General features: G+C 40.8%; 3 protein-coding genes, 2 non-coding genes and 1 pseudogene across 6 annotated transcripts; 4 read left to right on the top strand and 2 right to left on the bottom strand.

Moving 5' to 3' along the window:
* The first annotated feature begins 17743 nt into the window (after nt 1–17743).
* CTNND2 (catenin delta 2) lies at nt 17744–962327 on the top strand. 2 transcript variants are annotated; one of them, XM_032628308.1, is made up of 23 exons: nt 17744–17769; nt 175363–175499; nt 363948–364060; nt 526992–527026; nt 527970–528086; nt 545032–545204; nt 558404–558983; nt 581384–581578; nt 593701–593956; nt 707918–708050; nt 742113–742326; nt 781162–781345; nt 820438–820555; nt 826271–826456; nt 842155–842328; nt 854848–854922; nt 855967–856117; nt 906869–907079; nt 917007–917091; nt 944231–944357; nt 948094–948225; nt 953724–953797; nt 961194–962327. In XM_032628308.1, exons 2-23 carry the CDS (start codon nt 175368–175370, stop codon nt 961449–961451), a joined length of 3723 nt encoding a protein of 1240 aa, XP_032484199.1. In that variant the 5' UTR covers nt 17744–17769; nt 175363–175367; the 3' UTR covers nt 961452–962327. The 2 variants fall into 2 exon arrangements, with proteins under 2 accessions (XP_032484199.1, XP_032484200.1); XM_032628309.1 differs by lacking the exons at nt 17744–17769; nt 175363–175499; nt 363948–364060; nt 545032–545204; nt 558404–558983 and having other exon boundaries at nt 526972–527026.
* Nucleotides 259133–259731, bottom strand: LOC116751874 (sialomucin core protein 24-like). Its single transcript, XM_032628307.1, is given in 2 exon segments — nt 259133–259524; nt 259527–259731. Coding segments are annotated over 2 exon segments (597 nt in total).
* Nucleotides 416149–468587, top strand: LOC116750541 (ubiquitin-40S ribosomal protein S27a-like). The gene is made up of 2 exons (XM_032625280.1): nt 416149–416200; nt 468085–468587. The coding sequence occupies exons 1-2, from the start codon at nt 416149–416151 to the stop codon at nt 468585–468587; spliced, it is 555 nt and encodes a 184-aa protein (XP_032481171.1).
* LOC116752400 lies at nt 656588–656692 on the top strand. Its single transcript, XR_004349476.1, has one exon. It is a non-coding gene; the product is annotated as a U6 spliceosomal RNA (small nuclear RNA).
* On the top strand, nt 877256–877362 carry LOC116752358. The gene has a single exon (XR_004349444.1). It is a non-coding gene; the product is annotated as a U6 spliceosomal RNA (small nuclear RNA).
* Nucleotides 962328–1109176: 146849 nt separating the features above from the next.
* On the bottom strand, nt 1109177–1109520 carry LOC116751144 (annotated as a pseudogene).
* Between the last annotated feature and the right edge of the window lie 43913 nt (nt 1109521–1153433).

Raw genomic sequence — 1153433 nt, forward strand, 5'->3', positions numbered from 1 at the left:
GGACCAACAGTTCACTTCACTTTCCTCACCGCTCAGAGGCGCCTGGTCCAAGAAAGTGCTGGGCTGGGCTGCTAGAGGCATAGCTAGAGTGCCAGCTCAGAGGCGGCATGCCCAAAGAATGGGTGCTATTCTCCCAGGACACAGCATACACTTCGAGTCAAAGTCCTTTCAATAGCGATGTGTCTCTGAGAAGAAGAATACACGGGTCAGGAATCAAGGGGTAAAAACAGCAGGGTCTCATTTTACAAACTGCGCTTTCTGTCCTTGCAGTGCTGGGTTCTGCAGGTTTTGAAGCCCTGGTCCCCAGAGAAGGAATACTTCCACCAGGGACACACCAGCTGTTGCTGTCCTACTGGTCCTTTGGCCAAGAAGAGAAGTGTATTCATCTCCTAGGCTTGCATTAACACAAATTACCACATACAGGGGGGCTTAGAAACAACAGAAATGTATCCTCTCACAGTTCTGGAGTCTATAAGTCTGAAATCAAGCTGTCAGCAGGGCTCTGCTCCTTTGGAAGGTTCTAGGGAAGAATCTGTCCTTGCCTCTTCCCAGCTTCTGGTGCCTCCATGCCATCCTTAGCTTGTAGCTGCACCTCAAATCTCTGCCTCTGTCTTCCCATAGCCTTCTTCCTTGTGTGTGTCTGTGTGTCCTTTCCTCTAGTAAGGACCCAGCATTGGATTTAGGGCCCACCCTAACCCAGTCTGACCTCATCTTAAGTTCATTGTTGATATCTGCAAAGACTCCATTTCCAAATAAGGTCATATTCTGAGCATCCAGGTGGAAGTGGCTATTTGGGGGACACTATTCATACACTCCAAGGAGTCACTCTCCTGGCAGAGTCCACGGACTTTGATCACCAGCAGAGAAAGAAAATACAATGTACAATGGGAGTAGGGAGGAACCTAATAAATATTGGAAAATCCCTAGGTATAAGCTCTGATTTTATTAATATGTTGTGAATATTGATATTTTCTCAGATATATTTAACTGTATATTTTTCTATTAATGTATAATTTACATTCAGTAAAATTAATTTGGGGGGGCAGGTACTGGTCTATCAGTTGTCAGAAAGGCATTGGAAAAATTTATTAGCTCAAAGGGAAATCTAACTTCCAGGATTGTATACGCGAAACGCAAGTTTGTTCTTCTAAATCATCTTGGTAACCCATATGGTGTTTATTCTAGCAGCTTATAATATTTCAAGGCTGGCGGCTCATATTTCATATTGGTGAAGCTTGTAAAACGGATTCTCCAAATCACAGAGAATTAGTGTTAAAAACTGCATCCACACATGGGGTCAGGCTTCCAGATAATATTTCTTACTGAGAAAGGGGATAACCTTACAAATTCTTCCTCTTACATTGACACAACTATGCATTTGTATGTCATAAATACACTCCCCTTTGCTCACAAACAGGAGTTTTGTCAACCAGTTGCCTGACCTCAATATCTTCAAAAGAGTATGAGTATGCTCTGGCACTGGTCATGTTAGTGATGTGACAGTTTTCAATGTTTCCTTGAAACAAAACCTCTTCGAGGGCAAAGCACTTGAACAAGTTCACCTACAGGTTAGTCTTACAAGCAGTCAGTCTTATAAGCAGTCACTCTTACAGGCTGTCTAAGCTGTATTACCTCACCCCATGATCATTCACAGGGACCTGATAGGACAAAGGTTTGAAGAGTGAAGTTTCTTTAAAACAATTTGGTAGAAAAAAGTGTGAGGAGAGTTAGTACTTAGTAGATAAAGCATAGACTTCTTTTTCCTCTTTCAACTCTGAAAATCCAGAGTTTTATTTTTCCAGTTCAAAAGAGAAATGCAAAAAACAAACTAAAACCAAAAATGACCCCCAAACCAAGGTCATGTTTCAAAACCCTGCTCACCTTGAAGTGGTAAATCTATTATTATCCACAGGCCTCATTGCCCTGAGTAATGTATCCTTCACTCCCCATGTGCAAGGTTGTGTGCAAGTTCCTCGTTACCTATGCTCAACAAGTAATGGTAGGTTATTTATTGATTTCTGGGACATTTTGAGATTTCATGGACACAAACGTGAGTACATATTGGTAAAAATTGTAAATGTATATATGACAAATTAGTTAAATTTCCTAATTTGTTAAAATGTAGGCTTTTCCTGAAGAATCAAGAAACACTTTGAAAGTAAAAATAAAAATAGAGCTTTACCCTGGATCCTAACAAAGCATAGTTATCGGTTGAGGCAACCAAATCGGGTGAGACTGATACTGAGTTGAGGAAGGGCATTCTACACAAAGAGAAATCATGGAAAAAATGACTCAGAAAACGTTGACCCCATAATGCAAAATCTGATAGGAAAATCTTATATAGGACATCATACTTTATGGGAAAATTTTACGCTCATTAAAATTCAGTGTAATGAGATAAGGAAAAAAAGGTATGAGATTTCAAAAAGGAAGACACCAACCTGATCTGTTAACAATATAATTGTCTACTTAGAAAATCAAAGGCAGCACTCTTTAGATATCTAACACCATCTTCTTCACTATTCCTCAGAGACCTTACCACTCACAACCTGATGGTATAATATGGAAAAATGAATTTCTGTGTTTGCTGTGGTGAGGTAAGTAATATTGCTGTATGTTTAATGCCTAGAACATGGTCTGTCGCTGAATTGGTATTTAGCAAATAGTTGATGAGCTGATGAACAAATGAGGGAATGATTGGTGCAAGAGAGTGAAACTGAAGGGTGATTGACTGAAAGAGAACTAAACCCTCAATTATCATTACAAGCAATCAGTAGATGGTAGCTAAATAGGATAAACCAAGAATCAGTAGCAGAGAAACTTATTTAGAAATACAGAAGTGAGCGCAGTAAAAATAGATGAAGGAACTAGTACTTAGTCTATTAAGCAAATTGATTCAAAGTTTTAAATCTAGCCTAAAAACCTTTTTAACAAATTAGGGAAATCACATTTCTGACAAAATTTTATTAAGAAATTCACGTAAGTTTCTAAGTAAAAGGCATATGGATTACCTATTGTTAAATTTTGCTGGAACTAGAACAGATTTTAGTTTTAAATAAAAGAGACTGAGTTAAATAAGCACAAGTTGGTTGAATACTCCTCATTTAGAGCAACAGCTACTATAAATCTATCTACTAAAGTTGAAATTTAGTTTTTGGCCACACTTTAGTACATTGATAGTTAAGCAGTGCAGGTAGGTAAGAGTAATTTATGCTTAATGAAGAGCAATGTTAAATTATATGGAAAGAGTGAGAATTATGAAACTTGAAGTTAATGGATACATGTCAACCTGAAGAGGTCTCCTAAAAATTGGTACAAATTAATGAATTTTAATAATTAAATTAAAAATAATAATGTAGGAGGGTTTAATTGTGTTAAGCCAAAAATTCCAGAGGAGTACACAGAATGGTGAGAGGGTGACAATTAATGAGAAGCAAAGTGACCAGAGGGTTTGAATATTACGTGGCAGCTGGGGATGGCAGTGTTGAGAGTCATAATTAAGTGACTCTGAAGGGGATCCAGGTGGCATCAGAGGTCTGCTAGGTATAGTAGATATAGTGGGGCTTAATTTTCATGTCCATACTAGGATGAAGATAGCTTTCCAAGCCTGTGGGGAATTAGATTAGCTGGTGTCACTGGTGTTCACCTCTGAATAGAATTAGCAGCAGTTTGCAATAGTTAGGAAATTCAATCTTCCCTTGAAGGCACTGGAAGGAAATTTCCCTAAACAGATTGAATGGAGTGTGTATCATTTCGTTCCGTGAATACTCATGTCCCAAGGACTGGGTGCAGCCAGTGCAGGCCTGGTACAGGGGATCACTGTCCAGAATCTATGACATCCCAAGCTGGACTTGTTCGTACCATTGTTTTAACCTAAGGGAAGGACTTTATGTTTCTCTGCAGTGAATTTCATTTTGTTAATTTTAGACCACTGTGTTCATCTCCTAAAATATGTCCTGAAACTTTTTGCTCTCTTTCAATCCTTTGATTTTTATTTCTTGCATGTCCAACCTCATATTATGCTTTCTGTGCCTTCATTTACTTTTATGAGCTTACAGTATGAAACAGGGCAAGGTCACTTGCAAATCACTAAGAAACCTCTTTTCTGATTGACGTCTATCCATTAAACAACCCCAGAAATCCACTCCACAGCAAAATCATCCTGTTCAGTATTTTTCATTCTTTTTGGTCAGGAAGTGTTTTACAAAATATTTTATTATATGTCCTGGAAAAATAAAGATAGAAAAGTCCTAAGGAAGTCTCGTGATCTCTACCAGAGCAGAGACTCTGACGAAACGAGATAGGTATCTTAATTTTGCATGTGTGCGTGCATGCATGCGTGTGTGTCGTGAAAGCAGAGGCACTCAAGTAACCTATATCGATAAGTTCTTGCTTGGTTATGGCTAGATGTTCAGAGACCAGGATCATTTCAAATGGGGGCAAGGGTAACAACAAGGACACCAGAGACTATCATGGCCTCTTAAGTGCATTAATGTTTAAATTATTGCTCTGAGTAATCATATGAAGGTTTGACTATTTGGCATGCTCTGCTTAACAAAAAAAGAAATATGCCCTTCAGAAACATTTTACACAACATAGACAAAGTTTGGAATGTTTTTCAGGATCTTGTCATATATTGCAAACTAACCACTAAAACTGTTATGATAAATGTGCCTTTTATTATCATTTTTCCATTCTAACCAACACTGAATATTATAAGTGAAGGACAGTTAGCAAATTTGATGGTGGCATATTGGCATGGTAAAACTGTTTTAGTTATTATGCCTATTATTACTAAATTCATTTCAGTGATTACATTTTACATATTTTTGTGTATTTTATATAGCTATATGTGGGTATTATAAATTTCCATAATCACATGCACAATCAATCATTTTAAGGTAACATCCATATACTTTTATTCCTAGTGGTACACACTGACTTTCCAAGGGTACTGTTCAGTTTAAGGAAGTTGCTTTCGTTATATGTTCTTTAAAAAATGTTATAACCCCATATTATGATTGTTGTATAAAAGGAGAGCTTTCTTCCCTACTCTCCCTTCCAACTTTCCCTCTTTGCCAATCAGACAGAAGAAAGGTGTATCACTCATTCAATCCTAATCTTTTTTATCTTTATGAAATGTTCCTCTTTATCTCAGTAAATTCTCTGTCTTAAAGTTCATTTTATAGACACTATAGCATTCTTTTGCTTACTTTTGTGTGGTAGATCTTTTTTCATCTTTTACTTTCAATATATTTCTACCTTTGTATTTAGCCTCTAGTAGGATCTTCCTTGTTACTCAGTTTTTAAATGGAGTGTTTGAACAATTAACATTTAACATAGTTATTAATATGGTTGAATTTAGATGCACCAATTTATTTTCTTTTTCTATTTGTTCCTTCTTTTTTGTTCCATTGCTTCCCCTTGCCTACCTTGCTTTGGATTACTTAGAATATTTTAATATTCTGTTTTAACATGTCTATTGTTCTTCTAGCAATGTCTCTTTGTATAATTTTTATTATTGGTTGCTAGGGGAAATAATGCACTACTTCAATGAAGACATAGAAACCTTGCAATCATATAAGCATAAATGCCAACTGACATTTATGTTATAGTTGCTAAATGTGTTACATTTATGTAAATCAAAAAACACACCAGTAAACGTTAGAAGTCTCGTTTTTAACAGTCATATATCTATAACCAGACTTAAGAGAAGTCTTTTGTATTTGCCCAGATATTTACTATTTCTGTTGCTCTTCCTTACTTCCTAAAGTTTCAAGTTTTCCTCTGATATTTCCTATCAGCCTGAAGAACTTCCTTTAACTTTTCTATTAGAGCAAGACTGCTAGTAATGAATTTTCTTGTTTTCTTTCATTTGAGGATGTCTTTATTTTGCCATTCATGCCCAAAGGATATTTTCAATGAATTTCAAAATCTGGGTTGATATTCTTTTCTTTCTGTTTTTTTAAAGATTTGTTCCATTGTTTTATACTTCCATACCTCTTTTGAGAAATCTATGGGTTTTTCCCAATTGTTATTTTCCTCTATGAATGTATTGTTTTTCTCTAACTGCTTTTAAGGTTTTTTTAAATGTTCTAGTTTTCAACAAATTTATTTTGATGAGCCCTTTTCCTTCTTTATTTGTATGGCTCTTTCCCGTTCTTCTTTCCATACATAATTGTGTTTTTTATTGCATTCTGAAAAATTCAGATAATATCTTGAAGAGGCACTGGGTTACATTATTTTTCCTCAAAAAATACTGTTTTATGTTGGCAGACAGTTAAGTCCAATAGGATATGTTGATCTGTCATGCTCTGGTTTTAGGCTTTCTCCAAAGAGGTCTATTACAGTTTTTTCTTTTTTTCCCCCATACTTCTAGATTGTAGCCCTCAATCCTACTGTGCAGCTAGCTTTACATTTTGTATGAGTTTGCTAGGGCTGCCATAACAAAATCCCACATACTGAGTGGCTGAAGCAACAGAAATTTAATTTCTCACAATTCTGAGGGCTGGAAGTCCAAGATCAAGGTCTCAGCAGGATGAGATTCTCTGAGGTCTCTCTCCTTGATTTGCATATAGCCACCTTCTCATCATGTCCTCACATGGCCTTTTCTCTGTGTGTGGACATCTGTGGTTATCTCTTCTCTTTCTTATAAGAAACACGAGTCCTATTGGATTAGAGCCCAATCTCTCTGAACTTATTTAACCTTAATTACCTCTTTAAAGGTTCCATCTTTACATGCAGTTGCACTGGGGTTTAAGGTTCCCACATATGAATTCTGAGAGAACAGAATTCAGTGCATACACTCTTTAACCTGATATCTCAACTCGGTCTTTGATTTGCTCATAAAGACTTTCTTCTCTATTTAGGCCTGACCACCCAAGTCTCCATAATACAAAACAAGTTCCAGGCTTTCTGCTCAGTTTGCTGCTGCCCAGCAGTTACTCTCTACCTAGCTTTTATGAGTCTTGTGCCCCTCTAATGAATCCAGGATTTGGTCAAGACACCCAAGAGGGAGCTCAATGGAAACTTCTGGATTTCCCTATCCATAACTCCTCCTTTTCAAGTACCCTCTCTTCCAGACCACAACCAGCTTAATAATCCCCAACTCTGATATCTGCCTTTTCTGTCCAGTGAAACTACTGCTCTTGTTTGCATTCTATATAAATGCACCACACCCCAGAAAATTTTCCTAGGAAGAAAACCAGTATAAAAGTAGGACATCCTTTGTAAGTATCCTCTCTCTGAAGGACCTCAGCCTCACATTGACTGCTGTCCAATGCCTGCAGCTTGCTGTAGTTCATATATTTTGTACACGACATAATAGGTTTTATGGTTACTGTAAAGATGTCATAGTTGCATCTCACAGGTTTTGATATACATATGCTTATCATTTATGTGAATATAATTCAACCTTCTTACGTAGATATATTCTGAAGTAGTATAGATTAACCTCCTAACAGGGAGAATTTTCTGCTTTCTTTTTTTTTCGGTATGCGGGCCTCTCACTGTTGTGGCCTCTCCCGTTGCGGAGCACAGGCTCCAGACATGCAGGCTCAGCAGCCATGGCTCACAGGCCCAGCTGCTCCGCGGCATGAGGGATCCTCCCGGACCGGGGCACGAACCCGTGTCCCCTGCATCGGCAGGTGGACTCTCAACCACTGCACCACCAGGGAAGCCCCTCTGCTTTCTATTTTTTAAATTGAGTTATAATTAACAAGCAATATTATATTCGTTTCATGTGTACCACATAGTGATTCAACACTTTTATACAATATGAAATGATCACCACAATAGTTATTCATTTCTGACTTAATTCCACAACTGTCTGAGAATATGCTCTGAATGATTCCAAACATTTCAAACTTGTGACTTGCTTTATCATCCAGCATGTGATAGATTTTGTCAAATGTTACATGTGCATTTGATAATATTTTGCATATAATGCGTTAAATTAAATTTATTATTAAAATTAATTTCAGTTGTTATATTTTTAAGTTCTGGAATTCCCAGTGGATTCTTTCTCATAGATTCCAATTCTCTGGTGAACTTCTCCATCTTTTCATGTTTTTCTCTATTTATTCCTACATTTTCTTGAACATATTGATCATTATTATTTTAAAAATCTTGTCTGCTAGTTTCAATATCTGGGTCACCTATGTTTCTATTTTTATCATAGATTTGTTGATTGGCTCTTGGTCATTTATTCCTATCCTTGCATAATAAATTTTACTGAATATTGGACACTGTAGATTAAAAATTGTGGAGTTTTGCCTGGAAGGGTTCACTCTTTCCTCTGTTAGTCAAATAGATGACCTGATCACCTCTAATGTAATCAGGGACTTTTAGCTGAATTTAGCTGGGGTCACAGCACTGTTAAGTGTCCATCTATGTCTGTTTTTCCCAGTTCTCAGAGAGCACCCTTCTAGGAATTTTTAACTTAAAACTTGATGAGTTTCCCAAGACACTATCTCAGGAAGGTCTTGGATGCAAATGCTTTTCTCTTCTGCATAACTAGACTGTTAAAATTATATTCTGATTTTCAGAGGCTCTTTTCTTAACTTTTTAGCCCAATGCAGTTTCAGAAATTAGCAAATTTTTGAAGGGAAAATCAGCCATGTTTCAGCCTCAGTTCTCTCTCTGTTTCCCCCTTCTCACTGGGATCTTGATTAGGTTTTAATTTGAAGCCCTAGGAGATCAGCAAAACCTCTGCTTGCATCTGTGTCTCAAATGATGACCCTCTGCCCAGGAAAATTCTCAAAACTCAGCTTCTTTCACTGCATCCAGTATTGGTAAAGGTTCCAGGGAAAAAGCAGATATATAGCATCATTTCAACCTTCCATATCCTCCGCTGTTTGAAATCTTGGAGCCTCTAGTCATTTTTGCTTCAGCAGATTTCTGATACTTTAGAGAAATATTTTTGGTTTTTATTCACTAATTATAATTATTTTCAGTAGAAGAATTGGGCGGCCACAAGTGATTCCATCTTAATCAGAAATAGAAGTTTGATCTATTTTTCAATTGGGATGTTTATCATTTCCAACAACTTAAGAAAACAGTCTTAATTGAAACTTTATTATCATGGAAGAAATCATGTAATAACAGCCAAGTGTATAAAATAGAAAATTGGCTATATAATTAATAACCTTATAATAAGAAAGTATAGTCATAAAAATGAAATGGGAAAATTACAAGAATATAATTTTAACGGAATAAGAGGATGTACATTTGTGGACTATAATTAAACAAACTGCTTTAGTTCTGGGTCATGTGATTATGATTTTTTTTCTTTTTCATAATTTTTTGATTTTTCTAATTTATTTAGTATGAGAATTTGTTGCTTTTAAAACAAGCAAAATTTTACACAAACTTAATGTTCAGTTATTTGGAAAATTCATCCCCAACAATTCTGCAAGCTTGATGGGTATGACTGCAGGAAATATAAAGTCTAACCAGCCATGTGCGTGTTCCATGTACACAGACAAAATCTTAGAGAATATGGGAACTATTCGATAACATTATTATCAAAAGATAAACTAAAGTGATAAATTGTATACAATACCCAATGAATGCATATAAGATATATACCATTATGAAATATAACAAAGAGGAAAGCTACTTGACTCTGGTCTGGATGTCATGCATCTTGGAATTCCTAAAAATTCAGTGAAAGCAATAAACACAGCCAGTTTACAAAATGAAGATCAGTGTAAACTCTCATCATTAGTCTACGAGATATACTTATCTGCATGTGGAATAAATTTAGTTAATGCTTATTAGGAATAATGAATATGAAAAGCATTCATTGACAAGAGTGTATCACCTCTGTGTCTTGATGACTGAATAAGATACCAACAATCAGATAATAGGTGTGCTTTGCTATAGCAGCTAAAACAGCAGGAGTAAAAGGGCATTTGAATGTCATCACTCATATTCTCCATAATTTATTAGTTGCTCACTGTATGCTAGGCATAGAACCATTCATTCATGTAATTCTCACAATAATCTAAGAAGGAAAATTTTGCTTATACTACCTAAAAAATAGGTAGTAAAATGAGATCTTCAAGAATTTTAATGAGTAAATTCATTTCAGAATGTGAACTCTATACAACCTTAAGAGTAACATTGGAATGGTGGAAAACATTAAGGATACCCAGAAACTGAAAATCGTTATTCATTTTGGGAGATTGTGTTAAAATCATTGGTTATGTAGGGTGGACTCATTTTGCAAAACTTTGAACATGACTTCATTTATTGGTCAGTGACAAAAATCTCATCCTATATTAGATTTTTTTTTTTTTTTTTTTGCGGTATGCGGGCCTCTCACTGTTGTGGCCTCTCCCGTTGCGGAGCACAGGCTCCGGATGCGCAGGCTCAGCGGCCATGGCTCACGGGCCCAGCCACTCCGCGGCATGTGGGATCTTCCTGGACCGGGGCACGAACCCGTGTCCCCTGCATCGGCAGGCGGACTCTCAACCACTGCGCCACCAGGGAAGCCCTATTAGATTTTTTAAATCATTGATTTATCTTCTACTACATGTAATTTCCGACCATATTGATGTAGTCATTTCGCTGAAAAAATTTAAATTTCATAGAATATATTGCAAGGGAAATACTTAAAGTGATAACAGCTATAGTAAGCAGAGGGGCGAGATTATGAACATATATATCCGAGATTGCATTTGACTGAACATAACAGAAACCTACTACAATGGCTTAACCAAATAAAGGTTAATTTTTCTCCCATAATAAGAAACTAAGGGAGTAGAAGTCCCAGGCTGGTACAGCGGCTTCAGGAAACTTTCAACATCCTTCTATTTTAGGTTTAGCCACCTTTGGTCTGTGGCTCTCATTCTATGGAAAATTCCCGGTTGCAATGTGGCAGGTCCAAATCCAGCCTGCAGTCTGCATTTCAGACCGTAGGAAGAAGGAAGGAACAAGCAACATTGGGGAATTTTCCACAAACGCAAACTGCTCTCTGAACACTCCCTTAGACTCTCATGTTTGTCTTGATGACAGATGACATGTATCAGCAATAGAAGCTGAGAAGTGTTTTTTCTTTGTTGTCGGTTTGTTTGTTTTTAATAAATTTATTTATTTGGCAGTTGGGTCTTCATTGCTGTGCGTGGGCTTTCTCTAGTTGTGGCAAGTGGGGGCTACTCTTTGTTGCGTTGTGTGGGCTTCTCTTGTGGATCATGGGCTCTAGGCATGTGGGCTTCAGTAGTTGTGGCACACAGGCTCAGTAGTTGTGGCACAGAGGCTTAGTTGCTGCGCAGCATGTGGGAATCTTCCCAGACCAGGACTTGAACCCATGTCCCCTGAATTGGCAGGCAGATTCTTAACCACTGCGCCACCAGGGAAGTCTGAGAAGTGTTGTTTTATAGGCGGTCACATGCCTCTCCAAACAAAATTTGGGTCCTGTACAAAAGGAGGATGGGGAAGACAGATATTGGGAAGGTAACCAACAGCAATTTGGACTTAATTAGATTAGTTTGGCTTAATTAGAAGAGTGAATAGAGAAAGTAGAGGATAAATAAATTTGAAAGGCCAAATCAAAGTTCTAAGGCAAAACAACACAATAAATGGTGATATCGACAAATATTTGGGATTCAGGGAAGAAGCTGAATCTGAGGCTGTAAGACAGGGAAAATCAGGATTAATTTGTAGATTCTTCCTATGCATGCATGCCAAATTTGAGGCCTGTGTATGTGAGTAATCATTAATTATAATTTTTACACTATAAAAATAATAGAATAATAATTAACATGTTTGGTGGGGTCCAAACTCTTTAATGAACCCAGCTTCCCTTCCTGAGGCTACAGTATACATGATTATAATAGATAACTATTGATTTTCCTAAGTGAATCATTTAGATATTTCATTCTCAAACCTATTGAAACCCCAATGCCTTATTTCTATAACAAATATTGTATAATGCTTAATTTGCTATTTTGAAAAGAATTTCACAGATATTAACTGATTTTTAAGGGCCTACACAATACTTTAAGATAAATATAGAGAAGAAACAAAAGGAAACTTATTTAAAATAAAATATTATGTTTTTCTTTATGTAAATGCTTGGTCACAACTAGGTTTGAAGAGCTAACCAAATACTCAGATACTTCCCCCTACGTGTAGCATCACCATAATGATAATGGCTATAACAACAGACTGATACAGGAGTCTTCTTTTGGTGAGAAGAACAATGGTGACATTGTTCTTAATCTTCTGAACAAACCGTGGTCAATTTCTGAACAAAACAATGTTAAATCTTTCCATAATTTATATCTTAATAGCATTCCTGCAAAATTCAAGTTATATTAAAAGCATACAAAATTTTTCTTGCTTCTGTGTAAAATGGAGTAATGTAGTAGGCTTAGTTACATGTGAACAGGTTCTTAACAACATGGATGAAAAGCTGTGAGGGATCCAAGATTCCTCTATCCTTCCTCCTGTGGGATTTTCACATATATTGCAGAATGTTTAAAATGTGTGGCTCGTGACCACAGACTGCTAGTGACAATTAGAAAATACCATCTTCCACATTTCTAAAATGGAAACAGTAATGCTTCCATTAAGAACCACTGACCTAGATGTTTGGTGTAAAAACTGAAATTTTGTTGTTGAAATTTTTCTACTAAATCAACTCTGCCTTAAAATTTATCTAGAAATTCTCGATGAACCTTGATAAGAACTTCTCTGGTCCACTCTTTGGATCTTATTTTACAGGATTCTCCTTCCTATTCTTTGTCTGTAGTTATCAAGCCAGCCAATTTGGGGAGTCAATTCCTTCATCCTCTAGAAGTACATTAAATTTATAAGCATTGCTGATAAATCATAGCATAACATTTATTTCTCCTTGTTACCAATGTCTGCTATTAAGATCCTGCGTCCAGGTCCACACTCCATAATTTGATGTTTTCTTTCTGTGTATGTAATTCACCAATGCCTGTTGACCTAGACTTCTGACTCATTGCCCGGTTCTGATCTGTAATGCTTAGCCTTCTCCATGCCTGACCAGCCTACACTGGATTTAGACATTTTTTAAAAAATTAATTAATTTTAATTTTTGGCTGCACCATGCGGCATGTGGGATCTTAGTTCCTGGACCAGGGATCGAACCTCTGCCCCATGCAGTGGAAGGGTGGAGCCTTAACCACTGGACCACCAGGGAAGTCCCGGATTTAGACATTTTAATACTAGGTTGTAACTTTTGATACATGTAGGGGCCTTCGTTAGATCCCTCACTTCTCATTGATTCCTTCCCTGGATTCATTCCAGTTCCGTTGTATCTCCAAGAACCTCAGCCCTTATTGAACACACTCATTGTATACCTCTTCTTGCTTTGCTTCAGTACTTTAGGTCCTATTTCCTCACCATGCTACCCATGCCTGGCATAAAACACGAAATTCCTGGAAGAGGCAAAAACAATGAGAAAACATGGAAAGAAAGACATTGATTAAAAGAATCATCAACACCATAAGCATATAGACAATTAGAAAGAAATAAGGCTATATGAGTGTGGTTACCTTGTCAGTATTTTTCTTTTCTCCCATCATCTAATAACCCCAATTTATAATTAAATACCATAAGGATAGGGGTTTAGTTTTCTTGCCTATTGTGTGCTATTGATTTTCCAAATTTTATCCAGTGTCTGAACCACAGTAGATGCTCAATAAACATTTGTTGGTGAATGAATGAATGACACCATCACATGAATAGTAGCAGCAGTAAAAGGTAGTTTGTGTGAAAGTGTGAGGTTTCAAATCAAATAATGAAATAACCCACACATTTGTCTTAATTATAATGGTTAATTCAAATTAGTTAACTTACTTTGAAAGTCTTCTAATAACATTTTCTAGTAACAAATGCATACTTTTATGACCAGTAACAGTGTTTATTAGCCATATATATATATATATATATATATATATATATATATATATATTTGTCCGTATTTTAGATAATTTGATTTGAAATTTAAATTGCAAATTTTAAAGGAGTATCATTACTCTCTCTGTTTAAATGCTGGACAGCAACAACAATCATTCACATAGTTTAATTTTCCAACTTGAGAAATTTCTACTTGTTTATCTAGTGGGTAATTCACTTTAAAAATTATACGAATACTATCTTCTATTTGAACCTCAATGGCAAGTTACATTGCTATATGTAAATCACTTCAAATCAAACAAGAGTGTCAATCTCCTAAAACTGGCATATTTTGAAATATAAAATATGATACATTAATGTCTAAGAATATTTTAAACTATTTGGTCTTATTCCTAAAAAAATAAGTAAAATTCCCATATAGAATATATTTGCTTCAAATTTTGAATTGATCTGAAAAATCCAGCAGTAGAACGCTCAGTATTTAGATGTGATTTCTGTATCACATAACTCTTTTGATGTATAAACAGAAGAAACAGTAAAAATTTCTCTTTTAGCATTGAGTACTATAATTTGAAAATAATAAGTTAATAATTTTCTGGTCTCATGGTGAACTAGGGAATTCAGAATATTCCTTTTCACAGGAACCATCAGAAGCAGGAGGCAAAAGATGGCAGCAGTGAGTCGTTCCAAGATCTCACAATACCCAGGTTCATTTTATTTTTCAATATTATCAAATTGTGCATTTACTAATATCTTCAGTTACAAATTATTTTAGAAGAACAGAAATCATCTGCCCTCTAAAGAAGTCTATAGGAACTGCCTACGGGTCATTTCCAAGGGATACAATTAGTGAATAGGGTTTGCTATTGCTCAGCTCAAAAATAACTCTAAAAAACTTTAGAAAATTATTTTCTTAACTTAGATCTATACGGGCATAAAAGACACCTGCATTTGCTGTGGATGGTATCTATACACCTACTGCAAATTTAATCTAAAATGGAACTGACCTACCCTCCAAGTCTGCATCCGTCCGTCCCCCTCCACCGCCAAAGACTTCCTGAGTTAAAAGATGCAAAGAGGAGTACAGGTTAAATTTTTTTTTCTAAAAATCTGACCAAAGCTATGGTGAAAACAAAGAACATCCTTTAAAATATAATGTGGCCTAATGGATACAGCACTGCTAATTAGTCTTGTACCCAATACTCCACAGTAACTGGACTGCCTTTCTGAGAACTAAAATAAAAAATATGGTTCAGCATCTGCTGAAAAATGGCCCAGCAGTGTCCTCCCTCAGAGGAGTCAGAAGTATATATTTTTAAAATAAATTTATTTATATTTTTGGGTCTTTGTTGCTGTGCACAGATTTCTCTAGTTGTGGCGAGTGGGGGCTGCTTTTCGTTGTGGTGCACAGGCTTCTCATTGCGGTGGCTTCTCTTATTGCAGAGCACGGGCTCTAGGAGCACGGGCTCAGTAATTGTGGCTTGTGGGCTCAGCAGTGGTGGTGCACGGGCTTAAGTTGCTCTGTGGCACATGGGATCTTTCCCGACCAGGGATCGAACCCGTGTCCCCGGCCTTTGCAGGCAGGCAGATTCTTAACCACTGCGCCACCAGGGAAGCCCCAAGTCAGAAGTACTTTAACATAGAGCCAGCTTTAAACTTGGAGCCAGGTTGGAGAACTACTTTTGGAGGTGAGACCAAGCCTATATATGCCTATCCAGCCTTGAGGTAGGAGGATTAAAAACGTACATTTGCACTGTTGTCAAAAGTCCTTGCTTAATCTTGCCCCTTGCATATATTTCTACCCGTTTAGCCTGTTTAAACACTTCTCCTTTGCTCTTACTTCAAATTTTAACTTCCTCCAAAGTATGCTAGAGAATAGCCTGGGATATATATTCAGGTCATTTAACTTTGTTGGATAATCTCTTCTGACACAAAAGAGAAATACTTTGTTTCTGAGAATCACAAGCCCCTGGAATCCCTCTGATGACAACTTCCTGTATGCTGCCATGCTTATCTGTGTCTCGGAAACCAGCTCTGGGGAGGGGAGGAGTGAAGATCACAACCTCAGACAGTCTGGGATCCACAGGGTCAGGGATGGTGCACGGTGGCATCGTTAGGAAGGGTGTTTGCTCTGGTCCCCGGGCACGCTGCGCTCTGCCTACCCAAGTCTTGTAATTGCAACAGGGGTGAGCCCCGTCATGACTTCCAAAACCGAGGGACACGGGTGAAGGCCCAGAGGACTTCCTTGGCACAAGGGTCTTGTTTTCTAACAAGACTTTCACTGTTCACTGCGGTGATGCTCCTTGCTGTATTTCACAGCAAAGAGAGGCAGGCAAAGAGAAGTCCCCATGGAGTCAACGTCAAACCAGGAGGTGACACAGAAAACCAATCTGAAAGTGACAAGAACAATACAGGGGGTATAGGAAGACTTTGGGGGAAGAAACGGATGAGGGTTTTCATCTTAGCCTGGGAGAGGGGGTAGGGGGGGAGGAAGACAAGGTGGCAGAGGTGCGGAAGTTGGAAGAAAGAAGAGGCGGCGCTGGAGGAGGAGGTGAAGTTAGCATTACGATCCATTCAAGATCCAGACTAGACAAAGGTCTTTCTCGCAGAAAGTTACATACTTCCAGGTTCAAAACCAGAGGGATTTCGTTTAAGGAGAAAGTCTCTCCACCCTCGAAAAGCATGTTTAATCGAAGCACTGGAAGTGACAGAAGACTGGACAGACGCTGTGGGGAAGACCGGAGATGGATGTCTTGCCTTCTTCGCTCTAGAACCACAGGATTTGAGAGCCTCCATCTCCACCCAGCAGCAGTCACATTCAGCCTGCAGCCTGCCCCAGCGCACACACATGCTGTCTTAGAACCCCCTCCATCCCTGCCCTTTGTTTGCACGCTGACTTCTGCCAGACCACCATAAACTGTCAGCATCTTGCACGTAAATGAAGGCACTGGCCCTATGAGCACCGTTCTAACCCCGGGTTCCAGGCCTTCCTCGGGTCCTTCCCAGCTTTCGCCTGGTTCGCGAGCATCCACTCATCTGAGGGCCGGAGTCTGCGTTCGCAAGGATGCTCAGCCCTCTCCCAACCCGCGGCCTCCTCCCCTCTCTCCTGCTGCTGCCGATGCTGCAGCGAAAACCAGGAGAAGTGGAATGCGCACGGCGAAGCGCGGCGCTCTCGCGGTGGCACTGGGCATGCTCGGCACCCAGGGCAGGTTCAGGCGGCGGGGCGGACGCTGCTTCACTAGCCGGGCGCCCGAGCCGGCCGCCGAGGTATAGGTGGAGGCTGAGGCTGCCGCGCGCCGCGGGAGGAGCTTCGCCCGCGGCGGCGGCGGCGGCACAGGTGGCGCGGGCCGCGCGCGGGGCGCAGCACGGGAGCGCTCGGCGCCGGGCGCCGCGGCGGCCCCAGGCTCGCGCCCGCGGCGGCAGCCGGCCGAGCGGAGCTGCGGGCGAGGCGGTGGCGGCTCTCCCAGCCCGGCCGGCCGGCGGCGGCGGCGGCGCCCGGGGCCCGGAGGAGCCCCAAGGAGCCGGGAGGAGCCCGGAGGAGCCGGTGGGAGTCCGCAGGAGCCCCGAGCCCGCGGAGCCCGCGGAGCCGGGCAGGGGGCGCTGCGCTCCCTGCGCTCGGAGGGGCCGCCGGGCCGGGCGCCGCGCACTGGCGTCGGGAGCCGCCTCTCCCCCGCGGCGCTCGCCCCTGCTCCCGGCCGGCATCCCTTGTTCCGCGGCCGCGCTCAGACAACAAAAGCGGAAGATGCTGCAGTTGGGCAAGGTCAGGACCTTGCCCTGAAGCCGGGCGGCGGCGCGCACGCCTTTTCCCGGACTGAGAAGCTGTCGCTGGTGGCGGGTGCATGTTCGCGAGGAGGCAGTCGGGCGCCGCGCCGTTCGGTGAGTTGCCTTCCGCCGGGCTGCTGGGGCCAGGCGCATCCTTCTCGGCGTCGTCGTCGTTGTTCTCCTCCTCCTCGCCGCCAGTGGGGGTTGGTCCTCGGCTGCTCCGGCCGGCCGGTGACGGCGGCGGCGGCTGCTGCGCAGTCCTGTCAGCCGGGGGAGGACCGCGATCGCGCCGGGTCCCCTTTCGGAAGACGGCTCTGCCTGGAACGTGGCGCGGGGTTAGTGCCTTTCTCGGAGCGGTGACCAAGTGGCTCCTCTGCGTGTTCCCGCTCCCCGCCACCCATCTCCCCCGGAGGAGGCGTATATAGGGCAACACCAACAATACTGCTCCCTGCCACCCTCCCGAATATACCCGTTGCATCCATGACGTCCCTAATATACGGGAGAAGACGGGTGGGGGTGGGGAGGACTTCCCTCCAGTCCTTATGTTCAATGTCATTACGATGTTTGGCTAGAACAAAATGGAAATACTTGGTCGTATGTGTCCATGGCTGTTTCTTCAGTCTCCCGCTGCTTGCCAGACCCAGAGCCCCTTTGGTCTATATTTAGCTGTTTCAGAGGAAGCATTTGCAGCTCGATTCACAGGTTTCGGGGGCTTCTGCGTCCTGACAATAGAGAGCGAGGCTCCGGCAAGCGCCGTCTGAAACCCAGGTTCGGAACGCTGTGCATGTGGGTGGGAGGTGGCTAAGCGATATTTGGGTGATCGGTAATTAATGGCCGAAAGCAAAGCTGCTTTTCTTTTTCGCCGACCTTCATCTCATTCTGGCGTGTACTGTGTTTCTGTCGATTGCTGCTCAGCTGGTTCCAACCACTGCGTCCCGAATTAAGTCGCTAGAGAGGTGGTGCAGCCTCCCTGGTCTGTGTGGTAGGAAAACAGTCTGAGAGGTTTTGGGATGTGTGTATGTCTGTGTGTGTGGTTCCCACCACGAACAGTTACTTATAAAAATGCCTAAAGTTGTGTTTCCCTGCGAATGTTGGGGTAGTGAAGGGTGTGGAAAAAAAGATGGGCAGGTTGTGGTTCCAAGATGTTTATTTTCCCCTTGCGTGCTTCTCTTGAACTGATCTGATTTGCTTTGGCTCTGAAAGGTGTTTTTAAGCATGCGTGCCTAATGCTACCAAGCAAATACGTTAGTTTCGAAAAGGGATATGTTACAACCATAGTGTCAGGTCTGATATGTATATATTTTCACTTTTAGGAACTAGGTGACCGATATTTAAGATGCTTGGAATTTTCTGCAACGACTTCTATGAAAATAGGGAGGTGCTGAAACTACCTAAGAGTTATCTCATTGTGCATCTTTCCATCTGCAGCTTTAAATTACCATGGCTACTGATGGTAGTTTAGTTCACCTCTTTGCTGTTAGTAGTTCACCTGCAGGATTAAAAGGCTTTAGAGCTGTACCACTTAAAAAATCTCATGGAAGAGTGTTTGATATGACTCATACCGAATTACAGGGCTGTACCTGTGCCTCATTTGGGGCGCTTGCTCTATGAGAAGTATGACAGATAGGGGTGGGCATCCTCAACTGTGGACTCAATGCTTTAAAGCTCCGTGAAATCTCTTTGCCACATGCAGAATCCATTTTTAATGTTTTGGGGAAAACGTTCGATGGCATCCTCACTGATTGGTGGGTTACACGATCTCAGGACTTGAATGAAGATGATTGCATCTGGAGTTAGATGTTGAAATTTGGGAAGCCTGTAATTATACAGCTAACAAGGCTCAGCGTCGCAGAAAGACTAGCAAGGTCTATATGGCTCGAGTTAATCGAAGATTGTGATTAGTTTTACCAATGTTGCTTTAGTTTCACCTTATTCATATTCAGAGAACTTTCCAAGAGCACTCTGAATACACTCTTGTGCTTGTTGCATTGTTTTAACATCAGATTTCTTGCAGAAAGAAGCAATAGGTGACATACACATTAATTTCTCTTTTCAATTTTCCTTTTGAAAATGTTTCAGTTTTAAACATGATTCTTAGAGGACTAGTAGAGATTACTCTGTGCCTATGTGTGCACACGGAGAGCAGCTGATGGGCGTGGGAAAAACTACATGTATCGGATGTGTGAGTTTTATGTTATATTGCGGGTTGAAAATGATAGTAGTTGATTGAACGGCAATTGTAGTGAGTACAGGAGGTCGTTGCCCTAGTAAAATTGTCATAGTCTTGTGGAAAGGAGTTATTTAATTTGGTGTATGTTTGTGTCTTTGTAGAACCTAATCATTAGATATGTCACTAATGTTTTCGTTGTTCACAATAATACTCATGCACTGTCAAATTACAGTAATTCCAGCAAATTCGCGTCTTTCACAATTAGAATACAAGCCACTTCTTTCTTCCACTGAAATAGTTCATCAGAGAGAAAAATGGAATTCAGATGATATTAGTTGAAAATGTGATCTATACTTTTGTTAAATAACTTCTAAGGATAATATCACATTCATAGTGACCTGTAAAATTAAAATGAAGTTATAATATTATCAAATATAACATTACTCTTGACATGTAAGTGAATACGCAGTACTTTTCCTGACAGTGTTTTGGAACTTGACAGTTCCTATTGTGCTTTTTCAAAGTTCTGTTTTATATGGTATGCATTTATGTAGAATTGTTGAAGAGTTCTCCAGAGTAATTTCATCAGGTTGTCTTTATGTAAGAAAATACTAAAGTTACATTTAAAACAATTTATTGTAATTTGTCCATAAAGTGAGGGATGGTTTGTATGGACCAGTATTTCTGGTTGTAACAAGTCAGTTGAACTAAAATAGGAACTGTTGCCATTTTGAACTGCCAAAAGCGTTCTTTTTCTTTCTTTTTCTGATGATTATCCCCAGAAGATATGAATGCCCATTCATGGTTATTTCTCTGTGTGAACTTTAATTTATTTAGTGGGGAATTGGTTATGCTAGGATTACTATTCCTAAAAGTTTTTATTTTTTTTATAAAGATTTTTATCTTTAAAAGATGCCACAGAGTTGCGAGTACCTAAACTTGAACACACATAATTCAGAGGGTGAACAATAATCAAGAGAAGACCAACAGGTGTTTTTAAATTCAGTACTTCCATTGAAGGCATAGTACAGTGGGTCTTTGCTGGGCTGAAATACACCTTCAAGACAAATTCTTCAGTTGGCTTCCATGATGGTTTTCATGACTCATATTCCAAAGCTGTTCTCAGGACTATGGTACTTTGATGGCTTTGTGATAAGTGTCAAATGGATAGGGATGAAAAGTTAATTTGAGCAAGAATAGTTCATGATACTTGCTGCTGGCTTTGTTTTATCTGATAATATGCCAAAGCAACAGGTTTTTATATTAATGTAAAATATTAAACATGTCATAGATAAATAATTTCTATCACATTCTGTGCCAGTCTAGCCTACTGATTAATAAACTGCCTGGTTGGCTTTAATGAATACAGTTATATTCACAAACAGTACCTCCAGCCCAGGAATCTCACAGAAATATTTTACCATACTATGCTTTTAGTCCATGAAAAATGTTAAGACTCATTACAGAAATGTGTAGTTATGACACCTCCACTTGTTTATCTTTTGATCACGTAGCAGCTGAGTGTAATTTGAAGTTCTATATCATGGTTAATTGCTTTGTAGGAAATGTCTTAGCTATATTAGGCTATGGAAGTTACACTCTGTATCAATTAGTTTTTGACATACTGCAAATAATGACTAAGTGAAACAATGCTTCCTAGAAGCTTTCCATCTTAGGCAAATATTCACCTGTGTCCCTTGGTGAAATTCTTGAAAAGTTATCTGTGAAATGAATTACATGTATTGAAACTAATTATTCCATTAATTGTTACTTCAGGTCAGAAATATATTTCTAGAGAAAACATTGGGCTTTGCCCTATAACATATATATGTCATATTTTTACTATTTAACATATTTATGTATAATATTAGAATATATATATCATAGTGTAATGCTATTTTGGATTCTGCTTCGAGTAAGTGGAGAGGTGAGAGAGCACCGGCTTTGGATGGATCCCAGCTCTGGCTATACTAAGCTGTGTGTCCTTAGCCATTTATGTGATCCTCAGTTTTTAGCTCGATTTTTTCAGATGTAAAATGGGTACAATAAATATATGTATACATTCAATAAATAAATAAACAAACAAAATGAACGAGTCATGGTGATGAAATGTACAGCATGGGGAATATAGTCAATAATAATTTATAATAGATTTGTATGTCTTATTTTTAAAAATGAGTACAATAACACAGGATCTCAAAGTGTTTTAGGGTAAAGTAAGTGCAGAAATAGCTTGTAATTATAAATATTTGTACAAGTACAAGAGGTGGATATCTATATATTAGGATGAGTACTTATGCTTCATGTATGTATTATTAAATACGTTGTAAAAGCCATGACCCTCTCTAACAAAGGCTTTTAAATAGATATATTCTCTCCCTACTACTATTGATATTATTAGTGTGTTATGTAGATTTACATGTAAAATAAGTTTTCTGCTCTTCAACATGCCAGTCCTTTACATATGAAAATATATAATAGTTAAGCTAAAAGAGAAGCAAATTATATCTCCTGGCACCATTATTTAAAAAGACTAATCTAACAGTCAGAAATTACAAAATTTTGATATTTTCTATTAACGTTATACTATTCACCTGATTACAGTCAAATTTTCTACAAAGATGAACAGTGTACAAAGAATATTATAGACGGTTTAATAAACATCCCTCTTCATGAGGTCAAATGTTAAACATCTGCTCTGTTTAGAACCACAGAGCATGAATCCCGTCATAAAATCATTGTGACAAAGAAAAAAAGAAACTTAAACAGCTAAATTTATTGCATAAGGAGAAAACACACCCCACCCATAATTACAATCAAGTTTTTTGGGGAAAAAAAAAGTGTGGGTCCATTGGTACCTTTTTGAAAATAAATGGTCATTTCCACTTGTCCTTTCACTCTTAGTTGCTTCAGTGAAATGCTGAACCCCTCTGGGTTTGATTCTGCCCAGCTCCTGTGAGGTAGAACTGAGATCTTCAGCATAATTTTTATGATAATAATGCTTGGATGCATCTTAGACTTTGTTACAGAATGTGACCCGTATAACAGGAGGCTAATTTATCTTCAGTCAGAAAAACATTTTGACAATAAATGTGGGTATTTATATTCAAATTTATGTATTGCTGTGGGAACTGCCAGTTATAAGTTACCAGAGTGAAATCCATGTTACCATAAAAGACCGTTCTGCTTTTTGGATCAAAGTATATGGGTGAGCCAATTATGTTTGGTTAAATAACTATGTGTCAGAGTTTCTATAAGTTTTGAATGATACGGAGTGTGTTACTAGATGGGATGTTTAGTTTATAACATTAGATGAGAGGGAACAGTTAATTCTATCATTGAAGTTAGTTATTACATTTATCCTGAATAGCTGAGGACTGGAGATTTTTCATTAATAATAACATTTTTTGCTAAATAGATGTCATTATTACAACTTTCATTAGACATCTGGTTTAATATATATGTATTAAGAAAAATGCACTTTGTACACATGTTTTGCATAATTTATGATTTGGTTTAGAAGCATCTTCATAATCTTATAATGCTTATTGTAATCTTTTCTCCCTTAAATGCAACAACATAAATCACAGAAAGGTATGCATTTACATCAAATTATAAAATGTGCAGAAATGTGGACTGGTGGTATCTCTAAGGAACCCAGTAAATATCAACCCTCCCTGATTCTGAAAAAAGTTGGGATGTGGGAAGAAAAAAAGGAGAAAGGGGTGGCCACCATGGGAGAAATATCCATTTTGATTAGTATAGCTTGATGTGATGCCAAATGACATCCAGGACCCTGGCCTTCCTCCCTCCCCTTCCCACGGGGACAGAGCTGGCTCTGAGCTCTAGAGCCTAAGCCTTGCTCTCTGCAGGCAGGGAGATCTCCAGAGGAAGAAGGAAGAAGCTAGCCAAGCTGATTCCTTTATTCTTGAGAGGCAGAGAAAACCAAGGGTTGGGGAGAGGCCAAAAGTGTTATATTAATTAAGTTCCTTTCGCCTGGAAGGAAATATCACCAGTAGGGAAAAAGTGTTCCTTTTATTGATATGGTTTATAAAGAATTCTGGTTGTAGAATTCTGGATATAGTGGGTTTAATGGTATTTTGCTTGATGGTTGAACTCTTTAAATATTTTATGGTATTTTGACAATATAACAGGAATTACCAGGGGACTGTGCAATGCCCTGGCTGATTTATAGAGTCTGGTCCATGAAATTCAGCTGATTTATGTATTGCCAACTTAAAAATAACTCATTTCTTCCCTTACTCCCCATGCTAGACTTTGACTGTCAGTAATTGGATGGCCTTGTAAGGGGTACGAATTGGACATAAAAAGGACAGTGTCAAAATCTGACTTCCCAAACTGTATATAAATGGTGACCCATGCTAGCTATTATTCACAGCACTTTCTACCTCAGTGTAGATAATTAGAGTTTGGCTGTTGTTTCATGTTTTAACTTTGAATAGGAGCAATAATGGACACCATTAAGAAAGAAGAAAAAAACAGGATTTCCATAGACATGATGTCTGATTTGACTTCAAGCATGACTACTCAACCTAAAAAAAACCCCAAAACGAAAAGCTCATTTCTTAAAATAAATTTTCTTCTTTTCTCTCAAATATTTTATTTGGACTTTCAAACATTAGAGTAACATAGCGGTCATTACCTTCAGTAACATAGAATAATTTAATTTCCAGGAAGAGCAACTTCTTTGGCAGCAAACCAAGTCTTCCGAATATAAAAGAGCCCAAATTCAGCCTCTTGTTTCCAACACATTCCTTGTTGGTGCTGAGCATGGTATTTTTAGGCTCACTGGATGAAGCGGGAAGGAGTTCTCCAGAAAGACAGACAGGTGACGTGGGCATCGTGTAGATAGTCTGAGAGACAGGAGGAATCATGTCACATTTACCCAGGGCATGGAAGGTAGTGCAGAAAGACTGGGGCTTGTAGTGTGTGGATCAAACTGTTTGGCCTGAGTTGGGTTGGAAAAGAATATAATGTTGAATGCATAGTAGATGTATAGACATGCAATGGCACCTCTGTCCAAAAAAATATTATGTAGCTATGAGTTATCTTTTCAAAGAATAGTTGAGTGTATGGGCAGTATTCATGGTACTGAAGGTGAAGAAGAAAATCCAGACAAAAACCTATATTGAATAGGATACCCATCCTACACACCCACTCACGTAGACACACAAACACAAGAACATAGTATTTATGGCAGTTTCAAGTGTTTTGTTCTTTATATATTATCTCTCCACCAAGTATATCATAACTTGATATATAATACATCACCACACAGGAAAAAAATCATGCCTTTAAATTTTTGAACAGAATATTATATATTTGCTTTGGGATAAATTTCATTAATCAGCTGAATGTCTGACTGAAAGTAAACAGAGTTCATTGTTCGTGGAGTGCATATTACACATATTCTAATCAGTGCCACACCTAGGTTTATTCTGCTTTTAAATTTGAGAGATGTATTGTGTAGTTTTAGCAAGTTGTTGTCTTCTTGAGAACTCCGCAGCACGTTAGTGAAATATTTTTCTCTTTTTCAACTAATGCTTTATTATTGTTTTCCGTTTTTAAAAGTAATGCACGCTTATTAACAATTTGGAAAATAGAGAATTGATTCAAAGAAGCTAAAGTTCATGTATGATCTCAAGCCTCCGAAGTGAGTATATTTTTAGTAGAAATGCTATCCCATGTCCCATACACATATTTAAATTTAGAAGACTTCTCATATTCTGTTTTGTTACCCTTTTAACATGTAAAATGGCATTTGTCATATAATTAATATTCATCCATACCTTTATATAACATCAGTTACTTAAATAACTTGCTGTTTTTGGAGATTGACGGCATTTTCATTTTGGGGTGGTATATATGATGTTATAATTAAAGCTAAATAGTTTTCATCTGGTTATTTTCTCTAGGTTACTTCCCTAGAACTGGATGTTTTCAGGACTATTGATATATGTTGTCACATTGTCCTCCAGAAAGATTCCATAAATTATATTTCTTCAGGCAAGGCAAGAGTGTGCCAATTTCCCCATAATTTTGATAACACTGGGTATTATAATTAAAAAAAAAAACCAAAACAACAATTTTCAATTAAATAGGGGAAATATCATGTTTTCCTGTGGTTTAGTTTCCTTCTCATTGAATATGGCTGAGGTTAAATATTGTATAAGTTTATGACACACTCCTAATTCTTTGGAGAATTATCTTTCTGTATCTTCTGCATACTGCTTAATTGGTCTATTTGCCTTGTCCTTGATTTGTGTTCTTGTTGATAGTAATTACATTACCCTTTGCCATGTTTTACCCGTTTATCCCTCATTTTATGAATTCTTATTTTATTTCACTTATTTTTTATGTTGGGGTAGGAGTTTATTAATTAATTAATTTATTTTTGCTGTTGTGGGTCTTCGTTTCTGTGTGAGGGCTTTCTCTAGTTGTGGCAAGCGAGGGCCACTCTTCATCGCATTGCGCGGGCCTATCACTATCGCGGCCTCTCTTGTTGTGGAGCACATGCTCCAGACGCGCAGGCTCAGTAGTTGTGGCTCACGGTCCCAGTTGCTCCGCGGTATGTGGGATCTTCCCAGACCAGGGCTCGAACCCGTGTCCCCTGCATTAGCAGGCAGATTCTCAACCACTGCACCACCAGGGAAGCCCTGAATTCTTATTTTTAAAGTATAATTCTAAAGCTTGTAGTTCAGTATATCCCCATTTCTTAGAAGGAATTCTTCTTTAAGGAAACTTTCTACTGCTCTCTGCTTCTGTGTGCCCCAGTAGTAAAGATGCCAGTGGAACACATGGAGGGAATAGCTTAATAGTTGTAGCTCAACATGACAGAGTTCATAGCTCAACTTTTCCATTTTTTAGTGAGTAGATAAGTTACCACTAAGTGTCATAGTTGATGGAGGGGAAATAAAAATTCCTGTGTCTTCAGGTTTTTGTGTGGGCAAACTGAGAGAGTATGGACATAAAATACATAGCGAGAAACTAGTACATTAGTGAACCTCACTTACTTTAGTAATTTAATAATCATATATACAGGTACATATATATCTACATATATCATGTATACAATGTACAAGTCATAGAGGACCATGCTTCTCCCGACGCCCACCCCATATTGCTAATCAGTCCCTTTTTATCACTGATTCTAAAATCGTAGGACATAGTTGGCCCACAGTAAACACTCTGCTAATCACGGTGAGCTATATGAACACTTTAAAAAAATTTATTTATTTATTTATTTTACAGCAAGTTCCTATTAGTTATGTTTAATACATATTAGTGTATGTGTCAATTGATTGATATTAGTGTCAATCCCAGTCTCCCAATTCATCACTGCCCCCCCCCCGCCACTCTCCCTCCCCCTTGGTGTCCATACGTTAGTTCTCTACATCTGTGTCTCTGTTTCTGTCTTGCAAACCAGTTCATCTGTACCATTTTTCTAGTTCCACATATATGCGTTAATATACAATATTTGTTTTTCTCTTTCTGACTTAACTTCCCTCTGTATGATAGTCTCTAGATCCATCCATGTCTCTACAAATGACCCAATTTTGTTCCTTGTTATGGCTGAGTAATATTCCATTGTATATATGTACCACATCTTCTTTATCCATTCATCTGTCGATGGACATTTAGGTTGTTTCCATGACCTGGCTATTGTAAATAGTGCTGCAGTGAACATTGAGGTGCATGTGTCTTTTTGAATTATGGTTTTCTCTGGATATATGCCCAGTAGTGGGATTGCTGGGTCATATGGTAGTTCTATTTTTAGTTTTTTAAGGAACCTCCATACTGTTCTCCATAGTGGCTGTATCAATTTACATTCCCACAAACAGTGCAAGAGGGTTCCCTTTCTCCACACCCTCTCCGGCATTTGTTGTTTGTAGATTTTCTGATGATGCCCATTCTAACTGGTGTGAGGTGATACCTCATTGTAGTTTTGATTTGCATTTCTCTAATAATTAGTGATGTTGAGCAGCTTTTCATGTGCTTCTTGGCCATCTGTATGTCTTCTTTTGAGAAATGTCTATTTAGGTCTTCTGACCATTTTTGGATTGGGTTGTTTGTTATTTTTATATTGAGCTGCATGAGCTGTTTATATATTTTGGAGATTAATCCTTTGCCCGTTGGTTCATTGGCAAATAGTTTCTCCCATTCTGAGGGTTTTCTTTTAATCTAGTTTATAGTTTTCCTTTGCTGTTCAAAAGCTGTTACATTTCATTAGGTCCCATTTGTTTATTTTTGTTTTTATTTCCATTACTCTAGGAGGTGGGTCAAAAAAGATCTTGCTGTGATTTATGTCAAAGAGTGTTCTTCCTATGTTTTCCTCTAAGAGTTTTATACTGTCCAGTCTTACATTTAGGTCTTTAATCCATTTTGAGTTTACTTTTGTGTACGGTGTTATGAAGTATTCTAATTTCATTCTTTTACATATAGCTGCCCAGTTTTCCCAGCACCAATTACTGAACAAACTGTCCTTTCTCCATTGTATATCCTTGCCTCCTTTGTCATAGATTAGTTGACCGTAGCTGCGTGGGTTTATCTCTGGGCTTTGTGTCCTGTTCCGTTGATCTATATTTCCATTTTTGTGCCAGTACCATATTGTCTTGATTACTGTAGCTTTGTAATATGGTTTGAAGTCAGGGAGTCTGATTCCTCCAGCTCTGTTTTTTTCCCTCAAGTTTGCTTTGGCTTATTCGGGGTCTTTTGTGTCTCCATACAAATTTTAAGATGTTTTGTTCTAGTTCTGTAAAAAATGCCATTAGTAATTTGATAGGGATTGCACTGAATCTTTAGATTGCTTTTGGTAGTATAGTCATTTTCACAATACTGATTCTTCCAATCCAGGAACATGGTATATCTCTCCATCTGTTTGTGTCATCTTTGATTTCTTTCATCAGTGTCTTACAATTTTCTGCATACAGGTCTTTTACCTCCTTAGTTAGGTTTATTCCTAGGTGTTTTATTCTTTTTGTTGCAATGGTGAATGGGATTGTTTCCTTTATTTCTCTTTCTGATCTTTCATCATTAGTGTATAGAAATGCAAGAGATTTCTGTGTTTTAATTTTGTATCCTGCAACTTTACCAAACTCATTGATTAGCTCTAATAGTTTACTGGTGGTATCTTTAGGATTCTCTCTATATAGTATCATGTCACCTGCAAACAGTGAGAGTTTTACTTCTTCTTTTCCAATTTGTATTCCTTTTATTTCTTTTTCTTCTCTGATTGCCATGGCTAGGACTTCCACAACTATTATGAATAATAGTGGTGAGAGTGGACATCCTTGTCTTGCTCCTGGTCTTATGGGAAATGCTTTCAGTTTTTCACCATCAAGAATGATGTTTCCTGTGGGTTTGTCATATATGGCCTTTATTATGTTGAGGTAGGATCCCTCTATGCCCACTTTCTGGAGAGTTTTTTCGTAAATGCATGTTGAGTTTTGTCAAAAGCTATTTCTGCATCTATTGAGATGATCATATGGTTTTTATCCTTTAGTTTGTTAATATGGCGTATCACATTGATTGATTTGCATATATTGAAGAATCCTTGCATCCCTGGGATAAATCCCACTTGATCATAGTGTATGAGCCTTTTAATGTGTTGTTGGATTCCGTTTGCTAGTATTTTGTTGAGGATTTTTGCATCTATATTCATCAGTGATATTGGTCTGTAATTTTCTTTTTTTGTAGTATCTTTGTCTGTTTTTAGTATCAGGGTGATGGTGGCATTGTAGAATGAGTTTGGGAGTGTTCCTTCCCCTGCAACTTTTTGGAAGAGTTTGAGAAGAAAGGGTGTTGCTCTTCTCTAAATGATAGAATTCACCTGTGAAGCCATCTGGTCCAGGGCTTTTGTTTGTTGGAAGATTTTTAATCATGGTTTCACTTTCATTACTTGTGTTTGGTCTGTTCATATTTTCTATTTCTTCCTGGTTCAGTCTTGGAAGATTATACCTTTCTAAGAATTTGTCCATTTCTTCCAGCTTGTCCATTTTATTGGCATAGAGTTGCTTGTAGCAGTCTCTTATGATGCTTTGTATTTTTGTGGTGTCTGTTGTTACTTCCCCTTCTTCATTTTTAATCTTATTGGTTTGAGTCCTCTCCCTGTTTTTCTTGATGAGTCTGGCTAAAAGTTTATCAGTTTTGTTTATCTTCTCAAAGAATCAGCTCTTAGTTTTATTGATCTGTGCTGTTGTTTTCTTTGTTTCTATTTCATTTATTTCTGCTCTTTATGATTTCTTTCCTTCTGCTAACTTTGGTTTTTTTTTTGTTGTTGTTCTTCTTTCTCTAATTGCTTTAGGTGTAAGGTTAGGTTGTTTATTTGAGGTGTTTCTTTTTTCTTGAGTTAGGATTGTATTGCTGTAAACTTCCCTCTTAGAACTGCTTTTGCTGCATCCCATAGGTTTTGGGTCATCATGTTTTAATTGTTATATGTTTCTACGTATTTTTTGATTTCCTCTTTGATTTCTTCAGTCATTTCTTGGTTATTTAGTAGTGTATTGTTTAGCCTCCACGTGTTTGTGTTTTTTATAGTTTTTTTCCTGTAATTGATATCTAGTTTCATAGTGTTGCGTATCGAAAAGATACTTGATACGATTTCAATTTCCTTAAATGTATCAAGGCTTGATTTGTGACCCAAAATATAATCTATCCTAAAGAATGTTCCATGAGCACTTGAGAAGAAAGTGTATTTTGTTGTTTTTGGATGGAATGTCCTATAAATATCAATTAAGTCCATCTTGTTTAATGTATCATTTAAAGCTTGTGTTTCCTTATTTATTTTCAATTTGGTTGATCTGTCCATTGGTGAAAGTGTGCTGTTACAGTCCCCTACTAGTGTTGCATTATTGTCGATTTCCCCTTTTATGGCTGTTAGTATTTGCCTTATGTATTGAGGTGCTCCTATGTTGGGTGCATAAATATTTACAATTGTTATATCTTCTTCTTGGATTGATCCCTTGATCATTATGTAGTGTCCTTCCTTGTCTCTAGTAATAGTCTTTTTTTTAATGTCTATTTTGTCTAATATGAGAATTGCTTCTCCAGCTTTCTTTTGATTTTCATTTGCTTGGAATATCTTTTTCCATCCCCTCACTTTCAGTCTGTATGTGTCCCTAGGTCTGAAGTGTGTCTCTTATAGACAGCATATATATGGGTCATTTTTTTGTAGCCATTCAGCCAGTCTTTGTCTTTTGGTGGGATCATTTAATCCATTTACATTTAAGGTAATTATCAATATGTATGTTCCTGTTACCATTTTATTAATTGTTTTGGTTTTTTTTTGTAGGTTCTTTTCTTCTCTTGTGTTTCCCGTTTAGAGAAGTTCCTTTAGCATTTGTTGTAGAGCTGGTTTGGTGGTGCTGAATTCTCTTAGCTTTTGCTTGTCTGTAAAGCTTTTGATTTCTCTGTGGAATCTGAATGAGATCCTTGCTGGGTAGAGTGCTCTTTGTTGTAGGTTCTTCCCTTTCATCACTTTAAGTATATTGTGCCACTCCCTTCTGGCTTATAGAGTTTCTGCTGAGAAATCAGCTGTTAACCTTATGGGAGTTCCCTTGTATGTTTTGTTGTTTTTCCCTTGTTGCTTTTAATAATTTTTTTTGTCTTTAATTTTTGTCAGTTTGATTACTGTGTGTCTCAGCGTGTTTCTCTTTGGGTTTATCTTGCCTGGGACTGTCTGTGCTTCCTGGACTTGGGTGGCTATTTTCTTTCCCATGTTAGGGAAGTTTTCAACTATACTCTCTTCAAATATTTTCTTGGGTCCTTTCTCTCTCTCTTCTCCTTCTGGGACCCCTATAATGTGAATGTTGGTGCATTTACTGTTGTCTCAGAGGTCTCTTAGGCTGTCTTCATTTCTTTTCATTCTTTTTTCTTTATTTTGTTCTGCAGCAGTGATTTCCACCAATCTGTGTTCCAGGTCACTTATTCATTCTTGTGCCTCAGTTATTCTGCTATTGATTCCTTCTAGTATATTTTCCATTTCAGTTATTGTATTGTTTCTCTGTTTGTTTGTTCTTTAATTCTTCTTGGTCTTTGTTTAATGTTTGCTTCATCTCGATCTTTGCCTCTGTTCTTTTTTGAGGTCCTGCATCATTTTCACTATCATTATTCTGAATTCTTTTTCTGGAAGATTGCCTATCTCCACTTCATTTAGTCGTTTTTCTGGAGTTTTTTCTTTCCTTCATCTGGTACATAGCCCTCTGCCTTTTCATTTTGTCTATCTTTCTGTGAATGTGGTTTTTGTTCCACAGGTTTCAGGACATTTTGTCTATCTTTCTGTGAATGTGGTTTTTGTTCCACAGGTTTCAGGACTGTAGTTCTTCTTGCTTCTGCTGTCTGCCCTCTCGTGAATGAGGCTATCTAAGAGGCTTGTGTAAGCTTCCTGATGGGAGGGACTGGTGGTGGGTAGAGCTGGGTGTTGCTCTGATGGGCAGAGCTCAGTAAAACTTTAATCTGCTTGTCTGCTGAAGGGTGGGGCTCAGTTCCCTCCCTTTTGGTTGTTTGGCCTGAGGCGACCCAACACTGAAGCCTACAGGCTTTTCGGTGGGGCTACTGGTGGTCTCCCCGAGGGCTAACGCCAAGGAGTACTTCGCAGAACTTCTGCTGCCAGTGTCCTTGTCCCTGCAGTGAGCCACAGCCGACCCCGCCTCTGCAGGAGACCCTCCAACACTAGCAGGTAGGTCTGGTTCAGTCTTGTCTGGGGTCACTGCTCCTTCCCCTGGGTCCTGATGCACACACTACTTTGTGTGTGCCCTCCAGGAGTGGAGTCTCTGTTTCCCCCAGTCCTGTGGAAGTCCTGCAGTCAATCCCACTAGCCTTCACAGTCTGATTTTTTGGGAGTTCCTTCTCCCATTGCTGGACCCCCAGGTTGGGAAGCCTGACGTGGGGCTCAGAGCCTTCACTCCAGTGGGTGGACTTCTGTGGTATAATTGTTCTCCAGTTTGTGGGTCACACACCCAGCGGTTATGGGATTTGATTTTATTCTGATTGTGCCCCTCCTACCATCTCATTGTGGCTTCTCCTTTGTCTTTGGATGTGGGGTATCTTTTTTGGCGAGTTCCAGTGTCTTCCTGTCGATGATTGTTCAGCAGTTAGTTGTAACTCCGGTGCTCTCACGATACGTACAGTTATGTTTTCATTGTCCAAAATGATTCATGAATTAAGATTTGTTTGCTTTTGGTTCGTTTTGAGTGCTCAGCACTGTGGCTCTCTGGAGGAAACACTGGCTTAGAATTCCGAGTTCTGGCATCCAGGTCATGCTTGATACTAGCTTTCTATTGTGACCTTGAGTCTGTACTTATTTTGTCTTCTGCTCATTGGGATCAAAATTCACAGGTCTTTTGTGAATGTGATATGATAATTCATATGAAAATGCTTTGGGAGGTCGAATCATAACAAGCATTTAAGTATAAAATATATTCCCTGGAACTTTCAATGTGCTTCAAAAATAGAGTAATCTTTTTTTTTTGCATGAATTGGAATCAAAAGATTTTCTTGTCTGTAAAACTAAGTCTCTGACCTCCATTACTAATAGCGTCATAAACTGCCCAATTCTCTGATGGTTGTAAAGATACTGCTACATTTCACGCCATTGGGTATCGCCTAAAGGAAGAATTCTCCTTTATCCATCCGCGGAAGTAATTCCTGTTCTTTCTTTATACCACTTCAAAAATTATATGTTATACCAAAGTGGCTCAATAAAATTCCTTCTATATTTTTCTTTTTTGCACAGATATTTGCTGCTTAAAAAGGAAGTAGAATGAAACCCTATTGTTCCTCAGAGATTGAAGTCTGTAGAAATGTCCCCAGAATATTATTTTCTCTCCTGGTGGGCTGCGGAGTCTGGCGCCTGGAAGGCTTTATCAGAACAGTTTTAGAAGTGTGAACGATAGCTGGCTTCCATTTTTTGAGCAGATTTCCTTAAATACTTGGAAGAAAATTGCAGAGAATTCTTATCACTGTAACTGTAGCCTGCCAATAGGAAGAAATCATGTGTAAGTTACAGAAAAAAAAAAACACCCTTTAATTTGTTCCCTATTCTTATATAACTTCTGAAGGAAGGGGAGTTAATATGCGTCACTGAGAACATTTCTTAGTGAGTAGCAAAGTTTTAGGTACTCAGGAGGAGATGCAAATTATGGTTTTGCTCACTGCTTGGAGCAGGCTCAGGTATGAATCCTTTTCTCTTCGAAATATGAAGTCTTCTTTCTGCAGCTGAGGGCAGGTTGGGTGATAAATTGGATAGTGATTTCATATTTCCTGGTTCAGCAGTTGAGATGATTCATGGGGTGCTTTTAGCTTGTACATGTGAACCCTAGAAAGAAGCAGAGTGTGAGAAGGTGGGGCAAGAGGATGGCTGGGGGAAATTGACGCTTGGCGACATTCCGTCTTCCTCCACAGATACAGACTGTGGACACACAAGACAGTATGTTCTGGAGAGCTCTGATAGATGGTGTGGGAACTTGCTAACACCTGGGAAGAAGTGTGGAAATTTTAAGTGAGAAGAAGCAGGCAGCTTAAACTACTTTTGGCAACATAACATTTTTAACGGGCTGGTCAACTGTTCACTGATTAATCCATTCAGTCAACAATGGGCTGAATATGAGTTTTGAAGGAGCAGTAAGTTATAAATAGTGGCAAACAACATGCTACTTCAGAGCCAGATAATGTGCCCTGCTCTGAGTAGTTTAGCCATTTTCTCTAGTTGGAGAGTAGCTACTTCTATCCTTTGCAGTCTTGGATTTGAAACTCAGGTGGCCATGCTGCCTTGTTTCCCATCACACCTCTGAAATCCTTCCCTTCCTCCCTGCCAGTTCTATTTAAAATGCATTCATTGCTGCTAGGACTCAAGATCTTTCATTGCTAAACATAAATACTTTACGTTTATATAGTGTAATAATATGAGTTTATGTGGCTTCCTGGCAGCCTGACAAATAATGCATTTTATAATAGCAGGTATACCTACAGAATAGCAGGTGACGCAGACCTACAAGGGGGAGAGCTGGGGGCAGCCTGATAAAGTGCTGTCTTGAGCTGAACAGGGTGTGAGAGGAAATATAAGCGGAGTTATTCCTTTAAGTTTCATAGCATGTTAGTCATTACAGGTGCTTTCCCATATTTTATCTTTTGAAAGGGAGGATAAGGATTTTGAAAGCAATGTAACAGATCTTCGAACCAATAGGAGATTTTGTCAGTTTTGCTTATTCTCGGAAGCTTCTTAGGTGATAATTTTTTATCTGAGTTTAAATACATATGCTGATCCTTGCAGTTATTCATGATTTTAGTTATTTGAGATGTGGCGGGTTGTGGGTTTGGTGGCTGGATGAGTTTTTTAGCTCTGACACAGAGAAGATGCTCTTAAACTCAGAACTAGTTTCACAGTTTGTCTCAACATCTCAATGTTATGCTTATCCAGCTGTGTTTGGTGCCTCTTGTCTTTTCTTCTTCTTACTTTTTAGAACAAGTTGTTTTGTGGACTGTCAGGGAGAATTCTGTTTCTTATTTATTGTACCTTATTTTCAATACGTATGCCCATAATTTACTTTAAAAAGCTGCTCGCATACTATAGGAGTCATTTCAGTGTTTCTGCTACATAGTTTTTGTATAAGTAGATCATTGTTACCTACATGTTTACTGCTAACGTATCTGTGAAGATAGCTATCTTTGGGCATTTGGCAAAGGGTAAGGCTGCTTCTACATTCATTTCAAGGCATTGAGAAGGACAGTGCGGGCAGGTGGGTCATCCCAGTATATCCATATGGTACTCAACACTTTGCAGTGATACTGTTGGCATATGGAAGAGTTGCCACCATCCTATCAAGAAGCTAAGCTGTGCATACATATTAAGCTATAAGTGTAGATGCGAAGTGCGATTTCAGGTGTTGGGATGTGCAGATGTGTGACGTTATGGAGAATGTCATGATGTCAGAGGAATTTGTGAAGCTGTTTGCAGATCACCAGGAGAAGATGGTAGAACGTTCTGACAAGAGATCTATAGACTCCTCTGTAGCACTGAATGGATAATTGAATACCTTGCTAAGTGGTGGGACTTTTACCTCATTCAAAAATGAGAATACACCATGTCCCCTCAGTCACAGAATGATATCATTTCATGACTCACTACTAGTCCTCATACACAACCCATGAAATCCCCAGGATGCACCTAGGGTTAGGGTTGCTAGATTTAGCAAATGAAAATATAGGACACTTAGTTAATTTGAATTGCAGATAATAGTAGGGGTTTTTTTTTTTTTTTTTTTCCAGTATAAGTACGTCTCAAATATTGCATTGGATACATTTATACTAAAAAATATTTGTTGTTTTTCTGCAGTTGAAATTCAACTGGACCTACCCACGTAGAATCTTTTGGGCACAATAAGGACCTGCAGTTCTCTGGCTTTAATAATGATAATAATAATAAGTTGTTGAGCCTTTATTGTGTGTCATAGACTGCCACACCTTACTTGTGGTAGAAGGCCTTCTTGGTTTACTAATCATTCAACATCATTATCTTAAATGCCACTTTCTTGTGCTAATAAGCCTTTTAGTCTTAACCTCAGGCCAAAGTGAACTGCTACAGAAATTTTGTTTTTCATGTATGGAGTATTTCATGTATTGCCCTTTATATCAATCATCTAGGAAAGAATCTGTTATAATTCTCTGGGCACCTCATACAAATGAACATAAATATTAAAATATTTTATGATTGAACGAGGAGGTTGTGTATCCTCCTCTAGGATAAGTTAGATTATGCTGCTATAACAAACAGCCCCGAGATTTCAGCAGCTTAAAAGGGTAAAAGTTGGTCCATCTGCAGCATGGGTTGGTGAAAAGTGGGAATGGAAACTTGGATAATCCTTTTTACTCTGGGACTCAGGCCAATGGCTCCCACATCTTTGCCTATTCTTCCATGATCATGGAAGTAGCGAAAGGGAAATGGAAAATTGTGTCATATATCATTCAGTCCTATTCCATCAGGCAAACCAAATTATGTGGCCATGTGCAAATTTAAAGGGAGGGTGAAGCCCAGTCCCACCATATGCCCAGAGGATGAGGAAAACCAGCATACTGGTGAGCAGCCCTGAACACATCATAGAAAAAAAAAATATTGGTGGAATCCTTGAATGAGAGCTGGGCAGCTTACCTATACTTTAACTTTAGGAGTTAGTCTTTGCGAGCCTACAGTTTTTATTAGTGAAACAAATCTTGCTTCAGAATTCTTATACATAAAATAAAAACCGAGGATTTCAGAAAAGTAGGAGAAGATGAATGTCAAAGTCTCATTAATGGCACAGACTAGGGCGTGAATCATGATCGGGAATAAATATTATGATAATATGCTCAAATCAAACTGTATACTCCAAAGCCCTCTTGCTGTTTTTCGATATTTCCATGAAAATTAACTCTTTGATGTTGGGAAAAGGCAGATCAAACTTTTCCTATGTATACACACACATGCATATGAATGCATCTGTATCTTTTTTAAATAAACTTGAAGACCTGATTTTTACATTTCATATTGGTAGAAACCAGGCATCATATCCAGAGACGCTTGCCAATGCTAAAAGTCCCTTTCTCATCTTAGTTTGTTTTCTGTCCTATCATTTCCCCGCCTTCCCGTCCCTATGGCTGACGTGTTTGTCCCGAGGACCTCAGGAGGCCGTGGTGTGGCGGTCAGGGTCCGCTGCTCCACTTGGCATCTGCCTCGCCCCGCCCCGCTCCGTGCGGGCACCGTCTCCATGGAAACTGCAGGCTGCTCTGCAGGCAGCTCTGCGTGCGGGGCGGCTGGAGCTGGCAGAGGCAATCAAAGAGCGAGCAGGCCTTGAAGAGCCCTGGAAAAAGCTTCCAGTGTAATTGCGGAGACAGGACTGAAAAATGTTATTAATTTGAGACATTCAGGCCAGCGGCGAAGCTCCCAGGAGTCCCCATCTGCCCTCGCATCTTGCAGATGTGATGCTGCCACGTCCACGTGCTTCCTGCTCCCCTGCCCTTGTGTTCTCTTTCAGGGTCTGAGGAAATCTGGGGAGGGCAGTGTCCAGGCTGAGCCTCTGCTCACATGCAGGAAACAGGCATGGCTCTTATGCAATAATAATCCAAAAAAAGATGTAGACACCGAATTTCATGGTCCATAGATCTTCAGCTACAAACTTCAGCCCAGGGTTCTAGAAATAACTTCCTGTCCCTTTTGCAGCTCTAGGAGCTGTAGAGTTTTCTAATGTACTCAGTTTGAGTGCTGAGTTATAGAACTCTGCTGGACATTTGCTTCTCCTCTTTTCTCTAAGCATTGATTCACCTTAAGGATGGTAGTAAAAAGCAGTACAGATGCTGTTAGTTTCTTGAGTTCCTCTGAACCCTGCCTCACTTGGCCCTGACCTATTCTCGGGGGAGCTGATCCTGGCGACAAGTGAGCAAACTTTTACAAGACATAACACATCTTGGTGAGGAGAGACAGCAAAGAAGACAGAGAAGAAATTCTTCGGGGAAGAGACTGAGGAAAATGTGCGATATCTGTAATAGGTTTTTAAAAAAAATACAGCTCTGGTTTTGTTGTTTTTTTGTTTTTTTTGCGGTACGCGGACCTCTCACTGTTGCGGCCTCTCCCGTTGCGGAGCACAGGCTCCGGACACGCAGGCTCAGCGGCCACGGCTCACGGGTGCAGCCGCTCCGCGGCATGTGGGATCCTCCCGGACCGGGGCACGAACCCGCGTCCCCTGCGTCGGCAGGCGGACTCCCAATCACTGCGCCACCAGGGAAGCCCTGTAATAGTTAAAAAAAAATACAGCTCTGTTATAACATGTTTGTTAACACACACTGATGTAGTTTTTCACGTATAAAATGAAAAACAATTCAGGAAAAACATCACATTTTTGAGTAGGTCTCTGATTGCTTCCCAAATTTCTGTTCCTTTGTGGGTGCCTCTGTGTGTATATATAACATTGTTAAGCTGTTCTAGAAAGCACTTTCAAAAGCAGAAAGCTTGAATAGGAGATAATTGTCTTCTGCATTTCTTTTCTTATATGCAAGATTGGCTTATTTGATTCTGTCCTACAGAAAGTTTCAAAATTTTGCATGCTGCTCTTTGGTGCTTACATATTTTTACTTATTAGGTGGATTTATATATAGTCTTATAGACTTTGATGTTTATGACTTGAAATTGCATTTTTCTTCCCTTTGTACTATAGCACTTCTTCCCAAGTAAAATAAGGCATTAGTCCTTCACATTTGATTCTCTTATGTCTCTGTCCTAAAGATCGGCGACAGTTGCAAACAGAATATGATGATAATGATGTTGATGATGATGGTGATGATATTAAAAGTGAGGACAATTTTTTCCAAACCTTTTATTTTCCAGCTGTGGATCAAGCAGTAATATGAAGTAAAAGCTTCTCAATAATAGATACCTTAAACACTGGGGATTATCTCCAAACATACTCAAGTGTTGATAATACAGTTTAAGAATTATTTCCTTATCTTTTGAGAAATACTTCTTTTACAAATTAAATATGACTTATTTCTTATAAGTTGGATTTATAATGATAATTCAAAGTTATTTTTAAAAGCTAACTTTGAGACATCATGATAAATTTTAGAAAATGTAACGGAATGCCAGTTAAAACTGCAAATAGCAACATTCAAAGAATGTACTTAGTGTAGTGCATAGAGACCAACTTTTCACATTCATTGCATATGTCAGAAAAGAGGAATAACTGCTAATTAATGAGCTAAGTGTTCATCTCAAGAAATTAGAAAAAAAAAGGCAATGGAGGAAAATGAAAGAAAGCAAATAAAAGTCAGCTCTTATACAAAGATCCATGCTACAGTCATTCCTAAGAATCCAAGTATGATTTAGTAATAGAAATTTGTTTCATTAGTCACAGACCGCTTGAGTATTTACAGCAGAGAGAATTTAATGTAGGGGATTGGTTACCTTAGTTGAGAGAAAAGCTGAGAAGTCAAATAAGAAGGCAGAGAAAACTCAAGAGACTAGCCTCAGGAAGCATGACTTCCATTAGCCTAGAGCAATATTTCCCAGTCAGGAACTATGTGGCTTCCTCTCTGCACCAGGAGCAACTCATAACCTTTGGAGATGTTTTGATTGTCATGACTGGGTCAGGGTGCTACCAGTATCTAGTCTGTAGAGGCCAGGGATGCTGCTAAACATTCTGTAATGCATAGGACAGTCCCCACAACAAAGAATTATCTGGCCACAAAATGTCAGCAAGGTGGAGATTGAGAAACTATGGCCTTGAAAGATAGGAGGAGGCAAGGCCACCAGAACCCAAGGCCTGGACTTCCCAGAGGGAGGGAGCCATCTAGCAGGACTTAGAGACAAGGAGGGGATGCAGAAGCTGTCAGAGAGGCTGTGGGAGGCCAGAGGAAGGGAGAGTGATATTCTGCCTCCCCACTCCTCCCACCCAGCCTCCCCCCTAGGGCCTCCTGTTGGCTGAACTCAGCTGAAAGTCTGCTGTTACTGAAGCACAGAAAACTGCCTGCAGGGCAACCCCATGAGGCAGGGCAGAGCCAGGAAGGTGGAGGGGTGGATCTGAGGACACAAGGAAGGGACTAGCCAACAACCACTACATTAACAGGTGAAGGAAAGCAACCATTTCAATCAATGTTTTATAAAAATAATAAATTTTAATACTAGGTCATAATTAACAATTCTTAGTAAACTGGGAATTAAGAAGAATATTCTTAAACTAAAAAAATACTGAAATCATAAATTTATAGTACCATTTTAATCACAAGAACAAAAGAATGCCTGCTGTCACCACTTCTTTGACCTCAGCCATCACAATAAGACAAGAAAAGACATAAGAAGCAAAGTTAACTTTGAGACATTATAATAAACTGTAGAAAATGTTTATAACTCAGGGCCAATTAAAGTGGCAAAAGTGCAAAGCAAAACAATACTGGCTATGAATACTTATTTCAATTCATAACATTATTAAATGTTCATGAATATGTGGTATGTTTTGAAGATAACTTTTTATGTAGTTTAGGCTGTTAGACTATATCTCTCAGCTTCATTTTCCATGCAAAGTTATCTTTCTGTTTTGTTTAAATATTTATATGCATTTTCATATGTATGTGTGTATACACACACACACACACAGTTTGTTGAAGGAATATGATTATACTGATTTAGCTCTATGAGTAACTGTTAAACTTGTAGACTTTTAGAAATGGAATTCTTCTCTATGAAGTGCATTTGTGACCTGAGTTACCCTGTTGAAAGATTATATGTATAAATTTATAAATATATATAAATGTATAATCACACACATGACATAGTCTTTCTGTTCTTTCAGGGGAATAGGAATAGGAGTGGACCTGGTCTTCTTTTTTATGTGAATAGCACCAGGTTAAATATCTTATGTAACATTATTCAGTCATCATAGGGCTGTTATGAAAATGGAGAATTTATATGCTTTCTTCATGACTTTATTTAATTTCTTACCAAGGATGCTCCCTTAAGACTGTTGTGGAAGCATTAATATTCCTGACGGGGAGCCAGTATTTGACTTTTTTGTTCTGTTTTGTTTTGTTTTTTTGCAGTACGTGGGCCTCTCACTGTTGTGGCCTCTCCCATTGCGGAGCACAGGCTCCGGACACACAGGCCCAGTGGCCACGGCTCACGGGTCCAGCCGCTCCACGACACGCGGGATCCTCCCGGACCGGGGCACAAACCTGCATCCCCTGCATCGGCAGGCGGACTCTCAACCACTGTGCCACCAGGGAAGCCCCCAGTATTTGACTTTTGATGACTTTGATTGCTATCTTGCTGATGTTTATGGATTGGAAACTCCATGTGCTAGTAGTGATTCTTTCCAGTAAAACCCAGAGTCTAATCCCAAGTGCTAAGGTCCTTTGGGTAGCACTTTTTCTTTGCCAGGTATGAAGATTTTTGATTGAGTTACATATCTTTGAGTAATCACCATAAAAGCAGCATACTTGCATGAGGTGGATTTAGGGAGTTAGGAAGCAAAAATTGAGACTGTGGGGTAAGGGAAGTATGATAATTATGAAGTTGGCCACTTGGATAGGACAATAGGCTGGTAACTAGTGTTTGAAACTCAGTAGAATACAGGTTTCTGCCAGAATGATTTGGCAGTTTGGAAACCTTTGTGCTTAAATGGATAAAGGCTTTGTAGTTCTATAGGAAAATTATTTCTAAATTACTCACAAAATTGGAGAATGTAGCCATGAATAGTGTAAGAGGTTAAAAGTCTTATTTGTTTTCCACTCGTACAAACAAATATTTGGGGTTAATTTAATTTTTTCAAAATTGGAAATATCAACTTAAATCACTGGTACATATGCATTCTTTTATATTTGGGATTAGTTAATTTTTGCAAAAGTGAAAATATCAACTTAATCACTAGTATATATACATTGTTTTGTATCTAATGTGAAACGTGTCTGGGTTCTATTTTCCTTTGAAAATTAATGATGGGCTTTACCTTGACTTAGTACAGGTTATCTGGGTGAGGGATTGTGGTGCTAATTTCCTAATGTAAATGTTATTACACATCACTGGTTCAATGACATTTGATTTTAATACCATGTTTTTCTGCAGTGTGGAGGTTATGATAAGTTTTTCACAAAGAGATGGTAAGAACGAGAGAATTTTATCACTAAAGGTTGCCGTTTTCACATAGAACTAGGATAGGGCCTCAGTGTATGGGTAATGAGTTCAAAGTTTGCCTTTTCCCCCTCTTTTCCTTTAAAGCAAGTCTATAAAAGTGATCAACATTCTATTTACCATAGACTAGTAGGGCTTGAAAGTCTATATTAGTCATGATATGGCTATTATGAAAATGGAAAATTTATGCGTTTACACACAAACATGACAATTTAACCAAACTTATAATACCTTTCCCACAAGTTGTTCTCTTTGGGACACAGATAGCGTGAGCAAAAATGAAAATGTAACTAGCCTATTTTTTATATTTAGAAGAAAATAACAATGTCCAATGAAATGAGAAATGTGGGATCTTTTATGTGTTCTTACGCATGAGCTATGAAAGTGTTTCCCTGCAAAGGGAAGAGCCTTATTTCATTGTCACAAAATGATGGGGTGTGCAGAGGGAAGGTGAGATATAAAGTCATTAACTGGAATAACAAACAGTATGTACCTTGGGTGTTAGCAAAAGCAAAGCTAAGAAACATGTGAAATATATACAATAAAAATGATTTCATATACATCTTAATTTAAAATAATGCCATCAGAACCCTGTTGTACCGAATATCAAATTTAAGAGTCCAGACATGTTACCGTGGCTCTTCCCCACATGTAACACACACACAGTATCAAAAATAATTGGTAAACCCTTCATATTCTTGACTCTGTGTTAGTGAGGTGTTTCTCTAAAAATCTTCCAAATAAAGAGCTTTAAAAAAGAAAGTATATCTTAAGCCTGTGCTCGTTTTCCTATCCCCTGCACTCCCTGGATATGGTAATATTAAATGGTCTCTTCTGGGCTCTTTCTCTGTTGTCTTCTTTGTCACCACCAGTGAAGGCGTGTCAGCCCGCTGGTCGTTCTATTGGAATGAATGTGTTGAAGGTCAGTACTCAGTGCAAGGCTGCTGTCAAGTGCATGTTCTCCCCTTCTTATCACCTCCTCCTTGGGCCGATGTCATGGGACAGGCCTCTGTTCCAACCACTTTCCCAGTTGGGAAGGTTCCACTCAGAAAGGGAGGTTGTGGAGTGGCTGCTTTGGCCTCTAGTCCAAGCTGACAATTTAGCTCCGCCAGCAACAAAGTGGATGCTGTGTTTTAAATTCCATCCACTCCTTCCTAATTGGTTCGGAATAGAGAGATGACTTATAGGCATTGTTGTTTATATTGATTTTAACTTTATGATAAAGTGGTAGTAAACTCATAGACAATCAGTAAAATCTCCTTGTGACCTAGTTCACCTTGGAAGATAAATAGATAGGGGTTAGTGAGAAGAATCCTCAGCCATCCCAGGATACGTCTCTGTCCATGCCCTGGTCCTGGGAGTAGACACACTATAGCTCACCTTCCGCTGGTTGCCTTGTTTGGTTTGGAAAAGATGGTCACATTTTAGGGTAACTGTTTCCATCTTAAAGTGCCACTTCAGGTCATTTCAGGTGGTATCATGATAGTGATTAACGTTTAGATACTTGTGTATGAGTGTGCTCTGCCTTAAATACTGTAAATATCTTGGAACTACCTTTGGCTTTTTTTTTGTTGTTGTTGTTATTGTGTAGGAGTTTTGGACAGACATGCAAGAGATTACTAACTGTTTAGGAATGAATAGGTTTTCTGCGGGAAATATCCAGAAGTTGTCACATCAAATCATACTGCTTCTTTACCCACCCTCCCGCAAATGGTTATTGGTTTCTCCTTCCCAATAATAGAATAGGAAATTTGCCAGTGACAGCTCTTACTACCTCCATTGTCTCTTATTCTTCCCTAATCTCAGGTCTCAAAATGAATTGTGCAGAGCGGCTTCACTTTAAACTACTGAAACATTACCAGCATCACCAGGAGGAACTACATACTCAGTGGGGAACATTTAGAGACACAAGTGAATCCTCTAGAGGGTGCCAGAAAGTCTGTCTTTGGTACAGCTTATGAGAACTTGGTAAACTGTCAGTTAAGCTTCTGAAGATTTCAGCATCTTTTCTTTTTTTAAAAAATAGATTGTTACAAAATCTGATAGTTCTGAACAAAACGAAACAGTAAAGAGAAACAAGGGGTTCCATGAAATCAGCCTGCATCGAATGCATTTCGTAGGTTTGCTTCAAAAGCAGTATAGGATGTGAGCTCACTTTCCTTTGAAAAGGAGACCTTGCTGGGGCCTGAGAACCACTTGGCAGATACTCACATAAAGAGTGACTGTGAGTGGAAAAGAGGTCATGGTCAAGTCCACCACCCCTGTCATACTGGTCCCAGTGAGAGGGCCAGAAGGGAGAGCATGGGGTGGCTGGCGGGGGCATTGGGTCTGGTAAAAGCCTCTTTTGATCCACATCATGGTTCTCATCCATGGGTGACTTCCCACCCCAACCTCCAGGAGACATTTGGCAATCTCTAGAGACATGCTTGTTACAACAGGTGTGGGGTACTTCCGGCACCTGGTGGGTGGAGGCCATGGCTGCTGCTAAACGTCCCACAGTGCACGGGGTGGCTCTTCACAACCAAGAGTTACCCAGCCCACGATGCCACGGGAGCTGAGGTGGAGACACCCTGTCCCGGGAGAAAGCTGAGCCTGCTTGGTAGTCAGTCTAGCCATTATAACTGTGCTTCCTTTTGTATCAAAAATATTCATATTGGGGCTTCCCTGGTGGCACAGTGGTTGAGAATCTGCCTACTAATGCAGGGGACACGGGTTCGAGCCCTGGTCTGGGAGGATCCCACATGCCGCGGAGCAACTACGCCCGTGAGCCACAACTACTGAGCTTGCGCATCTGGAGCCTGTGCTCCGCAACAAGAGAGGCCGCGATAGTGAGAGGCCTGCGCACCGCGATGAAGAGTGGCCCCCGCTTGCCGCAACTAGAGAAAGCCCTCGCACAGAAACGAAGACCCAACACAGCAAAAATCAATCAATTAATTAATAAACTCCTACCCCCAACATCTTTAAAAATTTTTTTTTTTCATATTGCATGTAATATACACACAGAGGTGAGCCCACAGTAATTTGAAATTAAATTAAACTTGTCAGTGTCAGGCAAATATCTCTCAAGTTTATGGACAAATAATAGTTTTTATTCGCAAACCCACAAGTATCAGTAGACTGGGTGTGACAGTGTAAAGTGATACCCCCCAGCCACTAGCATCCATCGTTCTACTTTCTCTGTCTCTGTGAATTTGGCTATTCTAGGGACAGCCTATATAGGTGGAATCACACAATGTTCGTCCTTTTGTGTCTGACTTATTTCATGTAGCATGATGCTTATAGCTGAATAATATTCCTTTGTATGTGTAGACCATATTTTGTTTATACGTTCGCCTGTTGATGGACACTTGACTTGTTTGCATCTTTTGGCTATTGTGAATAATGCTGCTACGACATGGGTGTGTCTCCTTGAGGCCCTTCTTTCAGTTCTTTTGGGTGTATCCTCGGTGTGGAATTGCTGGATCTTATGGCAGTTCTGTTTCTTTTTGGGTCACTGCTCTATGTTTTTCATGGTAATTACACCATTTTACATTCCCACCAGCACTGCATGAGAGTTACAATTTTTCCACGTTCTCACCAACACTTATTTTCCATTTTTAAAAAATTATAGCCATCCTAAGGGGTATGAATCTGTATCTCATTGTGGTTTGAATTTGCACTTCCCGGATGACTAATGACATTGAGGATCTTTTCATGTACTTCTTGGCCATTTGTGTATCTTCTTTGGAGACATGTCTCTTCAAGGCTTTTGCCCATTTTTGTAGTTGTTATTGTTGTTGTTGAAGGGGATACTTTTAAAGAACAGGTGAATTCCATGGTCTTCTTGATTCTGACCATCCAGTTGTTTAACAGCAAAGGCCGTTAGTTTAATTCATTTAGTTTATATGGGTTTCATCCCTCATTTGAACTGGTACTTTGTCCTAATATTAATGTTTCCCATATGAGACTGCCTTGAGGTTGGAATTCGTACAAAAATGAGGTCACACAGGAACACACGAAGGCTGTCCTGACAAGTGGTCCAGCCCCAGATCTTAGTCGTGGTCAACCTGGTCATAAAGCAGCACTGCAGGGAGAGAGGCTGTAAGTGAGGCTGGAAGACCTGCCACTTCACATCTCACCGTGGCCGTGTCTACACTTGACATCTAGCCTTCGTTTAGATCGGAGGATTCATACCTGCATCCCTTCTCTCCCTGGAACCCAGTTTTCTGTCACGGTGCCCAGAACAGCTTGGCAAATCTCAACATGAGTCATAGGATCCACTTTCCATTTTATGGTGAGAACTCACTGTAAAGAGGTTCATCCTAATCATTGCTCATCAGTGTGAAGGTGGCAGAGTTTCTAAATATAAAAACCAGTAAAACCCCCCAGGAACCCTGTGAGCATGGAGGCAGCTCTATAATATCGATGAGAAAGATGAAGATAAGAATGGGGAAGTGACTTGCCAGAGGTCACACGTTGTCATGATTGCCACGGCCAGTCTCTACATTGGGACTCTGTGCATGCTGTCCCTGCTTCTGCACGGCTGGTTTTTCTTGGATGATCCAAGATGATGCTGAATGGCATCAACCCCATGATGGCTGGGGAGAAGAATCTGATGAGGGTTAGATCATGAAACAAGGAGAAATTTTACATGTCCAGCTCTGTGTAGATTCCACTTCTGTTTTTCATATATTCCTACAATTTATGAGCAGTCGATTATTTTCTTTAGTTACAATGTAAGTTGGTTGGTATTTTAATAGGCATGTCGATTGATCTGTGAAAGTTCTTTTTTTTTTTTTTTTTTTGCGGTACACGGGCCTCTCACTGTTGTGGCCTCTCCTGCTGTGGCACACAGGCTCCGGACGCGCAGACTCAGCGGCCATGGCTCACGGGCCCAGCCACTCCGTGGCATGTGGGATCTTCCCGGACCGGGGCACGAACCCATGTCCCCCGCATCGGCAGGCGGACTCTCAACCACTGTGCCACCAGGGAAGCCCCCCGCCTTTTTTTTAAATCTCTTTCCTTTATTTATTTACTTATTGGCTGCGTCGGGTCTTAGTTGCAGCACGTGGGCTCTTTGATGTGGTGTGTGGGCTTCTCTCTAGTTGTGGCCCACGGGCTCCAGGGGAGGCCTCTGTAGTTTACGGCAGGCGGGCTCTCTAGTTGAGGCATGCGAGCTCAGTAGTTGTGGCTCAAGGGCTTAGTTGTCCCGAGGCCTGTGGGATCTTAGTTCCCCGACCAGAGATTGCACCCAGGTCCCCTGCACTGGAAGGTGGATTCTTTACCACTGGACCACCGGGAAGTCCCTGGTCTGTGATAGTTCTTGTCTTAGGAACACAGATTGGTTCCTGATTTTTGCTGGGTGCTTCAGGGTCCACGTCTGACTATTTGAGACCGGCTCAGGACTTAGAGAGCATAGATATTATTGTTAAATGAACTAATAAGCAGAGTCTCCCTATCTGTCACTAAGGGCATAGAGATTGCTCTTTCAAGTTACCCTCAGCTTTAATCCACAGTAATTCGAAAAATGATGATTGTTCATCTCTCAAGCAGTAACCTCTAAGTTTTCTGCCAGGGTGACAGAGCATTCTGTTGATGGGACAGAACTGCCATCTCCATAGAGGAGAGAGAGAGAGAGAGAATCTTAAACAATTCATTAAAGTTCTGATTGGCTGATTATAATAATCTGAGACGTTCCTTTTCGTCTGTAATGTTTTCTCTGATTTTGTATTTTCTTCCCACAAATAGAAACAAAAACAGCAATTATTTCTTGCTTCAAATAATTATCGGACATCTTTTTCTGAAATCACTACGAAGTCTGAGCGAAGGGCAATTTTTCCTGGCTAGGATTAACGTGATACACAATTAGCACTGCAGCCTTTAGCAAGTTCATGCTTCTCTGGAGTAACGTAATTTGTTGAAACTATCCCTGGCTTCACCGTAGATTTGCATAAGTCAACCGGCTGGGTATTCTAGGCAAGGTCGTTATGCCTTGACAGTCTAGAAGGCATTAACCTGCAAGCTTGAATCAGAACCATGAGGCCTTACATGCGGACTTGTGTTATTAAAACAAGGCTGGGTGGAGAGAATAGAATGCCATATCAAGCATTTGTCACAATGATCGACATGCTTGCAGACATCCAGAAAAATTGTTACTGCTTATCTACTGCTCCTGATAAGGTGTCAGGGAGGCAACAGCTTGGAGTGGGTTCATGATGACTGGAATCGTGTATTGATCGGGACCACACAGAATAGCACACAGTTATTGATCATCCTGAGGATTCAGAGAGAGGCCTAAGGGCATGTGATTTCTCTCCCTCCCTGTGTGTTTTGCATGAGCAGAAGTGTAGCTTGTTGTCAGGCCAACACAGGAAAGACTCTCCCATTGTGGCAAAAGCTTTTTCTGTTTGTCCTCAGGGGAAATGCAGAATATCCACGATAAGCATTTATTTAGCACTTAGGATGTGCCAGGCACTGTGCTGCATGCTCTATGTACAAAATCTCCTTAAATTCTCTCAATGGGTCTCTGAGATGGATTTCTTTTTGAATTTCCTGTATCACAGGTGTCAGCTAGGGCCTCCTGATTTTCATAGATGATGAACGGTGGCCCACACTCCCATTGATAAGGCTGTTGAGATATGGGCATCTTCCACTGTACAGGTTCTGTAAATTCCTGATAGTTCAGTTGCTAAGGCTTCCCTGTAGCCAAGCGCTATGTCCTCCCATGCTCTGTCAGGCAGAGCAGCTGACTGTAGCAGTTTGCTTTTGCTGCTACAAATTATCATAACTTGAGTGGCTTAAAACAATACAAATCTATCCCCTTACTTTTTTTTTTTTAATTGGAGTATAGTTGCTTTACAATGTTGTGTTAGTTTCTGCTGTGCAACCAAGTGAATGAATCACATCCCTTCAATTTCTTCTTCTGCTTCCTTTGTTCACTTTTCAGGGCCCTTGTGAGTTCATTGGGATAACCCAGGATTATCTCCCTATTTTAAGGTTAGCCGATTAGCAACCTCAGTTCTATCTGTACCCTTAACTCCATTTTGCATGTAACATGAAATATTCATAGGTTCCAGGGATTAGAAGGATATAGACATCTCTGAGGGGTATCGTTTTGCCTCCCATAGCGATTCAGGCTGAAAGTGAAAATCTGACTCCATTCTCATCTCTATTAATAAGCCATTTATCTCAATTATATCAGGAGTTTATTCACTCTGTCAAGGGCTAAAGACGTCGATGATTATACCACCTCTCTCCCCCTTTCTCTCGTTTCCTTTTCTCTCTGGAGTTATTGGTAAATGTCCCTCCTTTCTCAAACCAGAGAATTCTTTCCATCTCAGGCATATGTCTCAGTCACAGATGGGCTACCAAAACAAAAAGCAACTTCAGAACAATAGAATATTCATCCTGAAAGAAACCTTGGTGAATATGCTTTTCTTCATCTCATGGTAGCCCATTTTACAGATGAACAACAGCAACTGGGACTAGGCAGGTTAGTGATTCTCATCAGGGGATGATTTTGCCCCCGTACGGGACACCTGGCACCAACTGGAAGTATTTTGCTTGTCACAACTAGGGGAGGAGTGGGGAGCTACCAACATCTATAATAGTTTTCTAGAGTCAAGGGATGCTGTTAACATCCTTCAATGCACGGGATAGCCCCCTCCCCAACTCCCCCCACCCCCGCCCCCGGAAAGAGTTCTCTGACCCATAAGGTCAGCAGTCCCATGGTTGAGAAACTCTGCTGAGTCATGGTGGATCTAGAAAAGTCGCCTGAGTGCCAATCCCACATCTGCCAGACGGCCACGCAGGGGCTGAGTGCAGTAAACTGAGCTATCATTCCAGGGAAGAAAAATGACGCTTTTAGATAAACTTCCAACTTTTCTTAATTTTAAGATTGTCGTATTTGTTTTTCATGAATCGTGTTTAGAGGATTTGTAAATATCCAAAAAAAAATGCAGTGTTTTGGCTGTGTTTGCTACGGCTTCCCCATTTCTTGGTAGTCCAGTGATGACTTCTACTGTACACCTGCCATAGACACGTCTAAGGAGAGCAGCATCATTTGTCTGACCTTAAAATTAAATGACTGCTTCTGTGAATGAAACCTTTTTTCTTGAACTGGGTGTCATCGCAGGCCCTTGGTGATGGCATCCCTAGGTCAGCTTTTGGGAAGAATGTCTTTCTGTGATTAATGAAGACAAAGCAAGTCAAGGAATAACTAGGAGGTGGAAATCCTGACCTGAGCAGTGAAGTGAAACAATAGCCAGTATTTATGATCCGCTTATGATAAACCAGTAGAGAAGGCCTGAACTATTGAAAGAAATCAGAGTTCTGTTCTATGTGGACCACAAATTAGACCTTAGATAAGCGGATGTTAGGCCTGGGTGTACTAATTCTGATCTCAAATGATTATCATTCCTGTTTCATAGAGAATGTTAAAGCAAATTCTAGAATTTGGAGGTGTAAAACCATTTCTTTGTCTCAGACAACTGTAAATCAGACTACCCTTAATTATATATTCTATGTAATATGTTGCCTTCAAAAATGTGATTTTTTTTTTTTTTTTTTTTTTTTTTTTTTTTGCGGTACGCAGGCCTCTCACTGTTGTGGCCTCTTCCGTTGCGGAGCACAGGCTCCGGACGCACAGGCTCATTGGCCGTGGCTCACGGGCCCAGCCGCTCCGCGGCATGTGGGATCTTCCCAGACCGGGGCACAAACCCGTGTCCCCTGCATCGGCAGGTGGACTCTCAACCACTGCGCCACCAGGGAAGCCCCAAAAGTGTGATTTTAATATTCTCAAGTTTAGTTTGGACAGAAGTGGTGCTTTAATGGAAGAAGCAAAGTATGGATGTGGTTACAATTTTATGCTGATTATGTACTTGTAGCACTTTGATATTTACTGAGCAGTTGTTAAGTTGAGCTTCCAGTGCTCAGGTTTTATTAGTTTCATGAAAATCAGCACTAAGAAAAAAGAGCTTCCCTCCCCTCCTGCTTTGCCCATGTAAGGGATACGCAAGCACCTATTGTCCTAATAATTGAATTTACTTCTGGAAGTTATTAATAATGGTAGTAGCCTTCCATGTAATGCTTTTACCAATGAAAAATAATTGGTTTGGGAGTGGGGGAAGCTATTATGCTTGGGATCTAGTTGTGATATATCTGGCTCCATAATTTGATTTTTTCCCATTGAGTAAGATCCTTTGAGATCTACAGCTCAGGTTCTGAAAGAGAATATTTTTCAGGATATACCATTTACGGTAGGAAACAGCTAGTGTTTGGCAATCAGCAGCTTTATTATTAGGTATTTATTTGCATAACAGTGTGCTGGGTACCATGAAGAATGTATATGGACATCAATATATGGTTTATTCTCTTTAAGAGAAAGCTTTCAATTTCATTAGAAAGACGTAAAACATGAGCATTTTAAAAAATGTTTAAGAGTTAAATAAAAAACGAGAAAATAGGTATCATCAGGTTGCGTTGCTAAAATGGGGAGTCCTAGACAGTCAAAGCCTCCGGATCAGATGTGAGCTGCACAACTCAGCCTTGAAGTCTAACTAGTCTTCATATTTTATTTTGACTCCAATTTTTCTTTTGGGAAAAAGAAAATGGGATGCAGAAGACTTTTTATTTTTATCTTGTGTCTTCAAATCATAGTCACTCTACTTAATTTATATTCAATTTTGATATTCAATTTAATATCAGCCTCGTTTGTATCACGTTACATGTATTCAAAAATGGATGGTTAGTGGGCTTCCTTGGTGGCGCAGTGGTTGAGGGTCCATCTGCCGATGCAGGGGATGCGGGTTCGTGCCCCGGTCCGGGACGATCCCACATGCCGTGGAGCGGCTGGGCCCATGAGCCATGGCCGCTGAGCCTGTGCGTCCGGAGCCTGTGTTCCACGGCGGGAGAGGCCGCAGCCGTGAGGGGCCCACGTACCGCAAAAAAAAAAAAAAAAAAGGGTGGTTAGTAAATACAAAGGGGTTTGAGAACTGTCAGTAGGCTAAAAACAGGAGGGTCGGCCCCGCGGTAAAGGGAGTAGATTGAAGTATAACCAAGAAACAGTGTTCTCATAATTACGATAAAATGAAGACTCCTTTTGGGCCAAAGGGTGGGAGTGAGAAGGAACATGAAGTAGCAGTCGTAAGGTTATTATTTTTTAGTAACTCTTCAAAATGTCAACCTTTTAGGATTATAAGGTAACTCATTAAAACTTTTATTTTAGTACTAATGCTAAGTAAAGCATCAAGTTCTTGTTTCCTAATGGCATTCTATACAAATGCATGTTTGGGGTGAACTCTTTGAATAGGTGGAGTATAAGTTTATTTCAAAACCATAGTGCCTGCAAAATAGGAAGAGGGCATGTTAATGAATACTCGGACAGATTCCATGATTTGAAAGGAAGCATCCTCAAGATTTGACCAACAGTCCTTAAAATACAATGGCAAGCATGAATGACTGTGGCAGATACCTTCCTATATACTAGTTTATACTGGCTGAAACAGAACAGTCTTTGAGAAAAGTTTCATAACAATCAGTCCATATTTATGTGAAACAAATGTGGATATTTGGTTAAATCAGCAGTTGGAAGAAGTCTTGATTTTTATTTTCCATTTCATTTCATTTCACCCAATTAGAGGAGAAGGTGATAAATGCTATGAAAAAGCATAGAGCGTGGTTAGAGGGATCAGGTTTTAAAAGATAGGGTGCATTATTTGAAATTTTAAAAAGGGTAGTCAGAGTAGGCTAGATGGAGAAGTGTCATTTGAGCTATACTTTCAAGAAGGTGGGGATGTTAGCCTTGTGGCCAGCTGCTGGCTGGAGAGCTAGGAAACAGTGGATGAGGTCCCCAGGTGTTCAAATGCCCAGTGTCCTCAAGGAATAACAAGGATGCCAGTTGTGGCTGGACCACAGGAGGGATAACTAATAGGAAATGTAGTCATGACAACAGAGCAGCAATGGGAGGACAAATGCAGTGATTTTGTCCTCACCACCGTGAGGACACTTCCACTTTCATTTCTGAACAGTTTTGAGAAGAGAAGTGACGTGATCCAATCCATGTTTTAAAAGAATTCTCTGATTGCCCTGGAAAAGTTGGTTGGGGGGGGCGAGTATGGAAGCAGGAAGCTCAGTTGGGAGCCTCTTGCAGGGATCCAGACAAGAGCTGTTGGCTTGGACAGTGGTGTGGAGATGCTGAGAGAAGTGACCGTGTTTTGGATATGTTCTGAAGGTCAAAGAACTTGCTGACCAATTGGACAGTGGCATAAGAAACAGAGGGATAAAAAATGACTTCAGGTTTCTGATGGAAACTGGAAGAATTGACTTTAGTCCTCTGATGAGAGAGGAGAGAGTGAAGGTTGGAATGGAAGTTCAGTAGATCACTTCTGTGATGTTATTATGTTACCGTTATGTTATGTGGCAGCATTTTTTATCTGATATCAAAGTGAAGGTGTCCAGTAGGCTATAGATTATGCAGGTATGGCCTTGAGCTCTCTGCTTAATAGGACTAGGAAACGTGAAAGCATGAGGCTGGTAATCATTATATAGACATAAAAGTGGACTACATATGGGTTTAGAATATGTGTGTGCAGTTTGTTTGCTGTTCAGGTCTTTTCTGTGGTTTACAACTTAGAGAACAGTAACAGGAAGAACATTCCAGTGATTTTTAGAACGCTGTCATTTAACAATCTTATTTAGATTGTGATTTGCAATATAGAGAGATTTCAGAAGACATTAACCTTTAACAACAAAAAGAAACTTATGTTTTATTGAGAGAATTCTACTCTCGTAGTACAACGTAGAGGAAAATTTAGTCAGACCTTGTGCCACGCTCCGTACTTACAACACTTACAGAGATGGAATGTTTTACGTGAGATCTTGGATTAATGGGATTTGCCAGTCTTCTTCAAGAACTATTATATTTAAATGCCACATCACAGTTGCTGAGGTCACTGCTTGAACTAAAGAAAATTAACAGTTCTAATTGGTGTCTAAATTACCTGGTTTAGCTTCTTTGTGTGCTTTAAGGTAAATTATAGCACTTGTTTATTTTTTAACAACCAACTGACCTCTGGCTTCCATAGGATATAATTGTTACAAGCAGTAAAGTTATGTGTTTGTGTTTTACTTTTTCCTGTTGTGTAACTGGAACACATCTCATGTGCATTATAGAATTTTATGTATAATTACCAGAAATCCAATTAAGATTCTGAAACAACAAAATTTACAGATGAGCTTAAAAGTACCTAGCTCTAACAGAGAATTGGTCATTCACCTCAGTGTCAAACATTACTGATCATGTGTCTTTTGAAATGCTACAGAATGTATTACTAAAACAACAACATTCACAACTGTGCTCTAAAATTTTCTGAGAAGGGAATTGCCCGGCAAATGTGATTACAGGATTGACCAGTGGTTGAAACATTAGTAAATCTGCAAAAAGCAGTTGCAGAGAGGGAAATGTGAGGGCTGTTTTACTTAGAATATGCAATGCTTCTCAACAGAAGAATTGAACGTAAGATTAAACCATTTGTATAGCCAGTACGTCTTGGTTACAAAACATCCCAATTTTTTTTTAAATGGTGTGTTATTACAAATATCCCATCTATACATTCATATTCTCTAAGGATTCAAGAGCATCCCAATGCTATATAATACTTACTGAAATCACTTGCTATTTAATTCCAGTGTGAGCCAGTATAAATAGAGGAAGCATATACTGCTTAGAAAAGTAAGCTTTAGAGCAGGAATTGCTTGCAAAAAGTAGCAATTTTTTCATTCTCAGTACTCCTGCAATTTCTATTTTCATGGGAAATGGAAGTGGCAAGGCTGAAATACTGATAGAATCACTGTTCCAATGGCATTCCCTGGAAGATTAGAAACCCAGGACGTCTAAAGCAGAGTCCAATTTCTGAATGAAGTTGTACTTCACATTTACTGTCCAGGAAAGTTGTAGAGGTTTTACTTCTTTTTTTTTATCATAGGATAATCCGGTTGAACCAGAAATACTTCAGAGGTTTCGCCTGATTGATTTCGATTCATAAGATGAACCAGTGTATGATTGACATGTGCATAAAAATAGAGCACTGATTCAAGTGACATTTTGTTTGGTTTTGTTTTGTTTTCTCACTGTGACAGTTACATTCCATCTCTGTAAGTGTTGTAAGTATGGAGTGTGGCACAAGGTCTGACTAAATTTTCCTCTATATTGTTCTTTGTAAATAAGACCGGGGCAGAATCTTGTCTATTGCAGGTAGTGTCTACACTGTGCTTATACTGCGGCAAGTGTAGGCATTGAGGACAGTGTGCTCAATCCAGAATAGCTGTACTACCTGCCCTCGTGGTACTCGGTCTTGTGGCAAAGCTGAGCTGAAAGCTAAGCGGGAGGAAAGCAGGATGCTGGCAGAGAGAGTACTGGACAAAGGCTAATGTGTGGAGTGTACGTGAGAAACAGACATGTAAGTAGGTCTACAGAATGAACAGTAGTTATGAAGGTAGGAGTCGGAGATAGAGAGTTCTGGGGAGAGCACGTGCAGAGACTCTGGGACAAGAAAAAGCATAGACCCTTCCCTGAATTGAAAGAAGGCCTGTGAGAAGCAGGATGGGGAACAGTGGAGGCCCTCCAGGTCAGGGTAGAGATTCAGAAGGGCCAGATCATTCAGGAACTGGATTTCTTCTGAGAATTGGGAATTTATATTTCCTGTAATAATGTCATGAATTGAAATTGGGTCTGATGATCGGCTGAAAGATGTTTTGATGATTTTTGTCATTGTTGTTGGGTTTTTAAAATAAATTTATTTATTTTTGGCTGCGTTGGGTCTTCATTGCGGCGTGCGGGCTTCTCATTGCAGCGGCTTCTCTTGTTGCGGAGCATGGGCTCTAGGTGCTCAGGCTCAGTAGTTGTGGCACATGGGCTTAGCTGCTCTGCAGCATGTGGGATCTTCCCGGACCAGGGCTCGACCCCATATCCCCTGCATTGGCAGGCGGATTCTTAACCACTGCGCCACCAGGGAAGCCAGTCATTGTTGTTTAGTGTATCTTGTTTTGTTTTTCCAGACTTGTTGCTACATGAAGGTATACGTGTGGAACTTAACTCGTGCAGAGAGAGTGTGAACTATAGCTGCTAGCACTATGGGTTAGGTGTGATATCTGTAGCACAGGAATGAACTGCTTCAATTATTTGTAGGAAGCAGACATCAGTGTTCAAGGAAAGTGAAGTGAACTGCTTTTAGCTGGGTTTGAGCCACATTGGCTCTAATTTTATTCTATCACATCATTTTGAGGCAGTAAGTCCAGCCACCTAGAGCGTGCCGCAAGGAGTCCCAGTCTTGCTGTGGGCCCCAAGCATATGTTCCTAAGGAATTCACAACGTACGTGTCTCCCGTCAGAAAGTTCTCTCTTCTGCAGCCTTGTGCTGTCCGTGAGCAGGCCTCGTCAGCCTTTCGTGGATCCCAGTTGGAAGGCTTATTTTGAAATCGTAATATATTATATTGTGTCTTCTTCTTTTTCCTGTATGCTTGTGTACTATATCAAAACACATAAGATAGCAGACTGGCATAGTTTCCCTTAGATGGAGATGATATTTTTTTCTTTAATAGAAGAGGTAGTCAGTGATTAAATAGGCACATTTGTAGCTTAGCTTATCTTGATTAAATATGACATTAAGTGGGTTAACCCATACTTAATGATATTAGCTCGTATGCTTATTGACCCAACAGATACCCTTATGAGTCAGGAGCTCTTTTTTTTACATTATTCTGGGTCCGGATGACAAGATCTGCATTACTCATTAGAACATAAGCATAAACTCATTGGCAAAGAGTAACTGGATCGTGTTATTCTTCTGCTTACCACCCTCCCCAGCGATTCAGTGCACTAGGGAGACCACCTTTTCCGTGGCCTGCAAGGACATGCCCCTTTGGCCTCTGGGTCCCACCTACACGTGGCGTCTCCATTTTTCTCACACAGCAAGTATGTTCCTGCTGCAGTGCCTTTGCATCTGTCACATGTTCCTTCACAAATGTCTTTGATGGAGCTTCACACCTTGATGTGGCTGGCTGGTCCTTATCATCTTGGACTCTTTTCAAAAGTTTCCTCCAGGGCTTCCCTGGTGGAGCAGTGGTTGAGAGTCTGCCTGCCGATGCAGGGGACGTGGGTTCGTGCCCCGGTCCTGGAGGATCCCACATGCCGCGGAGCGGCTGGGCCTGTAAGCCATGGCCGCTGGACCTGTGTGTCCGGAGACTGTTTCCTCCACAGGGAGGCCCATTTCTATATCTGTTATCTTATACAAGATTTAAATTAATCACATGCAAGTAGAGAACATTGAAATATGAAAACAGATGTTTTCAATGTTCAGAACAAACTTTAGGATTTGGGAATCTAGTCCTGATGTTGGTAGTGTAGGAATGATTTCTAAGTACAGATATCTAAAGAAGAACATGAAATTTTTAAAACATACGTTCTCAAAACAGCTAATTGGACATTGGTATGTCTTTATCCCTGACTAATTTCAGCTGTGTAAGTGGATTGTGTGGGGATGTGATAAATTCGAGAATAAACAGCCTTGCGTAGTATTAAAGGGGTTTCCATAATCCTGTTTCCATTTTGGTTTGACACTCTAAAGTGCTGCGATTTTGGTTTTGTTTCCTGTGCAATAACCCATCATATAAAGCTCAAAATTTTTCCAGTACGAATATACATTTTAAACATATTGTACATAGCTTAGCTTCAGCCACATTATCAGCAAATGCATCATATCCAATGCCACATGCATGTTGAAGGAAAATATATTGGGAGGTTCATTTTAGTTTTAAACCTGGGACCATATTTGGCTCATGCAGTAAGTAACTCATCCTGCAGATCTAGCCATTGATGCCCTTGTGGGCTCTATCCAAATTATGCTTTGCGGTTTTTGCTTCCATTCCATCCTCATCACTTCTCTTTCTCTGCACAGCAGTCTATTCTTCAAATCTCTATCTAGGCTCTTTCTTCTCTGCACCTCAAATTGTTGCTAAACTATCATCCTGAACTGAGTTTTGCGGACATGGAGAAACTCTCTTAAGACCTTCAGCAACTTTGTACTGAAAAAAAGAATAAAGATCAAACTCCTCAGGATGACAACCAAGTCCCAATAGCACATCCAGCCTCCTCTCTAAGAACATCCTTGTTACCTCCTTGCCTCCTGCCATGCCTGACCAACTACTGTTGTGATCATTCCTTGCATGTTTAATGTTCCAGAGCCTTGCTCGGTTGCTTCTTAGTTGTGACATCAGGAGCTACATTTGGCTTTGTATTTTTGTTAGTCTTTCTGGGTCTGAATACCTCATAATGTTATAAACTCCCAGGGGAAAAGGCCCATGTTGTATTCTTTTTGTCTCTCCTGTTGTATAGGGTGGTGGCCAGGTAGATATTTGTGAGTTGAAGGTTTTATGTCCTGCCAAACCAAACACAATTTTACCATGAATACTGTTTACACTTAATGTTCTCTACAGACATTTTCTTGCAATCAAACACTGTAAACTAGGCGCTTAGATACAGCAGTGGAGAGTCAGGTGTGATCCTTCATTGATACCTTGTCTTCTCTTTTGGGAGTTGATGGCTTAGGGCAGTGGTTCTCAGACTTTGGAGCACGTCGCCGTCATCTGGGGGCTTGTTATAACTCAGACTGCTGAGTCCCAGACCCACAGTTTCTGATTCATTAGGTCTGTGTGGAGGCCCAAGAATATGCATGTCCTCCAGGCTGCCAGCTGATGTGGATCCTGCTGTCCCAGAGCCCTGCTTCCTGAGGGAACCTCAGGTTTAGGGTGACCAGGAGTCTCTGGTACTCTGTCCTAAAGTGACTGAGGCAGAGAATGCCCACCCTGGGGGTAATCTTAACACTAGAGGTTCAGGTAGAGTCAAGTCATGTCTATTTCATGTCTATTTCTACATCCCCTTTGGCTTTAGATTTTCTTTGTTTCTCTTCCCAATGAGAAGGTGCTTCCCCACCTCCCCTCCGCTGGCCTTTACTTAACTGGCAGGGAAAATGTTTTCACCCGCTTTCACCCGCTGTATACATATATTGAACTTTGTTTTGTTCGTTTCCCCAAGCTTGGTTACCCAAGAGAATTCCTTGGTTGACTACAGGTCTTCTAAGTGCTCCATAGGTGGTAGCTCATGTAATCTTCAGGCTAAGTCTAGGGATTGTCTCCATTTTTCAGATGGGGGGAGGTTAGGCAGTTGGTCCGAGGCCATTTACACAGTCAAGGTAGGTGAGCCAGGGGTTGAACCCGGAAGTCTGGCACAGGAGCCCGGGCATCTCACCCCTCTCCTCCGGTCTCTCTCCAGGTAAAATAAGCTGCTGTTGTCCTTGTCTCAAACCTATGGCTTGATGCCTTCTCCACAAATCCTTTTGGCATCTCCAGTTAATCCCTGATTTAAGGCTGCCTTCTGGGCATCACAGGATTCTGACGCTCGAATGGGAAAAACCCAAGTAGCCATCACTCTTTAAGGAACTGTGTCTCAATCAGATTTATTTTGGTCTGTGAGTGCAGCTGCACATCGCAATTACAGAGTATTTTTATTACTTGCTTTGTACAAAATGACAGCGCATGGCAAATGGTCCAGTGCAGGGGAAGAGTGGACCCTCTCATATGATCTTCTGCACTTTTGAATTTATCGTTTTACATGCATCGTCATATTTGGTCTTAAACATAAAAACAACAACAAGAAACTGTGAAACAACTGTGAAACTGTGTATTCTGATTTTATAGAGGAGGAACTGAGTCTTGGGGAAATTAAAGAATTTCTTCAAGGCCAAGTGGTAAGAACAGGGTCCCGGCTCAGCTCTAGGTTTTTGATTCCCAGTTCAGTACTGAGTTCAGTCTACATTAGGAATTTGCCTTAAGTTGAAATGTATGCCTTTTGTAAATTTTAGGGCAGATTTTGCAAATACTGCATACAATTTTCATGTTGGTGCTTTGAGTATTCATTTTTTTTTTTTTTGCGGTACGTGGGCCTCTCACTGTTGTGGCCTCTCCCGTCGCGGAGCACAGGCTCCGGACGCGCAGGCCCAGCGGCCATGGCTCACGGGCCCAGCCGCCATGGCTCACGGGCCCAGCCGCTCCGCGGCATGTGGGATCTTCCCAGACCGAGGCACAAACCCGTGTCCCCTGCATCAGCAGGCAGACTCTCAACCACTGCGCCACCAGGGAAGCCCCTGAGTATTCATTTATTCAACAAGTGTTCACGGAGCCTCTTCTTTGAGCCAAGCACTATTCTGGGTGCTCAGAATATATTAGTGAACAAAACGCAGAGACGTGTTCGTGGGGAGTTTGGGCTGTCATGGGGGGGACTCACAGTCAGCAGTAAGCATAAATGAGTGAACTATAGTGTATGTTAGAAGCCGACAAGTGCCATGGAAAAACTAAACAAAACAAGAGCAAGGCGAGGGAGAGCGGTGAGCAGGGAAGAGGAGGTTATTGACATTTTGCATTGAGTAGCGAGGAAGAGGTGAGCCTGAGCAGTGAGTCAATGTGAGGGAGGGAGAGCGTTGAGCAGGGAAGAGGAGGTTATTGACATTTTGCATTGAGTAGCGAGGAAGAGGTGAGCCTGAGCAGTGAGTCAATGTGAGGGAGTGAGCCGGGGACCTGTCTGGAAGAAGACTGGTCCAGGCACTGAGAGCGGCTGGGACAAAGGCCACCTGGACTTGGGATTTAGGAATAGCAAGGACGATGTGGCTGTGGGGATAGGGGTAGGGGAATACATCAGAGAGCTGATGCTCAGCCGGATTTTTCTAGGGCCTTGTGTCCCGTGGAAGGTGTTGATCTCAGGACCGGCGTGATCTGACATGGGCTTAGATCAGTCTGGTGACTCTGTTAAGAATCCACTGTAGGGAAACGATGGTGGAAGCAGGGCACCAGTTAGGACGCTGTGTCATGAGCCCAGTGAATGAAGATGGGTCTCAGACTAGGGACAGAGGACTGTGGAGGTGGTGAGAGGTGGCCCAGTGCTGGATGTATCTGGAAGGGAGAAGCAAATGAATGACCCAAGGGGGGTTGGGCATAGGGTGGGGGGAGGCAAAGCCAGGTTAAGATTTTTGGCCTGAGTAACCATGAAGGATGGAGTTGGCATCACATGAGACATCGTAGAAGGATGTGGGTAGAGTAGGTGTGAGAGGTGGGTGAGCTTGAGAGATCAGTGCTGAGTTCAGAAGGCCTCTTGGGCATTTGGATGTCAGTGTCGAGTAGGCGGGGTGGGGGAGGATTTAGGCGTCTGGGTCCAGGCTGGAGAGAGTGATAATCAGCAGGTGTGTGATGTTTGAGGCCACCAGACTAGCTGCAGTCCCCCAAGAAGCGAGTGTACAAGTAGAGAAGAGGACATCAGGCCGGTGAGCCGTGGCACACGTGTTATAGGGAGGTCAGGGTAAGGAGGAGATAGCAGAAGAGCGAGGACGGGTATGGCCAGTGAAGCAGGAGGAAGACCATCAGAGTATGATGTCCATGAAGCCAAACAAAATCAGTCAAGACCTTGGCTGTGGTGAAACCTGAAAACACTGTTTGTTGGTGGATGAAGGAAGGCAGGCCTGAGAATCCACCCTGAGTTTACCAAAGGGATGGCCACAGGGGGACTGTGGCCAAAGTGGTTTTGGTGGAGTGATGGGAGCAAAGCTGAATGGAGCATTTCCCATGGAGTGGGAGATGGGGCGGGGTGTGGGCGCAGTGGATGCTTCACACAAGTTTGTTTATTCAGCTTCCAATTTGGAGATGCTTTGACTAGGTTCCTCGGATTGGACTGTTATTTGATTATTTGGGGGAGGTTCAAAAAGAGAAAAAAAAAACATTGAAAGATAGATACAGGGAAGCAGATAAGAGACAGAGGAGAAAGAAAAGAGATGTAACAGAATGAATGACTCTCCGATTACGGGGTGGGGGGGCAGGGGGCGGGGACTTCGAGCTGTGAAAGTGCACAAGGGAAGAGGCATTATGAAATCAGTTTCCTATTGTTCATTTCCAGCCACCTGTTTCTTCTAATGAATAACAGTTGGGTCTTCTGTGAACAGGTAACTCAAATACATGTTTTTGGCCTTCTGTTACATTTCTTACCTGGTTAAGCTTCAGATGTATCCCATAAGTCATTTCCAAAGGGTCAGTGGAATTCCAAGATCTAGGAGAGACTGTGTTCAAACCCCATTTAAACAAAAGTTTTGAGGTTTCAGAATGTAAGTGTAGAGTATCTTTTCACTAGATGTGTAGTTTTGAACTTGATGCTATTTGGACACCTTGGTGGTGTTGAGCCTCTAATGTTGTTTCTCTGACCCGTGATATTGTCATAATCTCTGTTGAGGAAAGGGAGTGTCAGCAGTTTCCTTTGTATGATGCTGTACCATGAGGAGGTGCCCCGTGTTTACTCAAATATGATTTCTTACAGTATCTTCCTCAGTTTTCTATTGATTCTTGTTATTGTTTGTATTACGATTAGACCATCACTGGGGTCAAGGGAGGAAAATAATAGTTTAGAATTGTACTGACCAAGTTTTATCTATCACTAGCAAACAGGGATTCTGTTATCATTTGTTTCTAATTTGAAGAATGCACTTTTCTTTTTAATCTTTTTCGGACTTTTAAATATCACCTTTGATTATAACGAAGGGCTCTGCAGTGAGCCTTTCGAGGTCAGGTGCTGGGTGATGCTCTTAGAGCTGAGCACAGGGCGGTTGCCCACGGTGGGAACTGAAAAATGTAAAGTTAATAACTGGAAGCTAATGAATGAAAAGGTAAAGGAAAGGGAGAACAAACAACAAATAACACTAGATACAGTGAAGGAGGGAGCAAGGTCAAGATCTGTAAGCCTCTTCTCAGTGAATAGAGGGGAACAGAAGGAGATGGAGAGGGAACGAAGGCTTGTGGTTGACTTGAGGTAGAAGGAGAAAATGCACCATGGCTGTTTGACTAGGAAATCATACTCAGAAGCTTTTACTTACGGTTTCTGGAAAGCGTGGAATGCATTCAGCTGCCCTCTGACCTAACCCATTTGTTTACCACTGATTAAAATATGAATAGCTTGTTCTGGCTAGGTTTTTGGAAATCAAGACTTAGATTTTAGAGATTACTTTTACCATCAGCACCTTAGGAAACATATTGTGTTTACCAAAATCACAAATGGCATTGTTTATTGCCAAAGTGGAGAGCTGGCAGCAACACACAGGCCAAGCAAACCCCCAGAAATATAAACAGTCTTGCTGGTGGATTCAGAACTCCAAGCAGAATTCAGCACTTATGAGAGAATGTCCTGGTGAGACTCTGTTGAATGACTTTAGAAGTAGGATCACCAAACAGGCTGTGTGTTGATTAACAAGAAGGCAGAGAGCCAGCTGCTCCTGTTGACTGTGGATGGGTGGAACCAGCCACTATCAGGCCCTAGAGTGGAGTTGGGAAGTTACCTTGAGAGATAAGTAGAGCTGAGAATACAGAGCGCCAGTTCTTTCAGTCATGCAGAGTAAGGACTTTTCTTCTCCTCATAGGTAGAGTTTAAGCCAAGATCTTTTTTGATGGCATTTAAATCTCATTCCAATAAAAGAAATCCACTCCGTGGTGAACCATGTGACCATATTCTGTTTTATCCTTGAAGGTGTAGATTTTCATTGGTAAATGTATTAGTCAGGATTCATTCTCTCTCTCTCTCATATATGTGTATAACATATAAGTAATATATGTATATATTATGAATAAATATGTATAAAACATTTACACATATCTAGAGAGAGATACATATCTATCTATATATTGATTTATATATATATAGATCTTTAATCGATTTTGAGTTTATTTTTGTGTATGGTGTTAAGGTATGTTCTAATTTCATTCTTTTACATGTAGCTGTCCAGTTTTCGCAGCACCACTTATTGAAGAGGCTGTCTTTTCTCCATTGTATATTCTTGCCTCCTGTGTCATAGATTATGTGACCATAAGTGCATGGGTTTATCTCTGGATTTCCTATCTTGTTCCGTTGATCTATATTTGTATTTTTGTGCCAGTACCATACTGTTTTGATGACTGTAGCTTTGTAGTATAGTCTGAAGTCAGGGAGCCTGATTCCTCCAGCTCCATTTTTCTTTCTCAGGATTGCTTTGGCTATTCGTGGTCTTTTGTGTTTCCATACAAATTATTTAAAAAAGGCTACAAATGAACTTATCTACAAGACCCAAATAGTTACAGATGTAGAAAATAAATTTATGGTTAAGGGAGGGAGGGATAAATTGGAAGATTGGGATTGACACATACATACTACTATATATAAAATAGATAACTAATAAGGACCTACTGCATAGCACAGGGAACTCTACTCAATACTCTGTAATGTCCTATAGGGGAAGAGAATCTAAAAAAAGAGTGGATATATGTATTTGTATAACAGATTCACTTTGCTGTCACCTGAAACTAACACAACATTGTAAATCAATTAAACCCCAATAAAAATTTAAAAAAATATATAGAAAGAGTAATAAAATATACTAGGGTTCTCTCTCTCTCTCTCTTTCCCTGTCTTTATATATAAGAGAGAGAGGGAGAGAGAGGGAGAAAGATACATATCTATCTATCTAGATTTATTTTAAGGCATTGGCTCATGTAATTGTGGGGACTGACAGATTGAAAATCTGTAGGGCAAATTGGCAGATTGAAATTTTAGGTGAGAGTTGATGTTGCCATCTTAGTCCATTTGGGCTGCTGTAACAAAATACCACAGACTGGGTAGTTTATAAACAAATTTATTTCTCACTTTTCTGGATGCTAGAAGTCCAAGATCAAGGCATCAGCATGGTCAGGTGAGGACCCTCTTCCCTGTCTCTTGCAGACTTCTCCTTGTAGCCTCACAGGGTGTAAGGGGTAAGGGAGCTCTCCCAGGCCCCTTTTATAAAGGCATCAATTTCATTTTATTGGCTCCACCCTTATGACTTAATTGCCTTCCAGATGCTCCGCCTCCTAATACCAGCATATTGGGGCTCAGGATTTCAACATATGGATTTTGGGGGGACATAACATTCAGACCATGGCAGTTACAGTCTTAAGTTCAGAATCTGCATGGCAGGCTAGTCAGCTAGAAACTCAGGCAGGATCTCTATGTTGTAGTCTTGAGGCAGAATCCCTTGTTTGGGAAACTTGAGTCTTTTCCTAAGGATTTCAACTAATTGGATGAGGTCCATCCACATCTGGAGGGTAATCTGCTTTATTTCAAGTCAGCTGATTATAAATGTTCATCACACCCACAGACACCTTTACAGCAACATCTAGACTAGTTCTTGACCAAAGAACTGAGTACCATAGCCACAGCAAGTTGACACACAAAATTAACCCCAGTAAATGGGGAAGCTTTAGGTAGTAATTTACTTTATAAATAAATAGTATGTCTGAACTATATTTAAGGAAGCTTATCTCAGATGGTATAAAGGATTATATCTATTTGAAATAGAAACTTTCATTTTTCATTAATCAGAGGCAAATGTCTATGAGTGAAATACTGTAATCTTAGATTTGTATCTAGGTGCTATTATCTTTACTTATTAGTGCCCAGTAGAGAATATATTTGAAAATAAATGAACAAAAGAATTCCCCCCTATAAACAATAAATGCTGGAGAGGGTGTGGAGAAAAGGGAACCCTCTTGCACTGTTGGTGGGAATGTAAATTGATACAGCCACTATGGAGAACAGTATGGAGGTTCCTTAAAAATCTAAAAATAGAACTACTATATGACCCAGCAATCCCACTACTGGCCATATACCCAGAGAAAACCATAATTCAAAAAGACACATGCACCCCAATGTTCACTGCAGCACTATTTACAATATCCAGGTCATGGAAGCAACCTAAATGCCCACTGACAGACGAATGGATAAAGAAGATGTGGTACATACATACAATGGAATATTAGCCATAAAAAAGGAATGAAATTGGGTCATTTTAGAGACATGGATGGATCAAAAGACTGTCATACAGAGTGAAGTAAGTCAGAAAGAGAAAAACAAATATTACATATTAACACATATATGTGGAATCTAGAAAAATGGTACAGGTGAACTGGTTTGCAGGGCAAAAATAGAGACAAAGATGTAGAGAACAAACATATAGACACCAAGGGGGGAAAGTGGCGGGGTGGTGGGGGTGGTGGGATGAATTGGGAGATTGGAATTGACATGTGTACACTAATGTGTATAAAATAGATAACTAATAAGAACCTGATGTATAAAAATAAATAAAATAAAATTCAAAAAAAATGAATAAAAGACGTTTTCTTATATTAACAAAGAAAAAAAAAAAGAAAGGTGTCTTTCCTCAACTGAATTGCTTTTGAACCTTTGTCAAAAATCAGTTGTGTAGGGGCTTCCCTGGTGGCACAGTGGTTGGGAGTCCGCCTGCCGATGCAGGGGACACGGGTTCGTGCCCCGGTCCGGGAAGATCCCACATGCCACGGAGTGGCTGGGCTCATGAGCCATGGCCACTGAGTGTGTGTGTCCGGAGCCTGTGCACTGCAGCGGAAGAGGCCACAACAGTGAGAGGCCCGCATACCGCAAAAAAAAAAAAAAAAAAAAATCAGTTGTGTAAATTCAGCAACAACAAAAACCAACCCAATTCAAAAATGGGCAAAGGACTTGAAGAGACATTCCTCTAATGAAGATATACATATAGCTAATAAGCATGTAAAGATGCTCAACATTACTAGCCATTAAGGAAATGCAAATCAAACCCACAGTGGGATACCACTCCATACCCATTAGGATGGCTGTTATTTAAAAAATAGAAAATAATAATTGTTGTCCAAGATGTGGAAAAATTGAAACCCTTATGCATTGCTGGTGAGAGTGTAAAATGGTGCAGCTGCTGTAGGAAAGTTTGGCAGTTCCTCAAAAATTTAAATATAGAGTACAATCCAGAAATTTACTTCTGAGTATATGCCCCAAATATGAAAGCAAACAGATACTTGTACACCAGTGTCCCTAGTAGCATTATTCACAATAGCCAAAAGGTGGAAACAATGCAAATGTCCATCTATAGATGAATGGATAAACAAAATATGGTATTATCCATTTAATGGAATATTATTCAGCCATAAAAAGGAATGAAGTACCAATACATGCTACAACATGGATGAACCTTGAAAACATTATGCTGAGTGAAATAAGCCAGACACAAAGGGACAACTATTGTATGATTCCACTTGTATTAGGTTCCTAGAATAGAGATAGATAGTAGAACAGAGATTGCCAGGGAGCAGGGGAAGAGGGAAATGGGGAGTTATTATTAAAGGTTGTGAAATTTCTGTTTGGAATGAGGAAAAGGTTCTGGAGGCAGATGATGATAATGGTTGCATAGCATTTTAAGTATCCTTAGTGCCACTGAACCATACATTTAAAAATGCTTAAAATAGTAAATTGCTATGTATATTTTACAGTAATTTTTTTTAAAAATCAGTTGAGCATAAAAAAAGAATTCCCCTTATTTTTAGGAAAAATTATGTTTTTACATTAGTAATATTGGCCTTCCTTCTCATTCCCCAATCCAGTTTCTTCTTTCAATTTAATTACTTATGAAAAATGTGCAGTAGGAATAATATTAGTATTCATAAAGGACATAAAGCTGGATATTTGGTAGAAATAATGCAAATGAATCCATGCTTTCTGTATAAATGAGCAGTTGATTGTTAGTACCTATTTTATTGCCAATGTATTACCTTTAGAATTTCACATCTAGGAAATGCGCTTGTCTTTATGAAACAAAATATGTTCATAATTTTTAATTTGACACACAATTTAAGTCTACATTTTCCACTTACGTTTCTCATTTCCTTGGAATTTTTGGCAAAGTGGAATGAAACTTCCTTCGTGTTGGTAGTCTCTTGTCTTTGGATGTATTGTATAGATGAAAACTCCTAGTTTATCTTTGTGCCAGAGCACCCCTCTCAGCTGGCTTGATATATTTTTTATATTTATTTTATTGAAATATAGTTGATTTACAATGTTGTGTTAATTTCTACCATACAGCAAACTGATTCAGTTGTACATATATATATATACATTCTTTTTCATATTCTTTTCCATTATGGTTTATCACAGGATATTGAATATAGTTCCCTGTAGGAACTACAGTTGATTATAGTGATTAATAAGAAAAATGACCCAGTTAACTGAGTTTTCTGAAAAACCATCAATGCATCAAAAGGCTGGCAACAGGATAAACATGGCATCATGGCATCACCTCAAAGAGGTGAGGTTAAAGTAAACAATAGGTGCTCTGCGAATTCAGCAGTTCTACAATGAAAAACAAAGTGATATAGATGTTCTGGGCTATACTACTTTATGCTGTAACTGATTTCTCAATTTGCAGAATGAATGAAATAATTATAGCTAGGAGATTGCTTTCATTTTAATGGGAATTTGCACATGCATATCCTGATTTGCTTCAGGAGTTGCAATGTTAGACTTCAGAATCTGGCAAGGAATGGTGTGTGTGTGTGTGTGTGTGTGTGTGTGTGTGTGTATATTTCAGTCTATCCATCCCTTACTTAGGAGTATTCCTAATGCATTCAAGATAGATGGCTTTATCAATTTTAAAAAGTCTTTGCAGAGCTACTATACATCCTTCTTAGAAATATGTATTAAAATATTTCTGTGAGGTTCTTCAATCTTAAATATCACATAGCCTTTATTTGGATGAAAATGGGTTTTCTTGGGTTAAAAAGGAGGTCCTATTTTCCTTCCACTTACATAGGAATATGGACTAAGGAGAGTGGAGCTGGAGGAATGATAGTTCAACACCCAATGATCTCATTAAGCACCAAGCAAACTAAAATCTCATAATTTAACCTTGATGAGAAGTAGGATTCAAACTGAGTTCTCTTGAATCTAAATCCAAATTAGACAGCAGTGTTTGAACCACTTTGGGCTACTGATATTTTTTATTTTTTATTCTTTTAATTTTTTTGTGTTACACGGGGGCCTCTCCCGTTGCAGAGCACAGACTCCAGACGCGCAGGCTCAGCGGCCATGGCTCACAGGCCCAGCCGCTCTGCGGCATGTGGGATCTTCCCGGACCGGGGCACGAACCTGTATCCCTTGCATCGGCAGGCGGACTCTCAACCACTGCGCCACCAGGGAAGCCCCGGATATTTTTTCATTCAAAGATAGATCCAGCTACTCTTAAGATTCTTTGTGCCACATCCAATAATATTTTTTTCTCTTTAAAAGCCTGGTCTGTTAAAACCACATAGCCCTTGAAAACATTTACTTTTTGAGATTTTATTGATCCAAGTAGGGTGAGAGTCAATCTCGTAGGACCATAAATAATCACTTAGCATTTTTAATAGGCAGCTAGAAGATGAGTTACTTAAATCCGAAATATGAGCCAGAATTTTGTAGCTTTGTCTTGGAATCAAGAGAGTTAATTGTTTTACATTATCTTCAATATCATATTGGTGAGATAGATATTTCTTGCTAAACTCTGTTGTCAGTCTTCATCATATATTGTTGATCAGATTTATGGAAACAGGGAGACTGTATTCACTTATTTATTTTCTCCTCCTGTAGTAGTGAAGCAGGCTGGCTGGGAAGCTTGACAGTCTCAACACAGCAATCTTTGTTCTAATAGGTGATGTGTAATTTATCCACATAGACAATAGCGAGGGTCCGTAGCATCTTTGGGAAGATGTCCACCTGCAAGCATGGATATCAGTTCCTCTGATCATGCTCTAGCCTGTCTACACCCCAACCAGTCCTTCTCCAGAGACTCTTAGATTCAGTGATGAATCTGTGGAAGTGATGACATTCCCTACTGGGCATGTTTGGAAAACAGGAGATTTCTTTACCTGCTCTGGGTCATATAACTTTATTAAGTCCTTGTTCTAATGTTTGGTTGTGTCTGAGACAGGTTAATATTTCTTCCATACAGTGGGGCTCCACACGTTTGAAAAGAACCATCATGTCTCCTCCTGGGTGTCTCTACAGTAGCACTGTCAGATAGAAATAAAATGGGAGCCACATAGGCAATTTAAAATATTCTAGTAAGCCATGTTAAAAAATGCCCATAGGGCTTCTCTGGTGGCGCAGTGGTTGAGAGTCCGCCTGCCGATGCAGGGGACGCGGGTTTGTGCCCCGGTCCGGGAAGATCCCACATGCCGCGGAGTGGCTGGGTCCGTGAGTCATGGCCGCTGAGCCTGCGTGTCCGGAGCCTGTGCTCCGCAACGGGAGAGGCCACAACAGTGAGAGGACCCCGCGTACTGCAAAAAAAAAAAAAAAAAAAAATGCCCATAGAAATAGGTGAAATTAATTTTAGTAATATACTGCAGTTAATCCAATATATCCAACATATTATGTCAACATAATGAATATAAAAATTATTAAAGAAATATTTCACATTCATTTTTTGCTTACTAAGTGTTTGCAGCTAGGGGTGTATTTTATGCTTACAGAACATCTTAATTGAGACTAGCTTCATTTTAAGTGCTAAATATTTGCATGTCTTTGACTAGTGGATTTGTGTGTTACAGAGCACATTCTGAACTAAGCATCCCCAGTGCCTTTGAATAATCTTGATAGTTATAGGGGTTTAAGCTTATCCCCTGTCATGGTTTAACTGATCTACATCTCATTAACATGTGATTACAGGTACTCCTGTATTGCAAGTGTGGTCTCCCTAGGCTGGACTAGAGTTTCACCTGGTGTGACCTGGTTAAGAGTTTGGGGTGGCACTTCCCAAACTTTGATGTGTATACAAAATCACCTGGGAACCTTTGTAATCTGCAGAGTCTGTTTACGTATGTCTGGGGTGTGTCCCAAGATTTTGCATTTCTAACCAGCTCCCAGGTAATACTGATATAGCTGGTCCAGAGACCACACTTTAGGTAGGAAGAGCCTAGGGCGACTGCCTGCAAGAATCTCTTATTATAGGTTATTCCAACATATACTTATTACTGCTAAAACTCCTAAGGAGATTTTCCTCATATGTGTTCCTACCCAGTCTCTCCATGCGATTCTTGTTCATTTGGTTTTCTAATCCCTAGTGTAGAATTTTGCATTTGTTATTGATACATCTTACAGGATTTAGCCCATCAAACTGTACTTAAGAGGTCACTGAGGATCCTGGTTCTTCAGACAGTGTATTCAGAATTGTCTCCTCCCTTCATGTAATCCCTACTCATGGTACCACGTCCTCAATATCATCTTTCATATCATTAAAAAAAGTCAGAGTTTCTGCACTGACATTGATTTCATCGATTACAATTTTTCAGTTTATGAGGATTTGGGCAGTAAATAATCAGTAACAAATTAGATATCTTACCTGGTCAGCAAGATAAGTTAACATGGAATCCTGAAAATTCATTGCTAATGTTCAGAAATATTATATCTGGTCAATAAATGGTACTGGCAAACTGGACAGCACATGCAAAAGAATGAAACTGGACCACTGTCTTATACCATACACAAAACTTAACTCACTGGCTGAAAGACATGAGTGTAAGAGCTGAAACCATAAATCTCCTAGAAGAAAACATTGGTGATAAGCTCTGTGACATCAGTCTTGGCGATGATTTTTTGTATCTGACTCCAAAAGCAAAGGCAACAAAAGCAAACAATAAACAAGTAGGACTACATCAAACTGAAAAGCTTTGCAAAGCAAAGAAAATCATTAATGAAATGAAAACGCAACCTATGGAATGGGAGAAAATATTTTAAAGTATATATCTGATAAGGGGTTAATATCTAAACTGTATGAAGAACTTATACTACTCTATAGCACACAAACAAGCAGACCCCCCCAAACAATCTAATTATAGAATAGGAGGAAGATCTGAATAGATATTTTTCCAAAGAAGACATACAGATGGCCAACAAGTACATTCTGAAAAGATGCTCAACACCACTAATCATCAGGAAATACAAATCAAAACCACAATGAGGTATCAACTCACACCTGTTAGAATGGCCATCAGGAAAAAGACAAGTGATAACAAATGCTGGCGTAGATGTGGAGAAAAGGGAACCCTTGTGCACTGTTGGTGGAATTATAATTTGGTGCAGGCACTATGGAAAACAGTATGGAATTTCCTCAAAAAATTAAAAATAGAACTGCCATATAATTCAGCAATTTCACTTCTGGATATTTATCTGAAGAAAACAAAAATACTAATTCAAAGAGATATATGCACCCCCAGGTTCATTGCAGCATTATTTACAATAGCCAAGATATGGAAGCAACCTAAGTGTCTGTCAGTGGATGAATGGTTAAAGAAAATGTAGCATATATATATATATATATATATATATATGAATATTATTCGGCCATAAGAAAGAATGAAATCCCTTCATTTGCAACAACGTGCCTGGACCTTGAGGGCATTATTCTAAGTGCAATAAGTCAGACAAAGAAAGACAAATACTGTGTGATCTCACTTGTATGTAGAATCAAAAAACAAATAAGAAAACAAGCTCATAGATACAAGAACAGATTGGTGGTTGCCCGAGGTATGAGTGGCCAAAATAAATGAATGGGGTCAGAAGGTACAAACGTCCAGTTATAAAATAAATAGGTCACGGGGATTTAAAAAACAAAATTAAAAAGTGTTATGTCTATTTTATAACAATGTTTGCTAGTTAAACAGCGTTCTTAGATTAAAAAGAAGAGAGCAGACCTTGCCTCTCAGCAGGAAAGGTTCATAAGGAGATGCAGCATGGTGGTAGATTGGAACCAGAGGGTCTGTAGTTAGTAGAACAAACTCTTCACTGTAAAGCTTTCTTTTATTTATTTATTTATTTATTTTGCGGTATGCGGGCCTCTCACTGTTGTGGCCTCTCCCGTTGTGGAGCACAGGCCCGGGATGGCTCATGGGGCTCAGCCGCTCCATGGCATGTGGGATTCTTCCGGACTGGGGCACAAACCCGTGTACCGCGCATCGGCAGGTGGACTCTCAGCCACTGTGCCACCAGGGAAGTCCCTGTAAGGCTTTCTTTTGAATGAAAGGTCTCTGAGTGACAGAACTTCAAAGCCTGAAGGTCCATTAAGTGCCATTCTAGTCTAATCTCTAATTTTACAGATCAGGAAATTTGGAAATGAAAGGTTATGTGATTTGTCCAGGGAAAGCCAGCCAGTTTCTAGATAAGCCATAAAATATAATGTCACCTCTGCTGAAATGTCAACCCCCTAGAAAGGCCATCCCTGCCAGGGTCACTCTCTACATTCCTTGCCCTGCTTCATGTTTGTTTCTTAACACTATGTCTTTATTTTGCTGTTTATTTCTTGTCTACCTCAACTTCTAGAATGGAAGCTCCAAGAGAAGAGGCATTTGTTGTTTTAACTGTTTTATTCTTTTGCCCGTCACAGAGTGTGTGGTCAGTAAAGATTTTCATTGACTTAATCAATTTAAGGCTTAAATTCGGTGATCATGTTCCAAGTTTAATTAATTCTTTAACTGCAGTGACTTACGGGGCTGGGGAGGACCCAGTATCTCATTAGATTTTTTGTTTTATTTTGTCTGGGATTAATTGATTGCAGGTCTGGGAACTAGAGATCCTATAAGGCTGATGGTAGTGATTCTGTAAAGGACTGGCATGAGGAAACAGGGGCTTCTAAAATGGACTAGTGAGGAACGAGAGGGTGAAGATTGCCTGTTGGAAGGTTATTTTACTTCTTCTTTCATTATTGTTTGTTGTGAAGAGTTGAAACAATTCCTTGAGCATTTACAGAAAATTGGGTGGTTTGTACACTGGGTTTCTTAGATCTAAAATTGAGAGGATATCATTGGTCTTGTAGGTTTGTGGTGAGAATTCAATGAAACAAGGTATTTCAAGACGGTGTTTAAAATAAAATGTGTTTCATTAATACCATTATCATGAAAATCTCTTAATTGAAAAATTTTGTGTCATCAATTTCTCTGTTACATTGAAAACATATATATATATATTTTAGCATCTTTATTGGAGTATAATTGCTTTACAATGGTGTGTTAGTTTCTGCTGTATAACAAAGTGAGTCAGCTGTACACGTACCTATATCCCCATATCTCCTCCCTCTTGCGTCTCCCTCCCACCCTCCCTATCCCACCCCTCTAGGTGGTCACAAAAGCACCGAGCTGATCTCCCTGTGCCATGCGGCTGCCTCCCACTAGCTATATACTTTACGTTTGGTAGTGTATATATGTCCATGCCCCACTCTCTCACTTTGTCCCAGCTTACCCTTCCCCCTCCCCGTATCCTCAAGTCCATTCTCTAGTAGGTCTGCATCTTTATTCCCATCTTGCCCCTGGGTTCTTCATGACCATTTTTTTTTGTTTGTTTTTGAAAACATGTTTTTAAAGTTTGTTAGTGGCTGCTTTTCAGGATAGGTATGTACATTAAAAAGTGGGATTTCTAAACCACTTTAATTCATAGCACCTGGACAAACATTTTGGGTGTTTCTTGTTTTAAAGTTGAATACATTATTTACCAACACTACCTACCTCCTATTAAATCTGTGATTTCCCCTTGTGCTTAATTCCCATTGAAAATCAAGCTCAAAATGCTAATTCTGGAGGCTTTTTACCCTACACAACATAGATTCTCATTCACATATACTCATGATCTTAAATAACATGAAATAACACAGACTTATTTTGGGGGGCTTGGCTTGCAGCATTTAAATCCGAGTGTGCAGGTTTTTAAAGTTGAGTCTAAATCACAGAGAATGGGTATTGCCCAGTTAATGTTTGTTTCATTGAAGAATATAAAACATATAGAGCATGTTTATTGTTTTGATTATTCAGGTCACTAGACCTCACATTTCTCCAGATGCAGTTCATAGATAAGAAGAAATACCTTCCACTAACCTGAGATAATTAATTCTGAGGGACACAGATCCTTTCATAGCATTTTGAAAGTGGTCTTCCACACATGGTAGTAAGCAATGAATATTTCATAAAGAAACATTATTTATGGTATTTTAAGCAACTTTGTTGAGAGATTTTGTATTGATCCAGTTTGTCTTTAGGAAAGGCATGCTTGCAGATCTGTGAATTTTTTTTATGCTGTTTAGAATTGTTTGCCTTGGGAGAATACTTACATGTAGTTATGATATTTTTTTCCTACTAGTCAAAAATATTGCAGTAACTTTTATAACTTTTTTACGAAAAAAAATCATATTTTTCAGTGATTAACTTTCCCAGTAGAGATTATTTAAAATAGAAGGCTTGACTTTAATGTTCAGAGAATGGTCACTTTTCAAAATTTAAAATACCTCCTTGTGGCAGTTTTAAAACATATCCATAAGTTTAATTATCTGCTCCTTGAATATAGACTGGGTTTAGTGATCCAATTCTAATAAATACTATGCAGAGGACTCATGACTATGTAGGCTGGGTCATAAAGAGCTAAGCAATTTCCATAGGCTCTCTCTCCATTTCTGTCTCTCTCTCTGTCTCTGTCTTTGTCTCTCTATATCTCTATCTGTATCCCTACCCCTATCCCTGTCTCTACCTTATCCCTATCTCTAACTCTCTCTTTCTCTTTCTCTCCCTGGAAACACCCACCTTTGGAGCCCTGAGCCTATATGTAAGAAATCTGACAACTAGAAGCCAGCATCCTGGAGAGACCTCATAAACAGGCCACATAGAGATTGAGAGAGTTGCTCAAGGAACCCAGATGTCCTATCTCCAGCTGTTTGTGTCTTTCCATCCCAGGCATCATATATGTGAGATGCCTCCAGCCCTTAGTCACTCATGATCTGGCTGCAGCCCCTTGCAGGACCCCAATGAACTCCACTTAGTTGAGCCCAAAGTAACCCTTGCAGCCATGATAGGTAGCAGTAATTTTTAAAATTGTCATTGTTTTATACTACTAGGTCTGGGGTAGTTTGTTATGCAGAAATAGGCAACGCTGGAACACTCTGTTTCCTGAAGGGTGCTCATGATGAACCCGAGTTTGGTGACCCACAAGTCAAGAAATTCAGAACTGAAATGTGGTCCAAGTCCCTCCCTTTCATGGCTCCTGACAAGCCAAATTCACTCTTGGAAGGAAAGACTTCAGTTCTCTAGGTGATTAAATACTAGATCACCATGTCAGTTTCTCTTTTATACTTTCATATTTAAATATCCTACACTGAGTTAAATAGATTTTAATATTGTATCTTTCTGCCATCTTATTTCCATAATATTAGAATTGTTTGGTTACAGCTTCTCTCTTGTCTTCAGGTTACAGTAGGACTTCCTTATCTTTAAATTTTGATTGTACATTGCACCATTATATTAGTGACTAGTCTTATAGTGACTAGTCTTCTCTGCCCTTGACTAATCTTCCTTTCCTTATCATATGCTGGTTAAAACAAAAAGTAAATAAAGCTAATAAATAAATAAAGCTAAAGTTAATGTGAAAGGAGAGATGCTGACAAATATTTTGAAGATGCAGTTTTTAAAACATAATCCCAACATCAGACATTAAAATGTGAAAAAAAGTGTGTCTCATAAATGGATGCAATATAATATTTAATATTGATACTCTCATATTCTAGCAAAAAATACTAAAAACTAAAAATTACATTTCAAGATAGGCATCAGGGAGCGCCACGTGATTTGGGTGAGTCTGTTCTAGGACCTGACTTTCATTCTAAAATACAGAATTCGGTAGTCAGTTACTCAAAACAGAACCTTTCTTGGGTAGCTGAATCATATTACCCCAAATCCACAGCAGTATCTTTCAGGTGTCCACATATATCAGAATCCTTGCCAGGAGAGCTGATAAGTCACAAAAAGGCTGACATTCATTTAAGGAGTGGGCTTGGGCTTCTGCATCTTTACCAAATCTTCCGTCTGACTCTCACACACTCCAAAGTTTAAGAACTGTTACTCTGGAACATACTTAACTTCACATCTGGCAGGAAAAAAATGCAAAATAAATGTGCCTGATGGTTGTGAAAGCCTTAAGGGACAGCTCGGGAAATCTAAAAATGCAGAGCTGGAAGAAAAGGAGTTCCAAGAAGCATAAATAAATCCTAGGAATTGTGCTGTTTGGTGGAAGCAAAGGTCTGAGGTTTGGACAATTAGGAAATTCCTTTATGGGGAGAGGAAATATATGAGATATGAGACTGTCTGGGATGTCAGGAAGGGCGGGTTCTCTAAGGAGGGAACACAAGGATAAAAATGAAAGAGAGCTCGAAGAAGATGAGTGGTGTTTTCAGAGCAGAAACTGTGTGTAAAATGTCCCAGCACGGGTGAGGGACCTGAGTCAGGGGAACCAATTATATGTGCCTCGTGCCGGTCCAGGGGGAAGGTAACAAGAGCTTGTCATGGGGGAGGGGCTGTTGTAGTGAAGAAGAGTCGAGGCCCTGGAAATATTAATAAGAGCAAAAGTATATACGTTTAACTCTTTTCAGAATTGATTTCTTCTCAAAATATGATCCAAAGTCCCCGTAACCAACTGCTTTGTGGATATTCATGACCAGAAATTGTGTACATTATTTTCTCAGTCTAGAACGTGTTCTCAAGTCTTTGAGCTGAAGAAACAAATTCAAGAAAAGATTAAAAAGTCTTTGAGCTGGGAAAAACAAGAATAGAAACTTCAAACCTCTTGTCCAAAGGATCTGTTTGGTCCTCAAAGATATTCATACTATAAAAGTTAAAAAACATGTACATATCCATTTTCGCACAATCCAACAGCTAGGACAGTGGCATAAATACCCAGCTATGGATTGTGATTCCAGATTGCCACCTCTTATAGTGACTAGTCTTCTCTGCCCTTGACTAATCTTCCTTTCCTTATCATATGCTGGTTAAAACAAAAAGTAAATAAAGCTAATTAGTTAAAAATTCCATAAAAGCACTGAAGTCATGAGGCCTTATCAGTTCTGTTCCTCAGATATTGACCACTGGCAATGATGTCCTTATTGTATATTTGCAACTTCCAAAGCATTTAAAAAAGGAACCAACCTCAAAAGGTTACATATTGTATGGTTCCATTTATGTGGTATTTATGAAAGGATAAAATGATGAGTGACAGAGAACAGATCGGTGGTTGCCAGCGGTTAAGGGAAAGAGGAGGGTGTAGTACAAAGGGGCAAGGGAGTTTTTTGAGTGGCGGGTATGTTCTGTGTCTTTATTGTGGTGGTGGTTATGCAAATTTATGCATGTGTTAAAATTCATAGAACTGTACATAAAAAGGTAATTTTACTGCCTGTTAATTTGAAAATAAAATTCAAAAAATGTGAACCCTAAAAGTAACGGAAAGGATAGTGTCGGTAAAAGCTGCCAAAAATATAGAAAGAATAAAGATACTTGAGGTATCTCAATACCTCACAATAATTAACTTCTCTGGACTTAGAAAAACAGTATTTCATACACACACACACACACACACACACACACACATATTATGTGTATTTATAGCTGAATTACAGTTGAAAATAATATATAACTTTTAAAATTGAAAATTTTAGATTCATTGTCATCTAAAGAAACATAATACTTCTAATATGATCACATGCTCCATGATTATATTTGGTTTGTATGCTGTTTTCTAGGAATGAATCTGAAATGCTCCATGTTATGTGATAAATAATCATATAAAAATTATACACTCATCAAGGAGGACAATATATATAGAAAGTACTGCAGAAATTCTAGCAACTGGTTTTGATTTTCTTCTACAAATACACAAGCTATTCATCACCAATTTCTATCTTAAATATTAGATTAACTTAAACAAACCCCTGTTAGGTACCCTGTCAGAACAATTTGTTGGAAATGAATTGTTTTCAACAGGTAAATTATTACCTTCCAGTGGTGATGTTACCTTTTTATTATTATCAATTACCAGTATTAAATGGCCATTAATTATGTTTAGTGCATGCCATGTATTTTTTAAAAGTTAATTAATTAATTAATTAATTTTTTGGCTGTGCTGGGTCTTCGTTGATGCACGTGGGCTTTCTCTAGTTGAGGTGAGCAGGGGCTACTGCTTGTTGCAGTGCATGGGCTTCTCATTGTGGTGGCTTCTCTTTGTTGTGGAGCACAGGCTCTAGGCGCATGGGCTTCAGTAGTTGCGGTACGCGGGCTCATTAGTTGTGGCTCACGGGCTCTAGAGCACAGGCTCAGTAGTTGTGGCGCACGGGCTTAGTTGTTCCGCGGCATGTGAGATCTTCCCGGACCAGGGCTTGAACCCATGTCCCCTGCATTGGCAGGTGGATTCTTAATCACTGTACCACCAGGGAAGCCCCGCATACCATGTATTGAGTAGATTCCTTCAGTAGTCTCGCTTCATGGGAGAACATAGGGTAGGGTAAGCCGAGAGCCTTGTAGAGAGCAGGCACTCAGTACATTTCTGTTCTCTTCCTTTCCTCAGCCATTTGTTTAAAAAGTTCTGTAGTCATGTTTCTTTCAAGGGATGTCACCTTGAAAGGGGGCAAGTTGAGAGACCTGTGAAATCAGGAGATGTGCTTCTTGTGTTTGTCTTTCTGGTTTCCCCAGTGTCAGAGTCAGAGTTCAGTACTCTGTTATGTAATAAAGGGACACTCAAAATGCCATCCATCCCAAGGCCCTGCAGGATACAGGTGTTCATGTACATTCCAACTTAGCTGAGTGCTTTCAGATCACCTTTTATCTTATGCTCAAATATCAACACTGCACAATTACTTGTTTTGGCTTCTCATGCTATCTAGGGAAGCAGAATTAGAATGCATAGGAAAAATCTGTGGATACTAGTGGTTCAGGTGTTGCAGATGAAAGTAAACATGGGTGGACTGGGAGAGAAGCAGAGGAAGAGATCATGATTTGTTTTGTAAAGCATTTATTTTCAAATGTGTAGGTTTACTAAAGGGGTGGTCTTAATATTTTTGCAGGCATTTTGATGGCACAAGAATTAGGAGTATTAGCTCTTTGTCACTGGGTGTGTGCTTTCAGAACCCCCAGAGTTCTCTTTTTCTTTAGGTTTTTCTTTTTTTGAGATTTTATTTTTTAATTTTTAAGAATTTATTATTATTACTTTTTTACAGTAGGTCCTTGTTGGTTATCTATTTTAAATATAGCAGTGTGTACATGTCAATCAAACTCCAGGGGAGGGATAGATTGGGAGTTTTCCTTTGGTTTTTATCTTAAGCTACTGCCCGGCTGCTCCAAAAACACACTACCCCCTCCCCTCCTCCAGGCTCAACTGTCTCTTCCACATGCATTGAATTTGTCACGGCATTAGTCCTTTGGATCTCTGTCATGTGACTCATATTTTTAAAAATTCAAGTATGTTTCAGGATAGATTGAGGCTTTGGTGTATAATATCCATACAATAAAAGTCAAGTTTTTAGGTTTAAATCCAATGAGTTTTGACAGATGTGTACAGTCTTATAACCACCACCCGAAGTGAGATATGAAATAGTTCTCTCCTTCCTCAAAGTTCTGTTTTGCCCCTTTGTAGTCATCCCCTCTCTCCATCATATCCCCTGGCAACCACATCTGACGTCTGTCCCTGTAGTTTTGCCTCTTCCAGAATGTCATTTATGAGATTCATACCATATGTAGCCTTTGGGGTCTGGCTTCTTCACTCAGCATAATGTAGTTGAGTTCCACTATACTGTATCTGGCATCAATAGTGCAATAAAAAGCTACTGCATAGCATTCTGTATGGATGTATCACAACTTGTTTATCCATTTACCAGTTAATGGACTTCTACATGGTTTCCAGTTATTAGCTATTATGAATAAAGTTGCTATAACCATCTGCTTACAGATATCAGACATATGTTTTTGTTTCCCAAGTCCATGCCTCCGAGTGGAATTGCTGGGGCACATTTTCAAGTGTATGTTTTGGCTTTTTAAAAACCATCAAACTCTCCCCAAATTGCTGTTGCACTTTTCCATTCCCATCACCAATGTATGAGGGTTCCAGTTCCTCCACATCCTTGTCAGCACTCTGAAGTTTTAATATATTTCTCTTTTATGCATTTTAGTAAATGGGTAGTGGGATTTCATTGTGGGTTTACTTTGCATTTCCTTAATAGCTACTGATGTTGAACACTTTAAATGGCCTTTTTGCCCTCTGTATTACTTCTTTGGTCAAGTGTAAACACTTCAGTACCACAGTCCATGATTGGTTGAATCCAGGGATGTGGAAGAACCGAAGGTGTGGAGGAACCATGGGTACGGAGGACCCATTATAAATTCTATGTGGATTAACCCCTGCATTGTTCAAGGGCCAACTTAGTTTCAAAGAGCAGAAGTTTTAGATCTTAGTGAAGTTCTGTTTTGTCATTTTTCTCTTTGATGACTCATACCTTTTGTGTCATATGTATGAGATCTTTACTTAACTCAGGGTTATTTATAAAGACTTCTGTGCTTTCTTTGAGCATTTTTACACATTAAGTTTTACATTAGGTCTGTGATCTTTTTAAGTTGATTTTTTGTCTATGGTGTTAGGTTCCTTTTATGTATATGTATATGTCCAAAAATACAGCATCATTTGTTGAGAAGACTTTCTTATCTCCAATGAATTATGTTGATACATTTGTCAAAAAGCAGTTGACCCCCTATAAGTGGGCATATTTCTGAAATATTCCTTGGTTCTATAAGTCTGTTCTTATGTCAAAAAGATATTGCCTTGATCACTCCAGCTTCATGTTAGGTCTTGAATGAGATAATGTAAGTCTTCCAACTTTATTCTTCTTTTTCAAATGATAATGAGTATTCCAATGCATGAGAAAACTACCTTTCCTTTAATTTCCTTATAATTTTCACTGCATGAATCTTGTTATTTTATGATATTTATCCCTACATATTATATATGCTTTGATACTATAAATAGAATTGTTCTGTTTCAATTTCCAATTGTTCATTACAAGCATATACATAAAAAATAAATTTTTCTATATTGATCTGTGTCCTGCAGTCTTGCTAAGACAACTTATTAGTTCTAGTAATCTTTATGTAAATTCCATGTGAATCAGTACATAATCAGTTCTGTTGTCTGTGAATAATTACTGTTTCATTTCTGTCTTTCCAAATGATATATCATTTATTTTCTTTCTTTTATTTTACTGTCTAACTCTCTAGGACAATGTTAAATAAAAGTGGTGAGAATATACATCCTTACTGTATATTCATTCTTAGAGGAAATCATTAACTCTTTTGTCATTGAGTGATTTTAGCCATTAGTTTTTTCCTAGCTCTTTGTCAGGTTGAGATTGTCCCCTTCTGTTCTTAGTTTGCAGAGAGTTTTTATTATGATGCTGAAGTTGGTCAAGTGCTTTTTCTTCCTCTGCTTCCTGCAGAGGTAGGATGGAGGGCTACCCTTTCCCCTCCTCAGGAGAAGGACACTTTTTGCTTCTACTACCCACCGCCGCTACCACCCTCACTCAGGCCTGGAGTGAAAGCATTCGCTGACCCCACCCACCCCCCACCCCCCGCTTAATGCTCTTTTTCCCATGTGAGAAGGGTTTGGGGATGAGGGCTGTGTTTTTTGCCTGTTGGTTGCCTTTTTAACTGTGTACTATGGACATTTATGAGGCGACTTCTCATTGGCAGAAACAGTGCTTATGTCTAACTCACTTCTTTTCAAGTCTGGATGGATTCTGAGGGACCTGGTGAGAAGAGCATCTGTCTCATATTTTTTTAACCTAAACATTTTAATTTGTATTTATAAATGTTTTCTAAAATTCCAAATATATGTACATATATATACATACACACACACATATATATATACACATATATAAAATTATGACATTACACATATATTGAAAGATAGTAAAAACTACAGTGAAATGGCATTTATTACCATAACATCCCTATTCCCTGTGTATAAGAGCAGTGTAACCTGTTCAAGTTTCACGCCTTTGTTCTCTTCCTTACCTATTCCAAACCCTCCATGAAGCTAATCTGACATTTTCTACTTCTCTAATACAGCAGCTTTAAATACCTTTCATGTACTTGCCTGTCAACATAATCAATTTTTTGAAAATTTCTGTAATTTTTTTTGTGGTACGCGGGCTTCTCACTGTTGTGGCCTCTCCCGTTGCGGAGCACAGGCTCCGGATGCGCAGGCTCAGCGGCGACGGCTCACGGGCCCAGACGCTTCGTGGCATGTAGGATCTTCCCGGACCTGAGCACAAACCCGTGTCCCCTGCATCGGCAGGTGGACTCTCAGCCACTGCACCACCAGAGAAGCCCGAAAATTTCTATAATTTTAAGAATTATTTAATTTAGTCCTACTTCTTGTCCTCAGAGATAACAGTTACAACTCATCAATTAACTAAAACAAACAAACAAGCAGACAATACAAACAAAATATTCACTAATGTTTCTGTAAATGTGTCAGATGGAGGACTCTGTACGTTTAGCTTGTTTTTTGTTGAATGTACAGGTCAGAACAGAAATGCTTGATACCCACTTCCTTTTTGATGCTTTCCAAATTTATTTAAATTACCAATAACGCTTTATTATTTTGCTATTGATGCTTTTGTGCAAAGTGCTTAAGAAAGGAAAAAACTATCTTTATTCTTAAATTGTTTAACTTTATGCTCATGTGTGTATCCATACAAATAAAGAGGTCTGTGATAAGGATGCTAGTGATGGAGCATAGCAATATACCGTTGGAGCTTAGTGATTAAAAGTGCCTCACATTGTGTATCATACTTTTCATGTAAACACTTCCCGGGATGTCATTCATAATTTCTAATAGAGATTTAATTTTTAAAGTAAAACTGTATGATATAGCACTAAAATGGTACCTAATAGCATAGAAACCTCTTACATATCATCATGAATACCTTCCCCCCAATTAATTACTAATATGAGAACATTGTTCTACCTTATAAAATTTTTGTCATGTAAAGAAAATATATAACATCAATTTAGTTAATGAAAATGAGCTGCATAACAGCTAAAAATTCAATGGTTTCATAATGACTCATATTTGCACCTTCATCATCATTATCTTCAGGTGTGAAAATATCCTCAGTGATTAATATCTGAGTAGGCTGCTAGTATATTTCCATAACTGTGACTGTGATGCTTTTAGTATCAAGCTAACAATAAATAATGAGATGTTGTATTTGAAAAAATTAGAGAACCAAATTGAGTCAATAAGCTAAAAATAATGAGATGTTGTATTTGAAAATATTTGAGAACCAAATTGAGTCAATAACATTCCTGACAGACAATAATAATCCTCTCAGTGCAACCCAGCCCAAACTCAACAACACAGTAATTGGGAAAAATTGCAGACATCATTAGTGGTTTTCCTTAATTTGATCTTTTCATCTTCTATTTTAGAGGGCAGTAATGTCAAAGCTTAAAATCTTCACCATGTGTAGCTCTTTAATTCTTCTCATTTTAATCAGTGTTTTACTTCTGAACAAAATTCCTATTAATTTAGTTCAATATATATTTGAATTATTGACACAGGTATTAAAATTATGCTTAGGATATAGATTCAAGGAAATTAGAACTAAATATAAATAATCAATGGCTAGAATAATTGAATCATTTTAACATAGCATTATTGAATGTTTCATTGTCTTTTGTTTTGTAACAAAAAAACTGTAAACATAACAGCTTAAGGCAGTATACATTCATCATTGTATGTCTTCTGTGGGTAAGGAATGGCCTTAAATGGGTCCTCTATTCATAGTCTCTCTCAAGGCCTGAATCAAGATCTGTAGTCTCATCTGAAGGTTTGACTGCAGAAGGGCCCACTTCCATGTTCCCTCATAGTTCTTAGTAGCCTTGAGTTCCTTGCAACTTGTTAGAGTGAGGTCTTCATATCCTTGTTGGCTTTTGACCAGAGACCTCCTCAGTTCTTTGCCATGTTAGCCTCTGCACTGTGGCAGCTTGTTTCATCACTGCGTGCAAGCAAAGAAGCAATAAAGAGAGTCTACTAGCAATAAGAAGTCACAATTTTAACCTAATCATGGAAATGACATCCCATCAACATTGCCTGTTATTGGTTAGAAGGAAGTTATTCATAGGGAAGGAATTACACAAGTCTCTTAATACCGGATGTGGGGGTCTTTGGGGTCTGTGTTCGAGGCTTCCTACACATTGAAATAGCATTCGTTACACAAACCAGGTATTGTTTGAATCTTTTGTTAGACTAACTGAAATTCTTAATAATAATTCTTAATTCTTAATAATTCCTAATATTAAGTTGCTTTGGAGAATTTGAAACTCATACACTGTTCATGGTTTTTTTTTACCATGTCACCAAAATTTCTTCTCAACCAAAATTTTTTTCTGAATTCAAATTGTACCATAATTTATAACAACCTTTCATTTCAAAACACAGTGTTAGAAATACAGATGAAGATGGTTATTAGGAACATAATGGAAGAAGTCAAGAAATGATTTTTTTCAAATTCTTTTCCTGCCAGCTTTTACGTATCTTTGAGATCATTTCTTCTTTTTCAAATGGATATAGCAATGCCATCCCATTTGATAGTTTTTACAGTTTAACATAAGGTAATAAAAATAAAGCACTTAATATAGTACTAGTACACATTGTTACATAAATGGGCTTTATCAGTATTATGCATATCATTACTTAAAGAATGAGGAAGCCTATTGATGAAAAACTGTTAGCTCATCCTTAGTAAACTGAAGTTGTTTGCTAATTTTGGAACATTTTTGCTGGTAAGATTATTTAAAGTGACATTTAAGTGAAATAGAATTGAAATGATCAATTATTAATTAGTTACTGAATCGTGGGCTACAAAGGAGCCATGTCTTATTGAGAAGTTTCCATAAATCAGTTACTGAGGTCGTATTTCCAGATTTAATATTGTCAAAATGTCCATATTTTCCAACATGATTGACATCGATGCAATTCCTATCAAAATGCCAATGGCATTTTTCACAGACACAGGAAAGATGTCCTGAAATTTGTATGAAACCACAGAAGACTTCAAACAGCCAAAGCAATCTTGAGAAAGAAGTTAAAAGATGGAGGTTTCACACTACCTGATTTCAAAGTATATTATGAAGCTATAGTAATCAAAACAATATGGTACTGGCATTAAAACAGACAGATAGATAAATGGAACAGAGTAGAGAGTCCAGAAATAAACCCATGCATATAAAGTCAACTAATCTTTGACAAAGACACCAAGAATACGCAATGGGAAAGGATTGTCTCTTCAATAGAATGTGTTGAAAAAACTGGACAGCCACATGCAAAAGAATCAAATTAGACTCTATCTTACACCATCCACAAAGATCAATTCAAAATGGATTAGAGACTTAAATTTAAGACCTGTAACCATAAAACTATTAGAAGAAAACCTAGGGAAAAAAACTCCTTGACATTGGTCTTGGCAACACCTTTTTGCACGTGGCAAAAAGAGCACAGGCAACGAAAGCAAAAATAAATGAGTGGGACTGCATCAAACTGAAAAGTTTCTGCACAGCAAAGGAAACAGCAAAATGTGAAGGCAACCTACAGAATGGGAGAAAATATTTGCAAACCATATATCTGATAGGGAACTAATAGCCAAAATATATAAGGAACTCATACTACCCAGTATAAAAAACAGCAACAACTATAACAGCAACAACAAATAACCTGATTAAAAAATGGGCAAAGGATCTGAATGGACATTTTTGCATAGAAGATTTATAAGTGGCCAAGAAATACATGAAAAGATGCTCAACGTCACTAATCAGTTAGAGAATGCAAGTCAAAACCATGATGACATATCTCCTCACACCTGTTTAGATGGCTATTTTCAAAAAGTCAAAAAATAGCAAGTGTTGGTGAGGATGTGAAGAAAAGGGAACCCTTGTACACTGTTGGTGTGATTGTGAATTGATGTAGCCACTATAGAAAACAATGTGGAATTTTCTCAAAAAACTAAAAACAGCACTGATGTATGATTCAGCAATGCCATTTCTGGGTATATAGGCAAACAAAATGAAATCAGTATGTGAAAGAGGTATCTTCACTCCCATTTTTATTACAACATTATTCACAGTAGCCAAGATATGGAAACATCCTAAATGTCCAACAACAGATGAATGGATAAAGAAAATGTGACACACACACACACACACACACACACACACGAATATTATTCAGTCTTAAAAAATAAGGAGATCCTGCCATTTGTGACAACATGGATGAACCTAGAGGATATTATGCTAAGGAAAGAAGCTAGACAGAAAGACAAGTACTGCATGATCTCACTTATATATGGAATCTAAAAAAATTGAACTCATAGACAGAGAGAGTAGAATGGTGGTTTCCAGAGGCTGGAGGGAGGGAAAAATCAATCTATAGATATTGGTCAAAGGATACTGACTTTCGGTAATAAGATGAAGATTTGAAGATCTACTGTACAGCATGGTGACTATAGTTAATAATAATGTGTACTTGAAATTTGCTAAGAGAATAAATTTCAGTTGTTCTCATCACAAAGAAAGAGGCGTATATAGAAAAAGAGAAAGTTTAACTTAGACATAACCGTCTTTTCTAAAATTTGTTACCCTGCATGGAAACAAAATGAAATAGTAAAGTAATTTGCAATTAAAAAAAGTAAGTTGTGTACGTTAAGTACTCTATATTCACTGTATATTTAAATACCTGCCAACTAGTGTTTAATGTTGCCTACCGTCAACTAGAACTCAGTATTTCTTTATGGTTTCTTCTTAGGTAAACTTTACATAAAATGGTTTGAATAAACTTGTGTCCATTCAGTAAGTTCTGATGAATGAATTTTCTTTCAACCTTAGTTTACATGTGATACATATTTTAAAAAATCAGTGTGAGAAAACAGAGACAACTGGCCAAAGTTACCTATAAAAATCATATGAATTAAAGTTATAAATAGAGATTTTATTTTTATAATAAGTGAGAGACAATGTTACAGAATGCCAGGGACATCAGTAGTTTGACCAATAAAGGATGGTTAATTTGTGAAGTATACATCCCTCTGCAAGCTTAATTTACCACTGAGGATCATTTCTGTGACTGTGAAAATCCTGGGACTGTCAGACTGCTGCCAATTGGGGAATGAACTGAACTTGACATTTACTGCAAGTGCAGAGAGTGAGCATCCTTTAAAACCCACTTCATGCAATGCCTGAAGTTGCAAGGAATTTACTCAACTTGCTTAATAGAAATAGAGCAACTATCTTAGTGAGTGCCATGTTGACAGAAGACCTTATATCAAAGTAGCACATTAATTTTCAGACCATATAGAAAAAATCTGAATTGGAGAAATTCTGTAAATTGTGAGAAATTAAATCCTGTATGTAGGGTCATTGGCCAAGAGAATTTCATTTGAACATGTAAAACTTTTTATGAACACATCTTAGTTTGAGAGTTGGAAATGTTGCCATTGTGTTAATTTACCATAAAGTATGTGTCAATACAGACAGTGTGATTAATTTTGGAGCAGACACTAATGTAGTATGGATAATATTTTTCAAATATTAAAGGAATGCATTTAAATTTCTACGTGCAGACTTGTTTGGTGCACCATTCTCATTCTACATTTGGGCCTTCAGGTTTATGGTGCTGGGGAAGGAGATAGATATTAGCTAGTGTGGAGAGGCAACTTTGCATGTCAAGTTGACTTTCTTGTCCTCTTAACATGACAGAGACATGAATGGCATGGGATGTATAGACATAGAAGGATTTTCCAGATTTCCTTAATCCCATTTACCATATAACCAGGATTGGCAGATTAGACTATAGAGTTTCATATCTGAGTCCTGATCAGATGAGGAAATGAGAGCTCTCATTTTATGCCTGTGGGTGCTGGAAAGAAAGGAGACGAAGTAGGGGAATCAGGTAGTTGGACATGTGGTCCTGTGTCCCCTCTTCCAACTGGAAGTTCTGAAAAGAAGGAGGTGTGTTAGGTCAATGTAGGAGAAAACCAAAGGTGGAGGGTGATCGAGGGCTCTTTATGTAGCAATCAGAGAAGAATTCGCTTTCCATACTGCTAAGTAAGAACAGACTCATGAAAGTAAATTTTGGGGCTTTTTGTTTTTTTAAGAGTGCCGGCTTTGTTTAGCTCTCCTGTAGCACTCTGAGATCTCTTATCAGGGAATAAGTCATGAAGTACCCCGACAGGACCCAGGAGTCTGCTGAGATGCCTCCTGGAGAGTTTGCCAAAGGTGTTGCCAAGTCAGAGGGGCTGTGCCATCAAGGATGCAGCAAAGATTGTCTTGGCCTGGATTCGTCCAGACCTCAAGAGGATGGAGAGCACCTGTTGGCTCACCTGAGTCCTAAGAGAGGCTGAATTGACTCTGCTCCAGCAGAGCATGAGAAGAAATTCTGACGTTTCACCTGCTTCCAGCGTCTGTAGCAAAACCCGACAGAATGCCAAGGGAGAGTCCCAGCAACGCTTCGGCTCCGAAGATGGTGAACAGTCCAGACCAGAGAACGTCGGGCATTTGCAGAGTCCGTCTCCCTATCCACGTACTCCGGGCACATTGAAATTGGGTACTGTCTGGGGAAGGAAAGGGGTTGGCCGGCCTCTGAAATACTGAGCATTGATCCCAGATGTACAGGTAAAGACTGTTACCTTTAGGCTGTTTAAATTATTCAGTCTTGTAAGAATCACATCAGCTCAGGGAAATCAAAATTGTTATGGAGAATTAGGAGACATATGTTTTTTAGGCTGGCATGTGTGAGTGGACAGCTGAGACTTCACTCTGGTGTTTTTCTTTGTCAGTTTTGTAGTTAAATTATTCTAAGGTGCATTTATTATGTGGCGATAAAAACTGCAGCTGGTATATTGCATATATACGCCCAAAGTCCATAAGAAACAAGGAAAACCATTTTGAATTCCTTGCTTCACCTCTCTCCACTCCTCAGTATGTCTTCAGGAAGACCCAAGTGGAGCGGAAAATAGGAAAAACTTATTAGTTGCTGCTGCCTCAAGCTACAGAACCCTGAACAGAGATGGATCCACCAGAGCTGGGATAGTTCCTGTGGGGCTGCATCCCGCAGGCCTGCAAGCCTTATAGTTGTCCATCCTCAAGACTGAAGAAGGAGCCTGCAGTCAGCGACAGAGACATCAATGGTTTAATGGTCGGAGGAGCTTACTTGTCTGAAGCCAGGTCCTAGAGTGACTCTCCACTGTGTACGGCAGATGGTGGGCAGGATGTGGCAGTCATGTTCGCTCTCGGGGACAGGGGAGGTGTTACCAGTTATAGGGGGAATTGACCTTGACCTCAGGGTGGCTCATGAGTTGCCAGAGAAACCAGCAGAGGAGCACACCCCTCACTGCCCCTTTGATAAGCTATTAGGGTGGAGATGTTCTGATCCAAAGATTAGAACAATCACTAGTTGGGGTCCGGGGTAAGTATGTAGCCATTTTCTGAGGAGAGAAGGTCAGTCAGGTGAGTAGGTGTAGGTGAGGCAGGGACTGGTCGAGCAGGGGATGCACAGAGAGCAAGAGAACAGCCATCGTGGGGGGCCTGACCGTACATTCCCCAAAAGTATCTGAAAAGAAAATTACTTGAGGTTTTGCACGTTTTTTTTTTAAGAAAATAGAGATTTTTGTTGCTTTTACAATCTGTGAACCTTCTTTTCTCTCATACTCATAAAGCCTGATTTAACAGTATTAATTAAGTATTTATTGAATTCCTACCATACTGGTATGTTTTAAGCGGGGTCTCAGTAATGCACAGCCCTTTCCTACAGCTGGGATCCGCAGCGTGGCTGGTAAGCAGGGCACAGGGAGAAGCTGTTTCCTCTCCTGACAGGTACCCTCTTATATCTCAGTGGGTATCTTGGAGATCCCATCAGTGGCATGAGGGGTGGGAGTGGAGCCTTCCTCTCTGGTCTCCAAAGTTAGGACCAGACTCCCTACTTCTTAGCGAGTCTTGGAGGAGGCAGATGGCAGCTCATCTCAGCTGCTCTCCTTGGAGGGAGAACCTGCTTTGGGATTCTGCTCAAATGCCCAGACAGCAGGAGGGGTTCCATCCTTCATCCTGTTATACTAACCAATGGTTGGCACAAGCTCCGGTACCTGAATGACACCTGAATGACGCAGTTGATTTGATCAAATCTGTCGCTAAGGACCACTGCTTTCATGTAAGGTGTGTATTTACCACTTAGAATTAGATTTTTTAAATTTGGCATTGTAATCCAGGTCACAGCACAAAGAGCAACTGATCTGTAATCAGAAGACTTCAGTTTGAGTCTCATAAGGATTTTATAAGATAAAAGTGATCAGCAGCTGTCAATTGGTTGAAACAATTTATCAAATGATATCTTTCATTTAAGCATTTACTGTTACTGGTGTAAGTATGAAAGTAGGCATATTGTTGGCAATATTTCCTCCAATTTCAATATGTAAAGTAAAATATTACAGGTAAAAAGTTCTACATTAATGTTGGTTCTAATTAAGATTTAATGTTAATTTTAATTTCAATTCATTGGTACAGAAACTTCACCTTTCTCTGTGGTTTTGAATTAATTTAAATTTCCTTATTTTCATTTTCATTCCATTCATGGCAGTCTTGTGTTATGTCTATATCTGGTTGTATAGAACACCTTAGTGATATCTGTCCTCTTTTAATGATCCTGCATTTTGTAAGGATTTGGGTTTTAGATATAATTTGTAGATATGATTTCTTTAGCAAGTAGGATTCTGGCATTCACAAAACTCTCATTAATGAGAATCCTACAAAATGAGAGAAGAGCTTAAAGGTAAGTTCTTTGAAAAGTATTTACCTTTTATAATATAAACCTATTGGATTTGCCCTGGTCAATTATAACTTAGCTGCATTTGGTCATAATAGTGGAAACACGAACTCACTTATCTTGTTAAGAAATCCCAACTCTAGGGACTTCCCTGGTGGTGCAGTGGTTTAGAATCCCCCTGCCAATGCAGGGGACACAGGTTCGAGCCCTGGTCCAGGAAGATCCCCCATTGCCACGGAGCAACTAAGCCCGTGCACCACAACTACTGAGTCTGCGCTCTAGAGCCCGAGACACATAGCTACTGAGCCCACGTGCCACAATTGCTGAAGCCTGTGTGCTTAGAGCCCATACTGTGCAACAAGAGAAGCCACCACAATGAGAAGCCTGCACGCCGAAACGAAGGGTAGCTCCCGCTCGCCACAACTAGAGAAAGCCAGCGTGCAGCAACAAAGACCCAACACAGCCAAAAATAAATAAATTTATTTAAAAAAAAAAGAAAGAAAGAAATCCTACCTATAAATCAATATTGTAACCTCACAATGAGACTTATGGTGTTTTTTTCTGCTATACGTTTATTTGATGCTTTATTTTATTTTGATCAAGTGGAGAAAGTTCTCTATATTTGGGCGACAGACTGAGACCTGGGAATCTCTAGCAAGATCCTTGACATTTGCCCATTAAAACTTCAACTTTTGGCTTCCCTGGTGGTGCAGTGGTTGAGAGTCCACCTGCCGATGCAGGGGACACGGGTTCATGCCTCGGTCCAGGAAGATCCCATGTGCCGCGGAGCGGCTGGGCCCGTGAGCCATGGCCACTGAGCCTGTGTGTCCGGAGCCTGTGCTCCGCAACGGGAGAGGGCACAACAGTGAGAGGCCCACGTAGCACAAAAAACCGAAACAAAACAAAACAAAAACTGCAACTTTGATAGGATTCAAATTAGCTGAGCCCTAACCAGCAGTAGCTCATCATATGCTATATAGCTTTCTCTTTTCAACTGGCCAGTTGCCATTCACTTTGCTTTTCATATATATCGTGCAGTTCTCTCCATTCCATCAGCTCATGTGCTGTCACTATTGCTTTCAAACTTTTAAGGTACATTTTAGATGGCTCTGCCTTACTGTCATAGAACTATTTAAATGAGCAATCCATTACAGTGTTAATACATCCATCAGTGATCTCCCACCCACATAGACTTGAACTGCCATCATCTACCACATCTTTTAATTAAATGGGTGTCCACTGGGAACTCAGTGTTTCACAACAAGGTGTCTTCACTGTTAAGTATGAGATTCCCTATTGCTCTCTGTAGGTACACTGAAATGTGTTCTGTTTCAAAGTATAGACACATGTAATATTTATTTTAAAATCTGCAGTAGCATGATTTGAAATATTTTGGGTACCACCTAATTGAACTCTGAAATATTTGAATTTCATCAATGTTAAAACAACATATGTTGGGCTTCCCTGGTGGCGCAGTGGTTGAGAGTCCGCCTGCCGATGCAGGGGACACGGGTTCGTGCCCCGGTCCAGGAGGATCCCACATGCCGCGGAGCGGCTGGGCCCGTGAGCCATGGCCGCTGAGCCTGCGCGTCTGGAGCCTGTGCACAGCAACGGGAGAGGCCACAATGGTGAGAGGCCTGCGTACCGCCAAAAAAAAAAAAACCAACCAAACAAACAAAAAAACCCCCCAAAAAACAACATATGTTGGAAATAATAGATATATACATTAAATAAGACACAGATGATGAAAATATTATTAGATGCATAAGCAAGCATAAATTAAAAGGTCCCCAAATTATAGCATAATTTTATTAGCAATTTTATGGTAGCTGTAATAGATTATACTTCTCAAATAATTAATCAAGTTCTTACAGGATTTACCTGGAGCAGTAAGTGTGCCCATCAATGACTTGTGGTAAAGCATGAAGATTATAGCTTCATTTTAAAGCCTCGTTAACATTTCAATTAAAATGCTTATTAAAATATTTGTTCTGAAACAGATGTGGGCTCTTTTAGAAAGTGGATGCTGGCACAAAATGGGGTATATGTATCACCAAAAATGTTGGTTGCTAGGGAAATATTTGGATATTCATGTCAGTTCATACAAGACCCAATTAAGAGCAGCAGTATTTAAATACACTTCTGTAACAGGTGATGGAGAAGGAGAGTTATTCAAGCTACTAAAATGATAAATTAACAGAGAACATTTCAGATTGTGAAGACATTCCAGGGTTTGGGTAGCTAAGGCAGAGCTATGCTATTTCACTTTATTCTGGAAGGGTGTAATACAAATGAGATTCTGAAAAAGCTTCATGAAGGTGTATGTCTGAGTATGTGTGTACATTTTTGTGTATGTGGGGAGGTGGTAGTTTAGGTTGCTTTGGTCCCATAAAGTAGGAAAAAAAATAGTTGTAGGGATTTATTACTTGACATATCTGAAAAGTCTGCTGGTATGGTTTGATCAGGGCTCCCACTTCAGGCATGGTTTGATCAGGGCTCCATAACATGTCTATGTGATTGCCTTTACTTTGTCTTCTCCTAAGAGGCAGCTTGATTCCAGGCTGTCTTCCGTTATCATAAAACAAAGGCTATGACAGTTCTGTGTGTCACATTTCCAAATACATCAACCAGAGAAAGGAACCTTCTTTTTCCTGACCACCAAACAAAAATTATCAGCTTTGTTTGCTCTCATTTTCCTATCTTAGATTTTGTGTACATCTGAGTTGTTCACTGAGGTCAGTGGAATGACATACTTGGGTTAGCATAGACCTGGGATACTGACCCATCACTACCCCAAGTTTTGTCACAGTGTGCTGATCAAGTCAATCCAAAGCAAAAGCCATGGCCACTGAAAAAATGGGCTAGAAAAGGAATGGAACTCTGCAATGTCTGCTCTTGGGGAGAATGTGAAATAGGAAACCAGAAGGATAAAACAGGGGCCATGCCATGTCAGCCTCAGAATGGTTTCCAGGCTTGCAGTTCTAAAACGACAGAAGGGATTTGGACCTACTTCCAAACTGAACTCTTAACTAAAGAGTATGTTTTTCACAGAATCTTAGAAAAATGTTCTAATATAACCTAAGAATAAAAATAGGGCTAGAGGGCTTCCCTGGTGGCGCAGTGGTTGAGAGTCCGCCTACCGATGCAGGGGACACGGGTTCATGCCCCGGTCTGGGAAGATCCCACATGCCGCGGAGCGGCTGGGCCCGTGAGCCATGGCCGCTGAGCCTGCGCGTCTGGAGCCTGTGCTCCTTAACAGGAGAGACCACAACAGTGAGAGGCTCGTATTGCAAAAAAAAAAAAAAGAAAAATAGGGCTAGAATAGCAATGACTGCAAACTGTGGAGTAATGATAATAACATGTGATTATAATTAACGTAATTAACTTGATTCCTGCCCCTTAGGTGACTTCTTATCTTTCTTCAGATGTTTGTGTTCTCAGGGAGGACATCTTGATGCACTCTGTTTAAAAAGCAACGTCTCTTAGCACAATTCCAGTTCACTTTCTCTGCTTGATTTCTCGTACACAACTGAACATCTGTAATGCACTAATTTATTTCAGTGTTTATTTCTCTCCTCTAGAAGATAAGCTCCATGAGAACAGGGATTTTGAACATTGAATGGAATGGTGCTTCATTTGGTAGGTGTTTAATAAATACTTGATGGGTACATTATCATGTATCCTTTTATTATGTTACAGTAGCACTTGAAGTTTATGAGGATGGCATTTTAATAAAGATTTTTAAAGAAGATAATTGAATAGAAAAGCACTCACATATCTCGCTCAGGGATACCATGTCTGATGCTGTTCCTAACCTAAGACACTGCCAACTTCCCTCTGTTCAGCCAAGGATAGTGTAGTAGTCAGCTTGAGCTGCCATAGCAAAATGCCAGAGACTGGGTAGCCTAAAGAACAGAGATGTATTTAGTCACAGTTGTGGAGGCAAGAAGTCCAAGATCAAGGTTTTGGCCAATTCACTTTCTGGTGAGGAGACTCTTCCCAGCCTGGAGGGAGATGGAGAGGGGGAGGAGCAGGGGAGGGGAGAGGAAGGGGGAGGGGAGGGGAAGGGGGGGACAGGTGAGGAGGGCAGGAGGAGGGAGCACACAAGCTCTGGTTTCACTTCTAATAAGGACACTAATCCTGTCTAGTCAGGGTCCTATTCTTATGACCTCATTTAACCTTAATTACTTTCTCCTCCAAATAGAACCACACTGGGACTGGGGCTTCAACATGTGAATTTGGGGCGAGGGGAAGGGAGTGGAGCACAGATATTCAGTCCGCAATACACAGCTTACCTGAAGATCCGGAGTCTAAAAAGAGGCTGGCTACCAAGTCTTAACTCACAGAGTGACAGTGGAACTCAGTATCATGTGATTTTACTAATCAGATCCTCCCAGTATTGAAGTGGAGAAATCTTGACTAGTTGTTCCCCTTTGTCTTATTTTCTTTTTTTGACTCTCTAATTTTTTTTAACATCTTTATTGGAGTATAATTGCTTTACAATGTTGTGTTAGTTTCTGCTGTATAACAAAGTGAACCAGCTGTATGTATACATATATCCCCATATCTCCTCCCTCTTGCGTCTCCCTCCCACCCTCCCTATCTCACCCCTCTAAGTGGTCACAAAGCACGGAGCTGATCTCCCTGTGCTATGCAGCTGCTTCCCAGCTATAGCTATCTATTTTACATTTGGTAGTGTATATATGTCCATGCCACTCTCTCACTTTGTGCCAGCTTACCCTTCCCCCTCCAGGTTTCCTCAAGTCCATTCTCTACATCTGTGTCTTTATTCCTGTCCTGCCCCTAGGTTCATCAGAACCATTTTTTTTTGAGATTCCATATATATGTGTTAGCATATGGTATTTGTTTTTCTCTTTTTTCTGACTTACTTCACTCTGTATGACAGACTCTGTGTCCATCCAGCTCAATATAAACAACTTAATTTCGTTTCTTTTTATGGTTGAGTAATATTCCATTGTATATATGTGCCACATCTTCTTTATCCATTCACCTGTCGATGGACACCTGGGTTGCTTCCATGTCCTGGTGATTGTAAATACTGCTGCAATGAACATTGCGGTACATGACTTTTTTTGAATTATGGTTTTCTCAGGGTATATGGCCAGTAGTGGAATTGCTGGGTCATAGGGTAGTTCTATTTTTAGTATTTTAAAGAACCTCCATACTGTTCTCCATAGTGGCTTTATCATTTTAGATTCCCACCAACAGTGCAAGAGGGTTCCCTTTTCTCCACACCCCCTCCAGCATTTATTGTTAGTAGACTTTCTGATGATGGCCATTCTTACCGGTGTGGTGTACCTCATTGTGGTTTTCATTTGCATTTCTCTAATGATTAGTGATGTTGAGCATCCTTTCATGTGTTTGTTGGGAATCTGTATATCTTCCTTGGAGAAATGACTATTTAGATCTTCTGCCCATTTTTGGATTGGGTTTCTGCTTTTTTGATACTGAGCTGCATGAGCTGCTTGTATATTCTATAGATTAATCCTTTGTCCAGTGATTCATTGGCAAATATTTTCTCCCATCCTGAGGGTTGTCTTTTCGTCTTTTTTATGGTTTCCTTTGCTGTGCAAAAGCTTTGAAGTTTCATTAGGTCCCATTTGTTTATTTTTGTTTTTATTTCCATTTCTCTAGGAGGTGGGTCAAAAAGGATCCTGCTGTGATTTATGTCATAGAGTGTTCTGCCTATGTTTTCCTCTAGGAGTTTTAAAGTGTCTGGACTTACATTAAGGTCTTTAATCCATTTTGAGTTTATTTTTGTGTATGGTGTTAGGAAGTGTTCTAATTTCATTCTTTTCCATGTAGCTGTCCAGTTTTCCCTGCACCAATTATTGAAGAGGCTGGCTTTTCTCCATTGTATATTCTTGCCTTCTTTATCAAAGATAAGGTGACCATATGTGCATGGGTTTATCTCTGGGCTTTCTCTCCTGTTCCACTGATTTGTATTTCTCTTTTTGTGCCAGTATCATATTGTCTTGGTTACTGTAGCTTTGTAGTATAGTCTGAAGTCAGGGAGTCAGATTCCTCCAACTCCATTTTTCTTTCTCAAGATTGATTTGACTATTTGGGGTCTTTTGTGTTTCCATACAAATTGTGAAATTTTTTATTCTAATTCTGTGAAAAATGCCATTGGTAGTTTGATAGGGATTGCATTGAATCTGTATATTGTTTTTGGTAGTATAGTCATTTTCACAATGTAGAGTCATTTTCACAATGTTGATTCTTCCGATCCAAGAACATGGTATATCTCTCCATCTGTTTGTATCATTCTAAATTTCTTTCATCAGTGTCTTATAGTTTTCTGCATACAGGTCTTTTGTATCCTTAGGTAGGTTTATTCCTAGGTAGTTTATTCTTTTTGTTGCAGTAGTAAATGGGAGTGCTTTCTTAATTTCTTGTTCAAAGTTTTCATCATTAGTGTATAGGAATGCAGGAGATTTCTATGCATTAATTTTGTATCCTGCTACTTTACCAAATTCATTGATTAGCTCTAGCAGTTTTCTGGTGACATCTTTATGATTCTCTGTGTATAGTATCATGTCATCTGAAAACAGTGATAGTTTTACTTCTTTTCCAATTTGGATTCCTTTAATTTCTTTTTCTTCTCTGATTGCTGTGGCTAAAACTTCCAAAATTATGTTGAATAGTAATGGTGAGAGTGTCAACCTTGTCTTGCTCCTGATTTTAGAGGAAATGGTTTCAGTTTTTCACCATTGAGCACGATGTTGGCTGTGGGTTTGTCATATATGGTCTTTATTATGTTGAGGTAAGTTCCCTCTATGCCTACTTTCTGGGGGATTTTATCATAAGTGGGTGTTGCTTTTGTCAAAAGTTTTTTCTGCATCTGTTGAGGTGATCATATGGTTTTTGTCCTTCAATTTGTTAATATGGTGTACCACATTGGCTGACTTCAGTATATTGAAGAATCCTGCATCCCTGGGGTAAACCCCGCTTCATCATAGTGTGTGATCCTTTTAATGTGCTGTTGGATTCTGTTTGCTAGTATTTTGTTGAGGATTTTTGTATCTATATTCATCAGTGATATTGGTGTGTAGTTTTCTTTTTTTGTTACATCTTTCTCTGGTTTTGGTATCAAGGTGATGGTAGCATCATAGAATGAGTTTGGAAGCATTCCTCCCTCTGCTATATTTTGGAAGAGTTTGAGAAGGATAGGTCTTAGCTCCTCTATAAATGTTTGATAGAATTTGCCTGTGAAGGCATCTGGTCCTGGGCTTTTGTTTATTGGAAGATTTTTAATCACAGTTTCAATTTCAGTGCTTGTGATTGGTCTGTTTATATTTTCTGTTTCTTCCTGGTTCAGTCTCAGAAGGTTGTGCTTTTGTAAGAATTTGTCCATTTCTTCCAGGTTGTCTGTCTTATCGGCATATAGTTGCTTGTAGTAATCTCTCATGATCCTTTATATTTCTGCAGTGTCAGCTGTTCCTTCTCCTTTTTCATTTCTAATTCTGTTGCTTTGAGTTTTCTCCCTTTTTTTCTTGATGAGTCTGGCTAATGGTTTATCAGTTTTGTTTATCTTCTCAAAGAATCAGCTTTTAGTTTTATTTATCTTTGCTCTTGTTTTCTTCATTCCTTTTTCATTCATTTCTGATCTGATCTTTATAATTTCTTTCATTCTGGTAACTTTGGGTCTTTTTGTTCTTCTTTCTCTAATTGCTTTAGGTGTAAGGTTAGGTTGTTTGTTTGCAATTTTTCTTGTTTCTTGAGGTAAGATTGTATTGGTATAAACTTCCCTCTTAGAACTAGTTTTGCTGCATCACATAGATTTTGGTTTGTTGTGTTTTCATTGTCATTTTTTCCAGGTATTTTTTGATTTCCTCTTTGATTTCTTCAGTGATCTTTTGGTTATTTAGTAGTATATTTTTTAGCCTCCACGTGTTTGTATTTTTTAAAGTTTTTTTTTTTCCTGTGATTGATGTCTAGTCTCATAGCATTGTGGTCGGAAAAGATACTTGATATGACTTCAATATTCTTAAATTTACCAAGGCTTGATTTGTGACCCAAGATATGGTCTATCCTGGAGAATATCCCACGAGCACTTGAGAAGTAAGTGTATACTGATGTTTTTGAATGGAATCTCCTATAAATATCAGTTATGTCCATCTTGTTGAATGTGTCATTTAAAGCTTGTGTTTCCTTATTTATTTTCATTTTCGATGATCTGTCAATTGCTGAAAGTGGGGTGTTAAAGTCCCCTACTCTTACTGTGTTACTGTTGATTTCCCTTTATATGGCTGTTAGCATTTGCCTTATGTATTAAGGTGCTCCTATGTTGGGTGCATAAGTATTTACAATCATTATATCTTCTTGGATTGATCGCTTGATCATTATGTCGTGTCCTTCTTTGTCTCTTGTAATAGTCTTTATTTTAAAGTCTATTTTGTTCATATGAGAATTGCTACTCCAGCTTTCTTTTGATTTCCATTTGCATGGAATATGTCTTTCCATCTCCTCACTTTCAGTCTGTATGTGTCCCTAGATCTGAAGTGGGTCTCTTGTAGACAGAATATATATGGGTCTTGTTTTTGTATACATTTAACCAGTCTGTGTTTGGAGCATTCAATTCATTTACATTTAAGGTAATTATCGATATATATGTTCCTATTACCATTTTCTTAATTTTTTGGGGTTTGTTATTGTAGGTCTATTCCTTGTCTTGTGTCTCCTGCCTAGAGAAGTTCTTTTAGCATTTGATGTAAAACTGTTTTGGGGGTGCTGAATTCTCCTAACTTTTGATTGTCTGTAAAGCTTTTAATTTCTCCATTGAATGTGAATGAGATCCTTGCTGGGTAAAGTAATCTTGGTTGTAGGTTTTTCCCTTTCATCACTTTAAATATGTCCTGTGACTCCCTTCTGGTTTGCAGAGTTTCTGCTGAAAGATCAGTTGTAAACCTTATGGGGATTCCCTTGTATGTTATTTGTTGCTTTTCCCTTGCTACTTTTAATATTTTTTCTTTGTATTTAACTTTTGATAGTTAGATTAATATGTGTCTTGGCATGTTTCTCCTTGGATTTATCCTGTTTGGGACTCTCTGTGCTTCCTGGAATTGATTGACTATTTCCTTTCCCATGTTAGGGAAGTTTTCAAGTATAATCTCTTCAAATATTTTCTCGGACCCTTTCTTTTTCTCTTCTTCTGCTGGGACCCCTGTAATTCGAATGTTGGTGCATTTAATGTTGTACCAGAGGTCTCTCAGACCGTCCTCAATTCTTTTCATTCTTTTTTCTTTATTCTGCTCTGCAGTAGTTATTTCCACGATTTTATCTTCCAGGTCCCTTATCCGTTCTTCTGCCTCATTTATTCTGCTATTGATTTATTCTAGAGAATTTTTAATTTCATTTATTATGTTGTTCATCATTGTTTGTTTGCTCTGTAGTTCTTCTAGGTCCTTGTTAATCATTTCTTGTATTTTCTCCATTCTATTTCCATGATTTTTGATCATCTTTACTATCATTACTCTGAATTGTTTTTCTGCTTGACTGCCTATTTCCTCTTCATTTGTTTGGTCTGGTAGGTTTTTACCTTGCTCCTTCATCTGCTGTGTGTTTTTCTGTCCTCTCATTTTGCTTTACTTACTTTGTTTGGGGTTTCCTTTTGACAGGCTGCAAGTTCATAGTTCCCCTTGTTTTTGGTGTCTGCCCCCAGTGGGTGAGGTTGGTTCAGTGGGTTGTGTAGGCTTCCTGGTGGAGGGGACTGGTGCCTGTGTTCTGGTAGGTGGGGCTGGATCTTGTCTTTCTACTGGGCAGGGCTGTGTCCGGTGGTATGTTTTCAGGTGTCTGTGAACTTAGTATGATTTTAGGCAGCCTGTCTGCTAACAGGTGGGTTTGTATTCCTGTCTTGGTACTTGTTTGGCATGGGGCATCTAGCACTGGAGCTTGCTGGCCATTGGGTGGAGCTGGCTCTTAGCATTGAGACAGAGATCCCTAGGAGAGCTCTCGCTGACTGATACCACATGGGGCTGGGAGGTCTCTGCTGGTCCAATGTCCTGAACTTGGCTCTCCCTCCTCAGAGGCTCGGGACTGACACCAGGCCAGGGCACCAAGACTCTGTCAGACACACGGCTTAGAAGGATAGGGAGGAAAAAAGAGAAAAATAAATAAATAAAATAAAATAATAAAATAAAAAAATTTAAATATTATTAAAATAAAAAAAGTAACAAAAAAAAAGGAAGAGAGCAACCAAACCAATAAACAAATCCCCCAATGTTAACAAGCACTAATAACTATACTAAGATAAACATAAAAATCAGAAACAAGTCAGTCGCTGACAGGAAACCGCAAGTCTACAGTTATTCCCAAAGTCCACTACCTCAATTTTGGGACAATTCCTTGTCTATTCAGGTATTCCACAGATGCAGGTACATCAAGTTGACTGTGGAGATTTAATCTGCTGCTCCTGAGGCTGCTGGGAGAGATTTCCCTTTCTCTTCTTTGTTTGCACAGCTCCCAGGGTTCAGCTTTGGATTTGAACCTGCCTTTGCCTATAGGTCACCCTCAGGCTTCTGTTACCGCCCAGACAGGATGGGGCTAAAGGAGTGGCTGATTCGGGGGCTCTGGCTCACTCAGGCTGCGGGAGGGATGGGTACGGAATGCAGGGTGAGCCTGTGGCAGCAGAAGCTGTTGTGACGTTGTACCAGCCTGAGGCATGCCATGTGTTCTCCCGGGAAGTTGTCCCTGGATCATGGAACCCTGGCAGTGACGGGCTGCACAGCCTCCCGGGAGCGGATGTGTGGAGAGTGGCCTGTGTTTGCACACAGGCTTCTTGGTGGCTGCAGCAGCAGCCTTAGGATCTCATGCCAATCTCTGGGGTCCGCGCTGATAGCCATGGGTCGAACCCATCTCTGCAGCTCGTTTAGGCGGTGCTCTGATTCCCCCCTCCTTGCACACCCCGAAAGAGTGGTCTCTTGACTCTTAGGCAGGTCCAGACTTTTTCCCGGACTCTCTCCCACCTAGCCGTGGTGCACTAGCCCCCTTCAGGCTATGTTCACGCAGCCAACTCCAGTCCTCTCCTTGGGATCTGACCTCTGAAGCCCGAGCCTCAGCTCCCAGACCCCATCTGCCCCAGCAGGTGAGCAGACAAGCTTCTCAGGCTGGGGAGTGCTGGTCGGCACTGATCCTCCATGTGGGAATCTCTCCGCTTTGCCCTCTGCACCCCTGTTGCTGTGCTCTTCTCTGTGGCTCTGAAGGAGCCCCTGCCACCTCCCCCCTGCCACCCTGTCTCCGCCAGTGAAGGGGCTTCCTAGTGTGTGGAAACTTTTCCTCCTTCACAGCTCCCTCCCCAACGTGCAAGTCCCATCCCTATTCTTTTGTCTCTGTTTTTTCCTTTTTTTTTTTTTTGCCCTACCCAGGTACATGGGGAGTTTCTTGTCTTTTGCGAAGTCTGAGGTCTTCTGCCAGCGTTCAGTAGGTGTTCTGTAGGAGTTGTTCCACATGTAGATGTATTTTTGATGTATTTGTGGGGAGGAAGGTGATCTCCACGTCTTACTCCTCTGCCATCTGGAAGGTCCCTCTCCCCTTTATCTTTTTTTTTCCCCCTTTATCTTTAAATGTCAAAATGAAAATAGATCAGAAGCTTAAGTCACTTTTTATCAATGCATAATATAGGGCATATATATAGGGCATCAATTGGGCTCTGTTGAAATTGGGTAGATCTAGCTTTTAAATGGGAACTTTTGCCACCTTACATGTTGGCTTATCCAAAGGGAACTTCTGAAAGCCTACTCTATTTATTTTTGTTAATACATCATCTTAGTTCCTTACAGTCTTTTACAAAAATCTAATCTAGGATCAGTCAGTTGTGTTACATATGTGCACTCAATCAGGGCAGTTAAGATGGCATTATCGGCCAAATCCTATCAGCAGTTTTACCGACCCATTAAACTGGGCTGGAGTTGGTGTTTTCAGTTCCCAAGGCGGTATTTAACCACCTTCTTGGTAGTTTACGCTCTGTACCCAGCTGTCAGTTAAGCAGCAGTATTGGGCTGGGGAGAGCCTGTGGCGATTGGAATTGGAATACCAAGGTCAGATTTTAGCTCAGCTGCAAGATATGTGAGAAGGTTTGTACAAGTGATGCAGTCAACTCTTAGGCTCAATTTCCTCAGTATCTCTTACAGAACCTGAGAGTGCCTGCTTCCTAGGAAATCCAATAAGTATTTATTGGCTGAATGTAAAATCCTCATATATTTCTAATGTTTTTTGAATACAAAATTTTCATTTTTAAGATAATTTCTTAAGGCTTAAAGTATAATGAACATATCTGATCCGTATAAAGGGTAGTATTATGGATACCAATATACGAACTGTTTTCACCATTGTATGTCACAAACTATGTCTTTCTTTAAAAATAGGTCCTTACCTACTGACTCCAAGTATTGATTAATTTACCCTAGGATTTTAAGCTCACATTTAAAATGATATGACAGTACTTAATTAGCTGATTTAAGAGGTTCATTGTTTTTCATTTTAATCAATAGCATACGTGTATACACACATACACCCACAAACACACTCAGGTAATTTGGTTGCTCTTTAAATTACAATCATGCCTTATAAAAAACATTAGAAACAAAGTTGTTTTTTACATTAATGGTTTTTCTAACACAACACAGTTGACGTAATTGCAACTTACATTTTACAGTGAGTGGAAAATATGCTCATTTTTAATTTAGAAATCAACATTTGTTAAAAGTACTAATCCACATTCAAAAATTTAATGCAATGCACGTTTAATTTTCAAAACATTGCTTCAGGCAGTGGTTTGACATTTCTTATAATTTATCAGATTGCTTTTCAAAATTAAGCTAAAAAATTAATTTGCTGTAGTAAACCCTCTAAAAAATTATGATTATCATCCCAAACTCTACAACCGTTCTTAATGAAGGCCTTTCTTCTTTTTCATCATCAGTGTCATGGTTATTGTTAATTGCTTTTTTTTTTTTTTTTTTGTTAATTGCTTTTTAAGCTTATGTCATAATCTTAGCAATTTAACTCCAATTAACATGATAGCTCAGATGGCAACTTCAGCAAATGCTCAGGAAATGTACCTAACACCCTTTAAAATCACTGTGCTGTATACCAGATATGGATTTTTAATATAAAAAACAGCATATTATATGGAAATATTTCATAGATTCAAGAATATGAAATTCAACTTGGGTACATATGGCCTTAAATTTAGTTCTTATATTTAGGATGCCAAGTTTTTCTGGGCATATGGTTTTTTCAGTATTTGAAACATAGAGTACTGTCAGGTTCCATGCTTTTGCTTCAGAGACTGACATTTTCTTTGGTACATATACTGGATCATTGATGCCTCATTTATAGCTGATAGTGTTTCTTACGTTCTACTCTTCCATTGAGAACTGGTCCAAGTCCTCCCTCCTGAAAGAGAAACTTTTCCTGATAGGGTACCAGCGACTTCCCTCATACCTTGCACCATTTAACTATTATTGATTGCACCATGCATTTGACAAAAGATACCATTGATTGTTGTTCACAGTTGTTTTTCTGGTTCTCCTCAGCTAAATTGTGAGCCTTCTATGAGCTGTGACCCATTCCTTTATCTTGGTGTAAAATAAGAGCTTTACCTTGTCTCTGTGTACACCTAGTGATAAATCAATATTTGGTGATGATGAGGAAGTATCACCTAATTTTGGAGACCTGGGAGTTTGCTCTCACTGAGTTATTCCTTTGTGTGCCACAACGGAAGAATTTCTTCTAAGGCTCACTCTTTCTTTACCATTTGCTACATTCATGCTTTAAAGGTATCCCATGGGGCTTCCCTGGTGGTGCCGTGGTTGAGAATCTGCCTGCCAGTGCAGGGGACACGGGTTCGAGCCCTAGTCTGGGAAGATCCCACGTGCCGCAGAGCACCTAGGCCCGTGAGCCACAATTACTGAGCCTGCGCGTCTGGAGCCTGTGCTCCGCAACAAGAGAGGCCATGATAGTGAGAGGCCCGCACACCGCGATGAAGAGTGGCCCCGACTTGCTGCAACTAGAGAAAGCCCTCGCACAGAAACGAAGACCCAACACAGCCATAAATAAAATAAAATAAAACAAAATAAAATAAAATAAAAAAGGTATCCCATGGAGGTGAGTAAATTCAGAGTTGGGTAATGAAATTGTGTGCATGTTCCTTGATTTTTGAAATAAGCTTCCCAGTATATAATCTAAGAAAAGATGACTAAGTTAGGGTCCTGCCAACTTACTGTGACACGCATATACTTTTTGAACTTGAAGTTTTATACCTCTCAAAATTCATCTTTTGTGTTCTATTATGTCATGCATGGCTTTACATCACTTTGAGTGGTGTAATTCCGTGGAATACTAGAATAATGGGTAGCCCATTTAGAATTCATTCGTGCTGAGAGGCTTACAATAAGGTTGCCATAGTTGAAAACCTGATTATGAAAACATCCAGATCCCCCATCCTCATTGCAGAAATGTTTATGCTTTCATGTTTTGCACACACATTTAGAATTTAGCTCGATGCTCAACCAGCACCATTCCCAGGGAGGTCAATTCTGGGAACCCTCCACTTCCATTTTACCCACAGATTAAAGTAGCCCCCAGCAGCTTTGTTGTTGATAATTCTGGCAGCCTTCCCTTCTTATTGGACTTGGACCTAAGTAGCTCAATTTAATTTCATTAGTATCTCCTTGGATGTCTTATTGGTAGTTGTCAGTACTCTCGTTTCCACTTCCAAAATCTTTTATAATAATACATATAATGAAAGTTATTTATAACCACTGAGCTTGTGGTCACATGAATATTGAGATGAAAATATGCTTTGTATTTCAGTACAAATCTGTTTTGCTGAAATGTTTTTAAAACATGTTCTGATGGATTGGAATAAATAACTAAAGGAGGATAAAATCATTTTAAAGATGAAATCTCAGTATCAGATTTGACGTGTTTGATTGGGGGCCAGATAGTGTGGCCAGTGCAAGTATTTGATGCCTTACCCACGATTTGGAGATGCAGAAGGCTTGGAAAACTAAGAGCTCTTTCACGTGTTCATGGAAAAGCCATTGGGGCAACGTCAACCTGGACAGATGCACAGTTATACATAATCATTGTTTATCCCACTTATTGTGAGTACTCATATTTTTGTCTCAGAAATGTCAACATGTTTGTTGATGAGTACTGTCCCGGACCCTGCTGGGGGTGTTAACTAAAAATGGTAGATGCAGCTTTCTCAGTCCAAAAGAATTTGAACATGGGAACACATGTGATTCCAAGGATCCAGATAACCAGCTGAGGAGCCTGTAAAAGATGAAGGTTAATAATTTTTTTTTTTTTACTGAAAACTTGTTGGGGTCATGATCAGGATAGAGAAGGGTTGCTACATCTAGGAAGATACAGACATGTTGGTCTCTATTGCTAGTTCTGCACTGAATGACTGATTTCTATTTCCTTAGCCTCAGTGCCTGTCATAGATGAAATAACTGGATGCTGGTGAATCCAAGGTGGTGAACTAGAAGGGAAAGATATTAAAATATAAGCCATCTAGTTGTAACAGAAATCAGCTTCTGACAGCTATAAAAAGCACCACAAAAAGTTGGCATGAAACTGCTCGAAAGCCCAGAGGTACAGAAAAGCCCTGAGAGGATCTGATTCTAAATTAAAGAATTCCCAGTGGAGGTTAGGTTTAGGTTAAGTAACGATTGATCTTAGTACTTGCTGAGCTGCATCGTTATTGCCTGTTTATATCTCTGTACCCTGCTCTAGGCCACAAGCTCTGAGTGTGGTTGTTTCTGTGTTATGGGGAGAGGGCTTCTCAGTTCTGAGCATGTGGCCTGCCAGGTGGTGGGTGTTGATTAAACATTTGCCCATAAGTGGATGAAGTGTCTTTAGTTATGCTCCAGTGACTGTAAGTCTGCACATTATATTTCAAATCTATGGTGTTTATTGTGGTTTGGTGGAGTAGGGGAGAAGGAGGGAGGTGGCCACAGGCTTCTAGAACCTCTTTGGACAGGGAAGTGGGATTCATTTTCAAACTACAGTGCTTATGCCGTCCATCCAAATTCTGATATGTCCTGGCAGCCTACATCTGATGAGAATTTCTGTTGTAAGGAACCAGTATTACTGGTGGAATATTTCCTGTTTTTGCTTTGCATCAAAGTGAAAAATAAGGGTGAGAACCACTGTAGAAAACAGCGCATAATTTAGAATCATGAATGATACCAGTTAATGTATCAGCTTAGCGGTTCTAATAATAATGGCTGTTTTAATATATATTTGATAGAAAACCCATGGCATGCATTTCCTTTTGGTTAAGTAAGCCTGTGGAACATGCGGACATAACTGGGATGTCTCCATTCATAGGTCTCAGTACATGTAAATTACAGACAAAGTACCAAGGGGAAATGTGCAGTGTGTTATGGTTGGCTTTGCACACACAAATCTATAGCAGTGACAAAGTGAAAATTCTAAAGTAATGTTCGAGATTAAGTCTATGTTTTCTTGGATTTCCAATAAATTCTACCACGTAGATCACAGCTCTGAACTGTATGTTATATACTCTCATTTCTCTGGCCTTGGTGACCTTGGTACCATAATTGCTGAAGTAATACTGGGGAACATTGGTGTCAAAAGAAATAGAGGCTTATGAATATTATTTAAATTTAAAAACCTAACCAATACAGGAACTTAAAGTTCTAAGCACAAAAATTGGGAAGCAGACAAGAGTAGGGATGGTTTAAATGAGCTAAATTCTCCTATATTAAAGTAGGAAGTCAAAAGACAATGTCTAATTAGATATAACAAGCATTCATGAGATATAATTTATAGGTGTGGAAGTGACCGGTAGGAGAAGCACAAATAGAAAAATGTTAGTGTCGCCAGCACTAAATGAGGAAATGAATGCAGAACGAGGTGGGAAAGGAAAGAGTTGCTTTTCAATATAAATCCTCCTGAACTATCTAACATGCAAGTATGTGAATATATTATTTTCATAATATAACATTTAAAAAGAGATGATATAAGCATTGACTTAATATATCAAATTGATTCAGAATTTTAAATATTTTTATTACAAGTTAATACAGATTCATTAGCAATTTGAGAAATACAGAAGAGCATAAATTAAAATAAAATCACCGGTGATCCATCCACTCAAAGGCAGTTGCTACTAGCAGTGTGGTGTCTGTCCTAGCAATTCCACCCCTGCCCCACAGATAACTTAATAAAATGGAATTTTAGAGTAATTGCTGTTCATTTGTAATGATAACTACTTCATGATAATAAACATCATCATAATGCTAACTAGTATTTTTTGTTATGTTAGGTATCCTCTTAAGTGGTTTATATATATTCTTTTTATTTCCCCAGCACCCTATGAAGTAAGTGCTTTTACACTCTCCCTGTTAGAGATAAGGTAACCAAAATCCAGAGTGTTAAGAACTTACTCAAGACACTAGTAGATGGCAGATTCTGGAAATGAACCCTGGAAATGAATAAACAGGAGTGATAAAAGATTGTCAACCAAATTTTGAATATGCGATACAAATTAGATATTAAGATATCTTTGATCCTTTAAAATTCCTGTAGGTATCTATTCTGTATTCAGTGTATAATGTAGACTCTGGTTATCAGTTCCTGTTGCTTTTATTCACTTTAAATTGTTAAAGTGTAATACTTTTTTTGAAATACATTTTAAAACATTTTAGAACAGTTTTATTTCTACAGAAAAGTTGATTAAGATAATACAGAGAGTTCTTGTATGTCCGACAGCTGGTTTCCCCTGTTATGCATTTCTTATATTAATATGGCATACTTATTACAACTAAAGAGTCACTGTTGATACATCATTAATAACTGAAGTCTGTACTTTATTTCAGATTTCGTTAGGTTTTACCTACTGCCCTTCCTCAATTCCAGGATCCCATCCAGGATACCACTTAGATAACTCTTGCCTGTGGGTATTTCTCAATTTTCTCTTGTTTTTGTTGATGTTGACAGTTTTGAATAGTACTGGCCAGGTACACTGTAGGGTGACTCCTACTGGAATATGATGGTTTTCTCATGTGTGGACCAGCCTTAGTGTACGTGTGAATGTGATTTTCCATTGGTGATGTTAACCTAATCACCTGGCTGAGGTAGTGTCTATCAGATTTCTCTCATGTAAAGTAACCCTTTTCTCCTTTGCAGTCATTGTGCAGCCCACACTCAAGGAAGGGGGAGCTATGTTCTACCCTTTTTGAAGCTGGTATATCTATATGAATTATTTGGAATTCTTTTGAATGAAAGATTTGGCCTTTATTCTCTATTTATTTATTTATTCAATCCTTTATTAGTATGGACATGTGGATATTTATTTTATACTTTGGGTTATAATCCCATATTACTTTATTTTCTTGCTCAGATTGTTCCAGCTTTGATCAAAGGCGTTCCTGCGTCTCTTTGACATACTCCTATCTTTTTTTACTAGCACTTCCTTACTTTCTGACACCATAAGATGCCCCAAACTCATCTTTATTTTCTCCATTGCAGTCCTAGAATCAGCCATGTCTCCAAGGAGCCCTGGTTCCTTTTATTGGAGAATGATGTTAAAAACCGCGAGTGGTAGGCGTGCTCACTGCTACCGGGGTGTCCTTGTTTTAGGCCCTCTCAGCTGACTGAGCAACAAATACACAGTGAGTGTACTCACCCATCAGTAATTGTTTCTGTGTGTAACAGTGTGTATCTGTATGAAGCTATCCATGAGTCCATGTGATGTCTGCAACTCGATTCCCTTACCACATGGATCATTCTAGCCTCTTACCCTTGTTTATGTGTAGCTTCCCGCTCTAAATATGAGGAATCTGGTTCAAACCATCTGCCATCCATTTACTTAGTCATTCACGGATAGTTTACACGGATAGCAGGAGCAGAACTGTTAACCTGCGCCCCTGTGGAAAATAGCATCAACTAGATGACAGTGCTTTAGAGCAGTTTATTTCCCCTTCAGTCTTGCAGACTCCTCATTTCTGAAGTTACTTAGGTCACACCTCTTTCCCTCTGCCCCTTCAGTGAGATTATTTCGTACATTTGTAAGGCAGTCAGATTGCTTCGTCACATTCCGCATTCCATTCTTGGATTCCCTGATCTCCTACATGATTTTTAAAATTTGCATACATCAAGCTTCACTCTTGTACTGTAAAGTTCAGTGGGTTTTGGAAAATGTATAATGTCATGTATCCACCGTTACAGTTTCATATTGAATACTTTCACTGCCCTAAAATATCTCCTGTGCTTCACTATTCAGCCCTTTTTTTCCTCCCTCAGAACCCCTGGCAACCACTGATCTGTTTACTATCCCAATAGTTTTGCTTTTCCCGAGTATCACATATTTAGAATCATACAGTGTGTAGCCTTTTCATATTGGCTTCTTTCGTTTAACAATAGGCATTTAAGATTCATCCATGTCTTTTCATAGCATGATAGCTCATTTCTTTTTGTTGCTGAATAATATTCTATTTTCTGTGGATGTACTGCAGTTTATCCATTTACCTACTGAAGGAAATCTTGGTTGCTTCCAGTTTTGATAATGAATAAAGCTAAAAACATTCACATGCAGGGTTTCTTACCCCCTCCCCCAATTTATGGAGGTATAAATGACATGTAATATTGTGATATACATATATCTATTATGTATGTATTTAACATATATAATGTGACAATTTGGACATGTTTTCAAATAAGTTGGGTAAATACCTAGGAGTGTAATTGCTGGATACTATAGTAAAACTATATTTAGCTGCCAGTTGTCTTCCAAAGTGGCTGTACTGTTTTACGTCTCCATCAGCAATGAATGAGCGTTAAGTTGTTCTGTATCCTTGGTAGCAATTGGTATTATCAGTTTTATTCTTATTTTTTAGCCATTCTAATAGACGGGTAGTGGTATCTCGTTGTTTTAATGTGTAATGTATTATCTAAAAGAAACCATGGCTTTTACTTGAAATAGCATCTAGAAGTTCCTAGATATCCCTGATTAGGGTCTTTGCGAATCTTACTCCAGAAAGTGTGGAGACTTTGAAAATACGGAGAACTCATATGAATCCTCAGAATGAATGCCAGCAGTTAAAATTTAGTAAGACTTTTTTTTTTAACTGATTTGAGCAGAAAAAAATGAGTGAAAAAAGAAAAAACATAGCAATACAGCAGGACCAGTTAAAGGGAAGTGTGGACACTGGCAATAAAACTTTGAATTCCAGGAGGAGTGGTATAAAATTATACGAGTCCTGGGATCTTCCTTTGAAATAGTAAGAGAAATAGCCTATAGAATAGTAATAAGTTCATCTTCCATTGGAAGGGCACTAGGCAATGGCAGTCTGAAAAACCCCGGAAAATGAGCTGCGTTTGAGTCATGTATGGCAGGAAAAGGGTTAATTTCTTTAATATTTCACTAGCCTTCAGTTTGGTGGCACCTATCTTTCTTTTACCCCCATTTACTGAATCACTAAGAAATCCTATTGAGTCCACCTCTGAAATATCACAAAGCCCCCTAGTTTATGTCATCCATTCATAATTGGATGGTGGCAACAGCCTGTTCTACTCAATCTTGTCCACTTCAGATCCATTTTCCTCATTGGAACCAAAATAATCTTTCAAAAACACAAAGTTAAATTTCTTAACAGCTCTTCTTCCTATGAAAAGTGAAACTTCTTAATTTGGTTAAAAGCCTACGTGAACTCATCCCTTCTTAATAAATTATTTATACATCAAGATACTCTCTTCCTTCTTTTTAAGTCAAGGTCCCTGATCTTTGGTGTTTCAAGAGAAGTCTAGGACACTAGATTGTAAGTTTTTGAGAGCAAAGACTGATTTTATTATGTCATTGTTCATACAGAGTACTCAAAGGTTATTAGTTGAATGAATATACATTTCATAAAGTGTTTATTATAATGCACTTAATAATAATAAGTAAAATTTTCCAAATAGCTAACAGTAGGAAATTGTTAAATAAATTAGAGAGAGCCATATAATGAGCTACTATGTACTGTTAAGTTGGGTTTGACTTGTATTCTCGGTAAAGTATATGCACTGTAGCAAACAATAAATAAAGCTGTTTATATAGTATGATTCCAGTATCAGACACATATGGACATAGAGATGAGTTTGGGAAAAGGGTATCAGAACATTAGTACATTAATATCTCTTGAGTATCAGGACTATTTTTGTTTCTATGCCTTTCCTGTATTTTCCAAATACTCTATAGTTAATCATGGAATTGCTTATTTTTTCAAAATTCATTATAAAATATATTTTTGTATTCTATAGAAAACAAACTTATGGTTACCAAAGGGGAAAGGCGGGTGGAGGATAAATTAGGAGTTTGGGATTAACATATACACACTCCTATATATAAAATAGATAACCAACAAGGACCTACTATATAGCACAGGGAACAATACTCAGTATTTTTAAATGACCTATGAGGGAAAAGAATCTGAATATTCTTTTTTTGTTTTTTTTTTGCGGTATGTAGGCCTCTCACTGTTGTGGCCTCTCCCGTTGCAGAGCACAGGCTCCGGACGCGCAGGCTCAGCGGCCATGGCTCACGGGCCCAGCCGCTCCGCGGCATGTGGGATCTTCCTGGACCGGGGCACGAACCCGTGTCCCCTGCATCGGCAGGCAGACTCTCAACCACTGCGCCACCAGGGAAGCCCAAATATGTATTTTGAGTATATAAAAGAACGTATACATATATATGTTCATATATATATGTATATTTATAACTGAATCACTGTGCTGTACATCTGAAACTAACATTGTAAAAACTTAAAATAACTGGTTATTGTTTAGTGATTTGATATCATAGGATTACTTTTAACTTTGACAAAAGAAAAGTGCTAGCTTTATGTTCATGCAGTTAAAAGGTCCAGTTCTAAGTAATACAGTATAGCCAAGGGTATAGAAGCAGATACAAACACCAAAAAAAAAAAAAAAACTCACACACAAAAAACAATTGCTGCCTATGGAGATTCCCCAGTTATATACCTGGAATGTTCTAGCCATTCTCATTTCAAATGCTGTTAGATACAGTGTCCCCCCAGCAGCACTGCAAAAAATGGAAATGATAATTGCTGAATTATCATAGGTAAGAAAAAGCCAGTGCTGACTTTACACATCTCTGTGCCTACTCAAATTAGGTTATTCACAACTGAGCGAAAGCCCAGGTTTCTTTATTAAACACAGAGCCAAAACCAGATGTGAGTTAAGAGAGATCCAAAAGCAACTGTGTCATCAATTCAATGTTTTGTACTTTGTAAACACAGCTATCACTGTTACTCACCCTAGGTAAGAGTTTGCTCATTATTACATTTGTTCTGTATTGGCTCAGAAAACAAAACCACTGTGTAACTTACACAAAAGCGCCCGTGCTTAACTAGCACCTATCAGGCATTTTGCCAGTGTGCTGTTTAACTTGGAACAACAACAGCACAAGAATGTATTCGTTTTGGAAGATAAAATTGTAAAAGAAAATTGTGGAAGAACACCCCCGGAACTGTGGAAACCATATATCATTCCTGCGGGAAATTAGCTTCTTAAATACCTTCTTTCTTTCAGCACTGATAGATGCAAAGAACACGCTCCTGAAGAACGGTAAGGAAACACTGTCTGCAGGTCCTCATTAGGTAATTAGCATGCTACTGGACTCAGCAACAGTATTTTCTGGAAGTCCTAAAAGTACGAGAAGGGAAGTACAAAATGTATTTTATTATTTATAAATATCATAAAGTATCTACTACTTTATCTTTGGGCTTTAAATATAATACTCAATTTTAAAGAAGAATCATCAGGTATCCCCTTAGCTGATTATGACAAAATGCTGTTATTCTGCTAAAAGATACTCTTGCTGCCTGATTATCTCAGTTGATTCCATTTTTATCAATCATTGTTTCATATATTGAAGAAGAGTCAAATGATAATAATTATAAAATCTTTTTTAGCCGACTGAAGGGTAGGCCATTTTTTTTCACTGTAACGAGTACCCAGCAGAATTCCTGGACCACAACAAATATCCGAAGCATGGATGAATAAATTAAGGAATTTATTCTGTCAGCTTGACAATTCAGCTAATTAGATTGTCAGAGTCAATAACATTCTTAATATGTATTATGTGATTCCATGACTACAGTACTGAGTATATCATGTCTATTTAGAAATTTGAAGTGTATGTCTCCATGTGTTTATGTCATTAAGCATTTTGAATCACACAGACAATATTAATATTCAGTGCTAGGGGCCCAGCTATCTTTATGCCGTACCATATTGAATCATCTTTGTCTTCAGCTCTTCTCAGCAGTTTTATACCTGCTAATAGGTGGTTACATAGGGAAAGCCCAAACTGATACTCTGTAATGTGAGTAATTATTTGAAGGTTTAAATTCCATTCAACAACATTTACTCAACATCTATAATGTATCAGTCCTTTTCACATACTTTATTTCATTTAGTTGCTTCAGTGACCCATGAAGTGGATATATTATCACTTACATTTTGGGGAAAATATTATTGAAGTTAAGAGAAATTAATTCACTTGACATAGTAAGTAGCTGGGTGCGCAGCCAGTCTGAGATTCTGTAATATCCAGCTCTACCACCCTAGTCTGTTCCTCCTTGAAATAATTTCAGAGGGAGTTTGGTGTAGTAAAAAATTCATGCAGTATCTTGACATGAGTCTGAATCCCTGCTTTGCTGTTTGTTTGTAGTATGACTTTGAGTAAATTACATAAACTTTTCCAGCTCATTTTCTTTTTTTTTTAAATTTATTTGATTGAAGTATAGTTGATTTATAACGTGTTAGTTTCTGGTGTACAGCAAAGTGATTCTGTTATACATATATATATATATATATATATATATATTCTTTTCCATTATAGTTTATTACAGGACACTGAGTGTAGTTCTCTGTGCTATACAGTAGGAGCTTTGTTATCCATTCTATATATAATAGTTTGCATCTGCTAGTCCCAAACTCCCAATCCATCCCTCTCCCATCCCTGCCCTTTGACAGCCAGAAGTCTTTTCTCTGTGTCTGTGAATCTGTTTCTGTTTCATAGATAAGTTCACGTGTGCTGCCGTATTTTATATTCCACCTGTGAGTGATATCATATGGTATTTGTCTTTCTCTTTCTGACTTACTTCACTTAGTATGATAATCTCCAGGTCTGTTGGTATTGCTGCAAATGGCATTACAGTACTATCTATACTGTTAAAACATTGTTTCATTATAAAGTGTTGCTAACACATATGCAACATTAAACAGCCCCTTCTTTAGATTTGGACAGAAAAAGGGGGGATATTTCCTAGTAGAGGTACAGTAACATCTCATATCTTCTCCCATTAAATTCTATGTAAATGTCTATAAATTGCCTGAAAGAAAATAAGCGCATTGAAAATAATATAACTTAAAGGGGGAGTAGAAGTTCATAAAAAGCAATGTTGGATGATTAAATGTTTTGAAAACACACATAACACCTCAAAGGTGGGGGGCAGTAAAAGTGAAGAAATGAACTCTAAGCTATGAAATTCTGCCACAAAATAAAGACATCGAAACCAGCAAAGAATCCAGATCTTTACTCCAAGAGATAAAAGAGTAAAACATGCGGTAAAGCAAAACAATATGGGATAAAAAAAAATAAAAAACACCAGAGAAAGAAAACTACTGTAGAAATTATTAAAGTGACACAGAATGGGAAATTAAATCAGTGAAATAGGAGGTAAAGTCCTGACACAACTGGAGAACGTGGGAAAACTTGTTAAAAAGATAGAGTAGGTGACAGATCATGTAGGACCCAAAGGAAAAAGTACAGAAGTCCAAACCGAGTATACTGGTTTCCAAAGTGGCAGAAAGTATATCACATACTAAATTGCTGAGTATTTCCAAAGTAGAAACAGGAATTGAGTTTTCAGTTTGAGAGACATTATAGACTACCAAGAAAAATATGAAAAACACAAACTAATACAGAGAAAATTATTTACAAATTTTATAAACATTAGGGGAACCTTGATATATGGTGTAAATTGAAAAATGTGCATTGTGTATAAGTCAACTCTTTTGGACGTTTCCCCTATTAACTGAAGGTCATGATACGTGTGTGTATATATATATATATATATATATATATATATATATATACATACACACACATACACACATATATATGTGTATGTATGTATATACACATATAATATATATGCATATATGAATTTCACTAAGTGATATATACTTGTGTAAATAAGTTACATATATATTTCCAGTATTATTTTACTGAAATAAATTGATGTTAAAGAAATGAAAAATTCACCTAAATGTTTCTCCACAGTTTCAGGATCACTTATTCTTGAATGGAGGGCTGTGACATTGCTGTGGAAATGTATGAATTATGACAATTAGTTATCCAGACAATTTGTATAAAGATGCCATTCATTATATAAGCACTGGAGGGAATAAATGAATATTTAAATAAACAAAGCAAAACTGTAATTTAACAATATCTTAAATTTAATGCTCAACAGGTCAGTCTTATAATAAGGAAAAAAAAGTGAAAATACAACATGTTATTGTTATGGTCTGAATGTGTCCTCCAAAATCCATATGTCGAACACCCCCCCCCAATAATGTGATGGTAGTAAGAGGTTTTGGGTGGTGATTAGGTTTAGATGAGGTCATAAGGTCTCTTATAAGGATTAGTGCCCTTGTAATAGTCACTAGAGAGCTTGCTCCGTTATGCTCTCTGCCTTGTTCCGATACAGTGAGAAGATGGTCATCCATGAGGAGGAAGTGTGCTCTTACCAGACAGCGGATCTGAGGGGACCTTGATCTTGGACTTCTAGCCTCCAGAACTGTATCAAATGAATGTTTGTTTAAGTCACTCAGTCTTTGGTATTTAGTTACAATAGCCTGAACTAAGTCACCAAAAGGGATTTGATAATGGCATAAAACAAGCAAACTTCTGCATGATCATCTGTAAAATCATATGGTAAATTAGAAGAGCTAATAGTGACTAAAATATGAAGTAAGTGGTAAAAACTTTAGTCCAGTGGGATGTGTGATCTATGTAACGAAAACTTAGAAATTTTATTTGAAAATTTGTGTAATCTTTTTTGTTTAGTAATGTTTTCTGGTGATCTATACCGTTTGATTTTGTACCCACATATACTATGCTCCTATTATGTGCCTTGAAGAAAAGGTAGAATACAGTGTTTAGGAAAAACTTCTTGATTGAATGAATGGCGGCTCTGAATCAAGACCCCTCTTTCCAGTGTATGCCATTTCTGCTCCAAACTACATGGGTTCATCCATCTTTGAATTCCTTAGAACACATTTACTTGTAGCACACCTTTAGTTAATTCAAGAACTAGTTATATATATTTGCTAGTGAATTATCCTCCTTAATAATAATGATAAAAATTGTAGGTACCTCTGTTTAGGAAAGTGTTACAAAATGGAGATCTCACATATTTAAATTTTAAATAGTTGTGTTGACACCAGAGCTTGTTTATTAGGAAAGAATTGCATCTTCACTGATCATGTAATCAACTTGAAATGTGCAATGTGCAGTGATAGTTTCAATGCATTTAGTGCAAAGTTCCTCAGGGAACAATGATAAAAAATGAAGTGCATGAGGGGAAGCTAACAAACTTAGATTTGAATGATGCTATTAATATTTTAATGGTTTCTCAATGGTTTAACAGTATATGGGTTTAAAAAAAACTTTTTTGAGGATAAGATTATTTTTCTGTGGTAATGCATTTCTAAAATATAAGCCAGCTTGAAAATATGTTGTCCAGTTTCTCAGGCATATCTATCCTAAATTGCAGACAACCTCTTTTGAATTTTATGGATGAGAAGTATTTTTTTAATTTGACCTCTTCCTCTGAATCATTCTTGAAAATGCTCTATTTCAATATAAATGTCTCCTCTGGATTCTTCTGGGTAAATAATTTATATTCTGACCTACTCACTTGCCATTTGAATCTGCATACAAAGTTCTGTTGCCCATATTTGTCAGTGATATTCTAATTAGTGTACATATTTATGATGTATTGTTTCATGAAAATATTGAATTATAAACATAATTTTCTACTTAATTGAATATATTAGGATAATGTGTTTCATAATTCATATCACCCAGAAATGCTCCTTTGGAATGGTTTTACATTATTATTTACAAATAAATGCTAGTACATTGAAGATTGAAGATTTTACAAATTAGTAAGTTATGGTTTATAAAGATTAACTAACTCAAAGAACACTCAACAAGGAAAAAAAATATTGAAAATATTGAAAAAGCAAGATTCAGCCTTAGCCTTAGCCTCAGAATTCCGAGCTAGCATTCTTATTTATGAATGAAACTGCCTGCAATCTCCCTCAAATTCTGAAATAAAGATTATCTGCACCGTGAGAGGTACGAACATTTTCTAAATGATTTACAGTACATTATATGTGCTGTGTATAATGTGTTCAGTAAGTTTTAATGCAAAGCCTTTTCAAGCAAAACTTTTCCTGCTGAATACTTGCTGCAGAATAATGTTTACACCTATATAAATTATCTACATTTTAGAAAATGTCAAAGCATTTGGTGTTACTTTACACTTTACACACACACATACACACACACACACTCACAAACCAGCAGTTATCAGAAGAACGGAAAGATTCTAATATACAAGAAAATGGTTCCCAGTATAAGGAAGTTATATGTAAAATATTTAACGAAGTACATTCATATCTTGGTTTGAAGAAACATAAGCCATTGAAACACTTTCTCTTTTGCTCTGTGGTACATTTAAACTGCATCCAGGGTTAAATAAAAGTTACTTAAAACATACAGAAAAAATAGAATGTTGCATTTTTGCATAGTTACTGATGGGGGAAAGGCAACACATGAGACCATCTTTTTTGTTAAATAAGTCTAGCAACTGTGCTTATGAATTAAATTGTCAAAATAAATTGATACAGGAAAATAATTAAAATTTACATCTATTGTTAGATAATCTTAAATTTCTAGGGTACTAGCAAATATTTATTGCCAAGCATATTTTGAAACAGTCTATTATTTTCATAATTGTTTAAAAAAATTCCACATGTAGAAATATGATTATAGACATTAGTATTTAAATTATTCAGATAAATAATGTGGAGATGTAAGTTTAGAGATGAGTTACTTGAGAACAGCATATTTAATACTGAACATTTAATTTGGGATAGTATGCTTACAAGTGATTATTAAATAAAATACTTATACAATTTATGTTTGATCATAAAGTTATCCTATAATAACGATACCACTGAACCCTCAATCTTTAGATACGTTCAAAATGAGGGAAAAAAATAATCCTTCTTGTCTTTTTCCCATTCTGATAGCCCTGGCTGGAGGCCAGGACCTTTCATCAGTCCAGATGAGGCATGGCCCGGGTGCAGGGCTGTGACAGTGACAGGAATGCAGAGTGTCCCTAGTGCCCTGTGACAGCAGTCAGGCTACTCCAGCTGAAATGATCAAGGATCATTTATTCAATTGCAGCAGTGAACGGAGGGGACTTTTAAAACTCTTTTCACAGTTGTTTCATCAAGAAAGCTCATTTAGGAAAAATACTTGCAACATCAATCTATATTAAAATTTTTCTTCTCACTTAATTTTGCCTTTTTTAGGATCTTTAATCACTCTTTTTCTGGTTTATTTGCTTTTTGACTAGTAATGAGATAAATGCAGGCACAACCCAGTGCGTGGGGGGGCCTTGGTTCTGTAAAAGACTTTAGTCCAGTGCTAAGTCAAAGAAAAAGATGGATAATAATTACAAACTTGTCTTTGATAGTTTGCTTTTTAAGTTTCACCAACTGCAGTATCACTAAATCTGCTCTTTTTGGTAGGAGTTTTCGGTAATTTCTATAGGTATTTAATTTTAGCAGCCATTTGTTTTTCTACTGAACTATTCTGTTACAAAAATATAAGTAAATGCATTGTATAAATCAACGTTCAGTTTTCATATGGATTTTTGTGGCACTTGACTATTTGAAGAATGAAACCATCCTACAAATGGCCCTAATACCTATGATTTTAAGTACAGTATTTCAGTTTTTAAAAAAGGTTGGGCTCATTACCTTGAAAACTGGCAAATGTTTATACTTGAAAACGTTGAAGGAAAGCAGTAAGAAGTAAATTAAGTGGTTCACAGCGTGAGACAGGGTTTTCACAATGCTGTGGCTACAGAAGGACCAACTGCCTGTTACTGGGGAATTCTTTTTTGGTAGGGATTATGCTGAAATACCACTGCAGATGAAAGCCCTCTCAGTCAAGGCTGGAGGGGAAGAACATGCCCCTCAATGTGCTCTGTTCAGAATAAAATAGCATAAAAATAATTTCTAAGGAAGTAATTGGACTGGATTGGACCTCAGGTGTGTGGGCAGAAACATGGCGTATGTGTGGGTTGGTGGAAGAGTGGCCCCCAATGATATCCACGTCCTAGTCCTAGGAAACTGAATATGTGATGTTACATGGCCAAGGGCACTAGGGTTGCAGTGAATGAATGTTGCTAAACAACCAATTAATGATCATGGGAGGAAGCAGCTGACCTTGAGAGGGGGCGATGAACCTGAATTACCTGGTGGGTCTGAAGATGAGAACTTGTCCTGGCTGTGGTCAAAGGGAGAGGTGACTGGAAGAAACAGAGGAGGACTCTACCTGCCCTGGCGGGCTTTGAAGGTAAAGGGAGGGGCCAGGAACCAAGTAATGTGGGCAGCCTCTAGGAGCCGGAAAAGGCAGGGAACCAGATTCTCCCCAGAACTTCCAGAAAATAATGCAGCTTTGTTGGCCCCTTGATGTGGCCTGCTGAGACCTGTGCTAGCCTTCTGCCCTAAAGAGCTGTAAGGTAATAACTTTGTGGTGTTGGAAGCCACAGAGGCTGTGGTAAAAATTTTCCATCAGCGGTAAAAATCTAAAAGGTGAGGTAGAAATGTCAGACCTTCCATGCTGAATTGTTCCTTCCTGTAAAGGAATAACATTTTGCATGTTAAGAAATTGCATTTTCCTTCCTGAGACATCTTGGCCTCCTTCCTCTTCAGCTGGCATGTGCCACCAGCCACTGCTGTCTTGCCTTCCACATTCTGAATCCATCTCAGATCAGTTTGGTTCTTTCCATCCCCCTTGCTTTTCTTCTACCCCTGCCGTTCCACTTTGAATCTAGATCTGGAAGCCACCTCCTAGCTGGTCTCCATTCTCTAGTTTCACCCTTGCCTTTGAGAGACCCATTAAATCTAGGGTCACGAGCCCTAAATCCCACTTGACCTTCTCAGTTCTCTTCAGGGAAAACTGCTCAGTGGGTTCTCATGACTCATAGGATAAAATCGCATCTCCTTAAAGAGTGGTAAATCTTGCTTTCAGACTTTAATTTCTTTGTGGTTTGTATCCTCACCTGTTGGTTTGGTGACTTTCTTTCTTCAGTGCTCTGCTTAAGTATCTCTTCCTCCAGAGACCCTCTTTGACCTTCTAAACAAAGGTGAACTTGGCATCTGCTACCTCTGCCTAACTCCCCACAGCGGTGGGCTTTAAAGTTTACCTGGGTGCCACTGGGTTCACAGCCCTTTGTGAATTATCTAGCCTGGTAGGCTCACTCTGTATTTGTTTCAAAATTGAATGAGTTAATGCATAAATAAATGGATATTTATTATCCCTGAAGCATATTTTAATTTATTGTTTTTTCACCCCATTGCATGATGTGAAAAGAGAGAAGTCAAAAATTAATGAGAGGGCTTCCCTGGTGGCGCTGTGGTTGAGAGTCCGCCTGCTGATGCAGGGGCCGCGGGTTTGTGCCCCGGTCCGGGAAGATCGCGCATGCCGCGGAGCGGCTGGGCCCGTGAGCCATGGCCGCTGAGCCTGCGTGTCCAGAGCCTGGGCTCCGCAACGGGAGAGGCCACAACAGTGAGAGGCCCGTGTACCGCAAAAAAAAAAAACAAAAACAAAACAAAAACATGAGAAAACATGAGGCTGGTGATTACAAATACAGTACTATTTGGAAAGAGAATAATAGTAAATTTGTTTTCTGTGGGGCTTATAACATGAGTTTTCCTGTGTTGAGCCTACTAATAATGAATACAAAAGTTTAAACCATTACAGATGCAAAAGGGCATCCAAGTAAATATTTCTTACCCAGGAAGACTTGGAGCCACGCAAATGGGGAAAACTCATCTGCTTGGGTCCTAATAAGCATTCATTTCATTTCCCGTCAGTCATTCATACACTGGAGAAAAGGAGGTCCAAAATCTAATTTTGTAACTGGCTGGTGTTTGTAATTCTTGCTCTCCCTACTGCTTTACAAGTTATTGCCTTTCAATTCTGTTAGAAAATCAGCATTCCTCGTGGACAAATATGTTTAAGCACGCTTTCATATAGTAAATTAATTCTAAATACTTAAAAAAATATCCCGAACAGAGATGAGGGTACAGATGACAAAGCAAACCAAAGAGAGAAACACACACAGCAAGACTCCAGTCCTCTCATTGATCTAAGCCTCCTCTGATCTCTTCCAGCATGGAACGTCTGTCTGCACAATTTAGCACCTAATTACACAGCGCCTCATATCAGTAGCTGTTGCATTTCAGGTTCACAAACTATTTTTTCCAGGTTTAGCTCGGTTACTACATTTTCAATGGACTGATTGAAAAACTGTAAACCCAATGGATGTATTAAAATACAGTGAGAAATGATAGTGCTTAGTAATTTTGAGGACTTCAGTTGGCGTTTTTGCTCATCCCTTTTCCAGAAGAAAAACGCTGTGGGAAACAGAATTAATATTGAAAGCTTGACTGTGAATAAAGATGAAGAGAATCTCTACTTGGACCCCAGGTGGGATTGCCCGGTGTGTAGACACGTAGCAGGTGGACAGGCTTCCCCGCGATCAGCCAGAGAGGGTGGAGGAAACGACAAACCATCGAGCTTCATACCTTTTCCCATATTTCTTATCAGTCAATTTAAAATAATTTTACGCCATGAGTATTGGACTCAAGGTGAAACTAACAGTATTTCAGCAAAAACTTGCTTGTGGGAAGAAAAACCTAGGAATAGCCCCAGTGTTAGAAGGGAAACATTTGCGAGTAATTGTATCGGTACAGAGAGACAATAGGATTGGCTGATGGATTGGATACTCTGTTAGTTTGCCAGGGATGCTGTAACAACGTACCACACACTAGGTGGCTTCAGACAACAGAAGTTTATTTTCTTATGGTTTTGGAAGCCAGAAGTCTGAAATCAAGGTGTCACCAGGGCACTGCTCTCTCTGAAAGTAATAGGGAAGGATCTGTTCCAGGCTCTTCTCCCAGCTTCTGGTAGTTCCCTGGCTGGTGGCAGCATAACTCCAGTGTTCACGTGGCATTCTCGCTGTGTGTCTCTGTGTCCAATTTCCCCTTTTCATAAGGATCATATTGGATGGGGGGCTCACCCTACTCCAATACGACCTCCTGTTAATTACATCTGCAATGACCCTATTTCCAAATAAGGTCATATTCTGAGATATTGGGGGTTAGGACCTGAACCTATAAATTTGGGGGAGGACACAGTTTCACCCATAACCAATACTATATGTGGAAATGGAGAGTCAAAAATGAGGCAACTAGAAGAATAGAACTGCCCTTCAATGGGAAAGGGAAGGCTGAGAGGACCAGATATATGGGGGAAATCAGATGTAGGGCCCTGGAAAAATGGATTTTGATGGATCTTTGTGAAGAGTGTATGTTTAGAGTGAGGATTGGGGAGTCTCATAAACCAATAAAACAATAAATGACAAAATATTTAATTCTCTGTGTCTGGAAATTTATATCAATGATGCTTGTGTGGAGAAAAATATATTGATTACATAAGATAATTTTTAACTATCCAAAGCATTTATAATTTTTCTTAATTGGCATCAAGGGATAATCATCATATATATTAAAGAGTTATGCAAAAGCAGACTGTTGTTTTTTTTTTTCCTAAGTAAATGTATCTTATGCATTTTATCCCTGAGTTAGTTTATCATTTCCAGTCTTTGCTGGCAAGAGTTTATGGGCTGTGAATAGGATTTGGCAAGGAAGCCTTCCTTAGGGAATGAGGAAATGGAAAGCAGAATAGAAGCATTGTGCACTGCTAGAAGATTTTTCTTTTAAGAGGACATTGCTGTTTTATTGGTGGAAGTAACCATGGAATTTGATAATTAAAAGAAAGAATAAGCAAAATTCCAGGCAACAAGAAGTGAGACTTTTATAAGAAGCCATGTCAAGCATGAATAATATCTTGAACACTCAATTCATTGGCCTTGATATACTTCCTCTTAGACCCCTGCTGTAATCATATTTAAATTTCTGAAAGCTTTCATGCTCACACAAAAGGAGACAGGGAAGAAGTGTCTCAGGACTTTTTCTCTCTCTTACAGTAGCAGGCCATGTGATAATAAAATATTCGTGTATTCTTTCAGTTAACCATTATTTCTGAATTATTTGGAAATGGAAAGTAAAACATAAGCATCACAGCTAATTTGATAGTCATATATTTGGGCTAATAATTATCAATGATAGATTTTTAATATCTACACATTCAGACAATTGAAAGATATGTGCATATATGTTATAAAGAAAATTGGATCTTGGTATCTATATCAGTCAGCATTGCTCAACAGTTTTTGAGGGTAGAACATTGCAATAATTATTATCTGTCCTTCCTAACTATGTAATTAGAGCATTGGGTTTGGCAGGAGGTCTCTCATTTAAATTGATGATCATTGGAGAATAAAAACTTTTAGACTGCATGGTCTGGAAAAGAGAAAAGAGAACTGGTGGTGAGAAATCCTGGTTTTGTTCCCAGATTTAGAATAGCTCCATCATATGACTTGGAGAGCAAGTCAATTAATTCTATTTGTAGAGTGTTAAATGCAGTCACCTACTTTCTTGGCGTGGTATCCACATCTTTGATCTTGTTTGACCAGAGTGAAACCAGCATGACTACATTTTGCATGCCTAGACTATCTGATCAGTTAGAGTAATGATCCATGTAGCCTTAGTCATCAGTCAGGAAATAGGGAAAGATGAGGAAGATGAAATTCTGAAGGTTGAGATTGACACGATCCAAGAAAGGTACAGAGCTCAAGTTTTAGCAGCAATGAATTGATGGGACAAATGTTGAGTTACCAGGCAAGAAAGAGTCTCAGTGCCCAAGATGCTTTTTCGTGAACAACTTTTCTGGCAAAATTACATTGGGGATTATGACTTGTTTAGTGTTACTGTGCCCGCAAGAAATTGTGCTTTATGGCAACATCTACAAGACACATTGTCAAATATATTCTAGCAATTAACACTGTAGCCATTACCCAATGAATTAATGAGTATTTGATATAACTTTGGTAACTCTTTAACCCAGTTCACCATTATGATAAATGGCCATATTCTTTACCCCCTTCTAGCCATTTCCACTTGTGTTCTGCTTGGTGCACAGTTCAGAACATGTTCCTGTTTTCATCCTAGCTCGAATAACATTTGACTTAATATCAACACTTTTTTGTTACTGGTGCTGTACCACCTTCCTCTTGGTTTATTCCTTTGACAACCTGAAACTCCAGCCATTCCCTGGTTCTGATCCACAGGATACTCCTAGGGCTGCCATAACAAAGTAACTCCAAGTGGATGGCTTAAACAACAGAAATTTATTATCTTAGATTTCTGAAGGCTAGAAAAGTGGAATCAAGGTGTAGGCAGAGCCACACTCCCTCCAAAGCTTCTAGAGGAGGATCCTTCCTTGTCTCTTCCAGCTTCTGGTAGACCCAGGTGTTCCTTTGCTTGTAGATGCATCATTCCAGCCTCTGCCTCTCTCATCACCTGGCGTTCTCCCGGTGTGCTGTTGTCTTCACTTCATCTTCCTTCTTTTTATAAGCATACCTGTCATATTGGATTAAGAGCCCACGTTATTCCAGTGTGACCTCATCCTAACTCTTTATATTTGCAAAGGTTCTCTTTCCGAATAAGGTAACATTCACAATCACTGCAGGTGGGATGCCCCTCCACACATCATCTTGGGGGACACGATTTAACTCAAACGTCGCTTTTATGAGTGATATTTGTGCATTTCCTGTGTAAACCCTGTGCATCACTTGACATGCGAAGGCTGACATATCCAAAGAAACAAATGCTTATGTCCCTGTTGGTCAAGGAAAACCATCACAGTCACTATTTATAGAAAATCCTGTATATACCAGATACTCTATGAGGATTAACTTAGTCAGTGTTTTCAGCAGCATGCAGGTAGGTATATTCATTTTACAGAGGAGAAGTAGGTCTCATATCACACAATAATCATGGGCCACATGAGATCTGACTCAAAAGTTGGTGCTCATTCTGCAACTGTATGACACTGCCCTCAACCCAGAGGGCTTATTAAAGTGCTCTTTGAACGAGTAGTGATAAGCATATGGTGGGCACTAAGTGGGTGAAACGTAATCTGGGTCAGGGAAATGGAAAGGGTGTCAAGCCAGTGACACAATGTAATTTGAGTTGATTAACCAAGGGGAGGTTATTTCAGAGAAATTTAATGTTATATAAGCAATACAGGACCCCAATACCCAAACCAGAAATGGGTGAAATTATAATTATAAATTATTATATATAATAAATTATAATTATAAATGAAATTATAGCTCAACTTCACTTTTAAGCATTGGAGCAAAAACCTTAAATAAAATTCAGTCATATAAATGTGAAAGGATCATAGCAAATTGAGTTTTCTTTCAGATATGCAAGGATAGCTCAATATTAGAAAACTAAAGAATGAAACCTAGCATATTAATATTAATCAGAAGATAAGCCTGTGGCTATGTCCACAGGTGCCTAATATGCATTTGATGAAGTATAATACCCTGTCATAATGAGAAATAATTATTTTAGGAGAATAACATAGACAGGAAGGTCTTTAACTTCTTGAGGAGTTAACAGTCAGAAATATCATATTTAGGAGTATAGTAGAAGTACTTCCATAAAAATATGGAATATTATGCCTTCTACCACCTGTAATATTCAGCATTATACTTGAGATATTAGGCAATCTTAAACATAAGGGTTAAAAGGGTGGGGAAGCAAGAGACAGGCCATCATATTTGTAGAAGTCCCAGTCATGTACCTAGAAGACACAAGGGAATAACTAACAAGCTGTTATCACTAATAAAGTGAGTCCATTATGCTATCCAGATCCAATCTCAAAACACAAAAACTCAATAGTTTTCCTACATACCAGCCATAAGTAACTAGAACATGTAAAATGGTATGAAGTCCCTTCTACAAAAATAATAAAAGCATAAAATATAGGTAAAATCCTCACAAAAACATGCAAAACTTATTGGGAGAAAAATATTAAATTTCATTAAAGTCCATAACAAAGACCAGAGGAGAAGGAGGATATATATCAGATTCATGAATGACAAGACTCACTATAGAATCCTTGCTTATAAAAGAGAGAATTCTTTCTAGTATACAAATTTAATGCACCTCCATTCGAAAACTCCAAGATTTTTCAGAAGTGGGGAAAAATTGATTCAAAAAATCACATGTAAATAAAAATGAATAAAACAATCGAAGACAATTAAAAAGTCATAATGATAAGACAAAGTAAGTACAGGCACTTTTTTTTTACATGAATTACCTTGTTAAGTCCTTAAAACAATAATATGAAGACTAGAAATAGACTTCTATATATGTAACAATTTCATATATGGGAGGGAGAGAAAGAAGAGACTCTTTCAATCAGTGCTCTCGCCCGAATGAGGTATCATTGGCTCTCTGTATGGAAAAATGAAGTAAAACTAGATTTCTGCCTGCACACTATAAAAAAACATAAATTCTGGGTAAAGGCCTGTTTTAAGAGAATAAAATAATAGGTAAAGTCATGGAAATGTTTATTAACGTTGCATATTTAATGTCCTTATGGTCATTAAACGTGAAATGGACAACACAATTAAGGATTGAGAAATTTAACCATGTCGATCCTTAAATCTTATGGAGAGAGAAAAGAAATGTCTTCATAACTAAGGTTAAACGTCAAGGGACAGGGGCTTCCCTGGTGGCACAGTGGTTGAGAGTCCGCCTGCTGATGCAGGGGACACGGGTTCGTGCCCCAGTCTGGGAAGATCCCACATGCCGCGGAGTGGCTGGACCCGTGAGCCATGGCCGCTGAGCCTGCGCATCCGGAGGCTGTGCTCCGCAACGGGAGAGGCCACAACGGTGAGAGGTTCGCGTACCACAAAAAAAAAAAAAAAAAAGTCAAGGGACATGCAAATTAAAACAATAGCGAGATACCACAACTCATCTACTAGAATGGCCAAAATACAAAAATACTGGTGACACCAAATTTTGGTGAAGCTGTGGAGTAGCAGGAACTCTCTTTTACTGCTGAAGGGGATGCAAAATGGTGCAGTCACTTTGGAAGACAGTTTGTCAGTTTCTTACAAAACTAAACAGAGCCATACCATGTGATCCAGCATGTGCTCCTTGGTGTTTACCCAAAGGAGTTGAAAACAGCTCCACACAAAAACCTGCACATGGAAATATGCAGCTGTATCCATAATTGCCAAAACTTGGAAGCAACCAAGATGTCCTTCAGTAGGTGAATGGGTAAATTAATTATGGTACAGCCAGACAATGGAATATTACTCAACACTGAAAAGAAATGGCCTATCAAGCCATAAAAAGACATGGAGGAAACTTAAATGCATATTACTACGTGAAAGAAGCCAATCTGAAAAGCTGTGCTGTATGATTTCAACTTGATGTCCTGGAAAAGGGAGAACCATGGAGACAGTAAAAAGATCAGTGCTTGCTAGGGGTTGGGGGAGGGAGGGGTGACTAGGTGGAGCACAGAGGCTTCTTAGGGCAGGGAAAATACTCTGTGTGATACCATAATAATGGATACATATAATAATATATTTGTCCAAATGCAGAGAATGTGTAACATAGAGACTAAGCCATAAGATAAACTATGGACATTGGCTGATTATGATGTGTCAATGTAGATTCATCTGTTGTAACAAATGTAGTGCTTTGGTGGAGGATGTTATAATGTGGGAGACTCTGCATGTGTTGCGTGGGTGATATTGGAAATCTCTGTACTTTTCCCTCACTTTTGCTGTGAACCTTAAACCTCTCTAAAAAATTAATTCTTAATACAAAAAAGCCAAGGGACTGATGGGAATACACACTTATAAAAGCAAAGAATGAATACCGTGAATATGTACAGAACTCCCATGAATGAATTTTCAAAAGTCACATACACGAATAGAAAGGAAACAGAGATGGCCAATACACATAAGAAGAGACGCTCAACCTTGCTTGCACTCTGAAAGTGCAAATTAGGAGGAAATACAGTTTTCATCCATCGAGTTGATGGTAATTAATGTTGGGTAGTATAATGATTAGCTAAAGGTGTGGGAACTCTGGGACTCAAGCTGAAGAGCAACTGCTTGGGAGGGCACTTTGGCAAGATTGTGTTAAATTTGACATCTGCATCACTCATGCTCCAGCAATTCTGCATCTTTGTCTCTTTCCTGTATCAGTGATTCTAAAAGTGTATCTCCATTCTGGCAGCATCAGCACCACTTGGGATAATATCAAAAATGCAGAGGTTCCAGCCCCACCCTGGGTATACCCAATCGGCAATTAACGGTTCAGCAGGTCCTCCAGGGTGATCCAAATGCCAAAATTTGACAAGCAGGATTAGGGCTGTTATTAGGGAAACAATAAGGAATGACAGAGCCATGCAGTAGAACACTATAGGCTATAATTAAGCAAATATGGGCTAGATCTGTAAGTCTTGCTATGCCAAGTTATATTGTTTCCACAATGCAAGCTATAGAATAGGACGTGAAGAGTAGCCATTTATGAAAGTGGTTCAGGTAAGACTTGAGTCTTACCTCAAATGATTCTATTTGTTATGAAGGAGAAAGTGTTACGTGTTATGTATGTACATTAAAATGAACAACAACAAAAGGTCTTCCCGAGAGTGACTAGCCCAGCGTAGACCAAATAGAATTCACCATCGCCAAGTGGGCCATGTCTGGCATGGTCTCCAAATTGGGGTATGCCCAAACCATACAGTACACCTTGGGATCTTGGAGAATACATTAGATATTCTGCTTAAATATGCAGTTTTTATATCCTGAAACAGGAAAAAAACATTGAATTTTATAAGTTTTAATAATGGGATGATAAAGGGGCCTTTGTTCTGTACATCAGATGGTTGTCTGCTATTTGTAGTACCTATGATAAACTGAGGGAAGGGTTGATATCCCACCATGCAATAATGTACCTCTGTGACTTTTCATTGTCTTCGGTTTATTCAGTTTAAAAGGTTAATGGAACATGTTCTTTTTTTTTTTTTTAAACATCTTTATTGGGGTATAATTGCTCCACAATGGTGTGTTAGCTTCTGCTTTACAACAAAGTGAATCAGCTATACATATACATATGTTCTCATATGTCTTCCCTCTTGCGTCTCCCTCCCTCCCACTCTCCCCATCCCACCCCTCCAGGCTGTCACAAAACCCCGAGCTAATATCCCTGTGCCTTGCGGCTGTTTCCCCCTAGCTATCTACCTTACTACGTTTGTTAGTGTGTATATGTCCATGACTCTCTCTCGCCCTGTCAGAACTCACCCTTCCCCCTCCCCATATCCTCAAGTCCGTTCTCCAGTAGGTCTCCGTCTTTATTCCTGTCTTACCCCTAGGTTCTTCATGACATTTTTTTCCCTTAAATTCCATATATATGTGTTAGCATACGGTATTTGTCTTTTTCTTTCTGACTTACTTCACTCTGTATGACAGACTCTAGGTCTATCCATCTCATTACAAATAGCTCAATTTCATTTCTTTTTAAGGCTAATATTCCATTGTGTATATGTGCCACATCTTCTTTATCCATTCATCCGATGATGGGCGCTTAGGTTGTTTCCATGTCCTGGCTATTGTAAATAGAGCTGCAATGAACATTTTGGTACATGACTCTTTTTGAATTTTGGTTTTTCTCAGGGTATATGCCCAGTAGTGGGATTGCTGGGTCATATGGTAATTCTATTTGTAGTTTATTAAGGAACCTCCATACTGTTCTCCATAGTGGCTGAACCAATTCACATTCCCACCAGCAGTGCAAGAGTGTCCCCTTTTCTCCACACCCTCTCCAGCATTTATTGTTTCTAGATTTTTTGATGATGGCCATTCTGACTGGTGTGAGATGATATCTCATTGTAGTTTTGATTTGCATTTTCTCTAATGATTAATGATGTTGAGCATTCTTTCATGTGTTTGTTGGCATTCTGTATATCTTCTTTGGAGAAATGTCTATTTACGTCTTCTGCCCATTTTGGATGGGGTTGTTTGTTTTTTTGTTATTGAGCTGCATGAGCTGCTTGTAAATTTTGGAGATTAATCCTTTGTCAGTTGCTTCATTTGCAAATGTTTTCTCCCATTCTGAGGGTTGTCTTTTGGTCTTGATTATGGTTTCCTTTGCTGTGCAAAAGCTTTGAAGTTTCATTAGGTCCCATTTGTTTATTTTTGTTTTTATTTCCATTACTCTAGGAGGTGGGTCAGAAAGGATCTTGCTGTGATTTATGTCATAGAGTGTTCTTCCTATGTTTTCCTCTAAGAGTTTGATAGTTTCTGGCCTTACATTTAGGTCTTTAATCCATTTTGAGCTTATTTTTGTGTATGGTGTTAGGGAGTGATCTAATCTCATACTTTTACATGTACCTGTCCAGTTTTCCCAGCACCATTTATTGAAGAGGCTGTCCTTTCTCCACTGTACATTCCTGCCTCCTTTATCAAAGATAAGGTGTTGGAACATGTTCTTTTAATATCACAGAAACTTGATGATACTTTGTAATGGCTAGTGAGGGTAAAAAAAAAAATTTGTATTCTATGTTCACAGGTTAAATGATCACTGATGGGAAAAGTTGCAACCTTCACATTTCCCAAAGGAAAAGGTTTCAAGTTTTCCTGAATTTTTCTGTGATGACAGGTGGCTGTCAGAAATATACTACATATTTGATAAGAAAACACATTTAAAAAGTGGATATTTAAAAGTGGCCCTTAAAAAGTGAAGAGTAAGTTAAGTGCTTTTATAAGTGTGTCATTGCTCTGGAAAGAGCATTTTGAATGTTTGAAAGGACTTGGAATGTTTGATTAATCGTTACATGATTTTGTTGCTAAAATCATGTAAGCCATCTTGTATTTTTGTTCGTATTCACTCACTTCACAAACCCTGAAAAATAAATGTTCTAAACATTTTTGATTATTCAAACATACAATTTTATTTGGAATTTGGACCATTTGTTCAAAGCTATTAATATGAAATAACTAAACATTTGGATGACAGGAGTGGAAATAAAAAATTACTACCCCAAGTTCAATAAAATATACCTTAATAGGGCTTCCCTGGTGGCGCAGTGGTTGAGAGTCCGCCTGCCGATGCAGGGGACATGGGTTCGTGCCCTGGTCCGGGAAGATCCCACATGCCGCAGAGCGGCTGGGCCCTTGAGCCATGGCCACCAAGCCTGCGTGTCCGGAGCCTGTGCTCCGCAATGGGAGAGGCCACAACAGTGAGAGGCCCACGTACCGAAAAAAAAAAAATACATATATATATATATACCTTAATAATAATGAATAATAGCTAACTTTAGTCAGTTACGAGTGAAATTGATCAAGCATGTGCAGAAAGGAGAACTCAGTCTCTTTGCTGTTCAGCTCTCTCTCTGCTATTCTCTTCATTGCTAATTTCTAATCTGTATTGTCTTCCAAAAGCTTCCTTTTCCTTTTCTTGCCTGTCCCACCCATGCCTCTCTCACTTTGGCTGATTTTATGGAAGTTGTTGAAAGATCATCACTGTCTTGTGCATAAGCCCAGTGCAAGGAACTGATTCACAGCAACCATGGTCACCGGCCAGGGCTTCAGAACATTTGGTGTCCCATGCATGTGCTGTCAGGTGCAATAATCATTTTTTATAAAGTTTATTTCATTCATTCAAATTTTCAGCCAACACAAATGGGTGTACTTGAGATGAACAAAATATAATTCCTTCCCTCAAAGAACTGGCAACCTAGGGAGGAAACGGTTAATACAACAGCAGTATACATAGTCGTGGGGAGAGTCTGGGACCATATGGCTTATGTGACCATCTGGGAGGAGAAAGACATCAAGGAAAGCTTCCAGGAGAAGTAGGATTTGCCAGTTGGAAACAGGGCATTCTAGGAGCATACAAAGACAGGAGAGTGAAAAACAGTATAGTTTTTAGAGGAAATTACCACGGTTTGCTCTGCTGGTAGAAAGCTGGTCCGCAGCGGATGAAATCTGGTTTTAGGCTGTTTTTAGCATTGCATTATAAAGTTGTAGTTCTCAGCCCTGGCTGTGCATCAGACTTCTCTGGGACCCAACCCTGACACTACTGAATCAGGAACTTCAAGTGGGCCCAGGCACTGGGTTTTTTATAAGGTTAGTTAATTCTGAGGGGCTGAGAAGCTTGTCTACAGGTTTTCTGTATTTAATGCTCTTCTGATATTGCAGAGTCCCTGCTTTATAGTTTACCTGTTTCAGCATGTATCCATGGTATTCCTAAGTTAGTTAGTTGTTTCCAGGCCTTGGTCTTTGCTGGAGTTGAAGGCAGCACTCTTATGGATTTGAGCAGAGTACTAAGAGTCCTCAGCACTGACTTGAGCATAAAGTTATTAGTCTGATTTAATGTGCAGGAATAACATTAATAGCCAGACAATGAAAGTCTTGACTACCATGCTAAGTTATTTAAAATTTAAATTGACTGAAAAGGTGGATAATCAAACAGAGCAAAACCAACCAGAGTTAAAAATTAGATGTGGCCATCAGGTAATGACTTTAGTTTTAAAATCTCCTGAAAATACCTTTAATTTGGGTTTGAACAAGAGGAACATAACTGGATTTTTCAGCGTCTTCTCCAAACACAGTAATGTCCAAGCGAGCAGTGTTCTACAGATGAGTATCAGCTGTGTATTTGTTGGAACTCAGTCATTAATTTCTAGAGCCCTGTCAATACATATTCATTTCTTTATTCGTCCATGTAAAAGTGCATTAGAAATGGGACCTGGTCTCAGCAGGAAGTAGAAATATTCTCCCAACAAAATGCAACTGTATTTTTTTTTTTTTTTTTTTTTTTTTTTTTTTTTTTTTTTTTTGCGGTACGCGGGCCTCTCACTGTTGTGGCCTCTCCCGTTGCAGAGCACAGGCTCCGGACGCGCAGGCCCAGCGGCCATGGCTCACGGGCCCAGCCGCTCCGCGGCATGTGGGATCTTCCCGGACCGGGGCACGAACCCGTGTCCCCTGCATCGGCAGGCGGACTCTCAACCACTGCGCCACCAGGGAAGCCCAATGCAACTGTATTTTAGGATTCACTTTCATCTTTCTTATTGAAACTCCAAAGATAGCTGTATAAAGTAATCTTCATAGAAGTAATCCTTCCTAACTCATCTCAAAACTAGAATCAGGCATGCACACGCATGCATGCACACTCACACGTACACACACTGAGAGCCCATTATTAAGTGATGGGAGTTTGTGCAAAATCCAATAATTTCTAATATAAACAGCCAAAAATATCAAATGAAGTTTCAATAGTCCTTTCTGTTAATTAAAAACCTTAAATACTCCCGATTCAGCTTACTAAGAAATAAAAAGTAAACTTTATAAGTGCTCTACATAACTAGATTGATTGCAGATGTGATTAGAGTAGTCATAACTGGAGAACCTATTTCACAGTGTAGCTATGGTTGCATAGATGTGATTCCCCAGAAAAGTGGCTAAAACACAGTGTTTAATAAATCATGAATTATGATTGTTAATATTGCTGCATTTATTTTATCTGTGATTTATGTTCACTCTCATATCTTTTTCTGGGTTGTAACATAGATAGGTCTTGATTATGAACAGACTTTTCAATCTAGGTGTACATATGCATAATAATTTTGCTTAGCTCTATTTAAGCAGAATAGTATATAAAGATACCACTGTTTAAGTGAAGAAAATTTATTAGTAGTACTGAAGACTTGCATTTACAAAAATTTTGTGTCTTTAATAACTTGCCCACTGTAGTGTAGTCCAGAAATTCTACGTTGGGGTGGGATAATTCTGTCCATAACATGTCACAGATGGAGAGCTGACTTTAGCTCTGGAGCACATGTAAGTTGTTGCTATGACTTTATTGTTTAACTAATTTCACATCTTTGTGGCAGCCAAGCATTAAGAAGGTAAAGAGTCCCTTCCTCTGGAATTCTCATGATCTGACTGCTGGCCTACGAGTCCATTCTAACACTTAGAAAAAAAGGAAACTCTCGGGCAATAATAAAATGAAAATGTGGGTAAACCCTAAACTATCATCGGGAATCACAAGCTCAGTATATTAGTTAGCATACGTGAAAACTTTGGACCATTGAAGATAAATGTTTATTCATGAGAGTTATTAAGGAAAAAGTGCCAAACTTAGAAGGAGATTTCAAAGAAGAGTTATTCATTTTTTACTTCAGTTCAGTTTCTTTCATCCAAAATAAACTGATTTGTTTTAATGATCCTAGGATAGTTTCACATCATCTTTGTCATTTTCATTTTCATTTTGTCTAACGCCTGAAAATGTTTTATCTGTATCTTGCTCCAGCCTTTTCTAATTTAAGGAAAGAAGTGAATTTCCAACATCAGTTAATTTTCGTAACAGCTCTCTGGAAAATCAGTAGCATTTACTTTTCTGGCCTGGGTATTGAGGGACTTAAGGTGTAATGCTTTATTTATAACCACTGCAATGATTTATCGAACAGAGAGCACCCTGGGAAGCTATATCACTTTAAAAAGTATTAATACATTAATAGAGTAACAGAAAGCAGTCTCAAGGAAATATGCAAATTGAAGAATTCCCTTCTGAGAGGGCTGTCTTACACTTTTCTAAAATACAATTATGACAGTTATAGAAGTGGCTCGTGATGATAGAGAAAGAAGCAGCAGCCCCTGGGGTCTGGGAGCTGTTCTGGCGCCCAGGGCTCCACCTGGTGATCATCCGCACTTCAGCAGGGGGAGGTGGGCCAGGCGTGCAGCCCTGAGCTGGGTACAAGGAGATGCTCCAGGGAGCACCGCTGCTAAAGGAGATAGCAGCGGGACAGCCATTCATGACTGTCCAGAACACTTCACCGTCCAGCGCAAGAGGCTGCAGGGCCAGTTCCCCTTCAGGCCTGGGAGCTGAGATTCAGGAAGGGGCTCAAGTCCAAACACCATATCCTGGTCTTACCAGTATGTCACCACTTCTGCTATGGGGGAGGAGCTGGGGGAGGAATTCTCTTCCCCTCTTGAAAAAGTTGGGGAAGATGCTAACAGCCCATCTCCAAAATTCAATCAAGGCACTTTCTTCTGCAAGATAAATTCTGACACTAGTTGCTAAGGTTCATTTGTCTGTTTTCACTGTATAACCTCAAGTTTGGGATACTATTATATTTTCTATTTTGCAGTTTCCGTTTTTTCTCTGTTAACAATGTGTGATTGGAGTATTTCATTCACTTCTTCTTTTCAACTATGTTAAATAGTATAGATCTATTTTGATAGAAAATGCATTAAGCAACCAATTTGTATTTCATTCACTTTAAACTGGAGCCTAATTTTTTTAATTAGCTTTTAATATTTGATGTTAAGGTGTTCAAGGTACTGTAAAGTATTTAAAAATGGTTATCTTGTTAAAAAACCACACTGATGGGCTTCCCTGGTGGCGCAGTGGTTGGGAGTCTGCCTGCCGATGCAGGGGACGTGGGTTCGTGCCCCGGTCCAGGAAGATCCCACATGCTGTGGAGCGGTTGGGCCCGTGAGTCATAGCCGCCAAGCCTGCGCGTCCGGAGCCTGTGCTCCGTCCGCAACGGGAGAGGCCACAACAGTGAGAGGCCCGCGTACCAAAAAAAAAAAAAATACCACACTGATTAACCTTTCTTTACTTCAGCCATCATTATTTATTATATTTCTTTTAAAAATCTACTTGTCCTACTTCTAACCAAATGGCTTACAAAATTGTTAGTGACTATTTTTTACCCACAAATTATCATAATCTTTTACTAGGTATATGTAAATATTATAATATTGGGATACATTAATTATGTTTCAGTGTGTTATAATTCTCAGTACACACTGTAACTCATATTTCGTTGGGAGGAAAACAACTATGCATAAATGTTGCAATTAGATAAACAACTGTAATCAAGAATTTTTGTTTTTACTTTGTGTGCACATATAAGCAAGATAGACATACATGTAGTCACATAATTGGCATGCACATTAGAAGAAAAGTATGGCACAAATTGTGCCTGTATTATCTGTTGCTGCATAACCAATTACCACAAAGTTAGTGGCTGAAAACAACACCCATCTGTTATCTCACACAGTGTCTGTAGGTCAGAGGTCCAGCCGTGGCTTAGCTGGTCCTTAGCTCAGCACACCGCCAGGCTGAAATCAAGGCACTGGCCAGGCTGCAGTCTCACCTGCAGGCTCGACTAGGGAATGACGCACTTCCACATTCTTTCAGGTTGTTGGCAGGAATTCATTTCCTTTGGCTGTAGAAGTCACAGGGCTGCCTGTTCATAGCTGATACAGAGAAAGATAGTCTGTGGCTTCAAGTTTTTTATCTCTAGACCTGCTTTAAAGATCTCACCTGATTAGGTCAGGCCACCAGGGCACTGACATCCATCGTATTTACAAGTCTTGCCCACACTGAAGAGGAGGGCATATAAAACAAGGGCAGAGGTATTAGGGGTCATTTTAGAGTTCTGCCTCCCATCTCCCATTTCCCAAGAAAACCCTCCCAAATTCAGTTATTACTGGCATTCTTTGAGTTACTAGTATATGATAGGACCTGTATTATTATCTTTATTAAGCACTTAAAATCGTTATTTTTCACAAAAATTTTAATGTGCCACATTTAAAATTCCTCCCTATTTTCCATGTCCACTTGACTTCCGTGAACATTTGTTTGATGGCTTGCATGTTTTCCAGTACGTCAACAATTGTTGTCACTTTGCCATAGCTTATGTCATTTCCACCGAGGCACCAATACATTTTACTGTTATCAACATCGTATTTGTTCACTGATCCCAGCAGAAAGTCTTCTTATTCTCTAGTGGGTTTTGTGAACTGTTTTTGGTTTTGTTCTGCTCTGTTTTGCAGCCACAACTGTGGGTACAGTGTCTACTGAATGATGCCCTGCTGTGTAAGTGGGTTTACAGGGCTCCTCCCTGACTCTCCTAGCTTCTCTGTGAGTGTTCTCTCACCCAGGGCACCACGGAGAGCCATCACCCATGAAGTCCTGGGGAATGGGACTACCACGTGGGTGGTCAGGGCCTTAACTACCCCTGGTGGCCTTGGGAAGGAAACTAGGAATTCCCTGAGCAGTGGAGCAGAGTAATGTCTTTTTTTAGAAATAGAGCAGGTGACGTAATTGTAGGTGGCAAATGGGAAGCCCTGCCAGGATGAAACAGTGGTGTCTATTTGGCAGTTGGTAGTGGACATCATGACTGGGTCTGCTTGTCTACCAGTAATTCCATGTGTGTATGCAAAGGGGGAGAAGCTTCTTTTGCCCAGTTTTCGCTTGCCACATGGAGGCACACCCACTAGAGAAATCATCCCAACTTATCTCAGCAACTGTGTCACTCCTGTCCCCTTGGTTGCTGCGGAGCCTGCGAACTGGCAGGTATGATCCCACCCCTCTTTCTTTTCTTTGGGATCTGCCTCTCCATTGCCCTGCTTCTTAATTGGTTAAGTTGGCCAGAGGCACCCTCAGTCCGTCTAGCTATGTATATGCTTCAGTATTAGAATTCCTTCTGACCCACAGCTATAAACCGCATTCACCAAAGTCTACTAGACCAGCACGGAAGGTGAATTTTCTCTGGACATTTGCCTGAATCTTGCATCAGTCTCTTCTTTGGTTCTAAACCTGAGTGCTAAACATGAGTGCAATTTACTCAGCTTCCTAGAGTATTCACATCATAGATGTTGGGGAATTGTTTTGTAATCACAGGAGAGATCAACATGTAGAAGAGAAATAAAATGCTTATATCATAAAGAAATATGATAATGAAATATGTGAAAGATATTGTGCATTTCATGGTGAACCTAGATAGTTCAAAGATGAAAAAGTTTAAATTAGGCCCAAGCCAATGATTTTTTTCGGCACGCTGCTTGAAATAAATTTTTGGTAGTGATATGCAACCATTATTAAAATATTCCAGCAGTAGATAACAAAGGATGAAGTTTTAAAAGAAAAACATACATATATGTAGACTTGCTTTTATGCCGCCATGTTGACACAGGATTTGCTTGGATGGAGCCTAGATGATGGGTCTACTTTAGCCATTTTGTTGCCTTGTTATAGGATGACATAGGGTTAGTCTTCAATCTTATTTCTTAAAAGCAAATTCTAAATATTGTAAGTTTACAAAAGATAATTTTTTTCATACTTAGCATTTAGTAGAGCAGTAGCTTTCAAACAGTGGTACATATTAAAGTTACCTTCCCAAATCCAGTATTCACCCCAGCTCAATTTCATCAGAATCTCTTGGGACAAGGACCTAGGTATCAATATACTGATATTGATATATCAATATGTATATCAATATATATTTAAATCAATATAAGTTTAAATATATATTTAAATATGTATATCAATATATATTTAAATCCAGACGATCCCAAAGTATAGACAAGTCTAAGAACCACTGTAGCAGTCATTTAAAAGTAGTACATTCCAAATAGTCAGCGTGTAGAAATTAGAGAGATGGTGGTTACCAAATACATGGCCATGTTATCAAACGTGGTCATTGTGATACATTGCCAGTGTCATTCAGTGTAGAGAAACTCAAAGGAGAAAAGATTGTGAATATATATTTTTTGCACTGGTGATAAATCAGTTGTCAGCCTGTGTGAATTATCTAATGTGTAAACTGTTATGTATATTTCAGAGAAAAGCAGACATTTCCCCTTGCATGTTACTCTTCATTTCAAAATCTATCTTAACATAGGTTATGTTCACAAAGCACCCTGCAGTTTTATCAAGTATTGTCCAAATTTTAAAACTTATTGCAAAAAGACAGTTGAAGTGCAGTAACAAGCAAAAGCAAGGAGGCCCTTGGGGAAAGGAGCCCTCAGCCTTTGACTGTAAGCTCCCAGAGGGCAGGACCCAGTATTGTTCATTTCTCTGCATTCCTCAGAATCCTTAATGCTTGGTTGTGTTTCCATTAAACTCTGGATACTTGGGAAGTGATCGTGGTAGGGAATTTATAGATTGGAATGATGCAGTGAGAAAGGGCAGCATGAAATTGGAAAGGCATGGCCTTTTTTAATTCAGCTGGGTGGACCTCAAGCTGGGTTGTATTTAGTTCCCTCTTCTGTAAATGGGATTAGTGTCCTCTATCTTATCAGCTTGGTTAAGTGAGACAGTATTTGTAAAACTCCTAGGGACTGCAATAACATATGTATGTTAACATAGTTCTTTTCCATACCTGTCTTGAAAACAGTTTATCTGTGTATTTAGGTAAAGCAGTGGCTATAAAAAGGAAATAAAGTAGTTGGCTTGGGACAAAGGTTAAGGATGTTATCACATTTAAATTTGAAGGAAATGGAGAGCCCTTTATTGGTTAAAGAAACTCTTGTAGAATACAATTCAATTTCAAAAAAAAAACAACCCAATCATAAAATGGGCAGAAGACCTAGACAGACATTTCTCCAAAGAAGACATACAGATGGCCAATAAGCACATGAAAAGATCTTAACACTGCTAATTATTAGAGAAATGCAAATCAAAACTACAATGAGGGGCTTCCCTGGTGGCGCAGTGGTTGAGAGTCCACCTGCCGATGCAGGGGACGTGGGTTCATGCCCCGGTTTGGGAAGATCCCACATGCCGTGGAGTGGCTGAGCCCGTGAGCCATGCCGCTGAGCCTGCGCGTCCGGAGCCTGTGCTCCGCAGCGGGAGAGGCCACAAGAGTGAGAGGCCCACGTACCACAAAAAAAAGAAGAAAAAAAAATCCTGCCTTGACCTTTCCCAAATCCTAGAAGAGGAAGAGAGAGAAGAGAGAAGTTGCAGTATGTAGCCTCCACGCTCTGTACAGTAGAAAATAGATAATTGACTTGAGAATGATGTTGGGGTCTTAAAATTGACAAGCATTAAGTCCTATTAACTGCAACAAGACTGTTTTAGTAACCAAGTCAATGAAAATTTAATAAATTGGACTCAGCTGTCCTGAAGCAAACCAGCCACCCAGCAGAAAAGGAAAGATTGACAAATCACAACAGGTAGAAGTTACTGGAGAAGAGAAAACCATTTGATATTTATACATCAACAACTGGCAACTTCTCATATAACCAAGAATAGATACTTTGAGACCAGGAGAAGCTGTGATAACAGCTGATCTCCGTCTAAGTGACTTACCAGTTCTGCCGACTCATTACCAATGTTCTAACCCATGTCAGCACCCTGTTATAAGCCAGTAGATAACCCATGTTATATGCAGACTGAGATCACCATCTTTCTGGGTACTCTCTGTACAAGGCACCCTATGATTCCCCCCCACCCCAGGGCTTGTTTGTGCCCCTCGTGTTACCATGAATTGGTAATTTAGCTAAATAGCATATAAACCAATGGAATGGAAGGTCAAAGTGAAAGCTGTTGTTTCAATGAAAGCTACAGTAAGTGCTGGAAGGTGAGAATGAAAAGATAGCCATTGGATTACGGTGTGGGAGAAAGCAGTAAGAAATATGGTTAAAAAAAATCATAAAAATCCAAAATTGGTCTTCATTCAATCTATTTCACGGTTTTGTTTTTTAATCCGCCCACCATTTTCAAATAACTGAGATGTGAACTCATAGAGCCCACACCATGCATTACATATAATGTGTGAGGATAACGTGACCTTCTGATCCAAGGCTCAGACCTCACAATGGCGTGTTCTTCCGTAAAAAAGATGGGAGATGGGTAATTATGTTCTAAGATTTAAAAATATTGAGATGTATCTATTTCTGTCAATTTTTTAATCATAACTGATTTTTTGGCATTTTCTTCTTATTTTAGAACACTTTTAGATTTACAGAACAATTGTGAAGATAGTAGTTTCTGTATGCCTCACACCCAATTTTCCCTATTATCAATATCTTACATTCTTATATTACATTTGTCACAGTTAACGAACCAATATTGATAGTTTATTCAGATTTCTTCACATTTTTCCTAATGTTTTTCTGTTGCAGGATCCCATCTAGGATTGTGTTATATTTAATAGTCATGTCTCCTTAGGCTCCTCTGAACTATGCAGTTTTTCTGACTCCTTATTTTTGATGACCTTGACAGTTTTGAGGTCAGGGATTTTTTAGAATATCCCTCCACTGGGATTTATCTCATGTTCTTCTCATGAGTAGACTGGGGTCATGGGGTTTGGAAAGGAAGACCACAGGGATAAAGTACCATTCCCATCACATCCTATTAAGGGTATGTCCTGTCAACATGACTTGTTTCCATTGATGCTGACCTTGATCCCCAGGCTGGGGTAGTTGCTCAGAATCACCTGGAGAACTAACTCACTGACCATTCACACCCTTGGGCCTGGAGCTTTTCCTTCCAGAATTAAAAGATATTGATCACAGGTGGTTGATACAAATAGTGCAAGGACTGGAATGCAACAAATACCATTAAGATCCTTGGGCTCTGAAATTTTTAAATTCTGGGACCATCTTAGAACCAAATGCCAGGTGCCGAAACTTACAAGTTTATGGCATAGACCAGCGGTTCTTAAATACTCAGGTATATCAGAATCACCTGGGAGAGCTAATAAAGTACCCCCAGGGTTCCCAGGGGCCTAGAGTCATTGAAAGAGACAAGGCCTGGGCTTTTGTATTTTTTACTAAGATTTCCAGGTGAATTTTGGTATGACTGATGGTTGAGAACTAAAAATAAAAACATTGGATGTAGAATAACTTTACTGTGGAAGATGCCTGTTTTTTGGGGGTTTTTTCCTATCAAGCATTCAGTTTCCTACTTCAGTCTCAAGCCCCTAATACTTATTAGAGAAGCCCATCCTTCCCAATGTTTATGGTGGCCTCTGCTAAGATTCATAAGTGAAGCTCTGACCTGGCTAATCAACCAACTCCATGTTCCTTGTCTCAGAACTTGACCCAGGACTGGAAAGATGAACCACGTGAACCTGATTCACTGGAGTTAAGCATATTGAATGGGAACAATGAATATATACTTTGTTTCTAACACTTTTGATGTATTGAATACTGACATAAGAAATACCAAGGTAAACTTGACTCAAGATGTGTTTTGTAGGGCTTCCCTGGTGGTGCAGTGGTTGAGAGTCCGCCTGCCGATGCAGGGGACACGGGTTCGTGCCCCGGTCCGGGAAGATCCCGCATGCCGCGGAGCGGCTGGGCCCGTGAGCCATGGCCGCTGAGCCTGCGCGTCTGGAGCCTGTGGTCCGCAACGGGAGAGGCCACAACAGTGAGAGGCCCGCGTACCGAAAAAAAAAAAAAAAAAGAAGAAGTGTTTTGTAATCAATAGTCAGTGAACTGATTATCAAGTTATAAGCAAAACGCCGTTTTGGGACTCATGATAGAGGGCTATGGTTAAAGTGATTGTGTATAAAGGCCCTGTTTGTTGAAGAGAAAGGTGATTCATTTGTAGCTGAGAGGCAGATTCTCATGCCAAGAGATGTTTCTTGACGGTTTGCTCATGTGAAGGTCAATTATGGTAATTTATTTAAACAATTCATTGAGCATAATAAAACAAAGTAATTGAAAGTGAGGATGTGCTTCTACAATTAATTTTTTTTTTTTTGCGGTACGCGGCCCTCTCACTGTTGTGGCCTCTCCCGTTGCAGAGCACAGGCTCCGGACGCACAGGCTCAGCGGCCATGGCGCACGGGCCCAGCCGCTCTGCGGCATGTGGGATCTTCCCGGACCGGGACACAAACCCGTGTCCCCTGCAGCGGCAGGTGGACTCTCAACCACTGTGCCACCAGGGAAGCCCCCTAATTTTTTATTATGGGATGCTTCCTAGTTCTCAATTATTCAGTTATTTTGACCTTTATTGTTAAGAACTTGTAACTATAGAATGTTTAAATAGAAAGTATTTCTATCCTTTAGTATTCAAGAGTATGTCCTTTTTTAAAAAAAAGGAATATGGAATATTTTGCTTACTACGTGATTAACTTGGGAACATCTTGCTTGGGTAAAGCAACCTGTAATCGCTACAATCAGGTATTTTGTGTGGGAATCCCAGATCAGTCACTCATCAGCTGTTTGTGAGGTTGAATATGTTAATTAATCTTTCTAAGTCTCGGTTTTCCCATCTGTGAAATAATTGAGATTTTCAATGTTACATCTCGGATTCTGTGGATAAAAAAATATGCAGTAAGCCTATCGATAGTGTGTACTGAAATAATGGTAGCTCTTTTAGAGTCTTCATCCATTGCATCTGTTACTTTTCCCCATCCCTGTCCCTGCAGACACACTTGTATTCTCAATAGAGGCTTACAAGGAATTAAATTAACAGAAGATATTCTTTAAAATGCATTATTGGTAGAATGGGAGTTGACAATTTCAAGTCCCAGCGTTTTCAACATTGTTTTTCTTGCTCACTGGCTGAGAGGTGAAGTCTCTCAGCTCCCCACCCCCTCTGCTCTGCAATCTCATGACTACAGCAAAACCAGATTCGGGCACACTTCTCCCTCCTCAGGTGTATTTGTTTCCTAAGGCTGCTGTAACAAATTACCATGAACTGAGTGGCTTAAAGCAAGAGAAATTTATTCTCTCACAATCTGGAGGTTGGAAGTCCTCAGTCAGCGTGTCAGAATGGCATGAATGCTCTTCGAATGCTCTAGGGGAGAGGTCTTCCTTGACTCTTCTAGTGTTGGTTGGTTGCTGGCAATGCTTGGTGTTCCTTGGCTTGTGGCAACATGCTCCAGTCTCTGCCTTCAGCATCCCATGGCCGTTTCCCTCTATGTGTATCAGTGTCCAGATTTTCCTCTTAGAAGGACACCAGTCATTGGATTAGCTCTCACCCCAATCCAGCATGACCTCTGCTTGATTACATCTGCAAAGTCCCTATTTGCAAATAGGATCACATTCACAGGTTCCAGCTGACATAAATTTGGGGTGGACACATTTAAGCCAGTTCACCAAGGCTTCAGACACATGCTCCCTCCCTAGTCCCTTCTGGAAACCAGGGTCTCTCACATGCTTTGCCCCTCTGACCCCTCTGCAAGCAGCAGCCACCAATAAGAGCGACACATAGCCCTCCATGACATTCTGTAGGAAGGAAAGAAGCCAAGTTCTCCTTGTGATATTATCCATGTCAATTCATTAGGTAAAATAGCTGTAAATCCTCCGTGGGGTGAGAGTCTCTAGGAGAAAGTGATGTCAAGTTGCAAGAGAGTTGGGGGAAAATGCAGTGGAGGAACATTTGTCGTAGTTATTGAATGTTCCCTGGTGTGGTGAGCTCAACCTTCATGTGCTCAGCCTCTCCTCTCCCCCTCCTCCCCTCCCCTCTCCTGTTAGTACTTAGTGTTATCTCAATTTCACAGATGAGGAAATGGATATGGAAGTTACATGACTTCTTCAAGATCCTATAGCTAATACATGGCACAGAAGAATTGTATGTCCAGTTTTCTCCGACTCAGATATCCAAATTCTTTCCTCTTCTCCAAGGATTTAGGATATGTCTTTTTCCCTTTGAACTGCCCACTGAATTTCTATCATCTTCTCTCATGTGAAATCAGAATGGTGAAATGAGTCCTGAAAAGGCGATCTAGTAAAAACTGCACCTTTCTAACCAGAGGTATTAGTACCCCATGTGTCCTCTTCATCCTCTTTGTTTTGCTGTCTTTGATTAAAAACCCTCTCTGACTGCTCCTTAAAAGTCAGACAAGATGTGCATTTTGCAGGACAGAAGGAAATCCGGGATGAGTTTGGATGTGAGAAGTGAATGCTTCTGGAAACGCTGCTGACTGCGTTCCAGCTGAACTGTATTGTAGTTGGAAAATTGCCAGTGTTTGAAGTTACAGAAAAGCATATACGGTAACACAAAAAGAATAGTATTCTACAGTTGAAAAAAATCCATTCCTTAGATCAAGACTGAGATATACATTATTTCCATTTTGCAGATGAGCATTTAAGTGACTGTAATAATATAATCAACAAGGCCAGCATAGAAACCAAGTGTTTCAGACAAAAGCCAGCATTGTTTTGTTCTCCATCAACAAATACACAAACTGATTTAGGCTTGAAATATATTCCAATGAACTATTCTGTGTATGTATTGAAAAGTTAATGACATAGTAACATTAAGGTTTATTTAGTTTTTTATTAAGTTATACTTGAATTTCCTTCTGTTCAATATTATTTGATAACCAGTTTTCCATCCTACAATTAGATTAATGTACTATCACTTCTTGCTTTACATGTTCAGTATTTTATCTCCTTTAACAAATTGTTCAGAACAGCAAGTGCAAAATTTAAAAGATAATGTCTGTGGATCAACCCTATTGTTCATTCTTAGTATTAAAAAAAGAATTGAATGGTTTCTACATGATGATTTCCTTTTAAAATTGATTGGGTATAAATTTGCATGTGTTTTGCATGCTTTTTTATTCGGTCCTGATATATGGAAACTAGTTATAAAGCAAAACAAAATTATGAGAGTTCTGTCCTTAAACAGCATCTAGGGCTAAGGCTAAGCTTGGCATAACTAATTCTGTATCACAATAGTTTCCAAATCAGTTGTCTATATTATTCATATAATAAAAATTAACTGTTTTGAGCAGTATTTTAATACTGCACAAAATAGGACAGCTATAAAAACCTGAGTTTTACCGCTTGAGAATATGATTACATTTGCGTGGGCTTACAGACATATTTAAATTTACATGTGGATGCATTTTTTCCTGTTACTTTCTCAATTGGGTAAGTGAACCCTTGCAGATTATTGACAGGAAGTTTGGGATTTTCAGTGGGCTCTACTGGTATTTGAGGTTGATTTCATGGTGGACAGTCACTGTTCAGCACAGAAAGCTCCCTCTGTGATACTGTCAATCCAGTTTTGCAGTAAATCCAGACAGTCTGATACAGGATGATGACTTGGGTCATCTTATATTCAGCTGTTTGAGGTAAGGGTGCATCTCCCTTAACTAGTCCACTGCATAATTTATTTCAGATTCTACAACTGTCACAAATTTGACTTAGGATGAGTCGTTCAGAGAACTTCTATTTGCAGAGGTAGAAGATGAATTCATATGGCACATATTTTGCCCCTTGAACCATATTCTAATACAGTATTTTCAAATTCTGCTCCAGATTTCTAGGATCTGCAACTCATCCTTTAGCAGAAGAACTTTGCTGTATCTGTTGGGCTTTGTGTGACATTTCATTGGAACAAAGGATGGCAGTGGCCAAAAGATCAGATGGCTATGTCTGCTCTTCTGAAATTTAAGGGGATTTACCATCTTTTTAAAGAAAAGGGCCACTGTGTGCTTAATCTATATTTTATTCTTTAAAGCCAAGTTCTTCACCATTTAGGTTTCATATGCCTCACTGAGAATTTCACAGAAGCTATAAGACTTTTTAGTAAAATTCACAAATTCATAGGCATCCAACTTTTCAGAGACAATTTAAAATATTCAAAGTCCACTGTAAGCCCTGGAATCCCAGGCTAAGAACTCTTATCTAAATTTTATATTATTGTTATTAATTCTTCCACCAGAAAACCTGAGACAAAAAGCCCCTACCACTTGACTTTATACTCTTTAGCAAAATGAATTCAATAGAGATGTAATTTTAAGTCTAAAAATAAAATTTTAGAAATAGTTGAGAAAATGTAAGTATTCATAGAATATCAGAAAATCAAAGGCGGAAATAATAGTCAAAGATTGAATCAAGATTAAAACTTCAAATTTCTAAGTAACAAAATCAATAACATACATATGCTAGTTAGAAAGTTCATCTCTCTCCTATGTAAGGAACAATGTATAAGAAAATCAATGTCACAATGGTAGAAAAATGGGTAAAGACCATGAATGTGCAGATTGTAAAATGAGAAATAAAAATGGTCAAGAGGGGGAAAAATTCATTTTCCCTAGTAATTAAAACTATGAGGTAACTGTTTGTCCTTCAGATCAGCAAACTTGACAAAAAATTCCTAGTACCCAGCATGGCATTCTCATTTTCCTACTGAACCCATAAATCGAACAAGCTGCCTGGAGTGAAATTTTTCAGTATGTTGCAAAAGCCCTAAAATGGTACAAGGCTCGAGGCAATAATCCCATCCCAAAGAATTTAAGAAAATGGACAAGCAAGCAAGGTTTCTGTTGCAACCTCTTTTAGTAGTGGAAAATTGGAGACAACGTACAAATTCAAAACAGCAGATGGAGTGGATACATTATAATGCATCAGTTAATTAGATACAGTGGAGTCATTAAGATACTGCAGAAAATGATTACTGATATAGAAGGGGGTCAAGAGAGATATTAATAGAAGACAGCATGTTACAAAGTAACTATAGAATTTTGTGTATCTATGAAAAATATCAGTTTTATATGTCAACATATTAATATTGGTTTTCTCTAAATGGTGGTAGTTTAAGTATGTTTATTCTTTTAAAAATTATGTTGCTTATCTGTGTCTTCTGTTTGCTATTGTAGTCCTGTGCTAATGGGATAATTTTTTTTTTTATTTGGTCAGGCAATTGCAAAGGTTTTATTTCCTCTGACCCACATATCTAATTGTATAAGTAGTTTATTATCTCTGCTTATATTACAAATGTGTAGCTAATTAACTCATCATATTCTCCCTGAAACATTCTCTTCCCCCTCCTTCTGTGCTCTCAGTTTCTTTTCTTTTCTTTCTTTCTTTTAATGGGATAATTTTTAAATTTAAGCAAGTTCATACCAAATTCTAAAAAATAGTGCTGAAGATGTGGCTCTATGAAAGATGTAGTTATTTCCAAGATGGTAAGAGATTTGGACTTCTTCCTTTGTTATATCATAAAGCTTTTAACTTCATGTGTATATGTGATTTCATATATATATTCCTATTCACGTGCATATATTCGTATTAGTAGGGATATGTGATTCTGAGGGAATTCAATTCATATATGGTTAAGAAAAGAAGTGGGTTTTGTTTTGTTTTATAATGATATAGTTGTGTCTCCCTAACCCAAGAAGAGGCATGTGGCTGTTTCAGGAAACATGAAACTAATCAACCCTCTGCTTCTTCTTGGGCACTTGCTGTGTCCCTCCCCCTCCCCGCCCCCCCATTCATTCTCTCTCTCACTCTCTCGCTTCCTCCCTTCCTCTGAGTCTCTCTCTGTCTCTCTCTTTGCTTTGCTGGCTGACATGGTGGGAAACACAAGCACTCACTGCTTTCAAACTCTACAGTCTTAGGGCTGTGGTCATTGGAGGAAGATGGCGTAACCCTCCTGGAACCCAAGCCAAGGATCCCAGGGTCTGTCTGTGGTGGCATGGGTCAGATGCCCATGGCAGACAGTTGGCTTGGAAGAAGGTGTGCAGTGTGGTCTAAGAACATGTCAGCTCTCCCCTGCTCCCTGTGGATTGCAGTGCAGGCCTGGGTTGTTCCTTGAACATTGGGAAAAGATCAACCAAGTGAAAAATGTATCCACCATACTGAACAGTCTTTTTTGTTTCCTTTTGCATAATGCCTGACTAGCTAAATCTGAATCTTCACTACTATTTCATGATCTTTATATATTCTAATTATGTGTACTTGGTATAGTATTAGTTCATCACTAAACATTCAGATTAAGATTAGAGTAATAAATTGCTATCAAGTTCCGTGAATGCTAGTTCTGTGTTTTGAAAATTATGGTGACCAGGTTTTGGTGCTTCTCCTGTCTCTCTCTAAGTCTGTGATGCTGGTGAGGTCTTCTCAGCTTCAGGGCATCTCTGTTTTGTCTTCTAGCACGTGACTACGGCTTCTCTGCAAAGACTTGCCCAATCCTGAAAGCCTAGGCTATTCTTAATGATTTAACCCATGGTGGTAGCTTACTTGAATAGTTCTCACAGGCTGATTACATTCTTTTACATTTAGCTTTTTGAACTTCATAATTTTCCCCAGAGTTCTAGCAGAATATAGTCCTAAAAATATACAGAAAGTTATTAAACCTGGAATTAGACTGCCAACATATTTTCAAATCGAATGCTTAATTTCATAATTGGAAAATGATACATCTGCGTGGAGAAAATCAGTGGGGTTGGAAAACAAATTATGTGTCGACAGTGTTGGTACAGAAAAATTATACATATTTATGAACGGCCAAATCATCTTATTACTGGAATTTGAAAATATAATTACCAATCATTTATAAGGTAATGATTTCAAGTGAATGCCCTATCTCGGGGCATGTATTTTATGTGTGTGTGAATTTACACATATATGCTATATACTATACAGTATTTCTAGGTACCGTCTGATTTGATTTTTTAACTAGAATTCAGATTTTAGGGAATTCAGTGCTATGGCAGATAGATACTATGTGAAATGATTAGTAAAATAAATTGCCACTTTTAAGCTCTAGAAGAATGCTATGCTTTACAGTATTTTAATAATAATGTATAATATACACTTTAAGTACATTGTGTGAATTGTTCAAAGACCATATTAAACTAAGTTCCTTTAAGGATTTTGTCTTACGATCGTAAATGTGAAAGGATTGTTCTTCCATATGTGTTTTTATTGTAGTTCATATAATTCTCTCTTAATATTGCTGGGACCGGGTGACATCAACCTTCAGAGAGATACTCTCGAGGCCCCACCACTGCCTCCCACAAAGTTGCCATGGAGACAGCCTCACTGCAGCTTCATGTCTGGGTTGTCAAAGTGAGGTGCAGGGCAGGTGGTCCCTGCAGTGACCCAGGCCCAGCCCTGAAGGAATTCTGGAACTTATAAATCTGATTTTCTGGTATGTTGCCTAAAAATCTACATTTTTACCAAGGTCCTCAAGGTGTTTCTGTTACACATTGAAGTTTGAGACCCACTGATTTGATTCAGATGGGAAATGCATCCATTATATAATGTATGGAAATCCGAGCATAGAAAACACTTCTTTCCCTTTTAAGAGAAATCAACTTTATCATCTTAGCGGAGTGAGCCCTATCCTGCAGAAATATAAATCTGGGCAGAAAAACTTCATTGCAATTTTCCATCACTGAATTCTCCAAATATCTGAAAGGCAGAGAAAGATCCCAGGATCCTGAAGACATGGGGAATCTGGGTCCTTAGTGGCAGTCTGTTTCTCTTGGGAGCATCTCAGTGATTCACCTCTGGTACTGCTTTGTCCTCAGAAGTGACTACAGGTAGTTTTTGTCAGTCAGCTTGAGATAATAGTATTTGTTTGCATGATGCAGGATGGCGTGCTGCTGAGAACACCAAATGCCCAGTCAGACAACCTGGGTTCTGGGTCTAGCTTAGTCCCTCACTGGTTATACGAACTTGGTAAATTCTTAGGGTCCCAGATACTTTGGCCCTTTTCTAACATCCGGATTGGCAGGAGGCTCTTTGGGTTCTAGGTGGCCCTCACTGCCCATGATTTAGTATAACATGTCGGTAATGTAGTACTGCGGTGGTTGTTAGAAAGGCAATAGACTAATTGAGGGATGACAGAAAACCGGGTTCATTTAGTTTTGTGAAGCTTCATGTAAGAGTTTTTTCATCCCTAATACTGTAATTAGACCAAAACATTTGGAATGACAAGGCATGTCAACCCCCATTTTGGGTTATTAATAGAAAAGCAGGAGTCTGTAAATGCAACCTAGAATTTTTATATTTTAAGAATTTGGTCAGACATTATTGGAATACTCTCCTAGTTGACCAATAAAACTATGGGTTATTATGCATACTATTTGCATGTGTTATATATTTTTGTTTTCACTTAATTTGATAAATATTATCCAAAGAATGTACAATGAAGTAGCCGGGGGTGTAGCAACAAAGATTCTGTGGACAGAATGTGCAGTGCTGTTTGTCAGGTGGTCGCCAAATAACAAGCTTGCTTCACGCCGCCTTCGGCCCTCCTTTGAAAGTGGACATCAGTACCTGGTCAGTGGGAAACCAGCGCAGACTCAGGGAGAATTGTGCCTTATGGCAGTCGGCCGTGATATACATTCTCTAGGAATCTATTTTCAGTATACTAAAAGAGAGGTTAAAAACACTCTGGAAGTTTACCAAAAGACAGTAAGATAAAAATGGGCATTCATCGGACTCACTCTGCAGAGGGATATCATTCTTGTTAGTGGCTCCTTCTAAATCATCTCTTGAGCATAGCATGTACCCTGTGGTCTTTTGTCTTAGAGACAGAGGTGCTCAGGCTCGCACCCTGAATTTCTGGAAGTGGAATCGTAGAAATTCAGTGGATGTATATGAACAGACAGGGATAGAGACACAGCACACACACACTCACACCTTAGTCATCGACGGACATTGTGTAGGCAATGGTTTTCCTGCCATCAAAGCAGTACTGAAGCAGTGGTGGTGTTCGGACCACCACGTACAGCTGCACAGGTTGTACACTGCACAACTCTAGGAGATGTTATCCATCTATACCTCTGCCCCTCACATGTGCTTACGATCTTGTTACAATGCTCATTTCGTTCAGCTGCCAGGTGAAAGCCAATGCTGCTGGTGTACTGACCACATGGAGTAACGAGTACCCAGATGACAATGTGGATGGAACCCCCCAGAGTTGTGTGGTGGTGCAGCCCTGGGGCTGAGTTAGGCTCACAGTGAAACGCCACACTCCTGGCCACAGCTGCGTGTTACAGAGATCAGCCAGTTCTCGGTGCCCCTCACCTTTAGGGTGTATTACTGTGAATACTTCTGACTCACAGTTGTTGCCCTAAAATACAGGGTAGGTTTGAGATTTTATGTTAACTCTGCTTTAAAATTTAAGAGCAAGGAGAGATGAGAAAGAGAAGTTACAGCACATCAGTTCATGGGTGACAGGACTAAACAGCTTCCCTTCATGGATAGTGTGGGGCTTCCAACACCACCCTGGTCTGAACTGAGGGTCAATTAAGTGTCCCCCAGATTAACCATTCTGAACATCAAATGGATCCAAGTCACCAGCACTAATATCATTGTAACTTGCGTTATCTCGATGTAGTGTTTTCCAAATTCTCCACATGGGATGTGCATTCACTCAGCCAGCCAATGACATGTTGAATGTACAAGTATATGTAAGTGATTTATTGCTAGAATGTGATTTAATTATTTAATGTAAATTTAATAAAAAAATAAAAATGTGTAACTTGAGTTCTCATTAGAGGAGTGAAATAGCTAAAATACCTGTTATAAATACCACAGGATTTCCCAAAATTGAATATTATAGTACTGGCTTCATGGAAGATATTTTAGAAAATCCAAGTCTTTGTGTTCTATCTCTATGATGACTCTGGTTATTAAGAAACCATGCAAAGTCCACAATGTATAATGGATCTATTCTGATGCAATAAACACATAACATTTTACTATCTCAATGATTGTTTTTAATTGAAATATTTAATAACTCATTACTGATAAATTACTTGTTATTGAAAAATCATGATCTAACCCTAAGTAGTTTTGAGTCATTTTAAAAAACCCACGTCCATCAAATGGGCTGCTTTTTTTTTTTTTTTCTTTGCGGTACGCAGGCCTCTCACTGTTGTGGCCTCTCCTGTTGCGGAGCACAGGCTCTGGACGCGCAGGCTCAGCAGCCATGGCTCACGGGCCCAGCCGCTCCACGGTATGTGGGATCTTCCCAGACCGGGGCACGAACCCGCGTCCCCTGCATCAGCAGGCGGACTCTCAACCACTGTGCCACCACGGAAGCCCCTCAAATGGGCTTCTTGATGTTGATTCCTGGCATCTCCTGTCTTTGCCCTTCTATCCATCTTCTTATTTGAGCCCATTATACACATAGATGACTCCAAGAGTCTTATAACTAAACTCTCCCACAAATACTACACCTTTTTTCAAAATAATTTTCAGGCTGGATTTAGAATAAAATTTTCAAAATATTAAAATATTATCTCAAAGGTCACTAGCCCATGGATGAAATCTCATTTTTAAAAACATTTTATGTTTAAAATTTGTTTTATTGAATTATAGTTGATTTACAATCTTGTGTTAGTTTCTGGTGTACAGCAAAGTGATTCAGTTATATATATATATTCTTTTTCATATTCTTTTCCATTATGGTTTATCACAGGATATTGAATATAGTTCCCTGTGTTATACAGTAGGACCTTGTTGTTTATCTGTTCTATAATGGTTTGCCTCTGCTAACCCCAAACTCCCAATCTACCCCTCCCTCACCCCCTCCCCCTTGGCAACCACAGGTCTGTTCTCTATGTCTGTGAGTCTGTTTCTGTTTCATAGATAAGTTCATTTGTGTCATATTTTAGATTCCACATATAAGTGATATATCATGTGATATTTGTCTTTCTCTTTTCTGACTTGGTTCACTTAGTATGGTAATCTCTAGGTCCATGCATGTTGCTGGAAATGGCATTATTTCATTCGTTTTTATGGTTGAGTAGTATTCCATTGTATATACGTACCACATCTTCTTTATCCATTCATGGATGAAATCTCTTAATTCATGGCCAGGTTCTTCAAAATATCTAAAGAGTGCAAGTTCAAAAGAGTGGACACCAGACCTTTCTGGCCTAGATCTTCCTTTCTTTCTTGTTACATCTTCTAAGAATCTTTTCTCTGGGCCTTCACTCCACTTTTCTGATCCATTTGGCAGCCTGGAGACTTGCTCTGTGTATCACTGCCTCAGGCCAGCACGCATACTCCCCGTCACTGAAACTCCCCTGCTGACTGACTTCTGCCTGTCCCTCAGGACTCAGCTCAGCATGCTATCCTCAGGGGTACTCCTGACCTTTCCGTGCCTGCCTGGCTCCATCAGAACATTTGTCTCACTGCAGCAGCTGTCTCTTTATTCATCTGCTTCCCACTCAGGACCACAGAACTGCAAGATCCTTTGACTTCATTTCTCTGCCTGCTGTTCCTTGAGCTCAATGCATTAAATAGGGGCTTCATGAACACCTGCTGTGTGAGCAAACTGAAGGAAGGAAGAAGGAAGAAAGGAAGCAGGAAGGGAAGGAAGGAAGGAAGGAAGAGCCCTACCTGAAGAGAGATTTAGGGACTCCCTTCTTGAAGACAGATATTACAATATGCACGGTGCATATTATTCATCCATGGCCAACAGAATCTTGACACATTTGCAGTCTGAGTTTGTGCCAGTTAGACGATGTTCTTTGCTTTTCATCTAGACATATTTTTCTTGGTATGAATATAACTTTTATTCCTGTGAATTGGATGTGCAATATTGGCTATTAAATTGTAAGCCCTTTGTAGTAGAAACAGCTTTTCCTCTTAATGTCTTGACTCTCTGTGTCTAGCACAGTGTATGGCCCTTGGGAAATATAATTTTAATAGCACAAGGGACCAGTGGTATCACTGCAACCAGTTTAGGTAGCTGGATTGAGTGAAGTGTATCAGTTAGGGTCGTTGGTTGGTTACAAGTCAAAGAACCACTGATTCGCTCAAGGGGGAAAAAATATTTGTTGGAACAATATGAGATGCTCATAAAAGAAAAGGAAACGTCCAAAAGCTAGGGTTTAGGAAGTGTAGGACCCAGGAAAACTCCAGAGCTATAGGCAGCAGGGACTAGCAGATGACTCTGGGGTGTCCCCGTTGGCAGAATCAAATTCAACTATTTTTTATCTTTGTGTTGCTCTCCTTAAGGCTCAGGGCCTAAGAGGAGCTCACTGGATTAGAGACATGCCTACAATTGGCCAGGAAAGCATGCTGTATTAGTTTCCTATGGCTGCTGTAACAAATCACCACCGATTCAGTGGCTTAAAACAACACAGATTTATTGTTTTCTAATTCTGGAGGTCAGGGACCTGAAATAATTCTCGCTAGGCTAAAGTCAAGGTGTTAGAAGGGCTGCATTGCTTCTGGAGGCTCTAGAGGAGGACCTATTTCCTGCCTTTTCCGACTTTGAGAGGCTGCCTACATTCCTAGGCTCGTGGTCGTCTTCCATCTTCAAAGCCAGCAATCACATCACTCCATCTTATTCCATTGTCCTGTCTCCCCTGACTCTAACCTTCCTGATTCCCTTTCCACTAGTTAGGATCCTTGTGATTACATTGGGTCCACCCAGATAATCCAGGATGATCATCTCAATTGAGGGCAGCTAATTAGCAATGTTACTTCCAACTGCACTAATCCCCCCCCTTGCCATGTAACATGACATAGTCGCAAGTTCTGGGGGTTGGAACATGAACATCTTTGGGGGCCATCGTTCTGCCTACCACAGATGGGCACCCTTGATTGTGAGCACAAGAAACTTCATGCATCCTAAATGAATAACTCCCCCAAGGAAAAAATCAAGGTTCAACCAACAAAAGCAGAGAGGAGGGCTACAGATCAGACAAAACCAACAGACCTCCCCTGCACATGTTGAAGTTCCATTTTTAGCACTAAAAAGTGCATTCTAAAGATGTTTCTCCTTGCAGTGAAGGTATCTGAAATTAGGTGAGTAAATTTGACAATATGAAATGTTTAAAATAGTATTCAAGTAAGTCATTCTCTTTCTTTCACTGGAAGCTCTTGTAATGCCAACTGGCCAAGTTTGGCAGACAATTAAAGCCAAGTCAGCATTTCTTCTACAAAAGTGTTGCCATAGGCAGTTGAACCATAGGCAGGTGAGACACTAAATGACTGCTACAGAGAGGGTTCCCATCCTACAATGAAATGGCCTAAAGGCTTTGTTATCAATTTGCATGTTTTCAGAGGATTGCGTTGACCTGGGTAACCCGGCAGGTTGTAATAGCTCTGAGTAAAGGTGTGTTTCTACCATTTCTATTACCTTTTATGAGCCTTTACTGAAAGCAAGTGGATAGGGATTCTGTGCCCTAGATTAAGAATAGTTGTCCAGGCAGGATTCAATTCATGAATTCTCTTTCTTTTGCCAAGTTAAATGTGTGATTGCAGAATCAAACTTGCAGATAAGCAGTAGAAAAGAGGACACAGGCCAGTGTTTGTGGTTGGCTGGCCCCTATAGGAGATGTACTTACTTCCTGTAAGGAGTTGCTCCTGGCCATTCTAAGATGGTTAAACTCGTAATTCATGATGCCCTAGACTAAACTCACAATGTCACTGCAAAGCACATGAATAAAAACAGGCAAAGGAGAAATACGATTGAACACTGTCATTTATCTTAAAGCAAGCTCTCATTTGGAAATTGTAGTGCTCCTTTATTTCATCTTTCATTTACTTTCTGAAGTAATTCTTTTTCGGGTCATTTCGTTTCTTGGATACCCACGTGTTTCATGTTACCCATAAGAGGGTTGTCCAGTGCCAGCTCTTCCTTTTGGTTCATTGTGCAAGAGTACAAGATTGGAAGCTTGCTCTAGACATTACAGTGTATGTATCTAATAGACGAAACGTATGGTTTTATTCTCTGCTCTATTAAAGACTCAGGGTTTGACCTTGAAAATATTACATAGTTCCTTTGCACCTCATTACCCTCCCGTTTATAAAACATATCTGCAAAGAGTCCTTACTGGCCCAGGCTGCTTGCTCTAGGGCTGCTCGTGTGCTTCTGTACTTTTTGCTGTGTAACAAGAAGAAACATATGCATTAGATGTCAGTACTGTAGGGGACTCCAGGATTGATGAAGTGAAATTGAGGTTTCACCTAGTTATATCAACAACAAATGTATTTTTCATATTTAAATTATTACTTTATATTGGAGTATAGTTGATTTACAATGTTGTGTTAGTTTCAGGTGAATCTGAAAAAGAATAGATATATGTATAAACTGAATCACTTTGCTATATTTTTTCATATTTAAAGGTGAAATTTATCTTCCCCATATCTAAAAACTAAATATATTAGAAGTCACATATGTATGGGAATAACATAGGTTTTCCTCTTACTCATTTGACCAATAATACTTACTCTACATGATGTGATTCAGTCCCTTGATTTTTCAAGTCCCATATTCTAATCATGAGAGAGTCCAGTTTCCAAATTTGCCTAACGTGTTAGCTAATGTGGTCAATTTGAATTTTAAATTGGAAGTTGTCTTGGTGACCATCACAAGCTACATTCTTTTGGTATAAAATCCTGTATGTTGGAGACATTGGTTTTAGAGCCTATTCATGGTTAATGGCAGCTGAGTGAGGTCTTCTGCCACCATGGCAGCGTTTCTTATATTCAGACTCTGTTTATCATCTGTTCTGAGGTTGTTCGCTCCTAAATCCTTATGTAGTAACTGTAACAACTTGAATATATAAAATTAAAATTCAATGCATTATTATTCAGTTTTCTCTAGGTACTTATACAGTGACTAAATCATGACCAGTTATAAATGACCTTGAAAATAAAATCTGTAAATTAATTTCTGATTAATGTTCTTCACCCTATTTTGTTCAATTCATTCAACCTATCACTGGAACTTTAATCCTGTGTTCAAAGTTCAGAGAGATTTAAAAAAAAAACAGTTGAGAGTGTTTTTTTTCTCAATTGCGCAAATTATATGTGTGGTACACAGAAATTAGATAATGATTTTTTCCGATAGAATGATGGGTTGATTTGTTAATCTAAATTGAAATTCAGTCACTTGTACAATTTAAATTTAGCATCGTTCTCAGAGTAATTACTGTTTCATAAAAGCAGTCTATCAGATGGCATTGCCTCATGTGGATGCCACGTACAGACAAAAAGTCACAGGGGAACAGAGGCAGAATCCATGCAAAACAAAAGGTTCTTTCAAAACCTGGCATCATTTTCTTTGGTGGAATTATTGACATCAACAAGTACCAATAGCCACTTGTGTCTTAATTAAGTTAATAAATGACTAATTGATCTAGTAAGTAAATGATTCCAGGCAAAACAAATGCTCATACAATGAAAAGACCAACTAAATAATCACATACAGACGAATAAGTTAAACATTATCAATTCACTTGCTACTTTATTCATTAATTCATTCAACAAAGCAGTATTGAGCCACTGGTTGGTAAGAAAAACTCTTAACTAAGGGATTGGGACAAGTCAGTAAAGAGAAGTCATTTAAAATTAGGGAGTCATTAACAAATACGTAAAAGATATATTCATTTGATTTTGACATATTTATACCTGTGTTCACTGATCTTATAGGACCTGGTCCATTTACTTAACTATGGGCCTGCTCATAAGGGTTCCAAACGAACATTCTTGCAAACCCTTCCTCACCCTAGTGTCCCCTCATTGCATCCTCTACGATGTCCAGTTTCCATTTATCTAAAGTAAGAAATCAAGACACTTTTGGAGTATTTTGAAGGAAAAATCCTTCTAGATGTGTATAATTGTTCCCTAGCCATTTACAATCATCCCATCTATAAATCCATGACATTTTAAAATGGATTTTCTTAAAGGAGTTTCACCAAAGCATTAAAAAAATAATAATAACAGCAACCTTTTATGCAGTTGTATCTCACTGGTTTACATGTTTAGTTAAATAATAGAATCACAAGTTAAACTGGAATGAATGGATTTGGAAGCAACGCAGCTAGCTGCTGGTAAACTACCCCTTAACCACTGAGGGCAGGGAAAGCCCAGCCTGCTTTGGAGTGGAGAGCCGACCACAAGTGCAGAAGGGGTCGGTCAGCAAGGGTTTAGAATGGAGCCAGTTAAAAGAGCTTCTAGAATATGTACTGCTCATTGTGCTAGGCACTGGGACACTAAAATAATAAGCACTCTGAAGGCATTCTGACTTGTAAACTTTTCCTCTTTAGAACAAAGATCCACACTTTAGATCCAATCTCTGTATTCACCATTTTTCTCTGGGGCACCTCCAAGGTGGGAAGAGACCATTTCCTATTTGTTTTTTGCATCCACTACTCGATGCCTAGTAGTGGGCCTGGCACATTTTGTGGTCAGTGAGTTATTTTTAAATTAATGAACTGCTTTTTAAATAGGTACCAGCATTGAGGCATCTTATAGATTTGTAGGACAGTATTGTGATTGAGAACCACAGGCCATGTGACTTTAAACAGTAGCTCCTCCCTTGGTAACTTAGGGAGGTTAACTTCCCTGTTTCACCATCTGGGAATTGGAGATAGTAATAGAAGTGCAGCATAGGGCTGCTGTAGTAATTCATCACACTGGTGAAGAGCTCAGGAGAGTGCCTAGTACACAGTGAATATGCATTAATATGCTTATGATGTTGTCTTGTAAAACATATTTATTCAATTGTAACTTAAAATTTTAAATATAACTTCATAGCTATTTCCTCATTTGTACAACCATCCACTTATAGATAATATTCTTTTGTATACCTGCCAGGTTGGGTATGACACTGATATGCATTTTTTATTGCTTTTTCATCTAAGACACAGAAAGTAATTGATAGGAAACTTAACTGTAGGGAAGATAAATATAAGAGAAAATTTTTGTAGTTAAATATTTATGGTTTCTCTAACCAAATTCCATATACCTACAGTGTTTACATAATTGAAATTTTTAAATAAGTACCATGTTGATTTATCTTTAGGTAGATTTTATTTTTTTAAGTCTCTTGGACATTTGGATATAAAAAATTCAATTTCCAGTACTTGTTACTATGCTTTTAATAACCCCTACAGTTTAATGAGGTTTTCACATTAGCTAGAACTTAAAAACTTTTTTCACCCTTTTAAAAATAACATCATCTTTGATTGAAATTTCATCTATCCATTATCTTTTGGAGATAGTGAGAGTCTGTCAACAATATAAAGATATAAAGGATTGTAATCAAGTTTACTCTTGGACCTCTCCCTCCAGAAAGAACAATACAAACACCAAAATATTACCCCATAAAAAGTACAAAATTCCTACCTAAGTGGCAAAAATTTTATTTTTCTCTCTGGACATAAAACCACAATTTCATTTTATAAGGGTTATGCTCATTTTCTTTAAATTTGTCTATATTTGAACTCTTATAATTTTTTAATTGACTAATTTTATAACAACTAAATATCAAAATGTTTGGCATTTTATTCAGGAATAATGTGTGTGCTAGAGAGTGGGAACTACTGATCATGGGAGATATTGTAAATATTTAGGAAAAGGAGAAAGAAGAAGTAGAAAGTGGGAAACCTAATGCTAGAAAGAGACTTTTCCCCATACATAGAAGGAACTAATTGTAAAAGAAATTATTTTTAAAAGTATACTAGAAAAATGATACAGATGTATTTTTAAATGTTAAATATTATCACTTTTAAATCAGGAATATGACATCATCATACCAACCCTATTTACTCATATCTGAGATTTAAAATATGATGTGATTGCGTACAATCACAGAACATATAGAGAAAATTTTTCAAACAGCTTTGCTGAAATTTGCCCTTGGAGATTTGAACAAGTTTAGTCTTTTAGCGCATGATGGGCTTCATAACATATTAAAACGGTGTTGACATAATGGTGACTTAAAAAGGTGACATTCTACTTTCAAGATCTCAAGAGTAGTTGGTACCTTAGTGACAAAAACCTAAGGATTTATCTAAAATTAAAATAAAAAAATCTTCCCTGAAACTGATGAGTATTGTTTTGTAGTCAGATTTTTAATGTAAAAGAACTATTACATTCAAACATTGAGATCCTGAGGTCTAATCAAGAGGATATGACAATATGTCAGGTATTTGGGTTAAACTCCTCGATCCCTGTTGACTTCTTACCTCTGAGACTGGACTTGCTATTTATTTTTTCTGAGTCTCATTGTTCTACACTCATGAAATGAAGTTATTAGTAACTACTTTTTACATTTGCTGTGAGGGTCAGAATTTTTATCTGTAATCTCAGTACTGTGGATAAAGTGCTATAAGAGAAACATAATCACACCCACTTGAAAAGTCACAGAGTGAAAGATGACTCATGTTTCTCTGTGGTTGGAATCAGCTTTTTGTTTGCTGTATTTATTCTACAATTTGAAATATAATTTTATGGGAAGAGGCGCCGAATAGACACTTTTTTCCAGAGAAGATATATAAATAGCCAGCAGGTACATGAAAAGGCACGAAACATCACTAGTCATCTGGGAAACACAAATCAAATCCACAAGGTAACACCGCACCCCTGTCAGAATGGCTATCATCAAAAAGAGAAGAGATAGTCAGTGCTGCGGAGGACGTAGGGAAGAGGGAACCCTTGGGCACTGTTTGTGCAAATGTAATTTGGTGTAGCCATTATGGAAAACGGTATGGAGGTTCCTCACAAAATTAAAATTCTAGAACTACTTTATGATCCAGCAATCCGACTTCTGGGTATATATCAGGAAAAGCAAACAGGATATCGAAGAAATATCTGCTCTCCCATGTTCATTGCAGCATTATTCACAGTAGCCAACATACGGAAACAACCTGTGCCCATCCATGGATGAATAGATAGAGAAGATGTGGTACATATGTACAATAGAATATTATTCAGCTGTGAGAAAGAAGGAAATCCTGCCATCACAACAACATGAATGAACCTGGAAGGCATAATGCTAAGTGAGATGTCAGAGAAAAAGAAGTGCTGTAGGATATCACTTATATGTGGAATCTAAAAAAAACTGATCTCATAGAAACAGAGCCTAGAAAACAGAAAACAAATTGGCAGAAGTAGGGCTGGGGATTGATAATCTCCTCTTCATATATCCAATCATTCATCCATTTAAAATATTGATTGATCCCATACCAAAGATATTTAAACCACTGATGTGTAATATTTAATGAATATAAATACAAAAATAAGAAAGGTTCTTTACTGTATAACCTTCCCAAGTACAATAAAAACCTCTTGTACACATATAATGTAGATTTAATTCTCTAAGCAAAGCTTTACTTTTTTTCTCAAGGTTGTGTGCTGTAATAAGCTAATTATGTCACTTAAAATTTCTGTCTGTAGGTAAAAAATATCAACATATCTTGGCAGCTTTCAGAAATGATCATGGCTGTATTTAGGTTTTGTTTTATTTTTGTTCTTTTAAGGACAGTAGAGAGATTTATTTTTAAAATTTCCAAGTCTGTGCTAACACCTAAAGTTGTATAGGAGTAGCTGAAACGCTGTGTTCTATAATTAAATATAAAATACTGATTGACAGTTTCCCTGCTGCAGTGGGTTAACTATATCGGCTAAGGAGGACAGATATCTATTTACAGTGTGAGATTTTGTCCTTGAATGCCCATTGATAGTAATTCCGGAAAAAAAAATGCGTGGTTGAGCTCCAGTATCTTGAGATTGTGAAGTGGCAGATACATATTTGGAATCAATGTGAAGGGCAAATTGCCATAATTTGAGTAGACACTTTCAAGTACTATAGACTGAGACCACGTTGCAAGCCAGCATGTGGCTGGTATTTGGGGATTTGTTTAATAGATTGTGACAGTCAGAGTTGGTACTTCACAGTAAATTGTTGTGCACTGGCTTTAGAGGAGTATGATTTTTTTTTTTTTTGGTACCAGACTTCATCTTGTGAATCTATGATTAAGCAAAGAAATATAAAATGGAAAACTGCATGTTTGTGTAAAATATTATTAACGAGAATATTTGGGAAGCCAAGTTGTCTTTGCTTATAAGCTTAGACGCTGTTCAGCCTCTTGCACAGATACGACGTAGGAGATGGATGGTAAGTCTTCAGAAGCTGTGCTAAGGGGAACCCCAATGCCTGGGACATTTGGCAACGACAGTATTTTCTGGGAAGTCACTGTGTGTGATGTGGGACGAGCACTGGATTAGGAGCTGCGCTCAGCATACTGTGAAATTTCAGCCAAAAGAATAGTCGCTCTACCACTGAGCCTCTTTATTATAGAATATATTAGAACTTCCCCTCCTATTAAGGGGGAGTCAAAATCTAAAATATTTTACCTATTTCAATTTCTGTTGAACTTACTATTACTGTGATGGATCTATACTTGCAGAATCTCAGACTTTCTTTCTCTGGCACAAAGAGAAATGTCTCTGTAGCCTAGTAAACCCATGAAATCAACTGTTAACACGTATTTGTGGTATCTGGGAGAGCTAGGATGGTTATTGATTCTAGAAGTAGGGTCACTATCCGTTTCTTCATAAAGAGGAGCCCTAAAATTTTATACTGTTTTTATAATAATTAAAATTTAAATAATTAATTTCATCCAGATATATTCCCACTGTAAATGTAGACACAGGTATGATTAGGAGAAATAGATATGGTTTGGCTACTTTAATATTATATATTACCCAAGCTCATTAATTTGAATATTTTTATTTTATAAACCCAGGAAGATTTATAGGACATTTATGTACCAATCACTGTTGTAAGAGTAAAAATCCCTGACAATTTTAAATAGGGCTGATGATGCATTATAAATATTCTTTCATTATAACTTATTCACTAAGCATTAAATGATGGCAACTCTTCACTGGGAACTATTCTAGGTACTGAGGTTGTTAAAATGAATAAGACAGTTTCTGTGCTCAAAGAATTCATGACCTAATTAGGAGATATATAATGTAAAATAAAGGGTGTTTCCATAAATCTGAGATGCTGAGAAGTGTATCATTGATTTAATAACTTTTAGTGGCAAGTGACACAAAATCCATCCCAAACGACTTAAAGGAAAAGGGTGCCAACAGTCACGTAAAGAAGCATCCCAATTTTAAAAACATTCGAAGTTTTAAAAAATCCCAGAAGAGGTAAGATCATGACAGCTCGTTGTGATAAAGGCACTGCTTGAGGGAGGTTCTAGTTACACAAGTAGCAGTCAGGAGGAAGTGGTTCAGATTGTGGAGTGGTTCAGAAAGGCTGCGGAGAGCAAGAAAAGCTTGTGGGAAATTATGAAGGAGGAAGAGAGTTTAATACCCAAACAAAATCTTAGAGGTGATAAAAACATGCAGGAAGAGAAATCTGCGTGTGCAAAGTTTGATTGGATAAGACGTATTTGGAACTATAAGAAGCTCAGGGTATCTGTGGTATAAGGTGTGAGGGGAGAAGCAGCCGGGCTTGAGAATGGAGATGTGAGCACTGGCCGGAGCAACGACAGCCTCCTACGTTAGGCAGAGGAGATTTCACTCCATCCTCCAGGTCATTGGTCTCCAAACTCTCTTGTAGCCATCAGTTTAGTGGATAACCATTAGGATTTTTAAATGAAATGGAATAAAATAGAATAGAAATATGGTGCATCCCATGTTTTAAGGCTTTATATTTCCTGAAATTTTGTTTCAGTTAAGATGTGGGAGTCATGATATAACATACATTTCCTGTCTCTGTAGGTGTTGGAAACCTCTGTCCTAGGTGTTGGGATCCATTCAACTCAATTTAGAAAAAAGGTGTGTCATAATCAGATTGATGGTAAGAAAGTTGACTCTCCCAATAAATAGTGCAGGAGTTTGATTGGGCGAGTCACTATTTATTGCAGGCAAGCAAGACAATTTGGACAGTTTTTGTGGCTGTCCAGGCGAGAGATGAGAGGTCACGCCGAATTTGGTGCATTGGTGGGGTTTTCAGGGAAACATTTGTAATAGGTAGTAAGATATTTGGATATTAGGTGTGAACTCGCGGGAGAAAACATCTGAGTCATTATTTGCATATCCAATGTCAGGTGTGCATGGCTTTACCCAAGAGAGGTGTGGATGGTGTTCAGTGGGAAGAAATGGACCATGTGGAGCCTTTGGAAACTCACGTGTAAAACGAAGGTTGTCAATCTTGGTGTACTGGCCCACCAGGATTCCACCAACGGTTGTAGAAAATGTCTCAAGTCACTTGTGAATGTAATAGATGCGACAAATCATTTGTTTTTTAAAATTACCAAGTTTAAGTTCATTATCTCCATCAAATTCCAGGTCATAGCCAAACTTCTTACAATCAGGATCTCCCTCCAGCCCAGCAGCAACCCCCAATTACTCCCCTCTCTGTGTTTCCAGGCTCACCTCGATGCTGCCTGAATCCCAGCCCAGGTGTTTACGCTTCCTGCTCATCTTATCTCACATTATAGATTTATTCTGGCCCTTTCCTCTCTGCCAGGAGCCCCTGGCCTTTCCAATGTCCACTAGTCAAACCCCAACCTTCCTTCAGCTTTTTCTCTTATTCATTGGGTTCTGAGGGGACCCTGCTTGCAGTTGAGGAATCTGCCAGATGTCACTAAACAATCTTACCTGTCGGGAGACACACGTGTAGGAGGTTGAGGTACCTGCCCCTTGCTTTACCTGTGTGGGCTTTGGCATCTCAGGTCACAAGCTTGGCTGGGGCAGGGCTCAGGAGGGCCAAGGACTCACCCTCATCTGCTGACTCCTTGGTCACGAGTACAACCTTTTCAATACTTTTTTAAGGTATTAAGTGTTGATAGAGTGTTTGTTAAGACTAGGTGAAGATGCCTGAGATGATGCTTTAGAAGACAAGACTGTGAGTTACTGAGAGAAAAGAGCCAAGAGAAGACCCTCTCCTGTCCTCACCAACTTCATTTTGCTAGAACTTTCCTGTGTGTGTGCCTCCCCCGGGCCTGAGCACTGCTATGCCACCTTGCCCCGTGGTCTCCACAGAAGCTTTCTTTTTTACCTTCAGACATAATTCAGGTCCTTAAGAATAATCATTCAGGTGGGCCTTAAGTCTGTGGTGATATTTAGGTTGGTCCCATTTTCCTCAACAGTTAATAGAGCACACGGTGACTCATAATGGATTTCCTGACCTTCCGTGTTAGGTTCAGCTTCCTACTGTTCCCTCTTTTCTGAATACAGGTAAAAGAGTCCCCTCATGTTTGACATGTGGACTCAGCATTCAGAACTCAACAGCTCTCCACGCTGCCATCATACATCTTCCACCACAGCAACCAATGACCTTGTGTCTCTGACTCCATGGCTATCTCACACCTTATCCCCAACTTATCAGGTAGAATCGGACATTTCTCCACCTCCTGGCTTTGCCTGCTGGTGCCCCTGTAGTTGCATGTTCTGAATATGGCTCAGTGCTTCTTCCCATCCTTGCGTGGTGCTCTCCATAACTTTTGCCAGATTCTGTTTGCAAGTTGCGGGTTGCAAGTATCAAGTCCTAGAAGCCCCAGAGTGTGCTCGATGGATGGTCCTTGTCTTAGAACCAACAGCCCAGGGTATACATTCTCAGCTAGTGCACTAAGGCAAAAGCCTTACACTCGTTCTAGGATTTGGGAAGAGCAGCTTTCTTGAGTCGAAATAAAAAGATGTCATTTCAAATATCATTTAGAGAAACGTTCTTAATGCAAAGCCCGTTTTACTTATATTACGTGCTCTAGGGAGCAACCACTACTGATTTTATAGTAATAGTTCATGCATTAACTCAACAAATATTTATTAACTGGCTGCTATATACTAGATACTGAGCTAGATGTGGGAAATTTAACATCGACCAAGACAGGTTGAGTTTCTGCCCTAATTGTATTGAGTTTTGACAAATTTTAATTATGATATTGTTTATGTTATTAGGAGAAGCTGAAATTTTACAGTTTTCTTTAAAAGGAAGGAGCAAGGATGGGTATATCTTTATGTGTGTAGCGTGCATCTGAGAGAGAACGATGCTATGCCTATTTCTCTTGGTAGTGACATCCTAGTTACAAATACAGAATTGCAATTTTGGTGACCAGAGTGATTACACAAATGAGGTGTTCCATAGTGTTGTTCAGGTCATTAGTTTATACTAATTCACACATTCCCTGTACCCTAATGTTAATGGGATGTTTAGGCTCATTCTTCCATTTCACATAATCATCATCTTTTAAATGTTGCCTATGGAGTGGAAGGTTATAAGATCAACATGTTAATTACATTCAGTTTTAAAATATTAAATTGCATATGTATTATATATAGATACATATATAAATGATAATATTTGGAGTACTCCAATGGCCAGTTTCATTATCTACTTGGGTGGAAGGTGATGGCCAGTTATGAAAGTGATGCCTAATGATGAGGGTAAAGCTAAAAGTCAGCATTTGCTAATATTTTTGTGTTTTAGAACATAAGAGGGGGACTGTCTTGAAGAGGGTGGGACTCATGAGAAGGGAGTAAGGCTAGGTGTGGCAACATGAGTTTTGCTTGCTGGTTTGGTGTGAGGGCAAGAAGTCAAGAAAGTTAATAGCAGAGAGTCTTGAAGCCATAGTCTAAAGGTGAGGGAAGAAGAGAAAAGTTCTAGAAGTTTCTAGCAACTATAAAGTAAAAAGTGAAAGGGGCCCTGGCTGAAGGGGAAAAAAGCAATATTTGGAAGTCATCAATCTTTACATTCCCTCATTCACATAAGAGTGTGGTTTCTGGCTAGAGCTGCTGTGTGCTGCCCAGATGTTAGCAGCAAAGAAGACTCACAGGTATATGTATTTGAGGTTGTAATTTTTCAGGCCAGGTCACCTTCCTCCGCCCCAAATCTGTTCCACCTACGGTGTGGACACCTTGGGTGGTGGCCACTCAGACCAAACCCCCAAATCACCTGTACTCCTCTCTCTCTGTCTTATGTACCACATGCAGTCTATCAACGATCCTGGCAGTTCTCACTTCAAAATATAATTATAATCTGACCACTTCTTCCATCTTCTACTGCCCATGACTAAAGCCAAAGATGAAAGATTACATGAAAGAATTGACTATAGGGTCAATTGGGTATATAGATCAAGGCCGTCAATGGAGCTTTCTCCAATAATGGAATTCTTCTGTATTTTCACTGTTCAGTGCAGTAGCCACTGGCCACATGTGGTGGTTGAGTACTTGAAATGTGACTAGTGCAACTAATAAACTGGCTTTTTAAAATGTTATTTAAATTTAAATAGCCCCATGTTGCTAGGAGCTACTATATTGGACAGTGCAAGTCTAGCTAATGAAATACAAAGTGAGAGAGTGGCATGGACATATATACACTACCAAACGTAAAATAGATAGCTAGTGGGAAGCAGCCGCATAGCACAGGGAGATCAACTAGGTAGTTTGTGACCACCTACAGGGATGGGATAGGGAGAGTGGGAGGGAGGGAGATGCAGGAGGGAGGAGATATGGGAACATATGTATATGTATAACTGATTCACTTTGTTATAAAGCAGAAACTAACACACCATTGTAAAGCAGTTATACTCCAATAAAGATGTTAAAAAAATGAATTAAACATATGATATTTGTATTTAAAAAACAATATGTATAAATAAAGTAACATTTTGTTATCAATGTAAAAAAAATACTTAGTGAGTCCCACTGTATGCAAGGAATTTGGAGACTCTGGAATTTGAAGCAGGTAGGACTTGCTAACCTAGGAGGAAAAAGAAAACAGGTCTCCATGACAGCAGAGTATAATTGAAAGGATAAGAGGTTGTGGGTTACAGATTGGGGGTGGGCAGCTCAAGAGGAACAAAGACCATATCATGGCGAAAGGAACTTGTTTCTGACTCAGAGAGGAGGAGATCCAGTAATGCTGGCACAAGAATGCTGGGTTTGTCACTGAATTAGATGATTGTGTGACACAACGGTTCATCAGTTATTTTTTGAAGATGGCTTTATTTTGGTGTCAAAGTCATCAGTTGCTAGGCAGAAGTGGCTAAAGAAGGAACAGGTTTGAATTACAGAATAAAATAAGGATTTATTTTCCTTCTGTGTGATGGAGGTCAATAAAATATAACATTGAATTGAGAGCAAGAGAGTTTAGCCTTCCTAAGCGCAGATGCGATTTTAACATGTTACCTAGTGTAAATTCATAGTGACTCATGTTTGGGGAATAAAGGTTTAGAACATATATTTGGACCTTACAAAATCTTATTACATATGCATATAAGAGTTCAAGTTGAAAAAGAGTCTCTGTATACGGGAACTACCTGATTTTGCTATTACTGTCATCCTAACCAAGTTTCCTGAGTTTCTTACCAGATTTTCTACGAAAGTGGTCGTACTATGGATGTTCTTAAGTTAGTGCTTTGTTCTCCAGGCTTATTTCACAGCACTGGCGCACATCTTTTTGTAAGCTTTGGTTTATCCAGGTGTGCTGATTTGAAGCAGTCCGTGCCTTATCTCGACACCTGTAGTTCATCTGGGATGAGTGTGTTAGCAGAGGGCTGCACTAAATCGTACCACCCTGCTACTCTCGCGATTCCCGGGCCTCCCGTGCCCACCCGGAGGTAATTAAGGGAAAGGAAGCTGAGAACGATCTAACCCTGTTTGTATCAGTCTGTTTGGGCCGCCATGACATGATATCACAGACTGGGTGACTTAAAACAGCAGACATTTATTTCCCCACGGCTCTGGAGGCCAGAAGTCCAAGATCAAGGTGCTATAGCCACGGAGGTTTCTGGTGAGAACCCCCTTCCTGGTGGTCACTTTCTCTCTGTGTCCTCACGTGGTGGAGAGAAAAGCTCTGGTGTCTCTTCCTCTTCCTCTTTTTTTTTTTTTAATTTACCATTTACTCATTATTTATTTATTTGGCTTGCAGGATCTTAGTTCCCCAATCAGGGATCAAACCCGTGCCCCCTGCAGTGGAAGCGCGGATTCCTAGTCCCTGGACTGCTCTTCTTATAAGGACACCAGTCGTCTCACATTAGCACCCCACCCTTATGACCTCATATAACATTAGTGACCTCCCTGAAGGCACCATCTCCAAATACAGTCACATTAGGAGTTAGGGCTTCAACCTATGGATTTGGGGCGGCAGTGAAGGAGGGGAAGGTGACACAATTCTGCCCATAACACAGCTCCTGCATGTGAGAGTGTAGAGCAGTGTAACGTGGGCCCAGGGGCGGCTAGTCGTGTTGTTTTGTATTTTCTAGACCTAGAACATGTGAGTAGCAAATTCTGCTAGAGAATAAACCACCCAAAATCTGACATTATGGTTCCCTCATATTGTCTCTTTTTCTCATGCTGATGATGAGTCTGTTTAACATGCAATTTGGGTGTTTGTAGATTCTCATTCGACTACATATATGGAAAGACTTCTTACACAGTAATCGTGTAAAGGGTGTGAAGGGGTATTGTATGTAGGAGGAATAAATCTGGGAAATATTTCTTGTATTCGTGGTAAAATAAAAACAAAGTCAAAGAGATAAGTTTTTCTATATCAAGTTGGTGAAAGCAAGACAGGGTAATAAAGGCCAGTGTTTTCATCCTCTTGGGGAGGAGACAGTCTCATGACACTGCTGGTGGGCAGGTATGTTGATTTGCTATTGGCTCTCAAAATACGTGCAGATTCTTCATTCCATCAAGTAACACTTTTGGGAATTTATCGAAAATGTCAGAAATGTAAAAATGGGTAAAATGATAAACAAAAAATAAGTGAATTATGATGCATACAATTATTGAATACTAAATATTTGTTACATCATTAAACTATATAATAATTTTTGCTGATGTAAGAACTAGTTCATGATAATGTTGCTGAGTGAAAAACTTTTTAAAAATCAAAAATATTACATTAATACTTCATTATGTAAAGTTCATTATGCAAAATAAGTCAAATCAAAAAAAAAAAAGTAGGAAAAAACCTATACCAAAATACCAAAGTAAATATGTTTATCTGGGATGGCAGAATTACTAATGGTTGCTTTTCCTTTTTTTTTTTTTTTCCTTTTGTCTCTCTACATTCTACAGATTTCCTGGAGTTAGAATAGATGAATTACTAATATTTAATGGATTAGCTCTGTTTAAGACTAAAGTACTTAACCGTAGGCTGCAAAGTCTGAAGGCTTAAGGCTTTTTATACTTATTAGCAATCCAGGGCTTGGTTCTGGCAGTATTTACCCAGCCCTCCCTCTTTTCTGTAAGCTCTAAGCTAAGAAGGCTGGAAGTGGAGGCCTGACAGTCTTTACTACCCATACATAGTGATGACCAATGGTTAAATTAAATCTGGATGTTAAAAATTACGAACCACGGAATTTATTCCAAGTCATTTTCACTAGGGCATAGAGGTTGCCTTGGGTAGCAGTGCCTCTATGGTGGGAAAAGCCTTAAAGATTTCACTTCTCTTTCTGTTATTGCGATCAGGGGGAAGGAGGGAGCATATAAACAAACCGAATCATTGCTTATACTATGTGGGTCAAAGTTGTCAAGTGCCTAAGGATATACTTTGATTTGTTGCCTATTAAATCCCATATTTTAAGATGACAGGTGACTGTCATACTTTTAAGAGTTATATTTTATAGAAATTGGTGTGTAGACAGCATTTAGAAGGCAATAGAAGGTATGGGAAATAGGCTGAAACATCAAAGCCCACTAAAATAGGGAAAAAAAGGGAGAAAACTTGAGTTCTAGGTCCACTTATGTTACTTGATAACTTTGGGACCTCAGACAATTTCGTTGTCGAAAAATTGTGTTGATAATAATACTGGCCCAGAGCTTGAATTCAAATCAGCCCAATAAAATTTAGAAACCACAGAAGTTAAAATAATAATTTGAGGTATGTAAGAACCCTTTTTTCTCAGCATAAGGCTGTTCTTACATAGCGTGCCCTTTGGAGGCCCCTGCCATGGATGTAGGTGGAGATGCACGGTCAAGGGGGGGCTCCCCTAATGACCAGAGGTGACTCTTCAAGAACTGCCATTTTCCTTTCTTCTTTCTTTCTTCCCCTGCCCTGCTCTCCCATCTCCCAAACTTCCCCTAAATAGGACATGCCTTTCAGGCTGTTTTACCAGGCATGACATTTGCTGGTCTGTTTATGTCCATCCTTGTGATTATAAGGCTTGATCAAATTAGAAAACCACATATGAAAGTAAACTGAACACACAAAAGCACTTTATTTTTAATTTCCCACCCCCAGCATCATAATTACCTAAACCTCTTTCTTTCCTCCTGTTGGTATCCATCACCTAATATACTTTCCACTTGTTTGCCATGGTTGCATTTGGCCAAATTATATTTCACTTGATCCTTATTCTTTGCTTGCATTCTGCTTGTTAATGTTATTTGCCCAAATCCTCCCATATATTCTATGTTTGTAACAGATTTATTTTTCCAATGATATCCTAATCCCTATTAGTAATATTATAAGGAACTTCAAAAAATAAAAACAAATCAAAACTAAGTTGGAATGTCCAATGAGAACATTAGGTTACCATGTTTTTGTCATATATTTAAAGGAAAATTCTATACTGGAGCCCTTTGGGGTTTGTATATCCCTAAATTATTAACTAAATGTTGCTAATAACATAGTACAAGGGCTGTGAAGAAAATTATGTTGCTTAGTTTGAAACCCAGGATGCTCAGATACAGTATAATAGGAGATACCTTTTAACATTCACACAGCAATCGTTCCTGGAAGGACATGTAATATAATAGCTTAAGGCAAGAAAATAACCTTGATCTACTGCCAGCCTTTTATTTGAACAGTGATTTTTGTTGTGCCTGGGTAAAAATTGCCCTGAGTTACTTATTACTTCCTCTGCTGATGACCATTGCTAAGTAATACATGTGACAGATACTTCAGTCATATTTATTTGTGTGAGAAAGAGAAATACAGTGGAACAAAATAACTTCTGAGAGTCCTGTTTTTAACCCATACATGTCTGTCCCTTTATGAAGTGGGCTGATGTTATCTGAGTCTCTCCTTTCTTTCATCAGTAAACTCAGACAATAAACTGTGGCAAATGAGTCTTGCCAGCTTTGCAGCTCTTGTCTGCTGTTGGTCTCAGAGTTAAGAACTCAGCAAATATTTGTGGAGTAGGCTAGCCATTTACTATATTTCACAATACCAGCCGAGCTTCTTATGTCAACTGTGGTTTCTTAATTACTTATAAATTATTGATCACTTATTTTGTGTGATTTTCATATTGAGGAGAATATCTTTAGGTTTTTTTTTTTTTTTTTGAGGTGAAAGTATGTCAGTGCACAAGGAATAAATGTATCTAAATCAGATAGAAAATGGTAGTTTGACGAGCTTTTAATCTTTTATCTTTACTTCTTTATCCCTCTGTTTTTTCTCATCTTACTTGCCTTTTCTATCTCATCATTTCTTCCTCCATTTACCTCAAAGACAAGACACAAAGTTGTGAGCGTATTTTGGAATTTGGTCGGGGTGGATATAGGAGAGACTGTCTATTTGCTTGCTTCTCCTTCTACAATTATGTCACGTGCTTTCTCTGTAGTTCATACTTTCCATCTTACCAAAGTGTACCTCTTAGAGCTGCCTGATAGTTACGTCTGTTTACAGGGCCAATATCCAGTGGCACTGAGCGTGTCCTCTTGCATTGCAGGAGCTATGCCTGTCCCAGACCAGCCTCCATCAGCCTCGGAGAAGACCAGCTCCTTGAGCCCTGGCCTCACCACCTCCAATGGGGATGGCTCAGAGACAGAGACCACCTCTGCTATCCTCGCATCGGTCAAAGAACAGGTAGAAACATTCCACTTTTCTGACATACACGTGGGGACATTGTAAACATCATTCTTTCCAGATGAAAGATGGTGATTTAATTATTTTGGGACGAAAATCATCGTTTTCTAGCAGAATGTTGGTATTCATTATATAATTGCTATTCACGTATAGATTATAATAGCTTTAGACTCCGTTTATATTTGAGATTTAGGCAGCTTTCCTTGAAAAAATATTCTACAGGAACAAAAACGAAAATTGCAGTCAAAAATCCTATAGGTGAAGTTTTGGCAGATTAAGTGATGGACCTGACGTTTAATACTGTTAAATGTGTGAAGCCAAATAATTGGTCTGTAGAAACCTAAAGTTTAATAAAATTTCAAAGTATATCCATGACGCTAAAAAACTGGTAAGAGTGAGAGCAGATGAATATCATATCATTGTGGGCCTAAGCAAATTTGTTTTCCCAGTGTTTCCAAGATGGCTCTGGAAGAATGCATTTCAGAACTTTTCCTGTAAAGCTGTAGTCTAAATGATTCTTCCTCTACCGTTTCTTTGCCATAAAAATGAATAAGCAGATAAAATCTGAAGTCTTAGATTTAAAAGTAATTGTTTCATAAAATTCATGTTTCTTATAATTAAAATGTAATAAATGATTAAAGAAAGCTGGAAAAATTTTGTTTCTTTTGCTTACCATGAGCTAGAATACAAATCAATATTCTTTTTAAGTGCAAAAGCATCCTGTGTTTGAATTCTATGATTCAGGGATGCTGAATTAGCAGCAGCAGTGGGGTAAGAGTGACATAACTTCACTGATCCCAGGAACCTCTCAACAGAGCAGTAGACTAAGTGCGGCAATTAAGGACTCAACTAGTAGAAGGACTCAGTTTTCCTAGAGGACATTGATTTTATTTAATAAATGGGGACTGATTTAGGTAAAGGTAGATGCTCAAGTTATCAAAGAGTAGCTAAGGAAAGGTTCATTGATGGAAAGGATCAATGATGCTGTCAGTCAGAATTGTGTCACTAGGTCAAGAAAGTGTGAAGCAAAAGTATGTTCACAAAGGAGAGTCGAATAGATTGATTGGATAATCTAGTTTGTGAAAATGGTAAGTAAGCAGGAAATTGGGTTGAGGCCCAGGCTGTATTGCTTGATTAGTTTGCTTCCAAAAGCCTACCTGTGAGCGTTTTCTGATTATTTTTCAGGGGTAATGGAAAAGGGGAGCAAAAGTTCATGATACTTCTTATACTCCAAATACTGCTTTGTTATATAGCTGGGTTAGGTCATGGATTTTTATTCTGTCATGGTCTGGAAATCTTGCTAGGCCACTAGCTTTAGAGCAGTGACAAAATGTAAAACACGAGGAATAAATTTAATAAGATAACCAGACCCGTCTGATGAACACTATAGTATTTTATCAAAGCACATAAAAGAATTCAGAATAAAGGACAAGGCATGCTACAGTCCTGTGTAGAAGAGCTTGACACCATGCCAATATTACTGTCTCCCAAATTAATGTAACATTTAGGCAGTTGTACTCAGGATTCTGTGGCTGATTGTTTCTTTGGCAAATTGGATCAAGCTATTTTAAAGATCATATGGAAGCATAAATATGTGAGAGTTGCAGGGAAAATTTTGATCGAAATATTTTACCTTGGACTTATATATACTACCAAATGTAAAATAGATAGCTAGTGAGAAGCAGCCGCATAGCACAGGGAGATCAGCTCTGTGCTTTGTGACCACCTAGAAGGGTGGGATAGGGAGGGTGGGAGGGAGGGAGATGCAAGAGGGAGGAGATACGGGGATATATGTATATGTATAGCTAATTCACTTTGTTATAAAGCAGAAAGTAACATACCATTGTAAAGCAATTATACTCCAATAAAGATGTTTAAAAAAAAAAAAAGAAATATTTTACCTTACTAAACATACAGTTGTGTCCAGTTGGCCCCAAATAGAAAGAATAATCTCTCTAGGACATAACTAAAGATTCAGAACAGATTAAAAAATATAGAGGAGCCTGACTCATTTCAAAGTATCTCAGTTGAATACAAAGCAGTGGTGGAACTGGTGTTAGCATAACTGGCTAAACATCTGGAAGAAAATTAAGGCCCTTAACTCACAATATATTCAGAAATAAATCTCAAAGGGAAAGCAATATAATTGTCAAAATAAAACTATAGACTTGATAGGAGAAACATTGGGAAAATATTCATACAACCTAGAGGTGGAGAAGGCTTTCTAAGTACGTGCAGGAAACTCAGAAGCCATACATGAATGGTTGGTACAGTTGGCAGTGTGAATACCAACAATAATAGCAAGGAATAATTTAACATATAAAAGGTTAAAAATAGACCATGGGAAGTAATGTGTCACAAATATGACAAAATGTTGATATAATTAATATATTAAGACTTCCTAATGTTGATGAGAAAAAGACAAAGGAATAGAAAACTAGGCAAAAAATATCAACAGGAAATTTAAATATTTTTCACCCTAATGTGCCAATCAAGGACATAAAATTCAGAATGAAAACATGATTTTCTTTAATCTACCAAATAGACAAACATTAAAAAACAGTATATATTATAAGCTAGCTACAGTTAACTTTTGAGGAAATTCACATTCTTTTTCATTCCAAATGAAAATGTGCTTTACTGTAATCTTTTCGTAAAATGGTATGTTGCTGTGAGTTGGCTTTTGAAATATTCCATAGCCTTTGATTAGTGATGCTTAGACATAGGTTCTATAGAAATGAGTGACCTACAACATAAGGTATTAAGTATGAGTATGTATTGCAGAATTATTTGGGATAGTAAAAAAAAAAAAAAGAAAACAGTATTGATTGATGAAAAGTTTTAAAAATGGTATCTCCTTTATGTAAAATCCTCCATATAAAAGATATATCCTTTCTATGCAGTTATTAATAAAAGTGAGTTAGGTATATATCTAAACTTTGAAAAAAATCCATGAAGATTTTAGAAAGGAATGGTATAGTATTGTATTATCCTGTTTTTAAAAAGCGAAATAGTAAACATGTTTTTTGTTTGTACATGTTTATGAGCCTCTAGAAAAGTGTACAAGGAAATAAGCCAAATTATTAGATTTCTTACCATACGCGTTTACATTTGGACAGAGGTAGGAATGGGCATAGAGGACTTAGAGGATCAGGAAGTGTATCAAAAAAGGGGAAAATAATTGGGAGACTGGAAGAAATATTAATTGGGTTTGGATAATAGAAAATAGTCCTTCAGCTTAAATAGTGATGTCTGTAGTTGAGAGAGTGGATAAGCTACTTAAAGGAAAACTACATTACCGTAAATAAAATGGCCTCTCCAAAGCCTTGATGAGAATTTAATAAAAACTTACTGTGAAGAGTTTTTTTCTAATTATTAAAATAAATTCATTGCTCATTTTTGGACAGTAAAGGTGAGATGCTTTGTGGCAGATAAGTAATGTGAGGAGGAATGAAAATGTCTTGGGAAGCTGAGTTAGAGCAGGTGGGAGCGGCCAAATCAGAGACGCGGCAGTCAGGTCCCATGTGTGCTGTCTGCCAGTTTGAAGGCAGAAATCAACAAGCGTCTAAACCCATGGACTTCCTTAGTGTGGCCTCATGTAAACAACCAATCACTTCCTTCACTGAGACATTTTTGTCCTAAATTATTCTTAAAACGTCCTTCCTCTCTTTTTCTCACGCATAGACCATCCTTTATGGAGTTAAAACTAAGTTAAATATATTTTTAAAAAATATTAGCTGAGATTAAAGAAAAACGACATTAGAAATTAATACCTTCTATGATTCTTAACAATTACGTGTATAACCTATTTATAAATCTTTTCACGTAAAGAATATCGTTTGCCTGGTGTTCTTTTGGTGCTCAGAAGGGATAGCTTTCTTGAGTAAAAATACTATTTATTCATTTAGAGAATTTCAAGTAAAAATATTTTATGACATTACAATTATGTACCACTCTAGTCCTGGCTTCTTGGACGTCAATTCTGTAGGAGGGAAGTGATTTTTTTTTTTTAATCATAAGCAAGCATATATTCTGAGCTGACTGGATATAATAGGTTCCATAATGTAATTAATTCATTAAATATATTGCATACCTTATTTAAGCAAATCACAATAAAGGATAATAACAGAAATGGATACATAAAGAAAATTCAGTCTAGTAAGAATTCATTGGAATAAGTTGTTAGTGAGACTAAGAACAGAAGTTCTGGGGCTGGTAGTTGACATTGCATAGAAATAAATTCTACTCTATAACCATGGAGTGGAACTTAAGTCATGCCAAACCATGAACCATGAAATGCACCCCACGTAGCATGTATGGCACGACTTAGACATTTTTAAGCTGAGCCCTAAGTGTTTGAACACACAGCAGCCATGGATTGCTCAGTGAAAAGGTGTTCATTGATTTTTTTCTTTCTTTGCTCTGATTTCCCATCTTGATTGCTTTTTAACTGGTGAATTTTGTACTTTTATATTAACATAAACAGAACCATGATTTATGCTATACTCTATGGATAATTTTCTGTATTTCAGACACATCTGTCTCGTTGCCAACAGTTACCAAGTCTCTTGTCCCATGGGGCTCTAAGAGAGAGGGACCCAGTCCCCACTCCCTCTCGTGAGTGTCCTTCACCAGAAGAGGAAGAGAGGACAGAGGTTGGGCATGTGATGATTCCCATCATATCATTTGAGCAAATAACTGAGAGGAGACTTATAACCCTTCATCACAAAGAGGAGACAGAATGATGTGATGGCTAAAGGGGCAAGAAGGGCCGAGGGATTTCAGGCTGGGAGATATTGCTATGATGATGGCAGTGACCCAGAAGAAATTAATGATGCTTGGGAGGGGTATAATTTCAGTGGGAAAATCACTGAGTAGGTGAGAGTGAAGGGGACCCAGTGCACCAGCAGAGGAAATGGCTTTTAGAACAAAGACACCTATGAGAATGGGAGAGAGGCAAAGTTCATGGCCGTAGGAGGGCTGATGGCTTGGTACTGGAAACATATGTATTTCTCTTCTCCTGTCATCAGGTAGATATGGTCAGTTTGTTTTGAGTTGTTTTGGGGTCTGGAGAGCTGGGCTGAGCCGAGGTGGAGAGGATATGGATATGGATATGATGAATGCAAGAAAATGATTATAGTGACGGATCTTGGAATTGCTGCTAAGTGAAAAGGGGTAAAAGGCAGAAAAAGTGGTAGGAACAGTGGATTCACAGAGTGAATATGTATGGTGATAGCATGAGAACTGTGTGCTTAAATGAAGAATTTGAAAGTAATTATTGTTAGTGTCGAGACCTAGGTAATGACTCTGGGAAATGAGATCAAATCAAGAAAAGAGAGAGAGGGGACTTCCCTGGTGGCACAGTGGTTAAGAATCAGCCTGCCAGTGCAAGGGACACGGGTACAAGCCCTGGTCCGGGAACATCCCACATGCCACGGAGCAACTAAGCCCGTGTGCCACAACTACTGAGCCTGCGCTCTAGAGCCCCGAGCCACAACTACTGAAACCCGTGTGCCTAGAGCCCGTGCTCCGCAGCAAGAGAAGCCACTGCAATGAGAAGCCCACGCACCGCCATGAAGAGGAGGCCCCGCTCGCCACAACTAGAGAAAGCCCGCGAGCAGCAACAAAGACCCCGTGCAGCCAAAAATAAATAAATTAATTAATTAATTAAAAAAGAGAGAGAGAAAGCTTGTTGTTGACTGTGAAAGCTGATGTGAGAATGAGGACAGGGCAGAGACTCACATCCCCATCACTGGAGAGACCCAAGGTGGCCTCATGACTGCAAGAAATACAACATGTTTGCTTGTGGTTTGCCCGGGAGTAGTCATCTGATCTTCATTTTCATATTTTCATTAAAAAAAATTGTTCCAGTGCTGGTCTGTACTATTAGACAAGAATTTACGTTTACTCATGCCATGTAATGTTGACCTATGTATTTTACCTTAAATCAATATGTGTACTACTTTGCTCTTAAGAAAACCATGGCTTTCCTAAAACTACACTTGTTTTGAAATACATTTCTTTCCCTTCAGTTGACCTATGTCTCCTTTGATCATCACATGCTTCCAGAGTTGATATCTAAAGGGTCTTCTTATGTAAGCTAAAAAAATTATGGGGACTTTAAAAACCATGTTTTAATTGAAGTATAGTTAACTTACAATGTTGGGTTAGTTTCAGGTGTACAGCAAAGTGATTCAGCAAAGTGATTCAGCAAAGTGATTATGTTTTCAGATCCTTTTCCATGGGGAAGTTTTTAAAAACCTTTAGAGCTCATATTGATCTTTGTAAATTATTATGGCTCAGATAAATATGTTTTTTGTCATGATTCTACCAGTGAAATATACTTAATAATGAACAGATTAGATAGAAGATTCTAGGTACATAACAGTATATGCAAATGTGTCATTTTGTTGTGTTTATGTAATAGTGTTTATCAGTTGCCTGCTATGTGCATAACACTGTGCTTCCCCTGGGTGATGCACAGATTTGGAGTTTCATTGCTTTCAGGTAGTTAGCCATGAAGCTAAAAAGATAAGACAAACATATATAAAAAGTTATAAAACATTAAAAAATTGTAGGTGAAATTTTAAGAAAACTCTTGTCAATATATTATGAAATTCCAAGTTATTTATACCAATAAACTTATTCCTTAAACTTTATAGTGTTAATAACCTTAGATACTGTATTGCTATGGTAATTTCTCCTGTTCTTTACATTCCACAAGGATTGAAGATTACATTATTGCTTTTAGAGGACATTTTTAGGACCACAATTTAGGGTATTGCTGATTTTCAGGTAGGAAGAGAATTCTCTTGCTTTTAATCAGTTTTGTTATTATGTTTAATGTAGAAAAGTAGGAGAAAGGCATTTCTGAGCTCCCACTCTGCAAAACTACTGCACAGAGGACTCTGTATATGGTTGAACCATATGAAGGTACTAAAAAAGCATTTTAAAGGATTTATCTTACGTAAAATCTAAAAAAATTGTGGATCACTTACGTTGACTCGTGTGAGGATAGCATGCCTTTATTTTCACTTAGCGTCTACATTTATAATTTTAAAATTACATAGCTCTGTATAACAAGAATGTTATTGGGAAGGAGTACATTATAAAACACTTCCTTAATTGGTATTTTTCCAGTGCCACGTAGCACTGCAGAATCTCTCGGCATTATTAGTGTTCCTGTAATGTGCAGCAATAGTTTCTGATAACACAATGTGGGAAATGACCTATATAACTAATCAATTTCCCAACTGTATTTTGGAAAACCATTTTATGAAAGTAATGACAAAATTATCATCCATGAAAAAGCGGAAATTAAAACACCTTTAGGAAAGGTCAAGAAGATAGAGAAGGATTATCTGTAAAGACTAGTGAACTTTATATTCATTTAGTCAGGGAGGAAAAGAATTAGACCATAGTGCCACAAGTTGAACTTTCTGCGTGTATTAAAATTAAAATGAGGATTATTTGATTGATGATTTTCAAATTTATTTTTTGTGTTAGGCCAGATATAGATTGAAAGTGAAAAGAAGGGCACGATTTTCCCCCTATTTTCATTGCTAGACCACAGACTATGTTAGGAGCAGTGAATGACTGTCTGGACACGTGGATGGGGAGAGGAAGGCGCAAGCCAGGAATCTGTAGACCTGGGTCTTTGTCGATGGTATAGTTCATAACAAGGAAAGTATTAGAAAGCCTTGTAGATATCACATACACAGGAGGGGAGCCAGATGTAGATATAGTGACCAAATGGGTATTAGACTTCCAGCCGGGCAAAGAAAGCAAGAACGTGGTGCAGGTAGAGTTCCAGACTTCCAAGTAGGAAGGAAAGGGATGGTCATGTGGCACCAGCCTGATAGGACTGGCTAGGTTTGAAGCAAGTCTGTTTCTTTGTGTATCGTGGATCTTTTGAATCACAAGAATGGTGGTTGAAATTGGAGATCAAAGAAAGACAAGGGTCATAAACCATTTGTGTAAGATTTGGGGAATTAATGCTAGGAGTTCTAGTTATGGCTGAATAATTCTGGAAGTGTGGATACATCATCTGCCTCCCTTCTCCGCACCCTCCCATGCTCCCTCATGTGTATTCTAGTCATGCCTGTAAGTTATTTTGACTTTTTTTCCTGAAGCTTGATTTTTCCCTTAACATTTTACTTTGTAACTCTTCTCAAGACACATACATACTCATCCATCTTTTTAATAACCCCAGATTCTATTCTAAGAATTAATTCATTTGGTTGACGTCTGCCCCGCCCCTTTGAAGGTATTAGTTGAGTTTTTAGGGGACTGAAGGCTGTAATGGGAAAAATAAAAATGGATTAACCCTTTATATGCTAAGTTAGAAGATAACCTTTTAATAGGTGGGATTTTGTAACAGGACATCGTGGTGCATTTCTAATGCTTCTTTCATATTTATTGTTAGAATTCATTGTTGAATATTAGTATGTGAAATCACATTGACTATTTTAAATGTGATGTTTTAATAGTTTTTAATGAATTTGCCATTATAAAATAATTCATGCACATTGTGGAAAGTGTAAAAAACTCAGAAAGGAATAAGGATGCAAACTTTCTTTGAGAATAACACTGCAGCTAGAGGCTGCTACAAGTATTTGGGAAGATTTCCTTCTAAGATTTTTATGTGACTATAAAATTATTTGTGCACACTTTTAATATTTTATACTTTGTACATTTAACAGTTATATCAAGAGTATTTTTATATCACTAAATATTAAAACATTTTTCTAATGGCTATATGAGCAGACACACTGAATTATTTAATATTATAATTTTATTTAACTTTTTCCATCTTAATCCAGTTCTTCGGTTGATTCAGTTTTCTCAGATTGAAAAAAAAAAATGACATGTCTTACTTTCTTGTACATAAATCTTTGGGTCTACTTTGACAGAGGCTGCCTGGAGCAAAGTTTTGAGAATGATTTTTAAAGACCCTTACAAACTCACTGAGAAAACCTGCCAAAATTAATTACTGATAAGAGCCACAGGCAGGACATATGAAGCAGGAGCTCCTGGGGTATAACCCTCTACAGGATTTGTACAGAGCTGGAAATTAACAAATAACATATTCTAGAGGGAGTAAATGGGGAAAACATGTTTAGTATTCAGAGCAACTGAACCAAATATGGTAGAAATAGGCAAAATAAACATAGGAATTATCATAGGACGAGGAGACAATGTTAGTGTCTCAAAATAACAAAAACATTTTTTAAAAGGACAGATGTTAAATTTCTTTAAACTTTGTATATTTTAATGAAATATATATTATATATTTCATTAAGATCTCTATGTAAAACTTATTTCATCACACATATAATTAATGACTTTTTTCTTTAGTGATTATTTTGTTCAGTGTTTCCTGTATATGACCAAAGAAACTCAAACTTTAAAAAATATTCAGTTTACCTACCTTATAGGAAATTGCTATAGAATTGAAATGAGAAATTAGCTTGTTTTTCTCTATGACCAAGGTTTTGCTGAGGTCAAATTAAGTGTTGCGCCTTCTTGTATTGTTCTTATTTAACTCAGAAAAGGGAGGTGGGTCATTTCACCAGTTTGATCTGCAATGTGTTTTTGAAATCTGAAGGAATCATTAATGAGACTCCAAACAGATAGAATTCAACGAACTTATACAGCTCAGTGTTAGTTAATTTCTGTGGAGAAAATGTGGGGTGACAGGAGTCCCGTGGATTAAATACCGTAACATTGCTTTCCTGGAACATTCCTGTTTCTGAGAGTCAGTGGTTTGGACTGACGCTATCTCTGGCATGCATCAGCAACACAGGTAAACATGCCCCAGGCAGCCCATCGATCATGTTCAAGTTGCTGTCATTCGGGCTGCAGTCATTAAAGGAATGTGCAGGTTTATGCCCTGGGCTCTAAATGAGCCAGCTGTCTAGCGGCTGCCATAGAAAAGTGAAGACCAGCGTCTCTCACTAATGACAAGTTCTGACTTTCACATTCTACTCATGGTCTCTGAAAGCAGCTGGAGGACTCAATATCAATGAGACCAAAACAAAAAAAAACAAAAATCACTTTTGACAAGTAATCTTCGGCATTTATGTAGCGAATACTAACTAGTTCTATTCACCAAGTCTATAGATTTAGTTATCTGGGGAAGCATTTTGCAGCTTACATCTCCTGGCAGATCTGCTGTATGAAGAAGTTAAGTTCAGAATTAAAAACTGGATTACATAACAGTCAACCTAAGGTTGTTCCATAGTTGTAGGCAAGTCCAAGCAATTCCGTGCACAGTTGGACACTGCCATCTCTTGTGTTCTGGGAAGCAGGACTCCAAGGTGTCAACCAAGGGCCTTTACAGCTTTGAGCGGATTGGAAGCTTTTGAAGGGCAACTGTAGCTCTGCTGGCCAGCACTTCTGCCCAACACCTCCACAACTGAGAAGCCCTCCACCCAAACAAAGGATGTGCTTTGAACCTAGCCCATTAGCTAACACAGACACTTTTAAGAAATAATACTGTTCATTCCAACTGCTTGTCAGAGACCTGCAGTTGCCTGCTATAGACCTGTCGAAAGTCAGAGGCAGTTTATTCTTAAAATGAATAATCTAGAATGTAAATTCTCTCTATTTTGGGATCTCTGCTCATATCAGGGATCGCACCTCAGTCCTCCGCAGTAATGTCTTCCAAGAGCGTGGCTTTAATAATGCTGCAGTAATGCGATGACTCCACCTTTAGGGAGAATAGAGATAAGAAATTACCATCCTGGGAGCTTTTCTGGATTGTATGGAAACCTGATGTTGAAAACCTTTTGCACACTGTAGTCACTTGATTTAGCAGAAATGAAACATTTTAGTACTAGATAGATAATACTGTTATTCCTAGAAATAATAATTAATAGTGCTTATTTTCTGAGAAACATCTAAGTTTACTGATTAATTTATCAGTTAGGTTGTGACCAGGTCTCCTCCCCTTACTGTGTCACCAGCACCCAGGTGAGTGCCAGACCCAGAGGGCATGTTTAATATATTTGTGTTGAGGGTGTAAGTTGACGAATAAACTTACTGTGTTTTCCTGTTCTGTTGTAGCTCAAAAGTGAATGCTTTGTCTAATTGTGATGAAAGCCATTAGTTTAGTTGTATGGCACAAGGATCTCGTCTCCATTGTTACACTGATCATGTCCTTTTATCCTTCTTTGAATGGTTTTATTGCATCCATGGCTTCCCTGCATGTTGTTTCAGAATTAGCCCATTTACTTTGATGAATCCCAGACCCCCAAATTGCAGTTTCCTCCATAAACAACCCAAATCGAAACTTTAAAATGAGGCATGTTAACTGAAACATATCCTTCACTAATAAAATATGTAGGCGAGTGTCTTTTTATCTTTTTCCTTGAATGGACTTGTGTGCCTTATTTCAGCCGAAAGTAAAAACAAAAAACAGGCCACCAACTTCCCTGTTAGTACACGAATCAGCAGCTTCACACATAAAAAGACACACAGACACCCAATTCCTTTTGTTTCTATGCAGTTATATCAAATTTCTCATATTTGTTGAGTATCTCTCTCAATCATTTCTAACTATTCTTTGAAAATATACTTTCCCCCAGAGGTTAGAGCAATCCAGCTACAATAATTGTTTGCTGGTCTTGCATTTCCTTTGTGTTTGGGAGATTTTTCGCCTATTCACAGTTGATGGAACGCAATATGGTCATAGTAGACTCTTCTGATTATTACAGATTTTGACATACGTTGTTCTGTAGTTGCTATTTATTTGTATGTTTTTTTAATGGTGGTATGCTGTATGTATTGTGGGGTTTTCTTGTTGTTGTTGGCTTTTTTATGTATTGACATAAGATATATTGTGTCTTTTTAAAATTAAATTAATTTTTAAATTGAAATATAGTTGATTAACAATGTTGTGTTAGTTTCAGATGTACAGCAAAGTGGTTCAGTTATATACATATCTGATATATCTGATATATATATCAGTTATCTATCTATCTATCTCTCTCTATATATATTCTTTTTCAGATTCTTTTCCCTTGTAGGTTATTACAAAATATTGAGTATAGTCCCCTGTGCTATACAGTAGGTCTTTGTTGTTTATCAATTTTATATATAGTAGTGTGTATAGTAGTGTGTATATGTTAATCCTAAACTCCTAACTTATCCCTTCCCCCCATCATGACCTTCTTTATTGGGACTTTTCTGGACACATAGGAAGCTTGCTTCTTCATAACTCAGTACAAGACTAATTTCAGTCGTATCTACAGGTTACAGGAAATAGAGTCTTCATATTAAAATGTTATAAGGATTTCGGTTGAATGATCATAAGTGCTATTGTAGCATATCCTGATTATGTCCCTAGCTCATTTGAGGGTTATTTTGCAGGATTTTCTCATGAGAAAACTCTACAAAGTGAAGATGGCCTTAAAACAGCTTGTTACTGAAAGCCACTTCACTAAAACATAAAATCGGAGTATACTTTCTATGTCAACACCAGAAGTGCACAGGTTGTTTTTGTGAGAAATGTGGACCTTATATAAATGTTGCATTATGGTGAATTAAAACAGGTGACAATATATTGACCCTGTAATACTCACTGTGCGAGGTTGTATTGTCAAAAAGTGGCCATAGCGTTATTTCCCATCTCTGTGACCTTCTTCTGATGTGAGTCTGACACTCTCCCATTGACAGATGGGCTCTCTATTCCCTGTCCTTCACATTGTATGAACTCGAGACTATGGCGGAAGTGACACCATCTGACTTTTAAGACTAGAGTGTGAGGGGCAGTACACTTTCTAAGTGGTTCTCTTGGGATACTCATTCTTAGAAACCAGCCACCATAAAGTGGAGGTGGCTATGTGGAGAAATGCTCAGTCCTTGAGCTCATAGCCCCATCTGAACTTTCAGCTGACACCAGCATCAACTCGCCAGCTTTCTCTCATCAACTTTCCAATGAGTCATCTACAGTCGAGTCCCAGACAAGTGGCCCCAGCTACAGTCCGATCCCACCAATACTTGAAGAATGATGACCAAGCTAAACCATTGTAGTTTTAAGCCAGTTTGGGGGTGGTTGGCTGCATAGCAGTAGATAACCGATTTAGTTGATTTTCCATGTTTATAAAAAATCAGTTGTATTAGACCGTCTGTATACTTTTCTCTACTTCTAAGTCTTATGTTTCTATACATCCTGATGTAACTTTAAAAGATAAGCTTATTGAAATATAACTCACATGTCATACAGTTCACCCATTTCAATGGTTTTCAGTGTAGTCACAGAGTCAAGTATAGTCACAGATGCAACTGTCACCACCATCTAGCTTTGAAACACTTTTGTCCCCTCAAAAAGAAATCCCATGCCCATTAACGATCTCTCTGCATTCTCCCCAAGCCTCACAGCCCTAGGAAACAATTAATATACTTTCTTTCCTGATAGATTTTCCTCTTCTGGACATTTCATATAAATGAAATCATACATATATGGTCTTTTGTGAATAGCTTCTTTCACTTTTCATAATGTTTCAAGGTTCACCCATGTGGTAGTATGCATCATTATTTCACATTCCTTTTTATTTCCAAATAATATTCCATCGTATGGATATATTTCATTTATTTCATTTATCCATTCATCTCTTGATGGGCTTTTGGGTTGTTTCTACTTTTTGGCCATTGGGGATACCGTTGCTATGAGTAGTTATGTATAAGTTTTTGTGTGGACATATGTTTTTATTTCTCTTGGGTAAACACCTAGAAATGGAAATGCTGGGTCATCTGATAACTCTCAGCTCAATATTTTGAGGAACTGCCAAACTATTTTGCAAAGAAGTTGCATCTATTAGTGTACCACATTCTTCACATCCTGCCATCACTTGTTCTTGTCTGTCTTACTTATTTTAACCATGCTCTTGGGCCGTGGCAACTTTTTTAAATGAACTGCTAGACCAGAGCCTGAGGACACACACCAGACAATCCTATGGTAGATCAATAATACATATTTAAATATTTAAGTATTATATTTTTAAAACTATTTAGCAGTATATTTTTGCAGTAGACAAAATAAGCTCCCAAACATTTGTTATAAGCCCCAGTGTTTCCAGGGCAGCGTACTCAGTCCTGTGAAGAGTCCAGAAGCCAAGTTACGTTGAGTTTCAGATGGAAGAGCCAATGATGTTTGGCTTGCAAACTATGGTGGTAGAGTGGGAGGGGTGGGGTGGGGTGGGAAGAAGGGCTATAAGAACTGCCATCAAATATGGAAAAGAAGGAGGAAACATCTATTGAGCAGATGTTGTACGGCTAAGAGAATTAGGACAAAGGATCAACATTTGGAGGAGGCACGTTTCAGTTTCGTATCAGACATGATTCTTAATTGAAACTTAGGCAATTTTAAGCTGAAAAGGAATAATGCAAAGACATAGCTAACTCATGAAATATTTTGAAGGTCCAAATAGTCAGACTTGGGGTTCATATTGCTAAGGATGATGGCCAGTTTTCTTGCAAGTCTACCTTGGGGATGGGTTCAAAAGGTGGTAACTTTCAAAAATGGAAGGAATGTTCTCAAGGATGCTGGCAAATGACAAATTTAGGAAAGTACCAAAAAGTACAACCAGTTATTACTACCTCTTCAGGAAATTCACCAGCAAATAAGGATCAATGGCAGCCCTTTTGACCAGTGGGTGACAGCACAGAAATGTACCATGATTGTCTATAAATTTGTTGATAGCGATCCCTGCAGCCCTGGGTGGGGCTGGTGGGGGAGCCTTTCCACAGGATGCTCAAAAAATGTTATTCTTTTTCTGACTAGGACATAAAACTAGGATATGGAATTTCTAGGATACTAGGATATGAAAAATTGGGGAAGGATATGTGCCGTACCATTACCTAACCCCCAACCCCCCCAAAAAAATTAGATTTCCCATAATTTCAAAGAAAGAAACATCAAATTCTTGATTATTAAAATTAAGCAAGGAGAATCTGAATGAGTATCTGTCAGGGACTCACTTTGGATAAAAGGTTGAATTAAGTGAACTCAGGGCTTCTCCAAATGTTAAATATTTTTGAAGTCTGACATTCAACTTGTTAGTAAATAAAATCTCCTAATTAGTACTCCATCACTAAAGATAAATATTGCAAATTATTTTATAAATATTGGCAAAGTTTGAATATAGGCATATTTGTCATACCTGCTAAGAGTCTTTTCCCAGTGGTCTGAGATAGTCCTAACTTTTAAATATTTGGTATCTATCAACAGACCGATTATTATCGTGGAGCATTAGAAACTATTGCCTCCATAGCAAGCCCAGTTAAAGACTTAAGCTAAGACATTTGATGAACTTTGATAGGGAGAAAGACAGTTGGCATTACTGGGCTGAAAATGTTTCTTCCAGTTTCAAGGACAAATTAAAACTTCAGAGCTTCTGCCATGGCACGATAATAAGCTAGCAGCAGCTCCTGTAGGTGAAGTGTATCATCTTGTTTTAATGATTTATTTGTAAGTAGATATGGGATTTGGGCCAATATTTGGCATGATGGGAAAAGTAATAAACTTGGCATCAGTAGATTTGATTCAAATTCTTCCAGCATTTTCTTATTGAATGGCTTTGGTTAAGGCATGTAACATCTCTCCAAAACTAAGTTTGATGATCTAGTGAAATGAGGACAATCATATATCAGAGTTACGATGGAACGTATGCAAATTATAACACAACTTGTAAAAACACATGTTATTTAATTAGTTCATTATGATCTCATGGAAATCTATGCTCTTAATTAGTTTATATCAGCTCGGTGAATTGCTCTTCACCAGTCTTTCTTAGGCAGTTAAACATATATGCAACCTCAAACTTTGGATGAGTTCATGAAACCCAAAGGTAAATCTGGAGTTTCTTTAGTTACTTAGGAAATTGAGAGAGAAGAGGATATTTGACTGAGAATAAAACTATATTAAATTAGCTTTTAGAGTTTTACTTATTGTCAGATTATTACATGAGATGGTCGATAAATGTAATGCTCAAGAGAGAGTGTGGGAGGTGTTTTGAAGCTCCTTGATGACACATAACTATGTTAAATTTCAACTTGCTGGGAGAATATGTAGATCATTCTTTGTCTCACTTTTCTGAATCAAACTCTTCATAAAGAAACATGTGTTTAGAACTCTTGATAATCAGGTCATTTTTGTTGCTGTGATTTAAAATCCTCTGAAACCACAGGCCTGTGTAAATCCTAGCACAGGCCAGTGTCTGATATCAAGGAATCTGGGGAAAATCAAAGAGAGCAAGTTGTGTTCCTCATATTGGTCTGCACTTGGAATAGTTGTTGTGTTTGAGAGAGGAGGGAGCTCTTTCCTACAGACCTGGAGCTCAGAGCCAAAGATGCCTGGAAGAACATTAGGCCCTAGGGTTTGCATAAATCTTGGGCCAGTGGGGATTCTCACAAAATGAAATCGGGGACCCCAGGTAGTTCTACTTAAATATCAAGGACATTAGCAATATTTGAATGATACTGTGGAAAGTGCTCCTTTTTTCTTTTGTGTACTCTATGAAGGGCCTTTCATAGTACCTGGCATATGGAGGCTGCTCTTTGCACAGTGGTTACAATGAAGTTGGCATTATTTTGTTAATTAATAATATGACTAACAGTAGTAATAAATTGCATTCTTAACCACCAAGGTTGAATTGATTGTGTAAAATTCATTCCAGGAGTTCTGATATTTTATTGCTATTGGACTGTTTTATGGAAGTAAGTGAAATGAATCCACCTATTTCATTCAAATTGTTGAAATCCTTATAGTGTTAATAAGTGAGCTTAGTGAAACACATTTTATACCTTTTGCAAAACCTTTATTTGATAACAAAATTCCTAGTATCAAGGCTCCAGTACTGTCTAATTTCATAACTGGTGATGATTCAGTTTTTAGTGGAATGAATGAATGAATAATTAAATAACAACTGTTAGGAATTATATGTAGAAAGAAAATAAGTAGATGAAATTTAATATTTTTAGATAGAGTTAAGAGTTGTAAGGTCATGATGTGACTATTTCATTAGCAGTAATACCTCGCATTTAATTTTAAAATAATTGAACCAAAGTAAACCATCTTTCCTACTCACAATAATGTGATACGTCTGGGTATTTGCTTGAATTGTACCTTTCTGATAATGTACACATGAAGAATGAATGAGAAATTGCATTTTCACCTTGTTAACTTCCTTCATTTATGATTTCGTTCTTTAAACTGCTTAGCTGTGTGTACAACTAAATTGCTATTCTTTTTATTGCTGGGATTTACATTTTTTTAAGCATTATGACTTTATAATGACACAGTGTCACTGCAGGCCTCCAGAAGTTTACTACCAGAGATGAGACAGCTTAGAGGTGTCTGTCAGGTTACCCTAAGCCCCCAGTTTGTGTACAGTCCCAGTTACCCAGTGTTTCTGTTGGCACCGAGGATTGATGGCCTCTGCGTGGCGACTTGAACAGTGGTGGGCATATTATCACATTTCTCTGAGTCTTTTTGTCCCAGCAGTTTATATTGAGTAGAGTCTGATGGTCTAACATACGAAGTTTGGACAGTTGGAGGCCTTGTTGACCTGTGAAGAAAGCCAGAATGCTTTGTTGTTCAACTTTTTGAAAAATTCACTGAGATATCCCAGTATCTTTCCAATACATTATTATTATTTTTTTAACATCTTTATTGGCGTATAACTACTTTACAATGGTGTGTTAGTTTCTGCTTTATAACAAAGTGAATCAGTTATACACATACATATATCCCCATATCTCTTCCGTCTTGCGTCTCCCTCCCTCCCACCCTCCCTATCCCACTCCTCTAGGTGGTCACAAAGCACCGAGCTGATCTCCCTGTGCTATGGGGCTGCTTCCCACTAGCTATCTATTTTACATTTGGTAGTGTGTATATGTCCATGCCACTCTCTCACTTCGTCCCAGTTTACCCTTCCCCCTCCCCATATCCTCAAGTCCATTCTCTAGTAAGTCTGCATCTTTTTTCCCGTTTTGCCCCTGGGTTCTTCAGAACGTTTTTGTTTGTTTGTTTGTTTTTTAGATTCCATATATATGTGTTAGCATATGGTATTTGTTTTTCTCTTTCTGACTTACTTCACTCTGTATGACAGACTCTAGGTCCATCCACCTCGCTACAAATAACTCAATTTCGTTTCTTTTATGGCTGAATAGTATTCCATTGTATATATGTGCCACATCTTCTTTATCCATTCATCTGATGATGGACACTTAGGCTGCTTCCATGTCCTGGCTATTGTAAATAGAGCAGCAGTGAACATTTTGGTACATGACTCTTTTTGAATTATGGTTTTCTCAGGGTATATGCCCAATAGTGGGATTGCTGGGTCATATGGTAGTTCCATTTTTGTGTTTTTAAGGAACCTCCATACTGTTCTCCATAGTGGCTGTACCAATTCACATTCCCACAAACAGTGCAAGAGGGTTCCCTTTTCTCCACAGCCTCTCCAGCATTTATTGTTTCTAAATTTTTTGATGATGGCCATTCTGACTGGTGTGAGATGATATCTCATTGTAGTTTTGATATGCATTTCTCTAATGATTAATGATGTTGAGCATTCTTTCATGTGTTTGTTGGCAATCTGTATATCTTCTTTGGAGAAATGTCTATTTAGGTCTTCTGCCCATTTTTGGATTGAGTTGTTTTTTTTTTTGTTGTTATTGAGCTGCATGAGCTGCTTGTAAATTAATCCTTTGTCAGTTGCTTCATTTGCAAATATTTATTTTTTGATGTTTGTTTTGTGTCTTTTTTTTTTTTTTTACTTAAACCAGTTCAAATTGAGCTTCTGTCACTTAAAACCAAATGAGTCCTAGCTAAATCACGTGTTTGAAAACTGATGGGCATGCTTGTTAAAGGCAGACCCATCACTTTTCCTTCTCTATTTTAAGACACATAAAAAATGCTTTAAAAAAGCTGTTGAAGAGTTAAAGCATTCCAGAATATTGAGTTCCCGCAAGGCCTCTCAGAACTGAATTCCCAGTAAAGAGCAGGAGAAGAAATCTGCTTTCCACATGTAGCTGTGATTTAGACAATATTTTGTAGTAGGATCTTTTCCTTGGGTAAAAAAAGATTTGCTTGACTAAGAGGAGAGTTCTGGAAGTAACTATGAAGTCAATTATTTGTGAATACTTGTAAAAAAAAAGTCATCACAAGGAGCTAATCAAGATGCATTAAGGAGGAACTTATACAGATTGGCTTTCCAAAAACATTTTTTTCTGTTTCAAAAAATAGATTAACATACAGATAAGAGCAGTGACAATCTGAAGATGTAGTGCTTTCTGAGTTCAATAAAGCCTTTGACAGTCTCCGGTGATATTCTTATGTAAAATGAGGAAATGAAGCGTTTATGCATGATAGTGCAGTTCACATCTGCACTGGCCATGGAAATAAACTCTTGCCCAGAGAGTACTGAATATTAAATTGGGGCACTTAAAAAATTCTGCCTGCCTGGATTTATGGCAACAGAGGGAAATCTAATCTAAATTTAATCTAAGACAAAAATCCTGTCTCCCAAAAGGTTAAGATATTTTATTTTTACATAGCTACTATTGTTGCTTTTAATAATGATAATCATAATAACATAATAGCTTAGGATTACGCGCCATAATACAAATAAGTATGTATCACTCTTTAACTTCCTGAATCCTTACAACTTACTTGGGAGGAAGGTTGCTTTATCCCCATTTTGAAATGAAGTTGAGATTGATATAGAATTTGCAACTTGCTCAGATTATATTGTATTATATTAAATTATTAAATTATTATATTATATTATATTTCAGAGTGGATCCCAGCCTAAATTTCCTTGCCTTGAAAGCGAGTTCACATCCACACTGCTCTATAATGTATTTAAATGAAGTAAGCAATCAGGGCAACAAGTGTTGGGCTCTGAAACTTTACCTGAATAAGGTGTCAGAGAGGAGAGAGAGAAATTCAGGCAATTATTTTTAGAAAAATATGGAGGTTCTCATTAAAAAAATCATCATGTCTAAAAAGATAAAAACGTTTAAAGACTTGTTGAGGCGTTTGTTTCTCTGTCTGGAAGATCGACTCCAGTCCATTTTTACTGGGGTTTCCCTTTTTCATTTTCTACCAGTTTTAGCACCACAGGAACCCTCTTCCATCAGATTTGTTCACTTTGTTTTCAGATATAATCACAAGAAAAATCTTTCAGGTTCTCTTTAAAAATAAACCACTCACAGGAAACATATTCTCTCTGTATCACGGAATTAAATATAGAGGGTAATTTACAGTTAGGGTAATATTTCACTTGCTGTCAGACCTACAGTCTTGTCGGAGACAAGGGTTTGAATGGGTATAACTTGAAATCCTCAGGGTGCCCCTTGTCTCCTCTCCAGGAGAACAGTAGGTCAAGATGGATTGAGCTTTTCAGACCACTAATTTTAATCTTCAGATCCATCACAAATTTTCTTCCAATTTATACCCTAAGAAAGATGCAGAACTGATGCTCTGTGTTAAACTTTATTTCTCCCTATTGAAGTGGAGCTGTTTTAAAATATTTTAATGATATTGACGTTGTTGGTATAGAAGCCTTATCTTCCTGATGAAAATACTAGGAAAATAACTGTTCTGGGTATGTGCATATTTGCATTTCTTGTGTATCTAGGTGCTAAATATCTCTATAAAGAGTAAATAATTTTTAACTCAGCCTTCATAATGATAGCAAAAAAAAAAATATGGTGTTGGTGAAATATCTGAATCATGTTCATTTCTTCATCCTAAAGTGAAAATAAAACACTGAGTATATTTACTATTTCTGTTTGGTCATATTCAATGTTATTTTTCATAGGAAGATATAAATATCTGAAGTTCTCATTTCTTCCATCTTTTAGTCTAATTTGCAACAGTGTATACATACCACTTTTGCAGTGACTGGGATTATAACTTTATTTTTATTTAGCTTTAGCACGATTTCAGGCTCATACAGAAGAAATTATTATCAAGAAATAACCCTACTTTCATATGTGCTTTGGTACCATTTTCCCATAATTATATTGCATATAATTAATCAAAAATTAACCTTATACAGCCTTTCCTTCTCAAACCAGTGTATTTGTTTTGTGTTGTTTTGAACCTATTTTAAGCCACTGGATATGGGAACTGTGGGAAGTTACTAAAGTCTAAGTTCTAGAATGAATGACTGGTTAGTGTTATTTTACTCTTTGTTTGCTACATGCAAAAGCAATGCTTATATCTCTAGGTTTTAAAAATATTAAATTATACCCATTTACTCAACATCGTTGGAAAATGAGTTTAAAATAAATAAGGGAATTTACATTTTATTAATGTTTGATCTTTGTCAGCACTATAATATTTTCATCTAAATTATAAAATTATTTTTATCTTAAGATCTATTTCCTTTAGTGAATTAAGAACAAACACTGAAAACATTTCAAAGTTTTCTTGTTGCCTGGGTATTGTTTGTGGGAACACAAAATTTACTGAATTTCACCCATAATTGTAGAAACAAGGGCTAATGAAACTTTGAAGAGACAGACCTGTGTCCCAAGACAATCTCAGAGAGTTACTTTGTTGAATATATTCCTGAAAGCTGTTTTTCTTTTCTTTTTTTAAAAAATCATCTCCCACTTTGCCATTAAAAAAAATGTAGTGAAAACATTTCGCTGTGTGAGCTCAGGGACCCTGAAACTTTCTGAGGTGGTAATTGTGGAATAAAAGGTCAAAGCAATTTTCTCCCAGTTGATTTAGTAAAAGTGATAGTTTGTATGTATATAGTTCTTTACATTTGACCCACTGCTTCTGCAAACACGGTTTGATGTGGTTTTGTGCTACCTGATGTGGTCGGCAGAGGAGGTTTAGCTCATTTCACTCCACAGATAAAGAAACTGGGGAAACTCGGGGCTTACGTGTCTTCTCCAACATTATACAGATTATTAGCTCCAGATCCAAGGCTAGAAGTCAATGTTGAATCCTAGTCATAATAATATTAACTAAAAATCATTGAGGACGTACTCTGAGCCAGGCACTGTGCCAGACACATTATCTTATTAATCCTCCCTATATTCAAGCATATACAATTGCAATGCCCATGTGACAGATGAGGTTTAGTGAGGTAAAGTAACTTGCCTAATCCCATGTGGCTAGTATGTAGCAAAGCACAAATGCTCAAGATGTAAGAGTTATTCATAACTAAACGTGTTGTAAAATATATTTTATTACGTTATTTAACCTCTCTGTGTTTCAGTTTCCTCATCTGTTCATACATCAGTAATACTGTCTACCTCATAAGGGGTTGTGAGAATTTCACAGTTCATATGTAAAGAGCTTCAAACAGTACATGGTATGTAGTAAACACACCATAATTATGAGATATTACTTTTATGTGATATTAGCCTCAGAATATCTGCTTATTTTTTTTTAATTTAAAAGACAATCGTAAAACCTGAGCATTTATGTCTTTTATAGCTTGGTGTTAAACCAATTGAAACTGACAGAAATGCATTTCTATATGTAAGTGGCAAGTGATAAAAATGCCCTACAGGTTAAAATTAGGACTATGCCAATTAAATTATAAACAGTGTCATCAAATAGGACCAGTCATGGGTAAAAAAGAATGTGAATCTCAGTGGTACCACTTGGAGAGCTAAATCAATAAGAAAGACATTTGAAAGTAAAGAGTAGTATCTATATGGGTTATGTGGAGTGACAGGTGATTAAAACTTGTTTGCCTTCATGTATTTAAAGTTAATCGGCAAGGGATCAGATTGCATTGTATTTTGTTTTGCCATGACAAAGAATAAAAGAGTAATTTAGCAAAAATCTTACTGCTAATAGTTGGCTCATGCCTACCCTTCTGCACACTGACTATGCTCTTGTGGTGGCCCGCTATCCCGAGCTTCAGCTACAGCTACTGGAGGAGGGACCAGGGTAGGGTATTTAGTGAAAACACTAGATACATGTAGTTAAAGTCTGTGACTGATCTTCATTTCCTTCCCCCAAGACCTATCCTAGAGGATTTCTATGTATAAGCTAATGAAGGAGAAACTTGGGACATCCTTTGTGTTGCTTTTGCTATATCTGAGATCAGTTTGCAGGGAAACTATTTTAGGCTTCTTCACAACTATTTGACCATCAACTCCATTTTTTCAACTTCCAAGAAGTATTTAGTTTATCACATAGACACAGCCTTGGATTCGTATGTCAAATCTGAGGAATAAATTCCTTAGAACTGTTGAAGAGTTCACCCAGTTAAAGTTAGACTTAACCCCTGTATCTCTTCAGATTTATTGGGCTGGAATTTTGAGAACATCAGCTGAGGAGCTTTGTAAGAGATATGCTAAATGAGCTCATTTACATCATACAGGAAAAGAAACAGCGAATTAGGTATAGGATAGGGTCTTGAAAAAGTTCATTCATTTGTTCATTCAACTATTTATAGATTCTACCGGTCAACAAACATTTATTGAGCTATTTATATGCCAGAACTGGAAAGATTAGTGAAAGTTTGTGCCTCTTTGAACAAATCACAATTAGAGTGGTGGCAGTGGTTGTGTTTTAAAACAAGGGAGTACTGTAATCAGATTTTCCTTTGGGGAAAAAAAATGACTCCAGGGACCTTGCTAGGAATCTAATCGAAAGGGTAGGAGCTTTTGCAAAACTCCAGAAGAGCGAAAACAGACCCCTATCCCAAGGAGGTAGCCTGGGGAGTGGAGTGGCATAAGAGAGAACTGAAGGTGATGGGATTTGGTCGCTGGTTGGATGTTGACAGTCACAGGGAGGGATTAGTGGATCCTTTCAGCCTAAAACTTTAGGTGAGGGCTTCCCTGGTGGCGCAGTGGTTGAGAGTCCACCTGCTGATGCAGGGGACACGGGTTCGTGCCCCGGTCCGGGAAGGTCCCACATGCCGCAGAGCGGCTGGGCCCGTGAGCCATTGCCGCTGAGCCTGTGCGTCCGGAGCCTGTGCTCCGCAGCGGGAGAGGCCACAACAGTGAGAGGCCCGCGTACTGCAAAAAAAACCAAAGAAACGAAAAACTTCAGGTGATTTAGGACATGGAGACAAAGCAAAGCTGGTTGAGATCCAATTGCATTGTTCTTGGCTTCCCAAAGCCTCCCCAAGGAACAGTCATCTCTCCTGTGCCTGCCTGCATCTCTCTTGGGACCCATGGCACTTTTCAACTGGTATTAGAGTTATCTGTATATGTCTCCTCTCTCTTGCTAGATTGAAAGATCCCTCTGGGTTTAGGTTAATTTTACAATGAAAATGTGTTTAACTTCCATGTATCACAGAATACACAGCATTCATGGATTTTAAGTGAAACACTACGGTCATTTTCCTAAGTACATCTTGGTAATAATCTACCAATATGATTTTTATAGTATCTCCATTTAATCTTATTTAAATGAGGATAATTTCTATTTTTTAAAATATACTTAGATGGCAGTTTTACTACAGGATGTTTTAGCTAACAGAACATGAATTTAATATTAAAATATTGTTCTTGGGCTTTCCTGGTGGCGCAGTGGTTGAGAGTTCGCCTGCCGATGCAGGGGACACGGGTTCGTGCCCTAGTCCGGGAGGATCCCACATGCCGTGGAGTGGCTGGGCCCGTGAGCCATGGCCGCTGAGCCTGCGCGTCCGGAGCCTGTGCTCCACAGCGGGAGAGGCCACAGCAGTGAGAGGCCCGCGTACCGCAAAAAAAAACAAAAAAAAAAAATTGTTCTTTACAAAATCTGTTTATATTAACAAGATCCCGATCTTATACTAATTGACAACAGCATCTGCATTCTTTTCACATAATTTGAGTACCATTTCAGAAATGCTGGAAACCGTTCTCTCTGGGCTGCTCTTACTGCTTTTTGCATAACTTTTAACTTTGTACATTGTTTTTGCAGTTCATTTCATGTTCTTAGTAAGCAGGAAAGAAATTAAAATAACTCAAAGTACTTGGCATTATTGTGTACCATTTTAGAATACAGTATTAGTTCATCATCATATTTTATCTGACGTTTTGACAAGTGTCTTAACAGATCAGAGAAAAGAGAAGCTTTTACATGATTAAATTATACAAAGAAACACAGACACACCATGTCACAGTGTAGCTGAGAATTTTCCCAGAGTCAGTAATCATTAAATAAGAGATAATTCATACCTATATATAACTGGGCCTGGGAGTTAACTCTAGCTACTGAGGTCCTTAAAAATGAAAAAATGTAAAAACTCTTTGAACTTTTTTTTTTTTTTTTTTTTTTTTTTTTTTGCGGTACGCGGGCCTCTCACTGCTGTGGCCTCTCCCGCTGCGGAGCACAGGATCCGGACGCGCAGGCTCAGTGGCCATGGCTCACGGGCCCAGCCGCTCCGTGGCATGTGGGATCTTCCCGGACCGGGGCACGAACCCGTGTCCCCTGCATCGGCAGGCGGACTCCCAACCACTGTGCCACCAGGGAAACCCTCTTTGAACTTTTAAAGTCTCTGCCAGTCACTGCAGATTGGCCAAGTTCAATCACCATCTCCCTTTCCAACCTTGCTATAAAAATGAGAAAGCTGAATTTTACCTTCCAGCCTCTTCTACAGCGAGGCTGACATATATTTGACAAATAAGAGCATAAACCTACCGAGACATTTCTCGCTTCCTGGATAATGGTTGATGCACTGTCCTTCCCCATTATCCCTGCCCCAACTGTGGATTGATGCCTGGAACTACAACAGCAGCCCACGGCCCTGAGTTGGCCAGCAGCACACCCAGGATGAGGAAGCGTCAGGAAAGATGGAGCTTGGGTCTTCAGCGTCCTTGAGTCACAGCATTGAAGTCCTAGACTAAATACCTCCGGACTCATCATGCAAGGAATATAAACCTTTAGTTTTTAGACATTGTTATTCAGATCATGCAGATGGACACATCCCAGCAGATATAACAGTAGGTAAATAAAAGAGTTACAGTTAGTGTTATTTTAAGTATTAGAAGTACTAGAATCTCTCTGATGTCTGGAAAGAGCCATAATTAAACGCTTGCAGAAGGATGTAATCTTTTCTTACTTAAAGCTTTTCGTTGTAGGAGATTTTTCAGCCTCCTCTGGTATATCTTGATTGTGGTAGTGCTTATACAACTCTAGACATTTGTTAAAATTTGTTAAACTTTATACTTAAAAAGGGTGAATTTTACTGAATGTAAATTTTACATCAGTGAACTTGACTTTTAAAAAGTGTTTGGAGAACACAGGTCTTGAGAAGTTCTCCTCATCCCTCTCCCCTGCCCTGCTCATGTTTTATCACCATGATTCAGATCATTACTAATGGAAATAGTTTCAGTTTTAGAATTGTGCTTTTATTTTGTTTTTGGCCTAAAACAGCACACATATGTGATTTCACAGTTTCTGCAGGTCAGAAGTCCATGCATGGTTTAACGGGGTCCTCTGCTCACAATTTCACATGAAGGTAATACAGGTATCAGCTGGGTTGGGTTCTCATCCAAAGGCTCAAATGAGGAAGAATCTGCTTCCATGTTCACTCAGGTTATTGGCAGAATTCATTTTGTCACACCTGTAGGTCTGAGTATCCACACCCGTTCAGCCTGTAAGAGGTTGCAGGCTGCCCTCAGCTCTTGGCGAGACTTCCCTGGATCCTTGAAATTGCCTACAGTTCCTAGCCACGTGGACTTTCCTAACGTGACTGCTTACCTCACCAAGCCAGCCAGGAGAGTCTCTTCAGCAAGGCTGTTAGCAAAGGGAGTCTTAGTAATGTAGTGTAATCTCAGATAGTAATGTAGTGTAATTCTTTTGGTTAGAAGCAAGTCCCATGTGCTACCCATGCTTAAGAGGAGAGTATTACACGAAGGTGTGAACACCAGAAGACAGACATCATGGGGGTATATCCTAAAGTCTTCTACCACAGCCAGGGGGAAGACAGAGGGGAGTTGGCTGGTTACTGGAGGGGAGCAGTTCATGGCATGACAGAAGTGGGAGCTGGATCAGGACCGAGGAAGTATGTGAGGATGAGCGTTTGGCAGGGGGTGGATAGGGTAAAGGTTCAACTTTGACTCAGCGTTACAGTACTTTTCTGGAGAGATGTCCACTCTTTCCAGAGACTAAACTCAGCTCAGATCTTTTTTTTTGCGGTACGTGGGCCTCTCACTGTTGTGGCCTCTCCCGTTGCTGAGCACAGGCTCCGACACACAGGCTCAGCGGCCATGGCTCACGGGCCCAGCCGCTCCGTGGCATGTGGGATCCTCCTGGACTGGGGTGTGAACCCGCGTCCCCTGCATCAGCAGGCGGACTCTCAACCACTGCGCCACCAGGGAAGCCCTCAGATCTTTTTAAAATGGTATTTCAAGAGAATCAAAATGTACCTGTATGAGGAAAAAGTAGAAGTTTCACCTTCCTTCCTTTAGCTCATGACTCAGATATCTGTTTACATCTTCAGATGTTTCACGTGAGATATTTTCTTCATATGCCTACATATACATATATATTTATATAAATGGGATCAGGCTATATAAACGGTTTTGTAGCTTATTGATCTATTTCTCTCATCTTTTCTTTTTCTAATAATTATTATTCTCCTTTGAGTAGAGATCTTGCCCACAATTTGCTCAAGAATGAAATTGGGTGGGGGAAGTAATCTTGGTAGGCGTACTTGCTCAGATATGTTCTGTTTCTCCATATACAATCTGTAGCATCCTTTGGACTGGAGACACATCTCCAGGTGAAGGAGTGGATCATCCTGGCAGAGGGCCCATGTGGTATTTTCCCCTTACCGGTATTTGACTGGCCATTTGGATAGGGTTTATTTCTGTACCGTTGGCAAATGTCAGCTCTTCAAATGCTTGTAGTTATTTTCTTTTTCTTTCCCTCTGGCTTCATCTTCAGTTTCTCTAGTTTAATTGTCAGAAAATGGATCATTGGTTGAGACTCTGAGGATTCTCTTATTTTATTCTAGAGAAATCTGCCTTCTGGTCAAGCTCTGGAGAGAAACACTTCGGCTTTTGTGTATCCTTAGTTGAGTTTCACTGGTTTGCATTTGTGTTGTACATATTTTCTGTTTTTAGTATATGTGATTACATCAGTTATTCTCCTTCATTCCAGCAGGTTCCAGGGAAGGGGGCCAAGGAAATATACTTAGGCAGCTTTTCTCCTTTTTGTAACTCTGAGCCGCAACTAAACTGTAAAAACTACTTCATAACTAGGCTGGACAGAAGGTCTGTAAAGGAATAAGCTGAATGTATATTCATTTAGATGTGAACTTAAGTGCATTCATCATATTATGGGTTAAAGGTTAGGATGCATCCGTTAGAGCTGATACAAATGGACTCCTCTAGGACCAGCACATTCAGTTTTAAACCTCAGTGGCCTCCACTAATGTGTGCTGTTATCTGGAAACCAGAACTTGAGCTGCATCCCTGAGGCTCAGGGCTAGGGTCCAGGATCCCTCTGCGTGACTGTGGTGCCTTCAACACTCCGCCACGTGAAAACTGAGAGGCACTCACTCCTGTTTTCATCAAGTCCATGTTAAAGTTAACCATCTGCTACTTGACCTAAGTGAAAAATGGTATGTGTCACTTCAGTTCTCATTAGATAGGCATCTGTATTCTGAGAAGCCTTCTTAATTAATCTTCATGAATGTCAGCCAAGGCCATGCATGGAACAGTTCTGAAGTGTGAGCTTCCTTCACACCTTTGTAGGTGGTCCTTTGAGGTCAAGCCCAAACAAGATTGATAGGAAAGGTGCTCTTGAGACTTCTTAGATAATTAATTTCAAAGGAGTTTGACTACATGTAGTCTTCTAGTCATTGCTATTAAAACAGCATGTTCAGATATTTGATTCAGAAATCATTTTCTTTCTTCTTTTCTCTCCTCCTAACGAAAGATGCAAAGATTGTAGGATTATGGACTAATGATGCTTTGAGGTGAAGATTCCAGTGCAAGTACTAAGTTACTATATATTTTCTTTTAAGATTCCACAAGAATCCCTCAGACAAGAGATGATTCTTTTCATTTTCTCCCTCCAGGAAAATATTCCTTTATTCCTTCTTAACTAATTCAGTTACTAATTGGTTCTGATCAAAGACAACTTGTTCTAATCAAAGTGTATTTTATATCTTTATTCCAAATTCTAATTCTTTGGCAAATATACAAGATATCCAGATAAATAATTCAAATCCAGTTTTTTAAAATTACCTTTTTCAGACACAAAAGCCTGAAAGTCATATGTTTCTTTATTTACTAAATACTTCGGTGCAGTTATCTCTCTACTCCCTTGAGGGTAGAGGCAATGTTTTCTTCTGCTCTAAATCCTTGAGACAACTAAAGCAGTACCTTGAGCTTAACATTTGCTCAATAAGCATTAGAATGATGGTGAAGATTTTATTTCAATATATATTTGAGGTTGGCAGGAGCTGTGATTTGACAGTGACAATACAGGTTTGCCTGTGTAGCCTGTGAGTGCCTCTGTGTTACACTCTGACTCTGCAAAACTCAGTTAAAGGCAAGATGGGAGCGTTGTTTCCAATAAACAGCATTGTCCAGGTACCTCTCAGGTTTTTCTGCTGGAAAAATCCCCCAAATAGATTGAACCCCTTTGGTTAGTTGCCATCTCCTGAATCAAAGGTATCAAAACTATAGCCTCGATATCTATTTTGTATGGACCAGGTTAAGATTTTCTTTAAAAATCGGTTGCCAACTATGTATTTTTTATTTCTTTTGAGCATTTGGAAGAGTGAAACATTTTTCTTGGGAAGGATTGACAAGAGCTTGAGTAGCTCTTCCCTGCTTTGGATGGAGCTAGCAGATTCTGGTCACTTCTATGCCAGCCAGCCCACTGCAACCGTGTGCATTACCTGCCTGATCCTATAGGAATTTGCCTTTCTGGTCCCTGGAAACTTCACCCTAAATTTCCCTGTGGCGGGTTTCTCCTCTTGCCATGTTTTGGAGGTGACATTGTGACTAAAGTTGACATGATGAGGTACTTGGTCTCTCCTCCAAGTTAAGGTAAGGAGCTTGGTTGTCTGGCTCAGGGTGGGGTCATTAGGCCTTATTTGCATCTGCAGAGAGTTGAGCCAGAAGAAATGGAAGGAAGCATCCCAGGAAAAGAGGGACTCAGTACCTCTGAGTAGAGAGAGAGAAACTGGGTTAATAACTTTGGTGTTTTTGAAGAGTGTCTAAGGGAAGCCCTCCCTATATGAAGGGATTATATTCACATCTAGGCAGAACAGCCAGACAAGGTCTTCGCCGTGGGTTTTCACCACCAGGATCCAACGTAACAATCCTTGACCTTCAGAGAGCAGCTTGGGGATGGTGACAGTTATCTTTTCAGTTGTGTGTGGAAGGAGGAAAAGAAGAGAAGTGATATTGGTGGTGGATAGAAGCACTAAACGATGTGGAGAAAGTAGAGCTCGGCAGGGTCAAGGAGAATGACTTGTGTTAACATCTGGGCAAGAAATACAGTAAAACAAGTACTCTCTGATACCACCTTCGTGTATTCTGCTAACTCTTGGTCTGTGGATAGGGGAAACTGACACATAGGTGTGGGCTTGCAACTGATTTTAAATGATGTCCATCAAAACAGGAAAATAAACTGGGAGGTACCTTCAGATACCAGGGGATTGACAGCTATGTCAGTCATCTGTTACCAAAATTACGCTGTGTAACAGCAACCACGAAACCTCAGAGGTACACAGCGAGAAGCATTTATTGCTCACAACGCTGGGATATTAGCTCAGTTCTGCTGATTTGGGCTGCACTTCCTCATATGTTTAGGGTCAGCTGGATGTCAGCTGGGACAACTGGGCACCCAGGTCTGCTCTCTATGTTTCATAGGCTCATCTTTGCTTATTTTCATAGCAGTGGCTGAAGCACAAGAGAGAGGACAAACCCAACTGTGCAAGTGCTTTTCAGGCCTTTGCTTGTGTCGTGTTTGCCGTTACACATTATTTGGCCAAATCCAGAGAGAGTGGAAGGGCACTGCAGAATTAATCTTCACTAAAAGTTTGTTGTGTTAAGCCACTAAGTTTTTACGATGTCCTTACTGTAGTGTAACCCAGCCTACCTTGGCTGATAGAATTATTAAATATTTTCTCAGCATTATTTTTTTGTCACAGATAAAAAATATACAGATGACAAATATGTATGGTCATACATTTTACAAGACTTCGTGATGAAAATTCTATGCTTATACTGTAGGGATCTTATATAAAGGAGTGTGCCATAACACTCCATTCTCTCTTATTCTTTTATTCTTACATTCATAAACAGGTATTTTTAAATGAATTTTAATACACAGATTATGTTATAGTAAATTAAGTGGAAAAAATTATGTCCTTATATACTGTCATCACATATATAGTCACCTATAAAACTTAATAATTCAGTATCTTATAATTCCTGAAGTTTAGCTTAAAGTAAAATAAATATTGACTGTATAGAAATCCTTTGAGACATTTATATTGATATAATCACTTTTGTGCAAGATGTCAATTGGCTGAATTTGATGTTATCATTAAGCTGTCAGTTAATTGCAATGTGGATTCATTTATACTTTACACACTTTTATCTTGAGCATTCAGCTGCCAGTCCTCATGTCTGTCCAGCAGACTGGTTGAATTGCAGTTGTTATCTCTGACATCGGGTGATGGAATTCCTTACATGGGAAGTTCCTAGCTGATGGCATAGCGCTGGAGGCTCCTCTTAGGAGATGTCATCATGGAGAGGAAGGTCTTATTAAAGCAGAAATAGACACTCAGAAAGCCTGCTGTGCCTTCAAATAAAGAGGAGAAATATCTACTCGTGGCTCATGTTTATCTTAGAAGCCCCCTTTCAGAATTTTGACAACTCAGCTAAACACCATAGATAATTATTCTATGCAGAATGGTCTTGGGTGATCACAGAATATTTAACCAAAATAAACATCTGTTTAATAAAGCAACTGCCATTTGATTAGGTATGATATTAATGAAGCAGAGATAATCTTCTCTGAGTAATCCAGAATTCACACAGATTGTACCTTCACCAACTTCTTACATATTCTCTCAACAGAATAAGTTTATATTGTAGACCCAATCCTCTAATTTCAGTAGATCAACATGTTTTAACAACAAATTGATCACTTGTTTTAAAAAGGCCTGTCTTTCTCTTTAGCTCAGTTGTTCATTAGGACTCCAGAAAAAAGTATGCCAGTGCAAGAAGATGACAGAAAATACAACTGTGTAGTGCAAATGAAAAGCTCTCAAATGTGTGTAACTATGTGGCACATTTTCACTGCACGTTATTTTCCAATCACACTTAATAAAACCAAGTGGGGATTTGATTCATTAAGTCATTATCCCACAATAAACTGTAAGCTAAGTGTCAGGGGCCATCACCTTCAGTAATTAAATCTTTGAATCAAAAATTAATTTTCAGTAAATATTGAAATGATATTAAACACACACACACAAACATTTTAAAACCCAATGTATAAGTGATTTGGACAAAGCCTCTAAGATCAGTAAAATGGAGTTTCTGCAAAGCACCCCACTTCCTCTGCTATACAAGAATGAAGCTAGACCAAAGAGGAGGGAAACCACTTTCTATGAATTTGATTAAATTTACAGTCTGGTGCATTGTATTCTTTTCATGCTCATCCTTATAATTTCTAATTTCACAAAGGACTAATTAAAATTTTGCTTAAGCAGGTATTTTCATTTTGGAAAGAAACTTGTGGACTATATACAATTCCATGTGGCAAGAATTTATAGAGATGCCAGCAAGAGAAAGGAGATGTGGGCCAAAGTTGTTTTTGTTTGTTTGTTTTTTTTTTTGAGGCTCCTCTTTCTCTTCTTGTCCTTTAAATATTTCTTTTCCTCTTGTTTCTTTTCTGTCCCTCTCACTATATCTTTGAAGAATATTTTCCTTCCCCTGTTTTCATTTACATTGCTGAAAATTTGGAAAAGTTTTGCCCAATACTTTCTTCAGTGATTTAGACGTTTTGATTCAACTGCCCATTCCCTGTGGACACCTTGAGCTCAGCACACCCTTAACTAACCTCATTTTCCACCCACCCCAATCTTCTCCTCTTGTCATCCTCAATCTAAATCCACAGAAGACTCAGTTATCCTCCCAGTTCCCAAGCAAAAAGCCCAAGGCCATGACATGCTCCTTTCTTCTTTGCACACAGCCAATTAATTACCAAACCCTCATTCTTCTCTCTTACCTCTTTTTAATATCTATTCCCCTCCATCCCTACCTCCACTTAGTTTATGCTTCTGACTCCTTACTTTCCACTTTGTCTCCTGATGGGCTCTTGACCTCTATTCTGATTTGTTCCAACTTATCCATACAATGATGAGCAAAATTCCTGAAATGCAAACCTCACAATATCATTCTAGTTCTTAATATTATGATTGAGTGTGGCAAACCTATTCTACAGATATTCATTGATAAGTATTGACATGATTAATGACAAGTTTTAAAAGTTTTCTCCCTTTTTAAAAGAACACCTACATACTTCTAAATAATACATAGGTCCAAAAAGAAATCTCAAAAGAAATTTTTTAATATTTTTAACTTAATCAAAATGAAAATACAACTTATGAAAATTTGTGGGATGCAGCAAAAGTTATGCTTTGAGGGGGATTTATAGCATTGAATGCATATGTTAGAAAAGCTGAAAGATCTAAAATCAATAATCTAAATTTCTACCTTAAGAAATTATAAAAGGAACAAATTAGATCAAAATCAGCAAAAGAAAAGAAATAATGAGAATCAGAGCAAAAATCAATAAAATTAAAAACAGGAAATCAATAGAGAAAATCAACAAAACCCAAAACTGGTTCTTTGAAAAGTTCAATAAAACTAATAAGCCTCTAGCCAGAATAACTAAGAAATAAAGAAAAAGGACACAAACTACTAATACCAGAGATGAAAGAGGGGATGCCACTACAGACCCCATAGAAATAAAAAGGATAATAAACGAATACTGTGAACAACTCTCTGCCCCCAAATTTGATATCCTAGATGACGTGGACCAATTCCTTGAAATACAATTTGCCAAAACCTCACAAGAAGAAAAAAGATGAACCAAATTGGCTTATATCTATTAGAGAATTGAACTGACAATAAATAACCTTCCAAAGCAGAAAGTGTCAGGCCCAGATGGGTTCATTGGTGAATTTTACCAAATATTTAAGGAAGAAATCATAACAATTATGTCTAATCTCTTTCAGAGGATAGAAGCAGAGGGACTACTTTCTAACTCATTCCATGAGACCAACATTACACAAATACCATAAGTAGACAAAGACATTACAAGAAAAGAACACTGCCAAATTTGCCAGAAAAGACCAATATCTCTCACAAACATAGATGGAAAAATACTCAATAAAATATTAGCAAATTAAATTCTATAAGAGTGTATAAAGAATTATACACTATGGCCAAGTGGGATTCATCCCAGTTAAACAAGGCTGGTTCAACATTCAAAAATCAATTAATGTAACCTATTACATTAACAGACTAAAAAACAAAAATCATCTTAATAGATACAGACAAAGCATTTGACAAAATCCAACAACCACTAATGATAAGAAACTATCAGTAAATTAGGAATGGAAGGGAACTTTCTCAAACGGATAAAGACTATTCACAAAGATACCCCTACAGTTTACATCATACTTAATAGTGAGAAACTTGAAGCTTCTCCACTAAGATCAGATACAACACAAGGATGTTTCCTCTCACCACTCCCTTTGAACCTTGTGCTAGAAGGCCTTACTAATTCAGTAAGTCAAGAAAAGAAGACAAAAGGTGTACAGATTGGGAAGGAAGACATAAAAATGTCTTTGTTCACAAATTGCGTGATCATCCATGTAGAAAATCTGAACGCATCTGTAAAAAAATCTCCTGGAACTAAGAAGTGATTATAGTAAGGTTTCAGGATACAAGGTTCATATAACAAAAGTCAGTTGATTTCCTGTATAACAGCAATGAGAAAGTGGAATTAGAAATTTAAAACACAATGCATTTCCATCAGCACCCAGACAAAAAGAAAAACTTAGGTATAAGTCTAACAAATTATGTACAAGATCTATATAAGGAAAACCACAAAACCTGATGAGCAAAATCAAATAAATGAATGGAGAGATATTCCGTGTTCATGGATAGGAAGACGCAATATTGTCAAGATGTCAGTTCTTCCCAACTTGATGGGTAGATTCAATTCAATCTCAGTCTAAACCTGAGTAGGTTATTTGGTGGATATTGACAAACTGATTCTGAAGTTTATATGGAGAGGCAAAAGACCAGAATAGCCAACACATGTTGAAGGAGAACAAAGTTGACACTACCCGAATTCAAGACTTAGCATAAAGCTATTGTAATCAAAACAGTGTGGTATTGGTGAAAAAACAGACAAATTGATCAGTGGAACAGAATAGAAAGCCCAGAAATAGACCTCATAAATATAATCAATTGATCTTTGACAAAGGTGCAAAGGCAACATAATGAAGCAAAGATAGTCTCTTCACTAAATGGTGCTGGAACAACTGGACATCCACATGCAAAAAAATGAATCAAGACACACACCTTACACACTTCACAAAATTTAACTCAAAATTTAACTGTAAAATGCAAACTATAAAACTCCTAAAGATTACATGGAAAAAACCTTGATAATCTTGCTTTTTAGACACAACACCAAAGACATGATCCATGAAAGAAATAATAGATAAGTTAGACTTCATTAAAATTGAAAACTTTTGCTCTTTGAAAGACAATATCAAGAGAATTTAAAAACAAGCTACAGACTGGAAGAAAATATTTGCCAGAGACATGGCTGATAAAGGACTGCTTTCCAAAATAGTCAAAGAACTCTTAAACACTCAACAGTAAGAAACCAAACAATGCAATTTTAAAAATGAGCCAAAGACAATAGACCAAAATAGACATACAGATGACAAACAGCCTATGAAAAGATGCCCCACATCATATGTCACCTGGGAAATGCAAATTAAAATAACAATGAGATACCACTACACACCTACCAGAAAGGCCAAAACCTGGCACACTGACAACACCAAATGCTGGCAAGGACGTGGAACAACAGGAACTCTCATACATTGCTAGGAGGAATGCAAAATGGTAGAGCCATTTTGGAAGACATTTTGATAATTTCTTACCAAACTAAACATACTCTTACCACAGAATCCAGCAATCACACTCCTCGGTGTTTACCCAAAAGTGCTAAAATCTTATGTCCACACAAAATCCTGCACATGGATGTTTATAGCAGCTGTATTCATAATTGCCAAAACTTGGAAGCAACCAACCTGTTCTTCGGTAGGTGAACGGGTAAATAAACTATGGTATATCCAGATAATGGAATAGTGTACAGCACTGAAAAGAATTGAGCTATCAAGCCATGACAAGACACAGAGGAACCGCCTGTTTCTACGTGAAAGAAGCCAATCTGAAAGGCTCCATACTGTGCGATTCAAACTGTATGACATCCTGGAGAAAGCAAAACTGTAGAGGCAATAAAAAGATCAGTGGTTGTTTGGCGCTGGGGTTGGCGAGAGAAGAGTAGGGAGACCAGAGAATTTTTAGGGTAGTGAAAATACTCTGAATGATATTATAATAATGGATTTATGTCATCATACTTTTTTCTAAACCCATAGAATGCACACCACCAAGAGTGAACTCTAAGGTAAGCTATGGACTTTGAGTGATTATGATGTGTCAATGTAGATTCATCCTTGGTAAAAAGAAAAAAAAATAAAAATACCATTCTGGAGAGTGATGTTGATAATGAAGGAGGCTATACATATGTAGAAGTAGAAGGTATATGGAAAAGCTGTGTACTTTCAATTTTCTTATAAATCTAAAACTGCTCTTAAATCACAAAGTCTTAAAAAATAAATAATAAAATGATTAGATAGCTAGGTAGCTAGGTAAAATTACAGATATGTGTGTATGTATATTATATATATAGAATTATATATTTAGTTAACTAAAACATAAATTGTAATATATTTTAATCACTTTTTAAAGAAAACAATTTTCTCTTTTTCTTCCAGTTTTATTGAGATCTAATTGACTTATAGCACTATAAGTTTGTGTCCAGCATAATGATTTTACTTACATACATCATGAAATGATGACCATGATAAGTTCAGTGAATATCCATCATCTCCTATCAATACAAAATTAAAGGAAAAAAATGTTTCCTTGTGATGAGCACTCTTAAGATTTACTTTCTTAACAACTTCCATGTATAACGTACAGCTGTGTTAATTATATTTATCATGTTGTACATTACATCCCTATATTTGTCTTATAACTGGAAGTTTGTACTTTTTGACTACCTTCATCCAGTTCCCCGTCTCTCACCTCCTGCCTTTAGTAATCACAAATCTGATCTCTTTTTCTATGAGTTTGTTTGTTTTTGAAGTATAATTGACCTACAACACTATGTTAGTTCCTGGTACGCACCATAGTGATTTGGTATTTCCATATTCAAAATGATCATCATGATAAATCTAGTTTAATTGCTTTTAATAACATAGTAATATGTGGCAATATGTAAAAGGAAATATGTCTATTGATATGAATTATGCTTGAATAATTGTAATTTATATAATAATTTATAGTTTAGAATAAATGATAGAATATATCTGTAAATTCTCTAAAAGTTTAGTTTTCCGAAAATGATGTGCATAATGGATTACATTTGACAGTTCTTACTGTCAACTTTGTTGTGATACTAGCTCCACTGCTTTTGTAATGTTTTCAATGAATTTACCTATGGCTCAGTTGGATAAGAAAAAAAAGAAATTCTTCCTATTTAAATTCAGTCCCTTATTTCCAGTGCTCCAGGGAGAGGGAGGGAGGTGCAAGCCCAAGAGAAAAAGGGAGTGTGTAATTTAGTGTAAGATCATGTATTCCTTTAATATGAGAAATACAGTGATTTATCAGCATCACGTTGATTTCATGGAGAGTTAGGTTGGGGATCATTGTTTGGAAACTTTTGAACTGTTTCTTAAATGGGCTCTGGCAGTTTCTCTCTTTACAGCATTTACCCAGGTCTAAGCTGCTATTGTTTCTGGTCTTCAACAACCACTAGCCTGTGTCACCTTATACATTCTTGTCCCCAACTCCCCTTACCCAGTTTCTACGCAGTCACCAGAGTGATTTTTAAAATTAAATCTGATCTGTGACTCTCCTACTTTCAACTCTGCATTGAGTTTCTGTTACCTTAACACGAAAGCCTAGCTCCTAACCACGGCTTCTGGTTTTCCAGGCATATCAGCTTCCTTTCTGTTCCAGGAACAGAGTTATCTTCCAGATTCAGGATCTGAGATGTGCTGATTGGAATGCTTGCCTTTTTCCATGGATGATTCTTTCCCATACTTTAGGCTTCAGTTTAAATTATCCCTGCTAGGGCTTCCCTGGTGGCGCAGTGGTTGAGAGTCCGCCTGCCGATGCAGGGGACACGGGTTCGTGCCCCGGTCCGGGAAGATCCCACATGCCGCGGAGCGGCTGGGCCCGTGAGCCATGGCCGCTGAGCCTGCGCGTCCGGAGCCTGTGCTCTGCAACGGGAGAGGCCACAGCAGTGAGAGGCCCGCGTAAAGAAAAAAAAAAAAAAAAAAAAAAAAAAAAAATTATCCCTGCTAAGATAGGCTTTCCCTGAAGGCCCTCCTAAGCAACCCTGCCACCCCAAAGTTCCTCCACCTGGAAGTGCAGAGGTTAAGAGCACAGACTCAGCCTCCGGCAGCTCAGGTTACAATCCAAAACCACCATTTTAAGGTTTTATGATGTCAAGAGATTCCTTAATCCTTGAGGACGTCCTTCAGCTTCCTCATCTGTAAGATAGGGATAATAACATTAGGGATAACTTATTTGATAATTTGGGGTTTTGAATATGTGTCATGGCCTCGGTGCATGAGGCCAGTGCTTGGCACATAGAAACCCCTACTGTGATTTCTATTATAATAGAAATTGTGTGATTATAGTGATTACTATGCTACACTGTTATTATAACATAAAAAAGAATGTTTAATACATTTTGTTTGCTTATTTTTTAATTCCCTCTTTTATAATAACAATGTCACGGCAGGGACCATATCTTCTTTTCTCTACCACTATTTCCCCAGTCATTCCTGGCACATAGGAGAACCTCAGCCAATATTTTACTGAAGATCTGTGAATTGAGGTTTTCGTAAATGAAATCAAACCATATTGCTGAGGCACAACCTTTTTTTTTTTTTTTTTAAACAGCTAAAAGTGGAAGCAGTTCTCAAAAGCAATTCTGCCATGCCTACAGACATTAGTAAGACAAACTGATTCTCAAGCAGGCAGGAAAAGAGTGCATCCGCCTGTATGTGAGATCAGAGAGTCCCTTCAGGCAGGGCTGATTTCAGCTACTGTGCCCTGGCCCCGCTAACTCGGTTGTTAAATGCTAGCTGTTCGTGCTAGGTGGTATATAATTCCTGGCAGTTCCCAGAGTTCCTCTGACCTCCCTTAAAATCTGTAGGAGCTCTGAATGAGTAAGAAAGGGTTAAAAGCTGGCACGGAATACCACTAATTTCAACAGTGAGAGCTAATTTCTAATATCTGTTATGCTAACAAGCCCCCAATTTCACCACTGACAGCTCATTCTGATATAAATTTTTTAAAACAGCTGCTTAAACTGGGGATCTGCAAACGGCAGCCTGAGGGCCAGATCCAGCCTGCTGCTGGTTTCTCTATGGCCTATGAGCTAAGAATGATTTTTCATATTTGTAAATAGTTGGGAAAAAATCAGAAGAAGAATATATTCTGTGACATGTGAAAATGATGTAAAAGTCCAATTTCAGCATCTATAAACAAGGTGTTATTGGAACACATTGTTTATGCACCGTGTATCACAATTTGGCATTACTATGACTGAGATGAGTAGGGACAGAGACCTTGTGACCCAGAAATCCAAAAATATTTACTTGGTACCTTGGTTGCTGAACCAGACTTGGGTCCTCTCACCTGCACACACACCTGTACACAGTAAAGCCAGTTTACTGACGTGGGGTTGCAGTGAAGGAGAGTTCAGTGTTTATTGTAAGGTGCCAGACAAGGCATCTGGGGCAGCTAATGCTCAAAAACCCTGAACTCCCTGATGGGTTTCAGGAAAGCTTTTTTTTTTTAATTTTTTTTTTTGATGTCGACCATTTACAAAGTCTTCACTGAATTTTTGTTACAATATTGCTTCTGTTTTATGTTTTGGCTTTTTGGCCATGAGGCATGTGGGATCTTAGCTCCCCGACCAGGGATCGAACCCACGTCCCCTGCATTGGAAGGCGAAGTCTTAACCACTGGACCACCAGGGAAGTCCCAGGGAAGCATTCTTAAAGGCCAGGTGAGGGAGGGTGGTTGCAGGGTGTGTGATCAGCTTGTGCACAATTCTCTGCTTGATGGTGAGGTAACAGGGCAGTGTCACCCGGGTTAACGTTATCAGTCCTCAGGCTCCAGTAAGTCTGGGGGCTACATGCTCATGGTCAGCAAGTAGTTAATTTCTTCCATTTAGTGGTGGTTTTAGCATCTGCAAAATAGCTCAGGCCATGTGCATGAGATACTGTTATCTAGGTACTTCAGAAAAGAGCTAAAGATTCTATGACTGCCATATGGCTGATTTACTGTTTAAATTCTTACCAGTTCTCCTGGTCCAGTTGTTACTTTTGTTACTACCTGTTAGCATGCTTTGGATCATTAATTCTTCAGCCAGGCTTTTGTGACTCAGGGGAGGCCTGGGAGACTACAGCTTTTCTATAAACAAGAGGTAGGCAGGGAGGATGGGGGGAGGGGTCTGTCCCGGGAAGGCCCCATAGGGTCCTGCTTGGTCACACCTTTACAGAAAGAGTTTGTTGATCCTGGCTTAAACTAACACAGGGGCAATATCGTGCTATCTGTGCTCAGTATTTTAAAGCAAATTATAGATATTTGTAAAAAGTGTAAAACTACTTATAATAAATGTGGCTAGTGTTTAAATAGCTCAGGCAATACAGGTGTGAACTAAGACTGTCACCTGCCATATCAGTAAACAAAGGATGTTGCAGCCATCAGCCAGTAGATCTGCCCTGGGACGGTGCACCCTGAGGAAACTCAGGATGAGAAAATGGAGGATACTGGCCCCAGAAAGCTGAGGTGCATATAAAAGGAATGATTTCAGTGAGCCCAGATTTTGCATTATCCCATACACAGAAAAACGCTAAATTCCTTAACTTGAGATGTCTGGTTTTCTTTAATTAACAGTCATCTTTTGGTGTTCTGACCACCTGGTCTTTGTTACAAAAACTCTTATGTATCCTGGCTCCAACCCCCTTGCATCTTCAGAGCCATCTCCCAGTTATCTGAGATGCTGGGTCCCAGGCTTAAGTCCTCAGGTTTGTCCACCGAATAAAACATAACTCTCAACTTTTAGGTTGTGTGATCAGCTCTTGCACAATTCTCTGATCGGTTGATGGTGAGGTAACAGGGAAGTGTTCACCGGGGTGAACATTGAGCCACAGGTACTGTGAACTCTTTTGGAAGACTGTTTAGTGACACTGGACAATGCTCATTAAGTATTAAATGTTTAAATTACATATATATTGAGGTCACAATTTTAATATTAACATATGTACATTTATAATGAAAAAGAAAGCGGGCATATTAAGGGATTATGGATTTTACTTTTCTGTATTTTTTGCCTAAATAAACCTGTATTTATTGTACATGAGCCTCATCAGCTTTAAAATAACAAGACTCCATAATAATGTAAAATGTCAAACTCATGCCAAAGCAAAGAAAAAGGAAGTGTGCATAGTCTTTTTTTTACAAATGAAGTAAACATGAATGTGGCATCATTAGGGAATAAAAATATTTCATTTATTCACAAGAGATAGGAAAGCATTGTTATAAGATATAAGCAGGAAAACACCTCTGAATTGCTTGTTATTTGTCCATCGTATTATAAAAGAGGAAGGAGAGATGGTGGGTGCTCTCTCTGTAGTTCTTAATGATTCTCTAGAGAATAATTCTACTCTAGAGCTTTAGTGGGGTCAGAAACTCTAAACCAATGCACAAAACACAGAGCTGTCAAGACAAAATATCTTTTCCCCTCACTGCTTGCCAGGAGCAGTGGCTTGGATAGATTATGATAGGGTATTAATTTCCTCTAAAACCAGTTGCTAGACTTTGTCCTGAACAATAAGGGATGTGACAGGATGTGACAGAATCAGCATTTTTAATAATGTACTATTTAAACCCACTTCCTCCTTTGTGTGATGTCTCTTCTTCCAGGCTGCCTCTTCCTGATCTGACCTTTTGTGATTGTAACTTTCTATAGTCCTTGATTGAAGCTAGCGATTTTCTCTATCAGCTTCCTCTTTACTCAACCCCATGTAACACATTTCCATTTCTTCTAACTGTACCACAGCCCAGCAATATTTGTTTAAGGCCGTACCTCTGTTGGTAACATCTTTCAAAATAACCTGCTGTATATAATATTTTTTGGATGGCAACTCTACTGTAAATATTTAAGATGACAAGCAAAGTTGTGAGATTCTTAGTCCTGTTGTATATGTTGTTTCCATTGGCCTTAAAAATCTCCCAAACGTGCTCATTTTCCTATTTAGCAAATTCTGATTTGGTGTTTACTGCTTGAAAAGCAGTATTCAAGATACTGTTGAACAGAGAGAAGGGGAGAGGAGAAAGGTATATAAAATTAGCAAGTGTGATCCTTATTGGAGTCTCTTATATTCCCTATTAGATATACAGTCAGTTCTCATTGTTTGCAAATTTTGTATTTGTGAAATTTGCCTACTTGCTAACATTTATCCATAACCCCCAAATCAATATTGGTGTTTCTTTTGCAGTCATTCACAAGACTTGCACAGGGTGGGAAAAACTTTTAGTCACCTGGCATGCACTTTCAGAACTGAGGTCAAACGAGGTGACACGCTACCTTTTTTTCCCCAGCTCTCATACTATAAACAAGTGTCCTTTTTGCAGTCTACTTAGTGCCCTTGTTTCAACTTCTGTGCTTGTTTTGTATTTATTTTGCTGTTTCAAATGGGTCCCAGGCATAGTGCTTATGTGCTGTCTAGTGTTCCTAAGTGCGAGAAAGCTGTTATGTGCCTCATAGAGAAAATACATATATTAGGTAAACTTCATTCAGGCATGAGTTATAGTGCTGTTGGCCATGAGTTCAAAGTTAATGAATCAACAATATATCCTGAATAAGGTGTCTTTAAACAGAAACTCACATAAAACAAGGTGATATATTGATAGGTTGTTGAAAATGTTGTGACCCAGAGCCTTGCAGGAACCTAACCCTTTATCTCCTCTATGAACAGTGGTTCCTTTATCACTAATGCAGTGTTCGCATTGACCTTGTAAAACATAAGAGAATCTACTGTATTATGTTTAGGTTGGTACCTACTTTTGGGGAAAATTCTTAGAATAATTATTGATGATAACAGTAGTTATTCATTCAACAAATAGTTACTGAGCATTTCTGTGTGCTAGGTGAACTGCAGTGATCGGAAGACGAACATTCCTGCCTTTGTTGTGCTTCCATCACAGTTAAGATTTTTTGATTTCTAAGAGCTGTGCCCATCACTTCATGTATATCACATAATCCCCTCAACAGTACCATGAAGTAGATATTTTTAATCCCATCTTAAAGAAAGCAAGCTGTAATTCAAATAAATAAGTTGCCCAAGATAAAACAGAGTATCTTCCAGGATTGAGTTTCAAACTCGAGATGACTTGATCTAAAATCTGTGCTCTTAAGTACTATGCTATTATGTCACCATTTATTTTTAAATTACCAAAAACAACATGCTGAGAATATAGTCATAGAAAATCCACATGACTACTGAATATTTGTTTCATATATTAAATGCTACAGAGTAGCATTTCTTCAGCTTCAGTAATTTAGATGACTATTACATCATGGTACTAATTTTGCTTTGTCTTTGGTAGATCTTTTTCATCTTGTTCTTTGGAAACTGGAGTTACCTTTTAAAACTCTTCTTGGTTTCTGGATTGTGAGTTTATGTGTAGCAATATGTGAAGATAGATAACCCAGACATTTTTAGGTTTAAACTTTGAAGAGGGATGGAGATTTTTTTCTAAAGTTTTGGGGCCACAGGAAGAAGAGATTTTTATCAACCATCTCATGGTTAAACTTCTAAAAATTTTTAATCTATGTCTGCATCATTTTCTAAATTTCACAGTGGCATTTATCGTCTCAGCGTCATTGTCTTTTCTGTCTCATATGCCTCCAGCCTCCTCTTGAGCTATTCCTCATCCTCAGGACCCTCCTCAGTCTTCATGTCCTCTTGTCAACATTTCTTGGCTACCCAGTAAGACAAAGTCCAGACACTGAGATTTTACCAAAGCTGTATCTGTGGCAGCAGGCTCATTATGCCTCTGGTTAGTTTCGTTTTAATACCTTGTTCTTTTTCCGATATTTTTCCAATTCAAGTTTTATATTTTTTAAGATGGCTTAGGATTCATATTTCCTTATTTTAAAAATAGGGTGTTTTTTTTGTTGTTATTATTTTGTTTGTTTTTTTTGTTTTTGTTTTGCTGGAGAGTTTAGAAAAAAGAGCAAAAGGGAGAAAATCGAAATCTCCAGCAATTATATGCTCAGTGTTTTCCAAGGTTAAAATTAAAAAATATATTGCAGCCATGTTTCCAAATTAAGTATTCATCTGCTAAAACACAAGGTTTTAATGATAGCATCATCATTCAAAAATATATTTGTGATGTTTTGAGATATTAGGTTGAGTAAACTTTTTTAAACTAAGGTTTCAATTGTATACTTTAAAATTATTAGCTACATAACCTTTAGATTTTAGAGAACCACTTCAAAGAAAATGTTAACATTTTGTATGGAAAAAGGCACTGAGCACATTTAAAAAATATAGTTGCATAATTGAGAACCAGAATATTTCTTTATTTTCTTTATACTTAAATTTTCCTTCAAAAACATAAAAAATTGTATTGAAGTTTGTATCTTTAAGATGAAAGTCACTTTTCAAAGCATTGATGCTTTTGTTGAGTACTTGTGTGTTTGGGGAACCTATAATTTTCGAAACTCACCCTGAATACCACATTCTGTAATCTATTAACCAAACATATCATTTCTGTCAAGACATTTACTTCATTCACATTCCTTTGTCTTTATCTTGTGGAGACTCCGTGTCTGATGGATATTTTTAAAAAGCATCAAAACAATGCGGCTGTTGACATGGTCAGAATCATTATGTTTTGTTAACTAAAGGTTTACTTTTTCTTTTCAGTGTGTTTTCAGGTTAGTATGCTGCGATTCTCCTGTGTGGAGTTATTAATTTCATGTTAACCCATAGTAAACAGTAGTGTTTTATATCATAATTATAAATAGTCAGACTTATTATTTTGGAAACAGTATTTTGTTGAGAGTACAGATTTCTTAAGTCAGAGCTCCTGCAAACTTGAATGAGTAAGAGAGCTGTGGCGTCATTTGTGCATTTTCACTTTGTTTCACTTCTATAATTCTAAAAATGAAGCAGCATTTGAGGACCATGTGGTCTTCAACAAATACACTTTCTTATTCATTTGTAACATTGTTTGACAGATTTTTTTTAAATGTTTAGTTGTACATTTAAGCTGCTGTGCTGCTGAGTAAGGATTTGTCAACAGTTACATGATCTTGTGATATGCCAGTGGCCTGATACATTGGATTGCATTCTCTTCCAGCTCACTCCTGGCACTGACTTTATTTCCCCATCGAAGTGCAATTTTCTTTGACTTTGTCACTTTCAAGTCATTTTACAATTGTGGCAATTTGAAAATTGCCAAACTTGGAATGATTATCTTTTAAAACTTATACTCAGGTTATTCTTTCTCAAAGAGCAAGACAGATTTCTCCCTGATGTTTGACTGGTGCCACATATTCTTCACAATTTTATGTAGGAGGGAAGAAGAATGGTGATTCACTCATACTGTACATTTGCTATCCTGCCTGGAGGCCAGGGATTGTAATACTGCTGTGACAAAGTAATTTTTACTATATGACAGGATATACTGTTGGAAAGAGATGGTAGGATCCTCATATGAAGTTGGAGGAAATAAATTTCCTTACTTTAGCTTTCCAAGTAATTTGATGTAACTCATTCTTTATTTCTTTATGGTCACAAGCTTTTATAGCTACCCCTTGTCAAATGTCACAATATCACCATAATAAAATGTAGAAGTGGTCTTGCTGAATAACAGACCTATTAGACAATTTCTACAATTCAGTGATTATTAACTGTATGAAAATGTGGCACATTCTGTGTGAAAAAAAATAGTATGTCTCAACATTTTCTACAGTGACATTCACAAATTGATTTATTTACTCAAAAGTTATGAAAGAGAGTGGAGTGTAATGCTGGTTTTAGGTTCTGCTAGTTATCTAGATGGTAGAAAAATTCTTTCATATATGTTTTATAATTATAATAAAATAAATCCTTAGTATAATATCATGTAATTTTAAGGCAACACAATTAATCCACAAATATATATGGAGAGAGAGATTTTCATTATCTCTTACCTTCAGACTACACATCATCATTTTTAAAAACCTACCATATTATTCGTCCTGTAATAAACCTTTAAAAGAGATATTGTCACCCCCATTTTACAGATTGGAAAACTGAGTACCAGGATTAAAATAAATAAGCATGTCAAAGATCTCCTAGGTAGTTAAATGCAGAGTCTCTCCTGAGTCCAAGCACAGTGTTCATTAGTCTTTGATTGGCGCTACAGCTGCTCTGCATTATATATTACAGATTATACTACTACATCAGCATTAGACTAGACAAAAATACAATATAATAAAACAGCACTATGGAGAATAGACACTATTGGGAGTAGTTTTGGCATAAATACTGTTGGATCAAGTCACCTTGGCAGTTCTTGTCAGCGCCTCTAGTTTTGTGGTCCCCACTGCCTCATTCATCAAAAGGGTGATGCCATCTGTGATTAGTAGGTGCAGAATGAAATTCTTTCCTGCTTATGTTCTAACCCCTCACTCTCAAAATTTGCTTCGCTGTCTCAGATGGTTGTTAGAATTTTTCTGCCCCATCCCAGCTCCCTCTGCTGCAGCCGGTCTCCTCTGATGTGGGTGTTCTTCTGTGCTCTCTGTGCTGTAAAGTGTAGAGCTGTTCAGTACAAGCAGCCAGCCCCTTCTCACAGGACGTGGGTTCCTGAGTTCTAGGACTGCGTCTGCCTCTAGTCACTTGTTATTTCAGGCCTCAATTTTGTTACTTGGAGAACTGAGATACTTCAGTCTGAAAAGTACAGGGTTATTTTTGAGACAGATTTAGAGAACACATGCAAGAATTTTGAAAATTATAAAAATAATTTTCACAAAGTAGTCTAGTGTCTCTGAACCTGATTGCTGAAAATCCAAACATGATGTCAGTGGGAGACATTTGCTTATTTTCTATCACCGTTTTTAGAATCTTTTTTAAAAAATAATTTTTATTGGAGTATAGTTGATTTACAATGTTGTGTTACTTTCAGGTGTACAGCAAAGTGATTCGGTTATACATATACATATATCCACTCTTTTTTATATTCTGTTCCCATATAGGTCATTACAGAGTATTGAGTAGAGTTCCCTGTGCTCTACAGTAGGCCCTTATTAGTTATCTATTTTATATATAGTAGTGTGTATATATCAATCCCAGTCTCCCAGTTTATCCCTTCCCCCCCAACCCCCTGGTAACCATAAGTTTGTTTTCTACATCTGTAACTCTATTTCTGTTTTGTAGATAAGTTCATTTGTACCCTTTTTTTAGATTCCACATATAAGCGATATCATATGATATTTCCTCAGCTCACTGTGGCATGGACAATTTTTGTTGGCCTTCTGAAAGTGTGTCGCTTATTGTTCATTTGTTCACCATTTATTCATTCGTTCTTTATCGAACCATCCCTGCATGCTGAGCACCCAGAAAATCGCTGGTACTGAGATGAATGACAGAACCTTGTTGAGTCTTAGATTTGCAAAGGCTTCTGTAATAAATGCCATGATGAAGGTACTAGGTACCCTATGGGAGCAGAGACAGAGGGTTTCTTACCTATCTTGGAAGATTTGGGTAAAATTTCCCACAAAGATGAATAAGTGCGAATAACCAGCAGTGGAGTAAGACCCAGCATCCTTACAATGGCTCCCAAATCACAGCACAATCTGCTTCGCCATGGTTTTTTGTTTTGTTTTGTGTTGTTTTGTTTGGCCAAGCTGCACTGCATGTGGGATCTTAGTTCCTGAGCAGGGAATCGAACCTGTGCCCCCTGCAGTGGAAGCTCAGAGTCTTAACCCCTGGACCATTCGGGAAGTCCTACTATGGCTTTTCTGATTTTATTCTCACGGTCACCCCAGCAACTGTGAGGCAGTCAGCCTCACAGGTCTCCCTGCCATCCCCAAATCCACCAGGCACATTCCCTCTGCAGGGCCTTTACCCTGTCCTTTCCTCTGCCTGAATCTTTTTCCCCAGATGTCCACGCAGCTGCTCACCTACTCACCTTCTTCACATCTTTGATCGAATGCCACTTTCTCAAGGTCTTCCCTGCCTGCCATACTTAAAGTGACACTTCTGCTAATCCTGCATTAGTGTTCTTCATAGGAGTTTTTAACTTCCAGCATACTATATAAAATATTCATCAATTTTTTAAATTGTCTCTCTCCAGTGGAATATGTGTTCTATGAGGGCTGGGGTTTCCCCTGCCTGTTCTGTTAAGTGTAATGCATTTTTAGCTCTTAGAATAGGGCCCTGCAAGTATTACCAGTGCGTGAGCCAAGCACTGTATGGAAAGCTTTCCATGCGTTATCTCCTTTGATCCTTACAGCTAAGCTCTGAGTTAGGTCCGATTAGGTCCTTCCTATTACAGCAGAAACCACAGCTTCAAGAGGTATAGCAGCTTCCCCAGGCCTGTGCTAGTGAGGGATCGAAGCAGGTTTTGAATCCTGGTAGATGCTGCTAGAGCCCACACGCTGAATCTTTACCCTTGAGTCTAGACAGGAAAGAGAACACCATGTATCGGGGGCACTGGGAATAGTTACAGTGATCAGTGTGATGGCTGTGGGTCAGGAGTGCCAGAAATGGAGGCAGTGAGGAGGCCAGCAGGAGGCTGTGATGGAGGCTGTCTGCTGGCTTCGTGGTGCAGTTCGTTTTCTATACATGACAGTTATTGTAGGATGCTGAGCAGGGGGTGATGTGATCAGACTTGGGTTTCAGGAAGAACATTCCAGCTAAAGTATGAATAAATTGGAAAGAATCAATGTTCTGTTTGGGAAGCCAGTTAGGGGGTTATCAGAGTAGCCCAGGCAAAAAATGGACAAAGAATTGTGAATGGCAGTGGAAATAGAGAGAGAGGGTAAATTCAAAAGACTTTTGAAGGCAAAATGGACTGAATTTTAGTAAAAGTAGATACACAGAGCATGTGAGAGAGAGTCTTGGGTTACACATTTCTTGGAGGGATGGGAGATGAAAGTTTCCATTTTCTTACCTTCTTGACTATGTTTTCTACTTTCCTCTATATTAAAAATATATTACTCTATAGTTTATATAATGATTATAATATACTATTATACAGTATTAACTATTATATATGACTTCCACCAACAAACCATGTTGTGAGATTTTTTAATGAGAATTTTATCAATTTTTTAAAAAAAGTTTTTGGTGAGATTTTTTTTTAACGTGCTAACATTTAGGGATGTATCACCCTCACACATTCAGCAGCAAGAGCTGTTTCATGAGGGGTCAGGGATACTAGCTCTGGTAACCCCTGTCGGGAGCTCACAGATGCTCCTGCGAGAGCCCTTTGAATATGGCAAAAATAAAAAAATAAGTATAGTTTATTCATTAGTAATAGTATTATCCTTGTGATGATGATGATGTAATCTAACAGCACATCCTCCCCCCTCCACCCCCCCGTCAACTAACAGCTCACCTCCAAAAGGTTGCTTCCCTAACTGCCTGGAAAAGAAGGTTTACTGAATACAAAGGTGGGCTGCTGCTGACTATAACCGATGCAGCGGTCTGCTGTTGGCGGGTTCTTCTGCCATGCCTGGCAAAGTTATCCACGGTCTCTTTATCCCTTTATCTTTTGTACTACAGCAGAATTTTCCAAAGTGCAGTGTTTCCTATGAGTTTTCTTTTTTTAATTTGTTAAGCTTGTATTTATAATATATGTGAATGTTAAGGGGACTTCTTTTTAGGGATTGTGAGGGGTTAATGACAACCACTTCCGATCTTCATCGCCTCTTCTCTGCACTAGGGAAAATAACTCCCATGTAGGTGTGGTGTGTAGGAATTACATGAGATAATGTTTGTAGAGTTTCTCGGAACAGAGATCAATAAAATTACAAGTGTTCGTCAAATGGCAGTTAGGAGTAATAAGATTGGTATTATCATTAAAATGATTATTGCATTATTTATTGATTTAACTTAACCTAGAAAAACCTTCCAGTGTTTACATGCAAAGCTTGCTATCTTGAGTGTCTTTATTAATAAGTAAAAGGTTGAGTTTAAGAAAATAATTTTGTTTGGTAAAGTAAGTTGTAGTTAGAAGAAATTGCTTTATTTAAATTAATTCTTACACCTAAATCCCCAAATCTCTCTTGAAGCAACTGGTAGGTCATGTAATACTAGTCTGATTGTTTACATAAACTTGAGTACAACCTGGCACTTGAATAACCAGAAAACTCAAAGTTTTTGTAAGAAATTCGTGAAAGATGAGATTGTGAACTGTCCCTGTGTTTATTATGATGGCTGCCATTTTAATTTCATTTTTAAAGAGATTGAACCAGTTTTGGCAGAACATGCGTTCTTCGGGTCACTTTGGTCCTCATGACTCCCTTAGTTTTTATGATCATCAACTTCACACATACACTTCACCTGCTGCCCCTCTTTTGAATGTGTGACCTCAGGTCTAGTGAAGAAAAATGTCTTAGCGGTCAGCATCGTCTTGATATTCCTGAATGCTATCTGGGTTTTGTAATCATCTACTTTTCTGAAAGTAACAATCCACTTATGCTGAACTACATGGAATTGCTGATACTAGACTGTTTTAGACCCATAAAATGGCACTTCTATTTGGTTCTATCACTAATAAGACAAAGGTAATAAGCTGCAAAGCTTCAGTCTAATGCTAGTTTCATGAGGGTAACAAGTAGGTGATCATTTAACAGAGAAGAGGAAAGACAGTGGATCCTCCTACTTGTTTGACTATAATAGTAGGAAGGATTCTAAGGAAGGAAGGTCAAGGAGTTTCAGAAATGGGGAAACTCTTCTTGTCCTTAAAGCAGTTAAGTAAGGAGATGATTCACATACACCTCTTGAGACGTACAGGTGAGATTCCTCACCAAAGTGTTTGTCCAAGCACATAGTAATCACAGGAGTATTCAGTGGATCACATGAGAGTACTACAGTAACAAAGTACCGCAGGTACCGTATACTCTGCAACATCAAACCTTTTGATCACCCACCTTGATGTGCTTTTACTGAATATTATAATAAGCCTAATGTGTTCTTCCTTCTTTTTAGTCTTTGTGAAGTTTTTGGTTCTTTACTAGGGGTTCTCCTCCAATCTTCTGTTCTTTTGTAGCAAAATCAAAAACTGTCAACATGTAAAAAAGTTGTTAATATAAGTAAACATAACTGGTTTTAAAAGCCATGTTGACATTTATAATTAGAAAGGAAGGAACTTCCGGGGCTGGGGGTGGGAGGAATACTCCTATCTGTCTAAGAAGTAAAGTTCTGTTGGCATCAAGCACAGACTGTAAGATCACAGCTTCTCTCTGAAAGCGAAATTGCCACAAAAAGCCTATCATCATCCCCTGGGATATACTCAATAGTGTGTTGAACACTGGTCAACATGAAAATCAGACAGACACACAAAGGCAGGATTTTTTTCCCCCAGATGTGGCACACCTGCAGAAACCTTTTAAAAATGTGTCACTGTCGTCCAGGAAATCATGCGACCCTAGCACTTTTACCGTCATAACGCTTTAGAACTGTTCGGAGCTCAGTTTATTTCCTCCAAACCCTTCATGTTACACATGAGGAAGTGGGGACTTGGGCAGGGCACAGTGATTTGGAGCTTTGACCTGGAGGCTGTCACTCAGTCATCATGATGGAAATACACTGTCATCCTGGCTGGAGCTCTGTATGTTGTTTCTCCATGGGGTTTCAGCAGAGATTTCTAGTTTACCCTGTGTGATTTCAAGTGGCATTTTAAAGGCGCGAGATTGGAAACTCACTACGTCTGATCAGGGTAATCTGTCCCTTGGACCATTTTAGCCATGGCATTTCCACTTCCCAGAGCATATTTGCCTTCACTTAAAAGTCTAAGAAGATATGCATTCCTTTTCTCTTTGAGCACTTTATAAAGAGCAGTCTTGTAGAAAAGAAACAAAGGATGCTAATTATCAGCAGAGTACCATGTAAATACACAGGAGGCTTTCAGCAATTATGGGATCATTAAGTTAGGTTGTCTGTGAACCATTAAAAAAGATAAATGCGGGTTTTGGGGGGAAAATCATCGTCTTTATACTGGATTATGAGTATCCTACTGGTAATTTTATCATAGATTATAAATCAAGGTTTAAATATGTGACTTAGGAGAAAGTAAATGTTAGAAGCAAATGAAACTTGCTCACTTTCTACTGCTGTATAACACGTAGTTTGTGCAATGCTGAGAATACTTTAAATTGTTGCAGTGAAATTTTTATCACCTCTGACATGGAAACCTCTGACATTTATCATTCTGACATGGAAGCTTAATATTCTGGTTAATGCACTGCATTTAAAAGAATATTTAAATGTCTTGAGTCTCCACTATGTGTCTGTGAATTTCTACGTGATGTACAGAGGAGGGTAAGTAAGATATGTCAGAAACTAGTCAGGTAACTGATAAGAACATGATTAGTAGCAGTGCAAACTGAACCTTAAGAAAATACAGGTGAATTTATAAATCGATGCATGATTGATTGGCAGATATATGATGGGGAAAAATGGGATTTAAATTATGTTGTGGTGATACCTGTTCTATTCTGAGAAAATTAATAATTATCTGTATTACATTTTCCACTTTTAGTTTGTAAATTTTAATTCTCCCTTTCTTTTCCTCCTCATTCATATGTGTTTATTTCTGTGATATTTGTTTTGTTGCTGTTGTCGAATCCTATTCTGATCAGCAGACTACGTGCCAACATATTTAGGTTCTTGGTCTGATTATTTGTTGCCTTTCTCTCCAAGACTAAGGACCCTTAATATTACCTGCACTGAATCATTGAACACCTACAATATACCAGGAACTGGGAATGAGACAGTATGTGTCTCCTTCTACTGTTCACCTTCCATTTATCGTGAAATGTGTTTGGATATACATTGCACCAAGTTTGTTGACCTTTATAAATATAGCAAAATAAGTAAGAAGGAAAATAAAGGTGGACCCTTATTTTTCTCCTCCAGATTTACTCAAGGAAATGTCCTTCCCGTATACATTCAGTGGAATCCTTTGCTTTTGAACACATTCACCATCTACACATGCTCACATTTTATGAGTGTATCCAGATGTCACTGGTATAACGTGCAAATGGTCCTGAGTAAATTGTGTTTGGATCATCTATGGAATATTGTGTGTTAGGGCGCAAGGGCAGTCTTCAACACCTGGCCCTATCTTGTCATCCTGCTTCCATCTGTTGGTTGCCAGTAAATATTGAAACCACCAGCCCAGGAGAAGTGCCCTGGGCTTCAGGTACAGAGAATCACTTTAATACAAAGATCTGCTTATCTCAGAAGAGGATGTAAGGCTGCCATACGTTAAACCACGGCGCTGCCTCTGCATGTCTTCTCCCTAAAAGCCAGAGAGAATTCAGATGCTACATGACTTTGTGCTGTGATTCAATGGCGGGGAGCTACAGAGAGGCCAGTGTGCTGTTCACAGGTGCCCAGGGGGAGAACATGCAGCGCATTTACCTGCACAGAAGGACAGCAAGCTGTTGCAGTCATTTCTATGTAGACAGCTTGTCTGTTTCCTGCTATATGGTGATAATTACTTCAAAAGGTGGCCAGGAGAAGGCTGCTGAGAAAAAGTAACCCTTTCCTGACACGTCAGGAGATTCTCATAACAGGTAATTAGTAAACTTGCAGGTAGCTGGCAAGATCTGCCTTTCTGAGGGGTGTAAGCCGATTTTTTAAAGGAATTTTGCATAAACTTGTAACACGTATCCTGGAATGGTCAGTGGTAATTACCTTGTGATAAATGACTTTATAATTAAGATTACTGTGTGGTAATAAAAAGTGTTGGCTTGTACAAATAAATGAGTCTTTATACTTTTCTGTTGCATTTCTCCTCCCTTCATTAACTTACCCTGTTGGAAAGGCAAGGAGAATGGTTTGTTTACTCAGGAACCAAGATTGCTGAGAGTCCTTTAGGTAGTACACAGTAGAGGCACTGTGGAATAGGTAGCAAGATCAGGTTTGCTAAAGAAACCAAACCAATACTGTATGATATCACTCAACTGTGGAATTTAAAAAAGCCCCGTGCATAGCAACAGAGACTAGAATGAGGGTTACCAGGGGCTGGGGTGGGAGTGAGGAGTAATGCAAGATGTAGGTCAGTGAGTACTAACTTCCAACTATAAGATGAATATATTCTGGGGATCTAATGTACAAACATCGTGACCATAGCTAATAACACTGTACCAGAAAGATGTTAAGAGAGTAGATCTTAAATGCTGTCACCACCAAAAAAGAAATGGTACACATATTCCTTGATTTACAATGGGGCTACATCTCAATAAACCCGCTGTAAGTTGAAAATATCCTAAGTTGAAAATACATTTAATACACCTAACCTACAGAACATCATAGCTTAGCCTATTCTGCCTTAAAGTGTGGTCAGAACGCTTACGTTAACCTACAGTGGGAAAACATCATCTAACACAAAGCCTATTTTATAATAAAGTGTTGAATGTATCATGTAATTTGTTGAATTCTGTACTGAAAATGAAAAGCAGAATGGTTGTCTGGGTACAGAATGGTCGTAGGTGTGTTGATTGTTGACCCTCGTGATCGCACGACTGGCTGGGAGCTGAGGCTCGCTGCCACTGCCACGAGAGAGTATCCACCACGTGTTGGTAGCCCTGGAAAAGATCAAAATTCTGAATTCAACGTATGCTTTTCACAGGATGCATATCCCTTTCACACCATCGTAAGGTCAAAAAATCGTAAGTTAAGCCATCATAAGTCAGGGATCCTCTGTAGTTATGTGATGTGATGCAGATAGCTAACACTCTGGTGGTAATCCTTTTGCAGTACACGAATGTATCAAATAAACACAGACCCCCTGAAACTTATGCATTGTTGTAAGTCAATTATATCTCAGTAAAGCCAGGGACGGGAAAAAGCCAAACTAAGAAAGAAAAAGGTAATCTGAAAAGGCAGGACTCATATATCAGTGCAGACACATGCTTTTGACTTTAAAAAAGTAAAGTTTTTATTACGTTCCAAAGTCTTTAATTTGGGATCACTTAGATTCGTTCATTTGAATATTTCTTGAGTGTCAGCTGTGAACATGGTTCTGTTCTTATTTTACTTCATCTCCAGACTCCATGCTATAGTGTTGAAGCCTCCATCCTTCTTGAAATACTCTTTTGGCTGCTAAGTACAAAATATTCTTCTTCTCTGGGTTTACCCTCTAGCTGTTCCTTTCATTTCCTTTGCCACCTTATTCTTCCCGTCTTTTTTTGGTTTTTTTTGAAGTATAGTTGATTTACAATGTTGTGTTAATTTCTGCTGTGCAGCAAAGCGATTCAGTTGTACATACACATATATATGTATAATATATATATATATATATTTTAAAAATTCTTTTTTTCATTATGGTTTATCACAGGATATTGAATACAGTTCCCTGTGCTATACAGTAGGACCTTGTTGTTTATCCATTCTATATATAATAGTTTGCATCTGCTGACCCCAAACTCCCACTCCATCCCTTCCCCACCCCCTCTTCCCCTTGGCAACCACAAGTCTGTTCTCCATGTCTGTGAATCTGTTTCTGTTTCATAGATCGATTCATTTGTGTTAGGTTTCGTGTTCCACATATAAGTGATGTCATATGATATTTGTCTTTCTCTGACTTATTTCACTTAGTATGAGAATCATCTCTAGGTCCATCCATGTTGCTGCAAATGACATTATTTCATTCTTTTTTATGGCTGAGTAGTATTCCACTGTATATATGTACCACATCTTCTTTGTCCATTCATCTGTCAATGGATATGTAGGTTGCTTCCATGTCTTGGCTATAGTGAGTAGTGCTGGTATGAACAGAGGGTTGCAGGTATCTTTTTGAATTGTAGTTTTGTCTGGATATATGCCCAGGAGTAGGATTGCTGGATCATATGGTAACTCTGTTTTTAATTTTTTGAGGACCCTCCATACTGTTTTACATAGTGGCTGCACCAACTTACATTCCCACCAACAGTGTAAGTTCCTTCCCACCTTTTAAATGTGGAATAGAATTCCACGAGGCTCTGCTGGAGCCTTTCTGTGCATCTCATCCTGGTCTTCCTAGATGAGCTCATTCATGTCCATCACTGACATCTGTAATTAATAACAGCCCCACCTTCCCTACTTCCTCTAAATCTCCACTTCACTGCTTCAGAGGCACCTCAAACTCAAAACATCCAAACTGAATGTGTGTTTTTTCTCTCCAAAAGCTGGTCTTCCTGGAGCCTTCCCTTTGTTGGTGAATGGTATCTCTACCTGCCCAGTTGCAAAAACTAAAACCATAGGAGTCATTCTTGGAACCTTCTCTTCCCATGTTCCCCCCGATGGCTGATTACAAACAAGCCCCTTGGGCTTTGCTTCACGACATTTCTTGAATATGCTCATACTTTTCACCTCTACAGCCACACCTGTCTGTGCCATCATTTCTGTTCTGTCCTCCTGGAGCAATTCCCCCTTTGTCTGCCCCACATCTACTGTTGCTCTCCTATTTGTTTTCCTAGTAGGAGCTTCAGTTTTTTGTTTGTGTGAAGTACATTTTGTGCACATTTTAACTTAGTACTTCTCTGCTTAAAACCTTTCTAGGGCTTCCCATTGTTCTAAGGCAGGGTTTCTTAACCTCAGCACTGTTGACATTCAGGCCAGACAACTCTTTGCTGTGGTGTTGTCTCCTGTATTGTATGATTTAGCATCATCCCTGGTCTCTACCCACTAGATGTCAGTAGCACCCCCATCCTCACAGTTACAACAGCCATGAATATTACCTTATGTGGCAGAAGAAATTTTACAGGTGTGATTCAGTTAAAGATCTTGAGAGATTGTCCTGGATTATCTGGATTTTTCACAAACCATCCTTATAAGAGGGAGGCAGAAGGGGGGATTTGACTACAGAAGAAGGCAATAGGTTGATGGAAGGAAGAGGTGACATTGCTGGCTTTAAATACAGAGGAAGGGGCCATGGGCCAAGGAATGAAGGCAACCTTCAGAAACAAGAGAAGGCAGTTAAATAAAGTCTCCCCTAGAACCTCTGGAAGGAAACAGCCCTGCTGATACTTTGACATTACCTTAGTGAAACTGATTTTTCACTAAGTGAAACTGAATTAAGACCTCCAGAACCTATAGTGCGTTAAGCCACTAAGTCTGTGGTAACTTATTACAGCAGCAATAGCAACTAATACATCAAGGCAAAGTTCTAGTGGTGAGAGAATCTACGGAGAGAAGATAGTTTTTGGCATCAAAGACTTTATAATCTAAGTTTAAAAATACACATAATTATAGGATAAGATAAATGGGTTATAATTGAGGTACAAAGAATATGCTGTTCTGGTGCAAAGGAAAGATTGGCAATATCCTGTTAGAAAGATCAGGAGAGGCTTATTAGAACATTTGCAATTTGAGGGGGTCTAAAGGACACATGGTGTTTGGATGCACAGAGATAATGTGAGGAAAGTTCAGGCAGTAGAAACAGCTTGCAGGAGGGAAGGATGGAAATTATGAAATACATTGGGGAAAAAGGTCTAATTTATCTTGAGTGTAGAATGCCTTGAAATTAACTGAAATGAACTCAACAGCATGAGTTTGCTCAGTAAGGTAGGCTGGGACAGATGACAGAAGATCTTGACTGACAGCTATCCAGTTGGTCACATTGTTCGGTAGCCCATGAGAAATCACTGAAGTTTTTGACCAGGGCATGAGATGATAGAGCTCTGCTTTAGAAAGCAAGCCTTGGTGCATTGTATAACATGTGCTTGGATAGAGAGAGACTGGAGACAGAAAAACAAAGTAGATGTCTTATCAGCCGAGGTTAGAGATAAATAGACCTTGACTAAGGGTGGTAACAGAGGGAATAAAAACCAAAGGAACATCTGGAGAGATATTTTGGAAGTGGGAGCCACAACAATGTAATGAAAGGTCAGAAGAACAAAAAAATTGATGTTGTCACCAAATAGGGATTTCCATCTGAGAAATGAGGGTGTCAGAGGAACGAGCTAGTTTGGGGTTATGATGGTGAGTACTGAATGAATTTGGCTCATGCATGGGACGTGCAGAAAGGGCAGCTCCTGTTCAGAGAGGCACGAGCTGGAGATCCTCCATCCAGAGAGTCACTAAGTGAAACGCTGGAAGGTGGGTGAGATTGCCTAGAAGGTGGGGCCTGTGAAAAGGAGCAGCCGTGAGGGTTTAGGGGAAATTACAGGATGCTTTAGGTTGCAAGAAACAGAAAAATCTCACCTTAGACTAGCTTAAACCACAAGATAGTGTGTTATTCCCCAAAACAGGGTATATAGAGATAGGTTGGATCTTAAGTCTTGCTGCTCCACTGTTCTTTCAGTCTTGCTGTCCTCTGCTCGTAGACTCAGTACTCAGGCAGGTGGGAAGCAGGCTGTAGTACACGTAGACATGACAATTTCCAGACAGAGAGGAGGCTAGCTCTTCCAAGGTCTCTTTCTTAGTAGCAAGACAGCATATCACAGAAGCATCACCCAACCCTCACATGTCTGCCTGCCAGTTTCAAACTGGTACATCCCTGAACCAGGCACTGTCAAAGTGACCGGGATGACCATGATTTGCTTGGTAGACGCTTCCTGATCTCCCCCCTTCACGTTTCTGACTACCCCCTTCAACACACACTGACCGTGTGGAGGAAAAGTAAACTCCTGACCAAATCCTGGTCCTGGGGAGGGATCAGTGTTTGGTAGGCATCCAATAGTGTCTGCTCATGGTGACGTTTAGGAAAGGCATGGAGGACGAGGAACAAGTCGAGCAAGCATGGAAAGAAAAGTCAGTTAAGAATAATTCGAAGACACTGGTTCCTCAAAAAAAGACAAGAAAGGAGAGTTTCAAGAAACTGTTCAGCAGTACCAGAAGCCACAGAAATGGTGCAAGGTGAGGTGATAAGAAGGTCATTGGTTACATGAGAGGGGACATTTCAGTGAATAGGTAGTCACAATAAATCAGGTTAAAGGGAGGCAAGAGCTTGAAAATAATGAAGATTCACTCTTGGCTTAAAATGTTTGACAACAAAGACAAGATCAAAAGAAACATGGCACCAACTTAGAAAGATATATTATGTGGAATTGGTTTGCCTCTGTTTGTTGACATGTTTATGAAGGTAGTATGTAAGAGTCCTGAGCATATTTAGGTACAGAAAGTAAGGAAGTTGGCAAGAGTGGTAAAAGAAAGGGACCACTGAATTAGCCAGTAAAGCCATTGAGGCAGTTATTTCAAAGTCTATCCCTAAAGCTTTGGGTTGTGGTTAAAGTTATTAGCACCTGACTAGGTGAGACCTAGCCTGGATGAAAATTCCTTGACCTTATTGCAGACTGTGTTTTAGACTTGGTTGTACACTTCTGTTAATTACAATACTTTAATTGGGATAGAAATGGATAGCAGCGTCAGTTTTAATTCACATGTTTCTGGTTTTCTAGGGCTTTGCACAGGCCTGGCCCATACTAGATACTCAGTAAATAGTATCCAAATGGAATGAAAAAAAATGTCTGTAGTAGACTCATTCTGTGTGGTTCTATTGGAATGGTTGATTTTAGTTGTCAAGGATAGGAATGTGACTCATGTCTGGCCAGTGAAGGACTTCATCTCCTTGATCACAGTGATTGGTTTCTGGATGGACATCACCCCATGAAGGGTTAGTCAGAGTCCCTCCATGGAATATAGTTATAAGGATGCTGAGAAACTGTATGTTTGTGTCCCCCACAAATTCATATGTTGAAATCTAATCCTCAACGAGATAGTATTTGGAGACAGGGCCTTTGGAAGGTAGTTAGGCCATGAGGGTGGAGCTCTCATGAAGGGGATTAGTGCCCATATAACAAAGACCCCAGAGACCTTCCTTGTCCCTTCTGCCATGTGAGGACACAGTGAGAAGACTGCCATCTATGAACCAGGAAACAGGTCTCACTGACACTGAATCTGCTGGTCTTAGAATTCCCAGCCTCCAGAACTCTGGCAGATGAATTTCTGTTATTTATAAGTCACCCAGTCTGTGGTGTTTTGTTATAGCATCCTGAACAGATGAAGATACTCTTTCTCCCTCTGGTATCTCAAACTTCCAGAATGTTGTAACCCTAGAACCATTGGTGTCTATCTTGACACCATGTGGAATATGTATATCTGTTAATGGGACCAAGCACAGGCCAGTAAAGAAAAGAAATGGTAATGAGAAAAGGATCAAACAGACATCTCTTCTTGGTTCCTGGAACCAGCTATGCCAGAAACTCAGGTACCTGGACTTCTCATTTATAGGAACCAGAAAAAAATTTTTTTTTTAAACTAAGCTATAATTTGCCACAGTCTTATTAACACAGTGCATTAGAATAGTATTTGTTACTTTTTACTGAAGGAAGAACAGCCTTAATTCTTTTCATGATCTGCCTGGTTTACGTTAATTTAACCAGATTAATTTGAAGGGTGGATCAAAGGATACAGAACCTCATGTTAGACTTAATCCACTGCTTGTATCAATATCCAGTAGTGCTAGAGTGCTGTGCCTTAATATTTAATTTCCTAACCAAGCCCCATGGTTGTTATAGCATTAACTAATCCTTCTTATTTCATTTGAGATCTTTCATAGACTCTGCTGTGTGCATTGTGGCCTCTTGACCTGTCCAGATGAAGGAATACTGGGTTTTATTATCACTCTGGACTCAGTAGAGGCCCATAGCTCTAGACAATTCTATTCAGGTAAAATACAGTCCTGAAATTCTGAAGTCATCACTCAGGAAACCTAGGGTCCCCCCAATAGATATTGGAGTTGTCAAGTTGCAGCTATTTGAATAGTAAATGAAAGCACATTTCTATCAGAAGAGGAGGTAACTCCAAGTTGGCATACAGAGGATTGATGTGATACGAAAATGCCTACTCAGATTATTTTCCTGACAGTGAAGGGAATTCTGACATTCCATATTTGCTTCATTTTCAATGCCAAGTTATTTTTAACTGTTTATTGTCAAAGTTTTGGTCAATTTCCTGCTCATCAATGATTTATGATGGAGTGGATGTTTCTTCTGATTTGATGAAGGAATCCTTTCTCTCTCTTTGTAGTACACTATCCATTTATGGAATGTTGGGCCAGAATAGTATTCTGAAAGGGTAGAAAATAAGGAAAAAGAAACATTTCCAACATAAATAGGACCCCTGAAGTGTTCTGCTTGAAACCTCCCGAATCAGGTTAACCTGACCTTTGCCACAAATCTGGACTTCTTGTTAGAAATGTCTTGGAAAAGCACTGACAAAATCTAGGTATTTGGTGCGGAAATGATACATACTTATGATCAAAATAGAATTTACTCAGAAAATGTTCATTTTCACATTTTTGAACAACTGTGATTAGATAAAAACAACGACTTGAATGCATGGGTTTGCCTAAGACTGTATATATACTTTTTAATTGCTCACATGTCTTAAATACATTATTATACCTCAGAGTTTTAAATATTTCTGCTGGAAGCCTTTTCCACCTCTTAATATTTCTTCATATTAACCTCTGTTTCTAGGAATGGCCATCACTATAATTATCTGTCTGGTGTCACTTTACTGGAGAACCACTTAGAAACAAAAAGGTCAGCAGAGAATCAATTAAGCAAGCCAGGAGAAAATGAAAAGATTCGTTTAAAGTGGAAGCAACCAATTGAGAACCATCCTTTTAGAGAATTTTGAAAAAATGGAATGTTTGGTAAACTTTATACCATTTACTGGTAATATATTAATTTACACAAAAGGGAAACAGATTCAGTATTCATTGGAGTAGTATATTTCATAGGAAAAGTCCTGGGCTAAAGAATTTGCAGTCAAATATGTGGCATCTAAAAAAATGCTACAAATGAACTTATTTACGAAACAGAAACAGACTCACAGACATAGGAAACAAACTCATGGTTACCAAAGGGCAAAGGTCGGGGGAGGGATAAAGTAGGAATTTGGGAATAACATATAAATGCTACTATATATAAAATAGATAAACAACAAGGACCTGCTGTACAGCACAGGGAACTATACACAATATTTTGTAATAACCTATATGGGAGAAGAATCTGAAAAAGAATATACATATATATGTATAACTGAATCACTTTGCTGTACACCTGAAGCTAACACAACACTGCAACTATACTTCAATAAAAAATAAATTAATTTAAAAAAGAATTTGAAGTCAAGAAGAATAGCAGAAAACCTCAGTAAACATAAAATACAATTTATCTACCCCAATGAGGAATGTCTCAAGTCCCTTCTACCCTTGAGAGAAAAACCCTGTGAAGGAATGATAAAATGTGGCACAGATTTAGGGTTAAAAGAGTTTATTCAGGTATTGAAAAAATAACTCCAAGGGATTTGAAAGATGTACATCTTGTTTCTTTTAACTTTTGTGACCATCCAAAGATTATTTAGACTAAGTTTAATATTCTGATTGCTACCCTAAAACTTTGGAGATTTACATCAGTCATAAATACTCATTCATTTCCAATCTGTGAGCTTCTCCTTAATATATTTAATCACTGAATTCCACCCCACTCTTCTCCTTTCTGACTCCTTGCCCCATAAATCAGGCCCAGGATTGACAATGCTGAAGATGTGTGAAACATCTATTTCACTTCCATATTTTATGGCTCTCTAAGAATTTCCCACCTCTTTTCTCAGTAATTGTAACCCTGTTGAGAGTGACACAGCAATCGTGACAATATTCAGCTATGACGTAGATTTTCTTACCACATCTAATAAGGCCTCTTTAGAAAGTAAGCTGCTAGAGAAAGCTGTCTTTATACCTGAAAGGTGATAGAGAAAAAAGGGAAATTTATGTAAGCCATTGAAAAATGTTATGCATAGGTAGGACTTGCGTTCTTTAAAAAAAATTCAGGGAGCCTCCCTGGTGGCACAGTGGTTGAGAGTCCGCCTGCCAATGCAGGGGACACGGGTTCGTGCCCCGGTCCAGGAAGATCCCACATGCCGTGGAGTGGCTGGGCCCGTGAGCCATGGCCGCTGAGCCTGCGCGTCTGGAGCCTGTGCTCCGCAACGGGAGAGGCCACAACAGTGAGAAGCCCGCGTACTGCAAAAAAAAAAAAAAATTCATATTTAGTGAATTTATGGATGTTTCATTCACAGGGAAAATTTTTGATTGTTGCTACATTAAAAATCTCTTTGGGGTCACCTATGATTTGAAGGACTGACAACAGAAAATGCAGGAGAGAAAGGAAGAAACAAAGAAAAAGATAAAAATTAGGAAGGGCTCGGGTTACACAGAGGTGGTGAGAGAAGATGGGCTCCTGAGAGGAGCAAGACCAGCCCTTTCCAGTTGCTTCAGGGTCTCTGTAACCGCTTGTGTTTCCCTCCCTTCTGTCCCACTGCATTTCCTGACCAGAGGCCACCATCCCACTTGGATTCAAAATGTCTGTACTCGCCTGGCAGACCACAGGTTCTATTTAGATAAGTCTCTGTTGGCCATGCCAATGGATGTTTCAAAAATGAGATGACAAAATTGAAACAGGGGTTGGAGTAGGTGGTATGGAAGACAAGTTTCTACGTGCTGCACTGATTGGTTTATTCCCCATTTCAAGTATGTGTATGGCATATCAGGTGCTTTTTGTTGTTATTGTTTTTGTTTTTGGTAAATGCTATACTTTCTTTAGTTCAGTGCCTTTCAGAATAGTTCCATCTGCAATCTTACTTTGAATATTTGAATCAACTCAAAAATTCTGCCTTCCTTAAGTAGGTTATAAAGCTCTTAATGAAACTTGACACATGTTTTCAAACCAGACTCATTAAAACTCTCTTTTTGAAAGTCAGTGGATTATTTCATTAAGCAAAAAAGCTCTAGATACTATTTTACTTTAAAATCTGCTGGGGTACCTTATGTTTGGCATTCAAAAGACATTCAAAGGTTCAACACGTAGACTGACCATATTGTATACTTGTTTGGGGTCCAAAAAGTCATCACATTTACTCATTTGAATTTATGGATGACTTCTTCTTATAATTAGATACTTAGATCTATTTCCCAAATCTCTGTGAATATATGTGGCTTCACTTCTTTCTTTAAGGAGATGAGTGTGCCCAGGTCTGGTCAACATGGTTTAAACTGAATTGATCTTCCCTAGATCTTGAACTTATCAAGTCATAATTATGGTCTAGGGGAGTTGCACAAATCAGAAACCTTGCCAGGAGCTAACACCTGGGAACCTTTCCTCGTCCTTTCTGTGGTTCTGGTGTAGGACTTGTTGATCAATGAGAGAGCCTCCAACTAACATCGGTATATAGATGTGTGTGTGTGTGTGTGTGTGTGTGTGTGTGTGTGTGTCTGTGCGTATTCAGTTTTGTATCCCATTCTCTTATTTGAAGTTATGAATAAAGTCCTTCCTAAAACACCACTTTAATTTTAATGTAAAAATCAGTTATTCCTGATATTGAATAAGTACATGAGCATGCTAACATCAGCTTGAAACCTTAATGCTTTTGGCTAGAGGCCATTGTAAAACTTCCAGAACAATAAAACACAGCCTTCGGAATAAGATTTTAAAATACGAGAAAAAGATTAGACTGAATTCCCAAATGTAAAGCCACAACATCCCAAGTTAATTTTAACTCATAAAAACCAAAGCATCTGCATAATTACTTACTGCAGTTTGAAACAAATCTTTGCTCAGTGTTGAAAGCAGCTTTTCAAAAAAAATACTGCAAAACCACAAACATGCCTTTCTACAGTGTCATTTATATCCGTATCTATCTATATACATAGTGAGAGCTATATCTATAAATAGATGGAAAGATAAATATAACGAGAGTACAGGCAGTAAAGGCAACAGCAAGAAGTACGGCCCCCCTGCTGCTCCCTACTTGTGTGGGGAAATCAGATTAATCCCACCTAACACTGCATAAGTTCCAGACTTTCTGGAAAATTCAGGAGTGGTGTGTTTCCAAAATGGAGGTCTTGGATTTCGTGATTGTATAACCTGTGAGTATTGAAACGATCAACTAAAACATGATAAGTGATTTGCCGATTTGTATCCCAAATTTGTGGCCTTCATATCAGTTTCATAGAAATCTGATTCTCTCAACTTTAAATGCAAAAGAATTCATTCCCTTCACATTACGAGAGAGTGATTAAGACGCTCCAGCACGTTCTTTCTTTTGTTTATACAGAAATGGGCCAGGCAACAAGCTCTGTGTCTACTACTCAGATGCAGAAAGAGAACAATGTGCAACGATGAGGCACAACTAGTGTCATTTTACAATCTTATTACAGTGCACTTTTATTTTTACCCAAACGTATTCCTCCAACTTAATGTGGGAAACTTTTTTTTATTTTGTCAGTCCTGACTATTGAGATCATCCCATCTATGAAAAGTCTTCTTTAAAACTTCCTCTCTGAAGGGTGTGTGGATCTTTCTAGGCAAAAGCATTCTTTCCTTGTTCTTTGTCCTTTTCTTAAGGTACTTGTTTTCTTCTGAGTCTCTAAGGTTTGGTTTCCCCTCTGGTATGTAAGCCTATTGACTTGGGATGTTCATTCTAGGAAGACAGCCCGGGAAAAGGGTGCATAACTCAGCCAGTGTAATGATTTCAGCCTCTAGTTACTTATTCCTCCAACAACTTTTTGGGCAGTGCACAAACTGTGCAACTGGACATGGGAGCCATGATGTTATGTCAGGTTGCAGTTTGTGTAAATGCCTTTATCCCCCTTAACCTTTGGTTTCAGAATCATCTCATCTTTCTTCTCCATCCTTCTATAGTACAAATCCAATTTGTGTGAAGTAAATTTAATAATTGCATCCAGCTCTGGTGAAGAGTTCAGATCTTTGGAAGTTGTTCATATTTCTTTGCTCGTAATACATATGATTCCTAAGTGATGTTTAGCTAAAAAATATGCTGTATTTTCTTCTCCTCTGACACATTTCAGCTGTACATCTTAAACATGACACTGTATTTGTGAAGCAGGAGGGTAACTGGTCTATTTGGAAGTACAAAGCAGAGGGATTCAGGCAAGGTGAGGCAGGTAAGGCTGAGGGGATTGACTGCAGTGAGTCCTTTCTTGTCACTGAGCTGGTCTCTGAAGACACATCTTACTCAGTTCTCAATTCTGCACCAACATTTTAAGATAGAAGTTGATACATTTTATTTAATATATGTGCAATTATGTAAAGCTACCATTTTAGAATGTTTAAACTATCCAAGAAAATAGCCATGCTTGATGTAATATCCACTATAACATTAAAATATAAAACAAATTACAACACCTGAAAAGGAGAAAACCCTTATATCACGTAGTCTGTTTTCTTTTCAAGCTAAATCCCTTACGACAGTAACTTTCTGTCTGTGGAAATATGGTTAAGAATTACACACAGGTCTCAGGAGTTCTGTTTGTATTATGTAGCCTGCTGTATGCTACAGCTAGATACTTTGTAATTTATATCAACTTGTACAACAATTCTTAAATATAAATGTTATTATCCCAATTCTAGTGACGAAGCAACTCAGCTTAACTTGTTCACTATCTCTTTGCTAAGTAGTGGGGCTGAGATTCACGGGCTCAGTTCCCAGGGAGTCTTTGTACTCATCACCATATCTGTGAGCTGCATAATTTCATTATTGATATATACTGTGTGCCAATTCCAAATATTAACCCAGTTACCTGTAAACTCAATCATGACTTTAGTTATTCGGCGGAAATCTGGTTGGGGAAATTAATTTCCATTTCACCCTCACTCTCATTGTTTAACAAGGGCCAGCACCTTGAATACTAGGAAACCAGATGACACCAAATATAAACATCTCAGCGATTTCCCATTCAAAGGAGCCATTCCTTTAGCTGGGGTTCTTTCTTCAAAGCAGTGATTTCACAATGCAATTAATTTGTCTTCGTTCTACAATTACATACTTAATCCTGCAGTGAAGAGCAACTTCATACTTCATTCTCTGAACAAGAGCTAATGGAGCAGTTCATTTTGTGGAGAACTGAAAACTAAGTTGTCAATTCCAGCTTTCCCTGATAAGTATCCGTGGGGGGAAGTAGCAAGGCAGATGAATTAGAGCTGATAATTTGGATGAAAATGATCTCAGCCATCTGAGACTCAGGCAATGAACACATGTTTTTCTGTGATATTTTAATTTGTTCATGAGTTTATGTTATGAGATTAAGGTATCTATTTTAATTTTTTAAAGTCTCCTTAATACAATTTGTCCTGAAATTGTATTTTTTCACTATTTATGTTTATTTATTTTAACATTGTTATTGGAGTATAATTGCTTTACAATGTTGTGTTAGTTTCTGCTGTACAACAAAGTGAATCAGCTATATGTATACATATATCCCCATATCTCCTCCCTCTTGCGTCTCCCTCCCACCATCCCCATCCCACCCCTCTAGGTGGTCACAAAGCACTGAGCTGATCTCCCCTTGCTCTGTGGCTGCTTCCCACTAGCTATTTTACATCTGATAGTGGATATATGTCCATGCCACTCTCTCACTTTGTCCCAGGTTACACTTCCCCCTCCCTGTGTCCTCAAGTCCATTCTCTATGTCTGCGTCTTTATTCCTGTTCTGCCCCTAGGTTCTTCAGAACCTTTTTTTTTTTTTTTAGATTCCATATATATGTGTTAGCATATGGTATTTCTCTCTTTCTGACTTACTTCCCTCTGTATGACAGACTCTAGGTCCATCTACCTCACTACAAATAACTCAATTTTGTTTCTTTTTATGGCTGACTAATATGCCATTGTATATATGTACCACATCTTCTTTATCCATTCATCTGTCGATGGTCACTTAGGTTGCTTCCATGTCCTGGCTACTGTAAATAGAGCTTCAATGAACATGGTGGTACATGACTCTTTCTGAATTATGGTTTTACATTTAAAATTTTTTTTAAAAAATTTAAAAAAAGTTTTTTCTCGAAGAATGACCCAGCAGTGATCTTTTTTTTTTCAAATGCTCTTTTGACAATGATATGGTATGTGCATAAGTATTTGATAGCCATACGATATTTTGAATAAAGATATCAATGTTAGCAACCAATTTCTATGAGTATGGAATAGCATTTTCATTAGCAGCTTCAGCTGAGGCATTGAGATCTGAATGAATTTCAAGACTAAACCTTTTTTTAATTAACTTCTCTGTAGCTTTGAGATATGTTGGCAACTAACGGAATTTGAAGATGGAATAGCCATCTGGTTTTAAAATGGTTTCTACCTTCTTGGCTCACTAGGAAGTGCTAATGTGGAACATTGCCAATCAAGTCCCTTCTACCATCATTAAAATTAATTTCAAAAACTAACATAATTCAATGACATCACTTAGAGTTACTTAATGCTATCAGGCATGAATGCAATGGTGAAATAAAGAATATCTTTAAATATTATTATTTTACCTATCTAATATCTTATACTTATTTTCTTATTCTTCCTGAGTGAAATTCTGACTCCTTTCTGGATTATTTTATTAGACATAATCCTTGATTATTCAGGGTCTTTGAACTGAATGTTCATGTTTGAAGACTTCATGAGAGTTTAAACTTTGGCTTCATCATCTCCCATTTATAAATACTGTACTAGAATATAGTCTTTTAGAAGGGTAATTAAGAAGAATGTTTATCCTCTGTTAATTGCAAACAGATACATTCTGTACATACACACATGTAATACTAATTCGTGGTCTTAGGAGCACATCATACTTCAGCGGTCTTTCTGGTTATTTTCATAAAGGAAAAAACCATTTGATTTTCCAGGAATAGATATCTTTTCTTCCAGCAATATCTCCATCCTACTCATTAAGCACCTTAATAGTTAACTTGACTCTATTTTCCGTTGGATACATAGGCTGTATATATTACAATGTCACTTGCAGATAGGAATGGAAATTCAAGTTCATCGTTGAATATTTCCTCTTTAGTGGGAAAATATGATTCTCTTTTAATTACAGATCAACCTATGGACAGAGAACATTAGGATAGTGGAGAACATCAAGATAATCTTTTTTTTTTTTTTTTTTTTTGTGGTACGTGGACCTCTCACTGCCGTGGCCTCTCCCGTTGCAGAGCACAGGCTTCGGGCACGCAGGCTCAGCGGCCATGGCTCACGGGCCCAGCCGCTCCGCAGCATGTGGGATCTTCCCAGACCGGGGCACGAACCCGCGTCCCCTGCATCGTTAGGTGGACTCTCAACCACTGTGCCACCAGGGAAGCCCAAGATAATCTAATTTTTATTTCAAGTTTATATTTCACATCAGTTATGCAGACATGGTTTTCTTCAATGCCATGGTCACTTTTTCTCCAGAAAGTCCAGATTCATGGAAAGTCATCTGCAGTGACTCGGTGGGTGCTGTGTTTGAGTCTTGCCTTCATTAAGACACATATTAGAGGCATTTCTTTAAAATGAAAATCTTAAAAATAACTAGGAACCCTTTGGTTTCTTCCTGACTCCCAAAACCCGTTTAACTGATGACTTAATACAATCTTCTCTGGTACTTCCTTTCTCAAGCGAGTAGAGACTGGAGAATTTTGGCTACTGTATTTGTTCACTGGTGGCTTTTGTCTAAGCAGTTGTCTAGTAATCATGTTAGGCTCATAGAATGAATTAAAGTAAAAGCCTTAATTTGCTTTCCTTATTATTTACACCAATTAGAAGGACTTACTCTCCACTCGGAACTTATTTCTGTCTCCAAAAGGTAATAAGAAAAGAAAAAATATCCATCTCTGAAATAGAAATCTAAAATTCTTTCTTATTTGGTCTTTCCAATCAGAAAGAACTAATTACTTTCTAAACAGGGAGGACATGGCTATCTTTCCATTTTCAGTTCCATGAGTGGCTTTCTCAATGGCCTAGTAAAGGTAAAATTTGCAGCAACTTTAGAGATATACTTTTATAAAATTATCTCATCTGTATATTTTAACAATATATTAAAGTAATTTTTAGATGATTTTAACAATATATTAAAGTAATTTTGAGATGATTTAATCACGTTTAGGGAAAATTAATTTTGTGAAATAGAAACCACTGAAGAGATCACACTGAAGAAAGTCACAAGACTCAAAAAAGTTGGCATTTCAAGAGACAGGTGATGGATTCCATAAGAATCAGTGCCTTAGTTTAAGAGATGAGGAACTAAGTTTCTAAAGGGTCTGAAGAGGCAGCAAAAAGTTAGAAATGTAGTTCTAATTTTGCTGCTTTTTTCAGTGTAAACTTTTGCAAATTCTTCTCACCTTTCTGAACCTCAGATTTTCTTCTCTAGAAAGAGCGATCTCTAAGATGTTTTCCAGGTAACATCATGGGATCTATGTGGCAAAATAGAGAGTATTCTTGCTTTTGTCTAGTACTCTTTTCAAGTCTAGAGGCTTTTTGCTCACTCTCACTCCTTATTATAATTATAATCAATTTTTTAAAAATTAATGGATTTCCTGGTAACTTTTGTAACAACTGCTTTCTTTGGGTTTAGTAGGAAGAAAAGAACAATCATCATACACTTATATTTATATCCCTAAGAGTTTATTTTTCCGATATAATTGACTGACTTTTTATGTTATCTTATTTTATATATTTCACGGGGAAAGTTATCATGGTTAGTAAATAAATATTACTTGAATAATTCTTTAATCCAGGAATCAACTACACATGTTTCAGAAATTCAGGCACATTTTCAAATGCCACTAATATTCTTCTTTACAGTTTTCCAGTTATTATTTTTTCTCAAGATTTTAAAATTAAATTTTGCTTTTAATGATAATCATCCTACATAGCTTTGTGTGCTTTAACTGTGTTTTACTTTATTATCACCTGGATAATACTGTGTCATTACAATGATAACCGTTTTAAGGTTTAATATGTCAACTTGGGAAACACAGACACACACAGACAGACACATACACACACACACACACACACGCAAGCTAGATTAATACTTTAAATGCAGAGACTTCTAATGGTCCCAGAGTATGAATAATTGAGACCATGTAGATATTGCCATCTTCCCTTTCCCAGTTTGGGTTTTTCCCCAAATTCTATCTTATGCTAATGACTCATTGTCTCTCCTTATGTAACTCACCCATCTCCTACATATAAACAAATATTCTCAAATTAATGTCTTGAATTCAGTCCTATCAGGAGCCTCTAGGCCAATATTATCAGCTGTCTGTTGGTCCTTTCCATCTTCGTACCTCCTTTTTCAATGTTTGCTATCCTACCAGCCCTCCCACTCAAAATGATAGAGTTGTTCTTGAAATCAGCTACTCTCGGGAATTCCCTGGCAGTCCAGTGGTTAGGACTCCATGTTTTCACTGCTGAGGGGGCTGGTTCAGTCCCTGGTTGGGTTATTAAGATCCCACAAGCTGCATGGTGGCCAAAAAAAAAAAAAAAAAAAAGAAAGAAATCAGCTACTTTCCCCAAATTCCTCATTTCTAGTGATTGTACTTTCCCCCTCCCCCGGATCAGGCAGACTCAAAACCTTTGGCTTGTACTTTTCTTGCACCACACTAATCTAGTTGTAGTCCTTCAAAATGGAGTGTACTACTATCCTTGCATTAAATTCCTCACTGTCCCCATCCTTGTTTGTGGCCGTACCACCTCAGGTAGCAGCATCTTCACTGGTCTCTCTGTCTATGCAGATCTCCTCCCTTTTCTGGTCTCTGCTAAAGCTCAGCTGGATTAAACTCCCTCAAGCACAAACTGTTGATCTCATGCTATGGGCTCAGGATTCTTCAAAGCTGCCACTTTGCCAATCTAATGGAGTAAAGACTCTTTATTGGCAGCTAAAGAAGTGCAATATATTCAATGGAATATGACTCAGCCATAAAAAGGAGTGAAATTGGGTCATTTGTAGAGACATGGATGGACCTAGAGACTGTCATACAGAGTGAACTAAGTCAGAAAGAGAAAAACAAATATCGCATATTAGAAAATGCATATATGTGGATTCTGAAAAAATTGGTATAGATGATCTTATTTACAAAGCAGAAGTAGAGACACAGACGTTGAGAACAAGCATATGGATACCAAGGGGGAAGCGGGGGAGTGGGATGAAATGGGAGGTTGGGATTGACATATACACACTATTGGCACTATGTATAAAATAGATAACGAATGAGAACCTACTGTATATCTCAGGGAACTCTACTCAGTGCTCTGTGGTGACCTAAATGAGAAGGAAATCCATAAAAGAGGGGATATATGTATACGTATAGCTGATTCACTTTGCTGTACAGTAGAAACTAACACAATATTGTAAAGCAACTATACTCCAATAAAAATAAAAAATAAAATTTTAAAGAATAAAATAGGATGGACCAATGGGGAAAAGAAATTTGTTCTCCTTTTTGTTCTCTTTTATTTCCTTCTTTTGGATTTATTATTATTATTATTGTTATTCTTTTCCTTGCTAGTTTGTAAATTATGTATTCTATTTTCTTTCTGTCAATAATTACTCCACAAATAAAAATATTTACACATAAAACAAAAAAAAGTCCAAAATCTGATTCCGTCTATCTTTTTACTACTTCAGTAAGTGGACCTAATATTCTAACCTGTTTTAGTGTTTACTGGTCACCTGAAGATGTTCATTATGTTAGTGAAATACTATTACTACAATAGTAACAATTCTTCTTCACGTGTATTTGACTGGAATTCTGCTTCTGGTCATAAACAATTAGTAGAAGATGGGAATTTATGGCATAAGCAAATGTAAACACTGAACAAATATTGTATATGATGCAGTCATTTTCAGACTTTGGCCAACAGATTGTGCAGGACTTGATTCTTGAGAGAAAAGAAGCACATGAGGTGTCTCATATTTGTCTCAGCTTTCAGCCTAGGTGTGGTTTCCCAGCACTGACCTAAGGAGAGAAAGTGGAGCTTTGTGAGTGAAGGAGCAGATATCAGAGAAGAGGAAAATGTAAGATCTGCATAGGATGGTCCCTCAGGTCCATCTGAGTGCACCTGAGGGCTGAGTGCACATGCACAGGAAAAGACTCCCAAAGGCTTCAGGTAGGACAGCCACTGTGGAACTAAGAGTTGAATGGAGATTCAACTCCACAATCAGAGGTCATGTGGTGCTGAGTGATGTTGGAGTTCTGGTCTCTCCAGAATGAAACAGCCTTGCTGAGCACAGTGGACATTCAGTTGAGATCCCAGAAAAGCCACATTTTGGAAGTAACCACAGCCAAAAGTAAAAGTGATGTCTTAGTACTAAGGAGAAAAACAGAATACACTGACACTATCATGCATGAAATCAAGCCTGACTCTGGGGTGTTTTCGAACCCTAATAACCAGTTTTCCGATTCTCTGGATACCAACCAGGTGCTCAACAAGTAAATTCTGACACTAACTACCCAGAGTTACGATAGATCCCACAGCTTAGGGGCTCAGGGCTGCAAGACTGCTCCTCATTTCAGATGCCAACTGCAAGTCCCAGGGTCACCTGTACTTCTGATCAACAAGCTATAAATCGGGGGTTCCCACAACCCTCTCCTCAGGTCTAATTTGCTAGAACAACTCACAGAAATCAGGAAAACACTTTACTTACTGTGACTCTCTTATTGTAGAGAATACAGCTCAGGAACAGCCACATAGAAGAGATGCACAGGGCAAGGTACGTCTTGTGGCATACAGAGTTTCCATGCCCTCTCTGGGTGCACCAGCCTCCCAGCAACCACAGTGTGTTCAACAAGCCAGAAGCTTTCTGAACCCTGACATTTAGGGGCTTGCAGAGGAGGGTTATGGAGGTTTCATTACATAGGCATGATTGAGTAAATCATTGGCTACTCGTGATTATTAACTCAATCTCTGGCACCTCTCCATACCCCCCCCCCACCAAATTTGGGGGCTGGGGCTAAAGTTCAAAGCTTCTAACCAAGGCTTGGTCTTTCTTACAACCAGTCTTCATCCTGAAGCTGTCTAGGAGCTGGCCAAGGGTTGCCTAATTAGAAAAAAGAGCCATGCCTATCAATCACCCTTATCACGCAGGGAATTCCACGGGTTTTAGGAGCTGTGTGCCAGGAGCCTGGAACAAAGAAACAAATACATATTTCCTGTTATACCACACTGAGAGAATCCAGATGTTCCACTTGTAGCTCAACTATCTGTTAGAGAAAAAGTTAGCACACTTTATAGGGGAACAGCATAATCTACACTCCCTGCAATGAATCATGAACAAATAGAAAAGTGTAGAAATATGGTAGATTAAATTCAACCTTATTAAAAATTACAATAAATATAAATGGACTAAACATTCCATTTTAAGGGTAGAAATTGTCATATTGTGTAAAAAGAAGACTCAAGTCTGTCTACAAGAGTTACACTTGAAGTATAAGGTCACAGATATTCTGAAAATAACTTAAAAATTATACAGGCATAAATTGTTTAATTGTGCTACTTTTTATTGCACTTTGCAGACACTGAATTTTTTACAGATTGAAGATTTGTGGCAACCTTGCATTGAGCAAGTCTGTTGGTGCCATTTTTCCAACAGCATTGACACACTTCATGTCTTTGTGTCACATTTTGGTAATTTCTGCAATACTTCAAACTTTTTCATCATTATTATATTTGTTATGATGATCTGTGATCAGTGAGTTTTGATGTTACTATTGCAAAAATATTATGATTCGCTAAAGACTCAGATGATGGTTAGCATGTTTTAGCAATAAAGTATTTTTAATTAAGAAATGTGCATTTTTTAGACATAATGCTATAGCACACTTAATAGACCACAGTATAGTGTAAATGTAACTATTATATGCACTGGGAAACAAAATAAATTTGTGTGACTCACTTTATTACGATATTTGCTTTATTGTAGTGGTCTTGACAAAACTTGCAATATCTTTGTGGTTTCCTGTGTGCACATTTTTTTAAATTAATGAAATCTAAATTGACCTTTTAAAAGTTTATATTTAGAACTTTTCTAGTCTCTCTAAAATATTCTTCCCTAGGTCAAGATTGTAAAAGTATTCCCTTATAACAAGGATAATGCAGCAACTGGACTTTTCATATATTACTAGTGGGAGTATAAAGTGATATAACCATTCTGGAGAAAATTCTGGTAGTTTGTTATAAATTTAATCATACATCTACCATATGACACAGCATTCTACTTCTAGATATTTACCCAAGAGAAATGGAAACATTTGTCTGAAAAGAGATTTGTACCAGAATGTCATGGTAGCTTTATTAATACTAGCCCCAAGCTGAAAACAACCCAAATGTCTGTGATGATAAGCATATTGTGGTAGAGCCATAGAATGGAATATTGCTCATCAATGATATATGCATGTATGTATGTATATGTATGTGTACGCACTTCTGAAACATACAACAACATGGATGAAACCTCAAAAAATCATTTTGCTGAGCAAAAGACCCTGAACACAATTTATTTATGATTCTGTTTATATAAAGTTCAAGAACAAGCAAAACTACTCTCTGGTGACAGAAATCAGATAGTGGCTGAGGCGTGAATACAAAGAACATGAAGGTACTTTTAGATGTGATAGAAATGTTCTGTGTCTTGACTCAAGTGTGAATTATCTGGTTGTAGGTATTTAGCAACTTATCAAATTACATACTTAAGATCTGTGCATTTCACTTTAGGCATATGTAATCTCATATTTTCAAGAAGATAAATAACTACTTTAAGAAATTGAGTTTGACCTGGAAAAAACAAATAAGTGAGAAAAATACTTTTGAATGCCCCCTTGTCTGACTTTTAAAATTTTCTAATTTATTTCCTCTCATTTGAATCCTACCAGGCTTCCAAGCGCATTTCAGATGGGAATTACACTAAATTCTAGGAATTACGCTAGATATAGATGGGTGCATTCATAGAGCAGCTATCAGAAATGATCTTGCCTCACAACTGTTTGTATAAATGATATATCAGCAAACATAAATGTACACTGCTTAAGGCAAATAATTCACCTGTTCATTCAAGAAAACATAATTGAACTGGACATTGGGCTGAGTGTTGTCAAATCTAAGAAAAGGTACTGTCTTGGGCTTCAAGGCTCCTTTTGTTTTGAATGAATTTGTTCACTAAATAGATCTATTAATAGCATTTATTCCTCAACATTTATTTTACACAAAGTATTACCTACCATATTCAATAAAATGTTCCCAGGCATTAAGAATAACAATGATGTCTAATAGAATATGGCTCATGACTTCAAAGATCTCACAGTTAATGTTCAAGTCAAACAACTGAATAAGGAATTACAAAAATTTAGACCTGTGCCAAATGCTTACATAAGGTTAAAAGAAGCAGACTGGGGAAATGCCCTGGAGGGAAGGACTTTTAAATTGAAACTTGAAGAGAGAATATTAGGGTAAACCTTACAACCTTGCAGTATTGCTGAGATTCCGCTACTTTTGACCTACAGAAATGGCAAATCCATATGACTCAAGCTAATACCTACAAGAGCACTGTTTCTAACAAGAGGACCTGGGGAAAGGCCCCCAAAGAAAACAAAGTATGATGCATTCAAGGAACTGGACAAGGTTCAGGGTGAGAGTTGAAACTGCAGCACAATGTCAAAATTATAGAGTGAGGCAGCCATTATTTCAGAATGGCAATGAGAAGAAACAAACATCAGAGAGAGAGAGGAAAAAAGCACAAAAACATCAAGCCTGAATTCAGGAAGTGATGGTCATGATCACAGCTGCATTTGGCCATCACATCTCCTAAGCTTGATGTTCTGGAAGGTCCGTTACAGCTGCGTAGAGAGAACCCACTGAACAGGTATCATGAGTCCTTATTCCCATGGTCCCTGTTCCAATTCTATCTGTAGAGACATTTATGAGCTGGTGTTCCTGCTTTAATGGACCTGCTGAGACTGGGAAGCTGTGATGCAGTAGACAAATAAAAGAATGATGCCTGGAAGTCTAGAGTCTCCACTTACTCTTCTATAGGACTTAGTGACTCATTCGAAGAGCATATACTACATTAAGAACCTTTGCAAGAAAATAGCCTACCAATTGTGCGCAACCTACCAAAATGAATTTTTTAACTTTTTATGAAAATGTGAAATGATTCTAAAATGCTATCTAGTTATACTCACCATGTAATGATAATATTGAAATCATTGTAGAGCTATACATTCTTCTCACTTATTCTTTGTAAACTAGATAAAAATGTGACTTCTTTTTATTAAAAATTATTGTAATTTTTATTACAATTTTACTACAATTGATGGACTTCAATTTAGAAAATTCTAAATTCTGTACCTCTTTTCAAAACACATCTTAGCAGCCAATAATGCTAATTCTCAGGAAATGTATTCATATAGCTCAGTGTAAACTTGTAATTCACTAATGTGTCACTTCCTCCCATTAGGAAGCAACCGTCATTTATGGAGAGCTTGAGAGCAGAGTGCACAGAGCCAGAGGGCTTAAGTGACTTCAAGATGTTGACTGTAATGTTTTTATGGCCTTGACAACGATGAGGGATGTCAGGTTTTTTCGGTTTAGTGAGTTTCCCACTGAATACAGCAATTCAGCATACACAGGGAGACAGGAAGTAAGGGTTTTCCGGTAATGGATTCTGTTTATTTGTTGGTTGTCAGTAATTTGACTTCATTCCTGATCCACTCCAGAACAGCCGATGAACTCAGAATGCACCACTGCCATCAAGCTACTGTAGAATACCTGATGTTCAGACAGGCTTTCCTTAATGCATGTTTCTTTCTTTCTTCTTTATGCTCTTGTTCTTGACCTCTGCTTGCAGTGATTATATTCCTTGTTATCTGTGAAAGGTGTGTTGAACCAAGCTCATGTGTCAATATGAACACTCATACATACAAGTTATTTTCAGGAAATACGTGTTATTCTCATTTGGTGACAAAGATATAATAATGCCAGTTTCACCTTCTTTATAAAACTTGAAAGTTTATTGTAACTTGTGGATATGGACATTCAGAATATGTTTGTTATGTTAACTAGCAAATAAAAAATGAATGCAGTAATTTTTTTTAAAAAAATTACTTGAATATTAAAATAACATTCTCTTGGACGATGGTTTGGAGAAGATGATTTTCAGCTACTTTGAAGATTATAAACATCAATATGGCAAAAGTCATGGAGTGAATAAGAAACAACCCATGTATTTATGTCATTTAAAATATAAAGCATTGAGGTTTCCCTGGTGGCACAGTGGTTGAGAGTCCGCCTACCGATGCAGGGGAGACGGGTTCGTGCCCCGGTCCGGGAAGATCCCACATGCCGCGGAGCGGCTGGGACCGTGAGCCATGGCCGCTGAGCCTGCGCGTCCGGAGCCTGTGCTCCACAACGGGAAAGGCCACAACAGTGAGGGGCCCGTGTACCGCAAAAAAATAATAATAAATAAAATAAAATGTAAAGCATTAACTTGGTGAGTATTTGAATTTTAAGTTCAATAGGATTATCAGAAATACTTAAAAAATATATTTTGATTATGCCATTTAAAATGTACTTATAAAAACATATTAACTGGAAAATTGTTTTTTGTATTATCAATCTTCAGATTCATTGTCACTAATTTTGTGACTAATTGTCAGAATCACTAGCACTATTTAAATTATTGCCAAATTTCATAAAATCTGAGACACTTTAAATATGCACCATTATTTTATATACAACTAAGAGAGAAAGGAAAAGGGAAGAAAGGAAGAAAAGAAGGGAAGAAAAAAAGAAACAGTGGAGTAAAGGAAGGGGAGGGGGAAGGAGGAAAGGGAGAGAGAGAGAGAGAAAGAAGGGTGGGAGGGAGGAAGGAAGAAAGGAAGGAAGGAAGGAGAAGGAGAGAAAGAGAAAGAAAATTAGGATGCAAACTGGGACACAAGGGGTTTTTTTTTTACTTAAAATTTTGTTTCATTCCTATTGGAAAAGCTCTTTTAGATTCATCTAGATATAGATATTTTGCTATCATATATTATTGTACATTCTTAAAAATGAAAGTACAAGTTCCATAAGTTGGTGAAGTATTCCCAAAACTTTTCCACAGTCTCTCTTACGATTCACTTTTGATGCTCTGTCATCAGCATCTTAGTTTTCCATGCACAGCCATCCTCAGTGACACTAAAAGTGGTGAGGGTACAGAACCTTTTTAAGAAGGGTTTCACTTCTTAAAGTGAAGAAGTGAAAGTTGCCTTTCACTTCTTCACTTTAAGAAGAAGAAGAAGAAGAAGGTTGCCTCTGTGATTGTCTTTCCAGCTCTTGTGACACATCCTGCAAGTTTTCTTTTCTTGATCTCACCAGAATATGTTCCTGGAAGGTTTTCAGATAATAATCAGAACTGATATTTCTTCCTCAAAGTCCTTCAAGTGGTTTTTGAATGAAACACAGCAGGCCCAAGTTCCCACCTGTGGCAGGACTTGAGAACAGTGTCATGACCACCATCTGGCTGAAAGTGATTGTAAGAAACTGCTGGCTGGAAGATGCATTCTGACTTCAGAGATGTTAAGATATGAAAAGTGTGCATCTCAGAACTGTTGGAATGCAATAATTTTATCATTCACTTCTTTTTGTCACTCTTACTGAGTTTGTATAGTTAAATTAAAAGGTGTTGAATGTCTATCTTATGGGGCTCTGCTTTAAAGCTCATCTGCGTAGGACAGGTTAAAGGCTTTCCTATCTGTAGGTTTCTGTGGCTCATAGGTCAGTAAGAACAAAAGTTACCTCTTGAGATGGAGAGCTGGTGAGTTCATTGGGGGAGACAGCATGATATAGGTTTGAGGTAACCTCTGCAGTGACTGGGACAGAGAATCCAGAACACAAAGAACCTTTAACAGATGCTCTGAGGACGAAAATGGGGTTGTACAGTGGCTCTAGTCCATGCTAGTATGGCACTTTTCTCTGGCAGCATTCATCAGAAAGGATAGAAGCAGAGATGTGGGGTTAATCAGAGGTAGAGGTTTTATAAAGCAAGCTTCTAAGGAAAATCTCCTAAGACCCACACTGCTCTTACTTGGTTGAGTTTTGTACGACCACTGCAAAGGGTGACATTGCAACCAGAATTAAGGAAAGAGCAGAGAGGTAAAACCACTTCTTGGTTATATTTCTGCATAAGGTGCATATGGATTAAAACAGGAAAAGAGTATAAGTATAGATTTTAAAAGTTCAGATTTGTCTTGCTTCACCTGCCAGTCTTCTTTGGCTGCAGTTCAGTCTTGTGCCAATTTATAGGTGTTCACATTTTGTGGAACTCTCTCTAAGTTCTGTAACCGTTTCAATGACTGAAACCACAAGCGTGTGTAGTGTTTACTTCCCAGGTAACCATATATGAAATGTGTGAGAGCTGCTTCCAGCTGCTTCTAGTGCATTTGGATTGATCTCGTTTGATTCCTAAGCCCTGAGTGAAAATAATCATTCAATATAGGCAAAGCCTTCTGCCATTTGGATTGTGATTTCTTTCAATCAAAAACACATAACCTTGGGCTGAACAATGAATGCCTTCCTTAAAAATTACCTCTAAATATAATTTATTATAGAATGATTTTAAATGAACTCAGAAGGATTAATCACGACAAGAATGAGGAATAAATTTCTCCTCTTGCCTTTCCTCTGTATTTACAAATGCCAGTTGTTATCTATCCATATTATGGAAATCAGAGGTCTCCTGGGTGATACATAGCTTTCTTTTCCATCGAATATATAGCCCTATTTTGTAGGATGTGGGAGAGCTTTGGTACCCTATAATAATGAAAAATCCAGGAAATGATAGTCACTGACTGAATGTCAGAATCTCAATGTATTGTTTTTTAATAGGTTAGACAGTACCTGTCTTAAAAAAAAAACCCAAAATAGTAGTTCTTTTTTTTTTTTAATCCAACAAACATGTAGGTTTATTTTAAATCAGTTTGGTACATGATACAGATTGGTTTTGCAGTTTTTAATGAACTGAAATAGAAATTTCTAAATATAGCAGTGTCTGTGCAACAAATATCTGTAAGGTAAAATAAGGGATTTTAATAGAACTACAACCTGCATGAACAAATCAGATGAAAAGTCTGAAAAGGTTTCTATATACCTTCAGGATTAAAAAAAACCCAAATTATTAATGGCTGAAGATACTAAACTGCTAAAGGAAGAGGGGAAAAGGCTGAGTTCTGTTGTAAGAGCTCTTTTTGTAAAATCTAATTCCATATTATCATTCTGTTAGAGCAGTATTCAAAATTACAGCAGATGAGAGGCTTCATCAGCTCTATTTTCACAAAAGTAGCTATAGTGTTAACATTAATGTGTGGCAAGGTATTCCTGTCTAGGTAAATGACAATTATAATATTGTAGCTAATTTTTACCACTTTGGGAGAATGGAAATTGTGTATATTTTCAACTGAATCTTGTATCTTAAAGCACTCACTAAAAACTAATAGCCATGGCACTATAATAAAATTTGTTGTGCAGTACCAAAAATATTACTACTGAGGGAAACAAAAATGTGAGGTAAGCCTACCTTTCCCCAAAAACCTTTGAAGCCAGAGATTTTAAACCATTAAGGCACTTGAAAACATTAGGTATATATACCAGTGTGCAAGTAAAACAAACTTTAGCTGTACCAGCAAGTAAAGAAGAAACAGTAAATCTTCATTTTAAGAACCTTTTATTATCTAAATGTAAGGAATTTTGGCTTCAGAAATGGACCAAAGCAACTTGTCATTTCTTACTATAAAATACTGAAAACCAAGTGCTAAACACAGCCGCTATAGGCTAAAGAAACTAAAACAAAAAACCGTAATGACCTAGAAAAGCAAAAGCTCATTTTAAACTGATTTAAGCCTCTGAACTAATGCAATGTGTCAAAGGCAGGGAAGGAGTATCCCTCTAAACCTGAAAAAACTAGTGCTTCATAAGGAAACTAAAAAAATAAAAGTATGCATGCTTATCATACTACAGGAATTGAAACTAAGAAGAAGGAAGGGTGGAAAAGAAAAAGTACAATCTGTTTATCCAGGGCAATCATCATTAAAAATCTACAGTAATCCGATCAATTAAAATTTTTTCTGAAATTACACTGCTCACATTTGTTATCTCAAAACTTAAAACGATTGTCTTATTTAAAAAGTTAATAAATGATTCTAAAACAACTTCTTTCTTTCTTGCCTTATAGAAGTTACTTTTCCAGAAAGCTTGGTGGAAATCCTTTTAAGGTACAACAGTGTTAGGATAAGTTTTTGAAGTACAAAGGAAAATATAATTAAATCAACTTTATACTTTTTAACAGCCTTAAGCAAAATGTTGGGAGGTTCAGTAGATCAAGGCTTTCGACTTTGTGTAACATCCTTTAAGTTACTCAGGCTTGAAATAAAGTAGGTAAGTTTTCAATTAAATACTTACATTATGGTATCTAAAAGCAGGTTTACTACTGCTCACATCAACAGTTACATCCTCAGTCCAGCCTTTCCCTTCATTAATGTGAAAGAACAAATCACCAACATTTTAAGTTACAGTCTACCTTTCAGTCTGTCTTTTAAGGCACTGTTCTTTATTTTCTCAACAATATACGGTGCTTTACAAGTATCAACAATAACCTGCTACACTTTAATGTTTTGTATACTTTCCCTTCATTTCTTTAAATCTGGAATGTAATTCCTTGTGTGGCATCTTTTTTCTAATGTAGAAAAAATAACTTGTCAAGCACAAAATTCTACTCTAAGGATACTAAATTTATAAATTTATTCCACTTTTTGCAATTATAGCCCCAAATCCACCTGATTGCTGCTCATTTGGCACATTTTTCTCAATTCTGGTCACTAAACTACATCCCAAGTTAGCATGAAAAAATGCAGCTTTCAGGCTTTAAAATGACTACATTTGAATTGCTAAAAGAGTCACGAGGTCGTCTGCGCAGGACAATGTTTCCATCACTTATAGAGTTACATTTGGCATGTCAAGAAGAGAGAACTTAATCACACAGCAGCAGCCATTTAAAATAAAAGAAGACAGCCACAAGCATTCATGCAGAATATTTAAAATATTCCCGTTGAGCAAATAGATTTAACTGGTTTCTCTTCAAGGGCGATGCTCCTATATGCATCCTCTGAAAAATTAAAGATCCTAGAATAGCGTCTCCCATGTGGCACATCTTGAAAGAGAATATTTTGGTTTCAGTGAGTTACACACCAGTACGTGTTAATTTAGCGGGTCTGTTTACAGAGTGCGGTAGTTTCGTTCTTTCGATTTGCGGAATTTATAGAGAAAGAAAATTACAGCCTGCACACCCAAGACAAGGACAGTTCCTTGAACGAAACTGGCTGCCCCAAAGGTAGACTTGCGCACAGGTTGTGAAGCCGGAGTTGAAGTGGTATCCGTTGTACCTGATGTAGTAGCCGTGGTGCAGGCTGTAGACGGGGAAGGCGGAGTTGTGGTTTTCGCTGCAGAATTGGTTGGCAGTGGTGTGGCAGGGAGCCGAGGACAGAATTCTGTGCTGTTCACCCCCTTGCCATCACGAACTGTGGGATTATCTGAACAGTAGCTTTTACCTTTGCATTCTGACCCCAAACGGGCAGCGTTAGCAGCATTAGCATCAAAACAGGAAACACCGTGCTGCGGCTCTCACAGATTTCTGGGGCTGGAGTGGTGCCCGGCGGGAGTGGCGGCGGCGGCGCCGAGGCTGTGCTGGTGATAGTCGGTAAAGCCGCGAGTGTAGTCGCGCTCGAGGCCAGGGTGGTGGTGTGAGCCGCGCTCATCCCGCAGAGCGCTGCCAGACAGCCGGCGGCCGAAAGCCGCGGTAGCCGGAGCCCGGGCATCGCGGCCGATGCGCTGGCCTTCCAGCGAAGGCTGGGACACCCAAGGTTGCGTCCGTCCCTCAGAAGTTCTTTTACTAGAGGAAAACTAGAGGCATTACCCCTAAAGTGGAATAGGATGTCTAATGCAAAATTATTCATTTAAAATTTGGGGGAGGTGCTAACCCAAACAGTTTTTTTAAAGCATAGAAAAGGATGCATTTTGCATATTGAGGAACAAAACCTAGCTTTATTTTGATGACTTCCCTGAATAACCCAAGGTAATCAATTGATAATCGTTGGAATTTATAACTTCAACAGGTTAGCAAGAAAATATACAAAAACCAATGCTTTCCTGTAGACTAGCAATAACAAGATAAAAATAGATTGAGAAAAGTTTCACTGGTAAATATCAATAATATATGAGCAGATAGAAATATAGTACTTTACCCATGATTTGAGAGGTAAATCTGAGAGCTTAGTAGCCAAAGTCATGGGTTCTGGAGCCAAGAGAGTGTAATAAAAATACCAGCTTTGTCACACACTGGCTATGTGATACGAAGTCATTTAATGTGAAGAGCCATCTCTGTGCTTCGGTTCCCTATCTGTGAAATGGAAATAATAACAAGGCCAACACCATAGGGTCACGGTGAGAATTAAAGTAGTTAATATTTGCAAAGCATTTAAACAATGTCTACAGTGTGGTCAGTACTCTGTAAATATTACTTCTATTGACAATATAAAACTTTACTGAAGAACATAAATAAGTAATTGGGTAAAAACTAATCATAATACTGACTAGGAAGACTTAGCATTCAACACTGTCAGTCCTTCCCAAATAAATCTAGAGATTTCATCCAAATCTGAGTCCAGTCTCAACAAGAGTTTTTATAATGGAAGTGATGCCCAGTAGTCATACACGGCACAAGTTCTAGAATCAGACAGCCTGGGTTCCTTCCTTAATGGTTTCAATGATTGTTCTCCTAATCTGTAAAGTCAATATAATGATGAAGTATATCTCATAAGATTAAATTTGATGATTCATGTCAATAAAGCCTTTGACCCAGTGCCTGACCCATGGAAAGCAATTTGCAAGTAAAAGTTGACTGTTATTAATATTTGGGGGGAAAAGTGTTTTACTAAAGAAATAATTGTACAAGAGTAGAAAAGTGATTTTTTTTTTTTTAATAAGGGAAGGAGGGAAAGGGGCAATGGCTCAGGGAGATTATTCTAGAGGGAACTGCGTTCTCTTTCTACAGCAGTTAGAACAGTGCAGCACAGGCTCAAAGATGAGCAGGTGAACAGAGCTGAAGATGAAGTATCTAAACAGATGACAGTAATAATCTACAGGAGGAATTAAAGATCTGCTCTGTATCAGTACTCTTTTGAGCCGTTTACATGTAAATTAATCACAACACTGAAAGACACTATTGTTGTTACCCCTGAATTACAGAGGCGCAGGGAGGTTAAGTGACCTGCCCAAGGACTAGTGAGTGTCAGTGTGGGGTTGGATCTGAGAAGCTGGCCCTAGAGTCCACACTCTTCACCACGCCCTAGGAGATTTTACTGTTTGGTAGAGCTGAAACGTTAGATCACGGGAGAATATTTAAAGAGTTTGATAAATAGTGCTAGGATAACTAACCAACTGGAAAAAGAAATATATATATATATCTCGCCTTATGTCCCAAATTGATTAAAGATTTGAGCATGCTAAGTAAATCTAAATAAACTTGGAAGAAATCATCATGGGAAGGACTTTCCAAAGTGTAGCAAGGTGTAAAGCTGAACCCAGATGGGTCTGTTGATTCCTCGTTGAGAAATGGATGGGTCTTCATTGACATCAGTTAGCAAGAGTTGATAAGCTTGGAGAAAGGGGCTTTTGAAGCAGATGTCTGTGCAACCATCCCTGAAAAATGAGAGCTGAGGCATGGGGATTAACAGGGCAGGACAAAACTGCCTGGCCTTGGTGGCCTCTGTATGGAGAGAAAACCCAGGAAGAATCTAATTCCATCCAGTTCAGTTCATCTCAGTAACATGAGCACCTGCTGTGTGCACTGTGTAGTGTTGCAAATACAGTGTGGAATAAAATCAGCACTTTCTCTGTCCTCATGGGGCCAGTTTACAGTCAACTGAGAGAGACAAAAAAATTGTGTAAGAAATTATAATATAGTGTGTTAAGTGCTGTGATAGAAGTTCAGACTGTTTTGAATAAGAAGGGCACTTAATCCAGATTTGGCACTTATAGAAGGCTTCCCAGAGAAAACAATATCTAGGCTAAGATCTCAAAGTTAAGTAAGATGTAGCCAAGCATGCCTGCCCCTTTTCCTATGCCTATTTGTGAACACAACCATATTTTATCCAGGTGACAAAGGCAGAAACCTGGACTTCTAAGGAAATAGGCAAATAAGCAACTAGATATATAGGCTCCAAATCAGGAGCAAGATTGGATGGATGTGTAGAACGCAGGCCTCATCAAGCCAGCTGCTAGGGATGGAAAACACGTGAGAAGAGATTGTCAAGGGACAGAGTGTAGAGTTAGCACAGGTCCTAAAGCAGCATCCCGAGTCACCACCAGTTCTGGGACAGACAGAGAAACCCAGGAAGTATAGTGGGAAAGGGGAAAAAGCATATAGGAAAACACTAGGAGAGTGAGGTGTCCTGGAAACCAGCGGAAGAGGATTTCAGACTTACAGGAGAGGTGAAGTGAGATCATCACTGATGAGCAGAAGGTTGGTGTGAGAGCTCTGTCCGCAGAGGAGTTCACGTGGAAGCCAGACCACAGTGGGCAGAGTGATGGATGGAGAGGAGGGGCCGGGTGACTGGGGACATAGAAGTACTGTAGGGAGAGCTGGGGTTGGATTCCCCGCAGCATGGGTTCTCAGGAACAGCAGTCTGTGCATGTGGGCTATCTTTCCAGCGGAAATCAAATAGTTGGAACTCAGACATGGAGAAGGCAGACAGCCTAATTGGATGTTTTGCCAGACTAGTAATGAAAGAAAATGGACAAGGGATTTAGAGGTCCTTGAGGAAAGCTGGCTGAGGGTTTTAATACAGCGGGGAGTTCAGCTAAGGAATGACGGGAATGAAGAGCACTAGAGATGCTGGATAGACAGAAACGGTGATGGGACAGGCCAGTCGTCACGGGTCGAGTCACCCATGAGCACAGGAATGATTTTACCAGACCTAACGGATTGGAGGTGCTGGAAGAATAGAAGGCTGAAGTGGACTAGAAGACAGAAAAAGAGAAGGTTATTTTTACGAGGCTCCCCTGGACTTTGCGACCTGGGCACACGCTGCTTTGGCATCCTGGAGACATTGTGAGGGGGTGTCGGGAGAGACGGTCAGTTCTAAGGAGGAGAGTGCCCAGTGTGCACAGGGACCAAGGAGACCAGACCCCAAGTGTCAGCAGCTCTGTGAGCATGGAGGGACAGCACCTGGGACCAGGATGCACCTTTGGCATCTAAGGGTTTGACTGCATTAGGAGGTCAGGCAGCGTTATCCTTGGACATCCTCAGGAAGTCTGGGTCAGTAGGCTTATTCCTCTGGTGAGCTCAGGAGGTATGAGACTGCGGAGAAGACTCCTACCTCAGCAGATCAGAACAAAAAGACAAATTGAACAAAAATATTATTAAATATTGAATAAAGAAAATTGGATCCCAAGAAGTGGACAGCCAAGAATTTCCATACATGTTTGGCAAAATGTGAATTGAAGATCATTTGAAAATACATGTCACAAGTTTTAAATTAGGACATGAGTAATTCCACTGCGGGAAATTTATTCTGAGAAAAATGTTCTGGCAATTTGGGTTTCAAGGTCTGTTTCAGTGAAATGGTTAAGGGAGGGTTATAGAAAACTGACCCTCCTGGATTTGGATCTCAGCTTTGCCGCCTACTATTCTTGATGACCTTGGGCAATTCCTCTGTCTCTCTAATTCTCACTTTTCATTATCAGTAAAATGGGTGCATTAGTACTGACTACTTAGAAAGTTTTGAGGGACACTATGATGACACATCTAAAACCCTGAACACAGAAGCTGCGATATCACATGGTAAGTCCTCAGTTTATTTTAATCATGCTAAAAAAAAGAAAAAAAAAAAACACAGAGGGAGAGGAGAGAACTGAGAAAAAGAAAAGGGGAGAGAAGAAATCATTCACAGCCTACTGGTGAAATAAAATACAGTATTTTGAGAAGATGAATACTATATTATATATTTATGCATATTGACAAGAACAGTTGTGGGAAACAGATTTTTTAATTTTACAAAAGCAGATTATGAAACTAGATAAATAGCATGATCCCATTTTTTAAAAATTTGAACATGGTTAATTTTTATAAAATAAGTATTTATACAGATGTAGTTTTTTGTATTCTTTTCATAGGTGGTGTGATGATTATTTTCTTCTTAATATTGTTTACTTTTCTGAATATTTTGTGGTAAGGAGGTAATACTTAGATGATCAGTAAGCACACGAAAATTTTTATTTTCCTGTTTCTAAAAAGGAAACTACTACAAATGAGGGAGTAATACAGAAAATGTGTCTGGAAGTGCTACAGACTTTTTCTTAATTACTGTACCAGAAGAGAGTCCCAATCTATTGAAAGACTATAATGATTATCATTGACATATTCAAATATCTCAATAAAGAATTGTTCATATATGGTTTAATTTAGCACAAATAACTATAGGAAATGATTTCAATATCTCTTCTTTTAAAAAAATGCTATGAAGAGCAAAATTTCTGGGTATAATGTTATGTTATATATACCTGTTTCATATTCTGCTGGGTCATAGTATAATAAATATATGGAAGGAATCATTATAGCTTGGAGTTTGTATATCAGAGAAAATTAATAGTTTACTTCTTGATGGTTTTATAACACATCTACTAGGTTTCTGCCATCAAACTAAATTACTTCTGTCATATCTCTACTTGAAAAACGTACCCATTGAGTTTATTTTAATATTTAACCTCAGGTTGATTTATAGGTGACAAGTATCAATTGTCTAATTTTATGCATGAAGGGCCAATAACAATGATAGACAGTCATGACTGATGTCCTCTGTCATTATGTATTTATAAAACCAGCAGAATTTAAAAAAATACATTGCGGGGTATCATTCACACAATTTAAGTGTTGCTGTAGTTAGAAGTAACAATTACAGTTGTTTACCTAAAACATGTTCCAGATATTTACAGCCATAAAATAAGTTAATGTATTGCCTTACATATTACACAAAGTGGAAACTTTGGTATCTGTGTTCTCTATCTGGCATGACGTGTTCCTATCAGCCTTTCAGATCCTGTTATCTAGGTTGTTTTCACTTTTTCCTATTGATCCATTTATTGATTCAACTATTAATGAACCTTTTCCCACTGTGGAGAAGATGGCCAAAAGTAACAAAGTTGGACTGTAGACTAAGTGATTTTCTTGTACTTCGTACACTGAATATTTAAGAAACAAAATTGAGGGGCTGCTTCCCATCATCAGCCTATCTTGTGTATTTGACAACTGGAGTGGGTCATTTTTAACATTCCCTCCTCTAGACAAAAAGTTATTTCCAATAATAATTATGAAATCAGATGAATAATAGTTATGACCAGAGAAAAGGTGAAATTGAAAATTTCTTTGATTGTACTTTTATGTATATTCAGGCTGGTAAAAAACAAACAAATATAATGATAAAAAGGAAATATGTAATTGTTTCATATTTCTTAGTTACATTAGTGCATTTTTGAGGAAGAAAATAGAAAAGAAACATTGCTTTTTGGTGTCACACAGTAATAGATAATATTACAGTTTAATCAACTATATTTCAGTAAAAATTTAAAAATAATACTGCAGTTTAATAAGTTATGATATAAGATGAATAACAATTTAAAAATAATTTTCTAAAGTTGCAGTTGAAAACAAGTAAAATATTACTTGTATGAACTAAAATTTGCACACACACACACACACACACAATTACACCTTACAGTTTGCATTCTGTTTTGCTGTTTTCAATTTGAAACACAAGTAAAATGCCAAGAGCTTACATAGGATATAACTCAAGATCTACTTCTTTGCCATTATAATCACTATCCTATCCTGACTTTGGATCTAAAGGCAGTAGATCCACAATCCTGTAGTACCACAAGGATTGGAGACACAAACTGAATCCAGAGTAAATTCAGGCAATCTGGATCATTACAGACTTTCTCCTGCAATGAATACCTGTGGCTGAATCGGCAGCTTTTAGGGGTTGACTGATAGCAGGAAGTTATACTGTATATCTTACATACAATTAAAATTTCACAGTAACCACAGCAATCATTTAGAACTTAGACCAACAGAAGATTTAGGGATTGAGAAGTATTTTATCTGTGACATTGCTTAGAGTTACTGGCACGTGATGTAAAAGAAAAGTATAGTGATTCCAGTTGGGTTTTTTTAAATTAAAAAATGTTTTTTAATTGAAGTATAGTTGATTTACTGTGTTGTGTTAGTTTCAGTTATCAGCAAAGTGATTCAGTTATACATATACATGTATTTATTCATTTGTTTGTTTATTCTTTTTCAGATTATTTTCCATTACCAGTTGGTTTGTTATTATCATTAAATTCTCCACAAAGTGTATCTTTATTGCCTGTACCTAGGTACTCTCTCCCCAATGTCCCACTCAGGTGAACCCTGCTTCCTCTTCTTTCAAGACCTGGCAGGCCCCCTATCACCTCTTGGCCCTCACCTGCCCATGTTGCCTAGCTCCCCTGCAGGCCTTGTGCATACCAGTCTGGTTTAACCTCAGGGCCTTTGCATTGCTCCTTCCTCTGCCTGGAAAGCTCATCTACTATTCTTTTTAAAAATACTTGATTAGCATTTCCAGCAGACTATATAATTTGTTATAATAATCATTATTTATTTTCTGCCTCCTGCTGCTAGTATCTAAGTTCCATGAGGACAGGCATTTTTGTGTGTTTTCATCACTGAAGTTGTCCAAACATCTGGGCAATATCTGATACATAACGGGTACTCAATCAGTATTTGTTGAATAGCTTACCCCTTGATTTTTACTATGTGTAACTGGGGTATAAAGTTGTTTTCAAAGCCTTGTGTCTTTTTTTCACTTTTAAGAGAGATTTTCCCTGATCTTACCTGTCAATCTTGTGCAATTTAATATCCACTGAGGACAGCAAACAACAATTACATTAAAGCCTTATGAGAGAAGGATGTGATTGTATCATGCCCCATAAAGAAGAGGCTATTGGGAAGATAATGGGATCAATGAATAGCTTTATCATTTTAAACATAGAAGTTATTTTTTTTTTTTAAACATCTTTATTGGGGTATAATTGCTTTACAATGGTGTGTTAGTTTCTGCTTTATAACAAAGTGAATCAGCTATACATATACATATGTTCCCATATGTCTTCCCTCTTGCGTCTCCCTCCCTCCCACTCTCCCCATCCCACCCTTCCAGGCTGTCACAAAGCACCGAGCTAATATCCCTGTGCCTTGCGGCTGCTTCCCCCCAGCTATCTACCTTACTACGTTTGTTAGTGTGTATATGTCCATGACTCTCTCTCGCCCTATCAAAACTCACCCCTCCCCCTCCCCATACCCTCAAGTCCGTTCTCCAGTAGGTCTGCGTCTTTATTCCTATCTTACCCCTAGGTTCTTCATGACATTTTTTTCCCTTAAATTCCATATATATGTGTTAGCATACGGTATTTGTCTTTTTCTTTCTGACTTACTTCACTCTGTATGACAGACTCTAGGTCTATCCATCTCATTACAAATAGCTCAATTTCATTTCTTTTTAAGGCTGAGTAATATTCCATTGTGTATATGTGCCACATCTTCTTTATCCATTCATCCGATGATGGGCGCTTAGGTTGTTTCCATGTCCTGGCTATTGTAAATAGAGCTGCAATGAACATTTTGGTACATGACTCTTTTTGAATTTTGGTTTTCTCAGGGTATATGCCAAGTAGTGGGATTGCTGGGTCATATGGTAATTCTATTTGTAGTTTTTTAAGGAACCTCCATACTGTTCTCCACAGTGGCTGAACCAATTCACATTCCCACCAGCAGTGCAAGAGTGTCCCCTTTTCTCCACACCCTCTCCAGCATTTATTGTTTCTAGATTTTTTGATGATGGCCATTCTGACTGGTGTGAGATGATATCTCATTGTAGTTTTGATTTGCATTTCTCTAATGATTAATGATGTTGAGCATTCTTTCATGTGTTTGTTGGCATTCTGTATATCTTCTTTGGAGAAATGTCTATTTACGTCTTCTGCCCATTTTTGGATGGGGTTGTTTGTTTTTTTGTTATTGAGCTGCATGAGCTGCTTGTAAATTTTGGAGATTAATCCTTTGTCAGTTGCTTCATTTGCAAATGTTTTCTCCCATTCTGAGGGCTGTCTTTTGGTCTTGGTTATGGTTTCCTTTGCTGTGCAAAAGCTTTGAAGTTTCATTAGGTCCCATTTGTTTATTTTTGTTTTTATTTCCATTACTCTAGGAGGTGGGTCAGAAAGGATCTTGCTGTGATTTATGTCATAGAGTGTTCTTCCTATGTTTTCTTCTAAGAGTTTGATAGTTTCTGGCCTTACATTTAGGTCTTTAATCCATTTTGAGCTTATTTTTGTGTATGGTGTTAGGGAGTGATCTAATCTCATACTTTTACATGTACCTGTCCAGTTTTCCCAGCACCATTTATTGAAGAGGCTGTCCTTTCTCCACTGTACATTCCTGCCTCCTTTATCAAAGATAAGGTGTCCATATGTGCGTGGGTTTATCTCTGGGCTTTCTATCCTGTACCACTGATCTATCTTTCTGTTTTTGTGCCAGTACCATACTGTCTTGATTACTGTTGCTTTGTAATATAGTCTGAAGTCAGGGAGCCTTATTCCTCCAGCTCCTTTTTTCGTTCTCAAGATTGCTTTGGCTATTCGGGGTCTTTTGTGTTTCCATACAAATTGCGAAATTTTTTGTTCTAGTTCTGTGAAAAATGCCAGTGGTAGTTTGATAGGGATTGCATTGAATCTGTAGATTGCTTTGGGTAGTAGAGTCATTTTCACAATGTTGATTCTTCCCATCCAAGAACATGGTATATCTCTCCATCTATTTGTATCATCTTTAATTTCTTTCATCAGTGTCTTATAATTTTCTGCATACAGGTCTTTCGTATCCTTAGGTAGGTTTATTCCTAGATATTTTATTCTTTTTGTTGCAATGGTAAATGGGAGTGTTTTCTTGATTTCACTTTCAGATTTTTCATCATTAGTATATAGGAATGCCAGAGATTTCTGTGCATTAATTTTGTATCCTGCTACTTTACCAAATTCATTGATTAGCTCTAGTAGTTTTCTGGTAGCATCTTTAGGATTCTCTATGTATAGTATCATGTCATCTGCAAACAGTGACAGCTTTACTTCTTCTTTTCCGATTTGGATTCCTTTTATTTCCTTTTCTTCTCTGATTGCTGTGGCTAAAACTTCCAAAACTATGTTGAATAAGAGTGGTGAGAGTGGGCAACCTTGTCTTGTTCCTGATCTTAGTGGAAATGCTTTCAGTTTTTCACCATTGAGGATGATGTTTGCTGTGGGCTTGTCATATATGGCTTTTATTATGTTTAGGAAAGTTCCCTCTATGCCTACTTTCTGGAGGGTTTTTATCATAAATGGGTGTTGAATTTTGTCGAAAGCTTTCTCTGCATCTATTGAGATGATCATATGGTTTTTCTCCTTCAATTTGTTAATATGGTTTATCACATTGATAGATTTGCGTATATTGAAGAATCCTTGCATTCCTGGAATAAACCCCACTTGATCATGGTGTATGATCCTTTTAATGTGCTGTTGGATTCTGTTTGCTAGTATTTTGTTGAGGATTTTTGCATCTATGTTCATCAGTGATATTGGCCTGTAGTTTTCTTTCTTTGTGACATCCTTGTCTGGTTTTGGTATCAAGGTGATGGTGGCCTCGTAGAAGGAATTTGGGAGTGTTCCTCCCTCTGCTATATTTTGGAAGAGTTTGAGAAGGATAGGTGTTAGCTCTTCTCTAAACGTTTGATAGAATTCACCTGTGAAGCCATCTGGTCCTGGGCTTTTGTTTGTTGGAAGGTTTTTAATCACAGTTTCAATTTCAGTGCTTGTGATTGGTCTGTTCATATTTTCTATTTCTTCCTGATTCAGTCTTGGCAGGTTGTGCATTTCTAAGAATTTGTCCATTTCTTCCAGATTGTCCATTTTATTGGCATAGAGTTGCTTGTAGTAATCTCTCATGATTTTTTTTATTTCTGCAGTGTCAGTTGTTACTTCTCCTTTTTCATTTCTAATTCTATTGATTTGAGTCTTCTCCCTTTTTTTCTTGATGAGTCTGGCTAGTGGTTTATCTATTTTGTTTATCTTCTCAAAGAACCAGCTTTTAGTTTTATTGATCTTTGCTATTGTTTCCTTCATTTCTTTTTCATTTATTTCTGATCTGATTTTTATGATTTCTTTCCTTCTGCTAGCTTTGGGGTTTTTTTGTTCTTCTTTCTCTAATTGCTTGAGGTGCAAGGTTAGGTTGTTTATTCGAGATGTTTCCTGCTTCTTAAGGTGGGCTTGTATTGCTATAAACTTCCCCCTTAGAACTGCTTTTGCTGCATCCCATAGGTTTTGGGTCGTTGTGTCTCCATTGTCATTTGTTTCTAGGTATTTTTTTATTTCCTCTTTGATTTCTTCAGTGATCACTTCATTATTAAGTAGTGTATTGTTTAGCTTCCATGTGTTTGTATTTTTTAAAGATCTTTTCCTGTAATTGATATCTAGTCTCATGGCGTTGTGGTCGGAAAAGATACTTGATACAATTTCAGTTTTCTTAAATTTACCAAGGCTTGATTTGTGACCCAAGATATGATCTATCCTGGAGAATGTTCCATGAGCACTTGAGAAAAATGTGTATTCTGTTGTTTTTGGATGGAGTGTCCTATAAATATCAATTAAGTCCATCTTGTTTAATGTATCATTTAAAGCTTGTGTTTCCTTATTTATTTTCATTTTGGATGATCTGTCCATGGGTGAAAGTGGGGTGTTAAAGTCCCCTACTATGAATGTGTTACTGTCGATCTCCCATTTTATGGTTGTTAGTATTTGCCTTATGTATTGAGGTGCTCCTATGTTGGGTGCATAAATATTTACAATTGTTATATCTTCTTCTTGGATCGATCCCTTGATCATTATGTAGTGTCCTTCTTTGTCCCTTTTAATAGTCCTTATTTTAAAGTCTATTTTGTCTGATATGAGAATTGCTACTCCAGCTTTCTTTTGGTTTCCATTTGCATGGAATATCTTTTTCCATCCCCTTACTTTCAGTCTGTATGTGTCTCTAGTTCTGAAGTGGGTCTCTTGTAGACAGCATATATAAGGGTCTTGTTTTTGTATCCATTCAGCCAATCTGTGTCTTTTGGTGGGAGCATTTAGTCCATTTACATTTAAGGTAATTATCGATATGTATGTTCCTATTTCCATTTTATATATTGTTTTGGGTTCGCTACTATAGGTCATTTCCTTCTCTTGTGTTTCGTGTCTAGAGAAGTTCCTTTAGCATTTGTTGTAAAGCTGGTTTGGTGGTGCTGAACTCTCTCAGCTTTTGCTTGTCTGTAAAGGTTTTAATTTCTCCATCAAATGTGAATGAGATCCTTGCTGGGTAGAGTAGTCTTGGTTGCAGGCTATTCTCCTTCATCACTTTCAGTATGTCCTGCCACTCCCTTCTGGCTTGTAGGGTTTCTGCTGAGAGATCAGCTGTTAACCTTATGGGGATTCCCTTGTGTGTTATTTGTTGTTTTTCCCTTGCTGCTTTTAATATGCTTTCTTTGTATTTAATTTTTGACAGTTTGATTAATATGTGTCTTGGCGTGTTTCTCCTTGTATTTATCCTGTATGGGACCCTCTGTGCTTCCTGGACTTGATTAACTATTTCCTTTCCCATATTAGGGAAGTTTTCAACTATAATCTCTTCAAATATTTTCTCAGTCCCTTTCTTCTTCTTCTGGAACCCCTATAATTCGAATGTTGGTGCGTTTCATGTTGTCCCAGAGGTCTCTGAGACTGTCCTCAGTTCTTTTCATTCTTTTTTCTTTATTCTGCTCTGCAGTAGTTATTTCCACTACTTTATCTTCCAGGTCACTTATCCGTTCTTCTGCCTCAGTTATTCTGCTATTGATCCTATCTAGAGTGATTTTAATTTCATTTATTGCATTGTTCATCGTTGCTTGTTTCATCTTTAGTTCTTGTAGGTCCTTGTTAACTGTTTCTTGCATTTTGTCCATTCTACTTCCAAGATTTCGGATCATCCTTACTATCATTATTCTGAATTCTTTTTCAGGTAGATTGCCTATTTCCTCTTCATTTGTTAGGTCTGGTGGGTTTTTATCTTGCTCCTTCATCTGCTGTGTGTTTTTCTGTCTTCTCATTTTGCTTATCTTACTGTGTTTGGGGTCCCCTTTTTGCAGGCTGCACTTTCGTAGTTCCCGTTGTTTTTGATGTCTGTCTCCAGTGGCTAAGGTTGTTTCAGTGGGTTGTGTAGGCTTCCTGGCGGAGGGGACTAGTGCCTGTGTTGTGCTGGATGATGCTGGATCTTGTCTCTCTAGTGGGCAGGTTCACGTCTGGTGGTGTGTTTTGGGGTGTCTGTGGCCTTATTATGATTTTAGGCAGCCTCTCTGCTAATGGGTGGGGTTGTGTTCCTGTTTTGCTAGTTGTTTGGCATAGGTTGTCCAGCACTGTGGCTTGCTGGTCGTTGAGTGAAGCTGGGTGCTGGTGTTAAGATGGAGGTCTCTGGGATATTTCCACCGTTTAATATTATGTGGAGCTGGGAGGTCTCTTGTTGACCAGTGTCCTGAAGTTGGCTCTCCTACCTCAGAGGCAGAGCCCTGACTCCTGGCTGGAGCACCAAGAGCCTTTCATCCACACAGCTCAGAATAAAAGGGAGAAAAAGTAGGGAGAATTAGTAGAAGTATGAGTAAAGAAAGAAGGAAAGGAGGAAAGGAAGGAAGGAAGAAAGAAGCAAAGAAGGAAAGAAAGGAGGGAGGGAGGGAGGGAGGGAGGAAGGAAGGAAGGAGGGAAAGAAGGAAAAAAGACAGAAAGAAAGATGATACAGTAAAAATAAAATAAAGTATAATATAGTTATTGAATTAAAAAATATTTAGAAAAAAAAAGAAAAAAAAAAAAAAGGGACGGAGAGAACCTTAGGACAAATGTTGGAAGCAAAGCTATACAGAGAAAATCTTACACAGAAGCATACACATACACCTTCACAAAAAGAGGTAAAGGGGGAAAAATCATAAATCCTGCTCCCTGAGACCACCTCCTCAATTTGGGGTGATTCGTTGTCTAAAGGAGGGAAGGAAGGAAGGAAAGAAAGAAAGAACGAAGGTAAAGTATAATAAAGTTATTACAATTAAACTTAATTATTAAGAAAAAGAATTTTAAAAAAAAAAAGTCATGGACGGATAGAGCCCTAGGACAAATGGTGGAAGCAAGAGTATACAGACAGGATCTCACACAGAAGCATACACGTACACATTCACAAAAAGAGGAAAAGGGAAAAAAATCATAGATCTCGCTCTTAAATTCCACCTCTTCAATTTGGGATCATTCCTTGTCTATTCAGGTATTCCACAGATGCAGGGTATATCAAGTTGATTGTGGAGCTTTAATCCGCTGCTTCTGTGGCTGCTGGGAGAGATTTCCCTTTCTCTTCTTTGTTCTCACAGCTCACAGGAGCTCAGCTTTGGATTTGGCCCTGCCTCTGCGTGTAGGTCGCTGGAGGGCGTCTGTTTTTTTTTGTTTGTTTGTTTTTTTTGTTTTTTTTTTTTGCGTACGCGGGCCTCTCACTGCCGTGGCCTCTCCCGTTGCAGAGCACAGGCTCCGGACGCGCAGGCTCAGCGGCCATGGCGCACGGGCGCAGCCGCTCCGCGGCATGTGGGATCCTCCCGGAACGGGGCACGAACCCGTGTCCCCTGCATCGGCAGGCGGACTCTCAACCACTGCGCCACCAGGGAAGCCCCAGGGCGTCTGTTTTTTCGCTCAGACAGGACGGGGTTAAAGGAGCCGCTGATTCGGGGCCTCCGGCTCACTCAGGCCAGGGTTGGGGGATGGGGGAAGGAGGGGCACTACGTGTGGGGCGGGCCTGCGGCTGCAGAGGCAGCGTGACGTTGCGGCAGAGGCCGGCGTGACGTTGCACCAGCCTGAGACCAGCCGTGCGTACTCCCGGGGAAGTTGTCCCTGGATCCCGGGAACCTGGCAGTGGCGGGCTGCACAGGCTCCGCGGAAGAGGGGTGTGGAGAGTGACCTGTGCTCGCACACAGGCCCCTTGGTGGCGGCAGCAGCAGCCTTAGCGTCTCCCGCCCGTCTCTGGGGTCCGCGGTTTTAGCCGCGGCTCGCGCCGTCTCTGGGGTTTGCGCTTTCAGCCGCGGCTCGCGCCCGTCTCGGGGGCTCGCGCCCTCAGCCGCGGCTCGCGCCCGTCTCTGGGGTTCGCGCTTTTAGCCGCGGCTCGCGCCCGTCTCTGGAGTTCCTTTAAGCAGCGCTCTTAAACCCCTCTCCTCGCGCACTAGGAAACAAAGAGGGAAGAAAAAGTCTCTTGCCTCTTCGGCCGGTGCAGGCTTTTCCCGGAACTCCCTCCCGGCTAGTCGTGGTGCACTAACCCCTTCAGGCTATGTTCAAGCCGCCAACCCCAGTCCTCTCCCTGAGCTCCATCCAAAACCAAAACCTGAGCCTCAGCTCGCAGCCCCGCCCGCCCTGGCGGGTGAGCAGACAAGCCTCTCAGGTTGGTGAGTGCTGGTCGGCACCGATCGTCTGTGCAGGAATCTCCCCGCTTTGCCCTCCGCACCCGTCGCTGTGCACTACTCCGCGGTCCCGAAACTCCCCCCTCTGCCTCCCGCAGTCTCCGCCCGCGGAGGGGCTTCCTAGTGTGTGGAAACTTTTCCTCCTTCACAGCTCCCTCCCACTGGTGCTGGTGCCGTCCTTATTCTTTTGTCTCTGTTTTTTCTTTTGCCCTACCCAGGTACGTGGGGAGTTTCTTGCCTTTTGGGAGGTCTGAGGTCTTCTGCCAGCCTTCAGTAGGAGTTCTGTAGGAGTTGTTCCACGTGTGGATGTATTTCTGATGTATCCGTAGGGAGGAAGGCGATCTCCGCGTCTTACTCTTCCGCCATCTTCAAGGTCCCCCTGAACGACTTTTCTGATAGGACATGGACAGTCATAGCAGAAGTGAGATCGGAGTAGAGTTTATCTTGTTCCTGGACCAGTGATGTTTCCAGTGTATGCTTTTAACCCTCACATTGCACACAGTAGGGCAAAATGTCTGAGAGAATTAAGAGGTACCTCACTGATGATTCTATACTGTTAAAGAATCAAACTGTTCAGTAATTTCACATGGAATCATAAAAGGGGAGGATGGTTCACCTTTTCCAAAATCCTGTACCTTGTACTCAGAGTGGGCTTGAATCCATTCATGGTTACCTTTAGAAAAACCTCTGCCCAACACCTTGAACTCAATCATGCATCTCATAGTAAACACTTGATTTTTTAAAAATATAAACGCTACACTCAGTAAAAGTTAAGTACTTTTAAGGTTTTCTCTTAATGCTGTGTGGCTCTGGCATTTATCACTCCATTGATCAGCAGAATTGATGTGGTTCGTTATCCCTTTATCACACCATTGATTGTCACAGGTGATTGGGCTCATTTTTCCTTATGGGAACTCTGTCCAAGAGAATGACTTTGATAAACTGAAATGACTGGTGTTCACCCAATGATGTCTCAGTAGCTAGGTAATATCTCAGTAGCTAGGAAGACTTAAAAATATAAATTTAAAATAAAATGATAGTAATTGCTGGTACCACACTGCCTTATTACGTACAAGATCTCTGCTCTTATAGCTCAGATCTCTCATGCCATGTTGGTACAGGTGTTTGGTGAGGAAGGTATAGTGCTTTCTTTTATATGGCTGGGGGTGCCGGGTATGGGGAATTCAGGCCTTAATAAGGCGGGGCTGCTGAGGTTTGAACCCAGACATGTGTGACTCCATGTTCTGGTCTTTTAGCCATTATTCACAGATATAAAGGTATGCTTTTTTTTTCTTGTAGTGTAACGCTGTATCTATTTATAAATAAGTCCATTAAGTGCCAGGGATTCAAACTTAGTGTGTAGCATCCCTAAGGCATCATTAATTGCTAAGGAAATGTCCATGATTTTTGCAAAGCTGTGGCAATTCTATTCATTAAGTGAATTTTATATAACCCTTAGTATAATTAGTGATGAAAAGAGACAGTCTGTGACTACACATAATTTATGTGCATAATAAAGTCACCATTGGCCTTGAATTACTTATGTCTTTTCCCTTCTATTTTGCAATTTGTTGCAAAGAATTGCTTGTGAAATGATTTTGTGACATTCTGAAGAAAGTGTTATATCACTAGAGCAGTCAGGTAGTATGAGGAAAGCATGTGTCTTTTTAATATGATTTCTGAACAAGGAGATTTCATCTTCAGGCCTAAAGTTTGTTTTTCCTTTCAATATGCAGTGGTACCCAGGAGATTCTTCACTCTCAAGGCAGGCCTTGGGTTTTGTCTTTTGTTGAAGCGACATGTAGTATCATAGGTAATAACTCATTCAAGACTCTATTGAGAGAGATCTGAACTTTAATCAATTTCTCCTTAGTTTCCATGCTGAGAAAAGGAAAATGTGTTCTGTGAAACCTTAAGCCTCTTAAATGCGCTGAGGAAAAATAGATCCTATGGTTAAGTAATTTGGGGAAATGGTACATATGATAGCTCTCTCTTGGAGATTATTAAGGTACATTAGCCTATTAGAGATTTCAATACATTTAAGTTTGCTCTATATAGAATTTTCCATATTATTGAGCAATGGATTTTTTTTTGTATGTAACAATGACTGATATTCAGTGGATCTAGTGGTAATAAGGGTAATATTGTATTAAAGACAAGATGCTGTAGCAGTGAGCCTATTATTTAAGTTAAGGGTATTCTTTTGGGCTATGAGACAGCTGATCTTTTATAACACTTAAGGATTGACTAAGTGTTGTATAATCAGTGCTTCTCAAACTTGACAGTCCATGTGAATCACCTGGTGATCTTGCTAATGTAGATTGATTGAGTAGGTCTTGTGGTGGGACTCAAGTTTCTAAGAAGCTTCTAGAAGAGCTCAAAGCTGCTGGTATGAGGACAATACTCGTAGTAGCAAGAATTCAGATCAAGGCTCTCACCCCTAGCACTACTGACAATTTGGGCATCACTGTCGTGTGTGGTGTCCTGTACATAGTAGGATGTGTAGTCCTGTCGCTGGCCTCTCTCCACTAGATGACTGACTATGTAGCACCTCCTCACTCAGTTTTTTTTTTTTTTTTTTTTTTTGCGGTACGTGAGCCTCTCACTGTTGTGGCCTCTCCCATTGCGGAGCACAGGCTCCGGACGCGCAGGCTCAGCGGCCATGCCTCACGGGCCCAGCCGCTCCAGGGCATGTGGGATCCTCCCAGACCGGGGCACGAACCCGTGTCCCCTGCATCGGCAGGTGGACTCTCAACCACTGTGCCACGAGGGAAGCCCCTCACTTAGTTTTGATAGTCAAAAACGTCTACAGACATTGCCAGATACTCCTTGGAGGAAGACTCGCCCTCTTTGAAAGCCACTGATGACGATAGTTTGTACTGAGATGATGTGCTGTCTCTGATTTCTCAAATCTTTCTTTTCAGTTCCAGTGGAAATGATTGGCCAAAACCAGGATATTTAAATTGTCATAGATCATGGAAGTGTTTTCTTCTTAAAAAGCAATAAGAAAGTAGCCTTTTGCAAAATTGGGGTTACTGGAAAGAGAGTAGTCGGCACCCATGTTCTGTTCAGTTATAGGGATGGTTGGTGTGCAGTTAACGACTTTTTTCCAGGGAACATGTTTATAATTCAAATGGACTTTGTAGAACTGAAGAACTAAACGGGAATTCAGCAAATTTAAGGACGTATGCAGAGCTAACGAAGAGAACGAAGGCATCCAGTGTATTGCTAGAATACCAGTTATACCTTAGACTAATGCTAGCGCTTCTTGCTAATTTTTAAAGTGACAGTAGAATTGAGGCAAAAATAAAAGATTAGGAAACATAATATAAAATGCCAAAAATTAGTGTTGATAGCTTTCCGAGGAACTGGATTCTCTAGTGAGAGAGTCCTTGGAAGAACTTTTGGGAATGGATCATTCAGTCTGGAGGCATCCTTTTTTAAAAGTTTTTTTTTACTATTATTATTATTATTTTTTTTACTAAAGTATAGTTGATTTACAATATTGTGTTAGTTTCAGGTATACAGCAAAGTGATTCGGTTATACATATATATATCTATATTCTTTTTTTTTCGATTATTTTCCATTATAGTTTATTATAAGATATTATAGTTCCCTGTGCTATACAGTAAATCCTTGTTGTTTATCCATTTTATATACAGTAGTGTGCAACTGTTAATCCTATACTCCCAATTTATCCCTCCCCCCTTTCCTTTTCGGTAACCATAAGTTTGTTTTCTATAACTGTAAGTCAATTTCTGTTTTGTAAATGCGTTCGTTTATACTATATTTTAGATTCCACATATAAGTGATATCATATCATATTTGCCTTCCTCTGACTTACTTCACTTAGTATGATAATCTCTAGGTCCATCCATGTTGCTGCAAATGGCATTATTTCATTCTTTTTAACGGCTGAGTAATATTGTATATATGTACCACATCTTTATCCATTCATCTGTCAATGGACATTTAGGTTGCTTCCATGTCTTGGCTATTGTGAATAGTGCTGCTATGAATATTGGGGTGCAAATACCTTTTCGAATTAGAGTTTTCATCTTTTCTGGGTATATGCCCAGGAGTATCATTGCTGGATCATATAGTAGCTCTATGTTTAGTTTTTTAAGGAACTGTGTGCCTATTCTTTACAGAGCCATAGAGAAGAGATGTGCTGTAGCCAGACCTGGACATTAGCCTGTGTGCTGTAGCCATTAATCTCCAGGAGGGGGCAAACGCTACCCCGTCATCTAACCTAAAGTTCTCAGAATACATTCACAAAACTTTAAAAAGTCTGAAGTGAATTCATTTGAATTAAAAGACAGAGAGAGAGAGAGCTAGAGAGGCTATTATCTTTTCTCATTAAAATCAAAGACTCTGGAGACCAGTTCTTTACATTAGATTTTACTGATGCCTTGTTCTCAGGTACTACTTTTCTTAAGCAGATTAGCCTGTATCCTTCTACGTATTTCTTCTCTGGGCCCCAATGTCCTTCCCTATAAACTTTACAGCTACGGAATTAAATGGCTGTCCTTTTATTCTGATTCCCATCTGTTTGAGGTAGTGACTCCTTTTTCTGCTGGTATCCCTTTTTTTCCCCATGGTTTTCCAGATCATGATATTATTTATTCCTAGTACAGTCTGCCTGCACCTTGGAACTCCGAGAAATAAATTCTAAATGCATAAAAGTCCATGTGAGGAATTGCCTCCAACTTCTAAGCGGAAGGTCATTGCTTACTGTTTATGCGGTCTCCACTGCTCTTTCTTCACGCTCCATTCAGCACCAGGGTGCAAGTCTTCAGCTTGCTCTCTGCGTGGATTGATAAATAGATTTGCTCCAAGTGGATGCACTCCAGCTGGTTGCTAAGATGGCACACTTTATAATGTTTCAGAAGTATCTTCCAAACTCGAACATTGGACCTGATTTTCTTTAAGAGAGTTCCACTTTTTCAGGCAGTAGAGGTGGCTTGCCAAGTTGTACTGGAGGGTGGGATATAATCAAGAGGGGGTAGAAATACTCACTGACAGTTGCCTGCACTGTCATCACTGCCTCTTATTAGTGGATATTAGTCATTGGCACAACTTCCTCCACCCCAAGTCTATATTCCCTTTCTAGTAAAAATTTTATCTCCATAATTACTGAGGACAGGAAATCTCTGCTATAACCGCTATCTAGATGGAGATAGCAAAGCAGTATACCCCTTCACAAAAATTACTTCCTACTTTAATAGATATTTCATCCCAGAATGGGAAGAAGGGGAAGGCAAAGCTGATATTTCCTGTAGAATGATCCTGGGGCAAGAGTAGATTTGAGATTGGCAGTAGTTACAGCTATAAAAGAGTCTATAGCCAACTTATAAAGAGGGGTGTGTGTGTGTGTAATTTCCATTGGAAGTGTAATATACATGCTAAATTGATTATGTATCAAAGGATTGTTTGTAGTGTTCATTGAAGGGGCAGGTTTTTCTCATTTTTCTTTCATCTCCTTTAAACTCCATTAAGATGATAGTAGAAACAAGAATGAATGGGGATTAAACTAGTGATGCTGTGTTCTTCATGTCCTCAGAACATGAAGAATTTGAACACAGTTCTAGAAGACCGCAAATTAGCAGAAGAGCTTTGATCTATGACATCAAGTAGAGGACAGAGAAATTCAGAATGCTTGCAGAAAAGCTGGTATCCAGGATGAGGGAGGGCTGGAAACTGGGAGCTGATCTGCTGATCTGCTGGCAGAACCCAGAGAGGCTCCAGGTCCCAGACAGGAGATCTGCAAGGCAAGACTGAAAAGGGGCCTGAAAACAAGGAGTTAAAAAAAATAGCCTATCTACCTTATAAGAAGAGAAAGCAAGCTCTTTCCTGTGAGGAATGTCAGGAGCTGATTTACTAAAGTACAGTCATAGAAACAGGAAAAGAAATGAATGTTAGAAATAAGATGAGCATATTAACCGTGTTGAGATGTGGCTGAATTGTGGTGATTCTGAAAAAGAATTTGGAGAACTGTAGATGTTAATAATAGAGATGTATTATCCCTGACATCCCTTCAGAAATAATGAAAGTTCCATCCTCCCAGTCTCAACTCTTAAAGCGCCTGTGGAATTATTTCAGTACATAATAAACAAGGCCCTGGTGAGCTCCATTTCTGCCCCTGCACCTCCTCCCTCCCCCAAGCTTCCTGCTCTCTTGTTTCCTTCCTGCTTAGGAGGTGACCTTAAGACTCCAATTTCTCATCTTCTATCCAGTCATTACCCCTTTCTCAGGGGTGGTCCCTTCTCCTTTTTAAAGATAACATTTAATCACACTCCTCCACACTCTTTCCTGTCCATATTCTTCTGAATCTTGCTTCATAACGTATTCTTCCTCAAATTTTTAATAACACTCTTCCTATTGCTCCATATTCTTTGCCTAAAAACGTGCCCAAATCATTGCTTCCATCCTATATTTATAGGGGAAAAAAATCTTTGATTTTTTTCTTTTCAAGCTATCTTTCCCTTGCTGTTACCACCAAATGTCTTGAAAGGGTGCTGTACACTCTTTGCCTCTAATTCCTCATCTTCTATTGATCTTTCAACCTCTTGGCTCAATCTTCTGCCCACAATATGACGTTAAAACTGCTCTAAAGGCTCATGATCTCCAGGCTGCCAAAATAATAGCCTCTTTTTGTTTCTTAACCTATTGACATATTCACAGCATCTAATACTGTGGGCTGCACATTTAGGAAACTGTTTTCATCCTGAATTTTCTTGAAAATTCTTGTCATTTCAAGCACTGGTTCATTTTCTTCCATCTTTCCCTTAAATATTACAATGCCCATAATTCTGCCCTGATCCTCTTGCCACTATTCACGTACTTTCTGGGTCATTTCATCTTACCTTCTCTTCAACTACCACCTAGTTAAAACAGTAAAATATTTAACTTTCCTGACCTGTCTTTCAAACTTCAGTGCATAGAGCGCACAGAAACTGCAACCATTGAGAACTTAGCCTCTCTTGGGAGAGAATCCTGGTTTGTCACCTCTCCTCTTCCAGAGTAGCAGGAGGACTGCAGAGATGGTACACAGGATTGGGACTAAGAAGAAAAAAGGAGACTATCCATGCATTTTACATCCCCATGAAGTGGAAGGGAAAAGTGCTTATCTATTTCCTGCTGCCCAAAGTCCCAAGATGTGAATTCTCCAGAGAATCCATTGTGAAGTTTATGAGTACTTTCAAGAAGAGGAAACAGCTGCCCTGCTCATGGCTCTGTATCTGTGAGCCTGTGGTGCTGCTCTGGTTCCACTGGGGCTAAAAAAAATTGGAAAAATATGGTACTAGGTACAACCAGATAAAGAAAGGACAAAGTTCTCTTTTTCTGGTGAGGGTATGGTTCCTTGAAGGTAGAGAAGATTGATCCCATTGTAGCCAAAGGCCCAAGAGTTGGGAAAGGAAGGTAGATGAGATTGGGGGCTACAAAAGCATAAGACAGAGTTGTGTGCAGCAGAAGCATGAGCCTGATTCTGTCGGCTGGATATTGGACTAACAAGGTACCTGGGTTTCACAAGTCATTCCCAGGGGGTGCTGCCTGGCACCGTATCCCTTATGCGTTCTCAGCCTCCACCAGCTCTCACAACGATATTTCTCAAGTTGCTGGGTGTGCCATGATAACCAGCACAAGGGTGATATCCATCTTTTCACTACGATTGGAATTCCGTGGTAGAATTGTTCTTGTTGTTGTCAAACCCAAGTTCGTGTGGCCGACACACAGTGAGGCCAAACAAACTGACACATTGGAGTCTTGTGCAGAGAAAGGTTTATTGCGAGGGCCAAGCGAGGACTATGGGCGGCTCATGCTCAAAAGACCTGAACTCTCCAATGGTTTTCAGGCAAGAGTTTTTAAAGGCAAATTTTGGGGGGAGGGCTGCAGGGTGTGTGCCTTTCTTCTGATTGGTTGGTGGTGAGGTAACAGGGTGGTGCTCCAGGAATCTCAATCATCAACCGTCTTGTTCCAACCAGTCTGAGGTCCACATGCTTGTGCTCAGCCTGAAGTTACCATCCTCCACCTGGGTGGGGGCCTTGGTTCCTGTAGAAGAAGTCAGAGATGTTTCAGATTGTTATGTTTATCCCCTGTGGAGGAACTAGGCCTCTGCTTTATGCTGCATTATTGTTTCTTGACTGCTTTTCCTTCGTTTCTGTGTTCCCTCACTTCCCTGATTAGTAACTGTTTGAATTTGCCCTTTAGAATTTAAGGAAGGTCTGCAAACAAGAAATGAGGGACACAGAAAGGCTTTTGTACCTGAGAGGGCCCTACAGGGACCTGCTTGGTTTCAATCCTCTGTTTTCTTTGATACTCCTCAATCTTGAGGGAAAACAGGTGAGGGACAAGAAAGGGAATAAAGTTTTGGATACAGAGGTTAATTATAAACTCAGCAGAGAACTTGGCTTTAGGAGGACTGGGTTTCGTTGTGTTTACAAATAATTACCCACTTTCAATGACAGTTTCATAAACAAACACCTTCTCTTTCCCTATTCCTGGTTAATACCCAAGGAGAAAGATCAGGTATAAGAAGATGGACTTCACCCCTATCCACTCAAAATCACTAAAAGCCTCAAGTCTAGACCTCATTGGAAGAAGGAAGATATTTGCTTCCAAGTGAAGGTTTTACACAAATGGATAGAATAAAGTCTTAATCTGAAAGTCACTGTTTTTAATAACCTAATATAACTAGAAAGTTATGGGCTCAGACTGAAATGTTTTAAGAAAGTCTGTACCCAGCACAAAAGGGAAGAATTCCAGTGCTAACCATAAAGGCACAAGTTTATTTCTAGACTTTCAGTTCTATTCCACTGATCTATATTTCTATCACGTTTTTCTATTCATTACTATAAATGGAATACTTAAATCTCCAACTAATAGTGCTGAATTTTCTGTGTCTCCCTTTAAATCTATCAGTTTTTACTTTGTGTATTTTGGGGCTCAATATTTCATTGCATTGTATGTACAGAAATTTTATATCTTCTGGATGGACTGACCCTTTTATTATTAAAAATGTCCCTCTTTATCTGTAGTGACATTTTTGTTTGAAGTTTATTTTGTCTAGTATGAGGATAGCCATTCCAGTTTTCTCTCTCTCTCCCCCTTTTTTTTCTTCTATTTGTACAGTGTCTTTTCCCATCCATTTGTTTTTAATCTGTTTATATCTTTGAATCTAAAGGGTGTCTCCTCTGGATAGCGTATACTTTGATCTTGTGTTTTGGTTTTTTTTTTTTGATTCAGTATGATGATCTATGCTTTTGATTGGGTTATTTAATTCATATACATTTAATATTTGCAATAATTGAATTTATATCTGTCATTCTTTTTGTTTTCTATATGTCTCATGTCTTTTTTGTTCCTCTATCTTATTTTCTCTTGCATTGAGTGAATATTTTCTAGTATAATATTTTAAATCTTTTAATACTTTTTTTACTACGTTTTTATAGTGATTTTCTTGTGCAGTTGTTCCACAGGGATTGGTTCCAGGGTACCAAAATTCTCAGATGTTCAAGTCCCTCATGTAAAATGGGACTTGCATATAGCCTATGAACATCCTCCCATATACTTTGTCATCTCTAGGTTACTTACAATACCTTACAAAATGTAAATACTATGTAAATGGTTACCAGTGCACAGCAAATTCAAGTTTTGCTTTGGGAACTTTCTGGAATTTTTTTCCCGAATATTTTCAATCCAGTTGGTTGAATCTACTGATGTGGAATCCATGGATACAGAGGGCCAACTGTGGTTGCTTTAGGGCCTAAATATGCATATTAACTTACCAGATTTATACTAAATTAATTCCAGGGAGCTATGGAAAAGTTATCCTCATATAGCTTATTTCCTTCTTCCCACTTTTTTTGTGCTTTTGTTATGTTATGACAAATACCTGTGTTCCATTACAAAACCAAAAACGTATTGTTATAATTATTCATTGTAAAACTTCATGTTTTTAAAAGAAACTGAGACAGGAAAAGAGAGCAAGAATGTATTTACAGAATTTAAAAAAAATAATTCTTGGGCTTCCCTGGTGGCGCAGTGGATGAAAGTCTGCCTGCCAATGCAAGGGACACGGGTTCATGCCCTGGTCCAGGAAGATCCCATATGCCGCAGAGTGGCTAGGCCCGTGAGCCGTGGCTGCTGAGCCTGCATGTCTGGAGCCTGTGCTCTGCGATGGGAGAGGCCACAACAGTGAGAGGCCCACGTACGGCAAAAAATAAATAAATAAAAATAATAATTCTCTTCATTTGTTTCTGCATATTCTATTTATCATCTGGTGTCATTCCTTACTATAATGATGCTTTCTTCCCATTTTCTTCCTTTGTGCCATTTTTGTCAAATATATTTATATATATATGACAAAGCAATATATATATATATGACAGGAGCAATACTATAATGATATACACATTATTTTATGCAGTTGTTTTCAAAATCAGTTAAGAGAAGAAAGGGGAAGAAATAAACATTTACACTAAATACGTAATTACCTTGAATGGTGCTCTTTGTTTTTTCATGTTGATTTGAATTAATATCTGGTGTCATATACTTTCAGCCTGAAGAACTTTCCTTAGTACTTCCCGTAAGATGGGTGTGCTAGCAATAATCTCTTATTTTTGTTTATTTAAGAATTTGTTTATCTCACCATTTTTGAAAGATAATTTTGCTGAATATAAGATTCTTGGCTGACAGTTTATTTTCCTTACAGTACTTTGAATATTTCATCCCACTGCTTTCTTGTGTCCATTGTTTCAGGTGAGAAGTCAACTGTGAATTTTATTGGTATTCCCTTGAAATGAGGAGTCATTTTTCTTTTGCTGCTTTCAAGATTTCTCATTGACTTTTTTTTTTAACATTTTAACCATGGTGTGTCTGGATGACAATCTCTGTGTTTATTCTACTTGAAGTTTATTGGGCTTCTTGGGTGTATAGTTTAATGTTTTCCATTGAATTTGGGACTTTATAATTATTATTTCTTTGATTTTTTTCTGTTTCTATCTCTCTTGTCCTTCTGGTACTCCTTTTACATGTATCATGGAATACATAATGGTGTTGCACATTTCTCTGAGCTCTGTTCAATTTTGTTCTTTTTTTTTTTTTTCTCTGATCTTCAGGTTGCATATTTTCTATTGGTCCATCTTCGAGTTTTCTGCATCTTTCTATTGCCAGCTCAGATCTACCATGGATCCCCTGTAGTGTATTTTTCATTTCAGTTATTGTACTTTTCAACTCCAGAATTTCCCCTTGGTTCTTATTGATATTCTGTGTTTGATTAGTCATTGTTCATACATTCCTTGTATTCTTTAAATGTTTTCTTTAGTTCTTTTCTTTCTTTATACATCTTTACTGGAATATAATTGCTTCACAATGTTGTGTTAGTTTCTGCTGTACAACAGAGTAAATCAGCTATATTCACACACATATCCCCATATCCCCTCCCTCTTGAACCTCCCTCCCACCCCTCTAGATGGTCACAAAGCACCGAACTGATCTCCCTGTGCTATGCAGCAGCTTCCAACCAGCCATCCACTTTACATTTGGTAATGTATGTATGTCAGTGTTACTCTCTCACTATGTCCCAGCCTCCTCTTCCCCGCTGTGTCCTCAAGTCCATTCTCAACACCTGCATCTTTATTCCTGCCCTACCACTAGGTTCATCAGTACCATTTTTCTAGATTCCATATTTATTCATTAGCATATGGTATTTGTTTTTCTCTTTCTGACTTACTTCATTCTGTGTGACAGACTCTAGGTCCATACACCTCACTACAAATAACTCAATTTTGTTTCTCTTTATGGCTGAGTAATATTCCATTGTATATATGTGCCACATCTTCTTTATCCATTCATCTGTTGATGGACATTTAGGTTGCTTCCATCTTCTGGCTATTGTAAATAGTGGTGCCAAAACCAGACAAAGATATCTAGGTATTTTTTGATTTCCTCTTTTATTTCTTCAGTGATCTCTTGGTTATTTAGTAGTGTGTTGTTTAGCCTCCATGTGTTCATAATTTTTACAGTTTTTTTCCCCTGTAATTGATATCTACTCTCATATCATTGTAGTCAGAAAAGGTGCTTGATATGATTTCAATTTTCTTAAATTTACCTAGGCATAATTTGTGACTCAGGCTGTGTTCTATCCTGGAGAATGTTCCGTGTGCACTTGAGAAGAAAGTGTTTTCTGTTGTTTTTGGATGGAAAGTCCTACAAATATCAATTAAGTCCATCTGGTCTAATGTGTCATTTAAAGCTTGTGTTTCCTTATTTATTTTCATTTTGGGTAATCTGTCCATTGGTGTAAGTGGGGTGTTAAAGTCCCCTACTGTTATTGTATTACTGTCAATTTCCCCTTTTATGGCTGTTAGCATTTGCCTTATGTATTGAGGTGCTCCTATGTTGGGTGCATAAATATTTACTCTCACTTCTGGCTTGCAGAGTTTCTGCTGAAAAATCAGCTGATAACCTTATGGGAATTTCCTTGTATGTTATTTGTTACTTTTCCCTTGCTGCTTTTAATATTTTTTCTTTGTATTTAACTTTTAATTAGTTTGATTAATGTGTCTCGGTGTGTTTCTCCTTGGGTTTATCCTGTATGGGACTTTCTGCGCTTCCTGGACTTGATTGACCATTTCCTTTCCCATGTTAGGGAAGTTTTCCACTATAATCCCTTCAAATATTTTCTCAGACTTTTTCTGTTCTTCTGGGACCCCTATAATTCGAATGTTGGTGCGTTTAATGTTGTCCCAGAGGTCTCTGAGACTGTCATCAATTCTTTTCATTCTTTTTTCTTTATCCTGCTCTGGGGCAGTTACTTCCAACATTCTATATTCCAGCTCACTTCTCCATTCTTCTGCCTCAGTTATTCTGCTATCGATTCCTTCTAGAGTATTTTTAATTTCAGTTATTGTGTTGTCCACCACTGTTTGTTTGCTCTTTAGTTCTTCTAGTTCCTTTTTAAGGGTTTCTTGTATTTTCTCCATTCTATTTCTGAGATTTTGGATCATCTTTACTATCATTACTCTGAATTCTTTTTCAGGTAAACTGCCTGTCTCTTCTTCATTTGTTGTCTTGTTGGTTTTTACCTCGCTCCTTCATCTGCTGCATATTTCTCTGTCTTCTCATTTTGTTTAACTTACTGTGTTTGGGGTCTCCTTTCTGCAGGCTGCAGGGTCATAGTTCCTCTTACTTCTGTTTTAGGTCCCCATTGGGTGAAGTTTGTCCAGTGGCTTGTGTAGGCTTCCTGGTGGAGGGGACTGGAGCCTGTGTTCTGGTGGGTAGAGCTGGATCTTGTTCCTCTGATGGGCAGGGCTGAATCCAGTGGTGTGTTTTGGGGTGACTGTGAGCTTAGTATGACTTTAGGTAGCCTGTCTGCTAGCAGGTGGGGTTGTGTTCCTTTCTTGCTAGTTGTTTGGTATGAGGCGTCCAGCACTACAGCTTGTTGGCCGTTGGTGGAGCCAGGTGTTAGTGTTGAGACGGTGACCTTTGGGAGATCTCTCACTGATTAATATTGCATGGGGTCAGGAGTTCTCTGGTGGTCTGATGTCCTGGACTCTCCTCTCCCCCCTCAGAGGCTCAGGCCTGACCCTGGGCCAGAGCACCAAGACCCTGCAAGCCACAGGGCATGGAGGAAAAGTAATAAGAAAAAATAAAACAAAACAAAACAAAAAAAAGAGCCCAAACAAACGAACAGACAAAACCCCAACAGAAATGGTTAAAGCAAAACTAAACAGACAGAATCACACAAAGAAACATAAACACATGCACTTACAAAAAGAAGAAAAAGAGAAAACAAAGAAGAGAGCAACCAAACCAATAAACAAATCCAAAAACGAAAACAAACACTAAAAACTAAAGTAACAAAAAATAAAACCAGAAACAAATCAAATGCAGAAAGCAAGCTAAAAAGGCAATGAAAGCATAAAACTGATACACAAAAACGATCAAAGAAAAATGTAATGACAAAAGAAAGATGAAAACAAAAGGAAAAACATTAAGAAAGGTAAAAAAATATATATAAAATATAGTTAAAAATAAAGTGAAAACAGAGCAAAACAAGGGAAAAAAATCAAACACCAGGAAAAAACACAATATAATGAAAAAGTGCAGTAGAATTAGGAAAGTAAATAAAACAAAATATATACTAAAAATAAAAGCATGAAAAGTAAATAAAAAAGTAAAAGTAAAATAATAATACTAAAAAAGAACAACAGAACCAAAAAAAAAAAAAAAAAGGAGCGATGTCGTCCTGTGGCCCAGCTGTCAGTGTCCTGGCCCCCACAGTGAGCCACAGGCAGTTGCTGCCTCCCCAGGAAGCCCTCCAGTCCTTCTGGGTAGGTCCCTGCACCTGCTGTGGGCTCTGTGGGGCAGCTCAGACTCTGACCTGGCCTTAGTCCTGTGTGTCCTGGCCCCCAAAGCCCACAGTTGCCCCCAGCGTCCCCACCCTCAATTGTGGGCATACTTGTTTTCTATTCAGGTGTTCCACAGATGTGGGGTTTACCCAGTCAATTGAGGGCAATCAATCCAATGCTCCTGCAGTTACACAGGGATATTTCTCTTTCTCTTCTTTGTTCGCACTTCCCCTGGGGTTCAGCTTTGGTTTCTGCCCCGCCTGTGCATGTGGGCCACCCTCAGGCGTCTGTTCCCTGCCCAAGCAGGAAGGGGAGAAAGAAGCAGCTGATTAGGGCTCACTTGCTCCCTCAGGCCTGTGGGGAGGGAAGGAAATGGCAGTCATAATTGGGATGTGCGGGGAGTGCCTGCACAGGGCAGAGGCCAGCGTGAAGTTGCAAGAGCCCGAGGTGCATCGTGAGTTCCCTCTGGAAAGTTGGCCCTGGTGCATGGGACTCTTGGCCGTGGCTGGCTGCACGGGCTGCTGGGAAGGTGTGGGCAGGGACCTGCCTTCCACACAGGACCCTTGGCGAGAGCAGTGGCAGCCTCTGGGGTCCAAGATCACAGCCGCATCTCGTGCTCGTGTTCACATAGGCATTGCCCTGCCGTCTGTGAGTGCATGGAGTGGGAAGCTCTTATGGCATGCCCGCGCCTGTCCTTGTGCATCCTGCAACAAAGCTCTCCTGCCTCTCCGGCGGGCCCAGGTTTTTTCCCAGACTCCCTCCCAGCTAGCTGTGGCGCACTAGCCCCCTTCAGGCTGTTTTCACGCAGCCAACCCCAGACCTCTCCCTGCGCTCCGACCAAAGCCCGAACCTCAGCTCCCAGCCCTGCCTGCCCCAGCCAGTGAGCAGACAAGCCTCTCAGGCTGGTGAGTGCCAGTCGGTACCGATCCTCTGTGCGGGAATCTCTCCACTTTGCCCTCTGCACACCTGTTGCTGCGCTCTCCTCCGCGGCTCCAAAGCTCCCCCGCCCCATCTCCGCCAGTGAAGGGGCTTCCTACTATGTGGAAACTTTTCCTCCTTCACAGCTCCCTCCTAGAGGGGCAGGTACCATCCTGATTCCTTTGTCTCTGTTTTTTCTTTTTCTTTTCCCCTACCCAGTTATGTGGGGATTTTCTCACCTTTTTGGAAGTCTAAGGTCCCCTACTAGCATTCAGTAGGTGTCCTGTAGGCACAGTTCCATACGTAGATGTCTTCTTGATGTATTTGTGGGGAGGAAGGTGATCTCCACATCTTACTCCTCCGCCATCTTGGAGGTCTCGTCTGGTTTCCTTTAGTTCTGTGGACATGTTTGCAACAGCTGCTTGGAAGTCTTTGTCTGCTACATCTACCACCTGTGCCCCTTTCAACAACAGTTTCATATGTCTCCTTTTGTTGTCCTTTTTATGGGTCCTGCTTTCCTACTTCTTTGTACGTCTCATCACATTTTGGTTGAAACCTTGACATTTTAGATAATATAGATAGTATTGATACATTGCAGCAATTCTAAATACTGATTCGATTCCTCCCCTGACACGCATGCCTGGGCTTGTTGTTTCCACTGTTTGCTTCCTTAATTTTTTAGTGACTTAGGTGGACTAGTTCAGTGAGGTCTGTTTTCCCTGGTCACCACCTGATGTTGCTCCTCAGAGCGTACACCCTTAGGCATACACACAGTCTCCCTTACTGCCTTCCTTCACTCCATGGTTGACTTTGGTTTAGCCAGGCTGTCTTTCCCTGTCTCCTTCCTTGATCTCCTGAGTCTTTGAGATTTGCTCCATCCCCAGGAGCTGTCTGCATAGCTGTCTGTTTTCTGGATTCTCTCTGGTAAACTTCTAGCTGGTCTGCCACTTCATTTATTGCTATCGTGGAGCTGCCAGCTTTCTCTTAAATGCCTATCACCAAGATGATCTTTGTTTTCAGTATACCCTTAGGCTTGAACTTCCCCGTGCTCTGTTTCTAATACATTCAATCCCATCAGGGAGAGGACTGGTGCTCTCTGTTCTTTCTTTCTTTCTTTTTTTTTTTTTTTTTTTTGCAGTAGGTGGGCCTCTCACTGTTGTGGCCTCTCCTGTTGCAGAGCACAGGCTCCGGACGTGCAGGCTCAGTGGCCATGGCTCATGGGCCCAGCTGCTCCACGGCATGTGGGATCTTCCCGGACCGGGGCACGAACTCGTGTCCCCTGCATTGGCAGGCAGACTCTCAACCACTGCGCCACCAGGGAAGCCCTCTCTGTTCTTTCTTGCATCTCCCTTTCTGCAGAACATCTGCCCCACTGCTCTGGAGGTGGGACCAGGACAGTGGCCCACTTCTTTGGAGTGACACTCCTGCTCTATGAGCAAAGCGCTGAGCTGGGATGATAATTCCTGGTCTCAGCTTTCTTCTCCCAGCACGGAACCATCTCCTTACAAGCAAGATGGGGCGAGACCAATCAGAGCCAGGTTGCTGCAGCTGGGATAGAGCTTTCCTCATACACATTGGGCTGGGTGAAGAAAGAGTGCCCCAGACCTCTCGGTCACATTGCCTGAAACAGAGCTTCTGCAAGATGGAGCTGCAGGGGATAGATAAGTAATGCTGGTAGTTTGCCCTTCCTGAGAAGAAACTACAGTCCTAGACTCAGAGGTGGTGAGAGGGGGAACCCTGTCTTCTTGGCCTAGCCACACAGAGTAGAGCTTCCATTCCATTTAAGGGCAAGGAGGGGAGTCTGCGATGGTTCCAGTGCCACAGGTTCTCTTCATACCAAGATTTAGTTGACTGTCTTATGTAAAAATTTCTCCCTTTGTTACATGACCTTAAGATAATATCCAGAGATTTTAAATGGTTGCTTGTTTCTTTGAAAAAGATCATTCTTACCAGTTTGTTTCATTGGAGAAAGGGTTCCTGATGTTTATCACACCCCCATTCTTGGAAGGGCTTCCCTACCACAGTCCAGTTTTAGAATCTCTCTTACCCTGAAAACTTCTATGTCCTTTTCCAGTTAATCCCTGTTCCCAATCTCAGATTCAGGCAACTACTAATCTGCTTTCTGACTCTACAGCTTTGCCTTGTGTAAACATTTCATATTAAAATGACATCCTAAATGTATCATCTTGTGCCTCTGGCTTCTTTCATTTTTCATAATGGTTTTGAGAGTCATGCACGTCTTAGCATGCATCAGCAGTTCATTCCTGTTAACTGCTGAGTAGTATTCCATTGTGTTGATATTCCACATTTTGTTTACCCATTTCCCAGCTGGTGGACTTTGGTATTGTTTCCAGTGTTGGGCCATTAGGAATAATCCTTCTATGAACATTTACATCCAAGTCTTTATGAGGACATACATTTTCATTTTTCGTGGATGTATCCTTAGGAGTATAATTTCTGGGTATGATGAGTTTATGTTTAACTTTTAAGAAACTGCCACACTTTTTCAAATGTGGCTGTATCGTTTTACGTTCCCACCAGCCATGTACGAATGTTATAGTTTTTCCACATCCCAGGCAGCATTTGTTATTATCTGTCTTTATTTCAGCGTTTCTGGAGAGTGTGTAATGTTGCCTCATTTTAAAATTGTGATAATGAAATAGTTAGTTTAATGCCCCTAAGTAAAACTTCTTACATTTTTGAAAGTTACTATAGATTTCCTCTAAAATACCTGAAGAAACACAGTTTTGTCTGAGGGGAAAACTCGTGTAATTATAAGTTACCAGTATTAAGTGATATTACATATCATATTTTTGAAATAATGATATGTATTAAAAATGATGTACTATTTCCCCCTGAGATCTCACAAAGAAATATTTCAATAAATGCTCTATAATGTTTAGACATAGAAGGGTGCCTTTTTGTCTCTACGTAAATTTGATTCGTAAGAACACATTTGTACAATACCATTTTAAAAATACAGATTTGGTTTGATGAGGTACGTCTAATCCTTTTATCTCTTGTTTTATTAAATTGCTCATCTTCAGTCCTGAAGCATGTTACGTTAGTATTAATTTAACATAAATTTTCGTAGTTCTGTGTTGTTTTCACTATTTAATTTTTAATCAACCTACTTTGGAATGAAGGAAGTTTCTGTACCCTCAGTTGGTCTAGATATGATCTTATGTTTGAGACAAGGCATGAAGGTGAATGCCTGAGAAATCCTACCTTCTAAGAAACTTTTCGAGAAATAGAGATAGATTACCTTTTTCACTGAAATTTCTATTTGGCTGATTATTTTTTTTTTTTTTAAAGAAGATGTTGGGGGTAGGAGTTTATTAATTTATTAATTTATTTTTGCTGTATTGGGTCTTCGTTTCCACACGAGGGCTTTCTCTAGTTGTGGCAAGCGGGAGCCACTCTTCATCGCAGTGCATGGGCCTCTCACTATCACGGCCTCTCTTGTGGAGCACAGGCTCCAGATGCGCAGGCTCAGTAGTTGTGGCTCATGGGCCTAGTTGCTCCGCAACATGTGGGATCCTCCCAGACCAGGGCTCGAACCCGTGGCCCCTGCATTAGCAGGCAGATTCTCAACCACTGCACCACCAGGGAAGCCCTATTTGGCTGATTTTTATAGGCTCATAAAAAATTTAGAGCTTAAACAGACCTTCAACATCATCATGTCCATTCATTTTATTTTAGAAATGTGAAAACCACGTCTTGGCATCAGATTTTAGTTGTAAAGAAACCTTAAACCTTATAAAACTTCCCCTTATATTAAAACTAAATGTTTATACTTCACAGGAAATATGGTGAACAGAGTCCTTATCAATGAAAACATGTGGATGTCTTTGTGATAACTTAACAGTGTATCCCTTAATCTAGTATGAATATTATCAAGAAATTAATGTTTTTATTCAATGTTGTAGAATATTGAATGGAACTTTTTAAAATTAAGTATCTTATCTTCAGTGTATTAAAATAGTAAGGCCTTTTGTTTACCATGTAATAAGAACAGTTTCATAGTAATAAAGTCTGTGTATGCTTGTTCAGGAAAAGAAAAACAGATCTTTGCTTCCGAGGAGCCCATAAAGGACACTCATGAATATATGCAAACTTGATACAAGGTAAAAGTAGTATAGCTTGCAAGGAAACTTCTCTTACAATGGGAAGAGAGTATAAAACTTCTGATCTTTTAGAGACCTAAATGTAATCCCTGGTCGGGAAGCTAAAATCCCATAAGCTGCACAGTGTGGCCAAAAAAATAAGTAAATAAAAATAATAAATAAATACCTAAATGTGAAAGGTAAATCCTATAAAATGTGTAGAATAAAGTGTGGAGAATTTTTTTTTTTTTGGAGAATGTTTTAATGACATCAGGATAAGAAAAGCTTTCTTGAACAGCCTTTTTTTTCCCCTAAAAAGCAAAAGTCATAAGGGAAAACAATTGATATTATAAGACTGTATTAGAATTAGTATTTCTATTCAGTGGAAGAGAACATAGAGAAGTAATTTAAGAGATGTATGAAATCTCTTACATCTGAGAGTTTGGGAGAAGGCATGTTTATTTACCAGCAGAGAATTAATACCTATAATGTATAAGGAAGCAATAGAAATAAATTTTAAAAAGGAGAGGTTATCCTAGTGGAAAAATGGGCAAAAGCATTTAGCTGGACAGGTTGCCAAAGAAGAAACCAAAACCTCTTCTTAGTAATTTGTGAATGCAATTTAATAAAAAGATTATCTCCTTATACCAGTCAGTTTGGATAAAGGCAGATGATATCAAGTGCTGTCGAGAATAGGGAAAACGGAATCCCACCTGCTGTCCTGGTTGGCATGTGTGCTGATCAGCCCCTCCAGAAGCCAGTGCGATTGAACTGGGTGAAATTCGGTCTGTGTGTTGTCCAGTGTCCTGTCCACCCTGGTGGATGTTACCAGAAACATTCTCCTAGATCACAAGGAGCCATGCATTGCAGGCACCCATCACAGCATTTTGGGTAGCAAAGGGCAAGAGAGATGCCTCAAGGAATGAAAAAACAGTGCATAGAGAACTCAGCATCAAGTAATGAGTTGTCCCTGTACAGGCACAAGGACTCAGAAGCATAATGTTAGGTGAAAAAAAAGGCAAACAGAACTAAAAGACACAATGTGTCTTTTTCAAAGATACACATATAAATAGATAACCATATGGAGAATGAATTAGAAGAATGTATGGTAAATCAACTTGGGTGAGTTAGTATGAGGGAATAGGGATTGCATTGAGGATAGAAGATGAAGAAGAGGATGATCAAAGCAAACACATACAAACACAGGAACAAGCATACAAAAAACATAGAGTGACCTTTCATAGACCAACAATAAGAGTTTAACCTGGGGGAAAATATGCAGATACATTTCTACATTTTCTTCTGTAAAAAATAAGGTAGTTTAACTTTCCATTAATTTAATTAGCTTTGTTTTTTCAACCATTAAAGTAGGACATATCATAGCATGTTTGATTTGGGGACTGACTCTACATTTAAAAAGAAATTGAACAAGTGTTCAGATATAAACAACATGTGCCTTCAAATAAAACAAAAAATGGATAACACTGTAAATGGGCAAAAGAAGCCAGTGGTGTTACTCAGTTCTTGGTCACTATATCATGATCTCCCTTAACGGCTGCTAGTTTTTTTGGTTGTTTTTTGGTTTTTTTTACATTCAAACTGTTCTGTTTTAGAGGTAGAAATATTATTTCCACATAAATACTATTATCACTGTTAGTGATGTGAGCATCCTGGAGAATTTTAACGAGATACCTGGAGTCCCTATACTGCCTGTGGAGAACAGCTGTTACAGTGTGCACCAAACACATCTGTCCCATCTCCTTCTGTATCTTTATTGGCTTCAGGCTTATTGACATATATATAAATTTCCCTCCCTTTTCTGGGTTAGGCAGTGAGAGTATAGCTATGTTCAGTAATTCAAAGAAATACTTGATATGCATTTTTCAAAAATACTGACTCAGAACTTAGTTTTTGAATCATAATTAACATTTTCATCGGTTCTGCTAACTAGGTCATTGGTGAGTATAGAATTACAGATACATAGGGTGGCGAGGCACCTCTGGGGTCACCCGGTCAAATTGGCTGGCCTGGTTCAGCTCCCTGAACTTGCATCATGCACCTTCCAAAGAGTACTCTCCTATGTAGAGGAATTTCCCATTTCACAAATTAGCCTGTTCTATTTGGGGGCATTTGTAATTGCTAAGTAGTTTTTCCAGTTGGCTCTTGTCCCACCTTCTGGAGTCAGGCCAAAAAGGAAAAGTCCAATTTGCAAAGGACAGTCCTTCAGATATTTCAAGATGACGGGCATGTCCTTCCAAGTCTTCTCAAAAGTTGTAACCATTTTTTTGTGTTTTTGGATACTTTACCATCCTGGAAATGCTGTAATTTGGACAACCATAATTTTATAATGTACAAAAAGTGGTGAAGAACAATCACCCTTCTTAGTCTGGACATAATACATCTATTATCACAGCTTAAAGTTGTAATATTTTAAGGGGCCAAGTCACACTTAGACTTCATTGAGAATCAGTGTAGCATGTGGATTAAGGCTTTGGACCTGGAGAACCAAGGATCTCACTCTGTGTTGTGTCACACACTATTTGTGTGGCCATCGGTAGGTTACCTAAGCCCTCCTTCCAGTTTCAGCTGCCTCATCTTTTACTTACAGATTCTGATATTACTACCTTGTAATGTTAGAGGATTGAGCTGAGTGATACCTGTAAAATGCTTAGCACTTAAACTGACAAAGAAGAGGTGCTCTAGGACTGTTCGCCACTAATTTGTAATCTTCTATGCATGTTATGGTATTAAGCTTCGGTGTCTTGATCCTGGACCATAAAATATTTTAACTTGAGATTGGGACTTTTTCATTTATCCTGATTAAATTCTACCTTTTAATCTTTAACCCAGTGTTCCAGCATTGTGAAAATTCATCAAATTCTTTCTGTCTTCCAAGTAATAGCTATCTTTAGCCAAATCACAAGTTAATAAGAAAGTCATTCGGATACTGTAAGATAACTCTGTCATTTGAAATAGTAGATACTGTTTCCATGTTGTCATTAAGTATCAATCTATATCTAATGTTACTCTAGTAAATTTTTAAGATGTTGTCTGAAGGACTTCAGCTACAGCTGTCTACAAATATTTTTGAAACCTTAATGCAGGCCAAGCATTATATTATATTACGAGTCATATTCTAGTAGAGGAGGCTGGTGTTAAAACAAATTATTAAAAGCACTGTGATGCACACCTGATAAAATGACACCATAGAGAACATCTGTTCTAAGGAACTAGTGAACAGCTGCTGGTGACTCTACCTGGATTAACTAGGGTCTGCTTTGCAGAGTTGGCCACATCTGGATAGGTCTTAAAGAATGACCAGGAATGATGAGAGTTAGCAGGGCATTCCAGGATACTATGAACAGACTTCTCAGATGCTTGACTAAAGTCCAGAAACATTGTTTTCACAGAATTCCCTAGTTCTTCCAGTGCTCACACATCTATCAGAAAGACAAAAGATCTGTATTAGGGGACTTGTGCTTCATGACCCAATTTTGGAGTCTAGAGATCACCAGTAATTTTTCAAATGCTTTCCAAACGCCTCTGAAAATTAACTCAAATTTTATTCACCATCTATTCTCTACCTGGCAGCTAAAAATAGATGAAACAGGTTCCTGGCTTAGCAGAAATAGTGAAAGATCCTCCAGCACACCAAGTAAGGAGAAAGAAGAACAATTTTGCATGACTTTTAGATTAAAACACCAATGGGTAATTTGTGTATGTGTGTGTGTGTAAAACTCTTCTTACGTTTTTACTTTCCTATTTACATATAAAACTTATTGCATAGTCTAGAGCAAGTATTTCATTTTATAAAAAGCACAAATGACTGTATTTTTGTGGGTGGCTATGGGTGTCATGGCTTCTTCTATCAAAGGTAGTGCTAATTTTGCTGTCTTTGCTTCTCTAAAAAGAGAACATTAATTACACAGTGGCAGCCACCATAGACAAAGTCAGAGTGTCTAGCAAACACATTCCAAGACCCAATTACTTAATAGCTTGTTAAGTGGCTTAAATACCCTGACTCTTCAATTTGTGGTCTTTGATGGAATATAATTTTGTAATTAGCAATGTGTACATTCCTAATATGATAGTGTTTTATACAATCTCAGTGAATTATGTAAATGTCTTACCTGTAAGCTTATATTTTAGTTTTTACCTAATTACTCAATATCACACATGCTATAGTGTTCACTTTTAAGACAATGCAATTAAAAACTTTAAGTGAGGGCTTCCCTGGTGGCGCAGTGGTTGAGAGTCCGCCTGCCGATGCAGGGGACACGGGTTCGTGCCCCTGTCCGGGAAGATCCCACATGCCGCAGAGCAGCTGGGCCCGTGAGCCATGGCCACTGAGCCTGGGCGTCCGGAGCCTGTGCTCCGCAATGGGAGAGGCCACAACAGTGAGAGGCCTGTGTACTGCAAAAAAAAAACCCAAAAAGCAAAAAACTTTAAGCGAGGTAATCAGGAGGCCACCACAAGCAATCAACCTGAAATATGCAATCAAATGGAATAAGAGGTAAACATTACTGAGTGTTTGGGGGAACAAAAGGTTTGGGTGGGAGAAAAGTGTCCTTTTTCTGTGCTTGCAATGGGAAAACTTTCTAACCAATGCTTTCTTAGATTTTAGTTGGGTTTCGTTTCCATTAGGGCCTCAAAGTTTATTTCACATGAGGTATCTGATATACCTAGTACTTTGTATTCAGTCTTTTAAAGAGGCTGATAATACCATTCTATACTGGTCAGCAGAATATTAAAAAATATACGTTTTAGAGTATCTGATGTTCTTTGTCTTCAACTGTATTACTAGATTTTGGCTGTGTACTCATACTTTTTCTCACTTCTTGATATTACGCAATGCTTCTTGCTCTAAGTGTCAATGACTCTAAGCCCCTGGTCATTTGCAGCCCTGGTCAGAGATGCCTGACCTTCTCGGAATTGTGTCTATAACAAAAAACAATGTCTGTGGTGGAGAGGGGATGACAGGGACTGGTCTAAGGGCTACTAATGATTCATGATTGGATTGTTGTGAGGTCCATTTTGACTGTTTAGCACTTTTGTATTGTATCTAGGATTTTGAGTGTGATTCAGATAAAATTCTCAAGGCAGTGGGCTAGTAGCAAAATCCACAGATAGGATTGGTCTATCTTATTTCATAAGTTTCTTGGGATGGCTGGTTGCTTTCCACAGTGGAATCCCCTCAAATGAAGAGGTGGAGAAAGATAGATTGACTCTCCCTAACATAGATGAGGATAGTTCTTTCTTTCACGACGTTATGAGCAAGACCTTGAACTCTAAAGATAGAAACCTAGAGACGCCAGGTCTTTGAACAGACCCATCAAGAGTTGGACACCAGTGATATTAGTTGAAGAGACTGTTAAGTTCCCCTTGCAAAGTTTTTGTTTGTTTGTTTGTTTGTTTAAATCTCATTCCTGAAGTTACCTCACCAGTCTTCTCACCATCCTCGTTATTGGTCCTCATCCTCCCACATCATCACAGAATCCTGTACCACCTTTCATGTCCTCACCTGTGACCCTGCTGCTGACCTTCACTCTGCCTGGGGGTGAGTCTGACTGGCTCCTGGGTGGTCAGTGTATTCATATCCATCTCTTCCTGTGCTAAAGCTGGACTATAAATCTGAGCCACGTTACTTCAAGGGAACTGACTCCTACTCTTGCTAATATTTTCCACCCTGTATTCTATATTGCTGAAAGAAGCTGCGTTAACTTTTATATTCCCTTCCTTTCTTTGGCAGTAGCTGCCTGCCTAGAAGATATATCCACAAAGGAAATATCCTAGGACAGTAGAGATGATCATGCTTATGTTCACACAAATGACAGCATTTTCCTCAGAATGTATTAAACTGTATTCCTCTGGAATATATATTTGGGGTGAAAATAATATGCTTGTAATTTTAAAGTTAAACAAGTAATTCTGGGGCTTCCCTGGTGGCACAGTGGTTGAGAGTCCACCTGCCGATGCAGGGGACACGGGTTCGTGCCCCGGTGTGGGAAGATCCCACATGCCGCGGAGCGGCTGGGCCCGTGAGCCATGGCTGCTGAGCCTATGCGTCCAGAGCCTGTGCTCCGCAACGGGGGAGGCCACAGTAGTGAGAGGCCCGCATACTGCAAAAAAAAAAAAAAAAAAAAAGTAATTCTGTACCTAAATTATCATCTGAAAAATTAAATCAGTATCTAAACTCTGCAGCAAACACCTGTACTATTAAATATTTTTGTTAGACTTATTGAAGTATAATTTACTAAATCATAAAACTGAACAATTTTAAGGATGTAGTTTGATGAGTTTTGGCAAATGTGTTCGGTCATGTAGCCACCACCACAAGCATGACTGGAAACCTCCCCATCACCCTGAAAAGTCCTCTTGTGCCCCTTTGTCATCAGTCCCCTCCTCCACCTCCCTCTGACCCCTGGCAACCATTGATCTATTTTCAGACACTGTAGTTGTGTCTTTTCTGGAAGTTCATGTAGATAGACTCAGAGTACTTAGTCTTTGGTGTATGATTTCTTTTAATTAGCAAAATACTTTCAAGATTCATCCATGTTATTGAGTGTATCAGTGATATGTTCCCTTTTATTTTTGAATAGCATTTTATTGTATTTGTTTATCCAATTACCAGTTATTTCCATTTTTTTTGTGATTGTGAATAAAGCTGTTATGAACGTTCAAGTACAAGTCTTAACATGGACTTGTTTTCATCGTCTTGGATAGATGCATAGAGGTCGAATTACTGGATCATATGTTAAGTGTATTTTTTTTTTTTAAGGAAACCACCAAACTCTTTTTCGAGTGGCCCTCCCCTTTTGCTTTTCCATCAGTAGTTTGGGAGCTTCCATTGCACTGCATCCACACGCAGTATTATCAATCTTTTTCATTTTAGCAAATCTAGAGTTTGTTGTATCTCATTGTGGTTTTAATCTGCATTTCTCCAATGACTAACTGTGTTGTGCATCTTTTCATATGCATATTTATCACCCATATATCTTTTTTTAAAATGCTCAGTCAAATCATTTGCTCATCTTTTTAATTAAGTTGTTTGTAATATTGCTATGATTGAGTCATAAGAGTTCTTCATACACTCTGGTGACAAGTCCTATGTCAGATGTGTGTCCTGCAGATATGTGATTTCAGTTTGTAATTACTTTTTCATTTTTTTAACAATGTTTTTTGGAGAGCAAAAGTTTGCACTTTTGATGAATTCCAATATATGCATGTTTTTATTGTGTAGTTCATTTGTGTATGTCATTTTAAAGAAATCTTTGCCTAAACCATGCTCACAACAATTTTCTCATACTATTCTCTGCAAGTTTTATAGTTTTAGGTTCCATATTTAAGTCTATGGTTCATTTAATTAATTTTTAATGGCATGATATAACGGTAGGATAGAGATTGATTGTTTTTCCTTTTTTTATTTTTGCATATCGTTTCTTAATTGTTCCAACACCGTTTGTTGAAAACATTATCCTTTCCCCATTGAATTGGAGGGACCCTTTGTTGAAAATCAATTGACTGTGTATATGTGGTCTTTCATTACACGTTTTAGACAAAATGCACCCCCCACCAATCATCCTAAAAAAAAATTTGGTGGAAAGAATTTTTGAGGGTAAAGTCCCTTTCCTATGAAGACGAGAAGTAAGAAACAAAGGGCATACTGATTCATAGCTATTTTGTAAATGTCATTGATTAATTTTTTTATGTTCTAGCAATTTCAGCCATGTGGTCATTTCTCTGAATGCTGTTTCCAATGCGTGTTACTGAAGTTAATTGTAGTTTTGTGTTTTGTTGTTGCTGTTAGTATTGCTGGATTTTTTGTTTGGCTTTGCTTCTAAAAATAGAGATAAAAATAGTAGATTACATGCACCTTTAAGTACACACCTGGCACCCAGTAGACTCTAAAAAGATGTCAGTTGAATGAATGCACAATTGATAGATCCAGGTTTATCAATGGTAGTTATATCTTTGAATTTTATTTTGGAATTTTTTTGGTCAAAATTTGGAACACCTGCAAATTTCGGGGAGAGAAAAGATCTATCATTGTGAAGTTCCTCCTGTTAATTTTCCTTAACTGGAGAAAAATCACTTTGTTTTATTTTCCTTTTCTAACATCTTCTGAACCAAAATCACAAAAACCACTTTAAAAAACTTACTCTTAATAAATATAAATTTTTCTGAATATTCTTGCTCCATTTCTTTCAAGTCTCCTTTTAATTTTATATTTGAAATTACATCTCTTTAACAAAATTGCATCTGAAATTAGATCTAACAAAATACAACCTACACAGTATATTTTGTCAATGACTAAAATGTCATAGTTGTCACTAAGTATTAGAAAGAATTCCTTATTGTCTTATGTAAATGAAAACAGTAGTTCGATATTTTTATTCATCCCTAGAGATAGATTTCACATTTGTGCCTCTTTCCTCTTAACAAGCCAGTTGATGTGAGCTATTTCTTTAGTTAAAGGAGATGGCTTGAGAGTTCTCATATTTCTGAGTGTTCAGTCTTCATCAAGACATGATCTTTTTCCTTATCCTATAAATTGCTAATATAGTATTCTCCATACCATTCCTACCTAATTTGCATAAGATTTTTTCCCAAATATATACATTTTGTTACTCTTTGTTATATTTTCTTTCACTTTCCTGACTGCCAAGGGTTTTTTGTTTGTTTGAATTCATTCCTGAACCCAATTCATATTATATTTTCATCCATATTATTCCTACACACACACACACACACACACACACACACACACACACACGAGTAAACACAATTTTGCACCAAGAGAACTCATCCAGTTCTAAACTGGTGGGAATTGAGCAATATAGTTCCCTCTTCTCTTTTAAATCTGAGCTTGAATTCTAACTCTTTAAAAGATCCTCTTGTTATTCTAGATCACAGTGACTTAATGAATTTCTCCATGCAGTTACTCAAATGTGTAATTTTAAAACTGTATTTAATTGTTATTCTCTGTCTCTTCCAATAAAATGGAAGGCAGGGAGGGACCATTTCTGTCTTTCTGGGTTTATATCCCCACCACAGATTTGTGCTAAACTTCTAGTCTTCACAGGAAAGGGACTTTATCCTCAAAAATTCTTTCCACCAATTTTTTTTTTAGGATGATTGGCAGGGGGGGTCATTTTGTCTAAAACTTGTAGTAGAAGACCACATATACACAGTCAATTGATTTTCAACAAAGGGTCCCTCCAATTCAATGGGGAAAGGATAATGTTTTCAACAAACGGTGTTGGAACAATTAAGAAATGATATGCAAAAAGGAAAAATAATCTCTATCCTACCCTTATATCATGCCATTAAAAATTAATTAAATGAATCATAGACTTAAATATGGAACCCAAAACTTGTAGAGAATAGTATGAGAAAATTGTTGTGAGCATGGTTTAGGCAAAGATTTCTTTAAAATGACATAAATGAACTACACAATAAAAACATGCATATATTGGAATTCATCAAAAGTGCAAACTTTTGCTCTCCAAAAAAATCTTTGTCTGTAAAAACAGAATAATAGATCCTCTCTGGGGATCCAATGAGATCTTATCTTAAAGCCTTTGGCACTGAATCTAACACATAGTAAGTACTCAATGCATGAAGGGTTGTGCGGTCCTAATTTCATTTCTTTACCAGCCTATAAAGAAATAAATATAATCCAGTGCAAATTTATCAATGCATTCTTCTCCTGACTTGGCATTTTTCCCTCTAAAATGAAGAGCAGTCTGCCTGGAGGTTAAAAGTCTCATACATGTATGAAGGAAGGAATATTTCCACTGGAAAATTTTCAAAGAACAACTGGGTAATTTAAGTTTCTCGTTCAGTGGGAGCAGTTTGCTGGTAAATATTCTCCTTATGCTGCCAGAAAGAAACCTGTCATTTTGTTAATGTTACTTTGAAGGACATAGTCATTGTAGACTGAAAATAGTGGAAATCGTACATGTTTTGGAGCAGCATGCCATTTCAATCATTCTGAAGTTTAATGTGAAAGATACAAAAGTTATTTGCTAGTTTGCTTTTTCTTTCTTTCTAGGTTTTTTTTCTCTTTGATATAATTGTCTCAAGTCCATTTTGAAGTAGACAGGATATAAATAAATGCTTAAGAAGATATGGTTGTAGGAGTGTGGGGAAGCTTTCAGAACCATGCTTTTGTGGTGACAAGTTTGCCTCTGTGAAGGCCATGTTTTTCTAGAAAACACTGGACAGAGCCATAGTCAAATGTTATCATTTAGCCATTTTTAACTGCATGGTCAGTCCAAACAATTTTGCCATCTAGGATGGTTGGAATAAAACCAAATCAACAAAATCTGTTCAGTCCACGAGCCGATAGGAATACCACTGAGATCTCTATTTATTAACAAGGACTCTTTTCAAGAAAATTGTCAAAACTATCTTTTATTATTACTGTGTTTACTGCAAAATTCATTAGCTGTATTTGCTTTCTATTGATGTTTGATATTAAGCTGGCTAGTCTTATATCTCCAGTCAATAGTATATTCATTACATTTTATGTTGGTAAGAAAATAAGTTCATCTAATTTTTGGTCATTTAACGTAAATCTTCACTTGGGAAATAGAATCTATTCAGTGTAAATTCCTATATACAATCATCATTTTAAAGTATATTGAGAGCTAGAGGAACGAGTTACATGATTCCTTAACAGAATTTTATGTTAGGTAATTATTGGTAAATCTGCAAGAAGACACAAGTGTTGTTCATTTCTCTAAGTAAGCATTATGAATTAAACCCAGTATTTGGGTTTACTCATATTTAGAGACTGTTGAATTTTAAAGAATCCATTTGAAGAATTTGAATTTAGTTTTATTTTGAAACGATGATGAATATTTCATTTTTAAAATAGTATATTTTCATTTGTAGATTATATGTGCAGGCCACAGAGGCTTTGGGATAAGGGAAGGAAAGGTGATTAAAGACAGCTTAAAGAACAAATCAACTGCAGCAGGCAAACTTTCATATATTTAATGAAGCAATCCTTAATATAGGACATAGCCTGGGTCGCTGGGGGATGGGAAGTATCACAGAACAATTTTAGTAGAATCTTTCCATAACATTAGTGCTACAGCTCTTTCCCTTTTGAGTCAGACTTTTTACCATGTTCTCTTTTGTTGCATGAAGGAAACTGGGGTGGGTTGATACCTCATGTATACACAGCTAAATAAAATAAGCCGTGCCACATTTGTTTGAAAGATATGTTATCATGTTTTTACATTATTTAAGCATATTTATGTAAACTGTACATGTGTGCTATTTACAGTTTTTTCTCAATAAAAAATAGAAATTCCACATTCAAGGAAATCTATTATCTAACAAAATCTCTAAAAATATAAATGAAACTTCTGGAACGAACACCACATTAATTCTCAATTGTGAAATCAGCTCGTAGGCTACTGGAAAAGTGAAATATTTACATTTGTCTTATAGTTCAAGCAAAATGTAATGATTAATGTAATCAACATGAAATTTGTATTTAACAGATTTTTTTCCTTTGCCAAAATATAATTACTGTTGTTATCTGCCAATGAGTGTGTGTGTGTACACAAACATATATTTTAAAATTATCTTCTAATATATGCAAATATGGTAGTCCAAAATCTGATATTGATTTTCCATAGTTTCCTTGATATTGATTTTACATGTTTACAAACAGTAGAATTACTTTAAGAAAGATATATGCAAGTGTACGCGTGTGTATATGAACGTGTGTACGTATGAGATGCATGTAAGCACTCATCCACGGAACTCCTGGGAATGCTGGATAAATAGCAATGAGCCAGGACTTGGAGTTGCCCAGGATCTCTGGCATGAGACAGTGTCAGGCAGACCAAATGTTGGCTAACAGGTTGTATTTTCTGTAGCCATAAACAGCTCATCAGGGCCGTACTGGGGCTGGTATGCCCTGGGCACCAGAAGAGCCATTCAGGCATTTGCATTAGGAAACGCTGGGAGTCATATCAGAGCCACTGGGTTGAGTGTCATCTGACACTTGTGCCTAGAACTAGGAACGCAGATAGAGGGGCGGGGATTCATAGTTGACAAACATGGAAACTTACAAACAGATATTAAGACCTGGACCCAGTGACCTATTGTTTTAAAATATAAGTTTTAGGGCTTCCCTGGTGGTGCAGTGGTTGAGAGTCCGCCTGCCGATGCAGGGGATACGGGTTCGTGCCCCGGTGCGGGTAGATCCCACATGCCGCGGAGTGGCTGGGCCCGTGAGCCATGGCCGCTGAGCCTGTGCGTCTGGAGCCTGTGCTCCGCAACGGGAGAGGCCACAGCAGTGAGAGGCCCGCGTACCGCAAAAAAATTAAATAAATAAATAAAATGTAAGTTTTATTAGTATTTAGGTATGGTGAGGCCAGCAGATCAGGAGATGGTTGCCATTGAAAAGTCACAGATCCAGAGAGGCAAGGATGTGCCACATTGTGAGGGGCCTTACCCGGAAAGGCCAGGGTCAGTCAGGAGGCAGAGGGAGTAAGGGGGTAAATGTGGGCAAGAATCTGTGTCATGTTTTCCATGGGAAGGAACAGGTGAGGCAGGGCAAGCAGGTTTAGGATTGGCTAGCTTCCAGAATAATATCAGGTGGCTCAGAGGGGGGGGAGGTGTAGGGGATGCCCCAGCTTGTCTATTTCCCGGCCCTGGGGGTGATGAAGGCAAGAGAATATTGACCCTGAGAGTGAGAGCTTAATGGAGGATGCAATGGGGAGCCTGGGCTCTGGACTGGCTCATTTGCATATGAAAGGCCTGCTCCTTGGGAGGGGCAGTCTCTCCAGAGGTGTCAAAGCATCAGAATTACAGAAAATAAAAGGGCATGATTCATACATCTATGATACAGAATACTCTGGGGAAGAATCACAACAATAACGATACAGTTGCTGTTTTCCAAGTTTTTATTCAAGATGTTGGAGATTTTTAAAATCTAGAAATGCGAAACATCATTGATTACGAATTTTTTTGTTAATATTAAAATGCATTTGACACATTCTTTTAAATATTTCTTGAAAGCCTATTTAGAAAGAAACGTAAAGCTCAATGTTTGGCCGCAAGTTCAAATCAGTATAACTGGAAGTGAGCTGTGACACCAAGTAGAGGGCACCCACCAGAGATGCTTCCTGCCTTATAAGGCAATAGAGCAATGTGAAAAACTGAGGCATATACTATGATGATAACTTCAGAATTCAAATAATAAGATGACTCGTGATGTTTCCTCAGTGAAATATCCATATACCTTCCAATTTGTGTGCTCGTTCCCTAAGTACCAACAGATGGCAACAGTCGTTAATGGTGAAGGGTTATGACTCTGAGATAAGTGAGGGAATTAGAGAGTCTCAGTTCCTTGTGCAACATTTGAGAAACTGGGATATTTTGATAATGTCATTTTTGTATACTCGGCTAAACCCAAAATACTTACGCCTTCTGTTTGGAATGTTTAAACTCTACCGTCATGGAAGCAAGTTCAGAAATTTAAAATATATTAATTATGACCCACTTTAAAAGTACAGACAGGTTCTGATCAGCAGAGAGTCTCACACATGGGAATGAAAGAAGACTAAATAATGAATAACCCACTGGATCACAAAGCCCCTGTACTTTCAGACCACACACAGGGCAAGGCAAAGGAAGGGGAAAATGTTGAAAATATATTTTGAATCGTTTCAGATTTAGATTAGGGTGTTTAAGATTAAGTTTGTAGTGCATATAAATGAAAGTCATACACCACCAGAAAAACCCCAGAAAGGGGATAATGGCTTTTTTAAATGATTGTCTATTAATTTTTACAAAATTCTTATTTGGATTCATCTCCTAAAATTACGTAACTTACAAAAAAATTGGAGGGCAATGTAGTTTCTTCTTAATTGGTAATATGTTTAGTAGAATTTTATTTTATTTTTCGCAACATGAAATAAACATTTGAGAGATAAAATAATGTACTGATAAAGTAAGGGTGCAAATGATGCCAAATATATGTAGAGGCTCATCTAATTCCTGAAAGATTGCTTGGGTGGTAATCATAGTGTTTCTTGTAACTAGAATAGGCTATAATTATTTGATTATAAAAAAATTATTGTAAATTGTACCACAGAATGAGAATTATTTCTTGTTATTATCAATCTAATGTATTAAGTAGTAATTTTACCAAATGACAGCTATTATCATTTAACTCCAAAATCTGTGAGAGGGGTGTGTGTGTGTGTGTGTGTGTGTGTGTGTGTGTGTGTGTGTGTGTGAGTGTGTGTGTGTGTGGTGTGAATATTGGGTTGTGAAGATGTTTCCTGGGACTAATTAGCAGTATATTGTCAGCAAGGTCTTAAGGAGACAAGTGACCAAAAGCTTTTGGCTTTTTGAGTCTAAACCTGACCTGAACTAATACGGTGTATTATTATCATATTAGTTAATACAATGTGCCAGAATTATTTCCCCATAACATTTGCGAAAATATTGTTCCCTAGAAGGCATTTGGGAAAATGGCCCATATTCCTCAGCATACCAGTATTACACAGGAATGGAGGTCAAGAGCCATATTTTACTCATATTCATATTAATGTGTTCTTGACCTAACAAAGAGCCTAGAATAGCTGCTCAGTAAATGTTTGTCGAGTGATCACATGAAAAATAACTCTTATCCAAGTACACATTACATTATCCATACTCCCTAAATGATAAATGAATGGTGTGGATGAGCTAAAAAGATGGCAGCATGGAAGGCACAACCTGAATCAAGTTGAGAGACTGTGACATCAAGTGCCTTGTGGGTGTCAGATGAGATGAGAATGAAATGGTACCAGGGGTCTAGCTAGTGAGAAATGCCCAGGAATTTCTCTCCAGGGGTGAGAAATAATAAAGATGGTCTCACTAGAGGTAAATGAAGGGTCATATTTGACAGACACTCATGAACTTGGAAATAAATATAGGAAGCAAATGAACAAGAAGAGTCAAAGCTAACATCATGGCTTTGAGCCTGGGGGGCAGGAAGAATGTATTGTTATAAACCAAGATAGGGAAGCTAGAAATAGGAGCATTTGTGTAAGGGAGAAAAATACTGTTGTGATCGTGATTTTCAGTAACCCTTGGCTCATCCATGGAGGTAATGGACAGTTAGAAATATATTCCTGGGACTTCTGAGGCAAGAGATGGCTGGAAGGGTGAAACACATAGTTATGATAGATGATGCTTTGGGGGCAGACAAAATAATGGAAGAAATGTATGGAGAAGAATCAATCCTTGGAGGCAGAACGTAAGAGAATGGCTATGTTTAGAAGGAAGCAAGAGGGGACAAAAAGATTGGCAAAAATAAATGGTGTAGAGATAAAAATTAGGCTAGTATTAACATCACGGCCAAGGTACGTGAACTGTGTAAAGAAGGGTGGGTCATCAACAGTCTGTAGTATCTGAAATGAAGTCTCTCGGGAAGGCAGTCACCCTTTAGAATGAGGAAACCATTGGCTATGTTTGACAAAGAGTTTCTGTGGAGTGACAATGATAGAAACTCTTGCAGTGGACTAAGATGTGGATCGATGGGAAGAATCGAACAAAATATCTTGCAATGCTTGACAAAAAGTCACAGTAGAAAGTGTCTTAACCAAAAGGGTTGAAGGAAACTACAAAGTGAGCATTTTTGTAGTGAGAGTGACCCAACGAAGAAAATGAGATTAGGGCTTCCCTGGTGGTGCAGTGGTTGAAAGTCCACCTGCCGATGCAAGGAACACGGGTTCGTGCCCCGGTCCAGGAGGATCCCACATGTCGCGGAGTGGCTGAGCCCGTGAGCCATGGCCGCTGAGCCTGTGCTCCGCAACAGGAGAGGCCACAACAGTGAGAGGCCCGTGTACCCCAAAAAAAAAAAAAAAAAAAAAAAAAAGAAAGAAAGAAGATGAGATTAAATATGAAAGCAAAATTAGGGGTTAATTGAGCATCCCAGCCCTGGAGGAGCCCAAGCAGAGGGAGGAGAAGAATCTTGGCTGCAGGAGCAAAGAAGGGGAGGCTTCCTGAAGACCCGGATGGATTTTAAAGTACAGGGAAGTAAGAAGTTGCTGCTGGGAGTTGAGCATCTGTTGAAAGATCGGAGGGCGTGGAGGCTGGAGAGGCCGTTAGGCCTCAGGGAGACAACAGGGGCTCCTCAAAACTGTCATTCTCCCCTCAGGGTCTTTGGGAAGCTGGGCTTACTGCCTAAGAAGTTCCTCTCGGATGTATCCACAAGGCTAACTTCCTCCTAGAAGATGTTGTTACATCCCACCATCAACAGCGCAGTTCAGAAAGTCAGCTCAACTCTTATGTTATCTGTTATATTTTTTTTAATGCATTTATATGACGTACTAGAAAGCAAACTTGCTAGCAGTCCATATGTATGGTTTCCAGTTATTCGCCTGTCCCCAACTCATGTAATTGTTTTTGGATTTTGGGGTCTCAGTCTTCCCCGTTTGAAAAATCAAGGGCTTTGAATACATGATTTCAAAGATTTACTCCAATTTGGAATTTTTTTTCTGTTTCTAAGAACTATCTCCATCATTTCTAATTTTGGCTTTTAATTGAAGAATGTATAGTCATGCTAAAGTGCTTATTTAGTAGGTGGCCTTACATTATTTTTAAGAATAGAGAGTATTTTAAATATAAACCCAATTAGGATTGGAAAATACTTTATATTGAGTGTCTACATGTTTCCTTAAGTAACTGCGGATGAACAATGACTACTATCCTTCCATGTTTAATAACTGCTATAATTCCAGTTAAATATATCCGAACTTTTTCATATGTTAAATATAACAAATATAGTCACACTATAAGAAGTAGAATGGATCTCTCCTACATGTACTTAATAAATATGAACATTAAATATATTTGAATTTTACTCAAATCCTATATTCTAGTAAAATATATTCAAATAGTAAGAACAAACACATATGTAGAGCTATTACCCTGTTCTAGGTGCTGTGTCTGTATATATACTCATTAATTCTCACGAAGGCACTGTGAGCTGGGTACCATTATTCTCACTCTCAAGATGAGGAAACTGAGAAAAAAAGAGGTTACAGAATTTCCCAAGGTCACACTGATATTAGTGCCAGAGCTGGTCTGGCTCCTTCATCTGGACTCTCAACCTCATGCTACCCACTCCCACAAAATGGTGAAACACAGATTTAGATGCCTGCATGCTGTGCCCAGCTGTAGTTCACTGAGTTCACTGCTCTGGGATATTCAATCATGTGACAGTACCACAATTTGTCCATTCACCCTTTATGGCCATTTGAGTTGTTTCTGAGGTTTTGCTATTATGAACAGTACTGTCATGAACGGTCTTATACATACCCCTGGCTTAATTTATAGTTTCCAAGAGTTTCTCTTCATTATATACCCAGGAGTCAAAGTTCATCTTAATAAGTCAATACTAAATTATTTCCCAAAGTAGTTATGTAAACTACATTCCTATCAGCAATGGAAAAGATTCTGTTGCTTCACGTTTTTCTACATCACTTGCATTTCTTAATCTTGGTAGACTGAAGTGGAAAAAATAATCCATCAGGTGGTAAAAAGGAAGTTGGTATTTGACACAGAGGCAAAACACGGCTTTAGAGGCAACAGAATTTTCTATGTTTGAAATCTTGTTTCTTCAGACTTATCAGAAGTCATACCTCGGGCGCAATTTTTAACCTTTCTGAACATTATTATGTACTTTTGTAAATGAAAGGTATTTTATTACAGTTAAACATAGTCGCTACATAACAGACAGTCAGTATAAATTTGCTAAAAATGTGAATGATGTGTAATTGGAAGTATAATTGTACCTTCAAAGTAATTTAAAACAAAAGTATAGAAAAAAAGGCATATTATCAAGCAAGGAATTGAATTTTGTATCAAAATAATAAAACTTTTAAAATTGGCATCCATTTTGTCTTTCTGTACATAAATACATGTATATTTTATATACAGTCTGATTTGTCACCATGGATGCAAAGATGAACAAGATTGAAAGGAGTTGATAAATCTAATAAAATGGAAATGGGGATTTGGTTGGTGAGTCAGAGGAAGAGGAGGGGTAGCAAAGTTAAAATACCCAGATCAGTTGTTATTGAGCTAAAGATATGCACTAACTATTACGAAAACACAGATTAAGGTCTAATCCTAATTCCAGCCCTAACCAGGCTGTGGAAAGTAGGGGAGCAGGTAGGAAAGAGGTGACACAGGAACTGAGACTTCCATGGGCAACAAAGCCTAATTCCTTGGGCTATTTACATATGGTTGTCTCTGGGAGGAGTGTGCATGCAGTATTTAATTCAATCCTGAAGCAATAAATTGCCTGTAGCAGAAAGAGCAAATTTTTGTATAAAAATTAAATTCTGAGCAGGTCAATTATGATACCTTTGAATGCCCTGATTGGACCTCAGGTTTGGTTATAGCTACTTAGCTCCTAGCAATGGTTTATCTTCTGAATTCTGTATACCATGGCGGTCTTGGTGATATTTTCTTATCTTTTTTTTTTTTTTTTTTTTTGCGGTATGCGGGCCTCTCACTGTTGTGGCCTCTCCCGTTGCAGAGCACAGGCTCCAGACGCGCAGGCTCAGCGGCCATGGCTCACGGGCCCAGCCGCTCCGCGGCATGTGGGGTCTTCCCAGACCGGGGCACGAACCCGTGTCCCCTGCATCGGCAGGCGGACTGTCAACCACTGCGCCACCAGGGAAGCCCCTCTTATCATTCTGAAGGAAGCATCAGGGTTTGCTTTTGTCTTTCATAAATGTCATAGGCAATTTTAATAAGAAGGACTTTTAAAAAGATTATTTTAATTTAAGTTTCAACAAATGACATACACACACATGCATATGTCTACACAGTTGTGGGAAAGAAGCAAGTTAATCTGTAATTTGATTACTTATACAAGCTACTTTAAACAGGATAATTGCTATGTGAATGCCATCTTGACATTAAAGACAACTCCAAAGCAAAATGGATTTTGATTAAGAAATCTTGACATTGGCAAACAATTATTAGAAAATGTCACACAAGAAGTAGGTTGGTACCGTACTCCACAGCCGTAGACCATCAACAGCATCATTCTGTTCAAAGGGGAAAAGATGGAATTCCCTGGCAGTCCTGGGGTTAAGACTCCGCACCTCTACTGCAGGGGGTGCAGGTTCGATCCCTGGTCAGGGAACTAAGATCCCACATGCCATGCAGTGCGGCCAAAAACCAAAAACGAAAATAAACAACAACAAAAGGGAAAAGGTGGGCTCAAGAGACTGATGTCATACCCAGGACAGAAAACCTGTGACTCTATCATAAGGTGTTGTTAATTGACCCTCAGAAAACACTGAAAGTTTTTATGTTTTTTTTGTTTTTAGAGATAGGAAGAACCTAGTCTTATTAAGCAATATAATCTTAAAGCCATGCTTTCTATGAACAGTTTTTCTGTATATTCAAATTTACCATGTAACGTGTACCATGAAAGAATAGGAAGATGCATAGCTGGTATTCAGTGTATCGTGGCATAAATCTGCTTCTTTAGGTCCTTAGTAATTTAAATATATTTCAGGAATATTGAATTGTTTAATATTATTTTTTAAAGATGATTCCTTCTGAACAATTGTGGTTTCTATAAAGACAAAACTTCCAACTCAGAAGGCATGAGAAGTGGTATACTGAAAGATAGGGATTAAAATCAAACAAAAAATCGCACTTTCATATGTTCCTTTTGCCCAAAGTCAACACCGTTTAAGTGATAGAACAGAGTGCCCACTCTCTAATATTTGGGGTTTCCTATCAGAAATGCTCATATATATATATACAATATTAGGTTTAAAGCTCTATATTTCTACATTTTGTGACTACAGTCTAGGCTTGGTGAATACCTAGAATTGGGACTTATGTCAATAGAAATGTGTGATATTTTTTGATATTTTGTTCTTAGTGTCACATGTTCCTTGATTGCTTAATTGTATTGGGAACACAAGTAGGAATTACATACAGTCCTTGCCTTCAAAGAGCTCCGAGTTTAGAGAGGACTGGTGGTGAGAGACAAATGTTTATCATACACTGGACTGAGAGTTGGGATAACACATCTGCCTGGTGTTTTGAGCGTGTGGTGGTCCCTCTCCTTGGGGGGAGGAGGAAAGCTTTGTATGGCAGTTGACCCTTGAACTAGGCACGAGCTAATGTTTGCCGGACTGGAGTGGTGATTGCTAAGGGATTCCTGTAGAAGGAACTGAACCTGCAAAGGCTTGTGAAGCAGGGCTGAGTGTTCACTCCAGTGATGCAGTCTATCGTCATAGAGACACCTGGGGTACCCAGGGCCTGCATGCTGAGCAGAGCACAGGAAGAGGAGACCTGGTCAAGGTGTCCACCTCATCTGTTCTGGGTTCAAGAAGACCTTTATCATTGCATCCTGATCAGCAGAGTATAAAGTGAAAATACATAGACTCCATGATTAAGTGTAGACTAACAAGGGTGGTCCTAAATCTTGCTTAAAGTGCAATTTTGAAGGTTTTAGAGTTGATAGATTTTGCTGTTAGAGAGACTTTTTCTACTGACTTAGACTCTAGGTTTGCATCCTAACTCTTGGCTCAAAATTGCAGTCTACCTCTAATCTAATTGCTTTAGGTAAAGTGTCTCCTTTCAGCAGACAAGAGCTTCCTTTGATAGCTTGCAGTAGCATTTTTTCTGCCTAAACGTACATGCAGCTAAAGTTCAATAAGGCATCTGTGTAGCCAGATATATAATATGTCATTTCTATTAGAAATATGAATTTATTGCACTTCTTTGAGATAAATAGAACTCTGGATGATATTTTTGAATCAACATTTTTTCCCTAGGATTGATTCAGGCAACATTCATGATAATAATATTCTATTGCTTAAAAGTTACAGACCATCAGCTAGAACCCTAAGGGTTTGTTTTCATAAGCAGAGGAAGGAAAGTGGCTTAATGGAAGGTGGGTGCCCTTGGCTGAGAGGAAAACTCCAGACAGCCCTCTGGCATTAAAATGTAGTGATTTATGAACCTGGGTAACACACTTCACTCCTCTAGACCAAAGTTTCTCACCCTGAAGGGGAAATACTCTTTCTCATGCTTTATTGGGTTGTGGTGAATATCACATCGGTTATCACAGGTTTATCTTTTTAAAGTATTTTAGAATTCTTCAATTCAGCTATTCTTCTTTTTTTTTTGGCTTTATTGGGTCTTTGTTGCTGCACACAGGCTTTCTCTAGTTGCAGCGCGAGGGGGCTACTCTTCGTTGCGGTGCGCGGACTTCTCATTGCAGTGGCTTCTCTTGTTGTAGAGCATGGGCTCTAGGCGCACGGGCTTCAGTAGCTGTGGCACATGGGCTTCAGTACTTGTGGCTTGTGGGCTTTAGAGCTCAGGCTCCATAGTTGGGGTGCACGGGCTTAGTTTCTCCACGGCATGTGGGATCTTCCCGGACAGGGCTCGAACCCGTGTCCCCTGCATTGGCAGGTGGATTCTTAACCACTGTGCCACCAGGGGAGTCCTGTTCAGCTATTCTTATAAATACATTCTTCAAGATCTTTTCAACTAGAGAGTTTGAAATAGTTAGTATTTTGAGATACAATACACAAAACAAGATGTAGCTTTTGAATGTCATTTCCTTGATGGTACTAACCAAATGTTTGTCCTTCCCAAACTACACAAGGTGCTGGGTTTTTGCTTAGGATCCATTTATGAAAGTCACTACTTTCCTTGGGGTGGCTGGGCCTTAGTCAGCTCTGGCCTGGAGACTTTAGTCTGTGCCTTTAGAGGGAACTCAGTGTATGGGGAATGATAGTCGAACTTTGGGTCAGGAACCAGTCATAAAACTCTTTGTCACGAGCACTTATATTGTTATCGTAAATCAACATAACACATACTAGGACTCAAACCAAATTGCTGTCAAATAAATCAGTTCTAAATTTCTCCTCATGTTTAAAGGAGGTCACTGTGTAGGTTAAAAGATTCTCAATGTGATTTTGTTGGGAGGAAACTAAAATGATAAAAGGCTAATAGAGTCTGGCCAAGTGGAAGAACTTTATTATCACCATGTTGTGAGGTCAAGATCCCAACCCTTGGGGTGGGGTGAGGAGGGCCCTCAGGTTCAGGCCAGCCCTTGGCAATTGGCTTCAAACCTAAGGACCCCTGGGTCCAGACCAGGCTTTGTCTAGACACATCTTTCCAGGACTAGAACACAGTCAGACCTTCAGACAAGGCGTTCCCTTCTGTTATCTCACTGGTCAGTGTTGGGCATTATTAATCTCTACTGGACCAAAAAATAAGTTTCAAAATTGTGTCCATCATCAGTATTATGAAATAGACTATTGTTCTCCAAAAGGTTCAAGAATGTCATTCTCCCATTAGGGTGTCAGTGATTAATAATTCTCCCTCAGTTAAGACTATCATAGTAACAGAGGGTCAACTGAGATCCACCGATTTGTTTGTTTTTTGTTTGTTTGTTTGTTTCTGTGGTACATGGGCCTCTCACTGTTGGGGCCTCTCCCGTTGCGGAGCACAGGCTCCAGATGCGCAGGCTCTGTAGTTGTGGCTCACGGGCCTAGCCGCTCCACGGCATGTGGGATCTTCCCGGACCGGGGCACGAACCCGTGTGCCCTGCATCGGCAGGCGGACTCTGAACCACTGCGCCACCAGAGAAGCCCTGAGATCCACTGATTTGGAAGGAAACTTTATACTCTTGAAGAGCGCACATATTCTGTGTTCAGTAGGAAAAGAAATAGCTGCAACCTTAGGTCAATAATTCATAATTCATCAACAAGAAAAAAAAAACCTTCCTGTTTTGTAAGTAAATAGAAACTAAACCATACTGATTTACTGGGGGAAACAATAAAAGTATACGTAAAAACAACAATCAAAGATGAAAAATAAATAAGCAGTACATATACTTTCAGGTAGTGGTCAGTGGTATGAAGAAAATGAAATACATGGGGCAATGAAATTGAGCTTAAATGGGGGAGAATTGGGCAAGATTAGGTGGGAGAAGACTTCTTTGGATAAGCAACATGTGTGCTAAAACTCAGAGAAAGAGCAGGAGAAGCCAGGTGAGAAAGAATGATCCAGGTAAAGGAATTGCTTCAGGGGTCTAAGAAAGAAAATGCCATGTTTGGAGCTTAGCGAAAAGAGGGGACACTGGAAGAAAATGAAGTCAGAGAAGTAGGCAGGGACCAAATCCAGGTGCTCTGTGAACGAGATGCTGCTGCTGCTGCTGCTGCTGCTGATTGATGATGATGATAATGATGATCATGGGAAGCCATTTGAACATTACAAGCAAAGGAGTGAAATGATGTGATTAAAATTTGGATAAAGCTCTCTGACTGCTCTGTGGAAAATAAGACTCTAGAGGCAGAGGGGAATGGGACAAGAAGGGAAAGAGGGAAACCAAGTAAGATGCTGTTGCAGAAAAGCAGAATAGAGATGATGGACTAGTTGGCATCAGTAGGGATGATGTGAGGTGGAGGAGATCAAGATATAGTTTGCAGGAGAGCAGAGCAAACACATTTGCTGATGTATTTTTGTAGGGTATAAGGAAAAGAATCTGGTCCCGAATCTCTTCTGTTTTTGTCCCCAAGGACTGGATTGATGGTGATCCAATTTTACAGAGATGAAGAAAGGTTGGGAGAAATAAAAAATTCTATTCTGGTGTGTGAACTTATGAGAATTCTGGTAAACAAATACCCAGTGGAAATGGGCAGAAGGTAGTTGACTAGACTGGTCTAGAGTCATTGACATGTTTAACAGGTCTGAATTAAATAAAACAGTATTTGAATGAACACAAGGAGTATCGTGGCGAAGTAGATTCATAACTGAGACTGTTGGGCACCTTTCTTTCCGTAATTTTTCACAGGCTTAATAGTCAAATAATAGTAATTTATATCATTTGAATTGCAGTTGATTTTTAATATCATCTAATAAAAGAAGCTAAACTTCTAAGTGAACTTATGCATTATAATTAATATGTGTTTGCTGTTTCTTAAAAAATTAAATACTTAAAATTGTGTGATTACTGCTAGAATTATTTTAATAGATCATTTTTCCTTGCCATATTTTCAATGATTTTATTTATTTTAAAATGGGTGATAATTTTATATATGCCAATTTTATATATGGAGACTGTACTCAATATTGCAAAGTTGACCCCTGAGGTAGCTGCACAGATATATTTTGAGATGCATTTTGAGTGTGTGATTTAGTTAGTTAGGGCTGCTGTAACAAGGTCCCACCAACTCGGTGGCTTAAACAACAGAAATTTATTGTCTCTGTATTCTGTAGACTAAAGACCTAAGGTCAAGTTGTTGCTTCCTTCTGAGGTTGGAAGAGGGAATCTGGTCCATGATCTTCCCAGACTTCTGGTGGTTTGCTGGCCATCTTTGGTGTTCCTTGCCTTGAGGAAGTATCACCCTGGTATCTGCCTTTATCTTCAATGATGTTTCCCCTCTGTGCATGTCTCTGTCCAAATTTCCCCTTTTCAAAAGGACACAAGTCATTTTGGATTAGGGGCCACCCTAATGACTTCATTTTAACTTGATTTTATCTTTAAAGATGCTAAAACCAGTTATGATCACATCTACATGTTCTGGGCATTAGGATGCCAATATGTTTTTTTGGGAGAGACACAATTCAACACGTAAAGGTATGTAATCTCCTTTCCTCCCTAACATTCGTTATTTTCCTTAGACATTTTTAGTGAAAAATCCTGAGGATTTTCTAATTTTATCTATGTACGTATATCCCTAGGAACACACACGTAGCCCCATTTATATGTTTATAACACATTTGCGAAGCCAGTGTACATCTCCTGCCCTGACCACTTCTCTACGCTCCGAATGTGTATTTCTGCCTGCTTTCTTATCACCTCCAACTGGATGAATGGTAGACATTTCCAGCTTAACATGTTCAAAACAAATTTTTGTTTTCTATCCCCATCCTCTAATGTTCTTCCATCATTCTTTTCCACCTCAGTAAATGATTCTTCTATTCCCCTAAATTCTGCCCAAAGAGCTAAGTCATCCTGACATGTCGCTTTTCCTTATTCCTTTCTTATATCTATTCCATTGCTGTAGTAGTTTCATACTGCTGCTGTATCAAATTACCACAACTTAGTGGCTGAAAAGGATACACGTTTATCTCACTGTTGTGGTCCACCATGTGTCTCACTGGGCTAAAATTAAGGTGTCAGCAGTGTTGCATTCCTTTCTGGAGGTACTGGGAAGAGTAAACTGCTTCTAAGTTTATTCAAGTTGTTGGTCAAATTTACTTGCATGCAGTCCTAGCATTGAGGTTTCCACTTCTCTGCTGGCTGGTGGCCGAGAGCCATTCTCTGCTTCTAGAGCCCACCTGTATTCCGTGGCTTGTGACTCCCTTTCTTCATCTTCAGAGCCAGCAGCAGTGGCTTTGAATCTCTCTGACCTGTTCTCTGCCTCATCTCTTGCCTCCTCTATTTTATCTCTCTGGCTCTAGCTGGAGAAAATTCTAGACTTTTAGTCGCTCATGTGATTAAACTGGACCAACCTGGATCCAGGATAATCGCCATATTTTTAGGTCAACTCATGTGTAACTTTAAGTTTATCTTCAAAGGCGCTCCTTGGTGGAATTTCAATGACTGTTTCAATAACCAGAGCACAGGCATCTTGCGGGGAGAGGAACACCTTTAGAATTCTCCGTTTTACAGCTCCCATGTCCTGTTTGCTCCATTTCAGGACAGTTTTGCTTTTCTCCTTTCATCACAGTAACCATATTCCCAACCACTGTTACTTTTTCTGGATTATCATCATATCCTCCGTACTGGTCACCCTACATGATTTCTATGAATCATGGTTTATCAGATCCAAACAGGACTCTTTCTTCATAACTTGTATTATACCAGGTGGTTTCACAGTAACTTAATATAGTAAGTCGATCTTTTTAAAAACAATGCCTAGATAACCAACAAGGACCTATGGTAGAGCACAGGGAACTCTACTCAATACTCTGTAATGGCCTATATGGGAAAAGAATCTAAAATGTGAGTGGATATAGGTATACGTATAACTGATTCACTTTGCTGTACATCTGAAACTAACACAACATTGTAAATCAACTATATGCCAATAAAAGTTAAAGCAAAACAAAAAAGTAAAACAATGCCTGTCACATCATGTCACTTAAATCCCTCCAATGGCTCCCTTTAGCATAAGATCCAAACCTTAAAATGCTCTACAAGGCCCTGTTTACTCCTGTGAAGTCTTAGTCACTTCACCAGACTACTTTCTTATCCCTGCAAGAAGCCATCTTTGTCATGTATGGTGGGTGTGAATTGTCTGTGATTCTCTGTTAGAATGTGAGAACCTGATCTGTTTCCTTAGTGCCAAATCTTCAGCTCCTACTGCACACTGACATTGGGATTGTTCCACATGTTTGTTTCCCTGTAGAATTTAGGTTGCTTTCGTATGTGTACCTTCATTCCATAGCATGTGAGGCTGTTGCAGTGCTGGGTGCCCTCTCCTTTTCTTGATGAGGAGTTCCCCTTAGACACTGTATGTGTTAGGCAAGTCCTTGACCCCCCAAAACTTGTAGCTTGGGCTTCCCTGGTGGCACAGTGGTTGAGAGTCCGCCTGCCGATGCAGGGGACGCGGGTTCGTGCCCCAGTCCGGGAAGATCCCACATGCCGCGGAGTGGCTGGGCCTGTGAGCCATGGCCGCTGAGCCTGCGCATCCGGTGCCTGTGCTCCGCAATGGGAGGGGCCACAACAGTGAGAGGCCCGCGTACTGCAAAAGAAAAAAAATAAAAGAAAGGTGAACTGTAAGCTATGTGAGGGTGGAGCCACATCTGTGTATTTTACCACCCTTCAGAATAGTGCCTGGAGCAAAACAGATGTTTAATAACTATTTGTTGAATGAATGAATGAATGAATGAAAGAATAAACGAATGAAAATCAAAACGAGAGCCTTCTCAAATTGAGAGATTTCTCAACTTTATTGAGCTATGTAATAGACTTCTCTACAATACTTGTCATCTGTCGTAAACTCAACCTCCATCTACATTGGCTTTTATTTTTAGGGAAAATAATCTTCCTGGATTTTATATTTTACATTAAAATCATGTGATTATGTAAATCAACCATACTTCAATAAGAAAATAATAATAAAAGAAGAAAATAAAATAAAATCATATGATTATGAAGTGGAATGCAGGACCTCTGTAATTAGCCATTAACCATGGATTCCTTTGGGAATCCAGTCTGTTTCAAAGCAGGTACTGGCAGGTAATCTTGGTTACTTAAGATCAGGCAAGGTTTTGCAGGAGTCCTAAGGCAGCACATGAAGTCCTAACAGTGATACCAACAAAGGGTAGCAAAGTTGAAAACCATCAGCTGCTGCAGCTGTGACGTTTACAGTTATAATGGGGATAACTAATTATGTTTGTCACATGGTATGGTTCATGGTAAATTTGTATTCTTTGAATCTATTTTAAAACTAGAATTGACAACTTTTATATTGCAAGAGTAGGTGGCCTCTTTTTTTTTTTTGCTGTAAGCGGGCCTCTCACTGTTGTGGCCTCTTCCGTTGCGGAGCACAGGCTCCGGACATGCAGGTTCAGCGGCCATGCCTCATGGGCCCAGCTACTCCACGGCATGTGGGATCTTCCTGGACCGGGGCACAAACCCATGTCCCCTGCATCGGCAGGCGGACTCTCAACCACTGTGCCACCAGGGAAACCCCTGAGTCACATATTTTAATCATGAGTCATTTACCCTCGGATTCATATTTATATCCGTGTGTCAGTATTGGATAATGAACATTTATGGTCCCAATATTTGGGATTTCCTGAAAGTAGGAAGGAAGTAGTAAGTTGATGCATTTTTGAGCCACTTCTAACTTTGGAATTCTCAGCACGTAACTCAAGTATCCATTCAATTGCAAGAGAATGCCATCAGCATGTCAGAAGAAACTCTTTGAGATTCCTTTGAGACTCCCATGCATATATAATAAGACCCTTAAGAGACTGGGTAGTCATATCCATGTGCCATTTCTCATCAAAACAATAAACCTCGTGGCTTTATGAACCTCAATAGAAAGGCTAAATTATATTTCATTAAACCCTTTTCCATTGCTCTGATTTGTCACTGAATTGTACTCCCAGGCATAATTCTCACATTTGATCCACACCAACCTCATAGGTAAGTAGGGCTTCCAACCTTTTTGGGTTTTAGGAACTAGCAAAAATAAAACAAAAAGCAAAAAATCCTTTGACAGCCATGGATATCACACTTTGGGGAAAGACACTGTATCTGGTAAAAACTGTTGTTGGCAAGTTCAAGATTCCATTTATGATTGGGGATAATGAAAACAAATTGCAAAAATGTCATTAAATAAGTACTCAGATATGTTGATACCTACAAAAAAGTTCTAGAAGACACAAGCTTCCAAAAAAAATCTGTTAGAAATAAAATACCTGCTTGAGATAAAACTTGCCATGATAAGTAACTTTTCTCCTTTAACACTGTTTCTTTCAGTTTTCCAGAAAATACCCCTGTGGTTTCATGATCTACTAAAGCAGATTTCCATGCACATTTTAGTTGTTATTACAGGCACTATACTTACCTTTGATATTTATAAGCCAGTTCTTAGTGAATATTAACTTTAATGAATATTAACATTTTTATACTTGCCTTTATTGATAAAATGTTTTGGTTAAGTCCTGTACTTCTCATAAATTTTCATGGTGAGTGAAGATATGTTTTTTTCAGCTCTTGGTCTTCAATCCATATATGAAAAAGCTATAAGTAATAGACACTTCTTCTCTCTCCTTATCTTTAAACCATCCCCTAGGAGGCTAATAAAGGAGAAATTGAAATGTGTTTCCTTTCACTTAAAGAAGTACAGCTAAGTCATTCAAATGTAAGAGGTTAAGAGATATTTAAATTTCTGTATACAATATTGATCTTAATGACCTTTGAAATGGTTCGCAAAACCCTAGTTGGTGAAGGATTACTTAGTAGGTAGACTGGATGGGGGGTAGCTCCCTCAGCAATGTGGCTGATTCTTAGGGGGCTGGAATTTCTCCTCATCAGAGCCTTCTTCCTTGGTAGGGGGTAGGGAGATGGATAATCCAGTTCTTCATTGCTGTGCAAACCCCATAAGAACATGATGCTGTTGTGGTTTTGGGGCAATACTCTAGGAGACAAACTTAAACCTTTGCAAATAGTGATAGGTATCCTCGTGGTTAATAACACCAGTTCTGAAGTCAAACTGCTCAAGTTTATACACAGGTTTCATTACTTAAAATCTGTGTGATTTGGGACAAATTTTTTAATCTTTCTGAATCTCTTTTCTCATCGATAAAATGAGATTTAACTTGTTCCACTTAAATGTGTGCAGAAACAATGGTAAAATTCCACTCTGTGCTTAAATGGCTTTTTATTACAACAAAAAAGACAACTCTTCCTTACCCCACGAGGATATGGACTGAGGCAGTTACAGGGCTGTGGGAAGCGAGCCCTCCTTGTTGTCCAGTGGTGAGTTACCTACCCAATAAAAGACCAGCTTTTCTCATCTTCATTATTTTTTTAAATATGCCCCAGTTCATAGTGCTCGATTGTGAATTAAGGGAAGCACATGGGCTTCCCTGGTGGCGCAGTGGTTGAGAGTCTGCCTGCCAATGCAGGGGACACGGGTTCGTGCCCCGGTCTGGGAAGATCCCACATGCCGCGAGCGGCTGGGCCCGTGAGCTATGGCCGCTGAGCCTGCGCGTCCGGAGCCTGTTGCTCCCGCGTACCGCAAAAAAAAAAAAAAAAAAAAAAAGATCAGTTTGGACTTGTGTAGGCTAGCTCCCTACCCTGCACCACACACATCCAAGCCCACCATAGGGCAAAGAATGAACTTACAGATTGTTCTCAGGCATCCAAGAAGAAATGGAACAAATACACTATAATTCAGATTATAGTGAAAGATTGCTGAGGAATATTTAAATATTGCTCTCAGTTAAAAAAAAAAAAAAAACTGCAGAGAAACAAATAAAAAGCACAAAAAGGACACTAGAGTCCTAGAGTTAAAGGAACACCAGCCATATTGAGCCTGTTCATCCATGTGTAATCCGCATCTCCATGACAGAAGTCCCAGTAGCCACTGTCCTCTGTATCTTGACTTCCCACACAGTTAAATCTTAGAAGTGAGAGGACAGAATGTTCCAGGCTAAATGTACAAAATCGTGGTAATACCCAAGGAGGATGAATATCTTCTACAGGGAATAATTATAACAAAATACTTAGAGTTATGACTTGATGTATTGAAATGTATGTTTTCAAGAATTTCCTCATTTTTTTTAAAACACATCCTTCTGATTTCTTTGAACTCTAGTGTTTTTTTTTTTTTTTGCAAAGAACTATTTTTAAAGTATTCCCTTTGGCTTGTGTCTTAGCCAGACACATTGTGGGAAGCGCTTAAAATGCTTCGTCATGTGCGTTTTCTTATTGGTATTCCTGAGGTGCCTCGGCCTAGGGCAGTGACATCATACCTAACTTTGGCCAAAGGGACAGGGCTCGCTGTGTTTTGAGAGAGTATTATTCATGATCACCACTTTACAGAAATGTTAAAGAATATCACATAAAGACATGAGCTAATGATGCAAAAAATCAAAACAAAAGCTACTTTTAATACTGGGAGATGAAGACCCAATAATCTTTAGTAGTCAGGGAAATTGAGTTATTTCTTAGGAGATAGTGCCTCAGATATATGCGTGAGATATGAAAAAGGGTAAAATAAGATAGACATTTTCCATCTGAGTTCTGCCATAAGGAAATTTAAAATGTTGCATCATTCTGCCAAGGAGTATGTTTGTGTGTGTGTGTGTGTGTGTGTGTGTGTGTGTGTGTGTGTGTGTGTACGCGCAGGCTTGTGTGAGAGACAGAGAGAGAACTTTAAAAATGAGGAATTCTGCTTTTGTTATTACTAGTATTTGGAAAGCATGTATACTCATTGTAAAACGGTTGCACTGTGGCGTTTTAGGAGTAGTCTATAGAGCAGATGTGTTTCTACCTCTAATTAATTAATGCATGAAAAAGATTGTGTTCTAAATGCATTCTCTTGCAGTCTTTGCAAGCATGTATTCAGTAACTGGAGGTTCCTGTGTTCAGGCTTTGTTTATGCCTAAAATATAAATTTATATGAATTTCATGGATTGACAGTGTACAACATCAGGGATGCCAGGGGTTTGCTGAACTATAACCGGATGGTCAGTACACATTCCATGTGAGAAACCAAGAGTGCTTTGAATACAGTGAACTTAATTTCATACCAGAGGAGAGCCCTGAAATCCTTCTGTCTTAGTCCATCATTGTATGAGCTTTAATTTTAGGCAAAGAGTGAAGGAAGGCAAGTGTCTTGCTCAGTGTAAAAGGTCACACATAAGAGGTTTTTACCCCAATAGGGCAAATGAGAACCAAAGTATGTTTTGTTAATGGGATTTAGTATAAAGATCCTACACTCCTAGTTAGAGGGTTCAGATTTACACCGATTCACGAATATGAGCTGGTGTGTGAAGGTATGTATTTCCAGCCTCTGAGTACGGAGAGTCCTACTTCTGAGTGTGTCCCACACCAGGTCACCAGGGTTTAGCTGCAGCAGGCGCCATGGCAGTTTTGGTTTTATTTGAGTCGTTGTCACTACCAGCGCCCTGGGCAAAAGGCCAGCGTTGTTTGTTTGACTTCCTTCCTCTTTCTTTCCTCCCCTTCTTTCCTCGCCCACGTCCTGCCATCCATTCTGGCCATGGACAGCAGAGATAACTGCAGACTACAAATGAAAAGCTGAACTGGCTCTAAAAATATGACTCCTTGCAACTGTTTAATTGCAAAAGAATCTTTGTGCTAGAGCTTAACCATGCCCCTCAGAAGGCCTACTCAGTAATTTGGCTGTCAATCATTTGTAATTTTATACCTTAGAGTCTGGAGGGATAATAAATAGAATTAGAGTTTTCCATTGGAATGCTGATTGTTAGAAAATGAAAAGCCAGAATTTCCAGAAGAGTCTTTACAATGTCTCTTCAAGAGATCTGGTTTTATCAAAATAAATCAATAAACTATTCATAGTAAACTTATTTAAAATCACCACGAAGTCTGTCACTTATTTATGTTAAAGCATTCCTGTGTTTTGCTACTTGTTCTTCTTACCCTGCTGTCAGTATTAGTAGATAAAAATAGCCAGGATGTTTAAATGTAGTTTCTTTCTTTTTATTTGGTCTGAGAAATTGGATTATTTGCCCAAAAGAACCACAACATAGTGAATTATTTTAAAACGGATGATAGTACACCAAATAGTGAGTCCTTCATTCTTTGGTTCTACTTTTATTTTGTAAGACTTAAAAATCTTTTATTTTCTTTTCAAACAAAATTGGTAAGGGTATTTCTGGAAAACTCTAAGGTTAAAATGGTATTTTAAAAAAATCGAGCACGTTAGAAGGTAAATGATATTCCTGTTTTCATGCATGCCTATTATAATGTCCAAATATCTGGGATTGAAGATAACTTAGGGTTTTATTTTTTAAGTATAACATACATACAAAAAAGAGCATATGCCATCAGGTATAGCTTGCTCAAGATGATGTGTGTAACACTCGACCACAGTACTGCATTTGGTTATTGGCTTATTTTCTTTGCTAAATAGCATTTCACTGTGCACATATAGCATACTATATCCATTCTTGTAACTGGGCATTTCAGTAGTGTCCAGTGGGGGCTGATATTAATGTTGCTGATATGAGCATCCTAGGTGGTGTCTTCTGATGCACTTAAGAACATTTCTGTTGAGCGTATACCTGAAAGAATTTCTGGGACACAGAATATGCATAAAAGAGCTTTAAAAGAGATAGAGAGACATCAAATTTATGTTACCATTTTATATTCCCACTCACAGTCTATGAAAGTTCTGATAACACCCAATATTTGCCAATATTTGGCATTTCCTTTCCTCTCTCTTTTTTATTTTAACCCTTCTGATGGGTATGTATTGACATCCCATGAAAGTTTAAATTTCATATCCCTTGTGAGTAATGAAGTTGTTCATCTTTTCATTTCTTTATTGGCTATGTGGATATCCTGTTTTATAAAGTGCTTGTCCAAGTATTTTGAAATATATGTGTGTGTGTGTATACACACACACACACACACACATACACTTGTATATACATACACACACACATGCACACATACACAGAATACAATATTTTCTTCCATTACTGCTTCTTCACTTTTTCAGTGGAGTCTTTGATAAACTGATTTCTCCAATTAATATGGCCCAACTTATACCTTTTTTATTCTTTTTATGGTTAGCAATTTTTGTGTCCTGTGTGAGAAAGCCTTGGCTACTGTAAGGTCATACATGTATTCTGTATTTCATTTTCAAAGCTTTATTGTTTAATCTTTCATATCTAGACCAGCAATTTTCATGGAATTGATTTTTGCATATTTTTGAGATGGGAATCCAGGTGCATTTTTTCACCATACAGATATCCAGATGAAAGCACCATCTTTTCCTCTGCATGGCAGTGTCATCAGCCTCATAAATTAGGAATATGTGTGGCTTGGTGTCCAGATTCTCTCTTGTTCCACTATTCTGTCTCTCCTTACGTGGACACCACATGGTATTAATTGCCACAGCTTTGTAATGTGCCTTCTTATCTGTTAGGTTCAGCCTTCCGGATTTGTTTCTTTTCTTCATGTATGTATGTATGGCAACTTGCATTTTCATGTACATGTTAGAATCCACTATCCATTACCTCAGCCTCTCCCTGAAAGGAGAGGCTGAAAAACACAGGCTGAGGTTTGTATTGGAATTGTGTTAAATCTATCAGTTAACCCAAGGAGATTGAAATCTTTACAGTATTGAATCTGTCAATCCATAAACACGGTATTTCCCTCCAATGATTTGGGTCTGCTTTAATTTCAACAGTGTCGTTGTTACCACACTCAGGTTAGGCAGCTTGCTGCTCAGAAGCCAATAATCGAGGGGCAAGTGTCAGTAGAAAGGAAAGATGCTGTATTCAGAAAAGCCGGCAATCTGGGGAGAAGGTGGACTCATGTCCAGAAACCAACTCTGAAGATTGTGCTCAGCCATGACAATTTTTAAAGGGAAAAGGGGAAAAATCTCAGTTAATCATTAAGGTAGGAGGTCAGATTCTTCATCATCTTTCCATCGCATGCAGACCTGCTGACTTCTCCTGATCTTCCTTTGGATGCTTTCTTGCCTGCATGGTCTGCCTGCAGATTTACTAAGGGGAAGCTGGGAGTGTAGAGTCAGACATTCTTTAACTACTTAATTCTTCATTCACTCCTCTAATCCAGGAAAGGAATCAACAGGTTAGGCAAGGCATTGTGTACATTCAGTAAAGCAAGAATCAGGAGCTAGCCTAGTGATCTCATCTTTATGATGAAGGTCTGAGGAAAACAGGGATGAACAAACAGAAAAGGGGCAGAGGAGCTGCTTACATTGTGTAGTGTTTAGTGTGGAGGTCTTATACCGCTTTCACAGATATGTTCCTAGTCATTGGATGTTTTTCTATGATATTTATATATATGATTATTGTTTTAATTTCTTCATTGCTAATGTACATAAAAAATTGTATCTGAATAAATAGAAAAAAAAAGAAAATTGATGTTTTTTTACATTTCCTTTTTGTTTTTACTCTATTGCCTAAGACCTCCAGTATGGTGTTAAGAAGTGTGGTGATAGCAGTGAATGACACTTCATTCATATTTAAGGAGATGTTTTCAGTATTTAACTCTGATTGTAATTTTTTCATTATCAAATGGAGGGGACTCCTCTCCATGCCTAGTTTGCAAAGATAGTTTTTTAAATTAAAAATGACTGTTAAATTTTGTGAAAAACAAGTATTTATGCTTTTCTAGGATATAGTTTTAAACCATTATTATGAATATTCCACAATGTTCGGCTCATTCTGCTTCTTTCCGGGAAACACTAAGATCAACCAAGAATGCAAAATGTTAGAAATACGGTTCCATTTACAATAATGCTAGGAACAGAATCAGCCACAAACTCATATAAAGAAGGTATGCAGAGTTTAGAAACCGCTTTTCAGATTTCATTTGGTATGCAAATTTCATTTCAAAAGAAGGAAGGAGGGAACGATGGATGGAAGGAAGGAAGGAGGGTCATGACTCAGCATTCTTCATAGGAACACGGAGCCCTGAAGACGTGGGAGAACATGGGAGTGATAAAAGGCCCCAAGGAGGACAAGCTCCAATAAGAGAGAATAATCTTGAGGGGGTGCTACAAGAACTACATTTTTAGTTTTCACTTCCTTCATACTCAGCACCCCTCTCTTCCTCAATCTGTTTTTAAGCAAAAGTCAGGCCAAGATAAGGTTGCCATAATTCAAAAATAAGTAATAAACTGAAGAGTTTAAATAAAGACAGTGGGGTTAACACTATCAAAACAAGTAACAAATCAGAAAGAGAAGAGAGCTTCCCTGGTGGCGCAGTGGTTGAGAGTCCGCCTGCCGATGCAGGGGACACGGGTTCGTGCCCCGGTCCGGGAAGATACCACATGCCGTGGAGCAGCTGGGCTCGCGAGCCATGGCCACTGAGCCTGCACGTCCGGAGCCTGTGCTCCACAACGGGAGAGGTCACAACAGTGAGAGGCCCGCGTACCGCAAAAAAAAAAAAAAAAAAAAAGAAGAAAGTAACACAATAATATACAAAAGGCAGAGAAAGTATAACTCCAGAAAATAAAATTACCCCCAGGAAACCTAAGAGAAAGTTAGCCATATTCGTTTTTATAGCCTGAAAACATTTAAAGTCATGGGGGAAAAATGAGATCAAAGAGATGATGATAAGACAAAAAAGACATGAAAGGAGTAACTGTGAGCTGGTGATGCTCTTGGAAAGATAGGAAAAAATGAAGCCATTTCCTGAAAAGAAACCACATTTGAAGCCTCAAGAATAGATAGTACAGAAATAAAGAGGACTGGTGTGGGGAAATAAAACAAAGAGAAAAAAACACATAAAAGCAACAAAAAAGAAGGCAATAGATATGGAAGAGAGAGAGCTGGGAACTAATGTATGAGTAGTCATCATTCTCTCCTGGGAAAGTAATTTTCTTAAAAGAGACACTATCAGCCTGAGACTATCAGCCTCAGCCAGTATTGCCTTCTTCAGTTTTCAATGTCAGAAGAGACCTGAATGACTTATTCACACACATTGGAGAACCTCTAAGTAGGGCCATGAGTTGCCCTACTTCAGGGGTATCTTCACAGAAATGGAGGTGAGCTGATCTCTGGAGGCACCAGGAACACCCCATTCTAGGTGAATAAAGCCTCCTGGCCTTATGGGACAGGGATATTTACCAATCTTGCAGGTGACAGAAAATCTTATCAAATCTGCACTGGCAGGAAACACAGACACCCATGAAGCATTCTTGCAAAACTGTCTTAGGGACAACATAGTCAATCAAGACCTAGATCAAAGTGCATGGTTTAGGCCTGGACATACAACTGTATTAAGGGAGAGTGGGATTGGTGTTGGTGTGTGGAATAAGAAATACCCTTATTTTATAAAAGTATGTGCTCTTTGAATTTTTAATAGTGAGCTTGTATTGTTTAAAAAAAAGTCAAAGCTTAATTTTAAAAAGTCACTGTTTCTACTGTATATAAAATAGATAACCAACGAAAGGACCTACTGTATAGCACAGGGAACTATACTCAATATTTTGTAATAACCTATAAGAGAAAAGAATCTGAAAAACAATATATATACATATATAAATATATATATATATATATAACTGCGTCACTTTGCTGTATACCTGAAACTAACACAACATTGTAAATCAACTGTACTTCAATTAAAAAATTAAAAAAAAAATAAAACCACAAAAAGTTTTTTTCAGTTGTAATAAACCATAAAAACGTCACCCTGTTTGGTTCTTATCTTTGCTAATACTAAATACAGTCCTTTTCAAATGAGGTCTAGTAGTACTTCCTTTCAACATCATCAAGTATCCTGACAATTATAGTTGTATAAACTTTTAGAATTAAAGACAGTATTTCGTCAATAAGTTATCACCTTGTTAATACTCTCAGTTACCTAATTACATTGAGCTGTCATCTCTGTTTTAAATAACTTGCCCCAGTTTGTATAATTATAAAATGTGACCTGAGTCCCTTCCGTACACTGTTCAATAAAAAATGTTTAAAATACGTTGTTCAACTTGTGTGTTTGTAAGTCGTGGCTAAAATGGGGAAAATCGGGTAAAAGATTCAAAGGAGTGTTTGAGGTATTATAATAGCTGGGGGTGGATATCAGTATATAAAGTTTAGTTTCAAAGTCAGCATCTAGACAAGTTCTCTTTTCTGTGAGCCTTTTGGGTTGCTTAGACTTTGCCATATTTTTTATTTCTTTTGAATTACAATCTCATTTCAAAAAATGAAAAATTTTTGAATAAACTTGTGTTGGTTGCAGTGCCCATCTTTGAAATATAATTAGACTGGCTTTGAATGTGAACTCTAAACAATCTTGAATCTATCTCCTGCCTTTGAATTCACCACGGAAACAAAGTCTAGATTCAGTTTGAGAATAATTTTATGATTCTGTGGGGAATGTTTTTTTTCAATGTTGAGATGCAGATAGGGATCCAGATACAAATTCAGGGCAAAGCAATGGAAGATTAGAAAACTAGAATTTGCTAGGCAGGCTAGTGGGAGGGTCCTTTTGTGATGAAATGTTGCATAAATAATGCCGATGGGGGTCTAAATTCACTGTTGCCATGGAGACCTTTGTGCCTGGCTGAACTCAATTCTTTTCTCTTTTAAGACTGCAACCACTAGGCTTGCGGTATCTCTGATGCTTCTTGCTTTGCTTTCTCTTCAACCATTTGCAAGTGAAAGCAGAAATTAAACTCTGATAATTTGACGTCCTGACTTTTTTGAGGCTGTTTTTCCACGCCGTTCGTGATTTTTGAGCTCCTCTGGGGTTCCTTGTGGCCGTGGTGCGGGACGGGAGGAGAGGAGGGAACCGCCTGCCTCGTTGCTTGGGAAGGAGGGAAAAGTAAGCCCGCATCTTTGTGGCTAGTGGACTTGTTTGCCTAGACTACGGTTTTGAGGTATTTAAGGACCATTTATTTCCAAAGGTAACAGAGAAAAAATGAAAAGTAAACGTATTTGTTTTTTGAATGCTTTCATTGTGAATGTTGTTTTTGTGATGGTTTTAACTAAACTTTTAAAACTGCAGGTTGAGAGTTCTGTGTAGAAAACATGGTTAGAATTTATTTCTGGCTTCACAGTTGTCAGTGTGTTCAGAATATTAATGTTGAAATTGTAAAAGAAAATTAAATACCAAATTACCAAATACCAAATTAAACAGAAAGCAGTTGTAAGGATCGATGTGCCATTTCCCTTTCAACTAACCATTGTAACTGTTTAATAATTGTTTTTAGTAAAACTTGGTGTGCCGTAGATACATACTTTAGATTTTATGAAAGTTACCGGTTGTCCGTGTAAGTAGCCATGTATAATTAAGTGCGAATTATCTAGTAATTAAAAGCTAATTTGGAAATTATGGGTCTTTTTTTTCCCTTTCGGTACAGAATTAAATGAATAACCTCACCCAGAAAGAAATTATTCATAGAGAGTAAAGGCATAAAAATCACCCAAACACTGACACTATATAAGGTAACTAAAAATTCAGTATACTGGGCAGCTAACTTGTTGCATTGCATATGCTTTCTTATAAAGGTAATTTGATCCCTTTCTTATAGGGATAATTTAGTTCTCAATGATGAGCTTATATTGGAACTAGAATACAATAATTACATGTTTTGATCATTCTAAATGGTGCAGGTGTAAATGGGATGCAGTCATCCCATAATTATAGAAAACCTTTACCACAGAAATGTTTCCAGATTGCTTTTATTCAGATAACTCATTGAGAGAATCATTGACCAAATTTACAATGACTTCATAGATTTTACCTGTGTTGCTGCTAGAGTTAGAATGTTTGTGATACTCAAGGGATTAAAGAAACAATTTCAGAATGCTGGGAATTTAACAAGATGACCGTCTGTGAATGTTGTATATCAGACTGTATATTTGTAGGAGAGATGTACATTGTAGAATTGTGAGTGTAGTAAAATGGAATGCCTCGTAAAGTCTTTAGGTTTTTATCTTTAGAGTGTTTCCAAATGGATGATTATAGCAACAGAGAAGGACTCTCAGCTTATGACAATCACAAATTAACAATTCTACATGATTAGTATTATTTGAAACTTGAATGACTGTGTAACTCAAATACTAAGTACAAATAATGACCATGTTGACATAAAGGAATGATTTATTTTTATCAGATACATATTGTTACATGTTTTAGTATTTTAATTGCCTAGCATGGATAAATTTTATTTTAAAGAAGGTAACAAAGGAAGGCTTGCATATACTCTGGGGGTACCTCTTAATAAATATTTCATTTAATTAAAGTTAAAAGTATATGTTAATCATATTAAGGCTAAGAAATCTTTTCATTTTTAAGGAATGGAAGTAAACCTCAATGGTATAGATTGAGGATAGTGTCTTAAGAAAACTTTGATCTTTGAAAGATTTTCCATATATTGACTTATTTAATAATACTGCCTATATATAAAGGTAAATGACTGTTAAGCTTCACTTCAGGAATATAGTGCCTAGGTACTCACTTCGGGTAACATCAGTCTAATGGGTACAAATGACATTAAATCTTTAAACCATAGAGCACAGTATATGCATTTTATCCAAATAGCTTCTTTTTTTTTTTTTTGCGGTATGCGGGCCTCTCACTGTTGTGGCCTCTCCCGTTGCGGAGCTCAGGCTCTGGACGCGCAGGCTCAGCGACCATGGTTCACGGGCCCAGCGGCTTCGCGTCATGTGGGATCCTCCCAGACCTGGGCACAAACCCGTGTCCCCTGCATCGGCAGGCGGACTCTCAAACACTGCGCCACCAGGGAAGCCCCAAATAGTTTTTAAAAAAACAAAAAGTTAACTGACATACAGAGATGCTGTTATGCCACATTGCCAAGTACAAATATTTTTATGGGAAGGACATTTAAACTATTTTTAAGTAACTTCTTTTAAAATCCAGGTATTTATATCATGTGGATATATCTGAAAACACACTTAAATAGTTCCTTTAGGTGACATTCTGAAACATAAGCAGAGAGTCAAACAAAATATGATTTAAAAAAAATAGGCATTCTGATGATTTCCAAATGCCAAATGGCAAAATCCTTTCTGGGCTATTTCACTCTTAAGTTTTATGCACACAATTAAGAAAAATATTTTCACATTTACCCAGGCGATTCCAGATTTGGTCCGACTCAGCTGATTATATTGTCAAGTTGCAGAATTACAGTGAATAAATCTGACCAACAGTTCCTGTTGGAATGGTTTTGGAACAAAGATTTGGGCTTGTGTTTCTACAAGTAGCTTATTAACATGTGAATTCTGATTTAGAATTCTGCTTTATAGCTCTTTTATAATTCTTGTATTTCACAATACCTTCTATTCACCAAATCTTTGTTGAGTCCCTTTTAGGTGCTAAACATTGCATCAGGTGCCAGGTACAAAAATGGAAAGAGGTATTTTCGAGGTTCCAAGAACTGAAAAATCTGGTGGGGATGCAGATGTGAGAACTAGTAACTGTCATGCAGTAGACTCATTGCTCTCATGGAGGTGTGGCCAAGGAGACCATGAAGCATCACTCAGGTTTATACAGCATGTTAAAATATGTTTATTTGATCCTCCCAACCTGAGATGAAAAAAGGTTAAGTGACTTGTAGAAAATGACTGTAAATGAATGACTATAAAGATTACTTCTGTATAGCAGTCAGAGATATCCTATGAAAATGTAAATCCTATCATGTTACTACTCTATGTAGAGTAGAAGTCAGAGGCCACACAGTGGTGGGCAAGCCCCCCCGTGGTCTGCTGCCTGCTGCCCCTGTCTCCCCTGCATCTCCTCGGAGTCTTGCCTCTTCTTTACTTGGCTCCCTCGTACAAAACTTGCTTCTCCTGGAGGGCGCCCACAGCACAGGGCCTGTGCATTTGTCCTTTACCTCTGCTTAAAACCCGACAACAGCCTCCCTCCACCCCAAATCCAGCCCAGGTAGACACGTTGCCTCACTCCATCAGCTCTTTCAGATCTTTGCTCAGCTATCACCTTGTCAATGAGTTCATTCTTGATAACTACTTAAATTCCCTCCCCATCTTTTCCTGAATTGTTATTCTCCATCGCCTTTACCAAAGATGGGGCTCTATGTAATCCACCTGTCCGTTTTGTTCAATGTTCATTTTCTCCACTAGATTGTACGCTCCACAAAGACAGGGATTTTTGTCTGATTTTTTCATTGATGCTTTCCTAGCACCTAGACCCATGGCTGCCTTTTTTTTACTGAATGAACAAATGAAGATCTGAATGTAGTTGCCTCTTTGTATTGGTGGGTCCCGCATCCACAGTTCAACCAACTGCAGATCGAAATATTTGGGAAAAAGTAATTCCAGAAAGTTCCAAAAAGCAAAACGAATTTGCTGTGCCCTGGCAACTATTTACAAAGAATTTACATTGTATTCACAACTATTTATTGTTACATAGCATTTACATTGTATTAGGTATTATACGTTATCTAGAGATGGTTGAATGTGTGTAGGAGAATATACACAGGTTATATGGGACTACTTTTTATATAAGGAACTTGAACCTCTGTGGATTTTGATATCCACTGGGTGTTCCAGGACCAATTCCTCGAGGATACTGAGGGATGACACCAAATATATAGCGTTCTACTTTATTGTTGTTTCAGATTTTTAAAAATAAAGTAGAGGATGTTGAAAGTTATCACTTGCAACCTATTATTGTAGCTTAAATGTGAAAGCAGTCAAATAACAAGAAGCAGATTCATAATTGCTTGCGCATGAACTTGCTTGCCAAGTCTCCTATGTTATTACAGAATAGGAGTTGGGAATTTCCCTTCTGTGGCATGGTCTGTGACATCAGATGGACTCTTAGTGAAAAAACCCAGCTTCTTCTCCCCTCGTCCCACCCTCCAGCTGTGGAAACTTGACCAATGCCTTCAGTTAGTTTCTATAGCCTTAGGTTGCTTCTCACCATAAAAGCTGTAATAGTCCAGCTCTCCCTAAGGTTCTGTGATTTATCTGCATGGTCTCCAAAGTATTTTTTATAAGAAACACATAAAGAAGTATGTAAAATCTCTAAAATGTTAAATCATGTATTTCTTGATGTTTCTAATGTCCATTGACATGAGAAAAAGAGTCAACGGCCTGAATTATTTATGTGATCATGTTCAGTCAGCAGCTGGGTTAAATAAAATGCTACTCAAAAAGCACAATACATTCTTGGGATCTTAAGAACAACCAATCAATATTAATCGTGTCCATAGTGATATCTTGAATCGTTTGGCCATGTCTCATGCTGGCTTACCTAGAAAACATAATAACATTGGGTATATTTTGTTATTTGTGGATCAGATCACCTGCCTCTGTCTCATCAAGTTCATTGTACATTTGACAAGTTTAATTAAACCCAGTACTTGTGGTTTTAAAAATAAACTCTGCAAGCTCTGGGAATTTAATAAACACTACAGTGTGGCTAATTTCATAGTGACCTTCTCTAGCGTCTCAATATTTTTCAAAGATGTGAAGGTTACTTCCTCTAGGAATAAAACTGTTGACTTTGTCTTTAGATTCCAGTGGTACTAGCTCACTTTTGAAGAAGAAAAACTAATTTTCCATGACGGTCAACTGTCTGTTTCAGTATGAGGCAGATAGATTATTGGACCTTTCTGTATGCCATAAGCCTCAGCTATTTGCACAGAGAGTGTAATGTTTGTATGCGTGTCCCTCCAACAAGAGGAACTCAGAATGTGATTATTTATTGCATGGCCTCCCCATTGGTCACATGGCCCCTCTTCATGAATTTCAGCTGCTTCAGTTCATTTCAAGCCCTCATGCTCTTCTGAACCAATTTCTGATCATTTTCGTCTGCATTAATAGAGTTTCTATAGGAGATACTATATTTGACATGGAAATGTGAGAGGCAATTAAATTTAGGTGCCACGTTTGGGGATTAACTGCACCTACATTGTCACAGAGAACTTCTGCCAAAAAAAAAAAAACATCAATGCAGAGGTGAAGGTGAAAAGACTTAATGAAGGAAACTTTGAGTGGGCTGTCGCCTGTGTCTACGAAATCACAGGCCCCTAGGTTGCTGGGCCGTGTGGCCTCGCTGCTCCCCAGCTGTTTGCAGCCCAGGGAGCTGTGCTGGAGTGCAGTCCTGCCTTGTATCTGATATTACTTTGCAGACTCTGTATTGTATTTGGCAAACAAAGTACACAGATATTTGTCAAATATCGTACATTTCCCCTTTAGGGACTTATTTACTCTCTAGGCATATGGACTTAAACAGGAACTTAGCATTTCTTCATTTAAAAAAATGATTAACTTGAGCCTTCCTTTTATTATTGCTCTGAAATTATAAGTGATACACTTACTGAGCTCATCCATTGATCCTGATTATGTGTTTACTTACCGTATCTCATTAAATCCTCACAAAGGCCTTATATATGTTAGATATTATCCCTGTGCTATGGATGAGAAACAGTAAGGTGAGTAATTATTTTGTTCTGTGGTATGTCCAAGACCACAGAGATAAATTAATGTAAGATTTAAAATCCATGTCTGCTTAACTCTGCAACTCACTCTTCTTCAGCCTTCCATCCAATGGCACTGCTCACTTTAACTGTCTCACTTAGATTTTGGACAACCTTTGTTGAGTTTTGCCTTTTCACTGATATCCACTCCCCACCCATCCCCCCCATTTCATGTCACTCCCTCTGTTTTTTTGTGTTTTTTTTTCACTAGTCACCTCCAGCCCAGGGGCTCCAGTCTGCTCTCCCTTTTACTGTAAATGGTTTTACCCACTAATCAGCATGTTCCTATTTGGAATCCTGCGGGGCCCAGAGCTCCAGAAAGCCCTCCCGTATCAGAATCAGCAACCGTTATAAATGCAGCTTCCTGACTCAGCGTCTCAAAGGCTGGGCTTGGACATCTGCATTTTTAATAGTTTTCCCTAGAAAACTGCTAGATCCATGACTACTTGAGAACCACCTCTCTGATTCTACATATGGAGAAATTGGCTGTACAGGAGGTGGAAGGTCAAGTTCAAGGGCAATCTGACAGTTCTCTGCAGAGAATAGGGAACAGGGTAGAGATTGGAACAGTCCTATCTGCCACCTTGGAGACTCACGCAGGTGACAGGTTCAAGGTGATAAGAGATTGGAGGGGTCACCGGCAGCTGGTTAGTCTCAATCTTGTATTTTTCCAGGCCCTCTCTCTGCCGTGCTGTATTTGTGCATGCACACATAGACACAGAGAGGGAGGCAGTCAGATGGTGGGGGGCGGGGTGGGGGGTGGGCAAGTTCTGTTTGCCTGGATACCAGCTGGGCCACTCAGTGCTAAGAGGGTGGATGCTGTACACGTGGGTCCAGGCCTGATCTTAGGAGGTTATCCCCATTTCTCAGTCCACTTCATTTTCACTCCATTTAATAAGTCTACAGATCTCAATATTTCTAAAGCATCTCACAAGGATGTTTAAATGAAATGGCATGCATCGTGCAGTTGTTTTTACAACCCTATTTACTGAGCTTCTACTACTTGCCATTCCCTCTTCTAAAAGTTAGGAATAAAGAGATGCCAAGCCACTGCCATCGTGGAGCTGTCATCCTAGTAGGGGCCGGAAGATAAATCAATGACTACTGTTACTATCACTCCTCCTTTCCAAAGCACCACGAGCTAGGAGTAGAGTGTGTTATGGTGACACAGAGGCTACGCCCCTCCTAATGAGACCCAACAGGTTTATCACTGTCAGTGTTCTGTAAGACCTTGCTCTTAACTTCCATTTTTAAAAGGAAGCCAGGGCAACTTTTTGTACCGTCCTTGTTTGTAGGTAACATTGATATTTTGTGGAAAATTCAAGAATGTGTGTTTTCATGGGAGACAAAGATTGTAGTGTATTTAACCAGGTATGAAGTAGCTTTTCATGGTAGCTTTTCACCCTTATCTGGGGTGTAGTAGGAAAAAACATGGGCCTGGAGGTCAGAGGCTTAGTTTCTTGTTTGTTTGTTTAATTTTTTTTTTTCAGAGACTTAGTTTTATATGCAGACCTCGGTACACTCCAATTGTAGGATTTTAAGAAAATGTGGACATACTTTGTACACAACTTTTTCTCTGTAGGAATAGTGACATTCTTCTTATCATGCTCAGGTGCAAGGTGATGGCATTTATAAAGTATATGGTAACTTCCTTTTCCATCTGCATAGGAACATTTTCCTGGATCAAGGTTCCCCTACTGTAATCTTGATTTATTTTGTGGCAGTGTATTATTATTCATCTTAGAACAGTGTGTATGTTCACAACTTTTGAAGATAGCATTCTAAAGGGGTTTAAAGTTAGAAGACGACCCTGCTCACTGAGGGATGAGCTGAAAGATGCCGAAAGATGTAGTTAAGTGACTATCTCCCTCCGATCCCTTCTATTTCTTTTCCTTCTTTGTTGTTGTTTTTGGCTTTTGGTTTGTTTGTTTACTTCCTTATTGGGGTAACATATTTGGAGTAAGAGCAATAGAGTGGGATCAGGTCTAGCTCTGGTGTTAACCTTATTTCATTTCATTTTCTTCTCCCTGGTATGTCCCCAAAGGGCTCTGAGGCTCTCAATCTAGTCACTAAATCCCTCTGTACCTCAGTTTTTGTACCTGCAAAATTAAAAGCTTCAATTTTGTGATCCCTTCCAAATGAACAGGATTTTATTATCTCTCGTACAGGGGCCTCCCAGTGCTGAGTTGTCACCGTTTAGCTGTGGAGCAGAGCAGACTGGCTGAGGCTGGTACCATACTCGGGTTTGCCTGCTCACTACTCTAAAGCCAGTACTCGAGAGGCAAGTGTTGGTTGGAAAGGAAAGGTTGCTTTATTCAGGAGGCCAGCAACCTGGGAGAAGGTGGATTCGCGTCCAAAAACCTATTCCAAAGATGCTCCTCGGTCATGAAGTTCCTTAAAAGGAAAAAGGAGAAGCTAGTCGCAGTTAATCATTTGGGGAGGGGTTCAGAGTCCTCTTCATGTGTGCAGACCTGCTGACTCTGTGTAATCTTTCTTTAGATACCATCTTGTTCACACAGTTTGTTCAATTGGATTATTGAAGGGGAAGCTGGGGGAAAGATCTAGTCATCTGTTAATTACTTATTCTTCATTTCTACTTCTTTAATCTAAGAAAAGAACAACAGGTTAGGCAAGGTATTTTGTGATCAAAAGATTTGAAAGGTGTGCTTGGGCTGGAGGTTAGTTAAGCATGGGGCATGGGGGCACCTGGTGTAAAGGTTAGTTAAAGTTTAGCTTTGCTAAACTGACAAGACAAAGGGCCTCCTGCAAAGAGCTGCTTCCTGCAAAGAGCTGCTTACAAGGTCAAGTCTTACCTGGGTCCCTGGCCCAACCTGTGTGTGTCTCTCATCGAGGGGTCTCCAGCCTTTGTCAGTTTCACTCCTTGATTAGTAAAAGTCTTTTGGGCAAGAATATCCATTATGTGCTTATTTATTTATACATGATATATATATACTACTGTATCAAAACTCCTATGTTAGAAAATATAAAAATCTCATTTAAAAAATAAAAGAACAGTAATTTAAAATATAGCAAACCTTTGCTTTCCCAACTCCAATGGGTTGTCTGGTGCATCCCACTTTAGACACAGTTGCTGCCACATCTGAGCTGAACAGCTCAGCAGTGTTGGGAAATTAACAATCAAAGTCAAAACCCGAGATATGAGAAATAGGTATACTTGTAAAGCTCAGCCATTTGTCCCTTTAAGACCCTCTGCCTTGACTATAACTAAATTTGATGAAGAAGATCATATAGTTGTGAGTGATCATTCATCATTTGCAAATGAGTGCATAATAACCAACAGGCATTCTGCAGGTGAGGGGCCAGTACGGCAGTGTGGACACCACAGTGTGCTCCATCTAGGGACTAGAAAGCAATCCAAGGCTTATGCTGTGCTTTGTATGCTGATGGCATGTATTAAACATGTCTTTATATATCCCTTTGGATACACCATTTAGTAGATTGTTAAGAACTTGAAATAGAGCCTGTGTGTGTTCTATTCAAAGCTATAATCAAAGAATGGAGCTAATGTCTTCAAAGCAAGCTTATAAAATTTGTAGATTATACAAGGCTAAGAAAATATGCATACATTTGATGCAAATATGCATGCATTAGATTTCAAGAAGAACCTAAAATGCTGAAAAGATTTGAGATAAAAACAAGAAGTTGAAAATTTGGGATATATGTCCAGCCTTGTCTATAGCTTCAAAGGTATCAACTGCAGACGTACGTCCTGTATGGACACCTAACTTGGCAGCAGTTTAGGGAAAAAAGTACTAGAGGTTTAGTTGAATTCAAATTTCATATAAGGCAACTATTTGACAAGGTGAAGAAAACTAATGCGGTCTTAGGTTACATCAACGGAAGTTCAATTTCAATGCTACAAGGCAAATGATGCTTAAGTACTTGGCACTTTTCAGACTATATTTGGAATAGTGTATGAAATGTTGGGTATTAAGAATTAAGGGTTGGGGGAATCTGCAAACTAGAGAGACAATACAGAAGTGGGTAGAGAATGATGAGACCTCTAAACACGATGACGAGACTTCTGAACTGCCCCTTTGTAAATCACAGAAGAGAAGGTGAGTTTTCAAATATTGGTGGGTCTATCGTATCAATGAAAAAGTCAGTGTGATGCTTTGGTGAATCAGAAGACAGAACTAGAACAGAAGTCAGAATCAGAATCAATTACTAGATTTTTACTAGAAGGCGTATTATGGTTTTGACAACCGGAGCTGTCCTTCCGTGGAATGGCATGCATCTAAGTTTGAACTGCTGTCCATGGTAGCTTTTCAGCCAGCGACTGTTTGAGGGGCTGACTCATCAAGAAGGATGGATGATGAGGTAAATGACCCTCTAGGTCCCATCCACTTATGAAATCCTGTGAGATGTTTAAGACATTGTATGTAGGTTGATTAGAACTAGATGTAGGCTGAGTGCATCTAGATTTTGACAAAAATCTAGAAAACTCATATTGATATTTGCTGCACCCATTTTTCTACATGCTAAGGTTTTTGGAGGTAGGAGGAAGGATATGAATTTTGAAAACACTGCCCAAGTGAGTCATGCACACCCACTGTTTTTAAGACAGAATAAAAATAGGGAAGTTATACTTTTCATGTAAGTATTTATTCATTCTAGACATAAAACTCTATGAAAATACCTTAAACTATATATTAAGTGTCTGTTCCCTTAGCTTAGCAACCAGTTAACTTTGGGTAATCTATTGCACTGTTGCCTCATCTATAAAACAGAAATAATAATTATTATAATAGTGATATTGTTACTATTATTATTATAATTATTGTTATTATTTCCTGAATCCCTAAAGGATGTTCACTCCACTATGGGAAGAGGAGGGGCACATTGCTTTATTAGGGAAAACAATGGCAATGGCCTAAATTAATTAAAATAGGAGGGTTCTTCATGCTGAGTTTAGTAGGATATGGTTTAAGTCATTTTGCTTAAAAAAGTATAAGTTTTATAGATAGGCGCGTCTTGTTGACTAATTTATGACTAGACTATTGCTTTTCCCACTTGAATAGCAAGAGGAAATGGTTTGGGAGAAAATTGGCCTAATGTGTGCAGAACAGCTGCCCGAATCACGAGCAACTTTCTGCCCAGCTCTGTGGCCGGGGAGGCTGATGTTGATCAGCTCTACCCTCTCTAGCAGTTAAAAACTGCAGTTGATGGAAATTACAGTCCCTAGTTTCAGGGGACACGAGGATCATTTGGCTGTTCCTAAAAAGGCATAAACAAAATATTGGCTAAGCACAGACAGATGTTAAGGTTATACTCTGTACATGGATTCATGTACTTGAATTCCCTTTAATAGCATGGAGCTTATGTTGTAAGATCTTGCAGTCCATTATAACGAAGTTGTTATGGGCTGCTCATTTGCTAGAAGCTGCTGTATCCTGAGCTAGCCCAGCTACCTTGATGGGTCTTCTGGTAGTTAATATGGACTAAATGTGAAACTTTTCTTTTTTCCCCTGTGGTCTCTCATAATGAGATTAGCTTGTCTACAGTGTGACCAATTCAGTGTACCAGGAGCATCTGGTACACCCTTCTTTATGACTGAAAATAAGCCTGCAAACTTGGTAATGCACATCCATTAAGACACTTCCCCAAATTGGGGAGATGTGGGAAGATGACGACTAGGGAAGGGATTTATTGGTCACGGTTCATTTTGCTTCTCAACGGTGGTACAGTCATCAACACTGCATTCCTACAAGTTCTTGTTTGAATTTCAGGATGCAAATATGGATATATTCCTTGATATATTCCACTTAATTCATTTCCAATAGAGAAATTTTGAAAAGGAAAAAAAAAATAAAAGGAAAAGAAACTAAAACTTTCATAGCTTGAAGATAGGTTTAAATTCAGCCTTTGGAAGTTGATTAGAGAAAGGATCACAATGAGATGTAGCTACTCAGGCCATGAAGCTACTGCAGTAAAGAGGGTATTTTTTAAATCATCTGTGTAGTATAAGGAACGAAAAGTGGACTCAACTCCTGTTGTTCTATTTGTATTTAAACAAGTTAATATAAGAATGTTCATATTTTGAATGTATTACTACCTAAGCAATGGGGAAATATATTTCATAGATGAAACAAAAGAGTTGATATGCATATTACATACCTGGTCAAGAACAGGAAAGACCGCTGGGCTGGCTGTCACTGTGTTATTGTCTCTGCGACACCACTAACTGGGTAATCTTGAATTATTCACTTAACCTCTCTGATGGCCAGTTCCTTCCTCTTTACATAAATGGATTGTATTTCATATCCTAAATCATTCACTGGGTCATTTGAAGACAAAATAATTAGAGTAACAGTACAGCTGTTGTTATACAAAGAGTGAAACCATTATACTATTATATCAGGGTACAATTAACGTATAATAATAACTCCCTCTTACCTGATGTCAGCCGAGTACTAACCTTGGGTCCCTCAATCAATAGCATATGTAACAGTAGCAATTAAAAACCACTCTGGGGGCTTCCCTGGTGGCACAGTGGTTGAGAGTCCGCCTGCCAATGCAGGGGATGTGGGTTCATGCCCCAGTCCGGGAAGATCCCACGTGCCGCGAAGCAGCTGGGCCCGTGAGCCACGGCCGCTGAGCCTGCGCGTCCGGAGCCTGTTCTCTGCAACGGGAGAGGCCACAGCCGTGAGAGGCCCACGTACCGCAAAAAAAAAAAATAAATAAAATAAAACACTCTGGAGGCAATGAAGAACAGGAGTTCTGAAGGATACACATGAAAGTCACCAGAAAGAAATGTCAATAATATAAATGTAGCGGGAGAGAAATGAGACCATTTCTTTGGTTGTAAAAGCCAATATCTGTCTGTGTCCACAACCCCAGAGGACTTGACTGTGTCCAGCTAATTATGAAAAAACTCTACAGTTGACAGGGACATTTCAGGACAGGCAAATCCTTGCAGTGCAATATCCTTGTAATGTAGTACAGGATCTATGTTAACACTACTGACCTTCAGATGTTAAAAAAAAAAAATGTTAAATTTTATTAGGTATTTTCTTAACAAGGAAACAGATGAGCTCAATAAAATTTCAAAGGGCTCTTTACTTGGAGTATGGAAATAGATGAGATATGGTGCATCACAGTCAATGAATAAGGAAAATCAGGATCATTGTTGAATATAACCTTTTACTTCTGTCTAAACTTCCAAGCTAATTTGCCTAGTATTCAGTCTTGCTCTATATGCTTCAATCAAACTGAACTCCAATTACTCCCTGAAACACATAAGTGCACGTTCAGTATTTGCCTACTTCTGTGCCTTAATTCATGCTGTTCCATCTGTAATGCTTTTCCGCTACCCTTTCACGTGGTCAAATAGTAACCTCTCCCTGTCCATCTCAGGTGCCACCTTCTGCTTGTGCCATTGTCCTTGATTTCTTCATTCTCCCCACCCCCTTCCATCTTCCCCAAGTGGATATTGTCTTTGAAATTCATTTAAATCTCTCATCACAATTTAGTATTTTACTTTGTACTCTAGCTGATGATGTACTTTCAAAGAATTGAAAAAGATTTCAACAATTTTGCTAGACGTAAATCAACAGGATCTGTATTAGAAAGGAGCACAATGAAACATTTAAGTCACGAAGCTACTTTAGTATAAAGAGCGTATTTTTTTAAATCAACTGTGTAGAATGGTAAGATATGAAAAATAAAATCAGACTCTGTTGTTCATCTGTATCAAACAAGTTAATATAAGCGTGTCCTTGTTTTTAACATTGTAATTAACACCATCTTGAATGATGCCCGCCTGCATTGGTGAGAGTGGTCTTCTGTACTTAGTCTCCTGTTTCAAATGTCAAACTCTTCCAGAAACACTCTCAGAGATATACCAAGAAATAATGTTTTACCAGCTGTCTGGGCAGCCCTTAGCCCTGTCAAGTTGACACATAAAATTAACCATCACAGGATCCGTACATGAACTAATTTTGTACCCATGCCTTTCCTATTTGTGTCATTCAGCACCTTGCAGAATTCTTTGCATGTAAATATCTGTTGCCCTGCTTTTTTTTTACTTATTCATTCCACCAATGTTTATTTGGCATCTACTGTTTAGCAGGTACTAGAGATTTGAAGGAAAAGGTAGTATTGTTCTTGCCTTGGAATCAATCATAAGAATAATCACTCCAAAATAATTGGAACTTGTGGTTTGCTACCAGGCAAGTAAGTGTTGATGGCTCAGTCCCCTCCTTAGGTTGCTGTTAGTGAGAAGTGTTACTTTTGCATGTCATTTGTGTGCCAGAGGAACCTGAGAAATTAAGCAGCAAAATCACCAGATTACTGGAGACAAATTTTGGTTTATAGGGATCTAATGAGAGAACTCTCTAGGAATTTTGGAGCCACTGAAGACACTGGACACATCTCCTAGTTCTGAAATAATGACAGGTGCTCAGTAAACTTCAGAGAGCTACCAGTAAATTTCATTAGAGAATTTTGTGCTAAGAAGATGGTAAATCATGGGAAAATTGATTATTCTGCCACACAAATGATATAGCATAAAAGTAACTGACAATGTCAGTTTTACAGTTGAGATTTTTTTTTAAATACAGATTTCACAATCTCTCAAGAGAACTTTGGAGGCTAGGTCACTAGAAAGCAAGTACTTCCTGATGCTTTTCTCAAAATCAAAGATGTGTTCTGGTCTTCCCTGGTGGCGCAGTGGTTGAGAGTCTGCCTGCCAATGCAGGGAACACGGGTTCGTGCCCCGGTCCGGGAAGATCCCACATGCCACAGAGCGACTTGGCCCTTGAGCCATGGCCGCTGAGCCTGCGTGTCCGGAGCCTGTGCTCCGCAACGGGAGAGCCCACAACAGTGAGAGGCCTGCGTATCGCAAAAAAAAAAAAAAAAAAAGATGTGTTCTTTCTTGCTCCGAAAATTATGACATACACTTCCTGGTGGCCAAAGGGAGAATATGTTTGAACACGGGAGTAACTGAGTTGTAATTACCACAAAAATTGTTTGATTGTAATTAAACAGTAGTAAAGTTTGGAAGAAAATGTGATGACAGGATTAAGTTTCAGTTAATTATTTTAGGTTATGTCTATAATTTCAAATTAATAACTATATTAACTTGCAAAAATCTGTCTTTGTGTAAACAAAAGAAAAATATGAATAGGGACAACCAGTCAGACTTGTTTAACACATTCAAGTCCTCCAATTAATATATAGACTTAAGAGAGACATCATCACGCTTGTGGTCAGGAATATTTCCTTTACTGTTATAAAGCGCTCAGCCATTGGAGGATTAAATGTTAAGAACTATTAATTTTTATCTTTAGGAAATAAGGAGTCATTGAAAGGTTCTAGGTAGATGAATAACGGAATCACATTTGTTTATTTTTTTAAAGATGATTTTTGGCTGTATCATGGAGAAGAGATTGAAAGCAGGTATGAACGAGAGGCAGACACCCTAATTAGGATAATGAGTTTAGGTTTCTGGGCAAGAGATGCTGGTGGCCAGAATGAGAGCAGTGTCACTGGGGATAGTGGACAAATTAGATAGTTATAATTCTGCTGTCAGTTTCAGCTTGGGGTTTCCCCCTACAGAAGCAATTCTCTGGTACCTGCTGGGTATCCTACAGTTCAACTCCATTCTGACACTATCTACCTGGAGATGGCAACATCAAATCCCATAGGCTAAAGGCTCAGTCCTACAAGATCCTCCCCTGCCAGCCACCACCCCGACATACACTTAAGATGCCAATAGAAAGTCCAAGTTGGCGCTTGTTCTTCTAACCAACTGACAACCTCCTTTGCAGGTTCAGTTAATTGGCTAGACTGGCTCACAGAACTCAGAAAACATTTTACTTACTAGATTACTGTTTTTTTATAAAAAGATGTAATTCAGAAACAAATGGACGAGAGGTATAGGGCAGGGTATGGGGAAGGAGCCCAGAAATCTCTCAGAGCAGGCCACTCTCCACAAATCACCACGTGTTCACCAACCTAGAGGATCTCTGAACCACATCCTTTTGGGATTTTATGGAGGCCTCATTACATTGGCATGGTTGATTAAATCATTGGCCATTGGCACTTGAACTCAATCTCCAGCTCCCTCCCCCTTCCTGGAGGTCCAGGGGCTGGGACTGAAAGTTTCAACCTTTTAATTACCTTGTTGCTTCTCCAGGCAACCAGCCCCCATCCTTACCTGTGGTCCAAAAGTCACCTCATTAACATAACAAGACACCTTTGTCACACTCTTCTCACTTGGGAAATTCCAAGGGTTTCTGTGATAGAAATGGGGATGAAGACCAAAGGTATACTTATTATTATAACTCACAATATCACAGTGGTACTTAATGATTTGTTACGTATATTTGGAAAGGACAAAGTCCAGAATGATACACAAATTTGAGGATTAGGCAACTTGGGTAAATGAAGGTGCCATTTACTGAAACAGGAAAACAAAGGAGTGACAGCAGGTTTATAGGCTGGCTGTGATTTCAGCTTTGGACAGAACCTCTGGGTTTTCCAGAATAGATGTCAGTGGACAGTGGGATATACACCATTACTGGTTATTGAAGCTGTGGAAATGGATGAGATTATTCAGAGGAAGTTTAAGAAAATATAAATTTAAAAAAATTCCAGGGAGAACAGTTGCTTAAGAGAGAGACATTCACTGAGAATCAGGTCAGCCAGAGAGGTGGGAAGGAAAGCAGGGGAGGGGTGTATTGAAAACCATATGACGACGTTGCTCCAGGAAGGAAGGAGAGGCCAACAATTAAATGCTAACTGTAGGTCAAGTAAAATACTGATGTGGTTTAGTTATGAGAGCATATATAATTATTCCACTGGTATGAATATTTAGCTATTTAAATTTCAACAAAGAGCAGTGAGTGAGAAAGGATAAATATTGGCCTTTTGTCACTCAAACATTTCTGTTCTGAATAGAATTCTTTTTTTTTTTAACATCTTTATGGGAGTATACTTGCTTGACAATGGTGTGTTAGTTTCTGCTTTATAACAAAGTGAATCAGCTATACATATACATATATCCACATATCTCCTCCCTCTTGCATCTCCCTCCCACCCTCCCTATTCCCACCCCTCTAGGTGGTCACAGAGCAGGGAGCTGATCTCCCTGTGCTATGCGGCTGCTTCCCAGTAGCTATCTGTTTTGCATTTGGTAGTATATATATGTCCATGCGACTCTCTCACTTTGTCCCAGCTTACCCTTCCCCCTGCCCGTGTCCTCAAGTCCATTCTCTACATCTGCGTCTTTATTCCTGTCCTGGCCCTAGGTCCTTCAGAACCTTTTTTTTTTTTAGATTCCATATATATGTGTTAGCATACGGTATTTGTTTTTCTCTTTCTGACTTATTTCACTCTGTATGGCAGACTCTAGGTCCATCCACCTCACTACAAATAACTCAATTTCATTTCTTTTTATGGCTGAGTAATATTCCATTGTATATATGTGCCACATCTTCTTTATCCATTCATCTGTCGATGGACACTTAGGTTGTTTCCATGACCTGGCTATTGTAAATACAGCTGCAGTGAACATTGTAGTACATGACTCTTTTTGAATTATGGTTTTCTCAGGGTATATGCCCAGTAGTGGGGTTGCTGGGTCATATGGTAGTTCTATGTTTAGTTTTCTAAGGAACCTCCATACTGTTCTCCATAGCAGCTGTATCAACTTATATTCCCACCAACAGTGCAAGAGGGCTCCCTTTTCTCCACACCCTCTCCAGCATTTATTGTTTGTAGATTTTTTGATGATGGCCATTCTGACTGGTGTGAGGTGATACCTCATTGTAGTTTTGATTTGCATTTCTCTAGTGATTAATGATGATGAGCATTCTTTCATGTGTTTGTTGGCAATCTGTATGCCTTCTTTGGAGAAATGTCTATTTAGGTCTTCTGCCCATTTTTGGATTGGGTTGTTTGTTTTTTTTGATATTGAGCTGCATGAGCTGCTTGTATATTTTGGAGATTAATCCTTTGTCAGTTGCTTCATTTGCAAATATTTTCTCCCATTCTGAGCATTGTCTTTTCGTCTTGTTTATGGTTTCCTTTGCTGTGCAAAAGCTTTTAAGTTTCATTAGGTCCCATTTGTTTATTTTTTGAATAGAATTATTCTTACAGTTCTTATCCCATAATTCAAGTTAGTTATACAAAAGTCATATAATGAAAGAGAAAGAGAGAGAGAAATTCATGGAAAAGATTATAGAAATTTTGCATTGGAAGTGCCACAAAATAATTTAACTTCAACTTCTGCATTTTATCAGATGCATTAGTAAGTTTGCTCTATGCATACACACTATTGCACAGTTTCTTGTATTGACCCAATATAATATATTTGGGTCATACATTAAGTCATCCATCCATCATCCATCCATCCATCCATGCATCCATCCATTTACTGAATGCACTCTGTGCTTGATGAGAAGAAGGTGATAATGATGCAAAGGCATGGTCTCTGCCAACAAGACACGTATGTTCTAAGAAAGAAAACGAGTATGTAGTTAAATGAATCTGATACAGCATTGTTGGTCTGTGAATGTCATGGTCATTTGTTGTCTTGTGTAAGGAGTGAGGGGCAGGTCATGAATGTACTTGTATAGAACAGATGGAATTAAATGAGTCAATGCTGAGATTGGCACCATAAAAATTGAAGGCAAAGGCATTTTCCCTAGACTTAGAATCAAGTAAAGAGTGGGGAAGAGGAAGTGGATATTCAGAGCAATGGGTACAAAGTGAGAACGTTCAGAGTTCATTTGAGGGACTGCAAGTCATGGTTCTTGGCTGAGCCTGGGGTTCTGGTACTTCTTCTTTCACCCTATAAATATTGGAAGGCTGGTTTCTCCATTACGGGCTAAATATAGACAAGGACACTGAAGTATAACCCCTCAGCATCCTCATTGCCTTCATGGGGTATATCTGAGTTTGGCAGTGGCCCTCTTAAAAGTCAAGGGCCTTTATTAGAAGAAAATATTTCAGTGGTGGTGTGGACTTAAATGGTACAGTGAGCATAATTCTTCCTATGATTGGACATAGTAATTCCAATATTTTATATCTAGAAAGGCAAGAAAAACTAAGATGAGTGAGCTGTAGTCATTCCTCATTAAGGAGAGTTGTGTTATTATGTTGGCTGTGTTGTTCCTAGTTCTATAGCTTCCATTAAAACAATGCAAACAAATACTCAAGAGCTTTGGGGCAGTGGGGTTCTGAACAGTTAATTTGAGATAGACTTCTAGTCCGAGTGCCAGCTAATCTTTGGGGAAGCTAGTTAACATCCTTAAATTTGCAATGTCTTAGAAAATAAAATGCCTCCCTTTTTGGGTCAATGTGAGGAATAAATAAGTTAATGCATGTAAAGCATTTAGTTGAGCGTGATACGCGATAAGTAAATACGTAAAATATTGATTGCGATTATTGTGGGCTGTGTCGTAAATAAAAGTTATTCCCAAGTAGTTAAGGGCATAAAAATCACTAGTAGAAAATTTTTAAGATATACATTAGGGCCCCATTACCAAGAAAATTTTACTTTGTATCTCTGAATTACGTACCAGGCGTTAAAAAACAGTTCCAGAGAATATCATGATGAAGGTAAAGGGTCACCCTTATAGTAGCATCGCTAAACTTTGTATGCAACCTAATGGGTTCTTACATGATCTTAAACACCCAAGAAATGCGGCCTCCTTTATTTTGTGGAGCCTGCCATTTAGTGGGATTAAGTAAATGTTGATAAACAAGCTTTATTTGGATATCAAGGCATTGGCTAGAACAAAGCAGATGGAATCTTACAGATTGAAGGAGTTGGTCAGAAAGAGGTATTTGTTATATTTTATTTTATTGAAACTGTTCTGGAAAGGTGCGTTATGATTCCACTTCGGGGCGCTGATTCCTGTCATCTGCTGTCTTGCTAGGTGACCCAGGATGACAGCGTGATTGTTTAAAACATTAATCTGTCAGTTTTGGAAACTTTCACGGACAGCTCTTTGCCATAGTTTTTGACTCATCGATGAGGTATACATAGCTTTACAGTTGACATTGATTTGTTCCATTCCATCTCGACATCTGGGCTTGTTCTTTCCAAACTTGTTGGATGCTTTGCTGTAAGCCTCCTATTATTACCCTGTCATCTGTGCCACCTTCCCTTCAGATTTGGCTTCAGAACATGTCTCCATGGGATGAAATTAACATTGCCCAGAATTTGTGGCTATGAAGTCAACTTGTTCATATGAAAGGAGAATTAAAAATGATGTGAGAATAAAGGTCTCCCAGGATCACTTGATAATACCAATCCTTGATGGATGCAGAGATGAGGGAATCAGGGGGCAAAAAATCATCTACACAGTGGAAAACTAGTCTTTCATCTTTCCTGCAGAGATTCAAGCCAGAGGACAGAGAACAATTCCTAGACCCTGATTCTCTCCCAGGTGGAGAAACATCTGAGGACAACATTTATACAACGATAATGACTATAATTCACTCTGTAATAAAATATTTCAAAACATTTGAACAGTCATTTTGTTCCACTATTGCAAGCAGAGTCACTAAGTCATATTCCCTAAAATCATTGCATCTTAGAGCCTGAAAAGAACTAGCAATGATCTTCCATCTCCCTCCTTTGACATGGAATTGAAGTGATTGTGTTGATATTGGTGCTTCTGAAAACTAGGTCTGATCTGCAGAAAAGATGGCAAGACATGGAGGGGACTGAAATAGAGAGGGTGTAGTGAGCGTCTGGGTGAAACAGACAATGTGCTGAGTCTCCAGCAAGAGACAGGGAGTTATTAGGCAATGGGCAGCCTTAGACGGGAGGATGGAAGAGGTCAGGGGAAAGCAGAGTTATCTGTTGGGTGAAGGGCTCATTGGACTGGCCAAGGGACCATCAAATGAAGCCAGCAGCAGGCACAGAAATGGAATATAGAGAAAGGGCATCAGTCCCCAAGAAGGTTGATTCCTTAAGATGCTCCTGTAAAGGCCCCAGGCCTAGAGCATGATTGCTATCTTTATTACCGACCCAGGGATTTACTCAAAATTAAAACTAGGTATGGACCAAATGGAAGAAATAGAGGACACAGTAGGAAAGTTGACTGAGTCTTTCAGTTTTCCTCACAAGAACTAGCACCTTGAACAAGACCAGTACCTTCTGTGGCTCATTAATAGGTTTTCCTTCCTCAACTAACTTGATTCAGCATGAGGGGCAAGTTTTCCTGAGGGCTCATTGAGGAGAACCCTGGAGCCTCCACTGGGGAGGTTGCACCCGTCAGAGCCCATGCCCCTTTCTGCCCTCCACCCTCATGCCCGCCACCATTCTGTTAGCAAACAAGAGGAGGACTTTTGGGCTTCCCTGGTGGTGCAGTGGTTGAGAGTCCGCCTGCCGATGCAGGGGACATGGGTTCGTGCCCCGGTCCGGGAGGATCCCACATGCTGCGGAGCGGCTGGGCCCGTGAAACATGGCCGCTGAGCCTGCGCGTCTGGAGCCTGTGCTCCGCAACGGGAGAGGCCACAACAGTGAGAGGCCCGCGTACTGCAAAAAAAAAAAAGAGGAGGACTTTTCACAGGACCACCGCTCTGTGTCTTGGTGCCTGCTCGTTTTCAGTATTCTTTTCTCCTATTGGAGGGGAGGGTGACAAAGAAGCCTCGATGCCTGAGTGTGTATTGTCCACACAAACAGTCTCAGGATGCTTCAGGTCCCCCTTACCATTTTGTCTGGCTTGCACAGTCAGTTTTCATCTTAAGTCCTTCAACTTCAGCAATCAGATCAGCACTGTGGGAAACACCTTTATCTTAAACCATCCAACATCTCATCCATTGTCTCCATTCTCCACTTCTGTCCAGTCTCCTTTACATCTTCTCATATGCGTAAAACCAGGACAAATTTAGTTTTACTTAATGCTCTTTTCAGTCTAAATTTTTCCACTTTCTCAAACCTCAGACTGATGTTATGCCACAGTAAATACAATATTTATTGAAGGAATTAATGAAACTATGTGTGAGTGTTTTCTGATTTCAGTTTTCATACTGAACTAGCTAAGCCCCCTCAAGGGACTTTACGTGGTTTTATGCATTTAAAAACATTTAATGGGGCTTCCCTGGTGGCGTAGTGGTTAAGAATCCGCCTGCCAATGCAGGGGACATGAGTTCGTGCTCTGGTCCAGGAAGATCTCACATGCCACGGAACAACTAAGCCCGTGCGCCGCAACTACTGAGCCTGTGCTCTAGAGCCTGTGAGCCACAAGTACTGAAGCCCACTTGCCTAGAGCCCATGCTGTGCAACAAGAGAAGCCACCGTGGTGAGAAGCCCACGCAACACAACGAAGTGTATCCCTTGCTCACCACAACTAAAAGAAAGCCCACATGCAGCAATGAAGACCCAACGCAACCAAAAATAAACAAACAAATAAATTAAAATAAAGTCAATTAGATGAATATAAAAAAACATTTAATGAACTCCATTTAATTAAGTCAAGTGAATTATTAATTTAGGCTCTCTAGGAAAAAGTTATAAAACTATATGATAATTTTTCTTATAATAGTCATAATCTATGATGTGACTCAACAATGTGATATTCTAGGAGTGAAAATCATTTAAATCTGGCTCTTAGTAAATTTTAATGAACTTTAGTATCATACATCCACTACTTCTATAAATTCTTATGATCTCGAAAATAAGATAATTTCCACCTTGAAAATTATCCAAGGTGGGGAGGTTAAGGTCCTCTGACACCGCTTGCTTTTTTTAAAAACCTCCTTTGCTGTAGGATGCCCTCTCTAATCCACCCACTTATTTTTTTTTCATTGGCACATAGTTGATTTACAATGTTGTATTAGTTTCAGGTGTACAACAAAGTGATTCAATTGCATATATATATGTATACGTTCTTTTTCAGATTCTTTTCCATTATAGGTTATTACAAGATATTGAATGTAGTTCCCTGTGGTATACAGTAGGACCTTATTACATAGTAACGTGTATCTGCTAATCTCAAACTCCTAATTTATCCCTCCCACCACTTCCTCTTTGGTAACCGTAAGTTTGATTTCTATGTCTGTGAGTATGTTGCTGTTTTGTAAATAAGTTCATTTGTGTCATTTTTTAGATGCCACATATAAGTGATAACATATAATATTTGTCTGTCTGACTTCCCTCTAGGTCCATCCATGTTTCTGCAGATGGCATTATATCATTCTTTTTTGTGGCTGAGTAGTATTAAATTGTACCACATCTTTATCCATTCATCTGTCGATGGACATTTATGTTGCTTCCATGTCTTGACTATTGTAAATAGTGCTGCTATGATTCACCCACTATTCTTAATTCCCATGAAATCCCATTCTCTAGACAGTTTTTAAGTCCACATTTTGGTTTTTTTTTTTTTTTTTTTTTTTTGCGGTACACGGGCCTCTCACTTTTGTGGCCTCTCCCCTTGCAGAGCACAGGCTCCGGACACGCAGGCTCAGTGGCCATGGCTCACGGGACCAGCCGCTCCGCAGCATGTGGGATCTTCCCGGACCGGGGCACGAGCCCACGTCCCCTGCATCGGCAGGCAGACTCTCAACCACTGCACCACCAGGGAAGCCCTGGGGGTATTTTTTAAACAATTTTATTTAGTATAATTGTTACACAATCTCCACCCCTCACCCCACCACCTATATTTAATGTATACAGTTTGATGAGTTTGGACATATATATACACCCAGGATACCATCACCACAATCAAGGAAATAAACATGTAAACATACCCATCACCTCCAAAAGTTTCCTTGTGTCCCTTTCCTTTTTCTTGAGGGGGGTGCTATAGAAACACTAAAAATGAGATATACTCTCTTAACAAAATTTTAAGTTAACAATTTTAACACTGTTGTTAAATATAGGAGATCTCAAGACTTATTCATCTTGTATAACTGAAACTTTATACCCTTGAACAGCAACTCCCCATTCACCCCACTCCCTAGCCCCTGGCAACCACTACTCTATTTTCTGCTTCTGTTGTAAGTTGGACTCTTTTAGATACCTATGTAAGTGGAATCATAAAATTTTTGTCTTACTGTAACTGATTTATTTCACTTAGCATGTCTTCCAGATCCATCCATGTTGTCGCAAATAGTACAATTTTCTTCTTTTCAAAGGCTGAATAATGTTGCATTATATGTATATACCGCATTTTCCTTATCTATTTGTCTGTTGGGCATTTAAGTTGTTTACATATCTTGGCTGCTGTGAATAATGCTGCAGTGAACATGGGGGTGCAGGTATCTCCTTTAGATCCTGATTTCACTTCTTTTGGATATATATACCCAGGAGTGGGATTGCCAGATCATATGGTAGTTCTGTTCCTAATTTTTTTTTAATAAATTTATTTGTTTGTTTATTTTTTGCTGCGTTGGGTCTTCATTACTGCGCGGGGGCTTTCTCTAGTTGTGGCGAGCAGGGGGGTACTCTGTTGCGGTGCACGGGCTTCTCATGGCAGTGTCTTCTCTTGTTGTGGAGCACGGGCTCTAGGCGCGCGGGCCTCAGCAGTTGTGGCTCACAGGCTCTAGAGCCCAGGCTCAGTAGTTGTGGTGCACGGGCTTAGTTGCTCTGCGGCAAGTGGGATCTTCCCGGACCGGGGCTGGAACCCATGTCCCCTGCATTGGAAGGCAGATTCTTAACCACTGCGCCACCAAGGAAGCCCCTGTTTAATTTTTTAAGAAACCTCCATAATGTTTTACATAGTGCCTGCACCGTTTTACATTTCCATCAACATTGTACAGTTTCTCCACATCCTCGATAATAATTGTTATCCTTTGTTCTTTTGATATATCCATCCTAACAGTTATTAGATGATATCATATTGTGGTTTTGACTTATATTTCCTTGATAATTAGTGGTGTTCAGTGCCTTTTTTATATACCTGTTGACCATTTGTATTGAATCTTCTTTGGAGAAATGTCTAGTCACGTACTTAATGCATTTTTTAATTGGTTTGTTTTTGTTTTGTTTTTTAATATTGAGTTGTATGAATTCCTTATCTATTGTAGAAATTAACCCCTTTAAATATTTTCTTCCATTCCATAGTTGGCCTTTTCACTCTGTTGGCTGTTTCCTTTGCTGACAGAAAAGGAAGCTTTTAGTTTGATGTAGTCCTGCTTGTCTATTTTTGCTTTTGTTTCGTGTTTTTGGTGTCATATCATATTTTATATAGCCTGATTTATATCACCACTTCTCCACTGAAACTGCCCAGGAGAAGCCATATTAGCAGTCTTGTGCCTTACGCCTATTCTTGTATTTATTTTGCTGACTTCTCTTGTTCCTTGTCCCTCCAAATCCAGATAACCTGCAAAGATCTTTCTTCACTCTTCTTCTCATCTCTCTTTATAGTTTCACCTTCACTGAATTAATTTAATAGCACATATTCACTTACAACCAGTATTATAAAGTTCACTAAATATATCTACATTTATTTTTCCCATTAATTTCTTGGGTACCCACCAGCCCTTATTAGCAACATCCCTCTCTTGAATGCTCTCTCATCTTAAAGTCTCTAAGATACCCAAGAATTATTCAGTCCTGAGAGGTCTGTTCTCCCTCCAGATATCAAACTGAGTTAGAACTGGGGAAGGTCATCTTCCCACCCACATCACAGCATAAGTATCTCCCAATGGAATAGAAGCTCATTCACTGTTGTAATGTTGCCCTGGAGGATGCTACAGATGCTTTTATGCCACAGGAGTGATCCAAGTTTGAGAACCTCAGTTGCAGCTCAGCTAGTTCCCAATTCTAAGGTCAGTTTTCAGTTCCAAGTGTAAAACCATACTAGGACCAGCTTAGGTCCTGACAGTTCCCATCCCCAACCATGTGCTGTGGCCAAAACAGCCCTTCCTATAAGTCTTAGGCCCTTGGGTTGGGGTAAGGTAGAAAATGGCTGTAAAATAAGTGACAATGCAGTAAGGCATTTTGGAACCCAACCTCTAGAGTTCATACTAATAAAAACTATTTAAATAATGAGTAAATATGAATGTTAATGAACTTCATAGTTTACACTGACATCTCATGTCTCTACAGTAATGGACTGCTGTGGTCTCTGAAACAAAATAATTGACAGTATTGAGAATATTTAGTTCATTCAATATTAATTCGTTCATTCAACATTTCTCTTCTCTATGTCCAGATCTCCTAAGACATCATCTTTGATCTCATTCTCTTTCCTACTTTTGAAGGAAGAATTTCTTTCCTGACCAAGGCTAATCCTTTCATCCCATTACCTTAACATTTTTGTAAAGTAAGGAAAAAAACAGAACCTAAGAAATAGCAGGTTTATGATGTTTATATAAGGCAATGCATGTAAAGCACTTAGTATAGGTATATTTATTTAAAAGATATTTATTGAGCACCTACTATGTGCCAGGACTGTCCTAGATACCAGATACAGTGGCAACTCAGCAGGAAAAGTTTCCTCCTTATATGCTGTCCTAGTAATTATGCACTCAATAGTAAGTGCTCAATAAATACTTTTGCCTCCAATTTTATTATTATGTTTTGTGTTACTTTATTAATAAAATATAGGATTTTAGGTGCAGAAGAGAAACCTCCTTGCTCCTGGAAGACCTTGACATTTGCTGTGTACTCCTTAGAGAAACACAGAGGGAAAATTCACTTAGTTACTTGCTTGTTTCATATATGCCGTGACAAAGTAAACATTTATTGAATGGACATTTTAAAAGGCAAAGCATTGATTCAGTTTCCTTAATAAAGAAAATTCCAATTCAATTAAAAAGTCATCATGCAAACTAAAGATACAAGTAACCCAAAAGGAGCTTCTATTTTTAATACTGAAATAGTGAACAAAATTAAACGGGTAAAAACTTCAGTACTTAGCTGTTTAGTCGTACATTTAGTATGAATTTTTAAATACAGTGGAAAATAAGCATTTACAAATCAAGCATGGGGGGAAAATAGTTAATTCTTAATCTTTCACCTTTCAGCTAAGAAAGTAACAGTGACCCAGAAGTAATACCTTCCCACCTGAAACAACAACAACAAAAACAAAAACACCAGTTTTCAAAACACTACACTTTAGGCAATGAAGGACAGTGATTTTTTAAAAAATTTTTATTGAAGTAGAGTTGACATATATATATATTTTTTCAGATTCTTTTTCCTTTTAGGTTATTAAAAAATATTGAATATAGTTCCCTGTGCTGTACAGTAGGCCCTTGTTGGTTATCTATTTTATATATAGCACTGTGTGTGATTATGTGTGTGTGTGTGTGTGTGTGTGTGTGTGTGTGTGAAAGAAACATAAAGCTCTGTAAGACAACTTTTATTTCTCAAAAATGCATTGTGTGGGGCTTCCCTGGTGGTGCAGTGGTTGAGAGTCCGCCTGCCGATGCAGGGGAAACGGGTTCGTGCCCTGGTCTGGGAAGATCCCACATGCCGCAGAGCGGCTGGGCCCGTGAGCCATGGCCACTAAGCCTGCGTGTCCAGAGCCTGTGCTCCGCAACGGGAGAGGCCACAACAGTGAGAGCCCTGCGTACTGCAAAAAAAAATGCATTGTGTGTATGTTACAAAAACATATATATATATATATATATATATATATATATATATATACATAGGTTATATATATAGATTATATACATATATATATATATATATATATATATAACTGAGTCACTTTGCTGTACACCTGAAGCTAACATAACATTGTAAATCAACTATACTTCAATTAAAAAAAAACTGAAAAAAAAGATTCTTTAGATACATAAAGCAAATGAGGTGAGCCCTACAATTGCCCCAGCTTACTGCCTTGAGAGAGTTTCCCCACAACAGTGGAGAAAGGGAAGGGGGACCCAGGCAGAGCCCAGAGGACTCCCTGAGTTGGGGAGAAAGTACTGAGAACCCAGAGAGGTAAAGGTGCCTGGAATTTGCAGGGCAAAATAGAAGAAAGGTGATTGCTGCTCAGAAGGAGAACCCTTGAGATCTGCAGAGGGTCCCCTTGGACTATTCAGCAGAGAACTGAGCAGCACATGTATGTAAGGAAACCAGCAGGGGGCAGGGAAAGAACTACCTGGAAGTATGGGAGGAGCTAGTACCTGGTGTTCACACCAGGACCCAGAATATGTGCTTACACCCTCCAGCCAAGCTGGGAAACCAGCTGGGAACCTGATGCAGATGCTAGAATTAGCAAATCAGGACAGTGAAACAGTTTTTAATATGTATATTCCATATGTTTAGAAAGTTAAATAGAGACATGGAAGATTTTTTTAAAAAGACCCAAATGAAACTTCTAGACATGTTTGATTCATCAGTGTTTGAGATTAAAAATACACTCCATGGGACTGATGGTGGATTAGACACTGCAGAAGGAAAGACTGGTTAACTTGAAGACACCAGTAGGAATTAAACAAAATGAAATACAAAGAAAGAAAAAAAGACTTTTAAAAGTGGAAAAAGGAATCCATGACCTGTGAGACAATTCCAAGTGGCCTAATGTACACTTAATTGTAGTCACCAAAGGAGAGAAGATAGTGGGAAAGAAAAAAAAAATTTTGAAGAATTAATGGCTGAAAAATTTCCAGATTTGATGAAAACTATAAAGTCACAGATCCAAGAAACCCACTGAACCCCAAGCATAAGAAACCTGAAGAAAACTACACCCAGAGAACTTTAAAATCAAGTTGTTCAGCACTGATGATAAAGAGAAAATCTTAAAAGGAGGCAGAGAAAAAAGACACAATATATTCAAAGACATGAAGGCAAGGAATATCATAGTTTTGTTTGGTTAGAAACAGTAAATGCAAGAGAGAACAGTGGAGCAAAAATGTCTTTCAAAAATGAGGGCAAAATGAGAACTTTACTAGGCATATACATCTGAAAGAATTCATCACTGAAGGAGCCATATTACAAGAAATATTAAAAGAAGCCTTTCAGACAGAAAGGAAGTGATGCCAGATGGAATTAAATAGGTGCACACAGATGAAGAGCACTGAGTATTGTGACTATAAGTTTGGAAGGCAGATTTCATGAAAAAAATGTCTACTAACACCCCCCTCCCATAAAACTAATGTGAAGAAAACATTTAGTGAGGCCACAGCCTTCAGCAAGCACACCCAAGGGTAGTGTCTGTCCTAGCAGAAGCCCAAAAAGTTTTGTAAATCCTGACTCAGATTGTCTTGCCATATTGGACTGCTTGTAACATATGCAAAAATGCAGCAAATTAAAGTGCTTTAGATAATACGAATAATGAATTTCTGTTTACCTATGAGGAGCTCTGTATAATCTTTGTGTTAATGTTTTTAAGGTGTTATCAATTCAAAAGTATGAGTTTGTTTACTGTTATACAGACACCTTTAAGATAAAATATACAGACATACCTCGTTTTATTGCACTTCACAGATATTGCAGTTTTTAAAAAATAATTAATTAATTTTGGGGGGCTGCACTGGGTCTTCGTTGCCTGCATGCAGCCTTTCTTGTTGCGGCGAGCAGGGGCTACTCTTCATTGTGGTGCACGGGCTTCTCACTTCAGTGGCTTCTCTTGTTGAGGCGCATGGGCTCTAGGCACGTGGGTTTCAGTAGTTGTGGCATGCGAGCTCAGTAGTTGTGGCTCACGGGCTCTGGAGTGCAGGCTCAGTAGTTGTGGCGCACGTGCTTAGTTGTTCTGTGGCATGTGGGATCTTCCCAGACCAGGGCTCGAACCCGTGTCCTCTGCATTGGCAGGCGGATTCTTCACCACTGCACCACCAGGGAAGTCCCAGATATTACATTTTTTACAAATTGAAGGTTTTGGGCAACCCTGCATTGAGCAATTGGATCAGTGCCATTTTTTCTAACAGCATTTGCTCGCTTCATGTCTCTGTGTCATATTTTGGTAATTCTCACACAATTTCAATCTTTTTCATTATTATTATATTTGTTGTGGTGACCTGTGATCAGTGATCTTTGATATTAACTATTGCCAAAAGATTATGACTCGCTGAAAGCTCAGATGATGGTCAGCATTTTTAGCAATAAAGTGTTTTTAATTAAGGTATGAATGTGTTTTTTAGACATAATGTTATTGCACACTTAATGGACTACAGTATAGTATAAACATAACTTCTATTATGCACTAAAATCCAAAAAAATTCATGCAGTTCGCTTCTTTGTGATATTGACTTTATTGTGGTGGTCTGGAACCAAACGTGCAGTATCTCTGAGATATGCCTGTGTTTTATAAAGATTGGAAATGAGAACCTTCTAGAACTTGCATATTTTTAAGGAACTGCCCCCCAAAAGCAGTAGAACTTGCAGGGAGAAGAAGGAGAGGTTAGATACACAAAATGCAACCAGCAGAGGTCTTGGTACTCATTCCTTACAAATCATCTTTGCTGTCCTTCGAAATATATAAGGAGAAACATTTGAGCTTCAACAATATGCTTCCTTGGTTTTAACAATGTAAATGGAAAACCTGAGCTCTCACTTCTCAAGTGGTTCTTACTTAGATCCCTGAAATAATGTCAACATAAAAAAAAAAAATCTGCTCTTATAGAGAGCAAACTAGTGGTTAACAGTGGGGAGAGGGAAGAGGGAAAATGCTTCCCCCTAAAAGGGGATTTTAAAAAGGGGGTTATTATGGGAGTACATGAAATCATGTGTGAAACTTTTGAAAATTGTGAAGCACTGAAAGAATAAAAAGAAAAAAACAAACCATTGCCTAACCAAAATCAAAAACAAAACCAAAAAAACAAACATGAAACAACCAAAAAAAAATCTGCTCTTGTGTAAAAGAGCAAGGGTATTTTTAACATATGTAGAGGACACACCAGACCCTACTGTTTTTTTTGTGTGTGTGTGGTACGCGGGCCTCTCACTGTTGTGGCCTCTCCCGTTGCGGAGCACAGGCTCCGGACGCGCAGGCTCAGCGGCCATGGCTCACGGGCCCAGCTGCTCCGCGGCATGTGGGATCTTCCCGGACCGGGGCACGAGCCCCTGTCCCCTGCATCGGCAGGCGGACTCTCAACCATTGCGTCACCAGGGAAGCCCCCAGACCCTACTTTTTAAAGGTCTTACCGTAGAGCATCCCAGGGTAGCAAATAAAATAAACTCATCTTTTCTGGGAAGACAAATCCCTGTAATTTTGGGAGTTCTAGTTCTCCCAAGTTAACCCCTACCCTCTTTTTCAGTATTTTTCAGCATTCTTAGAAGCTTTCCCTTCCCCAAAACACAACTGTGCCAATAATTTATTTTTTTAAAGAAGTTAATTGTGGGTCTTCCCTGGTGGCGCAGAGGGTAGGGCTCCGCGCTCCCAGTGCAGGGGGCCTGGGTTCGATCCCTGGTCAGGGAACTGGATCCCACATGCATGCCGCAACTAAGAGTTCACATGCCACAGCTAAGGAACCAGTGAGCTGCAACTAAGGAGCCCGTGAGCCGCAGCTAAGGAGCCCACCTGCTACAACTAAGACCCAGTACAACCAAATAAATAAATATTTTTTAAAAAAAGAAGTTAATTGTGATATTATGAAAACTTTTTCTGAATTTTTTAGTTAAAATACATAATTTACTATAATTATGTTTATTAAAAACTTAAGTGTATGGAAAAATAAAACAGAAAGATTACAATATGGTATAAAAGTCCTATAGCTGGAACAGCTGAAATCCTTGCCGTGCTCAATGAATCATTTTTCATTAAAGTTAATCTTTTAACGGTGGGTGTCAGGCAGATTTTTAGAATCATTCTTCCTTGGTTCAGCTGGCTGTTTTTTTAAGGTGATGTATCAAATATCACAAAGGTAATTCACCGTGTAATTAGACCTTTGTAATTAGAATCAGCGTCCTTGTCCTTCTGCTGGAATATAAAGAATGAAAAGTATAGGTTTAAAGCATTATTTTCTTCAATCTGCAATAGGTATGTAATATGAAGATGCAGTTAGTATATAGAAGCACCTAGATGGCCAGTAGGGACTAAACACAATACTCCAAATCACATAAAAAATAAATTATTTATTGTTTCACTTTTGGTTACAGGGGTATTAATATCTGTTGGGTACAGGACATTTGCCAAACATAGCACAGGCTTATTTTTCATGGTCAGTGTCTCATTTAATCTTCACCTCAACCTAATGAAGTAAGTATTGTAAACCCATTTTACAGATGATGAAACTGATCCTTAGAAAGACTATAGCTTATTCAAGTCCCTGCGGCTGATGGGTCCCAGGACTGTGATATGAATTCAGGTCTGTCTGAAATCCTCATCCTTCGGGTCCACATCAGCAACCTCTGCTTCTCAAATTTAACGTCTTGAGAAATCCTAATTTCCCCTTTGACCATACTGTCTTTTTGGTCTGATTTCCAGTTTCTGTATAGCTGATAGCATTAATCTTTTTGATGGTTTTATTTCAGGAATTACAGTTTGAAAGGCTGACCCGAGAGCTAGAGGCAGAACGCCAGATCGTCGCCAGCCAACTGGAGCGATGCAAGCTTGGATCCGAGACCGGCAGCATGAGCAGTGTCAGGTACTGCGGGCACTGCTCCTCAGGGCTGGGCTTTGAGCTGCCAGTGGAAGGAAATTGTGGTGTTTCTCTTCTCCTTGCAAACCTGGCGGTGGAATTAGAACATTCAGTCAGATAGATGTTGGAAAGGAATTGTAACCAACCCGATTTAAGATGTTCAAAAGGTGTCTGATCTGATTTGTACTTGAAACTCTTCATAAAATGAACGCCTGCCTTGAATGCAAATTATGCATCATTTTACACAAAAAGGAGGCTTTGCATTTAGTCAACTTACTGGAAATGAGGAGATGCCATGTCACAGTCTCTCAGCTTGGTTCTTTTTTCTAAATGATCCACAGTTGCAGGTTCTGGAAATGAAGGCGAGAAGGTTTTGGTGTAACTTGTGTTGTTTGCCAATATGCAATGCTAAATTATAAAATTGCTCCTCAAACATCAACCAATGCAATTCCTGTGTGTGAAAGCATTCAAATCCATAGATAGAATGGGTTGCTTATTCAGTTAGGGGTTGGTTTGAGATTATGAAATATTTAAAAACAAAACTTAGTTGCTTGACCACAAAATAAATTATCTGCCTAAGGACCATGTGTTCATATTTAAAAATAGAAGTGTGCGTGTGTGACTGTGGCGTGTGTGTGTGTGTGAAACAAACATAAATAAAGCTCCGTAAGACTACCTTATTTTTCAAAAATGCATCATACTTTCCTGTCATCTTGTTCTGTATTGTGGTTTTGACATGCTACATTTTTAGGGAGGTATCTTCCTTAAGGAAACAACAGTTGCTATGGCAAATAAACTCCAGCATTCTAGCGACTTAACACAATAGCGGTTTGTTTCTTATTCATGCAACAGATAGAGGTGGTGGATGCTGGTCAGGGGGCTGCTTCCCTTCCATGCAGTAATTAAGGACCCGGCTTCTCTCTTGAGAGCCCTGCCATCCCCTACAGCCTCATGGTCAATTGCATTGTCAATTGCATCACTGCAACCACAGTCCATTGGTGAGAACCAGTCACATGCCCTCTCATAGATGGAAATGGGGCAGGGATTCCTAGTCTTGGCGTCTGTACCCACTCTACCTAAGAGGAAGGAACATGAGTTTGAGGGTCTCTTAACCAACTACTGCCACAAAAGAACTAACACATGCTTGAATCCATTGCTCTTAAAATATTCTATCATTGTAAGATTAATTTGTAGTTGGAATGTTTCCTATTGGAGCTACCTGCCATTAATCTTTTAACATTGTTCTTTGCTTTGTCCAACAGTGATAACCTTTAAATGGAAATCATTGCACCTCTTGTTAGACTAAATTGCTTTGAAATATCATTTTCAATAGTAAAGCCTTAATTGCGGTATGTTAAAGCCCATCTGCTTTGGCACCCAAGTACCTAGGCTATACTAGCTACAAATAGGTACATTGTAATCTCTTAAACTCATCACAGACTTGTCTGAACATCCACATTAACTAAAGTAGGATGGACAAGAAAAAGGAGAAGTGAATTGTGTCCACTTGAAATTGTTTTCAGAAGGTTGACTGGTTGAAGGTAGTGAGACTAAAGTATGGGGAAAAATAATATTTATAGGTGTGTATTTGATTTAGTACATGTGGTTGTACATATTTGAAGAGCTCTTTTTTAATAGTGAACATTGCCTGAGAAGCTAAGTCTGTCAGATTTTTTTAGGTCCGTAAACACTGGTTGAGTTGACATCTACATCATTTGCTTTGAAACCCATTGTTTCACCATTGGTCAGATTACCTTTTCAATTTGTATTCCTAATCTTTCTGTGTGATAACTTTGCATACTTTCCATCTCCATCTTGTATTTTGTTTCACCCCCCTCCAGCCCTTGGTAGCAGCAGGCCTGGGGGACCATGTTGTATCCTGTGCCTCAATTCCCAACTTCTGATTGGATCAGAAATGGATATCTGACCCAAGGGTGATTCATCCAGTAACTGGCCTGCAAGAAATTAGTCTTGTGCTCTTGAGAATGTGAACTAAGTGACCCCAAATCTGTGACATCTAATGGTTTGTGCTAGGAGATGGTGGCCATGAGGATTGGGTGCTGGTGGAAGAATCTGTGGTGACATAGAGTAGTCCAACAGAGACTCTGTGGTTCCTGAAAGTCAGAGACCAGTTTAGTTCCCATCATGACTGGCTGCATTTAGATGTTGCATCTATGAGATTACCTTTTAAATTCTTAAAAACTTTTCTCCTCCCTCATTTGATTTGATTGAGTTGATATCTTTTCTTAGGTCTAATGTTTCATGAATAGAACACATCAGTGAACTGTCAAAGTAGGCAGAAAAATTATCCCATGACAACTTGTGATTATTTATACTGTCTCTTGTATTCCCAGATCACAGCCCATGATACATAATCAATAATTCTGTATTAAATATATATTAAATAATAGTGCTGAGTGCAGATGACCCTGCCTAATTATTTCCCCTTGCCATATAGCTATATATATGTCTTCATCAAGCTTGATTATTTTGTATTTTGGAAATGTCTAATGTATGAATCTGCATTTGAATAATACAAGAAATTTACTGATATTTCACTGGAGAAAATCCAATACATACCTTCCACTGGTTTTTTTTTTTTTTTTTTTTTTTTTTTTTTTGTCACAACCTAGTTGTTTGCTCAGCTTCAGAAATGCACCTTTGGAAATTCAAGTCTTTATTAAGGGTGATAGATTAACCTAGTTAGCACATCAAAGGGGATGTTTAAAACTAAACAAAATAGAATGTAAACAATTTTTGAAAAACGAGAACAGGTAAAGAAGTCTGTGATGATTTAGATTTGTTTTATCTTCTTAGGGATGCTAGGGAGGAGTAAGAGGGTTTGTTAGAGGATATGAAACAAAATCAAATATTTTTCAGATTTTTAAATAAGTGGTAAAAATGACTGGTAAATACAGTTTGGTTTTCCTCTGCCTGTACTGGCGTTAGGAAATTGGTCCATCTGATTCCTAAGACCTTTCCTGGTAGTTACACTGACAATTTAAACTTAATGAAAAGACATTATTAGTATGCATTAATAACAGCCAAATTTGTAATAGTCAATCAAATCTTAAATGAGAATGCCGAGAATTTGGAGAAGGGAGAATCTGGAGATAGCTATTGTTGCAGCACAAAGCAACTTCTGCATCCTCATATCTAGCGTACAAGTAGCTGCAAATAAGAACACTGTGATCTCTTAAACTCTTCTCAGACTTTTCTAAGCAAATTCATATCATAGCTTCCAGAAATCAGATCAATTATTGGTTGTTGAAGTGTTGTCAGTCTTCTAGAATAGAATTATTGTTGCTTCTTACTATAGCTACAGTTCCACTATGTCCCTCATCGCCTTCCTCTCTTTGGCTTTCCTCACTGGATTCAGGCCAAACCTTTCCAAGCTCTTGGATCCTTCTTCCTCGTACAAGAAGAGAGTTTGGTTCCCTGGCTTCTCCCTAATTCCCCAGAACCATCCAGATCTGAATCAGGAATGTTATTTATATAGAGGAGGCCCTTTATTTAGGGTCATGACCAAATCCTTCTCGCTAATAGCCTAATAGCCCAATTCCACCCTCTGGCCAGTTGCAACTACTTGGTTCTCACCCATTCCTCAGGCTAAGACCTGTCAGGGAGGTGTTGGTCCAGCAGCCCTAGGAGCCAACTGGTCCTCTTCTAGATGGGGCCCTGTGTTGCTCCTGCAAGCCCCAGAGGACTTGCCTGTACCCATGCCCTTGTCATACTCTCTGTAGACCCCTGGAACAGCATTCTAACTCATCCCTTTGCCTGCATTCTGCCCAAATCCATCCTCCATGTGGTGTGAAATTGATCTACGTAAACACATAGATCAGAACCATGTCTGTGAAGGACCTTTTCCCACTTCTGCAATTTCATAAATACGCCACTCTTTCCCACCTCACGTGGTTATAGGCATGTGATCCCTTCCATCTAGAATATCCTGCTTCTTTTGCCAGGTCACCTCTTCCTATGGATCCAGTTACCCAGCTCAGGGCTCACATTCTTCTGAATGTCTTCTTGATCTGTTCAAATTGGGGCCAGATGTCCCTTCCTTGGGAATTATTAGAACTTAACAAAGTTTGGAGTCTGGGACTCTGTTGACCCTTCTAGAAGATCCTTGCTACAGAATGTTCTAACCTTCAGTCAAAGGACACTGGGGATTTTCTCAAGTGCTACTGAAAATTTAAGGATACCAGACTAGATGCCTTACTCATATCCCTTGATTCCCATGGGCAGCAGGAACATAATGGGAGAGAACTCGAATTCACATAATAGTTGGACCTATCTTATGAACTCTTTCTAAAGGAGACCTGATGCTTGGAAGACTGATGATGAGGATGCTGACGATGATTTTGACAAGAGTCGGTCTGGAGCTCAAAGACAATGTCAAAAAATTCAAAGCTAGAGAGATTTGACACATGATAAATTCTCCTTTGCTGGCTTTAAAGATGGAGCTAAAGACGTGGCTAGCAACACACGTGGCTTCTAGATCCTAAGAGTGATTCCCAGCTGACAGCCGGCAAGGAGAAGGCGACCTCAGTCTTAGGACCAAAGGGAATTGAATTCCACTCATAGCCTGAATGAACTTGCAAGCAGGTTATTCCCCAGAACCTTTAGAAAGGAAAGTAGCCCAGCAGAAACTCTGATGAGAACCTTGTAAGACCCTGAACAGAGAATCCAGCCATGCCACGCCTGAAAAACTTATGAAATTTACAAAATTTACAAAACTTACAAAACTGTTAGCTATACAAAAATTGTATGTTTTCTAAGCTGCTCAGTTTGTGGTAACTAGTTATGCAGGAATAGAAAATGAATATAGTGCTTTTCTATTGGTGGTATTATATGTTACAACAAGCTGAATTATGAAAGATTTTTAGAGGAAATAAATTTTATTCTATGGGCATCTGTATTCCATTCAAAACTTTAATTTCTGTTGCCAATTTTATTTTTCATGCATATGCACATGTATTTGGATTCACATATTAAAATAATCTATAGCTTTGATTCTAAGAAGTAGAGGTATTTGAATGTAGAGTGGAGTCATTATTTACTGTAGAATAAGGAAAACTAATAAAGCAATCATCTTTAGCCTTGCCATTTTTATAATATAGATACCCAAGACTCCAATTGGAGTAATATATGTTTCAAAAGACAAAATGTAGGAACTTCCCCGGCAGTCCAGTGGTTAAGACTCTGCCTTCCAGTGCAGGAGACAGGGGTTCGATCCCTGATTGGGGAACTAAGATCCCACATAGAGGGGCACAGCCAAAAATTACAAAATGTAATATATGTGTAAAAACTGCTTGCTCCACATTAGAAGATGCTCTTTCTTTCTAGCAGATGAATTATTGAATTTCTCACAAACCAGTTTCTTCAAAAGTCTGCCATAGTTTGGAGATTGGGATACAAAAGGAATTCATGTTATAAATGTTATCGAAGGTCATTCTCTTTATTAACTAGCTTCTGTGAGTATGCCAACAGTTTTATAAATAGATAAATAGAGTCTAAAAATATAAATAGAGTCTAAAAATAGAGTCTAAAAATCTTTTCCAGACCTACAAAGAAGTCAGGCTTATTTTAGAGAAAATACTGATCTGGTTAAATTAACAGTGAAGAAATATGTCAAGTAATCACAAACTTTTGTCAGATGAAATGTATTTATTTAAAAGCATAATTTCTGCCCAGAGATAAACCCACGCACATATGGACACCTTATCTTTGATAAAGGAGGCAGGAATGTACAGTGGAGAAAGGACAGCCTCTTCAATAAATGGTGCTGGGAAAACTGGACAGGTACATGTAAAAGTATGAGATTAGATCACTCCCTAACACCATACACAAAAATAAGCTCAAAATGGATTAAAGACCTAAATGTAAGGCCAGAAACTATCAAACTCTTAGAGGAAAACATAGGAAGAACACTCTATGACATAAATCACAGCAAGATCCTTTCTGACCCACCTCCTAGAGTAATGGAAATAAAAACAAAAATAAACAAATGGGACCTAATGAAACTTCAAAGCTTTTGCACAGCAAAGGAAACCATAACCAAGACCAAAAGACAACCCTCAGAATGGGAGAAAACATTTGCAAATGAAGCAACTGACAAAGGATTAATCTCCAAAATTTACAAGCAGCTCATGCAGCTCAATAACAAAAATACAAACAACCCCATCCAAAAATGGGCAGAAGACCTAAATAGACATTTCTCCAAAGAAGATATACAGAATGCCAACAAACACATGAAAGAATGCTCAACATCATTAATCATTAGAGAAATGCAAATCAAAACTACAATGAGATATCACCTCACACCAGTCAGAATGGCCATCATCAAAAAATCAAGAAACAATAAATGCTGGAGAGGGTGTGGAGAAAAGGGGACACTCTTGCACTGCTGGTGGGAATGTGAATTGGTTCAGCCACTGTGGAGAACAGTATGGAGGTTCCTTAAAAAACTACAAATAGAATTACCATATGACCCAGCAATCCCACTACTTGGCATATACCCTGAGAAAACCAAAATTCAAAGAGAGTCATGTACCAAAATGTTCATTGCAGCTCTATTTACAATAGCCAGGGCATGGAAACAACCTAAGCGCCCATCATCGGATGAATGGATAAAGAAGATGTGGCACATATACACAATGGAATATTACTCAGCCTTAAAAAGAAATGAAATTGAGCTATTTGTAATGAGATGGATAGACCTAGAATCTGTCATACAGAGTGAAGTAAGTCAGAAAGAAAAAGACAAATACCGTATGCTAACACATATATATGGAATTTAAGGGAAAAAAATGTCATGAAGAACCTAGGGGTAAGATAGGAATAAAGACGCAGACCTACTGGAGAACGGACTTAAGGATATGGGGAGGGGGAAGGGTGAGTTTTGACAGGGCGAGAGAGAGTCATGGACATATACACACTAACAAACGTAGTAAGGTAGATAGCTGGGGGGAAGCAGCCGCAAGGCACAGGGATATTAGCTCGGTGCTTTGTGACAGCCTGGAAGGGTGGGAAGGGGAGAGTGGGAGGGAGGGAGACGCAAGAGGGAAGACATATGGGAACATATGTATATGTATAGCTGATTCACTTTGTTGTGAATCAGAAACTAACACACCATTGTAAAGCAATTATACCCCAATAAAGATGTTTAAAAAAAAAAAAAAAAAAAAAAAAATCAACACAAAATGAACCACGATATTGTAATGTAAAACTGTAAAACTCTTAGAATTAAGCATAGGAGAAATCTTTGGGACCCAGTGCTAAGTGAAAAGTTCTCAGAAAAAAAAAAAAAAAAAAAAAAAAAAAAAAAAAAAAAAAAAAAAAAAGCATAATTTCTGCATTTTCTTAAGAAGTCATATATGAATGTAATTGTTTTCCAAAGTAAGGCATATTGTGCATTTCTTAATTATCCTGCAGGATATGATTTTGAAACAAGTAGATATTTCCATTTATTCTTTTTAAATAAAGAAGGAAGAAATTTGCCAAAATACTTCATTTTGGAAACCAGACATATTAAATAATTACTTAAAAATTTTCAAATAAAGTTTTTTAAATTATGTAGATATTTCTACATATACACACATTCCTAAACAGTCATGTAGCCAAAGGCAAAAAACCACTCAAAGCCATAAGATTCTAGATTCTTACCACCAGTGAATACTTCTGCCATTAAAAACAAAAAAAAACAAAAAAAAAGAAAAGAGCTTTTGAATAATTTTTAAGAATTTTTTTTTCATTAAATGAAGTTTTTATTTTAAAAACCTGGACAAAAACTGCTGCCTCTTCCTCCCCTGCACTGGGACCTTGTGAGCCTCCGCAGCCACTAGAAGTAGGTGCTGGGCCTCTTGTTTCTTCCCCTCATCTCTAAGTAATTCCCCAAGGACAGAGCCTCAGAGTATATGGCAAAGCAGTGGCCAGCACATAACAGTTCAATCAATGCCAAATGAATAAAAAATAAATAAGTACACAGTACTTTCATTACTGTTCTTATTTTCATTGCTATTTTTGGGGGGGGCAAAAATCACCAGTCTTACTATCTATACATATTTCCATCTCTATACATTACATATAAGATATTGTATATTATTCTGACCTTGCCAGATTCCAAAATAGTACTCTGGAATCCAAGGCCTGTTGGTTTGATGTGCTCTGTGGTGTGGAACTGTGGTTGACCTATTCTCATATTTTCACTCTCATCTTAAGAAGATGATGATAATAGTGATAATTTTAACAATAATAATGGTAGTATTTTTGCAGCAATTTCCATAGGCTGGGCACAATATTAACTGTGGTTTATATAGGTCATGCCATTTACTCTTAGTTAACCCTATGAGTTAATAAGCCTTACTTGTATTTCATTTTGTAGATGAGAAAACTGAGATTCTGAGTGAGAACTTGCTTTCCCAACATCCAGCAGCTAGTGACCAAACATTGGTTTTTGAACCCATGATTTTTGAACCCAGGTATCTTTACTCCCCAAGTACACACTTAAAATGCCTCGCTGGAATGCTGTTATTATCGTGTCTTAAATGGTGTCTTGAATTATGTTGTAAATAACCATCTAAATGTCTTCAGTCCATTTTCACCCTAGAGGTAAAACGTTTTTGAACTGATTTTCTTCTTCTTCCCTCTCCTCCCCCCCCGCCCCCCCACCTCCAATGATTATAGCAGTTTCGAAGTTCTTCATCTGAATATGTTTCTGATTTCATTCTTATACAAATGATATAAAGAGTGTCAATAGTATAGGTTATCATTGCTTTTAAGTGCATCCAAAGTAACTGTTCAGTATTCTCTTGCAAATTGCCAGTGGACAAATTACACTAAGTCTATAAAATATTAGTTATCACATTGTCTTAGTTCAGGCTGCTGTAAGTGAATACTATACATTGGGTGGCTTACAAACAACATAAATGTATTTCTCACATTTCTGGAGGCTGGGAAGTGCAAGATCAATGCACAGGCAAATTCACTGTTTGGTGAGAAGCTGCTTCCTGGGTCATAATCTTTATGCTGTGTCATCACATAGTGAAAGGGACACAGGAGCTCTCCAGGGCCTTCTGTATAAGGGCACTAATCCCATTCATGAAGGCTCCATCCTCATGACTTCACCTCCCAGAGACCTCATCTCCAGATACCATCACACTAGGGATTAGGTTTCACCATAAAACGTAAATTTTGGAGGGACACAAACATTCATTCTATAGCACAATTAAGCACATTGTTCTAGATTTCTGTGGGATAAGAAATAGTCAACTGTCCTGAGAATTTTATGTAGGTCTTAAAAATATTTAATAGTTATAATTATCTGATATATGTCTTAGGGCAATTATTGTATCTTAACACTTTTGCATCAAATTTGAAGCCTGTCCTCTTTCCAAAGTGAGATATCAATAAACTAATATTAGTTTTACATCAAAAAATTATTAATATACCAAATTTTATTTAGAGGTTTTGCATTGTAAAACAGATTTTTGAGGAAAACTAACTAATATATATTAAAATTTAATATTCCAATTGGTAGAAAACTGCAAATATTTATAAATATAGTTAGTCTAGAAGATGCTTCATGTTTTCTTTCATCTTTACAGCATTTTTTTTTTCAAACTCATAGATCTGAAAGGTGAAGTTTGTGGCTCCATAAATTGGACCTAAATTTCATCATTGTGGGGTTTTTTTGCTGTACGCGGGCCTCTCACTGTTGTGGCCTCTCCCGCCACGGAGCACAGGCTCCAGACGCACAGGCTCAGCGGCCATGGCTCATGGGCCCAGCCGCTCCACAGCATGTGGGATCTTCCCAGACCGGGGCATGAACCCATGTCCCCTGCATCAGCAGGCGGACTCTCAACCACTGTGCCACCAGGGAAGCCCCCATCGTTGTGTTTTTATGGTATTGCCTAGCTTTCCTAATTTCTCTGAATTTTACTCTTCTCATCTACACAAATGGGGATAATGCTTTTCAGTAATTTTGTAAAGATTAAATGAGAAATGTAAGTAAAGCATCTCACACAGCATCTTGCATGCTGTTACTAGTGAATCATATATGTTTTTTGCCCTGATACAGATAAGTTTTTCACTGAAGTCTCCTTAATTTTTCTGCAAAAAATTATAAAATAGTTCCTCTCACTAGGACTAAAACATCTATCAGGATAGCACCACTTTTGTCTCTTTCATAATATAGACTAGAGAACCACATGGAAATTGACACAATGAAATGGAAGAAAGCCAAATCAGTTTCCCTTTCACCTGGGGCAACTTAATGTGTCTCTGGACCCACTGCTAGAGCTGGAGATGGGACTTTTGATATTGTGTCATCATCAAAAGGAGAGCAGTAATGGAAGGATAACATATGTATGGCAGGAAATAGTAAATTAAGGTATAGAAGCCAGTGACTCTCTGAATAGATGTGTTTCAAACAGGGAACAGCAAGAGATGAATACATTGACCCAAACATGCATGCTCATTAGTCTCCTGGTTATATAAAGGTATAAGTGTGTTGAGAAGTAGAAGAACCTGTTGATGAAGGTACTTGTGTGTCCTCCATTCTGCCTTTGCTCAGATGCCGAAGGTCCAAAAGCTTTTACCAAGTTTACTTAAATTTATATTTGTCTGTTATGCTCATGTCAGAGGACTGGAAACCAGTGATATGTCAACTGACAAAAAAACAATGAGTATTTGATCCACTTAAGAAGAACTTCAGTTGTCAAGACTGGATGATGAACACCATGAACGCTGTATGTTCAAATTATTAAGACGGAAAGGCAGTCGGGGCATAGCAGGAAGATCATGGTCTGGGCACCGAAACACTCAAGCTGTGACTTGGGACAAGTCATTTGGGTTTTCTGGGCCTCTGTTTCCTCACCTGTAAAATAGGAAACATTGAGCACCTAAGTCTGTTCCAGATGTGTCACTGTGCCCTTCATCTCATTCAAACCTTTCATGATACACAGTAAGTCACATCTGAATATTTTAACATAGGGACTTTTCTTGGACTTGAATAATAGAGCCAAGTAATTCAGTCATGAGGATGGCAAGATGTTACCAAATAGATTTGGTGCTTCAGAGGAAAGCAGACAGATGTCTACACGTTTATGTAGGGAGTTTGTTCAATATGGGAACATCTCCAGTTGGGTTATGGCATGGACTTTATATTTGGGAAAACACAGTCTAAAAGAAGTTTGTAAGTATATTGTAAACTGCCTCAGATAGTCTAGGTGTGTTCTACATTGGCTAAAAGCTGGGCGAAAGACAGGGAGCTGGAAGAGAGCTTTTCACACTGAGAGCTCACGTGGACCGGGACTCTTAAGAAGTAAAATCGCTGGTTTTATTTATTTAAAAAAAGATGCTTGTGAAAGACTGTATGGACCCAACATGTTAGCAGGCACTCCTTGGGCTTCAAAAGTGAATGTGGGGCTTCCCTGGTGGCGCAGTGGTTGAGAGTCCGCCTGCCAATGCAGGGAACACGGGTTCATGCCCCGGTCCGGGAAGGTCCCACATGCTGCGGAGCGTCTGGGCCCATGAGCCATGGCCGCTGAGCCTGCGCGTCCGGAGCCTGTGCTCTGCAACAGGAGAGGCCACGGCAGTGAGAGGCCCGCGTACTGCAAAAGAACATAAATAAATAAATAAAAAGTGAATGTGGTGAAGCTCCTGGTCTCCAGGGGGTTACTGTCAAATACGGAGAGAGACACCTAAGCAGGCAGAACATGCTGGAACATGTTGGTGCCATGAAGAGAACAGGAGGCCGTGCCAGTGATGGTTTCACAGAGGGATATTTGTGTGTCGAAGATGTGAAACATTGGCAGGGAAAGAACTGGGATAAAGGCATTGCTCAGAAGGAAAGTACAAAGTCAGAAAGACAAGGGTGGATAGGAATCAGTGTGGTTGGTATAGCGAGCCCATAGATGGACTGGTGTTGATTAAGGGTGCAGACAGACAGGACCATTTGGTGAGCAGTCAGGCTAGAGACTTTGGGTTTTGTTGAGTGGGCGATAGAACGTGGAAGACGGTTCTCCCCAAGGAAGTGATATTCTGGAAGGAAGCATTGGTTCTGCCAGCTGCGTGGAGAATGGATTGAAGCCCGTGGAGGCTGGTGACAGCCACATAAGATGCTAGCCTCTGTGCAGGAGATGGGTCATAAAACTGAAAGCAAGGTCATGAGCACTTGACAGTGGTTTCAGAGTTAGAGTTGGGAGGGTCTGGAAACTCACTTGTGTCAAAGGAGACAGAGCAGGATTGAAAAATTACTATTTTTTTTTTTAACTTAAACATTTGGGTAGGCTAAGCCAACACTGGGAGCTTAGCTCCAACGCAACCATTGCCTATTTTCAACAAGGAACCTTTGATTTTTTTATTTCATGGTATGTGAATGTATGCTAATTCCCTTTTATCCAGGAGAAGCTATCATAGAATTTTAAATTTAAGAGATTGCTGCGTTAGCAGCAGGCAGCAAAGATGTTGCCTAATTTGTTGACAGTAAAGTGGTATTCATAAGCCCCAGTCTTCGGAAACATCTGTTTGTTTAGTACCTCAAGAGCTGAGGAAGTTTAAAACTCGTCACAAATTGTTGCTTCGTCTTACACACTTATTTGAGAATGTAACTCTCAGCAAGATTTTATTGAAAAGATCTGTCCAAGGAATTGACTGCCAGCTTTACCCCAAATCTAGCAATTAACCTTCTCTTTCTGATGTGTAGATGATGGTCTCCACCTGTTGAGACTCACTGTCATTTTGACATTCCTCATTTAAGGTAAAGAGTTCATTCTGTCTTTCGGGATTCTTGGATTGCCTGTCGTATCATAAATGCCCAAGAAATACTGAAGCTCTAATGTTTAGGAGGTGGTCCGGGTGGCGTTTAAGACAATGCAGTTTGGAACCGGTAAGTTTTGGCTTTGAATCTTCGCTCTGCCTATTGCTAAGTGTGTGACATTGGGAAATACTAGTCCTCTAGAAACTCAATTTATCTGCCTGTAAATTGGGGTGAATAGTACTTATCTGAGATGTTGGTTATAAGGATCAAATGTGGAAAAGTGTTTAAAATAAATAACATAGTGTTTGTCACTGAGAAAATATTTGATATATGTGGGCTGGTCCTCTTCTTAATGAATTAATTAATTTTTATAAATATTATAATTATGACTCACTTGTCACGTGCACAAGTAGATAGGAAATGCCCTCATCTTCATAGAGCACTGTTATTTGTTTATACCTTTCCTTCTTTTTGTTTTATTTAGTGGATGATTATGGTGATATCAAATTAACTGAAGACAGAGTATTCTGACTCACCATTTTCTGCTAGGGACACCACAGTATGGTGATATTCTTGAATTATTGTGTGAGCAGTATGTATGTGATCATATAGCCACGATGTACTGGAACATCACACTGTTTGATATGGTCTCATAACCATAAAAATTGCACTTGCCTCAGGTGGACAGTTGCTCAAGTCACTATAATTTTGAGTGTCTGTGTCCTACTGTTATTAATAAGCTCATTTAATGCCTTTGTAACCTGGTACTAGAAAATAATTTTACCAAAGAGATGAAGGTGGGAATAGAGAAATTCCTCAATGTTACTGAAACACTGGAATTGTTAGCACTGTTTTAAAGCCTTTTGGGGTCTTTGAGGGACTGTGGAAGCTAATAGCATCCCTCTGGGACTTGTGTCTAAAAGTTGAGGTCTGCCTACCTAGTTCCCAAATCAGAGAAGTGTTGCCCTCAGCCACGTGAGTGGGTTGCTAGGGCCAGTGAAACAAGGACAAGTCTATAAGAACATGGGTTTGTGGAGTCCTCTTTTAGGACAGGAAGGAGTGCAAGATCTCATTCATCCATTCATTCATGGCTTCGTAAAACACACATAAATTATGGCCCTACTATGTGTCACACAGTGTAATAGACACTGGGAGTACAGCTCTGGATGAGAAAAACACATTGCCTGCGCTCAGGTAACTTAGTCTTCATGCTGCCTTAGGGATGTTATTTAGGATAATAGCAAGATCTTTCTCTGCTGTCCTAGTGTCTATAGCAAGATGTCTATCAAGCTAACCTTCGTGTGTGTGATCAACCACTTAATATGAAGTTAACGCAGCAAATGCAAGAGCAAAACTCAAGAGACAGAATTAAGTTAGCTTGATTCTATTTAAACTGCCCTTTGGGGTGCGGGTACAGAGATTTATTTTAAGCTTGAACCTGGCCATTTCAAACACTTCTTATATTTGGCTAATGAACTAGCATTCCAGAGGGAGAAAATTCATCCCAACTTAGTTTCCTGTGCAGCTCCTAGAGTCAGAACAAAGGAATAATAAACTAATGAAGACATAAAGCTCTGTAGGATATTTGAAAGTTTTTAGAGAAATATTAAAAACTTCAAAATAAAGGAATTTTAGGAAATAAGATATAAAGGAATCAGCAGTGTTTCTGCCAGGGGATTGAATTCATCATTTTTCACAGATTTCACTGGCATCATTATTCCCAGGGAGAATTCTTTCATGTTAAGTCAGAAAAGCACAAAACCAAATAAAACTCTGAAATGCTAATTGAATACAATGATAAAATAAGGAACTTCCAAATAAAAGTATTCTATTAAAATGGACTGATAGCTTATTTTTTAAATGTTATCATTGTTTCATAGGGCCTTAGTTATGAAGTGAATTTTTTTGAGATTATGCTATACAAATGATTCTCAGGAAAATCTTATACTTTAAGATAGTGGTATATATAGTATAATGAAATATATGATATATACAATGGAAAATTTGTGGTATGTTTACATGGATGTTTTCAAAAATGCCACAGCTCTACTGAGGAAATAGAATTTGACCAATGGTTGTTCGAGATGCTTTTCTGCCTTTCTTTAATTGCCTACCTCACCGTCTTAGAGATAAACACTAAACTGAATTTTCATGTTTATTCATTCCCTTGGATTGCTTTGTATTTTCCCACATGCAAACATCCAGATATGCAAAATATTATTTGGTTGGCCTGTTTTTGTTTTTGTGTGTGTGTGTTTTTTAATTAATTTATTTAATTAATTTATTTATTTTTAGCTGCACTGGGTCTTTGTTGCTGTGTGCGGGATTTCTCTAGTTGCGGCGAGTAGGGGCTACTCTTCGTTGCGGTGTGCAGGCTTCTCACTGCGGTGGCTTCTCTTGTTGTGGAGCATGGGCTCTAGGCATGCGGGCTACAGTAGTTGTGGCTCACGGGCTCAGTAGTTGTAGCTCGTAGGCTGTAGAGCACATGCTCAGTAGTTGTGGCGCATGGGCTTAGTTGCTCCACGGCATGTGGGATCTTCCCGGACCAGGGCTCGAACCCATGTCCCCTGCATTGGCAGACAGATTCTTAACCACTGCACCACCAGGGAAGTCCAGTTGACCTGTTTTTGAATCTTACATAATTATGTTACATATTCTTTGCACTTGCATTATTTTCACTCAACCGTCTCTTTTGCAGATTTATTCATGTTGATATGGGTGCTTGTAGTTCATGAATTTTTTTTTTTTTCCACTGATGCCTCCTAGTTCATTATCTGACTATGCCAAAAAGCATTTATCCTTTCTCCTGAGAAGAACATTTGCAGAGTTTTCAGGGTTTGCTTTTTGGAAACATATGGCTTGGGACATGGTTGTGTGGGACTCCTAGTGTAGGTGTGCATGTGTTTCTTTTGGGCACGCACAGGGCAGCCCTGGCAGCCTTGCAGGATTTGAACGTCTTCAGCTTCCTTTATAAAGTCAAAAAGCTTTCAGAAGTAACTGTACAAATTTACGGTCCCATCAGAGATGACTAATCCTTTGCTCCATATACTCAGCAAAAACTTGCTACTTTCCAAGTTGTCTTGGCCCTTTTGTTGCAAATCTGGTGGCTTTGAAGTTGGCATCTCCCTACCTTCTGCACTAACAGGACTTTTTACATATTTATTAGAGATTTGTGTTTATTTTTCCATTAAATGCCTATTGATGTCTTTTACACATATTTCTGTTACTGGTTTTCCTTTTTCTTAGTTCTTTTAATTCTCAATATATTTGGACACTCATTTTCTGTTAATTTAATGTGTTTACCACCATGTTCTTCCAGTTTGAGCTTTCTCACCTTCTTATGGTGTCCTCTGATGAACAGAAGGGCTTATTTTAGTTTTGTTAGATTGATCAGTCTGTTTTCTTTAGAATTCATGCTTTTTGGAATCTTGCTTAAGAAATCATATCTACTAAAACAACATTAAAACAATTTCCTAAGTTTTCTTTTAATAGTTGTAGAATTGTACCTTTTTTTTTTGGCTCTGCCACGCAGCTTGTGGGATCTCATTTCCCTGACCAGGGATTGAACCTGGACCACAGCAGTGAAAGCCCATAATCCTAGCCACTGGGCTACCAGAGAACTCCCTATAGCTTCTTATATTAAAGCTTTTTTTTTTTTTTTTTGCGGGTACGTGGGCCTCTCACTGTTGTGGCCTCTCCCAGGCTCCAGACGCACAGGCTCAGCAGCCATGGCTCACGGGTCCAGCCTCTCCGCGGCATGTGGGATCTTCCCGGACCAGGGCACGAACATGTGTCCACTGCATCGGCAGGCGGACTCTCAACCACTGCGCCACCAGGGAAGCCCTATTAAAGTCTTTAATTCGCTTGTAATTGATTTCCTGGTTGTTTTTTGGTTTTTGATTTTGTTTCTTTGGAGGGGGGCGCCTGGCAAAGGTAGAGATTCAGTTTATTTTTTTTTTTTCATGTAAATAACTGATTGTCCCAATACCTGCTATTGAGTAGATTGTCATTTGCTCCATGAGCTTAGAATGCCATCTCTATCATAGGTCAGATTTTCACATATGTGTGGTCTACTTCTGGGATATTGGAGGAAATTATAGCTTTGTTATTTTAAGTCTTCCTATTCATGAACCTGATGTCAATCCATTTTGTTTACTGTCTTTCAATGAAGTTTATACTTTTCTTCTTAAAGATTTAGCACTATTCTTTTTTTCACTCATGCTTAGGCCCCTTAGAGTTTTCGTTGCTCTTGGAAATGTTATCCTTTTTATAAGGTGCAACTTCTAAGAGCTTCTTTTTATATAGAAATGCAATTGATTTTTATGTATTGATCTGATACCAAGCAAACTTGCTAAAAACTCTTTAAGTATTTCTGTAATTAGTTTTTAGATTCCTTCAGGGTTTTTATATGAGTAACCTGTAAAGATTACTATATTCTGTTTTCTTTTAAAATCTTTTAACTTTCATTTCGTTTTGTTTTCTTTTTATACTGATAAGAAGTGGGCAAGGCTAGGCAACATTTTATTTAATGGAATTCCTTTATCATTACAAGAATTGCTGCAGGTGTTTTTAAATAGCAACTTTATTGATATATAATTCATATACCATTCAATTAAAATGTAAAAGTTAATGGGTTCTAGTATATTTATAGGGTTTTACAGCCATTACCACAGTCAGTTTTAGAACATTTTCATCACCCCAAAAAGAAACCTCATACCCTTCTCAGCCCTATAGATTTGCCTTTTCTAGACATTTCATATAAATGGAATCATGCCATATGGGGTCTTTGGGGATTGGCCCTTTTATCTAGCATAGTGTTTTCAACGTTCATCCATGTTGTGCCATGTATCAGTATGTCATTTCTTTTTTATTGCCCAGTAAAGTTCAATTGAATGGACATAACACACTTCATCCATTAACCAAGTGTTGGACAGTTAGGTTGTTTCCAATTGGGGGATATTATGATTGGGCTTCTGTGAACACTCATGTACATATCTTTGTGTGCACAAATGTTTTCATTTCTCTTGGGTGTATAGCTACAAGTAGAATTGCTGGGTCAATACAGTTTTTGTTATATCAGTTTTTTAAAAAATAGACTCATTTTATAGACTCAATACAGTTTAGACTCAATACAGTTTTTTAAAAAATAGACTCATTTTATATAGTTAAGGTCTTTCCTTTTAATTCCTAGTTTGCCAAGTGTTTTATCATAAAGAATTATTAAATTTTAATTGTTACAGATATCACTAGCTCATTCATTTTTGGTGCTGAGTAGTATTCCATTGTATGAATGTAGCACAATTTATGTGTTCATTCACCTGTTGATGGACATTTGGGTTGTTGATAGTTTTTGCTATTTACAGATGAAGCTGCTACGAACAAGTCTTGTACACAAGTCTTTGTATGACATATACTTTCTTTTCATTCAGGTAAATATCTACATGCAGAATATCTGGGTCATATGGCAGGTGCATGTTTAACTTTTCAAGGGAATGCCAAACTGTTTCCCAAAGCAGTTGTACCATCTCCAATCCTATGAGTGGCATATGAGAGTCCTATTAAGCTATTTCTAATATGCTAATTTAAATTATGTTTTTCATTTCTCTAAGTTCAGTTTGTTCTCATTCATATTTGCTTTGACATGTTGGATGCTCTCTTTTAAGTTTCAATTTCAAAGTCCCCTTTATATCTTTAAGCATATTAAGTATGGGTTTTTTTCATATTCTGAATCTGATAATTCCACTGTCTTCAATCTTTGTGGATTTTATTCTTCTGCTTATTGCTTCTAATTAATATGGCTCATAGAGACTTACTCATTCTGCTGTTTGAGATTTCTGATTGCAGGTTCATGTTCCTAGGAGCTTATGTGTGGGCATTATATGAGGTCTGAGTTTAAAGGTGGTCCTCCAAGGAAGATATGTCATTTCTTCTGCCAAGTATGAGAAAGCCCTGGTGACTTAAAAGCACTTTAAACTAAATTATTCACCTGAATTTGGAGAGAGCATCGCAAGCAGTATAAACCCCATTGAGTAATGACTTCTATTTTTTTAAATTAATTTTTATTGGAGTATAGTTGCTTTCCAATTTGTGTTAGTTTCTTGCTGTACAGCAAAGTGAATCAGTCATACATATATCCACTATTTTTTTGATTTCCTTCCCATTTAGGTCACCACATAGAATTGAGTAGAGTTCCCTGTGCTATACAGTAGGTTCTCATTAGCTATCTATTTTATACATGGTAGTGTATATATATGACTTTTCTATCTTGTAATGCCTGATTCTCTTCTGTGTTTAGATTGAGCTGATAAAGGATACATATCATACTTGTTTTAATTGCTTCAGTACATACTTGTGGCTTTAAACAGAAGTTGTTGACATCATCCATCTTTTTATCAATGAATGAATGAATGAGTAAAACACAACAAAATAAAGCAAAGCAAAGCAGAACAACAGTAAACCTCCAAACTATTTAGTTATTGCAAACATGAATTTTACAAGTAATGTAGGGCTGTTTTTATTTGTAAGTGTTCGGTTAAAAGAAGTATCTTCTGCCCTAAACCCCATCTTCCTTACATCACAGAATGCTTCTATATGTGGAGTACACTTACTTTGAGTGGAGAGCATACCTCATTACCTTTCTGATCAACCCCTACTATATTTCTATGTAAAGAAGCATTATTATGAGCCTGGAATATTCGAAGACTTAATCTACATAGAAAATGAAAAGAGGACCCTGCCTGTTTTGGCTGTCCCTGAATAGGTTAGACCCGAAAAGAATTCAGTGATTTGATGGCAGATAATTGAGCAGCCTCATAGGCAAAAGAGGATTTCACTTACTTGAGATACCTGTTTGTAACCCCAGAGCACAGTTAGATGAGGTATACACGTGTTTATCCGAGTTCTGCAGATGCCAGACAATTACGTATCTTGCCTATTCTGAGATTTTGATGTGAAAAATCCAGTGTCAATAAATGAGAAAACTAGAATTCAGAAATAAAGGGCAGGAACAGACTGTACCCCATCCCAATGTTTCGCCTGTTTCCCATTGCTGTGGGTTTTGCAGGACACACATAAATCTGAGGTAGGGTGATGCATTATTAAGGCTTTGTCATTTTCCAGGAAAGGCATGGGTTTTGATCCACACACAAAGAGTGAAGAATGAAAATGGAAGCCACCATTTTCATAAGTTTATTGAGAAATTGCCATTTCTTTCAAAGGTATAATTATAATAACTTGACTGGATTATAGGCCTTCTTAAGTTTATTTGTAAATACATAATCATTTCATCACCTTTCCATTACTTAAATAAGATAATATAGCAAAAGCATTTTTAAATGGTAAAATCCAACGTAAATGAAAGTTGTTATGGATAGTAATAACATATTTTGCATTACTAGCTGCTATACATCCCCAACTTATGTTGGCAGCAGTAGCCATCAAATTGTTTATTTTAAAACTAAACAAAGTTAATACTCAGAATTCTCATTTTGAGAGTTTACTCAGAGAATGAGCAGAAAAATCTAGAACGTCAAGAGAACATTTCAGATAATGGATAAGTGGAGTCATTATTTTACAATTATCCATCAATTTACCTTTCCCTCAAAAGAAGGTGGTATCCACCAAACAATAGGATTCTGCAGCATGATATGGGTGGAGGGTTAGAACTTGACCCAGTTCATTATCGATTATGAGTATTTACTGATTCCAAGATTTAAGACTATTCTTTTGGGTTTCCTCTGAAGCTGAAGTGAGCTGCAAGACAAGAGACTTTGAACGCAGCTCATTTGAAGCTGGAGCCGTGTTATACAGGGTGCTGTCGATTTGTAGAAATATTTGGTCAAACTTATGAGATTGCTAATATCCAGCCCCTTGACCCACAGCCATAGTAATTTCATATGGTTCAGCTTCTGAGAGAGGGTGATCCCACTAGAGAGACTAGCAAGTGACAGTGCCATGAGAGTCCCTGTGGATGCCGACCAGATAGCATCAGCTGGAGAAGGCTGAGATCTCCACTGGCCATTGGCGTCATCCATGGCTTGCTGATTATGTCAGTGTTATATCCAGGAGATTCTTGCACTTGAATGACTTGCTCATCTAGACCACAGACCTGTACTGATGGTCCCCCAAACAGGAACAGTACAGAGTGACTCAGAAGTCACTAAGCCCCTTGTAATTGACAAGTTAAAATAGGTGATCAGAAGAGAGTTGGAGTCAATGCTTCCTTTATTAGGGCTGAGAGCTCTCAAGACTGAACAGAACTGAACCAATAAGGCAAACCCTTGGCTGGGTCCTGGGCCTCAGAGATGGGTGAGCTCTTTCCCAGAGCACCAGCCCCCCGGAAGGAGTAAGAACTCGAGTGTGGGTGCACTCTGTAGTCAACTAGAGCAACTTCCAAGTCAAAGAACCGTCTTCACACACACTCAATGTTTGATGAATCCTGCGTCTCACATCTGCCGTGAGGCGCACCTGGAGAGCAGTGACCTTGACATTTGCACCTTGGACTGCCCCCAAAGTCTGAACATCGGACATCAAAGAGCACTGCACACTTGTAAGCTGAATTGACTCGAAGTATATCTTACGCATTGAGGAAGCAACAATTAACGTTATAAGCAACAATTTTAATTAACTTTAATAACGATAACTTAGGGATTTTTAAAAAATTGAATGTACACGCTACACATCATTTTTATAAGAAATACGGTTTTTGTTGATTCCATTTAAATCTTATCATAGACAGCCAGGTGAAAAATCTTACTAGTGAACTGGAAAACTATTGAGAATTGTTTATGAGAACGTTGTCATTAAAAGTAATATCCTGTTGGAGAGCTCTACAAAACAGAATGCATGGGCCTAAGTGTTCCCAGCCAGTCTGACTAGGAAAGAGCTCTTCACAAAAAATAACTAACAAGACACCAAGAAATAGATAACTTACATTTCCCTTCATTAAGCATAGATATCTCAAGTAGAATGCCATTGAGTAACGATAGAATATATAAAGTTGATCAACTGCCAAGATACTGGATTTCTTAGCATCCAGACAGTGTTATGAAAATAGCAGAAGCAGCAGCCTTAATGGCAGCAATTAATCTTGGAAATTAAGATCAGGAAAAAAAAATATTGTAATAAATCTCTTTGCCCTATTTATGCAGCATTCTTTTATAGGCTAAGAATACTATTAAAGATAGTGGGCATTGGCTAAATGAGCAAAGTGTTACATTGATAAAAGTTGAAATGAGTTTAAGTTATAGCTGGGCTTCCTTTGAATGAGCATTGCTTAGTGACAGAAAATTATTACACAATCAGCACAGATGTGTATGCTTTGCCGGGTGTCCTGCAAAGAGCGTGCAGTTTTCTTCCTTTCCCCCCACGCTTATGTTAGAGGAAAAGCCTGACTTCTAAACAATTCCATTACAATTGGGAACTGAGTTTATGTAACTGTGGTGTAATTCGAGGCTGTGGTCAATCTTCCAGTTTCAGGGAAGGAACTGGTTTATGGACACACTGCTACTTTGCTATTTGGAATAAACCAGTATGAGCATGGATCACCTGTTCCAAAAGGGTGCTCATGCAGGAAGAGTTTCTTCAAATTCAGTTCAGGGTGAATCCAACAAATGGTAGATAGGCTCTGGAGTGGCTCCAGGATATTCTAGGAATACTGCCGGTGAGTATAGAGAGTCTTAAATTGGTGATTAATGAGCTCAAAAGTAGCACTTGTGATTCTACACTCTCTAATATTATCTTCCAGGAGAATATAATGGAGAAATATTTATAAAAGCTTTATGAATATGTATTTAAACAGATTGCTTTTACTTTACTTTTCTGTAGGAAGTTAAGATATGCTTTTCATAATTTTATTTACTAAAAATTATGCTGTTAGTATGTATCCTACCTTTCTTCTTGCTCTTGGGAGAGTACCATCCTGTATTCCCACTACAAGAGTTCTCATTCCCCCAACCTAAGGGCAACTATCTTTATCATTTGGTCATTGCCTTTCTTTTCCGTGTCAAAATAGAATGAAGAGGAAATGGCATTTTTAAGGTAACTATTAACTCTCTTTCTATAGGATACTAATGCCCAACTCAAAAGAATCATTAAGCATTGACTTATCATTTATTAATCATTTAATATCTGAGAATGAATGGATTTTCAAAACTATGAGTGCTATGTGTGAGTCCTATTCAATCCCGTAACGTATTTTTATTAGAATAAAATTTTTAATACTGATATTTGCTCTTAATTTTGTGTGGCATTATAACAGAAAGGAAAATTTTAACATTATATTTTAGTTATCTAGTTTGTTAACCTGAGGATGGATTTTGTCTCAGAATGCCTAAGATTCACAGAGATCATTAATTAATGTTAAAGATGCCTGGGTCAGTTATACTCTAGGAGTGCTTTATAGCTGTTAACCAACCTTTCCCTCACCACCTCAAATTAATTAATCCATAAAAGAAAACTGGAAAACCGTTGGGAATTCATATCTATAAAAAGGGTCAGTGGTATATTCTGCCTTTATCCCAGTGGTTTGCAAACTTAAGAGTGCATTGGAATGACCAGGAGGCTTATTAAAAGACTGACTGCTGTCCCCCTCTTTTCTGATTCAGTTGGTCTTGGATCAGGCCCACGAGTTTGTAATTCTAAGTTCCCAGGTGATGATGATACTGCGGGTCTGAGGACCATACTTTGGGAATCACTGCTGTCACCCATTAAATGCATTTTGATGTAATTAGCACTGTATTTATTGAGTACTTACTATGAATCAAGGGCTCTTGTGAGCGCTTTGTATATAGAATTGCATTTAATTCTTACAACAAGCCCATGAGGGAGTTTCTTGGCTTAGCCCTGTTTTATGGATGGGGTCATGGAAAGTCATAGAGTTCAAGATACTTTTCTAAGTCACCTAAGCAGTAAATGGCGTATCTGGGATTTAAGCCCAGTAATGAAGGTCCAGAGTTCATGCTTGTAACACCAGGAGAAAATGATCTTTGTAGGTCAACCCTTTCATATATTTTACTAATTGTGTAATTTTCACACTGCACAGTTTTCATATTCCACCAATTCCATTTTTTCTGAGATGGAAAATACCATATTTTTTTGATACTATTCTGTGAGATTACAGATGCAGTAATGCTTTTTGTTTCCCTTCAATCTATAAATACTCAAGGAATAAACAACGAAAAAAGCTGTCTCTTACAAGATTACACTTGTAAAAAATGCTCATGTTATAATGGACAGTAATGAAAGCAGGGTAAGAAATTTCACACTTGGCATGATACTACCTATGGGGAAAAATTATGTATAGGAAACAAACAAATTTGAGAAGAAAATACACCATAATCCTAACACACACACACAAGAGAGTGTTGCTGTATGTTAGTTGGGGTATTTTGAAGCCTGTTTTATCCCATAGCAGGCTATTTCTTTGACAGGGCAGTATAGTTGAGTAGATTGAGAAAGTGAAATTGTTTTATTAGAATTCCTTTTGTATATTAAATTAGTGCAGATTAATGTACCATAGAAGTAGATGTAGTCATCTTTACTGTTTTAAGTGTTTAAGAACCAAAGTGACAGCAGGGAGAATGGTTTGTCAGAAAAGTCTTTGAGGAAAAGATAGCTTATCTGTTTCTTAGAATATTTAGACCACAAACATCTAACAACCTACTAAAGAGGGAGGCATCACTCCCATTTTCAGACAAGGAGCCTGAGACTCTTATTTTAAATGCTTGTTGCCATTCATCTGTCGATGTGGTAGATATACACAATGGAATATTCCTCAGCCATTAAAAAATGAATGAAATAATGCCATTTGCACTGACATGGATGGACCTAGAGATGACCATACTAAGTGAAGTAAGTCAGATAGAGAAAGATAAATACCATATGATATCACTTATATGTAGAATCTAAAAAAAAAAAAAATTAATACAAATGAACTTATTTACAGAACAGAAATGGACTCACAGACATAGAAAACAAACTTATGGTTACCAAAGGAGAAGGGGGGAGGGATAAATTAGTAAGTTGGCAATTAAAACTTATACACTACTATATATAAAATAGATAAGCAACAAAGACCTCCTGTGTAGCAGAGGGAACTATACTCAATATCTTGTAATAACCTATAATGGAAAAGAATCTAAAAAAAATAGATATATGTATATGTGTGTGTATAAAACTGAATCATTTTGCTGTACACCTGAAACTAACACAACATTGTAAACCAACTATATTTCAACAAAAATTTAAAAAACAAAAAACCCAGCATCTAAATAAATAAAGCATGGTGCCAGGACTCTGGCAAAGAATCAGCCCTGGGGTCTCTCGGCCTCTGACCCCTCTGAGCTACATCGTTTCCTAACTCCTTCCAAGAAAATGGGACTCTAGTGCCTCCCAAGCCTTGGAAGCTATGGTGGTTGCAGGTATTTTCAACAGCTTTGTGTTAGGAGTCCAAGCTGACTCTGCTCAGCACAGGACAGGCCAATAAATCGTGAGAGGAGGTGCTGAGGCAAGGAATATGACTTTATTGGGAGAGCCGGCAGACCAAGAAGATGGATGATTAGGGTCCCCCAAAACCATCTTATCGGAGACTGGTTACTTGGCTTTCAAAGTGAGGTGCTGGGGGCTCAGGAACATCATCTCTTGGGAGCTTGTCAGACACGCAGAATCTCAAGGCTCTGGGGTGATGTCAGTACACATCAGGGCTTGAGAGGATGTTGACGTGGGGAGGGGAGGCCTTTGCCCAGAAGGGAAGCTTCCTGGTCCCCCAGGAGAGCTGGAGTTGTCTTGGAAGCCAGGCTCAGCCTCCGGGCTCCCGCTAGACCTCTGTGGTTGGTCAGGGCTTAAGGGTGCTGATTGCCTGAGGTCCCAGCAGCTTTTGCTCGAGATTCCCAGTGGATCTGCTGGAAACGTGTTCTCCTTTGGCAGCTGTGGACCAGCAAGTCCCATCCCAGGTGGAAGGAGTCCTGAGGTCAAGTCCCCTTAAGACTTCAGGGACTGTTCCTGAGTATGATTTTTGCAGGGCTGTTGAGGGCTATTATATACATATAAGCATGGCTGATTATGTTGTTCCCTATTAAAAATGCTTATCCATTTAGGCATTAAAAGTCTTGCATTTGATGCAAGAATTCATGTCAATTCAGTATTTTTAGCAAAGATAGTGACTCTTTGGCATACGGATGTGAGCTCTCCTAGACTGCTTTTAGCTCTGAGTGTCTTTGTGATGAACCTGCATTACCGCCTTTCCCCTCCTTGGGCCCCCGGGGGCTGCACTTCACCGTGAACACTAGTGGCTGGTGTTTCCACTAATTGCCTTATCATTTCATAAAGAGGCATTAATTGCTCACATAATTTCCTCTTTTTCTCTGAATTGCATGTTCCTTTTATGCAAAATGACTACTTCAAATGCTTTGCTATCCCCCTCCCTCTTTTTTTTTTTTTCCCCCTGTCATAAGAGAACAACAAGCAAGCCTTGGGTGGCTTTGGAAGCCAGCATCCAACTCATCCAGCATCCTCAACATTTACTCTATGAAGTAGTGCTTAAAGTTTGTTTCCTGAGCTAGCATGATATTTTTTCTTTTTTATTCTATTTTGAATATATAGAAATAATTTGAAATGATAGAACAAAATATTTTTATACACGGTGGTTTTCTTATTTCCCGTTAATTTCATCAGTTTCATACCATATTGTCAATAGTTCTGTTCTCTGTAGACTCTTCACCCCAACTCACATACGTACATACAATACACACACACACGCATATCAGTAATCTCCATAGAGTCTACAGAGCAAGGACTATGTTTGTTTTAATATTTTCAGCCCCTGGCAAGGTGGATACCCTGCATTGTTGCTCAATAGCTCGATAAAATTTGCTTTTTAGTTCAAAGGTCTTAAATATCCTTTTGAGTAGGTATTTTAAAATTTTGAGATTGAAATTGTCTTGTAGAATGCTGTCTCAAAAGTAGTTGGAGATTAAAGAGCTTACGTTCCTAATAAATGCTTGTGTCTTTCAGGCCGGGGTCCCCAGGAAGCTGACTCTCACATGAAAAATAGCATACAGGAGGCTTATTGGGGTGCTCTTGGGGTCAGCACTGCTCAAGGGAAGGGAAAGGAACAGGACACTGGCCAGGACAGAGGGAGAAGTTGGGCTGTGGTACAGTCACAACAGAGGCTCCAGCTGACCTACAGGAGAGCTGCAGGGCTTGCTTGGGGTAAGGGGGCTGGGCCTACATATCCTCACAACCAACCGGTCAAGGGTTGTAGGCTGCTCTGGAAGGGAAGGAGGCATGATTCTTGGCTGAGCCACTCCCCAGGGGGCTGACGGCTGAGGGTCATCTGGCAGCTGGGGGAATAGATCCTTCCTGGGAGGGATCTGATCATAGCACCCACCCCAGTTAGTAGGTCTTGTAATAACATCACTGGACCTGATTTAGTGGACAGGCAAATCAATGATCAGAATCATTGTTAAATGACATTAATTGTAATCTTTGGTGACAACAGCAGAATATAAATTCCTATGTGGCGACCTAAATGGGAAGAAAATCCAAAAAAGAGGGGATAGATATATATGTATAGCTGATTCACTTTGCTGTACAGTAGAAACTAACCCAACATTGTAAAGCAACTACAACACAAATTTTTTAAAGATAAATAAATAAATAAATTCCTATGTGCAGTGTTTCAACTGTGTAAAAATATTCATAGGAAAGAAGCCTGGAAAATCATATAACAAAAGGATGAGTGTTGTCTCATATAACAAAAGGATGAGTGGTTTTTATTTTGTTCTTTTCTGAGTTCTCCGGCTTTACTAATACCATGTGGTAAAAATCGCCCATGTAAGTGGCTCACCCTAGCTTTTTGAGTTCACCCCCGTGAGCCAAGGTCTCCTACCATCCTCCATGTCCACTTCCCTTACCTGCATAGATTTGATTCGTTGATATACTCCCCTCTTGTTTGCTTTTGTTCCCATACTTGACCTGTTGCCATGCCCCTATTCCTATTTTCCTTGGCCAGCCCTGCTTTTTTGGAAACAAGTGTCTCATCTACTTTAGCCTGATCACACTGGATTAGGCCCTTTTTGTAAATTCAGAATTAGTGGTTCTAAGAAGGTAATAACTTTTTCCATCACTTCCTGTCCCACCAGTGGAGTAAGCCTGTAATGATGATTATGTCTGCAGGATGTGTTACATTGTCCAGAGAGTAATTTATTTTGAAGATAGTTCAGTGTAAAATGTGTGTGTTTGCAATTTAACATTATTTTTCACCCTAGGCATGGATGATTAGCAGTTGAGAATCCCAATCAGGAGTCCAAAATCTAGGTATGGTCACTGGGCCCTTCAAAAATGGGTACCAAGATCTACACCAATGGGTTCTGCCAATGCAGAAGGGGTGCTAGAGACATGTAGTCATGGATGAGATGAGCAGGGTCAAGATATATATATGGTTAGAAATCTTGGCAAGGCCCTGCCGCCCTTGTGTGACGGGGTGTCAGATTCTGGAAAATCCTGCACTCTAGAACTTTGGGTGCAGTGCTTAGGGCTTGAGGTCCGAAGTCTTGTGGTTCCCACATCTCCCCAGCTGCAGAGGACTCTGTCTCCTGGACTGATTGGAGATTGGCCATGGAAATGCTGCTGTGTCCATCTTGGAGTGAACTTCAGCTTTCTCCTGGGAAGTGCTGGCCCCAGGGCCTAAAAGCAGAGTGGGGAAGGAACTCCCTGAAGCCACAGACACAGTCTGTGTGACTTTTGTGTCTACTGAGCAATGATGCCAACAGGGGTCTAAAACTGGATTCTTTTAAACCACATGGGTGGGACAGGATTATTCCTCTCCTACCCATTCTATTGATATTTACCAAAAGAATCTTTCCATTGTTGTTTTCATTATGTGTATAGAGATTATACACCTTTCTGGAATCCTCACCTCACACTTGCTTCTCAGCTAGAATTATAACAACCTCTTTGGTAATGAAAAGTTTGAGGTGGGCACTTAGAGAGTGAAAAACCAAAGGAACTATTTTACTCAAGGAAAATCTGGGGTGCCCGTTTGGTAGAAACATTTTGGTAGCTGAAACTAAGCTGACTTCAGGGTACAGTATAGCTTAAAGCTCTGGAAAGCATACAGCTTAAAAAGCAATCTCATAGCATATAGTATGCAATTTTCAAGGTAAATTATTATTTCTAAATAATGCAGGAATGGTAGAGTAATCAGTACAAAAGGATTTTGATAATTCTATTCTAGATACCTAAGTGCATATTGTTCCCAGTAATTTTTGAAGACAATAAACCAAAGCAAGATCTTTTAAATCCATGATTTTAGATTGTTTGAAGTACGATTAATCTCTTTACAGCCCTTTTTTATGAAAATATTTCTAAATCTGTGTGAAATTTTGCTCTGAAAAAGCTTAAGCTATCTGCATAATCTTGGGTTACTTGGAAGTTCCCATTCATATTCATAGTTTTGCTGAAAATCTAGTAAATCCATCACATGCTTTGTATTTAGGAGACTACAAAACATATTTCCAAACTAAGCTTTATTTGATTATGCTCCCATGGGGATATTGCTTTTTATTGAATCATTTTTTCTGTGTGAGTTTCTCTTGAGCACAAAAGCAGAGTTAAAAATAGATCAGAGATGGCTCAGGTTATGTAGAAACACAGTGTATATTTCTTACTTATGAACTATAGAAGAATTTCCCTTTTTTCGTCGCCTTTTTTGAATATCTACAAATAAAATGTACTTCATTGAAAGAAGATTTGGGATTTACAGAGCATTTGATTTTTTTTTTTTTTTTTTTTTTGCGGTACTTGGGCCTCTCACCGTTATGGCCTCTCTCGTTGTGGAGCACAGGCTCCGGACGCGCAGGCTCAGCGGCCATGGCTCACGGGCCCAGCCGCTCCACGGCATGTGGGATCCTCCCGGACCGGGGCACGAACCCGTGTCCCCTGCATCGGCAGGCGGACACTCAACCACTGCACCACCAGGGAAGCCCACATTTGATTTTTTAATAGAAATTAGATAATCCGTTTATTAGCATTCCCAAACATAATGATATCTCTGTTTAAAAAACAAACAAACAGTAAACCTGTTATTACATACTTGATAGAACATCCAAGCTAAACATTGTTCCACCCCTGGGCAGGGTATATATAATTAGCATTCCCACTTTGATTTGGGAAGACCTCTTAGTAGGATGGAAACAGCACTGCCTTGGGTCAAGCCTTGATTTCCTTCACCTTTTGGCCAAGGATAAGCAACCTTTACTCCCCAGATTTCTCAGTAGGTAATGCAGATGTGCCCAAGCATCCCTGTTCTGCTCATTGCCATTTACTGCAAGCATTCACTTACCAAAGTGTGAGCCTGGGGTTTCTCTTCCCCTATATTTTCATCACCCCACTGATCTCAGCATAGGCCTGCTGCCTCCTGTTAGAGGACTGGAGACCCAGGTGTGTCCCCTGAAGCCGCTGACATAAACTGCCGACTGCAGGCAGCTCTGCCTGGTCCAGGCAGCGGCCATGGGGGCTACCTCCATGCTGATGATAAGCAGCTTCGTGTCCCCACTGAAATCAGGCTAGATGGGGATTAATTCAAAGAAAGGCCTGCCACACCTGACTGCCTTATTCTATCCAGCAAGCACGTGGGTGCTCACATCCTGTGTGGCCTGGTCCAGACTCTGCCCCAGGTGTCCAGCTGGGAATGGACATCTTCCCTGAGGTAGGGCCAGGCTGAGTTGGGCGGGGTTTTTTGGCGTCGGGTGTGTATCTGGCCATTTGGGACGGAGTTGTGAGGACCTTGGCCGTGCTCAGAATCTGGTACCAGACCCCGATCCTGCACCCCGCTTTTGGTGGTTTCCGAGGGACCTGGATTCCCATTCTAGTCGGGGCTGCCCTGATCCCTCTGATACATTTCAATTACTCTGACTTTCTAAAACCTCCAGTGAGGCGGAGGGCTAACTCCTGAATATATTTAGTAAGATATTTCATTTTTAAGTGAATCGTTGGGAAAAGATACTCTTCATTTCACGGGTTGCTGTGTTTTACTTGATGAACCCAAATGAAAAGCTGGCCATTCATTCTTTAAGAGTATGGCTTTGAAGCTCTGAGAATTATCAGTGTTCCCAAAAGCCTCTGTGCATACGGCTCAAGGCAGGCTTCACTTGAATTGACCGCGATGCCTCCTTGATGGATGACGTCCTCATTTGACACCAAGTACAATTGTGGGAGTAACAATATGTTCATTCTTTCTGAACCCTGCATGAGACGGACTGTGAAATTGACAGTGATTGATAAGTCCGCTGGGAGCTTTTAAATGTGCCTCTCTATATGGATGCTCATATGGCATGCTTTCTTTTTTTCACTGAACCTGTTACTATTATTATGTTACTATGATGTTACTCAAGGTTATTTACTTTTCTTGAGAAATCTGTTTAATTCTGTTTAGAAAAAAATGCTCCAGACCTGTAATGCATCTCACTATCCAGGTCACAAACTGTTGCCATTACCTCGATGACTCCCTAGTGTGTCTGTTAGGAAGACATTTGTTAGGCAAATGTTTAGTGCTTGTCTCTGTGTCCGCTGTTCTCTGTTAAGTGCTGAGGGAAAAATAAAACATAAAATCACCCTCTCTTCTTTAAGAGGACACAGTAAAATTTCGAAGACAGGTTTATAGGAAATGTTAAATACAGTGACATCGTCGCTTAGGAGAGTGTTACGTGGTCACAGGATTCTTGGTGAGAATCTATAACTGGCGTAACAAACAAACAAGAAGTCCGAGAGATGTATACTGGAATGTTGTAGAAGATGTTGGTGGAACAAACATTGATGGCTGACGGAACAGCTCCCATCTGTGCTTCAGTTGATCCAAAGTGAAACATGCAGAAATGGTGATCTTGAGAACCTGGAGATAAAGGGAAGAGGGTGTAGGCGGTTAGCTGAGGTAGGCAGGGTGCTGGGAGACGCAGAGTGTGGGTCAGAGGTGTGTGCGAAGGAGAGTGGGAGCCATGGGCAGGCTGGCAGACGGCCTTGTCAGGGTCTAGTCGAAGCTTGGCAGGTGTGCCAGCGTGAGCTGTGTAGTCTGCCACGATGTGCCTTGCGCACGAGCGTCTCTGCGCGTTCCCACGACTAGCACCGATGGCAGATGTGGGTGCAGGTATGTGAATCCAGCAGCCACGTAGCTAACATGTGGCCTCTGGTGCCAGACCCCCTAAGCTCTAGGCCAAGCTCTGCCATGTACAGGCTCAAGGATTTAGAGCATGACATTGCACTTGTACCTTACTTCTTTTCTTTCATGGTGGTAAAATATAAATAACATAAAATCTATCATCTTAACCGTTTTAAGTGTGCGATTCAGTATCATTAAGTACATGCACGACGTTGTGCAACCATCACCACTGTTTCTAGAACCTTCTCATCATCCAAAACTGAAGCTCTGTGTCCATTAAATAATAACTCCCCTCTCCCCAGCCTCTAGTAACCTCTATTCTACTTTCTACCTCTGTGAGTTTGACTCCTGTCTGTACCTCATGTAAATGGAATCATACAAGATTTGTTCTTCTGTGTCTGCCTTATTTCACTTAGCATCATGTCTTCACATTTCATCCATGTTGTAGCTTACGTCAGAATTTCATTCCTTTTTAAGGCTGAATAATATTCCACTGTATGGATAGACCACATTATGTTTATCCATTCATCTGCTGATGGCTGTTCGGGTTGTTTTCCTCTTTTGGCTGTGGTCAATAATGCTACTCTGAACATGGTATACAAGTATCAAGTCGAATCCCTGCTTTCATTTTTTTTTTTTTTTTTTGCAAATATATCTGGAAGTGAACATTGCTGGTTCCAATGGTATTTCTGTTTTTAACTTTGCACGTTAGTTTTCTTATGTATAAAATGGGGATAATGATAGTTCCTAGTGAGCAGGCTGTTGTGAGGATTAAATGTATATGAAGTGTTTAGACGTGCTTAGAGGCATATAGCAAGCTATAGGTAAGTGTCGGCTGGTTGATTTTACCTGAAAGCACAGCCTTGTGCAGCCTGCGTGGTGAACACCTGCAGAAGAGATCTAAACATCAGCGCTTTTACTAGCAAGGCAGCATGCCCCTGCCAGTAGTAATGGACAGTCCTTCTGAGATGCGTGCCATCCGTGACAGTCCTGCTGTTCCTCCAGCTTTGGGTGTTTCTGGTGTCCCACGGGTAATAGGTGATAGAAAATTAGATCTCCTTACCTGCAAAACCTGAGATCTTAAATCAAAATGTTTAAATTGAACTCCTTCCTAAATTCTTTGGGAAAATCAAATATGATTATGTGTTTTTAATGTGAGCATTTTATTCATAATATAAAAAGACAGTGTACCTATTGGTGTACCATCTGTTAATTTTAACTCTGAAACATCACATGTGTTCTAGGAGCGTCCTGGTGAAGGGGGTGTACCCAGAGAGGTGGTTTCCTGTTGATAATTTAACAATTATTGGCAACTAATAATTCGGTAACCATTTCATGTTGATAATCGTGCTCTAAGTGCTATGAGTTGGACTGAGGGTGAAAAATCTTCTTGGATACATAACTCCTACGTGGATGTTTGACCATATTTAAAAGCACTAAAGTCCTCACTGGTGCATTTCTCCTGAGGAAGTTAGTACCTTGGATGTATGCCTCACTGTCTCCGGAAAGACCGTCTCTAATAAACACAAAAGCCACTTTCAGCTTCTTTAGACAACCTGCCTTTCTAACTTAGGTAAAATTACTTAAATATTCTGTTGAAATTCCTTTGTCAAATCATATCATACAAACAATTGTAAGCTGTGGATCAATGAACACAGCATATAAAGAATGCGAGTTAAAGGAGTCAAGTAAAAGGATGCCATTATATATATATATATATATAATTATTTTTTAGATTATATATATTTATATATATATAATGTTTGCTTCTTTCACATGATGGAAAACAAAGAGAAGCTTTGCAAAATGAGTTGACTCTCCATACATAATTGGACATATGATGCAAGGCCCAGTGTATGTTGCCACCAGAGAACATTCATATTATATTTATTTTGTTATGGGCAATAACTGTGTGGAGGTGTGTTGGTGCTTTGTTGAAAATAGAAAAGGTGGACTTTTTTAGAGACAGGAATTTGCTAAGGAGCAGACAGAAGCTATTCTCCACCCACGAACCCCCCATTCGTCTCTAGCACCAGTCTTCCTAGTACCTAAAATTCTTTTGGAGAGGGCTTTGTTGGGGGAAGAAATGTGTGAACACAGCTTTCTCTGTGCATGCCATGTCACTGTCACCATTAAAGCAGCAAGGACTGGCGCATCGCTTCAGTGGTCCTTCTAGACCCCAAACAACAATAAAACTCTTCTGTTTGCTGATGCTTCAAATTATGTTAGCCAAAGAACAAAAGCTTTTCATGCTGCAACTTAACAGCGAGAATACTTTGGGTTTAATGCTTTAGTGTGATTGTGTTGAAGTTGGGGTGTAATAAGTCACGGAAAGCATTAAAATGCCTCTGTTTTGGTAGGAAGAGAAAGGGCACACTTGTGACTGAGTGCCTGGTATTGGGGGTGTGCGGGCAGAGGGGGCGTGGGAAGGCAGAGATCCAGGGTGGGGTACACGGGGTGGAGGTGGATGCCAGGGCGCTGAGGGATTAGAGATTCCAGCAGGGGCTTTACGGCTCCTCCTGTCTGTCATCTTACCTTCAACAGAGACAGTTCTAAAAGGAGCTGGCCCTGAAGGGATTTTTTTTTTTCTTCTAGACAAGCATTTCTGCCCATCATGATTTATGAGGATCACTTTTGAAACATGGTTGAACTTGCATAATCAGGGGATTAATTAGCTGAAGAATCACGGTGACAATAACATAGATAAAGCGCCAGGACCCGGGGCTATGTGTCCATGGGTGGAGGATTGGAGACCACACAGATCGTGGAGGAAAGGAAAATGGGAGGTGCAGGCGTTCCCATCCCCCCACCCCCACCCCCACCTCCCGCCATGCACAGCAAGGAGAGGTCAGTGTGTACTGACCGGGTCCAAGGAGGGCTGATGAAGAGTAGGATTACTGGACCTAAATAAAAAGGGTGGGCAGGATTTGGATATGTGAAGAGGAGGCATTCTAGCCAGAGCGGGGAGAGAGAGGGAGAGAGAGAGAAAGAGAAGATTCAGGAAGCCCTCCATGCATTGGATCTTTCAGACACCAGTACATAGACCAGTCCATTCTTGTCATTATATTCCACTTGGTGATGCCCTGGCATTTTCACTCTTCTGTATTCTGTATTCACCCCAAATTTCTCTCTCAAGAGATGTGGACTCCAGCCTATGGTACTTTGCACCTGAACCTCTAAACCTATGGGCACCTGAGAAATGCCCCTTTGTGGGTCTGAGATTATCCTGGTACAGAGTGGTAAAATATAAATATAGGATTGAAGTTCCTGGTCTGCATGCTGAAGTTTAGGATCATTAATTGTTGAGGGATTGATGGCTATGCAACTATGCCTCAGTACATATACTCTGTGCATTTGTGTCTACTGGGAAATTATTTTCAAAGGCATAAAGACAGCTCCAAAATAGAAACCAAATATAAAAAGTAATCTTATGTGATATAAAAATAGCACTGTTACACATCCACTTATTGCTACAGATATTGTAAATGATTTGCTTTAGAGCTGGAACAAGCATTGGAGAAAACCTAATTGGTATCCTTCATCATTTTGTTCTGTATTGAACTCTGAACATGGCCAGTATTTGTGGATTATGTGTGAAATTAGTACCACAGAAAATTTTTTTAAATCAACCTATTCAGTAGCAATGACATGGCAAGCCAGCCCATTGCATATAATCATGCCACATCACTCTACTATAACTTCTTGACATCAGAAATATTAGACAGTGTATGCTAAAAATTTCCTTGTTTTCCCACAGAAACTTGATTCTTAAAGTAATTAAAATTTATGTGTGCTGCTGTACAAAATATATGTGTATCTTATAGAGACAGTATTTATCGTATCAAATTTTTCTGATGTCTAGACATTTCTGTCTGCTCCTTTATTATCCAAGAATGGTGCCTGTGTCTATAGGGAATGATGGGATTTAATTAGTTCTGAGTAATGTGATCTGATACCAGCTATGGCCCAGTCTGCCATCTTGTCATGAGTAGGCTGTGATCAGAATGAGTGGGAAATATTGGTTTATGATATCTTTGGACTGTGTGAGATTGTCATTCACATGGAGAAAGAGTTGGCTGGCTGCAACAAATCCTCACTGTGAGTGCTGATCTGATATCGTCTCCCTGCAGATAGAGCCAGGATAGAATGTTGAATTCTAAGGTGGAAAATAGAGTTGACTGTCATCTGTGACAGTGGTTCCAGAGGAGTATACTAACAAAACACCGATTGTGATGATGCGGTTATTATTTGAAACTTAGAGTTTTACAACTGGAAGGGAACGGACAGGTTTCAGTCCTGGAGGTAAAGTGACTTGTCCAAAATCATGAAATTGAGACTAGACATCTGGATTCCTGTGACTTCCTGTCCAGGACTCTTTCCACTAAATCAACCAGTCTGGAGGCTGAGTAATCAATTGTACCTTCATCATGTCTGTCATGCAAAATTTACAATCATAACTGCAACACACACATTCAGAAATCTGTTTCAGTGACGGTATTAAATGGATTACTCCCTATTTAACATCTACCTACCTATTTAATATTTTAAATTCTCACACTCTTTTTTTTTTTTCCTTTGTGGTACGCGGGCCCCTCATTGCTGCAGCCTCTCCCGCTGCAGAGCACAGGCTCCGGACGCACAGGCTCAGTGGCCATGGCTCATGGGCCCAGCCGCTCCGCGGCATGTGGGATCTCCCCAGACCGGGGCACGAACCCGCGTCCCCTGCTTCGGCAGGCGGACTCCCAACCACTGCGCCACCAGGGAAGCCCTCTCACACTCTTTGATGCCAGAATTAATAGCCAATAACCACACAGTGTGCCAGCTTGATTTGAGATGGATCTCTTTCTTCTCTGTGCTTTAATATCATCACGTGAAGCTGGTTCCAGACAGCTGTGTAGACGCTGTAGGTTACAGCAATGTTCTTATACAAGTAATCAGTTTAACAGTAAAGAGCAAGAGAGGAGAGTTTATAAATTATTCTTGTTGGGAGTGGATCTGGTGTCGCTTGTCACTGTAATGGAATACATAGGTCTCTGCATCATTTCCTAATGGCTGTTTATTGTTGGCTGTGCACTCTTCATTCAGTGAGTATCTGTTGAGTTTGCTGTTCCTAACACTATATCCAGCCTTGGAAGGGATGCAGCATGACCTTTATCTCAGCAGAACTACAGAAGAGGATGGTACATGAAAAACACTCCATATACATTTACTAAATGCTTAATTTCTACCAGATGCTGGGTTAGGACCAGAATCCTCGTAATGTGTGGCAGACTACTTTGAAGAGTGCTAAGGACATTCAAAGTAGGTGTTGATTCAAGTATTTGTTGAGTGGTGATGGTGACGAGGATGATGATGACAAACGTGTGTTGAGCCTTTACTATGAACCAAGTATGCAGTAAATATTCTACCTGGATTATTTCATTCAATATTCAGAACAAAGGTCAGAGCTGTTATTATTCCTTTGTAAGCATGATGATGAGGAAGTAGAGACTTCGATAGAGTAAATAAATTGATCAAGAGTTATCAAGGAAGGCTAAATTAGAAAGACGAGTCCTTTGATAGGCACCTTGATGTTAAGATAGGATTTATTTGACTTGCCATTGCTGGAGGAGGGGACAAAATTAAAAGTACTATTGAAAGGTAAATAGCCTTAGAAATGTATGACCATCTTAATTTTGAAAAGAGCCTTTGATATGTCATTTTTCCTTTGATATGAATATTTATTATATTTCTGAGTGTTAATAAGTATATCACCTGCTTGAGCATTCAAATGACTCCTGTACTTCTCTGTGAATTAACATAGGAAATATATAGAAAGTAGGAAAACAATGAAAATTGCATTCAGTAAACTATAAACCAAATAGCACAAAGTAGTCATTTCTTTTCATTTGTTTCTTTAGGTTCAGAGAATCACACTGTTTCCTTGTGAAATGTAAATCATTATCATCATTAGCATTTCTCCTAAAGAGAAATCCTGACTATATTAAGTCTATTTATTGCAAACTGCTAGGTGCTGAGCTCTGGCATATGGTAGATGAAATAACACAGATTCCTACAAAAGCTGCCGAGGAACAGCTGGAGATCAGGGCTGCCCATCTGACTGGGGAAAGCGGAAGCATGATGATTGATGAGTTGACACTGGATGCAGGCCGTCAAAACTGGAAGGACCACACTTTGAGGTCAATCTAGACAGCATCAGACGGGACTCTAAGGAAATTAGATAAAGCCTCGAGTGTCTTGTGAGCGACAAGTCGCTATGATGGAAATCAAGGCCTGATGCTAAACTGTAGGTTTCTCAGAAACATCTGTAAAAGGGATTCTACTATGAGCTTACTCACTTTAGACCTAGTACAGACTTCACTCTGCTGCTCTGAGTTTTGGCTTCCCTGCTTGTTGAGAGTGTGGTTAAATCCAGCATGACAGTTCCCTTCTAGAGAGTTTATACTCATACCATGTATCACAAACTGAACTGGTCCAACTTTAATCTATTTCAATCTTAGAATTCAATAGAGGCAGGCCAGGATAATACTCGGAATCAACAATTCTGATGCAGATTGGCCAAGGAAGTGGAATTCAGACAAAGCCGACCCAAGCTTTGTCAGAAAAGAGAGCCCTTAAGGTAGAGATATTCTATGGTCACTCCTTACCAGGTCAGGTCACAGTTTTTCCAGGAAGAAGAAATTAAAGGTTATACCCACACTACACTCTCTCCCTTCCCTCCTTCCATCCATCCATCCATCCATCCACTCACTCGCCATTCATCTATCCATCCATCCATCCACCCACCCACCATTCATCTATCCATCCATTCATCCATCCACCCACCATTCATCCATCCATCTATTCATCCACCCACCCACCATTCATCTATCCATCCATTCATCCATCTGTCCTTTGATCTAGAAAACACTTACTAAATGCTTCCTATGTGTCATGACTCATGGATCTTACGTACTAGTGTGGGGAGACAATAAATCAGTAAACAAGGAAATAAAATCCCGATAATTTCAAACAGTATCTTCTGTCCACCTCTGAAAATGCAGATGCAGAAGCCAAGTTGCCAATGGTATAGGACTGAACCACCCTAATATTTAGCAGTTGAGCAGAAGGAAAGAGCCCACAGAAGAGAATGAAAAGCAAAGGATAAGAACCTTGAAGTCATAGCTGACAAGAAGAGAGGATTTCAGTGCTGCTTAGAAGATGTGGAAGATGAATCAAGACTAGGAACTGTTGGCTTGGCTAACATGGAAGTCATGGGTGACCCTGGCAGATCAATTTCAGTGAAATGGTAGGCATGAATGTTCTCAGTAGGTGAACAGTACCCAAAGAAGTAGAAGCTTTTGAAAAGTTTTGCTGTAAAAAGAAGCAGTAAATGGTTGCTGTTAAGAATGTAATAATGATCAAGTATGGGGTCTATAAAATTAGACTGAGTTCAGTTCTGGCTCCAGTGGTTGTGAGCCATGTTACAATGTACTGGTCACTTAGCCTTCATGGGCTTCAGTTACTTCATCTGTATAATGATTTTAATAACGCCTATTAAGGAAAGACACACAGGGCTAAATGTTTTCTGTTTTTCTTTCAACGTTCTTACATTTGTAGACATGTGTGGAGGTAGGGAGGGGCATGGAAAAAAAGAAGAAGAAACAGTAGATGTTTTGGGGGTAAAATTACATTGTCTTAAAATCGCTTAAGTAATATAATCACTTAAATTAGTGTTTCCCTCTCTTAAATACACGATTTTAGTTATACTGGGTTTACTTGAACTTGATTTTGTGTGCAAGTGATTTAATTTCAATGGGGATAGATGTAAAGGCTTGACTTTTTTTGTGTGTTCTTCTTAGATTTATTAGTAAGTATATATCTTAGTCAAAGTAGATGTAAAATTATGGAAGATCAAGTTAAGCTGGTGATTGAAGGCATAAGACGATAATCCACATGATGTGCATATGTTTTGTGCGGGGTATTTAGCAGCGTGTGCTACACGGATCTTATATGGAGCTTACAATGGTCAAGTATGCTTTTTCAGATACTAAGACTTCCTGGTGTCTGGAATATTGAAATTCCTTTTGATATTGGAAAGTAATTATCATATACCTGCCCAAGAAATACGTATTTCATATGCAAGATACATTGTAGATGGTAGTTAACAATATAAACATCAATACCTGTAATAGTTATTACCATTAATAGCTACAGTTACTGTATTTATATGAAAGTACAGTGCCTCTAAGTAGATCTTGTTTTTAAATTTATGACATCTTTTTGAGGTAGGAATGGTGAAAGAAAATCCCTCTTCCAAACAGAAATGCTTAAGTTCCTTGGTACGATCGTATGGTAGCAGACAGGTGATTGCAAGCAAGGCCTTCTGATTCTCAGAATAGTGCTTTCGTATCTAGAGAAGCGTCAGCATAATTAGATTATATCAAACACAGCTCAGACCAGTGTGCAAGGAGTTGGTCTTCATTCTAAGTGCTTTCTAATGGCAGCCAAAACATCTCTGGCCCAATTTTATACAGTTTTTCAACGAGCAGAAAATGAGTATTGTAGCTATAGTTGCACGTTCTCCATGCCAAAGAAGCAGTGGTTCTGTTGCTGTAAAGATGATTTTTTAATAACAGCTTTATTAAGTTCACATGCCGTGAAATCCACACTTTCAAATGTACATTTCAGTGAGTTTTAATATAGTCACCCTGTAGTGCAATTATCACCACTATCTAATACTAGAACATTCTCATTAACCCCCAAAGAAATCCGGTACCCGTTATCTATCACTCCTCATTCTCCTCTCTTCCTGTCCCTCTTAGCCATGAATCGACTCTCTCTGTATTTGCTTCTTCTAGACCTTGCATATAAATGGAACCATACAGGGTGTGACCTTTTGTAACTGATTTCTTTATCTTAGCACAATGTTTTCAAGGATCATTCATTTTGTAACGTGTATTGATACTTCATTCCTGTTTATGCCTGAATATTCCATTGTATGGATATACCACACATTGTTTATCCAGTCTTCAAGTGATGGACATTTGATTTATTTTCACTTTTTGGCTGTTATAATAATGCTACAAGAACATTCATGTACAAGTTTTTATGTGGAGGTGTGCTTTCATTTATTGTGAGTATATGTCTAAGAGTGGAATGCCTGGGTCATATGGTAACTCCATCTTTAATAATTTGAGGAACTGCCAGACTGTTTTCCCAAATGAGAGCACCATTTTACATTACCAGCAGCAAATGAATGAGGGTTCAGATTTCTCAACATTGTGGCCGATACTTGTTAACATCTGTCTTTTTTTTTTTTAGTTTTTATTGGGGTATAATTGATTCACAATGTTGTGTTAGTTTCAGGTGTACAGCAAAGTGAATCTGTTATACAGATACATATATCCACTCTTTTTTAGATTCTTTTCCCATATAGGCCATTACAGAGTATTGAGTAGGGTTCGCTGTGCTATACAGTAGTAGGTCCTTATTAGTTATCTATTTTATATATAGTAGTGTGTATGTGTCAATCCCAATCTCCAATGTATCCCTCCTCCCCTTACCCTCCTGTAACCATAAGTTTATTTTCTATGTCTGTAACTCTATTTTGGTTTTGTAAATAAGTTCATTTGTACCGTATTTTTAGATTCCACATATAAGCAATATCATACGATATTTGTCTTTCTGTGTCTGACTTACTTCACTCAGTATGAGAATCTCTAGGTCCATCCATGTTGCTGCAAATGGCATTATTTTGTTCTTTTTTATGGCTGAGTAATATTCCATTGTATATATGTACCACATATATACATTTCTCTGTTGATGGACATTTAGGTTGCTTCCATGTCCTGGCTATTGTGAATAGTGCTGCAATGAACATTGGGGTGCATGTATCTGTTCGACTTACGGTTTTCTCTATGTAAATGACCAGGAGTGGGATTGCTGGATCACATGGTAGCTCTATTTTCAGTTTTTTAAGGAACCTCCATACTGTTCTCCATAGTGGCTATACCAGTTTGCATTCCCATCAACAGTTAGGAGGGTTCCCTTTTCTCCACACCCTCTCCAGCATTTATTGTTGTAGACTTTTTGATTATGGCCATTCTGACCGGTGTGAGGTGATACCATCTATCTTTTTATTTCATTTTAGCATCCTAGTAGGTGTGAAGTGGTATCTCATTGTGGTTTTGATTTGTATTGTCCCAAATGACTAGCAATATTGAGGAACTTTTCATTTGCTTATTGGCCATTTTTATATCTTCTCTGTAGAAATGTCTGCTCAGATCCTGTGCTCATTTTTAAATTGGCTTTTCTTCATATTGTTGAGTTTCAAATGTTTCCTAAGATTCTGTGGTTTTTCATTTCAAATTCTTAACGGTGTCCTTTGAAGCACAAATATTTTAAATTTTGATGCAGTCCAATTTATCTAGTTTTATTTTTTGTAGCTTACATTTTTTTTTGTCATATCCAAGAAAACCATTGCCTACTCCTAAGTCATAAAGATTTATCCCTGCATTTTCTTCTAAGAGTTTTATAGTTTTAATGTTTACATGTAGGTCTGTGTTCTATTTTGAGTTAATTTTATTATACGTTGTAAGGTTAGAGCTCCAATTTCATTCTTTTGCATGTGGCTATCTATTTGTTGAAAAGACTATCATTTTTCCATTAAATTTTCTTGTCATCATTGAAGAAATCAGTTGACTGTAAATCTAAGGATTTGTTTCTGGATTCTCAACTTTATTCCATTGATTTACACGTCTACCATTATGTCAGTATATCACTGTCATGATTACTGTAGACTTTCCCAGTTTTGAAACTGGGCAATATGAGTTCTCCATATTTGTTCTTCTTTTTTAAGTTTGTTTGACTACTCCATGCCCTTGCATCTTCATATGAACTTTAGGACCAGCTTGTTAATTTCTGCAAGGAAAAAAAGATAACAGCTGAGATTTTGATAGAGATTTTGTTGAATCTGTAGGTTAATTTGGAGAGTATTGCCATCTTAACAATATTATAATTTCCAATCTGTGAACGTGGAATGTCTTTACATTTATTTAGATCTTCTTTGATTTCTTTCAACACTAAAAAATTTTTTCACAGTGTAGGTTTTGCACTTATTTTGCTAAATTTATTCCTAGATATTTTCTTTCTGATGCTACTGTAAGTGGAATTTTGTTCTTAATTTCACCTTCAGATCACCCACTGTGTAGAAAAGCAAATGACTTTTTGTATATTGATCTCATGTTCTGCAACCTTGCTGAACTTAATTATCAGTTCTAAAAGTTGTTTTCTGGATTCTTAGGATTTTCTTTAGGTAAGATCATATCATTTGTGAACAGAGATAGTCTTACTTCTTCCATTCCAATCTAAGTTCCTCTTATTTCTTTTTCTTGACTAATTACTCTGGCCAGGACTGCTATTAGCATGTTGAGTAGAAGTGGCTGTAGTGAACATCCTTGTCTTGTTCTTGGTTTTAGGGGTTATGGTTTGTTTTAAAATGTAACTTGTAATGAGGTATATTGGTGGTGACTCTGAAAATTCAGATACTCTTGTTCTCTTTCTTGGTTAATAATAATGAATTATTGTACTTAATAAGTTAAGTAAATATTTTTGACCTGAGTGGAACTATTAACAAGTTTTCTATTTACTAAAAGATTTTTGTTATTGACTCTATAGCTATTTTAGGGCTTTTTAGCAGAAAGCTGTATCTTTGAATATTTAGATTTTCCTGTAATTAACACATGCAATTCTGCTGAAATTCAAACATAAGTGTTATTTTAGAGCCCAATGTGGTGCTATGTACATAAAAAGATATTTTGTATTTTGAAGATTGTGTAATCACATATTTGTGTTTCACTTATGTCTGGGATTACCAATACAAAGGAATTCAAAGATATATTGGTATAGAATATGATATAACTCAACCTAGTTTGCCCCTTGGTTATAACATCTTGAATCCTCTTAACCATGAATTAAATACCTATATGTATGTCTATATATCTAGTAAAGTGGAGCCCCTGCTCTGGTAAAAATATGTCATAAACTGAATTTCCATCTGAGACTCTTTTTTTTTTTTTTTAAAGCAAATTATTTATTTATTTTTATTTTTGGCTGTGCTGGGTCTTTGTTGCTGTGCGCAGGCTTTCTCTAGTTATGGTGAGCTGAGGCTACTCTTCATTGCGATGCGCGGGCTTCTTATTGTGGTGGCTTCTCTTGTTGCGGAGCACGGGCTCTAGGTGCGTGGGCTTCAGTAGCTGTGGCACACACGCTCAGGAGTTGTGGCTTGCGGGCTCTAGAGCGCAGGCTCAGTAGTTGTGGCACACGGGCTTAGTTGCTCCGCGGCATGTGGGATCTTCCCGGACCAGGGCTCGAACCTGTGTCCCCTGCATTGGCAGGTGGATCCTTAACCACTGTGCCACCAGGAAAGGCCCCCGTCTGAGACTCTTGATCTCTTTTCTAATTTTTTCACATTGCATTACTATGGTCTTGTCAGCAGAAAGAGGATAGTAGCTTCATTTTGCCTGCAGGGTTTCACATCATTAACCTTCCAGTATCATTTTTATTATATGAGGAAAAGAAATGGACTAATATTTGAGGAAAAGCACACAATATTCTCCATGCTGAGAAAATACACTTTCAGAGTGTGATGACTACAGTGCTCTACCAAAGAAAAGCATCCTCTTTTGTAAAAGAATTGATTTTGTTGGTGTGAATTAATGGGATGCATGTTTTTTGTTTATGTGTTTATTTGTGTGCTTGCCTTGTTTTAAGGAAACTTGATTGGTTTCACATTCTTATTATGTGACACAAACATTAGAATACATTCTTTTCATTACTGCAACGCAAAAAGTATTTGAATGTATTCTATAGGAATATCATCGCGTATGACTTCTTGAGGTGTGTGTGCCTGTATGTGCGTGCACGGATACGTGTTTGCATCTTATGCAGAAGTGAGGTCAGAGTCTAAGCAAATGGGTACTTTAGAGGTTTGTTTTAATAGTTCCTGTGCATATGCCTAACATGCCAACTCCTGTGCATAACTGTCACTGCACATTCATGCAGTGTTGCTGTCTGAGGTCACACTTTGACACTTAAAGACAAGAAAAATTTTATTTTGTAGAGAGTTTAAAGGGCACAATAAAATAATCTTGAAGCTGGTCATCCTTGAAATGTGTTAGCAATTATATATAGAGAAAACGATTTTTAAATATTTGTTTTACATTCATACTCTTAAACGTGTTAGTAACACAATATCCATCATGTGATTACAGCCAGCCGTCAGGGAAAGAACATAGCTAACTTCTTTCTAAAACAAGACAAATTTATACAACATCATTTTTAAAGGCTGAATTATCTTGCATGTATAGCCAGGTAGTAGGTTTTATCTCAGATCTTTTAGTATATCAATCAAGATGATTATTGCTGAATACTGGTTCACTTCTTAAATTATTTCTTTATTATAAATACATGGAAATGGAATTGCTAGGTCAAAGGCATGCTTGTCTTTAGGGCATTTGATACTTATACCTACCTTATATTATCTTATGATGTATTTGTAAATATATACCTCTTCCTTTTTAGATTATTGAGTTATATGTTTCTCGACTAAGCACAATAGTTAGTATGGACTTAATAAATGTCTATTAAATAAATGGTTCTACTTATAGTTAGGCTATTTTGGAAATTAAGACATACTTGAAGAGATTTTTTAAACTATAGGACTGAATTGCAAAAAAAATTTTTCAATCATTTATATGTATTTGGTGATCTTCAGTTATACATTTTTACCCATCTTCTATTTTTTTCTCTAATAGAGGTGGTTTTTAATGTAATAGTGAAAATCGTAATTTTTAAAGTGAAATGGTGAGGTACAGAAAAGTTGAGTGAAGTTAAGTTTCTATTCTTACAGGAACATAAGAATTAACAAGGTTAATCCATTCTCCATCCCGTTGACTAAATATTTTACAGCCTATCTTATGAAATAGATGTGAAAAGATCCAGAAATATCAGACGTGGCCCTTGCTGTCAAGGATTTCACTGTTCGTTGTTAGTTGGGACTAGTTTGTAGAACAAGCATAGTGTGAGGTCACGCATTCAGGGACATGAGTTCAGGTCCTTTATTCCTTACAGAGAGAAATGGAAAAGAAGGAGAGGGAATTTGGGACTGTGGACAGTCCTGCAGTGCCTGGAAGGGGTGAGGTGAGTCAAGTCATGCACAGAGCTAGGAAAACAGCCATGAACCGTAGGCCATGATTTCAAGTGGGTGAGTTAGTGCCATCTTCAGGAAGATCTGGAAAGAAGCATTGGGGGAGTTTTGTACCACAGAGAAGAAATGAAGTCAAGAAAGGAAGGATTTGGGATAGGTATGAAAAGTCTAGCTTGAACCGATGCCCTGGAGAGAAGATGTGGTTTAGGAGCATATGTTTTTTTTCTCCCTCTGACTTTGGTCAAAGCCAAGGTAATCAATTACCTGCCCGAGTTTCCTCCCCTATTCTTGTCATCAGCCATGCTGCTGGAAGAAACCGTGGGCTGGAAGAGAGTCATTCCTCATTGCCCTGGAGCCCTAGGTGAATCAGCTGGTAATCATTTTCCGTGCAGTACAGTTGACCCAAGGTGAGGGGCCCTACCCAGAGAGAGTGATGAAAAGCAATGAAGAGCCATACACCTCATTAGTAAAATTGAATCTTGAAGGATGGATAGAGTTGTCAAATATAGAAAGGATGAAGTGACTTCAAGTCCATGTGATATTGACACAAACACATGAAAGCCAGGGCGGGATGCCCCCTGTAGGTAGGTAGAGGTAAAGATGCTTGGGAATTTACGCTGGTGAATTAATTGCAGTCAAGGCCCCAAAACACTTGTTTTAACTTTACTCTTTGGGAAATTGATAGCAGAACTTCAGTCTTTATAAACAAAAATAATGGAGGTGAGAAGTGCCTAGATTTGATTTATGAAAATAATTCCGACAACAGGGTGTAGGGACAGATTATAGAGAGGCAGGACTAGGGACAGAATTTACAGGATTTGGGGACACAGCCAGTCATATAATTCATAGGGTCCAATTCACAATGAAATGTGGAGCTTGTTGTTCAAAAATCATTAAGAATTTTGAGATAGCAACAGCAGAGCATTAAACCAAGCACAGAGTTCTTCGGAGCGCAGGATCCTATTTGACTGCCCAGCTCGTGTGCCCATGCAACCGGCCCTGGTTGGGGAATGAGTGAGAGGTGAGATAAATCCAAGAAACCTCTGTGTTTATGTTCGAATGGATGAAAGTGCTATTGTCCTATTAAATGAAAACTGAATTCTGAAAGAAAATCTGCTTCATGAGAATGCAAGTAGATTTATCCTGATGATTTTGAGCTGATTTCAAAAAAATTTTTTTGGTAACATCCAAGGGCAATCAGAAATATGAATCTGACCTCAGAGATGTGAAATCTGAGTAAAAAAGCTGTGTTAGAAGGTGGTTTGTGATAGCCTCAGGAAAACTATATAATAAGAGTAAAGGTGACCAAGGACAGAAGCCTGTGGGACACCAGGATTCAAAATGGGGGAAAATTTCTTAGGATGTCTCTTTATCTCAAGTTTCCAGCTCAAACTCAGTGCTTGGCATATAAAAGGGAAATTAATGGGCAGGATAAAAATGAAAGGTGAAATAATTATTTGAGACAAGATGGAATTATTTCAAATAATTTGAAATAATTATTATAATTATAATAATTATTCCACAAGATGGAAATAATTATTTGAGACAAGATGGAAACTTTCTCGAACTACATTTCTCGAAATTAGACAGTCCATCTACCGAATGTTCCTAGATGGGCTTGTTCATCACCCTCTAAGTTTTGGGGAGAGCCAAATGGAACGGAAAATCCTTGAAGTTCGGTCTCCCCACTCTCTAAGCTTGCCTCCATCATTTACCTTCGTCCTTAAATCCATCTCGGCACTAATGTAGGATTCCTGCCATCTCTAACCTTCCCCAAAACCATGGCTCTGGATCAATTATTCTAACTCCCCAGCACATCCTGGGTTAAAACTTTGGTTTGTGATCTTTGCCTACTGCAGACAGAAACCAAATAAAATGATATGTCTCTGACTCATTATATGTTAGGTAATTTTTTCTTAGGAAAGTGAAATGGCCTTTAACATTTTCTGAGAAAACATGATAGAAATGCTGAGAGTAATGATTCCTTTAAACCAGGGGTTCCCAACCCCTGGGCCACAGACCGCTGTCAGGAACTGGCCACACAGCAGGAGGTGAGCAGTGGGCAAGCTAGCAAAGCTTCATCTGCAGCTCCCCACCGCTTCCAATGGCTCGCATTACCGCCAGACCCATCTGCCATTACCACCTGAACCAGCCCCCCATTACCTCCTGAACCATCCCCCATTACCTCCTGAACCATCCCCCCATTACCTCTTGAACCATCCCATTATCTCCTGAACCATCCCTCTATTATCTCCTGAACCCATCCCCCCATTACCGCCTGAACCATCCCCCATTACCGCCTGAACCGTTCCCCCATTACCTCCTGAACCATCTCCCCCATTATCTCCTGAACCATCCCCCCATTACCTCCTGAACCATCCCCCTATTATCGCCTCAACCATCCCCCCATTACTGCCTGAACCATCCCTCTCATTACCTCCTGAACTATCCCCCCCATTACCGCCCAAGCCATCCCCCCACCTCGCCATCCGTGGAAAAATTGTCTTCTACAAAACTGGTCCCTGGTGCCAAAAAGGTTGGGGACCTCTGCTTTAAAGAATAACTGCAGTCAGCTCTCAGCAAGACAACGTGAAATGCCACAGGGCTTTTACTGTGCAAGGCCTTATTATCCTAAAGTTCAAATGCTTGGACATAGTACCGCAGTATGAGTTTCCTGTTGCCATGTAGAAACTCTGCTACGTGTTCCCTTTCATGAAACGATGACAAAAGCTAGAGGCAGAATTTCTATGCAAATGCATTTTAATGTGAGTCTATTTACTTTTCATTACTTTGAATTCAGTTTCTTACATAATTTTTAATGCCACTCACAAATATGTACAATTAGAGAGAGTCTTAGTAATAACTAATAAAAGAAAAGTTGGAATTAGGGCCGTTCAAATTATATAAACACAACTACGAGGTAAAGTTGTCATAAATGATACCCACCTAAACAAACTCAGTTTATCTCTCATAACAGTTACTTAGACTGGTGCATCTGAAACTACTGATCATAGGAATCGAGCGTCTTGCTAAATGCAGATTCAGACAGGGTAGCTTGCTGATGGAGCCTGAGAATCAGCATTTTTAACAAGTTCTTAGCTGACTCCCATATTGCCAGGATCAAAGACCACAATTTAAGTAGCAGGGGTTTTGGTCTGAGTGCAAAATGCATGACTTTAAAAAAAAAAATTGTCGTTTTTGTACCTTATAAAGATTTGATTCTGTTCCTGAAACTTACAACAAGCATTTCTGTCTTCCTAAGGAGGGGAACCCTCTCTAGAGAAGGTGAGAAATTTAAACACATTCCCCAGTAAACCCTGTTTGGGACAGCCATGTCTGTGCTATAATGTAAATGCATTTTTGCCTTAAGAAAGGGAAAGGGGCTACTACATGGACTCAAGATTTTTCCTACTTCAGAGATTTTATATGAGTTGTACCTTTTTTAAAAAATAAACAAACCAAACACTCATTTCTTATTTATTTTCCTTTGGAACTCTTTGTGGCCCTTTTCTCTACTGGTCAGTTTATATTTATAATTATAACTATTCTCCTACTTTCAAGCCCTCTTACATGATTCACTCTCTACCTCCCCCACCATACTTTTGTGTTTTTTTTTTTCTTTTTAATTTACTTATTCATTTATTTATTTATTTTTGGTTGCATTGGGTCTTTGTTGCTGCACGTGGGCTTTCTCTAGTTGCGGTGAGCGGGGGCTACTCTTCGTTGCATTGTGCAGGCTTCTCACTGCGGTGGCTTCTCTTTGTTGCGGAGCACAGGCTCTAGGCATGCGGGCTTCAGTAGTTGTGGCACACGGGCTCAGTAGTTGTCGCACATGGGCTGAGTAGTTGTGGCACACGGGCTCAGTAGTTATGGCGCACGGGCTCAGTTGCTCCATGGCATGTGGGATCTTCCCAGACCAGGGCTCGAACCTGTGTCCCCTGCACTGGCAGGCAGATTATAAACCACTGCACCACCAGGGAAGCCTCCCCACCCCTCCCTGCCATACTTTTCTTACTTTTTCCCATTATTTACTTTCTTTTCCTCCCCGCATCCCCTAAGTCTACTACTGGATGGGACAATCAGAGGAAATATAAAGCTGTTTCCAAGTAGATCAATGTCGTAGGACATCCTATGGGATGCCTTTTGAAGTTTTTTTTTTTTTATAGTTCCACAGTGTCTGTAATTTCTGGCATCCTCCCTCTATATTACAAGTACCTTTTATAAGTCAAAATGCCTGTATTTACAGACAATTGTTCCCTTTAGCCAATAAAACTCAAACCTGTTCACTGATGCAATCCCTTAGGGAAACCAAAAAAACGCCAGACTTTAGAGTTACTGGAAATGTAGTCTTTTTTATTAACACTTAGTTATTTGATCTTCATGGTACTCTTGCATTTTAAAGCAGTTGATTGGTTTTTGGCTCTAAAAAAATCAAAAGATATCGATAAGTTACCTACATTAAAGTCAAATCACGTTAATATCATATTAAAGTCACCCTGACTTAATGACATTTGTAGTGATTCCCTTCAGTTCTAACGTCAATATTACCTGTTTTGTCATTTAAATGATCACTTGGCAATTGAGCTACATCCTGGAGGAATTTTTTATGTTACATTTCTTTTTTTCTAACTCTAAGCATTTCTTATTTCCACATGAATATTAAACATTTTTCTGAGTGCAACATAAAAGAGATGACTTCACTTGACAATAGTCGACACTTGTCGATAGATGGTGTTTGGGGCTACATTAAAGAAAACTAATTTTCTCCGTTGCATTATCATGTCAGAAGCAGAAGAGAAACCCCTTCCTCTCCAGCTCTGCATCTGTTGTTTCAACCTGAAGTCTGATGAACACAGTAATTGTTTGCTTAGCCGACTCTCAACATAAACGCAAGGCAAACAGGATCCCCTTCAGCCTAAAGCTTAGTATTAAAATGCTATGTGGAAGAGAGAACCTTGGCTACAAAATAGTTTTGTCCCTAAGAAAAGAAAGTGTTTGTAAGCAAAATTTTTCTGGGCCAAGGAGAGACCAGCAATTTCTAGTAGCTGAATTATTTTCTTAGAATAACTCCTCAAAGATAGTAGAATATTATTTCATATACTTAAAGTAATTCTAAATCCTAGCAGCCATACCATAAAGTTGAGTGCCTGAAGACAAAGAGGTAGAGTAAATAATGTGCCTTTATCTGCAGCTAATGCTGACAAAGTAAAATTCTATGGCTTTGTATGTCCAGTGCATCCTTTCCTGATTTGTTGGAGCTCAGCCCACTCAGGGTTATACTAAGTATTCCAGAGCGTTGCATGTGGGACCTCAGTGCCACAGCTGTGGAATACATCCTCCATCGCTTGCCCTTCGATTCCTCCGGTCCCCAGAGCTCTGTTGATGCTGATATGCCCAGGAGCGCGTGATCTGGGCAACTCCGGGTAGTGGGCTGGAACCGCATCATCCGGTTCTCATAGCATCGATCGCTCTAAAACTTGGGAAACCCCACGAGGAAAGGGTGTACACGTGCTCTCAGACCCGGCTGCTGGCCACCCACGGGCCTGTGACAGGCTTTCAGCAGCCTCATGGCGGGGGTGGGGATGCTGCGTAGCTCATTGCCACACCCGTGAGCCCATGGGGCAACACCCCGTGCCACTGAGGAAGAGGATCCCGTCCCCACTCAGAAGGGATGGAGGTGCTCGGAGCAGAATCCCCTGCCCACCTCTGCAAGGTGGACCCTGTAGCCTGCATAAGACTGTCTTACTCCATTCAAGCTGCTCTAACCAAGTTTCAACGACTAGCAGGCTACTAAAAAAACAGCAATTTCTTTCTCACAGTTCCGGAGGCTGAAGTCTGAGATCAGGGTGCCAGCGTGCAGGGGCTTCTGGTGAACTCCCTCCTTCTTGGTGGCAGAGCTGTTTTCTCACTGTGTCTTCATATGGCAGAGAGTGGGTGACAGAGCTCCCTGGGGTCCCTAAAAGGGGCTGATCCCATCTTGCAGCTGCACCCTCATGACCTGGCCACCTCCCAAGGCCCCATCTCCTGAGAGCATCGTGCTGGAAGGTTAGAACTTCAACATATGAATATGGGGTGGGGTGGGGCGGGGCAGGGCGGGGGAAGGGGGGGAGGTTGGGGACACACAGTTCAGTCCGTTGCAGAGACCGTCACAATACACAGCAGTAAGACTGGGCAGTCCTTATCTTAACCGCATGAGGCTCCAACAATAGAATCCAAGTTATATGGGGCCAAACTCTGTCTGATTTCTAGTCACTGGTTTTTTTTTCTCGCTGTACACGGGCCTCTCACTGTTGTGGCCTCTCCCATTGCGGAGGGCAGGCTCAGCGGCCATGGCTCACGGGCCCAGCCGCTCTGCGGCATGTGGGATCTTCCCGGACCGGGGCACGAACCCGCGTCCCCTGCATCGGCAGGCGGACTCTCAACCACTGCGCCACCAGGGAAGTCCTGGTTTTTTCTTTAACGAGAGTTTAAGAGAGGATCAGACCAGCCCTGATACCCACTCCCCACAACCTACCCCAGATTTTCTGAGAACTGTGTGGAGGAGGTATGAACATGTCTCAAACACAGGCACTGAGTACTTTCTTCCTCTTCATAGGCATAATCCAGCCAAAATACACCCAATTTATATTACTAAGCAGCACTTAAAGTCTCGGGCTGAAGCACATGCTGGGTTCACATTTGTCTGCCATCTGGGTGCCTGAAAGGGCTCCCTAAAGCAGTATCCCACCCAAAGAGAGAAGGGAACCGCAAAGCTGAATTCCACTTGGCATTATCGAATGCAGGGTCTGCAATAGTTGAAGGAGCACCATTTCAGCTTCAAAAATTCCGAGATCCTTCTCCCCAACAGAACCCCCATCCTCATGGAACCAGATCATGATTAGCTGAGGCTATTACACCACACGGCAGGAAAATGACCGCATCTTCCAAAGGCATCTAACTTGTTCCCCAAATATGCATCAGCCACTTGGGGGTTCTGGAACAATTGTCAGGATAAAGAATAAGAACTTATTTTCCAACTTGGAGTGTTGTCATTTAGATGGAATCAAAGCCTTGATTCTTTCAGGTTTGTTCCTTCCACCAACATTTAAGGGCTGATGACTCCGGTTGGGAATCTGAATAGCAGCAGAAGATATTTAATTAAAATAAAAATAGTTTCTATCCTCTAAGCACTCAGATTTCCTACTGGTGGAGGGAGTCAGATGTTTAATGCATAATGAGGTGATAGATATTAAAATAAAGGTGTGAAGTAAAGCACACCGAGAGGAACATCAAGGTAGGAGATGGCCCTTGGAAGACTATTGTCTAAAGTGTGTGTTGAAAGGTAGAAGTTATCCAGGCTGACCTCATGGTACGATGGCATGCATAAAGAGAATGAGTAGAAGTGGAGAATCTAAACATTGTATCTATCCCTATTATCTAATAAGGTAATTGAATGTTTCCTGAACTATGGACACAAATTACAGTTACATTCTTCTGCAGGGATCTCTTTTCAGTGAGACTTTTGATACTTCTTTTCTTCAGGGCTTTTGCCTTTTTTTCTTCTCAAAGGGGCTTTCTGTCGAATTGTCCCTTATTATATACAAGTGGGAGATCATTCCCTAACACCCAGGAATTGGGTCTCTCACCAGAGACTTCTATCAGTTTAATAGACTCCAGGCATCTGTTAAGGAAAGGGTACCAAGTTCCAGCAGAGAATTTGGTCTCTGGAAGTTTGGGTTGGCACAGTTTGCTTGTCCTAGGAGTGTAGCATGTGGAGGCAAGGGGCCAGATACATCTAAAGGAATATCTTTAAAGGAATTTAAAGGAATAGTCAAATAAAGATGCCAGGTGAGTCATCCCCAGACTGTGTACTGGAGGTCTTACACAGAGAGGAAGAAACTATCAGAAACCCAATAGGACTGGAAGTCATAAGACAGTGGATGCTCAAAGTAGAGAGATGGAAGGATCTAGAAGGCACCAGGGTATTTTATAGGATTTCTGCCCCTGTAATAGGAATATGTGAAAAATGTAGCACAAAGTGAGCCTAAGTCCATCTGATTTGAAGTCTGATCTTCATTGTTCAGCCAAAAAGTTTTTTTAGATTGTAATAAATTTATAATAGATAATATATAAGCCAGTGTTGACTAACAACTTTGGGGATTTATTTTGTATAATCTGGAAAAAATGTGTTTCCTGCCATATATTTTATAACACATTTCAAAATGCCATAACTCACAGGTAGATATATATAGCATAGAATATATTCATACATTCATTCATTCATTTTTGAATCCATCCACTGCTCTGTTAGTAAAATTAAGATAAGTAAAATCTTCAATGAGCATGTAGTCTATTAGTCTATAACATATATGTATGTGTCGAAATATATTTGTATATATTGTATGTGTGTGTATAGATTATTATTAAACATGGAAAAATACATGGTTTATGACAGTTTTGAGGAAGTAGCACAGAAGGATGGAGAAGGAATTAATTCTTTAATTCCAAAGAAAGTTTATTTAGGAGAACATCAGGAGAGTGATGGGCTTTGAAATACAGGTAGGACTTTTATGGTCTGAAATGGAAGCAAAGTTTCTTCTGCATAAGGGTGTACAATGATTAGAAGACTGGAAATCTGAGAAGGTGCCACTTGCAGGGAATCACAGGTGCCTGCCTGCCTACACCTGGGAGAGGAAGTTGGAAAGGTGGGTTGAAGTCAGGCCATTCGTTGCTTAGAATCACCTGGATTGATTCCTCTGGTGGTAAAGAGCCATTGAAAGTTTCTGAGCCGTTTAAAGACAGTATTACGTAGGGACATTACTGGCAACCGTATAAGGGTGTTTTCGAAGCCAAGGGGAACTATTATGGGCTAGTACTCTACAAGGGAGTCCATTGTACAGTAACCCAGTGAGGGGCCTCCTGCAGGGTCTAGATGAAATGTGACGAGGGCCCAAAGTAGGTCAGTGGCTGTGGGAACATAAAGAGGAACAGAGCTCAGCTTTAAGATTTAATTTTTAGATTTTGGGGGAGGTTGGGGGAATGCGCAGGATTTGGCAATTTATTGGATGTAAGGCTTGAGAAAGAAGTAGAAAATGACTCAGAAATTGATTACTAGTCTCAGTGATTAAAGCTGTGCTAATTCAGTTACTGAAGCAGGGCACAGAAGACAGATGTGAGGTGCTATCTAACAAGCAGTTAACAAAGCTGCTGTTTGTGGAGGGCTAGCTATGTTCCCAGCACTTTGTAAGTCCTTGACATGCCTCATACTGTTTATAATATAATGTTTGTCATTTTATTATCATCAGTGATATTTTATTATCACTTCTGTAGCCCAGATAGAGGAAAAGAGGCTTAATTAAGCAACTGTCCCTGTTGGCCACTGCCCAGTGATAGCCCCTGAGTATGTGGATTTGGAGTCTGGGGAGAAGTCAAAGTTGACAGTGGAAGTTAGCCATTTATTCACGGGCTTTACTGCGTCCCTGCCAGTGGCAAAGTGCAGTGCTCTCAGCTGTGGGCACCCGGACACCGTTGGCAACACCCTAGAAGCGTGAGTTGAAATAACAAGGAATTGTGAGCAAGGGGAAGAGAAGCTGAAACAGAGGACCTTGGTTGTACCCATGAAGGCACCATGGAAGAAGAGGAAAAATAAGTAGTCAGAGAAAGAGGAAGAAAACCCAACCCAATAGCACAGGAGCCAGGGTGGGCACCCGTGTCATTGCTCCAGGAAGTAACTCGATGGAAGAAGACTGAGGAGCTTACTTTGGGGGGTGATGAATTCCTTCATGGAAACCAGCCTGTATGACTTTCTGAGGGATTATGAAGTGCAAAAGTGGACATATAAGTAGACTAATAGAATTGGGACTTGAAAGAAAAAAACGGATAGGGGAGGATGGCTTAAGGGAGAACCAAAATGAGAAGAGGTTTTGTTTTTGTTTTCTGCCTCAGATTTTTTTGGGTTTTCCTTTTGTCTCCTGATTCTACAACCTGAGCAAAGGAGACGACAGGGCAGAATGGAAGCTCTCCATGTCCACAAAGTCAGCAATGGTGGGGAGAGGGTCAGGCAGTTGAAAACCCTTGTTCAAACAGAGAATCATAAATATGATACATGTGTACATTGGGTATTTTATTTTGACATAAACCTTGTAAATGTGGATTTCTTCACTAACTTTTTGCTTAGGAGCTGGGCCTTTTCTTTGCATTGGGGCCTGCTGCTTGCATTGCCTCACCATCCATTCTGTACAAACTGCACCCCTAATACTACAGTCCTGCCCCTTCCCGTTCTGGTGTCTTTAAAGAGAAGCGGACTTAGAGTTACTTGTGAAACAATTTGAATACAGAGACCTTCTTGACGGATTTTTAAATTTATGGTTCTTTCCCTCTTTGTCCATTTTTTTCTCCTAAGTTATTCAATAATTTTTTTTTTTTTTTTTTTTTTTTTTTTGCGGCACGCGGGCCTCTCACTGTCGTGGCCTCTCCCGTTGTGGAGCACAGGCTCCGGACGCGCAGGCTCAGCGGCCATGGCTCACGGGCCCAGCCGCTCCACGGCATGTGGGATCTTCCCGGACTGGGGCACGAACCCATGTCCCCTGCATCGGTAGGCAGACTCCCAACCACTGTGCCACCAGGGAAGCCCTATTCAAAAATTTTTGATAATGCCTTTCCAGAGCATTCAACCTAGTTTTCTTAGAAGCATCAACTCTCTTTTATAGAAATTTTCTTAGAAATGCATCAACTCTGTTTTATAGAAATGTTTTATGCTCTGATTCAAGCCTGCCCAGCCTCCAGGCAGGAAACTGGCTGGAGTGGCCCACGGCAGCAGAGTGCAGGGCCACGGGAGAGAAGATGGCCCTTTGGACTGTAGGGCGAAAGCCAGATATGGACTCTGGGGTGGGTGCCTTGCTGGGTCTTTGGGAAAGAAGCCCACTCAAGAGACCTACCAGGAGCAGGAAACTTCAGGAAAGAAGGCTGCAGGGGCACCCTCAGGTGCTCATGCAGGGCTTGGGGTGGGTCTTAGCAAAGAAACAGTGGAGAGCTACTGCCCACGTCCAGTGCCCAGGCAGTGGCCTTCAGATGTTCACTGATGAATATCTCTCCCACAAAGAGTCAGCTCCAGAGCATCAAGGCTGGGCATGACGCTCCTGCAATCAGACTCTCCCATCCTCAGCACTCACTCCCACCCACGGTGACCCCTGCAGAAGTGGGAAACCCCAGCCAGCAAGCTTGGGTGTGAAGAAAAAGGAATGCAAGGCAAGGGGGTCAGTGAAAAGTCCCACACCCTCAACTGTATGACCAGAGACTTCCCAACTGAAGCACGTCCTACCTGGGAAGACTCTTGATGAAACCGTATATATATTTTGGAATTTTGACTCTTACAAGAGACTGGGCATTTTAATTACTGAAATTATCTCGCTTTTATGATTAGTCATGACCAAACGACTTCTAAAATTATGATCTGAGTAATCAATGTAAGGATAATAAGAATGGGTATAGGCATAGGAATTTTTTTTTAAGAGTCTCTTGCAGCTCTATTCACATTAGCCAAGACATGGAAGCAACCTAAATGTCCATGGACAGATGAATGGATAAAGAAGATGTGGTACATATATACAATGGAATATTACTCAGCCATAAAAAAGAATGAGGGCTTCCCTGGTGGCCCAGTGGTTGAGCATGGCCACTGAGCCTGTGCGTCTGGAACCTGTGCTCCACAACGGGAGAGGCCAAAACAGTGAGAGGCCTGCATACCGCAAAAAAAAAAAAAAAAAAAAAAGAATGAAATAATGCCATTTGCAGCAATATGGATGGACCTAGAGATTATCATACTGAGTGAAGTAAGCCAGAGAAAAACAGATATCATATGATATTGCTTACATGTGGAATCTAAAAAAATGATACAGATGAACTTATTTACAAAGCAGAAATAGATCCACAGACATAGAAAACAAACTTATGTTTGCCAAAGAGGAAAGGGGGTAGGGGAGAGATAAATTAGGAGTTCGGAGTTAACATATACACACTACTATATATATTTATTTTTTTATTTTTGGCTGTGCTGGCTCTTCATTGCTGTGCGTGGGCTTTCTCTAGTTATGGCAAGTGGGGGCTACTTTCTTCGTGGCGGTGTGTGGGCTTCTCATTGCGGTGGCTTCTCTTGTTGCAGAGCACGGGCTCTAGGTGCGTGAGCTTCAGTAGTTGTGGCTTGCGGGCTCTAGAGTGTGGGCTCAGTAGTTGTGGCTCATGGGCTTAGCTGCTCCACAGGATGTGGGATCTTCCCGGACCAGGGCTCGAACCCATGTTCCCTGCATTGGCATGTGGATTCTTAACCACTGTGCCACCAGGGAAGCCCCACACTACTATATATAAAATAGATAACCAACAAGGACCTACTGTAGAGCACAGGGAACTATACTCAATATTTTTTAATAACCTATAAGGGAAAAGAATCTGAAAAAGAATATATAGATGTAGATGTAGATATAGATACAGATATGGATATATAACTGAATCACTGTGCTGTACACCTGAAAATAGCACAACATTGTAAATCAACTGTACTTCAATAAAAAGTAAACAAAAAAATAAAATTGAGTCTCATTGTATACACATGTAATTTCTATATCATACGTTTTTGCTTTATAAGTAATTCACAGCCGTGTATGGTCTCCACCACTTCCTACAGATGCTAAGTAACTAGCCCAGCCACTGTTTAGATCCCACAACCAGCACAGCTGATATTAAATCCATCTCCCAACTCAGAGCAACCATCAGCTAGAGCTAGTTGTGTATTATGGGTTGTGTAGGATTTGGTCCCCCCAACAAGACTCCTTGAGTTTATTTTCTTCAAAGAAAGGTATCAGTTTGTCCAGCACCATATGACCAGCACCTTAAAAAAATGCACAGCACATAGTAGTTGCATAATAAACATTTGTTGAACCTGTGAGTGTAACGGTGACTTTCAAATTGTGGTATAAGGCCCTTTCAGTGTTGAAAGGCAGGGCTTCAATAGTTTCTGCTTGGATGGTCCTTGGTCAGGTGAGAGGTCCGACAGTCACTCTATGTTGGCCAGGAGCACAGATTCTAGAGTGCCATTCTTCTGGGGCAGTGGAGCTCTTACCTGGAAAGAGTCCATCATGGAGACTCCTGCCTTCTTCTTGGAGCACAGAAAACTGTGGGGCTTCTCCTTAGTTCCCAGGAATGGATTCAAGAGGGATGCAAAGAAGTAAGTCTGTTGAGGACAAGAACTGTGACTTTTTATCCTGTTCTGTCATGTTGGCTAAGCTTGTAAGCATAGTGTTCTAACAAGTTGTCTAATGAAAGAATGAACAGTCAGATAACCTGCCTTCCTTCAGTGACTAAGCCAGAGTCATCTCTGCTTTTTTTTTTTTAATAAATTTATTTATTTATTTAATTTTTGGCAGCGTTGGGTCTTCGCTGCTGCACGCGGGCTTTCTCTAGTTGCAGTGAGTGGGGGCTACTCTTTATTGCGGGGCGCAGGCTTCTCATTGTGGTGGCTTCTCTTGTTGCAGAGCACAGGCTCTAGGCACACGGGCTTCAGTAGTTGTGGCTCGCAGCCTCAGTAGTTGTGGTACACGGGCTTAGTTGCTCCACGGCATGTGGGATCTTCCTGGACCAGGGCTCAAACCCGTGTCCCCTGAATTGGCAGGCGGATTCTTAACCACTGAGCCACCAGGGAAGCCCCTCATCTCTGCTTTTAAGGAGTTTTGAAATACGCTTGAGAAGCACAGAAAGTTAAACAACAAGAAAATTCAGTAAGAGAGATATTCCAAGGCAGTTGCTGAGTGATTGCACATTAAGAGGAGCTGACGGCTGACATGCTCATGTTCTTCCAAATGCAGCCCTCACCTCAGGGTTCATTAGGCTTTGTCTATATCAGCTCTAATAATAATCCTTAGTGTTCTCCGAGTAGCAGATTTGAAGTCTACCTGAGAGAGTACAAAAAAATCAATTCTGTTTATGTTCTTCAGATAAGATCATAACCGACTCTGAGATGCCTTTAACATTGCATACTTCACAGCCTGGTGTTCATTGTCCGTGTTAGAAAGTGTATCGGTAGCTACTGGAGGTTGAAGCTGGGCGGTATGTGGGGTGACAGACTGGCGATGAGTATGTGGAGAATTCATTTTTCCTGTGACTGTATGATGTGAACCAACTAAGATACTTTTTTGCCTTCCTAAGTTGTATTGAGTATTCAGCCTTTTCACTGGGTATTTTGTTTACTGTTTGATTTATCAGTTTTCCGAACCAGATAAGCACACAGTTCTGGAGAAGTTGACGTCATGTGTAACCAAGAATGGGAAGGGGTATTCTTATTCCATTGTCAATACAGAGAATCTTGGTTTATGTTGTGATGAGTTGTTTTCCTTAATCCAGAAACTGATTATTTATTTTAATAACTGAGATAGAGTTATTGGGAGTAATTGAGATTTCTTTCAGTTCAACTTCAGCCAACATTGAAGACCTAGCCATTTTTAGGGGGACTGTGCCAGATGCTTCCATGCATATTGTCCCAGGGCAAGATGTGGAATACATTTTATTACAGCCCATCTGCTCTACAAACAGATCATATGCAGGAAAAAGATAGTTGCTTTATCAGGAAAGACCTGTTCCTTAGAAGAGTAATGAATCAGTAAAATGATGAAAACACGTATTATAAAAGAACGGAGGGAAGTTCAGACTGAAAGGTAAAAATATGTCTTCCATTGATCCTACTCTCCATTGAATGAAAGAATTCTCATAGACTTTTGCTCCCTTTTAGATTAAACAGAATAAAGCCGAAAATAAACATCACCTGTCTCTAATTCCCAGATTTTAGGGCCTCATAGGATGGAGGAAGAAATTCAATGAGAGTGCAAGGAAGTTATTGGCCAAACCCGGAACGTGGGAGATGCTTTGAGAAAAAAAATTAAAAATTCTTTTTAAAACAAATCAACAAAAAGAACATTCAGGAAGGGACTATTAAATAGAAAAGAGTTAAGAGATAACAAGCAAATTAAATGTGCAAATTTTGGAGAATCTTGATTTAAACAAACCAACTGTTTAAAAAATCTTCAAGATGAGAATTTTTTTTTAAATATTATATGGTCACGTTATTTATTTATTTAGCTGCACCAGGTCTTAGTTGTGGGATGCGGGATCTTCACTGTGGCACGCAGGATATTTAGTTGTGGCATGCAGACTTCTTAGTTGCAGCATGCATGTGGGATCTAGTTCCCCAACCAGGGATCGAACCCCAGGCCTCCTGCATTGGAAGTGCAGAGTCTTACCCAATGGACCACCAGGGAAGTCCCAAGTTGAGAAATTGTAATATGAAGTTGGGATTAGACGATAGGAGGGATTTCTACTAATTGGGATAATGGTATATCCTCATCATCTAGAGATGCACATTGCAGGTTTCATGGATGAAATAGTAGGATGCCATGGATTTGTTTTTTAAATACCTCAGCCAAAAAAGTGATGGAGGGGGGATAGATGAAACCAGGTAGCCAGAGGCTGACAATTAGAGCTGGGCGACAGGTACACCACAGCATAGTAAACTTCTCTCTAAATACTTATGAATGTTTGAAATAAACCAGAAGCAAGTTGACAAACAGTAATCCTGTAGTGGTCTGGCCTCTCTCCAGGCTTTTAACCACCACTGAGCCTGCAGGGCAATGGGGAATTAGATGGATAAAACAGGAAAAATGATTCACATCTAGAATGTGGACAGGATCAGAGCTCTTATTCTGGAGACCATGAACTGATGAGATGTCCATAGATGGGTTTCAGAATGGTCTGAACTCCCTGTAGGTACATACCAAGTTTTGACACGAATTTTTTTCTGGGGTGGCATCTAGGTTTCACTAGATCCTGAAAGGCATTCATGACTCACACAATTTGAAATACACTAGGTTACAGCAGTTCCGAAGCCTATTTCAACTCTGAAATTCTGTAAACTCATATATCTAAGAACAAGAAATTTAATTGTCCTATTTGAAGAACTCTCTGCATAGTGGAAAGGACTCTAGATTTCATGAAATCTGTATTTTAGTATTTTTAAATTATTAGGATATGAGAATGTTTAAGAGCCATCAGATACATTTTTTAAAAATCACATCTAGAGGGGATTCCCTGGTGACGCAGTGGTTGAGAGTCCGCCTGCCGATGCAGGGAACATGGGTTCATGCCCCAGTCTGGGAAGATTCCACATGCCGCGGAGCGGCTAGGCCCGTGAGCCATGGCCGCTGAGCCTGCGCATCTGGAGCCTGTGCTCCGCAACGGGAGAGGCCACAGCAGTGAGAGGCCCGCGTACCGCAAAATAAAATAAAGTAAAATAAAATAAAAATCACATCTAGATCTTAGACTGGTTCAGCGATTAACACAATGGCCAAATATATCAATGCAATTTTCTCTCTTTTAGGTGCCTTTCAGTGTCCTCCTGGAGTCTATGCAGTAAAACCTCACTGTTAAAAGACTTACTTCAGAAAAACCCTTAAGAAGTGGGAAGCATTATAGCAATATAAAAATCCCCCAGTTATACACAAGGGAGTGATGTAATAGCTTTAAGTGCCAGCATCTTATTGGCTGTAAAGACGTGTGCTAGAAAAGACGGAGATTTCCCTAAGCTGGACACTGAAATGGTGTATGTGCAGCTGCTCAAAGCAGTTCTCTTTTGCCATTGCATTTTACTGATATCCTTCCCCTTTTTTTTGAGTAAAATAATTTTGCAGAAGATCGGAAATATTCTGTGTAATGGGTTTATAATGAAGCCAGGGCAGTGCAGTCAGTAGTAGCAGCCTGGTTTAATTCGATTACAGAGCCGTGGTCTAACTAGCCATCATTTAGGGTAGAGTCAAGGATGGTGCTCCACATGCTGCCTAGACTGCTAGACATTATTTCTCTGTTTCTTCTTCTGTTGTCTAGAGGCGAGCAAATGTGTGTGTGTCTGTGTGCGTGCGTGTGTGCTTGCAAGTGCACCTGTGCGTGTGTGTTGGGGGGTGGACACTGAGGGCAGTTCTTCATGTAACAGCTTTGTGTTAACTATTGCTGCAACAAAACCGCCTTGTGCACCACCCAGAGCTCCATAGATTGTTATGTGAAGCATTTATTTACACACTCACAGTTATGCACATCACTTGTGAAGCGTGGTTTCTGGACGGCCTTGATTCGTGCAGGTTGCTGTCTGCTCTTGCCTCCCGGCTGCAAGCAGGTTCAGATCAGCTTGATGTGTGGTCATTCTGGGCCTAGGATGAATGGGCGTGTCCTTCTTCTGGTTGGTCACCACGTCTTCCTGAGGCTCACATCCCATACTCTTCCATCCCAATGACTGAATCAAGTCCCCTGGCCAACCTAATGTCAGTGAGGCACGGAAGCCTAGTCCAGCACAGTGGGGTGGGGCGGAAGTCAGCTTTGCTGAAAGATAATCTAATTTATCATAAAACCATTTTCTTACAATATTACACAAGTATGTCATTAATTTTTCTTGTTCAATTTATAGGTAGCTTCTGACATAAAAATGCTAGATTTATGGGTGATTTACACATACAAATCAATGTCTAAAATGTACAGCTCCCTGATCTAGTATGGGTCACCTATCTTTTATTTTCTAATATAAAATTCTTCTGCCCTTTGGAGATACTCCTGATCTCACCCCTGCCTATTTTTGCACACTTTCCCCTCACCACTCTTCCCCCATCTCTACCTCCAGCAGGTCTTTGAGTTTCCTAAAATGCACCAAGCTCTTTTGTGCCTCAGGGCCTTTGCACACACCATCCCTTCTACTCTACCCATAATTCTTTGCCTCCTAGACATCTACTTATCCTTCCTATCTGAGCTTAAATGCTACCCCCAAAGTGGTCTTCACTGACCACTGAATCTAATATTGCCCTCATTAAGCTTGGGTCACCCTACCCCTTTCTTCATATCCCATCATAGTTTCTATTTACATAGTTCCTTTTTTAAAATTTTTTTAATTTTATTTATTTATTTTTGGCTGTGTTGTGTCTTTGTTGGTGCACATGGGCTTCTCATTAGAGTGGCTTCTCTTGTTGCCAAGCACAGGCTCTTGGCACACTGGCTCTAGAGTGCAGGCTCGGTAGTTGTGGCCCACGGGCTTAGTTACTCCACGGCATGTGAGATCTTCCTGGACCAGGGCTCGAACCCGTGTCCCCTGTATTGGCAGGCAGATTCTTAACCACTGCGCCACCAGGGAAGCCCTATTTACATAGTTATTTATGTGATCTGACCTTTCACGTTAGACGAGGAGTGTCATTGATGCAGAAGTGACGTCTTTGTTCTCCTTTGCATTGGAAGCACTCAGCCTGGTACTCAGAAAAGATAGTTTTCTAATGAATGAGTGAAAATAATTAGAACCTGGGGGAGGGGGGATTTCCACTTTTCAAATGTACAGAGTTTATAAGTTTGGAGACACATAGACAGACATGAGTTTGAGCCCCAGCTCTAGTGGTTAACTAGGCCTCCATCCTTCCCCAAGTGACTTGACTTTTCTGTGCCTGTGTTTACTCCTTCTGTCCTCCCACACTCTGATTGTATGTTTGAGGAGTAATGAGGCATACAGTGGATGCAAAGATTTTGGCCCAGAGCTAGAGGCGGTCAGACTCAGGCATCCAGTGCAGGGCTACTGTCTTTCTTCTTCCCTGAGTGTGAAGCCCGCCCCAATCTCAAACTGTGGCCAGCATTTTAGAGCTCTGGTCATACTTTCTGCTTAGTGTAGTCCAAAGAGTGTGCTTAGACACTGAGTCCAGTAATACTATGATTTATGTCAAAGAGTGTTCTGCCTGTGTTTTCCTCTAGGAATTTTTATAGTATCTGGTCTTACGTTTAGGTCTTTAATCCATTTTGAGTTTATTTTTGTGTATGGTGTTAGGGAGTGTTCTAATTTCATTCTTTCACATGTAGCTGTCCAGTTTTCCCAGCACCACTTATTCAAAAGACTGTCAATCTTGAAAATGATACAAATGAACTTATTTAGAAAACAGGAATAGATTCATAGACATAGAAAACAAACTTATGGTTCCCAAAGGGGCAAGGGAGGAGGGATAAATTAGGAGTTTGGGATGAACAGTACTGTATATGAAATAGACAGACAACAAGGACCTACTGTATGGCATAGGCAACAATATTCACTCTCTTGTAATAACCTGTAATGGAAAAGTATCTGAAAAAGAATATATGTGTAACTGAATCACTTTGCTGTACACCTGAAACTAACACAACGTTGTAAATCAACTACGTTATACATCAATAAAAAGCTGTTTGTTTTGAAAAAAGAAAGTAATATGAGTGGGACATGGAACTAACGATCATGAGTGACACCGTTTCCATGGGCAAATGAATTTGGACTTCAAAACAACTGGCTGAGTAAAGAGCTTTTGGAATATGGTACTTAAACTGAGGATTCTCTCTGGTGAGTTCCCTTTACTGGTACTAATGAGGGAATCTCTGTCCCCGCCCCCCCCCCCCCCCCGGATTGCATAGACCTCTCCCAAGTTTATCGTCAAGATGTATAGTATTTCATCCAAGTTCCTAACGTGGCGGGTGGCATGGGGGACTGCAAACCCTGACTGCAGCTTCTGATGGAATGCAGAATGCCAGTAGCTGCATCCACTGAACAACCCCATTTCATGCATCCTGGGCCTGAAGAACAGCTCTGATGGTATTAACCCCATGAAGAAATCTGACAATAAAACCACCGATGCCCTGAATCACTGCTGAGATGAAAACCAAACATGCTTTCGGCCTGACAGTTCTGACCCTGCACTGTTTGGTAACCGGGGATGGGGGGTAGGGAGGGGGGCGCACAGGACGTGCCTGATGGAGAAAGAAGACAGCTGAACCTGGCCTGGCTGTTTGAAACCTATTCATTCCTGATGGTCCTGAGGTTACCACACACACTTTCATGGTCCCTACTTTTTAAGGCTGTTTTATCATGACTTACAACAACAGATAAATAAACGTTAAAGCTCAGACTTGGGCTTCCCTGGTGGCTCAGTGGTTGGGAGTCCGCCTGACGATGCAGGGGACGCAGGTTCATGTGCCGGTCCGGGAGGATCCCACGCACCGCGGAGCGGCTGGGCCCGTGAGCCATGGCCACTGAGCCTGTGCGTCCGGAACCTGTGCTCCGCGGCGGGAGGGGCCACGGCAGTGAGAGGCCCGCGGACCACAAAAAAAAAACCAAAAAAACAAAACAAAAAAAGCTCAGCCTTGGCGGAATAGCCATGGAGCTATCTTATACAGGTAAGGAGAGACAGACAGGGAGGCGTCTGGGGCATTGTTTAATGTAATGCTCTTAGTTCAGAATTATCATGATGAAGGATGCTGAGTGAGTGAATTAAAAAGGAAGAGCTGTGAGGCAGGATACAGGGTGAGGAAAGGAGAGGCATGGTAATAAAGTCGTAGGAAATGATTTCAGACACTGTTGGCCTCATGGTTCCTCTCGAGGGAGAAGCATCTTTGGGGTCATTGGGTTGAGGGGCTGTGGAAGAGGTGTGTGGGATGCGAGGGGCAGAGAAGGAGCTGGGGTTCTGTGTGTCCCCACCCTCTTCAGGCCCCTGTAAGGGAGGCTGGAAGTTAGAACTTGGATGAGTTTCTGTTGCAAGAGTCACTTAAGGGCTGAGCTTCATGACGTGGTCTGCAAGGGTCGGGAGATGTGACAGTAGGAACTCAGAAGTTTAAGAGCCAGGGATGGAAGCTCTGCTGTGACTCTTGGAATATGCAATATCCAGCGAGGGCCGAGGGCATCCACTTACCACTGTGCAGTGAAAACGTCCGAAGCACTGTGTTCCAGACCTCAAGGGGCAGTGATGGTCTCAGCCTAAATATCGGCTGTACACTGAAGGGCAGTTCAAGGTCAACGCTAGTATAAAAAACTAGATTAGGTCTTCCCTGGTGGCACAGTGGTTGAGAGTCCGCCTGCCGATGCAGGGGACGCGGGTTCGTGCCCCGGTCCGGGAGGATCCCACATGCCGCGGAGCGGCTGGGCCCGTGAGCCATGGCCGCTGAGCCTGCGCGTCCGGAGCCTGTGCTCCACAACGGGAGAGGCCACAACGGTGAGAGGCCCGCGTACCGCAAAAAACCAACCAAGCAAACAAACAAACAAAAAAAAAAAACTGGATTAAATCTCAGTTTCCTTGAGTCCTTTAACATTAGCCCATGGCTTACGTGGTTGGACACTATTCCTTTAGTCTGCAGGTACATTTTGGAAACCCTGTAAATCTTTGGCATGTGGAGTCATTGATTTGAATAAATAATTATTTTAAAGGAATTGAAGAAATATTGTAAGTACCAGCAATGCTACTCAATATTCCTTAAGACAACTGCTCAGTTGTTAAAGTGAAATAATTGACATTTAGCATATCATAATTAGCATTTCAACTTGTTAAAATATTTTGATAAATAATAAATATCACCATTTGACTCTAAAAAGTTTCAACTTCAAGTCAGTCAGTTAAATGAGGTCATTAAAAAAATCATGGGGCCTCTTCTTATTATAATTATTGATTAGACTATAGTAGGAAATTATTTCCTAAGCAGTATCTGTTGTTTCAACCTTAAAGTAAATTAATTCCTTAGGAATGAAAGAAATTTTAAAGAACTTATAAGAAAAGCAAAATTTGACCCCTACTCTATTTAGAGAGTGGAATTAGTAAAAAGATACTCACAAATATGAGAAATAATGAATGATGAAATGAGACATGAAGTCTAAATGGAATGCTGAGTACAGAAGGTGTATGTGATCTTTCCTAGTCTTTTGTTCAGTAGAATAAAACTTACCTTTTATTGCCTCAGTTGGTTGGTGTGATGGGCATAGCATTAACATGCCTGACCTCAAAAAAACTTGGAACGTTCTCCATTTCTAAAATGGATCTTTTCTACTGCTGTATTAACATTTGGAAAGATTACTTCATATCAACGAGTCTGAAACCTATCAAGAAGAGTGGGAGCCATCTAAGTAAGAAATTCCGAGGACATCACAGAATTGTTTATGATTCTGAAATGTTCAGTCATTTCATTCAGGGCTTCTCCTGACTTCACAAGCTTTCAGAAATGAGTGTATGCTTCATGGAAGAACAACCAAAAGGTGGCAGCATCTCTTTGAAAATTATTTCTATTTATTTCATGTCCACATTTCTTTTTCAAATACCACTCCCACTTAGTTGAACCATGTTATAATAGGCGTTTATAGATCAGAAAGCACCCTTCCTTTTGCAAATGAGATGAATGCAGTAATTGCTATTGATACAATGGAACTTCAAAAAATGTTTACTTTCAATGAAGTCTTGACCTTCTCTTTAGCCAAATGGTTCATCATGTCTGATGACGTAGCAACAAAGCCACATCTTCTTCCGAGTCAGAAAATATTAACGGAGTCACCTAATCGTTAACAATGACTATTACTTATCATCTGGAAGATTTAGAATCTTGCTTGGCAGGATATTATGAAAACTGATATATTCTTAAAAACCATGAGTAGATCTTTTATTCCTGAAGAGTGGACACTGAATGAACAATCCTTTAAATGTAAATATTTTTCCTTAGGCACAAATCCTACCATTGTTTTTTTATAAAAAGTTTTAAATCACTGTGATATTTGGCACTCCTTTAATGTTATGTGTTTAAATTTTTTTTAAATAATTCAGATGTTCGTAAATCTGAATTCTCAACTACAAATCTACCTTTCTCCTAGGTTAATGTTTTTCAGAACCTTAATGTTTCTCATATACTGAAGACTTATAGAGAAAATTAGCAAAGCTGAATTCAAAATTTTAATAGTTTGGGCTTCCCTGGTGGCACAGTGGTTGAGAGTCCGCCTGCCGATGCAGGGGACACCGGTTCGTGCCCCTGTCTGGGAAGATCCCACATGCTGCGGAGCGGCTGGGCCCGTGAGCCATGGCCGCTGAGCCTGTGCTTCCGGAGCCTGTGCTCCACAACGGGAGAGGCCACAACAGTGAGAGGCCCGCATACAGCAAAAAAAAAAAAAAAAAAAAAAAAAAAATTTAATAGTTTGCTCTTCTGAAATAAGACATTATGTAAAACCTCATTGATTCAAATAAAATAAGTTCTGAAGATTAGTGTTCTGTTAAATGAAATTTCATTACTGTTGAGCACTTACGGTTAACCTAAATTAAGCAACCTTAGGCAACAGCTCATATCAGAGTCTTGCTTATATATATATGTACACATTATAGATAGGTAACAGTGACTTCTAGACAATTAGATTGTCAGCTCCATTAAAACAGGAATATTAGAGGGAAGAGATATGGGGACATATGTATATGTATAAATGATTCACTTTGTTATAAAGCAGAAACTAACACACCATTGTAAAACAATTATACTCCAATAAAGATGTTAAAAAAAAAAAACACTGGGCTTCCCTGGTGGCGCAGTGGTTGAGAGTCCACCTGCCGATGCAGGGAACACAGGTTCGTGCCCCGGTCTGGGAGGATCCCACATGCCGTGGAGCGGCTGGGCCCGTGAGCCATGGCCACTGAGCCTGTGCGTCCGGAGCCTGTGCTCCGCAACGGGAGAGGCCACAACAGTGAGAGGCCCGCATACCGAAAAAAAAAAAAAAAACACCAATATTGTACTTTTCTGTATTTTGCACATATGTGTAGAGAGTGAAGATGCCATGCTATATAAGGTCACAGTAAATATTAAGATCAGTGTGTCTCTTTAAGGAATTAAATGACAAATGTACTGTAAGTGCTGTAAGTGGCCTTAAAGATCAGAGATTTTCACACAGGTTTTGATCTTGAATTTCTAGTGAAATCTTCCTCGGAAGTCCAGTCTATAACTCAGCCCAGAGAGGTGGAGTTTTAAGTTGCTTGATGGGTGTGAAGCCTAGAGTCTTACCTCCTCCCGCTGCACCCCAGACACACCGAGACTGGAAACTCAGGGACTCTGCAGACCTTAGGTTGAAAGGCACTGGTGTCGTCCAGTGCCTTAACCAAATCCCTTTTTTTTCCAAATGGCAAGTCAGGATTCAATCACCCAATAAGCAAGTGGTTCAAAGTCATTGAGGTCCATAATTCAAACCCAGTCATTGTAAGAATAATTATATGAATCAAAATCTATATTTCTTTTTATTTTACTATATCTTATGTTAGTCCATTTTTTCACACACACAAAAAAAGGCTGGCAGTAGAGAGAAAATCTAGATATAAATACAGGTATAGCTATATAGACATAGATACAGGTATCAGAAAATCAATTCACAGCACATATATAGGCATACTGTATATATGTATACACATTTTCTGATATATACACATACTTATAAACATGTGTAAGACATACCCACACCATTGAATAAAACTTTCCTAGCACTGAGACATCAAGAAACAAAGAATGGATAATATTCTGTAAAGGAAAGAACAGTAGTCTAGAAGCTGGTTCGCCACAGGGTAGTCATACAAGATTCATGTTTAAACCTGTTCAAGCCTTGAAGAACTTTACTGAGATAGAGCAAGTAGAAATACCTACTTACCTACCCTACATGGTGGTCATAGAGATCATGTGAAATAACACAGGCAAGTGTGTTTTGCTAACGTTATAAAGCAACATATGGATGTGTGCAAAAGAGTATTACTGGTTAGGAGATTTGAAGTTAATATCCAAGTGCTGTACCCGGTTTCCATTTCACGCCTAAAGATACCCAACAGCTTATTTCAGGATTCCTCACATTGCAAAGGTTATGATCATTTTTGACAGCTGTCGTTATTCTTTTTGAAAATATTTTTTGCTAAGCAAATTCTCATGCATGAAATAGCAGTATTTTGGTGACAGCAAAGTGTCTACAGAGAACCAAATGTGCGATGGTAATTAGAAAGAATGCGTCACAAGTAGTTGCTGAGTTGCTAGATTCTTTCCAAAATATGTTATTTAAAACACTGACTGGGTATCTGCTTGGAAATCAGACTTGTCACCGTAGCATCTTTGCATTTTGGCATCAGCAACTGCTTTAAGGGTCCCCCAGTCTGACAGGGAACCAGGGTGCTTGCAAAGAGGAGGGAGTTAATGGGATGAGAGTTGGAGGGAGGCTTCAGTCTTTCTAGAACATCCACTGTAGAAGCGATGCCTGTTATTCTTGGGAGGATGTTCTGTGCTTCTGCCTTCCTAGGAGGCAGGCAGGGGTTAAGATTGTGGACCCCCAAGCCAGACTGCCTGGGTTGGAATCCCAGCTCTGCTTCTTCCTAGCTCTGGGGACCTGAAAAAACTTTTTCTCTTCTCCATGCCTCAGTTTGCTCTCCCCAGTGTTGGGGATGGTATTAGTAATGTCCTAATCTCCTGGAGTGGTTGAGAAGATGATTGAGATAACAGGAAAGCCCTCAGAATAGTGCCTGGTACCCACCCAGTCAGTGCTGTTTAACTGTTTGCACTTACTATAATAAAGGATCCAGCCCATTACACATTCAATATCCTGTCGTCAATGTAAAAGTAGAGGCCTCCCCAAGGTCCTGGAGGCGACCGTGCATCACTGGGGAAGCTGTTTCTTATCAGGACAGGTGGACCCTAGGTAGAGATCATCATCATAATTGTGTAGTACTGTGGAATTTAAAAGGCCACAGGCCTTCTAAAAATGTACTCTTTCTACCTTTTCAAAAATTTGGGAATTAATAGTCACATTCATCTTACTTTTTGATTTTTTAGTAATGGTTACATTTTCCATCATAAGCAGTCTCTCGCATTTTTATCTTAATGTGTGTTCTTTTGAATATTTCATTTCAAGGAGGGAGTCTACTTGAAAGTTATTCAAGACTTCTGATTAACTGTGATCATGCATCCTGATATATTTATTAACACTGAAGAATGTGAGGTTACAGATTATCTAAGCAATGAAGAAACAAAATTAAAACAGAGAGAGTGTGTGTGCCCATACACACATATGTTCCATTTTGTTTCTTAAAGCCAACGTTTATTGTCAGGCACAAAAATTGGAATATAAAATTTTAAATGAAAAGGCTTGAGATGTTTAAAGAGTCCTCATGGGCTTCCCTGGTGGCGCAGTGGTTGAGAGTCCGCCTGCCGATGCAGGGGACACGGGTTCGTGCCCCGGTCCGGGAGGATCCCACGTGCCGCGGAGCGGCTGGGCCCGTGAGCCTTGGCCGCTGAGCCTGCGCGTCCGGAGCCTATGCCCCGCAACGGGAGAGGCTACAACAGTGAGAGGCCCGCGTACCGCAAAAAAAAAAAAAAAAAGAGTCCTCATTACACTTGTCTGGCGTTTTGTGGATCTTTTAGATCTCTTGGCTAGTGCCTCGACTCGTTTTTGCCCAAGAGTAAATGTGGGATAAGTATGTATTGAATTTCAAAAGCTATGGAAGAAATGAAAGCTATGGAAACTAAATCTGTTTATCTTTTAACGTTTATGTTTTATAAATAGAACATAAGGAATAAAACTCCACATAGTTCTCAAAATATCTTTTCATTTTTAATAGGTAAAACACAAGTGTGAACCATTTTCCTATTCTTTGACTTTTAATATCTGGCTTCAAAAATGCATGCATTATTACTTTTTCATGTGGAAATTTTGAAAATCTCATAGACCAGAGTTTTAAAATATCCTGTTGCAAGCTCTGGGTAGCAAAAAAGTCAACCGTTAACACAATCAGTCTAGAAAGTGAGATTCTTAAGGAGAGGTTTAGGTTCTGCTTTATTTTGAAGTTTGTACCACCACCAGCATGAATTCGCATCAGGAATTTTGTGCACCTCCCGTGTAGGCTGGGGTTTCTGCTAGGCTATCTGGGAAGCGCTTTCTAGAATATGAATCTGAGCCATTACAGAGCAGGTGGAGCCAGGATGCATTGGAATAAACACAGTAAACCTAGAACGCAATTTGCAAAGACTGCCTCTTATGCGTTCACCAAGTTGTCGTTTCATACACAGCTGTGCCTGCAGATGACAAAAATGCTTTCCTAATAACAAATCTAGTTTTTAAAAAACCTATAAATAAAACGAATAATAATTGAATGTGTGTTAGGACACCTCGATGAGCAGGTATAGAGAATAAATTTATGCGAATGTAAAAGTTATGTGGGCAGCTGTGTGCCAATCACTGCATTACTACTCATTAACTTTGCTCTCCTTTGCATATTTGGTTATATTATCCAGAATGCATCTCCCAACTCATTCTGTTTGCATTTCACTCGAAGGAAGTAAAACTGTGTGTTGAAAAGCTCCTCTATTCATATGTTTATTTCTATTCAGTGATTTTGAGAGCACATTTATGGAATTTATAAAAGCAAAATGAGTTGAAGGCGTAAGGATTTCAAAAGGATTGCCTAATCCAGCCATATTTTTATAGCCTATAGATCTTATCTAGAAAAATGATGAAGAAGTATCTCTGGAGTTTAAAATGAAAGTATATACAGAGGACTTGAATAGACACTTCATCAAGAGGATATGAAGATGGCAAGAAAGCACTTGGGAAGATGTTCTCCATCTCCATCTCCATCTCCCATTTCTCATTGGGAGAAAGCAAATGGGAACCATAATGAGATATCAGAATGGCTAAAATTTAATAACAAACAATTATTTTTTAAAAACGCTGACAAGGCTTCCCTGGTGGTGCAGTGGTTGAGAGTCCGCCTGCCGATGCAGGGGACACGGGTTCATGCCCCGGTCCGGGAAGATCCCACATGCTGCGGAGCGGCTGGGCCCGTGAGCCATGGCCGCTGAGCCCGCGTGTCTGGAGCCTGTGCTCCGCAATGGGAGAGGCCACAACAGTGAGAGGCCCACGTACTGCAAAAAATACAAAAACAAAAACACTGACAATACCAGGAACACACAAGAGCTGGAACTCTTACACATTCCTGGAAGGAATGCAAAATACTACAACTCTGGAAAATGAGTAGTTTCTTATAAGGTTAAATATCTACTTACCACATGACCCAGAATCAAACTTATGGGCATTTACCCTAGAGAAATGAAAACTTATGTTTATATTAAGACTGAATATGAGTGTTTGTGTTAACTTTATTTGTAATAGTCGAAGCTAGAAACAACCCAAATCTCTTTCAACAGCTGAATGCTGAAACTAAATATGGTACATCCCCAGAGGGAATACTACTCAGCAGTAAAAAAAGAACAAATGATTAATTTTTCATTTTTACTTTTTTATTTTATTGAAGTATAGTTGATTTACAATGTTACATTAATTTCTGCTGTACAGCTAAGTGACTCAGTTATACATATATGTATTCCTTTCATATTCTTTTCCATTATGGTTTATCACAGGATACTGAATATAGTTCCCTGCGCTATATACAGCAGGACCTTGTTGTTTATCCATCTTATATATACTGGTTTGCATCTGCTAATCCCAAACTCCAAATACTTCCCTCCCCCTTGGCAACCACAAGTCTGTTCTCTACTCTGTCAGTCTGTTTCTGTTTCATAGATATAAAAAAGAACAAACTATTGATACCTGCCACAACTTCAACAAATCCTAAGATATTTGCTAAGTGAGAAAAGTCATGACATTCTCCAAAGACAAAGTTGTAAAGATGGAAAACAAACCAGTGATTGTCAGATTGTCAGGGGCTATAAGTGAGAGGAAGGAGTGTCTAAAGGGATTGCATGAGGGAAGTTTCTAGGGTATTGGAACTGTTCTGAATACTACCGGTCACATGAATTTATGTGTTGAAATTCACAAAACTCTACATCACAAGGAAAAATACCAATTTTATTGTATGGTCATTAACATTATTTTTTAAAATCATGGGTTAACGTATTTCTAGTTAAACTGCATTAGAAGCTAAAGTCACATATGGAAAAGGCCAAGTCAATGGCAATATCAAAAACTTTAAAATATGTGATGAAATTATATTTTTGGTTAACATGTTCTTTATCAACTTTGTGAACTAGAAATACCTGCCTCTCAGGCAGCGCTAAGTTGGGGGAGTGAGCTGGTGCCCTATGAGATGGTTGCACGTGGCTCATGGCTGAACCTTTGCATTTTAACAGCTATATATTTCTTTCAGTGAGTACTTAAAAAACACAAATAACATGTCAGATCCGTAATTTCATGGATAATGTTGCCTAAACATAGGCAAACTACAAAAGTGGCAGGATAATTTACAGTCATTTAAAGATTATATAAATTACCATAATGGGTGATTCAAAGATAGCCAAGAAAATTGTTTGAAATTTAAGAGACTCTGAGTAGGTTAGTATTTTCAGAGATAATGAGCTTTTTGGATCATATACAGTAGGAAAGAAAAGGTTATAAGGAAATGACCATATAGTCAGGTTTTTAAGTTACAGTAAAAATAGTAGTTTGTTTCTGAAAAAAGAAGAAAACATTATACTGAGAATTTCCATTGCTTAAAAAGTGTGTCTGTGTGGGCTTGTGTTGTAAAGGTAAATTCTAAAATATAGAACAGGCAAGAAAAACCTAGTTTCACACTTTACAAAATAAAAACTCATGGGTAAAAAAATTCAAATAAATGTTCTTTCTTGATTTATCTATTTTAAATTATTTCTGATGTGACTATTTATATCCTATATTCCATGTTCAGTCATGGATATTTCAGTAAGGATAATAAAATCTCATTAACATACAAGTGAATAAAAATATTTAACTTGTTTCATATTTTCACTGAGCCAAGTAAAGAATTGTTTTTATGTGAACATAACTATGAGCATTAAAATAATTGAACAATTTTATATATTGTCCGAAGCTTTGGGTTATTGCTATGTATGTCATATGCTTCCCAACAAACTGTGGGTATTATAAACTATAAGCAACAAGAAGGAAAAAAAAAAACACATAGCTAATCAAGATGTGATTATTTATATTAAAATTTAAATTATTTAGTTGACAGCCTTGGAAAGATTTTTCTCAAGTTAGAGATTAAAAAAGATAGTTTCACATTGTCATAATACTATGAAGACTACTTAGGTTTGGTTTCTCTGGAGATAAACTGGCGATGATTGTTGAATTGCTTTTCTTTCTCAGTCAGTCTCTCCTTTAGTTCTTTTTTTTAAAAAAAATTATCTTATATTGGAGTATAGTTGGTTTACAATGTTGCATTAGTTTCAGGTGTACAGCAAAGTGATTCAGTTATACATATACATGTATCTATTCCTTTTTCCTTCTTTCTCCCTTCCTTCCTTCCCATCTGCTTTGCTCTTCCTTCCTCTCCCCTCCTTCCATCCCTCCCTCCCTTTCAGCCTTCCTTTATTTTTTCCTTCTGTCTTTCCACCTTCTTTCTTTCCTTCTTGCACAAGGAGCTTTCGGATCGAAGAGTAGACGCACTGATGTTTCAGTCGTTACTGACGAAACCGATTTCCTGAAAGGTTCTGCCAACTCACCCCACCTGCTGCCGTGCAGATGAACCCTGGATATTATCAATCAAGGCTATCTCATTCTTAGATAAATTTACATTTCCCTGACCACTAATGAGGTTGAGCGTGTTTCCTTCTGTCTGTAAGCAATTTTTATTTCTTCTCCTTTTTGAGTTACCTCATTGGTCATTTTTCTATTGGGCATTTGTCTTTGTCTTCTTGACTGCTTGGGCTTCTTTTTATACTATTTTTATTAGCTATGTGTATACTTTGCAAAAATTTTTCAGTCTTCTTTTGTATTTTTTTAACTTTGTTTTATACTGGAGTATAGTTGACTAACAATGTTGTGATAGTTTCAGGTGAAGTGATTCAATTATACATATACATGTATCTCTTCTTTTTCAAATTCTTTTCCCATTTAGGTTGTTACATAATATTGAGCAGAGCTCCCTGTGCTGTACACTAGGTCCTTGTTGGTTATCCATTTAAAATATATCAGTATTTTAAATTGTTTATGGTATCCTTGGACTTAGAGAAACTTTAATTTGATCACTTCTGCCTTTTGCATCTTGACTATTAGGAAGACCTTCCTCAGTACAAGATTATAAAATAAGAATAATGGCCTCATATGTTTCCATCAACTTTCACAGTTATTTTTTTCTTCCTTGGATTTTTTTTGTTTCCAATTTTTATGTAGCTGGGATGTATTTTCAATATCATGACACAGAGATCTATGTATTTTTTTCTAAAATGAGTATATAACATTCCTAACACTTATTATTTACTAATTAATATTATTTACTAAATCCCCACATACTATGAGTTATTCTGGACACTCAGTTATGTCCCGTTTGATATAGTTGTCTATATCTGTCCTAATAACAAGCTATTTGAGTTATTGTCATTTTAGAATACATTTTGATAACTGATAGGTCTTTTTCAAAACTGAGTTTACTGATTTTCTATAGGTAGTATTTCATATGAATCTACTTTGACACTGTAAGTAAAGAAAGGATCCAAACAGATTTTGAGGGGATTGCATTGAAGACCTATATATGTTCTGGTGAGAAGTGGCATTAAAATAATATTATCTCTTTCCATCTAGGAATATGATTTTTTTCCCAATTTGCATGAAATGTTTTTATTTTGTTTTCACTCCTTCAATGAACTTTTATGATTTTATTTTTTACATTTCTTTCACCTTTTCTGTTAAATGTATGTTTAGGTATTTTATAATTTGATCCTATGGTGAATTTTTCCCCCAATAATATTCTACATTATGTTGTGTTTTTGCCAACATATGGAAAAACTGTTGAGTTTTTGATATATAACCTGTCATTAAGCTGATTTCTTTTTTGAAGACGTGGTAATTAAAGATATTTTTCAGTTGATTATTTTTGACCCTTCTAGGTGTATGATAAAATCAAGTATCAGTAGGGAGGGTTTTGGATTTTTCCTATTACATTTCTTTTGGAAAGTGTTGGTAGGCACTCCAGGACATGGTTAGATACCCTAGTGAAGTAAGGGTTGCTGACTGTAGGAGCATTTTCTAGTATACATTGTGCTTGTCATTTTAAAAACTGCTCTATTTGTTTGCTACCATTTTAACTAGAATCTTTGCTTTTCTTTTCATAAATAAGGTAGTATTTATTTGTCTGATTTTTATGAGTTCATGCTTGTTCTATATAAATACGTACAGATACTCTCTCATTCTCTGTGCTTTAGAATAGTTAAAATAACAGAATATAATATGCAGAATTATCAAGGAAATTTTAAGGGCCTGGAATATAGAATTTCCTCAGTAAGCTACAAGGTAATGGTTAAGAGCATAGAGTTTGGAGGCAGATCTGGGTTTAAATTTCAGGTCTGTCACTGACTCCCAGTTTGACCTGGTGCAGTTTACTTAGTCTGTCCAAGTGGCCATTTCCTGGTCTATAAAGTGCAGATGACAATCATATCTATTTTCTGAACTGCTCTCACCTGTCTCTTTGATAATAGCCTCCCCCAACATATAGTCTGGCTTTCTGTTCCATATCCATCAGTTTTCATGTTCTAAATTAGATTATAAGACTCTTGAGCATCCTATATTTACATTGAGTCCCCTGAAACTCAGAACCTACAGAGCGGCATGCAATATATTGTCTGATTAATTGAATTTCAGTACTTTCTTTTTTCCTCACATCTTTTTCAGGTTATGATTCTTAATTTTGCCGACACAGCACATTTTACTTATTCACCGATTATCAGTAGACTCTGGTGAACTCTACTATACTAACCAAAACCAGGAAACTCATTTTTAAGCCATAGCTGAAATGCCTTAAATGCCTTTTAGAAGTGAAGAGTGTATTTGTCACCAAATATTTATCCTCCATCAAAGGTAATTATTTTACAGTGTCAGGTATGAAAAGTTAAATTAAGAAGCAAAGGATTGCTTTTGTTATTGAATAGTCCAATGCATCGCGTCTGCTGCTCACTGTGTAATTACAAAGTCGGTACCCACAGATGTTGATAGGAAGGAAAGGTGCCTTTGATCAGAATGCTGGCAATCTGGGGAGATGGTGGACACAACGTCTCCCAGAAACCACCTCCAAAGATTCTGCTGGGCTGTGAAAGCTTTTAAAGGGAAACTGGGAAGCAGTTCAGTTAATCATTGAGATGGGGGTCAGGGTCGTCACCAAACCCCACTGTGTGCGGGCTTGTGGACTCCTCATGATTCCCCTCTAGACGTTATCTTGTTCACACAGTTTGGTCACACAGTTTGTTCAGGAGTTTACTGAAGGGGAAGCTGGGGAAGAGATCTGGTCATTTGTTAATTATTTATTCTTCATTTCTACTTCTTTGATCTACGGAAAGAACCAACACGTTACACAAGGTATTGTGTGATTAAAAGATTTGAAAGATGTGCTAGGGCCGGAGATGAGTAGAGCATGGGGGTACCCAGTTTAAAAGTTAGTTACAATGTAGCTTTGCTAAAGTGACAACAGAAAGGGCTTCCTGCTGAGGGCGGTTTCCTGCAAAGAGCTGCTTACAAATCCCCACTTGTCAGAGAACATCATCCCATTTCTATGGGATTAGGGCGAAGGTCTATCTTCTGTAACTTCATGCCGACATAGGCACCGTATTCTCAGAGTGGGTCAACAAGGGTCTGTAGCATCTCTTTCCTGACAATTTTAATTGCCCGCCTAAATAGACGAGCAGAGCAAGCTACAATTATTTGATGCCCATAAAGATATTGGTTATTATAAGCAATAATGTTAATCCCATTCTCTTGAGGCCAGTTCTTGGAACTGCTTAGCCATAGATTCAGTACTGCTCAAGATGGAGCAGCTTATGTCATGGCTACTGCCTGGTCATCATGCAGTTAGCTTTTTTTCCTCTGGTGTCAATTATAGTAAAACGACTCAGGAATGTGCATCAGACACTGAGCCTGTGACTCTGTTGTCCTAATCATTAACTGCTCAGTTTTGTACTTGGCGGAGGGAGGGGTGCCTTGCAGGTTTCTGCTTGGTTCCACTTTGTGAACGTGAAATTAAAAAACAAAACCGTGGGCTTCCCTGGTGGCACAGTGGTTGAGAGTCCACCTGCCGATGCAGGGGACACGGGTTCGTGCCCCGGTCCAGAAAGATCCCACATGCCGCGGAGCGGCTGGGCCCGTGAGCCGTGGCCGCTGAGCCTGCGCGTCCGGAGCCTGTGCTCTGCAACGGGAGAGGCCACAACAGTGAGAGGCCCGCGTACCGCAAAAACAAACAAACAAAACAAAACCGAATCCAACATGGGGGCAGGGAAGAGTTGGTCTTGGGTGACCCATCTCAGCATGTTTGTGATCCACGGACTCCTCTCTACAGGATAGAGTTGCTGCCTTCCCTAGTGAGTAGATGTTGGTTCCCTTTGGATATAGCCCCTTCCCATGAAAGACTGACCCTTTCTTATTTGTCCGCTCTCTGTTTCTAGATCTTGCGCTACATCAAATGGAACACACATTTACTGGCTCTTCCACAGGTGTTGCACTACTGCCTACACAGTATACCATGTGTACTTTGATGTACGTGAGCCAAATGACTGATTCAGACCTGAAGTCAACTCTGCACACCACCATGTGACAGATTCTAAAGTTTATATGAAGTAGTGATGGGAGATGTTCAAAAGCAAATTCTTGGTGAGAGCTTTGAATAAGGAGGGAGTGTCCACAGGTAGAAGAGTAGAGGAAGGGCTTGGAGAAGAGCCTGATCTAGGAGGTGTGAACAAACGTGGATATGTGTGAAATGTGGAGGAGTCCTCAGTTTAGCTACGTGAACATCGAGTGTGGCTAAAATACAACTGGAAAACCAGACTGGGGAGGCTGATTTGTGATGCCAACAAATTTGTGCCGCTACGTTGACCCAGCCTGATTCTGATCTCTAGTTCTAAGGCCTGCTTTTAATGCCCTTCTCAATTCGACCCTCTTGATTCACTTGTATTAACAATCCGGTTTTCCATCCCCTAGGTCTGCCTGATAATGAAAAATCCATTCTGGGATATTTCTTTCTTCTGAGTCTGTTTCCTCCCTCACTTTCTAATCTTCCCATATACTCCTAGGACTAGACATTCCTCTAAACTTTGTTGAGCCCTTTCACTATTCTGCACCAGAAATCAGCAAGATCCCTACTCATTCGTGAGGAGCTTACAGGGAGCCTGGGCATCATGCAGGTGGCATAGGACAGGTATAAAGCCAAAGAGAGTGATGGGAGCAAAAGAGAGTAATCAAGGGTTACATGCTCCATCTAATGACACACAAATTCTCCTTTAAAACAACCAACAGCACAATGAACCAAGCCTGCCAGTTGGGTCCACTCCAACTTTAAATGCTATCTGTTCTCTGCCAACTGCCGAATATCTATCTCCAGCCCAGAATTCTCTGTTGAACTCCAAATTCCATGAACTTCAGAGCTTCCAACTCTCATGGCCTCTTGGATTTCTGATGGGCACCTAACACTCCCCAGGGTGAAAAGTAAACTTCTGCTCTCACCCATCCCAAACCTGAGTTTCTGCACCCGCCTCTCCAAGTCAGGAAATAGCAATTCCACACTTCCAGCTGGTCAGATAGGAAAACTCAGGTGTTATGTCTGACTCTCATTTTTTTACCACATCAGGTATTCAATTCATTGGACCCATTGGCTCTAACTTCAAAAATTATCCAGAATTCAGACAGTTTTTTCTGCTCCTCTGCTGCCACCTTTGTCCCAGCCACCTCTGTCCTCTGCCCATTTTCACCTTTGTCCCCAAGCAAACTCATTTCCATAGTAGCCAGAGGGAGCCTGTAAACAAAAGTCAAATCATTGGGCTTCCCTGGTGGCGCAGTGGTTGAGAGTCCGCCTGCCGATGCAGGGGACATGGGTTCGTGCCCCGGTCCGGGAAGATCCCACGTGCTGCGGAGCGGCTGGGCCCGTGAGCCATGGCCACTGAGCCTGCGCGTCTGGAGCCTGTGCTCCGCAACGGGAGGGGCCGCAGCAGTGAGAGGCCCGCGTACCGCAAAAAAAAAAAAAGTCAAATCATTTTACTCCTCCCTCAGATACCCATCTAAGCTTTCCCATCTCAGAGAAAAGTCCAAGTGCTTACAGGGGCCTCAAAGACCCCATATACAGTCTGCTTTCTCCCTCTTCCTACTATCCCTCCTTCCCACCCAACCACACTCCCTGCACCACCCACTCACCCCTTCTGGTTTCAATACTTTGGTCTCCTTGCTGATAAGGAGTCTTCCAGCCAAGCTCAGCCTCAGGGACTTGCATTTGCTAGAACTTTCCCACCAACCCCCTAGTTCACCACTTATCCCCTCATCCGATTAAAGTCTTTGTTCAAATGCCCCCTTCTCAGTGGGTTCTCGGTGAGACTTTTTTTTAATGTATTATTTTTTTAATTGAAGAATAGTTGATTTACAATGTTTCAGGTGTACAGCAAAGTGATTCAGTTTTATATATATATATATATATATATATATATATATATATGTATATATATGTATTCTTTTTCAGAGTATTGTCCATTATAGATTATAAGATATTGGATATAGTTCCCTGTGCTACACAGTAGGTTCTTGTTGTTTATCTATTTTATATATAGTAGTGAGTATCCCAAACTCCTAATTTATCCATCCCCCCTTCCCCCTTTGGTAACCATAAGTTTGTTTTTTATGTCTGTGTGTCTGTTTCTGTTTTGCAAATAAGTTCATTTGTATAGTTTTTTAGATTGGGTGAGACTTTTTTTTTTTTTTTTAGTGACCAACCTAACTAAAATGACATCTGCCCACTATGGGCGGTCTCCACCCCATCCCTGCTTCATTTTCCTCTCCAGCACTTCTTTCTCTTTGACTCACCATCTATTTTACTTATGTATCTATTTATTGGCAGTCTTTCCCCACTGGAATGTTAGCACCTTGAGGGCAGGGAGTTTTGATACTTTTATTCACTGCTTCACTCCCAGCCTCTAGAAAGGAGTGGGATACATAAAAGGCAGTCACGAATTCTTTGTTTAATGAATGCATAAATGAATGCATAAATGAATGCATTCACAACTACTGAAGTCTGTGTACCTAGAGCCCATTCCATGCACTGAATCTTGAATACTGTTGGGGTCAGTGCTCAGAATATTTATCATTTAAATAGTGTGTGTGTGGAGGTAGCAGGGGAGCATTTCACAAAGGGGCCTTGCTCTACAGACTGATCCCTAAAAACACGATGTGCTGGGGGGTACACACTCCAGACTGAGGAGCTGCCAGAAAGATGCAAAGTATAGAAGCATGCAGAGGAAGGGCCCTGGGAAACCACCCAACACTGCCACCTACAATACTGAGGTCTGTGCCAGAGCAAAATCTAGTTCATGTATGAGGCTGGGCTTCAGTGGTGGGAGAGAGTTGGACTTTTGAGCTATATCTTTTGAACTGGTACAAAGACGTTTTCCTCAGACCCAGGGAGGCAATAGCAGGGGGTCAGGCACTCCCTCCAACCCCCAAGGCTGTATGTTGTTCTTTACCCCTTACAGTCGAAAGGAATTCAGAAAGAAACAGCATAACTAAACACTTTCCAAACAGTGAGGCTTGTACTGACTGCTGGTATCAGTGATTCCCGGGAGATTCCCGGGAGAGTTTGGTTTCCCTGCACCAGTGGCTTTCCACCTCGTTTGGCTGTGACTGCAGGAAGGAATACATTTTATAGCCCAGGCCTCTCAGTGCAGATATGCATGTTTAAAATAAAAAGTACTCAAGCTTCCTATGGATGAGGCACCCAGATGATTCCTGTTTCGTTCCCTTTCATTTTATTATTACTACTTTCTTAATGCTGGCTGATGGAGCAGGATTAGGGTAAAGCAAGTGAGGAACTTCCAGTGGCACAGAGCTTAAGGGGGAGCCAACAACCACAACAACCACAATTAACCACAGTTAATAGAGAAAAATGCTATTTTAAGTCAATATTTTTGAAAGCCCAGGTTAAGGCAGACAATCCATCAATATGATGTGGAGATTTTACCTAAAGGCAGGTGGTTGTGTTTTATGACCCTGATAAGTGGCACCCTTAGTTACTGTTACAGTGTCCTTTGCAGTCAGCCGTGCATCCCCTCCAGCTGTGTGTACGAGGGTTGACAATGGCCTGGGAAAGATTGAGCAACATGGGGGCTTTAAAGTCATGCTTTTTTTTTAATTAAAAAAATTTTTATTGACGTACCTGTGTATATATATGTATCTGAATATATATATATATATATATGTTCTGTTTCAGATTCTTTTCCATTATAGGTTATTACAGGATATTGAATACAGTTCCCTGTGCTACATAGTAGGACCTTGTTGTTTATCTCTTTTACGTACAGTCGTGGTGTCATGCTTTTTGATTGTAGAACATATATTAACTTATTCTACTTGGTTCAAAATATGGGAGTGTGTTTTGATGAGTGGATATAGGGGCACATTTTTCCTTTGGCTTCAGGCTCCAACATGGCTCAGCACAGCACTGTGGGTTGACTTATGCCCACATTTATTTCCCACACAGCTACCCTGTTACCTGCCTTCCTGGGGTCTGTGGCTCCACCAGCCTGGAGAGTTCACTTGATGTCAACCCCTTCCCACCCACCAGTCTCCTAGACAGCCCACCACCCCACACACCTGGAAACTCTCTCACCTGCATGGGGCTCTGCGTCCCTGCTTCTCTTCCAAGAACTTATTTTTCTTAAATAATCTATTCAATTATATATCCGTGTAAACACACACATTTTTAAATCATAAAGAGGGCTCATTTTATTTGGGGTTTAGTTAACAGAAACATATCTAAGTGGTTTCAGCAGAGTAAAGAACTATTACTGAATTGACATAAGACATCATATACTGGGGCTCTGAAGGGAGTTTTCAGAGTTCTTCATCTGCGCACCTCACTTACATCATGGGAGCAGCAGATCAGAGAGGAAAGTTCTATAATCAGCTCCTTCAAACAATAACACCGGTGGGGCTTCCCTTCCCTGGTGGTGCAGTGGTTGAGAGTCTGCCTGCCGATGCAGGGGACACCAGTTCGTGCTCTGGTCTGGGAAGATCCCACATGCCGTGGAGCGGCTGGGCCCATGAGCCATGGCCGCTGAGCCTGTGCGTCCGGAGCCTGTGCTCCGCAATGGGAGAGGCCACAGCAGTGAGAGGCCTGTGTACCGCAAAAAAAAAAATAAAATAAAATAACACCGGAGATACAAAGAGTGTGCTCTGTGCTTTGCTGGTAGAAACTTTCAATCGTAAAGAGGTGATTACCCTGTCCAAGGTTGCTCAGAGTGGCATTGAATTAAAATTCCAAGTTTGTTTCCTCCTCTGGTGTTTAGGTTTTTTTTTTAATGTTATAGTTAAACATGTTTGCAGACTTCCCTGGTGGCTCAGTGGTTAAGAATCCACCTGCCAATGCAGAGGACACAGGTTCGAGCCCTGGTCTGGGAAGATCCCACATGCTGCAGAGCAACTAAGCCTGTGAGCCACAACTACTGAGCCTGCACTCTAGAGCCTGCAAGCTACAACTACTGAGCCCATGTGCCACAGCTACTGAAGCCTATGTACCTAGAGCCCATGCTCTGCAACAAGAGAAGCCACCCGAATGAAAAGCCCATGTACCACAACGAAGAGTAGCCCCCGCTTGCCGCAACTAGAGAAAGCCTGTGCATAGCAACAAAGACCCAATGCAGCCATAAGTAAATAAATAAATATATAAGTAAATAAATAAATAACTTTATTAAAAAAACAAAAACATGTTTGGACCACAATGAGACTTTAAGTGAGGGAGGTCATCAGAGTGGATACAGTTTTCATCTAGTGTCTTCTAACCTTAGATCTAATCTTAGATCTAATCCTATTTGCATTTCTTTATGTTCAGATTTAAGCTTAGCAGATCGACTGTGTTAAAACGTTCCAAGTTCACAATTAATTGCAGTGGAGGTGACTAAGTTGCTTTCAGGAAGCCAGAGTACTCATGGACCAGTGCAGATTTCAGAGGACTGTGAAATAACATGCATAATTATAGTAGGCCAATGAGAAGTTCAGCCCATCAAGGGGAAAAATAATGTATACCTTTGGGAAGTCATCAAGCAGCAGCAATATGCCCTATCTAAGAAGATCTTAAAAGCTGTTTTCTCTGGTTCAGATAAATGAGCAGATGTGGCTGGTCTGATGCGTTTTGACAAAGTGCTCCAAAGACATGGTGCTTAGCAGGCTGAAAAGCCACTGCTCCAGCAATTCCCGTCTTCTGAGAGCCACGCAGCCAGATTTCACAGGTCTCACACAGGATATGAAAGCAGTTTATGAAAGTGCAAGGGACGTGGGCAATTTCAGAGCCACGGGTAAAATTCAGGATTTTACATTCAATCAGCTGTGCTATAAAAGCTGCTTTGGTAAAATAGACATCAAATTCAGAGGTCCCCCAAGCACAGCAAAGGCAGTGGGTTCACAATGTGATGGATAAAAATTGATAAAATAGGGTGGGAGAAATTACAGTCTTCTATGAAATAGAAGGAAAAAGATATGTGCACACACATTCATGTATCAGTCCATCCATACATACAAGAGCAAAAGCCTGGCATGAAGTCTACTCTAAGTGGGTAATGAAAAATCATTCTAATAGACAGGTTAATTTTTACCAAAGTCATATTGTTTTTTTTGACTGAGTTAATTTGAGGTAGAACCCTTTCACCCAAAGCTGAATGATTTAAGGTAATGCCTCACTATTTGACAGCAGTTATATTTGCTTGATCCTAAATCCCTAAAAACCGGACAGCACAAGAGTACAAGAGTTAATTGCCAGTGGTTCACTATTTATACCAATGTTTTCTTAGCCTCCACCCAACTTTTCTAAAGAAAAGTGAAAAGCATTACCCAATGAAAAGAAATTCTTCATAGACCATTGAAACCACAATAGAAAGATAAACTTGTAAGTAGTGGTTTTGTGGTCATATCAAGATAGGTGATATGTACTAACTCGTAAACGTTTTTCCCTTGGGTTGAATTTACCTCCCTATCAGGTGTGTCTACTCTGTCCAAGATTACCCTCATATAGTTGTTAAGAAAACAAAAACAAAAATAACTTGCTTTTCAAAGACCAGATCCTGTAGAGTTGAGAGTTAGTTGTCATGAAAATTGTGATATAAATCATGATCTGCTAATAAAACAGTGAGATGTAAAAACTCCACCTGTAAAGCTATGGGACTGATTTCACTAATAATCATTCAACACAGTCTCATTCTTCTTGACATTCAACTTGTTCTAGTCAAGTTAGAAAAGACATGACTAAGGGCCAATTATTTCCTTAGTCAAATATTCTTAAATGTGAATCCACCAAGTTTCTATGTTAAAATGAGACCCTTATATATTGATAAAAAGGGGGACGGTTCACTTCGGTCATTCGAAGGTATCTTGAACCCTTTCCGTTCTGTACAATGTTATAATTTAGTTGGAAGGAAAAGACAAGCACAGAAATATCTCTGATAACACAACTGTGGCTTCAATATTACACAATTGTTTAGTATTATTTTTTACTATAAAGAGTATTAAAATGTTACATTTATATAGCACTTTACTTTTTTCAGTGTTTGGGGCTATCCTTTAATTAAATTCTAACAATAATCATGTGCGTTTAGTCTATATTTCTTGCGCTACCCAGATATAATTCCCTCTGGGCATGTCCCCATACTGGATAGGAAATGGATGTTATTATTTATAGAAAAAGAAACTTGTGAGAAGCTGTTACAGGGAAGATTGTTGAGTGTGTGGGTTTGTGGAGCTGTAAATATGTGAAGGTGATTCAGAATCAGCTGGTGTTCAGTTTTGCCTCCAAAATTTCCTTACCTATCTGGGCCCTACATTGCCTCACCTGAAAAACATGAATGATAATACTTATCTTGCATTATTATTGAGACGTTTGAGTGAAATTGTGCATGTAACTCACGTAGTATGTTGTCTGGCACCTAGAAAATCATCCAAGTAATAACTTTTATTGGTAATTATAGCTGAGCACAGAAGAGTCAAGTGGGAATTTAAAGGCATTCTGAAATTCTGAAAAGTCAGTAATAATGTAAAACTATGGATAGAGTTACAAGCCCATAAGTGGATAATCCAAGTTAATTAGTTCCCAAAATTCTTTGGTTTGAGTCCACTCAGGTTTAGCAACATGAGGTTGTCTCTTTCCTTTATGTAACTATAGGACATAAGATGCCCAAAGTCACCCTGCATTTAAAGATGGAAAGTGGAAAAATAGAAAGGTTGAATTGTTTCAGCTTTTGCTTTCCCTTATCAGTTGACTTTGCAATGTATTACAATATCCAAGTTCTTCCTTTAATTGATAGCATTGGGAAAGCTTAATACATCAAATTTTAGGCATTCCTTCTGTCCTGATTAGAATTCACTCTTTATATGTGTATCTCCCCTAAATTCCTTGAGAGGAAGAGTCTAATCAAGTGTTTTGCACACTCAAATTAGGCGTATAATAAATGTTGTTGGACCCAAACTGATTCAGAATGGTGTATTGGAAATTTTTATGCCATTAGTTGTTCACTTTTAGGTTCTAGGGTGGAGAGAAGGCAGTAGGAATTAGTCATCCACTGCTCCTTGTGTATCTGGAATCTTAAATTTAATTTCTCGCAGTTTGGCTTCTTGAGTAAGCTTCGTAAGTCATATAACCCCTTGGTCTTACTGGACATAAAACAAACCAGAAAAACAAAGACAAAAACCTCTCATCAATTCTATATTCTCTCAATTTCTGCCAATATCCATTGTAGCTCACACAGGCTGTGTATGTGAAATAAACCTCATGAGCCACATTGCTTTGTTTGCAGTGTGAATGTGAGACTTGCTTAATTTATAACTTCTAACTTAAAGACTTTCCATAGATTGGTGGTTCAGAAAATTATCCCTGTGGAAGCAGCACAGCTTTAATAATCACACCTCAACTTTGCTGGGCAAATGCAAATGGCTGACAAGGAGATGCCCCAGAAGCACACAGAGCCAGTGAGAGGCAGGTGTACACAATACAAGTGCTGAGGACACTTCAAGGGTACCATGTAAGATACTTTGTAATATAGTAAAAAGAGCTGGGAAGCAACCATAGGGAACTTGCTGAACTAATGGGACTCATCTAAGGGGCTCGGTTTGAACATATATAATGACGTTAAGACTGAGAAATTACAGTTATCCTGGTCTTCAAAGATACTTCATAAGAAAAAAAAAATTTCCCATCCAATATTCACAATGATGCTCCAAGCCAAGCCATGACCTTGGAGTAGACACATGCCAGGGTCCCTTTTGTCTTGGTGCCCTCTCTCTGATTTTCCACCAAGAAAATCTCTAGTCCCCACCTCTGTCTTTTGAAAGCTACCCAGTGCCCAAGGCCAAGGTCAAATACTACTTTCTCCAAAGTAGTTTTTTGATTCTCACTTCTTGATTAAGTTTTGTCTTAGTCTATTTGGGCTGCTGTAACAGAAGTACCATAGCCTGGGTGGCTTATAAACAACATAAATTTACTGCTCACATCTTTAGAGGCTGGAAGTCCAAGATCAGGGTGCCAGCATGGTCTGACTCTGCTGGATTCCTCTTCAGGGTTACAAACTTCCAACACATGGCAGAGAGCAGAGAGAGAAAGCAAATGGTCTTATGACCCTTATAAGGGCACTAATCCCATTCATGAGGGCTCCACCCTCATGACTTCATCTAATCCTAATTACCTCCTTTGGGTCTACCACCTAATACCATTGGAGAGGGAGGGAAAGTAGAGCGACTATTTTTTTCTCTTTCTCCTGGGCTCTCCTGATACCATTTTTGAAACTTGATTCTCACTGTTATAAAAATATTTTTTTGTATTACAATATTTATGTTCCCACTGGATAGATTGGAAGATCTTTGATAAGTCTTGCTTATTTAGAGGAGGGGGGTGGAGAACACAGTATCTTGCCCAATGCAGAGAGTAGGGGCTAATAATGAATTTAATCATTAAATATACAATAAGTATCTAAATAAATAATTAATCAAAGTCTTAACCATAGAAACTGTGCTTAATTTTTTTTTTTCCTTCCAATTTCACATGGCCAGAATGCAAAAATCTGCAGTTACAAAGGTTTGGTTTTTCTCTAGACAAATCTCAATGGAAACCAAATGATCATATACAGATATCTCTCTTGTTTGTGTGCCCTCAGCTCCAAACAGCATCGATGCTTTTCTTAAGGCTCTTGTGTTTGCTGCTTACCAAGGAAGAAAGGGCCCTTTAATTCTAGCCAGGCTTGGTCACATGCTCATGCAGGAGCTTAAAATTATAAGAGGGGTAAGGGATATGTTCACACTTGTCACTGCAGTTTCACTAGGATGGGTGCAGCTCCTTTGCACCATGAGGGTTATAGCCAGCATACCCATTGGAAAAGCTGTGTGTCCTATAGAGACTCTTCTTAGATACCCTGACCGCAGACTTTGTCCTGTTATTCATAGTTGTCCTTGCTAACTTCCTCCTCAGTTCCTGATTCAGTAGTTGGTCTTCTTACAGTGTCTTGACTGTGTGCATACCTGTTGTATCCTCTTCCTGGTGCACCAGGAGAGGTTTTTAACTCTCGCCTGATATGAACATCTTCCCTGGGAGAGGTGTTGGAACCATTCCCTCTCTTGTTGACTGTACCAGTGAATTCTTCTCAGCATCAGTGAGAATAAACCTGCTTGGCTCCCTCCTTTGCTCTGGAAGCCACTGTGAATGCTGCCCCATCCAGAACTCAATATCCCCTTCTCAATTGAATGGATGCCCTTGGGATGCCAGGTGTTGCTTAAATCTTTATTACTTGGTCTAGAGAAAGCTTATTACTTACAATAAACTATGTGGACATTCAATGCCCGGAGTGCGCTAGGAGATGCTACAAGTCACAGTTGCCTCTTATTGATTTTGCATTTTCTCTCCTCCCCGTCTCATGCTGTTGCCATGCCTCTGTTGTGTGCTATAAAATCTTTGAGAATGTAATTGTCATCTATTCTCCTTAGTCCTATACTCAAAGGCTCTAGCTATAAAATGAATCCCATTACTTTAGCTCTTGAGGTCTGGCAATCCATTTTGTATTTTCTGCTGAAGATTTTGACCTGCCACTAAATTTTGAGTATGGGTGACACTGCTAAAATTTAATCAGTAAAGGTCTCTCATCTTAGATGAGACTAGGAAACATTTCAGTTTTATCCATATCACTCTTTGTACCAAACTTGATGTCACATAATTGCTGGTCAGTCTAACACTTTCATACTATAAATCTTTCCAAATTAGAAAATATGCTATAATTTAAAAAGTCAATAGCAGCCCTAAATATCTGTAAGAACCTGTTAGAAAACTTAGCAGTATAAGATCTCAAATTCAGCGGCTGCAGAATTATAACATTCTTGGAAGTTATTTCAACCAAAACTGCTTGAAATCTAAATGCAGAAACTTATAGAAGTGATAAAAGTGTTATCTACTGAGAGACTTTGTGTAAAAACTGCACATTGAAAAGATGCAAGTTCTTCCCCAACACACTTATAGGTTGAATACAGTTCCAGGTAAAAAACCCAATTCATTAAGGATGAGGCAAAATATAGGAAATAAAAATTAATCTAAAGTTTATCTGGAAAAAATCAATGGGTGAAGCAAAAAAAACTTAGGAAAAGCATAATAAGAGACAAAATTTATCTTCAATTATGCAACAAAGGCTGGTACTGGTGCCAAGCATTTTATACAAAGCTATGGCAAAGCATGAGAGAATTCCACTGAAAGTTATTGTTGGTTATCCCATAAGCTGTAAAGTGAGAATCAACACATTAGTAAGAGTTCTGTTAAGTTCAATGTTTTCCAACAATCATAGGACTCAAATGAATATCCACCATAAAATAAACCAGGATGAAGTAAGTACTCATATCAGATGAGAGCCTCACACAGTGGTACCTTTCATTCTTCACCATTGAATTTTAAAGGCAAGAAATTAAACAGGTTTGGGGGATGTCTTTGGATATTAAAATGGTTGCTCCTGAAAATAAAGGCTGAGTTGTTTTCACATGGTAACGGGAGGGACAAGTCATTTTGCCAGCCCGTATTATAGCCCAGACATAGATTTATTCACTTTAACAATTTTAATAGTTAAATAGTACCAAGTTCCAGTACCCTGTGACTTTACTTTGGGAACTAATGTCATATTAAACCTAATTCCTGTTCTTCTTAACAGTTATATTTATTCTCTTTGTCATGGGTAACTCCAACCTGGAAATTAAGCGTTTACAATGACAGGGAGTTCCCATATCAATTTTTCTCAGGATGATTTTGGCACGATACTTAATGAACCCATTTTTGGCCTTTACAGAATGAACTGTCTGAGGTTTTAAAAGTCATCGTCAATATGTGTTTGTCAGAGAGGGACACACTAATTAGTAGCATGTGTCACCTATTTGTTTAGCATTTACTGTCAGTACATACCTTTATCAAAAGCAATATTCTCTTCCTGGAATTTATTTACAGATGTTGATAACATCACCAACTGTGCTTTAAAGACAGTAAGAAACAATAAATTCTGAGTATAATCAGTCCTTGTTTCTCCTTGTTAAAGAAAAAAAAAATGAAAGAAACTATTTCAGTAGAAGAGGGTTCAAATGTGTCTAATTTCATTTCTTATACTACAAAATATGTCATAAGATCATATAAAAAGAAAATAAAAAACAATTAATAGCTAGAAAATGCATTAAAATTATAAACTTTATACCTAATAGTTAAAATAGAAGGATTTGGAGACTGAGAAATCTAGGTTGAAGTACAGCTCTGCCCATACTAGTTGTGTAATTTGATGAAGTTTCTTGACCTAGCAAAATCTCAGTTATTGGGGATATAAGTATCTACCATGTTAGAACAGTATAAGCGTTAAATGAGTTATAGAATCCAAGTGCTTAAACATAGGGCCTCGCAAAAAATAGTAACCCTCAGTATCTTGGAACCATTATTATTTTTATGGTTTTGTTCAGATAAAGACAGTGAATTTTCTATTTCCCATGAGGAATGTTCTTCTGTGTTAACTGTCATAAAGCCACTGGAGCAAGCTGAGGTTGTGAGAGGTTCTGCTCTATTCCATAGTTCATGAGTTAGGTAAATAATAATTACTGATCATTGAAGTAGACCTCTCTCCCTATGGTCCAAATAAGGGGATATAGTGTAAAAGTAGGAACAGAGATTTTTATCTTTAGACATCCTGGGTTTAAATCCCTACTCTATCAGTTACTTATTAGCTGTGCAAGTTTGGGCAAGCTTCAAATTTTTGTCTACAAAATGTCAGTAATAATCTTTGCTACTTCCTAGAACTATGCAATAGGACAAGCAATAAATGTTCATTAATCCTGTTGTTTTATTTTGCCCCATAAGAAGAGGAAGTAGCTCTGATGGCCTATGAAACTGGCCCGTGGTCATGCAGCTGGTATGTGGCAAAGATTTAGAGGTTTTACTACCTCTTTGGGGTTTAGTGTTAGCGGGGGAGATAGGGTGCTTGGACATGCAATGAATTAAATGAATGAATTAAACAACTAAATTAAAACGGGTATTTAAGAAGAATCCACAGAGAGGTTGGATTTTGAAAGACAAGTAAAGTATGGATATGTAGAGATAAGAGAAAAACATAAGCCCATTTAACTATAACTTATATAATTATGCTTTTTTATTAGGACCGGCATTGAGTGTGATGAATAGTTATGAGTTAAAAATAACCCAGCAAACTAGAATCCAATATCAGAGCTGGGTACTTAAAGGAACCTTGTATTTGGTGATCTTGACATCATAAGCCACAGGATAAAGATGATGTTCAGTGCCTGATGTTGAAAATTGGCTCACTCCATGGAGAAAACTTAGTTTTATCTCAATATCAAATTGTATAAATTCATAATCTAGAATAGTATATTGACCACCATAAGAAAAATATTTCTTAAACAAGATACACAAAGGCCAAACCATAAGTTGAGAATTTGATGTATTTGACTACAGCAAAATAAAAGATTACTACTTTGAGTAAGGACATCATAAACATAGGTGAAAGCTGGGACAAGGTAATTGCAACAGGTATCCAGAGTGTGCAAGAAACTTTAGTCCACATCCACTAGAAGAGCAAAATCACAAAATACAAAAAAAAAAAAAGAAATGGACAGAGGAGATGATTAGGCAATTCATAGGAGGCAAACAAATGGTAAGACTTGTAAAAATAAGTTAGACCTTACTAATTGTGGTGGTTAATTCTCTGTGTCAGCCTGACTGGCCGTGGGGTGAGAGAACCCTGACTGATACACTAATAATCAAAAATACAAATGAAAACAATAAGGATAGACTGCTTTATACCCATCAATGTGGAGAATGCTGCAAAGTAAATAAAATTAAATCCTGGGGAGGATGTGGGCAAAGAAGCACTCACATCCCATGTAAACAGGTGCAGGCGCTTTGGAGCTGGACTGCAAAAAGCCCCAGGACCCAGTGTTTCTACCCCTGGGCAAATAAGAGGGGAAAATTCTCCCACAGGACCATAAGGAGACCATCCCAGGAATTAACTCAAGCATTTGGTGTGGACAGAAAAGCTGGACGTATTCTAGTCTCCATAATTTGAGTCATCAATAAAAGAAAATATGGTTGATATACCCAAAGAACCATTAGGCAGCAGTCAGAAGTAATGAACTGGATGGTTACCCAAACCTAATGTTATTTGAAGAAAGTTTCTTTAAAAACTTATTATAACACATAGGTGTTTTTTAAATTATGCATGCAGAAATACCACCTTTTATCTAATAAGGATAGAGAAGATAAATAGGATGGTTATACATTTAAAATGTTAAGAGGATATATTGGGGTAGGCATGGCATGGATGGGTATAGGGATAGAGGATGAAGGAAAAAATAATAAAATAAAATTGAACAAAAGAGGGAGCTCACAAAAAGCCTTCTTAAGCGTGTGCCATGAACTAATGTGTGACCAAGATGCAAGTGATGAGTGGATGCACCAAGGAGTCCTGAAAAGAAGGGGAGAAACCTGACAAATAAACACTACCTTAGCCAAGTCAAGAAGATCCACATCAACAGAGGTAAGTCATGTGGATGGTGTGCACCCTTGTTCTGATGTGATGAAGTGCTCTCTTCTCTTCTGGGGTCTTCCTGCCCAAAACCTACAATCTCAGTCTTATCGTGAGAAAATTGAAAGATAAATCCCAATACTGGACATTCTACAAAACACCAGACCAGCATTCATCAACACTGTCAAAATCATCAAACACAAGAAAAGTCTGAGACACTGTCGCAGCCAAGAGGAGTCTGAGGAGACACGATGACCAAAGGCAATGCGGGATCCTGCTGGATGGGCTCCTGGGACAGAAAAAGGACATCAGAAAAAAACTGAAAAGGAAATTGAAGAAACTATGGACTTTAGTTAATGATGATGTACCAATATAGGTTTAATAATTGTGATAAATATGCCATACTAATATTAGATGTTAATAATAGGGGAAAAATTGGATGTGGGGTATATGGGAACTCTCTGCACTATTTTCTCAATTTTTCTAAAACTATTCTAAAAGGTATAGTCTAGGGGCTTCCCTGGTGGCGCAGCAGTTGAGAGTCCACCTGCCGATGCAGGGGACGTGGGTTCATGCCCCGGTCCAGGAAGATCCCACATGCCACGGAGTGGCTGGGCCCGTGAGCCATGGCCGCTGAGCCTGCGTGTCCAGAGCCTGTGCATACCGCAAAAAAAAAAAAAAAAAAAAAAAGAAATGGAGAAATCGAAGCGGATGGAGCTTAAACTCAAGGCTTTATGATCCAGATATAATCCAAGAGGAAAGAGGACCAGATGCTAAAGGCTCACTACCATAAACTGAATATTTTTGTGTCGTCCCACCCAAGCTGCAACTTCATGTGTTGGGACCTAATCCCCAATGTGATGCTCTTTGGAGGTGGGGCCTTTGGGAATTGAATCATCATGAAGGTGGAGCCCTCAAGAATAGGATTAGTGCCCTTATAAGAAAGGCCCCACAGAGCTTCCTCATCCCATCTGCTATGTGAAGACACAGCAGGAAGGTGGCCGTCTGCCAGGAAGAGGGCCCTCACCAGACTCCAGCCCTGCTGGCACCCTGATTCAGACTTCCAGCCTTCAGAACTGTGAGAAATAAACTTCTGTTGTTTATAAGCCACCACCCAGTATATGGTACTTTGTTGTAGCAGCCAAGCGGACTTAGATGTCCACCAAGAAAGAAGGAAATGATTTTAAACTGGATGAGAAGGGAGCTGGAACAGGGTCTGCACAATGCCTGCAGACTGAAAGGGCAGCCCCACCTGTGGAAAGAGCTCAAAATTCCTCATCACTGATTTGGGATCACCAGGGAAGCTTGTCCTCTCTGGTGCTTAAGTGGGGAAATTTTTCTCCTTTGAGAAACCAGACGTGTTTGAGGGCAGGGTCTGAACTTACAGCTTGTCTGTTGTACAGAAACTTGAGCTGAAAAGAATAAGCTGAAGACTTGTCTAGAAACCCTGAGGATCCCAGCATTAGGTGAACATAACACTTTTCTGCAAAGCTTTTCCACACAGTGGATCATGCAAGAACCCCTTAGGAAAGAAGAGAAACCCCACTGATGATAAGCTCAGAGTTCAAAAATGTCAAGGACAAGACAAATGAGTCACCAGGAAGGAGTCAGCACTTTCAGCAGACTAAACGATTGGGGGTCCAGGAATTTGAGTGACTAGAGCAAGCTGAAAGAAACCATAAAATAAGAGACTATAAAAATTTTAAAAGGCCCAAATAGAATTTCTAGAGATGAACAAGTATAGTCACTATAAGTAAAGCCACCCGGGAATGTTTGACTGACTCAAGGATTGTCCCTATGCTCCTTGGACATTTCCGGATAAACACCTTGCGTACTGTGTCTGGAGAGTGATCTGAAATCTTGCTGTTCTTTTGACAGATCGTCTCTTCTGTGGTTTACACCGTGGAACCACTGAGATGGCTTCATTCTCCCCCAATTTTTATCCTGAGTGAGTTTGCTTTGATTGAAAAGTACTTCATAATCCCCCACCCCTTTTTTTTTTGTTTGCAGTACGCGGGCCTCTCACTGTTGTGGCCTCTCCCATTGCAGAGCACAGGCTCCGGACGCGCAGGTTCAGCGGCCATGGCTCACGGGCCCAGTTGCTCTGTGGCATGTGGGATCTTCCTGGACTGGGGCATGAACCCACATCCCCTGCATCGGCAGGTGGACTCTCAACTGCTGCGCCACCAGGGAACCACCCCCCCTTTTTTTTTTACAACAAGAATGTCATAAGTGTATTTACTATTTGTCTTAATGACTCTATTTTATGATCACATAATGATAAAATTATTTTACCCTTTCACCTTCACCTCCAGTGGCCAGAAGACCTGTTGATACTTAAACTCTCATTCAAAGGATCATATAACCTATGAGGTTGCTGTGATTCCCTCTTCCATGGGCTGGGGACCACCTTGATCCCAGGATACCTGGCACCCTGGAAATATCACAACAGTACAGTTTTCTTTTACTGTTAATTGAGCCTTGAGTTTCATTCTCCCTGCTGCTTCTGCCATTTCTTGGTGTAGATTAATTATTCCAGCTTGGCATTTTACACTGAGAGATTTTTAACTCTAATTTGAATTAATAAAAGAAGAAAAAGCAAATACTTTAGTTAAAAGAAAAAGAACAGCACAGTATCACTAAAAGCCAACATGTACTTTTAATCCTATTCTTTTTATTAACTAAATTTAAAAATAGGAAGTTTTTCTTATTCATCTTTATTCCCCCTAAAAATATTGTATATGTGTTAGATGCTTAAAGACTTACTCAACGTTTTAAATAATTCTGCATATCCAAAAAAATGGAATGTTAGTCGTACAAGACAACCAATTGGTCATAATTCACTGGAACTAAATCCCCAATACCTGCTGCTTAAATAACTTTAAAATTTCTATAAGTACAAAGATACTCCTAGGAACCCGATCACCTTCTTAAAAAATTGAATCAAAATGTATTTATTTGTTTACTTAGTTATTTCTTTACATACCTACACACACAGAGAAAACCAACCAAATTATATTTCAAAGGCCAGACCCTATCACAAGTTATTTACCTTCAGGAATGTTCTGGGTAGTGTCGGGCACCAGCCCAACTTAGAGAACAGGAACTGACACAATAGCCACTCACCCCAGAGACCTCAACTGTCAGGACTCTCCTCAGCCTTGGACATGTAGTAAGACTGGTCCCAGTGAGGGAAGAGGAGAGGGGCTTCTCAGGGTTGGTCCATTTGAAATAAAGCCAGGACAAGTAGAAAGCACGCAGGAAGAGGAAGGCGGGGAGAAAAGAGGGAAGCAATCACATGGTCTAGGTGGCCTGTCGTGTCTGGGGTGGGGGCAGGTGAGCCTGAAGAGTCTGGCTCTCCTCATCCTCTGATGGAACCCACAGCCTGTGCTGGTTCCAGTGACACCTCCTGCATGTGTGGGCCACAGTTCAGACCAACTGCAGGCAATGACATGGGTACCAGTCTTGTGGATTAGCTTATGCCTGTGCTCTTTGGATGGCTCCAGTGAGTACCCTTGTGAGTAATACCACCCTTGGGCCTGGGCATCTGGGTCCTAGTATGGGCTCTATGTCTTTGCTGTGTCCAGCCCCTTCTTCTTGACCATACTTGGGATCCCTGGACCCTGGAAAGATGGCCATAACACCATTTTCTTTCCTTGTTAATTCTACCTGTGTAACATTTCTGCTTCTGTACATGCATGTGTGGAAACCTGACCAACACATAGAACATTGTTTGCCCTGAAAATGAGCCTGTCACAAAGAATTGGTTGGTTGATGGGGCGGGGGGAAGCAAGTGGATGAGAAGGCATCAGTCACTTTCATACTGACAGTCTTACAGAACAGTGATGAACAGGGGCCTTGGAAATGCTGTCATCTTGTCAGTATCTCAGGAGTCTGGGAATAAGTATGCTCTTTAGCAAGTAATTTTTTGACTGTCGTTATTAGAGGCATGATTTTTTTTTTAAATACTTCAAATTAGAATGCAAGATGGTAGCTGGCAATTTTGAACACTTTGGAAAAGGAAGAGAAAGGAGATAAAATTTTCTTATTGTTCATAGTAATTTTATACTTGAGTCTGTAAACTTTCCTCTAAATGTGACGCGTCATAGTCTAGTGTTTATTTGATGGTAGAGTTTGGAAGACATTGGCTAGTCCATTTTGCCATAATTTCTTCAATTTTTTTCAAAGACGGTGGATCCAAACGAACTCATGAATAAACTGACGGGTGAGTGTCAGGATATAGGATCCACCGATAAAAGGTCTAGAACTCAATGATAATCAGTAGCTCTTCCAAATGAGCTACCTTCTAGGTGAATGGCTGTAGGACAGAGCAGTCTCTTATTATAAATTGTTTTATCTTTTTAAATTAGGTAATAAAAGTCCCATGAAGTTTATTTTTAGTTGTACTCCCAAACTGTTTCCATAAAGGCTGCCGTTAGGGAAGGTTACTCAAAAATGGCCATCTGTACCTGTGGACTGAAGTTGACTACTGTCTTTGACCACATTCTGTGTGAGTTAGTCCCCATGTGCTGTAGCAGTACCCACATTCTTATAATGAAATTCCAAGGAATATCAATAAACTCCAGATGGATTTGGTTATCTTCTCTCCAGTATTTTCTGAGAGGCTAAACTGGACCACCCTGCTAAATTTATTTAATCGCCTTTATCGGTTTTAATATTTTCAGGGTCTGAATGATTGTGGAGGGAGAAACAGATGTTTTGTGATAGCTCTGAATTTTTCAGGAGTTGCTCCTGAAATAATTACAGATCGGGAATCATACAGTCAAAAGTCATCTTCATTTGAGTCAGTTTGGCAAAATAAAGGTGACAGGAAAGCTGTCTCACTTTTGTTTGCTTAATCCTTGCATTTCAAAATTGGGACAGAGATCATGTGAGAATGCCCAGGTGCACAGCTGCTACACTTATTATGTTTCAAATTTTTTACCATTTGCTGAAACATGCATATCCATCTACAGTAATTGAGAGCAACCCATGAATTGTATTCACTTTGTGAAAGTAACAACACGGACTGGAAGAGAATGCAAAAAAAAGAACAGTCTAGTTTGGGGTATCTTCTGCTATTTCAAGAGAAACTTTGAGTACACATAGTGAAAGTTTTCTAAAAAAATATTTTACAGTTTAATGGGAAAAGGTATGCAGATTAATAACAATATGAACAGTAACTATGTGAAAATATAAGATATATTTAGTAATTTTCAACATAATTATTTAAGAAAAAATGTGTGCTCTGAAAGACAAAAAAACGTTAAGATGTTTATGAAGTCTAAAGAAAATATTTGGCAAGGGAGAAGAAAGAAATATCTTTTCAATGAGGGAAATCAAAGCATAAAGGGAGAAATCATATTGGAATCACTACCTGTACTCAAGGTAGCTTAGAAAGATTTCCTTCTTTCATGTTTTTAGGAATTCATAGTAATATGGTCACAATGAATGAACACCTACATCAAACCCATGATTGACTATTCCTATAATTTTAGTTAATAAAGCATATGAGTCAATCTTGGCGATTTTTATCTCTTAAATCCTATATTCTAACCAATAACCAATCCTGCCACCTTACTTTCATGATCTAGCCAGGATCAACCACCTCTCACCACCTCCTTACCTGCCTGGTCCACTGGCCCACTGAACCTAAATTGTAACCTTTACCCCATTACCAGCCTCCCAGCTTCAGTTTCCCAACAGTCTGTTCTCAACACCAGAGTCAGCATGATCTTTAAAAGCATAAATTAGGTCAGTTCACTTCCTAGTTCAAATACTTCCTATGGCCTTTCAGATACTCAGGGTAAACATCAAAGTTCCTACAGTGACGGGCCATTCTCCTTCTTGCCGGAGCCCTGTTGCTCCACCGAGCTCGTCTTTTGATGCTCAGCCCCTTTCTGGGCTGTAGGCACACTGTCCTTGGGGTGCTCTCTTCCCCCAGAGACACTGAAGATGCTCCTCCCTCACCTGGGGCTCTCCTGACGTCTCATCACCTGCCTGCTCCCTCTCAACATCCACTCAGTGAGGACCCCACAATACTTTATTTAGAGCTGAACCCTTGACACTGCGTATCCCTGTTTCCTTTATATCGCCTTCTAACATACTCTATATGTATTTACTTATTTACTTTGTTATCTTTCTCTCTCAACTACAAATGAAGGAATTTTTGTCTGTTTGGTTAACTACCAAATTTCCCAATGCCTTAAAGAGGCATAGGCACATTGTAGGGTATCAGTAAATATCTGATGAATGAATGAAAAATCCAACATATTTACAATTTAGTTTTAGAATCATTTACCTAGATATAATCTCAAAAGTGAATCTTAGTTCTGGATCACCTCTAGTTAACAAAAATTAACTCGAAATAATTAATTAAAATTGGTTCTAATTAATTTTGGCAATCTCTGTAGAGCTAGCCACACTAATCAGTTGAGAGTGGAAAAGAAAACCAGAAATCTGTCTCTCTCATTTACAAATAAAATCATATTTATTAGGAACACTTTTCTGGCTGCCAAAGCTTAGCTTGACCTGGAGTTCATGAACATCTGTCTCCTTCACTCAGTGCTTTCCAATTCATTAAAAATCAAAAAGAAAAGAAATTGAGTCAGTGTTTGCTGTGTTTGCTGTTTTGCATGACAAAGGATCCTTAAGATCAGTTTTTTTTTTTTTAATACTGTAAACACATCCATATATGCTTTCTCGAGTATCTAGGACAGCTAGAACAAGGGTTTTGTGCTCTGACTTAATCCTGGAGAAGGATAGGTCAAGAGTTGGGACATAAGGAATGATGCCAGGAACTGCTTCTCTCTCTAACTCATAGGATCGACTAAGCACAAGTGATTTCTCAAAACTCATAACTGGGAACCATATTCCCGTTATGCATCTGTTTATAAGCCTGAGCAGGCAAATGAATGTGATCTCTGGTATAAATTTCTTATTAAAAACACAAGTGAGGGACTTCCCCAGTGGTCCAGTGGTTAAGGCTCCACGCTTCCACTGCAGGGGGCGTGGGTTCGATCCCTGTTCCGGGAACTAAGATCCCGCATGCCGCACGGTGACCCCCCCCAAAAAAAACACAGACACACAAGTGAGAGATAGAAAAGTGGTTGCACAAAAAGCCAAGACACCCAAAGGGTAAGTAATTAGCCCTTCTTATGGATTTGTGGATATTTACATAGCCGCACAGTTTAAGGGATGGATGGATGGATGGATGGATGGATGGATAGATACATAGACAGGTAGACAAAGACAATCTTACTTCTTTAGACACATAAGTACATTTTCAAGTTTTGTGCATAATTAACATGAGAAATAGTGCTAAGAGTGTACCATATACCAAAAATAGGATTATTATTTGAATACATTTTCTAACTCGACCAGAAACAATATAATATAATTACAATACACTTGAAATGAAACGGTAAAGCGGGAGCATTTTAATTGGCAAAGCTATCATGTTGGACTTGTGTGATTAATCTTTTAGAGGAATGGCAAATAGATTTTTAATGAGTTTTAAATGTAAGACTGAGATTGATGGATAGTCCACACTTTATCAAGACTGAGGAGTGAGCAGTATGCAAATACAGAGAAGGGAGGGCACCCGTGCAGAGTCCACATGGGACAGAGGCAGTTTCTGGGTAGTTAACTTGGTTGTCCTTTTGCTTGCTTCTTTACACTGTGGTGGTTTATTTGCTGTAAACCAAAGTTAAGAAACACATAGATTGGAATGGTAGCAGCTTATTTCTTTGTTGAATCTGTAATTATTTAAACAAAACACTCTATAATATAAAAATCAGTTACTTTCCACGACCCCAGTAATGGAATTTATTTCCCATTTATATTCTAACTTCACTTTTTATTTGAATTCCTTTGCTTCAGTTTTCATGTTGACATTTTTTCTCATTGTAGCCTATTTCAGTATCCAGCTTATCATTCTGAAGAATTTCTTCCATAAATGCACTTATAATATCCTAAGACTGAAGTCTGTGGCCACAAATGGTGAACAGTGTCCACTGCCACACCAGGAAGTGGGCAGTGAAGAACAGGGAAGCCAGAAGAGGCCAAGGCCAGGACTCAGGTTGAGAGGAGAAGCTTTGCAGATATCAGTGCTTTTAATAGATCAAATCCAGACTGAATGCCAGGGATCCAGGCCGTGCCTGAAGTGGGAGAGGCAGGTTACCTGAGTCCTCTGCATGACAAGTCATTAAAAACGAGGCATGAATAGCCTAGACTTTAAAACTAGAACTGTGATCTCTCTAGTCCTCAGCTATTTGCTCTTAGCCAGGAATTATGCCCTCTGTTTGGTCCAAGTGGCCACAACTTGCAGAAGTGTGTTTAGATATCTTTGGATTACAATGAGGAGAGGGGCGTTCATTTGTCAGCAAGGTCAAATTTCAGTGACCTTCTGTGGACGCCTTGAAATCAACCACTGTGGTCTGAATGTGTCCCCCCAAAATTCATATGTTGGAATCTTAACCCCCTAATGTGATGGTATTAGGAGGTGGGGCCTTTGGGAGCCACTTAGGTCATGAGGATGGGGCCCACAGGAATGGGATTAGTGTCTTATAATAGAGACCCCAGAGAGTTCCCTCATCCCTTCTGCCATATGAGGACACAATGAGAAGTCTTTGACCAGAGGAGGTTCCTCACCCGACCATGCTGGCACCTTGATCTCAGACTTGCAGCCTCCAGAGCTGTGAGCAATAAATCTCTGTTGTTTATAAGCCACACTCTGTGGGGTATTTTTGTTAGAGTGGCCCAAATGGACAAAGATACCACCATGGCCTGGTCACTCACCTGGTTACCTCCTGCCCTTGTTTTCCTCTGTCACCTTTTGTTAGTTCAACCCAGACCACAGGACTCGATATACCTGGGTATCAAATAACAGTGTAGCACACTGATAGTAACATCACTCTATTCTTCTGTAAATTTTTAAGCTTCACCAGGGATTTCTGTGGATGCTACATGGCATCTCTCAGAAGCAATGACTCAGTCCTTATTTCTTTCTAATCTAAAATTATTTCTTGGAAGATAGTTTCCCCAAGCCTTGAGTGCAAACATTTGAATTTTTACAAATGTCACTCTAGCTTTTGGATCCTCCATCTGCAGTGGCACCGCCGCCAATGTGCAGATTTTCGTGAAGACCCTGACAGGGAAGACCATCACTCTCGAGGTCGAACCCTCGGATGCAGTAGAAAACGTAAAGGCCAAGATCCAGGACAAGGAAGGAATTCCTCCTGACCAGCAAAGACTGATCTTTGCAGGCAAGCAACTGGAAGATGGACGTACTTTGTCTGACTACAACATTCAGAAGGAGTCCACTCTTCATCTTGTATTGAGGCTTCGTGGTGGTGCTAAGAAAAGGAAGAAGTCGTACACCACTCCCAAGAAGAACAAGCGTAAGAGAAAGAAGGTTAAGCTGGCTGTCCTGAAATACTATAAGGTGGATGAGAATGGCAAAATCAGTCTCCTTCATCGGGAGTGCCCTTCAAATGAATGTGGTGCTGGAGTTTTTATGGCCAGCCACTTTGACAGACATTGTGGCAAATGTTGTCTGACCTATCATTTCAACAAACCAGAAGACAAGTAATTGTATATTGGTTAATAAAAGACGTGAACTAATGAAAAAAATTTCACTCTATTGTTTACTCATTTATGAGGCGTGTTGGCTCAACTATGCAAAAATCCATGCCAGCTTTGAAATTCAAGGATTTTATAATACTAGTTCATTGGAGCCAGAACATGCTCTAGATGAGTTAGGTCATCCACATTGAAGGGCAGGGGAACAGACTGCACAATGATCTTGACACCTTTTCTCTGGGCTTAATCCACTCCTGAGAAAAGCCAGTCACAGAATTCTTGAAGCTAGACTAGCAGAGACATTCTTAGTTCCAATAGCTGAGAGGTTTGTGAACAATCTCTGACTCTAAGTCTTAGTGGGTCTACTTCCACCTGGCCTGTTTCTCACTCCTTGGGTTTATCTTTACATTTAGTCTCAGGTTCTTTTTGTTTGTTTATTAATTAATTAATTTATTTTTGCTGTGTTGGGTCTTCGTTTCTGTGCGAGGGCTTTCTCTAGTTGTGGCAAGCAGGGGCCACTCTTCATCGCGGTGTGCAGGCCTCTCACTATCTTGGCCTCTCTTGTTGAGGAGCACAGGCTCCAGACGCGCAGGCTCGGTAGTTGTGGCTCACGGGCCTAGTTGCTCCGCAGCATGTGGGATCTTCCCGGACCGCGGCTCGAACCCGTGTCCCCTGCATTAGCAGGCAGATTCTCAACCACTGCGCCACCAGGGAAACCCAGTCTCAGGTTCTTATAAAAGGAGTGGGTTTGGCCTGACATGGGGACCGTTGTGCCTTCTGCACTCTGTTTGCATATTTGGTCATGTGCAGATAAGATTTGAAAATGCTTCACTTAGTTATTCACACAGTTGATCCAATGAATTATTATTTCGTGGCACTTTTATTCCACAAATTTCCAGGGCTTGAGATTCAGCAGTAAACAAAACAAGCAAAGTTTCTGCCTTCATGAAGTTCACACCTAGTGAGGGGAGAAAGAAAATTGAAGAGCCATAAAGAATAATGAAGGAGAACAAGGGGGAAAAGAGTGAAGGGAGGGGTGCTATGGTGAAATGATGCTTGAGCAGAGAACCCTACAGGAAGAAGAAAGGGAGGAAGCTGTGTCCCAGGGTAAAGTACTAGGAGTAGCAGGTGCAAAGGCCCTGAGGTATTTACAGGAGACCAGCATGGCTGGAATGAGGCCAGATTTAGGAACAGATAGAGAAATGCAGCAGGGCCACTTCTGGGGGTAGAACATTAATCAATTAATGAGGATGGCATAGTAGAGAACAGTGGAAAGGTACATTTCGTGTTCTCATGCACACATTTCTCAATATGAAAATATGAGTGAAATCTAGTGTCTCAACTTTTAAGCTCTTCTGATGTAAGTTAAATTCAGAAATTGGCTGGGCAGGACTTCCCTGGTGGCACAGTGGTTAAGAATCCGCCTGCCAGTGCAGGCGACACAAGTTTGATCCCTGGTCTGGGAAGATCCCACATGCTGCAGAGCAACTAAGCCCATGTGCCACAACTACTGAGCCTGTGCTCTAGAGCCTGCGAGCCACAACTACTGAGCCCACGTGCCACAGCTACTGAAGCCCATGCACCTAGAGCCCGTGCTCCGCAACAAGAGAAGCCACCACGATGAGAAGCCCGCGCACCACACCGACGCGTAGCCCCCGCTCGCCTCAACTAGAGGAAACCCGTGTGCAGCAATGAAGACCCAACACAGCCAAAAATAAATAAATAAATACATTTATTAAAAAAAAAAAGAGGGAGAAGAAGTTGGCTGGGCAATTAAGGAAACAGATGACAAATATTAGACATAAATTTATTCTCTGCATTTTTCCACTGAATTTCTTCCTTAGGTCATCTGTTTTCTGTTCCTTCTTAGATTATTGTTTTCTGAGACAGCCCTATGATGAGTGAGATGGGAAGCTTTCAGCAGGCTATTAGTGAGGAATACCAGAGTCTCACCTACGTTGGAGGCACCCTCTGACTATTGTAGAATGAACTTTTGAGGGCAGAATGTACTGGAAGTAGGACCATTAAATCTTTTGTCAAAAGGACATGAGAGCCCTGTCCATTCCAGTTGGATGATCTTGTCAAAATGATGCGTAAATATTATTGTTTGAGAAAGGTTCAGCTTCATCAAAATTCAAAGTGTAAACTTTGCAATATTGCAACATCATTTGATCAGATTGCTTCAGTTATTAACTGTCATACCCTTTGTTGGTACACAGACCACAAGGTTTGTGAGAGGTGAGGAGAAGAATGTAGAATCTGATTTCATCTGAAGTACTTGCAACATGATGTGGACCTAAATGTATATGTAAAATCATAAAATATTAAGCACAAATACAATATTGACTGAACACACTCTGGCAGGTGTACACATGACTCCTTCCACATGGGTTAGAAATTATATTAGAATAGTTTTATCGTTATTGTCATTTGTTTTGAAGTTTTAAATGAAAGTATATTTCAATATCTTTATGCAAGTTTGAGGATTCATGGTCTGTGGAGAAGAAGTGCTTTCCTTGCCTAGTGGAGAAATAAAAGAATTATCTGGAAACATTTTCCATTCTGAGATCAGATACCTCAGTTAGCAGTGTGTGCTGATGAAGTACGTGAAGGTCGGGCAGCTTTAAGTCTATCACTTTATTTGTTGTTTTTCTTCTTGGCTTTTAAAAAGTGCAAAAAAGATGTATATCATTCTTTTTCAATCTATTGTAGTTAATAAGACAAAGCAAAACCTTTCCATCACCTACCGCCAAGTAGAACTTAAGGCGCAGTTTTCATATTTACGACACTACTTGTTTTTCTAAATTGGCAAATTTAAGACTGTTTCCAGAGATAAGATTTCAGTGAAAACCTAGGACTCTGGCCTCATATTTGGAAGACAGAGTTCTTTTTATCACCAACAGTGTTGTTGTACTCTAAGTAGTTTAAGCTTTTTTTAAATTAATTTTTATTGGAGTAGAGTTGATTTACGATGTTGTATTAGTTTCAGGTGTACAGCAAAGTGAATCCGTTATACATATACATATATCCACTCTTTTTTAGATTCTTTTCCCATATAGGTCATTACAGAGTATTGAGTAGAGTTCCTTGTGCTATACAGCAGGTTCTTATCTATTTTATATATAGTAGTGTGTATATGTCAGTCCCAATCTCCCAGTTTATCCCCCCTCCCTTCCCCCTTGGTGACCATAAGTTTGTTTTCTGCATCTGTGACTCTATTTCTGTTTTGTAAATAAATTCATCTGTACCATTTTTTTTAGATTCCACATATAAGCTATATCATATGATATTTGTTAAATAGTTTAAGCTTTTGAACTCTGTAAACTGAAGAGTAAAATAACAATAATAAAAGCAAAACTTGTAATATCTCCTTTATCTGTGTCAAGCCCTCTGCTAAGCACTTTCCATGCATCGTCTCATTTAACTTTTACCTTCTTTTTTCCTTTGAGTCAGACCAGCACTATAATCTCTACTATATAGGTGAACAAAGTGAGATGGCAGAGTTCAGGGGGTTATCCCCTAGTATTTGCATGGAGAGCTAGTTTTTGGAATCAAGGAACCCAGTGTTTTTCTCTTATACACGTGAATCACTAAATCCAAACCATCTCTGCAAAAGTGAACTTCCTAGAACTGTGTACTCTGGTAACTTTTTCTAACATGGTCTTGTATCTTGTCCTGTATTTTCTCCACAGTAAAAATCTCACATCTGATCTCCTAGATTGGGGTGAAGATAAGATGAACATAGAATAAATAAAAGTTAGGAACAGGAGGACCAGGCTGCAACACAGTTAAGCTTACTGGTTTACAATAGGAGTTCTAAGAAACTTCAATATGTGAATGTGCCTTAGGAGTCTCCAAGGTACAAAGTCAAGTCAGGGAACAGCTATTACTGTGTTCCCCTTCTCCCAGACAGATAAATAATGAACTGGAGAGGAAGATTTATGTGCTCTCTGATTCACTTCCCAGTCTTTTGACCCATTCTGCTCAGATACTGTTTTCTTGAAGGGAATTTCACATTCACACATTCACCTGGAATTCCCCAGCCATCAGGCTTGTGTGAAAATGTGCTTTAGGATGACTCATCCCTGCCTATGTTTCCTGGGCTCACAGTGTTCCCAGTTTTCTCATGTTACTCAGAATCCAGCAGCCTATCTGGACTTTGCTCCCATCCCTGTATCTGTAAACCCCATCATTTGTGCTTCTTTCCATGCACCTGTGTCTTCCATGCATCTATGTTGGTCTAGGAACCACTCTCTCATGGAAGTTAGCCAGCGGGTTTCCATTCTTTCACAGATTCACAGTCACAATTCTCAGGGATTTCCCCCAGTATACACATTGGTGAAGACTGGAGAGAAAGAGGGGGTCAAAGGTTGAAGGGCTTAAAAAGATGCTATTTATTCAGCACTAACTAAATGCCAGATTGTTTGGCTCTTTACATGTATTAACTCTTTTAATCTTATCAACTTTTTTAGGACCATGACACTAAAACTTGCCCAGCTAGTAAACTGTAGAACTGGAATAGGGTTGAAGTCCAGGGGTCAGATTCCAGAGCCCATGAAAGTAACACTGTGCTGTTTTTTTGTTGTTTAGGTTTTTTTTGTTTGTTTTGTTTTTTGGTACGTGGGCCTCTCACTGTTGTGGCCTCTCCCATTGCGGAGCACAGGCTCCGGACGCGCAGGCTCGGTGGCCACGGCTCACGGGCCTAGCCGCTCCGCGGCGTGGGGGATCTTCCTGGACCGGGGCACGAACCCCTGTCCCCTGCATCGGCAGGCGGACTCTCAACCACTGCGCCACCAGGGGAGCCCCACTGTACTGTTTTGCCTCTCATCAGGTAACAAGATTAAGTTTCTAGGGGGTTACAGTCAGGGAGATGACAGTGGATTCCAGGGGGTGGCTGAACTGGTGGGAAGCAGATGTCTCAGCAGTGGAGACAGGCAAGGAGCTGAAGGGCCATGTTTTGGCGTTTTGGAGTCATCCAAAACGATGGCAAGAATCTGCTCTAAGGGAGGCTATGAAAGCATATCCTGGCATGAATTGAGAGGTGAGCAAAATAGTCCACATCTGGGGAATAATCAAGCATGACCCTTAGGAGCTGAAGATACATTTCCTCTTCTTTACCAATGATGAATCGATGAGTATTCCAATTTCTTAAGGAGATAAAGTGGAAAGAATGTCAACTGTGGAGTCATAAGTCCTGGTGCCACCACCGACTAGCTCTGTGACCTTGAACAAATGATGTCACCTCTTTTGATCTTAAAAATGTGGATAATACTATAAAGGGTGTCACATGAATTAACGTGATGACATGTCAATTGTCGTGCAAATAAAATGTGGTGAATTAATATTGCTTCTCCATGGTGGAGCTGATAGATATAGCAATTCTGCTTCTAAAACATTTTACGTTTTGAGATTATCTGTACAAAATAGCTCCTAGACCTTTACTCTGGATACTATTTTGGGCAAAAATAATTTATGATAAAATTTTTAATTAACAGAACATATTGAAGTCTGCCTTCCCAGGTATTAGGACTGAAATGTAGAAACATGCAACTAAATGCACGAGCAGAATTTACTCCTGTGTGATACAGCTCTCTGCTGGGTCACAGCACCTGTGTCTAGCCACTGATGTGAGACCATAAATCTGTGTATAACTTCCTGTTACTATAAATACAATATCACGTAAAATGGGAGGGTTTCCCTAAAATGAGTCTCTTTTCCATGCTCACCACACCCTATTTTGCACAGCAAACATGCAGAGCAAGACTGTTTTTACAAGTGGGTAGAACCGACACAGTCTGTTAGATTCAGGGAGGAAAACCAAACAAAATCCTTCTTCCCTTGGGGCACATCAAGAAGTAGCAGAACCCATTAAAATCTATTGCCTAGATGATTGAATTAGATTCTAAATGAATGGTGGTAATAAGTGCGCATTTGGCCAAGTGGATAAAGACAGAAATATAATTTGTAGTCTTGTGGGTGCTGTACTGTGCAAAGACTAATTCATAACAGTGGATAAAAGTTCCATTGTCTTTAATTGTATTCATTTAGTAGCATTAATTCTCCTGGCATAGGAAAGGTTTCTTTCTTTTTCTTTCTTTTTCCTAAATAAATAAATAGATTCCCATTGCCAATAGGGAAGATTTATGCTGACAGAATCTAATAGCCTAAGTCATCTTGTGTTGTTTCTCAAAGGCGCTTGAGCAAGCAGTCTTGGTTTGGATGGAAAGCAAAATGCTAAACTCCTATTATATATGATGACTTTAATTCTGAGCCAAACAAACATTCCTTGATAAGCATTTGTTACCATTATTTAAAGTAAAAAAGTCATCTTTTCTCATGCCCTTACTTTCTCTCCTGTTGGAAATGTATGATCACTTCTTGAATGACAAAATGATTGATTTTTAAACCAACACATCCAAAACTGAAAGGCAAAGAGGAGGAAGGAAGAGGGAATGATTCCCACAGAACTTTCTAAGCGGTCTCTGGAAGAGACTTTTAAAGGTCACCTCTTGCCATTTAATTTGAAATTTCCAATGGATACTTGGAATTCTAAATCAAGAAATCTCACCATGAGACAGTAAGGGTGAGCCGCCTCTGTGTCACACATTGTTGTTCATACAAATATATGTGGTTTGGATAAATTATTTGCACTATAACAGTAGGAGGATCATGGTCATAACGTGTATACCCTGCAGTAAAGTGACCTGGAAAAAATTAGAAGGGGGTCCAGAAAAAACAGTGTTATTATCCTACCTGGCAAAACCAACAGGGTTCTTTACACCATGCTTCACCTTGGAAGCAGGGAAAATAATACTGAGTATCTCTCCTTCTCTTCTGCAACAGAATAAAAGCACCTTTTAAAAGTTACATCAATTCCATGTATCAGTCCTACACTTGGACTTCTTTACTACCAGTGTTTGAATAGTGTACAGAACCTGGTGCCATGCATTCTTCCTAAGTCTACCGAAAAAAACAACAAAAGCCAGAAATTCTTCCCTACCTTGTCCAGCTTAGACCTGGAAAACGTTAATTACTTCCATCTTCAATGTCATGATGCAAAAGGGGAGTTAAATTATTTGCCAGTATTCAGTTTCCTAATCCTCAGAAAAGTTATCTTATTTGTAAGAAAGAATCCAAAAAAGTACCCTTCTCAGAAAAACCACTTTCTATCATAGATACTCTATTATATCTTAATATTCTCCATAGCATGGAGAAATCACAAGATTCCTCTAAACAAAAATTATATTTGATTTGAATATAAATAAAATTGATTTAGAACCTAGGAAAAACAAAATAAATATCACGCTAATCACATTTGTTTTTCTTCTACCAGTTGTATTGAAATATAATTGACATACAGCACAGTACAAGTCTAAGGTGTCCAGCATAATGATTTAAATTACATACATCATGAAATGATTATCACGATAAATTCAGTGACCGTCCATCATCCCATAGGGAAATGAGATTAAAAAAATAGAAATAACATTTGTGTATGTGATGAGAACTCTTAGGGTTTGCTCTCTTAACAGCTTCCACACAGCTGTGTTAATTATATTTTTCATGTTGCACGTTACATCCCCAGTACTCGTTTATCTTATAACTGGAATTTTGTAGCACCTTCTGACTGCCTTCATCCAGTTACTCCTTCCTCCGCCTCCGCCTCTGGTAACCACAAATCTGATCTCTTTCTGTGAGTTTGTGTGTATGGTTGTTTGGTTTTGAAGTATAATTGACCTACAGCGGCAGGTCAATTTTTTTTCTATACATTTTTTTCTATACATTTCGAAATGATCACCAATGATCTTGATATGGCATCACAAAGATATTACTTAGTTATTGACTACATTCTACACACTGTGCATTTCATACCCAATGACTCATTTATTTTGCAGCTGGAAGTTTGTACCTCTTAATTACTACCCTCACCCCTTCCTTCCTTCCTTCCTTCCTCTTTCTTTCTTTCCTTTCTTTCTCTCTTTCTTTCTTTCTATATTTATTTTTTTATTATATTTTTATAAGTAGAGTCCTAATATAATCAAGGAAATGTTACAGAGAATACAGGACAACCCATATGGAGAGAATCAAATTAAATACTTTGCTATTTAATAGTTCACCCTGTGGCTCATTTTAAATATGTTAAAGCTTATAAAATGTTAATGTTGATAAGGTCAATTTTTATTGATAACAGTACTCCATAAGAGAATGAGTCTCAATTCTCCATAAATCAGTCCTGTTTATTATTTATTTATTTGGCTGCGTCGGATCTTAATTGTGGCACGTGGGACCTTTCGTTGTGGCGCATGGGCTTCTCTCTCTAGTTGTGGCGCCTGGGTTCCAAGAGTGTGGATTCTGTAGTTTACAGCACCCGGCCTCTCTAGTTGAGGCACAAGAGCTCAATAGTTGTGGTGTGTGGGCTTAGTTGCCCTGCAGCATGTGGGGTCCTAGTTCCCCGACCAGGGATCGAACCCGCGTCCTCTGCATTGGAAGACGGATTCTTTACCACTGGACCACCAGGGAAGTCCCAGTCCTGTTTATTTTTAAAAAGTTACTTGTCATCAAATTTTAAATGACTTTCAAACACAGTAATATAAATTTAATATAAATTTAAAAAAGAATGATCTTCAAAAGGAAGAGTACAAGTATGCATGGAAAGAATAAAAAGAGAATCATGTTATATCTTTACCTAATGAAAAACGAAATGCTTAAATTGCATAAATGCGATTTTGAATTTGTTTTTTAATGAGATGTTTGTTTGTGGGGAGAGCTACATCACAGCTGGTAATCCTGGGTTATATATTCTTTCAGTATACTAGAACTAAGATAGAATATTGCGTAGATGGAAAACTCTCCCTATTTGTCATAAATAATTCTGAGTCTTGTCCTTTTGGTTCCAACTCCATATGATTTACATTAAGCAATGACAAATTTTCCAGTGATTAAAGCATTGCAGGACAATAGGAAAGAGACTGTGATTAGGTCTCAATAAATCTACAAGTGACATAGTTTCACAGTCTCTCCAAAGAGAGCTAAAATATTTTGCAGGAACATTGGGACAGCTTATAGTGGCTGGTGATTTCACTCTTGATAACACGGTTTTTAGTGTTAGAAGTCAGCCTCTGATATTAGCTCTCATCGACATGTACCCATTAACTTAGGATGGTGGTGAAGATTTATTGATACAGTAGTTGTGTCTGTTATAAGTAAGAAGCAGGGTCTTAGGAGAGAGGTGTAGTGGAGAGGGCACAAGTTTTGAAGTTGCTGAGATCTAAGCCAGCTTCATTTGTCACTTTCTAGCTCTATGGCCTTTGGCAAGTCACTTCGGTTCCCAAGCCTGTGAAATAGAGGTGATGCCACTTGCTTTTCTGGGTAGTTGACAGAGTCTCAGTTGTATATGTAAAGAACCTGAAACAGGCAGGGACTCATCACTGGTAGCTGTTGATGAGTAGGATAGAAGATTTTTCTCCAGAAATTTCTTTCTTCAACCTAAAGTTGATCAGTGTAATATAATTACATTATGATAGATTTCAAACATATGCATTTCAAACAAATGTTGCACATAGTCTGCAAACCACAAAATTCTTCAAACTTTCACTCAAATGAAGTATTTCAAAGGAAGTTTGAGTTTCCTGTCTGAGCTTTTTTTTCTTCCTGGAAACAGCCAATATTGTAGAAATTATTGGATACAGGTCAAAATGCTCATTGGTGTAACAGGCTACAGAGAACAGATAGAATTAATAGAATCTTGAATAACTACACGTCACTCAGCATCTAGCTGTATTTTGCTTTTTTAAAAAAATATGGATCAGATGTTGTCAGATAATGGCATCCATTACTGAACCCCAAAGCAAAGTCTTTAGAAGTTTCAGCAGAGAGAGTTGTAAAAAGTGAATTTTCTGTGAGAAAAGAGCAGCTTTCCAACAATTTCCCAGCTCCTCCCTAAACATCAGTGTTTCCAGTCACATATATATATATATATATATATATATATAAATATATATATATATATATATATATATATATATATATATATTTGGAATTCTGCAGTAAAATTGTATGACCTAAAATATTTGCATTTCTGAAAAACTTGAGACTTCCCAGCATTTTAAAAAGGTTTAAATTAGTTTTTGGGTTTTGAAATTTTTTTTAGAAAAAGCATAAAGTTTTATCATTATTTGGGGGTATATTTTTCCATAGCAACTCAATTTCCCTTTGTGGAACATGAAATGCATTTCTATTTACCAGTGTATTCTCTTCATTAATTCAGAGACTTGCCATAAACTATATCAGCCATAATAGTTGAAAGACTAGGATAAAAAAGGCAAACACTGAATTCCATTTGCTCTTTTTATTGATGTCCTATAGCCTGGCTTTCCATCCTCTCTGTGCCAGCATTGGGTTCTTAGCCCAGAGGGATGTAATATTTCTTAACCACGCAAACATGTAACATCATTAAAATAAGCTAATCTATTATTTTTAAAGTTTCTTCCTGAGGATGCTTAGCCATAGAATTTACAGTTATGCCTGGGATTATCCTTGTAATTACCATAGAAATTATCACTATAGGGGCAAACAACAGAAAAGCAATCTTTGGAATGCTCTGGTTGCCAGTTGTACTTATTTGGGTATAAATAACTAAAGGATAATGCTAAGTAGAAGGATATGCCTTTATAGTTTTTTTAAAATGAAAGAATGTATTATTCACATGTATTGTTTAATTTGAAAAAGTCCTGATCGGTTTTCTTTTACAGATTTAAAACAGGCATATTATAGGATTTAGGCAAACATATTAGATCTTTACTATGTGAATGATATCAATAAAAATAAGTTGAAAAAGTCTTTCATAATAAATAATGTGCCATTAAAATTTAGTATTTCAGCCTGATGCTATTGTAATATTACCATTCTTAAGATAATTGTGATGGAAATTTTTCAAAAAATACAAGGCTTGTATGTGTCATTGGTATACACAGTTGGGGGAGAAGAATTTTGCTGTACTTGATATGCTTCTAAATCCCCTGGTTCTAGCTATGACTCTGCAACCAAAGTACAGTGAGCTTAGGGAAATATATAATGCCTCTGTTGTAGGAAAAAATGGGGTACGAGAGGATGGACATGTCCCAAGTCTCGAGTGAGTCCCTGGGCCAGGCTTCCAAGTGAGCATCCTTGGCTTCATGCAGGAAAGAATTCAAGGGTGAGCCCTAGTGAAGTGAAAGCAGGTTTATTTAGAGAGATACACACCCCACAAACAGAGTGTGGGCCATCTCAGAAGGCAAGAGCAGGCCCCAAAGTGTAGAGGTGGTACGTTTTTATGGGAATTGAGCCACCACCCACTTTTTGACCTTTTATGGTGGGCCTTGGAACTGTCATGGCGCCTGTGGGTGTGTCATTTAGATGCTAATGTATTATACTGAGTATATAATAAGGCTCAAGGTCTCCTGGAAGTCAAGTCTTCCAGCATCTTGGGCCTAGTTGGTTCTAACCAGTTTATGTCATATCCTGTTCTTAATGGTTGTGCTCTGCCCCCTTCTTTCCTGTCTCACCTCCAACCTTCAACTCTTATGTTAAGTATGGTTTTTCTGTTAGCTGAGCTACAAAGCCTTTTTTTGGGGCATCCAGGTTAAAAGCTTATATACTACTTCAAGACTGTGATTATTACCCCAAAGGTATATTTCTAATTCAGAAATGGATAGGTATCGTAAGTATAAGCCTAATCTGCATTACAAGTGACTCTGGTCCTAAAGTTAATATTTTTGTCCTTTTTAAAAAGTTTCTATAAGCCTCAGAAATTTTGCAACATTAAACTACTCCTTTGTATTAAAGACTGCTCCTATATTTCCTTCTTATGTCTACCCTATATGTTAACTTATAACAATGAGAATAGTGTATTAAAAGAGACACCAGGGCTTCCCTGGTGGCGCAGTGGTTGAGAGTCTGCCTGCCAATGCAGAGGACACGAGTTCGTGCCCCGGTCCGGGAAGATCCCACATGCCGCGGAGTGGCTGGGCCCCTGAGCCATGGCCGCTGAGCCTGCGCGTCTGGAGCCTGTGCTCTGCAACGGGAAGAGGCCACAGCAGTAAGAGGCCCGCGTACCGCAAAAAAAAAAAGAAAAAAATAAAAAGAGGCACTGGACATTTGAAATGGGAATAAGGAATTATTAGTATTATTAATAAAGAAAGAGCACTTACAAATAACAACAAAAAAATAACAAAAATTCTAGTGGAAAAGTGTGCAAAGGATATGACATAAAATTACCAAGAAAAAAGTAACTCTTTACAAGATAAATAAAAATGGAGTCAAGGTTTTAAAATATCAGAGAAACCAAATTTAAAAGAATTGTTAATGGGCTAATATTTGTGACCCCCTCCAAGATTCGTAGATTGAAATCCTAACCCCCAATGTGATGGTTTGGGGTGTTAGATCATGAAAGGGGAGGCTTCATGAATGAGACGACTGCCCTAATAAAAGGGACCCCAGAGAGCTCTCCAGCCCTTTCTCTGCCATGTGAGGATATAAGAAAACAGCTCTGCAACCAGAAGAGAGTCTGCACCAGAAGCAGATCATGCTGGCACCCTGATCTCAGGTTTCCAGCTTCTACAACTGTAAAAAATAAATTTCTGTTGTTTATACGGCACCTAGTCTCTGATATTCTGTTTTAATAGTCCAAACACACTAAGACCAGAAGATATACTACTTTTACCTACAAAATTGAGAAATACACGTTCTGAAATACCCAGTGCTAGCTTGGATGCAGGATACCCATAACGCTCATAAACTACAGGCAGGGCGAGAATATAGGTCTCAATTTTTTTAAGTGGCAATATGTTTGACATCCTTAAAAATTATTACAGGGCTTCCCTGGTGGCGCGGTGGTTGGGAGTCCGCCTGCCGATGCGGGAGACGTGGGTTCGTGCCCCGGTCCGGGAGGATCCCTTATGCCGCGGAGCGGCTGGGCCCGTGAGCCATGGCCGCTGAGCCTGCGCGTCCGGAGCCTGTGCTCTGCATAGGGAGGGGCCACAACGGTGAGGGGCCCACGTGCCACGGGGGGGAAAAAAATAGAATATGCATAAAAGTTTAGATATAATTTAATAAGAAAAATACAAAACTAACCCTCAATATAAGGTGAATAGTTAAAAAAAAATCACAGTACATCTACTGGTTAGAGCGTTATTAAGCCATTACTCTTTAATGAGGTGATATAGGAAAAAAATTGACAATAATATTGAGGGACAATATCACATGTGCCAATAATACACTCATAAAAATCAGGATACCTCTGGTTAAGTTGTATGTTAGTATAAATTTTATATTTCTCTCTCTTAGCTGTGGAATATGGTTAATTTTTATATTAAATATAAATTTACTATTTCTGGGACTTCAACAATAGCATATATTGACCTGATAAGCTGAAAAAAGGAGGCAGTCTGGACACAATTCACTCTTTAATATTGGTAAATTATTGAACTCATTTTCTTGTTCAGAATTATGAACTTGAATAAAAGGCTATTTTGGAACATATTTTTAGGTTTGAAATCCATGTCTTTCCAGAAACTCATGTTTTGTCTTGAACCTTTGATAGGACAAGGCCCTTTGAAGAAGCCAGCTGTGAGCTGGGCATTAGTGGTGCAAACCTGGAGACGTGCTGGCTTCCCTCCCTAGTACTAGCATGTTGGACCATTGGATGTGATAATTGACAATACAGCTCTCTCCAGTGCCGTTAGTCATTCTTAGGAGCTTGAAGTTCTACCCACTGACACCATCACTGGAGACATGAATGTTCCATTGCAGAGTACTAGAAATTGTTAGGATGACATGCAGAGTAACATCTTCTGTAGATTTTATGATAAAATTTACCAGTAGCAGCTTTGACTGATCCAGATTTGACAAGTATGGTGGCCCAAGGGTAGAATCTTCTGAGCGAAATTTACAGTATATATTATAGACATGGAAGAAGTAACCCATTTTATAAAAATGATATGTAGTCAAGATCTGCAGAAGGCAAGGAGTGTGGGCATGAGATGTGTGAGTCAGTGGAGACAAACTATGTCTTTCCTAAGAGCTAAGTCTGGGAAGGGCTTTTCCATCACTCAGCTTATGAAAATTCTGTAATAAGAAGGGCTCTTTCCAAATCTCTCAGAATAAAACTATAGCACATCATGCTTTCAGGCAACTGTAAAGGTGGAGAATTCCTTGGACTAACATTATATTCATTGGATCCAGCCAAAGCTATCTTACGTTCAGTCAACATTTATTCAGTGTCTGTGTGTCAGACGGGGTAGATATTGGGGATACAGCAGTGAATGAGATAGAAACTATCTTCACTCTCAAGGAAAGTATATTCTAGTGAATGATACAGATAGTAGGTGACGGAGCAATAAATAATATAATTTCTTATTACACTGAGGGACATCTAAAAATAATAATATCAGTTAGGATGCTTTCAGCTGCAGGTAACAGAGAACCCAGCTAGCACAACCAATTAATTTAGTATCTCACTTCTCTTGAAGTGACAGTCTGGATTGGTTGTGACTCAGTGGAGTCATTAGGGACCAGAGAATTTCAGAGTCTGCTTTTCTGTGTACCATGTTGTCTATATCCTGTGAATGCACAACCTCTACCTCCATTTCATAGTCCTCAAAGGCCACCTGTTGTTTGTCCATGTTCGAGGGGAGAGACCAGCTTCTTGATGAATAGCTGATCTAAATCTTGTTGGCATCACAATGGCCAATAACAAAGTGGGTTTTGGCTGCAGTATTGTAGCTACATGTGCTCATTGTCAAAGCCTAAAGACGCTGAGTTTTCCATCCATTCACTATTCATTTGAAACAGTTGATCAATTAATTTGCCTTCAAATACAGGGACAATGAAATGCTCATGAGACAAAAGCTTAGCTTTCTCTTATAGACAATCATGTTATATATCTATCAATAACCTTAACATAAACAAATGGCATTTTTATAACAGCATTGAAAACATTTATTTGACCTCATAATGAGCCAGAACAGTGAATTGTTTGTGTATTTTTAAACTTATTTTATTGAAGTATAGCTGATTTACAGTGTTGTGTTAGTTTCTGGTGTACAGCAAAGTGATTCAGTTATATATATATATATATATATATATATATATATACACACACACACACACACACACACACACACATATATATATAGTTATTCACGTTCTTTTCCATTATGGTTTATTAAAAAATATTGAATATTGTTCCCTCTGCTATACAGTAGGACTTTGTTGTTTATCCATTCTATATACAATAGTTTGTGTCTGCTAGTCCCAAACTTCCAGTCTATCCCTCCCTCACCCCCCTCCCCTTGGCAACCACAACTCTGTTCTCTATGTCTGTGAGTCTGTTTCTGTTTCGTAGATAAGTTCATTTTTGTCATATTTTATATTCCACCTGTAAGTGATATCATATGGTATTTGTCTTTCTCTTTATGAATTGTTTGTGTTTTGATTAGAAATAACTTTAAGTGAAAAGTTTAGATACCTAGACAATTGTGTTTTTCTTTTTCATTCTTTGGGCTTTATTAGAATCAGAGCCCAGGCACTTCCCTGGTGGCACAGTGGTGAAGAATCTGCCTGCCAATGCAGGGGATACAGGTTCAAGCCCTGGTCTGGGAAGATCCCATATGCCACGGAGCACCTAAGCCTGTGCACCACAACTACTGAGCCTGTGCTCTAGAGCCCACAAGCCACAACTACTGAGCCCGTGTGCCACAGCTACTGAAGCCTGCATGCCTAGAGCCCGTGCTTCACAACAAGAGAAGCCACTGCAGTGAGAAGCCCACGCACCGCAACGAAGAGTAGCCCCTGCTCACTGCAACTAGAGAAAGCCCCCGTGCAACAACGAAGACCCAACACAGCCAAAAATAAATAAATAAATACATTTATTTTTAAAAAAAGAATCAGAGCCCAAATTCTAGGATTAAAAATTATATATTAGATAAGAAAGGGTGGGTAATCATTTTCTACCTTTCAAAGGCACTTGAATAAAATAAAAACTTTAAAAAATTTAAATTAGACCCTTTTACTTGCATTCTTGTAGTAGCACTTGTAGAACTAAAACCTGATTCTTTTCTTGTTTGTTAAAATACAAAACAAAGCAAAATCAAACACACTAATAAAACATTAATACAGCAAGCAAATCTAACCTCTCTGAAGGTTTTGAAATATCCTGATAATATTCTGTTTTGTTTTTTTCTTGGCTCCTGGGTAAGGACACATGTATCCCACCTGTCACTTACTGATTAAAAAAAAACAAAATTAACTAAAATTTTAAATAAATTTAATAAGCCTAGCACAAAAGTCCATAAACTCAGTGTTCAAATTGATGATATTCTAGATCACATATAAAATGTTTTTAGAGTTATATATTATTGTTGGCTGTTTTAAACCATTTGGTTTGAACAATGTCAATAGCAGTAACAACTGGATGGCATGACTAACTAATCCTTAAATGCACACAACTAGGATAAAATTACGGTTTTGTGATTCCACACAGGGAATCCATCACTGTTTTCCCACCATTCAGAAGATTTTGCCTCTCTCTCCTTCTCTTGCTTCCCAGAACAATTGCTCATTGTTTTATTTGGGGGCCAGTCTCACCTCCCAATTTCTACAACCTCATCCTTAGGAAATTGAATATGGTACATTTGTAGATATCAGACCATCTCTAATCAGCTCATTAGTTAATATAAATAACTAGTATATCAGTCAGTCAAGATTCATGGGATGAAATCACAAGCATTTTTACTTAGTTCCCATTATCCCTTTAAAATGTATTCTGTGGGAAAACTCGTTCCTAGCCCCATGGTTTTCAGGCAGCCCTTGACAGCCAAGTGGTTGTTAAAATATCAACGCACTGCTATATGGGTTGATAACAGCCATCTGCCTTGAATAAACCTCACCCATCCACTGCCAGCCAATGACAGGGCACCCTGACTTCTCCCCTGTAACCCGCTCTCCCCAAATTCCCCATATCTCAGCAGCTAAAAGCACAACAAAGGGCCCCCAAGACTGTGCTCCAACATCGCTGGTACCTATTCTTAGTGACTGCTGCCCATGCCATACTGGTTTTTAACTATTTTGAATATTTGGTTAATAAATATTTTTTAAAGTTACTTTACTTTTTTTTTTTTTTTTTTTTTTTTATGCTTTACGCGGGCCTCTCACTGTTGTGGCCTCTCCCGTTGCGGAGGACAGGCTCCGGACGCGCAGGCTCAGCGGCCATGGCTCACGGGCCCAGCCGCTCCGCGGCATGTGGGATCCTCCCAGACCGGGGCACGAACCCGTGTCCCCTGCATCGGCAGGCGGACTCTCAACCACTGCGCCACCAGGGAAGCCCTACTTTACTTTTTAAAACAGAGCTGCAGTATGGTACTTAGAATACCTACTCCCGTATAATAGTCAAAGCTTCCAGTTTCATTCAAAGTTACAGCTCTTCAGTCTCCCTCCAGGGAAGGTGTCCTACAGGGTTTTCTTCCAGCTACTTGGGAAGGGAATGATGAACCCCTTGCGAGGGGCACGTGTGCGTGTTTGTGTATGTAGGTAGGTGTGTAGGTGTGTGTATGATTATGGTGGGGAAATAGGGAGGAAAGGACCCCAGAGAGTTGAGAGGTGCAGGAAGGTCTTGCACCGTTGGCACTGGTCTCAGCTGGCTTCTTAACATCAGCATCCCCAGCACCATCCTCTCTGAAGAGCTCTCACCTGCAGTTGCCTTGTTGCGGACAATGTGCTCTCCTGCAGGCTTTCTGCTCTCTCTGTGGAGGTCTGCCTGTCAAGGTGCCCCTCATCCCCAACTCACTGTCTTGTAACCCACATCAGGTCCACGGAATCCACGTCCCTTTCCCACCCCTCTCTCTCGTGCAGCTTGCATCCTATGTAGCCACCTGTCCTTCAGACCATCACTCAGCAGCCAGACAGCCTATCTCTTGCCCTTGTTAGCTTTTCCAGTTCAGACTTAGAATATGAGTCCCTTGTGTCCCCACAAATAGTTACCACAGGCTTGAAGGCACACAGGAACGTCTGCCTGAAGGACGGTGAGCATGGCCGGTGGTACACTGGCCCCATAAATCTTCTTCCTGTGGCACACCTCACCCCTACCCACGTAGGGGTGGCCAGAGGATGTCACGTGACTGCTTTTAACCTGTGGGGCTAGGAAATCCCAACCCTCCCCTGCATCTGGGAGGAGACCAGGATTTTTGTCAGCATCACTGATTAGTACAAGTCAGGGAGCCGGATTCACTGAAAATTTGCGTCTAAGTTTGCATCTCATTTGGTATCTGATCCATGCTGTCTTATGTCTGTGCCCAAACTTCCATTTGAGTACTCTGTTGCATTTACATTTAATGGTTGAGAAATAATGCATTGCACACTGACACTGTATTTTAGAAAATTGGTTTTCGTGTTATTATTTATAGAATTCACTGCCTGACCAAAAAAAACATCTCCTTGCCTTGTAGAGCATTTGCTTTCCCGTTTTCAACTCTGTCACCCAGCACTTGTGCCTCATCAGCTCTATGTATGTTTGTCTGTTTTTGCGGTACGCGGGCCTCTCACTATTGTGGCCTCTCCCGTTGCGGAGCGCAGGCTCCGGACGCGCAGGCTCCGGACACGCAGGCTCAGCGGCCACGGCTCACGGGCCACGGCTCACGGGCCCAGCCTTTCCACGGCATGTGGGATCTTCCCGCACCGGGGCACGAACCCGTGTCCCCTGCATCGGCAGGCGGACTCTCAACCACTGCGCCACCAGGGAAGCCCCTCATCAGCTCTATGATTGATTGTTTTGCCCAAGTTCCCTCCCTCTGACCTCACAGCCCCTACAAGTGGGCCTTCATTAACACTGATTTTTTTCTGTTGGTTCTCTGGGGTTCAGTCTTACTGTTTGGGTATCTTAGCATATTTTGGTCCTAGGCGTGGGTGCAGAAAAGCATACAGAGCCTGGCAGTGTGGCAAAGCCTGGCTGCCGATCCCTGGTGTGGCACCTAGGAGAAGCCTCTTTGCTCTTGGGCCCCCAACTCTCACAGACTTAAGGGAAAGGGAGGTACAGCCTGCCATTTAGTTCTGGTTCTGACGTGTTGAAGTCCTAACCCCAAAAACGGCACATGACCTTATTTGGAAATAGGGTCTTTGCAGATGTAATCAAGTTATGATGAAGTCATACTGGATTAAGGCGGGCCATACCCCAACGTGACTGGTGTACTTATGAGAAGAGGGCAATCTGAATGCAGAGACACACACAGGAGAGTGCGACGGGTGGCAGAAATGGGAGTGATGGCTTTGCAAGCCAAAGAATGCCAAGGATTGCCAGCAGCCACCAGAAACTAGAAGAGAAAAGAAAGGATCCCCTCTAGAATATTCCAAGAGAACATGGTCCTTCCAACACATTGACTTCATACTTTCAGCCTCCAGAACTCGAGAAAATAAATTTCTGTTGTCATAAAGCCACCCAGTTGTTGATAGTTCATTACGTCAGCCCTAGGAAAATAAGACAGTTCCCTCTTGGCTTTCTGTGTCAAGCAGACCCTCACACCTTCTTGGGGTTGAATAGGTCTTCTCTACCCTAAGCAGACCTCTCCTTGTCAGTTCTTCCTGTATTTGGACACCCCATCCGTGCCCCTGAGTACTCCCGCATCCACAGAACCTCAGTGCAGCTCAGGGCTCTACCCACACTCGATTGTCCACAGCCCCCAAGCAGCCCCCAGAACAGGAGAGGATAAGAACCAGGGTCCTACAAACTCCTACAAACCACCAAGTTCCCAGAACTGGTCAGTTATTTATAATTACTGTTTCAAATACATGGACTCATTCCATCTTATACTCCTGATTTTCCCATTGCTCTTAGCATAGCCACTGGTGCCTTAGAGGAACTGAATTGAATACTTTTGGGGCATTTTAGAGAATTGCTTTGTCTATATGAGGATCCACAGTTCTCTCCTGTTTTTCACTTGAGTCATTTAAGGCAATGGTAGGAAAAGTCATATTTTTGTGAACACTTTTCAGTGTATTAGGTTCTAAAGAAGAGAAAATGCTTTGTTTTCTACATAATCCCAAAAGTTGTTAGGTGATACTATTTCTCCAGTAACCTAGTGATTTATGCAGGACACATATCACTTCCACAGTGTATTAGACCAGTTGTTGAGTTGTCCATTGCTTACTTCTAAGTGTCTTAATTCTCCTGAATTCTGGCAGTAAGTCAATGTTAGTGTAGATCCTTTAGCTTTTTCTAGTTACTGTTAATGAACTGAGTTAAGCAAAGCCAATATTCTGCACTACTGATGGAGAGTAATTAATCACTTTATTTATCCATATGTGTAGATCATGCCATTGCTAAGCACCCAATAAACAGTTGGTGTCAGTGTGGAATAAATAGATTAAGTGGAAGGAAACTAATGTTTATCCAATGCATACTTTTTGTTAAGCCTACCCATTAAGGTTGATATTATAATGCTCTCTTGGAAAAGAAACCTGAAACTCAACAGTGTTTAAAAATCTTACTCAAGTTTATGCTGTTGAGAAATCACAGATTGAATTTGAACCTTATTTTCTGTGATTTCCAAATGAAAAATGTTTCCTTTGTTGTCCAACTCTCTCATTCTCATTATTTAGAGTGCTGGTAAATGGTCACATTTGGTTTAGTTTTTCTTAGGGTTAGCAGTATATAACTTAAGGGAATATAAGGACAAGTAAAAAAATAGATCATCAAAATAGAGAGGAAGATAAAGATAAAAATTTGGAAGAGAATTTCTAAGTAGGGAATTTAAGTTAATCTGTATCTATCTGCATGTGTGTGTATATTATATATATTGAATAATATAAAATAATAATAATATATTACATAGTTGAAGACTGAAGTCAAAATCTGGACTTGTCATAAAATAAAAGTGACCTGTGTTGCGTACCAGTGCCATAGTGCCAATGTATTCTCATTGGGTCACATCAATGGCTTTTCTTCACGTGCAGAATAAGTCAATATATACTTTGTTTATATGCATCGTGGTATATATCATGATTGCAATCCCATAAGATATCCCCCCCGTCCCTGTTATGCTGATTCAAGTTTCTTTCTGTAAACTTCAGAAATAGTTTAGGTTCAAAGCCAGAACACAACACATCTGAATTTACCCTACGTTCACCCCTTCAGCACTGAGCCTTCAACAAAGAGAAACACATTTCACAAAACTATTGATATGCACAATAAGGAAATCTTGAAGTTTCTGCAGACTAACTGTTCTTTCTTCTACAAATGGTGATTGAATAATTTTTTAGTTCTTATGTCATATGTTTTTAATCAGCTAGTGCAGTTGATTTTCTGTGTTTATTTATTCAGTGTCAGTGTTAGTTTTATTTCCACAATAAGGAGCCGCTAAGCCACATGTTTAATAGACTAATTAGATAACTCTTTTGTATATGCATAAGAAATGCTAATTTGGCAATCTATCCAATATATGTCTGTATCTTTATCTATATATTTTTATACAAAATGAGTTAGAGAAAAAATATCAATACACAAACTATTTTAATAACATACACGTTTCCCCCCCCCCCACCCATATTCTGTTTAACAGAGTACTGGTGGCCCATGTAGGATGTATCTGTTGGGTAGATGTGTAGTACCTTTTTCGTGGTTATTTCATGGAAGCTACAGCAGAGTATTGCATGGGTATCTCGTCATTCAAAGAAATATTAAGCTATTGTTAAATAAAAGAAGAGATTGATGGGATTTTTACACTCACAAAATCTAGATTCAAATTTGAGATACTGTAATTGTAAAATCATGAAAGAATGAAAAATTATTGGCACCATGTCAACTGTTTACCTGTAAGTAGTGTTATAAAGAAGGAAATGGTAACCCAGTGGAAAATTCAGTCGTTCTCTTTTGCTAAATTAAGTTGAATTTGATCAGAACAAAACAAATTCAGCCAATTATACATAAGCATGTGGAGTTTTAATATTAGGCAGTATTGCTTTTATAGTTCTTTTGAGGAACATAGGGATAACATAAAAGTAGATTTATTGTGTGCTTTATAAAGGGCAGCGTGTTTTTTCAACATTTTAATCTATTTGGACTTAATTTGTATATAATTTATTGATCTTATATATTCCTATATTTTATGAAATTAGGAATTTGACCTATTGAGAATTTTCAGTTTGTAGTTGAATATTAATTTAATCTTTTGTTTTAAGATGTTTTTTGATGTGTGCCGTTTTTAAAGTCTTTATTGAATTTGTTACAGTATTGCTTCTGTTTTATGTTAGTTTGGTTTTTTGGCCATGAGGCATGTGGGATCTTAGCTCCCCAACCAAGGATCAGACTCTCACCCCTGCATTGGAAGGTGAAGTCTTAACCACTGGACTGCCAGAGAAGTCCCTATGTAGTTTAATCTTAATATGAAATTCAGATTTATTTTTAAAAGCCACATATGACTTGAACTTTTGTCAAACTAACTGTAAACAGTATTTTTGGAAAGAAATTTGTAAAATTAATTAAGAACACTAAAAATTGTTTGTGTTTGTCCTCACAATGCCACCTCTAGAAATCTGATTATGGAAAACAATCGAAATTTTGTAACAATTCATTACAGCCATATGTATACATTTATACACATATATATATGATGAGATATCTATAGCATTTATGAAAATAAACATATAATCAAAATAAATTAGAAATAAACTAAATGGTCAAAAATAAGGTAACTTTTAAGTGTTTTAGTACATCTATAATGATGTATGTAGCCATTACTAATTATTTCCTTAAGGAGTAAAGACTAGGAGAAATGCTAACAAAACAGTGGCAAATAAAAAAGGAGTATGATTTTAAATTTGTAAAGTATAAAATAAAAAATAAATACATGTTAATGGATAATAGAGGAAGAAAATGCAATGAAATGTTCACAGTGATTGCCTCTGACTTATGGGATTAAAAGTGATTTTAATTTTTTTTAACTTTACTGAATTTCTCACTTTTTTACCATAAATGTGTATTACTTTTATTTTTAAAAAGTCTTAAGAAGTAATCAAAAGAAACTGGATTAAAAGGCACACAAAAGAATGTCATCCCTGACAAGTTTGGAAAAAGACTAGATGAGAAAGCCACATGGGTCTATTTGCTACTGCAATTTTTATGTCAGATATTTAAAGATGAAAAAAAGCATAAGGTAATTAGGGCCCAGAATTATGCTAATGGAAGCACGTATTGGAGAAAATATCTTGTTAATAGTCACATTAACTGATGATTAAACGAGAAGACAGTTTGACTGATAGACTTTCCCCCCGACATGGTAACAGAGCTGAACAGTTGCCTCTGCTCCCATCCCTTGTTGGAGATTTGCACCATTTTCCTTGTTTTCAATTGTGAATATAATGACCTCAATAATAAATGGCTTGATGAGCAGTTTTTACACTTATACCAACTCTGCTCTATGCAACTGAAATGAAACATCACAAGATTATACATAGTTGTAAGAAAAATTCTAAAATCTCACTAGTTTATTCGTTATTAATTCTATGACATATTTCAGTTGCAAACATAATTAATTACCAAGCATGATCTTGATGTCGTATTTTTTTAACTTTGACTCACGGCAAAACTATCATCCTTTTAAAAACAAAATCAGTATAATTGTAATACATTACGTTTTCAGCTCTCTAGATCAAAAGAAAAACATATTCTTCTCAATCCAAAACTGTCTTTCTGGCAACTGTGGATATTCTCTATATAGTTTATATCTTTTCATGAAGGACAGTCAGGCACTGACAGATGTATATTCTGTCTCTGCATGATTATATTTACATTATATTTGTTTGCATACTAATGTGCTTAGCATGTAAAAGCTAAAAGATAGTTGACAAATGTATAGATAATAGGGCTTTAAGAATAACTTTGTGCTCTCTGAAAGTTAAATTTTAATTTGTGGAGGGAATAAATCTGTGCATAGTATTTTCCCAACAACTACTTACTTTAGCATAACTATGTAAAAAGAATCAAATTAGCCTTCTTACGTCATTCTAGCTTTGAATATTGGTACATATATTTTATAATGCTGTGACTGTATTTCCAAATAGTAGTTACAATTCAAAATATACTTGAGCCTTCTTAGCTTCTGAATATAAAGCTAGATTATTTCCCAGTATTTCTCATCTGGAGATTCTCTAGAGTCAACATGGTTTCATCCAATAATAGTACCTAAGAATTTAAAAATACATTTTATTTGCTTGGAGCTTTTCATAGGAGTTCCAATATTCTCAAGGTAAATTGTCTGTCTTATTAAATAGTTTTAAGAACCCCACACAGCTAGGATCATAACCTATCACAGCCCTCTACGGCCAGTTTTCTAGGAAAGTATCAGTAAAATTGAGCTTGAGGAGAATAAAAACCTACATCATTTCTTTTTAAATTTGAGATAAGATGAAGCATCACTTCCAGAGAATTTTAATGCAGGGGATGAGCCAAGTTTCTCCATTGACTAAAAAAGTTGCTATTTAGTATACATTAAAATTAATGAAAGAATATGTAGAGATGAAGGGAAATTTGTTAGATTGAGCAAATAATCATCTAAATAATACTTTTACTTGAATATTAACAATGAAATCCTTAAATTTCTGCTTAATTATGGGGAGAAGGCCCTATTCCTTGTTTGACCAGAACAGGCTGGTTTATGCCAGTTGTCCTGACATTATTATTAAAAACCTGCCCTCTAGTCTTTCTCTCCAAAAATGTCCCAGTCTGGTTCTACTATTAGTAATAGGTGCTACTAGTCACATTCATTTATCCCATCCTTTTCCATGGAGCCCATCAACAAGAAATTAAAGGAATAAAAGGGAAAGAGTGTTTGACTTCCCCTTTTTGGCTAATGAGGGTGCCACAGAGCTTCTGGCTAACCCATGGTCAGAAGACCCACTCTTTGCAACCATTAAAGTCTGTGGGGACCCTCTGTCCCCCATCACCCCCAAAAGAATACTCTGTGCAGTCTAGGTGTGATTTGCCTAAGGAATGATTTGATGCCAAGTTAAGCATACTGAATGGTAACTAGGAAAAGTATCGTATGGCTTGACTTTCAAGTTGAACAGTGTGGAAATGTGTGGCTGGTCACAGAGACCTGAAAAGCCCATGCCTTGGGTCCCAGGCTTGGCTGGCACAGAAACTGAGACCTGATTATTGAGCTGCCTCTCTGCCAGGTAAATGCCCTCTGTGGGAGAAGGTGTGTCTGCTGCTAGTTGTAGATACACACCAATCATGGTGGTGTGATTCACATCTCACAATCAGCATTGGATATTTCATTGAGTGCTATTGCGAGTTGTTGAACTTGTGTAACTTTTAGGTGTAACCACGTTTTCGCAGCTCTATTCGCTTGCTCTGGGAGAAGGAATAAGGAATAAAGAGAAGAATTACATGTAGATTAGATTTGCCATAAAGGAAGTAAGTCCCTTAAGCAAGGCTATGTACTTTATTTCCTATAAAGTTAAAATCGAGGCATGTCTTTTGGGAAGAAGTTGATCATGTTTTTCTAGATGTTGATTAAATAATCTGATCTCAACTGGCCTATGTAATAAGGACATGGGTGATAATGCAAAAATATTGTTTCTGTTGTATGTGAGACCATCCAAGTACTCTCCCTTTATAAACCATAGAGCACTAAGATTAACTAGTATTGTGTTCATTCTTAGTAATTTGCTGCTTCTTACATTCTTTAAATCTTATAACTCAGAACCTTTTATCAAGTGTGATTGTGAAACTGGGTACACATTTTTAATATGGGATCATATGTTTTTCTCAAGACCACGGGTAGTTCATATATTAGAACTTGGAAACTCCCTACCTACTCCCAGAATCTTCCCCAGACAGCTCACTCTGTCCGTTCCATGTGGATTCTGTATTCACAGTGGCACCTCCTTGTCTGTTCACCATTGAATCCTTGGCTTCCAAAAGTACCTGGGGCATTGTAGACACTCATATATATCTGTTGACTGATTGAATGAATGAATGAATTAATGAAATGAAAAAATTTTAAGTGCGTGTACTTTGGTAGTTGTATATTCTCTACGAGATGCCTTTACCATAGTGGTACTGAATGTCCTTTGAACATGAAGATCATGCTCTCCCAGTTTTGTACATTTGGCCCAACATTAAGCACCTGGCTATTTTGTGTACCTTTGAGATCCTCTTAACCTTCCTCCCCGACCAAAACTCAGCAGCATCAGTTATGGATGGACTATGGCATCTTCCCCCATGTTGCTGGTGTCTGACTGCACAGACACCGTGGGATTGCTAAGTTGAGATACCACATAGCAGCCTACACTGAATCTGCAATGAGCCACACAGGTACCAAGTTTGAGATCTAGAACCTCAGACAAGGCTCAGCCACCCCTAAGCTTGTGATGCTTGTGTGAAGGTGCTTGTGGGAAATTCTTCCCTCCATCTTCTTTCATCAGGCCATTCTACTGCTCAGACATCTTCAGTGGCACCTAAGGCCTTCCAAAATAAATGCCAAATATTGGCATTTGGGGTCTCTCACAAACTGGCTCCAGTGTATCATCTGGGACCATCTTCTACTACCCCTTCTTTCCTTTCTTTCCCTTCTTGAAGGCACCTCCTTTACTTCCGGCCTACCAGGGTATTGTCTGGGCCCCAGACTTACCTTTTAGGTTCACACACGTCTTTATTTATCCCAACGTACTCTTTCCTTCATGCACCCAGTCCCCAACTGTAATCACACTCCCACTGTTTGTTCCTGAAAAATCCTCCTCAGCTGTCCAGTCCAGTTCCCACACCATCTCTCCTTGGACATTTCTGCTGTTTCTTTCCTCACACCAAATCCTTCCTAACACTGTGCTTCTGATGCCACAATATCCTAGACTTGGTGCCCCCCCCAAGCCTGTTCTTGCCACTGAATCCCGAGCACCCCAAGGGAAGGAATGCTGTTTGTTATCTTTTCCCTCCAGTGATGGGCACAGTGTTGGGTGCAGATGAGGCACGTTAAGGTGATGCTAAATGACCTGAACTCTTATTTGTTCCCTCCTTGGAAAACACTCTCTCAGAAGAAAGCAATGAATCTCTACACCTAACTTGATGTCTTGTATGAGGAATCAAGAACTGCTGTTATGAATGTACAGGGCTCCTGAACCTCAGAGTTCAATAAAACAAACATAAGGAAGCAGTTTAATTGTCTTAGTCTTAAAAGGTCTAAACTACATAGTAATAATTCAGTAAATTTTCCACTTGCATATACTGACAAGTGCATTGTTGAGTTTTTAGAGTGCTTCAGTATTTCCATTTGGAACTCCAAATCATTTTTTACAAATGATGAGTTTATTTCAAAATATTAGGAAAATGTATGGCTTCAAACATGGGTAGGTTTAGTATAATAGACTACCCCATAGTTTTAGATATCTATCATTTTCACTTGTAAGTTAACATTTTAAGGCATGACTAATAAACTAACAAATAAAATACAGTGTCAACTAATTGAGGTGTTATAGTTATTTAATTTCCATTTCAATTTGTAAGGGAGTCAGTATCAGGGGACTAAAAGATCTTAAAAGCAGTCAGTCTCACTTGTGTCATTTTGAAAGTGTCAGCAAAAAATAATGAGTGAAATTTTGTTAAATTCCATTTTCTAAATAAAATAGCTTGCTTTAACCCCTGACTTGAGATAAAGAGGCAGATGGTTTACACATGTTTCATTCTTTTTTCTAAATCAATCAGACCTCAGGAAAATTTAATGAACATCTTTGGAAAGGAACTGATCATTGTAGTCTGCTGAATTCTCGGTAAAGAAAAAAGTTGGTACAGGTAAAAATATCTTCAAATACTGTGCACAACGAGTAACAGGCCCTGTTACTAAGTATAATCTGTTTAATCTGATATTTTCTCTCTTCCAGTAACAAATTAGATTTGTAAATTGTGACCATATGGTTCTGCTTCTAGATTTAGTCCTTCTAACTGAGGCATTGTTCTAATATGCATGCCTGACTGGGGATCATTTGCTTCTCCTTGATTAATTCCAGAGATGGTGAGCTTCCTCCATCCCCAAGTATAAAACCCAAATCAGATGACTGCAATTATAGGAAGGCCTTTTTAATGGATGAATTATTCTTCCATTCACCTCTTATCCATTGTCCTGTTCCTAGAAGTTAACTAACAGTATAAGTTCCTGAAGGGCAGGAACTAGGTCTTGGTAGAGATTGGTTCTCCCACCTTGCCAGCACTGACTAGGAGCTGAGTAAAGGGAGTGAATCTACTCTCCCCTGCAGGGACAAGTCCTTTGAAGGCCCTTACTCTACCCAGCCAGGTCTTCTTTCTCCTACCATGATCCTCTCAACACTCCTCCTAGTTATATCCAGTACTCTTACTTTATCCTCAACATTATACATGAATAATAAAAACCCCAAGCACTCAAGGCACCAGGACATGTGAACATTTGACACCCAGTGAATTTGAAAGCAAGACCTGGAGTGCAAAGCAAACCCAATCAGAAAAATATCCTGTAAAAAGAAACCTCATCAGGTAATAGAACTATGTCCCTAAAGTTATTTGAATTAGAAGACTTGAAAAAAGTAAGGTTGACATACTAGTTGAAGTTACTATCTGAAACCAATATTCACATTATAAATTCTATAATATCTGTGATGCAAGGTTGCAGTATAATTCAATTATGAATACTCTTCAAATAGAACAGGAGTGGGCAAACTACAGCCCGAGGCCCAAATATGGCCTGCTGCCTGTTTTTGTAAATAGTTTATGGGAACTCAACCCATTTGTTTAGGTGTTGTCTGTGGCAGCTTCTGCACTGCAACATCGGAGTCCAGTAACCGTGGTACAGACCTTGTGGCCCACGGAGCCTGAAACATCTGCCCCTGACCCCTAAGTAGAATATCAACCAAAATAGACATTCCTCTCATAGCCCTGAATAACTCAGATATTTCTGCAGTAAAATAGAATATTTTATTTAGATTAGCACTGGAGAAGAACCATCTCAAGCATGTTATCAGTGATTGTATGTTACACTTCTGCATGCTATATTTTCTATACAGTTACCCAGTTAGATTAGATTAGATACACTCTTTACATGGGGAATTTGCTTTTTCCATTCATGTATACTACACAACATGTTTGAGCCACGAATATAGGATTCATTCTTTTCCCAATTATTTTCTATCATTTAATTATGAAAAAAAATTAAACATGCAGGTAAGTTGAATCTGTTTTACAGTGAACATCCATAAACCTACCACTTATATCCTACCACTAACAGTTTGATATATTTGATTTATCATATTTATTTATGTATTCATCTATCTATTCTCTATTCATGTTATTTGTTATAACAAACAAATGTTATTTCCTGATGCATTTCAAAAAAATCACAGACATAACTACACTTCCCCTCCAAAATACTTCAGCATGCACGTCAATAACTAGAGTTTAATATTTATCTCCAGTTCCTATTTTTTCCTTTGAAGTATAATTTATATGCAAAGAAATGCACAAATTTTAAGTGTACCATTCATCAAGTTGTAATAAATAACACAGATGTGTAACCCAAACCTCTATCAAGGTATAGACATTGCCCATCACCCCAGGAAGTTGATTCATGCCCCTGCCCAGCAAATCTGTAAACCTCCACCCTACTATCTCAAAGGCAGCCTTGTTGTTACTCTGTTGTTGTTTTTTTTTCCTGCCATCAGTTAGTTTTGCCTGTTGAAGAGTTCCATATTAAATGAAACCAAGAGTATGCTTCATTTTGCCTGAATCTTCCTTTATTAAGCGTGAAACTTTGGAATTCATCATTACTATTGTGTGTATCCACAGTTGTTTCTTTTCCATTACTAGGCAGCATCCCATTGTATGAATGGAACACAGATTTTTTTTTTTTTTGCTGTATGCGGGCCTCTCACCATTGTGGCCTCTCCCGTTGTGGAGCGCAGGCTCCGGACGCTCAGGCTCAGCGGCCATGGCTCACGGGCCCAGCCGCTCCGCGGCATGTGGGATCTTCCCGGACCGGGGCACGAACCCGTGTCCCCTGCATCGGTAGGCGGACTCTCAACCACTGCGCCACCAGGGAAGCCCTACAGAATTTTTTTTAATCCATTCTCCTATTGTTGAGCATCTGGGCTCTTTCCAGTTTGGGGCTATTATAAATAAAGCTGCCAAGAACATTCTTGTACAAGTCTTTCTGTATATATATGTTTTGATTTTCTTGGGAAAATATCTAGGCTTGGAATCTCTGGATCATTGAGTAGGTGTATGTATAGTTTTGTAAGAAACTGGCTGACCTTTCCCCACAGTAATTGCAGTTTTACAGTCCCGCAAAAATATATGAGTTTCAGTTTCTTTGCAGCCTTGCCAACTTTTGGTAGTATCAGTATTGTAGAAATAGTCATTCAAGTGAGTATGAAGCACTATCTCATTTTGGTTTTAATTTGCCCTTCACTTGTGACCAAGGGTATTGAGTATTTCTAAGTCTTCTTACAGATAATTTTAACATATGTATTTACTGCTAGTACAGCAATCTTAAAACTATGAAACACTTGATGTGAGGAAAATGCACATACATTTTCATTTTTTTTAAGAGCAATTTCCCCTATAAAATTTCATTACATAACTAATTTTAACCCCCTTTTTTTCCAAGACACCTAAGATATTAAAATATTTGCTGTTGCAAAACGTATGTGCATGAACAGAGAATTATTGTAATTTGTTCAAAGCAGGGTGCCCCTGTAGTAGTTTCTCATTACTTTGTATGTTTTTTTATTTGTTCGTTTGTTGGTTGTTTTGGGGGAGGGGGGGTGTTTTATTTTGCCTATCATTTTATTTGGCGTATTCTCTCACCCTCTTTCTCCTTCTGATAGATCCCAAATATCAGTGTTCAGTTGAAATGACCAATCTCCCCCCTGACACTTCCCTTTTACCACCACAATAGCATTAGAAGAAATATTTCCCAGGCTGAATTACATTCTGCAGAGCTGAGCTAGGATGTTGTCTAGAAATGTTAAAGTGACTTAAATAAGTTACTGATGTTTATTTTTTCTTTCATCTTTCGCTCGCATTAGAAACCTGCCATGTCAGTACTCCCTTGGAGTTACCCTCCATTCTGTTGTCTAATTTTATCCTATCATTTGTTTCTAAGATCTGTTCAAACCACATTTCTGCCCAGATAGCTTCCCTGGTGAATTTCACTTCTTTTTTTTTTTTTTTTTTCTGGTCTATGTGGTTACATGCCCCTGTATGCTAAGTTAACAGTTTCTATGTTACCCACTCTTAATTTATAATTTTATACATTGTTTCCATTTCAAACTGTATTCCTCAAGGTAACAAGCCTTAAGTGTTTTACTTTTTTTTTGAATCTCAACCCCAGAAGCTTATTGTGTGGAGTCCATCTAGTGTGTATTCACTTTCATTCAATGTAAAATTAAATAAAATACAAGATTAATTTACTCAGGGTACAATGAAGCAGATAGTTAAATGTTTGACCCTGTATTTCTGCAAGTATTCTTCTCTTCAAAACAAAATGCAGAAATACATTATCCCTTGTAAATTTAAAAGTCAATCACTAGATCAGTTTCCTTTACTACTGTTGGCTGCCAAGGAGTGTTCTGTGCTATGCACTTGTTTTGATTATCTGTCACCTTTGATAAACTAGCCCAAACCCTAGTGGCTTTAACAACAAACCCTGTTTTACTTGCTCAGGATCCTGTGGGTGAAGAATCCAGGCAGGGTTCATGTGGGTAGTTCTCTTGCATGTGGCATTAACTGAGGTCATACACTCTACTGGCTGGGCTCTCAAAAGGAAGCTCCAGGAAGGGCCTGCATGTGCCCCGCCTCTCCATGTGTCTAACTTGCGCTTCCTCCCAGCATGGTTGTCACCAAGTAGTCAAACATCTAATATAGAGGCTGGCTTCCGAAAGGAGCATTCTGTCATGAAGGGATCTACAACTGTGTATCTCTGAAGGCCCAGCCTTAAGAAGTTAGAAGGTTACAAAGCATCACCTCTGCTGCATTTCAGTGGTCTAAGTCCAGATTCAAGGGGAAAGGGAGTGAAATCACTCCTCTGTGGATGCAGTGGCAAGAATTTGCAGCTAACTTTATCACTCATCTTCCTGACATAAGTGTGTCTAGCTAGTTTAACTGGCTAGACTTCCTTTTAACCAGGATTCACTGCTGCACTGGGGCTATAGAGTATTAGTCTGAAAGCTCTGGGGTGATTTTCTGACCTCTCTATGAACTTGTGGTTTTAGCTGAATTTGCAGCAAGAGCTCTTTGTCACCTTTCACCTCTTTGTGCAGAACACAGGCTTGGGATGTGACAGCAATGCAACACCTTCCACCAAAAGAGGGCTCAGGATAAAGATGAAGAAATTACATAAAAATCCTCTAAAAATGACATAACCTCAGGAAAGAATAGCTACCGAATGCTGTTTTATTTTGCATAAAGGTATTTCTGATGACCAATTCTCAATAGGTAATATATGCTAATTATTTTTTTTCAAACAGTGGTGATACCTTTCAAGGACCTGGGCATGTTAAACTGCTTAACCCTGTTGCAATACAGAGCCCACATTTATGGCATAACAGGCTAGAGTTCTTTACTGGATCTCTGGAAAGGATAAAAAAGGGGAGATACAAAGTATGACCCCTATGCTTAGCTTATTTTGTACAGACTTTACATTTTCCTTATGTTAATGCTGAGGTTAAATAATGGCATTTCTATTCTCTACTCCCTGACCTCCCTGACACAAAATGCTGTTCCAACATCCATATTAGGACAAAAGAAGCTTGGTGCTTCTGGTGGTAACAGTGGGGTGGAAGGTGTGTGTGCGTGTGTGCGCACACACATGCAATTATATGACGATGGCAAGGGGACAGGAGGTCTAAGTAAATGATGGGAAGATAAAGAAACACTTATCTTCATGAGTTAAATAAATTGACATCGAGTCTAGCTTGTCTTGTCACCATGGGTAAAATCAAGTCATTTTCCAGGATAGTGCATTACTTATATAAAATTCTTAGTTTGGAGGAATTGAAATTTTTGGTATTTTCCTATATTTTGAGGGTCAAAAAGGACAAAAGAAAGGAATTATGATGTTTATTTTTGTTTTGACTTTCAGCTTCCTTTTTAAAAATTTCAAATTATTCTTACCTAATAATTATTTGTTTTTCTTCCAGGTTTATTAAAATATAATTGACAGCACTATATAAGATTAAGGGGTACAGCATCATGATTTGACTGACATACATCATGAAATGATGACCACAATAAATTTAATGAATATCTATCATCTCATCTAGATACAATGTCAAAGAAATAGAAAAAAAAAATTTTTTCCTTGTAATGAGAACTCTTAGGATTTCCTGTCTTGACAAATTCATCTATATCATAAGGCCGTGTTAATTATATTCATCATATTGTATGTTATACCGCCAATACTCATTCTCTTATAACTGGAGGTTTGTACCTTTCGACCACCTTCATCCAGTTTCCCCTCCTCACACCCCTGTCTGTGAGAGCCACAAATCCGATCTCTTTTTCCATGAGCTTGCTTGTTTGTTTTTGAAGTATAATTGAGTTACAGCACTATGTTCATTCCCGGTACACAACACAGCGATTTGGTATTTCTGTACATTTCAAAATGATCACCACGATAAGTCTAGTTTACTATCTGCCACTGCACAAAGATATTACATAATTATTGATTATAATCCCCACTCTGTGTGACTCATTTGTCTTGTAACTGAAAGTTTGTACCTCTTAATCTCCCTTACCTATTTCTCTCCTCCCCCCATCTCTGGCAGCCACCTGTTTGTTCTCTGTAGCTATGACTCTGTTTCTGTTTAGTTATGTTTGTTCATTTGTTTTGTTCTTTAGATTCCGCTTATAAGTGAAATCATACAGTATTTGTCCTTCTCTGTCTGACATTTCATTTAACATAATACCTCTAGGTATTATTATTTTTTTAAGTGAAGTACTTTTATTTTATTATTATTTTTTACTTATTTATCTATTTTGGCTGCACCAGGTCTTAATTGCAGCTTGTGGGATCTTTAGTTGCGGCATGAGAACTCTTAGTTGCGGCATGCATGCAGGATCTAGTTCCCTGGCCAGGGATCGAACCCAGGCCCCCTGCATTGGGAGCATGGAGTCTTACCCACTGGACAACCAGGAAAGTCCCTTTAAACTATTAACCATTTATACAATAAAGCAAGAGAGGTATGTCTTCCTTGATTCTGGAGGAATCATTTTATTCTGTTTATGTTCCATTCCAAAATTTTACTCCTTTTCATATATATATATATATTTCTTTAAGATTTTTTTTTTTTTTTGCTGTGGACCATTTTTAAAGTCTTTATTGAATTTGTTACAATATTGCTTCTGCTTTATGTTTTGGTTTTTTGGCCCTGAAGCATGTGGGACCTTAGCTCCCCAACCAGGGATTGAACCTGCACCCCCTGTATTGGAAGGCAAAGTCTTAACCACTGGACCACCAGGGAAGTCCCTCATATATATATATATATTTTAAATAACTCATGTTAATTTTTAAAAAGTCACTTTTTAAAGTAATCAGTAATGCAGTTCAACCCCACCAATAACAAATAAAACAAAACAAAAATTACGTTTGTTCTCCCGGTTATCTCCTTCTGAACAGGAAAAGAAAATGAAGAAAATCTCTCCTCTGGTTGGGATAGCGTTTTCTCATAGGTTGATACTGACCTGTGTTTTGAGGGGTGTGATAACCTGCTTACTGAAGACACTTTCATTTTACTTTTTTGATGCTTTTAAAAAATCTATGCAGAATACCAAGATCTAGTTTCCATGGTACATTTTCTGTGAGAAGAGCTCATTAGAGTAATTTATCGAGGCTTGTATGACTTAGAAATGGGTCCAACAGGAGGTAAACCAATACCACCAACCCATTTCATGTAGACCATTAAGTACATTAGGTGATGAAGATTTTGTCAGCTCCCCTCCAGCCAGATTAAACCAACAAATTAAAAATGAAGCATGCCCGCATTGCCTGTGAATTTCCTGAGCTGCTTTATCAAGGCTTCCTCTGGGGTCCTGATTTGCCCTATTGCCTTCGACCAACATGGAGGCATCCAAAGCAGAACAGGGACAGCCCTCTTGCCGACTCAGCGGCCACTGATAACTTCAGATTGATCTTCATATAATTGTCCCCAATTAGCAACCCCTAGGAACACATCATGGAACATTTATAAGTGAAAATAATGTTTCATTTAACAGGAAGCTTGAGTGACTGAAATATGGCAATGGGCTTAATTTTAGGGAGAGGAAAATTAGTGTGTTCAAGTCTGTAGGATAAGTAGAATTTAACAGTTGAAAAAGAGAGAGATTACTACATAGTGACATTATAAAACGTAGTACTTCTGGGAAAGGACGGATTTTCCTATGTGTGTGGACATCACCCTCACCCCCTACCCCACAGAGGAAACATTTTGCCCACTGCAGCCTTCCCTTGAATCAAGATATACACTGAGTTTTAGAAAAAAAAAAAAAAGGTTATATGTAAATTTAGATATACAGAAATGAAATAAAGGTTTTGTTGTTTTTATAAAAGGATTTGTCATGGTGCAACATTAGATAATAGGTACCCTTGAAGTATTTAATATTTGGGGCGACTGATAGCTTAGCAGCCGATTAGTGAATGTTTTTATTCCGGTTGAGGTTGTACAAGTCAAAACATCCACTCAGGAGGTTACTTGCTTATTCCAGTGATGCTTTATGACAGAAGTATAATAAAAGTGTTAGCATTCCCTTTTTTCACAGTGCAGTTCTAAGACAAACTTCAGGGAGATAAAGGATACACTTAGAATACGAAGTGAATGTCCTGCCTTTCACTGACTGTGCTCATCTCCACCTGTGAACAAATGTTTTGAGTACCAGGCACAGAACTTCCTATTTTGAAGTACAGAGGTGTGAGTGCTATTTGGTCTCTGTCCTCAAGGAGCTGACAATCTGGCAAAGACAAATATTAAAAACAAATCATCATAGCATGTTTTGATAAGTGATAAAGCTGCTCTGGGGTCTCCAGGGATGCAGAGCCTTGATCAGCCTAGACACCTAAGGCAGGTGGCGGCTGAGACTGCCTTCTTAAGGTGGGTCACAGCATCCTCGCAGACGGAGCGTGCTCTGCAAAGGAGTTTGCTTGGGTTTGATCTCACAGACAGTGGGAAACCACGGAAGGCTTTGGAACTAGGGATTGCCATGATCAGACTTCTGCTTTAGGATGTTGATTTCAGTGAAATGGAGGATAATTGATTGGAGCAAGAAAAGACTGCAGACATGAAGAATAGGAGAGAGGCAGTTGGGTGGAGTGAATCGGGGAGAATTAGGGGGGATTGGTTGATGTTCTGTTTGTGCCCAGGACCTTCATATACATTATCATTTCATCCTACAGAAGTAAGCTGAGGTAGCTCATGTGTAGAGCTGGCTATATAATCTGCAGCGCCCAGTGCAAAATGAACATTTAAAACTTGTTCAAAAAGCAGGAAGGGTGGACTTCCCTTGGGTGGCACAGTGGTTAAGAATCCGCCTGCCAATGCAGGAGATACGGGTTCAAGCCCTGGTCCGGGAAGATCCCACATGTCACGGGGCAACTAAGCCCATGCCCCACAACTACTGAGCCTGCGCTCTAGAGCCCGCGTGCCACAACTACAGAGCCCGCAAGCCACAGCTACTGAAGCCTGCATGCCTAGAGCCTGTGCCCTGCAACAAGAGAAGCCACCGCAATGAGAAGCCCATGCACCACAACGAAGAGTAGGCCCCACTCACCACAAGTAGAGAAAGCCCATGCTTAGCAGCAAAGACCCAACACAGCCAAAATATTAAAAAAAAAAAAAAAAGCAGGAAGGGAAATGCCATTAAATGTACTAAAAAGATTCTCAAGCTTTTTTCTTTCTTCCATGGTCTCTCTCTTCACTTGTCTTGATTTTTTTTTAATTTATTATTTAATGTCATTCTAAATAGAGAATAATTAAAATTTCAAATTATTTACATGCAATCTACCATTTATCTGTGTATTTTGCAATGTCAGATTTAAATACAAATACAAGAGCATGTAACTTGTATGCAGAATCACAGAAATTACACAATTCATGTTTTATAGTCTATACATGCATATGTATTTCATTCTTACCAAAACAGTAGAAACACTGCACCAATCTACCTCAGCTGGTTTTGTTTCACTTCTTAATATGAGTGTATTCTACCAAGTTCTCTTACTGAAGACTGAGGAAGGACTGGAAGGAAACAGAACTGTGGGTTGACGCAACTTCCCTTTCTCCTAGGTCATCATTTCCAGTATAAATAGTTGGCTAACCCAGGTGAATAATACGAGTAAGAAAGGGTTACTCTGTGATAAGGTTCCTTGATCATTCATGCTTCTTGGAACATCATTGCCTTCTTCAATCAAAGGCAGTTCTGGTTCAGAGGGAGCAGGGGGGCTGTTAGCCCTCTTGCTGACTCGGTCATAACTGTAACACACTTACACTGTGCTCTCCCCGAGTCTTATTCAACTCCCACAACACGTCATGGCCCCAGTAGGGCTGGATTGCAGTATTCACATATTACAAATGCTATGTGTGAATGAGGCAGCAGGGAACGGAGGAGTCTACTCATGCACGTGTTTCCTTGTCCTGTTAGATTTCACTTGCAAAACACAAGTTCAAAGGTAGAATTATTGGGAGTTCCAAGATGGCGGCAGTAGAGAGTTAAACCAAGCTTGGGGTCCTCTGAGCGTGGAGCCCTATATTATTGCACAGGTCTCCGACCCATGAAGCTGGCCCTGATAGCATTATCTCAGTACAAGGGAGGAGACTGAGGTTAGAGAGGGAATATGACTTCGTCCATGTTCCTCTCTGGCAGGGGGAAATTGTGATGAGTTTAAAGAAAAAGTTATTCCATGACACCTGTTAAGGAACAGTAAGGCAGACTTTATTCAAGGGGGGCTACCACAGTGGGGTTTTGTCGTAGTGGGGAGAGATTGGGCTCAACACCAAACATAAGGAATAAAGGGAATTTATTGCTAAGGAACAGGGTGGGAGTCAGTGGATGGAAAATCACTAACAGAAAATATCAGGAGGAAGGGAGAGATTCTGGCTGAACAGACCTAACAGGACTCTTACTGAAGGCAGGCCAGTGATCAGACCTCATCACCTGGAGGAGGAGGGTGGAGAATGAGGAACCTGACCAGATGTCAAGGGTGAACAAATATCGAGAGTGGGGGGTTCTGGTTGACCTGACTTAGCAGGATTCTTGCTACAACGGGACTTTGCGAAGAAAGACATGAGAACCCAAGATTGAGCCTAGTTGAAAAGAGAGTCCAGAGGAGCCAAACCCAAGTTTGGACAAGGAGAATGTCATCGTCCATGGGAAGACTTACTCCTGTCCTCTGGGTGAGAGATAACAAAACTTGAGTTTCAGGGGACATTTATAGTGGCGAATGGATAGGTAGAGGCTCAGGATCTTAAAAATGAGTTAGGGGAAGAAATGCTTTAAATATTTTGAGAGCCTTAGTAGATATTTCGATTCATTGCTTTTTAAACAATTTTATACATTTGACAGGCAGTACAATTGTTTAGTGACACCTCACATTCAAATCCTCATTCTTTCTTAAAAGGAGGAAAAATACAGCTGCCATGTGATGGCAAAATGAGAGAAGGTTTGGAGGCTGATCTAGCTTTTCAGTTTCAAATATCTGATGTTCAATGTTGGAAAGAAAGTGATTTTTTTAATGCATGAGTTTTTTCCACTGCAATAAATATTGAGAGAAACGGCCAGATGTAATCACGTAGATCAGTTTCCAGGAGTCAGGGTGGGGGGAGGGGACCATGAAAGTCGATGGGCACTACTAGTCCCACTATGAATTAATGGGAGAAGAGGTGCTTACCTGCCAGGTGAGAGCCTAACTTGAATGAACTTGCTTCCCAGAGAGCCAGTGAATTATATCGTTTGAGGTCTCTTAGACTCATGTAGAATGAATTAAGACCTAAGCTTTGCTTTACTACTGTCGGCCAAAATGCCATTTTTAATTTCCCTCAAAAGCATACAATGGTAGAAGTGAATGTGGGGATGAGCAGGAAGCTGAGATATAATGGATAAGTTTTCATTGAGAAGCAGCACAGTTCCTTGCATCTGATTGGCAGTGGGCAGTATGATTGGTATATTATGCTCCAGGGATAATGCCTTCATTTACAGAACAAAGCAGAAATGAGCCAAGAGCAGGGCCACTTGAGCTTTGCCTGTTAAGGATCGAGAGAACAAAAAGGATAATCACAAGTGGGTAGTGGTGTGTTTTTTTCTTTTTCCTTCCTATTTACTCCATCATTCTCAATCTTCTTTTAATCCTAATTTAATTATTACATGAGAATAATTAACTGATTGCATGTAGAAAAATCAGTTTCAGGGCAAAGAAATAAAGTGACACTGAACCATACCCCACTGAATTGTTTTTTACCTTTTTATTTTGAAATGATCATAGATTCATAGGAAGTTGCAAAATAAAATCCACAGAGAAGTGTACTATAACTTCTCCCAGTTCCTGCCAATGGCAGCATTGTGCATGACTATATATGTAGCACAGTATCAAGACCAGGAAATTGACATTGGCACCATCCACAGATTTCCCCAGTTTTACATGCACTCATCTGTGTGTGTGTGTTTAGTTCTCTGCAATTTTATTACCTAAGTAGCTCCTGTAACCACTGCCACAATGAAGATTCAGGACTTTTCCATCACAAGGCCCCCTCCTGCTACCCCTGTTATAGCCACACCCACACTCAGCCTCCCAAAGACCTGATGACCACTAATCTGTTCTCCACTTCTATAATTTTGTTATTTCAAGAACGTTATTTATCTTCTTCCCTCAGCATAATGGCCATGAGATCTTTCCAACTGCTGCTTGTTACGTATATCATAATTGGTTCCTTCTTATCGCTACCTATGTCTCCTTGGTATGGATGTATCAGCTTGTTTAACCACTCACATGTTGCAGGACATCTGGTTGCTTCTAGTTTGTGGAAATTATGAATAAACTACTATGAACATTTGTACACCCATTAAACGTTTGAACTGAACTTTCAAATGGTTTAAAGACCACTCACTACTGGTCGTAAGGAAGTAAAGATATGATGAGAGCTGTTCATGAATATTACATGGTTTCTGCTCTATAAGGGCACTAAAATTGAAATTTATTTTCACAAATCATCTGTTGGTACTCAAAGTCACAAAACAGAAGATTCAGGTTTGTCTTTCCTATAAAACAGGCAATGGTGATTTGCATAATTTTCCTTAACTATCTAAGGGGTGTTAGCTTCACTTATATTAATAAAATTATATCAATTCCAGTCAAACCCAGTACCCAGGGTTTAACATATCTGCAATAGACCACACACTTATGCAGAAGAGCAGGTGAAAGAAAAACTATGAGTACATCAGTGTGTTTTAGAGGAAAGGAAAGGTGAGATGGACCCACATGCATGTTCACACACACTCACACATAAACACACTTTTCACCCACTCACGCACACACAAGGTCACCCGATCACAGGAAGCTAGGAAAACTTAAACCTAAACCCTCCTTTTGCCCAGCGATGTCCCCAGGTTAAGGTGCTCCCTTCACTGAGGGGACCCTAACAATGGGCATATTTCTGGGAAATTGAATGCAAAAGACTGAAACTTGGAACATCAGAGAACCTTGGTAGGGGCTCCACCTCTGTCAGCAAACACACCAACTAACCTTCTCTTGCCTAAGAAATCAGTTTTGAATGATCAGACTGCAAAATACAGAGACTTTCTGTTCACACTCAGGATCAGCGAATAGGGCATTCAGGTTAATCAGTGAGTTACGATGAATACCAAAGGAGATTATTAATATAGCAATGCATATAACACGGTAGTAAACACTGAGCATATAAACCACCAAAACTATTCAATGTTTGATGGTTTGGAAAGCATTTCAAAATATTATAAGATCTCAGAATCATTTGATTAACAGTATCCCTGGTCATCTGCAATTGCGATTTATATATTCCAATCTATGGAATGTTCACAGACAGAAATAATATAGTACTTTATTGCCTAGCGTGGCTGGCATTCAGAAATTTTGCTTCAACTACTGTAAAATTCTTGTGTACTAGTATAAGCATCTTAAAAAACACCTAGTCCGTGCGTGAGAAGTCTCCCAAAAGACTGCAGAGGGAAATATAACGTGAGAATTTTCTAGTTTATAATTCACCATTTGTTCCTTCTTCTGATATTGAATTTTACACATAATATGTCTATTGTAGTATAACTACAATCAACTCCAAAACTGTGAAAGCATTTCCAAAAGAGAAACATGACAGTATGTCTTTCCCATGGTAAGAACTTGGCTTTATTTAGATAGTACATTTAGGGTGATTGAGCCTAGGGCTAATTCTTTCTGGTTGCTAGAAACTGCAGTATGTATTTTGAAGGCATCAAGACAACACAGAATTCCTGTTTATTCCCCCTCGTTTCGCTCTAGCTGGCCAGCTCACAAACCTGACAGTGTTGTGGTGCCCTGTGATAAACACTGGGGCCATCTGTATCCAGGCCATGGCCTGGGAGCCTTACCGCTTTGCAGTATCAGTTGCCTGGATAATTGGTCAGCCGCCACGTCCAACAAAATTAGCTTAGGAATATGAATTTCCCCTGCCTCAAACTAAAAAGAAATTACTAATAGCAATTTGGGTCTGATTCATTTTCTTCCAGGGTTTTGAAAATAGCAAATGGTCTTTATGCTTTTTACTATGGCAAGAACAGTAGTAGTTGTCAGGTGAGGCAGCCTGTGTGGGGTTTTTTAAGCCCTAGGAAAACCTAGCGTTTGAAAAGCAAGTCATCTTTCTTTAGAAATCACAGACTGCCTCTTTTCCTTCCCCAGTTTAGTGTGGAACAAAAAAAAAGGTAGACAATTTAAATTCTGCAAAGCCTGTAACATACTTGCGTGACAATATTCATTGGCCCCCAACACTGACAAGTGGGATTCTGTAAGATAACTTATTGAACTTTCAGTTCTATGAGTTATTCTCTCTCAGGCCTCTATTCTTTTGCATGTGATAATGTTAGCTTCCTTTGTCTTGTTTTTTTTTTTTAACATCTTTATTGGAGTATAATTGCTTTACAATGTTGCATTAGTTTCTGCTGTATAACAAAGTGAATCAGCTATATGTATACATATATCCCCATATCACCTCCTTCTTACATCTCCCTCCCAGCCTTCCTATACCACCCCTCTAGGTGGTTGCAAAGCACCAAGCTGATCTCCCTGTGCTATGCGGCTTCTTCCCTCTAGATATCTGTTTTACATTTGGTAGTGTATATATGTCCACGCCACTCTCTCACTTCTCCCCAGCTTACCCTTCTACCTCCCCGTGTCCTCAAGTCCATTCTCTACGTCTGTGTCTTTATTCCTGTCCTGCCCCTAGGTTCATCAGAACAATTTTTTTTTTTTTAGATTCCATATATATGCATTAGCATACGGTATTTGTTTTTCTCTTTCTGACTTCACTCTGTATGACAGACTCCACGTCCATCCACCTCACTACAAATAACTCAATTTTGTTTCTTTTTATGGCTGAATAATATCCCATTGTATATATGTGCCACATCTTCTTTATCCATTCATCTGTCAGTGGACACTTAGGTTGCTTCCATGTGCTGGCTATTGTAAATAGAGCTGCAATGAACATTGCGGTACATGAGTCTTTTTAAATTATGGTTGTCTCAGCCCAGTAGTGGGATTGCTGGGTTGTATGGTAGTTCTACTTTTAGTTTTTTAAGGAACCTCCATACTGTTCTCCACAGTGGCTGTATCAATTTACATTTCCACCAACAGTGCAAGAGGGTTCCCTTTTCTCCACACCCTCTCCAGCATTTATTGTTTGTAGATTTTTTGATGATGGCCATTCTGACCAGTGTGAGGTGATATCTCATTATAGTTTTGATTTGCATTCCTGTAATGATTAGTGATGTTGAGCATCCTTTCATGTGTTTCTTGGCAATCTGTATATCTTCTTTAGAGAAATGTCTATTTAGGTCTTCTGCACATTTTTGGATTGAGTTGCTTGTTCTTTTGATATTGAGCTGCACAAGGTGCTTGTATATGTTGGAGATTAATCCTTTGTCCATTGCTTCATTTGCAAATATTTTCTCCCATTCTCAGGGTTGTCTTTTCGTCTTGTTTATGGTTTCCTTTGCTGTGCAAAAGCTTTTAAGTTTCATTAGATCCCATTTGTTTATTTTTGTTTTAATTTCTATTTCTCTAGGAGGTGGATCGAAAAGCATCTTGCTTTGATTTATGTCATAGAGTGTTCTGCCTATGTTTCCCTCTAAGTGTTTTATAGTGTCTGGCCTCAAAACTCCATTTTGAGTTTATTTTTGTGTTTGGTGTTAGGAAGTGTTCTAATTTCATTCTTTTCCATGTAGCTGTCAAGTTTTCCCAGCACCACTTATTGAAGAGACTGTCTTTTCTCCATTGTATACTTTTGCCTCCTTTATCAAAGATAAGGTGACCATATGTTCATGGGTTTATCTCTGGGCTTTCTATCCTGTCCCATTGATCTGTATTTCTGTTTTTGTGCCAGTACCATACTGTCTTGATTACTGTAGCTTTGTAGTATAATCTGAAGTCTGGGAGCCTGGTTCCTCCAGCTCCGTTTTTCTTTCTCAAGATTGCTTTGGATATTTGGGGTCTTTTGTGTTTCCATACAAATTGTGAAATTTTTTGTTTTAGTTCTGTGAAAAATGCCATTGGTAGTTTGATAGGGATTGCATTGAATCTGTAGACTGCTTTGGGTGATATAATCATTTTCACAATGTTAATTCTTCCAATCCAAGAACATGGTATATCTCTCCATCTGTTTGTATCATTTTAAATTTATTTCATCAGCGTGTTATAGTTTTCTGCATACTGGTCTTTTGTCTCCATAGGTAGGTTTATTCCTAGGTATTTCCTTCTTTTTGTTGCAGTGGTAAATGGGAGTGTTTCCTTCATTTCTCTTTCAGATTTTTCATCATTAGTGTATAGGAATGCAAAAGATTTCTGTGCATTAAGTTTGTATCCTGCTATTCTACCAAATTCATTGATTAGCTCTAGTAGTTTTCTGGTAGTATCTTTAGGATTCTCTATCTATAGTATCATGTCATCTGCAAACAGTGACAGTTTTACTTTTTTTCTCAGTTGGATTCCTTTTATATTTTTTTCTTCTCTGATTGCTATGGCTAAAACTTCCAAAACTATGTTGAATAATACTGCTGAGTCAGCAACCTTGTCTTGTTCCTGATCTTAGAGGAAATGGTTTCAGTTTTTCACCATTGAGAATGATACTGGCTCTGGTTTTGTCATATATGGCCTTTATTATGTTCAGGTAGATTCCCTCTATGCCTACTTTCTGGAGAGTTTTTATCATAAGTGGGTGTTTAATTTTGTCGAAAGCTTTTTCTGCATCTATTGAGATGACCATATGTTTTTTTCTCCTTCAATTTGTTAATTTGGTGTACCACATTGATTGATTTGCATATATTGAAGAATCCTTGCATTCCTGGGGTAAACCCCACTTGATCATGGTGTATGATCCTTTTAATGTGCTGTTGGATTCTGTTTGCTAGTATTTTGTTGAGGATTTTTGCATCTATGTTCATCAGTGCTATTGTCCTGTAGTTTGCTTTCTTTGTGACATCATTGTCTGGTTTGCTATCAGGGTGATGGTGGACATGGTGCTAGAATGAGTTTGGGAGTGTTCCTCCTTCTGTTATATTTTGGAAGAGTTTGAGAAGGATAGGTTTTAGCTCTTCTCTAAATGTTTGATAGAATTCACCTGTGAATCCATCTGGTCCAAGCTTTTGTTTGTTGAAAGATTTTTAGTCGCAGTTTCAATTTCGGTGCTTCTGATTGGTCTGTTTATATTTTCTGTTTCTTCCTGGTTCAGTCTTGGAATGTTGTTCTTTTCTAAGAGTTTGTCCGTTTCTTCCAGGTTGTCCGTTATATGCCCATATAGTTGCTTGTGGTAATCTCTCATGATCCTTTGTATTTCTGCAGTGTCAGTTGTTACTTCTCCTTTTCATTTCTAATTCTGCTGATTTGAGTCTTCTCCCATTTTTTGTTGATGAGCCTAGCTAATTGTTTGTCAATTTTGTTTATCTTCTCAAAGAACCAGCTTTTAGTTTTATTGATCTTTGCTATTGATCTTCATTTCTCTTTCATTTATTTCTGATCTGATCTTTATGATTTCTCTCCTTCTGCTAACTTTGGGATTTTTTGTTCTTCTTGCTCTGATTGCTTTGGGTGTAAGGTTAGGTTGTTTGTTTGAGATTTTTTCTTGTTTCTTGAGGTAGGATTATATTGCTATAAACTTCCCTCTTAGAACTGCTTTTGCTGCATCCCATAGGTTTTTGGTCATCTTGTTTTCATTGTCATTTGTTTCTAGGTATTTTTTGATTTCCTCTTTGGTTTCTTCAGTGCTCTCTTGGTTATTTAATAGCGTATTGTTTAGCCTCCATGTGTTCGTATATTTTACAGTTTTTTTTCCTGTAATTGATGTCTAGTCTCATAGCGTTGTGGTCAGAAAAGATACTTGATATGATTTCAATTTTCTTAAATTTACCAAAGCTTGACTTGTGACCCGAGATATGATCTATCCTGCAGAATGTTCCATGAGCACTTGAGAAGAAAGTGTATTCTGTTGTTTTTGGATGGAATGTCCTATGAATATCAAATAAGTCCATCTTGTTTAATGTGTCCTTTAAAGCTTGTGTTTCCTTATTTATTTTCATTTTGGATATCTGTCCATTGGTGAAAGTGGGGTGTTAAAATCCCCTACTATGATTGTGTCAATTTCCCCTTTTATGGCTGTTAGTATTTGCCTTATATATTGAGGTGCTCCTACGTTGGGTGCATAAGTATTTACAATTGTTATATCTTCTTCTTGGATTGATCCCTTGATCATTATGTAGTGTCCTTCTTTGTCTCTTGTAGTAGTCTTTATTTTAACGTATATTTTTTCGGATATGAGAATTTATACTCCAGCTTTCTTTTGATTTCCATTTGCATGGAATATCTTATTCCATCCCCTCACTTTCAGTCAGTATATGTCCCTAGGTCTGAAGTGTGTCTATTGTAGACTGTATCCATTCAGTCAATCTGTGTCTTTTGGTTGGGGCATTTAATTCGTTTACATTCAAGATTATTATCGATATGTATGTTCCTATTACCATTATCTTAATTGTTTTGTGTTTGTTTTTTTTTTTTTTTTTTTGCGGTACACGGGCCTCTCACTGTTGTGGCCTCTCCCATTGCGGAGCACAGGCCCCGGACACGCAGGCTCAGCGGCCATGGCTCACGGGCCCAGCCGCTCCGCGGCATGTGGGATCTTCCCGGACCGGGGCAGGAACCCGTGTCCCCTGCATCGGCAGGCGGACTCTCAACCACTGCGCCACCAGGGAAGCCCTTGTGTTTGTTTTTGTGTGTCTTTTTCTTCTCTTCTGTTTCCCACTTAGAGAAAGTTTCTTTAGCATTTGTTGTAAAGTTGGTTTGGTGGTGCTGAATACTCTTAACTTTTGCTTGTCTGTAAAGGTTTTAATTTCTCTGTCGAATCTGAATGAGATCCTTGCTACATAGAGTAATCTTAGTTTTAGGTTTTTCTGTTTCATCACTTTAAATATATCTTGCCACTCCCTTCTGGCTTGCAATGTTTCTGCTGAATGGTCAGCTGTTAACCTTATAGGATTTCCCTTGTATGTTATTTGTTGCTTTTCCCTTGCTGCTTTTGATATTTTTTCTTTGTATTTAATTTTTGATAGTTTGATTATTATGTGACTTGCTGTGTTTCTCCCTGGATTTAGCCTGTATGGGACTCTCTGTACTTCCTGGACTTGATTGACTATTTCCTTTCCCATGTTAGGGAGGTTTTCAACTATAATCTCTTCAAATATTTTCTCAGACCCTTTCTTTTCTCTTCTGGGTCCCCTGTAATTCGAATATTGGTGCTTTTAATGTTGTCCCATAGGTCTCTGAGACTGTCCTCCATTCTTTTCATTCTTTTTTCTTTGTTCTGCACCCTGGCAGTTATTTCCACCGTTTTATCTTCCAACCCATTTATCCGTTCTTCCACCTTAGTTCTTCTGCTATTGATTCCTGCTAGAGTATTTTTAATTTCAGTAATTGTGTTGTTCACGACTGTTTGTTTGCTCCTTAGTTCTTCTAGATCCTTGTTAAATGTTGCTTTTATCTTCTCCATTCTGTTTCCGAGATTTTGGATCATCTTTACTATCATTACTCTGAATTCTTTTTCAGGTAGGTTGCCTATTTCATCGTCATTTATTTGGTCTTGTAGGTTTTTTCCTTGCTCCTTTGTCTGTAACATATTTTTTTGTCGTTTCAATTTTTTTTTGTTTTTTTGGTGGGTGGTGCTCTGTTCCTGTCTTACTGGTTGTTTGGCCTGAGACATCCAGCACTGGAGTTTGCAGGCTGTTGGATAGAGCCGTCTTTTGGTGCTGAGATGAGGAACTCTGGGAGGCCTCACTCTGATTAATATTCCCTGGGGTCTGAGGTTCTCTGTTAGTCCAGTGGTTTGGACTCGGAGCTCCCACCACAGGAGCTCGGGCCTGACCTCCAGCCTGGGAACCAAGATCCTGCAAGGTTCGTGGCACAGTTAAAAAAAAAAAAGAAAGAAAAAGAAAAAGTGAGTGCAGTATCAAGGAATAAAAAACAAAATAAAATTAGAAAGATAAAAAATATAGTGGGAAAAATAAAACTGTAATTGAAACAACTGGTCGCTGGGTGTTCCTCCTGTCCCCTTAGGTATCTGTGGTACCCCACCTGTGCCTGGTAGGTGCCCTAGTTGTGTGGAGACACGAATTCCACATCCTCCTAGTATGCTGTCTTGATTCTGCCCTCCGCTTACTTCGTTTTTAATCGCTCCTATGTTCCCAGCACTGTTTTATGGGTTTTACATACATTACACACTTAACTTTTACAAAATCCTGCTCAATTTTATGTAATAACCTAAGTGGGAAAAGAATTTGAAAAAGAATAGATACATGTATATGTATAACTGAATCACTTTTCTGTACACCCGAAACTAACACAACATTGTTAATCAACTATACTCCAATATAAAATTAAAATGCTTAAAAAAATTAAATTAAATTAAAAAAATACAAGATCCCTATGGGGAAATTTCTAGTAATAGCCCCATTTTACAAATAGGGAAACTGAGACTCAGAGTAAGTGCTGTTCTCAAGGTCCCATGGACCTGTGTGCAGTAGTGCCTGAACACACCTCTTCCTGAGTGGTCCTTCCTGCTTTTTGTGCTTACTGTTCCATCCCCCATGAGAATGCCCAAACATGGGGATCTGTCACTGTGTCTCTCTGTCTGCAAGCCCAAAGTCATGGTGAGCACTCACCTAGGGTTTGTGGTGGACGTTGTTTTACATTTTCTCCAGGACTGGGTGTGACCAAGAGCCTAGGCACGGTCACACCATTCCTGGGTATTTCCTTAATGTCCTCTGTTCCCATTTCCCCATGTCTGTCCCCATTTTGACCCTCCCACAGTGTCTGCAGTCTATGCTAAGGGATGAAATAGATGAGAATAAGCCAGAATCTAGAAACCATAGAAACCATTTGAACAATATATAATAAAATAGGACACAGTTGCATCCTTACCCAACATGTGCCAGGTCCTGATCACTTAATACATCAATCACTTGATATTAACTCATTTCTTTAAGCCTCACAATGTCTCCATTTAGGCCCAGAGAGTTTAAGTAACTTGCCAGAAGTGTCCTATATAGGACAGAGCTGGAGGGAGTCTGGCCTTTGAGCCCACACACCTGGACACCATGCACATAGCCTCCTAGTTTGGGAGCTTTGTGGTCCTACGACTACCCACTGTATCCCTGTAAACATTATTGTAATAGCTGTAAAATTACATGTTGATGAAAATAGTTAAAGCAGGTAGAAGATATGTGACTTAAGAAAGAAATAAACATTCTAATTGCACAGTGGAGATATTATGACCTTCATTTGGGAATATATCACAGATACTTATAGAGACTACAAGGCAATAGACTGAAAGGAAGTCAGCTCTGCAGAAAGTTCTGGGGGAAGCACGGTTACTCACCAACCAAACTAATAAGGGTTGCATACAGAGCACTAAAGTGCAAGGGCAACAGCAGCCTAAACAGAGCTCCAGAGGTACCACTTCTCACTATTTTTTCTAAACGTGTTTTATTTCCACAGTATTCGAGACTTGACCAAGGTCATTTGATTTTGCCACCAGTGGCTCGTTTTGTGATATGGCTGCATGCAAAAGCCATATACCAAAAAAGACTTTATGTCATAATACAGTTTCAGGTCATATGGACATCATAAATATAAGGCCCTTGGTTCCTGTGACCTGAGAATCGAACATCAGTTTGGAAACAGTTTACTGCACAGTAGTTTCTCTGGCTTATATTTTGGGTACATTGCTTAACTTGAAAGCCAACTAACCAAAAACTCATAGTTTCTTTCCTTTATTTCATTTTGAACGACACTGTGAGCAGTAGTATGCCACATGATACAGTGCAGGGATTGATGCCTTGGACATCAAAAAGTTGAAAAAGAAAATAAGAAAATGTGTTTGAGCAGGTTCATAACAGACAGAGTAGCTGTAGTAATGGTTTGCTTTGTGCCTTTTCCTGATGTTAAGAAAACTCTCTGAACTTTCTTATTAATTAAGTAATTAATTAGAAATGGCCCACAGGTGGATAAGGAGACTATCACGCTAAAAATGATGAGGGTGAAAATCACTTCTTGAGGAACTCAAAGGTTATTCTTTGGTTTAAACTAGTTTTACCCCCCACCTCATGCCCTCAGAACTTGAAAGTTATTGTTTGCTTACTTGAAATGTTCAAAGTATGTCAGACTTGAACCACAGTAAAAGTGATGCTGTCATTTTTCTCATGTGCACAATAGAGGAAAAAAGTAATTATATTCAAAACCATTATTTTCCCTCTATTATTTATACTTATAAATTTCAGAATTGTTTTGCATCATTTGAGGTTCAACTATGAGTGACTCCAACAATGATGAGAATATGATGTAGAACTGAATCACAAGGTTTTATGAAAGCATTTAACTAAACATGTTTCTAAATGTAAGATTTGTGATTTCCCTATTTCAAGCATCAGAGACATTCTTAAAGTAGTGTTAACATTTTCCCTCATTTTTCATAGCATAAAAACATAGAGATAAAAGTGAAATTCCCTTTTTGCCCTTCCTTAGACTTATTTCTCCCCCAGAGGCCACCACCATCATGAATTTGGATGTATCTTTTTTTTTTTTTTTTTTTTTTGCGGTACGCGGGCCTCTCACTGTTGTGGCCTCTCCGTTGCGGAGCACAGGCTCCGGACACACAGGCTCAGAGGCCATGGCTCACGGGCCCAGCCACTCTGCGGCATGTGGGATCTTCCCGGACCGGGGCACAAACCTGTGTCCCCTGCATCAGCAGGCGGACTCTCAACCACTGCGCCACCACGGAAGCCCTGGGTGTATCTTTTTAATCCACGTTTGTTTGATCTCTGTCTCACACACATATATGTGTGTGTGTGTTTGTATTTATACACAATATTATTTAGTCAGTATTTTAAATATTTTCATAATTGGAGTCCTGCAGTACACGTCCTATGTGCAATTTACATTTTCCACTCTTATTTTGCTTTTGAGCCTGACCCATGTGGATACATTGTGTATCTGGCTAATTTGTTTTACTTGCCAAATAGTGTTTATTGCATATTATGTCATATATGATTTGGAATCATGTTATTATATTTATCCATTCTCCTATTGCTGATAACTTAGGTCATTTCTCTTGTTTTGCTACTGCCAACATAGAGGCATGAACAGTCTTGTACAAGTCTCCTGGGCACAGGTGCACAGGTTTTTCTCAAGGCTCTACCAAGAAGCAGAATTGCTGGATGATTGGCCATTTGCTCATAAAACATTATCAGCTATTGACTGATAGCTCACCCAAGTGTTTCACTAATTTACTCTCCCACATACAATGTATGAGAGTTCATATTTCCTCATCTCCTCTTCAACACTTAGTACAGTCAGACTTTCTAATTGTTTTACAGCCTATGAAGTATAAAGAGGTATCTTTCTATTTCTATTCTTTCAGTTCCTAATAGGGTTGAGTATCTTTTAATGTGTTTGGTGACCATAAATTCCTGATTTTTCTGCTCTGCAGCTGCTTTACATATACTTGTTGACCTCTCTTCTATCTGATCATTTAATCTCTATTTCATTGATTTGTAGGAGTTATTTATTTGTTCTGGAAACTAACCCTTTGTAAGCTGTATGCATTGCAAATATCTTCTCTCAGGATGTGGCTTGTTTTTTCAACTTGCTTTCTGGTGTTTATGTTTATGTTTTCGTTTTTAATTGCATGGGAGTTCAATTTTTGTGCCAAGTGTGTGAATAGAACATTAGTTCGGAACGTGGCCTCTAGAACCAGATGGCCAGGGTCACAATCCTGGCTTAATTATTTGCTGGCTGTGGGATCTCCAGCAACTACCTTAAGCACTTTTTAACCTTACCTTAGTTTTATTATCAATAAAACGGGAAAATATCACCTCTCTCAAAAGTTTTGTCATGAAGATTAACTATAAACCAGTTAGAATATTGCCTGTTGTAATGTGAGAGCTATCTATGCATTAGCTACTAGGATTTTTGCTTGTGATACATTGTTTTAAAAATTCGTTCCTGGGCACCACAGTGGCTTTGGGACAAGTGCCTGCGTGTGGCCACATCTGCAGGAAAAGAGTGTTTCCTGTCTGTACCCTGACATCTGAGGAGAGGCGCTGCCGACTTTTTTTTTTAACATCGTTATCGGAGTGTAATTGCCCCACAGTGCTGTCTCTGCTGCACAAGCAAGTGAATCAGCCACATGTATACATGTGTCCCCATGTCCCCTCCCTCTTGCGTCTCCCTCCCACCCTCTAGGTGGTCTCAAAGCACCGAGCTGATCTCCCTGTGCTATGCGGCTGCTTCCCACTAGCCATCCATTTTACATCTGGTAGTGTATATATGTCCACGCCACTCTCTCACTTCATCCCGCACTGACAACTTTTATCCAGGATATTATTTTCTTAAATAGCAGCATGGAATCTTCCTTTTCTGGAGGCTCCCATGTGGTTTACTCTCTATTTTCTCAGGTTTTAATTCTAGAAGGAAGAAAGTTTCCACCTGCTAATATAACCATGATTCCACTGAACTGGAAGTGAAAGCTGTCACTCAAGAACTTCAGATTCCTCATGCCTCTGGAACAACAGGCAAAGGAGGATATTATGGTGTTAGCTGGCATAATTGATCCTGATTACCAAGTGGAAATTGGTCTACTATTCCAAAATGGAGGAGGGTTACCTTGCATATGAGCACTTCTGCTACTTGAAATAAGTCACAAATTAAGTGAGTGGCAGGATTCTACTTCCCATTAAAAAAAAAAAAAAAAGGCTGTAAAGAGGATGTCTTCTCTTTCCTTCTCCCTAGCTGTGGGGATGTTTTTGTTTTTGTTTTTGCGGTACACGGGCCTCTCACTGTTGTGGCCTCTCCCGTTGCGGAGCACAGGCTCCGGATGCGCAGGCTCAGCGGCCATGGCTCACAGGCCCAGCCGCTCCGCGGCACGTGGGATCCTCCCGGACCGGGGCAGGAACCCGTGTCCCCTGCATCGGCAGGCGGACTCTCAACCACTGCGCCACCAGGGAAGCCCCTGTGGGGATGTTTTAAGTTTAGTCAGCTGGATGCCTCCACATGGGACTTCAAGCTTGACCTGGTGTCACAAAGAACCTGAAACAGTTGGAGGTTTTTAGCGTGGTAGCAGCAGAACCAAGTGGTTTCCCATTCATACTGCTCCTGGGGCCTGACCTCGGCTGTGCTTTCAGCTGCCTGACCTCTTCACTCTTGCACACTTTTCATGGTTGGTGTTTCAGCTTTCTTGTCAGTTTTGTGAGGTCCCAGAAATCCTTCCAATAAATTTCTTTTTTTTGCTTAAAAAAATAAAATTTCTTTCCTAGCACTACCAGTCTTACGTGTATATTATGTGTATGTTTAAAAGGTAAATGTTACTTATGATAGTTTTTGTTATAAATATATATATTTTCTCATAATAACTGAGTTCTGAAACTTATACAAAGTTATGTTTAAATATAGATTAATCTAAATTACATCTACATTTTTATTAATTCTAATTCTTTAGAAACTATTTCTATTTAAAGAAATAGAATTTCAGTAGTGAAAGCAAACTTTATTTCCTGAATTTGAACATGCACGGAAGTTACAACGACCTCAGAAGTGACTTTTATGTTATATTAAATTGAGTAATATAACTGGGAGAAAGCCACAAGTAATTCCTAAACACCTTAAATAAGAGTGTGTGAGACATAGGCATGATTTGTGTTTATTGAATGAATAAAGAGTTTGCTTTTTATAAAAGCATCCACCTTAGAGCAGTCTTTAAGAAAAAGAATCAGGGCTTCAATGGTGGCGCAGTGGTTGAGAGTCTGCCTGCCGATGCAGGGGACACAGGTTTGTGCCCCGGTCCGGGAAGATCCCACATGCCGCAGAGTGGCTGGGCCCGTGAGCCATGGCCGCTGAGCCTGCGCGTCCGGAGCCTGTGCTCCGCAACGGGAGAGGCCACAACAGTGAGAGGCCCACGTACCACAAAAAAAAAAAAAGAAAAAGAAAAAGAATCAAATGCACAAAATATGCAGTTGTATAGAATCCCCTAACAGAGAGAGTAAAGTGTGCACTTAGAGGAAATAAAATCTAAACCCAGTTTCTCTTGGGACTTCTATTTTCTGTGATCAGTCATACTTTTAATGCATTTTAACTGTGCTAAAGGAATCAGGAAACCATTTAAGTGATTAGTGCTCTTTGTCTACTCAAAAGGAGGATGTTCATGCTTTGAGAACATAGTTTCATATTCAGTGTCAGTGTTATTTTTTCAATTTTAATAAAAATGTTCCTTCTTGTTTCTGTTGCACGTAAAATCAAAACACTTTTGAAAGAGACAAACAAAAAGTAAATATTATTTAACAGTGTGTTGTGTAGTTCTGTATATAAAATCACCCATTATGGTGGATGAGTGGATAAATCTCAAAGGATGCGTGAAAGTGGTGGCACCACCTTATTTGTGCTAGGTGACCCAGGACATTGTCTTCCAGCTCTAAACTGTGGAAATGAAAGATGGAGAAGTAGAAAATGCCTTATGAACTCAAATAATGGCACATTTCTGTGTTAGTCAGTGTGACATTTATTCTACCAAAACAAACAACCCTCCAACTTCAGAGTTTCAGCAAAACAGTGGTTTATTTCTCACTTGTGTTGTGTCTTCTCTGGGTTGGCGGAAATCTTCCCTTTGCATGGTTACTCAGAGACCCACCTCAACTCAGGACTTAACAAGGGAGTGCATGGAGATCACGTACCTGCCCTTCTGTGCTTGGGGAAGGAGGTGGCACATGCCCCCATCTACATGCAAGGGAGCAGGGAAGTGTGCTCTTCAATGTGCCTGGAAGGAGAAGAGAACAGGGCTTTGATGAGACATGGGAGAAGCTTCCAGTGACTTGGGCATTCTTATTGTTTCAAGTGGGAAGTAACAAGTGTGTTTCCCTCCATGACTTTTTTTTTGTTTTCATTGAATGGAGGACTCTTTAAATTCTGTGGTGCTTTACAATTTTCAGAAGTTTCAGACACATGATTTTATATAATTCTATAATAACCCTTTTTTCCCTCTACCCCTTTCTTACCCCTCCCTTCTTCCCTCTCCCCACTGGTAACCACTAGTTTGTCCTCTACACCTGTGAGTCTGCTTTTTTTCCTGTTCTCTAATGTGTTTTTTTTTGTTTGTTTGTTTTTTGTTTAGATTCCACCTATAAGTGATATTTTACAGTATTTGTCTTTCTCTGTCTGACTTTTTTTTTTTTTTTTTTTTTTTTGCGGTACGCGGGCCTCTCACTGTTGTGGCCTCTCCCGTTGGGGAGCACAGGCTCCAGACGCGCAGGCTCAGCGGCCATGGCTCACGGGCCCAGCCGCTCCACGGCATGTGGGATCTTCCCGGACCAGGGCACGAACCTGCATCCCCTGCATCAGCAGGCAGACTCTCAACCACTGCGCCACCAGGGAAGCCCTGTCTGACTTATTTCATTTAGCATAATGCCCTCTAAGTCCATCCATGTTGCTGCAAATGGCAAAATTTCCTTCTTTTGTATTGCTGAGTAGTATTCCATTATATATCATATCTTCTTTATCCATTCATCTGCTGATGGACACCTCAGTTGCTTCCATAGCTTGGCAATTGTAAACAATGATGCTATGAACATTGGAGTGCACTATCTTTTCAAAACAGTGGGGTGTTTTTTGGATATATACCCAGGAGTGGAATTGCTGGCTCATATGTAGTTCTGTTTCTAGTTTTTTGAGAAACCTCCATACTGTTTTCCACAGTGACTGCAGCGATTTACATTCCCACCAACAGTGTACAAGGATTCCCTTTTTTCCACATCCTTGCCAACATCTATTATTAGTGTTCTTTTTGTTGATAGCCATTCTGACAGGTGTGAGGTGATATCTCATTGTGGTTTTGATTTGCATTTCCCTGATGACTAGCAATATTGAGCATCTTTTCATGTGCCTGGTGGCCATCTGTATTTCCTCTTTGAAAAAAATGTCTATTCAGTTCTTTTGCCCATTTTTTAATTGGGTTATTTTTTTGATATCGAGTTGTATGAGCTATTTGTATATTTTGGAATTACGCCCTTTTTGGTCATATCATTTGCAAATACCTTCTCCCATTCAGTAGGTTGTGTTGTCATTTTGTCGATGGTTTCCTTTGTTGTGGAAAAGCTTTTAAGTTTAATGAGGTCCCATTAGTTTATTTTTACTTTTGTTTCCTTTGCTTTAGGATATGGATCCAATAAAAAAAATATTGCTGAGATTTATGTCAAAGAGTGTTCTGCCTATGTTTTCCTCTATGAGTTTTATAGTATCTGGTGTTACTCCAGTTTGAGTTTATCTTTGTATATGATGATAGAGAATGTTCTAATTTCATTCTTTTACATGTAGCTATCCAGTTTTTCCAGCACCACTTATTGAAAAGACTGTCTTCTCTCCATTGTATATTCTTGCCTCCTTTGTCATAGATTAATTGACCAACGGTGTGTGGGTTTATTTCTGGACTCTTTATTCTATTCCATTGATCTATATGTGTGTTTTTGTGCCAGTACCATACTCTTTTGATTACTAGAGCTTTGTAGTATAGTCTGAAGACAGGGAGCCTGATTATTCCAGCTCTGTTCTATGACTTTTGGAGTTGGACAGATTAGTTTAAATCCCTGCTGAGTTCCTTATGATGTGTGTGGTCAAGTTATTTAACATCAATAAGCCAGTTATTCCCCATCCACCAAAAGATGTTAATGATTGTTGTGAATTAGCAGAGCCTTGGTGTACAGTAAGTACTCAGCAAAGGACTGAACTGGTAAAAGGAATGTAGTAGCATAGAGATAGTAGTAAATCTTGAAGGATATAGCATGAGAATATTTTTACTGTATCAGAAGAATACTGTATTGGCTTCCTTGGGCTGCCATAACAAATTACTACAACTGAGTGGCTTAAAATAAAAGACATTTATTATCTCACAGTTTGGGAGTCCAGAAGTTCAAAATCAAGTTCTGTCGACAGGGCTATGTTCCCTAGGAAGGCTAAAGGGGAGGAGTTTTTCTCAACTCTTCCAGATTCTGCTGGCTCCAGACATTCCTTGGCTTAAAGATGCATAACTCCAGTCTCTTCCTCTGCCTCTGACCTTCTCCTCTGCATCTTTCTCCTCTAAGGATCTTTTTTAAGGACACTTGTCATTGGATTTAGGATGATCTTATCTGAAGATCTTTAACTTAATTACATCTGTGGAAACCCTTTTCCAATAAGTAACCATTCACAATTTCTAGGGATTTGGTGTGGACATATCTTTTGCGGGGGAAGGGCACCATTCAACTCACTACAATTATGAAAGCATTTTCCACCCCTATATTAAATGCCACTTACTAAGTGAACATGCTTTGTAATTTTTAAAATATTAATTATAGGATTACATTTCTGTTTTAAGTGTTAAACTTTGCAGTTAGACCTTACTACTTTATCATGCTATATCTTTTTGAAGCAAGAAGTTGCATTGGACTGAATTTGTAATGTTATCATTTCATGTATCAATTGTCTATAGCTCTCATCATTGCAAAACCATTTTCCACTTTTCTAAAATGGATTGGCTGAGAAGAAAGATAGCCTAAAAAAGTCATATGTCTCTTAAGGGACTACTCTTATATTCATGTATATCAATCATGGCTATTCTGAATGCTGATTTATACCAGAATTTCCTTTTCCCCCAGCAAATGTATTCAGAAGCCATCTCTAAGGTACAGATTAAAGTTCTAAAACCTGCTTGCTGTTGTGAAACTGATGAGCTATTCATAGAAGCTGCTTGATCAGAGTAAAAGATCTAGTGAAATAAGGGTAGAAAGTCATTCTCAAAATGATACCTGTGTGTAATTGGCCTCTAGATTTCTCACAAATTATTGACATATTAAAAAAGGGTATGTTGGAACTATTTGCATATATAATTAAAGAGCTGTTCATATTTAGAAATTTTAAATTTATGTATTTTAATAAATCATTCAGAATAAATTTATATGCCTACATCATTACAATCTGCACAGTATCTTTGACATATCATTTAGATGAGCAACCCTTTCTACCTGGGTCATTTTATAAGATGTACTTATAAAGTGAGAATTTGGGAACTGTATATTCAATTGGTGTAAAGTGTTAAAACTTTTATATTACTTAATTTAAAATATAATAAACAGCTGAAAGGAACTCCTTATATGATATGTCTAGAAGAAGGTATAGATTTATTTTATCTCTTTATAATGAAAATGGAGAAAGTTATTTCTTTGTTAGAATACCTTACAAAGTCTACATGAAACTATTCAGATTTGTATTTTAAAATGACTAAAGTTGAATAGAACTGTATGTATGTAGAAATTATTGTAAGGAATAAGTATGATATGTTGGGATTTGTTAAAAATGAGCTGTTCTTCTGAAAATTACTGAACAACGTCCATTTATAACATGCTAATACCTGTGATTCAAAAGAGGTATACATCAAACATATTAAAGCTAAGATCGTGTTAAAATGGGATTCCTTTTCTCAGTCAGAAATTAAAGGGAGTTCCATGGAGCCACCATTACTACCCTCATGTGCCTTTGTGTCTTATAGTCTAGAGTTCTTTTGTTTCTAACCAATTCATTATACCTATGTATTCTCTCTTTTATAGTTCAGCAGAAGAGCAGTTTCACTGGCAATCACAAGGTAAAGTACAGCTTCTTTTTTTTATTGAAGTATAGTTGATTTACAGTTTTGTGTTAGTTCCTGGTGTACAGCAAAGTGATTCATATATATATATAGATAGATATAGATATATTCTTTTTCATATTCCTTTCCATTATGGTTTATTACAAGATATTCGATATATTTCCCTGTGCTATACAGTAGGTCCTTGTTGTTTATCTATTTTACATAAAGTAGTTTGTATCTGCTAATCCCAAACTCCCAATTTATCCATCCCCTACCCCGTTTCCCCTTTGGTAACCATAAGTTTGTTTTCTATGTCTGTGAGTCTGTTTTCTATTTTGCAAATAAATTCACTTGTATCATATTTTAGGTTTCACACACAAGTGATATCATATGGTATTTGCCTTTCTCTCTTTGACTTACTTCACTTAGTATGATCATCTCTAGGTCCATCCATGTTGCTGCAAATGGCATTATTTCACTCTTTTTTATGGCTGAGTAATATTCCATTGTATATATATATGCACCACATCTTCTTTATCCATTCTTCTGTTGATGGACATTTAGATTGAAAGTACAGCTTCTTGATGAGCATTTATACTTACTGCTGCATATATCTCTGTTGATTAATTTTCTTGTGAACTTTAGGAAGAGACTTATGAAAATGAATATGACAACACATGACACTAAAATTAGATGAAGCTGTTCTGATAGCTCAAGATTTCGTGGGAGTTAAGTTCTCCCAATTCCCTAGGAACTTTATGTTCTTCATGGATACATGGACTTGGCTGGCCTTGGTTTTTAATGGTGGTTGACCAAGGGTTACAATGTGATATCTAATGAGCATTTCAAAAAGATAGTATCTTTGGTTAGGATATTTTTTATTATTAAATGATAGTCTTAAGCTTTAGTATTGACATTACCATGTATTTGTTCATGTCTTTAAAATATTATATTTCAGATGGTCAAAAAGATATCGAAGATGAGCTCACAACAGGCCTTGAATTGGTGGACTCCTGTATTAGATCACTGCAGGAATCAGGAATACTTGACCCACAAGACTATTCAACAAGTGAAAGTAAGTCAAATGACAGTTAAGCTTGAAGACAATTAAAATATAAGAGCATTATGTCATTAATATTATAATATTATTATAATTTATATCATGAGTCATATCTAATAGGACTTCAAGATGTGTTTATACTTGTTTTATCCATTTCACTCCTCTCTCACCTACTTCCTTCCAACATTACCCCACACTAATTCACATTTGATTAGAAACTCTCTTAAGTCAGTAATTATCATCTAGATTTCTCACCAATTATTGACATATTGGTGATCCTCACCAATTCTCTGATATCCTTTTTAGCATCTAGAGTAGCACATTGTACGAACTCATCATTTAGTTGTTTAATCAACACAGTGTCTGCTTTAAAGTTAACTATCAATGCTTTACTCATACAGATTATTGTTGGTAGAGATCTTAAATGGTAGAGCAATTATATAACAAAATAGAAAAAAAAATGATGTAACGTATGCAGTACTACTTAGTACCATGCTATAGTACTATGCAATAACTCCTTCTATTTCTATGTTTAGCTATCTTGCATAGCTATATTAATCTCAATAGAATATTTAAAGATTTCTTTCTTTTACTTATATATTTTTCAACCAGAGTAGCTGAGGCTTTGAAATTAAAGTTCTATGAATTGAAATGAGCTTCATTTTAATAAATTATAAAATTCTCTTGACCTATTTTAATAAAATCCCACAAAAAGCTAAAAATCAAATCATTAAAGTGTACCTTACCCTGATAATTTCTACATGAGAAATCAGTAGAGCATTTTATTCCTTAATTTAAAAAAGTAAAATTTCCTTGAATACCCATCAAGGTTTGCTATATAAAAGAAAGATATAAGAGTAAGATAGCATAGTGATCTCAAAACCATTTAATTTATATATTAGTTCATTTCTCTATGATCTTTATAATACCACGACTCTTAGGGTAACATCATCATGAATATCCAGATTTATTTTAACCATATGCATCCCTTTAATAAAACTCCTAAAGTAAGATGCATGATTTGTATTATACTTGTTCTCTGTGTTTTATATTTTAAAATGTAAGATTGCTACCTCTTTTTTCTCAAAGTCTATAAATATATTTCTTTTGTAGGGGTAGTTGTAGTTAGAACTATATCTAATTAATATTTGAGGCACATGTACTCATTTTATTATAGAGTAAGGAAAGCAGAGATAAAATAATGTGTCTTGGGAGGATGATATTGGCTATCTTATTTTTTATAGAATAATAGAGAAATATATTTTATTATGATTTTAGGAGGGAGATAACCTTTTATTCATAGAAAGTACAGAAAAAAGAAGGAAGAAAAGAGTAAATTAAGAAGCAAATTAAAATAGAAGTGATAAATCAAGTATATCAATCTAGCACTATATGTAAGCACTAAATTCTCTGAAAAGAATGAAAATTCAAATTTGCAGTAAATGTAAATAAAATAGTGATGTTATGTTTAATATACACACTTATATTAATGACATAAATATTGAAATTAAAGGAATAGACAAAGTAGTGACAGCAAATACAATGAACACAAGGAGTGGGATTGGGAAGAATAATGTAAGGTGATGTGGACTTTAATGCAGAAGCACTAAGCAGGGTCAAAAAGGAATTATCCAGTAAAAATATCTTAACTTATAATTATGTGGTAAAATCTGGTGAATATGTATGTGCCAAACAAAATGGCACCTGAATATTAAAAATTATTAAAAATGTAAGAAGGTGATGAAAAATATTGTGAACACTTTTTCTTTTAGTATTCAGAATCAGACTGAATCCTAAAAGAAAAAGCCACAGAAAGTTGGAATAAGTAATTAACAAATCAATACATTAAATAAATTAAAAACATTTTTTGAACAATAATAAACACTTGTTATATATGTCCAAGGAAAATTTATAAAAATTGATCAGCTGATGGACTGTAAAGACAATCCTAAAAATTAAAAAGCATAGGAAGGCCACGTTCTTTGATGATAACTCAGTAAAATTAAAAGTAAATAATAAAATGCTAAGCAAACATATAATCACATTAAAATTAAGAGACATACTTTTGGCTACTGTGAATCAAAACGGAAGCAAAAAGAAAATTACATGCTATTTACAAAGCAAATAGAATAGCAACATTTTATAATGAAAACATAAGTGTATGGTAAAAAACTGCACTCAGAGGAAATCAGAATTTTATTATTAAAAATAAAAGACAAAGGAAAGAGATGTGTATTCATTACTGGGACACCTTAAAAAGAGTTAAATAAACCAAAAGAAGCTAGGAAGATGGAAATACTAGAAGCAATTCAGAGATAAAGTAATATAAAAAACAGTAGAAGAAATAAATAAATGAATAGTAAAAGAGATAAATAAATAAAATAATAGAAAGGATAAGTATATGAACTTTAAAAAAAAAAACTTTAAGTCAATTAATAATCCTGAATTTCTGAATTGAGACACTCTGCTACACCCAGGAGAAATAGAAAGAACTTTTAGTGTTCACTTTTGTATTTCTGCAGAATGTTTTCAAACACTATCTACAAAAGATTTATCTTTATTATGGGAAATTTAAATACTCCAGTAAGATTTTTTTGAAATGTATTTGCTAACTGCTGAATTAGTTGGTTTTCAGAAATATTACTTAGTTTATGTTATTAGGTAGTGAATTATCTTTTGAAGGCTCCTAGGATTTCAGTTAATTATTCTTTTTGGAAGGCCCTGCTTCCTTGTTTGAAGATAGGAAAAGAAACAAAGCAAAATAAAAAAACAAAGCAAAGCAAAAAAAAAACAGACAAAAAACACAGGTGATGAAAATGCCACTTGAAATTTTTATACCAAAATATCTGAACCACAGTGAAATGTGGAATATTTATGTTCTTATGAAATGTTTGTTCTTAACATTTTCAGAGTCAGTTTGAGACTGAACGAATTGAATAAAGTTTAGGAAGTTAATTTAAATATATTGAGTAGACAGCTATCATTTGGGGGATCAATTATTGCTAATTTTAAGTACTGAGACTATCATAAATTAAAAATCCTGGGCTTCCCTGGTGGCGCAGTGGTTGAGAGACCGCCTGCCGATGCAGGGGATGCGGGTTCGTGCCCCGGTCCGGGAAGATCCCACATGCCGCGGAGCGGCTGGGCCCGTGAGCCATGGCCGCTGAACCTGCACGTACAGAGCCTGTGCTCCACAACGGGAGAGGCCACAACAGTGAGAGGCCTGCGTACCGTACCGCACAAAAAAAAAAAAAAAATCCTAATTGCTGTTTGTATTTGCATCAGGGTCCAGATGGGAAATAGAGTCTACTCAAAAAAAGTTTAACTGAAGAGAATTTAATTAGGGGACGATTTACAAAGAACTGAGCAAGATTCAGGGAGCAATCAATGCCTGCAGAAGTACTCAGGGGGTAGCAACCGATGGAAACCCTTGCTACCCTTAGTCCCGAAGGAAAAATCGAGGGACTAGTGCCAGCAGAGTCAAGAGGCGAGGCTGGCGGGAGCAGAGAAATAAATATCCTGGCCTCTCTCTCCTCTAACCTCTGATGCCCTTCTCGTGCCTCTCGCTGGCCAAGTCCAATCATAAACCAAGTGCCAAGTGACCCTTGTGATACAGTCTCTGTGGGGAGAAGGGTGGAGAATGAATATGTGGAACAAAGAGAATAATCAGCACAACCTTCTACTCAATACTAGAACAATATACGTGTTTATATTTATATAAACATAACGCATATAATATGTATGGCTCTTTGACACGTTTCATATAATTAGCACAAGCCTATGAGATTCCGCTCGTCCCTTGTTTGTGTGATGATTCAATCAATGGACTCATTAGCTAGAACAGACATGAAATAGCTGATGCTAAATTGGACCTGGCACGCTGCCCTTGAGAGCCAGTGTCTTAGTCCTAACCCAAAAGAGACTCAAACAACATGAAATACAGTCTAAAACCAGCTTGAAACATTACTACAATGGCAACCAGTCTCAGCCCCTAAGCACATAGTACGGAATTTGTTGTTTAAAAGCTTTTGTTATCTTTCTTTCCAAGATCTGGTTAAAGTAGAATTTGAATCTTAGTAAACCCATCTTCTTGACCCTAAGGCAAGCAATAACTGCTCTAGTATACAGACTGTAGCATCCTACAGTTATCAGTGTTTTCCAACACTTCACATTTTTTGCAAAGTGCCATCGTAAACAATATGTAAATCATGTGTACAACCTCTGCCACCCACCACTACTTTGTGACTGCTGGCTGTGTAATTTCAGTTCTAATAAATACGTGTCATGGAGTCACCAAAATTGCTGCTGCTTTACTGGGAAAAAAAAAAAGCTATTGACAGAAGCTCAGGGCCATTAGCTTCTCATATAATATACAGCTTGACCTAAACTGCCATGGGCCAAGTACCATATTTAATCCATGCATCCTTGGAGATACAAACTCAGAAATAAGGGTCATTATATCTCAGCCAAAAGTTAATGAAAGTATTTGTCGAAATCAGAAAGAGAATGGACTACTTGGGGGAAAAGGGCCTATATGTTTATAGAGATTGTTAATTTGTTTAATTATTATATTTTGAAATAGCAAGTATTTTTCTATAGCAGCTGGACAAATTGAAATTCCACCATATCCTAGAAAATCCCAGCATTCAGTAGGAAGGAAATCTTAGGAACTTAAGATATTCTGAGTATTATGGCAAAGAAAACAGTGTTATCTTATTGAGCTCTCAAATCAGAATATATTCAAGAAATCAAGAATCAATCATGTAAGTTACCATTCTGAGCAGGTAAAATCCAAATAGAATAATCATATGTAGTTTGACAGAAGGGAATATATTACTTACTCTTGATTTGCAGTCTGTCATTTTCATTTAATTACTGTGAATATACTTAATTCTATGTGGTGAGAAAATTGTTGAGAGATCAGGTTATTAAAATGCTATAAAATGTTATCCCATATATTCTTATGTAATAATAACAAAGGTAAGAGACATCCTTGTGAAGTGAATATTTTCATAACTCCTGGCAAGCATGGCAACAAAGGATTCAGAAGTGGTTTAAGAGTATAAGATTTTTATAGTAATTAGAATAATCAAAATAATAAATATATACATAATGTGACTCACAATATTGATAACCTGTTATGGTGGAAACCAGGTCCTCAGTTAGACCCGATGGGGTGGAGAGCCTCTGGGTAGGGGTTCAAGGTAGCCCATCCTGCCCTTGGAATAAAACCTGGATTCAAGTCCTACTGTTCCCCTCACTCCACCAGTGGTTGACGACTGTCACCTGGGCTCTGGAGACCCCACGTCCTTTCCTGGACATACATTTATTCAAGTTAGTTGAATACATCCTTGAATTGTTCATTTCTTGTGAAATTACTTCATCATATGCCCTTTGGTCCAAATTTTTGAAATACAAACACGAGAGTCCCCTCTGCAGAAGTTTGTCATGGTTCAAGCCTGAAGTCGTCTGATGCTACATGTGTCCTTTTGTTTCCTTTCCAACTTCTCTCACACCCACCTCCTCCACTACCTTTGGCGTTGTAGAGCCAATGGGAAGTTAGCAGTGAAAGGTGTGAGCAAAAGGTGAGGGAAATCACCCAGGTAGCCCACAGGCTGTAGTGATATCCTCCAGGGAGCTATCATTATCTTTCCCTCCAGATTTTCTCTCCACCTGTTTTTCAGCTAATGTTCACTTCTTTATCTTAAATTTCCTTCTTTCACATAGACATTTAAGAAGCATGCTATACCTTCTCCAAAGAGGTCACTAGCTCAGAGGCAGACCTCGGAATTGAGACCTTGTCTTGTTCTTGTGGCTTCAGCTTCCACCACTGATGTGCAAAGATGTAAAATACCAAGTGCTTCTTATACATTCCCTAAGCAAGAGAAAACAATGCAAATTTCTCACTAAAAACATCATTCTCATCTGTGTAATCCAGGTCTCCTGGAATCAAGCACAGAGTTTAGAGCCTGGGGAAATTTTTTTTTTTTTTTTTTTTTTGCGGTACGCGGGCCTCTCGCTGCTGTGGCCTCTCCCGTTGCGGAGCATAGGCTCCGGACACGCAGACTCAGTGGTCATGGCTCACGGGTCCAGCTGCTCTGCGGCACGTGGGATCTTCCCGGACCGGGGCACGAACCCGTGTCCCCTGCATCGGCAGGCGGACTCTCAACTGCTGCGCCACCAGGGAAGCCCATGGGGAAATTTTTAATGAAAATATAATTGGGTTTTGAAATTGTCAAGGCACTCTAGGTGCACAACACACAAACATGAGGGTCAGATGAAAGCTGGTGGAAGTGAGGAAAAAGTAAAGAGGCAGAAAGCTCTGGTGAGAAAGTCAGATTAAGCAGACTTTTCCCCAGGGCACAGTGGAGGGAGGGGTCTCCTGGTAATACCTTATGGAGATGTCATATAGGATTCCCCCAGAAGTTAAAACATTAAAACTGCCACTTATCAAACACTAAGTCACTTCAACAGCAATTGATAAATCAATTGATAAATCAATTGATAAATCAAATCTTAACATACTGGCTTTTTATTGTATCACTATAGGCACAGGTAAGTGTTACATTCTTGTTTTAAACATCTGTATTAAGCACTTATTAACTGTAGCACAGAGAGTCTCTGCCCTTGTGGCATTTACATTCTAGGCAAAAAAGGCTGAAATCAAGCACTCTAAATACTGTAAAGTCAGGTAGGTAGTTGCCTCCAGCAATGACAAAGCCAGTGGGGAGTACAGTAGGACAGTGTTTCCCAGAGTGCACTTGGGATTCCTGGGGGTCCTTGAGAACTTTTCAAGGGGGGCTACAAAGGCACCCATTTTCACAGTAATCCCATGATGCTCGTTGCCTTTCCATGCTCATTTTCACACAATGAGAGCGAGAGTGAGAATGAGAGTCACATAGAGAACAGACTTGTGGTTACCAAGGGCGGGGCGCGGTGGGAGAGGGATGGAGTGGGAGTTTGGGGTTAGCAGATGCAAACTATTATATATAGGATGGATAAACAACAGGGTCCTACTGTAGAGCACTGGGAACTACATTCATTATCCTGTGATAAACCATAATGGAAAAGAATATAAAAAAGAATGTATATATATGTATAAATGAATCACTTTGCTGTACAGCAGAAATTAACACAACATTGTACATCAACTATACTTCAATAAAATAAACAACAACAAAAAAAGAATGAGAGGCACACATGATGAGTGTTCAGTGAAGCTTCCCAGATGCTACATGGCACTTGACAGCATCATTGCTCTGACGGCTCATGGAAAGTGTGTGATGCAGCCTTCTCTTTTAAACACTTCCCAGTTTTAGTATCGTAAATAGTATTCTATGTCACTCATATGGTAAATAAAAGCTCTTTGGGGCATGTGGGGTCTTAGTTCCCCGACCAGGGATTGAACCCGTACCCCCTGCAGTGGAAGCGCCATCTTAACCACTGGACCGCCAGCGAAGTCCCAAAACTACTCTAGTTTTGAGAGGATGTTCAAAGGGCCAGGAAATCATCCTTTGTGAGAAGATACTTGATCAGGGACCTAAATAAATGTGTGAGCAAACCATGCAGGCATCTAGGGAAAAGTCTGTGATTTGCAGCAGATCAAAAACTGGTTCTTTAAGCTAGTGTAATTCCATAAATACATTGTAATGTTTTCAGAATTTGGCTTTTAAATTTTGTTTTCTCCTAAACTGATTTGTATTAGTTTTCTATTTCTTTTCACAGTTATTGATAGTGAGAAATATAAATCTATTATCTTTAGACTGTCAATTTATAAAGAAATATATGTAATGCTTTTCCTCATTTTGTGCTACATTAATTTTTTTAAATGGTAAATAATCCAAAGACAAAACTGTTCAAGGAAATAGTTGGGAACTAGAGCAAGCTATAAAAATACCATTCTATAGGGCTTCCCTGGTGGTGCGGTGGTTGGGAGTCTGCCTGCTGATGCAGGGGACGCGGGTTCGTGACCCGGTCCGGGAGGATCCCACATGCCGCGGAGCAGGTGGGCCCGTGAGCCATGGCCCCTGGGCCTGCGTGTCCGGAGCCTGTGCTCCGTAGCAGTGGAGGCCGCAGCGGTTAGAGGCCCGCATAACCCAAAAAAAAAAAAAAAAAAAAACATTCTATGATTATAACATTATGTAAAAATCCCATGCCCAGTAAAATTCTTGAGCTGTACATTTTAAACCAAAGTTTTATATTTGAAGTTTATTTTTTGTGATAAATGTCATTTTGCTCATTTCCCTCCATTGTATACAGATGTAAAGAAACTGAGTTATTGTATTTAGTGTGAAAGCTTTACCCATCTTTGGTTATTTCACATACAGTAGTCAAACTTGAAAGAGCGGACTAGCTAGGCCAGTAGCATTGATTGAATCTAAATCAGTTTAAAAACTAAATGAGTACTTCTGTATTCTTGGGACCATTAAAGTTCTCACTTTTAGTAAAGCATTATACATTGAAAGGAGCTGACCAGATGAAACTGATATTCTGAAGAAAGAGACTTAGAAATCAAGTTTAGGAACACGTCTGCCTATAGAACAACCACATCAGCCCTGAGCTTTCTTACATAAGTGGGTCGCTCGAGCTTTTGCCCCCAGTTAATTTTAGGGATGGTAGATTTTAGGTTAGTGAAACTCCTTCCTGTGATCTTTTCAAGTTACTAGTGAAGATCAGGAGAAAACAACTAGTTTATCACTACTAACTACCTCTTATTCCAAGTGGGTTTGTAAATTGGCAAGTTCATCCAAAGCCCATAAAGAGGAAACTGCGGCTATGAATGAAACTGATTAATAGTGCAATTTAAGCAAAAGTCAGTACTTGTACGGTGTAGAGTTAACTTGCAGTTAGATATGACTAAAGTGCTTTAAGCTTGATTTAAATCAGTTCAATCACCTTACAAATAATTGACAATTTTTCTCATTGATTTTCAAATTTATAATAGCCCTTTTGTGTGTGTATATATATACACACCCATATATATACATAATTTCCACTAGCTATTTCCTTTCTTCTTACTCAACATTTTCCACTAAAAGATTTCCCCTTTCTTTTTATGTGTTGCTGCTCTAAGATTTTATTCTCATTTAAAATAAAATAATACGCAACCTTCAAATTATTCTTAGCCTTCCACAAAGATTGGATAACAAGAGAGTGGAAATGAATGCAGATTCTCTGACGGTTATCGATGTGTGTGAATCTTATTGGCTTTATTTTTCATGGTCTACGTAAAGATGAGATTTTATATTATTTTGAAAGAGTCAGTTTAACCTAAGAGTAAGTAAAGAATGTTTCTAAACTTCCTGACAAACGGAAATCTAAACAAAGCTGCCTTTGTCAGTTATTCGGTCCTGAATTTGTCTGTCTCAACTTGTGTGTTTATTATTCCTGATCATCCTGAATTAGCAATCTAACAAAACATTCATTGAGCGCCTATGCGAGACATTGCCTAGACCTCATAGCTGTTTATTTCAGTGCATTCTTGTCAATAACTCTTTTGATGGTAAAATAATCCCTCAGAATTAAATTGATATCTTAGTTACCACGTAGAGACCTTGTCTTGTTCTTGTGGCTTCAGCTTCCACCACTGATGACTTGGATAATTACATCTCTGTCCTAAAATTTCACTAACATATAACCAAACTTTGATCTTGGAAATTTTTTAAGATCTAGAAAGAGAGTCAGGTCTGTTAAAGCCAGTATTAAAACCAAGCCCAGGGCTTCCCTGGTGGCGCAGTGGTTGAGAGTCCGCCTGCCGATGCAGGGGATACCGGTTCGTGCCCCGGTCCGGGAGGATCCTGCATGCCGCGGAGTGGCTGGGCCCGTGAGCCATGGCCGCTGGGCCTGCGCGTCCGGAGCCTGTGCTCCGCAATGGGAGAGGCCACAGCAGTGAGAGGCCCGCATACCGCAAAAAAAAAAAAAAAAAAAAAAACCAAGCCCAGGGCTTCCCTGGTGGCGCAGTGGTTGAGAGTCTGCCTGCCGATGCAGGGGACACGGGTTCGTGCCCCTGTCTGGGAAGATCCCACATGCCGCGGAGCGGCCGGGCCCGTGAGCCATGGCCATTGAGCCTGCGCATCCGGAGCCTGTGCTCCACAACGGGAGAGGCCACAAGAGTGAGAGGCCCACATAATAAAAAAAAAAAAAAAAAAAAAAACCAAGCCCAGACTCCCTTTCTAACTATGTGAACTCCCACCATCTCCAACAAACTCTGTAATTTTAAGATTAAGCCTGTCTTTCCCCAAAAAAAAACGGGGTCCCGCAACATATGTCTCTTGCTAATCCTTCCCTTGGAATGACATGTGAGGGGAGTTTTTGCTTTTTTCACACTCCTTTAGTGAATATTTGCTGAGTTCTGGGACAGATGTTCAACTGAAGCAGACCAGAATTAGCAACTGCCAATAAATCACCTTAAAACTTGTAGAAACAGAAGGTGTGCACCTGACACTAAGAGTTCTGTCTTGTCTGCTCGGCTTTCCTAAAAGGACTTACTCTGCACTGTGGAATCTCCCCAGCACCCAGTGCAGTGTCAGCGAGATCCTGCTAGAGATCAGCTGAAGAGTGGCCAGTCATTTCAGCTGTCCTTCCCTTCCTGTCTACTTAGTCCCCAAATACCGATGAGCTTTTTAAAAAGGATGCCTCTTAAATGTGCACTTTCTCTTCCCTCCTACCATGGCCACTACCGCAGTTCATGTTTCCTCCATTATTACCGGTTTCCTTTCTCTGCACTCCAGGAAATCCCTGGCCTCTAGTGTCTCCAAGTATCCAATCCCAGAGTCCTGCTGCTTTCACATGAATGTTCAGACTCCCTGTTTTTATCCTATTACTGTACTTCTGTATAATACTGTACACATATCTCTGTTGAAATTTCTCAGAGTCTGGTCTATGCAGAGTGTTAAGGTAGCATGATGGGGGTAGGGTTAATTTCCTCCGGGCAATCAGGCATCAGGGCAGGCTGCATGGAGGAGGTAACATTTAAACAGCACTTGAAGTTTGAGAATGTTTTGAGGTTGATAAAGACGGGAATTTCAGGCTAAGAGAGAACTTTCTCTTCCCCATCTCTTGGCTCTGACACTAGGTTTTATTTGGTTTGGTTTTAATTTCAAGCCATTTTAATGATCTATGCCTTGTATGTCTCCTTTGCAGAATGAAAGCTCACAGGCTGTTGAAAGAAAACACTGATATATGGGACAGTACTATAATAAGGTTTTCAGGACAAATTCCAATCAGCATTTTATTCTCAGATCATGTGGCTCAGTAATTAGATAATTAGATAATAATAATAATAACCGACATTTGTGTAGCAGTTTATATTTTTCCAAGCACTTTCACATCCATTATCTCATTAGGTACTCAAATTTGTAGATATTAAAATTTTAGAGAACAAATAATGAAGCGTGGAAAGAACACACACTCTGAAGCCAGAATGCCTTGCTTGCACCAGGCATCAGTGTGTGTGGTCTCAGTCATTGGGACCTTCAGCTCTGTCGTCGTAAAGGGGGATAACGTCACGTTTATTGGGATCTTGTTAAGATTCCAGGGGTTAATAGATGTAAACTGCTCAAGACAGTTCCTGGAACTTAGCACTCAGGAAAGGTGAGCTGGTATTGATGTCCTCATCATCATTTTCATCATCATCATCATCTTCTTCTTCTTCTTCTTCATCCTTCTTCATCATCATCATCATCTTCTTATTCTTCATCCTCAACTTCTTTTTTTTTTTTTTTTTTTTTTTCTGGTACACGGGCCTCTCACTGTTGTGGCCTCTCCCGTTGCGGAGCACAGGCTCTGGACGCACGGGCTCAGCGGCCATGGCTCACGGGCCCAGCCACTCCATGGCATGTGGGATCCTCCTGGACCGGGGCACGAACCCGTGTCCCCTGCATCGGCAGGCAGACTCTCAACCACCGCGCCACCAGGGAAGCCCCATCCTCATCTTCTTCTTCATCCTCATCTTCATCATCATCTATGCTTTCATAAACGTGGAAATGGACTAGAGTCCACCAGGTCTGCTGAGTTCCAGTCCTGGATTTTTTTCCAACACACACCTGCTCTAACTGGCATGATTGTGACCCAAATAATGACTTGGGAATGCCACTTTGTACACCTCTGGCCTTTTCTTTCTTTCTTTCATACTTTCAAAGTATGTAATTTAATTAAGGTTTACAGTTTTCTGGGACCAATATTTAGCTAAAGGAGACAAGAATAAGCAATTCCAAATGAAGTCTTTTTTAAATCCGTGTAAAGATAATGAGTGCACATAATCAGGAAAACTCTAAACTATCTAGTTAATTTAAGGAGAAACTGACTATATGTTTTAGTGTATGTTAATACAACCTATAAGTGAGTCTGAGGTTTTATGCAAGAAATGAACACTTCAGCCTTTCCATCTGCTGAGGTTGACTTCTGCCCCACTCCTGGAGGACAGCAGACTTCCTCCAGCCAACACCTTGAATCTCTAAGGAGAGGTTTTTTGGGGAAGCAGTACCACAATCTGAGGCATGAAGATCTCTCCCGCAAATAAACTGATGAAAGAATTTTTCAACCTTAAAATGTTGATGTGTGTATATGACTTCAGTATGCTTTGATGTTAATCAACCACAACTCCCAGAGCTGAAGGTGGAAGACAAGAATAGGGTCTCATCTTCATTTTACAGAGTGTACGACACTGGCCGACCGCTTAGCCTCTCCACACTCCTGTTTATACTTCTCAGAATAATGACAAACATACAAGGGCATTTTTTTTCACGGGTTGCTAGGTGGTCTTTAGTCAATTCATATATTGATATTTGAAGACATATTAAGATATTGGTATAACACTAAGATGCTCTTCTAGGATCAATGGCGGGCCCCATGTCCCTCAACTCTGTAGTTCCTTCGGAATTTCTCCCCTCTGTCCATTTGGAACTAGTGTGTCTTTTTTTTTTTTTTGTCCATACCATGCAGAGTATGGGATCTTAATTCCCCAACCAGGGATCGAACCAGTGCCCCTGCCTTTGAAGTGTGGAGTCTTTAACCACTGGACCACCAGGGAAGTCCCTGAAATAGTGTGTCTTGAGCAGATTAGGGGCACATACTCTTTTGACTTTTATCAGTTCATCAGTAAACAGTTTCCCCTCTCCTTCCTAGCCCCCAGGGCTGAGATATTTTGAATAGGACCCCTGGGCTTAGCTTTGAGGACTGTCCCAAGATGGAGAAGGTCCAGAAAGGTCAAAGAAGTCACCTGTGACCTCTTAGGTCAATGTCCTGGAAGCATATATGCGAGAGGGTGGCTTCTGCTTTTGGTGACCTAATAGGACACGGTGATCGACTGTTGCCATAGTTTGAAGTTTCCTCTGAAGCAATTAATTACACTAAAGGCAACATTCCATTTCCCTAGCTGGAATTTTAAATCCTAGTCTCTTCCTGTCCCCACTGAGCATCCCAAGAAATCCTCTTACATTGTCCCCATCCCCCAATGGTGGATATACTTCATGTCCTCAGGAATACAGCCTAATTTTACCTCTAGCCCAAACAAGACTTGATGGAAAGTCCTAAGTTCTTGAGAAAATAAAAAAATCATCATTTAAAGCCCAAAACTAAAAATGTTTTTGAAATCTCTGGAAAATTGTATTTTCTACCCCAATGCACAGTAATGTTAATAAAGCTAATCAAGAGTTAGTTACATGTAAATTTTACTTTTATTATAAACTAATTAAGAATTGTCCTGTAATTTCAACCTTTTTCATATTCTCGTATATCCGTCCTCTCTAAAATTGGAGTGAATAAATGCCATCCATTTGAAACCTAGTAAGCAATGGGAAAATCATTCTAAAATGCATGTGGTGTTTTGGCTATTGTCCTGACTGTTTTGTCCTTGCCAGGTGCTATGTCAGGGTTGTAATATTATGATATATTGCTTATTGTTGCAATTACCTTTGTCAAAGTACCTCTTGGTTCCGTGCTTGACATGTGTGAACCAAGCAATGAGACAGAGAATCGTGGTTTGTTTTCATGAAGTATTGATCAAATACACGACTGATTCTATAAAACATGCACAGGTTTGATTATTTCATGATGCATATTTCAGGAGCACATAAATCATATTTTTGATTGAAATTGCTTTAAAATGGGACTGTCTATTTGTAGTGAGGTGGATGGACCTAGAGACTGTCATACAGAGTGAAGTAAGTCAGAAAGAGAAAAACAAATACCGTATGCTAACACATATATATGGAATCTAAAAAATAAATGGTTCTGAAAAACCTAGGGGCAGGACAGGAATAAAGACACAGACATAGAGAATGGAGTTGAAGACACGGGGAGGGGGAAGGGTAAGCTGGGATGAAGTGAGAGTGGCATGGACATATATACACTACCAAATGTAAAATAGATAGCTAGTGAGAAGCAGCCGCATGGCACAGGGAGATCAGCTCAGTGCTTTGTGTCCACCTAGAGGGGTGGGATAGGGAGGGTGCGAGGGAGACGCAAGAGGGAGGAGATATGGGGATATATGTATATGTATAACTGATTCACTTTGTTATAAAGCAGAAGCTAACACACCATTGTAAAGCAATTATACTCCAATAAAGATGTTAAAAAAAACAAAAAAACAAAAACAGGACTCTCAAGTGCCACCTTTAGATCCTGCCTGGAGAGCATTTGTAGGTTTCTAGAGACTATTTTATGAATCTATTCAGAATTGAAAACTTTGTTTGACTTGCTAGCTACATATGCAAGTTCATCAGAGCAAAGTCACATCATCTCTTTAAAAAAGCAAATAACCAGGACATGCAATGTTTTTGCTTTATAGATTGTTAAATTATTTATATGACAGTAAAGATTTTTTTCCATTTTATTGACATCTCCAAAAGTCTTTGCACTATTGTATCTGTTTCAACTTTCATTGCCCTGGAGATGCATTATCGTGGAGGAGGGGACATGGCCAGTGCAAGCCATTGTGTCAGGGTGGACTGTCCTGAAAGAAATAGCCAAAGAAGTCTCAGTGGGAAGCTGCCCATTGGTAGGTAGAATGCTGACCACTAACCTTAAAGGCCCCCTCTTATTCTGCCGTGACTCACTCCCCTCCATTGAGCAGTGACCTCCAGGAGGATAGGGACAAGGGGGAAAGCCCTTGGCTACAGTTCAACAGTGTCGTCCCAGTACCTACCTCATTCTCCTCCATTTTGCAGTCAGTTCCCATCTGCCTCTGCCCCATCATTCGTCCTTCTTCCCTTCCAGAGGCTCTCCCACATCTCAGCCTGCCCATGGCCTGGGCATCAGAGACCACCCCTTGACTCCGTCTCCATGCCTGACAGCTTCAACAGCAGCAGTGGGGAAACTATGTTCTTGGCATCCAGAATGAAACTCTGAATGCACTCCCCGTAGATGCATTATATTCTGGTGATTAGCCCTATTATACCATTAGTATGGATTAAATGATTTTTTGCAAGCTATCGCAAACTTCACCATCTGGTATGTACTATTTTCTTGGGACTCTGTTTTCTAAATTGCAAGAAAAAGGATTATAACTGTACTTTTGTTATGCCCTTCATGATGAAATTGGGACTGGATGGAAATGGTTTTATTTCCTTCCTTGACTTTTTTTCCAGAAACTGTAGAGATTCCGAAATACCAGGTCTTACCTATTTTAGCTAATTGACTTATTATCCAATATCTGATGATGAAAAACTATTTTTGCAATTTTTAGACATTCCATCAGGGAATTAGAGGGAAGGGTAAGGTCTTGAAGGCAAAGATTATGTGAACCTATGCTTATTAAGAGAAGACATGTTATTTTCCCGCAAAATAAATGGCCCATGTCATGTCAAATCTGAAGTCTCATTTGAAATAAATAAAACATGTTCTGTCCTTAGAAAGAAAGAAGTAAGGAACTTGAAGTTTGTTTATACTTATTAGAAATTATACTATTGTCTAAAAAACAGCCAAAGAGGCAGATTAAGGATGGGATAATGATAATACCATAATCCATGTGTATATAATTACCCTCCTTCAAAAAAGAAGTGGCTTTGTATGATGGTTAAGATAACATGAGAAAACTTGTGATGCCACGTCCTCCCTCCCGCACCCAACTCACTCTACTTACCCCAGTCCCCTCTAACACACACAGTAAAAAGTAGTAGTATACTTACACTCTTCTATACTTCTTTTCATTCCCAAAGTGAGTATGAAATTTGATTAAAGAAAACTTGCTTACAAAGGAAATGGGCAAACTGTGGCAAAGATCCCATCTAAAAAGAACGTAAGAAAATAAACCACATTTTCTCATACAATGTATGATTAAATAATGAGGCCAGGAACTCCTTTCTCCATCACTTGTAGTACCAGCCACGTTAGTGGCACCGATTTAAACACCGTATCTCCTCTTTGTTCTCCTACTGTGCGTTGCTGTGATGGCAAAGATAACCAGCCATCAGAGATCATGTGAGATCAGGGTGAATTCTACGTTGTATGAGAGCCATTAATATTTTACATACTGTCTACCCTTCAGGCATTGAGGTATTACATCACTATTTATACAAGAGAATGTGTTACTGATTGGAAGGTTTTGAGTGTTTTAGCATCCTGATAATTAAGTAGGAGATATAATTATATTAATGCAATTAACACGTATCAAAAGGTAGACCTTTCAGTTATTTCAAATGTTTCCGATATTGTCTGATATAAAAACAACTGCTTGATTAACTAATTTGTCTTGTTAGAAATGTCCTTATGTAGGTCAGGATGAGATCATTTGAAAAAAAATCTACTCTTTGGAGAACTTTTAAACCACCAAAAGAAAAAACAAAATCCCACTTAAGACCTGGAGTCGAATTATACGGTCATTTTAGTTCTCAGAATTCAAAGCATAGGTGGCTGGAATCATGTGCGTGTTATAATTCTAGGCTACTCTTCAATAAATAATACATATCATTTCTGCTTCACTGAAGCTGTCACTTACTGCTCTAAATGACTTTCAATGCAGGGCCCAGCCTGCTCTCCCAGAGTGCACTCCAGCTCAATTCCAAACCTGAAGGGTCCTTCCAGTATCCAGCCAGCTACCATAGCAACCAGACCTTGGCCCTGGGTGAGACAGCCCCGTCGCAGCTCCCAGCCCGCAGCGCACAAGCCCGAGGTGCAGGCCAGAGTTTCAGCCAGGTACGTGTGGGGATGGGGCCCTCTGCTGTGTTGGACTTTGGGCTCCAAGGAGCCAGGCAGGAAGCAGGGTTGTCAAATGGCTATGGTGTCCCCTCCTGCCTTTTTTACGAGTGCTCTACAACTTTGGAGAGATGCCCTCTGTGCTGTGAGTGAAGGAAATGAATAATACAATATGATTATAGAGTAACTCGGAGTTGTAAGCATATTTTCTGCAGGAATGTCTGTGAACTGCTCATGTTCTATCTGCTTTATATATACTTACCTATGTAAATATGCAAATGTGTGCCTGGTTCCTATTTCCGTGTTGATATGTGATGTAAATATGACATACATTCTGAGTTTGTAAGGGCACCTGGAACACATTTTCTCTCCATAAAAAAAAAAAAGCATGAAATTATTATTTGGGGTTAATCATATAAAGGAACACAGTATAAATGCATCAACACATATACAGAACTGTTCTGAAAATAATTGTGATTAGGGTAGGAATAGTTACACTTTGTCAAGTTTGATTTTGAAATGTGCCCTTAGTTGTTTCTTTAAGATATGTACTTCTTCTTATGGTTTCAATGTACACATTTATTAGCTGCAGTTAAAATCAGCTCTTGGTAAAAAGTGGCTACCAACCTCAATTTTTTTTTCAAAAACATATAAATGTTGTAATGTGTGTGTGTGTGTGTGTGTGTGTGTGTGTGTGTACCATTTAATACTTCAGTTTTGATAATTTTGGCGTGCAGGCTGTATTCAATCAGCCCTCCAGAATTAATCTATTGGAGGCCTATCTTGTTTTAAGCTATTTTATACTTATTTTCAGTATAAAAGGGCCTGAGACCTTTTAATCTCTGTGCATTCATTCCTGGAATGAAGAACCCACAACCCCAAAAGCACTCCTTAAACTGAAGAGCTTAATTTCATCCTTTCTGCATTTATTGGGCAGTGCCTCTAGACCAGAAACCCTTCCCCAGGCCCACTACCTACCACAGGCTACTGTAACCACAAAACTCATCTCTGTCACCAATTTATGGTTATTATGCATCCATATGCCTTTCCAACTAAACTAAAAGCTACCTCACGGCAGGGCCATTTTCATCTTTTATCACTAGGCCCTAGCCATCCACATGGCCCCCAAGAAATGTCTGCAGACAGAGAGGAGGCAGTGAGAGAATGTCATCGTGCATTCCCGGGTGGCGCAGTGGTTGAGAGTCCGCCTGCCAATGCAGGGGACACGGGTTCAAGCTCTGGTCCGGGAAGATCCCACATGCCGCGTAGCAGCTAAGCCCCTGCACCACAACTACTGAGCCTGCTCTCCAGAGCCCGCGAGCCACAACTACTGAGCCCGTGTGCCTAGAGCCCGTGCTCCACAACAAGAGAAGCCACCGCAACGAGAAACCCGCGCACCACAGCCAGGAGTAGCCCCAGCTCGGTGCAACTAGAGAAAGCCCACGTGCAGCAACAAAGACCCAACTCAGCCAAAAATAAATAAATAATTTTTTTTTTTTTTTTTAAATGGCATCGTACGGTCACCGTGAGATGCTCTTCATAGGTGATATGAACATAAGTGAAGCATAAGCTGAAAAGTCTCAGTGCATTTCAACTATGAAAGTTAAATGATTGTCCCAGCTATCTATTAAAAACATGATTGTCTTTTTCAGGTAAAACCCTGATCCATCAGTGGCTTTGTAACTTTTACCTTCTTGTGATGCCAAGGTTATGTGGATAAAAGGGGATGGTAAATAAAACATCCCACTGAGATGGACCCGTCCCCCTGTGGTGGTCTAGTGCATGACCCGGTTCAGAGGGTGCGCCCACTTTAGATGGAGAGCTGGAGGTGTATGGTGCTTGGGAAGGGAAGGACCTCGAAGTCACTGAGTCCAGGTCCATGCACACAGACTAACCCCAGCTCCTGGATCACTGCTCTTTCAAAGCACTGGTCTGTTCTGCCTCCCTTACAGAAATGTTTTAGGACACAAGAAGGAATGTCTAAAAAAAGTGTTTTTTAATTAATTAGAAAAAATTATTTGATATACGTACATTTATCGTATATACAAAATAGTCCTTATTGTTTGCTTACGTAAGAACATTATATAATGTTTGAAATACTGAGTGATGTTATTAGCATAGCAAACGTTATTAGACTTTTTAATCTCATTTTGTTTTATTAAAAGATGAAATGGAAGCTATAGGATATTTTTTCTCTAGGTATAGTTTTGTTTTGTTTTTTTCTCTCAAAAGCATCCCATTCTCGAAAGGAACTATTTTTCATCTTCCCATCTATACTGACTCTCTTTGACAGTGATACAGTGATCATGGTGGAATATATGTAATTTTGAATCCTTTGGAAGCAAACAAGTGGATTACAGCCCTTTTTTTACCCTTCTATCTGTCCATACTTCTAGGTCCAAGGGGCCAGAAATATTCAGAAATAAGGAATATTGTATACTCAAATTAACCTATGAAAGGTATGAATTTAGCTTTTACCAGTTTTCTAGAACTTCTAAGACATGTAGCTAGTAAAACAATAAAGTTCTGCCTTTCTTTTATTTTTATCTTGAACTCATTTAATACTCATCCTTGGCTTTTTCTCATAAATATCTAAGACCCCTGTAATTTGAGTTGAAAACATTAAGTCAAATGAAAAAAAAATCAGATTTCCCATAGCTGGGCATCATGGAAAATGGAACTATCAGTATCAAAACCAAAAAGTCAGTTAATTATCAACTCGATTTGTGAGCATCTTATAAGCTCAATTCACACATAGGACTAACTGTTAAATCAAAGCTTTCTTAGTTATAAAATTTTATAAAATTAATCGTTACCATTTATTGAGGCCAGGAAGTAATCTATTTTACATACATCCTCTTATTTCATCCCCACAACAGGGCTGTACTAACATTTACATTTTAAAGATGCAAAAGCTAAAACTCAACACATTTAGAGAAGTTGTACCACTTTAAGGCAGCAGTAGTAAGAATGTGGACGGATTCTTGACTGAATTGAAGTCTAATCATTTCGAAAGAGTGTTTCGTAGGTTTCCTTTTATATGTTGACTGTTTCAATTAAATATGTCTACAGCTTGACCCTATTAAGAGCTCTATACATGTGGACAAACAATATGGTGATTGATCTACTTCCATGTTGCTGGAGTTATTTCTATCATCCACCAGTCGCCATGGAAGTGAAACAGTGAAAGCTCAAAGGACAGATTGGGCCTCACACTAAAAGTCTGCCTTAAAGTTTAATCAGAAAACTTGGTTGTAAAGATATCAAAGCTCTATATTTGAAGGCATCTATAAATGTGCATGTTCAAGGTGATAACTTCAGTTTGAGCCAAAGGTTACTGGCCTACACTCATTTACCTGACAGGTGGGTGGTTGAAGTCTGAATATTCAAACCAGGGGGTTATTCTAATCCACTTCATTAGCGGGAGGGAGGCTGCCGGTGGATAGTGGAATCCTGTTTATTTTAGCAAAGTGGCGGATCTGGTACCATGATTCACTTTCAGCTTCCATATGCTGTAGTGTGAAAGGCGTGTTTTATTGTGACTTCAAAATCATGTCGGAGAAATGCTGAACTAGTAAATCAGTATTTTTACTCAGCATTTAGTGTTATAATACCCTTGAAAGTAGGGAGGCTACATCCCATTCCCGTAACATCTCCTTTGTATTATCCTAAGGAGCCCTGTCTTCCAGGGGTTTTGCACAGCCCTGTGACACATTCTTTTCAATATTCTGAATGGCTCATTCCTTCCAGGCTAGATTGATTTTTAGAATATCCTATTGTCATAAAGTGCCAAAAGGGCCAGTAAAGTTCAAATAATGGCTCACAGATGCCAGACCAGGTTAATAAGGTCAATAATCTGGCTCATAAATCATGTCAGAATGTAATTTCAAAGGAACATCATGTTCAAAGATTCTTTCCATTTTTAACAAACGCTAGTTTATTCAACATAATAAATGTTTGTTGGGTGGTCATCACCAGGCTGTACTCTAGGCCCTGGTGCATAGCCTGCCGTGCCCTACCATGTCAGTCTGAAAGAACTGTGAGTCACAAAATCGCCATAAAATACTAAAATCCTTGAAAGTCATTCTCTTCAGACTCTAAGATGAGTTCACGGGACTGGGCTGGAGGAGAGAGAGAGCGTAAGATCCTTCCCGTCAGACCCCAAGGCCTTTCCAGAAAGTGACGTGAGCTGATTCATAGTTATTCTTTGCCGCACCCCAGCGCTCTGCTCAGCCGCCCTGCAAGCTCCCCATCCCAGCCTCTAAGGCTGTGTGTAGACTACCCCTCCATCCCGCTCTTCCTCGTCTGAGTCAACCTTGGGCTTTGTGTGGCTCCTGTGAGGTGCCCCAGTCAAAACAGAGCTGCTTTTCCAGTTGCATTTATAGATCTCTGGGCTATTCTTTTTTTTTTTTTTTTTTGCGGTACACGGGCCTCTCACTCTTGTGGCCTCTCCCGTTGCGGAGCACAGGCTTCGGACGCGCAGGCTCAGCGACCATGGCTCACGGGCCCAGCCGCTCCGCGGCATGTGGGATCCTCCCGGACCGGGGCACGAACCCGTGTCCCCTGCATCGGCAGGCGGACTCTCAACCACTGCACCACCAGGGAAGCCCCTCTGGGCTATTCTTTAATGCCTTCAAGATGTTAGGTGTGCTTACTGTATGCCATGAGCTATTATATGTGCTTGGGCTGGAGAAGTAAAGAGAACAGACATGATCCCTGTTCTTAAGGAACTTATATTCTAGTAGCAGCAATGGGAATTCAGAAAGTCAACACAGTGAATAAGTAAGTTGCATAGTTTGTTAGAAGGTGATGAATTTTGCCCCAAGTTTGGGACAAAGACACGAAGGAGAAGAGAGGGAAGCTGTGTGGCTGTCTGGGGAACAGCAAAGGCAGAGGCTGCTGGATGAGGTGACCTGGCATGTTGACAGGACAGCAAGGAGGCCCAGGTGGCCAGAGAGGGGAGCAGGAGTTTGTAAGTAGATGGGAAGCCAAGTTGGCCATCAGTTGATCGTCATGATGACCTTGTCCTTTACTGGAAGTGGAAAGAGGAGGTGAAAGAGAATTTTGAGCAGAGGCACAACGTGGCCCGACTTATGTGTTGAAAGCATCATTTTGTCATCTCACATATAACATCCTATAGTTAGTTGCATATAAGTCTATCTCTTCCTATCAGATGGCCTTGCTGCAAGAGAGGAAACCATACAAAATTAATGTCCATATCTTGAGTGACTGACCCAGGGTTCACCAAATATTCACCACGTTCCTCAAACTGCAGCCTTCTTGATGCTCATACTGCAAAGGCTGTGGATGGGTGCAGAAACTGGGCCTTCTCCAGGTTTGGCCTGCTTCCACTCACATCCAATTTCCTGTGCATTATATGAAATGCCGAACGTAAAACTTCTGGCCCAGAAGAGTCCCTCTAAAAGTGTTGGTTTCTCCCCATGGCCAAACACAAAGTAGTCTTATCAAGTGTTTCCTTCCTCAAAGAAACAAAATAAGCAAGAAATAGGAAAGTATACACCTGTACACAGAATACTGGCAAAGAAGTACAGGAACCGAAAGATTTTAAAACCACTTTCATATCCAGCAGAACTGAAGTGAGCCTTGTGTGCATTCATGATCCTAGGAAATGCCTGCTTACTGCAGGAAATTAAGAATTGTATGACAGTTTATTAAAATAAAGCTTGAACAGTGGTAGATACACTAAAAAAGCAGTCAGCTTCTCGAGAAGCAACTTGCCATTTCTTTTGACCTGGCCCGTCTATTTAATGTTGCACTGCCTTTTATGTCTTAAAAGTTCTCATTTGTGCTATATTATAATTATAAATACACCATCTGCTCACTCCTGCCAGAGGCTGATGAGTTTGGAACATTGGTTATTGGTGCACTTTTACATCAGGTAGATGTGAAGGTCAAGGGGATGGAGAACTCTGGATGGTGGTGGGATGGACACAGAGACACACAGGGCTCAAAGGAGGCAGCAATCCCCCAATAAACACCTGCTTCTTGATTACTGAATGCAAAAAGTTATACAGAGAGCTGGTGTGACATCACTCCAGTTGGTTGAATTAGGAAAGAAGTTGTTGCTGGTAGCACCTGTAAAGAGAAAAGTCACTAAAAAACTTGGAAACCACAAAATTGGTGAGATGTCTTTAGTGTAGAATGTATACACTATGCTGCATTTAGAGGAGAAGTCATGTCATCTTGTATACGTTGTCTGGCATATCTGTGGGAAACTGGCAGCTTATTTGTCTTTAAGGTAGGTTTCAGAAGATTACCTGTGGGAAATCCTTTCTCCATGCTCTGCTTTAAAATCTTACCCATTTTCTCTTTCCAGTAGAAATATATTTAATCTGGTTTCAATAACTGAAACATTTCTCGTTGTGGGGAGGGTGTGTACGTGTTTTACTATAACATTTCTTCTGAGTAAAAGTTTGGGGGTATTAAAGTTATACTAAGTGAGCCCCTTGCTGAAGTAAAAGTTTTACAGAGTGTATTTTTGCCAAGGCTCATGTTGTTTTGGAAAGAGTTGCCATCAAAAAAATCTCTCTTAAAGATAAATTTATATGACAGTCATATCATTGTTTTAGTTTTTTCTTCTCTATTTTCTTTCCACTTGGTAGACCATAGAAATGGTCACGTGAAATACTTTTGAGAATATATATTGATGATGACCCTAATCATACTTTTATTAAAGGGATGTCAGAGGGAAGGAAAAACCAGTACCCAGCGTGCAAAAGTCTGCACTACCCTGTTTATACTAGTGACTTAGGGGTCCTGGGCAATGGACCACTACCACCCCCTTCTCCTTCTGCCTGCCTGCCTGCAGTGACAGGGGTGATGTTTGCAAGGTATTTCTCCCTCTCTCTCTCTTTCTCTCTCTCTCTCTCCATCCCTCCCTCTTGATCCTCCATAATTTGGGGGCCCTCATGCAAAGAGAAGGCAATAAGGGTGGCCCCCATTATTATCTCAAACATTATAGCTCTTATTTAATTGAGATGTTCTCATCCGAGGAAGAAATTCTTTTCAAGTGTCTTCATTTTGCAATTACTTAAGTTTAATTTGCTCTGGGTACCACCTTTCAGTGTTAGTGTAACTTCCCCACCAGGTAAACCCAGCCTTCCTTTCCTCACTTCATCCCAGTGGTGATGCCTTCAGGGATGGTGTGTAAACTGTGCACAGAAGCTGTCTCTTCATTTTACGTTTCATATGAGTTTTCACCCCAAGCAGCACTCCTCAAAGGAATTGCTAGACAAGGCACTTGATTTTATTTGGCTATTTCCAAAATCAAATCTTTCTCACAGAACCAGGATTTTCTATCTTGGGAATTATTTAGAGAGTGGCCTTTCTTCTGAGGACAATTTCAAAAGAGAAGTTACTGAGATTTGGGGAGCCATGATAGTAGTGTTCAAGCAAATTGATTTCATCCCAGAGAGTCAAGGGCACAAAACTTACTTTGGGGGTGTAGATTCATTTTACTCTCATTGTATTGTATTACAGGCACACTTCAGATGATACCGAAATGAGACTTTGGCATTTTGGAGTTGGTGGTTTCTTCTTGTTTCCAAGTTGTGAGAGTAGATGGCTCTGTCCATCTTCCTGTGCAAGCCTAGAACCCTGTGCCAACTTACCCTAGGAAGTTCAACACATTCTCAGACATTTTAATCAGCAGCGCGTAGCTGATATTACAAAATCGTGTTACCAGATCGTTCTGGCTTAGCAATGGATTTCTTCAAAGATGTCATCTTAAAGCCATGTCCTCTTTTTTTCGTTTGTATTCAGAAGTTATTCAGGCTTTTAACTCACTGAAAGAATGTTCTCTGGTCATCGCTATTATTTTCTCGCCACTTACTCCTATCTGCATTTGCATTCCTTCGAACACCAGTCAGACTCCTTCCCACCAAATCCACTCTCCATTCCCATGTTTGGGCTCTTCTGTGGCGCTGGCCCTGATGCCTCTGCCTTCCTTTGAAACGTACTCTCCAGCTCTGCCTCTGTGACACCATTTGTGCCCAGGAGCACCATTCCTGGCGGTGACCTCAGTCCCTACAACCAGGGTGACCTACAAAAGGGAGAAACCGGGAGATGAGTGATGCCAGGAAAATGAAAAGTGATGAACACAGTCTGCTGGGGGAGCAGACTGCTGATCCCAAGTCATTAGGCTCCCATCTGGGAGGCCACAGAACACAGGCTCCAGCTTCCCATTCCTGACATTGCTGGCCCGGCTGCCCAGCATTCTGGGCAGATATTCCTCCTGACCCAGAGTTAGGGGCCTCACTGACAATTCCAGGAAACTTGGCAGGTCTAAATGCGTCTTCACAAGGACTGCTTGTAAACCATGGGTCTGCTCTATAAAACGTGGTTGTGCTCGGTGACAGTGCTAACTCATGATCCAAAGTCACGATTCTTTAGAGAGTTCAGGCTGTCAAGTCCCTTGTTAACTGGCTGTAAGCATTGGGTTTTTGTTTTGGTCTTTTGTGCTGCCAAATCGAGAGTGAGGCTTAAATAAGTTTCCAAGTTTGAAGAATTTTTCCCCCTTGTCACCCTTATGCTGTCTCTACCCTCTTTACAGAAGATACAACCTGAAAAGGTCAGGAAACAGCTATGCTGAGTCTTCAGGCCTAATGCCATGTTCTGGTCCAAGAGAGCCATATTTTGGGGGCTGGAACTTCCCAATAAAAAAACAAAACAAAACAAACAATGTAATTGTGAGCCAGATATTATTCTGTAACAACAAAAATATAGCAATTTTAGATCTCCAAAATAATGTCAAGATAATGTGCACCGGTCTGCCTACTGGAAACCCTTTAATCAGAGCATCTACTTGACAGTGTTCTGCTTCCTTGTCAGTTTCACATAGATGGGTTCCCCACTTCGGAGGGGTGGGAAGGACATTTAAAGTAGTCCTTTGGTTTGAGACTGATTCAAAGAGCTGGGAATGACAGCCCCAGTAGGAATTGTCCTGGTCAGTAGCCCGTACTGTGTGATCCAGGACAGTATTGGGGCTCCATCTTATCCAAATGTTTCCAAAAAATCTTGTATCATCATGTATCTCTTATTTATCATTATCAGTAAAAAAATTTTCAATGCTCGTCACTTGTACACACACATTTCCAAATAGTAGGATGTAATAGTCATTAGTTTAAGAAAAAGTTAAGTTTTAGAACTTTAACATTGGATTTACAGTTTTATTTATAGTTCTAACATATGTTTAAGGTAGAATTGAGCTTCCATGACAGTAAAGTAGATGAAATTCTATGTGTGTTGAAATGTGCTTATATTATCTTTAATCCAATGACCTAGGTCATAATAAACCATCCTATGAATCATGCATCTGTCTTGAAATGTATCCTTAAGAGTTGCTAAATGAAATTACATAATGGAACAAAACATAAACACAAGAGTGGAGATAAGCTCCCAAAAGATTACTCTTTGTTCAACTGATGCTACAAATAGATTTTTCTGTTTAGCCAAGGACCATTCTTAGGTACTTATTATTCTGTAGACTATTGGAACGGAGTATAATACCCCCAGATTATTTATTAAAAACTGCAGAAGGGCTTACTTAACTGTGCGATCCAGGAAGGTAGCCACTAGATACATTTGACAGTTTAAATTCAAATTAATTCAAATTAAATGTGTGTTAAAATCCAGTGCGTGTGTCTAGGGCCCATGTGTCTAGTGGCTACCATATTGGACAGTACAGATATAGAACATTTCCAACATAGACGATACCCATCTTAAAATGCATATACAGTTTTATTGTTTATGTTTTTCTTTTTTACTTGTAGAAAAGTTACTGGCAACATTTCACCAAGATCCTACCGTATTTTAAAAGGTTTTTGAATTGGTTGCTATAGCCTGTCAAAATACCTGGAAATAGTTTGGCAGTTCTCAAAACTTTTATAGACTTGGGGGCCATTTAACAATCCTTATGAATAATATTCAGCAGAGTTAGCACTTCTCCAGTTGGAAGTTCCAACGTGTTAAAGGGAAAATAAATTATTTGCAAAATTTATTCAAGGTTTCCCTAGGATCCATGTTATTCTAATACTTAAAAACTAGAATACTACATGATGCTTTTTAAATTGATATTAGGGTACTTTAGTATTTATTTTATTGAAAACTATGCTACCAGGGAATAGGATCTTTGATGTCACATAGGGTTATTAATATTATATATCCAAGACATACCAAAAAGTATTTGTCCTGTTGTCAGCAGGGAACCCTCCTTAGACCCTCTGGGGTTCTTTCTCCTCCTCATGTGCCTGTGGGAAAGATTTCCAGAAATTCCTGTTGGAGGCTTTTCTGTCACTTGACAGCTGGGTTCTGCACAGTGGAATGTTGCTCAGGCCCCAGGAGAGCTTCCTAAGAAAAGTGAAGAGAGACAGTCCCTATCTGCACCTTAGCAGTAGTTCTCAGACCGGCAGCATCTTCCGGGAGATTGTTAGCAATGCAGGCCCTCAGGCTCACTTCAGAGCCCTGAATCAGAATCTCTTCTAGATCAGAGGCTTGCAAACTTTAAACAAGCATCATCATCACCTTGAGAACATGATAAAACACAGATCCCTGGGCCCCTCCCCCAGAGTTCCCCACTCAGTAAATGTGGGGTGATGCCGTTGCTACTTCTTATGCTGACTGATGGAACGGGGACCACACTTGGAAAACCACTGCTCTAGGGATGACTTGTTCTTATATTCGATTGTACATTAGAATCACCTGGTGAGCTTCCCCAAAGCCTGATGTTTGGGTCCCCCCTCCAGAGATCCTGAATTAAGTGGCTAGTGGATACAGCCTGGGTACTGAGATTTTTTTCAAAAGTTCCCCTGGCAATTATAACATGCAGCCAGATTTGAGAAGCCCAGGCTATACATTTCATGCTCAGAACTTCTACTGGGAGGGAAGCACAATTAGATGTAAGCAGCTCCCCCCACCATGACTCTGGATGATATTAGACTATATCTCTGGGGTCCAGGTGAGCACACCAGCTCTGCAGAGCTTCTCCACCATGGAAACCCTCACGCCAAAGCCTCGGGACCAGTTTTATTAACCATTCCTTCACTGATTCCACAAACATTCGTGGTATCTCTGCTATGAATCCTTCTTGTTCTCGTTGCTGGAGGCGCATTACTGCACAAAATCATGGAGCTTACATTTTACTTCCACTCCTACTGTTGGACTCAAAATAATTGCTTTGTGATGCTAAAGAAAAACCAGAACTGGATAGTAGCTAAAGCAGTAAATACCGTTTCGATTCAGAAAAGAATTTAAGTATTGCACTAGGGGAAGAGAGACCTCAGTATATAACTGGGCTCAATTTTGAAAACAACAAGGAAAAGGAGGAATGTTTAGCCAAGGAGTAGGTTGGAGGTCAGTGGGTGGAAAATCACTAAGAGGAAATGTCGGGGCTTGGGGGGAGATTCTGGCTAAATAGACCTAACAGGATTCTTGCTGAAGACAGGCCAGAGTGATGAGACATTGCCTGGGAGATGGTGGAGAATGAGGAACTGGAACAGGTATGGAGGGTGACCAGACACTGAGAGTGGAGGATTCTTGCTAAAACTGGGCAGTGTAGAGCCATATTGAGAAGGGAGTTCAGAGGAGCCTGACTAGAGTTTGGTCAAGGAGAGAAACTTTGTCAGTGGATTGATAAATACATACATATACACACCCACATATGCAAATATGTGAAATATATACATCATATATGAATGCACACACACATATATATATATACCCACATATGCAAATATGTGAAATATATACATCATATATGAATAAATACACACACACACATCTCCCACAGAATGTCTTTCAACAGACTCTCTTCCTATCTAGGATACTCTTAATAGAGGATTTTGATATTGGTCGACTAACTCCCTCAGATCTTCACATGAACCTGACATCCAGATAAAATTTGGAACGCTGTGTGTGCGATGGTCTGTTTTTTGCCAATTGCAGTTCCAAAGCGAGTGGAGAGGCAACATTGAAACTCTTAATGGAGAGCATCTGTTCGGTCTGTCTCTCTCCCCCTTCCCTCCATCTCACCCACGTCCTCCTCCCTACCTAATTCCCACTCCTAATTTCAGAACCTGCTCTCCCCAGTTTCTCTTTTTCTGTGTACACAGTCCTACCCCCTTTTCACACCAGCCTGCTCTCAAAAAACTTTTCTGCTCCTCCGGGAAAGCCTGGAAGATCCCAGAGCTCCTGCCCAGAAGTGGTTGACAATGTAGTGTTTTCATTCGAATGCAAATATATCTCTGGATCAGATTCAAGGAAAGTGCTTTCCCCTCCAACTGTCTCTCCAGCTCCACCCCAGCCCTTGTTGTCTTTTCTGTTCTTGAAAATCGACCAGAGGCAACTGGCTTTTAATTTGAAGACACAACTGCAGGGGGCTCTTAAAAGCGAGCGGGAGAGAGAGAGAGAGAGAGAGATAGAGAGAGAGAGAGATGCTGAAAGATTTGGAGCCCAGCGTTAAAATCTAGAAAAGGGAGGGTTTTTTAGTCTTTTACAACTGCTCTGCTTCTTCTGGAAATGCTTTTTCTTTTAAAGCCTGAAAGCCCAAGCATATTTATTCCGACTTCATATTTTCCCCTCCTTTTAACTTATCCACAAAGAAGAACCAACGGGAAAATGGCAACAGAATAAACTCCACGAAGTATGCTTATTTCTTACGTTCTCCAGATAAGTAGGCAACTTGGCCAGTTTCAGAGGTAGAAACTGTATCCAATGAAATGCCCGTGCGAGTGGGGGAGGGGGGGGAGGATAGGCTGGACGCCTGAATTTCTCGTTAAAACTAACAGATCGGGATTGCCTGCAAGTAGATCCCGATGGCCCCGCTGGCTGGCCTTTTCAAAGCGTTCGGAGACTATTGCGATGCCTCTGCTCTTCCAGAAACCTCTGAGATTTGTGAGCAGCATACGTGTCCCACTTGTCAGACGGGATCCCCATCCCCTGGTCAGCCGCCCCTTGCTCTCCGGTTTTTGTTTGTTTGTTTGTTTTTCTCTTTCGGTCGGACAGGAGCCGCTCCCAAGCGGCCGGAGGGGCGCGTGCGTCTCCATACCCCACGCGGTTCTGCTTCTCGGGGGCCCCGGCGCGCCCGCGCCGCCCGGGATCGCCGGGGCCGGGCGGCGCGCGCGGGGGGTTCCCTCTGCTTGCCGCTGGCTAAGAGCGCGTGTTCTCTGCTCTCCCGCGCACAGGGCACCACGAGCCGCGCGGGGCACCTGGCGGGGCCCGAGCCCGCGCCGCCGCCGCCGCCGCCGCCGCCGCCGCTGCGGGAGCCGTTCGCGCCCAGCCTGGGCAGCGCCTTCCACCTGCCCGACGCGCCGCCCGCCGCCGCCGCCGCCGCCGCCGCGCTCTACTACTCGAGCTCCACGCTGCCCGCGCCCCCGCGCGGGGGCTCCCCGCTGGCCGCGCCCCAGGGCGGCTCGCCCACCAAGCTGCAGCGCGGAGGCTCGGCCCCCGAGGGCGCCTCCTACGCCGCGCCGCGCGGCTCCTCGCCCAAGCAGTCGCCCAGCCGCCTGGCCAAGTCCTACAGCACCAGCTCGCCCATCAACATCGTCGTGTCCTCGGCCGGCCTGTCCCCGATCCGCGTGACCTCGCCCCCCACCGTGCAGTCCACCCTCTCCTCCTCGCCCATCCACCAGCTGAGCTCCACCATCGGCACGTACGCCACCCTGTCGCCCACCAAGCGTCTGGTCCACGCGTCCGAGCCGTACGGCAAGCACACGCAGGAGCTGTATGCCACGGCCACCCTCCAGAGGCCGGGCAGCCTGGCAGGTAAAGGGCTCGCCGCCCGCCTCCCGCGGCTCGGCCCCGGGGGTGCCTGGGCGAGTGCTGGGGCCCCGGGCATGAGGCAGGCAGGCGGCTGGGCTGGAGCCAACTCAGGCTGGGCGTGTCCGTGGGCAGGTTTTCAGCATCCGCTGAAGGAAGGGAAGGCCAGGGTGTCCCTAGGTAGGCTGTGGTAGCATCTGAACTCAAAGCTATCGGTTGCTTCTGTTTGGAAGTAATGCAGTCTCCCAAACTCTTAGTGTTCTCTCTCTCTCTCTCACTCTCTCTGTCTCTGTGTCTCTCTCTCTCCCTCTCCCTCTGTACCCCTCTCCCCTTCTCCCTCTCCCTCTCTCTCCCTCCCATCCCCCGCCAATCTAAAGAGGAAGATATCCATCCTTATAGTCAAGTTTAATAAAGAATCACATAGGGCTTCCCTGGTGGCGCAGTGGCTGAGAGTCCCCCTGCCGATGCAGGGGACACGGGTTCGTACCCCGGTCCGGGAAGATCCCACATGCCGCGGAGCGGCTGGGCCCGTGAGCCATGGCCGCTGAGCCTGCGCGTCCGGAGCCTGTGCTCTGCAACGGGAGAGGCCACAACAGTGAGAGGCCCGCGTACCGCAAAAAAAAAAAAAAAAAAAAAAAAAAAAAAAATCACATAGACCTGTTGATCGTATCCAGACAGAGTGCAGAGAATAAAAATAACACTGTTTCTGTGATCACCCAGGTAGTTATCTACATTCAGTTGTAGAAAAAAGTAAGGAGTTTTCCCAAAGCAGATATTCACCTTACAGAGATTTAAGTAGTAATGAAAAATTAACCCATGACTAATTGCCTTGAATTTTTACTACTTTGTGATGGCTCGAATTTATTATATTTTGTCTAAGTGTAGTCACTGGGAAAAGGAAAGGTCGCTCCCATACCTGTCATTGAAATTACATAGATTCCAGCAATGGGGAAAAAGTAACCAGTGATGAAGTCCCTTGAGTTTGTTGCCTGCTTGTTAAAGGGACGGGGGAGCTGGGCTGGACTGGGGTTTTGGGATGAAGCCTGCTTTTCTCTGCCAGTTCAGAGGAGGTGACACTTCTGTGGTCGTTATGCCCATCAAAAACCGGGCTGAACTGGCGAGTGTCTGCTGGTAGCACCATATGTTCAGCTTAAACAAGACACTATGATTGAACAACTAAAGTTGTGTCTCCTAAAGCATCTGACAACTAACCCGGATTTACTGTCTTTTTTTTTTTTCCTCTTTTGAAGGTATTTGGTAATTGTGTCACTCTAGTAACATGCTGCACTCATATGTTTCCCTTCTTGACATAAATGGATGACTGTGAAGATAAATAAGATTAAATAAAAGGAACTTGGAAGCATGCGAGAGGCATGTCCAAGGGCCTTTTCAATTCAACACAGTAATTGCTGGTGTGGACTGGCCTGGCATAGCAGGACGCAGGCTGCAATCCCACTGCCCCCCAAATCTGTTAAGAATACTTATTCTCTCACTCACTCCTTCTCTCTCTGTAATAGAATTTTGGAAGTGACACTCACTGATGCCAACCTAGTGCCAGTATCCAAATACCTATTATGTAGGGACTCAGGAGTGGCAATCTAGTTGGAAGACAGGGCTAGGGAGACCTGTGTGGAATCTTCTTTTATATAAGTTTGGAAACTTTGTTTTAGAAGTGTGTAAAATAAGTTACTAGGTCGTGGCAAGGAGTGGGAACCTGGGGGAGCTTGTGGAAGACTCAAGCCCCAGGACCCACTTCCCAGCCACCAGAGAGAAGAGGCAGCTCAGCCCCAGAGAGGCCCAGGTGACTTGCTAAAGGCCATTTCATCCCCTGCACAGACCTGGGGAAAGAAACCAGGAGTCTTAGCTTGCAGCTCTTTATCTCAGTGATCATACTTGCTAAACTTGGGCATGTTCCACTCTATCACTTTAGTAAAAATAGGGAGTGTGGGTCTGGTGGCGGGGGGATGTGAATGGGGCGGGGAGAGAGCCTGACAGCTCCTTATGTCACTGAATGTAGGAAGAGGCTTTAAAAGTAAATGTGTTGTGAAGATCGCTTATACTCTAATATCTGGAGTGAATGTTTCTGAGGATATGATGCGTGTGTGTGTGCGTGTGTGTGTGTGTGTGTGTGTGTGTGTCTGTCTGTCTGTCTGTGGGTAGGAAGGCTTTGCCCAGAATTAAGAGAACTTCAGTTGTTCAACACAATCCCATGTGCCTTCACTTCCCTCCTCATTTCCATCCATTCCTCAAATTCTCTGACACGATTTCATTTTTGCTCCCTGGTGGGAAAAGAATTCGTTGTGCCATTGAAGATTCTTGATTTATGAGCTACAGCGAGCACTTTTCATGTTTGAATTACTTTGTTTCAAATGCATACTTTTAAATATTCATTTAAAGGTTTTTTCATGCAAATCGTTGCTGGTGGGTTTTTGAGTTCCAAATTATTCTATAACTCTGCATAAATACTTGGGTTGCATAAGATCCTTGGCCCTATTTAGAATTTAGCAAACTATGGCCCAGGAAAGGTGTGGGGACCGATTCTAACCTTTGTGAGAGATCAGGAATCTTGGAGATTTTGGCCTCCATACCTAAATCTGTATGCTTGGTACCGTTCCAGGCATCGTAAAGTCTGGAGCCACCTGGTTTGCTCACTGAAAGCACAAAGTCAAGACTGAAAAATAGCGTTTGCGTTTTCAGGATTGTGATTTTGGAGATTTGTCACTGATAGCTAGGAAGTGTGAATACAGAGTAGACAGTGACTTACACTGTTGGGTGCATTCATTACTTTAATTATTTATTAAGCATCTCTTAGGTACTGGCACTGATTTAGACCCTAGGGATACAGAATTCATCAATATCAACCAAAATCCCTGGCCTCATTTCAGCTGGAGAAGACAGAAAAGTCACAGGAATTCTTAGCAGAGTGGCCAGGGAAAGCTCCACTTAGAAGGTAACTTTTGAGTCAATTATGAAGGCAGTGAGCGTGCTGGCCATATTAATATCCAGCGGAATGGTGTTCTGACCAGAAGGAACAGCAGTTTCAAAGGCTGGTAAATGGAGGCATGTCTGATGTGATTGCAGAAGAGCAAGAAGACCAGTGAGGGTGCATCAGAGAAAAGGGGGCAAAGAAATGACACAAGGTCAGCAAAGTGACTAGCAACGTGGGGCTGGAAGGCCTCATATCATCAGTCTTGAAGATTTCAGGATGCTGGCTGTGCCCCTCCCCGGGAGCTGTTGTGCATCTGTGCAGAGGAGTGACACAATGTGGCTTAGTCTGTAACAGAATACACTGTAGGGGATCAAGGGCAAGAGCAAGAATACATGTTGGGAGGTAATTACAGTAAAATGTAAGCAAGAGACAGTGATGGCTTGGGCCGGCATGGTAGCATTGGAGGTTATGAAAAGTGGTGTAATCCTGGATATGTATATATGGTAGAGCTGACTGGATTGTCTCATGGACTAGGTGATGACAGTAAGAGAAAGAGGACTCAAGGATGCCACCGACTCAACAACCAGTAGAATGGAGTCACCATTGACTGAGATGAGGCAGGTTACAGAGGGATCTGGTTGGTTTGGGGGCAGTGCTGGTGTATATTAAGATCATGGATTTGGACGTGTGATATCTGTCTATCAAAAGGTACATGTGAAGTAGACTGTTGGATACACAGGTTGGAGCTCAGGGGAGAAGCCCAGGCTGGAGATAAAAATTAGGGAGTCATCAGCAAGTAGATGGTATTTGAAACCATGAGTCTTAGAAGATACTACATAGGAAGTAAGTTTAGAGAGAAGAGGTCCAAGGACTGAGCCCAGATGCCTCCCACCAATGTAGAGGTCTAGGAGCTGAGCGGGAACCCAGACAAAAGAAAGATAAGCCAGAAGTATAGGTCAGTGTCATTTCTTAGAAGCCAAGAGAATAGCATGTCTCATGTAGTTTCTAACAAAAACTTAATGAGGTAGGTGTGATTCTTACCCCCATTCAGCAGATTTGAAAACTGAGGCTTATTATCAATGATAAGTCTCTTGCCCAAAGTTATCGATACTTTGGCTGGAAATGACAGGGATGCGATTTGAACCTAGATCACTTTGAATCCAGCATCTCTATACTCTTCAATACACATGATACATGGATAGAGGTAGTGTATTTTGTGTTATTGAAGAAAAACACCAAAGATGTAGAAATACAGTATAAGTTTTCAACTTATTTAGATGACCAGTGATTTTCAAGAAGCAAAAATATCTCAAAAATGTGTCAACATCCTGTTGAATATGACTAGCAGCACCAATTTTTGTTCAATTTCATAAAGCAGATTACATAATCCTTTCATTTTCCAGTTTAGAGCAAAATTAATCCTGTTAAAAATAGAAATCTGAGTTGTAAATATGTATTAAAGTTAAGTCAAACATCAGAAGCTTATTTTTAAGTAAAAATGAAATGGATTAAATGAAGATTCTTAGCCAGCGATTGTAATCAAAACTGACCTAATATGGAGAGGAATTTGGTCCAGGCGTGTCTGTCTTGTAACCCTGCCAAAGGGACATCAAACGTACTGTTTAGAGGGGATCACACACTATAAATCCCACATTCCACATATTTGGAGATCTGATTCATTCCCTGATTTGTTAATACTTTCAGGTGCACCTGTTATAAGAAAGAAAAAGAAAAAAAAAAAAGCCTAATCCTAGATAAAAAGCTTTGCAATCTGCGCTGTCAGATTCTCAGAGGAAACCTGAAGTCTCCTCAGGTAATGAGCGAGTTTGTTTATCCCACAGCCCTTGGGATGTGGTTGGAATGCAATGTGATACCTGGCAGCTTCGGCCCCTTTAAATTGCATTTCCTGAAGGTGATCTCTCCCTGCCTGTGGACAAATGCTTGAACAACTCTTGTGAACCTTCTGGCTCACCCTCAAGTGAAAAAAGAAAGAAAAAAATCCCAGTTTAGATTTACTAATTAGAATGTGATCAGCCTGTGATATTAGTCAACACTTTCATCTTCTTTCCAAGGTGGTTACAGCTGGCTGTCTAGAACTTCCAGGGGTTCTTTGGAACTGGACCTCACTGGGGACCCTTCCCCAACTGCAGAAGCTCCAGTGCTTTCCCCGCTGGCCATGCCCCTCAGCCCCTTCCCCCTCCTGAGAAGCTCATGCTCTCAGAGCCCCGGCCCTGCCCAGGCATCTCCTTCTGGCTCAGAAAGTAAAATAGATCTCTCTCTTGCACTGTGCACTGAGCCATCCTGCACCCCAATGCACTTGGGGAGTATGGGCCGATTCCCACTCTTTGACTGTCTCCAGCTTCCACCAATAAAGTAGTCAGCCAGCCATTTACCCTCTACAGCTCTGGGATCCCATTTCACAGCAGGGAACCCACATCTGAGTGGAAGCCCGCTCTCTCCAGGCTTTCTCTCCAGAGACAGCAGGTACTAAAATCTCTTCAGCAAACCTCCTCTGTACTTGCTGACCCCTGTCTAACAGCCTCCATGTGCCTGGGGGCCCGGGACTCCCAGACATTCCTTTTAAAGTCACTCCGTGCAGTATCTGATTGCTCTCCAATTGCTGTCCATCCAGGTCAGACAGCAGCAGGCAGTGTCGTTTTAATATCCCGTTTCTGTGAGTTAATAGCTGGATCTGGAACAAAGTGTTTGGGATGCTAGGGACCCCAATGGCTTTCCTGATGCCTTTCTTTTTTGTTTATTCACAGAAATTAATATCTTCCCTTCTCTCCCTACCACATGGCGACCTTGCTAGTTAAAATGGGGTAAACAGGTCTTTTTTGTTCTTTTGTAAGAGAGTGGCATCTTTATGTAGACTTCTGTGCTAGCCTTTCCAATGTTATTGATACTTACATGATTTTGATCATGCTTTAATTTAACGGGGAACATGTAAATTTTAAAAATGACAGTGTGTCTTGGACAACGGTTAAGCTAACATGACTCTCCGCTCATTTGCCTCCCCCAGTCTCAGACCCTCTGAAAAATAGAGTACAGAATTACAATGGAGAATGCAGTCACAAAAGAGACAAGAACACAGAGACCAGCGGGTGGGTGTCACCAACAAGCAAGTCATTGAAAATGTTCTAGAAAGCAGAGTAGATAGGAATGATAAGCAATGAAAATGTAGAAGTTTCTCCCAAGAATCTGCTATGTCAGCCTGGCGGAGGTGGCTGTCTCACGTGAATGTTTGGCCAGATTCAACCTACAGAGTTCAGCTGGGGGGCTGAAGAGAAGTGAGGCTCAAGGTGGAGGGATTCATTGAAAGCCAGAGCTTGAGACAGTGGCTCCCTCCTCCCATTGCATCCCCTCCCTCCTACCAAGATGGCGACCCTGTGGCCAGGGTTTACTCCAGGGGGAAGACCAGGTGTGCTCTCTTAAAAAAACTGAACGAACTGCCTGAGAAAGTGAGACTTCAGTTATGGCTGTTAGTGGCCTAGATAAAGTTCATTGCATACAGGCTTGTGGGGTGATGGGCTGGCAGGGGGCTGAGAGCTGCCACCCACATTCTCATTCTGCAGGAAGGCTGCCAGCCCATATGCCCAACCTCCTCATCATAAATTCTAATACAGGGACGCACAGTGGAAAACATTTCTATTGATGTCATAGCAGAAGACGCTGCCTCTGGGTTTCTCCTTCTCAAATGTGAGAAATTAGCAAGGATTACTGAGGAATTTGGGTGAATTAGTGACATTAAAAAAAAAAAAACAGAAAAATGAACTGCCTCTCAGAAGAAACAGATATGATTTACAGAAAACGGGGAGATTAAAAGAAACAAGATAAAACTTTAGATTCAATACTGAGAAAGATTTAAGAAGATCTTGTATTTATTAAGTAAGAACTGTGTTGATATGTGAAAGGATCAAAGAACAAGAAAATCTCTTTAGGCTGTAAAAAATATAACTACCCACATTAAAAACTTGATAGAATGAGTGGGAAATAGTCAAGGAAATCACTGGGAAAGGAGAACATAAAGGGAAAGAGACAGAAAATGAGAATAACGCAGCAAGAGCCATAAAGGACAAATCTGGGAGATCTGACATATTACTAACAGCCCCAGAAAGAAAATGGAGAGAAGCAAATTATCGATGAAGTAATGCAGAACAATTCCTCAGCGCTGGGGGACCTGTGTCTTCATAGGAAATACCCTACACTTGGAATAGAAAATATTTCGTCTTCTACATCATGAAATTTCACAGCACCGACATAAAATAGACCCTGAAACCTAGGGAGAGGAATAAAACAGATGCCACCTGACTTTCAGTAGTGATATGGTAGGAAAAGAACACTCAGGTGATGCTCTCAAAGTTCTGAGGGAAAGTAAGTTTCAACCTAAAATCTGTACACGGCCAAATTATCCGTCATCTATAAAAAGAGTATCAGATATTTTCAGACTTGCAAGTACTCATGAAATCTCTCTCTTAGGCACCCTTTCCTAGAAAGTTACCACAATTGGAGGATGTATTCTAGCTAAATAAGGGCATAAAACAAGAGGAAAACATGGTACCCAGGGAAGCAATGTATGCTGACCGGAAGGGCGATGAAAAGAAATCCTTGGGAGGTAGAAAGGTGAGACTCAACACATGAATGTTGACAGTCAGGAATGGAATGTTGGGGAAGTTCCAAAGGAGTCTGAGGCATCTTAATATTGGTGACAGAGCAAGTAGAAGCATGAGTAAGAGTAAAGAATTTACTTGCAGTTGTAGAAGAAATCATTGCATTATGTCGAGTTACACAAATACAGGATGCAGTGATTAACAGCATGGATTGAGGGGCTAGACAGACATGGGTGCATATCTTGGTTCCATTACCAGCTCCGTGACCTTGGGTAGTTGAGTTTGGTTCAACAAGTCTTTACTGAGCACCTGTTTTGTGCCAGCCGCTCTTCTAGGTGCTGGACACACACCTGTGAACAACAGAGGCCAAAGCCCCTGTCCTCTTAGAGGTAATGGTCTGATGCTGATAGGATATTAGGTGGTGAGAAGAGCCAGGTGGAGAAAGACTAAGAGAATTAGAGATGTTCTCGGGCAGGGTGGCCAAGCCCTCCACGATAAGGTGTCCACTGAGCAAACACCTGAAGCCGGAAGCCATGGCGAATGGACCTGGGGAAGGATGTACCAGGCAGAGGGAATAGCCAGTGCAGGAGTCCTGAGGTGAAATCATGCTTCGCCTGTTTGGGGAACAAGATGGGGCTTCTCTGAGATTGTTTGCGTATCCTATTGTGGGGATAACAATACTGCAGCAATTATGCAGAGTCATTACAAAGATCCTATGAGATTGAGAGCATGCCTATCAGTTGTTTATTAGCATGTCTGCATGTTCAAAGGGCCCAATAAATAACTATTGTTACTATGGAGAATCAGGATATCAGCCCGGCTCTACTGGACATTCACATATACATACAATGAAAGTCATGACTCCGGGGGTCTCCCTTGACTGGAAGGGGGTAGGAGTGACATCAGTTCAGAAGTATCTTCTGATACCAAGAGCTGTGAGAGAGGACCAAAGGCTGGGGGCATCCGTGGAGGGAGAGGCACATCCAGGTAGGAGGATCAGGAAAGGGCTCTTGAAGAAGGCAGCATTTGAGGGGGGAGTTTAACGAAGTGCAACCGGACAGGTTCAGTCAAGTAGCAGAACGAGGTATAGCTAGGGAGGGACGGGCTACATATCGGTTATGGGCAAGTGTCCAGTGGTGCCCTGAGTCCATGCAGGTTTAAGGTAGAGCTTAGGGCAGGCACCGGGGATGTACGTGAGGTCGAAGCCACACGTGGTCTGAGGTCTGCTCTCCTGAGCTTGGCTCCAAGGAGGTCTGACCACACTCAGGAAGCACGCGGGAGCTAGGGGTGGTTTTTCTGAATAGAGATTTTTATCCGACTTTTTTTTTAATCAGGGTCCATGAGACTTTTTTGAAATAATAATTTCACCAGAACACCTTGTAAGCTTCTTTTCACTTGGGATTAGGACCCCAGGAGTATGGTAATGACTATTTGAGACGATGGACATGGAGGCAAGGTGAGGGTATGAGGGGTTTGAAGAGGAACAGATTAAAATAAGGACCTGATGCTGCGAGGTGAGGCCAAAAATGGATGGATGGATGGATGGATGGATGGATGGGTGGGTGGATGGGTGGTTGGGTGGATGGGTGGATGGGTGGATGGATGGATGGATGGATAGATAGATAGATAGATAGATAGATAGATAGATAGATAGATAGATAGGTAAAAATAAGGACCTACTGTAGAGCACAGGGAACTCTTCTTAATACTGTGTAATGACCTATATGGGAAAAGAATCTAAAAAAGAATGGATATATGTTTATGTATAACTGATTCACTTTGCTGTACACCTGAAACTAACACAACATTGTAAATCAACTCTACTCCAATAAAAATTTAAAGAAAAAAAAAAAAAGGGACAAGTTCTCCAGCCCCAGAAATGAGCCAACTCTCAGGACAATCCCCTTTTTCCCTCATTGAGAAACAGGCCAGGTAGTGTTCAGCCAGGTGTTTCTTTGGTCCTGAAGTCTAGAAACCCGTCTTATTTCCTCAGTGCTTCAGATCACATGGACGGCTGGTAGAAATAGGAGTCTGCTGGAAAAATGCTTTTAGATATAATGTCGAATCAGAGAAGGAAGTGATAAGATGGGAAGAGAGACACGGGTCACCTGGACTGTGGCTTCCTAGGGGGTCCCCAGCACCCAACAATGAGAAAACCTAGCTTGTATCTGACGCCATGGTGTGAGTTTCTTCGACTCGTCAGACTCCGTGCTTCTGAACTTAGGGCCAATGGGACATCGATGGTAAAATAATGCCTTGGTTCCTCAGCAGTGCTTACACAATTTAGGTCACTGGTGTGGGTTAATTTGGGCAAACAGGTGTCTGTGGTAGCCACTCACTTTAAGTATCAATGATCCTAGTTAGCCAATATCTCTGCATTAATAAGTGTGAGGCTTCTTTTAAACATTTTTTCTTTTTATCTAAGCAAGAGGGATTATGGAGAGACCAATAGTTTTAGTAGCTGTGAAAATAACCTTTGATAATTAATAACTCAAAATCTCTCAAAATGGAGTTCATTTGCAACCAAGCCTGCATCAGAATCCCTCCCACCACAATATTTAACCAATGTGCATTTTATAATTTTTTAAAATTTATTTTATTGAAATATAGTTGACTTACAATGTTGTGTCAATTGCATTTTGTAATGTTAAAAAATTTGTCATATATTTAGTCCATGTTATACATAATATATATGTTACATATAATACATATTTTTGTTTATTATCTATATTCTAAATGTATGACAAAAATCACTATGCACACACCCATGTGTATGTATATATACATACACATATATGTGTGTGTGTGTATATATGTGGGGGGGGTAGTTTTATATATGGATAAGGCTTTTCATTTGCCATGGGATAACTAAAGTGAAATACCTACAATCTCTAAAGGCTAATCTCAAGCAGATCTATTGATCAATATATGTATTTTTTTGTGCTGTGTATTACGAAAGCACTGACTTCGCTACAAAGAAGAAAGTATCCTGAATTTTCTGTAATCAGAAGAGGCAGAGCATTTAAATAAGTGGGTTTATGGGCTCCTTGAGGGCAGCTGAGCCTTCTGCATATTTCAGAATGCCTCACCACGCCTCATCTAGTAGATATTCAACAAATGTCTTCAACTAGCTATTATAAAGCTAGCTGATTGGTGAAAGTGTTACATCCCATTGATAATTGGAAATCATCCTTAGTACAAAGCGAAGCATGAACACAAAGAGATACCAGGTTCTCCCCAAAGTGAGTGAAATATGAAAAAATTACCAACAACTAACAGAAAAACTTGGCTCAATGGGTATTAAAAATCTGAAGGGTAAAATGCCTGTCTTCTCACCTCTGAGTTTCCCAGTGCTTTGGAAAGTGGCTTCCTATGTCTCTAGGTATCACAGTATTAACAGACACCCAGACAGCGGTCCGTGGAATGTCATAGGCTCACCTGGAGAGCTAGCAGCTCCCTGTGTGTAACTCCAGAGACGAAAGGGATCATAAAACAGACTGCTTATTCTGTGGCGTCTGTATATGCTAAGGACCTGCCCAGGAACCTGCAGGTAGAGACTTGGCAGCAAAGGAACCAAAGAAAACCATTAATGGTCCTGACCCAGTGGACTTGAGCAGTGCTTCGAATTTCTATTTGCTTGTAAATATCTTCACACATACTTGATAGCATTGATTTTTCCTGTCTGGGTTCCTGGATGGTGCCTGGGCCCACGGGTGCCATGCTATTAAAGAGGGGGAGCCCATCCTGATCTGGACTGATACCTGCCTGCATTCCTTGGTGTTTCTGGCTTCAACCCTAGCTCTCCTTGAATGGACTGGCAACATATGAAAGGGGTCAAAACCTCCCCAGGAGATAAGCGCACACATACGCGCGTGCGCGCACACACATGTATTCATTTAGGTCATAAGCTCAGCTGGTTAGAATCAGATCATGCCACAGTCCCTTCTGTGGCTGAGTCAGTAGCTGATTGTGGTTGACACTGCCACAAACAGACCCTTCACCTTGACAGTCTTCTAGCATATGTAGTATTTGTTCTGCACTGGAAGAATCAATACAAATTTCTGTACTAGGAAAGCACCGGTAACATCACTACTGTACCATAGCAATGGGTGGTTAGTAGTAACTTCTTTGGATAACGTAACAGACCAAAAAAAATGGGTGGGAGAATTAATAGGTCTCATCAATCGTGCATTTATCAGGGAGTTAATGTTTTAATATAACTTGTATTCAAATAGTAATTACTCATGTGTAATTCAGTGACTAACTGGATTCTAAAACACACACATACACATATTAAAGCTTTTACCGGAAAAGAATCAAGGAAGAATTTTAGTCCTCGGAACTGTTTATTACACAGCAGAATTCCTCCCCTCTCAAACCCTTTTTTTGTATGCCAAGTATTTTGTTGAGTAAAGTAATAAAACTCTAATAAAAGTGTTGATATACAGAAATTATAAAATGTAAATATAGAGAATGACTAATCTATGAAACAGCTTATTTGCCATTTTTCCCCCCAAAATTATGTTGAGAGTTAATGGTGTCTTTTGCTTCTGCAATTATCACTAACGCCATTCCGTGGGTATTGGTGAAACATAGAAAGCAGTAGAAAAATGATACAGGGAGAATACATTTGAAGTTTGCGTTTTATCAGATAAATATCAAATTTTTGAAAAGGAATGTATACATCTATCTATGGTATATCTAGTACAATATGAGTAAAAGTCCTCTGTTTAAGATGCTGAGATGCAGAACATCTCAGTTCAGATATTTTTCAAGATATTTAAAGCAATTTATGAAGAAAATTGCATACCTTAGCTTACTTTTGCCTGATACAACCCTTCTCTTTATCCGTACATTGAGAATTTCCTCTGTGCCCTTTGATGGGCAGAAACCACATGCACAAAAATGAACACTGAGCTCTAGTCCCCACAGCAGTTAGCTCTTTGGAAAGCAGAATGAAGATTTCCCATCCCTCCCAGCCGAAGTCTGTCTTTGCATCTCGATATAACAAAAAAGATGGGTCAGAAACACCTTGTCCTGGATTCTTTTCTTGCAAAGATTCTTAATTGTCCCTAGCGATTGGGTCTGGGAGCCAGACTCCAGATGTACTGTTGGAACGTTGCACTGATGGGGTATTGAGAAGCATCTGTGGAGAGAGAAAATGACACTCGTTGAGTTTTATCCGCCTTGTTGATGAAGAAGAGTATCTGTGTGGATATGAGACTATCTCCAGGGCTCCAGAAGGATGCCAAAGTTGAAAACGTCTAGCAGCCAAGGTATACATCCATAGCTAAATCAGTAAGTCCTGGCTTCTCAAAGGGTGGTCTGTGGACCAGCAACACCAAGATTGCCCAAGACCTTGTTAAAAATGCAGGACCTCAGGCCCCCCAAACCTGTTGAGTCAGAACCTGAATGTTAATCAGGGGACTCATATGCCCGTGACATTTTGAGAAATACTGAAACACACAGCTAGTCCACTCAGAGCTACTCTCTACCTACCCTGAGATAAGAAACCAAAAACAGACGGGCGCCAAACCACCACTGTCTATCTTGTGTGTTTCACTAGTACTAGTACCATCTTAGACAAGTAGGTTTGCACAGGCTCTTTACTTGGAGCTATGTGTGAGTTGACACAGAACATCATCCAGTTCAGTGTGGGCAGGGAGCCACATGACCCTGGACTGAAAATAAAAATGGAAATGGTCCATCCTAAGAATGCAAAGATGTCAGACTCCACATTACTCATGCTTCATTACCACTGTCTCATCACTTTGTGCATTCCTGCCTGTCACAAAAGGAATTGAACAAAAGAAGCCTATTTTTCTAACAGCTTGGGAAGAAATGCTTGTGGTTAGAGAGGAAAGACAAGGAGATAAGATCACAGGGGCACACTTACTGCTGCGTCCTGACCAGGGATTTTGGCCTTTAAATTATTCTCACTGTAAAGTATTTGAGCCCCAATAGATGACAGTATTCATTTGGTAACAGGTGAGGTAAAGTGTCGTAATTACAATAAGTTGTATTGGAAACTTTATCAAGAAAATTACAGAAGCAAATGCTTCTGCGTTTATTCATTGTCAGAGACCGTGTGAGCGTTCAAGTTCTTCGTGATAGCAGCAAAGCTGTATTACGTTGGCAAAATATAGGAAAAAGCTAGGATTTATGAAAAAGATGGAACAGGAGGACATTTTTTGCTTTCCAAAACAGACTTATCATAGAATCATTTTATATCATCAGATGGCATGTTTGTTACATTGAAGTTATTAAGCTTCAGTACAATTTTACCACTGAATACAAATGAATAATCTCCCTTCCAAACAAATATGGCTCATAGCCTATAGTATAGGAAATGTGTCCATATATTTTAACATTTATAACAATATGAGATAAGATGTCAAACTAATTCAATGAATGATGATCATTTGCAAATGAAATTTAGTGCATGGACTTGACTCAAGATACACAGGAAATATTTGAGGGTCCTTTAAATACTGAAATTAATATGTGAATTGGCATAGGAGTAGGAAGTAGATTTTGGAATTTTGATTTGTGTCAAAAAGCAAAAAGCAAGAATACATCAAGTAAGTATCATGGCGAGCATTTCTTACATCTAAGGTGTAATATTTGCATCTCTTGGCAATTTACTTAGAACCCATTTATGATATTAAAAAGTTACCAAAATTATGTGACCTTTTGTATTTCTGAAAGTGCTTTTGCTGAGGTCATTTTTCTCCCAGGAGTTTAATGATAACAAATATCAAGCCAGACTTTTTAAGAAGTTCAAAGTCCACAAAATACCTAGTTCAAAGCCATAAACTCTCACAGAGGGAAGGCGTTCTGCCTACACAGGCCATGCTGCTTGGCCACGTCGCCTAGTGATGCCAACATATCTGCAGGGAACATACCCTGAAATCAGAGCATTCAGCAAGGAAGAGGTGCAGTGGGGATTTGCGAGGGGAAATCTGCTTTTATTCCAGGCTCTATGTGTCTCTATAAAAGTCCTATTTTGCCCTTCAAAGATGTGGTTTCACTAATAAATAGCAATGCATGAGCTGATTGCACACAGAATTTTTTTTAAAAAACCCTGAATTCTTAGATTTTACTTTGGACTTTACTTCATAGCGCAAGAAGGTTATAGCTCTTCTTCTGAAGACAGCTCTTTATCTCAGAAATGAAAGTACTCAGCTCTGCCACCTGGTCACAAACTCATCGAGTCAGCTTGCTCTGGTCCACTGACCGGTATGTCATTTAGGTTCTTCCATTTCTTTGCAAATGAGTATGTGAAACTGGCTCCCAAATTTGAAGAGAACAGGTCAATGGCAGCGTGTCCTTAAGAACCTAATATTGATATTTCCAAATGAAAACCTGCAAACATTGTTTCTTTGCAAAAGCAAGTGAATTCACATTGAATTAGAGAGCCAGAAATTGTATAGTATAGAAATAAGAGAATGTGAATGGGTCCCAGTGAAAAACAGAATGAATTTGTTTCGTTCTGTTCAGTAAAGTAATTGGCATAATGTGGTAGTAAATGATATTATTTGAAGAAAGCAAGAAATGGTAAATTGAGGGTTGTAACACATTAGATACTGATTTTTTTCGGATATGCCTGTCTCCTCTCTCTTTGATTTATCTGGGACAGGGAGGCTGTCAGGGTGATTCCTGTAGTAGAGTGATGAGGCATATGGGGTGCCCATTAAATGCACCTCGCCGCTCCACGCTTAGATGGACTGAGTTGGAATCTTTTGGGGGTTGTGTTCGGGAATCAGTGCTTCAAAGTCTCGCAGATGATTCTGCAAGTAAGAAATGAAGATTTGAGAACTAATCATATTCTAAGGAATGAAAATTCAAATGCAAATATATGTATGTATGTATGTGTGTGTATATATATGTATGTATGTGTGTATACATACACACACACACACACACATATATATATATATATATATGTATTTGAGCTGAATCTTTGGTCATGCAGTTCTCATGAGTTCCTTATGTGTGATCTCCTGTTGAATATTTCAAATCCTTTTGCTGAAAATGTGGTTACTGTGATTGTGAAATTGTGAGTTAAAAAATATCTGTTCAGTTTTTATAATCAGTTGTGGTATGAACTTATAAAGAGTTCGTATACTAACTGGCATTTCTTTTAAAAGACAATATGGTGGTCACTTCTGTAAGTATTCTGAATTGACTCTCCAACAGAGGGCCTTTGCTCTCACTTCTGGTCCCCTCTATCTGAGAAACACATGGATCTCCCTCCAGCATGGCTCCCTTAAGTAGTCTGCTGCTGAAATGTCAGATCCTCATAAAGAACTTTATTGACCACCACATGAAAACAGTATACCCTCCGACACTGTCTACCCTCCCCACCCTCCTTTATTTTCCTTCAGTACCTTTATCTCTAAATGTGATGACTGATTTATTTTCAAGGCCAGGGACCTTGTGAGGCTTAAGCATCATGGTGTCCAAAACTCCTAGAAGTTGCTCACTCAGAAAATATGTGTTAAATGAGTGAACGTATCAATCAATATGGATTAACTGGCACGGGTGAACGCTCTAGGTAAAATCTAGCAAGTAGAAATTTATTTGCAAATCAGTCTAGAAGTGTTTCCTATTGCTGGTCAAATGGAACAGAGCCTGTTGGATTCTCTCTCTGTGGGGTGGAGGCGTGAGACGAGCAATGCAGTGAGGATACTTTGCCCTTTCAGCTTTGTAATTATTTTCCATGTCAAGAACTCCCTGCAGGTCCATCGCTGGCTTCCTTCTGGATCAGCAGATGTTTGCTATCTTCGCTCAGCAAGTTTAATTTATGCCATATCCCTTTCTAAAAAGGATTTCACCTTCTCTTGGTTTTTTCAATATTTCTTTCCCTTTGAACTTCATTCATTCCTTCATTCTTTACAATTATCCATTAAAAAGCAACATTAATTTTTTAAGAAAAAATAAAACCTTAAAATTTACATTTTCCAATAATATTTCACAAAATTATCAGCTTTTTTCCATTTATAATATTTCACAATTAAATCTCTTAAATTGTTTTTGATATTTTGATAGTTTAACTTACAGTGTTTGATTGTGTTTTAGAATCAAAAGATGTATTTTCATGAGATAACAATTTCTTGATTCTAAGATCGAGTGACGTGAGAATACCTATGTTTACGCTGCTTTATCAATTGCAGAGCCCTTCACACAGATTTCTCTGACCTTGATCCTCCCACAATGCCATGTCATACAAACACAAACTATTATTTGTATTTTTACACTAGAGATAACCAGGGCTCAGAGAGGTTCAATGACTTGCCTTGATTTGCCCAGCTGGTTAAACACAGATCTGGAGCCCAAATCATGTCTCCCTATTTCAGTTTGTTTGGGAAAAAAATGACACAAGAAAAGAGCAGTAGAATTACTACTTTAGATGCTATTTGAGTTTACTTCAAACTGTTGGACATTATACGTCTGTGCTCCTAAGGCCCCCTTTTGTGTGCAGAATTGGAGGGGCAGCCATGCTTTCAAGCTTCTGTTCCCCGAAAACTGGGTTCACTTCTTGGTGGGTGTTGAGCCAATAGCCACAACCAAGCCAAAGAGCAGGGAGAGGAAAGATTTATTACTTGCAGCGAATAAGGAGAACACAGGGGATCTTTGCCAAAGCAGAGTCTCCCCAAACAGCAAAATTGGGGACGTTTTAAGCTAAGGGTCCATGCATATTCATGAGGGGGCTTGAGCAGAGGAGAATTCAGCATAGAATTGGGGCACAGGTTGACAGAGGCCAAGCTTTAGCTGATTGAAGTCAGGAAGGTCAGCATCATCCTTCCATCCTCTACCGGGAGTGAGGGTTTTAGTTTCTGCAGAACTCAAAGGTATATTGTTATGTATATCCCTTAAGGAACCAGGACCCTGCCCCAAGGCTGCACTGTTGTTTCTTGAATGCTCCTCCCTTGTTTCTGCATCCCCTCCCTTAAGATCACTAATTACTGAGATCTGTTCAACGGCAAGCACTGTAGCCAGGCGTAGATCACAAAATGGCTTAGACCAAAATGGGTTCTCTTCTGTCAAGAAAGCCATTCTTGGTTCTCTTTCTCCAGGGACTCCCTAACCTACCTGCTTACACTTCTGTGTAGGAGTTGCTCTTGTAAGTGGTGGTGCTGGAGTGAAGGTACCTACAGAGCTCCAGGGGATGTCCCAGGTCTAGGCCCCTCTACTCCCCAGGGTCCAGTCTGCCCTCTGAGCCCCTGGAGCCCATATCTCCATCTGTTACCCAATGCAAGTTCCTGTGCCCGACGCACAGTGAGACAAACCCAAACGTCAATGATTGGATCAGAGAAAGGTTTATTGCAGGGCCAAGGCCAAGCAAGGAGAATGGGTGGCTTGTGCTCAAGATACCCCGAACTCCCTGAAGGGTTTCAGCAAAGCATTTTTAAAAGCCAGGTGAGGGAGGGGGTCACAGGGTATGTGATTGTGCACAGTTCTCTGATTGGTTGATGGTGAGGTAACAGGACAGTTAACATTATCAATCCTTAGGCATCTGTAGGTCTCGGGGCTCACGGTCATCCAGTAGTTAATTTCTTCTATTTGGTGGTGGTTTTAGCATCTGTAAAACAACTCAGGAAGCGTACATCAGATACTGTTATCAAGGTACTTCAGAGAGGAGCTACAGCAGAGGACATGGGGGGAGGGGTCTGTCCCAGGAAGACCCCATAGGGTCCTGCTTGGTTACACATCTCTGCCACAGAACTGAACCTTTCCTCTCACCTCCCATTACCAGCACCACAGCTGAGTGGCCAGGAGTGACCTGTTCTGAGCCATCTGAACATCCTTCCAAGTCAGCCCTAGCTGCAGTGGGCCAGTGACTGAGGTCCTAGGACACATGGTAGCTCTTGTGCAGCAAATGTCTCAAGCCTGTTCCTACATCAATTTGCAGGTTCTTCCCAGTCCTCCAGGGCTCCTGGACCTGCAGGAGGGCCTGGCCTGCACAGAGCACCCATGTGGTTGTTACACTACCCTTCAGCCCTCCTGGATCACAACCTCTCTTAGCCTGTAAGCTGAGCATTCATGCTTCAGATGTGAGTCTTAAAACCCATTGATTTCAGAAACATACTATATATATGAACACTGCCAGGGCCTGGGCTCTCTAGACCCAAACTTTGTCTTCTGGAGAGGAGAAGTAGGACGAGTAAAAGCATATGATAGCATTGAAAGGTTAACATTGGATGCTGTAAGCGTTGTGGCAGAAATTGGTCATAAAGTCTGGACACAGGTATTATACTTACATGACTTGGGTCTGCAATGGCGGGGGACCAGTTGATGCGGTTGGGCTGGTCCATGGGTTCTGCTTTCCCTTTTCTCTTGGACCCATCCATGTTTCCATTGCCCTTTGTCACACTGCTGTTCTGAGCCCTCAGCTTGGTCCAGGTGAGGCTCTCAGAATTGTTCTCCACCAACATAATTGACCTGGACATCTGTGACATTTTAATGAAGTCAGAGTTTCTCCAGCAATTTTTCTTGTTAACATTGTTCCAGTTTCTGGCAAAGATGCAGATGTTTACTAGTGGTGTTTTGAGTCCAGTGTTAATGCTGAGAACTCACTGTCAAATAGAACTAGATGGTAAAAGAAAATTACTACTAAAGAAAAGCATATTTTCTTTTTTTTTTCTTGTTTTTAAATTGGAGTATAGTTGCTTTACAACGTTGTGTTAGTGTCTGCTGTGCAGCAAAGTGAATCAGCCACATGGATACATATATCCCCTCTTCCTTGGATTTCCTTCCCATTTAGGTCACCACAGGCACTGAGTAGAGTTCCCTGTGTTATACAGTCAGTTCTCATTAGTTATCTGTTTTATACATAGTAATGGATATATGTCAATCCCAGTCTCCCAATTCATCCCACCCCCAACTTCCCCCCTTGGTGACCATATGTTTGTTCTCTACGTCTGTGTCTCTACTTCTGCTTTGCAAATAAGTTCATCTATACCATTTTTTTAGATTCTACATATATGTGTTAATATACGATATTTGCTTTTCTCTTTCTGACTTACTTCATTCTGTATGACAGTATCTAGGTCCATCCACGTCTCTTCAAAGGGCACAATTTCATTCCTTTTTATGGCTGAGTTATATTCTATTGTATATATACACCACATCTTCTTTATCCATTCCTCTGTTGATGGACATTTAGGTTGCTTCCATGTCCTGGCTATTGTAAATAGTGCTGCAATGAACACTGGGGTGCGTGTATCAAGAAAAGTGTATTTTCGTTGAATCAGCAAATGTATACACCATCTCATGAAATTTTGGAGCCTATTTGGAGAAGAGGTTGTATGAGATTATTTTTTTCTTGAAATTGCCCAAAATAAAACAGGCCTTGTTAGTAGGGGCCTGATATGTTCTTTCTTGCAAGAGTGGTAGAGGGCATGAATTCCAGAAGTTGCACTTTTAGCCTTTAATTCCTTGCCCCTCTTTTTTCTCCTAGTTCTGTCTCTCTTCCCATTAACTGTGCCCACCCAGCCACGAGCAACTAAAACCTGACCACAGTGGATAAAAGAAGTGCAAACAATGCTTGGTTTAAAATGCCTTAGCTCTATGCATAATGCATAAATATGCAAAGGTATTTTGTACAAGTGTCTCCACAGGGAAATACTGTGAACTTACAGTTCTGTCAAAAGCATGCTAATAAAAAAGTGTAGTATACTCTTCAAATATTTAATAATTGTACTATTGCATTTTTCTGAATACCAGCACATAGAAATTCTGATATCCACAGAGGTAGGCTTTATCTTAAGATTCTTGCTCCTTGGCCATTAATTTCTGATTTATGATACTAATAAAAATTTCCTAATGCCCAGTAAATTCTTATAAGAAGAGGATTTTCACACATACCCTCAGCTCATGTCGCCACTTAAAAGATCAGCAGGTCCTTTTACTGTTCATTGTTGGATATTTTTAGCTGCTTAGAACCAAGGAATGGTGATAAAGTTACATCTCTAAATCTACCAGGGATGGATAACTTTTATTTAACTATATGACATTTGGATGTAATGACTGTTTCCTTGTTTTTTACACTTGTAAGTCCTTGGCAATATTATCAAAACCTTCAGAGGTAGAAAGAACTGACAGCAGGAACTCAAGGCGTATCGTACTTAAATAGATTCCTGGAAGATATAAGCATGTGATAATATTCAGTGTGATGTTGGCATTTGATAAATCAGATGCAATGAACCTAATTATGTAAAACAGTTATTTTGAATCTATCACTCATCTGAACGCTCTCTAAATCAGAACTTATTTAATTACTAGCAAAGGGAAAGGTAAGGAACTTGCGCACTTGATTCCCTTCCCTTCCTCAAAGCATTCAGTGTTTGTTATCCAGACCGAATTCATAGAAGTCTTAGCACTGCCCCCACTCCTTCAGAATTGCTCTATTCTGTTGATTTAAATATAAAGCAGCCTGTGTAAAATAAACCAGTAAAACATTTATCTGTTGGCAATTTCAAAACTTTTGCATGGCTTTGTCCTCAAATATACTAGACAAGAATATCAAAATCTTTGGGGTTAGATCATTCTGAGGAAGCAGCCCAATCACTGAGCACTGAAGATGTTGGCTTTAAGGTGGCCACCGGTGAAGGCCGGAAAGCAACAGGACAGAGGGAGAAGTGTCCACAAACACTACCAAAATCAAGGAATTGCAACTCCCTCTAACTTTAAGCTGGAATGGAGGGCTCCCAGTTGGGACGATTCAAAGGCAGTTGACAGTTAAATCCCAGCGTGCCATGCGGGTTATTAGCGTTGGAGAGTTAGCTGAAGGGTCTTTGCTAAAATCATCTGTAGCCTTGTTTGGGTTTTGTGTGTGTCCTGTACTCACCATTGTTAGATAACCATCTCTCCTTGATGCCCCTTCACTGTCCCTAGATGTCCTCCACTCCATCTGTCCCCATGGAGATGATTCTCCTGGCATGTCTACTCCTGTGACTCTGGCTTTCCCTCGGACGAAATATTCGCTCTCAGTCAACATCTTCTTTTTCGTGTGTCAACTCAAGCTCTTAACCCTCATGAGAGTGTTTCCTCTTGCGCAGAGATTCCCTGTCCCACAGCACTGCTTCAAAGCCACACCTCTTCCTATACAGTGCAAGAAAGAAAAGAAAAAAAAAAAAAGACACAAATAAGGATTTACGACCACTACAGGCAAATGCTATGTAGCCTCGATTTATAAATTAAACCAGTTTGTGGCAACCATTTGAACTGTTTCAGAGGAAGGTAGACTAAACGCAGATCCTTCCATTTGGAGGGTAAGAGTAAAGGAAAACGTAACTTGAAAACCTTTTTCTTTAAAATCTGCTTCTCTCAGGGAGTTAGACTACTGTAAGTCCGAACATTTTGGTTCATTCATTGTCCAGGGAAAAACTGCTGATGAGAGAACAAATTCTGGTCCATTTTTCAGGAACAACATCAAGATGGCTTGCCACCACGGCTTATGCATTTGCTCATCGTTTTAAATAAGAATGCCTGTCGTAAAATTTCAGGTGCAAGGACTAAGGGATAATAAGAGTTTTTTAGGTTTGACTTCAGTCTGACTGATCTCTTTAATGAAGAAACCTGTTACATTCGTTAGGCTGGGAAAGATGCTGTTTCACTGGCCCTGTTCAATGGGCATTTATCTCAGAATCATTATCATCCTTATACAGAGATCAGGTTTGGGCGCAAAGCAAGGCAGCTGGGTGATGCAGATAAGCTGATCAGCTTAACCTCTTCCTGCCGTTCATCTGATTTTCTGCAGAGTTCAACATTCCTGCCCCCCCAGATTCAAATATGTCTTGGTTAAAACAAGTTCTGTTTGAATGTCAGTTGGGTCTTACTGTCTCCTTGTCCATTCCTTTCAGCTGGGTCCCGGGCCTCATACAGCAGCCAGCACGGCCACCTGGGCCCGGAGCTGCGAGCCCTGCAGTCCCCAGAGCACCACATAGACCCCATCTATGAAGACCGCGTCTATCAGAAGCCCCCCATGAGGAGTCTCAGCCAGAGCCAGGGGGACCCTCTGCCGCCAGCACACACGGGCACGTACCGCACGAGCACAGGTGTGTATTCAGGACCCCGGTGGGGGACCTGTCCACAGAGGGCGGGCCTGTCCACAGAGGGCGGGCCTGTCCACAGAGGGTGGGCCTGTCCACAGAGGGCGGACCTGTCCACAGAGGGTGGGCCTGTCCACAGAGGGCGGGCCTGTCCACAGAGGGTGGGCCTGTCCACAGAGGGGTGGGGGACCTGTCCACAGAGGGCGGGCCTGTCCACAGAGGGCGGACCTGTCCACAGAGGGTGGGCCTGTCCACAGAGGGCGGGCCTGTCCACAGAGGGGTGGGCCTGTCCACAAAGGGGCGGGCCTGTCCACAGAGGGTGGGCCTGTCCACAGTGGAGTGGCCTGTCCACAGGCTTGTCCACAGACGGGGGCCTGTCCACAGACGGGGGTCTGTCCACAGAGGGGTGGCTTGTCCACAGAGTGAGGCCTGTCCACAGAGGTGGCTTGTCCACTTAGGGGGGCCTGTCCACAGAGGGGTGGGCCTGCTTGGAAGCTTAAAGAACACTCCCTTGTGAAAGGGGTGTGTGTGTGTGTGTGTGTGTGTGTGTGTGTGTGTGCGCGTGCGTGTATGTCCTGTTTCCTCAGAAGCATTATGATATACCTGCTTCTCTCGTTAATGTTTGTGATGAGGATAGAAACTAAATATGACTCCACTTTAGCTCCCTGAGTAGATTGTAAATGAAATAAGTACAGGGGGGTTGTCAGCTCATTTTGTCACACAGGCAAATCGAAGGAAGCAGTACCAATTTTTTGTACATCACTATTAACGTATTTAATGAATATAACTACTTTAGGAAAGCACAGTCACTGTACAGGACATATAAAGGCATATGCCTCATGCTGTGTTTTTTTTTTTTTTCTTGTTTTTTTTTTTTTGCGGTATGCGGGCCTCTCACTGTTGCGGCCTCTCCCGTTGCGGAGCACAGGCTCCGGACGCGCAGGCTCAGTGGCCATGGCTCACGGGCCCAGCCGCTCCGCGGCATGTGGGATCTTCCCAGACCGGGGCACGAACCTGTGTCCCCTGCATCAGCAGGCAGACTCTCAACCACTGCGCCACCAGGGAAGCCCGCTGTGTTTTTTTTTAATGACACAGTCTACCTGTTTGGCAAGCTTGGTGGGAAGGAAGCATATTTACTAAAAAATGTAGCATATTTTGTAAAGCCAACTGAGAACTTATTTCATGCACACTATTAGGTTGAATCCTATGAAATTATTTCTGAAAAGTCAGTTATTGGCAATTGCATATGGTTCGTTCAACTGTATAGCTTTCCTGGATTAAATATATATTTTAACTTGACACAGCCTTAGGCCATGTGAAGAAGGACAAGTGTTTTCCAGAACATGAAGCCATTTGCAAAATAACTGGTCAAATGTCATGATTAAATGTGCTAGAGCATACTTATCTTAACTGTAAAATCAATATCATTAAGAAGATACTGAGAATTGCACTTCCTCTAAAGCCTCCCATGGCTAAGTTAGCTTAGAAAACATTATACTGCCGGTTTGCAGACAGTAGAGCTGTCTCCTTCATTTCTAATGATACACATTATCATCCCGGGCAGGGGCCGAGGTATGGGGATGCGGAAGCTCTGGTCCAGGCCTTGGCACCGGGCACTTCATCTTCAGACTGTTGTAACTTCCAGTTCCCAAGAAGTAGATCATAGCAATTTTGTTAAACTTCATTGTGATACTAACTTATATGTTTTGAAATCCAGGCAAGCTACGTTGCTTTTCTAGCTGATTATTGATATTTACATTTCAGTATTTCACTGCATCATAGGAAGAAAAGCACAAAATACTCCTTGATTTTACTCTTGACGTTATAAATGCCATCCAGTGTTAATAGTACATATCTTAGTTTAGGTAGAAAGAATACCCATTTATTCTTCTGTCAGAGTTTCTCTCACCTTCAGCCTGCTAAATCTACTCCAGTCTGAGGCTGGGCTATTTTAACATTTAGCTTGTTGCATATTATTAACTAGGGTAATTTTATTTCCACCCACTCCTTATAAAAGACAAAGATAACAATCTCGGTGACATTCAATATCTAACTTGAAGAAAAACTGACAACAAAAGGGATTATGTTGATTCTCTGTTCCATATTCATAGGCTTTTAGAATTAGCTCTCGTTGATAAACTTCTGGAGGTTTAATGAAAAATTAGCTACAATAGGAAAAAAAATATTTCATTCATCGATCTCAAATTAAGGAACAGGACTGATGTTCACACTTAACAACAACAACAAAAAACAATGACGACAACAAAAGTAGTGTTTTCTCTAAGCCAAGGGTTGGCAAACGATGGCTCACAGTCTAAATCCAGCTCGTCACCTGTGGTAGTAGTACTTGCGTGTTAAAAACGATTATCACATTTTTAAATGGTTTGCAGTCAAAAGATGGATAATATTTGGGGATATGTAAAAGTCATATGAAATCCAAATTGCGGAGTCCATAAACATTTATTGGAATACAGCCCCACCCTTTTGTTTCCAGATCATCTGTAGTTGCTGTCACCCTGCAGCAGCCCAGTTGAATAGTGACAGAGACCATATGGTTGGTTAAGCTGAGAATACTTACTTACTGGCACTTTACAGAAGTTTGCTGACCCCCATTCTAAGCCATCAGTGGAGAACCAGGCTGAATGAATAAATGAGTGTTTTTCTCCTATCTCTCCTGTGAGAGAAGGCAGGAGTGTCCTCTGAGTGCTTCAGAGGGGACAATCTGTTTGTCCAGCCCTTTCCCACTAATAGTAACCTCTGTCCTGGCCGAGATCTGTTGAGGTGTGCCATCCAGATGCCCAAGACACCCTTCCTGCCCGCATCTTTGAACTTGAGGCACTTTTGAGGAAATATGCTGATTTCCACAACACTATGGAAATTTACAGAAGTCCATGAGTGGTCTCTTGGGGACAGGTGGGGAGAAGCCACCTCTCCAGCTCCTAAGCATAAAGCCACAAGCCCTCTCTCCCTCACCCCTGCTCAGGTTACTCCCTATTTCTATCCTGAATTCATTTCAAGTCCTTACCCTTTCCCAGCTAACCCTGCACCTCCAGGAACTGTCTCTATCAGAACCCACATGTTTGAGAAAATGCTTTTAATACGGGTATATATCTCTCACTTATAAATTGCATACATATTATACAATAGTATTAAATTATATCTAGTAAAGGCAAGATTAAACTTCAATAAAGAAACATTTTAAGATTGCTTTCCCAGGAATTCCCTGGCGGTCCAGTGGTTAGGACACCATGCTCTCACTGTCGGGGGCCCCGGTTCGATCCCTGATCGGGGAACTAAGATCCCACAAGCCATGCGGTGCAACCAAAAAAATAAAGTAAAAAAAAAAAAAGATTGCTTTTCTATAACCAGAGGGTTATTTTTCACATCCTCTGTGCTATACACACCCCACACTTCGTGCCACCACTGGTACAGACTTTTAAGAAGCGTCCAGAGTCAGAGCAAATACCCTAATTCCTTGGGAGAAGAGGACAGGTTCTTACGAGGCCTGTTAGACCTGAACTGTTCCGGGGTCACTGGCTTTTGGCTCAGATGGGTGGCCAAGGCAGCTCTTCAGCCTTACCTCTCTGCTGTGAAGTAAGGCCACTGGCCGGAGGTCCTTCAGTTCCATCTGTAGAGCATTTCCAGAGGATACTTCCAGGAGAGTGGGGCAGGGGAATTGAAGGCCACCTGCTGCTCTTGAGGGAATCCCCACTTGGGAGTGAAGTCAAGTGTATTGGCCTTAACAATTTGGCAATTACTAGGTGGTGCCATAGCATCAAGCAGGTGAGACAGGATGACAAAGCATATAACATGTCTGCCACTTTCAGCCATGGTTCTCAATGCTTTGAACGTATTTACTAATCCTCAGAACCGCCCTATGAAAGAGATGCTATTTTGATGCTCACTTTACGAATCAGAATACTGAGGCACAGAGATGTTGAGTAATCTGCCCAAGGTCACACAGGTGGTATGGAGCCAGTCTTTAAAGCTTCACACCCAGGCAGTTTTGCCCTGGGACCTGGGCTCTTAACAGTCATCTTGGTTGACCCTGCATTTGTAAAAATCATCATTCAAAAACAAAATAAAGGGCTTCTCTGTTGGCACAGTGGTTGAGAGTCCGCCTGCCGATGCAGGGGACACGGGTTCGTGCCCCGGTCCGGGAGGATCCCACATGCCGCGGAGCGGCTGGGCCCGTGAGCCATGGCCGCTGAGCCTGCGCGTCCGGAGCCTGTGCTCCACAACGGGAGAGGCCACAGCAGTGAGAGGCCCGCGTACTGCAAAAATAAATAAATAACTATAAAAATAAATATATACCCATTTTCATCTAGAGAGCGTGAGGATTTCCTGTGTCCTGTGTTGAAAACAAAGCACGTGCTCGATGGGCTTCAGGTCCAAAGAAGCTTAAACCAACTTTGTCTTCACACATGCTCATTTTAGTTTCAGAGAAGGACCTAAAATAGGACAAAATAACTGGTAAAGGAAGGTAATATATTAAAGGCTAAATGAATATTCCAGACAAAAATGAAGACAGAGTATTAAGAAAAGCACCAAAAAAATAGAACATATTCAAAATTAAGCAAGCAGGATCATTACAAAAGAGAAAAGGACATCCCTCAACTGGTGACACTGGACTCAGAGGCTCAAAAGTAACTCCTTTGAAAGGTCAGCCATTCAAATTAGTTTCTTGGATGCCTGACTCACTTGCTTAGATTTGGCACAAATTCAACTAAACTGAAATAATTTTACTTACTAATATGTATTTTCCTCTCACAGGAAAAACTGGGAAAAAACACTCCCCTCCTCTTTATACAATTGCAAAATTAAAATGACCTTAACTGTAAAAAAAAAAAAAAGCACAGAACAACATACTGTCGTTTCTTTCCTAGATAACATGTAACTCAAGATTGCACTATATACGATTCCTGCCGCTCTCCCAGGTCATCCTTTAGTTTCTCAGCAGGGAGTGGGGCTGTGGAATAGTACCCACTCTTGGTCGCTCAGTGCTTCAGCTCTGCTTCCACCTGCCTCAGGGTCCCGGGCATTATCTCCCGTGGCCACTCTTCTCTCCCATCCCTGTTCAGGCCCATGCTGACCCCATCCCTGGGCCTCCCTTTCCAAACACCACTAAGGCCATCCTGAGTTATAGATTGTGCTAGAGCTGAGAGATACACCGAGATGACTATACCGAGAAGAGCAGGAAACAGCTGTAGTCCTCGAAGATGAGACAGATTGAAGCTCCCTAAACTTCCCCTCCAAAGGCGATTTCTCAGTTAGCTTCTCCCCCTATACCCAACCTACCGCCATCTTTTTTCCATCCCTCCGTCTTGGCCGCCATAGTTACCCTCTCACCCTTGTTACTTTATTATGAAGACTGACTTAGATCCCGATTCAGACAAGAAGCACAGTCTACCTTTGGGTGTTCAAAAAGGTCCTCGAGCCTTTCCCAAACCAAAAAGCTTCCTAACCATAATGTCAGAGCCTTACGTACATGCATTTGTATACATTTGTGTGCGTGTTAGAGAATCTGGGTTGACAAATCCCACTTCTCCCCTCTCCCACTCCAGGGTGGTGGATGGTAAAACATACAACAGGGTTCACAACTCAGACACAAGAAATCAATCGGATTTTATTCAGCTGGGCCAGCACTCTGTGGGCCATGGCTGTGTCAGGGAGCATGGTCTGAAGAGGGTCTTCTGCCTGCACCCCAGACCTAGCTCTGACCTTCCTGCTTGGGCACCCCAGCCAGTGCTGGACAATGTCAACTGAAAAAAAAAAAAGGCACAACGTGAGAGGTGTGAGTTGTTTTATTTGGGGCAAAATGAGGACTATAGCCTGGGAGACAGCATCTCAGATAGCTCTGAGGAACTGGTCCAAAGAGGTAGGGGGGAAGGTCAGTATAGATGTGATTTTGGTGAAGGGGGAATACATGCAATCAAGCACATATTTTTTGCAGAAGGTTTCTGCTAGTCACCAGGAGCAGACGTCACCGTTAATGATTTTAGTGCTTTTCTAGATATGAGGAGATGCAGGAAGTGGGCTCATAAAATCTTCCCCTGAAAGTATCTAACTACCTGAAGACCTGTTCTGCCAGTTTTACCCAGAGCACAGAGGGCAGCATTCCTCATCTCCACCCCGAACTCCTTTCAGGGGGTGTTGAAGGTCAGCGGTCGCAGCAGCTTGTGATTTCATCCCTGTAGAGGCAGGTGGCAAGTACCAGCTTTTAGTTGGCAACAAGAACCACAGACCTTTTCCCCCACTCTGTCCCAGCAGAAGGGAGCAGGCTTGGAGGATGACCACCCCAGCCTCCCTGGGCCCAGCTGTGACTTTGTAGGGTGGCAGAGACAGTAGAGAAGCTGCCCGTAGGGGCACCAGGACAGGACTGAGACAGGAGCCAGCATGGTGGCCCCATATATCTAGCAGCATGAGAGAACATAAAAGGGTCACTTCCTGAATCCGTAGTGGTCGCCACTCAACAGGGCTCCCCAGAGGGGACCCTCTTATCAGATGCATCTGCTGTCTCCCTGCGCAAGGAGACAGGATGCTGTGGCTGCAGCAGAAGACCAGGCCACTGAGCAGTGAGTGGGGCAGTAGAGCTAATATCCCCACCTGCTCTTCCAGGACCATCCACCCAACGTCTGAGTCTTTACTTCTTGCACAATGAAAATTTAAAGAGGCACACTTTTAATCTGGGCGTCGGTTTAAATAGAATATACCTTTTGTCCGGGATAAGCCTTGTCCAAACAGAGCTTATATAATAAGGAACACAGCCAGACAAAGAACGTGTGACTCTCATGGATTTGCTCATGCTAAAGTCTATCAAGATGACACAGATTTTTATTTCAAGCTCAAACATATCAATGACTGTCAACTTAGGAGTCCTTTGATGAACGTAAATACTTGACTCTGACAACCCCCCAAACACATCTTTCTAAACTAGCAAAAATGGCCAACATCGGCTGGGTTGATAGTCACATGCATTTCCTTTCGAATAAATGTGATCCTGAGTGGAGAAAACAAGCTTTCTGTGATGAATGTGTCAGCTTCTAATAAAGAATGAATTAGCGTAGGTACGCTGCAAGGATAAAACCTGCTAAATATCCTTAGGAGGTTGACAAATATTGCAACATAACAAGAAATAAGAATGGGATGAAAATATTTGCGCATATGGAGAAAGCATTTTTTAAAAAACTTAACTTTCTGCAGTAAGAGTCAATACTTCGTAAAGTTATAGAGGGATGACATAGAACCTTCACATTCATAAAATTTTATTGCTATTCTTCAATAAAATATAAATAACATTTTCAATGAAATTCATCTTTTGAGTCCACAAAAGATGTAATATTAACAGTTTATTACTTATTAAAGGCTGTTACTTCAAATTGTAAAAATGATTGCTTCCCACTGGAGTAAGTCAAATTAGATCCTCCGTAACCTCTTAGTTAAAATTTTTACCTCTTTTAAATCTAAAAAGTCAGGGGCGCATGATTACCCAACTGGAAATTTTTAATGAGCCCAGTGATAAATATCATCTTAAAACCAAGAAGAGCTTCCAGATGCTTACCTATATCAATTCACCTAAAATGGTGTAAATACAAAGTAATTACGGCTGAAGGAGAACAGAGTGTTTGCTGGTGGAACAGTCGATAACATTTAGAAACAGCAACATCAACACCAGTAATCAACATCAACACTAATAATAAGCCTGCATTAAATGCCTCCCCCCCACAAAAATAATGACATATGAAGTTAAAAGATTATGTTAAATTTACCCTTGAATATTTTTCCATTGAGCTCAGCTTGGATCAACCTGTGCAGAGTGCAGAAAATTGGAAGACATGTATAATTCAGTTCTAGATGATAATACTATTGAGAATATAGTGGATTGGGTGGTGAAGGTTCCTCATCCCTGAAATGATAGAGTTGTTATTATTTAAGTAATAACTTTAAAGGTATATAGGCCATGTTTTTGGATCCATTGTCACCTAAGCCATTTTTATTTTCTGAGCTTGCAGAAGGAATGCTATTTAATCAGCTTATTGTTTGCTTACTTTGTATTTTATAACATGTGTAAAAGTATTTTATGTTTTCATATCTCTCTATGTACAAATATATATAAAAGCAAAGATAAATAATATGAAAACAAAAATAAATGTTTTTTCTTTCTTCTGTTGAACCCTACTTTATATTCCATCTCCCAAGTTTCTTCATGTGCCAGAGTCTTGTATTTTATTCTGTTCTCCTTTTTTTCCATTGTCAGTAAATAATGCATGTAACCATCTATCCTCATCAAAATAGAATGTTTGCTTTTATTAAAAAGGATCTCCCTTCCCTTCTTTCAAACAAAATACAACACATAAAACATCTATTTTTTTTCCCCCTTTACGCACTAGACCTTCATTTGTGTAGCTCTTCGGAAAACAGATAATTTCATGAGCAGCGTGAAAAGGCGAAGTATCAGGTCAACTGCTGAAGAGGCTACTTTTAAACTCTCCCCAAGGAGACCAGCAGTGTGATTCATTGAGTTGGAAGAGCTTATTGAGGGGAGAAGGGGCTGTTTGCAGAGCAGGTGAAAAGAGAGAGGAGTGTTTACAGAGCTGATAAAGCACCTTTTACTTCAAATGTTTGCCATAAGAAAGTTCAGTTGAATAGAGTAATCCTCCAAGGTGGGTGATTTGGTCAACTGAGCTCTAAAACTCAAATGAGAGAAAACGTAGGCCATAACGTCATTTCGGGTTCCTCCGTACCATCTTATAAACAACCCGAACGTACTTTTTGGCCAACCGAGTATAACAGGACAGAAATTAAGGGAAAATTTGTGTTAAAGAAAAGTCTTTTAATCGTGTGAGAGGTATCGGCTTATCTGTATTAATAGAGAGCCACAGTCTGCATCAAACACACCGCAGTCTGAACAGGCAAGGCAAAAAGGGAGAAATCAGTTTTAACGTGTTGAAATCAGTCTTTTACCTCATGCTTAAAAAAATAGAAAGTATTACATTGTTACATTACCGATGGCTAGTTTGAGATCTCTTCGTTTCTCATGCATTTTCTTCTATATGATCATATAACCTACCCTTTAAAATAGTGTATTTTTCTCCCCATTTGAATTGCTACTTTGCATTATTTTCCTTGCATTGATCAGTCTCTAATTTATTTGAATTTGACAGTATCAGTTTGAGTTCTAATTTTATATTTTGAAATTCTCATCGGGTACTCTATTTATTGTGACCTAAAAAAGTTGAAACTTATGGCTTCAGGAATGATACTTCTGAAAGGCCATTTGTCAAGTGACAGAAATGTGATTGCGATTTTTTTTTTTTCAAATATGATCTTTCTGGAAGTTGTTTACCCGTCTTAAATTTCATAGTCCACTCGCTTTGTTTTTTTTTGTTTGTTTGTTTTCTTTTTTTTTGCGGTACGCGGGCCTCTCACTGCTGTGGCCTCTCCCATTGCGGAGCACAGGCTCCGGATGTGCAGGCTCAGCGGCCATGGCTCACGGGCCCAGCCGCTCCGCGGCATGTGGGATCTTCCCGGACCAGGGCACGAACCCACGTTCCCTGCATTGGCAGGGGGACTCTCAACCACTGCGCCACCAGGGAGGCCCAAGGGATTGCTTTTCTTAAACTCCTCGTTATACTATATTCTTTTTTTTTTTTAATGCTTTTTATTTTCCCCCCTTTTTCCTGGCCGTGCCACGTGGCTTGTAAGATCTTAGTTCCCCGACCAGGATCAAACCTGTGCTCCCTGCATTGGAAGGGTGGAGTCCTAACCACTGGACCACCAGGGAAGTCCCTATTCTTTTTAAATTTATAGTCCTTTGAGAGTTTCTGGTGTGGCTAGTTAGCTTGTTTCCCTTACCTATTTTGTCTTTTTTTTTTTTTGCGGCACGCGGGCCTCTCACTGTTGTGGCCTCTCCCGTTGCGGAGCACAGGCTCCGGGCGCGCAGGCTCAGCGGCCATGGCTCACGGGCCCAGCCGCTCCGCGGCATGTGGGATCCTCCCGGACCGGGGCATGGCAGGCGGACTCTCAACCGCTGCGCCACCAGGGAAACCCAATATATTATCATTTTTTTAACAAGAGTGTTTCTTCACGTTTCATTATTAAATCCTGATCTCTGCCATTTTGCCCTCCCTTCCTGTTAATCGCTATATCTAATGTACTGATAACAAATAATTTTGCATAGAAAAGGATTTTTTTCTGATATTAGTAACCCTTTTCAGCAAGCTTAAGTGCAGATATTTAGTTCCTGAATGGAAAACATGCATTTATCTGAAAAATGTCAGGTTATAGTTAGTTTTCCCCGTTTGCCCTTGATTTGCTGGCTGGCTTTTCACAACTCTTCTAGAAAATGAAATTTTGTTTACCTCTTTGCATTTGTTCTTCCAAGAGCATGGTTATGCCTGGCCTGAATTTAACCCCTGTCCCCATGACATAAGGCACATTGTTCATAAATTTTAAAACATGAATTTTAATTAGACATGCTTGTAAAATTTTGGAGACAATCTAAATGCTCCATAAATTGCCTAAAGACGTAAGACAGATTTTCTGGTTGTGAACTTAATGTTTATTAGTCTAATCCAATGACTTTGAAACTTAATCCATCAGGGCAGCCCTCATCATTTCAAAATACTGCTCTTCTGGGAAAATCTGCACTTTTTGTTTAGAAAGTTTTCTTAAATATTTTTCTGGTCTTCACCATGTCACAGTGCCTAGTCTCCTAATTTTGGTTATTATAAGATTAAGTGTTAAAAGTTCATTGGAATGAGAAGCCCTGAACTCTGTTAAAATCAGCTCTCATATTAGGATATGTTTCTCCAGTTCACTTTGAAACTTTTTGTCATTTCGACAGGATATCCTTAACTTTTAACATTAACATTGTTTCCTCAATGTGACATAATTTCTTTTGTATTTGATTTCACATATGTCTTCTAATGAGAGAGAGGATAAAATAAGCTCTATCACCATCCACTATGAAGCTCTCAGAAAGTCCGAGTTGTGGGGTGTGATTCGTAATCGGAAACTAATTCCACGTAGAGCTTGCATGGTAAAAGGCCTTATCTAGACACTGGCTGTATTGGGGATATATTCCGATCTACAATGCTAGAAAGTAAAGGTGCTATCTAATATTGATCATGGCTAAATATCACAACAATTAATAACAGGTCGCATTCTATTAATATGGAAGATGCTATTTTCATTTTATATGTCAACTAAACCTTAGACGTCAAGTATTTTTGAGAACCAGATAAAAATAATGACAGGAAACAAACTCCAAAGAACCCAGGAAGGAAACAAAAAACTGAAATTCAGTTTGGAAATAGTCAAACCAATTTTAGTAACTGGTGTCAAATCTTCTCCAAACAATTTAGCGTATTGAAAAGATGCAAATACTTCTGGAAAAGCCAAGTCAGCTTCTTATTTTGTTTGTGTTGCAGTTGGACAGGTCTTCATCTCCTCTCCCGTGCCCACCCTTCACCAAATGTATTTGTTACTATGACAGCTCAACTTGAGAAAGAGGCATATAAAACTCCTGTGGGTGTTTGTTAAACTTTACAAGAACTAGGACAGTCCTGCTTTTAATGCTCGAGTACTAACTATGGACCTGTGTCCACCTCCACCCCCATGCATACACATCCTCTCACGTTGCCTTATTTTCTTTTATTTAGGAGAAATTAACCACATTACTAAATTTCTTCCACACCCTGAATAGAATTAACGTAACATCACCTGAGCGAGCACTTTCTGAGTTTTCTCAACCTAAACAGTAAAGAAGTCACTGTACATGATTCCTTAGAAGATGTTCCTTACATTTCTTCTGGGTTTTAGCTCCGCACGGTTTACATTTCCGATTAACAAACCTCGTGGAGGTTGGTAAGCAGCAAACACACCGCAGATGCGTTTTCGCCCTAGAGTGGAAAGGTTTATTCCTGAAATAGCATGCTAATTATCACTTTAATGGGTAACATCGAATGTGTTAGTTCAAATATGACAGAATTTTTTTTTTTATTCTTTCAAACCCTTGTTTTTTTTGTTTTTGTATGTGTGTAATTTTCCCCCCTGCCTAGACCTGGTTAACCGTTTCTGTGAGCAGGTCCTCAATTTTTTACTTTGTCCCTACTTTCCTGTCCTAGCCCCGTCTTCCCCCGGTGTCGACTCCGTCCCCTTGCAGCGCACAGGCAGCCAGCATGGCCCGCAGAGCGCTGCCGTGGCCACCTTCCAGAGGGCCAGCTACGCCGCCGGCCCAGCCTCCAGCTACGCGGACCCCTACCGGCAGCTGCAGTATTGTCCTTCCGTCGAGTCTCCGTACAGCAAATCCGGCCCTGCCCTCCCTCCCGAAGGCACCTTGGCCAGATCCCCGTCCATCGATAGCATTCAGAAAGATCCCAGGTGGGTACCAACCTTTTTCTCTTCCCAATCACTGCTAAAGAGGTTTTCAAACCAGGCCTTGTTACTACATGATTTCTTTTTGCGTCGCGTTATTGCCTCCATGTCACTGGCTGAGTATGAAAGTGTTGACTTCGGTTGGGTTTTATAATCAATCTTCTGTTTGATTTGGAATATTGGTATCGATCATGGATCCCGAGTATCTTCTTGGTTCAACAGCAAAGACGATCTTTTGATCAGAACATTTGTAGGTGCTTGAAGGTTTCAGCTATTTGATGAGATGTTGAACAGTTTTCTTTCATGCAGTAGAAATGGAGGATTGGGGGGTTATATCATTTGACTTCAAATACTGTGGTCTAGGTATTTTCTTGTCTCAGTGGAAGCATGCTTTGTCGCGCTGTATGTTTCCATCCATCGGAGTGGAAAGTGGCACACCTACCAGGTTATACTAAAAATTGGACATTTAGAAAACCCTTATTACCTTCATTTTTGTGTCTGAAAATAAACATTAGGCTGAAGTTGATTGGACATTGATTAAAAACTTGAATATAATATATTAAAGAAATTATTATTGAGAAGTGTTTCTTTTTTGCTTTCTTTTTTCAACAGTGGTGAGGGATTTAGTGATACTCTACTTCTGAAATTGGAATTGAATTCCTGTAGAGTTAAATGATGTTTTATTCATAGGCATTTGATTTATGCAGAGCCCCATAAATATATATCTGCATCTGTGAATACTATAGATATATCAGATTCCTGGTATGTCTTTGTAACGGGGCATGTGACTTGAATCTGGCGGTAAAATTCATCTCAAGGAATTTTTGGGTATTTTCTCTGATAGAGCACACAAGTGCATGTATACTATATTGAGGGGTTTGCATAGATTCTTTTGTAAAAAGAAATCACTTCTACATACATAAAAGGCAGAATGGGGCCATTTGGTATTCTTTGAGATAGCTTCTTTAGCACAATTCAAACCTGCTTGGAGGGTTTATGTTAAATATTATATGTGGTAGAACGTCCATTGTAAAGGTGAATTGTAATAAGTGCTCACTGTTAACTACTAGAAATAAGAAGAATTCTTATACTTACATTGTCCGGCATCCTGCTTCTCTAGATTTTCAGTCGAAACAGGGATCTCTATTGTCTTGGTCCTGAAATCTGCCCCAGATCCTTCAGTATTCTTGGCATGTGTGGGTAGAATGTTCTTCAGATAACAACACCTCAACATTCTCTATTTCTTTCTTTCTTTATTCAATATTTATTATCTTTTTATTGAAGTATAGTTGATTTACAATGTTGTGTTAGTTTCTGCTGTACAGCAAAGTGATTCTGTTATACATATATATGCATTCTTTTTTATACTATTTTCCATTATGGTTTATCCCAGGATATTGAATATAGTTCCCTGTGCTCTACAGTAGTGTCTTGTTGTTTATCCATTCTATATATAATAGTTTGCATCTGCTAACCCCAAACTCCCAATCCATCCCTCCCCCAACACTCTCTATTTTAAAATAATTTTTCTAGACATGCTATTGAAAACATGTAGAAATAGAAGTAAACTCTTAGGAAATGCTAAATAGAAAAATACATAATTGGATTGGCATTGCTTTATTGAACATTGCATACTTAAATTGAGGCTAAGCGTTTAATCTTCAGTGGAAAGGTTTTAAAATTTCATATTAGGGGAATTTGGCTTGATAGGAACCCAAATTTATGTTTCTCTAGCTACAGCTTCGCTTCTTTATTTTATGCTGTGTATTAAATGCATTTTATTTTATTAAATGGCATAGCCTTCTCATTTTATGTTACTGTCACTTTTATAGCCTTTTTTCTTCTTTCAGTGTATCATGGCTATTATCTTTTTAAGTTATGGATTATATGACATATATTTATTGAGTGCCCACTATAAACCAAAAAAGAGAAACACCAATAAGAAATGTTAGAATGAATAAGAGTATACTGGCCGCTGACCTTTTGTAGGTGTGAACTTATATACAACTCAGTGTTACAGGAATTACAGTTTACTATTTTATTTTTAAGAATGCTAAGCATTGGCTTTAAATATGTGTTAATTTTGAAAAGAAAATCATACCACCATCCTAAGGTCAGGTATAGAATCAAAACAAACAGAACAAGATCTAGAACCAGAACTGAATTATTATGGCTTAATGTAAAAGGAACTAATAATAATAACCTGGCATTATGCAAAATGAGTATATAAAATACAATAATGCCTTTCTTGTAGTTTTTTTTAATAAAGGAATATGTCAAAGTGTTCAGATTTAATTGAGACAGCCAAATCTAATCTAAAATTCTAGTCCACAATCTAATGCTTCTTTTTTTTTTTTTTTTTGGAGAATATTTATTTATTTATTTTAAACATCTTTATTGGGGTATAATTGCTTTACAATGTTGTGTTAGTTTCTGCTTTATCTAATGCTTCTTTTATGATAACATCTTTGCATCTTCTTTTGAATAATGAATTTTGGGTTCTTCCTAGGTGAATATTACTAGAACGGGTATCTTTTACTTTGGGGGTTCAAAATTGTTTTTTTTTAGCATTATAACTTACGATTTAAACTTTTCCAGCTTTTAGATTTCTTTCAAGCTTTTATACATACATTTTTGAAGAGAATTTGTTAAAATTTTATTTATCATTAAATACCAGACCATGTAAGCCTCTTTGCCATTGCAAACATGTATTTATAGCACATTACAATTCTCAAAGCACTTTTCCTTACAACTTTAACTTAATTCTCCTTTGTGGGAGAAAACTGATATCCCCATATTTTGTGCCTTAAATAAATGGAGAATTGGAATAAATGACCTGTGGGTACACAGGCTAGAATCCACACTTTTAGGACACGGGGCACGTGTTGGCATGGACATTTATATTTCTTTATAAAAAATAAAAAGGAAAAGGAAAGACTATACTCACATCTTTTATGATTTTCTTGGAGGATGAGTAAATGTTAGCACCAGTTTTCTGTGTGTAGGAGTGAGTGAAGGAATGAAGGAAATGATACAAATTGTCTAAATAGGTCTGGTCTCTCTGATAATTGCTTATGGATATGTGGTCTTTGTTTTGTTTTTCCTTTCTTTTCTCTTCTACTATCTGCCTATCTGTCTTATTGCAGACCAGTATCTTTTATCTATTAAGGAGCTTCAGTGAGGAGTTTTCAAGCAAATCATCCACTTTAAAATAAGAATTTGAAATCAAGGTAGCCCCAATTTGGTCATTAGACTTGAAACCAGAAACTCCCTGTTATCTTTTATTTTTTTGATATTTTGATGACATTTATTTATTTATTTAGGCTATTTTATTTTATTTTTAAAATTTATTTATTTATTATTTTTTATTTATTTATTTTTTTTTTTTTTTTCGGTACGCAGGCCTCTCACTGTTGTGGCCTCTCCCGTTGCGGAGCACAGGCTCTGGACGCGCAGGCTCAGCGACCATGGCTCACGGGCCCAGCCGCTCCGCGGCATGTGAGATCTTCCCAGACTGGGGCACGAACCCGTGTCCCCTGCATCAGCAGGCGGACTCTCAACCACTGTGCCACCAGGGAAGCCCTAATTTATTTTTTTAATTGAAGTACAGTTGATATACAGTGTTGCATTAGTTTCAGATGTACAGCAAAGTGCTTCAGTTATACATATATATATTCTTTAAAACAATTTTTAAAATTTTTTCTAAGCCATAGGATATGAAAGGAATGGTTCTGAAGGATTAGGTTTCTCTAGCTTACTTGGCTGAGTCATATAGATCGGGGCAAAACTTTGGACTTTTCACTTTTAATTGCCCCTACTGTACTCCAGCAAAGAATGCACAGAAACCTTTTATAAAAGATGGTAGGATCTGATTGCCTTTTTAAATCAGCAATCACTTTGAAAAAAAATTTATATATATAATGTTTGCTTTACAGCCACGTTTGCTGAGAACTTTTTATTTGTTAATTGCATGTTATCTTCCATAAAATGTGAATTTCTTAAGAATTATCACAGCTAATACGTTGTTGGTACTATACCAGATATTGAGTTTTGTACAGTGCTTTTAAACATGTAGGCCGAATATAAATCTTTAAATTATACGAAAGGACTCATCCCAGCTCAGTGATGTTGGGAGTGATAAGTCATAGATAGCATCCTTATTTTGAAAATGTGATTGATGAAATAACCAGAAAAAAAGCAAGACTGATGTACCTGGTGTACTAATGATGCTATAAATGTTCTTGTCTATATAAGAAGAAAAGTTATGGGTAAGACATTTACTGACATAACTTAATGTGTAGGTTGCAGCATGAATGGCATCTTTTAATCAAGTTGGATTAATCCCTTTTCAGGATATTGTAATCCTTGATGTAAACTACCTCAGAAGCAGTTTTTCAAGCATGCTAAAGGAATCTAACTTACTGTAAACGTGATTCACAATAAACTTCTATCTTCTTTTTGTTATGCAGTATAACAGAGAAATAAATGCAATGACACATCTTTATGCTGAATCTGAGCTCAAATTAGCAACTGCATTTTCAGTTGGCTCTATCAAACTTGTTCTCCATGTTTTGTTTCAAGCCACAGTATTTGACCAATAATCTAAAAATATGCACTTTTAAGGAATTACCTAGTGTATTACTAAAATTATTTTATTATTGGATGTGGTATTAGTATATATTATTAAGTGACACTGCTTATAAATATCATTAGGTAAACCTACGTTAAGAATGTTTTCCAAATGCTGGGGTTTTTTTCATTGCTTACCTGCCCACTCCATAACCACACATAGCATATAGTGAAATGAATGCTCAGGAAACAAAATATATACAAAGATGCTTTTTTAAAGGTGAAGATTTAAAAAATATGTTTAGTCTCTTTATTAACGTTTAAAGCGCCATCATTACGTCATTTAGGTAACATGTCTGAGGTGTGCAATAAACCAGTCGTAATATTCTTCCTAGTTCAGTTATGGGTGGTGAATCTCCGGGGAGTTTGTTTTTCACTTTAAATGTTCAACAATCATTTATTTAACTGGGGAAATGTCAGAGGGGGAAAAATACAGCATCTGCAATTTAAAGACCCTCAGGGTGAAGAGCACTTGGACGTCATTTATTCAGTTAGGCCAAGAGCAAGCCCAACAATTGGCCATTCAGCCTCTGTTTGAATGCCTCTCGAAATGGGCCACTCACCATCTCTTGAAGCATTTTATTAATTTCTTGAATAATTCAAGCCTTGTACACTCATTTATATTGAAATCTTCACCCCTTGTAAGTTCACTCCCTGATCTTGTTTCTGACCTTTGCAGTCACGTTAGAATACGTCTATCCCTTCTTCAGAGACAGCCCTGAGGACAGTTATTACTCCTCCCCCCAGTGCCTTCTCAGTGAGACTTTATTTAATTTATTATATTTTTTTATTGAAGTATAGTTGATTTACAATGTTTCAGGTGTACAGCAAAATGATTCAGATATCTATCTATATATGTATATATATATATTCTTTTTCATATTCTTTTCCGTTATGGTTTATCACAGGGTACTGGATATAGTTCCCTCTGCTGTACAGTAGGACCTTGTTGTTTATCTATTTTATATATAGTAGTGTGTATCTGCTAATCGCAAACTCCTAATTTATCCCTCCCCTCCCCCCTTTCCCTGTTGGTAACCATAAGCTTGTTTTCTATGTCTGTGAGTCTGTTTCTGTTCTATAAATAAGTTCATTTGTGTCATAATTTAGATTCCACATATATGTGATATCAAGTGGTATTAGTCTTTCTCTGTCTGACTTACTTCACTTAGTATCATAAGCTCTAGGGTCATCCATGTTGCTGCAAATGGCATTATTTCATCCTTTTTCTTAATGGCTAAGTAGTATTCCATTATATATATAAAATGAAATTTTATATATATATATATATATATATAATTTTCTTTCTAACTTAAATGAGGGGCTTTACATTCACTTCTTGTTGGGGGTGATTCCGTTATGGGATACTTCAGACTCCAGTTTTGTTATCCAGCATGATTTTTATAATGCACTGCTCACACCACTTGGAAATATGAAAAGCACACATATATGTCCTCAGCGAGGTTTTATCAACACATGGCCAGAGCTGGGCAGGGACACAGCCCTGTAGCTCTCATTCCTTTAAACTCTTCCCTCCAGGTCCATCTGAAGGCACATGTGTTCTCGGTGACTTTTCTGGGGAATACTGTAGGATGAACTCTGCAGGTGCAATGATAGCATGTAAAGAGCTTCATTCTTTAAGGAGCTTTTAAAGGTATGTGAGAGACAAAGGTATATCCACAAATGACTGTAGTGCATTGGGTAAATAAGACAGATGTGATAGAAGTACAGAGGCGGAATTGAGTGGTTGGCCGGAACCTTGAGGAATAGTTGATATTTACATATGAAAAAATGGGAGAGAAAGCTCTCTAGTTGAAAAGAAAGGAGGGCTGGAAGTCGGGGGCGGTGCCTGTTTGAAGTACTCCAGCCTGGTTGGGCTGGGAGGGAGGGCAGCTGTCCACCCACCGAATCAGCAAGAAATGTTAGCTTGCATCTCTGTATGCGGATTTTTTTACTTATAAATTATGAACATGGTATGTTAATTTCCTAGGGCTGCCTTGCCATACAAATTACCGCAAACTGGGTGGCTTCAACCAACAAAAATGTATTCTCTTACGGTTGTGGAGGCCAGAAGTCTGAAAAATCACGGCCTGGGCAGGGTCATGCTCCCTCCAAAGGGTCTGGGGTGGCCCCACCATCCCTTGAATGTGGCTGCAGAGCTTCAGTCTCTGCCTGTATCTTCACTTACACCTTCCTCTCTGTCTCACGTCTCCCATGCTGTTCTTATGAAGACACCAGTCACTGTATTTAGGATCCACGCTAATCCAGCATGACTTCATCTTCACCTAATTACATCTGCAAAGACACTATTTCCAAATAAGGCCATATTCTGAGCTTCTGAATAGATATGAATTTTGGGGAGATACACTAACTCAACTAACTACACGTTTCAGTGTACTATTATACTATTTACACTGTAAAATAGATGTGCACTAAAGATAGAACTTGAAACAGGGGATGTTAAAGATAAAACACCACAATTAAAAGTTTTTATTTCAGTTTACATTTTTAAAATTTCTTTTATTGAAGTATAGTTGATTTACAATGTTGTGTTAATTTCTGCTATACAGCAGTGTGATTCAGTTATACATATATATGCTTTCTTTTTTATATTCTTTCCCATTATGGTTTTTCACAGGATATTGAATATAGTTCCCTGTGTTGTACAGTAGGACCTTGTTGTTTATCCATTCTGTGTATAATAGTTTGCACCTGCTAATCCCAAAGTCCCAATCCATCCCTCCCCACCCCCTCCCCCTTGGCAACCACATGTCTGTTCTCTATGCCTGTGAGTCTGCTTTGTAGATAGGTTCATTTGTGCCATATTTTAGATTCCACATATAAATGCTATCATATGACATTTGCCTTTCTCTTTCTCACTTACTTCACTTAGTGTGATCATCTCTAGTTGCATCCATGTTGCAGCAAATGGTACTATTTCATACTTATTTTACGACGGAGTAATATTCCATCATGTATATACCACATCTTTATTCATTCATCTGTCAATGGACATTTAGGGAGCTCTGAAAGACCAGTATACACTTTTAATCATAAAAACCTTTCTTTAGGGCTTCCCTGGTGGCACAGTGGTTGAGGGTCCGCCTGCCAATGCAGGGGACACGGGTTCGTGCCCCGGTCTGGGAAGATCCCACATGCCATGGAGCGGCTGGGCCCGTGAGCCATGGCCGCTGAGCCTGCGCGTCCGGAGCCTGTGCTCTGCAACGGGAGAGGCCACAACAGTGAGAGGCCCGCGTACCGCAAAAATAAATAATAATAATAAATAAATAAATAAAAAATAAAAAACTTTCTTTAGAAAGAGCAATATGGTTGAATGTGTTAGATCTGAGTATATTATCACTGTTTTTGCTGGTTAACATGGCTGATGTTCATCCCTCCAGGTGTGGATAGATGGGTGAGCATAGCTATTTTCTTAGCCCTTGGCCATGCTTGAATCATTTGTGCTACCTTGTTCGCATTGGGAGGGTTAGTTTAAAGCTAGATCATATAATCTAAAACTTCACAAGGACCAGCACACATCAATAGCAATAAGGAGCCCTAGTGGTCAAATTAGCAAGGGTGTGACTGTCATCCTTGCTGTGTTGTGGCTTCCAGTAAAAAATGCACCGTCATCTGAAATGTGGGCCCAGTGAGAGGGCCAGTGCCAACCTGTGGAGAATGATCGTTCTGGGTTGCTTTATTTTGTTTGGTTAAGTAAATAAGTAGAATTTCAAATGTTCTCCCCTCTCAGCCCAGGTGATGATCTTGTGCAGCCCTGCAGTGCAGGCTCTCATCCACCACAGGAAGAGTAGAGGAGGTCTGGGTTGTAAAGGGCGTCTAATACCCAGGGGAAAGGATTTTCAGCAAGTCATGATTCCAGGTGTGATGCTCACCTGCTCTGTCTTCAGCGTCCGTGTATGTAAAGCAGAAATGATCAAAGCACCTTCCTCATGAAGTTGTTGTGAGATGACACGTGTTCAGACCTCAAGGTCTTTGGGGCGTTTCCCGGCATAGGGAAGGGCCCACTGTTGTCACCACTACCTCTCTGCTGCCAACACGACACCTGCCATCAGGAGCACCTGTGGCCCAAGCCTCGTGCTGAGAATGGCACTTGGGAGGAGTCAGAGACGTGGAAGAAGTGGGTGAAGGCACAGAGGCCGTGTGCTGCCGAGTGGCAAAGACCGGGGAGCAGATCCTGGGGGGATGCCCTGCTGGGAGGCCAGGGATGGGAGGGCATCTGGGGAGGCCAGAGCACAGGCCAGCAGGGGCGGCAAGGAGGGAAAACTGAGACCTGGGCCCTCACGACCAGGAAGCAGAATCGGAAGATGGAAGGGAAGACTCCAACTGCAAAAGGATTTTGTTTGTTTTACAAAAGCCTCCTTTTCAGGATTCCTTTTATCAACTGAAAGGAAAGCAGTGTTTACACACATACTTGTCTGTGCCCATCTTGATTCTCCCAGAGCCCAGATTACTCATTTTGCCGTCTGTCTTCGGAATCCCTCGTAGGAGTGAACAATTGCATTTCTAAAAGAGCGACTCATTTGTAATACTACGCCCTCACCTCGTTTATACCAAAGCGGGTTCTGGCATAGGGACCTTGGAAACATCCCAGATGCATCCTTCTACCCAGGGTACTAATTAGTTGGTTAATGAGTCATTAGCAGATACTCCATCAGTTGTGATGGTAGAAATCTCTGCTTTGTGTTTTTCTCGTTTACAGGCTTTCCTCCTGAGAACCAGCCCCGTCCTTCCCCTCAGTCCACATGCTTTTGGTAAAACAGGCTCTACCCCAGGTTCAGAAGGTGAGCCTGTAGCTCACACCTGTTCCAAGAGCCAACCACTCATTGGGGCCTCCACCCACTAGCCAGACCCCCAGGGGTGCAGAGGAGCCTGAGAAAATCAAGTCCCTGCTCTCGAAAGTGGGCCACTGGACTTTCCTGCCTCATTTAGGGCAAAAAGCCAAATCCATACTACCTGGAGCCTACCACGGGAGCTGTTGTACACCCTCCTCTTTTTCCCAGCAGAGTTCCCCCTCCCCTACCCAGCCTCTCTGAAGGTGGCCGTGGTGATCCTGGGTTTGGTCTCCATTATGAAGCCAGGAGTATTTGTCTTTGGTCACTTAAGTTGTGTCTCTAATGATCTACCAGTGTGTCTGTCATATATCCTGATGCAGTCTTTCCAGAACTTAATGTTAACCCCTCTACTTAAAGCCAACTACACTCATTCCCTGTTTCAGGAACAGAAACAGCATCTTTCCCCTGATTCAAAGCAACTGAGAAGTTCCATTCAATAATTTAATTATCATGAAATCTTTACCCAATCTGTTTATAGGAGAGATGAACTCTGGTGACACCATTTAGCATCAGGGGACCACCTCAGCTCCCTAGAAGTCAGAACTCTGAAACATCAAGCAACTTTAGTCTTAATATTAAGGTCCCCAGTAATGATAAGTACAATGATAACATCAAAATAAAGATAATTGATGGTTTAAAGGAATGGCATATTAGATTCCTAAGTAAAACAAATAATTCGTTTGCAGTGTTGTTATCAGCCCTCAGTGTATTACTTTTGCTAGTAATTCATCTTACTTCTTGCCTTAAGGTTAATCTCTATTTTCTCACTGATAACCAGGTTCATATGTTTGTGTCTGTGTGTTGTCTATTGGACTTAGATGTTCTCACACTGAAGAGAGAGTAGGATCTTGCAGGTGAAGTCATTCTTTGACAGTCATTTAGGATGAAGCAGAAAGCTAAGCTACAGGTGGGAGGGAGGAAGTAAATCTCTCTCTTCATCTTCCTTGTGAAAGAAATGATCAGAATATTGAAGAGCCCAAAAGGGTGTAAATATTAAAAACAGCGCCCCTTAGAAACAAGCTGAGAACCAAAAATGAGGCAGCCTCTTTCCTTGGTATCTCAAGGAGGGTTAGAGAGGCCCACAGACATGGAACAGAAGCACCTAAATCTCGGGGCTCCATTTTGGGGTCTCTGCCTCTATTTCCCTTCTGCGTGCTCTCCTTTCACTTCCCACTTGATGCTTTCTAGAGTTCTGGGAAATGGTTTGAAGGAATCAAAAGAAGGATTTGTGCTTCAAAAGGAATGAAAGGAAAGTTCTGTGGGTCCAGTATTGAATAAGATTATAAAAACAGACAAGAGGATCCCTCTTCCCCAAGGTTGGTTCCCACGAATGGGAACCCCCCCCCAGGAAAAAAGAGAAACCAAGTAAATCCAGGTGACAGAACTGGCTTCCTTGGTCAGTCATTCCTCAAGGACTGTCTCCTTCTAGGGGGAACCTTCACAGCCCTACATTTGATTTTATTAAGGAAAGTGGCATCTACATATATGCCACATAGATTATGTGTATACATATACATATATTATGTGTGTATATGTACATAAATAAACTATCTGTTAATCGGCTCTGCACACAGTTACCCAGAGATAAGATTTGCAAAACTTACGTAAGAACTTGATTTTTAATGCGACAAAAGACATAGTAACAAGGTATTGATTTTGCTTCTTGTCTGTTTATCCATCAGTTTGCTTTCCCAACTTCTGTGCTTTGCTTTTATTTTGTTTTACCATTTCAAAAAAGTCATTCTAAATAGGTTCCATTCTTCAAGTCAATGTTGATAGAATGTTGAAAACTAAAAATATAAATTCACAAAACGAGAGAAATGCAACATTTGTTTTCCCTTCAGAAATCCCAGTAGCTGTGAGAATATTGGAAAGCACATCCTGGCTGTTTATTTCCATCTTTAATCAGCATCCACATAGTTACGCTCAACCTTTTGAAATTATGTGCTCTTTAAAGGGCTCTATGCTTCTCAGAGAACGTGACCATATTATGAAAAAATTTTCCTTTCTTCATTATTCAACTTATTTTGCTGTAACTATGGAAAGCCAATCTCAGTCTATCCTCAAAACCTCCCTGTTTATCCTACCACAAGCGAAAATCTGAAATCCCCTTTGGTCCTTTCACACACAAACCAGTTTTAATATTTTTCTGGATGGCTTAAGTCACTTTTCTTCACCATCTGACTTTGAACATTTAATTGAGGACCCAAATGGAGCATTCAGAACTTTTATTGTCTTACAAGGCAGGTGGTAGTTGACTGTCAGTTTGTAACTAATGGAAATTAATTTCCAGCGCTTCTTGAGATGTTTTGCAGCTAATAGTGCTCATTAATTTGGAGGCACTGACATCTGTAGAGAGAAAGTGAGCATTTTATAGTAAGAAAAAGTACATTTGGAACTGATATTTCCATTGTTCATGATACATTATAAATCTAGTAACTTAAATTCTTTCATCTGCTGAAGATCACATCCAACTACCTTAACTGGTTTGCTGCACTGAGTGTGTTCTAACATCCACTTAATTCTCTGAGAAGAGTAGAAGCATGGGGAAGGGGAAGAGTAGGAAGAGAAGAAAATATCCAGTGGGAAATCCAGTGGGCGGGGTTCCTGCAAAACAGAATATTTTACGTAGTGAAAGGCATCTCATCAAGTGAGATGTGACCTGTGTCCTCATTCTTTTCATTGTTTTACCTTTTCAGTTTTCTAGGGGCATTTCGCTCTCTGCTTTGCTCTTTCGATGTGCCTGTTGCTTAAGATTTCATGCTAGAACAGGGCCCATGGGCCACCAGTTTTGGAAGCTCTTTAGAGCTGAAGCCACCACACCAAGACAACTCTGATTGTGTTTGGTAACTGGGCCATTTGCATAGAGGCCCCAAAAGTGAGGGCCTCCATCTACCCTCAGCTGCTCTGTACTGACAGATGCTACAGTGAGCCCCCGGGGTGACTCCCCATGACTGAAATGTGACACAGTGATTCCCAACATTTTTGGAATACAAACACTAGTTCCATTCCAAAAACCATGTGGGTGCCAGCACAGGGTAGCTGGGCTTTTACTTTGCAGATAGTCTCCTCCAGCCACTTCTTAGCACACAGGAAAGGCAGACATGAAATAACCTTGGAATATAGGACAGTCTTTTCAGTTGCATAAAGGGGCCCCTATGAAAAAAAATCAAAGTTGGTTTCAGACAATCGTCTGGGAACCATTGGCTTAGAAGCCACGATGTAGCAGAAATAATTTCTCTGAACAGGTGGGTAATGTAAAATTAGCTGAAGATGCTCACTATTATTCCAGTGAATGTGAAAAAGAAATCCTGGCCTTTTACCTTATTCTCTTTGCTTGTGTATACTGGGTTGTTTTTTCTGTTTTTGTTTTTAATTTTTATTTTTTTATTGAAGTATAGTTGATTTACAGTGTTTCAGGTGTACAGCAGTGACTCAATTATATGTATATGTATATATATATATATATATAGATTCTTTTTCAGATTCTTTTCCATTATAGGTTATTACAAGATATTGAATATAGTTCCCTGTGCTTTTCAGTAGGTCCTTGTCGTTTATCTAGTTTATGTATAGTTGTCAGAGTCTGTTAATACCAGATTCGAAATTTATCCCTCCCCCCCTTTCCCTTCTGGTAACTATAAGTTTGTTTTCTATGTCTGTGAGTCTATTTCTGTTTTGTAAATAAGTTCATTTGTATCATTTTTTTAGATTCCACATATAGGTGATATCATGAGATATTCATCTTTCTCTGTCTGACTTACTTCACTTAGTCTGATCATCTCTAGGTCCATCCATGTTTCTGCAAATGGCATTATTTCATTCTTTTTTATGGCTGAGTAATACTCCATTGTGTATACACCACATCTTCTTTATCCATTCGTCTATCAGCAGACACTTAGGCTGCTTCCATGTCTTGGCTACTGTAAATGGTGATGCTGTGAACATTGGGGTGCATATATATACAGTTTTGAATATATTTGCTGACTGACTAGAATTATACATTTCTTCTGAATATTTTCAAGTTTTTCAAAGCAGTAATATTCTAAAATATTAATCATTTCTGAAAAAATCTCCAAATATTTAGCCTACTTTATATAATGAGCAATAATAAGGTTTGTAGTAGGTGGTGTCCAAGATGTCCCCGATCACACTGTCATCTGGTGCTCACACCTTTGTGGGCCCTCTCTCACTCTGAATCAGAGGTGGCCTCTGTGACCAGTTCAACATTCTAAGCCTCTCAAGCATCCCAGTGGAGAGGTCTGCATGGGGAAGAACCAATTGGCCCACCATGTGAGGGAGCCACTTTCAAAGCAGATCCCCCAGTGCCAGTCAGGCCTTTGGGTCTTCCAGCTTAGATCCCAGACATTGTGGAGTAGAGACTAATTGTCCCTGCTCTTCTCTGTCTTGAATTACTGCACAAAGAAGCCATGAGATAATTAATGATGCTTATTGTCTTTAGCCTTTGAGTTGTGGGATGATTTGTTATGCTTAATCTGACTGGTCATCTCACCAAGGTAGTCGGCCTTTCCTTCCAGTATCTTCTGTGAATCTCCCTTTCCCCTTTTCTTGTTTGAACCCAAGCATCCATCAAAGGGTGAATGGATAAACAAAATGTGGTCTGTACACTGGATTGAATATTATTCAGCCTTAAAAAGGAAGACACATGTTACAACATGGATGAGCCTTAAAGATGTTATGATAAGTGAAATAATCCGGATATAAAAAGACAACTCCTGTATGATTCCACGTGTATAAGGTCCCTAGAGTAGTCAAAAACAGAGAGACAGAAATTAGAGTAGTGGTTGCCAGGGGCAAGGAGGAGGAGGGAGTTGGGAAATTTGTGTTTAATGGATAGAGTTTCTGTTGGGGATGATGAAAAAGTTCTGCACAGGGATGGTGGTGGTTGCACGGCAGTGTACGGCGAACTGTAGACTTAAAAATGGTTGAAATGGTACATTTTATGTTACGTTTATTTTACCACAATAAAAAGGAAAGAAAATAAAACAGCCAGCTAAAGGCTGCCCAGGCACTACTAATAGACAGAAACCAAGGTCATCTGGAGGAGCAGCAGATGGGACCATGGGGAAGAAGAATGAATGGAAATGGCTCCGGGGCTCTTGAACGTAACCCCTTGCAAAACAGTGCCTTCCACCACTTTGTGGGAAGCTCTGAAGCCCATTTGTAAGGAGAACATACTCAGTGTCCTATATCATTTATTACTTGCCAGATATGTTACCTAATATGAGCTCTTTAATCTCTTGCTTACATTTTCTTTTCTTTTTTTTATTTTATATTGGCACATCGTTGATTAACAATGTTGTGTTAGTTTTGGTGTACAGCAAAGTGATTCAGTTATACATATACTTTTAATATACATAATATACACTTATATATAGATATTTAATCTTATGATTAAATAAAATAATAATATATTATAATCATATATTAGCTAATATATTAGCTGTAAGACTCACAGTTAAAATCATGAATGTGAAGGAGCTTCTTCAATTAGATGGCACAATATTATTCTGTAGAATAAAACTAGTTATTAATATTATTTGAGAAATACTACCTAAGTGTTATAAGTTTGAAATGTTTTCATTCAGTCATTTAACAAATATTTATTGAGTACCAACAGCCAGCCAGCACCCTTTTGGACACTAGAAAATTTTGGATAGGAGCGATGAGGTAGGAATATTAACTAGGAAACAAATAGGAAAATATCTCATTTGAAATCATATAAACTTAAAAATAAATCAAATTTAAACAAAAACTATCTGCTACAGTTTTATTAAAAATTTCCCTTAGTAACTGGTTATACCAGCTACCACATAATTCTATTTTAATAACCTCAGGAGCGCCTACTGTGGTTTTTGCTTTCAGAGCCTAAGTTCTATTTCATGGCTTCTCCTGGGGTTCGTTTTCCCTCACGCTGAAGATGAAGGCGGTAACTCAGACCTCAAAGGTCCTAAATCAGAGAGCCTGCAACCAACACAAACCAAGCAGACAGAAAAGAAAAAGCGTCCCATTTCTCCCAGGAGCCAACAGACCTCCTATTCCTGTCTCTTCTTGACAAAAAAGTCTGCTGTATTTCAAGCCAGGCTATTTTATATCAGAAAAGTAGTCATTAAGATAAGTGGCAATTAACATCTCTACTGCAGTAAAAATGCTTCTGACTTTAAAGAAGAAAATGTAAAACATAGGCTCTTTTAGATAAACTACCATGTTTCTGCAGGGGGCCTTCCAAGATACTTGCTGGGCTTTGTTTTGAAGATTACTGAAACGTTACCAGATTTAAATACACCATAAATCAGCGTGAAAGAAATAGGCAGTACTGCTCATATTGTCAAAGTGGCCACACTTTGGAACACAGAATCTGGGCTAGACCTGCCCTGTTTAAGTAACTGCGAATCCTTGATGACTATAAATTTTCATTTGTATCCATTAGAAAGGAAAGGAGTTTCTGTTTGATTACCCTACACTGTTGCTTTAATGAAAAAGAAGGCAAAGCATGCAACATATAACAAGACCCTTAGGTACATCTCCATAGAACATACAGGTCATTCAAGCCATACCATCTACTGAAGCGCTTGTATGTAACATGCAGCATTAGCTCCCTCACTGCAATAAGCACTTACAAATTGCAAGGAATAAAAATGCCCTCTGGTTACCTCAGTCAATAGGAGCTTGTTGTAAGTTTCCAGAGGGGTATGAAAGAGACAGGAAGCTGTTTCAGCAGCCCCAGCTAGGCAGGTCTCATTGAAAACCAGATCACGGTTCTGGATACAAAAGCTGCTTTGGGGCCCTGGCAGGAACTCCCGAGCACGGCCCTGAGAAGTAGGCATTTACTGGGGCCTCGTGCAGAGCTTTGGGGTGTGGGGCCTCAGCCACTCTGCCACTGCCCCCTGTCCCCCTCTGACCCCCTTCCCTTCTCCTTCTTGTCTCTTAACACTGCCAGGACTGCCCTGTCTTCTCTCTGCATCTCTCTTCAGTTGTGTGTCACTCTACAGTGCCTTGAATTCAGACTTGAATTCAAGAGGGCTGAAATGTGTCTCCTCAAATTCATATGTTGAAGTTCCAACCCCCAGGACCTCAGAATGGGACCGTATATGGAGAGGTCATTGAAGAGGTGATTAAGTTAATGAAGCCATTAGGATGGGGCCCTAATCCAACAAGACTGGTGTCCTTATAAGAGAAAAGGCCATGTGAGGACACAAGGAGAGGGTGGCCGTCTGCAAGCCAAGGAGAGAGGCCTCGGGAGAAACCAGACCTGCTAGCACCTTGATCTTGGGTTTCTAGCCTCCAGAACTGTGATAAAATCAACTTCCAGCCTGTGGTTTTTGTGATGGCAGCCCTAGCAGACAAATGCAAGAGGCTGTGTTTGGAGCTACCAGTGGGTGTCCAGGGTAAAACACATTGTATGGAGCTCTTAGGCAGAGCTGCCTTTGGTTCAGTGGGAATCCCAAAGGTATTCAGCTGTGGTGAGATTTTACAATAATCTAAGTTATATGTGTCCCCAGAGGAGGGCTTCTGGAGGTATGATCGCCACTCTCAGAAGGCCCCAAAGGAGACAGTTTACCTGGCCAGTCATTTTGCTCATATAGATGTACCTTTCCTGAATATGAATTTTTTTTAAATAAATTTATTTATTTTTTGTTTTGTTTTTATTTTTGGCTGTGTTGGATTGTCGTTGCTGTGTGCCAGCTTTCTCTAGTTGTGGTGAGCAGGGGTTACTCTTCGTTGCAGTACGTGGGCTTCTCGCTGCAGTGGCTTCTCTTGTTGCGGAGCACGGGCTCTAGGTATGCAGGCTTCAGTAGTTGTGGCTCATGGGCTCAGTAGTTGTGGCTTGCAGGCTCTAGAGCATGGGCTCAGTAGTTGTGGTGCATGGGCTCAGTAGTTGAGGCTCACGGGCTCCAGAGTGCAGGCTCAGTAGTCATGGTGCACGGGCTTAGTTGCTCCGCGGCATGTGGGATCTTCCCGGGCCAGGGCTCGAACCCGTGTCCCTTAAGTTGGCAGGAAGATTCTTAACCACTGCACCACCAGGGAAGCCCTGAAGATGAGTTTTGTATAGTGTTTAAAATATCACATGTAGGTCCACATGTATACTTTATCTTCTGTAAATTTGAAAAAGTTTGTGTAGGTTATGGAAAATGAGATTCCAAATCAAAGAGTAGTTTTACTAATTTTACACGTAAACCATTAAACCTATGACCAACCTCATATAATAAGTCACTAGGGCTTTGATAAATTGGTCATACCCACTTATGGAATGGAATAATTTCTACAAAATAATCACTGTCTTTTCTGTTTCATTCCATCAGTTTTAAAATCATTGAAATAAAGTATCTCGATCCACCACATTTTGAATCTTATATTAGACTATATCTTTGTACTTAAAAAAATACAAATGCTAAAATGACCAAAACTTACACTTTCTAGCTCCTTCTCTAGAGCCTTGTTATCCAAACTGTGGCCCAGGACCTGGGTGCTGGTTAGAAATCCATTTACTGCATGAGAATCTGCAAGTTAACAAGACACCAAGGTGATTTCTGTGCACGTGAAAGGGAATCACTGATCTATAGTGAGAAACATCTTAAATATCACATCTGGTTTATTGCAGAAGTTAGAAATCAAGCTATGACATTAAGATGTTAATCATCTTTGACCTCGCAAGTGTGCTTTTTATTGTATTGGAATATTAGTGGCATAATAAGGCACGAGGATCGTTTGACTTTTGCTGTAAGAGTTTTCTCTTATTTGAAGAAAAGTCTGAATTTAGTAACCCACGTGTTCAAAATATATAGTTGATCATATAATCAACAAAATTTAAAGTCGCCTTTCAAAACGTTGCAGCATGAATTTGTAAAGACATAATTTACTTTTAAAAATTTTATCACAATATCTGTTCCCCTTCTTTTGTATTTTTGCAATAATTGTATCATATCTTTATTATTTGTAGCTTTTTTTTATTCATGTGATATGTCTTGGTCATCTTCTCTGTCAAAATATGTAGGCTGACTTTATTCAGTTAACCATTGCATCCACAGTCTAAGTTGTAACAGTTTGCTTCATCCCCCCATGGATTGTTTTCAAGTGCTCTCTTCAGGGAACTGTTTTCTTTGATTATTATCCAAGTACTGGAATTTATGAGATGATGTTGTCCCCTTTAAAACAACAAAAATTTCAGCTTGCCTTTCAAAGATACCCAACAATTCCTTCCCTTTCCCTAATCCCAGCCAAATCCTCCTAATGTCTCTTTTTTCTCCTCTGGAGCCTTCCTCAGCTAGCTGAGGTCATCTGAATGAATCGCGCCCGAATCGCTTAGATTTGCTCACAGCCTTATTATTTCTCCTCTCTTTTCCCTTACCTGCCTGCCCTTGACCTCCAGCAGACCCATCGTCATACTTAGCCACATCCAATCTCTCTGATTACTTTCAGCCCAGAGCATCCCCCTGTAGCCTGAGCCCCCTCATCGTGGAGGCAGGCATTTCATGCTCTTTGGGTATTCAGCCGTGCCTTGTGCGCTGCTCCTACCAAATCAGGTGGCCAGCATGGAGGTGGATGCAAGACCATTCTCTACAGCCAAAGTGCCTCCCAAGCAGAGCCCTTTAGAAAATGCGGAATCCCAGACCCCACCCCTGACCTGCTGATCAGAATCTGCATTTTAACAAGATCCCCAGGGATGCATTTTGCACTTCAGTTTAGGAAGCCCTGATCTGAAGGTCAGTATTGCCCAGGCATTTTGGTTCTGCCTCATTAAGAAAAGGCCTTGATATGTTGTCACACATTGTTGTGGAGTTTGCACCCCCAATGAAGAGTCTGGAACTAAGCTGTCAGGAAGCACAGGGACCTGGAGCCCTTGGGAGGGAGGAGAGAGAAAGTAAGACACACCCGGAAGGCAGCAGCAATACTGTCTCTGTTGTCCTGATGCTTTCTGAGGTTCAGAATAGGAGTCGTACCCCCTAAATCCTGGGCAGGTAGCTGTGAGGCTGAGGCGGTATGTCCCAGGTGGGGTGAGGAACACTGAGCCTTCCAAGGCATCAATTTCAATATGCTCAACTTCACCAACATCTATCTGCCTTTCACCTCTTCTCCTTTCTACCTCCCTTTCTCTCCACCTTCTTTACAAAGAAAGGCCCACCGCGCACTCATCCAGGACCTCGCTGTATAGTTATGTGAACAGGATTCTCAAAACTGGCATCTATAAGAGCCCAAAATAGAAAGATTGGTCCTGACCTGTCTCATTCTAGCAAAAAATAACATTCGTTCATGGAGTCATAAACTAATTTTTTAAAACGCTATATCCTTCTCATCAAAGGAAGCATTTTAAATAAAATTATGTCTTATATTTAATGACAGTGTATCAAATATTGTATGCTCTAATCATCATATGTTTTGATCATTGAGTACTATTCATATCCATGATCATAGCTCAAACCTAAAGAAAAAATTTACAGTTAGATCTTTATGATTATGGGAAACAAAGGATATAAAGATATATGTATATATGGACCTGTTTATACGATATTTTAATGAAATAACCAGGCACTGTCTTTTGATCTCCTACAGATGATTATTTTAAAGGGAAAGATCATGGAGGTTCCTTCAACATCTGAGATTACTTCATCATCTAGATTTTACTGGGTCAAGCTCGGAGCCTTTCATTAAGCCTGCAAAGGAAAATAAAACTTCTGAAGACTTCCATTAGGCTTGACCTTTGAACTAGTTTCTCAGAAGAAAGGAAATGTGTAGTGTCGGCTCTTGTTAAACACCAGTTCAGGCAAAGAGGGTTAGTTCTTGTGCTTCAGACTTTGATTTCCATTTAAGGCTTTCACTCTTTAGAAAAAAAGGATAATGTGTCCCTAGGTTGAAAGCTGGAATAATTAAACTTGGCTTTGAGTTTTTTTGAGAAATCATTCCTTAGCAGATTTCAGAAGCAAACTATTTTAGCCACAAAACAAATGGTTTCTTTCAATTAATACACAGCCAATGAGGATGTGTGGAGTCCCTTTTAAACAATGGTCCAACTATACTTTTTCCCATCCTTTTACCCTCTCCGCGGTCAATGGCACACTGTGGCAGATGGCAGGCTGCCCTCAGGCTGAGAAGCCTTGGGCGTTTCATCTTTTCAAGGAAGCCAGAATTCTCCCCTGCCAGTCACCTGATGTGCCCCCGACGCTGTTAGGATAGACACCATTTAGTTTTTTCATATTATTAAGAAAAGAGAAGCAAAAGGAGATACTCTCAAATACTTCCAAGGTGGTTAATGCAAGCAGAGAACATATTTTCTTTCAATGATCCTTGCAATCGATGGGAAAAGTCTCGTTAGTAAATTTCAGTGACAAAGAGAGCATGAGATTATCTTCTAATACGCACCCTTCAAGGTTTCCCCAGGTGGGTTTCAAGTGGTTACGTGTGGCAAATGATAGGTAGGCTGTAACCTGGAGAACACCGCACACAGGGAGGCTGTTGCATAGGTGTCGTGTAGCAGGATTTCTGTCTGATGGGAAACATCACCTGTAAAGGGGTCTGGGTGTTATTCTTTATTGTTGCTTTGGAACCTGTGGATATTTGGCATAGGGACTTAAGAACAGGGTTCCTTGGGCTTGTCCAGAGTCCCTTCTGCCCCTATCAGCAGGTGTAGCCCCTCTAGGCCCTGGAATCAGAAACGATGAAGACAGTGTCAGTCATTTTCGTAGGATTCAACAGCAAGTTGAATCAAGGGCCTGAGCCCACCTTGAAAATGCAGCATCTCAGCTCAGCGCCCCTAAAGTGAGGTGCTTATCTGCTCTGGTGATTCCCATCCCTTCGTGGAGGCTGGAATCCCGTCCTGGGCTCCTTGCTGGTCAGAATTTCCAGCTGCCGTCTGCTTAACCTGCCCGCAGCCCACCTGCCCAGACTATATCCTCACCGCCAGGCTCCTCTCCTGAGGGCCATGTTTGCACGCATTGGGTAATTGTTCCGGATACCTCAGAAGCCTTCTATTTTATCTCCAAAGACTCTAAATCTGTTCTGGTCCCTCAAGTCTGTGCCCCCTGCAGCCTTCTATATCCTAAGCTAAAAACCTGGACAGAGTTGTCAAGTCCCTCTCCTCCTCCCAGATCACAACATTGGCCGTTGGCTTTATCTCTCACATCCCATTTATCTAGACTTCCCCCTCCAGCCCCATCGCTTTTCCCTTAATGCAGACCCTTTTCATCACTTACCTGGAAAGACGCAAAGCCATTCACCTGGTCCCACTGACCCCGGTTCTCAGTTCTAAGCATCCTCCTTCCTGCCCCCAAAGCACCATGGTCAAAACTACCTTGATCACATCATTCTCCTTCTTAGGAGCTTTCACTCATGCTCTGTTGCCTACGGAATAAAATCCAAATCCACACTCTGAAATAAAAGACTCTCTGCAACTTTGTACCACCTGACGTGCTGGACCCCATCTCTACCCTTCTCCTCCATTCCACTGTCTGTGTGATCCAGCGCTCCACCTTTACAGGAGATTTTGTGCCCTTTGAGGCTACTGTGCTTTTTCACAATCTCTTCTCTCAACGGAAAGGCCCTTTTCCCTTCTTACTTCTGGAAAATTCAAATCCTTCTTCCAGTATCAAGTATGATCTCTTTTGCCTCTCTCTGTGCTCCCCCTGGAGGGTCTACAGAAACCTGCAGATTTGTCTAAAGAAAGGATGGGAAGGGAAAGGAAAGAGAGGAAAAAAAACCCCAGAGCCCTATAATTTGAGAAATTTGGAGGCGAAAGATTTTCCAGAGGAATGGAACCTTGGCAAATGCCCAGTTTTCACACACACACACACACACACACACACACACACACACACACACACGGAGTTTAATTCTGGAGACTAGAGATCATTATGCCCCAGATTTATCTTTTAGGAAAAAAAAATCTTGAAAATATTAATAAAAATATTAGCACATTGAAAAGAAAATAGGGACCATTAAAGACCCCCATATTTTTACGGAGATTGAGTAATGGCAAGCTAATGTCAATTTAGGTTTTTAATAAAGTTATTAGATTTAAACATTAGGAATGATTCAAAGGTATGCCATTTATTTTGAAAAAGCCCTTGAAAAAGTTTCTTATGTTGTTGTAAAGAAGTGATAAACTAGTTGATTACACAGTGAGATAGTTCAAGGTCTATATTATGTTCTTTTAAACTACCTAGAGGTAGTAGGTCTCGGGCAGGAACTTATTTCTTGCCACTGTCTGATTCCATTTAGTAATAGTACAGGTGACCTTAGAGCTTCTTTCTTTCTTACTTCACTTTTACTAATATCTTATTTAACAACATTCTTAGTTTTTAAAACTAGAATGATATAAAGTGTGAAGTGAAATGGAGTGCTGATTTTAAAGTCTTTGAATCCAAAGAGACTTGTCTTTGTCGTCTACCATCTTTGAAAACTCTCCTAAAGATAAGGAAAAAGTAAGCATAAAGCATGAAGTATTTGGAAGAAACGTGAAGTGATCAACCATGAGTCTTATTAGTTATTCTCAGGAGGTTTTCAGCATATGATGCTCTTTCTCTTGGGGGTCAAGTTCAAAACCAGGGAGGGCAGGTTGATTTCAAACCTTTTCAGAATGGTGCCACTGGGAGGGAAGAACTTACCTAGCGGCTGCCTCCTCTCTGATGGCAGACTGACTAGTTACCTTTCTCCACTAGTTTGTCATCCTAGATCATGTGACTCACTGACTTTCAAAATGCTTTGAATATAAGAGTCAGAGTGTGTGGAAAAAATTCAGAAGTATATCTCATGTGCTGAAGTGGTGTCTCATGTATTCATGAAATAAACTACACTGTGGTCAAAGATTGCTGACAGATGATCACATCTGCCCACTGAACTAAAGACCGTGTTACTTTTGCCCTCTTATCACTTAAGTTTACACATATATCTTTCAACAAAATGCCCTGTAGCGTTCCCCAGAGTGCAGGTATCTCCATACACAGAGTAGGTATACATAGGAGCTTTTTGAAAGTATTGAATTCCTCAAAAAATTACATACATGTGCTTTATTACCTGCCAAAGGAGAACACCCATACTTTGAGAGAAATCTGTTTTGACTTTAAATATGTTTCATTCTATACCATACACATTATTCAAGTCTCTTGCTTGTAGTAAAATAGCTTTTTATCTTATAGCTGTCCACATGAACAGAGCTTACATAGTAAACACATTCAAGAGGCCACTCAAAATACATATATATTATTGTGCAATTCCATAAAATATCAAAAACAAGTATCACCCCAATGTAATAACTTTGCTGCTTTTTTATATACAAAAATGACACTTCAATGAAACTTTTATGGGGGATAGTGCATTTATGTCGCTAATCTTTTTGGAGGCAATTCACAAATACTTATTACATATTATTCTACAACTCTGCCTTCCTTATGTCATCAGAGATTCTTTGCAGCAAATACCGCAATATCATTAAAATTATGGAGATGATTAAGATGTATACACATTTTCAAAAACTTTGAGATGTCTGTGGAAAGTGACAGATCTCTAGTTCCAGTCCTATAACATGTGCTAGTAAAATACTGAGCTCTGGAGTGGGAGCATTTAATGACAGGAGGTAGAGAAAGCTGTTTTTTTAGCAATGTTTGAAAACTTTTTTTAAATTAATTTATGTTTTGGCTGGTTTGGGTCTTTGTTGCTGCTCACGGGCTTTCTCTAGTTGTGGCGAATGGGGGCTACTCTTCATTGTGGTGCACGGGCTTCTCATTGTGGTGGCTCCTCTTGTTGTGGAGCACGAGTTCTAGGTGTGGGGGCTTCAGTAGTTATGGTGCGTGGGCTCAGTAGTTGTGGCTTGTGGGCTCTAGAGCACAGGCTCAGTAGTTGTGGCGCACGGGCTTAGCTGTTCCGCAGCATGTGGGATCTTCCCGGACCAGGGATCGAACCCATGTCCCCTGTATTGGCAAGTGGATTCTTAACCACTGTGCCACCAGGGAAGTCCTAGAGAAGGCTTTCCAGAGCAAATTGCATGAGGTGCTTGGAGAAGAGGCAGTTCCTAAGGCAGGTTGATGATGAGTTTCACATGAAAGAAGAGTATGTTGCATTCAGGGAGCAAAAGCTATCCAGCATGGAAGGTGCAGATATACGGAGGAGAGGTGGGGACATGACCCCACCAGGGGACATGGTGTGTGAGCCTTTGCATTGGTCAGAAGGACTTGGGACTGGGAGATGGTGTAATCAGATTTCATTGTCTCAAATCAAGGTCATAAAAGGTAGGGGAACGGGGATGGACTTAGGAAACTGGCCTCTGCTTTAGGATCAGACATGGGAGACAGTGCTAACAGCTAGTCTTCTGTGTTCAAAATCTCTTCACCAGTGACCATACCTTGACCCAGTACTTGTTCATTACACTTGTGTGCGTGTGTGTATGTGTGTGCGCAAGCACGTGTGCCTGCGTGTGGTATTTCTGCAATCTCTTTGAAACCAAGCAATCTGTTCCCACACACGTTTCCCATCTTTCTCTTTCAACTGTATTACTTTCCATTTTTTATGAACTTATCAGAATCGCAACTTTACATTTTTATTACGTCATTATCTAAATGTCTTGTGTTGATCAGGCCGTAATTTGGGATGGCTTTTGCAAGTGATGACAGGTCTTTCCTCAATAGCGGTATGTGCAGGTGTGATGAAGAGTGTAATATTAGCAGTAAATCAGAGCAACTTTCTCTGGCTTGATGACTGTTGTCTGAAGCTTTAAACCTGTGTCCTGTTACCACTGTCACCTGGGTAGAGCATGGAGGTGAACCCAGGACAATAGGCTGGCGGCAACCATACTGCAGGACATAGTGGGTGATCTATGGAGGGTAATATTGATTTGACCTAATCATCTTTATTATCATCCACGTCTGCAGGTGACAAAAATGGACAAGTAAATCTTTTCAATGCAGCAACATGCGTATGTAGAAAATCACTATTTTGTAAAATATTATCCACTTTTCTGTCGAGTTTTCTGATAGCTCAAACTGTTTGAATTCTACTTTGCTTGGTGGTGGATCCATTACCATTTCAGTTTTATGTCACATGTATTAGAAAGATGATAAACTGATTTTTAGAATGCACTGTTAAGCTCTGCATTTATCTGAGAAAGAAAGGATAATGTGTATGAATTTTTAACATAGTAGATATTATTTTTTGCATAATATATTGAAGACATCTTCATATTTATCAAGCTGGAAAACAGATCACATAAAGCTGTGTTACATTCTGTTTCTTTAATCTTAAGCATTGGTGTTTCTTTTCAGAATTTTTGAAGATTAAAGGGTACCTTTTTTTGTTTCGCTTTAAGATACTTTTCCTTTTCTATTTGTGGGCTGATTAAATGTTTAATATTCTATACTATTTCCTCACCCACAGAGGTTTTTTTTTTTAAACTGTAATTTAGTTGCTGGTTTGTCTGAGGGCGCCAATATTTAGATCAACAAAAACTGAATGAAAAAAAAATAACAAAAAGTGAAGCAATTTTACTTCTAGGAGTGAAAGTGAACTATATTAATATTCCCAAAGAACTCTTTCCTGCCAAAACCTGTCAACTGACTTGACAAAAACTAAAGAAGAAAGAGTTACGCCAAATGCATTTGAGCATCAATTTAATATCCTTTTGATACTTGCTTCTCTTGTAAGTGGACTGTGCCAGTTGAATCGAGTTAGCAATGCCCGTGACTTATGAGCTTGAAAGTGAAGTCCATGTAGAGTGGTACAACTGTTCGGTTATACAACCGTACAACACTCAGCATCATTTCCGTTTCAAGTGTGATTAGTGTTTTCAAATGCCAGGTCGGTGCACGTACATCTACAGCTGTAGGCATAATGGCTTCATGGAAACAGGAAACACGCTAATCATTTCGGAGTAAAATATGATCTACTAAAATATTCTGACCATCAGTTAAAGAAAATCCAAATATGCAAAATTGAAAAGAACTGTGGACTTAGCCTGTGATTTGTCATGCAAAAAATTTTGCAAATAATGTGGCAGGATTACTTTAAGATGTTCGTTGAACGTACATTTTTCATTTATAAATATTTATTTGGGGTCTTCTTAAAAATATCTATATTGCACAAAATCATGGTGTAGGTATTTAACATTCTTTATTTAACAAATACTTATATGAGCATCAACCGTGGACCTGGCACTTTTTCGGGTGTTGGAAAACAAACACAGTTTCTATTATGTTGGAACTTAGTAGTCAGAGGAAAGAGATGTTAAACAAAGAAATAATCACAGGTAGATAAAGGGTGCTGAAGAAAATGAAGCAAGATAAGGAGCTAGAGGATGAAGTGGTGTGCTGCTTTACACAGGGCAGTGGGGAAAGCTTTTCTATGGAAGTGACGTTTGAATAAAGACTGAAATGAGAAATGGGTGTCATTCAGCAGACAGCTGGGAGAAGAGTATTTGAGCCTCTGGGAGCTGGATGTTCAAGGGCCCTGAGGCACAGGCCTGGGTGGTACGTCTGAAGTAAAGTATTTTGAAGGCAGAACCCACAGGGTGTACTGGTGAACTGACTTTAGGATGTTAGAAACAAGGAGGGGGTAAGGACAATTGCAGTGGTTTTGTCCTGAGTGGTGGGAAGAATAGGGATTCCATTTCCTAGATGGGAGATTCCAGAAGATCCGCAGGCTGGGGGGAGGGGGGAGAGGGAAACAGTTTGGGCCTTGTCCATTATGAGATACTATTTTATATCCAAGTAGAGACTGGAAACTGGAGCCCAGGGGATAGGTGGGAGAAAACTTTGGGAGTCATCAGTATGTAAATCCCAAGAGATTGGAATCTCCCAGAGACAAGCGAAGACATGCAGGAACCCCTGCAGCTTGTAAGGGCTGTGCAGAGAGAAGGGTCCAGCAGAGAAAACTGAGCGAGCTAGGAGACCCAGGTCAATGCCATGTCTGGTATCAAGAAGACAGTGACCAGAGAAAGAGGAAGTAATCCTGATTGTCCCGTGCTGCTGACAGGACCAGTACGATGAGGGTTGAGAATTAACCACCGGATTTCACAGCATGAGGTTTCGGGGGGTGAGGTGCTAAACCCCGATTTACTGGCTTCACCAGAATATGGGAGAGGAAATGTAGGCATCGAATGCAGATAAAATTCAGAGAGATGGTTGAGAGTATGAGCTACCATGGTTCGACTCTTAGCTCATCTGGGTCTTGGCTGATGTGACCTGGGACGTTTAACCTCTGTGTGACTCCGTTTAGTCACATGTAAAATGAGGATGATAACGGTCCTTACTTTATTGTTAACAGTTACAGGATTGTTGTGTAGAGTCATTAAGTTAATACATGCAAAATACTGAAAACAGTGTTTGGCATTACACAGATGTTTGCTATCATTATTAATATTTTATTTTTGGTACCATTATCATTTTAAGCATTTCTAAGATTTTTTTTTCTAGGGAGAGCAGGGAAGGGAAAATAGCATAGTGCTTAGAGGTCAGCGCGGGGTCAGGAGTGTTTGTGTGTGTGTGTTTGCTTGCTTTTGTTTTATTTCAGGTAAGAAATTGCACAGCATGTTCTAATCCTGGTGGGAATGCCCCAGAAGAAGGATTAAAAATTAGTGGTGCAGGAGGGAGAGGAGAATTGTAGGTAAGGATCTTACATATGGAAGAAGCAGTGGATTTAGTGGTACCAAAGGGAATGGGGGACACTTTATTAATTTGAAGAAAAGGAGAGGCAGAGGGGATTGGTACAGACATAGCTGGGTTGGAAGATCTGGTGAAGAAAGGGGGGCTGATTTTGCTTTCTGGCCGGGATAAAAGCCTGCTTCTCAGTTGAGCATAAGGGGAGGGTGCAGGGACTGGAGGACAGATGTGAGATTTCAGGGCAGGGCTGAGAGCCCACTTGAGGTGGTGGTCGTAAACTAAAGGGAGACCCTGTGGCTTGGTTTGGGATTTGTCTTCAGTGATGTTCAAGACCCTAGGCAGAGCAGGCAGTAAGCCCAATGTCACCAGCCTAGAGGTTTTGCCAGGTGACTCAGTGGAGGGACAGAGGAACAAGGGGTGGTCACATCTCGACTCTGAGTGTCAGCCAGTGGGGAGAGCCAGGGTGCGGGAGCAACGCATAGGTGACAGATGGTGAAAAGGTGAGAGGGTCCGTGTGTTGAAGGTTTCCTTGAAAGAAATAACAGATTCCCTGAGTCTGCCAAAGTCAGGGGTCGTGAGACTCAAATCCTGAATTTCCACCGGGAGTGACAGAGGGCTCCCTGGGCACCTCTGAGCACCTCTGAGCACCTCAAGCACGCCCCCTATGCCCCTAGCAGGTGTCCAAGGGCTGAGGCTAACTCTTAACCTGAGGACTCTGCTCAGCTTCAGCAGGAGCTCCAGTACAAAGAAGCATCAGAATCCAGGTATTATTTTAGTACCATAATCCACTGGGTACTACACTTGAAGTCATGGACTTTTTCAAAAAAAATCCGATGAAAGCTATGAGCATCTTAATATTACCAACTTTGCATGTAGTCAGATATCCTGGCAAAATTCCGTATACAATTCCAGTGTTACTTGAGGGCTAGGGAACTCCATCCATAGGCGTGGGAACCCCAGGTTGAGAAGCCCTGCTTTAAAACTCTGCATTACATAAAATACTAATTATCATTTGAGTGTAAAGCAATGGTGGTATTCAGAATTTAAAAATGCTTTGTGTAGAAGATATGCTCTTGGCTGCAAGGAATTAGTTGAAATTAAAAGATAATTAAAAATTACTTATAATTAGCTCAAGAACTATACTTTAAAAGGACAAAGTACAATATAGGAATACATAAAGGTTTATACGATGTTCAAAATTCAATCCAGTGGGTAATTTGGAATCTATTATATATTGTAGGGAAAAAGCAAGATGAGTAGTAATAATATTTAGAAATTATGCAAGAATGTACCTAACTAAGTATGCTCTCTGGGTATTAAAGTATTAATTTTCTAGCTGACTATGCTACCAGAGGCACCAAGAAGCTGTTATCAGTGAAAAAAGGATGTAGTAAATGGTGTACAGCAGGTAAAACCGGGGAATCTACAGTGAATGGGTTCAAATCTTCATTTGCTACTAATTGGCTGTGTGACTCTAAGCTACGTAATAAACCTCAATAAACCTCAGTTTCTTAGCCTGTAATATGGGGTTAAAATAAAAATACCTACCTCATGGAGATGTTTTTAAGGATGAAAAGAGATAATGCATCTCAAGTGTGTAGAATGTATCTAGCAGCTAATAAGGGTTCAAAAAATGGTAACTGTTGACCTTGCTTTTCAACTTAAAAAAAATGTAACTTAATGAGATATTCAAAAGGTAGTATTTTGTTTTCCCCTTGGCTGTAACCTAGTTGAGGTCTGGAATCAGTTTTAACATTTAGAAGACTTGTTAATAAAAAGAACTGTAAAAAAAAATCTTAATTAATGGGATCAAATGCTTCTTACCTCTTGGTCTCTGGAGGCACATTAGTCCAGGTGGGTAATGGCCAAAAGTGGTCTTTTTTATTAACTGCTTGAGGATTATCTGAAATTAATTTCTGTCTGCTGGCTATGGGAGGGCTGAGTGTTCCAGCCCAATGTTATTTATAAATTCACTGTCAGGCTTACTGTGTAGGACCAACCAAAGATTAGGAATTTTAACCATCCATTTCCATGGCCAAGGCAAAGCCTGCCAATCTCGACCAGTGAGTATGTCATTGAACTAGGACGCTGAAAACTGAAGTTTTTAATAGCAGAACTCCAACACGTTCTACAAAATTAATTAGCTCTCAGAATAACTGAGAGGAAAAAGTTGAAAAGCTGTGAATTTCTGCTACCCAGCCACAAAAATCAATTGATCTCTGAATTACCTGTGTTTAACATAGATATTCTCATTTATGTGTGAATTAATAACATTTTAAATCAAAATATTATAATTTCCAAGTTATTTCATCAGGTTGTGCTAACAATGATAATTCTAAAATTAAAACTTCCTTCATATAAGTTTTTACCATAAAAGCTGGTGAAATGCAAAAAAAAAAAAGTCAACAGTATAGAATTATTTATAGATTAATTTAATCTTTCAGAAACGCAGAGTATAAAGTAATTTAAGGTCTGCATTAATCTCTAAATTATATCATCTTTAAACTAATAAAATGATAAAAAGCCCTACTCCTCTATTGAAGAGATTGTCATATGGGATCATTACTTTATCTGCTCCACTTTTTTTTTTTTTTTTTCTTTTTTTTTGTGGTACACGGGCCTCTCACTGCTGTGGCCTCTCGCGTTGCGGAGCACAGTCTCCCAACGCGCAGGCTCAGCGGCCATGGCTCACGGGCCCAGCCACTCCGCGGCATGTGGGATCTTCCCGGACCGGGTCACGAACCCGTGTCCCCTACATCGACAGGTGGACTCTCAACCACTGCGCCACCAGAGAAGCCTTATCTGCTCCACTTTTTATAGTTAAGTGTAGTATAAAGAAGACCCTCATTTTGAAAACATTAAACTGATGTATTTCATTCCTGGTGAATCCTCTGCTACCAGCCACACCTGTTTCTATTTAGAGTTCTTACTGTGAACTAATAGAACCTAATAGAAAAGCTGGGAAGTGAGAATTAATAATTATTTTTAGAGGTAAATGAAGATACATGACACCCAGTTAAATTTATATTTCAGATAGTCAATCAGTTATATTTAGTATATATGATTTGTGCAATATTTTGGACATACTCATACTGAAAGTTTGTCAGTATTGTTTATCTGAAATTCACATGTAACTGAGCGCATTTAATCTGTAACCCTGACAGCCACACCTGATTGGCCTCTCCCACACTGCAGCCAAGGCACTAACTTCTTCAGGGAGACAGGAATCCAAGAACTCGAAGATTACCCCTCAGCTCTAAGCTTCAAACAGACATTTGAAAGCAGTTAGCTAAATTTTGGTGTGCCAACAAGATTCTTTGATTTGAAAAAGCCAGGCTGTGATGTAGTTGGGGGAAGCTTTACAGGGTCCCCAAACCACAGCTTGGAGGTTGGCCAGAGAGCAGGCAAAAAAACAGAGAGAACACCAAGCAGATATCCTGAATTCTGGAAAGAAGTTGAAAGATGGAGCAAAAATCAGGAAGTCAAGAAATTCAGAGAAGGCTGGTCTGGGGTTTGCCGCTGCGTGGGACCCTCACGAAGGAACCCGGTGGATCCCACCTCCTGAGGTTCAGCCAGGGTGAGTAGGAGTTGACACATCAGAAACCCCAGAAAGGGTGGCTACTCCTCTGTGGGCTTCTGGAAGCGCCCAAGCGGTCAAGCAGGAAGGCAGTGTGGCATGGTGGGACCTCCCCTTTCTCTCAGCCTGCAGGAGTTCCACATGTTTCCCCAGGATCCCTGCAGAAGCATCGGAGTGTCAGGCACTTGAAGGAGGGTGTCAGGACCATCCCCCAAGAGGGATGCGGTCCTTGGGTCTTTGTTGCCGGGGCTTGTGCTGCCCTTGGACCTGAGCACCATGGAGACCCAAGCCTAGCTTCCTGCCCATGACCCAGGTCTTGCTCTGGGCGGGGAGAAGGAAGCAGGGGAAGACATTCTGAACAACGTGAGGATTTTCCTCTGGGTAGCAAGGTTGAAAATGAGACACATCTCTAGGAGTTGACTGTAACTTACGAAGCACCAGATTCTAAATGGAATGGAGGAGAGTGTCAGGCCCAAGCAAATAGAGGCTCTGGAACCGGTGGGAGTTTACTTAGAGGAAAAGGAGGCAGTCCCATTTCTGCACTAGAGATTAGTAATGTTGAGATTTCCACCTGCTCCAGCAGGATGTGATAAGGACAAAAGGAGCTGGAAAGCACAGGCCCTGTAATTCTCCATGGAGGAGGGGGAGTGGAAACTGATTTTTACCCGTGTTTTGAAATGCAGATAAAGTTATCCTAAAAGGATGGATGAAACACCAAGCAAAATGTTGTTGAGAAAATACAGGAGTATGTGCAAAAGGCAGGCTGTCCAGGGGACTCTGGGAGTATTTGAGGGTCTGTGTCTCAAAGGAAGGGCCTGAGAGGGACGTGGGCTGGGGACGAGGCACCCCACACTCAGAGGGAGCGCACAGGTAAATCTGGGTGCTACGGATGATTTCCACATCGCAGAGCAGTGAGCCTTTATTTTTGAAAGTAAAAGCCAACTCCCCAGGTGTCATGAACGAGGACTGACAGAATCAGTTCTGAGTTGTAGGAAGATTACGGTGATTATAATGTGTAGGATGGCGTGAAGGGACGGATCCGTGGGCTGTCACCAAAGATGACTTTGGAGTTTTAAACCTTAGACAGCAATGTTATAAATAGAAGAAATGAAGGCAGAAGGAGAAATTAAGTTTTAGGGGAAGGTAAGGATTCACTTCAGAGGTGTCAAAGAGGATACTGAAGTTCAGTTTATCAACAAAGATGTTTTGAACACCTACTAGGCACCAGGCCTGCCTCAGTGCTGGAGTTGTAATGAACAAGGCACTGAAAGCATTCAGGCCCCGTGCAGCAGGAACCCTATAAGGGGGCAGTTTGATTTATTTCTGTTTAGACACCACCTAGCACAGGACTCAGCCCATTGGAAGAGCTCAGATATTTGTAATAAATGAAGCAGGTAACAAACAGACTGTGGTACACTCACATGGAAAAATCTAAGCAATTACACATGCTGCCTAGATTTACATCATTACTAATTGCTTCTGATTACTTTTGCCTTGAATGAAGCTAAATTCATTTTTCAAAATAAAAACAAAACCAGTAGCTATTGGAAAATTAACAAAGACTTCACGTTGCATGGAGTTCATCACTAATTTTCAGTTTTTGATTAATGGAGCCTGGAGGAAAGTGAACCTACATTCCCTAAATCAGGGTCAGCAGATCCAGCCCACAGCCTGATTTTTAAATAAAGTTGTATTGTAACACAGCCATGCTCACTGTTGATGTATTGTCTGTGGCTGTTTTTGTTCTACAAGGAGGAACTGAGTAATTGTGAGACTGTCCTGCAAAACCTAAAATGTTTACTGTCTGGATCTTTACAGAAAAAGTTTGCTTACCCCTGCTTCTAAACCAGTGTGTGGTAAGTTAAAAGCAGGTTTGCAAATGCAGTAGATTGACAGCTTGCTTGAAAAAATGTAATCTAAGCAAAGGGTAATGTTTCTTAGGCATGCAGTTGGTAACACTGATTACAGAACATCTTTACACATAGTGATTAAAGTAAGGCTCTTCATAGGCAGTACTGTGAGTCCAATGTAATGAATATACTTAAAAGTAATGAATTTCCTTTATTCTGCAAAATTTTCGATAATCCACAGTTTTTATATCGTTAAACCAAACTATGTACTGATGTTTGTTTTCTTAGGCAATCGTGATATTTTTCCCCTAGAGAATTGTTTAGTGAGCGCCAGTTAATATGAGCATACAACGATCTCATTAGACAATGAGTTAATATAATGCAAATTATTATCAGTGTGAACCTCTTTAAAAATACAGGCAGCACTCAACTACTGGAGTGTCCCTTAGCTCCTTGGCCTCTGTTATTTTTGTTTACAACACATCCGTCACAAATCGGGTCTCACGTGGTCTGTCTCACGCTGAAATAAGAAGGCTTTCCCTCCACCAGGCTGCCTCCACCAACTGGCCCCTTTACTTTGTGCTCCGTGCCCGTGAACACATGCGCACACACATGCACACACATAGCCATATGTTCACACACACGGGCACACACACACATATGCACTCCTCTGTGGTTTGGGTATTATCTCAGCAACGTGGGCCTCTGATCTGCCCTCACTTTATGATCGACTCAAAAGCAGAGAAGGAGGACGAACATACTTCTGAGTGTGGCAGGTGGAAAGAATCCCTACAGCCATAAAGAACACTGGTTAAAACTCCGCCGCCAGGCCACATGGATGAGCCCTGCACCCAGACCACGAGCATCGTCCCGGACAGGGATCCGGAAGGGAAACACAGCCCCTGGGAAGGCGGCCATCCTCAGTGTTGAGGCAGAATGTGGCACTGTCACTAAAGATAGAAGACCAGATTGTATGAATTTAAGGTCAGACTTGGTCCGCTGTGCCTTTTGGGCACAGTGCAAGCCAAACCTTTGAGGCATTTTGGCATTTTGACTCAGCAACACGGTAAATTATCAAAGCATCAAACAGTCCCGTGCGTACATGTGGCTATAAAAGCACACCCCTACATTTTAAAGATAGCTGTGCCTTGCGTAACAGGGCCCAAGGTGAACCTGTGTGTTCTGAAAAGTTAGCAGATCCAGAAACCTCAATTCTTCCTGTTTCCAAGGCAACTGAATGACAAGCGGCTTGATTCTCAATCAAATGGGTAATATGATGATTCTGGCACCTTTTCAATTAGAAAATGACTGTAGGAAAACAGACATCCCTAGATTCACCCCATGCTGGCCCAAGGAGCCTATTTTCCAAACAACATTGATGGAAGCGTCCGGCTTCTGATCTGTTGCCAAAAAAACTACAGGCAGAAAATAGAGAGAGATAATTTGATAACCATATATTGCATGTTATCATGCTAACTGTATGGGATTGGTTCCAGTGCCTTACTTACTTGGTTTCTATATTCTCGAGAAAATATGCTGGTGGAGAAAAGAGGAGAAAGAGTGATGAACCTACACTGGGGAATTAGAAAGGCTACAGACTAGGCCCACGGAGCTTTGAAGGATGAGTAGGATTTGGAGGCAAAGAGGTAGGGGAATGCAAACCTGGCAGACGTGGAATGAGGATGATGAGTGATGGCGGCAAGGGGTCCATTTAAGGAGTGCTGATAACTGACGGGGCCTTGGTCCTGTCATGGGAAAGAAAGACACACAGGTTGGAAGAGGATATTGAGGTTTTAGAAGTTACCACTTTCAGAAATGTGGGTAATATCTTGCAGGCAGAGTGCTATCAGACTTAATTTTAGAAATAGAAATCTAGGCACGTGATGGGTAAAAGAAGGAGAAGGTGAGGCCAAGAGTCCATTCTCTAATTCACATAACAGATGTTTATCGAGAGCAACCACTTGCCTAAACCTACCCTCCGACTTTAGCACAAATCCATTCAGTCACCTTCAGCAGCACCTGCGCGTCCTTGCTCTGAGCTGGCATCGTCTCCTGCCTGGACCATGGCGGACCAGCCTCCTCGCTGGCTTCTTCCCGCTTCTTGTCCTACTCCCTTCTAACCCACTCTTCTCACAGCAGACAGAATATTTATTTTGCAGTTATGGGAATCAGCTTGCCTCCCTCCCCAGTGCAAATCCTTCAGTGTCTTCCCATGACATTTAAGATCAAGGTCTGAAGTCGTCAACAAAATACCCCCTAAGGCTGTGCCTGGTCCAGCCCGCCTGGATCTCATCTCATCCACGTGTCCCATCCCCCTTCATCCTGTGCATCCTGACTCAGCCTGGGAGGCCTTCTTTCCGTGCCTTCAATGGGCCGGTCTCATTTCCACCTCAAGCCCTTCCCACGGGCAACCCTCTGCCTTGGACATGCCCCACCCTTCTCACTGGACCGACCCTACTGGGCTCTCAGGTGTGCGCAAGAAAAGCCTGTTCTTGACTTCGCCACCACCTGCCCATCTAAATCACATTCTTCATGAAAAGCCTTCCTGGCATCCTTAACCTTTCCTCCTGGAACCCCCAACCCTCAAAGGGGAGGAACGGGGATCTCTGGAGGAGAAAGGGCAGCTGCAGTGACCTCCGTGACTATCCTCTGCATTTGTGAAACCTGCCAGGGGATGCCTCAGGATACAGGCAGCATACACCAGGCATTTTCACCTCCTCCCTTTGCCAGGTGGTGGATTTCACCCCACTGCTCTCAGTGGTCCCCGGCAGCTTGGCAGAGCTGGGGACCAGAGGCCACCTTTGTAATTGCACATAACTCTTCGGCATGGTTTCCTCTCCAGTAAGTGTTAGTAGAGAGCAGGGCAAGTATCATAACAGAACTTGGGGAGGCTTTGTTTTTTTCTGCCTGTCTCTTAAGTCAACCTGAGGCTGGTGAGCTCAGTTCTTCTCAGATTCAGTATTTATGGGATTTGTTGTAAGCCTCCAGCCTCGCCCCTGATAAAGGTATGCACTATTCCTTTCTCTCTCCCAGGACCCCATATACATAATTAGCACAGGAGCGGACAGTGAAAACCAGAGCACACACCTCCAAGATTGCAGCCCAGGGCATCCCAGGGTGAGAACAACCATCTCCAGATGGGGGAAGGCTCTGTACAAACAACACCGCCTCCATCTCCCTTGACCTTTCCCTGTGCCGATGGCCTTCCTTCTGATCAGGGGTGATGGTCATACCCAGCCGCTAGGAGAGCACTGCAGAGAGAAACACAGCCCTCCATCCCTCCATCCTTCTTAGAACAAATGAGACAGGTCAACCTTGGGAGAAGAATTTTATCCAAAACCACAGGGAGCAGAGAGCGATTACTGACAAAGCAAAAGCCAGAGGCACGCCTAAGAAAGCGAATTTAGTGTAGGTTTGTGATTCGACAACGATCTGATTCCCACACCAGTCCCAGCTACAAGCGCTCCAAGGACCTGGCTCCCAGCTGCTCCTCTGAGGACTGTCCCTGCCCTCCTCTGATTTACCCATTTTCCTGAGGACACACTCAGTTATTCAGGTTGAAAGCAACGCAGGATAGAACATAATGGGACAGTAAGGGCCATCGTGTTCCAGCAGAAGTGTTATTTCCTTAGGAGAGATGATAGGAAAATCTAGGGCAATTGAGTTTGCAAAGAATGGAGTATTTCCTTCTTTCCTGGGGTAGGAGGGGCAAGACCAGGTAGAGCTTCCAGTGTTTGTAGTGGACGTGAGGTATGTGATTTTAAGGTAAAAATGCACATTTTAGGATTGAAACAAAAGTGTTTTAACTCACGCCCTGCCTGCCTTCAGACTGTCCTTCATCGTGGTGCTGAGGGAGCCGTGAGCAGCTAGAAATGTGATTTCTTCTTTCTCGACGGTGAATCTTCAGGGGAAAAAAAAATACATTGTTTTATATTTTTTGGTGTCTTGGAAAGGAGCAAAATAGGGGAAAGAGCATCAAGTTTGAGGAAGTCCTTGAAAAACAAGCCATTCCTGGTTGTTTGTATTAAATTTTTCCAGTGGTGATACAGACCTTTCAGGGTTCACCCCTCAACCCATAGTCTTGGAACCACAGGCTTTGGAATCTACTTTATCTCCTAGTTCATTTCAGCTACTCCACTTGAGAGGATCAAAGCTGCTTCCTGTTTTCTGGACCCTAGATAAGGAATATGTGGGAGGATCATACACTAAGACACTAGTTACTGTTTAGCTCTGTTTTACTTTCCTCCCCCGCCATCATCTGTAATCCCAGGGGAAGACTGTGCTCAGCCCCATGTTGTCTGAGGACAGCACTCCTGCCTGCTCCCCGTTTCCAGAAACCTGTTCCCTTCAGGGTATGGGATGGAGAGGGCGGGGCTGCTCCTAGTAGGAGGCAGGGCTGAGCAGCAACCAGGAAAGCTGATTATTTCTTTTGAAAGCATCATATGTTTTATTCCCGTCAATCAGCAAAACATAAAGGCCACTGTTTTTACATGATGCATCAGGGTAATGAGACACCTGCCCTTGCTGAATCTCCCTCACCAGCCCCATGACTACTTAAGGACCCAAGCTATCTGAAAATGCCAAGGCTGGCATTTTCATGGCTGCCCAAGGCCCCCTGGCATTCTGACGGTCAAGGCCTTGCAGTTGTCTTCCTCAGTGGCCTTAGTCTGGAAGTGCCCTCAGCAAGGGATCAGACCCATCTCAGGGCCACACAACAATATGGCCCTTACAGGTGCTTCTACCCTGGAGAACCCACAGATCCTGCTGGTAGGCTGTGATAGCTTCTCAAGAAGTTTCTCTCGAGGTGATGAGCATGTAGAGTAGAAACACCTGCATGTGGACCATGAGATGTGACAACAGGAAAGACTGTAGCTCTTCAGGACTATCATCTCAACAAATGTGTGCCTTGGCATGTGTGGAATTGGGAGCCAAAAAGTTCGAGTTCCGTCTCGCCTCGGCTATTTTGAGTTTTGTGACCTTGGGCGGGACCCTTTCCATGCTGAGCCTCACTTTCTTCAACTGTGAAATGGAAGTGATTGTGTTGAGGTCTCAGCTTGTTGAGATAAAAGGTATGAAAAGAGCTTGGCGTGTGCTTCTGTGTGATAAATACACAAATGGTAGTTAAACCTTCACAAGTTGAACATCTGAATTTAGACAAAATAGTGCAGAACAGTCAATGAAAACCCTACGAACTGGTAGGTAAACAAAATAGATATTAAGATGAGAAAAGAAGCAAAGAGAAAGACAACCTAAAGAGTTGACTTAGAGCTGATGGAGAGGCAATATATCATTTTATTCTCTATTAACATAATCCACTAAAGAGACCCTTAACTCATATCCAGAGAGAGCATTTATCCATTTGTACCACGAGAGCTTCTGCATGCTGGTAATAGAAAGATGACCCAAGTAAACAGATTTATCAGCTGTATTATAATAAGTGGCCACCACACACCAGGCACTGTTCTGAAGTGTTCACCAATTAGAACTCATTTTAATTCTCACCAAACTCTCTGAAGTACTATTACTAACCCCATAACATAGCTGAGCAAGCTGAGGCATAGACACATGTGTAATTTGTTCAGCATCACTCAGATGTATATGGTGGAGTTTGGCTTCATCATTATAGCCTGTGCCCTGAAACTTATTTTTATACCGACTATGCAAACCGGCCTGGCAGAAGCAATTAAAAAATTTCGCCTAAGAGGGGGACTTCCCTGGTGGTCCAGTGCTGAAGAACCCACCTTCCAATGCAGGGAACGAGGCTTTGATCCCTGGTCAAGGAGCTAAGATCCCACATGCCGCGGGGCAACTAAACCCGCACGCCACAATTACTGAGCCTGCGTGCCACAACTAGAGAGAAGCCCGCGCACCGCAACGAAGGTGCCGTGTGCTGCAACTAAGACAGGACGCAGCCAAATAAATAAATAATTAAAAAAATATTCCCATAAGGAACGTTTATAGATGAAATCACCAGAAACAAAATCATAGAATTAATAGAACTAGCTTGATGAGAGACATAACAAAATGAGAGATAATCCAATTATTCAGACATTTTCAAAGCGAAGTATAAAGAGTTCAGGAGAAAAGGAATTTTACCCTTCTGACTTACACATTCATTTCCAAGATTTAGCATCTAATTAGGAAACAAGAGACAGCCATTTATTTCCTAAGGATTTTGTTATAATTTTAAAATTGTCGTGCTTTTGGTAAGGCATGAAGCTTTGATGACGGGACAGAGTTTCAGTGGCTTAGTGCCTTTTGTAAAAGTTACTCACTTAGAAATGCAACTTCCTCGGACAGATGGAAAGAAAGGCAACTTTGTAAGGCTGTGCTCAGCATCAAAGTCCTTTGTCAGCCAACTTGTCCAGAGTATACGGTGCTAATTGGGATTTCAACATTAGGATGGATGGTGTTTTCATCTTGTCTCAATTGTCACTGTACATTTTCAGCTGAAAGTAACTAAACGTGATGCTTGGAAATTTGTTTGATGATGGGAGGTGAAATACATTTCTGCGTCTTGGAATAAAATCCAGACTAATGCATACTTTAGCCTGTTTTTTGATCGTCCCCACTCCTCCCACCCAAATCCTTTGGGACAGTGGTTCTCAAACCCTCTTCTACATGATTAAAACATACAGAAAAACTCAAAGAGCTTTTACCTATGTGAATTATGTCTATTAATATTTACTGTATCAGATACTAAACTTGGAAATGTTTAAATATAGAGTTCAACATGTTCAATAAGAATTCATTTTAAAGTTATAATGAATCCATTACATATCGATATATTTGTTTTAAAATTACTACATTTTTCCAAATATGGCATTCTTTTTTATTTTTATTTACTTACCTATTTATTTTTTAACATCTTGATTAGAGTATACTTGCTTTACATCATTGTGTTAGTTTCTGCTGTATTACAAAGTGAATCAGCTGTAAGTATATATATATATATATCCCCATATCCCCTCTCTCTTGAGCCTCCGTCCCACCCCTCTAGGTGGACACAAAGCACCGAGCTGATCACCCTGTGCTATGCAGCTGCTTCCCACTAGCCATCTGTTTTACGTTTGGTAGTGTTTATATGTCAATGCCACTCTCTCACTTCGTCCCAGCTTACCAGTCCCCCTCCCCATGTCCTCAAGTCCATTGTCTACATCGGCATCCTTATTCCTGTCCTGCCCCTAGGTTCTTCAGGAACTTTTTTTTTTTTTTTTTTAGATTCCATATATGTGTGTTAACATACGGTATTTGTTTTTCTCTTTCTGACTTAACTTCACTCTGTATGAAAGACTCTAGATCCATCCACCTCATTACGAATAACTCAGTTTCGTTTCTTTTTATGGCTGAGTAATATTCCATTGTATATATGTGCCATATCTTCTTTATCCATTCATCTGTCAATGGACACTTAGGTTACTTCCATGTCCTGGCTATTGTAAATAGAGCTGCAATGAACATTGTGGTACATGACTCTTTTTGAATTATGGTTTTCTCAGGGTATATGCCCAGTAGTGGGATTGCTGGGTCGTATAGTAGTTCTATTTTTAGTTTTTTAAGGAACCTCCATACTGTTCTCCATAGTGGCTGTATCAATTTACATTCCCACCAACAGTGCAAGAGGGTTCCCTTTACTCCACACCCCCTCCAGCATTTATTGTTTGTAGATTTTCTGATGATGGCCATTCTGACAAGTGTGAGGTGATACCTCATTGTAGTTTTGATTTGCATTTCTCTAATGATTAGTGATGTTGAGCATCCTTACATGTGTTTTTTGCCAATCTGTGTATCTTCTTTGGAGAAATGTCTATTTAGGTCTTCTGCCCATTTTTTGGATTGAGTTGTTTGTTTTTTTGATATTGAGCTGCATGAGCTGCTTTTATGTTTTGGAGGTTAATCCTTTGTCTCTTGCTTCATTTGCAAATATATTCTCCCATTCTGAGGGTTGTCTTTTCATCTTTTTTATGGTTTCCTTTGCTGTGCAAAAGCTTTTAAGTTTCATTAGGTCCCATTTGTTTATTTTTGTTTTTATTTCCATTTCTCTAGGAGGTGGGTCAAAAAGGATCTTGCTGTGATTTATGTCATACAGTGTTCTGCCTATGTTTTCCTCTAAGAGTTTGATAGTGTCTGGCCTTACATTTAGGTCTTTAATCCATTTTGAGTTTATTTTTGTGTATGGTGTTATAGAGTGTTCTAGTTTCATTCTTTTACATGTAGCTGTCCAGTTTTCCCAGCACCACTTATTGATGAGACTGGCTATTCTCCATTGTATATTCTTGCCTCCTTTATCAAAGATAAGGTGACCACATGTGTCTGAGTTTATCTCTGGGCTTTCTATCCTGTTCCACTGACCTATATTTCTGTTTTTGTGCCAGTACCATACTGTCTTGATTACTGTAGCTTTGTAGTATAGTCTGAAGTCAGAGAGCCTGATTCCTCCAGCTGCATTTTTCTTTCTCAAGATTGCTTTAGCTCTTCGGGGTCTTTTTTGTTTCCATACAGATTGTTCAATTTTTTTTTCTAGTTCTGTGGAAAATGCCATTGGCAGTTTCATAGGGATTGCATTGAATCTGCAGATTGCTTTGGGTAGTATAGTCATTTTCACAATGTTGATTCTTCCAATCCAAGAACATGGTATATCTCTCCATCTGTTTCTATCATCTTTGATATCTTTCATCAGTGTCTTATAGTTTTCTGCATATAGGTCTTTTATCTCCTTAGGTAGGTTTATTCCTAGGTATTTTATTCTTTTTGTCACCATGGTAAATGTTTCCTTAATTTCTCTTTCAGGTTTTTCATCATTAGTGTATAGGAATGCAGGAGATTTCTGTGCATTACTATTGTATCCTGACACTTTACCAAATTAATTGATTAGCTCTAGTAGTTTTCTGCTAGCATCTTTAGGATTCTCTATGTATAGTATCATGTCATCTGCAAACAGTGACAGTTTTACTTCTTCTTTTCTGATTTGGATTCCTTTTATTTCTTTTTCTTTTCTGATTGCTGTGGTTAAACCTTCCAAAACTATGTTGAATAATACTGGTGAGAGTGGGCAACCTTGTCTTGTTCCTGATCTTAGTGGAAGTGGATTCAGTTTTTCACCATTGACAATGATGTTGGCTGTGATTTGTCATATATGGCCTTTATTATGTTGAGGTAAGTTCCCTCTATGCCTGCTTTCTGCAGGGTTTTTATCATACATGGGTGTTGAATTTTGTCGAAAGCTTTTTCTGCATCTACTGAGATTATCATATGGTTTTTCTCCTTCGATTTGTTAATATGGTATATCACATTGATTGATTTGTGTATATTGAAGAATCCTTGCATTCCTGGGATAAACCCCACTTGATCATGGTGTATGATCCTTTTAATGTGCTGCTGGATTCTGTTTGCTAGTATTTTGTTGAGGATTTTTACATCTATGTTCATCAGTGATATTGGCCTGTAGTTTTCTTTTTTTGTGACATCTTTGTCTGCTTTTGGTATCAGGGTGATGGTGGCCTCGTAGAATGAATTTGGGAGTGTTCCTCCCTCTGCTATATTTTGGAAGAGTTTGAGAATAATAGGTGTTAGCTCTTCTCTAAATGTTTGATAGAATTCATCTGTGAAGCCATCTGGTCCTCAGCTTCTGTTTGTTGGAAGATTTTTAATCATACTCTCAATTTCAGTGCTTCTGATTGGTATGTTTATATTTTCTATTTCTTCCTGGTTCAGTCTCGGAAGGTTGTGCTTTTCTAAGAATTTGTCCATTTCTTCCAGGTTGTCCATTTTATTGGCATATAGTTGCCTGTAGTAGTCTCTCATGATCCTTTGTATTTCTGCAGTGTCAGTTGCTACTTCTCCTTTCTCATTTCTAATTCTATTGATTTGAATCATCTCCCTTTTTTTATTGATGAGTCTGGCTAATGGTTTATCAATTTTGTTTATCTTCTCAAAGAACCAGCTTTTGGTTTTATTGATCTTTGCTATTGACCTTTATTTCTCTTTATTTCTGTTCTGATCTTTATGATTTCTTTCCTTCTGCTAACTTTGGGGGTTTTTTGCTCTGCTTTCTCTAATTGCTTTAGGTGTAAGGTTAGGTTGTTTATTTGAGCTTTTTCTTGTTTCTTGAGGTAGGATTGTATTTCTATAAACTTCTCTCTTAGAACTGCTTTTGCTGCATCCCATAGGTTTTGGGTCATCGTGTTTTCATTGTCATTTGTTTGTATGTATCTCTTGATTTCCTCTTTGATTTCTTCAGTGATCTCTTGGTTATTTAATAGCATATTATTTAGCTTCCATGTGTTTGTATTTTTTACAGTTTTTTTCCTGTAATTGATACCTAGTCTCATAGCGTTGTGGTCAGAAAAGACACTTGATACGATTTTAGTTTTCTTAAATTTACCAAGGCTTGATTTGTGACCCAGGATATGGTCTGTCCTGGAGAATGTTCCATGAGCACTTGAGAAGAAAGTGTATTCTGTTGTTTTCGGATGGAATGTCCTATAAATATCAATTAAGTCCATCTTGTTTAATGTGTCATTTAAAGTTTGTGTTTCCTTATTCATTTTCATTTTGGATGATCTGTCCATTGGTGAAAGTGGGGTGTTAAAGTCCCCTACTATTACTGTGTTGCTGTCGATTTCCCCTTTTATGGCTGTTAGCATTTGCCTTATATATTGAGGTGCTCCTATGTTGGGTGCCTAAATCTTTACAATTGTTATATTTTCTTCTTAGATGGATCCCTTGATCATTACGGAGAAATACTCCAGCTTTCTTTTGATTTCGATTTGCATGGAATATGTTATTCCATCCCCTTCCTTTAGTCTGTATGTGTCCCTAGGTCTGAAGTGGGTTTCTTGTAGACAGCATATAGATGGGTCTTGTTTTTGTATGCTTTCAGCCAGTGTATGTCTTTTGGTTGGAGCATTTAATCCATTTACATTTAAGGTAATTATTGATATGTATGTTCCTATTACCATTTTCTTAATTATTTTGGGTTTATTTTTATAGACCTTTTCTTTCTCTTGTGTTTGCTGCCTAGAGGAGTTCCTTTAGCATTTGTTGTAAAGCTGGTTTGGGGATGCTGAATTCTCTTAGCTTTTGCTTATCTGTAAGGGTTTTAATTTCTCCATCGAACCTGAATGAGACCCTTGCTGGGTCGAGTAATCTTGGTTGTAGATTTTTCCCTTTCATCACTTTAAATATGTCCCACCACTTCCTTCTGGCTTGCAGAGTTTCTGCAGAAAGATCAGCTGTTAATCTTATGGAGATTCCCTTGTATGTTATTTGTTCCTTTTCCCTTGCTGCTTTTAATATTTTTTCTTTGATATTTAATTTTTGATAGTTTAATATGTATCTTGGTGTGTTTTTCCTTGGATTTATCCTGTATGAGACTCTGCACTTCCTGAACTTGATTGACTATTTCATTTCCCATGTTAGGGATGTTTTCAACTATAATCTCTTCAAATACTTTCTCATACCCTTTCTTTTTCTCTTCTTCTTCTGGGACCCCTATAATTCGAATGTTGGTGCATATAATGTTGTCCCAGAGGTCTCTGAGACTGTCCTCAATTCTTTTTATTCTTCTTTCTCTTTTCTGCTCTGCGGTAGTTAGTTCCACTATTTTATCTTCCAGGTCACTTATCCATTTTTCTGCCTCAGTTATACTGCTATTGATTCCTTCTAGAGTATTTTTAATTTCATTTACTGTGTTTTTCATCATTGTTTGTTTGCTCTTTAGTTCTTCTAGGTTCTTGTTAAACATTTCTTGTATTTTCTCCATTCTGTTTCCAAGATTTTGGATCATCTTTACTATAATTACTCTGAATTCTTTTTCAGGTAGACTGCCTATTTTCTCTTCATTTGTTTGGTCTGGTGGGTTTTTACGTTGCTCCTTCATCTGCTGCGTATTTCTCTGTCTTCTCATTTTTCTTAACTTACTGTGTTTGGGGTCTTCTTTTCACAGGCTGCAGCTTTGTACTTCCTGTTGTTTTTGGTGTCTGCCCCAGTGGCTAAGGTTGGTTCAGTGGGTTGTGTAGGCTTCCTGTGGAGGGGACTGATGCCTGTGTTCTGGTTAATGAGGCTGGATCTTGTCTTTCTGGTGGGCAGGACCACGTCCGGTGGTGTGTTTTGGGATGTCTGTGAACTTAGTATGATTTTAGGCAGCCTCTCTACCAATGGGTGGGGGTTGTGTTGCTGTCTTGCTAGTTGTTTGGCATGGGATGTCCAGCACTGTCACTTGCTGGTCGTAGAGTGGAGCTGGGTCTTAGCATTGAGGCAGAGATCTCTGGGAGAGCTCTCGCCTGTTGATATTACATGGGGCCGGGAGGTCTCTGGTGGTCCAATGTCCTGAACTCGGCTCTCCCACCTCAGAGACTCAGGCCTGACACCTGGCCAGAGTACCAAGACCCTGTCAGCCACATGGCCAGGTATGTGGGGAGTTTCTTGCCTTTTGGGTGGTCTGAGGTCTTCTGCCGGAATTCAGTAGGTGTTCTGTTGGAGCTGTTCCACATGTAGATGTATTTTTGATGTATTTGTGGGGAGGAATGTGATCTCCACGTCTTACTCCTCCACCATCTTGAAGGTCCTCCCTGTTTTTTATTTTTGAAAATCTCTCTACTTTCTGGCTTTTTTTTTTCTTTTTTGCTGGTATTCTTATAATAATTTAATGAAGCAATGACTAGTTGTCTAGGGTTTTACAATTTATGTGAGTCTTTCAGAAGCATTCCATCCTTGAGTTTCAAATAATTCCCTGTGAAGTTTCCTAGGGGTTATGAAGGGACCTCCCTGACCAAAGAGGAAGAAGCCAAATTGGGGTAATATTATGACCCCCCCAAAATTCAGTCTATTGGCTTTTAAAATTTTATATTGGAGTGTTGTGGATTTACAATGTTGTGTTAGTTTCAGGTTTACAGCAAAGTGATTCAGTTATACATATACCTGTACCTATTCTTTTTCAGCTTCTTTTCCCATATAGGTTATTGCAGTGTTGAGTAGAGTTCCCTGTGCTCTACAGTAGGTCCTTATTATCTATTTTATATATTCTACTGTCTGGCTTAATAGAAGGCAGCTATGTTCTCATGCCTGCTTCTTTGTTTAGTCTGTTGTGATATATTTTGTTTGAAATATGGGAAGAAAATCTGGCCTCACATAGATATGTAATTGGAAAAGGAAGGATTATTTTCGTAGCTTTTTAGATAATTGTGGATATTCTTTGATACTACACCAAAACTCTATAAGTTATATTCCCCTAAAGGTTAGTAGAAATAAGGAATTTTCAAATATAGCAATGAACTTTTTGGACTGTGTTACTTAAAATCCATTGCTCTATCTTGAATGGATCATGAATGTGTTGAATGGATCTCTTGCCCATGGTGATGTTGGCATATGTTGCTGATTATGAAGGTAGTCTAAATGTTGATACATTTTATTAAATGATATATTTTTTCAAGTTGTATTCGTTAGTATTACCAACAATCTCATGAGAATGTCTTTAAGTACTGGGAAATGTTTAAATTCAAGGTGGCTGGTCCAGGTTTTCCCACATTCTAATGTTTCCATGAACCTTTGAGTACTGTCAGTAACTTTCCTTGAAGAGGGAAGCTCCTTGTCATTGTGGTCCATAAGAAAATGCCTGCACGTACCCAAGACTGAGTAGCTGTAGCTTGTCTGTCAGTCTTTCTTCCACATAAAATTAGTGTCCCCGCAAAGAGCAGCCAATTCATTTCACAACTCAACACACAAATATGTTTCTCCAGGAGAAAACCATTTTAAAGCAGAAGAGCCTTATCTGTATTTTCCACTTTATCACCCAGAATATTTAACAGAAGTGCAATCAAGGGTCAAGATTTAATAAAAATAATCAATTTTTACTGCTATGTCAAGGACAGTCTTAAGTGGAACTGGCTTTTTTTTTTTTACTGCGACTATGTGACAACGAAGAATATAACGGCTACAAGAACAGTTTGATGTCACTGCCTTGAATGCTACAAAGGAAGGTACAAGCAATTTTACCCACCGTTGCTTCTGCAGCTTCAGTGGAAATGTCAACAAAGTTGAAAGTACAAATATAATCTTAGTAGCAATCTGACAGTAGTCTTATAGAGTCCCAGAATGAGGTTCCTGGACCGGATTTTGAGAACTGCCCCTCTAGATTAGCCGTGGTCTGTGCTGGTTTGAGGACTGCTTTCCCTCAAAAAGAATTTTACAGAAAAACTCCCAACTCTCCCCTGGGATATTTAAAACAAACAAACAAACAAAAAACAAACTACACATTTCTTTGAGTAGTGTTTAATGCTTAAAGAAAACACAGTTATGTTCTGTGTTTAGTAGTTTACATCATTCCTCTCTTTGAAATAGCGAGCGAATGTTTGGGTTGTTGGTTGCTTTTTCATTCATTCACACACTGCATATTAAGACCAAATATAAATTTTGAAATGTGTTCAGAATTTAATTTTCCTTATTTGTGCACAGCGTGATGCTACCATTTTAATTTCTTTTAGCAATAGCATGTTTGCCTCATAAAAGAAACAGTAAAAAATGTGCAGCCATCATGTTTGATTTGTTTATGATTCATTTCATTTTAAATAATACATCTGATAAATTAGATAAAGATAAAGTTGCCTTTGGGACCTTTTGGTGAATGTGGGCTTGTCTAAAATAAAATGAATTATTTTATTCAAGTTTCTATTTACATGCAGCACCTGAAGGATTATCTTAAGTGGAAACTCTATAGTGTAGAGAACTGAAGCTCTGTGAGTGCCACCTGTGTGACCTTGTCCCAGCCTGGGAAGGTGTCAGAAGAGGTCCTCCAGGGGCCAGGAGTAGAGTGGTTATGAGCTTGAGTTTTGGAATCACAGATGCTTTGGTTTGCTCAGCTATTTATATCCAGGAGATGGCCTCAGTACTTAATTTTTCTAAGCATTTGTTTCTAGCTGTAAAATGGGGTAATGGTGGTGTGAACCCCTAACTGTAGATGACCCCCTGGCTACTATGAGCATTAAATAACCGTCAGTCTGCAAAACTTCCCAGCACACTGGCTGGAACTCAGCGTATTAGTTTACTTGGGCTGCCATAGCAAAGTGCCAGAAACTCAGGGGCTTCCACGATAGAAATTGACTGTCTCCTAGTTCTGGAAGCTGGAAGTCTGAGATCAGGGTGTTGGCAAAGTCATGGTCCTTCTGAAGGCGCTAAGGGAGGATCCTCTAGTAGCTTTAGGAAACTCCAAACTGCACGTGGCGTTCTCCCTGTGTGCACGTCTGTGCCCAAATGGCCCCTAGTTACGAGGAGTCTAGCCAATCATACCAGATTAGGTGGACTCCATCCACCTTACTGCAGGATGACCTCAGATTAGCGAATTGTGCCTAATAAAGATGCATTCTGAAGTACTGGGGGTTAGGACTTCAACAGATGAATTTGGGGGGATACAGCTGAACCCACAACATTTAGTAAACCCTCAATAAATGTAAGGTTTTCCTATTGTTGTTTTGTTGTTATATTGCAATGCAGGTAACTCTTACATGGTGAGTAGAAGTTAGAACTGAGGACAATTCTGAGGTTCTAGTTTTGACAACTACTGGATAGATACATAACTGCCATAACGACCGATGGAAACTCAGAAGGAGGAGCAGAGTCGATGGGGAGAAGGGGGAAGTGGATGGGTCAAGGGTGTGCATTTTTTTGTAATTTAGGAACAATTTATATATCTGGTTGGTATATCAAGTAAAAATTGTAATGAAATCCTGAAGAAGAAACATCGGTTTAAGGTAAAATTTTGCCAATCAACAGAAAAAAGTTTTGTCTATGTATTACATACAAATGCTTTCATTCATTCCACAGACACTCATCAACTGCTTATTCTGTACCAGGCATTCAAATAATTTTTGTTGCAAGTTACCAGGTATTTGAGAGGTTTGGGGAACTAACAAGTTGTAAAACTAGAGACATATTTGGAGAAAAATGAATAGACTAGTTTAACAGGAGCCACAAGGGAATTCAAGAGATTCATCTGGAGTAGGTTGGAGCCAGGTAGTAGAGGGCCAGATTTTTTTCTTCGTTTTCCTAAAGGCCATGAGAAAGCATTGAGGGCTTTGAGCAGGTAATTGGCATGCACAAGGCTGTATTTTCGGAAGACTAATCTGGAAGTGATTGTGTAATGGATTGGAAGTGGTGGGCACTGGCACGGGGAACTCAGGGGATGATTAGATTCACCCACAGGAAAGGGATCAAACAGGGACCAATGAATAGGAGAAACCCATGGAGGAAATCATGATGGTATTTGGAGACTGAACGTAAACAGGGAGAGGGCAATTGAAATTTACTCCAGAATTTCTAGCCTAGGGTAATGGGAAAACCTGGTATTGCTGAAGAAGAATTGAGAAAGGGAAGTCCAGGGAGGAAACAGATTTGTGGGAAGAAGCCATTTGCCTTCAGTTGACATCACACACTGGGTGGAGGAATCCCACTCGGAGGGAACCTGGGTCAGAAGCAACGACCCCATGATGTCAGAGAAGAACCTGACACCAGCCATTAAACACGTCGTTCCCTGAAGATGGCTCATACTTGATGCCTCTGTCTTAGCTTCTCTGCTAAGTATCCAACTTCTCTCTCTCCAGTAGCTTAACTTTGTCTGTCAGGACCCTAAGGTAGGCGAAATGTTAATTCCCTGGGACTCTGCTCAAATCGTCAGCACTGTTAAACCACACAAAACCAGCTGCCATCACATGTCCCATATTTGGGGCCCAGCGTATCCTGCTTTACTTTATTAAGTTAAAGTAACAACTGAGGTTACTTTTTGTTAAACTCATAAGAGTCTTTTAAAAAGACTCAGATTTTCATTTATCTCTTTTCATGTGGAAGAGGAATCTGAACCTGAGGGATGACGTCAGAGATTACGTAGAAAGACCAATGTTGGGTAAAACAGATGTTCTCAATGGAACGTATCCTTTTATATGATCCTTTTATAGTTTTTAAAAAGTCCTCTCTGAAGGTCAATTCTGGTTGCCTTCAGGATCATTTGTTCATCTGACATCATGAAATTAGGGATATTTATTCATATGAGGTCATGTATGGATGGATAAAATATAACTCTCAAAATAAAAGTGATTATTTGAAGGAATAAAGACATGGTGGAAGTAGAAATGGTCCAAGACAAGTCATCATCTTTATTGTTGAAACTGAAGGTGGGTGTGGAATGCACTATCATTGACTATGTGAGCAGCAAATCCAAAGTGCTGAGAAGAAAGACACAGTCATGTGTGGTTAGTGGAGCTCTTCTTGGGCCAGAACATCCTGTTAGATACCTCATAGGCAGTTGTAAACAAAATTAAAAAGCTACTTTGTTCTCATATAGCTTAAAATCGAGTTTAAGGGATGAGATGCAAATTTAAATTACTTAAAGAGACTTAGGCAGTAAGAGAGTGGATCTTTGCTCAGGAGTAGGGGAAAGTGCTACAAATGAATATTGTAAAACCATGTGAAAATGGAGATACACTCCAGGAGTGTGCAGCAGACACTCATCAGTTTCTGTGTCCAGAATAATGGCTCCCTCTCTTCTGCAAAAGGTGTGTCTCTGTGCTCCATCCACGTGGTTGCCAGGGGAGCGGCCGTTTTCTAAGGCTGCGGAAGGATGGTGACTTTTTCCAGTGGCGACCAATCAGGGCCTCCCTCCTGCTGACAGTGACGATCCACGATTCAGTACCTCACCCAGGCGGAGCCATGGCAGCCCTTCCCTGGAAATTCTGGACTTGGGACCAGAAAGGGTGATGTGCATTTATCTCTGGTGGTGAAGAGTGAAGAGCTGGAAGCAGGGGAGTCCTTAGAAGAGATGAGGGACTGCATTTGGAGAGAAGCAGTGATGGGGACCTGGGCGAGAGGGACCGTGAGGCTCTTTTTGAGCCTGCTCTTTTGGAGGTTACTGGAGCCCGATGATAAAGTCCCCTGGCCTGGGAAGCCACTGTTGTTGTTTGCTTGCGTGTTGTTTTTTTCCTTTTGTGTTGTTGTCACTTGCAACCAGAGGATTCTGATTAATACAGAAGAGCACCTCAGAACTTGATCTGCAGGAGAGTGAGTCTGTCCTCATGAGGCACTGTTTGGAGAGTGAGGGGTTGCTCTCTTGTGAGCGGACACTATGAATAACTTTCCCAATGCTCAACTGGTGTTCTTTTGACCAAATTCAGTTTGATAAAGAAGATGCCAGATGCCATATGCATTAGAATGTGAATGTTTTCGTTGTGCTACTAAGTAGTTGCTCTCCCTTTGAGAAATGGCATCAGAGCCCGAGGTCAGGATATGGGCACCTAGGAGCATCTGAGTGAAAATGTAAAAGACAGGATGTATTTTATTCCTATCGTGGACGTCTGATGGTCCCCTGCGTTGTGTCAGGTACTGTGTGAGGTGCTCAGGATGCTAAGAATAACACAGGTTCCATTCTTCAGGCACTCAGAGCCACGTAAACAGATGACAACCCCAGGATCTGATGAGACTAGAGGTGTGCAGACAGTGACCTGGGGACACGGCCAAGGAGGAGGTCAGGTCAGGGAGGCTTCCAGGCAAGGGGGAGCACCCGGGCTGAGACTGGCAGGCTGTCTCTAGCTAGACGGAGGGGACCGTTAACTATAAAGGCACATGGTCACTTTTAGGGCAACAGAGCAAGAAGAATGGTGTAAGAAGCAGAACTGATGATTTTTTTTAAAAGCCTAGAATATATCAGAGATAAAGAAATTAAATTAAAGCTATATCTTTGCAACTATTTTGTGACTTTATATCCTAATTCTGAATCTAAAAGTATGATATTGCTGAAAGGATATACAGCATCTTAGCAAATGTATTTTCTGGAAAAAATGTAACACAACATATAGTTTTTCCATTTAAACTGTGTCTTCTGTTAACTAAAATTAATGGAATATGGACTGTATAATCTGATACTTTATTACGAATCTGACATCAACACATAAAATTCTTTGAAAGACGGGAAGGACTTCTATCATCGGATCATCTCCTCTTCATTATTTCTTACTTTTACCAAGTAATAAAAGCAAGGCACAAAGAGCACGGATGGTATCTTCAAGCTCCTAGGAAGACTGGTCTAGACTAATGATTTTTAAGCTGCAGGTTGCAACTGATAGATAAGGGTTTTGAAATCAACTTTGTGAAACAAAAGTCAGAGAGAAAGAGAGAATATGACAGAATGGAAGAGGTCAGATTTCATCATGTATAGTAGGCATAAAGTTTCTGACCTTTTTGTTCATTTATATACCCAGTGAATAATAAACATAAATATGCATATGTACTTGTGTACATGTACATAAGCTCTGGCTGCCAAGCAAAATGTATTTCTTAGCAAAGGTTACAGGAAAAAAGTGGCAAAACCAGTAGTGGTCTGGGCACTGTGTCCCAGCGGAAGTGAGGTCAGCTGACGGCTCAGCTGCTTGGGAAACAGCAGGATTCTTAGAATTCCAGATGGATGCTCAGGCCAAGGTGACTCCTGACCACCTTCAGGCCAGCACCTCAGCATCTCATTACCGAACAGGCCCGCGGCTCACCTCCTGCTGGTACCTCAGCTGGACTTGTCCTCCTTCTTCCCCCCGAGCACCCTGCTTTCACCAGGCAACCTGGCGATTCAGACCAGTTTGGTGATCTCTCTTCTCTAGCGCTGGCCAAAGTTGGGACCCCTAAAAGCCACACCTGAGACAAAGACTTGGATGCAAGAGGGAGAGTGAGTCAGGGAAGGAGGGAAAGTAACCTAAGCATTGACCATCAAGGTCACTGCCTTTGGCACTGAGTGAAGGGTTGAATTCTAGGAAGCAGACGAATGCCTCCCCTAGTGGTCCGGGGAGGTGGGCTGTTTATCCGGAGCTTTCATTGGTTGTGGGTTGCCTGGGGTCATTAACTTCCCTGCGCTTCTGGGCTGTGCTTACTTGCAGCCAAGTGGGCTGCCGTGGTTTTGGTGACGGCCCCAGGCAGAAAGTACAAGACCATGGCAGATACTGCTGTGTCATCTGAACTCACAGAGAAACGTCCCCGGCAGCAGTGGCTGAAATTAGAGGTGGGCCGTGAGACACCAAGAAGCTTCTGCTCTGCCCGGTATGGCTCTCGTGTCTGTCACACGATTTGGATTCAGGCGCTTTTCATCTAGTGAAATAACAAAAGGGGAGTGGAGTCCAACATCCTGAGTCCTAACACAGCCTGCTCCTTCCAGGATCGCCACACTGACCCCACCGTGGATTTTAGTTTGCAAACTTTCTGGCTTGTTCTTCTTCAGTTGGACTAATTTACCTGATACTCCCTGGAGGGTCCACATTTTTGTAGTATTAAAAAGACTGTATTTACAAGTGAAAATTATTTGTTTTTTACACAAAAGAAACATTCTTTCTGTCTCACTTGAATTATTTATGTCTCTTGGAAGAAGGCTGAACATAAAGGTTCATTTACATCCCTGGCTTCTCATCACTTAGAAATCCAGTAGTAAAGGCAGCCTGGGAATTACAGATGCTGACAACAGGAAGGATAAAGCACCAAGAACTCTGGTCCCTCATGGAGAAGAGGCCCATACTGAGATGAGCTTTTCCAGAGCACACGTATATCAGGCTGGTCTATTAGGAAATGAGGATTCGAACCCAGGTGTTTCCATAAACGTAGAGAAGATTTAGTGCCTTCGTGTCTGCCTCTGCTTTGGTTAGGTTTCAACATTTTCTTCGAACCTCAGTGGAATTTAGAAGTGGCGAAATCCTAATTATAGACTTGTCAGATTCATAAAGCAAATATGTGCCATGTGTGGTTTCCCAGAGGTCACTGTTTTAGGCGTAGATGGTTTGACTAATTGCACACACGTAGTGGAGAAGCAGGGAGGTTTTCGTTATCCTAATTAGCCCTCCGTGTCTCCTGGGACCCATGACAAGATGATGTCTTGAGCTGATTGCTGTTGTGGATGTAAAGATAAACACTTCGCCATCCACTTCGCTACCTGATCATCGAAATAAGCGTTTGCTCTTTGGAGGTGTCAGGCCCTTTTCCCATCTATTCTCTTCCTACACGATGAGGGTGGCAACTTGGGAGCCTGAAACCAGGTGTTACTTCTCTACCACACAAGAGCCATTGCTGCCTTGCAAATTCATTTACAAATAGAAGAGGAGAATTTTCAACATAAAATCCTGTTTGATGGGCAACAAGCTCAGTCATGATCTTATTCCTGTTTCTCGTTGCAGCCTTCTCTTTTATTAACACCCCTCTACTGCAGTGCTAAGCTACACCCACAGACGATCGATATCAATCCCCTCAGTGAACCTGCTGTCTCTCATTTAGGAGCCTTTAGGCAACGCTGCTTCTCTATGTGAAATGCCTTCCTGCCCCCTCTTTGTCAACAACCATGACATTTAGAACTGTGCTCAAAAGCCATCTCTTCCAGGAAGCTCTCCTTGATTCTCAGCCTGGATGAGGTGCCCCTTATAGCCCAACACACTCTGTACTACACTTTCTGGCTTACTGCTTCTGTCCCTGCCAGGCAAGCATCCTGCTTTAAAGCCGTGTCTGTGTCTTATTTAGTGGTGTTCCCAGAACCTAGCACAGGGCCAGGCAAGTAGTAGGGACCGAAATGGACATACTTGCTTTGCTGGGGTTTCCACATTTAGCAGCGTCTGAAGTTACAATGTCCAGAACATCCCCCCGCCAAAGGAACCCTTATATCTTACAGCATAGAAGTTGCTGTAGATTTATATATTTTTCATTATACAATTGCATATAATCAGCCTGAAATATGATAATGTCCAAATTGCCCTATCCACTGTTTCTGACTCTTTTTAAAAAAGCTAGTTCTTACCCCTCAGTCCCTTCTTGCCTCCCAGGATATTACATTTCCCTAATGAGCATCAATTAGCCTACCCCCATGGTACCTTAAATATTAGACTATCACCATTAATTTTCCCAATGCTTATGGCAGGCAGAACTAGATATGTCAAAAGATCTGTATACAGCCAAGCCCATTCTATAGGTTCATGTAAATTTAATAAGTATCTGATGGCTGACAGCCTGTATAATAACACACATACACACACAAAGGACTGATTTACATCACAAGGATTTTAATTAGAATTTTACTAACATAATTGACATGGTGTTAAAATTAATTAGCAATTGTTTTTTCTGAGTCATCTTTAAAGAAATTTCTTGAAGGCACACTAGAAAACATTTTATGAGCTGTTTCTATACAAAAACAAGAATATGACTGTAGATGATTTTTAATATATTAGTGTCACTTAGTATTTGTGTTTCTTTTGGAATTCTGATCTCATAGGGCTTTAAATATGCAGCAGGTGGTTCCCATGCCACATCACCTTGAAATATTGGCATAATGTTTCATGCAAAAAGAGAAATGACCTGCAGCCATGAATCTGCCTACAGTAACATAATAGCCTAGAATGCATTGAAGTATTTGTGTCATATCTGAATGATGTCTGACATGGTCCAGAAACCAGCACAGCATACTTTTCTCTAATTCGTAATGAAAAAACACATTGTAAAGTATAATACACATTGGCAGATAAATTATTTTCTGTTACAAAATAAAAAAATAAATAAAAACGACAGCCCAGGAAAATGGGTAATTTGCACTGACTGTATCAATTGATTGATGTGAAGTTTTTATTCTGATATAACACTTCAGTACAGTTTTTAGAACTGGTCCAGTGATTTAAATTATAGTTGAGGAAAATCAAGTCATCTTAGTCTCATGCTGGAAAATGAGGCATATTCACTTTCCTGAAAAATGAAACTCACTTGAAATGCAACTCTCGGAATTGTCTGTCCCCCAGCACTTCTTGCATGTTAATGGGAATCTTAAGCCATCCTCTGCAGTGCCATGAAGGTTGTGTATGGCCCACTCTTTATTACACTGAGAAATAAGCAGGACATTACCGTACAGCCCTAGGAATGTCATTCACATATGTGTGTCCGTAAACTGTTCTGTGCATTTGTGACATTTATATCATCATCTCTATGAGTCAGGCTTCTCCAAAGAAACAGAGCCAACAGGATGTATAGATAAAGAGAGATTTATTTCAGGAATTGGCTCATGTAATTGTGAAGTGTGGGCAAATCCAAATTCTGCAGGGTAGGTCATCAGGCTGGAGACCCAGGGAAGAGTTGTGATTTGAGCCCAAAGGCAGTCTGCTGGCAGAATTCCCTCTCCTTCCCAGAAAGTCAATCTTTTTCTTTTCAGACCTTCAGCTGATTTGATGAGGCCCACCCAGATTATGGAGAGCCATCTGCTTTGCTCAAAGTCTGCTGAATTGAAAGTTAGTCTCATCTAAAAAATACCTTCACAGAAACATCTGGGATAATGTTTAGCCGAATATCTGAGTACCATGTTGACACATAAAATTAACCATAACAGCATCATACTACATAGATATAGATATGGATCTATAGATCCACCTAAACCTTGCTTTTCTGACTCAACCTTGTTCAGATTTATCCACATAAATGTATGTATACATACTTCATGCATTTTTCTGCTTTGTTGTATCCCATGGCATGCATAGACTGCAATGTATTTATCCGTTCTCTGATTGATAGATATTTAGATGGTTTCCACACTCTTCTTGGTGAACATTTAGCAAGTAAAGACTGTCTTTGTATGTGTGTCCTTTGAAATTGTTGGACCAGAGGGATGTGCATCTTCAAATTTAAGAGCTACCTTTCATTGTCGTCTGAAATGGTTGTGCCAGTTGACACTCTCACTATCAGTTAACAACAGTTCCTGTTTCACCCCATATGTGCCAACTCTTGGTATTGTCAGCCTTTTAAATCTTTGCCAGTTTGATGGGTCTGTTGTTTCAATTTGCATTTCCTCAGTTATCCCTGAAGTTTAGCATCTTCAGAGTTGTTAGTTGTCTGAGAAATGCCTGTTCACACCCTTTCCCATTTTCCTATTGGATTAAGAGTGAGGGTGCTGGAACCAGCACCTGAAGGTATTTTTTAGATGAGACTGTTACCTGGGTATAGATCCCACACCTCTAATTGTGCACTCTTGTACAAATTTAATCTTGATTACCTGTAGTTTATCTTAATCTTTAAAATGAGACTAATACAATTATCTACCTTGTTAGAGTTGTATGTTCTTAATAAATTATAACACGTACAGTACTTAAATGGGCTTGGTGTTCAATAAAGGAAAGCCACTGTTAATAAAAATAGGAGATATTTATACATTCTTGATGTTATCTTGATTCTAATATATTCTCCCAACTTATGACATGTCTCTTAATGGGTTTTTTTTTTTGCTTTTAAATTTTAATGTATTCAAATTTTGTTCTTCCTATGTCTAAGAAATCCTCCCCTCAGCTAAGTTCATAGGATCAGTCTCCTTTATTTTCTTATTAAAATATTTAAGATTTAATTCTTCAGATTTGTTCTCTAATGTATCTTGAACTTATTGTTGTGTATGGCGTGAAGTAGGGATTTAATTTAATTTTATTTTTCATATTAATATCAGTTTTTGGAAAGGCCCTTATTTTTCCAGCACCTTTGTCCCCTCTGATTTGTAATATTACCTCTGACTGTATAATGTGGCATCACGTTATTTATCGGCATCCACCTATGCTCTCTTATTAACACTTACATCATGGTGTGTATTCGTAAAGATTTTTAAAACCACGTTGTGTTTAACATATATGTACAGGTCTGCCTCCCCTCCCACTCCCAGAAATACACCCCGGCTTTCAGTTCCCAATTACCTTCTTCATTCCTGTGGGCAGCAGGAGAGAGCCCAGGGCTCATAGGAACTACTGAGGACCCAGGTTGGGAGGGGAGGGGAGGGGAGGGATGGATCAAGAGGACGGAGCTTTATCTCAGGCCCCCCTGCTCAAAGGCACCAGTTCTACTGCTGTCATGCCCAGTCCTTGGAGAATGGCCACCTGCCTACTACTCCCTGGAGGGCAGAGGGGAAAACCCCCCTCTTTTTGGGTCCCTAAACCTAAGGGGCAGAAAGTATGGTCTAGCACCTCACACTAGCATCCATATCCTACTGGTTTTCTCCTCTAGTCTTTTCTAGAACTCTTTTTCCTGTCCAGAGAGAGTTCTGGTCTCTTCCTGGCATGATGTCAACTTGTGTTCCTCCCGGTTCCATGGCTCTCAGTAACTTCTCTAAACCAGGCTTGTGTTTGATTTACAAAGCCAAGTTTTTGTGTAGCATTCCAAAAGTCTTTTTTTCCTGTCCCTTCCTCCAATGAATGCACTCTGGCTGTCAGACTAGTGTATCCACTTCAAAAACTGTCGTTTGAAACCCAAAGTGGTTGTGAGCTTACATTGCACAAAGGGTGTAAGCTGTGTTCTTCCCTAATGCTCTGAAGCACCTACCTTTCAGTATTTCCTAAAGTTCCTAAATGTCCTAATATTTCCAATATTTCCTAAAATTCAAGGATGGACAATGCAAGTCATCCAAAAATTAAATAATAATGATATGCCTAAGAATACATTGCAAAGGAAAAAAAGCATACTAGAGGAGTATTGCAAGCAATATAGATTTTATTTGGTAACAGAATCAGAGACTAAAGAACTTACTACCCATTATGTGACTTTCCAATTCTAACCATTACAGACGAATTCTAAGATACTGTCATTTGATTTAATCCATACATACCAATGGCCACTTTATACTTCAGTCGTTGTTGTTAGGCCCAATTTAATCATTTTCTTCTGCCACATGCTTGAACAACAAAAGGGAATACTAGCAAGAATAGTCATTTCTTTTTCAAAGGAATGTTGTGAAATTCAGAGGATACAGGTACCTGAAGTCTGTAACTGCAAAACTGCTCGTCAAATAGAAGGCATTCCTCGCTAATTCGGTGGGTGGGCAGAGGGGAGATGCACATGGCAGGTGGGAGGGTTAATAAGCATAGGTGAGATGGTACCAAGAATCAGACATCAGATGTAGCTGTGAGCTTTGGTCTTCCTCTGTTCTTGTTCAGGAAAACTTTTAGACTGGGGCCTGTCAAAGAGAATCAGAGCTGGGCAGCAGTTAAAGTGGCAGAACCAGATTTTATTCAGGAATTATTGCAACAGGGGCAAGGAGACCCCAATATAGACCTGAGCTCAATCCTGAATCCAAGAAATAGTGGGTATTTATAGCCAAGGAGTGGATGAGGAGGTCAGTGGTTGGGAAATTCCTAAGAGACTGTGGAAAAAAGAAGAAAATTGTAAAGGTAACCACATTTTTGGAGGATTTTAAGACCAGCCATTGAAGATTAAATCAGGTGAGCTTGTTAGGTTGGCTCCAGGGACTTCATTTTTCACTCTTTCATCTTACAAAGATCTGAGGAGAAAAAAATGCTAGATTGCCACAAGTTTTAACATGAGTTTCCTAAGTTGTGAGTAAAAGTTCTGTGGCAAAGATCTGTTAGTACTTGGAGGGCACAGTAGCAGGGATATTAATCGTTGTTAGTTAAGGTTGTAGTTAAATCTATATAGCAATTAAAAATTTAAAAGTAATAATTTGTCAGTATTACATTTACTCATGGTTCATTGTTCTATAAGTGTTAAATGCAACTCCACTATTCATGAAAGTCTACTTTTTTTAAAATTTATTTAATTTATTTATTTTTTGGCTGTGTTGGTTCTTCGTTGCTGCACGCGGGCTTTCTCTGGTTGTGGCGAGCGGGGGTTACTCTTCGTTATGGTGTGTGGGCTTCTCATTGCGGTGGCTTCTCTTGTTGCAGAGCATGGGCTCTAGGCGCGTGGGCTTCAATAGTTGTGGCACATGGGTTCAGTAGTTGTGGCTCACGGGTTCTAGAGCGCAGGCTCAGTAGTTGTGGCGCACGGGCTTAGATGCTCCACAGCATGTGGGATCTTTCCGGACCAGAGCTCGAACCCATGTCCCTTGCATTGGCAGGTGGATTCTTAACCACTGTGCCACCAGGGAAGCCCATGAAAGTCTACTTTTTATCACAATTAACAGATTCAAAAAGAGATTAAGTCACACCCACCTGGGTGCCCTAAGTCAATGTTGATTCCTAGCACCTTGGAAGACACAACAGTCATACCATAAAAGTGGGCGCCTGGGAGTGCTGGCTTCAGGTCGTCACTACTGGTCCTCCATAAACCAAGACCACATTGGGGGCTTGAAGCTTATTAGAACCACTTTTTTTTTCATTTTTTTATATAATTTTTATTGGAGTACAGTTGATTTACAGTGTTGTGTTAGTTTCAGGTGTACAGCAAAGTGAATCAGTTATACATATACATACATCCACTCTTTCTTAGATTTTTTTCCCATATAAGTCATTAAAGAGGATTGGGTAGAGTTCCCTGTGCTATACAGTAGGTCCTTATAAGTTATCTATTTTATTTTTTTAATTAATTTTTATTGGAGTATAGTTGCTTTACAGTGTTGTGTTAGTTTCTACTGTACAGCAAAGTATATATATGTATCTGTCTCCCCTCTTTTTTGGATTTCCTTCCCATTTAGGTCACCACAGAGCATTGAGTAGAGTTTTCCCTGAGCTATACAGTCAGTTCTCATTAGTTATCTGTTTTATACATAGTATCAGTAGTGTATATATGTCAATCCCAATCTCCCAATTCATCCCACACTCCTCCTTTCCCCCCTTGGTGTCCATACATTTTTTATCTACGTCTGTCTCTCTATTTCTGCTTTGCAAATAAGATCATCTATACCATTTTTCTAGATTCCACATATATGCGTTAATATACCATATTTGTTTTTCTTTTTCTGACTTACTTCACTCTGTATGACAGTCTCTAGGTCCACCACTTTTTAACAGGTGCTTTTAAAAGAGTGCTTTTTGAAAGGACACATGATTCTCTGGCTCATAACATTCCTCAAATCAGGTATTTCTTTCTAGAAGGGAGAGTAGTGTACCAATGCCCAACCCTCTTGAGTCTTCCTATTAAGTATACCTTCTTTGGTGATTTAAAAATCAGTATTTTGGGCTTCCTTGGTGGCGCAGTGGTTGAGAGTCCGCCTGCCGATACAGGGAACACGGGTTCGTGTCCCAGTCCGGGAAGATCCCACATGCCGCGGAGTGGCTGGGCCCGTTAGCCATGGTCGCTGAGCCTGCACGTCCGGAGCCTGTGCTTCACAACGGAAGAGGCCACAATATTGAGAGGCCCGCGTACCGCAAAGAAAAAAAACAATCAGTATTTTTAGGGCTCTGAAACTACTTGGTATGATACTTTAATGGTGGGTACATGTCACTATACATTTGTCGAAATCCATAGGTTGTACATCATCAAGAGTGAACCCAGGTGTAAACTGTGGACTTTGGGTGATTATGATGTGTCAGCATTGCCTCAACGTTTGTAACAAATGCTGCCACTCTGGAGGGGACGTTGATAACCAGAGATGCTATGCAGGGGTGGGGGCAGGGGTCGTAGAGGACATCTCTGTACCTTCCACTCAGTTTTGCTAATGAACCTAAAACTCTCTAAAAAACAAAGTCTATTAAAAAACAAAAACAATTCAGTATTTGTTTAATATCTGCTTCATGCCCGTCACCCTGCTGGGTGTTGGTGTAGAAAGGTTAGAAACATCAGGCAGAAGGCTTGATTTGCCACCTCTTGAGCATCTAAGAACATTGACTGCTGCTGCTGATGGGACTGAGATCTCTAGCCCATAACCCCCACCCCACACTGAGTGCCCAGTTCACAGCCAACCCCACCAGCTTGTCAGCCGTGGTCATGAACCATCTGAAGACAGGATTCTCCAACCCCAGCTGAGTCTCCCCACATTACACAACCTGGAGCAGAGATGATCTGTCCCTGCTGAGCCCTGTGCAATTAGATTTGTGAGCAGAATAAATGATTGTTGTTTCAAATTACTAAGTGTTGGAGTATTTGTTAGGCACTATGTTATGGGCTGAATTGTGTCCCCCCAAATTCATACTTTGAGGACGTACCCCCCAGGATCTCAGAATGTGACTGCATTTGGACATAGGGTCTTTGAGAAGTGATTAAGTTTAAATGAGGTCATTAGGGTGAGCTCTAATCCAGTAGGATCGGTGTTCTTAGAAGAAGAGGAAATTTGAATGTGAAACACCAGGGATGCACAGACCCAGAAGAAAGGCCATGTAAAAGGATGCAGAGAGAAGACGTCTATCTACAAGCCAAGGAGAGGGGCCTCAGAAGAAGCCAACCCCGTGCTCGCTTCAGCAGCATAGATACTAAAATTGGAAGGGTACAGAGATTAGCGTGGCCCTTGGGCAAGGATACCCTTGCAAATTCATGAAGCATTGCGTAGTTTTTGGTGATGAGCACGCTGTAGTGTAACCAGAAGTCAAATTATAAGGTACACATGAACTTACATAAACCAGTGTTACCTCAATTTAAAAAGAAGAAGAAACCAGATCTGCTGACACCTTGGTCTTGGCTGGACTTACAGCCTCTAGAACTGTGGGAAAACAAATGCTCATTTTTTAAGCCACCCAGTTTGTGGTATTTTGTTATGGCAGCTCTTGCAAACTAATACATGCAATAGGAAAACAGATTCAGTCTCCAAGGTTTGACTTCATTTGTACAGTCCTTCAAGTGTTTGCTATTGGCCATTCGTTTCCTGTTGCTTCATGGATGCTGTTTCCTATGATTGAATGATTTCAGTAGCACTAACACCTTTCATGGAGTAACAATGCCAGTCAGCTAAAGGGAACATTTTATAAAAGCTGGTGGATTTTCTGAACATCTCCTAACACGTGGCTTACCCAGACCTCTTCTAGCCAGTAATATCAACATACATGACCTTTCCTTTCCCTCACTGAACTTATCTCCTCTGGAATTCACTGGGCTTGTGTAATTATTTCTGAAAGGTGAAGAAAACATTTGCCCCAAGGAGAAAAGAGCTGCTATTAAAGGGCTAAAAAGATAAAATGTTTGATACAATGGTTTTTGCAGTCAACTAGCTACACGTTCATTAATTCTGATTTATCTTGAGGATTTCACATGTGGTAATCAGTAGGTACTATTTTAAAGAGGATAAATCCTGATATTCTTGTTACTTGTTGGCCACCACTCTCTGGGTAATGCAGAGCAAGCCTTTCTCCAGCCAGCACTATCCACATGCATTCCTGTTTGCTCAGTGCTGTGTCCTGGGAGTTGAAGACACACAATTGAAGGGGGCTGGGGGTCTGCAGAAGGAGGAGACTGGGCTGGTTAATAGAATATTCAGGGCTGGGGCAGAATGAAACCTTCAGACAAAAACTAGGGGGGGGCTTCCCTGGTGGCGCAGTGGTTGAGAGTCCGCCTGCCAATGCAGGGGACACAGGTTTGTGCCCCAGTTCGGGAAGATCCCACATGCCGTGGAGCAGCTAGGCCCATGAGCCATGGCCGCTGAGCCTGCGCGTCCGGAGCCTGTGCTCCACAACGGGAGAGGCCTCAACAGTGAGAGGCCCGCATACCACAAAAAAAAAAAAAAAAAAACCAGGGGGAAGGAAGAGACCCAAGGGACACAACTGAAAGCATTTGGTGATTGTAACAGAGTGTGTAAGAGAGAAACATGCAAGTAGACACTTTAACCTAATGCTGTGGACTGAATCATGTCTCCCCGAATGTATATGTTGAAACCTAAACCCCCCTGTATGTGACTGTATTTGGAGACAGAGCCTTTGAAGAGGCAATTAGGTTATATGAGGTCATAAGGTGGAGCCCTGGTCTGATGGAATAGGTGTCTTTGTGAAAGAGGAAGAGATACCAGAGCTCTCTCTCTCCCCACCCTGTGAGGATGCAGTGAGAAGGCTGCCGTCTGCAATCCAGGAAGAGAGCCCTCACCAGAACCCAGTCAAGGTGTCACCCTGACCTTAGACTTCCCAGCCTCCAGAACTGTGAAAAATTATGTCCGCTGTTTAAGTCACTGAGTCTGTGGTCCTTTGTTAAGGCAGCCTGAGTAGACTAAGACATCTATTATTCCACCCATGATACTGGTCTGCTTTTAGTACATTGATATTAATACTGGTTGGCCTCTGTGTGTCCCTCTCCATATGCAGTAAGCTATTTCTGGGTTGTAAGTATCTGAAATTTACAATAAGTGCTGCTTATAGAGATGAGGGGGAGGGGAAAGCAGATATAAGTTACAGAATAGAAGACGCCAGACTTTTGAACTGAGTGTGGCTGGGTCTCTTCCTCTGTGTGAGATGAGGCACCAAAGGGATTGAGCACCAGAAGGGCAGGACCTTACTTAGCTCTGGGGTGGATCGCTCTGACTACCTTGAAAGTAGACTCCAGGGGCAAGATTCGAAGCAGGGAAGCTTGCTGTTGAGGAGGCCGCTGCAGAAATCTGGGGTAGAGATGGCGGTGGCTTAGACCAGTGTGGTGCAGGGCTGGGAGTAAGGAGGGCTCAGGTTACAGGTATATTTTGAAGGTAGAGGAGACAGACTTGGCTGCCATCTCAAAGCAGGCTTTAGGCCCAGGCAGCTGCAAGATTGAGGCTGTCGTTCACTGAGATGCCGGAGATGGTGAGGGGAACAGTTCTGGAGGCAATTTCACAGTCACCGTTGGGTCACGTTAAGTGTGAAATGTCACATAAACGTCTGAGGGCAGAATCGCAGAGGCTCCAGTAGCCAATTCTGGAAGACAGGTAGATCTGGATTGGCAGTGTAAACCCAAGAGGCATTTGTGTACAGAATCAAGCAACCATACTTTCTCAGATGCCCAAGATAATCCAATGCCGTTTTTACCCCCAGTGTAATTATCCAACAAATTTCATCATCAGTTTAATCTACCCCTAGTCTGATTAAAATCATGATATGAGATGGGAGCACTATGGCAGGGGGTGCAGATAAAGAAAAGAAGAGAAGCGGGATGAGCCCTGGGGATGCCGCCATTTAGAGGTCAAGCGATGAGAGAGGCCAGCAAAGGAGACAGGGCCTGTGAAAGAAGGTGACCAGGAGAGGGTCAGGTCCCAGTAGACGGTGTATTGAGAAGGTAGGATGACCAGTGTAGGGCTCCTGCAGGCACAGCCCTTGGGCGTCTTCTCTGTCCATCTTCATTCATTTCCCCATGAGCCCATCCAGGCTTGAGGCTTTCATTACCAAGGTGTATGTAGACTCATCTGCCTACACCTTGAGCTTCCTAACTGGCCTCCCTACTTCAATCTGTGCCCCTGCCCCCGCCTCCTCTCCTGATAGCAGCCACGTAAGATCCCCACAGATGTCACCTCCTCGTCAAAGGCTCCCCTGGACACTGGCTTTTATGGCAGCCCTTTCCCCATTTCATTTCCTGTTCGTTCTCTTTAGCACATAGGAATATTGGAGGTACCTTCATGTCTCCCCTACTGCTCGCCTGCCCCAAAGGATGTGAGCTCCATGGAGGAAGGACTCATTCTCTATTTGTTTCCCTGCCTGGCACATAATAGGTGCTCCATGAATATTTGTGGAATAAATGAATGACAGAAAAAGAAACAGGACCTGTGAAGGAAGCCCAGCGAGTAGTTAGAGGGGGGAGGGTGGCAAGGATAGTTCAAGTGCAGACACCGATGGAAGGAAAACTCATCCATATTGCGAAGAGGTTGAGTAGAATCACGAGTGCACAGAGGCATTGGGTTTGCTGGTCCCTTGAAACCACTGACGGAGCTGCCCAGGTGGAGTGCCACCAAGAGAACTGAGCTGATGAGAAATTAAGGAGCACGTTATGGTTGAAGGGGCTGGTGGGCGATGCGGGGCCATTTTGAGAAGATGCTGGGGCAGAACAGAGGCGCTGGAGTGGGGGGGAAATTAGCAAGCAAAGAGGTGAACAGGGTGGGATGCAGGGAAGCAAGGACAGGCTTTCGGCACAGGTGCAGATGTGGAGGTCCACTGAGGTGGGGGGGGAGCACGGGTGAGGTCGAGGTTGGGTGTCCAGGGTGGAGGGAGCACGGGGAGCTGCCATCTCCCAAGTGCAACAGCTTTGAAGCAGAAAGGCCCAGAGCGGCCACATCACCCCACGGCCGACCACAGCAGTACCTGGAAACTGGCCCTTGCGGTTTCTGGGACTCAAGCTGTTCTACGGTTCTTTTCTTTTTTTAATTAACACATGAGTTCATGTTTTATTTTTTAAATCAATTATTTATTCTTCCTTAAAGAGGGAAACTATAAAAGCAGGGAAAAAAACCCCAGTAATTTCTGTTGCTCATAATAAAAACGATAGTTTTAAATGCTTAGTTTTCTTAAAGAATGTTAGAGAACTAGCACACCTGTTGAGTTGTATGCTTAGATTATGCTCTTAGGACTGTTGTTTAAATCTTTTCTCCCACTGCTCCAGGGGAGGAGAAAAAGGCAAGGGACACTTTCAAGTAGTTCTATACATTAAAGAATATTTTCATTCCGCGTTTTTCTTTTTCTCTTCAAAAATATAGTGTATTTGTTTCATAGGACTGCCATAACAAATTACCCTAGAGCTGAGAGAACTATATTCTCTCACAACTCTGGAATCCATAAATCTGAAACCACGGTGTCAGTAGGGCCACACTCCTTTCGAAGGCTCTAGGGGAGGGTCCTTCCTCTCCTCTTCCAGATCTTGGAGGCTCCAGGGGCTGCTTGGCTTGGGGCTGCATCCCTCCAGTCTCTGCCTCTGTCTTCACGTCACCTTCTTCCCTGTGTGTCTGTCTCAAATTCCTCTCTCTTTTCCCTTATGAGGACACCAGTCATTGGATTGAGGGCCCACTCTAAATCCAAGATGGTTTTGTGTTGAGGCCCTTAAATATGTCTACAAGGACCCTATTTCAAATAAAGTCATATTCATAGGTACTGAAGGTTAGGACTTAGGCATATCTTTTCAGGGGCCCCTTTGCAACTCACTATGTGTCATTTTGTAATTTGAGATGTGATTTATTTCTTGTGTCATTGTTATTTTGTGTTCTGGAGAGTTGCATCAGTTAAAATAATTATATAAATAAATAAAATAGTTTTCAGTTTCAAAGAAACAACTAAGTCCATTCTTTAATTGTATATTCTAGATCATGTGTAAGGAATGGATGACTTGGGAATTAAAATCAGATATTCAGCAAACTGAAAATTGCATGTTTCTCTTGCTGACGGTAAATCAACTAGAAAATACAGTTAGGAAAATGTCTTTTGAAGAAATATATTTTGTTCAGCACATTCTCCACGTATTGGCACAAAATAGAATCCTGATTAATTTGAAGTCATGTCGAACTTCAGTTCCGCTTGTTTCAAATGATTGTTTCCTTTAAACGTTAAGCTGTAGGAGTTTGTGAATAAGCTGGGAACAGAGAGACGTTTAAGATGCAGGTGTAAGGGGGAGGGAATGAAGTTTATTAAGCATCTACTTGATGAAAAGTGCTCTCATCCTGGAATTTCCATTCATTATCAGAGCAACTCAGGGAGATGGATTGAGTCTGTCCTGTCTCATTGTCGAAGTGACCGTGTCCAGGACACAGCCCAGAGCACGGCTAGGAGCCAACAAATGCAGGATTTGGAGTGTGAAGACGGAGCAGAAGTCAGTTTTGTTCCTGTTCTGACTTCACCACTTACCCACCCGTGAACCTGAGTGCTGATCAAGAGATGGGACTGTGAGGTTGTTGAGAGCGCCCACCTCTGGCACAAGACGCCAGGTTTTGAAACCCGTCTGTGCTCCTTGCTTGCTCTGTGACGTTGGGTCACTTCCTATGTGCCTTAGTTTCCCCGTCTGTAAAGTGGGGATGATATTAGCTCCTCCCTTGTAGAGTTGTGTGAGGATTAAATGGAGGGATTTATACATAAAGCACTTGCGACAGTGACAGGCACTTAGAAGCCCTATTGAGCACAGCTGGTCCCCCCCTTCTCTCACCAGGGTACATTTATTCAGATAAAGAGTGTGAGAGTCAGTCCTTTCACCTCACCTTCAAATCCTGTATAATGAGATGCCTAACTGGTGAAATGCCCTACGAGGACCAAATACCAGTTAAGCCCAACAGGTACTGTTTTTATTTCAATACAAAGATTTTTGAGATTTGCATTAGCTATTAACAAAAAAATTTTTAGTTTTTTTTTTTTTAGAACTTTCTTGTACATCTGTAGTTCTAAATCTGCCTAATTCTGTCATTGAAAACCAACTCTTTGTTCAAAAACAACCTTTGCTTGGAAAAAGAAAAAAAAGGATACACTATTTTTATCAGAGGCTTAAGGGCAAAAATGAGCTATAGCATTTTATGCAGGGAGAAAATAATCATTAATTATTAGACTTGATTATTTGAGTTTAGAATCTATTTCCAGAGGGATCATATTTAATTTAATCTATGTGCCAAGACTGTGCTAAATAAACCTTGAACAAATCTTGTTCCAGGGAAATTTTTAACATGTTCTGTTGCTTTTTTTTTTTATATCAACTAGATTTTTTTGTGGAAATAGTTTTATTTGTTTCTGAATGCTGGTTTTCAAATTACTTTCCAAAGATGTTTGTAATTTGACATTGAGGATGCTTTTTTTTGTTTGTTTGTTTGCGGTACGCGGGCCTCTCACTGTTGTGGCCTCTCCCGTTGTGGAGCACAGGCTCTGGACGTGCAGGCTCAGCGGTCATGGCTCACGGGCCCAGCCGCTCCGCGGCATGTGGGATCTTCCCGGGCACAAACCCATGTCCCCTGCATCGGCAGGCGGACTCTCAACCACTGCGCCACCAGGGAAGCCCTAGAGGATGCTTTTTTCATGCATAGTTTTCTCTAGCATTTTTACTAATGAACCTCACTGTGTGTTCACATGAAATGGGGATTTAACAACATGGTAGTTTTATAAGAAAAAGTTATTATGTATTGTTAAAACAGACATACAACCAACAAAAATTTAATAAGGACCCAAAGCAGACATACAAATTGCCACACATAAATAAACCCAGAGGCCTTAAAAACAAGGCTTTGATTAATATGTCATGTGAAAATTAAGATTTTCATGAAGTTGTAAAATATTGCCCACAGGATAAGTAAAACCATCAATGATCATGCCAGTAAGGTACACGTTGGCTCACCCCCTAGTTAAAATGCAAAGAAGGGATGAATATTGATGAAGATCGTTGTTTAAGGTTTTCCATTAAGCGTGTTCTAAAGAGAAGTATTTATGATGATTGGAAAGAGGGAGAGAAAGAAACAGGAGCAATCAAGGTAAAACATGGTAAAAATTAAAAGCAGAAAACATAAATACTCCCCAGAAACTCTTTGTATTTATTCAAATTGTGTTTGTCTAGTGCTAAATTTTAAAACCTTAATACCCCAAAGGGCAACACATCTTTTTCAGGGAAACTTCCTGTGTATCAGGGTAGAGTAAAATGTTTTTTTCTAGTGGAAAATGTACACAGAGGGAGCTCAACCATGTTGCTTCATGTCCACCTGAAAACAAATAAGAATTTCTTAAATGTAATAAACATGAGGTTGTTCAATAGCCCCATTTATCTGGACCCAGAAGTGGCAGTTATCCAGAGTGCAGCTGCTATGGTGAGGAGACAGGAAGTGCTCCTTTTACTGAGATGCTTATTAAGTAGATCGTCTCCTGCTGCAGCTCTGTGCACCTCCTGTGACATCTCCAGAACTAGGCGAAAAGTAATTTCATTGAAAGAAAAGCCCAATTTCCCTTTGAGCTTATGGATCTTAATAAAGCAAAGGTTTTTTTTTTTTTTTTGAGCTTTTCTGTCCTCCTGGCCCTTGGGAGATTTCCCCAGATGTTTTATTATTATTTTCTGTCTTCTTTTTTTTTTTTAACATGTTTATTGGAGTATAATTGCCCCACAATGGTGTGCTAGTTTCTGCTCTACAACAAAGTGAATCAGCTATACAGATACATATGTTCCCATATCTCTTGCGTCTCTCTCCCAAATAACTTGCAAAGTTATTTTTAACAAAGGCGTCTGAGTTGCCTTGGTTACAGAGAGATTCTCCTCTTCAGGGGAATGGTTTTCCCTAGAACCAAAGGGATAATTTCACATCTGGAGCTGGGGGGGTTGGGGAGGTAGGGTGGGGAATTCCTGCACTTAGTCATGAACCTGGAGCATCTGTCACCTGCGTGCTCACCTGGGTACCAGGGTGTGGTTAAGGCTGCAGTCAGATCACTGTTTAATTAATACTGATTAGTATTAATAGAAATTATTATAACAATTTAAAAATGACACTCTAATGCATGGATCAGCAAAGTTTCCGTAAAGGGGTCAGATAGCCAATATTTTAGTCTTTGTGGGCCAAGGGGCAAATCAAGAATATTATGTAGATACTTATATAAGAAGAGAGGAGACAAATTTCTACAAAAGTATTATTAATGAAATCCAAAATATAATAAAATGTTAATAATAGTGTTTTTTAATAGATGTCTATCAATAAGAATGAGATTATTTGGGGGAGATAACATTTCGTGTAATTGGACTTCAAGATTTTAATGTTCCCTGTCATCAAATTTATTGTAACTGCCTGTCTGTTAAAGCCATTTCTAGCTGGCAGGCCATACAAACACAGGAGGTGGCCTGGATTTGGCCCAGGTACTAACCCTGCTCAAACATATTGTTGATTTTACGTGCTCATGGTTATAATTCAGGTCTTCTTCTCGTAAATATAAAAGTTGATATTTTGGGCTTCCCTGGTGGTGCAGTGGTTGAGAGTCTGCCTGCCGATGCAGGGGACGCGGGTTCGTGCCCCGGTCCGGGAAGATCCCACATGCCGTGGAGCGGCTGGGCCCGTGAGCCATGGCCGCTGAGCCTGCGCATCCGGAGCCTGTGCTCCGCAACGGGAGAGACCACAGCAGTGAGAGGCCCGCGTACCGCAAAAAAAAAAAAAAAGTTGATATTTTGCCCTTATATGTTTTAATAAGGTAGCCCATGAGTTTAAGTGATTAAAATGAATTTCTATATTTTTATGAAATAGATGCATGCTATCTATAGAATCTCCCATGTCTGTCTATCTCTTATAGAAGTCAGAAGTCCATGGCCTGACTGGATTAGTACAGTTTTGTTTTCCAAATGGGGACCACCTATGAGTGAGTAGTCAAGTCAATTTAGAGGTTTTTGACAAGCATTTAAAAGATTGAATAGGATAGCCTAGAATGATTACAACGCCCATAGTAAGGAAAGTTTGGTTTGGTGTCTTGGAAAAGAGGTGTCAGACATGTGAGTGTGTGTGTGTGTGTGTGTGTGTGTATGTCTGTGAGTCTAAGATATATTTTTACTGTGGGTCTTAATGCAAAATATATGCAAAATGCTGAGAACTATTTCCATTCCCCAAATAATACATTCAAAAAAATCTCCTAGATGCTGACAGAGTAACAACATTATCAAATACCTCCAGCTATTCAATGCTAATAAATTATGTCATAACTGATGGGTATAAATTAATTTGTGTGGCTATGGCGTAGTGTTTTCCACAGTAGATGTTGAGTGATCAGAGGAAGAAATGACATAATTCTGTCAAGAAAATAATGTCACATTGCTGTGTTTTCTGAATCAGTCCACAAGTTTGAGTGCAAAAATAATCTAAACTCTTCCTTTATTTGTCAGGAATTGGTATTATAACTGCATGTGCTTGTTAGAAAATAGAAATTATAGTTGTAAAAAATATATTTTTAAATATTTTAGTTCGCATTCTGAAGACAGCTTAGGCATCGTATTTTACACAGTTTTTCTCTTTCCTTGTAAAAGTTGTTTTCTCCTTACGTTAAGTGGGATGGTTTGTATCTCAGAATGAAGTCTCTTCTCTCTGCCTCTTTATTTCAACCTCCCATTCATTTCTCATTCAGCCAGTCCTTGGTAGGGACTCATCCAGTACTTGGAGCCAAAACTGTAGGTGACATGAGATACTCAAAGGGACCACGTGGTCCTTCCCAGTGATCATGGAAGCCCAGTGTTCCCTCTTCATTTGAATATAAAATATTTCATAAGGGCAGTAGGGGCCAACTGAGAACTGAGATGAGTGTCCAGATGGAAGTGGGCAGTATTGTCACTGTCACTGTCATTCTCATCATCTTCATGTGTTTCTGTAAAGTGTTTCATACGTGTGAAAGAAGGCAAGGGGCCAAGTGCTGAGTAGACCAGGAGTTTAAATAAAATTAAAGGCATCTTTCCCCCCAGTCTAATTTTAGCCTTTGAAGTTAATTAGTACCCAAATTGTTAAAGAAGTATAATTTTATATGCAATACTTTATATGTGATGTGTTTATGCATGATTATCTAACACTCATATATTAATATATACGAAATGTATATACATATACTGTACGTACTTCTGTACATAGATGTGTGTGTATATATGTGTGTCTATATACATACATATGTGTATATGTGTATATATATGTGTGTGTGTGTGTGTGTGTGTGTATATACACACATTTTTTAAATTGCAGATTTTGACCCCTCAGTGGGTAGTAAAATCCTTTTATTGGTCATGAACAGCGGTTCGGAAAATAATTTAATAGAATCGAACAGAGTAGAATAGAACAGAACAGAAGCTATCTAAATGCAGGTATCTTCATCAGGATAGCTTTTCCCCACTGAATTAGGTACACATTTATGTGTGCTTGGGTTTGTATGAACTGAGTTGCAAATATTTCACATTGCGTTTCATTGGAAACAATCCTGAGAGACGGCACTAAAGTCTCAGTGACAGCAGTGATTAACATGTGCCTTTTATTCTCCTGGATAGAGTGTATTTTATCACCATGTGCCAAAGCATAATAATTAGTAGGTTACTTCCTGGAAGTGCATCACATAATTTAATTTAGATAAATATTTGTATGTTTGGTTCCACATGGAATTCACATGAACTATTATTTAGTTAGCTTTTTCTATCTGCTGGTTATTGTAGGGTTTTTTTTATCTGCTATTTTAAGCTTTCTTTCGATAATAAGGCTAAGCATTGGGTTGCAGTAATCCAATAACGCCAATCAAAGAAGGTGTTAAGAGACATAACCTGGTGGTGTGATGAACTGGGAGATTGGGATTGACATATATACACTAATATGTGTAAAACAGATAACTAATAAGAACCTGCTGTATAAAAAAAATTAAATAAAATTCAAAAATTCAGGGAAAAAAAAGAGACATAGCCTGGAAGTATAATGTTGAACACTGATTTAGGGAGAAAAGAGCTTAATCCTCAATAATACTGCTTCTAATGGCACCATGTGTTGAAGCAGGGATCCTGTATTTTTTATGAGTGTTACATAATCTGTTGTTTCCCTGTTGCATAAAAATCAATCCAGCCAGAAACCTGACACTGCAAAAGCGTGAGAATTCTCACAGTCCAAATATGACAATGGACCTTTTGTTTGTTTTTTTACCATATTGTTTTCCTTTGAATGAATACAAAGAGTAAGCTTATAGAAAACACAATAATGTACCTGATAAGTGGCATAGTTGTTATGTGTGGTATTTCACCAGCTGGTATTAGCCAGTGTATACTAACTACATATAAATGCATTACTTAATGTGTGGGTCTCTAGGTATATAACTTAGTAGTTGCTTGTTAGAACTTGAGAAATAATGTAGAGGCAAAAATCCTACTGTGCTTGAACTTTTTGTTTGTGAGCAAAATAAAAATAAAAACAGCCCTACGTTGGGAAAGCCTTCTAATAGGAACAAATTCTAGTAAATTCTAACACTGTGGAAAGTGAACTTGAAATTGAGGGCTTAAATACAAATTTCATTCAAGTTCATCTTGAAGATTTTGTTTGCACCTTGGAATTCAGAAGTGGTGAAATACAGTGTTTGTGAATGTCAGTGTTTTACAAACATGGGAGCTTTTGGAAAATAGTTATTATGTGATTACAATACCCAAAGTTGACATAATCATACAGTTCCAGGCTCCATGTGTAATAATTTTCTATCACTGCTATGTTTTTTTATTCTATAGTTCATAGATAGACATCTAACTTTCTGAACATTGCTGCCTTTTGGTTTACGTTATGTGAATGTGAATATTGATGATGTCCTGCATATTCTGACGGGGAGGGCTTACTCCTGTGAAAATCATCCTGCAGGGTTCCCAAGGGCAAGCATAGAGAGGAACTCTGGCAACAGTTTCAAAAAGAGGCACCCTTTTTGTAAGTATTTACATTTATGCCAAACATGTGCTGTGAACTTCATGTACATATACACTTTGTTGACACCAGAGCACCGGTTTCTTTCATTACACATGTAAACCTGCGTCAGTTCATTTGGCCGTCTGACAACACTACGAGTTCAGCATGTGCTGTGGTCCAGTTGGACATGAGGTATGGATGCAACATAAATGTAGGTTGAAGTTTTTAAGTGAAGAAACAGTCTGCTCTTTTTACATTGAAGACTGTATCTATTTTGGTCAAGAACAATAAACCAGAGAAAACACTTTTCTAGCGTTTCCTTTATAGCCCGGAATAGATTTCAAATTATTCAGATTGAAGAGCCCAAAGTGTTATAAAGCTGTTCTCTTATATTTCTCAAGGCCAGGGAATGATGAAAGATGAGTGAGTTGGTATCTCTTGCTGGGGCGGGCATTGTGCTAAGCTCTCTCCCTGCCGTAGCTCCCTGACTTCTCTGTAACCCTGTAGGCTGGGTGCTGGTATCGCCCCATTTTGTAGGTGTGCGAACCAAGTCCCACGGAGCCCATGTACCTGGCCCATGGTCTCACAGCCAATAAGAAGAAAAGCCTGGCTCACCCCAAGGCAGATTGCCTCCAGAGGCCGAGCTCTTAGCCATGATGTATTTTTAAATGAAACATTTGATAAAAGAAAGAAAAGGAACAGAGTAAATGTCAGTGCCGTGGTTGAAATGAAGATAGCTTAGCTTGGTTGACGAACACCCCATACGTCTTCAGACACCTGTGAGAATTCTATTGGGAAAAAGGTCAGTATACATATTGCTCATTATTATGAAAATCCTATGGCAAAGGAAAAGACACTTATGCATAATTTTGAAGAAATAAGTACAAATTTAATTTAACTGTTCACCAGACCCGTGAGCTGTAACTGGTTGAAAAGTGACACTGAGAAAAATACAGATTGCGGTGTCATACATGAGCCTTCATTATATAATTTTCATTTTGTTTAGTGTAAATAGTGTGATAATGCTTGACATGCATGTGTTTTTTTGTTTGTTTTGTTTTGTTTTGTTTGCGGTACGCGGGCCTCTCACTGCCGTGGCCTCTCCCGTTGCAGAGCACAGGCTCCGGATGCGCAGGCTCAGTGGCCATGGCTCACGGGCCCAGCCGCTCCGCAGCATGTGGGATCTTCCTGGACCGGGGCACGAACCCGTGTCCCTTGCACCGGCAGGCAGACTCTCAACCACTGCGCCACCAGGGAAGCCCCGTTTGTTATTTTTAAGTTGTACCTTTGGTGATTGAGAAAGTAAATAGGTATCTTAATGAAATGACTCTTTAAGCTCACTCAGAATTTTCTTTAAAATAGGCTTCAAGATTCTAATATACATCTGGAAAAGAAAATGTGGAAGTATTGAGGTAGAGGAGACACATGTCCTGTGGCCACTTCATACAAGACCCCTGAATCACGCCTTCTGCCATCAGCACTTTCACATTACAGGCAGAGTTTCTTGGGTTTCATCGTCATTGGTTAGATCCACCTGCTTCCTCCAGACTTTTCTTTCATAGAGTTTGTCTGCCTAACAGCGACAACTTCTCACCCCTCTCTAGACTTTTAACCCTTCTCTGATACTGTCCCTTCCCTTTCGGTGTTGCAGACTCAGAGGGAGCAAATGCCCCAGGCTTCCCTCTGAGTAACAAATAGAAACAACGCAGGGCTTGGTTAAAATGTTAACAGCAAAACCATTGGCCCACGCTCTTTTGTGAAGTCATTTGAATAGTTAAATATCCATGCAAAATATAATGAGCTACTAGAACAGAAGATTTTCCTTTAATCAGTCATCTGATTTTCCAAACCAGATGCCTTTGGTTATTATTAGGACAAATTTGCAATACTTGGACAATGAGCGCGGCCCTACTAAATCACACAATAGGTATTTGCCAGTTTAGTGCCAGATGGGTGGGACGACTCCCTCTCATGCTTGGTTGGTCTCCCGCAAGGGAGCCTTGGAAGAAGGTCTTGCAAAAAAGGTCTGGTAAAAAATCTCTTAAAGGCCTCATTTATCTGTGTCTCAGTTACTAACTGATGACCTCTGGTGGTGGGTGGATTTGAGGCACTCAAATGGCCATCCCTTGCAGATGAAGATCCAAAACAAACTGCAGAGATGTTTTCACACCTCGGACTAGGCATTTACAGACTGATGAGGGCAAACACCAGCACCATGTGGCCCAATTGACAATGGGTAATTATGAAAGGTGAACCCTCTAAGGGCTACTCCTGCCCTAGGAGGACCATGGCAGTTTGGGAGATTCCATCAGGTCCCCTCCATGCCCTTCCCAAGACTCATCTCTCATGGAAAGTAGCCTTCAGGTCATCTCAGCGCCTTTGTGGCCATTCACCAGCAGGAGGCATTTGTCTCTCCTCGTGATGTTCCCTGGAAGAGTTTCCACACGGGGAGCTGAGCCATCATGGCAGCTTCTCTATTCAAATATGTGCAGTGGAAATTATGCTAATTAAGCTGGAGTGTAATTATAGACCAGAAAGGTTCTTCGCGGTCTGAATTGAACTGTTGTAGATAAATGTGCACTAAGTTAATCGTGTGCAGCTAATTATGAAAGGTAAAGGAGAGGAAGAGGGGTAACCAGTTTCGTGATGTTTTAGAGATGCTGCCGTCCCAGGCGAACACTCCCCTCAAAAGCCCAGGTAACCCTGATGGTGAGAATTCTTCTAGCGTTTGCCTCTGATTTTCAATACTGCAATTAAAATAGCCACCAGTGACTAATTAACCCATTTAACTCTATTTGCCTGTGGCATTTATTACAGCAGAGAGTTTAATGCAGTGACACTCTGCCGCTTTATGTCCTATCCCAAGTATACACGTGAAGTTAATTCTTTATTCTTTACTTATGCTTCTGTGTGCATTTACGATAATTACGAAAATGAGGTGAGGATCCATCGTCCCAATGTGATTTTGCCAAGCTCCACTAAAGCTGTATTCTGGGAAATAAATTCTTTTTACTTAGAATCAAAACAAGCTCAAGTGGCAGTCATCTGCCTTTTGTTCCAAAGCTATCAATTCAAAGGATCTGAGAGATGTTATCATCCTGCTGTGAGTACATGAAGAAATAGTTAGTCATTTAATCCTTTCAGCTAGAGTCTTATCAGTAAGGTGGGTTTCCTGTGTTCCTTGATCAAAGCCACCTGAACTAGCTAAATGAGAGGTACTATTTTTTTTTTAACATAGAGAATACATACAGTGATGCTGAGTGATTTTTCAGCTAATTTGGGAAAATGAAATGTTCATATGTCTTCTGAGCAGAGTGGCCTGACGCCCAGTTGAACACTGCTAGAGAGTCTGGAAGAATCTAGCAAAGCCCCAAGTGTTAAAAGGACCTGATGAAGAGGGGTCCTTTACAGAGGATGTGACCGTCCAGTAAAAGGAGGGGGCTGATGTCGTGGGACGTCACACCTCACTGTTTCTTCTGTGTTTCCAGGGAACTTTAAAAAATCCCTTCAATTGCTTTTCTTCAGCTAGAAAACCAACAGAAATGTTGAGATGTGCATCAGAGTTTTACTGATTCCTTTAAATATCTGTTTTCTCTCATTTCTTATTTGCAGTATTGCAAATACTAACAATCAATAACCCTGACTTTTAACTGGAATTCCCTAAACCTTTTCTGAAATATCTGTATGTTCTTTAGAGCATTTATAGCAGTTTCTTTTTTGACTTCATAAAATTTAGCCTGTCTTTGTTGTACTTCTAACGTGTCGTTACTTTTCTTTATGCCAAGTTAGTATTGGCATCAGAAAGTTTCTTAAAGTTCATTATTTAATCAATACACTTTTGAGGAAAGTATGAAATTTTTCTTGCCTGTGAGATGAGACAGTGTTGCTGAATGATTACAACCATAGTTTCTGAAGATTTGATGTCGGGTTGAGACTCCAGAACTACCCCGTAGTAACTGTGTGACTTTGCACAAAGTTTTTAACTTTCAGCCTCAGTTCCCTCACCTGTGAACCAGTAAAATCATTGATTATCTTCCTCAAAAGATTATAGCAAGGGTCAGCAAACCATAGCCCAAGGGCCAAGTCCAGCCCACCACCTGTTTTGCTTTTTTTTAAATAAATTTATCCATTTATTTATTTATTTATTTATTTTGGCTGCGTTGGGTCTTCGTAGCTGCGTGTGGGCTTTCTCTAGTGGTGGTGAGCAGGGGCTACTCTTCGTTGCGGTGCACGGGCTTCTCATTGCAGTGGCTTCTCTTGCTGTGGAGCACGGGCTCTAGGTATGCAGGCTTCAGTAGTTGTGGTACGTGGGCTCAGTAGTTGTGGCACACGGGCTTAGTTGCTCCGCGGCATGTGGGATCGTCCTGGACCAGGGATTGAACCCACGTCCCCTGCATTGGCAGGTGGATTCTAAACCACTGTGCCACCAGGGAAGTCCTGCCCACCACCTGTTTTTGTAAATGAAGTTTTATTGGAACACAGCCGTGCCCAGTTTTTACATTTCGTCTGTGGCTGCTTTTGAGCTACAACTGCAGAGTTGAATAGTTGTGACAGAGACTGTGTGGCCAGCGAAGCCTAAAATATTTATTTTCCATCTCTTAACAGGAAAGGTTTGCTGATCCCTAGATGGAATAGTAAATTTATGTGTTTGTGTATAAAACATAAAAACCTTTGTGTGTATAATACGACCTACATACATGTGTGTGCATATACGTATGTAATATGCATATAAAGGTTTCAGCATAATGCTTGGCACATTGCAAGCATTCAATATATGTTGACAATTTTAATTATTATCAGTTAAATGTTATTATCTTGTTAAATCCACTTTTACTTCACTGGTAGAGAATTAGTTATGAAGAGGACATTAGATGAGATATCATTAAGCCCTCAAATTAATCACAATGAAACTACTTTTCTTTAAAAATATTTTCTAAAGTAAAGGCATTGTTTATCACTTAAGCAGATGTTGATTATAAATACATATATCATGGCAGGTTCCCCAATGTAGTAGTTTCCTGGAATGGCCATAAAAAATTACCACCCACTTGGATGGCTTAAAACAACAGAAATTTATTGTCTCACAGTTCAGAGGCTGAAAGTCCAAGGTCGTGGTATCAGCAGGGCCATACTCTCTCTGAAGAAATTAGGGGAGGGTCCTTCCTGGTCTCTTACAGCTGCTGGTGGTTGCAGTCCTTGGTGTCCTTGGCTTGCAGACACACCACTCCAATCCCTGCCTCTGGAGTCACAGAGTGACCCCTGTGTCTGTCTTCACATGGTCTTCTCTCTATGAGTGTCTGTGTCTAAATTTCTCTCTTGCCTTAAGGATGCTGGTCATTAGGTGAGAGCCCACCCTAATCAAGATGACCTCGCAACTCTATTCCATCTGCAAAGACCCTATTTCCAAATAAGGTCACACTCACAGGTTCTGGGGGTTAAGACTTTAACCTAGCAACGTATCTTATCAAAAAGTACAGAATCCAACCTATAATATCAAGTAACTACCCTTTAGAAAATGGATAATTGTCCTTATATTTTAGAATATATGTTAGCGCAAAATAGATGATTGAAGTAAATATTTCAGTCAGTCATTTTGATGCCTGGAACTAATAATAAAGACTAACCAAACTGCTGTTAGCAACACATTTTTTGAAAGGACATCTCTGTTTAGTTGATTGAAAGGTAAACATGAGATTTCAGAGGACAGGCCACCAGAGGCAACATAAGCTCAGATGACCGGTTAGAAGGACCCTGTCCAGGGCAAGGGGGACCACAGCCACTGCACCTGAGCCAGGCAGGTCACACCTGGGACACTGTGTCCACTATTGGCAGCTTGTGAAGGAGGCAAACCGGAGTGTGTTCAGAGGAGAGGGCAAAATACTCAGAATCTCACCAGATGAGAAAGACTTGGTATTTGATGTAAGCAGATATGAAGGGTATGCAGTGGGTGTGAGAACAGAGAGGCAGGCAGTAATTATAAGAGCCATCGGAAATTACCGCTTGAGCATCGTAGGCCATATGTAAATAAATTAAATGACTCGGACTGGAAAGTCTTTTTTCAAGAAACAGATTTTTTATAACCTGTTGTTGAAAGGAGTCCGAAGGATCAAGAAAATTGGCCTGTGAATGTAAAAAGTGCCCATGAAACTCCTGATATCTTTCATAGACAAACTGTGATTTAAATAACTAACATGTGGGATAAGTTCTAATACACCTAGATTTCTTGGTTAACTTAGACCTTAGACGTAAGATTTTTTTTTTTTTTTTAACTTTAAATCGTTGTGTAACATTGCTGGTCTGGGTAGTCACTGAGTTGTTTTATGTCGTATCATCCTAGTACTTTAACTTCAGGTTGACTTTCAGCACGGAAAATTGTGAGCCAATTCATTTGCAGATATAGCTACAAAATCCATCCGATTCCCCGCTTTTTCTTTTTTTTTCATTTACCAATACTAGCTGTAGGTTGGAAAGACCAAAGGCCACTGGAGGTCCTCACACATTCTATATCTGCTTCAGGGCCAGTAGAACTTACAGGTCAAGCCTATATTTGCCCTTCGACTGTCCCACTCCACAGCTGGAGAAACAAATGGCCCTTGGTTTGTTCAGCAGGATTCTGAGGGCTGTTTAGTGTCCGAGACGGAGGCCAAATAAAAATGCTGAGTGACTCTGTCATGGGGAGAGTTAACTGCCTTTTCAGCTGGGTATCTGTCGGTCTCCCTTGCCAGGCACCCAGGAGGACACTGGGTCGCTTGCCGAAGCCTAAGCACTGAGTCAGCATGCACAAATAACAGATGCAGTAGTCTATCAGCAAGCTCTGGAGGAAGGAACCCCCCAAACGCAAAAAGGCTCAAGCCTCACCTCCTTGTCTAACTTCGGGGCAAAACCAAGAGACGGCATGGATCCATGAAAGGCCAGGGCCTTGTTTCTAATGCTTACTGGATCATTTGCCTCCATATTTAGAGCCTTAATGTTTAATTTTTTATTAGAGTAAAGGAAACCACCCTAAATCCCTTCTGGGCCAAGGTGAAGTGCAAGTACATACATGCACACACGTGACTGTGGCTCTGTATCATGCTGAAAACGTCCCAGCCCTGCCTGCATCAGCCTGTACTTGGAGCCAGACTCGTTCCTCCAAGATGTGTGTGCCAATGACAGTGAAAATCTTCAGTGTCCTGCTCTTGGGCTAGTTGTAATGATGTCAGAATTAATTTAATAATAATAATAATTTAATAATAACCTTTATACAGATTAATTCTCTACCCACTGACTCATCGAGCCCACTTCCCAGTAACACTAAATTTAATGTGACTTCCTGAATGACCACCAGGAACATCATAATCTTTACTTGTCACCTCGCTCTTTTTTTCAGATTATTGACTGTCCTTTTTGTGTACATTAAAAATCCAAACTACGTGATATTTTAAAATATTTTTAGATTAAAATATTAGTTGTGTGGTCTTCTCACTGTGTTTTCACTTGAGATCTTGTGTTTTTTAAGCCCCCCCTTTTAGATTGTAAGTTAGAGCCTTTAGAAGAAGTAAGACTGTAAAAATGTGTCATACTTTATACAGTATAGTGGTCATTTGTTACTTAACAGCTCTATGGGCCAGACCTCCCAGAGAGGTCTAACCACTGGGCAGGACCATTTTGTCCTTTAACCTCTCTGCACGAGTGATTGGTTGTCTGTGCAACACATTTGTACACCTGCTCTATTCCTCTTTCTCGTTCTCATCTTCTGTTCCTCACTCCTAGCGACACACTTCAGGCGGTAAATATTAGACATGCACACATCACTCCAGATAGGGACCTCTCCACTTGAAATGAAACAGCCCGATGCAGCCAAGTGCCATAGAGAGAGGCGCAGGTGAGGAGAAGAAGTTAGGTCGCATCTGCGTTACCTTCATTTTAGGACAATTTTCAAGTGGCTTAAAGAGCGTGTGTTTTTTATTCTTTTATGAGACCGTCGGTCAGGTGTGGCCACATGAGGAGACAGAGAAGAGTCTTTGTTATTCTCACAGATCTGAGGACAAGGGGCCCGCACACCACACAGGGCCACGTGGAGACATCAGAGCGCTCAGAGAAGGCAGGAGGGTAGCACACAGGCCCCAGCCTTGAATAGGGTTTCCGTGGGAAAGGCAAGGAAGGACAGAGAGAACAGCTTAGGACTGGCTGCTGGGAATAATCCCAGTGGGCTCTCAACTAGAGGGATGCTCCCTAGTGGCCTGGCCTCTGGCCCTGGGATGATTAAGGCAGAGAAATACTGCCTTAATATTAACATCCTGGGGTGCACAGGCCAGACAGAGATGTGGCTCTGGGTTAGTTAGTTCGCTGGGTCCTTGGCTACCCTAAGAATTGGGAGCCCCAAGAAGGGGCAGTCTCTCCTCACTAGAAAGGTTTTCTTAAGATGTTGAAACATAGCATACAGGAAGTTAAAAATATATGCAATACAGTGAGTTTAGCCCTTTAAAAATGTTAGTGAGAAGGCTAGGAGATGAACTCCCCTCCAGACCCACCCACAGTCTTTTAATTTTTTTTTAAATTTATTTATTTATTTATTTATTTTGGGCTGTGTTGGGTCTTTGTTGCTGTGCGTGGGCTTTCTCAAGTTGCGGTGAGCGGAGGCTACTCTTCGTTGCGGTGCGCAGGCTTCTCATTGCGGTGGCTTCTTCTGTTGTGGAGCACATGCTCTAGGCATGCGGGCTCAGTAGTTGTGGCTCGTGGGCTCAGTAGTTGTGGCTCACAGGCTTCGTTGCTCCGTGGCATGTGGGATCTTCCCAGACCAGGGCTCGAACCCGTGTCCCCTGCATTGGCAGGCGGATTCGTAACCACTGCACCACCAGGGAAGTCCCCACCCACAGTCTTGATACAGGTGAGGCAGGTCCATTAGTGCCATCTTCTGGGTTTTTTTTTTTTTTTTTTTTGAGGTACGTGGGCCTCTCACTGTTGTGGCCTCTCCCGTTGCAGAGCACAGGCTCCGGATGCGCAGGCTCAGTGGCCATGGCTCACGGGCCCAGCCGCTCCGCAGCATATGGGATCTTCCCGGACCGGGGCACGAACCCGTGTCCCCTGCATCGGCAGGCGGACTCTCAACCACTGCGCCACCAGGGAAGCCCCATCTTCTCGGTTTTTAACAACAGGCTGATGGCCTCAAAATGGTTCTCTCAGACCTTTTATTCCTGTCTGGTGGGAAAGAATTTAACAACATCAAGGCACCGTTTGGGTACATTGCATCCAGTTGCACCTTAAGAACAATGTGACAAAAGCTGTTCCTATAGGCTGTAGTTACCTGTTGCCTTATAACAAACCACCACAAAATCGAGTGGCTTAGAACAACGATGTATCATAGCCTCTTGGTTCTGTCCACTGGAAAAAAAATGCACAACCTAAAAGCTGAGTGTTATGTTTTACTTGGCAGACATTCTTAGGACTTCAGGCCTGGGAGACAGCATCTCAGATAACTCTGAGAAAACTGTTGTGGGATTGGAGAGGTGGGTCGGGTAGGCCAGGATATACAGGAGTTTTTGCAACAAAACCAGGTAGTGAGAACAAAAGGTCATTGTCAGCAAAAGAAACTGAGATATTTCAAGTTAAGAAATTTAGTGTTTTTCTATGTATAGAAAGACGCAAGAGTCTGGGCTCACTGAAATCATTCCTTTGATGTGCACTTCAGCTCTCTGAGGCTGGTATCCTGTGTTTTCTCATCCTGAATTTCCTCAAGCTGGGTGGGGGGGTGACTGCAGTCTCTTGCCTGCTAGATGGCAGGCATTTCTTATTTCCATCCTGAGTTCCCTCAGGGCTCACCCTTGTGGATGGCTGCAGTCACTGATGGCTGCAACATCCTTTGTTTACTGACGTGGCAGGCAGCATTCTTGGTCTACAGGCCTCTGGGTAGACTGGGCTTAGCTGCAAGTTCTCCTGTGTATCTTCCTGAGGATTTGGTGAGAGGCTGGTGGGACTCTGGTTATGTAATGGCCTCACAGAGGGCTGGATGTTGTAGGGGAGGGAAAATAATTCTCCCTCTGCCCTTCTGAGTTATTGGCTGAAACTCCTCCACCCTGCTGATAAAAGATTAACAAGAGAAAAAGAAACAAGTTTATTAACATGTATACTTCATATATACGTGGAAGATCCCCAGGAAAAATGGGTGGCTCCCCAAGATGGCCCAAGCCACCATTTAAGTAAACATCTTCAGCTAAAGACAGAAGAGATGTTGGGGGTAGGATTGGTGTGGGGGGAATGGCCAGTTATGGGAGGGTACCAGGAAAAGCATGGTAAATAAGGGTAAGGTTTGTTATGCAGATTTTAAGTTTCTGCCTTCTCCATTGATAAGTTTCTTGTAATTTAGTGTCATCTTACTCTTCCTGGTACAGAGAGGAAGACACCGTTACAAACGGAGATTTCTTTTATAAATGTAAATGTTTGTCACAAAAGAGTGGCTTCTACTCTGTTTTCAGAGCATCTTCTGTATCTGTCATTTCTCCAAAATATTCAGCTCAAAATAACCCTTATGCCAAAGCAGCCTGTTCGGGGGTGGCCCACTCTGCTACCCTTTGGCCTCCGAGGTGGTGCCCTCTCAAACAGGCAGTTGATTCTGGATGCCAGCTGGAAGCTCAGCTGGCGCGGGTGACCAGAACACCTACGCCATGTGACTTGGGCTCTCAGCATGGTGGCTGGAATCCAAGAGGGAGTCTCTAAGAGCGAACATCCCAAGAGACCAAGATGGAAGCCATAAGCCTTCTTATGACCTGACCTCAGAGCCATACTCTGTTAATGCAGGCAAGTTACTTAGCCCAGCCCCAGTCACGGAGGGGGGCAGCAGGGAGATGACAGCACTCCACCTCTTGAGGTGGGGAGTAGGTGTGAGGACAGGACAGGGAAGGAGCTGGTGGCTTCTTTAACTTCCCGCAGCACCAAATACAGCCATCATTTGAGATCTGACATAGAGAATTCCTATTTTCTCTTTCAGTCTTTATATAAATGTATGTGAGTGCGTGTATATGTGTATGTCTAGATACTTGTATACATCACACACACATGTACACAACACACACACACACTGAGAGAGAGAGAGAGATGTAGATTTTAAGAAATTGTCTCATGAGATTGTGGTTAGCTGGTCTGAAATTTGTAGGTCAGACCAGTAGGCTAGAAATCAGGCAGGAGTTAATATTGCATTTCTGAAACAGAATTACTTCTGGAAGTGTGGTTTTACTCTTATGGACTTTCAGTTGATGGGATGAGGCCCACTCATTTAATGTTAGGGAGGGTGTTGTGGCCTGGGGGAGAATCTTCCTGAGTTCTTTTGTCTGGTCTGATCATTAAATTGGCACAGACAGATTAACAGGAGAAAAAAAAATTTGGGTGTACAGAGGTCTTATAGATATGGAACCCAAGAAGTGGCCAAAGCAGGAAGCTTTTATAATTTTTAGACAAAGAGACAGTAAATTTGTGAAGAGATGACAAGACAAAGAAGTTTGGGCTTGGGCAGTAAATTAGTGAAGAAGTAACAAGGTTTGTTTATACAGGCTTCTCAGCCCCAAATTCCTTATCTCTGGTGATAAGAATGTCTCTCTACCTCCTGCTGCAGGGAGGGGGGATTTCTTTCCTGCACTCAGGGAAACAGAAGGGAGGGTCAGGGTGTCCTTCTGGCACTAGCGGTTTCTTAAGTAATTTTAATTCAAAATAATCCATATGCCACTTTGGCATATTTGGAGGCAGCTTGCCCTGAGCCCCAATAGTTCCGCCTCTGAAAGGTCCCTGGAAGTTTCACGTATGAAAAGCTGAGCTGGTATATTGCTCCATTATGTCATTGAATCCCTTTCCTAGTCTTGAGAGTAGGTCAGTTCAGTTCATTTCAGGAGGCAGTGATAGAGTTCGACTACATTACCCAAGCAATCAGGTATTTAACAAGAGGCATATCTAAGGAAACAGAACACAAAGGTTAATGATTTGGAAACAACTCTGCTCCAGTTTCTGAGCCCAGGGGGCAGCTAGTCAAGAGATTTCTAGATGTCAGTGTCAAAGCATCTTTTGCAGTATGAGATGTCCCTGATGATGGCGTCAGGTGTTCAGGCAAACTTTTGAGTGGCTCACACAGCAACAGGCAAAAGAAGAGTATCGAAACATAAACTGTGGTGGCAGTTTTTCTGAAGATTAAATTAAGTCATGCAGCTTTGGTTTGGAGGGCTTCTGGAAAAAGGGCAGTTGTAGTCCTCAATGATTCCAAGTTAAAAGGATGGGAGCGAAAATTGGAAATGTTAGTTTGGAGAGTTGTAGCCAAATATGTAGGAAACTAGAAGAATTTGGGATCCAGTCCAGCTTACAAGAAGAAAACAAAATCTCAAAGACATTTAATAGAACTTGAATCTGATATCCACAAGTGTATAGTATTATTTCTATAGAAATGTAATTTTCTTCTATAAAATCACCTCCATTTTTACCAAAGATACCCAAGTTAAGATTAATTTGTTTGCAAAATAAGTCTAGATAAACTTGGCCTGGTTATTTACAGAAGTGCAGCATGAATAACAGTTGATCATATAGGCTCTTTTAAGTTTGCTTTGCTGGAAACTTTTATGAAGAATCTCCAGATTGAACTTTCAATAAGCTCTTAAAGCTAAGAAGTCAATCAAAATATTTGCCATCAGACTTTGCTAGCAATACCTATAAATTTGAATGAATTCCTTTCTTCTTGAGGTTTCTAAAATACCCTGAGGTTCCTGGGCCTGCCAGGAAGTGACCTCCCTTATTCACCTAGTAAGGCTGCTGGGAACCCTGTAAACGAGGTACCAGGCCGATTTTCCGAGGGGCTTTATTGGTTTCATAAAGTCAGTATTAGCTTCTGAAAGCTGTCTGGTCATATCTGAGCCTACGTATGTCTCTCTCAAATATGACACTCTGGTTAAAGCCTTGATAATATAACCAGTTTCCAATTGTGTTGTGTGATAAGGAGAACAGATTTTTATTGAATTTATGTAAATAAATGTATTTTCAAGAAAATAAGAACGCTCACTGAGAGTTTCTAAATTCTGGAGGGATCGGATAGGGAGAAAAAGATAAATGTTTCTATTCCACTTACAAAGGTATAATTTACCAAATTTCCCCAAGTCATAGTTAGCTTAAGAGAAAAGAGTAGGAAATTTCTTTAAATCTGGGGAAATAAAACAAAACAAAACAAAAGCAAGCAGTTTCAAATTTGAAAAAATACATTAAAAATTATAATCATCCTCATCAGTTCGTTCACTCCCCATGTAATTAATTGTTTTGCTGCTTGTTGTTTTGTTAGAAAGTTTTGAAGCCATAAGGTTTTTCTTTTTTTTTTCAATTAGGGTTTATAAATGTTTACCCAGTTCAGTGTTATGATTTAAGGTTATCAGAAACTTGTATTCTAGAGTACTTCTTAGATTCCTTCTCATGAATTTCTCTGAAGATAAAACACATTTGCAAGAAGCTTTTGTAAAAGCATCTGAGCAAAACAATAACAGTAAATGATAAATTTTCATTTTTAAAGATCTGATTCTCTAATGATGGAACTGACAAGGCAATTTGGTTATTTCTGTGACATACAACATTTAAGATAATGACTACAATTATGAATGATAACATTATACCACAACGTATACAAATTTTAGGAATTTCATATAATTTCTAGAACATTTATGTTACTAACATTTACCCATACAATATAACCTAAGACAGCTTATCATCACTTATTTGACAATGCTTCCCATGTAATTTAACATTCCAAATAAGCCTAATTAGTTTAATATCTCTCTTTTATAAGGAGGTAAAACAAATCTTTTGAGTGTTCCAGGGGCCCTCTGGAAAACCCCAAAGTTATTTCCAGGTCAGTAAGACTTACTTAGAATTTGATTTGGGGAAGTTTGTCCAAAATGTCAAAAGGTTTTAAAACACTTGGTCAAATAGGATCTTAGGTCACTGTGAAACAGTGCTTAGTTATGTGTTAACCAAAGTGGCAAAGACATCCTAGGCAAATTCAGAAGGTTAAAGAGTTGTAAAAAGTCTTAGCTCTTTTAACATTAAAACGACTTGGTTTACTAAACTAATCAAAAGCCTGATGAAGACAGCAAACACAGGGTATTCTTTTGATAAAACATAGAATCTTTGTTTTTGTTTTGTTTATAGGCAGATTACTTTAAAAGGTAAAGAAGACCTTTATAATTGGCTTACCAGGAGCAGACCAATAGTCCAAGTAAACTTTGTTCTTTCAACAGATGAAAGCAATTAAATACCACGTTTACACTAATGATATTAAAGCTTGTTTTTAAAACCTTTATAACAAATGCATTTAATCTTATCCAGCTTGATCACATATAAAATTCCTTTCCCAAGATTCCTTTTCAATAAAACTTCTATAACTTTCTGTGTTCATATTAGTTTGTCCCTTGTTCTTTTTCCTGTTCTTAAAATAACCAGCTTTAATACTCTCTTTTTTCTCAAGAAAATGCATCTCCATACCTCATACCTTTTCTTATCCCCAAATACATTTTATTTTCTTTGCATACAGAATTGCTTCCCTTATTATTTCTAGGAGCTTTAATCACATATATTTGAATTTTTAACCCTTAGAAACCTTTAATTTCTAGTGATAACTAGAAAGTAAACAATTATGAGCTGTCTTTTACATTAACATTCTGTGGGTTAGCAAATGTATAAATGCTCTTTATAATTTCTAGAAACATGTCCTTTCTCATAGAAAATTTCTGTGTGTCATAAAACATGCTTACTAATAGATCATATTATGTTTATTTCTTTTGTGAAAAGAAGCCAAAAGTAGATAAACCTGTGTTGAGGAATTAATGTTCAAATATTTTATTTTTTTTAGAAATGATCTAGATATCCAATGAAATTCTATCATTTAAATTAGCAAAATTCTTAACAGTGTAAGCCACCAGAGAGATTTGGGTACCTATTTTTAAGTAAACATACCATAAAACAATTATTGTTTAAAAATTCACCTAAAAACTTTTATTCCACTTATGTTTATTTAATTTATTTGTTTTCAACAATTGGGTTTAGATTACTCATGAACATTTCATCATACCAAGTTACTTTTTTTTTGCTGACAAATTTTGTAACGTGAACTTATTTGATTAAGAAGCTCGGGTAGGGCTTCCCTGGTGGCGCAGTGGTTGGGAGTCCGCCTGCTGATGCAGGAGACATGGGTTCATGCCCCGGTCCGGGAGGAACCCACATGCCGTGGAGCGGCTGGGCCCGTGGGCCATGGCTGCTGAGCCTGCGCGTCCGGAGCCTGTGCTCCGCGGCAGGGGTGGCCACAGCAGTGAGGGGCCCGCATACCGCAAAAAAAAAAAAAAAAAAAAAAAAAAAAAAGAAGCTCGGGTACTATAAAAGTTGCCTGTCTGCATTATATTCAATGTTAATAACTTTAAAGTATGCCTGCTTTAATTAAACCAACATCCTTAAACTAGCTTCAGCTTACTAAAGATTAATCTTAGACCAGGTGAACTTGAAAAGCATTTGGGTTGGTTTCTCTTATATTTTAATTCATATAATCACTTCTTTATTTTTAAGTCAATTAAGTAGAGCTATTTTACAAAATAATTTTGGCAATACCGTCTGAAGGTAGAAAAACACCATACCTGTAATGTACATATATAGACATACAGACAGACACAAACAGAGTTCTCTTAACTTCCATTTTAAAATTTTAGCCATGAGTCCGGCACAATACAAAATTCCCAGTTTGTAACTAACAGTTGGACTAAATTCACTTTACTCACTGAGATGGCTAAAGTCTTTTATTATTTGTGGAGAAGGCTTTTAAGATTTGTGTTTGCCCCTGACAAACAGTCTTAAGGAGGCTGTGATTTAGAATTTGAGCAAAGAGGGCACTTTAGCAGTTTGTGTTTAAAAAGGCTTTTTTCCCTTTTTTTTTTTTTCCTTTCATTATCAGGTGATTGTGGGCTGTGTTTACATTTTAAAGATTTGGTAAGATTTACACCTTCAGGAGACAGAGGAAGAAAATATGTTTTCTTCTAGGAATGTTGGAGCATATTTATCTACTATCAGAAGTCTCAGGAATTACTTTTTTTTTTTTTTTTTTTTTGAGTAGAGGACAATTTTGTTCCCAATACCTACTGGCATTTTGAGAGGAACAGGCAGGGTTTGAGGACTGGTAAAGGTAGGTGGGCCGTGACTCGCATTTCTGGTTTTGTGGAGATTTGCAAGACAAAGACCGTTGCTTCTATTAGCCTTTGAATACTGGCTTCCAGCTGATCCATTTTCTGATTATTTGTAGGAGGGCCTGGGGGAATTGCTGAGGCTATCGGGGTGGATTTCAAGAAGGGGAATTTACATTGGGTTTTTTTGGTTTTGTTTTGTTTTGTTTTAAACCTGATTTCTGAGACTTCCCTCGCAGTCCAGTGGTTAAGACTTCGCCTTCCAAATGCAGGGGGTACGGGTTCGATTCCTGGTCAGGGAGCTAAGATCCCACACGCCTCAGGGCCAAAAAACCAAAACATAAAACAGAAGCAATATTATAACAAATTCAATAAAGACTTTAAAAATGGTCCACATCAAAAAAGAAAAAAATCTTAAGAAAAAAACTAATTTCTCTTCTTTCATCTTGTTAGGGCATCCCTAAGGCTAACCCTTATATACTATATATATGTATAATATATATTTTTTGACCCACTTTTTAATTTGGTTTTAGGTGAAAGCTCTCTATATTTTTTCTTTTTAAATATAGCCTATTCTGGGACTTCCCTGGTAGCACAGTGGTTAAGAATCTGCCTACCAGTGCAGGGGACACGGGTTCGAGCCCTGGTCTGGGAAGATCCCACGTGCTGTGGAGCAACTAAGCCCGTGCGCCACAACTACTGAGCCTCGCTCTAGAGCCCGCGAGCCACAACTACTGAAGCCCGCGTGCCTAGAGCCCGTGCTCCACAACAAGAGAAGCCACCGCAATGAGAAACCCGCGCGCCACAATGAAGAGTAACCCCCCGCTCACCACAACTAGAGAAAACCTGCATGCAGCAACAAAGACCCAATGCAGCCAAAAATAAATAAAATAAAAAATAAGTAAATTTATTTTAAAAAATATATATGTATATATATATATATATATATATATATATATATATATATATATATAGCCCATTCCTAGGATCCATCATCTGGCCATTGTTAAGTAGGATCTTATAGTAATCTCAAATAGTGACTCAAACCAATAAGCCTTTTTATGGCTTAACTGAAGATCCACGAGGTGTCCCACAAGAGTAGGCAGTCCTCAAAAGATCCAGAAAGTTTACTCTCAGAGTTAGTCTAAGAAAGTAAAAGCCCTTCATTGTTACAGGTGATAAGAATGGTATAGTGAAAATGGTATTTCCAGTTTCTCAAGGAAAAAGAGATGCCTCCAGATATAAACCTGCTAATCTGTGACACCTGGCAGACCTACTGGAATGGGATTTTTCCAGTATTAACAAAGCAATGGGGGCGTTGAGACCACAAAGGCCCCTTATGGCTTGGAACCCGTTATGACAAACTCCTCTGAGAGCTGTCACAGCTAGACGAAGTTCTGCTTGTGACTTCGTGTCTCAGAACCTTAGTCTCTGGCCAGCAAAGTGCACCCTGCTAAGTGCACCCTCCAGATGGTCATAAAGCCAAGCTCTCAGGACATAGAACAAGATGAAAGGAAAAAACCTCATCTCTTTTTTTACGTAGGGAACCCACCGCTAAGTTGGTCTAAATGGACACCTGTCTAGTGAGAACCATTAACTCGCCAGCCTGTGAGGCTGGCAGGAACAGCAGATTTACAGGGACTTTTCTTGCTGTTCAGCCCTGTGGTTCTTCCTTCTTATGACAAGTGACATAAAAGACAAAGAAAAACAGTGACCATCCCTGGGAGGAAAAGGTTCAATGCCAGAGTAGTTATATCTAAGAAACTAGTTCCCCAAATATTTTCTCTTGCTAATATAAGTTCAGAAAGAGGGGAAAACGATTTTACCACTTTCCCTTACACTGGGCCCCGCAGGCAGAGATCTGGTAAGAAATCTTACCTTCTGCAGGCCTTTGTCAGATGTCCCAGGGTTTCTAAGCTGCAGTAGACTCACGGGAAAATAGAGTCCAGCCAGTATCCTGCTGACTATGCCAGCTGTCGGGGAGGGGGAGGTTACCCCCGCCCTTCTCAGTTCTTTTGACTGGTCTAATAATTCAATTGCCGCAAGACAGAATAACAGCAACAACAAAAACAAAATCAAATCTAAGTTGTACATACAGAGGTCTCATGGATATGGAACCCAAGACACGGCCAAAGCAGGCAGCTTTCTACTTCTCAGACAAAGAAACAATGAATTTGTGAAGAACTGACAAGACACAGAAACTTGGGCTTGTGTTAGTAAATTGTGAAGAACCAACCAGGTTTGCTTTTTACAGGCTTCTTGGCCCTGAATTCCCTCTCTCTGGTGGTAAGAATGTCTCTCCACCTCCTGTACAGGGAGGGTACCTTTTACATGGGAGATTTGTTTCCTACTTTCAGTGAGACAGAAGGGAGGGTCAGAGTGTCCTTGTTGCACTGGCTGTTTCTTAAGTCATTTTAATTCAAAATAATCAATGTGCCACTTTGGCATATTTGGGGCGGCTTGCCATGTGTCCCAACAAGGGTAATCTTAAAGTCAACTGCTTGTAAATGTTAATCTCAGCTGAAAATACCTTCAAGGCACCACCTAAATTAGTGTTTAATTAAATAACTGGGTCTGTAGCCTAGCCAAGTTGATGTATAACTAACCTTCACAGTATCTATGAAGAAACAGCAGTTAAGGTAATGGAGATAAATGAAAAACAGGAGAAGGACACGAGAATCTTCTAATTCGCTGGTCTTTTGTGTGCAGAGGGAAATCAGAGGTAAAGAGTAAATAAAAGATTATGGAGAATATACAGACATTTTCTGTTTCAGTGCAACTTGGTTAAAACCTTATGAAATCTAAAAATAGGAATACTGTTTTAAATGACCTAAAATTCTTGGGGGTTTATTTTTTTGAATTTCACAAAGTTCAGAAGCATGACTGCTTTTTCTCTTGATCATGGTGAAGATTGTTTCCTTTCTTTTATATCCTTTATCTCAGATACAATGACCTTCTTTCACTCCAAAGATGAAAAAATTACTTAGTGTTTTGTGTAACCTCTTCAATTAAAATATAAAAAACCTTTTTTTGTGCAAAAATGAAGAGTAGCCAAAAACTTACCAAGATTGGATGATTTCCTTTTTTTTTTTCTTGCGGTACACGGGCCTCTCACTGTTGTGGCCTCTCCCGTTGCGGAGCACAGGCTCCGGACGCGCAAGCGGCTCACGGGCCCAGCCGCTCCACGGCATGCGGGATCTTCCCGGACCGGGGCACGAACCCGTGCCCCCTGCATCGGCAGGTGGACTCTCAACCACTGTGCCACCAGGGAAGCCCGGGGTGATTTCCTTTTAATAAGGATGAAGTGATGACCAGATGCTCTTGACTTGGAGGAAGAATTAAAACGTGGAAATCTTTTTCAGATTCTTTAAGATTTTTCTGTGTGCCCTTGAATCATTTGCCTGCCAAGCTGGTGCCTGAGCATACGCTTATTTTACAGTGTTGACAAGTTAATGTTTGAAAGGGTTTGAGGTAACCAGATGGAAGCCACTATGTTTCCAGGGGGATAAAGTTAAGGAGAGCAAGGTCCGGAGCCAGCCCCTCCAAATGCTTTCAGCTTTACCAGCTTTCCAGCCCCTCTGGCCCATATGTCTGTTGCCTGCCTTGCCTGTGGTCCTTGTTACAAGGCAACATATGACGGGATCCCTGATGGGAAGGGTTTTGTGCTGCTCTGATGTCTGGGGTTTGTTACAGGAAATCCATTAAGCCTGAGGTACCAGGCTGGCTTCCTGCCATCACGGTGCTCATGGAAGCGGGGCTGAAAGGATCTGACTTTCAGTGAGATCTCGGTTTGATTGAGACACCAGATCAGTTGCAGAGCTTTATTCACCCCAGGAATGTAACGACTGAAAAAGCGACCCCAGCTCTAGTCCTTGATGGAGGAGGGTCTGGCAGGGTAACAGGAGAACGATGATGATGTTAAAAGGCATGAGGAGAGTTGTTTAGTACCGGGACACCCAGGTGCCTTTTCTTGCAAATATATGCACAGACTGCAGAGCTGCCTGTGGGGAACCAGCATAAAATAGTCATCCCTTCAGCCCATGGTTGTAGTGCGCTCTGAGAAGGCAGGCTGTGCTGTAGAAGGCCTGTCGGCCATCAGTCTGCCGCCGGGGTGGCTGACGAAGTCCTAGAACATCCCCTCTCCACCTGCCACCTGCCACGGGGTTCTCTGCGCCTCATGCAGGGCGGACGCCTATTCATTCACTTAGGTGCCTGAACCGAAGGTAAAAGAGGTATTTACTGTACACCTTCCCCCTACTCTTTCCTTCAGACCCACAGTTCTAGACCAGAACTCCCTGAAATCCCACGCAGGGAGCCTACTCTGTCTTTCGGCAACTTTATCAGCAGGAAAGGAGTTGGCGGAAACCTACGTCATAGGACCGGAGCCGGTTAGTTTCCTGTGGCCTTTCTCTGGTGGCATCAAAAGTCTGCCAGTCGTTCTCAACAGGGGGCGATTCTGCAGCCCCACTTCTCAGGATATTGGGCAATACCTGGGGACATTTGGGGTTGTCAAAGTGTTATGCCACTATCATGACGTAAAGTGTTCCTAGGAAACCTTTCATAAGCCGAAATGGTGTGAAGCGAAGAAGCAGTTTTCACTTTTTGCCTTTTTTTTTTTTTTTTGTTAAAGGGGAAACCCTTTTCGGATTTCTTTCGGTTAGTAAACATGGATACTAATGTAGGTCTTTCCTAAAAGCAAAGTGGTGTAAGGGGTTACCTGTACGGGCATCTAATTGGTCGAGGCCAGGGATGTTGGAAAACCGTCTTACAATCCAAAGAAGCCCCTCGCTTCCCTAACCCAGAATTATCCAACCCCAGAAGTCCGTAGTGCTGAGGGTGAGCAGACCTGCCCTAGTTGTGTGTCTTCTCCCTCTTCCCTCACTCCTCAGCCTCCCAGACCGAAGCTCCTGGCGGCCCACGATCTTAACATTATTCGCTGTGTCTCCTCGACACTCGGTAAATAGTGAAGAATGAAGGAATGGGGTCAGGGAGGTATGGCAAGCAAGGGAGCGGTAACTATTAAGTTAGGACTTAGATGATATTTGCACTTATATACTTTCTTTCATTGTTACTGTTTGTCCTTGAGATGTTTTTACCTTGGAATAATTTCATTTGTTCACTGAGTACCTACTAAACGTGAGCCGGTGTGCTTATATATACTAGGAGCGTTGTAATGAGTTCAAAAGCCCCATGACCCCTGCTCGCTGGAGTTTGCTTCGCGAGTGAAGAAAACCGTCATTAACCAGTTACACAGATAAGTGTAAAATTTCGGGTGACAAGTGCTACAAACTCTGTTGGCTTGCCACAAGAGAAGCCAGAGAAATTTCCATAGTGTCAGGAACTAGATACCATTTTCTCCGTAGAAGTGTCTAGACTAACATACCAATATCGCTATAGATATTATCAACTTCTTTGTCATCAGAAAAGGGCTTCTGCAGGTACTAATGCTGGTGCAGAATAGTGTTTGCCAGGCAAATGGGAAATGAGCCAAGTTAGCAGTGGAAGAGGTGGCGCTGCCAGGCCTGAGTAGGGAACTACAAACAGTACAGCAGTGGGAGGGAGCAGGGGCCGGTGTATGGGGATTTTTCTGGAGCAAAGTCCTGTGAGTGAAGGAATGCAACTGGAGGGTTTCTGGAAGGTCCGTGAGATGTTTGGGTTTGCCTTTAGAAGCGCTGCAGCTTTAAAGCTTCTAGAACACAGCAGTGGTAGTATGCAGGATAAACTGGGGTTCCAGCCTGGAGTGGGGGGGCCCATTAGGAAACGTCACAGTTTTCAAAGCAAGGAGTAATGAGGCCGTGGGCCGCGGCTCCAGCAATGGGACTGCTGTGGAGATTGAATTTACAGTTCTCGTGTCTGATTGGATACTGCGAGTTGAGAGAGAGGGAGGAACTTAATAAGGACTCTTTTATCTGCGGTAATATTTTCTTCCCAACTGGTAAAGAAGAAGGAATCCCTTGTAACTAGTCGTGTTCTTATGGGATAATGGTGCCTGCCTAGCCCTTCATCAGCATCCTTCTAAATTGGCAACTTACGGAGTTCACATTTCAGAGGAAATGAGACAAGATTGACTTCTTCTCTATGTTATAATATTACGGTGATTTTAGTTCTAAGAGTCTTTTCCCAAAAATAGTTGCTATCTCCCCAGCTGCTAAACGAACAGAAAAAACAGCTAGGATCCAAAGATGCTTCTTTGTCATACACTTGCCTGCCTGAAGTTCTGGTTGGGTTGTGTGTAAAACCAGCAGATGCAGTCTGCTCCCTGGGAAGGGTGTTGGGAGAGAGCTGGATGCCAAACTGCAGCAGGAAGGAGCCCAGACCTGGGAGTCTCGGTTGCAGCTGGAAAGGCCCATGTTTTCCATAAATAAGGTTTAGTTTTGTTCCATCCCCTCCCCTACATTACCGATTCCAGCCTGTAAATCACACAATAGGCAGTAACTTACAGTCTCAAGTATTTCAGAGACTCAACATAAATAGGCCAAGGCATAGTTACAGACACTCATCGATGACACATACATAATAGGGGATGAAGGGAAGGTGTTTAAAACGGATCCCTAAACTTTGAGTTCTGGCGTCCTCCAGAGTACAGATCTTAAATTAAAACAACCACCCAAACCACTTGGCATTACTCTGAGCAATGAAGATACCCAGCTGAATTGTCAGTGTTTTCACCTAAAGTAGTTCCTTTTATAGCTGATGTCTTGACTAACCGATCATAACATTTTACTCAACCGTAAGTATTTTCAAATCTGCGAAGGAGGATGACACTGGCTTCTGTTAACTTCGAGAAATATTTCATAGATATTACACCTTCTGTTTGGATTTTAAAAACAGAAAAATCTAGACCAAATCTTCTGCTTTTTCATTTTTACATCCCCGGTAGAATGAATCTCAGTGCTCTCATAACTTGAGGAAATGTGCATCTCCTGTGACCTAGTGGAAGAAAGCCTTCTTTGAGAGCTTGCCTCTGAGCACAGCCTGTACCTCTGTTACTTATTTAGATGGAAGTCAGACGCTCCCTACAGAACACCAAAAAACTTGAGTGTGTTTAATTTTATCTTGCAAAACAGGAACAGTATTCTTTGCACCACCTGTGAATAAATTACTCCTTTGTGCCCAAAGTCCAGCTTCCTTAACCATCCCTGAGGACCACAGCCATGAATGGGATGGGTTCAGCTTCATGCAGTGAGCATATGCTATGGACTTATGGAAACCCAAGGTGACTCTTGGGGCTTCCTTCTACCAACTTTGGGCAAATCACTTAAACTCTCTGAACCGTAGTCTCCTCATCTTTAAAGTAAAGATAATCATAGACCCTACCTTACAGAGTCCTCGGGAAGAAAACTCAATTGACTACTAATATTTATTTAGCAACTACAAAGGCCTATCACTCTGCTAAGTCAGATATATTAAAACTGGGGTGATTCATGTAAATTTAAAAGATCTAGTCAAGATTTTAGCTTATTAGATTTAGACAGTCATCATATTCCGAACATCCACGCAATGAAAAGCTTTATGTGGTCCTCATAGTGAATTTGTTTGTTTGTTTGTTTTTTGCTGTACGCGGGCCTCTCACCGTTGTGGCCTCTCCCGTTGCGGAGCATAGGCTCCGGACGCGTAGGCTCAGCAGCCATGGCTCACGGGCCCAGCCGCTCCGCGGCACATGGGATCCTCCCGGACCGGGGCACGAACCTGTGTCCCCTGCATCGGCAGGCGGACTCTCAACCACTGCGCCACCAGGGAAGCCCTCTCGTAGTGGATTTTAATAGAAATTACTACATAGTTTGGGGATAAGGTAATATATTACATCGGGTAAATAAATATAAATAAATGAATATACTGAGGGTAAAGAAAGAACTAGTTTATATCAGACCTTTTTTAAAGAACATATTTGGGTTTAATCCCAACCAGCAGATTTTGATTGGCATAGAAAATCCCTTATGGAAGACAAAAACGGGAGAACAGTAAGGTTAGTAGAAGAATAGAAATTAGGAAAATGTATTATATCTGGAAAATGTTATTGCTCTTTCTCCGGTAAGGCCTCTCATTCTCTGTTCCATCACTTGTCTCTGAGACCTGGGACCCTTACAGTATTGCCTGAAATTGTAAATAGAGGAAGCACAACAGACATGTGTGCTTAAAAATAATGTTGCCGCTTTGTAAAAGTCAGCGATATAACATGTCTTTGTGTGAGTTATTGATAATTTTAAAATGATACAATTTGTGATTTAAAGAGAGAAATCAATTGCCACTGGATAATACATAATAGACATGGTGTTAGTCCTGATTTAGATGAATTCTGTCCTCTCCTAATGATATTTCTAAGGGATAGAGATGCATTCTAACTTCCAGTGGTTTGTCGAAATAGTAATGAAAACTATTTGGTTAGACAGTGAGTGTAGCATCCTGGTTAAGAGCGTGGGCTCTGAACTGGATCTCGCTGAATTTTAATTCTGGCCCCGTCACTCGACTGTCTCTGGGACTTCAGGCAAGTTGTTAAAGCCCTCTGTGCCACAGTTGCTACATCTATAAAATCAGGATGTTGATGGCACCATCCTGATGGGACTGCAGTGGGTATGAAGTAGGTAAGGTGTCCAGAGCAGCTCCGAGCATGCAGGAGGGGCTCAATAAACGTGAGCTCTTAACTGCGTTGACTTCTGTTTGTGCGAAGGACAGTCATGTCAGTGCTTAATGTCAAGTCATGTTGTGTAAGGAGATATTCTCGCTCATTATTAAATCTGTAGTGGTCTCTGGAGGTAGTGGATAAAATATTTTCTCTGTACAATCTCTGATCATTCCAGTGAAGTCAAATCTAGAAAGAGTGCCTGTTACATTCACCCGAGAGCAGAGTTTTCATATCACTGACCCCATTTGCTTTCCGTGGCTCTCTTGTCCCTCATGTGATTTCTTATCTGGCAGTCTAAGTCCATAGAGCCCAACAGAGACCCTGGAGCAAGGGCAGGAAGTGCCTTTGCAGGAGGTCCCTCAAAATCAAGAGCACAAATGAAAACTTTAACGGTAATTTGAGACAGTAAAGAGCATGTTGGATACAATAAAAGAAGTGTTTACAGTAATGCCACTGGCACTAAAGTGGAATTTTTGTCGTGAACATTTCATGAGTCCATTTACTATACTCTTTCTTGCTAAAGAGAAGAAAAAGAGAGAGAAGACAATTTTAAATGTTGGTACCTCCCCAAATTCTGTTGTAAGCATCTTTTAAATACTCGAAGAATCATTAAGGAATGCTGATTCAGGCCTTTAAAAGTCATAAAATAATACATTTGAAAACATTTACCAAAGGAGAAGTTGTTACAAATGAGTAAGAATATTTTCCCAGATGACAGGTGTTTTTGTTCATTAAACTTATATTCTGTGTCACTTAATTGACATTCTATATTTAAACTTACAATATAAAGTTCCCCTTCCCCAATAATTCTTTGTTATGCTAAAATTCCTTATTTAGGTTTAGGTCATAGCTATTGGAAGGACCATTCATTTACTGCTGTTCCCAAGCTGTGTGCCAAGGAGCCCCAGGGCGACACAGCAAAATCACACAGCATCTGTCAGATGCCAAGTGAAGCATGAGTTTGACTTAGTTCAGTTTCAAAATTCAATTGTACCCAGACTTCCCTGGTGGTCCAGCGGTAAAGAATCCGCTCTCCAATACAGGGGACGTGGGTTTGATCCCTGGTCGGGGAGCTAAGATCCCACAGGCTGTGGGGCAACCAAGCTCGCGCACAGAGCCCTCGTGATGCACCTAAGACCCGTCACAGGCAAAAATAAATAAATATTTTCAAAAGAAAAGGTAACACCTACTGGTAGAAAGGATCTAAAGAAGAAAAAAACTGAATCACTTTGCTGTATGGCAGAAATTAAGGTAACATTGTGAAACCGTTATACTCCAATAAAAAGAAATAATAATAAAAGAATAAATTAATTAAAAAAAAACACAAATGCCTTGTGAACATTGACAGGAGAGGAACCAAAGATGGCAGTGTTTGATGTCAAGGTTTGAGAAGTGTGCAGCCCAGAAGGCACTAGCTCATCAAGACAGAGACGATTCTTAAGTTGTTTGGACCTGACTCCTTTTTTGTTTTTTTTTAATTGAAGTATAGTTAATTTATAATGTTGGGTTAGTTTCAGGTACACAGCAAAGTGATTCAGTTCTAAATAAATTTTATATATATATATATATGTATGTATCTATTCTGTTTCAGATTCTTTTCCCTTATATGGTTATTACAGAGTATTGAGCAGAGTTCCCTGTGCTCTACAGCAGGTCCTTGTTGGTTACCTATTTTACATATAGTCGTGCGTGTATGTTAATCCCCAGCTCCTGATTTATCTTCGCCTCCATGCCCCGACCTGACTCCTTAGCAAATGATATGGTCAGGCATCTCTTTGGGCCCAGGGGCACCATGTGAAACACTGACAGACACAAAGGGCCCTGTGATCTATGAGGTTTGGGAGCCTCTGAAGTGATACAAAGTCAAGCTCTGCCCAATTATTGTATTCAGTCACTTCTCACAAAGAAAAAGTATTTGATTCAAAAATTGAGTTTATACAATTAAATATTAAATTAGTTTTCTTCAAGAGCCAAATTATTTGTTTCCTTGTGCCTTCAGTTTGCTGCTGAACTTAAAGCAATGTTTTTCTAGTGAATAAAGAAATGTTTGATGAAGAAACCGTAATCGTTAATTAGTGGAAAAATGTAAAAGAAACAATTGTATGCTTTTATTATCTGCGTAAAGGAAACTATATTTATCTGCCATTTGCTCTTTTTTTTTCTGTAATCAAAACTATTACATCAGCCCTGTCCACCCATCTACCTTGGTTTAAGTTGTAAGAGTCTGTGGCAGCGATAACAATGTCTTTAAACTCATTGCAGTTTTCAATTAATTTTCAAATTAATCACAGCCATTCCACTGAGAGCTAGGTGGACACAGAGGTAATAAAAGCCTAGTCTAAGACTTCATCAATGTGTAGGAATTAAAGGTTATTAAACACTATCATCTTGAAAGAAATACTTTCTTCTTTTTTTTTTTTTTTTTTTTTTTTTTTTACTATGGCACTTTAAAAAGAAGCTTTAATGTATTCAGTTGCACATGTATGGAATCTTTGAGTATAGCGGTGTACAGCTGGCCGCTCCCTACCCCTTTCACCCATCATCTGTAAGAGCTACTAATAAACAGCCAGTGTTGGTTATTTTATTCAAAATAAAAGGTGATTATATCCTCTGCATTTTATGTTTGGAAACATCCAGACACCAGAAATGGAGGTAAATTAATAGTTTTGTAGCAAAAGTACTGTGAAATATGATGAAAGGAAATATCTATGGATGGAATTCCTTTGCACCTAATGTCTAGTCGTGAGAAATAATTGTGAATGGCCACTTGAACACTGTATTCTTTTTTCTAACATTAAGAGTTTACCCAGAGTATTCACAGCTTCTTTAGAATCCCTTTAAGAGCAATGTGAAGTAATAGACCTAGATAAGCACGTTTTTGATATGGACACTAGTAACAACAGACCTAACTGAATGTCGATAGTTTGGGTTGTTTTTTTTTTTCTTCCCTATTTTAGCAGCTAAACAACGACTCTCAAAATCTTTCCTTCCATTCCTAGTGCATTTCTTCAGGTAACAACAACAAAAAATGCTAAGAGACATGGTACATGAAGCCATCCATCAGGATTTTATACCCAAGTGTCAGACTTGCTGTCTATAAGATTGCAAAATAACCAGTCAGCGATACAAAAAGAGTTGGAGTGTGGCTTCATGGAGACAGAGCCACTGGTTTCTTCTCTTTTCTTTCCTTTTCTTGTCACTTGTAGTTTTGGTATCATGTTGACAGAGCTGAACAACACCATTTAACCCCCAGAGTGACACCTCTGCAGAGGCAGCCAGTGTCAGAAAAGGATGTTCGTCTTTAGCGCCTTCCCTTCCCTTTCCCTGGTTCTCACTGGGCAACCCAGGCCTTGTGGCCAAGAAAGAGAAGAGCTGGTCAGGCATCCACAGTGAGGCCTGTTTTTCTCTTGAGCGTAAACAATTTCACAGAATATAAACATCTCATGAGGCCACTCTGATGAGCCACATGATGGTTCCAGACAAAATCAAGGCCCCTTTTTAATCATGTCTGAACACAGACAAAACATGAACATTGTCTGAACCACAGACTGATGAAAACAACCACCTTTCCTGGATCATTTGAATGACTGCTGTTTCTTCACCAGTCGTGATTTGAGCCTTGCTCCGTTCTTCCTTCTTCTAAGAATCTTTAAGATACTCAGTCACAGAATTTCCCCCTCATCCTGGCAGCAGCCAATCCAGAACAAAGTCCTGCTGCCTTGAATCTTCCCAAAGCACGAAGCCCAAATCCTGGAAGTATATTCTAACACCGTCTTAGTGAAATGCCCCACCTTCCCGTGATGTAGGTTCTTTCTTGGTAGCAACAAGCCGTTGGCACGTGTGGGCCTGATGGTCTTGTCTGGATGGCATCAACATGTTAGCCACTTGGTTTTTGAAGTTTACTCTTCCTGAATAACCACCCCCTTACACCCCATGACCCCGTGTCCATCAGGAAATTATCGACAAAACCATAAGAATTAGCGCTCTCTTCCTTCTTAGATAACATGCTTTTTCTAGTAGATAATAATGCTCCCACATTACTGACTGCTACAATCCAGAGGCCGGAATGTTTGGAGCCAGAGGCTTGAGCACACACTGATGGACGAGTTAGCTTGGGCAAATGTCACTTTGATTAAGCTTTGAACCTTGACAATTGGGCACCAGGGTCCATTCACAGACTCATCTGTGACCTTGGTCAAATCACTGAACTGTCTGACCTGAGTTTCCCCGTCTCCACAGTAAGCACAGGAAATGCCAGCAAAGGTCCCTTCCCACTTCAAAACGTAAAGAAAATCAAACAAAAATACATATGTGAAAGTTTTGGAAATTACAAGCCATCATTATGGCTATTCATGATGGTCTAGTTATTTATAAATGTTAGTAATGATGTAACTGAACTCAGGTTTGGCCACTCACCGCTCATAAGCCAATAACTCGAGAGGCAAGTGTCAGTAGAAAGGAAAGCTTCTTTCATCAGAAAAGCCGGCAATCTGGGGAGAAGACTGGCTGACTCTTTCTTCAGATGTTATCTTGCCCACGTGATCTACCTGCAGGATTGCTTAGGGGGGGCTGCTGGGGGTAGAAAGCTAGTCTTACTTCTTTTTATCCAGGAGAAGAATCAACAGGTTAGACAAGACACCGGTGTGCATTCAGGAGAGCATAAGTCAGGAGTTAGTTACAGTTACTTAGTGATCTCATTCCTATAATTAGGTTCTTTTACAGTTAGAGGGGAACAGAAATGGGCAAACAGGAAAGGGGCAAAAGAGCTGCTTTCAATTCCTATTTCTGTTATCGTTTAGACTGATTTGAATCCAGCACTATCCTGAAGGAGAGAGGTCACCTACAAGGGCTTTAAATGCAGCTCTTGCATTTTCTGAATAATGTCTCTTACTCAGTGTGTGATCATTACCTATTTATAGTTTGTCTTCTCCACTAAACTATAAGTGGTTTGTAGTCAGGACTCAATATTCGTATCCCCAGGACCTAGGACTAGTCCTAATTCATTAAAAGTCCTATCAAATACTTCTGGAGGGAGACAATGCATGGGTGCTATTTTCAGACAATTGGTTACCTCATTTTAAAGAATGTCTTCAAATAACTTTCTCACTTGGTACCTCTTCTAAGACCAAATTTTGTTAGAAATTAAGATTTTATTTAAAGGAAGTATCTCTGTTCACTGTTATCTGAAATAAATTAAGTTCTCATCCTTTGGAGAACTAAAATAAGGTGACAGATATGTACCTGTATGTGTGAAACATGCTTCAAATATTTACAGGACTAAAATCAACAATGGATATGGTAAAGTAATTGCTGTCACCCAGAGCGGACTCTGGTTAGCAATCGGCCCTCGAGTACGCGCTCACAGCTTACTTTGTAAAGACACCATGGCAAGTACCATGGGACACGTTCTCACTTCCAGAAACGTGGAGCCTCCCATGATAACTTAAGAGATGGTGTCCCTGCCTTTAGAATATATCTCCCAATACAATGTGACTTCTGTCAGAAGTTCAGAAGTTTTCATCAACAGAATCATTACAAGCACTGTTTTAATTGTTTCACAGAGAATTGTCAGATGATCCAGTTACCTGATTAATAAGTGTGCTGCATTCTATGATTTATACACAGTATATTTCTAGTCCATTATTTGAGATTGTATAACATTAAGTCCTCTTTAATACACACACACGTATATATATAGTATAGTAAAACCTTTTGAGGATGATCCAGGCCTTTGTGGCCTTCTCTCAGATTCTTAATCTAATCCCGAGGTAGAATCCTGATCATCTCCTGATATTGACAAGGTAAAAACTTGCTTAAAAATACGTGAATGGGGCTACCCTGGTGGCGCAGTGGTTGAGAGTCTGCCTGCCGATGCAGGGGACACGGGTTCATGCCCCGGTCCTGGAAGATCCCGCATGCCGCGGAGCAGCTGGGCCCATGAGCCATGGCCACTGAGCCTGTGCGTCCGGAGCCTGTGCTCCGCAAAGGGAGAGGCCACAACAGTGAGAGTCCCGCGTACTGCAAAAAAAAAAAAAAAAAAAAAAATACATGAACGTTATACTCCTAACCAGGATCTTGGGCATCAAATCCCTTCCCTCTTGTTGTCACTGAAGGTTCACAGGACCAGGTGATTTTCCTAAGCATAATGGATTGTTAATTTTAAAATGGGTACGTACTCGTAGAATATAAACATTTTCCATAAAGTCATTATGGCTTACAAGGAGAAGTTTATGGGTACTAATTTGTCGTTCATTTCCCTTGGGCTGTTATCACTAAGCACACCCTTTTCGAATTTCCAGGGCAACTAAATGCTTGTAGGTATGAAGTTAATTTTTTATTGTGGGGCATGTTTTTATTGAAAAAGTCTAGTTGCATTAATGAATAAATAAATAGTATTTAAAACTCAATTGTTACTGAATAAGTATTACAGTAAAACTGAAAAGATTCTTTGTAATCTAATGCACTTTTAGAAGTCTTCAATAGAGGCAGAAATTCACTGGCACTTAAAATACATGTGATTAAAAATGGCAAACAATGGCATAAATCTTGCCTGCACATTTTACATTATTTTCGCCTCTCAACCCCTAAAAGGCTACTGTTGGGCTAAGATTTACTTAAGGTGCCCAGTATCCGTAATGGTTCAGAAATAACCGATTTTCCCGTTATTTTACTGTTTGTCTCTCTGCAGTTCAGCCCGGTAGAAAACTTGCTAGTTGAAACTGCTCCTGCTTATTCTGAAATAATAGACACCAGTCCTCAAAAGGGGGTCCTAGCCTAACCAGTCCACCCCACCGGCTCCAGGCTGGGCCTGAGATGTGAGGCAACAGGGGTCGCCAGTTCATGGGGACCAGCAGATGGGAGAAGGAGAGGGGGCTTACGGGAGGGATTCACTGGGCATCTCTTTGGCATCCATCCGGCCCCCCACAGTCTGTTCTCAACCCCACAGCCAGAGGGATCCCCTCTGTAGACCCAGCGTTATCAAGGTACAACAGTGTTATCAAGGTATAGACAATAGACATGCCATTTTAGGCCTGTAGCTTATGAGTTTTGACAGATGCATACATCCTTGCAACTACCGACAGAGTGATCCTCTAAAAATATGAACCAGATCACGACATTCGGATGGCTCCCAGATCTGTCGGAGAAGAAGCCAACGGCCCACTGAGGCTGACAAATGCTGTGTAATCTGCACCCCATTGCCTCTCTCAACATGGTCCCCAAGACTTGCTCCACTTCACTCGCTGGCCTTCTCACCTCTTGTCTGACATGCCAAGCATGCCCCTGCCTCAGTGTCTTGTGACCGTTCTCCCTTTCGGAACGTCCCTTCCACCCGGCAGCACCTGTAGGTCTGTGCCCCAGGTCACCTTCTCGGGAAGGTCTTCCACAGCCACTGTATTTGCAGTGTCAACGGACACACACACACACACACACACACACACACACACACACACACACACATCTGGCCTATGTCTGCTCTGCTTTATTCTTCCCATCACGCTTGTATCAGTTTCCTGTGGCTGCCATAACAAAGTACCACAAACTAGGTGGCTGAAAACAGCAGAAATTATACTGTAAGAGTTCGGGAGATCAGAAGCCCCAAATCAAGGTGTTGGCAGGGTTGGTTCTGTCTAGAGGCTCCGAAGCAGAAACCACTCCATGCCTCTCTCCTTCTGGCAGTTGCAGGAAATCCTTGGCATCCCTGGGCTTGTAGCTACGTCCCTGCCATCTCTGCTTCCATCTTCACGTCACCTCCTCTCTCTGTCTCTGTGTGTCCTTTCTGTCTCTTATAAGCACACTGCCATTGGATTTAGGGCCCATCCTAATCCAGTGAGAGCCCATCTTGGTCCTGAATTACATTTGCAAAGACCCTGTTTCAAATAAAGTTACATTCTGAGGTTCCGAGTGGACTTGAATTGTGGGGCGGGGTGGGGGGGGAACACTATTCAACCCAATACACACTTATCACTATCTGGCAAATAATATATTTTGCCCTTTCAGGAATTAATTGGCAGTTACGATTAGAAGGTTCCCCAAGGACAGGAACTTTTGCCGCGTCCACTACTGCATCCTCAGTGGCCACTCAGTGAACGTTGGCCGGAGGAGGGAGGGGTTCATGGCTGAATCCCAAGGTGAAGCAGGCAGCCAGGCAGCTGAGGGTCAGAGAAATTGCAGTTCCGAATAGATAAACAGGAGGTGGTTGGGAATTCAGGGTAAATTAATAGAGGCGTCTGCCTGATAATCAGAAGCCAGGGAGGACTCGCAGAGGCGTGAATTGGAGGTGGTGCCTCTTAGGATACTCCAGACAGCTCCCGCTACACCCTTGGAGTCACTCCAATGGGGTGGTCTCTTCTAGGCTTAGGAGGGCCATATCCTGGGGTCAGATGGGCCTCTGCATCTGATACACAAATGAACACAGTCAGTGATGTAAAAAAACACGTTTCTTCCCTTATGGTTCTGAAGGCCAGAAGTCTGAAATCAGGTGTACTGGCCCGTAAATAAGGTGTCCGCAAGGCCATGCTGCTTCCAGAGGTTCTGGGCAAAATCCTTCTCCTTGCCTTTTCCAGCTTCAAGTGCCGCATCCCTTGCATTCCTTGGCTCCTGGCCCCTTCCTGTGTTCTCAGAAGCAGCAGCGTGTCATCTTACTTCAGTGGTCTGTTACCTTCTGATTCTCTGTGCAGTTTGTTTTGCCATGTAAGGTGACATGAACATGTTCCAAGGATTAAGACCTGGACACCTTTGGAGCATGATTCAGTCTCTACCCCAGTACCCTAACCAGAGACCTGCCACAAATAGCGGGGCACGTAGAGAGATCCCAGATTCTTTCCTCCTGGTTTCCCAGTGCATGAAGTGGTGGGGATTGTGTCCTTTCACCTAACAGGGACGGCCCCTTCTCTCCTCTGTGAGTTTCTCTTCTGACAGCAGAGCAGTTTGTAAAGGAAGAGTCAAATCTGCAACAAGTTAAGCAAGCATGCTGGCCTTTTGCTCATCGCATTTGCAGTCTCTCTCTTTCATGTGTTTGATTTTTCATTCCTGTTTCATCACATCCTCATAGGTGATTCGTCTGAGTTGCTTCAATATTTCTTGAAAAGAGAGGATATAATTAATAATACAGATTTTAGATGAGAAAAAAGTCACTGACAATAGGGAAGAACTGCTGGCTTCGGGTTCCCAGTTTCTAGTTTCCCGGGAGCTAAACGTGTCTACAAGGAGTAGTACGGTTGCCCCATCCAGAGACAGGTCGAGAAACGATGGTTGAGTGAATTAACGCTGCTGGTTTCTCAAAATGTAGAGCTTGGAGAGAGATACTGCTTTCTACAAACTATGGCAATTGTGTTTGCTTTCTAGGCAGTCATAATTCCAGTTCTACCATTTATATAAAAGCAAAGATGCGTTTTTTAAATGTGATTAACCATATAAAGGGCAGCTTTTTGTTTTGGCGGCAAACTGTTCAGGGATGAGAATTAAGACATTCGTGCTTCCATGTGTTTATCATTGGATAAGTTCTTATCTGTCAACAAGCATGAAAACATCTCCATTTAAAGAAAAAATAAAAATCTTTCCACCTAACTTATTCTTGTGACCACTGTCTCTGCATCCCCTTAACCCCATCATTTCAACAAGACCAAATCAAAAAATAAAACACCTCATCTCATTGGCTCTGGATGGAAAAGTTAAAGCCAATATGGTCTTTAAAACTTTTAGCTAGAGTTCAAAAGATTATAAACGGTTGAGATTTTCATACCCTTAAATAATGTCCCTACAGCCCCGCTACCAATGTAGTTTATTGACCTTGCAGTCAAAAGTGAACTCTCTCCCTCCGACATAAAGCTTTGCTGAAAAATCACAGTTTGAATTTCTGAAGACTCTGATTGCCCTGGGGCTCTTTTCGACATGGAAGTCAACTTGATAAAAATGTTGTGACAGTACATCGGCTCTGTTTCATCGGCAGCCTAACACAGTAACAAATTTCAAACTGTTTGCTATTTAGCTCCGTGCTAAGCGCCTTGTAATTTTAACAACTCAGAGAGTCCTTATAAGAGTGACGGTTTAGTCACAATATTGTCGGTCTGTGTGACAAGTTTTAATGGAGAAAGGTTACATTTGCATATTCTCCAGTTCCATGAACATTTCTCAAGTGAAGCCCAGTAACAAATGAGAGTTATGAGCTGGGCTTCTGTAGAAAATTGTAGATGGTTCTTATTTTTCATTCTTCTCTTCTTCATCTAGTTATATGCAATACCTGACATTTCTTGAGGGTCCACACTGTGTGCCAGACATTGCTCTAAGGGGTTCCTATATATTACTTCTACTCATCCCAACAACACTCTAAGGTAGAAATTATTATCTCAGTATAACGGATGGACTCCATGGACATTTACTCAGAGCAGACCTCGCATGCCAGCCAGGGGAGATTCAGCAGCAAACAAGACACAGACAGGAGGAATGCTCACAGAGGAACAGCATCTGAGCCAACTCCGACTGTATCCAGAACACTTTGCCCTTCCTAGGACTCTGCCTCTGAAGGGAGATGGGGGAAAAATCATTTCAAAATGGCACGTTTTAATGCACAGTTTTTACTACAGGCTACAGTAGTATCTCTTCTTACACTTATATTCCTTCAAGTGAGTCTAATGTCCAAATGAATACACAACAGTAAAAGGTTATTTTTTTTAATTAAATGGGTATGATATAAATTTTTAAAATATACATATATATATATATATATATATATATATATATACCCTTATAACAGTCTTAGAGTAACAATTAGTAGTATATATCTAGCTTTTAATAGCTTACCAAGCACTTTCACTTTCATATAGATTATTTTATGGTGGCTTTTAAAAAGAAGTCCCATGAAATAGATGGTATTATTCTCTGTATTTGATCCATGGAAACCAAGACCAGCAAGCACTGAGGGACTCTCCTGTATTTATAGTCTAGAAGGGAGAAAGCCAGATGCTCAGGTTCTGAACTCTTTCCTAATTATCCTGATGCCAAATCCTGTGCCAGCTCTGCTACAGTAATCACGGAGTAAAAGATTCATAACATGCTTACTCAACAAAAATGGTCAAATACAGTCCATGTTTAGACCAGGGTATCTCAATCCTGGCTCTAATGATATTTTGGGACAGACAGTTCTTTGTCGTGGGGGATTGTATCTGCATTGTAGCACGTTGAGCAGTATCCCTGGCCTCTGCTCCCCGGATGCCAGTAGCATCTTCCAGTTGTGACAACCAAAACTGTCTTCTGGCATCGTCAGATGTCCCCTAGGGACACGGCTTTAAACATGTTTATGTTTTAGAGACTGTCTAAAATAATTCACTGTTTTAGACATTATTTCTGTTTTAGACATTACTTCAAGCCAGTGATTACAGCAGGCATCATTGTTAGACGGTTAAATTTATCTATTTGAAAGCAGAAAGCTAGAGTTTTATTTCCGCCCCACCACTTAAGTTCATGAACATCTCTAAGTCTAAATTTTCTCCTGCATGAAATGAAAGGAAACTACATAAGGCTAGTTAAGGATTAAAGTGTGAAAGCATGTGAACGGGGAACCTTGGCAACCGACTTTTGGTTTGTACTCGCAGTATTACTTAAGATTATTTTTTTATCTGTTCTATAAGCCTAAACATATCTAAATTTCCTTAGATTTCTTTGTCACAGTACTGACCGCAGACCAGGCCCAGACTTTTCGTATCTGAGTGAAAGGCTCTACGTGATCTCATGCTAACCTTGCTTTCCAGCTTCATCTCCACCACCCGCCCCGCAATTCCCAGGCAGCGCCCCCGCGCCCCCAATGGCCTCCTGTCCCACAGCCAGCCCGGCTGAATGCACACCTTTCCCAAATCTGTCAACCCCTCCTATGGCCCCATATCTTCCCTCGTGCTGTTCTTCTGCTGGTTTTGTCTCTTCCAGAACTTTTTTTTTGTCTTGTGAGCACTGTTTGTTCTTAAGGATTAAGACCTCGTGTGAAGGATAACCAACAAGGACCTACGGTATGGCACAGGGAACTATACCCAATGTTTTGTAATAATTATATGGGAAAAGAACCTGAAAAAGAATACACACACACACACACACACACACACACATATATATCTGAATCACTTTGCTGTACATGTGAAACAACACTGTAAATCAACTATACTTCAATTGAAAAAAAAAAAAAAGACCTCATGTAAAGAATCCATGCCTTGTACTGAATTCTGGCCCAAATAAGATAGACATTTTATTTCCTCTAGCTCTTCCCTAGAAGCACATAGGTAGCACAAAATCCGAGCAGAATCTCATCTAGGTAACACAAAGCTTTTCTAGAAAAAGAGACTTGGATGACTCTTTGGAATTTTCCTCCTTCTGTTGATTTTGGGCTGTGCGCGTGCGTGTGCATGTGTGTGCGCGTGTGCATGTGTGTGCACGTGTATGTGCATGTGTGCGTACACATGCACTCTCACGTGTGCGTCTGTGCGTGCATGCATCGACACAAGCAAGGCCGTGTGTTTGCGTGTGTGCAGAGCCCCTAAGACTGTTCCTCCAGAGCTCTTGTTCAAAGACGTTCTTGATCTATGCTGTATAAGCCTAATAGAGCAATTCCCATCTGGTTAATAAAATAGGCTGAAATGAATTCTTTACTAATCACTTTCCAATAGCACGGGCTTACCTGAATTCATCTTAGCCATCCAGTGTCTTTACATGATACTTCTAAATTTAATTTACAGGTGTTCTGTAGATTTTGATTTAACCTGAACAAAGGATATAGTTTTAAGAGGCTGCTATTATAAGAACAAAGACTGTGCTTTCTGGATGTTGCACATTGAGGTAGTTTAGGATCATGCAACGGAAGGAAATGAAATTAAAAAGAAAAACAGGCTTCCTGTGTTTTCATCCATAATTTTTTTCTACTGTGATCACCTAGCCAAAAAAAAATCCGATAGTTTGTCCATTATCAGCAACCACTTAAGTATGTTTTGTGGCAAAGGTGCTCCTGTACTATATGCCCATTTGAAAATGGGTGTCTGCCTAAGATTTTAGGTAAATTTATTAGGTACTTACTGCGCATTAAATTGAATGCTTTATCTTTCCCATAAAAACTGAGCCAATTCGAAAGGAACCCTATTCCACATTGTCTTTAGTAGCTGTAAGGAGGCACCAACATGCTTCACGGTTTGCTTGACAACCTCTACCAGTCGTGATAAAGAAAAGATGAAGAGAACAGGTTAGAATCTATGAGGAAACTTTTAACCTTTGTCTGCTCCGTCTCTGTCCCATTTTTCATGACTCCTCTTCTGAGGTGACAACACTGACCTGGTGACAACATCAATAGGATGTATGCTTTTGAGTTGTTTTTCCAGGAGTCAAGTGATTGCTGCAAAGCTGTCTCTCTTCCAGCCTGGCCTTCGGAGAAATAGTACCCTTTTGTGGCTCGTGGGGTCAGGGTTTTATCTGTGGTCTCAGAGGTTGCTTTTTTATGTCTCTGTTAAAAATTGACTCCCTGATGGAAGAATGGAGCCCATACATCCGGCCCTGTTAGCTCCATGCTCTGACTGGTTGAGCTGATCGATTTCACGAAAGAATATTCATTTGCATAATGGTACAGTTAACTTTGTGTTTTAGAATGGATTTAAGTATCCTGGGGCATATTTCTTAAAGTTAAATAAACAGCCAGCTTCTTGGAGTAGCTCAGATGTAAACAGGAGGATACAGGAAAAGAATGCACCATACATAAGGTTTATTAACATTGTTTGAATAAACCTAACTCTTTAAATAAATAATTTCCTTTTATAAAGCCTTCTTCGTTTTTTTTACAAATGTATTTATTTATTTTTAAGTTATTTTATTTTTGGCTGCGTTGGGTCTTCGTTGCTATGTGCGGGCTTTCTCTAGTTGCGGCGAGCGGGGGCTACTCTTCGTTGCAGTGCGTGGGCTTCTCACTGAGGTGGCTTCTCTTGTTGCGGTGCATGGGCTCTAGACCCGCTCGCTTCAGTAGTTGTGGTTCCCGGGCTCTAGAGTGCAGGCTCAGTAGTTGTGGCTCACAGCCTCAGTAGTTGTAACACATGGGCTCAGTAGCTGTGGCTCACGGGCTTAGTTGCTCCACGGCATGTGAGATCTTCCCGGACAAGGGCTCAAACCATGTCCCCTGCATTGGCAGGCAGATTCTTAACCACTGTGCCGCCAGGGAAGCCCTATAAAGGCTTCTTGTTACAATATTTTTATCCCTAGAAAATTGTTGTGTTATGATAATAACAATAATAATTATAAATATAACAAAGATGGCATTAACTGCTATCGTGACATTTTAGATTGGACCCATCCAGTTATATTTTCTCTTGTCTGATAATTTAACTAAATGCTGTACCTGAACAAGACTGTTGAAATAACATATTAGAAAATAAATGTGATCTTATAAATTATCTACTGAAGCCTAAATGAAACATGTCTATATTAATAAAATCATGTGCCATTTTAAGTCATTTTTTTCAATCTTCATAAACGTGTAACTTCAGTTGATACATTTAAGATTATATATGTATATGTACACATGTATATACTTACAAACCATTTACTCAAGGAAATCTTTTCAAATCCTTTTTTAAGTTGGTGCATGGGCAAGGAAACCAGAACAATCAGTTGTGAAATATTCCCGTGTAAACTCTCATAGGCGTTACATAAGTGAGTTACCCATAGGCTAACAGTATTGCAGGATTTCCCTCTCATGTTCTCCTGCCTTCCTTTTGTTCAGAGAATTTGGATGGAGAGACCCGGAACTGCCTGAAGTGATTCAGATGTTGCAACATCAGTTTCCTTCGGTCCAGTCTAATGCTGCAGCCTATTTACAGCACCTCTGCTTTGGAGACAATAAAATTAAAGCCGAGGTAAGCACTACTTGGAATCGCAAATGACTGGTGTCAGATTCATCACCTCTTAGGTGTTCAGAGTAATGTTGAAAGAGAAAGAGAAACACGAAACTTAAAGTTATGTTATCAAAACTTAGATCCACATTTATGACTGAAGCATAGCACTTTTCATCTAAGTATTTAGCATGCCTATGTATACATTCTTCTTTTTTATATTTGAATACTGAAGGAATAGAGGACCAAGGATATATGCTAGTATCACAGAGGCAAGATTATGAAATGCTATACTTTTGGTGTGATTTGCCTTTTTCTTCCCAATTCCATCTCTGGAGTCATCTCTGCTTCTAAATCCTAAAGAAATACAAAGCATCTTTGTTGTCTCGTCAAATTACAGCAAGATTACCACATCAGTACATGGTATCCTCTGTCCTTTCTGGAAAACTCATTGGTAAGGTGGGAACTTTAGGCAATAAACCAGCTTTGTGTTATAACCAAGCATTCTGAGCCATTTACAAAGATGCCAGTGGATATCATACAGATACATGTGTTCTGTTAAAGAGACTACTATCTGTGTCCAGCATGTAAACAATTGTTAACATGCTCTAAGTTTTTGGAATACTTTAAAGTGCATAACTTGTGGTGTGTGATATTTCTGGAAAATCACAGTGGTCAGCACAGCTAACTCTGATTTTTTAGACAAGGGACAAAGCGTTTGCATATGAGCAGCTGAGTAATCAAATTTTTAGAAGAGATTTTATAAGCTACGAAGAGTCATCTCCATAGCATGTAAGCAATTTTGAGGATGAGTCTAAATTAGTTTAAGAGTGGAAAGAAGAGATTTGAAGATATAATTGCAATTTATTATAGATTTTGCTTGCTTGCATTGAGATGTATATAGCCTAGCAGCTTTTCTTTTTTTTTTTTTTTTTCCTGTCTCTCTTTCCCTGGGACTATGGAGGGCTTGATCCATGCTTATTCTTACTAGAACAGTCATATTTCTTTATGGAAAGAATATAGGGCAGTGGTTCTCAACCAGGTGTGATTTTGCCTCCCGAGGGACACTTGACAACATCTGGAGGTATCTTTGGTCGTCAGAACTGAAGAAGGTTGTGGTGGAGCCTTCAGCATCTAGTGGGTAGCAGTCAGGGTTTTAACCCAACTCAGGTTCAGACGCTCACCGCTCAAAAGCTGGTACTTGAGAGACAAGCGTTGGTAGGAAAGGAAAGATTGCTTTATTCAGGAGGCTAGCAACCTGGGGAGAAGGTGGACCTGTGTCCAAGAAGCAACTACCAACTGCTGCTCAGGGGGCAAGAGCTTTGAAAGGGGGGTTTCAGGGGTGTACAGGTGGCGGACGTGGCTACGTGCAGAACAGCACAGGCAGCTCTGACGGTCATCTCGAAACTGGTCACGCCATGGTCTGATCAGGGTCATCTGGATTGTTTTAAGCACAGTTAGGCTTCAGTTCCAGGGTCGGCTTATTCCCATGTCCTTGAGGCCAGTTCTTGGAGTTGTGCGAGATGGAGCAGCTTATGTCACGGCTTCAGTCTGGCCATCATGTAGTTAACTTCTTCCGCCAGGTGGGTGCTTCAGTATCTACAAATCAGCTCAAAGAATATGGCTCAGCGTATTACCTGTAGCCCTTGGGGAGGAACTAAAGGTCTTCGGCTTTAATGGCCGAACTATTATTACTTTGTCTTGCTTGACTGTTTCCCTCTCTTTCTGCATTTTCTCACTTCTCTGATTCAATTTATTCTTTGGCTAAAGTTTTTCTATAGACAAGAGACAGGTGGACAACACAGAGCGTCTGTCCTGGGAAGGCCCCATAGGGTCCTGCTCGGTTACGAAGGATGCTGCAGGACATTCTGTAATACACGGGGCAGCCTCTCTAACGAGGAATTGTCCAGACCCAAATATCAGTAGCGCCAAGGCTGAGATCAAAGAAATGATTGTTCATCTAAGATAACCTTCAGGTGTCAAAAAATACTCTTAAAATGATCTAAGAATAAAGTTATGTGGCTCCTGTCCCAAATAGTAATTATTGTAATTATTCTCTGCCTTTAGTAAAAAAACAAAGTAGCCATTCCAAATGAAGGATAGATTTCTGATTAAGGGGTAACGTACCATCATTTTTGGAAGATGATGCCTTTGGGGGTTTCTCTAAAGACCATGAAAGTGTTTCATCCCATGACTGGCATAAAGTTGATTCAGGAGTGGTGTGGCTACCCCCCAACAGCAGGACTCCTCCCCCAGATTTGGTTCTGATGTCAAGACTGAGGACACTGCACACACCCCACGAGGGTGTGAAAAGGTGTGTTACTCACATAATGAGGCTTATGAGGGTGAGCAGGGCGGCTCCCATAAGGGGCTGAACTTGGCTGGAGAGCACAGGGAAGAAGAATGGCTCAGGGATTTGGCAGTGGTTATGGGCTGTACCAGGGTGGGGTTCGTACGTGCAGACAGGGACTTGCATGGTTTGAACCTCCTACTGGTGCCAAAGGAAGAGGCATGAGAGCTTTGTTATCAGCTTGCTCAGCTGTGGGCAGAAGAGAAAGATCTGTCAGGGGCCAAACATGAAACAACACAGTCAGATGCCGTGACTGGGCAAGTTCAAAGTCGCTGCCTCTGTCTATGTGATCCATGACTGGCCTTGAAGCCTCTCCATAGCAATGGCACCCAACAGCTAACTGACTACGGACTTGTGTATGGCCACATCAGAAGCATCCCCATGCCCTGTGGGAGACAAAACGTGGTCTGAGGGAAGGGGTGACCAGCACACACATCAGTGTCAGAGAGATACATCTTCCCACACTGCTTCCCTACTCACCAGCTGTGTCTCCTTGAACAAACTGATTGTTGACTCTTATCTTTAAAATAGAGATGTTGATACCTCCCCTGTAGAGTCTCTGTAGGGACTAAATGACTTAATGGATGCAAACTGCTAAGTGGTGACGTACTCAGTTATTCATATTCTTTTTTGGCCAGGAACACAGTTAAGACACTTAAGTTACTATTTTATCTTATGTGTGTATGTATATGTCTTGGTGTATGTGTGATCACTTTTTAATTTTGCTGTGGGTGCCCCCCAATGTTGCCTGTATCACCTTTCCCGACAGCTGGTCCTTAGAGCTGTGGTTCATGTGGAATTTATTCCTCTCCTCCACCTTCTAAAGGCTCCGGACGCAGACAGGACCTCATGATAATGTCCCCCGGGTACCTGGGAGGCTGTGATGACAAGGAAGGGAAAGGTAGGTAGGGCACAGCCTGATGTCATGTTGACAAAATGAGATCAAAGTTAGTAAAAGTGAGCCAAAGGAACCGGGCAAATGTAGGAGGCCTACATAAAATGCAGAGTGAGCCATCTGGAGTTTCTCTTCGTCTCTCCTTCAGTCACACTGGGAGCCCACGTGTGTGCTTGTGTATACACACACACACACACACAGATACACAGATGTGTAGGGACTTTGCACAGACCTATTTTGTTCTCTCATTCTAACTCAAGCCCAAACCATCATTAATGGTTCTCCCTTTGTGATGGATGGCTGCCTATCATCTCTTCATATACGGGCATTGATTTTTGTAATTACCTATTGTCCAAATACTTTCCAAATTTGCTCAGTCTTCTAGTCTTTCTATTGCGTTTTATTGAATTGATTTAGCCCTTCCATCTACATTTCATTATTGGTATTGACTTTGTCCACACAATGGATAGCCTGCTGAGCAAAAGGCAGAATTAAATCTCCTGTACGTGGAGGGTCATAAATCATGGCTTTCTCATTCCTTATTACAGTACAGTTTTCATAGAATGAAGCCAAGAAATTAAGTTTTGTTCAAAATGATGCTGGATCTCATAGGTACAAAGTTGAGAATTCACTTCCATAAATCAGCAGACAGAAACCATGTCCCTAACTTCTCCTACTGGTCTAGTGAACTTGGATTTTAGGCATTCTCCTGGTTCCCTCCCAGCAGGGAGGTGGAAATGAGGGGCGAAGGATGGGTGTGGTTAGTTCAGCAACCACCAGTGACTATGGGAGAGTCTGCAATCCACTGGGTGCCCTGACCCGGGGCACAACATTCAGTTAGGAAATACTTTGAAGACCAGCAAGTGTCCAAAAATTGGGATAGGAGGGTGTCGTGCAAACAAGAGTTTAAAGTCAGACTGAGATAAGATCAGAAGAAAAGCAGTTGAGGAAAACAAAAGAGGCGGGGGGAAGGAGGACAGTGGAAGCAGAAGATCCAGGCATTGTAGCAAACACCCCACAGCTCATCTGGTGCAGCTCATTTCCGTGGGCTGACGAGTAGCTAAGATGTAGGCGGGTCCGCCAGCTTTAAAGAGCAGAGGTGTGATTGGCGTGGATGGCTGTCAGTAATATTTGAACTATGTCTGCCAGGCACGCTGCCTCCTAAATTGTCGGGAATGTCATAATAGAATGAGCTTTAGATAATCTAGGTAGTTTTAGACATGAAAACCTGCTCATGTGTATGTACTATAGCATCTTTTAGGAGGTGCCTAAATGTTGATAATTTTTTAATGGTTTTTCAAAAATCCTTTTTCATTCTTCCGGGAACCTTCATCAGTTAAGAACATTAAGGACATCCCATTGATTTAGGGATAATACTAAGTGCCTCTCATGAGTTATAATGATTTGGATTATTTACACTCCTCCCTCCTGTGTTTTCCCCCATTTCTTCTCATGCATAAATAGAGTAGGCAGGTGGGCACCCCCAGTTCACAACGGGCAGGCATACACAGACAGGGGTATATGTATCCATGGGTGTGCTACATGGTGGCATTCAAAGCAGTATGTTGTCTAGAGATAAAAAGGTATTTGCACATCTTTTATGTGACAAGAAGGGATTAATTTTAAATGTTTGAATACTTTATTTCATTTATAAATTAATAAATTAAATTAATAAAAGTTTAATACAATTAAATCTAAAAATTTTTATAATTTTAAAATGTATTTTTTAAACATAAGACCATTCACTTAAATAATGTGCCTTTGTAAAAACTCAGACTTTATTGTATGATGTTACACGTGAGAAGGACTTATATCCATGTCTCTGTAATGGATGAATGGCTGGTGGCCACCACTGATTTAATTTAGATTTTGGCCTGATGGCCTCTTTGTATGTGAAAAATTGTCTTCAGCCATCAAATGTGTAACCCAAGTATTTGAAGATCTTAGACAGTGAACGTATGCAATCTGAAGACAAGAACATTTTCTCTAAGAAACCAACACTGATTTTATTTTGCTAACTCCCAACGATACTCTCCCCAATTATCATCATCCTAACTCCAATAAAACATTTCTTGTTTTTAAAGAAATGGAATTTCCAGTTCTAGTGGAAAGAAGAGTTTATCGACAGCCTGTTCTGGGTTAGTAGGAGAATCAAATATTAATAACACAGATCCTACCTTTAAGGGATCCACAACCCCCTGGAGGAACAACATGTAAACAGGGCAATATAACACCTTGTGCAAATAAGCTCCATGGAAAAGCAAATCCCCATGTCCCGTGAGTCTGTTTGCAAAATGCTTAAAACCTAGCCTTGTGGAGTCTTGAAACCTAGCCTTGTGGAGTCTTGAAACCTAGCCTTGTGGAGTCTTTTAAAACCTAGCCTTGTGGAGTCAGAGAAAAATTCCTACTTCCTACAGTGATGAGCACACTGGATTTTAAATTAGAAGTTGCCAGAAAATATAGCCAAAGTCACACTCGCTTAGACTTGATGGAATAGGGGTTAGACTTAAGGTTATCAGTCCTCTGGAGAGTGCGTGCGCGCGCGCGCCTGTGTGTGTGTGTGTGTGTGTGTGTGTGTGTGTGTATGAGATCATGTCCATATAGTTTCAATATGTTTGTGCCATTACACTCATTTTTCCCAGTAGCATTATTTTCTTTAGTGCTGTTAACTAGAACATAGAAATTGACTTCTCTGTATAAAAATATGCATACTGTCCCCTTTCCCATCATTTTATTCTACTCAGACTGATTTAGAGCATTTCATATGTTAAAAGAAAAAATTCAGACTTGTTCTATCTACTACACTTAAAGTGCTTCGTAGTTTCTATTTTATTCCCGTTCTTTCTACCTCACGGAGAGGTGCTATCCATCTTTTCAGTTGATTAGTTTTGAATCATTTCTTCTCTTTCCTTCATCATAAATTGTTCCACAGTTTTTGAGAAAGAGCCTCTATGAGTTACTAGATGTCAGGAGACAGCCGCACCCACTGAGCTGACAGCACGGGCCCTGGAGCCAGGCTGCCTGCCTTTGAACCCTGGCTGCTCTCCTACTTTCTAGCTCTGTGATCTCGGGCAAGTTTCTTTACCTCTCTGAGCTTTCGTACCCCAGACCGCAAAATGAATCCTCATCGCTGCAGAGAAAATGCACATAGACTGCCAGTCAGAGTAAGTGGGTTAAGACATGTGGGTTATTGTTAGTATATGTGGAAAATATAAATTAAGGAAATCTCTTCCTGACAGTCTCATAGTGTTATAGACAGAATGTCTATATGTATCTGCTTTACTTGTATTGTTCATGATTCACATTTTGAAATCCGTTATGGGCTCGAGTACACATTGAAAGCATGCATTGTGTGTGACCCTGTGCTGAGCCACTGTTGAAACAAATAGATTCAGCCACTGCCGCTGGGAAGTTAGAATCAAAGGACCATTTGCACATGCCAGCATAAAAGAACAAGCAAACAGGTCCCAATGATTAATACACTGATATTATGTGAAAGTGGAATTCATGAGTATATTCATTGATCAGCCATACAATCCCAGGCTCTGTTCTTGGCCCTGGCCGTACGGCAGTGAATGAACTAGACTCAGATGAATGGGGGGAGGCAACAGTAAACAAATTAAACATGTAGGTGTATCACGTGTCAGATGGTGGTGCCGACCATGAAGAAAACGTAGCAGGGAAATGAAGGCAGAGGGTGATGGAGGGCGGCAGGAATCGACTTCTGTTTCGTGTAAGATGCTCAGGAAAGTCATCTCTGAGGAACAGCGTTTGAGCAGAGCCCGGAAGCAGTGAGAGGGAAGCGCAGAGTTAGTCTCTGAGGAGAAGTGTCCCGGCACAAAGCAGCGGGAGGCAGGCTGGGCTGCGTGTACTCCAGGAGTGTGTTGGTCCCCTAGGGCTGCTGGAACACAGTACCACGCTTTGGGGAGGGCCTAAAACAACAGAAATTGATTCTCCACAGTTCTGGAGCCGGAAGTCCAAGATCAAGGTATGAGCAGGGCCAGTCTCCCTCGGAGGTTCTGGTAGAATGAATGCTTCCTTGCCTCTTCCTGGCTTCTGGTGTGGCCCTCAGTCCTGGCTGTTCCTCGGCTTATCTGTGCATCACTACAATTACTGCCTCTGAAATCCCATGGCCTTCTCCTCTCTGTGTGTCTCTGTCTGCACCTCTTCTCCTCTGATAAGGACACCAGTCATATTGGATTAGGGCCCACTCTAATGACCTGATGTTAATTTGATTACATCTGCAAAGACCCTGTTTTTAAATAAGCTCACTTTCAGAGGTCCCTGGGGTTAGGATTTCAGTGTATCTTTGAGAGGGCACAATTCAACCCATAACCCTGACTAACAAGGAGTGTGGCTGGAAGCTGGTAAGCGAGGGGAAGAGGGGTGAAGATGAGAGTAGAGCGCTGAGTGTCCAGGGCTGGGTCACGTAGGCTTGGCAGGTTACCTTCAGAGAAGAGAAATCTGGGGCCCACTTTTTGGCAGGCTATTTTGGGAAGTAGCACATTTCAAGAAAGGATGCTTAGGGAGATTTTGGAACCTATGAGATGGTTCAGAGGAGAGGGTAGCTGGTGATATGAAAAAACATGAGGAGAGGCATGCATAGAGACAGTAAATGGTTAAATGAAGTGGGCAGGATTGTCCCAGAAAATGTAGAAAGGTAGACTTCTGAGTCAGAAGAAGCCAGAAAAGGAAGGGAGGTAACCGCGGGTAGACTCCTGTGGCTATCTCAAAGAGATTGAGAAAGTGGGAGAAGAACAAAGTGGCCACTGCATCTGAGGGAAGTGTGGGTAGTTTCGGAGGGGACAGGGGAGCATTTGGAAAACTCTGACATAAAGGAGGAAGACTTAGAAATGAGAGGCTCTCCATCTGTAGGAGGGGTGGCAGGGCAGCTGACTGACAGCCTTCCAGAAAACACTGTGGAGAGGTGGCCAGCAGCCAAGCGGCAGATGAGGGAATGTGAGGAGGTGGAAACGGCTGGTGATAAGTGACCGTTAGATCTGCATAGAGAAAAAGGAGAAAGGCAGTGACTTTAACAAGCTACACTCTAAGACCTTGCTGTATTGGGGGGTCAGGTGGTAGCAAATTATGCTCAGAGACTGAAATTGTCTTTGCCTGTAGTTTATTTAACACAGGTGCACAGCGGGATTTGTAATAATTTCACAAGCTAATAGCAGAGAGGATAATGTCTCTTAATGAACCAATAGAGAAATAGCCTCCTCCAAACAAATGATGGGTTAATTACGCTTTTGTTGCAGGCAAGGGGAGATACAGAAAGAAAGTCAGAATTAAGTTGAGCTGCACCTTTTATGCAAGTTTGCTTTCTCAGGAGAGCTGGCTTCACCAAGCCGGATCTGACTTCTAGCTGCCAGGGCAAAACCCAGGTCCCTTGTTGCTAAGGCTGGTTGCTGGGGAACAAAGGCACCTGAGTCGGCGGGCCGGCCAGGGTTATCACTCGGGGGACGGCTGCAGAGCTTGGGCCACTGCCTACAAGGAGTGCCTTGCCGAGGCAAGAACAGTGTCCCTTCTCTTCCTGGAGCTGCCGCTTATCTCAGCACCACTGCTGGCCCACGGCAGCCCGGCCTTGAACAAGAGTCTCGAGATCTTCGGAGAGCTAGAGCTGCCAAGGGTAGGTTTGCCCAGACTGGAACTCTCACCATATTCCTCACCAGCTCCCAGAGTTTATAGTCTAAATGTCCACTTGCTTCTCCACATGTTCTTACTGAGAAGCCCCCAGCGGGCCCCTCAGCAGCTGGGCTACTAAGTGCTTATCAGTGACGACAGATGAGAGGTTAACATCCTGACATGAAAATGACGAAAGTCATAAACACATGAGTTTGAGATCATGTCACACCGTACGTAACAGACCTGTTTCCAAAATATGTGATCTCATCATTTTTCAGTTCCATCAGGGAGCAGGAGGGAGGGTACACAGCGTGACAAAGGCCAGGAGTGATGGTCACTCCCAAAGGAGATGGCTTCTGGGTGTTGGGGAAGTGTTGGCTCGATGGAGAAGCTAAGGCTTCTCAGGGACCACAACCTTTATGAACGCGGGAGCCCTGTGATATGTGATCCATGCCGAGCTACATCGCAGCCGGGAGCTAAAACAGAATGGGTGAAAGAAACAGCCAGAGACCTCTCTGGTTTGATGGCCTTTTCTGTTGAGAAGTTTAACAGGAGAAGTGGGAGAAAGAAGGAAGCCATGTTGGGGAAAGAGTGGTCATACGGATAAAAACAGGCCGTAGTTTGTAGGTGGCAGCAAAAAAGGAAGACTGGCATCTTCTTCCCAGACTGGCTGTCAGCTCAGCTTCAGAGCTGGTGACTTGCCTTGTGCCACCAGGGCACAGGGGAGAGACAGCATAGAGGTATGGTCAGACGTAGTGGGCAAGGACAGTGTTCCCTCAAGTTGAAGGTCCCTTCAAGGAAGATGGACCCCTGCAGGAGAGAGGAGTCCAGGGGTGTCGAGGATGTGGGTGTGTTCCTGCAGGAGTCTGGAAGCTCAGGGTGAAGCAAGATAGGGTCAGAAGATGCAGAGTGAGGCCGTCCACTTTGGGCATCAGAGAGTTACAGCCACCTGGTCGCACGGCTTCTACAGCCGTGGACCACTTAGGCAGAGGAGACCGGCGTCAGAGCCTCCTCCGGCTGCTTCAGTGCAGGAAACATCTCTCCTCCCTCCCCACAGCAGTACAAGAGAAAGAAAGAGGAAGAAGGGGAGGGGAGAGGAGAACCAGAGGCTGGAGGTCATGGTCCAGCCTGCTTCCTGAGGCTGGGATGTTGGAGGATGGGTAGGAGACTAGGACTGAAGCCAAAATGGTCAAGCAACATTCTTTGTAACTGGAATGAGACCATTTTAATAACCTAAAGTGAATGAAAGTTAAGCAATCAGACTGATATGGTGTTGAAATAGAGCCAGCCTGCTGCGAGAGTCCTGATTAAAACCACCAAGTACAGAAGGTTCTCTTGGCAAGACAGGGATGAGTCAGAGAGCAATTTATGGGGTCAGGACTCAGGAACAATGATGTAGCAGGTATTTTTCTAATCTTTGAAGTTTCCTTGCTGGGACTGCTAAAATTCGCTTGGGTTATTTTCACTTCATTTCGTCTTTGGGCCGCCCTCTCCTTCTATTTTAATGAATTATCTTTTTATCTGCCCACCCCGTGAATCAGTTTGTATTCTTTCCGATAATTAACAAAAGAAACAGATGACCTATCTAAATGTCAACCTATTGCATTTCTGTCACAGGTAGAGGGACCCCGGGTCTAACCTAGCAATTTCTCACCAGGCTTTTTTTTTCCCACCACACTTGCGTATGAGAGCTCCTATATCATATTTTAGAAAAGAAGACCTCTACCTGAAGAACGAATCCCCTCATTCAGGGGCATAGTCCAACTGTATATCCACCCTAAACTTCTTCAGCCCGCGTTAAAGTCACTTTTCTTCCTTTGGCCTTTAGGAGAGACGCAGAAAAACACCTGGCCTCTGTCAATCCTGCTAACACTTTGCTTTCTTACTGCTGCTGATTTATCACCATTAGACCTTGTTTCTAGGTGAGAAATCTCTAAATCATCAAACCAAGGAAGAAGCATCTTGGTTTATCTGTCATCCTTTTGATTTTTTCCCTTCTGAACAGTCTCTGCGTTTTCCAGGCACAGAGAACTAGAGAGAAACATTTTGTCAGAATACTGGTAGAAACAGCACAGAAGCTTCTACATCAGATTAGGCTCATACACAGATTATGGTTGTACACTTCTCTTTTTTATGATGTCATTGTGGCTCTGTGCTTGCCTATATTTCTGCTATCAGTCTCATTAATCCACTCTAAGTAATGATTTTGCTGTCACCTCTTTTGAGCCTTTGATCACTTCTCCAGCTTCACCAAGGTTACTGTTCCAGTTCATTCTAATCCATCAGACCTCATCAACCTGATGGCACTTGTATATTCATTAATGACCCTGCTCTCTGCGTGCTTGTGTGCGCCATCTTGGAAATGGTTAACACCACTGGAGCCAGATACCATGCAGGACAAGAGCCTCTCTGACTTATTTTAACCATATGTGAGTTTCTAACCTCGTATTTCAGTCATTCAGAATCAGACTCTTATTGGAAGAATGTGTCTTTGTACCCAAACTATCCTGTAGATGTTTTGTCACACCTCTCCCCTATTAGGTGCACTTCATCATTACAGCTGTTTTTTAAATGTTTCAAGGAAAGCTACCAGTGGTCGTTATACGATAACAGTTCATGTTTGGTAGCCCCAGTGCACTTTTCAACCAAACCTTTAATATAAGTGAAAGAAAAAAATCTCTTTTGTTAAGGGCTCTTCAGAATTCAAATTGGTCGCCTGTATTTACAATCCTCCTTCATTAATTTGCCTCTTGAACACAGAGTAAAACACTGAGTGGGCATTAATTCTTTTGTTACTCATATTTAATTTTTGGATGGAACAATTTGTGCATTTCCTTTGGATCTATACAAGCTGTCTTCAATTTCCAAAGATTGTTTGAAAGGAAGAATCTTATGATTGAAATGTATTTTCCACTACATAGTGGTATATAGGAGACCAGTCTCCCCAGGCCAGCTCAGAAAAGCCTCACTATCCCAAAATGTCCCTGTACTATAACAGTGGGTGAAATTGTAGTAGTGGGTGAACAGTACTACAATATCCAGTCTGTATTCATGAGGAAAGGCAAAACGTGTTCCAGTGGGAATGCGGAGATCTCACCTCCAGTGCTCTGCTTAGAAGGCAGGTTCACCGTACCTTCCCTGTGGGTTTTGGGGTGGGAGTGGACACCATCCTTGCTACAAACTACAAGTGATGGAATCTGCTGTCTGGGGCAGGGGCTCAAGGAAAATAGAGACAGATGAAAGGCAGCAGGAAAACAATAAGTGTTATTTGGGGGAGGGTGGGTGGGCTCTGAGACTCTGTGGTGTGGACCGAATGAAGGGGGATTGGGGATGGGTCAAAACTGGATTCTAGGGGTTGCAAAACTAAAAAATGTGGAGAGCAGGAGGTCTGCTCTGAGTTACCCTTATAGCCTAGTGAAAGTCCCCAGACCTCACCAACTCCCTGACACTGGCTTCATTTGCTTCTCCTTTAACTACTGTCCTTTCTACTGCCACCACCTATAGCTCTTAAGCCAGTTTCTCTCCCTCCTGGTCCACTAGAGAAGAAGAGGATTATCTTCCCAACCATCCCCTATTCTTTTATATATGATGCAAATACGCTCAATGTTGATGTTTTATATAGATTTTACTGCCTTCACAGGTGATGGAGAAGCATACCAGGAATAAAATGTTTCCCTCATAAATATCACCCCTCTGTTTTCCTCTTACATCTTAAAGACACAAATAATGTCACATATAGATGGTAGAATGGCAGCTTGTACATTTGACAGAAAGCTTCTCTCGGTGTCTCGTAGCGTTCTCCTTTCAAGATGGAGCTGTTTGGGGACTCCTGGTGAGAAGCAGCGTGGAGCTGGGGAGGTGGGGTGAGAATTGGGCCCCCTGTTTGCAGGCTGAAATAACCCTATCCTGTTCTAAGAGATACTGAAATCAGATCACAGGAGAAAGAACTCTGTCAACGGAGACTCTGAAATTCCATCAAGTTCTTTTAGTCAGGCATGTTTCTGAATTCCTGTTTCCCTGAATATTTCCTCTTTCTGCTGATAAAGATACTCCAGAGTCACCCCTCTCCCCGCCACGTACACATCAAGTTATTTCCAGTGGTCACCTGACAAGTATCTATGTTCAGAAACATGCCTATCAGCTGTGGGATGAGAGGCACCGTTTCTTTCCTCTCTTGCTGCTGTTGGCTGCATGCAGAGGGAGCCCAGTGCCCTCAGGAGTCGATGGTGGTGATTATAAGCAAGCTGTCCTTAGCTGGTGCCCTTATTCCAATTGCTCTCTCCTGGCCTGGCCTGCCAAGCACCTCTGACACTCTCCATCACTGTATTTCACCAAAGCCGGCCACCCTTGCCAGGCACTGTTGCCTCTTCTCATGGGTATCACCATCTCCTTGCATCAACCATTACCCGTGCCATGAGTGTGATAGATCTTTCAAAGCCTAAAAAATGTCAAAAGTGGTGAGAATGTATCTGAACTACTCCTGATTTAGTGTTTCTGTTTCTTATATGGATCAAGAAAGCAACAAAATAAAACAGATACCACCAATTTTACTTATAACCTCCATATTTTGTATGGTCCGTATAGGACTCCAAGAAAGGCCAGTTAATCCAAGAGTTAAAAACCAGGCTATACCCAGAATTATCCCTCTTCTTAACCATTAAGTCCTTGCTACTGGATCCAGCTGCCCAACTCCCCCTTTTCTCAGTCCCCAAAGCTTGTTCAGCATGCCCAAATAGGTCTAAGGAACAGCAGTTCACCATTTAGGCTCAAACTCCTTGCCATGTTCTTTAATTTACAGAGAAACTTACCTGTACAAAGCCAAGAATGTGTCTCATCTCTAGTGGGTGGTGACTGCCCCTAAGCTCCCCGCCTCATCAGTCTCTCGTGGGAACACACAGCACAGTTCATATCGACCATGCAGATTGGTGTCCAAAGTGGGATTGATACACAGACTTCACAGACTTTGTTAAGATGGTGTGGAGCACACATACGAAAACTGAAAGGGATGGAGATAATTCTGTAATACCATCTTGGTGGCCAGATGATTCTTAGTATGAAACCATACAACTTTACATTTATGAAAGAAAGGAACTACTTCAGTGGAATATGTCCACTATCCCCTTGATTCTGGGTGTCACAACATTATATTGTGTAGAAATTATAATCCAAAGAGAAAGGATTGTTTCCATTGGGTCTTACTAAGCAAGCAGGGATGTCTGAGTCATTTAGCAAGGATATAAAGTATACTTGGTGTACTAGTATCTGTATTGTAGACAGGTGGGGCAGATGTGAAAGGGGAACTTGGCTCTTGGTAAAATGTTCTCTTCAAGGAGTAATGTCTCTCTTTAGTCCCATCTGTCATTATTAGACGTGTCCAGAGAGCCATGGACTTGGGACTGTAGAGGTTTGGGCGCAAAAGAACTGGGAAATTGTTCCAATGAATATAAGCAAGGATTCAGGTAAAAATATTACCAGGGATATTGATAATGAACCAAAGACTAGTAGTCTCCAATGGATATTAGTGATATCAGGCTTTAAGTAGAATAAGTATTAATCATAGGTAGTAGCTATGGAGCCTAATGCTTTTGCCTCTAATCCAAGGTTATGTCCCTCTGACCTGGGTAGAAAACATGGTATATAAGGCTTACCCCAAAGGGTAGAATTATATTACCTCCAACCCCATCGCTGATCCTGAAGAGAGGGGGTGTGGACAGACGAAGCCAACTTGGATTGATCTGTGACCATGCCCCAAATCAAATGGCACGAAATATCTTTTTGGATCAAACAATGGATGGTACAGTGATCTGGGAGCCCTCTTTAGAGGACCCCCATATTTCTTGATTTTTAATTAGTTTGAAGATGTCCAAGAGGAAGTTAGGGCACTCTTGCCTGACTTACCATGAAAGAGGCTAGTGGATTCTTTGGTCAAGCTGGTGCAAACAGCCATGAAAAGATGAGGAATCACAGGCAACAGAAAGGCTAGACAAAAATGGGACAGGGCAACCTAGGACAGATTCGATTTGGGAGGCATTGGTATGGTCATTAATGAAAGAAATGGAAAAACAGTTGTCATATAGGTTGTATTAGTGTCCTCTTGCTGCTATAACAAATTACTGCAAGGGGGTGGGGAGGCTGAGTTATTCTTGTGACATTCCCAACAGGAGAGTTGAGGTCACATGCTGAGGCTTGTTTGATTGGCAAGAATCTGGGAAACCATATTTTCTGGGCTTAATCAATGTAATTTTACCTGGCCATCACACTAAAGAATTAGAGGTTGTTTGGAAAGAGAATGGTAAGGTAGCTGTTCAGAAACAAAGGGTGATTTTTCATACCCGCTGGCCTAGACACACCGCATGTGCAGACCACAGTGAGTTCACATTCCCATAACACACAAGGGGAGTAGGTATGGTGGCATAATCCAATTGTGATTATATAAACTAAGTGAAAGCCCCTTGGCCAACCAAGGTCCAACGTGCTCAAAACTAAAACAAAATAGATTTTCTAGAGAGGTGCTAGCAATATCTATATTAACAAATGAGGTAGTAGGAACTGGTCCCCTGGCTCCCAACACCTCCTTATACAAAAGACTTATTTTACCAAAGCAAGTCAGCTTTTCTAGGTCAGCTTTGTAGATTATTAGCGTCAAAATAGAGTGTTCTCCCTATGGCTTTGACAGTATCCAATATAGTTCAGGCTAATAAGGAAACTCAGTGGGCACCAGGGATTTCAGTGCTGTCATTGATCTGGAAAATTCTTTATTTTTTGCCCCAATTCCAATTTCTGAGAAAAAGCCAATCTCAATTGGCCTATACCTGAGAGACCGTACCGTCTATTGTAACAGTTCTCACACAGGATATGTTAATTCTCTTATCTGTGGCCAAAATTCTTGTGAAGGGACTCACATTTACTGATGATAGAAGATACTCTGATATATGACTTTGATGGTGTAATGATTATCAGGCCTATAAAAGAGCAGGCCAACAGAATTGCAACTAGGGTGACTCATGACAAGGTGAAGCTGGCTTGTAAATTCTGCAGAATTATGAGGGGTGACCCAACAAGGAATATTTGAAGAATCAGGGCTATTTCTCAACTGATGAAAAATATTTTCCTGATGCCACTCTGAAATGAATAAGAAACATAATACTTGGTAGAACTCCTTGGGTCCTGGAGAAATCATATCTCAAATCTGGGGATATTATCAAGTCCCATTAGAATAAAAGAAAAGAAGGGGAAAGAGAAGGAAAAAAAGAAAAGGAAAGAAAGAGAGTTGCTTTTTTTTTTTTTTTTTTTTTTTTTGCGGTACGCAGGCCTCTCACTGCTGTGGCCTCTCCCGTTGCGGAGCACAGGCTCTGGACGCGCAGTCTCAGCGGCCATGGCTCACGGGCCTAGCCGCTCCACAGCATGTGGGATCCTCGCAGACCGGGGCCCGAACCCGCGTCCCCTGCATCGGCAGGCGGACTCCCAACCACTGCACCACCAGGGAAGCCTGAGAGTCGCTTTTGAAGGTCGTCCCAACAACAAAACTTCTTCAGGTCTTCAGTGGATAAGAGTATCGAGTATAACTTCCACATGCCTAAAATCCACACTTCTTTATCCAAACAGTGACAAATACCCAATGAGACTGGAGTTTATGGCAAAATCGAGTAAGGGCAGCAGAAGGACAACCTTAAGGTTTTGAACATACTGACTGCCTCACTCCACCTTTAGGTATTTACTTTGTAGAAGGTGATCCATGGCTTGCTCTGGGCACTAGTAGAGATTACTTGCATCTTCAAGAGATATTTGAGGCCTGAAATTCCTTTTGAGCCTTGGAGGAAACACTGACGTAAGAAAGGGTCTGTCCAAAATCTCTCTGATTGAGTGCAAGGATTTGCTCAAGAACCTCTAGGTTTGGCTTACCAAAGGTGTCCACTAGATGCATCAACAGGATGCCTTAGATGCCTTAGAACCCAGGTTCCCTGCTTTATCGTTTTCATCCTCTTCTACAGAGAAATCAGAGGCCCAGACTATGCCTCCTTCCCAGAACAAGTCCAGCAAGAGCAGGACTTGCAGACAAGAGCATTAAAACGATGCAGGAGGAACACTTTGGGAAGGCTGCCTCCTTCCAACCTAGTTTTTCAAAAAGTTAATGTTAACAGGACAAAAACCAAAACCGAAACACCAGAGTTTATGTTCCTAGTTGGCCATGTTGTATTCTTCTGAATGATCATCTGAAATACTAGTTATAGAGAGTCATTCATTACTCATATAGACAGGTTCAGCCATCCAGCGTGCAACCTGCCCCATTGGGAGGACCCTTTCTGTCTTTCCTCATTGAAGTTATCTCAAGAGAGAATCATGTAACACTGGCTGGTGTGCAGTGACCAGTGGATTAGCCATTGAGTCCAGAAAATGGGCAAAGAGCGATGCCCTATCCTTGGTACTTCTTTATACAGAGCAAATATACAGAGAGATATGAGACTGCCTTGGTTCTACCAGACTTAAATTTGTCCTGGTGATCTAGATACACGTCAACCAAGAGCCAAAGGATAAGCCCTGGTGGTTAGGCAGGTGATCTGTTGGTCCTGACTATGTAGACAGTAACTTAGGCGTTGGAAATGGATGGGCAGAGCAGCCCTGTGCTCTCCACAAGTGGGCTGATAGAAGCAGTGAAGCCTGGAGGGCAGCTCATGAACACATGATAGATCAACAGTAGATCGACAATAGATTGACTGACTCCACCTGTGTATGGGCTTCGTATTGCTGTTGTAACAAACTACCAAAAATGTAGTGCTTTAACAGAATGTAACTTTATTATCTAATAGCTCTGGAGCTCAGAAGTCCAAAATTGGTCTTACTGGGCTTAACTAGGGAAGAATTCGTTTTCTTACCTTCTCCTGTTTCTAGAGGCTTCCCACATTCCTTGGTTTATGGCCCCTTCGATCTTTAAGGCCAGTGGTAGCTCGGTGAGTCTTTCTCATGCTGCCATCCTTCTGATTCTGACTCTTCTGTCTCCCTCTTCCTCTTATGTAAAAGAACTTCATGAAGACACTGGCCTCACCCAGATCACCCAGGATAAACTCTTTAAGGTCAGCTGACCAGCAGCCTTAATTCCATGTAGAGCCTTCATTCCCCTTTGCCATGTAACGTGCATATTTGTAGGTTTCAGGGATTAGGATATGGACGTCTTTGGGATGGCATTATTCTGCCTGCACAACCTGTTAGAGCAAAGAAACCCTGGCAAGCCATACCTCTGACTGAAGAATGCCACGTGACCTCCGGCTCTGTGGAGCTCTCTGCCTACAGATAAGGTTCTGGATTCTTCCCACTAAGAAAGCACTTTTCCCTTGATTAGGTTGGCTTTGTCACATCAGTCTGTTTCATCTTGATGGCCACGGGGTCTCGAAAGCAAGTGCACTGATCATGTGTTGGGCAGGTGCCAATTCTTGTTATGAAAAGTCCCTTCCAAGTATTTTAACGTAAATCACAATTTTCTTCATTTTGTCATTCAGACTTGCCAGGTCCCCACCCCTGTGAGCATGGATATCTATATTAATAAATATCCCACAGTTTTTCATATTACCTCACAGAGTTTCCAAAGCTAACATTTTTCTCCTTTTTGCTAGTCTTCCAGGCTCTAGATTTAATTTTTTTCTGCAATAAGCATCCTAAGAAATGAATCAATAGATGATAATTTGCTTTGCAATTTAGATTTTTCCATTTTAGTGTCTTCAACCCTGAAGAGTGACAGCGGAATGTGAAGATTTTGAATTATGAATAATCTTCCTTATTGTTCTGACTTTTATCTGTCTCTTTACCGTTTAGCCCAAGTTCATCTAATGGAAATTGGATATTCAACTATGGGCCTGAGTGCTACACTATTTCACATGCTTTTATATGTTTTTTTGCATTAAAGAAGACAAGAAATTTGCATACCTATAATTAGCTAATATATTCAGCATTGGCTCCTATAAACAAGATGCAGGTGTATGTAGTAGAGAAGCATTTTATACGTAGTGTTGGCTTTCACTTGTGGGAAAAAGTACTCTCACTTCATGAAGTGAAAAGGTAAAGTTATAAGAAAAACATTTTTTTTTAATTTTTATTTATTTATTTATGACTGTGTTGGGTCTTCGTTTCTGTGCGTGGGCTTTCTCTAGTTGTGGCGAGCGGGGGCCAATCTTCATTGCGGTGCATGGGCCTCTCACTGTCGCGGCCTCTCTTGTTGCGGAGCACAAGCTCCAGACGTGCAGGCTCAGTATTTGTGGCTCACGGGCCTAGTTGCTCCGCAGCATGTGGGATCTTCCCAGACCAGGGCTCGAACCTGTGTCCCCTGAATTGGCAGGCAGATTCTCAACCACTGCGCCACCAGGGAAGCCCAGAAAAACATTTTTTAAATGTGCATAACATTTGCTGGTCCACTCTCATTATATTTACAGTTGTACCATATTCTAAGGTTCTAAGATCTCTTCTTAGGCACCGGAAGTCTTTGTTCTTAAGTTCTAATTTGCTTGCTTGGCATATGATATTTCTCCTAAAGGGTGGACTGTAAAAATTGGCTTTATTTCAAAAGTTCAAAAATTTTATCATCAAAACTGCATTGCTCAAAACATAATATGTATCATCTGTGTGCCAGATAATTCTCTCAGCCCTGGGGATTCAGTGTTGAACAAATCAGGCAAGATTTCTGCTCTCACAGCTTTATATCCTTCTGGGTAGGAGTGGGGCAGAAAATCAACAGAGAAATATGTATATGAAATGTACTAGATGGTAAATGGGAGCGAAGGAGGAATCCAGAGATGGGGACATGGACCAGGAGAGGAGGGGGAGTGGTGTAGAGTCACGTGCTAGTTTTGATGGTTTATCAGGCTGAGCAGATTCTGACTGACTGCTGTGTGTACAGAATTTCAAAACAAAACAAAATTCTCCCTTAGGTCCCTGCTTTGTTATTAGTGCTCCACAGCCACCAGCCTGTTAACAACAGAGTATAACTGTCGATTTCCTTCTAGTCTGGAAAAAAAAAAACGTATGCAGTAGCACACGTAACTCATTTGAAAATTCTTAAAGAATTAAAAATGCAAACCAAAGCATTTATGTATCTAGCATGTTTTAAATGAATAGTTAGAAAATCAGTAAAGAAGACAGAAAATAAGGAAACTTTTTAAACCTGGGATATTATATGTTGAAGATTTTTAAAAAGAGTATCGATAAACTATGCAGAGAACTAAAATTTGAAAATAGGGTAAAAGAATTTTATCCTTTAGAATCGGGGTTCTTATCATTTAACCGGGTACACTCCAGGACAGAAGATCTTTGAACCAAAATTATTAACTTAGAGAAATAACAGTCTTCTCAATCTCTGTGGCTGTTTTTTTTTTTTTTTTTTATTAGAAGGTAGAATACCTACTGAACAGGTCCTTTAAACCCACAAGTGTGAGTTATAAAAACAAGGAAAATGAGTGCTACAAAACTTAAATTGGAATAAAATAATTGAAAGAACTGAATGACTCCCATGTTGGTAGGGGAAGGGAAAGGAGACATTTCTGAATTGCTTTCCCTTTTAAATATGTACATATAGGCGTAGTTCAGACATATTGTGGATTCAGCCCCAGACCACCACAATAAATGGAAGATTGAAATAAAGCAGGTCACACAAATTTTTGGTTTCCCGGTGCATATAAAAATTCTGTTTACACTATACTGTACTTTATTAAGTGTGCAACAGCATTATACCTGAAAAACAATTTCCATACCTTATTTAAAAAATACTTTAGTGCTAAAAAATGCTAACCATCATGTGAGTCTTCAGCGAGTCACAATCTTTTTGCAGTTGATCACTGATCAGAAATCACTGTCACATGGTTACCAGAGGGGAAGGGTTGGGGGGACGGATAGTTAGGGAGTTTGGGGTTGACACGTACACACTGCTATATTTAAAATGGATAACCAGCAAGGACCTACTGTATAGCACAGGGAACTCTGCTTCATGTTATGTAACAACCTAAATGGGAGAAGAACTTGAAAAAGAATAGATACGTGTATATGTATAACTGAATCAACTTTGCTGTACACCTGAAACTATCACTACATTGTTAATCAACTGTACTCCAATATAGAATTAAAAAGTTTAAAAAATAAAAAATAATTTTAAAAAGAAATCACGATAACAAATATAATAATAATGAAAAAGTTTGAAATTTTGCGAGAATTACCAAAATGTGACACAGAGACATGAAGTGAGCAAGTACTGTTGGAAAAATAGCACCAGTAGACTTGCTCAACACAGGGTTGCCACAGACCTTCAACTTGTAAAAAACACAGTATCTGCAAAGCACAATAAACCGAAGTATAATAAAACGAGGTATGCCTGTATAAATATATATTTATTTGTTTGTACATATACATTTATTGGTAACTATTTTCTACATTATGATATGTGTGTAACACTCTAGTGTATATGTGTGTCAAATTATAGACATGGATGTGATTTAGTACTAGTCACTTACTAAAATTACTAGGGCAGTTGTGATGCTGTTAGAATTTCTAAGGTACCATCCACCTGATGCCTGGAGTAAAGTCTCTTTCTTCATAAAGGATGACACACGGGTTTAGGCTGCACTGCATTGCACTTGATGGGATTTCTTAGTACCTAATTTTTAAAATTTAAAAGGTCACAGACGCACCAAACAAGTGTGTTTTCTTATTACACCAAGATCCAAGTGTCATATAAATGTTCTGCTTGGGCTGATGGACAAAATGAAGAGTGAATAACATTTAATCAGCTGACAGTATCATTGGATAACTCATATTTCAAGATGCCATGTTGCAGACAGATTTCCCTGGTAACAGCTTTCTCTGTGTTCAAGAGAAACATGGGGGGAAATGAGGTTGACATGTTCCGGTTTGTGGATTCTCAAAAGCACTGGTCACAGCTGTTGAACCCGACGAGTGGGGAGCTCTGAGTGGTGGAACTTATGGTTTTACCTTTTGCTCAGCTTCTGGGATCCCCTGCAGCCTCCACTCTGATTCTGGAGGCAGAGCTAACTGGAGAAGTATGAGACGGGCTTCTCCAGTTTCCTTGGTGGGGCTCAGAGCACAGAGCTAGCAAAATAAGAAAATCAAAGTTAATTTAAACAAATGATTGAGAGATGCAGGAAACCCAGCATGCATGTTACACTCTATAAATTCCCAGATGCCAGGAAAGTGGTCAGAAAATGTTTGATATCTAGGATATACTTCTGCACGACACATGATGCCTTCTTTGCGACACTGTCAAGTTAATTCTCTTGCCTCATTGCCACAACTGCCATCCCTCTGCTCAAAAAGCATGAGTGGGTCTCCACATCCTATGGCCGCTGACATTTTCCTTGTTCTTGTGGGTTTCAGTGCCAGCCTTAGCCTGGCCCCTTGCCGGCATCCCAACATTTCCTGAGTCCCGCCTCTGGGAGGTGCTCTATGCAGACAGATGCTCCTCTCCACGCGCCTCCCATGCTCTCCCACCTCCGCTGCCGATCGCTCTTCAGAGCCATCATCCATGTGAGCTGCAGGAATCTTGGGCTACTGGCCAAAGAAACTTCCTACAAGCGTACCAGTCCCTTAAGTTCAGTGATTTTTCTTTAAAATCCCACAAGTTTTATATTCTACTTCGTAAAGTGTCCAAGTCTGATTATAAAATAATAGTAGCAGTAATAATAATAATAATAATACCCCCTAATCTTTGGGTAAATTTAAGGGCCAAGAAGATGTACCACCATCTAACACACTGGTGCCTACTCTTCCCCCGCAACCCTACCGTAACTTGTCCCCCACTTTCTAAGCATGGACTACCCCAAGCATTTTAGAATTTAATCATGTTCTACACTGTATAGTTCACCAGTTTTAATCTTCTTAAAATCAATACAGCTGTTATTTCTTCCAGAAGTAATTCCCCCCGCTCCACTTCCCAAGGAGGCTGGTTTCATGCCTTTCCTGTGGGCTTCAGAGCACCTTGTTTGTTCCTGTGCATATCTCCTGTCCATGAGATCTTCAAGGAGCATAGAACAGTGCTTAGTAAATGTCAGCTGAACTGAACAAAACTAAAATTCTTTTCTCAACCAATGTTTACTCCAGTAAATGTTGGCTTGTTGCTACCACAAAAGAGCCTATGAACAAATATATCTCCCGGACTTATAGGTGACTTTGTCACCTAAAATAGAAAAAAAAAAAAAAAGGACATATGCACAACAGGAAAACACTTAAGCAAATTTTATATTCTGTACAATTTTTGTAGGTATAATGAAAGTTTTACTTGATATAGTTTAAATTTTTAAAAATTTAGATATTTAACTTAAAAATAAAATAAATGCATAGGAAAGTTTTCTCTACATATCTATCATAACTCCTTTTGGTGGAATATGTTAGGTTTACTTTAATATTCATTATTTGTTATAACCATAGGCTATCTAAGATATGAAACAATTTCTCTATTATTGCTATGTCTGTATTATGCATATTTTTATATTTTAGAAAGATGTTCTTTTCCATCTGGCAATAACAGAAGAATCACAATTTTTTAAATGTGCACTTTCATAATGCCAGTGAAATAGAAATTGAAATGAGACGCTGTGTCTTTCATAAACACTGCCATCTGTCGGTCAACCAAAAACTATTGTGATGATTATCAACATACTTGTTTTATTAAAAATGAAAGGCCAAAAACCTTAGTCACTAGTGATTCCTTTCTTTCGGTCAGACCCCATATTTTCCCCATTTTTCTACCTGCAACACAGATCTAGAATTTCACCATTTCTTCGCACTTGCATTCCCATCATTCCGATCTAAAGCTACCGAGTTTCTCAAACCTGGACAATCTCACTGGTGTCCCTGCCTCTACCTTGGGGCCCCTACAGTCTGTTCTCCACATGGCACATGCAACAGTCTTTAAATAAGCATGTTAGGTCAACTCTCATTCCCATCTTCTTCAGAGTACACCCAATGCCCTAGTGGTCAAAAGGCCCCAGATCCAGCCCTGCACCACCTAGCTGTCACCCCATCTCATCTCTCCTTCACTCTGCTCCAGCCACACGGAACTCCTTGCCCTTACTTGGGACCCTCCATCACTCCCTCGTGTCATTGGTCTCTGCTCAAACATTCCCTAATCATGGTACCCGGACTGGCCCCATGCAACACCTTCCTGCGTGCTCCATCCTGTTTTCCTCTCTTCTATATGGTTCTTATCACCAGAGAAGATCTGGGTTTTGAGGGGCTTAAAGCTTGTACAATTTGATGGATCCTCTTTAAGGATCAAAATTATAACTAGAAAATTGCTAGGTCCTCCTTCAGGTAGAGCTGCCTCTGTTTTTCACTACTGAAATGATCTTATTAGCTTCATTGCTGGTTTCTTTGGTTTCTGATTCCTCTACAGATATGTGGACTCCTTTAAAGGAAGGACCCGGTCCATCTCCCCCACTCTGAGCCCAGCACCTGAACAGACTAGCCATTCCATAACCATGGGTCAAAGAGGGACTGTCCAACCTGTACAACAGTGAAAGCTTTGGGGTTAATATTTGTGGGCTTCCTGCATTCACATCCTGAGATCTTATAATAATTTTTAAATAGTTAAGTTATTACGTCTGCCTTACACAAGTCTGTGTTTTCAAAATTTATGTGCGCTCATCTAAAATTCTCTTTTGAGATGCTGAAGTGTCGGAATTTAGTGTTGCCGCTTACGATATGTTACGAGTTCAGTTTGGAACACAATAACAGAGACTTTTATTGGAGGCATTCTTTGTAGTTGCCACTACTTAGTGATTTTGTATCTTGTATGTGCAAGGACAGCTCAAAACTTACGCCAGGTAATGGAAACCATTAGCCATATTTAGAACATTTGAGTGTGTCTGAGTGTCATCTTTAGAAAATGAATTTGTGGAATCCATTGAAATTCTTGCTTGTTAAAAAAGAAAAGAGGGGCCTTTCCTGAGTGCTCTTACAGAATAATGTTGAAACTCACAGCAATTCTGAGTGCCCAGGAGTGTTTGTGGAGGGTGTCAGCTCCCAGTCTCCAGCTGCACATCTCTGAGGCCCCTTTTGACCTCCTGCCCGCTTCACTGGTGGCAGCAAGTTTTTGAGTAGAGAATCGTGCTGCTGGCTTCTCATCCACTTAGACTGACTATTTCATTCTGCGATGGGGGAACGTCTAGAAAACTTCTCTGCTTATGATCGCAGCTAACAAGAGGGGAATCGAAAGGGGCAAGGACTCTGGTATATGTAATTTGTTTGCAATGGTTCAGGTGTTTTGTTCCTTTTAAAGTGTTTTGTAAAATGCGTCACTGGGCGGAATAATGATTCATGTTCAGACTAAAAGAAAGGGCTTTTCTCCTTTTACCTTTATCTCTTTAAATTATAGGATAATGAGGGTGATGAGAACGTGAATGTTCAAACTGCTGTAAAACAGATCATTTCAGAGATTTTGATGGGAAATAGTTTTCTTTAAACAGAGATATGGACAGGAACCTTTTACTAATGCATAACTCATACAATATCAGCTACTTCTCTTAAATTGAGGATAGTTTAAAAAAAAAAAGATGGGCTTCCCTGGTGGTGCAGTGGTTAAGAATCCACCTGCCAATGCAGGGGACACGGGTTCGAGCCCTGGTCCGGGAAGATCCCTCATGCTGTGGAGCAACTAAGCCCGTGCGCCACACCTACTGAGCCTGCACTCTAGAGCCTGTGAGCCACAACTACTGAGCCTACGTGCCACAACTACTGAAGCCTGTGTGCCTAGAGCCCGTGCTCCGCAACAAGAGAAGCCACTGCAATGAGAAGCCCGTGCACCGCGATGAAGAGTAGCCCCCGCTCACCGCAACTAGAGAAAGCCCACGTTCAGCAATGAAGACCCAACACAGCCAAAAATAAATAAAATAAAATAAATATTTATAAAGAATAAGTAAATAAAAAAAGTTTTTAAAAGGGAAAACATGTTCAGATTCCCCCCTACCATTTTGTTATATGTTCATGCGGTTACCTCTGTGATGGTCTTCAGTGCCAGCTGAAGTCAAGTTCGGTGGAGTGGGAGCTGGATTTGGTGCCAGCTGAAGTCAAGTTCGGTGGAGTGGGAGCTGGATTTGGTGCCAGCTGAAGTCAAGTTCGGTGGAGTGGGAGCTGGATTTGGAAATCTGTCCAGGGTGACAAAGATTCTAGGAGTGTAGGGGCCTTTGGACTGGAAAAATAAGGGAACTCAAATAACAATAATAATGTAGTTGTAGACTTGTTTATTCTTTCCATGTCAGTTTCAAAAACCAAAGAGCTTTCTGCTACACACAGAGATGAAACCAAAACCCCTACTCATCCCACATCATGGCGCATGAGTAGCATCTGGGAGAATCTACGTGAAACTAGAACCTTCACAGACATTTAACTTGTTACTGTTTATATGTTTTGCTGCTGGTTGCATTTTTTTTATTACAGGCTAATTTGTTAAAAATCAAAACATGGTCCTTCTCTCTTTTTGCCTAGTAATTCTCTCTATATTTCAGGAAAAAAGTTTACTCTTTTTCCCAGAACTAGTATCACCTCAAAATTATTTTGAATGCCTTTTTTATTTTCCTGATCAATTCAGTTACTATAACAAGAAAAAACATTGCATTTCTGTTCTTCTTAAAATATAGATCAATTAATTCACTGTACTTCCCTTGGAAATATATCTAGCAAAATATCTCAGGGGTTCAATACTGATGCAGCAATATTGATATTATTTCTTATACATGACCAATACAATTCACACAGCTCATTCTAGAATAAATATATCCCTTATATAATCTCATTAGTGGTATACCAGAATGGATTAATGACATATTCAATAATATTCAGTTTATACACTCAATGAAATTGATGAAGTTATAACTCTGAATTATATGCCTTTCACTGATTCTATCATATGTTATATGAGCATATTTAAGTTGAGTCATATATCGACCAGGTAATAAGTCAATTAAGAACATCCTTTAACAAGTTGATACAGTGGATAGTTCCTTGACAGATATTTACTGAGCTCATTGTTAAACAATTCACATTTGAGATTTCATTTAATCCTAAAAACAACCCTACGAGACAGGTTCACATTCTGTTCATGTTTTACAGACATTTAAGTAACTTGCCTCGGGGTACATGGGTTTTAAGAGAAGGAGGGATGATTTGAATCCAGTTGCTCCAGCTTCATAACCAGCACCACCAAAACACAATAGACCCTCTTTCTAAAACATAATTTGAAAAGAAACATAAGTCATCTTGGTTTACCTGTTGAATGGAGAAAGTAGATCATTTCCCACAACTGTAAAGAGAGATGTATTTTCTCTCAAAATTCTCAAAAATAGTTTCTATCATAAAACCAAAAATGATTTTAGCCTTTAAGAATTGTACTTCTATTTTACTCAGAGGCAACTGCATGTACATACATCAACTCAAATTATACAGAAACTACGATGGCTTAACCATGAGGACGAGAGGTGGAGTTCGTTGAGATAAAATATGTATTTTACAAACTGATAACCTTGCAATTTCTGCATTAAAGTTGACAGTGAGATTCAGTTACCTCTGGTTAAGCCTCTGGTTTCAGATCTACAAACTTTGTATCTTCCGGTAGCTTTTTTTTTTTTTTTTTTTTGGCGGTACGCGGGCCTCTCACTGCCGTGGCCTCTCCCATTGCGGAGCACAGGCTCCGGACGCGCAGGCTCAGCGGCCATGGCTCACGGGTCCAGCCGCTCCATGGCATGTGGGATCTTCCCGGACCGGGGCACGAACCCACGTCCCCTGCATCAGCAGACAGACTCTCAACCACTGCGCCACCAGGGAAGCCCATTCCAGTAGCTTTTTAAGCAGAGAAAATTACTTAATTTTTAAACATTCATAAGGAATATAAAACAACTGTATCTTTTGCCAATTTTTCTAACCAACACCATTGAAAAATAACAGTTAATTGGAAATTTACTGAAATCACTGAGTACTTCTTTTTAGTCAGCTTTCTATAAACCAGTTCTCAGACATTGTGCCTTGATCATAAATATCTCGAGCAAGAGGAAGTACTATGTGTTCTTAGTCCTGCAGACTAGAATTTAAATTTACTTTGCATCTCAGGTCCAGCCTAGTTTCTTTTAGCACAAAGCCAGAAGCACAAAAATATATCCATGTTGCTTCCAGTAGACTAGATCCCAGAGGCAGAGAAATGTATACCCAGGTCCTTAGCTGTTTGAGGTCCTTATCTCGCCAACCAGTAGGTTGACAAAAGGCTACTCCAGTCTCTTTTCTCTTCTAATCCCTGCTCCAAATTCCTCTCCCTTTTAAATGCAGAGTAGGTGAGCAATCTCATTTGTTGCCATGAACACCTGTAACCCATGCCCTCAGGGTCTGACGATCCTCAAACTAACCTTTCATACTATTTTTCTGAATGAAGACCGGTACCTCCCAAGAGGAATCCTGTTTCCTGATAACTTTTCCACCCGATATACATCATCATCATCATTAAAGTTTTATGAAGGCTGTCATTAACATACAAACACTGCTTTACTTGGATATGTTCTAAATTATTCATTGATGTTGATATCAACTTAATGATAATAGCTAATTCATTTGGTAAATATAGTTTATTCTCAATGAATGCAAATAACATTAAGAGCACCAGATCCATTAAATGGTGAGGCCCCATTTTTTGCAATGGGCGATATTGCATTACTTGCATTTTTCTTGTATTTAATTTAATTGCCCAACCATTTGTTTTCTGAGTTAAAAGGGTTTTATATATATTCTGCCTTGTTATGAAGGGACAAAGAAGAAAACCACTGCATCCTACTCCTGAATGATTTTTAGATAATTTTAGTTCCAGAATCTAAATTGATAAAAGCTCTTTTAAACAGTGGACTGGATGGCAAAGGTACATAAGCTGTTTCATTCTTCCCTGGTGCAAACTGGATGAGCTTTACTGATTCTTTGCGCATACAACCCAGCTTTCATCCCCAAGAGACTGTCTACATTAGGTTTAAGAAGGTTCTCTTTGTAAACAACCTAAAAGGACAGGTAGCAGGGCAAAGTTTTGCTTTGTTTGATTGGTTAATTCATTTTTATTTCCCCTGGGTATGGAGCTCATTAGCCTCCAACTTTCTTACTTCTTATATAGATTACTTCCTCCATCTAAATTCCTGAAGTTCACAGCTTAGCAGAGAAATAAACATGAGCTATTGGCACAGGAACTAAAGTGGACCATGTATCAAAGAATCATTTAATAAACGAATTTAAGATTATCTAATCAGGGCTTCCCTGGTGGCGCAGTGGTTGAGAGTCCGCCTGCCGATGCAGGGGATGCAGGTTCGTGCCCTGGTCTGGGAAGATCCCACATGCCGCGGAGCGGCTGGGCCCGTGAGCCATGGCCGCTGAGCCTGCGCGTCAGGAGCCTGTGCTCCGCAGCGAGAGAGGCCACAGAAGTGAGAGACCTGCATACCGCAACAAAACAAAGCAAAAAAACGTGTACCGCAAAAAAAAAAAAAAGATTGTCTAATCGGATTATGTATGAAAAGCCCTCTCCAGTCATTCCCTGTCAAGTTCAAGAAAGTAGGAGATGTGAGATTTGTTCAGTCCAGATCCAACTCAAGCTATTGTTTCCCTATATGTATTTCAGTATTGATAGTTTTTTTTCAATGATTTGTATTAATGTAAATAAATTGGAATCACACAGTCAGAATGAAAAGAGAAAGAAACACAACAATAAGATACTACTACAATCTAGTAGAATGGCCAAAATGCAGAGCACTGACAACACGAAATGATGGCGAGGATGTGTAGCAACAGAAACTCTCATTCACTACTGGTGGGATGCAAAATGGTACAGCCACCTGGGAAGACAGTTTGGTGGTTTCTTACAAAACTAAACATCCTCTCACTGTACAACCCAGCAATAGCTCTCTTTGGTATTTACCCAAAGGAGTTAAAAATGTATGTCCTCACAGAAACTTGCACACAGATGTTTATAGCAGCTTTCTTCCTAATTGTCAAAACATAGAAGCAACCAAGATGTCTTTTAGTAGGTGAATGGATCAACTATGTTACATCTAGACGGTGAAATGTGATTCATCACTAAAAAAAAACGAGCTGTCAAAACTGTGCAAAGACATGGAGGAATCTTAAATGCATACACTAGGTGAAAGAAGCCGGTCTGAGAAGGCTGCTTACTGGATGATTCCCACTCGATGACATTCTAGAAAAGGCAAAACCGTGGAGACCGTAAAAAGATCAGTGATTTCTCCAGGGGTTCATGAGGAGGGGTGGGGGGATGAACAGGCAGAGCAAAGAGGGCTTTTAGGGCAGTGACATTATTCTATGTGACACTATAATGGTGGATACATGTCATTATACATTTATCAAGACCCATAGAATGTACAACACCCAAGAGTGAACCCTACAGTAAACTGTGTACTTCGGGTGATAATGGTGTATCAGTGTAGGTGCACAGATCGTAACAGATGTAGGGCTCTGGGGAGGATGTTGATAATGGAGGAGACCGTGCATGTGTAAGGGCAGTGATATATGGGAAATCTCTGTACTTTCTGCTCAAACGTGCTGTGAACAAAAAACTGCTCTAAAAAATAACTTCTATTAAAAGAAACTTTTTAGAGAGAGAGAAGGAAACTGACATACGATAAACACTGTGCCATTCTTCCACTCATCTGATCCATATTTATTGACTCAGCACTCTGTGACAGGCTTTCTGCTCCTGGGTTTGATTTTGTTATGATTTGCAGAGATTGGATATGATATTATATAACGTCTTATTGACTTGGTTTCAATAATAGTAGACCTAGAATTTTTAAAGATTTGACTTTTGAAGAATTCTGCGTGAGGATGATGAAGGGAGGAAGAAGAAGGGGTACACTGGCCTGGAATGATAGCATGGGGACCAAAACAAGGGCCCCGCCTCTTGGATGTGGAGTGATCGTTGGAGAGGATTAAAGAAAAATAGACTGCTTTAAAGAAAAATAGCGGGAGAGGAAGTACCTTTTAAAAAGGTACCTTTTTAGAAAGGAGAGTTTCCCCTGATCATCTTTCAGAGAGTTCTACTTTGTTAATGTTTACAGTTGGTTTGTTTGGAGCCTTATAAGAGCTTAAGGTTGGACACAAGAAGAAACTAGAAGAATTGGATGCCAGGAGAAGTTGAAGAGAGAGAGGATCCAGGGGAAAAGCAGAGGGGAAGTGAACAGGGCAACATTGGACCCATCCATACCACCAGAGGTCCTGCAAGGAATCAAGACCCTGCAAGAGAATTGAAAGTCTGCCCTACGGCTCTCTTTCGGGTCCTGCTGGGAGCGGGGAGGCTGCAGGAGGGGGCAGAACCAAGGACCTGACCATCACATTCACGTCTGTGATGGTCAACTCTGACGAATGTTTGGCTTCAGAAAACTGAAGTAGGATTCTCATATGCTTAGGTAAAATTCAATCCCAAGAAAACAAAAGTTTTTTTTTTTTATATTGATGATCCGGTGACCCTCAAAATAAGAGCAAATGAAAAAGTTAATCTTATTTGTGTTGCTCTAAATGGGTTAAAATAGAATTGAAGGTTTCCTTATAAAGTTGGATATATGGCATTAATTAGGGTCACACTGAAAACAGCATTTTCTCATTATACATTAAGAATTGATATTGCCTTCATTTTGAATTCATTTTCCCTTTTCAAGCTTTGGAATAGTATTTTAATAGCTTAATTCATTAAGTCATATGAATGGGAAATATATTATCGTAAATTAGGGATCTTAACTAAAATATACAGAATAGCTAAGGTAGAGAGATAGATGGATTTACTTCACCATTTATCTTTAATACATAACCAATTGGTGAACTGTAAGAATGGCTTTATTACCACTTTTATAATAGTTTCATTATTAAAATAATTAAACCTAGATAATTTTAACGTACAACACATACACGCAGACACAAAAACATTGAGAAAATGACATTCATAGTTTAACCTTTTTTGTACAAATGGAAATAAAAATAAAATGCATGTGTTAAAGCTCAGATGTATTTACGGGTCACATGTATAGCAAGAGATTTCAGCTCTCTTGGGTGAGTGCCAAGCAGGCCCTGGGTCAAACTGTAGGTTGAGAAAAAGTGGTTTTCTGATCCTTTGATAGCTTTTTCTAATTGCCCAATGGTCCCTTTAGCCACCTTGCACCGGTGCTATCACCAATGCAGACTGTACAGGCACCTCGGGGACATTAACGCCTGTCTCTACACCCCTGTCCCCCTCTGGGGGTGGAGCTGTGTGGAGGTCTCCTCTCCTCTCCTCTCCTCTCCTCTATCCCTGGTCCTGATCTCACGGGAGGTGTGACACCACAGTCATGTTTTCTAAATTAGGGACCTAGAGTCCATGAGTTCTGGGAGGATTTCAACTTTCTCTGTTTTCATTTGGTTGATGGATGAAAATAATTCCTCCAGGCATATTCTGAATCATGAGATGGTCCACCTTATGTGTGAGACATGCATCCTCATTTTTTTGTAAGCTGGTCCCAGAAGAGCTGCAGTAGCCCCTTGGAGATGTTCTTAGATGTTTACAAAAGGGCTTTTTGTTTGTTTGTTTTGTTTTCCTTTAAAGAGGACTGTTACTCAGTTTTGAGTTAGCTGACCTGAGAAACACTGCTATAACAAGTAATCCCTCCGCATTTACTCAAATACTTACTGAACTTCTACTGTGTGCCTGGCATTGCACTTGGAATAGGGATGGGGGTCTACCAATGAACAAGACAAAGAGACTTGCCTTCCAAGAATATACATTCTAGCAGAAGACAGACAATAACAAGAAACATAATAAAGAAGTTAGGACAAATGCTATGAAGGATTCTATGATAGATGAAGGTGAAACAAGACTGCTGGATTAGGGAGGTGGTGTGATTCAGATGGCAGTTTTAAACAGTGTAGCTGAGTGGCCTCCTGGAGAACGTGGCACTAGAGCACTGTCGAAAGAGTCTGGGGATCCGGCCCTGTGCCCCTGCACGTCTGTGGGATGAATGAGTTTTCTGTAATCAGAAAACTAAGTAGGGAAGGTGTCAGATTATATTTATTCATGCCAAATTATAATTCTTCAATCCCTGAGGGATATTGAGGTTAAAAAAAGGAAAGAATATTACTGAGTGAATTGTATGTATTCTTCTTCCAAATTCAGAAATATTCAAATAGAGCTCTGCTAATGAAAACTCCATGAAATGTTCTGTATGTTAACTAGACCATTTGTTTGCACTTTAAATTTTGAAATGGGTCTGACTATTAAAGGACAGCAAGGAGAAAACACATCTGGAAACATAGTGCAAGGGCTTTTTTTTAATTTATTTAAAAAAAGAAACGTTTTCTTTGGGTAAAAAGAACACCCAAATGTAATATTATTTTACTGTTGTTATTAATCAAATACCTACGTTCCGCAGAACATGACTCGGTCCTCGTGTTCAGACCAGCTGCCATTGTGGGTGACATTCTTAGTTTCCAGGTCTTCTCAGATGAAAAGACTTGTGTCATTTCTGGTTTTTCATTTGGCTTCTGGTTCCTTTGAAAGGTTGGGGAAGCATTCCCCTATGAAGCATCATTTTCACATTTTGTACAGCAATCCTGCAGCCCTTTAAGACAGCGGTTACATTTAATAAGTCTTAGGAGTGAGAAGCATTCTTTTGCCCATCCATCTGCTTCATGCCCTGAGTATATGGCTTTTTTTCTTTTTTTTTTTTTTAGCGGTACGCGGGTCCCTCACTGCTGTGGCCTCTCCCGTTGCGGAGCACAGGCTCCAGACGTGCAGGCTCAGCGGCCATGGCTCATGGGCCCAGCGGCTCTGCGGCGTGTGGGATCTTCCCTGACCGGGGCACGAACCTGCGTCCCCTGCATCGGCAGGCGGACTCTCAACCACTGCGCCACCAGGGAAGCCCTGTGGCATATTTTTATAGAGAGAAATGGCTGAGACACCCATTAGGAGGTTAAAATCATCTTTTCAAAATTTTGCGCCTTGAAAGGAAATGCATTTGAATTTTTATTGGTAGGATATTAAAACAAGTAAAACCAATAGAATCTAAAGAGAGCAATAATTTGTTTTCTTTTCCCTTTGTAAAAGGCCTTCATTCAGTTAAGTGTAATTAATTGTACGGATAGCCACTACCTCATATGGAAACCCTGTTGGGCTTTAAATAGTGAAATCATCCTCTCTAAGGCAACCTTCCTTTCTCCTTTACTCCTTCAGATAAGGAGACAAGGAGGTATTCAGCTCCTGGTGGACCTGCTGGACCATCGGATGACGGAAGTCCACCGTAGTGCCTGTGGGGCGTTGAGAAACTTGGTGTATGGGAAAGCCAACGATGACAACAAAATCGCCCTGAAGAACTGTGGCGGCATCCCGGCACTGGTCAGGTTGCTCCGCAAGACGACCGACTTGGAGATCCGAGAGCTGGTCACAGGTCAGAATCCTTATTAACGGCATGACTGACTCTCAGATAAATTTCCCATCATCCAGCACGGTTGCAATGTGCTCACCAAGCATTACGGTCCCGGCCTCTCTGAGAGCTAATAACACCAGTCGTCCCGATGTGTCTCTGTAAATAACAAACGTGAATGAAAGGGTAGCAGGTGTCATGCCGGGAGATGGGCCATATTAAATAACTAGCATCCAGTAAACATAACCCTCCTAAAATTCTATGACCGTGTTTCAGTCTTTGTCATTCGATTTAGAAGTAGTTGACATCTTACAATACCCATGGGTCATCATTAGAATGACATTAATCATAATTGATGAAAGGACACGGCATGCGAGTTATTGTTAATCAGGTATATATTCTGGCTTAGAGTGTGGTTAACAACAGAGAGCTTATTTTACTTAACAGTCAATTTCTTGGATAAAATATTTATGCCTAGTAAAAGCCCCTAGGTTATATAAAATTACAGATTAAGGAATTTCTCAAAAGTGATCATAAGAGAAAGCCTTTCCATGGGCATAGGACTTTGGAGTTTTGTGAAATGGACATAATTATGGTAACTACCTTATAGAGCCATAGGATTAATCAATGAAAAAATGTAAAGCATTTAGCATGTGCCTTTGTGGAATATGTATGGGTACAGGAAACATTAGTCATTTGCTGTTGCCCCTCACTTTTTACATGTGCAGTTTTACTTGTTGGAGGGCTATGGGTATCGGTGGTCTCAGTATAGAATTTCAAATCACTCTTCTTGATTATATATATATATATATGCATATATTGCTGTTCTATGTGATATTTGTTTTTTGGCTCATCAAAGTACTCCTTCAAGTATTTGGCAAGGGGATTGCAAGGTTGACTCTCAGAGAAGGATCTTTTAAGTATCCATGTTTCCACTGACCTTCTGTCTCAACTCTAAAAGTTCCTTGAAACTATGCTGATGAGCATTTACGCAGTTGCTCATTTAAGAAAATACATTACCGAAGCTAGAGTCATAAATATTTGTTCATTCTTGGGTCAGGACTCCCAGCTGCAGTATGTTTTCTTTAACTTACACCCTTTAAGATTATTGTCACATCTCCTTTGTACTTAGCTAAATTAGAACTAGACTCCCGATTGTCTTTCCTTTTGTTTTTTTCTTTTTCTTTTTCTTTTCTTTTTTTTTTTTTCTTTCTCTACGTGGAGGATTGTCTTTGTGGGGAAAAGAAAAGTTGTCAAGGGTTGTCTTATGATAGTAATGTTTCACACTAAACTAGCATGGGGTGACAGGGTCAGGGAAGGAAAAACTGTTGTTATGCACATATTATGATGTGTAGGATAGTTTGGGGATGAGTGAAATAACTGAAAACGTACCCTGCCATTAAAGTTATGAACACCTGTGCTTATTTTTATGGATCATGTTTAAATTGGAAATGCCTGCAAGTGAAAGGACTCAATGTGCATGATGGAAAACAAACACCATGGTGCTTCCGTGCACTGGCTTCCTTGCCAGTGGATGGATGAGGCCAACACAACTAAAGGAACACCCCGCTGTGTACTTACGCATCCATTTCATGATTTGAAAAGAATTGGATTCTACCAAAATTTGGATTTGCTCCAGCACAAATCCCTTGTCTTGAAGCACTCTCTGTGATGGCTTATCTCATTGCCAGAGAAACTCGGCCCCGTGCAAAAGGTTGCGGTGTTGATGGCTTCAATCAGAAAGGAGATGGCAGCAATGCCTGTGCCCCATGACGCTGTCTACCACAGCACGCCCTGCGCTTCTTGTGATATTTGAAGCTGCCGTGAAAGAAATGAAGGCTGGCTCCTCCCTTGCCTTTAGCTCTGATTCCGACAGATGCTGGGTGTCACTCATTATGTGCCCCTGAGCAACATCAAAAATTTCTGTGTGAGCCCCATTTGGAAACATCAAAGGCAGATATAAACTCTTCAGAAGGTCCACAAGTTTCCTTTCCTGGTAGAGCTTTGGCTGTAGGAAAGATGCTTGGACTTGTTACACCTAGAAACCGTATGCCTCTTATTCTGCTCCTTTTGAGAAGAACAAAAGTTTGCACCCATTGTCAAATCATGACCCACTGTTTCCTCATCAGCAAGAGCTTGTGGCCCAGACTCTCTCCTAGAAAAAATGCTGTCTTCTCCTGACGCCATCCAAGCCATCAGAGCCGAATGGATTCAGGGTGACAGTGGTTGCTACTTCAATAGATGTTTTATGCCTTTCCAGAGGCAGGGTCTTATCGTGCCCGGCTGAACTTCAGGCACAAATTTCACCTTTTTCAAAGAAAACTAGGTTGTCAAAACATTTAGACTGGCTGAAGCTCCCGGTTTCGGGAATCGCCACGGTGGATGCCGTTGCAAAACAACAAGCACGTTGGCCAAGCTCCCCCTCTAGAAAAGGAAGTCCGAGGCAAGCATCTAGGAGAGCAATCCAGCATGGAAGGAATTGCCGCTGCAGGTCAGTCTTTAGTGACAAAGCCTTCTAAATTTCCACGCTGGTGGAAACCTGGGGCCGCCTGGAAGCCTGCGAGGCTCGCTGACTTCCATTTAAACAGAGCAGCAAGGTGCAAATCTAGCCAAAGCTGACTCCACTGCCTGAAGAAAAAAGTCAAATGAGGCAAATGGATTCACCTCCAAGAGGCTTAGAGAGTCATTTTCATCTTTAGCACCAGCCATGGTCAACCGCCAAAGTGAGCTGTGAGAGCTGGGGTTCCGCTGGCTCCTGCAGAGCTTTGAGAATCCACGATTTTAGTACCGCCAACCCAATTGAACTTCAAGGTTATCCAGTCCTCCATTTCTCTTATGTGTTATCCTCTTTCCTCTCCTCTGAGGGTCTTGGACTCGGCTTCTGTGCACCGGTGCCGAATCGAATCTCAGAGACAGAGTTTTGGGTGAAGTAGAAAAGAACAGCTTTATTGCTTTCCCAGCAGGCTCCTGTGTGTCCCCGTGCATCCTAACCCAGGGGGATTTGGTGAGGAGTTTTATAACCATAGTTCAAAGGTGGGGCTGCTGATAAGATTAGGGTGTGTGCAGGGCCTGCACTCCTTTCATCTGGTCTCAGGTGATCTTCTTGATGAGCTTCTCTGGTTCCTTTTAATCTGGCCTCGGGTGGTCTTCTCTAGAATGAAGAATGCTGACATCTTCTATTTATTGGGGGTTTTAGTTCTATAAAGAGCTCAAAAGGGCTTCCCTGGTGGCACAGTGGTTGAGAGTCCACCTGCCGATGCAGGGGACACGGGTTCGTGCCCCAGTCCGGGAAGATCCCACATGCCGCAGAGCAACTAAGCCTGTGTACCACAACTACTGAGCCTGCGCTGTAGAACCCGTGAGCCACAGCTACTGAGCCCATGTGCCACAACTACTGAAGCCCACGCACCTAGAGCCCGTGCTCCGCAGCAAGAGAAGCCACCGCAATGAGAAGCCCGCACACTGCAACGAAGAGCAGCCCCCGCTCGCCGCAACTAGAGAAAGCCCACACGCAGCAACAAAGACCCAACGCAGCCAAAAATAAATAAATAAATTTATGGAAAAAAAAAGAGGTGATGGCTTTGGAGGGTGGAGTAGAGGGTAAAAGGATTACTTCACTTCTGTTGTCACAAGGACCCTCCTCAAAACCTTTTTGGAATTAGGTTAGACACTCGTGCATGGATCAAAAAAACAGTGATTCAAGCATAACAACTCTGCCCATTACTCCCTTTGTAATTCTTCAGCAGACCTAATCGTTCAGCAAGGAATAAAGACATCCCAGGCCGTCTCTAGTACACGAAGTTTTTTCTGTTGTATTTTCCTTCCTGCCTGTTAGTGAATTTGTGAAAATAAATGTGCATTGAAAAAAAAATTATAAGGGAAGGGAGGGTGACAGACACTTTGAATTCCTCTCTAGATATTTACAAACTAGGATGTTTTGTAAACAAATATTCGAAAGAACAATTTTAGTGATTTAAAAAAAAAAAGCATGTTTATAAACCAGACTTTAGATTAGACTTAAGCTCTGTATCCAGAAGGGTCGAGAGCACCAAATTATAAACAATAAAAGACTAAAAGAACTAAATGACTTTGCAGAACTTTACCTTATTTACTGAGTATTCCTTGGCAAACAGTTTGAACAGTAATAAAATGTTAAAAATTGAGCTATTTACATGCATTTACTTTCAACACATAACCATGCTTGCTTAAAAAAAACAGCTGTTTTCACTTCAGTATCTATTCATAGCAGAATATATTTTGCCACTGCCTGTTAGGCCTTGCAATAAATAATTTTCTTCCTATGCAATAATTACTATGAGATGATGATCAGAATTTTATTTAAATCCAGTTGAAGCTATTTCATGCTGGCCATTACTTGAAATGTTCCTAAGCAAATAAACTTTGATTAGAACTGCTGCCTGTCCTTTGGGCTTGACTAATACAACTTTTCTCTCCCTAAAGATGGAAATAACCTAAATTTTGAAATGCCCAACTAAAGATTTCAGAATGCTTTACAAATCATAATAAAACAATCTTTATTAAACCATAGCACTTAATAAATAAGTTTTATTTCTGTTGAAAGCAAGTGTCCTTAAGAGTTCTACTTCTCCAAGAGCAGAGTATATTTTTTCATTTTATGCTTCGTGTTCCCAAATAGTCTTTTCTTTTAACTAAGGAGACAGGCCTCAGTTTAACTATTTTACTTACTGGTATTAGGTCATTTGATTTAATGCCTAGTCTCCAAAGGGCTCCAAAGTTGAGTTATATGCCCTCAAAATTCATATGTTGAAGTCCTAACCCACAGACCCTCAAAACGTGACTCGGATGTAATTAAGTTCGGATGCTAGAGTAGGATAGGCCCCTAATCTGATATAGCTGATGTCTTTATGAAAAAAGGAAATTTGGACACAGACACACACAGGGAGAAGGCCATGTGAAGCTGAAGGTGGAGATCGAGGTGATGCTTCTACAAGCCAAGGAACACCAAAGATGGACAGCAAACCACCAGAAGCCAGGAGAAAGGCGTGGTCAGATTCTCCCTCACAGCCTCCGAAGGAACCAAGCCTGCTGACACCTTGATCTTGGATTTCTAGCCTCCAAAACCATAAGTCTGGTAGACAAAGTGTAAATATTACTAAATATTATCTCTACTGCCGATGGAAGCCAGGTTGGAGGCATTACTCTGTGTCTGTTAGCCAGTGGGCTTACTGTTTCAAAAGAATTCTGGGGTGTAACAAGCACCCTTTATGGAAGGAGACATTGGAACAGAGGAGAAGCATTTTCCCCACTAGCATCCTCCAGCCTTGTTTTTTTCTCTTATTTTATTTGTATGATCAGCCAGAGGCATGGCTTATCTCTCCAAAGCAGGAGCCAAGCATTTTGTCAAAGTAGCCTTTCTTCCATCTTCCTGGGACTTTTTGGTCTTCACATGGGACTCCTGGTGGGCATTTTATAAATTATACCAAGCGGTATGAAATGGGTCAGAATAGCACATTATTTAAGTCAATCCAGGGTCACTGTCTTCCCAAGATTTAAAATTAAAATCCAGATTTATTTTTTATCCCAAATAATGTCCAGCCATGTTATCCAACATAGCATATCAGAGGTTCTGCAATAATGTTAAGTATCATCATAAAGGTAAAAATGAACAGAGACATTCAAGTAATGAAATGCCAGCAATGTAGAGATGCTTTGAATTTTAATATAATCCCCACCAAATACCAAATTCCCAAGGAGAAATTAAAAATCGAAGTTTAAATCCACTTTCATGTTGAAGTCCAAAGACATTAAAGTTCAAAGGAACTAAAGCCAAAAAATCAATATCTCTTGCCATTGTGTGTTAAAGTTCAAAGACCATGACTCTTAAGTTAACTAAAGTGTAAAAACCATCCTCCCCAACTTCTTTATTCTTCTCTAGACTTCTTTATTAGTCTCTGCCAGAAGGTTTCTCTGGGGTTTGGTTTCTTCAGCAACAGGGGCTACCTCACACTGGAACTGGTGACATACTTTCAGGGCCCTCAGAAGATGCATTATTTCAGTGTCAGCTCCCACTCTTCTCACTGTTTAAGGATGTGAACCCTGGCGTGTGCCCATCACCTTTAAGAAAGAAGCCACCCTCAGCCCTCAAGAATGGTTATCCCAGACACAGGTGGGTACCCAGGACCAGCTGGAGTCAAGACCCTGGCAGTCACTTACTGAAGTCCGTATTGATTACCTATTGCCGCTACAACACATTTCCACAAATTTAGCCCTTAAAACAATGCAAATTTATTATCTTCCAGTTCTGGAGGCTAGAAGTCCAACACAAGTCTCACTGGGCTAAAATTGCTAAAATCAAGGTGTCAGTAGGACTGTGTTCCTTTCTGGAGACTTTACGGGGGGCAGGCCTTGCCTTTTCCAGCTTCTAGAGGCCATCCACATCCCCTAACTGTGACCCACTTCCTCTGTTTTCAAAACTGGCAACATGGCATCAGTGATGAGTCTTCCACAGTCACATTCCCCATGACTGCTGCCTGGAACGGTCCTCTGCTTTTAAGGACCCACGTACCTAGACTGGGCCCACCGGCATCTCCAGGAGACTCAACTCATCTCAAGATCCTTAAATTAATTGCAGCTTCAGAGTCCCTTTTGGCATATAAGGTAACATATTCACAGGTTCTGTGGACATTGTTGGAGGACCATTATTTTGCCAACCACAGTATCAGAGGAAAGATGAGTAAATGAAGATCTCCTTGGATTCAGTGAGTCCGACGAGGCCAGTCTGGTGGTACCCGGCTTCCAGAGTCCACAATGGGTGAACTTAAATTGACTCAGGAGAAAAAAATCCCAGCCAAAGGTTCATCTAGGTGTTATGCATTCATGCATATAGTCTCCTCTTGGGAAATTGGAATTGTATACATTGCTGCCATCTTGGAATATTTAGATGCCTTCACCAGGTGTGTTCAGCTGGGGTTTGACCAGAGAAGCATGAGCAAAATGAGTGGTCTGGAGAAAGGGATCTATTATCACAATGAGACCTGACATCCCAGCAGGAGCTGGCGGAGAAGTCTGCGGAAGGCTGTAACTCTGTGTCTGGCGCTGAGGCTGAAGTTGACGTAGGTCGGCAGGTAAAGGCGAGGAAGGAAAGCTGAATATGAAGCAGGGGAGAGCGAGGACCAGCGGGCACCCGTGAGGATAGCCTGGCACTCTCTTCTGCCTCTCCTTGGCTGCATGCTGGCTACATGAGAGACACACGAAAGCTGGCGCCCTTTGCTGTAGCCCTTTGCCTGGCCCAGGACGTGGGGAAGCATGGTGCCCCCTGCCCTCCAGAGCTCACCGCCTGCTGCTTCCCCGAACCTTCCAGATTGCCTGCAGATTTCTCCCCTGACAACCTCAACCTGGAACGTGCAGGGAAGGGAATTCTGGGAGGCGTGGCTGCAGCTCTGCGGGGTGACACAGCACGGACCCACCACAGCAGGTGTCACCAGAGGGGACTCCTTTCCCTTCCTGCGTGCTTGAAACCTTTGACTGTTAATTTCCTCTTTGGGAGTTGGGTGTCTCAGCTCTGCACCGAGGGCGTGTGTCCTGTCTGATGACATGCCTTCCACGCTCACTTGTTCACAGATGTCTCTCAACCCTGTGCCACACAGTCCTTTCCCTGCTTTGTACTTTGGAATTGTGAAATCGCCTAGCCCCGTGCAGGGTGCAGAATCACCCTCCACAGATTCCCAGACTGAAGACACTCTTTCTTGTTTTTTTAAAGTTTTTTATTTTTTGATGTGAACCATTTTTAAAGTCTTTATTGAAGTTGTTACAACGTTGCTTCTGTTTTACGTTTTGGTTTTTTGGCCACGAGCCGTGTGGGATCCTAGCTCCCCGACCAGGGATCCAACCCGCACCCCCTGCATTGGAAGGGGAAGTCTTAACCACTGGACCGCCAGGGAAGTCCCTGAAGACACCGTTGATGTCACTGAAAAGGGTGCTTCCAGGGGCACCTCTGCTCTGTGCTGCTCAAGTCTCTGTCTCTGTTCGTGTTCTGGGCCCTGAGATCCACGTCTTCCTTTTAACCGCTGCGATGGGATGCATGTCTGTGAAGCATTCCCCTCTGCTCGTGCCCCATACCTTTCAGGAGAACTCAGTTGAGTTTCCACCTGCTACACTGGCTTCCTTGGTTGGACGCTGCTTCCTAACTTGCGTAGGGAGAGAACTGTTTGCTGGAATTGAGTTCTGCGTTCCCTTTACTTTCCCTTTGCCCTTGAACCTGAAAGCACCCTAGCAGCGATGTGCTTTTCTAACATTCCTCTAGATTCCAGAACAGGAGTTGGCAAACTTTTTCTGTAAAGGGCCAGATGGTGACTGTTTTAGCTTGTAGGCCATAGAGTCTCTGTTACAACTATTCAGTTCTAATACCGGGTGAAAGCAGCTGTAGACAATACGGAAACAAATGGGCGTGGCCGTGTTTTAATAAAACATTATACATAAAAGCAAGTGGCTGGCACCCAGGTCATAGTTCATAGGACCCTCTGTTACCCCGTCTCTTCCGCAGCCAAGTTCTGGATGCAATAAAGAGGGAAGCTACCTCATCAACTCCTTACTCTAAGGGGTCAAGTTGGAGGCCAGGCTGCAGGTTTGTTTGCCCAGCAGCTTTGCTAATCCAGAAGCTCAGAATTAGGCAGAGGTATCCACCAACGCACAGCCGCAGAGGGGCCAGGGCAGCCTTCCTCCCCGGCTACCAGCCTCCAGGGACACATCCCGTGGAGCCCAGGGGAACCAGAGTTCCCCGTGGCCACTCAGAGCTGATCCAAGCCCTGCGTGCCCACTGACTACCTGAATCAGTCCCTCCACTCCCAGGGGAAGAATGAGTGAGGGGTGTGGGAGAAGACTGTTTTACATTCATTGTGCTCCATTCAGAGAAAGGAAACAACAGCCCTGGGGAAGAATCATTCCCCACCAACCGATTGCTGTGAATTGTGATGGATCCCTGAAGGCGAGAAGAAATCAGTGTTTGTGCTTCGTCTGCCTCTTGACCCCAGCTCATCTCCTAACCAACTCTGTATCTCACATTTTTTATAGAGATGTCTACTCTTATCCTCTGTCATTTTAACCATTTTAAGGGTTACCTCTCTCTATAGTAGATTGCCCAGTTATATCCAAATACAAAAGACAAAAGCAAACCTCAGCACTAGTTCTGATTTCTGATTTCCTCTCCAACCAGACCTAATCAAATTAGGAAATTTAGGCCATTAACTTCTTGCCCACCCCTACTGTTAGTCCTAGAGATTGAAGGAGGTCTGTAGGCCGTGGGTCTAATTATTCATTAAACAAATGCTTCTGGAGTGTCTACTATGTGGCAGTGAGGTTTAGGTGCTTGCCATATAGGAATAAGTACCCAGGTACCTTCTAGCCAGAGACCAACTCTAGGGTATGGCACTCCTCCTAATGGCCAAGATGGTGGTACATGTGCTCCAGGGAGCTGGATGGAGAAAGAGAGAAAAAAAGGGCACAGTTGGGAGAGATCATGGACTTCAGCTGATTTCAAAGTAAAGAAGTGAACTATAGCAAGACTTTAAGTGTAATTTCAATATGCATCAACAGAACCATTTCAGAATGTTTCAAGCTAGGAACTCAGAGGCCTGCCCCCATAGAGCTTATGTTGCAGTGGACAAGACAGATAATAAACCTGTAATTTCAGGGAGTGGCAAGTACCGTGATGAAAAATGAAGCCGGCTAAGGAGATCAGAAAGTGATGGGAATTTATTACTTGGAGTGAAGCTCAACTTAAAAAAACTGAAAAGCCCCAAATAAAGCTGTGTTCACTAAGATGGACATTTCTTTCTCTCTCCCATAAATGAAGCCTGAAGGTTGTAGGTGATAACATAGCTGTGTCCCATAGTCTTTAGAAATCCAGCCTCCATCCAGTCATAGATCATATTCTTTAGGGTGTGGCTCTCTTATTAACGACCAAGATGGTGGCACCTGTGTTCCAATGAGCTAGACATTTTGATATACAGTGTTTTAAAGGAGTTTATGCTTCCTTATGTTATGGTAAGATGAGACGTTGACTGTAAATCAGTTCTACAACCCGTCTTTATTACACGTTCCATAGGGTAGAACACCAGAGAATGTATCTACAGCTGTCATGTCATATTGTTTCCTGTGTATTACATTCTTCCTGCTCTTCAACGTGCCTAACCTAAGAATCAGGGTATTCTCTGCATTCTTGTATCCCCGAAAGGGATGAACAAACATTCTTCAATACCCACCACTTACCAATCATTGTGCTGGGTCCCCTGAGCCTGGAATTAAAGGAGTTGCTCAATGTCACCGCTGGGCTCTGGTACATGCCTGGGCCTCTATTTCCAGTGCCTGTTTGCTTTACAACAATGATTTCCCAGTCCCCACCGCCAGCAATCAAATACAGATTTCCAGGCCCAGGATCTCTATGGTAATAGCCTGCGACTCCACGTTTTTAATAAAATCCGACAGCAGTTCTCATGATCATGGATGTTTCAGGAATATCACTTTCTATTCTCTCCAGGCCAACAGTTACCACTGTGGGTTAGGAGGCATGGACGTATTTTGAGAGATGCCAGAACAGTTTGTTGCTAATAGTAACTGAGTTATGAAAACATGTGGCTCACTTATCAGTTTTTGCAAATTAGAAAGAATTTGAGGTTACCTCTTATTCTAATGTGCTTGCCCAGGTGAGAGAGAAACAGTGGGGTGACTCCTAACAACATAGCAGAAATTGCCTATAACAGTTCCCTAACTTACAGCCTGCAGTAAGCAACTGTTATTGCTGGTACTGTGAGCTGGGATGGGGCTTGCCACTGTCACAGCCCTCTACTTCCCTGAAAAACCTTTTGGGGTTTCCTCAGGACCTCTGAGCCTACTGCATGAGTGCATCCCATTTTCCATGCTGCCGAGGTAACGTGTTGGATGTTCCCAGACTGTCTGAGGTTGTCTTCATTTTTCACTGCCATGATCATTGGTTGCTGATGACGTGAAACATACCCATGGTTACCTACAATTAAGTTTCAGAGCATGCCAGCACGTCGGAAAGGTTCAAAGGAAAGTATTGCCAGGGGCACTGTGTCTTGCTGTGTTTATTTGTCTGGTTGGAAACGTACAGTGTGTTTTACTTGTTAGGTCTGACAGTGCATAACTGATTTGTGGCTCTACTTTGCAACCCACGAGATACAAGTTAATTAGAAGCACTTTTCCCTAATTATATTTGAGAGTTTGCTCTATTTGTTCTACAATTATCACAAAAATTACATTAACTAGTGTTAACGAACACACATCGAAATCCCCACCGGATCCTGGAGGAGAGGAGAGAATTAAAGAATGTCTGCATCCCCAGCCCAACACCTGGTTTCCTTCCCAGTAGATGCTTTTATTTGTTATTCTCCACGAAATGGTCAAAACAAACTTCCTCCCTGGTTGTCCCTTAGAGCAGCAGTCCCCAATCTTTTTGGCACCAGGGACTGGTTTCGTGGAAGACAGTTTTTCCACGGACCAGGGGTGGGGTGGGGGAGCGGGATGGTTTCGGGATGATTCAAGCGCGTTGCATTCATTGTGCACTTTATCTCTATTATTATTACATCAGCTGCACCTCAGCTCATCAGACATTAGATCCCGGAGGTTGGGGACCCCTGCCTTAGAGGATGAAGCTCAGCCTGGCAGGGAGAAGCTTCGGTTTGGGTTTGCGTGCACTAAATTATCTTCACAGAGCGACTTTCTCTTCCAGTGGGCTGCCCGTCATGACTGAGGGTATATTTGCCATCACGGCAGCTGGGTGCCATTGATGAGGTGTCCCCCCCCTCCCACCATGGGAATGCCCAGAAGAAGAATCTCTGTGAAATGATTTCTTAACACAGGGACCTGTATCATAGAGACCTGTAATCCCAGAGAAATAAGGAAATTGTCCTTAGCAGGCAGGCTTCCTGTCCATCTTCTTTCTTTGCTGTGTTCTCCAGTGTATACCTGAGCAACACTGTGTGCAAGGTCAAGTGGCTGATATAAAATATTAAAATGATGTAGGTATGAGCTCTGTCCGCAAGGAGTTGTCAGTCAAGTATGAGAGAGGAGACACATGGGTACAAAGTAAGCACCGAGAAAGAGCCATAAGAACTTACAGGAGCAAAGAGAATTCTCAGTCGAAAAGATCAAGATAGACTTACTGAGGAAAGCACTGTTTGAACAGTAGTCTCCTCTTATCCGAGGTTTCACTTCCACGGTTTCAGTTACCTGCAGTCAACCATGGTCTGAAAATATTTAAAAATTCCAGAAATAAGCAACTGCTGATAAGTTTTAAATCGTGTGCCGTTCTGAGCGGTGTGATGAAATCTTCACGCCCGGAAGTGAATCGCCCCTTTGTCCAGCGTGTCCCGCCCATTAGTCACTTAGTAGCTGGCTGGGTTATCGGATGGACCGTCGGGGTATCGCAATGCTTGTGTTTGAGTCACCCTTATTGTATTTCATAGTGGCCTCGAAGTGCAAAAGTAGTGATGCTGGCAATTCGGATATTCTCTTGCCCTGCCTAATTTACAAATTAAACTTTATCATAGGTACATATGTATAGGAAAACAACATACTCTACGTAGTGTTCAGTACTGCCTGCGGTTTCAGGCATCCATCGGGCATCCTGGAACGAACGCATCCCCCTCAGACAAAGGGGTACGACTCTCATGGGTTTTAAAGATGGACATGAGTTTGGCTTTCAGATAATTGTAGCAGGAGACTAAAACACGAGTCCAGAAGGTAGTGGGGTTAAAGCTCCCCTAGGTTATCCTAGAATCACCTCTCCTCCAATAAGAATGAACTGAGTGCATCACTCCCGCGCATGCGTGGGAGAGCATGTGCCCTCCCCCCCGCCCCGGCCCCCGGCGCTCTCCCCAGAGAGTCAGTCCCTTCTGTATCTCTGATGTTGCCCCTCTCCTCGCCTCAAGGCCCAAGGCCGCCTGCTTCAAACAGTTCCGGTTTTCTCTCTCCATCCATGTGTACCTTTTAATCTCTTACCCTTCTAGAAGCCGAGCGCCTTTCGCGGGGAGGGCATCCTCAGGATGGTGCTTTACCATTCTCTATGTAACTTGATCTGCTTCACCTGAATATTGATGGAGGTCCTCCCAGGGTCAGCATTGTTCCCTTCAATGAGAAACAACGTGCACACGCTCTTAATTCACAAACAAACAGTGATCAGGAATTAATTTACTATGCAAATGAGAGTTGTCCAACTTAAAAGTTTGGAAATTCTTTCAAATAATTGTTAAAACATAGAAATTTGAGCATTAAAGTATTCAGTACTTCACTTTGAGTAGTCCCATAACAAATGCATGTAGTATTTAAAATAATGAGAGACATTAGCTGAAAGAGCCACTTGCCCTACATTCCATGTGGCTTTCACGCATGTTGGATTTTCTTTGTTAGAGAAAATGGATTTTAATTCATAAACTGATTTCCATCTTCAAATGGCATACCCGCTCTGTTCAGAAATATAGTTTTGAAGCTTATCTTTGCAGTTACTAACGAAAAGCAAACATAAGCAGGTATTCTAATCTGATTTCCAGATATATTTAATAGTTATATTTTACATTCATAAGTATCAGTAGTAAAAAGCCTACTTCCATTCGTCACATTTTATGTTGAGTTGTTTTTTTTTAGACTAAAAAACATTATCCTCCGTTTTTTATTCTTCATTCACAGTTTTTTTCCTGTAAAGTTAGTGAGAGGCTGTAACATGCTTGGAATGTAAGGCTGGGAAATACGAACTCCGAAGCAGTCAGAAAATGTTTTTATTAATAAAAAGAGATCTTGGATATTAACTGTAGCAGTTTTTGTTTTGTTTCAGTTCTTTGTTTGCTTTTTAAGTGGCTTTATAGTCTGGATGGAGCAGATGTTTAATTTTATATTGGTTCCAAGCATGCTCAGGGCAATGAAATAAAAGTTTAAAAAAGAGAGAGAGAGAGAGAAGAAAAGTACATTTGTTTCTCTTTGGCAGTGGAGCCTTAGCTCCGGGGTATCTTTTCCAGATACTCCCCTTTTTCCTTTGACTCTGAAGTCATTTTCTGATATGTGTAATCACTCATACACCCCCCATCACACGTATCCTTCACGAAGGGCATTTATAGGCGGGATGGTGTTAAACTGCTTTACCCTCCATGCCATTTTCAGGAGACTTCCCAATGCTTTGTTAAATAAACAGGAAGTAGAAATTTGTGTTTAACCCTCTGTTGTAGTTATAAGATGGACATGCATCATTTAGGATTTTCAAGCAGTTTGTCAATTTAATAATTTTCTGCAAAACTACCCTTGATATTAACTTAGTTATTCGAGTATGTAAACACAGGTGTGAAATTTTATTGTCATGTATAAACTTCACATTGAGCACAACTAGGTGTTTATAACTTGAACCTAATGAAAATGGGATCGAAAAGAAAGAAATGGCCATGTGATTCCAGGATGAGGACTTTCCTATAGGCAAGCACTAAGTCTGACTAAATAAGCCACACAATCAGTGAAAGGAAAGGGATACCTTGCTACAGTTTTCAGGTGAACCTCCAAACATCAGGGTCTTATTCAAAGTCTTTTTACCCCAGGGAGTCCCCTTGCCATCTCTAGGTAGCTTTGCTACAGCTTCCATTAGGGCCGAGATGTAATGTAACAGTATCTGAGTTGCTGTCGAAACAGCTACATCTATGCAAATTAGTTTTAAAAAAATCATTAGGCCACAAAAAGTCTGTCTGACGAATGACATTTTCAAGGACCCTAGCCTACAGCCACTCTTGGCATCGTGTCTTCCAACTGTCCCCAATTTCTTCTGCTGTATCTGTTTTATACAAACACTGTTGAATCTTTGGGAGAGATCACTGGTAGTCAGAGCTGAAGGCAGTAAGTTGAGGGAATCACCTGCAGTAAGTGTTCTGAGAGCTTTGGGAGATGTGGAAGAATAAACTTACCCAGACACGAGTGGGGGGGAGAGAGAGGCTGAAGTTAAGGTAGATCTGCTTAAAATGCCAACTGTCTCCCATTCATCCCTCTTCTCCAAAAAATAAAAGGCGCTGCCATACATACGCCTACCTAGGCATGCACACACTCATGCAAGCGTGTCTGTGCCATGCGGGCATGCTTACACAGACACACACACGCTGACACACACACATGCGAGGAGCCCCGGGTTTGTCAAACATTTAGGTCCCTTGCACAGCCCTATCCTTATTCTGCCAGGCTCAGTTCTGCCTTAGAAGGACTGCTGTCCCCAGCTCCCTTTGGGTAACTGTTTTATACACTGGACTTAGCAGGGACCTTATAATTCTCCAACAGTTTCCTCCCCGCTGCTCACCGCAGCTTCCCTGGGCATGGCAGGCACTGTTCTCCTGATGGCATGGTCTCGCCTTCTGCTCCCTGGGAGAAGTACCCCCAAAGGTGTCTGTCCTGAGCCCCCAGGAGGCTGTAGCTAAGAGGTAGTATGTGACCCAGAGAGGAGGAATGACCGGCTGCCCTTTGCATTATCATTTGTTCTGGAATCCCCTACAGAGTTTCTTCTGCCCCAGGCATTACACAAATACCTTTTTTCCATCTTTACTTCTGTGCCCTTCTGCTTGCTGGGCTGGAGACAGATCTAAGTAAAAGCTTACCCTCTGGTCACCGAGTCCATGTTCCCCATCACTCCATCCTGCTCATGGTATCTGGTGGCTGGTTCTCACTCAAGTCAGTTCCCTCCTAGGAGGCTTTCCCGCCCCACTGGTCAATTACGGCCTAGCCTGACTGACCTCCCCAGATACATCTAGGTCCCCACGGTGCACAGGGCTTGAGTTTTTCCCCAGAACGTCCTGAATCTCTATTCTAACAGATTCTGCCAGCTCCATGTCTCCAGGCTGCCAGGAGTGCCCAGTCCTGTCTGAACTCAGCAGTGGACACAAGTACCAGCTTAGATTTGAGTCAGCATCCCTGCCACACATGAATCCTTTATGGCAGTAGTCAGCTTGCATCATAACAAGTGTGCATATTTCAGTCAGGTTCTCCGAGGAACCAGCTTGCATCTCCATGTTTGCTGTGGAGTAACAGACCAGGAAGGTCTTGCCCAGCTGAGCCCTTTGGGCAAAGATGGAGAAGGGACAGGCATTACCTGCCTTGGGGGTCAGGGACCTCAACAGATCATCCCACCTCCTTGCAGGCACCGTGATGCAGAGATGCTACAACATGAGCATCATTTATGATTCAGTGTCTAAAATGTTAAAGTGAGTTCTCAACCAATCACAATTATCTTTTTTTCTTTTAATGCTCTAAATATTAACCTGGAATTCTACCTTCGAAATAAGTGTGTGACAATTTAAGTCCACATCTTCCTACTTTCTTTGCTAGTTTCAGAATGAGCGCCCTAGGCACAGCCTTCCTTCCATGAAGATCAGTGTTGTAAGTTATTTCCTCAAAGAGCAGAGTCCTTAGTTCATTATTCCCAGCAAGTGAAAAGTGTATCATTGTCATTATCTCCATGTTGGGATGAGAAGGGAATATTGAAAGGCTAACATCATATGTCCCAAACCAAAAGTTCTTTCTTATTTAAATAGAATCAATTATTAGAATACCAATACATGCTTTCTCCAAGCCAATTACATGTATTTATAAAATTAGATATTATCCAGGCTTGCCTATTCTAAGAATAATTTAAACCTTTAATTGGAGAATATAAATAAGATGAAATGTCCTCAGACCTCAAACTTACTAACTTTTAGGAGTAAAGGTCAGAATATGATTTCATAAAACCACATCTCTAACAAAACATCCCTTTGTGAAAAGAATTAGAGGTATTATAGAGTGTCAGTGTGATATATCTATAAATATATATATATATGTATTTAAAGGCATAGTCCATATTTTAAACTATAGCCTTGTTTTAGAAAATACAGTACAGTGTTCTGCTTCTATCTTTAAAATGAATGTCCATGTGATTTATCTTGAGATGTTTCCATCGAGGAAAATGTGCCCATCTGAAATGGAGAAAACTTAAGCTATGAAAAATTGCTTATTATGGAACATACCAACCAACTCCATAATTAATAAATAGTTGTAAAATATTCGAGTTATCTCTGTGGGGTAATTTTAAATAAGAATTTTTGAGCTATGAATATAGTAGTTATGTAGTCTCAAAAAGAACACTAAAACATAGGTCTTTTTTTTTAAGAATATCTTTCTAACAGCTAAATTTAAATAGAGGATTCATGGTATATTTGTCTTCCTTGTACACTAACTTGATAACAATCATTATATTTTTTTCTAGGTTGAAATGATTAAAAGTTGCAACTCCTCTGAGTCTAATTTTAATGACGAAAATTTATATACTATAAATTTCTAATTTTGCGTACACTTTTAAAAGTTGTAAAATTCTACAAGGCTCCATCGACTCCTCTCATCTCAGATATACCAGGCTTCCTCATTTGCCCTTCCTTTCATTTTGTGGGTACCATCTTCCATCATGAGCCATTATTAATCATACTTTCCCCAGCCAGTGCTGATAGGACAGATTTCCCATTTACGTTGTGTAGCAGATATTTGATATTATCTTCTATTGTGAACATTAACCCACAAGCTCCTTAAGGGCAGGGACAGTGTCATAGTCGTCTGTGTATCCACAATGCTCGACCCAGCACATAGTTAGTGCTCAAGAAACCCCTCCTGGATTAATTTGGAAGCTCTGTTCCAGATTTATCCTTAGTAAGCTGCACATGTGCTCTCAAACATACTCCTCAGATAATAACCACTGTTCTTTTATTTGCTAAGAGAGAGGACTAGAGCAGTGGTGGACTTACTCTGGTTCAGTGACTGCTCATCTGTCTCTGATTTCAGAGTCGGAGCTTGCTAGGTGAAAGTATGTTAACCCTTCTGTAGAGAATACCTGAACACTATTGCAAGGGTTAGAATGGGCAAAGAGATCTCATTACCACCTCAAACAGTATAAACCCAGCTTGAATTCTAGGCCAACTTTTTGTCTTTTTCAACTCTCCCTTTTCTACTTCATTACTTTCAATGCCGTCACCATCACCACCTCCACCACCATCACTATTACCACCTCCATCACCATCACCATCACCACCATCATCACACCATCACCACCATCACCTCCTCTACCACCATTACCATCACCACCTCCATCGTCATCACCCCTCCACCACCATCACCATCACCACCCCAACCTCCATCACCATCTCCAGTTCCACCACCATCACCATCACCGCCTCCACCACCATCATTATCACCACCATCATCACACCATCACCACCATTACCACCTCTACCACCACCACCATCATCACACCATCACCACCATCACCTCCTGTACTACCATCACCATCACCATTACCACCACCATCACCATCACTATCACCACCATCATCAAACCATCACCACCATCACCACCTCTACCACCATCACCATCACCACCCCCACCTCCATCACCATCTCCAATTCCACCACCATCACCATCACCACCACTACCACAGTCTTCACGACCACCATACCAGTAGCTACCTGGAATCAATGTGTTACCTTATATACCTTTATCTGATATAAACAACTTAACATAGTTTTTAGATAAATTGATGCATGTTTTCCTGTAATAAAATCAAGGATACCTTCCATGGAACGACATGTTTTATTATCACAAAGCATAATTCACTTGGAAAAATAATTGACAATGCTATCTAAATATTGCCATGAGGAGCAACTCAATATCAAAGATCACAAAACTTGTTTTTGCAAGATATTTTTCAGAATGCAAATGGATGATGCAAACATTTCTAATAGCAATTCCATGTAGTTTAATGATATTGTGGATCTAATTACTCTGAGCAAGATCCAAAGAAATGATGACCCTCAATATCTTCTCATAAATATTTTTTTCAGTCTCTAGGAGATGATAGTTAAAAGTTGTTCTTAATCATTTGCAGTGCTTATATGTTTTACGTATATTTTGATTATTTTTCTCTTAAAAACTTTGGAGTCTAAGTAGTGCCTTTGATCCTTGAGTAGACAAGGATTTGTTTGCTGTTTTTATTTTTTAATAACAATGTGAATCCTGACTCACAGATAGTTTGTTAGATATCACATATTGTAGATACAGAGTTGGCAGGAAACTGAAAATCCAATGCCTTGAATTTTGTGATTGAACATCAGTTTTCCTATCTCGACACCTAGAAACAAAAACACAAGGATTTTCCTTGAGTCTAAGGCACAGAATATCTACAACCCACTCTTCTTAGAACTCTAAGCTCTTCTTTACTCCGTGCTGAAAATCTAAGTGCTTGGGAATTTGTTGAGGTTAGCTAAGAGATATAACACTCACCCAACTTTACAGGTGTTATAAACTCCATCTGTCTATAACGTTCAGTCACGGGATTGTGTACCTGAACCTCATTAGCTCAGAACCCAGAAGAGAGCTTGTCTTTTAACGTTATCATCCTTAACTCTTGCTAAGAGTTTATATAAGAAACTAGTATGGAAAGCATATCAGCAAATCCTACCACCTTGCTCTTATGTCGTTTGCTCTCTTCTTCTGTCATTTTCCTTAAATCTGTTGGTGATGGGGCCAAGCAGATGGTTGTTGAGTAGGGCCGTGACATGAATCCCTACTGCTGGGTAGGAACACTAATCTGACAGCAGTGGCATGATGGATTGGAATAAATAGCCTGGTTTGGGATAAACAGAGGTGGTGAGAACAGTCAGATTATCGTGGTATTTCAAGTTAGAAATGATGTGGGATTTTAAGCTAGACATAATGAACCAGAATTGTGACAATAGAGTCCAATTAGGATACTGGATCCTGAGTTCCCATTATCGCAAGTTGGGGTAAGGAAACTGGGCTTCGCAGAGTAGCATGGTGTGGAGAGAGGGGTGGAAATTACTAGATAGATAAGAGCTCATCCCATGGATTGAGTTCATCCCGCTCTTCAACCATACCGATGCTACCATCTTCAACCTACAAACACAATACAACGGATATACTTACTAACATGGATGACTAGAGCTTTATGGCCTTAGACTCTGGTAACAGAGAAAAGAGTTTGCCTTTGAGGCAGTGTGTAAATGTTAACATCCATTGTCAACTGTACATGTCCGTTGACTGCAGGTTCTCAAAGTCTTTTTACACATTCTGTTTATAATTGCATAAGCTCGCTCCTAGCAGGACACAAGGTAGACAAATCATGTCAGGGGGAAATAGCAAAGACAAATGCCAACTGGATTTTAAAAAGAAGTATTAGTCATAGAAAGCAGATGAATTAAAAGGTGCCATTAAAAGTGAAATGTAGGCGTCAGTAGACTAAGGATCACAAAAAGATGAAGATTAGAAGTAAAAAGAATAAATAATGGTCGTGAGCATCAGTACTACTTCTGATACCTTCTAAATTCTTCGGGATCTTTACAACTTTGCAACTTTTAGTAGCTTTAGTTATGTGTTTGTTCCCATGCATGACCCAATTGGGAAATACAATAACAAAAAATATGAACTGGCATTTCAAAAAAACAACATGCAAGTAGCTCGTATGCTCATAAGAAGAGGTTTAATTAAAAGGAATGCCAATGGGAAGGAGACACTGTGTTTGGTATTGGATCTCCAAAGATGAAAATGATTGCTGGCATGCAGCGTTGGCTAGGGCTTACAAAACGGGCACTATTGGTGAAAGTGTCATGACGACCATCTTTCTGGAGAGCATTTTGGCAATATGCCTCAGTATTTAAAATGTAAAGACTCTTTATCCAGCAATTCAAGTTTTAGGAATTTATATTGAGGAGCCACTAAGAAAAATCTTCAGAGCAGATGAGTTAATATATAGAATGTATTTAAAATATTCTCTGGCACACAGTAGGAGCCAATGTTAGCCAAAGGAAAAAGAAATTCAGAAATGATCTAAATGTCCAACAGTACCCAATTGGATGAAAACAGTCCATCAAATAGAACATTACCAGGTGTTAAAAATTAAGATGTGTCTAGATATTTGTTGATATCAAAATATATCCATGACATATGTTGAGTGCAAAAAACATATTAAACGGCACTTGTGCTGTGGTTCTGTTTCTGTAAAGTGTCACACGTGAGTGCATGATAAGCACAGAGAAATGTACAGAAAAGTGTTCCCTCAAATCTGAATATCTCTTGGTAGTTTTTTTTTCCCTTTATCCTTCATCCTTTTTTAATAGACAGTTTTTAAGGTTACCTTGTGTTAATTTTATAATCAGAAAAAAAATAGCTATTGTTTTCTTAGAAAACTTTAAAATATATAGCAAGACATGCACTTCGGGAAACTTAAAATCTGATAAAAATTAACTATACTGTAAAAGAGAATTCATTTTATAGTCTATATATCCATACAGAGAAATTGCTAATGTCAAAAAAATAGATGCATTCTAAAATTTGTTTTGAAATAGACAAAGCCTAGAAACTCCAAAGTTTTGGCATGATGACTCAGGAAAACTTGCCTTCAATTCTCAGGAAACAGTGTAGTTTTTACACTAACCTAAGAGTTAGTCAACAGATAAATGCACCACATCTGTTCAGCATATTCAACAGTATCTCTAAAAGTCATTTTATCAATTTTGTAATTTTACCTGAAGGAATAATACTGAATGTCACATAGCATTTAAATAAGCAAGATTGTCACTTTTCCTAAATTGTTTTCTGAAAATCCTATTACGTTTTACATTCCAATCATAATAGAGGCTTTGCCATTTTGCGTGCTTTGCCACGCTGTGATTCTGTTGCTACTGCTTTGATTCGGGAAATACCGAAAATAAGTGATTTTATCCCCTCATGTCATTTGTTCTACCTAAAGTCACTGAATACATGCTGTAATGATCGTCTGGATAACGCGTTTTCATTTGTCCTCAGTCAACCCACCAATGGACCTAAAACAGATACTTTTAAATGAGAACTGAGGCTGTTTCTCATGAACGCGCGTAACAAAAGAACTTGAACTTTCAGATTACCTGTGATTAAAACAAAACAAAACAAAACAAAAACAGTAACTAACAGAGGAAGGTGTCAGCTCAGACTCTTGGGAGCAGTGTTTCCCAAGGTTAACCGTTTGTGCAGCTCCTTTTTTTCTAGTGCTTTTCTTCTTTGTGCCAAAATGCCTTCACCACCAGACTCTAAATGTAGGTGTGCTTAGGACCAGCCCTGGGCTTTCGGTTCTTGGTTTGAACGCTATTTCTGTGCCGTCATCTAGTCCCACAGTTTCAAATCCCATCTAGATTTCTCTCTCGAGTGCTGCGCTCCAGACTCCTGCATCCAGCTGCCTCTTGACATCGCCACCGGGTGTCTAATTGGCATCTCAAAGATAACACACCCCAGGCTGCAATCTGTGCTTGCCCTCCAGACCTCTGTGTCCTCCAGTCCGCCTCACCCCTGTTGCACAAGGCTGGAATATCTCTATTTCCTCAGCCCCTCCACCCAGCCCATCTTCCAGGTCTAGCTTGACCACCTCTGTCTCTGCCAACCTGATCATGTCTCCCCTAGAAATCCGAAGTAGGCTTCTCACTGGTCTGCTCACTCCTTGTCTCATTTCAGCCCATTCTCTGCTGAAAACCTCCAGAATGGTGTCTTTAATAACCAACTGTCTTTTAGGGGTGATGGAAATGTTTTGGAATGGATAGACGTGATGGTTGCACATCATGGTGAATGCCCTAAATGCCACTGATTGTATACTTTAAAATGGTTAATTGTATGTTATATGAATTTCATCTTAATAATTTAAAGAGAAATTGTTAAGTTACCCTTGTAGCTGGGCAAACAATTGGGAATTTATGTTGCACTTCGTTTTTTTTTTTTTCTTTTTTTCGGTACACCGGCCTCTCACTGCTGTGGCCTCTCCCGTTGTGGAGCACAGGCTCCGGACGCGCAGGCTCAGCGGCCACGGCTCACGGGCCCAGCTGCTCCGCAGCATGTGGGATCTTCCCGGACCAGGGCATGAACCCGTGTCCCATGCATCAGCAGGTGGACTCTCAACCACTGCGCCCCCAGGGAAGCCCTGCACTTCGTTTTTTCATGCTGTAGATGCACTAGGAAAGAATGAAACCTTGTAAAACAAAGATCCAATCATGACAGTTACCTGCTGAGTGATGTCCCTCTGCACTTATCAATTCAAACAGAAACTTCTGATCGTGGCCTCCAAGACCCTTTTTAAGATGTGCCCCCCGCCCCGCTCACCTGCTCTCATCAGGGTGCCGGCAGGACACGGAAGGCACATTCAGCTAGGATGCTGGAGAGACTTATATGAAGGGGCTCTTTTCCAAGGTGTGGACAGCACTAAGGGACCGAGCCAGAGGTGGTCAGGCAGATAGTGTCTATTATCAGTGGAAGCAGTGGGAGGAAACAGTGTTTCCAGAGCCCAGGAGATCAGGAGCCTTGGACTGGGGGTGCTCTAGTGACTAAGGGTCTCAGCCCTACAGGTATAACGGAGGAGGGGGAAGCATGGGGAACAGAAACACCCCAGCCCTCTCACCTCGTGCCTCCTGACCGCCCACAGATTTCTCCATTGGCTGAAACCAACTGCATGTTTGAGGGCATGGGTGCCTGGGGGGTTCAGCACAAGGGCACAGGTGATATTTTTAAAGAGCAATGTGAATCCTGACTACAGACAGTATTAGACATCATAGTGCTGGACTTCCCTGGTGGCACAGTAGTTAAGAATCCACCTGCCAATGCAGGGGACACGGGTTTGAGCCCTGGCCCGGAAAGATCCCACATGCTGCAGAGCAACTAAGCCCGTGCACCGCAACTACTGAGCTTGCGCTCTAGAGCCCACGAGCCACAACTACTGAGCCCGTGTGCCACAACTATGAGCCTGCGCTCTAGAGCCTGTGCTCTGCAACAAGAGAAGCCGCCGCAATGAGAAGCCTGCGCACCACAACGAAGAGTAGCCCCCGCTCGCCGCAACTAGAGACAGCCTGCGTGCAGCAATGAAGACCCAACACAGCCAAAAAACAACTAAAAAAAAAAAAGACGTCATAGTGTTGTAGACACGGATTTGGTAGGAAAGTGAACATCAAATGCCTTGACTTTATCATTGAACATCAGTTTTCCTATCTAGACACGTAAAAGACAAAAGCACAGGGATTTTCCTTGGATCCTAAACACAGAACACCTACATCCCACTCTCTTCTCATAGTCTTGACGTAAACTATATCGTCTTTTCTGAAAATCACTTAGTGCAGAGGGAGCAGATGGCATGCCCATTGCCCCACCCCAGATGCTGTCTAACCACACAGACCTTCCTTGTGTTTCCTAAAGAGGATGTTCTCTCTGTCTGATTTGACTTTTGCAAGACCTTTTGACGTGCTACTCTCAGTAGCTCCACCAAAGCTCCTTGACACTTGAGACCTCTGCTGCCGCATTTTCATTGCTGTCTCCCCAGCTCAGCTCCAATAAAATGGCTGAATTTTGTGAAATTGAATTCTTAGGTGGCTTGCTCGCTCTAAGGCTCGAAACAGTTCTTTCAGACAAAGAATATTCTATTGACTGGATGGACACATAATCAAATGAATGAACAAATACAGGATTGAATGATGCTGTTGGGCCATGATGATGTTCAGGTACCAAGATCTCAAAGTAGGAGGCTCATTCATCACTTTCCTTTAGTCATAACTGGTAGTTTTTCTGTGTTCTTCAGCGAGAAGTCATCATGGAAGAAACTGACCGTAACTCAGTTAAATTCACCAAGGCTGAGATACAATAAATTCCAGTAGTTCTTCACTCTGGCTACTTTAAAAAATATGCTGGTGTCGGGGCCCACCCGAGACCACTTATATCAGAATTTCCAGAGATGGAGACTGTGCATCAGTACTATTCTTAGTTTCCCCGTGGTGGATAGCATGACAACTACTGTTCTAATGCAAGACTATGATTGTCTAAATGATAAGTATCCATTTGATTGTTGAGAAATGTATTTTTTTACCCAATGACATTTTAGTGGGTATCTACCATACAATTAGGTCCATGGACGTTGATTTTTACCCGTTCACACCTTCAGGCATTTGCTTTCTCTTTCTGGATGCCTTGCTCAGATTCCCTGGATAATTCTTCTCGTCCCTCAAGGGCTCATTAAAGACCCCTTCCCCATATAGCCTTTCTGATCCCCTCCTTGGTGATCTTTCCTAACCTGAATTTTCATGGCATATCATCTCTGGCAGTTAATGGGTTTTATTGTATACAACTCTATAGTGTAAATTTCATTTTTCATCAGGCAAGTGTACATTTTATCTTCCCAAGTAGACTCTGCTTAATTTACTATATACTACCCAGAGTTCCTAGCAATACCTTGTTTTTAGGCACTCAGAATGTCTGCTGAAAACTTAAAACCGTAGAAATGACACAAAGAAATGCAAATTTTCCCAAATCTCTGATTTGGGTAATCGATTTTCTTGAGGAATATAAGAGAGAAGAAAATATGTGTGAAGGAAAATATGCAATAATGAATGTTCGAACTTGGAATTACGCAAGTGAAACTCTGAAATATAAATTTGAGATTGATCATCAGAGATTATAATTGCGTCTTAATGTTCTAATTCACTGTCATCATATTTTCCATGAAAAATAACCTCTGAATGGAGTCTCTCTAAGAGCCAAGATAATTTGGAGTGTGAGAGCCTGTATTTATAGCCCAGCTCTGTCTCTCTTGTTTGTTACCTGTCCTTGGGAGATTGTGTAGCCTCTTAAATCTTTAGTTATGAATCTGTAAAATGAAATCAATAGCAGTACCTCCCTCCCAGGCTTGGGTTAAGGATTTAATAAAACAGTGCATGTGACCTGATATTGTCCCTATAAATGAGGGCTTATGATTACCATTAGTATCATTATGATGGAACACCAGTGTCAGACAATTTTGATGTAACTGAAAATAAGACCTAGTTTTAAAATGAATATGGTGGACAGAAGAAGGATTGAGTTTTTTAAACTACCCTTCATCTCAGTCTGATTTTTCGTTCAGTATTTTCCATGGACGATTATAGCTATGGAAGAGGTCAGCAGAATTAAATGTTTGCAAGAAAAATTATTTGTAAAAGTTGTTTCAAAACTGAATGTTCTTCATTCTATGAACTTAAATGACTTCCTGAAATTTCTCAAGTTATATGACCTGAGGCTAAAAAGGAACTGGCAAGAGATGAAAAGGAGAACATTCTCTCCTGTTCATGTATTCTGCTTCAAAGGACTGCATGCCACATCACCTCTCTCCAACTTCAAGTAGCAGATTTATATGTCTGACATTTGTCTGATTGTTCATATATATCATAGTCAGACTCATCTGACCTTCACTTTCACCTACAAGTGCAATGCCAGTGGATGAGGGACTCACTTTCTCTGTGTCTCTTTCCTCAACTGTAAAATGGAGTTGGTTGAAGTTTACCCGAGTTAATACATACTGGGTGATTAACAAAGACCCGAGTGTATAACAAGAACTCAAAAATGTTAGGTATTTTTGGCTATTATTATTCTTGTTTTTTTCAGTGTGATCTTATTTGGATGCCTGACTCAGCCACGCTCTGTGAAAATTTGGGATCCTTGTACATCGTCATATCCCAGTAACTTCATTCGTTTACTTGTTCATTCATTCAATTACTCATCCATTCAGGAAGGCACCTACTGCAAGCTTACTAAAAACTAAATTCTCTTCAATCCTGATTATGTGAGAGCTGAATGAAAACTTCAGTCTCTGGTTCCCAGCTGTTTTTACTCTACCCATCTGTGTCTTCATCAAGACTGCTTTTTTTTGGAGAGCCATAGGAACTAAGGGTGTGCTTTTTAAATAAAATTTTCATTGAAGTGTAGTTGCTGTACAGTATTATATGTTACATGTATACAATGTAGTGATTCACAATTTTTAAAGGTTATCCTCCATTTCTAGTTTTTAGAAAATATTGGCTGTGTTCCCTGGGTTGTACAGTATATCCTTGTAGCTTATTTTATACCTAATAGTTTGTACCAGAAATTATGGTGGTTTACTTCCCACATTTTTCCCCAATCATTATATAATGAGAATGTTGGCCTTTAACTCTCTCTCCCTGCACGCACGTGTATGTGCGCACGCACACACAAACACAAACACACACACGGTCTGTCCATCAGTCTGTCTCTCTTTTAATCCCTCCCTCTCTCTCTCTCCCTCCCTCCCTCTCTCTCTCTCTTTTCTCGGTCATTTATGAAAGGCCCAAACATAAGCTACTTTATTTAATACATATACTTTGAGGGCACAAAACTGCCAAGAAACACAACCAAAGTAATAAGAAATTATTTTTATTAGCATGTATAAGAATATGATAATTGTCAGAAAAAGGACATCATCTTTAACTGCCATCACTTTTAGAAAAAGAGGCCCAGGGCCAGTTTCCAGAGATTATAAAATTTAGCCTGGGTGCTTTGGTGACATTTTTCCAAGGTTCTGGCATATCCAAGGTCATTGGGGAAGGCTATAGTTTCAAGCAAGCCCACTTTTATATTCCCAATTTGATCACTTGGGAATTGAGAAATAGAGAATTCTATGGTTCACTTACAAAATGCTGTGATCAGACATGAACCCATGACTGTCACAGATGGTTACTATCAGACACTGACATCTGTAGGGGAGGAGATTTTTTTTCCTGTGCCCATCTTAGGTTGCCCAGCTGAGGTCCTGTGATTTAGACAGGCAGAAGACAGGTTAACAAGAGAAAAACAGAAGTTTATTAACATGTGCATGGCACATACCTATGGGAGCATCCAATGATGAATAACCCAAAGAGGTGGGTAGACCTTGGGCTTATATACCATCTTAGGCTAAACAAAGGAAAAGGAGTGTGGACTTCTAGGAGGGGGAGATAAGTTATGGGAAGATGACTCGGAAAAGTATGGTAAACAAGGATTGTATGTTTCGGTTTGTTATGCAAATTTAAGTCAATGCCTTCTTCATTGATGAGTTGTTAAGAATATTCCTCTTCCTGGTATAAGAGAGGTAGAATTCTTGACCAATGGAAATTTCCTTTATTAAAGGAGAACTTGTGCTGATTTGAGAGCTCTTCCTGCCTCTGTTGGTGCTCATTGGCCTTTAGCTCAAAATTATACATACGCCACAGAGGTGTATTTCAGGGTGGCACATTCGGTATCCTTCACATCCAAGCTATTTTCAACTGCAATTTAATTTTTTTAAAAAAATTACCCTGGGAAGAGCTTCCCCATTCTTAGACAGGTGCTACATTGCCTTGTCCCAGCTGGAGACAAGACTCAATTCCCATGAGTAGAATCTGACCTGTTATTCCTTTGTTGTAAACACTTAATAGAAGAATTCTAAAGAAACTAGAATCTGCAGACCCCAACATAGACACACCTGAGTCTTGATTCTTTCTTCAAAAAAAGTTAGTCATCATCTTTTGTCTGTAAAATTACTTTGTTTTAAATGACATTAATTCAGGCTCTGAAACAACAGTAAAGGTCAGTTTCTCAACTACTCATCAAAAATTTAAGCAAACGTGGGCCTTTTTTGTTCATCTATACCAGCTTGATTTAAACTTTTAATATAAGCTGCTGGTGCTAAAATTTAAATATAAGAGTGTTGCTGGGATCAGTTTTGGCTTTGGAACAAGCCAACACCTCAACATTGATGGCTGTATCTTGTAACACAGTTGATTTAGAACTTCGGGAATTAAAATGTCTCAGGGGGGCCCAGGTGGATTTAATCGGCTTAAACCAGAATTTCCCTGGTGTGTAATAGCGAAGATCTGAATTGCTTTCTAGTGTAAAGAACAGCCCATTCTTCATCCATCCTGAAGTTAAGCATATTCTGTACATATTTTGAAAATAAGCAAGGATAAATCTGTTTGATCTCCCAGTGTTTCTGCATATGTGATTATTTTTAAAAGAATTCTGTATTTGGACCAGAAGCCGTAGGTGGCAACAGTAGGGTGACAGCGTATAGTTGTTGACCGTGACAACCCAGTTCTTCTGCCTGCTCACCACAGACATTTACCAGCCCCTGCAGCCCTCTGATCTGGTCATCACCTCTGTGAGACTCTCAACTTACAATGATTCAGTGAGTCAGATTCTAAAAGGATTAACCCTCACCTAAGCCCCAAGGTCATCGCAGTTTCCTCCCTGGGAATATTAAAGAGGAGAACTCAGAGGTCACTTTTCTGATCAGCCAACTCCCGGGACCCCTAAAAGAAAACTTGAGGAGGTCTGGCTTAAAGAACTACCCATTTTTTAATTTTTTAAAATTATTTTTCGATGGTCTCAGGTTTATTATCAATTGGTGGGATCATTTATTGTCAAAGAATGAATTGCTCTTGAGAGAAGGTTTACAAAGGAAGACAAAAGTTCAAATAGAACTTATTTCCCTACACATATCCTGAAAATACTTATATTCCATTGATAAAATCCACTAAGGCTCTGTCACTATATCCATCATCCTACTCTAATTTTCTGAAACTTTAATATATACAGTTATTTTTTTTAATTTCCTAAGAATCTGAAAAAAATAGATATATGTCTATGTATAACCAAATCACTTTGCTGTACATCGGAAACTAACACAATATTGTAAATCAACTATACTCCAATATAAAATAAAATGTTTTAAAATAAAGAAAAAATAAAATTTCCTATGATGCAAGACACTAGGTATTAAAATAAAATTATTTTTCTTTGTTTAATGCACTCATAACCATCTTTATTACATGTATTTTTAAACACTTCCATGCATTCATTACACACACATTTCTTATCACATCCATTACCTGAAATAACACACTTATCCAAGTGACGTTTACATAACACACTTTTAAAAAATAATTTCTATTTTTTTAATGAGATCTAATTGACATATAACATTGTGTGAGTTTAAGGTATACAATGTGTTGATTTGATTCACCTTTATATTACCATATGATTACCATCTTTGTGTTAGTTAACACTTCTATCATGTCACATAATTATCATCTTTTTTGTGGTGATAGCAATTAAGATCTAGTCTCTTACCACCTTTGAAGTTCATAATACAGTAATGTTGACTGTGATCACTGTGCTGTACTTTATATCTCCAGGACTTGTTTAACCATTAGTTGCAAGTTTGTACCTTAAACAATATCTCCTCAATTCTCTAACCCCAAGCCCCTGGTAACCACCATTCCACTCTCTGTTTTTATGAGTTTGGCTATTTTAGATTCCACATGAGTGATATCATACAGTATTTGTATTTCTCTGTCTGACTTATCGCACTTAGCATAATACCCTCAGGGTCCATCCGCGTTGTCCAAATGGCAGAATTTCCTTCTTTTTCATGACTGAATAATATTCCATTGTGCCACATCTTCATTTTCAGTCCATCTGTTGAGGGACATTTAGGTTGTTTCCATATTTTGGTTATTGTGAAGAATGCACCAACATACGTTCCTACCAACAGTGCACAAAAGTTTCCTTTTCTCTACATCCTCGTCAGCACTTGTTATCTCTTGTCTTGATGGTTAGGCATTCTAATGGGTAGGAGGCAATATTTCATTGTGATTTCGATTTGCATTTTCCTGATGAGTAGTGATGCTAAGCATCTTGTTATGTACCTGTTGGCCATTTGGGTATCTTCCTTAGAAAAATGTCTACTCAGTTCCTCTATTTTTTAATCAGATTGTTTATTCTTTTTTCTGTTATTGAGCTGTATGATTTTCTTCTATATTTTAGAGGTGAACCCCCTTTCTGATCTATGGTTTGCAATTATTTTCTCCCATTTCATAGGTTGCCTTGTCATTTTGTTATTGCTTTTGTTGCTCAGAAGCTTTTTACTTTTGATGTAGTCCCACCTGATTATTGCTTTGAACTATCCATTATTACAGCAACATTTTGGTAAACTTTAGCATTGTCTCAAGATCAATGCTTTTATTTTTAAAAGCCTTAAATTAATGTGATTTATTAATCTTTTGAGGCTATCACATATACTGTCTGGAAGGAGTCTAAAAACAATTCTAATTCAACAGTTGCACCTTGAAGGTCATGACGTCTGAGGGACAAGGTGAGAGTATTTATGTGGTACACGCAAACACTCATATTACAGTGTGCACACACACAGACACATGCTTGTGTGTACATGTGCACGTACGTACACTCATGCGTATACACACATGCATACTCTTGCACGTTTGTATATTCATACACACATGTGCTCACACACAAATGCACACAGTATAAGTTCAGGGCCCCAGTTTTTTTTGTTGTTTTTCTTTTTTTTTGTTTTTTTTTTTTGGCGGTATGCGGGCCTCTCACTGTTGGGGCCCCTCCCGCTGCGGAGCACAGGCTCCGGACGCGCAGGCTCAGCGGCCATGGCTCACGGGCCCAGCCGCTTCACGGCATGTGGGATCCTCCCGGACCGGGGCACGAACCCGCGTCCCCTGCATCGGCAGGCGGACTCTCAACCACTGCGCCACCAGGGAAGCCCTGCATCTGCTATTTTATTCTTTCAAATCATTACTTCATTTTGCTAACAGTAGAATACTTTTAAAATGTTCACTGCTTGGAGCACGCATCATCCTATAAAGGTCATATCAGCCAATTATTAATTCTTGTAATCATTTAACACCGATTAGGTGAGCACCTAATGTGTGTCAGAGCATATTCTGTGTGCTGTACGTGTTCTGTATGCTCTGAACACTCAGGGTCCTTGCCATCATGTCTTGGCTGGGACCTTGTGGAGAAGAGCAGTGAGAGAATGAAAGAAAGGCAAGTAATGAAAAAGCATGGGAATGGGGGGCTGGGGGGAAGGAGAGAAATAGGTGAGGGAGAGGGTAAGAGATATGAACATTGAGTTACAAAATAAATGAGCCACAGGTATGAAACATACAGTGTTGAGAATATAGTCAATAATTACGTAATATTTTTGTATGGTGACAGACGACAATAGGCTTCTATGGTGATCATTTCAAAATGTATGGAAATATCAAATCACTGTGTTGTGTAACAGGAACTAACATAGTGTTGTAGGTCAATTATATTTCAAAAACAAACTCATAGAAGATCAGATTTGTGGTTACCAGCAGCAGAGGATGGGAGAAGGGGGAATTGGATGAAGACAGTCAAAAGATACAAACTTCCAGTTATAAGTACTAGGGTTATAACATACAACATGATAAACGTAGTTAACACTACTGTACGTTATATGTGGAAGTCGTTAAGAGACTAAATCCTAAGAGTTCTCATTACAAGAAAAAAAATTTTTTTTCTATTTTGTTGATGTTGTGTCTTTATGAGGTGATGGATGTTCGCTAAACCTATTGTAGTCATCATTTCATGGTGTGTGTAAGTCGGATCCTTATGCTGGACACCTTAAATTCACCCAGTGCTGCCTGTTGATAACATCTGCATAAAACTGGGGGAACAAAGAAAAAGCATGGGAAATATGAGATGGTGATGCGGTCTCTGCTGAAAATTAAAATAGGAGATCTGAGAGCAAGAGTCTGGGAAGGTAGTTTAGACGGATCCGAAAAAGCTTGTCTGAGTTTAGCACATTTAAGGTAAATGTGAACAGAAAGAAGGATCAGCCTTGGAGAGTGTTCCAAACTGAGAGAGCAGCAAGTCCAAGAAATGTGAGTTACCAACGAGCTTGTTGTCCAAGGAGAAGAAATAAGGCGACAATGACAAGAGCGTAATGAGTTACAGCGACGGCAGAGCCATGAGGGCAGGGACTTGTTTTGTTCACTAATGTTCCCACTGTATCCAACAGAGCCTAGTCCTTAATATGCGCAGACTGGGTAAATGAACGAACCAAAGGATCTAATTCAAAATGAATGTAGAGAATTAGGGAAAAGGGCCTGATCATGAAACTACAGTCAGAAGTTTAATTTTATTTGAATCATGACAGATTATTTTAAGGGAGGCGTGGTAGACTGAACAATGGCCCCCTGAAGATGTCCACGGTCCTAAATCTCAGAGCCTGTGGATGTTATCTTCCGTGGTAAAAGGGACTGTGCAGATAGGATTAAGTTAAGGATCTTGAAATGCGGGGAGATGATCCTGGATTATCTAGCCAGGCTCAATGTAATCACAAGTGTCCTTGTAACAGGGAGGGAGGGGGATCAGTCAGAGAAGAGGATTTGGTCATGGATGCTGAGGTTGCAGTGACGCAGGCTTCAAGCCATGGAGCGTGGGCAGCCTTTAGAAGCTTAAAAAGACAAGGGGGCTTCCCTGGTGGCGCAGTGGTTGAGAGTCCGCCTGCTGATGCAGGGGACACGGGTTCGTGCCCCGGTCCGGGAAGATCCCACATGCCGCGGAGCGCCTGGGCCCGTGAGCCATGGCCGCTGAGCCTGCATGTCCGGAGCCTGTGTTCTGCAACAGGAGAGGCCACAACAGTGAGAGGCCCGTGTACCGCAATAAACTAAAACAAAAAAACAAAAACAAACAAAAAAAAAGACAAGGAAATTCTCCCCTGGAGCCTCCAGAAGGAGCACTGCCTGCTGGTCCATTATAGACTTCAGACCTCCAGAACTGTAAGATAACAAATGTGCCTTATTTTAAGCACTACACTTGCAGTAACTTGTTACAGCAGCAATAGGAAACTAATACAAGATTATTCCAAATTAAAGAAAGCATTTGGCCATCTCATAAGTCACAAACATGAAGAGCGATGCCTTTTTAAAAGGTAAATATCATTTGTCACCTAAATTAAAATGCATTTTAAATTAAGTTACAAGGTTGAGCTGGATTCCCTTCCTGTATCTCCTGTACTCTCATAGTAGACCTTAGGAGAGGATGGAGGGCTTGTAGGGAAGGAGAAAAGCAGTGAATCTAAGTCAGAATGAGAGGTGTAACTAGGAAGAAAGTGCTGTAAAGGGAAAAGTGTCCAGCAGACAGAGGGAAAGGAGAGGGAAGGGAAAGGAAGGGACATTAATTATCATTGCTGCATAACAAATTACAGCCCCCCCCCATTTAACAATTTAAAACAACAGACGTTTATCCCTTACAGTGTCTGAGTGAACCCAGGAGTGGCAGGTTTGCGTGTTTCTGGCTCAGGGTCCCACGCGGATGAGGCTGTATCATCTGAAGGTTTGACTCGGGCTGGAGGGTCCACTTCCAAGACGGCTCCCTGCTGGCTACTGGTGGGAGGCCTCCGTTCCTCTCCCCATAGGCCTCTTCTCGTACTGCTTGAGGGTCCTCACAGGGTGACGGCAGGCTCCCCCTCCGACAGGCAACCCCAGACACAGTTGGGCGGGAGCAGCAGTACCTCTTCCCTGGCCTCGTCTCAGAAGTCACTCAGTTACCGCCTCCGTATTCTGCGGGTCAGAGGCGAGGCACTAAGTGCAGCCCTCACTCAGGGGAAGAAGGGTCAGGCTCCTGCGTTTGAAGGGAATGTCAGAAAACCACCCCAGAAGAAGGAGAGGGAGAAGTGAAGAGAAATTTGAGCAAAACACCTATTTCTCCTCTGTTCACAGAGAATGCCTAGATACGTCCGTTTTTCTCCACTAATCTCTCTCCCTTCGTCAGGGACTAATGGATGTGTGTGTGTGAATGTCTGTGTGTGAGCGTGTGTGTGTGTGTTTCAGTGTATGTGTCTGAGTTTGTATATGTGTGAATGTGTAAATATGTTGTGTGTGTGTGTAGGTGTGAGTGTGTATGTATGTGTGAGTATATGTAATGCATGTGTGTGAGTGTGTGAGTGTGTGTGTGTAGATGTGAATGTGTGTGGATGTGTGTGAGTGTGTGTAGATGTGAGTGTGGGGTGTGAATGTGTGTGTAGATGTGAGAATGTGTGGTGTGGATGTGTGTGCATAGATGTGAGTGTGTGGATGTGTGTGGCGTGTGCATAGATGTGGATGTGTGTGAGTGTGTGTGCGTAGATGTGAGTGTGGGTGTGTGTGTATGTGTATGTGAGTGTGTGAATGTGTATGCATAGATGTGAGTGTGGGGCGTGTGTATGTGTGTGTGCATAGATGTGTGTGTGTGAATGTGTATGTGCATAGATGTGAGTGTGGGATGTGTGTATGTGTATGTGAGTGTGTGAATGTGTGTGTGCATAGGTGTGAGTATGTGCATAGTTGTGAGGGTGGGGGTGTGTGAATGTGTATGCGTAGATGTAAGTGTGTGAGTGTGTGTGTGTGTCTGAGTTTGTATATGTGTGAATGTGTAAATATGTTGTGTGTGTGTGTAGGTGTGAGTGTGTATGTATGTGTGAGTATATGTAATGCGTGTGTGTGAGTGTGTGAATGTGTGTGTGTAGATGTGAATGTGTGTGTATGTGTGTGTGTGTAGATGTGAGTGTGGGGTGTGAATGTGTGTGTAGATGTGAGAATGTGTGGTGTAGATGTGAGTGTGTGGATGTGTGTGCATAGATGTGAGTGTGTGTGCGTAGATGTGAGTGTGGGTGTGTGTGTATGTGTATGTGAGTGTGTGAATGTGTATGCATAGATGTGAGTGTGGGGCGTGTGTATGTGTGTGTGCATAGATGTGTGTGTGTGAATGTGTATGTGCATAGATGTGAGTGTGGGATGTGTGTGTATGTGTATGTGAGTGTGTGAATGTGTGTGTGCATAGGTGTGAGTGTGTGCATAGTTGTGAGGGTGGGGGAGTGTGAATGTGTATGCGTAGATGTGAGTGTGTGAATGTGTGTGCATAGGTGTGAGTGTGTGCATAGTTGTGAGGGTGGGGGAGTGTGAATGTGTATGCGTAGATGTGTGTGTGTGTGTGTGTGTGTGTGTGTGTGTCTGGCAAGACAGGTGTAGGCTTCCCAGCTGTTTCCCACTTTTGACTCCTGCCAGACATTTATCTCAGCGTCCCCAGAGACTGCTGATTCTACACTCAAGCTTGTCTCTGTGTCCAGATCATCTAATCAAAACTCCAGGTTTGGAAGGCACCCTGCAACTAACTGGTTTGCTGAATTCCCCCAAAAGAAATGCTGCCATGTTGCATCCACTTGACCAAGTCCTCATCCAAGCAGACGTGGTAAAAATGCCCCTGACCAGAGATCTGCTGCGTTTCTTGTAAGTCCAGGAAGCACACGTGGGCTGCAGATAGAAACTGGGATAGAAAGTTCAGAGATTTGGGTCAAGTACTGTGGTAAGTTCATTGGAATGTGAAACACAGATGGAGCCGTCTGGAAAGGCAGAGGGAATGTGAATAGGAAACTTCTCTCCATGCCTGATTCGGAATTAGGTTACACTAATTGATGAATTAATGAGAAAGGTAATGCAGAGAACAGCCTGATAAAGAGTTACCTGAAAGGCCATCTTCTTTCCCATCCTTTTCACTTCTCGTCAGATATTAGATTAGGCCTTTACCTTTTCTTGATTTTCTCCCTTTCCTTTCCTACCTCTTTTCTGTTTGTTAGGAAACAGTAAAAATTATTTTATTATCATAGAATGCCTTTAGATTCTTTTAAATTCATTGCATGGAAAAATGCAAAAGTCTTTTACTATTTAGTCTTTAGAGGAAATGTATTTTATAGCAAAATATGCCACCCATATTTTAAAACATTTTCAAGCCTCAGTTTTCATGTATTGGCATTTTCAAATCAGGATTTAGGAATGAAAAAAATCGTTTTGTGTCTGCATAGCTGTGTTGTGTACTTAGAAAAACAGAATAACCTATAATGGAAAAGAATCAGAAAAAATATATATATATAAGTGAATCACTTTGATGTACACCTGAAACTAATGCAAATATTGTAAGTCAACTATACCTTAGTTAAAAAAAGAAAAACAGACAAAAACCCTTTAATGTGATATTTTTAAAAGTTATCCTCAAATATGGTGTAACTAGTAATTTCATTTAAATGTGCTTTTTTTTTAACAAAGTTTTTTTTTTTTTTTTTGGCTGCCTTGGGTCCTTGTTGTTGCACGCTGGCAGCCAGCGGTGGCTACTCTTCATTGCGATGCACAGGCTTCTCATCATGGTGGCTTCTCTTGTTGCAGAGCAAGGGCTCTAGGCGCACGGGCTTCAGTAGTTATGGTGCATGGACTCAGTAGTTGTGGCACACGGGCTTAGTTGCTCCAAGGCATATGGGCTCTTCCCAGACCAGGGCTCGAACCTGTGTTCCCTGCATTAGCAGGTGGATTCTTAACCACTGCACCACCAGAGAAGTCCTAAATGTGCTTTTTTTAAGCTGAAAACTGATTATTTTACTAGGAAAAGGAATACTGTTGTTAGACTACAAGTCAATGAAAGTATTCATTTTGATTATTTTGGCTACCCAAAATTCAGTAAAACGTTTCCTAATGGGATGAATAAAAAAAAAAGCTTCATATATTATTTAATTCAAAATAAATGCATATGATAATACTGCTAGCATTTCACATCTGTCCAAGTCAGAATATATTTTGAGCAACTTCTGTGTACCAATAAGCATTTTTTTATACAGTCAATTTAGGGTTCTAATGGCAAGGTAAACACACACACAGAAATGTGTAGAAAATGATCCACGTACTAACACAGAGGTGCACAAGATTCTTCTGTAAAAGACCAGACAGTAAATTGTTTAGGCTTATGAGCCATACTGTCTCTGTCACAAAATCTCAAGCTTTTCCCTTGTAGGACAGAGGCAGCCATAGATAATATGTAAGTGAGCAGGCAGGGCCATGTTCCTATAAAACTTTATTTACAAAAACAGACAGGCAGGATTCGCCCTCAGTCCAATCCTCTGTACTGAAGGACTGATTTATACATTCTCAGCACCAGAACCATATTGTTTCCTTTGCATTTACCTAAATAAAATTCCCAGCAAATGTTCTTTTGAAAGACCAGTGGAAAAGTTTGTCTCTGAAGTCACATTTTTTTATAGAACTGATTTAAAACTGTTATTTTAGTTATTAACGAGCAAATATCATTAACTTTCAGGTTAGTGTTATTAATGCCTTTGGATAGTTCAAAATGTGCAATGCAAGAAACTAATAAAACAAATTTCAGAAGTAAGTGAGTTCTGTTTATTCATAACATGGTAAATGAAACACAACCTCATTTTAAAATCTGTTGAAAGCTTATTAAACAAGTAAAGTGGAAGTTGTGTTTCTAAAGATGACTATGATATTTTATTCTCAGTATCTGCAGTGATGGTGTCTACTTAGGTTAGTCTTGAGGAAAATGCAGTCTGTCTTTCATACGAAAAGAGAATATTATTCTTTGCTGTGGTTTTTTTACCTTTAGGTGTACAATTTTGAACAACAAAAAGTAATTGTTTTAAAAGCATCTTCAAATGATATTATAACGTATATGTAATTCTTAAGGCCTTTTCTAAAGTTAATCCCACTTTAAAGTCTCTTTGTCTATTGTTGACACGCCCTCCCCTTTCTCCTGCTTTCTTTGTTGTTAACAATCTGTAGGCCCTCCATGAACATTGTTTTCAGAGAAAAGCTTACAGAACGGTCACAAGTGACACTAAATTTACATTTCGTGTTGGACTTGTTATCATCAGACCTGATACTAGATTCTTGAAAGGTCCTGTACAATGATGGCTGGTTCTATATGGAAACTAAGTGAATCAAACAGACCACAGGTGCATATTGAGGTCCTGGATAAAACAAAGATGTCTCACTAGTCTATTTCAGATGTCTTACTAGCCCATTTCAGATAACTTTCACAGCTCTTTGGTCTTGGTTAGAATTTGGGTACTTGGGTCCATTGTACTAATTGTGGATGGAAGCCTGGTTGGCATCCTCAATTCCATCAGCGCTCTCAACCTCAGTTACTCTCCACGATGCAACAAAGTTAATCATGGTACACTTCCTCTGCGTACTTGTCAGATTTTCACAGCACGTTCGTAATGGCTTCACACAGATGCTCTAAAATGAAGGGCACGCTCTAGCACACGTGCTTACACCATCTTTGTCTCTCCTGCCTGTGCTCTTAACTGGGGAAAACAGTGGCCGTCCAAAAGCTCTGTTTGTGTGTGTCTTGCAGGAGTCCTTTGGAACCTTTCATCTTGCGATGCACTCAAAATGCCAATCATACAGGACACCCTGGCCGTGTTGACCAATGCCGTGATCATCCCCCACTCAGGCTGGGAAAATTCACCTCTTCAGGACGATCGGAAGATACAGCTGCATTCCTCACAGGTGCTGCGAAATGCCACTGGATGCCTAAGGTGAGTCCCGTGTTGTTGCTACCTCCCTCTGTCAACGGGTGCTTTTTGTTTCTGTAACTTTAATTGCTGTTTTGCTAAGGATCAGAGTGTTTTGGAATACTGATACGGCAACAGTGCAAGAAGCTGGTGAAGATCATTTCTAACGAGGTACTGAAGACATATATGCATCTTCCACTGTCCTCTACCTACCCCAGTATTTGACTTATTTAACATGTTTTCTTAGGCCTTAGGCAAAGAAATAAATATTTTCATTCCAACCAAAAATAGTTTTCTTTGATTGAAAACAATAGTTAACAGTCATTTCCCTGTTGTGATATATCATGCATCTTGAATAACCAGGCAGACCAATTGGTTAGAAGAAGAGTCTATGACAAATACATAGGGATCTAGTTAACTGTCTCCAGTAGCTATTTTTATTTTTTTTAAAATTTCATTGTGACTGCAAGAGCCTGTGTTTCTTGAAAATAGCTCTTTAATAAGGACTGTGGTGTGAAATGTCTTTTTAACATAATAAAAGTAGCAAATGTGTTCTAATTATCTCCCAATGCCTTCTTTCAAAACTCATCACCCGGAAATCTCTTGAGATGTTTTAGATGTTTTGTTTAGTTTTTGCTCTCAGAAAAGAATGTAATAATCAATGTATACTTCTTCCATACTCTAGAAACTGTGTTCCCAAGGATGTTGTACGTTGTACCAAAGCGGGAAATCTCTGCCGGTTAAACTTAATGATAGGATGGGTGTGATTTAAAATACCTAATCAAATAATCTCTATTTCAAAAGTAAAATGTACAGAATTGCTTCAGCTTGGCTGCCTCAAAGCTGCCATTTCTCTTACAGTCGATCCGTTTCTAGGTATAAGAACCAGTCTCTCCTGGAGAAGGAACAGAATCACCTTGGTGACATTAATAATAATGATCTCATGTATATTTACAACAGTGCTCTCAGCCTGCAGTCTTGAGAGGGGTGTGTGTTTGTGTGAATGGGGCATGCATAAAGGGAGATAAAGAGAGTTGGCCTCCATAAATATCAGTGTGCATTCATGGGCAGGAATAGGAAACCCTCTGACAATTTTGCTTTTCCTCAAGGTCATGAAATAATGATCTTTTGGCATGATTTCTCTGGATAGGCTCCTCCATAAGTCAAATTAACAGTTTTCTAAACCCCACTTTTAAGACATCCATCTTATAACCTCTTAAATTCTATTATCCTTCAGAAACCTCCTGCCCCACCAGCAGAAATATAACTCTTCCAAAACTAAAACTATAAGCACTTCTGACCCTTCTTACCTGATTTTTCTATTTCAGTTATATGCAGCTGTTACAAGTAATTTTCCTTTCTTAACATCCTTGACTTGTAAAGAGTGTCATTGTTCCTAATGAAGATTGTGGAAGGAAGTGCCTCAATCAATTGTATACATATAGTCTGTAAAGATCTGCTAAGTTCCATCAATTAAAATTCTCTCTGAATAATATAGTAACATAATTACATATTCAGGATGTTTGACATAAGGATGAAGGATACTGATATACGAGCATTCAGCTTCATTTGATGAAAAGTCAGATGAAGAAACCAGACTAGTGTCAGTTCACCGGTCCCCTTTGTAGGTCATCTGGCCGAGTTCACACACACAGAGGCTTGAGCGGCGCTGCTTCTGCCGCCAGCCAGGATTGACCACATCACAGGAAGCGAAAAGGAGGACATCTGATTTAGAAAGTGTTTCATGTAGCCTAATCGTTTTTTTTTAGTCCAGTTGAAACCAGGTTTGGGGTTTTCCCACTTTTCAGAGTTTATCATGTGAATGACAGAGCAAGATCTATCAAAATACGAATATTTCACTTCCCTCTTAATTCATTAAACTCCTTCTGTTGCCAGAACTTGGCCTTTGTTCACTGGTGCCAAATAGAAATGCAGAGGCAGAGTTTGGGGTGAGGTAGAAAGAAATAGCTTTATTGCTTTGCCAGGCCAAGGGGACCACAGCGGGCTACTGCCCTCAAGACAGTGTGTCCCACACGGGAGGGGACAGTGAGGGGTCTTATAGTGTTCAATGAGCGGGGCGTGGTCAGCTCATGGACATTCCTCTGATTGGTTGGTGGCTCGTAATCAAGAGTTAGCATCATCAGCTTTCTGGTTCCAACTGGTCTGGGGTCTGTGTGCTTGTGGGCAGCATACAATTAACTTCTCCCACCTGGTGGGCGTTTCAGTATCTGCAAAACAGCTCAAAGGACATGGCTCAGAATATCATTTATAGTCCTTGGGGAAGAACTAAAGGTACTTGACTTTGTTTAATGGCTAAAGTATTATTATTTTGTCTTGCTTGCTTGTTGTCCTTTCTTTTTGCATTTTCTCACTTCTCTGATTCAATGTATTCTTTGGCTAAAGTTTTTCTACAGACAAAAGGCAGGTGGACGACATGGGTGGGAGTCTATTCCGGGAAGACCTTACAGTGTCCTGCTCGGTTACACTTCCCTTCTCACAAAAAGAAATATAATTTTTTCTCTCTTATTTAAATGTGTTTATGAATCAGTCTACATTAATGAACAGGTTGGACTAAGAGAGGAAGAAAATAGCCTTGGGAAGGGGCCAAAATGAACTTATCAAATAAAGACTCAGCAGATAAAAGATTTCAAGAAATTTCTACTATTACCATTTACTTAGAACCAAGTTGGAACCACACCAAAACAGTCGTAAATATTTATATCATGATGGAAGATTCTACATATTAGTATGTGAGGTTGTAGTTACATTCTTAATTTTTTCAACAAAACCTAGATCTTTATTTACCGTCAAGAAATTACTATGTATGCTGTTCCTGCTTTTCAGCAGTTTGATCCATGAGCATTTGCTAAGTGCCTGCTGTGTGCCAGGGAAGGGCCAGGGAGGCTGAAATAAACATGGCAACCTCTTCTGCCCCTCAGAAACTCCTCCTCTAGTGGAAGACAGTGGTACCCATACAATGAGTCCTAGTGTTATATCTTAGTATAATATAAAGCTATGATTAGGATAGTATAGAAGGAAAACCTGGGAAGGGAGTGGCTAACTCAGTGAGTGTGGTCACAAAACGTTTCAAGAACCAGGTGAGACTGGGGTCAAGCAGAGAAAGGGCATCACCAGTCAATGCTTTGGGAGATGCTCGAGGCCAGAGGAACAGCAGGAACACCCTGACGCTGACGTGGGAGAACTAACTCCAGGATCTGCAGGCAGTCTACAAACCTAGCAGACTTTAGGAAGTGCAGCTTGTTTAGTTGTTTCATTCCAGGTGATAAAGGGCGTTCAAAGCAGAGCTAAAAGAATAGACTTGAGTCTGTGAGGAACAGAGAGCTATGGCGAAGCTTTGACCAAGAGAACACAATGGTCAGCTATGTCTGGGAGCAATTTTACAGGACAGAGTAGAAGCAGGTAGGGAGGGGAGAGGTGACATTAAGAGCAGAGCTGTGAATTGATGGGCTGCCCTGCAGGCTTCATTTCTAAGGTACCTCCTGTAGACAACAGTAAATATCAATATTTTGTTCCATTCGATTAATTTAACCATCACTGATTTGTAGCTATGAGAACTATCTCCATAGCTGTTGTAGTTCTACTTTTTATCTTGGAATTTTTTTCTTCTTTTTAGTTATACTATTCTTATTAAAATGGTAGCTTCTATATCTTATCAAATGTTAGAGAAGTTTTATGGCACATACCATTACTTGTATGTAATTGAGGTTTAATAAATCAAATCCACCAAAACAAAAGGATTTCAAACACATATAACTATGCTAAATTATGGAGAATGCAGTAGACTCAGCAAAAGTCCTCCTGGCACTGCATAAATGATTTCAATATAGTCCTTAAAATGTAAATTAATAACCAGATCATCTCAATTTATAAATCAGATCTGGGCTTATACCTTTGCAGGGAACATTTTTTTTCTATCACAATATTTAGAAAGAATTTGGTTCTTTGGTGCTCCTTTTTTTTTTTTAATTTCTTAATTTTTAAATTTTATTTCTTTACATCTTTATTGGAGTATAATTGCTTTACAATGGTGTGTTGGTTTCTGCTTTATAACAAAGTGAATCAGTTGTACATATACATATGTTCCCATATCTCTTCCCTCTTGTGTCTCCCTCCCTCCCACCCTCCCTATCCTACCCCTCTAGGTGGTCACAAAGCACCGAGCTGATCTCCCTGTGCTATGCGGCTGCTTCCCACTAGCTATCTATTTTACGTTTGGTAGTGTATATATGTCCATGTCTTTGGTGCTTCTGAAAGCAGAAAATAAACGCACAGCACTTGTTCTTCTAGTCATTTTTATGTATTAAATATATATATTTTTATGAAAAATGATACAGTGAATTTGTACAAGAAGATGATATAGCGGTTTGTGTAATATTTGCATACCCTAATCTGGTCCATTAATTTATAGCTTTAATTTTTTTTTCACTTTTAAAGACATTTATTTTTTTTTCAAATTTTATAAGCAATACATGTTTATTGCTGACTACTAGAAATACATGCAAGCATAAACTAATAATTAACAGTCACCCATAATCTCACCCCCCAGAGATAACCATCGTTAGCATTTTTATACATTTCCTCCCAATGTCTACATATCTTTCTACTCTTTTTTTTTTAACACCTTTATTGGAGTATAATTGCTTAAAATGTTGTGTCAGTTTCTACTGTATAGCAAAATGAATCATCTATAAGTATACATATACCTCCATATCCCCTCCCTCTTAAGTCTCCCTCCCACCCTCCCTATCCCACCCCTCTAGGTGGTCACAAAACACCGAGCTGATCCCCCTATGCTATGCAGCTGCTTCCCGCTAGCTATCTATTTTACATTTGGTAGTGTCAATGCCAGTGCTACTCTCTCACTTCATCTCAGCTTACCCTTCCCACTCCCCATGTCCTCAAGTCCATTCTCTAGTAGGTCTGTGTCTTTATTCCTTTCCTGCCCCTACGTTCATCAGAACCATTTTTTCTCTTTTTCTTAGATTCCATATATATGGGTTAGCATACAGTATTTGTTTTTCTCTTTCTGACTTAACTTCACTCTGTATGACAGACTCTATGTCCATCCATCTAACTACAAATAGTTAAATTTCCTTTCCTTTTATGGCAGAGTAATATTCCATTGTATATATGTGCCACCTCTTCTTTATCCATTCATATGTCGATGGACACTTAGGTTGCTTCCATGTCCTGGCTATTGTAAATAGAGCTGCAGTGAACATTGCGGTACATGTCTCTTTTTGAATTATGGTTTTCTCAGGGTATATGCCCAGTAGTGGGATTGCTGGGTCGTATGGTAGTTCTATTTTTAGTTTTTTAAGGAATCTCCATACTGTTCTCCATAGTGGCTGTATCAACTTACGTTCCCACCAACAGTGGGAGAGGGTTCCCTTTTCTCCACACCCTCTCCAGCATTTATTGTTTGTAGATTTTTTGATGATTGCCATTCTGACTGGTATGAGGTGATACCTTATTGTAGTTTTGATTTGCGTTTCTCTAATGATTAGTGATGTTGAGCATCCTTTCATGTGTTTGTTGGCAATCTGTATATCTTCTTCAGAGAAGTGTCTATTTAGGTCTTCTGCCCATTTTTGGATTGGGTTGTTTGTTTTTTTGATATTGAGCTAAATGGGCTGCTTGTATATTTTGGAGATTAATCCTTTGTCGGTTGCTTCGTTTGCAAATATTTTCTCCCATTCTGAGGGTTGTCCTTTCATCTTGCTTATGGCTTCCTTTGCTGTGAAAAAGCTTTTCAGTTTCATTGGGTCCCATTTGTTTAGTTTCGTATTTATTTCCATTTCTCTAGGAGGTGGGTCAAAAAGGATCTTGCTGTGATTTATGTCATAGAGTGTTCTGCCTATGTTTTCCTCTAAGAGTTTGATAGTGTCTGGCCTTACATTTAGGTCTTTGATCCATTTTGAGTTTATTTTTGTGTTTGGTGTTAGGGAGTGTTCTAGTTTCATTCTTTTACATGTAGCTGTCCAGTTTTCCCAGCACCACTTATTGAAGAGACTGGCTTTTCTCCATTGTATATTCTTGCCTCCTTTATCAAAGATAAGGTGACCAGATATGTGTGGGTTTATCTCTGGGCTTTCTATCCTGTTCCACTGACCTATATTTCTGTTTTTGTGCCAGTACCATACTGTCTTGATTATTGTAGCTTTGTAAGATAGTCTGAAGTCAGGGAGCCTGATTCCTCCAGCTCCGTTTTTCTTTCTCAAGATTGCTTTGGCTATTCGGGGTCTTTTGTGTTTCCACACAAATTGTGAAAATTTTTGTTCTAATTCTGTGAAAAATGCCATTGGTAGTTTTATAGGGATTGCATTGAATCTGTAGATTGCTTTGGGTAGTATAGTCATTTTCACAATGTTGATTTTTCCAATCCAGGAGTATGGTATATCTCTCCATCTGTTTGTATCATCTTTAATTTCTTTCATCAGTGTCTTATAGTTCTGCATATAGGTCTTTTGTCTCCTTAGGTAGGTTTATTCCTAGGTATTTTATTCTTTTTGTTGCAATGGTAAATGGGATTGTTTCCTTGATTTCTCTTTCAGATTTTTTGGCGTTAGTGTATAGGAATGCAAGCAATTTCTGTGCATTAATTTTGTATCCTGCTACTTTACCAAATCCATTGATTAGTCCTAGTGGTTTTCTGATAGCATCTTTAGGATTCTCTATGTATAGGATCATGTCATCTGCAAACAGTGACGGTTTTACTTCTTCTTTTCTGATTTGTATTCCTTTCATTTCTTTTTCTTCTCTGATAGCTGTGGCTAAAACTTCTAAAACTATGTTGAATAATAGCAGTGAGACTGGGCAACCTTGTCTTGTTCCTGCTCTTAGAGAAAATGGTTTCATTTTCACCATTGAGAATGATGTTGGCTGTGGGTTTGTCATATATGGCCTTTATTATGTTGAGGTTGGTTCCCTCTATGCCTACTTTCTGGAGGGTTTTTATCATAAATGGATGTAGAATTTTGTGGAAAGCTTTTTCTGCATATATTGAGATGATCATATGGTTTTTCTCCTTCAGTTTGTTAATATGCTCTACCACATTGATTGATTTGCGTTATGTTGAAGAATCCTTGTATTCCTGGGGCAAGCCCCACTTGATCATGGTGTATGATCCTTTTAATGTGCTGCTAGATTCTGTTTGTTAGTATTCTGTTGCGGATTTTTACATCTATGTTCATCATTGATATTGGCCTGTAGTTTTCTTTTTTTGTAACATCTTTATCTGGTTTTGTTATCAGGGTGATGGTGGCCTCGTAGAATGAGTTTGGGAGTGTTCCTCCCTCTGCTATATTTTGGAAGCGTTTGAGAAGGATAGGTGTTAGGTCTTCTCTAAATGTTTGCTAGCATTTGCCTGTGAAGCCATCTGGTCCTGGACTTTTGATTTTTGGAAAAATTTTAATCACAGTTTCAGTTTCATTGCTTATGATTGCTCTGTTTATATTTTCTATTTCTTCCTGCTTCAGTCTCAGAAGGTTGTGCTTTTCTAAGAATTTTTCCATTTCTTCCAGGTTGTCCATTTTGTTGGCATATAGATGCTTGTAGTAATCTCTCATGATCCTTTGTATTTCTGCAGTGTCAGTTGTTACTTCTCCTTTTTCATTTCTAATTCTATTGATTTGATTCTTCTCCGTTTGTTTCTTGATGAGTCTGGCTAATGGGTTATCAATTTTGTTTATCTTCTCAAAGAACCAGCTTTTAGTTTTATTGATCTTTGTTTTTGTTTTTTTCATTTCTTTTTCACTTATTTCTGATCTGATCTTTATGATTTCTTTCCTTCTGCTAACTTTGGGCTTTTATTGTTCTTCTTTCTCTAATTGCTTTAGGTGTAAGGCTGGGTTGTTTATTTGAGATGTTTCTTGTTTCTTGAGGTAGGATTGTATTGCTATACACTTCCCTCTTAGAACTGCTTTTGCTGCATTCCATAGGTTTTGGGTCATCGTGTTTTTATTGTCATTTGTTTTCAGGTATTTTTTGACTTCCTCTTTGATTTCTTTGGTGATCTCTTGGTTATTAAGTAGTGTATTGTTTTGCCACCATGTGTTTGTTTTTTTCACAGATTTTTTCCTGTAACTGAGATCTAGTGTCATGGCATTTGGTTGGGAAAGAAACTTGATATGATTTCAATTTTCTTAAATTTACCAAGGCTTGATTTGTGACCCAAGATATGATCTATCCTGGAGAATGTTCCATGAGCACTTGAGAAGAATGTGTATTCTGTTGTTTTTGGATGGAATATCCATAAATCAAGTCAATCTTGTTTAATGTATCATTTAAAGCTTGTGTTTCCTTATTTATTTTCATTTTGGATGATCTGTCCATTGGTGAAAGTGGGGTGTTAAAGTCCCCTACTATGATTGTGTTACTGTCAAATTCCCCTTTTATGGCTGTTAGCTTTTGCCGAATGTATTGAGGTGATCCTATGCTGAGTGCATAAATATTTACAATTGTTATATCTTCTTCTTGGATTGATGCCTTGATCGTTATGTAGTGTCCTTCTTTGTCTCTTCTAATAGTCTTTATTTTAAAGTCTATCGTGTCTCATATGAGTATTGCTACTCCAGCTTTCTTTTGATTTCCATTTGCATGGAATATTTTTTTCCATCCCTCCACATTCAGTCTGTATGTGTCCCTAGGTCTGAAATGGGTCTATTGTAGACAGCGTATATACAGGTCTTGTTTTTGTATCCATTCAGCCAGTCTGTGTCTTTTGGTTGGAGTGTTTAATCCATTTACATTTAATGTAATATCAATATGTATGTTCCTATCACCTTTTTCTTAATTCTTTTGGGTTTGTTTTTTTGATCTCTTCCTTCTATTGTGTTTCCTGCCTAGAGAAGTTCCTTTAGCATTTGTTTTAAAGCTGGTTTGGGGGTGTGGAATTCTCTTAACTTTTGCTTGTCTGTAAAGCTTTTAATTTCTCTGTTGAATCTGAATGATATCCTTGCTGGGTAGAGTAATCTTGGTTGTAGTTTTTTCCCTTTCATCAGTTTAAATATGTCCTGCCACTCCCTTCTGGCTTGTAGAGTTTCTGCTGAAAGATCAGCTGTTAACCTTATGGGGATTCCCTTCTATGTTATTTGTTGCTTTTTCCTTGCTGCTTTAATATTTTTTCTTTGTGTTTAACTTTGATCATTTGATTACTATGTGTCTTGGTGTGTTTCTCCTTGGATTTATCCTGTATGGGACTCTCTGTGCTTCCTGGACTTGATTGACTATTTCCTTTCCCATGTTAGGGAAGTTTTCAAGTATAATCTATTCAAATATTTTCTCAGACCCTTTCTTTTTCTCTTCTTCTTCTGGGACTCCTATAATTCAAATGTTGCTTTGTTTAATGTTGTCCTAGAGGTCTCTGAAACTGTCCTCAATTCTTTTCATTGTTTTTTCTTTATTCTGCTCTGTGGTAGTTATATCCACTATTTTATCTTCCAGGCCACTTATCTGTTCTTCTGCCTCAGTTATTCTGCTATTGATTCCTTCCAGAGAATTTTTAATTTCATTTATTGTTCATCATTGTTTGTTTGTTCTTTAGTTCTTCTAGGTCCTTGTTAAACATATCTTGTATTTTCTCCATTCTATTTCCAAGATTTTGGATCATCTTTACTATATTACTCTGAATTCTTTTTCAGGTAGACTGCCTATTTACTCTTCATTTGTTTGGTCTGGTGGGGTTTTACCTTGCTCCTTCATCTGCTGCATATTTCTTTGTCTTCTCATTTTGTTTACCTTACTTTGTTTGGGATCTCCTTTTCACAGGCTGCAGGTTCATAGTTCCCATTGTTTTTGGTGTCTGCCGTCAGTGGGTGAGGTTCGTTCAGTGGCTTGTGCAGGCTTCCTGGTGGAGGGGACTGGAGCCTGTGTTCTGCTGGGTGGGGCTGGATCTTGTCTTTCTGGTGGGCAGGGCCTCGTCTGGTGGTGTGTTTTGAGGTGTCTGTGAACTTAGTATGATGTTAGACAGCCTCTCTGCTAATGGGTGGTGTTGTGTTCCTATCTTCCTAATTGTTTGGCATGGGGCATCCAGCACTGGGGCTTGCTGGCCATTGGGTAGGGCTGGGTCTTAGTGTTGAGACAGAGATCTCTGGGAGAGCTCTCACCGACTGATATTTCGTGGTGCCAGGATGTCTCTGGTGGTCCAATGTCCTGAACTTGGCTCTCCCACCTCAGAGGTTCAGGCCTGACAGCAGGCCTGAGCACCAAGACCCTGTCAGCCACATAGATATGTTACAGGGTCTTTTTCCTTCTAGGGAGTCAGCCAGGATTTCAGGCAGTGGGCTCTGAGTCCAAAAATTGCCTCTATTTGGGAACTTGCCAAACACGACACAGGAGAGACTTCAATATTTTCTTGGAGTTGGATTTGCTCTCTTGTACTTCTACCATTGCCACAGAAAAAATCCTTCCCTGAGTAGCTGCTGCTCCTTTATCCTTAATTCCCCAACTGAACATACATTTTACTCTTGAAAGTTACCTAAATTTTGTAAAAATGCCTCAGTTGCATCTTATAAGTCTTTTCCAATGTGTCATAACCATCACTATCATATTCCATGAAATCAGGCTAAAACATAAGCATGTGATTTAGGACCTTGTTTATCTGGTAAAAGAAAGCAATAACTTGCATTTGTTCTACAAAGTGTGCCGTGTGTGCGCGCACGCATGTGTGTGTGTGTGTGTGTATGTGTGTGTGTGTGTGTGTGTGTGACTACTTTGGTATAAACCAAGTAAGTTGTCACAACTGGAAAACAATTCAGTTCCCTTGGTGTGATTTATGGGTATTCCACTGGGTCAAGGCAAAGAAAATTAGTAACTGTAAGAAAATAAACTGTGTACAAAATATTTCTTACTACTGAACTTCTTTTCCTTTTTTAGATCTTCTTTATTAGGGAACCATCTTGAAAACTAAGGCATTATTGTCAAGGACCATTCTGTTGTCAAAAATTCTTTTAAATTATTTCCTTTTATATACTTCAGTTATAGAAATTCTCCAAAACCTCTGTTGGGAGTTAAATATAATTTAGTCCTTGACATAATCATACATTTTATAAATTTGTTTTGAGATTGTATTTTTCTCATTACCATTCATTGTCAAACAATACTTTGTATAAAAAAAAGTACAATAAGCAAGATAGCATGAGGTCACTATTTAATATATTTAATATGTGAGATGTCAGTTAAGTTGGATTCAGTATCTGTCCTCAGGTGATATTATCTCTGATATTGAGTTGGAATAGGAAGTCTCCTTTCTCAAGAAATGCAGAGAAATTGAAGATGGGAGCTGTGTGTGTGTGTGTGTGTGTGTGTGTGTGTGTGTGTCTGTGTGCCTGTGTTTTGTTTGAGTGTATGGGGGGGCAGTTTGTTCATTCAGTCATTGCAAGTTATGACCTGGCAACATAGTAAATATTCATTCAATCATTTTACACACTGTGAATAGAGACACGATTTTTATGTAAAATTAAAATGAGAATTTTTATTCATAAAATTCCTGACTTCCAAGGACCAGGAAGTTCTGCTTTGAATACATCATTCATTCTCATATTTATTATAAGTTCAAAAGTTCATGTGTAGCAAGTCGTGAAACCAGTATTTTCACCCACATCCTGACTCCTGATCCAGACCATCCCCACTATACCACACTGAGGGGAAATATAATGTTATGTGAGATGAAATTGCAGATCTGTGCTAGAGCAACACAAACAAACACACGACCAATGAATGGACAGCATGCTGGTTCTCTTAATTTGCTTCTCAACATTTACCAAGTGACATCCACTTAGCCAACATCGCTTTTGCCTTTAATTGTCATCTGTCTTCTCCCTCCCCCTTATTTCTTACTTTCCCTTCTCCTCCTCTAAGACCCAAAGTGTGGATGGCAGGGAACCCAGACAGAGTTAGTCACAAAGCCCTACCTAAGTCCCTTCTCTCCATCTCCGTCTTAAATCTTAATTTTGACAATTAGAACGATGAGTGTCTTTTTTTTAAGATTAAATTTTAAGGCATGTTCTAGATAGTAGAGTTGACATTATTTATCCAGTCCTTAGATTCCTCCATCCTTTTACTGATGACATAAAATGAGTTAATATAGCTTGTTTCTATAGCTACAGTTTCAAGAATATATAAAGAAAATGAACTGTAAAAGAAAACTCTTTTCCAAGGATAGTATTTCCTAACCTAGTGTACCTTATAACTCAAGTAGGAGCATATGGTAGGTAAAAGTAAATTGATCAGATCATTATCGGAGAACATTATTCTCAATTTTTGTTCCTAGCAGTATTCAAACTTGTTTAAGTCATTTCAGGGCGGGCGGCTGAGGTTAGGCATGTAAGCAATTACTATTCTGAAGGAGTACACCTTTTTATTTTTCAGAAAGAAAAAAAAGATTATAAATGCAAATTGTACCACTCTTAAATATTCAAAAGCTTATCAGAGTGAAATTTAAGCTGGAAAAAAGGTCTATGCCTTAGTAAGCTAAAATCTAGAACACTAACATTGTCCAATCTTTAGACAAATTAAAATATCTTAAAGGACAGTCCAGTTTCTTGAGCCTTCTCTTTGGCAGTACATGTTGTACCAATATCGATGGTGGTGCCCACCCCACCAGCCTCAAGCACAGGACATACTAACTGGGATCATTCTAAAGAGAAGAGCCTCTTGGCTTTGCCTTTTCTGTCTTTTTTTTTTTTTTTAACATCTTTATTGGAGTATAATTGCTTTACAATGGTGTGTTAGTTTCTGCTCTATAACAAAGTGAATCAGCTGTACATATACATATGTTCCCATATCTCTTCCCTCTTGCATCTCCCTCCCTCCCACCCTCCCTATCCCACCCCTCTAGGTGGTCACAAAGCACCTAGCTGATCTCCCTGTGCTATGTGGCTGCTTCCCACTAGCTATCTATTTTACATTTGGTAATGTATATATGTCCATGCCACTCTCTCACTTCGTCCCAGCTTACCCTTCCCCCTCCCCGTGTCCTCAAGTCCATTCTCTATGTCTGTGTCTTTATTCCTGTCCTGCCCCTAGGTTCTTCAGAACCATTTTTTGTTTTTAATATTCCATATATATGTGTTAGCATATGGTATTTGTTTTTCTACTTCTGACTTACTTCATTCTGTATGACAGACTCTAGGTCCATCCACCTCACTAGAAATAACTCAATTTCGTTTCCTTTTATGGGCTTTGCCTTTTCTAAAAAGGCATGGTGAATCTTCATAGGAAGATGGCATATCACGTTGACATAGCAAAAATTTAAGCACATATAAAATATAAAATGAAAAGGTAAAGCCCTTAGTCCTTTTCCATTTAAAATTCATTTTGGGGGTAGGAAATGAAATTTTTCAAAAGCTGACCTGTTTGTTCCTGAAATATCTATCCATCACTGAGAAAAGAGGATAGAAAGGGAAAAGCAGATCTCTTAAATTTTGTTGGAGGAACGAGTTGGTAAGAGTGATCACAGCTAGATTATGGGATTCTGGGAGGTGGTGGCATGTGGGGTTGGTGGCAGTTAGAGCTGGGGGTGCTGGGCAGGGGGTGGGCCTCATCTCTGCACACTTCCTCCCAAGCCCACCCTCTCCCACCCTGTCCCCAGTGCACACGCCTCATTTGTTCCCCTTTTCTAATTTTGTCTTTTGTTCCAATTCTGCTCAATTAAAGCTTTAATTTTTAATAAAAAATTATAAATATGTCCTAAAATAAATTTGGGAAAATGTTAGATCAGCCTAGGACTTAATTATGCATGAAGTTATTGTGGTAGTTTTTTCTTTTTTATGCTTAAGGATGCCTCCAGGGAAACCACTTTTCTATGGCCTTAATCAGGTGATTTAGACCTTGAAATTGATTCAGTTGTGTACCTGTGATTGTTTCACTGCACAGTGTGTAATCAAATACCTTCCAGTAACCTTTGGCTGGAATAATTATCACCTTCAGCCAAAATGTGTGTTGACCAACCGCACACTGAAGGCTCACTAGTGAAGGTCACACTGACTCAGCCTATGGACAAGCTCATTTTAGCTGAGGTCTCTGCAGTAGGTTGGATAAGTGTCCCCCCAAATCTGTGTCAACCAGGAACCTCAGAATGTGACCCTGTTTGGAAATAGGATCTTTGCAGATATAATTAGTTAAGTTAAGGTAAGGTCATACTGCAAATGCCATATGATGTACCTCATATGTGCAATCTAAAATACGACACAAATGAACATATCTACGAAAGAGAAACAGACTCACAGACATAGAGAACAGACTTGTGGTTGCCAAGGGGGAGGGGGTGTGGGAGAGGGATGGATTGGGAGTTTGGGATTAGCAGGTGCAAAGTATTGTATATAGAATGGATAAACAACAGAGTCCTACTGTAGAGCACAGGAAACTATATTCAATAGATTGTGATAAACCATAATGGAAAAGAATATGAAAAAGAATGTGTATGTGTACAATTGAATCACTTAGCTATATAACAGAAATTAACACAACATTGTAAACCAACTATACAATAAATATTTTTTTTAAAAAATGAAGTCACACTGAATTAGAGTAGGCCCTAAATCTAAAGTGTGTTATCTTTATTTATTTATTTTTTAATAAATATATTTATTTATTTATTTCTGGCTGCATTGGGTCTTGGTTGCTGCGTGCAGGCTTTCTCTAGTTGTGGCGAGCAGGGGCTACTCTTCGTTGTGGTGCACAGGCTTCTTGTTGTGGTGGCTTCTATTGTTGCGGAGCACAGGCTCTAGGCGCACGAGCTCAGTAGTTGTGGCTCGCTGGCTCTAGAGAGCAGCCTCAGTAGTTGTGGCTCGTGGGCTCAGTAGTTGTGGCTTGTGGGCTCTAGAGTGTAGGCTCAGTAGTTGTGGTGCACGGGCTTAGTTGCTCCACAGCATGTGGGATCTTCCCAGACCAGGGCTCGAACCCATGTCCCCTGCATTGGCAGGTGGATTCTTAACCACTGTGCCACCAGCAAAGCCCTAAAGCACGGTACCTTTATAAGAAGAGGACATACACACAGAGACACACAGAGAGGAAATCTGTGTGAAGACAGAGGCAGAGACTGGAGTGATGCAGCTGTAAGCCAAGGAATGACAAGGGCTGCCGACAACCACAGGAAGCTAGGAGGAGGTAAAGGGTTCTTCTCCAGAGCCTTCAGAGAGATCACAGCCCTGCTAACACCTTGGTTTTGGACTTCTAATCTCCAGAACTATGCAAGAATAACATTCTGTCCTTTAGACCACCAGACCGTGGCACTTTGTTCCGGCAGCTCCAGGAGCCCGATAAGGTCACCCTAGTAAGGAACCCAGTGGAGTCTGCCAAGCAGAGCAGCCACCGGAGGACATAGCACAGGGAAATTAAGGGGTGAATAACTCAGAGAAGCTGCCTGTCCCCAAACAGTGCCCACACCCTGAACAGATACAAACAGATCCAGATAGAAAGTCATTTTTCCCTAAGCCAAGGCCATTCCCCTCCATAGCTCACGTTCAAGGCAGCTCACCCCCTGCAGCAGGATTGGCTCTGCAAGCCCAGGTGAGGCTGCCTCTGCCAAAGAAGTTCAAATCCAACCTCTTTGGTGGGTGGCTGTGAAAGAAGCATCTCCCCACGTGTGGATCCGAGGCTTATGTTTTCTGCCCATTTATGAGCCAGGCTCCCTTTCCCTCCTGACTTTGAACTTGCTTCTGAAAGGTAAGAGGACTTGTTGACTGTGAACTTGCTGGGTACCATGGACAGCCAGCAGTCATTCTCGGGTCTCGTGCAGAGCACGTGACATGACTTAAGTCTCATTTAAGGAAGTCGGCTCCAGCAGCTGTGTACAGAATGAATGCTCTCTGGATTTAGTATGAAACGTGACTGTGTTTTTCCATTTAAAATATCAAAAATCAGGGACTTCCCTGGTGGCGCAGTGGTTAAGAATCCGCCTGCCAGTGCAGGGGACAGGTGTTCGATCCCTGGTCCGGGAAGATCCCACGTGCCGCGGAGCAACTAAGCCCATGCGCCACAACTACTGAGCCTGCGCTCTAGAGCCCACGAGCCACAACTGCTGAGCCCACGTGCCACAACTACTGAAGCCTGCACGCCTAGAGCCCGTGCTCTGCAACAAGAGAAGCCATGGCAATGAGAAGCCCGCGCACCGCAACAAAGACCCAACATAGCCAAAAATAAATAAATAAATATTTTTTTTAATGATAAAATGTCATAAATCAATATCCTAAAGATCCCTTCCTGGCCATTATTATCATTTCAGCGTGAACTGTGGGTAAAGCCTTGCTGAGTATCCCTTTTCACTTTTTAAAAATCTGCCAGCTCAAAATGGCAATTCGGATCGGATCGGCATTATGGTCTGTCTGTGTTACATTTCGTCGTGAGTGCGTAGGACTTCATCTCCAGCGGAAATAATTTACATAAGGCTGGCATTGCTAACTAACATCCACAGCTCATTTCCTGGTGCCGCCCAGTCATTTCTTTATTTTTATTATTCTGGTCCCACTTCGGCATCTTGTCTGGAAGGACAACAATATACAACCCTTAATTTTTTCCATCTCTCTTTGTGTACAGAGAATGTTATTAAGGCCATCAAAAGGGCTGCACTGTGCCTTTGCTTATGAGTATAATTAAACTCAGACCCTCAATTAGTCATTTTAACCCATATAACGGATGAGCGCTTGGTCCCGTGGTGCCACTAATTCTAGAGTGACCTTGAGAAAACCCCATCACAAAGTCATACTAGTGATAATCACACTCTCCCTAGAAAGCTCCTAGGAAATTTATTTTATCTGGTTTACTCTTGTGTTAAACGCAGGAAAGAATTATTATTATTATTTTTATGTTAAGTTCAGTTGGTTGCCAATGTTATGCATCTAATGCATAATATTAGATGTTAATGCATAACATTTATGCATCTAATGCATAAAAAAGAATCTGTTTTTTAAAGTATTTTTAAGTCTTGTAGAATGAGCTCTGGATTTATCCCAATCTTGTGTTGCCGCTGAACTGAGTACTCTTACCCAGGCCCTGAAAAGGGGAGGACCTAGTCTACGTGGATGCTGTGCACAGAAACGACATCACTCACCCCATCCACACTCCATCTTCCCACACCTGCTCCCAAAGCAGAGGGTGCGCCCCACCTGAGCAGTTCTCTACTTCCTGATCAGTGTATCTATTACGGAGGCAAAGTGGATGGTTTTCTTGAGTCAAGGCTCAATCTCTTTGAAGGAAGGGAACAGAATTCAGAGGGACAGAATGAGTAGGGGGTCTTAGGAGTCCATCAGAGAGGATGGTTGGTTTGCCCATCTCTGCAGCTCCATCACTGACAGGGGCTCCAGTTTCCATGGTGCACCCCAATGCCTCTAACTCACTTCCTCTTACCTAACCAGAAGGAGATGTTGGTTTGTACCCTTATCACTTTGCTTGGGCTGTCGTAACAAGGCACCACAGGTGGGGTGGCTTAAACCACAGAAATTTGTTGTATCACAGTTCTAGAGCTTAGAAGTCTAAGATTAGGATGTTGGCAGGGCTGGTTCTCAGAGGCCTCTGTCCTCAGCTTGCAGGTGGCCACCTACTGGCCATGTCCTCACTTGATCTCCCCTCTGTGCATCTGTATCCTGATCTCCTCTTTCTCTAAGGACACCATATTGGATTAGGGCCCAGGCTAAAGTCCTTCTTTTATCTTAATTACCTCTTTGAAGACAATTTTTATATACAGTAACATTCTGAGGTACAGGGGGTTAGGACCTAACATCTGAGCTTGGGAAGGACATAATTCAGCCCATAATAATACTCCAATAGTTGGCTTTCACTGTCTGTTCTCACTTTGGGAAACAATTTTTAATAAATTAAAACATTCTTCTAGCAAGGTCATGTTGACCAGTATGAAGCCTATTTTAATTTATTGTATAACAAAGCCAAAATCGTACTTATTCCCTAACCAAAAAAAACAAAAAACAAAAAACAGCGGGGCTTCCCTGGTGGCGCAGTGGTTGAGAGTCCACCTGCCGATGCAGGGGACACGGGTTTGTGCCCCGGTCCGGGAGGATCCCACATGCCGTGGAGCGGCTGGGCCCGTGAGCCATGGCTGCTGGGCCTGCGCATCCGGAGCCTGTGCTCCGCAACGGGAGAGGCCACAACAGTGAGAGGCCCGCATATCGCAAAAACAAAAAAAAACAAAAAAAAAGCTTAAATGAGAAAGTTTAGTTAATTCCCAATTGGTAGACAATGATGTTTAATATTTATTCCTGTAAACCATTGGGTTATAAAGTGTTAGCTCCCTGATAAATAAAAAGCAAATTGTAAGTGCTGGTTCCTTCTTAAAATCTTTCATAACTTCTTAATATTAAAAATATAATTTTCCTTCTTCTGCCTCCCAAATTATATTACATTGCTTCAGAAGTAGCTTCCCTGGAGGAAAAGCTAAGAAACAAGTCTATTAACCATAAATTGAAGAAGAAAGAGCTCGCCAAACAGTTTTACTTATTGCTTACATACTAATCTTCTCCAATACTTCAATCCATCTGTTTTCATACCATTTCTCCTTTCCCTTTTCAAAGTGACATTTATTTTGAAATAGAGCCAATATTTACCAGAGTTGGGACAAAACAACCAAGGAGGTGGTACAATTCACAGAAGAACATCAGAGCACACACAGAGGCTAACCCATGTTCAGTAACATTGATGAAGATCTCCAACTTGCAGTTATGACTGCTCTTGGAGGATAGAGAAACATAGTCAATGAGAGCCATGAATAACATTGTCCAGAAGCACCAGTTCAGAGAGCACCCTCCTAGCCACCATCTTATGGATTCAGAGTGAAGAGCTGGATGTGCAGCTCTGCCCCACCCAGCCTGTCTCTTAATTCTGCCGCTCTCCTTATTCTCTTCCTTGGGTCTATTTGAAATAAATTTAATTTCTTCCTTAGGTGACCAACAATATTTGAAAAAAAGAGTAGAAAATTTTCCAGTTGCCCTCCTGTTCTCACAGGCCCCCTTTCCTGGGTTAGTGATTTCCTTGTGTCCCTGTACAGGTGTCCATGACTGTTCACTGCAGGGCATTTGACAAACAGCTGCAGGGGAGGCTGACTGTGACATCTGGTTCCCTGGGCTCCTCTCCATCACTCTTTGAAGCTGCGATAGGGAGGGATGAGAAATGGGGTCTTTGTACTCAGAGAGCTATGGCTGCATGAAGATCATAAGAAGCAGAGGTGCAGGTGGGCAGAATAGAGACTCCCCACTGGGGTACCTGCATCGTGGACTTTCATGTTGCCTCTGCTACGCGATCCTCAGCATCTCATAGAGAGTTCCCCGAGCACTGGGGAAGCTACTGAAGGTAAAAATCATTCTTTAGTGCTTATTAGGAAGTTCTCATTCCGAGGTGGCAGAAGCTTCTGGAAGTACCAACTAAAGTGTCCTTCTTAAGCAGAGAAAAGTCAAAGAGAGGGGAGCCCTGTCCAGATTTCATGCTTGGTCTACATTTTCTTGCCTCCAAAAGGCTTAAGCAAAAGAAGCAATAGTTAGGAAAAACGTGACAACCTTCACACTAGATTTTCAGGACCCTGTGCTTTTCTAAGTCTGTATCATAAAGTCACTTTCAGTTTTTCAGTCTGCTAAGTAAAAGGACAACCATGCCAGGACTTCAGACTAAGCCTACGTCATTTGTTATTGGCCCATAGAAAGACAAATACATCGTTATTCCCCATTAACAGGCACTCCAGTAGCAAGGAGATGCCGTGCTGTGGATGCACTGACTGGGGCTAATGAATCCCAACAGCTAATTACTTTTCTCTTAAGGTAACTTATTACCAGAAAGGAGCTGTGTTAGCACAAAGATGTTATGAGAGAACGGCGATACCCAGGAAGAGGCCAGCTAATTAATCATCCCCCATAATTCTCCATGATAGCCCTGTCTGGACTTTCGTGTCCAGACCATTGTTCTTCCTGGCATTACATTTGGCCTGACCTTATTTTGGACCAACAGTGTTATTGGTAATTGCAGGCTAATTTATATAAACAAACGAGGGCTCTGCCAAATAAAAGCATCGTCATTGCCGTTGGCACTCACTGCTCTAAGAGCTCTCTATTTTGCACAAGTTTGGGTCAAGTGGTTACAGCCACTTGGTTACGCTTACTGCAAAAAATAATTATTTCAAGGAAGAAAAAGCACCATGTCCTTGTAAAACCTGCCAGGAAGTGTGGCTTGTGGTCTGTTGCATAGAGTGGGTCCTTCCTCCCATGTTTTGGAGGAAACTGGTTTCAGGTCTTAGAATCTTAACAGGACCTGAAAGGCTATTTTTCCTTAGCACCTATGAAGGGAGTGCTGATAAGTTTCTTCCTAGAACATAAAGGAACTTTACTTATTTCTCCTCTGCAGGCAGCACTGCCATCCTGACTAGCAAAGCTGATTAAATGTCATTTGTCCTTGACCCCTGTCACTTTTAAGCAGCTGAAATAGATTAAGAGGCCAGTGCTTCCCAAATCAGATGGAGCCAGTTGTCAGCAGCCAGGACCCCTAGTAATAGACTCAAAAAGGAACTGATGCTGGGGCCTGTTATGATTTTCCAGGGCTCGTTTCTATTTGAGGGGAGATGATTGAGACAGATTATCCTCCTGTTTCCCCTCAAGCACCCAGCCAGGATCCCCTGCAAGCTTAGACAGAGACCTTAAGAAGACAAGTGTCTGAGCATCTTTCCACTGAGGCCAGCAGGGGACCACAGCTCAGAAAGGCAAAGCTGTGGGTCTGAAGCACCCACGTGACCACTGAGACAGGAACATTGTTGGAGAAATGTTGGAGCCGACATTTCTGGAGCCCTTACCTGTCACCTCTCAAGGACTGTAAGATTCCTCTTCTTTATATAGGAACTTTTTATGCTCCGAAGCCTTTGATTTAAGTGAAGCCAAAGGTCCAGAAGTACGATGAACCATAAAGATCAGATTCACCTGGCCCGTGGGTCAATCTGACCAGCCGCAAAACTGCATCCCTCTCCTCAAGGGGCCCCTTCTATTTTCACTCTGGCATGAACCCCTACATCCCCAGCATTTCCTTCCCCCCAGCTTACTTTTCTTTCATTTAACATAAAATGAACCATTTAGAAGTGAACAATTCAGTGGCATTTAGTACTTTCCCAATGTAGTGCAACCACCTCTATCTAGTTCCAAAATATCTTCATGACCCCAAGAAGAAACTCTGAACCCATTAAATGGTTACTCCCTATTCTCCCTCCTGCTGGCCCTGGTGATCACCAGTCTGTGTTCTGTCTTTTTGGATTTACCTATTCTGGATATTTCATTTAAATGGAGTCATGTAATGTATAGCCTTTTGTGACTGGCTTCTTTCACTTAGCATAATGGCTTCAAGGTTCATCCATGTTGTAGCTTGGATGAGTATTTCATTCCTTCTTATAGTGGACTGACGAATATTTCTTTGGATGGATATACCACATTCTGTTTATCCATTCATCCATCAATGGACATTTGGGCTGTGTCTGCCCTTTGGGTACCATGACTAATGCTGCTATTAACATGTCCCTCTATTTGTTTGAGCCCCTATTTTCATTCTTTGGGGCATACATTTAGGAGCAGAATTGCTGGATTGTATGGTCCCTCTTGGTATAAGATTTTAGGAACTGTCAAATTGTTTCCCTGCCCATTTTATGTATGTCCATCCCATTACATTTTCTGGGCTAGACTATTCTCTTTTTCTCACCTTGTTTGCCTTTTCTTTTGGCTATTCATTCCAGAGAAGTTTTCTCTCCAACTGTTGGATTATTAAGGCCATTTGTCTTTATAGCACTCTGCATGAGTCCTTAAAAGAAAGGCACTGGGCTTCCCTGGTGGCGCAGTGGTTGAGAGTCCGCCTGCCGATGCAGGGGACACGGGTTCGTGCCCTGGTCCGGGAAGATCCCACATGCCATGGAGCGGCTGGGCCCGTGAGCCATGGCCGCTGAGCCTGCGCGTCCAGAGCCTGTGCTCTGCAACGGGAGAGGCCACAACAGTGAGAGGCCCGCGTACCGCAAAAAAAAAAAAAAAAAGGTTAAGATGATAAATTTTGTTATTTATATTTTATCACAATTAAAAATTACCTATTGGGCTTCCCTGGTGGCGCAGTGGTTGAGAATCTGCCTGCCAATGCAGTGGACACAGGTTCGAGCCCTGGTCTGGGAAGATCCCACATGCCACGGAGCAACTAAGCCCGTGAGCCACAACTACTGAGCCTGCACGTCTGGAGCCTGTGCTCCCAACAAGAGAGGCCGCGATAGTGAGAGGCCCACGCGCCGCGATGAAGAGTGGCTCCCGCTTGCCGCAACTAGAGAAAGCCCTTGCACAGAAACGAAGACCTAACACAGCCAAAAATAAATAAATAAATAAATTAATTAAAAAAAAAAATTACCTATTATTTCTGATGATCATTGAATTTTTGGAGTACGCCCCCCTCCAAATTTTACACTGAGTAAAGGCCTCGTTCACCTCACCCTTATGCTGGTCCTGCAGCCATGCACATAAATAGCTCGGCACAGGGCCTGACCCACAGGAAACTCACTTTAACTGCTGGCGGCAGGCTCTGAACAGCAGCCATCATGCAATTGGAATGCAAGTCTTGGGAGCTACTGGGAATGATCAGGGGAGAGTTGAGAGCTCAGCGTTGGGTCCCCTCTGGCCCCTGGGTACTTCACAGACTATGCCTCGTCTAAGCCTCTCAAATAGAAGCCCACTTTACAGATGGAGAAACTGAGGGCCAGAGAGCTTAAATGGGTTGTCCAAGGCCAGGCTGATAATATCAGAGTGGAAATTTGACACCAAAGCTTTTCTACTCCCCCAGGCTGAGTTTCAGAGCATAAAATACTTCCATTCTTTACAAATGAATGCCAACATTTCACAAACATTGTATTACACAAATCAGGACCTGCTAAGAGAAGGGTGTGGAGCTGTTCATGGCGCGTCCCTGTGCATATCCTTCTCCCTGGCTCCCCAAGAAGCCCCACTACCTGCAACTCCAGAGTGTCTTGCCTGAAATTCCTTTAACGAGATAAGAAGGTGGCCTGGTCTGTCTCTGAACTCTCTATGGACCAGGGCTGGAGAAGGAGCGGGCGGCTGGAGGCTGGTTTCCAATTTTATGTCCTTTCTGTGGCTACAGTACATTAGTATTGCTGTCACTTAGTCCTCTGTCTCCTTCCCATGCTAGAAAGTTATCATCCACTTGACAAGCAAAGAAATCAATCACAAGCAGCGTTGCATATTTAGTCACAGACCAAAGTAGGCCCTGGGTGGAGACACAGGACCATCGAGGGCTGCCTACTGCCAGCCTGTGCCTCTGAGTGCAGGAGTGCAGACCTGCTGGCCGAGGGCATCTGTCGGTTTTTTCCTAACCCTAGTCAGAGTTTGTCTTCACGTTGTCAGCTTGCATAGCTGCCCATCCTTCCCACAGCTGTCCTTCTTGCAGGCCAGCTGCCCAGCCTCTAGCTCTTTCCCAGAGTAGCATGGTGCTCTGTGACCTGAGTGTGGAATGGGCAGATGCCAGGGGGCAGTAAGCAAGTAGTATAAGTGGGGTGAGAATTATGAAAGCGTACAATGAATGAGCATAGAACAAAGGGATTTCACCCAGTCAGGGGAACAGGGAAAGCCTTCCTGTGAAAAAGACAAGAAAGATGAGTAGGAGTTGGCCAAGTGACAAAGAAGGAAGAGTGTCCCGGCCATGTGTCATGGGCAGGACCTTGAGTTTGACTCTGAGTACAATGGAATGTCTTGGGGTGGTGGACTCGTGCTCCAATGTACATCTTTTTTTTTTTTTTTTTTGCTATACACGGGCCTCTCACTGTTGTGACCTCTCCCATTGCGAAGCACAGGTTCCAGACACGCAGGCTCATTGGCCATGGCTCACGGGCCCATGTCTCACGGGTCCAGCCGCTCCGCAGCATGTGGGATCTTCCCAGACCGGGGCACGAACCCGTGTCCCCTGCATCGGCAGGTGGACTCTCAACCACTGCGCCACTAGGGAAGCCCCCAATGTACATCTTAGAAGAATCACTGAAGCTTCCCTGGGAGGTGGGGGACCTGTAGCCAAAATTTGGCCTCTATACACCGGTACCGAATTGAATCTCGGAGACAGAGTTTTGGGTGAAGTAGAAAAGCATTGCTTTGCCAGGCAAAGGGGACACAACAGGCTAATGCCCTCAAAACTGTGTGTCCTGACCTGGGGGGGCTAGTGAGGAGTTTTATCCTAATGGTTTGCAGAGGGCATGATGAGCTTGTGGACATTCTTCTGATTGGTTTGTGGGGAGGTACGTGGAATCAGCATCATCAACCTTCTGGTTCCAACCAGAGCGGAAGGGATGTGTGTGCTTGTGGGCAGCAGACAGTTAACTTCTCCCACCTGGTAGGGTTCTAGTATCTGCAGAACAGCTCAAAGATACTGTTATGTGTATCCTTGAGGGGGAACCAGGACCCTGCCCCAAGGCTGCACTGTTGTTTCTTTTGACTGCTCCTCCCTTGTCTCCACATCCCCCCTCTTCCCTAATTAGCAACCAACTGTTTGAACCTGCCCTTTGGGACTCAGGGAAGGTCATGGAGGCTGAATGAAGCCTATTTCCTACAAACAAGAAACGGGGGGACACAGACAGACTTTTGTGCCCAGGAGTCCTACAAGGTCCTGCTCAGTTTCAGAATGAGGGCAGAAGCAGAGAGACCGATTAAGAGACAAGAGATGCCAGTGCTATGGACCTGTCAGTAGCCATGGAGGAGGATTCTGGAGATGCTTTGACATTGGCACTGACTTAACCTGCTGGCTGACTGGATGTAGATGTGCGGGTAACACAGGATCCGAGCAAGAGTGACACCATATTTACCCAGCAAGTTAACGTGTTCGGTGCACAGCAAAATAATGTTTAAGGAAACCCCCTGAACAGGTCCCAGTTAGCACTACTTTTCTTTTTCTCCATTACATTTTTCTCTCTTTTTTTTTCTCAGCTTTTAAGATTTCTTCTTTAGTCACCTCTGTTGATCACTGTGACCACAAATATACTTCGTAAAGGCTCCTTGTCACCCTCATTCTTCCTATTCTGTTCATCCCCAGTGTAATTCAGGGGCTCCATGGTGAGGGAAATCAGAATTAAAACCAAACAAACAAACCAAGGACACCACCACTAATTTAGAGATAAGTGTCTCTGCCCATCCACTGTGATGCAGACCAGATGGAGAGCAGGGGTAAGGCTGTGGCTGGCTGCCTTGTAGCTGCTTGTTACCCACAAGCCCCCCCGACATCTCCCCACACTGCCAGTGGCCAGTGCTGATGGGAGGGTGTCGGTCATGGGCACACTGTCCTTGAGGTGTGTCCATGTGGAAGAAAAAAAGAAAGAACTTTTGCTTTACACCTGAAGCAATTCTCAATTTCTTTGATGTGGAAATAAACTATAGACTTGATTTTTAGCATGTTCTGTGATGAGTACTTGTGATTAAAACTAAAGTAGCACATTGTGTTTCTTGGGGAATTTTAGGGGAATATTGGATTATTGGAAATAATGGATTCGTTCACTGTGTCTACTGGTCTGATAGCTGGTGAATCTGTATAACATATAAGGATCCTCTCCCTGCTTCCCTTTTGCACAAAAATGGAATCATTCTATCCTGTCTTTGCTGTAACTTTTTTTCTTAATTCATTAACAGATGAAAACCGTCCCATATTAGCACATATAAAAGGATTGGTAGTAAGAGTAATCATAATAAAGTGAGTGTTAGAAAAACCTTGTGTTTCCAAATTATATTTTCTAGATTATTTTTATAGTGCATTGATGCCTTGACATTTTTCTCATGAAGTCGTTTTGTGTGTCTTGTGCCAGAATTCCAGGAACCATTATCATTTACAAAGGGCAGTGAAGCCAGACGACACACACACGTGCCCTGGGCCCGTAGTGAAAGGTACAAGTCTTGTCTTTTGTTTTTAAGTTATTCTCAGGATGGCCCATGAGCTGCTTAAGGGTACAGTTTTTAAATAAAACCTTAACATTTGTTCAGCATCAGGAGAATGGCACCGCGTACCATAACAGGTGAGAAACCGTCTAATTGAAGAACTTATTTAGAGTGACGAGGAGAGACAGTGAAACCAGACTCTTCACGGGCAACCTGTGAGCTGTTTTTAACAAGGCTCTGTGGCTGCTCAAAGTGTCTTTGCTGTGTGACCTTTCTATGCAGCATTATAAATCTTGGATTTTTTTAAAGCATGACTCGCTTCACCCCTAAAGCACTAAAAGGAAATTTGCACCCAGCAGTGCCATTATCCTGTACTCATGTTGAGAGCAAGCCATCTGATGGTAGTAAGCCAAGAAAAGTCACATTAGGTTATCTGGAGTTGCTGAGAGATGCATTTAGCTTGCATTCCTGCAGCAAGAGTCATCTAAAAATCCTAACGACGGTATCTCATCATTCAGAACCTCTAAAATGCCTCCATTGGAAAATGCAAAAAGTTTGTCTCAAAGTTTTGAAATACTTTAGCAGAAATGTTAAAGTGAACATTTATGAAAGATAGGAATATTTTTTTCTTCTGTGGCTGTGCAAATGAAGTGGTTTTTCCATCGCTGCCGTATCAAATTACCACAAATTTAGGGGGTTGGAACAACACAGACTTAACTATCTCAGAGTGGTTTACATCAGAAGTCCAGGGAGCTCGGCTGGTCTCTCTGCTTGAAGTCTCACAAATCCAAAGTCAAGGTGTCTGCCAGCGGCTCTTCTCAGGAAGCTCTGGGGAGGACCTACTTCCTGGCTCTTTTAGGTCAGTGGCCACATTCAGGTCCTTGCAGCTGTAGACTGAGAGCCTCATTCCCTTGCTGGCTGGAGGCTGGGAGGTGTTCTTAGCTTCCAGAAGCCACCACCTGCCCTGGATGGTGGTCCCCTTCCTTCATCCTGCAGAATCAGCAATGTCAGGCCCCTCTATCCTAACCTTTCCCCATCTCTCCAAGCCCCTCAGTCAGCCTGGACTGACCCTCTGCCTCTCCCTCTTTTGTATTTAAGAGCTCACGTGATGACACTGAGCCCAGGAGTCCTCATTCCTAAAAATGATCCTAAAAACTCAGGATCGTTGCCCTGCCTTAAGGTCAGCTGATTAGTAACCTTAATTCCGTCTGCAAAGCCCCTTCACAGCAGTGCCTAGGTTAGTGTTTGAGTGTTTGATTGAACCACCAGGGGTCAGCCATCTTGAAGAGACATTATTTTTTTAAGTGGATTTTTGTTTTTTGGTTTTTGTTTTTTAATTTTATTGGAGTACAGTTGATTTACAATGCTGTGTTAGTTTCAGGTGTACAACAAAGTGATTCAGTTCTACATATACATGTATTCATTCTTTTTCAAATTCATTTCTCATATATGCTATCACGGAATATTGAGTAGAGTTCCCTTGCTCTACAGTAGGTCCTTGTTGGTTATCCATCTTACGTATAGTAGTGTGTCTATGTTCATCCCAAACTCCTGATTTATCCCTCCCCCCCACATTTCCCCTTTGCTAACCGTAAGTTTGTTTTCGATATCTGTTAAGTCCTGTTTGTTTTGTAAATAAGTTCATTTGTGTCATTTTTTAAAATGAGATGCCACATGTGCATGACGTCATGTGATATTGAAGAGACATCTTTAGAATTTGCCCTTCCCACAACCAAGAAGAAAAAGTCCAGTCATAGCAATAATGGAGGCAGACAATTAAACTTGATTTTAAAATGTGAGTTTCTTTGAATTGTTCTGATACTGATTTTTCCAACATTATTCCTAAATTGCGATTAAGAGCAGTGCATAAACTCGAAAAGCCACATTGGCACGCCTCTTTAAGAAGTTGGCTTCTACTTTCTTTTAATAAGTCTCTCAGAAATGTCTTCCAGAAATTAAAGATGTTTCAGTATTTAAGATTAAAAGTATACTGTTCTCACTTTCAGAAAAAAATTAAAAGACAAGTGATCTTAGTTTTACTGAGTTTTCTGTATGTTTTCCTCACACAAATTATATATGTATTCTTAGAGTTTCTTCTCCCTCCTGTCACCCATCACTCCTACACTAGGTATTTCCATTCCAAACCAAGAAGAAAAGACGGTGGTCCAGAGACACCTTCTGCAGCTTTCATTCATTTTTGGCCAAAGATTGGCTTTCTTTGTTCGTTTCTCTTAGCTAGAACTATACGATAATCTCTGGCCAAATTAACTGGAGTCTAGATTTTTCATCATTTATCATGTTCTTTGGCCCAAATAAAAGGCTGCTGAACGAGTCATCAAAACGTCTAAATTCATTAAATAGCAATTAGGAGAGATGGGTACATTTTAAGAGATTAAAGGAAAAGTTTTTTTTTTTTTTTTTTTTTTTAATCACTTGCTTCGCATTTGGACATGAGGCTTAAGCTGTTTTGATCCAGGGACTATTTTTATTAGCATTTTGGCCACAAATTTAAGGAGTCGTCTTTCAAAAAAGAAATGTAAGGAAACAAGCAAACAAAAATGTTTGAAGCGGAGAGGGATGTTGTTACCAGCAGGCATCTGGCCTGGAGCAACGGAGTAACAGGGGCTTTTGCCTTCTGTTTCCGGTGTCTCCCTCTTCTAACCCCTTAACCCTCCCATGCTGGGCAAGGACAGTGAGCCCTCAGCTTAGAGAAATGCTGATGGCAACAGTCTGACAGTAAACACCCAGAACAAAGTCATATTTTGGAGGGGCTGGGGAACTGCACGGAGCACAGTAGGGTAGAAGCAGAAAGAAGAGGGAAGACAGGAGAGGAAATGCACTTCTTTGCCTCTGGTGATACTTTGAGTTTTTTGATTGTTGTTTCTGGGACTCAATGTTATCTGTGAGTGATCAAAGCAATGATGAAAACAAGAAATGCACCTCAAGGAAAATGTATCATCTAGATGAGTGAGCTTTAAAAAATCACATGGATTCCCAGCTTTAATAAGTGTTTGAAGTATGATTTGTTAAAATTTCCTGTAAGTAAATAAATTGAAAGACTACCTGACTGCATATGGAGAATTAGGTGTTGAATTGGAATGAAAATGAGAAAGGTGGTTTTCATAATAGCGATTAATAATCCAGAAATAATGCCAAATCTTGAAAGTGTTCAAACCCACAGTCTGACATTTAAAAGGCAAGTAGCCAATTACCTATAATCCCTTATCAGTCAGCTTTGTTCTCCTACTTCTTAGAAGATGGAGGACTCAAAATACCCAGAATTGGATGGCCTCAGCCCTACTCATTATTTATTTAGCCGCGATGCTCATTTTCCTAGAAGCTGTCTGCTTGGTGAAGTGAATACCGCATTTCTATTTCACAGTTTCCTAGCATATTTATTTATTACGTGTGCTTTAAAACTCAGGTTTTGTGATTTGTGCTAACTCGATCTGGTTGATCGCTGGTTTAGCAGAAAAAGAAGAAAACACTGTTTTTAATTCATGTTTGAACTTCATTTGCATTTTGACCCATGACATTTGCTTTTTGCTGTTGTTGCATTTGTAATCAGGCCAGGGCTGGCAAATGGTTTTGTTCTATGGAAATGCTCATTGCGGTGGTGATGGTGGTACATAGACTTGACGGGATGCCGAGGTGCCAGGACAGAGGTGGGACCTGGGGGCTTCCAATGTGAGTTGCATCCTGACCCTGAGTCTGCGCTCCAGAAAGAAAAGCCCACCACAGATGTACCTGAGTGAAATATTTCAGGAGTTAGTGGAAAACAGGGCAGGTGGGCATCGATTGGGCCATGTGGCACTGCTCCAAGCTCATGATGTGGTCCAGTAACTACAGGCTAGAAAACAATTGTGGGTGTTCACAGAGCACAAAAAAATCATGGGCACAATTAGGTTCACAGGTAACGGTTTTAGCCACACAGCATTCACCCTTTTTTCCCCTACAATTTCCTTGTAATTTAGCCCAACAGGAAACTTTGAGCAGACATTTCATAGCGCACTTAACTCTGTGGCATCCATCAATTTTAATTGGAATCATGGAGCTGAAACCCTAGGTAGTACTTGACAGCAATAGGGTGTCTGTTAACGCGGGTGTTTCTGGTTCTGCTCTGGGCATCTCCGGAACAGTGTGTGGGATGCGTGGCTGACTTCAGAAGGCACGCATCTAGGTGGTCCTCAAAAGGGACAGCATTGAACAGTCAATGTCAGAGGGGCTTCTCCGTCTGTCTCTGCTGGTTCACGTTCCTGAATGGAGGCGGCAGTGTCAACAGGGGGCCTTCGCTCTGAGGACAGCATGGCAGTGGGGTTTACTGCTGGCTCGGTACGTAGTTGTCCTTTAGGCCACTGAAGCATTCTGTCTCTGCAGCTCAGCAAAGCAATCACTGAGCTATCACTGTCCTGATTTATAAAGAAATTGCCTTCCTTGGGAGAAGACAGTAAGGTGCATAGCAGGAATCTAAGCAGCAGGACTGAGCTAATCTTAAAAAAAGAAAGAAAGAAAAAGGGAAATTGATTTCTCTGGAAATTGTTCTGACTTGACTATAATGAAGTACCAGCTTTAAAAACACATATGCAGAGAGAGAAATCAAGAGCTTTTCAAGTAAATTCAACCTCCCGTTATTTGTACCCAATAAAATTTGTGGAGGTGGGGCTATTCCTAATGCCGTTCCTACCATTTGGTACTTAGGGTTAGCATTTCAGATGACGTTCTGGGAATTCACTTAAAGCAAGGAGGCCACACTACAGACTTCACTCAATCAGAGCTGGGAAGCGGCTTCATTTCTCTCCCTTACAATCCACACACTTGTTTCCCACGCAGTGTAGAGTACCAGCTGCTGCACTTTCTGTTCCCTCGAAGCCGTGAAGACTGAGGCTTTCAGGCAACTCTTCTGCCAGAAAGAGGACTGGCAGAAGTGAAGGATTTCAGCTAAGCAGGAGAGCAAGCTGATACCCACTGACCTGGTGGCGCTCTCGTGGTTAATCAGATCAGAGATGGGGAAAAGAAGAGCAACATACTTCATGGTGCATCGTCATATCACATCAATATTTCCTGTGCAGAGGGCCTTAGTATGCTCTGAGTTACATAGAATATCTCCTGGCCTTGCACAGTCGAGGGCAGCACCTCATCCCATTAGGAAGAATTTTTATCGTCTTATATATGGGGTATTTGGGTCTTGATCAAATCAATACAATTATTTGATCATCTGGAAATATCTTAAAACTTGCATGAGCCCGTTGCAGATAAGCACTTTTCCAGGGAAAGGATGGAGTGTGAAACATTTAGGGATGGTGTTGAGAAGAACTCCACTTACCCTTGAGCAAAAGCTAAATGTTGTGTATTGTTCCCTATTGCTGCTGTAACAAATTACTATGAACTTAGTGACTTAGAACAGCACAGATTTATTATCCTACAGTTTTTTTTTGTTTTTTGTTTTTTTTTTTGCGGTATGCGGGCCTCTCACTGTTGTGGCCTCTCCCATTGCGGGGCACGGGCTCCGAACGCACAGGCTCAGCGGCCATGGCTCACGGGCCCCGCCGCTCCGCGGCATGTGGGATCTTCCCGGACCGGGGCACGAACCCGTGTCCCCTGCATCGGCAGGCAGACTCCCAACCACTGCGCCACCAGGGAAGCCCTCATCCTACAGTTTGTTTCTGTGGATTGGAAGTCTGACTCCAGTCTCACCAACTTAAAATCAAGGTATGGGCAGGGTTGTGTTCCTTTCTAGTGGCTCTTGGGAGAATCTGCTTTCAAGCTCCTTCAGGTTGTGGCCAGAACCCAGTTCCTTGTGTCTGTAGGACTGATGTCTCTGTTTCCTTTCCGGCTGTCAGCTGGAAGCCAGCCGCCTCTCTCTCTCATCTTTGCATGTGGCCCCCATACGTCAGAACCAGCAACAGGAAGTTGAAACTTCATGCTGGGATCTCTCTGACTTCCCTTCTGCTGCATCTCTCTGACTCCAGCCAGAGAATGTTCTCTGCTTTTAAGGCTCATGTGATTAAATTGGGCCCACAGGGATCATCCAGGACAGTCTCCCTATTTTAGAGTCCATAACCTTAATTCCATCTGCAAAGTCCCTTTTTCCATGTAAGGTAATCCATTCAGTTTCCAGGGATTAGGACATAGACATCTTGGGGGGCCATTGTTTGTCCACCACAGTGCACCCTCTGGTCCCCAAAGATCCACATCCACCCCACGTATTTTCATCTCATCCCAAGGTCTCATCCCAATTACAGCATCAACTCAAAGTCCTAAATCTCTTCAGCTCAATAGTCCATAATCAGAATCATCTAAATCCAATGTAGATGAGTAACCCATGAAGTACAGCTGCTGGGGAACAATTTCTCTTCACCTGTGAACCTATGATTCTAAAGAAACAGGTTATCTTCCCCCAACATACAGTGCTGGGACAGGCACAGGACAATAGTTATAGACATTCCAGTTCCAGAAAGGGAGACGTGGAAAATAAAATGGAGTGCTGGTCCAAAGCAACTTGGAAACCCAGCCCAGCAAATCCCAACTGCAAGGTTTCAAAGCCAGGGACTTATCCTCTGTCATCCTTGGCTCTGCTCTCTGGGTAGGATGTCAGAAAAAGGCAACACTGAAAATGCTTCTGGAGTGACTTGAATTCACCAGGCAGGTGGGGGGAGCCCAAATGTCATAAATGTTCACCTGCGTGTTCCTGCTGAGCTACAACAGGCAGGAGGAGAAGGTCTGGTGATGCACTGCCTGGCACTCAGAGCAACCCACCTGGGCTGCCAGCAGCTAGATGTCAAGGAGGACTTAGCACAGGTTATGTGGTTTGGTAAGAGCATCGACAAGGTTACGGTGGTGAACCATGAGCCCACCGTGGTTTTAGTACATACAAGGGGCTGGCTTAGGATCCCAGGCTTAGTAAAAATGTATCAGCTATGTGCCAGAATTGATATTTGCCACGGAATGCCACCTCTCACTGCCAGATCCTATCTTCTGTTCATGCCGAGAGTGACCCAGAGACCCCACCTCTGCATGACTGTGCTTGGTTGGTATTTACACAGGCTATTCACCTAAAACTGCCCCTAAGCCCATGTGTACCCTTCAAATTTGAAGGCACTTTCCACTAAATTTTCACGAAATGCTTTCTTACTAAGAACGCATGTAGTGTACTCTGTCTTCTTACTTCTTAAGTCCCAACCCATGACTTGATGGTACAAATGTTAAAGAAAACAGTTGATGTCCAAGTTTACAGAATTATAACTTAAGCAAAGATTTTAATTACACCTTAAATAAACGTGAGTCGTAAAACTTCCATCCATGTCATCCAGGGTTCACTTTCTAGGAACATCTAGATTTCACTGGAAGTGCCTGGACATCACTTCCAAGGGGGATTGGTTCCCAAATTCTTCATACTGCTAGTTTCATGCTGATGATATCAGATTCAGGCCCATCAAATGTATGTCTGCTTACTTTCTTGGACCGTGGACTCCTAAGTTCAAGGGCCAGGTGTTTTCCTCTTTATCCCAAGACTTGGCACTGGGTGTGGAGCACAGTAGGTGCCAATCAGGGTGGGTCGTTTTGTTGGTTTGAACTGATTTATCTCTGCTACCCTTTCTTCCTAAAATGGTTCCGCAGGGTCCAGCTGGCAAAACTCACAACTCCTCCAAATTTCAGTTTAACATTGCTTACTACACTAAAAAGTTTAAAATAACTTGGATGTCTATTAATAGGATAATAATTTTAAAAAATAGACAATGATACGCTTTTGAAGGACACAGGCACAGTGCCTGAGCAACCACTGTGGCGAAAAGCCAAAACATTCCTACGTGTTTTATTTGTATGAGTAGAAAACAATCTTGAATGATAAACACCAAATGGTCACAGTAATGTCCTTGGACAGAGGAGAAGGAAAGCGTGGATGTTTACTTTTACTGAGACATTCCCCCGTTGTTTTAATGTGTTTACATTAGTTTGAGATTGTTTACAGATCAGTGATCAAAGTTAAGAAAATGAGGTTGTCAGGGCGGTGTGAAACCTTCCATTCTTCCCCACCCTCTCTGTGTGCTTGTGGTACAACACACCCCCCATGGTGCCCCAGTGGTCCACATGGGGTCTCACTCACCCCTGGGTGGGAGGCTCTGAGGGAGAAGCAGCTGAAGCAGTAGACATTTATCTCTGGGACTCTGCCCAGGCCCTGAGCACCTGGCTGTGTGTCCCTGTGATGCAGTGATGTCAAACCATCCCTGTAGGCTCGTTCCGGATGAGGAGACCAAGAGAAGGCATTTATGTGCCTTCGCCCCTAGGTAGCCCCGTACCAGGTACACCAGAGCATCCATCTTCATTGAGGTTACTGAGTGATAAGAAGGAGACAAGCTCCTCCCTTTCTACAGAGAAGCTACAAATCCAAAGGATGAGCCCTAGTGGCTTCTGTGGCACAGCTCCTCTGAGTGAAGAGAGAGGGGGAAGGACAGACATGGCAGGGCTCACACAACACCGAGGACCCCGTAACTGTCGCACCTGGAGTGAGAGAATCTGGCTGGGTGGCTTTTGCTGTGTTGACCCAGCTGGCCGCACAGAGGACCCCTTCCTCCCAGGCCCTGCACACTCAGCTTTCCCAGAGAGGAAAAGATTGGGGGTTTCTGGTCGGTGATTTTGGAACCCAGAGACAAGTTCTCCCAAGGCCTTTCGTAGGAGAGAACGAGGCATAGCTGCTGTTTCCCCAAGGAGACAAATACACTTGATTCCTGGAACCCAGGTTTGGGAGCAGTGTCCTGCTCGCAACGACGGCACTGCTGATTTTGATTGGAACTTCTTGGTAACACCCCCTCCCTCCACATTTGTGACAACCAAAATGTCCTTTGGTGCCCAGACATCAGTAAATGTTTCCCGGTGGCAAAATCACCCTGGCAGAGTACTTCTGGTCTAGAAGGAGACAGACCTGAAAACCACCGTGCATCATTTCATTCAGCAGTCGCTCACTGAGTTCCTAATCAGTGCTACGCACCGGGGACCAAGGAGTAGACAACCAGAAAGAGGATGCATCCCATCCCTCCTCCACATCATGGAGTTTTAGCTAGGGCTGGAACCCAGGACTCCAGGGGCTGGGGGTGGGCCAGGTATGAGAGGAACCCCTATGGAGGCCAGATTATAACGGCCCAAGGATCAGGTGGGGTGGAGAGGAGAGGAGAGAACAGAGAGCCCAGCAAGACAAACTAATCTCAAACCAGGAAACCCTTCCTACAAGCCAGAGGGTGAGGTGGGTGTGACACTGGGACAGCCTGGTTGGCTTCAGGTGGCGAGACTGTGCACATCGCTCGCCACACGGTGTGGTTGATCGATAATATTAACAAGCGTAAGAAACTTCAAACTGAACAAGTTCCAGCCCCCAAATTATACACTTTGCAACTGCTTTATCTTTCTTTGCAAATTGAGACAGCCCTGAATAATCCAGGATGGGGGTTGTAGTGGCAGAGCACAAACCACAAGGTGAGAAGGCTGCACTGATGGTGTAACGGACATCTGATACTTACCCAATAAGCGTGGAGCGCAGAGGTCAGTCAGTCACGGACTGCATGTGAACTCCAATCCCATGGAACAGCTGAATGCGCATGTAATAGCCAACTGGCAGTGAGCACCTTGGACGTGTCGGGCACTCACCTGCATGCTGGGTATACAAATACCCTCTGAAGGCCCCGAGGCGGCAATAAGGTCACAGTCGAAATAGTTCCAATTCAAAATCAATGGTGATCAATAATGGAGATTCAAAGAGCTAAGGGAGTACAGAGAAGGGAGAGATTAATTTCAAGTAGCTTGATTACTCAAAAATCTCATCCCTTGGTTTTCTGTGTGATTTGATCCCCCATATCCTGACCATCTGAAGTGGCATCATGCAAACCAGTCTTTCGTGTAAGTTCCACTATGGATCCTATGAGCACTGTATATTGATTTTTTTTTTTTTAATGAGCGTAGTGAGTGAGGAAGTCTCCGAGTAATGAGATGGGAAACAGCACTGAAGACAGGCAAAATAGAGCAGTTTAGTGAGTTACCTTTGAATAAGAGAGACTGTAAGAGATTTTATATCTTTTAATTGTAAGATATAAAAATAGATTGTGTTTATTTTTCATCTATTAGGTAAAAAGATTATAGAATCTACTTTAAGCAGAAATGACATAGCAACTGGCAGTTCAATCAAGATTATAGAGATTATTTCTAAGGAGTAGCTATTATAGCATCATTGTGCTTTTTACAAAGTAATTACAAGTCTTTGTTTCGGTGTTACGTTTATGCATAGAATTTTGCTGCACCAGTTTCTAGCCAGACATGGAAATCACCTCCCTCAAGACGAGCAGAAAATGATTTAAGTACAACGGGAAGGAGGAACTTTGTAGGTTGGACATGGGCTCTTTATCAGATACCTACCTGGGACCATAATTACAACTAACTGTTCAGTGACCAACACATAAGGCTATTGGGATTTTTATTTTTAAACAGTGAAACGCACAAGTATAGTAAATTTTGTGTTGGGACGGGGGGGAAGCAAGGAAAGGAAACCTCCTCTCCTCCAGAGTGAACAACCAAAGGTAATCTTGTGATATGTTTCACTTGTTCGGGAATAGTTGATAAAAAGCGGAAACCCAACCCCAAAGGCTTGAAGGACACAGTTACTCGTTGAAAGAGAGACGTGTTCACACCTCAGTTCACTTAAAAATACATATGGAGCCTCATCCTACCTGCAGACGCTGTGGTAACTGCACTCTCCCCTCTGTATCATTGTGAGGGGTGCTGTTTATGTGTGTGTCCTAATTACTTCCTCTTCCCTACTGGGACCTTAACTTATAATATTAGTCTTTCTCATTTCTCAGTATCTGACACATTTTAATATGTAATATCTTACATATTTTAATATAGTAGTCAGTTAATAATTTTTTTTAATTGTGGAGGAGACTAGACTAGAACAAAGCAGAATAAGAAAATGCTCAAATTAATGTTGAAAACATGTAACGTTGACAAAGTTGTTAATTCCTGATCTTTCCCATCGGTTGCCCCTGCCCGTTCATTGACTACCAGTGAAAATAGGACTGATCGTGAGGACGTTTATTTGTGAATCAGGAGGCAGCCTGCCCCCATCGTGAAGCCACTCAAAGGAAAGACTGAGCATTCGTGGATAAGGGGAAAGGCTAGAGGATATTCGAGACTAAGGTGTACATGAGCTATCCCTACAGTTCTTTCAAGTCCAAATTCCATTCTTCTGTCTTTGGAAACATGACCTCATCAAAGCACAAAGAGGCAGGATTTAAGACTGACAGTCATACGTTGCACCCAGTGTTCTTCAGACCAAAGAGGTCTGATTGGAATTCTTTTCTTTTTGAATGCTGTAATGATTGGAATTTTTGACAAACCTAGTACGCTAACAGTGTCAAAGCTCGACCTGGTGAAAATCATTTCAAGGAGAAATGCTCTAAAAATGCTCTTTTACAAAGACCATCCTTCTAATAATAATACCAGAGTGCCTCTCACCACTTTTTCTTTTGCAGAAAGATTTCTTTCCTCCCTCCCAGAGATGCTGTCAGAACGAGGGTTGGCCACCCCAAGACAGATTCTGTAACACTTTCCATAAAAATGCTGCCAGTATTTGCTCAGTTACGTTATCTAAGGAACTGAGGAGTTTTGTTTATATTTTAAGATCAGCAAATGCCAAAAATACTAATGTGAATTGAATAACCTTTCCCAGTGTTACATTAAAACACTGATAGATCGTCCTTAAACATGTCTGCAGAACTTTTTAGATATTAAAGAAAACATTTATGTTCAGTAGCATTTTAGCATTGAGCCTATTTTATTTTGATTTAATTCCTGAAAGGTATAGTCCATATTGTACACCAAGCCTGAAGCCTTTGCTTTCCTGTCCTTCGCAGACCTGGGTTTGTTCTAGCTTCTCCGCTTACTACCTGTGTAGCCTTGGACAACCTGTCTGAGCCTCAGTTCTCTTATCTGTAAAACAGAATGAAGTATAACAGGGAAAGATGTTGGAAAAATGAAATGAGAACACTTGTGTCAATTACAGCATGGGTTTGAAGATTCATTCTGTTCACCAATCCTGTGTGCTCTAAGGCCACAGGTTCTTGGAATCTGCCCCATGGCTGGCCCCAGCAGTCACTGAAGAACACTACCCTCCCCAACCAAACCCTCCCCCTAGAAGTAGAGTTAGAGCTACTTTAGTTTAGGTCTTCAGTGTGAGCATCACCAAGTATGCAAATTACTGGACTCCACCAGTGATCTCAAGGTGAGGCCCAGCTATCTCCATGAACATGCCCTCCAGGTGATTCTGACAGTAGCCATAGCTTGAGAACCATTGTCCTACCTAGATCATTCTCTCTTTCCATCACCCTTCCCCACAGTTTCTAAATTTTTTCAGGCCCTTTGTACCTTTCATTAACTCATCTCCTCCAGCATCCCTCTAATAGCCTGTGCTGTCTCTCATTCAGTTACTGCAAAAGTTCTCTGCTGGAACTGAATCCTTAATCACGGTTGGAGAGGAAGACCAGAACACCCTCTCAGGTGGAATAACTAAAAGCACCCAAAAGATTCACCTTTGACTAGATTGTCTCATGCCTTTCGTACCTTCTGGAAGCTCTCTCTGTCTCCCAGCCGTGCATTTCATTACAAGGGGCCCCTTCTGTTGGCTTTAGCTCAGGCTGTGCCATTGTCGGAAGGAGTTTGGGCAACTCCTACCCATAAAAGGTGCCATAGGCAAACCGATGACTAAATTTTCACAGAAATCTCTGTGTTCTTAGAATAAATTTCTAGAAGTTTACCTCTGGCAGGGCCAAGGTAGGTATCTTTTTGAAGCAGGTGAAATTAGATCTCTAAAATACTTCAGTAAGTTGAAAGCGTTGTGTTTGAAAAGTATTTCAAACTTCTCAAAGAAGAAGAATCCTTTGAATCAAAGAGCTTCTGATTCCCTGGTCGATTGTAAATGAAGCAGACCTTGAAGACTTGGCCAAAGTCTCCCTTCTTAGCAGTCACAGGACTCTCACGGATCACGTGTTTGGAATTCTGCATTCTCCATTTAGAGAGTTTCCTTGCAGATATCTGTGACTCACCTAATTCTAGGATGCTTTTGTGGAGGCCGTCCCCCTGATTATATTCTTGGTAAACCTGAAAAGGCAAGGAAAGTGTTTTGGTTAAAACTATGAGAGGAGGTGACTACCATGAAGGGCGCTGACACATCCTTTTGCTTTGCAGGAATGTTAGTTCAGCCGGAGAGGAGGCCCGCAGGAGGATGCGGGAATGTGATGGGCTCACGGATGCGCTGCTCTACGTGATTCAGTCTGCGCTGGGGAGCAGCGAGATCGATAGCAAGGTTTGTTGAATTTGCATAGGTGAAGCATCTTAGAGAAGAAGGATGCCCAGGGGACCAAACAGTGGCTAACAAGGATGGAGAGTTAATGCGATGTTTACTACCTTCACTCTGAGATCTATATCGACGTTTAATCCTAGCCTAGACACTTAATGCTTGATTAGTAGTGAATAAAAATTTAGATTAAGTTATTGTAACTACAGGTGTTCCAGATGAGTGTATAAACTCTCACATACCAGGTTGCCCACAATCTTCTAGCTTTATTTTCTACAATCCATTGGCAAAAGAAAAAGAAATATTAAAACTACCTGAGAGTTGAATAATCCTATATTCTTACAAGATAGCTCTTGAACAACTTAATTTTGTCCAATGCCATGCAAGGAATGCCTGATGAAGTCTAAATAAATGCCGTCAAAATGCTACATAAACGAGCCTGTCAAAGCATCCATCATCAGCGTCCATTCAGTGCTTTATTTCGCAAACCAAAATAGAATTGGATGGGCTTCACCAGCGTTGAGCTATTTTGTTTTGTCTTCACTTGTCTTTTGATGAGTTTTGGTTCGTTTTCAATAAAAAATTTGTAATTTCCTAATATCCTGGTATCAACACAGACTTTACTGATGCTTTCAAGTAATACATGTGATGAATGTGATACCTTAATAAGACCTTAATACATGCGATACCTTAATAAGACCTTCTCTAGAGCCACTCTGTTGACATTTGGGTCCAGTTCTTTGCTGGGGGCTGCCCTGTGCACTGTAGGATGATGAGCGGCATCCCTGGTCTCCACCCACTAGATGCCAGTAGCATCCTTCCCGCAGCCCAGTTGTGACAAACAAAAATGGCTCCAGATATACCATAGGGAGCCAAAAATTGGCCCTGGTTCTGAACCAAAGCCTCAATCCCATGGTTTTTAATACCAACTCTTCTTCGGAATTGCCTTTGGAACATTTAATAAATTCATGTGCCTAGACCCCATCACAGCCCTCTGAGTGAATCTGAGTGTCCAACTCTCATCTCCGATTTCTATTCCTCTGAAAGTTCATCAGGTGATTCGATGTGCATCTTGGATTGAGAACCGCCTTAGTAGATACAGCTTTGAAATGGACACTAGTCGGCAATACGATATAATGTAACTTAGTTGTAAGGTCAGATAAAGAACAAATAAGAGCGATTTTATCCATTTAGTTACTCGTTGGCATGGGGATGATTTGCCATGGCACTTCTCTACACATTAGAGTGACGGAAAAATTGAGAAAATTACTAAAAAAAACTAGAAAACTAAATTACTAGAAAAGCTAGAAAATTCCTGATGCCTGAGCCCTACTCCCTAAAGTTTAGGACCCATGATCTTTTCTGGGACTCTAGCCCTTTGAGTACCAGCTGACTCCAGTTATGACACTGGCTATCATTTTATCACTGCCACTCAGTTACATTTGCATCCATTCATTTACCGTATATGACATCAATCTCAAAAGTGAAATATGATAGAAAAGATTTAATCAACCTCTCTTGTAAATGCCCTTAACAGCCATTTTAGACCTTTTAATATCATTGACAGGAAAATTAAGTCCCTGAAGAAACAACCAGTCAAGATGTCTTGAGTATTTACAGATACCTGTTAACACAATAGAGGAATTTTGAAAAGAGCTACTGAAGGTAATTCATAATTCACAGAGGCTGCAATGCTAAGCATCTTAATTTTCAAAGTGGTAAAGACTAACGCAGGGGATGCTAAGCCTATGGATACCAAGCAAGCTTTACTAGTGTCTGGGCCTTGTAGTTGAGAATAAAATAAGAGTCAACGGCCTCTTGTCTTGGTCCAGTGCCCACCACTGGGTGAGTAAGGCAGCCTTCAGGAGCATGGTCCAAAATCAGAGTGCTGTGAGGCATGCACATCTTTCTTCTGATGTGTCAGAGGACCAGACTCCTCAATCTCTCGGGAGACCTTGGAGATTCTCCTTGTTAATGTCCACATTTCCCCCAAAAGAGGAAACTGAAAGACTGAGGACCATTTAGGGCTGGAGTCAGAAAACTTAGATATTCCTTGAAATCATGCCATTTGCAGCAACATGGATGGACCTAGAGAAGCTCATACTAAGTGAAGTGAGTCAGACAAAGACAAATATCTGATACCGCTTATATGCAGACTCTAAAAAATATGATGCAAATGAACTTATTTACAAAACAGAAGCAGACTCACAGACTTAGAAAACAAAATTATGGTTACCAAAGGGGAAAGATGGGAGGGAGAGGGGATAAATTGGGAGTTTGGGATTGATGTACACACCACTATATTTAAAATAAATAATCAACAAGGACCTACTGTAGAGCACAAGGAACTCTGCTCAATATTCTGTAATAAACTAAATGGGAAAAGAATTGGAGAAAGAATAGATACACGTATATGTATAACTGAATCTCTTTGCTGTACACCTGAAACTAACACAACATTGTGAATCAACGATGCTCCAATAGAAAATAAAGATTAAAAGAAGAAAAAACAGAAGACTCAGATATTCCTGATTGAGCAGCAAGAATGCTAAGCTTGGCCCCAGGAGCGTGCTGGAAAATGTGCCATCTCTTCCTCCCGATGACCAAGGACAGGACCCGGGTGACCTCAGCTTTGAGACAAGGAGGATCCTTATAGCTGTTGAAAGGATCAAATGTGATAAACTACTCAGCAGTGCTCTGCTGGCCAGAATGTGCTATTGAGTTTTAACGTATTATTATTGTCCCATCACTTTCCACTCAGCCCTCTGCTTGGCCACTTCTTCTCAGTGACAAGTTAGAGGAGGGAAAAATGTGTGCACGCTGTCTTTGAGGCCAGCGAAGTTAATGAGTGAAAGAGCCTGGATTCCACGCACGCTCTCAGCTCAGCTTCGGGTAACTGAAACAGTTTGTTGAAAGGGTAACATATGGTGGAGCGTTCTACAGACAGCTTCCAAATTAGCCCTTTCTAATAGAAAATAAGGAGTCAAAATGACCCTGGTGACCAAGAGGAACTACGAAAGCTCTGTTGACAGCAATGGATATGGAAACCAAAACCACCAGCTGCCACCCACCTTCTGCTGGTGTCCCCAAGGAGGGCGGTGCCCGTCTTCCTTTTTTTCTTTTTTTCCTGCCCCTGCAGAGGAAAGCTCTTGACTTGGTAACCCTGCCAAACCAAGCTTAAGGAGAGATAAGTTCAACCCCTGGGGCCACCCCCATCCATCCCTCTCTACCACTTCCTCTGTCTCCCTTCCGCCCTCCCCATCCCCACTCTGTCTCTCCTTCCTCTCCCGCCATCCAGCTTCTCTCAGAATCATCCCTCAGCCACAGGTAGATTATAAAACATTTCTCAAAACGGCGGATTTATTCCCCAGTGGTCATTTGTTAAACAGAGGCATGGAGGTGCCCCAGGGAACATGAACAGCAGTATGAGAAAGGAGTTTATTCTCCCAAGTCTTTGATGTAAGAAAAATCAGTTTGAGCTGATTTAAAACTCGTTCTGACTTATGCCATAACATTTTCTTTTCAGGGAGAGACTTTTCTCCCTTTCATGCATTGCCCTGTGTTTACCTGCTTTCATGCCAGTTCCTTTTTTGATGCTGAGAGGATGCTTGAAATAGAAAATCAGGTTGACTCAAAGCCTGTGGGATTAGCTGCCCATGAAACCTTGAGAAGCTGACAAGAAAGGCTTGGAATGGCAAAGGTGCCGAAATATACCCTGAAAACTGGTTTTCCTGCTTGGTTTTCCTGCCCACAGTAGTCATGTCAAACATATACAGTGCCTTTTGCCAGATTCCAGTCATAGGTGGGAACAGTGCAGGATCTGGACCCTGACAGCTCTCACTGCCCTTCCAGTCCCAACCTAGGACTAGAAAAAGTGGTGCAATCTGGTATAAGTTACTGAAAGCTTCAGACCTCATCTGTAAAATGGAATGATCTTCCCTGCCTTGAATGGTGGCTGTCACACAGCTGGTGCCTGAAAAGTGATAGCCAAGTTGGCATGCTTTTAAAAAGACAGCTTATCTCTTCTTTTTCAGATTTTGTGTGCCTGAAACTGACATGACATTGTAAATCAACTATACTTCAATAAAAAAATTTAAACTTAAACTTAAAAAATAAAATAAAACTTATCTCAGTTCAATTTTTTTTCCATCATTATCTTGTCCTTTGTAAAAATTTGGTATTTTTTTCCTCTTCCCTCGGTTCCTCAAATCCAGGACAAAGGTCAAAAGGTTGATGCACTGGTCTGAATGTTTGGTTCCCCCAAAATCCATATGTTGAGACCTAATCTCCGATTTGGCAGTGGGGACTTTGGGAGGAAATAGAAGCACAGAGAGGTTTCACACTTTGGCCAAGGTCACACAGCTCATTAAATGGCAGAGCCAGGACTCCATCATGGACCCATTAGATCTAAGTCACAAGCTCTGGACCTCCCAGGAGTACCATCTCCACCATTGTTAATGATCTAAATCCTTGTATAGCACTTGCTGTGTGCCAGGAACTCTTCTCAGTACCTACATACCAGGTTAGTTTCCTGTTGCTGCTATAACAAATAGCCACAAACATAGCAGCTTAAAAACACAAACCTATTATCTTACCATCTTAGAGATCAGGAGTCCAAAATGGGTCTTTTGGGGCTAAAATCAAGTGTCCACAGGGCTGAATTCCTTCTGGAGGCTCAAGGGAGGCATCTGTTTCCTTGTCTTTACAGCTTCTCAAGGCCGCCCACATTCCTTGTCTCATGGCCCCTTCCTGCATCTCTAAAGCCAGCAATAGCAGGTCACGTCCTTCTCACGGGGTTTCACTCTAACTCTTCTGCCTCCCTCTTTTGTTTATAGGACCCTCAGGATTCCATGCCCCACCCCCCCCCAGATAATCCAGGGTAATCTCCCCAACTGATTAGCAACCTTAATTCCCTCCACCACATAACCTGACGTATTCACAGGTTTCAGAGACTAAGATGTCGACATCTTTGGGGCAGAGAGCTTTATTCTGCCTATCACATGTAAATACTCTAATTCCCCTATTCCACACAGCAGCCTAGAACGTGGCCACTATTATGGCCGTCTTACAGAGGAGGTTATGGTCATGGAGATATTGGGTGCACTGTCCAAGTCACACAGCCAGTGGTCAGAGACCTAGGGTTCTACAGGTATCCAGCTCTATGTGTGTCCTTAACCACTGTTTAATGCTCCTGCCAGGAAAATCAGCATGGAAACACTGATGCCCCCGGGTGAACACAGAACCCGGCTTGCCTGGGGCCACCCTGGTTTGCACCTCTTGCCCTGTTTCACCCCTAGAAAGTGCCCTGGTAGATGGTAAGTGTTAGTGTCACCCTCCCAGAGCTGACAGAAATCCAGTTATCTGTGCTTTTGGTGGTTCAGAGCCCTAGTCCCCATGCGGCCATTGTCCGTAAGTGGACGCCATCTGGGACCTCTCGTGGTTGTGGGTTCTTCCTCGCTCACAAATGAATTTCAATCAAAGGCAGCTGCTTAGAAAAGGACCTCTTGTTGATAAGTAGTATTTGGGGGGTGAGAAAAGGTCTTAAGACTTTTTCAAGCTTCTCTAAAGTCTTTCCACTGTGGCTGTCAAGGGAGCCATTAGGGGCAGCGGCTACATGCATCCAAAGAAAAATGTGTGTGTAAAGACGATTGCTTTTCTGGGTGGAGGAGTGCTGGTTAGTTTTTATTCACTCCTCCTCCTTTTTTTTTTTTTTGGATTCTCCAGACCGTTGAAAACTGTGTGTGCATTTTAAGGAACCTTTCGTACCGGCTGGCAGCGGAAACGTCTCAGGGACAGCACCTGGGCACAGATGAGCTGGACGGGCTGCTCTGTGGTGAGGCCAATGGCAAAGATGCAGAGAGCTCCGGGTGCTGGGGCAAGAAGAAGAAGAAAAAGAAATCTCAAGATCAGGTGATGTGGGGACTCGCAGCTGCATGCAATCTTCCCTTGCCCTAATCCCAACATGCATGTTTCGTCTGTGTCAGCAGGTGCAGGGCTCTGCGTTTCTAACACGCGGTCACATCACTAATGCGTCTGCACAGGCTTTCCGTGGGGATTTCATAGCTGAGACAGTGGAGCATTACATGACTCCCCTCAGGTTCTGCAGCCATGCCAAGATAGGAAATTTCAAAAAGGGAAAGAGCCGCTTGAGTCCAGGGCAAGCTCTAAGGTTCCAGCTCACACAGTCGAGTCAGATGCAGGCGCTGATTCTTCTGTGTCGATGCACACATTTATTGTGGTCCTTGCGGGGGCCAGGCGGGTGCCTTGCAGGTGGTACAGTTCCACAGGATAGGTGTGGTCTAAGAAGGGAAGCTGTGGAGAGAGGCGCAGAAATCCAACATATATTGTATAGGTCATTTGGGAACTTTTGGACATGCAATCTTGCACTTATTGTTGGAAAACGGAATAATTCACAGCCCTCCCAACAGAATGACATTAGAAGCTTGGCCTTGGGGGGCAATTCCGGTTACTCCAGATAGCTGTCCGGCTGGAGAGGCCTCTTCAAAATGGAACGTCCTTTCCTCCAGCAGCTGTCGGTTGCCCTGCATTGAAGTAAAGGCCCACAGGCTGTGATTCTCAGCCTTGGCAAAAACAGAACAGCCTCCAGCCCTGCCCCTCGGGAGCCTCTGGGAGGTAGAACCCCTCACCCACCAGGCCCCCAGGTAAGGGAGTAATTAGAAAAAGTGCCCGTCCTGTGGCTGCCAGAAACCCCTGCTACTGAGATCTTCCCGTCTCCTCCGGACACTGTGGTCATGTTCCCAGCCTTCCCCTGACACTGTGGTTATACCTCCAGCCTTGCCCTGGACGCTATGGTTGTATCTCCAGCTGCTGAGGGTCCTATAAACCCAAGATCTGACTGTCCTCAGGAGTGGATGACTGAGAAAGTGGGACAGAATCCCCAACATGCTCTCTTGCCAGGTTTTTAATTCAAAATAAATTTTCAAAGATATCTGTTTAGGTCACAGCACACTATTTTCTAAACTCTTTTTGGAGAAGTTTAACTCCGAGTGAGGGTTAAAGGAACTATTTTATTCATGGTAAGGATTAATGGGAATGTGTCCTTAAATATAATTCCTACATTTAACCTGAATGTGTCAGTGTTAGCATTTTTGTAGGTTACAGTTCTCAAGATGTTTGTAGCCCCTGAGGCTCCAGGTCTTTCTACAGCTTCTGGATCTGTATATTCCAGCTTAAACACGCCTATAATTTAGGAGATACAGGCTCATTGCCTCTTTGACGGTGACCTTCCACTCTGAGAAATAAATCCCCAGCCCTGCTTTTTCTCCTGTCCTGGATCAGTACTCTGTGTCTTCCATCTCCCCCTGAACTGGAGGAGCCTTTTGGGGGTATTGAGCCATGGTTCTTAATTCTGCCTCTTAGAACCCACCTACCAGGGGGTTTGCAGTGGTTAGCCAGCACCTGCCATGTGCCAAGTATTATACTAAGTGATGTCACACACTTCATTTATCCTACCTCGTACTTAAGGGCGCCAAACGATTACGGGTTCTGAATATTTTTCAATATCAAATAAGTTAAAGATGGCCTAACAAAGGCACGTGGGTTCTTCTCATGGTTTCCTTTTGTGGTATTGTATACCATGGGGCCCAGTCCCTACACTGCTTTACCCTGGAAAGCAAGCTCAATAAAGTTGAAAGGAAGAAAAGCCTACGGGCAAGAATACAGTCTACCCTGTGATCAAAATCACCTGAATCTCACCTACAACCTAATGATTCAGAACCTCTGGGATGGGCCCAGGCAACTTTGGAAATCAGATTTGTGGAAGTCCATTAATATGACATTAGCCTTGGCAGGCAGGATGAAAGAAAGAAAGAGAGAAAGAGAGAGGGAGGGAGGGAGGAAGAAAGAAAAGAAAGAAAGAAAAACTTTAAACTGAGGTTAAATTCACTCTGATTTCATGGTTTCCTCTTTAGTCTATGGCTTAGATTTTGAAGCACACCCTTCTGATAGCTTCTGTGCCTGGCCCTGGTGTCTCCTTTGGTAAGATTCTGCCCCGACACTGAACCCTTTCCCCAACTCTGCCAAGGTGTGCTCACGTGGCTTGAGGTCTTTCAAATGACAGGTGAGATTAGGAGTTGATTGGGTCCAGAGAAGCCAGGGGTCAGAAGAGAACATTCATGAACATCACCCCAAGATAGAGCCCTTCTTCCAAGGTGCTTAGCTGCTTCCATGAAACCTCATGGTGAGCAATATTCCACCTCAGAACGCTGTACTTCAAACCATAATTTATGACATCAGTGAGCTCTTTTCTAAGTTCAGTCCGCTAAAATGATGAGTAGAATCTTATGATTTTTGCCTGAAATCTAAATGAAAATGTGTACAGTCTGTTCCATTTTTCTTCTTACAATATTCTTTTAAGGGAGAAAAAAAGAATTTCTTTAAGAAAGTTTTGCTGAAACCACCGTAAGTTAAAATACAATGGAACTTTGTTGTTTATAAAGAAGCTTCAAAGTTATTTCAACCAAATGATAGTTTTAAAAAATGTTTTCAAACTGTTCTCCTACATAATATAAAAATATTTTGAAGTGCAAGGAAATTCAGTATCAAGCTTAATGAGGATGTAAACAGATGGAGTGTTAGGTTTGCAGCTATAAAAATGGTCAGATATAATACATCCCCTGGAATCTCTACTGCTCATAAAGTCAGTCTCTTTAAAGAATAGGTAGTGATTATAGAAAGTGTATAATACAAAGTGAAATGAAGAAAGAGGTATATAGATATAGATACAATGCAGATAAAACCTGGCCAGTTTAGTAAAATATGTGTCATATGCAAATTCAAACTATGCATGTACAAAAAATACGTTTTTTTAGAAAAAGTGCAGTACATCAAAGATGATAGAAGCTAGTGACTGATTCTTCTTATATGTATTGTAAATTTTCTACAATGGGCATTACAATTGTAATCTTTTCAAATATTATTTTAAAATCATATTCAAAAAGGAACCAACTGACCAAGTCAGTGTTTGTTTATGCAAATGTATATGCTTTTTTCTCTTAAATTTGAGTTGCCTCAGAGAAAGGCGTAAGATAAAATGAAAAGTTATCTAATCCACGGCAGATCCTTACCAGGACAGAGGAGCCAGAGGTTTTACCAGGAAGCAAAAGTGATGAAAATCATAATATTGGTTTAGTGATTGACTCTGTCACTTGCTGAATTCCAGAAATTTATGTTGACTTTCACCTTGGGCATTGGTATTCTGTACCTTTGGAAAATACTATACTTTGCAGGTCAGATTTAGTTATAATAAAAATCTTGCAAACTTTCTTTTAGATCCTTGATAGGGATAATTCAAGAAAATATATGATACAGAACCATCAGATGTAAGCCCCTGTGTGTGGCTGTATTGGACACTTCTGTGCATCGTATTCTGGTCCAAAAGGACGTTGCAAATTCATTAATTTCTGACTTTGTGTTCAGTGCCTATCGCTGAATTATAAGAAATGACTGGTTTCTCTAGTAGCTCTTTTCAATTAGACCCTCTGCCAAAGCAGTCTACATGTCATGTGCCAAGAGGCATATCTCACCCAGCACAGTCCTCACCGCTGCTGGCAGGGCTTTGTGCCAGCAGCCTGGCAGAGCAGGGCAGGGGTGGCAATCCGAAGATTGAGGTCCAGGGAAATAGCAGCAGACAAAATTGATTTAGCTGCTTTCCCACTCTTTGTAGAAATAAGCATTTTTGTTTTTCGATTTGGCATGTGGCCAAGGTTCCCGCGATGGTGTCCGGGGATCAGTGGTGCTCAAACATGGATGAGAGGTAACAGGATACTGCTGGCTGATGGCCTGAGCAGACCTGGGCCTTCAAGACCTACTCTGTGTGAACTTGACTGTGTACAGAGAAACCCGCAGTGAAAAACAGAAGTAAAACAAGCGAGATCCCCTAGAGTTCAAAAATCTCTCTTCTGCTTGAATCACCTCTGAATTTTTTAGTTCACAGGGGTATTTATATAGCCACATGGGTGAGGATGTAAACCTATCAGAATTCAAAGGTGATTCTGATCCAGCATTTTTATATGATCAACTTTCTCCCTCTCCTGATAATCTTTGTTTAGTGAGCTGGGATCAGTTTAAGAGAAGAATTATTACTCTTTTTCATCTCTTTTCTAGGTTGTTGATGCCAAACGCATAGATTGTGGGAAGTTTCACTTGAGATATCAGCATGATATCTTATCCACAAAAGCAGTAGTATTGGGCTTCCGTGTAAAACCTTTAAGACCCCTTAATTTCTTCCATGACTATAGATGTCTCCACAGAAGCTCAAGGCCTTTAACCTGCATGCTTTCCCAGAGCAGCCCAGCCCAGCCCAGCCCAGCCCAACCCAGCCCAGCCCAGCCCAGCCCAGTGCAGCCCAGCCCAGCACAGCCCAGCACAGCCCAGCACAGCCCAGCACAGCCCAGCCCAGCACAGCCCAGCACAGCCCAGCACAGCACAGCCCAGCACAGCACAGCCCAGCACAGCCCAGCACAGCACAGCCCAGCCCAGCCCAGCCCAGCCCAGCCCAGCTCAGCCCAGCCCAGCACAGCACAGCACAGCCCAGCACAGCCCAGCACAGCCCAGCACAGCACAGCCCAGCACAGCCCAGCACAGCCCAGCACAGCACAGCCCAGCACAGCACAGCCCAGCACAGCACAGCACAGCCCAACCCAGCCCAGCCCAGCCCAGCCCAGCCCAGCTCAGCCCAGCCCAGCACAGCACAGCCCAGCACAGCCCAGCACAGCACAGCACAGCACAGCCCAGCACAGCCCAGCCCAACCCAGCACAGCACAGCCCAGCACAGCACAGCCCAGCACAGCACAGCACAGCATAGCACAGCCCAGCACAGCCCAGCACAGCACAGCCCAGCACAGCCCAGCACAGCCCAGCCCAACCCAGCACAGCCCAGCCCAGCCAGCCCAGCCCAGCCCGGCGTCCCGCAGGCCATCTCCTCACTTATGCTCACGCTGCTCCTCTATCCAGCGTTCCCCTTCCCTTCTTCCACTCCTTGGAGAATCATCCTTTAAAACCAAGTAAAACATCACTTTCACCCTTTCAAGAGTTCTCCCAAGTAAAAAGTGAATCCTTCTCTAATCTGGATCTGCATGGTTTTATTTAAACTTCTCCTCCAATGCTCATCACATTGTCAGTCACATACAGCTGTTGATCTCCTAGAGGGAGAATTTTCTGAGGGGCAAGACTGTGTGGGTCTTCTTTCCATCTTTGACATCTAGCCCAAGGCCCAGCACCAGCTGTGCTGAATGGCAGTCCAGCTGTGGTCCACTGGGCCTCTAGCTCTTGCTGTGGCGTTGTTGCCAGTCAGTGGTCCCAGCCTCATCCATTGTCTTCTTGGGACACTTGGCCTCCCACGGCTGCTGTGAGCCAGGAGCACTGCATAGCCCTTCTCTTTCCGTTTGTGGTTCAGGCTGTTCCTCAGCTTCTCAGGGCAGTGCTGCATTTTATTACCTTCTGACTCTGTGATCACCAGCAAACCTAATGAACACTCTAGATCTTGATAATCATCTAAGAACTTGCAGTTCATGTCAACAAGTGTAGATGCATGTATCTCAAAGTACCCCTGGAGAAGCAGTACTTTGATCACACCAGACTAAAAGATGCTTAGTTCTGAAGATATCAGTGTGTGACATACATAAATGGGATTAGATGCCATGAAATCCCATACCCTGAAAAGTTTCCTTGGAGTTTCAGGACTTTGTATTGAGACTCACACATAGCCCACTGTGTCCCATGGATGCTGTTGGCCCAGAAGTGAGACTCTGAGAATAAATAGAATAAATAGCAATCAATGTCCCAAAGCACAAAAAAAAATAGCAATCAATGTCCCAAAGCACAAAAATGAATTTTATTGTTAGTTTAAATCAGTACATTGCAGATTTGAATTTTAAACTTACTTAAATTTTAAATAAGTTTCTCCTTGAGACAAAATATATATTAATTATAAGTAAAAATATTATATCTATAAAAATATTTAAATCACTTCAAAAAATTTTATAAATATTTATATTAATAAATACATGTACACGTGATATGTAAATAATATACGAGTAAAACAGCAATAAGCTACAAGAAGAAAATAATGCACACACCCCCATCATCTTCCTTTCTAGTGTGAGCCACAATAAAAATTTATACCTGGGCCTCTAATCCTCTCTGATCTCTTTCTCTCTGTATTTATGCATAGCTTTGTTTAACCTTTCAAAGTACAATTATACGATATTGGTTGGAGTGTGAGTTAAAACACATCATACCACATCAGACAGCCAAGTTCATAGTGACTTAGAGAAGACAAGTGTGTTTCCCGCTAATGTAAAAGTCGGCGCTGCTGGCAGCTCTGGTCTGTAGAATCTCCGGAGGCTCCTTAGATCTGTCATGCTCACCTCTTCAGGATGCTGCCCTCCTCCTCATGGTCCAAAGATGGCTCTGTATCCAGAGTCCAGGAGAAGAAATGGAGCCAAGAAGACAGAGGGGAGTACCCTTTCCTCTAGAACTGCCCCCGCTGAATGTCACACACATCACTGTTGCCTACACCCTCTCCATCTGGACGGGACACATTAGCACCTGAGTTGCAGGGGTGACTGGGATGTGTAGTCAGTCACCTGTTGTGTAGATCAACCGTGACCCTAGGTGAACCTTGGGCATTCTCTTAACCAAAGGGAAAAGGGGTACAGTGGCATACTAAGGGGGTGCAGTAGGAGTTCTCTACCTCAGTAAGGAGGGGTATTTTATCATTGAAATGGTTTAGAATTGTCTGCACAGGGTAATAAGAAAGACCAACTTTCATACATTTTGCTGTTTGCAAATTCTCTGCAGACAGTGTAGCCCCCGATTACCTGCAGCCAGGTGACTGGCACACCACTGAATGGAAAGACAGGTGTGGGTGCTCCACCCACCCTGCCTCGCTCTGCAGGCTGTTGTAGACACTTTATCACTTGGCTCTGCGTGACCTCTCTCCTTGCCAGTAAATAGTCATCTACACCAGAATATGGAAAGGCTACCAAGAATTCCATTGTAGGGGCCTGCCGTGTTGTATGAACCAGTCCCCGATGATCAGAAAATTAGGTTGCTCCCAAATTTTAACTAACATAAACTGCAATCAACATCCGTGTAGTTAAGTCTCGCCTATATCCTTAATCACTTCTCAGGGATAAATTCTTAAAAGTAAAACATCTAGTTTTACTTTTACAGAGAATGCTTTTCAGGCTCTGGCGACATAGCCAAAATTTGTCTTAATCACTCTGGATGCCAGTGACACACAGTGTGAGTACATTTTGATTTGCTTTATTATCACCTGATGGATCTGCCCCTTTGTGACATGCTTGATGCTTTTAAGTCCTCGTTTCCTAATATCACAGGTGGTTTTTCTTTCTTCCAGGCAGTTTCCATTTCCTTATTAGTAACCATACTTTCTCGTTTGTGGCTTAATACCATTTCCTTTCTGACCATCTGCTGATTTCAGCTGCCGCTCATCCCTCACGGCTGGTAGCAGTGTAGTCTCGCTCTGCTGTCACCTCCCCGTTTGCCAGGAGTTTGGTGACTCAAGACATGCTATTTCATGTCCTCAAAGCAATAAATCGCATGCGCCCACAAAGACCACGGCTGCACGGTTTTGTGCGGTGACTGTCCTTTGCCACTCCCTGTGAATGAGTGAGATGCTTCTCCTTCTTCTGCGCCTCTCATATAAAATTTATCCTATCACCTAGAAATGCTGCTTTTCCACTTTCAGTGGATTTACAGACTTAACGCTCAATTTTGGGTGTCTCATTTAGTTTGTGTTTACATTTTACCATTCGGTACTCCACGCCATCAGTCAATAGTCTGTGTCTTACAGACTAGACCTGGGTTTCTCAACCTTGGCACTGTTGACATTTGGAGCCGGGTAATTCCCTGTTGTAGGTCTATCCTGGGCATTGTGGGATGTTTATCAGCATCACTGGCTTCTACCCAGTAGACACCAATCAATAGCACTGCTTTCCCTAGTTGTGACAACCAAAACTGTCTCCAGACATTGCCAGCTATCCCCTTGGGTGTTAAAATCACTCCAATTGAAAACCACTGTATTAGACTGTTTTTGAGGGATGTATCACCAAAGATGTAAACAAACAAGACTACAGGACTACCTCAAGGAAGTTGGCGAGTCAGGGACAGAGTCCCTTGAAAAAGCAGGTAGTGGGGTGAGTCATAGCCCAGGTTTCCCTAGATGTGGATGAGAAGTTAGGAGCAGAGAGAATTCTAGGTGAGCATTACTAGTGTTCCAGTTGGTTCCATCAGGATGACTTGGGGAAGCGGCGAGCGAGCCCGGTGATGTAGACCAGACTTGATAACACTCCTCTGTGGTCACAACACAGTGGCCGCCTTGTGCCAATGTCTGGAGCCCGCAGCATCACCCACCTCCCTTCCGCCTTCTTCTGAGGGGTGTGTGCCCACACAGGCACGGAGGTGAGTCAGCAAGTCTGTCCCTGAACGTCTTTTGTTCTGAAGGCTTGTTTGGGAAACACCATAGCCGATCTCACCTTTAAGACAGGTTTCTAAGCTCTCAAATGCAAAATTCCCCATATCTTTTACAAGGAGAGCCTGGAGACACATGTACCACATGAATACGAGTCATTGGCCGTCACCTCTGTCCTCTCTTTCTGTAGGTTCAGCCTCCCTGTAGTCGACGGCTTCTGAACAGCTCCCAGGGGAAGTCAGACGCCCGAGCTACCCTTGCCTTCCAAATTCCCAAGCGTCAACACAAAAATCATTTCTCTTTTGGCTTTTGACAGTTGCTTGGAGTTTTTTTTTCTTAATAACCATTACTTCCATTCCCTTGCCCTCCTCCTTTTCCTCCTTCCCTCCCCGCATTAGCTGAAAGTGATGATGAAACACGGTCAGGGCAAAAATCAATTAGTAACTGCTGTTCAAACCAAATCAAGCAACAGTGGCCAACAGTGGATGGACTGTGTTTCGGTTGTGGCTCTTCAAAGTATTTAGCACTGGCTGCAGCCTAATTTACCCAAACCCTGCATGAAGGAACATTCCCTGACAGTTTCCCATTTTAGAGCCATTTTCTCTTCCTACATCCTGTGATGTGTAACTTCAGCTGGGAGGCAAGAGTGGGATTTTAAAATCAGACTGTTTTCCCGTCACTGCACATCCACTCCCTTTCCCTTGCAGTACCTCTGGCCCATTTATGTCACTGAAATCCCTTTAAAAGAAAAGTGAGCCTGCACACATGCTAACTGTCATTCTCTGTCGCTGGTAGAGAAATTTAGGCACTAGAGATGCATTTCGCTGGTGAAGAGGCCTTTTCTATTTGTGTTCCAAAGATACGGCAGCGAAAGCTCTTTTCTTTACAGAGACTGGAATGGCTGTGACATATGGGACAGAAGGAGCTGTGTATTTTAGCAGCGCTCCTCCCAGAATGTAAATCCTTCTTCCATGTAGGCGAGAACGTCTTGTTAGCATCTCCGTGGTACCCAACCCGGTGCCTTGGAAGTAGAAACTGGGGTAGTTGTAAGCTCCTTCAGAGGGAGGAGCTGAAATTCCCTCGTTAATTCTTCTCATTCAGTAGGGGCTTTTATGAATGTAATAATTAATCTCGTGAGCCACCGTCCCCTAAAGAATCCATTTACACAGTCTTTTTGTAAAGTGTACAGACATCTTTACTTTCTGGTTTTTGAACTTTCTGATTTTTTTTTTCTTTTTTGACGGTACCATGCAGCACGTGGGATCTTAGTTCCCCGACCAGAGATCGAACCCACACCCCCTGCACTGAGATCGCACATTCCACTGGACCTCCAGGGAGGTCCCTGAACTTTCTGATTTTTATCCCTAAGTCAGACCTCTGTTTTCGTATGAGGAGCAAATGGCTTCCATGATTCCATCCTCAAACCAGCTAAGAGAGAAATCTTCAAAATAGAATTTAAGCCCTAAGGAGAAGTAAAAGTATTAAAAACCAGTCTAAAGAAAGGCTTTTTTTAAAAAAAAAAAAACCCACACATTGAGCCCATTCCCACAGTTGTGTGATTTTCTTCCTAAGCAGGCATTCCTTACAGTCAGTGGCCAGTGTGTATCTCCTTCCCTGACCGTGACTACATCAAAAACCACTGTGTCCAGATTTCAGCAGACCCTTGGCTTCTAACATGGGAGCGTCTTATTCTCCTCCTTTTTAAAAATGTTTGAGCACCACCTTCTCGGAGAGAGAATACATATTTTCAATTCTAACAATTTTGGATAGTGAATGATATAAACTGTTCACTTATTTGTTTTATTGATATTAGTTGTACAGTCATACATTTAAAGCCAGTCAAGCAAAGTACTGATACATAAAAAGGAAGGAAATGATGCCATTTGCAGCAATATGGATGGACCTAGAGTTTGTCATACTGAGTGAAGTAAGTCAGAGAAAGACCAGTATCATATGATATCGCTTGTACGTGGAATCTTAAAAAATGATACAAATGAACTTATTTACAAAACAGAAATAGACTCACAGACATAGAAAACAAATTTATGGTTACCAAAGGGGGAAGGAGGAGAGGGATAAATTAGGAGTATGGGATTGACAGATTCCAGCTATCAATACTACACGTAAAATAGATAAGCAATAAGGATTTACTATATAACACAGGGAACCATGTTCAACATCTTGTAATAACCTATAATGGAAAATAGTCTGATAAATATACATATATATAACTGAAAAAAATATATATATATATAACTGAAAAACAAAAGTGCTGATAATATGTTAGTGAATGTGGTGATACTTGGGATGACAAGTCAGTCTGTTGGCTTGTTCTGTGATCTACAGCATAATCCTGCCTTACACACTCCTTCTTTGCTGCCAGCCTGGCCCCAAAAGAGCTTCCAGGGCAGGACAGCCAGGGTGTAGCTGGAGGGTCCTCGTAACACTGACACCAAACTTTCTTAGTGCTTACTGTCACTACTATCCTGCTCAGCTTGGGCTGCTGTAACAAAATACCCTAGACCAGGTGGCTTACACAAACAGACATGTCTTTCTCACGGTTCTGGAGGCTGGAGGTCCAAGGGGCCAGCAGATTCGGTGTCTATTGAGAGCCTCTTTCCTGATTCACAGATGGCCATCTTCTTGCTGTGTCCTTACATGGCAGAAAGAGAAAGCTCTGGTCCCTTCATCTCTTTATCAGGATACTAATCCCGTCATAGGGGCCCCACCCTCAAGACCTCATCTAAACCCAATTACCTCCCAAAGCCCTCACCTTTAAATACCATCACATTAAGGGTTAGGCTTTAACATATGAATTTGGGTGGGCTACCCAACATTGTTTTTTTATTTATTTTTGGATGTGTTGGATCTTCGTTGCTGCGCGTGGGCTCTCTCTAGTTGTGGCAAGCAGGGACTACTCTTCATTGCGGTGCGTGGGCTTCTAATTGTGGTGGCTTCTCTTGTTGCGGAGCATGGGCTCTAGGCGTGCAGGCTTCAGTAGTTGTGGCTCGCGGGCTCTAGAGCGTAGCTTCAGTAGTGGGGTGCAGGGACTTAGTTGCTCCGGGGCATGTGGAATCTTCCCGGACAAGGGCTTGAAACTGTGTCTCCTGCATTGGCAGGTGGATTCTTAACCACTGCACCACCAGGGAGGTCCCAATCCAAAGTATTATCTGTTGAAAAAATCTAAAATACTCTGGCATAACCCACTCAATCCTTAACTTCTTAAACTTGAAGTATATTTGTAAATTCTCAATTCCTATAAATAAGACAATGAATAAGAGGAGCTTTAATGCTAGAGATTATCAGGGTTTTTTCCTATTTAATAACATGAATGACCTGCATAAAGTATAATTTGAACACTTAAGTACTAACTTTAAGAACCAAGAACACGGGCTTCCCTGGTGGCGCAGTGGTTGAGAGTCCGCCTGCCGATACAGGGAACACAGGTTCGTGCCCCGGTCCGCGAAGATTCCACATGCCGCGGAGCGGCTGGGCCCGTGAGCCATGGCCACTGAGCCTGTGCATCCGGAGCCTGTACTCTGCAATGGGAGAGGCCACAGCAGTGAGAGGCCCGTGTACTGAAAAGAAAAAAAAAAAAAGAACAGTTAGAACTTTTGCAAGTTTTATTCGTTAAAATATAACAGATAAAATTTTAACTGTGCTTAAAATTAAGGAACATTTATTTAACTCTCAAGCCTAAGGAGTAAAACTATGAGGAAGAAGGGATATTTTCACTCAACATTTCCCCTGTGCTGGAAGAAAACTTTTTAAAACCACAAATGCCTTTCTCCTTTTTCTTTTGCTTTCCCTTTGTCTAATTTCTGTTTGAGTTTTAAACTTAAACCTGATAAATGAAGATATATAAACACACACACACACTTCTCTGTGTGTGTGTGTGTGTGTGTGTGTGTGTGTGTGTGTTTATATGTCCCAACTTGGCAATAATGCAGCCAATATAATCAAAAAATACTCTGCTAGCATTGCCCCTGTTGGTTTCCTGGAAATACTTTGTTGGTTGTGCCTTGTCTCTATTACATAGAAAGTTCTCCCTCCTGACCTGAAAACATTTTGTTTCTTTATATATTATTTTCATATTTCAAGTTCTTAGAAAATTTTTGGTAATATGCCCTTAAGGTACAGTCAAAAACAAATATAGTTTGCATAAGGCTTATTTATAAATTTAAGTTCTGTGTTCTTTGGACTAAATAGCTGTGTGATGAGTGTTTTGACTGTGTTAAAGATTTAGCCACTGCTTGTCTTCAAGCCATGTGGCAGTTTTGAAGAAATTTTAGGATAAATTCATCTTGTATTTAAATTTATAAATGATGTGTTTCCATTTTTTTGGTAAAAGAGTTGCATATCCCTTGATTTCTCGTGGATCCTCACTCTAGAAGAAGGTTGGCATTAAATGTTTTCACGTGCAGAACTGTTTCACAACTTCAGTCTGATCCTGATGTCACCATTGCCCTGTAGTCCTGTTGGTATTGATTGGCTAGGCGACATGACCTCAGGTGTGTTAGCACAACTTTTAAAGAAGACTTCCGGTCTTTTATAGGTGATGAAAATCTATTTTTTAATGGACAGTTGATAGATACTTCTTTCCCTATTAACTCAATAAAAGTTTGAATAAAGTACCCAGATGAAGGCAGGATACACTGACTGGCTTTGAAATAGTTCTTTATCTTCTGTGTCAATGTGCCAGGGTGCCATCAGCGTTGTGAAATAGCAGAGAATCCCCTTTGAACTTCTTTTGTTGCCGTCAAAGGCTATCCATATTCACATCAGTTTCCCTTTTATTTCCTTCAGATTCTCTCTGTAGCCACTAAGAAAGGATTGTAATAAAAGGTATTTAAGAGCTACATAGATCACATGTCAGAACGGAAGAAAATTATCTAATGATTTAGCCATTTATCCTGTTTTATTTGCACAGAAGTTAGAAGAAAAGAACGAGATGAAACCCAGCAAATGATAACACAGCTTTTTTTTTTTGCTCTTTTTACAGTTTGTCTGTCACATGTTGTAATGAGAGTGCAAATAAAACTTCTCTATACCTCACGCCGTTATGTTGGCTCTTACATGAGAGGGAAATTCTATCCATGTTGAGCTCTAAATCTTTATATGAAATCTAAATCTTTATATGAAAATGATAGCTTAAAAGTATTAAGGAGATAACAAAATGAAAAAAATGAAATAATTTTGCATTTCCTGTTGCACTAGCTAGCCGAGAGATTCAATACCCCCAGCTGGTTTCCTTTGAGAAGACAATATCACTCCTGTTTCATCATCAAAGTCACCAAATCTACAAAAGGGCTGTTCTCTTAGCCTAGTGCTCTCTTTCTATCTGGTGCAGTGAGCCAGTCTCAAATAATGAAGCAGGAGCAATGTGACAAGTCTGGTTCACTTTCAATTTTGTTTTGTTATGTATTTAAAAGAGATGGACTGGTTTTATTGATAGGCTGTGTACAGGTGCAAAGTCCGCTTTGAAGGGTTTAGAAGTGGCTTTGGTTGAAAGAACAGGAAGATCCCCACATTGAGTGTCCTTGTTATAAAGTTGAGATAGAGTGACACTCTGAATGAAAACGACCTTTAATGGGATGGCTGTCACCCGTCGATGGGATGTCATTCATCTCTGAGCTTTAGCCTTGAACTGAGTTAAGCTGTGTCATAATTGAGAAAAAGAAGGCATGAATTTTTAATTTTTCTTTTGGAAAATAAGTGATAGAATTCTTGAAATTGTTTGTGACTGTTAAACAGCTTTTCATTATTTCTATCAACACTTCTATTTTTGTTGCGAGGTTATGACGTAAGCTATATTTTCTTCCAGGTAAGTTTTCAGAAGTAGGGAACTTACACAGATTCTGAAATACAATTTTGTTTTCATAGGTATACATACATATATATGGACACAGGTGCACATATATGTATGTACATAAAATATCTGTGAGAAAGCTTAGTATTGATATATATGTCTTTTAGATTATGTTTTAAGCAATCATTAATAAACACCAATAAGCAGTTAAATAACTTAATATTCCCACTCTGATACTATAAAGTAATTCTTTTGTTTTACTATGATTTTTCTCAAAAATGAATATGGGAGTATTTTTTCTACACTTATTACTTTATTTCTACCCTCATTATACTCATTGCCTTTATTTTTAATGAAAGGAAAAGGCTATGTGTGATCAAAGATCAGAATCATTATTGGAACTTTTAATATTTCTAAATTATAAGGATAATAAAACAGAAAATTAAAAAGGTAGAAAAAAATGAAAGACACTTTATTAATAAATTTTTATTATCATTACATTTTTTTACTATGCATTTTATTTGGAATCAAACACAAACCCCCTACTACTTTGCATCCTGCTTTGTTTATTTAACTTCTATCATAAACATTTGTCCAAATTGCTACATGATCTTCATAGCTGTCATTTTTAAGACTCTACCAATATGCCTTTGTGCATATAATCCATAATTTAAAATGTATATGTAATTAATTTTTAATTACATATTCTGTTATTTATTAGATTCAATTCAAAGCAAACATCAGAATTTCTATAAGATCAAAATTTGCTTATAACTCACGTCAATGTATGTAATAAACCGTAACAATTTTCTCTCCTTTGTCCATTCTGTCATTTGTTTGATGCCCATAGATGCAATGACAGAATATGTATTTTACAAGTGATATAGGAATTTATCACAGTTAACACTTGTGTATAAGAAGTGAAGGCATTTGATAGTTACTAACTACTATGCTATGCCTATAGTATGCTTACTGTAAGGTGCCTTGATGTTTAGCTTTCTTCCACCCTGACCGATTAAAATTAACCCATCTCTTCTCCTTCCTTCCTGTAGCAGTGTGCTAGAATTTTTCTCAGAGGGCTTAGCCATTCTACTGCCAGTTACATTCACTTATGTACATGCTCCGACCCCCTCCACCCTCCATCATAAGCTCTCGGTGGGTGGGAATGGCTCTCCCATTTTGGTGGTCCTTGGACTGCTGATGTAGTATCCTACCTACAGTAGATGCTCACCAAATGTCATGACACCCTGCTTTTGTTTTTGTCTTTGATGTTTGCCGAAGGCAATACTGGGAAGTGTAAAGATGTTGAAGATGTTTACTCTCTCATTTCTCTTCCACCAGTGGGATGGAGTAGGACCTCTTCCAGACTGTGCAGAACCACCAAAAGGGATCCAGATGCTGTGGCACCCATCCATAGTCAAACCCTACCTCACACTGCTCTCTGAGTGCTCAAATGCAGACACGCTGGAAGGGGCGGCAGGCGCCCTGCAGAACTTGGCTGCAGGGAGCTGGAAGGTATGATGAGTTTGTTACAATAAGAAAGAAATCTGGAATGATGAGAAGGTCCTTAGGAAATATGAGAAGTCCAATTTTGAGAAGTGCAATTCTAATAAAGTTTCTAAGGATGTTAGAGGAAGACCAGTTCCATTGAACTGTTGGACTTAGAAAGGTATTTCTTTTAAAAATTCTTCTTAAGGGCTCAGGGGTCGTTGAAGATCGCTACAAAATACAGAGGAATAGATGTAAGTATAGTCATTGAAGATGCTATGAATGCTTTCCATTATATTTGTGTAGCTGAGCTACTTCATTTTCAGGGGCAACTGACATGTTGAGACTTTTCAAAGCACTGTCATTGACAGTTAAGGGAGCTGATACCCAAACATGTCATACGAAAACTGCTGTGAATCCTGAAATGTTGTAGCTGGTCCTGTCCCCAAAGGAAAAGAATCTCTTGCATTTTTAAATTACAGGATTACAGAGGAAAATAGTTATCTTTGGCAAAAGGTTACAGTAAAGCAGCTGTATGATTGGGAAAGAGATTAGGAGGGTCTTTTTCTCTGGGTCTTTACAAATACACACTGTTCCAGGTCGGTTCTCACCAAAAATTTTTCATGACCTTCTTTGTGGGTAGAAACGGATTCACAATAGCAAAGAATTCCTGAGTTTGGTCACTAATAGTTACATGGGCTAACTTGCCTTATCGCACAAAAGAGCGTAACCTCTTAGAAGAACTGAGAGCATGTAGGGAAAATATCAAGACGTCCACCTTCAATTCCTCATTCATTTAATATCAATGCCCGGGTGTTGGGATATCCATAAATCAATCTTTTCTTTACCATTCATTTTCTTCAAAGCAATATTAATATAGACACATAGCTACAGATAACTCTCAGAAGCTCAGTACCATGGGTACCACAGGTATTGGCTTCAGTATCGTGTAATAATATATTCCCTGCTTATTATACCTTCCAATACCTGACTCTCGTCACTTCTCTCTCTGCCATCTTCCTTTCCATGGCTACAGTGTCAGCTGCAGCATTTTCTTTCTTGGATGTGACCTCCCAGCTCTTGGGACACAGCCCCTGATGGTACTTCCCAGGAGCTGGCTACTTACTAATGCATGGCAGGCTCACCTCTTCGCTTGAGAGTCTTAGGAATGAACATAATTATCCCTTTCCCTCCCTGCCCATAAGGCATCACTAATGCTGTACCTTAAGAATTCAGTTTGGGATGGACTTGAGGTGAACTTGTCTCTTGCTTTCAACAAGAGAAAAGCTTCAAGTATAGAGTCTCACCAAGAAGAATGACAGAGTATAGCCTTACATAAGTAGGAAAGAGATAGTAATGGAAGTCACTTCCTTGAACTTGCCCTTAGCATTAACTTCCCTCTAAAGTTAGGAGGCTTCAACTCAGATCACAATTCAAACCTAGGCTCTAACTTTTCTAAGCTTTGTGGTCCTGGGAAAATTAAAGCACCTCAGTGTTTCTCAGATGCATCGTCTTTAAGCAGAGGAGATCATGGCGGCTTCACCCCACATCATGCAGATCAGTCGCAACACTAGATGCAAAGATGCAGGATGTCATAAGCTAAGGGTTTGTCACTATATATACCCAAGAGCACTAAGTTGCTGCAAGTCCCCACCCATCTCTGGCTTTGGAAGATGGACTAGAAGGGGATGGGAAGAGAAACACTTAGGTTTTTATAAGAACAAGTTAAAAATGGAGAAATGTCTTTGAGCTCTAGAGGATTTTGAATGTAAGGCTTCCACCTTTGCTTTAAAAGTTAAACTCTATGTCCCATGTGCTGAAAAAGTTAACTGGAAACATGGAAAATTTATAAAGATACAAATAAAACTTCTGGAGTTGAAAACAACATCTGGAATGAAAAATACATGGAATGGAATCAACAGCAGATTAAACATTGCAGAAGAAAAGATTAGTGAACTGAAAGATAGCAACTGGAAACTATACAAAATGAAACACAGAGGAAAAAGAAGAAAAAAAATTGACAGTTCATCAGTGAGCTTCAAGTGGCCTGATGTGTAAATGGAGAACCAAACAAAACAAGAGGGAAAGGAGGAAGAGAACAGAAAAAACTATTTGAAGAAGTAATGTTGAAAACTTTCCAAATTTACTGAAAACTGCAAGCTCACACATCTAAGCAACTCAAGAAACTCTAAGAGAAACATGAAAAGTTATAACAAGTTACATTATAATCAAGTTGCTCAAAATCAGTAGTAAAGAGATAATCTTAAAAGCAGCCAGAGAAAAAAGACATGTTACATACCAGGACTGTACCACATCTCAACACCACACTCAAGGATCAGTGTCACCAATCATTCATTTATTCATGTGAGTCCTTGTTGAGTTACTAAGAATGTCCTCTAGGAGACAATCTGGTCTATAAGGCTTCTAAGGGCAGAAACCCATTCCGTTTATTTCTTTGTACCCCACTGCTCAACCCTATGCTTGGCTGAGCAATAATGCTCAAACACAAGCTTTTAACTGAACTCGTGTCTATGTCCAGATGTCTTTCTTGTGGATAACAGTCTTCTATATTTATAAACATCTATCAGTCACTAAGCAGTTAATAGCACATATTGTGGCCAAGCCATCTTCAAATGGTCACACTTTATGATTCTTTATTTGGTCCTTTGATTCAGATGGGAACATGTAGTCAGTACAATCTAAAATTGATAAAAAGGAGGAGTTTGGGGGGAGCTATTTTCATTCCAGTTTCCAGACTCATCAGTGCTTTTCAGGATGCAGATTTTGATATCACTGCCCAGTTCCACAATTCCTGCTGCAGTACTGGACTTGCTGTTTAAATTGGTAATTAAAGACACAGGCTCTGTATCTCAAGGTAGCCAGGTCAGCTGGGAAAGCTGCTGAGATATGTCTGGGTCTTTAGGTGTTTAGAGTAATAAAACAATAAATTTATAGTTTATACTATTTTATACTAATTTATTTTATACTGATTTATACTATTTTGATATTCAAAAATTCTCTCCTACTTTGGGTTATATAATGAGAATTATGGAAGAAGTCTGATAAAAATTCTCAGTATTTTCTAACAATAACATCTTGCTGGCTGTTTTTAGTGCATAACCCTGAACATTAGTTCGCACAGTTAGCCCCAGTAGGACATTTATCCCCACATATCCAGATGCACTGATTTGGTAAATTTTTCTATTACTAATAGAGACCACTGAGAAAGAGGCAGAATGGTCTGGAACAGCTGAAATCAACATCACAAAAGCTGTTCTGTACTTTAGACAAAGTTTAACAACTATGACTCTCAGATTCCCAGCCCTCATCAGATTTCAAGCAACAAATTAAAAAATACAAGGAGTTACTCTTGTAAGCAGGCACACAGATCTGCCTTAAGAAGGTAGAGTAGACACCCTGACAGCAAAGTGAAAAGATAGAAGAGTTAGAAGAAGTAAATACAAAGATGCAAGAAAGAAAAAAATGTCAGAGGCCATTCAAGGTTTCAGCTGTTTCATTTATTCTAATTGTGGATGGTCATAATGCTGACCTTCCGTTATCAGAGAATGTTTAATTATTACTTTAGATTATTATTACTAATTTTTACTAAAGTTACTTTAGTAACTTTAGAAGACAGAAAGCATTTTAAAAGACTTTTATCCCAATGGTTAAGGTAGAATTTTGAGTCTCAGGATGTCAACCTTACTTATAGGAAACACTGGCTTTCCTGATAACTCTAGACAAATGGAATAGTCCTCAGGCAGGGCAAAGGGCCGTTAGGACATATTTGTGCATAGTTATAAATATACATACTTATATACGAATTTTTTTATCAAAATACAAATACACAAGTATGCCTAAAGGTCAATCATGTTATCATCATCTTTTGTATAATTTATTAATGTACCATATTAAATGGCAAGGGAATATGTGGGAAGGGAAGATAGATAATCTATAGGAATGATTTGAGAAGATTGTCATTAAGCCAAACACTGATAAATAGTTACAGTTTTTTAAAGATCGAGAATAAATTGTACCAGAACCAAACAAAGAAATCCTTACTTTAAAAAAGCTTGATTTAAGTAAAAAAAAAAAAAAACCAAAAACAGCAATTAAAAGATTGACTGAAGACACAGAAACAGCATCAAATTTCATGCAGACAGCATTACCATCTAAAAGCTAGGGTTCTAAGAATGTGTTTTTATAGCAACTGTTGAAATTTAGTGGCCTTTTTTTAAGTGTCCTTAACGTTTATGGCCCAAACAAAAGCAGAAATGTGAAGGTAAAACACCAGAATTTTGCATGGAGAGAGCTTTTTATAGACCTCATCATCTGAAACAATAACTTCTCTTTATGGGACGATCGTGCACACTCTTTTTCCGTGACAAATTGACTAGCAAGCTAGATCTTCATAACGGCCCCAATACTTTTTAAACTTTAAAACACTCATTACTTGGTTTACAAGCATCAGAAAAACATAATGGCAGAAGCAAAGTGAAGTGATTTTATTAGCTAACATGGATTTCAGTTACGTTTTTCTCATTTACAGTAAAACGATTTTGTTTGTCACAGAATATTAAAACAGCCGGTTATAGTAGTTTGAGGAGTTCCAAAATGTGAATGAATGCTCTTTCAACTCCCATTTATGGGTTATTTTTATTGTAACTGAACTCTCTGAAAACTCAGGATTAGAACTGTAGAAATATATGTGTACTTGCTATTAAGTCAAACATTTTAGATATCTTTGTATGGTCAGTTTTCTCCCTAAAATGTGACTATTCTCAGAGAGTGTATTAGTTGCCCGTTTATGTTTAAAGTAAGATGGAATAAAGAGATACTTGGATATTAATCTGTTAATATTTAATGAAGTAACATGATAGCAATGTAGATTTACTGAGAAGGAAACAGAATCTCTGGCCATGTGGCACATATGAATAAAAAATAAGAGAACTGGGAAATTTGAGACTTGTTCCTAAGGACAGGGGCAATGCTTTGAAGGCATTGAATTTAGTTCAGCTTAGCAATTAGTGTATCATTAAGAGTGAACCAGGGCAGATGAGTGGAGTGCAAGAAATAAAAGTAAAAATCGTGGTTTAACATCTAAGGCAAAGGTCTTTGTCATAGTTACCAGTGTGATGTAAAGCATAAGGTTTAAATGCAAAGAAACAGGGTGGTGAAAGATCATGATCAAAATGGGACATGAAGCATCATGCCTATTGGGTTAGAAATGGGGCCAAAATAAACACAGAGGTTATCTGAGGACCCAGCCCAATCAGCAGGCTCCTAGAGACAACACATTGAGTTGGACCTGATGCCCAGCCTGAGGCAGAATGAGGATGGGCCCAACCTCAGGAGGAGATAGAGAGGAGCCAGGGTCACCACAGGTCACTGGTTCTAATCCCACAATATTTAGTGGTTTCTTCTAAGACCCCAGTAAGTAGTACTGGTGCGGAGGGCTGCACCTGTATTAGAAATGCCACATGCATCCAAACTGACTAGAGAGTAAGCCCATTTTTGGATAGTTTGGCTCTACTTTCATCATTGTCATTGAATAGCAAAGTGCTAAGTTACAGAATTACATTCAGAAACTGTAGAAACAGCTACAGCTGAGGGATTTCCACTTCCACCCAGGAGGCCAAGATGGAGCACCAAGTTCCTTTAAGTAGTAATAATAACAACAACAATAGCAGCAAGCCAGAGAAATATATGACACAATGGTTGTTAAAACACTAAGCATTAGTCAATGAAGAAACTGATCTCTGAGAAACAGGAAATAAACAAGGTGAGCCCTATGATTGTCCCAGCTTACTGTCTTGAGAGAGTTTCCAGACCACAGCACAAAGATTAGGAACCCAGGAGGAGCTCAGCAGACTCTCTGAGCTAAGGAGATGGAACTGAGTATCTAGGGAGACCAAGGTGACTAGAGCTTATAGGACAGAGCACCAAAGAGGAGAAAGCCACACATAGAAAGAACCCTAGAAATATGTAGCGGATCTCCCTCAAATATTCAGCAGAGATCTGTCAGTGCATGCATGTGAGAGAAATACCCAACGCTGAAGAAACAACCTTCTGAAATGATTAGACAGAATGAAACTTGGCACTTACACAGGAATGGGCATAATATGCATTTCCAAGTGCCAGATAGGAAAACCTCATAATTCATGGATCACTGGGAAGAATACTCTCAGGTCTTGCCTCAGTGTTGAGGTATAATTAGCCCTGGACTAAATATGCTCTAGTCTTTCCTATCAAATCTTAAAAGTAAGACCCAGAAGAATCAATAGTTTCCAAGTAAATTAACTGCATCCTTGAATAAAGTTTAAAAATACCTATAGGAGTACAAAAATATCCAGCACCCATTGCATTAAAATTAGTAATGTCTGGCATCCAATTGAAAATAACCGTACAAGCAAATAAACAGGAAAATGTGATTCGTAATGTGGAGAAAAATCCACCATTCAGAACCAATTCAGAGCCAACAAAGATGTTAAAAATAGCAGGCAAGCAGTTATTGTAACTCTACTACATGTGTTCAAAAAGTTCATTAGAGTCGTGGAAAATATATAAAAGGCCCAAATAAAATGTCTAGAGTTGAAAATAAACTGTCTGAAATGAAAAAAAAACACACACATGGAATGGGATTAACAGCAGGTTAGACATTGCTTAAGAAAGATTAATGAGTTTAAAGATGGCAGTGGAAACTGTACAAGGCGAAATGCAGAGAGATTAGAAAAAACCCTACAGATCATCAGTGAGCCTCAAGTGGCCTAATATATGTGCCATTAGAATTTCCAGAGGAGAGGAGAGAGAAAGGAGAAAGAAAACAGAAAAAAATATTTGAAGAAATAATGGTTGAAAATCTTCCAAATGGTTCCAAATTTTTCAAATTTAATGAAAACCACTAACTCACATATCCAAGCAGCTCAAGGAACCCCAAGCCCAAGAAACATGATGAAACTATACCAAGGTGCTTCATAAACAAATGGCTCAAAATCAGTAATAAAGAGAAAATCTTAAAAGCAGCCAGAGGGGCTTCCCTGGTGGCGCAGAGGTTGAGAGTCCGCCTGCCGATGCAGGGGAGACGGGTTCGTGCCCTGGTCCGGGAAGATCCCACATGCCGCGGAGCGGCTGGGCCCGTAAGCCATGGCTGCTGAGCCTGCGCGTCCGGAGCCTGTGCTCCGCAACGGGAGAGGCCACAGCAGTGAGAGGCCCGCGTACCGCAAAAAAAAAAAAAAAAAAAAAAAAAAAAAAAAAAAAAAAAAAAAAAAAAACGCAGCCAGAGGACAAAAGACATGTTCCATACAAAAATAAGGATGACAGCTGATTTTTCACCAGCAATAATGTTAGTGAGAAGACAGTGAGCCAGCATCTTTAAACCTCTTGGGCCTAATAACGTATAAAGTTGATTTTGGTTTGGTATTTAGCAGGTACAACCTGTCTCTATAGGAAACTCCCAGGATTCCTAGAGCAGCTGTAAAACTATAAAAGAAATCCTTTCTGAGCCCAGTTTAAGACATGGGCTACCCTGGAAGCCGGCATGGTTAATTACCTGAGCAGTGGGGACACAGAGGAATTCTAATGTGGGAACTTCATTTTAACTGTCCCAGCATGATCAGAGCTGTGGTGGCCCAGGACATGCCACTCAGTATTGTGTTCTTCCGGCACTGAGGGCAAGCAAATATTCATAAGCCCTGCATCAAAAGTTCTGTTCCCACATGCAGAATTGAGGGATGAGTCTGGCTTTAGGAGAGACTCCCAAAGAAATATACGATCTCTCCAAACCCTGATTACACTTTTGTGGAAGTGGTTGGAACTTGCTGACCCTAGCTAATTGCCATGGCTTTGATCCTTTTTATCTAGTGCCTTTCAGTGGAGAATGCTGTTCTTAAGTAATACACACGTGGTACTAGAAATCAACCTGACATTTTCTTTCACCAGTTAAACATTTTTACTCTCCAGCTGTGAGCCAGAAATTAGAAGACAGCTGAATGTAACTTTGTAACTTCCCTCAGGTACCGATAATAAACATGTAAACAAAAAGCCCAGAAAAAAACATGATAGATGCTATAATAGGAGTATATACACAAGGGTGTGTACATACATATATATACACACACATGCACATATATATATATATGCACACACATATACACACACAAGGCACAAGGGTGTCCCAGGGGTCGTTTTTACAAGGAAGAGGTCAGGGATGAGGAGCCCCACTTCCAACATCACTAGTTAAAACCTAGGGCTAGGAGTCAATGATTACAGTTCATTTTAACACACTAGCACATCTCATTAGTTAGAGAAATTCTAGCTGCTGTAACCAAGAGACCCCCAAATATGCAAGGTCTCAAATGAGATAGGAGGTGGAAGCTAGGAGGTGGAAGCTATCTTCTCTGGTGTAACAGGTAAGGGAAGGTGCGTGAGGAGGGAAGCTCCCCTCCATGAATTATTTCACCCAGGCTGACAGCTGTTCTGCCATCTTCAAGGTGTGGTAAAGATGTGATCTTCCAAGGCTACCCTTAGGGTCATCATCCGCTAGCGAGAAGCAGAAAAAGAGTGCAGATCCACAACCAGAAATGTTCTCTTTTGAAAGTCACCTGGAGCCCTCGTTTTGCCTGATGCAAAAAGAAAAAAAGGGGGGAAAAAAATCACATAATCTAGACACTTCTTGCAAACTCAATCAAATTCAGCTATTTCCCAGTCCCTCAAGGTTTAACACTTGGCCACACTTATGCTTGTCTTCCTTCATCTTCTCCTGCCCCCCTGTGGTTGCTGCTAAGCTTGGGGGTCTTACAGGCATTCGTATCCCTGTGGGGGATGGAGATTGGGTATTCATTTCCGTCTGGAATCATTTCTTTCCTATGCTGCCTCTTGCCCAGGACAAGCCTCCTTGTCCTATTGATTTCCCAGCTGGGACAGGGCAATTGGAGATTGGACCGTCTCTGGTCCAAGGTGCTCTCCTGGCCCACACCTGCCTTCCTCACCGTTCAGCTTCCTTGAGATGCAGGCACAGTCCATGCCTGCCATTCTGATGCATCCCAACCGCCTGGCCAACTAACCCTTCTGCAGCCCCGGATCCTTAGCCTTTTTTTCTGGCTAACTTACACAGCCCACCCACTCAAGACCACAGAAACACTCAGGGGCTACCCTGTGCCACACTGGGGCCACAGGAATCCTCTTCTGCCCAGCAAGTCCTGTTGCCATTCCTACTGTGCGGCCCCTGCTCCGTGATGGTTCATGGCGGGACTTCCTGAGTCTTGTGCAACCAGCACTGAGGTCCAGGAAGGGCAGCAGAGCTTCTGTCGACTCTCTGCTCTTCTGTCTCCCAAGGGCTTTTATCACCAGCCTCTCACACACTGAGGAGGACCTGTCCAGGGGCACTTCAGGTGGCAGCCCCCAAAGATACTTTTACATCCCTCACTTCCTCCCCAACCTGGATCCTTTCTCTCCCCTGCTAGGAAGCTCTGTGTGGGATCTGAGGAGGGGTCATAATATTTTCTGTCTATTCTCATTCCCTTTCAAGTCTATCCCATCTTTCACCTGCATCTGTGCTTTCTACCCTTAAACACTGTTTGCTGCTTTGTTATCTGTCCCATCCTGACATCACCTCATTGAACCAAATCATGGTGGAGCCTCTCTCCAGGAAGAGCCATGGGCAAGGAGGAGAAGAAACAGCATTTATTATTTCAAATTGTTGTCCCATCACATGCAAATAGAAGACATCCTCTCCTGACACAAGGCCTTTCTCATTGTCATTCCAATTATACATGACTTCTTTTCTCAGATTTGCTAAATCCTGGCAGGTAGTTCTCAAGAACAGATTGAAACGTCCAGTAGCTCCATTGACAGTACTAGAAGGCTCTTTAACTCGGGAGTTTAGAGGAGTGCCAGATGGGTTATTGAAAGACTAAAATAATAACATGAATTGTTATACCAAAGTGAATTGGTGAATTTGTAAGGGATCAGATCAACAATAAGTGCAGATTGTCTAACTTATCCTGTGTTTCTGAGAAGCATATGAGAGTGGTGGTCAATCACACCAACTCTGGGGCACTGCTCCCTGGGTTCAAGACCTGGCTGAGCATCTACAACATGTGACCTTTTCTCATCTGTCTAATGTGAATAACAGTAGTGCCCACTGCATAGGGTTGAGATGAGGACTAAATGAGTTAGTACAGGTCTAAGTGTTAGGTGTGTCTTAGCTGAGATTATTTTGAGGGATCATAACTTTATGGAGGTCCTCATTGGGAAAGCATCTCACCAGGAACAACTTGGGTCCTGTTTCTGTGCTGTTTTCTCCTGAACCAGAGCTTCCTCCTCCTCCCCCTCCCCTCTTCTTCTCCTCCCCCCTCTTCTCCTCCTCCCCCCACTCCCCTCTTCTCCTCCTCCCCCCTCCCCTCTTCTCCTCCTCCCCCCTCCCCTCTTCTCTTCCTCCCCCCTCCCCTCTTCTCCTCCTGCTCCTCCTCCATCTCTTCTTTCTCATCCTCCCCCTCCCCTTCCTTCTCCTCCTTTTGAATCATCAAGGATCCTCTCTTCAGCTCATGGACCATCCTTCTTAAAGCCATCCTGGTCTACCGGCTTTGTCCCTTCCCTCCTCATTGGTGGGCTTAGTGCATGACTCTCTCTTTCTGTTTGCAAAAAGTCAAGTTCTGTCCAAAGATTTCCACCTCAACCACGATGAGTTAAGGTACACTTATCTCTCTTGTTCATCTATTTTCATGCCAGTGATACTTCTTTTGTTTCAATTAAAAAGCTCTTGGCAACTCATACACATCGCTGACCCCAGGGGCTGCAGTGCTGTCCAAAGTAACTCACTTCTCTTTTGGAAAAACTCTGTATGAGCCTCGCACTTCTGTGTTGAGTGCACTTGGGAAATATTCCTCATCTCCCCAGTACTGTATCATGTCTTTCTCTCTTTCCACCTCTGTGCTGTCTTTACTCCTTCTTGTTGGGGTACACATAGGTTCACATGTGGGTTATACATGACCTATTCCAAGACTGCTCATGTGCTACTTAAAAAGCATCACTATCCTTGCATGTTAAGCAAACTTTGGAAACTTGCATCATCTTTTGAATGAAATGTTAATAATTCATTCTGAATTGTCATATACTGAGCTAATACTGGGGATTTTCCGTATACACACAAACACACACACAACTAAAAGTTTCAAAATAAAGGTTATTTTCTGTATATTGATAACACAAGATCAAACCCATTGTCTGATTTTCCCTTTTCACTTAGAACCTATCACTGTTGACCGTTTTCTCATACCAAAAAGATGTATCTACAACTCATACACATTTTTTGCCATGCATAGCCATTTTTGGTTACTCTCAAATCAGTCTTCAGCAAAGCTGAAGGACTCTCATTATTTTCCAAACACCAAACCAACTTTCCATCCAACATGAAGGGATATAATAGCTAGACTTCTAAGGAGGAAAAAGTTAAGCTATAGCCTACATTTCTTGGTTCATTTCAGATATAGTCAGGTTCTCCCCTCTCAATGTTTGGAAGGATGGAGGGGAGGGGAAGGCAGTTTCTGGGAGACCGAGCCCAGAGGTATAGGCAAGAGAGAATGAGATAATGGCAGAGGAGAGAGTATTGTCAGCATCACAGAGCAGATAGAGGAAAAAGACTGGGGGCCAAGGGCACAGGTGACACCTGTGGGCAGGTTGTTTAAAATCTTTGTGTATAGATTTTCTCATCTATAAAACAAGAACAGTAATGTCACTCTCCCAGGAGTTTGGGGGATTAGAAGAGATCACTAATGCACAAGCCAGCATCTGGGGTCTGGGAAGAGGTGGCTCTGGGAAAGAGGTCATCTTTGGGCCCATGCTTCAGCCTGCCCGAGTTCCCAAAACATCCCGTCTGGTCTCTCAAAAGGTCCAGAATATCTCCCCAGTGTTCAAATATATTGTTGATGTTTACCTTACAATATGGAAATGTTGACACCCCCCACCCCCCGCTCTGATTTCCATTTTCTTCCATTAGTTTCTTTTCCATTAGCTTCCCCCCTTAGTCTTAAGGAAGAACCCAACAATGAATGGGCTGCAGAAGCCCAGGTGTCTAGTCTTTTCTGGGCCCTGGAGACCAAAAGGTTCACAAGCAGGGGAGGAAGTAGATGAAAATCACGTCTCATCATATGTCAAATTGCAAATGACATTTCCTGTGGACATGACAGAGGTTTTGAACCGTCTTCATGAAACGCCTTCCCTTGGAAGGGATATCCCATCCTCACAGCCAAATTTCAATAAGCAGCTGCCAAACCTGAAGCTTTTTCCATGTCTAAGACTTTCTGACCATCCATTTCTTTGCTCCCTGAGGTTGAGACTATGAAATAGTTAACTGCAATCAAGAGATGCTCTCCTGAGTTCCATGAGTGTCCCCACCCCCTCAGGCTTCATAGAGCTTGAGGCACAGAGTAGGGGCAGGAGAAAAGCACTCGGTCTGAGTTAATGGTGATAAGAAACTATGTGAATGTGACTTCTCTAACGTAGGACGGGATGAAGTTGTGTGTTTTTTTAATCTCATATTTCATGCAGGGCTGGGCTGAGGATGTGGCAGGCATGGCATATGCCCTACGTTCACTGCCAGAGGGGGCTCCCTGCCTGCCACAGGTGAGAGCCAGCTCTGGGGTGCCTGCCCCAAAGGGGAAAGGGGGTGGAGGGACCTGGTGGGGAGGGGTGGGAGCTTTGTCCACCTTTGCTGGTTCCCAGGAGGACTCTGCCACAGAATCCAGAACCTCATGTTATGAATTTAATTCTCTTAGATCATAACTGAAATTTCAGCAGAGTAAACCCTTATATTGGTTGATTTTTATGGTGCATGCTCTTCTCTGGAACACTGTCCAGGAGTATAAAGTGTACATACGCAAATGTCTGGAAAACCTGAGCCTACCTGTATTCCGTTAAATGAATCTGAATACTTTATGGTCCTGATACTGCAAGTACGTTTCTATAAAGAGCCTTAGGTGTGTTCCACTAAGGCCAACGACTGCCAACCCAAAACAAATTGTATGCTTACTTTATAAATTTGACATTGAATTATGGCCCTAGGTATAATATTATATATTACGATTTTTTTTAATTTTACAATTTTCACCCTCCATCTTCGATGTCATATTTACCTCTCCTCACCCCTACCATTTTCTGACTTACTTCCTCCTAATTATTCAGCAAACAACTTAATTGACAGTACTTTCTGTAACTTATCTCTCTTCCCCACTTCCAAATTCAAGTCTCTTTTTTAAAAAGTCACCTGTACTCTACCTTTTATCGTTTTCTACTCTTCCCAGGATTTTTCTTTTTTTATTCCTCTTAATGTCAATAGCCAGCCCTTCCTGTCCCAGACCTCCATATCTTAAAGTACCAAGTATAGACACCACACAAATGGTTTCCTAACTCAGGGGCTGAGAAAGCTGGCACCGGCGAAATGAAGAGTGGTTAACTGATTAAAGCTGAAACCTTTATCCTATGTTGGAGACAAAAATAAAGTTAAAATGTTTAAATACATGTCTAACACACTCAACCCATTCCACAATGAGGTCTTGATCATCCAACCTTTTTGGCACCTGTAGACGGCAGTGTGAAAACCCACACGTGCTGTTTGCTTGTAGGGGTTCCACCCCAGCTCCTAATGTCTTTGCTTCCCCTCATTTGCAGTGGTCGGTATATATCCGAGCTGCTGTCCGGAAAGAGAAAGGCCTGCCCATCCTTGTGGAGCTGCTGCGGATAGACAATGACCGAGTGGTGTGTGCAGTGGCCACGGCACTCCGGAACATGGCCTTGGACGTCAGGAATAAGGAGCTCATTGGTATGTTCCCTCCGATTCACAGTGTCTGCCTTTTTTTTTAATTGAAGTACAGTGTACTTCCTGTGGTTGACTCCATGTGCAGGATGTATATGCATGTACAGAAACAGAGCATGTGTTAGAGGCCTTGCTTTTCCGGCTCTCCTTCTAGCGGAAATCAGTGCGTTAATTTATCTTTTAGAATTTAGAGGAAAATGCGATGTTTGGTGACATTTCTAATCTTTGCAAATTAAAAATGACCGCAGTGCTCAGCACCGGATACCATCGCCCTGATCCTCTAAATCCCTGTCAGGCTGTTTGTTTGCTTCCCACGTTGTGAACTGGAATTCTAATGGGATACAGGCCACTTTTCTTCCTCTCGCTATGTTAAAATTTACTTTGGATTAGACTATACTGGCTCTTTAATCCTATTTTTAAAGAATCATCTCCCTTTAGTTTGGTGTTCAAGAAATAGGGAGGCTCTTTTATTAATGAAGCATTAAAGTGGCATATATTCACCTATTTATTCAACAAATTTTGTCCATGACCTACTTTGTTCCAGGCCTGTTCTAGGCCCAGAGATGATATCAAAGCAGCCAGGAAGCCTTGCCCTGGTGGAATTTACATGCTGAAGGGGGGAGGTGTGCAGCCAACAAAATACACACATGAATCCCACGACGTGGTAGAAACTTTCTATGGGGAAAATGGAGCTGGGTCAGGCACAATGTAATTGGTGAGGTTGCGATTTTTTTTCAGTGAAGTGAAATTTACATAATATAAAATTAACCACTTTAAAATGTACCATTTAGCATTTTGGCAATGTCGTGCAACCAGCACCTATGTCAAGGTCCAAAATATTTCCATGACCCTAAGGAAAGCCCTGTACCCATTAGGTGGTCATCCCCCAATTCCCCTTCCTCCCAGCTCCGGCAGCCACCAGTCTACTTTCTATGGATTTTCCTATTCTGGATATTTCCTATAAATGGAATCACACAAGACGTGAGCTTTTGTGTCTGGCTTCTTGCACTTAGCGTAAGGGGTTGTGATTTTAAATGAGAGGTCAAAGTCAAAATAGGAGATGTTGGGAAGGTAACATTTGAGCAGAAGCCTGAGGGAGGTGAAACAGAGCCCTGTGGCTCTTTGGGGGGAAGAGCACCTAACTGAAGGAGCAGCCTCTGCAGACAGCCTCCCAGAAGGGGATCTGGAAGCACGCGTTTGGGTTTAAGGCCTTTGCAGGGCCTGGTGTGCCTGGTGCAGAGTGAGTGGTGGGAGCCCAGGCTGGAGAGACCTTCTGGTTCCTCCCTCTGTAACTGGGAGGATGCCCACCCAGGCCAAGGTCGATTGATGCTTGGAGAGTGATGAACCACAGGGACCTGCCCGGGGAGAGGCGCAGCCTCCGCACATACCATTGCCCTCCTGGGATCAAAGATATGACTCTGGTGGGGTGGTTGATCAATGCAGCATGAAGCTTGCCCACAGGTAGCAGGTAGCAGCAGAGGTCAGGCAGCAGGGAGCTAGACCACCCATCATGGCAAAGGTTCTGGTTATGCAGCTTCTGGGGGATTTGGGAAAAGCAGGTGAGAGCAGGCAAAGGGGGAAGATTCCATTCCTGGGGCAGTTGGAGTACCAGGCGTGGGTCCAAGTCTCATATACAAATTATGCATAGATACAGCGGTCTACCTCCACTATCCAAATTCCTGAACGTGGCGTACCAAGCCCTTCATGACCTGGGAACCAGCCACTTTTCTCCTGCCGTTTCGCAATACCCATCATATCCTCCAATAAATACCAAAGTATTTGCAGGTCTCCAAGCCATTTATTTATTCACAGGGACCAGATTTCAAATCTGCGTCTAATAAATGCAATTATTTGTTATGCTTGCAGTACATCATCAGGCATGAAATAAACTCACAATTTTATAATTATACTTAGTTTGAATTTAATTTAAATGGTGGTGGTGGATGTTACATATTTAAACTACACTATTAGCCCTCTCCATATCCACTTTCCTTTTCCTTGCATAGGTGTTTTAGACAGGACAGCGCTGGGGCTTGTAATCAAATCCTGGGGCTCCTCTATAAAATGCAGGGAAAATCAATAGCTAATCAGTCTACTGCTTGGGTACGAACTACTAGGTGTTGTGCATTTGGGTGTTTTATTTCTTTTGGTGGATTAAAATATAACAAAATAGGGAACTATTGATTGGTTTTCTAGCTTCAAGGCGTCTCTTCTTTCCGAGAAGCCAGTTATCTAGAACTGTCTCTGAGGCAGGAACATTTGGAAGTCCATATTGCCCATGTTAAATTAAGCCTTTACTATCAAATGTCACCAGACAGGAAAGGGAACCAAATGTTTAAAAATAGGAGTGAAAATATCTCAGCTTTATGGAGTCAGTAACTTTTTTCTTGAGTAAGAAAAGCAGAATTGAACCAAAAAAACACTCTTCTATTCTATCTAGGAGAAAGGAAATGTGACCTTTGCTAACTCTTTTGCTTTAAATATTGTATCAAAGTAGTGGTTCTTTATAGGAAAATGCTCTACAGAACTTTATATATTGAAAAAAAAGCTGCAACGACTTTGAACCAAGAACAAAGACAAAATTAAAGTTGGACTTTTCTATCAACTCTCAATCAAAGCTTTGGTGACCTTGTATGGTTTCCTGGTGTTAAAGATCATTTATATTCTGAAAACTCCCAAATAGATATCTCTGGTATGAATCTCACATCTCTGTATCCAATAGTCTGTCCACCACCTGCACCGGATATCTGACAGGCATCTCAAGTAAAACACCTCCAGACCTGGGTTCCTTGTCTTTTCCTCCAAAACCAATCCTTCTGCAGGCTTCCGCATGGCAACCTGTCCCTGCAGTGGTCCAGGATAAGCACCTTGCTGTCCCCTTTGATTCTTTACTCTCATATCCAGTCCATCAACAAATCTGGTCTTCCTTCTGAATTTTCCCATAACCTGACCCTTCTCACCTTCATTGCCTTATCCCCCCAGATCCCATCCTCTCTCACCTGCGTTATTACCATGGCCACTTTCCTGGTGGCGCAGTGGTTGAGAACTCTCTGCTTTTACCCTCACCCCCTACCATCTACTCTGAAAGGAGCAGCCAGAGTGGTCCTATCAAAACCTTACAGCATGTCTTTTCTCCACTTAAAACCTTCCACCAGCTCCTCATTTCTTTCAGTGTAAAGTTAAGTCTTTGCAAGGCAGACACGGCTCTATACAATCCAGTTCTCTGTTCCCTCTCCAGCCTCAACTTCTTCCTCACTGGCATTAACCTTTCTGTGGCCACTGCTTCACTGCAGTCCCTTTATGACCTGAGCCAAAAGCCTGCCTCAGGGCCCTTGAACATGCAATTTCCTCTGCCTGCACTCCTCTTCCTGCAGATGTCCATGTGGTCAATCCTCATCCCCTCAGGTCTTTACTCAAGTGTTACTTTCCCAATACAACCTTTTCCGGTGCCCATTCTTAAAATTCTATCCCCTTTTCTGCTTTACTGATCTTCACACTACTAATCACCCTCTAATATATAACATATTATTTATTTATCTTATTTCTTGTCCATCTCTCCACACTAGAATGTAAACCCATTAAGAGCAGGAAGTTCCACCTTGTGTGTTTACTGATATAGCTCGTGTACCTAGAACAATGCCTGACCCATACCAGGGATTCATCACTATTTGCTGAATGAATAACTGAACTTTTTCCTGTCTGGCCTTTATCTTATAATGAACTCCACATCAGCAAAACATTAAGTAAGCAAATGAAATAAAACATTAACTAAAGAAAAGGATTTTATATTAATAAAGAAAATCATCCAAAAGCCAGTTCATTTTCCTACTAAAGTTTACTAGATGTATGCAGACACTCAGAATTTCAGAAGGAATCCAGTTGTTTTCAATCACTGGGGTCCAGTTTAAATTACATCTCTTCTTTAGATCATTCTTTTAATTGGAGGGGGCAGCTACCACAACTCTGGTTAAGGAAAGGTTCATCTTCCTTGGACTCCATGATAAGGAAAAGTCCAAATAAGCTATTGAACAACAATCAGTCCACCCCATCAGCTCTAATGAGGTTCAGGTAGTAGCACACATGATCTAACTTGATCATGGTATATGACCCTTTTAATGTATTGTTGGATTTGGATTGCTAGTATTTTGTTGAAGATTTTTGCATCCATCTATGTTCATCAGTGATATTGGCCTGTAATTTTCTTTCTTTGTGGTATCTTTGTCTGGTTTTGGTATCAGGGTGATGGTGGCCTCGTAGAATGAGTTTGGGAGTATTCCTTCCTCTGCAATTTTTTGGAATAGTTTCAGAAGGATAGGTGTTAGCTCTTCTCTAAATGTTTGATAGAATTCACCTGTGAAACCGTTTGGTCCTGGACTTTTGTTTGTTGGGAGTTTTTTAATCACAGTTTCAATTTCAGTCTTTGTGATGGTCTGTTCATATTTTCTATTTCTTCCTGGTTCATTCTTGGGAGATTGTGCCTTTCTAAGAATTTGTCCATTTCTTCGAGATTCTCCATTTTATTGATGTATAGTTCCTTGTAGTAGTCTCTTGTGATCCTTTGTATTTCTGTGGTGTCCATTGTAACTTCTCCTTTTTCATTTCTAATTTTATTGATTTGAGTCCTCTCCCTTTTTTTCTTGATGAGTCTCACTAAAGGTTTATCAATTTTGTTTATTTTTTCAAAGATCCAGGTTTTAGTTTCATTGATCTTTTCTATTGTTTTCTTGATCTCTATGCCATTTATTTCTGCTCTGCTCTTTCTGATTTCTTTCCTTCACTAGTTTTGGGTTTTGTATGTTCTTCTTTCTCTAGTTGCTTTAGGTGTAAGGTTAGGTTGTTTATTTGTGATTTTTCTTGTTTCCTGAGGTAAGATTGTATTGCTATGAACTTCCCTCTTAGAACTGTTTTAGCTGCATCCCATAGATTTTGGATCGTTGTGCTTTTGTTTTCATTTATCTCAAGATATTTTTTGATTTCCTCTTTGATTTGTTCCAAAAAAATTTTTTTTTTAAGATAGTAGCACTGAAGTAGTATCACATACTCTGCCTCTCCTTGTCTTTCCATTTGGGCTGTTTCCATGGTTCTGTGTATGTCTCTGCCATCAGGTGATAAGTAGGCTACAGGTAGATCTTTGTGTTCTTCCAAATGGCATCATGCAGTGGGCCAGGTGAATGCACATCCATCCATTTCCTTGCAGCCTTCCAAAAATGTTAATTATCCTTCTGTATAAAGTGTTATTTCATCATTCAGAAAGAGGTTTTTTTTTTGCGGTACACGGGCCTCTCACTATTGTGGCCTCTCCCATTGTGGAGCACAGGCTCCAGACGCGCAGGCTCAGTGGCCATGGCTCACGGGCCTAGCCACTCCGTGGCATGTAGGATCTTCCCGGGCTGGGGCACGAACCCGTGTCCCCTGCATCGGCAGGTGGACTCTCAACCACTGCGCCACCAGGGAAGCCCAAGAGGTTTTTTTTTAATGGTAATGATTAGCTTCAGAGAAAAGAACAAACAACACTGTATTGTTCTAATAAGTTTACCAAAATGCCATCCATTTCAGCACATTGACAGTTCCTGATGAAGATGGCAGGTATTTCTTTTCCGGATTCCCTATCCTCTGCCAACAAGCAAACAAACAAAACTAAGAAAATAAAAAACTGCAAACACCTAGGAACACTGGACAGGAGAAGTACTGGGTGGTGTTACCAAATGGCCTCTTATCCCTAACTGCTCTTTTTGATGAATTATTCAGCCAGACCAGTTTTTGTACCATCATCCCCACTCACAAACCTGTACCCAAACTGTATCCCTCCCTGGCATGGTCTTTCATCTCTGTGCATTTACTCACCCCCCAGCCATCACTCAGAGCCCAGCTCTAGGTGTCCTTCCTGATGAACACTGCTCCTTGAACACAGAAAGGAGGTGGGTAATACCTACTTGATAAAAAATCTTTTAATTTATCTTGGATTTCCATTATTTAATTTTATTTTTGTGTTGTCTCTTTTTGTGTGTATGCATTGCATTTCCCCCCAATGAAATAAGAAGCAGGAATCGGGTTCCAAATTTATTTGTATGTCCTACCGTGCCTAGCGCTTTGCTATGCTCAGTACGTATTTGCTGAACTAATTCTCTGATGGGAGAATAACACGGGTTTTTTATTCTGGAGAACAGATCTAGAGGAGGTTTGGGGAATCCCACAAAGAGAGAAGGAGGGGTAGAGGGGAGGTCTGTTTCAGCCTCTTTCCACAGCATCCAGGGAAGAGAGAAAAGAAAGCTCGGTTGCTGCCTGAAATCCTGGACTCTAGTCAAACTCATTCTGCTGCCACTTTGGAAGAGGTTTGGGATTGGGCGGGAATTAGTAACACTCTCTGCGTATGCCCAGATAGCTATCGGAGATTGGCAGAGCCACTGCACCCCTGCGGGTGGCATTGGCAGAGCTCACAGGGCACCCTCCCTTCACTTCCCTGGGTGGTGGCTACATGCCACATTTTCCGGCAGGCAAGCCAGGACTGGGGCGCTGGAAGCATCCTCCCGGCTGCCTCACTCCCCTCCCCGGACTCAAGAGAAGGACCTTCCACTGCTTTGTGAACCTGGCCCTTCCTTCCCCAGCTCATCTCAGTCCTTTAGCCATGTCCTCTCTACCCTGTGTGACCCTTTCCCTGCACTCTGTTATCATCTGGAGGCCAGGTCACCACGTTTGGAATTGTAGAATGCTGCCTCCATACATTCATATGATATGACCCATTCTTCGCATTGGGCTGACCTTCTTTTCACGTTGTCAACTCTCTGAGCTTCTTCTATTCAGGCAACACCCTCTCAACCCAATCCAGCCTCAAAGCACCAGACAGCACCAGACAGAATCCAGACACTCTGGCATCAGGGAGGGCCGTTTCCCAGGGGAGCCTGCTGGCTCCTAAGCACAGCTGTCCCCCAAAAGAGACAGAAGAGAAGGGAGCCCCAAATCTCCAGGGGCACCTAGCAGTGCATGTCTCACACTTTTCCACACTCATGAACTCATGAACAAAAGAAGGGTAGTTTCTTGCCCGGGAACTAATTATGATTTAAGCAACAAGCCCATTGCTACTTGTGTCATGGTTTTCAGATCGTCCCTTTCATTCATTCTGGGGAGGAGGGGGCAGTGGGGCTGACACAAGGGACATTCTGTTCCTAGCCTTTTTTCTTGCCACAATCTATTTAAAATATTCAAATAAAAGATTTTATCTGACCACTCTAATGATTCTTTACAGACAGTGGTTGCTTTTATTTAAAGGATTACATAAAAACGTTCTGTATTTAAGTGAAAATAAAGACGGAATAAAGGAGAAGGTAATGTTGATGGAATGTTAACCACCCCTCCCCTGACAGCCCCTGCCCCTGTGTCAGATCTTTACTTGGTGAGAAATGTGTTTTCCTTTGCAGAACTGGAGGGGGAAAACGGGGGGGGGGGGGAACCTTCACTGTATCCATACTGTCCTAAATGTGTGTAGCTTTGTAAACATTCTCTTTTGTTTAGTCATCTCACAGCTGAAATTTTGAGATGTGTATCCATGGAATTCTACACCTGGCAGCCCTGATCTTCATCCAGACTTTGGGGTCTATTTTACCCAGTTCTCGAATCATGAGAGCATGTTCTCTCGGGGAATAAACAGACACCTAAGCCTGTGTCTCAGTCTCCATGAAGCAGCATTCCAGATGTTACTCAGGAGATCATTTCTCAACGTTTGTCTCAATTCTTTGGCCTAGGAATGAAATGACATCCTGGTAATCACCCTCTGAGTATTCAGAATATCACTGCATCACAGTGTCTCCTAGGGCTCTTAAAATGCATGGCACTACCAGTTAAAATACACACGTGTGTGTGTTTTATTACATTCTCATCTCATGCCAGTGGCTTCCGTGTAGCAGAACCCGCCGGGATGTGGGCACCCCATTCTGGAGGGCAGACTTTTCACAGGCCACTCATCACACATGGGCACTTTCTTTATCTGTGCTCCAGACCCTGGGGAATCCCACCTGTGCCCAGGGAAAGACTTGAGGTTCTGGAAACCTCAGTGCAACCTGGGAGGCAAAGTAATATTTTTATTCCTGGGAATGTCTGAGCTTTACTTTATTAAGTAGGTTTGAGGACATTTTTAGAGACATACCTTCTCTGCCTTTCAAAACATGTTTCTTCAGACCCTGGCAGATGTTGTTTTAATTAAAACACATGTAATTTCAATTAGTATTTTAAAAAGAAGCCCGGTTTCCCAGACAAGGTGATTTTTCAGAACATTCTTTGCTGACTCGCTTTAATAACTTGATTTCACGAGCCAAATTCTAGGCAGCCAGAGAGCTGTGTGCTTTGGCCAGAACTTGGTATCTTCAGATTAGGTGCCTGTGTTAGAGCTCTCATCTCCCAAACCCGAGAACCTAATCTCATGAATGCTGCCCTCCTTTCCAGCAAAGACGTGGGTTCTTTGTTAATGAACTTCAGACACCTGTTGGGGAATTTTGGCGGCTGGGTCTGGCAGATAAGAATTCCTTGGAAGGGGAAGTTGTAAATAAATTGAAGGGCCAATAATGATTTTATTAAACAAGACTTAATGATTGGCCCCTTGGAAATACTCGATGTGGGGAAAAGGCAAAACTGAGTCAACTGAAATTTCCATTTGATGCAAATTTCAGAACCTCCACTGTAAGAAAAGAGGGAGAAAACACCTAACTTTATTTGGACCATTTCAGTATTTATTTTAATGCCTGGTCAAACAGTTTCAGAAGAAAAGCTTTAGAGAAGAGAATGCATAAGAAATGAAATGGCTCTCCAAAATACCCCCACTCTTGAGAATCGAAAGTAAAAAAGAGGATTTTAGCAGAATAATGTTTTTATTGTTTGTTTGTTTGTTTTTGCGGTACGCGGACCTCTCACTGTTGTGGCCTCTCCCGTTGCAGAGCACAGGCTCCGGATGCACAGGCCCAGCGGCCATGGCTCACAGGCCTAGCCGCTCCGCGGCATGTGGGATCTTCCCGGACCGGGGCACGAACCCGTGTCCCCTGCATCGGCAGGCAGACCCTCAACCACTGCGCCACCAGGGAAGCCCCAGAATAATGTTTTTATGTTATATTCCTTCTCCATGTTAACTGCTAGTTCTTCCCCTTGCCAAAAGGGGGGAAAAAACATTTAATCATGTGGAAATTAATTGTTATTTTTACTTTCTAATACTAAAAATAATGGATTAGAAAGTAGTTTAAAAGTTTTAAAATGAATACTTTTTTAGCCATTCTGCCTTATGCTTGATTGTATTTATTATGCTGGATCTTGAGGAATTGCAGAGCAGGCAAGGGTAGATGTAATTGGGGGTTCCGCTAAAAAAAAAAAAAAAAAAAAGATGTATAGGCTGGTGCCATCAATTGAGTGGTCCAGTGGATCTGACCTGGAGGACACATAAGGCAGTAAGACGAAGAGAAGGCAGACACTGTAGAGAGGTGAGGCAGCCATCCCAGGACGAAGGACACAGCAAGCCCCAGAAGAGGCTGGAGACCCAGGAGGTGATGGAAGATTGGCAGGGCAGCTCCCCTAGCATCTGGGCAGCTGAGGCCAGGAGCTAGGATGCTGGTCTGTGAGATGGCACAAAAGCAGATTTTGCTCCTTGAGAAGAAGCAAGCTTCCTGAGATGCTTTGAGAAGAGAAAGCCCATCTGTTCATCCTGCCAGACTGAGGTCAAAGAGGAGAAGAGAGGCAAAGAATCAGGCAGTTCCCAACAGCTCCTCCTCAAAATGTCCCAAAAGTTCTTTCAAGACACTTAGTTGAAATTCAGAGATTTCTTCTCTTATAACCAAGAAAGCTCATGAAAATGTACTGTCTCTGAGCAAACCTGTTTTTTCAAATTTAAAATGGAATTCCCTATTCAGTTTTGTGTATGATAACATCTTTGAACAATGTCAGGTAAAATACTGGCTTTGGAGTGGAATGATAAAAGGCAAGCGGCTTGTTTCCTAAAGCACGTAATATCCTTTGAATCCCAGATTTTATCATCCTTACTATTTAATGTAGGCAGTTGAACTCGAGAGAGTACAAACCAGAATGGTGCAGGTGTATGGTAATATACAACGTGTTGCTTTTCATTAGGAGTTACTAATATTCCAGCATCAACATTAGAGTGTATTCAATGTGCAAGGTAGATCAAAGGATAAGAAATTCCCATGGTCCTCACTTGCAGGCTTGAACACTTTAATTTACTCATCAGAGAGGAATGTCATAGCTATGAAATGGAAAGTGATGTTAAATTTTTTAACTGAATATTAACTCCACGGACTAATACCGACTAGTGTTTGTGTGAGAGTCAGGTCCACTATAAGTGACCTTGTTACTCTTTTTCTTTTCTTTTTTTTGGGAGGGGGAGACGGGTACTTATCTATTTTTTTAATTGAAGTACAGTTAATTTACAATATTGCATTAGTTTCAGGTGTACAGCAAAGTGATTCGGTTATATATATATTTTTCAGATGCTTTTCCATTATAGGTTATTATAATATATTGAATATAGTTCCCTGTGCTATACAGTGGGACCTTGTTTATCTATTTTATATATAGTAGTGTGTATGAATTAATCCCATACTACTGATTTATCCCTCCCCCACGTTCCCCTATGGTAACCATAACTTTTTTTCTATGTCTGTGAGTCTGTTTCTGTTTTGGAAATAAATTTTTTTCTATTATTTTTTAGACTCCACATATGGTGATATCATATAATATTTGTCTTTCTCTGATTGACTTCACTTAGTATGATCATCTCTAGTTCCATCCATGTTGCTGCAAATGGCATTATTTCATTCATTTTTATGGCTGAGTAATATTCCATTGTATATATGTACCACATTTTATTTATCCATTTATCTGTCTATGGACACTTAGGTTGCTTCCGTGTCCTGGCTATTGTAAATAGTGCCATTATGAACATTGGGGTGCATGTGTCTTTTCAAATTAGAGTTTTCATCTTTTGGGAGGTATATGCCCACTAGGAGTGGGATTGCAGGGTCATGGTAGCTCTATTTTCAGTTTTTGGAGGACCCTCCATACCGTTTTCCATAGTGGCTGCACCAGTTTACATTCCCACCAACAGTGTAGGAGGGTTCCCTTTTCTCTGCTCCCTCTCCAGCATTTATTATTTGTAGAGTTTCTGATAATAGCCATCCTGACTGGTGTGAGGGGATACCTCGTAGTTTTGATTTGCATTTCTCTAATAATTAGTGATGTTGAGCATCTTTTCTTGTGCCTGTTGGGCATCTGTATGTCGTCTTTGGAGACATGTCTATTTAGCAACCTTGTAACTCTTAGAAAGTGAGAATAGAGGGTGCGTGTGAGAGAAGAGCCACAGGCCTCACTCACCAGCAAATAGTTATGGAGGGACCACTGGGGCTACTGCAGGAAACAAGGCCTCGACTTGCTTCCTTAGACCAGAGTTCCCCACACTGTGTACCACGAATGGGTCACAGATGTGCTGCAACTTTGATTCAGCCCTCAGGAAGGTCTGGGGAGCAAGCGCCTGGATCTGTAGCCCCCAGCAGCGCACAGCTCTGACCCCAGGACACAGTACAGGTATTAGCATTTTCTATGTGTGCCATGCTGAGGAAACAATTTAGAAGTTCTACCCAAGACAGGCCTCCCACCGCCACAGCCCAATACGAGACACCTGTGCTCTGTCACTCTACCTGAGACTCAAAAGGTTGAACTTTCAGGTCATCCTCCCCTTTACTCCTCAGATACTAACCCAAACCCTAGTTTTTTATTTGCCCCTATTTTCCCAGTGACAGAAATGGATAGACCCTTTGGGTTTTTTTCCTTCTTTTCTTTATCCTTAGACAGTAAATCCATCAGGATATCTTGTTGACACTTCTTTGGGGAGTTGCTTGAATTCCTTACTCTTCATGTGTATTTCCCCTTCCAATTTCAGCCTGCAGTATGGCAAGTCCAGGGCATGCCCATGGTATCCTACCTGGGTCACTTTGTTCCTCTCACCCTTTCTAAGCTCCCACCCCCAAATCACTGCTGCCACCCTGACCTTCGTAAAATCCTTCAATAAAGGAATATTCGGTGTTTCCATGATATGCATGATACAAAGCGAACTCTGCCACCTGATTTTATTTTTCAGTAAAACAGTTTGTATTAAGGCCCTTGCAAGAGTCTCCATGCTTCCTAGTATGGGCATGTCTCTCTTCTAATCTTGCTCCAACCTCTGAGAAGCATTTGAAATATTCATACATCTTCATTCCTAAAAGAAAACTTTCCTAGTTTTCTTCCTTCCTCTTTCTTTTCCTTTGGCTTTTTCTCCTCCACTCTGCTTCAGGGCTCTGTCCTGGGTCAATCTTCTGTAAAGCCCATCACATAAATTCATTATTTCTGACATTGTATTTTCCAGTTCTAGAATTCCCATTTAGTTCTTTCTTATAGTTTCCATTTCTCTGCTGAATTTGTTCATTTTTTAATCATGCATGTTGTCCATTTCTCCACTTGATATTTAACATTTATATCACAGATCAAGTCCTTGTCTGCTTATTCTAGTATCTGGGTTATTTGTGGATTTGCCTGTATTGACTATCCTTTCTCTTCATTTTTGGCCACATTTTCCTGCTTTGTTACATGTCTTGTGATTTCTTGTTTATGCTAGACATTGTGTGTTAAAATATTAGAATTGGCTGAAGTCGATAATACATACCTCCAACAAAATACCCCATTTCTTCTATCAGTCTGCTAAGGTGGAGGGCTGAATTAATCAAACATGTATTTTAGCTGTATCTGGGCTTTAGTTAAATTCAGTTTTTACCACTGATTCAAATGTTTCAAGAGCAATGGTCAGTATTTAACCTACAGTTGGGCTTAGAAGCTGAGCACATACAGATTCTGGAGATGTCTGTGCATCACAGCCCAGTCATTACTTTCTGAGTCAGAGGAGGTGTTTAGATACCTGCACTACCTACATTTTTCAGACCTTAAATAATTTTACTCTCACTGTCCCTATCCAACCTCAGTACTTACTTTTTATTTTTATTTTTTATAAATTTATTTATTTATTTTTGGCTGCATTGGGTCTTCATTGCTGCACGTGGGCTTTCTCTAGTTGCGGCGAGCGGGGGCTACTCTTCCTTGCGGTGTGCAGGCTTCTCCCTGCAGTGGCTTCTCTTGTTGCAGAGCATGGGCTCTAAGTGTGCGGGCTTCAGTAGTTGTGGCACATGGGCTCAGTAGTTGTGACTCACGGGCTCTAGAGCGCAGGCTCAGTAGTTGTAGAACATGAGCTTAGTTGCTCCACGGCCTGTGGGATCTTCCCCGACCAGGGCTCAAACCCATGTCCCCTGCATTGGTGGGTGGATTCTTAACCACTGTGCCACCAGGGAAGTCCCAACCTCAATACTTACTGTTCCTAAGTTCACAGCTGTCCTTCGAGTTGGGCTGTCTCCCCACTGTCCCTGCTCTTACCCTTCTCTTTCCACTTGAGCTATTCTATCCCCCACTCCCCACAGTTGCTCTTTCGCCACCTCCTTTCTATCTACTCCTTACCCATCCTCCAAGACAAATTCTAGTTCCACCCCTTTTACAAAGCGTCCCTGAGAACTCTTTCTTTAATTTTGTGCTCTATTTGAACTCTTTCATGCTTATCAATGTATTTTCCCAAATTTAGCACATAAGGAGTATTGTGCACAAGACCCATATGAGTGCATGATGCTAATGGATGCAGCAGTATCGTCTCCTCGGCCAAGCCAGTAGCTCTTTAGGAACAAGAAAAACGTCTTTCTCTGTTTTCTCTTTTTATGCTTCTTTTGAAAGTCCTGGCAATGCCTAGCATCGTATGAATGTGATGACAGCCACAGGGAGGTGTTGCATCGTTCTGCTAGAATATGAACTCCAGGGGAGCAGGGGGAGTAGCTGCCTTATTTGCTGCTGGAACCCCCAGAACAGGGCTGTTCCAGCATCTGGCAGATAATTGTTAGGTTTTATTTGAATGCACAGTAGGTTGAAGTCATAATATTGCGGTTTCATCAACCAAATTACCAGTGTTATGTGTTGATTTTCCTAATTATTCAAAATTGGTTTGCAGTGATAACCTATAGCATATCATCGTTGACAAATGAGACCTACATACCTACCCTCACCCTCCTTCCTCACCTTGAACACACCACCACCACTACATCCCTAAAAATAGAGCTCCAAGCCTTATTTTTATTATGTAAACAAAAACAGTTGAAAAACACTTTTTGAGACTATGATTCTTGATCTCAGTTGTATATTGGAATCACCAGAGCCCATCCCCAGAGACAGTGAGTTATTAGCACTTATTTTTCAGCTCCCTGGAGGTTGTAATATCTAGCCAAGGTTGAGAACTACTGCTTTAAATCTCTGTAAGACCCATCGTAAATGAAAACAGCCTGCTAATCTCCTGGAAAACTGTCTTCTCCCAATTTTGAAATGTTTTATAATGACTGCAGTCTAAACCTGAAGTCATTATCCTCTGAGCACTTTTCTCTGAGACATGCCATTTCTTTGATTGCAACAGACACAGAAATTTTCTCCAGAAATTATTCTGATTCAGACTTCCTCTTTACATTATTGTATGTAATGGATGATGGCTTTGAAATAGCTGATTTCAGTTAACATTGCCACTAAAGGTACTGATAGCTAGAGTCAAAACAAAGCATGAATTCTTGCAAATGTATTTACACATAGTAGGAATATCAAGTGGGCATCAGCTCCCTGTTGTAGAATAATCTTTCATAACACACACTTAGGTGAAGATGTCATGAGTCTCTTCAGTTTGGCAAAGGATTCTAACTTTACCTTTCCACTTAATTAAGCCCCTTATGGTTAAAGACTAATTGAATCAAGGGGGTGATTGTAAAGAACTTTTTGGAAACATCAAATTCAAGGGTAAGGCTGACAGTAGAGTTCAGGGCCGAGAAGGCTACAGGGACTGTCTTAGTTTTTCTGATGGAAGCAGGGTGTCACCTTGGTGCCGTCCTTCCCCACTCAGGGTGTCTGAGTTCCCCACCACTTGGGAAGCGTGCCAGTGCCCAAGCTAAAAATGCCCACGGGGTACCAATGAGCAAGCAAAGAAGGAGAAAAATAACCAGAAAATATACAAATTAATACTTTGAGTTATAACCCTGCCTCACAAGCATCCTTCCAAAACACGAGAGTATTAGCATTACCTTTCTGAGAGCTGCTTTTCTTGAGTTAAAGCTACTTATCACTTCCCAAATATACTCTTCTTTGCTGTGACCTTATACCTCTGCCTGGATGATTTATTAAAATGTGTTTTCTTTGATGTGCATAGGTGATGCTAGGCAGTGCGTGTTTTAAGTTGCTTTTGAATCTGGTATCTCTGGGGTTTGGTATGGGGGAGGCTGCATCAGCTATGGAAGAAGCTAATGGCTTCCCTTGAGGATCAAACCTTTGACCTTGCTTTCTTGGCTGGATGCTAATCTGCCGAACTAAGGAAAATCAGACAATGGGGAGACCCAAGGAATAATTCCATTGGCTTCATTGAACATCCCTCAGTTGACCTGATCCTGTATACCCTAGTGTTAAGTGTCACCTTCTTCTGTGACACCTCACTTACCCCCAGGAGCAATACTGGAATTGTATTCCATTCTCACCAGTTTTCACTACTGGCCCAGACTGGGGGAGAAGAGCTAGTGGACAAAAAGATGTAGGGTAGGTGATGAATATTGACAAGGCTATTTGTTGAACGAAGGTAAAGCGTATTGTTTCTGAAGCATCATTATAGGGGAAAATAGAGGATTGTTCAGTTACCTATTTTCCACTAGGCAAAGGACTAGAACTAGCTAAAAACATCTGAATTACAAAGTAGAACACCTCCCTGGATCAATGTTTTAAATGGTAAGCAAGTGACTGTGCTACTCAATTGGATAGTAATGATCTGTGAGCAACAGACAATGAATGCCGAGCATTCAGTAGTTAAGTACAGTTTGCCACAAAGCCCATCTTAAATGGGTAAGTGATCTCCTATGTGTAAACATGACTGCATCCACGGTAATTAGGTGCAAATGTGAAGGGACAGACTGACTAAGTCAGGCTTTGTCTTCTTCCCACATTAGCTTAAAGCAGCACATATAGGCACCCTGCTTTTTATCTTCCCAGCTGGCTCCCTGGGTCACCCCCAGCCAGCTGGGCTGGTGGGCTCTGGGCAAGAATGGAGCAGAGGATTTGGGGGTTTGGAATGAGAGTGATCCTTGGAGAGCAGTGCTGGGGAAGTGGAGGAAAACCAGAACTACAGACAAGAGACAATACCAGTGACAGTAACAACTACAGCCTAGCCCCCATGCTTCATCTGCAAACACCCGCTCCTGTTCGGGGCCGCTGGAAGGAAGCTGAGGGCCTGGCATAAGCTGGATGCAGAATAAACAAACGGCAACTGCCTAGAACTAACTAGACAGAGAAATCAGTGAATCCAACTATTTGGGTGTCTTCTTTGGAAAAATGTCTATTCAGATCACTTTTAATCAGACTGGGTTTTTTTATATTGATTTCTCTGAGTTCTTTATATATTTTAGATATTAACTCCTTATCAGATATATGATTTGCAAATATCCTCTCCCATTCCATAGGCTGCCTTTTCATTTCCTTGATGGTTTCTTTAGCTGCACAGAATCACATTTTAAAATATAAACTGTTGCCAAAGATGTAGTTTCCTGTGTGGCATTTGAGAGATAAATCTGACACATCCCTCTTTTAAGTATACCTGATCTGAATATCATAGTGGTTTAATATCCACCATCATCTTTTTAAATAATATGTAAGGAAGTTCTTCATTAATGTTAGAAAGTATATATAATTTCTGTTGCTTCTTGAGCATGTGACCATTTGACATTCCCCAAGAATTTTACTAAATGCTTAAAAGTCTCTTATTCATCATTCTTTCTGCAAACAAAAGATATACAAATTTTTTTTTAATTTAATATTTCTTGTAGTATTAGGCTTTACGTTTCTCTTATGTATTGTTATTACTGTAGTTCTTGGTAGGACACGAGCAAAACAGCAACATACATGTGTCATATATCTTGATTAAAAATTTTAGATATAAAAAGTAAAATTGTATTTGAAATGTATCCCTTAGATGGATGAGCCCTTTTATCCCAATCAATTCAGATAGTCAAAAATGAGTTTTACTTCTTGCTTGAATGAACAGGATTCAGTATCATTCTATTCTCATTGTGTATGTATGTTTATAGATTTAAATACTGAGAAACATCACTCAGATAAGGTGAAGGGAATCAAAGATCTTTATAGCAATATCACTTGATTCTTTCAACTTCTTTTGGATTTTATTTCAAAATCTCATTGGGATCCATCACCAGAAGTTAGTTTTAGTTACCTGTCCAATGGCAACCTGAGTAAGTTCTCCTTCATTCTGGAGAAGGTAAAGAATTGGAAACTACCTCTTTGGAAAAAAAAAAAAAATGGATGAACTGCTCGTCATTAGAGTTGTTTCCTTCTCAACCCAGAAACTAACACTGTGCAGAAAAACACCTTGGTTTGGACTTAGAGCACATTTGCCACTCAGGAGCAGGGAGGGACTAGACTAGGTTCTGTACAGTCAGGTAAGGAAGGCTGTGAACATGCACATGGGAGGGTTTTCAAGCAGATCAGTTTTGTTGGAAGAGTGCATAGGAAAGCCAAGGATCTGAAAATGGGATCCCTGAAAACCCCAAGGCCGTGTGTTCCCTCAGAGTCTTCACGAAGTCCCCGGGCACACAGGGCCCAGGTTGGAGACCACAGCCCCAGGGTAGCCTGACCCTGAAGGACTCCAGATATGACCTTCCCATTGCTCCCACGTGACCAGGGGTTGATGTTAGGAGAATGTGCTTCTCTGATGGGTTAGCTGTATTTTCACAAGCTGTTTCCACATGCGCCATTTTTGAGCTCCAGTTCCTCAGGGGGGGCGCTTTACCACGTGGAGAAAAGCAGCCAACTGCGTGGTGAGAAACACCAGGCAAGATTTAAGGATTACATGTGAAGCTAATAGACTACAGTATGAATTGTATGCTCAATCATAATTTCTTATCTACATATAAAGTATCATTATTGAGACAATGGGTAGAGTATTTGAAACTTCCTGGGGACTAATTAAATAGAAAGAAGTCTGGCTTTCAGACTGGAAGCTCCACAATTCAGTTCTCATACCATAAATGTCTGATGTGATGGTTTAATACAGTTGCCAAGATATTATACTAAGAAACAGCTGGATATTTCAAGGGGTTAGTGTGATTCTGTCCTTGTCTGCTGACTTCAAAAATGTGAAATTATCTCCTCATTCATTTGACCAATATTTATTGAGTGCCAATTATGTGCTGATCCCAGTAGAGCATCAAAGTTTCTGCCTCCTGGAATGTATGGTCCAATGATGGAAAGAGTTTCAAAAGGAAGCAAAAAATATTCACTTTCTGCTTTGGATGTGAACAAAATATTGTAGTTTAAGGGATTAGGGCACAACAAGCGGAGGAAAGTGTTGAATGGGTGGTCAGGAGAGGCCTCTACCAGGTGACACCCAAGCAAATTCTGAGGGATGGGCAAGAACCACATAATAAGCCATCTGGAGAAAGAACTCTCTGGGCAGAAGGAGCAGTGAAGCAAAATCCCTGCTGCAGGATGGAGCTTGGCATGTGCCTAAACTGGTGAGAAGGTCAATGTTTTGCAGCTGGTAAATGAGGCAGGAACAGTTGGAGATGGTGATGGTGAGTGAGAGAAGCCTTTAAGCCTAGAGAAGGAATCTGAAGACTTTGGCTGGGAGAGAGTGATGGGATTTACAGTCCTTGAAGTCCTCTCTGGTTGCTGGTCAGAGACTAGACTGTAGGAAAGCAAAAAGGTCAGTGAGGGCTTGATTTCAGGAGTCTAGGAAGATCATGTTATCATGGTCCAGAGCTGTAGCAAAGGGGTTGGGAAAAGTATTTTGAAGGTGGAGCCAGCAGGACTTGCTGATGGATGGAATGCAAAACACTATAAATAGGAAAAGGAAGGAGAGGACACAGGCTAATAGAATCAGGATTTTGGTTTGGGGTTGAAAGTTTGAAATGTGTATTAGATATGACAGGAGAGATGTCCAGTAGAAAATGGGGAAAAATGGCTTTGATGCTTAGGACTGATATAGTCATAGGTGTATCATCAGTGGGAAAACAAAAAAGATACTTAAAGTCATGGTCCAATTATTTTAATTCTCTAAATACAGAAGCAGCTATAGGAAACCTAATCTAAAAATAAAATGCCTAGCCACAGGTAGACAAGCATTTCTTGGCTCATTAACTAAAGATAGGTTTCTTACATAATTGTATTCTTTTTCTTTCCCTTTCAGTAAAGCAGGCAAGAGATAATGTTTCTTTTGTGAGTGCTACTGAAAAATATAAGACCACATGCACACAAATAATTTCAGAATTATCTGTAGATCACATTGTGGAGCACTTTTAAGTTTGTCTTGTTTAAGGACAGTAAGCAGAGCTTATTCATACACTATAGTTGAGGCATCATGCCTGTTGATCCAACCCAGGAAAAAATATAGCAGTGGGGTGGGGAGAGTGTCAATCAGTTGAGATTGATGAGCAGTGTGGATTTCCATTCACTGGTCTAGACTCTCTTCTTGGGTATTATTTGTTTTACTTTGATTTCCTAAGGCTCATTATTCTGCATAGTCACATTTTACTACTGCAATTTTCGTCTGTCAAGTAATTTGTGTGTGTGTGTAGTCATCCCTTATTATAGTGCCTCTGGGAATCGATGAATCCCTGAGAACAGGACAGCGTACCTAGTCATTCTATCTTGTTCAGTTTTCCATGTGGCAGAAATTGTTTTAGGGGTGTATATGTGAAATGCCAAGTTATTTGAATGGAAATGCTTCTTTGCTAGTACATTTATAAACACAGCAGGGTGGCTACCTCCCCTTGACCCACTCATACAAATGGTCTGGTAGTGAAGTTATCTTCCATTTTTCACCTGTGTGCAAGTCTTGGCAGGTGACTTTGTCAAACATTTAGAAGTGAGAATAGCCTGCAGTGAGGGAACTGCTTCCTGGAGATAAAAATCTAATTGATAGAGGACCATTAGAGACACCTTGTAGTCAAGCTTGCTTTGTTTTGCAGGAAAAAAAATATTTTGCTTCCTCCTTCTTTTGCAGTTCTAAGTAAGGCTCTACTAAATGACAATTCTATAGATAGATAGACAGATAGAGATACAGATATGAATATAGATATTGGAAACAGAGAGTTTTGTGATACTTTTTCTTATAAATTGAATACTTTTTTTTCATTCGTTTGAATTTTAATTGACTGTGGGTGAATGATTTTCCTAACCTTATATGTAACTGGATGTTTGAATGCCACCAGAGTTTTTGTAAGCAATGCGATTTTTGTCCCAAGCCATTTTTAGAGATTTATGTGACTCGTGAAATGGAAAATTGTGGTGGTTCTGCTTTCAAATTCCCAACAGAATTTTTGCATTTGTTTGCTCAAAGTGGAGACCCAGCTCTGTAGTACTGATGATCCATACAACCCACGCCATTAAACGATCAACATTCTTCCTGTAAGCTTACTGTTTCCTCTGGTTTCCTAGCTGCTCCATGAATGAGGCCATTTTCTGGTCTTGATAGCATCCTGGGACAGCTGCCCTATACTCAGAGGCATGAGTTGGAGTTCAGGTGTTGGCGGAGGCATATGGTTGTCTATAATGCCGGTTAAAGGATAGTTATAGGTATATAGATAGACCTGTGTCACGGCAATACAGCACAAGCAGGGACTCCACACACAGCGAGTAAATGAAAGAGGCTCAACATGGAATCACCTTTGGAAACATTCGGAACGACACATGTGCTGACTTGACCCTAGACCTCCTGAGTCCAAGTCTCTGGCGTGGGGCCTGAGCATCTCTGTATCTCCAAAGCTTCACAGGCAATTCTGATACCAGTCAGGGTGGAGATCATGTTCACGGTACTGTATTTGCTCCCTCACAAGGCCAGCCATTTCCTCTTATGAATGCATACTGCCCTTTTTACAATTCCGGGGCCACTTCTCACTGAACTCTAAATTATTATTTACAAAGGGTATTAGCATCCTTAAAAGACTCAGGTGCCACTAAGATTGTTCAAGGAGCCCATGAATTTAAAATACATAAGCAGTGCTCGCTTCAGCAGTGCATCTACTAAAATGGAAAGGATACAGAGAAGATTAGCATGGCCCCTGTGCAAGGATTACACACGAATTCATGAAGCATTGCTTATTTTTATAGAAAAAATCTTATGATTACCAAAGGGAAAGTGGGGGCGGCATAAATCGGGAGTATGGGATTAGCAGATGCATACTACCATATATAAAATAGATAAACAACGAGGATTTACCGTATATCACAGGGAACTATTGTTCAATATCTTGTAATAACCTATAATGGAAAAGAAATGAAAAAAGAAGACTATGCATATGTATAACTGAATCACTTTGCTGTACACCTGAAACTAACACAATGTTGTAAATCAGCTATACTTCAATTTTAAAAAAAACTTAGAGAAAAGAGAAATTTAAGAGACAAAGTGATGAAATGCAGCATGTGAGTCTTAATTAAAAGAAAGTGTAAAAAAATACAAATAAATGAAACAATCAGGGAGTTTGAAAAAAATACGTAAGCCACTTGAAGAGGAAACGTCATTATTTTGAAATAAGTTATACGAACTGTGTCAGGTTCTCTAACACACAAATATAGGAATAAAACTAAATTTTTCCCAGATTCATTTAAATGTATTTATTCTACATCTCATTTGTCAGTATTTCTTTAGTAACGATCTAAGTTAACTCATTCAGTGAACATTACCTTATTCAAGGCATCATGCTAGGTGCTGTGATACAATGATGGCATTTATTTAGATTCTTAAAAGATGATTCACTCATAGTATTGAGATGTGAAGGACTTATTCTCAGAAAAAATATCTGTTGCTCAAACATCTAAGTTTGATTCCAGCATGTACCAAGTAATGGCCCAGTGGTGGGAGACAGCCCTGGCCCAGGGTCCCAGCACTGGACTCAGTCCTCCGGAGCTGGTGTATCTGAGAGCCCACAGTACCACGTGGGCTATGGCCTTGGGAGATGACTTATTTCTGCAGCCAGGTAGCCAGGTCAAACCCAACTCGGTGGTGCAGGTGGACCTCCCCTGTCTTCAGCGGACACAGATAGTCCACCATGAGCCCTGTCTGGCCAGGTGGCTGTAGCGTGCCCCACTGTGATGCCGTCACACCTCATCATCCACAGCAATCTCAGGTGTAGGCCAGTAGCAGTTCAGTCTCTCCAGCCTTGCTCTTCATGGTAGGGTTTTCTTTCTCCAGAGCCAAAGACCGCGTACGTACGGTACCGCCAAGCACAGCCAACCTCTAAAACAACCCACCACTGGCATGCCCCGGCACACCCAACTCTGGGCTTCAGATCAGACTGTGGGAGGAAAACTTCTTTTCTGCCAACTTAGGTCTTAGTGGTCTGGGGTGGTGTGCGGGAGTGCAAATTAATTGACAGTAGAGTCACATGCATGCGGGGTACTCAGTAATCTGAGTAATTCACTGAACAGCCAAGAGTAAAGGCTTATATACCAGCTTAATAGTGGAAAGGAGGGAGAACTAGGGCTTCCAGGGGAAATAAATGGAGTGTATGGCAGCTTCTATAGAGTTTATTTATGCAATTTCTCATCACTGTGCTAATGGTCAGTCTCCTTCTTGGCTGGAAGCTCCTCAGAGAGAGGATTTATGGCATCTTCCTTCTCAGGAAGCTCTGCCTTTAGTCAGATAAGGGGAGCTCAGAAAAGGCTTCTTTCAGCATCTGGTGTATCTCAGATGTCTCCAGTTGAAAATAATCCTATGTCATTCTGTTGGGTCCCTTTAATAGTTTGGGAGTATTTGTTTAGGGAGCCTTGCTTATGGCTCCAGTTCTATGTCCGTAATACTACTTTCTCAGACCTTTCCACTTCCTTCATTCCTCAATCAAGCCTGTGGTGTGAAAGAGATGATTCAGGTCTTGCCAGACCTCAAGCCAGCATTCACATGACAGGTGGCAACTCTGACTCTCCGCATTGCTAAAGCTTCAGCCAGGCAAGTAGCTGGCCTGAAGCCCATGCCTTGTTCTCAAAAACCAGCTCAAAGATCTCAGTCTACTGTTCAATTTTGGCGAGTACATTAAAACTAAACCAGAAATGAACAGGCAATATTATATGATGGCAGTGTCACAACTCTTTGGATACCTGTAAACATAGAACTAACTGGGACCGCTCTGTGTGGGGAAAGCAGCTCTTCATGAGAAGATTATTCTAATACAGGAAAATAAGTGGTGCCTCTGCACAAAGACCAGGAGTCATCTAGAAACTACTGCATTGTGTTTACTATGTAGCAAGCCTTCAACTTTTACAAACGTCACTGACAGCAGTGCCAGGCCAGGGGTAAGTTCTCTTTTCAAGGGAGGGAGGGGGTGGGAGGTGAAAAATGGGACGAGCTGTAAGGTTGGGGCTGAGAGTTGATACATGTGGCCTGGAACCAGGAGGTGGGGTTTGCAGGAAACTGCTGATGAAGGTAATAGGAAATGTGTTTCTTGCCCTTGGTATCTCTGATATTCCTTTTGGTATCTTTTCCCCTTGCTGACCTTTTTTTAAATTTTTATTTTATATTGGAGTATAGTTGATTTACAACATTGTGTTAGTTTCAGGTGTATAGCAGAGCGATTCAGTTATACATATATATATATCTATTCTTTTTCAGATGCTTTTCCCATGTAGCTTATTACAGAGTATTGAGTAGACTTCCCTGTGCTATACAGTAGGTCCTTGTTGATTATCTATTTTATATATAGTAGTGTGTATATGTTAATCCCAACTTCCTAATTTTTGCCTCCCGCCCACCTTTCCCCTTTGGTAACCATAAGTTTATTTTCTAAGTCTGTGAGTCTGTTTCTGTTTTGTAAATAAGTTCATTTGTATCATTTTTTAGATTCCACGTAAAAGTGATATCATATGACATTTGTCTTCCTCTCTCTGACTTACTTCCCCTTGCTGACGTTTTCTTTCTGGCTCAGTGATGGGTGTTGTGCATTTTCTAGCTTGAATCACTTGGGCAAGTTACTTACCTTCTCTGTGCCTTTGATTCTTCATGGTTTTTTTTTTTTTTGCGCTACGTGGGCCTCTCACTGTTGTGGCCTCTCCCGCTGCGGAGCACAGGCTCCGGACACGCAGGCTCAGAGGCCATGGCTCACGGGCCCAGCCACTCCGCGGCATGTGGGATCTTCCCAGACTGGGACACGAACCCGTATCCCCTGCATCAGCAGGCGGACTCTCGACCACTGCGCCACCAGGGAAGCCCCTGATCCTTCATGTTTTAAATAGAGATAAAAATAGTGTTGACCTCATAGGACAGTCGTGAGAAATAAATGAAGACATGCAGAGTACTTAGAACCATACTCGGGACTTGTTGGGCCCTGAGTTCACCACTGTTATCCTTCGTCTTATGCCTCATGGCGATAGCAGCAGGATTAGTTCTAACCAGTTCTAGTTCTATTAATAGTGTCTGACTTGCTTATGCTCCTGCATATGTTTCCCTTGGTCCTGTGGAGGCTCCCAGACAATGGTTATTCAATGCACTTGTTCTGTGAGAAAGAGATGGAAAACTCTCAGTATATTTAAAGTTATCTCAGGCCTATTGCGATAAGGCATTTTCTCCAAAGCCCATTTTTCATTTTATTGCAGGCACAAATCTTTTTTTATGCAGATGCTTAAAATTTTTTTCCCAATAAAAAGCACTCCTTTCACGAAGACTTTCTATTGGGCCATCGTATCTCTATTCTTCTAAGAAGCCCACTGGCAAATAATGGAACAATGAGGGAAAGTGTTGGCAATAAAGAACTATCTGCAAATGACACAAGTAGCTGGAATCCCCACTACCTGTAATTATATTCGCCTGCACTTGTGCAGAGCTTGATAAAAAGAAAGAGCCTGTTTTGTTATTCCTTAATTTCAAGAGGAAACAACTGCTAAGAACTCTAGGCTTTAATGACCAAAACAAGCTTGCCTGAAACAGAGTCAGACACATGAACACAAAGTAGCAGATCAAATACACATTTTGTGACCCGGTGCACCCTTCAAGGGGTTCCATCCATGTCTCTCTTTGATATGCCATTGTCCCTGTACTGTCCAGATGGTGCAACAAAAAGGGCCATCTCACGGTGTCTCCAGTGAACCACAAAAAATCTCAGGTAAGGGCTTCCCTGGTGGTGCAGTGGTTGAGAGTCCGCCTGCCGATGCAGAGGACGCAGGTTCGTGCCCCGGTCCGGGAAGATCCCACATGCCGCGGAGTGGCTGGGCCCGTGAGCCATGGCCGCTGAGCCTGCACGTCTGGAGCCTGTGCTCTGCAACGGGAGAGGCCACAGCAGTGAGAGGTCCATGTGCTGCAAAAAAAAAAAAAAAAAAAAAAAATCTCAGGTAAAAAGTACATTTTTAGGCAAATCCTTTGAGATGAGGATTTGCCGGAAGGATTTGAGTGCAATATCCAGTGTAGTTGAATTCCTCCTTTGGTATTGAATCTGCTGTGCTTTATACCAAAGAGGAGCTCAGCCTCTTCCTACAGACATTGAAATTCATTTATTTCACTCATGGCACCATTTAAGCTGTTTTTTTTTTTTTCCTCTGAAACTTCTCTGATAAGCTTACCTCCACTTACAAAAACATCAAAGCCTGGAAAGAAACTATTAGACAAGAAACAAGAAAAACACCTTTAGTTTAAGCTTCAAATGAGACCAAATTGATTAGTCATCTGAGATTAAGTTGGCTTGGCAGTAAGCTTATAGCCAATCATGTTTATCACCCTGTTCCTATTCTAATTTCTCTTTTGAAACTTTCAGAAAACTGCCTACATTGAGTCATATGGTTAAGAGAGGCTGATTAAATCTAAAACCAAACTAGCTGTTGCCCTATTCGTGTCTTGTTTATTCTAAATAAGAAGAAAATAAACCAACTCATGGAAAAAAAGCATTGCAGGCACAGACCACAAGTAACAACTTGTTAATGAAAATGTAAGTGTTATTTAATAGTTTTATAGCATGTCTAATGAAGGGCAAAGGCAAAAGGCTTGTTAGGTCAAATGCCCTTCCCCACGTGAGTTTCGCGTGAGAAAAAGTGGTCCTTGATGGCGTCCAGTTCTGGTTCCCCCAAAATCTCATCAGAACAGCCTGTTGCTAGAACCAAGCTGAGTTTATTGTTCACCTCGGCAAGGAACATCACCACTCAATGGAGCTTTGTCAGTGTCTCAGGAGGGTGAGGTGACGTCAGATTTTGTTGAAGTTTGTTTTAAGGCGGGTCTTTCAATGCTGGGACTTGCCACAGTTCAGGACTGGTAGAAACGGGAATTCAAGGCATCATAGGGCACAAACCGTCTGTTGATGTGTTGTGGAAGACTTCATGGGTCTTTCCCAAAGTTTCTGTATCGAACAGTCAGGTTATTTTCCCGGGCAAGAGTCTCCTGGAATAGTAAGTGTCGTTCATGAGGACAGTGAGCTAATTAAGTGACGTTTGTGAAGACAGTCAGCCCGCACTTGGATCCTCCTTGGCCGAGTTGTGTGTGTGCAGGAAGTGTGCATGGGGAGTTGGGAGTTGGGGGCAGAGGGTTTCAGTTCTCCATGGCCTGAGAGGGCACATGCATCTCAAGAACTGCTCTGTTTCGTCGTGGACAGGTAGCCAGATGGTACTGAGGGGAAATAGAGGCGCAGGTGACGTAAAGCTGTTGATTATTCAAAATTCATTTTCATTGAACTTTAACAGCATTTGGGCTCCAGTGTCCCTACCTCTCCAGCCACACTCAGTTACTCCCTCCCAAGTAGGCGTGGAAAGTGTGACAGGGTCTCTACTCTCAGGGACTGGGTCATTCAGCTAGAGACTGAGCCCTGGCCCAAGAGACCAACCTTATGTATTTATTCACATACATTCAGGTAACAGTGCACACTTTAAGTACTGTGGGAGTTCATAGAAAATAAACATAATGGGATGACAAGGCTTATTAAATGCACGGGTTTCAACTGTGAAGAAAGCATAAACAAAAATTGAGTACGTTTAATGTAAAATTTAAAGTTTATTCTCAGTTGCGTTAGAACATAGGTCTGATCATGTCACTCCTGTTTGCCTTTTGAATGAGTCCTAGGCCAACAAAATCTCCGACTGTCAATCAGTATTTGTTGAATGAACAATTGGTATTCATGCTTTAAGTTCGTAGAGAACAGATATTACAGAATCTGTAGCTAAAAAAAAAAAACTAGTTCTATAAAAACAGAGGGAAATTCTCAATTCTCATAACAAATCTCTTGCAAGTCTGACTTTCCAGCATTAGAACATTTTCATATATCCTGCAGAGTAATTTATTAGTGTCAAAGGTCTGGATTTTTCTATTTCTCCCTTTTTTTTTCCTGCTAGAGGTAGACATGCCAAGAGAAGTTCCAAATGCACAAGATGGAATGGGTGATTCACGGTGGCTGAAGCGCCTGTCCATCAGGGCCCAGGTTCTTGTCAGTTCATCTCCACTCCCTACCATGATGAGTGAAGTTAGCCACGGAGTTGCGTGTCCATTTTTCACAGGCTCCTTGTCTTGGCCGAGTTGTTGTATGGCCGATTGCATGTCTCTCATCCAGAATTCTCTTCAGTTTCAATTTGCTCTTGTATCCCTCTGCATGTTCTACATCTATCCCAGGGATGGTAGCATTTTTTAATAAAGAGCCTCCTTTGGAATTCCCCAGTTGTCCAGTGGTTAGGACTCCGTGCTTTCACTGCTGAGGGCCCGGTTCAATCCCTGGTCAGGGAACTAAGATCCCACAAGCCAAGAAAAAAAAAAAAAAGAGTCTCCTTGAGACCCTTGGGAAGGAAAGCAGCTGGGAACAGGCATTTTCCGAAAGAATGCACACCCACTCACGATGGACGGGTGGGTAGTATAGAAATGAACAAAGACCATCCGAAGCTTCTGTCTCTTCTGAGCCTCCTGTAGCAGGGGAGTTGGCCACCATCACTTGTGTGTTTGGCAGAGACTCATAGGCAGGCAGGGGAGTGGGAAAACTTCGTAGTGGAGGAAAGAGGAGGCTTCCACTGGGCCCTGATGTGAGGCTGTTGGCCTGGGGAAGCTGGGGGAGGGCTAAGGAGAAGCAGACCATCCTATGTGATGGTTAGGGGCGCATGTTTGCCTTTCTCTGGTTGGTTTTCAGTTGGTCTCCAAATTAGGGAAGCTGCCAGTTATTAATCAAGTCCTAGGCATTTGGGGACAATTGTTACAGTTATTGTTTAGCTTCCTGGATTGTCACTGGAGGTAATGTGACTTTCCTGATAAGTCTGCCTTAGAGCAGGCTGGCTTCCTGTGTTTATTGTATAAGGGGCTGGTTTCCTGGGCAGGTTGCTGCAGGTTTTGGCTCAAAGTTCTATTTTTATACATGGTCTGGCCACTGCCCATTTGTATATTCCATCTCCCAGTGGGGATATGTGTGAAAGTTATAATGTAACAGAGCTCTGATTTTTAAAAATACTTTTATTTTCAAATTGTATTTACTTACAGTTGTAATAAAACTAAATGTAAAGTCACAGCAAGACCCTTTTTGACCCACCTCCTAGGGAAATGGAAATAAAAACAAAAATAAACAAACGGGACCTAATGAAACATAAAAACTTTTGCACAGCAAAGGAAACCATAAACAAGATGAAAAGACAACCCTCAGAATGGGAGAAAATATTTGCCAGCAAAGCAACTGACAAAGGATTAATCTCCAAAATATACAAGCAGCTCATGCAGCTCAATATCAAAAAAATAGACAACCCGATCCAAAAATGGGCAGAAGATCTAAATAGACATTTCTCCAAAGAAGATATACAGATTGCCAACAAACACATGAAAGAATGCTCAACATCACTGATCATTAGAGAAATGCAAATCAGAACTACAATGAGGTATCACCTCACACCAGTCAGAATGGCCATCATCAAAAAATCTAGAAACAATAATTGCTGGAGAGGGTGTGGAGAAATGAGAACCCTCTTGCACTGCTGGTGGTAATGTAAACTGATACAGCCACTATGGAGAACAGTATGAGGTTCCTTAAAAAACTAAAACTAGAACTACCATATGACCCAGCAATCCCACTACTGGGCATATACCCTGAGAAAACCATAATTCAAAAAGAGTCACGTACCACAATGTTCATTGCAGCACTATTTACAATAGCCAGGACATGGAAGCAACCTGAGTGTCCATCAACAGATGAATGGATAAAGAAGATGTGGCACATATATACAATGGAATATTACTCAGCCATAAAAAGAAACGAAATTGAGTTATTTCTAGTGAGGTGGATGGACCTAGAGTCTGTCATACAGAGTGAAGTAAGTCAGAAAGAGAAAAACAAATACCGTATGCTACCACATATATATGGAATCTAAAAAAATAAATGGTTCTGATGAACCTAGGGGCAGGACAGGAATAAAGACGCAGACATAGAGAATGGACTTGAGTACACAGTGAGGGGGAAGGGTAAGCTGGGACTAAATGAGAGAGTGGCATGGACATATATACACTACCAAATGTAAAATAGATAGCTAGTGGGAAGCAGCTGCATAGCACAGGGAGATCAGCTTGGTGCTCTGTGATCACCTAGAGTGGGGGCATAGGGAGGGTGGGAGAGAGACACAAGATGGAGGGGATATGGGGATATATGTATACGTATAGCTGATTCACTTTGTTATACAGCAGCAGCCAACACAACAATGTATAGTAATGAAACTCCAATAAAGATGTTAAAAAAAAAAAAAAACTAAACCTAACCAGGTAATTTGGAGTAAGTTATCTACCATAGGTTTTTCTCTCCCTTCAGTATTAAATAGATAGACCAGTCTGTAGCAGTGCGCACTAATTAATTGTAAAAAAAAATGTAAGAACCAGGGTGTTAGTCAATGACAAAGATTTAACATAATTTGTTGTGTCCTTGGATCTATTTTCCATTGGGACCTGAGTTGGTGGATACCCCTGAGTGTGTTTCTTGCAAAGAAGTGTTCATGAATTCTTGGTCTAAAGGTCTAGGGACCAGCAGACCTGGATGAAGAAAGAGGAAGGAAATATATGGCTTGAAAGAGAAAAGAAATATATCAGAGATTGGTAGAGACGGAAGAAAAAAAGCCTTCAGTTAAAACTCGACCAGCTAAGAACACACACAATTCAATTGTCTAAACCACTTAAAAAACAAATTGCTGGGACTTCCCTGGTGGTGCTGTGGTTAAGAATCCACCTGCCAATGCAGGGGACATGGGTTCGAGCCCTGGTCTGGGAAGATCCTACATGCTGTGGAGCAACTAAGCCTGTGCACCACAACTCCTGAGCCCACATGCCACAACTACTGAAGCCGGCATGCCTAGAGCCCGTGCTCCGCAACAAGAGAAGCCACCACAATGGGAAGCCCGCACACCACAACGAAGAGTAGCCCCCGCTCACCACAACTAGAGAATGCCCAAGCACAGCAACGAAGACCCAACACAGCCAAACAATAAATAAATTAATTAATTTTTTAAAAAATTGCTAAGAAGAGATTATTGAAAAGGTGCTTTATGGAACTCGTTAGATTCTTTCATTGAAAATTTTTTGGGCCGTACTATGAACCTGGCACTGGAAATATCTCCACTATTATTTGCTAACTATAGTCTATAATCACACGGAGGAAAACACTATATATTTTCACTAAGACAGTGAATAGCTTGTGGCTTCCAAATTTACTATTGAAAAGAAATGACTAACTATCAGGAGAGATAAAATGTGAGATAATTCCTGCTTAAGGAAAAAACACTCTTTATGTTACTTTTGCACAAGTGGTATTGAAACCAATTATTTATAGAACACACACCATGCACAGGGGACTGGGTCAGGTGTCTGGAAAATGGAAAGTATTTCCAGAGTTGAAAGAATTTCGGGAAGCCTCGTAGATAAGGATGGATGCATACATCTGCAATGCAATGGTAGATAGTAAATGTGCCTCCTGAATGGTATAAACTCAAGGGCTCCCTGGGGTCTTCTCTGAGAGGGTGCTATTTCCTTGCAGCTGGTGAGCAAGGAAGTTATCACAACACATTTGACAAGTCTTACATTTTCATTTTTCAGGTTGAAAGTTAGTACAACGTCCATGCCAATGCATGTTTAGACATTTATTTTTCTTATATTACACTCTGCAGACAAGTGAGAGAGGAAATTTGACAAGCAATTTGTGTTCTGTCAGTTACACCAAATCACATCCCTCGTCTGCCCCTCTAATCGCACAAAGCCCATAAGGCGTGAAGTTCCAGGGTCACTGAGAAGTATGGAAAGGACACAAGGAGATGTCAGCAAAAAGAATCTTCCCATCAGCAACTTGATATGACTGTCCCGTGACTTTCAGAAAGTGACTTACCTTCGCCCACTTCTAGTAGTTACCTGGTGTTATGAGGTGAATATTTGTGTCCTCCCAGAATCCATACAGTGAAACCTTAACCCCCAATGTGATGGTATTCAGAGTTGGGACCTTTAGGAGGTGATTATGTTTGGATGAGTTCATGAGGGTGAGACCCTCCTGATGGGATTAGTGCCCTTATGAGAAGAGGATGCGCATGTACCGAGGAAAGGCCATGTGAGCACACAGAGAAAGTGCTGTCTACAAGCCTGGAACACCAGGCACCCGATCTACCAGAACCTTGATCTTGGACTCTCCATCCTCAACTTCTGTGAGAAACAAATATCTATTGTCTAAGCCACCCAATCTGTGTTATTTTGGTACAGCAGCCCAAGATGACAAAGACCCTGTCTCTCCTCACTGTGAATCTCTAGAGCAGTGACTCTCAGAAAGGCGCAATTTTCCCCCCAGGGGATATTTGGCAAAGTCTGGAGACATTTTTTTCTTGGTATAGTGGGTTTGCTACTGGCATCTGGTGTGTAGAGGCCAGGGATGGTGCTGGCCATCCAGCATACAGGACTGCCCTGCCACAGAAAAGCATGTTCTAGCCCAAAATAGCAATAGTGCCGAAACTGAGGAAATTAGCTCCAAATTCGGTACAGACATCTCCCGAGAAGCCCTGGAAACCTGACATCTCTCCCCAACAGCATTATTAACTCCTGTCTTTTTCTGATAATTCCGAAAACCACCACGACTAGGAAACCCATCAAAACACTACTCTTGGAGCCAGATGCCATTAGCTGGAATGTGACCCCTTACAAATGATTGAGCTGGGCCCTCTCATCCGTTCTTGAGTCAGCACACCTTCCTCTCCCTGTGGGCTCACCCTGCGAGCTGTGCAGAGTGAGGTCTTCCAGCAGCTCAAGTGTATATGATGGGCATCCATGGGGCAAGTGATGACACCAAGAGAGAACAATCCAGAAGCACTTCTGTGGCTAGTTTTCTTCAAACCATTTCTCTCACTCTGCATAGACCCTTTTGGTTTCCCAGGCAACTAAATGCATTACCGAAAAATATATACGCATGCAAGATTTGTATGGTAAAAATAAAACAACATAACGTTAAATTTAGGACTAACATTTGAGATCATTCAGATCTCTGAAAGCAACTCCCTTCACTTGGGGAATAGCTTATGCTTCAGTTTTAAGTACTACCTTGGGATGCCTGACAGGTGTTTGCATTGGTTGGGGTTCGGTGGGTTCTGCTTTTTTAGTTCCTGGCTACCATTTAGGCAGAGAGATTGGAAGGTACGTCATTCAGTGCAGTGTTTGTGGAATGCCTGCCTTGATCCAGGCCAGTCCCAAGTACCAGAAGCTCAGGTGTTAAGTGCCTCAAGGACATGACTGAGGTGAACAGACCCTCACATTCTGCTGGAGATAGGCCTGGATTGGAGGGTGGGCACGAGCCAAAGCATCTTCGGGAGAAGGGGATATAGAAGCAGCCTCCTAAATGATGTGACCCCCCCAGCTGAACCCGGACAAGTCAGAAGAAGCCAGACAAAAGAGCAAACAATGGAGGAAGCAAGAACAACAGGAGTTAGACCCCAGTGACCCAACTCCTGTGCATAATTCACAAACCTACAACCAGGGCCACGTGGTGGGAGGAGAGAGCTCCCGAGACCCGCAGGGGTTCTGTTTGCCTGTCCCAGAGAGCGTGTGTTTCATCTGGTAAGCGAGGGGCTGCCCTGGATGTGGTCAGAGGATGGTGACACACACTGGCTCGTGCTTCCCAGTTTAATTCTGCTGGGATGAAAATCTGACCAATTTGCGTATGTTCGGACATATGCAGCCCCATTCCGTGGTATCAAGCGACGGGATAGATTGACTTTCCTGTTCTTATTGACCTCCCAATGAACAAAGTCACAGTGTTGAAGTAAGCATCCCAAATTCCCCATCCTCCTAACTCCACTCACATTCTGTCCCTCCCTCAGGTAGACAAGAAACCCCTTGGTGGATAATGGCCTTTTTTTTTTTTTTCCTGGAGCAAGTCCCCAGCTTTATTTCTACCTTTTCCCAAGACAGCTGAGGGACCTGGTCCCACTGGGACGGGCACGGCCTCCTGCTTCCCTTCTACCCCAAGGGGGCCCCGAGAACAGCACCACTGCAGGGCTCCCAGCTTGCTCACTGGCATCCCTGGGGACTTTCTTTGCCGTGAGAACAGCCCTCACCGGGTAGGCCAGGAGCTTATGAGGAGTGGGCTTGGCTGAAGGCAGAGCAGCAGGGGGCCTACAGCCCCTTCCCACCTTCCGGGGCCTCCTCGGGCCAAGTCCCCAGGAGGGGCAGGGGCGTGGGGTGGATGTCAGATACAAACAAGCTTCCTGGCAACAGCAACGCAGGGTGACAACAGCTTTGAGTCTTGACTTCAGGTCGCTCACGTTCTTGCCGAGTTTCCCAGCACAAGGCCTTTTACATGGAACAAAACCAAAAAGCATTTTTTTTATCATTGCCGTTGGTGGTAAACTGTATGTGCTGAGACTTATTTCCCGTGTTCCTTCAGAACAAATGTCCCAGCCCCTTCCTGGGCCGTCACCTCCCGGAAGGGTGGAGGTGTGCCCTGGCACTTTCCCCTGCTCTGCAGCATGCAGAGCTGTGTGTGGGAATCATCTTTCATTTCCAAGATAAAGAGACTTTACGGTCACTGATTTCCCGGAGAGAACCATGGCCTTCTCCAGGTATTCACCATGATAAAATCTATTAAAGCCCTGAAATTCACAAGGAGACTCAGTTGAGAGGAGTAACATAGGACAGAATTTAAACTTGATTTTCTGTTCCCAGTAAAGCAGGAGATTATCCCCATGGAGACACCTGGGCGACTTTCTGTTGCTGTTCAGGACTTCCTGTTGCTGTTCAGAAACTGGTCTGCTTGTCTTCGTGTCCTGAGTTGGGACTGTGTGTTGTTGACTCTGGGGAACACGGAGCGAGTTCTCCTTCTAACAGAGTAAGATGAAGCAGAATCTAGTGGTAATGACAGTGACGATCACAGCTGGGGTTGTGGGCTGAATCATCATTTTTATTTAAGTAAGTCATGTTTATTTGATTTTGCTTATCTTGTCTCCACACTAATCTTAGGGACCTAGAAGGTGGGGAGGTCATTCAAGGGATTTCCAAGTGTGCTAGAAGTGGAATGACAGATTATGTGGGGTCACATGTGACGGAGGATATGAGAATATTTGTCAAATGAAACGAAAGATAGCTAACTGTTGTCTGTGGTCTCCTCTTCAAAGGAGCTGCTCTAAACATGGGCCTAAATCCAAATGTGGCCCAGTATATTCACTTGCTTCGGCTGCTATAACAAAGTACCACTAACTGGGTGGATTAAACAATAGATATTTATTTTCTCAGGGTTCTGGAGGCAAGAAGGTTTCGGCAGGGCTGGTTCCTTCTGAGGCTGGGTGGGAAAATGTGTCCCATGTGTCTCCCCTAGTTTCTGGCATTTGCTGGCCATCTTTTGTGTTCTTTGGCTTATAGAAGCATCACCTCGATCTCTGTCTTCATCTTTACTTGATGTTCTCCCTGTATACGTATGTCCGTCTCCAAATTTCTCCTTTTTATAAGGACATCACTCATACTAGATTAGGGACCTACCTTATTCCCATATGACCTTATCCTAAAAAGTAACATCTGCAACGACTTTGTTTCCAAATAAGACCGCATTCTGGAATAATGGGGCCTATAGGACTTCAATGTATGAATGGGGAGGCGAGGGGAGATACCCAGTTCCACCTGTGAACAGTAGCATTCCCGTTTCCACCCTATTTCACCCAAAGTAGCCCCATCAGCTGCTAAGCAGGCAGCCACTCTGCCCTTCACCACAGGATGGGGGTCAGCCACTTAATTTTACTGGTTAGAACCAGCAAGGATGGCAGTCCTGAGTCTCCAACTAAAGAAGGAAGGAAAGAAGAGAAGACGGAAAGCCCTTCCGACACCTGGATTTCAGACTTGTGGCACTAAGAACTGTGAGAAAATAAATTTCTGATAGAAATAGATTTCTAACACCCTGAGTATCACCAACAGTGGCTAAGGGGACACCTCCCTGAAGTTCCAAAGTCCTCTCCAGCTTTGCTCTGGCCTGAGTTCCTTGATGAAGAACAGAACCACCAGATGGTTCTGTGCTGATTCCCAAGTCATGGTTGCCCTTCCTTGAACCTGGCTATTTATTCTAGTCCCCACCCACCTCTCGCCTCCTGTACTTGACCTTTGCAATTTGTCACTGGAAGGAAAGTAGTTTCTGCGAGACCTCCAGGCAGCTGGTGGAACTATGCTAGCCCTAACTAGCACCACTGAATCTTCACTCCTTCAAAGAAGCTAATGGCCCATACATTCTAGGAAGCATATACGCCAAGTCTCTATTGACTTTGAAAATAAGGTAGCAGAGACTGTTCATACTGGATTATAAGATGTACATAGAAAAACTTTTCTGTAACTTGAAGACTCCTAATTGTTTTTGATTGGTGCTTGGCTTGGATTTGTATGCATTGTTTTGGTTTGTTTCGACGGTGCTGACCACAATCACTGCATTATCATAATTAAGTTGTTTGTACACCAGAGTTCAGGCTCTTCGGTGATCCTTTTAGTCACGCCAAATCAGCTTGACACAGTGCCGGGGCAAAACCTGCAGTGTCCGTTCTAGAAGTTGACGCTGCTAAAAAAGTCATCCTTACCAAAGGAATGGCCCTCTCATCACCACACCTCACTGCCATGAGGGCAGACAGCCAGGAAAATCAGATTTCTGAAGATGAATGCATACTTCAAGTTTTAAAAAACTGCAGCTGTTTAGATAAGAAAACTCAGACACCAGCCGCTTTGCTGGGCTTTAGGGCAACTGATCTGCAGAAACCCTGTGTCTAATATTTTCCTGCCTTTTTTAATCTTCCCTACAATCTCTTCCATTCACCGTATCTTCCTCCTTTGCTACAAGTGAAATCCCATTACAATAAAGAAATTGCCAAAGGACTATCCAGTTTTTTTCCTTTTCCTAGAGTTTTGCAGTATTAAGTGTTGCTTGTAATAAATGTGTCATCAGCTGGGCCCAGATCTAATATTTAGTCATTTTGATTGAGTGGGATTAGTGGAAATAATCTTTGGTCTATGTTTGGTCCTCTAGGATCATTTTTTGCTTCTGCCTTTATTCTCTTTTATTCTTTTATTGTTTATCTTCATGCTTTATCTTTTTTCTATTTATCACCTTATGGAGAGTCCATATAATTGTAATAGTTGTTGATGTTTTTTTTTTTAGTATAGCACAAACACACCAAAGTTTTAAACTCATCAAAGTATAAATACTTTAAGTTTTAGTTGTACACACGGAGCATAAGCCTACAATATAAACACTGGAATTCTCGATACATTAATAATGCCAGCAATTCCATACAAAACGTCCACTGTGGTTAATTAATAAAGAAACGGGCAATATTGTATAGCCCAATACATTTTTACATTCATAGGAGGATTGTTTTCACTAGCTAGGGAATTTGGAGAAATATCTAAAACATGACCACTTTTTATTAAAATAATTTAACATTATCTTTGGGTTCCAATAATGAACCCAAAATTGAAATTGGAATTCTGTCTACTATAAAACTATAAAATACACCACATTTCTTTACTCTGAAAAAAATTTTTAAATACAGGCAGAAACTAAAAAAAATAAGCTTTGACCTAGACATTTAGTTTTATAAACAAATTTTGTTAAAAATCTATCTCAAAGTGAGGACAAATAAAGAGAAGTGTTTTTTTTTTCAGAGTTGCTAAAACTGTTTATTTTCAACCCAAAATTACTAGATATGCAACAGAGTGATGTGTCTCATTCACAGGGAAAAAGGCAGTCAATAAAACCCGACTCGTAATGGGCCACATGCTGTGTTCAGCAATGACTTTAGAGAGGCTACTATAAAGAGAAGTTTTTTTTTTAAAGAAAAGGTATTTTTACTGTTGTTGGTAGGGGCTGCTCTAAATCATCTTATACCCATGGAAGGAGATTATCTCCTAAGCATAAGGAGACAAGGATCTTATAAGATCTGGAACAAGTGCAGGTCCCTGGCATATAATTTAGGGTCCCATGATGTGTGTTAGGTTAGAGTGATTGATGCCTCGGGTTACCTGCAGTCTGAAGTTTATTTCAGCTGTGAAGGTGGATCTTTCATGCCCTGGTTTGACCCTGGGGAACCAGTCACCCAAAGCCAGATAAGACCAACTGGTAGCCAAAGCTCAATTCAGTAATATAAATTAGAATTAGAATTGCCTAGTAGAAACCAGTGCTTGGCTTGGCTGGTAGGTACTAGGAAGAAAATCAACTTGGGACAGAAAATTAAGTGAATTTCAGTCAACGAATGTTCTCATTTGAGAACCTGCATGGGGAATTCAGCCATAAGCAGCTCATTGGTTAACGAGGAAAGTGGAATTGTAGGCAAATAATTATAACTCCTTCTTCTGTGAGATTTATCTCTCTGGCTTATGAAGTCCTCTGTGAACGAAGTATGGGAGTAGGGGGTGAATGTATGAAATCAGAACAAGAAAAATGCATTTAGGAATAAAGTGTATTTAGAGTGAGTGGCTACTATCAGACAATGCTTAACATACACTACCATGCATTCTCACCAGCCATCCTTTTGTGTAGTTGGAGCATTTCTTTTATTTCTGATTTTTATCAACATCAAATCAAGTTGCTGTGAAATTAAGGTGTCTTTGGTGGTACAGATCTGTGGGTATTTGGTGACATATAAGCATAGTAACAGGAACAGAAATGTAGCTGCCCTTATTCATCAGGACCACCCCAAGCGAGCCCCCCTCCCCAGACCCCCAGTCCTCTGGGAAGGGAATGGGTGTCATGCACAAGAAGGTTTCTCTTTTCAGATAAATTTGGGAAACTCTAGGTTAAACTAAATTCACCAAAGGGTTTCATTTTGTCTAACTGCAAGACTGCAAGAGGCTTCACTTTGCTAATATACATTGTAAATTTCTGAGTTAAGCATCAGACACAGCATTTCCCACACATATGCTACAATGAAACCCTTTTTAGAATACAGCATCCTGTAGAACTAGAGTTCCAGGGATCTGTCACAGAGGTAGGTAACAACAGCAGGATAAATGTGAATGAATTCCCATCAAAGTCCTGTGGTTACATTGTGTAGTCAAACAGCTGATGTAAATTGTTTATTCATTTATCAATAAACGTAAGGTTATTAGATGTCATCCTGTTCTTGGTTTATATTATTGTTAGAAAGATCAATTACATATATAAGCTAACTAGAGGAAACTTCAGTGAATGTCTATAGAGCAACTGAATAAATGAGTTATGGGGTAGGTGTCATACAGGTGGTACAGATTATACCTGTGAAAAAAGTTCAGAGGAGGGAGTGAGGAGGGTTGGTTGGAGAGAGGAGTTTCTGGCCAAGAGACTCATGGAAAGATACCAAAGCCAGGATACAGTCAGCTCTGCAGCCTTACACACACCATTTAATCTCTTTGGGCTGCAGTTGTCTTCTATACAAATTGGAAATTGTATCTGCCTTTTCTATAGCCCTAGGGAGATACAAAGTAGAAACTGAAATAGATGTGACTTTTCTTGAAAACATTAAACCACTCTCTAATGTAATATATGAGTAGTAGCCCTTTGTGCCCTTTATTGAAACTCTTTTATTTTGGCAGAGGGGTAGATCAATTTGAGAAAGCAAGAACATGGGAATGCAATGTTAGAATTCTTCATTAGGCTACTTGCATTAATCAATCCATTACTCTTATCCCAATGTGCTAATATCAGGCCAGAGGTTCTATTCCTGAAAACAAGCTTTTCTTACAGAAATACTGACCTCATCTTGTCTCAGACATGCTATTGTCTGAAATTTTCATCCTAGGAGAGTTCTTGGATCTTTGTTAGACAGAAATCTTGACCTAAAAATAAAAAGCCTTCCTAGGTTTCTCCCCTGAAGCTAGAATCAGTGTTTAAATTTTCACCTCTACTTCCTTTCTGCTTTTAAAATGAGGCAATGAATTGAGGTAATAATTTTTTTGCTATCATGCTTAATATTTAATCAAATTATTTAAATCTTGTTAAAATGTATTATACCAGTTACTTGCCTCATTTTCAGTATTTCTCAAAAATCAATTTATTTCTAGTTCAAAAAGGTGCTTCAGCAAACCTCCTGTTAATTAACTGTGGTTTTTATTTTTAGAGTGATTCTTCTACAAATTATGTATGCATATCTTAGCCATCTTCTTGTCTGTAGTTCTACTCATTACCTTACTTCTTGACATTTCAACAATGTGAGAATTTCTCAGAGCCTAATTCAGTGAAATCCTCTGCATAAGATCTCAAGGTGCTAAAAAATACAATTCCTCTTGTCTTCCAAACAGATGGAGTAGGTTATTTATTTGGAGATGGTAACTCTTGAAAGAAATGCATACCATACACATGCAAACCTATAAGATTTGCTTTACTCGACATTATTTCTATTCAGAGGGTTGAGTTACTGATTGCATCATTTTCTCAGACCAACTGCTTACCAATTTTGGCATGTGAAATAGATTTTGATGTGTGTTATAAGGCTGTGCTTGTTTTTTCCAAATCATAGTTATTAGAAAAAAGCATAAGGAACTTTAGTGTTTCTTCCAGAATTTGTCTCAAGCTCTACCCACAGCAACCACTGACTGATTCCTTGACTCCAGCTGAACCCTTCTTACTATGACTTTTCCTCTCTCTTTCTATTTGGATAAATCGTTAATTAAAGCAGCTAGCAGATACATAAAAGAAGGTTCACTTTTTTTAAAAAAATCAATGCATTTCATTAGATATTGATTCTAATCTGGCAGGAGCAAAGGGGCAGATGTAGAGACAAACAGGTCCCATTTTGGGAAAAAGGGGCCGGCGTGATGAAACCAGAAGGTCAGTGTTGTCACACCCATTTTCCAATCTGAGAAATGAAAGCATACAGACAAAAGCATCAAGAGAAAGGGATTTTTACTAACAAATTGTTGCAAGGGATCCAGACTTGAGAAAAACCAGCCTTCCACATTTAAAGTAAAAAAGCACAAGTTTACCATGGTTTGTAAGGTCACATTTAGTCCATTCATGGTGGACAAACAGCAGTTTTCTCACAAGATAATCATACCGTCCGTCACATATCAGCGTTGCAAACATCAGAGATGAAGTTGATTCGAAAGTCAGCAGCTGCTAGAGAATTACTGAAAGATTCATTAATTGGGATTAGGGATAGAAGGGCGATCCCCTGTTTCTTTTCCTTTCTCTGTTTTGGATTTGTTTCCCTGAGCTGGTTTCTTGTTTTGTTCTGTCTTCCTGATTCTGGATTGTGATGAGCACATGATGTGTGGACAGTCATGATGGAGTCAGAACAAGGTACCAGTTTTCCTTCTCGATCCCTCTGATGTTGAAGTTCTGCCCCTACAACGCAGATTTAACCACCGATGTTTGTGGTTTAGCAGTTTTCTGATTTGGGACCATTAATTTGATGGTTGACCAGTTGTACAGATGTAGGTATATCAAGCAGTGTGGATTCATTCACAAAGACCTCTGTGCATGGTTATCAAAACTAGACCTATGTGATAATAAATCTTGAGAGTTAACTTTTGTTTTGTTTGTAGATCCTAGGTCTGTAATTTTGTTTCCTTTATGTAGCAGAAATAATTTATTCCCTTTCACCTCATCTACTGGGATCAATGACACAGCAGTGGCCGAGGCATTTCTGCCAGTCTTCACCTCCACTACCTGTAACTCAGGGATTATTCCATTTCTCTGAGCTCCAACTTTTCAGTACTCCTGGCCGTGCTGCCCGTAGGCTAGGATTCCTTAAGCCATACATGAGTCAAACCAGTGTCCTAGGAGGATACTGTAGACCTCAATCCCACATATTAAATCTACTTGTTTTTAATGGCCTTGTCATGCCTAATTAAATGATATTTGCCTTTATATGTGACATCTCTGGCATGGTCATGGGTACAGATTTTATTTTTTTCAATTATGTTCTGGTAGAAAGGGGGACAGATTCTAGTTCAATCTATAAAAACCTATGGTCAAAGAAGGTAAACAGGCTAGTCAAGGCATTTTTATATTATTTAACTATTGTTTTAAGCTGTACAGATAGGACCACTCAACATATGTTGTTATACTAAAAGGATTATTATTATTATTAACTTTTCCTGATAACTTATCTACTTTACAAATTTTCAAGAGATTTTTTCTGAATTCTGAAGAATTAATTAGAACAAGATTCCATTTAAAGAACGTTTAATCTAGTTTTTATACACATAACCTGTTAAATCAAGCATTAAAGAAAGAGGAAGTAGAAAGAAGGATTTTATAATAAGCCCAATTCAAAATAGAACATGAACCACAACCAAATTTGTCATTTACTCTAAGTAATTAATCCTTGTTCTCTTGATCTTGGGTTAGTTTGAAGTCCAGATTCTCAAAGTGAATGAGTTCTGGAACCCTGATTCAATCCCTTGGTAGTCTGAAAGATGTTCATTTGTTTCGAGGATTTCAGCTTTACAGGAGTGTCTGTAACCAAGAGCCTATTTTCTATTGTATCAAGTGTTAACGGTACCCATTAGAGTTCTTTGATCAGGCTCTTTTGATGTTTCTTCCAACAGACCTAATTATTATTATTATTATTTTTAGACACTAGGCAAACTCTCGAAGGCCAAGCAGGCAGCTGAGCCAGGGTTGGAACTCATCAGTTTGATTTTATTTATTTATTTATTTATGGCTGTGTTGGGTCTTCGTTTCTGTGCGAGGGCTTTCTCTAGTTGTGGCAAACAGGGGCCACTCTTCATCGCGGTGTGCGGGCCTCTCACTATCGCGGCCTCTCTTGTTGTGGAGCACAGGCTCCAGACGCACAGGCTCAGTAGTTGTGGCTCACAGGCCTAGTTGCTTCGCGGCATATGGGATCTTCCCAGACCAGGGCTCGAACCCGTGTCCCCTGCATTGGCAGGCAGATTCTCAACCACTGCACCACCAGGGAAGCCCCAGACCTAATTTTTTTTTTCAGACCTAATTATTGATCTGTGGTTCTGGCAGGGTCTTTAGGAGAGTGTGGGAGAAAATCAGAAACCACCTGTTGATGATAAGGCTGAATTGCTCTGATTCGTTATTCATTACAAACAACAATATCAAACTTGAGACAAGTTTAGTTTTGCGAGAAGTTAGTCAGTGACTACCATTACAGTAAGTATATATTACGGACAGTGAGGGTAATGAAAACTCTCCAGGATCTTTTAATTTATTCCATAAAGAGTGTGTTAGGATTCCCACCAACTGAAAAGGCTCTTTTAAACCTAAAAATGGAATCTTTCTTTTATTGGCCATTACTGTACCATTCTTTAACATGAAAGGGAGCATGTTTCTAACAGAACCAAAAGGTTCATAACTGCTGAAGTATCATCCTAAGACTTGTCATCACTAAGGAGGTTGAGTTTCTCTTCTTTTCATTTGCCAGGTCTTTTTTTTACTGAAGGCTTGATAAACAGGACAGCTCTTACAACAGTAATAAACCAAACAAAAACTTGCAGAATGCCAAACATTCCTAATTATTTCTAGCATCTCTTATTTCATAAGGTGATGAAGAAAACTCTTTGATGTTACCCAGCAGCAGTCAGGGAAATGCCAGGGACAGTTTAGATATAAAAGACATTTTTTTTAAGTTTTATTAGTTTGGCTCTGGGGTGTAGATTTGGAGAAGGCAATTTCAAAAAGAGCTATCAGTGCAGCTCAATATTAAAAACACAAACAGCCCAATCAAAAAATGGGCAGAAGATCTAAATAGACGTTTCTCCAAAGAAGACATACAGATGGCCAGGAGGCACATGAAAAGCTGCTCAACGTCACTCATTATTAGAGAAATGCAAATCAAAACTACAATGAGGTATCACCTCACACCAGTTAGAATGGGCATCATCAGAAAATCTACAAACAACAGTTGCTGGAGAAGGTGTGGAGAAAAGGGAACCATCTTGCACTGTTGGCAGGAATGTAAATTGATACAGGCACTATGGAGAACAGTATGGAGGTTCCTCAAAACACTAAAAACAGAACTACCATATGACCCAGCAATCCCACTACTAGGCATATACCTAGAGAAAACCATAATTCCAAACGACACATGCACCCCAATGTTTGTTGCAGCACTATTTACAATAGCCAGGTCATGGAAGCCACCTAAATGCCCATTGACAGACGAATCGGTAAAGGAGATGTGGTACATATATACAATGGAATATTACTCAGCCATAAAAAGGAATGAAATTGGGTCATTTGTAGAGACGTGCATGGACCTAGAGACTGTCATACAGAATGAAGTCAGTCAGAAAGAGAAAAATAAATATCGTATATTAACACATATATGTGGAATCTAGAAAAAAGGTACAGATGAACCGGTTTGCAAGGCAGAAATAGAGACACAGATGTAGAGAACAAATGTATGGACACCAAGGGGGGAAGCGGGGGTGGTGGTGGTGGTGTGATGAATTGGGAGATTGGGATTGACATGTATACACTAATATGTATAAAATAGATAACTAGTAAGAACCTGCTGTATAAAAAAATTAATTAAATGAATTTTTATAAAAATAGCTGTCAGGAGACACAAGATATAATAAGTTCTTAGTGCCTAAAGACAGAAAGTAATTGCTGTTTTGTTCAGAACTTTCCCATGTAAACAAGCATTCAAACTCTTTCAATAACCAAATACTACCGTCTTGAATGCATCACCTCTTTGGTTGGAAAGCCACATAAACCAGTTTTAAAATATAGATTTTTTGCACATGTTTTCTCCCCTTTTGTGATAAACTGTTCCTATAAATGTCCTTAAAGTGGAGATTTTTATGAAACATTAAGCTCCAAACATTGACAAAAAGAGAAAGGAGAGAGAAAAAGGAGCTCGCCGCATTGCAGAAAGAGCTGCGGCCGCCCACAGAGCACCGTACTGCTGACCCTTGGTAAGGGCTAACAACTTTCCTTTGGCAAAGGAGGGAAAGGCTCTTTTCACATTTACACGTAGACACACAGTCACAAGGAAATCAGTGCCTCACTTTTACATCTTCAACCACTGAGCAATGTAAATTGAGTGTGGAGAGAAGATTCTGGAAGATGGTGGGTAGGAAACCCAGGAATCTGTCACCCGCACACACACAGCAGTCTCGCTGGCAGAATCTGTCCAGTGTAACTATTTCAGAACTCTGGAGTCTAATGAAGGCTTGCACCTGTTAGAGGAAAGCTTGGACGGTGAATTATGGTTAATTTTGGTCATCTTCAGCTCTTAGCACAGTAACAGCTACCCATTCTCACACCCAGCCCTTGGCAGGCAGCTATACACGTGTTCATGGGGAACTTGTATGCAGCTGGTGGGAGCTAGGGTGGGCAATAAAGGATTCGTCCTCCAAATATTGGGCACTCTGTGTTCAGATTGTTGCTACTGATCATGGAGTTGCAGACACAGAGGCAGCTGTTGTTGCACACGCCCCCCCCAGTTGTCGAAAACCCCTCCCCCTCCAGCTGAAATGACTTCCAGGGAACTTAAAGAGCTGGTGCCCTTCCCTTGCCTCCCCCTTCATTGTTCTCTTTTTCCCCTTTTGGGAGCCAGATATTAAAGATTAGGACGTTCAAAAGCAAATGTGTATGTGAGGGAAATTAGAAAGTCACCATGGAGGCCCAGGGAAAGGCACAGGTTCATAAAAGACCTGCAGAGACATTCAGTTTACACCTCAGCACACAGACATCCTACAGCAATTAAAAACAAAACCCAGCAAACCGGCACAAGGGGAGGAATCTGAATTCCAGGGTTGCTATGTGGTTAGATTGCAGTGTCTGGTTTCCAACAACAACAAAATCACAGTGGATACATAGAAACAGGGAAGTATAGCCCTTTCCAAGGAAAAAAGTGAACCAACAGAAACTTCCCTGAGAAAGAGTAAGTGGCAGAAGTGCTAGACAAAGACTTTAAAACACTGGGTAGTTATAAAAGCTAGTCTTATTGTAAAACAGTTTGTAACTCCACTGTTTTTGTTTTTTACATGATTCAAGAGAATAATGCATTTTTAAAAATTATTAGTCTAAAAGCTAGTATTATTGTACCTTTGGCTTACAACTCCATGTTTTGTTTTCTACGTACTTTAAGAAGGTGGTGCATTAAAAAAAGTTACCATTTTATGTTTTTGGACACAACAGATAGAGATGTAGTTTTGTGATATCCATAATTGAAAGGGTTGGGGCTGGAACTATAAACGAGCAGAGTTTCTGTACATTATTGAAGTTAAACTGGTATAAATTTAAATTGGAGTGTTATAACTTTAGGACATTAAATGTAATCCACATGGTAACCACAAGTAGAATAGTTACAGAATATACACAAAAGGAAATGAGGAGGTTAAAACATTTCACTGCAAACAGAATCAAACACAAAGGAGAGAGTAATGTAAGAAATAAGGGACCAGAAAAGCTACAAGGCGTGTAGAAAACAAATAGCAAAATAACACAAGTTAAGTCCCTCCTTACAATAATTATTTTAAATATAGAGGGGTTAAACTCTCCAATCGAAAGTCAGAGATTGGCAGAATGGAAAGAAAGAAGAAAAAAAAAACATGATCCAACTATATGCTGTCTACAAGAGACTCACTTTAGATCCAAAGACACAAATCAAAAGAGAAAGGATATTTGTACACCTCTGTTCATAGTAACATCGTTCACAATAACTGAAATAAGGAAGCAACCCAAGTGTCCACCAACAGATGAGTGGATAAGCAGAATGTGGTATATGCATACAGGGGAGTATTATCCAGACTTAAAAAAAAAAAAAAGGGATAGTCTGATATATTCTACAATATGAATGAAGCTTGAAGACATTATTGCTGAGCAAAATAAAGACACACTGTATGGTTCCACTTATATAAGATACTTAAGAGTTGCCAAAATCATAGAGATGGAAAGTAGCACGTTGGTTGTTAATGGATGGGGGTGGGGAGTTATTGTCTAATGGTTTAATAGAGTTTAATAGAAGTGTAGTTTTGCAAGATGAAAAGAGCTCTGGAGATACGTGGTGGTGACAGTTGCACAGCAATATGAATTTAATCAATATCACTGAACTGTACACTTAAAAGTAGATAAGATGATACATTTTTATTGTGTCTATTTTGCCACCATAAAAAATGGAAGAAAAAAAATTAGTTTAGAGCAACTCAGCAAAAACTCACAGGTCAGTTTTAGCATCTCCAGAAACAGGGAAGCCAAAGATGCACTAAGACCTCAGAGACAAAGGAGTTGTTATATTCCTGATCCAGGGCTGTTCTCGGCTGACATTTTTTTTTTTAACCTCTTTCCTCTAACGTTGGTTTGAGAGATTTGAGTTTACCATAGTGCATCACAAAGACCAGCTATACAGAGGACCATATGAACAATCCAGAGTGATATACAATCAGTTTAGGAAAGGACTCAAGATCACAGGTGGTTAGCCCATAAAACCACTCACTACTCAATACTGCCCCCACCAGTGGAGACACCTAGGGGTAGTGTGCAAATCAATACCAGGAATAGGCTGAGTGCTGAAATAGAAACAGAAACAGGCACAGTCAGCGAGAGCAAAGCTCTGTTACCTCCTCGTGAAATTCCTACCAGGTCTTATGTGTACAGGAGCTCAGCAAGGAGCACCGCTCTAGGGCAACACAGTTTGTTAGGTCCCCTGAGTCCATCCACAAGCCTCCACATGCCCACCAACTCTGAGCAGAAGACCCCAAAAAGAAACATAAAGAGAAAATCGTTTTTAATTGTAATTTACAAACACACCTGCCCACACACAGGGCAGGAAGGGTAGCAGTTACAAGGTTACAGTTAGTCTGTCACTGATAGGAACAGTAGATTTTTTTTTTACACAATTGTCAGATGTCCAGTAGTCATCTCATATCAGTATTACACATGTCAAAGATAAAGTTATTTCATGAGAGACTAAGTAACTTCAAAGAAATGGCCTGAGGATTCATTTCTGTTGAGAATTTGAGCAAGACAGAGTGACCTTTAGTTGGTGGTGGTGGAGCTGTTTTTGTTTTGTTTGCATCTCAGGGAGCGTCTGTCTGAATCTCGGAGCAACATGCTTTTCTTTTGTAACATGTGATGCCAGTGAGAGTGGATCATGGAAAGCACCTTGGTTCCCAATGGTGGCAAGGTATTCACTTTGTTTTCCCAAATCTAAGTGTCTTTTGAACCAGATGACCAGTTTGTCTCTCCCATGGGACTTTGCTCTGTGGTTCTCCCATCCATATGATGTTTTTCTTTCTCTTTTTTTTTTTGGCCATACCGTGCGTCTTGTAGGATGTAAGTTCCCTGATCGGGGATTGAACCCAGGCCTCGGCAGTGAAAGCACCGAGTCCTAACCGCTGGACCACCAGGGAATTGCTGAGCATGTTTTCTTTTGTGTGGAAAAATAAAATAGAAATCCAACTTGTCCATTATTATTAAGTTCCTGAATTCACTTGGTTTCCGCTACCCACCTCATTATCCCCGCTAGAAATTTCTGAATCCTCTTCCCCTGCGTTACCACCACCGTTTCACTGGGCTCAAAGCCTTGTCTGAGGACCCTCCATCATGGCTGCTCTTCTCTTCCTGATCCCCTCAGGGCCAGGTCTTTGTAGTCACAAGTTCCTTGCTCTTGTCCTGAAATATTAGTCACCTGCTAGGTGGTATGATCAGTACCAGAGTCGCTCTGGGATGTTAGGCTGTGTCATATTATTTACTTATTTTTAACCAAAGTTAAATCCAGAGGAAGGGGGAGTGGTCTTCAGTCTGCAGTGGTTGGTGGCACCCGTTCTAAGACGGGAAGCTCCTCTGTTTCCTGGCAGACTCATCCACAGGGTGAAGCCTGTACACTTATGCTCTCTTCCTCTGCACCCTCATAACCTCCCAAAGCACTGCTGAGCCCCAGGTGCTCTTGATGTCCCTGTGCCCATATATATATGGCAGTGACTCCTGCCGTTTTCCACACTGGGGAGCACATTCGAAATGACAGTATTTGTCCAGCACACTGGGCAAGTCGAAGAGGCTGCTCTGGGGAAAGTGGTGGCTCCTTCCCCTTGAACATCACGGGGACACCTTGCTTCTCATTCAGGGCTCATGGGTTGGGAAGCTGTGTAAGATGAAACCACACTCTCAAGTCTGTTGTAATTTTTAAATTTTTATTTATTTATTTATGGCTGTGTTGGGTCTTCATTTCTGTGCGAGGGCTTTCTCTAGTTGTGGCGAGCGGGGGGCCACTCTTCATCGCGGTGCACAGGCCTCTCACTATCGCGGCCTCTCTTGTTGCGGAGCGTAGGCTTCAGACGCGCAGGCTCAGTAGTTGTGGCTCACGGGGCTAGTTGCTCCGCGGCACGTGGGATCTTCCCAGACCAGGGCTCGAACCCGTGTCCCCTGCATTGGCAGGCAGAATGTCAACCACTGCACCACCAGGGAAACCCGTAATTTTTTAAATGATGATAACAAAAACTAAAAAAAAAAAAAAAATGCTCTAGCCTAATCCTCTCCCTCTCCTCATTTTTGCTTTCAATGTTGATGATGTGCAAGGCCACACAACCAGTCTTCTGTGCTCATTCAGGAGTGGGGATGCCCTTGTATGCACAAGGATTGAGAGAGTTTGCTGCTTCCTTCCTCCATCACTTCCCTGATAAAGAATGCACCCATCTTCTCACTTCTGTGAATTCAAGTTGGTCTGGCAGTGGTTTGTGCGGGGTTAATGCTAAAGTCGCCAGCCTGCTGAGCTCGACTAAACTCGTAGCCCGAGCCGAGTGTGATTTAACGATGAGGAGGTAAAGCCAGGTGCTCAGAGGACTATCATGTACCAAGGGTCTTCTCCAACCTGTTTTAAGTGCTGTCATTGGAAAATAAATATGCTACATTTGGGGGTTTTCAGGCAAACCATTTTTGTCAGACACTTCTCGGCTGTCGTCAAGTGAATGAAGACACTTTCCTATTTCAGTAATTTAGACATCAGCATTTTTTTTTCATCCAAGCTAAAATAAGCCACCTAAACATAGGATAAAAGCAGATACCAAAATTACGAAGTCTTATGTTTTATTTATTACTGCCTGGAATTAAGATGTCATTGCCTCCTTCCATGGTTCCATTTCCTGCCCCCCAAGCACCACGTGCCAGAGAATTAAACAGCAAAATAAGTTATCCTTTAGAGACCTATAAGGAGGAAAAACATTTAAATGGCTTTTAGGAGCTACCTAAATATGTCTAATTGGGGGATGGGAGACGAGACAGAAATTTAACTTTGGACACATGCCGATTCCACTTGAAAAATTTAGGAACAGGCAACTTTGCTACAGGCATTCCTTTACTTAGTTCCAGAAGTAAATTAATGGAACCGAACTGGAAGCTGCAGGTGGGATGAATTAATTGTCTTGCAGGGTTATTGGTAATGCCTAAATGGCTTTGTAAACTAAAAGTATTCCATAAAGATGTCATTATAAGTACCTCTATCATGGGGAGTGGCATGATTAATAATGATAAAGTGAATTAAGGAAGCAAAGTTGCATTTTATCTTATTTTTTCCACGGGAAGTAAAACATGTCAAATTAGTAAATGTTATATGGTAGAACCATTCAGTAAAATCCCATCAGAGAGACAGATCAATCATCCAGTTACCTTAGTTCAAAGGACACCTAGTTTTATATATTGTTTGTAAAGTTTCTCTCCCCGCTTTAAATGTTTCTCTTTGCTTTATAGGGACCAGAATGCAGATGTCATATATACATACATTTTTGTGTTTTGACTCTTATTTGTTAAATAATACAAGTCCCAACATAGCTCCCGTCAAGGCATTCCTGAGGTTATGTTAGAATTACCCTATGTTTTCCTGACTTCTGTGAATAGCAAGCAGGAACCCACTGAGTGCTAACTTCTATTGAGTCCTGAGTCCAGGGTCATCACTGTGTGTTAAGTGCTTCCCACACATTTCTTCGCAACAGCCTTGTAAGGGAGGTACCATTATTCTTGCTTCGCAATTTAAGAAGCTGAGGCTCAGAGGCATGAAATAACTTGTCCAAAGAGTCAGTCCCACATCCGTCCAGCACCAAAAGTCCGTACATTTGCTGTGAAGAAATACCGTTTTCTCTGTGTATGTGTCCACGGTTACCCCATAAAGAATAATCAGTGACGGGGAACAGACAACACTGCATTAACGTGGCCTCTTGTGTTCTCTTTTTCACCCCCGTCTGCACCTCTCCCTCCACACTCTTCCTCGGTTTTGACCACATTTCAGCTCTTCCCTTCGTTTTCTTTTCCAAAGGCAAATACGCCATGCGAGACCTGGTCCATCGGCTTCCAGGCGGGAATAACAGCAGCAACGCGGCGAGCAAGGCCATGTCGGACGACACGGTGACAGCCGTGTGCTGCACCCTGCATGAGGTGATCACCAAGAACATGGAGAACGCCAAGGCCTTACGGGACGCCGGCGGCATCGAGAAGTTGGTCGGCATCTCCAAAAGCAAAGGAGACAAGTAAGTCAGACGGTGACTTCCTATCACATAGAATTGGTATTGGTAGAATCGGTTCTAAGTGTGCCCAGAATCCCCTGGGTATGGGTAACACCACTGAATGTCACTGGGAAGCACTCTGGTGTCTCATAATCAAGAGAAACAGCAGATGGCTTCCAGTCTTCCAGTTTCCCCCCCACACAAGGAAAGCTGATCTTACTAATAATTTTGATTTGATAAATAACTCATGACTTGGTGAGTCCTGGGATGTTAGTAAGATAGGCTTGACAATCCAGCGTCCAGTCTAGTGACTAGCAAGTTCCTTCCATACGGAAGAGACGACCCTGATTCATGAAGGTATTTGGTGGCAGCTGTTCCTCTGCGGCTGCAAGTCCAAGTGTTGATGATGGATCCACAACCTTTTGTTCTGTGCCTCTTCAGTTCTGCATAGCAAGTCAGGGAGGATGGGGGAGAAAACAGTGTAACGGAGTCAGAGAGAAATCAGCGTCCAACCAGCACCCTCCTTTACCAGCTGTGCCTTTGGGACAAATTATTGAATTTAACAAGTCACTGTGCTCATACTTTCCAATCTAAAACTGAGGGAGGGGCTGTCATAAAATATTTCCTAAAAGAAGTAATAATCAAGTCTTAAAGACTGAATAGAAATTTCTGGGGCAGAGGGGATAGAGGCAGTGAGGAAGGAGGACTTTTATGCCAATGGAATAAAGAGGGAAAAGGCTCATGTCAAAGGAGCGGCACCGCCAGAAACAGGAATGTCCCCAGTTTGATTTAAGAATCGATGGTATCTTACTCTGTGTAACCAAAACACATCTTCACAAGCCACAGTGTCAGTATATCAGCGAGCTGTCAATTTTACAAAAACATTCATTAACCTTAATTCAGTTTTGCCTCCTTTAAGTCCCTCAATGTAATCAAGTAAGATTAAAAGGGTAAACCTTCTGTTATCAAGGGTCTACTTCTTGACTTTGCATTCCTGGCCACACCCCTCCATTCCTTTATATCTAAACGCTGAATAATTTTTCTCCTGTTATTAAAGGCTGTGAAGGATGCACTTTGAGACTTTTTGGAAATTCTCTCATTTAATTCCAGATAATATCATTGCATAATTAGTGAAGTTTCAGGGCTTCTGTTTAAGCACTCTGAGACCTCCAAATAGGTTCAGTGAACAATTCAGGATTAGGATCTGAATACTTTCCTATATCAAATACAGAGAAGCCCCTCTGGACTCGTGTAATAATTGTGCAATGTAGATGGATGGCTTGAATTATATCTTATAATACTTACAGTAAAATGCTCTTCTACATAGGCAGGAAGCCACGTGGTTTTCTTTTTTATATAGCTTCAGTAGACCTTTGGAATCTCTAATTGAAATGCTTACCTGTTTTGAGCATTAAGAACTTAATATGTTGATGCTTTTCTTAAGCAAACACACATGCTCACACAGTAAAACCATAGTCCACAAAAACTCTCTGATATATTTGTCTATATTCATGGCACATTCCAAGACGAAAGTGTTTTCTCTGAATCGTAAGACAGTAGAGCTGTGGGAGGTGGTCACATTAATTCCTTCCATCTGTGTGAGCCTCCCTACTGGACCTTAAAGAAGAGATGCTTTTATCAGTCCTGTGGTCAAAGAAAATTATTTGATGAAACGAATTAAAAACTCATTTGAGGAAACCATCTATGCAACAGTATATATCCACGTTGCCCATCCAGAAAATAGTCCTGTTCAGTCTCTTCCTCTGGATTATTGTTAATGGGAGATTCCTTTCATTACAAATAATCTCAAATCTGTGCTTTAAATTGACTGAAATTTTCTTTATGGAATACTCATTTCATGTCATTGTTTCTTTATCTTTTTTCTCCAGTGTTAGCAGTCTGGATTTATGAATTCAGTAAGAAGTGTGGAATTGCTTTGAGTCAAGCATCTTCCCAGTTATAATTCTCCTGCTTAGTCAGTCTCAACCATTATTTTATGTGGTTTATCTCTTTTATATTTAGTGACTAATTTGGGGATCAAAACAAGGTTTTTATAACTGGAGATAACCTTGTCAGCCACCTACACTTCAATTTGATTATTACTTCTCACTGCTCTTAAAATGAATCCAGAAGAATTGCTCTGGATCTTACCACTAAACTCACCATTTGTCACTCAATTCTGTCATGATAGTAGGCACTGAGACTCCCATGGCCTTCTAGACGGGTTTGAACAAAATAGAAACACGTTATTGAAAATAGAATTTTTGGAATTGGAGATGATTTAATAATTGGAAAAGGGAGGGATATCAGTTGGCTCTAGTTAAGTCATAAAATGCTTGCAAACTTGCCCTCCTCAAAAAATTATTCAAACTTTTAACTTGAGATCGCATGAGAAAACACAGATGAAAAAAACCTACGAGGCTATGATTCTGCCTTTAACATATTTATAGGTTTTATTTCTAAACATACACAAGCTTAAATATGCCGTGATACTAATGAGTCAGCCTGGCACGTTGCCAATCACAGTCTGTTTGAACTGTATAGCTCACCATGTTTTGCCAATACACTGGAAGAATTATTCTGGAATCCTGTGGCTGGAATGGCCGTGCTGAACACCCACAATGAATGGCATCACCTGAAATTCTCAGCCGCCCCTAATTTGACACCTCTGGTGAAGATCAGACATTGTGTAATCGTTAATGACTCTTACAGGAGTCTTTCATACTTACCATTTTAAGTCTTGATAACTTATTCTTTTCACATCATTTTAAACATGCAATATGGACAAGTCCATCTGTTTCAAAAGTACATTTGTATTTTTTCAGATTTTAACAGTTATGTAGGAAATAGTGTTGAGTGTGTCACTGTATTTTGTCATAAGACAGAAAAGCCATTTAACAGCCTCCACTGTTACTTATCAGTAAGGAGCTCTGTTTGTGGCTGCAGTTATAATCACTTGTCACATAAGAAGTACTCAGTTGTTCAAGTCCTTCAATCAATAGTTATAGTTTTTCAAGTAGACGCTGCATGGGACCAGTCTAGTGGATGAATCAAAATTAAAGTCTAAAAAGAAAGTGATGTTTCTTTGACCTTCATCAGTTTTTTATAACACTGTGATGTATTGGCATTTTAATTGAGAGGTTAAAAGCTGCTATTCATTACGTATTCACAGTCTCTTTCTATTTTGCAACTAAGCAAGGAGTAGAAAAAAAATTACACCATCAGAGGAATTTTTCCATACTAAATATGTTTCAACTATATTATCGCTACCTGAATATTATTAATATGTATTCCTCTAGAGTTGCCTGACTTTTGTCATAGATACGTATCTAGCTAGTGGTGATAAACTACAGCAAAACATAGCATTTAATCTTTGCTCAGCATTGATTATATAAGAATAACATGTGAGGATCATCACAGTTGCAGAGGTTCTCCCCAAGGAGCCTACATCGGGCTCGCCAGCACCAGGAAGACCAGCCCCCAGATGGGAGAGCTGGAGGGACGCCATAGGAGACACAGACTCCGCTCTTAAAGGGCTCACGCAAAATCTCACATACCTCAAAACAGAGCGTGCAGAGGCAGCAGTTTGAAAACAGCCTGGTCAGACCCCTTGCCGATCTTAGAGAGCCTCTCAGAGAGGCAGGAGGCAACTGAGACTCCCCTGCCTGGGGACCGAGATGCTAGCAGCAGGCATTTTGGGAAGCTAGTTCTACCTTGAGGACACTGGTGCTAACAAGTGCCTTTTGGAGTCCTCCCTCTAGTCTGTTAGCACCAGAGGCTTACCTGCCCACCAGCCAGTCAGCCCCAGTCCCGGGACCCCCTACATCGAGCAGTCGGCTGTGTCAGGACCCAGCCCTGCCCACCAGCAAGCCAGCAGCCTCCACACAAGGCAGGGCCTGGCAGCCAACCGGACCAGGGGCCAGCCCCCCTACCAGTGCACCCACAGTAGTTGACCCTGCCACAAAAGAAGGACCCACACAGACCACAAAGGGGACACCCCTAGAGCATACATCTCTGTGACCAGAGGAGAGCATGCTGCTGGGCCCCATGGGACAGCTCCTACATAAGACCGCTTCTCCAAGATCAGGAAACATAACAGACCTACTTGATACATAGAAATAAAGACAGAGAATAAAGCAAAGTGACAAAGGAATATGTTGCAAATAAAGGAAAACTAGAACTCCAGAAGAAGAACTAAGTGAAATAGAAATAAACAATCCACCCAATAAAGAGTTCAAGGTAATGATCATAAAGATGCTCAGGAGAAGAACCAAACAGAACTGAAGAATACAATAACTGAAATAAAAAATACACTAGAAAGAATCAATAGTAGATTAGATGATACAGAGGAATGGATCAGCAGACTGGAAGACAGAGTAGTGGAATTCAACCAAACTCACCAAATACAAGAAAATTTTTAAATGAGGATAGTTTGAGATACCTTTGGGACAACATTAAGCATACTAATATTCACATTGTAGGGGCCCAGAAGGACACAGAGAGAAAGGGGCAGAGAACTTGTTTGAAGGGATAATAGCTGAAAACTTCTCTAACCTGGGAAAGAAAAAAGACACCCAGGTCCAGGAAGTACAGCAAGTCCCAAACAAGATGAACCCAAAGAGGTCCTCACCAAGATACATTGTCATTAAGATGGAAAAAATTAAAGATAAAGAGAGAATCTTAAAAGCAGCGAGGGAAAAGTAACTAAGTATGGACAAGGGAACTCCCATGAGACTCTCAGCTGACTTTTCCACAGAAACTTTGCGGACCAGAAGAGAGTGACATGATATATTCACAGCGATGAAAGGAAAAAACTTCTACAACCCAGAATACTCTATCCACCAAGATTATCGTTCGGATTTGAGTTTTACAGGCACGAAAAAGCTAAAAGAGTTCAGCACCACTAAACCAGCTTTGCAAGAAATGTTAACGGTACTTCTCTAAGTGGAAAAGAAAAGACCACAAGTAGAAATATGAAAATTACCAAGGGAAAAATGTCACTGATAAATATACAGTAAAGATAGTAGATAAACCACTTATAAATCCAGTAGGAAGGTTAGAAAACAGAAGTAGTAAAATCATCTATAGCCACAATAAGTAGTTAAGGGATATACAAAACAGAAAATGATACAAAATATGAAGTAAAAACTATTAAATGTGGAGGAGGGAGATCAAGATGGTGGAGTAGGAGGAAACCAAGCCCACCTCCCCCCAAAAAAACATATCAAATCATCTTCATGTTGGAGCAACTCTACTGAAAACAACCTGGAGACTTGCAGAAAGGTTCATCTTCAACCAAGTCTGTAAAGAAAGATACACACAGAGTCTGTATCTACAGAGGAAGGGAGGAGTTGTGGTCGGGTCAGGACCTGTGCCCTTAGCAGGGGACACAGAAGAAGAAGGAGATATCATGGCCTTAGGGATCCTCCCTGGGCAGCGAGGGGTTCAGATCACACACTGAGCACCCCAGCCCTGGGGTCAGACACCAGGAAGACAAGTTGCCTTACCTGGTTAAACACCAGTAGGATTTACAGAAGAAGAGAACAAGACTTGCTTGTTAACAGCCCATGCACAAACTTGCTTACTCCTGGGAATAGCTCAGAGGAAGCAGATTGAAAACTGTCTGGGGCTCTAGCTGGTTTCCCAAGACCATGCCAGCCCACACTGGACACCTGCTCCAGCCCCTCTTGCTCCAGCACTGCTCTCCACTAGAGCAGAGGCCACCATGACCAAGGAGAGTGTGCACGCTTAGAGAGAATAGAGCCAGCTTGGACTAGACCCTCTGGGCTTCTGCTCCAGCCCCTGATAGGGTGGTAACTGCCGCTGAGCACAGAAGACGCCCTGGTTCACACCTGGCTCTGACTCTAACCCCTCCATCTCCAGCCATATCATCCAACAAGGTGGTAGCTGCCAGCACACCCCAGGGGAAGATGTGACCCATGCTCACTTCAGATCCAACTCTCCCACCACTGTGCCAGCTCTCTCTCCATCGACTGGGCACACATGCAGATGGTATAGGGATGCTCCCACACAAGGACACCCCTTCAAGACTGGAATAGTCAGCTCCTACACCTAATTTCATAGAGACAGAGAATGTTAAACAAAATGAGAAGACAGAGGAATATGTTTCAAACGAAAACACAAGAGAAGACGGTGGAAAACAACCCTAATGAAACAGAGATAAATAGTTTACCAGGGCTTCCCTGGTGGCACAGTGGTTGGGAGTCCGCCTGCCGATGCGAGGGGCACGGGTTTGTGCCCCGGTCCGGGAGGATCCCACATGCCGTGGAGCGGCTGGGCCCATGGGCCGTGGCCACTGAGCCTGTGTGTCCGGAACCTGTGCTCCGCAATGGGAGAGGCCACAGCAGTGAGACACCCATGTACTGCATAAAAAAAAAAAAAAAAAAAAATTTACCAGACAAAGAGTTCAAAGCAATAGTAATAAGAATGCTAACTGAGCTCGGGAAGAGACTAGATGGACACAGTGAGAAATTTAACAAGGAACTAGAAAATATAAAAAATAACCAGTCAGACAAAGCTGCAGTCATCAAAACTGTATGGTACTGGCAGAAAAACAGACACATCGATCAATGGAACAGAATAGAAAGCCCAGAAATAAAACCCATACACTTATGGTCAATTACTATATGACAGAGGAGGCAAGAATATATAATGGAGAAAAAAGACAGTCTCTTCAATAAGTGATGCTGGGAAAACTGAACAGGTACATGCAGAAGAATGAAACTAGAACATTCTCTAATATCATAAACAAAAATAAACCCAAAATGGATTAAAGACCTAAATGGAAGACCAGAAATCTGAAACTTCTAGAGGAAAACATAGGCAGGACACTCTTTGACATAAGTCATAGCAATATTTTGAGAGGTCTGTCTCCTCAGGCAAAGGAAACAAAAGCAAAAATAAACAAAAGGGACCTAATTAAACTTAAAAGCTTTTGCATAGCAAAGGGAACCATCAACAAAATGAAAAGACAACCTATTGAATATTCACAAACGATATAACCAACAAGGGGTTAATATCCAGTTGTATATATCCAAGATATATATATATATATATATATATAACATACAACTCAATATCAAAAAACAGCCCAATTAAAAAATAGGCAGAAGACCTCAATAGGCATTTTTCCAAAGAAGACATACAGATGGCCAACAGACACATGAAAAGATGCTCAGCATCACTAATCATCAGGGAAATGCAAATCAAAACCACAGTGAGGTATCACCTCACACCTGTCAGAATGGCCGTCATCAAAAGGACAAAAATAACAAGTGTTGGCGAGGATGTGGAGGAAAGGGAACCCTCGTATGTTGTTGGTGGGAATGTAAATTGGTGCAGCCACTATGGAGAAGAGCATGGAGGGTCCTCAAAAAATTAAAAATAGAACCACCATATGATCCAGCAATTCAAGTTCTGTATATTTTTCCAAAGAAAACAAAAACACGAATTAGAAAAAAATACATGCACTTCAATGTTCATTACAGCATTATTTACAATAGTCAGTATATGGAAACTGCCCAAGTATCTATCGATAGGTGAATGGATAATGAAGATGTGAGATAGATAGATAGATAGATAGTGAGAGAGACAGAGACAGAGACGACTATTACTTGGCCATAAAAAAGAATAAAATCTTGTAATTTGCAACAATATGGATGGACCTAGAGGGTATTATGCTAAGTGAAATAAGTCAGAGCAAGACAAATACCATATGATTTCACTTGTATGTGGAATCTACAAAACAAAAGAACAAACATAACTAAACAGAAACAGACTCACAGATCCAGAGGACAAACAGGTGGCTGCCAGAGAAGAGCGGGATGGTGGGATTGGGGGGGGCGGGGTGAGTGAAATAGGTGAGGGAGATCAAAAGATACAAAATTCCAGTTGCAAAATAAATGAATCATAGGGATGAAATATACAGCACAGGGAATATAGTCAATAATATTGTAATAACTTTGTGTAGTGACAGAGTTATCACGGTGTTTATTTTGTAATGTATACAGATATCGATCACTAGGAACTGACAGAGTGCTGTAGGTCAATTATAATTCAGTTTTTTAAAAAAGAATAAAGTGTACCTGTGTCTGTATCCATGAAAAGATCTAAAATTCTCTACATCAAAAGAATTTAATACATTTAGAGCATGATACTAGCATAAATGTGAAATCATTTAGCAACTGTCCATTTCAGTGAAAGAAAACATGTGTATTACTTAAATACAGCTTATCTCTCATAGAGAAAAAACCTTGAAATTTATAAGAACTCTGTATTTTTTTCTTTTAAAAGTACACAGTATAACTAAGAGATTTTCAAACACAAGCCAAATTTGAATTCCAAGTCAGCAATAACGATAGTAAGAGTGACTGTTACTGTTTCCAGTAAGTAAACGGATGAAGAATACTTACACGTAGTTGGTCTACATTGCAAACGTGAAGACCCAGGAAAATAGCAGACATTTAATTGATCATGTATTAGCATCCCATCATTTCATTTGCAGGTCCTCACACATCCATTCGCTCTGGCTTTCAAATCCGAGCTCGACCTGATCCCATCTAACCATCTGCTTACTTTGCATTTTAAAAACTATTTTATGTCAGAAGCAGTTTTGATCTCAATTCAGATGTTCTCTTTGAGGGATCTGTGGGCCACTGCACCATGGGTCAGCTTCAGGGGTGGACTTCACCTTGGAGTCCTCACGAGTGGTTATGTCCTGCCCAACTCCAGGAGTCACCACATAGGCCAGGGGTCGGCCAACTGCAACCCACGAGCCAAATCCCCACCACCATCCGTCCTTGTAAGTAACACTTGATTAGAACACAGCCACTTCCATTCTCTTGTCTATTATTTATGACTCCTCTCATCCTGCAATGGCAGAGTTGAGCAGCTGCGACCAAGACCATGTGGTCCACAAATCACAGAATATTTATTATCTGACCCTTTACAGCAAAAGTGTACCAGCCCTTGCAATTGGGTACAGTGTCACAATAGCCACTCAAGTTGTGCTGCTGTTGTGGACCCAGCCCGTTGGAACAAAGAATCCGGAGGTAGTTAATAGTTGCCCTCACCACTAGTCAAAGTGACTTCCAAGAACTGGATTGAATTTAATCAACATGGATGTATTGACCTAGTGTCTGTTCTGAGATGCAGGTTGGCACTGAACCAAAAGGCGAAATATTTAGCTATAGTTTCATAGGGATTTCAAAGCCATGACTCGAAAACAATGGTAAGAACCGCTAGTCCAAAGGTTTCCATGACCTTACTTTCTCACTCTGATCCAGAGGACAGAGCTTTAATTGCATGAAGGGCTTTGTTTATAGATGCTTATCCACGCTCATCCCTCCATATAAATGTAAGAGAGTGTGTGTGCCAGTGTGTGCACACGTCAGCTTCATGCCAGTCACTTGTGCTTGGCATCATCAGCAAACGGAAAACAATTGCCTGTAACCCCTCAGGTATGTAGAGCCAACGCTATACGTGCTCTCACGCTTCAGTTGAGAAAGTGAATATCTTTTTTCGCCTTACTTACTACACAGGTGTTAAACAACACTGCCATTAAAACCCTTTAATCTGACCTTTCCTAGTTGCTATCCTTCTCTTCTTTCTGTTCCATTTTGTAGTCCAGCGCTAAATCTGCATTCTGACTCTTGGGTTTGCATTTGCAATGCACGGCTCTCGGGTTTGCATTTTGAAAACTCTTTGCCAAATTGCAGTGCCTTCTTGTCTCTCCCCTTCATGGGTATGTGGGTGAGAATGAGGCTGGAGACTGGTGACAGCCATCCCTTGTACTGTCCAGTCTGGAAAAAGAAAAGAGCCAGAAAAGCCATGAAGCTTTTATTCCTTTTATTCTTGCTGTTTCCTGACAAGTCAATTTGAAGCCCAGCTGTCCCACTCGGCATCTTGCATGTCCTGTCTTTTCTTTATCAGACACTCTCCGAAGGTGATCAAGGCCGCATCTCAGGTTCTGAACAGCATGTGGCAGTACCGAGACCTGAGGAGTCTCTACAAAAAGGTAAGGTTTGCTTTACCTTCTTGGCTCGTTAGCTGCACACGGTCCCTGAGCCCAAAGACACCGTATTTGGTCCTAACGAGATGTGTCATAGGTATGAAGGGACCTCGTCTCAGAGTCTGAGCAATTGAAACACAGCTGAAACAAGAGATCAATGAAGAAGCAAAAGAAAAGGGTCACTAAGTGTCCCCTGAATATACACTAAGATTCATGAACTTTCTGGATTGGACAGACCGATAGCCATAGCGAAAATAAGATTGTTTTTCTGAGCTTCTGTATTGTGTAATAGACTAAAAAGTAATAATGAACAGAGGGATTTTGCCAAAAAAAAAAAAAAAGCGTCAATAAATAATGTAGTAATAGTAGAGAGGAGACAGAAAAAAATGTAAAAAGCAGTTCAGGAGGTTGAGAAGAATTGCAGCCCAGGAACGTTGAGTAGAGACCCGACAGCCTGCCCCACATTCCTAGCCTGAGACCCTGAACTAGTGACTGATCAGGTTGAAGGGCTGATGATCCTGACGACAGCCGTAGATCATAGCAAGAGGCTGGGCATTCATTCAGCAGACTCTCCCCAGGCCGGCTGGAATTTATATCATACATTTCAGAGGAGACTTCATCCCCAAAATGGTTTAAAAATAAACCTTAAGAGAAAAAGGTCACATCTAGAAATTTTAATTCTACACCTCATTCCCAAATGCTGCTGAACAAAAGATGCGTACTTTTCTTTTTTGCTTGGGAGGGGAGAGAGTCCTTTCACAACATCTCCCAGAAGTTGTCGTTTTGTTGTTACCAGACCAGAAGATGTGAGTCATTTTAAATGATCGGAGATCCCAGGACAGATTTGAGTTAACAAATGGGGCGGAGGACACCACTGACAGATTGGCAGGGAGAACAGCCTAGGCATCGATCTCCATAGGATTTCAGAAAACGTGAACAGGGCTTCCATCAACAGCTGCCCAGAGCACCTCCTTGCAGCCCTTGGCAGCCTGCATGGAGGGAGAGGGGGAGCTGAAAGTCATTGCCACCTTGGTCCTCAGCCTCCCAGTCTTGGGATCGGGAGGTGGGGTCACAGCAAGAGGCTCACATCAGAGGGGGCAAGACCCATCTTGCCAGAGGGAAAATCTGTCGTTTTCTAAGCCAGTGGGAAAAAGTAAATATTTAATACTGGTCCTACTAAGTTAGTCTATTTCTAGATTTCCCCGAGATCTTTCTGTTTCCCGTAAGCATTCATTACTTTGTACTTTAAAGTTTAGCCCATATATTTCAAAATTCTCTTTTAAGATTTTTCTGTTCCTTAAGAGGAAGTATGTTTAGGCTGAAACATTGCAAAATTAAGGGTTAGGGGAGTGTTCTGAATTAATTATATCCTTTCCTACGTATCTTGCTGTTCATCGAAAGTGTTTTGGGTTCCATGCTGTTTGAAATGCACATCCCAGCATCCCTACGTGGTTCCTTCCAGGACTCTTCCAGGACACAAATGAATTCTCTCCCAGGACAGGATCCTTCAGCTAAACAGGCAGCCAGACATGAAGAACACGCTATAAATTAGAAAAGAGCTGGTCATTCTGAATCGGTGGCTCCAGAAGTTCAATGAAATATTACTGCCTCAAATAAACTCCACTTTCCCTCGGATCCCGAACATCTCTTTGCTGAAATGCACCTTCTCATACTTCTTTGCATTGAAGGGAAATGGCTTTTAGAGACTCTACAAGTTATTTGTTGAATAGTAGTATGAGTTTTCCATCTTAGTTTTTTCCTGTGTTGGTAGTAGGGTTCAGAAAGTGTAATTGTCTCTCTCTTTCCATGAAAAAAGAAAAAAAGAATGTGTTGACAGAAATTTAATGGAGCTAAAACTCAAGAGCTAAAGAGGGTTTAAAATGTGGTTCATGTGAGGAGACTCAAGAAAGATGGGCTGGAGAAGCTGATGGTGATGTTTTTCATTGACCCAGGATTTTAAAGTATTGAGAAAGAGCTGTTTTCTTTGTTTTTTTTGTTTTGTTTTGCTTTTTTTTGGTTGCATTGGGTTGCTGTGCGCAGGCTTTCTCTAGTTGCGGCAAGCAGGGGCTACTCTTCATTGCGGTGTGCGGGCTTCTCGTTGCAGAGCACGGGCTCTAGGTGCACGGGCTTCAGTAGTTGCAGCACATGGGCTCAGTAGTTGCAGCACCCAGGCTTCAGTAGTTGTGGCTCGCGGGCTCTAGAGTGCAGGCTCAGTAGTCACGGTACACAGGTTTAGTTGCTCTGCGGCATGTGGGATCTTCCCGGACCTGGGCTCGAACCTGTGTCCCCTGCATTGGCAGGCTGATTCTTAACCACTGTGCCACCTGGGAAGTCCCAAGAGATGTTCTTAATAACTTCCATATTATGCAGTCGTGATATGGAATGAGGACTTTATGCTCAGTATAAGTGCTGCTAATAGCAAAGCTCAAAATGCACAGAAGCTTTTCTTTTTTGAAAGGTCCTTTGGTGAGAAAACCCAAATTCATTCATCCTTATGAATTGTTTTTAATCAGCAGGACAATAGATTTCCATTTTGTTCTTCATTGACAATGAATATATCATTTAAAAAATGCCTGATCCATGTCTTTTAATTATCCATGCTTCAAATCTATTTATTAAACACCTAGTATAGGCTTAGAAAAGGAAGAATTCCAAAGAAAACATGACACGTAGAGCAGCTACTGTGGATAAAAATGAAATATGGAACAACAATCGGCAACTACGTTAGATTCAGAGTTATGTTGTACCACAGGTTTACTGGATAAATTAAGAGAAGGAAAATTATAGAGCAAAATCTTGAATCTGTAGAGTGCACATAAGTTAGGAGGTAAGAGGAAAGGGCGTTATGTCTAAGAGGAAAAACATGAGTAGAGAGATGGAAATTGAAATAAAAATGGCATATCTATGAGACAGAATTAAAGGTCCATCTGGCACTGGCTTATTTCCTCCTAGGACCCAAGCACAGAGGCCAGAATCACAATTCATTAGCTCAGCTACTTTATTTTACTTAGAAATCCATTTAGTACATCGGAATATTCTTTTGGCCGGGAGTACTGACCAAATTATGTTGGATTCCTGATACATTGTGAGCCAAAACATTTGTATTATCCAAATCTTCAACTTCAGTGAGGCCTGGACTTCTGATTTTCTCCAAGGGAAAATTAATAACTGAAGAAGAATGTTATCACTGGCAGGCTAAATAATGCATCACGTTTTTGTATTTTTTTAAACCAATCCTTAAGATTAGATAACCACAGAGAGAACTTTAAAATGTCTTTATCATCTGTACTGTATTTTTGAAGAGGATGTTTTCTAAAGGAAAAGAAGATGAGCCTTGGAACAGACTTGATAAAGGGATAAAAGAAAAGCAGGAGATCAAAAGTTCTTGACTTTTTTGAACATTAGTACTTTAAAAAAACAAGGTCACTGACATAGTAGACTGATTATGTTTGACTATGGTATGGTCTGTTGGGACAACTCATTTTGGAAGGAGATAAATTTGCTGGGGGTGTGTATGTACAATTATTATAGAAATCATCTCTTACAAACCCTTATATAATACCTTAATCCTATGTACATCTCCAAAAAATCATTTTTGGTTAGGACCCAGGCTAAGCCACTCTAACAGAGAGACTCAAAAATAGAGAAGCTCCAGCTAAACAGGTCTCTCTTTTCCTCTCATGGAACTGTAGCTGGTTAGGCAGGTGGTCCAGGGTCAGCAGGTAACCCTGGGACCCGTCTTGTTACTCTGCCTTGTACTAGGGTGTCATCCTTGCGTGTGTGGACAAAGCTCCCTAGCTTAGCTCTTCCCCTCTCATTCCAGCCCATAGGAAGAGAGAGAGGATGAGTGAGGGCAAGTCATGCTCTTTGAAGCAAGCAGCAAACTCCTGCTCTCCTCCCAGGAGCAAGAACTCAGTCATGTGGCCACAGCCAGGTACCCAGCTGTGGGGGAGGACAGGAAAAGTGGGCCGCCGTGATACCTGCTAAAACTTGGTAGCAGGAGGAAAGCGGTTATTTTACTAAAAGAAGAAAGGCAGTATCAGCTCCAGTAGTCATTTGCTTTTGTTCAAATATCTTAAATATTCATTGTAATCGCTACCTAATGGGGCATTTTATTCCATTTCAGGGTGACCATGATTTTTCAGAACTTCTTACATTAAGCAAAAATCTCCCTATCTGCAACATCTGCCCTCCAACTGCATACTAAAAGGTCTAATTTCTCTTCTCTATGATAGCCTTCCTGTTTTTGAAGTTAACCAATTCTGTACAAGGCCATCCCTTCTCAGTTGTAGGGATAGCAACATTTATTATTATTACAACTGTTGACTGAAAAAAAAAAAAAGCACAACCTAAAAGTTAAAAGTTATGTTTTATTTGGTGTACAAAACTGAGGACTTAAGCCTGGGACCCAGCATCTCAGGTGACTCTGAGGGACTGCTCCAAAGAAGTAAGAGGGGAAGCCGGGATACATAGGAGTTTCTGCAACAAAGACCAGGTAGTCGGAATATCAAAAGATGCCTGTTCATTAAAGAAAACCAGACATCTCAAGTTAAGGAGCTTAGTGATTTTCTGCGTACGGGAAGATGCAAGAGTCTGGGCTCACTGAAATCATTGCTTTGATGTGCACCTCAGCTCTCTGGGGCCAGTATCCTGTGCTTTCCCATCCTAAGTCTCCTCAGGGGGCACCGTCAGGGGGTAGCTGCAGTGGCTGACTGCTAGATGGGGGGCATCTTGGCTCCATCCTGAGTTCCCTCAGGGCTCATTGTCAGGGCGGCTGTAATGTGATGGCTTGATGGCTGCAGCATCCTTTGCTTACTGATACGGCAGGCAATATTTTTCATTCCCACAACTCATGCTCAGTTGTAATATATAGTTTCCACGACCTTCACCATTGCTATCACTTTTCCACGTGCGTGCAAGTTTGTCAGCATCCCTTTCATAATGTAGCACCCCAAAATGAATATATTCTTCCAAGTTGATTTGCAGGAGAAGAAAGAGAATAATGAGACTATTCTTCCCTGGTGCTGGGCACTGAACTTCAACTAATGAAGCCTGGGAGTGTATTAGTTCCTGGAAGGCTCATTGTACTAGCTGGTGAAGTACAAAGAGCACAGGACTTAGAATCAAACAGCCAGAGGTTAAGGGCACACCCCTGCCACTTACCAGCAGCATGACCTTGGGCAAGTTACGTGAGCCTCTCTGCCCATCGGTGCAGCATCTGACCTTGGGCAGTCCTGTGACCCACTCCTCAGAGGGACAGGGACGATTCACCGGGCCTCACAGTCGGGGATCAGAGATGCGCTGGTGTTGTTTTGTATCCAGCTATCTGAACCTGGTGGGTGGGCAGGTTCCTGACATAGAGTCTCCAGAAAAGTAAATAACCTCTAAAAATGGTCTAAAATGGACCTCTGCGATGGCTTCCTTCTGCTTTATGTATCAGAGCCTGGAACTTTCCTCAACCCTTGCATCCGAGAACCTTCACATCTTTTCATGGAGACTGCAGGCATCTCCCCATTGGTCCCATTACCGTCCCTTGCTTTCCTCATCCGTGAGGTAAACCCCATACACCTACCTGGCCACATCGCTGATGACCTCAAAGGGGACGGTGGTCATCTAAGAGCTTTGTCGGCTGGAGAGTCACATACCAGTGGGAGTTAACTGCTGTGAATCCTAGAACAGTTTTCATGCCGTTTGGCTGACAAATGCTCTTTGCCATCCTGTCCACAGGCAGCTGGACATTTGGATCCTAGTATTTCATTTTATCATTGTCATCGTTGTTCACCTTCACCCACATTTTCACGATTCCCTTTCTTTGTTCGTCTTCCCTCTTTCCAGCCCCTCGATGCCTAATCCAGGGCCCCCTTCCCACAGTCTTTCTCCTAAGCAGCTGTGCCAGCCAACGATACTGGCAATGTCTGCACAGCCCCAAAGCAAAGACTCTTGCATGATGGGGTGTAGGTAAACCAAACTACACACATAGGGTCTTGTAGGAAGCCCAGTGGTGACAATGAAAGTTGTCAGGGTTTTAGAGGTAGCTAGAATGCTTTTATTCCATTTTAGTGCGGAATTTGTGTACGTGGCAGGTCGAGGATGCTGAAGACATGCTCGTTGGATTGAGGGTGGTGCAGAGGGTTGGAATGAGAAGGGGTGAGGTCAGACCCTGGCTTAGGAAACAGCATACCGTGTCCCTCTGATAAGAGGCCCTGCTGTGACCCTGTACGTTGATAGTTTGAAAATGTGATAACCAGCGTCACTCTCAGAAAGTCTCCCGACTCCCCGTGACACCATTGTCCCCTGCCTCAGGCTCTCTGGTTGTCCCTCCTCCATCCTTTATGGGCTCGTCTTCCTGTTCATTCCCTAAATGTTGGTGTCACTCAGGGCTCTGTGTTTAGATCTTTCTCATCTCGCGCACGGCCTCTTGCTGGGTGTCTGGAGCCCTTCCTTGGGTTCAGTTACCAGCCACGTGTAGTGGTCTCCTGCATCTCTTTCTCCAGGCCCGGCCTCTCCATATATCTAGCCAACCGCTAGATGACCTACTCAGATGCCTGCAGCACCTCACGTGAGCCCACTGTTCCTGGATCCGGCTCCTCTCCCTGCGTTCTCTGATCACAGCCCTCCACCTGTCACCCTAGCCAGGACCCAGGAACCACCACTGGCTCTTTCCTCTCCTTCACACAGCTGCGTCAAACCCACCAGAAAACCCCAGTCTTCTGTCTCCATCCATCTCTCTCCACGGTCATGGCCATGAAAAGCTGCTTCTGTCTTCTGGATTATCAACCCCCATCCTAACTGGTCTCTGTGCCGTCTGGCTTCCTCCACTCCTGTCTGTTCTCCAAAGGACAGCCGGGGTGAACTTCCTAAAAAGCACATCTGATTAAGTTACTACTGCACCTCTCAGTGGCTCCCACTGCCCGCAGGAAGGAATCCAGACATCTTAGCGCAGCCCGTGAGACCTTTCAGGTGCAGCCGCAGCCTAGCTCTCCATTTAATCCCTGCTCTGCCTGCACTCAGCCACCAGCTGTACCTAACTTCTGTGCTTCCAGTTCCCTCTCCCTCCTTGTCTCCCACCCTGTGGAGCCTTTCCAAACATCTGTACTCCACCTTCCACCCTACCTGCCTCCCTGAATATTTTTTTTAATAGCACCTCCTGTGAAAATCACTTTTCCGACCTCTTCACCGCATCTGAATTAAAGATCATTCCATCTGATATAACTGTAGAGCAAATTAATTTAGGTGAATGATAACTGAATCACTTTGCTGTACACTGGAAATGAACACAACATTGTAAATCAACAATACTTCAATAAAAAGAAATAAATTTTCAATTCAGACTTTTAAAGCATGACTTTTAAGCATCATAAAGAGCATTAACGGTGCTATAATATTTAATAACTAGATAAGATTTATTTGTACTTTGATAGAAAAAACAATTTTCCTCCTTGGTTCAGATATTAATTTGGGGAGGATGTGTATTACAAACTTACAAGTCATTTCTTCATAGAAATTGCAGTGAGACTTGCCCCCAACTGTAGCATAATTAATGTCAACTCCTAATGAATGGAATTCTGAACGGATACCTTAAATGTATATTATGAACAAATGCTCCCTGAAAAAGACTGTGTGACTATGTGCTCGAAAACAAGAATGAAGTAAATGAAATAAGTTAAATGAAGCATGTCTACATCTTTGGCAAAAATAAGGTAAATGGCTTAACTTTTTTAAAAATTGCAGTTTAGGGACTTCCCTGGTGGCACAGTGGTTAAGAATCCACCTGCCAATGCAGGGAACACGGGTTTGAGCCCTGGTCCAGGAAGATCCCACATGCTGCAGAGCAACTAAGCCCATGCACCACAACTACTGAGCCTGCGCTCTAGAGCCCACGAGTCACAACTGCTGAGCCCACGTGCCACAACTAATGAAGCCCGCGCACCGAGAGCCTGTGCTGCACAACAAGAGAAGCCACTGCAATGAGAAGCCTGCGCACCGCAACGAAGACCCAACACAGCCAAAAGTAAATAAATAAAATAAATAAATTTATTTTTAAACATTGCAGTTCATACTTACTTTGATTTCTCTGTTTCTGCAACCTTCTAAATTTCCCTCTTGGCTACCAGTGTCCATGAAGGTTGTCAATGCAGCCATCAGCTTAATGATAAGAAAAATTGGGGGACTTCCCTGGTGGCGCAGGGGTTAAGAATCCACCTGCCAATGCAGGGGACACGGGTTCGAGCCCTGGTCCGGGAAGATCCCACATGCCGCGGAGCAACTAAGCCCGTGTGCCACAACTACTGAGCCTGCGCTCTAGAGCCGGCGAGCCACAACTGCTGAGCCCACGTGCCGCAACTACTGAAGCCTGCGTGCCTAGAGCCCGTGCTCCACAACAGGAGAGGCAACCGCAGTGAGAAGCCCGCGCACCGCAATGAAGAGTAGCCCCCACTCACCCCAACTAGAGAAAGCCCACGCACAGCAAAGACCCAATGCAGCCAAAAATAAATACATTAAATAAATAAATTTTTAAAAAAAAAAAAAAAAAGAAAGAAAAATTGACGTTTATCTCATTCTCAGCCAGTACAGATCACTGCTGGTCTTTGTGAGACGTTAGGTCCAAGACCAATATAGTGGGGCTTCCTAAACACAAATTCCATTAACAGGCTTTGGTTTTAAAATTGGCGTGGCCCATTTTGCTTTCAAATGTTATTTACATAGCAGTCACTTAAAATGTAAGCTTGTTTATCACTTGAACTCAGACTTGAACAAGATTTAGCATATGATTCTTAGGCTTTGAATCAAAATCTTCTTTCAATTCTAGTTAAAATAGTTCTATGTTAGTGTTTAATTATCAGAAATGCAAACAAGATCTTCACATTTGCTCTCACGTTGGGGCAAAATAACCTCTTATTAAAGAATTACAGCCAGCATGCCTGAATGTTGCACTGGATGGTGGTTAATTCCTATCTGGTCGTGGTCGGCCCCTAGGTCAAGGTGCCAGCCAGGAGGTCCCCTGCCAACTCCCATGACATCTGCCTTATGTAGGACATGTTCCTAGAGCCCCAGGGTGAATATGCCAGCACAGCACAGCAGCTTTTTGTCCTTCCCCGGCTCCCATCTGCACCTTCAGACAAGCACTGGTCTCTGGGTCTCAATGGGACTCAGCAGGTAAGACCCCTCTGCCCCAGCAAAGACCCTTGGGAACTCCAGACCACCGTAGAAGGTTCTGAGAAAAGCCACAATAGCAACATGGAGTCATCCCAGGCCAACCTGTGCGATACCATGGGAACCCTTCTCAGCGTGACGGATCTACGGGAAGTCGTGGAGCTCCAGGTACAATGAATCTGCTCTGTCCTCTGAGGCACAGACGTGTCCTGAGATGGAGTGAAGAAGTAGCAGGAAGCCTCGGGGCATCACGATGAGAATGTCTCTGAGCACTGGGTACCAGAAGACGGTGATGTTAACTGAGGGGGCACCACCTCTGTTCTACTGTCTTGCTTCTCCATGGGCTGCTCGCCAAGGAAACATGCTGAGCCTTTAAAACAGTCCCTGTAAAGTCATCATGGAAAGGGACAGGGCGGTCCCTATTGTCAAGTAGACAATCATCATGGAAAGGGACACGTTGGTCCCTATTGTCAAGTAGACAATTTGTCCAGTGTTCGGCTTATAATGCTGAGGCTCATTATTTTGCTCTACGTATCTCCAAGGGCTTCAGAGAGAACAGCATCTACTCAACCACTCTATGAGCGAATTAAAATCCTTCATTCATAAATGCAGGGATCAGGGCTTCCCTGGTGGCGCAGTGGTTGAGAGTCCGCCTGCCAATGCAGGGGACACGGGTTCATGTCCCGGTCTGGGAGGATCCCACATGCCGCGGAGCGGCTGGGCCCGTGAGCCATGGCTGCTGAGCCTGCGTGTCCGGAGCCTGTGCTCCGCAACGGGAGAGGCCACAACAGTGAGAGGCCCGCGTACCGCAAAAAATAAATAAATAAATAAATAAATGCAGGGATCAAATCAAAGACATATCAAAGGTCAGAATCCAACCTCTTGACAATCACCAGGGTTCGAAACCAGACTCATTTTACCCCCACTAATAGTCGTGTCCCCGTGTTTCTACAGTTGTGTTCCTGTAGGGCACCCTATCCCCCTACCCACCATGTGAAACGTTGGGATCTTGCATGATGAGCTTGTCTCAAAGAATGCCCAACCATCTGTGCTTGAAACAGAAAAAGGTGGTGTTTCTACGGATAGCAATATTGTATTCACTATTGCCATTTGAATGAGAGAAACAAAGCATAAAACTAATCTTTAAAGATAGACTCTCAGGCTGCGGGTACCATTCAGCCAGTGAGTAATGAGCTTTGATGGGAGTGGAGTCATGCCCTTCATGGCCTGAATCGCGCAGGACTCTCTTTTCTTACTGCCATGGGATTCATTTCGTTGGCCCTTGCCACCACTGCACTCACAAAACAAGAAATCAATAAGTAATTATGGATAGGGAAGGGGGTGCCTGCAGATTTCCTCAAATGTCCAAACTACAGTGGATGAGAGAGTGGACACAGCGTTCCGTGTTGTCTTTCGCTGCTTCCAGGAGACTGACCTCTATACCTAGATGAGCCAGTGGTCCTGACCGCTGTGAACTGAAGTCACATTTCATGCTTCACATCCCTCATCAACCTCACCAGCTGGATATTTAAAAATCAATACTGGATTACAGCGAGAACTAGAAAGATATTTTGAAATACTGTCAAGGAAAAAAACACAACATGATCAAAATTCAAAATTTTGATCTTTAAGCTTTGCAGCAAGAAGAGCAAGAAATACTTTTATACTCGCTTTAGCATGTTGCCATTTTGAAAATTAAGAGATTTTTACTTGGGGAGTATCTAAGATGGTGATGGAAAGGTGGTAAATCCTCTATAGAAATAAATTAAACGACTGTAGAGCTGTCATTTTAGCAAGGAAATTGCCTACCAGGAATTTATTAATCTTTCTACTGTGCTGGAAAATTCTTCACCAAGAGATGACTGGAAGGACGTGAAGACTTTTGGCCAGACTCTTAAACAACCTGAGTGCAGTGTCCTCAAGACTCAAAATTGTAGCTCCTTGAGTTCTTTCTTTTCTAAATCACTGTGTGTCAAGCTGGGGTCGGAAACAAAAAGGGTGAGGTTAAACTCAGCTATGACACACATTCGCGTGTTGATTTTTGTATCGACAAATAAGGTCCTCCTTCATGAGGTCCCCTAACCTCTCGGAGACAATTCGCAGACACTGATCATATGATATCTGTCCAAAAACAAAGGCACAAATGGGAACAGAAGCAAAAATCAATTCTGCAAAAGTGGAAATCGATGCACATGGCAGTTTCTAAACAAGAAGTGAGTAGTTAGAGCTGTTGTGGGACTGGACCTCCAAGTTGGGGAAAATCCTCACGAGCGGTGTCCAAGCTGAATGTTTCCTTCCTGCCTCTGCTCTGCCAGGTGGCTTTACTGTAACATTTTAAATCAGAACCTCCGAAAGTACCCCAGAGACAAAAGGCAGAGGAAAAGGATTGAATCAGGAACTAGAAAACTCGCTAAGCTTTTTTTTTTTTTTTCTTGGAAGTATAATTGATTTACAATGTCATGTTAGTTTCAAGTGTACAGCAGGGTGATTCACTTATACATATATATACAGTTTATATATATATATATATATGTATGTATACATACACGTACATACATATATATGTACGTGTATGTATATTCTTGTTCAGATTCTTTTCCATTATAGGTTATTGCGAGATATTAAATGTAGTTCCCTATGCTCTACAGTAGGACCTTACCTTGTTGTTTATCTCTTTTATATATATTAGTGTGTATCTGTTAATCCCAAACTCCTAATTTATACACCCGCCTTTCCCCTTTGGTAACCATAGTTTGTTTTCTATGTCTGTGAGTCTATTTCTGTTTTGTAAATAAGTTCATTTGTCTCAGGTATTTAAATTCTACATGTAAGTGATATTAAATGATATTTGTCTTTGTCTGACTTACTTTACTTAGTATGATCATCTCTAAGTCCATCCATGTTGCTGCAAATGGCATTATTTCATTCTTTATTATGGCTGGGTAATATTCCATTGTATATATGTACCACATCTTCTTTATCCATTCACCTGTTGATGGCAGAGGACAGATCTATCATCTGTCATCTATCCTTTAGGTTGCTTCCATGTCTTGGCTACTGTAAACGGTGGTACTGTGAACATTGGGGTGCATATCTCTTTTCAAATTAGAAAAGAAACTCACTAAGTTTAATGTAAATATACCACCATTCTTGTTGTTTACTTTGGGCAGTTCATTCAAACTCACCCCACCTTTTCAGTGGATCCCAGTAGATGGGATAAACTACGTCTAAGAAAGCCTTAATTTGACTGGGAAGAAAGAACATGATCAATTTCTTCTCTCTTCCTGCCTCCATCTGCCCCCCACCCCACCCCGCCCTCTCAGAAGCTGTTCCTTCCTATGTCCCCGTGCACCCCCCCCATCAGGCTCTGGCAGGGAAGGGGGATGAGCAGAGAGGAGAGAGAGCCCAGCCCATGAGGTTGTAGCCTGGCATCCGTATCCCGCCTATCCCCACATGCTGGCTCCTTCTCTCATAGGGGCAGTAGTGTAGTTTGCTCACCAGTACCAGCCTCCAACTGAGGACTCCTGGCCTGGACCTGGCCGCCTCCAGCTAACTGCTCCGAACTCTCCATCCACCTCAGGCTTCTGCTACTCCACTGCACATAGACCAGAGTGGATATAGATTTTGCGCCCTGTAGCTTAGGTAGTTTGGGTAATCCTGTTTAAGAAGAATATACTTTATGAATATAAAATTTCCTACAGGCCTTGGAGGGGGGCCATGCAGTGGACAGGCCTGAGACCTAAGCTTCTTAAGCTCCATGGTTGGTCCACCTCTGGCACTGAGTCTGTGCATCACCCTGATAATGGTACTGCAGACACCAGTCCCTGAGACCCCCAAACTCCAGAGAGCCTGTGGTCAGGCAGAATAAGGAGTTCACTTCCTGGGCTTCAGGAGAGGAAGGATGGGGGATGCCCAGCCCATTGACTGCCTCCAAGGAAGCCCTCCCCACTGGCATTCTCCACCCACTAGTGACTTCTCAGCCTAATCTTATATAATCTGGAGATGGAGCATGTCTTAACGCTGCAGGACCTTATTTTGTCCTCCACTTTCACAACTGTGAATGGATGATCTAATTCTTTATTTTGAGGGTATATATGGAGCAATGGGGCATCTGGTATTCACTGCTTTGGGACCTTAGCCAAAACACAGACAATGGAAGAAAATTATATTCACATCCTGTCGCAGTACCTTGTTGCAGGTATTTAATCATCTTAAGTTGTCCACAAGTCTAATCAATTGTGTCTAGCACACCCCCAAATAAACATGGCTTTAAAACAAATTCATTGCTCTCTGTTAGTTTCCTATTGCTGCATTAGCCGATTACAGCAAACTTAGTGGCTTCAAGAAACACAAATTCATGATCTTACAGTTCTCGAGGTCAGAAGTGCAAACTGGGTTTCACTGGGCTGAAATCAAAGTGTTGGTTCTGGATGCACCCCTTCCTGAAGCTGTCTAGAGAATCCATCTCCTTTTCCAGCTTCTGGAGGCTGCCACTCTCCTTGGCCAGTGGCCCCTTCCTCCATTTTCTAAGCCATCAGCATAGCTCCTTTGATTTTCTTTCTCTGCTTCTATGGTCACATCACCTTCTCTAAATGCCACCCTCTTGCATGTCTCTTTAAGGACCCTTGTGATTGCATTGGGCCCACTCAGATAATTCGGAATAATCTCCCTCTTTCAATATCTTTAACTTAATCACACCTGCAGAGTCCCTTTGCTACATAAGGTAGCCTATCACAGGTTCTAGGTAACTAGGACATTGATATCTTTGGGGGAAGGGTGCATTATTTAGCTGGATCTCCATCACGTGGCCATACAAACTGTAAGGCAGGCTGGGACATGTGGTCCAGGTGTGTGTCTGGGAAGAAAAGTAAATGGATTTGTAGCAGTTCTGGCCACATCCTCCTCCCTTACACGATCTCCTCCCAGGCTTCTCCACTGCCGCTCTCCCCTGGGTGTTCTCTGAACTTGCAAGCCTCCATCTCAGTCTTTTTTGCAGACTTCTGGTCTTCCCTGAGGCATCTTTGCTTTTCATCCTATACCGTCTAGTGGAGATGACCTCATCTGGCCCCTGGTTGTTTGTTTGTTTGTTTGTTTTAATAAATTTATTTATTTATTTACTTACTTATTTTTGGCTGCGTTGGGTCTTCATTGCCTTGTGGGCTTTCTTTAGTTGTGGCGAGCAGGGGCTACTCTTCGTTGTGGTGTGCGGGCCTCTCATTGCCGTGGCTTCTCTTGTTGCAGATCACAGGCTCTAGGTGCATGGGCTTCAGTAGTTGTGGCACGTGGGCTCAGTAGTTGTGGCTCGCGGGCTCTAGAGCGCAGGCTCAGTAGTTGTGGAACACGGGCTTAGTTGCTCCATGGCATGTGGGATCTTCCCGGACCAGGGCTCGAACCTGTGTCCCCTGCATTGGCAGGCAGATTCTTAACCACTGTGCCACTGGGAAAGCCCCAGGCTCATGGTTTTTAAATACATTTGAAGGCCAATGGCATCCACATTTATTTCTCTGTGTGGTCCTCACTCCTGAACTCTAAGCTTACACATACACAACAACCCATGTGACATCTCCACTGAACTAGCTCACAAGCTCTAACCTTCCACACATCTAACACGTACCTCTCAATATCTTCCCCAAATCTATTCTTCCTCCATTGTTGCCCATCTCTATAAAGAGCACCTAACCCACCTGGTTGTTCTTTCCAGAATCCCAGGAGTTATTTAATACCTCCTTTTTCCTTATCCCATTACATTTGGCACCAAGCCCTGCTGATTCTATACTCTGAATATCTCTCAAATCCACCTACCTCTCCCATCCTTATTTTCACATCATCTGTCCCTAGGCCTGATGAGATTGCTGCCTGCTTGGTTTCGTGGAATCTCCTTCACCATCTTCAATCTCTTTTCCCTTAAAAATTCAGAATGCACTTTTATAAATCCAAACCTGGCCCAGTCAGTCTCCTGATTAAAACTTCTCAGTGGCTTCCAGTTTCTCTCACTTTCCTACCCTTCTCTCCAAGCTCACCTTCCTCAACCTCAGTGCCTCTGCACTGCATGGGCGAAGGTTCATTCCTCAGCCAAGAATGCCTTCCCTCCTCTCCCACCAAGCCTGGCTATTTCAATCTCAGTTTGTCTCTTCCCCAAGGTAACCTCCCTCTCCAACTCTCCAAGGCTAGTAAAGATCCCTCATAAAAACCTGTGCCTTTTTCTTCCTGGCTCTTTCAGAAATGCAATGTGATATAATCCTGTTTTAAACGTCCATCTCCCCTTTATCTTCCCCTCAGGAGCCGTGCCTACCTGTCTCTGTTCTCGCCCCTGTACCCAGCACAGGTACTTACTAATGTTTAGTAAACAAATCGCAGCCATGTGGCTACCCCAGAGTTTAAGATCAGCGAGGGCTCCTTCCGTGGCTCTGCTTCCATTTCCATGGATTAAGGCATTCTGAAGCAGCGCGGAATGTGCAGACATTGAGGTTGGGACCCAGGGTGAGCTTTGAACTTGTTGGCCGCTGATAAGTATAGATGCAAAATACCTGGCTTTTCAAATGTCAGAATGACTTTGCTGCTAGAAGCCAGACATTTGGATTTGTCAACTTGAAGATGGGACTTTGTACAGTTTCGCACCAAATGTAACTTTGCAGCACTAGCTGGAACACAAAGGCCATTGGTAAAGATCATCCACATCAGATCTTTGTTTTAAGGCCTCCAAAGTGATGCCAGGGAAACAAAAGGCCTGAGCCGGTCTTATTTCAATTTGCCAGGTGGTTTTCTGCATTCCGTTTGGCACCAGTTAACGACGGTTAGTTAACCATGATATACTTTCTTCGACCAAATTATATCAATTTCTTTCCAACTTGTCAAATCTTCTCAGTAATATTGTTTCTTTAGAATTAGTTCAATGGTAATAAATTGAATTCCTAAAATGGATTTACTCAGTTTTTGCTTTTAAAAGATGGTACATACTGCAGAAGACTCTTATCCTTATGTATCCTTAAGTAGCCAAATCAATTTAATTAAATTTCATTAGAAGCACCAGAGCTGAAACAAACTAATGAAAGTAACCAGGTATGTCAGGTGGTATTTACTTCTGCAAATACTTCCTTTTGGCCCTTAAGATTTAGTTTAAATATTTAACTCTAATAGCTTTAGGAATTGTTGATGGAATTAGTTTTAATGAATCTTTTAACAAACAGTTTACCTTAAAAATAGATGGAAGCTTGTTTTATTATAGCCAAGAGGAGCTGTGGTTTCATCGACAGGCAAAATCTGGCTTGGTCTTCAATCACACAGACTCTGAATATTCTATTTCCATGTTTTTCTCTATAATACCTTTTACTGAAGTAAGGAGGATGTTTGTATAACTACCGCTAATTTGGAATCTTTTCTTTCTCTTCATGTGATTACATCAATAGGTTTATTCCACTTAAAAAATGACTGGAAAACTGGCACAATTTTGAGCAATCACATTTTCTTAAGTGAGCAGTATCTCAGCTGGTTACCTTTTTCAGCAGATGGCAACAACTCAGGTTTTAACTTTCACTTGAAAAATAGGTTCCTGACAAAGTGATTGAAGTACAAGCTCTAAGTGTTCTGGGTTGAATGAGTGGATGAACTTGGTTCGCTTTAAGCCCCAAGGATTTTCACCACACTTTCTTTATGTCACAAGTCATCATTGCAAATTTGAATTGACAAGCTCTATGGGCCGAGAGACTTCAAGGACAGCTTAACACAAAAAGCTTGTATTTGTTACTTCAGAACTAAAGAGTCTCTGTATGCCTCCTGAGAAATCCTTGTTTAGATGCCAGATAAATCTTATCAAATTAAGGAAGCTCCAGAGCTGTTTTCAAAGAGAGGAAAAACATATACTGGCATAACTGTGTCTTAGTATCTATTTCGGGGAGCCAATTAATATCCTCAGTGGAAAGAAAAACTGTTCTCCATCTTCAACGTTAATTATTTTCTGAAGCTTTTGTCCAAGTCAGAGATGTCACTTATCACTAGAAAAGATTTGTTACATCTAAATTCTAAGTATAGAAGATAAAGATTCCAAAACTCACTTTGAAAACAGAACTGCAGATGGGAACCTCCCGGTTTAACTTATCCATCACAGCTGTAGATATTCACTAACTTTGTCACTTTCCACCCCACCATTGTCTAGTCACTGAAGGGCACCTCTTCAAGAGGCCAGAGATCACAACATAAGTAACGTGAAATCCCATGCCCTGTTTGTTTGGGTTTTTTTCAATTTTTATTGGTGTATAGTTGATTTAAAATGTTGTATTAGTTTCTGCTGTACAGCAGGGTAAATCAGTTATACGTACACATATATCCACCCATGCCCTGTTAATCTCATCTCCTGAAGCACGTTGATGAAGATTTGGTATTTAACCCCTCTTCTCTAGCCTACCTCATCAGCAGATTCTCCAAACAGCCCTTGAGGTATTCACCCTTCCTCTCCACTTTCACCCTAAACTCTTTGTTAGGCAGATTGAACAAGTTCTCTCCCTAATCTCTTTTCCCTCCTCGTCCAGCTGGCAGTGTCCTTCTCCATCCCTTCTCTAATCCAGCGCTAGGGGCAGGGCCCGCTGCCCTGCTCCGCTGGCAGTGACAGGATGCTCTTTGGCGGTCAGGGAGGAGAAGGTCTGGGAACACTCCCGCCTGGCTCATTTCATTCCATCACAGCCACATGCCCTGCACACCTCCTGTTGGCATGCACAGCACCCTGTTCCTGCTCCAGAGCAGCGACCCCGGTCATCAGTGTTCCATGCCCAGTAATGTTCCCACAAGGTGACCCCCTCCAGAAACCAGCCCATCAGTCCAGTGAACACAAGTCACACCTCACAGCAGGTGTGGGCTCCTATACCCAAACTGAAGGACATTGGAGCATATCTAATGAGAAATGTGATGTGCTCTCCCTTCTCCTCCTTTTTCCCCAGCTCTCCTAAGGATTGTGTTTGGGGAAAACCGAGTGCATTTGCTGTGGACAGCGGCTCGTGGTTTCTGAGCTGCAGGATGCAAGAAGCAGTAGAGATTGGGGGCAGGGCATGTGCAAGAGGTAAAGATATACGTGCTCTGAGAGCTGTGAATGGAATCAGAACCAAGCCAGGCCCAGATGTGGCAGGTATAATGATGCACCAGAATTATTTACAAGATTGGTTAAAGAGGAGACAATTTTATATACCTCGCATTGAAACATGGGGAACAGAGAGAAATTACCATTTCACGTAGAGTAGGCAATCCGTAGTCTACTTTTTTCTTTCTTTTTTTTTTTTTTTTTTTTTTAGGTACCAGTTTACCTAAACCAACACTGCCTCCAGCCCAGCAGTAAGTACGTCGTAAAGGACAGATATACCAACAGCAGCAGATGAGACTGATGAGGTTGCCCTAAGCTAAAATTAAGAAAACAAAAAACTGTAAGGCTCTGATAACCTTCACTTGTTATAGAACTGTAAGAGTGTAAGAACTGTGGCGTTAGCAGTAAAGACTATGGCATTGATTATCATTGCATTCATAACAATTAATGCGGTCATCTTAAATCATTGAATCCATCTAGCAGCATTTATTAGGCACTTCGGTATTGCAGCTACTAGGCTAGAGACCAGGAAATAATAAGGCCCAGCCCAGCCTCACAGCTGGGCAGACGGACAGGCTTGCAGCAGACATAAGTGTGAGGTCATAGCATTTTGTTCATAGCAGGCAAGGAAAACCATAGCTGTATTGCTAAAAGCTCCCCTAAACCTTGGAGGCATAATTCATTTAGCAAGAGCGATTGAATGAACACGTGCTGCCTGCCTTCTGTTTACCTAGCACAAAACTGAGCCGCGAGAGTAAAATTTGACAGAAAAAGAGAAGGTGTTGTGTCAGGTCTCAGAGCTGCCTGATCAAAGGTGGAGACTGGGAAATTGAGTCACGTGGTGACTGCTGGGTAATCGGGTGTGATTGGGGCTCATTGCGGCAGGCGGGATCGGGGGGCACCTCTCTGCTCTGAGGGTGGACCTATTTTTGTTCCTGTAGAAGTCAATGCCTTATCTGACACTGCGAAATGGAGTCGAAGACCTAAGGGCCTCCTAGGATTGAGCCCTCTACAATGTATTCTGTAACCCTATTAGTCACTGCCAAATATGCATGGAAACTCCAAGCCAGTGGTTCCCAGCCACGCTATTCATTAACATCACCTGAGTGCTTTTGAAAATACCAACGCCCAGACCTTACTCAGAACAATTTCAACAGAATCTCAGAGTCCGAGGCCCAGGCAGGACTATATTTAAAACTCCCCGAACTGACTGAATCATTTTGCCCTTATTTTATGGAAAAGAAACCAAGACAGAGCTGACCAGTCATCGTGGTCCTAATCGGTCGTGGGACAGAAGGGCTGACTTGAACAATTGTCTAATTCCACCTCTCTCAACAGAGACACCCAAGGTGAAAACAGGTTTGAGCCTTGACAAACAGCTCTATTCATTTCTTTGCACACAAACCTAAGATATTCACGTGCTGATCTGAATTGAATGTCCTGCGCGATTTCCAGAATAAGAGGCTATGGGGCAGGTGTGTGCTGTACTAGCCTCGTGTAGACGGGTCTGAAAACCACTTAGCCCCTTCATCTGGGCTCTGTTGGCGGAAGTCTCTCCAGTAACACAGTCTTCGTGGAGATGTTTATGGGATGGTAAAAAATATATATAAAAAGGAGATGGTTATAAATTCAGGGACCTCGGAACACTTAAGGGAAAAGATCTGTAGGAAATAGAGTGGCCACCATGTCATCAAACTGTGAGGACCCAATGGTCATGAGGCTGTGAACAAAGTTACCTTGATTCTCGCACTTTCTGGACCATTGAGAGTAACGATGAGGATGAGAATAGCTTTAGGGAATAAAACAATTTCATAAAGAAACACGCTGGGAACTTTCTGAAACTGGTGAAACTGGTGGAAGGACAGTAAAAGGGTAAGATAAAGAAAATCAGATTATTTCTGGTGGCAATTTAAAGTTGAATGACTTTGAAATCCTTTTCTCTTTTGGATTTCTATCTCTTATACTTGGAACAATTTAACAACCTCCGGTTTTAAGTTTAATATGTTAAAAATAAAAACCAATCTGAGGTGCAGATATCATATCACATTTTTGACACCTTGGCTGTGTCTTGAGCTGAAGGGCACAACTTTGCGGTCATTTTGCTGGAGGTGAAAGACAGATATTAAAAGAGTTCTTTATCATCAATATTAAGGATTAACGGCCCTGCCCTAGTTACTGTTGCTATTCTTCATTCTGTTTCCTTCCTTGAACTTTCTTATCTAAGCCAAAGGGATGGTATGGAGGGGAACTGGGGTTAAGCACCCAATAGAATTTGGGGAACAACCTCTGGTCTACAAAGACTTAAAAGGTTTAAAAGAAAACATCATCATCAAAGAGGCAAATAGGGCTTCCCTGGTGGCACAGTGGTCAAGAATCTGCCTGCCAATGAAGGGGACACGGGTTTGAGCCCTGGTCCAGGAAGATCCCACATGCCGCGGAGCCACTAAGCCCGTGTGCCACAACTACTGAGCCTGCGCTCTAGAGCCCGCGAGCCACAACTACTGAGCCCGTGTGCCACAGCTACTGAAGCCCGCGCGCCTAGAGCCCGCGCTTCACAACAAGAGAAGCCACCGCAATGAGAAGCCGGCACACCGCAACGAAGAGTAGCCCCCACTCGCTGCAACTAGAGAAAGCCTGCGCGCAGCACTGAAGACCCAACGCAACCAAGAATAAATAAATAAATAAATTTATTAAAAAAGAGGCAAATAATGATTTTAAAGCTATGTGCCCAAGTTGTGTGTTTCTGTAAACCACTTTCAAGTCTTTCTGAATGACAGTGGGAAGTAAATGAATAATAAATTTATTGCAGGCTGGCTAGATAACAAGTATGTCCATGGCTGGTTGGTTAAAAGAAATGTTAGCTCAGCAATAACTTTCCCAAAGAAAATATATCTTCATGTCCTACTTCTTTCGAAAGCAAAACATTTTTTTTTCAGTAGAATGACTAAAAATTTCATGCAGTAAAAGATGTCAAGGGTCATGAGATCTACCCTCCAGGTAGTTATTCAGCATCACTAAAACGAGTGTAGATTTATCTGTACCCTGGTCTCTAGCATCCAAGGTTACACTTTTCCATGATGTGTGGAAGGATGTGCCATCAGAATTAAACCTGAGGTCCCTTCTGGGCATTGGTGACGGTAGTGATGTTGGAAGTCTTTGTTTAGTCATCACACCTTTCACTCTGCATCAGGGAATGAGGAGGAAGATGGATATGGAGTGGGAACCAGGTCACCTTCCTTGCTCCTCCAGGGGCTCCCAAGCTGTGGCTCAGGAAACTGCTCTAATCCAGAGCCTTAACTGGGTTTCCACTCTGCCCTGTTCCCCGGCTCCCCCTTCCCACCTCCATTCAAAGTTTCTGTGCCCACATGCATACAATTACCGGCCATAAGCAGAGGTGTCTGGCTGGGGCGACATTCTCGGTGCCTCTGACACACTCCCTGTCATCCTCAGGTGTCCGCTAATCCCATCACCCACAGACAAGTCACCTGCAAGACTCACCTCTGTCACGCGATTGTATTCTCAGAAATGGGTCTTATAAAGGATTTGAAATCTTTTTCTGGTGCTTTCTTATGAGTTTCTTCCTTCATAAGAAGTTTCATTATTACATCCATTTTGCTGACACTTCCAGAGATGTAAGTACTTACCTAAGCATCATTAATTGTGAACCGTTGAGCAAAACATCTCCACTCACCTGCGCAAGAGGGAGATGCTGAGCACAGCGCTACTTGCCAAGTAAAACCAGACCTAGAGTTATACCACCTTTATGTCTGGTGTCTCCTTTGGTCTTAGGACATATCAGATATTAGCCCGTATTCTTATTATGAAATACCTTGCCCACCTTTCATAACCTATGGAGTATCATGACTTATTCATGACCAAAGAAGCCAAGGGTTTGATTAAAGCAATTTCCTGAGCCACTCCTTGGAACCCTGCCCCCCATGCAAAGAATATCTTCTAAATTGCAAGTGAGACAAACACAAAATTATCTGCCTCTGTTTGGTCATGTTTAAGGATTTTTGCTGTCCACAAAGCATTCCCTTCACAAGAAAGGAACATCTTCTTAAAACAAATTTTTAAATTGTTCCCGTATGTGAGTAATGGGTCCATTCACCTCTGAAGTACTTTACAGGCTTTCCTAAGACTGCTTCTGCCCTGTGCATGCTGCCATCCTCCAGAGGGTTTAAGGGAAATGCCCAGAATTCCTGCAGAGACAGTACATTTTCTCCTCCTGCCCTGACACCTGCCTGTTACCGTGACTCCCACCCTTCCTAGAAGAGGTTTCAGCTATTTGCCCTTAGACCCTCCTTGCCTCAGTCACCACCAACTGCCCAGGACTCCTGGGTAAGCCATCATTTCTGGACTCTTCTCACTCAAACGCTCTAAATAACCAGTAATCTGCCCCAGTATTCCCCCCTTTCTCCCTTTCTCCTACCCACCTCTCCTCCTTTCCCCCTTGAACCCACAGGCTACTGTCAGTAAGACCCCCTGTATCCAATACCCAGCCCTTCTTTGTTCAGTCTTCTTGCTGTGACACCGGCTGTCCCGAAGGACACCCCACAGCCCCCGGCAACCCTCTCACATGGTGGCTTGTCATGTCCCATCCCCTCTGCCCGACGTCACTAGGCTTGGAGGTGGACTAGGTATCTCCCTTGCTCCTCTTTGCTCTTTCTGGGAAGTTCTCCTCTCCTCCCTCAAGGAAACCCCTAACATCTGTGAAAAGGCCCCATTACAATAGTCTCTGACCCTCTTCAGATCCTCAGTCCACTGCCTAGTGTTCATTCCCCATCTCCTCCCTTAATCTTCACTTTCCTCTCCACCCAGCTTAGATTCTGTGGGCTTCCATGACATGCCCTTTGCATCCCCTTGTCCCTGTCTCCTTCCAAGTCACTTTTCTGACCACCCCCATCCGATTCCATCTACTCACACCTGCCCCAGGGCAGTTGAATGTGGCTGGAGGAAAACAAGCCACCGTGGGGATGTCTTCTCCTTTTGAATTCATTGCCATGAGCCTCAAGTCACCTCTCAGCTCCTGGCCACCAGGCTACATGGCCACGGTCAGCCTGCACCCCTCCTACCTCAAGAACTGTCTCACGCTTCTCTTCTTGCTCTCTTCTTTCCTCTTCCCTCCCTTCCCCTCGCCTCTTCCATCCTCTAAACTCCAACTCCTTCTTACTCTCAGCGGATGCATGACCTCACTTCTCATCCCCACGTCCCCTCCAGAAAATGTCAGAAAACAGAACAGGACATCCTCATTGTCCCATCACCAGATCAGCCCATCTCCCTGCTGCGTCTGTGGCTGTGCAGCCTGCCTGTCTTCTCTCCTGATTCCATGGCCCATGACCCCACAGCTCACTGAATCCCATCAACCCCTCCTTTCTTAAGAAATGCTTCCCTCTCTCTCCTGCGTCCTCAGTTTTTCTTCCTCTATGTCAAGTCATTCCCATCAGGATGCGAAATGCCGCAATCTCTTCCAGGTGATATATTAAAACTTCTCTTAGTCGCTCTAGCTCTTGAAGCCCCATTTCTGGGCTCCCCTTAATAATCAGCTTTTGCCAAAGGCTGTCTGAACTCACCATTTTTCCATCAGTTGTCACTCTCTTTTGAGCCTACCTGAGTTAGAGATTTACCAACCAGACCAAAGAAAGTACTTTTGTTCCAGTCATGCTGACTTCCATCTTCCCAGGGCCAAAGGACTGTGCTTGGTCCTCCTTGTTATTCAGCTGGTCTCCTTCTCCTCTCTGCATCTTCTTTCCTGGTCTTGCCTGACATCACACCCTTCTGGTTCTGCTCCCAGCTCACTCTGTTCGTTCTCAGTGTCCTGGGAATTTTCTCCTTGCTCTCTGTGCCCTCTGAGTATTGGAGTGTCCCAGCCCTGTGTCCTCTGCTTTCCTCTATTTGCATTCACATGCAAGGCTTCCATCCATTCTCTTATCTTCAAATGATATCTGTATACTGAACTGCAAAAGTTTACCTCTAAGTCTGATGTCACTCCTGAAATTCCATGTTTCAGGTTCTGCTTTATTCTCTCTCTTTTCTTTCATGTCCAGCAGGCATCTCTAACCCAGCACATCCCAGATGGCAGCACTGATCTCACTTCCTAAAGCCACTCCTCTTCCAGCGGTCCCTTGTCTCAGTAAGTGACATCTCCAGCCCCCCGTTGTTCACACCAGCAACATCGGGGTCAGGCTTGATTCCTCTCTCCCACACCCAGTAGCCGAGTGATCAGCAAATCCAACTTAGATGCAAAATCTGCGCCTTGCTCACCACCAGCCCACACCCAAGCCAGGGTCATCTCTCCCTCCCTCTAGTGGAAGAGCTTGTTAACTAGTCTCCCCATTTCTGTTCTACTCTCCCCAGACTGTCCTAGACACTCAGAAGGCTTCTTGTCTTCCTGGCCCCCCTTGCTCACTCCCCTTCAGTCACAGAAACTTTCTGCTGTGCTCACATCAGCCAAGCGCTTTCCCACCCCAGGCTCTTCACTTCTGCTCTTCCCTTGGCTTGGAAACCCCAACCTGTGTCATCAGTGTCTGGCTTCTCGTCATCTGCCAGGTCTCTGCTGCAACGTTAACTGATCCCAGAGCGCTTGCCGGACAACACGCCCTCAAATAGCATCTCCTCACCTGCATTCCTCAATCCCCTCAGCTTGCTTCCAAGGACTTATCAATATGCCACATGTTTTTATTGAAGTGTAGTTGATTTACAATGTCTCAGGTGTACAGCAAAGTGATTTAGTTTTATATATATATATATATATGTATTCTTTTTCAGATTATTTTCACTTATAGGTTATTATAAGATATTGAATATAGTTCCCTGTGCTCTACAGTAGGTCCTTGTTGTTTATCTGTTTTATAAACAGTAGTGTGTATCTGTTAATCCCAAACTCCTAATTTATCCCTCCCCCCTTCCCCTTTGGTAACTGTTAAGTTTGTTTTCTATATCTGTGAGTCTGTTTCTGTTTCATAAATAAGTTCACTTGTATCATTTTTTTTAGATTCCACATATAAGTGATATCATATGATATTTGTCTTTCTCTGTCTGACTTACTTTACTTAGTATGAGAATCATCTCTAGGTCCATCCATGTTGCTGCAAATGGCACTATTTCATTCTTTTTTATAGCTGAGTAATACACCATTGTATGTATATGTGTGTGTATATATATATATATATATATATATATATATATATATATATAGCACATCTTCTTTATCTATTCATCTGTCGATAGGCATTTAGGTTGCTTCCATGTCCTGGCTATTGTAAATAGTGCTGCTATGAATGTTGGGGTGCATGTGTCTTTTCAAATTAGAGTTTTCATCTTTTCAATATGCCACATTTTAGTAGTTAACATGAGTCTTCACTTGTTTACTGTTTGACTTTGGGTGGCCCGTTAACTTTCTAAGGCTCAGATTCTTCCTCTGTAAAATGGAGCTAATAATAGTATCCAGCCCATGGGATTGTTGAGAAAATCTTGCCATGGAGTAAATACTCAACAAGCACTAGGTAGTAGCTTTTATAATAGCATACTTCTAATTTTGGCTTTATCGTACGGGTCAAATAGAACAGGAATAATGAGAATTACATAAAGACACAAATATTGAATAGAGTTTAAATTCTGTTCTTTGTTAACTTTCGTCCATTTATGTTTGCAATGATTCTTTATAAAGAATTGAGTCCCTTGAAAAGGTCAAAAAAGAAAAAAACAAAAGAGTTAAAAATGGTTGCCTCTGTGAAGCAGGAACTGGGAGTGCAGCAGGTGTCTGCTTTTCCTTGATAATGTCAGTACTCTTTGACATCTTGCTTTGAGAAAACTAACCTTGAATTAAAGAAGAAAAAAGACTGAAAAGAAATACTGTGACATCTCAACAGAAGTTCTCTGGGGAGGAGGAGAGAGGAATTGTTGGCTATTTTTATTTTCTTCTTTATGCTTTCTAAATTCAAAAAGTGATCCAGGTCTTCCCTGGTGGCGCAGTGGTAGAGAGTCCGCCTGCCGATGCAGGGGACACGGGTTCATGCCCCGGTCCGGGAAGATCCCACATGCCGCAGAGTGGCTAGGCCCATGAGCCATGGCTGCTGAGCCTGCACATCCGGAGCCTGTGCTCCGCAACAGGAGAGGCCACAACAGTGAGAGGCCCGCATACCGCAAAAAAAAAAAAAAAAAAAAAAAAAAAAAAAAAAGTGATCCATAATGTATTTATATGGTTTTCATGATGAAAAATGGTATACATGCTTTTCCTGTATTAACCAGATATTAGAAGGCAAATGGCGGATTGATTGGTAGGAGGCATTTTGAATACGCTGTACATTGAAAAATAGAATTCCTGGGGCAAATCAGCGAACGTAGCAACCTGAGTGTGAATACTTGGCAGCAGTCATGCTGAAGGCCTTGAGCTGGTGGGGACGGGGCATTTGAGGCAGAGAAGGACCTTGAAACCATGTAAGGGAGATAAACGGGAAGGGATGATGCTTCTCGGCATTCTGATCACTAACAGATTGGTCCCAAGAAAAGAAGAGTAAACACTTTGGAAAACTTGGAGGTGGTTGAAAAGAGGACCGGACAGAGCTGGAGCCAGGCAGGCAAAAATTGACAGTTTCAGGCTCATTCTGAGCAGCGTGTTTTCATTTAAATACAATCTTCAGGTCAAAGCAGGTTTGCAAAGAGACCATTTATCTCACATCTGGGGTGGAAAGCAAGCACCGAGGGCAGGCCCTCCCCGAGTCAGGCTGTCTGGAGGGGGCAGGGGGTGGGTCTCAGTTATCGCTCCTCTCTGTTAACCTGGACGATGGAGGTGCAGAGATCTGAGACCTCTCCTGACAGACTGGAGAAATGCTTTGCAAATTCCAATGCTTGACACGTCCAAGTGTGAGGAAGTGAGGCATCTCTCTGCCTTCCCCAGTTAATAGGAGCTGCTGTCTATTGCAGGATGGATGGTCACAGTATCACTTCGTAGCCTCATCTTCAACCATCGAGAGGGATCGGCAAAGACCCTACTCCTCCTCTCGCACGCCCTCCATCTCCCCTGTGCGCGTGTCTCCCAACAACCGCTCAGGTAAGAGGGGCCCCGGGCCAGTGGCTGCTTCTCTCGGATCCAAGGCCCCCCGCCCCGACCCCTTAGCTGACCCCACAGACAGGAGGGCCATCCCGACTGGGACACTTGCTAGAAATATCAAATGAATCTGTTTTCTTTTTACAGTGGTGGTGACTTTGTATCATACGTACACAGACTCAGAACAAACATCTTTCTATCAGGTTTCTAAAAACCTCTAACAGGTGTCACAGGCGTGAAATGCACATCCTGGGCCTGCATTCAGGGAGGAACAGGAATGTATAAAACCACCAAGTGTTTGCAGTTCAGGGTTTTCCATGGACGTTTTACCCACTTAAGATAGTTTAGGTTGCATTTGATTGATTAGATTTGGGATAACAGAGTAGGGGAGAGAGGGTGTGCTCCTTCCTCCTTGAGAATGACCTACGTTTGAAAACTGTCATTGAGGCTTTCATTACTGTTCCGTACCTGATTTGCTTTTCATTATTACCTGTAAGCCAGCAGATAAATCATTTCATGTATTCATATTACAATCAACTGTAACTTTTAAACCATTCAATTTAATTTTTTCTAATTTTATTTCATTCTTTCTTTTTAACTTTTTTATCAAAGCATAGTTGATGTACAATATTACGTAAGTTACAGGTATACAATACAGTGATTCACAACTTTTAAAGGTTATGCTCCATTTATAGTTACTGTACAATATCAGCTGTGTTCCCTGTGCTGCACAGTATATCCTTGTAGCTTGTTTTATACATAATAGTTTATACTTCCTAATCCCCTACTGCTATATTGCCCCTCCCCCCGTCTCATTCTTATTAGATTTTATTGTTGTTTTATTCAATGTATAATAAATAATTTTATATGGGCGAACACACACACGCACACAGATAGAGGCTTTTGTTTAAGAAAAGTTTCTCCTTGCTCTTCGCTGCCCTCCTCCTGCTGAGGAAACTATATTTTCTGGAACTGAGTCTCAAGGGCAGGATGGTACAGAGCACTCCCCAGCAGGGTAGCCCCTCTGCCCTTGAGGATGTTTGTCATGAAACTTTACACCATACTTTACTGTCATAACGATGGGGAGAATCAGAGATGAATGGGGAATATTTGACTGAAATAGATTACCCTCTCCCAGCCCCGTGAAAACTTATATTTTTAGTGTGGTGTTATCACTTCTGATGTTTAGCCCCACGCTGAACGAGAATTAGGAAGCCCCGTGTAACTGGAGGAACTTCCACCTGCCTCAGAGGCATGGAGGTGGCCCTTTACACATGTTATTTTCATAGTTCTTAAAAAGATAAAGAGCAGTGAGTCTTGGAAGCTAAAGGACAGTGTCTTTAAGAGCTCTAATTATGAAGAACCAATCAGTGTCAGGAAGATGGAATAATATAATAGATTGGAAGGCGCCCAGAAAGAGAAGCAGCGCCTTACAGGATGTCAGCATCCCAGGGATGCAGGTGGAGCACTGCCTGGTGGTACCCAGGTAAGGCACTTCAAAGACACCTAATAAACGCTTGTTGGCGTGATGTGATTTTTCCAGGAGTATCCTCCTGGTTTACCAGAGACTCGGACCACTGTGTGTGAGGTCTCAGGAGATAATTACACACTTGACATAGTTTAGTAAACCCCACCATCTGTGCAATATCGGATTCTCATTTTAAAAGCTTTGGTCAAGAGGCTCCAAAATATTGTCCCTTCACGATTGCCTGGCAGTGACTCATAAAAGGCCAGTCTTTATGCAGAAGATCTAGGAGCAAGGACAGGAGAGGACTCTCCCCAGAGAGGAAGATGGAGAGAGAAGAGAGGAGATGGGGCAGAGGTGGAGGGGGTGAGTGAGACGCAGCAGCCCGTGTTCTGAGAACACGCAGGAACTGGACCCAGAGCCCAGCTGAGTTATGTGGAACAATTGCAGGTTTCTTCCCTGCCTTCCCATTGGATTTACACCCAGAGATTCTGGTGCAACTGGCTGGGGGACATGTTCAAGCATCAATGTATTTTTAAGTATTCTAGGTAACTAATTCTGATGGGCAGCTAGGATTGGAAATCTCTGAGGGTTTCAAGATCTCAGCAGTGAGCCTTGATTTTATTTGACAGGTCTGAGAGGTGGGTAGGGGGCCTTTCAGGAAAGGATGGGCAAAGGCCCCCGTTGTTACCTTCCCAGTGCTTGGCTAAGACATCCACTGAGCCATCTTCTGGTTCCACTTCCTCATCTGATGAAGAGCTCCTCAACTTCAGAAAGTGTGCTGTGACTCGTGTTTTTGTCCCCCATGTCTAGCACGGGGCTTTGCACATAGAAGATACTAAGTTTGGTGAAATGAATCAAGTGACTCAGATAGGCAACAAGCAGGCCCAGTGGGCTGGAGCTGGGGGACCCTGCAGAGGGTGTGAACGAACAGCTGAAAGGTAAACTGAGGCTTGACTGGGGAGGGGCTTGGACATTAGTGAAGGAAAATGAGCTTTATCCTAAAACTCAGAGTTCCCCAGAGATTTACCAGGCACGCTTGCTAAATTCGGATTCCTAGGCCCAACTGGAAATTCAGATTCACAAGGTCCAGGGTCGGGTCTTGTGATCCCCAGGTTCTCAGGTGAGTCTTAAGGTTAAACAAGCTTATGAAGCACTGCCCTCGGGCATGGGAGCTGGAGAAGGCTCTGGGACCGAAGGGTAGCACGGCTGCACTCAGAATGGGTGAGATGCAATTGACTAAGCTTGGGATGTGAGTGGCCTCATTGAGGAGCGTGGAGACCAATGTGAGGTCAGCCCACAGGATGGGTGCATGGTAGCTGCCTTAGCACCGGCACACACACTTAACCTCCACTTCTCCCAGCACATCTCTGCACCGACAGGGCGGCTTAATTGCTCGCAATCCATCCGATCTTTAAAGAAAACTAAACCTCTTTTTGTTTGCTTCCTTAAGTCCAAGTTCAGGTTTTCCTCTGTTCTGGGCCCAGTTTGTTAAAGAATCATGGAATTCCTAAGGGAATCCTCTAATCACAGCCCATCACTGAAGACATGAAGACACAAACGGTTGACAGGGCTCAGTCCCCAGGTCCAACAGGCAGCGAGGGACCGGGGCGCAAGGTGTGTGTGGGAGATTGTTAGGGGCGTTTGAGATGGAGCAAGGACCCCCATCAGGAGACAGGTGCTCTCATGCCACACCCCCCAGCCCAGCCCCCAGGCTGATGGAGAAGACCTCGGTGGGTGGGGCTCTACTGGTCCCCCACATCATCCTCTGCCTTCCTTTAGGGCCGTTTCTGTGTGAAACGTGTTTAAGTAAAAGCGCATCTGATTTAATCAGGGGTTCTTCAGTATCAGTAATCGCTCCTCTGAAACACATCTAATTTTTTCAAAGGAAGGAAGGAAGAAGAGGGAGGGGAAATAAAGGAAAAGAAAAAAGAAAGAAAAAGCAACCAAGACGGATCTCATTCTTGAAACTGTCCTTGAGCAGGTCACATCCCCACAAGGATCTCTCTGTAGGGAAGATGCTCCCAGGATATAGTCCTTAATTCCCTGCCTCCGAGTTGTGTGTCCCCTTAACTCTAAAGCACCAAGTGACATGGAGTAAGGGAAGGGGGAAAGACAAGAACCAAAAGAACAAAAATAAAAATCAACAGGTCCACGTGCACATACTGACATGTGTTGAGCCAGATGCATTTATGACTTTACCTGTTTGTGTGGAAAGCTATACATGCTGTGGAATGAGACACAGAAAGTCATCCTTCCGATCTCTTTATGTAGCAAGTGCCCCAGCTTCACCTCGGGAAATGATCAGCCTCAAAGAAAGAAAAACAGACTATGAGTCCACTGGCAGCAACGCCACTTACCACGGAACTAAAGGAGAACACACTTCCAGGAAAGACACCATGACAGGTGAGCTTGGCTGTGCACGGTTCCTCTGCAGAGTTCGTGACAGGACCTGGGACAGGGCAGAGGGCTGGGACATCAGGCTTCAGCTGTGCTTGGCAGCTCGGCAGGACTTGAGAGCTTGATAGCGAAGATTCCCAGGGATTGGCCATAAGGAGATGAAGCTGGAGGTATAAAAACGGAGCATCTTATTCCTGGAATAGCTAAGAGAAAATCCTCTCTGCACATATTTTTTCTTCTGTCTTTCTTTCCCTACCCCTTTCCTTCTCACTTGCCCAGTTCATGATATTTTCTCAAATTAGAGGATGAGGTCACCATAGATTTCTTCTTCGTTGGCATAACCCAAGATGGTGGGCCAAGCTTTGTCCATGAGGATGGGGAAGAGAAAGAGGATAAGAAAAGGAAGGGAGGGAAGGGGAGGGGATGGGAGAGAAGCAGAGGAAGAGAGGATTTCAGGGAGACCCACAAAACTGCTGTGGGTGTCTTCCCCTCTTGACATGAAACCACTCTCTGGCCATGACAAACTCCCAGGAAGATTCATCAGAACCACTGGCCTCAGTTTCCCTAGGGAGGCATTGATCTTTCATGCCCGTCATCATTCACTCCCCCAATCGCACCCATTGGCTCATGAGCTGGGACTCTGTGGAGGCCAAAATTGGTGCCATTGCCCCCCAGCGTGCCCGGGCCAGCCTGCCTCGTGGCCAGCCTCGACTCAACTCTCCTCTTACTCTGTACCACTCTCCTTGGGGTGGGGCTTGATGTCCACATTCATCGTCCCCTCCAGGATCCCCCCACACCTCTCTCCTGCCCCGGTTTGCTCCTGGATACAATTTGGCATTATTGATGCGGGGCAGGGCGGCAGGGGTTATGCCTTGAAAGCAGAGCTGCCAGAACCATCAGGATCTCTAACCAGCGATTCCACACCCTTCTTTGCCACATGGATGTGGAGATGGGCCCCTCCTGAAAACAGACCATAGGGACTTCAGCAGAACAGGGTCAGATTAGGGCATTCATAAAACTGCAGTACAAGGGTGCAATCCTAAACAGACACTGAGACCCTCTTATTCAGAAGAATCTTAAAAGCGTGTGGTAAGTCTCCCTGGTATTATTTAGGTGTAGACCTGCAGGGAAACAGAATAGACAAATTGGATGATTTATTGACGTGTCTTTTGGACCCAGGACGTCTAAGATAAATTTTTCTCATGGTAACTGTATTTACCCCAGAGGCCGTGGTTTCCATGGTAACTCTCCCCGGATCCAGAAAGGAGAGCCTCATAAACAGATGCTCGTGGTACCCAGCCCAGCTCAGCACTCTGCCTCCACGTACACACTCCACCAGGGAACGCCTCACCCTCACGCCTGAAACGTCCCCTGAATGGAGAACTGAATGCATGGCGTAGGACATATCTTCTTTTTCTTTTTGGCTGTGCCCCACAGCATGTGGGAGCTTAGTTCCACGACCAGGGATTGAACCCGCACCCCCTGCCCTGGAAATGCAGAGTCTTAAGCACTGAACCGCCAGGGAAGTCCAACATAGGATGTACCTTCTGATTCTCGTTCTCTGGTTCTTTTTTCCCCATAAGTGTTGTCCCCTGTTGTCAATGAGCATGAACAAAGAAGCTCATGAATCTGAGTGCCAAGTCCCTAGAGTCGAGATATTCAGTGGAGAATCTAATTTGTACTGATTACTCCAGAGCAGTGGTGACTCGAAATTCACCTGACCCCTTCGTTTTTCGATTATTATCGCCCTAGGTAGCCACATCACCAGCAGGCAGGGATAACAAACTGAGACTATAATTACAAGAATAATTGTGAAATCGACTGCACTGTTATTATTTAAGTTGATCTTTTCACTTTAACTCTCTTGGCCGGTAGAATCATTCAAAAGGTTTTTCAGGGCTTCCCTGGTGGTGCAGTGGTTGAGAGTCCGCCTGCTGATGCAGGGGACCCGGGTTCGTGCCCCGGTCCGGGAAGATCCCACATGCCGCGGAGCAGCTGGGCCCGTGAGCCATGGCCGCTGAGCCTGCGCGTCCGGAGCCTGTGTTCTGCAATGGGAGAGGCCACGACTGGGAGAGGCCCGCGTACCGCAAAAAAAAAAAAAAAAAAAAAGGTTTTTCATTGTGGTGTGTTTGTGTTGTGTTTGTGGTACATGATCCTTCTCTGCACACATCAGGCAATAAAAAATAAAATCTAATATGTTTCTAGATGTTTAATCTTCCTAGAAAATGGCAGGGATCTTGACAACTGCAGCATTGAGATATACGTAACTTTTCAAACTTATTTAGAGGCTTAAACGCTTTGCTCTAACTTACTTAAAAATGCAATTCGAGACTACTGTCAATCATGTAGCAAGCCTAGAAGAGCATGAGGTCATTATTGAATAATATGTTTATACAAGAAGGTTCCCTTTAAGCCAACAAGTACTGGGTAGAAGTTAGTTGTTAGCATCACAGTGATGTTGATGGTGATGGAGGAGGTGGGGGCGGTGTTGGTGCTGAGATTGGTGGGTGTGTTCGCCCCCCTCTACGATGGTATGAGTAGCTCCCCAGCCAAGCCGGGTGGAAATCAACATTTCATGTAGGGATGGAAATGATGAATTGCCAACCTCTGTTCTGCTTCCCTTTAGCAAATGTCCATCATTCCAGCGTTTACTGGCAGATCAGATTTCTTGGGACCTCCGCATCCCAAGCAGTACCTTTTCTCATTCACCAATAAATCCAGGGGGCATTTAAAGTTCAGTTATTGCAAAAACATCTGAAAAACGGCCATCTTCCTTGTTTCTAAGGCATCAGGGGATGTCTTATACCATTTCCCCAACAGGAAACATTCCCTTTGCTGTAGGAAAACCATGGGAAACGTCACCCTCAAAATGCAACATGCAAAAGCTTTAAAGTGAAAAGCAGTTCCTTGCCTGGGTCATCATCTCCTCTCCTGAGCTCTCAGAAATGCAGATCCATCTGGGTTTATATTTCAGGCTTCCCCTCCACCTGCCTTCTCTGTATTCAATCTCTAGCTTAGACGTCTCTTAAAATGTCTTCTCTCCTTAGTGTTTCTCTGCCTCTGAGGAGCCCTCAGAAAGCCAAAGGCAGCTGTTCATTCAGGCATGCAGCACTGTTATAGCTATTTCTCGCGGTCATGATTCCCTAGGAGCGTTACGTGCTCAGAAGCACGCATCAGAGGAGGGCTGTGTGATCCCAGCAGCTACACAGCCTGGCTTAAAAATTCACCAGGGGATTTTGCCCTCCCACCTGAGCTTCCCAAATACCTTAACATCCAGTGGTCGATTCTGTTTCTGTCAGTATCTCTCTTATGCCTTTTAAAGCTGCTCTAATCTTCAATCTATTGATATAGTTGGAAATTGGGGTCTATAAGAAAAAAGAAAGGCATTTCCCTATGAGTTGACTATTTGCTCAGACACATACATGGCAGAACACCTGTGAAGACACGTGCTTCATGTATCCAGAAAGGCCACAAGTTCAATCTCAGCTACACAGTCTCCTTTAAACAGGTGAAGTGCACCAAAGAGCAGGAGGAAAGAACTTCCAGTAGAAACATCTTCAGCTTGGAAGCCACAAGCACAACAGGGAGGGAGGCCAAGGCTATAAAAATGCACATTCTACCAAAAAAAGAAATGTATTTTATTCTGAGTAATAGAAAAAAATTTTCACCTTATCCTTGGAGTAACATTTTCCATCAGCAGGTTATAGCTCTGAAGGCAGATTTTTCTAAGGTTTAGTCATTCATTCATTCACTCAGCGAAAAAAGCACTTACTCTGTGAGCATCCCTCAAGGCCAGGCACTGTCCCAGATGCTGGGGCAGCCTACAAAGGTGGCGGGACAGACGGATGTCTGTCCTCATGGAGCTTCTTATCTCCTAGGTGAAGGGAGGTAATACACAAGGTAAACATGAAACAAACTCACTAACGAGGTGGTAGCACTTGGCGTTGAGTGTGATGGTGGAAATAAATGGGGTAATGAGATAGAGGGCCCCAGGTGGGCAGGGCAACTTTAACTAACACGGTCAAGGGGAGACGTTTGAGCTGAAACCCGAATATCAACAAGGAGAGATAGTCCAGAGTCTGGGGCAAGCAAGTTCCAGGGAGAAGCATCAGGAAGTCCAACATCCCTGATGCAAAATAAATTTGGATGCTCAAGCCAGGAAGGAGGGCCAGCACAGCTCCCTGAACTGTGGGAAGAAGAGCAGGAAATTCTTCAGGAAGTCAGGACGGGACCAGATCACACGGAGCCTCGAAGACCATAATGGGCAGGGAATCGAGTGACATAATCCAGTCTAACATGATGATCGCTCAGGTGATGGGAACAGGGGGGATGAAGGAGCAGGCTGTGCAGAGTGGAAGCCGGGCCGTTGAGAAGAGGATGCTGTAGCAGTGGTCCAGGCGAGGGATGGTGGTTTCCGCAGTGATGCAGAGACAGGAGTGATGGGCGTTCAACCAGAGAGTCTATCAGAGTGGTCTTTAAAATGGGAAGTGGGCTCTCAGCTCTCACATTCTAAGCAGAATTTCCCAAGAGGAGTTTTATTGCACAGCTATTATGTGCTTTTAGTAATAAACATGGGTGGAATGATTATACTGAGTTGGTGGCCTGTATCTCTGAGAGAATAGATGGTGTGTCATCCTATTTCATGATCCCATAGATACTGGAAGCAAAAGATAATTTTTTCTTGATATCTAGAGTGTTTTAGATACCCGCTGACATTCGACAGACAATGTTTTTTTCCAGAGCTTTCTTAAACCAGGACCTTTTAGCAGCTATGAGGGGAGTCTTGCCCTGGGCCCTTCCTCTAGGCCTGCGACAGCAGCCTCAAGGGCCCCAGGGGAGGAGGCAGGCAAGTGGGCATCTTGCCCAGGACTTTGGAAGCTGCTGGCAACCGGAGGAGACCTTCCTTCCTTTTGTCTAGAACACAGACTGGTCACAAGACAGGGTGGGAGTCTCCCATCTCTGTGTTGAACAGGACTCCGAAGCCGCAGCCGCCCAGATGCGCAGGGCAAAGGCGGGTGGTGCTTCCTGCCCATCCTTCAGGCCGTTGAGAAGTGAACTGTCTCAAAGATGATCAAGCACTTCTGTGAGCTCAAATTAGAAATTTCATTCTTGTCATTCCCCAGCTAAACACCAACTGGCTGATCCAGATTCCTGCATGCTTCAGTGCAGGTGACACGCTTTTATCATCTGCCAGTTTTCACCAGAAAACAAGGCCATAGAACTGGCAAGATGACCATCTGTTTGATGCACCTGCCTTGACCCCGTCTGCAAGCTGAATGTTATTGCAAGAGGCTGATGTGCAACGGGGATTTTATAGAATAACTGTTCTTCTCTCTTAATGTCTGTATGTAAAATGAAGTGTTCAGGACTAATGAATTTCTTGCATCTGGAATGATCCATGAGACACCAAGCTTTGTCAGGGCAAAACTGGCCTCGATAACCATCATTCCTCATTTGAAGCCTGGTGTTCAGTGCTAATACTTTTGTTTCTCTTTTGCTTTCAGCTCAAAATACTGGAATTTCAACTTTGTATAGGAATTCATATGGTGCACCCGCTGAAGACATCAAACATAACCAGGTAAAAGAGAGGTAGCACGTTGGTGTTTGTTTCTCCCTTTGACTCCTGTGAAATATCTTGGAAGTGTAAAAAATAAGTTAGTTTCTATTTAACATGCATAAAAAATGGAAAAAGAAAATAACGGTCCCTGCTGCTCTCTGCTCATGTGGGACACAGCGTACATGTGGGTGGTGGCAGTCATCAGGAACAGCCTCAGATTTGAAAGCAATCTTGTTTTTTTGGCGGCATCAGGTGTTAGTTATGGCAAGTGTAAGATTCTGGTTACTAGACAAATTGTCTAATTACTAGACATGGATTAAGTAGCTCCTGTAACCCAGCCAATTCTTATTTGGAAGAAAGCATTCATTATACATGACAGTTACTAATAACATAGACACATCAAGTTCAATGTAAACAACTGAATAGAAGGCATGGTGTTATGCCTCGCCGCTCAGGCTAGTGGGGGAATAAGCAACAACAGCATCACCTGGGAGCTTGTTAGAAACACAGAAGAGATGCTTCTCTGGCCCCTAACCCTAACCCTAACCCGTTCAGGGTCTTCTGCATCTGAGTTGCATTTTATCAAGGTGTCTAGGTGATTCGTGTGGATGTTGAAATTTGAGGAACCCTGGCTGGTAGATACTTAAAGAATCCATCTGTGTTTTTGCGTGTGTTTTATTTAGCAAATATTCGTTGAAGGCTCGTTTTCTCTCTGGTTCTAAGGGGAACTATAAAAGCAAGAAGGTACCGCCTCTGCTCCGTCACTGATGAATAACCTCATACTTTTCCTTCCCCATGGTGGTCATCACAAAGACTGACATTCTTTATAACTCTTGGCTACTGGTAATCGTTTCCAGAACTGGCTTCTGCTGACGCTCTAGATTCCTGCCATGTGTCATGAAAATAGTACTGAAAAGATAAACCTGAAAGCTGTTTACTTGATCACAGTAACCAGATGAAAGTCAACATGAAAGGGAAATGTGTGTTTTTAATCAGTTCTCACCACCCAGCAGGGCAGCATCTTTGAAGAGGAGAGGGAATCCCTTCCAGCAGGTAGAATGTCTGGTGCAAGACTGTTTCTAAGGGAAGAGGGAGGAGGACACAGTTCTGGTCTTTGCTAAAAGCAAAGAAGTCAGTGAATAAACAGAGGGGCATGAGCTCTAGACAAGAGGTCACCAGGGGTGGCCCCCAACTATTTGCAGATCAACATGCCTACCCAAACATAAAGGAAATGCCAACTCTATTTATGGGAATCAATGCTTTTTCTTCCAGCAAATATCAGGTACAGTGAGCCAGTGGTCTCCAGCTCTTAAAGATATTTGTCAGGATGTGATAGGACCCTGGTTTTGCATCCAAGAGCATAAGATCAGTCTTCAGCTTCTATAGGTCAAGAGAAGCTCATCACCAGAATCAGCCTGTTCTACGTCAGCCTTTATCTCCAGGGAATCCCACTATTGCTGGTAATGAAGAAACACCCTGGTGTGGCCCAGGGGTCCTTGGCATCACACAGTGTGGCTGCAGTACATTCCAACAGACTGCTTGCAACCTAGGTTTAGAGGACAGTCCACAATGGTTCTAAGAGGCACATTGTCTTCACCCAAGCCTATTCTGAGCATTTAAGAAAATTGGAATTAACGCACCAAGATGGCGTCCCTGCCCCGAGAGAGTGAGCACAGCCTATTGTATGCAGCCTTTTCATTCTAGGGCCTCCTGGGCCCTAGAACGAACTCGACTCAACCTCGGTGTGAAACATCAAGGCCACGGTGTCTCAGGTGGATGTACTGAAACTCAGTCTGGATGGAGAGCAAGCTCTGAGCCACTCGTCAGCACAGGGGAGACGTTGCAGGCCGACCCCCAGCAGAGCTGAGTCCTGTGGCCATAGCTCAGTGCCATCATTATTCCCTCAGCTGGTCCAGCCGAGGGAAGGGGGCAACTGGACTGTTAACTCCATTCTAATATCAAGCAACATTTTTGAAATGTCCACCAAAGAGAGTTGTTCTTTACCTAAAACAATTTTTCCAAGAAAATCATTATGACACTCCAGTGACTTGAGAAAATAATAAAGGTTTTACTTGTTTTGGACTCTGTTATCAGGATACACTTTGACTTTACTTACAGCCTTCCCTCTTGGGAATTCGGGAAAGGAAGACCATCCTGACCATTCAGAAAAGTTGGCCATTTGCTCCTCTTCCAGATGGGTGCTTCTGGAGATGACCTTGTAAACAGCATCCATGGTGTGGATTTTCTGCCCATGTGAGCATGGTTGGTTATCACAGATGGCTTTTGTTTTTGGAACTTTTCTGGGCTAAAAGCCACTTCACAACCGCATAGCTAGTAAATGGTCAGCTTGAAAAATTTAACCGGGAGGGATGTGCCGGGGTCCATTCAGTTTCGGTGTCAAAGCTGGGCCTCCTGAGCTTTGCAGAGGAGTCTGGACAGGGATTCATCTTAGAGAAGAAGTGATTCACCGAGGGAAACTAGTTTCAGAGGGATCTCTGGGACGAGGCAAAAGACAGTGAGATCTGAAAATAAGGCAACAGCCCTGGATGCGTGGCCAAGCAAGGGAGGGGCCGGGGCAGGAGCTGGGAGGCGGGCTTCCCCTGACTCAGCAGAGAAGCAGCCAGGCAGCCTCGCAGCTGTGGCACACCCCACGTGACCACCTGCCACTCCAGTTTCCAATCAGTGAATTCTGAGCATAAGGACTCCTAGGAGAAACAACCATTAGTGTGAAATAAGATTTGTGATCCTCGGTTTTATGTTTGGGGTCACAGATATTGTTTTAAGAGTTAAGTACTCAAACCCTTCAAAAACCCCACTGAGCTTCTACCAGTCTATCCCATACTTATAAAGAAAAAGAGCATATTTAACCGTATCCCGCTGGCGATAGGATTTTTGTTCATAAACTAGAAACAAAGGGTTTTGGTGTTTTGCTGACTGGTTTTCAAATTATTACTGACAGCAATAGAAATGGCATCTTGAATTCCTCAGTCTGGCTGCCAGGTGGGCAGGCAAATAAAATTATCCCCAGAGCTGAGGAAATTGGGATCCAAGGAGGGTAAGGGTTCGCCCTCAGTCACCTGAAGAAGCTCAGAAGAGGCAAAGACTCCAGCCTGGGTCTTCTGTCCTCTTGTCCCATGTGCCCTCCTGTATACCACTGGTTCTCAAATTTGAGGGTGAGTCAGGATCCCTGGAAGACTGTTAAACATAGATTACTGTGCCCCAACCCCAGATGTTCTGATTCAGTAGGTCTGGGATGGAGCCCAATAATTTGTACCCCTAAAGAGTTCCCACGCAATACTGATGCTCCTGGTCTTGGGACCACACTTTGAGAAGCACTGACCTTCACCACGGCTTCATTCATTGTATAATGATAACACCCTGAGTCTTCAGCTTTCACTGTGCCGTAGACTTTGAAGGTCTGTAGTGGACGGCTCTTTCCCTTGTGTTAGGAATACGTTCAGTTGGTGGGCAAACTCAGTGAGGGATACAAAGGAGTCTTCTATCAGCGTGCTACAGGGGTGGGAGCTAAGAAGGAGCAGAGTCCTTTATAATTTACACTAAACATTCTGCTGCTGAGGAAAGCTTTCAGCAAGGATGACTCTGTGGGAGCAGAAGCCACAGGACGGAGCGCCAAGAGTGTGGACCCCTGTGATGGCCACGTGAACCAGCTGGTGGCACCTGCCCTTCCCAGAGAGGACGCTGCCTTAAGCAGAGCAGACAACAGCCTCAGGCTCCTTGGATGTGCCCGGGCTCCTCTGGACTACAGGAGACTCAGATTCAGAATACACCACTGTGGGACAGGAACATCATTCCACCTCCTTTACAGAAGTCTGGCTTGTCCACACTGTATGTTTGAAAAAAAAAAAAAAAAGCATTTATTTTAGCTCCTCTATGGGGAAGGCTGGTATTGGGGAGCATTTCACCTGCCTAATCTTGAACACCGTCAGATAGTCTCTTAAAGTAAATGACAAAATACAGCCAACATACCTCTGCGGTGAATGCGTCTTAGCAGCCGACATCCATACCACTGGGGCCAGGGAGCAAATTTAATCCCTTCAAACACAGCTGTGCCACCATCAGCTGTTCTGGGTGGTTCATTCACACAAATTCTCCGAACTGCAGAGCTCAACCTGAGAAGGGGTTGATATGGGACCTTATGAACAATACAAATGAACTGAAGAAGGTAACTCCTGATATGAGACTAAAATAAGCTTGTGCTCAACCCAAAAATGTCCACCAGCCAGAGAGAACATAGCAGTAGTAAGAAATTTGAAACAGGCTTTGCCAGAAAAGAAAAAAAAGAAAGAAGCAGCCACCGTGGAGGAGGGCCACGAGCCTCATAAGTAGCTTCCCCTGAAGACCTCCCAAGCTCTAGCACTGCCCCTCCCCTGGTTACTGGGACCAGCACAGAGAAGTCAGGCCTCATCTTGGTTTCCTTTGTCCATGGCCTCCCTTCTCATCACAGGGTCTGGAGTCAACTCAGTGAGGCTGCCCGCCCCCTGAGGTGGAGCCACCTTGGCTCAACAGAGACTGTGCTCCTGTCTCAGAGAGAACATGGGCTTTGGAGTCAGCCAGGTGTGCATTCACATCCCAGCCTCACCCCACCAGGAGCCATGGCATCCTGCACAAGTTTCTTATCTTCTCTGACCTTCGGTTTCTTCATCTATAAATCGGGAATTGGATGGATAAATGGATGGATGGGAAGGAAGGAAGGAGGGAGGGAGAAATTGAGAGAGAGGAAAGGTGGAGGGAGAGAAGGAGATAGATTAGATAGATAAATAGGTAGATGATAGATGGATAAATGGATGGATGGATAGATATACAGACATAAACATGCATCCATATATGTATGCATATATACATATACAAGAGTAAACAGAGAAGAATTTGTTACATGTTGAATATAGTGCCCACTGAAATAGAGCCAGTAAATTCTAGTTCCCTCCCTGTGTAATTTTTCCAAACCTCCCAACTCTAATTCTTTGTATGCTCCACACTTGGGTAGCAGCACCGAGATGGAGCGGAGAAGTTCCACGTAGCGCTCAGCTCTTCAAAGACCAGCAAAGGGCACCTTAGCCTATCCCAGTGATCAGGTACACGTGGTCTTAGCAATGTTTAATTGCAGGTGTTGAAGTTCCGAATGTCCCCCTCATGCCCAGGCTCTTAGGCTAACACACATTTACACTCTGAGGACTTTCACAGGTAGACAGAAACCTCATTCATTCAGCCACCACTGTCTGGAAGTGTGAGGCCTCCTGGATGGCAGCTATGAGGAAGTTCACCGCTTCTTTGAAGAGCAGGTCGATTACTAGTGTAAATCAATGACATATAAAAGAGGGAGAGGGCTTCCCTGGTGGCGCAGTGGTTGAGAGTCCGCCTGCCGATGCAGGGGACACGGGTTCGTGCCCCGGTCTGGGAGGATCCCACATGCCGCGGAGCGGCTGGGCCCGTGAGCCATGGCCGCTGAGCCTGCGCGTCCGGAGCCTGTCCTCCGCAACGGGAGAGGCCACAACAGTGAGAGGCCCGCGTAACGCATAAAAAAAAAAAAAAAAAAAAAAAAAAAAGAGGGAGTTTCGCTTACTTGAGAGAAGAATTACGGGCAGGCCATTAGAAGCATTCATTCACACACAACGTGCTAATTACAAATCATTATCTATCAACTAAGACCAATTCCTAGAGGATGTTTCCATGCTGAACCTTAGTTAAATTAGTAGGGAATTACTGAGTCCACTGGCAGGTGATCAAACTGTGCTTTTTTAGGAGTGTTCCATCGTTCCCCCCAGACCTCCTGCACAACCATTGCACTCAAGGAGCTTTGTGGATGCCATTATGCAGTAGCTGTGGGGATGGTCCTTCCCCCATGCCTTGGGGGTATCCTCACTTTGGGAGCGTGATGCTTAGGAAGGGACCACAGAGGCAGTGGGAAGGGGATAGCTAGGCCCCGACATATAAATGCTAATTATCAGCCTATGAACACTGTCTGTTTTACTGTCTTTAAAGCAAAGCGGAGGGAACTAACTAACTAACTAAACTTCACGTTTCCCGAAGAATCCTGTGGTCCCTTTAGCCCCTAAAGGCCCCCTACATCAGACAGTAACCTGCAGAGGACAGGAATGGAAATGGGGAACACTGAGGTGGGCTGGGGGACATTGGACAAGTCTGAAGACCCCTCTCCCCTAACCAAAGTCTTCATAATCCCACATTATTCTCGAGTCCCATCAATTCTCAATTGAACAAAGTTAGGAAATGTTTTGGTTCTCCAGAGCATAGAGTATTTGAAGTGGATTCCCTCTTCTTCTCACATGCTTCTCTGTATCCTTCTAAGGCTGTGGTACCTGGTCACTTAGGCAGGTGTGATGGAATGGCCCTATTACCAGGAAGCCTCCATCCTCCAGAGAGGTATTGGTCACAGCCCTCCGAGCTGGCAGGAGGATGCCCAAGTGACCATTAGACCTCGTACATCTTCACTTTCTCTTTGTCTGGGATTACAGCACCCAGGCGTGATGGAAAAAATGCAGGAAAGATGACTATAAATTACTTGTGTTCTGTAGTGTCTAGTGTATACCTCTTTAATTTGAAAAAGGTTAACTAGTGAAATGGTTCACCTATCATGGCAGTTTGGGCAATTTCTCAAAAAGATAAACATAGAATTACCATCAGATCCAACAATTCCACTTCTTGGTACATACTCCCCAAAAATTGAAAGCAGGGACTCAAACAGATACTGGTGCACCCATGTTCACAGCAGCGTTATTCACAAGAGTCAAAGGGTGAAAATAATACAAGTGTCCATCAGTGGATAAGTGGATAAACAAATGTGGTCTCTCCATACAATGGAATATTATTTAGCCTTAAAAAGGAAGGAAATTCTGTCACATGCTACAACATGGATAAACCTTGAGGACATTATGTTAAGTGAAAGAAGGGAGACCCAAAAGGACAAATACTCTATTATTCCACTTCTATGAGGTACCTAGACTAGTGAAATTCGTAGAGGTGGAAAATAGAACGGCGGTTGCCACAAGCTGTGAAAAGAGGATGGGATGGGGATTTAAGCTTAATGGATACAGAGTTTTTGTTTGCGATGATGAAAAAGTTATGAAAATGGATAGTGGTGACGGTGGCCCAGGCGACGAATGTATTTAATGCCACTGGAAACAATTAAAATGGTCCATTTTATGTTATGTATACTTTACCATAATAATAATTAAAAAAAAAAAGATTACCTAGAACGATAGTGCATGGACTCAGAAACCAACTTGAAAAAGGAAAGTCAATCAGGAGAAGCTCGATACTGGTAACCACATGGAGGATGTTCGGAGCCTTGACTTTGAGAGAGGGTTGAGCACATCGGTGGCAGGGGAGGACGGGTCAAGGGCAAATGCGCTAACCCAGGTGGATCTTCTTTTCTGGGCAGGTTTCAGCACAGCCAGTCCCACAGGAGCCCAGCAGAAAAGACTACGAGACCTACCAGCCGTTTCCGAATTCCACGAGAAACTACGACGAGTCCTTCTTCGAGGACCAGGTCCACCACCGCCCTCCGGCCAGCGAGTACATGCACCTGGGACTCAAGTCCACGGGCAACTACGTCGACTTCTACTCTGCTGCCCGTCCCTACAGTGAACTGAACTATGAAACGAGCCACTACCCCGCGTCCCCCGACTCCTGGGTGTGAGGCAGGCAGCACCGGCAACAGTGCATGTGCATGCAAGACCACAGACATTGCTATTTTTCTTTTCCCCTGCAAATTTAGTTTGTTAAAGCCTGTTCCATAGGAAGGCTGGGATAACCAGTAAGGAAACATTAAGAGCTATTTCAGAAAGCTAAATGAATCGAACGTTAACTTGAAAGTCAATAGAAAGTGATCCTCAATCTGACCTTGTACAACACCTTTCTAGCGCGGGCTGGAGAGTCTAAAAAGTGCTTTCCACTGAATGTGGCTGAAGGCAGCACAGAAGGCGGTCGGGGTGACAGTTGTAAGCACAGAGGCACGTGGTTCACACACTTCAGAGGGACGGCTTCTCACGCTTTGTTTACTCTTCATCCGTTGTGATTCTAGGCTTCAAGTTGCACTCGGGTTCCTCTGTACAGCAAGATGTTTCTTGCCCTTTGTTAATGCATTGTTGTAAAGTATTTGATGTACATTACAGATTAAAGAAGAAAAGCGCGTTGTGTATATTACACCAATGCTGCCGCGTTTCCTCATCTATGGTTCTAAATATTGCTTCAATTTCAAACTTTTGAAAGGTGTATGGATTTCCAGTTTTTCTTTTCTTTCTCGCAGTATGTTTTAACAGAAAAAAAAATGGGAAAAAAGGAATATTTAGCAGTATTGTTCGTTCTGATATGTGAATTTGTTTGTGGCAACTAAGCAAGGCATTCAGCAGTTTCTGACAATTAACATCCATCATTCCACACTCCTTGTCAACAAAGTGCTTTTTCACTGCCTAAAATTTTAGATGTAGATATTTGAAATAGATTTTTTCATTTATACCAGTTTTCTTTATGATGATACAGTGTTAAAAGAAAATAAATTACAATTGATCTGTCATCCATATTTGCTAAGAATGTCTATTTCCAAGGACCTACCTTACAAAACACACATTCTACTCGTGTGTCTGTGCGTGTGTGGGTGTGTGTCCACGTATGTATAAAAATGGCCTGTGTGAGATTTTATTTGGATAGAAGCTATTTCATTTGCTGTTCCTCTTGTACAAACTTTGTTTTTGGTCTCTAGTATGAATGTACATCAGCTGTTCCTTTTGTACTCTATCTATACTTCTGACCATCTAGTGACTCAGGATATTAGGCCAGTGGAGGTAAAGTTATAGGATTCTCACACATTCACACATTCTTGGATACCAACCCTTTCTACAGGCCCATTTCCTTCCATGTTTCATACCCTCGGAACATGATAAACCATGGCCAACTCAATAATTTCACTTTGGAGCCAATTACTTGAAATAGCCACAGAAAATGTAAACTGCTCGCCTTATTTCCCCCAAACTCTTTTGTTCGTGTGGCAGGGAGCAGTAGACAATTATGGATTAGGTTATTAAAATTGAACTTGAAGCTAATGGTAGAATAGTTGTTAACAGAGCTAGGAAGTAAGGCTAACCATTCAAAAGAACAGGGGCTTTGGGTAAATTAGCTTTGCTCTTTAGATGCAAGTGACTGAGGCCAATAGGTGCCTAGTAAATGTTAACTGTTCTTGAAAAAATAAAACGTTAAATAACAAAAGAAATTGGCTGCCATCTTCCTTTAAAACTTTCTCCCCTTCGCTCTACGTAGTTTAATTCAGCTCAAAGTCTAAGATTCATGGTTCTTTCTCCAAATTTAGCAACAACCAAACGATCTCTGGTTCATGCATATCTGTGCAAATGAGAAGCTCTTTTCTAGAGCAGCGTGGTAGACAGACATTTTCATGTGAGTTGTCCTACAGTTTCTTACAAGTTGGCCCTTCTCGCCCTGTTTACTATAGGAATACACATTTCTGGGTCCTCTCCCAGGAATGCTCCAGCCCCTGAGAGAGATATAAATATGTAGCTTCGAGGACAGTGTTTCCACTTCATTACTGTCATAGAATGAAATAGTAAAGTTCATCAAGGCAGAGATATGGTACAGACATGATTTGTCCATAACCAAACAGCTGGTTTAACTTTTCCAAAAGTAAGGAGTAGGACTCATTCTCTGGCTTGAGTTGTGCAGGGGGAAGTTAATGCATGTCAAAAAGTCCTTGTCCTAGCAGGAGCTTTATATTTCCTCTGTGACTCTGAGTCTGTGCAAGCCCAACATTTGCAACCCTTGAAGACCAAGGAGGTCTCTGCTGCCTGTGATTTTTTAAGAACACATGGCACCAGGCTGACATGAACAAATTCAGCCAGAAACCTCTGGAATCAGAGTTAGAGCTAGGAGAAAGTCAATTAAAGGTGTTCATAGTTACTCAAGTTGATTCTTTCATCCTTTTCATACACATGCACACATACACACACGGAAGTAAGAAGTAGGGAGAGAGAGAAATGACAGATGGTGATGGTAGATAGATGATAGACGGTAGATAGATGATAGGTAGATGGTAGGTAGATGATAGATAGATGATAGATAGATAGATAAATAGATATAGATGATGATGATATATGAGATAGACAGATAGATGATAGATAGATAGATGATAGATAGATAGATAGGTAGATAGATAGATAGATGAGGTTTTATCTGAACTGTGAAGTGGCCTAAAGCCATCCCATCTCCTTGGCAGTAAAGGTTGATCAATGGGTGATTTATTATTTATAACACGTGTGCCTGGGACAAAAGCCGAAAATGGCCAGAAGCATTGTTTTGGCTTTCATTGTACCGAAGTGACCAAGTGTGACCCTGTCCCCCTAAGTGGCTGCCTCTTGGGTCTACAAGAGCCTCCGGATCTTGGATTTTCTACTGAGATTGGAATGGTGTTTTTCAGAGGAAAAGAGGGGAAAAAAAGAAAATAGAAAATTTCTTTTTTCCTCTCAATCCTTATGGTGGGCCATACATACACCCAATGTATTTAACAGGATGTAAAATCCAAACATTATGTATGAAAAAGGACCCATTGTTTCTTTCACTTGAGAGCTTTGATTGCCAGGGCCTAAGTAAGGAACACTTAAACTATGAATAATATTAAATCAGATTTTTAATACTGATTCAATTTTAATGCCACAATTAATACGTCAATCCTCAATGTCAATCGTGAGTTAGACAATAAAATGTCAGACAGGTTTATAAGAATGAGGGTTACACAAGTTGTCACATCATACTTGGTGCTAACTAAGGTTAACCAGTGACAACCCATTTCTTGTGGATAAGACTCAGGCATTACAGAAAACTGCTATGAAAAAAAGCAGTGTTTAAATTCAGTGTTTATATATTTATTTATTTATTTATTTATTTGGCCTGTTTTGTTTCTCTTAGTTCAGCCCTTCTTCATTGACTGATACTGTCCCCCTATATCTGAGAGCTGTGCCCCTGAGAAGTGAGGTTTGGCTCTCTGAAGACACGGTATTTTCACTCAAGAGATTTGCAGTTGAGTCTGGGCTCCCTGAGGACAGGTCAGCTCTGCTCCACTCAGAATCAGCCGCTGAGGCTCAAAGGCTGGAAGCTGGAATCACTTGATGACTCAGTCACTTAAATGTCTGGCACCTGGGCCTGGAAAACTCCAGTAGCTGAGGGCAGGAATAGCTGCAGCTCCTCAGACATCCTATGAGGTCCCTCCACAGGCTCTATCCAGCAGGAATGCTTCAAGGGGGTCAAACTCCTGACATGTCATCTCAGGGTTCCCAAAATCTATGTCCCAAGAGAAAGAACCAGTCAAGATGCATTCCATTACTCAATGCAATTGCAAAATAGTGCCCAGTTCCAGGGGGCAGGGGCCAGAAATAGACTCCATCTCTTGATGGTGGCGGGGGAGAGGGGGCAGTAGTGGCAAGATTATGGAAAATCCTCTAGCATTGGAAATACCGGTGTTGCCTTTCTGATATAATCTACCAATCTATCATAAAACTGATAACATTTTGCCTTAATAAATTCAGCTTCTTTAACTTGTAGCCAATATGTCTTAATAATGGCAAAAGCAGTGAGTTTTATCATAAGTAAAAAACAATTTAACTAAAAAATGAGAGAAAAATCCATGTCCTTATGTCAGAAGGAAAGGTTTGGGGTCTTGGGTTTGTGTTTTCCTCCAGCTGAATGCAAACATGGAAGCAAATGGCCACTCTGGTTCCTGGCAGCCATCTAACAACCATGAGGGGACCAGAATAAGTTGAAGCCAGACCTGAGAATAGCAGATTAGAGAGACTGAAAGAATTTGGCTCTCCTCTGAAATCACTTGAAGAACATCTAATTCCCAAAATATTCCAAAATGGACCATCATTAGCACTTATACACACATTCTAGAGACTTTCCTTTGCCTTCTCCTAGGAAGTAACAGAAGGCTGGACTGATGAAAAAAAATCTCCATGACTTACATATTCACATCATCATGTCCTCAGAATAAGAATATGCTTTTCTGAAGAGTCAGGAAAATAGATTATAAAAAATAGCCCCATTATTAATTTTTGGTAAGCAGAAAGGCATTCTGTAAACACTTTCTTTAGTCATCATTCTATTTTATTCTTTTAACTACCAGTAATATACTCTATGGATTCATAACTGAATGGGTCTGAAGTTGTGTTATTGCCTCAATTCACTATCAGTATTAGAGTAATTTTAGGTTCTTAAGAAATTACACCCTCCATGGGCTCATGCTCTATCTCCAACGAGAACAAAGGAAAGATGATTAAAGGGTTGAAAAAACTAAGAAGTAAAAGAGGTCTGATGTATTATTGAACATTGATTGATAGAGCTTCCTTCTGAGTCACACTGTCTTTGGGAATACATAGTTTCTGAATGGGAGTGTCTCCAAGTTACATCACCCTTTATCATTTCCTCTTCTGGTAACACACGCCACCTAAATTATCAACGTGATGTCATGACTGCCTTCTCTGTTTCCACAATTCCCAGCCCCACACCTTCTGCTCACTGACACTGGTCCCTGGGCCCCATAAAGGTAAAGAAGATTCAGAGCATTCACAGCAAATGAAACGTTGCTACAGACGAATGGCTCTGGCTTCCAATCTCCAGCCACCCAATCACAGCAGCTCTGCCAACAGCTGCTTCACCAGCCCAGACCTTTCACAAGCTCTGTTAGGGAAGCATCCCATCCAGATGTTCATTCAAGACCCAAGATTCTGAAGGGCAGAATCTTTACTTACCAAGAATTTACTATAAACCAAGAAGAAGAAGGAGAAGGAGAAGGAGAAAGAGAAGAAGAGGGAGGGGGAGAGGGATGGGGAGGGGAGGGGGAGGAGGAGAAGAAGAGGAAGAAGAAGAAGAAAAGAAGAAGAAGAAAGAAGAAGAAAAGAAGAAGAGAAGCAGAAAGAAGAAGAAGAAAAGAAGAAGAAGAAAAGAAGAAGAAGAAGAAGAAGAAGGAGAAGGAGAAGGAGAAGGAGAAGCTGTGATGACAACAGATAACACAACTGGCACCAAATGTGCTCATGGCTATTAAAACCAGGAGGAAATGACTAGTAAACTGCCGTATGAAATGGACACGAAAGGACAAGGAAAATTAGGTTTCTTAACAGTTCTGTTTTGCTTTAGACTACTCCAGAGATGTCTAAAAAGCCAGAGAGGAGATTGGCAGTCCCTTTGGGTGGAAATTCACTGGGACAGCAGTCACTAACCCAGTTACTAGGGAATCATAAGCATTTTTCTGCAATTAATTTTGACCCTAGTAAAGTTTGAAAGTTAGAGCTATATTTTTTAATAATTTAATAGGACTATAGCAAGAAATCTTCCCATCATGTTAATATGTAAACAAAGAGTATTTAATTAGGCTTACCAGATTCAGCAAATTAAGATACAGAGTGTCCAGTTAAAATTAAATTTCAGTGAAATAGCCAATACTTTTTTTTAATATAAGTATGTCCCGTACAATACTGGGAACATATTTACACTAAAATTTGTTTTCACTGTTATCTGAAATTCAAATATAACTGGGCACCTTGTATTTTATCTAGCAATCCTAATTTAACCTATAATTCTGCCATTATTTTTCTAAGGAGTAATACTTTATAGAAAAATTAAAATAAATTCAAGAATTCATTACTTGATTAATCTCATTATAGATGTATACATAATTTTATATATATATGTGTGTGAAAATACAGAGTTAGGACTCAGAAACCCTGTTTGAATAAGCTAGGTAATGTTTGGGTCTCTCCTTATTAGTAAACAGGGGTGCGTGTGACAATATATGTTGTGCTTCCACTTTACAATTTTTGTGAAGATCAGATTGGGCTTATGACCAGGTGTGCTAGTGAATGTTTAACAACTGACTCTTGAAAAGAAAAGAAAAGAAAAATTCCTCAGTTTACAGTATTTGCTCATTTCTGTGCTGTAAATACACACACCGTGACCGATTTTAAGCTACCAATATGATGTCACCAAATGCAGAATCGAAAGTGGTGCTCAGTGACAGACCAGTATACTATTTCCAGGATACAGATAAAATAAACATAGGAATTTAGATAACCTCAAGAGCATAGGTAATAGCAAAATGTAGTAAAATAATTAGGTTGTGATGGGTTCTGAGTATTTATTACTCTTATTTTCTAAATAATTCATTTAATTGTAAATCTATATAACGTGATACTAATAATGGCTGTGTTTAACCATCACCTTGCAAATTCCTGCTGACGCAGGCCAGCTCTAGGACACCACGTACGACTGCTTATGACACTGTGAACTGCTGTCCAAACGTAGTTTATTAACGTTCACTCATTTACCAACATTGACGGAAATTACCATGTAAGAGGTATGGTACAAAACTTCTTGGAAAACAGACACAAGGAAAAGAGTGCTGTGCAGAAGCGTGGCTAGCTTTCTAAGGGGACAGGTCCGAGTGAAGGAGACGGTTTTCTGAGGGACGGAGGGCAGCGCTGACTGTCACCCATGCAAGTCGGAGTGGGAGCAAATGCCCTGCCCTGGGAGGAGAGATAGCCTAGCGGGGTAAGGGCTGGGAACTCTCGGGGTGGGGACTCTGGGTGCAGTCAGCAGGGTCGCAAGCTCTGTGGAGGACGGAGGAAGGGAAGGCCCCCAAGCTGAAGCACGTGGAGAGGAATGGGGAACAGAGCGGTGCAGAAGAGGAATTCGTGAATTGGAGGGCAAGGCGACTGCCCTGGACCATCTCCCCACCGAAACCCAGACCAGGGCCAGTAGCAGCTGGAGCGGGAAGATATTGAGAACCTGGGCCATTTTGTTGGGCCCTTTAAGCCTCAGATTCTGTGAAAGCCCAGAGGAGAGAAAGCAGCTATAAAAATGACAGCTAGGGCACAGTCTTGTTTTAGAAAAGTAAAGAAGTAGAACACTGTTTCCCACCTTGGGCATGTTGAGGCAAATATTCCCTCTATCCAGTAATAACGTTACACAGTTGCTTCTGGCTCCTACAAGTAAATCAATTACAGTAGCCTATTAGTTTTCTACAGCTGCTATAACAAATCACCACATATTCAATGGCTTAAAAAACAAATTTATTATCTCTGGAGGACAGAAATTCAAGATGGGTGGGCAGAGTTGTGTTTCTTTTGGGGACTTTTGGGGAGAGTCTATTTCTTTGTTCTTTGCAGCTTCTACAGGTCACCTGTATTCCTAGGCACCATCTTTAAGGCCAGAAACACAGCATCTCTGTCTGATGTCTCTCTCTTAACTTTACTCTCCTGCCTCCCTCTCTCCCGTATAAGAACTCGTGATTACATTGAAAATCTCCCCATCTCACTCTCTCCAACTTAATCACATCTACAAAGTCCGTTTTGCCATGTAAGGCAACATATTCACCAGTTCTGGGGGTAAGAATGCAAATATCTTTGGGAGGCCTTTATTCTGTCTACTGCATCTGGTTTTTGCTGTAGCATCATCGCAGAGTCCATACAAACAAAAAAAAGTCTTAAAATAGCTTCTTGCTGTATTGATATCTAAATTCCTAGAATAAGACCCTAAAATAATCTAGCTCATACTATGTTTCTTGTGGGGGGCAGGGGGAATGAAACTCATTTATTTCCTGTAGCTGTACGCTTCCAGCATCCCTAAAGAGGTGACAATTCTCATACATATTTCTGGTTTAAAAAAAAAAGATTTCTTTCGCTAAATTTATTTACATTACTTAACAATATTCATACATCTTGAGGTGGAAGAGGCAGGATAGATTAAATCCAAATAAAACAAAAGGAACAGGAAGTGGGAGGAAAGGGAAGCCCTCACGTAACAAAAGATCAGTGTATGAATTTTTTTCCAGCTTTATTGAGGTATAATTGACAAAAAAATTATAAGATGTTTAAAGTGTACAATGTGATGATTTGATATACATATACATTATGAAAGGATTCTCCCCGAGGTAATTAACATAGCTTATATTAAGCTCTGCTCAGTAATGGGAATTACAGTTATAATGAGACCCCTTGTATTTTTGTCTCATACAAAGAAATAGGCTTATTTGCAACCTGGTCTGCTGATCACAGAGATGGATGAAAATTCCAGCATAAGTGGAAGTCAGGTATAAATGTCCAGAGGGGAATCCCTACAGACTGGGATTCTCTCAGGGAAAATGTCAAGAAGCTGTTCTCCCAGCAACCCTGCGAGCCCCCCTCCCCATTCATGCAGGTCCAGGCTTTCGGAATTGAGTCATGATTCTGAGGTCTCCTTCTGGCTTTGGCTCACAGCTCTGCCATCTCGCGTCTAAACATTTCTTGAAAGACAGTCATAACTTTCAGAGAAAGAAATGTGTCAACAAAGAAGGGCACGTAATTTGCTCACTCAGCACCAAAGTGTGAAATGGATTGTTTGTGGCCGAAATATAGCACACCCCAAATTCATATATTGAAGCCCTAAACCCTAGTACCTCAAATGCAATCTTATTTGGAAATAGGATTGTTTAAGAGGTGATTAAATTAAAATGAGGTCATTAGGGCAGATCCTAATCAGGTATGACTAGTGTCCTCAAAACAGATGGAAATTTGGACACAGACATGCACAGGGGGCGACCATGTGAGGAGACAGGGAGAAGACCGTCATCTACAAGCCAAGGAGAGAAGCCACAGAAGAAACCAACCCTGCTGACACCTGATCTCAAAATCCTAGCCTCCAGACTGTGAGAAAATAGATTTCTGCCGTTCAGGCCACCACTCTGTGCTACTTTGTATGGCAGCCCAAACAGACTAACACAGGGATCAAAGAGCAGCGTCACTGAATCCAATCAACCTATGGAAAAATTTAACTCAAACATGCCAGCCTCAAATCTCAGTCTTGGGGTACTCACCATGAAAACTGGATTTAAAAGCACTGGTGACCACACAGGAGGCAACAGAAAGACATCCACGCTTCCCAAACTGGGCTTCATGATGCTTCTTCAAATGTCACAGCATTTCCTGACTCAGCCACGTCCCCGCTACGAAAACAGGCCAGCGCAGTCACTGACGCTCTCCACCCCCAGCCCACATGAGCACTGAGCGGTGGCATCCTGTCTCTTCCCTTCCCTTCCCACTTGCCTCCACACAAACCCTTCCGTTTGGTCTCAGCCCTCTTTAAGGAGCATGCCTTTCCCAGGACCCCACAAGCCTGTAAAGGCTCTCTCCAGTCCAGTTGGGAGTGCAGAAATTCAGCAATCTGATAAGTGTGACAAAGAATGGGACTTTGAGTGCCTTAAGTTTGTGTACTGAAGTGAATAGTGTCCCTAGAATTCATATCCACCTGTGGATATGTAAGCTCAGAATGTGACCTTATTTGGAAATAATGTAACCAAAGTAAGGATCGAGATAAGGTCATACAGAATTAGGGTGGGCCCTAAGTCCAATGGGCACATCCTTTTACAAGACAGAAACCCAGAGAAGAACACCACGTGAAGATGCAGGCGGAGACTGGCGTGATGCATCCACATGACAAGGAACACTGAAGATTGCCAGCTGCCCCCAGAAACTTAAAAGAGACGTGGAATAATTCTCCCTCAAAGCGTCCAGAGGGAACCGATCCTGCTGACACCTTGATTTCTGACTTCTAGCCTCCAGACTGTGAGAGAATACATTTCCACTGTTTTGAGGCATTCAGTTTGCTGTAACTTGTTAGAGCAGCCCTGGGAAACACTTTGTTTAGGCAAGATTACATCTAACAGCAAGTCTGAACTTGCTCTTGATATTTCACTGTTTTAAGTCTCACTCTCCCTTCCCCTTCGGCCCTATATCTGGACAGACTCATAGGAAGACCCTGAGCTCATTTCCTCCTCTGGAGCCAGCGGGAAATTTAACCTTCCCACGCTTGGGAACTTTTCCACTGCCCCACCCCTTAGCCATTTATTAGAGATGTCTAAACCCACTCCCTCTACCCGGCCCAAGTCAACCTGGACTTGCTGGTGTCCACCCAGCTCTTCCTGGAAGTCCTCTGAGTGAGTAATACTACCTTCTCTGAAATTCTCTGGTGTTTGGAGAGCCATCAACCTCAATATCCAAACCAAATTTTAGGTGAGGCATTTGCTACCTTTTTTTTTTTATTATTATTTTTTTTTTTTTGCGGTGCACGGGCCTCTCACTGCTGTGGCCTCTCCCGTTGAGGAGCACAGGCTCCGGACGCGCAGGCTCAGTGGCCGTGGCTTACGGGCCCAGCCGCTCTTCGGCATGTGGGATCTTCCCGGACCAGGGCACGAACCCGTGTCCCCTGCATCGGCAGGCAGACTTTCAACCACTGCACCACCAGGGAAGCCCTGCTGCGTTTTTAAAATAGTGATTATACTTTTACTATCCAGTGATTAAGGAAATGCATAATAACAAAGTTGCTCTGAATTTATTAATGCTTTGAAATAAATTTGTACTTTTTGGTTCAAGATGATATATGCATTTGAATATAGTAAGTATATGTGACAGATGTTGTATATTCACTCTAAAGACAATGCTCATTTGGTATTCCAAATTCATTTTTTTATCATTTTTTTAATTGAAGTATAGTTGATTTACAATGTTGTGTTAATTTCAAATTCATTTTAATTCATTTTAATAGTGAATTGCCAGGTCAGAAATCAGGGCACTACACTAGCTCAATCCCAAAGACTTTTGTGGAACATGATAGATTCTCTCCAAAAAGTAAAAAATTTTTAAAGTTTAAAAACATTTTTTAAAAAGCTTCCATCGTGAAAAAAATCTAGGAAATACTGCACATTAATCTTCTTCCTCTTGGAGTCACAAAGCAAAATAAGTTATAAAATTTCTGAGAAGTACTGCAATAATGACAGCTGTTTACTTTTGTTTACCCTGGACTCTAAATCCTAGAGTCTCCCAGTCATATTTGATTACAAAACCCTTTCTTCCCATCAGACCTGTTGGGAGCTTGGTGCTTTTGCAGAGGGACTATACAGCACTAAAGAGTGAAGAAGCACCTTTGGGAAAGACACTGGCATTGAATGACTGACATCTACAGAAACCAGCAGGACCCTAACGTTCTTCTGCAGCAACTGGGACACCAACCTTCACCTTCAAGTTCATCAGCAGACCCGCTTCTTTCCTTGGAGTTCATGAGAAGAATTCCAGAGGTCATTAAGACAAGCTGACATCAGAAAGAGCCAGTCAGTGTCTCTGAGAACTTTGTCCATGATGGCACCATTGACTTGATGGCATCTCACTTCAGCTTTAACCCAATTTTCAGCAAGTTTTGACAAAGTTAGCTTAATTAGCAAGCAGACAATGGCAGCAATGCAACATAAAAGAAAAGAAAAGAAAGAAAACTCCTATGGATCTACATGGTGACAACATATTTCTCAGCATCTCTGATTTGGTTCCAACTTTTGCTGCCATGAGACCAAGACTTGGCATTCACCTCCTCAGGCCAGATGCTAAATTAAGTTTGAAGACATTCCAGGTATTCATTATTAATCAGGCTTTTGGCAGCAAGAGGGGGAAATAAAGAAGAAGCAGCTGTGGTTTGAAAGGTACCATCTCTAAGTTAAGAGCTGCCAAAAATAACAAGCAAACTTTTCAGGTCAATGCGTCTTTGATGCATCAAAGTCCGCTGCCCTGGGGTCTCAGCAGAGATGATCAAGGAAAACAATGCCCCCAGTGGCTCCGTAGCTCCCTGCATGGAAAAAAGGAGTAGCTGCCAGGTTGAGTGTTCACATTAAGTAATAACAATAAACCTATAAAGAAGTGAGAATGTCTCTCTCAAGGACCACATCTGTCACAATTCTTTGGTTGCACGTGACTGAAACCTTGACCCACACTGCAATAAGTAAAATGGAATTAATTTAATCATGTCCATGGAAAGTCCAGAAGTCAGCAGGCTTCAGGCATGGCTGGATTCAGGGGCCAGATAAAGTCACCATGGACCTGTTTCTCTCTACCTCTCAACTCTGTCTCCAGTGCTTCTGGCTGCAATAACCAGGTGCAGATGTCGTGAAATCTCCAGCAAGTTTTTCCTCTCAGCTTTAAATCCATTAAGACAGAATAACTCCAAGAAGCCTCAGCAAAAGTCTCAGGGCATCTCATTAGTCGTTATGGGGTCACACGCTCATTCCTGAATGAGTTACTATAGATGGAAGAATGGAAAGCTCTGAAGATAAAAACCGTTTAAAAATTATTATTTTTAAATAATAATATAAAAATTTATACCACACTAAGAGTTTTACTGTGTATTTCTTAAGCTCTTTTTTAAAAAATCCTAATATTAAAATATACTTTGAAATATTTTTTAAAAATTTGATTTTATAGCCAAGGAAAGAGAGGCTCAGAGAGGTTAAATCACTCTCAAAGGTCACACAGTAAGTGGTGGGATTTAGAGAGTTATGTTGGTGTTTGGACTCATATACTTGAGTTACAGTGGGGCTTGGGGGCCATCTAGTCCAAAGCAGAATCATGTTTCAGCATCCCTGACATATGTTCACCTAGATCCTCACACCCTTTCAGGGAAGCACACAGAATAACGTCCGCCCAATCCAACCCAGTAAGTAGCAAAAATGTTCCCTCTTATACTGAACTTGCATCTATTCACCCTATAAGTTCCTTCCTCAGGGTTTCTTGGACACTGAACCTTAAGTTTTCCTTTAGTTTGCTCAACAGTCAAGTCACACTCTGTGCATCTGAAGCTTGAATCCATTAAAACTCTAGGTCCCTTTTTTTTTAAAATTTTTTAAGACCAGACTCTCTCTTGTTGTTGCTTTTTTAAAAAATTTATCGTTTATTTTTGGCTGCATTGGGTCTTTGTTGCAGTGCATGGGCTTCTCATTGCGGTGGCCTCTCCTGTTACGGATCACGGGCTCGAGGTGCGCAGGCTTCAGTAGTTGTAGCACGTGGGCTCTAGAGCGCAGGCTCAGTAGTTGTGGTACATGGGCTTAGTTGCTCCACAGCATGCAGGATCCTCCCAGACCAGGGCTCGAACCCCTGTCCCCTGCATTGGCAGGCAAGTTCTAAAACTCTAGGTCACTATTATCTGAGGGGTTTTGTTGTTTTTGGCTTTGCAAATATGAATTATTATCATCAGGACCTTCTTTCATTGCATCTACACATTTGATTTTTTTAATTGCACTTGGATTTCACCTTGATTGTTTCAAACCTGCCTTTCTGCATCTGATTCAGCAATGAAGCAATCAAGCGCCTCTCAGTGCCATAAACCTGACCTTGCAGGGCTTCATTCTGATCCCCTATTCCAATAGGAGAGAGCCCTTCAGGGATATGGAAACCCAGGTGACTGTTCAGAGTCAAACAATTTTATCAGTGGGGAATATTGCTCACCTTGCTGTTTGCATCTCAGAAGAGCTGTGCTTCTATGTTGTAAACGTTGCTCAGATTTTTACTCATGACAACGGACACATTATAGAGGTATTAGCGTCCTAGTCTAACCTTGTCCCATGCTCTGCCCTTATGATGTGGCCTTCTAAACTTGCACTATCTCACTACCTAATAAGTGACCTTGGGCCGGCCCCTTTCTTGCCAGGGACTCTGTTTCCTCCATTGGCAAAATAATAGTATTGCACTAAATGAGCATCAAGGGTCCCTTCCTGCAAAGTCATTCTCTGATATCTCCGGCTTTGCTTCCCATACAACCAAAAGCTCAACAAAGCTTTCACTTCTTGTTCTAATGGCTTGGTTTTGAATTTAGACACTATTTTTAAAACACCGTCAATTTACTGCAAGGTTAGACAACAGCTAGTTCAGTGTCTTACCTATTATATTCACAGCCCATCCATTTACTTGCTTGTAGATTTTTTCATTCTCTCTCATCCCCTTTCAAAGGTTTGGGCAAGAAAGTAGCTTCTCGCCTGTCCAGAAAAATCTCTCTGAGTAATTCTTGGAGATAAGTGAAGTGTACCATTCAGACATCTGAATATATACCTCTGCTCGAAGCAATTCCCACCAGAAACTCCAAGTGATATGCTTTCAATTACAGGCCAGGAATAGGCTATTTTCTGTTTAAAAGACAAGGAGTCAATGGTACTTTATTAAAATAGCATTTCCTATCTTCCGTGACCACATCTTGTCTAATTGACTCCTGAGACCTGTGTTCTCTATTAGCATCCTGGTTCAGTTGACATATTTAGGAGTCTATCAGGATACCACTACCCACACTGCTTTAAAAGCATGAGGATTTATTCATTTATCTCTACACCATGCCAAGTATACTCATCTTTCAAAAGAATGAACTACAGGTGTAGTGGGTACATGTTTAGCTTATGAGTGTAAAGGAATGAGAAGTTATAAAATTAATGAATCCAGATGCTGTTTACAAATCTCCTATTAGAGAAAGCCATTTGTCAACTGAATACCTTGATTACAAATGTCCCAGCTATGGAGATGTTGATGAAGCCTGGAAACTTGTTTCAGAAAAATCTATGATTTGAATAGGGCTGACACAGGTCGTTAAAATATCCAATAACAATCACTGGACTAACAGGAGAGTTTATTTCCAACAGGAAAATTAATACAGTTGATAAGAGCAAGAGATAAGACCCTGAATAAGTAATGTCTTCACTTTCTTCTGGTCTTGGGCATCCATCCATGACAGACACAGAGAGCTTTTAAGTAAGAACTCTGATCTACTTGGAAGAAGCTATTTGAATTTAGCTTTTCCTTTTATGGATAAAGTGATATCCATTTTTTGTGTACATTTTTGTTTCTAATCCTCTACTAAATCAAGCAATAATACAGTGAAGGCAATAAGTTGTCCAAATAAGAGTAATTGATTCTGGGAACTTCCCTTGTTGTCCAGTGGTTAGGACTCCACAGTTTCACTGCTGGGGCCTGGGTTCGATCCCTGGTTGGGGAACTAAGATCCCACAAGAAACTGTGCAGCACAGCTTAAAAAAAAAATAAAAGGAGTAATTGATTCTGGCTGATGGAGGAGAAAAAGGAGGTTTTTACAGGACTGTTGGGAGGGCTAGTGAAACAGAATTGAGGGTAAGACTGCAGACATGATGCCTAAAACCCAGCCACAGAGCTACCTAATGAGGAACCCATGCTTTTGCTGCTGCCTCTGGGCACAGAGGGAACTAGCCCTGATGTCACCTATCTATGCTGCTTCTGTATCAGAGAGGGATCTTGCCTGACAGCTGTGCAACCACCCATTCTAGGAGAATGGATTCTGCCCAGAGCCTCCCTCCTTGAGCCACTCACTTCCCAACTGAAATACCCCGTGATGGAGGCTGGGGGTCAAACTCAGGTCACATGTTTGCCTCAAAGACAGCTCAGGATCCGAATCTTCCAGTCTCTCCTTGGAAAGGCTGGACTCAGTTCAAGCAAATATGTCTGAACAGTGCCACACCTCCAGAAAACATGATAAACGCCACTAGGACATCCTCGGGAATTAAAATTACATCTACCTTTAAAAAACTAAAAATAGAGTTACCATATGATCCAGCAATCCCACTCCTGGGCATATTATCCAGAAAAGATGAAAACTCTAATCCAAAAAGATACACGCACCCCTATGTTCATAGCAGCACTATTCACAATAGCCAAGACATGGAAACAACCTAAATGTCTATCAATAGATGAATGGATAAAGAAGATGTGGTACATATATGCAATGGAATATTACTCAGACCTATAAAAGAATGAAATAATGCCATTTGCAGCAACATGGATGGACCTAGAGATGATCATACTAAGTGAAGTAAGTCAAAGACAAATGTCATATGATATCACTTATATGTGAAATCTAAAAAAAATGATACAAATGAACTTATTTACAAAACAGAAATAGACTCACAGACATAGGAAACAAACTTATGGTTATCAAAGGGGAAAGGGGAGGGGGAGGGATAAATTAGGAGTATGGGATTAACAGATATATACTACATATAAAATAGATAAACAACAAGGATCCACTGTATAGCACAGGGAACTATATTCACTATCTTGTAATAACTTATAATGGAAAAGAATCTGAAGCTGTACACCTGAAACTAACATAATATTGTAAATCAACTATAATTAAAGTTTTAAAAATTACATCTACCCTTTGTCATTCAACAGCAAACTAGCAGAAGCTGTGAGGAGGACATCCAACAGCCAATCAGATCCCCCTGGTTCTCCTGTCCGTTCCACGTGTCCTCCATAGGCCTGACCTCCCTCCCAGCCAGACTCAAAGTATTCCAATGTCAAAAGCTGAGATGGAGTAACAGGAGCCAGACTTGCCCTCCCATCTTCAACACATGGAAGACTGGACAAAATATGTGCAGCCAGGGTTTGGACAAAGGGCTGCCCGGGATTATGGTCCATGAGAGGAAGGAAACAAGGTGGACCCAGGCTTGCACAAACACACTGTCCAGGGCAGGGAGGGGAAGAGAACCTGGCTGAGCTGAGGAGAGCTCGAAGTCTGGGAAGGTCAAGGAGACACAAGTTTGTGGCGCAGAGACAGGAGAGAAGGAAGCTGCACAAGTTAAGTTGAACAGGGCCCCTCTCCCCCATCATGCAAAGTTCTTCCCTTGTCCTCCCTTCCTAGACCAATACACTGATTTTCTTTCAGTCTTCAGGCATGTTAAGGAACAGCTATTGGGCTACAGATTTCTTCAGTTAGCACTGTATGGACTCAAAACTGTACACATTTTAACTGGACATGAGTGTTTCCCAAGCATCCCAGCACATATTTTTTAAAAAAGATCATCCCTTGAGTTCCTTCTGCAAATGTATTAATTAATTCAGTCTAAAATGGTCTTCTAACCAGCCCTTCAGCTCCAAGCATTACACTAAGTGATAGAGAGATTGAGATAACGTCCTTAACCCTTAAGGAGATCAGCTTGGTAAGGAACACACCTCTGACTCACTCTATAAGGTATATTTTGGAGAGTCATGTTTTCAGAGGGTAACCTTTGCTGCATATCCTGGGAACATCTTCTTTCTCTCGAATTTTCTGATAACTGCAGGCGTCTTGACCACCTGAGACTCTTCAGTAACAATTTTGTACTCGTCTATAAAATTGAACTGCTTTAAACACATAGAGACCAAGATACATGCCGGTGAATGTTTTCCTTTCCGTCACAGCGGATACTTGTTAGGTTCTGGCCACCAAGCACCCACTCATTCTGCTTCATGGAATAATGACAGTTTTCTTCTGGGGCACCACTACCTTCCTCACCCTCTGACCTGTGCACTGGGAAGGGAGTTGGCCCTTTCCCTGGCCCAGGACTCAGATCTGACCAATCAGAGTATGGTATCTCCCTAATCACTATGACTGGTTAAGAGATGATCATGTCATCCAATCGGAACCAGTGAAATACATGAAGACTTTTCCTGATGGCCCTTTAGCAATAAGGAAGATGAGAGTCAGCTGCCAGCAAGACCACCACATGGAGCCCTGAGAATGAAGCCAAAGAGGTAGAATTCAAAACCAGTAGATGAAGAGACATAAGGTTCTCCATGGCCATCTTAGAATGCCTTGGCTAAGTCTCACCTTGAGGATTTTAGTAAATGAACCAATTACTCCCCCTTTTCTGCTTACGTTACTTGACCTTCCTATTGCTTGCTATTGAAGCACCAAACCCCACCTGAAGCAGATCTAATCTTAAGCTTTTAAATAAATGGACCTGTAATTTCCCTTCTTCTGCTAAAGTTTGAGTTGCATTTGGCAGTACTTGCTATTAAAATCCTCCTGATATACCAGCTGAGTAACTTCTCTGCCTCGTTTTGTGCTGATTCTCCAAACTGCTTTATTGCCTGCTCATCACTGAGGAAGACAGATCGATTTTTACAGATCCTTTCTTTTATGTGTGGTCTCTGGTCATCCCTGGTTCTGTGGACAATATGATGGGAAATACTGAACAACGTTAGACAAGTTATTTGGCGCATGTTTTTTTCACACATGCCAATGTGCATTATGAATTTCCAAGGTTTATTTGGCAACCTCCAACTAAAAATTGGCCCTGACCATCTGCCTGTACAAGGAGTAAGTCACTAACCAGTGCAGTCGCTGACCTTCAACACACCCTGAAAGGAATGAGGCACTCTGTGCCCTGGGAAAAACTGGTAGGAGGGGCCTTCAGATAGTTAGATATTTTCAGGAGAAGATTTGTATGAGTCCAAATTCTTGCATCTCCTCATATCTAGAAAAGCACTAAAACCATTAACAGTGACATCTGTTCCTCATGACTAGCAACCAACCAACCTCTGCCAACATGTGTGCTTGACTTCACGTGCCCCCTTCACTAGAGTCACATATGTACTGACGTTCCCCCCACTTCTTTGGAGCAGTGCCTCTGAGCTATCTGGGAGGGTGTCTCCCTGGCTATAGTCCTTATTTTGCCCCAAATAAAACTTAACTCACAACTCTCATGTTGTGCATTTTTTTTCAGTCGAAACAACTGAATCTGTCTTTCATGTGGCAATGATTACATGCTAGGAAACCTGTGTTCTAAAGAACTCTAGTTAAAGTACTGCGTTTCCAGCAAGCCCAGAGAGAATAACAGAATAAGGTACCTTCACAAGAACCAGGTTATGAGATGTGTGACACCTGGAAGGAACCTGATGACATTGCTCTCAAGAAAAGACCTTCAAAGCTCATGAAAGATGCTGGAAGGGAGTAGAGGAGTTAGGTGGGAGAGCCAGGTGAGGCTCTGCCTCAGGGGGCTTTGAAGAGTCTGGGAGCTGCATAAGAGCACTGAGCACCAAATGAAGTGGGAAAAACGGTGAGCAGAGTCAGAAAGAGCAGGAAAGTGTAGGTGGGGGAACACATGACACTGTGCTTAGAACAATCTTTGGGAATAATAGATGACTAGAGATGGACTTGTTCTATAAATATGTATTGGTAATGGACAAGCCTCTCTCAATTGGGATTTAAATTACTTTAAAAAACCCACATATTAACAGAGGTCTTTCTCATTCCAATAGAAACTCTTGCAAATGAATTAACACTTTCAAATCATCACTGTGGGAAGAATTTCTCCAGCATCAAGTTTTTGTGTGATTTTTAAAGTGATTGTCCTTGGGAATTCCCTGTGGTCCAGTGGCTAGAACTCTGTGATTCCACTGCAGGGGGCACAGGTTCGATCCTTGGTTAGGGAACTAAGATCCCACATGCTGCACTGCGCAGCCAAAAAAAAAGTGATTGTCCTTAATGTGGACCAGAGCACTTTTATATTGTTTACTAAAAGATGAGAGAAACAGGAAGATAACTGAGAGTTCAACTCATTTATAAATACATTTGTAGATAGTGACACAATTCGATACTGCTTTTTACGTATGCTGTAGGACTCATTTTGTCTGTTGGAGTTTTAACTTACTTTGGTCGTGCTTGTAACATTAAATATGCTACTTGAACAGTTGAGACTTTTAAACATAAAAATCAATGAAACGCATTTGCTCTGGGACTGTGTTGAAGTCATGGCACAATGCTACTTATCCTGCCCTCTGCCCAGTGCACAATGGGGCATTTTTCAGGCTGCCACGATCCCTTGCGTTCTCTCCTATCTTGTCTCATAACTTATCCAGAATTGAGAGCTCATGTTATCATGTGCAGGCTGTATATTCCCTTGATACATTAAAGGTATATAATCATTACTCCTACGTCGGTCCTTTGAAAGCAACTGAGTCAGAATAAAGCACGTGCAAAAGTGGAAGACAGAAGAGGAGAGAGATGGAGAATACACTTGGCCTGTAGAATCTAGAATCTAGAAAAGGGAAGGCAATGGGTTCTCCCCTAAAGCCTCCAGAAGGAATGCTATCCTACCGACACATTCTGTCCCTGTAAGACTCATGGCAGGCTTCTGATCTCCAGAACTGGAAGATCATCGATTTACATGGTTTTCACCCACTGAATTTGTGGGGATTTGTTACAGCAGCAATAGGAAACTAATACAGACTCTATTCCATCTGGGTCCACTAGATCTCTTTCTCTCTCACAAGCCAATTTCAATTAATAATTTACGTAGAAGATATTAAAACACTCTGATTATTAGTGGGAAATATTTTTATACCTCTATTTTAAATTTTAACTCACTCTGTTGAGGTCAAATATGTTTGAAGGGTACATTTTCTTCTACATATCTAAAACAGTGGATTTCAAAGATGAAGGTCAATGTTATACAGTTTTATTAAATATTCAATGAGAGAAAAAAACCTTATAACAGTAAAATTTATGTCAAGCTCTTTTCTTATCAGAAAGAGACCCCCCCTTGAGATGTTCATATAAACCAGCATATCTTAGTATCTGATTTTGTTATTCCATTTCTCCTGGGTCTAAAAATGACTCAAGTAGCAAAGAAAGAGCTGGAATCTCAGGAGAGCCAACTGGTCATTTCCCTGATAAGTTGTAAGTAATCAAATTATCATACTATGTAGTCGTTGATTGTTTCCAATAGAAAGGATTGGGTAAGTACAAAGAAGAACGGTGTCTCAAGGAGTAGACAATATAATGTAATTAGAGCTCCCCTGATATAGTAAAAATGCAAGCAAATGAAAGCAAAAGAAAAGTTACAAGGGCATTGACACCTGGAAAAACTGATTTAGGGTCTTTCAATAAAAAACAAGTACTGGGCTTCCCTGGTGGCACAGTGTTTGAGAATCTGCCTGCTAATGCAGGGGACACGGGTTCGAGCCCTGGTATGGGAGGTTCCCACATGCCGCGGAGCAACTAGGCCCATGAGCCACAACTACTGAGCCTGTGCGTCTGGAGCCTGTGCTCCACAAAAAGAGAGGCCGCAATAGTGAGAGGCCCGCGCACCGCGATGAAGAGTGGCCCCTGCTTGCCACAACTAGAGAAAGCCCTCGCACAGGAACGAAGACCCAACACAGCAAAAATAAATAAATTAATTAATAAACTCCTACCCCTAACATCTTCTTTAAAAAAACAAAAGTGCTGAAAAATAAAATCATATCAGAGTGAATGAGTTCTTCATAAACTTGTAACAAAAAAGAACCATGCTAAGCAGTGATTGACAAAAGTTATGTTAATGAAAGATATCTAACTGTAGCTGAGTTTTTTATTTGTTCAAATTTTCTCTAAAATGTGCACCATTCTTTAAAAATACTTATTGATGATCAGAAATTGGTATGCTTTGTTCCCGAAGAAGGTCATTTTAATTATATCCTAAGTCTAAGAAGAAGTAGCCTTTCTTCAGGACATAGAAACAAAAGAACTAATGATGCATGGAGCCACATAATTCATTAGGTCACTGAGAGACAGGGCCCGTCATTATAAGAATGTTAACCAAATGTGGGGACTTGTACAGTGAAAGGAAATATTTCCATTCATCTTGAGGAGAAGAAAGGAAATGGAGCTGGCAGCAGTGAAGAAAGGCACGTCAACTCTATGGCAATCTATCTGGGATGTGAAGTGAAGATTCTGGAACATTCCTGGTCCTCCCTCCATCTCCATGACGATTCCTTTCCTGGCGTTGCCTTGGAGTCTTCTTCCTCCATTCATTCCCTAAATGATCATCCTCTAACCTCTCCTCTTCTTGCTCTGTGCCCTCCCTTTATATAAATCAATGATTTGAGCCATCAGCTGTTTGATAAGTACCTACAAGTTTGTATCTTGAGTCAAGACCTGTGCCCCAAGGTCCAGACTCAAATGTGAGAGTCTTCATACTTCTCCCATGAACCTCCCACATGTGCACACTGATTCATTTTCTTCCAATCCCCTGTAAACCTCCCCTTCTCTGCATTCCCCAGCTCAGAAGATGTCCCCACTGCCCATGCAGCAGTGACAGTCTTTCTAAACCCTCCTCCCTCCTCTGCCCACATCAGTAACTAGTTCCAGTGCCTTGATATTTCTCAGTCCTACACTTTCCTTTCCTTGCCACTGTCTCTGCTTTTATCAAGCCCTATTTCTTCTCACTGAAACAGCATCCTCATTGGCTTCCTTTTCTCTATGCTCCCCCTCCAACCTACACTCTACACTTCGGCCACATCTATTCTTGTGCGACATAAATCAACTCATATTGCTGCCCAGCTTTTCAATTCCTTTCTGAGAACTTTCAGCATATAGTTTGAATTTCAAGACCCTTCACAATCAGAAATTGCCTCCACGGTAGCTCCTGAAACCTTCTTCCATACCTGTCCTTACAACCATCCCAAACAATTGGCCATGACACAAAGTCCCCATGACGTGATGTCTTTTACATGTGGAATGCACATTGCCACTCTTCAAGCCCCACGCATCCCTCAAGGATCAGACTAAACCCCGTTGCCTTTAGGAAGAGTTCTCTGGTGCTGTCATCTGATTTGGACCCCTCTCACTTCCCACAGTGCCTACTGCATACCTCTGTGATGTCCTTCCCACTCTGTATTGTAATCATGGGTTTGCTTTGCTGTTTCCAAAACAGAAGGCAACTTGACAGACAGGGATACTCACCACTATACTAACGAGGAGAGAAGGCAATTTGAGGTCCACGCTGGGCATCTCCATGTCTTGAGCTTCTGGCACAATGCCTGGCACATAGTGGGTGCTCAATAAATGTGGCGACACAAAAGTGTGCTGGGTAATTGTCAGGGGGAGGGAGGTTATTGAAATAATGGATGAGTTACACAAAAATAGTGAGGTGGGCCTCTGCTCAGAAATTATCTCACGCTTGGAAAAGACTTGGATGTATCAATGGAACCAAGCAGCAAGAAATTGTACTATTATTTAATTGAAAGTGAAGCATATAGAATTTGGGGAACAGGGGCAGTATTTGACAGAGAAATTGGCCAGGTGACAGTTCTTGGGTCCCTAAAATAGGAGAGATTTTAGATGCAGTAACAGACTGAAAAAATGATGATTTAGTACTTTGGTTAACTTCTTTTGGCTCATTCTCCAGTTTACTCAGACCATCGATCAGAAATCATATGTGGAGGCAACACCAATAAAAAATGACCTCTATTCTATGAACAGGGTGTTTTATAAGACTCTGTAAAATGGTAAATAAACCTTATGTGAAGTCTTTTCAAATAATCCCAAAATACTACTCTGCCTCTATTTGGAGGATACAAATCTTTCCTTTGAAGACACAATATCTCTCCTATTATAAACCATTGAAACTTTCCTTTTTTTAACTGTTTCTTGATTTATGAGATATTGTCATCCATAAGATCTTTATTTCCTCTAATGTAAACATTTACCCAATAATATCTCGATGTACCTCAATATCTCAAGAGACCAAAAAAACCCTAATGCAATGTGGATACCAATATAGGTTCGGTGGTTAACTGTTTCTCATTTAGTAAAGAAAAGCTCGCCAACCTTCCACTCTTCAGGGGCATTTTCCAAACTCCAATAACCACTGGATGTCAAGGCCATTTCTTTTATCCAGTTGGTAGCCTCACAACATAAGAACAGAGGAGTTCAGACATTAAAACACTGTTAAGATCACGTTGGTTGTAAGATTCCCACAGGCTCAGCAAGTTTGGGCCTAATTACTGCCACCTTAAATGTGAAAAGAGGATATTCTGAAGTTGCTTACAGGAAGATCTGGCACGATTTAAAAAAAATGAAAATCAACAGTGAGACAGTAGATGACTTTAACTTAATTAAAGAATAGCTTCTGGTGAGAAAAGCAACATGTACTCAGAATTGCTGATACAGAAACATTGAAATACCTGAAGTGCTCTGATAATTAAACAAAATTCTTCAGCAATCCTGTTTTCTTCCTCTACCACTGCAGGAGAGTTCCTTGCTTCTCTTCTTTTTTTAAGAAGGAAGGCAGGAAGGAAAGAATATGACCCCATGAAAATGAGTTTTAGATAGGAGGGGTGACCAGGAAAAGGACCTATGAGAAATGTGTGACCCCTTTCGAGGCCAACCAGAAGAGACCACAATTGAGATCCTCTTAAACCTGCAACCTTTTTTTCCCCCACTCTTTCAATTCCAGAAAGACCCATCTTCTCTTTCAATACAGCCTCTCTAATCTTCACTCTTGTACTCACCTCTATCTTAATTCATTCTTCATTTCCTTCCTTCTTCTTCCATCACTGTTGGTGATACAAATTGGACATCTGGGAGATGGGGTGCAGAGGTAAATAATTGTGGATTTTCCAATATTAATGTTGGCTTGAGAGGGATAGTAAGAGTCTGAGTCCACATTCTTGCAACAGCAATTCCATCTCAGTGTACTCTAAGTACAGTGAGCTTTGAACTGGAATTAAGTTAAATATAGAAAACCAGTTCAAAAGACATTTGAATATTGTATCAAATCCTCTGGATCCTCATTTACAAGACACCTCCGTGTGTCTTTCATTTAGGTAGGCACTAGGTAAGCTTATAGGTTTGGTAGAATACACAATCCCTGTGCAACCTGGAGGTTGCTAAAGAAATTTCGATCTTCTCTCCATAGACCCTGAACCTCCTCCAGACCTCCCGTGTCACCCCCATGTGGGGCTCAGAGCTACTGGAAATAGCCACACAAGAGGCTGTGCTATGACCCACCCATGGAGCTAGTACCCTCCTGTCCCACTTTCTCTTCCAGAACCTAGAAGGACAGTGAACTGTAGAAGGCCCATCCATCCATGGTCCACTCAAATCCTCAAAGCCAGAATACCAGACCACTAATATATAGGGATGGGTTACCTCAGTCCATAAACTTGATGTTCAAGAGCTGTAGCAGTGTTTCTGCATCCAACCTAATTTCAATTCAAAGCACCCTTCACTTCCCCATGTGTGTGGGTGAGGCCTCAGTCCTCAGGCTGCCAAACATCTCTGCTCTCCTCTGGCCCATCTTAGGGACAGGTGGAATTAGAGGCAGGGGTTGGAGCAGGGTTTGCAGGGGCGGGTAGTGGGGGAGGTGGAGAGTGCTCCAGATCTAGTCCCATTTACCCAGGGATGAGACCTGCCCACTGGCTCATGCCCTTACAAGGTGAATGTCAGAGTCAGCCTTCTGGGGAAATCAAGACATTTTTAGTTTTGGTGATGTGGCTATGGGTGGTTGGCTTAGGGTTATCCTCAAACTGTAGCCTCCTTTTTGGTTTTTCTTTAACATGTGTATGTATACTTCATTCCTTTTTGTTCAGAGTGGCATTCCATTGTAAGGATACACCACAATTTATTTATCCATCCACTTCTTGATGGACATTTGAGTCTATCACAGTTTGGGGCCATTATAAAGTAAGCATTTATGAGCACTGTGTACTAGGAGTTTTGGGGGGGAGTGGTAAATACATATTTTCTTTCCTTTTGGGTAAATACCTAAGAGTAGAATTTTAGGGTTAAATAGTAAGTACATATATAACTTTATAAGAAACTGCCAAATTATTTTCTAAAGAGGTTGGTCGTGTACCTCTCAGAGGTATCTGAGAGTTCCAACTGTACCATATTCTCACCAACATTTGAGATTGTCAGTTTTCAAATTTTAGCCTTTTTCATGGGTGAGTAGTAATATCTTATTGTGGTTTTAATTTGCTTTTCCCTGATGAATAATGATGTTAAGTAACTTTTGGTGTACTTCTTGGCTCTTACAATATCTTTTTTTTTTTTCCTTTAAGAAACTGATGAAATATTTCACCCTTTTTTTTTTTTTTTTTTTCAGTATGTGGGCCTCTCACTGTTGTGGCCTCCCATTGCAGAGCACAGGCTCCGGACGTGCAGGCTCAGCGGCCATGGCTCACGGGCCCAGCCACTCCACGGCATGTGGGATCCTCCCGGACCGGGGCACGAACCCACGTCCCCTGCATCGGCAGGCGGACTCTCAACCACTGCACCACCAGGGAAGCCCCACCCTTATTTTAATAGGTGTTGGCCTTATTGAGTCATAAGAGTGCGTTAGAAATTCTGGAAATCTTTGCCTACCCCCAAGGATATGTAGGTTTTCCCCCTCATTTCCTCTCAATGTTTTATATAATAGTTTTGGCTACTATATTCAGGTTTTTGATCCATTTCAAGTTAGGGTTTTTTGTTTGTTTGGGGTTTTTTTGGTTTGGTTGGTTTTTTTATGTTGGAAGGTAGAGGTCAAATCTCAGCTTTTCCCATATGGATGTCAGCTGTCCTGGCACCGTTTGTTAAGACTATGCTTTCTCCATTAATTATGTTGACACTAAGGACCTCTACATCTAACCATGATGAAATAATAGGAATGGACTTACTCTTAACTAATTAGGAAGCTGGACAACATAAATGAAACAATGGACAATAGGCAGTTCGGGACAGGGGTCATGGGAGAAGGGACACAAATGAGGCGGTCTCTGCATTTGTGCCAGCTGACAGCCTGGAGAGTTGCCAGGCTGCAGTACAGGAAGGAGGGACCCAAATAAGCAGTCTCCCTGAGTTGAGAAAACCGAAGCTGGAGTCCAAGGAAGCCAGAGCTGCTAGAACTTACAGAGCAAAATACCTAAATGGCCAAGAAGCTGAGGTAGTTATCCTCTGTTCCCACCTATTATCAGCTGAGGAATGTCCCGGGGTGTCTACCCCCAGGATTCCTGAGCTGCGCAGGTAAGCCAAGAGAGAGCCCTCAGGCTGGGACACGATGGGGCTCCATCTGCGTTTTCCAGAACAGTAACTACAGAGGCCATGTGGGCGGGGAGCTAGCAGTCTCTGCCTCAGGGGGTCTTGAGTCCCTTCTGCAGGGAAACTAGCCCAAATGGCAAGCCCTGATGAATGGAAACTTCAGGGGCAATCATAGCCCCCGCCGCTGCCGCCACCTGGCCCCCTTTCCCATCTTGGCCAGGACGGAGGTGGTGTCAGAGTACAGACTTTCCTAGGAACTTGGTGGGCCCTGGTGTGGGCAGCTGGGAGCCTAAGTCGAAACAGAAAAGGAAGAACAGGGAGAAGATGGTGTGGTGACGGCTGTGAAAACCTGTGCAGACTCATGGGAGGCGCATCAAGGGACTTGCTCCCAGAAATAGCTGGCTGTCTTTGGAGGGGGTGACTGAGGTTCTGCGACTACAAAAGCTGGGGCCATGGTGCCGTTTAGCAGGGGGGTTCCCGGTGAGTTCCAGCTAAGCAACTAGAGCCTGAGTTCCTTGACCTCGTGTGTAATGACCTTTCACCTTTGGACCCATAACACCATCCACCTGTCCAATGTCAGCTCTGTGATACTGATTAACATTTTGCAGCAACTGTAGAGATCAGCTCATTTGTTTCCCTTCTCCCATGATCACTGTCCTAACATTTTGTACCTCCAGGAAAGTAGGAACTTATCCATTTAATTTGCCCAGCGCTTAGAATGGTATCTGGCATATAATAGACTGCAAGAAATATTTGGTGAAGAAATAAATATGAAACAATCCCACACCGCATGTCTTCTCCCCCATCGTTCCCTCTGTTACGTATATTCTCCCTTCCCCACCCCACCCCTTAACCCTATCTGTACTTCTCCAAACCCACGTCCAACGTTGCCTCCCATTATGTAACATTTTCTCCGGGGCAGAATTAGCAAGCTTATCTCCCAAAAGGCAAGTGAGAATCAGCTCATTCCTGTACTTAGCACTTACTCTCTTGGTCCAGAGATGATCCTAAACCCCATCGCTGGTCATGAGTTTCACTTAAAGATGACACATTTCGTTGCTGAGGCAAAGAAACTAAGCCTTAATTTAATCCATCTTCAAGATGCACCTTCTTCTTTAAACCATGACTGAAGTACTGATGATGCCAAAAGCCAAAAAGGGATGAACAATATATGCCAGGAGAAAAATGGAAATCATGAGTCTCCATTTCCACCCCCTAATCAGTTAAGAATTACAACTGCCTTCAAGTTACTGTAAGGAGTCACAATTGTTGTAGAGCCGTGACTTCTCCTGAGAGGAATATGTTTCTGAGTGTTTCACTCCTGGCTCTTGAAATTAAAAATCTCATTATTCAAAGAGCTTCTAGCAATATCTCAACATATTAAATTCAAAAGTTCATTCTCAAAAGCCTTATTCTACTGGATGCTGTGTTAGGCAGAAGAAAAGGCTCATGAAAAACATGGAATAACAAGGCTGGAACAGATCTAAGTCATGAATTCCATCCTCTTTTCTTCAAGCAAGGCCCATTTTAGTCACTGTGCATGGAGGAAACTGACCCCATGTGATCCTTAAAGGCCTTTGGAGAGCATGCCACCAGTTGAGGCACTGTTACAGTTGAGACAGTACTTACATTAAAGTAAAGCCCAACTACCTCTTCTTGTGCAGCCCTCTTCGGTTTGGGCACCATGATTGGGCATGAAAATTCCAAATGCTACCAAACTAGGGGCATTCACTCTTGTGTATTTGAGTCACTCAGACTCAGCAAAATTCTACTACAGCATGATTCAGAATCAGATATACTGCGACCCAAACCTTACCTTCTGAAACATAAGAGTTCCAGAATAGTCTTCATGTAACACAGTTACACACATCTGCCCATCAGCAGTGCCCAGAGTCTCAGTGGAGATGCACAAACTTCAGTCTGCCACGTGAGAACCATTGGTTACCAGAGAGTGAAGGGACACAGCATGGAGATTGGTGGCTGACGCACAAATCCCCAGATATAAGATTAACTATCACACTTTAAGAATTAAGGTCCCCTGGGACTTCCCTAGCCGTCCAGTGGTTAAGACTCAGAGCTTCCACTTCAGGGGGTGCAGGTTAGACCCCTGGTTGGGGAACTAAGATCCCGCACCCTCCACATTGTGGCCAAAAAACAAAACAACAACAACAACAAAAAAAAAAAACAGAAACACTTTCCTCAATAAAGTGAAGAAAATATTTTTTAAAATAATATTAAGGCCCCCAATAGGTGCATGAAAAGATGCTCAACATCACTAATTATTAGAGAAATGCAAATCAAAACAATGACGAGGTACCACCACACAGCGGTCAGAATGGCCATGATGAAAATGTCTGCAAATAACAAATGCTGGAGAGGGTGTGGAGAAAAGGGAGCCCTCCTACCCTGTTGGTGGGAATGTAAATTGATAGAGCCACTATGGAGAACAGTATGGAGGTTCCTCAGAAAACTAAAAATAGTGTTGCCATATGATCCAGCAAACCCATTCCTGAGAATATATCTGGACAAAACTATAATTTGAAAAGATACATGCACCCTATGTTCATAGCACCACTATTTGCAATAGTCAAGACATGGAAATGACCTAAATGTCCATCGACAGATGAATGGATAAAGAAGATGTGGTATATACGTATACAATGGAATAGTTGCCACAAAAGAGAATGAAATAATGCCATGTGCAGCAACATGGATGGACCAGGCGATTGTCATACTAAGTGAAGTGAGTCAGAAAGAGAAGGACAAACATCATATGATATCATATGTGTGGAATCTAAGATATGACACAAATTAACTTATCTATGAAACAGAAACAGACTCACAGACATAGAGAAGAGACTTATGGTTGCCAAGGGGGAGTGGGGGGAGGGAGGGATGGATTAGGAGTTTGAGATTAGCAGATGCAAACTATTATATGTAGGATGGATAAACACAAGGTCTTATTGTACAGCACAGGGAACTATATTCAATATCCTGTAATAAATCATAATGGAAAAGAATATGAAAAAAAGAAAAAGGAAAAAAAAAGAATTAAGGCTCTGAAGACAGAAACAATGGGGAGTCACCTCTTCCTCTCTCCTTCTAGTTTTATTGCCCTAACCACCTCTGACGATGTCTATATGAGACATTTCTAAGTAGATCTAGAGAAGCATTCTACTTTGAGTCAATTTCACTCTATTAAAAAATATACACAGAAGATGTCTTTAAATTTGGCCGAAACTCTCATAACTTTATGTCATGATTTCTTTGCAGCCTGAAATTAAAGAATCAATAATAAATTCAATTGCCCTAATTGGTAACTACAGAGCTTATCTTCAATTCATAGAGGCAAACTCCTCTGGCATATTTTAAAGTCAGGTTTTACAGTTCACTGTGCAATTTGCAAAAGATTTTTTGACTAACAATTGTTTTGGCTTGGTTGAGGCCCTTATGACATCTCCCCTGGATCCTTTCACACCTTCCCAAGGCTCTCAGTCAGCTTGTAGGCCAAGCTGTTCCCATGGTCCATCTCCTCCTTGTAGCAGACCAGATGGAGTCACGTCCCTGCCTACGATCCTTCAGAGGCTCTGCTCAGACTTTGGGAAGAAGTTGAAGCACCTTACAAGGCTCTTTATCCCCCTGCCCTCATCTCTCCCATCCTCCTTGCCTCCCCCTGCCCTTCTTTCCAGCTGTACCAAACACTAACTCTTGCCCTAGATGTCACTGTACTGATGGTCTCCAGACCTTTTCATATGCTCTAGCCTCTGCCTAAAATTCTCTTTCTTGAGCTTGAAGCCTTAGGTTAGCCATTCCCTTCTCCAGGGGTCCATCCTCCACCATGGTGCTTCCCAACAGCCATGTCATGACATTAGAGCTACAATAATACTTCAATAGCACCAAGTAATGAATGGATTGAGGTGAAAAGAGAGGCCACCAGAGGTGTCTCTGACCAGAGGGAGCAGACCCTGCCCACTGGTCACTCCATGCCCAACCCGACGGCTCCAAAGGCAGAGGACAGCTTGGTACCTCTCCAACCTGGTGTTGGCATTCCCACTGGGCAACCCCACTCTGAAGATGGTCCTCCCCAATCATGAAACAAAATGAAGTTGTTTAATTCTCCATTACAGCCCAGATGAGTGGTGTCATTCTGTAGATTCTATAAAGGCAGCGGCTGTGGACTTTTGTGGGCAGCACTGTGACCCCAGCATGGTGTCCAGGGCATCCTCGGTGCTCAGTAAGTGTGTGTCGGCTGCCTTGCAAGCATAAACAAATGCTAAGGAGGAACGTGGCACCGTCCCTTTGCACTGATGTGCAACTGCACGGGTGTGTGACAGGAGGGACAACTTAGCCAAGCAAACCTTGTGACTGATTGCCTTTATTCTTCTCCTGGCTGGTGTACGGGAGCTAGGAAAATTCTAAAGGCCAACATAGAAGGCATAAATGGCATCTCCTTTACATCGTAAATATGAGAGTCATCCCCACTACAAAGGAGTTAATTATGTTCGACAGACTCAACTTCTCTGAATTTGAACGATCCTCTGTAAGTTGCCAGAGCCGGTTGCAATGAAGATTTTTCTTCAGCTACCAGGCAGCCAAGCACTTCCAAATCCCTCCCTGAGATGTCCGCTTCCACTGGGTTCTTGTCTGAGAGCCTGTGACCAGCTTCTCCTGCCGATTCCAAGACTGAAACACAGCATCATCATAATTACCCAGAAATACCATCCTAATAAATTGCCATGGGTTGTTCTGTCTCATTTGTACTGCCGAAACATAATTTGTATCCTAAGTACCACTGAATAGACAGCCTCACGAACTTACTAGACACCATCATGAACTTACTTTCCCAGAGAGGTTTAATTTAAGAGTTAATATCAAGGACCTTTACGTAGCTCTATGCAATCCTAGCACATCTGAACAACACAACTGAGAAGCGCTTGTCAAAAGGAGAATGTATTCAGAAGAGACAGATGCTTACATTTTTTTCCCCTTACCTTGAGCTTAACACTATTTCCACAGCGAAAATTACAGACTTGCTTTGTTTCTGGCCATGGCAGCAAATCCAAACAAAAGCTTTCCCGGCAGCCCCAAAGCAAACCCATGACCCCAAGCACCTGTCACTTCTGTGGGTTGTCATCACCACTCTCTTCTCCATAAAGAAGTAAATTTTCAAAAGGACAAAAATAAGCAAGCAGAGCTGTCTGTCATTTCAATTCTTTATTTTTCTGAATAGAATATCTATCTTGGTCTGTTAAAAAATACTTGGCCACTCATTCGGAATCCCTTCATTAACAGAAGGTATTAAGTCTAATCCATTTTGCCATTTTGAAGAACTATCTCCTATGCATTTAAAAGCCTGTTCTCATGGTGAGATTAAACCCTCCACCTCTCAGCACGGTTTCATTCTGCTCAAACTCCTGACTTCAGGTACACAAGGCATTTTTACTAAGTCACCATAATTTATTGGAGAACAGAGTCTATATTGTATCTAGGAGATGAATATATGCAACATCACTTTTAAGCTCTAAAGAAAAACGCAAGCATTAGCTACCTTTATCTTTATTATCCCTTTAGTACCTAATGCATAGCAAGGACTCAATAAATGTCTACTGAATTAGCGTAAATGTGGACAAACTGTAAAGAAACAAAGGGAAATATTTCATGAGGATAATAATAAATTCAAAATACAAAATATCCCATGGTGCCAGCATTGCTGACCCTACAGTGTTGGTTGGGGGCCAAAGTGGGCTCCAGATTCTGGACCTGTACCCACGGAACCAGACATGGCTGTTGTCCTTTGGGACCATCTGGTGCCAACCTAAGGTTGTACTCAGGGCTCACATTCTTCAAAAAGAAAACTGACTGCACCAGGCATTAGTGAGCAATGAGATTATCCTGGAGAGTCCACAGGGAGCCCAAGCATATTGCATCACACCCTGGGAGTGACAGCTCTCCCTCCACCCACCCCAGCGGACCCCAGCCCCTCCCTTGCTGCTCCAGACGGGGGTCCACCCACTCTTGATTCAATGCTGTCATCAGAGAGGTAAAAGGCAGTCCCAACTGAAGACGCTTATCACATGGAGGCTTTTCCAAATATGGGAGAGAGAAAAAGAGGTATGGAGAGAAAAGAAAAATACTCCATCCCAGAGCCATTGCACAAAAGACAGACCACGTGCTAAACCTTACACCGTGATATGTTGTAAACGGGCACAGCATTTTGTAAAGGGAAATGATGGCACACAGAAAGAGTACCTGTAATACCCATGTCCCTTGAGTCACTCCAGAGAACACAGTCCAAGAACATACACCCACAGGAGGAAGCAATGTCTACAGGAAGAGGCTCTGTGAAGCATTGTCCACACTGGAAGCCAGAGAGGGCTGGGCTGGGGTGAAAAACATGGTAAGTGTTCTTTCTAGTAAATGATGCTGCACCCTCACAGTGAAGTCTTCTTCTTTGATTAAAAAATATAATTAAGATGGCCACCTTGAAATGTAGAAAATAGTTATTTTTCACTTAATCATATTAAATGAAAATTAAAAATAAATCAATAGACCGTGATTATAGACTATAGTGGCATTAGTAAATATGTGTATGGACAAAGGTCTGGAAGAACTTTTAGAATTTTTAAAATGGTGACCATGAAAAGACTGTAAGTTTATTGTTTTGTTTTGTTTTAGAAAACTTATTTAATAGTTATTTCATAAGCTTTTGAGGTAAAAAGAATAAAAATATTTGACCACACTCAAAAAGGGACTTTTAAATTTAGTTATGGATCCCAAATAATTTTTGACATAACAGTTTAAACTGCTACTTAAATGAAGAATAATTTTCCACATGTGAGAGTTATCTTAGACTTAATATGGTGGATATTCAGCCTGCAGGTACAGAAATTAAGATAAAAACAAGCTTTTTACATTTGTTCTAATGATGGGCTTTCAGATGGATGGGGCCTTGGAAGTTCTAAAGACAAATCCTCTATTTTAACTTTCCCAAAGATCAGTGAACCCACAATTCTAAAGGGGAGTAACAGTCAGGACACTTTCAGACTCAGACTCCATTTTTCCTCTCAAAAAAAATGCATTCTAGAATAATATCATTTGTCAGGATGTGCAGCCTAGCCTAACAGCACCAGAGGAAACTGAACAGGTGAAAATCATGTTAGCTTAAAGCAAGGTGAGAAGCAAAGCCGATCTTTGGCTAAAAGGTACGACTAAGGATGAACAGTTAGCCACTGACCCAGTGTTAACCAGACACAACATACAAGAACGTGCAATGACTGAAATTATATTACAATGCTTATAGCAAATCATTAGCTAGATGGAGGTGGCATGGGTAAGTAACACAGAGGGCCAGTTTTATATTGTTCTGGGTTGTCTCTGTGGTTGAGTCTAAAGATGTGTCCACCCCAGAGAGCAACCTGACTCCTTCAGCAAAGGCTGGGGGGTGGTGCTGGGAAGAAGCAGGGTGGGGTCTGCAATTCTACCCTCTTATAGGAGCATCCCTATCACCTGAGGTACCATTGTATAAACCCATCCGGTCCCCTTAGCTCTCGTACACAGGCTTGTTTCTCATCGAATCTGTAAGGTACCAATAGTGTTTTTTTTAATGTTTTAATTTTATTGGAGTAGAGTTGATTTACAAGAGTTGTATTAGTTTCAGGTGTACAGCAAAGTGATTCAGTTATACATATACATATATTCATTCTTTTTCAGACTCGTTTCTCTCGTAGGCTATCACAGAATATTGAGTAGAGTTCCCTGTGCTATACAGTAGGTCCTTGTTAGTCATCTATCTTATATATAGTAGTGTGTGTGTGTTCATCCCAAGCTCCTGATTTATCCCTCCCCCTAAGTTTCCCCTTTGTTAACCATAAGTTTGTTTTCAATATCTATAAGTCTGCTTCTGTTTTGTAATTAATTCTCTTATATTTTTTCTTTTTTTTTCAAGCAGATTCCACACATAAGTGATATCATATGATATTTGTCTTTCTTTGTCTGACCTACTTCACTTAGTAAGGGCCCAATAGTTTTAACATGCTTTCTTGGTGATGACTCACAGGCTTTTGAAGATGGGTTCTGGGGCCCCGTAAGCACAATCCAACCCTAACTCCTGAATTCTCATCATGGCCTCGGAGAGATAAATTTCAACCAAGGCTGGGGGGAAAGGTATTGAATGGTTTCCCCTAAATACTGAACAGTAGAACGGTTGTTAATGATTCAAACCTTAACCAATTACCCGCCATAAATAAATATATATGTGTGTATATATTTCATATATACATATAAGATAATGTATTTCTGTGTTTACATAATCAGGAGCTTGAAATTTCAAAGGGCTGCTCAGAAAAGGAAAATTATATATTCCTCTGTTAAAATGAATAACCCAGTAACCTTGCTTCACACCTTTGTAGTGCCTCAGGCTTACCAAGGGAAAGAGCTTAGGGTATCTGTTCAAAATTCTTAGTGTGTGAGGAGGAAACTCCTGCTGAACTAGCTGACTTTGGCCCATGTGGCCTGAAGTCCCTTCCAGACCACTCTGTGTAGGTCTGGGCATAGGGAGCAGTTAATGTGGATGGGAAAGCATGTTTGGGGCCTAAGTTGTTATTATTTAGCAGTTTTATTTTATTTATTATATATTATTTATTTTATTTATCTATATACTATTTACTTTTTTTTTTTTTTTTTTTTTGCTGTGCGCGGGCCTCTCACTGTTGTGGCCTCTCCCGTTGCAGAGCACAGGCTCCGGACGCGCAAGCTCAGTGGCCATGGCTCACGGGCCCAGCCGCTCTGCGGCATTTGGGATCTTCCTGGACCGGGGCACGAACCCGTGTCCCCTGCATCGGCAGGCGGACTCTCAACCACTGTGCCACCAGGGAAGCCCTATTTACTTTTTTATATTTGCTTATAGTATGTTTTTGAAGCATTAGCTTATGAAAGTGGGAGAAGAATATTCTTCATCCATTTCATCACCTCCTCTTGCTAAGTAAAATACAGAGACAATGATATGTTCCGCAGAGATTTAAAATGGAGGAGATGCAATAGTGAGACGTTATGGACATGGTATCAGCACAAGGCAAGTTTCACCTGATTCTTGGTCTTCCTGACCCTTGATTTCAGGAGGTTTTTCATTGGTCATTGCTGCCCATGGTCTAAACAGACGTTAAAAAATGAGATAAACAATCATTGAAGGTGATGCACACACATTCGGTCCTGAAATCTGGATGTGGATAAATGACTCCTTGAATGGTCTTTGCAGCCTTTTATTGCATATGAAAGGACTTGCCATATACAGAGATGGACATTTCTAGCTCTACCACTGTCTTAACATGTCAAAAATAGATCACCACTTCCACGCCTCCTTCTTTTGAATCTCCATGTCAGCTCTTTCACAACTATAGTTTTTAACTTTTAGAGTTAATAGACAGTACATTCACTTTGTCATTTATTCTGGAAGTGACTATAAACCACTGCCAGCCTTGGCTAAATCTGACTTTTCAATAAATAAACTATCAGGATTTGGACTGTTTTAATTATTTGCCTCTCTACTGGCAAACCTATCATTGGCAGTAAGAGATAGCCTTCCAGTGTTTTTGGAAATTTAATTTATGGCATGAGCTGTGCAAAATTCCCTCCTTTCAGACCTGGTAAAATCTGTTAACCTCCAGAATTACAAATGCACCATGAGCCGCTTCCATCATTGTTGGGGAGATGTGAGAACATCATGTTTGGGTGACAGCTGGTAGAACAGCCCCTGGCAAGTCCCTGGCATCATGTCAACAATGATAACATGTTGCCATATCAGAATGTACAGAGGAGAAACATATATCTCTGCCTATACATTCCTGAACATTTATTATTTTGCCATATTATTCTGATGAGAAAAAAATTGACTACTCTTAGAAAAAGATAAATGTATGTATGATTCCTTTCCAAGGGTTGACATAATGAAGTACAGTTGACCCTTGAACAACAGGGGTTTGAACTGCTGTGATTCCAATTATACATGAATTTTTTTCAATAAATACATACTGCAGTACTACACAATACAGTTGGTTGAATTTGCGGATGCAGAACAACAGATATGAAGGCCAACTGTAAAGTTCTATGTGGATATGGAAGGTCAGCATCCCTTATCCCTTCATTGTTCAAGGGTCAATTGTACTACAAAGTGTGTGGTTTAAACAACATAAACTTATTGTCTCACAGCTCTGGTAGCCAGGAGTTCAAGATCAGGGTGTCATCAGGGTTGGTTTCTTTTTTTTTTTTTTTGCGGTATGCGGGCATCTCACTGCTGTGGCCTCTCCCGTGTGGAGCACAGGCTCCAGATGTGCAGGCTCAGCGGCCATGGCTCATGGGCCCAGCTGCTCCGCGGCATGTGGGATCTTCCCGGACCGGGACACGAACCCGTGTCCCCTGCATCGGCAGGTGGACTCTCAACCACTGTGCCACCAGGGAAGCCCCAGGGTTGGTTTCTTATGAGGCCTCTGAGGAAGAACCTATTCCATGCCTCTCCCCCAACTTCTGGTGGTTTGCTAGCAAACTTTCATGGTCCTTGACTTATAGAATCATCACCTCTGTGTGTATCTTCATGTTCACATAGTGTTTATTCTCATAGTGTGTGTATGTCTGTCTCCAAATTTCCCTTTTTTATAAGGATAGAAGGCATATTGGATTAGGGCCCACCCTAATGAGTCGTTTTAACTTGATTACCTCTGTAAAGGTCCTACTTCCAAATAAAGTTACATTATGAGGTACTGGTGGTTAGAATTTCAACATACGAATTTTGGAGGGACACAATTCAACCCATAACAGTAGGTGTTCGTAAGAGATAAGGCACAAGGTTGGGTTTTGCTATTAAGGCCAGGCCTGGCGCCTGGCTTGCAGGTGCCTTTTCTTCTTGGATGAAATCACTGTTCTGTGCAGTATGTGGTAGAACCACATCCAGCCTTGTGAGGAGCCACCACAGTTTGCAGTAGATGAGGCTGAGGAAGCTCCTCCATCGGATGTGAGACCAGCCTCCTAGTTAAACTGATCTCAGTAAGAAGTGAAACATCAACCAGCACTTTTCCTATAAGAAATTTTCAAGTTTCTGTAGACAGTCTAAGGAGGGTGTGATTCTTGGGCAGCTACCATGCTCTTCCTGTGTAGCACAGGAGGGCATATTTGTTGTCACAGTTGTTCTGTCATTGCTTAACTTTTATGTAGGTGCAGTGGATTGAAGAGTGTCCCCCCAAAGATAGGTCTAAGTCTTAACCCCAGATACATGTGAATGTGACCTTCCTTGGACATAGGGTCTTTGCAGATGTAATTAGTTAAGAATCTCAGTATGAGATCATCCTGGATTTAAAGAGGGCCCCAAACCCAATGACTGGCATCTTTATATGAGAAAGGAGAAGGAGGTTGACACATGGGCCAATCAAAGGATCCAATGCTTGAGAGACTGGATAAAGGAAAGTAAAGCGAACTAAGCACAAGAGTCTGAGCCACTTCTCCCTCAGAACATTCTCTGACTGTGAGGTGCGCAGGCCAAAAATGTGGGAAAACTGAGATGACAAAAAATGCTTACAAAAGGTAAGAAACTAAGTAGAGCCATTGACATGGAGTTGGGGAAATAAAAATGAGGACTGAATCTGTGACAAAGTGGTGGAGTTCTGGAAAATATTGCAGGTTTTCAGTTGGGACCCCTGAAGGACTATACCCTAGAAGTAAGGGCAAACCATAGATAGACTAGACCTTACAAAGAGTGAACAATTAGACTATAATCAATTTAATCCCCAATTGGATAAAAGTGATATGTTCCTACCCTCTTTGCCTATCAGAAGTGAAATAGAAACCTCTCCAGAGGAAGGTAACACTATCCCGAGCCTCTACAATTTCTCATAATGTGTATAAATATATATGAATTTCCAGCATTCAATAAAAAATTGCAAGGCTTATCAAAAGATAAGATATATCAAAAGGCAGGACAAAGACAATGAAATACAATAGAAATATACCCACAGGTGATCCAAGTAAAAGGGAGTTAAGAAATGTGGACTTTAACTGTTATTAATAAGTTTCAAGAAAATAGATGATAATATGGAGAACTTCATCAGAGAACTGAAATCTATTCAAATAAAATCAAAAAGAAATTCTAGGACTAAAAAATACAATAACTGAAACTAAGATCTAAACAGATGAATTTCAGAAGCAGATTATACAGAGCTAGAAAGAGAATTAGTGATGTAGAAGACATGTCTTTAAAAAAATGTCCATACAGAATCACAGAGAGGAAGAAAGAGGAAATAATGAAAAAGAGGGTAAGAAATAAGAGTATGGGACCTGATGAAAAGGCCTATCATATGTATAACTGGAATCTCAGAAATGGAGGAGAGAGAGAATAAGACAGAGGTAATATTTGAAGAAGTAATAGCTGAGAATTTTTCTGAAATTGATGAAAGAAATCAAACTATAGATTTTAAAAATAATATAAGCTCAGCAATTAAAATACATAAAAAATTACATTTAAGCACATCACAGCTGAAACCCAAAAACAATGAGAAAATCTTAAAAGCAGGCAGAGAATGGAAAAACATATTATCTTCCCCAAAACAAGAAGATGGACAATCGACTTCTTACTATAATCAACTGAAGCCCAAACACAAAGTAATGACATTTAAAGTACTGAAAGAAAGTAAGTGCCACCATAGAATTCAATGCCCAATGAAAATATCCTTCAAAATTAAAGATAAAATAAATATTTTTCACCAGCAGACCTGTACTAACCTAAAAGAATTTTTTTCAGGGAGAAAAAATATGATCTGAACCAAAAGCAAGGAAATGTAGGAAGACATAAAAAGAAAAAAATTATAAAATGTGAATAAATCCAAATGAATACTAACCATGTAAAACGATAATAATAATATCTTGTAAAGTTTAAAATATTGTGAAATTAAATATACAATGACAACAACACAAAAGATAGTATGTTGTAAATGTTAAAAGTTAAACTTTTCTAATGTGCTTTCATTGTCCAGGAATTAGACTAATACAGTACTAATGTAATAATTCATCACTACTAAGTTATTGTAGACTTTAATAAATTAAGGATATACCTTGTAATCCCTAGAGTAAGAATAAAAGAATAGTAGAAAATATACAACTAGAAAAGTAATAGAGAATAAATGGTATAATTTTAAAATATATGAAAATTCCAAAATAATCAATAAAGGACAGGAAAAGAAACATAAACAACTGGGACAAATAGAAAACAAATAGAAGGTGGTATCTATAGATCAAAATATATCAGTAATTACATTAAATGAAAATGATCAAATACTTTCATAAAAAATATTATAAGACTGTATTAAGAAAATAAAACCTAACTAATACTGTCTACAAAAGGCCAACTTGAAATATAGGAACATACAACAGCTGAAAGAAAAGGATGGAAAAAATAGACCATATTAATACTGACCAACCCCTCCCCCAAAAAAGCTGTTGTGGGTATATTAGTATTAAAGCAGTTTTTAAGTTAAGATGCTACTAGAGATAAAATGAAACATTTTATAAAGAAAAAAGATCAATCCACCAGGAAGATAAAACAAATAGTATGTACCTGATACCATAGCTTCAAAATATAAAAAGCAAAAATTGACAAAACTGAAAGGAAAAATAGACACGTGCAATCACAGAGGTTTTAACAACTTCTCTCAGGAACGATAGCACACATAGTGGAGACAAAAAGATACAGAGATAGGAACAACATGAGTAACAAATATGAAGTAGTTGTCACATAAACAACACTACACTACAACTATACTATATTACTCATCACTTTTTGGTAAATACATGAGAAATATTTACCCAAAATATTCATATGCAGTGCTGAAAGAACATCTCAACAAAATTCAAAACATCAAAATTATACAATATATGGTCTTCGGCCTCAGTAAAATTTAGCTTAAAATCATAAAAAATTAAATAGAAAAATCCTAAAATTTAAAAAATTAAACACATGTGTAAATAATCCATGGGCATCATTTGTATTGTATTGTGTATTTACCTAAGCTATGGAGCAGCAGGCTACTTCCCCTAATAAAATCCTTGCATGTTACACATGCCTTGGCATTGGCTTCTCAGAGGACCTGAGTGCATCATTTCTTTATTGAGTTTCCCCAAGTCTTGTACTGACCAGAATGAGCAGGTGCAATTCCTTCAACAGTCCCTCATATTTACTTCTCATGTATCAGTCATTCAATAAATATTTATCATCGCCAACGTACCAGGCATGACCTGATGAGCTTGGTTCTTTCACTGAATGCCTCCTGTCTTGACTGTACTGCTCCTAAAAGGGACACCGAAAAGCGAACCCAGCCCTCAAGCACAGTTTGTCAGGTCCTGTTGGGAAAGAAGCCTCACCTTCTGTGTTCAGGACACATGACTTCCATTCAGGCAGGACAATGCTGTGTTCGATCACAGGATGCTGCCTCTTACTTTGATTTCACTGTTGACTTGAAATCCTGGATTTTTTTCTCCTACTTACTCCTGTGGATTCATGTCTTCTTATTCTGTGTCTGTGCAATTGCTCTTTTGGAGAGTTAGAGCTTATATGTATTCACATGACAGCTCATCCTGTTAGCCCAGCCCATGGTCTTATCCTGATGTGGTTCCTTTGGGTCCTGACTTGGATATGAAGCCTATTTGCTCACACCCGTGTGTTGATGGGCAGGCTTTGTACTTCTGCATGCCTGGGCAGGCTTGGTGAAAAGTAGCTGGTAAACTGAACAGGAAGCATAGTAGGGTTTACCTCTTTCTCCTCATTTTAATTTTCTATAGGAAACATTGCTTTTTGGTGAACTTAGAGCACATTTAGTAGAAGCAGATTCTGTGCATTCTACCACTGACAGTGGAAATGGTTAGAAGTCCTGCTGGCAAGAAGTGTGGGATGAATTCACTGTGAATTTTTATGAGAACAATGACTGTTTTAGAAGGCTGTAGCTGAAACACTGATGAAATGTGTTCTTCCACAGATGACTGAGTCTAACCGTGTTTGTGTGTTTTTAATTCAGTACAAGTTTAATTTTTTTTTATCAATGGATAAAATTCTTATCCATTGCCAAAGAGGAAGAAGTTCTATTAGGTTCAGGGAAAGCGAAATAAAGATCTCTGATGTAGTAACTTATGGGTCTACTCTGTCTCTGCTCCTGGACCTTCAGCAGGATGTTAATAAAGAGCAGCCATCAAACTGTCAGACTATTCTGGCTTATTGCGTTGGGAGACTGGCGTAGTGAAAAGGGCACCAGGAACAGGTAACATCAGGCACCACGTGATCTTGGACAAACCTCCCTGGGCCTCAGTTTCTCCAGTGGCTACCTTGTCTACTTCATAGGGTCACGGTAAGAATCAACATATTGGGTGTTCAAAGTGCTTTGTAAACTGTAACTTGCTATTCAGATGTCAAGCATGATTATTCAGAAACTCCAGGAACACCTAACTTATTCAGAGTCCCCACTCCCTCCCATGTGATTGACACTTGAGGTTACAAAAGAGCATTTAAAATGGATGGCATGTTCAGCTCAGGTAATAGAGAAGAAAATTCCCATTGAAGACAAAGAAGAGATTGGTAATTAGAAAGAAAAAAATTGGGCTTCCCTGGTGGCGCAGTGGTTGAGAGTCCACCTGCCAATGCAGGGGACACGGGTTCGTGCCCCGGTCCGGGAAGATCCCACGTGCTGTGGAGTGGGTGAGCCATGGCCGCTGAGCCTGCACGTCCGGAGCCTGTGCTCCACAACGGGAGAGGCCACAACGGTGAGAGGCCCGCGTACCGCAAAAAAAAAAAAAAAAGAGAAAGAAAAAAGTGACAAGAATGAGCAATCAGATGCTCTTGGATTAATCAGCTTATGGTGTCAGGAATCTAAATATTGGAAAGTCTCTTTGATGATGTTTTACTGAGACAAAGACTAAGGACCTTGGTAGTGGGGACCAGGGCCAGCCTTGCTGATTCTCTTCCTGATGTTCAAATGGACTCTGCTGTTTCCCTTCCCTTTGAACTTGGTTGGTTTATCCTCCCCAAAGCTCACTAATTTAGCTAATTTAGCTTGCTCAATCATTACGTGTCCCTGAAACACCTACACACACCTTTAACAACCTAAGTGCTTGCAAAGAAAAGGACCCGGATCACAGAGTACAATGCACAGGGTCAACATAAACAAAGAGCTGAAATGAACACGTAGGCAATGATCAGAGCATGAACTGATTTGTCTGGGAGGAGAGCACAGGAAACACATCTATTCAATCCAAACTGTGAAAGCTGTAATATAAGTGTGTTTTTCCCCTTTCTCTAACTTCAGGGAGGATGGAAGAAAAGTGGGACAGGTTGAGCAATAAATATACTCGCAGAGCAAATGCCTTCATCACAACATATCATATTTTGACAAGTTTTGTAGGCCCCAAGCCACGAGATGGTGTAAAGGTCTCATTTTTCTTTCCATTGACTTTATTTAGGCTCACAAGTTTGACAATCTGTTGCTATTATCAGTATGACTTTTTAAAGCCAGTATCCTTAACAGTTAATTTCCTCCAAACTCACCCAGCTCAACTGCACAAATTTTAAGAGAAGCTACAAGCATATATTTTTGTGACAGCTTCTCACACCAAGTCAACAGAGTGGCCATAGAAGATATAGCAGAGCAAAAACATAGAAAAGGTTCTTTATAAAATGGCTCTTTCAGAAATCCATAAAACATTTGAAAATGAGCCAAAAGGTTTCAGACCATAGAGAAAGCTTTTTTCCCCCCTCTTTGAAATCTTCTTCCTTATGTTTGTGTTTGGTTTTTTTCTGGGAGCTCTTTCTGTTCTTAATGTTTACACGTGGATGCTTTTAGGATACATGGACTTAATACGTGATCACTTAATACCTATCATGTTTTCCTGACTGGGGCCATTAAGCACGTTCACCTCCCAGGAAACATTCCAAGACTGCCATGCCATGTCACCAACACTGTCAGTTCATGCTGATCCAGGATGGTGTGTAATTCTAATTTTAAAACAGATCAGTATGGGTCACAAATAATGTCAATTAGCAAGGAAATCCAGAATATAAAATTTCTTCAGATCACGTGAAAAAGAATTCAGCTTTACCATGTTTTACTTTCATGTACTGTGGTAGTAGGGCTGACACAGATAGTGGAAAGAAAATTTCAAGCCATCTCCTATTGAAGAAATAATCTGACGCTTAGCAAATGTGACAGGTCACTGAAAGTAAGGCAAATCTACTTACATAACTTTGTACATGTCTGATGAAATTAGAGATGCTGAGAAAGTTAAACTTCCTTTCCCTTCACTGTACTTCTTGTCATGTTGTTAATATCTGTTTTCTAGGGGTTTCCGTTGAGATCCACTTGTCTCTCTTACTCTGAACCATGTCTGTTTTTTTGCCCATTTCAGGGATAAGAGGGATAAACCAAAGAAAAAACGTTTGGAATTTGCTTCTTTTAGGAGCTCAGAAGATAGAGAGATCTGTGCTCCCCTGAGCATGAGAGATGGAATGGCCGGAGTCTCAGAAGAGACAGAACTCTTAGAAGGTAATGTGTCATGGGACTGACCATATATATATATTTTTTTTTTTTTTTTTGCGGTACGCGGGCCTTTCACTGCTGTGGCCTCTCCCGCTGCGGAGCACAGGCTCCGGACACGCAGGCTCAGCGGCCATGGCTCACGGGCCCAGCCGCTCCATGGCATGTGGGATCTTCCCGGACCGGGGCACGAACCCGTGTCCCCTGCATTGGCAGGTGGACTCTCAACCACTGTGCCACCAGGGAAGCCCGGGACTGACCAGATTTTTGCCAACTCAAAGATTTTGGTTGGGGAAGTTGGTCAGAGAAGGAATTTCTGCAAACTTTGATTTTTTGTCATTAAAAGAGACCTGTAGGAAATTACTTCTATCAATAAACAACAAGGATACGAATAGGTATTTGGCTGAAGTAGCCAGTTGCCAGCATGGTGAGATTGGAGGCACCCTTCTGATCCCAGGTCTCCTGTCTGACTCACCACGGGGCCGGCCTGCAGTCAACCTAGTTCTCCCTCTCTTGGGATAAGTAGTGATTTCCAATTCCTGCTTCTACATTTGAGTTGTGTGGAGAGGAATTTTCAAGATACTGATATCTGGGTCCTACCCTGGACTTATTAAATCAGACCATCTATCGATGGGGGCATAGACATTTGATAATTTTTAAAAGTGCTTCAGGTAACTCTAACGTGCAGACAGTGCTGAGAACTACTAGGTCATTCTATTAATCTCTTTTGTTAAATAGAACCATTTTCTGGCAGAGGAAACACGTGATGTCACTCTGAGGCATCAAACCATTTACACCTTTGCTGGAAGCATCCAGCAGGAGAAGAGCCGAGGGCTAGGACAGGAGGTTGAGGTTGATGAGAAGTGAACAGGAAAGTGAAGGGAGGAAAGTGACTGTGGGATGTCAGAGGGTCTAGAGAATCAAGGTAAAAATTAGGACTAACGATAAAGAAGATTTGAAAAGAGAAGGAGAAGAGGCCCATGGAGACACTATTCATTTATTTCACAATTTTGCCAGGGCCACCTAATTACTGGAACAGGAGGTGGGATTGGGGGGTGTGGAAAGGGAGATTAATTTAGTACTTCCTGGTTTGGAGGTCAGATGATGCAATTCATTGTGGAGACTGAAAAAGACATGGACAAGTAGTTACCGCAAAATTTGTTTGGCTGTGGGCATATCACCTAAGGAAAACAACCCACGACCTTTGTGATGTTCAAGGGCATGAGCAGTCATCATTAGTCTACTATAGTTCAGTAGCAAAAAAGAAATTTCTTTTTTACCTAAAATAAAGCCCTGATTAAAAAAAAATTTTTTTTTTGGAGTATGGTCCTGAATTTTATGGTTCTGTATAGCTAAATCATTCTAGGAGTAATTCAGTACATGTTGACAATTTATTTCACAAAATATAACAGTGGTCCATCATATTGCCACGTTGAAATGAGGGGATCTGTGGATCCCGCTAACAGCTAAAATTCATGGAGGGCAATCACGAGCAGCATGAAGCAGAAAGCTAAAATCTAAAGAGCCCTGCTCACCTGATGAGAAATTTTAGAAAATCAGGGCTGTGTATTTCAATAATGTGCTTGTTTGCAGATAAATCTTCTTTTCATAATGTCAACTCAAATAGTTCTTGGTTTTATCTCTTTATTTTTTTACCCGCAAGTATAAGGTAGATCATTGAAAGTAGTGATTTAAAGGTGCATGTTTTTAAAATTACCATCTCTGAAATCAGGGTGTGTCTTAAAATAAACAAGGTCTTGTATTAGAAGAAATAGGGTTGCCCTCCCAGGCCTTACCAATCACCACTTTCCTCCATATTTAAGACACGTTATTTCCAAATGCTATGACATACCCTTTTCATTGACTTCTTTCTTGGACATGTGGATGCTGGACCCTGACTCCTCAGGGAGTATCCTCAGAGGATAACAGTTACCTGGGGTCCTGTGCTCTTGTCCTTTGCCTTGATACACCTGCCATCACTTGGTCTTCACAGCAAATGCATGAGGAGCTGCCCTGGCCTGAAGATGTCCCCAAGTCAGGGGTGGGAGAGACCATGTGACTCACATGAAAGTTCTCCTCAAAGCGTGCAGTTGACCTCCTTTTTATAAGAGAAAGCTCCTGTCCTTTCATCTCTTTATAAGGGCACTAATCCCATCACTGGAGCCCTACACTCATAACCACATCTAAACCTAATCACCTCCCACGGGCCTCATCTCCAAATACCATCACAATGGGGGTTAAGGCTTCAACATATGATCTGGGGGGAGACACAAGCTTTCAGTTCATAGGAGATGATATAGTCAAGTGAAAAAAGCAAATTAATAAATACCATGCTTAGTATGATGTGGTAAACATAAAATGAATACTCATATATATTTTTGTATAAGCAAAGAAAAGAGTATGGGAGAAAAACATACCTAATTGTTAATGATGATTACCTCATGGGTAGTTAGAAGGAGTGGGAACATTTTAACTTTGACTATTTAGACTATTCTGCAGAGTTTGGAGTTTTACTTGGAGCATTATTACTTTTGAAGTTTCAGTAACTGACTTTAAAAAAAAAACACACACAAACAAGCAGGAACCTGTAATCTACAAAAACTGTGCTGGTGCCTAGTCTGAAACTCCAATATATAACAGACTGGAGTGTGGCCTCTTGAGGATGCATTTCTTCAAGAGCAGCCCCTGAATAATGTCTATGCTCCAGGTACTACGATGGGAAGCCAGTGGGAACCTCATCCTCATGCCTTGGTGAGAAGACCCATTGTGCTTCCGGTCCTGAGGTGGTCCATCCATGATGTTAACAAGCAGACTGCGGAGCCTGGAGGTTTGATTGCACATCTCAAACAGAAGTTTTCTCTGAAACTTGAAAGAGAGCCAATGATGAGGACTATAAAAGTAATTACCACCTTCCCAATAAGAGGAACTTATATAATTGCAGTGGGTGAACTCTTCTATTTAGATTCACAACTGACTCATGATTGGAAATGGTTGGCCACATAATTACAAAGTTCGGGTTCCTGAATGATAAATTAGATGCAGTGGCTTCCTTTTGTGTAAGTCCTACTTAAAGTCCCATTGCCTGAAATAGAGCCCCTTTGAAATGAATCACGCTGTACACCAGAGACTGGAAAAATAGATTACATTGAAAATGAATCCCAAAAAGTCCATTTTTTTCCCTCTGACTGAACTCACCAAAATCTTAAAACTTGTATTCATAGGAGGCTCTTGACGTAGTCTGGCTCTAAACTCAACCTATAGGTTAAAAATCATGTTATGAAAATCCTTTTAATTAATTGAATTCTTTTTGGATGTGAGGAAAGAACTCTTAACATTTTACAGATTCACAAAGTAAAGGTGACCTTCAGAGGACATCTGTAGAATCCCTATGTCCCAGTACCAACTGAACCTTCAGGCACAGTCACTTCCCAGAAACACAGCTAGCTAATACTCTCCTTCTTCTTCCTTTCTTTTTTAGATTTTTAATTGTGATAGAATACACATAACACAAAATTCACCATCTAAACCATTTTTAAGTGTACAGTTCCATAGTGTTAAGTATATTCATACTGTTGTGCAACCAATCTCCAGGCCTTTTTTATTTTGCTGAACTGAAACTCTGTACCCATTAAATAACAGCTTTTCACTCCCTTTTCCCCTGCAGCCCCGGGCAACCATCATTTTAGTTTCTGTTTTGTGCATTGCACTGCTCTACATACCTCATGTAAGTGGACTCATACAGTATTTTGTCCTGGCTTATTTCACTGAGCATAAAGTCCCCAAGGTTTATCCACATTGTAGCCTGTGTCAGCATTTCTTTTATTTAAACTGAATAATACTCCATTGTATCTGTTGACCACATTTTATTTATCCATCATCTGTTGATGAACACTTGGGTTGCTTCCTCCTTTTGGGCATAATGAAAAATATATATATATAATACTGCTATGAATATGGGTGTACAGATATCTCTTTGAGAACCTACTTTCAATTCTTTTGTACACCCAGAACTGGAATTGCTGGGTGATCATATGATAATTCTATTTTTAATTTTTTGAGGAACCACCATACTTTCTTTCTTTTTAATAAAAATAGGTTCATTTGGGTTTTATTCTGGTGATGAAAGTTATATATGCTCATGGCAAAAGCTGTTAAAAGTGGAAAGAAAATATGACCAGTAATTCCCCTACCCAGCAAAAACTAATGTTAATGTATAACATTATTTATTATACATTATATAATATGTATATTATATGATGAATATAAAGAATACGTTGTTATTCTTACTTTAATAATAATAAACTAGGAATATATATATTTCCTAGTTTATTACCTGATTCCTTGTAATCAAAATATTTTAAAAGAAAGTAAATGCCATAACTAACAATAACCACAAAAATCAACAATGAAATGGCCGCTAATGAAATTGATGCTCACTGAGCCTCCCTCCCCAATAACATGGCCCGTCAATTGGGAATCTTTGTTGGGCAGTCTCTCTCACTGACTCTGGGTTGTTCAAATAAAATACATATTGATTCTAAGGCACAACTGGAAATATGGCAGAAGATGCCTAATTTCATTAAATCAATGCACTGCTCTAAATGATCTGAGATGTGGCTGGGCACTGATGTTTTTTCTAAGTCCCCCAGGTGATTCTTAGGTGCAGCCAGACTTGAGGAAAAAAATTCAGTAGGTGAAGGGTCCACAGTCTCAGCTAAAGCCAGCCAGCACTGGGCCCTGGATCCAATCCCTCCCACTGCTCTGGGATGTCGCTCCAGCTGTGTTCTGTCTCCACGACATCACTTTTCCTCTCTCCACTGGATCATTCCCATGAGTATGAGGCAAACATATTCCTATTTCTCCCATTCGCCCCCCAAATTTCCTTTCCTTGGCTCACTCTTTTTTTTTAAAATTAATTGACTTATTTTTGGCTGCATTGGGTCTTTGTTGCTGCACGTAGGCTTTCTCTAGTTGCGGCGAGCGGGGGCTTCTCTTGTTGCGAATATGGGCTCTAGGAGCATGGGCTTCAGTAGCTGTGACACACAGGCTCAGAAGTTGTGGCTCGTGGGCTCTAGAGTGCAGGCTCAGTAGTTGTGGCGCACGGGCTTCATTGCTCCACGGCATGTGGGATCTTCCCGGACCAGGGCTTGAACCCATGTCCCCTGCATTGGCAGGTGGACTTTCAACCACTGTGCCACCAGGGAAGTCCATTTGACTCACTCTTATCTCTAGGTTCTGTCTCATTTCTCGGCTCCTCTTTATAGGAAAACTCACTAAAGAATTGTCCACTCTTATCTCCACTTCCTCTCTCATGGCAACAAGGCTTTCTTCACCACGGCTCCAGGGAAGATGCCCTTGTCCACTGACTTCCAGGCTCCAACCCAATGGTCTTTCTCAGTCCTTAATGTATTTCTCTCGCAGCATGGAGTCATCTCTCCCTCCTCCCTGAGACGCCTCTTCCACTCTGCATCCAGGTGACGCTTCTCTCTTGAGTTTCTGCCCCTTTTACCCATGAATGCACAGTGTGCATTCCTCCCTGTCTCCCGAGCCTGGTCCAAGCACGTGGGCACCACAGCTGCTCCTCAAACACATCTGACTCAGTCCTGGCCCCCGGCCCTTGCACCAGCCCGTCCTCCTGCCTGGACCTCCCTTTCCTCAGGCAACCTCCCCATTTTCTGCAAGTCATCTCTTGACTTCCCGTTATAAGACAGGGCTTCCCTTTCCTCTATCCAGTGACCTTCTATATCCCTCATCAGGAACTCTTCTCCTCCTAGCACTTACCTTCTTGTTTGTTGATTTGCTCCCATCTGTCTTCCCCTCCAGAAAGTGAACTCCAGGTAAGCCTTTCTTTTTTTTTCCTTTAATTTTATTTTTATATACTTATTTTTATTTTCTTAACATCTTTATTGGAGTATAATTGCTTTACAATGTTGTGTTAGTTTCTACTGCACAACAAAGTGAATCAGTTATATGTATACATATATCCCATCCCTCTTGCACCTCCCTTTCACCCTCCCTATCCCACCCACCTAGGTGGTCACAAAGCACTGAGCTGATCTCCCTGTGCTATGCAGCTGAGACCCACTAGCTTTATACTTTATATTTGGTAGTGTATATACGTCAATGCTACTCTCTCACTTTGCCCCGGCTTACCTTTCCCCTCCCCGTGTCCTCAAGTCCATTCTCTACATCTGCATCTTTATTCCTGCCCTGCCACTAGATTCATCAGAACCATTGTTTTTTAGATTCCATATATGTGTGTTAGCATACAGTATTTGCTATTCTCTTTCTGACTTACTTCACTCTGTATGACAGACTCTAGCTCCATCCATCTCACTACAAATAACTCAATTTCATTTATTTTTATGGCTGAGTAATATTCCATTGTATATATATGACACATTTTCTTTATCCATTCGTCTCTTGATGGACACTTAGGTTGCTTCCATGCCCTGGCTATTGTAAATAGTGCTGCAATGAGTATTCTGGTACATGTCTCCTTTTGAATTATGGTTTTCTCAGAGTATATGCCCAGTAGTGGGATTGCTGAGTCATATGGTAGTTCTATTTTTAGTTTTTTAAGGAACCTCCATATTATTCTCTATAGTGGCTGTATCAACTTACGTTCCCACCAACAGTACAAGAGGGTTCCCTTTTCTCCACACCCTCTCCAGCATTTATTGTTTGTAGATTTTTTCATGATGGCCATTCTGACTGGTGTGAGGAGATACCTCATTGTAGTTTTGATTTGCATTTCTCTAATGATTAGTGATGTTAAGCATGCTTCATGTGTTTGCTGGCAATCTGTATGTCTTCTTTGGAGAAATGTTTATTTAGGTCTTCTGCCCATTTTTGGATTGGGTGGTTTGTTCTTTTGATACTGAGCTGCATGAGCTGCTTGTATATTTTGGAGATTAATCCTTTGTCACTTGCTTCGTTTGCAAATATTTTCTCCCATTCTGAGGGTTGACTTTTCATCCTGTTTCTGTTTTCCTTTGCTGTGAAAAAGCTTTTAAGTTTCATTAGGTCCCATTTGTTTATTTTCTTTTTATTTCCATTTCTCTATGAGGTGGGTCACAAAGGATCTTGCTGTGATTTATGTCATACAGTGTTCTGCCTATGTTTTCCTCTAAGAGTTTTATATCTTATAGTCTCTGGCCTTACATTTAAGTCTTTAATCCATTTTGAGTTTATTTTTGTGTATGGTGTTAGGGAGCATTCTAATTTCATTCTTTTACATGTACCTGTCCAGTTTTCCCAGCACCACTTATTGAACAGTCTGTCTTTTCTCCATTGTATATCCTTGCCTCCTTTAGCAAAGATAAGGTGACCATATGTGTGTGGGTTTATCTCTGGGTTTTCTATCCTGTTCCATTGATCTACATATCTGTTTTTGTGCCAGTGCCATGCTGTCTTGATTACTGTAGCTTTGTAGTATAGTCCAAAGTCAGGGAGCCTGATTCCTCCAGCTCCGTTTTTCTTTCTCAAGATTGCTTTGGCTATTTGGGGTGTTTTGTGTTTCCATACAATTTGTGAAATTTTTTGTTCTAGTTCTGTGAAAAATGCCATTGGTAGTTTGATAGGGATTGCATTGAATCTGTAGATTGCTTTGGGTAGTATAGTCATTTTCACAGTGTTGATTCTTCCAGTCCAAGAAGAATCTCTCCATCTGTTTCTATGGTCTTTAATTTCTTTCATCAATGTCTTATAGTTTTCTGCATACAGGCCTTTTGTCTCCTTAGATAGGTTTATTCCTAGGTATTTTATTCTTTTTGTTGCAATGGTAAATGGGAGTGTTTCCTAAATTTCTCTTTCAGATTTTTCATTGTTAGTGTATAGGAATGTAAGAGATTTCTGTGCATAAATTTTGTATCCTGCTACTTTACCAAATTCATTGATCAGTCCTAGTAGTTTTCTGGTAGCATCTTTAGCATTCTCTATGTCACCTGCAAAGAGTGACAGTTTTGCTTCTGCTTTTCCAATTTGTATTCCTTTTATTTCTTTTTCTTCTCTGATTGCCATGGCTGAAACTTCTAAAACTATCTGGAATAATAGTGGTGAGAGTGGGCAACTTTGTCTTGTTCCTGATCTTAGAGGAAATAGTTTCAGTTTTTCACCATTGAGAATGATGTTGGCTGTGGGTTTGTCATATATGGCTTTTATTATGTAGAGGTAAGTTCCCTCTATGCCTCCTTTCTGGAAAGTTTTTATCATAAATGGGTGCTGAATTTTGTTGAAAGCTTTTTCTGCATCTACTGAGATTATCATATGGTTTTTTTTTTTTTTTTTTTTTTTTTTTTTTTTTTTTAAATATTTTTATTTACTTATTTATTTGGTTGCACCGGGTCTTAGTGGTGGCAGGCGGGCTCCTTAGTTGTGGCACGTGAACTCTTAGTTGCAGCATGCATGTGGGATATAGTTCCCTGACCAGGGAGCGAACCTGGGCCCCCTGCATTGGGAGCGCAGAGTCCTATCCACTGCACCACCAGGGAAGTCCCTATCATATGGTCTTTATCCTTCAATTTGTTAATATGGTTTATCACATTGATTGATTTGCATATACTGAAGAACGCTTGCATTGCTGGGATAAACCCCACTTGATCATGGTGTATGATCCTTTTAATGTGCTGCTGGATTCTGTTTGCTAGTATTTGGTTGAGGATTTTTGCATCTATGTTCATCAGTGATATTGGCCTGTAGTTTTCTTTTTTTGTGACATCTTTGTCTGCTTTTGGTATCAGGGTGATGGTGTCCTCATAGAATGAGTTTGGGAGTGTTCCACTCTCTGCTATATTTTGGAAAGTTTGAGAAGGATGGGTGTTAACTCTTCTCTAAATGTTTGATAGAATTCTCCTGTGAAGCCATCTGGCCCTGGGCTTTTCTTTGTTGGAAGATTTTTAATCACAGTTTCAATTTCAGTGCTTATGAATTGTCTGTTCATATTTTCTATTACTTCCTGGTTCTTGGAAGGTTGTACTTTTCTAAGAATTTCTCCATTTTTTCCTGGTTGTCCATCTTATTGGCATATAGTTGCTTGTAGTAGTCGTTCATGATTGTTTTTATTTCTGCAGTGTCAGTTGTTACTTCTCCTTTTTCATTTCTAATTCTGTTGATATGAGTCTTCTTCCTTTTTTTCTTGATGAGTCTGGCTAATGCTTTATCAATTTTGTTTATCTTCTCAAAGAACCAGTTTTTAGTTTTATTGATCTTTGCTATTGTTTCCTTCATTTCTTTTTCATTTATTTCTGATCTGATCTTTATGATTTCTTTCCTTCTGCTAAATTTGGGGCTTTTTTTGTTCTTTTTTCTCTAACTGCTTTAGGTGTAAGGTTAGGTCGTTTATTTGAGATTTTTCTTGTTTCTTGAGGTAGGATTGTGTTGTTATAAACTTCACTCTTAGAACTGCTTTTGCTGTATCCCACAGGTTTTGGGCCATGTGTTCTCATTGTCATTTGTTTCTAGGTATTTTTTGATTTCCTCTTTGATTTCTTCAATCATCTCTTAGTTATAAAGTAGTGTATTGTTTAACCTCCATGTGTTTGTATTTTTTACAGGTATTTTCCCATAATTGATATCTAGTCTCATAGTGTTATGGTCAGAAAAGATATTTGATATGATTTCAATTTTCTTAAATTTACCAAGGCTTGATCTGTGACCCAAGATATGATCTATCCTGGAGAATGTTCCATGAGCAATTGAGAAGAAAGTGTATTTTGTTGTTATTGGATGGAATGTCCTATAAATATCAATTAAGTCCATCTTGTTTAATGTATCATTTAAAACTTGTGTTTCCTTATTAATTTTCTGTCTAGATGTCCATTGGTGAAAGTGGGGTGTTAAAGTCCCCTATTATGATTGTGTCACTGTCAATTTCCCCTTTTATGGCTGTTAGCTTTTGCCTTATGTATTGAGGTGCTCCTATATTGGGTGCATAAATATTTACAATTGTTATATCTTCTTCTTGGATTGATCCCTTGATCATTATGTAGTGTCCTTCTTTGTCTCTTGTAATAGTGTTTACTTTAAAGTCTATTTTATCTGATAGGAGTAATGCTACTTCAGCTTTCTTTTGATTTCCATTTGCATGGGATATCTTTTTCCATCCCTCCACTTTCAGTCTGTATGTGTCCCTAGGTCTGAAGTGGGTCTCTTGTAGACAACATATATATGGGTCTTGTTTTGGTATCCATTCAGCCAGTCTGTGTCTTTTGGGTGGGAGCATTTAATTCATTTACATTTAAGGTAATTATTGATATGTATGTTCCTATTACTATTTTCTTAATTGTTTTGGGTTTGTTTTTGTAGGCCTTTTCCTTCTCTTGTGTTTCCTGCCTAGAGAAGTTCATTTTGCATTTGTTGTAATGCAAAATGAGGCTGGTTTTGTGGTGCTGAATTTTCTTGACTTTTGCTTGTCTGTAAAGATTTTAATTTCTCCATCAAATCTGAAAGAGATCCTTGCTGGGTTGAGTAATTTTGGTTGTAGGTTTTTCCCTTTCATCACTTTAAATATGTCCTGCCACTCCCTTCTGGTTTGCAGAGTTTCTGCTGAATTATCAGCGGTTATCCTTACAGAGATTCCCTTGTATGTTATTTGTTGCTTTTCCCTTGCTGTTTTTAATATTTTTTCTTTGCATTTAATTTTTGATAGTTTGATTAATATGTGTCTTGGCATGTTTCTCATTGGATTTATCCTGTATGGGAATCTCTGCACTTCCTGGACTTGATTGAGTATTTCCTTTCCCATGTTAGCAAAGTTTTTGACTACAATCTCTTCAAATATTTTCTCAGACCCTTTCTTTTTCTCCTCTTCTTCTGGGTCTCTTATAATTCGAATGTTGGCACATTTAATGTTGTCCCAGAGGTCTCTGAGACTGTCCTCAATTTTTTCATTTTTTTTCCTTACTCTGCTCTGTGGCAGTTATTTCCACTATTTTATCTTCCAGGTCACTTATCCATTCTTCTGCCTCAGTTATTCTGTTATTGATTCTTTTTAGAGAATTTTTAATCTCATTTATGTTTTGTTCATCATTGTTTGTTTGCCCTTTAGTTCTTTTAGGTCCTTGTTAAACATTTCTTGTATTTTCTCCATTCTGTTTCTGAGATTGTGGATCATCTTTACTATCATTACTCTGAATTCTTTTTCAGGTAGACTGCCTATTTCCTCTTCATTTGTTTGGTCTGGTGGGTTTTTACCTTGCTCCTTCATCTGCTGATTACTTCTCTGTCTTCTCATTTTGTTTAACTTACTGTGTTTGGGGTCTTATTTTTGCAGACTGAAGGTTTGTAGTTCATGTTATTGTTGGTGTCTGCCCCCAGTGGGTGAGGTGGTTCAGTGGCTTGTGTTGGCTTCCTTGTTGGGGGGATTGGTGCCTGTGTTCTGATGAGTGGGGCTGGATCTTGTCCTTCTGGTGGGCAGGGCTGCATCGGTGGTGTGTTTTGGAGTGTCTGTGAACTTAGTATGACCTTAGGTAGTTTCTCTGCTAATGGATGGGGTTGTATTCCTGTCTTGCTAGTTGTTTGGCATGGGGCGTCCAACACTGTAGCTTGCTTGCCATTGAGTGCAGCTGGGTCTTAGTGTTGAGACGGAGATCTCTGGGAGTGCTCTCGCCAATTACTATTACATGGGGCCGAGAGGTCTGTGGTGGCCCAGTGTCTTGGACTCAGCTCTCCCACCGTGGATGCTCAGGCCTGACGGCTGGCTGAGGCACCAAGACCCTGCCAATAGCATGGCTCAGAAGAAAAGGAAGAGGAGAAACAAACAAACAAAAAACAAACATAGAAAACCCCAAAACAAATGATAAAAGCAAAACTAAACAAAGTCACACTAAGAAACATACACACACACAGTCATAAAAAGAAAAAAGCAAACAAAACAAAACAAAAATAAACAGAGAGAACCCTAGGACAAACAGTAAAAGCAAACCTAAACAGACAATATCACACAGAGAGACACACACACACACTCACAAAAAGAGAAAAAAGAAAAAAAAAAAGGAAGAGAGCAACCAAACCAGTAAACAAATTCACCAGTGATAACAAGCACTAAAAACTAAACTAAGCTAAACATAAAACCAAAAACAAATCAGGTGCAGAAAGCCAACCCCATGTCTACAGTTGGTCCCAAAGGGCACTGCCTCAATTTTGGGAACATTCGCTGTCTATTCAGGTATTCCACAGATGCAGGGTTTATCAAGTTGATTGTGAGGATTTAATCTGCTGCTCCTGAGACTGCATGGAGAAATATACTTTTCTCTTCTTTGCTTGCACAGCTCCTGGGGTTCAGCTTTGGTTTTGGTCCCACCTCTGAATGTAGTCCACCCTGAGGCATCTGTTCCCCTCCCAGACAGGAGGAGGTTAAAGCACCTGTTGATTAGGACTCTGTTGCTCACTCAGGCCGGGGAGAGGGAAGGGTACAGTAGTCATAACTGGAATGCAGGGTGAGCCTGCAGCAGTAGGCCAGCGTGATGTTGCAATAGCCTGAGGCACACTGTGTGTTCTCCTGGGAAGTTGTCCCTGGATCACAAGACCCTGGCAGTGGCGGGCTGCACAGGCTCCCGGGGTGTGGGTTGTGGGTAGTGACCTGTGCTTGCACATAGGCTTCTTGGTACAGCGGTGGCAGCATTAGTGGTCCATACTTGTCTCTGGGGTCTGAGCTGATCGCCACGGCTAGCGCCCATCTCTGGAGCTCACTTAGTTGGTGCTCTGCCGTCTGTGGGCACATGGAGCAGGAATGCCCTCTCCTTGCACACCCCAAAACAATCGTCTCCTGCCTCTCCGGCAGGTGCAGGCTTTTTCCAAGACTCCGTCCTGGCTAGCTGTGGTGTACTAGCCCCCTTCAGGCTGTGTTCACACAGCCAACCCCAGTCGTCTCCCTGGGATCTGACCTCCGAAGCCTCAGCTCCCAGCTCCCACCCCCCACCCACCATAGCGGGTGAGCAGACAAACCTCTCAGCCTGGTGAGTGCTGGTCGGCACTGATCCTCTGTGCGGGAATTTCTTCACTTTGCCCTCTGCACCCCTGTTGCTGCGCTCTCCTCTGTGGCTCTGAAGTTTCCCCCCTGACCACCCCCATCCCCATGAGTGAAGGGGCTCCTAGTGTGTGGAAACTTTTCCTCCTTCACAGCTCCCTCCCTCCTCCTGTCCCCATTCTTTTGTTTCTGTTTTTCTTTTTTTTTTCTTTTGCCCTACCCAAGTACGTGGGGATTTTCTTGCCTTTTGGGAGATTTGAGGTCTTCTGCCAGCGTTCAGTAGGTGTTCTGTAGGAGTTGTTCCACACGTAGATGTATTTCTGATGTATTTGTGGGGAGGAAGGTGATCACGTCTTACTCCTCCACCATCTTGAAGGTGTCCTCAAGCCTCTCTTTTATTCACTGTTTGCTGTATCCTCTGTGCCTACAAAGTGCCTGCATATACTAAGTGCCTAATATTGATAGCTGTTGTCCATGCACACTTTGTAGGAAAAATTATGTCAACGCAGTTCAGAATTCACTGTTTTTAAAATTAGTACTTAGTTACCATTATATTTTAAATTTTGTTAAGAATAAAATATAAAATTTCTCAAAAGTTTTAGGTTCAATCTTTAAGATAAAGTCATAAAATACCTTTCTTTGTGCCCATTTTTTACTCCAAAATTTTTGTGCCCATTTAGGTAGATGCATATTAAATGGCTAATCTCCAGCACCCCTTACACTGATGCAGCAAGATTTTGTATATTTTTAAAAAGTATTTCATATTACAATTGTTGTTTATAATTTGCATTTTTACTTAATACTATATCTTAGACATATTTCTACGTCAATAAACACTACTTTGCATTATCATTTCAAAGACTGAAGGGCTGCACAATATGGATAGATCTTAATAGTAATGACAATGACAAGAGTGAAAATTTATAGAGCACTTATAATATGTCAGGTATTTTGTTAAGCGTTCAACAAGCATTGCTTCATTTAATTCTTATAACAACTCTAGGGAGTGATAAATTATTATCTGTTGTACTCATGAAGAGGCCAAGGTTTAAAAATCATCTTCCTGGGATTGAAACTCTGGTCTGTCTGACTCCTGGTGTGCATGCTCACATTCCATGCTCTGCTGCCTACACATTTACTCCTGTCTCAATTTCCCTGGTGATGAGTTTCTAGAAATGGAATTTCCGTGTCAAAGAGTGTGCACAGTTTGGCTTTTCAAACATATATGAATTTCCCTCCAAAAGTGTGTTGTGAGTTTATAATTGTTATTCCTCACAACTCAGCCATCTTTTGGTATCTCACTATCGCTTTAATATGCATTTTTTATTACTGACATTGTTACAGTTCTTCTTTTATAAATTACTTTTCTGTGAGTTTGGATTGTTTTTCTATTGATATATATCTTTTTCTTATATCCATAGAAACTCTATGTGCTTTGATGATTAATCCCTTGTTAATATTTTTCCATTTTATTCTTTGTATACATAGGTTTTATCATTTAACTAAAGATTTTCACTTCAATACAGTCAAACCTTCTTGGCGGTTTCTGAGCCCAGGATCACAGACATAATGGACAAAGGAATCCAAATTGGTTTACTTCTAAATTGTTAGCTGAAAATGCCAACTAACATTTATAAAATAGATTGTTTTTTCCAATAATTGAGATGCCATTTTTTTCATATACACTTGAGTCTTTTTCTAGAATCACCATTTCAGTCACCAGTCTTCTTTTCTTACATTAGTACTGTACTGTTTTAAATGTGCAATAAGATAATTTAAAAGCTGGTAGGACTAGTTTCACCTCCTTTCACATTTTTTTTCTTTGAAAAATCATGGACACTTTCTTATATATATTCTTTTTAAATACCTGGGGGGAAACAACTTTAGGTTTTGAGTTCATAGAATAATTTAGATAAAAAATTCATCTCTCCACTATAAGGTCTTTGCAGCTAAAGAAAATGTATCTATCACTCTTTATTTACTCACGTCTTTGTATTCTTTAAAAAAAAGTGTTTTAGTGTTCTTCACATAATTCCTGCCCCACATGACATGTTAATTTTATTCCTAACAACTTTATCACTGCTATTATAATGGGATATTTTATTTTCATTATATTTTCTGTATATTGGTGATATAGTTAAAAACTGGATTAATAAAAACAAGTGCTTGAGAAAAGCAAATATCATATAATAATGTATATATGTGGAATCTAGAAAAATGGTATAGATGATCTTATTTGCAAAGCAGAAATAGAGACATAGACATAGAGAACAAATGTAGTAGAGAACAAGTGTATGGATACCAAGGGGAAAAGGGGTGAGGAGGGAGGAATTGGGAGACTGGGATTGACACATATACATTATTGATACTATGTATAAAGTAGACAACTGATGGGCACATACTGTATAGCACAGGGAACTCTACCTAATACACTGTGGTAACCTAAATGGGAGGGAAGTCCAAAAGGGAGGGGATATCTGTATGTGTATGGATGATTCATTTTGCTGTGCACTGGAGGCTAATACAACATTGTAAAGCAACTATACTCCAATAAAAAAATAAAAACAAGTGCTTGGGAGAGGATATTAAACAATGAGAACTTGCATACGCTTCTGGTTCAAACAAGAATTGAGTGCAATTGGGTTCTGTCTAGAAAAGATGAAGATACGGACTCCCCCCAGCTCCTGGTGCATGCTCTAGACCCCTGGGGTCTAGAGGAACACTCACATTTGTGAAAAGGAACATGTACATGAAAGTTCATGACAGCAAATGATGGGATAAGTAGAGCTATATACATGCACTGGATTAATACACAGCAATGAGTTGCATGTACTAGAGTCCCATGAATCCACTCAGGGGAGCCCCACAAACACGATGCTGACCCAAACAGGCAAGCTGATAAAGAACCCTTCCATTAGGATGCATTTTGATGGTCGTCAAACCAACAGTAATGAAATTTAAAAGTACATATATATTTAATAAAAGCACAGGCATACCTCAGAGATATTGTGGGTTCACACAAATTTTATGGTTTCCCAGTGCATATAAAAGGTATGTTTATACTATACTGTAGTCTATTAAGTGTGCAATAGCGTTATGTCTAAAAAACAAAGTATACATTTTAACTTAAAAATACTTTATTACTAAAAAGTGCTAACCATCGTATGACAACACAGGGTTGCCACAAACCTTTTGTAAAAAATGCAGTATTGGGCTTCCCTGGTGGTGCAGTTGTTGAGAGTCCACCTGCCGATGCAGGGGACACGGGTTCGTGCCCCAGTCCGGGAATATCCCACATGCTGTGGAGTGTCTGGGCCCATGAGCCATGGCCGCCGAGCCTGCGCGTCCGGAGCCTGTGCTCTGCAATGGGAGAGGCCACAACAGTGAAAGGCCTGCGTACCGCAAAACAAACAAACAAAAAAAATGCAGTATCTGCGAAGTGCTATAAAAAAGGTATGTTTGTATTAAAAATTGCACGAAAATGATACACATCAAATTCATGATGAAGATTACCTCTGAGTCAAGGATGTGATCAGGAGGAGAATACCAAGGACTTCAACTGTATAAGCTGCTTTTTATTTCTTAAGCCAGATGGTGGGTACACAGGTGCTTATGTCATTTTCTTATATTGTTCTGTGTCTGCAATATTTTATACTAATTTATAAGTTAAAAATGCTATTGCTTTTTGTATGCTCATTTTGTAACCAGTTTATTCAGTTATCTTGCTGTTTTTAAGAGTTTTTCCACTGTATTTTGTTGGGTTTTCCAGGTAGATAATCATATCATCTGAAAGTAATAACTGCTTTTGTCTTACCAGGGTATAGAACTCTGGTTTAAATTTCTCTCCGATTTCATTAAGTAGCACTTCCTGAACAATGTTAAACGGTGGTGATAAAGGTAGTCTATTCTAATGTTCCACCATCAAATATGATACTGGCCATTGTTCTGATGCAGCAGTAGGGCTTATGTGGCTTACAGGTATGGAATAGGATGTATATGTACCCGTGAGTGATGTGTGTGAAGAATGCGATGTACATATACATGTGATTGACATGTGTGTGTGATGTGGACATGCATAAAATTGATGTGCCCATACATATGCATGACATGTGTATAATATGATATGCACATATGTGGAACTGATTGTGTGCTATGTACACATATGTGTGATTAGCGTGTGTGTATAAAATGTGTGGGTTTTGTTTTATATCTCATATCTTACAATAAAGTATCTTGCCATCTATTTTATTAACAATTTTGGGCCTGGTATAAAGGTTACTTTTTGACCTATGAAGACAATCATACAATTTTTTTCATTTAATCTATTAAAAGGGTACACTTTATTAATAGATCTTCTCACATTAAACCATACTTACAATCCTGATCTTTGGCATTGCTTTTTAATTTTTTTAAATTTATTTTTAAAGATGAGTTGTTTCTTTTTTTAAAATTAATTATTTATTTATTTTTAGCTGCATTGGGTCTTTGTTGCTGCTCATGGGCTTTCTCTAGTTGTGGCGAGCAGGGGCTCTTCTTTGAGGTGCACGGGCTTGTCTTTGTGGTGGCCTCTCTGGTTGCAGAGCATGGGCTCTAGGTGCGGAGGCTTCAGTAGTTGTGGCACGCAGGCTCAGTATTTGTGGCTCTAGGGCTCTAGAACGCAGGCTCAGTAGTTGTGGCGCATGGGCTTAATTGCCCTGTGGCATGTGGGATCCTCCCAGACCAGGAATTGAACCTGTGTCCCCTGCATTGGCAGGTGGATCCTTAACCACTGCGCCCCCCAGGGAAGTCCCGATATTACTCTTTTAAATACATTTTGTCTGCTGACACTGCATGAAGGATGTTTGCTTCCATGTTTCGCAGTGAGTTGGGTTGTGCTCTCTCCTTTGGTAACAGGGTTGAACGAACATCAGGAAAGAAGAGAGAAGCTTTGCTCTAGAACAATTTATACAACCTACAAATTATCAGTTCCTTGATGACATTAAAGAACTCTCCCAGAAAAGCATGGATTTTGAGGCCGGGGTTTGGGGTCCTTCTTTGAAAGTTTTCTTAATTTTCCCCTTTCTATGATTTTCTTTTCATCTTGAGGAATAAAATCTAAAGGCAATATTGTCTTACAACCACTGCAGTGACAATACCCCACCATCAAACTTTTCTCCTGCTGCAGATAAAATCATTCTTATGTAAACTGAAGACATATTCAGCCATCACCTATACAATGTGTATTTTATTTGGGGAAACCACGATTTTTTTTCAGGTAAAATAAAATAAACCCACCTCCTTAAAGTTAAAGATAGCAGAATGGGGAGAAATCGCCAGTCTTCCATCTGAGTTACGACCACCTCAGTAAGGGTAACAGTATATTTTCAGCCAGTCACAGAGCCTGAGAGCGACGAGCTAAGTTCTTGCTAAGAAAGGAAAACTAACAAAGAGATTTCAGGGGGGAAAAAATAAAGTAAAAATAGTTTTCTGTACAGCAGGATTTTAAGAGGGCAACCATAACATATGTCTTTCTTAATGTTGATGAGTTCCTGCCTTGAGGTAGACAGCAGAGGTCGAGACGATTGGTTGGAAAAGTTTTAGGGAAAAGAGTAAAACATCCAATATCTCAGTTATAGCAACAAGGTCAAAGTCAACCTGTGGAAAATTCTGAACCATGGCTTTCGATGCCATAGTAGCCTCAGATTGTTTTAAATGTGGCCTTATTAGCAGTAATATGATGTCTGTTATTTCATAAATGCTCCCAGTCAATAGTCACAAAAAAAAATTGTTATCCTGTTCTTTTAGGAATTCCAAGAAGTGATACTAAGACCGAAGCTTCATGTAATTGAAGGTTCATGATCACTTTTCAACATGTATTTCTGGAATACTGACTGTGACCTTCTTTAAGCCCGAATTAATATCAGATGTGCTCTTAACTGCGCTAAGATCATCATCTTCTCCCTCTCCATTTATTTTTATTCAAATTTGGGAACTTGGTGGTGATAGATGGTAACTAGACTTATCACAATGATCATTTTGTAATATACAGAAATATCCAATCACCATGTTACAGGAACTAACATGGTGTGGTAGGTCAACTATGCTTCAAAAAAACAGACAAACAAACTTGTAGAAGAAGAGGTCTGATCTGTGGTTACCAGCAGCGGGGGCTGGGAGGAGGAAGAATTGGATGAAAATGTTTAAAAAAATAACTGGGGAGTTTGCTATCTTCTGCTCAGCGCTGTGGGGTAACACAATGACTCCCCTGCTGGCAGGCAAAGGCCAAGGAGAGCAGAGGCAACAGGTTTGCTTTGGTCTTTGAAACCAAGATCATCTCAATTTCCATTTAGGTGTTATTCTTCCATGGCCTTCCCAGGAGAGGCATTGAAATAATGGGTAAGAACAGTGACTTTGCAGGCCAGTGACCTGGATAATCTTGGCTCTTTCATTTACTTCAATGACGCTTGACAAATGAATCTCTCAGCCTCAGTTTCCCACTGTAAAGATGTCCCCACGTCTCTGACGATTTAAAAAATATCATTTATAAAGGGCTCAGCTTGATCCTCAGCATTTTGGAGGTTCTTAGACAATATTTCAAAGACCTTGACTGTTTACTCCTAACAACACTATCTGCTTTTCTTCCTGAATTCCTGTAACAGTGTATGTCAAACAGGGCTTAAGTTCTATAGAATTTTATGTTCTTGATATATTTATTTATTTATTTATTTATTTATTTATTTATTTATTTATTTATTTTTGGCTGCATTGGTCCTTCACTGCTGCACTCGGACTTTCTCTAGTAGCAGCGAGCAGGGGCTACTCTTCGTTGCGGTGCACAGGCTTCTCATTGTGGTGGCTTCTCTTGTTGCGGAGCATGGGCTCTAGGTGTGTGGGCTTCAGTAGTTGTGGCATGTGGGCTCAGTAGTTGTGGCTCGCGGGCTCTAGAGCACAGGCTCAGTAGTTGTGGCACATGGGCTTAGTTGCTCTGTGGCATGTGAAATCTTCCTGGACCAGGGATCGAACCTGTGTCTCCTGCATTAACAGGCTGACTCTTAACCACTGTGCCACCAGGCAAGTCCCTGTTCTTGATATATTTATCATCTTTTTTGGGCCTCTCACTGTTGTGGCCTCTCCCGTTGCAGAGCACAAGCTGCGGACATGCAGCCTCAGTGGCCATGGCTCACGGGCCCAGCCACTCCGCGGCATGTGGGATCTTCCCAGACAGAGGCACAAATCCATGTCCCCTGCATCGGCAGGTGGACTCTCAACCACTGCGCCACCAGGGAAGCCCTATCATATTTTTAAAAGTACTATTATCATTATCTGGATGATGATGACGTAGGATCACACGCTCTTAGGCTGTTCGTCTGTTCTTGTGGGTATGTCTGCACAAGGTGAAGATCAAAGCCCCGGCAGCAAGAAACGTGGGGAGAGAACTGAGTCGGGTCCACCATTTGGGACAATTCAAGGGCAATGAGCATAGTGGTAAATGTGCAATGATGACTTTTTTTATTAAATGGTATTTTCGTCATTATATTTGGGGGCCAGTTTTTAGTTAATTGGCTTATTGAGATAATGCATCATTGATTTAAAATGAGATCATATGGTTAAGTATTCTTTAAAATACTTCATCCACACTGAGAAACTGTCACAGGTAAGAGGAGACTGAATGGAATGTGAAACCTTGGAAACAAAAGGGACATTAGTGTAAAAACAGGTGTGATATGGACAGAGTCTGGAGTGTAGTTATTAGTAAAGCACCAATGTTGGTTTCTTAGTTTTAAAAAATGCACCATGACAATGTCAGAAGTTAACATTAAGGGAAACTAGGTAATGGGTATATGGAAACTTTCTGTATTGTCTTTCCAACTTTTCTAGAGTTACTGCAAAATAAAAATTTGATTTTGAAAAATTAAAATAAAATAAAATCATAATTAAAAATCATAATTGACACTAATAGTGATCTTGCTTAATGCTCTGTACCACTCACTCTTCTAAGTGCTTTATCTACATCATTTATGTATTAAAAAATTATTTCACATCCTTTCATTCTTACTAAAACCCTCAGAGGTAAGCACTACTGTTTTAACCTCAACAGATGAGGACAGAAAGGAACACAAAAGTTAACTATCCTGCCCAAGGCCACTAAGTCCTGAGCAACAACCTCAGGTTTTAACATCCATGATTTTAGCCATCATGTAGCAGATGGTTCACAATGACCGCCACTCATATGATGGCCCATCCTGGGGAAAGTCCTAAGACAGGTTGACAGGAAGAAACCACAAATCTCTTCTTAAGCCCATTGTAAGTAATTTAGTTTCAGGAAAACATCACCCATCCAAAAAAATTACATTAGATATGAATGTTACTGGTTTCCTAGTTTAGTTCATATATCATTTATAAATCTGCTATGCTGTAATCCTAAAAAAATTATACTCAGTTTTATGCTTATATTTAAATAGCTTTACAATAAAAATAGTTTATGTCAACCCTAGAGGGTCAAAATATTTTTATAGGGTCCATATATATCTCAAATTTGAGAACATAGTGTTATAACATTTCTTGTCTAGCTCACTCTCTTTGGCCCTTGAAATGTCCCTCTCGCTCCAAGGCCCAGTAGAATTCATTTTCTGCTCATAAACCTTAGCCCTGAAATAACGTGGAAGAACACAGCAGCCACATTCCAGGGTGGAAGCCCAGAGTTTTGGATTCCCGGGGTCCTCACTCACCCCCTCAGTACTTTTCTTTTCCTTCTGAATCACTCCCTTGCACCATGGGTGTGTCCATCTCCTCAGCAAAGTGCTCACCTCAGTGAGCACAGGGGCAATGCTTTCCTCACCTGTTCACTCTCTTTGGGAAGAACACACAGGGTTTTGCTGATAGCAGGTGCCCAATGAATGTCTGTTAGCTCAAAAGAAACCCAGCCAAAGACCAAGACCACTGTGCACCGTGAATTTGTCTACTGATGTTTTTCACAGCATCTCAGGGGATCAGGGTGAATTCTGGGACCTCACTGCAGCAGCTCCACCAAGACCCACCTGGCTTGAGCGTGGGTGCCCACAGGGATGTGCATTCACGGTAGGGCGAGGTGGCATGGGTGATGGTCCCTCCTGAGACTGTCCTGGAGAATCTGCCACTTTGCCCCATTTAGTCCAATTCCGTCCTCTGGTATTGACTGACCTGAACCTGCTCTCCCCGATAATTTAGAGGGACACACATATTTTAAATCTCCATTTCACTGAGGAAACTCAGGCCCAGAGGCTTACAAAGATTTTCCCAAGGTCACACAGCTAGTGAGGATGGAGGCACGGATGGTTTCAAATATTTCAATGTGAACTTGGCCATGTGGATCAGAAGCTACTAGGAGATAGGAACCATGTCTCAAACTTACCGGCACCCTCCTTACCACTTGGTCTAGTCCATGGTAGATTTATAGTAAGTGTTCCTTCAATGGATGAATAAATACATAAATTAATGACTCTGGGATGATAAATACAGGCTAAATACCGAGATGCTGTACCTTACACTTATCATAGATGCAGCAATTAACCTGCACTTTTCTGTGCACCAAAGCCACAAGGTGATTCATGAGGCTGTTTGGAGATGATACAGGAATCTGGCAAGAATCTCACCCAAAATAGAATATGACAATATGCTTTGTAAGAGGCAGCAATTGACATGTTGGCTGGTGAGGCATACAATATGGGGACAGCCTGAACCATTGCTTGGCTCTGTGCTGACGTTTTTCCTAATTCTCTAAAGAAATGTATCTAGAGCTCCAAAAGGACAGGGATGAGATCTGTCCCATCCAGGCTCTGAGCAGACACTACCACTCTCCCCCACCCCAGTTCCTGGGGGGTCAAGTGAGCAAGCACTCAAATGGTAGGGAAGACAACGTTTGGTAACTTGCTGTGCAGGAGGGAAGGGAGAGCTCAGAACAGGGACATTTTGGACTGGCCAAGGAGCAGCTCTGCTTAGTCCAGCACAGGTGGACAGAGTGGCACAGCAGCAAGAGTGAAAGAGGGACTGGTGCCAGCAATAGCAAAGGCCAAGTGCCCAGGCAAGGTCAGTGCATGGCCAAGGGTGATGGCAATGGGTAGGCAACCAAGACTTGGCCATGATCACAAGGGCTGCTAGTTTGATGGCTCCCCAAAGCAAAGCAGGAAGAGGGTCAAGGAGAAGGATTGGCAACATCTGCTGGAGGTCTGGAGACTAACACTGTAGTGGGGGGCACTGTGTGGACCACTCCCTGCAGACCTCCCAACCCCTTGATGAAGAACCCCTGAAGGCAGCATCTATGACTGAGTCGCCCGGATCAGGGTACATACCAGATACATGGGTAGTTGAAGTGGGCTGGGAGTGGTCAAACACATGAACCTGCTGGATTCCATGTCTGGGGTGACCATTTGCAACTTCTGACCAAGTCTTCATAGTTGGGACTCTTGAGAGACTGACGTGAGAATGAGACCAGCTGGGACCTTTTGCTGCAGTGCTGTAGTGCTTACACCTGGACACACCTCTCCTCGGGCAACAAAATACAAAGGAACTATAAGGGACTGAAAATAACTGCATGCATGCGCAGTTAGGGCTAATTCCAGACAAAATATACAAAGAGACCAGAAAACCCAACTGCCACTTTTGAAGAGCCCAGAACAAAAGCAGGGTACTGTGCATACTCCCTGCACACAACACCACCTAAGGGGTGGGCAAACCACCTAAGCCGCCGGTCCAGCCCGACCATAGGACACACCCCTACCCTCACCCCATATAAGGAACAAGCTCGCCCCCATCCCCCCAGGGAGCAAGCAAGCAAGGGAACCTGTTACTTGTTCTCACTCCCCCACTGCGGCAGCAGGGGCCCCAATAAAGCCTTGCCTGAATTTCTTGTCTGGCCTCTAGTCAAGTTCTATTGATTGGGGATGGCCAAGAACCCTGGTTGCTATCAAGAAGACTGAGAAGTTCTCTGTTTTGAAAGAGATCCTAACTGGAATCTATTTTTGAGACAACACAGTTGTTTGTTCCAGGGTTACCACCCCAAAGCATCTCTTGGTTATATAAACTCAAAACGTGTCCCGCCATCACTGTAAAGTCCTTGATCACTGATGCTTTACCAGAAGAAGTCCCAGTACTCTCTTTGGGGATGGATATATTGATGATTTTAGTTGAACTTAATCTCAGTTAGATGTTAGAACTCTTCTGTTCCTTTAGAAGAGTCCCTTCCTCTGTGGATTCAGACTTCCTTGAGCTAACCATCACTGGTCCTGCAAAGGGGTGCATGCAAGTGTGTGCCTGTGTTCCAGCTCAAGTAGGCTGCCCCCAGCCATCGGGACCTACAAGCCTGGAGATACCTGAATGGATGGCCAGGACTAAGCTTCACCTGAAGCTAAAAGACAGTCTATAGAAAGGAACCACACTGGACTTGGCTAAGAACAATCCAGGCTGATGTCTTACACATGGTATCATTTTAAATTAAATAAGTCAGGATTGGGGAAATGCTAATGCGGGATTATAAGCTTTCAGTGAAATTTCTTTTAGGGGACCATAAAGTAAAACCACTCAAAGAAAGGCTGGGGTTTGGGGGATTCCTTTGAAGGGAACAGAAGAAGCTACTGTCAACCAACCTGGAAGACAGAGACCCTGGACCAGGGGATGAAACTTTAGTGGTGCACCTTGTGTTAGGGTATGTGGGTGCACTGGCCTGGCTCCTGCAGATTCAGGAAAGGCTGGTGGAAAGTCACAATGTGTGGAGACTGAGGAAGAGGGAAAGGTGGCAGCAGCCAGAGAGAAGCTCTCAGGATGGCGGGCAGCAACTCGCAGAAGAGCCAGTGTAGACCGCGGACAGAGCAGATTGCATGACGGTCCTGAGCTAGGTGGTGGCTCACCTGGCAATCAAGAGATATTATGAAGAAGCGAAGAAATTCCTGAGGCTTCCCAGATGTTCTTGGGGGGAAGAATGGATTTTCTTGTAACTGAGCAGAATGAGGTTCAAGTGGATATAATTTGGAAAATATATGTGATCTGGTGAGACATGTTCACAGAGGAAATTCTGAATCTTCAGCATCCCACAGATTGCTTGCCGGACAGAAGACATCCAGGAAGCGCTTGCAGCACTGAATGGGCCTGTGCCATCACCCCCCTCAGACTGGGGACCTGGGGATTTGTCAGTGCAGAAGACTTGACATTGAGGCTTCCTCAACTGGCTCTGTGCTGAGCAAGATGTTGTGGGTTCAGGATCATGCTAGGTGGCACTAATTCAGGATGACCAGAAAGAGGAGATTACTGCTTTCCGCATGTGGTTGACCTTATCTCATACAATCTACCCATCTCTTAGGAGTGAGGGCACAACCCTTGCTCTTATGTGCAATCGTAATACGAAGAGCATCTAAGTTCACTCCCTATCTGTTTTTCTAAATTTATCTCCTTCAATTTCTAAGCAGCTCACTTCATTTGAAGTAGTTGCAGAAGTGTCTAGAAGTTATTTGGAGTGGATTTTTTTTCTCTATTCGATGAAGGAAAGGATATTTCCTTTGATTTATTTTGTTCTCTCTCCCTCAGTTTTCCAGCCCAGCATCACACAGGGGGTAGTGATTTGTAACTTATTAATGTATATCTTATTAATGTACAAATCAAATGGCCAAGGCACAGATGCACAAAAAAATCAGTTAGCCAATTGCTTGGATTTCTTCCACCTCACTTGATTCACCCTGGCTTCTCCCACTAGGAGCCTGCAAGGCCAGTGGTTGAGCCCAATAGAGCAAGCAGATGTCTCAAAGAGGAAAGTGAGTTTTCACTGGATTCAATACCTTTCTCTTACCCTGATCTTCTTTTAAAGTGGTTTCTTTCATTTTGCCTTTGTTTAAGGATAAAACGCGCAATTGAACTAAAACAGAGAATGGTCGCCAGTCACATCTGAGAACCTTGGACTCCAGTTGAAGGCAGGCTGGTCGTCACCTGCTGCTCTTCTCCCCTTTATTCAATTGTAAACCCAACTCTTCAGTTCCTTTCTGCCAAAACTCCTCTTATCTTGCGTTTGGAAAGAATCTCATTAGCACATTTTGTCTTTCTCTAAGAATGTTCCTGAGTGTTAACCATAGCAAAAGGAACTCTGTCATCAGCCACAATCTTTTAATATCCTCCCTTAGTTTGTAGAAAGAATGATATAAGCAAAACAATCCTTGACCCCCCCACCCCCCAGGAGGGAAACAACAACCTAAGCAGAGCTGGAGAGATGAGTCTGGTGGGTAAGTTTCCCTGAGTCACAAGCAGATCAATGATCCTCCATTAAAGAAGAAAAGATCGGACTGTTCCCTAGATTTCATCAGGGAAGAAATCATTCCATAGACTAGCGTGGGCCCTTTTCTTATTTTTCAGTGGGCCACGTAAACACACAGAGATAGCAGGAAAATGTTCTTTATAAGGCACCATCAGTGTGCAGCAGACAAGCACAGGTCCTATACATATATAGAGATTCTTTTTCATATTCTCCTCCAGTATGGTTTATCACAGGATATTGAATAGAGTTCCCTGTGCTATACAACTGGACCTTGTTGCTTATTCATTCTATGTATAATAGTTTGCATCTGCTAATCCCAAACTCCCAAACCATGCCTCCTTTGCCCACCTCGGCAACCACAATTCTGTTCTCTATGTCTGTGAGTCTGTTTCTGTTTCGTAGATAAGTTCATTTTTGTCATATTTTAGATTCAACGTATAAGTGGTACCATAGAGTATTTGTCTCTCTCTTTCTGATTTACTTTGCTTAGTAAGATAATCTCTAGGTCCATCCATGTAGCTACCAATGGCATCATTTCATTCCTTTTTATGGCTACGATTTATGGTTCATCATGCCTCTGTCTATGCAAGTTACTGGGTCAGGAAACCAGAAATCATCTTAAGCTCTGCCTTTCTTGACCCACCTTCCATGCCATTCATCCTCAAGCCCTATGCTTTGCCTTTCTCTTTCAAATCCATGGGATCTCCTGCTAAATTGATTCACAGCCTCGTCTCTTCTCACCCGGGTTGCAGTGGTCCTGCCAACTTTATCTCCAAAATACATCTCAAATCAGCTGTCTTCCCCACGTTTCCAACGCCACCACCTCTTCCTGCAAGGGGCAACTGAGTCAGCTTTCCAACGGGTTTTCCTGCTCTCAGTCTTGCTTTGCAGAGTGGCCAGATGAATCCTACTCATCAGTTTGGCCTCAGAATGAATGCCACTTCGTTAAGGAAGCCTTCCCTTGATCCCTCATTGAAAGGAAGCCCCATCCCCTCCTACACAATTGTATATAGCATTGTGGAATTCTGTTCCTAGCACTTATTTTTTTTTCAGGTTCTAAATTATTTTTCTTTTATTTTCTTATTATCCTTGAATAGGCCAGGAAGAAGATTTTTTAAAATCTAATCTGCTCAGGGACAAATATTCCTGTTTTTTAAGTTTTTATTTTATATTGGAGTATAGTTGATTAACACTGTGTTAGTTTCAGATGAACAGCAAAGTGATTCAGTCACACACGTACATGTATCTATTCTTTTTCAAATTCCCATCCCATTTAGGTGGTTACAGTATGTAACTACACATTCATTTTGGTGTCTATTTTAACCCACCTCTCCTACTCATTAGTGAGCTGTTTGGGTCACTACTTTATCTCCAGCACTTGGCCTGTCACCTGACACACACTAGGTATTCAAAAACTATTTGTTGAATGAATGAATGAGTGGTATTTTCTTTTTCTTTTTCTTTTTTTTTTTTTTTGCGGTACGCAGGCCTCTCACTGTTGTGGCCTCTCCAGTTGCGGAGCACAGGCTCCGGACACACAGGCTCAGTGGCCATGGCTCACGGGCCCAGCCACTCCGTGGCATGTGGGATCTTCCCAGACCGGGGCATGAACCCGTGTCCCCTGCATCGGCAGGCGGACTCTCAACCACTGCGCCACCAGGGAAGCCCGAGTGGTATTTTCTAACTGGTCTCCCTCTCTTGCCCTTCTGTTATTTTATTCTCAAGCTACAGAGGTCTTTCTGAGTGACAAGTATGATCTTGTCACTGCTGCTTAAAATGTTAGCAAAGGAATTGTGAGAATCAATTCAAACCCTTTTATGCTACGTGCTGTTTCCCCAGGTGCAGCTCGGGCCTCTCCGATGCCCCCTCACTGATCCACACTGAACAGGGCCATTTCCCAAACGGACCACGCTTTCCTGTGATTAGGGGTCTTCTATTTTCCTCAAGGTCCCACTCACCCTGTCCTGCTCTAGAAAGACTCCCTCAGTCCTTCAAACCCTGTTTCCTGGCACTTCTTCTAATTATATCAAATGTGGTGTCTTTTTTTTCCTTTAAGCAGCTATTTGTCCTCCACTAGTTTGTATATTCCTTGAAGACAAGCACGAGGACATTGGTTTTGATATTTCCAGGGCTTTCCATTATGCTTAGAGAGTACTGAGTGTTCCACAGCATTTAATTCATCAGGTAATATTCACAGTAGTTAACATCTGGTGTAGCCAAGGCAAAAGCAGCTGGGACAGACCCATCAGACAGAGGCTGCGTGGAGACGCTGGTCACCCACATGGGCACGTGCCAGCCCAGTGTCAGCGTGGGTCTGATGAACCAGTGAGTGAATGAATGAATGAGTGAAAACTGGAAGCCCTCCTTTCTGAGCTTAATTCCTTCACTTCTCCCAAGGACGAAAAGAACAGAGGTTGGAGCAGATTCCCCCACTCTCCCCAGCACCCTCACAGTGGCTGCTCTTGAAAGCTCTGGCCAGCCCAGCAGTCAGCACCAGGCTCAGAACGGTCCTGCCTGCCTGTCTGCTTCAGCTGTAATCACAGCACTTGGTGCCATTTGTCTTGAGAGGGTTTCCCTTGAAACGCATTCACGCCCCACATAGAGATAACACAGTTCCACGGCAGAGTGATTTATTGTTCGGGGAATAATTAACAGAACTTCTTGTCAACTCCATTCTATTTTGCTGAGGGGGCTAAAAGATGTATTTTGAACAGGACAGAGCACCTGTAGGGAATTAACTGATGAATGGGAGATGGAAAGCACAGTGCCGGCCCTAGTGGGGAACGTAGTCTTCACCAGATGAACTCAAGCCAACCCGCCTCTGAATAAATACGACTGACTCTCCATGGTCCTCACAGTGTTCCTTGGGCTGTATCAGCAGTTTTGGATGTTTTCCTTCTCCGTGTGGGCATAGTGTAAACTGGGGTCTGAGTAGCATTCTACCTTTTTCTCTTTCTTCATTTTCTTGGCTCTGCCAACAGTCCTGCTGTAAATATGGTACCTACTTCCATCTCTGGGAAAGGGGCAATTCTAATCTCCAGCCCTGACTCTCTCCTACACCCCAGCCTCACAAAGGCCTAAAATAAATAAAGTTTCCCTTCCAGAGCAAGGAGCAGAGGTGTATTATGGTACACCAACAAATAGCGAGTAACTATACATTGTGTCAGATGGTGATAACTGACATATTTGATATTTGACATATGTCACATCAGAGACGCCAAGTCAAACCACATAAATTTAAAATGGGATTCTGTAATAAACTCACAAGACTTCTAATAACCCAGAAAATGCTGGGCCCGGTGAGCTGGATGGAGGTGCAGTCCGATGAGTTAACATCTCAGTGTCCCACCTTCTGCAGTCCAATTTGATGCCTGAATTGGACTTGAGCCACTTGGCAGGAAGGAAAGAAAGATGAATCAGAGATTGAGTGTAGAAACATCATAATGTGTTAGATCTTCTACGATCCATGGGCGTGTCACATCTACTGTCAGCTTCATGGCAATCCAACAAAATCCACACAGAAGCCAGGCATCATCCCTCCCTTTTTACAGATTAGTGTGGGATCCAGAAGTTTGGGGGACGTGCCGACACTCAAACAGAATATCTGGGCAGAGCGGACGCTGGGCTGCAGATCCCCAGTGTTCTGCCCCAAAGTTCTCTCCACTGAATCGTGTTGCTTCTCCATAAAATGGGGTGCAGGGTCTCTAAAATGGTAAACATAATATTAGCAACAAATAGTCATAACATCTCTGTGCCCAGCACTGTTATAAGACTTTCTGTGCATTAGTGCCCTAAGCCTCCCTATAAATCCATTGAGTGGATTCTACCTTACCCCCATTCCACACATGAGCAAACAGAAGTACAAAGAGGTTAGGCAATCTATAAGTGCTAGTAAGCAGCAGGGCTGGACTTTGAAACTAGGCAGGTCAAACAGGGCCAGACTCTGCCACTGACATCATAAATCCTTAAGTGCAAATTTGTGCTCAACATCTCAGCTGGAAGTTAAATTAAGCCTATTTATTCCAGAATTCCCCAGCACCAGTCCCCAAAATGAGCCCCAAGAACTGACCCTCACCACTGACCCCTGACAGTTTAAAGACAAATGCCCAGGAGGAACTCGGACCCTCCAGATCTTGGTTCTGGACACATAGGAGGGCGACTTTTGGGATGGATGCTGCAATCATGTGGAAGGAAAGAGGCCGTTCTTTGGAGTCAAGCTGTTAGAGCTTAGCGATAATATTTTTAATTTCTTTTGCTTCTGCCTAGCTGAGGAATCATAGGATATCTATTCTCATTTTATTTTTAATGTCTATGTGATGGGTGAGCTGAGCTGTCCCTCCCCTAACCTTTCCAGCATGATATTATTTCTTCCATGCTTCTATTTCCCTGAGGGAGTCTGTGTGCTTGTTATCCAGAATGTATTAATAGCCACCTCTGTCCGACAGCATCCTCCAATGTGAATATGAGGAGAGCAGGGAACACAGTATTCTTTTGGGTTAAAAAAATTAATAAAAAGACAGTGTGTGGAAAGTGTGGAGAATCAGTTAAGGAAAGGAGAGTGTTGGATATGTGATATGGAAAAAAACACACTGGCCTCCTGCAAAAATAAATAAGACACCTGCAGAACATGAATTCCACTCCTGCCCGATCGGAGAGATAAAGCTTCAGAAACTTTTTTTCAACTACTCATTTTGTGAAAGGAGGTGAAGTCTAGAAATACGTATTCTGTTTCGTATCGTTTTGTGGTGATCATGGATTCCGAAATAGAATCAAGACATGGGGGTTCGGGCTATTTCCAGGTGCCAGGGGTAGTCGGAGCTATGGAATTAGAAGTTCACACACTAGAATCCCCTGGGCATTTCTGTGGTTTCTGGAGATGAGGAAACGGTTCTAGAGGAGTCGGTGATTTAGGGCATATCACCCGCTGCCCTGAATCAGACACCATGTTTAAGTGAGTAAATAGGCAATGTCAGTGGAGTAGATAATATTTAGTAACAGCATTTCTGGCATGACATTAGGCTAGATGGAGAGATATTCTGGTCCTCAGGAGGCTGCTGGGACCAACAAAATCATGCTTCCCTGCCTCTTTGTTGCCATTTATTGCTCATTACGGAAAGTAAATAGAAAACACTAAGTTGTTTTTTATTATATTATTTATTGTTATTATGAATGAGAATTTCCAAAGTTATTCTTTGTTTTGGCTGCATTGGGTCTTTGTTGCTGCGCGCGGGCTTTCTCTATTTACGGTGAGCGGGTGATACTCAACGTTGTGGTGCGCGGGCTTCTCTTGTTGCAGAGCACGGGCTCTAGGTGCAGGGGCTCAGTAGTTGTGGCTCGTGGGCTCTAGAGCACAGGCTCAGTAGTTGTGGTGCACAGGCTTAGCTGCTCTGCAACGTGTGGGATCTTCCCGGACAAGGGATAGAACACGTGTCCCTTGCATTGGCAGGCGGATTCTTAACCACTGTGCAACCAGGGAAGCCCTTACAAGTTATTCTTTTTTTTTTTTAACATCTTTATTGGAGTATAATTGCTTTACAATGGTGTGTTAGTTTCTCCTTTACAACAAAATGAATCAGTTATACATATACATATATCCCCATATATCTTCCCTCTTGCGTCTCCCCACCTCCCAACCAACCTATTCCACCCCTCTAGGTGGTCACAAAGCACCGAGCTGATCTCCCTCTGCTATGCGGCTGCTTCCCACTAGCTATCTATTTTGCATTTGGTAGTTGATATAAATCCATGCCACTCTCTCACTTTGTCCCAGCTTACCCTTCCCCCTCCCCGTATCCTCAAGTCCATTTTCTAGTAGGTCTGTGTTGTTATTCCCGTCTTGCCCATACGTTCTTCATGACCATTTTTTTCTGTATTTTAGATTCCATATATATGTGTTAGCATATGGTATTTGTTTTTCTCTTTCTGATTTAACGTCACTCTGTATGACAGACTCTAGGTCCATCCACTTCACTACAAATAACTCAATTTCGTTTCCTTTTATGGCTGAGTAATATTCCATTGTATATATGTGCCACATCTTCCTTATCCGTTCATCTGTTGATGGACACTTAGGTTGCTTCCATGTCCTGGTTATTGTAAATAGAGCTGCAATGAACATTGTGGTACAGGACTCTTTGAATTATGTTTTTCTCAGGGTATATGCCCAGTAGTGGGATTGCTGGGTTGTATGGTAATTCTATTTTTAGTTTTTTAAAGAACCTCCATACTGTGCTCCATAGTGACTGTATCAATTTATATTCCCACCAACAGTGCAAGAGGATTCCCTCCAGCATTTATTGGTTGTAGACTTTCTGATGATGGCCATTCTAACTGGTGTGAGAGGATATCTCATTGCAGTTTTGATTTGCATTTCTCTAATGATTAATGATGTTGAGCATTCTTTCATGTGTTTGTTGGCAGTCTGTATATCTTCTTTGGAGAAATGTCTATTTAGGTCTTCTGCCCATTTTTGGATTGGGTTGTTTGTTTGTTTGTTTTTGTTTTTTTATTGCGGTACGCGGGTCTTTCACCAATGTGACCTCTCCCCCCGCGGAGCACAGGCTCCAGATGCGCAGGCTCAGCGGCCATGGTTCACGGGCCCAGCCACTCCACGGCATGTGGGATCTTCCCAGACTGGGGCACGAACCTGTGTCTCCTGCATTGGCAGGCGGATTCTCAACCACTGTGCCACCAGGGAAGCCTGGGTGGTTTGCTTTTTTGTTATTGAGCTGCATGAGCTGCTTGTAAATTTTAGAGATTAATCCTTTGTCAGTTGCTTCATTTGCAAATATTTTCTTCCATACTGAGGGTTGTCGTTTGGTCTTGTTTAAGGTCTCCTTTGCTGTGCAAAAGCTTTGAAGTTTCATTAGGTCCCATTTGTTTATTTTTGTTTTTATTTCCATTTCTCTAGGAGGTGGGTCAAAAAGGATCTTGCTGTGATTTATGTCATAGAGTGTTCTTCCTGTGTTTTCCTCTAAGAGTTTGATAGTGTCTGGCATTACATTGAGGTCTTTAATCCATTGTGAGTTTATTTTTTTGTATGGTGCTAGGGAGTGTTCTAATTTCATTCTTTTACATGTAGCTGTCCAGCTTTCCCAGCACCACTTATTGAAGAGGCTGTTTTTTCACCATTGTATATTCTTGCCTCCTTTATCAAAGATAAGATGACCATATGTGCATGGGTTTATCTCTGGGCTTTCTATCCTGGTCCATTGATCTATATTTCTGTTTTTGTGCCAGTACCATACTGTCTTGATTACTGTAGCTTTGTAGTATAGTCTGAAGTCAGGGAGCCTGATTCCTCCAGCTCCATTTTTCTTTGTCAAGATTGCTTTGGCTATTCGGGGTCTTTAGTGTTTCCATACAAATTGTGAAATATTTTGTTCTCATTCTGTGAAAAATGCCATTGGTAGTTTGATAGGGATTGCATTGAATCTGTAGATTGCTTTGGGTAGTAGAGTCATTTTCATAATGTTGATTCTTCCAATCCAAGAACATGGTATATCTCTCCATCTGTTTCTATCATCTTTCATTTCTTTCATCAGTGTCTTATAATTTTCTGCATGCAGGTCTTTTGTCTCCTTAGGTAAGTTTATTCCTAGATATTTTATTCTTTTGTTGCAGTGGTAAATGGGAGTGATTTCTTAATTTCACTTTCAGATTTTTCATCATTAGTGTATAGGAGTGCAAGAGATTTCTGTGCATTAATTTTGTATCCTGCTACTTTACCAAATTTATTGATTAGCTCCAGTAGTTTTCCGGTAGCATCTTTAGGATTCTCTATGTATAGTATCATGTCATCTGCAAACAGTGACAGCTTTATTTCTTCTTTTCCGATTTGGATTCCTTTTATTTCTTTTTCTTCTCTGATTGCTGTGGCTAAAACTTCCAAAACTATGTTGAGTAATAGTGGTGAGAGTGGGCAACCTTGTCTTGTTCCTGATCTTAGTGGAAATGGTTTCAGTTTTTCACCATTGAGAACAATGCTGGCTGTCGGTTTGTCATATATGGCCTTTATTATTTTGAGGTAAGTTCCCTCTATGCCTACTTTCTGGAGAGTTTTTATCGTAAATTGGTGTTGAATTTTGTCGAAAGCTTTCTCTGTCTCTATTGAGATGATCATATGGTTTTTCTCCTTCAATTTGTTAATATGTGTATCACATTGATAGATTTGCGTATATTGGAGAATCCTTGCATTCCTGGGATAAACCCCATTTGTTCATGGAGTATGATCCTTTTAATGTGTTGTTGGATTCTGTTTGCTAGTATTTTGTTGAGAATTTTTGCATCTATGTTCATTAGTGATATTGGCCTGTTGTTTTCTTTCTTTGTGACATCTTTGTCTGGTTTTGGTATCAGGGTGATAGTGGCCTTGTAGAATGAGTTTGGGAGTGTTCCTCCTTCTGCTGTATTTTGGAAGAGTTTGAGAATGATAGGTGTTAGCCCTTCTCTAAATGTTTGATAGAATTCGCCTGTGAAGCCATCTGGTCCTGGGCTTTTGTTTGTTGGAAGATTTTTAATCACAGTTTCAATTTCAGTGCTTGTGATTGGTCTGTTCATATTTTCTATTTCTTCCTGGTTCAGTCTCAGAATATTGTACATTTCTAAGAATGTGTCCATTTTTTCCAGGTTGTCCATTTTATAGGCATATACTTGCCTGTAGTAATCTCTCATGATCCTTTGTATTTCTGCAGTGTCAGTTGTTACTTCTCCTTTTTCATTTCTAATTCTATTGATTTGAGCCTTCTCCATTTTTTTCTTGATGAGTCTTGCTAATGGTTTATCAATTTTGTTTATCTTCTCAAAGAATCAGCTTTTAGTTTTATTGATCCTTGCTATCGTTTCCTTAATTTCTTTTTCATTTATTTCTGATCTGATCTTTATGATTTCTTTCCTTCCGCTAAGTTTGGGGTTTTTTTGTTCTTCTTTCTCTGATTGCTTTAGGTGTAAGGATAAGGTGTTTGAGATTTTTCTTGTTTCTTAAGGTAGGATTGTATTGCTATAAACTTCCCTCTTAGAACTGCTTTTGCTGCATCCCATAGGTTTTGGGTCATTGTGTTTTCACTGTCATTTTTTTCTAGGTATTTTTTGATTTCCTTTTTGATTTCTTCAGGGATCTCTTGGTTATTAAGTAGTGTAATTTTTAGACTCCATGTGTTTGTAATTTTTAGATTTTTTTCCTGTAATTGATATGTAGTCTCATAGTGTTGTTGGAAAAGATACTTGATACGATTTCAATTTTCTTAAATTTACCAAGGCTTGATTTGTGACCCAAGATATGATCTATCCTGCAGAATGTTCCAAGAGCACTTGAGAAGAAAGTGTATTCTATTGTTTTTGGATGGAATATCCTATAAATATCAATTAAGTCCATCTTGTTTAATGCATCATTTAAAGCTTGTGTTTCCTTATTTATTTTCATTTTGGATGATCTATCCATTGGTGAAAGTGGGGTGTTAAAGTCCCCTACTATGATTGTGTCCCCTTTTATGGCTGTTAGTATTTGCCTTATGTATTGGGGTGCTGCTATGCTGGGCACATAAATATGTACAATTGTTATATCTTCTTCTTGGACAGTTCCCTTGATCATTATGTAGTGTCCTTCTTTTTCTCTTGTAATAGTCTTTGTTTTAAAGTCTATTTTGTCTGATATGAGAATTTCTACTCCAGCTTTCTTTTGATTTCCATTTGCATGGAATATCTTATTCCATCCTCTCACTTTCCGTCTGTATGTGTCCCTAGGTCTGAAGTGGGTCTCTTGCAGACCGCATATACATGGGTCTTGTTTTTGTATCCATTCTGCCAGTCTATATCTTTTGGTTGGAGCATTTAATCCATTTACATTTAAGGTAATTATTGGTATGTATGTTCCTACTACTATTTTCTTAATTGTTTGGGGTTTGTTATTGTAGGTCTTTTCCTTCTCTTGTGTTTCCTGCCTAGAGAAGTTCCTTTAGCATTTGTTGTAAAGCTGGTTTGGTGGCGCTGAATTCTCTTAGCTTTTGCTTGTCTGTAAAGGTTTTAATTTCTCCATCAAATCTGAATGAGATCCTTGCTGGGTAGAGTAATCTTGGTTGTAGGTTTTTCCCCTTCATCACTTTAAATATGTCCTGCCACTCCCTTCTGGCTTGCAGAGTTTCTGCTGAAAGATCAGCTGTTACCCTTATGCGGATTCCCTTGTGTGTTATTGGTTGTTTTCCCCTTGCTACTTTTAATGTTTTTTCTTTGTATTTAGTTTTTGATAGTTTGATTAATATGTGTCTTGGCATGTTTCTCCTTGGATTTATCCTGTGTGGGACTCTCTGTGCTTCCTGGACTTGATTAACCATTTCCTTTCCCATATTAGGGAAGTTTTCAACTATAATCTCTTCAAATATTTTCACAGTCCCTTTCTTTTTCTCTTCTTCTTCTAGGACCCCTATAATTCAAATGTTGGTGTATTTAATGTTGTCCCAGAGGTCTCTCATACTCTCCTCAATTCTTTTCATTCTTTTTTCTTTATTCTGCTCTGCAGTAGTTATTTCCACTATTTTATCTTCCAGGTCACTTATCTTTTCTTCTGCCTCAGTTATTCTGCTATTGATTCCTTCTAGAGAATTTTAGCTTCATTTATTGTGTTGTTTGTTTGCTCTTTAGTTCTTCTAGGTCCTTGTTAAACGTTTCTTGTATTTTCTCCATTCTATTTCCAAGATTTTGGATCATCTTTACTATCATTATTCTCAATTCTTTTTCAAGCAGACTGCCTATTTCCTCTTCATTTGTTAGGTCTGGTGGGTTTTTACCTTAGTTCTTCATCTGCTGTGTGTTTCTCTGTCTCCTCATTTTGCTTAACGAACTGTGTTTGGGGTCTCCTTTTCTCAGGCTGCTGGTTCGTAATTCCCGTTATTTTTGGTGTCTGTCCCCAGTGGCTAAGGTTGGTTCAGTGGGTTGTGTAAGCTTCCTGGTGGAGGGAACTAGTGCCTGTGTTCTGGTGGATGAGGCTGGATATTGTCTTTCTCATGGGCAGGTCCACGTGTGGTGGTTTGTTTTGGGGTGTCTGTGGCCTTATTATGATTATAGGCAGCCTCTCTGCTAATGGGTGGGGTTGTGTTCCTGTCTTGCTAGTTGTTTGGCATAGGATGTCTAGCACTGTAGCTTGCTGGTCGTTGAGTGGAGCTGGGTCTTAGTGTTGAGACAGAGATCTCTGGGAGATTTTCGCCATTTGATATTACATGGAGCTGGGAGGTCTCTGGTGGACCAGTGTCCTGAACTCGGCTCTCCCACCTCAGAGGCACAGCCCTGACACCTGGCTAGAGCACCAAGAGCCTGTCATCCACATGGCTCAGAATAAAAGGGAGAAAAAAGAAAGAAAAAGATAAAATAAAATAATATAAAGTTATTAAAATAAAAATAATTATTAAAAAAATTTTAAGTAATAAAAAAAAGAAAGAAGGAAAGAAGAGGGCCACCAAACCAAAAACCAAATCCACCAATGATAAGAAGTGCTAAAAACTATATTATATAAAAAAAAAAAAGGACAGACAGAACCCTAGGACATATGGTAAAAGCAAAGCTATACAGACAAAATCACACACAGAAGCATACACATACACACTCACAAAAAGAGAAAGAGGGGGGGAAAATATATATATCATTGCTCCCAAAGTCCACCTCCTCAATTTGGGATGATTCGTTGTGTATTCAGGTATTCCACAGATGCAGGGTACATCAAGTTGACTGTGGAGATTTAATCCGCTGCTTCTGAGGCTGCTGCGAGAGATTTCCCTTTCTCTTCTTTGTTCGCACAGTTCCCAGGGTCAGCTTTGGATTTGGCCCCGCATCTGCGTGTAGGTCGCCAGAGGGCGTCTGTTCATCGCTCAGACAGGATGGGGTTAAAGGAGCCGCTGATTCGGGGGCTCTGGCTCACTCAGGCCGGGGGGGAGGGAGGGGCACAGAGTGAGGGGCGAGCCTGCGGCAGCAGAGGCCAGCATGACCGTGCACAAGCCTGAGGCTCGCCGTGCGTTCTCCCAGGGAAGTTGTCCCTGGATCCCAGGACCCTGGCAGTGGCGGGCTGCACAGGCTCCTCGGAAGAGGGGTGTGGATAGTGAACCTTGCTCGCACACAGGCTTCTTGGTGGCAGCAGCAGCAGCCTTAGCGTACCATGCCCATCTCTGGGGTTCGCGCTTTTAGCCACGGCTCGCGCCCGTCTCTGGAGCTCCTTTAAGCGGCACTCTGAATCCCCTCTCCTCATGCACCAGGAAACAAAGAGGGAAGAAAAAGTCTCTTGCCTCTTCAGCAGGTCCAGACTTTCCCCCGGACTCCCTCCCGGCTGGCCGTGGCGCACTAACCCCTTCAGGCTGTGTTCACGCCGCCAACCCCAGTCCTCTCTCTGAGCTCCGACTGAAGCCCGAGCCTCAGCTCCCAGCCCCGCCTGCCCAGGCGAGTAAGCAGACAAGCCTCTCGGGCTGGTGAGCGCTGGTCGGCACCGATCCCCTGTGCGGGAATCTTTCCACTTTGCCCTCCGCACCCCTGTGCCTGTGCTCTCCTCCGCCACTCTGAAGCTCCCTCCCTTCGCCACCCGTAGTCTCCGCCCATGAAGAGGCTTCTAGTGTGTGGAAACCTTTCCTCCTTCCCAGCTCCCTCCCACTGGTGCAGGTACAGTCCCTATTCTTTTTTTTTTTTTTTTTTTTTGGCGGTACGTGTGCCTCTCACTGCTGTGGCCTCTCCCATTGCGGAGCACAGGCTCTGGACGTGCAGGCTCAGCGGCCACGGCTCATGGGCCCAGCTGCTGCACGGCATGTGGGATCTTCCTGGACCGCGAAACGAACCCGTGTCCCCTGCATCTGCAGGCAGACTCTCAACACCTGCACTACCAGGGAAGCGCCACCTTGAAGCTTTTTAATCAGCACAAGAAGATTCTGTTTTCTAGGAAGGTTGCTGATCACCTGGCCGACCTACAGAAATGGGTCCTCTTGGGGTGGAGCTCAAGTGGTGATGTCTTAAATGAGCTCTCCAGGCACTTCCTTGTGTCATTGTGATTGGGGACCATTGACAAGAGGGGGCGCATTACACCCAGGAAGTGAGGCACTCCTTGGGTTGTTTTAATCAAAGAAAGAGTAAGACAGTGCCACCGGCAGGGGTTGGTAGAAGGACCCAGTGGAGGCTCCAGTAAGTGACAGGACAATCATCAAAGGAGTCTGGGGACACCAAGGAGGACATTTAGGCTTGGGCACCAAAATAAGGAGTAAAGGAAATTCAAAACCAGACAATACTCCTTTGTAAAAATTGAATGATAGTTGATTCACAATGCTGTGTTAGTTTCTGGTGTACAGCAAAGTGATTCAGTTATACATATACACACATGTTCTTTTTCATACTCTTTCCCATTATGGTTTATTACAGGATACTGTATATACCCATAGTTCCCTGTACTCTACAGCAGGTCCTTGTTGTTTATCTCTTTTATTTATAGTCATGTACTTTAGAGTCTAGCCTGTGCCATCTGGCCACAATGGGCAGCCTTGCTGTGTTGGCCAACGCGGCCAGGACTATTTTTCTCCAGCAACCCTGTCCCTGCTGTGGGCCATCATAAACCCATTCCAGTCTGCGAGCAAGGCATTCTGACTCACCCTCCCCTGGGCCCACCTCGGAAGGGCCCTGTCCCAACCATCCTGGCTTCATTTCTTGAGGATGGAGTCCGAGCAGGGCCCAACCCATCTGCAACGATACTACAGTAACGCAGCGCGGCCTCAGTGCACAGCAGTGTGAGCGCTCTTCTCCGTGTCAGCCTTGCTTTTCCCTTTTAGTCGGATGAACACCTGGCTTCCTGGCCTCTGGTTCCCTGACAAACCAGATTACAGCCCAAGTCGTAGCCCCGACCACAGCGGCATGGGCAAGACAAGCCCGGGGTTGCCAGAGGAGGGTCCGGCAAACCTCAATTCTGCTTCCCCGGCTCCATGACAAAGCCCCCAGGGAAGGCCACCCAGGCCTGTGACTGTCCAGCCCCGATGGCTCCCACACATTCCAGGGTCCTTAAAACCCTCCTTCACCTCCCATCTCAAGACAACAGCAGATGCCATGTACCCAACAGCTTCCACGAGCTCCTTGCCCAACATTTTACATCCATTGTTGTTCATCTTGATCACAACGCTGCAATATATGTATTATTTTATAGCTCAGGAAAGTGGGTTTCATAAAAATTCAGCGTGCCTTATCCCAAACCAGACAGCCAATAAATGTGTTTTTGGTGTTCCAGTATTCCAAAAAGCCATGGTAGTTTTAAGAACTGACAGATGAATGCATTGGTTGTTATAAAAATTATTTTGATATTTGAAAAAATATGAGCTTTGAAGCATTTATGGGTTTTGCTCTAGATCAATGACTCAATTATTCAATTTTTAAAAATTATATCCAAAGTCTAAACAGGCATCTGCCTGAGTGAACCAGTTTGAAAATTGTTGCAATAACTCTGCATTGGATTCATCATCTATACCTGATGAAAGCAAAGGGAACAAATATCAAATAACATACTCTCTTAGAAACATCAGCAAAACTATATAAGGCTCCTGTATTAGTGTGCTCGGACCACTATGACAAAATCCACAGACTGGTGGCTTAAACAACAGAAATTTGTTTCTCAGAATTCTGGAGGCTGGAAGTCCATTATCAAAGTGTCGGCAGGGTTGGTTTATCCTGAGGCCTCACTCCTTGGCTTGTTGATAGCCACCTTCTCACTGCATCTTCACATGGCCTTTCTCCTGTGCCTGTGCATCTATGGTGTCTCTTCCTCTTCTAATAAGGACACCAGTCCTACTGGATTAGGGCCCCACCCATATGACCTCATTTAACCTTAATTACCACTTTAAAGACCTTATTCCAAATTCAGTCACATTGGGTGGGGTAAGGGTTTCAACATATGAATGTTAAGGGGGACACAATTCAGTCCATAATAGCTCTTTATTGATTAGGGTACAGCTCATGGAAGGAAAAAAGTTCCAATATATCTCTCATGGCACTTTCCTATTTAATCTAAGAACTCATCTGGATGTCAAGCCCTTCTTCCTTAATCTTTTGGGTATTGCTCAATCACCCCAGCTGGAGGCATCTAACCGCCCTGGGCTCCAGGCCGTTGATAGCTCTGCCCTTGTCCTTAACTGTTTCTCTCTGGTCGATTCAACTCCTCTGAACCATGTTTTTAAGCCTTTTCTCTCTGTGTTGAAGGTTCATCAGAGTTTGCTCTCTGCCGGCTGTGGGGTTGAGACTCCAGGGGTCCTTAGGTCTTCAGTGGGTACAGTATTTCTAGATGCTCTTCAACATCCCTTAGCATCTCCCGGCGGGTGCCAACCCATCTCTTCCTGTTTCTGGTTAGGTGGGTAACTAAGTTCCTATTCCTGAACTGAATGGCCCATCCTTACCACAGCTATTTCTGGAGTAAAGATGAGGATGAATGGGGAGCCTCAAGGATGCTCATCACTTACTGGCTCAGGTGACCAGCCCACCGCTTCCTCGGGTTTCTGTGGTTTTCAAGGTCTCCTTGGTGCAATCTTATGCACAGCCCATTATTTGCTCAGAGAATGGGTGTTCCTAATTTTACATTAAAACTCAGAGTGAAATAGGAAGAGAAACACAGCATGAGTGGGACTTCTGGGGACCTGACACTGATCCATTTCTCCATTTTGCTGTTCGTTGCACAAGGGTGCTTGGTTTGGGAAAATTCACTGTACACTTATGGGTTATACAGTTTTAGCATGTGACACTTCAATAACAAATTCCCTCCTTCCCCAAAAAACATGACACTGATGACGATTTTGAAAATGGCAAAAAAAAAAAAAAAATCACCCACAATGCCACCATCCCTACACTCTCTTCATTTTTGTGTATTTCCTCCAGATTCTGTGCATGTGCTTTTCTATTTTTATGCAGACCTTTTTGAATCCTGCTTTTCTCACTTAACATTATGGAATAAACAACTTCCACAACTTAGTTGCTATCATTTCAGTGGTTTCATATTTACCCACGGTGTTTGGTACATTAAACATGGGAAATCCATGACACAGTTCTAGAAGGAGGCTATTCTGTAGGCTGCCTGAGGGCATCTGAGGAGAAAGGCAACTGGGCAGCCCCCTCCCTTATTCCAGCCCATGGGAACGGAATGAAAAACTGAGGGTAATTCTGGGGAAACACAGGTCTTCCCACGAAAAAACGATTTTCGTACAAAGCAGTATTTAGCATCCAATGCACTTGGATCTTAATTTTCTCATCAGTCACTCACTAGCAAACTATCCTGGTGAATAACTTCTCCACTCTTAGACTTGCATTCCCACACTGTGAAAGGAGAACCCCTGCCTCACAGTGTTCTGGATTAAACGTGGTAGCATGTAGTGTCTAGCGCATTAGTAGGTGCTCAAATGCCCTCAGAGGAAGCATTGCGGAGGTGTGGATAACCAGAAACCCCTTCAAACATGCTTAACACGTGAGCTCTGGATCAGATAGACCTAGATTCTGGTGTCTACTGCCCCCCACTTACTGACTGCTCAGCTCAGCTCTCTCAATTACTAGTTAAGAGACCTTAGGCAAGTCATTTCACCTCTTGGCACCTCAGTTTGGCATAATACCTGATAACAGGGTTGTTGTGAGAATTAATGTAATTTATCTGAAGTGCTAGGACATAGTACCTCTTGACAATTGGAAGATATTAAATGGTATTTTGTATATTTAATATGCTCAGGCAGGTTATTGGAAACCAGATCTCAGCTTTGTTCTGACAGTGTGACGTTGAGAAAATTACTTAGTTTTCTCACAAGTGAAGTGACAATAATAATAATGATCAGATGTATTATAGGGTATATAATAATAATAATCTTAGTTAATGGATGTTTAAAAAAAAACTAACTAAATAGAATTTTCCAAATCCTGTTACAGTGCTTGGCATATGGTAAGTTTCAATAAATCTTTGTGAGTAAAAAAGGAAAGAAAGGAGACTTGAGAAAATAACTGGAATCCCATCCTCCTGGTGAACAGCAAGGAAGCAACTATATACAGGCACTGTGTTACTTTAGGAGTTAACAATTCAAGGATCCCTTCACTGAACCAGACCATTTGGCTCTCTTTTCTGAGTGTTTATCACCTGCTCTCGAAAGCTCTCAATGTGGGAAGGGCTTTTTGTATCTGACATGTTGACTTTTCAAGTTGTTTTTCATCATTCAAGCTGGAAGTCCTCTCCTCGAGAAAACAGGTGAGGAAGTAAAGTGATTGCCCCACTCCAGCCAGAAACCCTTTCATGGAGATCAAAGAGGAGCCAGCTCAGATATAAAAACCTCAGTTCCGTTTTCAACCCCTCCGAACTCAAACTACTCCCTCCAACACAAACTGGTGCCAGATTCATCTTTCTAAGGCCCAGCCCCAAACAAGGCATCTTCCAGCTTAAAAACAGTCAGTACCTTCTTATTGTGGAGCAAAGTGTATAAAAATAGGTCAAACTCAGTATTCAGAATCTTCCAGAACCTGGCCTCCAGCCACTTCTCTGGTCTTACCTCCTATGAATCTCCAAAGTTACTTTCATGTGCTCACCCAGTTCCATGGATTACCGAGCCTGGATCACTCGCCCATGAGTTCTCATCTCTATGTCTTTGATTACACTGTTTCCTCCACTTCATTCAATTCCTTCTGTTAAAATTCTAACCGTTTTTGATTTTTTGATAATGGCCATTCTGACTGGTGTGAGGTGATATACCTCATCATAGTTTTGATTTACATTTCTCTAATAATTAGTGATGGGGCACATATATACAATGGTATATTATTCAGCCATAAAAAAGAAACGAAATTGAGTTATTTGTAGTGAGGTGGATGGATCTAGAGTCTGTCATACAGAGTGAAATAAGTCAGAAAGAGAAAAACAAATACTGTATGCTAACACATATAGGTGGAATCTAAAAAAAAAAAAAAAAAGGTACTGATGGACCTGGTGGCAGGGCAGGAATAAAGACGTAGACGTAAAGAATGGACTTGAGGACACAGGGAGGGGGAAGGGTAAGCTGGGATGAAGGGAGAAAGAGGCATGGACATATATACACTACCAAATGTAAAATAGACAGCTAGTGGGAAGCAGCTGCATAGCGCAGGGAGATCAGCTCGGTGCTTTGTGTCCACCTAGAGGGGTGGGATAGGGAGGGTGGGAGGGAGGCTCAAGAGGGAGGGGATATGGGGATATATATATATATATACGTATAGCTGATTCACTTTATTGTACAACAGAAACTAACACAGTATTGTGAAGCAATTATACTCCAATAAAGATGTATTAAAAAGAAAATTCTACCTGTTCTTCAAGAGCTATCTACTCTCAGGTGACTTCACCTACCACTGCTGTGCTTTCTCACTCTTAATGGTTCCTTTCATTTGATATTTAACTATAAGGGTTATTTTTGTGTTAATCTTTTCCCACATGTCCACAGCCCTGTTGGATTATAATATCCTTCAGGGCCAGGAAGACTCTGCCTGTTCTGATACAGTCATTCCTGGGTATCTGTGGGGATATTGGTTCCAGGACACCTCACCACCCCCTACCCCCCAACTCAGATAGCAAGAGATGAAAATGCTCCAGTTCCTTATATAAAAGAGTGTGGTATTTGCAGGGAACGAGTGCACATCCTCTCATATACTTTAAATCATCTCTAGACTACTTACAGTACCTAATACAACATAAATGCTATGTCAATTGTTGCTGGTATGTGGCAAATTCAAGTTTTGCTGTTTGGACCTTTCTGGAATTTTTCCCCCTGAGTATTTTCACTCCAAAGTTGGTTGAATCTGAGGATGCAGAACCCACGGATACGGAGAGCCAACTGTACTTGGCAGTGTACACATTCAAACATTTATTGAAATCAGTTATGCTTGTCTGGATCCAAAGCCATGCTAAAGGATTTTTTAAGTGGTTTGGATTTTTTTTAATCCAATTCAAATATTCATTCAGCAGTCATTTCCTGCACACTTATTAGATGGCAAGAGCTTTTTTTTTTTTTTTTTACTGCTCTTGTCAAGATTTCAGGATGGCATTAATAAGACAAAGGTAAAGACTTGACTAAGTCTAAAGAAGTCAATTGCACAAATTCAGGATGCGGGGAGGCCACAGTCTCTAGGAGTCCACAGAAGGAAGTGGAGCTAGTAGAACATGGTTTCCACCTTGTTGCAGAGGCCAAGAGAGTTCACACCACCTGGGGCAATGCTCACAGACATGGTGACCAGCTCCAAAGACATGATCATGTAATAGCATCAAATCGTTGTGTGTGTGAGAGACAGAATTTGTTCCCCAATGGACCTGACTCCTTTTTCTTTTACTATATTAGGAATATTGAGAATGACTAGATTTCTCTCTGGCAGGACTCATATTCATCCAGGAAATCTCAGAATTCTCGAACTTTTAAGGGGATCTTCAGAAAAATGAGAATATAACTGGGTTACTTTCTATTAAGTCCTGGATCTGAAAGCTGAATCCTTCTTGCTAAAACCAGATCCACAAAATCCACAAACCAGAGCAAACCATACTGTGAAGACTTCCAGACTTAGCTAGAGAAAGGAGTATACTTGTAGAAGAACAATGTATAATGGGTAGTAATTTGCCAAAATTACAATTAATTTTGAAAACACTGTATACTAGGAAAACTAAGGAAGGACTTACCTTCATGAAAGAGGGCCTTTCACACAGGTTGGTAGATTCTATCCTCCAAAAGTAAAATCATGTGAGGAATGGGAGTGTGTATTTCTGTGTTAAATGAATATTTTTTGTTTTGTTTTGTTTTGCGGTACGTTGGCCTCTCACTGTTGTGGCCTCTCCCGTTGCGGAGCACGGGCTCCGGACGTGCAAGCTCAGCGGCCATGGATCATGGGCCCAGCCGCTCTGCGGCATGTGGGATCTTCCCGGACCGGGGCACGAACCCGTGTCCCCTGCATTGGCAGGCGGACTCTCAAACACTGCACCACCAGGGAAGCCCTAAATGAATATATTTTAGAAATCCATTTTAATATAGCTATTGGGGTTTTTAAAAACTATTTCACTTTGCATTTTTAAGTGGATGTTATAGGGCTGAGATTGAGCATTTTTATCTTTTCACAGCCTACTTATTGTCAGTGTGGTAGCACTTCACATAAAATATAAAGAATCTTGCAAACTTAGAGGTTGATTGACCCCTGCCCCCATCTCCCCATCCTATATGCTGTAGCCGTCATACATATAACATTTACATACGTTGTGAGCCTCACAATACCATGGTATAAGTTTTGCTTTTAGTCGTGTGTATTTTTATTCTGAAGATCTGTGATGTGGGCATGTACATTTACGATTGTTCAAAGGCATATGAGCTGTTCGTGATGCTCGGTCTCTCCCCTTGGTGGTGGCACGTGTATCAGGGAAAGCAAAGTGGACGTCTCAACAGACAGCTTACAGAGCTGCCACGCTCTGGGGGCTGAAAAATGTAAAGCCAAGACAGCTGTGCAGGACTGAGCCCACCTCGCAGTGGGCAAGTCTGTGCTCGTCACCTGTGGTCCTCAACCCTGACTTCATGCTAGTCACCTAAGGAACTGAAGAAGAAGAAAATACTGATGCCCGGGCATATCCTCAAACCAACTCATTCAGGATTATGGGGCTGGGCTCAGACAGTGGGTATTTTTTACCCAACCAACATGCAGCCAAGATTGGCAACCTGTGAAGTCATTAGTCTGGTTCTCAGCCGAGGCTGCAGTGCCCTGGAGTCCATCTTCTTTCAGATTTCCTTCCCCCTCTCCTTCTCCTCTCCCTGCCCCATTCATCCCAACTCTCTCTGGGAACTTCCACTTCAAGAGCACAAGGTAGAGTACCTACAGTCATGGCTCTCAGCTGGGGACAATCCCCTCCCCTACAGGGGACATCTGGCAATGTCTGAAGGTATTTTTGGTTGTCACCCCTGGGGAAGCAACAGAAGAAATCCAGGGATGCTGCTAAACATCTTCAATGAAGAGGACCGCACACCCCTCACCGCCCCGCAACACACACACAACAAATATTCAGGCCAAAATGTCAGTAGTGCCGAGGTCGAGAACCCTTGATCTACAGGAAGGGACAGTGGGCTGAAGTGGCCTTAGGCCAGTGGCTTCCTACTGTGAACACAGTGCAAGGGCAGCAGGAATTGTTCTCCAACCTTGGGCTCCAGTCCAATGCACCAGTCACTTACTACAGCCCCTGGACCTCATCTGCAAAGAGTTTTCTCGAATTCCAGGTTGGCTATAGTCAATCTGCTGTTATCAAAATAAACCAGATATGAGAAAGGGCTAAAAGCATGAAAACCTAAAATTCCAGAGAGACCAGGGAAGGCCAAAAGAAAAAAAGAAGAGAGAGAGAGAGTAAATGCTATTTGCAAAGTCCATAAATGCTGCAGGTACACCATCACTGTGCAAGACCATTAGCCCATGAAAAATTAATTATAGTTTTCATTCCATAGTAAATGACCAGAAAAAAAAAATGACTCAAGTAATTTTGAACGGCGCCATCCTGGCCAATGCCAACCGGTTGACTATCGGGGGAAGGTACTGTCAATCACTGAGCCTGCGAAGCAGGAAAAAAAGCAGTCATTTCAGAGAGCTTGCAAATCACCCAAGCAGCAGCCTGTTCTCAATTCTTCTTTCCATTTCAAAGCATTCGAGCAGCAGCTAGATGGAAAGCGGTCCTCTGAAAATCTGAAGATAGAAGGTTTATTGGTTCTCTTCAAACCAAAAGAGGGAAAATAAGGTAGTGGACACAAAGAAAATGAAGTGTGCATTTCTCTCCCTCCACATGTAATGAATGGAAGCGTCAGACCAGTCAGCCTCCATTGAGGAGGGGAAAATGAGCTATCACTGCATCTGCAGGCGGTCAGTAACGGGTGCCAGACCAGGGGAGAGGATCCTGATTCCTCGACAAATAAAAAGGCCTGCCTTTTAGAGAAGTGTTGATGTCTGTTAATACAAGCTGAACTTGTTGCTGTGAAGATGAGGCCTTTAATTCACAATAACCACAGACATCCAATTCCCACCGGGAGCCTGAAAATGAGTGGAAAAGAAACGGGTTCTCTTGTGAGGCGGGACCTTCCTGGTTTGACCAGTGCTAACGGGAGCCGGCGAGTGTTTTATGAGGAGCACAGTCGTCAAGGTGTCACTTTTTGAGTTAGAGTGGGAGCTCCTTCCTAGAAAGAACAATTTAAAGCAGAGGCGAAAACCATGTCATGCGCTTTTTTTTTTTTACATCTTTATTGGAGTATAATTGCTTTACTATGGTGTGTTAGTTTCCGCTTTATAACAAAGTGAATCAATTATACATATATGTATATCCCCATATCTCTTCCCTCTTGCATCTCCCTCCCTCCCACCCTCCCTATCCCACCCCTCCAGGTGGTCACAAAGCACCGAGCTGATCTTCCTGTGCTATGTGCTTTTTATCTCCACGATGGAACGCATCTAAGGAAGGACTACAAGTTAGAAATATCCAAAGGTCGGGTTGGTGTTTTTCTGTGTCTGATTGCTTGGTGTCACTTCTCATTCCATCTTACCAGAGTCCATTTGTTCTAGAGACTACAAAAAAAGGGTAATTGAGTATTAGCTTGGCATTGAAATATACTGTACATGATTTGCCACACTTACAACCTTCTGTCTCTGGTTCCACTGCACTTATTCTGGGTGTCCTCTAGGTCAGAGAAAGCAGGACCCAGATTTCCTAGATTCTTAACCCACAATTCAAACTGAACATTTCTCTCTCAGCTCCCCCTTGGTCAAGAAGACAAGTAACCAGAGGTGGTAATGAGAAGAGCTTACATCGATCCAATGGAAAACCCAACATGGGAGTAGGAAGCGTACTCTCGAGGTGTTTTTTGGAGTTGGCTCTCTATGCTGTGGCCTTGGAACAGAATGAAATCCATGTGCTCCATACAAGGATTAAACCAGGGTTAGGCATGTATAGGGGTTTAGTTTTAAATTTATTCATTGTTTTTTAAATTAATTAACCAACTAATTTTTATTTTGGGCTGCGTTGGGTCTTCGTTGCTGTGCATGGGCTTTCTCTAGTTGCGGCGAGCGGGGGCTACTCTTCGTTGCAGTGCGTGGGCTTTTCATCATGGTGGCTTCTCTTGTTGTGGAGTGTGGGCTCTAGGTGTGCAGGCTTCAGTAGCTGTGGCACGCGGGTTCAGTAGTTGTGGCTCGCAGGCTCTAGAGCGCAGGCTCAGTAGTTGTGGCGCACGGGCTTAGCTGCTCCGCGACACGTGGGATCTTCCCGGACCAGGGCTCGAACCTGTGTCCCCTGTATTGGCAGGCGGATTCCTAACCACTGCGCCACCAGAGAAGTCCAGGGCTTTAAATATGTGTTTCTTCCATGGATAATGGAAGGAATGTTGGATGAACAGAAGCCTGGGCGAACGGAAAAGTAAGTGAATGGATGGGCCAACGGATCCATGAAAAAAATGGAGAGATGGCTAAATGGATGGACGTCAATGGGTAACCATTTACAACGATGAGGCAAGTAAGTATACGGTTATATTGTTAAGGGCACACAGTCCAGAGTGCTTAATTCTGGCTGGCAGAAGGCAGTACAATGCAGAAGAATTCAAGAAAAAAGCCTTTAAATGTTATTGGAAGGAGATCTCTTAGCAGAGAGAAATGTTTGGAGCTTTTGAAGAAGAGGGACCAGTGTGAGGAAGAGCAGAGTTTAAGGTAGAGTCAAGGAGTGATGAGTGGTCCACGGTGGCAAAGAAAAAGGGTAACAGCAGATGAGGCTTAGTATAAGAAAGGATGATTTACAAGTGACTCCTATCACTCCTTGAATGAAGCTTGTGGGTTTTTTTTAACCCCTCAGCACAACCATATTGTCGTTGTTATAGTATCCAACTGGATTTTGCATTTCCTTCTATGGGGAGGTAATCTTTTCCTGTATCAACTGATGTTCAAGTGACCTGGGGTCTGCGAATTAAATGCCACCAGGCAGATTAATAGGAGAAAAGCTTACTTCGCTTGCATGCAGGAGCACGCTGTAAAGAGTGGTTCCCTGGGCTTCCCTGGTGGTGCAGTGGTTGAGAGTCTGCCTGCCGATGCAGGGAACACGGGTTTGTGCCCCGGTCTGGGAAGATCCCACATGCCGCGGAGCGGCTGGGCCCGTGAGCCATGGCTGCTGAGCCTGCGCGTCCGGAGCCTGTGCTCCGCAATGGGAGAGGCCACAATAGTGAGAGGCCCGCGTATCGCAAAAAAAAAAAAAAAAAAAAAAGAGTGGTTCCCTGAACAGCCAGGAGTAAGGGTTTACACGCCAGCTTCATGGGGGTGCAGGAGGGGAGAGGAGGGTACAGCTTCAGTGGGAGAGTATGGAAGGTCCTGACCAGGCTCATTCACACAATTTTCTCGGAATACCACGGCGTTAAGGGTCAGTTGCCTACCTAACTGAAGGCTCCATCAGAAGAGGGGTTATAGCCGCTGAATTCTCAGGAGGCTATGATTTAATCAAATAAGGGAAGTTCAGATAAGATTTCTTTCTGCATTGGCTATAACCCAAACTTTTCAAGTGTCAAGTAACTTAATGCCACTCTGCTGGTCTCTTCGCTTCCATGTCCTTCATCCGGCTTGTCCACCATTCCAAAACCCTTCTAAGCACTTTGGACTTTGTCCAGTGGTGAGGGGATCTCTGAAAATTTTAAAGCAGCGTAACTTGTTGAAATCTGAATTTTTGAGAGAACTCCAGCCTCAGGGAAGACCAGTGTTACAGAGAGCAAGGCATTCCAGGCCTGACACTCAACACCCGCCAGGAACGGCCAAAGGCAGGTAGCACAGAGGACGGTTCTGGGGACGCAGGGCAGGAGGGTGGCCCCACAGGGTGGCTGCTGTTATGTCTCCTTCAGAGCAGCACGGCGCCCAGCACAGGATTTTACACCTACAGACTTGGGTTCCTGTCCCAGCCCCATCACTTCCTAGCTCTGCAAGTCTCCAAGCCTCAGTCTTCCCAGCCAATTAATGGGAATAACAACTATTTTAGGAGATTACTGTGAACATTAAAATGAGAAAATGATTGTAAGGCACCGGGCAGAGTCCTGTCCATGGTAGATATCCTCAACCACTGCGCAACCAGGGAAGCCCGATACCACGAATTTTACCCACCCCAATCAGCCTTTCCCTTCCCAGAAAGACTCCTTTTTTGGCTTTTAAGGCCACACAGCATCCTCTGAGAGCCCACTTTTCCTATTCACATATCCATACCACTTCTTGGTACACCTGTCCTCATCAGTCCCCCTGAGCAAAGCACTCTGTCAGGACAGGTCAAGAAGCCATGCATAGGGGTTTCCCTGGTGGCGTAGTGGTTGAGAGTCCGCCTGCCGATGCAGGGGACACGGGTTCCTGCCCCGGTCCGGGAAGATCCCACGTGCCGCCGAGCGGCTGGGCCCGTGAGCCATGGCCGCTGAGCCTGCGCGTCCGTAGCCTGTGCTCTGCAACGGGAGAGGCTGCAGCAGTGAGAGGCCCGCGTACCACAAAAAAAAACAGAACAAAAAACAACAAAAAAAGAAGCCATGCATAGCCTGGGATCCCCGTGGGATGAAATACCTCTCCACGCAGAGAACACTGGGGAGAATTTAAGGCTCACACCACTGAGTCCTGAGGTTTACGTTGTCAGAAATGCATGATGCCACATAACTTTACTGCTGTGCTTCTGTTTGGGACCTAAGGGACATGCAGGAGGGAGTGATGGATGGGTTTCTTGGAATGGTCCTACAGCAAACAGCAAACCCATCATTAGCAGACGGATGACTACAGATGACCCCAATGGCTCCCGAGAACCAGAGCAGGGATTTTATGGTTACACTTGTCAGAAATCACCAAATAAGAGGAGACTGGGGTGGCAATATTTATTTTCTCAACTTTTCAAGTCTCGGAAGATGTTTTTTAAAAGGGAAAACAGACTATAGATCGCTCCTCCCATTCTGCCAGAAACCCCGGGGAAGTTAAGTGGAGAACATCTGTCAAGATCCAGGGACAAAATTCCAAAAACATCTGTCACGCGCAAGTGACAAAAATCCCTGAACAACTGTAACGTCTTTCCTTATTTGTCTCACTTTACCTGCAATTCAACAGCTCTTTCTAGTGCATCAGCCAGCGCACGCAGTTCATCATGACAGTACACTGAAGGCACGTCCCAGCCATGCTGTTTCACATCTATTTAAAGGACGTCCCAACCAGCAGGTGTGCAGGTTTGTCTATGCAGATGACAGAGCTGTGAGCCACCTGGAGATGGTGGCGTCGGCCCGTCCCCCGTGTTCTGACAGCTTCCTTGGTCGCCGGCTTGCTTGCTCTCAGCTGCAAGGAGAATATCAGCAATGCTTCCATTTTCAGCTAAAAAAACAGAAAGTTCTGACTCAGAATGAATGGAGTGGTCCTCTCCTCACCTTGATCATGCCCTGCTCTGCCCCGTGTGAGAGGTGGCATCTTTTCTGATTCAAAATTTGGAAATATGAAGGGAGGGTTTAGGGCAGTTCTCAGCAAGCTGACACCAATGTCAGGAGCATAGGGCCACCAGGAATCCAACAGGGGGCAGGGGATTCTGAATCCCCTACAAGCAGTAGGCCCTCTGTTTCTTGGCATCCTTGGTCCTCCGCTAGGCTGCCTCCAGGCCCCCTCTTCCTTCCATACAAGATACAATATTTATTGAGAAACTGCTTTGACTAAGAGAGATGCTTTGACCTCCTGCAGAACTGGGCTTCTAGCTTGAGAGACAAGACAACATCTTTGAAATACTTAGTAATGATACAAAGGCCAAAACAAGTGATTTAGAAATAATAGCAACTGTAGGCTTCGGTGGAGAGGAAGATCCATAAGGGTTGACAGGATTAAGAGAGGTTTTCTAGAAGACATCAGACTGGCGGTAAACTTTGTAGAGACCAAAAGCAGGGGAGAGGCCATCCCAGGAGAGACACCCAGAATGAGCCAAGATGGAAATGAGCAGATGGGGTTTGATGGTGGCTTGGAGAAACATCAAGGTTATCTTGGGCCAGGGAGAGAGAGAGGATGAGACGCAGTAGGAAGAGGAATGCTGTGGAAACAAGCCATCCCTCACTGGAGAAACCACTTCCTGAAGCAGTGCCCCGCCATTTCTCTCCAGCAGACTCTCTGCCCAGGATCATGGAATATTATATCCACAAGCTGTTACTGGCTTATTGCCTCCTAAGACCTGGGAAAAAGATAGAGGATCTAATTAAGATGAACTTAAACACTTTATCTTACTGAAGGGACCAAGTTAAAGCACACAAAATACTCTTTATGTATATTCTGACCAAAACAGAATTAGCCTAATGGTACAAATTTGCTCCAAGGCACTCAGATGCAAAAAGGTCACAATCCTTCACTTTTCCTAAATCAAATTCATACAGTGAAATAGAGTAGAGGGGACAGAAACAGACCCACAGATGTGCATTCGATTTATGACCGAGGTGAACTACAGAGCCATAAGGAAAAGATGATCCTTTCCATAATTGGTGCTCGGTCAGTTGAACAGTCATATTTTTAAAAAATGAATCTTAGGCCCTCACACTATATAAAAAAAGCAATTTCAGGTGGTTATATACCTGGAAAATCACATAAGAGAATAACCATCTGCACTTGGAATAGCAAAGATTTCATAAGATAACACAAAGCACACTGACCATCAAGGAAAAATTTGAGAAAGTGGAATAGATTAGAATTAAGAATTTTTGTTCATGAAATGTCAGCCTTAAGTGACTGAATAAGAACTCACAGAGAGGGAGGTAATATTTTCAACGCATATATCTGATTAGGAAATTGTATCCAGGATATGTGAAGAAAACCTTCAAATCAGTAAGGACCAGACAAACAAAGCAAAGAACAATAAGAAAAAGTTCTGAACAGGCAATTCATTCATTAAGAGGGTAACCAAATAGCCAAGGAATATAGAAAAGTCATGCAAAACCCACTATTGATTAGGGAAATGCTAACTGAAAGTGTGATGAAATAAATCCACCAGAAAGGCTAATATGGAAAAGATGCCATGCCACATGTGCGTTAAGAATGTAGAGCAACTGGGACTCACACAGTGCTGGAAGGTGAGCAAACATTACGACCACCTTTGAAAACTATTTGACAGTGTTGACAGGAATAGTCAATAAACAATCTATGATAGGGATAGAAAAGAATTTTATCTGAGCCAAACTGAGGACTATAGCCTGGGAGACACAGATTCAGTGAAGTACTTGAATTGTGTTCCGCCAGACTAAAGAATGGGGGAGGCTTATATAGGCAAAAAACACACAAAGTTACATAAGTTGTTTGTCAAGGGTTAGGATTAGAGCTGGCAGGAAGTAAGGGTGCTTGTTAAGCAAGGATTACTTAGGGTCCAAAATGGTTGCAATTACAAGGGAAGACCTTGAGGCCATACGGTTGCCACTGGCAGCTGCTAGCAAATACTGTTTTGAGAATGGCTGGTGGTGTCCTTGAGTCTGATACAGTTCAGAAAACTCAGGTTCTCAGTGATACAGGAATGTCTACAAAGACCACCCAGCTCCATTTTGAATGCCTGAACCATAGTTACTCCATTTTGATTTATAAATGCATTCTTCTCTTTAATGGTTAAAGCATATATACAATGCATGTTTAATAGGCCACAAACAGGCTATTTTGGTTAGCCTAAAATTCAAGTTAAATCATGTAGAAGCCTGAATGACTTCCCCATACCTTAATATGTGAACATTTCTTCCATCAGCAGGATTTACTAAAGCTGACCGTACAAAAACCCCATGACCCAACCATTCCCATACTCCTAGTCTTTACCAAAGAGAAATGCAGATATGTTCACACAAAGATTTACATTCAAATTTTTATCACAGCTTTATTCATAATAACCCAAAACTGGAAACCATCAAATGTCTATCCACAAGAAAAAAACAAGCTCATTGTGATCTGTTTATACAATGGAATGCTAGTCAGCAATAAACGAACTACTGACAGACAGAGAGGGAAAGAAATACGCATACGATGGTGTAGATGACCCTGTGATGGCAAAGAGAATCCTGGAAATAATCTAAATGTTTATATTTTTTAAAAGAGATGCTTAAATGAATTATGATACCTCCACTCAAGAGAGTGTTGTGTAACAGTTAAAAGAAATAAAATAAAATTTGATGTGTTGCTAAAGAAACAGTGCCAAGATAAAGGAGCTGGAAAGTTCAGGTTCAGAGCAACATGTGTGGCATTTCCCATTTGTGTGTGAAAAATATATAATACACGTGTGGAAATTTTCTGGATGGACACCCGAGAAATAGGTAACTATGGTTAGCTCTGGGGAAGGGTCTGGGGCTAGAGTAACGTGACCACTGGGCCACCAAAACCAACCTAGCCTGGAGTGAGAGACCCACTCACATTTCATTGTAGACATTTTGTACTGCTTGAGTTTTTTTTTTAATCACAATCATATTATTTTCTTAGTTTAAAAGATTGAATTAAATAAACTGTAAAATGCTCTGTAATTACCTAAAAAAAGGATACAGTGACGATCCTGGTCAAATTTAATAATTTGCATCCTAAAATGGGGAGGCTGAAAAATGGCCCTCATAGATGTACAACTTCTAAGCCTGGAGCCTGTGAATGTTACCTTCTATGGCAAAAATGATAGTTAAGGATCTTGAGATGGGGGTGTTATCTGTATTAGCTGAGTGTGCTCCTTATAAAAGAAAGGCAGAGGGAGATTTGACAGAAGCAGGGATTAGAGTGATGCACTTTGAAGATAAAGGAGCCACAAGGCCACAAGCAGAGGGTCTCTAATTGGCCACTAGAAGCTGAAAGAGGCAAAGAAGCAGATCCTCCCCCAGAGCCCCAGAGGGAGTGTGGTCCTGCCAGCACCTTAATTTCAGCCCCCTGAAGCCCATTTCAGACTTCTGGCCTCTAGACCTGTCAGAGAATAAATTTACATCATTTTAAGCCACCAAATCTGTGGTATAAACAACACTTGTAGGAAATTAACACACAAGATTTTCAAATGCTGGAAAGAAAAAGTCCACTCTTGCTAGACAGGACTAGTTAGCAGAGCCTTGCCACGTAGAGAATCCGAGCATCTCATGTAAACGAAACTCATGAGGCCAGGTTTGCCTGTGTTTCCATGACGAGGATTTTATTTGTATGGCCTATTACCTTCACCGCTGACATTTACTGGACTCTGGGTAGAAAGTTTCAGAATTCAAAGATTGAATTCCTCAGCTGCATACAAATTCTTTGCTCAGAAAACAATCCAGTAAATCAATATACACACGCTACAACTCCAGATCAAACTTCTGCCAACGCCTGTGACGGAGTAGATGATTAATAAGTGTGGGTCTAAATGAGGCTATTTTTTCATATCAACTAAAATCACCTGTGGGTTCAGACTGAGAGCTCCTCGGTTCATTACCTTTCACTATAAGTTAATGAAAAATAAGTGGCAAAATTTTCAAATCTGTGTGAATTAAGCAGTTGTACCTTCCTGAAATGACTCTTCATTTCCTAGAATAGATCCGTTTAAGGAGTGCTAATAATTGTCCAGTGGTGAGAGTAACCCTCATTGATCTTTTACCCTAACATACAGGTATCCAGAGATGCAGTGCCCACATTTATTCAAAACATTTTCTCAGGTGCAAAGAGGGGGATGTATAAACGTTTTAGGACTTCCCTCTAAATTTAGTTTATAGATTCAAAGAACCACATTTTGACCTCTCTGTTTTAAAGGTTGAATCTAGGAAGAGGAGAGGCTTAAAAAGCCTCACCTCCAGTGGTGAATTGTCACCATTTTCTTGGTGACAAATTTTCAAGTCAAATCTCTCTCTCTCTCTCTCTCCCCACCACCAGGTATTTTAGTATTTGAAAATTTCTCCCTAAGGAATGAGGACATATGCGTTTCCAGCACATCCCCTTCTGGAAAAGCTCTGATTTTTATAAAAGGGAAGCATGGAGGTATGTGTTAGGCAGGGTTAAAGAGAGAGAAATTTGCCAAGAAATTCACTCCACCAATAACTCACTTCTGACATCCACCATGAGAATCAGAACACGTGTACGTCAATGATGTTTGTGCTCGAGTTTTATTTTCAATGTGGCTTCCATACACAGAACAATGCTCCTTCTTCTGTATCCTTTCATCGTCCCAGGTCTTTATTCTTGCCTCCAGCTCAAGACATCAAAACTCACCCTAATCCCCAGACATGGTCATATAACATCACCTGCATTTTCAGGTACCAATCTCTGACTGCAGACGGGATGGAACGGGATCATTAAAAAAAAAGAAACAAAACAACAACAAACTTGTATCCTTGGCCCCCAGAAGACTGTCTGCTTAACATGGTCTAAGGAGTATTTGCTGACTCTGTTTTTTACAGGGACAGTAGTTCCCTGAACTAGAGGGTTATACAAAGAAAGAGGGGGAGAAGGAAGAAGAGGAGGAACTGAGCTGGAGAGAAAGCTGTTGACCCAAGACATCTTCCCGGGAGAGGCTATCAGAATAATCACGACCTTCTGGTCTTGCTCTTGCTGGTCACCCCACCTCTCCCACTCACTCACATCCACACGGACAGTTCTCCCCTACTATAGACGCAAAGAAACCATTTCAGTGCCTCTTCCAAGTTTATTCTTTTTTAAATCCTATTTTCCCCCAAAGATTTTCTTTTTCTTTCCTTTTCCCAACCCTGGCTTCTTTGTTTATGCAAGTTTATCTAATGATGATGGTAATCATGCCCATCATTTATTAAGCTCCTGTTATATACTAGTATCCACACTAGAATGCAGTCTCTTTCCACCCCACCCACCCCCCCAGCATGGGAGACAAACTAGGCTCCTATTTGCATCTGAGAAAACTGAGATTCATAGGGTTCAATTTGCCCAAGGTCAGAGAGTTTGCAATGGAAAGGCCAGCCCTTGTCCTCTCCTGAAAACAAGAGCCTTTGGTGCTCCTGCATCCCAGGAGATGAACAGCAGCACAGAACAGCTTTGATGAAAAAGTTTACAGAGTTGTGAGGCCCATTGATTTTTTAACTGCTTGTAAGTTGACTCTTGAATTCACACTAAACTTCCTACAAATTACGAAGCTATAGTCAAATTCAAGATAGGAAAGAAAGGGGAGGGGAGGGGGAGGAAAGAGTACAGTAATTGTTATTTTAAACCTAGGGAAATCCTATAAATGCCCTGAGTTTCTACCCACCTTCCTCTAAAATGGATCGCTAATTCTGATGATTCTTCCTCCAAATGAACTGAATAAAAGGAGAATCATCCTGTTGTAGGTTTTCCCCTTGACTTTGCATCTCTGGAGCAGAGGCTGTCAAATTGGCAGAGGATCTATTTTTTATGGCTCGTTGAGCGTGGGGCAAATGGACTCCCACAAAGGGTAGCAGTAAATCCAGCCATGGCCGGCCTCCAACTACATTTCGATAACAGCCAGGATGTTAACGGGAGTGGTGGAAGACTCCAGAAAGAGCAAAGAGGCTCTATCCGATTCTGGCCCCTGATCTCTAAAGGCCAGTGCCGAAAAGATAAAATAACTCTCTGATATGCAAAGTTCATGATCTATCACCTTTTATTTTCATATTCACAGAATGAAAAAACCTGCTTTGAAGAAATTGTGTTTTATTGGGTTTAGGAGGTGGGTTTATGAAATAAATAACCCAGCAATCATAAGCAAAATACTAAGATACAAGCCCTAGAAAAGCTCCAATGGGCCAAGTGAAAACTGTGACTCAAAGAGAGCAGAGGGATAGTTTGTCATGTAGATTTAAGCAATCTACCCACATTTCCCCCCTCGATCAGGCCACATAGAAGATTATTAAGGGCACTGGTGAGCCAGCAGGAGGAGGATAAAGCAATGTTGACGACGTTTTCTCAAGGCCAGCTTTGGAAAACAATTGTAAATTGAGAATATGATATAATCATTAACATAGTAAAGCACTTTACGGTTCATGAGTTATCTTCACATGCAGTACAAATTCAGTTGATCTAATATTTACGATTTCTGAAACATTCAGCTGCTGAGGCCCTGTTCTGATACACACCACCTAAGGCATGGTCCTCCTAGGACACACTGACCAAGGATTCAGGCACAGGTGGTTCACTGAGGTGAGATGCCCATCATGGGGTGGGCGGAGCCAATCAGGGAGCCTCAGAAGCCAAGCAAAGGTGCAATTTCAGGTGGAGTCCCAGACTCCACCTAATTCCAAGGGGGGCTCTGAAGTGCACATTGTACCTTGGGGTTTGTCCCACCGATCAGCAAAGGAGGCTGGCTTTTGTACTAGGACCCATCCTTGTGGGAGGTGGGGTGATTTAAACATCCAGGCATTTCAGTCTCTGTTTAAGGACAAGAGAGGATAGGGGCCCGGGGCAGTCATCTGAAGGTCACAGATAAGCCTTAACTGTGAGGTGCCAGGTTGCTGACGATGGGCTCACAGAGCTCAGGAAAAGGGTCCTCTCTCCTGAAGAACTCCTGCTCATCCTTCAAAACCCTGTCCAGGGGTTAGTGGCACTTTCTCTGATTACTCGTTAACCAAGTGGAGAGCCTCTTCTTTTATGCTCTTCTTTCACCTGGAAGGAGTATCCTTCTAGAATAACACTCCTCATCACAATTCTAGTGACTCTTTCCCATGAGCCAACAGGACTCCCTGTTAGGAAGTTTGATCCTAGGGAACAGATATTAATGAATCTCTCCATGACCCTAATTATCCCCAGGGAGAAAATGGGGAAAAGCTAGCCCACTGCCTGTGAGTTACTAATGTAGCGCTAAATGGCTTCCAGCTATAGGAAAGTTTGTTTGCCAAGTCATTCTTCTGAAGATACAGAAGGGAACGTAGGAGTTCCCTTCCTAAGTTTTCTTTTCCTAAGAAAACTTGATTTCAAATAACAAAGACCGTTCTTCAGAGAATAACACATTGTTCATCAAGAGTCTCATAGAATTTCTCAAAAACCTGGGCTTTTCTTATTTTCCTAGGTAATTATGGAGTGATCGTATCCATTGTGGAGATACTCTAGGGATGAAGGGGTTTTCTGCAGCATATAAAATACTGAAGATTAAAGCAATGTCATGGTCAAGAAGATTCTCTCACTTTCACCCCACATTTAGGTGCTCATTCTACTGATGTTCAAAGTAGAAACACATTTAGCAAATAGCTCAGGTCTTTGAAGAAGTTCTCTTTTCAGTTTCTTCAGAAAGTTCACAGATGTGTTTTACAAGGCACGTAGGGGAAAAGGAGATCAATTCTACTGCTGAGAGAGAATCTGGGTCAATTTTATAGATTCACACCCACATGAAATCGACATAGGGACAAAATCTGGAAGATACTGGTTAAAGGAAAAATCACGCCAAGTAACAAAATAAGTTAAATTGCTATATGTTTACAGTTCCATAAATGGAAAATACCCTGGGTCTTTACCAAAATCAATTTCTTTGGTGCCTTACAGAAGCTTTCCTGGGATTCTAGTAGTATTTTTTTAAAACAATCGTACACAACACTATTCCTCAGGAAAGAAAATAAAGACTGGTGGCCAAAATTTCCATTTTTGTTCATCAAGATTTCAATCGATTTTACTTGAACAAGCTGTTTCATTCAATTCACACTGATTAACCTTGGCCCAGTCACTGAAAACTTTGTGGTTCTGGGATATGGATTTTAATTGTCTTCATAATGTACATGGAAGGTCACTGGGGAAATTGGACACAAAAATTTTCCACATGATGCGGACAAAATAGGGAATCTGAGCAGCCTGGACCTCAGGAACCTTGATCTCCAACTGACCTCCGTGGCTTGTTTCTAAGAGTGTGTTTCTCACTATTTTCTTTTTCTTCCAATATTTATGTAGATGTCAGCTATATTCTTAACTATAAATACTGCTAAATTTTTAATTTAGTGATAAATATTGCTTTTCCCTAGGATTCTAACATAGAAACAAAATTTCAGTCAGAATTCTGATATTCTGTATCCTCTATTTGCATCGAGGATGGCACCTTCTATAAAATGTAAAGGGGTACAAAAAACTCAGTCATCAAGATAAATAATGTCAATGCAATCTTTTAAAAATAAAAATGGAACTGGAAAAAAAGAACTCGGGATGAATAAAATTTTAACAACTTAGCCCCATTGCCTCATCCTAGTCCCTACCCAAATAGGTCAGTAGTGCTTCTGGGAACATAGTAAGATGTGCTTCCTGCATCCCACATGGATGTGGGGGGGCAGGGTGACTGGCTCTGATTAGAGGTTCTGAACAGAAGTGGCAAGTGTCACCTCAAGACCTTCCTGGGTGCTTTTTTCTCTCCCTCACAGCTAATGGGACTTTTCCATAGTAGCGATGCTGTGTTGCCAGGTCCCTGAATGACTGCGTTGGGTAGAACTTCCCTCCAAACCCACAACAGACGTGTAGCATGAGAGAGGACTAAACTTTTGTGATTTCAGTATTCTGGGGGATGTTTGTCACAGCAGCTAACCAAGCCTCTCCTGACAGATAAAGATTATCAGCCAGGCTCTCACTATGGGAATCCACACTTTTTTCAGGTGAAAGAAACAAAAGTGTCCTTAACATCCAGTTTTCCACCTGAAACTCCTTCTTGCCTTAAAACAGCAAACTGCTTCTTCTCTCCTTCCCGACTCTCCTATAGATTTTATTCTTAAGGCTGAAGTCTTTGTAGATGGACAGATGCAGATTTGAAAAAAACTTACAAAAAATAAAAAAAATTTTTTTAAATAAAAAAAACTTACAGATCTCCATATCATCCCCACCTCAGGAGATCAAGGACCCAGCAGTCTGCCTTTTAGCCAAGGTCCTGGGTTTTGCAGAGGACCCTTTCCTTAAGAAGCCCTGGGTTCTTGTTGTATCTGTGAATATACTTACTTTGTTAAGAATAACCCTGAGAGGAGAATCAATTTCAAGTCGGTCTGCAAAAAGCTAAAAAAGTAGAAGGAAAAAACAATGTGGCTTTGGAAAACAAAAGAGTTCTGCCAGTTATCATCCCTTACTAATCTTACTGTATTTAAAGTAAAGGTAGATTAAAAATTTCTGAGATTAGCAAAGTGTGGCTTAGTGGGGTAAAAATTCACATTCTTACTAAGAAACCCATGAAACATGCCCACACAAAAAATAGGTCGGTACCCAACTATTTAGAGCATCATGCCGGTACAAAATTACCTCTTTTCAATGAGGAGAATGAACATTCCAATGAATCTGAGCAGCAAAGGGGCATCCCAGAATCTGTGGACTTTCCTTATGGAGTGTCACACGAATCTTATTCTAACATGCGTAATCAAGCTCTTACCTTCATTCTAACAAGCACACCTTGAATATCTAAAGAGGATAAGAACTATCTACTTGGATTCACCATAATAATCAGTACATGTTGAGGCATGGGGGCAGCAAACTGGGAAGAGGGGGTATGAGAATAAGAGTTAGTTGGATATCGAAAATGCGGGACCAGAGAAACCAATGTAAGTGACAGAGAAGTGCTATTGAAGGAAGAGAAGAAAGCTTGATTTTCTTGTCGTTAGTTTGGAGTCATCACGTTTCATCTGCCATTTCAGTCAAGACTGACTGCAGGAGACTGCTCTCCATGACCTCAGATATCCTACTTGTAGAGACTTTCCTTACAACGTATAACTCAGGAGTACAGAGTTCAGAGACATTTTGGACTTAGAGGAACTACTTTTTTCTCAGAGAAAAAAGAGGCCCCAGCATCCGTGCCCACTCGCTTGAGAACCCACTCTGCATACCCCTGGGCATTCCTTCAATTCTCCTTCTTCAGAACATCAATCTACCAATGTGCTCAATCGTCTACTGAGATCCTACCAGGAGCCCCCAAAGGACCCCACTAAATAAAACACCTTCCTTCTCCGCCCACAGAATGCAGATCATGACTTTCAGCATTTTGCATCCACCTGGGCATTTGCTATAATATTGTTTGCTTACTATAAGAACAACAGTGTATGACTGGGGACCTACTGAGATGTACAAATATGAACAATTCCTCGCAGGAGGGTCTGCGGAGGACTCAAACTCATACTGTTTACATTGTAGCCTGGGGGACCAGGTTGGCATGCTAACACATTTTCTATGCAGCTCAAGGGCGTTGAGGCACCTCTATGGTCCAGGGGTTGGCCCACAGTGGGTAATTGTACATGAGGGACTGAAAAGCTTCAGAAAAAGAACTCAAGCTTATGGAAGAGAGGACCAAGGTGCAAAGGCTGGATTTATGGGTCAGACTGAGAAGTGAGTGTGATTTTGTGTGAAAATGGCCTCTGTAATTCTGTGTCCCTTAACCCAGCTCCCTGTGGACTCATGCCTGCATCCTGGTGGGGGGACTTCAGTAAAGGGCAAGTGAAATATAAATGAGCTATCTCACCGAAATCTCCATGTGACAATGAGAGCATAAGGTGGTAGCACTTAAGGATTTCCACTCAGTGAAGGATGTCATAAACAAGGAAAAGAGACAGATGGCCCACTCAGAGAAGGTAGTTTAACTGTATAAAACAACAAAGTTCGTTAAATTTTAAAAAATAAAGTAGGTGTTTTGCAAAAGGCTGCTGGGGAGGGGGGCTGGCACATGCAGAGGTGCTGAAAGCTGCTGGCAATGGAGAGGAAAACAAAACAGTGATGGAAAATCAACGTCAGAATGGCAAAAATGGAAGGGAAGATGCTCTCCTATGTTGGAGATATGAGGAGATGGGAACTCTTGTGTGCTGCTGTTGGGCACGCTCAGCTCCTGGGGAACTAGAGACACCTCAGGGCAGCCATGTGTAAGACTCTGTGAAGTTAAGTCTGCATGTGCCCAGGGGCTCAGAATTCGTTCCCATCTGTCCATCCAGAGAAATGGCCACACCAGTCCCAGGGACCATGTACAAGGATGTCCATTGAGGTCTCGCCTGTGGCCATGTGGAGGAAGAGGCAACCAAAGCATTCTCAACTAGGAAGTGACCAGGTAAAACGTGGTGGCACACACTGCAGAATATGTACACTGGAGGAAGAGGCAGCAGACTACATGAATGGACAGCAGCAGGAACAGATCCCATGTGGACAGTGCTGCATGGGGACAGAGGGAAAGGGTGTGAGTTCATAGGGGAACACTCTTCAAGTCAGCTACACACACACACACACACACACACGCTCACAAAACAACACTACACATTCTGTGCAGATACCATCTTAACTTGGGCCCCTAGAAGCAGAGCCTGAGATCAGAGCCAGGTGTAAATGACGCTTTGAGGGAAGGCTTTCAGGAGAAGGAGGGTGAGAAAGCAGAAAACGGCAGAGGTTTGGATCAAGATGGTGGAGAAAGAGGATGTGGAGCTCACCTCCCCCCACGAACACCTCAAAAACACATCTACTTGTAGAAAAATTCTAACTGAAAAGTAACTGGAGAATGACAGAAAGACTTCTGTACAACCAAGACTGCAAGAAAGATACACACATAATCAGGTGTGAAGGAAGAAAAGCAGTTAGGTTGGGACCTGTTCCCCTGAGAGGGGACACAGAGGAAAAGGAAGATTACACAGGTAGAGATCCAACCTGAAGAGTAAGCAGTTTGAGCCACAGATTGGATGCTCCGGTCCTGGCATCCTATGTGGGGAGACAAGCCCCCTTGGCTGGTTGGAGGACTGCTGGGACTAATTAATATAAGGGCTGTGGGAAGCCTGGACACCACTCATAAGGAACACATGCACACAGGCTTGCCTCCAAAGCAGGGCAGAGAGAGGTCTGCTCTAGTGGCTGCTGGGTTTCCCGCAGCAACCTCTCCATGCATCCCAGCCCTAGCCGAGAGAATGCTCCAGCACTGCTCACTCCATGTCACAGTACAGCACTGGATCTGAGGCAGCCACGACTAGGGAAAATACCTGACTGTGGGAAACAGGTAACCCAGTCCCAGAGTGGGGCTTAGGTGGGGCAGCAGTGGCCATTGTTGGCACTTACTTAAGCAGTGTTTCAGATGCCACCCATATCTCTCATGGCATCTGCTCTGTCACAGCTCACCCTCTGATACATGCTGAGTGGCCACATGGACCCCATCTGTCCTGCAGAGTAATTGTACAACAGGGTGGGGGTAGTGGAGGCTGTGGTCTGACTGGCTGTGAGCAACAAAGGGGACTTTCACCCAAAGTTGTGTCTGAGCAGAGCTGTGGATGCCTGCACAGGCAATGCATTGGACCTCTGCAGCTGACAGGAGCCAAGAGCTTACATGGGCTCCACTTGCTTCAGTACTCTCCACTTCCAGGGCAAGAATCCCAGTGTGGAGAGAGGGAAAAACACACACTAAAAGGCAACAGAGCCAGTTCGGGCCCAATCCTTGCCACTTCTATTTAACATAGTATTGAAAGTCCTAGACACAGCGATCAGATAAGAAAAAGAAATAAAAGGCATCCAAACTGGAAGGGAAGAAGTAAAACTGTCACTGTTTGCAGATGACATGATACTTTATATAGAAAACCCTAAAGTCTCCACCCAAAAACTATTAGAACTAATAAATGAATTTAGCAAATTTGCAGATACAAGATTAATATACAGAAATCAGTTTCTTTTCTATATACTAATAATAAAATATCAGAAAGAGAAAGTGAAAAACAATCCTGTTTAAAAATCACATCAAAAAGAACAAAATACCGAGGAATAAACTTAACCAAGGAGGTGAAAGACCTAAACTCTGAAAACTATAAAACGTTAATAAAGGAAATTGAAGATGATACAAACAAATGTAAAGATATCCCATGTTCTTGAATTGGAATAATTAATATTGTTAAATGGTCACACTACACAAAGCCATCCACAGATTTAATGAAATCCCTGTCAAAATACCCACAACATTTTTCACAGAACTAGAATCCTAAAATTCACATGGAAACAAAAGACCCAAATTGCCAGAGCAATTTGGAGAATAAAAGAACAAAGCTGGAGGTATGACCCTCTAAGACTTCAGACTATACCACAAACCTATAGTAATCAAAACAGTATGGTACTGGAGCAAAAACCAATACATAGATCAATGGAAGAGAATCAAGAGCCTAGAAGTAAACCCACACACCTATGGCCAATTAAAGAAGGCAAAGTATACAGTGGAGAAAAGACAGCCTCTTCAGTAAGTGGAGCTGGTAAAACTGGATAGCTATATGTAAAACAATGGGATTAGAACATTTCCTCACACCACATAAAAAAATAAACTCAAGGGCTTCCCTGGTGACGCAGTGGTTGAGAGTCTGCCTGTCAATTCAGGGGACACAGGTTCGTGCCCCGGTCCGGGAAGATCCCACATGTCGTGGAGCAGCTGGGCCCGTGGGCCATGGCCACTGAAGCTGCACGTCCAGAGCCTGTGCTCTGCAACGGGAGAGGCCACAGCAGTGAGAGGCCCACGTACGGCAAAAAAAAAAAAAAAAAAAAAAAACCTCAAAATGGATTAAAGACCTAAATGTAAGACCTAAAACCATAAAACTAGAAGAGAACATAAGAAGAGCACCCTTAGACATAAATCAAAACAATATATTTTTGCACCTGTCTCCTAAGGCAAAAGAAATAAAAATAAACAAATGGGATCTAATTAAAAGTATAAGCTTTGGCACAGCAAAGGAAACCATCAACAAAACAGAATGGAAGAAAATATTTGCAAATGATATAACTGACAAGGGGTTAATACCCAAAATACATAAACAGCTCATAAACACCAAATCAAAAAACAGCCCAATCAAAAAATGAGCAGAAGACCTAAATAGACATTTTTCTAAAGATATACAGATGGCACATGAAAAGATGCTCAACATTGCTAATTATTAGAGAAATCCAAATCAAAACCACAATGAGATATCACCTCACACCTGTCAGAATGGCCGTCATCCAAAAGTCTACAAATAACAAATGTTGGAGAGGGTGTGGAGAAAAGGGAACTCTTGTACACTCTTGGTGGGGATGTAAATTGGTGCAGCCACTATAGAAAACAGTATGGAGATTCCTCAAAAATCTAAAAATAGAACTACCAGATGATGCAGCAATTCCACTCTAGGGCATATATCTGAAGAAACGAATAAGTTAAAAATATTAATGCGCCCCAATGTTCATAGCAGCACTAGTTATAATAGCCAAGATATGGAAGCACCCATGTCCATTAACAGATGAGTGGATAAAGAAGATATGGTATACATATACAATGGAATATTAGCCATAAAAAAGAATGAAATTCTGCCATTTGCAGCAATGTGGATGGGCCTAGAAAATATTATGCTTAGTGAAATAAGTCAAACAGAGAAAAACAAATACTGTATGTTATCACTTATACAGGGAATCTAAAAAAATGAATATATATAGCAAAACAGAAACAGACTCACAAACTAGTCTGTAACAAACTAGTGGTTACCAGTGGGGAGAGGGAAGTGAGGAGGGGCATGCTAGGGGTATGGGATTAAGAGATACAAAGTACTATGTATAAAATAGGTAAGCGCGCTTCCCTGGTGGCGCAGTGGTTAAGAATCCGCCTACCAATGCAGGGGACACAGGTTCGAGCCCTGGTCCGGGAAGATCCCACATGCCGCGGAGCAACTAAGCCCGTGCGCCACAACTACTGAGCCTGCACTCTAGAGCCCGTGAGCCACAACTACTGAGCCCGTGCTCTGCAACAAGAGAAGCCACTGCAATGAGAAGGCTGCACACCACAACGGAGAGTAGCCCCTGCTCACCGCAACTAGAGAAAGCCCGCAAGCAGCAACAAAGACCAACACAGCCAAAAATAAATTAATAAATTTATTTTTAAAATAAATAAATAAAATAAAATAGACAAGCAAAAAGGATATATTGTACAGCACAAGGCATTATAGTCATTATCTCGTAATAACTTTTAATGGGGTATAAACTGTAAGAATACTGAATCACTATGCTGTACACCTGAAACTAATATATTACTGTAAATCACCTACACTTCAATTTTTTTAAAATAACAATAATAAAATGATCATGATCCCAAAGGAAGGCTAATAAGCAGAGTATAGGCACACCTCACAGATTTTGCAAGTTTGGTTCCAGACCACTGCAATAAAGCTAATATTGCAATAAAGCAAGTCACAGAGAGGGAGAAAAGCAGGATAGGGCAGGGAAAGAAGCTCAGGTAGGACGTGGGCTTAGAAGAAGTCTAGAAAGATCCCTGGGGCTGTAGGGTACACGGCGCATCCTAGGACTGACCCTGCATTGAGGCAAGGAGCTGGCTTTTTGTACCCTTCAGCAGTCTTTGGCTGGGGCCCCCCACGCTAGGGGTGTGAAAATTCCCCGCCAGGGGGCCTCCTTCAGCAAAAGCCAAGTATCACCATCCAGAGACAGGGCAGCTGGCAGCTGTCAGCAGCCAACACTCACAGCAGGAGGGGGTCAGGTACACCACCTGCGAGGGGTCCAGGTGGGGCACCATTAGCATCCAGTGCAGACATAAACACCTATAGAGTAGGTACCTACTGAGGCAGGAAAAATAGAAAGATAGCTGGTGATGAAGGAGCAGCATCTCAGTGACGAGAATTCTCCAGAAGTAGGAACAGATGAACTCAGCCCCCGACCCAAAGCATCTCTTTGTGACTCTCAGAGAGGAAGTCATGCGGGAGGGGTCAGCGCTGACAGCCCTCCTAGAATCTGTGCTAAAATGAGAAGGGTGGACATCCTGCCACCTGCTGGCCGATGGTGCAGCACAAACGGCGTGTAGGCTGCAGAGAGGTAATAGCTCCGGGCCCGGGTTTGTCTAAGAACAAAGAATCAGAAGAATTCTGCCGATGCAGAGGACACGGGTTCGTGCCCCGGTCCGGGAAGATCCCACATGCCACGGAGCGGCTGGGCTCGTGAGCCATGGCCGCTGAGCCTGCGCATCCAGAGCCTGTGCTCCGCAATCGGAGAGGCCACAACAGTGAGAGGCCTGTGTACCGCAAAAAAAAAAAAAAAAAAAAAGAATCGGAAGAATTCAAATCCCCTGTGTGCAAGGTACAATATCTATAGCCACGAAACAAATGATCAAAGAGGTGAGTGGAACAGCGAAAGCAGAAAAGATGCAAAACTTCCCTCTGTATAATTGACACGAAGAGGTAAAAAGAGATGAAACACCGGACTTCGCCGGGCAGGAGGGCAAGGCTGGAAACAGCAAACCCCAAATTGCCAGGAACCTCAAATGAGGGCTCTCGCAGAAAAATAGGTTGCCGCATGGAAGAAGGAAGAATCCAAATAGAAACGATGATCGCGTGTGTGTCGGGTGGGCTCCCTCGGCCTCTGTGCTGGGAACTGCTGCCGCTGACTCCGTCTTGGTCAGGGAAAGTGGAAAGCACTCAGTAAGCCATGACTGCACGTGTATCACACACGTACACACGTAGGTGTGCACACATGGACGTACACACACACACACACACGAGAATGGCCCCCCTCCTCTTTTCTGAGTCAAGCTTTGTCTCTTCTCCCCAAGAGAATGGCTTTGGGGGGCCCTCTGTCCCATAAAGACCTCCAGGTAAGGAGCTCCAAGGGCTTCTGCCCACAGCTCATTCCTCCGAGCTTAGGCACAGGCCAAGGGCCTGGGTGGGGAAACCAACCCTCCAAAACACTCCAGGTTGTTTTTTTCAACCCTCAACCCAGCACACAGCCTCTCTCCATTCTTCGCCCAACCTCGAAAATCCCACGTGTAAATTAATTTCTACAGACCCCTCCAGGCTTGCTTGCGCTCTCAGGCCATCAGTCTTGCCCAGATGCATGGAGATCCTAGGCCAGGGGGGTCTCGTGTGGTCCTTGACCAGCAAGGGCAGCACCTGGGAGCTTGTTAGAAATGCCGCTCCTCAGGCTCCACCCCAGATGTACTGTCAACATCTCTGGAGTCAGGCCCAGGAAGCTGCAATTACAGGAGCTCTCCAGGTGGTCCCTATGCTCGCACGTGAGAATCGCTGCCTTCGTGTGTGCCTTCTGCAGCCACGGATGCACCCTCAGAGGAGAAAGTCTCCACCCTCCAGGAGTGATCTAGGGTCTCGGGTCAGCTTGCCCGGAAGCCAAGTCTGAGACAGGGAGCAGCTCTTGGAGGAAGGAGCACTACATCCCGGAGAAGGGGCAGTGGAAGCAAACATGGATGTGGTCTCCACAGGGGTGGCCCTCAGCCAGACCCCACGGAGAGCTCCGGAGCGTGAACAGCAGGGTCCCAGAGCCGGTCCCATTTGAGGCAAGGAGAGTGGATTTGTCCCCATGTCACTGGGAGGCTATCAGCTGCTTCCCAACAAGGGCTGATGCCAAACCTTCTGGGTACGGCTGCTTCCAGTTCCCGGGGGGCAATTCCCAGAGAGGAGAGTGGCTCTGAGCCACCAGCAGCCCAGACTAGAGCAGCGGGGGAATCGGTGCCGTAGAGGTGACCTGGGTGGGGTCACTTCTGTTTAGCCCCCCTGGATCCCTGCAACGTCACAAGCCTTCAAGATATCTGACCCAAGGACTGAAGAGAGGGCAGAGGGTCCAGAGTGAGGTTCCTGGGTGGATTCCTTTCCCAAGTCTGCTGTAACAAAGTAGCACAGACTGGGTGGTTTCCACAGCAGAAACTTACTGTCTCACAATTCTGGAGGCTAGAAGCCAGAGATCAAGGTGTTGGCAGGGCCATGCTCCCACCCAAGGCTTTCGGGGAGAATCCTTCCTTGCCTCTTCCGAGGTTCTGGTCCCAGCAGCCCTTGGCCTTCCCTGGCTTGTAGATAAAACACTCCAATCTCTGCCACCTTCATCTCATGGCCTTCTCCCTGCGTGCCTATGTTTCTGAATGTCCTTTCCTTTCCCTAAGGACACCAGTCATTGAGCTTAGGGGCCACCTTAATCCAGCATCATCTCATCTCGACCCTTAACTACTTACACCTACAAGGACTCTGTGTCCAACAAGGTCATTTTTGTAGGTACCAATGGCTAGGACTTCAACATATCTTTTCGGGGGACACAATAGAAACTACAACCCTTAGAATTGGGCCACAGAGGACTTAACGTGCCACAGAATCCAACACCGCAAGCCAACCTCCAGGGAACCCTGTATCGGTCCCTTGAGCGGGAAGCTCCTAACAGACAATGCTAAAGCCAACTCTGAGAGGCTAAAAGAACAGTCATCACCCAGGGGCCAATTGCCTGAAGAAAAAGTGCATTCAAACAGCCGGGAAAATTCCTTGTACTGGTTCTGCTTCTCGGTACAGTGGGTAGAGTTTGGCCCTTGCAAAAGTGCCAAAGTGCCAGCAAGGGCAGCATCCAATGACTGTCCCACACAGGGAGCCAGTCCGGGCACCTGGTGCTCGCGGAGCCAGATACGACTGTGATGTAGCCCCCAGGCGCTTTTCCTACCCAATAATTATGCTTCATCGTTTTCCTTTTTTTTTTTTTTTTAACGTAATGGGAACTTTATTTTTATTTATTTTTTTTTTAATATCTTTATTGGAGTATAATTGCTTTACAATGGTGTGTTACTTTCTGCTGTATAACAGAGTGAATCAGCTATACATATACATATATCCCCATATCCCCTCCCTCTTGCATCTCCCTCCCACCCTCCTTATCCCACCCCTCTAGGTGGTCACAAAGCATGGAGTTGATCTCCCCGTGCTCTGTGGCTGCTTCCCACTAGCTATCTATTTCACATTTGGTAGTGTACGTATGTATATCCATGCCACTCTTTCAGTTCATCCCAGCTTCCCCTTCCCCTTCCCCATGTCCTCAAGTCGTCTGAGTCTTTATTCCTGTCCTGACCCTAGGCTCTTCAGAACCATTTTTTTTCTTTTTGTCTTTCCTCTACCAACACCAGACTGTGAGGTCGTGGGGAAGAGACGGCCCCCAAGAGGCAGCCAGATCAAGTCACCAGAGTCCACTTTGGGGAACTCTGGGGTGAACTTCTGGGAATCCAGAGCAGAGGCATGGTCTTGGAAATCGCAGTTTTCCATGGTACAGTCCAGACAGGTGAGGGAGGAAAGGATTGTTGTCATTATTCCAAGTAATATCAAGAGCCCAGCCTGGAGGGACCCAGAGTAGAGAGCTCATCCACAGCACAGAGTGTGGACAGAGAGCCCTTCCTGGGTGGGAACCGTGAGGCTCAGGATAGGACAGTCAGCAGGGAAGGGGAGGGTGAGGCTCAGCCCCGTCTTGAGACCTAACTCCCCCCTCCCCAGTAGGCATATGACCCAAGAGCGGCACAGGCTTGTCTGAGTGTCTAGAGGGGAGCTGACTCTTCAGATGTCCTGAGCTACATAGGATGGTTCATGGAGCACAGAAGAGGAAGCCCCCCAAGTTGGAGTGGGGTGTCAGAAGAGCTGGTTGTTGAGAGTGGGCGTGTGAGGAGGGTAGGTGACTGTGCTCTGAGATCAGGAGCCATGTGGGCAGCCTGAGCTGGGGACTAGATGGAGGGCGAGGCTGAGTCTGCAGAAGCTAAGCCAAGACCTGGGTGTGAACAGATCCAACAGTGATGACAGCTCAGCTCCCCTGGATCAATCACAGAGCGTCCCCACTGTGGTCAGAGGTCCCACTGCGGTCAGAGGTTCCCACTGTGGTCAGAGGCTGGCTCCCACACCAGACCTTTTGCCTCCTGGCCATGTTTGCTAGGACACAGATCACCCCAGGGGAAAAGGATAGGGGTGAATGGATTAGAAATCCTGAATTAACTATGTATTTCCCACCCCCAAAAAAAGATACTGAATTTTCAACCAGGGCTGAAAGAATTGTCGGGAATCGGCAAGAGTAAGTTCTCTGCCACTAGCAGAAATGAAGCCTTGTGAGCTAAATTCAGCTCAATTTTAAAACAATAAAGAAAGTTTCATATCTGTACACTAGAGTTTTTATGATTGTGAAATTTGTACCCACCATACGAGAACTGTAATTGCAATGTCAAGCAGTATGTGATATATGCTGTATCAATTGTAGAAGCAAAGTATTTTATGATTCCAAAGAAAGGAAAAAGCATACCTACTGGAGTTTTAGAACCTGTCTCTGTTTGTAACTCAGCCTGTTCATTTTATAGATTGCCTGACACCTTTCCTCAAACCCAACTTCCAAAAACTATAATAGTTATGATTCTTTCTGCTGCAAGTGACAGAAACCCTAACTCAAACCAGCTTAAGAAAAGGAAAAGGACTTTATTCGCTCTCAAAACTGAAGAATCCAGAGGGAGCCCTTGCTTCAGGTATGGTTTGATCCAGGCTGAAATCAAATGATTTCTTTGGGATAGAGCTCTGTCTCTGGATTTCTCAGTTCTCCTTCCTTGATGTTCAGTTCATGCTCAGGCCCCATGTGCTCACAAGCTATCTGCCACAGTTCCAGTCCCATTTTATGCCAACAGGAAAAGGAAGTATGCTTCCCTGATAACAACAAAGGCCTGGGAACTGAATACCCTTAGCTGTGGTGGGTGGGATTTGTGCCAGGTGACCATGAGGAAGCCCATCACTCTGGTCAGAAGGCTGGAAAGTGCTGATTGGTAACACATGGAATAAGCTTGTCTCAAAATGTATCATCAGAGAATGGGAGCAAACGTTCCCACAGGGCAAGGAGAGACACCTGGGGGCCAAAACAATAAAGGTCCAGCATCCTGTCTCAGACTGTGGCACACAGTTTGGTTGCTTTCCCTTCCGATGCAGACAGACTGTTCCTGAGGCTGGGAAACATTCTGCTTGTTTTCCCATCACAGAGTCACAGAATCGTGCGCTCGATGGGCTCTTTGGATTTGTTAATGTCATTGGCTTCAAATAATGTATACCAATGTCTGTCCGTTTGGGCTGCTGTAACAAATACCGTAGACTGGGTGGCTTATAAACAACAGACATTTTTCACTCACGGTTCTGGAGGCTGGAAGTTCAAGATCAAGTTACCAGCAGATGTGGTGTCTGGTGAGGACCTGCTTCTCTCTGTGTCTTCTCTCTGTGTCCTCACATGGTGGAAGGGCAAGGGATTACTCTGAGGGCTCTTTTATAAAGGCACTAATCTCATTCATGGGGGTCCCACCCTCATGGCCTAATCACTTCCTTAAAGCCCCCACCTCCTAACACCATTACCTTGGGGGTTAGGATTTTAATATATGAATTTTGGGGGACACAAATTTTCAGACACAAATATTGGGTGCAAGTTACCTTCAGAGGAAAAAAAGCAACATACTATCAAGCTACAGAGGGGGTCTCATAGACCCTAAGAAAGAACGGATTTGCATCCAGCCTCAGAAAGAGATGAAAGCAGGCCCTGGAAAACCAGGAACGCAGGAGGTGCCCCTCTTTTTTCTGTCTCTCTTTCTTTCTGCATGTCTAAAGCACTCTCTTTTCTCATTTCCATCAGAGCTTTGTCCGCTTCTGTCTGCACTGTGAAAACAGCCCCAGCCCCAGTGGTAGAGGATATTTGGTAGCTGGGGCTGTCTTTTCCCTCTTATTCTAAATCCTTGGCTCCACATCTGGTTCCAGGTGAGCCACAGTCAGAGCATCACATTTTCCCAGCCACAGGGGTTGACTCAGCTGCAAGCACGTGAATCAAGCAAAGCCAGTGCTGATGAGGTTTCAGGGGGAGAAGGGTGCACTCTTCCCCACGGACTTGAACTTAGGAGTTGTAAGCTGGAGCTGCTGCAGCTTTCTTGGTGATGTAATCTGGGGTTGCACCATCCAGAGAAAACAGAGTCAAGTAATGGAGACAGAATCTGGGTCCTGTTATGATGTTCAGGGTCCTGGATCAAACTAAACCTCTATTGAGTCCTAGCTTTAGACTTTTCAGTTATAGAGTCAATAGATCCCCTTCTGCTTAAGTCAGTTGAGCTACATTCCAGCCACTTGTACCTGAAATAATTCTGATATACAGTATCCATATGTTACTGTTTGTATTAGTCTGTTCCGGCTGACATAATGAAATACCACAGACTGGATAGTTTAAAAAACAGCCATTTATTTTCTCACAGTTGTGGAGGCTATAAGCCCAAGATCAAGGCATTGGTTTCTGGTGAGACCTCTCTCTCTTGAGCTTGCAGATGGCCTTTCTCACTCTTGCCTCACATGGCCTTTTCTCTGTGTCTGCAAGCAGAAGGAGAGAAATACCTGGTGTCTCTCCCTTTTCTTATAAGGACTCCAGTTCTACTGGATTAGGGCTGTACCCTTATGACCTCATTTAACCTTCATTACCCCCTTTAAAGGCTCTATCTCCAAATACTATCACATGGGGGATTAGGGCTTCAACATACAAATTTTAGGGGGACACAATTCAATCCATAACACCGTTCTAATAGCATATGTATAATGAGTATCTCTTAGTAAAATCCAAGCTCCAAGGAAAAGAATCTTAGTAGCCCAGCTTGAGTCATGTATCCATACCTGGCCCAACCAACTGTTGCTGGAGAGTTTTGTAATGCCATCATGGGTGTGGGCATTTCCAGCAAAAGAGGGCACCATTGGAAGCCAGGGAGATGTATGCCATATACAATTTGTCCCAATGCACCAATGTTTAGATGTCTTCCCTGCACCTGGGGTAAAGAGTACTTTTACCTACTTGGTCTATGTTCTCAGCGTATTGATGAGCCTTGCTAGGTCTAGGACTAAGAATATAATTTATTAGGTTGTGTAAGGCCATCTCTCTTTAAAGGCACCTCCACTAGCAGAGAATATGGTTGCCATTCTTTAAAGGGTTGCCATGTTTTACTCTGAATCATTAGTATGTTGTCCATCAGTGTCCCTGGCTTCCTCGGCCTCCTCCTTGGTGAGGAAGCTTTCCAGTTAGCACGTGATGGGATCCCAGTTACGTGCAACTAAATACTACTGATGGAGGGGCCTCTTACATCAGCCTCAGGAATTGTGGAGGAACTACAGAGTCTCCCTCAAGTTTGCCCCTCCCAGTACAGGTCTACTGTGCAGAGTGGGCCTTTCAATGGTCAGGTTCCAAACACACTCCACCATGAGTGAACATGTAGATCCTTCAGCAGAAGTCCTCATAGGTTAATTGGATTTGTTTCTCATCTTGTGTTATGGACTGAATGTTTGTGCCCCCACCCCCAAATTCCTATGGTAAAGCCCTAATGTCCAATGTGATGGTATTGGGATGTGAGGCCTTTGGGAGGTAATTAGATTTAAGTGAGGTCATGAGGGTGGGGCCACTAAGACAGGATTAGTGTCCTTAGAAGAAGGGGAAGAGACCAGAGCCCTCTCTCTGTCATGTGAGGACACAGCAAGAGGGTAACAGTACAAACCAAGAAGAGGATTTTCAGCGGGATCCAACCATGCTGGCACCCTCATCTTGGATTTCCCAGCCTCCAGAACTGTGAGAAATACAGTTTGTTGTTTAAGCCACCCAGTCTATGGGATTTTGTTATAGCAGCCTGAGTAGAAGATATCTCACCTAAAAAACTGGATGAAAAAACATCCAAGGAATGAAGAGAAGGAAGCAAGCCTTCTTCTTAATGTGGATATTTGCTGATATAAATCTATTCTTAGATACTTGGGGAAGTTTTTCTCAGACACAGCTTGCATTCAAAGGTTCTTTACATCATCAAAATGTATTCAGATTTGCAAATCAGTGAGGACTGCGGCAGTACTAATGTAAACAGGGAACAGGTGCAGGATGCTGTGGGTGACAACCAGAGGGAAGTGTCTGCATGGCATTGAGTGACTAATGGGAGAAGGATCAAATGAAACAGAAGAAGAAATCCTGGCTATTGAATACTATGAGTATCCAATTACTATGGGCATCAGTCAGGGCTCAGTCAAAGAAGCAGAAGCTAGGACATGTGTATACATACGTATCTGTAGATGTGTGCGAGCATATATATTATATATTACATATTATATACATATCATATGTCATGTCATATATTATATATTATACATTTTACATTGTGCATTATGTTATATTATTAAATATTATATTATATATCATGCATTACATGAATTTTGTGTTATAGACAAAGATTTGACATTATGCAATTGTGGAACCTGTGGTTCCAGAGCCTGACGCTGGAGTTTGATATCTACAGGGCAGGCAGTCAGGAAGAATAGATGGTTATAAACTGGAAGGGGGACAAGGACAAACTGGTACCCATCATGTGTCGGGTCTTGTTGCCTCTAAACTTTGTGATACAGGTGTGCTGAAGAAGTCTGGTCCTTTGTCATGATGCTAAGCACATGTGAGCCCAGAAGAGCAGACACAGGTCCCACGGCTGCCTTATGCCAACACACCAACACATCAGCGACAATGCACGTGAGTTATAAATGGCTGCCACTTGGCTTCCACCCTCAAAATCTCCCAGGAGATACCCTCTTATGGCCCATCCTGACTGGAACCACATAGGGAAGAGATTCTGACACATTGCAAACCACCTCACTATGGCTGTGTAATAAATTACCCTAAAATTCAATGTTGTAAAACAACCATTTGTTATCCTCATGTATTCAGAGGGTCAGGAATTGGATGGGGCATAGCGGCCACGGCTCACCTCTGCTCCATAATGTCTGGGGTCTTGAAAGCTAGGGGTTGGAATGATCTGAAGACTGTTTACCCACAGGTCTAGTGGGTGATGCTGGCTGAGGCTGGGTTCCCAGCTCCTCTCCACGCAGGATTCTCCATGTTTGGCCTTCCTCACAGAATGGGGACTGGGTTCCCAGGGCAAACATCTGACAGAGCGCCAAGTGGAAGCCACATCGTTTTTATGACCTAGTCTTGGCAGTAACATAGTATCACCTTCCCCACTTTGTCTTGGTTGGAGCAGTCCCAAGCCTCACTCAGGTTCACTGGGAGGAAACACAGACCCCACCCCTGAGTGGGAAGATAGACACTTGCATTTTAATAAGAGACTGTGGGGTGACATATGTGTATACATGCAAGTGTTGTTGGAAACACAAGATGCCATTCTACATGTGCCAATGTGATCATCCCACATTATAGGGAAAACCATCCCAGTGTCATTTTGTTTGATCCAGGGAGTGAGAATTCTGACTTACCCTGTATCTCCTGTCCCGGCTTGGCTCCCTAATTTTCAGTAAGGCTTCTATCCCAAAAGAGAAGTCTGCACTGACCTTAGGACTTCTAATGCCTGATAAAGAAGAGCATTTTTCCTGATCATGCTGGCAAGTTCCTGGGGAACACTCTGATTGGTCTAGCTTGGGTCATGTGCTCATCGCTGAACCAATCACAGTGACCAGGGAAATGGAGAACTCTTATTGGTGCCTCCTGGGGCAGGCTAGTGTCATAGTCAGATTCATCCCCACACACCGACAGAGCAGGGATTTTACTGAGGTTCAGGAATGTCTCCAAGATGAGGAGATGTGGAGCAGACCAAAATTATTTCACTTTACCACCCAAAGGAGAAAGATGTACTCATGCTAATATTTCAGTCATCAATAGCTAATCACTTATATTTTCTGACTAAATTTTTATGTGGATATCCAGATGATTCACTGTAAAATAAAATAGCCAGTCAGTTTAACTCCAAAGGAACTCAAGGGAAAAGACTCCTTAAGTCAATGTATGGAATACTATTAAGTATCACGAGGGAAATTTTACACTAACATTAGATGTAACCTAGTCAGTGCAGAAACATCACACCTCACAACCCCAGGCATCAGCTCAAAAACTTGGCCTGGGTATTACTCTGCATTAACAGAGTACCATAGACCGGGCAGCTTAAACAACAGACTTATTGTCTCACAGTTCTGGAGGCCAGAAGTCTGAGATCAAGGTGTCAGCAGGGTTAGTTCCTTTGGAGGCTGTGAGGGAAAATCTGACCATGCCTTGCTCCTGGCTTCTGGTGGTTTACTGGGAATCTTTGGTGTCCCTTGGCTTGTAGAAGCATCACCTCGATCTCCGCCTTCATCTTCACATGGCCTTCTCCCTGTATGTGTCTCTGTTTCCTAAATTCCTCTTATTGTAAGGACACCAGTTATAATTTATTAGGGTCCATCCTAATGACCTCATTTTTACTTGATTATCTCTGTAAAGTCCCAATTTCCAAAAAAGTGCATATTCTAAAGTACTGGGGCTTAGGACTTCAGCATATCATTTTTTTTGATGCAGGTGGGTGGGGGACATACTTCAACCCATATAAGCCTGGTTTCATGTCAAATATTTTAAGTACACTTAACATCTACTTGCTACTCCCTAAAATTCACATCTTATGGAATCATCTTAGCAAAGACCATTATTTCCTTTTGGAACACTTCTGCACTATCATTAATAGTCATCTTTCTATGAAAGCAAAAGTTAATACTTCCTCAAATATTAACACAATATGATTATTGAATATTTCTTGCTTATTTGGGTATTCTTGTATAAGATATTACATAACATTTTCCTCTATCCACAAGAACTAGGAATGGCCGAACACAGTTCCATACCTGAAACCGAAGAAGCAAACATTACCTCTGTCAGAGACAAGCTAATATTAATCATTATTGCCAAAGTAAGAAGAAATGTCCTGTCATTCAAAGCAAACTGGTCAGGCAACTTAGTCAAGTATAATCAAATATTTGGAGGAAATTCTAGAGTGTTAGAAAACTATATCAACATGAAAAGTCTTGGAGTACTCATTGGCTCGGAGGAAATAAGTATGAGGCAAAGTTTATATGTCGTTTTTTTCATGATTGTTTAAAGTTACATTTTTCTGTAGTCAGCAAAAAATAGTGATTTATTTCATAAGTGGAAAAATAAAGCTATAATCTATCACTAGCTCACCTTTGTAATTGGATCCTTAGCTGGTGCATAGTCTTGAAAATGAAGGTTGAAGTCCCCTCTATTAACTGTTAAAGTCTGGACTTGTGTATGGTTTCTTGTTCATTAAACTGGTAAATCCCTTTGTTAGAGGCTGCATCTGTGAATTATTGATTAGCCTTAAGTTTACCTGGACTTTTTTGGGGAAAAAACAGAGTTCTAATCCATAGAGGACAAAACTATTTGTAACTTTCAGCCTTAATTTTTCCAGTCATTCCATGGGCATGCCCATATTTACCTTATTAAGAGAGTGAATTCCAATTTTCAAAGTATTAACAAATAGTCTTTCTCCCCATCAAAGTATCAAACACTTTCCAAGTAAGAAGAAAGGCTACAATATTTAGGGACAATACAGAATACTAGGTTGCTGGAATTCAAATTCAAAAGGCTTTCCTCTATTGTCCTTTTATTGGTCAAATAGGGATGGAGAGAAAAGACAAGCCACATTCAATATGATTGTTAATTTTCTGGGGTGTGATAACAGTATGGTGGTTATATAAGAGATTGCCCTCATTTTAAGGAAGTGCATGCTGTAGTACTTAGGGATGAAATGTCAAGACATTGGCAACTAACTTTCAAAAGATTCAGTAAAAACCATAATATATATTTACATATATTAAAATTTGCAATTGTTGAGCTTAGAATTTAGCTCCTATTATGCTATTTTCCCACTTTCTGTATATTTGGCAATTTTTATAACAAAATGTTGTGAAGGAAAAGAGATGGTGACAATGGGAAAAGTTTTCTTCTTCTGGTAAATGTGTCGATTAACGCTCATCCTATATCCACACATCCAAGGTTCAACTCATCACATCCCCTCAACACCCCAAAAGAACATATTAAGGCTTAAAGCCCTTGGAAATATTGCTGGGAAGTGAAAACATTTCCGTTTATATTTTCAAATTATTGCTTACTTGATGGAGTGTTTTGAGGTTTAAATGAACTATTTTGAGTAAGGTGCTTAGGACAATACTTGGCACAAAGTAAGTACCCAATGCAAGATGGCTGCTGTAAACTGTAATTGCCTACAAATACAATGCATGCTGGTGGCCTGATGCTAGCAGTTAAGTGCCACAAGTGCAGTTCTACCAGGAAATTAAAGGCATTGGTAGGAAGAAAAGACCCCTACTGGCTCTGGTGAATGGAGAAGGTGAGACAGAGCTGGCAGGACGGGGGCTTCCACCAGCAGGGAGGTTAGAATTCAGAGATGTGGAAGGGATACACATGCTCTCTCACTCTCTTTCAGTAGTTCGAGAAATAAAATAAATCTTCTATTAAAATGTGAATTCTTAACTGACCCTACACTGACCCCAGCCTAAAATGGCATGAAGTGCAATTACTGTGATGAACACTTGTCAGAGTTAAGCAAGGACACTTTGAGCCAGAAAAACTACTCCTTTAAAATGTTTGTTGACTTATTTCATTTAAAATGTCTACCTTTCTTTACATAGGAAACTTCAAATTTCCTTTGCAGAACTTTAAGAAAAGTTGTGATGTAAGCCATATCATACCGATCGGCTAAGACCCTACTAAACAAAATAGGACTACGTTTTTACAATGAATATACATGGAACATTCCAAGGTAGAAATACTCTCCATGCGTTATCTCCTTTGAGCCTCCAGAACTCCTGGTGGCAGTCAGGGTGTGAGCCTAGCTTGTCTCTTTCTACACCCCACACTTTCTTGTGGAGAATTTCGAAGGGAAAGTCCGCACGTGCATTTCTGGAGCCTCACTCTTGAAACCGCCAGCTGGAACCTCTGGAGCACGATTATAATCCAGCCAGGAGCTTCCACCTGGGAGCCATATTAGCTGAAGAACCTTGTGTGAAACTTTCAACATTTCAGAACCTCAATTTTCTTATCCTTATTTACCACCCAGATTATTACGTTGATCAAAGAAGGTACATGAAGGCACTTGGTGAATTTTAATACACTATATGAATGTTATTGGTATTGCTCTAAATGACCAATTCTCTAAAGAACTTACAGAGGAAAACTTAATAAAGAGCAGTGAATAGTTTCACTCTCCAACGTGACATCTAATACAGACCACCACTTACTAAGTGCTAGCTATGGGCCAAACTCTGGGCCCAGCTTTTTCATGCATTATCTCGATCTAACCTTCAGAACAATGCTACAAAGTGGGCATGATTGCTATTCCCATTTTACAGATGAAGTGTACAAATACCCCACCCAGGACCACGCATCTTGGATGTGGGAGCCAGGCTTTTTGCCCTCAGGTGTGTGCATCCAGAGCCAGCCGTCTACCCTGCTGTGCTTCCTGCAGGGTTTGCAGTCCCTGGCTGTGCACATGGGTTTGTAAGAATACGGTTAACTTTACTAAATCACATCTCACAGAATTGTCTCTCCAACCACCTCAGATGCACAGGCAACAAACACGAGGTGCTGTGCACCACTGTGGTTGTGTGGTTACTTGGTGCACAGCATCACTAGGGCAAGAGATAACTGCTATACCAGGGCGTTCCAACATGCAGCCAATGGGGAGAATCATTACCTGGTTCATCTCAAGTGTCCTAAACACAGCTCCTTCTTCCCCCAACACGTTGGCTAATTCATACCCCACCACGTCCCTACACATACCCACCGTTCAGGTTCTTGGTCTAAAGGTCATGCCATCTGGAAACATCTTCCCTGGTGCCCTCCCCTCCCAAGTCCCCTCCAGTTCCCCCTCAGAGCAGCTTTAATGCTCTTCTCCTGTCCTCCCAGGGCCCCAGATACATTTCCCAATAAGCACTTCTCCCAATTCATGTTTAGCAGATGGAGAAAAGCTTTATTCTTAGGAGGTGGTGGGAGTATTGAGAGCCTGGCTTACTCTGAAAAGGATTCTGCTAAGTCAAGAGGCTGGATAATAAAGAAAGGCAAAAACCAGAAGGGGGGTTTAGTGAGAATGGTTAGAAATGACCCAACTCCGTGTTTGTTACTCTGCAGAAGAAGCATTTAGGAAAGAAGGAGGTGGAGGGAGGGGAGAGGACCTGAATGTAACCATCACTAATAACTATCCCAGGCAGAATGCTTTACAGTTTGCACCATGACTTCTAGGCACAAACTCTCAATGAATATTTAAACATGATTAGAACTACCTTATTACCTGTGTCCTTCTTGATTAATTGGGGGAACAGTTCTACATGCCGATAAGTGTTCTGTGCTTACATGTGCACTAGAGTCATTCATCTAGGACAGTGCCACATCTAAATCCAATAATTTGAAATGACAGAATGTAGTATTACTTGTAAAATAAATTGTCTGTTATATTAAAGTATCACCAACTCAGACCTACTAACAAAGCTTATTATTGCAAAATACATTTCCTGGGATACCTTGTTTTTATCTATAGATAAGATCCACTTACAATTACCTTATGAGTTATACATGTAAATGTAGTGCCTAAAATGTTTGGTGACTGGATCTTGAATTGAAATTTGCCCCTTGTATTGAAATATTGACATTAGCTTTAAAGAAAGTGTTTGCTAAATGAAAGAAATATCACAAGTTCTAGTCTAAATGATTACAAATTTTAAACTGATGAAGCCTAAGTGAATGAGGTATGTTTGCTATCAGAGGTCTTGACTTTCCATAAATTATGATTTAGATTATCAGCATAAAATATATAGATGGAAAATTATACTCTTCATATATTTTATCTTCTGCCAGTGGAAGAATATAAAAAAATCATCCAAAAATTGGGTCATACTTCCCCCCAAACTGTGTACCTATATTCATCATAAAAGCTGTTCTAGAATGTCCACAGAGGGCCTGTTAGTAATAGTCCCAAACTGGAAACCACCCAAATGCCCGTCAACTGTAGAATAGATAAATAGAGCTATTCCAGAATATTTGCCTATTCTATTAGTTGTCTAGTCTATTACAATATATTATTTTATATATAATAACATTGTAATAAGGTATGCTCTATTACAATATAGTATTCTATATATAATCATAACAGTATTATAATAAGATAACAAATTCCACACAGTGGAATATTTTGAAGCACTGAAAATGAACACCCTACTATACTGCATTCTACAACATGGATGAGCCTCCCAAACATATTTTTGAGCAAATGAACACAAGAGACTTCATGTATAAGAAGCATGAAAACAGGCAAGGCCCATGTATGCCGTTAGAAGTCAGCCCAGGGATTACCCTTGGAGGGAGTGGTGACTGAAAGGGGACATGAGGGGTTTCTGGAGTGTTGGAAACTTTGTTTCTTGCTCAGAACACTGAATATATGGATGTGTTTCATTGTTGAACATTTACCGGGTGGAATTTTTCTGTACCATGGTATACATCAAGAGAAGTGTTTTCTTTTTTAAATTGGGGTGAAAAAATAATACCCAGATCAGAGGAGTACAGAGCCTGCCACAGAAGAAGGTGTTTACAGTCCACTGTCATTGAAATTGCATTAGAATTCTGTCTGATAAAGAACAAATTCAAAATAAAACACTACAAAGAGATGCTAGAACTGCCAGAGGATCCAACACACTTTAAAACAGTGTGTGTGAGTGTATGTGTGTGTGTGTGTGTGTGTGTGTGTGTGTGTGTGTGGTGGCAGGTAAATTAGGAGTTTGGGATTAACAAACATACACTACTATATGTAAAATAGGTAACCAGCAAGGACCTACTATATAGCACAGGGAACTCTACTCAATATCTTGTAATAACCTATAATGGAAAAGAATCTGAAAAAGAATCTATACCTGTATAACTGAATCACTGTGCTGTACACCTTAAACTAATGCAACATTGTAAATCAACTATACTTCAGTAAAATACAAAAAATACCAAAACAACAACAACAACAAAAACCACTGCAGAATGAAGAGACTGCTCATCTGGCTTTGCCAGGCATTGTGGAGTTAAAAATGCAGACACACCTGAAGGAGCTGAGTGTGGAGGGCAATAGAAATCGCTCTGGACATGGTGATGTGCTTGAGGTCCAGGGTGAAATTCTGCATTTGCAAGTTGCACGACCACAGGCAAATCATAATTTCTCAATTCCTCACCTGTCAAATGAGGCTAAGAATACCTACCATACAAGCTTGTTTAAAGGATCAAATGAGAGAACGTGTGGGAAACATTTGTTGACTGCAAGGTACTATACACATGGAAGTTACCAGGTTAGAGTGGTGTTTTTTCAGCATCCTGTTCAAAGCAGGCACAAAATACTGTCACTCCTGGCCACAGTGAGGCTACAGTCTGAACATAGGGGTGTGTTTTTATACTTCAAGTCAAAATGATTCATCCAGATCAACCCAATACCAGAAACTGGAATGCTGTTTCACTGTTCATTTATTAAACTTTTATCTAAAACACAAGATCTAATCATTCAAAACAACACCATTTTGTTTCGTTTTTCTTTAAAATAAAATTTTTTGGTTTTGGCTGAGTTGCATGGCTTGCAGGATTACAGTTCCCTGACCAGGAATTGAACCCGGGGCCCCGGCATTGAAAGCGCTGAGTCCTAACCACTGACCCACCAGGGAACTCCCAAAAGAACACGATTTTAATTCAGAATTATCTCTCATAATCCTTCAAAGAAATAAAAGATTGCTTCATTATCCAGTGTTCTAAGACCAATATTATCTCTTTGTGATCAGCTATGGCTTGCACTTTTCATCTTTATGAGCCCTTCCTTCCAGTGTATGTGCACCTAACTCTAATTTGGTCTAATTCGGGATCCACAAATATAAACTTCACATAGCATTTCACTTATCTCCGAATTAAAGTTATTGCTCTAATTCTAAATTCCTTCCTCCAAAACAATATTGTTTGTTGAATTATTGATCTTATTTGGAAAGTTAGAATATTAACTTTCAATTCCTTTACATTAAAATGCCATTTGTTCATTTGCATTAAATAGCTGGCATTATGGGCCCACTGAGAATTAACTTTGCTTCTAGCTGTTACTAATTATTAACATATTTTTATCCTTGGCCTTCAAGTATTTGTTTTGATACCCTACTTTCCTAGCTGTTCCAAGTCATAAGTCATCAGGGAGCAAGCAATTAAACTACCAGATTGCCCTAATGGCATTCATCCTGGGAGATCATTCATATTATGAATTAGAGTTTGTGTTTTAACAACTGGTAAAGACCAATCTGTTTAAATATTGAGAATTAAAATGCAGAGACTTCCTGATTTTATGTATGAATATCCAGAGTCTTCTGCTTGACGTTGGATTTCTGACATTGGAGAGACCTGGGGACGTCCATTTCTTCCTCAAAAGCAGAGAAATCCTGGGTAAATATTACAAAATGTTATAAAAGTACATAGTCAAGTTCAAATGTAAGGGAAATTTTCTGGTGTTGCCAGAAACTGTTAGGGCGCTCACACAAAGAAATGCAGGTTTGGACAAGGGCCCTACCAGCTGAGGGCCAGAGTTTTAATGCCCACGTGGGGAGACACTGGTAGGGTCTTAGACCCTGGGGAGCTAGAAGTAGCTGAAATTTCTAGCCCTACATAAACCCAGCACCTTTGTAGGCCTTCTGTCTCCATCATAAAGTCATTCTGTTATTCGAAATGGAGTAGGATTAGTTATATATGGCTGTGTAACTAATTACCCCAAAGCCTCTCAGCTTAAAACAACAAACATTTATTATCTCACAGTTTCTGTAGATCAGGCAACTGAATGTGGCTTAGCAGAGCCCTCAGACTCAGGGTCTGAAAGATCAGGCTGAAATCAGGGTGTCAACCAGGGGTGGGTTTGCTTCCAAGCTCACTCATGTGGCTGTTGGGAATACTTCATTCCTCACAAGCTGTTGGCCTGAAGGCCTCAGTTCATTGCTGAATACTGGTCAGAGGTCTCTCTCAGATCCTCGCCACTGAGTCTCCCTATAGGGCAGCTCGCAACATGGCAACAAGCTCCCATCAGACCAAGCAAACAAAACAGTGAGAGAGGGTAGGCATAATGAAAGCCAGAACCTTTTGTAACCAACCTCAGAAGAGGCATCCCATCATTTTTGCTACATTCTGTCTGTTTATTAGGTTCAGGTCATGCTCAAGGGGTGGGATTTACACAAGGCTGTGAAGACCAGGAGACAGAGATGGTTGAGAACCATCTTAGAAGCTGTTTAACACATGGTTATTGATCTGGACCCATATGTTCTTGTCCAGGAGTGAGTTATTAGAATGTAGAACTTTGGAGGAGAGATCGTGCAGACCTAAGATTCAAAGCTCTAAGGTGTGCAACCCAGCTGGTATTGGTGTTTCTTGGGGTAATGCTGACACTGGTGGTGTGAGAAGAAGCTAGAAGCTAGAACCACTGCCATCACTGGGATGATGAACCATTGCCAAGGTGATGCTTCAGGAGTAGTGAGCAAACAAGAAGTCTATTCTCTCTCCTTCTGCCTCCCACTCTCACTCTGAGCCCCTTATTGGCAAAAGCTGAAAGAAAGGAAGATGGCAGAAGGGAAACATGATTTGCAGAATCCCAGCCCTGGCATCAGAAAATACAGTGTAGAAGGAGCAGGGTGAAGGCTGAGATCTCGCAGCTGAATAACCAGCACAAGCAGCAAAAAGGACTATCTTCCTACTGGCCCAAGAAGGTGGAAGAGGCTTCTCTCTGCCTGGGGATCTGTATGGAAAACAATATTAACGTCTCTTATGAGATAACAAAACAGTAATTTTGTACACAACATAGACGTGGAGTATGAATTTATGCTATCCACATAATACAGGGATCTCAACAAATAACAACAAAAAATCCCAGGTAAGTGAACCCCTGTGGTTCCCAGCAGAAGCAGATGCAAAAACCCTCTGTAGGGACGTTTATATAACTCAGGGCATATGGGCTTCCTACAGAAAGAAAGAAATCTCCACTAAAGATGAGCTCATTATCAAAATTAAAAAACCGAAGAGGAAATGGTTCACCATAATGGGATTCAATGATCACCAAAACAGAAGAAAGAAAAGAAAGAAAACAGAAGTAGCCCAGTCAAGGGCTTGAGAGGTTAGAAGAATCTTTAAGAGATTTTAAGTTTATCTGTTAAAAAGAATAACAAAGATCAAAAAATAATCATAATGAAAGAACAAGAAAACATGAGGAAAAAGAGGCGGATTTTTCTAACAGTTAAAATAGGACATCTAGAGGAGAAAAATATGTCAATTAAAACTTAAAACTCAGTGGTCAGGTTAAATAGCAGATTAGACAAAACTGAAGGGATAATTAGCCAACTGAAAGCTCTAGATCTAAACAAATTACCCAGAATGTAGCACAGAGAGAGACAAAGAGTTATTTCTTAAAGGGGGTTCCTAGTTAAACATGGCATCTTCAATATAAACATTTATCACCCTCCTTCATGAAATTTCCCCTAAAGCGGTGGTGGTAAAAAGAATGCAGAGGGACTTCCATGGCGGTTCAGTGGTTAAGACTCAGCACTTCCACTGGAGGGGACATGGGTTCAATCCCTGATCAAGGAGCTAAGATCCAGCCAAAAAAAAAAAAAAAAAGAAAGAAAGAAAGCAGAAACTCAAAGGACAGACAGAATGGGAGAGTAGTGCGGTAATAAAATGTTAGTAGTTAACATTTAGCCCAGAAAAAGCTAAAACCTAAACTGGCAAACCTAAAATGGCAAAGCTGGAAAGCAGGCTGATTCATGCTGCAAAGATCTGGTACCTCTGAGGGCAGGGGTGCATGTAGAACTCCAAACAGAACTGGCTGAAAGACTGAATGAGAAAAGGTTGGGACCAGTTCCCCTCTCATTCCGTAGCAGAAAACTCTGAGGAGAAGTTGAACTAGACAGATTCTGGACTCAGCAAAATTCACCTCTATCATAGAAAAGGACCACGCTAAAAACTGACAAGTCAGCAAAATTCTGCAAATTGCAAGATGAGCCCTGGACACTTTCTGCATTTGAGTTTGAGAACGTCGGCAGCCACTGTCTACCCCTCAGACAGGCAAGTGCAGGACATCCCCTTTGGGAGACTGAACAGCTCCAAAGAAAACATCTATTTTTAATATAAAATACTTTCCTCCAATGCCTGGTAATTTTTTAGCTAGCTTCATATTAAGAGTGAGGATTAATAAGTTGATTGGGGGACTTCCCTAGTGGTCCAGTGGTCTAGTGGTCCGTATTCCAATGCAGGGGACGTGGGTGCAATCTCTGGTTGGGGAATTAAGATTCCCACATGCTACAGGGCAACTAAGCCCACTGGCCACAATTACTGAACTCGTGTACCTCAATGAGAGAGCCCGCAGGCTGCAAACTACAGAGCCCATGAGCTCTGGAACCCATGCACCACAACTAGAGAGAGAAGCCTGCGTGCCACCACTAGAGAGAAGCCTGCGCACCACAATGAAGAGTCCGCACCACATCGATAGATCCCGAGTACCACAACTAAGACCTGACACATCCAAAAATAAAAAAAAAATAAAGTTCACTGGAAGCTCTATATACTGAAAAGAAAAAGAAAAGAAAGAAGTGAAAAGAAAAGTAAAGAGGCTCTGAGGAAACATAGGCAGTACTTAGAAGAAACAGAAAAAAGAAGCAAAAAAAAAGTATAATATCTTCAGAGTTATAAGAGAAGACAGCACATACATTAAACAAAAACAGGAGACAATTAAAAAAGGAACAACTGAAGAACAAAAATAATCTCTTGGAAAATAAAAATATGATGGTAAAAAGAAAATTTTCCATGATGAGGTTGAAAGATAATGGAAGAAAGGGGAGTGATGACAAGGAAGGTGTAAATGAGAGCTAATTCCTCATCTTCTGTAGTAAAAATTCAGTAGATGATATCCAAATCTGAAAAATCAATAATAACATTAGCATGTTGTAGTAATACAGAGGTGAATGTCAGAAGAAGCAAACAAAAGAGTTGAAAACAGTTGTGTCTGGGAGTTGGAATCTAGTGTGAGCCAGGGACTATTCTATATGGTCATAAGTCTTTTAGAACTATTTGACTTTTAACCATTACATATGTATTACTTCAACAAAAATAAAGTTAAAACTATATATGTAGAAGATGCCGGAAGAGTAAGATGCAGAGATCACCTTCCTCCCCATGGATACATCAGAAATACATCTACATGTGGAACAACTCCTACAGAACACCTACTGAATGCTGGCAGAAGACCTCAGACCTCCCAAAAAGCAAGAAATTCCTCACATACCTGGGTAGGGCAAAAGAAAAAACAGAGACAAAAGAATAGGGACGGGACCTGCACCAGTGAGCGGGAGCTGGGAAGGAGGAAAGGTTTCCACATACTAGGAGCCCCTCCACTGGCAGAGACTGCAGGTGGCAGAGAGGGGGAGCTTTGGAGCCGCAGAGGAGAGCATAGCAACAGGGGTGCGAGGGCAAAACGAAGAGATTCCCGCACAGAGGATCGGTGCCGACCGGCACTCACCAGCCTGAGAGGCTTATCTGCTCACCCGCCGGGGCGGGCGGGCGGGGCTGGGAACTGAGGCTCGGGCTTCGGTTGGAGCGCAGGGAGAGGACTGGGGTTGGCAGCGTGAACACAGCCTTAAGGGGTTAGTGCACCACGGCTAGCCGGGAGGGAGTCCGGGAAAAGGTCTGGAGCTGCCGAAGAGGCAAGAGACTTTTTCTTCCCTCTTTGTTTCCTGGTGCGCAAGGAGAGGGGATTAAGAGCACTGCTTAAAGGAGCTCCAGAGACGAGCACGAGCCGCGGCTAAAAGCACAGACCCCAGAGACGGGCAGGAGACGCTAAGGCTGCTGCTGCCGCCACCAAGAAACCTGTGTGCGAGCACAGGTCACTATCCACACCTCCCTTCCCGGGAGCCTGTGCAGCCCACCACTGCCAGGTTCCCGGGATCCAGGGACAACTCCCCCGGGAGAATGCATGGCACGCCTCAGGCTGTTGCAACATCACTCCGGCCTCTGCCACGGCAGGCTCCATGCCCCTCCCTCCCCCTGGCCTGAGTGAGCCAGAGCCCCCAAATCAGCGGCTCCTTTAACCCCATCCTGTCTGAGCGAAGAACAGACGCCCTCCGGCGACCTACACACAGAGGCGGGTCCAAATCCAAAGCTGAGCCCCTGGGAGCTGTGAGAACAAAGAAGAGAAAGGGAAATCTCTCCCAGCAGCCTCAGGAGCAGCGGATTAAATCTCCACAATCAACTTGATGTACTCTGCATCTGTGGAATACATGATTAGACAACGAATCACCCCAAATTGAGGAGGTGGACTCTAAGAGCAAGATTTATTTTTTCCCCTTTTCCTCTTTTTTGTGAGTGTGTATGTGTATGCTTCTGTGTGAGATTTTGTCTGTATAGCTTTGTTTTCACCATTTGTCCTAGGGTTCTATCCATCTGTTTTTTGTTTTTAATTTTTTTAAAACGTTTTTTTCTTAATAATTTTTTTATTTTAGTAACTTTATTTTATTTTGCATTACTTTATTTTCTTTTATCCCCTTTCCTTCTTTCTACTTTTTCTCCCTTTTATTCTAAGCCATGTGGATGACAGGCTCTTGATGCTGCAGCCAGCACTCAGTGCTGTGCCTCTGAGGTGGCAGAGCCAACTTCAAGACACTGGTCCACAAGAGACCTCCCAGCTCCACGTAATATCAAACGGCGAAAATCTCCCAGAGATCTCCATCTCAACACCAACACCCAGCTTCACTCAACAACCAGCAATCTACAGTGCTGGACACCCTATGCCAAACAACTAGCAAGACAAGAACACAACCCCACCCATTAGCAGAGACGCTGCCTAAAATCAAAATAAGGCCACAGACACCCCGAAACACACCACCAGACATGAACCTGCCCACGAGAAAGACAAGATCCAGCCTCATCCACCCGAACACAGGCACTAGTCCACTCCACCAGGAAGCCTACACAACCCACTGAACCAACTTTAGCCACTGGGGACTGACACCAAAAACAATGGTAACTACGAACCTGCAGCCTGCAAAAAGGAAACCCCAAACACAGTAAGATAAGCAAAATGAGAAGACAGAAAAACACATAGCAGATGAAGGAGCAAGATAAAAACCCACCAGATCTAACAAATGAAGGGGAAATAGGCAGTCTACCTGAAAAAGAATTCAGAATAATGATAGTAAAGATGATCCAAAATCTTGGAAATAGAATAGAGAAAATGCAAGAAACATTTAACAAGGACATAGAAGAACTAAAGATGAAACAAGCAATGATGAACAACACAATAAATGAAATTAAAAGTACTCTAGAAAGGATCAATAGCAGAATAACTGAGGCAGAAGAACGGATAAGTGACCTGGAAGATAAAATACTGGAAATAACTACTGCAGAGCAGAATAAAGAAAAAAGAATGAAAAGAATGGAGGACAGTCTTAGAGGCCTCTGGGACAACCTTAAACACACCAATATTCGAATAATAGGGGTTCCAGAAGAAGAAGAAGAGAGAAAGAAAGGGACTGAGAAAATATTTGAAGAGATTATAGTTGAAAACTTCCCTAATATGGGAAAGGAAATAGTTAATCAAGTCCAGGAAGCACAGAGAGTCCCATACAGGATAAATCCAAGGAGAAACATGCCAAGACACATATTAATCAAACTGTCAAATATTAAATACAAAGAAAACATGTTAAAAGAAGCAAGGGGAAAACAACAAATAACACACAAGAGAATCCCCATAAAGTTAACAGCTGATCTTTCAGCAGAAACTCTGCAAGCCAGAAGGGACTGGCAGGACACATTTAAAGTGATGAAGGAGAAAAACCTACAACCAAGATTACTCTACCCAGCAAGGATCTCATTCAGATTTGATGGAGAAATTAAAACCTTTACAGATAAGAAAAAGCTGAGAGAGTTCAGCACCACCAAACCAGCTTTACAACAAATGTTAAACGATCTTCTCTAGGCAAGAAACACAAGAGATGGAAAAGACCTATAATAACAAACCCAAAACAATTATGAAAATGGTAATAGGAACATACATATTGATAATTACCTTAAATGTAAATGGTTTAAATGCTCCCACCAAAAGACACAAACTGGCTGAATGGATACAAAAACAGGACCCATATATATGCTGTCTACAAGAGACCCACTTCAGACCTAGAGACACATACAGACTGAAAGTGAGGGGATAGATAAAGATATTCCATGCAAATGGAAATCAAAAGAAAGCTGGAGTAGCAATTCTCATATCAGACAAAATAGACTTTAAAATAAAGACTATTAGAAGAGACAAAGAAGGACACTACATAATGATCAAGGGATCGATGCAAGAAGAAGATATAACAATTGTAAATATTTATGCACCCAACATAGGAGCACCTCAATAAATAAGGCAAATACTAACAGCCATAAAAAGGGAAATCGATGGTAACACATTCATAGTAGGGGACTTTAACACCCCACTTTCACCAATAGATAGATCATCCAAAATGAAAATAAATAAGGAAACACAGGCTTTAAATTATACATTAAACAAGATGGACTTAATTGATATTTATAGGACATTCCATCCAAAAAAAACAGAATACACATTTTTCTCAAGTGCTCATGGAATGTTCTCCAGGATAGATCATATCTTGGGTCACAAATCAAGCCTTGGTAAATTTAAGAAAATTGATATTGTATCAAGTATCTTTTCCAACCACAACGCTATGAGACTAGATATCAATTACAGGAAGAGATCTGTAAAAAATACAAACAAATGGAGGCTAAACAATACACTACTTAATAACTAAGTGATCACTGAGGAAATCAAAGAGTAAGTCAAAAAAGACCTAGAAACAAATGACAATTGAGACACGATGACCCAAAACCTATGGGATGCAGCAAAAGCAGTCCTAAGAGGGAAGTTTACAGCAATACAATCCTACCTTAAGAAACAGGAAACATCTCGAATAAACAACCTAACCTTGCACCTAAAGCAATTAGAGAAAGAAGAACAAAAATTCCTAAAGTCAGCAGAAGGAAGAAATCATAAAGATCAGATCAGAAATAAATGAAAAAGAAATGAAGGAAATGATAGCAAAGATCAATAAAACCAAAAGCTGGTTCTTTGAAAAGATAAACAAAATTGATAAACCATTAGCCAGACTCATCAAGAAAAAAAGGGAGAAGACTCAAATCAATAGAATTAGAAATGAAAAAGGAGAAGTAACAACTGACACTGCAGAAATACAAAAGATCATGAGAGATTACCACAAGCAACTCTATGCCAATAACATGGACAACCTGGAAAAAATGGACAAATTCTTAGAAATGCACAACGTGCCAAGGCTGAATCAGGAAGAAACAGAAAATATGAACAAACCAATCACAAGAACTGAAATTGAAACTGTGATTAAAAATCTTCCAACAAACAAAAGCCCAGGACCAGATGGCTTCACAGGCAAATTCTATCACACATTTAGAGAAGAGCTAACACCTATCCTTCTCAAACTCTTCCAAACTATAGCAGAGGGAGGAACACTCCCAAACTCATTCTATGAGGCCACCATCACCCTGATACCAAAACCAGGCAAGGATGTCACAAAGAAAGAAAACTACAGGCCAATATCACTGATGAACATAGATGCAAAAATCCTCAACAAAATACTAGCAAACAGAATCCAACAGCACATTAAAAGGATTATACTCCATGATCAAGTGGGGTTTATCCCAGGAATGCAAGGATTCTTCAATATGCGCAAATCAATCATTGTGATACACCATATTAACAAACTGAAGAAGGAAAACCATATGATCATCTCAATTGATGCAGAGAAAGCTTTCAACAAATTTCAGCACCCTTTTATGATAAAAACCCTCCAGAAAGTGGGCATAGAGGGAACTTTCCTCAACATAACAAAGGCCATATATGACAAACCCACAGCCAACATCGTCGTCAATGGTGAAAAACTGAAACCATTTCCACCAAGGTCAGGAAAAAGACAAGGCTGCCCACTCTCACCACTCTTACACAACATAGTTTTGGAAGTTTTAGCCACAGCAATCAGAGAAGAAAAGGAAATAAAAGGAATCCAAATCGGAAAAGAAGAAATAAAGCTGTCACTGTTTGCAGATGACATGATACTATACATAGAGAATCCTAAAGATGCTACCAGAAAACTACTAGAGCTAATCAATGAATTTGGTAAAGTAGCAGGATACAAAATTAATGCACAGAAATCTCTGGCATTCCTAACACTAATGATGAAAAATCTGAAAGTGAAATCAAGAAAACACTCCCATTTACCATTGCAACAAAAAGAATAAAATATCTAGGAATAAACCTACCTAAAGAGACAAAAGACCTGTATGCAGAAAATTATAAGACACTGATGAAAGAAATTAAAGATGATACAAATAGATGGAGAGATATACCATGTTCTTGGATTGGAAGAGTCAACATCGTGAAAATGACTCTACTACCCAAAGCAATCTACAGATTCAACACAATCCCTATCAAACTACCACTGGCATTTTTCACAGAACTAGAACAAAAATTTCACAATTTGTATGGAAACACAGAAGACCCTGAATAGCCAAAGCAGTCTTGAGAATGAAAAACGGAGCTGGAGGAATCAGGCTCCCTGACTTCAGACTATACTACAAAGCCACAGTAATCAAGACAGTATGGTACTGGCACAAAAACAGAAAGATAGATCAATGGAACAGGGTAGAAAGCCCAGAGATAAGCCCATGCACATATGGTCACCTTATCTTTGATAAAGGAGGCAGGAATGTACAGTGGAGAAAGGACAGCCTCTTCAATAAGTGGTGCTGGGAAAACTGGACAGGTACATGTAAAAGTATGAGATTAGATCACTCCCTAACACCATACACAAAAATAAGCTCAAAATGGATTAATGACCTCAATGTAAGGCCAGAAACTATCAAACTCTTAGAGGAAAGCATAGACAGAACACTCTATGACATAAATCACAGCAAGATCCTTTTTGACTCACTTCCTAGAGAAATGGAAATAAAGACAAAAATAAACAAATGGAACCTAATGAAACTTCAAAGCTTTTGCACAGCAAAGGAAACCATAAACAAGACCAAAAGACAACCCTCAGAATGGGAGAAAATAGTTGCAAATGAAGAAACTGACAAAGGATTAATCTCCAACATTTACAAGCAGCTCATGCAGCTCAATAACAAAAAAACAAACAACCCAATCCAAAAATGGGCAGAAGATCTAAATAGACATTTCTCCAAAGAAGATATACAGACTGCCAACAAACACATGAAAGAATGCTTATCATCATTAATCATTAGAGAAATGCAAATCAAAACTACAATGAGATATCATCTCACACAAGTCAGAATGGCCATCATCAAAAAATCTACAAACAATAAATGCTGGAGAGGGTGTGGAGAAAAGGGAACACTCTTGCATTTCTGGTGGGAATGTGAATTGGTTCAGCCACTATGGAGAACAGTATGGAGGTTCCTTAAAAAACTACAAAGAGAACTACCATATGACCCAACAATCCCACCACTGGGCATATATCCTGAGAAAACCATAATTCAAAAAGAGTCATGTACCAAAATGTCCATTGAAGCTCTATTTGCAATAGCCAGGAGAAGGAAACAACCTAAGTGTCCATCATCGGATGAATGGATAAAGAAGATGTGGCACATATATACAATGGAATATTACTCAGCCATAAAAAGAAACGAAATTGAGTTATTTATAGTGAGGTGGATGGACCCAGAGACTGTCATACAGAGTGAATTAAGTCAGAAAGAGAAAAACAAATACTGTATGCTAACACATATATATGGAATCTAAAAAAACAAACAAACAAAAACGGTTCTGAAGAGCTTAGGGGCAGGACAGGAATAAAGACACAGACCTACTAGAGAATGGACTTGAGGATATGGGGAGGGGGAAGGGTAAGCTGTGACAAAGTGAGAGAGTGGCATGGACATATATACACTACCAAACGTAAAATAGCTAGTGAGAAGCAGCCACATAGCACAGGCAGATCAGCTCGGTTCTTTGTGACCACATAGAAGGGTGGGATAGGAAGGGTGGGATAGGGAGGGTGGGAGGGAGGGAGATGCAAGAGGGAAGAGATATGGGAACATATGTATATGTATAACTGATTCACTTTGTTTTAAAGCAGAAACTAACACACCATTGTAAAGCAATTATACTCCAATTAAGATGTAAAACAAAACAAAACAAACTATATATGTATACATATACCTGTGTGTGCATGCATAGGAATCACATAGCATAAAATGAGAAGATCCAACATATGTCTAAAATATCGTTTCAGAAGGAGAAATAGGGCAAATGAGAGGGATACAATATTTTTAAAGATATTGGCTAAGAACTTTGCATTTTTAAAGAAATACATGCTGTTCGGATTAAGGAAGCTCCTTAAGTCTCAAGCTGTGCTTGCTTGATGAAACTGTTATGTAGGTTAAATGAGCTAATACTTATGACGGAATTAGAAGAAGCCCTGTCACAGAATAAGCTCTCAGTATATGTCAGTATCACTATTTCTTAATATGCAATTGAGACAACATTCCAGGATCCTTAGGGTCCTGGAAGAAGAATTGAGGGGTCCATGTGCCCTACCAAACTGTAATGCCTTAAAGGGCACCACAAAAGCCTTATTAGATTTTACTCATATGCATGTAGTTATCTAAGTCTGACAATTTAGTTTTGCAGGTGTAATAACATCAGTAGGTACCATTTATTGAGCGCCAACTGCGTGTGACTCCCTGTATTTTACATGCAACATCTTATTTAACCCTCGTGACAATCCTGTACGATGGGCACTATCAGGATGCCCATTTTACAGATGAGGAACCCAAGGCACAGGGAGGTTGATTAACCTCCCCCGAAAGATAGAGAATAGCAGATCCAGGGTTTGAATCCAAGTATTCCCAGCTCCAAAGTTAACTTCTCTAGAAAAGGGTTTCTCAGCCTCAGCACCACTGGCACTCTGAGCTGGTTAATGCTTTGTTGTGGGGCTGTCCTGTGCATTGTAGGATGTTGAGCAGCATCCCTGGCCCTGAACCACTAACTCCCCCATCCGATCATGACAAATAAAATGTCTTCAGACGTTACCAGATATCCGCTGAAGGTGAACAATCCCCTGGTTAAGAGCCACTGCTCTGGATCATCTTCCTGTATCCCCAGATGAGAGGCTACAACCATCTCCTTAAATCAGCAGAACAGAGCTCAGGAAATGGGCTCAGGTGTCAGGACAACGGGCTGTGTTGTCTACATGGGGCTCTGAGTCTCTCTACACCTCAGTCTTCCCCACTTTAAAATGAAAGTGGATTGGATGTGAGCTGAGGATTCTATCACCTCTGAAATCACATGATCCCCATACAACCTGGAAATATTTTTGAGTGTGGTGATCCAAAAGTGGTATGTTTTTACCAGTCAGAATGGCCATCATCAAAACGTCTACAAATAATAAATGCTGGAGAGGGTGTGGAGAAAAGGGAACCCTCCTACACTATTGGTGGGAATGTAAATTGGTACAGCCTCTATGGAGAACAGTATGGAGGTTCCTTAGAAACTAAAAATAGAATTACCATATGATCCAGCAATCCCACTCCTCCGCATACATCCAGAAAAGAAAAACACTCTAATTCAAAAAGATACATGCACCGCCATGTTCATAGCAGCACTATTTACAATGTCCAAGACGTGGAAGCAACCTAAGTGTCCATCGACAGATGAATGGATAAAGAAGATGTGGTATATATGTACAATGAAATATTACTCAGCCATAAAAAATAATGAAATAATGCCATTTGCAGCAACATGGATGGACCTAGAGATTACCATACTAAGTGAAGTCAGTCAGGCAAAGACAAATACCATATGATATCACTTATATTTGGAATCTTAAAAAGAGATATTAATGAACTTATTTACAAAACAGAATCAGACTCACAGATATAGAAAAAAATTTATGGTTACAGAAGGGGAAAGGTAGGAGGGAGAGACAAATTAGGAGTTTTGGATTAACAGATATACACCACTGTATATAAATAGATAAATAACAAGGACCTACTGTATACCACAGGGAACTATATTCAAAATCTTGTAATGAACTATAATGGAAAAGAATCTGAAAAAGAATATAAATATAACTGAATCACTTTGCTGTACACCTGAGACTAACACAATGTTGTAAATCAACCGTGCTTCGATTTTAAAATAGTGGTATGTTTCTGAGGCACAAATTGCAGCTGCCTACTCTACCGTGTCCCCTGGTTTGAGCGACTCATTAAAATGGCCCCATAATGGGAGCTCCCGGAAGGAATGGCCAGTGAAGATTGAGAGCAGCTTGTTTATCCTCTCATTTGTAGTCCAGTCAATCGGCCACGTATCTGTTCCATGACACTCTACCAATTTACTCAACACGCTGGGGCATCCAGAGGGACACGGAGCAATACACAGTACTGCAACATGTGATTCTTCTCTGAGGGAGCACAGAATTACTAGAGAGTTCTAAAAAAGAACCACTCGCTTCTGCCTGAAATGTGTAGATATCTCATTTTAAAACAACATGAGTTCTTTTGAAAAAATTAACTTGTTTTCTAAAAGAAAATCTAAATTTACCTGTTTTTCAGCAGAACTTTGGGATTCTCAAAGAATGAAAATGCAGGGTCCAGTTACACAGTAGCTAATATCTGTACAGCACTTTTAAACCTATGACCATGTTTTAGTACCTACCTTTTATTTTCACAACAATATCAAATTTGCAGCTATTACCATTCTTAGATGAAGAGACTTAGACACAGACCACTAATTGCCACAGATGACCTGACAGGATACTGCGGAGGTCCTTCCATATCGGGGTTCTCACTTCAGCAGTGTCCATTACCCAACAAAGAACACATGTTGACCTGAAAGGGCAACTTCTCCACACGTTCCATGGCGGTCTGGTCCCCATTCATTTTATGTCAAGTTTTGAGGCTCTGCAACTCAACAGAGATAGGGGAGAATAAAAGGCTTGGGAAAAGTTCAAAAGCAATGGACTCCATCTGAATTTGAAAAATGGAACCTAACAGAGGAAACTTGGAAAAAGAGGAATGGGGAAGACAAGGCAGAATACAATTGTTCATACAAAATCAGAATTTTTTAAAAATCCAACTAGAATGAATCAAATTTAGACCTGAATTAAAGCAATGAAAACTTGAAAGCTTGCAAATAAGGTCCCATTAAGCCCCCTGCGGAGTTGCAGATGCAGGATCCTGGGTAGGATTCACAGGGCAAGGTAGAAGTAGGAGACAGCTGATGACAGATGATGATCTCCAATCCTTGTTTAAAGCTTCCCAAATCATTACCCTCCACCCTCTCATCTCTGCTAAGTTACTCTCTGTACAGAGCTTTGGCAGGGAACCTAGCCCGCAGCTTTCATTTTGCCCTTGTGGACATTGGAAATAACCTGTTGCAATTAAAAAAAAGTCAGGATTGGAAATCAGGAGACCTAGTCCTAGACCTGCTTCCACTACTGACCAGCTTGTTGGCCCTTGACAAGGCGTTAAACCCCTGGGGGCAGCGATTCTCCCTTGTGGAATGACTGTATTGAACTAGCAGAATTTTAATGTCACTTTTTGCCTTGAACTTCAATAAGCCAGTCCAGATGAAGAGAAGATAGTTAAATCCCTGAAGTTTAACTGAGATCCCTAGAATCTCTAGCTTGTCTTTTCTCCCCATTTCTGTCCAAGCAGTGTCTTCAGTTCTCATTTCCCCATTAAAATAGAGTAGAGCTGATTTCAGCATTTATACTTTGTCAGAAAGCCTTTTATACCAACCTGTTGTCTCCCGTTATATTTATATAACAAGTCTGAGTCTACAGTAGCCCAGATGAATGGAGTTGCAGCCAAAGCCAAGAGGAGAGATTGAATATATAACAAGAATGTCCTTTCAGCTCTCGCTAAGCCTTGCCCTGTGGATAACCTGGCTAGAGTCATTTCAGAAAGTCTGGGAGGTTGGGTCAAAAGAGGGAATGTGGAGGCTTGCCTCCTCCACCGCGCACCCACCCCACCTCCACCTTTCCCTTCTCTTCATCCCATTTCTTCCTAGAGGGAGGCCCAGGAGGATAGCACGTGTGGGCAGAGGTCTGGGGGTCTTCTTGCCATTGGACCCTGAGCCTGCAAAGTACATCATCCCTGGGGTCCACACATTTGGGAGACTCTGCACACCTCTCAACACACGCAGGAGCCAATTGTGTGTAGAATGTTCCATTGCAGACAAGTAAAACCTGTGACAAGGTAGATCTGACATACTATACCTAAGAGTTATTGGGGCTTCATGATAATTAGGAATAAACAATAAGAAGTCCATTGGTCTGGTTTGTGAATGAAGTCTATTGCCTGCTATATCAGTAAGCAAAGGATGTTGCAGCCATCAAGCCATCATATCACAGCCTTCCCGATGGTGAGCCCCGAGGGAACTCAGGATGAAATCAGGCTGCCCAGCATCTAAAGCAGTCAGCCGCTGCAGTTACCCCCTGACGGTGCCCCTGAGGAGACTTAGGATGGGAAAGCACAAGATACTGGCCCCAGGGAGCTGAGGTGCACATCAAAGGAATGATTTCAGTGAGCCCAGACTCTTGCATCTTCCCATACACAGAAAAGCGCTAAATTCCTAAACTTGAGATGTCTGTTTTTCCTTAATTAGCAGTAACCTTTTGATGTTCCGACTACCTGGTCTTTGTTATAGAAACTCCTGTGTATCCTGGCTCCCTCTCTTAACTCTTTGGAGCAGTCCCTCAGAGTGATATGAGATGCTGGGTCCCAGGCTTAAGTCCTCAGTTTTGTCTTCCAAATAAAACACAATTCTCAACTTTTAGGTTCTGCGTTTTTTTTCCAAGTCGACACAGTTGTGTCTGGGGGCTTTTCACTTTGCTGGCCCCTGGTTTCTCCGGGTGACAGTCTTCCCTGCTCTTTTGTACTATTGAATTCTAGTACCTTGCTCGCACTCACTCTCACACCCCCAAACACACTCAGGGGATTTAACTCTGTGCAACAAGAGTTTCATTCTCTTGGAAATCTGTGTCTTCTGCTCCATGAGATTTCCTGGGTTCTGTCTCAGACCCCCAGTTTCACACTTCACATGCCCAGATTCCCATAACTCTGCCTTCACATCCTTCCTCTTCATCCTTTTACCTGTAGCATCCCTAATCGCCCCCTCGGGTAAGGTCTCCACCACCAGCACAGTGAGTGTGGGCTTTGACTAGTAGATAAATGAAAAGGAAATAAGGAAGCTCAAGAAAGGGAGAGAAACAAAGTCTCTAAACATCCAGAGATGCAGAGGACTTATCTTCTCTGATCTTCTCAAGGCCACTCCACTTTGACATCTCTTATTTTTCTTCTGAATACAGTGGCTAGAAGTAAACTGAGAAAATATGTAAAATAAGAACACATGAATAAGTACCAAGAACATGAAACTGGGACTCCAACTCTAGAATCTGATGATTCCTTGGAAAACTGTTTCTAACAGACGTGTGTGTCTGACCTTTGAGATCCAGAAGGTCAGACAAACCATGACATTTAAAACACCTCTCGCTGTGTATGAAATGTTCATCCCCATAGGGAGGGGAGGAGAGGATGCAAGTTACAGCCGAGATCAAGGTAGATTGAGCTGCAGGAAAACTAGGAAGCCGGAAAAATAGAGAAGGGAGCTGAAATTTCAGGAAGGAGCTTTCTTCACTAAAAAGTCAAGTAATCGGGCTTCCCTGGTGGCGCAGTGGTTGGGAGTCCGCCTGCCGATGCAGGGGACACAGGTTCGTGACCTGGTCCGGGAAGATCCCACATGCAGCGGAGCGGCTGGGCCCGTGAGCCACGGCCGCTGAGCCTGCACGTCCGGAGCCTGTGCTCCGCAATGGGAGAAGCCACAACAGTGAGAGGTCCGCGTACTGCAAAAAAAAAAAGTTAAAAAAAAAAAAGTCAAGTAATCAAATCCAGCTTAACAACACAGATGCTACAGACTGTGATCAGAAAAATTTAAATAACCAGCAAACAAGACTTCCTTCAAACATGGGTTTCTTCCTCCTGCTAGAAATAGAATAGTCAGTGCATCTACTCTTACAGCAGGAGAGGAGGGGGGAAAATAAAGGAAGAAAAAGTGAATATCCAAGAAAACATCCACATGCTGTGATGCCTTAAAATAAAGCAAAAATATTGACTCTGTGCATTAATCAAGGAGGAGCCACATGCAGTTTCCCAAAGAAGAAGTACTTATGGTTACTGCACTTTGGAAAGCCGGAGTGGAGGGAAGTGTCACTTTAAATAACTGCAATTTAAGCAAAACAACAGCTTAATAAAGTGTCAGCAGCTCCCTCACAGTTTAAAAACAGATGGGCTTTGCTACTCAGGAAGAAAGAATTTTTCGACGTGCTGAGATTTGGAGAGTCTGTCATCGCCCTTTACTGAACCATTAAAACTCTGAAAAGCAGAAATAATGATACAATTTCCATTTCACTTCAGAAACTTTGGTGCTGTATGTTTCATGTGGTCAACAGTACAAAACCATCATCGTTTTCACATTATTATACAGAGAACAGACAGTTATATATTTGCAAACTTTGAATTAGCTAAAGTATTTTTTTACAATCTTTTCATCTTTTTTTTTTTAAAAAACATATCTCAAGACTTTATTGTCTTTGGGATGAAACAGGATACAAAGCTGAGAACTGGATCACTTGGTCCTTTCTCTTCTTATCTTTTCCCAGTTCAGGATGTTTGCATCTCTTAAGAGCCAGCGTTCTCCTAGACCTGCAGTTGGGCTCAATGCATTCAAGCCTCAGCACAATCTTCCTGGTAATTTTAGGCTTTTTCTGGAAAATCAGTTTAGTCTGCCCACCGTAGCCGCTCTGCTTCTTGTTATAATGGTGCTTTCCTTGGGCACACAGAGAGACCTTGCCCTCCCTGTTCTGAGGGATTGGTGCCTGCCATACTTCTTACAGAAAGTCTGACGGGTTTTAGGAATGTTCACCATGTTTACGTGAACACTGTTGTCATGGAAAAAAAGCTTTTCATTTTTTCCTGATCGAATATTCAGGATGCTAACAAAATAGCTAATATTTCAATGTCAGACCTATGAATACTGTATGTGTGTGTGCACGCACAAACGTGCGCCCACATGTGTATGCATGAGTGTGTGTGTGTGTGTGTGTGTGTGTGTGTGTGTGTGTGTATTTCAGCTCTGCAAGGTATAGCTTTCCTTCCTGCCACAGAGAGGGTGGGCATCTCCTTCCAGGATGTCCAGAATTTTTCTAGTTTTAGCCATGGAAAGTTCCAGTTTCCTGGGAAATTCCTCTATCCTAAGCAAACCAGGACTGTTATTTATGCTAGTCACAGGAGACTTTACCTCAGTGCTGTCAGATGCTACTATAAATTGCTGTAGAGTCTTTTTTCCTTTCTTTTTCAAGTTTATTGAAATATAATTGATACATAATATTGTGTAAGTTTAAAGTGTACACCATGTTGATTTGATACATTTATATACTGCAATGTGATCACCACCAGGGTGTTAGCTAATACATACCTCTATCACATCACATAATTGCTATTTCTTTTTTTTTTCCTGTGATGAGAATGCTTAAGATCGACTCTCTTAGTAACTTTCAAGTATGTGGTACAGTATTGCTATCTATAATCACAAAGCTGTGCATGAGATCCCCAGAACTTATTCCTATTCTAAAGGGAAGTTTGCACTTTTTGACCAACATCTCCCCGTTTCTGCCATCCCCTAGCCTCTGGTAACCACCATTCAATTCCGTTTCTGTGAGTTTGGCTTTTTTATATTCCACATACAAACAAAATCATACAGTATTTGTCTTTCTCTGTCTGATTTATTTCACTCAGCATAATGTCCTCTAGGACCATCCATACTGCCCTCAAAATATTAAAACTGGAACTGCCATATGATCCAGCAATCCCACTTCTGGGTACATATCCAAAGGAAATGAAAACAGGATATCTGAGGTCCCTGCGTTCCCCTGTTTACCTTTTGTGATAGCCATAGCAAAGAGCCTTTTTCTTGATGGAAGGGCCTGGCGCCTTAAGGAAGCTGTGAGAACCCATTTAAACCCTGATCCTAATGTAAGAAGCTTGGCATCTGCTTTAGTTTCCATTTGGAGCTGGAAACCAAATCATTGGAGAAGGAATATGTAGTTTGTAAAACCTGTCCTGCAAACAAACCTAGGAGTTACCAAGACTTCCAAGGGTTCTTTCATCACAAGCCCTGCAGGATATTTAAGAGGAGGGACTATAACATTCCCTCAAAAAGGTAGAAGCAGCCCTGGCCAGTTCAGGAGACCTAGGTTCTTAACCTGGTGCTGTTCTGACTAGTTGTGTAAACTTGAGTAAGTCTCTTCGCCTACGTGGTTGGCTAACCAACTGCTTGACCAGTCAGCTGGCAGGTTGGGCTGGGAGTCCTCTTCCCAGATATCTGACTCTCATTGTTACCCCTTGCCGGTTACATGATATTAGCCCTGCCCCTCTCTAATAATCTCCATATGCTTGTGTGTCCCAGCGATCGGGCAACTTGAGGTAAAGATATAGACCTTCAATAGGATATGTTTCTTCAGGCTACCAATAAGTTTCCGTAGGGATGATAAGGTTTGGGAACAACATTTTTCTAGAACATTTACTCCTCTAATAATCAGGATTAACATTTCTCCCCAAATTCTGAAACCAATTAGAATTTCTACCACATGGAAGCTAGTTACTAAATGACACTACACCCTTGTGTTTAATTACTAGTGAAAAGAGAACAATATGGCATCATTTAATCGAAACAATAGAAAGGACAGCTTTAAGTGATAGAAGAGCTATGCTGGGGTTTTAACCTTAAAATAGAGAGACCATACATAGCTTTATCATAATGTTGTATACTTCTTCCCATTACAATTTGACTCTCATTTTGGGGTTATTAACCCCATCATGGCATTTTATTTAAAAAGTAAGCTTTTGGGCTTCCCTGGTGGCGCAGTGGTTGAGAGTCCGCCTGCCGATGCAGGGGACACGGGTTCGTGCCCCGGTCTGGGAGGATCCCACATGCCACGGAGCGGCTGGGCCCGTGAGCCATGGCCGCTGGGCCTGCGCGTCCGGAGCCTGTGCCCCGCAATGGGAGAGGCCACAACAGCGAGAGGCCCGTGTACCCCAAAAAAAAAAAAAAAAAAAAAAAAAAGTAAGCTTTTATCACACCAACATAGAAATAAGGAGACAACACTGTTTTCATTGCAGCTGAGCGCCAATGCTGCAGATCCCAAGGCAACAAAGCTTTGTCCCAGAACAAATTTGTCTCCCTCACTTTTGCTTTGTGACATTGGAAGGAACCATCAACAAGCCCAATACTTTCTATGTTCACACTTTTTTGTGTTAAAGGAGGAGTAGGTCAGTAAAAATTAATTAGAAGACCTACTTAAGCAGAAAAGGGAAATTTGCTGAGCAATTTCCCTTCTTGGTGAAAACCTCATCCCAGGCAACAGTTTTTCCTGAGCAAGTGCCTTTATTTCTGATCCAACAGTGGGGTATTTCTTAGCTTCTGCAGCCCGTCTGCGTCCATTTCCACAATGACTGAACAAATGCAATTAGCTTGCAGTGAGCCAAGTAATAGTTCTCTTAAAGGACTGGGAACACTTTCTTAGACTCTAATATGCACGGACATCTGCCCCAGGTTCTTTCAGCCAGGCTCCCATTCGTACCAACCACATGTCTTTTCCCAGTGCACCAAGGCAAAAGCTTTGTTGCAAGAAAACAATACCAGGGGATTGAAGAGCCAGCTGAGGGTGTGGATGGGGAGAAGCAGGGCCTTACTGCCATTTCTAGCTGGTAAAATCTACACAGAAAGAAAGAAAACTAACACTCATGGCACGCCTACTGAATGCCGGGCATTGCACTTATGCTTTTACAAGCATCATGCCAGTGGTCTAGAACATCGGTTCCATTAGACCAGAGACCTCATCTGCCTTGCCCACTACTGTATCCCCAGTACATATGAGAGGCACTCAAAGAGTATTTGAAGACCCCTAGGAGTCATCTCCACCCTCATATTTGGTAGAATCCAATGTAGATACCTTCTCACTGTCGGTGGTCTGGGAAACCAGCTGGCTTCTCAGCAGTCATCACACCTAGGAATCCTCTGAAAGCTTGAAGGTAGTAACTCCAAGACTTTCAGAGTTAAAAGAACTTGGAAACATTTTCATGGATACCTTTGATTCACTGTTCAATGCAGAGGCCATAGTGAATAGTGTCTGAATGACCACGTGTGGATAAAAATATTTGAATGAGACAATCTAATCTTGAAAGGGGCCCTCCACCTTCACCGATTAAATTAGCTAACACTGTTCTCTAAAGTTACTGGTCATCCAGTATTCTTCATCTGTATTTCTTCAATATTTGTCTTCAATAATAAATACGTGAGAGTCTGCTATGTGAACGTTACACACTCTACCAGGGACGGTGGCTTTTACAAACTGAAACAGACATGGCCGCAGTTGACCAACTGGCCAGCATTAAGACTCCTGCATGCCAGCCCACTGGTAGCTATATTTAATCAAATCTAAGGTATGTTAAATGTACGAAAAATGGTATTTTTACCTCTACCTGCATTTAGTTCTGCTCTGTTCTTTCTTCTTACCACTGACCCACCCATAGGAATGAAGAAATCTGAAAGTGCATGACGGTTTAGGGTGGAAATGGGGCTCTTCTCATGGTAACAGATGTTGTAGTAAATAGATTATCCATTGAACCCTATTTCAAGCCTCAATGTCCTTCTATTACCACAATCTACTATATCGCTTTCATCTGAATACACATTTTGCAAACACACAGAATTTAATCTAAATGGGAATTGACAGTAAAAAATACATTTTTAGTGGCAAAGTAAAGTGATATAAGAATTGAAAAAAACTAGATTCTTATGCTTGTATACTCTTTGGTTGATCCATATTTAAATTCAACTGCCACTGATAAAAAAAGAATTCTAATTTTTTCATAATTAGCGTAAAATGATTTGGCAGGCTAAAATCTGCATGCTTCAAGTACTTTATTCTCGGTAGAAATTTTCAATGAGTTCATATAACAGACATATCCTGAGTCTCATTCCAGAAAATGACACCAATATCTTATGTTTTTGTAGCCCAGAGGAACTTGCCCAAACAACTTACTTTTTAAAAAAAGAAATTAACAGTAATTTTCCTTAAAATCATTTCTCTTTCCAGTTCCTTTGGTGGAGAGGGTGAGTTTTCCATTACTAAGTAGAGTTTTCCATACAACTAAATCAAGACTTCCTAATCATCACGATTTCTAATGCTGAATCTCGAAGAATTTTTAGTATACAGAAACTTGATCAGCAAAGTAACCATAGTTCCCTGGAAATGTTCCCTTCTGTAAATTTATCACAGCAAACACGCTCAAACAGAAAAGCAAAAGGCATAAATATGAAGTCCCTGAACCAACAGCCTCCCAAAGGGAAAGGATGGGTGCTGGGTTTCATAGCACCTGGCATATAATAGGCTTTTAATAAAGATTTAGTTTTTGAATGAAGGGATGGATAGAAGGATGGATGAATGGATGGATGAATGGCTTGCGTCACCACGTAAGAAGAAGCTATAATAAGCAAAGGATAATAGTTCCGGGACTATAGAGCATTAAAGAATAGCTACAAGAAACCAGTGAGGGGATCCACTGGCTTAACAGGATGCATTATCTGAGATCAAGTTAGCTAAGACGGAGGTTGTTCTTTATTCCCAGAATGAGTCATGGATTTATTCTATCCCGTAAGGCTAGAGAGATTCTGCGTGTTCACACAGAGCAGGGAGGCAAACTCCAGCAGAATATGGACAGGCTTTCTAAAGTGGGATATTTTAAGAGCTTCAGAGCCCAGTTACTGCTCTGTTGGCTTCCCACTGTGGACTCTGCAAGACCCAAATAAAGTTCATGCGGGTTATTTAGAAAATTAGATGATTTCGTGTATCGTTTCTTGGAGATTGCACAGTCCGTAGATGAATTGCAACAGAGGTAGGTACCAAATCCTTGAGTTCTCAGTCTGCACCCAGAGCTGGCTCTTCTAAAACATAATGCTTTCCTGAGTCTCTAGCAAGAAGGCCAACGGTTTGACAGATGGACTCTTCTTGAGTCCTGATAATAACTGATATGGTGGCCAAAGGTAAGCAGAACAGTCATTTGACTCCATACTTGCCATCTAGCCTTGTCACGTGTCCTAATCAAAGCCAGAGGGAAGAGTCCGATGGCGAACATTTCTGCCATCTGCTGCAGAACCCCTCTCCCGTCCCCCAGTGAGGGGTGGGAGGAGAATGCAGCCAGGAGCCACCTTGCTTTGACTAATTCTAAACCACAGCAGCTCAGTGGCAGCAGAACTGCTGAGCTGGGTTTTACTTCGCCTCAGGTGTCACTGGCAACACTGTCAGTTGATCAGGGATCACTGCTGAACCTTTATTTCTGGCAATGAGGCGAGAAATAGCAAAGGCACAGCTGGATCTTATGATCACAGGTCGGGTTTGCAAGGCTTAGGGTTGGGGAGGGAGAGAGTCATCTTTTAATTCACTACCTGAACAGTCAGGCTGGAAGTCAAAATCTATAAAATCGAAGAGGGAATTCCATATTTTGTCTGCTTCCTGTTCTCAGATGGGGTTGTTCTTTCAAAAGAAAGAGCAGTGTTCCTTTAGGGGAGTTAAATGAAACAAGTAACCCCGCCTGCCCCCAAAAGAAGTAAAAGTCATTGGATTTAAATAATTTAAATATAAATCCTGTCTTCTCTTAATAGCTTGTCTATAAACTTCTTGAGAGTAGGGACCTTGTCTTCTCCTTCTTTTATGTCCCACAGTACAATTTATGGTGCCACGCACAAGGCAGGGAGTGAATAAATCTTTTTGGAATGAATGAAAGAATACAGACTCAACAGAGCTTAAATCTCCATCAGGCAGAAATGTGTAGGCCTGAAAGGAGACATAAAAAACACACACACAGAATAAAAACTTCCACAACTAGTATATTTGGAAGGAAATACTCCTGTAGATAAAGCAAGGACTTAAGGGTAAGAGCACCGGGGGCAAATCCTGGCTCCACCACCTTCTGTGTGACCATCAGGAAATTATCCCATTTCTTTTTCAAACTTTTTTATTTTTTGCTTTTAAAGAAGTTGAAGTACAGTTGATTTACAATAATTCAGGTGTACAGCAAAGTGATTCAACTATACGTACAGAAATTATCTTATTTCTTGAGACTGAATTACTGACTTTGCAGGGTTGTCATGATCCTGTGAAGACATAAGTCAGATTATATTACCCCTCTGCCCCAAGACCTCCCTCCAGTGGCTTCCCATCTCATGCCAGGTAAAAGCCAAAGTCCTGACAAGAACATTCTCCCTACACTGGCCTCAACCTCGACTTTCTGTGGGAGAAGAACTAAGACAGATCCTATATACTTTGTTGATTTCTTTCATTTATTTCCTGTTTTACTTCTAGAACGTAAGCTCAGTGAGGGCTGAGAATTCATAGACTTTATCCACAACACTTTGAATGGTACCTGGAACTCAATATATATGTATTGGATGAATGGATGAGTTTCTAGCACAGTATCTGACACATAGGAGCACTAAATGGAGATTTTCACCATGAGTCGGCCCTCTTGCTGATTGTTAAATCTGCAGACGTGAAACCCGAGCATACGGAGAACCACCTGTATTCTTTGCACCGGACCATTTTACACCAGGGACTGGAGCATCCGGAGATTCTGGTATTCTCAGGGCTCCTGGAACCAACCCCCCGCACAGATACCGAGGAACTACTGTATTCTTATTGTCTAGGATCTCAGGAGGAACTAAAGCTACGTACTGAGTGCTTTACATTAGACACAAAAGTCAGTCTTCTAAGAACAAAACCATAAACATATACAGTGAAATGTTTTTATATAATATTTTTAAGACCCCCCCCAAAAAAACTCAATAAAACGAATAGGAGACACAAACCACAGAGTAAAGAGCAGCTACAAGAAGAACCTTAAAAGGTAGGGTTTCCCTGATGGTGCAGTGGTTGAGAGTCCGCCTGCCGATGCAGGGGACACGGGTTCGTGCCCCGGTCCAGGAGGATCCCACATGCCGCGGAGCGGCTGGGCCCGTGAGCCATGGCCGCTGAGCCTGTGCGTCCGGAACCTGTGCTCCGCAACGGGAGAGGCCACAACAGTGAGAGGCCCGCATACCGCAAAAGAAAAAAAAAGTAGAAAGAGGTAAGGATCTTCAGTGGGAAGAGTTAATATACAAGAAAATGGAGTAAAGAAAGCAGAGAAGGAAGAGGCTCAGAGAAAGGAGAGAGAGACAGAGACTATTAATTACATATTTTTGCAATGCTGTCTCCACCTTTATAACTTTGAGATGCCAGTTTGAGGATTTAAAAAGCTCTATTTTCTTTCCTTGAAGAGATTTTCCCTAACACATTGCCAGCGTGGCAACTGCATTGATTCCATTCAGTGGTTCCGAAGAGGCATACTTTCTCAGGGATTCAGATTTCAAACATTTTTTCAGAGTTGCTAATATAAAAAAATCTTCTCTTCATGATTACACATCTGGAAAACCCAAATGAATCACAGGAAGAGCTACTATGATAATAAAAGAATTTAGTAAGGTAGCAATTTTTTAACAAAGAAAAATAAATACCTGTTATATATAATAAACAAAAAGCTAGTGAGATATTGAAAAAGATCACATTTATGATAGTGAAAAAGAGAAGACATACATCTTTCAGGCGTCAATCTTACGAAGGAGCGTCTGAAACCCATATGAAGAAAACTATAAAACACTCCTGAAAAGACACAAAAATAGGCAAACAAATGGGAGGACTTTTTTGGGCTGGAAGACTTAAGATCAAAAAGATATCAGTTCTCACTAAGCCAATGTATGAATTTAATGTGATCTAAATTTTAAAATTTGTCAGTTTTTTATCCCCTCTGGGCCAGAGAGGTTGATTATAGAGCTCATTTGGAATAACAAGAAAGAAAGCAAAACACTCTGGAAAATAAAAGGAATGAGAGAGAAGGGAGGGTGGGTAGACCTATCAGATATTAAAACACACTATAAAGCTTCTATAATTTAAGAGGGTTTGTATTGGTACTTGAATAGACAAACATGATACAGGATTTTAAAAAATCCAGAAACAAACTCACATGAATATGAAAATTGCATATATAGTAAAAACTACATCTTAAGTCAGTAGGGAAAAGATGAACTTTTTCATAGGTGGTATTGGGATAACTGCATAACCATATGGAAAATTAAAACTTAAATCTTTACTCATGCTGTACACCAGGATACATTGTAAATGTGTATGTTTAAATGTTTAAAAAAAATAAGATACTAGAAGAAACTATGGGTGAATACTTTTTTAACCTTAGAGTGAGTAAAACTTTCCTAATTATGACTTGAAATCTAAAAGCATAAGCAAAATGATTAATTTGATTATAAGAAAAACACTTTTTATGGGCAAAAAAAAGCATAAGTAAAGTAAAAAGACAAATGACACTAAGGGAAAAATTCATGCATGAGACAGTCAATAAAGCTAATTTATAAAGAGGTTCTACAAATAAAGAAGAAAAAACTCCACCAAAAAGTAATCTAGAAATATGAACAGATAGTTTATGGGAAAATAAATGGACTCACTCTTAAACAAATGAAAAGATGCTCAAGATTACTTTCAGTAAGGGAAATACAAATTAAAATTATTCTGAGACAGAGAAAGACAAATATCATATGATATCACTTATATGTGGAATCTAAAAAATGATTAAAATGAACTTATTTATAAAACAGAAACAGACTCACAGACATAGAGAAGAAACTTAGGTTTACCAAAGGGGAAAGGTCGGGGAGGGATAAATTAGGAGTTTAGGATTAGTAGATACAAACTACTATATATAAAATAGATAAACAACAAGGTCCTACTGTATAGCACAGAGAACTATATTCAATTCAATAGAAACTAAAATGGAAAAGGATCTGAAAAAGCATCTGAAAAGGATCTGAAAAGGTATCTATCGACCTATATATATAGGTCGATAGATACATCTGAATCACTTTGCTGTATACCAGAAATTAATACAACATTGTAAATCAACTTTACTTCAATTAAAAAAATTATTCTGCCATGCCATCAAATTGAAACACCTCAAATATGATGAAGTCCCTATGTTCATAATGACATACATAAAAAAAATGTTTTCATTCTTCCCTCTGGAAGATGTCTGTGAACCAATTCATTAATGTGAAAATTAGTAAACAAAGAGAAAGGATCAAGCATTTATCCTGCCTTCCTTAAGTGATTGTCCTTCAGTCTAGTCAAACAGGTGATAAAGGGAACTTTTGCTTAACAGAACCATTCCAGCTAATGAATGAGGAATTATGGAATTTATATTTCACCATTTTGCAACCCCTAATGAATTCATGGATTGGCAAAAATCTAAAATTTGACACGTGTGCTTCTCATTTACCCTATCTATCCCACTTCCGGATCTAACCCAATGATACACTGGCAAAGATTTGAAAACCCATATTCAAAAGGCTATTCTTCACAGCACTATTTTTTTTTTTAATTTATTTTTGGGTGCGTTGTGTCTTCGTTGTTGCGCGCGGGCTTTCTCTAGTTGCGGTGAGCAGGGGCTACTCTTTGTTGCGGTGCGCGGGCTTCTCATTGCGGTGGCTTCTCGTTATGGAGCACGGGCCCTAGGTGTGCAGGCTCAGTAGTTGTGGTGCACGGGCTTAGTTGCTCCGCGGCATGTGGGGTCCTCCAAGACCAGGGATCAAAGCCAGCACCCAAGTAGCAGCCTTGCCAAATAAACCAAATCTGAATCTGATCGTCTATCTACCTATCACTTCATAAGAAAGACAGCAGACAGAGGGACAGGTTAAATGTCACAAGCGGGAAAAATCAGCAAAATCTAGACTGCTGGAAACCCTACAGGATAAACACCCAGTCACGTACGCAAGCCAGTGCAGGGAAAACAAAGGATGAAGACAGACATAAGAGAGTTGTCATCCAATGCCCTGCCGGGGCCATGTTTGCATCGTGATTCAAACAAACAGATGGAGCAAAACCATAGAAATGTACAACACAACCAGAAAAAGGGAAGCCCCACCTGGGTATTTAACAAAATGAAGGCATTCCTATTACTTTGGTTTGGATGTGATGATACATAATATATAACACACACATATACTTTATTTTAAATAAAGTTGCTCTAAAACCATCTTGTGTAGCAATCCACCCAGTATACTACATTATTCTTTTTCCGTTCATCTCTAGCTTGCCTCCTGGCACCTGAGTCCACGTCCCTCCATCCTTTTCACGAAATAGGAACAGAGAAAGGTGCCTCCCACGGGTGTCTTTACCAACCAAGCCCAAGACTAAAGCGCCTTCAGTCAGAAAGAGATGCTGCTTCCTTTTATTCTTCACGAAGAGGAAAGCAGTTTCTCCCCCATCAATGTCAAACAGGGAGGTTGGGAAAACCCATTTGCCTCCCAAGAACCTCCCTCAGAACCTCAGAAATGCCTGCAGTTCTGGGGCGTCCCACTTTTACAAACTGTCCCCTGTGCAAAGCCTTCCAGAAAGTGTGCTGGTCCTTAAGTGGGGATGGAAAGGACCTCTGCAATGACCTTCAGTCCTGCCCTTGGGGTCTGAGATTGCTGGACACAGGACGGTGGCCCGAGAGGAAAGGGGGAGGCCTCTGCAGTGGGGACAGCTGGAGGTGGGGAGGCCGCCCCAATCCTGTCCCCTCCCCCATGACACGGAGAAGTTGCTGTTTGTGATCCAGACTCCTGTGCAGTCATACTTCCCGTTTCCACTTCTAATGCTGATCCTACATTGTCCTCCTTCACCTTTCCGTTCCCCCAAGGACACGGCTTCTCCCTAATCAGAGACTCTCCTGTCCCCGCCCCATCAGAGGAGGAGCGCATCTCTGGCCAGGGCCGCTGCCCTGACCACGCTCCCTTCCTGCCGGCCCGGCCTGAGGCCATAGGGATTCCAGAAAATCTTTCCCCCTTCCCCCCGGCTTTCGCCTTCTCCCCAGCTTTTTCCACTCTTCTCAGTGGTACAGTGTTATTGTGGAGAAAAGTACTTTTCCGAAACGAATCTGTGCTAGGATCTTAGTGTTTAACAGCCTTTAGCGCTTTTTGAGAATTGTCTACCCCAGAGGCTGTTTCATCTGAGAAGGTGCCAGAAGAAACCAGTGGTGACGACTAAGATGACCCAACATGGGCACTTGCTTTTCTGTTCTACACGGCGGGGAGGCTGGTGGTGCCCGGCTTGGGTCCTCTTTACCATCGGGTAGGTGCCTCCACCTCCGGGCTGCTGAAAAATGTTGACTGGTGTTAAGGATTGAGTTGTGCCACCCCAAAAACTCCTGTGTTGAAGTTCTAGCCCCCAGCACCTTATACTGTGACTTTATTCGAAATAGGGTCTGTGCTAATGAAGTCATGGGAGGGGCAGTTAAACCAATATGACTGGTGTCCTTATGCAAAAGTCCCCTTTTATTTGAACCCTTACAGGGGGAAGACAACATGAGGAGATACATGGAGAATATTCTTTTTCAAATTCTTTTCCATTATAGGTTGTTATAAGATATCGAACAGAGTTCCTGTGCTACACAGTAGGTCCTTGTTGTTTATCTATTTTACATATAGTAGCTTGTATCTGTTAATCCCAAACTCCTAATTTATCCCTCCCCTATCACCTTTCCCCTTCGGTAACCATAAGTTTGATTTCTATACCTGTGAGTCTCTTTCTGTTTTGTAAATAAGTTCATTCAAATCAATTTTATAATTTTTTATTATGTTTTAATTTTTTTAACTTTTTATTTTATATTGGAGTATAGTTGATTAACAACGTTGTGTTAGTTTCAGGTGTGCAACAAAGTGATTCAGTCGTACATACAGATATCTATTCTTTTTCAAATTCTTTTCCCAACTAGGTTATTACAGAATACTGAGCAGAGTTCCCTGTGCTATATAGTAGGTCCTTGTTGGTTATCCATTTTAAATATAGCAGTGTGAATAATTTTTTTAGATTCCACAATAAGTGACATCATATGATATTTGTCTTTCTCTTTCTGACTTAGTATGATCATCTCTAGGTCCATCCGTGTTGCTGCAAATGCATTATTTCACCCTTTTTTATGGCTGAGTAATATTCCATGGTATATATGTACCACATCTTCTTTTATTTATTTATTTATTTTTGCAGTACGCGGGCCTCTCACTGTTGTGGCCTCTCCCATTGTGGAGCACAGGCTCCAGACGCGCAGGCTCAGCAGCCATGGCTCACGGGCCCAGCCGCTCCGCGGCATGTGGGATCTTCCCGGACCAGGGCACGAGCCCATGTCCCCTGCATTGGCAGGTGGACTCTCAACCACTGCGCCACCAGGGAAGCCCCTGTACCACATCTTCTTTATCCATTCGTCCATCAATGGACATTTAGTTTGCTTCCATGTCTTGGCTATTGTAAATAGTGCTGCAGTGAACATTAAGGATCTTGATTTTGGACTTCTGGCCTCCAGACGGTGAGTCAATACATTTCTGTTGTTTAGGTTCCCCCCCACCCCATCTGTAATACTTTGTCACTGCAGCCTGCGTGGGCTAATACAGCTGGTAACGCACTACTGGCCCCAACTCCTGAGCATTCTCCTTGTCCTAGTGGAAGTTGCTGCACCTCACCCCATGGCCAGTGACAGTGACGAAACGTGATATCAAGGGCCAGCCTTCTTGCCTCTAAAGGGACCAACTGTGTGGTACGATTCCTGCTCCAGAGCTCCCCGTGGGATCTGGTCTCCAGTGGAGCCCACATTCTCACCTGCTTCTCCCCCAAAACACATCTCCCCTACCCGTCCTCTCCTGACCCTTCCTGCCCTTGTCCTGAGAGCACTTCCTCAATGAACCCCCTGCATAATGTCCCTGCTTCTGGGAGCCTGATGTAAGATACTCAGCATCTAAGTAAGAGAGTATCTGGGTAGGTGGTACCCACCACCCCTTCTCAGCACAGAGGCAGGTCCTACCCCATCTCCACATCTCCAGCTTGATATCCTTCCTCCCTGAAACCTCATGACTCTGATAGCTAGGACCCTGGGGCACCCCAGAAATCCAACTCCATCAGGGAGACTCCAGGGACACCAAGTCCCCCTCCCCTCCACTGAGCAGCATCGCAGAGCCCCAGGGAGACCAGCACATTTTATTCCTCTGTTTCCATGGCTCCTTCCCCACGTACATGGCTTCTCAATGCATTTAATGTGCCACCGTGTTGGGGATGCCTGTGGATCATTACAGAGCCTATTCAAGTCCTTGTCAGCAGGCCTCCCAATGTGACAGACAGACGAGGGGAAAAGAAAAAGAAAGGGAGGGAAATCTTACTGTTTTAAGATTCACTAAGGGAAAAAAATCCACCTGTTTTCCCACGAGCTTTCACGTCGCTAATGGTTTCACCTCTCAGTTTTCTCTTGCAGTAATGAAAAGAAAGTATTTTTCCCCTCATTATGCAGGCATTTTGGAGGAGAGGTAATATTTTTGGTTTTGTTTTTTGCTTTTTTTTGTGTTTTTTTTTTTTACCTCTAATTGGGTTCCTCACTCTAATGACGGCACAAAAAGCAAATAAGAAGGGACAGATTATGTAAATCACTTTCCCTTTGATCATGTTTCAGCGCGTCCAAGCCAACCCACACTTACCCATGGTTTCCATGTGCACGCAGAGCAGATGGTGTTAAGGGTGTAGGTTTGCACTCAGAAGCCTGCTTGCTACTGAAAACTGCTGCTCCCACAGCTACAAAGCATCTCAAAGGCAAGGTAATTCAGAGGAAAAGAATTCAGAGTCCCCCCCCCCCACCCCCCCCCCCCCCCCGCACCTTCCGGCCAGCTTTCCGATGCAAATCTTCTGTAAAGTTGTCTCCAGAGATCAAATGTTTTTCTCTAAGAAAAACTTCCAGAATATTCAGGCAAAATTCTACCCTAAGTAGCCTATATTTTAAAATATAGCTGCAATAGCAGGTGAAGTAGTTAAGTCTTTCTTCTATTCAGGGTTTCTTCCACCTAGAGTTTCACATCTTCCTCTGGGTCATCCCAGAAGTGACACAATTCAAATTCGTGTTTCCTATTTCTTATTGTTTTAATGGCCATTGTTTTAAATTTTTGCTCCTAATTTAAAAACAGGATCAAAATACAGAGCAACAAAATTTAAAACAATGTTATTTTATCCCACTCATCTTTGTGAAAATATGCTATTTGTCTACTCATCCTGGATTGAAGATGGAAAGATGAGCGAGATGCAGAAGCTGTGCTCAAGAATTTTACAGTCAAATATTAAGGCAAGAGACTTTCCTGGTGGCACAGTGGTTAAGAATCCGCCTGCCAATGCCAGGGACGCGGGTTCGAGCCCTGGTCTGAGAAGATTCCACATGCCACGGAGCAACTAAGCCTGTGCACCACAACTACTGAGCCTGCGTGCCACAACTACTGAAGCCCACGTGCCTAGAGCCCGAGCTCCACAGCAAGAGAAGCCACCACAATGAAAAGCCCTGCGCGCTGCAATGAAGAGTAGCCCCCGCTCGCCACAACTAGAGAAGCCCAGCCGTCGCGCGGCAACGAAGACCCAATGTGGCCAAAGATAAATAAAATAAATAAATAAATGTATTAAAAAACTATATTAAGGCGATAAAAAATACTCTTAAGTTGATCACAGGGCAACATTCAGTGCCTGTCATGAGGATTTTGCACAGTGGTGCGGGGAAGGGAAAGCGTGATCCCACTGGGTTGTGGGTTTGGGAGAGCACACGGCTTAATAAATGTGATTTCAACAGCTAGAGATGGGAGGGGCATGGCATGGAAATGCAAAACTATTTTCCGTAAAAGGGACAACCTGTGTGTGCCAAGACACAGAGGCAGGAAATGTCAGGCCCTGTTCACTGCATGGAAACCAGCCCAGTGTGAGTAGATAAGCAGTCAAGATAGTAAAGGCAGATCAGCTCCGGATCGTAAGGTCCCGCGAAGGCCTTGGGGGAGGAAGTCTGCTTAATGCTGAGAGACTAGAATCCATTATAAAGTTTTTGAACAAATGAGTGACTTGATCATAAGTGGTCTGTGTTCATTTCCTAGGGCTTCCGTAGCAAAGTACCACAGACTGGATGGATGGGTTAAACAAAAGAAATTTATCTTCTCACATTTCTGGAGGCTGGAAGTCCAAGATCAAGGTGGCAGCAGGGTTGGCTTCTCCCCTGGGCCTCTCTCTAGCCCCAGATGGTCATCTTCTCTTAGGTTTCTTCACATGGTCTCCCCTGTGTGCACATCTCTGTGCCCTAGTCTCCTCATCCTACAAGGACACCATTCATACTGGATTAGGGCCCACCTTAATGACCTCATCTTAACTTAATCACCTCTTTAAAGGCCCTGCCTCCAAATACAGTCACATTCAGAGGTACTAGAGGTCAGGACTTCACCATATGAATGGGGGGTGGGGGGACACAATTCAGCCCATAATGTAGTGTATGTAAAAAATACCCTTAAAGAGGATGGAGGCAGAAAGAGCAAGTAGTCAGTGGAGTCTGGGAGGCCACTGGAGGCTGGCGCTATGGGTCCAGGGAGAAACAATGAATGGACAGGAATGAGGAGGTTTTGTGAAGATGGATGCTTAGGACTTGGCACTGATGGATGTTGGAAATGTTGGGAGGGAAGGAATCAAAGATAGCTTCATGAAACTCCATGGGCCGGCTTGACATTGGCATGGACCTTTGCGTAAAATAGCTCATCAGTAAACAGGAAGGAAGGGATGGAATAGCGGGAGAGAAGATTTGGGCAGGGACTAGTGTGGGAGGCATATTTGCTTTTTTTTTCTGTAATTTTTTTTTTTTTTTTTTTTGCGGTACGCGGGCCTCTCGCTGTTGCGGCCTCTCCCGTTGCGGAGCGCAGGCTCCGGATGTGCAGGCTCAGCAGCCATGGCTCACGGGCCCAGCCGCTCTGCGGCATGTGGGATCTTCCCGGACTGGGGCACGAAGCCGTGTCCCCTGCATCGGCAGGCAGACTCTCAACCACTGCGCCACCGGGGAAGCCCTTTCTGTAATTTTTAAAATTTATTTTATTGACATATAGTTGCTTTACGATGTTGTGTTAATTTCTGCTATACAGCAAAGTGATTCAGTTATACATATATATAGACATTCTCTTTCATATTCTTTTCCATTACGCTTTATCACAGGATATTGAATATAGTTCCCTGTGCTCTACAGTAGGACCTTGTTGTTTATCAAATTTGCTTTTAACAGTACTTTTGTATTGATTGGCTTTTTAAAAAAAACATACATGCCAATTCAAAAAATCAAACCAAAAATAAATAACTGTGTAATTTCAAAGTCCTTCTGGGCTTGCTTTTTATATCACTAGACTCTCCCCCTGACTCCTGGGCATGTATGTTGAGGAAAGAAAACATCCAAGAAAACAACCCAGGGAAGAAATTATAGTAGTCAAAGGTGAGGTCAGCTGCTAGAAAGAGAAGACGAAATTCACCAGAAACACAACAGAACAGTTATTTAGAGAGAGCAAATTGATGTAAGAAGGATTAACCTTGGACTCTTCCAAGGAGATTCAGTTACTCAAGTTCCACCCGTCTTCCTCCAAAAGTCTCATTACAAGGGGGCTTCAGGCTGTTGACATGATTGAAAGAGATGACACCTATAAAGTGCTGGGCACACCACCTGGTGCACAGTAACTACCCAATATGTTAGCTATTATCAAGGCACTGGTAACATCCTATCCGTTATGTATCCCGTTTTGAAGAGCATAGTCTATGAGTGGACCAGATGCAGTGGTTCTTGGTTGATGCCTGAACATCTCCTTCCTTGCAGCTTCCCTCCTTGCCTGCCATCAGAATCCCAACTGTGTTCAGGGACTGGAAGGCCTTGTGCTTCTGTGGACCAGGCTGTCTATAGTTCCAGTGAGAATCTTGATTGGTCTAAGCCAGTCACTGCCATTTTATTCTCCTTGTGGGTGATGGATTTAGGTTTGGAAAAGGGATGTAGTCATGGTCAAGTGCAATGGAAGGAGGAATCTGCTGGGAAATACCTGCGAAATTATTTCCTGTTCTTACAAAGGGGTAGAGATGATGTCATCTGTGTGGTGTGATGGGAATTGTAGCAGCTATCTTTGGACTATGAGGGAAGCCAGCCTAAAAGGACAAACCAAGCCACTGAGGGTACCAGAGAGAGAAGGGGGAGTAAACTGAGTCCTAGATGGTTTTGTTGAGCTGCTGACTTAACCAGTCCTGGCACTGGCCCATCTCAGAACTTCTTTTAAAAGGGTAATGAATGACCTTAACCTTGTTATCTGTCTGTTACTTGCAGCCAAAAGTACCCTAATTAGTATAACTCCCTTTGGTCCACGTGGAAAAGTTCAACTCCTTTTCCTCTGGTGCATGTCTGCCTTCTTCGCCCAGACTAGGGGTGGAGTTTGGGCGTCCCTGTGTGGGGCTCTGTACACCAGCATCCACTACACCAGCAAAGCACACATCCCTGAAACAGCCACCTCTTGGAAGAACCTGGGAAAACAAGTGCAATTTCCTGGTAGCCAAAGCTCACACATTTCACTCCAGCTCCCCCCCAAGGTGGACCTTCTGTTCTGAAGTGACTCACATTGCTTTTCCCTGGACTCCTTCCAATGCTTTCAGCATCCTAAACCCCAATGCAGAATTCCAACTGTGGGCTCGTCTGCTTTCTCCAGACTATTTCCTTTGTGTTTGTCAGGCTTCTTTTCTGATATGAGTCACAATGCTTTGCCTACGTTATCTGCTGATCAAGAAACAAGTCAGCCTCCCCGCCCCGCCACCCTGGGCTGTCTGCCATTTTCCCCAGATCCAGTCTCCCCTGATGGACCTGAAATAGTAACAACCACAACAATGCCTTACATTGCACTACAGAGTTCTCAACAGTTTACAAAGCATTTCCAACATGCCACCTAATTTCATCCTTGCAATGAGGTATGAGCTAAGTAGAGCAGACAGAATTATCCTACTTTGCAGAAGAACCACATTTAGAGACAATGACTTCTTGGACTGAGGTCAAATGGCAGATACCTGGCACTAATAGAAATCGGACCCAGAATCAGACAGTTTCTCTCCATCTAATTCAATTCCATTCCACGTGTATTTACTCTGTCTTCCCTGTGTGCTCAGCATTTGGGGGCTTGCCTGGGACAACTGTGAGAAGAGGACTGGCATTCCTGTTTAGAAGAGATAGAGGGAGGTCAAACTGATGCCAAAGAGCAGTGCCTAGGATCAAGTCGCCTCTCATTTTGTAACTTTTGTGTCAATTTAATGTGGTTCCAGGAATTTAATATACTCTGCTATTTCTCCCACTAGGAAGAAGCCCTTTGGTTTGTTTTTTTCTCTTGAACGCTATATTGGGAAATGAAATTCAGGGAGTGGAGGATGTCCATTATCTACAAAGCTGACTGAAGCACGTACTTAGCACAGCGAGCAGAGGCAAACGGGGACTGGAAAGGAGAGTCCCACAGGAGGGGGCTCACAGTGGTGGAGCCAGGACTTATTTGATGAGCTGGATAATAACCTAAAAATATTAGCTATGTTTACAAACACTTATTGTGCTCCAGGTGTATCAATTCATTATTGACGAGTAACAAAAAGCCCCCCAAACCGTGTGCCTTAAAACTACAGCCATGTATCATTTCTGAATTGGCTGGACTGGGCTTGGGTGTCCTTGGCTGCCATGTACATGAGTCTGCAATTAGTGGGCAGGGTGGCTGGGGACGGGCTGGTCTACGATGACCTTGGGCTGGGACGATTTGGCTTTACCGCACATGGTCTTTCATCCTCAAACAGGCCAGCCTGGCCATGTTCTTATAGCAAAACAGAGATGCACGAGAGAGAGACCAAAAGTGCACAGGGTCTCTGGAGGCCCAGGCTCAGACCTGCCCCACGGCAAGGTCACATCCATTGCATTCTCTGAGCCAATGCAAGGCACAAGGTGAGCCCACGTGCAGAGTTGGGGAAATAGGTGTCACCTCTTGATAAGCAGAGATGCAAAGTCACCTGATAAGAGGTTTTGAAAGAGGGAGGGGTGCCAAATAGAGGCCCATTATATGTGTTGAATTTTGAGGGCTGAGAGAAATCTGTAAGATTGACAGTCCTTCAACATGGAAAATAATTACAGGTCAATCCTAAGACCTGTTAATGCACGCTGTGTAGGATCACTTAGAAAAGCATAAGCTGAGGCTTCTTTGATGATTACAAGGTCAAGGGAATATTTTTTGTTGTTGTTTTTTTGGCCGTACGCGGGCCTCTCACTGTCGTGGCCTCTCCCGTTGCGGAGCACAGGCTCGGGACGCGCAGGCTCAGCGGCCATGGCGCACGGGCCCAGCCGCTCCGCAGCATGTGGGATCTTCCCGGACCGGGGCACAAACCCGCGTCCCCTGCATCGGCAGGCGGACTCTCAACTACTGCGCCACCAGGGAAGCCCCTAAGGGACTATTTTTGCATGAGAGAGAGTAGCAGTCCCTGCACCTAAAAGACAAAAGAGCAGTCCAAGAACGGCATCTTTGGTCAAGGTCAGGGATATTAGCACCTCCTGGGGCAGTGCCATTGGGGGAGTTTGGAACGCTCACCACATCCAGATGTGGCTCGTGCTTGCCGTGTGAAGAGGGCTTTACGCACATTGTTATGTGTCAGCCCCACAGCAGCTAAAGGTAAGGAATATTCTGAGATTTGTTATTGAGTTTTATTCAGCACACTTTTGAGAACCCCGAGGCAGACAGCAGATGTCAGTTTCATCTGAGCTGTAGTGGACAAGAACACCTCTTTGACGGAAGCAAAGGAGAAAAAGAATCTGTCGTCTACAATTTGTGTTACACAAAAGCAACATCCTTATTTCCTACCAGGCCCCTGGGAGCTATAGAATATTTTAAGGCTTGAATTCTTCTATTTGAAACTAAAATTAGCTGTTAGGAAAATACAACATCTGAGATATGTTTTTGTAATTATCTAAATATCAGTAGTCAAATTTTTAATGGCCTGCTGAAGATCAGACTTGATCTAACACCTACCAACAGTAAACAGGTGGGACAAAAGCATATCTCTCCGTGAACCCAGACATGTCAGTGCCCTTGTTCTATTATAAAGAGTGTTTTAAAAATAAGAACTGCTACCTTTAGAACAACTGTGGACATGTTCTAAAGGACATGTGGAATCAGTCTGGAGACCCTGCTAAAAGTCGAAAATATATGAAATTAATAAACTTGAAAAATTCGAACATATTCCCTTTCACAGGCAGGCAGCAAAATGACCGCTGTGCTCAGAAAAACAAGTGATTCCAGTGAAGGAAAGGACTATAACTGAGGCTTTGTTTGATCATGGCTGAGTTTAAACTCGTTAGAAGAAGCATGATCTGGAAAAGAAGCCAAAGAAGACAGCCAAGCAGGTGAACCGTCAACACCGCCGCTGTTTATTCCCCTTTGCTTTGTTCATCAATTGCCGGACGTTTTGAGCACCTGCTTTTAGGAGGGCATCACCTCAGTGGTAAAAATCTCCGTCTAGCCCTGCAATGGTTCCGAGAGGTTTGAGGGTTGGAGGGCAGGGGGACAAAAGGCCTGGCCCCAGCAGCCATGTGCTTTTGGGTCACTTCACCAACGCCCACACTTATGTGGCCTTACATGGTCCCACCAGGCACCTGGGACATTTTTGTGTCTCTTCTGAGATGGGCCCTGTCCTTCTGCAGCTCCTCCCAGTGTCTGAGGGCAGTAATCTCCCGCCACCATGCAAGGGTTCTCATGCACCCACCCCCTGCCCCAGCAGAGCCCAGGGGACACCCTCAGGTGCAGGGAAGCACCCAGGACGGGCCTGAGCTGGCCTGGTTGAGTGTGAATTCCACACCCTGCCTCGGGCGAATCTCTAGTCCCTGGGCTCTAGCTCCCCCGCCCCCCCCCCCACCCCAGAGCAGAACCAGGGGCTGGGTCCAAGGATGGACCCCCCTCCTCGGGCCTTGCCTGCTGAGTCAGAACAGGGGCTGTCTCCTGGGTGCAGCAAAGTCAGGGCGTGGCATGCAGCGAGAGTTAAAGGCCCCTGTAGAAACGGATTCCTCACCCAGCCTGAGAAGGCAGCATCGCTACGCTTACATTTGAGATAGAAAATTGGTGGAGGAGAGAGTCTCAGAAACTGGCAACTAAACTCGACAGCTGCCTTTGGCCTTGAGAGACTGAATGGAGATGAGGGGCTGGAACTTCAGCCTCCAGTTCTGCTTCTGACACTTGCTGGCTGTGAGATTTTGGACAAGTTACTTCATGTCTTGGAATCTGTCTCCCCACCAGTGAAATGGGAATAGGAGTTACCTGCCCCAGTGGATCCCTGTGAGGTCTAAGGCTTCTATGATGCATAAAGATTGTAGAGCAATGCAGGCAAACTGTAAGCCCATATAACGGCCAGAGCAGCCCAGCCTCAGGGCACAAGGTGGAGGCCAGGGCTCCTGCCCACACGTCTCACTCTGGGTGGTGACTCAGGCCTCCACCCCAAACAGCCTAAGCAGTAGCTACAGAGGTCAGACAAGAGCCAAGAGCTGCAGAAAGGTTCGGGTCCCTGAGATCAGACTGAGATTTTAGTGGTGAGGAAAAAGAGGCATAGCTGGAGGCCAGAGGATTCTAGGGAAGCCGGGAGGCTCTGACACATGGCCAGTCCAGACTCCCACCTCCACCCCCCACCAGCCAAGCAAACAGGCCAAATCAGCTCTGCCTCTCTCCTCACTCCACACCAGCTTCCCAGCCAGGGCATCCTCTTCTCTGTAAAGGGCCCCGAGTGTTAAGTTTAAAGGGCCGGACGGAGGAGTGGACAAGAGAAGGGGAAGGACGTGATCAGCGTCGCCCCAGCCTCATATTCCCCTGGGGAGCCACTCTTCACTCTCACGAGGCCATGTTCGGCTCTGAGCAGCTCTTTGCCCAGCTAACGAGTGCCCAGGTGGGTCTGATGGGCTCAGGTAGGAGGGGAAGATGGTGAGGAGGAAACCGTGCAGGAGGAAGGGGCTGTTCGGGCCCGCTCACAAAGAGGCTCACACGTGTGTTCACATGTGCACACACACAGAGGCGCACACACAGGTCCACCTTCCAGCTGAGTGATGGCGGAGGCAGTGGCAGTAGGACCCTCCAGTGTGTTCCTCTGTGGGTGAAGCCCCAGACCAAGCTCCTAGACAGCGGCTCTTTGTCCAACACTTGTACCATATCTTCTAGGGCTTGAGTCACTGAGACGTGATGGCCGCAGGCACTGGAGAGCTGTAAACATTTAACAACGGGCTCTCAGGGAGCGGCGGGGAGGCCATGATTTGTAGGCCTTGCCAATTTCTATGGTGTAAATACTCCATTGAGGCCAGTTTCAAGCTCTGACATGACGTCACTGAAAGTGTGACTGGAAAGACACAGCTATGATCGGCTGTGGTGAGCAGCACACCTCGCTGGTACCAGGGAATCACAGGTCGTGTGAATGCAAGAAACGCTTCCCAGTTAAAAGACCACGATACTCAACCCCAGCAAGAAACAGAACTGAAACACCAGCAGAGCTGCTGGCTAAAGTTGACGTCTTCAACTGACAATATTTACTTGAGTAAGCGAAAACCATGGAGAAAAACTGGGGGGAAGAAAGGTCCTTGTGACTTTTGCCACAATGCATGGTTAACATATGTGGAATGTTTTTCTGCCCAGAAATTGGCAGAATAAACATTACTGCGTAAGCTCAGGGAGACATCACCTCTTATGAAATTTTTGTTTATTTTGGTGTCAAATAACTTCAAACAGCTTTATATCATACGAAGTCAGAAAAGAACTCACTAGAAAGGCACCCCAATCTAACTGAGGTAACGTGGAAGGATTCTCTGCCTCAGATGCATAGGACCCCCTTGCGTGAAGGATGAAGGGTCATGTGAACCCTCTGGAGTGACTGCCTGGGGTGGGTGGAAGCCAACTCCCCCCTCCTAAGAAAAAGCGAAGTCCTTCTGCAAGTGACAGCCTTGGCCCATTGTTCTGCAAAATCCTCATCAAACAACTTCTTTTCACTCCTCTGCTTTTGCCCAGTTGTTTGCACCTCACATTTTTAGTAGCTTTTCTGAACGTAAACCTGAGATGACTCCCAACGCAGACAGAGAAATCTTCTGTTACAGTCTGTTGAAAAACTGCCCCCTGGAATAAGGGAAGAGAATGGGAAGAGAAAACACATTTCTGTATTTATCTAAAGGAAATGGAGCCTCAAACAATCAGTTAAGATTATAATATTCTTGAGGGAGGCAAAACCCTCAATTCCAATATAAACTATACAATTGTTATTTCTATACTGTTAAGAAAGTGTCCAGCCAATGAACTAAACATACTCTGGGTAGCCCAGATCCCTTACAGAACCGCAATCGGCACAAAGGCAAAGAAGAGATAAAAATAGAACACCTCCCCCAGACGGTAACCCCAGGTGGAAAGCTCTAAACCTATTAGTAGTGTGGGTTTAACATCTCACCCATCAGGAGTTTATTAATGAAGCTGTTAGACTATTAACGTCTGGATTTATGCAGCACGACTTCAGAACTGACACCCAGACACAGGACGCAGAAAGGTGAACGTCCAGCCACAATCCCACTGCAGGGGACCGTGGAAGGTGAACTAGGTCAGGAGGGCATGGGGGTGCCACCTTATCAAAGCATTCTTTCCATAACATTCCTTTAAAAAATAACTTCCCCTCGTGAATTTGAAAGATACAAGCATTCTATTTTGTACACTTTTCCAGAAACGCATACGTTGAGTGAACAGAAGTGAATCTGCTTTTGCATGTAACAGGGGCGGGTAGAACAGGGAAAGATGCAGCCTCGTGTTCCTCAAAAGGCTGAGGTATGAGGGTCCTGGGGTCCTCAAGCTGATTTCTTCCTCCACCATTTTAAAGCTGTGCAATCCTTGGCAATTTAATTTTTCCGTGACATGTCAAGCCTGGAAAGGAGGAAACCCAAGTAGCGTACTTGATAAAATGTCCATAGTGGGGTGTCCAAGCCGTGTCCATTACAGGTCAGTGTCTCTAGCTGCTTTTTAGACCATCCTGCCCGAGCAACGTGCCAGGAAGGTGGGACGTACATGAGCTGGATTTGGCTTTGTAATTGAAGAAAACTTGCCTCAAAGTTAAGTAGACATTTTTTTAATGTGCATAAGTGTTTATCCACCCCGTGACAAGTAGGCATGGATGATAAATAGTTCATTCAAATAATAGTTATTGAAATTATTTCTGCAATAGCTCCCTGATATTTTGTCTCAACTCACCTTGTTATGTAGCTGAAATCAGCATCCTGGTTAACAATTTTCCTGAATATTCTCTACAGGTTAGCCCCAAGGCTGGGATCCTCTGCATCCCTACCTCACCAGCCACGGCCAGGCTGAAGTTTCCTGGGCCCCAGAGGAAGGAATCCGGAAACAGCACAAACAATTACTTCCTGCTTCCCCCTTCCCGCTTCCAGTTTTGGCCAATGCAGCGGGAATGACGGGCTCCTGCGGTCTCTGCCTCAGAATACATGGAGGAACCTAGGCAGAGGCTTGGTCCACAGATGGAAGGAAGGCACTCAGGAGATGAGCTCTGCAGAGTCGGAAATCTTTGCACAGGAGGAGAGAATCCAGCCTAAGAAAGGGGAGGGGGTGACGGGAGGGGGAAGCTCCAACCTCTGTGAAGGCGGCAAAGGGAGGGAGCCGGTGGGGAAAGCCAAGAAGGGGGCACCACTTCACAGGGCAGAACTCTGAGGAAGTGGTGGCCTCTGGCCTGGGGCTGCAGCGGGGGCAGCCCAGAAGCCCCAGCTGATGCTCGGGCCATGCGGTCAGTGGCCTGAAAGTAGTAGGGATGGCCCACAGGTTAGCCTGGCTGCTCAGGTGCAGGCTGGAAGGCCGCCCTGAGGACCGCGTCAGCCCAGAGCAGGATTTCAGAGTGACCTGGAGGCTGGGTTCACAGAGGCGCCCAGACCTCCTCCCCACTCACTGCCCAGGAGACAGGCAGGTTAGTCGGCTGTGTCTGAAATATCGTTTAAAGGGGGCAGGATCTCTCACTCCAGAAGAGGAAAATGGTTGCCTAAAACGTTCATTAAAGAGAAAAGCAACAGCCTGAGAGAATTCCCACTCAGTTATAGCTGTGAGTAGGGGTCTAGGACATTCAGTACGGCTACCAGCTTTGTTCTACTGAGCCTCAGGGAAAAAAAGGCCTGGTAAGTGCTCTCTCTCTTCCCCCGGATTTGAGAGCCTTCTGCCTGCCTTGGGAGGACTGTGTTTATTCTGGTATGGATCCCATCCCTGGCTGCCTCGTCCAGGCCTCGCTGATGTAGGCAGGGCCAGGGCTAGCCTCACAGCTCCTTTTTCCTTGTGCAATGGACTAACAGGGGTCCCCAACCTACAACTCGCTCAGCCAAGCTCAGGGTCCTCAGGGATGAGAACTGCTGAGGTCACAGAAAAATGCAGCATCATTATTCCTGAATAGAGGGCCCCAGGCCTGCTACCCCTGACCCTAATTTTCCATTTAACCATGAATAAATGATAGCCACTCTTTTCTTGTTTTGATAAGTGGAGAGGACCCAAGGTGAAAAGGCCTGAGAGGTGGACGAGGGCACTGCTAAGGAGATGAAAGGGCAGAGGAACAGAAAACAGAGACCATCTTGCTGGACTCTGCAGTTTGTCCAGGGCTCTGCTTTGCTTCCACCGACTCTCACAAAATAGAGAGATGGTTTCAAAGAGGTCAGATCACGTCCGACATCCAGAATCGTGCCTGGCTCGGTGAACACACTGGCAGGAACCACTTGTAGTTTTAAGTTGGTTGATTGCATATTTAATCATCTTAATTCCACCATTGGGGTAAATTGAAAAATCCCTTTGCAGAACCTCACCTGGCAAATAAAGGGGGCTGAAACGTGTGAGCTGGTACTGACATGAGAGAATGTAGGTTTGCTGAGAAAGCATAAATTAGAAGCTGGAGAGTTTAGCACTGGAGGAACTGGAGAAGGGGGCACACACACATACACACACCTTGTTATCCTGTTTTATCTCCATCATTGCTGTTCTCACAACCTGAACACACTTCATGGATTTACTTGTTTGTACCTGTCGGCCCACCATAAGAACACCCCTGAAGGCAGGAGCCTTGTGTGTCTCGTTCGAACTCTAGGGTCCCCCGGGATCTAGAACGGTGCCTGGAACCAGAGCTCATCACTGTTTGGAAGAGAGGAGAGGAGGGAGGGCAGACAGCCGGGCACTTGTCCCATAACAGATGCTGAAACCTACCGGGCTGAACAGACCCACACAAGCTGGTCATGTCAATCTCCTCCACGGTCAGCAGGCCACGTAAGAAACCACGGATTTGGGATAATGACCATCTCTTGAATTCTACTGTTACCCAAAGAGCAGCTCCGTGAACTAAAGAGAGTAAGATGGAGAGAAAGAAAGTCTTTCCCGGTTCCAGACACACAGGAGGGGAGGGGAAAAAACAAACACGCCAACAGAAAACCTAGCTGATGGCTTGCTTGCTGTGAGAAGCCCACGTAAGAGGAGAGTTTGGGGTTGGCCCCGTCCAGTGAGCTGGAAACCCCGGGAAGGGTCCCAACAGTAGGGGCCCTGTCCCTGGAACACTGGGGTTTCCTTGCCTCAGTTTATAACTTTTCCCTGGTCGAGATAGTGGGAATGAGTTCCTTAGGGTGACATATACATAGAGTCTACAGTCTGTGGCCTACAATCTGTGCTTAGCCCATATTCCGATGTTCTTATGTGGAAGGAACAGAAACTGTGTGGTCCGTCCTGATGGGACACCAAGCACAGGTAACTGGGAGATTTTTGTTTACTCTGAGCATGATAAGCCAGCACATTTAGAGCAAGACTGTGTGCAAACCCAGTTCCAGTCTACACTGGGGACAACACGTTAAGATGCTCGTCAGCAAACTGGAGGGTCCAAGAAGATGGGCCACTGCGGTCCGAGGACGCCAGGCATGTCACCCAAAGAAAGAACAGGGGTGTGCACCCTGGAAAAACGAGGGCTCGAAGCATGTGACAAAGAGGAAAGAATACAGTTACTCTGGCTACAGATGGAAGACAAAAAAGTTAGACCAATGAGATAGGAAAGCAGAGACTAAACGCAAATGGACTTTGGTAACAATTAGAAGTTTACGACAATTAAATGTGCAATAGGGAGCAGCCTGGCTTCTGGAATGTTCTAACCTGGACTGGGGCCCTCCCCCACCATCTACTAATTGTGAGGTCTTGGGCAAGTTACCCAATTTCTTTAAGCCTCAGTTTTATCATCTCTAAATTGGGAAACATGACAACAACTTCTTCAAAGTTTGCTGTGAAGGTTAAATTTTAATAATTCACGTAAAACAGTTAACACAGATAGTAAGTACCCCATAAACATTACTATGATCATTTTATTATTATAGAAGATTCAGGATGTAGCCACCTATTACATGAAGGAGTCCTGTTATAGGTTGAATTGTGTCCCCAGGAAAAGATATGTTAGGGTCCTAACCCCCAGGACCTCAGACTGTGACTTTACCTGGAGACAGGATTTTTACAGCAGTAACCCAATTAAAATGAGGTCATTAGGGTGGGTGCCAATCCAATAAGCCTAGTGTCCCCATAAAGAGGGGACATTTGGACACAGATGGGGGGAAGACAATGTGAGGAGACACAGGAGAAGACAGCCGTCTACAAGCCAAGGAGAGAGGCCTGGAACAAGATTCTCCCTCACAGCCTGAGAAGGAACCAACCCTGAAGGCCTCTTGAGTTTGGACTTCTGGCCTTCAGAGCTATGAGACAATAAAAGTCTGTTGTTTAAACCCCCGAGTCTGTGGTACCTTGTTACAGAAGCACAAGCAAACTAGAATGGGTCCCCACTCACCAAAATCATGTGGTCTCTTGCTGGGGGTGGAGACGATCATGACCAACTTACCATCTGTCATAAATAGAGACTCCTGGGCATCACCACCAGAGACCAATTCAACTAGGTCTGGACTGGACCCCAAATCTGCATTTAAAAAACATGCCTAGGGCTTCCCTGGTGGCGCAGTGGTTGAGAATCTGCCTGCTAATGCAGGGGGCACGGGTTCGAGCCCTGGTCTGGGAAGATCCCACATGCCGCGGAGCAACTGGGCCCGTGAGCCACAACTACTGAGCCTGCGCGTCTGGAGCTCATGCTCCGCAACAAGAGGCCGCAACAGTGAGAGGCCCGCGCACCGCGATGAAGAGTAGCCCCCGCTTGCCACACCTAGAGGAAGCCCTCACACAGAAACGAAGACGCAACACAGCCAACATAAATAAATAAATAAATTTATTAAAAAAAAAAAAAAAAAAAAAAAAACATGCCTAAAGTACAGCATGTGATGGTTGGCTTAAAGCCACCGGATGGACAAACTTCAAAGTATTCTTCAGCTCTCTTTGCTGTCCATGTGAAGCAAATATGAGAAGGAGTGTGTGCACATGTATGTGTCTGCGTGTATGTCCACGTGTCCATGTCTCGGTCATTCAAAGCATATGCCCGTGTTCAGAAAGGATCTCCATTTCAAGATTCTACAGATGAAAATGAGAGAAGAAAGGTAAAGAATGCAAGTTGAATTGATTTGCCTTTTCCACACGCAGCTCCCATCTCGGTCCAAGCAGCCCTGGCAGCAGAGTTATGCCTCCTGCTGCCTCCACAGTTCTGGCTGACGGCCACCCCAGCAGCTGTCGGGGGTTCGAGGGGCAGTGGGGTGAGCAGATCTGGCTGGGGCAGCTGCAGCTGCTCACGGCGCCTCTGCACGCTGCAGGTGCTCGGAGCTGCCTGAGCACGAAGGCTGATCCACTGAGTGCACAGGGGAATTTTTGCAAAGTCCAAACTTGTCTTTGTGATATGCCATAGTTTCATTTTCAAAGAAAGAAATAGCAGGTCAATACAAAGTGGGCATCTTTTGGTATTTTCTTTTATATAAATATTAGCCAATTCAGATATAAAAGACCATTTTCCCACATAAGCTAAGATATTAGGTCTGTGCATAAAGATAGGTGAAGAACCAGCCCCCAAGCAGTATGCGAACATAGGAGAAGACAGGCCCGGCACGTGTTTGAAAATAGGTGGGGACATCTGAACTTGTGTCAAATAACAGTCTACTTCCAAAGAGGGATACTTCAGCTGTGTAGTATTTTCCAATTTCATTTAACTTACATAAAGCAGACTGAACAAGTTCTATCAGCCTGAAAGCTGTATTATTCCCTCATTCAGGTCTGGGTTTTTTTCTCCTGTGTAATGGTTATCTATAGCTGCATAACAAATTACCCCCCAAAATGCAGCAGCTTATCGACAGATAAATGGATAAAGAAGATGTGGTACATATATATAAAATGGAATATTATTCAGCCATAAAAAAGAATGAAATAATGCTATTTGCGGCAACGTGGATGGACCTAGAAATTATCATACTAAGTGAAGTAAATCAGACAGAGAAAGACAAATATAATATGCTATCACTCACATGTGGAATCTAATTTTAAAAAATGATATAAATGAATCTATTTACAAGACAGAAATAGACTTACAGACTTCGAAAACAAATTTATGATTACCAAAGGGGAAACACGAGAGGGAGGGATAAATTAGGAGCTTGGGATTAACATACACACACTACTATACATAAAATAGATAACTAATAAGGACCTACTGTATAACACAGGGAACTCTACCCAATCCTCTGTAATAACCTATATGGGAAAAGAATCAGAAAAAGAATGAACATATGTATAACTGAATCACTATGCTATACACCTGAAACGAATGCAACATTGTAAATCAACTGTACTTCAATAAAATAAAATAAAGAATGGCACACATGTTGGGCTTCCCTGGTGGCGCAGTGGTTGAGAGTTCGCCTGCCGTTGCAGGGGACACAGGTTCGTGCCCCGGTCTGGGAAGATCCCACATGCCGCGGAGCGGCTAGGCCCGTGAGCCATGGCCGTGGAGCCTGTGCATCCGGAGCCTGTGCTCAGCAACAGGAGAGGCCACAACAGTGAGAGGCCCGCGTACCGCAAAAAAAAAAAAAAAAAAAAAAAACATTAGCAATAAAGGTACAGTAGCACTAGTATGTTACTATTTCTAACAAAGGCCTTCAGGTCACATATATAAAATGTTTCATCACAAACACGTGCAAATTATATTGAGTCCATATTGGTAATCACCAGCCAAGTAGTGGACATATGACCTGTGAATTCTTGTTGCCTGCAATCACGTTAGAAGTTGTGTGACAACTGAATCAATAGGGTGAGTGTAGGAAGGCCTGAAATTACCTGATATTTTCCCTTTGCCACCCTAATAATGAATTTCTACCTAATCAACTAGAAGAGGAGTACCATTCATTTCTTTTAGTTGATGATACAACAAAAGAAACATTTTGCTGACTGTGAAAATCCCATCTGATTGGAGGATACAGGACATGTAAATGAAAGAAAAAGTTCATGATAGTAATTACAGTACTAAGCCTAAAGTGAAGATAGAGGAAGAGGCTTGGTCATGGAGATTTTTAAAGTCTGAGCACCTGGAAACAGGAGTCAGGCCCATCATCACAATATCAAGGAAGTTTGATGGAATCTTTTTTTAGGGGAAACTCTGGCCGAAACCGCCCGCCCTGGCCAGCCACTATAGTAACCACTTGCATGAGTTATCTTACAACAGGAGGTCCTGGTAAGGAATATGGAACTAACAAGCTACCACCAACTGCAAGAATTCGAGAAAGGTCAAAAGGAGAGAGGAAGTGCCAGTCCACATATCCCACCAACCTCCCAGAATCCTTCTCACTGGAATCCATCTTGGCTGACTGATGCACATGCCACCAGGAAGGACCCTGAGTCGGAATGATTGGCCAGAGACAACCTGGAAACTAACCCCATCACCATAAAACCCGAGACTGCGAGCCACGTGGAGAGCGGTTCTCCTGGGTTCCCTTACCCTGCTGCTCTCCGCCCGGCCGCCCCTTCCCAATAAAGTCTCTTGCTTTGTCAGCACGTGTGTCTCCTCGGACAATTCATTTCTGAGTGGTAGACAAGAGCCCACTCTCGGGCCCTGGAAGAGGTCCCCCTTCCTGCAACATTTTCACTCATCATTTTTTTTTTTTTTTTTTTTGCGGTATGCGGGCCTCTCACAGCTGTGGCCTCTCCCGTTGCGGAGCACAGGCTCCGGACGCGCAGGCTCAGCGGCCATGGCTCACGGGCCCAGCCGCTCCGCGGCATGTGGGATCCTCCCAGACCGGGGCATGAACCCGTGTCCCCTGCATCAGCAGGGGGACTCCCAACCACTGCGCCACCAGGAAGCCCTTCACTCATCATTCATCCACGTAACCAGGGAAACATATTCCAAACAATGGACTAAAGTCTCCCAGTGCTTACCCTTCAATTTCATCACTGCATTTTGGAAATCCCAAACATTGAAACTCAGTGTTCCCAAATACAGATGTTTTTCCTCTTTAGAAGATGGCAATAGTGAGCAAGAGTCAGCAGCCTCGGAGGCAGTATCACACGTACCCCGAAGCAAGAAGGGCACAGCCATCTCCCTCCCTTTCCATACCTTACACAGGAATCTGTAAATCAGACTCGTTCACAGCCTCCTGGGACAGCAGGGAAGTTGTTTGTAATCACAGAGCACTAATACACGTAATCAGTCAATGTCTTCTCAACTGTGATCAAAAATTAAAGAGTTTTAACTTTTAAAAGGGACATTGATGTGATGGTCATAAATCAACAAGCTAAATATTAGCCCTCATAAGTGTTATAAAATCAGTTAATGATCCCTTCTGCGGCGAATACAGTTCTCAATCATTAATGCCACTGCTATATGTAATGCCTCTCTTAAAATGCCTCAGCCAACGCATCTCAACATGCAACATTCACTTTCTTAGCAATCATGTGAAAAAATAAGGCTATATCAGGAGTTCAAAAACTGCTTCGGGGTTTTGACTTCTTGGTAGGTCCCTAAATATTATAGGAAAAAAATCATATATTCGGTGGTTCTCAAAATGTAGCATGAAACAGCATCACCTGGAAGGCTTACCAAACTACAGGTTGCCGGGCCCCACCCCAGAGTTCCTGATGGAGCAGGTCTAGGGTAGGGAGAGAACTTCCATTTCTTCACAAGGTCTCAGTTGATGCAGGTGCCACTGGTCTAGGTTTAACAGGGAAGAGCCAAATCTGACTACGTGTCGGATCTGTTTCTTTCACTTTAACCTTTCCGTCTGCCGCTTTGGTTCACTGAAAGGATACTGTCTATACAGAATGGCCTGCCTCGGGGAACCCTGCCCCTCTGCCTGAATGTTAAACCAAAGTGCCTTTGTTCAGGGAAGCACCCTGACCCTGTCCACCTGTGGATGGCTGCAAGAAAGAAGAAAGTAACACATCCCCTCCCCGAGGCTGGCCATTCCAGGGGACATTTGCAAAACTTATGGCCTTCTTACTTTACTTCCTCATCTCCTCCCCCTCTCTGTGCTATAAAAGAAACTGGCATCCAAATCCCAATAAGATGGTTATTTTGAGACTTTAGTCTGCCATCTTCTCAGCCTGCCGGCTTTCTGAATAAAGATGGCGTACTAGGAGGACGTGGAATTCGTGTTTCCTCACAACTAGGGCACCTACCAGGCACCGGTGGGGGACCACGGACACCTAAAGGTATGGGAGGAACCCCCAGTGACTGGGTAGGACATGGGGCGTGGGGGGAGTGAGGGGGGAGGAGAAGTGGAGGCGGGGCGGGACTGGCGCCCCTGAGGGGCGGCTTGGGGAGGGGAAGGGATCCCTTGCCCAAAGGGGGAAATTGGGGAGCCATTGGGAGGGCAGAGGATCAAAAGGGAGTGTGGCCAGGTTTGCCCTGCCCACTTGGGACCCCAGGAACCTGCTGAGATCCCAGGCCTGATCCTCTGCCCACCCGAGGCCCCCTTCAGCCACACGGGTCCTGAGGGAGAGGGAGGGAGGGAAGGGGGAGCAAAAGTAAAGGCCGGACCTCCGGGACCAGCACCCCTGAGGGGCGGCTAGGGGAGGAGAGGGGTTCCTACACCCAGTGGGACCCACCCACGGTTTGGGGTCCAGCCGCGATGGGGGAGACCCTGGGGGAGATGGTGGGGGAGGGGTGCGAAGGAACGGAAGGGAGCGGGGCCAGCACTTTCCCTGTCCACTTAGGCACCGGGGAGCCTGTTGGGCTCTGGAGCCTAATCCTCTGCCCTTGGGGCCTCCCTCCTGCCGTGCAGAGCCAAATCCCCACCCCTACCCTGCCACCCAGGGCCCCACCTCTACACTCAGAGACCCCCTCTGATACCCCCTCCAATGAGCTGGGCCTAAACCCCACCCACACACCCCAACCCAGGACCTTTCCTCCAAATTCCAGAACTCCACACTCCAGAGGCCCTCCTTTCCACGTGCTGCCTCTCCCCTTCCGCGCAGGTCCTAAACAGGCCCCGCCCCACACTTGAACGTGGCCCCGCCTAGACCTCGCCCCCAGAGCCTTTTCCGACTACCTGAGTCCTGAGCCTAGGCCCCGCCCCACACTCAAACGTCACCCCCCTACCCTCCTAGGTCCAAAACCCCGCCCCTGTCTAAGTTCTACCCCCGCCTAAACTCTGCCCCTTGGCCAAGGCTTTTTTTTTTGAATTTTATTCTATTTACTTTTTTATGCAGCAGGTTCTTTTTTTTTTTTTTGCGGTACGCGGGCCTCTCACTGTTGTGGCCTCCCCCATTGCGGAGCACAGGCTCCGGACGCGCAGGCCCAGCGGCCATGGCTCACGGGCCCAGCCGCTCCACGGCACGTGGGATTCTCCCAGACTGGGGCACGAACCCGTGTCCCCTGCATCGGCAGGCGGACTCTCAACCACTGCGCCACCAGGGAAGCCCCAGCAGGTTCTTAATAGTCATCAGTTTTATACACATCAGTGTATACATGTCAATTCCATTTGCCCAATTCATCAAACCCCCACATCCCCCCACATATTTCCCCCCTTGGTATCCATACGTTTGTTCTCTACATCTGTGTCTGAACTTCTGCCCTGCAAATGGGTTTATCTGTACCATTTTTCTACGGTCCACAAACATGCGTTAATAGACAATATTTGTTTTTCTCTTTCTGACTTACTTCACTCTGTATGACAGTCTCTAGATCCATCCATGTCTCAACAAATGACCCAATTTTGTTCCTTTTTATGGCTGAGTAATATTCCATTGTATATATGTACCACAACTTCTTTATCCATTCGTCCGTCGATGGGCATTTAGGTTGCTTCCATGACCTGGCTATTGTAAATAGTGCTACAATGAATATTGGGGTGCATGTTTCTTTTTGAATTATGGTTTTCTCTGGGTATATGCCCAGTAGTGGGATTGCTGGATCATATGGTAATTCTATTTTTAGTTTTTTAAGGAACCTCCATACTGTTCTCCATAGTGGCTGTAACAGATTGGGGTTCTGTTTTACCTTGTTGATTCATTGTTGTTGATTTTTTATATATTTATTTTTCCTGATAAATCTTTTATTTTTCTAATTTTATTTTATTTTATTCTTTATACTTTATTAGTGCTCTCTCCTTTTGGTTTGTTTGCCCCCCCCCATTTTTTTTTCTTTTTTCTGTTGTGGTTTTATTTTACCCTGTTGCTGTTGTTTCAATTATAGTTTTACTTTTCCTAATATATTTTTTATCTTTCTAATTTTATTTTGTTTTTTATTCTTTGATATTGTACTTCTCCTTTTTTCTTTCTTTCTTCCTTTTTTAAAATATTTTTATTTTTTAACCACACCACAAAGCTGGCAGTATCTTCGTTCCCAGGCTGGAGGTCGGGCCTGAGCTCCAGTGGTGGGAGCTCTGAGTCCAAACAGCTGGACTAACAGAGAACCTCAGACCCCAGTGAATATCAGTCAGAGTGAGGCCTCCCAGAGGTCCTCACCTCAGCACCAAGACCCAGCTCTATCCAACAACCTGCAAACTCCACTGCTGGACATCTCAGGCCAAACAACCAGTAAGACAGGAATATAGCAATACCCATCCAAAGAAAACAAAAATGAAATGACAAAAAAATTTAACATACAACGGAGCAAGGTAAAAACCTACAAGAACAAATAAATGAAGACAAAATAGGCAACTACCTGAAAAAGAATTCAGAGTAATGATAGTAAACATGACCCAAAATCTCAGAAACAGAATGCAGAAAATACGAGAAACATTTAACAAGGATCTAGAAGAACTAAAGCACAAACAAACAGTGATGAACAACACAATTATGGCAATTAAAAATACTCTAGAAAGAATCAATAACAGAATAACTGAGGCAGAAGAACGGATAAGTGAGCTGGAAGATAAAATGGTGGAAATAACTGCCAGGGAGCAGAATAAAGAAAAAAGAATGAAAAGAATTGAGGACAATCTCAGAGACCTCTGGGGCAACATGAAACGCACCAACGTTCAAATTACAGGGGTCCCAGGAGAAGAAGAGAAAAAGAAAGGATCTGAGAAAATATTTGAAGAGATTATAGTCGAAAACTAACCTAACATGGGAAAGGAAATAGTCAATCAAGTCCAGGAAGCACAGAGAGTACCATGCAGGATAAACCCAAAGAGAAACATGCCGAGACGCATATTAATCAAACTATCAAAAATTAAATACAAAGAAAAAATATTGAAAGCAGCAAGGGAAAAGCAACAAATAACATACAAGGGAATCCACATAAGGTTAACAGCTGAGCTTTCAGCAGAAACTCTGCAAACCAGAAGGGAGTGGCAGGACATATTTAAAGTGATGAAAGGGAAGAACGTACAACCAAGATTACTCTACCCGGCAAGGATCTCATTCAGATTCGAAGGAGAAGGATAAAGAATGTTACAAGAGACAAGGAAGGACAGTACATAATGATCAAGGGATCAATCCAAGAAGATATAACAATTGTAAATGTTTATGCACCCAACATAGGAGCACCTCAATACATAAGGCAAATACTAACAGCCATAAAAGGGGAAATCGACAGTAACACATTCATAGTAGGGGACTTTAACACCCCACTTTCACCAATGGACAGATCATCCAAAATGAAAATAAATAAGGAAACACAAGCTTTAAATGATACATTAAACAAGATGGACTTAATTGATATTTATAGGACATTCTATCCAAAAACAACAGAATACACATTCTTCTCAAGTGCTCAGGGAACATTCTCCAGGATAGATCATATCTTGGGTCACAAATCAAGCCTTGGTAAATTTAAGAAAATTGAAATCGTATCAAGTATCTTTTCTGACCACAATGTTATGAGCCTAGATCTCAATTACAGGAAAAAATCTGTAAAAAATACAAACACATGGAGGCTAAACAATACACTACTTAATAACCAAGAGATCACTGAAGAAATCAAAGAGGAAATCAATAACTACCTAGAAACAAATGACAATGAAAACACGATGACCCAAAACCTATGGGATGCAGCAAAAGCAGTTCTAAGAGGGAAGTTTATAGCAATACAATCCTACCTTAAGAAACAAGAAACAACTCAAATAAACAACCTAACCTTACACCTAAAGCAATTAGAGAAAGAAGAACAAAAAAACCCCAAATTTAGCAGAAGGAAATAAATCATAAAGATCAGATCAGAAATAAATGAAAAAGAAATGAAGGAAATGATAGCACAGATCAATAAAGCTAAAAGCTGGTTCTTTGGGAAGATAAACAAAATTGATAAACCATTAGCCAGACTCATCAAGAAAAAAAAGGAGAAGTCTCAAATCAAAAGAATTAGAAATGAAAAAGGAAAAGTAACAAATGATACTGCAGAAATACAAAGGATCATGAGAGATTACCACAAGCAACTATATGCCAATAAAATGGACAACCTGGAAGAAATGGACACATGCTTAGAAATGCACAACCTTCTGAGACTGAACCAGGAAGAAATAGAAAATATGAACAGACAATTCACAAGCACTGAAATTGAAACTGTGATTAAAAATCTTCCAACAAACAAAAGCCCAGGACCAGATGGCTTCACAGGCGAATTCCATCAAACATTTAGAGAAGAGTTAACACCTATCCTTCTCAAACTCTTCCAAAAGATAGCAGAGGGAGGAACACTCCCAAACTCATTCTACGAGGCCAACCATCACCCTGATACCAAAACCAGACAAGGATGTCACAAAGAAAGAAGACTACAGGCCAATATCACTGATGAACATAGATGCAAAAATCCTCAACATAATACTAGCAAACAGAATCCAACAGCACAATAAAGGATCATACACCATGATCAAGTGGGGTTTATCCCAGGAATGCAAGGATTCTCCAATATACGGAAATCAATCAATGTGATACACCATATTAACAAATTGAAGGAGAAAAACCATATGATCAACTCAATAGATGCAGAGAAAGCTTTCGACAAAATTCAACAACCATTTATGATTAAAACCCTCCAGAAAGTAGGCACAGAGGGAACTTTCCTCAACATAATAAAGGCCATATATGACAAACCCACAGCAAACATTGTCCTCAATGGTGAAAAACTGAAACCATTTCTACTAAGATCAGGAACAAGACAAGGTTGCTTGCTCTCACTATTGGTCAACATAGTTTTGGAAGTTTTAGCCACAGCAATCAGAGAAGAAAAAGAAATAAAACAAATCCAAATTGGAAAAGAAGAAGTAAAACTGTCACTCTTTGCAGATAGCATAAAACTATACATATACAATCCTAAATATGCTACCAGAAAACTACTAGAGTTACTCAATGAATTTGGTAGAGTAGCAGAATACAGAATTAATGCACGGAAATCTCTTGCATTCCTATACACCAACAATGGAAAATCTGAAAGAGAAATTGAGGAAACACTCCCATTTACCATTGCAACAACAAGACTAAAATGCCTAGGAATAAACCTACCTAAGGAGACAAAAGACCTGTATGCAGAAAACTATGACACTGATGAAAGAAATTAATGATGATACAAGCAGATGGAGAGATATACCATGTTCTTGGATTGGAAGAATCAACATTGTGAAAATGACTATACTACCCAAAGCAATCTGCAGATTTAATGCAATCCCTATCACAGAACTAGAACAAAAAAATTGCACAATTTGTATGGAAACACAAAAGACCCTGAATAGCCAAAAAAAGCTTGAGAAGGAAAAACAGAGCTGGAGGCATCAGGCTTCCAGACTTCAGACCATACTACAAAGCTACAGTAATCAAGGACAGTATCGTAGTGACACAAAAAAGAAATATAGATCAATGAACAGGATAGAAAGGTCAGAGATAAACCCACACACATATGGTCACCTTATCTTTGATAAAGGAGGCAAGAGTATACAATGAAGAAAAGACAGCCTCTTCAATAAGTGGTGCTGGGAAAAGTGGACAGCTACATGGAAAAGAATGAAATTAGAACCCTCCTTAATATCATACACAAAAATAAACTCAAAATGGATTAAAGACCTAAATGTAAGGCCAGACATTATAAAACTCTTAGAGGAAAACATAGGCAGAACACTCTATGACATAAATCACAGCATGATCCTTTGTGACCCACCTCCTAGAGAAATGGAAATAAAGACAAAAATAAACAAACAGGACCTAATGAAACTTCAAAGCTTTTGCACAGCAAAGGAAAACATAAACAAGACGAAAAGACAACCCTCAGTATGGGAGAAAATAGTTGCAAACAAAGCAACTGATAAAGGATTAATCTCCAAAATTTACAAGCAGCTCATGCAGCTCAATATCAAAAAAACAAACAACCCAATCCAAAAATGGGCAGAAGACCTAAATAGACATTTCTCCAAAGAAGATATACAGATTGCCAACAAACACGTGAAAGGATGCTCAACATCACTAATCATTAGAGAAACGCAAATCAAAACTACAATGAGGGGGCTTCCCTGGTGGCGCAGTGGTTGAGAATCTGCCTGCCAATGTAGGGGACACGGGTTCGAGCCCTGGTCCGGGAAGATTCCACGTGCCGCGGAGCAACTAAGCCCGTGCACCACAACTACTGAGCCTGCGCGTCTGGAGCCTGTGCTCCGCAACAAGAGAGGCTGCAATAGTGAGAGGCCCGCGCACCGCGATGAAGAGTGGCCCCCGCTCTCCCCAACTAGAGAAAGCCCTCGCACAGAAATGAAGACCCAACACAGCCAAAAATAAATAAATAAATTAATTAATTAAAAAAAAAAAAAAACTACAATGAGGTATCACCTCACACCGGTCAGAATGGCCGTCATCAAAAAATCTACAAACAATAAACGCTGGAGAGGGTGTGGAGAAAAGGGAACCCTCTTGCACTGTTGGTGGGAATGTAAATTGGTACAGCCTTTATGGAGAACAGTATGGAGTTCCTTAAAATACTAAAAACAACACTGTAAAGCAGTTATACTCCAGTAAAGATGTTAATAAAACAACAAGAAGAAGAAGAAACGCATCCAAACCCTGATAAGATGGTCCTTTTGAGACTTTAGTGTGCCATCTTCTCTGTCTGCAGCATTTGTGAATAAAGGTATACTCTCCCTGCCTCAACACCTCATCTCTGACTTATTGGCCTGTCGTGTAGCGAACAGAGCGAGCTTGGACTCGGTAACACGGGGACCACACTTTGAGAACTGTCCACGGAAAAAAAATCCACAGCCTAAAAGTTGAGGATTATGTTTATCTGGTGGCCAAAACTGAGGACTTAAGCCCAAGAAGCAGCCTCTCAGATGGCTCTGAGGGAATCCTCTGAAGAGATAAGGATGGAGCCAGGATTTATAGGGGTTTTTGTAAGAAAGTCCAGGTGGTAGGAACATCAAAAGGTCCCTGTTAAATAAAGAAAACCAGACATCTCAAGTTAATGAATTTAGTGCTTTTCTGTGTATGGGGAGATGCCAAGCGTCTGTGCTCATTGAAATCATCCCTTTGATATGCACCTCAGCTCTCTAGGGCCAGTATCCTGTGCTTTCCCATCCTGAGTGTCCTCAGGGGCACCATTGGGGGTGGTCGCAGTGGCTTTTCTGTGTATGGGGAGATGCCAAGCGTCTGTGCTCATTGAAATCATCCCTTTGATATGCACCTCAGCTCTCTAGGGCCGGTATCCTGTGCTTTCCCATCCTGAGTGTCCTCAGGGGCACCATTGGGGGTGGTCGCAGTGGCTTTTCTGTGTATGGGGAGATGCCAAGCGTCTGTGCTCATTGAAAATCATCCCTTTGATATGCACCTCAGCTCTCTAGGGCCAGTATCCTGTGCTTTCCCATCCTGAGTGTCCTCAGGGGCACCATTGGGGGTGGTCGCAGTGGCTTTTCTGTGTATGGGGAGATGCCAAGCGTCTGTGCTCATTGAAATCATCCCTTTGATATGCACCTCAGCTCTCTAGGGCCAGGTATCCTGTGCTTTCCCATCCTGAGTGTCCTCAGGGGCACCATTGGGGGTGGTCGCAGTGGCTTTTCTGTGTATGGGGAGATGCCAAGCGTCTGTGCTCATTGAAATCATCCCTTTGATATGCACCTCAGCTCTCTAGGGCCAGTATCCTGTGCTTTCCCATCCTGAGTGTCCTCAGGGGCACCATTGGGGGTGGTCGCAGTGGCTTTTCTGTGTATGGGGAGATGCCAAGCGTCTGTGCTCATTGAAATCATCCCTTTGATATGCACCTCAGCTCTCTAGGGCCAGTATCCTGTGCTTTCCCATCCTGAGTGTCCTCAGGGGCACCATTGGGGGTGGTCGCAGTGGCTTTTCTGTGTATGGGGAGATGCCAAGCGTCTGTGCTCATTGAAATCATCCCTTTGATATGCACCTCAGCTCTCTAGGGCCGGTATCCTGTGCTTTCCCATCCTGAGTGTCCTCAGGGGCACCATTGGGGGTGGTCGCAGTGGCTTTTCTGTGTATGGGGAGATGCCAAGCGTCTGTGCTCATTGAAATCATCCCTTTGATATGCACCTCAGCTCTCTAGGGCCAGTATCCTGTGCTTTCCCATCCTGAGTGTCCTCAGGGGCACCATTGGGGGTGGTCGCAGTGGCTTTTCTGTGTATGGGGAGATGCCAAGCGTCTGTGCTCATTGAAATCATCCCTTTGATATGCACCTCAGCTCTCTAGGGCCGGTATCCTGTGCTTTCCCATCCTGAGTGTCCTCAGGGGCACCATTGGGGGTGGTCGCAGTGGCTTTTCTGTGTATGGGGAGATGCCAAGCGTCTGTGCTCATTGAAATCATCCCTTTGATATGCACCTCAGCTCTCTAGGGCCAGTATCCTGTGCTTTCCCATCCTGAGTGTCCTCAGGGGCACCATTGGGGGTGGTCGCAGTGGCTTTTCTGTGTATGGGGAGATGCCAAGCGTCTGTGCTCATTGAAATCATCCCTTTGATATGCACCTCAGCTCTCTAGGGCCGGTATCCTGTGCTTTCCCATCCTGAGTGTCCTCAGGGGCACCATTGGGGGTGGTCGCAGTGGCTTTTCTGTGTATGGGGAGATGCCAAGCGTCTGTGCTCATTGAAATCATCCCTTTGATATGCACCTCAGCTCTCTAGGGCCAGTATCCTGTGCTTTCCCATCCTGAGTGTCCTCAGGGGCACCATTGGGGGTGGTCGCAGTGGCTTTTCTGTGTATGGGGAGATGCCAAGCGTCTGTGCTCATTGAAATCATCCCTTTGATATGCACCTCAGCTCTCTAGGGCCGGTATCCTGTGCTTTCCCATCCTGAGTGTCCTCAGGGGCACCATTGGGGGTGGTCGCAGTGGCTTTTCTGTGTATGGGGAGATGCCAAGCGTCTGTGCTCATTGAAATCATCCCTTTGATATGCACCTCAGCTCTCTAGGGCCAGTATCCTGTGCTTTCCCATCCTGAGTGTCCTCAGGGGCACCATTGGGGGTGGTCGCAGCGGCTTTTCTGTGTATGGGGAGATGCCAAGCGTCTGTGCTCATTGAAATCATCCCTTTGATATGCACCTCAGCTCTCTAGGGCCGGTATCCTGTGCTTTCCCATCCTGAGTGTCCTCAGGGGCACCATTGGGGGTGGTCGCAGCGGCTTTTCTGTGTATGGGGAGATGCCAAGCGTCTGTGCTCACTGAAATCATCCCTTTGATATGCACCTCAGCTCTCTAGGGCCAGTATCCTGTGCTTTCCATCCTGAGTGTCCTCAGGGGCACCATTGGGGGTGGTCGCAGTGGCTTTTCTGTGTATGGGGAGATGCCAAGCGTCTGTGCTCACTGAAATCATCCCTTTGATATGCACCTCAGCTCTCTAGGGCCGGTATCCTGTGCTTTCCCATCCTGAGTGTCCTCAGGGGCACCATTGGGGGTGGTCGCAGCGGCTTTTCTGTGTATGGGGAGATGCCAAGCGTCTGTGCTCACTGAAATCATCCCTTTGATATGCACCTCAGCTCTCTAGGGCCAGTATCCTGTGCTTTCCCATCCTGAGTGTCCTCAGGGGCACCATTGGGGGTGGTCGCAGTGGCTTTTCTGTGTATGGGGAGATGCCAAGCGTCTGTGCTCATTGAAATCATCCCTTTGATATGCACCTCAGCTCTCTAGGGCCGGTATCCTGTGCTTTCCCATCCTGAGTGTCCTCAGGGGCACCATTGGGGTGGTCGCAGCGGCTTTTCTGTGTATGGGGAGATGCCAAGCGTCTGTGCTCACTGAAATCATCCCTTTGATATGCACCTCAGCTCTCTAGGGCCAGTATCCTGTGCTTTCCCATCCTGAGTGTCCTCAGGGGCACCATTGGGGGTGGTCGCAGTGGCTTTTCTGTGTATGGGGAGATGCCAAGCGTCTGTGCTCACTGAAATCATCCCTTTGATATGCACCTCAGCTCTCTAGGGCCGGTATCCTGTGCTTTCCCATCCTGAGTGTCCTCAGGGGCACCATTGGGGGTGGTCGCAGCGGCTTTTCTGTGTATGGGGAGATGCCAAGCGTCTGTGCTCATTGAAATCATCCCTTTGATATGCACCTCAGCTCTCTAGGGCCAGGTATCCTGTGCTTTCCCATCCTGAGTGTCCTCAGGGGCACCATTGGGGGTGGTCGCAGCGGCTTTTCTGTGTATGGGGAGATGCCAAGCGTCTGTGCTCACTGAAATCATCCCTTTGATATGCACCTCAGCTCTCTAGGGCCAGGTATCCTGTGCTTTCCCATCCTGAGTGTCCTCAGGGGCACCATTGGGGGTGGTCGCAGTGGCTTTTCTGTGTATGGGGAGATGCCAAGCGTCTGTGCTCATTGAAATCATCCCTTTGATATGCACCTCAGCTCTCTAGGGCCGGTATCCTGTGCTTTCCCATCCTGAGTGTCCTCAGGGGCACCATTGGGGGTGGTAGCAGCGGCTTTCTGTGTATGGGGAGATGCCAAGCGTCTGTGCTCACTGAAATCATCCCTTTGATATGCACCTCAGCTCTCTAGGGCCGGTATCCTGTGCTTTTCCATCCTGAGTGTCCTCAGGGGCACCATTGGGGGTGGTCGCAGCGGCTTTTCTGTGTATGGGGAGATGCCAAGCGTCTGTGCTCATGAAATCATCCCTTTGATATGCACCTCAGCTCTCTAGGGCCGGTATCCTGTGCTTTCCCATCCTGAGTGTCCTCAGGGGCACCATTGGGGGTGGTCGCAGTGGCTTTTCTGTGTATGGGAGATGCCAAGCGTCTGTGCTCATTGAAATCATCCCTTTGATATGCACCTCAGCTCTCTAGGGCCGGTATCCTGTGCTTTCCCATCCTGAGTGTCCTCAGGGGCACCATTGGGGGTGGTCGCAGTGGCTTTTCTGTGTATGGGGAGATGCCAAGCGTCTGTGCTCATTGAAATCATCCCTTTGATATGCACCTCAGCTCTCTAGGGCCGGTATCCTGTGCTTTCCCATCCTGAGTGTCCTCAGGGGCACCATTGGGGGTGGTCGCAGTGCTTTTCTGTGTATGGGGAGATG

Source organism: Phocoena sinus, chromosome 3, assembly GCF_008692025.1.
Source record: "Phocoena sinus isolate mPhoSin1 chromosome 3, mPhoSin1.pri, whole genome shotgun sequence".
NCBI lineage: Eukaryota > Metazoa > Chordata > Mammalia > Artiodactyla > Phocoenidae > Phocoena > Phocoena sinus.

Excerpts from the sequence above, each read along its gene's own strand:
- CTNND2 (XM_032628308.1), top strand. The coding sequence starts at position 175,368 with ATGCCTGTCCCAGACCAGCCTCCATCAGCCTCGGAGAAGACCAGCTCC. Across the intron at positions 175,500-363,947 it reads TCGCATCGGTCAAAGAACAG|GAATTACAGTTTGAAAGGCT; the intron begins GTAGAAACATTC and ends GTTTTATTTCAG. Across the intron at positions 856,118-906,868 it reads CAGGAATAAGGAGCTCATTG|GCAAATACGCCATGCGAGAC; the intron begins GTATGTTCCCTC and ends TCTTTTCCAAAG.
- LOC116750541 (XM_032625280.1), top strand. The coding sequence starts at position 416,149 with ATGACCTGGCCACCTCCCAAGGCCCCATCTCCTGAGAGCATCGTGCTG. Across the intron at positions 416,201-468,084 it reads TGAGAGCATCGTGCTGGAAG|CTTTTGGATCCTCCATCTGC; the intron begins GTTAGAACTTCA and ends ATGTCACTCTAG.